The sequence below is a fragment of the Anabrus simplex genome, chromosome 2, assembly GCF_040414725.1.
Source record: "Anabrus simplex isolate iqAnaSimp1 chromosome 2, ASM4041472v1, whole genome shotgun sequence".
Lineage (NCBI taxonomy): Eukaryota > Metazoa > Arthropoda > Insecta > Orthoptera > Tettigoniidae > Anabrus > Anabrus simplex.
Genome location: NC_090266.1, coordinates 984,022,677 through 985,176,109, shown reverse-complemented (window position 1 = coordinate 985,176,109; position 1,153,433 = coordinate 984,022,677). Strand labels below are relative to the sequence as shown.

The 1,153,433-nt window shown below is 39.4% G+C and overlaps 1 protein-coding gene across 1 annotated transcript; it reads right to left on the bottom strand.

Moving 5' to 3' along the window:
* Positions 1-204,471: 204,471 nt before the first annotated feature.
* On the bottom strand, positions 204,472-1,128,116 carry Pez (protein tyrosine phosphatase non-receptor pez). The gene is made up of 22 exons (XM_068226358.1): positions 1,128,083-1,128,116; positions 1,120,141-1,120,329; positions 1,119,888-1,120,063; positions 1,071,925-1,072,022; positions 1,009,075-1,009,145; positions 965,261-965,416; positions 875,986-876,068; positions 830,896-831,031; positions 787,987-788,076; positions 734,674-734,813; positions 680,270-680,423; positions 589,249-589,385; positions 576,494-576,644; positions 507,998-508,625; positions 505,508-505,752; positions 444,350-444,474; positions 443,519-443,612; positions 415,394-415,582; positions 339,532-339,691; positions 235,383-235,546; positions 205,638-212,472; positions 204,472-204,616 (listed from the first exon to the last, which is right to left on the bottom strand). The coding sequence occupies exons 2-21, from the start codon at positions 1,120,312-1,120,314 to the stop codon at positions 212,344-212,346; spliced, it is 3,300 nt and encodes a 1,099-aa protein (XP_068082459.1). The 5' UTR covers positions 1,120,315-1,120,329; positions 1,128,083-1,128,116; the 3' UTR covers positions 204,472-204,616; positions 205,638-212,343.
* Between the last annotated feature and the right edge of the window lie 25,317 nt (positions 1,128,117-1,153,433).

Genomic DNA, 1,153,433 nt, shown 5'->3' with positions numbered 1-1,153,433 from the left:
CGAGGGGTCGCTGCCGTGGGGGCAGTCGCGAGACAAGTGGGAGGCGGCGCATCTGCGGCATCTGGGCTCTGATCGGCACGCCGCCCCTGGATGTCCATGCCTCTGGCACACTCCACATTGGGGGCCAGTGGCTGGGGAGCGGTATGGTTCGACCGACACCAGCATGTTCGCCAGCATCCACATTTTCCGCAGGTTGTCTGCTCCTGGGGTGTCCGCCACGGCAACTAGGAATAGGTTGCCCTTGGCTGGCCTATTCCCCTTTCTCATCCGCACCACAGAGAATGCGGTGATATCCTGTGCTGTCAATGCAATCTGTATTTCGTCCGCATTACTTCCGTTAATGGGGGTCCTCACTACGAACCGCTTCATTGTGCTGTTGGGGAATACTTTTACAAAATTAATATTCAGCCCATTTAGCACTCCGATAGCAACCTCGTAGCTCTCAAAGCTAGTAATGTGTAGCCGGATCGCTTCGTGCGCGTCAAATCTCGGGCTAGAGAAGTAGTATTTTCTCTGATCATGTTGTAGCTTTTTGAGGAGCCCCTCTTCAAGTGCCTTAGTGTCTTTCGTGTATACCGTGAGGGGTGGGAGTAGACCCCTTACGGGTGATTGGTTTTGTTGTTTGGTGGTGACTGAGGTGGTTTCTGAAGTGCTCGCCTCGTGTGTGTACTTTGTGTTGGTGGTGGCATAATCGTGTTTATGGACGTGTCTGTGGAGCTTTCGGCTCGGGTACTCGGTTTTCGGCCCCCACCTTCTGAGCCTTACGGTTCAGAGGCTTGGTGTCTTTCCCTTTCTCCTCGCCTTTTCTCTTTCTCCCCCTCTTGGCCTCCCTGAAACCGTCATCCTTGTTTCCCGGCTGGGTAGCTGGGTCCAAGTTTTCAGTCACACCGTGCTCGCACAGTTCTCTCCCTCCGAACCTTCAGAATCGGCATCCTGTGATGTGCTTGATACATCAATCACCAGTTTTGCCTCATCCGAGTCAGACTCTGATTTGCCGGCTTGCTTGGGGGGGGGGGGGTAGGACTTTACGTGGCGCCTTCCGCCGAGTCCGTCTTTTCTTGCCCACTTTCCTTCCCTTGGGCGCCGCCTCATCGCTCGGGTTGGCGGAACTGGCTCCCGCTTTCCCGGCGTCCGGCTGGCTTGCCACTAGGTTGGGTTTGGGGGCAAGGTTTGTGTTGGGGGGAGAAGTAGTCTCCTGTTTGTGTTCTTGTGACTCCCCAGTCACTGGCTCAGTGGAGTCATGTGGGTGCGCCTTCCCTGGTGCGAGTTCCGGCACTTTCGGGGCTAGCCCCGGTTCCCGTTCACTCGCACATAACGTCATGCCTTCTGGTTTGCTTTCCCTGTGCTGCGCGCTCCTCTCTAGGGGCTCGGCTCGAGAGCCGGCCTGTCGAGTGGGCAGCGGCTGCACTGGTATATGCTTGCCAGTGGCTACCGACGGGGTGGTTATGGGAGTTGTCCTGGTGGTGGTGGTGGTGGTGGTTGTGTTAGTGGTGATGGTGAGTGCAAAGTACTGCATGCCGCACCACGTTACGTGAGCGTCCTGCGTCTGGTTTACTTGCAGAGAATCAGGGGTGAAGTCTGTTCTCTTCTCCTCTGACGCATTTCGCCCACTGCGCACGGGGGGCACGCTGTGGTGAGTCGCCACCGGTCCCCACTCGGCCGGGTCATTGGCCGTAGCGGCGGCCGTTAGCGATGGGCTGCGCGATTGTGGACACCCATCCACGCACTGACCAAGGCCTATGTTGCTTAACGGCGGTGATAGGAATAGTACCGCCGAGCTCAGCTCAAGGCCGTTGGTAGCTTGTGTAGGGTTCCCTGGAGTCATGTTAAGGACCAAGCCCTTAAAGACGTCCCTGAGTGGTGATATGGGGCTGGTCAGCCCCACCCTACTGGGAGTGGTTGGAGTGGGTGAGCGCTGTTACAACTGTGCTGTTCCCTCCGTTTGTGGGCTGACGGACGTAGAGTGGGCAGAGTGCCGTGATAACGGCGGCCCCTCACTCTCCGAAAGCTCTTGAAGTTCGTCGCCTTTGTCTGTAATGGCCCCAGACTTGCTGACAATTTGCTCTTTCCTAAGCGCATTATTATTGCTCTTTTGGAGTTTACAAGTCTGGTGCCGTGTATTTTGATGTGAGGACATTCTAGTTCGAACTAGTGGCCGCGAGATGATCCGTTGTTAAGCGGGTCCCTGGGCCACAGTATCCCTATCTAACCCTAGGTACCGAGAAGCGGGAACCGGTGGGGGCAGGTAGTATAATCTCTCGAAGGTCTCAGAAGGTCTCGGTGAGAGGAAAGAGACAGCGGAGCGAGAAGCACATACGTGTTCTCGCTAGCACAGTCGAACACGTCCTCGACTTGGTTGGGTCGAGCTCGTCTTATATACGATTTGTGCTACTACGTCATCAGATATAATGATTTCTATGAAGTGGAAATAATCCCTCCATAAATTTACTTGAAACTTAATGTTAGAGGCGTTTACATGATTCCCTACAAAATGCCGTATCGCTCGAATTTATACGATCATTATCACAGGAGTTTTGAAATTTTCCTAGTCGAACATTCGGGAAGGTGTGACGTTTCTTCTAGAACACACCAGTCCTTGCCGGGTAGCACGTGGCAGAACAGGCGGGTAGCCTATCTTGCTCCTGCGTCCACGTCACTCCTACAGCTATAGCTGCTTCAGACGGGCTCGCTCCACCGAGTGTAGACAGACAAATGATGATTAAAATATTATTTATCCAAAAAATACGTCATGAACCGCGCATTACTAGTGCAGTTCTAAAGACAAAGAGTTGGGATATAGTACCATACCTGAAGTACATATCTGCTTATGTTTTGCATGAAAGAGCAATACAAAATGAATGGAGAGTTACTATAGTAGCCGCTGTGTATTAAGGAAATGGTGATGGACATGAAGCTGAAAATTGTAGGCCAGTCAGTTTGACAGGCATTGCACGTAAGCTTTGGGAAAACATTCTTTCTGATTGTATTAGACATGTTTTGCGAAATCAATAAGTGTTTCAATAGAAGGCAGTTCTTGTTTAGGAAAGGTTATTCCACTGAAGCTCAACTTGTAGTATTCCAGCTAGATATAGGAGATATCTTGGTTTCAGGAGGTCAAATGGACTGTATCGCGATTGACCTATCTAAGGCATTTGATAGGATAGATCATGGGAGACTACAGGCAAAAATGAGTCCATTTGGACTAGACAAAAGAGAGACAGAATGGGTGGCTATATTACTAGAAAAATTACTAGAAAATAGATCTCAGAGAATTAGAGCAGGCGAAGCTTTACCTGACCCTGTCATAATTAAGAGGGGAATTATCAAGGCAGTATTATTGGACATTTATATTTTATTATATACGATATATAAATGATGTCAAAAAGAAGTGGAATCAGAGATAAGGCTTTTTGCGGATGAGGTTATTCTGTATTGAGTGATAAATAAGGTACAAGATTGTGAGCAAGTGCAAAATTGCCTCGATAATATTGTGAGATGGACAGTAGACAATGGTGTAATGATACACGGGGTTAAAAGTCAGGTCGTGTGCTTCACAAATAAGAAAAGGCCTCTCAGTTTTTATTACTGCGATGATGGGGTTAAAGATTCTTTTGGAGTTCATCGTAAGTACCCAGGTCTTAATATAAAGACAAATCTTCATTGGGGTAATTACATAAATAGGATTGTAAGTAAGGGGTACAGATCTATACATATGGTTGTGAGGGTGTTTAGGGGTTGTAGTAAAGATGTAAGACTCCATGTAGAGTATGGTCCCACTGTATGAGACCCTCACCACGATTACTTTATTCAAGAACTGGGAAAAACCCAAAGAAAAGCAGCTCGATATTTTCTGGGCGATTTCTGACAAAAGAGTAGCGTTGCAAAAATTTTGAAAGTTTGGGCTAGGAAGACTTGGGTGAAAGGAGACGAGCTGGTCGACTATGTGGTATGTTCCGAATTGTCAGAGGAGAGATGGCGTAGAATGATATTAGTAGACTAATAAGTTTTAGTGATATCTTTAAATGGAGGAACAAGTAATATTTGAATATAAAGTTGGAATTCAAGATGAAAAATTGGGGAAAATATGCGTTTATAGGAAGGGGATTTTGGGATTGGGATTAATTAACAAGGGAGATGTTCATTAAATTTCCAATATCTCTTCAATCATTTAAGAAAAGGCTAGGAAAACCACTCTACTTTCCATATCGTTTCCCACATAGCTGATTACCTTATCGAATAATTCCGAATCAGCATCAGCACTACCCTTTCTCGGTCTGTGTACTCCATAGACATCAAAGTTGCCTATTATCTTTAGAGATGAGCCTTACACCTAGAATTTCACGTTTGTCATCTTTTTCGTTGCTTACAAATTCTTCTTTCACCAGAATTAATACTCCCCCCACCTATCATTCGTATCCTATCTCTACGATTCACACTCCAGTTCCGTGAGATACCCCTACCACATATGAGCCATCGGAAATGATGAACAGACCCCCTCCTCTAGTCACGGATAACTGCCAACCGGGGAGAGATCTTCCACCCGCCGCAACCGTAGCACTCTCATGCAACAAGTATTGTCAGTTTTGTAATTGTAATCAAAGTGTACTTGAAGATTTGTTTTAGGATATTTTAGTTTAGTTTACGGTAAGGTACAATAGGATACCGTATTTTCTCTTAAAAGAATAATCACCGAAATAACGGTAAGATAGCGTGTGTGCATCCATTATATCATTTCTCAACCATGATTCAACTCATATTACAATATCTGATAAGTATATATCTATTAAATCACTTAATTATATTCCTTTCTTTACAATACTTTTACAGTTATACACTAACATTTTATGTCATTCATTCTGGAATTCTCGATCCCTGCACCCTAATCACCGCTTCCCTGGACCACTCCGTCTCCCTGAAAGCACCTCCCTATTACTCTCCTAAACAAATTTTCTAAATTATACGTACCACTGCAGATTAAGTGAAGTTCGTCTGAAGTCCATCACACTTACCTGCTCCATAGACTCATTTAAACCCCCATCACCTTCCATACAGTATCCTTCCTACACATTATTCCGCTGATTAAAACTTCCGCTTCCTTAATTAAACTTCACCCGTGCTGCATTTACCAGATCCCACACATCCCCAACTATGTTCATACGTATAGCTGCTTTCCTTACGTTGTTGGTACAAACGTGAAACACTACCGCCTTGTCCTTTCTCTTCTCCTTCTCTTCTTACTTTCCTCAATATCTGCCTTAACCGAAATCCTGGATAAAACTCTACCCTGTTTCCATTTCCTCCACACACTTTCCTCACATGTCTAACATTGTAACTCCTCATGACCATTTCCTCAACCCTACCCACCTCATTTGATCCTTTCCGCTCCTGGTCAGTCATACCTTTCCTGACGGCTGTAGAAACTACTTCCTCCTTAGTTTTCTCCCTCCCACGACCCTATTCCACCTATGTTTTCCTATCCTCTACTCTACGTTTCCCTTTCCTACCTTTTCCTTTCCTCCTGCTTCCATACTTCTCAGCAAGAGTTCCCTGTTCCTCAGCTTCCCTCTGTTGTTCTATCTGCAGTGGCTTGTGTCGATTTATCACATACACTTATCCTGAATTCTGATACTGAATAGAGCCCTTTGCCTGCAACATCCTTCCCCTTAAAACATTAGACCACCTGTCTTCTACACTTCCCCGCTTTCCTACCCATCCCACTTTTACACCAGCTTTATCCTGTACATTGTTTGAGGGAGGCCCACCTTCCTTCCTGTACTCTGAGAGAATCCTAATTATCTCCCTCAAACTCTCCAACTCTTCCCTCATACTCCTTAATGCCTGCCCATAATCAAATAATTGTTATTTTTAGATCTTACCGCATATGAGCCAATGGAAACGACGAACAGACACCCCTCCCCTAGTCACGGATAACCGCCAACCCGGGAGAGAACATCCGCCCGCCGCAACCGTAGCACTCACATGCAACAAGTATTGTCAGTTGTTTAATTGTTTTCAAAGCTTAGTTGAAGATTTATTTTAGATTAGTTTACTTTACTGTAAGCTACTATAGGATAGCGCAATTTCTCTTAAAACAATAATCACCAAAACAACGGTAGGATAGCGTGGATTTTTTCCCCGTGAATTCTGTGTGAATAGGATTTTAATATTGATGGAAGTAGAAGAACTCATTTTCAGAGCCGTCAATTAAATGACAGTGAGGATTGCGGAAAAGTGTTGGGCCATGCCCAACAAACAATTACTCAAACATGCGAATGAAAGGGGATCATAGACACTGGGCTAGGTGGTCTAATAATATTGCTTGATTAATCCATGAGCTACTGGTCCAGTGAGGAAGAGAGAGATGGTATCGTAGACACGGAAGGAATATTTTTCTTCATTCCTGTTAAGCCGTTGCTTCCTGTTTTCTCATCTTACATATTATAACGACAGTTTCAGTTTTTAAAAGTCCGCCTCCGCAGCGTAAGGTTTTGTCATATTAGCTGCCATCCTAGGAGGCCCGGGCGTGACTCCCGGTATTGCCTGAACGTTAAGAATCGCAGGAGGGTTGGTATGTGGTCGAAATGGTACATGCAGCTCACTTCCATTGGTGGTGTGCCTGAAAAAGCTGCACCACCTCAGGATTGCTTACAAATTATAAGTAATCGTGTTGAGACAAAGCCTAATCAAGTCAAGTGGAACCGGGAGCAAAACTGTACGCAAGGCCTGTAAATAGAAAACATGAGCATTGTCAAATAAATACACTGTAATTATCCGAAAAAGTTCCACAAAAATTTCAAATAAATTAAGCACATCCAAGGGAGTCGCTGTTTATTTCTTCCATTTATTCCCGTTCATAATGCATGTAGCACTCATTGTATGAAACCGCACTTGCACTCGGTGAAAACTGCTCAGTCAGCTCAATGGCATATATTCTGGTAAACTTCTTCCTGGGCAACCCTTACCGTCCTTACCACCTTCACTTCCCTCAAAAAGAAAGTGATGAAGTCCAGAGAGTCTTAAAGTGTACTATCTCTTCTTTTCGTCAAATTTAGCCAAATCGATCACCTCTCACAACGATATTCAGTATCTATCCATTTGTGATTCGATCTACTCATCTCACTTTCAATAATCTGCTGTGCCACCAAATTTCAAAAGCTTCTACTCTCTTTCTTTCTGACCAAGTTGTGGGCCAAGTTTCACTTCCACACAATGCAACGGTGCAGACGAGTCCTGAGGAACATCTTTCTAATTCCTATATCAACGTTCGAAGTGAGCAAATTTCTTTTCTTAAAAAAGACTTCCTTGCTTATGCTATTCTGCACTTTTTGTCCTCCTTACTTCTTACATCGTTAGTGTTTTTACTAACCAAGCAACAATATTCATCTACTCCCTTCAAGGCTTCATTTCCTAATGTAATATTTTCTGCAACACCTGACTTCGTTCGACTGTACTTCATTCATTTTTGCTTTGGGCATATTTATTTTCATTTTGTACTCCTTCCTCAATACTCTGACCATACCATACAACAATATGTCCGGAACTTCTGCAGACTCAGATACAATAACAAGATCATCGACAAATCTCAGGGTTTTAAATTTCTCTCCTTGAAATTTTAATTCCCGTTAAGATATCTATAACTAAATGAGACCAAAGAGAATTGTGGTGTCATTTAGTACATTCACAGAGGCTTGCAAACTGAACGCTGAAAGGCATAACGGTCTGTAATGATGATGCATGTGTGTTCCAAATTCCTCTTTAATTTCCTTTCCCGGATTTCCTATATACACATTGGAAACGAGATGGCTAACTCCAGCCTCGCCACACTTCTTTCAGAATTGATGCTTCCTTTCAAAGCCCTCGATTCTTACCACTGCAGACTGATTTTTACAGACCATAGATAATTCTTCTTTCTCAGTATCTGAACCAGATCACCTTCAGAATCTCAAATGGCTGGGTCCAATAATCATTATCAAGTGCATTTTCACCTGTAAGTCCAACCTCTAGTCCACGTTGCGGGGGACGGGCAAAGATACGAAGTAGGGAATAGCATGTAACGGCGAAGTGCAGTTGGAACGTTGTTCCCCCAGGTTCGCTACGGTAGCTGTGAAGGTCTTACAGGAACCTTGAAAAGTAACGTTTAACGGGGCTCTGGTGAAGTCCGTAACGGCAACTGAAGTGGAGAAGGAGACTTTTGATACGGCAAATTTAGCGGAGGAGGCAAGACTTTCTCTTGGGGTTATATGAAGAAGGAAACCAGTGCCTTGTGGCGAAGAGAGACCTTCGAAGCCTAAGGGAGACGACCCCAACAGAAAGCCTGGAAGCTTCAGGTGGCAGCCCCACCACGAGGCTCGATTGCTGTGGGCCGATAACTCGCACAAGCTTAAATTAAGCCATTACAGGGACATCAGCAAAGAGAAACCGGGCTGATCCAAAGATTACGACTTTTGGCTTGAAAAAGGTAACAAACATTAGCTGTCTGTCAACAGAACCAGATGGAGATACCTTGTTGATGATCTACTGCATGTTCCACGAGGAATAAAAGGAATGAAGTCCAAGCAAGTCCAAGTGCTTTTTCTAGATCTATAAATGCCATCTACATGGGGTTGTCCTTATTAATTTGGTCCTCTAAAATCAGACGTAAAATCAGAATTGCCTCACGTGTTCCTACATTTCTTCTGAAGCCAAACTGATCTTGTTCCAACTCAGTTTCAAATTGTACTTCCATCCTTCTGTAAATTATACGTGTTGAAATTTTGCAGGCTTGATATTCTAAACTAATGATGTAGCAGTTTCCACACTTGACAGTACCTGCTTTCTGCAAATTGGTATAACAACATTCTGCCGAAAATCAGTTGGCACTTCTCTTGTATATGCATCTTACACAATAAATGGAATCACGCCGCCATGCTGGTTCCTCCTAAGGCAGTCAGTAATTCTGAGGTTATGTTATCAGTTCCAGGAACCATGTTCCTATTTGGGTCTCTCAAAGCACTGTCGAATTCTGACTTCAAAATTGGGATTCTCGCTTGATAAGCATCAATAAACTCTTCTTTTCAAGAACCATATTATCTACTTCTTTACACTGATACAACTGTTGGATATAATTCTGCCATCATTCTACCTTGTCTTCTTTTCTTAAAAGTGCTTTTCCATCTGAGCACTTATTCCCGCACTTAGTTTTCCTTTCAGTCGCAATTCAGCTCGCGAGGTGAAAAGAAGCATTGTGCTGCGCGGGTAATAAGAGTACGAGTTCACTAATATGGCAGTTTCAATTTAAGAATGTAGGGGGGCCATAGGCAGGTGGCAGGGCAGGTGGAAATTGAAGTCTATTCAAACGGTGAAGAATAGTTTCAACATTACGCAGATGGTATTATCATCGGTTGTGTTGATGGTGCTACTGATGTTCTGTGGGATGGAGATAAACCCGGGCCCTGGACTGTCCTAGGAATATATAGAGTAACTCAAGGTGGTCATGCAAGCAGAATGCCACGGGGAGAAGACCAAGGAAATGTTAAAGAAAATTCAAGGATTTGAAGACCTTCTTACAAAGAAAAGAAGAAGAAAGTCTAAGGGTGCATATCGAGAAGGCCGTGCCGTGATCACACAGTAAATTGTGACCATATTCGCCGTAACCACAGCATCTTCCTTTCAAGCTCTAGCTATGCAATAAGACGAACTTTGTAGTTCAAAACGGAGTTGTGATCGGCTGTCATGGCGCGTGATTCAAATGGAAAGGGAAGTTGAATCGACACTTGCAACTTCGTAAATACGTTCTCAACGTACGGAAATCTTGTCCTCGTCGTACAATATCGTGTAAATTTCAAGAATGTTGCGTTTACCAGTGTGTTCACGTGCTCATGTGATTCTTAAGTTGAGACGCCCCTGAGATATACCCACGAATAAATAACTAGACTGGCTCGTGGGATTAATAAATATCGAGGATATACTGATTGAACTGGGAAATGACGAATTAAGAGATCTAGCGTGGGATAATGAGATTAAAGTGATGGTTGCATGGGGGGAGGGATTGGAAGTACAAATACCAGCTTTCAAGGTTTGGAGTAGAACGAAACATGAAAGGAGCCTGAAAGGGCGTTACGCGCGTGGGATATCAGTGAGCGTAAAAGATGAATTATGAGTAGTAGGGCAATGTATGTTCTAAACCAAAGGGTACTGAGTCAGCATTTTTCCACGAGGTCATTGACCCCTAGTTGATTAGCAATTCTATGCCTATCCTGCAACGAGGTCATTGACCCCAATTGAGTAGGAAGGCAATGTGGGCTCTAAACCATTGAACGCGGAACCTTGCGTACGAGAGCGAGCCTAACCTCACAGACTCCATTGGAGGGGCCTAATTGGTCAGGGAATGATCTGGGGTGCTTTTGATCCCTAGATGAGGTTATGACGTCATACGCATACATACGAGGGCCATGCAAACCTCACTGGCCATCTGGAGTGGTTTTGACCGCTAGGTGAGGTTATGACGGCATATCCTTACGTACAAGGGCAATGCTAAACTCACGGGCCATTTTAGAGGAGCCAAAACGGATGGGTCCCCTTTGGAGGAGCCGAGTCGGAAAGGTCACGGACCCCTTACTTACGAAGGCAATGCTAACCTCACGAGCGACTTTGGAGGAGCCGAAACGGACGGGCGCTCCTTGGAGGATCCGAGTCAGAAAGGTCACGCACCCCTTACGTACGAGGGAAATGCTAACCTCACGGATCCCTTTGGAGGAGCCGTATCGATCGGGCGCCCATGGAGGTGTCACAGATCGGTTAGGTGGCCTGCATAGAAGGTTAAGGCGTCATTATGACGTGTTAACCTAACCTTGCGCACGAACGCTAACCTAACCTCTCACACAGGCTCCCCTTGGCGGAGTTCACTCGGTTATATGACTGGTAGTTGAGTTTATGTCGTGTTAACCTAACCTCGCTACAAGGAACGCCAACCTAACCTTAGACGTGTTCTCCTTTGAGGAGCCGTAGTGAAGTGACTTGTAGATGTGGTTAACACGTGTGTTAACCTAACCTTGGCGACGAAAAGTTACTGTAAAACGGATTACTCACGCACTCACAGGCTCTTTGCCCGTCTCACCCTTGGTGTAGTGACGGAGCTGTGACGTAATAAGCGCGGGCGATTTAAAAATGCATGCGTATCTTTACATAATCGTACGCGCAGACCTTCTCCTGACAGAGCTGCGACGTTACAACGTGACAAATGACTATCTGATACTGCTACAGAATATCAGTGCACTCTCGCGGTGACTTTGTGAGTTACCGGGCGATTTAAAAATGCATCCTTTTCTTTACTCAACCGAACGCGCAGCCCTCCTCCTGACAGAGCTGTGATGTCAGAGCGTGGGTGATTTGAAATGCGAACTGCTGGCTAAGGGCGCATGACGTTACAACCTAACGTGAGTCCATTCCTTGCCCCGTTTCTCTACGGTGTTGGGTTTGTGGTGAGATGGATCTGTTAAGATGGATTTTATAATGGCATGCCCTTCCTGACGTCAACCTCATCAGGGAAGATAATAAAATGCAATGAATGACATGATATATTATAGTAGGAAGCAGTGGCGAATATAAAATATATTTGGGGGGTGGGGGGGGCAGAATCAGTGTAAGGTTAGATTAAGTAATTTTAAGAGGTCAGAGGATTTCAAATACTTTATAAAGGAAAAGTAAACATTATTTTGGTCTGATACATACATACATACATACATACATACATACATACATACATACATACATACATACATACATACATACATACATACATACATACATACATACATACATACATACATACATACATACATACATACATACATACATACATACATACATACATACATACATACATACATACATACATACATACATACATACATACATACATACATACATACATACATACATACATACATACATACATACATACATACATACATACATACATACATACATACATACATACATACATACATACATACATACATACATACATACATACATACATACATACATACATACATACATACATACATACATACATACATACATACATACATACATACATACATACATACATACATACATACATACATACATACATACATACATACATACATACATACATACATACATACATACATACATACATACATACATACATACATACATACATACATACATACATACATACATACATACATACATACATACATACATACATACATACATACATACATACATACATACATACATACATACATACATACATACATACATACATACATACATACATACATACATACATACATACATACATACATACATACATACATACATACATACATACATACATACATACATACATACATACATACATACATACATACATACATACATACATACATACATACATACATACATACATACATACATACATACATACATACATACATACATACATACATACATACATACATACATACATACATACATACATACATACATACATACATACATACATACATACATACATACATACATACATACATACATACATACATACATACATACATACATACATACATACATACATACATACATACATACATACATACATACATACATACATACATACATACATACATACATACATACATACATACATACATACATACATACATACATACATACATACATACATACATACATACATACATACATACATACATACATACATACATACATACATACATACATACATACATACATACATACATACATACATACATACATACATACATACATACATACATACATACATACATACATACATACATACATACATACATACATACATACATACATACATACATACATACATACATACATACATACATACATACATACATACATACATACATACATACATACATACATACATACATACATACATACATACAGTACACCAGTTGGTTACAAAACTAAGTCCACGTCTCTTGGTACACTTGCAAGCTTATCAAGAACTTCATCACTAACTATAATGTCTCTGTGGATAGAGAGTAAAGCAAGCCAGTTAAGCCTACGTTCAGATGTGCTGTTTCTTAAATAAGTCTTCAGTTTCCTTGGGCTAGAGAAAGTTCTTTCTACAGTTGCGATAGAGACAGGAAGAACTGCCAGTGATTTGAGAAGTGTATAAATATTAGGGAAGAATGTCTTGTCACATATTTCTAGAGAATTTACAGCCGTTTTTGAAAGATTTGAAGTATATTCCTGACTCCAATTTTCTTTCCACAACATAAACTCACTTTGCACAATCTCTTTATGTGACAGATCTTCTTCGCAGAAACTAAAAGCAGACTCCAATGAACTGAAATCTGTTATGATACACAGTTGTTGAAGGATGTTTTGTAAGGATGCAAATCTTTCCTTGTGAGATTCAAAGCGTTCTCTTAGTGAGTTAAAAAAATCGTCCAACCTCATCAGGGAAGATAATAAAATGCAATGAATGACATGATATATTATAGTAGGAAGCAGTGGCGAATATAAAATATATTGGGGGAATTAGTGTAAACAGCTACTCGATAGTATCTTCTTCTGGGGTGTAAGGGACGTTTCTACTTGCTGTTTGAAGGCGGCAAATTCTTGGAATCTCTTCTTTAATGTCATGTTTGGCAGCGAATGGCTTAACTTTATTATACAAGGCTTTAAATGAGTCATCAGCATTTGTCCTCTCCTTCGATAGAAGGTGTAAGACACTCGTGACGTTAGTCAAGGCCTATGGAAGATCTATATTTTTGTTTTGAAACTGCTCAGATAAGTTATGCGTGGTTGATGGCATCCAGCTCAAAACAAAAATATTAACAAGAAATGCAAATTGACTAATAACCCTACTTAGAGTGTGAGTCTTAGATGCTGAATCACTTAATTCCTCTTCTATATTGCAAAGGGAGAGAATGATTGGCTCCAAAATGTCTTTAAATACAATTGCTGAGTCGTGCCTTTCTACCCGCCGGGTTTCTCAGAGTAAAATATGTTTCTTTTTCTTTTGTTCTGGACAACATTCAGAAATCATTGATTTCAATATTTCGGTTCTTCTGGCTGACATATGAAAGAATCCACAGACTTCTTTTATGACACCCATACAGTTTCTGATAGAAGGTGTTTTGCTCGCATCTGGCAATCGTAAACTTAAAGAGCGTGAAGAACAATCTGATGACGGCTTGTACTCCTCTGAATTGCCCGCTCGTCATGGCAGCACCATCGTATCCTTGGCCTCTCATTTTGTTAAAGTCAAGCCCTAATGTTGACAAGGTCTCCAATATTGTGTTGGCCAAACCTGCTCCAGTGACGTCATAAACGGGGACGAATGTCAGAAAATCTTCTCTGATTTTGAAAGTTTGGTCCTCTACGTAATGTACACAAAGAGAAAACTGTTCGATTTGGCTGGTGTCAGTGGTTTCATCTACTGAAACGGAATAAAAACAGACTTTCTGACATTTTCTACAATTTTTGATTGCATTAAGTGACTGGATGTGTCAATAAGTTCCTTTTGAATGAAAGAACTTGTGTACATCGTCTTCCCACCACTCGTCGTTAATTGGTCTTTAAGAATATTTTCTCCCATTTTCACACCAGGCAAATGCTGGGGCTGTACCTTAATTAAGGCCACGGCCGCTTCCTTCCCACGCCTAGCCCTTCCCTGTCCCATCGTCGCCATAAGACCTATCTGTGTCGGTGCGACGTAAAGCAACTAGAAAAAGAATATTTTCTCCGCTGTTGGCTCGGTATCTCAACAACGATCGAAAATTCCCATCATTTCGGTCCGGTACTTCAATGCTTATTCGTCCAGTCACGATGACCCCTTGGAGCTATTTGCTGCCTCCCGCAAAGTCGCATTGTTTGTATTGTTGGGATTAGCCGTTTTCTATTATTCTCAATATCCAGTCTTCTTTGGGCATTTGCTTGATTGATAACACTTTCAGTCTTTTTCTTAATTATACCTTTTGTATTTTCAGCGATCAAAACGTATTTCTTATGATAGGATAAGTTTTCATGTTTGCTAAACGTTTCCCTGGCTTTTTTAAGATTGGTAAAAGCCTGAGTGACCAACGCCCCTGCTACTTGGTGATCTCCTTTCCCTACATTTTCGGTATGGGAAAATAACACGCAGTACTTGCAAAAATATCCATATTTTCCCTCTGAATAAGCTAACCACGTAAATTCTTCTAACCACTTCATCTGTAAAGCTCTAGTATGATTTGAACTAGTAATGGTGGGAAATTTGTATCCAGGCTGAGGTTTCCAAACATTTTCTAACATATTTATTTTTCGTTTGTGAAAGATTGAACGGAATTGTATTGACAATATTTTCCAATATCATAGATATTTTTCCTTACTTGGTTAGGCCTACTATCCTCCATATGCGGAACTACATTAACGGAGCTCGAAGTAGCGACATCACAAGAAGCAGTTCTACCAACGCAGCCAACTTCAGCATTGTCTACGTCGCGCCCATTTGCACTTTGTCCATTCGTAACTCTACCGACTTCAGGACTATCGCCAACAGGCTTATTGACACTTGTTTTTTTGGCGAAAAACTTTTGAATGGAAGCTTGCCTCTTCATTACGATTGTGGTACACTTACGACCAACTTCAGTATACTGATAAAGTACGTAAACATTAACACTTAAAACAGCACAATACTTCAGTACAACATATGTCGAACAAATGTAAACAACAACCAATGATTGGTACTGAACTGTTCATCACACCCCTCGTGCCCGGTTGTTGTGCTGGCCTCTGGCGGCGACTGGTGTAGATAGCCGGGCGGGAGCAGGAGCTAGCGGAGTGCAGAAAAGCAAATTCTCAGTGATCACTGACACGAACTTCACACCACTTCCTCCCCAGTCCTCTCACCTACATGGGAAAGTAGGCGATGCCTTCGCGCATGATTCATTAAAATAATTCAGATAACGGTATTTATTTTTCTTTATATTCATTATTTCGGGGGCAGAGGCCCCCTGGGCCCCTCTTATATACGCCCCTGGTAGGAAGGGAGAGGTCTGCTCAAGGTTATACGTCTCCATCCGACGCACAAATAACTATCAACAGCGCTATACGCCCTCACTCGATATGAGCACTGCGAAGAGGATTGGAATTTCATCAAGGCTTTTTTGGGCACACAATCTAGTAATTAGAAATTGTATACAACCACCTAACTTACCCTGCCGGGCTGAATGGTTCACACGGTTTAGACACTGGTCTTCCGTCGTAAATTTGACAGGTTCACCTCATTTCACACACGAACACTGAAGAAACGGGACAAGGGTTGGACCCGTCAAGATCGATTTTTTATATCCGAATGCCCTTCCTGACGTTAACTTCATCAGGGAAGATAATAATATGAAATAAATTACATGGTACATGATAGTAGGAAGGGAGAGAGTAAAACCCGGCAGTGGCAAATAGCCATCTCCTGTCGAATAGCATCGAGAGGACTGCTCAAGGCTTTACGTCTCCATCCGACAGACAGGTAACTATCTATCAACACTCCTCCTCCCCCACTTCCTCCACCTAAAAAGCATCTCTACTTAGTTGAGCAAAATATTTGATAGGTATGAGGAGGCAGATGGATTGCAATAAGAAGTACATTTTAATGTTAATGAAATATTTATTGTGTAAGTATTTACAAAATTAAACAAACTGCTACCGGTTATACTACAGTCTTTGTTACGCTGCCCAAAAAGTTGCTGTACTAACATCTTACTGTGAAGAGGTAACAAGCTTCCTAAATTGTAATGCCCCATGCAACATTCAAATTACACAAAATATTTACTGTTTATAAAATTAAGTTTTCAAAATACTATGCATGTTATGCTTCACAAAGAAGTTGATGCTATTTTTACCTCGTGTCATGAATGTGTTTAATTCCTTTCAGAAGAATTATCAGGTACTGTAAAGAAGGGAAAACTTTAATGCATACACTACAACAATTATTATTATTATTATTATTATTATTATTATTATTATTATTATTATTATTATTATTATTATTATTATTATTATTATTATTACCGAGTTTTGTGGATGTGCAGAGGTGAAAGAAGGTGCGGGGGTGAACAGGTCTCAAAATACGAAATTAAAGTTAAGATAAAAATTAACAAGGTTATATTTTCTTATCAAGATCAAGAAATAACAAGAATAACAGAAACACAGTTGAATCTCAACAATTTAAGAATGTACAATTACAGTTTTTACAGAATTTGGGCTTCGAGCCCCGGACTCACAATTCTTGAGCAATTAGCCCAACTTTACCCAAATACAAGGTTCGACAAAGGGGCAGAAAACCCCAATCATGCCCAGGAGCACTTGCTCCCAACTACACAGTAAAGCCTCCTCGAGGCATGCAGAAACAAATTTTAAGAAAGAGCAACCCGCTCTTAAGTTCAAGCCTATCAAAGGCCACACCAAACTCCACTTTCAAGCTGTCCTCCAAGTACATGAAAACAGGGGTAAAAATACCCAACCTACTGAGGCCTATTAAGTAAAGAAACAGGTCAATTACATGGCCTCTAAAATACCAACTTGAGAGGAGGCGTTCTTGCACTCCTACTACACTTTATTTAAAACCTACTTGGCGCTAGGCCTCTAATGCAAGGGCTAATCCCATACTAAAGAGGTGACTTATAGAAGGAGACAATTTACATTACGTTAAGGAAGAAACGGTTGTGAAAATAACTTCACCTCAATGCAATATGCGTGGGAGCTCGAGAGGGTTAAGCACTCTCTATCCCAATATGTAGTTTAAAAGGATCGAATAGATACCAAGTGTCTTTACATTTTAGGGGAAAGTTACATGGTAAAAGGCTTCGGACCTGCCCTGAGAGTTAAACTGCTGAGCTAGCAAGAAAAGAAGTTATTAAACGGCCATTACCTGGTGGTTGAACTGCTGCCCGAAGAAAGAGGCGCTTCCCGCCCCCTGCTACATACTTTACACACTGATAGATGTTACTGAAGTGGCGCGGAGACCCGAAAATCAGCAGTTTATATACCCTCGTGGAAAGTTCGAGGCGTTTCAGGAATGAGAACACCCGCCCACAATCATTTTATTGGCTAACAACGAAAACCCCTACACTCTATGAAGAAGAAACACATTATTGGTGAAAAATTAATTCCAGAAATTCCTTATTGGTCAAATTCAAAACTGGCGGAAAGAAAGGGTTAATATTGCCAACTTAAACAATAACTGAAAGAAATTTAACAAAGAACAAACTTATGAATTCAAAATTTCTCCAAAAACACAGTTCTTTCACTTCGCACTAGGGTGCATAATTGTAGTCCTTCGGTAGTGCCATCTGGAAGAGAATGTCCACACTTCCTACTGCAGGCAAAACAAACATACATCGAAAACGACCCAGTTCAGAAACTTCAAAATTTACAAGTAGGGACATCTTCTGAGAAACTTGAGAATTAACACAGTAGATAAAGTTCAGACTTCCTCCAGTAGAGGAGTTTCAACTGGCGCAAAGTTTGAATTAGCGGCGTGGAGGTGTACCACCCGGTACAATTATTATTATTATTATTATTATTATTATTATTATTATTATTATTATTATTATTATTATTATTATTATTATTATTATTATTATTATTATTATTATTATTATTATTATTATTATTTTACGATTATATTACTACTATTGTTACAATAAAAGTTAACCACCATACTCGAACTTTGTAACGCTTAGGGCCTGTATTACTACTGTCAGATAAGCAGCCAGATACGTAGGCTGCAGTTTTGCATACTATAATTGAAATATTTTCTTGCATACTACCAACGAATTTTAACGACGTTATTGTTATACGGAAGATGTAGTAACATTTTTATTGCGTTGGTAATAAGTTTCCTGAAAATATAGTGAAAATTAGCGCGTTGTATACGTGTTCCTTGGTGTTTTCGTTGTTTTAGCGCTATTCCTTTTGAAATTGTATTACTAGAGTCCAATATCAGACTCTTGTTAAGCTAAAATTTGGAAGTTCTTGTCGAAATAGAATTAGGACTGAATTCTACACATACGAAGAAATGTTAAAATTAATTTACTTTGTAACGAAGCTCACAGATTGCTGTAGAAATTAAGAAAACTGAAAATGTAAAAGTTAAGATTCAGGTTATGTTTCTTATCAAATAATTCCTACTACACGGAACAATTTTGCTTTTGTCTAATACTATTTTGTCCGCCTCTGTGGTGTAGTGTTAGTGTGATTAGCTGCCACCCCCAGAGGCCCGGATTCGATTCCCGGCTCTGCCACGAAATATGAAAAGTGGTACGTGGGCTGGAACGGGGTCCACTCAGTCTCGGGAGGTCAAGTGAGTAGAAGGGGTTCGATTCCCTCCTCAGCCATCCTGGATGTGGTTTTCGGTGGTTTCCCACTTCTCCTCCAGGCAAATGCCGGGATGGTACCTAATTTAAGGCCACGGCCCCTCCCTTCCCTCTTCCTTGTCTATCCTTTCGAAACTTCCCATCCCCCCTCAAGGCCCCTGTTCAGCATAGCAGGTGAGGCCGCCTGGGCGAGGTTCTGGTCATCCTCCCTAGTTGTATCCCCAGACCCAGAGTCTGAAGCTCCAGGACACTGCCCTTGAGGCGGTAGAGGTGTGATCCCTCGCTGAGTCCAAGGGAAAAACCAACCCTGGAGGGTAAGCAGATTAAGAAAGAAAGAATGTTAGTTTCTTTTTTTTCAGGACAACTGGCAAGCATTTATCTCAGTTTAGTGTAAATACTTAGCAGCAAGTTGTTATGAAGTCAAGGAAATACCGTCCTCATTCGACAGACGAATCACCATGAACAACGTCGTGTAACTTTACTCCATATGTGCATCGCGGATAGATTTGGAATAGAACGCAAGCTTTGAGAGGCACTCTAATGATTAGGAAATCTGTACTATCCAAAGACTTTGATATTACTTATCTAGACTCACAGATCGCGCTGATGCTAAGCGGAATATTGAACACTTTCGCGCATCGCCATGTTGCGGGCGCTTCAGCTTCGAATGCATGGCTAGCCCGTGGTAATGTTTACAGGTCCTTGCATGTTTTCGATTTGAATCATACCGGTTAGTGGATCTTGTTTGGTATTATATGTGACGGAGTGATAATATATTGTAAAATATTTTCAAGGATTGTGGGAGCTGATACATTGCGTTAGTGAAATTAATCGGCAATATTAGGCCTAAAGTTAGGCATTACCTGTGGAATGGAAAGATATTCACGAGGGTGAATTCGTATGCAGCCTTCATTTGTACAGGTGAGTAGAAATTGAACTGTTAAAAAATAGCTTTCATGAACCATAATCGAGAACTAAACAGGTTATAGGGTGGTTGATTCAGAGAACGCATGGACATGAAATTTAGAATATTTAGGCTTCTTTTTCTTGTTTGCCTTTTTCCAGTTCATCGGGGATACTTCCTTAGAACTAAAAAGCTGTTCTGAAAAAGACTACATACTGTATTTTCATACAAACTGTGTAGCGGTATTACAAATTTGATAAACCTGGGCCTAGAATCCGTAAGATGTGATTGATACAACTTGATAAAACCTTTTGTTATTGCTTCAAAATATAAATTTTCTTAAAATTGACTTATTAGTATCGTATGTCTTAATTTCTCCAATTTTTCCCACTTCCTTTATAATAAAAGAATACAATTGTTTATACGCTGACAAATCTGACAATATAAAGTCTAAACAAAGCTCACTACAATTTTGTCAATCCTAGTCTGCATTAGAAAATTAACTTTTCACTAGGCCTATGATATTAATCTTTGTTGTTTGCAAGTGCTTTACTTTAAATTTCATTTTCTTTTCTTTCTGGTGTAAATCATGGTGTTCTTACAGTATTAGAGAAAAATTTGAACGCACTTTCAATGTTTATGTGCTGAGATAATGGTAATTCAGAATGAGCTTGTAAAAGTAATATTTAAGAAGGTAATATTATGAGGAGGGTTTTACATCTTAAATGATAACATTCTTACTTGAGCCTAACCGGGCGAGTTAGCCGTGCGGTTAGGACCGCACAGCTGTGAGCTTGCATCCGGGATATATTGGGCTCGAACCCAACTGCCGGCAGCCCTGAAGATGGTTTTCCGTGGTTTCCCATTTTCACACCAGGCAAATGCTGGGGCTGTACTTTCAATTAAGGCCACGGGCTCTTCCTTCCCATTCCTAGGCCTTTCCGATCCCATCGTCGCCATAAGGCCTATCTGTGCCGGTGCGACGTAAAGCAAATTGTAAAAAATAAAACTTAAGCCTAAACCTCGCAGAGAAACTCAAAATAACCCCAGACATTAATTTCATCTTAAGAAATACACAACAGAAGACTAGCTCCAGTGTAACGAATGTCAGGCAGCATTTACCTAAATCCAAATCACACAAACATGATAATTAAATTTCTACTCATCCAATTATGTCATTTCATATCCAAACCAAACCAAACCAAACCAAACCCTATGGCACAACATGCCCGAAAGGCCATGGCCTACCAAGCGACCGCTGCTCATCTTGAAGGCCTGCAGATTTCGGGGTGTCATGTGGTCAGTACGGCGAATCCTCTTGACCGTTATGTCACCGTCAGATAGCTTCGCAATTGTAATCACGTATGCTAAGTGGACCTCGAACCAGCACTCAGATCCAGGTACAAATCTCTGACCTGGCCGGGGATTGAACATGGAGCCTCCGGGTAAGAAGTAGATACGCTACCCCTACACCGCAGAGGCGGCATTTCATATTCAGAAAATGAAAAAGCATGTATCTGATTGTTTTAGAAAGATTTCTGCAGTTATGTACTTTTTAAACAATCTGTTCAGATAATTGAGTAAAATTTGCTGTAATGTCTTATCTGAGAGGAATCATAAGCTATGTACCTTTCATAGGAAGATTTTATTTCACAGGTTTCCTTTTCTTGTTGATATTGAAGATTATTGTTATCGGTACAGGAGTTTGTAAATATTTAATTTGTGTGTTTTCCAGTCTGCTGAGAGACAGATAATTTTTATCTCACGATATGTAATCATACTTAAGTTGTAGACCGCTTTTTGAACATGTCTTCATATTTTCAATAAAGCTAAATAATTAATTGTTGATCCTAGGTTTCTCAAGAGACAGACTACCACGTGATTCTAGTCCTTTGAGTCTGGTCTTCTTGCCATGCGTACAGTGTTCAAACACATCAGTTACAAACATGACCCTTACATTAAAGTGAGCGCCATGATCATTTTCGAGGTACCGCTAGTGTATTTTTCAGTCTTCTTATTCAGTCAGCTAAAGGTTTCTATTTTTAAATGCGCCACCTATAGGCTATCCAAAGGATTTGTGTAGATTGTTTAGTTTTTATACATAAGTATATTTTAATATTACCACATTCTTTATATTAGGTATATTTATTGCGGGTGTACACGGTAGTCGGTGTAGGCTGCCATTAATCTTGTAAGGCGAATGTTTTCATGCGTGCGGAATGTAAGTTAAAGCATGAATTCCATACGATCTCCACGTCAAGCTGAGGAGCGCCCGCAACATGGCGGTACGCGCATGGGCATGTCTTCCCCAGTCACACGCTTCTGCGCAGCCAGCGGTGTGGGGCCTTGGTACTATCACCTCAATTACCCTACCTACTAACATTTAGAAAGGAAAAGGTTGGACTAAAGGGACTCGAACCCATAAATAACCGCATGACAGCATCAAACGAAGTTGCAGTAACGACTACGGCTACCTGGGCATCTTGTTATCAAACCGCTTGCGTGCAACTCATAGAGTCAGTAGCAACAACTAGTTAGATCGGGAAATCTTTACAAATTCTGTGATAGCAGGACAGGAAACATGGTATATTTTATAAATATATACACAGATTACATTATAACTGTAACGGGGTTACCCGTGGACCAGGAGAGGTGAAAGAAGGTGCCGGGTGAATGGGTCTAACTACAAATTCATGAATTGATTAAAACTTTAACATAGGTTATATTTCTTTAGGATTTTAGAAATCAACAACAGAACTTTAACAACTTTTCATTTAGCGAGATAACAATGCCATATCAGGTACCATGACAAAGTTTAGACAAAGCAAGGAAAACCAAAATTTAGTGACTGTTTAGTAATCAGGGCTTCCAGCCCCTCGCTTCACAATTATTGAGCAATCAGCTCAAGATTTACAAAGACACAGAATTATACAAGTGCAGAAATCCCTCAATACAATGGAGCACTAGCTCCGTAAGTTACAAAATCAAGCCTCCTAGAGGCACTTTTAAAACACTTGAAAAAGAGCTAACGTGCTCTCCGTTTTCTAAGCCTCTCCAAGGCGATATCAGAAAATACAATCACTTGCCATCAAGGCACAACTTTACAATTTGAAACGGGGGAATCTAGTACCCAACCTATTGGGCCGTAGCGGAAAAGAACAGGTTAAGTAAATGGCCCGAAACACAAATGAAAGGAGGCGAATGCTTGCGCTCCTAGATGTGAACACTTAAAACCTAAAGTGAACTAGGCCGATGAAACATGGGCTATTCCCAAACTATGGAGGTGACTCGTGTAAGAAGAAATTAAAGACATTACGAAAAGGACAAAAACCAGTTACAAAACGTAGTCACCTCAAACCAATATGAAGGGGATCTCGAGAGGTTATATCACTCTCTATCCCCGATTCACAGTTAAAGATTTATGAAGTTATTACATAAGCCGGCAGAAGTTACATTTAGAGAAATGTAGGTTACGTCGGAAGTTTCGGACCTATCCCTCGGGTTAAACTGTGGAGCTAGATGTTATACGGCCATTACCATGCTGAAGAACAGCTGCCTGATGAAAAAGGCGCCTTCCGCCTCCTGCTTCACACACACACTTAGTTAGCTATTGATCAAATGGCCAAGAGACGTGAAAAACCGCAGTTTATGAACCCTCGGAGAAATTTCGAGACCTTTCATGAATAATCAAGCCACATCCTCTCACTTTATTGGTTTCCTTAAAGTTACACACACAATCGAAGAAGAAGCCTGTGATAGGCCGAAAATTAATTACAGCAATTAGGGATTGGCTAAATTCAAAACTGGCGGAAGGAAAAGATCAATGTTGCCAACCCAAAAATGAATGTACATAATTTAGTTAGAAAAACTTATGATAACAAATCTTCTTTAAATCAAAGTTCATCCACTTCGCACCAGGGTGCATGATCATAGTTTTTGTAGTGGCATCTGTTGCAGAATGTCCAAACTTCTTCATAAATGGTAAACAAAACACGTAGAATTTAATACAGTACATGAAACTTCAAAATAACAAAATTTAATTAGATTTCTGTAGTGACATCTTCTGAGTAACGGTTTAAGTAGACGTAGTTTCAAGTTCACTGTTTCTCCAGAAGAGGAGTTCTTTTGGGCGCAAGATTTAAATGTGCAGCTTAGAGGTGTACCTCCCGGTGCAATAACAACTTAGTTTTCGTAAAGCATCATTCGTATAACATAATGCAGATTTAGATTCATCTTGATGTGCAGCGATGTTGATTCTTATAGTCGCGTCCCCGATAGGAGCGAAATCTTAGATGAGAGAGTTTAACTGCCTCTCCAACTTCGGCATTACAAAGCTCGAGAATTTTCTCCCAGATTGCAGATACCGAAAGTCGTAGTTCGCGTTTTCAACCGAACTTCTAGATAAAAGTGCAAACTGCCACCTACATTTAAACCGCACTTTTATCTGGCTGTCGTAGTACAGAATACACTATCAGAATACACTACAGAAAAAACTGTCAACAAGTCCGAAATAAAAATCTTATAACTCTGGATATGTCTCCGAAATTACTGCAGCACGTATTTACAAATTGTTTCACATCCCACCGACACAGATACGTCTTACGGTGACGATGGGACAGAAAACGGGTGGGAGTAGGAAAGAAGCGTTCGCGGCCTTAATTAAGGTACAGCCCAAAAATTTGCCTCGTGTGAAAATGAGAAATGCGGTTGAACGAATCCTTAAAATTGGGCTATGTGAAAATGGATTTCCCATCCGCGCTATTGCAGAACGACTTGGCAGAAATGTCTGCAGTGTGCATGCGTGCTGGCATAATTCACGATTATCTCTGTTATGATAGCTTGCACGAAAAATCAAGCTAAGACAAAAATGTTTAAGAATTGTAGACATGATATAGGCTTTTGGCCGTATGCCGTGTCAAGAAAGCCTATATCATGTCTATAAGTACGGGCCGTGGAAGCATCAATGGCAACTTTAAAAATTGTATTTTCTACAACTTTCGTTATGTAGTATTTTTCGACAGAATGGCATCAGCAGGTCCCTAACGCGATTATACGAGAAATAAATTTTATTAATTCCCATTAAACTACAATTTCAACTGGCATGAACAAATTTCTTTACAGCCTATGAGATAGCGTCTTATTCCCAACCTTTTCGTTCTCAGTTTCGTTAGAATCTGTTCAAACATTTTCTCACAACTCAGCTAAGGACTAATTTCTTAATTATCTTTGTTAGGCTGATGACAATGCAGTTTTCAAGACTCAAAATGCTAGCGGTCTGACGCCTGAGCTACTCAGCTTATTAGGCTGATGACCATGCAGTTTTTCAATACTCAAGAGGCTGGCATTCTACCTCCTGAGTTGAGAAACGAGGAAAGGAAATGAGTGGGTGCTAATGCCTATATTCAATTCTAAATGGTGATATTGTACATATCTAAATTGGTACCGGTACATATTTATTGTAGAAAGATTGTAAAATGTTTATTTCGTAATTTATACTTTCATCTGCGAGCAAAGCGAGAGGGCGAACAGGTGACGGTCCAACATTGACCGAGTGAAGGGAAATGCATCACATGTCTGCTGAATACTAGAGCTTTGTTTCTCTCTTTTCTACAAGCCCGCTGCATTCAAGTGAGATGTAAATTACGAGACAAGACCGAGTATGCGCGTATGAAAATCAACTTAATCGTTATCGAAACATCTACCAAGACAAGGACTGAACCAATGATATTTGGAATTGAAAATAACAGCCAATGAAAACGTGACTAGCATAGTCACCTCCCAGAACAGTAATTAATAAAAGACGTGTGGTGACGAACGTTGTCCTCTTGCCGTTTTGAAACTCTTATCATTCTTTCCTATTTAAACTCACGACTTTACAACTCTTGCATTGGAGAACAATCCACGAGTTACGAACAGCCAACATGTTCAGGAATATTTCCACGAGAAAAGACTTCAACTCATGGAGTAAATATGTGTTTGTCAAGAAGATAAACTATGAAGTGCAATAGGGTTGTGCAGTGACATTATACGGCGATTTAACAATGGATTTCCAAACTATAAATTGAGTATTATTCAAGAAACACTCAATTACGAGTTATAATCTCTTTTTGTGCTTATATTAAATAATTTATTAGTTTCACGTATGAATGTGCTAAACCAAGTGGGTGTCTTTTGCTGTAATCAACACCATCGAGGGATCAACATGTTCAAATCCTCAGGAACATTTATTCTAAAATTGGGGCCTCCTTCGTGGGATATTACCTCTACAATGACCGTCAAATGTAAATACACAGCCAAGGACAATGAAGTATATCAATCGAACTCGTGATGTAACGTAATGCATCCAACAACAGGATAGACCAACAGAGAATCGACTCCCATCTGGCATAAATAAGTACCAAATTGTAAAATTCGCTTCAAATTTATGTGGATTATATCGTGATCTTCTTAGTAGATGTAATATTTTCTATTATTTTGGAGTAGATTAATATTATTTTCCTCTTATTCTTTACCACGTGGATGGTAGATTAGAGTGTGCCTGTGTAGCTCTAATTAGAGGAAGAAATGCATGTAGCAGCCATATAAAAACCAAAACCAAATCCCATGGTGCAACAGACCCGAAGGGACTTGGCCTACAAAGCACGCGCTGTTCAGCCGAAAGCCTTTCTCTAGACCGCGACCGCCATCTCATTGTCAGAAAGCTAATCAATAACTGTAATCACGAAGGCTGAGTGACCCTCGAACAAGCAATCAGATCCAGGTAAATATCCCTGACCTGGCCTGGAATTGAACCCGGGGCCTCCATGCAAGGGACAGACCCGCTATCCTTACACCACGGGGCCATCAGCAGCCATCTACAAAAATGAACTGTCATGTATTGCGGGATAAAAATAGTAATGTAAAAAATAATTCATCTAATCGACAATTAACTACGTAATTTAATATTTTGACTTAGTCGGATTTGAACTATGGCCATGATTATCTTCATGTGCCATTGATGAGATTCCTCTATGAATATTTTCCATGAATTAATTAATTCTGTTCCGAGATATCTGTGGAACAGCAGAGGTGAAAGAAGGTGCGGGGGTGAACAAGTCCCAAAATACGAAATTAAAGTTAAGATAAAATTTAACAAGGTTATATTTTCTTAGCAAAATCAAGAAATAACAAGAATGGCAGGTACAGAGTAGCAAGGCAACAAATGTACGATTACAGTATTCACAGGATTTGGGCTTCGAGCCCCGGACTCACAATTCTTTGAGCAATTAGTCCAACTTTACCCAAAAGCAAGATTCGACAAAGGGGCAGAAGACCCCAATTATGTTCAGGAGCACTTGCTTCCAATTACAAAATAAAGCCTCCTCGAGGCACCCAAAATCAATTTCAAAAGAGCAATCCGCTCTCAAAGTTTAAGCCTATCAAAGGCCACACCAAATTCGACTTTCAAGCTGTCCTCCAAGGACACAGACACAGGGGTAAACAGATACCCAACCTACTGAGGCCTATTAAGTGAAGAAACAGAAATATTACATGGCCTCGACAATACCAATTTGAGAGCAGGCGAAGCTGCACTCCTAATACATTTTGTTTAAAACCTACTTGGCACTAGGCCGTTAATGCAAGGGCTAATCCCATACTAAAGAGGTGACTTATATGAGAAGACAATTTACATTACGCTAGAAGAAACGGTTGAGAAAATAAGTTCACCTCGAAGCAATATGAGTGGGAGCTCGAGAGGGTTAAGCACTCTCTATCCCAATTTGTAGTTAAAACAGAAAGAATTGATCCCGAGTGTCTTTACATTTTAAAGGAAAGTTACATGGAAAAGGCTTCGGACCTGCCCCGAGAGTTAAACTGCTGAGCTAGCAAGAAAAGAAGTTATTAAAAGGCCATTACCTTGTGGTTGAACTGCTGCCCGAAGAAAGAGGCGCTTCCCGCCCCCTGCTACGTACTTTACACACTGATAGCTGTTACTGAAGTGGCCTGGAGACCCGAAAATCAGCAGTTTATAAACCCTCGCGGAAAATTCGAGGCGTTTCAGGAATGAGAACACCCTCCCACAAGAATTTTATTGGCTAGGGTTAAGCAACATATCCAAGTTGAAGAAGATACACCTGATTGGTCATAAATTAATTAAAGAAATTCGGGATTGGCTAAATTCAAAACAAGGGGAAAGAAAGGGTTAATATTGCCAACTTAAACAATGACTGAAAGAAATTTAACAAAGAACAAACTTATGAATTCAAAATTTCTCCAAAAACATAGTTCTTTCACTTCGCACTAGGGTGCACAATTGTAGTTCTTCAGAAGTGTCATCTGGAAGAGAATGTCCACACTTCTTACTACAGGCAAAACAAAATACATCGAAAACGACCCAGTTCAGAAACTTCAAAATTTACAAGTAGTGACATCTTCTGAGAAACTAGAAAATTAACACAGTAGATAAAGTTCAGGCTTCCTCCAGTAGGGGAGTTTCAACTGGCGCAAAGTTCGAATTAGCGACGTGGAGGTGTAACACCCGGTACAGACCTCCCCCCCCAAAAGTCCCTCCAAGGGGTAACACAGAAGAACATAAACTTTTGTTTCAACATAAGGTCCAAGTTATGATGTTGATATGGACGTTAATTGCAGAAGTATTTACCAACAAATTTTCTTAAAATGATTGGATCCAGTTTCAAAATTCTTTGATTACTATTGATGTAATGTCTTTGTGCTTGTAGAGGTTGAAATCAGAAGGGAACTTTTAGTTTTTAAAGTTCAGGAAAAATTTTCTAAGTCCACGAGATTTTGCAGTTGGATTCAAAACTGTAGTAATTGTTGATGTTAAATGCCCATGCAGCAGATTACATATATCCAAGGTTGATTAAGTTAGACGGCCAGACCGGCCGCTGCTGCTTGTGTCCAGAGGAGGCCGCCCGGACCCCTCAAGTACCCTGAGATACCGCTCGCCCGCACTATGAGAGGAGTAGTGGAGTTGAAGCACGCCGCGCCCGCGGCGAACATGCAGGTCGCGGGCCAGTTATAGGTTGTGCGCCGCACATCAGCCGTGGCCGGGAGGAGGACTCCGGCTCGCCGTACATTGGTTGGCCTCACTGGAGAAGGGCGGGCCCGTACCCTGCCTCAGTAGCGGTACGGCACCGCGCTGCTGCGGGGGCACTGAAACATTAAAGCTCGGCGGCAGAATTTTGTTGGACAATCATCATTTTTGAGGGCACAGGATTTGTGGAGAGGTTGAGGGGCCAGCGGCGTGAAGATATTCATTTCATATACAAGCCACTGTGTGTTATGTTAGCAGCAGACGGGAGCGTGGTAATGGCCATGGTAAGGACAGGATGGCAGTTTAACTGATCGGGGGATGTTTACAATAAATAATTACACACAAAGGAAACAGATTCCAAGGCCAGAAGGCCTTAAAAGTGAAACCCCTCAAACAAAAATATAACCTTCATATTTCTTTCAAGATCATATGAAGCAAGTTAGCACAGAAATTATACAGGTTTCACCTGCGACAGGTGAACCCTAAATATCCTCTCGGTGGCTGGATTACTTAATAACAACGTAACCGGCGTAAGGAAATCGAGAATGATACACGGCCCATGAAATCTGGGGGCAAGCTTGCCCGCGGGAACAAAATTCTTGACCATCACCTAGTCACCTACATTCAAATGGGTGGGTTTCCGTCCACGATCATATCTTTCCCTAACCTTTTCATGGAACACTTTAAGATTGGCTTTAGCCTTCTTCCAACGATCTTTAATGTTATCTGGATCTATTGTCTCAGGTAGAATGTCACTCAGAGACCAGAGATTAGAGAGCGGCGTGTTGGGAACAAATTTGAACATCAGCGAAGCGGGCGTAAACTTATGAGATTCATGAACCGCCGTGTTCAAAGCAAAGGCTAACCAATGCAGGGACGTGTCCCACCTAGAATGATCTTCATGATGATAGGCAATAAGCGCGGACCTGAGATTACGATTAACTCGTTCAGCCAGAGATGGTTGAGGGTAATAAGCAGAAGTTGTCGCATGAGAGATGGACAGGTCAAAGCAGAATTTACGGAATAGATTAGATGTAAAAGCCTTAGCATTATCAGACACAATATATTGACACGGACCAAAAGAAGCAAAGATTGAATTTAGACAAGTAATGGTGGACTGAGCGGTAGCCAGCTTAGTCGGAAATAACCAGGAAAATCTTGTAAAACCATCTACACATACAAAGATGAACTTGTTGGCATTTCCCTTCGACTGGGGGAAGGGTCCTACATAATCAATATACAGGCGTTCCATAGGGCGCGACGCTTGGTGAGAAGACAACAGGCCTACCTTGGTGGACATGGTTGGTTTACTAAGCAAGCAGGATTTACAAGCCTTTACTAGATCAGGGATTTCACCGTCCATACCCTTCCAGATGAACCTTTCACGAATCTTTTCACGAGTTTTAAAGATGCCTAGATGCCCCCCTAATGGGGTCTCATGATAGTACTTAAAGATCATAGGTACAAGAACAGCTGGAACTACAACCTTCATCATCTTATCATGCCTCGAACGGCAACATAAAACACCATTCCTCAGTACGTAAGGGACAACATGTTCCCCAGAAGAAAGGGTTTCCATTATCGGAGCCAGCGTCGGATCTTCACGTTGGTATTTCTCAATGTCCCTAAAGAGCATGGGAGCATCTGTTAAGATGGCATTAACCTCAGATAGTATGGACACGGGAGGTGATGAATTATCGACCGGTGTATGGGTCTCGACGTCGTTGGAAAACATACGGCTGAGTCTGTCTGCAACAACATCTTCAGTACCTCTGTATGCCTAACATCAAATTGGAAGGCAGAAATTCGGATGGCCCAACGGGCTATACGACCAGTACGACGCGGCCTACCTAAGACCCAGCTTAAGGCTTGATTATCCGTCTCCAGGTCGAATTTGACATGTTCCAGATAGAGGCGGAACTTTTCTAAGGCAAATAAGACTGCCAAACCCTCGAGCTCATAGATGGAATACTTGGCTTCTTGAGCCGAGAGAGTCCTAGATGCATAAGCGATGGGTCGCCTCCCTAGTTCGGTCTCTTGAAGAAGGACTGCAGCTACCGGCGACGACGACGCATCGGTTTGGACGATGAATTTCTTCCAGAAATCAGGCATAGCAAGGACAGGGGTATTACAGAGAGCTAATTTAAAATCTTCAAAAGCGGCTTGTTGAGAAGATCCCCACTCAAGTTTGATGCCTTCCCTACGAAGAAGGTTTAAGGGCGCCGCTCTATTAGCGAAGTTAGGAATAAACTTCCTGAAGAAATTCACCATACCAATGAACCTGGCAATACCTTTAATGTCCTTGGGAGGTTTAAAATCACGGATGGCCTGTGTTCTAGAATGATCGACAGCAACACCATCAGGAGACACAATATGCCCTAGGAATGACATGGAGGGCTTAGCGAAGGCAACCTTGGACAACTTCATAGTTAACCCAGCCTTACGAAGGCGATTGAGAACTTCTCGCAGATGATCTAGATGTTCTTCGAAAGTCTCCGAAAATACGACGAGATCATTAAGATAGTGATACAAGTACTCGAATTTGATGTCGGAGAAGACCCTATCTAGCAATCTAGTGAGTACAGCTGCTCCCGTGGGGAGCCCGAAAGGCACGCGGTTGTATTCATACAAATTCCAGTCCGTGGCAAACGCCGTAAGGTGTTTAGACTCTTCAGCTAGGGGAATTTGATTATAAGCCTGATTCAAATCCAAGATGGTGAAGAACTTGGCCTTACGAAACCATGAAAAACAAGAATGAAGGTCAGGAAGGGGCACAGATTGTAACACCACCTTCCGATTGAGAGCCCTATAATCGATGACAGGCCTGAAGCCCCCTTGGGGTTTCGGGACAAGAAAAATAGGTGAAGAATACGCCGACTTAGAGGGCCTAATAATACCATCCTTCAACATTTGATCAATGATTTCTTTCAGAGCCTTCATTTTAGGTGGAGATAGCCTATATGGTGGAAAACGGAACGGAATGGAATCCGTGACTTCAATTTTGTATTCAATAAGGTCAGTAACACCAATAGTATCAGAGAACACCTCTGGAAACGACTGACACAACTTACGAATACTATCAGCCTGCTCCTCAGGTAGATGTCTATAAGGTCTAACAACATCTCATCCTGGGTAGGCGAAATAGATGAACATGATACAGAATTACACTTTAACAAGGGGATTTTACAATTGGAAGCAAATTTGAATGTGCACGACTTACTCTGAAGGTCGAGCACTAGACCGGTGTGAGAAATGAAGTCAGCTCCCAATATTATGGGGCAAGACAAGTGCTTGGCCACAAATAATTTAATTTTCCAAGTAAATTTAAAAATACGAATTTTGACATTTAAAGAACCTAGAATTTCTAATGGAGATGAATTAGCCGAAACATATTGAACAGGAGATGAGCAATAGTCAGAAAGTTTACAAATAGATTTCAATTTCGAATACCATTGAGCCGAAATAATTGAACAAACACGCCCTGAATCTAAAAGAGCTGTTACAGGTTCATTATTTAACTCAATTGTGAGGAAGGGCACAGGTGCGGGGGAATCCACCGCAATCCTAAGACATTCTTTGGGGCATTGAAAACATAAATCTGAAGACTGAGTTTTCCCTGAATTTTCGACCTGTTTACCAGGGGCTGAGCCTCGGGAAGGTGGATTAGTCGACTCAGCCGAAGCCACTAGTCACTTTTGATTACTGGCATTGGTGGAATTTGCACCAGAAGTTGAGCAGGAGGGGGTACTATTCGAATTTGGGAAATTCTTGGCGATATGTGAGAAAGCCCCACATTTAAAACAGCCTTGAGATGACCCTGCTCCATTCCTTGTCCCACTAGACTTGATTGATGGGCACTTGTTCCGAAGATGGTCAGGCGACCCGCAAACATAACATTTACGGGGTGTAACTGGTCGGCGAGGTGGAGGCCGAGGATTACTAAAAGAAGGAGGGGGTTCTTTCGCGACACGCAAGGAATCGGCGTATCTAACTCCTTCCGCTGAGACGGCCAATGCTTCAAGTTCAGAGAAGGTTTGCGGGCACGCCGCGAAACACAAATATGACCTATAGGATGGTGAAATACCTTCCACAATAGCCTGTACAATCTGATCTTCAGGGAAGTGAAGAGCAAACACCCTAGTATAGAACTTAATATCTTGGATGAAATCTGCCAAGTTTTCATCCAACCGCTGTACACGATAATAGTACTTCTGAATAAGTGAGGACCTTGCCCTAGCCGGGATGAAGTTAGCTAGCAAGTGGGCGTGGAAGTCTTCAATAGATGATTGCTCGGCAATGGCTCTTACTATTTTGTCTGAGAGAATACCAATTGCATAGGGATAGATGATTTGCAAAATCTGACATGGAGAAAGAGAAAAAACAAGGGCATGATCCTGAAATTCAACTAAAAACCTTAAGAATGAAATAACTTCACTGGTAGTGTTAACAGAAAACTTAGAAATACCTCTGAGCAACATTGCTAATGGATGGAGTAAACTGCTGAAACCCGGAGACGTAGTAGGAAGGGGCCTAAGTGGCGGAGAAACAGATTCGGAAGGAGCATTATTTAACACAAAGGGAGGAATGGACTTGCGACGATCTGACATAGTTTCTAATGGGGCAGATGTACGTTGGGTAGTCGCCTCAGTACTACTTCCTTCCTCTTTCGAGGATTCCTCCCCACTAACAGTATTTACTACCATAGGTTGGTCGACTTTAGGGATGGCAGATCCAGATAACAACTGACTAACCTTACTAGACATTTGGGACAAGTTTTCGGCAAGGACGCTAACTTCCTTACCCTGAACGTCATTTAACTTCAGAGACAATAGATCACATACGCTATTATAAAAGTGGTACAACCTAGCCTGTACTCTTTTGAGTTGATTAGGAGATGGATCACTTACTTCAAAAAACTAACTACAGATGCTAGCTCAGTAGTATTGTTACTGGTCGTGGAGAGAGCGTCGTCAATCTCTTTCTCTCCCAAAGCCGGGACGGTAATAGGCAAATCAAGGGAATCTTTTAGCTTATTGGAGTCGACTGCAACCGTGCCTCCAGATTGAACGTTTCTGAGAGATAATTCATAAATTAATTCCTCTTTACGCAAATAGAAAGGATGAAGAACCTCGCGTGGGCCGGACATGATGACAGAACAATTTTGAAAAAGGGAAAATCAAAAAATTCCAGCAACTGAGAAAATTGTTAGAGTTCGAATCAAAGCAATGTTTAGCCATCAAAAGGGGCTAAATGGAGACCCATTCAACCACGCTCTGCTACCACTTGTTCCGAGATATCTGTGGAACAGCAGAGGTGAAAGAAGGTGCGGGGGTGAACAGGTCCCAAAATACGAAATTAAAGTTAAGATAAAATTTAACAAGGTTATATTTTCTTAGCAAAATCAAGAAATAACAAGAATGGCAGGTACAGAGTAGCAAGGCAACAAATGTACGATTACAGTATTCACAGGATTTGGGCTTCGAGCCCCGGACTCACAATTCTTTGAGCAATTAGTCCAACTTTACCCAAAAGCAAGATTCGACAAAGGGGCAGAAGACCCCAATTATGTTCAGGAGCACTTGCTCCCAATTACAAAATAAAGCCTCCTCGAGGCACCCAAAATCAATTTCAAAAGAGAAATCCGCTCTCAAAGTTTAATCCTATCAAAGGCCACACCAAACTCGACTTTCAAGCTGTCCTCCAAGGACACAGACACAGGGGTAAACAGATACCCAACCTACTGAGGCCTATTAAGTGAAGAAACAGAAATATTACATGGCCTCGACAATACCAATTTGAGAGCAGGCGAAGCTGCACTCCTAATACATTTTGTTTAAAACCTACTTGGCACTAGGCCGTTAATGCAAGGGCTAATCCCATACTAAAGAGGTGACTTATATGAGAAGACAATTTACATTACGCTAGAAGAAACGGTTGAGAAAATAAGTTCACCTCGAAGCAATATGAGTGGGAGCTCGAGAGGGTTAAGCACTCTCTATCCCAATTTGTAGTTAAAACAGAAAGAATTGATCCCGAGTGTCTTTACATTTTAAAGGAAAGTTACATGGAAAAGGCTTCGGACCTGCCCCGAGAGTTAAACTGCTGAGCTAGCAAGAAAAGAAGTTATTAAAAGGCCATTACCTTGTGGTTGAACTGCTGCCCGAAGAAAGAGGCGCTTCCCGCCCCCTGCTACGTACTTTAAACACTGATAGCTGTTACTGAAGTGGCCTGGAGACCCGAAAATCAGCAGTTTATAAACCCTCGCGGAAAGTTCGAGGCGTTTCAGGAATGAGAACACCCTCCCACAAGAATTTTATTGGCTAGGGTTAAGCAACATATCCAAGTTGAAGAAGATACACCTGATTGGTCATAAATTAATTAAAGAAATTCGGGATTGGCTAAATTCAAAACAAGGGGAAAGAAAGGGTTAATATTGCCAACTTAAACAATGACTGAAAGAAATTTAACAAAGAACAAACTTATGAATTCAAAATTTCTCCAAAAACATAGTTCTTTCACTTCGCACTAGGGTGCACAATTGTAGTTCTTCAGTAGTGCCATCTGGAAGAGAATGTCCACACTTCTTACTACAGGCAAAACAAAATACATCGAAAACGACCCAGTTCAGAAACTTCAAAATTTACAAGTAGTGACATCTTCTGAGAAACTAGAAAATTAACACAGTAGATAAAGTTCAGGCTTCCTCCAGTAGGGGAGTTTCAACTGGCGCAAAGTTCGAATTAGCGACGTGGAGGTGTACACCCGGTACAAATTCAGTAATTATTAAATCTCATAAATATTCAGGGAATAAAAATATTGAATGTAATAAAAAACGGTTAGTCGGGAACGTTGAAACTAAATAATGTTGTTGAGCAGATAAATTAATTTATTTCTTGCTGAATTTTTACTGCGAGACAAGAGGTGGAATACGATATGGCAGACTCCACTGCTGAATTACGATCTTAATATTGTTGATTGGAATGAGATTATGTGAGCACGTGTTGCTTTTGCAAGCAAACGTTAGCTACTTAAAAAGAAAAAAATTCCGTAGCTTCATCAACAAGAATAAATATTAAAGTCGTTAATCCCAAGGAATTATACGATAATAAATGATAAGAGATGGTTTCTAGTTATGAAATCCCAGTGACATCATTTTTGATAATCGAAGACTAGTTCTAACAAGTTATATTTATGAATCCAGTATCAAGATGCTTAAGTCGAAACAAATTACAGTCGTCATAAATATTTGCCACTGTGAACGTACAATAATTAATAAATACAAATCTCAGAAATTAGTGACAACGTAAATGCACCATTGAGAGACGCGTATTTGCAAGTGTGTGTTTTTATGACATTGGTGTGCTGATTTTCACATATTCTGTTGTCGCATTGTCACATTTGCCATGTGTTCATTATTTTCGGGATATCAAAATTTCACAAGTTCTGCCATGGTGGAAAATTTCAGATATTTTTAGATATAGACATTTCTGCGAGAAATATATTTTATTTTGCATTCAGATGAATAATAGTGCATTGCAAAAGTAATTGATCTTCAAAACCATCAAATTTTGCTATATTTGAAGATCATGTTGCAGTCTATTGAAAATAAAATAAAGGGAAGTCAATGAAAGTGAATATTAAGATGTTTTAATTAATAATAGTGGCGTGCACTGAACCTCATCTACCCAGCGCTGATAGGGTAAAGAACTTTGTATTCACATTTTCTAATTATTCCTTATATTGTTTTTTATTATGTTTAAAAAATTGCTAAAATCTAAGCCAAGCCTAGTACCGCTGTCTCGACAATCCGCTCGCACATCCGCAGTTCAGCTTGTCCAGCGAGCTGGGTTTCCTTGCCGGCGAAAAAGAGAGCAACCCCAGCGAAATTTAAGGTAATTGTAATATAGAAGAATGTATTTTAGTTTTGGGTTTCGGCATGTATACAGTTTTTTCGAGCAATTCGTTGATGGCACGTGTATAGTATGTGTTCCCATAGCCGCAGAAAAGTATTTAGGTTGCCCAGCATGAACAAAAAACAGAGCTAACCACGAAGTAAAAGAATTTTGTATTTCCTAGTCTGTGATGGTGGTACATAGTGAATTTTTGTAGCGTTCCACTTGGAATATAGGTAAAGGTTTCGCGTGCACTGTGGCATTCTTCATTAATATAACGTGTGTTACACGTCGTGACAAATATTTTCCCTCCTTTGCCGTTGATGCACGTACACTCAGTATGCGAGTGAAACTATAAAACTACAGCGACGGTAAAATAACAGTTAAATTTTGCGGATTAGTTTAGATTAGGTTTTTTAAGTAAAGAATAGTTAGTCCCAGTGTATTTTTGTGAAAACCATGACTGTACCATCATGAAGCGTCACAGGATGAAACTGTAAGTACATTGTTTAAAATCTGTTATAGATTAAGTTACTCGTCGCCATAAGACCTATCTGTGTCGGTGCGACGTAAAGCCCCTAGCAAAAAAAAGATTAAGTTACGATGGTGTCGTCAATGCCGTGAATATCAATCTAGAAATATGTGCAAGTGTGTGGTTGAAAATATTCTTGAAATATCTTTCTCAGGTAGACCTTTCCACGAAAAATGCAGCCTAATAAAACGGTAATGTTGACTATAGAGAGTGTACTGGGGCTACGATTGTTAAATTTAAAAAACATTTCTTCAGCTGGGTTAATGAATATGTTCACCCAGGCCACCGAAAGAACATATTATCTAAACCAAGAGATTGCTAGGAAGCACGTGTGACTTAAAATAAAAATGTAATGAGAATCACGGTGACGCGAAGGGGATAAGAAGCCTGTATGAAATTTTACGGTGATGAGAGTTAAAATGGAGATAAAAATCACTGCATTACAATTAAAAATCAATCCAAATAAATTCATGGGAATAATAACAGTTTACTATAAAAAGAAGCAAATGAATTCGATGGAATGATAAAATAATTAATTATTTAATGAATGCGTTAATGCCAAATAATTAATTAATTATGTGATGATAACCCAAAAATATAAAGATGAGTGCATATTGAAATACTGATGTGATAATCATGAAATATAAAAATAAATAAGAGTATAGCCCGTAATAATTAAGTAATTAATTAATTGCAAGGCTCTAATTTTAAATTCAATTTATGAGAAATTACTCAAAGTATAACTTTGTGCATAAATGGTAGAGCAAACTTAAATAATATATCACGGAAAAATGTAGGTATTCAATCACATAATTCCAAGAGTAGGAATAATTATTCTGCAGGGAAAGTTATAAGATTTAATTTTATTATTAAACTCTTTTACAGTTAAGAAATATAAAAATCATAAAAATTAAGGTGAATTTGAGCTTAATTCAGAATTGGTATGAAAGCTTACGAGAGCTTAATATCCTTACTTTCAAGATTAATTAATTTTCCAATTAATGAGATTTATTTTGATCCTTCAGTAGGTACCGATATTAGTCATAAGGAATTCCAGACGGAAGGAAATCGACGTTTATTTTAAACTTTGTAAAATTGAGATATTTAATGTCAGAAATTTATGAACTGCAAGAATTTTGTAATTAAGCAAGGATATCGTTGTAATTCTCTCATATGTGATTCGTGCATCCTTTCGTGTGTTTCGGCCTGCGCGTGCCTGCGTTTGACTTAATACTACGCTTACACTTGTCTCTGACTTTTTAAATTTTATTATTATTATTATTATTATTATTATTATTATTATTATTATTATTATTATTACTTAGGCCACGAAATGTGTGAGTTGGTATCCAAGAATAGGCAGGGAAACTGGTGGTATTATACAGTTCTCAAGTTAAAACACTGTAAATATAACCACACCTACTGAGACACGCAGCAGATGAACAAAGCGTCCTCTCCCGTGCTCCCTTCCACGATAGAGAGCACAATACCAAGGCCGCGCTGTACTTAGAGTTTCTCCCTCTCTTTGCGCGCAACGAGACCTCCTGCATCCAAACTTGCGCGTCGTCTTTCGTATTTCGGACCGGGCATAACATGCAGCTTCAATCAAATATGTCATAGAATGATGCCGGAAACAGCACATGACGTGTCCATTAGCGTGGTAATGAACGGTTTCAATACCTCATGTCCAACGACTCAGTCCCTGGAAATGGGGTCCATATACAGTAACGTTGTTGATAGTGTTTCATCCGTCGGATAGAGGTGTTAAAACTTGAGCAGTAACATTTCCCTTCCAAATTTCATAACACTCAAACATTATTCACCATCTTTAATTATAGCATCTCATAGTCGCTACTAAGGACCGACTTAGAGCTTAAGTAAGACTTCTGTTCTAAATGTAAAAATACTCAACTTTATATTCTAGTCTTCGGTCCAAAATATCCAGCAATCGATTCCTAGTCGTTTCGAACAATTTTAACTTGTATTTTTCTTAGCTGGGTTAGATGTCTGAAATGCGTTTAAGCCCTTCAGTGTTAATTCCATATGAATCGCGGGTTCGATTTCCGGACGGGTCGGAGATTTTACCTTTTAAATTCATGTAACTCGAATGCCAGGTGTTTGAATTGCGTTCAAGCTTTTAATGCACACTCATTTAGTCAGCATAATCGCTTACAGTCCAAAGGAAAGATACTCATGTACCATTCCCGATCGCGTCGGGAAACTTGTAACTTTCAATTCCTCAAGTCAAATCATCAGTATATGAATTCACTACAAGCTACAAGCCAAACCAGCGCCAATCCTTCCTAAGCTACCCTGCTTACCATTCGAATACAGTAATAAGTAGGTTGTTTTGAGGGCTTCGGCGGCCTCCGACGCCGGTGGAACCACGGAGAGGTTCCCTTCGGTGGGTGACGTCAGAGCGCGGGCGATTTGAAATATCAACTTTTGGCTAAGAAGGCACCTTTACCCTCTACTGACGTTACACTGGCTACGTCCTCATGCTTATCTTCACAGGCCCCGGTTTTGACCCCTGGTTTTACCTGACAAGGCGTTAGCATTTCAGACACAATTTCGATTCCCATGATTGCAAGCTTAACATAATAGCCAACGTTGTTATACCCAAGGATGCAAACTTAACCTAACGTATATGTATTCAACTCCTGACTTAAACCTACGGGCCCCGGGTTCGACCCCAGGATTAACATTATTAGGGCGTTAATCTTACAGATCAAAGTTCGTTGCACCGAGTGTGCTAGTTTAACCTAGCAACCGCCGTTATTATGAACAAGAGTGTAAGCTCAACCTAACAGGCACAGATTCGACTCCAGGCTTAACTTTACAGCGGCGTTAACGTTACAGACTCAAATATGAGATTCGATCCCAGACTTATACTAACTAGACAAGATGGCGATAATACACTGTTCTAATGAGACATGGTCCAGGAGTCAACTTCAGGTCTTTGAAACTGAGCTTGGAATCTTGAACAAGATGGTGGCTAAACATTATACTAATGATACTAGGGAACTGGTGTGAGTAATAATACATACGCTTTATTCATTGAGACATAACATTGGAAGGCTATCTCAACATTGTTTTTATGAGATATGGCCTAGGGAAAATTCAGGTGTTTTGGAACAGAGCTTGAAATCTTGAACAAGATGACGGCTACAGATTGTACTGATAGGATCGTGAATATGGTGTAAGACTTGATACATATGCTTTATTCATAGGGGCGTCAATTTGGAAGGCAACCTCAGGGGCTTGGTGCTGTACTTAGAATTTTGAACACAATATCGGCTATGAGGCGTAATACGTATGCTTAATTCATAGGGGCGCAACTTTGGAAGTCGGCTTCATGTGCTCGGTGCTGCGCGACTGTGGAGTCCAATACGCTAGCAACCGAGGTGATGCGTAAGACGGTGTTTTTTTAGTGTCCGTAACACTGATTACTTATTTTAAATTTAGAGCTTATAGATTTAAACTCTAGAGATTTATGGTAGCTTACAGAATTGCTAAAATCACTCAGAGCCTAAACACTTCTGTTTAGATCCGACAATTGTTCGCGCTACTTGCCTGATGAAGAAGGCTAAGGCTTGCTTAAAATTCCCAACCCGACTGGAGGTCGAACCTAGCACTCCCTTGGACTGAAGAGCATGAACGTAATTAAAATAGCTAACTCCGAACTAAGAAGAAATAATAGTTTAGAAATCTCCCTCCTAAACGTGGAAGACTAGTGTGAGCTATTAGCACAAAGTACATTAAAAGTCTATGGAGAGAGAATGCAGCAAATGCAGTATAAGTAAGGACCCGAAAGGATGTATATCTCAGCAAAAAATGACTGTACGAGCAAAGTGATTAGATTTGGACGTATTTGCTGAGGCAGGAGATACAAAGTTCATTGTCTTTGCATTTAGCCCTGAGCTCTTAGCTAAGATGTCATCCCATTCTGAATAAAGTACAAACTTCTATCTTCTGAGTATAAACAGAAAACCGTCTAGCAGAGTGGACAAGCCTTCTGAAAGAACTGCACGTTCATGAGCAGTGTCTGAGGCCTGAGTTATTAATTAATATGTGATCTAATTCTGAAGATAGCCCAAAGTGTTATCTTCTGAGTTAAAGCAGTCTAGCTGAGGGAGACAAGCCTTCTGAAAACTTCACGGTCATCAGCAGTGTCGGAGCTCCAAGCTCTTGGCTAAGATTCGAACTAATTTTGAATATACCGGGTACAAAACATCGATCCATACTAAAAGTCTAAAGGAAGTAAAGGGCTAAAAGACAAAAGGGCCAAAGGGCACTGAGGGGCTAAAAGGCCAAAGGCTTAAACGGCGAATGGGAAAATGGGTTAGAGGGAAGAATGCCTAAAGTGACAAAAGGGGTAAAGACCTGAAGGGCACTGAAAGACTGCAAGGCAAAAGGCTAAAGGGCTTAAGGTTTATAATGACTACAGGACACTAAATGCAAAAGATGTAAAAGGCAAAATGCCTAAGGGTAAAAGGGCAGAAGGACTAAAGGGCTCTTAAGGAATAAACGTCACAAGGGCTAAAAGGCAATAAATGGCTAAGGGGAGCTAAAGTCTGAAAAACTTCATTTCTTGTTTTTTAACCTTAAAGCTTATAGATATGAACCCTTGAAATGTATAGTAACTAAAACTTAGAGCATTAAATTTTGTGTTCAGAACCGAAAACAGCTCGCGCTACTTGCCTTATGAAGGAGGTTAAGACTTACCTGATATATTAACGTCTTTTCCAAAACATGTAACTGGAACATAATCTTTTAAGAGATAATAATTTTTGCACGATGCGAAAAAGCATTATACTTGGACAGCTGTTGCATTGCTCTGATGGGACTAATGAGGTGACGTAAGGGACATTGCGTATACATATCTCCGTCAGAGACGCACAACTTGCAAATTAAGGCCTATTTGCCTTATCGGAATAAAGGTGGGAGTGCTTACGCGAGGGTTAGCGCTGTTGGATGTTAGTGTCCGGAACAGGGATTCTTAAAACATTTCAAGCGTATAGATGTGAAACCTAGAGATTATTAATTTCCTACTGCAATGTTTATATAACTTAGAGATTAAAACTTTATGTTCAGAACATTCACGTGTTGTTATATTTTCCACTCAAAATTAGTAGGCATGCTGCATTCACCCTGATTCTCCCACAGAGTTCCAATGTTACGAGATCAAATAATATTTCCTGTAAGGAACGCACATTACAAAAGACCAATCAGATATTTTAACCAACTCACTCCTTATTCAACGTGAATATACTGAAAATATCATATGACACAAATAAATAAAAAGTGTACCTTAAATGACAATCATTAATTCAACGATGGTTCCTGAAAAAATCATACCTGATTACGTACTAATATGGACGACTCAAACCGACACAGATAGGTTTTATGGTGACGATGGGATAGGAAAGGCCTAGGAGTAGGAAGGAAGCGACCGTGGCCTTAATTAAGGTAAAGCCCCATCATTTGCCTGGTGTAAAAGTGGGAAACAACGGAAAACCATCTTCAGAGCTGCTGATAGTGGAATACGAACCCACTATCTCCCGGATGCAAGTTCATAACCGCGCGCCCCTAAACCAACGGCCAACTCGCCCGGTACTCGCACTATTAATATCGGAAGAAACACCTCTCAATAACGTGGACAAATATACACAAATCGGCCGCTTCACCAAACTCTTCTTTGTAGACACAAATAAATTACCCTCGCCGGACATCGACGGAATAAAAAATTGAATTTAGATCCTCACTCCTAATGCAGCAAAATCCTCTGGGTTCCCAATGCACCTAGCAAACACAGCACTCGCTGTACACAACACCCACGCAGGGAAAGTCACATAAATACAAACAATAACGCAGGCGTTTACTAAGAAGCACACTTCACAAGAATTCAACCATAAAATAGTTCCACGTCCTGAGTTTACATAAATTGACATTTAATAGAGGACGCTGACTATAGTCCCATACCCTCTACAATTTCGGTCGAACTCTCAAACTCATACTCGCGCATACCAAATTAATTAAATTTAAACAAATAATTGGCTTTATCTTAGTTACATTTGAAGACAAAATTATTTACACTAGTCATGAAAGTTACTGAATTATCTCGTATTACTCTTCCAAATAATAATAATAATAATAATAATAATAATAATAATAATAATAATAATAATAATAATAATAATAATAATAATAATAATAATATTGTTTGAGTCATCAGTCCATAGACTGGTTTGATTCAGCTCTCCATGCCACCCTATCCAGTGCTAAAATTTTCATTTCTACGTAACTATTGCATCCTACATCTGCTCTAATCTGCTTATCATATTCATACCTTGGTCTACCCCTACCGTTCCTACCACCTACATTTCCTTCAAAAACCAACTGAACAAGTCCTGGGTGTCTTAAAATGTGTCCTATCATTCTATTCCTTCTTCTCGTCAAATTTAGCCAAATCGATCTCCTCTCACCTATTCGATTCAGTATCTCTTCATTCGTGTTTCGATCTATCCATCTCACCTTCAGCATTCTTCTGTAACACCACATTTCAAAAGCTGCTATTCTCTTTCTTTCTGAGCTAGTTATCGTCGATGTTTCACTTCCATACAATGCCACGCTCCACATGAAAGTCTTCAAAAACATCTTTCTAATTCCGATATCAATGTTTGAAGTGAGCAAATTTCTTTTCTTAAGAAAGCTCTTCCTTGCTTGTGCTAGTCTGCATTTTATGTCCTCCTTACTTCTGCCATCGTTAGTTATTTTACTACCCAAGTAACAATATTCATCTACTTCCTTTAAGACTTCGTTTCCTAATCTAATATTTCCTACATCACCTGCATTCGTTCGACTGCACTCCATTACTTTTGTTTTGTACTTATTTATTTTCATCTTGTACTCCTTACCCAAGACTTCATCCATACCATTCAGCAACTTCTCGAGATCTTCTGCAGTCTCAGATAAAATAACAATATCATCGGCAAATCTCAAGGTTTTGATTTCCTCTCCTTGGACTGTGATTCCCTTTCCAAATGTCTCCTTGATTACCTTTACTGCCGGTTCTATGTAAACATTGAAAAGGAGAGGGGACAAACTGCAGCCTTGCCTCACTCCTTTATGGATTGCTGCTTCTTTTTCAAAGCTCTCGATTCTTATCACTGCAGACTGATTTTATACAGATTGTAGATAAGTCTTCGTTCCCGGTATCTGATCCCCAACATCTTCAGAATCATAAATAGCTTGGTCCAATCAACATTATCGAATGCCCTTTCTAGATCTACGAATGCCATGTACGTGGACTTGTCCTTCTTGATTCGATCCTCTAAGATCAGACGTAAAGTCAGGATTGCTTCACGCGTTCCTACATTTCTTCTGAAGCCAAATTGATCTTCTCCCAACTAAGCTTCAAATTGTTTTTCCATTCTTCTGTAAATAATACGTGTTAAAATTTTGCAGGCATGAGTTACTAAACTAATGGTGCGGTAGTTTTCACACCTATCAGCACCGGCTTTCTTGGGAATAGGTATAACAACATTCTGCCGAAAATCGGATGGGACTTCTCCTGTCTCATACATCTTGCACACTAAATGAAATAACCTTGCCATGCTGGTTTCTCCTAAGGCAGTCAGTAATTCAGAGGGAATATCATCAATTCCAGATGCCTTGTTCCTATTTAGGTCACTCACAGCTCTGTCAAACTCTGACCTCAAATTTGGGTCTCCCATTTCTTCAGCACCAACAGCCTCTTCATGTTCCAGAACCAAATTAACTACATCGTTTCCATTATACAACTGTTCGATATGCTCCTGCCATCTTTCTGCTTTGTCTTCTTTCCCTAGAAGTGGCTTTCCATCTGAGCTCTTAATATTCATGCACCTAGATTTCCTTTCTCCAAAGGTTTCCTTTATTTTCCTGTATGCAGCATCTACCTTTCCCAGAACCATACAGCCTTCGACATCCTTGCACTTCTCCTTCAGCCATTCTTCCTTAGCTACCTATCCACTTGATTCATTAATCGCCTGTATTCTTTTCTGCCCTCTTCGTTTCTAGCATTCTTGTATTTTCGTCGTTCATCAATCAGGTCTAGTATCTCCTGAGTTATCCATTGATTCTTAGTTGATCTTTTCTTCCTTCCTAACATTTCTTCAGAAGCCCTACTAACTTCATTTTTATGACTCTCCACTCTTCCTCTATAGTGTTTCCTTCAGCCTTTTTATTTAGTCCTTGTGCAACATGTTCCTTGAAACAATCCCTCACGCTCTTTTCTTTCAACTTGTCTAGATCCCATCTTTTTGCATTCTTTCCTTTCTTCAATTTCTTCAACTTCAGATGGCATTTCATGAACAACAAATGTGGTCAGAGTCCACGTCAGCTCCTGGGAAAGTTTTGCAATCCAACACCTGGTTTCTGAATCTCTGCCTAATCATAATGAAGTCTATTTGATACCTTCCAGTGTCTCCAGGTCTCGTCCACGTATACAGACGTCTTTTGTGGTGTTTGAACCAAGTATTGGCAAGGACTAAATTATGATCAGTTCAGAATTCAACCAGCCGACTTCCTCTTTCATTCTATTGTTCCAATCCAAATTCTCCTACTGCACTACCTTCTCTTCCTTGGCCTACCGCTGCATTCCAGTCTCCCATCACAATAAGATTCTCCTCACCTTTTACGTATTGTATTAAATATTCTGTCTCCTCATATATTCTTTCAATTTCTTCATCATCCGCTGAACTAGTAGACATATAGACCTGCACTATTGTGGTGGGCATTGGTTTGGTGTCTATCTTGACGGCAATAATTCTTTCACTATGCTGGTCGTAGTAGCTTACCCGCTGCCCTATTTCCTTATTCATTATTAAACGAACTCCTGCATTTCCCCTGTTTGATTTCGTGTTGATAATTCGGTAGTCGCCTGACCAAAAATCCTGTTCTTCCTGCCAACGTACTTGCCTTATACCAACTACATCTAATTTTAGCATATCCATCTCCCTTTTCGTATTCTCTAATCTACCACAACGATTCAAACTTCTAACATTCCACGCTCCGACTCACAGGATGTCAGTATCCATCTTCCTGATGATCGCCCCCTCTCGTGTAGTCCCCACCCGGAGATCCGAATGGGGGACTAGTTTACCTCCGGAATATTTTACCCGGGAGGAAGCCATCATCAGTACATCATTCATACAGAGAGAGCTGCATGTCCTCGGGTGGTAGTTACGGCTGTAGTTTCCCGTTGCTTTCAGCCATGTAACAGTATCAACACAGCTAAGCCATGTTGAGTATTATTACAAGGCCGTATCAGTCAATCATCTAGACTGCCGCCCTTGCAACTACCGAAAGGCTGCTACCCCCCTTTCGATGAACCATTCGTTAGTCTGGTCTCTCAACAGATACGCATCCGATTTGGTTGCACCTGCGGCTCGCATGTTTGCCCTTCAAAGCCCTCAAATCTGACTGACATTAACTTTTGATAATTTTTATCTTATTTCCCTTAAAACTTTGCATAATCCCGAGATGTACAAAGCAGCTCAATGCAATCCAGATCAAAATATGACAAGTAGTATGAGCTATGGGGGTACTGGACCGTGGCGTCAGCATTTTTCTGCTGAGTCAGCATCCGAGGTCATTGTCCCCGTCTAAGGACATTGATCCCATAAAGTCATGACCGCGTGATCTTGACGTCACGACCACGTGCTATTGTTTGTAAATAAAGCCACGAGTTTTGACAGCTGTTACTTTGACGGAACCCAAGCTCACTTTTTGGACAAGTGAACGTCGCTAACCTTACCGCTGCCATCTTAACAGACCCTAAGCTCACTGCCGCCAACTTACACACGTGGGAGTGCGGAATTGAAACAGCTGTCAAGATGACAGCTGCCATCTTGACAGATCCTAACCACGTGCACTTGTTGAACAAGTGAACGTCGCTAACCTCACTGCTGCCACGTTAACTACGTAGGGGCACGGAATTTAAAATCCACGTGCTTTTAACTGCTGACATCTTGACAGGCCTTAACCACGTGCACTTGTTGAACAAGTGAACGCAGCTAACCTTACTGCTGCCATCGTAAAAGGGCCGAACCTCACTGCTGCCACCTTAACCATATAGTATCGCGGAATTTAAAAAATTGGGCAAGGCTAACATCACAGACGGGACAGCTGAGGCACGCAAGTGTGCAATGATAACCTCAGAGTATTTTCATGCTTTGTTGATTCGGGGGAGAGGGTAGAGAGGTAGTAATCCTTTCCCCGTACCAAAATAGGGGATGGGTGCGTGAGAAGTGTGCTATCTCTCTCTCCCTAGCGGTCCAGCGCCGTAGCGATGAGTCCTCTACAAAAAATATTGCCCCGGCTAAGATGCCAGTGCACGGCCACATCTCACGAGGCAAGCGAATAAAAGTGCGACTTATAGTTTTATTTATACCAACTGTGGGTTGATAAGGGGGATGCGCAGATCAACATGCAGTGCGCGCTCATTATGAGACGATTGTTGCGCACTCTGGTAGAAGAAAATATAAACTCATCTCGAAATTTACGATTGTCGATGCATGCACATTGACAGGCGATAGTTGCGCACTCTGGTAAAGGAAAATATAAACTCATCTCGATTTCTTTTCGATTGTCGATGTGTGCAGATCGACCGACAATAGCTGCGCACTCTGGTAAAAGAAAATATTAGCTCATCTCGAATTTTTTCGGTTTCCGGGCATTGACTAACGATAGTTGCGCACTCTGGTAAAAGGGAATGTAAGCTTATCTCGTAATTTTCCGAATGTTGATGCGGGCGCATCTTGACGTGGCTTAGACACGCATTACATGCATTTAACAAGTATGTGGCGAGCAATTTTTGAAAAAGAGAACAACTTTATCCTTACTGCAGTAATCTTGACGGGACTTAACCACGTGCTTTTATGTGGCGCGTAATTTTGAACGGTCCCTAACCTCACTGCTGCCATCTTGACGGGAATTAGATATGTGCAGGCATGTAATTTTGAAGGTGGCTAACCTCATTGCTGTTATCTTGACAGGTTCTATCCTCACTGATGCCATCTTAACCGCGTAGGGGGCGCGGAATTTGAACAGCTGTGAAGATGACAGGTGTGATATTGAACTACGTGCACTTGTTGAACAAATGAACGTGGTTAAACTCACTGCAGTCATCTTAACGACGTAGGGGCGCGGAAATTGAAATTTACTTGACGGGACTTAGCCACGTGCTTTTGACCTTACAGCCGTCTTAACGGTGACTTTAACCATGTGGCTCACTATTTTATAGGGATCTAACCTGAGAGGGTCCTAGTTTTTAGGCTAGCTGCCCCTCTCGAATCCTCCTTCCAACACTACCTTAGAGCAGGTCTAATGTCAGTTGATTATAGTTTTAAGGCTAGCTGCCCTCCTCGACATGCGCCATCCCGACACCATCTTCGAGGAGTCTAACATTACTGGGCTATAGTTTTAAGGCAAGGTACCCTTCTCGACACTATCTTAGAGTAGGGGTCCTAAGGACTCTAGTTTAAGGCTAGCTGCCCTTTTCGACAGCGATAAGTTATGAAGGTTATCCACCTAAGTGTGCTCTTTAATAGTAAAACATCTATTATACTTATGTGAGATCTTTGTAGTGTCATTTTTTCAAGACTTGGCAGTCTTCAACGACATAAATCTGTAAAGCATAACTTCGGAATATTTTCATGCAAACAATGTACTGCTACATTTAACGGGCGTGATAATCTCACACGACATGTAAATTCTAAACACACTTGTTTATGTAATCTACCATAAGAACGCTTAGAAACTTTCACTAAACGTAGAAAGCGTGATCCAAAGGATACATCACCGTCTCAGCCTACTACAAGTTCTGTTACTACCATCACACCACCAACAAATAGGAACAAGAAGAGGAGATGCATAAGGAAGAAGAACTCAACGATTATTTACCATTAGTGCTTTTTCATTCTACATTATTTTCTAAGCCGTCTACACGTTCCGTTGATTTGCAAACAACTCAAGGGGAGAAGCAAGATGTAGTACTAGAATATTAAAAAAAGATTTTACCGCTCCTTTTCAATCAAACCGTGTTAAGTTTTTATCTACTATAATAATTTTGTGTGACTATTTCTAGCCGAGTGCAGCCCTTGTAAGGCAGACCCTCCGATTAGGGTGGGCGGCATCTGCCATGCGTAGGTAACTGCGTGTTATTGTGGTGGAGGATAGTGTTGTGTGTGGTGTGTGAATTGCAGTGATGTTGGAGACGGCACAAACACCCAGCCCCAGGGCCATTGGAATTAACCAATGAAGATTAAAATCCCCGACCCGGCCGGGAATCGAACCCGGGAACCTCTGAACCGAAGGCCAGTACGCTGACCATTCAGCCAACGAGTCGAACTTTTATCTACTGATAACATTGCAGAAGCACATACTGCATCAAAACAAGTTCTTCCGTTTCCTACACATTAACTGTCTACACATATTAGCAAAACTCAGTTATCCTATGCAGTAAGATAATGTAAAGACTCGTTGAACGATTACAACTTCTAAGAGCTTAAGAAGTTGCTGGATACAAAGTGTATGAACGAGGGATTCAAGAAATAGGCGCAGAATTAGGTCGTAGGCCTATTATTGTGTAATAACTCTCCAGACAACAACGAACTCATTGTACCTACCGTTGTAGACGGTAACATCACATGTAGAAATAGAATGAAAAACCAGTAGTAGATTGTAAAAATACATTATTAAATTAAAATGTTCTACTTATTGCATTTCCTTCACACCTAACGTAAAGGCTTGAGTTTACTAGAGATTTACCTTAATAACGAACATAACTAACATGCATAAGCATAACGATGTAACACTGCGGAGGAGTTGACCTCCATAACTGTAACTGTGAGGAGGAGGAGGAAGAGGAGGGATTAAGGAGGGAATGAGCTGACCTCCAGAACTATAAGGAGAAGGAAGGATTGTGCTAACCTCCGTAACTGAGAGGAAGAGAAAGAAGGGGGTGAGCAGATCTCTGTAACTGCTAGGAGGAGGAGGGATTGAGCTAGCCTTAATCCTCTGAGGTTGTGCCCCTGGCTATGTCCCGTCAAGATAATAGCAGTAAGGTTAGGATCATTCCGTTTCAAGAATTCCGCAGCACACAAAAGCACATGAATAAGTCCCGTCAAGATAATACACGAGAGGTTATACGGATCGATAGTTATTCAAAATCCCGAGGCAAAAAAGAAAACGGCAGTGGGGTTAGCCACGTTTAAAACAAGTGCACGTGGTTCAAGATAACAGCAGTGAGGTTAGCGGCATCAAAACAAGTGCACGTGGTTAGGACCTGTTATCTTGTCAGCTGTTACATTTACTAATTCCTCGTCCCACGTGGTTAAGATAGCAGCAGTGAGGTTAGTGTCCGTCAAGTTGGCAACGGTAAGGTTGGCGACGTGGTTACGACCTGTCAAGATGGCAGCTGTCATCTTAACAGCTGTCAAACGCACGTGGATTTTAAATTCCGCGCCCTCTACGTCGTTAAGACAGCAGCAGTGAAGTTAGGGTCCGTCAAGATGGCAGCAGTGAGGTTATCCACGTTTATTTGTTCAAAATCCGCACCCACGTGGTGGACAGGAATGAGTTTAGGGTCTGTTAAGATTGCAGCAATGAGGTTATTGACTTTCACTTGTTCAAATTATGCGCTTAGAACAAGTGCACGTTATTAGGTCCTGTCAAGATAGCAGCTGCCATCTTTACAGAGGTCTAAATTCCGCGCCCCTACTTAGTTAAGTTGGCAACAATGAGATTAGGCCATGTAAAGATGGCAGCAGTGAGGTTAGCGATGTTCTCTTGTCCGAATATGTGAGGTTAGTGTCCGTCAAGATGACAACTTTCAAAAGCACGTGGCTTTGTTTGCAAACAATAGCACGTGGCCGGTCACGCGGTCATGACGCGATGTGGTCAATGACCTTTGGCCCGGGGTCAGTGACCTCGGGTGCTGACTCAGCAGAAGGAATGCTGACGCCATGGTCCAGTACACCCATAGCTCATACTACTATGACAGAAAACACCAATAAAATAATGAAATTATTCTCAATTACCCCAACCCACTCAGCTGGAAATAAATTAAGTAAACTATGACTCAATGCATGTGCGCCCGCAAGGGGGGGCAAGGAGTGCACTTGCCCCCCCTGGAATTCTAAAGATGTTGTGGTGCAATTGTTTAATATCATACCAGATTATTTCATAAACTGACATTACTGACAGTCATCTAGCATATGTTATAACTGGAAGTTTCTGTAAACAATTTAATGTTGCTGACGTTATATTGGTTTTTATATTCAAGAAAATTGTTAATGTGCCCCTCCTGGAAAAGATCCTGCGGGCGCCCATGACTCAATGCACTAACCACCATTTATTATACAAGATGTACAAGATATTAGAAAAACCTACCCTACGTATTAAAGAGACTGAACGTAGGACAGCACATTGCAACACAAATAAATCATATTTACACTTGGAAATAAAGCGATGACACTATCAGTGGTGTGGATCAAAGCCCCACGAACATTAATCATATTCTATCAAATAATATCCTATCAAACCAATCTATTCAGCGAATTAGATAACGTCTTACATTTTATAAAATCATCCAAAACTCATCTTCTGCTGATTCTACGCATACGCCTGGACAAATGGCCCCGATATTTTTGTGACGCGACATCATCATTTTGGGCTCATCCATCCAGAAGTTGAAATCCCTGAGAGTGTCCATATCAGCAGTCGAGGTTCCAAATCAACGTCTTCTTTCTTGTACTTTCACCGCTGGTACTACATATGTTGTTTCATGTTTGAGAGCTAACACTGGAAATCACGACATAGGAGACAAAAACATCTGCGTGCTGCAGCCCTCGACCTAGTAAAACTAGTTTACGTACGCCTTTTTCACGCGGCTAATGCTTACATAATTTAAGTCCAGGTACGTTCCTTATCCACAAGTTCAAGTTCACGACTACTGCTCGCCTTCTCTCTCTTACAGACATGCTCGCTATCCCAATTGCTTATACAGGTTCAGTTTGTAGATTCCAAGTTACTTTCCATATCTAACTTTGCTTGTAACTAAAGAACACGAGCTATTTGTTTCCACTCACTGCTAGACAATGCGGTTTTCGCTATCCATGACACGGATGCTCTCTTGAACGAATGTCCTTGTTAAATGTTTTACCAGTCTGTCACTATCTTCATTTGAGAATATTAGCATATCCACTGGTCCCTTAACACATTCTGCGCGCAACAGTTCCATTTTTATTTCATTTAAAATTCCTATATGACCCAAGCCTATGAAATACACTGTTATTCATTAAAAACTGAACACCTTGAAAGACTAGAGATAGGAATTTCATATCGACAGGACATGTTTATTAGTATTTTCTGGAGAAACGATTATAATTTCAGTCACCTAGGATCAGCATGTGGTCTGTTGCATAGTAGGCACTGGGTCTTCCATGGCCATTGATAACTTCTTCCATGCGTGATGGCATCTACGCGTATAAGGCACGAATGTCGTCCTGGGGAATAGATATCCATGTTGCATTCGCCTGGTTCCACAGTTCAATTTGGTGGTTGTCTCACAGCGCCGAACCCGTCGTTTCACCATATCCCACACATTTTCGGTTGGCGGCGACAAGTCCGGATATCGGGCGTGGCAGTGCAACAGTCTGAAATCCTGTGACAACAATAAGGCACGTGTTCTTGCAGCAACATGTGGCCGCCAATTGTCCTGCTGAAATATGGCGTCTGGGGTGTCGTGCAGAAAGTGTATGGCTACGGGTCGCCGGATATCATTCACGTACGTCAAACTGGTCACGGTGCCTTGGACATGCACCCACTGTGATATGTGGTTGTATCTAATAGCACCCCACACCATAAGACTTTTAGATGCGCTGTATGTCTTGGTGCGAATGCAGTCAATGAGATGCCCCTCCCACTGTCTGCATCGAACCAAAATGCAGCCACCATTTTCAAACAAACACAATATTAGCTCGTCCGAAGACACTATCTGCTGCCATTACTGTCCTCACTGACGTCATTCCATACACAATGAAGTCTACCATGTTTATGCACATTAGTCAGAGGTAGGGGGAGAAGTAGACGACGCGCCAGTAAACCAGACTGTAATAAGCGGCGGCGGACTGTCATTCTTGATAGTGTACGATGTGTTACACTGTTCTACTGTTGTGCCAGAATCTGGGAAGACGCAGATCTGTCCAGCAATGCCATTCGGATGAGGTGTCCACATTCTCGGGGAATGGTTTGGGGGTGCGAACAGACCCATCTCGTCGTATTCTACGACCTTCTGTGAACCATTCTGTACGCACCCGTTAAATTACCGACACACTTCGTCCCACATGAGCATCAATTTCCCGGATGGATGCACAACGTTCTCTCATGTCAATAATACGCCCTCTAACAAACTCACTCATTTGACGCTACGGTTCTCGCATACGTCTGTGAGGCATCCCAGTCACGAGCGAGACATCGGGAAGTGCGGACGTGTGAGTGAGCTGAGGTGCGCAACATTGGAATAACGCTACAGCAATACAGGCTAAGAATTGGAAGATGGCATGGTGCAAGGCAGTGTTGGAAGGAAGGTGGAGTTAAGAGAGGAAGAGAAATTAGTGGCTATAAAGGACTGTTGGAGATTATGTTGGGTGCGACGATTATTGCGACGCTGCTGGTGGTAGGAGGTATAGAAAAGAACCCGGGTCCAAACCAGGGACCGTTGAGTTGGGAGGAGCTTGAAGAGATCAAGAGAGTGGTGAAGGAAGCAAGCAAAGGAGAAGAAATTAAGGAAATGATGCAGGAACACCGGGCAACCCAAATGAAGGAGATGAAGGACTTAAAAATTTTTATAAAATAAGAAATTGGAGGTGTAAATGACAAGTTAGCGGAGATAGAAGATGAGGTAGGGAGCTTGAAAAAGAAGGTGGTGGTGCTGGAAGAGGAATTAACAGCAATGAAGAGAGAAGTGAGGTTAGCAAGGAACGAATCAGCAAGGAAAAATGTGTTTGTGTATGGTGTAACGGAGGAAGGAACAGAATCAAAAGTGGAATTGTTATTGAAAGTGGTGGACATAGTTTCGAACAAAATGAAGATAAACTTTTCTGAAGTTGATATAGATGATATATATAGAGAGTGGGAAGGAACAAGGGACATAGGCCGGTGAAGTTAAGATTAATATCAACCCTGATGGCTGATATAATTCTGAGGAATGCTGGAAATTTGAAAGGATCGAACATTTATTTGAAGGCTGAGATAGAGAAAGAAGACAGGATGCTGTTGGATGTCTATAAGCGGCATATGTGGCGTGCTAGAGCGCAGGGATTGCGAGTCAAGATAGTGGGGAGGTGTCTGGTAACTTCAGGCAGAAATTGGTCGCGATCGTGGACACAGGAGGAACTGCTGAGGATGGAAAAATGTGAGGAGGAAATGAGTTGCAGAAATCGAGAGCAGGGCGACATCAGTACGGAGAAGGAAGAGAGAAGACGGTACTGCGGTGTCAGCGGGCAGGTAGCGAAGACAGCAGAGTCCTTTGTGAGTCAGAAAAGCCCAGGAAGGAGTGAATCAACAAGTAGGACACTAGACCGAAGTGAAATGGATACAGGTAGTGAAGAGGGGACGGGAAGGGAAAGGAGTCAGGGTAGTGACTCAACCTCCCCGAGTAGGAGAAATGCAGAAATAAACCTGGAGAGAAAGCAGGCGTTAAATAAGACGAGATCGTTAAGTTTAAAAGATCTATGGGGTGGGAAAAAAGACTCTGGCACGGAAAAGTGGAAGGATGGGGGGGGAGAAGAAAGAGAGGGATGGGGTGGAGTCAAAAGGAAGAATCACGAGAAGTAAGGGGGGAAGTGGTGAAATGCAGAAGTATAGGGAGGGAGGGGGAGGAAATAAATAACTAGATATGGTGATAGGGATGCTGAATATTGAGGGGTTGATGGAGAAGTTAGGGAATAAGGAAATTGTGGATTTAGTGAAAGATATTGAGATTATTGCTCTAGTAGAGACGTGGTTAGGGAAGGGGGTTCAAATTACATGGGACGGTTATAGAGTAGTTAACGTGTTAAGGAAAAAATAGGGAAGAGGGGCCGAAACCCAGGGGGCATAGTAGTTTTAATAAGAAATGAGATAGCTGAATGGGTGGAGACGTTACAGGCTAGGGTAGAAGGGGTAGTGTGGTTGAGAGTAAAAATGGGGAAGGGGGCAGCGGAAGCAATTTGTCTAGCACTGCTTTATAACCATCCGAGCGATTCAGTTTATGCAAATAAACAGTTTTTTGACGAACTGATTGAAGAAATAAACACAATTAAAGGAATGTATGTAGAAGATGGGATGATTTTATTGGGGGATTGGAATGCGAGAGTGAGCAATAGAGTACCGGTGTACGGGAAAGAAGTAAAAGTAGACTGGGTACTGCAAAGGAAGAGTAAGGATAATGTTGTAAATAGTTAAGGGGAAAGGTTATTAGAGTTATGTGCTATAGAACATTTATTTATTTTAAAAGGGTGGATGAAGGGGGATACTGTGGGAGATTTGACGTACATTACAACAAATGTAGGGAGTATAGTGGATACAGGCATAAGCTCAGAGATAGCGTTAAGGAGAATAATAAGTTTTGAGGTGTTAGAATGTGGGTTGACGGAACATATGCCTATCAAAATAAAATTGAGAACTTTGGTTGCTCATGAGAAGGGAAAGATGGAGGAAAGTAAGGAGAGATATAGGTATGGAGAATGGAAGTATGTATGGGATGATAATACTAAAGAGAAATTAAGATGGCATTTGAAAGAGGAGGGAGATATATTAAGGGTAGGAATTGAAAGGGCGGTAGAAGGGAATGATATGGATAACGTGCTAAAATTAATAGAACTCCCTGTATGGAGGGTGGGGAAGAAAGTGAGGAGAAGGGTAGAGGGAAAAAAGAATAAAATGAATGGATGGTTTGATGAAGACTGTAGGAGAAAACGTGAGGTTGTAATGAGAGCCCTAGCGGAGTTTAGGAAGGAGGGTGTGCAAGAAAGAAGGAAGGAATATTGCGAATTGAGAAGGGAATATAAGGAGGTATTGAATGAGAAGAAAAGAGGATGTGAGGAGGCGGAAGCTGAAAAAGTAAATATATATTGTAGAGAGAAGAAATTTGAGAGGATTTGGTAGTCAATAAACAAGATCAGAAGAACGAAACCGGTGGGGAAGGGGGATAAAGTATGAGAAAACGAGAGGGTTAGGCATTTTAAAAGGCTTTTAGAAGGGGAGGGGAAATTGGGTAGTAAAATAGACAAGTCACAAATTGGAAGGGAACTGGAAGTAGGCATTACAATATTGGATGGGGAGATAACAAGGCAGGAGGTAATTACAGTATTAAAAAGTGCTAGACCCAAGGCTGCAGGGGGTGTGAATGGTATTTCCAATAGTGTATGGAAGGAGGTTGGGGCAAATGAACCGATGTTGAGAGGGACTGTGAAATTCTTTAATAGGTTGCTGGAAACGGGGAAATTTCCTAGAGATTGGAGGAAGGGGGTATTATGACCTATTTATAAAAATAAAGGAGCTAGTAGTGATTCAAACAACTATAGAGGAATTACACTCCTAGACTCGCTGTCAAAGGTGTACACAGGGGTTTTGGCGAATAGGATAACAAATTGGGCGGAACAGTACGGTAGGATATCTGAGTTCCAAAATGGATTTAGGAAAGGACGTAATACAGTCGATAATGTTTGGATTCTGGACACTTTGATTACAAAGTATGTGAGGATAGCAGGGCGTAAATTATTTATAGCAGCGATTGACTTAGAAAAAGCCTTTGATACGGTCAGTAGGGAGGCGCTATTTTTGAGATTAGGGGAGGTTGGAATGTCGAAAAAATGAGAGTGGCAATAGAAACTATTTATGAGGAAGTGTTTGTGATGATTAAATTGCAGGATGGAAGGTTGAGTGAGTGTTTTGAATCGAAAAGCGGGGTGAGACAGGGATGTAAGCTATCCCCGATATTATTTATATTATTTATAAATAATATTTTAGAGGGTCATGGTGGAGACGCATGAAAATGCCCTTGGGTAGGGAAAATGGAGGTTCCGGGGTTGCTATTCGCGGATGACCTATTGATTTTGGTTTTGACGGCAAGTGGGTTGCAAAAAGGGTTGGACAAGGTAGTTGAATATACTAGGAAATGGTCTCTCAGCGTAAATGTAAGAAAGAATCAGATAATGGTGTGTAGGAAAAGGGGTGGGAGAAAGAATAATGAAGTCTGGAGGCTAGATCAGGAAGAAATTAAACCAGGGGGAAAAATTGAGTACCTAGGTGTAATAATTAGTAAGAATGCTTCTTGGAAAAATCAGTGTAAGAGTGCAAAATTTAAAGGAAGAGGAGCGCTTGCGGCAGTGGGGGTATTAGAAAAGAAATTTCCAGACGTTAAATACAAAATTCAGAAAACGGTGTTTAAATCACTGGTAATGGGCAAAATGCTATTTGGGGTTGAAGTATGGGGAATGGAGGAGGGCAGGAGTGAACTAAACCAGGTGGTGGCGAAATTTAGCAAGATCATGATGGACCTCCCGAATTGTACGGCCAATGTCGGGGCCAGATTAGTCTGTAAAGAATCGATAAAGGTTGAAATAGCTAAGAGGGTGTTCAAGTACTGGATTAGATTGGAGGAAGGGAAGGGTGGGGCGTTAGTACAAGAAACGTTCAGTTTTCAGAAAGGTATGACGAATGAAGGTTACTGGGTGAATAAGTGCAAAAAATGGTTACAAAAGATTGGATTGGGGGTATATGGAGAGGTCTGGGGGGATGGTAGGAATAAATGGGTATGGGAAAGGATAAAGGGAAGACTACTAGATACTGAAAGACAGAGCTTAATAGGGGAATGTAGAGAGAGAATTTCCTTATCAGTATTAAATAAATTGGTGGAAGTAATAAACCCGAAAACGGAGTTTGAGGGTAGAAGGGATAAGAGAGGTTTGTATTGGTGGATATTGGGTGTTCCAAGGAATAGGGGATGGGTAGGTAGTGAGAATAGGGATAGATGTGTGTTATGTGGAGATAAGTGGGAGGACCTGCATATTTTTAATCAATGCCGACCATTGGCGGAGATAAAGATCAAACTACTAAGAAGGAGCTGCATATGGTAGGGGAAAACTATAAGATAACATCTTGGTTATGTAGAGAGTGGGAGAAAGGAACGAATATAGCGAAATTCTTAAATGTGGCCAGAGCTATATTTATAAAGAAATTGAGGGAGTAACAGGGGTTGTGCAGATAATGTGGTTCGTGCCGAGGGAGAAAGGAGGAAGGCATTCTGCTCAGAGGAATGGATCTCCGCCCTGAGCAGATGCAGAAGGGTATCATGGTAATCATGATATCAGAAGAGGGGGCTGTAGTGTTAGGGGAAATTTGGACAGCACCTTGCCTTGTGGAAAGGTGATCCACCTGGGGCCAAGGGAAAGCCTGAGAAAATTAGGTAAGAGTTGAGAAAAGGGGAGGTTGAGTAGGTTTGAGGGTAGTGTAAATTTAAGAAGTTGGTATATAGTTTAATTTTATCGTGGATAGTTGAAATGAAGCTTAGGTGGAAGCAAAAAAAGTATTTGTGTGAGGAGGGAGTATAAAGAAGGTGTATGTGATAGAATTGAGATAGATTAAGTGGGAATGTAGTTAAGGAGAAAATGTTGGCAGTATGGAAATTATGAAAGTAGGCCATATGAAAAAAAATGTTAAATGGTGTAGATGCCTTGATGAGGGGTGTAAAATTGAGGGATTCTTGATGTTTATGTATTAAGTATAATAGGATGGAAGAAATGGGATAAGTCTAACAGTTTGATGTAATTGAGGTGCTGTAGACTGAAAGACGGAGTGAACTAATGGATTTGGAATGGAAACTGTTTGTTTGTGTGTAAGTGAAATGTTAAAAAAAGTTAAATTGTTTTAAGTGCGATGATGAGGGATGTAAAATGATTGTTAGTTGATGTTTAAGTCTGAAGCTTAATAAGGTGAGACGGTTTGATATGTGAAGTGTGGTACGGTAGGTGGAGAAGACTGAGTGAACTAATGGACTACGAATGAAAACTGTGTGTCTGTGTAAAAAAAGTTAATTGTTTTAGGTGCGTTGGTGAGGGATGTTAAATGGTTAGCTGATGTTTAAGTCTTAAGTTTTATAAGGTGAGATGTAGTGAGCGGGAGTAGTGCGTGAGAGGTGAGGGTGACGTATCAAGAGGAGAGGGAGGGGTGGGGACTTGACCCCACTCCAAAGAAGTTAGACTTGAGCATGTCTGCACGGAAAGGAAAAGGAAAGGTAGTGTGCTGACAATGGACAAGAGTATGTGTGACGTACATAGCGGAAGTGTGTGGCAGGCCACCTTTTGGGTCTGGTTTCAGCCAGGGTGGCTTGTAACACATGATAAGGGAAGGAACACAGTGTTTGTCAGCAAGTGTCGGTGAGATACGATACCAGTTCTCACGTGGTAAGGCTGGTGGCTGCTGTAGACGGGTTGGTGGGCGTGTGTTCCATACCAGGGCTGTTGCAGCGACCAGTCTAATTAATTCTTTTAGGTGGTAGTCAGGGGTTGGGCTTAGGGTAGTTAGTAGTGCGGTATCGTCCTGCATGTGCGCTGGCTATCCGCGTACGTGTGGGATGATACTGAGTAGATGTAGAGGTAGTTAATGTAGTTAAGTAGTTTTAAGAGAGATGTAGTTGCTATTATTGCTTGTTTTCCTTTGTTTCGCTCTGTCTGTCTTTATTGCCTGTAAGCCGATGGTGTACACTAGGGTGGGCAATAAAGATATGCATGTATATATGTATATATGTATATATGTATTTATGTATATATGTATATATGTATATATGTATATATGTATATATGTATATATGTGAGGCATCCTGCACGTATGCTCAAGTCACACTCATCCATTAACTACGGTTAATAGCGACAACGGGAGCCGCAGGCATATTTTACGAGTCGGTGGTGGTGCGCCGAGATATCGATGTGAACCTTGAACCTGACGACCCACATGTTTAAAATGGTAATCATTTCCTCAGAGCACATTAAATCCTGTGAATATGAACTTTCTATCTCTAGTCTTTCAAGGTGTTCTGGTTTTCATAAATGTATATCACGCAACTCACACCACATTATATAAGATCAAAGAGTGCGTAACGTTTACAAGGTCGACGTGCTTTTAGCGTGGAGACTAGTTTAGGAATGACGAACCCAAGGCCACCTGGGTGGAAGTCGAATGGGGCTTTTGGTTCCAATCTGTAAATAGCTTTAGGTAGTTCCAGTCCCTACTTCTAGATGGCGCTGGAAGTCATTCACAACGTGTAGATATTTGTAGGCAGGTTCTGTAGATGGCAGGCAAGTAGGCATTAAAGGAGCGATTTTAATTATTAAAGTTCGTTTGCCTCGAAGTGAAGTATTTCAAGTCTAGCCTCAATAACTGGGCCCTTCTGACAAAGAATTAGTCATATAACGCCAAGTGTTATGGAGATAATATTGCTGGTTTGCATCGAATCCGACTTTACACAATCGATTAAACTTGTTCAAACTCATATCGATTTTAAGCGGTAGTTTCCATGATGCTATTCATGTAGTTTTTTTAACTGGTTTGAATTCTATGTGCCTGTGTTGTTAGAAATCGTAAATCACATCCTCTGTAAACATTGTTTTCTAACAAAGTTCTCTTTGGTGGCTGGACCGTGGGCGAAAGCTAAGTCCAACTAACAAAACAACAAGAAGAAAAATGTATTGTGACCTTTCGCGCATCTCTAAGTTCAGGGTTCTTGATGTTAAAGTTACGCCTCGGCCGGTGTCACGCGGATATACAAGAGGTTCCACTCAAGGGACGCGAAAGTTCATTGAGTTGGGTCATAGGACCGTATGTTTGGATTTAAGTTGATTAGACTGATGTGAGAAGACGATTGCTAGTTAATATCCTAATCTAGGCTATCATCATGACGTTCCTTATACTATAAAATGAGAACACCGAAAATATAACTTTCATGGAAGGATTTTCAGTTTGATGACTAGAAAAATATTTTAAATACCAACTACAATATTAAGTAAAATGAAAACAACACAAATGGATGTTAGAAGTGATTGAATGTTACGTTAATTAAAAAACACCCTTAAGTTCCGAATCTTGTTAATATTTCTTTCATAACATCAATGATCAATTTAATCGAAAAAATCAAAGGAAAATCAATATCTCAATGCTGAAGGCTTAAAATTTGAAATGAATCCATCATTCATCACATTTATCTTCAAACTGATGGTTAAAAATCATTAACCCTTGTTGGCTTGGCATACCTATTCACTGACTCAAATAAATGTCTCAAAATCCCGTTATTTATGTTTAAATCATCGCTTATTTTGTCAAAAATCTATCTAATAACTTGAACGCACCAGTAACCTCTGCTCATCATTATTGTTTAGGTCAAGAAAATGATTGTATAATATAAGACAACATCGTAATTCTTCAAATAATAACATAGAACAAATAGGAAATGAAATTGATTTCTTCTGAGCTCCATCGGCATCTTCACCTACATAATGGATATTTGAAATCATAATCATCATCAACTACAATGGTTTCAGTCTAACCTAGTCAGCGTTCGGTGACAGACGTATTGTGTGGAGTTGTCAGGAGATCCGGCGTGGAATGTGAACGGTGGCCAGTAAAGTAATTCGAGAGGGAAGAGGAAGATGATTGGCGTGGATCAATATCGTGTGGCTATTGGAAGATGGCAGATGAAAGGGAAAAAGGAGATAGCTAGAAATAAAGGAAGTATAATGGAAACAAGAATGATGGACGAGATGATATTGGCGGCAGTTGTGATTATGATATTACTAGTTATAGGAGGAGTAGAGGTAAACCCTGGCCCGACTTCTAGTGGCAACATGAAATGGGAAGACGTGGAGATCATTAGAAAAGTGGTGAAAGAAGAAGAAGTATGCCCGTTTGAGCAGATTAAGAATATGATGAAAGAGCAAATGAAAGAACTTTAGCATACAAGGCGGGGGATACAGGTAAAAACAGACCAGATAATGAGTAGAGTAGAAACCAACGAGAGAGAAATCATATAACTCAAGTCAAAAATAAGGGAGATGGAAGGAGAGGTGGTGAAGTTGCGAGCGGAAATTGAAGACTGTAACCGAGAACGGAGGAAGAAATGCCTATTCATATATGGAGTATCGGAAGATAAAGCAGAAGATAAAGTACTGACAACATACAAAGTTGTGGAAGTCATCCAGAAAATGATGAGAATTAATTTTAGCGAAGTCGATATTGATGATGTAGAAAGGATAGGTAAAAAACGGGGTGATAGACCGATCAAACTGAAGCTATTCTCCACCTTGATGGCGGAAGTAGTGAGAAGAAGTGCAGATAACATACGGAGTACAAAAATTTGGATTAAAGAAGACATTGGTAGAGAAGGGGTAAAGAACATAAACACTCTGAAGGAACATTTGGCCAGGGCTAATTTACAGGGGTTACGAGCTCATATTAAGCGTCAAAAATTAGTAGTGACCAACGGTATTTGGACTAGAACGTGGAATGCGAAGAAATTACGAGAAATGGAAGATGACAGGAATGACGAAGTAGCAGTGGGAAAGAGAGTGGAGGAAAGAAAAGCCAGAGACTGTAAAGTGGGGGATGAAGGACATGGGGGCAAAGAAAGAAACAAGGATAGTAAGGTAAAGGAACCAAGCTCGCAGCATGAAGGAAGTAACTTGATAGTTTTGTTAACCATAGCGAACAGGGAGGTAATGGCAGAGATGAGGAATGTGATAAGGAAGGAAACCAGGGAGACCTGGGCATTAACGAAGGAGTCCAGGACGGAGGCCAGTGGGAGAGAAGATAGAAGGATACAGGGAGAGATTGTGGGAGTAGAAATACAGGACGTAACAAGAGTAAGCAAACGAAGTGAAAACACGACTGGGAAGCAAGAAGAAGAAGCAAGAGGTGCCCTTGTGAGAGGGAGAAGTCTGAGCCTAAGAGAGTTATGGGGCAAAAAGAACAGAGTAGACGAAGGCATTGTGACAAGAAGCAAAAAGTTAATGTGTAGTGATAAGTAAATGGCTATATACACGATAATAGTGGAGTGTGTGCGTGTTATTCATAACTTTGTTAAAAGCGAGTAAACGACCGGTGTGATAGAAGAGAAGTTTCCAGGTGGTCAAGTGTGTAGTGAATGAGGAAGAGGGTGTAATAAATTGGTCAGATGATAAGGAGAAAGATAATATCCGGTGACGGTTGGTTTATGAGCTGGGGTCTTAGTTATCCCAGTTATCAGTGAGTGAACATGGCTTCATTTAAAGTGGTGAGTTGCATGGGTTCTAAAGTTAACAAATAAGGTATAGTGAATTAATAGAGGTTAAAGAGTGATCAACAAGAAAGAAATGTGAAGTGTAATAACTGCACATCGGCACTACGGTGGAGATAACACGTAGTCAGGTTAGCAATATAAGTAGAATATAAGAAAGGTCAGTGTCTAAGAGAGAATGTGCTGAGTGCGAACCCGGCCGGAAGTGGTACAGTCAGTGGTCTAGTGCAGACTCAGCCCGACACAGCACTGTACTCTACTCAGTTATATGTTGCCAGTTTTAGCTTCACATTGCCAATAATGCCATACAGTCTATAGATGGAATTACCCTGTTGCAATAGTTCTTTTAGTCTTCGTTTTATCCCTTTTCTTAATAGCAATATTGAGTTTTTCCTTTTTAATGTTATTTTCAGTACTACTAGCTTTCATTTATCCCTGGTCTTAATAGCAATATTGAGATTTTTTTGAGGTTTTGTTCATATCTGAAAAGATAACATTGACTCATGGACATTTGATTATTATTATTTCCAGCAACTTTGTTTTTCCACATTTGGTGTTAGCTATGTTTACTATACGAGCATTATTCTATGTGTATAGTATTTTAAGCTGTCTAGGTTGGGCACTATTATTTTTCTCCCTTAATGGATCAATAAGGCCTCATCGCTGTAGATCTGGAAGAAAAATAAAGGCTTTACTTACTTACAATGGTTTCAACAAGTACGATGACTCTGCAGCTCTGGTGACCGCCGTGAAATCGACTTGTAAAAACTACATCAGCTCTAAGGGGCAACTCAATAGTTTATATGAAGAAATCTAGCTAGCAAGACAAATTAATCTACTCATATATATAAATGAAGATCACACATTCCATTTTGTGACATGGTTCTCAATTATACAGTATCATTAATTCGTGTGAGGATCTTGTCATTCCAATATTGCGCGCAGTCACCTACACTGTATTTAATTAGGACATTTTAGATGATCATACTATCAGTGTGCCAACGGCCGTAGCCGTGTTGAAACACCGGATCCCGTGAGATCTCCGAAGTTAAGCAACATTTGGCGTGGTCACGAGTTGGATGGGTTGCCACGCGCTGTTGGTGAGGGTAAGGGAATGGAGGAGCGGAAAGGAACTGACCACCCTACCGCACGTAAACTCCGGCTCAGGAACACCTCTGCGGAGGTTCGGACCTGCCTTCGGGCAGAATAACCCTTACCTACTATCAGTGTCCACGAAAAGCCTCGAAATATCATTGCGACTATCGCCCTGTGCCTAAGTGATTACCATTCATATCAGTAAAATCAAATCCGTACGCACGATTAATTCAATATCCACTACCATAAATCTCATCAGGACCTCCACATCGCATCATACTATAAAATGCATGATCCCAATGACACATTCACGAAGATCCACATAACAATAATCATTTACATATTTCGACGACCCTATCACATATCATCATATTACTCTATATCTATATATTCTTTATTCTTTCTCCAGATCTACATAATATGTATATGATCCATTTATGTGGAGAAAAAATAACAATTCTTACCTAAACCAGCTCACAAAAGGAAAAGGAAAATACTGTCACCTGATAAACAAACAGACACATGAACAAAAACAAAAATAATAATAATAAAAAAAATGGCAATAGGCAGAATAAACACTGCCGCCTGACCCGAGATCAACCCTTATTGATAGTCTGTTGGCCGTGGCAGAAATGTAGTCTGGGAGTATAGTAAATAATCAGAAACTAAAACAATAACGCATTGCTGCATATAGATATTAATAATAATAATAATAATGTTATTTGTTTTACGTCCCACTAACTACTTTTACGGTCTTCGGAGACGCCCATATAGATATTAAACAATAACATTTTGCTATGTAGAGTGCAAACTAAACCCATAACACATTGCTGTGGAGAGTGTCTACACAATAACATATTGCTATGTAGGATGCAATATTGTAAGCAGACGGTGTCTGTTCTTTAAACACGCGGCATGTCTCTTCCGGCCTGGTACGTTACTCAGCACAATCGTTTCTGAACACTGACCTTCCTGTTTTACTACTTACATTGCAAACCCAGCTATCTTATTACCTCCATTGCCGTGTCCTTGAGCACTCTTTCTCCTCCCGTTTCATTGTTACCTCCACTACCGTGTCGCTGTGCACTTTTTCTCCTTACGTTTCATTGCTATTGTCCATTCTTGAATACCACTGCCTCGCTACACTTATTTACTTTTATCCACACACAGTTCACCTCCTGCTAATTTAATATTTGATCACTCTTATTTCAACTGCAAATAACACACATCCTCCACTATTCCCTTTAGCTTAAACACTTTACTTGCTGCTACTGCTGGTTTCTTTACTTCTTGTCATTACACCTACGTCAAGATTACTCGTCTTCTCCCACATTTCTTTCAGGCTCAAGCTCCTCCCTTTTACCAAGCCACCTCGTGCTTCTGTCTTCTCCCTTTCACTCCGTTTATGTGCACTCGTCGCGTCTTGTGGTTCCTCCCCCTCATTCACTCCGTGTTTCTTCCTTTCGTCCCTGGCACCGAACTCCGACCTCATCTCCTCAATCATCGTCTTGTACTCCCTCCTCATCTCTTCACCGATAACCTGTATGATCTTCTCAACCGTGATGTTTCCTTCTCGTTGCGAGCTCTTTTCTAATGCCCTATTTTCCTTGGTTTTGCTTTTGTTTCCATGCCCGTCCTCACCAACTATACTATCTGTAGTTCGCATTTCTTCCACCCTCTTCCCCATTACCACTTCCTTCTCATTCTGCTCCATTTCACGTAATTTCGTTACTGTCCAATATTTGGTCCATTGACCATTGGTTACCACTAATAATTGACCGTTGATGTAGGCTCTTAACCCTTGCAATCGAGCCCGGACCAAATGTCTTTTCAGGGTGTTTCTATTCTTGATCCCATCTCTTCCCATATCTATTTTAATCCAAATTTTTGCTCCCTGTATATTATCCGCTCCTCTTATCACTATTTCCGCCATCAGGGTGGAAAACAACTTCATTTTTATCGGTCTGTTACCCCGTGCTTTACCTACTCTTTCCACATCGTCAATATCAGCTTCGCTAAATTGATTTTCATCATTTTTTGAATGACTTCCACCACTTTGTATATAGTCAGCACTTTGTCCTCACCTTTTTCTTCCGGCACCCCATATATGAATAAGCATTTATTCCTGCGTTCTTGGTTACCATCTTCTACTGCTGACTTCAACTTTACCATCTCTTCCTCCATCTTCCTTATTTTCAACTTGAGTGATGTAATTTCTCTCTCGTTAGTTTCCACTTTGGTCATTGTTTCCTCCGTTTTTCCCTGTATCCATCGCCTTATATTTTCAAGTTATTTCTCTTGTTCCTTCATCACATTTTTAATCTGTTCAAACGGGCAAACTTCTTCTACAACTTCTTTGACCACTTTTCTTATGACCTCCACGTCTTCCCAGTTCATGTTGCCACTGTGAGTCGGACCGGGATTTGTTTCCACACCCCATATAATTATCAGTACCATAATCACCGCTGCCACCTGTATTATCTCACCCATCATTCTCGTTTCTACTTTACCTCCTTCACTCCAAGCTGTTTCCATCTTCCATCTTCCCTGCCATCTTCCAATAACCACCCGATATTGGTCCAAACCAATCATCTTCCTCTTCCCTCCCGTCATTCTTCCCACTCGCCGCACACACTGCGCTCCCGCTCTACCGGCACTGTCAGCTCCGAACGTCTGCTTACGTCCGCTGCTTAGGTAAGACTGCATCATATTACTCACAAGTCATGCTCACGAATTCTCATTTCACTAAAGAATATAATCAGGTACTTCACACTGTGAAGACTATACATCTTAACATCATTATTAACACCATATCATCGCAACAACATCGCAATTTCATTCGCGAACACTACATTTAACATAAGAATACAATCGTAGATGACTCTAAATCACGCAACTGTTATTACCGACTCCTTCTAACATATATTCGAAACCATGAATTAAACTGAAATATTTCCTCATAATGACACTATATTAACACGGGTATAATCGATGCCTAAATCTATCTGCAAAGTATTTGCCTGCGACCGCTAGATTCACACGACATAGCGTACTATATATCATAATTCAGGATCATTCACGTCATAACTTACAATATTCCTATCCATAGTAAGGCAATGATTGATGAATAAAACGGTTGCCTTCAAGTTGTGTAATTTAGCATGTCACAATTCTGACATATAAACAACATACTACTCTACTTAAAAGCAGCTACATTGCGGGATAATGAAACATTGACTTAGAGTACTTATCGTTCGTTGGCTTCATGATGAAGACACCTCTCATCTTCCAGTATTGAGACTTTAACCATTGGTGTCCATCACAGTTCTCGTCGGGTCCTTTGAGACCTTAATAGTTTTAAGACGACATGCTGGGATTCATAATCATTTCATAGTCATCTCAAATATTCCCTGGTCTCATGATACCTGGAACTCGAAATACACCATTAGAATAGGGTTACATGCATTAACATCATCTACAATATTTTCGTACAACACTTGCCTTATTATTCAAGAGAACTGGATGCATACTGTTTTGTTCTTTTACAAAAGTTATTCTTATTATACAATTAGCAATTGACAAATTTATATTGCAGTCTAGCTTCTCGTCTAACATCTTTCCGATACGTGTGCAACGCTTCTGATACCCTCTAAAATTCCAGCAGAATTATAAACTTCTCTTCCCTTTTGATACAAAATCTACTACCTGGTTACAATAATAGCGAACGGTTTCCTATTAAAAGACTTCTCCATATTCCTAGCTTCCATAGGTTTCTGACAATTAAATATCTGACATCTTGATACGAAGTACTCTTGCATAATCGTTTACGTCGACAAAGGAATTCATTCAATGATCTGTTATATAATATCTCGGTTATCAATCGACAATTTCATCACCAATCTCGATTATCAAATCGTATCGAACAAGATAGGCAAGGTATGGCCATCATATACAGATTGAACTTAGCCCATTTAATTCAAGTCATTCCAAGGCGTCCGACATATTTCCATCATTGATATCTTCGCCATGTATTTACATTTATTAAACTTTTACTTGAGGAAACTGCGATATTTACTTAATTCTGTATTACGTGCCATGACATTTTATTGTCATCGTAACTTAACGGGATACCACGGGGTTCAGAGCTTATCATTAATTTTTTTCCGATTCCTTCAATCCGTTCCCTGTTGTTCACTTAATCGAGCGAGTTATTTTGGTTTCTGGTACACTTGGACGAATAGTGATCGGACATACGATTTCATTGATTTTTATTTTCACCATAAGCTTCTAATGTCTTCACCGACTCCAATCCAACATTCATTGGAAGGTTATAATATCTTACCGTACCTGGTGTGGATAGACCAAAGAAAAGCTTGGTGTCCGGGTGTGGGAGTACCTCACGGAATTCTGACGTGAGTTTCCATAGCCTCCGGAGAACCGAAGACAGGTAAGAGGTTATCATTTAAAAACTTATGAAATCATTATATTTTACGGCACAAGGTCATGTAAAATTTGCCTATTTTGTACTAATTTTGACGAGTGTCGTTTTCGAATTATCTTGTACATAACTGTTCAGTATTTAATCATTATCGTTTACTTTTACTATTTTACTCTTTCCTTTATATGAGATTGAGTCCGCATTTATAATTGTACTTTTATCATTTGTTGCATATTTACGGAGTGGGTGGAATTTTGCAAAACGAACGGTTGTTTGAGCTGGCCCTAAAGGAATGTTCTCGTTTATATGTATGCAGCGCCCACTTCACAAACGCATCCTACAAGAACGAGTTACTGGCGAGGTTTAATAGGAATGCTATACATTCAAATCATGCACCTTGTCATCCCCCTCATCGTGTTCCCCATGTATCTCCACCTGTCCAGCCTTCTCCTTCTATCTCTCCTATTCCTGTAGAACGTTATAACCTAACTACATTTCTGTCCTCAAACAATCTTGAGACCCATCCTTCTCTGCCCAACACCTCAACTTCCACACCCGCGGTGTATCTCGCCTTTCCTTTGTTCCTCCAAATCTACACTCATGTTCAGAAATTAAGGATAATGCTGATACATGGTGAAACAACGCTATGGTGGGCGGCTTGCGGTTGAAATCACCTCGGGGTATGACCATGTGGTGCATTTGACCTGCGGTCGTCGCACGGTGGCGCTGGCAGCAGTCTAAATACGCAGAGGTGTGTTGGTGCATATCAGAGTACGGTGCAGCGAGTAAGTTTGCAGATGTTTTCAGGCGTGCTAATGGTGACTGTTTGGTGAAAATGGCTCAACGAACACATGTTGATGACGTTATGAGGGGTAGAATAATAGGGCGACTGGAGGCCGGTCAACACAGCAGGTCGTAGCACGGGCCCCTCGGGTTCCACAAAGTGTTATCTCAAGATTATGGCAACGATTCCAGCAGACAGGAAACGTGTCCAGGCGCTACAGCACGGGACGTCCGCAGTGTACAACACCACAAGAAGAGCGGTATCTCACCATCAATGCCCGCAGACGGCCACGAAGTACTGCAGGTAGCCTTGCTCGGGACCTTGCCACAGCCACTGGAACACTTGTCTCCAGACACACAGTCTACAGACGACTGAACAGACATGGTTTATTCGCCCGGAGACCTGAAAGGTGCATTCCACTGACCCCTGTTCACAGGAGAGCCCGTAAAGCCCGGTGTCAAGAACACAGTAAATGGTCTTTGGAACAGTGGTCCCATTTTATGTTCACTGACGAGTCTAGCTATATTCTGAACAGTGATTCTCGCCGGGTTCTCATCTGGCGTGAACCAGGAACCAGATACCAACCCCGTAATGTCATTGAAAGGGACCTGTATGGAGGTAGTGGTTTCATGGTGTGGGGTGGGATTATGATTGGTGCACGTACACCCCTGCATGTCTTTGAGAGAGGAACTGGAACAGGTCAGGTGTATCGGGACGTCATTTTGCACCAGTATGTCCGCCTTTTCATGGGTGCAGTAGGTCCCACCTTCCTCCTGATGGATGATAACGCACTGCCCCACCGAGCTGCCATCGTGGAGGAGTACCGTGAAACATAAGATATCCGGCGAATGGAGTGGCCTGCCTGTTCTCCAGACCTAAACCCCATCGAGCACGTCTGGGGTGCTCTCGGTCGTCGTATCGCTGAACGTCTTTAAACCCCTAGGACACTTCAGGAGCTCCGACAGGCACTGGTGCAAGAATGGGAGGCTATACCCCAGCAGCTACTCGACCACCTGCTCCAGAGTATGCAACCCGTTGTGCGGCCTGTGTACGTGTGCATGGTGATCATATCCCATATTGATATCGTGGTACATGCGCAGGAAACAGTGGCGTTTTGTAACACATGTGTTTTGGGACGGTTTTCTCAACTTATCACCAAGACCGTGGACTTACAGATATGTTTCGTTTGTGTTCAATATGAGCCTATACTATTAGCGCCAGCTTTGTGTAGTGCCACGTTGTGTGGCACCACAATATGCAATTATCCTTAATTTATGGGCATGAGTGTAGATACAAGTCTAGGATGCCTACCACTTCAGGAATATTCCGAAGCCTGCATTTGTAGCCCTGCTGATTCAGTTAATAATGGTACAGATGCAGGAAGTACCTCATTATCAACTTTCTCAGGGAAGAGAAAAAGGAAGAGGTTCACCTTGTCACAGCTGAAATTGCGTACTAAGGCAAAGTTAACTCCTTTAAAGGAGGAATTTTTGAATTAAGGTCAGATGAGAGATATGGCTTTCTTTCGGTTGCAAAAGAAGTATAGGTCTAAGGAATAAGAACTGAGAGAAATTTCCTTTTGTAAAAGTAAATAACATTACGGAGGCAAATGTCTAATTCTGCAGCTACTATTTTCACGTCACAATTGCTCTGCTCGAAGTAGAGACCACGGGGAAGGCGCTGGACCATAGAAGAGAAGATTTTAGAACTGTCCATTTACAAGAGGAGCCGAAGATATAACCCAGTCGTGAGAAAATGTTTTTTGGGCTCTCTTGTAAAAGGACACTGCATTCTTTGATTAATTCTGTGCCATATACTGCTGGGATCAATTATGCCATCTTCACCGCACTCAAGCATTCACTCAAGGAATTGTCGGATAGTGGCAGGCTGTGCTATCTCATCTTTGACGAGATTCATTGAGAGGGGGCCTGCGTCACAATTCGAAAGTTGATTGCATTGATAGTTTGGAGGATCGTGGACACCTAGGTAGGACTAAACTTCCAGCAAAGTATGCTCAGGTGTTCAGGCTCAGTGGACTGGTACGGAAGTGGAAGCAGCCCGTTAATTTTTACTTCACTAACAGTGGGATATCACCAGTGCACCTAAGCAAGCTCACCTGGAAGTGCTTGTTATGATGCTGCAGTCAATGTTATGGCCACGGTGAATGATCTTGGTTCCAGAAACAGAACTGAACGAGCTTACCGGAAAGACGATGTTATCAACTGATGATCCGGCTTTCTCTTTCCGTGACAGGAGGAATATCACAATTTTTTATCATTCCGATCTCCTTAAATGTTCTCGGAACAGTCTCTTGAGATAGGATGCGAAATTTGTTGTCACGACTAGCAGTTTGAAGGTGTAGCAAGCTGGAGATGGGTAGAGGCAGTATATTAGGATGACAAGAAATTTCGAATTCGTGTACTCAAGAAACTGACCGATACACACATAGCATCTGATTCCTGTGCCAATATGAATGTCAGCATTTCTGCGCACGTCCTCTGTAACTCTGTTGCTGCAGCCCTGCAAAATGGAGTTCGAATAGGTTAGTTTATATTTCTCATGGAATTTGCAATGTACTAGTTATAGAAAACTACTCCCGACGATCAATATTTAGTGTCTAGTTTCATACAATATATTATTATTTATTACAGGCCTCTTCCCATCGAGTAGCCTTTCAACCTCAGAATACTGCAAACATTTCGATGACTTATTGGACTTCTTCAATGGATGTTTGCGGAATCATATGAGTGAGTACAATTGTAGAATATTTCTTGTAACAGAAATGAGCATGTATAGCTACGTAACAGAAAGTTACTAACAATTGTCGCATTTTGTTGACTTGGTTTAATTTTCACTTTCTTACAGATGGAACTCCACTCAAAGAGCGGTTGGGAGGTATCAGTCCACATTGGAAAATGTGGGAAGAAGCCTTGAGAAGTTTGGAACCTTTGCGTTTTTTAGTTCCCTCCAGGGTTGTAGGTCAGTCTCCGAAGCAGAAGAAAATGCCCATCCAGCATGCTTGGATAATATCCATTAAGGCTACGAAGCTTTTATGGGCAAATATCAAGCCTTTTAACCTCAATTGTGAAAACCTGGCCGCTGAGGTTCACTATTTGCAGTTGAGGTATCTTAATCAGGATGCTCTTGAAAATGTGTTTGGGTTAATTCGATCACATTGTGGTAAAATTATCATCCTACAATGTGGCCGTTTGTAGATGCACTGGAGTTTAGATCATCATTTGTCTGTCATTTGGAGACATCCTGCGAGGTTCCGATTATATAAACGGTGATGCAGAGCTTCTGTCCAAATTACGACAATTCTTTGCGTTGGTCATGAATCTGATGTGCCTGAGGATAAAAATATATTTACTTCCAAGCCTGTGGATGATATAATGCCTGTCACTGTTGATTTTGATGAGGCCATATTTCCAGGTGACAGCACCTGCAGCCTATTTTAGTGTCTATATTGCAAAGAGGCTCTGGGATCTTGGTCCCTGCGAGAGTTTCATGTCTGTTTTGTGTTGTGCTGACACAGGTCTTTATCTGCATGAAGTCACTGACTTTCGAGAGAAGGGCCCCAATCAAAGGCGCTTGACATATCCTTCGGAATGTCTCATTTCTGCCGTTGGGTGGGGCGTGACTCTTGTTGAGAGAATACTTTATGCAGATCCAAAAATGGCATAATTTATTAAAACTCCAGCAGGGAATTTGGAAAGAGAGATTTTCTTGGATACCCAGTCTTGGCTATGGCCATGGCAACATTTTACTGCAGAATTTTTTTATAGTTCTTTGTCTCATCTCTGTAAACTGGTGGTGTGCGAAGTACAATAGTGAACTCAAAGAATCTACTAAACTTCAAAGTAAACTTAAAAAACTCAATGTATTATGAGCTCTAATGTTTCCCATCTTCTCAGTAGACTATCTGTCTCAGGCTGGTACTAGGAGTTTTACATTGTATATAATATATGAGGTGCTACTGAAGGTCCTTTATACTAGGAGTGAAGTTAAGCACATCTCAGGGGCTGGAAGCTTAATGATTTTATTAACGTATTTTTATATATTTCCTGTCTCATAGCACTTAATTCTGTTAATTTTATTTTCATGTGGCACTTCGATATTGATGTGATACCCCATTATCCTGCTTATGCTGTGCTCTGCTGTATTGTTATTGAAGGAATTTATTATTTGTCATAATATGAGCTTTGTGTTAATATGTCAGTCATTCTTTTCAAATTAAAGCCGCTTTTAGTGTGAGGTAATGTTCTCAAAAATATAGTACGATATGCCATACAAACTAGGGGTATTAGATCAAGACTTTATCACAAAATTCACCTACACACGGTATGCTTATAAAAATTCTGAATGAAACTACAGTTACATGTAGGCTTCTATTCCACTGTCTTCTACATTTATTTTGGAATTTTTGCAGTGCTTAATGTTAGAGTTGTGTATGTGATTCTTGAGCTTTATATTTTTATACATTGCTGGGAACTTTTTCTTTCTGTGTGTTTGACAGTAGTGATAGTAAATACCTGTGTACTTATTCTGTTTGTATAATTCTTCGCCAGTCCTGTAATTCTATATCGCCTGTTTGAGCACACATCAGGGGCTGGAAGCTTAATGATTTTATTCATTTATTTTTATATATTTCCAGCCTCATTGCATTTAATTCTGGTATTTTTTCATGTGGCAGTTCGATATTATGTGATACACGATTATCTTGCATATGCTGTGCTCTGCCGTATTGCTATTGAAGGAATTTAGTATTTTTCATAATGTCAGCTTTGTGTTAATGTGTAAGTCATTCATTTCAAATTAAAGTTGCTTTGTAGTGTGAGGTTATGTTCTCAAGAAGATAGTATGCCATTCGAACTAGGGGTATTAGATCATTATTTACAACATAGTAAGTACTTGAAAATAATATTTTTTGAATTATATTGTTTTGGAATGGAAATTATAGAACTGCATTATAATCGTTGTAGGTATTAGGTGAGGAGGTGCGAGGGCATGGGGTGGGAGGAGCTGCGGTAAAAGTAACAGGATTTGCGTTATTACGCCGGAAGTTACTTCTCTGCGTCGATGCCATCGCGCAAGGAACAAGTTGTCAGTGCCCATGGAGGACCCAGTGCCTACACGTCAACAGGACACATGCTGAATCCAGGTAACTGAAATGCTAATCATTTCTGCAGAACATTCTAATGAACATGTCCTGTGAATATGATCTTCCGATCTCTAGTCTTTCAAGGTGTTTGTTTTTTACGACATGAGTGCATTTTAACTTTGATGTTCAAGTTTCAGATACTAAAGAATTTTCCCCACTACTTCGGACTCCGACATTCGTGAAGAGGATAACAACAGCCTTCATTATGTTCAACGGGGGAGTTGCCAGTTGCCAGTTGTGACACCCTTTCCACATTGGCAGTTGAAAGCAGCACTTATCGGCTTAAATGGTGCCAGCCCGATAGCAGCCGAGATGCGAGAGCCACCGTCACCACACTAGCCATTAACCTCAGCGATGAGCGGAGCACCTGGTTCCAGCCATCGCAAAGATAATTCGACGCATTGTTAACTTAGTGAATTTGAATTTACTTCAAATAGGACACGTGTAAGGCTGAGGATTATCGCCAATATAACTTCTGTTACGACGCTTTACGTTCAATTAGCCTTCTAGGACATTCTTATTGGAATGCCGACCATATCATATTTCTTCGTATAAATTTACAGCGATATGAATAATCTTGTGGATGTTAGTAGAGTTCATGAGTTCATCCAGATATAATTCGTCAGTTGTTGAGATATGCTGAAATTAAACTATAATATTTTCATTAAATCCAAAATTCTTGGATTTTAAATTAATCATGGGCAAGAGATAGATTTTAATCTTATGCAGTATCGGAACCCCGTGGTTTGATATAATTTGTGTCATCATGATCGCACTCAATTTTTCATCACGAGGATAGGGCTTTGAAGTAATGAATATGAAAGAGATGTTTGTAGAGCCAAATGTAAAAGTAATTGATAAATATTTGAGTTTATGCCAGATGTCCATTAGAAAGATGTCTCAGTGTTGTATCGCGTGGATATTCAACGTTGTTCTGGAATTATTCCAATGAGTGTGGTAATTGACGTCGGCGGAACATAGGAATGTTGCCGCATGGGATTTGTTATAAATTGGATATTGTATTACAGGATGTGTTTGGGTGTGTTTGTCTTCCTGTAAACTCACTGTGCGGATTATGAGGATAGGATCATTTAGGCACTTAGTAATTGTCCATAGACGAATGGTTTGATATCCCGTTATACAGGTCTTCTAATTCGAGTGAACGTGATGTGATGATATTATCGGGGATATTTTTTCATCATAGTTTATTTAAGTCTTCATAAACCCGGAATAACACAATTGAACATTACTTTCATAAAAGTGATCTCACGACACGTCGATCATGACTTGTTAATATTGTGAGAAGTGAAACGATTATAAATGGATCACAGATGTTTTTGTTGGTGCTGGTCATCAGTTGAATCAGTTGGAGGTCTTTACATAATAATAATAATAATAATAATAATAATAATAATAATAATAATAATAATAATTGTACCGGGCGGTACACCTCTACACCGTTTATTTAAAAGTTGCGCCAGTTGAAACTCCTCTTCTGGAGGAAGGTTGAACTTTATCTACTCTATTAATTCTCTACTTTCTCAGAAGATGTCACCACGTGGAAAATTTTGAGTTTTTGAACTGTGTCACTTTTGATGTGTTTTTGTTTCGCTTGAAGTAAGAAGTGTGAACTTTCTCTTCTAGTGGACACTACTGAAGATCAACAATAGTGCACCCTAGTGCGGAGTCAGAGAACTATTTTGTTGGAGAAATTTTTATTTCAAAAGTTTGTGTTTTGTTAAATTTCTTTCTGTTATTGTTTAAGTTGGCTGTATACCCCTCTTTTTCCCCTTGTTTTAGATTTATCCAATTCCGAATTTCTTTTAGTAATTTCTGACCAATCTAGTGTATCTTCCCCCAACTTGTATCTGTTGCGGGGTCCTATCCAATAAAAACATTGTGGGCGGGTGTTTTCATTCCCCTAACGCCTAGAAACTTCCGCGAGAGTATATAAACTGCTGATTTTAGGGTCTCCGGGCCACTTCTGTTCCATCTTTCAGTGTATTAAGTACATAGCAGGAGGCGGGAAGCGCCTCTTTCTTCGGCAGCGGTCAACAATAAGGTAATGGCCGATTAATAAATTCTTTCTTTTCTTGCTCAGCAGTTTAACTTTCGGGGCGGGTTCTAAGCGTTCAACCATGTAACCTTTTCCTAAAATGTAAAAACAACTGGTATCTATTCTATTTTAAAACGACATATCGGGATAGAGAGTGCTTAACCCTCTCGAGCTCCCACTCACATCGTCTTGAGGTGAACTTATTCTCTCAACCTATTCTTCCGTAATGTAATGTAAATTGCTATTAAGTCACCTCTGTAGTATGGGATTAGCCCTTGTAATAACGGCCTAGTGCCAAAGTAGGTTTTAAAATCAAAGTGTATTAGGAGTGCAAGTTCGCCTCCTCTCAAATTGTTTTAGAGGTCATTTAATTAACCTGCTTTTCATTTAATAAACCTCAGTAGATTGGGTATTTTACCCCTGTGTTTATGTCCGTTGAGGACAACTTGAAGGTGGAGTTTGGTGTGGCCTGGGAGAGGCTTAAATTAAAGAGCGTGTGGCTCTTTTGGAAACGGAGTGTTGTATGCCTCGAGAAGGCTTTACTGTGTAATTTGGAGCAAGTGCTCCAGGGTTTGATTGGGGTCTTCTGCCCCGTTGTTAAAATTTGTATATCGGAAAGTTGGGCTAGTTGCTCAAAAATTGTGAACTCAGGGCTCGAAGCCCAAACTCTGTAATCCCTGTAATTGTACATTTCAAATTGTGTTTCGGCTACTAAGTACCTGTTCTTTGTTATTACTTAATTTTGAAAAGAAAATATAACCTGGTTAAATTTTACTTAGTTTCTCTTCCGTAGCTTGAGACCCGTTCACGCCCGCACCTTCTTTCTCCTCTACCTACCACTAAAATACGGTAACAAGTGGTAGCAGAGCGTGGTTGAATGGGTCTCAATTTAGCCCCTTTTGACAGCTAGACATTGTTTTGATCCGAACACTAACCATTTTCTCAGTTGCTGGAATTTTTTGATTTTTTCCAAATTGTTCTGTCATCATGCCCGGCCCTCGCGATGTTCTCCTTCTTAACTATTTGCGCAAGGAGGAGTTGATCTATGAATTGACTATTAGAAATGTACAATCTGGAGGCACGGTTGCAGTAGACACTAACAAGCTTAGAGAGTCCCTTGATTTGCCCATTTCCATCCCCAATTTGGGAGAGAAAGAAATTGACGACTCTCTTTCCACGATCACGGAGAATATTACTGGGCTAGCTTCTGTAGTTAGTTTTTTTGACGAAAATGATCCGTCTCCTAATCAAATTAAGCGTGTGCAAGGCAGGCTATATCATTTTTCGAATAGGGTTAACGATCTGTTGTCTCTAAAACTGAATGACGTTCAGAGGAAGGAAGCTAGTACGCTCCTGGAAAATATTTCCGAGTTATCTAGTAAGGTCACTCAATTGTTAACTGGGGAAGTTCCTCCCAAATCGGATCAACCCACCATAGTGAATCCAGGTAGTGAGGAAGCGCCTCCCAAGGGAGAAGGTAATAGGATAACCGTTGCTGCTCAAACTATCCCTGCCCCATTGGACAACGAATCTGAACGTCGTGCATCATTGAGTAACATCCGTTCTGAATTGACTTCCTTGCCATTGAAACCTTTACCTACTATGTCACCCGGATTTAGTAGCTTGCCTCATCCATTGGCAATGTTGCTCAGAGGTATATCCAAGTTTTCTGTTAATACCACCAGTGACGTAATTTCATTTTTAAGATTTCTAGTGGAATTTCAGGATCATGCCCTTGTTTTTTCTCTGTCTCCATGTCAAATCTTGCAAATTATCTATCCGTATGCTATTGGTATTCTCTCCGACAAAATAGTAAGAGCCATAGCCGAACAGTCATCCATCGAAGATTTTCATGCACATCTACTTGCTAATTTTATTCCTGCCCGCGCAAGGTCATCTCTGATTCAGAAATACTATTATCGAGTACAGAGGTTGGATGAAAACTTGGCTGATTTCATACAAGACATTAAGTTTTATACCAGGGTGTTTGCTCTTCACTTCCCTGAGGATCAAATTGTACAAGCTATTGTGGAAGGCATTTCACCATCTTATAGGTCATACTTGTGTTTTGCGGCGTGCCCGCAAACTTTCTCTGAACTTGAAGCGTTGGCCGTCTCAGCGGAAGGAGTTAGATACGCCGATTCTTTGCGTGTAGCGAAAGAACCCCCGCCTTCCTTTAGTAACACTCGGCCTCCACCTCGCCGACCAGTCACGCCCCGTAAATGTTATGCTTGCGGGTCGCCTGACCATCTGCGCAACAAGTGTCCGCTGATCAAGTCAAGTGGGACGAGGAATGGAGCCGGGTCATCACAAGGCTGTTTTAAATGTGGGGCTTTCTCACATATTGCCAAGAATTGTCCCAACTCAAATAGCACCCCCTCCTGCTCAACTTCTGGTGCAAATTCCACCTATGCCAATAATAAAAAGTGACTAGTGGCTTCGGCTGAGTCGACTAATCCATCTTCCCGAGACTCAGCCCCTAGTAAACAGATTGTAAATGCAGAGAACGATCAGCCTTCAAGTTCATCTTTTGAATGCCCTAAAGAATGTCTTAGGATTGCGGCGGATACCCCCGCACCTGTTCCTTTTCTTAAGATTGAGGTAAATAACGAGCCTATAACAGCTCTCTTAGATTCAGGCAGTGTTTGTTCGATTACTTCGGCTGAATGGTATTCTAAATTGAAATCGGTTTGTAAACTTCCTGACTATGTCTCTTCTCCTGTTCAATACGTTTCGGCTAATTCATCTCCATTAGAAATTCTAGGTTCCTTACTGGTCAAAATCGTGTTTTTAAGTTTACATGGAAAGTTAAATTGTTTGTGGCCAAGCAATTGTCTTGCCCCATTATATTGGGAGCTGACTTTATTTCTCACACTGGTCTTGTGCTCGATCTGCAGTCTAGGTCGTGCACATTCAAATTTGCTTCTAGTTGTAAAATCCCACTATTAAAGTGTAATTCTGTGTCATGTTCTTCTATTTCGCCTACCCAGGATGAGATGTTGTTAGACCTTAGACATCTACCTGAGGAGCAGGCTGATAGTATTCGCAAACTGTGTCAGTCGTTTCCCGAGGTGTTCTCTGATACTCTTGGTGTTACTGACCTTATTGAATACAAAATTGAGGTTACGGATTCGATTCCTGTCCGTTTTCCACCGTATAGGCTATCTCCACCTAAAATGAAGGCTCTGAAGGAAATCATCGATCAGATGTTGAAGGACGGTATTATTAGGCCCTCTAAGTCAGCGTATTCTTCGCCTATTTTTCTAGTACCGAAACCCCAAGGAGGCTTCAGGCCTGTCATTGATTACAGGGCTCTCAATCGGAAGGTGGTGTTACAATCTGTGCCCCTTCCCGACCTTCATTCTTGTTTTTCATGGTTTCGTAAGGCCAAGTTCTTCACCATCTTGGACTTAAATCAGGCCTATAATCAAATTCCCCTTGCCGAAGAGTCTAAACACCTTACAGCGTTTGCCACGGACTGGAGTTTATATGAATACAACCGCGTGCCTTTCGGGCTCCCTACGGGAGCAGCTGTGCTCACTAGGCTACTAGATAGGGTCTTCTCCGACATCAAATTCGAGTACTTATATCACTACTTAGATGATGTCGTAGTATTTTCAGAGACTTTTGAAGAACACCTAGATCATCTGCGAGAAGTTCTCGATCGCCTTCGTAAGGCTGGGTTAACTGTTAAGTTGTCCAAGGTTGCCTTCGCTAAGCCCTCTATGTCTTTCCTAGGGCATATTGTGTCACCCGATGGTGTAGCAGTTGATCATTCTAGAACACAGGCCATCCGTGATTTTAAACCTCCCAAGGACATTAAAGGTATCGCCAGGTTCATTGGTATGGTGAATTTCTTCAGAAAGTTCATTCCTAACTTTGCTAATAGAGCGGCGCCCTTAAACCTTCTTCGTAGGAAAGGCATCAAATTCGAGTGGGGACCTTCTCAACAAGCCGCTTTTGAAGACCTTAAATTAGCTCTTTGTAATGCCCCTGTACTTGCTATGCCTGATTTCTCGAAGAAATTCATCGTCCAAACCGACGCGTCGTCGTCAGCAGTAGCTGCAGTCCTTCTTCAAGAGACTGAACTAGGGAGGCGACCCATCGCCTATGCGTCTAGGACATTGTCGGCTCAAGAATCCAAGTATTCCATCTATGAGCTCGAAGGTTTGGCAGTCTTATTTGCCTTAGAAAAGTTCCGTCTCTATCTGGAACACGTTAAATTCGACCTGGAGACAGATAATCAAGCCTTAAGCTGGGTCTTAGGTAGGCCGCGTCGTACTGGTCGTATAGCCCGCTGGGCTATTCGTATTTCCGCCTTCCAGTTTGATGTTAGACATATCAGAGGTACCGAAAATGTTGTTGCTGATGGACTCAGCCGTATGTTTCATAACGACGTAGAGACCCACGAACCGGTCGACAGTTCATCACCTTCCGAGTCCATACTATCTGGTGTTAATGCCATCTTAACAGATGCTCCCATGCTTTTTACGGATATTGAGAAATACCAACGTGAAGATCCGACGCTGGCTCCGATAATGGAAACCCTTTCTTCTGGGGAACATGTTGTCCCTTATGTTCTGAGGAATGGTGTTCTATGTTGCCCTTCGAGGCATGATAAGATGATGAAAGTTGTTGTTCCAGCAGTTCTTGTACCTATGATTTTCAAGTATTATCATGAGACCCCATTGGGGGGGGGCATCTGGGTATTTTTAAAACTCGTGAAAAGATTCGTGACATGTTCATATGGAAAGGTATGGACGGTGAAATTCGGGAACTTGTAAAAGCTTGTAAATCATGTTTGATCAGTAAACCCACCATGTCCACTAAAGTAGGCCTTTTGTCTTCGCATCAAGCGTCACGCCCCATGGAACGTCTGTATATCGATTATGTAGGACCCTTCCCCCAGTCAAAGGGTAATGCTAACAAATTCATCTTTGTATGTGTAGATGGTTTTACCAGATTTTCTTGGTTATTTCCGACTAAGCTGGCTACCGCTCAGTCCACCATTACCTGTCTAAATTCTATTTTTGCTTCTTTTGGTCCGTGCCAATATATTGTATCTGATAATGCTAAGGCGTTCACATCAAATCTTTTTCGTAAATTCTGTTTTGACTTGTCCATCTCTCATGTAACCACTTCTGCTTATTACCCTCAACCATCTCTGGCTGAACGGGTTAATCGTAATCTCAGGTCCGCACTTATCGCCTATCATCATGAAGATCCTTCTAGGTGGGACACGTCCCTGCATTGGTTAGCTTTTGCTTTGAATTCGGCGGTTCATGAATCTCATAAGTTCACTCCAGCTTCTTTGATGTTCAAGTTTGTTCCCAACACGCCGCTCTCTAACCTCTGGTCTCTGAGTGACATTCTACCCGAGACAATAGATCCGGATAACATTAAAGATCTTTGGAAGAAGGCTAAAGCCAATCTTAAAGTGTCTCATGAAAAGGTTAGGGAAAGGTATGATCGTGGACGGAGACCCACCCCTTTGAAGGTAGGTGACCAGGTTATGGTCAAAAATTTTGTTCCCGCGGGCAAGCTTGCCCCCAGATTTCATGGGCCATGCATCATTCTCGATTTTCTCACTCCGGTTACATTGTTACTAAGCAATCCAGCTACCGAGAGGATATTTAGGGTTCACCTGTCCCAGGTGAAACCGGTGTAAATTTAGTTTCAACTTGCTTCATATAATTTGAAAGGATATGAAGGTTATATTTTTTTTTGAGTTCAACTCTTAAGGCATTCTGCTCCTTCTATTTTATTTTATATGCAAGCATTTCTTGTAAACCTCCCCCGATCGTTAAACTGCCATCCTGTCCTTGTCACGGCCATTACCACGCTCCCGTCTCCTGCTCCACCACACTCAGTGGCTGGCTTAGATGAAATGCCATGGATATCTGCACGCCGCTGGCCCCTCAATCTCTTTACATGCCTGTGCCCTTAAAAGAAACATGATGGTCCAACACAATTCTGCCGCCTAGCTTAATGTTTCAGTGCCCCCGCAGCCGCGCGGCGCCGTGCAGCAACTGGAGCCAAGGTCGGGCCCCCTCGGCCCCAGCGAGGACGACATGTGCACGGCGAGCCGGAGCTCTCCTCCCGGCTAAGACTGATGTGCGGCGCACGACCTGCTACTTGCCCGCAGCCTGTATATGTTCACCGCGGGCGCGGCGTGCTTCAACACCTCTGCTCCCCTCATAGTGCGGGCGAGCGGTATCTCAGGGTACTTGAGGGGCCCGAGCGGCCTCCTTTGGACGCAAGCTGTAACGGCCGGTCTGGCCATCCAACTTAGCCTACATCAACTACATAGACATTCCTGTTCAACCTTAATACCGTCACTTGGGAATTCAACAGCAATATTTGGTGGACCGTGCAAAAATTTTTCTTCACTTCTAAGTATTAAAAGTTTATCTTCAGAAATTCAAATTCTACAAACTTAAAGACTTTCATTCACCTGCAACAATAACATTTTGAAACTGAATTAAGAAATCTTGTAAATGCTTCTGCTATCTATCAACATAATTACTTGGACTTTGTTTCAAACTGATTTCATGTGTCACCCCTGGAGGAACTTTTGGGGGGGGAGGTCTGTACCGGGCGGTACACCTCTACACCGTTTATTTAAAAGTTGCGCCAGTTGAAACTCCTTTTCTGGAGGAAGGTTGAACTTTATCTACTCTATTAATTCTCTACTTTCTCAGAAGATGTCACCACGTGGAAAATTTTGAGTTTTTGAACTGTGTCACTTTTGATGTGTTTTTGTTTCGCTTGAAGTAAGAAGTGTGATCTTTCTCTTCTAGTGGACACTACTGAAGATCAACAATAGTGCACCCTAGTGCGGAGTCAGAGAACTATTTTGTTGGAGAAATTTTTATTTCAAAAGTTTGTGTTTTGTTAAATTTCTTTCTGTTATTGTTTAAGTTGGCTGTATACCCCTCTTTTTCCCCTTGTTTTAGATTTATCCAATCCCGAATTTCTTTTAGTAATTTCTGACCAATCTAGTGTATCTTCCCCCAACTTGTATCTGTTGCGGGGTCCTATCCAATAAAAACATTGTGGGCGGGTGTTTTCATTCCCCTAACGCCTAGAAACTTCCGCGAGAGTATATAAACTGCTGATTTTAGGGTCTCCGGGCCACTTCTGTTCCATCTTTCAGTGTATTAAGTACATAGCAGGAGGCGGGAAGCGCCTCTTTCTTCGGCAGCGGTCAACAATAAGGTAATGGCCGATTAATAAATTCTTTCTTTTCTTGCTCAGCAGTTTAACTTTCGGGGCGGGTTCTAAGCGTTCAACCATGTAACCTTTTCCTAAAATGTAAAAACAACTGGTATCTATTCTATTTTAAAACGACATATCGGGATAGAGAGTGCTTAACCCTCTCGAGCTCCCACTCACATCGTCTTGAGGTGAACTTATTCTCTCAACCTATTCTTCCGTAATGTAATGTAAATTGCTATTAAGTCACCTCTGTAGTATGGGATTAGCCCTTGTAATAACGGCCTAGTGCCAAAGTAGGTTTTAAAATCAAAGTGTATTAGGAGTGCAAGTTCGCCTCCTCTCAAATTGTTTTAGAGGTCATTTAATTAACCTGCTTTTCATTTAATAAACCTCAGTAGATTGGGTATTTTACCCCTGTGTTTATGTCCGTTGAGGACAACTTGAAGGTGGAGTTTGGTGTGGCCTGGGAGAGGCTTAAATTAAAGAGCGTGTGGCTCTTTTGGAAACGGAGTGTTGTATGCCTCGAGAAGGCTTTACTGTGTAATTTGGAGCAAGTGCTCCAGGGTTTGATTGGGGTCTTCTGCCCCGTTGTTAAAATTTGTATATCGGAAAGTTGGGCTAGTTGCTCAAAAATTGTGAACTCAGGGCTCGAAGCCCAAACTCTGTAATCCCTGTAATTGTACATTTCAAATTGTGTTTCGGCTACTAAGTACCTGTTCTTTGTTATTACTTAATTTTGAAAAGAAAATATAACCTGGTTAAATTTTACTTAGTTTCTCTTCCGTAGCTTGAGACCCGTTCACGCCCGCACCTTCTTTCTCCTCTACCTACCACTAAAATACGGTAACAATAATAATAATAATAATAATAATAATAATAATAATAATAATAATAATAATAATAATAATAATAATAATAATAATAATAATAATAATAATAATAATAATAAGTTCGAATAACTTCATTTTCGCTAAACTGAGTGAATAAGTACCCGGAAGTTGTGAATTCGTCGTTTTCCTTCAGAATTACTTGCATATCTGGTAGTTAGGTGGTGTGGTGGTAATTTAGTTGGGATTGTCTTCATATCATTGTCATCTTGTTTCAGCGTTTGATTTCTGGGTTTTGTTGATATCTGAGTATTAGTCATTGTGAATACATTTCAGGTTAACAACGTTGTTGAGTTCAATAGGGATGAATAGAACTAGCACCGAAAGAGCGCACTGCTGTTGTACTGGGTAAGCGCAATGCGCTTTTCATTTGTCTCCTGTGTACTCATGCCGCTAAATATCTACGAATTGAAGTTGCTTAAATTGTTATTTTCGTGACTATGCCGAGCTATTGCAGTGTTCCTCTTTGAAAAAGGCAGGGAAACCCATTTTCGTTTCAATAGTTTCCACAAAATAAATAATTAGGAATATATGGTTACATGCTATTAGAAGAAAAAATTTCTGTGAGAAGAATCTGACCGAAAATATTAAAGTGTGTTCCCATCATTTTCAACCCGGTGTCTTCACGAAAATTTTGTTGGGTAAGTGCGATTTACGAAGGGAAATAATTCCTTTTTTTCTAGCTATAAACTGATTAGCATTTTGATAACAACCACCGAATTTATGCGTTTGTATTTAAAGGTGAGAGAGCAAGATTAAAACCGGGGCTGTTCCATCGCTATTTCCGTGTACCACGAACACAACAAAAACAAGGAAGAGGCTATACACCAGAAAATTGCCGGATTACCACGATAAGCCTACAATATCGGAGTATGCAGAAATCACCTTCTCTGAAGTACGGGAAGAAATCGTGAATATATCCGAAGAAGTAAATGTTACATTTGTGACTCCCATTTTCAAAGACATCAGCATTCAAAAAATACAACAGGTAATTTGGTTGTTGAACAAACAATGCGTAATCCTGATGCCATATTGCTTTATACAGGGTTTGTAGACGTCCAACATTGTAATTTGGTGTTTGCTGTTCTGGGGGAAAATAGATACAATTTACAGATATTCCCTCTTGAACCCAGACTGTGTTTCTTCTTGACAGTTATGAAGCTAAGGACCAACAAATCTGACAAAGAACTAGACCTTAACTTCGGAATCCATAAAGCTACTCTTGGGAGAATATTTAATGTTTGGATTAATTTCATGAACTGCCAATTTGAAGAGTTGAACATTTGGCCTGATAGAGAAAATGTCCTTGAAAACAGCCCCCTTGCTTTTAGACAGAAATACACCTCTACTAGAGTTATAACTGGTTCAGCTGAGATTATAACAGCGAAACTTGTTCCAAAGGCAAATATTCCACGTTCATGGGGCTAACTGGCCTCAACCGTTTGGTAGGGGGATGCTGAAAAGTTTATAAAATTTGACTGCATGTTTCCGAACACTGAATAATACCAGTCTTGGGGAAGTGCTCTAATGCGTAGCTTACAGAAGCAATATGCTTACGACATGCCTTGGGGCCTGTTCCAGCAAAACGTTCACATTCCCCTCCTATAATGTCACCAGGTACTTCTAAAATAAGCTTCGCATTATAGGTCTTATGTTTTGTGTACTCGGATTTCACAGCACTGCATTTTAAATTTTCACTTGATTGAAATTAACCTTTTATAAACAGAGCAAACTTTTCACTGAAAATAATGTATCCAGTTTAACACAATGATTTGTAGTTGGAAACAGGTGCTCCATCTATTCCCGATTTTCTAAATACGAAATAATCCATCAGATGAAAATTTGTGATATTAATCTTCACCTTATGGCTGATGGTCAAATATTCAAAGGAACCGGCAATGGGAAACTCAAGAATATTCACATGCCTTTGGTGGTGGACAAAGGTTGTATCTGCAGTTTCATGTAAGCCATCAACCTTTAAAAATATACATGAATCGAAGTCTATAAGCAAGGGGAGCAAGTGCGTGTTTAAATATCTATTTATGATTTGTCTTGTGGAGGTACATTTATATATTTGTAAATATACAATACTCAAGTAATTATAATCTTTAGGAAAAGGCATGCTGACTCCTATTCATTATTTGGATAATAAAGCGTGTTAGAATTTTCTAATTACCGCTGTATAATTCTTCCTTCCTCTCGCTGGTTTTAGCGTTTCTTGTCCGTAGTTCATATTGCAGCTGTTTAAGGCTTAAACGCTGAAAATCGTCCGTAATATACTAGGGGATATACCTATACAATTAATTAACATAGTCTTGAAGTAAAATGAGAGAAGACACAATCGGCTTTAGCTCAGAAAACTCGGTCACATTCTATACATTACTCGCAGCTGACTGGGAGAAACATAAGACGATCGTCTTGCACTTACCCAGTAGTACACGAGCGCTATTTGGCGCGAACTTTCTCTGCCTACATCCCTATTGCTTAAGATAAGTGAAGCACAGCGGAGATTACATTTTGTTTATTTGATTAATCCATTTCAATGGACGTGCTGAATTCAAGTCTCGACTATGTGTCGAACAATTTTCGTAAAGGTTATATTCTGTAGTGGACACAATTTCCACCAAAAATTGTAAAATTATTTTCTTATTTTTAATTAACACCATTCCATTTATTTAAATTTTATTTTCTTCATATTCCAGAGTATTTGGAAACCGGCAGAAGGTAAATCGGAATTATTGAAAAGAGACTTTTCCTAGAATTGATTGTACATTCCAAAATTTCGAAAAGAATGACAATTGAATTTTGTTTGAAATTTGTGAGGATAGCTAGGGAGCCATATTTAATGTGGCACCCCATTTGTATAAATTGACTTTGTGTACTTCATTCACTTTACTTTTGAATCCGTAACGATAATATGTCCTAAATGAGAGAACTGATAGGGGAAAACTAAGATCGTTTGAACATGGAAAGGGGATGGAGGAGGAAGGAATAGCAAAACAGATGATAGAGATGAAGCAATAATAATATTGTTATTGTTTTTCCGTCCCATTAATACTTGTGACTGTTTTCGGAGATGCCGATTTTCCGTGCCCGTACGTGCCAGTAAATCTATCGACATGACGCTGACATATTTTAGCCCCTACATACACTACTGGACTGAGCCATGATCAAATCTACAAAGTTGGGGTCAGAAGGCCAGCGTCTCAACCGCGGCGTTAGTGTAGCGTTTGTGTTAGGCCCCACTAACGCCACTCTGCAGGAACGCGCTTGAACTCGGGGAGAAATCTCACTAGGTATACTGTTCGTCATGCCGATGACTTAAGACGTATTATAATCAATTCTAAACGAGAGTATATTCTGATCCGTGATTGCAGTGATTACATTGCTTTTAAAGCAACAGAATCACCAGTAGACTCGAAAATTACTCCTCAATATATATTGTGGAAAATTCAAAATGTAACATTATCTCTTCAAGGAAAACTTCGATTGCTCAAGATTGTAGAAAATGATACAAAATTACCTACAATGTTTTCGAAGTTGGGAGCTGTATAAATACCCTGTGTTAGCGCCAAAATCAAGGATAACTATTTGAACGTCACGTTTTACCGAAAACTCTTCTTTTATTATTTGCGAATTTAAACTCACCATAAATTCCTCCATGAAAAATAGCTCTTAGTTTGATCACCGCAAATTAAGGAATTACTTATGCCTACAAAACATGGATATTAATTTGAACATAAGTTAGGTTGGGTTGCGTCCAGCCCCGCGGTGTTGTGAGCAACGCGTCCACCTGTCACCTGGAGGGCACGGGATTGATTTCCGGCCGGGTCAGGGGTTTGTAATTGTAAATAATTAATATCCTTGGCCTAGGGACTGGTTGTTTGTGTCGTCCTAAAAGTTCCTTTCCTCACATTCAACACTTTACACATCCGCTAAGTTACATTGATACACATATAATCAAATACAACACATGAATATTACTGTGAGAGTGTTATAAATAATATTCTCAGTCTCCACGAAGAAATATCTTTGAACTTTAATAAGAAAATACACGAAATAAAATGAAACATTACGAAAATTGTGTTTTACACGAGCTTTTCATACGAAAAGAATCCTTATTAAACACAGCACATTAAACATACACCAGATTTTAAATAACACTGACACTTTTCTCAAATAAATTAAATGTAAATTACTCACCAGAGCTAGTTCGAGGCCAATTTTAATAGGTTACGTATCGTCGCCATAAGACCTATCTGTGTCGGTGCGACGTAAAGCAGCTTGGAAAAAAGGGATTACGTGTAGACTTAGCAGATTGTCGAACTTGAAGATCTCTGCGGATTTCTCTCGCTCTGAAGAAGAATTGGCTCTTTCAATAGTGGTAGGCTAGTTTTGAAATAATGTCCAAAATGTGTTAAATACAGCAGCCAGCTCCTGATGGCACAACTGAAATCTCCTGAATCGAGTGAAGGCGCTCGTAAAAAATCGCTAGGGGCCGATAACCTAGATGTTAGGCCCCTTTAAACACCAAACATCAATCATCATCATCAAAAAATATCGCCCCACATTAAATTGAATTTATTCTCTTAGTTTAACCTCATCGAATATAACTATCCCGTACCGTATATTCTCGTTCATTTCATCCCTAAAATAATCAGAAATAGCACTTATACAATGAGGATTTACACCACATGGACATTTAAGAGCTTTGCAGAGTTTTCTCAAATGGCTTTGTGAGGTAATAGGTAATAAATTATGCAGCAGACAGTACCTATATCCTTTCGGTGATTTTATTCTAAGTAATAAACTGTCTAAAGCAAAATCACTATTGTCTGCTTCTTACTAAGTAAAGTACAAACTTTAATTTGAAATTCTGTTCTTTTTATCTGCCCCTGAAGGAAATTAATCCTAGCTTTGGCTGAGAAAAGACTGCATTTAGCTCGCATTTAGTTACAAGTTGCATTCTTTAGTCGCCTTTGAGAGACAATATTGTCTTTTCGGCATTTGGATTGCAACTAGGCCGACCTTGAACTTGAAATTCACGGCCTACTGTTGTCTTTCGCGATGTAACTTCAGTGGATAGGTATTTCGCTAAATTTGGTAATATATGATACACCGCTCCTGGTTTCAATTTCCACATCATACCAGGAATTTCAACGTTTTTACAATTCACAACGAAACAGTCCGCCTTTATATTTAAATCTGCCGAAAGTGCAGGTCACATATTCTGCTTTTGGCCGACAATTGCTTATTGTTCCATGCAATAACTCTAGCCCACTTCACAAACAGATTTTTTCCTTTGGCGGTGTACAAAATCGTCTACCATCACGTTTCCTTCCGTAACCCGATTTACAGCCACGAACGAAACAGTATGACATTTTCTCGAAATAATAGAAAACTAGTTGATTGCACACACAAAGCACTGCACAGATTATAACATGGACTTTCAGAAAATGTTGAAACAAACAAATAGGCGTTAAAATTATCACCAGGACTACTCGCACGCTCGCTATACCAACGCCGACAATTTGGCATACCTGTTGCTTCAGCTGGTTCGTTGAGACTGCAGCGCCCCGCTCCGGTAGGACCACCAACTACAATTTTAAGAGAGCGGAGTGATCGCACTTGGTATTCTATTCGTCATGTCATCAGTAAAGCAGAGAATATGTTTTCATGGTAGCATATCTGCAAAAGTACCATCTTGATTACTCATCTTGTTGTTAGTAGCTCTAGGACACTATTCTACCATTCGTAAAATATCACTTTCTTCATCACTATAAGAAGGGTAGAGTTTCATTGCACTTGTAATACCAACATTCTACGTTCTATCTACTTCCACATCATTTACTTCATAATGCGCATCAGAAAAGAGAAAATCTAGACTATGGTTGTTTAAATGAGATGTGCTTGGTCCTCTTCCATCTGCCTTATCTATGCGCCCTTCAACATAGAAGCAGCTTTCGTGAGGTAGGTTGTATACATCTTGGTAGTTGATGACAATGCGAATTTCATCATTGTTATTTGAGTCCAAATATAAAAGGTTGATAAGAATGAAGCTCACTTCGTACTACACCTTCATGAGTTTCTACTATGCTCATGGCGTCTAGCGCTTCCTCCATATTGTTGTAGTAGCGTCTAACCTAACGTTTAGGGAATCTGCTTATGAACATGTGTTACATCGATGACTCTTAGCAAACCTTCAGTATGTCCCTTTAATGTAAACAGTGTTTTATAGATTTGATTCATACTGGTTTAAGACGAAGTTTATGATGATCTACATTAACACAATCGCTTCAGATTTCAAGGTCCCGCGCGCTCGATTAGGAATCAGATTAAAATCGTCCTCAACACGAGTAAACCAACCAGTCGGAACAACAGCCAGCCAGCCAGCCAGCCAGCCAGCTTGCTTGCTTGCTTGCTTGCTTGCTTGCTTAGTCCTCGGCGCTACAACCCTTGTAGGGCCTCGGCCTATCTGACAATTGTAGCCCAATCTTCACGATCTTCTGCACGCCTCCTCCATCTTCTTATTCCCATCTTTCTTAAATCCTCCTCCACATCATCCAGCCATCTTTTCCGGGGTCTTCCTTTCCATCTTCTACCACCTGCATATCCTTTATAGATCTTATTGACAGTCCTATTATCTGGCATCTTCTGCACATGTCCCAACCACCTTTTCTGTTGCTTTTTATTTCGTTACGATACTTGGATGTCCATAGAGTTCTTCCAATTCCTTGTTTTTCCTTATTCTCCACAATTCCCCTTCCTTCACTGGGCCAAAAATCTTTCAGTATTTTTCTCTCCCAACTGTTCAACAGTTCTTCATCTACTTTGGTCATTGTCCATGTTTCAGAGCCATAAGTTACCACTTGTCGTAATACTGTTCGATAGGTTGTCAACTTTAATCTTCTACCAAGGCTGCGTGATCTAAACACTTTCAGTAAAGCTAAGTTAGCCCTATTGCCTGCAGCAATCATCGCTTTTATTTCCTCTTTCATGTCATTATCTTTTGTTACCAGCACTCCTAAATATTAAACTTTTCACATCTCCCGTAGTTAATCCCATTTAATTTTATGCACTTGTCTTCCCTAACTACGGTCCTCCTAGATACGAACAGGTAATGAGTTTTGGCATTATTCACTCTTAGGCCCATTTCTCCTCCGTCCTTTTCTAATCTATCCAGTCTATGTCTTTCAATCTTCTAGACAGTATATCAACATCATCAGCATAAGCCAGATTCTGTGTTAAACAGCGTACCTCCTGGATTACTGACCTCTACCTTTCTCATCACACGGTCCAAAACCACATTGAAGAGCAGGGTAGATAACACATCCCCTTGCCGCAAACCTTGGTTTACTTCAAATTCTTTAGTAAGATTTCCTTCTATTTTAACCATGCATTTAGTACCTGTTAGGGGCATTTGTACCAGTCTTATAAATTTAGTTGGGAAATCCATGTCCATCATTCTTTGATACAGTTTCCTCCATTTCACACTATCATAAGCCTGCCGAAAATCCACAAACAGCTGTTGCACATCCACATTATATTCATAGCATTTCTCCATTATTTACCTGACAGTGAAGATGTGATCTGTTGTTGATCTACCCTGTTGAAAGGCACTTTGGTAGTCTCCTAGAATCTGCTCAACCAGTGGAGTGAGTCTCATAGACAAAACCTTGGCTAAGACCTTATAGACCACACTAAGCAAAGATATACCTCTATAATTTTCAAAAGTTGCTTTACCTTTCTTCTTATGAATTGGGCAAATAATCGCTAAGCTCCAATGCTCTGGCATTTGTTCTGTTTCCCAAACTTCCACAATTAGTTGGTGAACAAGTTGTGTCAAGTGTTCACCCCCGTATTTAATCATCTCAGCTGAAATGTTGTCACGTCCTGGAGCCTTATTATTCTTCAAGTACTTAATTGCCGTCCTCACTTTTTCTATAGATGGTACAGGCACTGGTTTTAAATCTAGGCTAGGATCCTACTAAGGCTGCCCATCCTCCTCTTCCAATCTCACCGTCTCTGCAGCCACATTCAACAGTTCACTAAAATATTCCGCCCATTGGTCTCTTCCCCAGTCAGGTTTCTTTCTTTATTTCTACTGAACACAGCATGTGGTTGAAAACCTTTCTGTATGTCCTTTATTTACCCATAGAACTTCCGTACTTCTTGCATATCATATTGTTCCTCCAAATCTGTAATCCATTTCCTCTCTGCCTCTCTCTTTTTTCTCCTACAAATTCTGTCTGCCTCTTCCCTCTTCTTCCTAAATTCTTCTATATATGTTCTTGTTTCCCTGCTAAACATTTTCTACCTTGCTTCATTTCTCTCCTCAGTTGCTCTTCTGCAATCATCATCAAACCATCCTTGCCTTTCAGTCTTTACTTCCACTCCTAGTACTTCAACCGCAGTTTCCTGCAATGCATCCCTCAATAAAATCCACTTTCCTTCGATGTTTCCCACTGCCCAGCTTTGTTGTTTAGCCTCCAATTTCTTCTCCATCCTGGATTCATATAGCTGCGCAGTTTCTTTATCTTTCAAATTTGAGACCATATATCTCCTTGGAGCTTTCCCTTTCTTAGCAGATCTGTAAGTTGCAATACGGTGCCTGTATTTTACCGTACCAAGTAATGGTCCGAATCACAATCACCTCCCCTACAACTGTCAACTTGTAATATGTCAGATCCATGTCTCCCATCAATAACTACAGGGTCTATTTGATTCAAGGTGACACCATCTGGTGAACACCAAGTGGCTTTCCGTATATTCTTTCTCTGAAACCATGTACTCTTCACCACCATCGAGTTTCCCATGGCAAAATCAATTAGTCTCTGTCCATTATCATTTGACTCGTCGTGCAAACTTTCCTTCCCAACTGTCTCCCTATAGGCTTCTTCTATACCCACTTTAGCGTTGAAATCTCCAAGTATGATTTTTACATCTTGTCTTGGGATGCATTCTATTTCTTGTTCCAATTGTCCATAAAACATATCTTTCTCTTCATCCTCAGCCTCCTCTGTGGGTGCATACACACATACAAGCGTGATATTGAAAAAATGGGCCTTCATCCTTAAAATGCATATTCCTTCATTTACAGGTTTGAAATTCAAAACTGCTGACATATATCTGTCATCCACTAGGAAGCCTGTGCCACCTATTGTACCTCTGGCTCCACCACTATGCAGAACTGTATATCTACCACTTCTAAAGGCACCATTTCCTTTCCATCTGACTTCCTGAATTGCTGCTATTCCAATATTATATATCTCCATTTCTTGTTTCAGCCTGTTTAGGGCTCCTGGTTTATTCAGGGTTCGTACATTCCAGGTTTCTATATACATATCATGTTTCCGTTCGCATCTTCCATTTCCTCGCGTGAGTCGTTTACCATTGTCATCAGTCCGGCTATTCTTGTTTATGAGATTCGTAACGAGTTGTGTTTCCGATATAGGGTTGTTAGCCCCATGATAGACCCGCAACCTGGAGGACCAGAGTATCCCTCTTTGTCTGGCCTATCACCTTTGACCTGTCCGGCTTGGGTGGCCCTACCAGGAGCTTATGCTCCCGCCGGCATAAATATCAGGATCACTTAGGCACGCAAGCTCCCACATCGTGACAAGATGAAGATACCAGCATGGGAGCACTGAAATAAATGCCACTAGAATTTTCACGCACGGTTTTCAGTGAAGCATTCAGAAGAATATTTTACCCAACAACAATGATGTTAGAACGAAGATTTTGTGTGGTAAATCTCGAAATATTCGGACATATGTAGCGGTACTTCACTCTACTCATCCTCTCTCGAAAAAGTGGAGTATCAATACATTTGTCTTTGCTCCAATATAATTGGATGCGATGGTTACGAACCTGGGACACCAGAATGCAGAGGGTAATTTACGCCTTCACTTCATCCTCATTAGTGTCAAACCAGTTTTCACTTTTTCCATGTGGGTCCGATAATTGTTCCATAGGGTAAATATTTGTTTCCCGCGCAATGTGGGAAAGTATGGATCCATAACCTCTGAGGATACAGAAAACTCCGATACAGAATGATCTAAATATTTTTCTCCCAGTTCTCTTGATATCCCTGGATAGCCTGTAAAGTGATGGAAATGGGTTGATTATCTCTAGGTATTACTAACCTACAACTAGTCACTGTTTTGATTTCGTACGGAGGTTTTAAGTACGATTTCACAGTCACTCGTATCAGATGAAGTGTCATTTTCACTTAAAATATCTTCTTCAGTGTTATCATAATCGCCAGCGCTGACTTCTGAGTCTAAAACATTTTCAGCTAACACAGCAAGAGCACTGCCCTCACTTGTTTATATTACGCACAAAATCACGGGTAAGAGAATGACTGACACCTGATGAACTGTTTCACGCGCTAAAATTAGGCAATAAATAACGGTGAAAGTTCTTATAAGGAGGGCTATAAACAAGCCACATTCCTGTTCTGTTCACAGAAGTTCACAAAAGGAAAAATCTTGCAGGGGTGATCAAAATATAAGCTAGTATATACTACTCGGCTCGGAACGTGAATATCTCGTCATTTGAGTTTAAGGCCTGGCTAATGCTATCACGAACGTCACGTCAAATGAGTCGAGTGTGTTAATGAGTTGATTATAATTATACATGAGCCTACGAGTGATGTTACTAATGTGTTTTACAGGCACAGGATGATAAAAAATCTACAGACGGTTTCTCACGAGTGCTATAACCACCTTCTTTGTAATGACAAAGTCGTGCAAGACGTGCGAATGTTTTGATTACTATACAAGTCTGTAATGATACTACAAGTGATGATCGCATTATGAACATCAAAGAGTGTTATAGGTTCATCAGACTCGTGACGTAGACTGCAAGTGCGATAAGCGGATATAACTTGAAAACAATATTCTCTCACCCATGGGTAACTAATGGTAGTACCGAGCTAGAATTATTATTATTATTATTATTATTATTATTATTATTATTATTATTATTATTATTATTATTATTATTATTATTATTATTATTATTATTATTATTACCGTGGTTTGGTGGATTAGCAGAGGTGAAAGAAGGTGCGGGGGAGAACAGGTCTCAAAATACGAAATTAAATTTAAGATAAAATTTAACAAGGTTATATTTTCTTTTCAAGATTAAGAAATAACAAATAGAACAGGTACTCAGTAGCCGAAACACAATTCGAAAATGTACAATTACAGTGATTACAGGATTTGGGCTCCGAGAGCCCGACACACAATTCTTGAGCTATAAGCCCAACCTTACGATATGCAGAATTCAACAAAGGGGCAGAACACCCCAATCATGCCCAGGAGCACTTGCTCCCAATTACACAGTAAAGCCTCCTCGAGGCGCGCAGAAAACAAAATTTTAGAAAGAGCAACCTGCTCTTAAGTTCGAGCCTATCAAAGGCCACACCAAACTCCACTTTCAAGTTGTCCTCCAAGGACATGAAAACAGGGGTAAAAATACCCAACCTACTGAGGCCTATTAAGTAAAGAAACAGGTCAATTACATGGCCTCTAAAATACCAACTTGAGAGGAGGCGTTCTTGCACTCCTAAATACACTTTATATAAAAACTACTTGGCACTAGGCCGTTACTGCAAGGGCTAATCCCATACTAGAGAGGTGACTTATAGAAGAAGACAATTTACATTACATTAAGGAAGAAACGGTTGAGAAAATAAGTTCACCTCAAAGCAATATGAGTGGGAGCTCGAGAGGGATAAGCACTCTCTATCCCAATATGTAGTTTAAAAGATAGAATTGATACTAGGCGTCTTTACATTTTAGGGGAAAAGTTACATGGTAGAAAGGCTTCGGACCTGCCCCGAGAGTTAAACTGCTGAGCTAGCAAGAAAAGAATTTATTAAACGGCCATTACCTGGTGGCTGAACTGCTGCCCGAAGAAAGAGGCGCTTCCCGTCCCCTGCTACGTACTTTACACACTGATAGATGTTGCTGAAGTGGCGCGGAGACCCGAACATCAGCAGTTTATATACCCTCGTGGAAAGTTCGAGGCGTTTCAGGAATGAGAACACCCTCCCACAAGAATTTTATTGGCTAGGGTTAAGCAACATATCCAAGTTGAAGAAGATACACCTGATTGGTCATAAATTAATTAAAGAAATTCGGGATTGGCGAAATTCAAACCGGGCGGAAGGAAGGGGTTAATATTGCCAACATAAACAATAACTGAAAGAAGTTTAACAAAGAACAAACTTATGAACACAAAATTTCTTCAAAAACATAGTTCTTTCACTTCGCACTAGGGTGCATAATTGTATTTCTTCAGAAGTGCCATCTGGAAGAGAATGTCCACACTTCTTACTACAGGCAAATCAAAAATACATCGAAAACGACCCAGTTCAGAAACTTCAAAATTTCCAAGTAGTGACATCTTCAGAGAAACTAGAAAATTAACACAGTAGATAAAGTTCAGACTTCCTCCAGTAGAGGAGTTTCAACTGGCGCAAGGTTTGAATTTGCGGCATGGAGGTGTACCACCTGGTACAGACCTCCCCCCCCCCCCCCAAAAGTTCCACCAAGGGGAAACACAGAAGAAAATAGGGTCCAAGTTATGATGTTGATATAGAAGTTAATTGCAGAAGTATTTACCAACAAATTTTCTTAAAATGATGGGATCCAGTTTCATAATTCTTTGATTACTATTGATGTAATGTCTTTGTGCTTGTAGAGGTTGAAATCAGAAGGGAACTTTTAGTTTTTAAAGTTGCGGAAAAATTTTCTAAGTCCACCAGATATTGCAGTTGGATTCAAAACTGTAGTAATTGTTGATGTTAAATGTCCATGTAGCTGATTACATATATCCAAGGTTGATTAAGTTAGACGGCCAGACCGGCCGCTGCTGCTTGTGTCCAGAGGAGGCCGCTCGGACCCGTCAAGTACCCTGAGATACCGCTCGCCCGCACTATGAGAGGAGTAGTGGAGTTGAAGCACGCCGCGCCCGCGGCGAACATGCAGGTCGCGGGCCAGTTACAGGTTGTGCGCCGCACATCAGCCTTGGCCGGGAGGAGGACTCCGGCTCGCCGTACACTGGTTGGCCTCACTGGAGAAGGGCGGGCCCATACCCTACCTCAGGCGCGGTACGGCGCCGCGCTGCTGCGGGAGCACTGAAACATTATAGCTCGGCGGCAGAATTTTGTTTGACCAGAATGATTTTAGGGTACATTCATTGTGGTGGAACTGAGGGGCCAGCGGCGTAGAAATATTTATTTCACTTGAAAGCCACTGTGTGTTGTTGGGCAGGAGACGGGAGCGTGGTAATGGCCATGGTAAGGACAGGATGGCAGTTTAACTGGTCGGGGAAGGTTTACAATAAATGGTTACACACAAAGGAAAAAAATTCCAAGGGCAGAAGGCCTTAAAAGTGAAACCCCTCAAACAAAAATATAACCTTCATATTTCTTTCAAAATTATATGAAGCAAGTTAACACAGAAATTACACCGGTTTCACCTGTGACAGGTGAACCCTAAATATCCTCTCGGTGGCTGGATTGCTTAGCAATAAGGTAACGGGAGTAAGGAAATCGAGAATAGTACACGGCCCATGAAATCTGGGGGCAAGCTTGCCCGCGGGAACAAAATTCTTGACCATCACCTGGTCGCCTACCTTCAAATTGGTGGGTCTCCGTCCACGATCATATCTTTCCCTAACTTTTTCATGAGACACTTTAAGATTGGCTTTAGCCTTCTTCCAAAGATCTTTAATGTTATCGGGATCTATTGTCTCAGGTAGAATGTCACTCAGAGACCAGAGGTTAGAGAGCGGCGTGTTGGGAACAAACTTGAACATCAAAGAAGCTGGAGTAAATTTATGTGATTCATGAACAGCCGAGTTCGAAGCAAAAGCTAACCAATGCAGGGACGTGTCCCACCTAGAATGATCTTCATGATGATAGACAATAAGCGCGGACCTGAGATTACGATTAACCCGTTCTGCCAGAGATGGTTGAGGGTAATAAGCAGAAGTTGTCACATGAGAGATGGACAGGTCAAAGCAGAATTTACGAAATAGATTAGATGTGAAAGCCTTAGCATTATCAGACACAATATATTGACACGGACCAAAAGAAGCAAAGATTGAATTTAGACAAGTAATGGAGGACTGAGCGGTAGCCAGCTTAGTCGGAAATAACCAGGAAAATCTTGTAAAACCATCTACACATACAAAGATGAACTTGTTGGCATTTCCCTTTGACTGGGGGAAGGGTCCTACATAATCAATATACAGGCGTTCCATTGGGCACGAAGCCTGATGAGAAGACAAAAGGCCTACCTTGGTGGACATGGTGGGTTTACTAAGCAAGCAGGATTTACAAGAATTTACTAGTTCACGGATTTCACCGTCCATACCCTTCCAGATGAACCTTTCACGAATCTTTTCACGAGTTTTAAAGATGCCTAGATGCCCCCCTAATGAGGTCTCATGATAGTACTTAAAGATCATAGGTACAAGAACAGCTGGAACTACAACCTTCATCATCTTATCATGCCTCGAAGGGCAACATAGAACACCATTCCTCAAGACATAAGGGACAACATGTTCCCCAGAAGAAAGGATTTCCATTATCGGAGCCAGCGTCGGATCTTCACGTTGATATTTCTCAATGTCCCTAAAGAGCATGGGAGCATCTGTTAAGATGGCATTAACCTCAGATAGTATGGACTCGGGAGGTGATGAACTATCGACCGGTTCATGGGTCTCGACGTCGTTGGATAACATACGGCTGAGTCCGTCTGCGACAACATTTTCGGTACCTCTGATATGCCTAACATCAAATTGGAAGGCGGAAATTCGGATGGCCCAACGGGATATACGACCAGTACGACGCGGTCTACCTAAGACCCAGCTTAAGGCTTGATTATCCGTCTCCAGGTCGAATTTGACATGTTCCAGATAGAGACGGAACTTTTCTAAGGCAAATAAGACTGCCAAACCTTCGAGCTCATAGATAGAATACCTGGCTTCTTTACCCGATAGAGTCCTAGATGCATAGGCGATGGGTCGCCTCCCTAGTTCAGTCTCTTGAAGAAGGACTGCAGCTACCGCGGACGACGACGCGTCGTTCGGACGATGAATTTCTTCGAGAAATTTGGCATAGCAAGGACAGGGGCATTACAGAGAGCTAATTTAAGATCTTCAAAAGTGGCTTGTTGAGAAGGTCCCCACTCAAATTTGATGCCTTTCCTACGAAGAAGGTTCAAAGCGCCGCTCTATTAGCGAAGTTAGGAATAAACTTCCTGAAGAAATTCACCATACCAATGAACCTGGCGATACCTTTGATGTCCTTGGGAGGTTTAAAATCACGGATGGCCTGTGTTCTAGAATGATCGACTGCAACACCATCAGGTGACACAATATGCCCTAGGAATGACATGGAGGGCTTAGCAAAGGCAACCTTGGACAACTTCACAGTTAACTCGGCCTTACGAAGGCGATTGAGAACTTCTCGCAGATGATCTAGATGTTCTTCAAAAGTCTCCGAAAATACGACGACATCATCAAGATAGTGATACAAGTACTCGAATTTGATCTCGGGGAAGACACTATCTAGCAGTCTAGTGAGTACAGCTGCTCCCGTGGGGAGCCCGAAAGGCACGCGGTTGTATTCATACAAATTCCAATCCGTGGCAAACGCTGTAAGGTGTTTAGACTCTTCAGCTAGGGGAATTTGATTATAAGCCCGATTCAAATCCAAGATGTTGAAGAACTTGGCCTTACGAAACCATGAAAAACAAGAATGAAGGTCAGGAAGGGGCACAGATTGTAACACCACCTTCCGATTGAGAGCCCTATAATGAATGACAGGCCTGAAGCCCCTTGGGGTTTCGGGACTAGGAAAATATGTGAAGAATACGCCGACTTAGAGGGCCTAATAATACCGTCCTTCAACATTTGATCAATGATTTCTTTCAGAGCCTTCATTTTAGGTGGAGATAGCCTATGAGGTGGAAAACGGACAGAAACCGAATCCGTGACCTCAATTTTGTATTCAATAAGGTCAGTAACACCAAGAGTATCGGAGAACACCTCTGGAAACGACTGACACAACTTACGAATACTATCAGCCTGTTCCTCAGGTAGATGTCTAAGGTCTAACAACATCTCATCCTGGGTAGGCGAAATAGATGAACATGATGCAGAATTACATTTCAGTAAGGGGATTTTACAATTAGACGCAAATTTGAAAGTGCACGACCTACTCTGAAGATCGAGCACAAGACCAGTGTGAGAAATGAAGTCAGCTCCCAATATAATGGGGCAAGACAAGTGCTTGGCCACAAAGAATTTAACCTTCCAAGTAAATATAAAAATACGAATTTTGGCTTTTAAGGAACCTAAAATTTCTAATGGAGAAGAATTAGCCGAAACATATTGAACAGGAGATGAGCAATAGTCAGAAAGTTTACAAATAGATTTCAATTTCGAATACCATTGAGCCGAAATAATTGAACAAACACGCCCTGAATCTAAAAGAGCTGTTACAGGTTCATTATTTAACTCAATTGTGAGGAAGGGCACAGGTGCGGGGGAATCCACCGCAATCCTAAGACATTCTTTGGGGCATTGAAAACATAAATCTGAAGACTGAGTTTTCCCTGAATTTTCGACCTGTTTACCAGGGGCTGAGCCTCGGGAAGGTGGATTAGTCGACTCAGCCGAAGCCACTAGTCACTTTTGATTATTGGCATTGGTGGAATTTGCACCAGAAGTTGAGCAGGAGGGGGTACTATTCGAATTTGGGAAATTATTGGCGATATGTGAGAAAGCCCCACATTTAAAACAGCCTTGAGATGAACCTGCTCCATTCCTTGTCCCACTAGACTTGATTGATGGGCACTTGTTCCGAAGATGGTCAGGCGACCCGCAAGCATAACATTTACGGGGTGTGACTGGTCGGCGAGGTGGAGGCCGAGGATTACTAAAAGAAGGAGGGGGTTCTTTCGCGACACGCAAGGAATCGGCGTATCTAACTCCTTCAGCCGATATAGCCATAGCTTCAAGCTCAGCGAAAGTTTGTGGACGCGACGCAAAACACAAGTACGATCGGTAAGGTGGTGAAATACCTTCTACAATAGCCTGTACAATCTGATCTTCAGGAAAATGAAGAGCAAACACCCTGGTATAGAACTTAATATCTTGGATGAAATCTGCCAAGTTTTCATCCAACCGCTGTACACGACAATAGTACTTCTGAATCAGGGATGACCTCGCACGAGCAGGAATGAAATTTGCAAGAAGGTGTGCATGAAAATCTTCAATAGATGACTGTTCAGCTATTGCTCTAACAATTTTGTCCGAGAGAAAACCAATTGCATAGGGATACATTATCTGCAAAATTTGACACGGAGAAAGAGAAAAAACAAGAGCATGGTCCTGAAACTCAACTAAAAACCGTAAAAATGCAATTACGTCACTGGTAGAGTTAACCGAAAACTTAGATATACCTCTAAGCAACATAGCTAATGGATGGGGCAAACTGCTGAAACCCGGAGACGTAGTAGGAAGGGGCCTAAGTGGCGGAGAAACAGATTCGGAAGGAGCATTATTTAACACAAAGGGTGGAATGGACTTGCGACGATCTGACATATTTTCTGATGGGGCAGATGTACGTTGGGTTGTCGCCTCAGTACTACTTCCTTCCTCTTTCGAGGAACCCTCCCCACTAACAATATTTACTACCATAGGTTGGTCGACTTTAGGGATGGCAGGTCCAGATAACAACTGACAAACTTTACTAGACATTTGGGACAAGTTTTCGGCCAGAACGCTAGCTTCCTTACCCTGAAGGTAATTTAACTTTAGAGACAATAGATCACATACCCTATTATAAAAGTGGTACAACCTAGCCTGTACTCTTTTAAGTTGATTAGGAGATGGATCACTTACTTCAAAAAAACTAACTACAGATGCTAGCTCAGTAGTATTAGTATTGATCGTGGAGAGAGCGTCGTCAATCTCTTTTTCTCCCATAATCGGGATGGTAATAGGTAAATCAAGGGAATCTTTTAGCTTATTGGAGTCGACTGAAACCGTGCCTCCAGATTGAACATTTCTAAGAGATAGTTCATAAATTAATTCCTCTTTACGCAAATAGAAAGGATGAAGAACCTCGCGAGGTTCGGAGATGATGATAGAACAATGTTGAAAAAGGAAAAATCAAAAAAATTCCAGCAACAGAGAAAATTCTTAGAGTTCGAATCAAAGCAATGTTTAGCCGTCAAAAGGGGATAAATTGAGACCCATTCAACCACGCTCTGCTACCACTTGTTACCGTGGTTTGGTGGATTAGCAGAGGTGAAAGAAGGTGCGGGGGTGAACAGGTATCAAAATACGAAATTAAAGTTAAGATAAAATTTAACAAGGTGATATTTTCTTTTCAAGATTAAGAAATAACAAATAGAACAGGTACTCAGTAGCCGAAACACAATTCGAAAATGTACAATTACAGTGATTACAGGATTTGGGCTCCGAGAGCCCGACACACAATTCTTGAGCTATAAGCCCAGTCTTACGATATACAGAATTCAACAAAGGGGCAGAACACCCCAATCATGCCCAGGAGCACTTGCTCACAATTACACAGTAAAGCCTCCTCGAGGCGCGCAGAAAACAAAATTTTAGAAAGAGCAACCTGCTCTTAAGTTCGAGCCTATTAAAGGCCACACCAAACTCCACTTTCAAGTTGTCCTCCAAGGACATGAAAACAGGGGTAAAAATACCCAACCTACTGAGGCCTATTAAGTAAAGAAACAGGTCAATTACATTGCCTCTAAAATACCAACTTGAGAGGAGGCGTTCTTGCACTCCTAATACACTTTATATAAAACCTACTTGGCACTAGGCCGTTACTGCAAGGGCTAATCCCATACTAGAGAGGTGACTTATAGAAGAAGACAATTTACATTACATTAAGGAAGAAACGGTTGAGAAAATAAGTTCACCTCAACGCAATATGAATGGGAGCTCGAGAGGGATAAGCACTCTCTATCCCAATATGTAGTTTAAAAGATAGAATTGATACTAGGTGTCTTTACATTTTAGGGGAAAAGTTACATGGTAGAAAGATTTCGGACCTGCCCCGAGAGTTAAACTGCTGAGCTAGCAAGAAAAGAAGTTATTAAACGGCCATTACCTGGTGGCTGAACTGCTGCCCGAAGAAAGAGGCGCTTCCCGCCCCCTGCTACGTACATTACACACTGATAGATGTTACTGAAGTGGCGCGCAGACCGGAAAATCAGCCGTTTATATACCCTCGTGGAAAGTTCGAGGCGTTTCAGGAATGAGAACACCCTCCCACGAGAATTTTATTGGCTAACCACGAAAACCCCTACACAAGATGAAGAAGAAACACATAATTGGTGGAAAATTAATTACAGAAATTCCCTATTGGTTAAATTCAAAACTGGCGGAAAGAAAGGGTTAATATTGCCAACTTAAACAATAACTGAAAGAAATTTAACAAAGAACAAACTTATGAATACAAAATTTCTCCATAAACATAGTTCTTTCACTTCGCACTAGGGTGCATAATATTAGTTCTTCAGTAGTGCCATCTGGAAGAGAATGTCCACACTTCTTACTACAGGCAAAACAAAAATACGTCGAAAACGACCCAGCGCAGAAAACTCAAAATTTACAAGTAGGGACATCTTCTGAGAAACTTGGGAATTAACACAGTAGATAAAGTTCAGACTTCCTCCAGTAGAGGAGTTTCAACTGGCGCAAAGTTTGAATTAGCGGCGTGGGGGAGTACCACACGGTACAATTATTATTATTATTATTATTATTATTATTATTATTATTATTATTATTATTATTATTATTATTATTATTATTATTATTATTACGGAGTATTGTGGGTGTGCAGAGGTGAAAGAATGTGCTGGGGTGATCAGGTCTCAAAATACGAAATTAAAGTTAATTTAACAAGGTTATATTTTCTTTTCCAGATCAATAAATAACAATTATAACAGGTACTCAGTAGCCTAGCAACAATTCGAGAGTGTACAATTACAGGGTTACAGGATTTGGGCTCCGAGAGCCAGACACACAATTCTTGAGCTATAAGCCCAACCTTACGATATACAATATTCAACAAAGGGGCAGAAGACCCCAATCATGCCCAGGAGCTCTTGCTCCCAATTACACAGTAAAGCCTCCTCGAGGCACGCAGAAACAAATTTTTAGAAAGAGCGACCCGCTCTTAATTTCAAGCCTATCAAAGGCCACACCAAACTCCACTTTCAAGTTGACCTCCAAACACAAATAACACAGGGGTAAAAATACCCAACCTACTGAGGCCTATTCAGTGAAGAAACAGGACCATTACGTGGCCTCAAAAATACCAACTTGAGAGGAGGCGAAACTGCACTCCTAATATACTTTACTAAAACCTACTTGGCACTAGGCGGCTAATGCAAGGGCTAATCCCATACTGAAGAGGTGACTTATATAAGAAAACGATTTACATTACATTAGAAGGGAAGAAACGGTTGTGAAAGTAAGTTCACCTCAAAGCAATATGAATGGGAGCTCGAGAGGGTTAAGCACTCTCTATCCCAATTTGTAGTTTAAAAAGATAGAATAGATACCAAGTGTCTTTACGTTTTAAAGGAAAGTTACATGGTAAAAGGCTTCGGACCTGCCCCGAGAGTTAAACTGCTGAGCTAGCAAGAAAAGAAGTTATTAAAAGGCCATTACCTGGTGGTTGAACTGCTGCCCGAAGAAAGAGGCGCTTCCCGCCTCCTACTACATAATTTACACAATGATAGATGTTACTGAAGTGGCCCGGAGACCCGAAAATCAGCAGTTTATATACCCTCGCGGAACATTCGAGACCTTTCAGGAATGAAAACACCCGCCCACAAGCCTTTTATTGGTTAATGGCAAAAACTACTACACCAGATGAAGAAGAAACAACTTATTGGTGGAAAATTAATTACAGAAATTCCTTATTGGTCAAATTCAAAACTGGCGGAAAGAAAGGGTTAATAATGCCAACTTAAACAATGACTGAAATAAATTTAACAAAGAACAAACTTATGAACCCAAAATTTCTCCAAAAACACAGTTCTTACACTTCGCACTAGGGTGCCTAATTGTAGTCCTTCAGTAGTGCCATCTAGAAGAGAATGTCCACACTTCTTACTACAGGCAAAACAAAAATACATCGAAAACGACCCAGTTCAGAAACTTCAAAATTTACAAGTAGGGACATCTTCTGAGAAACTTGAGAATAAACACTGTAGATAAAGTTCAGGCTTCCTCCAGTAGAGGAGTTTCAACTGGCGCAAAGTTTGAATTAGCGGCGTGGAGGTGTACCACCTGGGACAGACCTCCCCCCCAAAAGTCCCTCCAAGGGGTAACACAGAGGAACATAAACTTTTGTTTTAAAATAAGGTCCAAGTTATGATGTTGATATAGAAGTTAACTGCAGAAGTATTTACAACCAAATTTTCTTAAATGATTGGATCCAGTTTCCAAATACTTTGTAGTTACTTTAGATGTAAAGTCTTTATGCTTGTAGAGGTTGAATTCAGAAGGAAACTTTTAATTCTTGAAGGGGAAGAAAAGTTTTCTAAGTCCACCAAATATTGCAGTAAAATCCAAAAAATATAGTAATTGTTGATGTGAAATGTCCATGTAGCTGATTAAGTACATCAGTTGCCGATGACTTTGACGGCCAGACCAGCCGCCGCTGCTTGAGTCCAGAGGAGGACGCTCGGACCCCTCAAGTACCCTGAGATACCGCTCGCCCGCACTATGAGAGGAGTAGTGGTGTTGAAGCACGCCGCACCTGCGGCGAACGTATACAGGCCGCGGGCAAGTAGCGGGTTGTGCGCCGCACATCAGCATTGTCCGGGAGGAGGGCTCCGGCTCGCCGTACACTGGTTGGCCTCACTGGAGAGGGGCGGGCCCATACCCCACCTCAGTGGCGGTACGGCGCTGCGCTGCTGCGGGGGCACTGAAACATTAAAGCTCGGCGGCAGAATTTTGTTGGACCATAATTATTTTAGGGTACAGTCTTTGTGGCGAGGTTGAGGGGCCAGCGGCGTGGAGATATTTATTTCAATCCAATAAGCAACAGTTTTATGTTAGCAGGAGACGGGAGCACGGTAATGGCCATGGCAAGGACAGGATGGCAGTTTAACGGTTCGGGGAAGGTTTTACAAAAATGCTTACATACAAGGAAACAGATTCCAAGGGCAGAAGGCTTTAAAGTGAAACCCCTAAAAAAAATATAACCTTCATATTTCTTTCAAAATTATATGAAGCAAGTTAGCACAGAAATTACACCGGTTTCACCTGTGACAGGTGAACCCTAAATATCCTCTCGGTGGCTGAATTGCTTAACAATAAGGTAACGGGTGTAAGGAAATCGAGAATAATACATGGCCCATGAAATCAGGGGCAAGCTTGCCCGCGGGAACAAGATTTTTGACCATCACCTGGTCACCTACCTTCAAATGGGTGGGTCTCCGTCCACGATCATACCTTTCCCTAACTTTTTCATGAGACACTATAAGATTGGCTTTAGCCTTCTTCCAAAGATCTTTAATATTATCTGGATATATTGTCTCAGGTAGAATATCACTCAGAGACCAGAGGTTAGAGAGCGGCTAGTTGGGAACAAACTTGAACATCAAAGAAGCTGGAGTAAATGTATGGGATTCATGAACCGCCGAATTCAAAGCAAAAGCTAACCAATGCAAGGACATGTCCCACCTAGAATGATCGTCGTGATGATAGGCAATAAGGGCAGACCTGAGATTACGATTGACTCTTTCGGCAAGAGATCGTTGGGGATAATAAGCAGAAGTAGTCACATGAGAGATGGACAGGTCAAAACAGAATTTACGAAATAGATTAGATGTGAAAGCCTTGGCGTTGTCAGACACAATATATTGACACGGAACAAAAGAAGCAAAGATTGAATTCAAACAAGTAATGGTGGACTGAGCGGTAGCCAGCTTAGTCGGAAATAACCAAGAAAATCTTGTAAAACCATCTACACATGCAAAGATGAATTTGTTGGCATTTCCCTTTGACAGGGGGAAAGGTCCTACATAATCAATATACAGGCGTTCCATTGGGCGCGACGCTTGATGAGAAGACAAAAGGCCTACCTTGGTAGACATGGTGGGTTTACTAAGCAAGCAGGATTTACAAGCCTTTACTAGTTCACGTATTTCACCGTCCATACCTTTCCAAATAAACATTTCACGAATCTTTTCACGAGTTTTAAAGATGCCTAAATGCCCCCCCCAGTGGTGTCTCATGATAGTACCTGAAGATCATAGGTACAATAACAGCTGGGACGACAACTTTCATCATCTTATCATGCCTCGAAGGGCAACATAAAACACCATTCCTCAGAACATAAGGGACAAAATGTTCCCCAGAAGAAAGGGTTTCCATGATCGGAGCCAGCGTTGGATCTTCACGTTGATATTTCTCAAGGTCCCTAAAGAGCATGGGGGCATCTGTTAAGATGGCATTCACCTCAGATAGCATGGACTCGGGAGGTGATGAACTATCGACCGGTTCATGGGTCTCAACGTCGTTGGAAAACATACGGCTGAGTCCGTCTGCGACAACATTATCAGTACCTCTGATATGCCTAACGTCAAATTGGAATGCCGAAATTCGGATAGCCCAACGGGCTATACGACCAGTACGACGCGGCCTACCTAAGACCCAGCTTAAGGCTTGATTATCCGTCTCCAGGTCGAATTTGACCTGTTCCAGATAGAGACGGAACTTTTCTAAGGCAAATAAGACTGCCAAACCTTCAAGCTCATAGATGGAATGCTTGGCTTCTTGAGCCGATAGAGTCCTAGATGCATAGGCGATGGGTCGCCTCCCTAGTTCAGTCTCTTGAAGAAGGACTGCAGCTACCGCCGACGATGACGCGTCGGTTTGGACGATGAACTTCTTCGAGAAATCTGGCATAGCAAGGACATGGGCATTACAGAGAGCTAATTTCAGGTCTTCAAAAGCGGCTTGTTGCGAAGGTCCCCACTCGAATTTGATGCCTTTCCTACGAAGAAGGTTCAAGGGCGCCGCTCTATTAGCGAAGTTAGGAATAAACTTCCTGAAAAAATTCACCATACCAATGAACCTGGCGATACCTTTGATGTTCTTGGGAGGTTTAAAATCACGAATGGCCTGTGTTCTAGAATGATCGACTGCAACACCATCAGGTGACACAATATGCCCTAGGAATGACATGGAGGGCTTAGCGAAGGCAACCTTGGACAACTTCACGGTTAACCCAGCCTTACGAAGGCGATTGAGAACTTCTCGCAGATGATCTAGACGTTCTTCGAAAGTCTCCGAAAATACGACGACATCATCAAGATAGTGGTACAAGTACTCAAATTTGATGTCGGAGAAGACACTATCTAGTAGCCTCGTAAGCACAGCTGCTCCGGTGGGGAGCCCGAAAGGCACGCGGTTGTATTCATACAAATTCCAATCCGTGGCAAACGCTGTAAGATGTTTAGACTCTTCAGCTAGGGGAATTTGATTATCGGCCTGATTCAGGTCCAAGATGGTGAAGACCTTAGCTTTGCGAAACCATGAAAAACAAGAATGAAGGTCAGGAAGGGGCACAGATTGTAACACCACCTTCCGATTGAGAGCCCTATAATGAATGACAGGCCTGAAGCCACCTTGGGGTTTCGGGACTAGAAAAATAGGTGAAGAATACGCCGAATTAGAGGGCCGAATAATACCATCCTTTAACATTTGATCAGTGATTTCTTTCAGAGCCTTCATTTTAGGTGGAGATAGCCTATAAGGTGGAAAACGGACAGGAATCGAATCCGTGACCTCAATTTTGTATTCGATCAGGTCAGTAACACCAAGAGTATCGGAGAACACCTCTGGAAACGACTGACACAACTTACGAATACTATCAGCCTGTTCCTCAGGTAGATGTCTAAGGTCTAACAACATCTCATCCTGGGTAGGCGAAATAGATGAACATGATGCAGAATTACATTTCAATAAGGGGATTTTACAATTAGACGCAAATTTGAAAGTGCACGACCTACTCTGAAGATCGAGCACAAGACCAGTGTGAGAAATGAAGTCAGCTCCCAATATGATGGGGCAAGACAAGTCCTTGGCCACAAGCAATTTAATTTTCCAAGTAATTTTTAAAATACGAATTTTACCATATAAGGAACCTAAAATTTCTAATGGAGAAGAATTAGCCGAAACATATTGAACAGAAGATGAGCAATAGTCAGAAAGTTTACAAATAGATTTCAATTTCGAATACCATTCAGCCGAAATGATAGAACAAACACTGCCAGAGTCTAATAGAGCTGTTACAGGCTCATTATTTAATTCAATTTTGAGGAAGGGCACAGGTGCGGGGGGATCCGCCGCAATCCTAAGACATTCTTTTTTTTGCTAGGGGCTTTACGTCGCACCGACACAGATAGGTCTTATGGCGACGATGGGATAGGAAAGGCCTAGGAGTTGGAAGGAAGCGGCCGTGGCCTTAATTAAGGCACAGCCCCAGCATTTGCCTGGTGTGAAAATGGGAAACCACGGAAAACCATCTTCAGGGCTGCCGATAGTGGGATTCGAACCTACTATCTCCCGGATGCAAGCTCACAGCCGCGCGCCTCTACACGCACGGCCAACTCGCCCGGTCCTAAGACATTCTCTGGGGCATTCAAAAGATAAATTTGAAGACTGAGTTTTCCCTGAATTTTCGACCTGTTTACCAGGGGCTGAACCTCGGGAAGGTGGATTACTCGACTCAGCCGAAGCCAGTAGTCACTTTTGATTGTTGTTGGAAGTTGCACCCGAAGTTGTGCAAGAGGGGGTGCTGTTGGTATTAGGGCAGTTCTTGGCAATATGGGAGAACGCGCCGCATTTAAAACAGCCTTGTGATGAACCTGCTCCACTATTTGTCCTACTCGATTTGATCAATGGGCATTTATTGCGAAGATGGTCAGGCGACCCGCAAGCATAACATTTACGGGGTGTGACTGGTCGGCGAGGTGGAGGCCGAGGATTACTAAAAGAAGGAGGGGATTCTTTCGCGACACGCAAGGAATCGGCGTATCTAACTCCTTCGGCCGATACAGCCATAGCTTCTAGCTCAGCGAAAGTTTGCGGACGCGACGCAAAACACAAGTATGATCGGTAAGGTGGAGAAATACCTTCTACAATAGCCAGAACAATTTGATCTTCAGGAAAATGAAGAGCAAACACCCTGGTATAGAATTTAATGTCTTGTATGAAATCAGCAAGATTTTCATCCAGTCTCTGTACTCGATAATAGTACTTCTGAATCAGAGATGACTTCGCACGAGCAGGAATGAAATTTGCAAGAAGGTGTGCATGAAAATCTTCAACAGATGACTGTTCAGCTATTGCTCTAACAATTTTGTCCGAGAGAACACCAATTGCATAGGGATAAATTATCTGCAAAATTTGACACGAAGAGAAAAAACAAGAGCATGGTCCTGAAACTCAACTAAAAACCGTAAAAATGCAATTACGTCACTGATAGAGTTAACCGAAAACTTAGAGATACCTCTAAGCAACATTGCTAATGGATGCGGCAAACTACTGAACCCTGGTGACATAGTAGGTAGAGGTTTATGTGGTGAAGAAGCTAATTCAGAACGTACATTGTTCAGCGAGGTACGATGCTCTGATTCGTTGTCTAATGGGGCAGAGATTTGTTGCGCTCCAACAGTTTTTCCTACTTCCTTCTCCTCTGGAAGACTCTTCCTCTTGAACTACGTTTATCGTAGCAGGTTGGTCGGTTTTGGGAGGAACTTCCCCAGTTAACAATTGGGTAACCTTACTGGACAATTCAGAAAGACTTTCAAGAACGACGCTAGCTTCCTTCCTCTGAATGTCACTCAACTTCAGAGACAATAGATCGTTAATTCTATTAGAAAAATGAAATAGCCTAGCTTGCACACGTTTAATTTGATTAGGAGACGGGTCATTTTCTTCAAAAAAAGGTAATTACAGATGCCAGCTCAGTAGTATTGTCAGTGATCGTGGAGAGAGAGTCGTCAATTTCTTTCTCTCCCAAAGTGGGGATGGAAATGGGCAAATCAAGGGACTCTCTAAGCTTATTTGTGTCTACCTCAACCGTGCCTCCAGATTGCACTTTCCTAATTGTTAATTCATAGATCAACTCATCCTTGCGCAAATAGCTGAGATGGAGGACATCGCGAGGGCCGGGCATGATGGCAAAAAATTAACCATTTTGAAAAATGAAAAGCAAAAGTCCAGCGACAGAGAAAATTGTTAGAGTTCACGAGCAAGGTAATGTTTAGTCGTCAAAAGGGGCTAATTTGAGACCCATTCAACCACGCTCTGCTACCACTTGTTACGGAGTATTGTGGATGTGCAGAGGTGAAAGAAGGTGCAGGGGTGAACAGGTCTCAAAATACGAAATTAAAAATTAATTTAACAAGGTTATGTTTTCTTTTCCAGATCAATAAATAACAATTATAACAGGTACTCAGTAGCCTAGCAACAATTCGAGAGTGTACAATTACAGTGTTACAGGATTTGGTCTCCGAGAGCCAGACACACAATTCTTGAGCTATAAGCCAACCTTACGATATACAAGATTCAACAAAGGGGCAGAAGACCCTAATCATGCCCAGGAGCTCTTGCTCCCAATTACACAGTAAAGCCTCCTCGAGGCACGCAGAAACAAATTTTTAGAAAGAGCGACCCGCTCTTAATTTCAAGCCTATCAAAGGCCACACCAAACTCCACTTTCAAGTTGACCTCCAAACACAAATAACACAGGGGTAAAAATACCCAACCTACTGAGGCCTATTCAGTGAAGAAACAGGACCATTACGTGGCCTCAGAAATACCAACTTGAGAGGAGGCGAAACTGCACTCCTAATATACTTTACTAAAACCTACTTGGCACTAGGCCGCTAATGCAAGGGCTAATCCCATACTAAAGAGGTGACTTATATAAGAAAACGATTTACATTACATTAGAAGGGAAGAAACGGTTGTGAAAATAAGTTCACCTCAAAGCAATATGAATGGGAGCTCGAGAGGGTTAAGCACTCTCTATCCCAATTTGTAGTTTAAAAAGATAGAATAGATACCAAGTGTCTTTACGTTTTAAAGGAAAGTTACATGGTAAAAGGCTTCGGACCTGCCCCGAGAGTTAAACTGCTGAGCTAGCAAGAAAAGAAGTTATTAAAAGGCCATTACCTGGTGGTTGAACTGCTGCCCGAAGAAAGAGGCGCTTCCCGCCCCCTACTACATAATTTACACAATGATAGATGTTACTGAAGTGGCCCGGAGACCCGAAGATCAGCAGTTTATATACCCTCGCGGAACATTCGAGACCTTTCAGGAATGAGAACACCCGCCCACAAGCCTTTTATTGGTTAATGGCAAAAACTACTACACCAGATGAAGAAGAAACACCTTATTGGTGGAAAATTAATTACAGAAATTTCTTATTGGTCAAATTCAAAACTGGCGGAAAGAAAGGGTTAATATTGCCAACTTAAACAATGACTGAAAGAAATTTAACAAAGAACAAACTTATGAACCCAAAATTTCTCCAAAAACACAGTTCTTTCACTTCGCACTAGGGTGCCTAATTGTAGTCCTTCAGTAGTGCCATCTAGAAGAGAATATCCACACTTCTTACTACAGGCAAAACAAAAATACATCGAAAAGGACCCAGTTCAGAAACTTCAAAATTTACAAGTAGGGACATCTTCTGAGAAACTTGAGAATTAACACTGTAGATAAAGTTCAGGCTTCCTCCAGTAGAGGAGTTTCAACGGGCGCAAAGTTTGAATTAGCGGCGTGGAGGTGTACCACCTGGTACTATTATTATTATTATTATTATTATTATTATTATTATTATTATTATTATTATTATTATTATTATTATTATTATTGCCGGCCCCGTGGTGTAGGGGTAGCGTGCCTGCCTCTTACCCGGAGGCCCCGGGTTCGATTCCCGGCCAGGTCAGGGATTTTTACCTGGACCTGAGGGCTGGTTCGAGGTCCACTCAGCCTACGTGATTAGAATTGAGGAGCTATCTGACGGTGAGATGGCGGCCCTGGTCTAGAAAGCCAAGAATAACGGCCGAGAGGATTCGTCGTGCTGACCACACGACACCTCGTAATCTGCAGGCCCTCGGGCTGAGCAGCGGTCGCTTGGTAGGCCAGGGCCCTTCAAGGGCTGTAGTGCCATGTGGTTTGGTTTGGTTTTGATTATTATTATTATTATTATTATTATTATTATTATTATTATTATTATTATTATTATTATTATTATTACTTGTGTATATGTCTCTGAAGTATTACATCCAGTTAGTTTTTGTATTATTATTATTACGATACGATCGCGTTGTTTGTGAGGTTTTGTCATGGAACATGTGCTGTACATAAATATTTTTGAGTTCAGTTAATGTAAATACCTGTAAATTAGTATTATAATTTATTCTTACCTGTATATATAATACGTAATCCAAAATTGTGAAACACACTGTAACTTCCAAAATGGTATAGGTAGACGAGAACGACGGAGAATATTATGTACATTATAATCTATGTATTAGGCACTCTCGAATTTTCGAGTGGGTATATTTTGTAATGTAGCTTTCTAGAAGCCTGGCCAGGCACATATTAAAGGAGGTGGTCTTGATGGTAACGACGAGTTATTGGTTGACGTGTTACTGGTAAAAGAGTTATTGTTCAGTAGAGTTATGGTGTAGCAAGATATATATCTCGTGTGACATTGAAATGACAGTCAGTTGTTTTTAAATTACAGCCTTGTGATGCGAGTGTTTTGTTTGTGACAACAATGATTAAGTTTATGAGTGTGTTCAATTTGTAAATAGATGTGAATAAAATAATTTATTGTACCAACTGACAGCATCTCATATGCTTCTTTGTGGATACGTACGTTCGGTACGTGCTCTCGTGATGTAAACCCAAGCAAAGGTCCAAGCGAACCAGGTTGTGATTTAAAGCCAATCAAGAAAGAAGAATCAATGACATATTTATGCGTGATGTTGCTCACAGTAATTGAGCATTTGCAATTAGTATCTCTAAAACTCTCATCCCTAAACTGTTCAATTAACGCAGTTTCAATGTAATCATGAATATCGTCTAATGAATACGGAGGGTTGCCCCACTTAAGCTTGAACAATTTTGACGTACTTTAGTCCTAGGGGATTCCTTTTCTCCAGACCCGAATGTACTCGATGTGATAGCCACAGGCACAGACTATTGCCCCACATCTCAATTTCCACCGTAGAAATCTTCAACAGAGTACAGGAAGAACAACATTGTACCATACCACCTTGCACACCTTCCATAGACCCTCAGTAGTGGCGGGAAGTCAAGAAGAAAGCGCTCTTTTCAGCAGAACAAAGACACAGAAAAACATAGGCGAGGCATCCGAGGATTTCACAGGGATGTCACTATATGGTATGACACGGACACCCGTCTCTACTTTTTTCTATCTTAGTAGGATACTGATGATCAGTATGACTGGATGCTTTATCCATGTGCATCCAGACATTTGAAGCATCCTCAACGTACAGCCGAAGGATATCCTTGTCGAAATAGAGGTGCATGACATTCTTCTGGGAGTAGGTAGCATTGATATTCACATTTGTCGACACTCTGACGGTTCTGAGCTTACCCCGGGTGCAATATCCTGTCATTACAATGACCCCACTAGTAAATTTTTTTGTTTTACTTGACGAAGTTTGATTGCCACTTTTGGCCTTGTGGGCGATAGTAAATAGCCCGGGGCCTGTTGGTGTCATCCAAATAAACCAAGGCTTCATCAAAGGTAGCAACCGACTGCCATTTATCGCCTGCTATGTAGTTTTCTTATAATTTTCTGACATCAGTTAACCTTTCTTCAACGCAGCTTGCTTTCAAAGTACATGCACGTACCTTATGCCACTTCACCAGGTTCAGATCTTCTTTAATTATATGGTAGACTGTACCATTAGATGTACGTATGTGGCTGGCAAGGTGTCTTTGAGTTGGTAGATTTTAGTTCAGGACAGCAGCCTTTACCTTCTTAATGATGATCCGAAGTCGTGGATGGTTGAACTCCCTTCCGCGGCAGTTTTATCGAAGTTGTTGTTTCTGGCGGGAAACCATTCTGATGTTGTTTTATCACATTGGTTACAGAGGACATACTAGTTTTAAGACCTTTCATCTTACTCTCTTCTACAGTCCTCGATAATGAGAAATTACCGTCGGAATGGCCAACAATGTAGCCTTACCATATATCTGAAATTCGGCAGGCCATGAGGCAACAATGGAACGATCCGACTGTTCTCAGCACATCTCTAAATCACGTTGATCAGACAGAACAAAAAACGACATGCAGCTGCTTCCAAGAGCGACACGTGCGCTCACGGTCGCGTCCTGAAATAACTGGGGCAACCCTCCGTAGTGCCTGGCAGTAGCGATAGCACACACTCATCGTAATAAAATTTGTTTATGCCATAATGCACTTTAAATAATTATTTGCAGCTTTCAAACGATACTAGGCTAAGACTACGCGGCTGATGAGTGTGTTCGATCGATCGATTAAAGTGGGCATTTGCTTAGAACCTTCTCTGCGTTCGGTGAGCGTTCTTGCGTCATTAGTCATCGCGTGCAAATTGATGCTCTTTGTCTACTGTCTGGGTTTGACATGAGAACATTATTTTTTGCTATTGGCTTTATGTCGCACCGACACAGATAGGTCTTACGGCGACGATGGGTCAGGAAAGGGCTAGGAGGGGGAAGGAAGCGGCCGTGGCCTTAATTAAGGTACAACCCCAGCATTTGCCTGGTGTGAAAATGGGAAACCAACGAAAACCATCTTCAGGGATGGCGACAGTGGGGTTCGAACCCACTATCCCCCGAATACTGGATACGGGCCGCACTTAAGCGACTGCAGCTATCGAGGTCGGTATGAGAACATTAGACATAATCGACAATATATGGGTGTATTCAATTTTTTCACGCAGTTTTTATTGTAAATAATGTCCAGTCTGCTTCCGAAATAAAGTATGAGCTCAAATAGGGAGGTAAGCCTCCATAACTATCGAAATAGCATAATTTAGTTTTACGTTTTACGTATGCAACGTAATGAGTTTAAAGTCAACGACTGTTGTATAAATTGATTACAGCACTCTCGCGTTTAAGTGGGCATGGTGGTAGTTGATCACGCATATACACATCACGAAAAGAGTGAATTCCTAGTTGTTTAGCAAACGTAGCAACTTGTTTGTGCGTTAAAGCTCGATATGACAATGCATTCAGTAGATATTTTTGGTAACCTGTAGATACCAAGCCCTTCTTTGTATGGCGCTAGCGTCATGTGTACGCCTTTACCTCGCAATAAAATTGCCTTCATTGTCTTGTTATGGCGTTCAATCTCTTTCAACTGTTCCATCGCTGCTTTTACAGCCTTAACAGTTCTTTCCCGCTAAAGTCCCCAAAGCTGCTGGTCCAGCAAACAGTGCTGGAAGAAATCCATCTCGTTTTGATACAGAAATAATTCGAGAACGTTTGCAAAACATTGCTTTACTCTTAGGAGAAATTCTCGCTCTTGCTGCGCGTAGTGCCTTTGTGATGGCTACTCGCAGATTGTATTTCTCTTGAATAGCTTTTTGTGCAGCCTTTACACCTTCTTTCTATTTAATAGTTTAGTGCTCTTCTCCATAACATCAGGATACCGTTCTTTCACCATCCTGTACACAACTTCACTCGTCAAGAGCGATTTACGATCAGACAGTTACTTGTTGTTTCATTTGCTATATATATTCTTAGTATGTGCTGCTTCATTATTGAGTCAGCATTAATATTATAAAGCAGCAAGACACACTGCTTGTAGGTGACATAGTCTCACATCTCTTACCTAGTTCTGTTACAACTACACAAAGACGTCCTGGAAAATATTTTCCTTCTACTATTCGATGTATTATTACTTGGTCATGGGTTGTGGCAAAGCAAATACTTTACTCACACTCATTACCTATTTCAATGCCACACGCTTCCAGAATATTGACGTTTTCGAAACGTCGCTTTATCAACCACTGTATACTATTCTACAAATGAGCATTACCGAGCTCGATAGCTGCAGTCGCTTAAGTGTGGCCAGTATCCAGTAATCGGGAGATAGTGGGTTCGAGCCCCCACTGTCGGCAGCCCTGAAGATGGTTTTCCGTTGTTTCCCATTTTCACGCCAGGCAAATGCCGGAGCTGTACCTTAATTAAAGCCACGACCACTTCCTTCCATTTCCTAGGCCTTTACTATTCCATCGTCGCAATAAGAACTATCTGTGTCTGTGCGACGTAAAGCAAATAGCAAAAAAACAAATGATCATTCAGGATCTGGTTAAAGCTGGTTTGAAATATTTAAAAATGAATGCACGTGTGCAAGATGATGTGCTTCCCAATTCTCATATTATATTTGACGACGTCGCTACATAAGAGCAAGACGTTATTCGTGCAGACTTTATTATGGGTAGTCATAAATATGTAGATTGTTTCTATTTATGTAAAACCTATGCTCGTATGCCTAAGCAGATAATACGTGACAACACTAATATCATTGTGCTTTTTTTGCAAGACGAGCGCAACATGCGACATGTGTATGACGATCATGTTAACTCTAGATAGCAGTATAATCAACTGTATATGCCTACAACGCATGCGGATGAGAAAGAGGTAGACCGGATTTATGAGCAGATAGAAGAGGTGTTTGAGGAGAAGAAAGATCCAGTAAGAACTGTAATTATGGGAGATTGGAATAGTGTAGTAGGAAGTGAAAGACAGAGTTATGTTAACGGAGATTACGGATTAGGGAGAAGGAATGAAAGAGGAGAAAACTAATTGATTTCTGCAAGAGCCTTGACGTTTGGATTGCTAATAGCTGGTTTGAGAACCATAAACGGAGGCTTTACACATGGAAGGGTCCTGGTGATACAGCCAGATATCAGATAGATTGTATTATACTCAATCAAAGGTTCGAACACAGCATCAAATTGGCTAAAACTTTCCCTGGGGGCACATGCAAATACAGACAACAACTTGCTAGTGGCAGATACAAGAACACGACTGAAACATATCAGAAATAAACACCCTGGAAGGAAGTGGGACGTAACAAAACAGAAGAATGAAAATGTCGTGTCTTATATAAGAAGGACTGAAGAAAAGTTGGAAAACTCGAGAATGGGTATGGATGTACCCCAGAAATGGCTCACCATCAGGACTGCAATAGTAAAAATCTTAGAAGAAGAAGTAGGTAAAGTCGAAAGGAAAAGAAATAAAAAGGAATGGATAACGAAGGAGGTGTTACATAAAATGGATGAACGGAGGAAATGGAAAAATGACTCCTCAGATGAAGGAAGAATACAATACAGAAAACTAAACAATAAACAATCGGAAGCCATATTTTTGGTTACGCTAGCCCAAGAGGGCAATAGACAGTAGCAAGTGGAGCTGCAGTTCTCCCTTAGACGTCGGCACTGCATTGTGCTTAACACATGCATGGCTCGCAGTGGTGTCGCTACCGGCGTGCTAGCCGGCCAGTCCCTTGGAAAGGTGCGGTATCCAACTGATGAGCACATGCCTCACTCTAGGCGAAACGTTGGTTATTTTTGACGATTGAGTTTCCTGAATTTTATTTTTAGCTATCTCAATCGGAAGCCATTTTTGGTTACGCTAGCCCAAGAGGGCAATATAGGAAGTGGAGATGCAATTCTCCCCTAGTACGTCGGCACTGCATTGTGTTTATTACATGTACGGCTTGCAGTGATGTCACTCGGGTCGGACATCTCTGATTAGGATTTCATCCAACTCCGTCGCACCTTCTAGTCATTTTTGCTCGGCCAGATAGATCACCATCTATAACTTAATACAATCAGCATATTGGGCCGACACCTAGTTGGTAGTCAGCCCCCAGCACCATGTCTAGCTACATGCACCATGATATTGATCCCGCCCATTCTGACCAGGACTTACTTATCAAACTCCAACTGGCACACGTCCCAACCCGAAGCATCTCAAGGATACTGCAAGACTTCGTTCCTAATCGTCGGTTCCTGCTACATCTCCATCCAGCGGACGCCGTTCCACATTTCATCGCCAACGGAATCTACTTGGACCGCCATATCCATCGAGTGACGTTTAGTCCTTCGTACTTAGCCGAAGAAGCACCACCACAGTGGACACCGCCCCAACCATCTTTCTCTCATTCCTACACTACTCCCATCACCACCATCACCACTACGGTCACAACGACCACCACGTCATCCATCCATCTCTATCCTTCTGTTCCGGTCACAACTGTCACAACATGCCATCCTGCTCCTCTCATAACTTCTTCCCTCCCTCTCTGCCGTACCCCTGAAGGACCTCAACACCAGTACCAGCCCACTCAGACATCTCAGTCTACAGCTGCAGCACTTCCTTCTTCACCATCATCTACGCACGCCGAAGACGCAGCAGCATCCGCCGCACCACCATCCACGCAGTACTCATCGATATGTCACACCATATACACTTGTGTGATCCGCGGAATGAATCCTGCTCTCTCAGCCCGAACGATTCTCCAGCAATTTCAAGCCGATGGCGTTCCAGTCCGTCGCGTCTTTCGTATCAAGAACTCCTCGGCCCAACGTATATGATCCACGTCCACCTTCCAACTGCCGAAGATGTCCACCGACATATTGCCAATGGAGCCTACATCAATCGCCATCGTCATAAAGTTGAGCCCTCTCTCTCCCTACCTGAACCTATTCGCCAAAATTTCAACCCGCCATATCGCCGCCCAAGGCCAGCCCCTCCTTTTCAACCTAGTACAACCGTCTGCCCACGCATTTACCCACCTAGTTTCGTCTCCCAACCACCTCCAACGTTAGATATCATCCGACTCTTCATCAGTTCCCTCAACAATTCTGCACCTCCTCACACTCCATCTTCATCCCGCTACATCCATTTAAACTTCATTCCTAGCGCACAACTCCTATCATTCCCATCTTCCCAGCTAAGAAGACCCACCATTACTTCACCATGACTTATCACATCGCTATACCCATCTTCTTCTATCACACCTCCTAATTCTTTTCCCTTCTCCCGGCCCGAGAGACCGCGTTACGCTTTGAGGGGCCCACCCCAAACTTCGGGCGGGGAATGGAAACAAAAAACAGTGGTGTCGTTACCGGCGTGCTAGCCGGTCAGTGTCTTGGAAAGGTGCGGTATCCAACTGATGATCTCATGCCGCACTCTGGGCGAAACACTGGTAATTTTTGCCGATTGTGTTTCGTGAGTTTTATTTTTACTGAGCTGAGAAGGACAACTGACAAGGCGAGGGAAGAATGGATAAAAACCAATGTGAAGAAATAGAAAGGTTGGAAAAGGTGGAAAAAGTGAAGAGATGTATCGAAAAGCAAGGAGCTTGATGAGGAGAAATCCAAGGAAGATAAGCAAACAAGGAATAATGAACAAACATGGAAAGATGACAACAAGTTCAGAAGAAAGTAAGGAGGTGTGGACGGAATGTATAAAAGATATATATGATCATAAAGGTGATCATGGAACAATGATACTGGAAGATGAGCAGGATTGCGACGAAGAATCCAGCGGAATAAGGATAGGAAAATGGGAAGCGGAGAAGGCAATCCAGGACCTATAGGAAAGGAAAGCGATGGGCTGTGAACAAATACCATCTGAAACATTAAAGGATTTTGGGAATGGAGGATTAGTTAGACTGACCAATCTGGTGAACACAATGTACGATACAGGCATTTGGCCAGAAGATATTCTTAGGAACATTATGGTTCCCTTACCGAAGAAACGTAATGCGAAACAATGTAAAGACTATAGAACAGTTAGTTTTATATGTCATGTTACTAAGGCAGTGACCAAGATAGTGCTGAGGAGAATAGAATAAAAAATAGAGGAGATTATGGGAAATGACCAGTTTGGGTTTAGAAAGGGAGGAAGAACCAGAGATGCAATTGGACGACTAAGGATGATCGCATAAAGGATGTTAGAAGTTAATAGGGAAATGTATATATGTTTTCATTGATTGGGAAATGCGATTGAGAGAGTGAACTGGTGCATTCTGATGAGGATTCTGAAAGATATTGGTGTAGACGGGAAAGACAGAAGACTGACTACAGAGTTGTATAATAATCAGAAGTTGATGGTTAGAATAGATGAATATGACGCCGAAGGAATGGGTATCGGAAGAGGAGTGAGACAGGGCTGTGGCATGTCACAGGCTCTGGTCAATATATATGCCGAAAAACTGATACAGAAAGCGCTGGAAAATGCAAGAGGCGTTGCAGTGGAAGGAGAACCAATAAATACTATAAAATACGCAGATGATGTGGCGGTATAAGCGGAATCAGAAAATGATCTACAAGTCATGTTGGAAAATATTGAGAGTGGGCAAAGAGTTTGGAATTAAGATAATCATTGGGAAGACTAATGCGATGAGAGTAGGAAAGGAGGAGATTGCTGTTAATATAACACTAGCGGGAAAGAAATTGGAACAAGTAAAGTCATTCAGATACTTGGGAAGTTTGTTGACATGGAAAGGAAGCTTACAGAAGAAATAAGAAGCAGAATATCTATAGGAAAGGAAGCCTTCGGAAATGTGAGAGGGCTTTTGACATCTAAGGCAATCCCTATTGATTTAAGAAAGAGGTTCGCAAAGGGTTATGCGTGGAGTGTCGTATGGAGCTGTAACATGGGCATTAAGAAAGAAAGAAAAAACAAAGTGTTTGGAAAGTTTTGGAACATGGTTGTGGAGAAGAATGGTAAAAGTGAAGTGGACAGATAAAGTGAGAAATGATGAAGTGCTAAGAAAAGGAAAACGATAAGGTACAGGAAAATATCTTCGTTGGGTTACATACTACTTAGTAGTCTTTCACAGAGAGTTATGGAGGGAAAAATAGATGAAAGAAAAGGTTTCGAATGTTAAAAGATGGCAAACAAGGGAGGGAGAAGCTATGAACAGCTGAAACGTCTGTGTGCTACATGTTTTCCATTGCAATGTTACGGCTTTTTAGTTACTGATAAAGAAAGTGATGTTCTTATGGACGGTGTCGCTTGGAGTAAGATCATTTTATAAGCATCAACACAGCCGTTACAGAGTGCACTTGATCAAAAACCGACATCATGTCAACATCAAGCACGGAGATTGCACAACATATAATCCGTGTTTACCGGGTGGTACACCTCCATGCCGCTAATTCAAACCTTGCGCCAGTTGAAACTCCTCTACTGGAGGAAGTCTGAACTTTATCTACTGTGTTAATTTTCTAGTTTCTCTGAAGATGTCACTACTTGGAAATTTTGAAGTTTCTGAACTGGGTCGTTTTCGATGTATTTTTGTTTTGCCTGTAGTAAGAAGTGTGGACATTCTCTTCCAGATGGCACTTCTGAAGAAATACAATTATGCACCCTAGTGCGAAGTGAAAGAACTATGTTTCTGTAGAAATTTTGTGTTCATAAGTTTGTTCTTTGTTAAATTTCTTTCAGTTATTGTTTATGTTGGCAATATTAACCCCTTCCTTCCGCCCGGTTTGAATTTAGCCAATCCCGAATTTCTTTAATTAATTTATGACCAATCAGGTGTATCTTCTTCAACTTGGATATGTTGCTTCACCCTAGCCAATAAAATTCTTGTGGGAGGGTGTTCTCATTGCTGAAACGCCTCGAACTTTCCGCGAGGGTATATAAACTGCTGATGTTCGGGTCTCCGCGCCACTTCAGTAACATCTTTCAGTGTGTAAAGTACGTAGCAGGGGGCGGGAAGCGCCTCTTTCTTCGGGCAGCAGTTCATCCACAAGGTAATGGCCGTTTAATAACTTATTTTCTTGCTAGCTCAGCAGTTTAACTCTCGGGGCAGGTCCGAAGTCTTTTACCATGTAACTTTCCCTTAAAATGTAAAGACACTCGGTATCAATTCTATCTGTTTAAACTATAAATTGGGATAGAGAGTGCTTAACCCTCTCGAGCTCCCACTCATATTGCTTTGAGGTGAACTTATTTTCTCAACCGTTTCTTCCAGTCTAGCGTAATGTAAATTGTCTTCTCATATAAGTCACCTCTTTAGGATGGGATTAGCCCTTGCATTAACGGCCTAGTGCCAAGTAGGTTTTAAACAAAATGTATTAGGAGTGCAAGTACGCCTCCTCTCAAGTTGATATTTTAGAGGCCATATAATTGACCTGTTTCCTTACTTAATAGGCCTCAGTAGGTTGGGTATTTTTTTACCCCTGTTTTCATGTCCTTCGAGGACAACTTGAAAGTGGAGTTTGGTGTGCCCTTTGATAGGCCCGAACATAAGAGCAGGTAGCTCTATCTTAAATTTTGTTTCTGCGCGCCTCGAGGAGGCTTTACGGTGTAATTGGGAGCAAGTGCTCCTGGGCATGATTGGGGTCGTCTGCCCCTTTGTTGATTTGTGTATATTGTAAAGTTGGGCTTATAGCTCAAGAATTGTGTGTCTGGCTCTCGGAGCCCAAATCCTGTAATCATTGTAATAGTACATTTTCGAATTGTGATTCGGCTACTGAGTACCTGTTCTATTTGTTATTTCTTAATCTTTAAAAGAAAATATAACCTTGTTAAATTTTATCTTAAGTTTAATTTCGTATTTTGGGACCTGTTCACCCCCGCACGTTCTTTCACCTCTGCCGTTCCACAGATACCTCGGAACAAGTGGTAGCAGAGCGTGGTTGAATGGGTCTCAATTTAGCCCCTTTTGACGGCTAAACATTGCCTTGTTTTCGAACTCTAACAATTTTCTCAGTTGCTGGAATTTTTGATTTTTCCTTTTTCAAAATTGTTCTGTCATCATGCCCGGCCCTCGCGATGTTCTCCATCTTAACTATTTGTGCAAGGAGGAGTTGATCTATGAATTAACTATTAGAAATGTGCAATCTGGAGGCACGGTTGCGGTAGACACAAATAAGCTTAGAGAGTCCCTTGATTTGCCCATTTCCATCCCCACTTTGGGAGAGAAAGAAATTGACGACTCTCTTTCCACGATCACTGACAATACTACTGAGCTAGCATCTGTAGTTAGTTTTTTGAAGAAAATTATCCTTCTCCTAATCAAATTAAACGTGTGCAAGCCAGGTAATTTCATTTTTCTAATAGAGTTAACGATCTGTTGTCTCTGAAGTTGAATGACGTTCAGAGGAAGGAAGCTAGTGTGGTTCTTGAAAATCTTTCTGAATTGTCCAGTAAGGTTACCCAATTGTTAACCGGGGAAGTTCCTCCCAAATCTGATCAACCCACCACGGTGAATGTAGGTAGAGAGGAAGAGCCTCCTAAGGGAGAAGTCAATAGGAAAACCGTTGGAGCTCAAACAACCTCTGCCCCATTGGACAACGAGTCTGAACGCCGTACCTCGTTGAATAATGCACGTTCTGAATTAACTTCTTTGCCACTTAAACCTTTACCTACTATGTCACCTGGGTTCAGCAGCTTGCCTCATTCATTAGCAATGTTGCTCAGAGGTATCTCTAAGTTTTCTGTTAATACCACCAGTGAAGTAATTTCATTCTTAAGGTTTTTAGTTGAGTTTCAGGACCATGCTCTTGTTTTTTCTCTTTCTCCATGTCAGATTTTGCAAATCATCTATCCCTATGCAATTGGTATTCTCTCAGACAAAATAGTAAGAGCCATTGCCGAGCAATCATCTATTGAAGACTTCCACGCCCACTTGCTAGCTAACTTCATCCCGGCTAGGGCAAGGTCCTCACTTATTCAGAAGTACTATTATCGTGTACAGCGGTTGGATGAAAACTTGGCAGATTTCATCCAAGATATTATGTTCTATACTAGGGTGTTTGCTCTTCACTTCCCTGAAGATCAGATTGTACAGGCTATTGTGGAAGGCATTTCACCACCCTATAGGTCATATTTGTGTTTCGCGGCGTGCCCGCAAACCTTCTCTGGACTTGAAGCATTGGCCGTCTCAGCGGAAGGAGTTAGATACGCCGATTCCTTGCGTGTCGCGAAAGAACCCCCTCCTTCTTTTAGTAATCCTCGGCCTCCACCTCGCCGACCAGTCACACCCCGTAAATGTTATGCTTGCGGGTTGCCTGACCATCTTCGCAATAAGTGTCCATTGATCAAGTCTAGTGGGAGAAGGAATGGAGCAGGGTCATCTCAAGGCTGCTTTAAATGTGGGGCTTTCTCACATATCGCCAAGAATTGCCCAAATTCAAATAGCACCCCCTCCTGCTCAACTTCTGGTGCAACTTCCACCAATGTCACTAATAATAAGTGACTAGCGGCGTCGGCTGAGTCGACTAATTCAGCTTCCCAAGGCTCAGCCCCCGGAAAACAGGTCGAAAATTCAGGGAAAATTCAGTCGTCAAATTCATCTTTTGAATGCCCCAAAGAATGTCTTAGGATTGCGGCGGACTCCCCCGCACCCGTACCTTTTCTCGAAATTGAGTTAAATAATGAACCTGTAACAGCTCTTTTAGTTTCAGGCAGTGTTTGTTCAATTATTTCGGCTCAATGGTATTCGAAATTGAAATCTATTTGTAAACTTCCTGACTATTGTTCATCGTCTGTTCAATATGTTTCGGCGAATTCTTCTCCATTAGAAATTTTAGGTTCCTTATATGTCAAAATTCGTATTTTTAAATTTACATGGAAAATTAAATTGTTTGTGGCCAAGCACTTGTCTTGCCCCATTATATTGGGAGCTGACTTCATTTCTCACTCCGGTCTAGTGCTCGACCTTCAGAGTAAGTCGTGCACATTCAAATTTGCTTCCAATTGTAAAATCCCCTTGTTAAAGTGTAATTCTGTATCAAGTTCATCTATTTCGCCTACCCAGGATGAGATGTTGTTAGACCTTAGACATCTACATGAGGAGCACGCTGATAGTATTCGTAAGTAGTGTCAGTCGTTTCCAGAGGTGTTCTCAGATACTCTTGGTGTTACTGACCTTATTGAATACAAAATTGAGGTCACGGATTCGATTCCTGTCCGTTTTCCACCATATAGGCTGTCTCCACCTAAAATGAAGGCTCTGAAAGAAATTATTGATCAAATGTTGAAGGATGGTATTATTAGGCCCTCTAAGTCGGCGAATTCTTCGCCTATTTTTCTAGTCCCGAAACCCCAAGGTGGCTTCAGACCTGTCATTGATTATAGGGCTCTCAATCGGAAGGTGGTGTTACAATCTGTGCCCCTTCCTGACCTTCATTCTTGTTTTTCATGGTTTCGTAAGGCCAAGTTCTTCACCATCTTGGATTTGAATCAGGCTTATAATCAAATTCCTCTAGCTGAAGAGTCTAAAACACCTTACAGCGTTTGCCACGGATTGGAATTTGTATGAATACAACCGCGTGCCTTTCGGGCTCCCCACGGGAGCAGCTGTACTCACTAGATTGCTAGATAGGGTCTTCCCCGAGATCAAATTCGAGTACTTGTATCACTATCTTGATGATGTCGTCGTATTTTCTGAGACTTTTGAAGAACATCTAGATCATCTGCGAGAAGTTCTCAATCGCCTTCGTAAGGCCGGGTTAACTATGAAGTTGTCCAAGGTTGCCTTTGCTAAGCCCTCCATGTCATTCCTAGGGCATATTGTGTCACCTGATGGTGTTGCAGTCGATCATTCTAGAACACAGGCCATTCGTGATTTTAAACCTCCCAAGGACATCAAAGGTATCGCCAGGTTCATTGGTATGGTGAACTTCTTCAGGAAGTTTATTCCTAACTTCGCTAATAGAGCGGCGCCCTTGAACCTTCTTCGTAGGAAAGGCATCAAATTTGAGTGGGGACCTTCCCAACAAGCCGCTTTTGAAGATCTTAAATTAGCTCTCTGTAATGCCCCTGTCCTTGCGATGCCTGATGTATCGAAGAAATTCATCGTCCAAACCGACGCGTCGTCGTCGGCGGTAGCTGCAGCCCTTCTTCAAGAGACTGAACTAGGGAGGCGACCCATCGCCTATGCATCTAGGACTCTATCGGCTCAAGAAGCCAAGTGTTCCATCTATGAGCTCGAAGGTTTGGCAGTCTTATTTGCCTTAGAAAAGTTCCGTCTCTATCTGGAACATGTCAAATTCGACCTGGAGACGGATAATCAAGCCTTAAGCTGGGTCTTAGGTAGGCCGCGTCGTACTGGTCGTATAGCCCGTTGGGCCATCCGCATTTCTGCCTTCCAATTTGATGTTAGGCATATCAGAGGTACTGAAAATGTTGTTGCAGACAGACTCAGCCGTATGTTTTCCAACGACGTCGAGACCCATGAACCGGTCGATAGTTCATCACCTCCCGAGTCCATACTATCTGAGGTGAATGCCATCTTAACAGATGCTCCCATGCTCTTTAGGGACATTGAGAAATACCAACGTGAAGATCCGACGCTGGCTCCGATAATGGAAACCCTTTCTTCTGGGGAACATGTTGTCCCTTACGTACTAAGGAATGGTGTGTTATGTTGCACTTCGAGGCATGATAAGATGATGAAAGTTGTCGTTCCAGCTGTTCTTGTACCTATGATCTTCAAGTACTATCATGAGACCCCATTAGGGGGCATCTAGGCATCTTTAAAACTCGTGAAAAGATTCGTGAAAGGTTCATCTGGAAGGGTATGGACGGTGAAATCCGTGAACTAGTAAAGGCTTGTAAATCCTGCTTGCTTAGTAAACCAACCATGTCCACCAAGGTTGGCCTGTTGTCTTCTCACCAAGCGTCGGGCCCTATGGAACGCCTGTATATTGATTATGTAGGACCCTTCCCCAGTCGAAGGGAAATGCCAACAAGTTCATCTTTGTATGTGTAGATGGTTTTACAAGATTTTCCTGGTTATTTCCGACTAAGCTGGCTACCGCTCAGTCCACCATTACTTGTCTAAACTCAATCTTTGCTTCTTTTGGTCCGTGTCAATATATTGTGTCTGATAATGCTAATTCTGCTTTGACCTGTCCATCTCTCATGTGACAACTTCTGCTTATTACCCTCAACCATCTCTGGCAGAACGGGTTAATCGTAATCTCAGGTCCGCGCTTATTGCCTATCATCATGAAGATCATTCTAGGTGGGACACGTCCCTGCATTGGTTAGCTTTTGCTTTGAATTCGGCGGTTCATGAATCTCATAAGTTTACGCCAGTTTCGCTGATGTTCAAGTTTGTTCCCAACACGCCGCTCTCTAACCTCTGGTCTCTGAGTGACATTCTACCTGAGACAATATATCCAGATAATATTAAAGATCTTTGGAAGAAGGCTAAAGCCAATCTTAAGGTGTCTCATGAAAAGGTTAGGGAAGGATATGATCGTGGACGGAGACCCACCCATTTGAAGGTAGGTGACCAGGTGATGGTCAAGAATTTTGTTCCCGCGGGCAAGCTTGCCCCCAGATTTCATGGGCCGTGTATCATTCTCGATTTCCTTACTCCCGTTACCTTATTGTTAAGTAATCCAGCCACCGAGAGGATATTTAGGGTTCACCTGTCGCAGGTGAAACCTGTATAATTTCTGTGCTAACTTGCTTCATATAATTTTGAAAGAAATATGAAGGTTATATTTTGTTTGAGGGGTTTCACTTTTAAGGCCTTCTGCCCTTGGAATCTGTTTCCTTTGTGTGTAATTATTTATTGTAAACCTCCCCCAATCAGTTAAACTGCCATCCTGTCCTTACCATGGCCATTACCACGCCCCCGTCACCTGCTAACATAACACACAGTGGCTTGTATATGAAATGAATATCTTCACGCCGCTGGCCCCTCAACCTCTCCACAAAGCCTGTGCCCTCAAAAAATGATGATGGTTCAAAAAATTCTGCCGCCGAGCTTTAATGTTTCAGTGCCCCCGCAGCAGCGCGGCGCCGTACCGCTACTGAGGCAGGGTACGGGCCCGCCCTTCTCCAGTGAGGCCAACCAGTGTACGGCGAGCCGGAGTCCTCCTCCCGGCCAAGGCTGATGTGCGGCGCACAACCTGTAACTGGCCCGCGACCTGCATGTTCGCCGCGGGCGCGGCGTGCTTCAACTCCACTACTCCTCTCATAGTGCGGGCGAGCGGTATCTCAGGGTACTTGACGGGTCCGAGCGGCCTCCACTGGACACAAGCAGCAGCGGCCGGTCTGGCCGTCTAACTTAATCAACCTTGGATATATGTAATCAGCTACATGGACATTTAACATCAACAATTACTACAGTTTTGAATCCAACTGCAATATCTGGTGGACTTAGAAAATTTTTCCGCAACTTTAAAAACTAAAAGTTCCCTTCTGATTTCAACCTCTACAAGCACAAAGACATTACATCAATAGTAATCAAAGAATTATGAAACTGGATCCCATCATTTTAAGAAAATTTGTCGGTAAATACTTCTGCAATTAACTTCTATATCAACATCATAACTTGGACCTTATTTTCTTCTGTGTTTCCCCTTGGAGGAACTTTCGGGGGGGGGGGAGGTCTCTACCAGGTGGTACACCTCCATGCCGCAAATTCAAACCTTGCGCCAGTTGAAACTCCTCTACTGGAGGAAGTCTGAACTTTATCTACTGTGTTAATTTTCTAGTTTCTCTGAAGATGTCACTACTTGGAAATTTTGAAGTTTCTGAACTGAGTCGTTTTCGATGTATTTTTGTTTTGCCTGTAGTAAGAAGTGTGGACATTCTCTTCCAGATGGCACTTCTGAAGAAATACAATTATGCACCCTAGTGCGAAGTGAAAGAACTATGTTTTTGAAGAGATTTTGTGTTCATAAGTTTGTTCTTTGTTAAACTTCTTTCAGTTATTGTTTATGTTGGCAATATTAACCCCTTCCTTCCGCCCGGTTTGAATTTAGCCAATCCCGAATTTCTTTAATTAATTTATGACCAATCAGGTGTATCTTCTTCAACTTGGATATGTTGCTTCACCCTAGCCAATAAAATTCTTGTGGGAGGGTGTTCTCATTCCTGAAACGCCTCGAACTTTCCGCGAGAGTATATAAACTGCTGATGTTCGGGTCTCCGCGCCACTTCAGTGACATCTTTCAGTGTGTAAAGTACGTAGCAGGGGACGGGAAGCGCCTCTTTCTTCGGGCAGCAGTTCATCCACAAGGTAATGGCCGTTTAATAAATTATTTTCTTGCTAGCTCAGCAGTTTAACTCTCGGGGCAGGTCCGAAGCCTTTTACCATGTAACTTTCCCTTAAAATGTAAAGACGCTCGGTATCAATTCTATCTGTTTAAACTATAAATTGGGATAGAGAGTGCTTAACCCTCTTGAGCTCCCACTCATATTGCTTTGAGGTGAACTTATTTTCTCAACCGTTTCTTCCAGTCTAGCGTAATGTAAATTGTCTTCTCATATAAGTCACCTCTTTAGGATGGGATTAGTATTTGCATTAACGGCCTACTGCCAAGTAGGTTTTAAACAAAATGTATTAGGAGTGCAAGTACGCCTCCTCTCAAGTTGATATTTTAGAGGCCATATAATTGACCTGTTTCCTTACTTAATAGGCCTCAGTAGGTTGGGTATTTTTTTTACCCCTGTTTTCATGTCCTTCGAGGACAACTTGAAAGTGGAGTTTGGTGTGGTCTTTGATAGACCCTAACTTAAGAGCAGGTAGCTCTTTCTTAAATTTTGTTTCTGCGCGCCTCGAGGAGGCTTTACGGTGTAATTGGGAGCAAGTGCTCCTGGGCATGATTGGGGTCTTCTGCCCCTTTGTTGATTTGTGTATATTGTAATGTTGGGCTTATAGCTCAAGAATTGTGTGTCTGGCTCTCGGAGCCCAAATCCTGTAATCATTGTAATAGTACATTTTCGAATTGTGATTCGGCTACTGAGTACCTGTTCTATTTGTTATTTCTTAATCTTTAAAAGAAAATATAACCATGTTAAATTTTATCTTAACTTTAATTTCGTATTTTGGGACCTGTTCACCCCCGCACCTTCTTTCACCTCTGCCGTTCCACAGATACCTTGGAACAAGAACAATATTCGACGTAAATTTAAGAGCTTAAACGTATTCAAGCAGATACTGATTTATTTTTGAAAACGCAACTCTGTACACAACTAAAAGAAATGCTTAATTGTACTTCATCGTCCAAGTTACTACATGTTCTGTTACTATGCAAACATCTGAAGATTTAAGGAAGCAAGGAAAAGAAAATCCTGATGGACAAGACGTAGAAGAGAAGCAGGGCGAAGAAGACGAAAAGCAGGATAAGGATGAAGAGTAGGATGAGGAATTAAGTCATAACGACAATTTACCATCCAAGCGAGTTAAGTTTGTAACTACAGACATTCTTGGTGAAACACCTACTAAATCAAAACAAGATCTACTCAATGGTGGTTGGTGCATGAAGGGCTTTTGGGCGCCGCCCAACCACCTTTTCAAAATACTTCACATAATTTCACTCTGTAACTGATTACATACAGGGATGTACAAATGTAGCAAAGTCAAACTTATGGTGGTGTGCTATACAGTTATACAATGTTATCTTTACTATTTTGGCTGTAAATATTTCGCTTTTCTATTTTCAAAGATATGGCAAAGTCGTTCATACCGTGGCTACCGATCAGCAAGCACGATGTTTTCTCTTTAGTCTTGAGATGGTCGGGCTCAGACAGGAGAGCCCTCAATAGGTTCCTAGAGTTTACCAAGTGCGCGGGTTGTGGTAGGAGCCAGAAGGACGATATGGGCTTGTCAAGGGAAGGAAGAGTGTAGGCGGGTGTATGGTTTATGGCAGAGCCCGCAGCAACATCGCCAAGCACTTTACAATGTAGGTAGACTTTTCCCCCAAGTCTTACATTAACTGCTGTTAGAAATTAATGACAAAACATTTAAAAACAACTGATTCTATTACATTGACCACTGAAACAATTCAGTTCTATAGAGAAGTAAAATAAAGATGTAAAACTTAACCATAAGAAGACGGCACGATTTGTAGATTGGTCACATTGTTAAATATGTCTTCACTTTTGAGATTTGGGCAAGACGAGTGAAATTCGGGCGTGCACTGTTTATTTGTTCCCACGAATGACATTATTGTCGTTTGTGATCTGTGAAACAAGGCAGTGCCATAGTAGCCGTCATGGCAGTAGCTGTTAACCTGTTAATGTGTGTATAAGTGCCATTGTAGTGTACTGCCAGTATTCAATATACAATATAAAACTACGGCACCATTCAAGTATTAAGTGTTTAAGTTCAGTGTATTTGTCATATTCAAAAATTCCACTCTCGGCATTTTAAGTAAAACTCTTAAATTTAATTTTATAGAAAAGTGGCAAATACGCCAAATGCACCCATTTACATTGAAAGGGGACTAAAAGGCCCAAAAATCTGTTTAAAAATAAGATTAGTTGCTTTCACTATTGCTATCGCTGTCAACTTTATCACAAATGAAATCAATTTTATGTAATTGCTTTTCATCTCCTACGTCATGTAAACCTTGATAAACAATCATGGTCCTTTGTGAAGTATTTAACCGTTGAATATCCTTTTTGGTTAATTTTTGACTGAAACGATCTGGTAGAAATTCCAGAAATTCTCCTTCTTTCCTTGTATTTTAACAATTATACGTTTTCCGAATTTGGTTTGGATTTCTTTAAATTCTTTTGTAGGAATGGCATCATCAAATTTTAAGACTTTTAGTTTAATTCATGGTGTGTTTTGACATTGACCTACTTGTTTAATCTTTTTCAAAGGTGCCATTTATTACAGAGAAAATCGTAGAGAATTAATAACCTTTGGAAACTGTATAACAATTTGAAAGAATAACCCTTTTATTATATTGAAAAGAAAAATCTGTTCTAAGAGTTTTATTAACTACATTTTTCGTTTTTATACCTCTCGTGATTTGATTATACTCTAACTGTATAGTTTATTATTATTATTATTATTATTTTTATTATGAAAATTACTCATTTACAACGTTGTGATTTTGTTACATATTCGGTTTTACTCATGTTTTGTATTTGGCAGAATTTACCTCATAAAATGAAACATATTTTAGCCCCTGCTCTTTTTTTAGGATTTCCTTCTATCTTCCCTTTATCCAATGGAATAATTTTTCTTCGACTGTTTTTATATATTCATCTTCGCTTTTAAAATCGTCTTTCCAAGGACTAGTTTCTAATATCATTTTCATAAAATCGCTTACATAATCTTTAAATAACTCATTACTCTTTTTTTAAATGCCAAACCTCATATATTTGTATAATTTTATAACCTTTTTGAATACCTTTATTAACTTCGTCATTCGTCCATGTTCCTACGCATCTTTTTTCGTTTTCGGAGTGTGGACATTATTCTTGTATTTGTTCCTCTGAACAATTTAAACACAATGGAAATAATAATATTACGTTCTTTTCTATCTTCACTTTAATGGGTAATACATGATGATAAAATTTCCTAGGAGCCGTAATTTTACATTATATTTTTAATTTTATTAGACCATACCATGATGCTTCATATTGTCTTCGTTTATATTTTTTCGGATGATCAACAGGATGATAATCATAAAATTGGACAGTAGGATATAACGTATTCTAGTATTTACTCCATCTGCTTCAACTCTGAGTTTTGTTGCATTTGTTCTTCCATCAAAAATGCTTCTCTAGGAATTACTGTTCTATTATTTCTGGTAACTATATTTGTTTTTTTATTTTCTTGAATTCTTCTGATTTTATCCAATCACATTCTCACATATCTATCAAATTATAACCTGTTTCTTTAATTTGTTATTTCGCTCTAGTGTTTTTGATATAAATCATCCATGCTATTTTCATTTTTGTTTATAGATTTAGATTTAAAGCATTTCTTAAAACCGTGCCAGAAGCATCCGTGATACTGATATATGGTATCCGTTTCTTCATCGAATCCATCGACTTTTGCTCCACAGATCCTTACTTCACCACCACTCAAAGCATGCTGAATACTCGGACAGTTAAAATTGTCCAACCACGATATAGATTCTCTGCTATACTTTTCCTCCTGTTTTGTCTAATACAGCAATAATATTTCTTTTAAATATTTAGACCTATATAGCCATACATACACCAGCTATAGTTAAATAACAGAAATGATCTATATTTGCAATTTCTACAAATAGATTTCGCAACTATAAACAACCTCTTCTTAGTATATTTACTTCAGAATTACAGCATCCGTATACGTATTTAAAATATAAATTTCGTTTCTTCTTCTTTCTTCGTGCCATTTCAAAAAGCTTCTCTATCTTTTACTTCCATCCGTATATACACAGTAGTAATACGGAGATGGAATAGGACCGATAAAATTTTCATTAGCTTTTGTGTTAAACAAGTGAGGAAAATATCCTTTTTCAACTATTTTAATCCAAATGTTTTCGGAAGAAAGTTCAGAGAGCCTTGTACGAAATTACGACTGTAAATAATTTTAAACCTATAGGCTCGATCTCAAACAACATCAGTTTTGTTCCGGTATACATGGTATAAGGTTCTACAGCGTTTCCACAACAATATTTTATAATAAATTGGAATCATAACCTTTTGCATAATGATCTATAAATATATATCCTATATTTTCTCTTGATATTAAACACTTACAGAAATCATCTTTACTTTTAAATCGATATACGACAACTTGAAAATTATGGACGATTATGAGATTCGCTAAGTGATTTACAGATTCCTGTTTAGTTTCGTAATCAAACAACACATACTTTTCAGTGTAATTGCAGTCAATTGTCAGAGGATTTTCATCTTTACAACATTGAAACGCCTTTCTTATTTAATTTTATAACATTCACAACATTCAAAATATTAATAAGGAACATGTTTTCCATCTACCTTACAACCGCTTTTATTACAATTTGGACAACCTCTAACATGTATTTCTTCATTATTTTCGGTAAATATCCTTTCACATATACCGCCTTTCTGTTTTGTGTTTTAATATAACACTTCTGGGTTTTGATTTCCACAACCACTTTACAATTGAAAAGCAACTCATATCCACAGCGATGTTTGTCACTTCTCTTACGTATTGTATTACAAGATATGCATTTGTAAACAGTCTCGCAAACTTGTTGACGATCGTTTAAATATTTTACATTCATCACAGTCTGTTCGGTTTGATATTCTTCACCAGCACATATTGTAGAAACTATCTTTTCGTATTTGCACTTACTGTACGTTTGTCTTTATTATTATGAGGATTATCACATATTTACAGAAAGAAGATGCGCTTGAAAAGCCTTTCATACTATTAATGACATCCAAATGATTTTTAGTTTTATCAAGTATATTTTTATTTAATTCTCTTCACCGCGATATATAACAGAATTAAAGTTTTCCGAACAAACAATATATATTTGTATATCTAATAATTCCTGTACGTGTTTAATATATTCCTGAGTAAAACCTTCTTCGTTGTATTCAACCAACCTGTCTATCACATAATTCCATAGATAATTGTTTTTGTAATTTATATATATCACCCTTTCTAATCTTTTCAGTTTCGTTTTTTGTAAATTCTCTTCCTACGATTATATTTGTTTCATAAGTTAAAGCTACTACCACAGCTCTAGGACAACACAAACTATCATTACTTTTCATCTGAGTTATACGTTTCTTTGTTTTCTCATTTTCACCTAAATTAATAATTTTATTTCCTTTAGCGCCTCTGGTCATAACAATTATGTTCATATTAAAGGCGGTCGCTGAGATGTTAACATATTCGTTAGAAGATAATTTATTACGAATTTTCGCACACATACAGTATTTCTGATTATGCTAAGAGCTGTGTCAAATTTCTGATAACCAGTAGAAATAGGATAATATAAATCAGGATTTTGAACCACGAGATTAAGCATATCGCCATTACGAAATTTAGTTCTCTTTATGACTGATTTTATAAGATTATGGAGATGGAACTTTAATCATCACATCTTTTTTCTTACCAATTGAATTAATAACAAAATATTTCTGTTTTTCTTCCGTTATAAAAGCTACTTTATAATCAACAGACCACGCTTTAAATTTATGATTAATATCTTATTTTAGTCACATTTTACAGGTTCATCTTTACATAATTTAAAACTAAACGGATATATTTGGACTGATGTTTTAGGTTTCTGTAATTTAGGTTTTCAAAGGAATCGTCCTTAAATTTATAAAAATAATAAATTTTTGGAATAGTTTTTGGTCTCTGCGGTCTAGGCTGTACGATAATATCATCATCAAACGTAAATTTTTCATTCAGTTGCTTATCTCTAATGAAACTAATTAATACATCCTTACTCAATTTACAGTATCCGCGATAAACCTCATTTCCACATATATTTCGTAATTCATAGTCTGATTTCTCATTTCAGCCTCCATTTGTTAAAGATGAACATTTAATATCCTGCAGATTTTTTCAATATAAAATTTTTAAAATCTTGAAATAATTACTATAAAATTCAATTTTTACATCTTAAGCTGATTCCGATTAGAAAAAAGATAAAGAATGAATAACAGATTTTAAAAAATACTTGGAAACCGGGAATCTGACCCCTCGAAACTGATTCAAAAGATATTCTTTAGACGGTTTTTTTACTATCTCTAAAGGTTTCATATCAAAAATAATTCCATAAATTAATACTTATCTGAAAGTTAATGACTTTCATATTATGCTTACTATTTAATAAATCAGCTATCTTTGCAATAAGAAACTTACGAGGTAAAGGATTTTTCTATAAGTATCACCGAAAACTTCAACTACTTCTTTAATTTTAATTCTATCATAAGGATTATCTATTAACTCTAACAAGTATTCATGAAAACGTTTCTGTCTATATTTATATTTGTTATGAAGATTTACCGTCAGCGGATAACAATTATAACATTGATTATCTAACAAACTAGAGTTTCCACAGATCTGACAATATTCTAAATCGTTATCCATTTATTAAGAAAGAATTTTTATTTATCCTGCAATTTATTACATCTATCTTATCTGTCTCAAATGTTTTCACGAAATCGCCTTTCCATTTCAATTTTATCTATAAAAACATTCCATATTTTTACATTCGTTTTAGTTTCACTAATTTCAATATTATTCATTTTTTAAATATTCAGGGATATTATTAATCACAAATTTATAAGGTACTTATTTACCTGTAATCATTAATAAATGTTGAAAATACTCGTTCAATTTAATTTCTATTATTAGCATCTTCGATTAAATTTAATAAATTTTTACGAAAACGACTTATTCTGTCATATAATATCTGATATTTAATTTGGTAATGTTTCCATAGTTATTACATAATTCTAGAACTTCTGGATGTTCTTCTTGTTCTATATGTGGGGTTCTCTCATTTTCTCTTCTATTGCAATAACAAGGTCCGATTTTTTCATATTATAATAATTTTTAACTTTATATTGACTTCCCTATCTTCTTAGTTTTCCTATTTTTATTGCATAATTTTTCTTCTGTTCGATTAGATATTTCTAATATTAGATTAATTAATTCATATTTTCTCAACTTGGAGCAACATTTGTATTTCTTTTCTTTGCACATTTTTTGTTATTTGGAGACAGTCTTTTGTTCAGTTTAGCTTCCATTTATATATACTGTAGGTATAACTTTCTTATCAACATAAAAAGTGGATAACTGTTATTTCTGTCGGAGATCATGTTAGGGAAAAACATCGTAAAATATATACCGATATAGAGGAGAACTCTTCGTTCACCACTTTGAATATGCAATCAAACACGTTCAGCTTCCATTTATATATGATATTTTTGATCAATATAAAAAGTGAAACTTAGGGGTGGTGAATTACAACGTATTTCTAAATAACTATTATTTCCGCTACCGGGAATTCCCGGTGGCGAACATGTATATTCATGATTGATGATAATAACACAAGTAAATTGTGTATAATTACTATACTCACCCTTGAAATATAAATTAATAACGCCCTTTCCATATTTTATAGAAAACCCACTATATTTATCAAAATCGTAGTATTGGGTAATACACTCTTTGAAAATTGACAAACTAACATCAGTATACGCACTGATGTTTATAGTATATGTTGTGAGTAATAATTTGCTATCTTGGACATAGAACAATTGTGGATGTTCATATAATTTATGCTCTATATCCAATCTATTTTAATTCAGCCAAAGCGTTGAACTTTGTCATTTATACAGCAAAATTCAAGCGCTTATATTTTCTGAGACAAAATATTCTTATTTATAATATCGAAAAAGGAAGAATATTTTTGGGCAATATATTCCAAACAACGAAAAAACAAATTTTTCTGCTATAACTAGAGATATTATAAATTCATTATATTCATATGCACCCTTATTCTTGAAGAAATAAAGCAACCCATTAATATATCCAAAGGATGAGTCCATTGTTGGTGGTAGGGCCTAAACCAGGAAACCTTCTAGACATTAATCCATATCGTCTTAGTTTAAATGTGCATTCATCGATTTCTGTAAAAAATGTATCCTTGTAGAAAATAAAAGTATGAACTGAGTAAGTATTTATCACCGTATGAATGTTTGTATCTGGTCGAATATTCCACATATTCCAATATTAGGGGATTAGCATTTAAAAGCATTAAACTCAGATAGTCCATCATATAAATCTGGTTGTTGAAAATTATAACAATCTTACCTGATGGTCTTTGATAAACAGTAGTAATATTATTGAAATCTTGAGCCAAGGATGTTATCCAATTAGTAGTGAGCTGAAACCGCGTATCTTTTACCGCTGTTGAATCACTGAGATCGAAAATCCAGAAACATGTTCGTGAAATTTATACAATAACTGATTAACAATTAACATTTTATTTACATTTATTTCGCATAAAATAGGATCATTTGATGGTGTGTTTTCAGGTAGTGGTATATTAGTATCTTCACCTTCTAAAACTTTTCCATATAAACTCTGAATACCAAGAATATCATCTTGGTGATTTTCTATTTGATTTTTATTGTACGCGTACATAATAGCATCTGGATTATTTGAATGTGATATTCCTAGAGCATGTCCTATTTCATGAAATAAAACAGTGTAAAGATTTGTTTGTTCCTGAGGAGAACCTTCATCAGTATTTAAGTACTAGATTTCGTCTTGATCAGTATGAATTTCAATACAGAATTACGCCATTTGGGTAATGTGCGTGAGCAAGTATACATCTTTTACCATCAAATTTATCAGAATATTGTCCACCATTTTTTTATTTCGATGTGGATATCCTCGCATGTTGGGAATAACGATATCTAGATTCCGTACATCATTTTCAAACTCTAGATCAGCATGCTGTTGCCACGCTTCGAAAGCGACTTCGGCTAATCCTAGTACTTGTTGGTTAGCTAAAGCATAATGCCATTTTACACATTTATTATTCGATTTATGTCTGCTGTTCTACAATTTATTTCATCATATATTATATCACATCTCGGTCTATTTATTCATTCGAATGTTGCTTTATCTAATATTCCAGTTATTTCAAGATTATAGTATTCTTGGAATAATTTTACAACCTGTTGATAAGTATTATCAGCGCATTTTTAGCGATAGATTTACACCCTAATGCTGAATCGGTCGACTTCGGCAATCTTCGAGATTCGTACCGGCAACCGTTGAAACACGAACTATGAATCGATTATGCATCGCTGTGCGACATCTGGCGTACACTGTACGTACTCGCGCTGTTGTTGTTTACACAGCAAAACCAAACTACAGAATTCATGCTAGGAACAAGATTAGCATCGAGAAATGTTATATAACGTTATATAATGCGTGTGTGACACAGTTTGTTAGCTTAAATGAATAAAGGTTTAGAAAATTCATATCGATCGATCATATTATCGATTCAATTCAGACTTCATATCCATTCAGTTGGCAGCATTACCGGAACCGGCAGTACTCCCTCCTTACTCCTCACGCACTAACAAAAATCTATCACTAAAAAGTGTTCGAATAATAGAAAAAATTACTTCTGAAATTTGTTGCTCATTTACAGCCGATGGATAACCAAATTCACGTAAATAATTTATGGCACATAGAGTTTGATTTTGTAATTGTCATAGTGGATTATTATATGCTATTGTTATAAAAAAGGAAACAAGGGTTATTCTTTCCATTTATGTGGAAAAACATTAGTTAAAACAATATTTGGACAATGCAGATCATCACCCTCCAGTATTAACTGGATATTTTATGCTTTACATGCTATTTCATTATACGCTAAACCCGTCTGCGAGACGGGGTTTAAATTTGCAGGATATGAAAAGTTCATTCCGTCTCGCATGGTCCATACATCTATCTTGACACCATTTTATGACACGGTAGAAAATGCAATGGCACACTACCTTTTCTTGTAATTCATCTGTTTTTGGTTCGATAGCTGTTAAAAGTTATTTTTAAAAATTCAATTTCTTCTTTCGTATAATATTTCTAAACTCAAATTTAGGTATATCTTTAAACTGGTGAATATTTCTTTTGCTTTATTAAATTGTTTCAAATTAATCGCATGATTATCCATTACACCATCACCAATATTTCTTAATATCTTCCTTGAATCCAAAATAGTTATCAGTATACCGCATTTTACTTTTGAATTCGCCAACAAATGTGTCTTAAGATAGGATATTTTTAATTTTATCATCTACATCCATGTTTTTTAAACATTATCATCAAAATTATTTATTAATTTTGATATTTTTTAGATTCATCATCAAATTTCGTTTTAGGTAACAAATCTTTAATTTATTGTCTGCATCCGTCTTTTTATAGACGTCATCACTAGTATTATATCATAATTCTAATATTTGCAGATTCTACATCAAAATTATCTTTAGAATCAAAACTTTAATTTTAATTTAATTTTATTATCGATATCCTTTTTCTTATAGATATTATAATCAATATTATTTATTAATTTTGATATATTTTTGGATTAATTGCCAAATTTTTCCTTAGATAACGTATCTTTTAGCATCTATATCAGTATTTTTGAAAACGTTGTCATTTATAGTTGTTATTTTACCTGATAATTTTTTGATTCAACATCAAATTTCTTTTTAGGTAACAAATCCTTAATTTTATCACCTACATCAATCTTTTTATAACTGTTTTATTAAATTTGATATTCCCAAGAATTCTGCATTAAATTTAGGCAACAAATCTCTAATTTTCTTATCTACATCTTTCTTTTTATAATCATTATTAATAGTATTCTAGTATTTTTAGATTCTTCATCGAAATTTTCTTTAGATGACAGAGGCTTAATTTTATGATCTATATCTCACGTTATGTATTATCATCATCTTTAATTGTATTTCCAAATATATCCATTTATTACATTCAACATTGCATTAAAGTTATAATTTTCTGAAAACAGTTTTAAAACAGTTTTAAAACAAATATACACAAATGACCTCATATATTCATCAAAATTTTGAATTCTTTGTGTATTATAACAGAAATTATTTTAACCTAGATAAGTAAGTAATTGTTTAGGTATATTATTCCCAAATAAATCAAGAAAACATTTTCCATTTTCTATTTTAAAATAAATCCAGTGAGTACCAGCATGATCAGAAGTATATAAATTAACAATTCCTGACTTTTTTATGAGGATTTTGAGATAATTCATCAATCATAAAACATTTCTAAAATATGGTATTTTTAATTTTTTAACTAACTTTTCTAAATCAAAATTACTCAGCGGTTTATTATGTATTTTAATTATTTTTTCAAATTTTTACAAGTTTGTTTTCTAACTCCACAACACTTTTTTCCCATTTCCAAATTATGGCTTTCTTGTTCAGCTAGTTCAGCATCATCTTTTTGCTTTTTATGAACTGCACTTGTAATTGCTGCCGCACCACCAGCTAATGAGCCAATAGCACCTAATGTTGCCTGTAATATTGGTAAAATCCTCTTTCATGTTTTGTTAATCCAGAACTTTCTTTTCTCTTTAGATATTCGTATAATTTTGTGCAATTAGAATAGCTAACGTTAACAATATAGTCCATTTTTAATTTTTGTCGATTTCTGATTTTTTGTGTATGCGTTCATAGGGGCCGAACTCGGAAAAATAAACCATGACCACGAATTTCTTCTAAATTGTGGATCTACTTTTTAACAAGATTTCCTACAACGTAAAACAAGCATGTATAAGATTGGATGAGAAAAATAAACCGTGGTTAAAGCTATTGCAGGTATATTAGAGTATACAGACACTAAACAAGCCATTAGAAAAAATGTTGATGCAGATGATAAGATTACTTATGAAAATATGGGGGGCGTATCCCAGACAACCACATACTATTTTTATCACAGAATCGGGTTTATATTCTCTTATTTTATCATCCAAAAACAGAAGCAAACAATTTAAAATTGGGTAACTAAAGAAGTTCTTCCATCAGTTTATTAGAGAACATGGAGAATATAAAATTAGAAAACAAGTGTATTAAGAAATAAGAGAAATGTATCAAGGTCAAATAACTCACATACAAGATTTTAAAAATTCAAGAAGATCATATTGGAAATTTACGTGAGACAGTTCATGTTAAGATAAAAATTATAAAATAAATAAATATATAATGAAATTAGAAAAATGTTACCAAATGTTGTTCCAAGAACACAAGATTCAAAATTCAAATATAAATAATGAAGATAATGAAGAAGAATTTTATGAATTTGAGTTACAGAAAACAAAATATCCTGATACATATCTTGTTGAAAAATGTTTTAATGAAGAAAGATAATAATGTTTTTGTTAAATGGTTGGTATTTGATAATACACTCAGTAGTTGGGTAAATTAAGATAATGTTATATTATAATTTATATATATTTATTATAAATGATTATTTTCTTGAAATAATTCTTCTTGTGTGTAATTGCTTTTAAGATTGAAGTAATTTCTATAAAACACAATATTATTACTCAGGTTTTCTTTCATTCTGTGATATAAATTTATAGAATTTGGATCATATCTAATCTTAATAGTATTTTACAATTGGATGCTTATCTTCTATAGTATGTATTCGTTTTGTGTATGTTTAACTTGAGCTCCAATAACATAATAATTATAAACAAAGTTTTAATCGAATTATTTTAAAACTACGAAGTTTGGTCTTAATTTTGAATTAAATAGTTATCTAAAAATTTAATGGATATCAAATCTTCATTTTATAATTTAAACTTAACTGCTTTAGGTTTTGCATTCCCTTTTGAAGAAATATTATAATCATTACTAAATCCCTTCATTTATTGATGGAAACATTTTAACATATATTATTAAAGACATCAACAATTTTCATCTGTTTCAATACCCGTTCCTAATTTTATTTCTCGAACATAATTCCAATAACAGCTGTTGCTGTAAATATATCTTTAAAATCTGCATCTTTACTGAGTATTATTTCTTTTGCAGCTTGTTGTAATTTTTATCAGCTTACTGTATATGTTCTAAATTTTTGTGATCTCTATAAGCAATATCACGTTGTTAAAAGCTTCATATGAAGGATTTGTACCTAGAACACCTTCTGCTAATTGTTAATCTAATGGATTACCAGGACAACAAAACTTAAATTCAAGTAGTGTTGAATCAACATTATTTTCACCTATTTTATTAATCATCCAGTTAACTAATCCTTTTCCATATTTTTCTGATTTCAACAATGTAGGAGGAATGTTACTTACAATTCAAATACGAATGGAATTCCTTTCGGAGTATTAATAATAAAATCATTAAATTTACTCGTAAAGATCTGTGATATTCCAACGTTTTTATTATGATAAGCTTTATTTCCAGCATTTTCTTCACCATGTATTACTATTAATCTGTATATTAAATCTCTAACATCATTCATCCAAACATATACAATTGGTGCTACTGAATAATTTTTAACAAGACCAAATCGAGATTTAGGAGGAGTGGATAGAGATGCAGACCTTAGTATTCTATTTGGTCTATCAGAATGCCATATATCATGAATCAATATGTTATATATTTTTTCCAATGCTACTTTTGGGTTTTGGATTATTTGGATCATTATTGTGATTCATTGCGTTTGTAATTTTTAAAATTTGTTCATAAGAAATTTTGTCTTCATCAGTATAATCATCATCGTTTGGCATATTATGTAATGTTAACATTAAGCCTTTTGTGGCTTTAAAAGTATTACCTTTAATTATAATATCATCTATATCAAATTCAATTGTGAATCACCTATAAAATAATTATGGAAATCCACATCTTATCTTAACCCAAATTTAGGATCACTCATTATAGGTACACATTTTGAAATTATTAGTCTTAAGTGTGTAGTAGAATGATCAGCTATTTCTATTTGAACTTCTGATTCTAACTTTTTCTGACATTTATTGCTGATTTTAAAGCTTCCACTCTCTCATTCCTAACATAAATTCATCTATAACAACATAATCTTCAGATCTAGAAGTATAATAATCTCATTTTTATCAGGAAATAATTGTTTTCAACCTCTGTATTTTCTTCTATAGCTTAAATAATAATTTCAGCAATATTATCCAACTTATGTCCTAAAACACTAACAGCATCTATAACAGGTTATCTTTTTATATTTCTCATATTCCGTTATAGACTGCTTCTTCCATTTTTAAAATTCTTCTTTCATTTCTACAAATTTCTTCCTATATTGTTTCGCTTTCTTAATAACCTCAGCATCGTGAGCAAACATTATTCATTAACAAAAATATGTTAACGTTTATGTTTACGATAACGGTTATGTATATGTTAGCGTTTATAATTATGTTAAGGTTTATATTTATGTTAACGTTTTTAATTTGGTAGAAATGTTTTAATTTTATTTCTTATCTGCCATCGTTAGTTTTCGATACATATCAATAGTAATAAAACCAACTTCTTCATTCCAACATTTGCTACAAATGGCCTTAAAATCTTCAAACTTCATATCCCACAAACAAATTCTTTATAAATATGATTTACATTGGGATCATCTTGTCTGAATATGTTTAAAAACTTCAAGTTGTCTCTAACCAATTGTTTTGGTATTTCTGAATATGTTTGAGCTAAATATAAACAATCAATGCCTTTAAGTCTTCCCCGAGAAAAATATTCACGAACAATATCTTGGTTTTGTAATATAAAATAATCCAAAATTACAACTGAATTTTCTTCACATTCATCTAACGGAGCAAACAATTGTTTTCCTATTTTCTTCCCAATGTTTTACATTCTTTCATAAACTGTTGATACTTTGGATGATATAAACTTTTAGAATATATATAAAGTTTATTTATTTTACTCCAATTTAACCACCCAGGTTTAAGATATAATTATCAATCATTAAAATTGTTTTAACAGCCACTAGGGCCAATAATTCCGCAACGAATAAAATTGGCCAAAGATCTCCATGTCTATGTTTTATTTTTCTCAGGAAGTATTACAGCTGGATCCAATCTACTTTTCATTTTTACTCATTTTATTACATAATAAATGAAAAGAATTTTTGAATTAAGTGGCACATCATCTGTTTAAAAAAAGATTAAAGGTTCCATTGCGTGATTAATTTTAAAAAGGTGGATTAATAGGATTTTATTCTACTTTCTTAACTCCAAATACTACAACAAAAATAATAAACTTCACCATGAAAAGGTATCCGGTACGATAACTGAAATGCTTATTCCTCCAGAACAATATGGTGCAGAAAATTTACAAAAACTACTAAAAGTGAAGAAACTGAGATAAGTACTGAGCAAAATAAAATTCTAAGCAGATTGGAAATAATTAGTGATTATAAAATATATTTTGATAAAGAAAATGTATTGGTTAAGTTTTGGGCTTTAATAACCAAACTGCAGAACCAAAAACCAAAACACTTGCTCCCAACTTACCAAGAATAATTCATTTCGAAATGATTATAATCCGTTTAACTATGATGATGGTATGTTGAAAAATTGAAATGGCGTATGGCTTTTAGTGCAGGGAGTGTCCGAGGACATGTTCGGCTCGCCAGGTGCGGGTCTTTTGATTTGACTCCCGTAGGCGACCAGCCTCCGTGCCAGCGAAATTAACCAATGATGGTTAAAATTCCCGACCCTGCCGGGAATCGAACCAGGGAGCCCTGTGACCAAGGGCCAGCACGCTAAACATTTAGCCCTGGAGCCGTATACGGTACGTTTATAATGATTCTGAGTATTTTCACCGTGAAACAAATATTATCGCATCTTTTAAATCTGACTTAATATTTGGTGCAACAATAATTTATGAACCAAAATATACAATATTTTGTTCAATTTTTGACATAATTCAAAACATAAAAATAACTATAACCAATGAACATGATGGATTAATAGATTTTAATGGCGCAAAAGTAACAGTTACTTTTGGACTGAAATAATAATATTGTAAAACGTTAGAAAATTTATTTTAATTATTTTTGTAATCATTGGATAATGTAGAAAGTTGTCTGTGGCAGTCATTTCCTATCAATGAAAATCTAAGAATAATATAAATTTACCCAACAAGGACGTAGAAAAAGATATTAAAAGTTGGAGATGTTTGGATTTACAACAATGCCTATTTGTATATTACTTTCGATTCAACGCATGCTGATGGATGTGATTAAAATGCCCTCTTTTACCCTGGCTGAACTCAGTCGACGAGCGAGAGATCCCACGGGGGAACGTTCGTTCACCGGCTGATCTTATTTCAGGGGTATTTTAAAAGGAATAGGATTGACGACCAAGCAAAAAGTAAACTCAAACATTTCTGACATTTAAAGTATATAAGCTCTCATAAAAACAAACAAAAAATTCTTGCTAGTGCATCAATATTTTCACGAAGTTTTTTTAATCAGACTGTACAGAAATTAAATTTGATCTTCGCCTGCGTAGGCAAAGGTTACGTTCTGGAAAACAATAAATAAAACATTATGCCTTCGGTGGCTTCAAAATTGGAAATCAAATATAACTGAACCTTCCCTAACTCGTTCTAATATTTACATAACTGACAAAAGACCTTCTCTTATTTTCATTAACAAATAAAGTCAAAATTTCCAATTATCCACGTCGTAATTATGTGATTATCACCTCTCTTATTGATTCTTTATGCCATTTTATCTAATCACACGATCGTTTAGACAGAGATGAAATTGCTTTAATTATTTAATTATTAATTAGCTCTAACTTCTTTTTGATAGCACATATATCACACCCTGGCACTATATGTAGAAGTGAGAGATATTATTGTCAGTATTCGATTATTATTATTATTATTATTATTATTAGTAGTAGTAGTAGTAGTAGTAGTAGTATTGTTATTATTATCTGTATTTCAGTTGTATATTTTGTCATTAACATTTGTAAGCTGGGAGGTCACCATATGTGGTATGAGTAATTTGTTTTGTACAAAGACTGGGAAAACATTGCTGTATTGAACTTTGAAAATTTGGATGAGTCATGTGTACACTGACTGAGCAAATGTCATGGGATAGCGGAGCACTGATGCGCAGGTGTGTTGTCTGCGCAGGACACGCCCCCTGTGCCAGCGGCAGTTGTATAGGAGACCTTGTGAGGAGTGGCTGTGCATGTGACAGGTGTAACATGGATCGTCGTGAGCTGGCACTGTTCGAACCGGGTATGGTGGTCGGTGCCCGACGGATGGGATGTGCAATTTCGGAAGTGGTGCGGGAATTCGGCTTCACACGATCAACCGTGCCCAGGGTGTATCTTGAATGGTTGAATGCGGGTGTTACCGTCCACAACAGACGAACGAACGGCCGTCCAGCCACCCTCGATGACCGTGACCGGCGACATCTGAGACAGATTGTCAATAGTGACAGACGGGCAACCGTGCAACAAATCACGCTCAATTCAACGCAGGCCGTGCTAGACACGTCTCCCACTGGACAATCCGTAGGAATATTGGTTCCATTGGGTATGGGAGCCGCCACCGCACACGGGTGCCACTGTTAACCTAACGTCATCGAGCACAACGACGCGCATTTGTCGCCATCAAACTGTTACTTCAGTATTTTTTTCTACTATGAGATCACTATGAAATATTAGAAATTGTATGATTGTGTGTAATAGTATGAAATAATTTATATGAAATATTTGTACCTTTTTCATCCCGCAATAAATGGGCCTCCTTAACCTTTTCATACCGTCGAGCCGTCGGCCGGAACACCGTGGGTCTGTCCGACGAACACGCCTTGCGACGCGGACGAACAGGCTACACACCCAGGTCTTAGACCGACACCCAACGGGTCGCGACGTCCAACGAGAGGAGAAGTGCGGCCCACCGACCTCCCCACCACTACCCGGCCGAGTAGAAACCCGTTACCACCCTGACGCCGGATTGCTCCGTGCAGGGGGACGGACCCATCTGGCCGAAGCAGGGGAAGAGGCGCGGATAAAGCTTGAATCTCCCCGGTTGAGGTATTTTCGAGTTGCTCGCGTTTATCCCCGAACGGTTCCCCGTACTCTTGAACTCTCTCTTCAAAGTTCCATAATTTATGTTCAGGAACGATAAGCGTGTGTTGCTCAAATGTATACATATTTTACAACAAGTGTTAAAGTCAGTGAACACAGTATTATGAGGTACAGTATCAGTGTTGATGAGGTGCTCATGCACGGATTTTATTGAGAATATAGTTAGATATTTTAGAATCAGTGAAGTTATTGATGAACCTAGGTGCAGTTCGTACCTATTTAGTCGTTTACAGAAGGTTAGGTAAGGCTTGAAGCAGATGTACAGTACGCAGCATTATGTACACGCCCTGGGAGATAAAGAATTATCATGTTCTATCTAAATTCGAGGGATCCATTCTAGTGAACTGTGGCGCCCGTATTACGGACATTTCGATTAATTATATTTATTAATTTAATGTATTTCAAGTATTTTATTAGGTTTTGAGTAATTTTATTTATATATTTTTATTTATGATATTTTATTATTATTTATTAGTATCCACAAAATATTACATCTTTAAAATAATTAATGAGTTATCAATCATTATCTCCTTCAGTTACTTATAAGTATTTAATCTACATTGATCATTGAATATTCAACCTAATCACAGATTAATTTTAACTGCTCGTTATTTTAAATATGTGCCTTTGCTTTTAAACTAAATGATCTTATTAATCTGAATTAAATTCAAAAGCAAAAGAAAACCTAAACATTGACAATATGTCGCTATAATTTCAATAATGTTTCATTAAACACTTCCACAGAACCAACAAATCCATAAAGACAACGCAGAAATAATCTGGATCACTGAGGTGAACCCATGACCAGATTAAAACACAATATGCACAGTTGACATTAAAAACATCGCAAACTCCCACATTCACACAATACATTCACACCATGGTTACACGAAAATGTATGTACATTATTTACAGTCGAATTCTGGGCATATTATTATCATTACATGACTTTTTTATTCTTGGTCAGGTCAGTGAAATCGCATGGATGAACAGAGGTTAACTACACACTCAACTTTGAATGTGGTATGTAATCGAATTAGAGTAACCTTTTATAGAATGACTTATTGACATACGACGACGATTGTCCTAAATTAAGAGTATTATTCGAAGATCTGATATAAAACAGCAATCACTACCATAAGGTGGGTCATCTTAAATTACTAGCACGTGGGCCGTAAGCCTCAATTAATTTTTATTTTATTTTTACACATAAGAACTGTGCCCAAAACATGCTCAAAATTCCACTAACATGCTGTGTACTCAAAACACAAACTTAAACTCATTATAATCGTATCCCACGGGATTACCAATATTCAAGGCAAATTCACAAATAGAGCACATTAAATAACTTATTCAAAAATAATTCATCACTTGTATAGCTTACGACCATTAAGTCACTGTTTAACCCGATGTTGTAATTTAAACATTATTATTATTATTATTATTATTATTATTATTATTATTATTATTATTATTATTATTATTATTATTATTATTATTAAATAGATTACGTCTGTCAGCTATCTGGAAATCAACTTGAAAGCAGACGACACAATTCAAAAGAATTATCGGACTAAGCACAGATGAAACTCTATGCAATTCGAATCACTAGAACCACATTTAATTCCATCTCACACTACCTCCAAATATCACAATATTGTAGTCTAAATCGAATATTAAACGTGAGGTCAATTATTGTTAAGTATAGATCTGCAATTGGAAAATCATTCAGAAGATCAACTACATTTAACAACTCTAATAGGGTTCAAAATCTCGTTCACACATGTAACTAGTCTACCTTGCCACCATCAAGAATGGAAGTGTGGAAATATATCCAAATACTGCAAATATTAATAAAACTACTTGCTAGAGAAGAAAGATCATCTAGTTTCTTCACAGATGGATAGATATCTGTCTGTTAGGTCATCAGCCCAGAGGCTGGTTGGATCCTCAAATAGCACCACCAAAGGTTATGCGATTATAAGGAAGCCGCAAAAACCAATGGCAGCACCAAAATGAGGCGTACTAGGCAGGACGACGAGTGAGGTAGTTTGCCATTCCTTTCCTCACTGGGTCAGAAAATGCTATTGCATCACGACTGACCCTATGAGCAACACCTTTCATAACGCTCAGATGCACTAGCCATGCCCTGAATGTCATTACTCAGCACCATCCATACCCCAGCAGCTTCCATATTGTCACAGCCATGGATGAGACTGGGACTTCAGTGAAAGCTACACTTTACTCTGGTCTGTGCCAAGGGATGGATATGGATAGATATATTACAATAAAATGTACTCAAATTTTATGATGAGGTTCGGTCCCTGGTCGCCGTCTTATTCACTCCATCGGCTCCGTCAAGTGCACCTCCCCAATGCTAGAAACGCCTTACATGTCTAGCAATTCATGATGGCACAGGGGTTGACGTCCCACGATGTGATTTTCCTCTTCGTGTAAGTGGATCCATTTTGAGGTTGATGACGATACCGATGAGTTGAGTCTTCTCCTCGTGCAGGTTGAATTTTAGCTGTAACTAACAGAATCAAATTAGAAAGTGCACGACCCAGTCGAAACTCCAGTGAAACGTTGAATGTTGCACTTAACTTATATTTGAAGTTTGAAAATACACTACACGGCAATGTTCAACTATTGTAAGTTGCAGTGTAGGCTGCTGTCCGTAATAATTTAGCCTCGCTAAATAAGACGTAGTCCAAGTTGTAGTCAGCTGTCCGGAAGACGAAGTAATAAGAGGATAAGAGCATGTGTGCTCGAAGCTTTATAGTTTTCGGCTCTGGGTGTATCTTTTTCCTGAGGAAGGTTATTGGGCCGTAAGAATCACATTTTATTGTCAGAGACTATTCTGGAATTTTGTAGAAGTGTTCGCTCGCCCCCTCCACACGCGCTGAGCATGCCTCGAGAAACCTGTTGGTCAGGTGACCTTCCCCTTGCTGTGATCGACGTGCTCGGCGATCAATACTTCGCTCTTGTTAGGAACTTGCCAATCCAGATTTTTTACACACTGAAAATAGTTCGCTGACGACCAAAATCTCACCCTTGTTTTCTAATAAAATGTTCGAGATCCGCTTGAAAATCTATGCTTTAAATTCACAAAATTTGACGGGGACAGTACTAATTATGAAGGAAAATCAAATGTGAAACTAACTGATAATTTTCCCACTCAATTTTCGCAAACAGTAACTATAAAAATTCTATCTGTCGAAATGATCATCCAAATATTTCTTCGACAGTTCTTTTTCGCCTAACTTCCTCTCAAAGTGATAATGTAATGTATGAAGGTAATTTTATTAATAATAATAATAAACTTCAGAAAAAATAAATGATGTCCTATATCCCTTAAGACACTTAGGTGGATTTTTAAAGATGATAAAAGAGTAATGTGGGAAGGCAACTTAATTGTTACCTTTACTTGGAGCCAAAATGTGCAAGTTGCTTTATATAGATGTTTCACTAAAAACGCAGCAGTAGCTGATGTCACTGGAACTAAGCCCAAAGAAGGAAAATTACTGTAAATTCGATGGAAATAAGAATACCAATTGTAAATAGGAACCAGCTTATGAGCGAGAAAAAAGGCAGCAATCTTAAAAGAACCAAAAATACCTATATTATTTTATGACCTAAAAACACAAGAAATTTCTGACATTAGTGGAAAAAGGAACTTAGAAATAAATATCACAAATTACTACAATTCAATTCAAACTAATAGAAAAAGTAACCAGGATCAAGATTCTTCTATGTTTGACCGCGTTCAACTTCAAACTATTTACGTGAAAATGGAAGAAACGAGATATTTCCAAAAGCAATGTGGAATATAAATCCTCCTAATACTTATCTCAAAGCCTATAATGAATTTTCAGAATTTAAGAGCGTAACTGCTTTAAAATCGGTTCCTTCTGTTAATCCTCGCGAGTTCATTAATTATTATCATAAATATGTTTTCGATATATTAGAAGAAAAATGTGGCAACAACTCAGAAAACTCCTACGAACATTTGTGACACATTTAATGCTAATATTCCTGATAACACACTTGCTTATCTCATTACGTGGGGTGAAAAGTACTTAACATATGATGTAAAACACGGAATAGTAACGGAAATTTTTAATAATAATGAAAAAGAAGTTAAAAGAATTTATTGTTTTACGTATTGACTGTTGTGATTAATTTAATAAATTGCTAATATATCAGAATAATAATTATAATAACAGTTTAATATAACATTTTAATTCTTCAATATAATGCGCGTATTAATATAAAGTTCAATAAACTTTGTTTCATTAAAATCGGTCCATAAATGGTTGAGTTATAGACATTAAAATTTTTACTTGTTTTCAGAATCGAACAGACGTGCCGCGGATATTGGGATGTACATAACTGATAATAAATAATCATTTTTGAGGCGACAGTTCGCGAGCCACGAACTTGCGCATTTGTAATTAGCTGATATGTGAGCACAGCATAGCTCTGGTTGACCGGAATAGATAAGAGATAACAGCGAGTATATGGAAAAAAATTGCAAAACTCTGATTCTACGGAGAAACACCTTGGGCCTTTTCGATACCAGCGCTGGTTTTCTATTCCTCGTCGGAACCCAAGGGGATTTTTAGTTCTCATTCAGAACTTACGAGATTTTACATCTACGCCAGAGGTTCTCACACATTCACACTTTATTCTTTCCTTTACCCGAAGTGGGAACTTCTCCGAAGTTATTTCGACAGGGAATCTTTAGGTTTCCAAGCAGCTTCGGTAATTTAGACCTATCTGCTAATGATCTACACGACGCAAGGGAGAAATGAACCTCACTCCCTCTCTTTTCTCTAACTACGCCCCTTTTTCCAGTCAATTTTTGGTGAAGGAATGAATAGAGGTTTAACCAGAGAAGTGTGGGCACTGCCACTTCTAAGCGAACAAATCCTGAACATACTAACACCCAGCCGCTTGAACTAGCACGTCAGGCAAAGATTGGCGTTTAATTTAAGAGTGTATATAGTTAATGCTGAATATAATTCCAAATTTCCTGGAAGGAGGTAGATTTGAACCGCAGATGTGCGGAATACTAAGTTTAATATTATAACCACGCGGCTATCAGTGACATACCACGAAGTGAACATAATAGGATATATTAATTGAAATAACTATGAATACTAGTAGTTCCCATATAAACCGATAGATGCATTACCACTTGTAGTTTCTACTTGAAGTAACAGATGACGTATTTCTGTTTATTATTATTTCCGTCAGATGTCAGTAGCACTCGGGTTGCCGGCAGCCATTATGATCCTGCGGTTGAAGCTGTTATCTGCGAGCCATTTCCTGCTTCAAGATAGCTCCTCATCCTTGGTTAAAAGGAAAATGGAGAATATATACAAGCTAATTCAACGCTTCTTAATTGATTTTAAATCCGTTCGGTAAATAAAAATATATTATAATTACAATTAAAACATTAGCAATAGCAATAGTGATAGCGACTAATCTTCTTTCTAAATAGAGTTCTGGTCATTTAGTCCTATTTTGTTGTAAATGGACAGGTTTGGTGTATTTTTCACTTTTCTATAAAATTCACTTTTGGCAGTTTTACCTAAAATTGGTAACTTTTTGGAGGCTGTCGGGAGTGGAATTTTAGAAAATGGCAAATTCCCTGAACGTACCCACTTACTACTCATTGTAGTCTAAATAGCCGTGCAAATTCTACCTTCACTGTTTAAATCTCGTGTTAATACCTTCATTCATGTGCTTAGTGTTTATCTGTCTAGTTGAAAACTACAGCAAGTGTTACAGTCTTAATTTACGAAGACGAAGAAGATCAATTCTGTAAGTAGCATTTTAAGAAGTGGCGGGAATTTAACTTTTGAAGATAGGCTAGAATTAAGGAATTTAGGGCCTCCTCGGGCGAATTTAAACATTGCACAAGAACAAAAGAGTTATAACAACGAAAATACATAAATTAGGAAATTCAGTCCGCCACGTTATAAGCACGCTGACTGGCTGTGCAGATGTGAAATAAGGAATGCGTTCTTTTGTTATCCTTGTTTGGCAATGAATGTAGTTGATCCTGCATTCTTAGTAAGTGAATGTATGTTGTTAAGTTCTGTGGGCAGTTTGAACTGGCGCTCAGGCAGATACATCTGACATTCCATGTATTTTTCGAGTTTTTTGTTTTCTGATTTTTGCTACGTGGTCCTTCTGTCTGGGAAGCCTATTACTATTCAGATAATGTCATCAGATTATTATTATTATTATTATTATTATTATTATTATTATTATTATTATTATTATTATTATTATTATTATTATTATTATTATTATTATTATTATTATTATTATTATTATTATTGTAGCTAAAATATCGTGGTGTTGGTCAGCGAGAGTGTTGGAATGTTGTGATTTTCTCATAAAAGAAAATGTTATGTGTATATAGTTTTAAGGAATACAACATTGAGGTTATGTGTCGGTAACTCACATAATTGAGTGGAGTCGTTTAATTCGTTTGCTTTTATTCTTTGGACTTTTGAATTGCTTGGTGTGTGTGAATGTCAGTTGTCGATAACAGCTCGTAATAAAAGGATGTGTGTAATGAAGCTGGTGTTTCTATGGTACAATTTAATTTCCTAAACCGGTGTAATGAGCAGAAATGAAGATGTTTCCAACAGGTTATGGGCCCAGCGCTCCAGAGCACCAAACACGCCGCAGTATATTTCGGACAATACAAGGTGAAATGGAGTAACGAGAATTAACGGCGAAGCACGTTGTGACATTATTGACGGGAAAAATGGCGACCTCGTAGTCCGGTGAATAAACACTGAATAGGAATATAGCCAAGCTAACAGTAGAGTACTATTTTTCGTGAGCATTGAAGGTGAAACAAGAGCTGTTGTTGAAAGATGTGTGGGAATCAGTAATAGGGTATGAGGATACGTCAGGTTGTCAAATGCCTCAGACAGAAACGAGACGACGAGCGCGAAACAATGTGATCGCGTTGGCGGTTATTTTCAAATATGTGGGAGAAGATTTTGAAAGTGACATTGCAGATATTGAATCTGCGATAAAGGCATGGAAAACACTGGACGAATTGTGCAATGACGGAGGGCTAGTGAATGGTGCTATGACCCTGAAACAGTTAACTCATTTTGTTAAGCCCAAGGACATGAGTGTTCAAGAATACTTCGCAAAAATAAATCAACTGTGGAGGAGAACGAGTAAAGCTAGATACGATTTCACAGATCAACAAGTTGCAGGAATGATCATCGGAAATCTTACAGAGGAATATGCAGTTTGTATACCTTCCTTGGAAGCTGATTTGGCGAAACTGACCATCTCGAAGGTGAAGGCGAGATTACTCACTGAGGAAGGCAGAAGGAAACTTCAGAAAAATGGAGGAAAGTCTTACGACACTGGAAAACGTGAGGAGGGTGAAGCTCATGCCGTATCAAGAAGGAAGACGTGGGACGAGGAAAGCAGTATAGTTGCTACAATTGCGGTAAACAGGGACATGCATCTAAATATTGTCGCAGCACCCAAAAGTGCTTCAATTGTTGTAAGTCAGGACATTATTCAAAAGTATGTCCAATAATGAAGAGTGACGAATCATCACAGGAGAGTAAATCATTGAATGCAAGTGGAAAAATGGTAAGCTCAGAAATTATACATGTAGTAGATAAAGCAATGAGCATGGTAGTTTCTGTAGGAACTGAGAAAATTAGAGATTGTCTGTTCGATTCAAGTGCGTCCCATCACATGTGTCCACCAAAGGGGATGTTTATAGACATGTCAACAAATGTAACTAGGAGTACAGAAATAGGAGATAACAGTAAGATGGATATTAACGGTATAGGTAAGGTGAAAGTAAAAAAATGTCAACAGGGTGGACAATTAGATTTACAGACGTGTTGTATGTACCAAACTTGGGTGCAAATTTAATATCAATTGGTAAGTTAACCAGCAAAGGTTTCAAAGTAGGATTTGCAGGTGAGAAAGCAGTGGTTGTAGATAAGAATGGAGATGAAACATTGTTTATTGCAAACAGGAGGAATGATGTATATGTAGTAGAGACAGAGGGCAGAAATGATATTTTAGCTGTGAATGATTGTGACCAAATAATAGATCAAGAATGTAATAACAATGTAGCATTTAAATGTGTTGGGCAGGTTAGGTTGTGGCATGAGAGATATGGACATGTGCATTCTGAAGCTTTGTTTAAATTGCCTATGTTAGAATTGAAAAGAAGTAATGATATCAATATCAGTTCTGTATGCATTCAGGGGAAGCTAAGTAACAAGGGAGTACCTAAGTCTTGTGAGCGTAAGGCAGAATATCCACTTGATGTTGTGCACACTGATGTAGTTGGAAAAATTAGTCCATCATCACTTGGAAAACTCAATATGTTGTAACTATGATTGATGAATACTGTATGTGTGAAAAACAAGGATGAAGTGTTGGAGGTGTTTTATAGATATTAGGTAAAGGCAGAAAAGTTGCATGGTGTAGAAATTAAGGCAGTGCAATCTAACAATGATACAGAGTATACGTGTAGCACGTTTCAAGCACAATTGCAAAAATGTGGTGTTACTCATAGGAGGTCTGTACCGTACACTCCACAACAAAATGGATTAGCAGAGAGGCAGAATAGAACGATGTTTGATATTGTTAGATGTCTATTGATTCAGTCAGAGTTACCAAAGGAATTCTGTGGAGAAGGGGTAATGACTGCAGTGTATTTAATACAAGCGATTCCAACTGAGGTGCTCCCATGACCCCGGCCGTCCCCGGCAGCAGCCCCGGTACTGTGCTTTAGCCCCGTTGAGGTGGTGGGGGAAGGAGGGGAAGTGGCAGAGGCAGAACCACAGGTCGTCAAGTCAGCGCGCAGCTTACGAAAACAATGTTATTTATGACAATTCTGTGAACACATAAACAAACAATTTATTCTCTGCATACGTTGCGTTTGCCTTAATGTACATTTAGCGTTTAAGTCGATTGTTGACATCATTTTGTGGCAACTAATTTACCAATATTGGGTACAATCGATTTGGAAGTAGAAATTCTAAGCACAGACTCTAAGATAAACATCAGACACAGAAGTCCGAGTTCTACATTTATTTAAATTCAGAATTGAAAACATCTGTTTGCATGCATAAGTTGTACCAAACATTGACGTAAATTTTAAGGCAAGTGCATGAAGTCTGGGAAATTCTTGTGGATGAACACGTCTGTTAAAGGAAATTAAATCACCGTTGTAGTGGTAGTACCTGTCCTTTAAGATTGAGTTGCACTGTAGTTTTATCAGCCCTGTTTGGAAATATGATGGCAATTTTGCAGAACGCGCTGAAAATGGGGTTATAAATATTTCAAGTTGAGGTGCCATATCATTCATTTCTTTGAATTGGGTATTCAATTCATGGTGCAAAGTCTGTAATGACGTCTGATAGTCTCTAAGATTTTCGTATGTAGACAATTGTAATGATTTTAATGAAGTAAAACTGACAAAATATCCGGCTTCAAGCTGACTTTTCAATAACAAACTCTGCATTTTGAAAGCCTTAATTCTATCACACGTGGTGCTCCCTTGCAATGAAATATTCATAGACGTTATGTCCACGAAGAAAGCGAGGTCAGCTACCCATTGTTTATTCCGCAAAGTTGGTTGTGGAGAACCTTTAATCTCCACGAACAGAACAATTTCTTCAATTATTGCAAAGAAGGTTGCTAGCACTGTCAGGCAACTCAACCAGCGCATAATACAAAAAAAAGGAATGTCGCAACATTCTGCCTCGAGATCTTTTAAAAATTCTTTGAACTGCCGATGGTTCAAACCTTGCTTTCTGCAGAAATTTACACATTTTGACACTGTATCCATAACAGACATAACGTTGCGAAAGTCTTTTGCACATAATTGTTCTTGATGTAAAATACAATGTACTGCGTGGAGTAGGTGGGAAAGGAGGGGAACGGTGCTGCTGAGTGCAGCGCTGGTGCGCCCCAGCACTAGGTGCTCGAGTTGGAAAGGCCTGATTTAAGAAATAGGTGCCCATCCGCAGCAATAAATTTTCAGATACGGTATGAACTGTGGTTCAATAGAAGTTGAATCAGGAAGAAATAAATAGGTTGAAAGTATTTGGATGTCAGGCGTGGGCTGTGAGGGCAGACAGCAGGAGGCTAGATCCCAGAGCAGAGTCCTGCGTTATGATAGGGAACGAGGCAGGCACTATAGATGGATATAGATTATGGAGTCTTGAAAGGAAAAAAAGTAATAGTGAGGAGAAGTGTGGTATTTGAGGAGCAGATATTTCCCTTCAAGGTAAAAAGTCCTGGAATTGATATCATAGAAAAGATAAATGTACCAAAGGCAGAGTGTAGTGAAACATACTTTGACATACTGTGCACCGAAGATCCAGAGATAAAATTAGGGACTGAGTCAGACACAGGTGAGGACGGAGAGCAAACATTGGCTGTTGAGTCAACGACCGAAGAGGAACTAGAGGTTGAGTCTATAGCAATACAAGAGGCAGGGAATAATCTGAGAAGGTCAATAAGACAGAGGAAAGGTAAGACTTGTGCAGATTGTAAGGCAGTGATGGAAGTTAGACATGTGAGTGTAGTGGAACCTAGAACAATAGAGGAGGCTATGTCAAGTCAAGAATATGACAACAGAATGAAAGCCATGAAAGTGGAGATCAATGAGATGAGAAAGAAGGATGTTTGGGAAATTGTAAAAAGACCAGAAAATGTCAAGATAATTAATTCTAAGTGGGTGTTTTCATTGAAATATGACAGTGAGGGTAACATTCAGAAGTATAAGGCCAGGTTGGTTGCCCAAGGTTTTAAGGGACAGATGAACCTTAGTTTTGATGTAACATTTAGTCCTGTTATAAAGAGGAAAACAATGATACTGTTAATAGGTACTGCAGTACGTACAAGTTGGACGATAGAACATCTACATGTAACTAGTGCTTACTTAAAAATAGTGAAATCAGTTGTACTGTATACATGCAACAACCAGAATTGTTCGTAGAAAAAGATGCCCAAAACTATGTATGAAATTGAAGAAAAGTATCTATGGACTACCTAATTCGAGGAAAGACTGAAATTATTGTATTGATGCTATAATTAGAAGACTAGATTTTAAGAAATGTGACAAAGATCCATGTGTATATGTAAAGAAGTGCTGTATCATTGGCTTGTATATCGACGACATAATTGTAATAGGTGACAAAGAGGTGTTAATTTGGTTAACATAAGGTTGGCAGATGAGTTAGAGATTAAAGATCTAGGGAAAGGAACAAACTTGCTGTCAATAAAAATAGAACAGACAAAAGAAGGGGTTAAGTTGAGTGAAAGTTTGTACACTGACAAATTACTTGCTGATTTTTCCATGAGTGACTGTAAACCGAGTAAGACTATTTTACCAAGTGGGTATTCAGCAGCTGAAAATGATGAGCAGGAATTTGATTGTGCCATTTATCGCAGTGCAGTAGGAAGTTTACTATATTTTTCAAATATTACTAGACCTGACATTGCATTTGCGGTAAGTAAAGTTAGTCAAAACTGTCAAAAACCTAAGCATATCATGAGATATATATGTGGTACTAGAGATTTAAAGTTGTGTTTCAAAAATTGTGAGGAGTCAGTACAAGTGTTCTGTGATGCAGATTGGGGAGGAGATACTAAGACAAGAAGATCAGTGAGTGGGTATGTAACCACAGTAGCAGGGGGAGCAGTATCATGGTATAGTAAGAAACAGAGTTGCATTGCTAGATTTACCATGGATGCTGAATATATGGCAATGGCAGAGGTATCTCGAGAAGTAACTTGGATGAAAGATCTGCTATCAGAGCTACGGCTGGCAAGGTTTATGGACATACCTTGTAAAGTTTTTGCTGACAATGCAGCAGCAATTAAATTGAGTAAAAGCGACAATGTGAGTGAAAGGTCAAAACATATTGACATCATGTACCATGTATGTAGATACCTAGTAGAAAAGGGGTTCATTGAGTTTGTATACGTAGCATCGGAGAGAAATGCTGCAGACTTATCCACAAAGAATTTATCAAGCAACAAGCTTTAGAGTTTGTATAGGCTTATAGGTTTGCAATAAAAGGAAAGAGGGGAGTGTTGGTATGTTGTGATTTTTTCATTAAAATAAGATGTCATGTGTTGAGTCAAAGTTTGTAATTTAGAACGCGCATGGTGTGCAAAAGGAAACTTAGCGTACACATCGATGACAGTAAGTAGATACTTATACTCCTTATTATTAGAACCACAAGGAATCAAGGTTATGTGTCGGTAACTCAGATAATTGTGTGGAGTGGTTTATCTTCGTTTGCTTTTGTTCTTTGAACGTTTCAATTGCGTGGTGTGTGTGAAAGTCAGTTGTCGATAACAGCTGTAATAAAAGGATGTGTGTAATGAAGCTGGTGTTTCTGTGGCATAATTTGATTTCCTAAACCGGTGTAATGAGCAAAAATGAAGGTATTTTCAACAGAAAGATATACCGGCACAACCCTGCCAGAGTAAATTATCACGAACTGCCACTTAATCTACCTTCTTTGTCTAAGGTTATTATCACACCAGAGTATCGTAATCTGTTTAAGACATTTATTCAAAATACCTACGAATCAATCTTTACTCCTTATATAGAAACACTCTTTACAAGACAAACTGACACAACCTACAGTATTCGCTATAAAGACGACATTTTTGGATAGGTAATGCAAATGTTAAGTTTAATGCCAACAGTCTCATTGTAAAAGGTGTTATCTATAAACCTACTAAAGGTCTAGGACTACTCTTCTCTCGAATACCCGACAAGAATATAATTTCACAAGATGATCTTAAAATATGTAAAACAATACATTTTGCTACTAACGCTACACGACGTAATTACAAGAGGACAGAAGCTGTAAATACAATAAGAGTCGCAAGTATTGAGAGTTTGTTTCTAAGCTATTTCCTCGACATCAACCGTCTGCACGTGGTCTCAATGTTATCTGCAAGCCTTTGTTGCCGCATGTAGACGTAAGATACTTGAATGACCCCAACTTACTCGTAGAACGTTTGCAACTGCTAAGAGTTTCACAAGATGCTGGCCACACAGGTCACGAATCAGAAATTCTAGAAATATAGAGAGATCACGTCATGCGGGTATTATTCAGTAATGCTTCTCAAGGTAAGACCTCACCTGTATAGATAAGCATCGCACACGAGTTACATAAAAAAGCTCCTCGCACGTACTGTCGCAGACGCGGTTTCACGCGTGGTAAGCTGAATTAGTAGAAATGATGCCTTGTGCCTCTAATAATAAGGGGCACAAGTATCTACCTACTGTCTCGACGTGTACGCTAAGTTTCCTTTTGCACACCATGCGCATTCTAAGGCAGGAGCTCAAGTCAAAGACGCCTTTGAACATATTATTCAACCATCAAAACGCTGCCTAAGGCTTCTTCAAACTGATCAAGGTAAAGAGTTTTACAAGTTTTTTCTTCTTACCTCATGCCACTTGGCATTCATCACTATTCTACGTACAGCAATCTCAAAGCAAGTTTTGTAGAACGCTTTAATCGTACTCTCAAAACAATATGACGAGAATTTACAGCTCATTGTTCTTATCGCTGGATTAATAATAATCATGTTATTGGCTTTAAGTCCACTAACTACTTTTACGGTTTTTGGAGACGCCGAGATGCCTGAATTTAGTCCCGCAGAAGTTCTTTACGTGCCAGTAAATCTACCGACACAAGGCTGACGTATTTAAGCAGCTTCAAATACTACTGGACTGAGTCAGGATCGAACCTGCCAGGTTCGGGTCTGAACATTGGCGGCTCGTTTGGGAGGCGCAAAGGCGCGCGCGCCCCCCACGGGGTTCCATTAAATTCGGGAATTTTAATCTTAAATGTTAACAAGGGAAATATTTTACTATAAGAAGTCGTAAAATTTAAGAAACGAGATTTTCACTTCCGGAGGTGCATATGGCCCTGAGGTTCACTACACCAAAAATGGGGACAAAGCCGGCCGGGCGTAGAGCTGAACCATTCCACCCCATTGCTCTCTCATAGCGGACTAAATACTCCCAGACACGCTTGACTAGCCATGAGGGAGCCAATCAGAGGCACAGTAGAGATGTGCTGTTCTAACGGAGATTCCGGCGCATTTCTGCACCGCCGTCTCGATCCTCTTATACTGCCTGCTCTATGACAAAGACACCCCCGTACAGGCCATTAAGGCCGTTTTCTTAAATTTTACGACTTCCTAACGGGGATTCGAACCCACGTCTTTCCCGGCGAACCGAGCACGCCTTTACCGCCTCGGCCAGGCAGCCCCTGCCTGCTCTATGCCACTAGTTTAACACAGGAAGGCACGGCTACCGTACCAATATTTCTCCAAGTGTCCGTAAGAGTGCAGCAGTAGACGCACAATCTTCGCTGTCAGTGTGGGTGTAGCACTCTGTTATTGGTGCATGAATGTGTGTGAAAACCTGAGTTATTTTGTACAATGAGTAAACGTGTCTGGTCACTTCCGTTCGTACAAGAGATATTTTGTATAGAACTGTGAAATGAATTAATCATGTTATGCTTATAGATATTTCAAGAGTGATTTTAAAGTGTTGGTACTTGTTTCTTTCCGTTCGTGCAAGGTATATTTTTCGTAGAACTGAAACTTCAGATTCTTTCCCCGTAATATTCAACTGTTGTGTACCATTTTGCCAATTTCGGGAAGGTGGTTCGCAGCCAGAAAATATAGGACTCCATGAAATACCGTCTAGAAAAGAATTAAGAGAAAAGCGGCCGTCGGCTTTATCTAGGCAAGAACCTAATAAAGGAAGTAATTGGATATCCTCAGATTACTCCCACATCTGTGCCTTTTCACCTTATTTCAGAAGGTGATGGAGCCTTCGCGGCTCAGGCGGCAGCGCGCCGGCATCTCACCGCTGGGTTCTGTGGTTCAAATCCCGGTCACTCCATGTGAGATTTGTGCTGGACAAAGCAGAGGCGGGACAGGTTTTTCATTGAATACTCCGGTTTTCCCTGCCATATTTCATTCCAGCAACACTCTCGATTATCATTTCATTTCATCTGTCATTCATTAATCATTGCCCCGGAGGAATGCGACAGGCTTCGGCAGCCGGCATAATTCCTATCCTCGCTGCTAGATGGGGCTTCATTCATTCCATTCCTAATCCGGTCGAATGACTGGAAACAGGCTGCGGATTTTCCTTCAGAAGGTGATTAAAGCTGTGGAGGATAGACGATTCCTTATGATAAGAATTGTGACGGACAATCACAAAACAAACGTCTTCATGTTCAGACATTTTGGACAACCTCAGGTATCCAGACGATAATATTCCAATCAAACTAGAAACAGGAAATCAAATCCTAATTTGCGGGTACTAGGTTCGTGTTGTTGAATGGAGGATGGAGATGACATTTGTATCAGCCACATCTCACTGCCTAGACACCGCTAAATGGAACTGATTATGCATCAGGACAGAGGAGTTTGATACCCAGAACCTTGTCTTGTTGCTCTGGTGAAGCATCTGTAGGAGTTCGTTTAAGCTGCTGTGCCCTATTGTCGAAGTCCTTCAAGCGTAATACGAGGACTTGCGACGTCTTCTCTTTCAGAATACCGCGCGAGTTGGCCGTGCGGTTAGGAGCGCGCAGCTGTGAGCTTGCATTGGGAGATAGTGGGTTCGAACCCCACTGTCGGCAGCTCTGAAGATGGTTTTCCATGGTTTCCCATTTTCACACCAGGCAAATGCTGGGGCTGTACCTTAATTAAGGCCACGGCCGCTTCCTTCCCATTCCTAGGCCTTTCCTATCCCATCATCGCCATAAGACCTATTTGTGACGGTGCGACGTAAAACAAATAGCAAAAAAAACTTTCCAAATGTGTTTTGTTACAGTGTGAGGTCAAAAAACATCAGCAAACTGTTAGTGATATTATCCTAACCAATTTCGTAAGACCTCTATTACGGTATATGGTATTGCCTTGGCATGAACACAAAAAGTACGGTACCACTCGAAGCCTTCGTCCAGGAAAATCTTTAAATTGTGCATGAAGAGGCCAACTGTGACTTCGCACAGGTAATATTGACGATATTTAATATTACTGTCGACATTAGAATAAGTTTAGAACATTGTGCGTCTATGTCTACCATCTAGCGGAGAAATTTTGTCGCAGCGTAGTCGCAAAAAGGCTGGCATAGAGCAAGCAGTATAGGAGGATCGAGACGGCGGTGGTTTCTGCTGCGGCCTATCGTTGCAGCCAACCTACCCGAAACATTGGTGATTTGATTTCTATTTAACAGGGATCAGTTTGTGTCATTTCTCTCCTAAAACTAGGAACTATTTTACTGAGGCACCTACCAGAGTTAAATGTGCCGGTATATATTTAAAATTGTCTTGTAAGTTTTAGGATTATTAACTAACGAAACGAGTAACGACTGTAACTACAGTCTCCTCGCACTTGACTCATGTTGGCCATACTCACTGGAGTGCGCGATGTTTAGCTCTGTGTTGATGAATGATCTCGTGAGGTGACTGTGACAAGGTGAAATTAGGAGAAAGGTTGTGATTTATATGTAGGCGTAGTGTTATGTTTGCACTTCGTACAGTATGATTACCGTCGAGCATATTAAAGAACTAACGTTTTCTTCTCTTTCTATCGAGAAGAAAGTCGAACTGAAGGAGTGCAATAGGCCGACACCAGACTTCTCGTTGGAAAAAAAAAAAAAAAAAAACGGAGACCAAGAAAAATGAAAATGGGGCTTTCCAAAGACAAATTAATTCTCCTGACGTGTGTAACAAGATCCCGCAGATATGTGAAAGTGATATCTCAGAAACATTTTACTGCTTTCCTTGCCTGCTATTCTCCCGTTCTAGGAAAGGTGATAAATGGATCACCACAGGGGTGATATCAATAGTACCATGGACTTTGAAATGCTGAGTAAAGTCAATGTCATGCCTGGTTTAAGTGATCACTACAGTGAAACTATTCGTAAACATAATTCGATCGTGGACAAGAACAGGCAAATATTAATAATATAACAATTATTATTATTATTATTATTATTATTATTATTATTATTATTATTATTATTATTATTATTTTATTATTATTATTATTATTTTATTATCATCATCATCACCATCATCATTTTTTGCTAGTTGCTTTGCGTCGCACCGACACCCATAGGTCTTATGGCGACGATGGGACAGGAAAGGGCTGGGAGTGGGAAGGAAGCGGCCGTGGCCTTAATTAAGGTACAGCCCCAGCATTTGCCTGGTGTGAAAATGGGAAACCACGGAAAACCATTTTCAGGGCTGCCGACAGTGGGGTTCAAACCTACTGTCTCCCGAATACTGGATACTGGCCGCTCTTAAGCGACTGCAGCTATCGAGCTCGGTCATCATCATAATCAAAATTGTACCGGGAGGTACACCCCAACGCAGCGCATTTCAATCTTGCGCCCAAAAAAACTCCTCTACAGGAGAAACACAGAACTTGAAAATAGACCTATTTAAACTTTTACTCAGAAGATGTCACTACAATTTTGTGATTGTGAAGTTTCCAGTACTGTGTGAATTTCAACTTGTTTTTGTTTTCCGGTCATCAAGAAGTTTGGACACTCTCTCATAGATGTCCGGCTAGAAAACTATAATCATGCACTCTGGTGTCAAGTGAAAGAACTTTTTTGAAGAAGTTTTGTATTCATAATTTTTTTTTTTTTTTTTTTACTAAATTATGTTCATTCATTTTTGGGTTGGCAATATTTATCTTTTCTTTCCGCCAGTTTTGAATCCAGCCAATACCTATTTTTTGTCATTAATTTCTAACCAATCCTGTATTTCTTCTTCGATTCTGATGGCCACTTTCAAATTTGACCAATAAAATTCTGTGGGTGTGTCTTGATTATTCATGAAAGGTCTCGAACTTTCCCCGAACTGCGGATTTTCACACCTCTTGGCTATTTTATCAACATCTAACTAAGTGTGAGTGTCAAGCAGGAGGCGGGAGGTGCCTCTTTCATCAGGCAGCTGTACTCCGACAAGGTATGGCCACTTAACATCTTCACCTTTTGCTAGCTCCGCAGTTTAACCCGAGGGAAAGGTTCGAAACTTTAACTATGTAACTAACTTCTCTAAATGTAAATCTCCTTTCGGCTCATGTAAAATTTCATAAATCTTTAACTGTAAACCGGGGATAGAGAGTGATATACCCTCTCGAACTCCCCTTCATCTTGGTTCGAGGTACCGCATTTTGTTTCTCCAATGTATTGAAGTTATCTCCATTCGCGCTACCTCAGTAGTTTGGGATTGATTAAGGCCACGGCCGCTTCCTTCCCACTCCTAGCCCTTCCCTGTCCCATCGTCGCCATAAGACCTATCTGTGTCGGTGCGACGTAAAGCAACTAGCAAAAAAAAAAAAAAAACTAGTTTGGGATTAGCCCCTGTTTCGTTGGCCAAGTGCCCTATAGGTCTGTAAATTTTTTGGGGGGAGCTCAATCTTTGACTCCATTCCAGTTGTACTCGGGCCGTTTATTGAACCTGTTCTTTTTCATTAAGGCCCCGCACGTTGGGTACTAGATACCTCTGTGTAATAAGATTGCGATTTGTAAATAGTGCCTTGTAAGGCCAGTGATTATTAAATTTGCACATTGTGTTGCCTTGAGTAGGCTGGGAACACTGTGAGCACGTCAGCTCTTTTCAAGTATTGTAAGAATGCCTCTGGGAGCAAGCACTCCATGTATTAGGGGATTTCTGCCCTTTAAACAAATTTGTGGTTTTGTAAAGTTGAGCTAGGAGCTCAAAATTGTAAAACTAGGGGCATGTAGCCCAAGAGTGTTAAAATTCTGAAGTCTTGGATCTTTCTAGGCCTTGTTTCTAAGTTGTTATGTCATTGTTATTTCACTAAGTGAAAAGTTGTTAAAATGTGGTTGTTTTTTGAAAATATAACCTTTGTTAAAATTTTAAATTAACTTTGACTTTGTAGTTAGACCCATTCACCCCGGCACCTTCTTTCACCTCTGCTGGTCCACGGGTAACCCCGTAACAAAAATAATTGCATATGCATTGCACCGTATAGCGTTCGAAGTGTGTATCTTGATAATATGGTTTGAAGAACTTGAGATATTTGAGGAATTATGAAACTAAGGCGCGCCCCCCACTGCTGATATCCACGAACCGCCACTGGGTCTGAAGGCTAGCGCCTCAACCGTTTGAGCCAATCAGCCCAGTTATCGCTGGATTGATCTGCTATTTAGACTTGTGTCTATCTACAACGATACACCTCAGCGCACCATCGGCACAAAGCCACGTCTGCTTGTTAAGAATACACCACGCTTAGATGCTATTCGTCTTGCAATCAAAACGGCTGATCCACGGCGCCATCGGTTTGAAAAAGGCGATTTTCTTCGCATCAGCAAACACAAGTCCGTCTTTCCAAAACGATACAAACTTAACTGCAGCACAGAATTTTTCAATTCAGAAGTGTTAAACTTACTAAATCACGATCTTTCTGGACAACCTATTGAAGGAGGATTCTAAATCGAAGAGCTGTAGAAAACAAAATATCCTGATCACTATTTAATCGAACATCTTATTCATCGTCGTGGTAATAAACAGCATGTCGAATGGCTTGGTTTTAGGAACAACTTCAATTAATGGATGAACTAGAGCTTCTACTTCTTCAACTTTTGTTTAAAGCAAGTCTAAACCTTTTAATCAATATCATTACTACAGAGGCGTAACGTAAAGGTCTGCAGGGCCAGCAATGCAGGTGTAAACAATGTACTTTCACCATCAATAAGCTTATCAGCTGTGCGGTGATATATTTTTCAAACATTACCTGAACAGTTTTACATTTGATCTTCTTCTTATTATTTTTCTACCGTTTTTATCACAGCTGTGGGGTCGCGGGTGCGATTTGTGTCACATATATATATATATATATGTATGTATGTATGTATGTATGTGGATTTGGCTCTGTTCTACGGCCGGATGCCCTTCCTGACGCAATCCGTTGTTGTTGTTGTTGTTTTGTTGTTGTTGTTGTTGTTGTTGTTGTTGTTGTTGTTGATGATGATGATGATGATGATGATGATGATGATGATGATGATGATGATGATGATGTTGTCGGTGTGGTGGTGGTGGTGGTGTAGTGTGTTGTCTGAATATGAAGAGGAAAGTGTTGGGACAAACACAAATACCCAGCCCCGTGCCAGATGAATTAATCAAAGGCGATTAAAATCCACAATCCGGCCGGTAATCGAACCCGGGACCCTATAAACCGAAGACCTCAACGCTGACCATTCAGCAATTGAGTTGGACAACAGTTTCACATTTAATATTTGTATTATACTTTTCTGGGTTGCAATTGAATGAAGTATTATAATTATTGTTGATGAAGATACTTGTTGTTTAAAGGGGCGTAACATCTAGGTCATCGACCCTAATGGTACGAAATGAGACGAAATGCAATGACAATTTAAAAATACAAAATGTATCCACTGACCAGAATTCAAAACTTGATGACGAAGACTGAATGGATGAAAATGAATTTAAAACAACCAGTGGACCAGACCCGCAATGCCGCGCCTTCCCAGTAACTATATGACTGACCAAGGGACTGCTTCCAAAGCACAATCCTGAATCGATGATGCTTGCTGTCTAAAGGGATTCAATATCCAGGTCAACGGTCCCTCATAATGGCACTTATCGCTAGTAAAGTAGAACCATGGTATTTCTCAAGTTGCGGTACTAATCAAAGGTAACGTAAATTCACAGTGTTCCAAACATTATGGTACTACTCACAAGTATTGGACGTCGTTCACTTAACGCAGACCTGTAGTGTTTCTCACATAATGGCATCACTCGTAGGCAACGCAAACCAATGGTGCACCTCACATAGGTGTACTAATCACAGGGACTCGTACTATCCCGTGGTGTTCCTCACATAGTGGGTACAAATCACAGATAACGCAGAAAACAGTCGCTCATATAGTGGTACTAATAATAATGGCGTATTGCCTCCAGAGATGCCTGGTGCGGGTCTTTTTCTCGTAAACGGCCTATTAGGCGACCTGCATGTCAGTGAAGAAGATGAGAGCCCTACCTAGGATGATTTCTAATGCTGAATACATCATTCACATTGGAATTAACCAATTAAGGTTAAAATCCCCGACCCGGCCGGGAATCGAACCAGAGGCTCTCTGAACCAAAGGCCAGTACGCTGACCATTCAGCCAACGAGTCGGACATATAGTGGTACTAATCACAGGCAACGTAAGCCCGTGATGTTCCGCATATACTGGTGCTAATCATATGTACCGGTACTAGAAACCCACAGTGAACCGCTCTCTGCTGCTCTTAATCACAAACCTATTGAGTAGGTACCTAACATAGTGGTACTACTCGTAAGTGAAGGCGACACATGGCTTTCTCCGCGTGAAAGAAGTTTCATGGCTATAATTCTAACATCCGTTGGTCGTACCTTTTAGTCGCTTCGTACGACAGGCAGTGGATACCGTGGGTGTATTCATCGTCTGCGTCCCCCACCCACAGAGGGTTATTATAATTGTGACTTCAGTGTCGGTTACAGAGTATAGTTCTGTCGTTAATGAAACCAATTTTAAGTACGAATATCTAAGTGGTGTACGGTTGCATTGGCAGTTCAGCTGCTTTGCTGTTAAACCATGGGGCAGTCAAAACCCTATTAAAACATTATTTTTTAATCATCTTACAATAGTGAATAATCTCTTTGTCAATATAATTTTACATTAGTTCTACTTTCGTCCACTTTTGGGATTTATATCTCAACCAGAAGCTCAAATCCACCTCTGGTGATACGTAATGTCTGCTGGTATTGACCGGAACAAGTTTATCGGTCTCAATCTCGTCAATATTACATTAATATAGATTTTTCATAGGTTTCACATTTCATTTGAGGGAGCCCGAATTTTTATTTTTGCAGGCGGGTCCCTGGCACATTCGTTACGCCTCTGACTACGGACCCATGTTGAACAGTATTGCATGTCCAATGTGTAGGCTATGTTCTACACAAAGTGGAAATATTATGAACGGCGGAAGCTCTCAAGCCTCAAATGTCAGTGAGTTCACCTTCAAAGCAATATTTTGATGATTGTCCAGACGAACCTGGTATCCAATCTTTAAAAAGGTATACTGTATTTAATCAGGTTCCTGAATTTTGATACATTAAATTGGTAGTGAACCTGAAGCTTGAAAAAATGAGTCAATAGTCTAGAACATTTTTTGTCTATATATACATTTAATGGAGTCATTGCGTATTACAGTTCTTTACATTTAGCGTGACTTCCTTAGACAGCTGATAGTGGACTGTTGGGGATTTTATCAGCATTCGGTCCGAGTACTCAATGTACGTATAGCACAAAATAACGATCCATTCTATAATTATGAAGACAAAGCGACGCACTGAATAATGAAGATGGGAATCTGAGACACACACACAAATGTAGACATTTTTCCTTGGAACTGTCCGGCTCCATGGCTAAATGGTTAGCGTGCTAGCCTTTGGTCAATGGGGTCCCGGGTTCGATTCCCGGCAGGGTCCGAATTTTAACCATCATTGGTTAATTTCTCAGTCACGGGGGCTGGGTGCATGTGTCGTCATCATCATTTCATCCTCATCACGACGTGCAGGTCGCCTATGGGTGTCAAATCGAAAGACCTGCACCTGGCGAGTCGAACATGTCCTCGGACACTCCCGTACCGGTATGGTACGCCATTTAAATTTCCTTGAAACCTCCAAGCCGAGGGTATCTAAAGAGATCAGAAATCAGTTCCAATAAATCCTAGTCCCATAAAAACTTCAGAAAATCATGAACAGAAGAGACTTTAAGTGCAATAAAATGTATGATTACAGCGTAAAAAACTGTTTTCTAAAATCATGTGTGGAACTGCGTAGTTTCTTGATGAATACAACTGAGAGCTGTTGGGGTTATAAAACGCTGATGTTAATTTTCAGAGAGAAGGCTTAAACTGTATTCTTGTAAGAGATAAGGTTAACCGTTTCCCAGCCCATGGAATGTGCATGAACATTTTGAAAGGCTACTGTTCTCAACCATTGTCTACAAGCCATACGAGAAACCACAGTGTGATTTACCGAGCAAGAATGTGCAGCTGTCTAGAACTGATAACGAAGATAGCCGCAAAACCTGGGAACATTCTTCCGTGGAGACTCGGTTGGATAATTCAAACTACGCAATAATCTCATTCAGGAAGACTTGCCAAAGTTCCCCTTTTTGATAATTTTTATTGCAAAATCGTCCACTTTTGGGATTTATATCGCAACCAGAAGCTCAGATCCACCTCTGGTGATACCGGTACGTAATGTCTTCTGGTACGGTATTGACCGGAACAAGTTTATCGGTCCCAGTCTCGTCAATATGAGCGATAAAGTAGGTAGTTGTTTAGGCATCAGGGGCGTAGGCAAGAGGGGTTATTGGGGGTTAGAACCCCCCTGGAAATTTTATAATAAGAAAATGAACAGAAACTGACAATAAATAATAAATCGAATAAACATTCAGAGACATAATTGTAGAGTTAACCGATCTGTTGAATCTATTTTCTAAGAAGCCTCGAAAGTTGGATTTTAGATTGTAAACTGAACATACCATTCGCTGTAAAATTGTTGCCCTTGATCGTATTGTTCTTGCTCTGAGTTTCTTTTTATTTCTTCACAAGTTGATTAACGTCGCACCGACACAGATAGGCCTTATGACGACGATGGGACAGGAAGGGACTAAGAGTGGGAAGGAAGCAGCCGTGGCCTTCATTAAGGTACAGCCCCAGCATTTGTCTGGTGTGAAAATGGGAAACCACGGAAACCCATTTTCAGGGCTGCCGAGAGTGGAGCTCGAATCCACTATCACCTGAATACTGGACACTGGCCGCATTTAAGGGACTGCAGCTATCGATCTCTGTCAAAATTTCTGTATTTTAATGTAAGATTTTGTAGTGAAGCTGAATATCAACAAAATTCACTTGTATCAGTGTCCTTATAATGACAAGTCTTGCATGCGCGCACCACGCACGAGAAAACACCTTCATTGTGTTCTATCATCATTTTTTAACTATAAAACCTCCCTCCCCTTCATCGGCCGATTCTGGCTACGCTACTGTTAGGCATTAACTAGAAACACGACAAAAACATTTTGTCGTCGTTTTTCAGTTATTTCGCCGGTTAAGCAAATAGTGGTTTTATGTTTGCGAATTATAACAGTAAGGTCAATTTAAACAATAAATGTGAACCCTTTAGAAGAAAACTTGAAATGTACTCCGTGAAGACATTTCGTCCCTGTCTTCTAAATATAGCCTATGTCACCATTTCAGATCTAATTTCATCTATTTCTGCTGATTTATGACAATGGAGTTTATTTACCCTCACTTCCACTTGCTCAAGCACATTCACCAACATCATCGTCCACCTTTTCACGTGCTCGGTTCACGACGTCACCAGGAAAATTTGAAAAATTTAAAAAATACTCCTTCCATCTGCCCAGTAAAATGAAATGAAATGGCGTATGGCTCTTAGTGCCGGGAGTGTCCGAGGATACTCGCCAGATGCAGGTCTTTCGATTTGACTCCCGTAGGCGACCTGCGCGTCGTGATGAAGATGAAATGATGATGAAGACGACACGTACACCCAGCCCCAGTGCCAGCGGAATTAACCAATTATGGTTCAAATTCCCGACCCTGCCGGGAATCGAACCCGGGACCTCTGTGACCAAAGGCCAGCACGCTAACCATTTAGCCATGGAGCCGGACCATCTGACCAGTGATTCCCTGGGATCTATTATGAGTTCACCTGATTTACCAAAGCACGATTAATTTCATTTTCCCTCTCTTTCTAAGATTCTTTATTACTGTTTCTCGATAATTACAATATTTATTTGATTGTGCATAGTTTTATTTTGGGATGAACTTTAATTAAGCTCATGGCTACAATCTTCCCTTTCCCATCCTTGCATAGCCGAAAATTTTCCATGTGTTAGTGCGACGTTAAAGCCACTAGAAAGAAACAATGCATCTTTAAAATTAAGTCGAGAGGGAAATAATTTGACACTTGTTTCACCTAATAAATTAGAGATAACTTTCTCGACGCAAAAAGGAAAGAAAACTCTGTCAAGTACCGTACATTTCAGATAATGCAACACTGGATTAAGATCTAAACAGCGCTGATCAATGCAAAAACAAACAATTCAAAATGACAACGATCACTACTAATATAGGTGGTACATGACACATACATCACAGATGCTAAAAGAAAAAACAATACCAGAAGAATAACATACACTAAACTACCTACCATAAGGAAAACATATGCACAAAAAGTACAGTTCACCAACACACGCAAAATATTCTCGATAATTATTTCAACTTTCCAAATTTTACCATATTTATCACTATTTACATGACATGTCTTCTGGTATGGGCTATATCAAATTTGTTACTTTCATTGACCTGTCTCAGTCTCACCCTTGACTTTGACAATATGAAAGTGACTGAGGTATGAGTGATGTTAGTAATACCATTCCTTATGCAGCCAGTCCCTGTTATGAATGGTGTGAAAATATCGCTCATACGGTCGGTTGGTGCATGCATTTCAGTGGGCTTGGCAGACTGATATGTAATAGCAGCAGCTGGCTCGGTGAGGAAAGCAACGGGAAACTACATCACTCCTCATTTCCCTAGTACGCCTCTTCAGTGACGCCTAGACTATTTATGACAACTGTTGGCGGAGTTGCAGATGATGGATAACGACGTAATAATCCATTCATTCTCATTTAATTCAAAGCAAAATGTTAGACGATTGTGACTGTATTTGAAACGTCGTCACATATTTGATCTAAAAGACACACATGGTCTGCATGGTCATGACGTAGCCGAATATAAAATTTCACATAATATATAACAAAGATGCAAATGTTATGATGCGAAGATTCCATAGTTTTCGCCGCATCGTGTGTTAATGCCTTGTAAATTCCAACTTTCACGGAGTGCTCCAGTATACGAGGTGAGAGAAATAACATACCTTCTACTTCGCTAAAAGAAAAATGCTCCAAAATATCTGCACCACGACAGAAAATAAACACAGTAGGCCTATATGCGACCCGGTGGTCTACGTGCGTAACTCTATCAAAAATCCATGAGAGCTAAACAATATAACATTTACCAAAGCATTGTGAAACATCAAGTTACTCACTACACAATTATAATGTTTAGTATTAACTTTACGATTATTATTTCAATCAAACATCAATGATCTGCATTTAGGGCTGTCGGCCAGGTGGTAGATTAAACGTTTTCAAAGAACTTCGAAATTTATTGAACATTTCCCTTGATAATTTATTCCAATCCCTCGCTCCTCGTCCTATAAATGAATATTTGACCCAATTTGCCCTCTTGAATTCCAATTTTATCTCCATTTTATGATTTTTCTACTCTTAAAAGGCCCACTCAAGCTTATTCGTCTCCTAATGTCTTTCCAAGACATCTTGCCACTGAAAATAGAACTCAGAGAATTAGAGTAGGTTAACATTATCTGATCCTGTAATCATTAAGAGGGGAATTCCACAAGGCAGTAGTATCGGACCATTGTCTTCTTATATACGCTCATGTTCATAAAAAACAGAACACCTTGAAATATTAGGCACTAGAGATAGGAAGTTCATATTCACAGGGAATGTTCATTAGTATGTTCTGCAGAAACGATTAGCATTTCAGTCACCAAGGTTCAACATGTGTCCTGTGGCCTAGTAGGCACTGGTTCCTCCATGGGCACTGATAACTTGTTCCATGCATGATGGCATCGACGAGTATACGGCGAGAATGGCGTCCTGGGATATAACCATCCATGCTGCATTCACCTGGTTCCACAGTTCATTTTTGGTGGTTGGCACTGGGTCACAGCGCCGCATCCGTCGTTTCACCATATCCCACAAATTTTCGATTGGCGACAAGTCAGGTGATCGGGCGTGCCACGGCAACAGTCTGACATCCTGTGACAACAAGAAGGAACGTGTTCGTGCAGCAACATGTTGTCGCGCATTGTCCTGCTGACATATGGCGTCTGGGGTGTCGTGCAGAAAGGGTATGGCTACGGGTCGCAAGATGTCATTCACGTACGTCAGACTGGTCACAGTCCCCTGGACATGCAACAACTGTGATTTGTGGTTGTACCCAATTGCACCCCACACCATAAGGCCTTAAGTTGGCGCTGTATGTCTTGTGCGAATGCAGTCACAGTGATGGCTCTCCCACTGTCTGCGGCGAACCAAAATACGGCCATTATTTTCAAACAAACAGAACCTGGATTCGTTCGAAAACACTATCTGCCGCCGTTCCTGTCCCCCGTGACGTCGTTCCATACACCACTGAATTCGGGCATGTTTCTGTACATTAGTCAACGGTAGGCGGAGAAGTGGACGACGCGCCGGTAACCCAGACCGTAATAAACGACGACGGACTGCCACTCCTGATAATGAACGATGTGTTACACTGTCCACTGTTGCGCCAGAGCCGAGGAGGACGCAAATCTGTCCTACAATGCCATTCGGATGAGGTTTCGATCTTCTCGGGGGTGGTCTGGGTGGTGCGACCAGACCCATCTCGTCGTGTTCTACGGCCTTCTGTCAACCATTCTGTACACACCGGTTGCATTGCTGACACATTTCGTCCCACACCAGCAGCAATTTCCCGGATGGAGCATCATGTTCTCTCATACCAATTACGCGCCCTCTTTCGAACACTCTCATTTGATGCTACGGTTCTCGCATACGTCTGCGAGGCATCCTGCACGTCTGCTCAAGTCATACTGATCCATTATCTTCAGTATATAGCGACGAGAGCCGCACGCACATTTCACCAGTCGGTGGTGGTGCGCGAGATATCGATGTGGACCTTGAACCTGAAGACCGACATGGTGCAAATGCTAATAATTTCTTCAGAACATACTATTGCATACGTTCTGTGAATATGAACTTCCTATCTCTAGTCTTTCAAGGTGTTCTGTTTTTTATGAACATAGTGTATTTATGATAAACTGGAACTGGAATCAGAGATAACGTTTTTTCGGATGATGCTATACTGTTTAGAGTACCGGTACCAGTAATAAATATGTTATAAGATTGTGAGCAGCTGCAAAAAGACCTTGACAACGTTGTGAGATGTTCAGCAGGCAATGGTATGATGATAACAGGGTTAAATGTCAGGTTGTGAGTTTCATTAATAGGAAAAGTCTTCTCAGTTTTGATTACTCAATGGGGTAATCACACAAAGGGGATTGTAAATAAAGGTTACGGTACAGATCTCTGCACATGGTTGTGAGGATATTTAAGGTTTGTACTAGGGATGTAAAGGAGAGGGCATATAAGCCTCTGGTAAGACCCCAATTAGAGTATGGTTCGAGTGTATGGGACCCTCACCAGGATTACTTGATTCAGAAATGAAAAAAGTTCAAAGAAAAGCAGCTCGATTTGTTCTAGGTGATTACCGACAAAAGAGTAGTGTTGTCGTAATGTTGCAAAGGTTGGGCTGGGAAGATTTGGGAGAAAGGGGACGATCTGCTCAACTAAGTGGTATGTTCCGAGCTGTCAGTGGAGAGATGGCGTGCAATGATGTTAGTAGACGAATACGTTTGAGTAGTGTTTTTAAAAGTAGGAAAGATTACAATATGAAGATAAAGTTGGAATTCAAGAGGACAAATTTGGGGCAAATATTTGTTTATAAGAATAGGAATTAGGGATAGGCACAATTTACCAAGGGAGATGTTCAACGAAATTCCATATACTTCGCAATTATTTGAGAAAATACTAGGCAAACAACAGATAGGTAATCGGCCACCTAAATGTAAATCAGTGGTGACTGATTGATAAGTAATCTGCGGTATGTTGATTCGTGAAAGTATGAAGTTTTTCAAGATTAATTTTGAAATCCACATGCCTAGTCTGTCCCACTCACTCTTGTTGAACACAAGTACACACGGACTGGTCTGGTGACATCTGTCTTTCTGCTCTTTAATTATGCCCCGAATTGATATTTTTCATCGATACAAACTGAACAATATTATGGCTTTGTCTGCTACTAATCTCAAGTATATACCGGGTGAGTTGGCCGTGTGGTTAGAGGTGCGCGGCTGTGAGCTTGCATCGGGGAGATAGTGGGTTCGAATCCCACTGTCGGCAGTCCTGAAGATGGTTTTCCGTGGTTTCCCATTTTCACACCAGGTAAATGCTGGGGCTGTACCTTAATTAAGGCCAGGACCGCTTCCTTCCAATTCCTAGGCCTTTCTTATCCCATCGTCACCATAAAGCCTATCTGTATCGGTGCGATGTAAGGCCACTAGCAAAAACCAAATCTCAAGTATCGTGTTTTCTAAACACGAAGTCGCTCACCGAATGAAGAAGAAATATTAAGAATTACTATCAGTGCCGAAAATTACAGCAGTCAGCAAAGAGTAGTGACATTTTGAACAGTGACACTGGAAACCTAATTTTGCGTCTTTTGCAGAATACAGGCACTGCAAGATCAGCAGTGGCGATTGGGAATTAGAAGTGGAGGGGGGATGTACTGTAACTGTTCGCTCTCCTCATCAAGACACTTGAGGAGATGAAAGTTATTACCTTGGGACACATGAATATCAAATAAACTATATGTGGCTTGCCCGCAAATAGAAACAATTAACATTCCATGGTTTCCCATTTCTCTATGTGATGTTAGGGCGCCAGGGTTACAGTTTTAAACAAAACTGTAAACCAAAATATATATTTACTAGCATAGAGACTTATACTTAAATCACAGGGGTAGGATTTTAAATAATTAACCATTAAGTATCGCTTAAGAAAGAAAATTAACGCAATATAAAATACAAATGAATTTATTATACAAAAAAAATGAGATGAATCGGAAAAGTTCCTTAAAGCGTGGAGGGATTTAGAATTTACTTAACTGAATTTACTAATTGCTTGCTTTATCTAATTGAAGCTCACCAATTGCAGCTTTCGTTGAAGTCATCTGGTTTCCGTGGTTACTCGTTCTCTTCTTCTCGATGTAGAATTTGCTCCATGGGCATCCTTCCTTCCTTCTCTGATGTAGTATGGGCTATCTGGACTAACACTCCCTAATTGCCTAGTCTTTAAATTAGACATTGGCCCTATACTTGTAAAAACTGATCAGCGTTGATCGTATGAGGAGAAAATTCAGAGATATGAATTTTTCCACATTAGTAGAAATCTCAATCCAACTGAGCTATACTATTTATACGGTACAGACTTGTACCAAATTCCGTGGACTTGAACTAAACATAGTTCTTCGTCCAGAAGATTTACTGAATATAACACAAGCCGTAAGCTTGTTTTGTTTCACGTAGATCCGATACCATAACCGCAGCTAAGTACTGTATCGAAGCGACAACACATTGTACAAAAATCAATAGCGTCGTTCACAGTAGAAGTTCTAATAGTAGTTAGGATGAGAAGTTGTAGTTAGGTTGTTAGGTGCCGTTCTCGTGGTGAGAATCTCTATATATCCGGGCTCACCCCCACTCTTGGTAACAGTTCAATCTCAAAACTCATATACAACGAAGTATCTGATTCGCAGATCGAATTATCAACTCCCCTTCTCTTCTTTCTTGACAAGTCTAGTAGGCGTGGCGATGATGTAGCTGACCAGCTTGCAAGCCTCGCGCGCGGGTCGCTGTTTACTAGCCTTGGTGCTCAAGAGTTAAACCCATGAGTCACGTAATTTTCCACGCTATAAGAATAACCTTTTCCGTATACACAAATATGAGATGAAATGACAACAACTATGTCTCAACATATTAACCAAATCCAATACATAATAAATTCCTATCTTTCATAATATAATAATAAATAATAAATGATGTTATATATATATAATATGATTGCAAAAACCTTATTTACAAATGCTTGACGTAGAATAAATATGTTATTACGAATAATTGCCGATGGCGGATAAACTTGATATCAAATGATATCGCGTGAAATGATATTATATTAAATTAGTAGGGCTGGAGAAGCCTGGACGGTTACAGTACTGACAACAAAAAGTACCCGGGTTTGTGGGATATAGCGGGCAGGGGAAGGGGAGAGGGGGGAGGTATATACATCAAAATTTAAAATTGAAAAAAAAAAAAAAGCTACAAAACAAAGTTCGACAGAAAATTAAAAGTCGATACGGTAGTTTACAAACTTAAGTGCGGTAATAATAGTTTTGAGATTTTAATTCGATACTATACCGTATACTAAAACATTCACCAAAGGAACCATATTACACATGTATTACAATTAAATAGAACTACAGCTTGATTATACAGTTAAAAATAATTTAGAAATTGACTCACAGTAAGAAACTAACAGACACTAAAGAGACAGCTAGACTGGTGAATGCACGCCGCAAGGGGGTGAATCATACCTCAGTGCTACCCTTTCTCACAGCACATGCTACATGTGCGCGAGTCTCAACTACTTGCTGTGGCACTATACAAATAGGAAAGGCGCGACGAACGACATTTTGTGCGTATTTCCAGTGATTTAGTTGTAACGAAATATTTACAGGAACTCACCTTAGCAATTTACAAATGGACTCATATTGGGTGTCAAAATCAGCGGCCTCATGTTTCCGACTAGTTGTTTCATCAGCTAAACGTCTCCTCTTTCGTAGCCATGACTTGACATATGGATGTGGGTTAAATATATGCACAGGATGACCAACGCTGCTTATGAAAATAAGACCGCTTGATCTTTCATCCAGCAGCCTATTTCTCTTTTCGGTGAGGATCTCATTCATAGTACTGAAAGCTCCTTCAGCTTCTGTTGAAGAGATGGGAATGGTCTGTACAGTCTTGATTAAAGGCATCAGCTCCACTGGAATTTCCTTGGTCTTGACATACTTTCTAAAAGCATTAATGTACCTCGTCTTGTCTGATACGTGGAAAAAGTCACAAAGGTTGCCAACACTCTCATCACCATAGTATATATCCAAAGTAGAAGCGGAGGGCCAGTTATTTTTGTATAGTACCTTTGAATCACTGATAACTTTTGTCATCCTCTCATGTCTCTGCTGACTAGAGCTGGAACAAAGATGAGATGATTTGGACACATTTTCCATAAGCCTGTTGTTTAAATTGTTCACAAGACTTCTGAAAAACTGCTTTCTGACAACTTTTTTTAGAATCATGTAATCCTATGTTTCTAAACATTTTGTTTTCTGCTGCTTTAAGAACTGTTCTGTAGTATTCTCCAGGATCTGAGTTACACATAGATTCAAACACTTTTATAGTGTGCTTGATTGCATTTTGAGCCTCTGTCAGACTTGTCTCTCTTTTCTGCAACTCTAATGACATGGTAACATATTTTCTAGGCCTTGGAATTTTGCCCTTTCTTTGGAGTTATTCACAGGGACCCATTTTTGGGCTTACAAAAATGTTTTACTACTGCACTATAGTTTTCCCAGACAGCTTTTACAGTTCTCTGGCTCGATGCTACCCATCTTATTGTAAATATTTTGGATTCACTTGGATTCACACAAACATAACAAGTGGAAGAAGGTGGTTGTGCTCACTTCCCGCTCACCGAATCCAATAGCAGTGTAGCCAACATTAGAGAACCAGAAAACCACCCAGGAGTGTAAAATCGACCGTATCTTATGAACATAAAACCGTAAGTTTCTATATTAGTCCGCTAGAGTACACCCATGACGTTTCAATGCTATGTATAGATTATAAGATTTTCTTACTGAATGTAAAAATCTTACGTCATTGTAAAGCGGGAAAGTATTTTCCAGAACGGCGTTCCGGCCCGTTCTGGTCCAACTAAACCACTGCGTATTTCCGCTAAAAAATGTATTAATAATTAAAGGAAATTAAGGTTTTTTTGCTAGTTGCTTTACGTCGCACCGACACAGATAGGTCTTATGGCGACGAAGGGACAGGGAAGGAAGTGGCCGTGGCCTTAATTAAGGTACAGCCCCAGCATTTGCCTGGTGTGAAAATGGGAAACCACGGAAAACCATCTTCAGGGCTGCCGACAGTGGGGTTCGAACCCACTACCTCCCGGATGCGAGCTAACAGAAGCGCACTCCTAACCGCACGGCCAACTCGCCCGGTAAAAAAAGTATTAGCTGATATGACAACAGGGCTTGTAAAATTACTTTTTTAATACCTAATTCCTATAATTCCTCGTTTCAGCCGGCTGAAGTGGAGTAAAAATGTAATGTTTTCTCCACAAAGTGTGGGGGGGGGGGCATCGTCCCCCCTCCCCCTAATCGCCGCTACTGTGTAAGATGTATAGAAATGACGAAATATCCGAGATATCTGAAAACCAGTCCAGTATGGGATGAACATATCAAGCACCAATTGACTAAAAACCTCAGTTAGCTCTATGCAATGACGAATTCAATAATGTACCTAGGTATGGTATTGTCTTGTTTTGTTTCTTATTCTAAAGTGAACACAGAATTTCTTAATAACGGATGTGATAAAACATTTCTCATTAAGCCGACTGCAGTGCGATTACGATCCAGGAACAATCACGTTCTTGTGATACCGTTTCTACGAATAATGGGGCTCGTGCCTAACCGGCGAGATTAAAAACGGCGTAAACCGCATACGTGTTTTATTAGTTACTCCTGCTATGTATACTACATAGGCTACTCGTTGTATTATTTCTCTTTGTAGCGGCACAAATAAGGAGGAAGAACATAGCACTAAGAAGAATATTTTAAATGTTATTTTATTTAATTTCCCTTCAACTGTTATAGATTTTAAATGACGCAGGGGTGTTTAATGTGATGGAAGCAGGAGGGCATTGTGATCCAGATTTCGTCCACATTCAAGTAACGTAATGCCGTCTGCAGCCCCTACGATGTCTTGAGTATGGTTCCAGTGTATGGGACCCTTACCAGGATTGCTTGATTCAGGAACTTAAAAAAAATATAAAGAAAGGCAGCTCGATTTGTTCTGGGCGATTTCCGACAAAAGAGTAGCGTTACAAAAATGTTGCAAAGTTTGGGCTGGGAAGACTTGGGAGAAAGAAGACGAGCTGCTCGACTAAGTGGTATGTTCCGAGCTGTCAGTGGAGAGATGGCGTGGGAGGACATCAGTAGATGAATAAGTTTGGATGGTGTCTTTAAAAGTAGGAAAGATCACAATATGAAGATAAAACTGGAATTCAAGAGGACAAATTGGGGCAAATATTCGTTTATAGGAAGGGGAGTTAGGGATTGGAATAACTTACCAAGAGAGATGTTCAATAAATTTCCAATTTCTTTGCAATTATTTAAGAAAAGGCTAGGAAAACAACAGATAGGGAATCTGCCACTTCGGCGACTGCCCTAAATGCAGATAAGTAGTGATTGAAAAAATGTCTTAAATAGCAGTAATGTTGCAAAACCCACTTTTATCGAGGTCTAAGGGTCACGAAAGTCAAGATCCATCAAACTCCATAGGTCGAATTTTTGCACGAAAGCAAAATTTTCTTCGCTCCTGTCATCTTTCGATGGAGCTGTGACCGAACACTATGATAGCACGTCCTGTAGAGTATGTCAGGCTAGTCGTAAAAATTCTTCCTTCCTTGGTCAGAAGGTTATGTAAAAGTATTTCCGTCAGGTTTACTTCCATCAGGTTCCAAGGACATAAAATACTATTTGTATAGATACTACCCCCACCCCCACCATGCTGCAGTAGCCCAGTTGGGCCGCGGCCTACCAAGCGACTGCTGCTCAGCCCCAATGCCTGCAGATTGCGAGGTGTCGTGTGATCGACACGACGAATCACATCGGCCGTTATTCTTGGCTTTCTAAACCGGGGCCGCTATCTCATCGTCAGATAGCTCCTCAATTATAATCGCGTAGGCTGAGCGGACATTGAACAAGCACTCAGATACAGGCAAAATTCCCATGAGCAATATAACTTTCTTTTTTCGGATTTATCATGGACGAGCTTCCATATTTGCCCTGTGTGGGGGGTTAATTCACAAAGTAAGGACTTGAATTTCGTGAACAATCACTGTTCTCATTTAATTTTAGTATTTACGTAATGCGAGTTTAAAATAAGTTCTTAGAAGGTGGTTAATGATGCTATCCTCATTAGAAACTACGGATATATCTCCCAATATATGGAATAGTTTTCGAGAAAAGGTCCACCCACCCCTTGCCATCTAGTGGCTTTACGTCGCACCGACACAGATAGGTCTTACGGCAGGTTAAAATTCAGCGTCCCCACTTGGTCTTTGTCGAGTCATGTACTTGACTGTACTCTTCCTCTTGAAACGCATTCGAACTGGATCCAGCACACTGGTGAACGTAACGGGGGTACCTGTTTAACCCCGCGCCTCTCCTTAACTATTTGAATTCCTATTCTTTAATTGAAATATTAAGCAATTTAATGATAATAATAATAAGATTAAGAATAATGATAATAACTGAGTCCGCCTCTGTGGTGTAGTGGTTAGTGTCATTAGCTGCCACCCCCGGAGGCCCGGGTTCGATTCCCGGCTCTGCCACGAAATTTGAAAAGTGGTACGAGGGCTGGAACGTGGTCCACTCAGCCTCGGGAGTAGAGGTGTAGAGTAGAGTAGAGGTGGGTTCGATTCCCACCTCAGCCATCCCGGAAGTGGTTTTCCATGGTTTCCCACATCTCCTCCAGGCAAATGCCGGGATGGTACCTAACTTAAGGCCACGGCCGCTTTCTTCCCTCTTCCTTGTCTATCCCTTCCAATCTTCTCATTCCCCCACAAGGCCCCTGTTCAGCATAGCAGATGAGGCCGCCTGGGCGAGGTACTGGTCAATCTCCCCAATTGTATCCCCCGACCAAATGTCTCACTCTCCAGGACACTGCCCTTGAGGCGGTAGAGGTGGGATCCATCGCTGAGTCCGAGGGAAAAACCAACACTGGAGGGTAAACAGATTAAGAAGAAGAAGAAGAAGAAGAAGAAGAAGAAGAAGAAGAAGAAGAAGAAGAAGAAGAACTGAGCGGAGTGGTCGCGCTATGGCTTTAGAGGCAAGTTCCCAACTTGGGAAGCGAGTGCGTTCGAACCCTACCGTTGGCTCTCCTCACAATGGTTTTCCGTGTTTTCCCATGTTCATTCCAGACAAATGCCAGGACAGTTCATATTCATAGGCCACATCCGATTCCTTCCATCTCCTTATCCAATTTCATGCACCATGATTGATCAGCTCAGACGGTACAGCGCTGGCCTTCTGACCCCAACTTGGCAGGTTCGATCCTGGCTCAGTCCGGTAGTATTTGAAGGTGCTCAAATACGTCAGCCTCGTGGTTTCCCATTTTCACCCCAAGCAAATGCTGGGACTGTACTTTAATTAAGGCCACGACCGGTTCCTTCCCACTCCCAGCCCCTTCCTATCCCATCGTCGCCATAAGACCTATCTGTGTCGGTGCGACGTAAAGCAATTCATGCCTTACTCGGCCATGTCAAGTCCCCCAATGGTCTACACACAATTCAATCTGAACTCGGTAATATGAGATAATAAGATAATAAAACATTCGGGCAGATTGAAAGGAATAACTAGTCGTAACTTTCCTCCTGCGTTGGCGATTAGAGGGTGGAGGCGAGGGGTGAAAAAAAAAAAATAATAAATTTTTATTCCATTTTAGCCACGTAAAACTAGGAATTATATAAAAAGTAATGTATACAAACTATATTATTTATTACCTAATTCTTTCCTTTAATGTTTTAAAAAATTAAAAATATACTTAGCGGAAATACGCACAAAATGTCATTCGATGCAGCTATCAGATATTTCAGCGCCTCAGCAAGTATTAGGGGGACTCGCGCAGCAGCGTGTAGAAGCGCGATTATTATCTGACAACATAAAACCCTAGTTTCGCACATGTGTAATTGTTCCTTTGGTGAAAGTGTTATTGTATATTATCGAATCAAAATCTAAAAAGAAAACTATTATCACCGTAGTTAAGTTGATAAACTGTCAAACTTAACTTCTCTTTCGAAATTAGCTCAGAGAGCATCAAGAAGTTATCATTTTGTAGCTATTTAGTTTCAATTTTACTGTCTACCCCAAACCATATTCCCCAGACCCCTCTACATTTTTGTCTATCAATTTTTGTTCCCCACCTCACTTCTAATTCCCAATCGCCGCTACTGCTTTCCTCCTCTTTGCATCTGCTGCTTACTTCGCGTTAGGTTCTGTGAAATGAGGTAATGGTCCTTTCTTCGTATTAATGTGTTTGTTTTACCGTTTCCTTCCTTTGTGCGGCAGAGACGATGACTCTAGCACAGAGTCCATTATCCTAGCCAAGGCGACAATGTTCAAAACAGGAAGTCGTAAATTAGTCCGCCAAGGCAGTTGAACTGAAAACTGCAAAAAAGAGAATTGAGAAATCACTACGCTTAGGCTATAAAGACAATTGTAGGGGCTGCACGGCCAAGGCAGTAAAGGCGTGCTTGGTTCATCCAAGGATGTGAGTTCGATTCCCCGCTACAAAATCGAAAATTTAAGAAATCATGTTTCCACTTCCGGAGGTGCACACGGCCCTAAGGTTCACTCAGCCTACATAAAAAAATGAGTACCAGATTAATTCTTGGGGCAAGGATGGCCGGGCGTAGAGCTAACCACTCTATCTCACCAGTGCCGAGGTTACGGATAATGGTAGCCTTTACCTTCCACCCGTCCCAGGGCCTTCTTTCATGGCCTGTACGGAGATGACTCTACTTGCTTTTCTACAAAGACAATTTTGTTCTAACGAGAATTCAGATTCATCGCAGGTAAATATTTTAAAGGCGAATACTATAAAGAAAGAACATTGACCTGCTGTTTATTTATTTATTCACGAAGTTCAAGCACACTGAACAAATTTCACTTGCACTGTCAACAGACTATTTAACAAACGCAAACTTTCATAATAAAATATAACAAGATCAGGTAGACAGCCTACTAATAACAACTGTCCAAATCGAAAACCATGAGAATGTCCATGTTCATAGCCAATTCGTCGTGGGTCAAGATGACGGTATAATCCCTTCACATCAACTTATCTTTAAGAGACTATTTACACCCCTCTCGAATATGCTTTTATTTGATGCTATATCAAGCTCTTGTCTCCTATTAATATTGTTGAAGAGTGTTGGGAGGCGGATTAGGAAAGATCGTTGAAGTATTGAGTGCTGAGTGTGGGGAATGTGGTTCTAGTGGAGCGGGAAGGAACACGGAGAGAGAAGAGTGAGACAAGATGTTCCGAGCGGTAATGCCCATTTAAGATCCCGTGGAGGAAACTCAGGTCAGCTACCTGTCGCCTGATGTGCAGCGGTGACATATTAAATGCCATTAATGCCTGCTGCGTAGACAGATTTCTGAGCTTCGGGTTTCTGTTCCTTACAATTGCAGCAAAGAAGGACACTGCTCTGTCTAACTGCTTAGTATTGGAGGGGGAGGCTGTTGTCTAAATCGCAGAGCAGTAGTTTAAGAGAGATTGAATGATCGTGAGGAAGAAGTGACGAAGAGCAATGGGGTCAGAAATTTATGTGAAGCGATAGAGAATGTCTAGTAATTTCATAGCCTTGGTTGTATATGTTTCTATGTGGGTCTTAAATTGTAATTTTGTATCAAATATTACACCTAGGTCACGATGTTGCGTAACTGCGGTGATGGGCTTGTCGAGTATGTAATAATGATGTCGGTAGAGGAGATTTACGTAATGTTATGGTCATGTGGCTGCATTTTTGTGGATTGGGGATACGTTTCCAAGTACGGCACCAGTACGAGAGGGCATTAAGTGAGGGCTGTAGCAGAGCTGCATCTGCTGGATTCCTGATCTCCCTAAATATCTTGCAGTCGTCAGCAAAGAGTAGGGTAGCGGTATTCGCTGTTTCGTTGAGTTCGGACGGCAGATCGACCATAACCAAAGAAAATAGCAAGGGACACCGGAGATGACTGGTAACAATGAGGATGAAGTGCCTGATATTACCACTCTCTGCCAACGGTTATGTAGGAAGCCAGCAAGAAGGGTCAGAAGACTGCCATGTATATTAAATCGTTCGGAGAGTTTATGGAGCAGAATCGAAAGCTTTCGAAATGTCTACGTAGCAGATATCCGGCTGTGATTTAGCTGCAATGGCATGTGATGCAAGGCTATGCAGAGTGGCCAGGTTTGTTAGGGTACGTCCAAGATGCACGCTGGTTTTCTGAGTCAAACAGACGACGCCGATTCGGCATAAGTATATCCTTTGTTGCTAAACGGCACTGGCCATAATGCACCTGCGCGCAGGGAGCCTGCGCACTGGTAGTCTGACTCAGATGTTTACCGGAATGGTTAGTTCATCCTGGTTTCAGACAACCTGCCGCGCAGGCTGTCGATTTTCGTGTTGAGTGTGTTTGACATTTTGTTAACGATGAATATCGAGGTTTTGATTTCAAAAGTTCACCTTAATTCTCCGATATGGGATATGCGAATTAAAGATCATTCCAATAGGAACATCGCCTGTGTTCAATTTTTAACAAAATAAAATAAAACGTATCCGAACTCATTCTGAAATATTAGAAAAATCTGTTTCCGTCGGCAAGTAACTATGGAAAAAGGTGTTTGTACTCCCCGTAAATTGATCTTAATGAATAATTGCATGTATATCACTTCTCATTCGTTTTAACTTGGTTTTAACATTGTCATCCCCCTGTGGGTTGGGGACGCAGATGAAGAATACACTCACGGTATCCCCTGCCTGTCGTAAGAGGCGACTAAAAGGAGCCCAAGGGGCTCTCAACTTGGGAGCGTGGGTTGGCGACCACGGGGCCCTTAGCTGAGTCCTGGCATTGCTTCCAATTACTTGTGCCAGGCTCCTCAATTTCGTCTATCCTGTCCGACCTCCCTTGGTCAACTCTTGTTCTTTTCCGACCCCGACGGTATTAGAGCATTCGAGGCCTAGGGAGTCTTTCATTTTCACGCCCTTCGTGGCCCTTGCCTTTCTTCGTCCGTTACTTCATTTTTTGAAGTGACGGATCCCTTCTTTTTCCTTCTTTTCTCTCTCTCTCTACCCCTGTGGCTGGGGGACGCAGAAGGAAAATACACCCACGGTATCCCCTGCCGTGAGAGGCGACCAAAGGGGGGAAACAAAGGGATGATTTTCTTAGAACCTTGAAACTACTTTTGATTAGTACCATCACGCGGGGAACACCATGGGTCGCCTTTACTTGCGAGTAGTACCACTATATTAAGTACGAAATAGGTTTGTGCTTAGTAGCAGCAGAGGATGTGGACTGTGGGTTTCCAGTAACCGTGAGTCGTACCCATGTGAGCAACACCACGGGTCTGGGCGTTGCTTGTGATTAGTACCACTATATGAGCGACACCGTGGGTCTGCGTTGCCTGTGATTAGTATCCACTGTGTGAGGAACACTACGGGAATACCGGCACCCGTGATTAGTACACCTATAGGTGAGGAACCTCATCGGTTTGCGTTGGCTATGAGTGGCGCCATTGTGTGAGAAACACCATAGGTCTGAGTTACTTGTACGACGTACAATACTTGTGAGTAGTACCATCATGTGTGGAACACCGTGAGTCTTCGCTCCTTTTGATTAGTACCCCAACATGACACATACCATGGTTTTACTTTACTAGCGATAAGTACCATTATGCGAGGCCACTGACCTGTATTTTGGACCCCTTTAGATAGCAAGCATCCTCGATTCAGGAGTGTGCTTTAGAAGTGGTCCCTTGGTCAGTAATACTATTATTTATGTCCGGCTCGATGGCTAAATGGTTAGCGTGCTGGCCTTTGGTCACAGGGGTCCCGGGTTCGATTCCCGGCATGGTCGGGAATTTTAACCATAATCGGTTAATTCCGCTGGCTCGGGGGCTGGGCGTATGTGTCGTCTTCATCATTTCATCCTCATCACGACGCGCAGGTCACCTACGGGAGTCAAATCGAAAGACCTGCATCTGGCGAGCCGAACTTGTCCTCGGACACTCCCGGTAATAAAAGCCATACGCCATTTCATTTACTATTATTTATGATAGTTTTTTGAGTCGGATCCACGGATTGTTTTAAATTCATGTCCATCCATTCATTCTTCATGACATTTTTTATTTTGGCCAGTGGATGATTTTAAACTTTTATTTCGCCATTTCATTTCGTACCATTAGTGGCCGATGACCTCGATGTTAGGCCCCTTTAAACAACAAGCATCATCATCACCATCATCTTAACCTTGTCACTTAGCAGCAATAGAGCTGCAGCCTGTTCTCTTGTTAGTTCCATGCTACACTGATCAGTTGCATTTCGTATCTTTTCTTTTGTGGCAGTTCTGTCTGCGCTGACAACCAGCCTTCATAATGGCCACATCCCACGTGCCGCTCGGAGTCAGACAGTCAGCGCCGACTGTCTGACTCAGACAACCAGCGTGCATCTTGGACGTACCCTTAGACAAGAGCCACCTGGTAGAAAACCATGCTGCTTGGTTGAGATATACGGCAAAGTGAATGCGAGGACTTTCAAACTACATTCAGTAGAACCTGTGATCAACTCATCCCCTGATCCTACCAAGATGCCTGCATCTACCTATCTATCTATCTATCTATCTATCTCTCTATCTATCTATTTATCCATCTATCTATCTATCTAAATATATATCCATCTATTTTTTAGTTATTCATTTATTTATTGATGAGTTCATAAAGTGGTGAATTAAGGGCCCTTGGCCCTGTCTTATGCTAATTTTGAAAGCCTCAGAGAGTGTGTCTATGTTTAACCCTTAGTCGCGTTTCCTGCTATGGGGTCGGGGATGTAATAATAAATAATTTTATTAGCTTTGCGTCCCACGAACTACTCTTTATAGTTTTCGGAGATGCCGAGGTGCAGGAATTTTGTCGCGCAGGAGTTCTTTCACATGCCAGTAAATCTACTGACACGAGGCTGACGTGTTTGAGCACCTTCAAATACTACCAGAGCGAGCCAGGATCGAACCTTCCAAGTTGGGGTCAGAAGGCCAACGCTGTACCGTCTGAGCTGATCAATCATGGTGAATGAAATTGGATAAGGAGATGGAAGGAATCGGATGTGGCCTATGAATATGAACTGTCCTGGCATTTTTCTGGAATGAACATGGGAAAACACGGAAAACCATTGTGAGGACAGCCAATGGTAGGGTTCGAATGCACTCGCTTCCCAAGTTGGGAACTTGCCTCTAAAGCCCTAGCGCGTTCACACGCGCGGCCATTCCACTCAGTTCTTCTTAATCTGTTTACCCTCCAGTGTTGGTTTTTCCCTTGGACTCAGCGATGGATCCCAACTCTACTGCCTCAAGGGCAGTGTCCTGGAGAGTGAGACATTGGGTCAGGGGATACAATTGGGAAGAATGAACAGTACCTCGCCCAGGCGGCCTCAACTGCTATGCTGAACAGGGGCCTTGTGGGGGAATGAGAAGATTGGAAGGGATAGACAAGGAAGAGGGAAGGAAGCGGCCGTGGCCTTAAGTTAGGTACCATCCCGGCATTTGCCTGGAGGAGATGTGGGAAACCATGGAAAACCACTTCCAGGATGGCTGAGGTGGGAATCGAACCCACCTCTACTCTACTCTACACCTCTACTCCCGAGGCTGAGTGGACCACGTTCCAGCCCTCATACCACTTTTCAAATTTCGTGGCAGAGCCGGGAATCGAACCCGGGCCCCCGGGGGTGGCAGCTAATGACACTAACCACTACACCACAGAGGCGGACTCACTTATTATAATTATTCTTAATCTTATTATTATTATCATTAAATTGCTTAATATTTCAATTAAAGAATAGGAATTCAAATAGTTAAGGAGGGGCGCGGGGTTAAACAGGTACACCCGTTACGTTCACCAGTGTGCTGGATCCAGTTCGAATGCGTTTCAAGAGGAAGAGTACAGTAAAGTACATGACTCGACAAAGACCAAGTGGGGACGCTTAATTTTAACCCAGAGAACTAGACCCTACAACACAACGTATGAGCAGAACATTACTGTCTGACCCTTTGGGGATGGTTATAACACTAGATGTGGTGAGGAGGTTGCTGAAGACCGACACAGTTATTGCGAGGCTTGACATGTAGCTAGCTGGCAGTTCCCATCCTATACAATACCTGTTACTGGTCTGTGGGTACACCTCGTTTTGTAAGGTACGTATTTGTCGTATTTGTGCTCGTCTTAGGGGTTCTTTCCGGGTACCCATTATGAATTAGTAGTGGCGTTAACGATTCCTACTGTCTTCTATGCTGTGAACACACATCACGTTATATTACTCCGGTTTTGGGGGAGGGATGGATGTATTTGAGAACTGTAGTAAACGCGGTAGGTTGCATAAAACTAGATTGACCGGACGAGTTGGCCGTGCAGTTAGGGGCGCGCGGCTGTGAACTTGCATCCAGGAGATAGTGGGTTCGAATCCTACTGTCGGCAGCCCTGAAGATGGTTTTCCATGGTTTCCCTTTTTGTTTTTGCTATTGGCTTTACGTCGCACCGACACAGATATGTCTTATTACAAGTAACAACTCTCATTATTGTTCCGTATTGAAGATGACGTTAGGCATAGATATCAAGGATAATTAAATATTTAAATATTAAATATTAAATATTAATTATTTAATTATCCTTGATATCTATGCCTAACAGATATGTCTTACGGCAACAATGGGAAAGGAAAGGGCTAGGACAGGTAAGGAAGCGGTCATGGCCTTAATTAAGGTACAGCCAAAGCATTTGCCTGGTGTGAAAATGGGAAACCACGGAAAACCATCTTCAAGGCTGCCGACAATGGGGTTCGAACCCACTATCTCCTGAATACTGGATACTGGCCGCACTTAAGCGACTGCAGCTATTGAGCTCGGTAGGTTTCCCTTTTTTCATACAAGGCAAATACTGGGGCTGTTCCTTACTTAATGCCACGGCCGTTTCCTTCCCACTCCCATGCCTTTCCTATCCCATCATCGCCATAAGACCTATCTGTGTCGGTGCAACGTAAAACAAATTGTTAATCTATTAAGGTGTAAACCATGTCTTGTACAACAATTTCTTTCAAAACTAGCTGCATCAATAACATGCACATTGCTGAAATGTTTACATAATTATTGAATCAGTGGCAAAATATTTAAGAATATGTACTCAAATATTCTATTTAGCGGTCCACTTGTTCAATATATGTATATATGTATGTATGTATCTATGTATGTGTGTGTATTGAATGCAATGAATACGCGGAATGTTTTAGTACATATTCTTAAATATTTACAGTAGCTATGGTACTTGATTTTCTAATCAACACGAGTTTTAAAATGGATTTTTTGAAGATGATTACTTTTAATAACAACTGAATGTCTCTATTAACTCCATCATTTTCAATGTTCACACAAGAATTTTGAATCAAATCTTGCCTTTTTGGAATATTAACTGCTACAACATTAGTACGTGGTAGCTTACCTAATTTTAAAATTAATTCTGACCTTACACATTCAGCTTCATTGTGGGCAATGTCATTGGTTCTTCCGATGAACATGGCAACGTTGTTGTCTCCTAGGTCAGCTGTCCTTTCTTCTACATTTTCGACAACTTTCTGTAGTGGTGCACCCGGATGAACTACGGCAGAAGCTGCGACATCATTGGTATTTGTGCCCAACGCAGTACCACGAGCTTGGCTGTCACCTACCCTCAAAACACTTGATTGTTCTGGTACTGTTTTCACTGATAATTTTGAGATGCATTTAAACCTAGGCCTAAACCTTTCCTAAAATCCTTGCCCCCATATGGAGACTGACTTGATGATTCATGTCCACATTCAATGACTAATATTGAAAAACTGTTCTTCGTACGAGTTTCAAATGCAAATAATACAGATTAGTTCCTGGCTTATTTCCACCTATTACAGCTTGAAACCATCCTCGCAAGTCCTCACTACCAACTTTGGCTTTGGCCATGGCTGCTTCGAGTGACATAATTCTCCTCTTTAAATATTCATTTTCATTTCTTAGCGACTGCATATCTTGTTGTAGCAACGATATCATCAATAAAATATTGTCACTATTCGCAATATTCACTGGAGTGTCATCCGCTGTTAAGAGTCCGTACTCAGTGTGGGCCTGATTTTCATGCCGCCATTTTTGACGTGATTCTGGTCACTAAGTTTCACACGCCCGTATCATATTTCCATTTTCACTCTTATCTACCTTTCCACACTTAAAATGAAACCATTTATCACACACAATGCATCTTATGCAATTTTTCACAATTTTCTTGCACTTAAAACATTTATCTTCTGAATCTAAGCATAGCTTTTGGAGAGATGAAGCACACCTATCACTATCCACTGCTGCCATCTTGATCTAGTGATTCTGAATGAAGGGTTAGAAATGAACATACTGGAAGAAGTTGTTTGTGGAAATCAGCTTTGGTGCAGGGTTATGTAAGGCTGCTGCTGGCAAGTCACATGAGCTTGAGTGTGGAGGAGAAGACACATTGTACAAGGTGATAGTTGAACTTAGCCATGCAAAAATAGAACAATTAATACAAGAACATACAAATGTAGCTAAGAATTACAAAGGTGGCTAATTGAGATTCTTCTCTTTGAGCAGTTAACAGTGTGGTACATGTCACAGTATTCTTAGTCCGATAAAATATGTAGCTACAGTGTTTACAACAAACAGAGGATTATGGAAGCACACAGTACATTCATAGATGCTTACAGACCAAGTCTTGAAAAGTGTAAGTCTAAATGTTCAGAGAGTGGTTTGTAATTTGGGGACGTTTGAGAGGTCCAACAACAGTTTGATGATGTAAATGACAAGTTTAACAATGGAGAAATCATGTAGAGGAAGGCAAGACACTGATAATAACAAGAAAGAGGGCAGTAAAATAAATTAAAGACTAATACTTTGAAATAGAGGAGAACTTCACAAGTAGTTACTTAGGAAGTAAATTAATGGAAAATTTGGGATGGAATATGGAAATAAGGAAACAATACAACATGGGAGTCTTTATCATCACAGGAATTTACCATGAAACAGAGCTGTGCTAATGAAGGCTAGAGAAATAATATAGAAAGCATGAGGTATATGTGCATAAATATACATGGTGTGCCTCAGTTTGGTGAATGATATCAGAAAAGAAACAAGACAGAAGATACGTATACATTTCCTTTACTTCCTTCAAAATAATTATCATGTGCTACAACACGTTTGCCAACATGCATACCATTTATGAAAATTGTCAGCAGAGGGCTCTTGAGGAATCAAGTACACAACAGCTGTCACAGGATCTTTGACGGCTGTCATGTTGGCGATCCGACAATCGTTGTCTTGGTCTCCCTCTACTTCTCTTACTTTCCATGACGAAGTTCATTATTCTCCTATGTAAACTATCTTCCTCCATTTACCTCACATGACCCCACTGCCAAAGCTGATTTATGAATACAGCTCCATCAACTGAGTTCATTCCTAACTCAGTTTTAATCTCCTCATTCCAAGTTCCCTCCTGCCATGTTCCCACCTGTTTGTACCAGTAATCATTCTCCCTAATTTCATGTCTGTTAGTTCTATCTTATAAATAAGATAACCTGAGTCCACTCAGCTTTCACTCCCGTAAAGCATAGTTGGTCTGAAAACAGACCGGTGTAAAGGTAGTTGCATCCAGGATCTGACTTCTTTCTTACAGAATACTGCTGATTGTAACTACGAGCTCACTGTGTTAGTTTTGTTGCACCTTTATTCAATTTCACTTACTATACTACCATCCTGGGAGAACACAAATCCTAAACAGTTGAAATGATCAACCTGCTCCAGGTTTGTATACCCAACCTGACATTCAATTCACTTAGGTTTCTTATCCACTAACATCATTTTAACCTTGGAAAGGCTAATTTTTATATCATACTCATTGTACCTATTTTCAAGTTCCAACATATTAGACTGCAGGCTTCAAAACAATCTGGCAATAAGGCCAAGTCATCTGCCAAACAGCTTATTACACTTCTAACTTGCCACTTTATACCTTTCAGTAGATTATCCATGAAAACTATGAACAACAAAGTTCAGTCTAACCCTCCCTCCAAGTAACTTGAACCAAGAACTCATTTTAACATCAATTCTCACCATAGTCTAATTGTCAACATAAATATCTCTGATTGATTTTAATAATCTATCTTCAATCCCATAATCCCCCAATATGGAGAACACCTTTTCCCTCAGTACTCTGTGATATGCCTTTTCTTGATCTACAAAACATGAACATAACTGTCTATTTCTCTTGTAGCATTTTACAATTACAGTGGAACTTCGATATCTCAAATCATCTCGGGAGCTAAATTTTATTTTGAGTTATCAAAATTTTGAGATATAGAGAATACTGTTTTTGAGCAAGTATAGCACAAAATTGCATCATATGTATCAACGGGCTTATACTGAATATTTTTATAAGTATTTAAAAATATACAAACAAACTCTCTTTTATGGCATCACTTTAACTATAACACTTATTACAGTAACTTCTTAGAACACAGGATACAGTCAATACAGTAGTGATACAAGAAACATACCTCCGTTAATACCTTGTTTAAAATCTGTTAGTCTCTTCTGTTTCTTATTGTTAACCTTCTTTTTTTCCCACACACATTTCAACAACATTTATTGCTGTGAAAACACTGTAATTTAATTTTCGAATGACTCTGTATGCAGGATCAAAGAATAGCCCCTGCACTTAACGCCTGGTCTGCTGACGGTACAGGAGAAGGCAGCTCCAACTCTTCTTGTTGGGAATCTTCTTCTTCTTCTTCTTCTTCTTCTTCTTCTTCTTCTTCTTCTTCTTCAGCAGCAGCAGCAGCAGCAGCAGCAGCAGCATTGGTGGTGTCTGTAGGAGGCTCGGCCTCTATAATGTCAGAGTCCACATTTACGTAAGCCTCAAAACCAGCTTCGCAGTTAACAAGCTGCTGATACTCCACCCATTCTTTAGGAGCAAGAGCGACTTCCTCCTCTTCGTGTTCTGAAGCTCCCTAGTCACCTTTCAAAAATCCTGCTTTGAGCAAGCAGTCTACAATTGTTTCCTGTTTCATATCAGCCCACGATTTACTCAGCATTGTTATCGACTGCAGTAGATTAATGTCCGTTAATGACTCCTTGGATTCAATTCCTCTCAGAATTCTCTGAACAGCCCTCTTCCTATTGAAATGCTTCAAGTTTTTAAACACCCATTGGTCCATGGGCTGTAGTTTGGATGTTATGTTCAGTGGCAGGAAGACCATGCGCACTGCCTTTAACTCCTGAACAAGCACCTTGGGATGAACAGGATAGTTGTCTACGAAAAGGAGGACTTTCCTCCCTTCATGCTGAAACTTCTCGTCAATACCACGCAGCCGAGATTCATAAACGGAGCTTGTCATACGCGAATCAGGGAGTTGCTTCCGTACTTGACCGGTAATTAATTCACTCCCGAGAAACAGCGAAGCTTCGCTGATTTTCCGATCATTAGAAGTTTTAGTTTTTCAGTTCCCGTCATATTAGCTCCCAGCATTACTGCAACCCTATCTTTACTTGTTAACTGTTTCTCACAAACCACAACTGCCGTAATGGACAGTTAATGTTGTACAAAATTTGAGGTACAGAGTATTTATGGCTTCAAGGGAGGAAATGTTGCTTCGAGAAATCGAGAAATTCATGTAACCAAATTTCTAGTAATAGAGAAATAAATACACATGAAGAATAGGACAAACAGCCAGGAAATTTAAGTTACTTTGAGATAATGAAAATTCGAGTAATGGAGGCTCGAGATATTGAGGTTCGACTGTACCTGGTGCATACTGAAAACCTAATCCTGACAGCCCCTCTGTGGTCTGAAACCAAACTGGTTTTCATCCAACTTACTCTCAACCACTGATCGTATCCTCCCTTCCAAAATACCAATGAACACCTTGCCTGCATAGTGATCAATGAAATATCTTGATAGCTGTTCCTTGCTTAAGGATAGGTGCACTTATTGTTTTTGTCCAATCAGAAGGTACCTCGCTAACATTCCATGCTAACACTATTATTCTGTGAGGCTATTTTATCCCTGCCTTCCCACCATATTTCACCATTTCACGTTCAATTTCATCTATTCCGGCAGTTTTATGACAATGGAGTTTATTTACCATCCTTTCCACTTCTTCAAGCATAATTTCACCAACGTCACTGCCCTCCTCCCAATGAGCATGGTTGTTCACAACTTCACTAAAAAGATTTCCTTTTATGTTGAGAAGATTTTCAAAATATTCCTTCAAAAAATTCCAGTGAATCCCTGGGATCTATTATGAGTTCACCTGACTTACCAAAAATACTATTCATTTCCTTTTTTCCCCTCCATTTCTAAGATTCATTATTACTGCCCAGAAATTATTCCCTGCTGCTTGTCCTAGCCTTTCCAAATTATTGCCAAAATCTTTCCATGACTTCTTCTTGGATTCAACAATTATTTGTTTTGCTCTGTATCTTTCATCTACCTACAACTCCCTGCCTGCATCAATCCTTGTTTATATCCATTTCTGATAGGCTTTCCTTTTACGTTTACAAGCTGCTCCCACTTCATTATTCCAACAAGATGTTTGTTTTTTCCCCATCTTTACACACAGCTGTTCCTAGGCATTCCCTTGCTGTTTCTACTACAGCATCCCTCTATGCCACCCATTCTCTTTCTATATCCTGAACTTTCTTAATGTCTATTCTTTGGAACTTTTCACTAATCATATCCATGTATTTCTGTCTAATTTCCTTGTGCGTGGAAATTTTCTACCCTTATTCGTCTGCAGACAGATTTCACTTTTTCTATCCTAGGCCTAGAGATACCTAGTTCACTACAGATCAGATAGTGGTCTGTATCATCAAAAAAATCCCTGGAATACCTGCACATTCCTAACAAGTTTCCTCAGCTTATGTGCTAAGGTTGACTAAGAGTTGTGCCACATGGGACGGGTGAAGACGACCACCTCTTCAACTCTTGGCACAATCTGTCATCCTTCTTGTGCATTCAAATAACAAATTCTGCCTGTTTATTACACTACATCAAGACAAAACAAAACAACTCACACTGGTCTATTATGTTTGATACATGAAGAGCTTGTCCAACAGCTAGATTTCCAACAGAACTTTTGCATGGTACTGACGCTTATACCAGCATTTTCTGTTTAATAGGCTATGCCATTAACATGGATCTATTATTTTAATATTTTCCTTGACATCTCTTGAAACATGGCGTATATTTTACATTGAAACATTCAGCATTCTGAATCGTACATTCATTTGTAATATGTTTTTAATCTACTTGTGTTATTTTTACTTATACACATTCGGCCGAAAGTGTCCACAATTATGGACGAAACATGTTCCAATACTTACTAATGCTAACTTGATTAAAAAGATAATATCAGTATTGTAAAGGTGGAGTATTTGAGAATATCACAAGAATAGAGAACTATCTCCATTCTCTCATAGCTTCCACAGAAATGTTGCAAATAATATAGAAGGGAATTAAAGGAAAGCCAGAAAATTACATAGACTAACAGTTTGGCTTTATGGCAGTGAGAGGAACTACAGATGAAATTCTTGTGCTGTACATAATTTTTGAGTGAAGATATGAAGTAAATACACTGGCAGAAAAAAATCCAAACACCATGAAATAAGGAATGTAGAATAAGGTAATTTTGGCAATATATTTGTCAAGGTAACATATTCAATTGATTAAAGGTACAAGACTACAGGTTTATATCCGCACGAGAAAAGCCATCGCAAATGTACCATGCTGGTCCATTAATAACTGGTGTAATTGCTTGATTGTTGAATGAATGCATGCCTTGTGTCATACAAGTGCCGGATGTCAGCTTGTGGGAAGGCGTTCCATGCTTGTTGCATTTGCTCGGTCAATACAGGGATGGTTAATGACGGTTGTGGACGACACTGGAGTTGTCGTACAATGATGTCCCATACATGCTCGATTGGGGACAGATCAGGGAAACAAATAGGCCAAGGCAACATGTCGACACTCTGTAGAGCATTTTGGGTTACAACAGCGGCATGGACTTATCCTGTTGGAAAACACCCCCGAGAATGCTGTTCACGAATGGCAGCACATATCTGCAGTAAGGTGCGTGGGATAACCACGAGAGTCCTCCTTCTGTCGTAGGAAATTGCTCCACAGACCAGAACTCCCAGTGTAGGTCCAGTGTGTCGATGCCGCAGACAGGTGGAATGCCTCATTCTAACCAACACACAGCCATCACTGGCACCAAGGTAGAATCGGCTTTCATCGGATTAACGGACCTCCACTCCATCCTCCAATGAGCTCTCACCTGACACCACTGAAGTCGAAGACGGTGGTGGTTTGCACGCCGCAGGCCATCTGACTCGGAGTTCTCCTTCAAGTAACCGATTTCGAACAGTTCGTGGCATCACTGTGGTGCCAAATGCCGCTCAAATTGCTACTGCTGGAGATGCAGTCCACTTTGCCATAGCCACACGCCAAATACAGCGGTCCTCCTTCTCGGTGGTACTACAGGGATGTCCAAAGCCCGGTCTTCTTGCTAGCATACCTTCTCATGACCTCTGCTGCCAGCACGAATGCACAGTGGAGTCATTCCTGCCAAGTCGTTCTGCAATAGCGCGGAAGGAAAATCCACCTACGCGTAGCCCTATTATACGGTCTTGTTCAACCACCGTGAGCTGATGATACTGGCCTCTTCGTCATAAAGGCATTCTTGACCCACTCACAGTCACTCCAACCAATCTCACAGGTAACTAATGCTCTCACACAGTACAGCCCGTATTTAAAGCAGACCTAATGTGCAACATCATGGGCCCGTTAATAGTGCCACACTAATGCGATTTGTGAGAAATTTGAATCAAGGTCATCGTTCAGATGTATGAACACGCCAACCAATGTTCGTTAATCTAGCACAAACACTTCTTGGTGTTTGGATATTTTGTTCCGCCAGTGTAGATTTTTGTTTTAAATTGCACCGACACAGACAGGTCTTAATGTGATAACAGTGAAGGACAGCGTTAGGACTTCAAAAGAAGCAACTGTGGCCTTATATAAGGTACAGCCCCAGCAATTTTCTAGTGTGAAAATGGGAAACCACGGAAAACCATCTTCAGGACTGCCGAAAGTGGTGTTCAAACCCACCATATGCCAAATGCAAATTCACAGCTATGTGAAACTGCATGACCAGCTCACTCGGGAATAGGTATGTTTGTGTGACTTTCACTGATCTAGAAAAAGCCTTGATGGGGAAAGCTGGAAACAAGCTCTCAGAAACCATGGAAAAAGTGGGACTCAGCTGGAACAACAGATGCTCGATATTCACTTACATAAATCACAGCAAACAAACTGAAATAAATGGAACGAAAGGTGTAAGACAAGATTGCCCACTCTAGCGTTATATGATATATTCATAGAGCAGGCAATTTCTGTGATGAAAACAAAAACAACAGGAATGAGAAACAAGTCCATTGCATAAGCTATGCAGATGATATTGCAAAAATTGCTGGGAGTACAAAGGAAATGAATAGAATATTAACAGTAATGGCTGAATCCTTTCACAAAAGCACTTCAAAATTAACATTAAAAAAGGACAAAAACTATGGTCACATGTCATTCAAAACCTCAGGCTGAAATAAAGTTCGGAAATTTGAAAAATCAAGCAGATAAGCCGGTTTTGCTATCTTGGAAGCGTTACTACCAGTGACAACAGAAATATCCATGAGGCGAGGAAATTAATATCCATGGCTAAGACAGCTTCCAGAGCAAAAAACATCAGATAACCAATAAGTATATAAATATCAAAAGAAGGATGGTATTTGTGAAGAGCTTTGTCTGTAGTGTACTTACATATCAATGTTAAAGTTGGACACTGGAAAAACACAAAAAACAAATGTTGGAAGCAAAAAAGATGTGGATGAGGAGAAGGGTGACTTGAACAGGTCTGGCACCAAGGAAAAGTAACAACCAGATTCTCAAGGAAGTTGGTGAAAAAGATATTGGATACATTCAGATACACGAGACCAAAATAAGGAAAAAACTGTGGGGCACATCTTCAGACACAGTGACTTACTTTGTAACATTTTTGAAGGAAAAGTTTTTGGAAAGAGGGGAAAAGTATGATCAAAAGAGTAGTACTTTAAAAAGTTGGCCACCAGAATGACCTGCTGTTCTTATACAGAGCTAAAAAGAACTGCTCAGGACAGAACTCTGTGGTAAATAAATTAGAGTGGCTATATCTAGTCTGGTACAGCCATTGTAAGACAGACCCTTAGACTACTGTGTGCGGCATCTGCTGTGTATAGAATGTTATGTGTTATTGTAGGGGAGGATAGTTTTGTTATGTGGTGTGTGAGTTGCAGGGATGTTGATGACAGTACAAACACCCAGCCCTGGGCCAGTGGAATGAACCATTTAAGGTTACAATCTCCGACCCGGCCAGGAATCGAACCTGGGGCCCTCTGAACCGAAGAGAACTATGTCGACAATTCAGCCAAGGAGCAGGACAACTCTGTGGTTGCAGCGACAAGGTTTAGTTTGTAAGAGTATGAATGAATTTTAAGTAATAACTTGCAACATGACAATAAAAAAAGTGGCTCAAGAATTGCATATAATTGGGTAACCAAGCTATGATGTCTCCTGTTATATGCAAATGTGCTGAATTATTCAATTAAGATAGATTCAAAATACTTCTAGAACAAGGTATTAAAACTGTATCAGGTGGTTGAAGCACCCTCATTCAAAAGTTCTTGCACAATGTATCAGTCATCATTTAGCATTACTATAATGGTTAAAGTGAAAGTATTTGAACAGTAAACACATCAATAAAGCTATTCGTCATCACTAAGATGAAAAGGATTAATCAGACTGCTACAAAATTTTAAGTAAAGATGACAAGTTTCCTTTTCCACAACAAAGAGAGAAATGGCAACAGGAAATTTCTACAAGGGCTGGATATTAATTCAAACATATAGCAAACATGATCTCTCCATTATACGATTGCTGGATTTAAAAGTTCAAAAACTTCCTCACCAATCAGCAATGGAATATAATTTAATGACAGTTAAAATGAATCAAACTATGCTTACAACAGCTGTAGACTTGCAACTGATGAATGGGATCTGCTGGAAAATTAAAATATTTACAGAGAGTTCAAAACTTTATTTGTAAAATAATGTACAAACAGGATATTTTACTGACAAATCTTACTTAAAATTTATGTTCCATTTAAAAACAACCAGAATGCTTATTTTTAGATAAAAAGAGTATTCAGCATTCATTAAATTATTTGACAATGCTTAAAGGTAATCGCCCACTGCAGGGAACCGCGCCGCGCCGCGCGGAACAAGCTTGTGGAACATTCCACGGGCCATTTTCCGAGACTTCGCCCATACAGCACACCTCACCGCGCCGCGCCGCCTCTCTCCAGTTGGGGAAGTGCAGCTCACACAGAAATATGAGTTCCATTTCCGAGGAGGACTTATTATTTGCGGTTGCGATACGTGCAAATGAGGAAGAAGAAAAACGCGAAAGAAAAGTTTGGGCCCACAACATTTATGAGAAAATGGAAACGAACGGAGAGTTTCACCATTTATTTCCTGATCTACTAAAGGACCGAAGTAAATTTTCCCACTGTTTTCGTATGTCCCAAGAAAAATTCTATGAACTATTGAACCTAGTTAAGCCGTGTGTACCGAGCTCGATAGCTGCAGTCGCTTAAGTGCGGCCAGTATCTAGTGTTCGGGAGATAGTAGGTTCGAACCCCACTGTCGGCAGACCTGAAAAGGGTTTTCCGTGGTTTCCCATTTTCACACCAGGCAAATGCTGGGGCTGTACCTTAATTAAGGCCACGGCCGCTTCCTTCCCACTCCTAGCCCTTTCCTGTCCCATCGTCGCCATAAGACCTATCTGTGTCGGTGCGACGTAAAGCAACTAGCAAATAAAAAAGCCGTATGTAGAGCGAGAAAATATCACCTTTCGCCGAGAAAGGCGTACAGTGCACAATACCACTAACCGCGTGAAGGTACGAGCGTGCTGGCACTAGTCGAGGACTCACGAAGACTGCCGAAACGGCACGAAACCACATTCTTTCCATTAATCCTTCCTTCTACCCTCGCCCATACAAGCGCGCCGAAAGGAAAAAGTTCCGTTCCAGAAACCTGGGGGCTTCTGGTGCGGAAATTCCACAAGCTTGTTCCGCGCGGCGCGGCGCGGCTCCCTGCAGTGGGCGTTAAGCCATTGCATTTCACAAGAAGCAGACCACGGAAATTTCTTCTCGGCTGCGCTGCGCGGCGCGGCGCGGTGTAGTGGGCGATTACCTTAACATAAGCAATAACTCATTATTTTCATTGTATGTATACCATTTAGAATATACTACTGTTCCTTGGCACCATGCTATGGAGGACTACATGATTATACTATTAGAAAATGAAGGCACATAATTAACAAACAACATTTATCACATTCATGCTTGCATCTTGTACTTTTGCACTAAAAGTTTAATAAACACAATTTTAGAATTTATTTAAACTTTGTAGGCTATTCTTTGTAAAAGGTAGCATCAAATAAAGGTAAAACACTGACAATAAACCAAGTTGGATGAGGAAAGGAGGAGGAGAAAACTTATGCTGGTAATGATGAGACCGATGTACACAGACTAGAGGAAATATTTCAACATATTCACCAGTATATGAAATATTTCAGTTACAGCTTCATCAATCAGTGAGGATGAAGAGTCCAGTGTGAGACTGGCAAATGCTCTGGAGGATAAGGGAGGATCTAGTGATTATTCTACCAGCAGTGCAACAGTGCTATCTACTGACTCCATGACTCACTTCCACATGTATGTCCACACAGATGACCAACCATACAAAATACATGGTAACTGCCTCCCCAAACCTGCACAAACCTGCTAACATAATGAGTGATTCACTGACATTAATCCATAGATTACCTGTCTGTACATCCTGTACAGCAATGAGAGACTCACAGATTGAACACACCATTTCATTCTCAAGTCATGGGCATACTCAGACCCGAACACTTTGAACATGCTGGCCTTCTATCACTAGATTATGCCCATCCCCTCACAGAACATTTGACCTCCTACATGCTTCTTCCTACTGACTGATGAAGACATAAAATCACAATATTTTTGTTTTATGTTGTTTTATTCTACTGTCTGAGTATGTCACTTCCTCTCCTTTCTCAGTTCAAACTGATAAATACAGCTGACTGTGAGGAGTCTCTCTCATAACAAGTGCTTTACAAATATACAGTGAGCTATCAGAATTACTATTGAGCAATGGAATGATGACTAATGCAATAGCTGGCGAATAAACTTCTACTAAAACTCAGAATTTCTCAGGAAGCTCTACTTCATGTCTGGGAGGATGGCTGTTTCAGCATCCTCCGGGTAGATTATGGCTACCAAAACAATAGTACAGAAGTATCCTACCTTAGAAAACATGCTTCTAAGTCCAGGTTAGTCTGAAGTTACATACAGAGGCATTATTTGTTATTTTAAAACCAAAACAAAGTATTAGATTAATGAAGTCTCCAACATCTGTCTACACTTGTGTTGTAATAACTAGAAATGGGATATCTCTTGTCAGATGACATCTCAGGATAACATCTCGTAGAGTGGACATTCACTCTTCATTTTAAATTCATTGACTTTTTCACATTTTCCAGACAAAAACCAAATTCTTCTGACAGCTATATTTTCCTAAATTTCTCCCATAAAGTTACTATTATATATAAAACAAATAATGCTTAAATATAAGACATATCACACAGACATGAAATGTAAAATATATAAATTGCTTTAAAAGAACCAAATATACCAGACAACTACGGTACTTTGATTTTGTAATTTTGAATCAGGATATTTTTAAAGTACGGTAGTCTCATTTCAACGTAAAATAATGCAAATTTTATAATGAAAGCCCAATACAGTTAAGAAAACAAGAGATTGAGCTTCATGATAGAGATAATAATTTTCAGCAGCCATCTTACTAGCAAATACAATGCGATTCAACCAGCACAAGCTGGAAAATAAAAGTATCTTGAAGATGATGGATTCATTAGACTTAGTACACATATATATTAGAACCTCGCTTGATTTATAGAAACATGCCTGTATTCTGAGGGGTTGATGGAAATGTTCACAACCACAGTCCAGGCAGAACTGAGCACTAAAATGAAATGTTGGAAGATGGAGAATATCCTGCTGGTTCCATTTTTTCCAGCTTTTATAAAATAGAGATTTTGTTTAGTTGTTTTTAAATGTACAGAACCTTTTAATTATCCTGTTGATACTGCACTTAACCCATTCATTATATATGCGTAAAACCTATGTATGGCACTATGAAATGCTAGCAGGCTGATCAAAAGAATCTACCATAATGAGGAAAAAATATTTATGGCGAACATTATAATAAATTCACATGAATTTGATGAATCTAGCTTCCTCCAAAATTTAAAAACTTTAAGTAAGGACAAGTATCATGGTTTAATGAAATAAAGAAGAATGATGTAGAGAGCTTGGATGAGGTCATTTATAAGCAACAAGTAGCACACAAAATGGATGTAAGAGATTGTCAGTCCTAGTGCTGCAGTAATGTTGCTGAGGACACAGAAGTTATGTTGTCCAAGACTTGGAGAGAGAAATAAGCTAGCAATGTTTTATAGTGTGACAATCACTCACTCAACTTGGTGAGCATACATGCAGCAAAACAGAATCCACTGATGACAACATTTATTTTGGAACAACTATGGTTTTTATAACACAGCACTCGGAAAAACTGAAAAATGATTTTTCGATGGTTTTCAGTTTCAGTAGTAGAAGCTCTGAAGAGATATAACATGAGAGCATTGGCACTTCTGGCTAGTATCACAATCATAGTAAAAGAAATTATCCAGTTCTTAGGCTTTGGTCCAATTAGGTTTATAGCTTGAACATTTCACCAGATGCTGTGGCAGCATTTTTAAGAGTCCGCTCCCTCCAAAGGTTAGTTCCCAATGTTTCACCACATACTGTGCCTAGTACTTTCAAGGATCCAACTCTCTCCAAGACAGCTGAGGTAAAGGAGACACTGGTGATCCCAGTTAATTCTGAGGAACAGACAGCCCTAGAGCATGCAGCTTTCAAGTTATTCACCAACATTCAGACTAAGAGAATAACTAAATGGAAGAACAGATTGATACTACAATCAGTTGACATCTGCTTGAAGACATCAGGGAAGCCAAAATAGAATGTGAAGGAAAACTCTAGCACATGCTTGTTGACTATATGAAAGATTCTGATCTTCTAGACAGAAAAATAATTTTCATGAAGGTCAAAGAACTAATGACATAATCCTTCTTCCAGAAAACAATTCTGTACCAATAAAATACAATGTATGTCTATCAGAGGAAACAGTCCCATGGAATGGAGCTCTTCAAGGAGATTGGGTGAGGTCACTATTATTCAATAAAGCAAAATGGGATGCAGTGAAAGCTGTCAAAAATTAAAACAAAAATGTAAGTACCGGTATGTCCATTAATACCGACGACATGGTGATTGCACAAAGATGATGTGAATGGGGGGTAGAATACTCTGGATAACCTCACAGTTTAAGCTGAAGAAAAGAACTATATATAAACAAGGCAAAGACAGACACCAAAGGCTATCAGCTCAGGATACGAAAATATACTGTTTGTGAGAACTGACTGGAGAGACATACTATAAATATCTTGGTATAACACTGTAACATTCTGGACAGACATTCATAATACATTTGAAAGGGAGAGCTACACACTCTCTGTTTGCAATGAATGACATACATAAATTGTTGCATCCTTCCCTCAAGGCAGCAATGAAACTCTTCAGACAGAAAATCATCCCATAATTATATAGTGACTTAGATAATTTGGGAATATTTAACTGTAATAGATGGAGCCGATCAAAAAGTTAAGGCCGCATTTTCTAAAGATTTCATGAGACTATGATTAATTATAAATGAAAACAAATTTGTAGATGTAAAAAGGTGTTTAAACTTATTTCAACGATAACAATCAGCATATCAGCAGATGTTGAAAGACTTTACAAAACAAAACCCAGTACCTCACTTTTTGTTCAATCCAGTTTCTGACAATGTGGAAACTAAAGCTAGTCATACAGTTGTTTAACATGACAGAAACTACCTAGGAAATGGAGATAAATGCAAGCACTGAAAAGTGCCCAATATCAACATGATGTTTCTCTGCATGGGACTCCTCCCTTTTGGTACATATAACACATAGTTAAATTTTTTGCCAGGCTGAGTGGCTCAGACGGTTGAGGTGCTGGCCTTCTGACCCCAACTTGGCAGGTTCGATCCTGGCTCAGCCCGGTGGTATTTGAAGGTGCTCAAATACGCCAGCCTCGTGTCTGTAGATTTACTGGCACGTAAAAAGAACTCCTGCGGGACTAAATTCCGGCACCTCGGCGTCTCCGAAAACCGCAAAAGAGTAGTTAGTGGGACGTAAAACAAATAACATTATTATTATTATTAGTTAAATTTTCAAGCATTAGGTATATGAAGAACAAATAGTGGCCAAGAATGCCGCACCTTAAATTCTTGCTAGAAACAAGCAAAGCTAGCTTGTAGATTCACATGATCTGATAACCTGATCATAGCTATAGGATCTCAAGTATTACATGGAATTTGAACCACTGAGACGTGACTTCCCATCTTAAAAATCCCACATTCATGGTGGAACCATGACTGCCTTCTAATTAGAAGAGTTTCTTAGAGAAAAAGTTCTGGTCTATTAAACAGAATAATACAACTCCAGCAAGAAAATGTTAAACCACACACAATTCACCCATGAGAGAAAGGAACACTTACAATGCATACTTCTTGAATATACCTCTTCTAACATAGCCTAAGTAATAACCAACTATTTAGGTCTCTAGAAAATAATCTTGGCAGTAAATATTTCATGATTATTGATTGATGATGTGATTTACTGATGGATACAAGATGTAACACCAGAGAATTTTATGCTGCACATATCATAGTTCTGGTCTAATCACATGATTCCCAATATGAGTGTCCCAGGTTCGAATCCTGGTGACTTTAAGTGAGATTTTTGCTAGGAATAGCACATGACAGTAAGAAGAGCACTTGATCTTGAACCTCTGGATGAGTCCTAAATTGAGCTTAAGTGATCTGTCAATCCTGTAGGTAAAAAACATGGCAAAATATCACAGCACATATATAACAATAATACCTGGTGTATGATATCACTGGAGATAAATGTGATATTGTTTTTATATCTATTTACTGGCTCACCATCATATTAAGACATTAGAGACTTTTGTCGGATTATCTTTACAAGATTCACTGGATATTGTTTAAGTTATAAAAGAAAACTTTGTGCAGTGTGGCGAGATGTGAAACAAAAAGTTTAAAATAAATCCCAGACAGACGTGCAAGGGTATCTAGACTATTCTACCTTACATTGCAGTAAGTAAGATATTCAAGAATGATGATAATGATAATGAGGATAGTAATTGTGATTTCAAAGGCTCAAACAAGGAAGTCAACAAAGAGCATTCAACAGATATCATTCTAAGAAAATTACACCACCTAAAAATTGCACATCTTCCTACAAAGTGGAGGTGTAATTCTTGAAGATAAATCACACTCCAGAGGATTTAAAGAAATACCTGATGCATCACTGCAAAAAGTATCTTCAAAAATGACCAGAGTATAATTTTGTGATGAAGCTACAAGAAATTTACAGAAGAAATCTTGGCTATCTTTCTTTAAGTGAATGTCATATGCTAAATTAAAAAGAGAAGTCCTATCAAAAACCATGAAGTATCTCATTACAATACTTCGATGCATTTTTCATGATCATTCAGAAAGTGATTATTTGAACAGTAACACCTATAATTCAGATGAAGGATATTCCAGTACATAGTAATAAGAGAAAATAATCTCTCTCATTATACAATAACTAGAGTGAACTCTTTAATTCACTCTAAGTGAATAAACTGGCTGCAGCAAAAATCAATGACATTCCCAGCCATTTGTAGTCTGGCCAGGTTTACGTGCTACAGGACGGAGTAGCCAGCAACTCAACATCGAGCATTGGGCGGCAGTAAATAACCACACTCCTTAAGGACTTAGCCTCTTTAGACGGGTGCTGTTCCCCCACTGAAATCTAACAGGCAGCATCTTTTCTCCATGTTATGGGCAGCTGCAAAAGGTGTCTATTCTCCATGTTATGGGTGGGCTCACTGAAACCTGGCAGTTGGGTGTAAAATGCCTTTGAGTGTGGTAAGCTCATGGTAATAATAGCCTATTTGAAACATGAAGTGGATTAGGACAAAAAGCTTGGGAGTACCCCAGAAGCAATATGCATCTCTTGCGGCTCCCAGGAAGTGGGAGAAGTAGATACAGGTCGATGATCCATTGTCTGACCCAAAAGATCCCTGGATAAGGGTTACAGAAAAAGAAGACTATGGTTTTTAGTACCTTAGAAAATACCTATCAACAAGTTATAAATTATATTCTGTCACACACAAAATTTATGTACAAAAATCTGAAAATGTTCCTAGAGGAGTGGACGCCCTGCTCTATAATCTTATTAGCACCCTTCACAATGGTGTATGATTAAAATACAAACACACAAGTTTAGTTTTCAGAAGAAAATAATGTTAATCTAATTTTCTTTAAATAACTTACTTATAATGTACTAATAAAATAATTAATTTTAAAATAGTACAATAATTGCTCTCTAGGTTTGCAATCCAAAAGCTGGAGTTGTATTCTTGGAACTCGCAGCTTCATATGAAATCTGTGCTTGTGTAGCTTTGAAAATATGTTTTCTAAATCACTAATTAATTCCTCTAATTCAACTTATAGTTCTATAACAGAGTTACAAGGTTCATTTATAAACAAAATGTAAACAACAACAAAGAATGCAAGCTATACCACTTTGAAAAAGTCATCTGAGGTACAAAAATATTACAACAAATATAAAAATATATTAGATAAGTCGAGAGTGTTTCAGGTAGTAGATAAGAAGAGTATAAATGAATCGGTACTGAGCTACAGTTTGTACCATCAACATCCTCTGGTGACGCAGATGAGCTACAACACGAGGTATATCCAGCTCCTAGAAACAAAAATTAAGTACAATCAATAATAACTTCTTCATTTAAATTTTAAACTATATTCACAATGCAAGGGAATACTGGCTAGGCTGCAATATTTATTGAGATTTAAATTTGCATTTCTAAAATCTTACTGGAAATCTGATTTCATAATAAATACAAGTGTCAAATTATATAATATATGAAGCACTTTACCCAGGATGCTCATAGCTTCACCTTCTTTGTATAGGTATCCAGTAACAAAAACCCACACTTAACTCAAGTAAAAGGAGCTAGATACCAGGAAACAAACTGAGAAAAAGAAAACTTAAATAGCCTCTTTTAAATGAGACACTGAATAATTCTTCAAATAAAACTGAATTTCATGCTGTTCTATGCTGAGCCAGTGTCAAATATCCCTTTTAATGTCCTGGAGAATCATCCTCTTAAAGGCTTCCTGGAAAAAAATACTGCCACAGAAATGTTCCTTTGGAATCCAAAATAAGGAAGAATTATGTTAATACTGCATATGATTAGGCTCTTTGCAGAATTTGTTTGGATATCAGTGATTCCCATATCTGACTCTCAGCAGATGAGACTACAGATAGCATGGGGTGCTACACATGCCGTCTGACTGCTGGGAAGTTGACTAGGAAAGGTCCTTCTTAAATTGGAACTCTGAGACTAGTGAAATTCATCACAGATGGCCTGAAAGTGCTGTTTCCTAACAGCCTTTATGAAAACAAACATTACTTACAGGCTGAAAGTTTTCTACCCTTCTGTCATCCAGATTACTTGCCTTGTCCATGGCGTTAATCGTGTTGCAGAGCAAATCAGGTTAGAGTCTCCAGCGGTCAATAAACTAATTTCTACAGTAAATAAAGTGTTTGTCAAGGCACAAAGATCAGTTCAGAATTTTATAGAGAGAATACCCAATGTTGCTCTGCCACCAGAACCTGTGTGTAGCCGCTGGGGGACCTGGTTAAAAGATTATGAATATTACAATGACTGCATTGAGCCTGAAAATGTCATTTCCGCAAGTCAACTCAATGTAGATAGATTTCGACATTCAGAGGAACCTATCCTTTATAAAGACTCACTGACCTTCATTGTGCATATTATCAAATCACTGGAAGCAGCAGGGAAACTGCTGTATGAAAAGATGCGAACATTCAATGAAATGCAAGAAAAGATCAAATCTGCCTTTGGTCCAGTTGGAGAAAAAGTATGGGGTAAATTAGGGACAATTCTCCAGAAAAATATGGGATTGAAGAAGCTGTGCACTGCTTCAGATAACCTATTAGGGAAGGCCATGAATTTCCAGTGTGATGGTCCCATTAATCTGGTGTCTAAACTGAAACATGCTTCTGTTACTTCAGTAGGTGAGGAGCTTTCATTTTCAGCCTACAAATTAGTGTTGAGTGATAGAAGAAGTTGGTTTCCTTAGTAGAAAATTTAGAACAGATATTAGCAGTTTATTGTGAAGTCAATTTTATGGACAGCAAAGACAAGCACAGGTAGAAATTACATACTGTTATATATTCACTTATTTTGTTTCATTCTGGTATCATTAAATTTACATACACTGACTGACAGAGCAAATGCAACACCAAGAAAGAGTGGTCAGAACTTTATGCCAATTGCAGGGTAGACTGATGTCACTGAGGTATGCTTATGATGTGAAATGCGCCGCTGTGCTGCGCACGTAGCGAACGATAAATGGGACACGGTGTTGGCGAATGGCCCACTTTGTACCGTGATTTCTCAGCCGACAGTCATTGTAGAACGTGTTGTCGTGTGCCACAGGACACGTTGTGATGTTTGGGACATCACTGAATGTTTTTAATTATTGAACTATATATTTAATTGATAATATGTATATATTTAATCACTGATAGGTCATTTTAAATTAATATGTATATATATAGGGCTTTTATCATCCATTTCAATCATCATTTCATTTCTTTGTATCACGGCTATAACGTATTCTGAACGAACAAATTATTGGGTAAAGTATTTCAACATCACGCATATTTATAACTTGCAGTAAATTTTCCAATAGCCGTTGTGAGGTGACCAGAGTCAGCAGGCTAATTTCAGCCCAGTTCCAGGAAAAGTACGTCATCGAGGTTACGAGAGACCTTACCCTCTCCACCTCATGAAAAGACAGTTGATACATTATTAACACCCACTTTTCAAACTCAGCTTCTAGACGCTTTATTTCAGCGGGAAAGTTCAGCCTATGTGAATGAACGTAACGAAGCAACGTGATGGATCCACAGCAATACAAGGGAGAAGGGATGAGACCTCGAATTTTACTGGACCATGTGATATGGCTGATGGAAGGAGACTTTTGAACCAATATATACCACCGACAAGGGCTAGAGAGGACACTAACATTCTCACATTCAGACTCTCATTCAGACTAACATTCTCATTCAGACTCACATTCAGATTCGTATTCGGAGATTCGGACATTCTGATTCTGATTCTCACGCTTGGAAGATACTCTCACTACGATTCTACGTCTACACATCGGAGAAGATTTTAACTTAGTTCACTTCGCATCTGAGTATATTCTACTCAAAAGTTACTCTCATTGGGACTTGTTATCTCAATGACGAGAGGTAGTCAACGGGAGACCGGTTCTGACTGGTATAGGGCAGGAGAGCTTTTATTATGAGTTTAGCTACGCTACTGTTCCGTAATTCGGAAGAATACAAGTGTATTCTCTCCATGAACATAACCCACGGTGGTTTTGCATTTAAAATTAGGACTCATTACGACTTTATGTAAGGAGTACAATAGGAAGTGTTAAAGACAGGAAATGTGGATGTAGGACTGGAATCCAACAACAGATGAGGCAGCCTGTATGAGAGATCCACCCATCTTCAGCTTCAAGACAACAGAGTCTACATTTGGTGAGCTTATGGCATAAGTTACTGCAAGTCTTCGCGCAACAGTTCATTTTCTTAAAGTTAATTTCATTCACTTTTTCTTTTGCTTCCGTAAGTTCAGATTTCGTTAATACGCCGTTACGTCACGTTTTTCATCTTAATAAATAGCTGTTTTAATTTGTATTTTATGAAATGATTATTAATGATCCTTAAATTCCAAGTTAGTGTACTTAATGATTTGTGTTCCGTTCACCCCACCCCTGGGAGTTTTTTGAGTCTCATTACGTATTTTTATTTATTATTATTATTATTATTAATTATCTACTTTTGTTTTCAAGCCATAAGCTTGAAGACTGGCGCCCTTGGGATACTGTTTCTGGAGAAACAATGACATATCATTTATTTATTTTAATATTAAAGTGACCCGCCACGTTATAAATTTGTCATACATCTGTGGGCTAAGTGGGTACGTCACAACGTGTATAGCTAAGAATGCCAGGCCGCCGTCAACGGAGGCATTTCCAGCAGACAGACGACTTTACGAGGGGTATGGTGATCGGGCTGAGAAGGGCAGTTTGGTCGCTTCGTCAAATCGCAGCCGATACCCATAGGGATGTGTCCACGGTGCAGCGCTTGTGGCGAAGATGGTTGGCGCAGGGACATGTGGTACGTGCGAGGGGTCCAGGCGCAGCCCGAGTGACGTCAGCACGCGAGGATCGGCGCATCCGCTGCCAAGCGGTGGCAGCCCCGCATGCCACGTCAACCGCCATTCTTCAGCTTGTGCAAGACACCCTGGCTGTTCCAATATCGACCAGAACAATTTCCCGTCGATTGGTTGAAGGAGGCCTGCACTCCCGGTGTCCGCTCAGAAGACTACCATTGACTCCACAGCATAGACGTTCACGCCTGGCATGGTGCCGGGCTAGAGCGACTTGGATGAGGGAATGGCGGAACGTCGTGTTCTCCGATGAGTCACGCTTCTGTTCTGTCAGTGATAGTCACCGCAGACGAGTGTGGCGTCGGCGTGGAGAAAGGTCAAATCCGGCAGTAACTGTGGAGCGCCCTACCGCTAGACAACGCGGCATCATGGTTTGGGGCGCTATTGCGTATGATTCCACGTCACCTCTAGTGCGTATTCAAGGCACGTTAAATGCCCACCGCTACATGCAGCACGTGCTGCGGCCGGTGGCACTCCCGTACCTTCAGGGGCTGCCCAATGCTCTGTTTCAGCAGGATAATGCCCGCCCACACACTGCTCGCATCTCCCAACAGGCTCTACGAGGTGTACAGATGCTTCCGTGGCCAGCGTACTCTCCGGATCTCTCACCTATCGAACACGTGTGGGATCTCGTTGGACGCCGTTTGCAAACTCTGCCCCAGCCTCGTACGGACGACCAACTGTGGCAAATGGTTGACAGAGAATGGAGAACCATCCCTCAGGACACCATCCGCACTCTTATTGACTCTGTACCTCGACGTGTTTCTGCGTGCATCGCCGCTCGCGGTGGTCCTACATCCTACTGAGTCGATGCCGTGCGCATTGTGTAACCTGCATATCGGTTTGAAATAAACATCAATTATTCGTCCGTGCCATCTCTGTTTTTTCCCCAACTTTCATCCCTTTCGAACCACTCCTTCTTGGTGTTGCATTTGCTCTGTCAGTCAGTGTACATTATACATACATCTTCATTATAGAATGTTATGCCTTTTAGCATTCAGTCTGCAAGCCTCTGTGAATTTACTAAACACAACCACAATCCTCTATTCGTAACAAGCTCTGTTGCCTTGTTTAGTTCTATACCTCTTATCTTCAAATCGTTAGTAACTCAGTCTAATCATTGTCGTCTTGGTCTCCCTCTGCTTCTCTTACCCTCCATGACAGAGTCCATTATTTACCTAGGTCAGGGATGGCAAACCTATGCACATGAACGTGATTTTGGTGGCATGCCACATGAACATATTAACGTTTTTATATACGTCTTGTATTATAGACTATACAGTATATTTGTCGTGCATCGTGTAGTCATAGTGTTCACGTGTAAGAAATAAATATTGAAAACCCAAATTCTAGTTCCATCCCAAAGTGCAATATTGCAACAAGTCTACCGAGCCCTTCACTCACCCATGTGAGTCACTTGTGTGTGGTAGCCAGTAGGGTGTAATTATTCTTAGTGTGTAACTGTTTATTGAATACTGTTTTCCGGTGAGTCTGTATGTAGGCCTCGAAAACAAGTTTTCGGTGCTGAAAGAAAAGGAAACATAAAAAAGGTAGTGGCCAGAATTTTCAAGAACAGTAGACAAGGGAATTTGGAGTGATAGAAAGGCACAGATGTAGCAGTATTAAGACAGCAGTGGGAATTGATTGAAATTTCTTAATTTATTGTTTTAAATATTTTTGTTGTTATATGAGATTTTATTCTGTCTGGACCTTTGGACTTGGGGAAGAATCCTGTTTTAAAAACTCCTTTTCATGTGTTGTATCAAAATTATCATTTATCTGTGAATTTTATTTTTTGTCAAAATTTGTGAAACGGTGTGTACCTACATATGCAGTCCTAGAAGCATGTTTCCTGTTGCATAAACGAAGACTTTCCTCGAACATTTGTCAGCAAGAATGAAGAGACTTTCGATTGGAAAAAATAAAAGTTAATGTAATTGGAGAATGTGGAAGTCGAGGGTGAAGCCTGTTTTCTGATTGGTTCTCTTTGATGGTTGCACCATTTCCCATTTCTGGATTTTACACCGCTCCTTCGTTCGGAGTGAGGTAGGCTCTGCGTCTTTGATCAATTGATCATCTTAGAGTGCGGTCGTGCTCCTTCTTCGGTCCCCTTACAGGATACCTGGTCTCAGGGTAAGCACTATTTCTACGTTTATTTCAGTTTTGAACTTCATTTAAATGTAATAATTTATTTTTCTTGGGCAGGAGTTTATCCTCGAGATTCACGTTCACCGTTAAATTTGTTGAAATGACTTAGATTTTCAGTTAAGATCTTGTACCTTTTGTTTCGGAGGCAATATATTTTTTAAACCATGTAACTAATAATGTATTATCTTATCCCTCGGGTTTGCCTCCCGGTATTTCTGAGTCACCTTACATAAGTACTTAAAATCTATGCTCACTACTTGAAGAGTTTTAGGTAGTGATGCAAGTCTTCTGTACCTCTGTGTTCGGTCTTATTTCTACCTTGTGTAGATTGGGATTAGCCCTCATTTTAATCGTTATGTATCGTTGGATACTGTTCTTCCATTCAAAACCTGTCATTAAATTTCCTTTGTGCATTGCACATGTGTGCAGGTGTGGTTAACACTTAAATTTACCTTTGTAAATATCTTTTTGAGTTTTGATTTGTTCTTCCTATTGTGAGTTTTGCTTTGTTCCTCTTTCTTAAAATAAATGTGTATATTTCAACGGCAATTACCCCTCTATGTTTTCTTTCTTCACAAAAGGCTATGTTCCATTACCTCTCAGGGTTCCATGCCGCTTTCCACATCCATTCTGTAGTTGTCATGTTTCCTAACCTGTTGTTTACGTTTCGTAGTGCATCACTGTTGTTGAACCGTAAGTTTTCTTTTACTGTGTTTAAAATTTCATACATTTATTATTATTATAATTTTCATTTGTGTAATTTTCTCAATAATTTACTCCAAATTATTTTATTTTCAGACATTCACTTCAAACCAAATTAAACAACAGATCACTACATCTGATGAAAAGGAATACCTATTCAAATTACAAATGTTCTCCTTCAAGCTACATACAAGTCCATTACCCATACTACCATTGAACAAACATAAATTAAAAATCAAGTTGCTCAGCTATACAGATAGGAATGCCAACTCCCAAATCAACTCAGGAACATTTGGTTGCTGTAGGAGCGACGACATAGTTCAGCATCAATCACAGCAGTTTTGATGTGTCATTTAGTTTCACGTTTGGATGCATTGTTCAGACTTCATCAATGTTTTAAATTAAAATTGTAAATTGTGACATAGCAGATTCATTTATTATTGGTTATATGTGTGCATATGTCTTCCCACTGAAGCGTGGCCGAAGATGACCCAATATATGGGGTCGAAATGAATCCAAGTTTTATAAGACAGTACACAAGCTAATGGTATTGAATAGGTGGACCCTTCTCTACCCTTTGATAGTGATCAATTGTCAATACGGACCATAATGAAATTCATAACTTATGATAACCTCACATGCTCGGTTACACAAGACAGATCATACAACACACAAATAATAAATTATACAGCCACGATTTATACCAAATAAAGTCCGTACTGACAACCTGCCATACATAACTACGTAGATGATGATGATGATGATGATGATGATGATGATGATGATGATGATGATGATGATGATGATGATGATGATGATAATAATAATAATAATAATAATAATAATAATAATACCACCTCCTAATCAAACTCAATATTTTGACTATTTACCCATGGGTTTAGAGAATTGTTTCCACGTTATACTAGTCCATTACACACCTGCATCATGTCATATGCCTTCTCTAAACCAACAAAACATTAGCGTCTATTCTTCTTGTAGCATTTTACAATTACCTGGTGCATACTGAAAATTTGATCCTGACAACCTCTCTGTGGTCTGAAACCACACTGGTTTTCATTCAACTTACCCTCAACCAATGATTGCACCTTCCCTTCCAAAATGCCAGTGAACACCTTGGCCTGGTATACCGATCAATGAAATACCTAAATAGTTGTTGAAAAGCTTCCTATTCCCTTGCTTATAGATAGGTGCAATTACTGCTTTCGTCCAATCAGAAGGTACCTTACTAACATTCCATGCTAATCTTATCAATCTGTGAAGCCATTTCATCCCTGCCTTCCCACTATATTTTACCATTTTAGGTCTAGTTTCACAAATTCCTGCAGCTTTATGATTAAGGAGTTTATTTACCATCCTTTCCAGTTACTCAAGCATAATTTTACCAACATCATTGTTCTCCTCTACACAAACTTGGACCGAGCTCGATAGCTGCAGTCGCTTAAGTGCGGCCAGTATCCAGTATTCGGGAGATTGTGGGTTCGAACCCCACTGTCGGCAGCCCTGAAGATGGTTTTCCGTGGTTTCCCATTTTCACACCAGGCAAATGCTGGGGCTGTACCTTAATTAAGGCCACGGCCGCTTCCTTCCCACTCCTAGCCCCTTCCTGCCCCATCGTCGCCATAAGACCTATCTGTGTCGGTGCGACGTAAAGCAAATAACAAAAATAAAAAAGACACAAGCTTGGTTGTTCATGATGTCACCAAAAACTTTCGTTTTAAGATGAGAAGATTTTTGAAATATTCGTTCCACCTGTCCAGTGATTCCCTGGGATCTATTATGAGTTCATCTGAATTACCAAAAACAATGTTCATTTCTTTTATTCCTCCTTTTCTAAGATTCTTTATTAGTGTACAGAAAGGTTTCCCTGCCCTATGTCTTAGCCTTTCCAGGTCATTATCGAAATCTTCCCACGACTTCTTCTTGGATTCAACAATTATTTGTTTTGGTCTGTTTCTTTCATTTACGCACAATTCCCTGTCTGCATCAGTCCTTGTTTGGAGCCATTTCTGATATGCCTTCTTTTCACAAATACAAGCTGCTCTCACTTTCATTCTACCAAGATGTTTGATTTTTCCCATCTTCACACACAGCATTTCCTAGGCATTCCCTTACTGTTTCTATTACAGCATCCCTGTATGCCATCTACTCTATTTCTATATCCTGAACCAGCTTACTGTCTATTGTTTGGTACTATTCGCTAATCACATCCAAGTACTTCTGTTTAATTTTCTCATCCTTGAGATTTTCTACCCTTATTCATTTATAGATAGATTTCACTTCCTTTATCCTAGGCCTAGAGATACCTAGTTCACTGCAGATCAGACAGTGGTCTATATCATCAACAAATGCCCGAAATACCTGCACCTTTGTAACAGATTTCTTGAATTCAAAATCTGTTTTGATATAGTCTATTATGGACCTTGTACCCCTACCCTCCCATGTGTAGTGGTGACTAGCCTTATGCTTGAAGAATTTATTCGTAACTGCTAATCCCATGCTAGCACAGAAGTCCAGTAAACGCTTCCCATTCCTATTAGCTTCCATATTTTCCCCACATTTATCAATCACCTTTTCATTTCCTTCCGTTCTATTTTTAACTCTTGCATTGATATCGCCCATTAGCACTATCCTATTCTTGTTTTTGACTCTGACTACGATGTCACTCAATGCTTCGTAAAAGTTGTCAACTTCATCCTCATCAGCACTGACACATGGAGAATAGACTGAGGAAATTCTCGCCTAATTCCTCCAACAGCTAAATCTGCCCACATCATTTGCTCATTTATGTGCCTAACAGAAACTATGTTACGTACAATAGTATTCCTGATGAAAAGTCCTACTCCACGCTCTGCCCTTCCCAATTTATCACCAGTTAAGAATGCTTTATAATCTCCTATCTCTTACTTGTTATCTCCCCCTACCTGAATAGCATTAAGTACTAACACATCCAGACGCATTCTTGTTGCTGACTCAGCCAATTCTACTTTCTTTCTTCCATAAGCCCCATTAATATTGATAGCTCCCCATCGAATTCCACTTCGTTTGCCAGGTTTTTTCCAAGGAGGTCCTCGCTTGTCAAATTGAAATGGGATTCCGTTACTCCCATAGTTCTGAGGCTTGCTTAAAATGTTCTGACCTTGGTAAATTCTGTGAAGCAGGTTGCCACCATACTTGCACATAGTCCCAATGAGGATCTCTTCTGTAATAGGTTAGCGGGCATCGGTGGATTGTATAGTCCTAGCTGCCTGAGCACAAGGACGGCCATGACCCAGAAAATGTCCGAGATGCCCACTCCAATTCCATAGCTACTTGTATCCTGAATCTCAGGACCAATTCTTTGCCCATGGTTTACGAACCAGGACGTGACTACAGTAACCCATACAATGAACCATCATTAAATTTAATCCAAATATTTTTATAAAATCACAGGCCAACGATTAAAAACACTTTTTTAATGAATTTGCCATATTCTTATGGTTTTTAGGGTGCTGAATCTTAATATGACAAGAAAAAGGCTGTAACACCCACCATTTTTTTACATTTCAAAATTAAATATGTAGCAAATTCACAGGTATTCTGTACACTATTAAAATAGGTAAAAAATGGGTTTAAATTAAAATGGCAGTGGTTGCACTGGTCTATTACATAATAGTAACACTTAAGGGTCATTACGTGTTGCTCATTCTGTACATGTGAAGGAAAATTATGGAACCCTGATACAGTTTTACCTAAAATCAACTATTCCGCTCATGGTTGGAAGATATGTGGTGATTTGAGTGTTATGCAAGCTCCTTGGCCAGTAAAGTGGCTTTACGAAATTCTCATGTTTCTTATGTGAATGAGACGGTAGGGCAAGCGATCAACATTGGTCCAGTAAAATCTGACCTGCAAGAAACTTTTTAAAGCCTGGCAGGAAGAACATTGTGCGGAGCAGCCTCGTGGATCCAGAAAACACTCTGCTGCCACCTCTACACATCAAATTAGGCCTAATGAAACAGTTCATGAAAGCCTTACCCAAAGATAGGCAATGTTTCAAATATCTCTGTACCAAGCGAGTTGGCTGTGCGGTTAGGGGCGCACAGTTGTGAGCTTGTATTCGGTAGATCTGAAGATGATTTTCTGTGGTTTCTCATTTTTGCACCAGGAAAATGCTGAGGCTGTACCTTAAATAAGGCCACAGCCACTTCCTTCCCACTCCTAGGTCTTTCCTATCCCATCGTCACCTTAAGACCTATCTGCGTCGGTGCAACATAAAGCAAAAAGAAGTATCTCTGCAAGAAGTTTCCTCATTTAACAGAAACAAAGTTGTAAGAAGGCATGTTTGTTGAACCTGATATCTGAAAAGTGATGTTCGAATCTAACTTTGAATCAAAAATGAAAGTCAATGAGAGGGAGGCTCGAGTATCATTCAAGCAGGTTGTTACCAAGTTCTTGGGCAACAAAAAGGACCCACATTATATTTTTATTGCAGCCAACATGCTGGATAAGTTCAAAAGTTTGGGATATTTGACAATCCTAAGATTCACTTTTTGAACAGTCACCTTGATTTTTTTCCCAGACAGTTTGAGAGATGTAAGTAAGAAGCAAGGTGAGTGTTTCTATTAAGATATGAGGTATCAGAGCCACTGGAATACCAGTATGATGGGAGACTACTGCTGGTCACTTCACCAAGCGACTCTCAGGAGAAAAAGCTATACCAGAAACTTTCAGAAGAAGAAGGAAATTAAGTATAAAAAATTGGACACATAAGCCTATGTAATAGAGATATTTTAATGTTTAGACTTAAATGAAAGCTTTGTACATATTGCAACATTAATTTATTTTTCATTCCTATACTATATTCCGCTAATTTTCTGTTTTGTAACAAAGTCACACTGTGGTGAAACCATGGGTGATAGAAAACAATTGAGGTGAGGTCTTAAGTCAGTAACAACAAAACCATAAGAATCAACCAATTAACATTAAAAAAGGTGTTTTTTTTGTGTTGACCTGTGATCAGAGCAATGAGAGATAGGTTAGTTCTTGCAGCTGCAACAACAATAACATTAATAATAGAACCTGTTATTACCAAGCGAGTTGGCAATGCAATTAGGGTCGCATAGCTGTGAGCTAGCATTCTGGAGATGGTGCGTTTGAATCCCACTGTCGACAGCCCTGAAGATGGATTTCCGTGGTTTCCCATTTTCACACCAGGCAAATGCTGGGGCTGTACCATAACTAAGGCCATGGCCATTACCTTCCCAATTCTTTCACTTTCCCACCCTTGCATTGGCCTCTGATGTGTGACTGTGATGTAAAAAAAAAAATAAAAAAAAAAAAGAGAGAGAGAGAGAGAGAGAGAGGCCTGTTATTCAATGGATGCAGAGCACAATTCAAGAGTCTATAATTTAGTGTTGAGTGAAGCATTATTTTCCAGTATAAAATCTAGGAAAGACATATCAATGTATTGTGACATAATTATGGACAACAGTGAAAACAATCTGGTAAAAATTATAGATAATATAGTTTGATTTGTTTCTGTAAAAGTTGGATGAATTAATGTTTTAAATTAGTTCAAAATTCAAATTCCAAAATAATCATCTCAGTTTGGAGACCAAAAAATTATTTCTCAAGACCTTTGTTTGGAGTGTGCTACTATATGGGTGCAAAATCTGGACATTAGGGAAACGGGAAGAAACAAAACTTGGAGGCTGCTGAAATGTGGTTCTGGAGAAGAATTCCAAAAACAACCTAACCATACCCCATGGCACTAGAGCCCTGAAGGCCCTTGGCCTACCAAGCGACGCTGCTCAGCCCAAAAGCCTGCAGATTACAAGGTGTCATGTGGTCAGCATGACAAATCCTCTCAGCCGTTACTCTTGGCTTTATAGACTGGGATTACAAAAACAAGTTAGATGGATAAAAAAAAAACAAATGACTGTTTTAAAGAACATAAAAAAGTATCATTGTTTATTAAATATGATAAAGAAGAGGAAAACAAAGTTCCCTGGACACGTATTGAGACATGACTCTCTTCTTCAAACTATCATTGAGGTAAAGTACTGGGAAAGAGACCCAGCAGACGACCAAGGATGTCATACATCAGGAACTCCTGTTGGTGAACTGGCATGTGGGTCATGAAGAGGCTAGCAGATGATCATCAGATGTTGCTACAGCACCAAGACATTGCCTTTAGTAGATGATGATGTAAATTAAATATTTAATTATTACATTATTGCACTGCTAGTTAGTATTTTGTAGTTTCTGTAGCTTTAGTAGTAGCAGCAGCATCTGCCTCCACAGTGTAATGCCTAGTACTATTAGCTGATGTCCTTGATGGTCTGGTTTTGATTTTCCAGACTCCTAGTGATTTAAAAATGGTATAAGGGCTGGTATGTGGCTAAAATGGCACATGCAGCTCAACTCCACTGGGGTTGTGCTTGAAAACTGCTGCACCACCTCGGGCAACGACACATTAGTAGTAGTAGTAGTAGTAGTAGTAGTAGTAGTAGTGGTGGTGGTAGTAGTAGTAGTAGTAGTAGTAGTAGTGAGTAAGTTGGTCGTGGGGTTAAGGGTGCACAGCTGTGAGCTTGCATTCAGGAGATAGTGGGTTCGGCAGTAATACGGCGAGGCATTGACTCTACAAGCTGTTGGAATTGTTCTGGAACGCAGCAATTAAAACTGAGAGGACTTTTCCTATTTGTGAAATTCACAACCTGAATTTTAACCCCTTTTATCATCATACCATTGCCCACCGTCCATCTCACAACACTATCGATGTCACCCTGCAGCTGCTCACAAACTTGTAACTTATTTATTATTCTGTACAGAATAACATCATCTGCAAACAGCCTTATCTCTGATTCCACTTCTTTACACATATCATTGATATATATAAGAAAACATAAAGGTCCAATAATAATGTTGTGTCATATTCTTCTAGAAGCCTGGCCAGGCAATGTACATAAAGAGGCAGTCTTGGGAGTTGAGTGGAGTTGTTTAGTGAGAGTTATGAGTGCAAGTCATTAATCGAGTATGTGAATTTGTTGGATTGGTAGCTGATTGCCATGCAAGTGTTGCATTCTTCTTCTTCTTCTTCTTCTTCTTCTTCATAGCAGCCAAGTGTTCAAGATGGTGGTTTATTGATGTGTGTGTAATGTGTATAAAATGTGTAAATAAAACTGTACCCAACTGACAGCATTTTGTGTGTGTGTGTGCATCTTCGTAGTTATAAAAGTATTACAGAAAAGTTTGGAAGCAGTGTTGTTAGTTCTAAAAGTGACGTTGACATTCTTTTTTTTTTTTTTTTTTTTTAATGTCCGAGATTTGGTACAGCTTATTAGTGTTGAAAGTGAAGGTAACAAAGTCAGCCTTCTCTCTTTTTTTTTTTTAAGTGTCTTTAACCGTACAAATGTTTTCACCTGTAATGCTGGTCCAAGTACAGCGATCGTGTTGCTGATTTGCCATACATTCTCCTCCTTTCTTGAACTTTTTATGCCAGGCAAACACACGCATCCTTGACAATGTTTGATCACCGAACTGTACAGTCAATCTCTAGCAAATTTTCACCACCGTAACTCCACGAGCAAAAAATTTTATAATTATGCGTTGCGCAGTGGAGGGGTACACCTGTTGCTCCAACATCATGAGCGTTACTGAAGAAACGGCGGGAAATATCTAACAGCACGCTCTCCCCACTCCTAACAGTCCCGCCTAAGCACAGCAGAAGCGCAGGGCCAGTCCTACCAACTGTTGATGTTCAGGAACAAAAATCCTGTTTATACTTGATTGACCTTCGTGTATAAAGAGGCCTTTTTGTGAGAGTCGGGGTGCAGCAAATCTTATCTAATCATGTTGGCTGTCTGGGTGGGTTTTCTGAAGATTTCATATTTTAGATGGTTGTCGCTTCTCCTAATTTTAAGATCTATCTGTTTCAGATTCAACTGTAAATTTTATACAAGGGTCACAAGTATTTGGCTTATTAAGGAGGGTTGTACTGTCAGCGATATGTTGATCAATAATGGCAAAAATATCATCTACGTATCTCGACCAATGGAATATACCTTGTGAATTGTTGAGCATCTTGGTTTTTTCTAGATTGTCTACATAAATTTCTGTCAAAATTCCAAAAATAGGGGATCCCATAGGGAGTCCTTTCAGCAGATAAATTGTGTTATTAAACATAAAGTGATTATTATTGAGAACGAACTTCAGAATATGTACAAATTTTTCTATTTCAAGTTTGCTTGAAAAGTTATGTTAGTTTAAGTTATCTTTAACTAGGTTAATGGTTTCAGCTATGGGCATGTTAGTGTACATATTCGTAATATCAAAAGAATGAATAGTGTGATTTGGATTTACCGGGCAAGTTGGCCGTGCGTGTAGAGGCGCGTGGCTGTGAGCTTGCATCTGGGAGATAGTAGGTTCGAGTCCCACTATCGGCAGCCCTGAAAATGGTTTTCCGTGGTTTCCCATTTTCACACCAGGCAAATGCTGGGGCTGTACCTTAATTAAGGCCACCGGCCGCTTCCTTCCAACTCCTAGGCCTTTCCTATCCCATCGTCGCCATAAGACCTATCTGTGTCGGTGTGACGTAAAGCCCCTAGCAAAAAAAAAAAAAAAAGTGTGATTTGGATTTAAGTTTCTTTGTGATTATACTGAATTCTACACAACTCATGTTGTGTCATGATCCTTATCATATAAACATCATTTGAAAGTTCATATTTATTGCGTTGTTTTTCAAATTTCAAATGCTGTTGTTGTATGACTACTATGCGAGCTTCATATTCCAAACATCCTTCATGTCCCATGTAGCTTTTTAGACAGACCATTTATCAAATGGCAAACTTGTACTGAATAGGTGGACCTTATACAATTACATTTTTTTAGAATTTTATCTTAGATATTTAAAGTCAACATGTAACTGGAATGTAGTTCATTACTCGTTATACAAGTACATGTTTTGAGGATATATGAGAATTATCTTCTTCAGCTTCTGGTTCAAATCATGTAAGCACATTAGACCTGTTAAAAATTGTACAATCTAACATAAAACTGTCCACAAAGAAACATGATCCTTAACATACTAAATGTCATCAGACAGTTCATATGTATTGTGTTGTTTTTCAAGTTTCAAATGTTGATGTTGTATGACTACTATGCAAAGCTTCATATTCCAAACATCCTTCACTGGTCAAAAATAAGAGTGGGGAAAATGGAAAAATTAAAGGATATAAGAGATAGTAAAATAAAAGTGTGGAAATTAAAAGATGAAGGGTTCAACTTCAAAAGGCCAGTGGTAGAACATCGACAAGAGTGAAAGAGAAATGAGAAGGTGAGGGAAGCAGTGAATAAAGAAGAAAGCATGGGAAGAATGGAATGGAGATAAAAAAGAAGAAAGCACAAGGAAGTACCTTGATAATAAAAGGAAATGTAAGAAACTGGTAAGAGAAGAAAAGTTGGGAAGGATTTGCAGACAAGATGGAAACAGATGGAGCTGGCAGTAAAAGAAAAGAAATTACATGAAATAATAAGAAGGAGTTTATACAAACCTGATGAAAGAGGAAGGTGGAGGGTTGCTAACACATCCAGAAGAAATAAAGAAGATGGAAGGAGTATTTTGTTAAACTGCTGAATGTGAGAAATCGTGCAGAAACTGTAGTAATATGGTGCGATGACTTAACAGTAGGAGACGATGTGACCATGTCAGAGATGGAATTAGCACTCCGTAAAATGAAAATTGTTTGCTAGGGGCTTTACGTCGCACCGACACAGATAGGTCTTATGGCGACGATGGGATAGGAAAGGCCTAGGAGTTGGAAGGAAGCGGCCGTGGCCTTAATTAAGGTACAGCCCCAGCATTTGCCTGGTGTGAAAATGGGAAACCACGGAAAACCATTTTCAGGGCTGCCGATAGTGCGATTCGAACCTACTATCTCCCGGATGCAAGCTCACAGCCGCGCGCCTCTACGCGCAAAATGAAAATGTGGAAGGCACTACGGATGGATGAAATTAGTGTGGAAATGATAAAGGCTGTGGAACTACAATGAGGGTACAAATTGTTAAAAGTGCAGATGGAAACAGAAATGTGTGCCGGAAGACTGGGGAAAGGGAATAATAATACACATTTTTAAGAAGGGGGATGAAAAAGTATATAATAACTACAGAGGAATTACACTCTTAACACAAGTGGCAAAAGTGGCAGGGAATAAGATGGTGACTACTGTGTGTGAGTCTGTGATATCCGTAGTGGATAATGGCGTAAGATGCAGTGAAAAATGTGGCAAATGCAGAAGAGTAGTTAAAAATGGGATTCTGTGTCGTAAGTGTGATGAATGGTACCATTTTCGTTGTGCAAATATTGTAAATAGGACTGATATTGAAGAAAGTGTGTGGCTGTGTCCCGAGTGTAAACAAACTGATAGTGAGGCAGAACAACTAGAAAGAGAGACTTATGAAACTATAATTAAGATTTTAGGAGTGCTACAAGAAAACTTATGCACTCTGAAATATGAAAATGAAAGCTTAAAGGACAGAATAAATAAACTGGAAGATAAAGAAGACATTGGAGAAGAAAGATCGCCGTGGACGGAAGTGACGCGTAGCCATTTTAGGCCTAATGTTAAACATATGGGAGAAACTATTATCCGCACACTTTATCTTGGTGCATTTGTGTACGGGGTTGTGGAGTAAGGAGGGAGCTGTCCCGGTATCGATAGTGCTGCCTGGTGCTGCCAACTGAATGAAAATGAAATCTGAATTGAATCCAGAATATGATTGATCGATATGAAATTTCTAAACCGTTATCATCTTAAGCCAACAACTATGTCACATACACATTATATAACATTATAAAACATTTCTTGATGCGAATCTTGTTCCTAGCATGAATTCTATACTTTGGCTTTGTTGTGTAAACAACAACAGTACTAGTACGTAAAGTGTATGCCAGATGTCGCACAACGATGCTTAAGCGATTCATAGTTTGTGTTTCAAAGGTTGCCAGTACAAATCTCGAAGATCGCCGAGGTCGACCGATTCAGCACCAGGGTGCAAATGCACCAAGATAAAGTGTGCGGATGATACGTACAACTTAAAACCGGGAAAAAACTCTTTGCAGTACCAAAATAGATTTCAGTTATTGCAACAAGTTCCAGAAGAAGACACACAAAGTTTTCCAAATAATTTTAAATCCAGTGGAGGTAACTTACAGAAGAAGAAAACCAACCGAAAGACAAGATCGCCAAAAATTCATCTCTAAGCAGACAGTCAAGGGCGGGGTATGGCAGAGGGCATCAAGGATGAGCTGCAGAATCAAGAAACTGAGGTTTTAGGACTAATAAAACCAGGTGCCAAAACTGAAGACGTCCTTTCAAGTTGTGATCCTGTGTTTGAGAAGGACAATTATGTGGTGATTGTGAGTGGTACAAATGTCATTGCTGCAAATGAAGGTGAGAAACTAATTACAACCTTCAGAGGTAAGATTTCCAAACTATCTGACTCAAAAGTAATTGTAGTTAATGTGCCACCCAGGCATGACCTTTTAGAGGACTCGTGTGTGAACAAAGCTGTACATGATGTAAATATAAAAATCAAGAGATTATGTAAGGGTTTTAGAAATGTCTATGTAGTAGATACTTTAGGTCTTGGCAGGCAAATGTTCACTAGGCATGGGTTACATCTGAATGGTAATGGAAAAGCAACTCTCTGTAGACAAATTGCTACAATTATCAACAGAGATTTGCAAACTAATCTGTACTTAAGAAAACCCATACCACTAAACTGGCACATACAGGGAAACTTGCCAGAAAACCCAGATCCTTAAATCAAGATCTATGTACAAGGATCTGGGTTCCAGGGAAGTTCTCAACTCACGAGTCAAACGTTACCCAATTACAACAGTCAAGTTTTAGGGAGGAAGGGGGTCTGAGATTGCTCTTGGTAAACTGTCAGAGTATAGTAAAAAAACAATTAAAATTCGGCACATTGATGGAATCTTATGAGACTGATGTGGTGATAGGAGTGGAATCGTGGTTGAGAGAAGGGGTGGGTAATACAGAAGTATGTCCAGAAGGGTATACAGTCTATCGTAGAGACCGAGGAGATAAAAAGGGAGGGTTTTTTTTAAATTCTGGTGAAGGAAACTTATTGTTCACATGAATGGTTTACTGATGAAAGGGATGAAATATTAGGGATAAAATTAGTTTGTGATAATATGAAGGAGGTGGGAGTTATAGGAACATATAGGCCTGGAAGAGAGGAAAGAGACATGGAAATATTTGAGAAAATAATAGATTATACTCATAAAAACAATAATAATGATATGGTAATAATTGGGGGAGATCTAAACTTGCCTGAAGTTGAATGGAATGGAGCTGCAAGTGAAGCCCATGAACAGAAACTGGCAAATAAGTTAATTTGGGAGGGATGATTTACACAAGTAGTACAAGAACCAACTCGTCTCAATAACTTGCTAGATGTATTCTTGGTTAAACCATGGGAAATTGTTGATAAAACTGAGGAAATTGAAGGAATATGTGACCATAAGGCTGTAATAATGGATGTAGGACTCGTACCAAAAATGCTTAATAAGAGGGTCACAAAAGACAAGAAATTATACAGAAAAACTAAAGTTGATGAATTTGGGACTTACCTTAAATCACAATTCAGTTGTTGGATAAGTGAAGGGAGTAATGTGGATACACTTTGGCCTAAATTTAAAGGAATCATTTGGGAAGGAGAGAAGAGATTTGTACCTGTTAAAAATGGTAAAATGACCTCAGACCCTGTTTATTATACAAGAGAAATAAGAAAATTAAAAAGAAAATGTAGAATAGTAAACAGGAAAATCAAAGAAGGTAGGGAGAATAGAGAAACTAGAAAACAGCTAATGAGGGAAGTGAATAGAGTGAAAAAGGAAGCAAAAGAGAATTATATGAATGGCATACTTCAAGAGGGTAATGACCACAAAGGGAAATGGGAAAAGCTGTATTCATATATTAGGAATCAAAAAGGAAAAGGAATCCAAATTCCTACAATGGTGGGAGAAAGGGGTGAACACTATTTAACAGATACTGAGAAAGCAAATCGATTTAGTAAGGAATTCAGAGATTCAGTAGAAGATTGTCAGGAGTTGGAAACCGTAACAGAAGGTAGAGAGGGAGAGACGTATAGGGAAACAAGAAGCTTCTCATTCACAATTGAATATATTTTCAGAGAAATCCAACTGCTTCAGCAAGGAAAAGCAGCAGGAAGTGATCAAATTACTGGGGAGGTATTAAAGACAATGGGGTGGTACATAGTGCCTTATTTAAAATTTCTCTTTGACTATGTCATAAATAATAATGTAATACCTTTTTTTTTTTTTTTTTGCTAGTTGCTTTACGTCGCACCGACACAGATAGGTAGATAGGTCTTATGGGGACGATGGGACAGGAAAAGGGCTAGGAGTGGGAAGGAAGCGGCTGTGGCCTTAATTAAGGTACAGTCCCAGCATTTGCCTGGTGTGAAAATGGGAAACCACGGAAAACCATTTTCAGGGCTGCCGACAGTGGGGTTCGAACCTACTATCTCCCGAATTCTGGATACTGGCCGCACTTAAACGAATGCAGCTATCGAGCTCGGTAGTGTAATACCAAAGGAATGGAAGGAATCTATAATAATAATACCAATTTATAAAGGAAAGGGTGATAAAAGGAAACCAGAGAACTACAGACCAATCAGCCTGACCAGTATAGTTTGTAAAATACTGGAGAGTTTAATAGCAAAGTACATCAGAGGGATATGTGATGATAAAAATTGGTGCATGAGGAGCCAGTATGGATTTAGAAAGAAATTTTCTTGTAAGGCACAACTGGTGGGATTTCAGCAGGACATATCAGATCAGTTGGATTCAGGAGGCCAGTTAGATTGCATAGCCATAGATCTTTCCAAAGCCTTTGATAGAGTGGAACATGAAATGTTATTAAAGAAATTGGAGGGAATAGGATTGGACGTAAGGGTTATACGTTGGATAAGAACATTTCTAAATTCAAGGGTTCAGAAAATCGAAGTAGGAAATAATATATCACAGGAAGAGAAAGTTTGGTAGGGAATTGCACAGGGTAGTATAATCGGTCCGTTACTTTTCTTAATATACGCAAATGATTTAGGGAACAATATAACATCAAAAATAAGATTGTATGCAGATGACATAATTGTTTATAGGAAAATAAATAACATTGAGGATTGTTCAGAATTACAAAGGGACCTTGAGAGTATCCAACAATGGGTTGAAGATAATAATATGAAGGTTAATGGAGGCAAATCAACTGTTACAACATTTACAAACAGGAGCTTTAAAACTGAATTTGAATATACTTTGGATGAGGTAGTTATCCCAAAAGATGGTAAGTGCAAATACTTAGGTGTGAGATTTGAAAGTAATCTGCACTGGAAGGGTCATGTGGATGACATTGTTGGGAAAGCATACAGATCGTTACATGTCATAATGAGGCTACTTAAAGGATGCAACAAAGAATTAAAAGAAAAAAGTTACTTAAGTATGGTTCGTCCATTATTGGAATATGCAAACAGTGTTTGGGATCCTCACCAAGAATACCTAATAAAAGAACTAGATTATGTGCAGAGGAAAGCAGCAAGATTTGTAACAGGGGATTTCAGGAGAAAGAGTAGTGTATCAGAAATGTTAAAGGAACTTGGGTGGGAAACTTTAAGTAAGAGAAGGGAGAAAACTAGACTTATAGGATTATACAGAGCCTATACAGGAGAAGAAGCATGGGGAGATATCCGTGGGAGGCTTTAGTTGGAAAATAATTATATTGGCAGAACTGACCACAAGTACAAAATTAGAAGGAATTTTAGCCAAAGCGATTAGGGTAAATTTTCATTCATTGGGAAGGGCGCGAAGGAGTGGAACAGTTTACCAGGGATAGTGTTTGATCCTTTTCCAAAACCTGTACAGATATTCAAGAAGAGAATAAACAGCAACAGAGAAAATAAATGAAATGTTAGAGGGCATTCGACCAGTGCATTATATTGTAAATAAAAAATGTGTGTGATTAAATTAATTCCATCCCCTGGTCTATGGAGTTTGGACAGCCCAAGTAGGGGACTGCCTGTAGGGGTGAAGTACAGTGGGGACTTCGAGGGCCCTGGGACCGCTACAGTAGCTGTGAAGGCCCTTCAGGAACTCTGAAAAGTGGTGGCAAAAGGGGTCCTTTAACACTCATTGACAAAATACAAACTTGACTTAACAATATTAACCCCTCAGTGACATGGAATACTTGAGTGCTGCTTTACCCAGTGGACGGAGGTGGTTCAGGTGTGAACACTACGAAAATGCAGTGATTTCTTTAAAAAATCACTGTTGCAACAGTTTAGCTCAGATTATTTTCAAGCGTTTACAGAACAGACTCGAAAGAATGTAGCTTACACTCACTGACTTTACCTTATCGTCTACTGATATAGAAGAGACCTTCTATATATTATACAGAATGAAAGTGATGTTCTTGTATTTTCATGGGTTGATTCACAATGCAGTAAAAACTACGTTAATCGCTGCCTCGGAAACTTTGAGCAGAAGAACTGGAAACAATAGTTCAAAGAGACATTTAGCATAAATCCTGGGTTAATGGGACGATTAGCTCACGATAAAAAGGTGAGTATTTGGGTGATTTTCAACATCTATTATTTGGTCTTGCGCACCAGTGACTCTCATTCCTTATGTTATGTGTCCGCTTCCACTTTGCTCAGTTCAGTCTGGTGTAGTGATGACAATGTCTGATTTATTCACACTTAATTACTTCACTTCCATTCAAACTGCACCACACCATGCTTCTGCACCATGCAATATCACATTACAAAGTGACAGTGAGCCAAGTAATTACGAGTCATAAGAGGTTTCAAGGCATGGAATGAATTATAGGAATTCTCACCAGATCATTTCAACATGCATACCAGTGGAAAGATGGTGATTTATACTATTGATCTACATAAGAAACTGATGTGTAGTGATATACGCATCTGCTAGAATAAAGCAGAAATTTAAGTCTGTATACTCTCAACCAGAAAGAGATTAGATTACTTCAAACTCTATAGACAGAAAAAAAAAAAAAAAAAAAAAAAAAACACAAATTTGGGGTGATTCATATGTAGAAGGTAGGCAGACATCTTCAGCTTCAAAGATCTTGACAGCTTTAACACTTTACAAGCTAGAACAAAATGAAGGTAGGCCTACAAGAGTATACACCACACATGGAAGTTGGCAGCATGTGAAGAAAATGAGGTCTATATGATGTACTGAGGTTGGCGTCAAGGGGTTAAAGCTTTCTGACAAACCGAATATGAATTCCCACATTCAAATTCAAGATCAAAACTAGTTTTGGAGCTCTTAATTAAAAAGAAGCAACCCCAAAATAAAATGGTCCCTGCATATCTATGAGTACAATTACAATAAGAGCCTTATTACCTGATTATGGTCAAGTGTAAACAAGAGTAAATCACTCAGAATAACAACCCCAGTTCGACCAACACCGGCGCTGCAGTGTACGAGCACAGGTGGGTTACGGTTATGTCCAGCAGGAATTTCACTTACTATATGCTGCCTCACAGAGTTCACTTCCTCCACAAAACCTAGAACAAAAGAAACATTTCAAGAGATTGAAAGATAGCTTTAATCAATATCAATAACAAAGGGAGAGCAAAACAGTAGTACTTTCACGTCTATCTAATTCATTAAAAATTTTAAGACAATGTCACCGAATCCTTACGGATACAGTGAAGCCTTGTAAAACTTATGAAGAGTCTCAAATGTAAAATGAACTGTGGCATGCAATTCTATGGTAAAGCTAAAAATAAATTACAGAGTTAAATAAAATATCCTCCTCTGCGAACCATGTGACCTTGCCGCGGTGGGGAGGCTTGCGTGTCCCAATGATGCAGATAGCCGAGCCACAGGTGCAACCATATCGGATGGGAATCTGTTGAGAGACCAGACTAACGAATGGTTCATCGAAAGAGGGGTAGCAGCCTTTCGGTGGTTGCAAGGGCGGCAGTCTAGATGATTGACTGATACGGCCTTGTAATAATACTCAACATGGCTTAGCTGTGTTGATACTGCTACACGGCTGAAAGCAACGGGAAACTACAGCCGTAACTAACTCCCGAGGACATGCAGCTCTTTCTGTATGAATGATGTACTGATGATGGCTTCCTCCCGGGTAAAATATTCCGGAGGTAAACTAGTCCCCCATTCGGATCTCCGGGTGGGGACTACACGAGAGGGGGCGATCATCAGGAAGATGGATACTGACATTCTGCGAGTCGGAGCGTGGAATGTTAGAAGTTTGAATCGTTGTGGTAGGTTAAAAAATCTGAAAAGGGAGATGGATAGGCTAAAGTTAGATGTAGTTGGTATAAGTGAAGTACGTTGGCAGGAAGAACAAGATTTTTGGTCAGGCGACTACCGAATTATCAACACAAAATCAAACAGGGGAAATGCAGGAGTTGGTTTAATAATGAATAAGAAAATAGGGCAGCGGGTAAGCTACTACGACCAACATAGTGAAAGAATTATTGACGTCAAGATAGACACCAAACCAATGCCCACCACAATAGTGCAGGTCTATATGCCTACTAGTTCAGCGGATGATGAAGAAATCGAAAGAATATATGAGGAGACAGAAGATTTAATACAATATGTAAAAGGTAACGAGAATCTAATTGTGATGGGAGACTGGAATGCAGTGGTAGGCCAAGGACGAGAAGGTAGTACAGTAGGAGAATTTGGATTGGGACAAAGGAACGAAAGAGGAAGTCGGCTGGTTGAATTCTGCACTCATCATAATTTAGTGCTTGCTAATACTTGGTTCAAACACCACAAACGACGGCTGTATACGTGGACGAGACCTGGAGACACTGGAAGGTATCAAATAGACTGCATTATGATTAGGCAGAGATTCAGAAACCAGGTGCTGGATTACAAAACTTTCCCAGGAGCAGACGTCGACTCTGACCACAACTTGTTGGTCATGAAATGCCATCTGAAGTTGAAGAAATTGAAGAAAGGAAAGAATGCAAAAAGATGGGATTTAGACAAGTTGAAAGAAAAGAGTGTGAGGGATTGCTTCAAGGAACATGTTGCACAAGGACTAAATGAAAAGGCTGAAGGAAACACTATAGAGGAAGAGTGGAGAGTCATGAAAAATGAAGCCAGTAGGGCTGCTGAAGAAATGTTAGAAAGGAAGAAAAGATCAACTAAGAATCAATGGATAACTCAGGAGATACTAGACCTGATTGATGAACGACGAAAATACAAGAATGCTAGAAATGAAGAGGGCAGAAAAGAATACAGGCGATTAAAGAATCAAGTGGATAGAAAGTGCATGGTAGCTAAGGAAGAATGGCTGAAAGAGAAGTGCAGGGATGTTGAAGGCTGTATGGTACTGGGAAAGGTAGATGCTGCATACAGGAAAATCAAGGAAACCTTTGGAGAAAGGAAATCTAGGTGTATGAATATTAAGAGCTCAGATGGAAAGCCACTTCTAGGGAAAGAAGACAAAGCAGAAAGATGGCAGGAGCATATCCAACAGTTGTATCAAGGTAAAGATGTAGATAATTTGGTTCTGGAACATGAAGAGGCTGTTAATGCTGATGAAATGGGAGACCCAATTTTGAGGTCAGAGTTTGACAGAGCTGTGAGTGACCTAAATAGGAACAAGGCACCTGGAATTGATGACATTCCCTCTGAATTACTGACTGCCTTAGGAGAAACCAGCATGGCAAGGTTATTTCATTTAGTGTGTAAGATGTATGTGACAGGAGAAGTCCCATCCAATTTTTGGAAGAATGTTGTTATACCTATTCCCAAGAAAGCCGGTGCTGACAGGTGTGAAAACTACCGCACCATTAGTTTAGTATCTCATGCCTGCAAAATTTTAACACGTATTATTTACAGAAGAATGGAAAAACAAGCTGAAGCTGAGTTGGGAGAAGATCAATTTGGCTTCAGAAGAAGTGTAGGAACACGTGAAGCAATCCTGACTTTACGTCTGATCTTAGAGGATCGAATCAAGAAGGACAAGCCCACGTACATGGCATTCGTAGATATAGAAAAGGCATTTGATAATGTTGATTGGAACAAGCTATTTAAGATTCTGAAGATGATTGGGATCAGATACCGAGAACGAAGAATTATCTACAATCTGTATAAAAATCAGTCTGCAGTGATAAGAATCGAGGGCTTTGAAAAAGAAGCAGTAATCCAGAAAGGAGTGAGGCAAGGCTGCAATTTGTCCCCTCTCCTTTTCAATGTTTACATAGAACAGGCAGTAAAGGAAATCAAAGAGAAATTTGGAAAGGGAATCATAGTCCAAGGAGAGGAAATCAAAACCTTGAGATTTGCCGATGATATTGTTATTTTATCTGAGACTGCAGAAGATCTCGAGAAGTTGCTGAATGGTATGGATGAAGTCTTGGGTAAGGAGTACAAGATGAAAATAAATAAGTCCAAAACAAAAGTAATGGAGTGCAGTCGAACGAAGGCAGGTGATGTAGGAAACATTAGATTAGGAAATGAAGTCTTAAAGGAAGTAGACGAATATTGTTACTTAGGTAGTAAAATAACTAACGATGGCAGAAGTAAGAAGGACATAAAATGTAGACTAGCACAAGCAAGGAAGAGCTTTCTTAAGAAAAGAAATTTGCTCACTTCAAACATTGATATCGGAATTAGAAAGATGTTTTTGAAGACTTTTGTGTGGAGCGTGGCATTGTATGGAAGTGAAACATGGATGATAACTAGCTCAGAAAGAAAGAGAATAGAAGCTTTTGAAATGTGGTGTTACAGAAGAATGCTGAAGGTGAGATGGATAGATCGAATCACGAATGAAGAGATACTGAATCGAATTGGCGAGAGGAGATTGATTTGGCTAAATTTGACGAGAAGAAGAGATAGAATGATAGGACACATCTTAAGACACCCAGGACTTGTTCAGTTGGTTTTTGAAGGAAGTGTAGGTGGTAAGAACGGTAGGGATAGACGAAGGTATGAATATGACAAGCAGATTAGAGCAGATGTAGGATGCAATAGTTACATAGAAATGAAAAGGTTAGCACAGGATAGGGTGGCGTGGAGGGCTGCATCAAACCAGTCTATGGACTGATGACTCAAACACAACACAAATAAAATATTTAGCAATCATGGAAACATTTTACCCATTTTATTTACTACCTCAGAAAATGTGTGAAAGTCTGATTATATACCTCTTTAGAGAAAAATAGCATTTTATATAAGCATCAAAATGTGCTGCTGTCGACCCTTTTACTAAACAGGAAAATATTTCTTCTGAACCTTCCATTTGATCTAAGAACAGCTTTTGATACAGTAGACCATTTAATCCTATTAAATGAATGTATGTATGTATGTATGTATGTATGTATGTATGTATGTATGTATGTATGTATGTATGTATGTACAGTATGTCTGTCTGTCTGTCTGTCTGTCTGTCAAACAATTGTCCCGTTTCTGAATGGGACTGGCTATGAAGTGAGATGAATCTTTGTGACAAGTTTTATGACTGAATGCCCTTCATGGCGTCAACCTCATCAGAGGAGTTCAATCAATCAATCAATCAATCAATCAATCAATCAATCAATCAATCAATCAATCAATCAATCAATCAATCAATACTGATCTGCACTTAGGGAAGTCGCCCAGGTGGCAGATTCCCTATCTGTTGTTTTCCTAGACTTTTCTTAAATGATTTCAATGGAAATTTAATGAACATCTCCCTTGAAAAGTTATTCCAATCCCTAACTTTCCTTCCTACAAATGAATATTTGCCCCAATTTGTCCACTTGAATTCAAACTTTATCTTCATATTTTGATCTCTCTTACTTTTAAAGACACCACTCAAACTTATTCATCTACTAATGTCGTTCCACACCATCTCTCTGCTTGCAGCTCGGAATATACCACTTATAATACCAATATAAATGGTAAGTTTTTGGACATTAGTCGAGCAGCTTGTCTTCTTTCTCACAAGTCTTCCCAGCCCAAACTTTGCAAGAATTTTGTAATGCTACTCTTTTGTCAGAAATCACCCAGAACAAATTGGGCTGCTTATCTTTGTATTTTTTCCAGTTCTTGAATTAAGTAATCCTGGTGAGGGTCCCATACACGAAAACCATACTCTAGTTGGGGTCTTACCAGAGACTTATATCCCCTCTACAGGGTTCATAACCATGTGCCAAGATCTGTACCCTTTATTTACAATCCCATTTATGTGTTTACCCCAATGAAGATCTTCCCTTATATTATCATTGAGGTAATTACAATGGTCCCCATAAGGAACTTTCACCCCATCAACACAGTAATTAAAATTGAGAGAACTTTTCCTATTTGTGAAAGTCAAAACCTGACTCTTAACCCCGTTTATCATAATACCATTGCCTGCTGTCCATCTCACAACATTATTGAGGTAATTTTCCAGTTGCTCACAATCTTATAAATTATTTATTAGTCTATAGAGAATAAGATCATTTGCAAAAAGCCTTATCTCTGATTCTACTTCTTTACTCATATCATTTATATATGTAAGTAAACGTAAAGGTTCAATAATACTGCCGTGAGGAATTCTCCTCTTAATTATTACAGGGTCAGATAAAGCTTTGCCTACTCTAATTATCTGAGTTCTATTTTCTAGAAATATAGCAACCCATTCAGTCACTCTTTTGTCTAGTCCAATTGCACTCATTTTTGTCAGTAGTCTCCGACGATCCACCCTATCAAATTCTTTACACAGGTCAATTGCGATACAGTCAATTTGACCTCCTGAATTCAAGATATCTGCTGTATCTTGCTGGAATCCTACAAGTTGAGCTTCAGTGGAATAACCTTTCCTAAAACCAAACTGCCTTCTATTGAACCAGTTATTAATTTCACAGACATGTCTTATATAATCAGAAAGAATGCCTTTCCAAAGCTTACACACAATGCATGTCAAACTTACTGGCCTGTAATTTTCAGCTTTATGTCCATCACCCTTTCCTTTCTACACAGGGGCTACTTTAGCAACTCTCCATTCTGTTGGTATAGCTCCTTCACGCAGACAATAATCAACTAAGTACTTCAGATATGGTACTATATCTCAACCCATTGTCTATAGTATATCCCCAGAAATTTTATCAATTCCAGCTGCTTTTCTAGTTGTCAACTTTGGTACCTTATTGTAAATGTCACTGGTATTGTATGTAAATACAGTAGAAGTCTGCTATAACGAGTACGGCATATAACGAGAAATCCGTTTTAGCGACGACTTTTTTCTGTCCCTTCAAAATTCCTATATTAAACTGTGTATTGTCCTTCGGTTAATGCGATCGATTACCTTCAGCATCATTTCCTCGCTATGTGCGCTAGCGATTTCTCTCGTCGACATTCGAAGGCGATGTCGGAGTCGATTAGTAATATCTGTCGACAGCTGTTCCGTAAAGAAAATTCGAAATGAAAGAGAACATTTTTTCGTAATAAATGCGTAAATAATGTGTCCGATAACGGTTGTTAACTCGTTAAAAATTAAGGCTGATTAAACGGCCGCTTAATTTTGAGGCTAAATACTGCAATTAAATAAGAATGGGATACACCTCGAGATATCGCAGAGTGCTTAATTGATTTCAAAGGTTAATTTTTATTTTGTCGCATCTGGTTAAATTACGGAAAGACTATTATGAAAATTCATAGCGAGAAAGGTATAATTTCTTTACTGGCGCTTGAAGTGTGTTTTCATCATACGTCAAGTTGGGATACGTGACGCTGTTTGAATAAGAAAACTGAAACGTTTGCAACAAAATGCGATCGATCATCTTCGGTACGGTATAGTTTTCTCACTTTGTGCATTTGCGAGTTCTCTCGTTGACATTCAAAGGCGATGTTGGAGTTAATTAGTAATACCCATAGACTGCTGTTCTCTGAAGAAAATTCGAAATGAAAGAGGATAACACGTTTTCGTAATAAATGCGTAAATAACGTGGCCGATAGCAGTTGTTAACTCGTTCAAAATAAAGACTGAAGTAAACGATATCTTCATTTTAATGTTATATACGGAAATTAAGTAAGAATGTGATGCACCTCAAGATATGGCAGAGTACATCACTGATTTCAGAGGATATTTTATATCTTCTCGCGTCTGGTTACGGCTATTTACATGTGTAATTTTTCGCGAGGAGTTTATTTCTCTACATGCGTTTCAAATATGTTTTCATGATAGGCTACATATACAGTTAGGTTAGGTGACGCTGTTTGAAGAAGAAAGCTGAGGTGTTTGCTACAGAAATCTCTTGAGTGATAGGCTACCGTATTTCTCCGAATCCAATACTTTTTTCCTCAGAATCTCGTGCGAAAACTCAAGGGTTGTCTTGCATTCGCGGCCTAACTGTAAGTTAATGGATACCACTCACTGGCAACTACCGCGGTAACCACCCTGCTTCTTTTCACACGCGCACAGAACTCGTTGACAATAAACGACCGCCTCTTTACTACACATCGCTTGCCGCGACAATGATTGTACAGTGCCTGTGTATTTCTCAAATCTGCAGAATGGCATCAAAACATTCTTAGAAAAGCCATAGCTACTCAGTGGCGGAGTCATAACGCGTCTATTGTACTTGACGCTTAGTAAAATTAAGGTTTATAGACAGCAGGAATATTTTCGTGACGGATAGTCGTATTGTAAAGATACGTGGAAAAGGTATTGCCGGCAATTTACAACGGGTTCTAGTCGATATCATGATGCCAATTTTAAGTTAATGTTAAACACTCGGAAATGTAGAATAATTGTGCAGCCGCAAGAAAATACGGCATAGGCCTAACTAAAGCCAATATTTGGCGTTAGCATGAAGACAAAGAGCTAAAAAAAATGCGTACTGTACAAAAATTGCATTCGTTGGTCTGCAACAAGGACGCTTTAAAGAAGTCGAAGATGAAATTGTGAGGTATGAGCACAAAAAACGCAAGGGCGGAATGGCCAAACCGTGGCGCAATAAACTCGTTCGTTGACTATCAACGTTCGCGATTAGGCCTATACATCGCTAGCCGCTGAATTTGGCCGAACCCGACAAGCGAGACGTGCGTTTAGCGGTAGCCGGTTATATCTGACGCTGCGTAAAAGTAACAGTTTTATAGACAGCAAGAATAATTTTCTGATGGATCGTTGTATTGTAGAGACGCATGGAATAGGTAATTCCGGAAAATTTTCAACGAGTTCTCTTCGGTATTATGATGCCAATGTTAAGTTAATGGTCCTTAAACCCGCGGAAATAAAGAATAATTGTGCAGCCAAAAAAAAAAAAAAAAAAAAAAAAGAAAACCGGCGTAACGAAAGTCAAAGTTTGGCGTCTAAAAATGCGTAGGCCTACTGTACAAGAAGGCATTCATATGATTTTACGAACTTCTTTTTGAGCCTGATTTAAATTTTTTGAAGGAAAAAGTGGGATTCGTCTTGGATTCGAAGAAATACGGTACGGGTACTATATTTTTTTCAGAATGTAATTAAACATACACTTTCACGTCGTATCGGATTACGAAAAATAACAAACAAGTAAGCCGTAGTGTGGATATCATCTGCGGAAACGCAAGTGTTGAACAAACTGATTGCCATTTCATACCGATTTTAAAGTGCACGAAGGGTTTTCCGACTTTTATACAAAAATCGGATATAACGACAATCCGTTATAGCGAGTACATATCCGCTGTTATGAATTCTCGCTATAACGGACTTATACTGTATTAATACTTCTTTAGTATTAGTCACCTCCTCTACCTGGACATTATCCTTGTAACCAACAATCTTTACATACTGCTGACTGAATACTTCTGCCTTTTGAAGATCCTTACATGCACACTCCCCTTGTTCATTAATGATACCTGTACATTCCCTTCCATTTTTCACTAAAATTTGAATGACTGCCAATTATTATGATAGCCATCATGTTATCCTTTGCTGACTTCTTTGCTAGATTCAGTTTCCTACTAAGTTCCTTCAATTTCTCCTTACTTTCACAGCCATTTCTAAATCTATTTCTTTGTAATCTGCACCTCCTTCTTAGTCACTTTATTTCTCTACTATAATAAGGTGGGTCCTTACCACCTTTAATGGTACAAACCTGTTTTTACATTCCTCAACAATTCCTTTAAACCCATCCCGGAGTCAGTTTACATTTTTATTTACTGTTTTCCACCGATCATAGTTACTTTCTTAAAACTCCCTCATGCCTGCTTTATTAGCCATATGGTACTGCCTAATAGTCCTACTTTTAAGACCTTCCTCCATATCACATTCATTTTTAACTACGACAAAAACTGTTCCATGATCACTAATACCATCCATTATTTCGGATTCTCTATAGAGCTCACCTGGTTTTACCAGCACTACGTCCAGGATATTCTACCCTCTAATTGGTTCCATCACTCTGTGAATCAGCTGTCCTTCCCATATTAACATATTTGCCGTTTGTTGGTCATGCTTCCTGTCATTCGCAATACCTTCCCAGTTGACGTTCGGTAAATTCAGATCTAACGTGTAAAATTCAGATCTCCCGCTACAATCACATTCCTTTCCATGTCGTTTCCCACATAGCTGATTATCTTATCAAATAATTCTGTATCAGCGTCAGCGCTACCCTTTCCCGGTCTGTATACTGCAAAGACATCAAGTTGCCTATTATCTTCTGAAATGAGCCTTACACCTAGAATTTCATGTTTGTCATCTTTAACTATTTCGTAGTTTACAAATTCTTCTTTCACCAGAATGAATACCCCCCCCCGCCCCCCCTCTTACCATTTCTATTGTATCTCTATAATACACACTCCAGTTCTGTGAGAAAATTTCTGCATCCATTATATCACTTCTCAGCCATGATTCAACTCCTATTACAATATCTGGTAAGTATATAACTATTAAATGACTTAAATCTATTTGTTTCTTTATAATTCTTCTACAGTTCAATACTAAAATTTTTATGTCGTTCCTACTTGACTTCCAGATCCCTATACCCTTATCACCGCTCCCTAGACCACCCTGTTTCCCTGAATGTACCTCCATATAACTCTTCCAAACAAATTTCCTAACTTATATGTACCACTGCGGTTTAAGTGAAGGCCATCTGAGCGCAGATCCCTAACTCCTACCCATCCATTAGGATGTAGAAATCTCACTCCCAGTTTTCCACGTATCCACTCTATAGTCTCATTTAAATCCCTAATCACCCTCCAGTCATTATCCTTCCTACACAGTATTCCACTGATAACAATCTCCGCTTTCTTAAAGTTCACCTGTGCTGCATTTACCAGATCCCACACATCCCCAACCATGTTGGTACTTATACTAGACTGCCTTACGTTGTTGTACCAACGTGAAACACAACCACCTTCTCCTTCCCCTCCTCCTTCTCTTCTACTTTCTTCAACATCTGCCTCAACCTAATTTCTCGATAACAGCCTACCCTGATTCCCTTTTCTCCACACACTCTCCCCACATGTCTAACTATGGAATCCCCCATGACCAGAGACTCAACCCTACCCACCTCATTTGATTGCCTCCCCTCTTTCTCAGCCCTATCTTTACTGACAGCTGCAGAAGCTACTTTTCCCTCCCATGACCATGTTCCACCTGACTTTTCCTATCCTTTACTCTACATTTCCCTTTCCTACCTTTTCCCTTCCTCCTACTTCTACACTTCTCAGCAACAGTTCGCTGTTCCTCACCTTCCCTCTGTTCTACCTGCAGTGACTTGTACTGCCTGTCCTGAGTTCTGATCCTGAATTGAGCCATTAGCCTGCAATCTCCTTCCCCTTAGAACATTAGACCATCTGTCTTCTACAATTCTCCCCTATCCTTCCCATCCCTCTTTTACACCTACTGTATCCTGTATATTGTTTGAGGGAGGCCTACCTTCCTTCCTGTCTTCTGAGAGAATCCTAATTATCTACCTCAAACTCTCCAACTCCTCCCTCATACTCCTTAATGCCTGTCCACACCCACAGTTCTTACACTTGCACTCCTTAGCCAGTCTTTACTTCTCAATTTGTTCTGAATCTCTCTATTCCAGTATTCTCCCATTCCTATTTAGTCAAGGATCTTTTAAACTTTTATATGCCAGTAATAATTATTTAAATGTTTCATCTTGTGTTGGTATAGTGAATTCAAGATTTCCTTTTCAACTCTCCCTTTTTTAATCTCAACCCGTATTTTACTACCTTTCTAGCTATATCTACATGTATACTTATATCCTCACTTAGTATTCTAACTCCACTATTAGCTGAACATTCTGGTAGATCCATGATTATTTTGCAGAATTTATTACTAATTAGATCTAGTTCTTTTTGTATCAACTTCAATACCCCATATTTCTGCCCCATACAATGCTCTTGATATCACAAGGGCATTTAAAATACTTTTATGTAGTTTATATTCAGTATTTGGCATCTTTCCAAACACATCATGCTACACAGAGTGGCCATCCCATTCAGTTTAGCTCGTCCTATTTGTTGATTCCACATTCCATTTGATGTAATTATAATTCCTAAGTGCTCTATTTTAATGACCATTTCATATTCTATGCCTTCTAACTACCACCTTTCATTTTTCTTTGATTTATTTCTTTTTATATACCTTTACATTTGTTTTTTAATGTCAATTTTCAAATTCCATTTTCTGCAGTTTTCTTGATACTGTTTTGTATACTGACTGATGTCAGATTGTTCAGACATGGGCTTGTCCTGTTCTCCTTCCCTTCATTATCCAAAACATCATCAATAAAGGTTATGAACAATATTGATGATAATTTACATCCCTGCTTAAGTCCAATATTTAAATGTATCTTTCCTATCTTTAAGTCTTCCTTTACTTTAATCGTGCATATATGAGTAACTTCCATGTACAGATCTTCTATAGCTTTCATCATTTTACTATGGTCATATGATGAGAAGACATGTAGATGCGGGTTAAGAGGTATGAGGGGTAAGCATGGTTGCTGTGGAGGCGCCTATCTCAAATCTCAAGGTCTGACAATAAAAATCTGTTCCGTCCATGGCGACTCTTGTGAACTGAGGTGCTGTCGTGAACTTTTGAAGTGGTAGTTCAATTATGAACTAGTTTTTTCCCCTGGTCACAGTCGTGTAACTTACTTACTACTCTATACAGTAGTAGTAGTATTTATTCACTCATTACGTTGTTTACATATTTACAGGACTCTGTTTCTTATATAAATAACTCTTCTAATAACATTCATAGTTGCAAAAAATTAATCTTGTAACTAACTCTTACATATATTACAGTAGTAGTAGTAGTAGTAGTAGTAGTAGTATTACCATATTAATACTTAAAATACATTGAACTTGTAACTATCTCTTTCACACATTAAATATACAATTATACAAAACAAAATCACACCAACCTGAACAGAGTCGAGTCAGGATTTCAGTAAAATACCACGTAAGGTGAAACCTTGTGTGTGGTAATTTTGAATGTTAGTTATGTAGAAAGAAATATATTTAACAATGATGCCTGAAGTACAAGTATGGGTATGAGTGAATGATAGGCATGATCAACAGCATATGGTGGAGGATCGAAAAGAAATCAAATATGACGTGATATTTTCATTTACTTATTTCTTCAATAACAGTTTTATTATCCATGACAAAGGATTTAAGACGCTTAAGACTCAATTTCTGGCTTAATGAAGAAGTCTGTGAAGAATTTGAAAGGACAGTACAGAATTTTGGAATGAAGTACAAGAAACTGCGTTTTGTTATGCTAAGTCTGGGTTTGTATAACATGCAATAGTGGTACATCTTACTGAGTGCTGAATATAGATATTTAATGCTCTCAATTATATTTTTGTTTTTGTTAATATATTTGTATATTTCAAGGGCATAGAGCTGCTTTACATTAAATATATTTGCTTCAGCATATAATTGACTACTTGGGTATAATCTTTCTTTCTGGTACATTGTTTGTAATATAAGGTTTTGATCAACCGGTATTTTATTGATTATATTTTTGTAGGCTCCTCCCCATGCCAATATTCCGTAGCTAAGAACAGACAGAACTAAAGCATAATAAACATCTCTTAACAATTTCATATGGATATGTATTTTAAATTGTGAAACATATCAATTTCATAAACTGATAATGTGACTTTTCCATTTCATGTTCTCATCAATTACCAATCCCAAATACTTAATATTACTTACTTTATAAATTTAGTAGCAGTTACAATTAAATTTACAGTTGATGATGTGTACAGTCAATTCATTAAAATCGTTCCTTGTATCTGTTATTGAAAAATTCATAAATTTTGTCTTCTTAATGTTTAAAAACCATTCTTTATTATCTAACCATACTTTAACTTTAAGCAGTGCTTGAGTTGCTCTCTGTCTGGTGAGATTCCAGCTATCACCCTCAAATGTGTAAATGACTGTATCATTTGCATATGTTACGATGTGCGTATGTTTGTCATTTGCTATTGCCATCTCTAGATCATTAACAAACAGAATAAACAATAATGGACCTAATACTGTGCCTTGTGGGACACCCTTTATTATCTTCATTGGTGCGCTTAGAGATTGATTAATTTTGACATACCGTACTCGATAGGTCAAGTAACTCTCAAGCAAATCCAGTACCTTACCCCTAAAGCCATATTTTTCCAATTTCTGGAGAAGCAAGCAGTGTGACACACTCTCGAGTGCCTTCTCAAGGTTCAGAAATATCCTTCTGGAGAGCGGAGAAGACTTAAAATTTTCATATATTCTCTTGATTAAGGTGGATATGGCATCAGTCGTTCCGAGATTTTTAATGAATCCAAACTGTCTGGGCAAGTGTCTGTGGTGTTTCTCTAAAAATTGGTAAATATTGTTCTTTAAGCATTTCCTGAATATTTTTGATATTGTTGTGGTTATCAAAATGGGTCTGTAATTTCTAATGTCATAAATATTTCCGGACTTGTGAAGGGGTTTCACTATTGTTGTTTTAAGCTGCTTTGGAAAGTAACCTAAGGTGAATGAATCATTGATAATATTCAGCAACAGTTCCTTTAATGACTCTACATTATCTTTAATAATTTGACCCGAAATATTGTCTCTTCCTACAGCTTTGTTTTCATCTATTTCATTCAAACATCTCTTCAGGTCGTATTCTGTTACCGGTGCAAGGAAACAAGTATGGGGGTTGCAAGTGACATTTAATGTGGAGTCGGAAATGTCTGTGATGCTTTCCTTTCTCAATGGTTTTGTTAATGAAATAATTGTTAAATTTATTAGAAATATGTAAGTCATCTTTAAAAACTTCACCATTATATCTGATTTCCTTAATCTCTTCATTTCTAACTGACCTTCATGTCATTTCATTGACTATGCCCCAGACCTTACCCTGGTTATTTGAATTGCGATTGATCAGATTCCTATAATACTCCATTTTCGTTTTCACAATTAGATAATTTAGTTCGTTACTATATTTCCTGTACTGTACTTTAATTTCCAAATTTTTTTTTTTTTTTTGCTAGGGGCTTTACGTCGCACCGACACAGATAGGTCTTATGGCGACGATGGGATAGGAAAGGTCTAGCAGTTGGAAGGAAGCGGCCGTGGCCTTAATTAAGGTACAGCCCCAGCATTTGCCTGGTGTGAAAATGGGAAACCACGGAAAACCATCTTCAGGGCTGCCGATAGTGGGATTCGAACCTACTATCTCCCGGATGCAAGCTCACAGCCGCGTGCAAATGTGGTATATTATAGGGACTGAGGCATTTTGAATGTTGAGGCTTATTATTATAGGATAATGATCTGAAATTTTACTTTGAGAGATGATAGACAGAATGCCGTAATTTCTCAATTTACTTTTAATCAAAGCATGATCAATACAGGATTTTATTATACCAGATACTCTAGTAGGCCTGTTTATGAAGGATTGAAAGTTACACATTTACTATCTGTACTGCATAATGAGCAGTCTGATAATGAATATGCATTCATTCAGCAAGCACGCATTGTCTGTCATGGCTGATGTTTGTAGGTAATAGCATAGTAGTTACTCGTGCCGTACTTACAAGCTGCCGCGACTTCTTGTCAGATGAGATAGTATTTGACAGCTCTAACCTAGCCAGCCTCGCAGCAACAGCCTGTATGCAGACCAAATCAATAGCTGTAATATGTGAGGCAGTCTGTTCCAGAACTAGTCTCCTCTAATTTATTAAGAAATGAGTTAGAGGTAGCATTGCCTTCTTGGTTAGGTTTGTGATAATTCTATCATGAAAGTAGGCATCAAAACATACCTTTTCCCACAGAAATCTGATACCAAAGTTAGGCTATTGTTCCATAATTCGCCTCGTCCCCATTATACAATCAACCAATAGAAAAGGATACTTTCAACATGTGACTTCATTCTACAATTTACCCGTGGTTTATGTCAGTTGTTCTTGAACTATATTAGTATCTCATGCAGTTTTGTGCTCTGAATACAGTGTATTAGGATTGTGGAGAATATTACTCCTGTTGTGGAAAGTAAAAGGAAAAGAATGAAGAGTGGTCCGGATTCCTGGAGAAAAACTAAGCAGAAAAGAGAGAGGTGGGCTGTGAATGTTAATATCTTGTCGAGGGTTGCCACTTTTAAAATATGGTGAAAGATCATTAATATGTTTCTCCTGGGGACAATTTTATTGTGTCTACTTCAAGTATTTTAATTTTGTCTTCATTTGTTAATGATTTAAGATATTTTTCCTTCTACATCTCAAGTTTCTCATCAGAACACTGAACACATAAACCCATAGGCACAAAGGGCAAAGGGTTAGGGTTGAGTAGCTCAGGCAGTAGAGTGCTTTGCCATATGAGCTCAGTCTGATGGGTTCGATTCCGGCTCAGTCCGGTGGTATTTGAAGGTGCTCGAATACATCAGTCTCATGTCGGTAGATTCACCAGCATGTTAAAGAACCCCTGCAGGAGAAAGTTTCAGCATCTTGGCATCTCCAAAAACCATAAAAGTAGTTAACGTGATGTAAAACCAATAACATTATTATTATTATTGCAAAGGGTTACAGTATTAGCAATCTCAATGAACTTCAAGGTCGAGCTATCTGTTATCTCGCAACTTTCACCCATCTCAACTTGGATGTGAACATCACTTGTCTTCCTGTCATCTGCAAGCAAGCAAAAATAATCTATAGGTTTCATGTCATTGGTCAAAAGAACCTTCATTCCAGGCTGATCAATGAAGTTTATTTGATTCAGAGGATGAATCTGAACTCTAAGAAATGATGTAGATGTTGATTCCCATAGGGAACCTAAAATATTTGTCCTGAATGAGTAAATTTATAATACTAATATAATGGTCCGTTATTGGACATTATAAATTTTCCAGCTAACTCATTCTTGGTTGCCTGCGTTTCGCCCTCGTGTGCTAAGTTAGGCTCGTCAGTTGGAACTTAGCACACCACCCAAGACGCAAGGCTAGTGCATACCGTGGAGGCCACTGCATAGGCTATTTGAAGCCACCAGCAGTGCCAATGCACTATGAGAGCTATGTCTCATTTCCAAAAATAGATGCCTGCCTGGCCATCCAATGATGTAGATGTTGATTCCCATAGGGAACCTAAAATATTTGTCCTGAATGAGTAAATTTATAATACCAATATAATGGTCCGTTATTGGACATTATAAATTTTCCAGCTAACTCATTCTTGGTTGCCTGCGTTTCGCCCTCGTGTGCTAAGTTAGGCTCGTCAGTTGGGACTTAGCACACCACCCAAGACGCAAGGCTAGTGCAGGCATCTATTTTTGGAAATGAGACATAGCTCTCATAGTGCATTGGCACTGCTGGTGGCTTCAAATAGCCTATGCAGTGGCCTCCACGGTATGCACTAGCCTTGCGTCTCGGGTGGTGTACTAAGTCCCAACCGACGAGCCTAACTTAGCAAATGAGGGCGAAACGCAGGCAACCAAGAATGAGATAGCTGGAAAATTTATAATGTCCAATAACGGACCATTATGTTGGTATTATAAATTTACTCATTCAGGACAAATATTTTAGGTTCCCTATGGGAATCAACATCTACATCATTTGATGGCCAGGCAGGCATCTATTTTTGGAAATGAGACATAGCTCTCATAGTGCATTGGCACTGCTGGTGGCTTCAAATAGCCTATGCAGTGGCCTCCACGGTATGCACTAGCCTTGCGTCTTGGGTGTTGTGCTAAGTCCCAACTGACGAGCCTAACTTAGCACGAGGGCGAAACGCAGGCAACCAAGAATGAGTTAGCTGGAAAATTTATAATGTCCAATAACGGACCATTATATTGGTATTATAAATTTACTCATTCAGGACAAATATTTTAGGTTCCCTATGGGAATCAACATCTACATCATTTGATGGCCAGGCAGGCATCTATTTTTGGAAATGAGACATAGCTCTCATAGTGCATTGGCACTGCTGGTGGCTTCAAATAGCCTATGCAGTGGCCTCCACGGTATTCACTAGCCTTGCGTCTTGGGTGGTGTGCTAAGTCCCAACTGACGAGCCTAACTTAGCACACGAGGGCGAAACGCAGGCAACCAAGAATGAGTTAGCTGGAAAATTTGTAATGTCCAATAACGGACCATTATATTGGTATTACTGTAAGAAATGACCACAGAATTACTGCCCTTATTATTTGACAGGAGATTTGGAGATGATGATGATGATGATAATAATAATAGTGTGTGGTCTCCAGAGAAGCCTGGTGCAGGTCTTTGGAGTTGACGCTAATGGGTGACCTGCACATCTGTGAGAATGCGGCCCTACCTATGATGAATTCTAGTGATAAAGACGTCACACACACCCAGCCCCCGAACCAACAGAATTAACCAATGCAGGTTAAAATCTCCAAACCCGCCGGGAATCGAACCTGGGGCCCCTTGGACCAAAGGCCAGCGCGCTAACCATTTAGCCATGGAGCCGGACTTGGATGTGATACATTACTTACGTCTTCCTCAACTTCTGTAATGTTGTAATTGGGAGTAGACGCTCGACACACACATCTGGGATTAAAATTCCACTCAGTTGGCTACAGTCACTTTTCACACTGTGTCCACTGGTGTCACTATCAATGCAGTCACTGTCACTAGCGTTCAGAAGAGCATCCAGAATATCATCATTAATTGCAGAGCGTATTTTATCCCAAAAAGTCTGGTTACTTCCGGTGAGAAGGCCCTGCAACATTATTATTCTCTGTTGATCTCGCAGAAAAGTATGCCGAATTGTAATGGCTGCAGAGAAAATAACTAATAATTAATCTGGACTGTATGTTTAACAACAGCTTAACAATGCACAGATAAAAGGTCAATTTGTTTTCTTACATACTGGCAGAAATACAATCTTTAATATTTGGCGCAGACTGTGATGCATGCATGACGTCATCGGCACTAAGTGAAAGTGCAGTCATGACATACATGTGCAGTCATCGGTCGCGAACATGTTAAATAACTTGTGCAAGGTAAAATATTTGATTTTCTCAACACTGGATGGCCCAAACCTTGTGTTATCCAAAATACAAATGTAATTTATTGACGTTCTACTAATTATATTTACAATTCCTCGCTAAGACAACCCTCTGGCCGTAGACTTCAATGTATGGTAATACAATTACATAAGCGAGATTTATTTTACATAAATGATACGTTTTTGTCTTTTCCTGAAAAATCGCTTATGGTGGATAAGACGAGTTTTGGAATGGACCGTCTCATGTTCTACCACCATTTCTTTTCATGTATTTACCAATTATTGTTTTAAATATATTGTCTATGGTTCCCACTTCCTTCCTGAATCCCGACTGGTATAGAGAGAGTATAGAGTAATCTTCTGCCTATTTTATAATTCCTTTTGCTAATATCCCGGTATATATTTTACTAAGTGTATCCATCAAAGTAATGTCCCTATAATTATTTGTATTCAATCTACCGCCCTTCCTTCAGTATATAGGGTATATTATTCCTTCATCTTGTGATAATCCTACCATCAAAAATGTTTTTAAATATTCCCAGCATCTGTTACTGCCTAGCTCTTTCCAGAATTTGATTAATTCCACTATTAGCATCTGATTTACTCCCCCCCCCCCCCCACCTCTCCAATCCTTTTTCCAATGTCTCTAATACCTCATCTGTAATTATTGGATTGTCTTGTATGGGAAAAATGTCAAAGAATAACTGTTTCAGTTCTATTCATTTTCCATTCATCCCTACCTACTAGCAGCCCCTGAAAGTACATTAACCACTCCTTCACGCTTATATTCGTTTGGTTGTGACTTTTGTTTTCTTTACAAATTATGTTTATTCTGTTCCATAGTTTTCTAGTTTTGTTTATTTTATAATACCTATTTAATAATTATACCTCTTTGGCCTGCAAAGTCCTTCTATTTTCACTTATTGAATTTTTGTATTCCTTTCTTAATCTACAGAAATCTATCCAAAGGTCCTGAGATCCCTCATTCATGCATGTTTTTAGGGTCTTTATCACTTCAGTTTTCTGTTTTCTTACACTCATCGTTGTACCACAGGTTTTGTTTTCTCTTCTCTTTCTTGCAACCATTTTTCTACCAGGTATTACTATTGCTCTTTTGATCATTCTTACTCCTTCTTCTAAGCTATTATTCTCTATCATCTCTTCAATACCTACCTTCAGATATTCAGTGCCTGTCTAGATGCAACAGCTAAGTCTATGGCACTTCCTCCTGAGTCAACTGCATATATTAAATTCCATTTCATCCAACAACAACCCACCATTCAGTATGTATAATTCTTTTACTGCACACATTTCTAATTGTTTTCAACCACCATTGCATTAAAATTTCCCTTTATAATTATTCCTATTTCTTCCTTCTTTAATTGAATATGGTTTACTACTCCAATAAGGTCATCAAAAACATTTTCTCTCCATCAAAAACATTCTTTTTTTTTTTTTGAGACCCCATTAATGGTTGTAACAGAAACATAATGAAAAATTTTCTCCCCTTCCCCACTTCTTTTAGTTACCATCCCTTCTGACCCCAACTTGGCAGGTTCGATCCTGGCTCAGTCCGGTGGTATTTGAAGGTGCTGAAATACATCAGCCTTGTGTCGATAGATTTACTGGCACGTACAAGAACTCCTGCAGGACTAAATTCCGGCACCTCGGCATCTCCGAAAACCGTAAAAGTAGTTAGTGGGACGTAAAGCAAATAGCATTAAATTATTAAATTAGTTACCATCAACTAAATTAGATCATCCAGGCCTGAATCCACATGCTCCACTTGGTTACATATTTTATCCTTTATCAAGACTGATATTCCTCCCAGGCAATGCCCTCTTGGTACTCTCCTTTGTTTCATTTTTCTCCAAATGTTATAGCCTGGTGTTTGTAATTCACAACCTACAAGTAGCCACATTTTGATCAATCCTGTAATCCCATTACACTGCACTAATTCCCTGACCTCATAATTTTCCAGTTTACTTAATATTCCCTTGATATTTACTAATCCTATGTTCCATTCTATTTACACTGACTGACAGAACAAATGCAACACCAAGAAGGAGTGGTTCGAAAGGGATGAAAGTTGGGGAAAAAACAGAGACGGCACGGACGAATAATTGATGTTTATTTCAAACCGATATGCAGGTTACACAATGCGCACGGCATCGACTCAGTAGGATGTAGGACCACCGCGAGCGGCGATGCACGCAGAAACACGTCGAGGTACAGAGTCAATAAGAGTGCGGACGGTGTCCTGAGGGATGGTTCTCCATTCTCTGTCAACCATTATGAGGGGTGTAGATGCAAAACTCACATTCTCCAATTTTTTAAGGTATTGAGTTATGCATATCACCATGTTCGTCTTGTAAAGGCGCATCGAACTGTGATGGTAGTTTGAACCAAAACGCACATTATAAGACTGAAAAAAAATACTGAAAATGGAGTTTTGAAACATAAGTCACATTATCCAACAGATGATTTGCAGCAAAATTCACACTCTCCATTCCAACCAATCAGAGAGCGTGTGGTGCGCCCAAGGCATCATGGGATTGTCTTCACTCTGTTGATGTTTTGTTCACCTCACTCTTAGCATTAACCTCTCAGTTTACGCAGCAAGTAATTAATTAATCTTACGGCTCATTGGTGCTTACTAGTTCATGAACTAATTTACTGCACAATGGAGGAAGTAGTTCAGCCATCAACTGGTCATACAAGGAAGAAGAAAAAGACTCCTGAGAAGTGGACACGAAAGAAATCCCAATTAGCAAGGTTAGTTTTGTAGCTGTAGCGAGGTTAGATTTGTGGCCTTGTATACCTTTTTAATAAACCAGAACCAAGAAAAACATTGTCAGCTTTTGAATATGAAAATGCGAATAATATTTTTCTTTTTTTAGGCATTCAGCGAAAGGTTTGCCGGGATTCCCAACTTGTAACCACAATGGGGGAAAATTTAAGTGCACAACAGTTCCTTTACAAGACATTCGACGGTTTCATCAAAACTTCTACTCCCAAAAAGATAAAGTGTACCAAGATAACTTTATTCTGAAGTTTACCTCATCAGTGGAAGTTAAAAGAAGAAGACCAACTTCTGGACGCTACAAAAGACAACCCGTGAGGACCAAATACTTCATAGGCTCGAAAGACAAATCCATGGTTCCTGTATGTCTTAACACATTCATACGTGTTCTCAATGTTTCACGATTTCGAATAAATGGTGTTTTGAATCGTTTCCGAGAAACCGGGCAGCTTAGCAAAGAAAACAGAGGAGGTGACAGGGTTTCTACTAAAAATTTGCCGAAGAAAGAGAATGTAATGAATTTTATAAATAAATTCAAATGTTCAGAGCCTCACTACTGTGCCAAACACACGGGCAGGAAATATCTTTCTGCTGAGTTGAACATTAAAAAAATGTGGAAAATGTATAACCGTTCACTCACAGAAGGTCAGAGTGGTTTGAAAGTAACACAGTGGTACTTTAGATCTATTTTTAACAAAACATACAATCTTGGCTTTGGCTCACCAAGGGTGGACGTTTGCTCTACTTGCCTACAGTTAGATGAACGATTAAAACAGGTGAGGAAAAGCAACAGATTATCACTGAAAAACGTGTGCATAAGTTATGTGCTAAGGCATTTTATACATCACTCAAATGCACTGACCCAAAAATTGTGACTTTTAGTTATGATTGCCAAAAGAACTTACCCCTGCCAAAAGTACCTGATCAAGCCGCGTACTACAGTAGGCAAATTTACCTTCATAACTTCACCGTGGTTAAAGGAGATTCAAAAAGTCAACTGACTCCAGAAAATGTGACAGCCTACATTTGGACAGAAAACGAGTTTGGCAAAGGATCAAACGAAATTGCTTCTTTGGTTTTTGATACACTCATAGCAACAGAAATGGAAAGCCCTATTACTACTGTGCGATTAGTGTGTGACGGATGTGGAGGCCAAAACAAAAATTCTATTGTCCTGGCCATGGCTTGCCACTGGCTTTCCAAACTTGCGCAGAAAAATGTAAGAACAGTGGAACTTTATTTTCCTATAACAGGCCACAGTTTTCTGCCACCAGACCGAGTGTTTGGGGTAATAGAAAAGTCTATAAGGAAAAAAGAAGTGATTTACAAACCATCAGAGTACATTGATATTATTAGTGAACATGCTAATGTAGTTAAAGTTGGCATTGACTGTCAAGTGTTTGACTGGAAAAAAGAAAAAGAGACATTTATGAAGAAACCGGCACAATTTCACTTTCAACTTGGGGCCTGCAGGAGGATTGTTCTGACAAGAACTAAAGCGAAGGACGTACGTGTTAGGGGAGAGTACACATACAACTCAGACCTTGGAGTGTCCAAATCTCTAACCAAGCCAGGGAAACTGCTTTCTAACATGAGTCCTAATGTTATTCCTGCGTCAAACACAACAAAAGAAACCAAGAAGGTTGATGTCAACAACTTGTTGACGAAACATTACGGAGACCACTGGAGAGATAACGAGGAGTTACTATTTTACAAAAACATTATTGATGGAGCTGATGACACTGAAGAAGAGGAACCTGTTTGTGAGCCGACTGAAGAAGTCAGTGTCATTAATGTGTAAAACGTGTAGTCTACTAAAGTTTCTAACATTTTAGATATTAAAATTTGTTCATTTCTTAATGCTTTTTGTTTCTATTTTGCTAACACAACCTATAACAGCATACCAACCCACGATATTTTACTTGGTTCGTTTTCAATGTTAAACCGTTTTGCTTCATAACTAACATTATCCATAAAAGTTTGTTGCAAAACTCACAGTTGACCACAGTTTTGTTCAAAACTCACACTGTCTGAATTTTACTTTAAAATTACAAAAGAGCCCTCTTTAAACAAAGCTTTGCAGTGTGGGCAAACAATTCATATTGAAACAAACATGTAACAAAAAAAAAAAAATTAAAGTACAATACCATGGCCTTCAACATTAAACAGTTTTTTGCCTTTTTCCAAAAGTTTGGAAAAGTGGAGAATGTGAGTTTTGCATCTACACCCCTCATTTGCCACAGTTGGTCGTCCGTACGAGGCTGGGGCAGAGTTTGCAAACGGCATCCAATGAGATCCCACACGTGTTCGATTGGTGAGAGATCCGGAGAGTACGCTGGCCACGGAAGCATCTGTACACCTCGTAGAGCCTGTTGGGAGATGCGAGCAGTGTGTGGGCAGGCATTATCCTGCTGAAACAGAGCATTGGTACGGGAGTGCCACCGGCCGCAGCACATGCTGCACGTAGCGGTGGGCATTTAACGTGCCTTGAATATGCACTAGAGGTGACGTGGAATCATACGCAATAGCGCCCCAAACCATGATGCCGCGTTGTCTAGCGGTAGGGCGTTCCACAGTTACTGCCGGATTTGACCTTTCTCCACGCCGACGCCACACTCGTCTGCGGTAACTATCACTGACAGAACAGAAGCGTGACTCATCGGAGAACACGACGTTCCACCATTCCCTCATCCAAGTCGCTCTAGCCCGGCACCATGCCAGGCGTGCACGTCTATGCTGTGGAGTCAATTGTAGTCTTCTGAGTGGACGCCGGGAGTGCAGGCCTCCTTCAACCAATCGACGGGAAATTGTTCTGGTCGACATTGGAACAGCCAGGGTGTCTTGCACATGCTGAACAATGGCGGTTGACGTGGCGTGCGGGGCTGCCACCGCTTGGCGGCGGATGCGCCGATCCTCGCGTGCTGACGTCACTCGGGCTGCGCCTGGACCCCTCGCACGTGCCACATGTCCCTGCGCCAACCATCTTCGCCACAGGCGCTGCACCGTGGACACATCCCTATGGGTATCGGCTGCGATTTGACGAAGCGACCAACCTGCCCTTCTCAGCCCGATCACCATACCCCTCATAAAGTCGTCTGTCTGCTGGAAATGCCTCCGTTGACGGCGGCCTGGCATTCTTAGCTATACACGTGTCCTGTGGCACACGACAACACGTTCTACAATGACTGTCGGCTGAGAAATCACGGTACGAAGTGGGCCATTCGCCAACGCCGTGTCCCATTTATCGTTCGCTACGTGCGCAGCACAGCAGCGTATTTCACATCATGAGCATACCTCAGTGACGTCAGTCTACCCTGCAATTGGCATAAAGTTCTGACCACTCCTTCTTGGTGTTGCATTTGCTCTGTCAGTCAGGTCAGTGTATTTGCTTGTGAGTATATCTGCTGTATTTACTGCTCTACTAAGTGTAATCCATTATTTCTCTAATTGTATGACTGATCCATTTGGTGAAATAAATATTTCCTTTTCCATACCCCAATCTTCACCCCCCTCCCTTTTTTTAGTTCAAATGTCCTTTAAATTTAATGCTAGATTATGTTCTTCTTCTTCTTTTCCCGAGATGTCCTCCCTCCTGAAAACAACCTCTTCTTCATTTGCAGCTTGCCCAGAGTGAAGACGACTCAAGCTCTTCAGCAGGTTATTGATGCCTCTAGTTCTGCATTGCTCAGCAACAGCTACTGCTGTTGATTTAGTGCTCCCATGGTTGCCCGCCATGACACGGACCTTGCACACTGCAGACTCCTCTGGTCATTGCTACATGCCCCGCAGCTAACTAGCAGACCACTTTCTTGACCAAGAATCACCTACCACCACAAGCCTGTTTCCACTGATAAATGCTTTTAGTCCTAAATTCCGTGCTCTGCTTAAATGGAAACATAGTGTTTTCATATTTTTCATTTCTTCTCGATCAAGTTCTTTCCCAATCAAAATTTTATATCCTTTTAGATATTTCACATTATTCAAAATTTTCTGGGTCTAAGGCTTGACACCATACATACTTTAACTGGTCGTTTTCCAAAATTTTTCCCAATCCTATCAATGTCACACTCACCGAACTCAACTTTCACTTTCTCCAACATACATTAAAACTCTCCTTATCTGAATCAGCCAGTCAATATATAAATTCTATTTCTCCTCCTATCTTCCCTCTCTCATGTCAGTTCTTTCAGTTCAAGCTTCCTTATCCTCTCTTCTAAACCCAGAACTTTATTCTTAATTTCATTCACCTCAAGGTTATTTTGAACCAAGCTCTCCTTGATGTAACAGTTTTTCAATTCCTGGAATTCCTTATTTTGCTGGGCTGAGTACCTCGGTTGGTAGAGCACTGGCCTTCTGGGACCAACTTGGCACGTTCGATCTTGGCTCAGTCTGGTGGTAATTGAAGTGCTCCAATACATCAGCCTCGTGTCGGTAGATTCACTGACAAGTTAAAAGAACTCCTGTGGGACAAAATTCCAGCAACTTGGTGTTTATGAAAACCGTAAAAGTAGTTAGTGGGATATAAAAACCAATACCATTATTATTATTATTATTATTATTATTATTATTATTATTATTATTAATTCCTTATTTTGGTCCATCAATAATTCCATAGCCTTATCCACTTGACATACCTCCTTCATAACCTTCTTAAGTTTCTTAATATCCTCCCAAGACGGTCCAGGGCCAGGGTTCAATTCAACACTACAGATCACAAAAGCACAATTTCAATACCATTTGCATAATATTACAGGGACTGTGGACTGTTTGTATGTACCCTATTTCGTTTCCTGCCAGATATGATATGTAAGAGCGAAAACACACATATATCTCGCTACTGAAATAACATTAATAAATTTTCACTTTAGAGTCGGTTTCTTTTGCACTCTATAATGCGCTGCTAGGAGAAAGTGGTCAAGATAATTAATTAATGACTAGTCTGATCACTGAAGGGTGCAGCGATAGAAACACTAAGGTCAGCAGCCAGAGTGATAAAACCTACTGGTGACTGTTCCTGCATCAATGAAATATCACAAGTAGGAAAAATGAGAAATAAGAGATAAAAATGACCAAGTATTCGTAGAACATTATTTGTTATCCCAATCAAACACCTAGGAATTGCCACATTTCCTACTGAATAATTAGGTGGTCTGTGAGTAAGTTCACAAAACAATTTTAACCATTCTAAAGAATACACCTATGTGCTGTGCACTTTTTTTTAACAGCTAATAATGACAAGGCATTCAGATGAAAATGTTTTCCAGAGGTTCACTCACTGAAACAGAGATTCCTCCAGTAAAATATCCCAGGACATCACAACTACCACCAGTGCATTAACTACCTGTTATGTTGTTATATTTTCACTTCATACGATTTACACCATTCACAACTCAGGTCTTTACTGCTTAGTCCTGAACTGTATGGAAGATTCTGAAACACGAGGCTGGGCACAGTGGAACATTTTTTTTTTTTTTTGTACAATTTGCTTTACATCGCACTGACACAGATAGATCTTATGGCAACAATGGGATAGGAAAGGAAAGACGTGGTCTTAGCCTTCATTAAGGTACAGCCTCAGCATCTGCCTGGTGTGAAAAAAGGGAAACCATGTAAAACAATCAATCAATGAATCACTACTGATCTAAATTTAGGGCAGTCGCCAAGGTGGCAGATTCCCTATCTGTTGTTTTCCTAACCTTTTCTTAAATGATTGCAAAGAAATTGGAAATTTATTGAACATCACCCTTGGTAAGTTATTCCAATCCCTAACTCTCCTTCCTATACACGAATATTTGCCCCAATTTGTACTCTTGAATTCCAGCTTTATCTTCATATTGTGATCATTCCTACTTTTAAAGGAACCAAACTTATTCGTCTACTGATGTTATTCCATGCCATCTCCCCACTGACAGCTTGGAACATACCACTTACTCGAGCAGCTTGTCTTCTTTCTTCCAAGTCTTCCCAGCCCAAAACTTTGCAACATTTTTGTAACGCTACTCTTTTGTCGGAAATCACCCAGAACAAATCGAGCTGCTTTCCTTTGAATTTTTTCCAGTTCTTGAATCAAGTAATCCTGGTGAGGGTCCCATACACTGGAACCATACTCTAGTTGGCGTCTTATCAGAGACATATATGCCCTCTCCGTTACATCCTTACTACAACCCCTAAATACCCTCATAACCGTGTGCAGAGAACTGTACCCTTTACCTGTATTTACAATCATATTTATGTGATTTCCCCAATGAAGATCTTTCCTTTAACACCTAGGTACTTACAATGATCCCCAAAAGTTACTTTCACCCTGTCAATGCAGTAATTAAAACTGAGAGGACTTTTCGTATTTGTGAAACTCACAACCTGACTTTTAACCAAGTTTATCATCATACCATAGCCTAGTGCCCAGCTCACAACATTATCGACGTCATTTTGCAGTTGCTCACAATCTTTTAACTTATTTATTACTCTTTGATAATAACATCATCTGCAAGAAAAGCCTCATCTCTGGTTCCACTTCTTTATACATACCACTAATATACAGTATATAAGAAAACATAAAGGTCCAATAATACTGCCTAGAGGAAATCCCCTCTTAATTGTTACAGGGTCAGATAAAGCTTCGCCTACTCTAATTCTCAGAGTTCTATTTTCTAGAAATACAGCCACCCATTCAATCACTCTTTTTTCTAGTACAATTGCACTCATTTTTGCCAGTAGTCTCTCGTGATCTACCCAATCATATGCCTTAGACAGTTCAATCACGATAAAATCCATTTGACCTCCTGAATCCAGGATATCTGCTATATCTTGCTGGAATCCTACAAGTTGAGCTTCAGAGGAATAACCTTTCTTAAACCTGAGCTGCTTTCCATCAAACCAGTATTTAATTTTGCAACCATGTGGAATATAATCAGAAAGAATGCTTTACCGAAGCAATGCATGTCAAATTGAATTGCCTGTAATTTTCAGCTTTATGTCTATCACCCTTTCCTTTATACACGGGGCTACTATAGCAACTCTCAATTCACTTGGTATAGCTCCTTCATGCAAACAATAATCAAATAAGTACTTCAGATATGGTACTATATCCCAACCTATTGTCTTTACTATATCCCCAGAAACCTTATCAATCCCAGCTGTTTTTCTAGTTTTCAACTTTTGTATCTTAATGTAACTGTCATTGTTATTATATATCAATTTTAATACTTCATTAGTGTTAGTCACCTCATCTATCTCGACATTACCCTTGTAACCAACAATCATAATTCCTGGAATGTCTTTCTTGGTACCTGTTTCTGCCTTAAAGTACCTATACATACACTTCCCTGTTTCACTAAAATTTGTATGACCGCCAATTATGCTTGCCATCATGTTATCCTTATCTGACTCCTTTACTAGATTCAATTTCCTAGTAAGTACCTCCAATTTCTCCTCACTTCCAGAGCCATTTCTAATTCTATTTCTTTCCAACCTGCACCTCCTTAGTCTCTTTACTTTTCTGTTATAATATAGTGGATTTTTATCATTCCTTACCACCTTTAGAGGTACAAACCTATTTTTACATTCCTCAACAATTGCTTTAAACCCATCTCAGAGTGTGTTTGCATTTTTATTTACCATTTTCCACCGATCATAGTTACTTTTTTAAAAACTCCCTCATGCCAGTTTTATCAGCTATATGGTACTGCCTAACAGTCCTACTTTTAAGACCTTCCTTTCTATCACATTTAACTATGACAAAAACAGCTCCGTGATCACTAATATCATCTATTACTTCTGTTTCTCTATAGAGCTCATCTTGTTTTACCAGCACCGCATCCAGAATATTCTTCCCTCTAGTTGGTTCACTCACTTTCTGATTCACCTGCCCTTTCCATATTTACTTATTTGCCATTAGTTGATCATGCTTCCTGTCGTTCGCATTACCTTCCCAATTGACATTTGGTAAATTGAGATCATCCGCTACTATCACGTTCCTTTCCATATCATTTCCCACCCAGCCAGGTCAAAAGTATAATAGTCTAACCACTCTGATCAGCATAGCTTCAATGGGGGTTCATCTACTGAAAAATCACCGAATACTTTCTTCACAATATCCAGTTGAAACTGCAAGTGACTAAATTTTCCACCATGCTTACGATAAAAAACAAATGAACTGCCACAGTGATATCCAATAGATGGCGAAAAAACTTGAGATTGTTTTCTTTCATTTGTTTCCCGGTGGTACTGTAGGTGACCAAGTACTGGTTGGATAAATCAACTCTCCTCCATGTCATCCTTGTATTCAATACATACTATCTGTATTTCCTTTCCTGTCATGTACTGCTTGCATTTCTGCATTATGTATGGTGGTCACCATGCACGTATCCCACTTCTCCCTCCCTTTTAGAGCCATGAATTTGTTCCTGAAAGGAAATGCTACCGCACTTTTCTTCAGTTTCTTCTCCATGACATCCTTAGAAAGTCCTTTCCTGTTAGGACGAATGGTTCCAACATCAGTCTCCAGATCGATGATGATGATGATGCAGCTGCCTGTTGTTTAAAGGGGCCTAACATCTAAGGTCATCGGCCCCTAATGGTACGAGATGGACGACATGATTTGATAATTAAAATTTTAAAATGTATCCACTGACTAGAGTTTAAAATAAATGGTGATGAGAAATGATTATGAGATTAAAACAATCACTGGATCTAATTCGCAATGACTTATTTTCTAATAAAATTATAGAAAATAGAGGGGATAATGGAATAAGGCATTGCCTGGAAGTACAGATATATATATATACTGCAAAAGTTATGTTAGAAGTTACAATAACACATTAAAATATGCAAACATGAACTAAAATAGAGTCAATGGGATAAAAGCGCAGTTAACACAAATACACAAAGACAAAGGACATTATTACACACGATAAAAAGAGACCACTATCCCTCACAAATTGGATGATGAGGTCTGCTGACTACTCGTCATCTCGCAGGATGAGGGAGAGTGTACTCAGGAGTGTTAGCCTATGGCGCAGATCGACCAGGTCCATGCACTCCACGGTAAGATGATCACTGCAAGTACACACCGGAGGGGGTTCTCCTTTCAGTAAATGGGAGTGCGTCAGTATACAGTGGCCGATCTGAAGATGACATAATACCACTGCTTCCCTCCGAGAACCCGAAGAGAAGTCCTCCATACCTTCGTTGTACCTTTTATCGCTCCCAGCTTATTTGGAAGTGGAGTGGCCTGCCACTCCATAACCCAATGGGACATAACCAAATGTATGAGCTGAAAGCAAATATCACTTGCTGGAACCTTGTAAGGCAATGGGGGAAGTGTAACTGCCTCCTTGGCAGCCTTATCTGCTAACTAATTTCCCCTCTACACCCATGTGGCTTGGGAGCCACATAAACGTGATTCTGGTGCCGGCATCCAAACACCCGGCCAGCAGGTCCTGGATCTGCTGCACCAGAGGGTGCCGAGGGGAACAGGTACCAATAGACTGTAGCGAGCTCAAGGAGTCAGTACACAGAAGAAAGTGTCAACGCTCATCAGACAGTGCGTACCGCATAGATTCACAGATAGCATAGAGCTCTGCTGTGTACCAGGGTGTCCACCAAATCCAGATTTTAAAATTCCCTGACATTTCCCTGTTTTCCAGACATAAAAACCAGTTTTTTCCCTGACACAAAATGACAAAAAACCAAATTATAAAGGAAGTATCAGTAATATTAAAATACATTTTTAAAAAAGCAATTAATGTGCATATTAAATTTCAAAACTTGGAAGTTTAATTTAGTCTAATTAAATTCACTTTAGGATTTTTAAAAAATGTACTACCATTACTGCTTCAGTGAAGAAATTTCTTCATAGCCACCAACAACTGTCGAGCTTTTTTCTTCTAATTCTTTCAGCAACAAAGCGGCCTTTCTCTTATTATTATTATTATTATTATTATTTTTTTTTTTTGCAAAGAATCTTCTACTTCCAATGCTTCACGTTTCTCCTTTAGATTTTGAACATACAAAGCATGAGCACTCCTTGCAGCATGGAGCGTTCTTATTAATGGAGACCTTTTCAATTCCACCAGGGTTTGGGATAGCATCATATATTATTCTTTGTGCTACAAGGGATACTTGTAGCATGTTCTCCACTATAATTTCTTTATTAAAAGTAAAACCACGTTCAAGTGAAGCCTTTCCATGAAACAATATTAGTATCATTTTGAGAAATGAAGCCCACTTTACTGTTTTCAAATTTACTGTTGGAAAAACAGTGCGAAGCCAAAAGTGATCTAACCTCTTGTCTTTAGAAGTCAAAGAATTCACTTCTTCTTTCAAAGTATCATTCTCACAAACAGAAGTGAATCCCCTTTGTACATGATCGGCTTCATTACCCGAGATCCATTTGTTTTCAACAAAGGCATTTAAAGCTATCCTTAGCAGCCTGCTGCTTACAGGCTACTTGGCTACACTTAGATCGAAATAAGAAATTAATTTAGTCAGTTTATATGCCAGTGGTGAGCAGACCCAGCCAACAGCTGGAAACTGCAGATGATGATGACTACGATATGCCAGCGGTAACCTTTCAAGTAACTTCTGGCATAAAGCTACCATTCCACTTAGACAATCTGTGCGAAACACTAACATATCTCTATCATTTAATCCAGGAGTGTCATGAAGTGCTGCTTTAGCAGCAGAACCTATGTCAATTTTAGATGCAGGCAGAAGATTTTCTTTTCTGTCTAAATTCGTTTTTAGGACATTTTCTGAAGACTGCAGCAACTCAGACTTAACAAACCTTGTCATGACATTTATCATCAATAAAAGATTCATAAAGGAGTGATGCAAATGGAAGATCTGTCTGAAACTTTTAGGATTTCTTTTACTGCCATTTTCTATGAATTGTGCACAGTATGGAAGCCACAAGATCCAATGTTCAACAAAATAAGAGCATCTAGATCATCATTTAATAAATTACCAAAATTCTGAAGTTTTTTTAATTAACATTTGGACCATCCATTGAAATTTGTAAGTTTTTTTTAGATTGAGTCCTTGCTGTGCTTGCAAAAAAAAAACCATTTAACAAATTTGAGGAGGTAGAGTGACCAAGAAGCATGGAATCAAAATAAGAAGTGCATACTTCATTAGTATCAGGATTGAAACTATGAACTACAAGATCCATTTGGTCCATCTGAGAAACTTTATTCAGTGACTCGTCAAACCCAACGGTGAAATGTGTGCACTTACTCAAGAACTTGTTTATGGAAATAGAGAGCTAAACCGTGAGTGATTCTATATGCAACTTATGTTCTGTGCAGTTGAACTTTCGAAGATGTTTCAGAGTCTGGAAACATTATTGGAAACAAACGTACACTAGCTTCACTGGCACGTAAAGAATGGTGTTGCATGACAGTATGCATGCACCATATAATCTTAGCTTTGGTTACTTGCACTCTTGAAAGATAATTCTGTAGACATCTTGTCTCTGGTGAACCTTCTTTAATGGAAGAAGAAGTGGAGTCATATGTGATAAAGTTTGTTGTGGTAGCTGTGGCAGGCAGAGGGCAACTTGTGCACTGAGTTTAAGTCTCTTGTTACTTCACTATTCAAATGTTCCTTTTTAAAATAACTTGAAAGGGATGATGAGAACTGGCTGAACTTGACACTACTGGCATGATCTTTCCTCCCATGTGACTTTTTAATGCCTGCTTCCCCATGTTGCTACCAGTAAATGATGTTTTACATATTATGCAGATTACAATATTATGCAATATGCTGAAAATTTGTCTTGAGGCATGGGTTTCAACCATGTTCTGAAAGTACCATCAAGCAGCCACCTTTCATTAAACAAAGTTTTCCTTGGCTTTGATGAAGATATTGTTAGCTGAAAAAAGAAGAAAGCTAAGGATATTGTAAAAAATCTTTTAAATAGTCCTAAATTCTGCACAGCTTTCTTCTAAACTGACAGTTCGTAACACCTGTGAGCATTGCCTTATCTATGCTGCCAGCACTCTACTGCTTCAATAACAGCTGATGCAATATAACTGCGGCACACAGCCCTCGTAAAATGTAATACCGTACTACAAAAATCACACGCAAATCACTAGTGAAAACAAATTAGCAAATCCTTCTAAGATAGTGCATGCACTTCCTAATAATATCCGACACAAACAAGAATAGGTACATTATTAATAAGAATAAATGAAATAAATTATTCGCGACTAATGACTGACATAGGAAGGATGTTATATGGCTGATCGAGACCACGGTGCCAATTTTTGCTGAGTCACATTCTTGCCACTTGTCTTTCATTAACTATACTGAGGTATGATACACAGACTAACTATATACTAACCAAAACACAGATGTAAATACAATTCCATCTACAATGAACACTATTAAACCTATACCACACACACAGAGTGAGGTAGCTTAACCACATGGTGATGTAGACAATACAATTGTCAGCCAGGTTTCGAAATTGCACTCAACCGATATAAATCGATATGAATGGCAGCTTGGGATTGGCTGGATCAAGACCGAATACATCCAAACATACTTCACAAACTCAAAATCTCTTAACCAACAAACAACCTTCATCCTTTTTTATACGTCGCACCGACACAGATACGTCTTATGGCGACGATGGGACAGGAAAGTCCTAGGAATGGGAAGGAAGCGGCTGTGGTCTTAATTAAGGTACAGCCCCAGCATTTGCCTGGAGTGAAAATGAGAAACCACGGAAAACCACCTTCAGGGCTGCCGACAGTGGGATTCGAACCCACCATTTCCTGAATGCGAGCTCCTAACCGCACGGCCAACTCGCCCGGTAACCTTCATCTCACAATGTGATGTCACTATTTTAAATCTTGTTCTGTATTCACAAAATTACACATGTTATTACAAGCTACTAGTCGTGCCTCAAAACTTCCGAACCCCTCACACGAAAGATAGGTTGGAAACTCAACGCGGCGCAGCCCAAATGGTGTTACAATGCACTACACATTTACATAAGGCTTACCTACGTCAGCGCATTTAATAATAATAATAATAATAATAATAATAATAATAATAATAATAATAATAATAATCATGAGCACTTGAATGAGTATTAAGTTTAAGAGAATTTCACACTTTTTTGCATTCAGTCAGTGTTTTGTGTCTGTTTTTACATTTTACGAGATAGTAACTATCGCACAAGTCATTACATAGTAAACAAACACAGTCATCCGTTGGGTTGTGGAATTTTGTCTATATGCATATATTGTTGTGGAAGCCATGCATTTAAGCGATTAGAAAAACTGAGAATGCAATATAGGCCAAATTCATCAAGCTCGCCATTCCTCAACAACACAGAATATTCAATAGTAAGCAGATCAAAACATTGAAAATTCAATCAATCTATCATATAGCTATTGATATTATTGGTTACTTCACATTCGAGAGCACAATTTATTAACTTTTCATTATGATTTATTCCTGGAATAAAAGACATGCCCTAGAGTAATGTTATAAAAGCTGAAAAATGTGTTTATATTACATGGATCTGGCAGAAGAATGAATTTCCAGAATTTTTCCTGAATTCCCTGACATTTCCAGGTTTTCCCGTTATTTATCGAATTCCCTGACATTTCCCTGTTTCCCAGGTTTTCCATACGGGTGGACACCCTGTGTACACACTACAGGTTTCCAGGAGAGCAAAAAGAAACCTATCAGTGTCGACAACGAACGCACAGCCCACCTTCGTGTCTGTTCCTGAACCATCCATGTAAACGACGACTGAACCTGGATGCCGAGCAACGACGGACATGAAGAGCCTCCAATAAATCGAAGGGTCCATGTTTTCCTTCGGGACAGTGTGCAGATCCAGGACTATTTTAGGTCATCGTATTATCCACGGAGGAAGCCCACTTGGTTGTCTGAAAATGCAAGGAACCGAAGGTTCATCAAACAATCTGTGACTGCTATCCAAGCGTATTCCAACCGGCCACATTGCTCGAGGACAAGCAGCATACAGCCGATGGTGCCCATTGTTGAATACGCAAGGATAGCTTGGGTGAAGTGGCACTGTCACAAATTTGCAGCATACGACAGAAGCATTTGCTGGCGCCTCAGGTATAAAGGCAGCACACCAGATTCAGTGAACAGGTTAGCATTAGGGCTTGTACGAAAAGCTCCCGTCACCAACTTAAACCCGCTGTGGTGGATGCTCTTGAGTTTCGCAAAGACGCTTGATCTTGCTGAGCCATATGCTGCACTGCCATAGTCTAACCTGGATAAAATATGTGCCCTATAAAATCGTAGGAGCACCGTGCGGTCAGCCCCCCAATTAGTGCTGCTAAGAAACTTCAAGATATTCAGCTTCTTGTTGCATTGCAATTTTAACTGCCACATGTGTGGCTTCCACTATAATTTGCTATCATAAAAGAGCCCAAGAAGTCAGTAAGTGTCAACTATGGGAAGACCAACAGTTCCTAAATAAAGCTCAGGATGTGAGTGAAGAGTGCGTTGCTGGCAAAAGTGGACAACAGAGGTCTTTGTGGTTGAAAACCAAAAGCCATGTTCTAAGGTCCACTGTTCCACTCTCCTAATAGCTTGCTGTAACTGTCACCCTGTGACTGCCATATTATGCGAGCTATAGTGCAGAGCAAAATCGTCCACATATAGCAACGGTATTACTGATGATGATGATGATAATGCTAGTTGTTTTAAGGGCCCTAACATCGAAGGTCATCAGCCCCTAATGGAACGTGATGCACAACATGATATATGAAAGTTAAAATTTTAAAATGTATCTACTGACTAGAGTTTAAAAGAAATGGTGAAGAAGAAAAATTAGGGTGAGATTAAAACAATCATTGGATCTAATATGCAATGCCTTATTTTCTAATGAAATAAGAGAAAATACAGGAAACAAAGGAATAAGGCATTTCCTGGTAGTACAGATATATACACATAATTTATGCCAGACGTTAAATAACAAATTAAAATACGCAACACAAACTAAAATGAAGTCAATGGGATGAAAGCGCAATTGAAAGAAAAAAACAAACACTAGGACAAAGGACATCATCACACACGATAAAACAGACCACTATCCCTCATAAAGCGGATGACAAAGTCTGCTGACTCCTCGTCATCTCACAAGATAAGGGAGATTGTACTCGGGAGGTTAAGACTACGGCGCAGATCGACCAGGTCCACACACTCCGTAAGGATGTGTACCACGGTAATATGATCGCCGCAAGTGCACACCGGAGGGGGTTCTCCTTTCAATAGATGGGAGTGAGTCAGGATACCGTGACCGATCTGAAGACGACATAATATCACGGCTTCCCTCCGAGAGGCCCGAAGGGAAGTTCTCCACACCTGCACAGTATCTTTAACCGCTCTCAGCTTATTTGGAAGAGGAGTGGCCTGCCACTCCATCTTCCCATGGGACATAACCAGATGTCTCAGCTGAGAGCGAATATCACTTGCTGGAACCTTGAAGGCAATGGAGGCAGTGTTACTGCCTTCTTGGCAGCCTTATCTGCTAATTCGTTTCCCTCTACACCCATGTGGCTTGGGAGCCACATAAAAGTGATTCTGGTGCCGGCATGTGAACACCCGGCCAGTAGGTCCTGGATCCGCTGCACCAGAGGGTGTTGAGGGAAACAAGTATCAATAGACTGTAGCGAGCTCAAGGAGTCAGTACACACAAGAAAGTGTCGGCATCCATTGGAAAGTGCGTACCGCAGGGCTTCACAGATAGCATAGAGCTCTGCTGTGTACACACTACAGGTTTCCGGGTGAGCAAAAAGAGACCTATCATTGTCGACAACGAAGGCACAGCCCACCGCCGTTTCTCTCCTTGAACCATCCGTGTAGACGACTGAACCTGGATAGCGGCCAACAACGGACAGTGTGCAGATCCAGGATTATTTCAGGCTGTCGTACTACCCACGGAGGTATCCCACTTGGTTGTTTGAAGGGGCAAGGAACCAAAGGTGCGTGAAACAATCTGTAACTGCTATCCAAGCGTATTCCAACCGGCCACGTTGCTCAAGGACAAGCAGCATACAGCAAATGGTTGCCATTGTTGAACACACAAGGATAGCTTGGATGAAGTGGCATCTATCACAAATTTGCAGCATACGTAAGTAGGAGCTACTGGCGCCTCAGGTGTAAAGGAGGCACACCAGACTCAACGAGCAGGCTGGCAATGGGGCTTGAACGAAAAGCTCCCGTCGCCAATCTAACCCCGCTGTGGTGGATACTGTTCAGCGTCGCAAGAACGCTTGGTCTTGCTGAGCCATATGCTGCACTGCCGTAGTCTAACCGGGATAAAATATGTGCCCAATACAATCGTAGGAGCACCGTGCGATCTGCCCCCCCTTTAGTAGTTGTTGTTATTTGCTTTTCGTCGCGCCGACACAGACAGGTCTTATAGCGAAACTTCAAGAGATAAAGCCTCTTGGTGCATTGCATTTTTAGCTGCCGCACGCGTGGCTCCCATGATAATTTACTATCGAAAAGGAGCCCAAGAAATCGGTAAGTGTCAACTACTGGAAGAGCGACATTTCCTAGAAAAAGTTCAGGAGGAGGATGAAGAGTACGTTGACGACAAAAGTGAACAACAGAGGTCTTTGCGGTGGAAAACCGAAAGCCATGTTCTATGGTCCACTGCTCCACTCTCCTAATAGCTTGCTGTAATTGTCGCTCTTTGACTGCCATATTACGCAAACTGCAGTACAGAGCAAAATTGTCAACATATAGCGACGGTATTCCTGCTGAACCAGCAGCAGCGACAATACCGTTTATGGCAATCGCGAAAAGTGTGACACTAAGAACCAATCCCTGCGGGACTCCATTTTCCTGAATGTAGTATTGCGAATATGTCCTCCCTACTCAGACATGGAATAGATGGAGGGACAAAAAATTCGCAATAAATACCGGCAAGTTACCTCGGAATCTCCATTGATGCAGGACTGAAAGGATGCCATATTGCCATGTGGTGTCGTAGGCCTTCTCTAAGTCAAAGAAAACAGCTACCAGATGCTGTCTGCGGAGAAACGCATCATGGATAGAGCTCTCCAGGCGTACCAAGTGGTCAGTGGTCGATCAAGCGGTACTCGGACAAGAGTCCTTGTTTCTCCAGACACCACACAAGTCGTTGATTTACGATCCTCTCAAATAAATTACATAGGCAGTTTGTAAGACAAATCAGGCTGTAACTTCCTGCATACTTAGGATCTTTGTCAGGCTTTAGGACAGGAATGACTATGCCCTCTTGCCACTGAGACGGAAAATCACCCTCTAACCAGATTCAGTTGAACACACGAGGTAGATATAGTAGACTATCCTCACTAAGGTGTTTCAACATCTGTTTATGGATGTTGTCTGGTCCAGGAGACGTGTCCTTGCAAAGTGCTACAGCGCTGTGGAGTTCCCACTCCGTAAAGGGCACGTTGTAGTCCTCTGAAGCTTGAGTGGCAAAACTAAGGTGATGACATTCTGCCTCCCGCTTCAGAGCGAGGAAATCACGATGGTAATTCCCGGAGCCAGATACCTCCGTGAAATGACTAGCTAAATGGTTAGCAATCGGGAGGGGTTCAGTGACGATATTGCCTGCAATGGAAATTCCCGGTAAAGAAGATGATCCTTGGTTACCCGAAATACGTCGAAGTTTAGTCCACACTTGAGATGATGGAGTACGTGACGTCATGTACGATACATATCTCTCCCACGAAGCGTTCTTACTTTGGCAAATAAGAACTCGCGCCTTGGCGTGGAGTTTCTTAAATGTTACTAAGTTGGCCACAGAAGGCTGTCTACGGTAACGTTTATGAGCGCGATGGCATTCTTTGATAGCTGCTGTTATTTCATCGTTCCACCAAGGAAGAGTTTTCGGCGAGGAGTCCCCGAGAAGTACGTAATGGACTCCGCAGCAGAGGCAAGAATAACTTGGGTGATGTAAGTTATTTCCTCGCCGACGGTCCGCCACATATTATCGTGAAAAAGAGCTAGTGATGTGTACTTTGGCCAATCAGCATGTTTAAGAATCCAATGAGGAGGAGCCTCGACCAATTTTTCTTTCAACAAAGTAAGGATGATGGGAAAATGGTCACTGTCACAGAGGTCATCGTGTGTATTCCACCGAAACAGCGGAACCAACGTTCTGCTGCGCAGACTTATGTCTATGCGAGAATATGTGCAGTAACGTACACTGAAGTGAGTTGGTTCTCCTGTGTTCAAAATACATAAATCCAGCTCTTCTACTAATCTTTCCAGCTCTCTTCCCCGGGGGCAAGGCATCTCAGAGCCCCAGATGGGGTGATGGGCGTTAAAATCATCCAATATGAGGAAGGGAGGAGGAAGCTGACCTGTAAGATCAGTGACAATTTATGTTAAGAGGCTGACCTGGTGGAAAATAAATGTTACACACTGTTGCTATGACAGGCAGAGGTACCTGCACCACAATTGCTTCCAGTGGGGTCCTTAGATGAACCTCTTCACTATAAGTATCAGAACGGACAAAAAATACCCACGCCACCAGATGCCTGGTGGGCAGAATATTGTCCTGTCGAGTATAGTCTGAAATTTCTCAAGACCATATGATGACCTGGTCTGAAATTTGTCTCCTGAATACAGACTATATTCGCTGCGTACTCACTAATGAGCTGACGTAGCTCAGCAAGATGCCTGTCATAACTGTTACAATTCCCCTGTAACAGTACCATAGTGTGGACTATGAAACAACTGTTAGGTTAAGAGATACAAGATGCTCGTAAACCTAAACACTATCAAGATCTACATCCGTAGATGTAAATGACAGTGCAATGTCCATCCCATCATCGACAGACGGCGGGGATGACGCCCAGAAATTCGACGCTTCTCGGGGGCGGGAAGTACTCCTACGAGGGCAGCACGCAGGTTTTGGAGCAGGAGTCCCTGCTGGCACAGACTCATACCCTTTAGCTGGAGGGCATGATTTCTCCTTCACAGGGGAAGTGCAAGAGCACCCGGTAAGGGCGTTCTTCTTCGCCGCCTTCTTTTCTAGTTTAGACAGGCTGGTAGTTGGTTTCCCAGTCCTGGTCGACGATGCCGCCTCCGCCGGCTGGGGCACGGCTTTCGCCGACCTCTTACGGGGGGAGACTTAGCCTTCCCCCCTTGTTGTGCCAGCTTGGAACTGTCAGCCGACACAGACTTCCGGTTGGTTGGAAGTGGGGTGGTCCCCCCCTTCGAGCTTTTACTCTTTGCGACGTTGCTCCGAGGAGCAACAGTCGCCTTGGACGCAGCGATTGTTACGGGTAACGATGTCATGAAGGACAAACCTGGGAGACTCGGAGCTATCATGGTATAGTCGAGTTTACGGGCAGGTGTGTTCGTGGAATTAAACTTAGGAAAGACCATCCAGGGTCTTGATCTCCTGGATCTTCTTCTCGCTCAGGTACGTCGGACAGTTCCGATCCTGAGAGAATGAAATCCAGAGCAGTTAGTGCACTTGTACAGAGTTTTGCACTCATCTGCGCCGTGGGCTACTCGTCCACATGTACCACATATAGACAGATTCGAACAACGAGATACCATATGTCCGAAATGCTGGCAATTGATAGCATCGCATAGGAGGCGGGATGTACGGCCTCACATCGCAACGGTAAGTTGTTACCTTGACATTCTCTGGTAACAATGACAACTTGAAAGAGACAATGAAGGCACCAGTGGCAATGTCCTCACTGTTGACCTTGCGTGTAATGCGCCGGACATGTGTCACGCCATGGTTCTTCATGACGTCCATCAACTCGTCATCAGTGTTCAAAATAAGGTCGCGGTAAAAATGACTCCGCGAACCAGATTCAAAGATTTGTGCTCCTCCACTTTGACAGAGATTTCGCCAAAGCGGTCACACTTAAGCAACTGATCGGCTTGCAGTGCAGTACGAGTCTTCAAACGTAAACTACCGTTGCGCATTTTCTTAAGATCCTCAAGTTCGCTGTAGACGCCTTCAATACGTCTGCTAAAAGGGATCGATTCCACCAGCTTAAAATCAAGCCCATCAGTTCTGGTAGCAACCTGAACCCTAGGGAAGCTGGAGCCCATTTCTTCACGCTGCGCTTGTTCCCAGGGAGTTGAACCTCTCAGGGAAGCAAAAGTAAAAGACTTTGGTTGGGTAACACCTTGGGATGGGCGACTTCGTTTCGAAGCCATGCCCGAAACCATCCTCCCCAAATGCCACCCACTCCGATCAGGGGTCTCTGTAGCCGAACCAAGCTGCCAGGGCAATACCCACCTGGTCATAGCAGGTAATGCCCGGGGTCCGATGTTGGACGATGCCTAATACGGGATGACTGAGGCAATGAGCATTAGGACTCCCTTCCTCCAGTCACCCGCAATAGCATGTACCCCGTAGCGTATACAGAACATTAAATATAGAGGAAAAAACATAATAATAATATGTCCTTCTGGTATTCGAATGAGCGGGGACCTGCGTTGTCAGGCAGATACTACTGCCCGGGTACATGGCGCTCCCACCCGCAAGATTCCTGGGTGGTCAATTGCAGACTTTTGGGCATAACCGCACATGTAAGAGGCCCATCTCCGAGAAGCACGCACATAAAAAATTTGGAATGGTCTACAACTGACCCTCAAAAATACAATAAAGAAAATTAAGAGGGGACCATGACCACATCACCCTTTTAGTCGCCTTCTACAACAGGCAGGGATTACCTGTGAATATATTCAACTCCTCCCAATCACAGGAGGTCCAACACATTGTACCAAACCGCAATTGATGTCGCGCCTAGGTCACCCCTTTTAGTTGCCTCTTAAGACAGGCAGGGGATACCGCGGGTGTATTCTGCATGTGCATCCCACACCCGCAGGGGTAGTGTGTTTGGTCCGCGAGAGGTATTTTATTTCCCTCAAGTCCGCCGGCAAGCCCGTTAGGACCCCCCTATCCGCCACGTGGGAGTATCACCTCTCCCCTTGCTACACCAGCATAGCAGGTTTGTGGTGACGGAATTACTGCTGAACCAGCAGGAGCGAATATACAGTTTATGGCAATTGCGAACATTGTGACACTAAGAACCAATCCCTGTGGGACTCCATTTTCTTGAACGTGGTATTGTGAATACTCCCTCCCTACTCGGACAGGGAATAGATGGAGTGACAAAAAATTTGCTATAAATACCGGCAAGTTTCCTCGGAATCACCACTGATGCAGGACTGAAAGGATACCATATTGCCATGTGGTGTCATAGGCCTTTTCTAAGTCAAAGAAAAAAGCCATCAAATGCTGTTTGCAAAGAAACGCATCCTGGATAGAACTCTCCAGGCGTACCAAGTGGCGAAATGCTCAAAAACCACATTGGTACTCGGACAAGAGTCCTTGTTTTTCCAGACACCACACGAGTCGACGATTTACCATCGTCTCAAACAGCTTACACAAGCAGTTTGTAAGACAAATACGTCTGTGATTTCCTGCACACTTAGAATTTTTGTCAGACTTAAGGACAGGAATGACTATGCCCTCTCGCCACTGACATGGAAAATCACCCTCTATCCAGATTCGGTTGAACACACGAAGGAGATATAATAGACTATCCTCACTTAGGTGTTTCAACATATGGTTATGGACATTGTCTGGTCCAGGAGACGTTTCTTTGCAAAGCGCTAAGGCGCTGCGGAGTTCCCACTCCGTAAAGAGCACATTATAGTCCTCTGAAGCTTGAGTGGCAAAATTAAGGTGATGACTTTCTGCCTCCCGCTTCAGAGTGCGGAAATCACGATGGTAATTCCCGGAGCCAGTTACATCTGCAAAATGACTAGCTAGATGGTTAGCAATCGAGAGTGGTTGTGTGAAGATATTGTCTTGCAATGGAAATTTCCGGTACAGAAGATGATCCTTGGTTACCCGAAATATGTCAAGGTTTAGTCCACACTTGAGATGATGGAGTATGTGACGTCATAGACGACATATCTCTCCCACAAAGCTTTCTTACTTTGTCGAATAAGAACTCGTGCCTTAGCGCGGAGTTTTTTAAATGTTACCAACTTGGCCACAGTAGGCTGGTTACGATAGCATTTATAAGCGTGATGGCATTCCTTGATAGCTGTTGCAATTTCTTTGTTACACCAAGAAACGAGTTCTCGGCGAGGAGTCCCTGAAAAGGAGCGAATGGACTCCTCAGCTGCAGAAAGAATAACTTGTGTTATGTAAGTTATTTTGTCGTCTACAGTCCGCCTGGTCTTGTCGTTAAAGACAGCAAGTGATGTGAACTTTCGCCTATCAGCATGTTTAAGAATCCATCGAGGAGGAGGCTCGACAAATTTTTGTTTCAACAAAGTAAGGATAATGGGAAAATGGTCACTGTCACAGAGATCATTGCGTGTATTCCTCCGAAACAGCGGAACAACCGTTCGGCTTAAGTCTATGCGAGAATATGTGCCATATAATACACTAAAGTGAGTTGGTTCCCCTTAGTTCGAAATACATATATCCAAATCTGTTACTGATGATTCCAGCTCTCTTCCCCCGGGGCAAGGCGTCTCAAGCCCCATATGTGGTGATGGGCGTTAAAATCACCCAATAAGAGGAAGGGAGGTGGAAGCTGATTTATGAGATCAGTGACATAATTTATGTTAAGAGGCTGGCATGGTGGAAAATAAACCATACACACTGTTGTTATGACAGGCAGCGGTACCCGCACCACAACTGCTTCCAGTGAGGTTCTTTGAGGAACCTCTTTGCTACAGAACAAACAAAAATACGCACGGCACCGGACGCCCAGGGAGCATAATATCGTTCTGTCGAGTATAGTCTGAAAATTCTCAAGACTGTATGATGACCTGGTCTGAAGTTTGTCTCCTGAATACAAACTATATTCGCCGCAAACTCCCTAATGAGCTGACACAGCTCAGCAAGATGCCTGTCATAACCGTTACAATTACCCTGTAACAGTGCGATAGCGTTGACTATAAGAGAGTGTGTTAGGTTATAAGCGATAAGGTGCACTTAAACCTAAATGCTATCAATATCTACATCTGTAGATGTAGATGACAGCTCGACGTCCATCTCGTCATTGACAGACGGCGGGCATGACACCCATAACTTCAACGCTTTCTGGGGGCAGGATGCCCGCTACGAGGGGAGCGCGCAGGTTCGGAGCGGGTGTACCTGCTGGCGCAGACTCATACCCTCCAGATGGAGGGCATGATTTCCCCTTCGCAGGAGAAATGTGGGATCGCCCGGTAAGGGCGCATCACTTCTCTGCCTTCTTTCAGTCTTTAGATGGGCTGGGAGATAATTTCCCTGCCCTGGTCGACAATGCTGCCTCCGCCGGCTTGGCACAGCTTTCGCCGACCTCTTTGGGGAGGGGGGGGGGAATTGACCTTCCCCCCTGCTGTGCCGGCTTAGGACTACCAGCCGGTACAAACCTTGTTGGTTGACCATTGGATGGTCCCCCCCTCAAGCTTTTACTCTTTGCGACTTTGCTCTAAGGAGCAACAGTCGCCTTGGGCGCAGCGATCTTCACGGGTAACGGTGTCGTGAATGATGAACCTGGAAGACTCTGAGATATGCTGTAGTCTAGTGTACTGGCAGGTTTATTCGTAGAATTAAACTTACGGCTAGCTTCCTGGTAGGGAAGACCATCCAGGGTCTTGATCTCCAGGATCTTCTTCTCACTCAGATATGTCGGACAGTTCTGATCTCGAGGACAATGAAGACCAGGGCAGTTAGTGCATCGGTACGTAGTTGTGCACTCCTCCACACCGTGAGCTACTCTTTCACATGTACCGCACGCAGACTGATTCAAACAACAAGATACCGTATGACCGAATCTCTGGCATTGATAGCATCGCTTAAGAGGCGGGATGTACGGCCTCACATCGCAACGATAAGTTGTCACCTTGACTTTGTCTGGTAACATTGAAAACATGAAAGAGACAATGAAGGCACCAGTGGCAACGTCTTCACTGTTGACTTTGCGCGTAATGTGTCAGGCGTGTCACGACACGTTTCTTCATGTCTTCCATCAACTCTTCGTCAGTGTTCAAAATAAGGTCGCAGTGGAAGATGACTCCGCGAACCAGATTCAAGGATTTGTGCTCCTCCACTTTGACAGGGATTTCGCCAAAGTGGTTGCACCTAACCAACTGATTGGCTTGCAGTGCTGTATGGCGTCTTCAAAAGCAAACTACCATTGCTCATTTTCTTAAGATCCTCAAGCTCACTGTAGACGCCTTCACTGTGCCTACTAAAAAGGATAGATTTTACCAGCTTAAATTCGTGCCCATCAGTTCTGGTAGCAACCAGAACCCTAGGGAAGCTGGATCCCATTCCTTCACGCTGCGCATGTTCCCAGGGAGTTGAACCTTTCAGGGAATCAAAAGTTAAAAACATCGGTGGTGGACCATCTTGGGCAGCTCGATGACGTTTCGAAGCCATGCCCGAAATCATCCTCCCCGAATGCCAACCACTCCGATCAGGGGTCTCTGTAGCCGAACCAAGCAACCAAGGCTATACCCACCAGGACGAAGCCGGCATTGCCCGGGGTCCGATATTGGATGATGCCTAATGTGGGATGACTGAGGCAATGAGCACTAGGACTCCCTTCGTCCAATCACCCACAATAGCACGTACCCCGTAGCGTATACAGAGCACTAAATATAGGGAAAAAATGAAAAACAAATAATAATAATATGTCCTTCTGGCATTCGGCCGTGTGGGGACCTGTGTTGTCAGGCGGATACTACTACAAGGGTACATTACAAGACATTAGAATCATTCCGTATTGACAGTTTTCACTTTACAAAGGAAAAATTAAATGTATCCCCCTAATTCAATACAAAATATAATTCCATCATTAGATGGAGCAATAAAATTCAAACATGTTTTGACTCATTTGAGTCATCTTCAGTGAAATATGGGCGGTTAAAGTTAAAAATGTGCTAAAAACATGAGGAACAAAGGAAAAAAACAAAAGAGACATGACCGAAATATAAACAAAAAGAATATACAATAATTACATCACTACATGGAGCAATAAATAACTCGCTGAGACAAATTTAGTGAAAAAAGGTTAACAGAAAACATAATTGAATCCAAAACGTGTGCTAAAACTGAAAAAAGGTTAACAGAAAACATAATTGAATCCAAAACGTGTGCTAAAACTAAAAAGAAAATAAATGATACAGACGGAAATGAAACAATAAGTGCTAATGGTGGGGTTGCAGACCTCTTAGTCTAAAAATTTTAGTTTGATAACAATTCAAAAACAAGACAAAGTCACTGTTGAAAATTCAGGCTTTGCAGAAACACCATCACCACGAATGGCTAGGAGAGGAGCAAAAATGCTTGAGAAACCAAGTTTGAGAGGAGACAACGTGAAAGGTGAAATGAATTTAAAGTTTTAGAATAGCAGCATTCTCAGCTTCTTCTCAATTTATCGGTCCCATTCTCGAAGATTGTTTCCAATGTTGTCTAGGTGGATTTGCCTTATTTTAAATGGTCGGGAGGGCAGCAACAAAATTGAGAAGCTGTGTTAGAAAAGTAACAGGTGTATGGTAAAATGTAAGTGACCATAGTGGAAACCGTCAGGTGTATTTGCCTTATTTTAAATGGTCGGGAGGGCAGCAACAAAATTGAGAAGCTGTGTTAGAGAAGTAACAGGTGTATGGTAAAATGTAAGTAACCATAGTGGAAACCGTCAATGAAGTTCCAATCTGTAATGGAGAAAATGAAGTTGTGTGAGAAACTTGGGCTGATAAGTAAAAAATGTGAAATGGGTGTGAAGAAATCTTTAAACTTACGGTACTTAAAAGGTGGTTGTCCTCTCGAACCGGCCTGGCCTTCTCGAAGTTAACGGTCCCGTTCGGACGATTGAGTCTATTGTTGGCTGAGCTGTGTTTGCGAGGGGGAAGGGGGATGCAGGGCTGGTGGGGAAAGGGTAGGTAGGGGGGAGTGGTGGTGAGTTGGAGAGATAGAGGTGGGGTTTGTTTTTATTATAGAAGTTCTGACAAATATATGGAATGGATGTTTCAAGTAGAATATTCTTTTTTTTGTTGATTTCATTCAAATTGTGTGAGGGGTTCATAAACTGATCTAAATCGATGTGAATGCTCTTGAGAACGTTGAGCAAGGTGCCGTTTTGCTCATAATGTAAAATCTTTATCTACTGATGTATATTCGTGGCTGGATGCTTTATGATGTTCACTGATAGCTGAAAAACGATTATATTTGAGAGCGTTTCGATGTTCGGCGTATCTTATGACAAAATTGCGGCCTGTTTGACCTACATAGCTGGAATTACAGGGTTGGCATTCTAATTTGTAAACTCCGGACTTCAAATATCTATTATTTATGTTATTATTGTTGACAGTGTGTGGATTGAAAATGAGTTGTAACAAATGCAATTTTTTGAAAATATGAAATGAATAAATGGAGACTAAAATAAGTGTAAATACCAAGACTGGGCGCCACCTGTAACACAATTACAGGAATATATAACTATGTAGAGCAATGAGTAACTCCCTCTCCCAAGGCGACGGTCATCAGGCTGACGAAGCTCCAGACTTACTTTATAACCTTACCTGTTTACCCCTGAAATTAGATGTAGGTAGCATGCCAGGTTCATCCTCACTCCACTGATAAAAAGATTTACTGCAAGTTTGATACCAGGACTTTAATCCCAATATAATAAACAAAAATATAATAAATACCACAATAATCATCACTTAAAGAGACCCCCTCCTGATTGCCGTCCACAAAGGCAACGTACAAACAACTACGACCAACATTAATCATTACTTCACGAGACCTACTCATTTGTCGTTTACAAAGGCAAACTACTAACACTACTAACAACAACCAAATCATTACTTGACGAGACCTACTCGTTTGTCGTTTACAAAGGCAAATATACACACTACTACCAATAACAAAATCATTACCTGACGAGATATACATTTCTTAACATACCTCCAGGTAAGAGTCCCATTACACTCACTACTGTTACAGAACAAAAATCGTATTCTGGTAAAGAAAAGTACGACGACTTTCTCTACGTACGGATGCAACCTTCTTTACGAAGAGCATCCCTAACCTTATTTACACACTTCATCGATGTTTTGAGTCGTTCCCGAGTGCCGCACAGGTTAGTGTGGCGCCTCACGTTTCTCCAACTGAAACTGCATACTCAGCCGACGATCTTCTTTACCCAGAATTAGCTCTGCGCACAACCACACATCCACTACCGAATGTAGATTCGGTACGCTTTGGTGCCACGAGAAACTTGTAGCATCAGCGATATTTAGCGTGCTCACTGCGAAAACGATACTCAAGAACAATGCAACATTGCCTAGGAATATGCGCAAAGTAGCTCCCGCGTGCCGGTCCGAGTGAGAAACACACAGAATCGGAGACAGAAACACAATCAGAATCCGAATCAGCATTAGAATGACTTGCCGCACACGCGTACATGCTTATATAGGCTTGCTACACGTGGTTATAGTGCCCAGAAAAGTTTACTGGTAGCAACGCTCTCACAAGCACATCTTCACGCGTCACTCAGTCAACCCAACCTCGCTTAAAACAAAGCCCTCATATTGGCTATCGTGCGTCTGATGTGACATCGAACGTCCACTCACGTACATCCACATTGATCCACTCCAATTCTTCAGCCTATACTACCTGCCGTACCCCGTGTTTCCAAGCCACTTTGTTGCAACACATTCAACTGACCTCAACCGTCCTTCCTGATATAGTTGCTGTTTTCCCCGGTTGCACAATCCTTACGGCTAGGCCATATTTACAGACTCTTACCCAAACAGAAATTTATACAAAATATAATGATGCACATATGCAATATTCCCTAACTACACATTCTTCTTATAATATTACATTTTTACATTCTAAATAAACAAAATTACATGATTTTAACATTACAAACTATATACAAAATTTTCTAACCTAAAAATTCGGGGATCATACATACGTACAGTTACAGAGGTTGGAGTTGGTATGGGAGGTTCTAAACACTATTTTGTTGTATTTTTTTAAACTATTAGAAATTTGGTAAATGCTACTATTATTGGAAGTGACTGTAGAAAAAAACTTTTCTTTAGGAACGGAATTTTTTTCTAGGGTAGTCTTGGGTCTGATCTTATATCTATTGATGATTCTGCTTTCCGCCTTAAGAGAACCTTCCACAACAGCAGACTTTCATTAATAGATAGACGACTGCCTGGAAAATAACAGTTTTTAAATTTAGATAATAGTTTGTTGAAAACTGGTTTCACTTTGTACACTTTTAGGTGTTATTCCTTATTATATGGCTCGTTATCAGAAATATGTAGAAACTTCAGAAGGAGAAAGAACCTTCTTTTAGCCAACAAATGATTCCTTGAAAAATAATTGGTTATTTCAAGCTTATGTACTATTTTTAGTGAGAGCAGAATTGCTAACCAAAACTGCATTTAATTTTTATTCACAGGTACCCATTCTTTTTCTCTACTACAGTGGAACCTCGGATTGCGAGTAACTTGGTCTACGAGTGTTTTGCAAGACGAGCAAATATTTAAAATAAATTGTGACTTGATAAGCGAGTGAGGTTTCGCAATACGAGCGTCACGTCTACGTACGTTTCCACCTCCCCTGTGCCTTTGTTTTCCCCTCCCCCTGCCACTCTCTTTCCTGGGAAAGTGTATGTAATAATTTCCTGCACTGGACTTCAGTTGGCGTGCCTCGCTCGCATAGTCAACACCGTACGAGTGTACATGTTTTGTTTCTGTCATCTGTGATATAACTGTTCTGCAACGATGGGCCCTGTGAACAAAAAGAAGGCTAAAAAGGAATTCGGTTGGAAGAAGGAGATGATTACAGCGGATGAATCTGTTCAATGACAATGCAATGTCACATTTTCGTGATATCCTCAAAAAGAGGCAAAAGCAACAGTCATTGGGCAGGTTCCTCATTAAAGTTGCAAGAAAAGAAAACACTTCCAATAAGCCCACCGATAGCAGTGATTCCGTTAGTGAAATTCGTGCGACACAGTAACACTTCTCATGTCATCTCTCATCTCCCTCACACCAACAATGATTCTATTGTAAGGTAAAGTGCAGTTTAATTGTTTTACGTTATATTTTGTTTCAGAAATGTTATGCGAATAAATGTTTTTGTGTTGTGGACGAATCATCCGAGTTTCAATAGTTTCTTATGGGAAAATTTGCTTTGATATATGAGCGATTTGGATTACGAGCATGTTGCTGGAACGAATTATGCTCGCAATCCAAGGTTCCACTGTACTTCTTTTCATTATTCCAGCCTGTGTCTTCAAGTTGATTTTCTGTTGAGCATTCAAATTAATTTGCTCAACTATTAGGCCACACAGCTCATCATCAAAGATATATCCATACATTTCTTTGGGTTCCATAATGTTTTGCGGTTCACCTCTAATTCCAGAATCATACTACTGTATGTTTCAAATCTGTCCCTCCTACATCCATGTACATCACACTTACTGTGCACAAACTACTCCACTATTCCTGGTATTTTCATCGCTCACACTTGAGTCACCAACCCTACTTCGGCACTTTCTTCTCTAAATTGTAGATCTATTAGTTCTTGTTGTAGATAGAAGTATTTCATTTTTCCATTTCTTGAGGTGTCATGGTAGTCGAGTTATATGTGTGTGACTGAAAATTGGAACCTATTAGATTAGATGTGTAGTCTGTCTTTGAGTGAGTTCCAATGCATATGAGTTAGATATATCTAAAAATCACTGACCACGCGATAAACTTTATTTATTTGCCTGTGATATTGGAATTAATCTGGATTGGAGCTATGCGTAAAGTTTGTGAGATAGGATCGAACCTAGTGTCATTTCAGGATCACTTATATCCTTTAGGGTTGAGTCATTTAACTTCACGATGTTTCATGAGGACTGATAGATATAACAATCACTTGAATAATAATAAAATCAAGTAAAGATCGGGTTAAAATGGAATTAAACGGTCTTAACCTATAACTTATTTTAGATTCAATATATGCGAGACTTAAAGTGCTAAGTTCATGATGTGCCTGGAATACGGCTATCCTGCGGGATGTTAATTGAGTAATTAATTAATTGGAGTTTATTATTGATAAATGACTTCTTGTTGTGTCTTTGGGAGCACAATAATTTATTGTAAGTGGAGCACATGTTGTGTATGTATTTCACGAATAGGGAATAATAATAATGCGATTGAGGCTCACGAACGCGATGTTTGCGACTTGTAACCCATGTGATGATGATGATTATGGAATCTTATTGGAATCTTCAAATAAAATTTCGGAAATTTAAATGAATCTCCATCGTTGTCTGAGGAATATTTCAACCCAAGTGATATCACGAATTTTGATCACTAGCCACTATTGAAGAAAGAGTATTTCCTACCACGAACTTATCCTCCCGGAAACTATCGACGTGACCATGTTTAAAAATAAAGAATAAATTTATAAGGGCAGGATTCACTGTAAATAATGTATATAAATAGTACGTGTTACCTTGTGTGAATGTAGAGTGTGTGTGTGTGTGTGTGTGTGTGTGTGTGTTGTAAATATGAATATTTTCGCTGTCTTTGATTGTTCAATGTGATTTAATCTGGTCGTGCATTCATGGCGACACAAATTGCGTTCAACGTTGTTTGCCACCATGAGGATTTATTTTGCGCACCTTAAGGAAAAGTTTAATGAGATTAGTGTCAAGTAAGACTAGATTAGGATTTAATTTGCTGTTTATTAAGATTTCAGGGAAAGATCGTCTCGTTATTTTTCTGCAAAGGCAAGCGATTTGTAAATTAATTTCTAATTAACTCACACGTGGATAAGAAATCGTCCAATACATTTATATTTAAATTCCAAAATATTTTCTAATTAATTTGAAATTTTGAATGCTATGCAAATGTAAGAATTAAATGTTCACAAATGGCATAATCAACTTGGATTCTGTGATAATGAGTAATAGTAATTAATTGAAGAATTATTTTAAAATGTGAATTATAATTGCCATGAGAATTATTTAGTGAGATACGCTAGTTGGAAAAAACGATCGTGTGATGATAAAGTAAAATATTACACAGACAAGGTTAGAGAATGTTATTAATAATAATAATAATAAATTAATTATAAAATTTTGGAATTAATTTTGATTTTCACTAATGCCTCTAGAAAATGGAAAGCCAGGAACGAATGGTCCACCTCGAGATCTCTCGCTCACTGGCTGGGCTTAGCCAGGCAATAATGGGGGCATTTAAGATGGCGCCCAACCTGGGGCATTTAAGATTGGCTAATTCCATCATGGGGTTCGATGATGGGCTAATCCAAGCTTAGAAATGATCTTGTGCTCTCCAGTGTTCATGACATTGACAAGATCAGACGACCAATTAAGTTTGGCTGACTCTGATACATTTATTCGTCCAAGTTCTTGTGGCTAACATAAGCAAATGTTAAACTTAACTTATATGGATCCTTTTTAAGATAAAATTCTTGCTGGTAATTAGAAATTTTGAATTTAGTGTGATGATGTAATTAACTTAAATTAGGCAGATAATTATGACCAATATTGATAAAATTCAGAACTATCAGGGTGTCGACAAATCATTGCCTTTGCTATTAGATGGATTCGATCCCTAACATTCCCGCATCCCGATCGGAATCCTTCTCTTGCCAGAGTAGCCAATTAATGATTATTGTTATTATGGAGGACTTACGGCAGATGTTACTGGAGATGGAGGAGAGACTTAACATTAACTTAGAGAAGAGATTTAGTGATGCTCAAGCTAACTTAAATGCTAGCCAAGCTAATTCAGAGAAGAAACTCAGTGACAATCAGGCGAACTTGGACGCTAGCCAAGCTAGGTTACAGAAAGGACTCTGTGATCTTAGCAATAATCAGGCCAACTTGGAAAAATCGCTCAAGAATAGCCAGGTTAACCTAGAAAAAGGACTTAGTGATCTTGGTAATAGCCAGGCTAACTTAGAAAAGGGACTTTCTGAGCTTAGTGATGCTCAAATAAATTTGGAAAAATCTCTTGGGGAAGCTACAGAGGAAAAACTTACGGACATTAAACATCAAACTGAGGAAGGTGTTAAAAAAATATGTGCGGACATTAAGCTCTTTAATGGCAAGTTAGCTTCAGTGCAAAGCGAACTCGTAATAGCTAAGAGCGATTTCACGAGCATGAAGAAGGAAGTTAACGAAAACATAGCTAAATCCATGGCAGACATGTCCAACGAGTTCAGTGAACGGTTGGCTAATGTTCAACAAGACATTTTGACCGGAATAAACAAGTACAAGGGCGAAGTTGAGCAATCATTCCAGAACATCGAGGAAAAGATTGACGATAACGCTGAAGACCTCAAAGCCACTAAATTGGCATGGGCAAAGAAATTCACCGGACTGAATGAAAACTTGAAACAGGTCGAAAAGGGCATCCTTGATGAAATCAAGACATCCCAGTCTGACAATTCAGAGCGGATGGACTACTTTCACGAATCGCTTGAGGATAGTCAATCAGAAATGAAACCTATTAAGGCCACCTTGATTAATGAAATCCACAAGGTCAAGGTCGATTCTAAAACCGATACCGACGGTATACGAAAAGAATACTTGGACGGAATTAAGGAGTTGTACATGAGATGCACCCTCTAAAAATCCAAAATTAAGATACTAGCACGATAACCAACTCATTGCTAGAAAAACAAGCGTTACTGGAGCAACGCATAACCGGCACAGTTCAGGCATCAATCCCACTGGCAATGTCAGGAATGAGCGCTGCTAATCCTATTCACGTTTCTTCAGGGCCGACGGTAAACACGTCCCAATTAAATACGACTGGTCAGACTCAAATAGTTAACATCATCCAACTTCATGAGGACCAGCCAAAAAAAATTCAACAATGCCAGAGGCAACGTGACACCAAAAGGCTTTATCAATGAATTACAGGACTACTTCCATGATGCAAAAATTCCACCTGAAAGACAATTGAGAGTCACTGAAAGATTTTTAGAAAATTCAGTGCACACCTGGTTTGTGGCGTTTCGATTCTCATTCGACCACTTTGAGGGTTTCAAGAAGGCATTCCTGGAAAAGTACTGGAATAGTGATGTACAACACAACCTTAAAACGGAGCTATATGCTAGGAGATATGCGTCGTCGATGCCCACTAAGTACGCAGACTTCTTTTCTAGTCAATTGCGTAACCTTAGAGAGCTGGACTCACCACCATCGGAGCCTGAACTGGTTAAGGTGATTATCCGACAACTACCGGCTGATGTGCAGAGGATCATGATAGGCTTGAACACACAAACAGCAATCCAGGCTGAGGCATTATTGAGACAGTTGGACATGACGTCCAAGGAACCATCTCGTCAGGGGTGAAATCTAGAGCCTCAAGTTCACCAAGTTTCCACCACGAGTAAGGAGGAGGAATCGAGACCGATCAACCAAGGGAGAACGTGGCGTCACCCCGGAGGGCAAGATTCGCCTCGTGATCGCTCGCCTGTACGTCGAAATAGGCCCGCCAGAAACTGGGAATATTCACGATGTAATGGAAGAAAGCGGCCGTACACAGACTACCCAAGCAGTTGGAGACAAAACCAGGACTTCCGCCAGTCAAGAGGATGGAGGGATAGGCGAGAAGAGGAAAAGGAAAAATATCTTGCAGACCTACAAAGTTCAACACAGGAGAAAGAACGGTGGAGAAGAGCTATCCAGAACCAGGATACCAACCCGGATATCGTGGGAGCAGAAAGCCTTCAATACCAAGAGGCTAAGGCTTGAGAAAGCCAACAGAACAACTCGAGTCAGGAACACAGCCAAGGCGCCGTGAAAAAAACTCCATGTACAGTAAAAGAAGATAGCCTGAATCCTGAAAGCATGGCCGGAGGATGTCAGGAATGGATTGTGGTACAGGTCGGCTCATGGACTACTAAGCCCGATGATTTATTGGATGAAGTTGGTCAGCGTAGTAGTGGAATACCATCGACTTTACCGATAATTTCAGCATGAATCTGTAACGTTTTCATGTTAAATGTCTCATTACACTGGGTCAACTATTAGCGTCATTTCTACTGCATTTTTAAGAGATCTCAGGGACAGAAATGATATACCTGTCATACCGGTATCTCATGTAAAAATTAAGGGCATTATACCGGATAAGTCTGTAATGTGTAAACAACAGATATTGTTGGATGTTGAGATTGGAAGGACGATATTTCCTCAGGTATTTCTAGCCATGTCCAACATTATCCTGGGCACTGATTTCTTAATGTCGTACCAGGCTATAATTGACATGCAGTCAAATTCATCCACTTTAAGAAGGCACATTTCTCTGAAACCGCTACATTTAATCCTTCAGACGTAAACGAACCATACGCCTATTGCGGGGAGTCAAACGCCTTATCTCCGAGGTAAACCGAAGACCATGAGGCCTCCGAGGAAATTTTAATGGCAATGGATAAACTAGTAGAAGAAGGCGACAATGATGTACACCCCTTTGATCTGATCACTGTGGAATTCAAGCAAGCCATGACCCAGCTAGGCATCAAACATATTCTAAATTCTGTAAGACATCCGTCCAGAAATCCACCGGAGCGTGTGATGCAAGAACTGGCCAAATTCTGTAGAATATTCTGTGGGAATGCACACTGGTAATGGGTAGATGTACTCCCGATCATCATGGAGTATACTAATGGCACTATTCACGAGGCTACCGCTCAGATTCCATCAGTACTTCATTTTAATAATTATCCAGTAAGGCCTTGGGATCACATTATTCAATGTTATTCAATGTTTCAATGTTTCTTTTTTTTCAAAAAATGACGTTGTGTTTTATTCTCCGAGTAAATTAACCGTAAAATGTGACGAAAAGTGCGGAAAATGTCGAAAATTAGTGAAAAATGGAATGTTGTGTGATTCATGTGATCGATGGTGGCATTATGAGTGCGGAAATTGCCCTAGAGACGTAAAAACTAATGAAAATGTTGACTGGATTTGTGAGCAGTGTGTTCGGAATGTTGTTGTTGGGGACGGCGTTGACGAAGCACCGAAAACAGTCGATGAGGAATATAAAAGTGCATTAGAAATTATAAACATTCTAAAAAAGGACAATGAGACTCTTAAAGTTGAAAATCAAGAATTAAAAGAAAGACTGCGATCGCTAGAATTTGGGACTGACCATTCTTCGAGTGATATACCGGTACAAGTAACAAACTCGAGCACGTGGTGTCAAGTAGTTCGTGGATGGCCGGCTAAGAAGAAATCTACAACTGAATTTCCGGAAATAAACATTAGAAATAGGTTTTCTGCCCTAAATAATTTAATCCTGGAAGAAAGTGATCGCGCGCGTGAAACCAAATCATCGCGATCCGTTGCCGTGCCGAGTTTAAAATTTAGGCCTAGAATTCAGATTCAAGACCCAGTTAGGCCTAAATCAGCGAAGGTAGCTGTGTTTGGTGATAGCCAAGGAAGGGGAATTGCGGGAGTGATTAACGACGAGAATATAGCAGCAACCGGAGAAATATATCCAGGAGCTTCTATCAGCAGTGTTGTGGAAAACGTAGAAGCAGCAACTAGGAACTTCGGGAGCGGCGATGCAGTGCTTATCATCGGTGGAACGAACGACGTAGCTCGCGACGGCGCCAAGAATGTAAGATCACAACTTAAACATACACTAGGGAAGCTGACCCACACTAACGTCTTTGTAGTGAACGTGCCCCACAGGCATGATTTGAGTAGAGACTCGTGTGTGAACACTGAAGTGGACAAGGTCAATACAGAGATTGTTAAAATTTGTAAACATTTTCGGAATACTCAGGTTATTGAATGCAGCAGTTTTGAGAGATACTGTTATACAAAACATGGCCTCCATCTAAACAATTCAGGTAAACGAAAGATAGCAAATATTGTTCTAGATTTTATTAATCTTAAGATATGTACTGTAAAACAGGCAACTCCCTTGAGTTATAATACTGACCAGGAAAACTAGTAGAAAGAGCCAGCTGTACTTCAAGCTGGCTCAGTCAACTAGAAAAAGAAACTCAGGATAGTAAGGAATTTCAAGTTACCCAATTGCAACAGTCAAGTTTTAGGGAGGAAGGGGGTCTGAGATTGCTCTTGGTAAACTGTCAAAGTGTAGTAAATAAACAATTAAAATTCGGTACATTGATGGAATCTTATGAGACTGATGTGGTGATAGGAGTGGAATCGTGGTTGAAAGAAGGGGTGGGTAATAGAGAAGTATTTCCAGAAGGGTACACAGTCTATCGTAGAGACCGAGGAGATAAAAAAGGAGGGGGGGGGGGTGTTTATTCTGGTGAAGGAAACTTACTGTTCACATGAATGGTTTACCGATGAAAGGGATGAAATATTAGGGATAAAATTAGTTTGTGATAATATGAAGGAGGTGGGAATTATAGGAACATACAGGCCTGGAAGAGATGAAAGAGACATGGAAATCTTTGAGAAAATAATAGATTATACTCGTAAAAACAATAATAATGATATGGTAATAATTGGGGGAGATCTAAATTTGCCTGAAGTAGAATGGAATGGAGCTGCAAGTGAAGCCCATGAACAGAAACTGGCAAATAAGTTAATTTGGGAGGGATGATTTACACAAGTAGTACAAGAACCGACTCGTCTCAATAACTTACTAGATGTATTCTTGGTTAAACCATGGGAAATTGTTGATAAAACTGAGGTAATTGAAGGAATAGGAGACCATAAGGCTGTAATAATGGATGTAGGACTCGTACCAAAAAGGCTTAATAAGAGGGTTACACAAGACAAGAAATTGTACAGAAAAACTAAAGTTGATGAATTTGGGACTTACCTTAAATCACAATTCAGTTGTTGGATAAGTGAAGGGAGTAACGTGGATACACTTTGGGCTAAATTTAAAGGAATTATTTGGGAAGGAGAGAAGAGATTTGTACCTGTTAAGAAGGGTAAAATGACCTCAGACTCTGTTTATTATACAAGGGAAATAAGAAAATTAAAAAGAAAATGTAGAATAGTAAACAGGAAAATCAAAGAGGGTAGGGAAAGTAGAGAAACTAGAAAACAGCTAATGAGGGAACTGAATAGAGTGAAAAAGGAAGCAAAAGAGAATTATATGAATGGCATACTTCAAGAGGGTAATGACCACAAAGGGAAATGGAAAAAGCTGTATTCATATATCAGGAATCAAAAAGGAAAAGGAGTCCAAATTCCTACAATGGTGGGAGAAGGGGGTGAACACTATTTAACAGATACTGAGAAAGCAAACCTATTTAGTAGGGAATTTAGAGATTCAGTAGATGATTGTCAAGAGCTGGAAACCAAAACAGAAGATAGAGAGGGAGAGAGACAGAGGGAAACAAGAAGCTTCTCATTCACAAACGAAGATATTTTCAGAGAAATCCAACTGCTTCAGCAAGGAAAAGCTGCAGGAAGTGATCAAATTACTGGGGAGGTATTAAAGACAATGGGGTGGTACATAGTGCCTTATTTAAAATTTCTCTTTGACTATGTCATAAATAATAGTGTAATACCAAAGGAATGGAAGGAATCTATAATAATACCAATTTATAAAGGAAAGGGTGATAAAAGGAAACCAGAGAACTACAGACCAATCAGCCTGACCAGTATAGTTTGTAAAATTCTGGAGAGTTTAATATCGAAGTACATCAGAGGGATATGTGATGATAAAAATTGGTTCATGAGGAGCCAGTATGGATTTAGAAAGAAATTTTCTTGTGAGGCACAACTGGTGGGATTTCAGCAGGACATATCAGATCAGTTGGATTCAGGAGGTCAGTTAGATTGCATAGCCATAGATCTTTCCAAAGCCTTTGATAGAGTGGAACATGGAATATTATTAAAGAAATTGGAGGGAATAGGATTGGACGTAAGGGTTACACGTTGGATAAAAGCATTTCTAAATTCAAGGGTTCAGAAAGTCAAAGTAGGAAATAATGTATCTCAGGAAGAGAAAGTTTGGAAGGGAATTGCACAGGGTAGTATAATCGGTCCGTTACTTTTCTTAATATACGCAAATGATTTAGGGAACAATATAACATCAAAAATAAGATTGTATGCTGATGACATAATTGTTTATAGAGAAATAAACAACATTGAGGATTGTTCAGAATTACAAAGGGACCTTGAAAGTATCCAACAATGGGTTGAAGAAAATAATATGAAGGTTAATGGAGGCAAATCAACTGTTACAACTTTTACAAACAGGAGCTTTAAAACTGAATTTGAATATACTTTGGATGAGGTAGTTATCCCAAAAGATGGCAAGTGCAAATACTTAGGTGTGAGATTTGAAAGTAATTTGCACTGGAAGGGTCATATTGATGACATTGTTGGGAAAGCATACAGATCATTACATGTCATAATGAGGCTACTTAAAGGATGCAACAAAGAATTAAAAGAAAAAAGTTACTTGAGTATGGTTCGTCCATTATTGGAATATGCAAACAGTGTTTGGGATCCTCACCAAGAATACCTAATAAAAGAAATAGATAGTGTGCAGAGGAAAGCAGCAAGATTTGTAACAGGGGATTTCAGGAGAAAGAGTAGTGTATCAGAAATGTTAAAGGAACTTGGGTGGGAAACTTTAAGTAAGAGAAGGGAGAAAACTAGACTTACAGGATTATATAGAGCCTATACAGGAGAAGAAGCATGGGGAGATATCCGTGAGAGGCTTCAGTTGGAAAATAATTATATCGCAGGACTGACCACAAATATAAAATTAGAAGGAATTTTAGCAGAAGCGATTGGGGTAAATTTTAATTCATTGGGAAGGGTGTGAAGGAGTGGAACAGTTTACCAGGGGTAGTGTTTGATCCTTTTCCAAAATCTGTACAGATATTCAAGAAGAGAATAAACAGCAACAGAGAAAATAAATGAAGTGTTAGAGGGCATTCAACCGGTGCAGGTTATTGTAAATAAAAAAATGTGTGTGAATAAATTAATTCCATCCCCTGGTCTAAGGAGTTTGGACAGCCAAAGTAGGGGACTGCCTGTAGGGGTGAAGTACAGTGGGGACTTCGAGGGCCCTGGGACCGCTACGGTAGCTGTGAAGGCCCTTCAGGAACTCTGAAAAGTGGTGGCAAAAGGGGCTCTGGTTAAGACGCAGCAGGTCGTTATGCTACTTAGGATCCAGAACGGGTAAAAAAAAAAAAAAGTAAATAAATAAATGCAATGTAAATATTAATGTTATACCAGTTTTATAGTATCATTTGAAGCAATTCCACATACTGTATATCAGCTGACTATATTTGTAAGTAGTACAGGAGATATTATAATTATAATTTTGTAAACAATATAAATTTATTAAGGATGAGCTGTGTGTTTAATAGAAAACATTGTTAGCGTAAATTGTATAATATTGTATTATAGGAAAAATTTTCTTCTCTTGTTAATTTAATATTTAGTGCTTGACAATAATGTATTTTAGTGTACCATTTGCCACCGAGGTAGACACCTCATTTGTAAATAAAGAGATTTTGATTTTGATTTGATGTCCCAGTACGGTGAGACCTACTCCACAGGAAAACATCGAGAAGGCAACTGAGTCATTGAAGCGCCATGCTGAGAGACGTAACAGAAGAGTTCAAGGAAGAAAATTCCATCGGCCTCTCCGATTAAATGAGTACGTATTATTGAGAAACCCCGCCGTGTCTGAACCTACAAGCAAGTTCTATGCGAAGTTCGCACCATTGTTCGTGGGACCATATAAAATTATTAAAGTATTTGGCAACAACTCTTATAAAATCCAAAGTCTCGACAAGTCATACGAAGCAGTCTACAATGCAGCCAATCTAAGAGTCTACAGGACACCTACACAGTGAACCAACATTACGTAACCGCCTACTTGTAGGGAAAATTTATTTACTGAATGAGGTGTCAAAACTTTTGGAACACCCTGTGCAGAAATACTAGGCTACCAGATGCAGGGAGCGGAATGGACAACTTCGAGTCTCGAGGAGAACGGACACCTGTTATGAGCTCACCTACGCTATTTCGATGCCACTTATCATCCAAATTTTCGGGAACAATATTTAATGGACACTATTATTCTATAATTTCATCTGCTTATGAAATTATGCTCCAACCAAGGAAGAGATGTCCCCTTCAAATTTGGCGATATTTAGAATATTTACGACAAGCTAACATTAAAAGCTTTATTGTTCTCCGGGAGCTATATTTGTCATTTGGGAAGAAAGAAGCGAGCTCCAAACTGTTTTTTTTGTCATTCAGAGGGGCAATGTATTGATCTGTGTTCGAGTGAGAGCAAGGTAGATCACGTGACGAGACTGTAATTCTAGCCTGCCACGCGCGGACGACACGGGCTGCGAGCAAGCTTCGAGAACAGTCGTAGCCAATTATAAGAGACCCCGTGAACCAATGATCGTCTTCAAGAAATACACACCTCCCGAGCCAAGACTATAAAAAGCCATGTTCAAAGTAAATCATTCTCTACTCTGCTGTACTCTACTCTGGTCTACTCTGCGCTACTCTGCTGTTCATCGTAACCACGTGGAACGAGAACCTTGCGGTGCAAGCAGACGTCCGTTCTGCCGAATTTTGTGAAGTTTATTAACAAGTCTTATGGATTGAATTCCAACTTAGGAGATCCGAGTTAAGTGTATTTAACCAGGAGAACATTCAGTAATTCTGCGTGTGAGCATATCTTAATATTTGTCGTCTTAGTTACAGCCTACACTTCTGGAACGCGACGGAAGTCATCCCAGTGATCGCTGTGTGCATCAAGATGAATTACTCCTCTACTATGTGCATTTTAATTTCATTGTGGGACGTCTACTGCCGTGTCTCCATGATCTTCTAAGTATGTGAGGCGCTTCTGGACAGGGAAGGTGATTGACCGGGAAAATGCCGGAATGACTGACTGCAACCTGAGATCGAACCTCATCTAAAACTTGAGTACCATCTAAAAATTTATTTTCTTTCTCATCTTTGTAAAACTAGAGGATCTTTCTTCTCTAAATTGTAGATCTATTAGTTCTTGTTGTAGATAGAAGTATTTCATTTTTCCATTTCTTGAGGTGTCATGGTAGTCGAGTTACATGTGTGTGACTGAAAATTGGAACCTATTAGATTAGATGTGTAGTCTGTCTTTGAGTGAGTTCCCATGCATATGAGTTAGATATATCTAAAAATCACTGACCACGCGATAAACTTTATTTATTTGCCTGTGATATTGGAATTAATCTGGATTGGAGCTATGCGTAAAGTTTGTGAGATAGGATCGAACCTAGTGTCATTTTAAGATCACTCATATCCTTTAGGGTTGAGTCATTTAACTTCATGATGTTTCATGAGGATTGATAGATATAATAATCACTTGAATAATAATAAAATCAAGTAAAGATCGGGTTAAAATGGAATTAAACGGTCGTGAGCTGTAACTTATTTTACATTCCTTATATGTGAGATTTAAAGTGCTCAGTTCATGATGTGCCTGGAATACGGCTATCCTGCGGGATGTTAATTGAGTAATTAATTAATAGGAGTTTATTATTGATAAATGATTTGTTGTTGTGTCTTTGGGAGCACAATAATTTATTGTAAGTGGAGCACATGTTGTGTATGTATTTCACGAATAGGGAATAATAATAATGCGATTGAGGCTCACGAACGCGATGTTTGCGACTTGTAACCTATGTGATGGTGGTGATTATGAAATCTTATTGGAATCTTCAAATAAAATTTCGGAAATTTAAATGAATCTCCATCATTGTCTGAGGAATATTTCAACCCAAGTGATATCACGAATTTTAGTCACTAGCCACTATTGAAAAAAGAGTATTTCCTACCACGAACTTATCCTCGCGGAAACTATCGACGTGACCATGTTTAAAAATAAAGAATAAATTTATAAGGGCAGGATTCACTGTAAATAATGTATATAAAAAGTACGTGTTACCTTGTGTGAATGTAGAGTGTGTGTGTGTGTGTGTGTGTGTGTGTTGTAAATGTGAATATTTTCCCTGTCTTTGATTGTTCAATGTGATTTAATCTGGTCGTGCATTTATGGCAATGACACAGATTGCGTTCAACGTTGTTTGCCACCATGAGGATTTATTTTGCGCACCTTAAGGAAAAGTTTAATGAGATTAGTGTCAAGTAAGACTAGATTAGGTTTTAATTTGCTGTTTATTAAGATTTAAGGGAAAGATCGTCTCGTTATTTTTCTGCAAAGGCAAGCGATTTGTAAATTAATTTCTAATTAACTCACACACGTGGATAAGAAATCGTCCAATACATTTTATTTAAATTCCGAAATATTTTCTAATTAATTTGAAATTTTGAATGCTGTGCAAATATAAGAATTAAGTGTTCACAAATGGCATAATCAACTTGGATTCTGTGATAATGAGTAATAGTAATTAATTGAAGAATTATTAAAAATGTGAATTATAATTGCCATGAGAATTATTTAGTGAGATACACTAGTTGGAAAAAATGATCGTGTGATGATAAAGTAAAATATTACACAGACAAGGTTAGAGAATGTTAATAATAATAATAATAATAATAATAATAATAATAATAATAATAATAATAATAATAATAATAATAATAATAAATTAATTATAAAAGTTTGGAATTAATTTTGATTTTCACTAAAGCTTCTACTGATGTTATTGATGAGTAGGATACATTTTAAAGACTGAGATTCATCAGAATTCAACATTCACCACGTGTTGAGATTAATAAAAATTCATGGAGCATTTAGCAAATTTTTCTGTGGAATGAGAAGCGAGATAGCTGTCTACTAATTTTGTACAAACCTTTATTGAAGTCTTTGGACTCTTTCAGTTAAATACTTTAATTTTTAAAGGCAGTAAAGGCCTAATTTTGTTTGTTAATTTTCATTCCAAACCAGTAATGCTGGAGGACGAGAAGTACATTTGGTTAGAAAGTGCTACTGGATAATGAGATATTATGAAAGTTTGCTGTAAAGAAATCCAGCAAGGATATTTTATTGTATAAATAGTTGTGTTAATAAATGTAAGAGTGTTGTTTTTAAAAAATATATATTATTTTGCTTGGTCGTGAACCCCTTTACCCTTAAATGCCTCTAGAAAACAGAAAGCCAGGAACGAACCCTCGGGAGCTCTCGCTCACTGGCTGGGTTTAGCCAGGCAATAATGGGGGCAATACAGATACCTGAATCCTGCCCTACAGCGTAGCTAGTGCCCGGCAAGCAATGCTTCGACCTTGACTGGCGCGTCTCAAGCCCACAAGTGGCTAGTGCCAGGCAAGCAAGGTTTCTCCCGGCCCCACCCGTAAGCAAACGCACTGTATATGATAGCCTGTGGTAGATCACCCCAGTATGATTGTCCCCTGACCTATTTGGATAGTAAGAGCGCATATTCACTTGGTGTGACAGCACACCACATCCCGCCCCACCACAGTATAATACTAGAGTATCTTCCTTCCTGATACCACATTACAGAAGCTTTCGAAACAACTCTAAACTGTGGCAGCAGAGGTGCTCCACTGACTCCACTTGATATTTTAATCAAGGGGGGAGGCCAGGATAGAACTCTATACAACTAAACATTGTGAATTCTGTGTCAAGAATGTTTGCTACAAAAGAAGTTGTAGGCAATTCCATGTTATATATACAATCACACTACACACCCATAAAATATAATTTTAATACGAAATTTAATGTCTTCATTGGCCACAATTATTACAAGAAGGGGCCTGTTTATCCTGAGAGTTCCTAAATCTGGTTTACAGATAGATAAAAAGCAGACTCAGGAACAAGCTCAGGGATATGTAGAGTTAGATCGAGTAACTTCTCCTTGCGAAAATATGCCATAGTATTCCAGACTAACATACATGCAATCCTACAGTCCAAATACAAAAATTTGAGAAGAGCATTTAAAAGTAAAACGATTCAAAAATTTTTAGACAGCCAAGCAGCACTTAAGACATTACTGAACCCCAAAGTGATTTCTAAACTGGTAGAAGAATGCCTTAATGTACTGTCAAACTTTGGAGAACACGATGCCAATCTGTTAGGGTACCAGATTACAGACGCATTCAGGGAAATGAAAAAACTGACGAACTTGCTAGACATTGATCAGCATCATGGTAAATGTGACCAAAATCACCCTTTGGAATACCTAAGCGTTCCATTAGAGAAAATGGTCCACGAATGAATACCTTAAAAGGTGGAAAACAACAACAGGCATCAAACATCAGAAACTATTTATTAACCCATTCCAATCTGGGCCTTAATATCCCTAACAAACGTTGTGCACTGGGCATTTTAAGGATATTTAAAACATTATATCTCTGTACCTGTACGAGATATTTGCACGATTCGTTTTTGTTTGTGCTTGTTTGAGCATCTAGTTCTGAAAAACGATGTTTGTATTATGTTAACCACCACTTGAGATTTTAAAATTGTTTATATATTATACCATGTTTTGCAAATAGAAAAAAGGTCTGACGGATAACTAAGCAAGTACAGTTTTTTGAAATACTGCTATATTTACCCTATTTTGCTAATATAAAATGTGCATTGCAATTACAAAACAACAAAAATAATGAGTATGATATAAAAATAATATTTTTTGAATAACAATAATAATAATAATTGTAATAATAATAATAATAATAATAATAATAATAATAATAATAATAATAATAATAATAATTATTATTATTATTATTATTATTATTATTATTATTATTATTATTATTATTATTATTATTACAATAATGAAAATGGGAGCTCTCATGAAATTTTATTTTAGTTGATAAATTTTGTCAAAAGTTACTCAAATGTAAAAATATTGTTCCATTTACCACAAAAGACTTCTGAGAAAGAGAGAATACAGTCTTCTAAACAGTCAACTTTACTAATATGTAGACAATCTTATGTATTCACACACATTTGAAATACACGGGAACATGCCCTACGCTGCAAAACGAACTCCAATCATAATGAAATGTAAGAAGTTGTTTCGAATTTATATGTCAGTAATATGTTCATTTGCGCATGAACTTATAATATATCATAAAATATCGAAAATATCAGTCGTCAAGCACATGTTTGCCGCGAAAAGCCATGTCTTAGAGCTCACCGAGTGACATCATCTACTGATGTTTGTTGATCGAAAATATCGCAAATTCTCTGACAGACATATAATATGGCCATCAGTTTAAATACTCTCATAACTAATACATGAAGAAACATGATGTAACCACCAGAATGCGTGCATAGCTCGTTCTCGATTTTTTGTGAATTGTCAAACCTTACTGAGCGTAATTTCGGCCGCTGCGAGCTACGCTTGCAGTTAGACCGGAAAGAGTTAAAGGACCATGTAAGAAAACAAATGGAACACTACTTAAATGCATTGAAATTAAATGAAATGAAATGGCGTATGACTTTTAGTGTCAGGAGTGTCCGACGACAAGTTTGGCTTGCCAGGTGCAGGTCTTTTGAATTGATGTCCTTAGGCGACCTGCGTGTCATGATGCGGATGAAATGATGATGAAGACGACAAATACACCCAGCCCCTGTGCCCGCAGAACTAACCAATTATGGTTAAAATTCCCGACCCTACCAGGAATCGAACCCGGGGCCCCTGTGACCAAAGGCCAGCATGCTAAGCATTTAGCCATGGGGCCTACATGTAAATGCACTAGAACTCAGTTAAGATTCTCAGTAGCACTCCTCACAGGGCATGCACCTGTGAAGAAGCACTTAAATAAAATGGGAATTAAAACAACAGCCTAGAATTCATATTATGGAGGAAGGATTTAGAAACAACCCTGCAAGAAGTACAACGTATTTGGAAATACAATCATTGAACCAAACAAATTAAATACGGACTCATTACACTCTAAGAACACAGGAATTATGGACTGGTGCTAATTCTTAAAAAAGGGCAGTAAAATCAACTTATAGCCTGCAATACATAAGAAGCAATGTTGATGAGCCCTTGTTAAAAGAAAACTGACCGGGCGAGTTGGCCGTGCGGTTAGGGTTGCGTAGCTGTGAGCTTGCATCTGCGAGATAGTAGGCTCGAACCCCGCTGTCGGCAGCCCAGAAGATGGTTTTCTGTGGTTTCCCATTTTCACACCAAGCAAATGCTGGGGCTGTACCTTAAGTAAGGCCGCAGCCGCTTCCTTCCCACTCCTAGGCCTTTCCTATCCCATCTTTGCCATAAGACCTATCTGTGTCGGTGCGACATAAAGCAAATATCCAAAGAAAAACTAGGTAAACAACCTATAGAGAATCTGCAACCTGGCCAACAGCCGTAAATACGTATCAAGACCAACATGTCCTGTAAAGTATTTCTCGGCCCATAAAGTGGCAGGATTCTGCAAATTGAAGAGAATTTGCTGGAATACATGATGTAGTTATGCAGCAATGGTAAATGTTCACTAAATGCTATGTTTTAAAGGATGGAAAATAGCTGCAGCATATTGGATCAGCATCTCAGATTAAAGGTAAGCCAAGACTGGATCATGAATTTCATAATATATTTTATAATATTTTCATCAATGTAATGAAGAAAATCAATCAATCAATCAATCAATCAATCAATCAATCAATCAATCAATCAATCAATCAATCAATCAATCAATCAATCAATCAATCAATCAATCAACACTGATACGTATTTAAGGCTGTTGGCCAGGTTGCAGATTCTCTATAGGTTGTTTACCTAGTCTTTTCTTAAATGATTTCAAAGAAGTTGACATTTATCAAACATCTTCCTAGAAAAATTATTATTCCAATCCCTAATTCCTGTTCTCTGTTCTCCTGACTTCCAATGAAATGTAAGATATTCCTCCCATTACGAGTGTGTCACTATACTGAAATAACAATAAATTGTATTGATTAGGTGGTCAAATTAATAAATTAACTTACTGTTATTATTTCAATCAAATATCAATACGGATCAAAAATGATATTCATCTCATGTAACATGTGCCATTATATACTGATGCCCGCCTGGTGGCCATGATCATTAAGGCGCCAGATCTGCATGGTTTGATACTGTAGTTAACTGGTTCGAGTCCCCTTGGTCGAAAAAATTTCACTATCAGTATGTTGGCTGGTATGGTAAAGAGAGATGGTGGTATACAATTCCTAAAGCGTGCCCAAAGCCTGGATTCAATTCCAAACCTCTCCGCAGTGTTCATATGGAGTAGGAGCATGACACTGTTGACAACGATTGGTCTGTCGGATGGGGACGTAAAGCTTGGAGCAGACCCCTTGGTGTTACTCGACAGGAGTAGGCTATGTGCCAACACCACGTTTTACCATCTCCCTACCTCATTATCATCATCGTTATCTCACAGCAAAAACGTCAGATTGCCCGTGAGTGTCAAGTAGAAAGACCTGCATCACGCGAGCCAAACGTCCTCGGACACTTCCGACGATGAAAGCCATTATGATAAATAAATAAATAAATAAATAAATAAATAAATTATCGTGTCCGCCCCCAGTTTGAGCTCACGACTCACTCTTCCGAGGATCGAACCCATGACCGGGAACGTAGGAGGAATTGTGTCGCTGAGACATACATTAATGTTATGGGGAAATTAACACATTGCGGACCGGGTGCCCTTCACCCCATGCACAGCCCTGTTCCCGGCCACTTCCTAACTACCTCTAAGCTGGAGTGCATGTATTCAAATAAACTGTCAGAACTTCACTATCTTTTGAAGGACTACTGTGTATTTTTCTAGTGGCCTTCCTGAATAGTTGTTGAAATGCAGGGTATTTCTTGAAATTTATTTCGGCTCATAGTTTTCGCAAATATGGGTTTTTATTAGGGGATCGGTTGGCCAGTAATCTTTCAGACATGATTTCTTCACCTGCCCTATCAATATACACAGAGCAATAATTTTTTAATTTCCCTGCTAGTGACATTAGTCCACATTAGTGTTTTAGGGGATACGTTATGATAATGTGAATGCTGCTCATAGTATAAGTTTGTCTATTCAGCTACATACTGGAAAAGTTCCTCACCAGAAGTAAGTCCTGCTACTTGTCCTATGTTTCCAGATTCATCAGGCCATACATTTATACTAGGAGCACCTTCAAAATCCTCTAGCCTAGGTTCACTGTTGACCATAACCCAGTTGTCAGAAAACACTACATTATTTACAATATTTAGAATATTTACACCCGTAACACAATTATCAGACTCGTTCTGCGTTACGCGAGTTCCACACCTTGAATATAAGACTATATCCGCGTCATCACTTCAAACATTTCCGTTAGAAAATATCTCATCATCGAACTCTAAATATTCAGCATCACTTAGAGATTCGGAGCCTGTATCAGCACACAATTCGCGAATAATTTCCTCTTTGTCTAAACACGCGCGATCCCTGGGCACTGCCATCTTGCATGGCTCTTCAAACTTTGTAAACATGTTGTCAAGAAATGCAAAGAAAATCTATGATATGAAGAATACTCGAAAAGAAATGCGACTATCGACTGTGTAGAACCATACATAATAAAGTTCAATCACCCTTGACCTCCAAATAGTTCCAGTATATCTCAAAAGATAGCACTAAAGTTCAGTCTGCTGCTAATACGAGATAACTCGGGACCGGTCCGCAACGCTCGGCTAGGGAAACACGAGTTTTCTCGGGACCGGTCCGCATTGTGTTAAGAGCTAATATTAATGACTATGTAATGGCAGTAAGGCCAAGGTATCATAATTATAATGTTAGGAGAAGAATATAAGTAAATTAAGAATCATATAAGATTTAAGAGTTTGAAGGCACACAAAAGCTGTAAGCAACAGGTTGTGCAATTGGAAGTAAGGCTGGGTCGAAGTAGGGTGAATCACATGCTGCACCCTGCTGAAGGTGCGTAGTATGTCTTTAGAAAAGGTGGGTAGAAAGTGAACGGAAAGAGGCAATTCCGTTTTTGTGTGTCTGTGGACAGTCTCCATAGGATGAGAACTTCGATGGCCTTCTCAAAGGGAGGTGAAAGTTAGTGAAGGTATAAAACAGGGATACACACCCTGGTCAAGGCTTTTTGGAACAAGTCTACTAGGAGTCCGGGCGGAAGCTTTGTCAGTCAGGTCTCCGATAATAATAATAATAATAATAATAATAATAATAATAATAATAATAATAATAATAATAATAATAATAATAATAATAAGGTCCGAGTTTGGACTTGGAGTATTCACTTCAATACTTCGACAACGCCAAGTCTTCTATGTTAGTGATATTTGAAGTTGAGAAGGAGATTGTAAATACTGTATATAATTATACATACCCATCAGTCTACAATTAAAAAAGGTTTTGGGAAGCAGAGGACTTCATCTCTTTCACACGTAGTGAATCACTCAGGCCCATTGAAGTAAAACTCCCAACCGCTCGGGGGAAAACAATCTGATTATTCATCATTATTCGTCGTGGCAATACCTGTGTCACGACAGAAAAACTAAACTGGTGTCAGGTGTGGGGTACTGGGTTCAATTCCGCCTCAGTGAAGAGACAGATTTTTTAAGAACCCCGCAGAAGAGGCTAGCTCAAGCAAGAAGATTCGCAGATCCGGTCCAGAGGAGCAGACAAGAGGCCTACCATTCCAGCCGACGCAGGAGGAAGCGGATATCAGGACAGGAGGGCAGCAGGCGGCACCTGGAGGAGCTCAACGCTGAGACACCGGGAGAAGACAGCAGATATTCGGGCAGTGGTAAGTACCCACAAGTGTTGTAAATATAGCAGATTCCAATGTACCCAATGATATGCCAGATAATGTTTCTGATTATGATAGTGCGGGTGACGCGCAAGATGGACATTTGTACGTATCAGTTACTGAGGGTTACCGTTTAATAGGTCATGAATTTAGTGGTGCTAAGCCAGAGCAATTGCGTGAGTTCATTGCTAATGTGGATGCCGCACAGAGTATGATTAAGGATAGGGACCAACCGTTGTTCTTTAAATATATTTTGACAAAGATTACGGGTTCTTGTCGCGAAAAATTGTTATCTAGATGTGACATAGTCAACTGGAAAAGAGCTAAGGAAGCTCTTTGGGAATATTATGGAAAACAGGGCAATTTTGACTTGTATTTGTGTCAATTGTTCCAAAAAAGCCAAGGACCGAAGGAAACGGTGGCTAAATGGGCACATAGGGTTGAAAAAATAGAGTTAATGTTTCGAAATGCTATCCTAGAGAATGAACTGGTAGAATATCAAACAGGACAGCGCAGAATGCTAGTGAAAATCACGATAGCGGCTTTCATTCAGGGGATCCATACAGCGCGAATACAGGGTAAGCTACAGGATCGTAGCCCTCAAACTTTTGAGGCAGCCGTAGCCATTGCTAGACAGGAAGAAGCCTTGATTAATTCCCAGAAGGAGAGAGAGGCACTCCTCAGGAATAGCACGGCTTCTAGAAGAGAAGGCGCGCACACCCAGCCGGTAAACCACACGAGAGGTCGGTGGCAAGGCAAGGCCGCGCAGGGGTCGCAAAAACCTAGTAAATCTCCCCATTATAATAAAATGCTATTAATATGCTTTAATTGTAACAAGGAGGGACACATGGCTAAGGATTGTAAGCAGAAAAATCAGGGCTCAAAGGCGAAGGAATCCCTTACTCCTCAAAGAAGCTCCACGGGAGAGATAAAATGTAATTATTGCGGAAAGCCAGGCCATTGGGCACGGCAGTGCAAAAAGAAATTAGCTAACCAGAACTGAAATAAAGTGACCGGTAACGAGGTAAACATAGTACGCACCTCAGGTTACCAACAGCGCGCGAATAGTGTAGGGCCGAAGTGCTTTAAGTGCAATGAAAGAGGGCATAAGAAAGCAGAATGCCCACGTAGAGATTCGAAGTCGGAGTCCAGGCGTTGTTACGCTTGCGGCAAGGTTGGCCACTTACAGTGGCAGTGTCGCACCAGATGCGATAGTGAGCCCAAAGGTAGAACAGAGTTCTTGCCTAGGAGTCGAACTAGGAATATTCAGAGTGGTAACAGTAATAATAATAATAATAATAAATCCTGTGACAAATCACGTGAAAAGGCACGGTGTAGAATTTGTAAGAGATAGATAGATAGATAGATAGATAGATATGATTTATTTTAACTGGCAAAGTTAGGGACACGTGTCCCTGTCTTACACTTAACCAGTGAAATGCATAATTAACATAAAAATATATAACATACTGAATAAATGAAAAAAGAGACTAAAACAAATTACTACGGCACTATGCTATCCTGCTGTACATAAAAATAACTATTATAATACACAATATAAATTAACATTTTGCTTCCTACGAAGAAATTAACATACAACAAAGAACGAATTACAATTTCAATAATAATAATAATAATAATAATAATAATAATAATAATAATAATAATAATAATAATAATAATAAACCTACTAATATTTACAATTAATTTGTCCAATTCCAGAAATATATCACACTGACAAATGTTACAGTTTTCATGTGTTTAGTGTGGGTGAAAAACATTGCAAAATGTGGATAGGGATAAGGATAACTATGCAGGAAACCACAGCTGAGTACTTTCTAACACTATTGATGAATAATAATAATAATAATAATAATAATAATAATAATAATAATAATAATAATAATAATAATAATAATAATAATAATAATAATAGTCTAACAATGATAATAAGAAGAAGAGGAGGAGGAGGAAGAAGAAGGAGACTGCCGCACTACGAGCTCGTTTCATAGAGATATTTTGAACACATACTTTTAAATCTTCCGTGGTTTGATATCCCTCTGACCTCCTGCGGAAGGAAGTTCCATTCACGGCTGGCCACAACAGTGAAGGAATTGTTGCAGGTTGAGGATTTATGCTTAGGAATAGTGAGTAATGTCGAGCTCAGCGCTCTGGTGTTTTTATCATGGTGTTCAGAAAGGCTATGAAATCGTTCATACAGGTAAGATGGGGATTGTAAAGTAAGGATTCAGTGCAATGAAGTCAGGGTATGCAGCTTGCGTCTGTCTTCAAGGCGTAGCCATTCGAGGTTGACATAAGACTGGGTAACATGATCTGAAAATTTCAGATTACATATAAATCTTACACAGGCATTCTGTGCACGTTGTAGTTTATCTCGAAGCTCGGTTTTCGCATCTTTGTAAACTACGTCACAATAATCGAATATTGGAAGAACGAGGGTTTCAACTAGTTTTTTCTTTAAGCTGAACGGAAAAGTAAATTTGAAATTGTTTAATGTGTGCAACGTAGCAAAAACTCGTCTACACACAGATATTATCTGATCCGTCCACGAGAGGTGCTGGTCAATGGTTACTCCGAGATTTTTTTACGCTCTTGCAAAAGGGCAAAACTTGATTTTGAAGTTGTACGTCAGGGATGGACATGCGGAAATTGTCGGAAATAAGTCTTGGGTGGGCAATTACTATAGTTTGGGACTTTTTTGGGTTCAAAATAAGTCCATGCTGGTAAGACCATTTACTTATGGCCTCCAGATCCATGTTAATTTTCTCAATTGCTGTCAAAATGTCTGTTGGTTTTGCATGGATGTACAATTATACGTCGTCAGCATAGATGTGACGTTTACAATGTGTCAGCTGTTTAGCTAGGTCGTTGATATAGACAGAAAATAGCAAAGGAGCAAGGGTTGACCCTTGTGGGACACCTCTTTTTACATATTGCCACGAAGAAAATGCACCTTGATTGATGACACGTTGTTGACGTTCATGTAAATAAGCTCCCAACCATCTCAAAGTACCGTAGGAGAACCCTAGGTGATAAAGTTTGGATAGGAGCAACTCATGGTCTACAGAGTCAAATGCTTCGCTGAAGGCCAATAATACTAGGATAGTCAGTTTTTGCTCATCAATAGCCTGTCTTATATCGTCAGTCACGCTTAGTAAGGCAGTACATGTACTGTGATTGCGTCGGAAACCTGACTGGTGTGGGTCTAATATGTCGTGGTCGTTGAGATAGTTGGTGATTTGATTATGCACAATGTGTTCGAGTCCCTTGGCTACTATTGGCAGTATATTTATAGGTCTGTAGTCACTGTTTAGTCTAGGAGATTTTGTCTTTGGTAAAGGATGCACCAGGGCCATTTTCCAGACAGTTGGAAATACACTATTTTGAAGGGAGAAATTGTATATGAATGTCAATACTGGAATCATAGCGTCGATAATTTTCTTTAGCATTATAATACATATATTGTCCAACCCTGTGGATTTAGTTTTAATTCGCATGATAGCCGCTTTCACTTGAAGGGGTGAGACATAACTAAAATAAAATTTGTCTCTGCCTACGGGTGGTGTGTTGTAATTTGCACACAAAAGATTTTCTTTTGCTTCTTCGTTTAATTGTACATGGGAGGATACGAAGTGATTATTCAATTCATCAAGAGAAACTTCCAAATCGTCTACCTTGTCCGGTTTATTTAGTCCAAAATGGCGGATTGACTTCCATAAAGTAGCGGGTCTTACGTCAGGTTTTATAAGGTCATGGGCGTACCGTAGTCGAGCGTTTCTTACTGTCTGAGTCGTTTTATTAGGTAGTCGTTTGTAATCGGTAAAGTTTTCCTCTGTATATACGATAATATTTTGTTTATTTCCACCTATTCAATACATTACAAGAAGTTGGCATTTACTTTAAAACATTATTCAGATGAGACATGTTTCGCCTCTCACTGTGAGGCATCTTCAGTCATTATCAAAAACCTTATTATTTTACCAGGCATCTGGTTAAAGATATTCAAAAATGTATTTGATGATTATAAGAGAGGTAAGATTTACATTAGTTATAAACATGTTCATGAAGTAACTAAAAATCAAATATATTGATAAAAACATATGTAGTTCTATTATCCTATATACAGTTTATGAAACTTTCAATACGGACGAAAAATGATTTTCATCACTTGTAATAAAGTTTTCCTCTGTCGGGTAATGTTTATATTTCCTATGAGCTGCATCCCGCTTAGCCATCATTGCTCTAATATCATCATTTAGCCACGGGGAGAGTCTTTTACAGATGCGTGCTGTTCGTATAGGGGCATGTTTGTCAAAAATATGTAGTATCATGTTATTGAAAGTGGTGACCATGTCGTCAATATTAGTTTTATGAGTTATCTCCTGCCACGGCATCAAAAAAGTGTCTTCCAATAATTTTTCGTTGTTAATACGGCTATAGTCTCGGTAAGTCACGTACTTAGGTTTATGTTTAGGGCATTGCAGTGCGTAAGACATAAAGATGATGTCATGGGCTGACAGTCCGGGAGCAGATGTCTGGCCGTGATGTAATACTTTGTCAGGGTTGTTCGTTACTATTAGGTCCAGTAGTGTGTGTGAAGTTTTAGTGTGGTGAGTGGGAGAAAGTCGAAGGGCCGCCATGCTGCATGCCTGAAACGTATTCAATAGATGGGTGGCTTCGGAAGAATCTGGATCTAGAAGGTTTGTATTAAAATCTCCCATCATTATAAAATGTTCGTACATAGGTAACAGTCTGTTAATATCAGTCTCTAAGTCATTCAGACGGCGAGCTTTAGGCGGTTTGTATACTACACCTACCAAGCATTTCACAGTAGCGACCTGTATCTCTATGAACATGTACTCAGGTTTACGCTCGTACTGTTGAGGCGACTGACAGATAATTTGTTGAGGTTTCAAGCGCGAAGAGACAAAAGCACAGACCCCACCTCCCCCTTTGCCAAGTCTGTCATTCCTCAGAAGGCAGTAGCCAGGTAATTCAAGATTCTTAGCTTGATGTTTGACTTTCAACCAACTTTCACTGCATAAGATGATATCAAAGGACACTGGAATGAAAATCGCTTTTAGTTCATCTATACGAGTTTGAGAAACTAAACTCTGGACATTAAGGTGACATATGTGAAGTGCGCTTTTATGTCTATTTAGGGCTGACTTGAGAATGTGTGTTGTAGCTTCAAGGGGTGGGGTTTGGGTCAATGGACTAGCAGGTAGACAGGTTGAAGGGATGGGCGGGGAAGGGGAAGTGTGACAAGGAAAAGTATTGCAATGGTCAGAGGGATTACTGCTGTTAGTGGTATGCATTGCCAATTGCTAAAATGAAAACTAACTAGAAGTAGAACACAGCATGCGAATACATCCAATGAATAATCAGCAATTTACGTATTTTAGATAGCTAGATTGTCTATAATAATAATAATAATAATAATAATAATAATAATAATAATAATAATAATAATAACGTGCAACAGCAGATTACGCGTACAGAATAACTCGAGTAGGAGCTGATTCTACGTAGTGTAGATGTTAGATCTATGTAGACGTAAATACGGGGGCCTGATTTAAATTAGAACCAGTTAGGAAAGTGATTAAAGAGTAAGTCAGTCGACAGATGGTAGGATAAGAAGACAGATAAGCTAATCTATATTTAGATCAATTAATACGGTAAATGGATGGATAGATAGGTAGATAGATAGATAGATAGATAGATAGATAGATAGATAGATAGATAGATAGATAGATGGATAGATAGATTTTCTTAAACTAAATAAAGAGATGGTCGCATTCAGCTAAAGAGTGCTGGTTTAAAACTGAGAGAGAGGCTTTAAACTAGATAAGGGAGACAAGTCAGGGACGCTTGAGACCTCCCCGAAGACCATCAGTCCCAGTAAGGTCGGACAGCATGAAGAAGGTACCGTACTAATAATGGTAACCGGGCGTAAGGATGCCTTAAAATTTTTAATCGATACAGGAAGTGATATTTCTCTTATTAAGGAAGGTAGTGTTCCTTACGGTGCTTGGGTTAACCGCAAGGAAATTTTGAAATTAAGAGGAATAACGAATGGTTCGAAGCAAAGGAAAGGTTCGAATCCCCGTTGGTGGAAGATGCCCGGACTTTCATGTAGTGGATAATGACTTTAATCTGAAACAAGACGGTATCATTGGAAAGGACGTGTTAAGAAACAGCGTCTTAAATTATAAGGAAGGCTATGCTGTGATAGCATATAAAAGATACCCACTAGGGGCGAAAAAGGATATGTGGGTAGTGCTCGAACCAAGAGTGGAGAAAATAGTAGCTATAGAGATAGACAAACGGTCAGCCGAGGGCTTGATAGAACGGCAGGAAGTAAAGCCAGGTGTATACCTAGCTGAGTGTTTCACGAGAGCCAAAAATTATGTCGCACTTGTTAATATGTTGAATACTACTGACAAAGAGTGGCGATTGAAAAGCCCAGTTGTTAAGTTATTGGATGTAGAAGGCAAAATTACAGCAGAGGTACACAAAGTTGAAGAAGCCATAACTGTATAGGGCGATAGTCAGGCCAAGAGCCCGGTCACGCAGAGGGATGATGATAATAATAATAATAATCATATTCGGGAAGGTAAATCTCGAACGCAGCAGATACGGGAGCTGCTTAAAGTAGATCACTTAGCTCCCCAAGACAGGGAGAAAATTTATGCTATCTGTACGGGTTATCAGGATATCTTTCATCTAGAAGGGGATAAATTAACGCATACGAATATACTTCAACATGCTATCCCTACACGTGTAGATCAACCTCCAATTCATGTGAGGCAGTACAGGTTACCTGAGGCTCAGAAGGAAGAGATAGGTCGCCAGATAAATCAGATGTTACGGGACGATATTATTACTCCTTCAACTTCTCCATGGTCTAGTCCCATTCTATTGGTTCCAAAGAAAATGGACGCTTCTGGTAAGCAAAAATGGTTGTTGTGGATTTCAGACTTCTCAATGACATTACCATAGGAACTACGTATCCTATTCCGTTAATTTCTGAGATATTAGATGCCTTAGGAAAAGCGAAGTATTTCTCCACTATGGATCTGGCCAGTGGATACCACCAGGTACTGCTGAAGCCTGAGGACAGAGAAAAGACAGCATTTTCTGCCTTAGGAAAGCATTATGAATACAAGAGATTAGCCATGGGGCTTCGAGACGGGCCAGCAAGTTTTACGCGCTTGATGAAAACAGCACTAACAGAGTTAGAAGGCATTAAATGTCTGGCTTATATGGATGATCTGATTGTGTATGCTAGCTCTGTAGAGGACCACAATCACAGATTACGTGATGTTTTTCAGAGATTGAGAGAGGTGAATCTTAAATTAGGTCCAGATAAGTGCGAATTTCTAAGAACGGAGGTAGCTTTCTTAGGACACGTGATTACCAAGGACGGTGTTCAGCCTGATGACCGGAAGGTTCAAGCAGTGAGAGAATATCCTCAGCCTACCACTACGAAACAGCTGAAAGGATTTCTAGGCTTGTCAGGCTATTATAGTAGGTTCATTCCGAACTACAGTAAGATAGCGAAACCACTGTATGAGCTGCTTAAGAAGGAAGTACCGTACGAGTGGACGGATAGGCAAGAGCAGGCATTCCAGATCTTAAAGAAAAAGTTAACAGAGAAACCGATATTGCAGTACCCAGACTTTGAGAAACCTTTCATATTGACTACAGACGCTAGTAATGAGGCCTTAGGAGCAGTGCTGTCACAAGGACAGATAGGTAAGGATTTGCCGATAGCTTACGCTAGTAGAACTTTAAATAAGGCCGAGAAGAATTATTCTGTGACAGAGAAAGAATTACTAGCAATTGTTTGGAGTGTGAAGTATTTTAGGCCGTACTTGTTTGGCAGGCATTTTACGGTAGTAACAGACCATAAGCCTTTGAAATGGGTATTTAATGTCCAAGACCCATCCTCTAGATTAATTAAATTCTGATTGAAATTAGCAGAGTACAACTTTGAGATAGTGTACAAGGAAGGCAAACGTAACTGCAACCCAGATGCCGTAAGTAGGATTCCAGTTAGGAACGAAGAGACTGATCAAAAAGTGCGAGTGGTTAAATCTGGTGATAATAACCAAGAGACTAGTAATGAGGAGCGTAAGGCTAATGACCCCTTAGGAGCACCTATTAGCTCAGATAATAATGCGCAACCACGGAGACTCAGCTCTGAATCTGAGGACGCCACGGCAGAGGTGACAAAGCCTGAGAGTGAGAGTGAAGAAGGTAGTGATAAGGAGGACTTAACCGAAGAGGCTAGGGACACTAGTCCGGAGCTAACAGAACAAGAGAAATTAGAGATTATTAAGGAATGTCACGAGTCATTAGTATCAGGCCATCAGGGCATATCAAGAATGTATGCCCGGATAAAAGACCACTATCAATGGGAAGGGATGCAAAAGGATGTAGAAAGGTATATACGCTCATGCCCATTGTATCAAAAGAATAAGGTTACCGGGCCTGAAGTAAGGGCACAAATGGAAATCACAGATACTCCGAAAGCAGTCTTTGAAAAAATAGCACTAGATGTGGTAGGACCTTTAAATGTAACGGAAGCAGGGAACAGGTACATACTCACCTGTTAAGGTCAGCTGTCTAAGTATTTAATTGCAAGTGCTATGCCAGACCAAAGTGCAGAAACTATAGCATGAACTCTGATTAATAGAGTAATTAGTGTATTCGGTATACCAAATATCATACTGACAGATCAGGGAGCAAATTTTATGTCAGATGTTTTTAAGAAATTATGCAGAATATTGCGAATCAAGCAGGTCCATACAGCGGCATTTCGACCGCAACCTAACGGTAGTCTGGAGCGTTCTCATAGAGTGCTAGCAGAATATTTAAGACATTATGTATGCAGTTCACAAGATGACTGGGATAGTTATCTTCCTATGGCAATGTTTGTGTATAACACGACCAACCACACTAGTACAGGTTATACACCATTTGAGTTAATATTTGGGCGAAAGGCAAATATTCCTGGTGTTCTCCAAAGGAAACCAGAACCAAATTATAACGAATGTCAGAATGTCTTGGAGCAGTTAACCAGACAACTGCAAGAGAGTCATGAAATAGCTAGGAAGATGTTAATTAAAACCAAAGAACGAGATAAGGAATACTATGATAAAGCTAAGAATGAAGTTTCATTCAAAGTAGGAGATCTTGTGTTGTTACGCAACGATCCCCTATGAAGGGGACGTTCGAGGAAACTTTCTCCACCGTATCAAGATCCTTATAAAATTACTAAGGTATCGGGAGTGAATTGCACGTTACAGGTAAACAAGCGTGGTAAACAAATTGTAGTTCACCAGAACAGACTAAAAATGTACATTAATTAGAGAAGAAATGTAAGGTAAACAAGCGTGGTAAACAAATTGTAGTTCACCAGAACAGACTAAAAATGTACATTAATTAGAGAAGAAATGTAAGGTCATGGGTCCTATTTAGGTCGCACTGAGTTACACTTCCCTCACTCCAATGGCATTGTGGATTATCGTGTACCACTGATAGAGTTAGTTGAAATACTCTGTCAGGTCGAGTCAAAATCAGGAAAGTACTAGAAATTTCAACCTAAGTAAGAGAGGCACCTAGGAATTTTGGTACGGGAGTACCATTGTGAATACGTCCTAAGTACTCATCAGAAGGACTACAGGTGACGAGACTGTATGTCCAGACGTCAACTCGTCAAAAGGGAACCGCAGGGTTCGAACTGAGTATAGAGAGAGAGCTCGAGTTCATAATGAGGATTAAAATTATCTACACTTGCTATGTGCACGTTCTGAAGAAGCCTTCACTTACTGTCACTAGAAAGTAAATGAATAAATTAGGTAGTGTTGTATGTAAAAGTAAATGAGATCTGCTTGTAATTATTAAAATTAGAAGGGGCGTGATGCCAAGCTTAGTTCCACTGAAACGAAATTCATTCATGGTACAGAAAAATTTCACAGATAGACGTTTTACGTAACCCAGGAGATAGTCGGATAAGGGTCGTTATCATGAGGATAACCCCGTGTGGTGTCAGGGACTTACGCAAACAACACTCTACACTTTCGTACTTTTCTTCCCATACAGTTACACAGCCAGAATAACACCACGACTCGAACCTGTCTGTCGTAGGAGGCGACTAAAGGTTCCACTTAGGGAATGGCCTTGTATTCAGTCCTTTATGCACAAATACGGGCGCCCTGAGTGAGGCATGAACTCAGTGAGGCGGGTTCTGCCTGGGAAATATCACCAATAGGCCGGTGATTTTCCACAACAGTGTGATTCTCGTGGGAACAGAATTCACTGAAGGGAATGTTCTCACCACGATGAGAACCATCCCACTCCCACTAGAAGTAATTCCGAGATTAGGTCAACGCGATAAGGGTACTCCACTAGGCTCAATATTAGCATTTGCATAGATGCCGCATTTTCGATTGACAAGTAAGAACTGACCGCTAATGATGTCTTTCATCTATCTGTAAGGATAAGGAGGAGTAACGCAGGTACGTCAAAACAGAGAGAGAGAATTTTTGTACGGGCTCATGATAGCTCTAAAATGATGTTAGAGCTATCTAGAGGCGAAGTTTCACAGAGATATCAGTTACGAAAAGGAATTCGTAGATTTTAGTAAAATTATTCATGAGAATACTAGTAGACTAGTACAGAGCATAATTACGAGGAGACAAACGTTACAGTAAGACAGTCAGTCACATTAAGTGTGTATTCAGGTACAGAAAAACAGTTGAGGGTAGGTTCCACAACACCTAACAGTATAATGTGTAAGGTAGAGTGAAAGAGAAAGTGAAGGTCGCTGTTTACCTTGCAGGGAGGTGAAGGGATGACAGGCCGCATGACCTGGAGAATGCTGGTCGTCACAGTTCTGTTGCTAGGGGTGTCCATACCCACTAGTCAATTGGATTTCAAGATAAATCGGTATGAGAATACAGCTGGAGTCTATTTTAATTATCAAGGAGAAGTACAATTGTACACTGTAGAATGGAAACTGATCACTTATGTTAACCTTACACGTTTGGCAGATCTATTTAATGTAGCCCGCAGAAATTTACAGAAGACTAAAACCCTGTGTATCCAGATAGAAAAGGAAATGCATATTAAGTGCGAACATGAGATAATGTTGGTAGAACAACAATTTCAAAGGATTCAAGGTATTAAGGACTTAACTAAGAAGATTACTAGGGTCGGTATGCTGGAAGGCAACGGGAAACGAAGTAAGCGCGGGTTAATTAATGCAATCGGTACCATTGCGAAGACGTTATTTGGAACGATGGATGAAAATGATGCAATTTACTACGAGGGAAAAATTAAGGAACTAGAACAGGAACAATAGGGAACATGCATGATCCGGGGTTTTAATTTAAAATATGCTAATCTGATTCAAAATTTCACACAGAATTCAAAAATGTGATCAGAATGTACAAATATTAACTCCAAACATGATAAAAATCTAAATTAAAGTACGAAAATGTCACATCACGCAATTACACGGTCTCATTGGTCTGACGTCATCGTACAGGTTGACTGAATTAGCAGACGAAATAACACATAGTGTGCTATGAGAAGCAGAGTACACTTTGCGTATTTCTACTTTATGTTAGTGTCTGGTTTGGTTAAATTCGAAGTCTATACATTGGATAATAATCTGAGTGGTATATTTTAGACTTAAAATGAATCCTGCGCAGACAGTGAGGCAGAAAACTTATAAATGGTGTATAGTTCCGATGAGCAATAGCACATCGCATACCATCCCAAACAAATTGTTTATAAATGTTCCAAAGACGCTAAAACTAGGGAGAAATGGATTTTGGCGAGCCGGAGAAATGCTGGTGATATATCGGAAAAGTCTACAGTTTATTTTTTTAAACATCATTTAAACGTAACTTGAATTTGTTTGAATTTTCAATCACTTTTCCATGTCAGCTGTTCTAGTGGTAACACTTTGAATTTTAATGTATGATGCTTTAGTTAAATGCTTCATTTACATCTTGGAATATGAAAGTAATAAACAGTGCGTTAATTAATGCTGATTATTAAAGTATTCTCCAAACCTAACCTATGTTTTGGGTGATCCATGTCTAGGTAATAAACCAAAGGGGTTATGAACCATATTGACAGCTCTAATTATACCAATTTATTTAGGCATGCGACAGTTATTTATGTCTTTATTGAAGAGCTTACATTTGTAAAGAAATTTAGGCTATAGTTAAATACTCTATAATTGTAACCGTACGTATGTACGATCCCCGAGTTTTTAGGTTAGGAAATTTTCGTATATAGTTTGTTAGGTTAAAATCATGTAATTTTGTTTATTTACCATGTAAAAACGTAATATTATAAGAAGAATGTATAGTTAGGGAATATTGCATATGTTCATCATTATATTTTGTATAAATTTCCGTTTGGGTAAGAGTCTGTAAATATGGCCTAGCCGTAAGGATTGTGCAACCGGGAAAACTGCGACTATATCGGGAAGGACGGTTGAAGTCAGTTGGATGTGTTGCAACAGGTGGCTTGAAAACACGGGGTACGGCAGGTTGTATCGGTTGAAGAATTGGAGTGAATCAATGTGGACATACATGAGTGGACGGTCTATGTCACATCATATACTCGATAGCCAATGCGAGGGCTTTGTTTTGAGCGAGGTTTGTGTTGACAGAGTGACGCGGGAAGAAGTGCCGGTGTGAGCGTTGCTACCACTAAACTTTTCAGGACGCGATTACCACGTGTAGCAAGCATATATAAGTGGGTACGCGTGTGCAGCGAGTCACTCTGATCTCTGATTCTGACTCTGATTCTGATTCTGATTCTCATTCTCATTGTGTTTCTGACTCTGATGCTGATACTGTGTGTTTCTCATTTGTACTGGTCTGCGGGAGCGACGTATTTGCGCAGTTTGCTATACGATCTGCTATTGTACGTGAGTATCAGTTACGGAGTGAACATGGTATAATCTCAACGACTTACCGGCTTTGCAGTGGACTTTCTGTAAAAGAAAGTGTTTGTTTGGAACTTGTCACCCGAGTATGCAGCTTCAGTTGATGAAGAATTTTGCTATTTGCTTGCCTCTGGAGATGTAACACTTTCTGTCCAGCCAGCAATTGGAAAGACTTCAAGACGTCGACGAAGAAGTGTAAATAAGGTTAGGGATGCTCGTCTTAAGAAGGTTGCATCCCTATGTAGAGAAATAGTCGTCGTACTTTTCTCTACCAGATTAGAATTCACGGTAACAGTGGAGTGCGAAGGGGCTCTTACCTGGAGGTATGTTAAAAGTATAATGATGTTCTATGTTTATTGAAGATTTTAATGATGTGTAATTTGCCTTTGTAAGACGGCAAACGAGTAAATCTCGTGAAGAGATGATTTTGTTGGGTGGTAGGCCTATTGTGTATATTAGTTCTATGTAAACGGCCAGCACTAAGTGGGTTGCATTAGTGTTGATTTTGTTGGTGTTTGTCACATATTAGTTATTATTCGATGTTCTATGTTTATTGAAGATTTTAATGATGTGTAATTTGCCTTTGTAAGACGGCAAACGAGTAAATCTCGGGAAGAGATGATTTTGTTGGATAGTATTGTGTATATTAGCTCTATGTAAACAGCAAGCACTAAGTGGGTTGCATAAGTGTTTATTTTTGTTGGTGTTTGTCACATATTCGTTCTTATTCTGGGAGTAAAGTCATAGAATCAAACTTTAAGTGAGTCTTTTGTCAGTGGAGTAAGGCTGAACCTGGTATGTTACCCAAATTTAATTTCAGGGGTTATATAGCAAACAGGTAAGGTTACAAAGCAAGTCTGGAGCCTCGTCAGCCTGATGACCGTCGCCTTGAGAGAGAGAGTGGCTCGTTGCTCTACACAATTAAATATTCCTGCAATTGTTTTGCAGGTGGCGCCCATTATCCTTGTTATTTTCACTTAGTTGAGTCAACGTTTATCTGTTCAGTATTTCAATAAGCTTACAGTAGTTACAATTGGCGCCGCCAACGTGAGGCAGAATGATATCCAGACTTGTTATATGACCTTGGTAGGCACATTTGGTCCAGTGTTTTAGTGGGCTTGTGTCAGGAGTTATGTATCAGTGTTGTCATGTTTGGAGTGTTATGTTTATCAGTGGAGCATGAATATTAGTGAGAATAATAGTAATGCTATAAATTTGAGAAGTGTAGTGCATAAAGAAAGCATGTCTGTTAATGATCAGGAGAGCAGCTCTGACACAAGCATACAAAGTTTTGATGAAAGTAGTTGTCTGAGTGAAAATATGTCTATGGAAAAAGTGTATGGAATTGTAATGGGGGGTGAAGGGGAAGTTAGTGAGCAAAATCAAAGTAACATGGGGGGTAATAATGAGTTTATGAAGTTAGTATTAGAGCAGTTGGCTAAATTAAGTGATCAAGCGGATAATTTGAGTAGTAAAATTAGTAATCAGGGGAAGGAATTAAGTGATAAAATTGAGAGTCAACAGAAGGAGTTGCATAGTTTTGGCAAGATGCTTACAGAGAAAATGGAAGAGAAATTTTCAAGCATTAACAGAGAACTGCAGAGTGTTAAGGTTAATACAGAAAGGAGGTTTGAACTGGTGGAAGAGAAGTTTATGAAGGTGGATGAGATTAAAATGAGGCAGGATGTTATAGAGAGTAAAGTTGAAGGCCAAATCACTCAATTCCAAAACCAACATGTTCAGATGGAGAAGGACAAAAGTGAACTTAGATCTATTCTTGAGGAGAAAGTGGAGAGCGTGAAGTCTAGTGTGACAGAAGAAATTCGAGGAATGAGAATTAATGTGGACACTAGAATTAAGGAAACAAAAGAGAAAACTGAAAAGTTAGAGTGGGAATTTACTAATTTAAAGTCGAAGGGGTTAAACATGATTGAGGTAGCACAGCAGATTGAGGTGGTCAAGGAAGTAGAGTTACCACGGTTCAATAATAGGCAATTAGGTCCTATGGAATTTCTCAAGGTAGTTAAACAAAGATTTGGGAAAGGGCTGTCAGATGGTATCACCCAGTGGGATACCGTAGAGGTTAAGATTTCTGAGGCTCTTATGGGGGAGGCTAAACTCTGGTATGATGTATACAGGGAAACGATTACTTGCTTGAGTGAATTTGAGGTAGCCTTTAAGGCCAAATTTTGGAACAATAGTATTCAAGGGAAAGCTAAAGACAAAATTAATTTTGGCAGATATAGGACTCAGGGAGGGGGTAGCATGACTCAGTACTTCTTGGAGCATGTGTTACTAAATCAGAGCCTGAACTTAAATTCATCAGAACAGGATATAGTGAGAAGGATGTTGGGACATTTTTCTGAAGAGGTTCAGTTGGCAGCATGCATGCAGAGAATTGAAACTATTAAGGACATGGAACAGTTGTTAGAGAGGTTCGATTCCTTGAGTTCTGCTAGGAATAGTGACAGTCATTCCAATCTCCGCCAGAATGGTGGACAGAGACAGAATGGTCCAGGAGAGTACCATCGGTACCCTGACCAAAACAATCGAGGTGGCAACCACAGAGGGCAAGACCCAGGGAGGAATAACCGTGGTTATGGCAGAGGTTCTGAGTCCCGCAGATATGTGGAAAATCGGGACAGGGATGAACAAGGATCGAATGGGAATCATAATCCAAATCAAGATGATCAGCCACCAAGAAGAAATTTAAACGCTTAAGGGGCGGGCGAGATAGGTCAGGCGACTTGTCCCTAAATGAAGATGCTGTTGTAACATGTGCTATGAAGGAAATTAACTGTCAAATAGATGTTCAAGAGGATCTGATTAATGACCACATTGCTGACAAGGGTAATTTAAGTAACATGCCCATTAATCCTATTATTGAATTCTTTATTGTAGGGAGGGAAGGTGATGATTTGAGGGATTTTGGGGGTAAGGGGTGTGAAGAAAAGGAGGAGGATTTGTCGGAGGACCTACTATGTGCTAAAATTGATGGTGATAACACTGTGGTAATTGATGCTCTTTGGGAAGTTGCAGAAATTGAAAAGGAAGTTAGTTGTAAAGGTGATGAAGATTATTTTGTGGAGGAGGATTCTTTGAGGAAGACATATCATGTTGTAGAGGATGGTGTAATTGAGGAGATTAATGTTACGTCGATAATGTGTCAAAGTAGTGATGATTTTGAGATTAATGAAACTTCCGTTAAGAGGGTCAAGAGCAACAGTGTTGATGGCATGAATGATGTGCGAGTGGGAACAGCGATGGAAGTGGGAGAATTTAGTAGTAATGGTCGGGATCTCGAGTTCAGTGATAGTAGTGATTTCAGGAAGAGAGAGAGTGTGAGTGAAGGAAAGTGTGAGAAGGGTTGTGTGAATGAGATTGAGGTGATTGAAGCTGGTATGTCCGATAAGGATGAGTGGAGGAAAACTGTCGATGCTGTGGGTGAAATTTTTTGTGAAGTGGAGGTTAGGTCACATTTTGTGCATAATGAGAATCATAAGAGTGGTTGTGAATATTATGGGGATTCAGGATTTGAAGATTTTATGAGGAGTAATTGTGTTGGAAAGCTTTTTGGTATTGGGAGAAAGTTCAAAGAAATTGAGAGTGACAATGTGTATGAGAGAACAGGAGGTCGATTCAAACGTGTGTTGAGTGGAATATCTGATGCTGAAGATCGTACGAATGATTTCATTGAAGTGTGGAAGAGTATTGATGAAAGAGGTGCGATTGTGGTGTGTTTTCAGAACAGGAGGGATGTTTTGATTGTGAAATGTATATGTGTTCCGAATGTAAGTCTGTGTAAGTTGTGTGTGAAAGAATGGGAAGAGAGTTTTTGTGTGAGATTGGCAACCGTGGGAGATCTACCCTCAGCAGAAGTGGTAGCTTCAATGGTGATTGATTTAGCGAGGCAGAATTTAAGGAAGGCAGCTGATAGGAGAATGATGCAGCAGGGGAGGCATCATGGAGATAGTTTTGAAGTAGGGGAGGAGGTGTTACTAAAGGTTCCACACATTTCATCTGCAGACAACAAAGAAATTCATAAGTTTCTTAAATTGTATCAGGGACCTTACACAGTAGGTAAGAAAGTTGGCAAATGTGCTTATCACCTGTTGAATAACAAAGGTGACATGATTGGTACACACAATATTCACAATCTTAAGAGGTATGTAAGGTGAAGTATTGTAAGTTCAGATGTTTTGTGTATGTTAAGAAGAATATGTGAATTTTCTTTAAATCCTGAGTGACTTTGACAGGCTGTGTAGGCTGCTGTACTGAAAAGACTGTGATTTGCTCAGATGTATTGTATATAATCTTCACAAATCAAGGGGAGGTATTGTAACCGTACGTATGTACGATCCCCGAGTTTTTAGGTTAGGAAATTTTCGTATATAGTTTGTTAGGTTAAAATCATGTAATTTTGTTTATTTACCATGTAAAAACGTAATATTATAAGAAGAATGTATAGTTAGGGAATATTGCATATGTTCATCATTATATTTTGTATAAATTTCCGTTTGGGTAAGAGTCTGTAAATATGGCCTAGCCGTAAGGATTGTGCAACCGGGAAAACTGCGACTATATCGGGAAGTTAAAAATTAAATAACTGGAGGTTCAACCTGTTCAATACTCAAAAGAAAGAAACGTAGCAATCACATTTCTATTTAAATGGGACCGGTTTCGACCTTAGTCTAGGTCATCATCAGCCATAAAAAACATGTAAAATGTTTAAGAATGTTGGAGGTCAGTTTTTCACTGTTAGGCACAAAGACACGACATCACATTCTGTTCTGCACAAAGTCACAACATTAACAATCAAATTGCGAAGATCAAAAAGGCTTGAATTCGCAGACGAACAGATCTGTAGAAGAAAGCCGCCAGCTCCCGGTGACTACGTGGCACACTCAAGGTCACGCGCTGCGGCCAAACACCAAAGTAGAGTGGAGAAAGTTTCGAAGGTCCAGAACCTGTCACGGCTGCGGGAAGCCAAGTACGTATATAAAAGTATACGATGCCAATTAGTATAACCGAATGAGCACCCGTATTCCAGCTAAGATCTTGGTAAACAGTTGACTTGTAAAAACAATTGTAGAGAGAAGAAAAAAATGTAGTAAAAAGCGCAATATCGGAAAACAAATGAAAACTTATATGCACAGTGCGCTATTTTAAAAAAAATTTTAGGTTATGATTGAAGTAGTCGAAGTTGGCGCAAGACAAAAATTTTTTGAAAGAGGAGAATAAATTAAACGAGGAAGAGTGATAGTGAAATAAGAGAAAGAATAAAAGAAAATTGAAGTTAGAAATGTGATTGCTACGTTTCTTTCTTTTGAGTATTGAACAGGTTGAACCTCCAGTTATTTAATTTTTAACATCAATAATTTCAATACGGAACAATGAAATTTTTATCTTTAAATATATATCGGGAAGGACGGTTGAAGTCAGTTGGATGTGTTGCAACAGGTGGCTTGAAAACACGGGGTACGGCAGGTTGTATCGGTTGAAGAATTGGAGTGAATCAATGTGGACATACATGAGTGGACGGTCTATGTCACATCATATACTCGATAGCCAATGCGAGGGCTTTGTTTTGAGCGAGGTTTGTGTTGACAGAGTGACGCGGGAAGAAGTGCCGGTGTGAGCGTTGCTACCACTAAACTTTTCAGGACGCGATTACCACGTGTAGCAAGCATATATAAGTGGGTACGCGTGTGCGGCGAGTCACTCTGATCTCTGATTCTGACTCTGATTCTGATTCTGATTCTCATTGTGTTTCTGACTCTGATGCTGATACTGTGTGTTTCTCATTTGTACTGGTCTGCGGGAGCGACGTATTTGCGCAGTTTGCTATACGATCTGCTATTGTACGTGAGTATCAGTTACGGAGTGAACATGGTATAATCTCAACGACTTACCGGCTTTGCAGTGGACTTTCTGTAAAAGAAAGTGTTTGTTTGGAACTTGTCACCCGAGTATGCAGCTTCAGTTGATGAAGAATTTTGCTATTTGCTTGCCTCTGGAGATGTAACACTTTCTGTCCAGCCAGCAATTGGAAAGACTTCAAGACGTCGACGAAGAAGTGTAAATAAGGTTAGGGATGCTCGTCTTAAGAAGGTTGCATCCCTATGTAGAGAAATAGTCGTCGTACTTTTCTCTACCAGATTAGAATTCACGGTAACAGTGGAGTGCGAAGGGGCTCTTACCTGGAGGTATGTTAAAAGTATAATGATGTTCTATGTTTATTGAAGATTTTAATGATGTGTAATTTGCCTTTGTAAGACGGCAAACGAGTAAATCTCGTGAAGAGATGATTTTGTTGGGTGGTAGGCCTATTGTGTATATTAGTTCTATGTAAACGGCCAGCACTAAGTGGGTTGCATTAGTGTTGATTTTGTTGGTGTTTGTCACATATTAGTTATTATTCGATGTTCTATGTTTATTGAAGATTTTAATGATGTGTAATTTGCCTTTGTAAGACGGCAAACGAGTAAATCTCGGGAAGAGATGATTTTGTTGGATAGTATTGTGTATATTAGCTCTATGTAAACAGCAAGCACTAAGTGGGTTGCATAAGTGTTTATTTTTGTTGGTGTTTGTCACATATTCGTTCTTATTCTGGGAGTAAAGTCATAGAATCAAACTTTAAGTGAGTCTTTTGTCAGTGGAGTAAGGCTGAACCTGGTATGTTACCCAAATTTAATTTCAGGGGTTATATAGCAAACAGGTAAGGTTACAAAGCAAGTCTGGAGCCTCGTCAGCCTGATGACCGTCGCCTTGAGAGAGAGAGTGGCTCGTTGCTCTACACAATTAAATATTCCTGCAATTGTTTTGCAGGTGGCGCCCATTATCCTTGTTATTTTCACTTAGTTGAGTCAACGTTTATCTGTTCAGTATTTCAATAAGCTTACAGTAGTTACAATAATAACAAAAAATAGGCATGTACGTCATGAAAGAAAACAACGTGAATTTAACAAACATATATCTCTACACAAAAGCAATGCTTGTCTGTTGGGGTCTTATAAGTTAACATTGCTCAATTATAATAATTATCATAATATTAGTGAAATAAATAACATAATTGCAGACAGGTGAAAATAGTGATGTTGGTGTTTAAAATATTATCCAACTTAGCCTAAGTTTTAGGGTATACAAGCCAAGTCAATAAACCGAAGGATAAAAATACCGGGCGAGTTGGCCGCGCGGTTAGGAGCACGCGCTGTGAGCTCGCATCCGTGAGACAGTGGGTTCGAACCCCACTGTCGGCAGCCCTGAAGATGGTTTTCCGTAGTTTCCCATTTTCACACCAGGCAAATGCTGGGGCTGTACCTTAATTAAGGCCACGGCCGCTTCTTTCCCATTCCTAGGCCTTTCCTGTCCCATCGTCATCATAAGACCTATATGTGACTGTGCGATGTAAAGCAAATAGCAAAGAAAAAAAAAGGTAAAAGTCACAGTACCCAAAGACATTCCTGTATTGAACGACTAAAATGTCACGAAGACACTTTTCCTGCGTGATATGCTCAGCTTGTGAAAAGCCAAATGTAATTAACGTTATTGGCATTACGCCCGCTAACTACTTCTACGGTTTTCGGAGACGCCGATGTGCAGGAATTTAGTCCTGCAGGAGTTCTTTTACCAAATACAGTAGAGACAATACACGACACTGAGCGAGATATCGAGGGACAGCTATTGGAGCTCACTCTAGCGGATAGACCTGAACGGTACTGATTCTGTCATAAGAGCACGTGTATTTTTGTGTGAAGTTTTTGGTGTTATTTATGCGTTTTCAGTGAGTTGACATAATTAAATAGTAGCGTGTGTCATTCCTTGATATCTCCTCTCAACATGAGGAGAAAGGTATGTGCTGTATTTGGCTGCAGTACTAACGAAGTAGAGAAAAATGCGCGCTCGTTCTTCAGGTTCCCTCGTGACAAGAACATGTAAGTAATATTGTGTTTGCATATATATTCTTCCAGTGACAGAGATTTTTATAGTACTTCATAATCTTCTGACCTGCTCGACCCATGTTTTAACGGGCTTAAAATATAATACGCATATTTTATTGTATAGTGCAGCAGTTAACCTTCAATACCGATGTGTTGTTGTAGGTGTGATCTGTGGGTTTTGAAATGTCACAGAAGCGATTTGGATAAAGTGTACAAGAAAGAAGGGGCGTTACGCTTGTATAAGAATTATAAGATCTGTTCAGATCATTTCCAGGCCAGCGACTTTAAAAATCGTCGACTATACAGCCAAGGGTATGTTACATTTTTACTCTAATTGTACGTAAATATTCCTCAAAGCATCACTATCGACAACATTTTCAAACTTTTCTTTCTTTTATCCCTCTTCTCAGATTAAAGCCGGGATTTTATAGATTTTCTTTCTGTTAGTAGGCTTCATGTTAAGAGGAAAATTGTCCAGCTATTAAATGTTAATTCATTGCATAAAATGTGTAAGGAATGTGCCGATATTTTTATTGACAAGTGTCTTAATGTGATGATACATTGTTTTTAAATGAGGAAAAAAGACAAATCCAACCGTAAGATTTCAGGCAGGTATGCTAAAGCTAAAAAAGTAATGCCTAAATGAAAGATCAAGCAATTTCACAGCAGTCCATTTCACACCTTGTTTATATGTCTGATTTCAGTCTTTGAATAATAACCTTTTAAATAATTCTTCATTCATTTATCCAGAATTGCTTTAGCAACTTCGAAGTTAATATCTCAATACCACTGTCTTTCTAGACGTAATTTATTTATACATTTCCGTATATACATTTCCATTGATATTTGAATTTAGCGCGATTTGTTCAGGTCAAGTCACTAGGAGCGCCACCGTCGAATTGTCTCCCATTTTAGCAAGGCGAAATCCGTAAGTGTCGTGTATTGTCTCTACTGTATTTGCTTTTACGTGCCAGTAAATCTACCGACACGAGGCTGACGTATTTGAGCACCTTCAATTACCACCGGACTGAACCAGGATCGAACCTGCCAAGTTGGAGTCAGAAGGCCAGCACCTCAACCGTCTGAACCACTCAGCCCGACTTGTGAAAACTAGATGAAGTCATATTTATCTTTATCTTTAACATGTTAAACTTTTTCCCTCCACCAAGATATTTAATGTTTCTCTTTCATGGGCCCCGGAAGTGGGTAGGCCAGTTGCCGCAACCATAAATATATATTTTTTTGGGAATGATAGATTATAGACCTATAGTACTATGATCTTTCTTTCTTTCCTTCTTTCTTTCTTTCTTTCTTTCTTTCTTTCTTTCTTTCTTAATCAGTTTATCCTTCAGGTTTGGTTTTTCTTTCGCACTCAGCGAGGGATTTCACCTCTACCGCTTCAAGGGCAGTGTCCTGGAGCATGAGACTTTGGGTATGATGATATAACTGGTGAGGAGGGTCATTACCTCGCCCAGGCGGCCTCACCTGCTATGCTCAACAGGGGCCTTGTTGGAGGATGGGAAGATCGGAAGGGATAGACAAGAAAGAGGGAAGGAAACGGCCGTGGCCTTAGGTGCCTGGAGGAGAAGTGAGAAAATACGAGAAACCACTTCGAGGGTGGCTGAGGTGGGATTCGAAACCCCTCTACTCAGTTGGCCTCCCGAGGCTGAGTAGACACCGATCCAGCCCTCGTACTATTTGTTTTCAACTAACATGGCAGAGCCGGGAATTGAAAACAGGCCTCCGGGGGTGGCAGCTAATCACATTAACCACTACACCACAGAGGCGGACTAGTACTATAAGGCTACCTATATGTTTATGTTAGTGCTGAAATCCGATTTCTTACTTTACTAATGCTGAAAGCCCGAAAATGTAATGTTATTCTTTAATATGGGAATCAGTCTAGAAGGAAATGTTGAAAGTGATGTGATTTCTATCCAGGTTCATTGTTATCCTAATACTATGAGTTACAATACATTGCACGTATATAAAAGATGCCACTTACAAACTTGCTTTTTATCTGCGAATTTCTGCGGCCACAAAAGTCACTATTTTTCAAGAATGATGACATCTACACATGATAGATTGTCTGACTGTGCTGTTTTGAACCTTTCTTCTGTCATTTTGAAGTTATTCGCGATCACGAATAATAAACAATCGGCTTTTAGTAACGGCTGATGCACAACGGCTGGTAAAGCTGCATGCGGTACTGGATCGTGACGTCACAGTGCTCCGCTTACGTCAGAGGCTGTTTCACTCGCCTTGCGGAAAAGCACTTTTGAACATTTTTTTAATGGTAGAAAACAAGGCAACTTACCTCATTGTAATACGTTTACGTACTATTTCATTGGTGTACCTTTCAAAAAAAAAAATATTTTTGAAAATTATGCATGTTCCCTATTGTCAATGATACAAGTAGCAAAAAGTCAAATGTTAGTTGTAAAGTCAACTTTACAATCTGTTAATAATACTCTGTATGACATCACAGCAAATGAACTCAAACTAAGTGAAAATTTTGAGCAACTTAAGAGTTTCATTCAGAATGAAACAACGGGCATAAATGAGGCTTTTAGACAGTCAGAAATGCAGATATCATTAAATAAACACTTAATTGAGTTGCAAGGGTTTCTGATGCAATTGCATGAGCATTATCAGATCTTATTAGATAGTATTGTAAGTTCTCAGACAGGCACGGTGAGTGTCCAAGTGTTAAGCCCCGATGATCTAGTAAGTGCATATAAGAAGGCCCAAAGAGATTTTCCTAAGGGTTATGATCTGCCATATGATTTGCAAGTCACTTATGTGTACCTGATTTTGAAAATATCATCAGTGAGTGTATATATAACTCAAGATAATTTAGTGTATATTTTACGCACCCCTCTCACTAACAAAATAAAGTACAATTTGTACCATTGTATACCTTTCCCCCCTCCCATGAAGAGTAACCCAAACCATTTTGTGTATATATCTAATGAGAAACAGTATGTATTAACTGATCAAGAAAGACAGACATATGTAGAATTAAGTGATGAACAAGTGAAACAGTGCAAGCGGACTGACAATGGACAGAGATTATGCACGGGAAATTTTCCTATTAATAATGTAATGTCAAAGGGTAGTTGTATTGTCAAGTTGTTAACTGGTGTTAGTTTTATTCTGGAAGACTGCAAGAAAAGTGTGATGTCAGTTTATGAACTTATATGGATACCTATTGATGATAATATATATATTTTTGTATCACCTCATGAAACAAAAGTCACCAGTGTATGTCAGGATATTACCAGTGATATAAGTTTAAATGGAGTGGGAATAATACAATTCTCAGACTTGTGTACAGTTTACAGTCCCACTAGTAAAATTCAGAGTACAGGTTCAGTAAATACTACCATGAAGAAGGACTTAGTGCCAGAAGTAATGTTGATATATGATTGTTGTGAACAATTAGAGAGTGAGATCAAATTAGAGGATGTACCAGAATTAAATAGGGTCACAGTAGGAAGCTTACTGAATCATATAAGTGACCTAAGGTTAGCCAGCCATAAAACGGAAGATGTAGAAGCACTGGTAATACAGAAAGAATAGGAATTTAAAATGCAAATGACCCAACAGTATACAAGTGTATATCAAATTGTAACTGGTATTATTTTGTTTGCAGTACTTATAATAGTCTGTTGCTATTGTTGTTATTGTTGTGGTTGCTATAGAAGCTGTAGATCCTTAAGTAGATGCATAGAAGACAACAGGGAGCGCTGTCCCAACTTATGTATTTTCCAAAATGTGATCGCTAATGAGCACAGAGCTAAGGTCTCTGATGAGGACATTACTGTCCACTTTCAGCATCCTCGACTGGCTGGAAGGGCCCCTAGCCACTTGGGATCGCTACCGGGATTAGAATTATATGAGCGCCCTTCTACGGGCAGAGCAATTATCAGAGATAACTTGGCGCAGCGCACCCACGAACAGGAGCATAGAGACTCCGACAGGATGTAAGAGTAAAAATGAATGCTGAGGTATTGCATTCATTTTTCCCCAAGGGGGGAAGGTGTCGTGTCCGCCCCCAGTTTGAGCTCACGACTCACTCTTCCGAGGATCGAACCCATGACCGGGAACGTAGGAGGAATTGTGTCGCTGAGACATACATTAATGTTATGTGGAAATTAAGAGCTAATATTAATGACTATGTAATGGCAGTAAGGCCAAGGTATCATAATTATAATGTTAGGAGAAGAATATAAGTAAATTAAGAATCATATAAGATTTAAGAGTTTGAAGGAACACAAAAGCTGTAAGCAACAGGTTGTGCAATTGGAAGTAAGGCTTGGACGAAGTAGGGTGAATCACATGCTGCACCCTGCTGAAGGTGCGTAGTATGTCTTTAGAAAAGGTGGGTGGAAAGTGAACGGAAAGAGGCAATTCCGTTTTTGTGTGTCTGTGGACAGTCTCCATAGGATGAGAACTTCGATAGCCTTCTCGAAGGGAGGCGAAAGTTAGTGAAGGTATAAAACAGGGATACACACCCTGGTCGAGGCTTTTTGGAACAAGTCTACTAGGAGTCCGGGCGGAAGCTTTGTCAGTCAGGTCTCTGATAATAATAATAATAATAATAAGGTCCGAGTTTGGACTTAGAGTATTCACTTCAATACTTCGACCACGCCAAGTCTTCTATGTTAGTGATATTTGAAGTTGAGAAGGAGATTGTAAATACTGTATATAATTATACATACTCATCAGTCTATAATTAAAGAAGGTTTTGGGAAGCAGAGGACTTCATCTCTTTCACACGTAGTGAATCACTCAGACCCATTGAAGTAAAACTCCCAACAGCTCGGGGGAAAACAATCTGATTATTCATCATTATTCGTCGTGGCAATACCTGTGTCACGACAAAATAAATAAATAAATAAATAATATACTGATGTAACTTTGCTTCAGGAACTATGCTTATCTTATACCTTTCCAGTATCTGTACTTAAAGCCCATGTGTTCAACTTGCCTGATGTATCTTATATTTCTTGAAATAAATAAAATATTGAGGGGTGTTCACCTTTTCAATACCAATCAGTGTATTTACCTTTAGGAAATACAATTATATTCTAACTAGTAGATTTTCATTTTTCTAGTACATGTTTTGTCCTGGTTTTAGGGACATCTTCAGCAATTAGAAGATTAAGCATCATCATCTTCATTATCATCATCATCATCATCATCATCAGTTTCCAACTCCACTTTCCCGGGAGTGGTGTACAAGTGCTCACCATCTCTTGCTGTCTGCATACATCTTCAGTTCCAAGACATCTTCCCATTAGAGACCTCTCTCCTCCACATCTGATTTCACTGTATCTATGATGCATTTCCTTGGCCTTCCCCTAGGTCTTTTACTGACAATAAGTTCAAAGTATTTTCTGGCAGGTCTCTCGCTCTTCATTTTCGTAATGTGCCCATACCACATAAGTCTATGCTTGTCTATTACACTGGTAATAGGGACCTCAATGCCAGCTACCCTGATGTTTACTTCATTCCTGATTTTGTCCTTTCGAGTAGTTTGATTCATAGTTCTAATGAATCTCATTTCTGTTGCCTGAATTCTGCTGTAGTCATCATTTAGTAGAGTACACGCCTTTAAACCATATGTGACAAAAGTACGAAGTAGGTGTTGTACAGGGTTGTTGTTACTTTTTTTGGTATTTTGCAGTCCCAGAGTAGATTTCTGACTCGAATGCAAAAGTTTGATGCTTTCTGTGACCTGCTGAGTATTTCCTGCTAGACAGTGTTATCTTTGGAGATTGTGCTTCCGAGGTACTAGAAGTGAGAAACTGATTCTAGTATTGCTCCTTCCAAAACAAGGTTTGAGTTTGTTCCTTTCCTGTTGATGGTTATTTTCAGTCTTTGTTTTACATATCTTCAACTCAAATTTATTGAACATATTGCTCCAGTCAAGTCACTTTTTTCTGTACTTCAGCTTCCCTTTCTCGCCATAACAGTACATCACCAGCAAATACCTGAACATTTGGTCTGCTGTCCATTTTATTGATAGACTTCATGAACTTGTCCATTACTATTATGAACAAGGGCCACTGCCTTGTTGGACACCTCTCTTTGTCTCAAACCCTTTGGATCGCCCATTGACTATCTGAACATAGCTGTAGCAATTCTGGTATAGCATCTTTATTATGTCAGTCAGGTACTTTGGCACCCTGAGTCTCCCAAGCATTCCCAGATCTTGTATCGGGAGACCCTGTCGTAGGCCCTTTCAATGTCCAAATCTGTAATCACAAGATTCTTTCCATGTTCTCAGTACTTTTCTGCAAGCATTCATATGGCAAAAATGAGATCCATAGTACTTCAATCTTTCTTGAATCCATGTTGTTCTTCCTCAGGCAAAGGTTTCACTATCTTCATAAGTCTCATTTCGATGATCTTTTCCAACAGTTTCAGGTTGTGTGATAACAACGTTATGCCCCTATAGTTTTGACATTTCCGCCCGTTGCCCTTTTTAAACAGTGGGATGAAGATTTTTTTTTTTCCAATTTTCTTTTTGTTTTCTTCCCAGATTACTGAGAGCACTCTATATACCCAATTTAAGCCTGGTATTTCAGCTGCCTTTATGATATCTGAGGTGAGATCATAATTCTGTTTCAGATGTTCCTTAATGCTGTTTCGGCTTCAAACCATGCGGACTTCATCGGTGGTGGTGGTGGCGGCGGCGTAGGTACGACATCGTAATTGGTGTAAAACCTTCAATTAGTATGGTTAATATATTTTAATTATAGTTTATTTAATGCTAAATTATCTTTTATTAAGTGTTAAACATGACTAGTTTATGGTTCCTCTGTAAATATGTAGTATAAAATTGTATAACCTCAGATACGTATTGTTTAACCTCAAAATCTATAGAGTCGAAAGCGGTGGAAAATTCCATAATGTTCGTATGTTCGACTTATTGTACTATAATTTGGTATAGGTGAAAGGTTCTGGAAACTTACTGTAAGGTTTTATTATCCAGATACATGTAGAGACATTACAAATGTTGTACATATTTCCATGTACATTTTTTAATATTGAAAGAACATTCGAGTATCCATTCGACTATCTGGTCGATCGATGTTTCAAGTGTGTTTCATTAGAGGGTTGTAAGAACTCTTCCAGAAGTCGATCATTCTAGAGGGTTGATCGAGTAGTATAAATATCGAGCTGTCAGTCAGTGAAGGCAGTTCGAAGTTCTTGGTTCTAAGTTCGCAGTTCTTAGTTCTTGGGACTCAGGCAAGTGATGGACTGGGAGTGACTGTTGGGCTCCGAGGTGGAGTCAGAGTATTGGACTCAAGCAAAAGTGAGTGAGGCGGTGAATTCAAGTCTAAGTATGTTATAGTGCGCGCGTCAGTTTTGTTGATATCTGTACTTGTCAGAATCGACTTCAGGGTACTCCGCTATTGAGTGTTGTACATAGTGTCATTTGCTACTGTGTATAGTTGTGTGTGTTGTGATGTACAGTGTAAATAAAGTAATTTATACAAGGAAGTGAATGTGTTCTCGTGTGATATTTATTTACGCGAAATAAAATTGCATCGTAGAACGATAAATTGGCGACCGTGACAGGACACTTCAAGACTCAGCAATGAAGATCGAACAAATGAGCTTGGTGATGTTATGGAAAGCGCTGACATCCCGAGGTTTACCGACGGCTGGAAGCAAAGCGAACTTACAAGAGATGCTGCGCCAGGATTTGATAGACAACGGAGAGGACCCAGGCAGTTTCGACTCCGAAGTCACCTCGGAGGAAGAAACCAATGATCGTGTATGCAGTATGTTCGCACAGCTAATTGCTTTAATTCAGGCCCAGTCCGAAAAACTCGAGGGTAAAATCGAGGCCCAGTCTGGAAAAATCGAGGCCCAATCCGAAAAACTCAAGGGTAAAATTGAGGCCCAGCCTCAAGAAATAAAGAACCAAATCAAGTCTTTGTTGTCCAAAGTACGAGCCGCGGTGGAGTCCGTAGTTCAAGGCCCAGCGGAAACAGCGAGTGCGCTGTGTGAAAGCACAACAGCCCTGGAGACACAGGTGAAGCCTGCAAGCAGTGATGGCTGCTCCAGCGCCGTGCAGATGGCAACTCCACGGGACGACGGGATCATTGTAACGCTGGTGGAGTCCATAGTTCAAGGCCCTGCAGAAAAACCGAGTGCCCTGTGCGAAAGCACGACAGCTCTGGAGACACGGGTGAAGCCCGCAAGCAGTGATGGCGGCTCCGGCGTCGTGAAGATGACAACTCCACGAGACGACGGGAGCCTTGTGGTGACGGCAACCGACAAACGAGGGTGCCACGTAACCAGGACACTAGTCCCGGCACAAAATCATTTGCCGGTAGGAACGTTGAATTCAGCAGCCCAGAAAAAGAGGAGACTCAACAGGAGCAAGACCACGATGTGCGAGCCTCTCCCGTGCATCACACCGGTGGACTGCAAGGATGCGTACGTCCTGGCAGAACACAAAGGCACGACCAAGGGGAAAGTCAGTGGAGTGTCGACTGCCACGCGAGGACTTACGGATCATGGCTACGGAGAACAGGGACACCGTCAGCCAGACCCAGCGGATCCCCCATGGGGAGGTGGTGGCCACCGATTGAACTATCTAGCTGGAATATGTGGACATCAACAACGCCAACGAGGAGACAGTGTGATTGAGGTGGCCTAAGTGTACCTGAATAGTGAGGACTAAGAAAGTCGTAGAAATAGATATAAGGACACCTAGATATAATTTAAGACCTAGAATAAGGAATGTACAGGGTAGATATTGAAGGTTTTAGGGGGGATAATTGTCGTAGGTACGACATTGTAATTGGTGTAAAACTTTCAATTAGTATGGTTAATATATTTTAATTATAGTTTATTTAATGCTAAATTATGTTTTATTCAGTGTTAAACATGACTAGTTTATGGTTCCTCTGTAAATATGTAGTATAAAATTGTATAACCTCAAATACGTATTGTTTAACCTCAAAATTTATAGAGTCGAAAGCGGTAGAAAATTCCATAATGTTCGTATGTTAGACTTATTGTACTATAATTTGGTATAGTTGAAAGGTTCTGGAAACTTACTGTAAGGTTTTATTATCCAGATACATGTAGAGACATTACGAATGTTGTAGATATTTCCATGTACATTTTTTAATATTGAAAGAATATTCGAGTACCCATTCGACTATCTGGTCGATCGATGTTTCGAGTGTGTTTCATTAGAGGGTTGTAAGAACTCTTCCAGAAGTCGATCATTAAAGATGGTTGATCGAGTAGTATAAATAATCGAGCTGTCAGTCAGTGAAGGCAGTTCGAAGTTCTTGGTTCTAAGTTCGCAGTTCTTAGTTCTTGGGACTCAGGCAAGTGATAGACTGGGAGTGACTGTTGGGCTCCGAGGTGGAGTCAGAGTATTGGACTCAAGCAAAAGTGAGTGAGGTGGTGAATTCAAGTCTGAGTATGTTATAGTGCACGCGTCAGTGTTGTTGATATCTGTACTTGTCAGAATCGACTTCATGGTACTCCGCTGTTGAGTGCTGTATACAGTGTCATTTACTACTGTGTATAATTGTGTGTTGTGACGTACGGTATAAATAAAGTATTTTATACAAGGAAGTGAATGTGTTCTTGTGTGATATTTATTTACGTAAAATAAAATCGCATCCCAGAATGATAGTGTGCCTCCATCTCAATTTAACAACATGCTGCATTACCTCTTCATTTCTTCTCTGATCCCTCCTCTCATCACTTGTTTCCAGTGCAAGGATGTTTCCATATTCACTTCTTTTATTTTTTACTACTTTAAAATGTAGCTTTCTACTTTCTTGCCAGTCTTCCTCTTTCCTGGTAGTAAAGTCATCCCAGCACTTTTTCTTTTATTCTTGAATTAGTCGTTTTCAGCTAACTTCTCGGTCCAATATTCCTGTGCTCGCTCTTCAACTTCTAGCTCATTTCTTCCATCGCCCAGTCATTGCACCCAGGCATTTCCTTCTCTATTGGTTTTGCACTTGTTTTCCCACAAATTTCCTCAGCTTCCTTTATGAGAGTTTCCTTGAACATGGTCCATTCTTCTTCTACTACTCTAATCTCAGTTTTAGGTCATTTTGTTGTTATCCTTGCTTGGTATTTCTCTCTTCTAGAGTCCTTCAAGAACAAGGTCTTGATATTTGGCATTTTAGTGCACTTAGCTTTGGGGACATGGACATCTTTAAGATCAGCTATTAATAGGCGATAGTAGGTATCTAAATGCTCATTGGGTGTGACTTTTACATCACTAACATACCAACCAGCTTTGCCATCAGCGATGATGTAGTCTGTTACAGTCCTGAGCTTCCCATTCCAACAGTATCTTGTTATATTATGACTCTCCCTCTTCTGGTACCATATGTTTTGTATGCACAAGTTGTTTCATTCGCAGAAATCCCTCAAGCTGTTTCCTTCAGAGTTTCTGTTCCCAAAGCCATTAGGTCTGATGATGTTTTCACAACCTTCTCTGTCTTTACCGCCTTGGGCATTCAGATCACCCATAATTATGTCATTCTCCTCTGCTAATTGTTTTTCAAGTTTAGCAAGGAATTCTTCTTTCTCATCTGCAGTACATCCTCTTTGAGGGGCTTACACTTGAAATAAAGTGTGATGCACATTTCCACCTCATAATCTCATCTGGATGATCCTATCATTCACATAGGTGACATCTGTCTGTACATCTAAATCTTTGTGAAGGAGGAGAACAACTCCATTCTTGGATTCACCCAAGTTCCCACTCCAATATAATGTATACCAGTTTCTCAGACATTTCATTCCACAACCTTTCCACTTTGTCTCACTCAACCCCAATATCCAAAGCTTGAACCTGTTCCTAAGGTCTAGGAGTTTTTTTGCATTTGTTAGTGAGAGTGAGGGCTCCAATCCTGCGCTGTTTATGGGCAATATCTGTCTCTTCCTGTACCTCCGATGAGCTTCGGGTTATCGACCATCATAATTTCGTGAGTAGCTTGAGGAGTTGTCATGTCCGGTAATTTTAACACTTTTGCATCCGAGGCTTGTTTTAGTTTTGAAAGCAACATTCATTTACTTTGGTGCAATTGGCTTGCTAAGCCTAACACTGCAGAGGGTTTTCTGTCAGGATAATCTTCCTTAGCCTTTGGTAGTCCCCTGCCACAACGACAAGGCAGCAGCACTTGGATGAATTTATATGTCATTTCCTACACAAAGGCTTCATCAGGCCTCCAAAGGAAGAACACCTCTGCCTTTAGCTATTGGTTCTCCCATAGTTTGTCAGGTTTGGTACTGGCCGCCTGACCCTCGGCCAGAAAGTCGCAGGTAGTAGTACTGTCTACTGTCACATACATTAGCAGGATTGCTCTTGACCTGACATACAAAAGATTAAGTATAAGATTCCAAACACATTATTTAGATATACATTAAAAACATACGGGTATACATTGTATTTTGGGAACACTATTGTTCAATAAACGTCCTGTTTTTCTTTTGACACATTATTAGGGATCTGATTAAATATAAGTGATTGACAGTCCCAAGTAATTATTGGTCTTCATGCTGGCGATGACACATGTCAGATTTATAAATTAGAAGTGATATGCTGAAATAATACTTAAAACAGATTTCATTAAAAACACAATGTCCCTCAGGTTAACTGATTATTGATAGACATACGTTGTTAAAAGCAGGATACTCATTTTACATATAAGTATTGTGCTGCTTCCTTTCTTACAGTCAAGGGAACTCCTCTCGAATTGAAGTGGTAGTACCTCTCAGATAAACTGAAATTAATGCGACAGTAAACTAAAAGGATGTGTAAAGTACAAGGGTGTGGCATTTTTGAAAGGAGACTTTCCCCTGCCAGTGACCGTTGAATGGTGTGTGCTACTGAAGCTATATTATTGTACTGAAGAGGTGGACTCCTCTCAATATTTTATTTATTTCCAGAATTTGTTTGTCAGTATGGACCCTAAATATGAAATGTATTCTATGCACCATATATTTGACAGTTCAGAAGAAAATTGGAGTGATAATTTTATGTTAAATAACAATAATTTCAAAGAAGTTTCCTAATTATTGTGTGCAGGATGTCTGATGCATCTTGAATTGATTTCTAAAAATAAATATTTTTATATTAAAATAATTTCTTGACAATCCCTGTTTTTTTTTTTGCTAGTTGCTTTACGTCGCACCGACACAGATAGGTCTTATGGCGATGATGGGACAGGAAAGGGCTAGGAGTAGGAAGGAAGCAGCTGCGGCCTTAATTAAGGTACAGACCTAGAATTCGCCTGGTGTGAAAATGGGAAACCACGGAAAACCATTTTCAGGGCTGCCGACAGTGGGGTTCAAACCTACTATCTCCCGAATACTGGATACTGACCGCACTTAAGCAACTGCAGCTATCGAGCTCGGTAAGCCCTGTTTTTATCAGAAAAGGTGCATTATTCACACATAAAATACAGCATTTCTATTACGTCTGGTTACAACCAGCAGGCTTTTCTGATCAACTCTGTTATTTGACTTGTCTATCTTTTCCCTTTCAAATATGTCAGCTGAGGTATTTCTTCACCTGAAAGTTCAAAACAGAAGAACAATATGTAAAGTAAGACAGTATTACCTAAGAAATGGCCAACATTATGAGGACAACCTTGTTCTCCCCATTCCATGTACTGAAGGTGCCAAATGCCTCTGACTCTGCGTGATGCAACGTGATACAATCTCAGTTTAGTGGTCACACAATGACCGGTCTCCTGGGAAAATTGACGCCACACCTCAAACTGAAACAGTTGTTATAGAGAGCTATAGTAGATACCCTGTTCACAAATGATTCAATTATATAATGTAAATATAATTAGACCCACTGTGTAACAACTTCATGCACAACAGCAGCTGATATCAATTAATCAGTCATCGTGGATGTTGACAACTGAGATTGGAAATGGGATAATACTGAAAAGAACAGTATTACCTAAGAAATGACCAACGTTATGAGGACAACCTTGTTCTCCCCATTCCATGTACTGAAGGTGCCAAATGTCTCTCACTCTGCGTGATGCAACGTGATACAAGAACCAATGGACTGAATATGAAAATCATCAAGCATTGCAGTTATTCACCTGAATAAATGTGAAAGAAAGGAAGGTATTAAAATTAGGACTATTAGGCAGTACCATACGGCTGATAAGACAGGCATGAGGGAGTTAAAAAAAAGGTAATTACTCCAGCAAAGAAGTCAGCTATGGATAACATGATGGCAAGCATAGTTGGCAGTCATAAAACTTGTGAAAAATGGAAAGGCATTTATAGGTACTTTAAGGCAGAAACAGGTTCCAAAGCAGACATTCCAGGAATCATTACTGAACAAGGGGAGTGTGCACGCAAGGATCTACAGAAGACAGAAGTATTCAGTCAGCAGCAGGCCCATGTACAGATTGTTGATGACAGGATAATACTTAAATAGAGGATTTGATTAATACTAATGAAGTATTAAAATTTACCTACGATAACAAAGACATTTACAATAAGATACAGAAGTTGAAAACTAGAAAAGCAGCTGGAATTGATAAGATTTCTGGGAATATACTAAAGTCAATGGGTTGGGACATAGTACAATATCTGAAGTACTTATTTGATTACTGTTTGCATGAAAGAGCTATACCAAATGAATGGAGAATTGCTTTATTAACCCCCATGTATAAAGGAAAGGGTGATAAACATAAAGCTGAAAATTACAGGCTAATCAGTTTGGCATGTGTTACATGTAAGCTTTGGGAAAGCCTTAAGTCTGATTATATTGGACATGTTTGCAAAACTAATAATAATTGGTTTGATAGAAGGCAGTTTGGGTTTAGGAAAGGTTATTCCACTGAAGCTCAACTTGTAAGATTCCAGCAAGATATAACAGATATCTTAGATTCAGGTGGTTAAATGGACTGTATCACAACTGAACTATCTAAGGCATTTGACAGGGTAGATCATGGGAGACTACTGGCAAAAATGAGTGCAACTGGACGAGACAAAAGAGTGAGTGAATGGGTGGTTATATTTCTAGAATTAGAGCAGGTGAAGCATTATCTGATCCTGTAAGGATTAAGAAAGGAACTTCTCAAGGCAGTATTATTGGACCTTTATGTTTTCTTATATACACTGCTGTGCAAAATTTAAGGACGAAAGTAACTTTCACATGTTGTGTCACTGCCAAGTAACATAGTTCGATGAAACTTGAACCATACATGGGAAGAACTACTACAGTATGGTACGGTAGGCAACTTAACAGAATATGCGATGAGACAAACAGAAATTACACTTTTATACACAGACAATAAATCACACGTAAGTCACTGCGACTCATGATGCCCCCCTGGACATCACAAAAGAAGGGACATAGTTCTTAAAAGGGTGTGTGATCACCACGGACAGTGATGCACGCTCTGCAATGTGTTCTCATGCTGGCCACAAAATTGGTAAGGAGTTCTTGAGGTAGGGCATTCCATTCCTCCACCAGCCCGGTTGACAACAGCTGGATGGTCGTGGGTGCACGTGGATGTGCTGCAATACGTCTGCCCAATATGTTCCATAAGTACTCGATTGGATTTTAGTCGGGGGAACAGGCAGGCCAGTCCATGCCGAATATCCTCTCATTCCAAGAGCTCCCCAACCTGTGCTGTTCGATGTGTTTGTGCATTGTCATCCATGAAAATGAAGTCAGGGCCAAATTTACCCCTGAAAAGAAGCACATGGGGAAGGAGTACACTGTCACAATAACGCTGACTGGTGAGTGTACCCCATTCAAAGATTTGGAGGTAGGTATGACCACGCAACAATATACCTCCCCAAACCATAACACTTGGACCACCAAAATGATCATGTTCGACCACGTTCCTGGGTGCATTATGTGTTCCCACCTCTCGCCAGATGAGGGTATGTGTAGAATCACTACTCAGGCTGAATCTGCTCTCACCTGACAAGAACACGCGACCCTACTCCTCGTCAGTCCAGACCTAATGCTCTTGACACCATCGCAAACGGTGCTGCCAATGTGCGGGTGTCAACGAAACAAAACGTAATGGTCGTCGGGCAAACAGACCACCCCCATGCAGTCACCGTGCCACTGTGGAGCGTGAGATTGGGTGCCTTGTACTTCTGTTAAATGTGGCTGCAATTGCACCCACTGCTTGATGTGAGTCTCTTCTTGCCTGCTGCACAATGTAGCGATCATCTGCTGCTGTAATTGACCATTGTTGACCCCATCCTCTCCTTCGGGCAGCAGTGCCTGAGGTTGGGAATGCTCTCCGTGCATATGAAACAATGCTGTGAACAATACCAAACTCCTGGGCTACACTCGCCACACTTCGTCCTTCTTCCAGTTTCCCGATGATTCTTCCCCATGTGAAGTCATCCAAGTGTTGTCTCAGGGCCATGATATAATGAATAACACCACCACAGTGCACCATAACAGCTCGCTGATTGACTCACACTGTCTTTTCTCATTCCTTCAAATGCCTTGTTTTGTGGGACCAGATCGATTTGGTGCTATAGTTATGCTGACCTCACATCAGGTATCTATGCACGTGTAGGAGACCTCTGGCAACGTGTTACCACACTTTCATTCATTTCCACCAAGTAGCTGGTATGTTACGTTGCTTTATCTATTTCGCCCTGAAGTTTTGCACAACAGTGTCTATATTATTATTATTAGCGTATGGCAAGGAAATTATATACATAATATACAATATATACACAATAACAAAAAAACATTGATTCACTTCAGGCATTAGTGTTATCTCTTATATCTGAATGTCCAACTTATCAATCCACTGTAGTGCTTCCACTGTTGGAGATAGGAAGTCTTCCAAACTACCTGGATAAGCCCGTAGTTGACACTCGCTTACAATGTGGGGAATAGTCTGGCGAGGGGCTCCACAGTCACATTCTGGAGATGGTACAAAGTTCCACTTGTAGAGAGAATCCCTGCACCATGACCTGTCCTGATCCTGTTCAGTCTGGACCAAGTTGCACGTGGCAGTTGGGATCCATTTACAATATTTTCTCCTCTGAAGATGTTATGCAGGGGCACATCGGGAGAGTTATTCCAGCGGCCTTTCCACTCCTCCAAAGCATTGAAGTTGGTGGACGTCTTCAGAGCAGCATCACAAAGGGGTGGATGTCGTGATTTCAGTCTTTTGAGACTAAGAGCTGGTATGTCATTTAGAACAGGTAGCAGAGGATTCTTGCAGATCTTGTTGTACTCTCGAACAAGAGCTCTGGATCTTCGTAAGTCAGGTGGCATTATTCCTGACAACAGTGGGAGCCAGTGAACTGGAGTTGATCTGATGGTGCCAGATATAAGACGCATGCTGGTATTCAATTGTGGGTCAATGTACTTTGTATACGGACTATTAATCCACACTGGAGCACAATAGTCAGCAGCAGAGAAAATCAGTGCTAAGGCTGAAGAGCGCAGGATGTTTGCAGTAGATCCCCAAGTAGTACCAGTTAGCTTCTGGATAATATTGTTTCGGGTTTTCAATTTCTTCGACAAGTTCAAAAGATGTTGTTTGAATGATAAAGTCCGGTCCAAGGTAACACCGAGGTATTTTGGATACCTATTGTGATTAAGTACTCGATTGGAGAAGGTAATATTTAGTTTTAAGTTAGCGAGCCGGTTGCTCAAATGGAAGCAAGAAACCTCCGTTTTGGCTGTACTGGGTCTGAGTCTCCATTTCCTGAAATATTCTGCCAATGTGGATAAGTCCTGAGTCAAAATGTCTTCAGTTTCCTCAAAGATCTTGTGTTGTGTGGCCAGGGTCAAGTCATCAGCATAGCAGAACTTCCTGGATATTGTTTCTGGAAGATCAGAGATGTACAGATTAAACAGTAGTGGCGATAAAACTGATCCTTGGGGCAAACCATTATGCAGTTTTCTCACTGAGCTTTCCTTTTCACCTAAACAGACCTGGAATTTCCTTTCGCTGATCATGTTGTTGATAAGCTGTGCAATCGTTCTGCAGGGTATAGCTCTGAGTAATTTATAAATCAATCCTTCCCTCCAAACGGTATCAAAGGCAGCAGTGAGATCCACAAAGACAGCAGATGTTTTAAGCTTTTGCTGGTATCCGGCCTCAATGTAAGATGTTAATGAAAGTACTTGATCACAGCAGTTTCGGTTAGGTCTGAAGCCTGCCTGATCCACAGGAATGAGTTCAAAAATGGTTGATCCAATTCTGTTGTAGATAAACCTTTCAAAGGGTTTGTAGCAATAGCTAAGGAGGGCTATTGGTCTGTAACTTTCAGGTTTTCCAGGCTTCAATATGGAAATCATTTTAGCTTTCTTGAAGTCAGGTGGGATTTGTCCAGTCTGAAGAATGTCCGTGTAGAACTGTGCCATCCATCTCTTTGCATTGTCACCCATATGTATGAGGAATTCTGGATGAATTCCATCGAATCCAGGTGCCTTACCAGGTTTTAGTTCTTTGAGGGCCTCTTGAACATCAAGGGCTGTAAAGGGACGTGAATAACTAGAAATGTGAGGTACTGATGATTTCAGAGAACGAAGCTGGCATCTAACATACTTTGTGTGCTTCTTATCAGCTGGAGCTCGAGAAGTTGTTACAATATGGGAAGCTATTTGGTCAGGTGTCACCTGACGTTGACCCTTCACTACTGGTGCACCTTCTCCAAGCCTTCTAAGAAGGCCCCAGGCCTTTCTGATAGAATGAGTAAAATCTAAGCTTTCAACAGTTTCAACCCACTTTTGTCTTCGACGATCATCCAAGCTAGCCAGAAGTTTGTTAGCAGTTTCCGCATCTCTGTTTTGTTGGAAATTCTTAAATAATTCCTCATTCTGGGCAATCCAGCCAGGAACATATTCTTTCCGATAACCTCTGGGCATACATTTCTTAGCAGTAGACACAACTGCACCAACAAAACGTTGATAACTTTGGTGATTTGGGGGAATCCAACGAATGCATTTATCTAGTTCTACAGAGAATGCAGACCAATCAGCTTTCTGGAAATTCCATCGGGGACGTGAACGTTGCTCACGTCCGCAGGATTTACCTCCTCATTGCCCTGCACGTGTCCCCTGAGTGGTGCTAAATGAGCAACAGCAATAGGCAGCCAGTCTATCCTAGGATCTCCTGGCTATCAAATTATGTCAAAGACACCATGTGGAAACAGCTCTTCTCAGAGCTCTTTAACAAGAAACATTGGTCCCACTATTCGTATTTTCCAACTCAATATAGCAGTGTCTATAAATGATATTAGTAAAGAACTGGAATCAGATATAAGGCTTTCTGTGAATGATGATAAATTGTATATAGTAATATATAAGTTATAAGATTGTGAACAACTGCAAGAAAAAGACCTAGACAATATTGTGAGGTGGACAGCAGGCAAAGGTGTGAAGATAAACGGAGTTAAAAGTCAGGTTGTCAGTTTCATTAATGGGAAAAGTGCTCTTAGTTTTAATTACTACATTGATGGGGTGAATGTTCCTTATGGGGATCAGCTACGTATTAACATAAGGAATTATCTTCATTGGGGTAATCACATAAACAGGATTGTAAATAAAGGGTACAGATCTCTGCACATGATTATGAGGGTATTTCAAGAACTAGTAAGGATGTAAGGGGGAGGGTATATAAGTCTCTGGTAAGACTCCAACTAGAGCAGGGTTCCGGCGTATGGGATCATCACCAGGATTACTTGATTCGAGAACTGAAAAAATCCAAAGAAAAGCAGCTTGATTTACTCTGGGTGATTTCCAACAAAAGAGTAGTGTTACGAAAATGATGCAAAGTTTGGGTTGGGAAGAATTGGGAGAAAGAAGACGAGCTGCTCGACTAAGTGGTATGTCAGTGGAGAGATGGCATGGAATGATATTAGTAGATGAAGAATATTGTGTTGTGCTTTTAGAAGTAGGAAACATCACAATATGAAGATAAAGTTGGAATTCAAGAGGAAAAATTGGGGAAAATATTTGTTTATAGGAAAAGGAGATAGGGATTGGAATAATTTACCAAGGGAGTTGTTCAATAAATTTCCAAATTCTTTGCCATTATTTAAGAAAAAACTAAGGGATCTGCCACATGGGCAACTGTCCTAAATGCAGATCAGTAGTGACTGGCTGAAGTGCCTACTGGTAAATACACATTCAGGTAGGAAGCTATTGTGGGGGGGAGGGGCTTTAAACTGAAGTGTTTTTTTAAAATCGATTTGCTTTACGTCGAACCGACACAGATAGGTCTTAAGGCGACAGTTGGATAGGAAAGGTCTAGGAGTGGGAAGGAAATTGCCATGGCCTTAATTAAGGTACAGCTCCAGCATTTGCTTGGTATGAAAATGGGAAACAACGGAAAACCATCTTCAGAACTGCCGACTGTGGGGTTCGAACCCACTATCTCCCGGATGCAAGCTCACAGCTGCGCGACCCTAACCTCATGGCCAAGTTGCCCGGTAACTGAAGTGGTAAAGGGAACTGGAGGTTCAAGGTGTTCCTCAGAGAAAAATTAATAGAACCAGAACTGTGAGGAACAAATAATAATTGTAAGTAATAAAATACAATCACAGGGGCTCTCGCTTCTAAAAAGAAAGACTGGAAAGAAGCATGTTACCGAAAATGAAATAAAGATTGTTGATACACTTTTATGCTCATGGGTATGGTTCGAAAGCTAACAGAGTAGCTACATTTCAAGAACTGGTTGCAAATTTCACTGACTTGGTTGAGTTGTTCAGTAACTTCATGCATTTCAATTACAATGGCATATTTCATATCTATCAGGAACTATAGTGCTTTCATAGCGTTCACTGAAGTTTCTAACCTCCTCAAGACATTTTTCAATATGGGTTATTTACTTATTAATTAATTTATTTGCCAATCCATCAAACTTCATAATAGACAGTTATGGATTTCAGCATTCAGTCGGCAAGTCTCTCTCTCTTCTTTCCTTTTTGGTAGCGGATTAACGTCGCTCCAACACATTAAAGGTTTTCGGTGATGCAAGAAAGGGAAAGGGCTAGGATCAGGAAGGCAGCGGTTGGGGTCTAGATTAAAGTACAGCCCCAGTATTTGCCAAGTGTAAAGTGGGGAACTATGGAAAACAATCTTCAGGGTTGCCGATGGTGGGATTCAAACCCACCATCCCCCGAATACGCGACTACAACGGCATGGCCAACTCGCTTGGATCCAAGCCTCTGTGAATTTATGGCAGATCTCCACAATCCTCTATTTGTAACTAAATCTGTGGCCTTGTTTAATTCTATATCTCTTATCTTTAAATCCTTAGCAACCAAGTCTAACCACCATTGTCTTTTTCAATCTTCCCTTCGCCTCCATGACCAAGTCCATTATGACCCCACCACCATACCCAGGTTATGGCCACCCCTTCACCCTTCGAGTTCATTGCTAAATTATCCTTTATCTCTTCATTTCGAGTACCTCCCTGCCAATGTTCCCAACTGTTCAAAGCAGCAATCCTTCTCGCTACTTTCATGTCTGTTACCTCTCTTTGTTTGTCTGCCTGACTGTCACATCATCAGCCCGAAGGCTGGTTGGATCCTCAAATGGCACCACCAATGGTTATGTGGCTATAGTGATACCACATCAACCGATGGCACTGCCAAAATGTGGCATACTAGGCAAGATGAGGAGTGAGGTAGTTCGCAATTGCTTTCTTCAGTGGGCCAGAAAGTGCTGTTGCAGCAAGACCACCCCTATGTACAGAACATTTTATAACACTCGGATGCACTTATCATGCTCCAACACCATCCTCACATCAGCAGCTTCCATACTGCAATAGGTGTAACTTCTAACTTATGACTAAGATATCCTGAGTCCAACCAGCTTTCAGTCCCGTACAGTAAAGTTGGTCTGAAAACAGACCGGTGTGAAGACAGCTCTGCCCAGGAGTTGACTTCTTTCTTACAGAATACTGTTGACCGCAACTGCAAGCTCACTGCATTAGCTTTGCTGCACCTTGATTAAATCTTATTTACTACAGGTCTACTACTACCATCCTGGGAGAATACACATCCTAAATCCTTGAAATGATCTATGTGTTAGAGTTTTGTATTTCCAACCTGACATTCAATTCTCTTAAAATTCTTCCCTACTGACATCACATTAGTCTTGGAAATGTTCATTTTCATATATACTCGAGGCAATTTCCAAGATATCAGATTGCAGGCTTTCCGCACAGTCTGCCATTAAGATCAAGTAGTCAGCATAGGCCAAAATGTTTACTATATTTCCATTTAACTTAATCGCTTCCTGACACTTTCTACCTTTCAGTAGATGATCATTGTAAACTATGAAACAACAAAGGTGAAAGATTACAACCTTGTCTAACACCTGTACGTGCCTTGAACCAAGAACTCATTCTACCATTGCCGAGCTGAGTGGCTCAGACGGTTCAGAAGCTGGTCTCCTGACCTGGCAGGTTCAATCTTGGCTCAGTCCGGTGGTATTAGAAGGTGCTCAAATACGACAGCCTTGTGTCAGTAGATTTACTGGCACATAAGAGAACTCCTGCAGGAATAAATTCCGGCACCTCGGCGTCTCTAAAAATCGTATATAAAGTAGTTAGTGGGATGTAATTTTTAAGTTTTGAAATCTATTAAATATATTAATCAGTGTTCTAACTTGGCTGGCATATTCTACCATTCATTCTCACTGTAGCCCAATTGCCAACATAAATGCCTTCAATTGCTTTTAATTATCTACGCTTAATCCCATAATTGCTCAAGACAGCTAACATCTTTACCCTTGATAGCACATGCCTTCCCTAGATCTATGAAACATGAACATAACAGAGAGAGAGGAGGAGCATACAATAGGATAAATACTCTGACAGGTCAGCGTGGGAAGAGGGAGCAATAGAAAAAGGAGACAAGGACAAATGTGAAACCACAAAAGGACAAGAATACAATTTACTAATACTGAATTAGAGGAGAGCTTTCTATTACTTATACCTTCATAGAGAAAAGTAATGCAACAAACTAATGCAGGTCCATATTTAAGAATGTATGTACGTACGTCCACCCCTTAGTCCTGTTTCCTGGGACAGGGTCAGGGATAAGATGAGATGAAATTTTATGGCTTATTTTTTTATGGCTGGATGCACTTCCTGATGCCAACCTTACCTGAGGAGCTAATGAAGATAAAATGAAACTGGGTAAGGAGGTGGAGGTGTAAGGAATCAGCTGCGGCCAATGAACAGGAACTGTCGCGGCATTTGTCTGGAAGTAAAAATGGGAAGCAACAGAAAACCATCCCCAGGGCAGCCGATGGTGAGATTCAAATCCACTCCCAAACGCAGAGATTGGCAGCCACTCCGCTCGATTAAGACTCTATTTTTTAAGAAACTAAGTGTATCAAAACAAGCTCAATGATCTCACAAACACTGTTTTAAATGGATAGCGATTTGTGCAAAAATGATTACAGGCTTATTAGATAATGCAAATAAATATAATTACTGTATTAATAATACATTAAAATTTGTTAAGGTTTTATACTCATTACCAATATTTAACATATAACTATACTTACTCCTGAGTTAAAAATACTGTAAATTTAAATCTGTAGTTTGTATTTTTGAGTGCGGTAATTTTGCTTTCCTAACTCATTACTTCATTTCTACAATTTCACATTAAAACAGGAAATGAACAAAGGTGATATTAATTTTTTAATTTTTTTTTGTTGCTATTTTGCTTAACGTCGCACCGACATAGATAGGTCTTATGGCGACAATGGGAGAGGAAAGGCCTAGGAATGGGAAGGAAGTGCCCGTAGCCTTCACTAAGGTACAGCCCCAGCATTTGCCTGGTGTGAAAATGGGAAACCATGGAAAATCATCTTCAAGGCTGCCGACAGTGGGGTTCGAACCCACTACATCCCGGATGCAAGCTCACAGCTGCGCGCACCTAACTGCACAGCCAATTCGCCCGGTGTGTCATTAATTAAAAACATTTATTTTACAAACAAGGGATATCTCTCTCTCTCCAAGCACCAACATTCTTAATGAAGGGAGACAATTCAAATCCTATGCATTATTGCACAGGGAGAGGCAACAAAAGTTACAAGAACTTTAGCTAGTATTGCTGTGTAGGTGGCCTGGGGAAGCCTGCTTCATTCCCAAGTGGTGGAGAAAGAGTGTACAGTCAGGCAGCACAGGGAGCATGGTTATCAGTAAGCGTACAGAATTAATGTTCAGTTTATGAGTGGAGTTTGTGTCGAGCACACATTATTAGTATTATTAGTATTGCATTCCTACACTTGTTGAACATTATTTGTGTTAGCTAACAGTATGGTGACATACAGTATTGGACAATGGATATTTCTAGTTGAGACATTCCTCCTAATGAAGGAATCGTGTTCCAAAACTGTTCGCAAATTTCTACGTCTATGCCACAGAACATTTTAGTGCTGTACGAGTCACACATGACTCACAAAACAGTGAACATGATAAAGAGATGTCAAAATAATTCAGCTAGGCAGTTTCATTATCTCCTTTCATAATGTTAGTAAGCTACAACTTCTTAAAATAGTTCATAATACTGATGTATGGTGACACAACCATGTTCTATGGCATAGGTGTATGTTTAATGTCATGATAAAACATTTCGAAGAACGTTCCTAAGAAGGGTCAATTAATTTATGTACATTGATTTTAATATTACTAATTTTAAGTCATCCTCATGAAGGTTCATATGTCTTTAATGTATATTTTATGTATGTCTATTAGTCTATAAGAGAATGATAATTCTTTACCATGCGTCGTCAGTTGATGATGGCCTGAAACAAGCTGAAACATGTACTGATCAACTGTAACTCAGCATGAGTAATATACAGGGTTATTCACCTAACATGTTACACGGAAATAACTTTTAAACGATTAAAGGTATCAGCATTCTGTTTTCATATTCGAAAATGGCACCCAGGGTCTTGTAAAATAACGTGCTACTTAGTCTCATGGGATGATTAATAACCGAGATATTGATATTAACTCCATATTTTTTAATGAAACGGCACAAATTCATACAGCTGGCTTAAAAGTTCAACTACGTACAATTTCAAATATGCAAGTATTTTCAAAATCGGACAATAACTTTTTGAGATATAAATAAGAATAGCATGTGCGGTTTTGCATGCCGCATCTGACGGCGTGGAGTCGGGCAAGGACATATTGGCGCTCAAGCAGTTTCCTGGGAGTGAGTTCAGCCTCAGAATGGATACCAGGCATGTAAGCACCTCGTACACATGTGATGGGTTTGCAAAGTGTGTATGACAGGCGAACTCATGACAGGACAGGTAGGGCTGATGTGTTTAAAAGGAATAAAGTAAGTACTTTGCCTTGAAAGGAACATAACGAAAGCTATCCCACTGTCGGCAGCCCTGAAGATGTTTTTCCGTGGTTTCCCATTTTCACGCCAGGCAAATGCTGTGGCTGTACCTTAATTAAGGCCACGGCCGCTTTCTTCCAACTCCTAGATCTTTCCTATCCCATCCTCGCCATAAGACCTATCTATGTCGGCACGACGTAAACCAACTAGCAAAAAAACAAAAAAGTAGCGATTGCATGACAACATCCACATTTGCAAACACTAAGTTTACTCCAGAACAGTAATGCTTATACAGTCGCACTTCCAGTAATGCATCTTATTATTCGGGTTCCTCTCCAGACGTACGTGATTAAGGCACTTGAAGGGGTACAGAGAATAGTTGTTATTTCATTTCCGGGGCTTGGACATCGTGGTCGTGTAGCTCCATGTGCTTGGGTGTGTGTGTGTGTGTTAGAATGTGTCTCATAACCCGTGTTATTGTAGTATCTGTAGTACTGTACTGTATTTGTAATTCCGGTGAGGAATTGGGACGGAGGCGGCCGTTGTCGTAAGTAAGCAACATTCCCGACATTTGCCTGGAATAGCGGTGGGAAACCATGGAAACACTTCCAGGATAGCTGAGATGGGTATCCAACCCACCTCTTCACCGGTTTGCCTCACGAGGCTGAGTGTACCCCGTTCCAGCCCTCCAACCAGAATTAAATTGCTTATCAGAGCCGGGAATTGAACCCGGACCACCGTGGCGACAGCTACGAATGCTAGCCGCTACACGTGATTAAAAAACTCGAGAGGCTGCGGAGAAGAGTAGCTGTTTGTTATTTCATTTCCGGGCTTTGACAACGTGGTCACATAACCCCGTTTGCTTGTTTGTGTGTGTGTATTACAAAGCACACCTCATTTCGTACTGGGTTATTTCAGGCAAAGGAGCAGTGTTACCAATGCTGGATTATTTGGGTTGGGATAGGTTAGACATTAGGAGACAAACAGCTTGACTTATTATGTGGGATGTTCAGAGCTGATCGTGATGAAATGACAGCATCACTATTATTTACACTGACTGACAGAGCAAATGCAACACCAAGAAGGAGTGGTCAGAACTTTATGCCAATTGCAGGGTAGACTGACGTCACTGAGGTATGCTCATGATGTGAAATGCGCCGCTGTGCTGCGCACGTAGCGAACGATAAATGGGACACGGCGTTGGCGAATGGCCCACTTCGTACCGTGATTTCTCAGCCGACAGTCATTGTAGAACGTGTTGTCGTGTGCCACAGGACACGTGTATAGCTAAGAATGCCAGGCCGCCGTCAACGGAGGCATTTCCAGCAGACAAACGACTTTACGAGGGGTATGGTGATCAGGCTGAGAAGGGCAGGTTGGTCGCTTCGTCAAATCGCAGACGATACCCATAGGGATGTGTCCACGGTGCAGCGCCTGTGGGGAAGATGGTTGGCACAGGGACATGTGGCACGTGCGAGGGGTCCAGGCGCAGCCCGAGTGACGTCAGCACGCGAGGATCGGCGCATCCGCCGTCAAGCGGTGGCAGCCCCGCACGCCACGTCAACCGCCATTCTTCAGCATGTGCAAGACACCCTGGCTGTTCCAATATCGACCAGAACAATTTCCCGTCGATTGGTTGAAGGAGGCCTGCACTCCCGGCGTCCGCTCAGAAGACTACCATTGACTCCACAGCATAGACGTGCACGCCTGGCATGGTGCCGGGCTAGAGCGACTTGGATGAGGCAATGGCGGAACGTCGTGTTCTCCGATGAGTCACGCTTCTGTTCTGTCAGTGATAGTCACCGCAGACGAGTGTGGCGTCGGCGTGGAGAAAGGTCAAATCCAGCAGTAACTGTGGAGCGCCCTACCGCTAGACAACGCGGCATCATGGTTTGGGGCGCTATTGCGTATGATTCCACGTCACCTCTAGTGCGTATTCAAGGCATGTTAAATGCCCACCGCTACGTGCAGCATGTGCTGCGGCCGGTGGCACTCCCGTACCTTCAGGGGCTGCCCAATGCTCTGTTTCAGCAGGATAATGCCCGCCCACACACTGCTCGCATCTCCCAACAGGCTCTATGAGGTGTACAGATGCTTCCGTGGCCAGCGTACTCTCCGGATCTCTCACCAATCGAACACGTGTGGGATCTCATTGGACGCCGTTTGCAAACTCTGCCCCAGCCTCGTACGGACGACCAACCGTGGCAAATGGTTGACAGAGAATGGAGAACCATCCCTCAGGACACCATCCGCACTCTTATTGACTCTGTACCTCGACGTGTTTCTACGTGCATCGCCGCTTGCGGTGGTCCTACATCCTACTGAGTCGACGCCGTGCGCATTGTGTAACCTGCATATCGGTTTGAAATAAACATCAATTATTCTTCCGTGCCGACTCTGTTTTTCCCCCAACTTTCATCCCTTTCAAACCACTCCTCCTTGGTGTTGCATTTGCTCTGTCAGTCAGTGTATTTATGTACTTATTCTACATGCATTAATCTCCGCAGGGCTCAAGCGCGACTGTAGTAGCGTGCATTTGGGAGAGCGCAGGTTCCGGTCCTGCCTCGCCCAACCTGAAAATGATTTTCATGGTGTCCCATGTTCAACACCAGGCAAATGCCGGATAGGCACCTTTGGGATAGGCCACGGCCGACGTCTTTCCAAATCCTTACCATTTCCATCTGAGGGAAAAGACGCTAAACTGAGAGCAACCTATTACACATGGATGTCAAAACAAAACAAAACAAAGCAAAACAACTTTAATCTCCCTTCCCCATTGTGTGTTTGCCAGTCATACAATAACGTTGCACACCCAGGGTATGTTACGGTACATCACATTATGTTTACAGTGTATGCCTGGTATCCGTTCTGTGGCTAAACTCACTCCCAGGAAACTACTTGTGCGTCAGTATGTCCTTGCCCCACTTCACGCCGTCAGATGCGGCATGCAAAACTGTGCATGCTATTCTTATTTATATCTCAAAAGTAATTGTCCGATTTTGAAAATACGTACATATTTGAACTTGTACGCAGTAGAACTTTTAGGCCAGGTGTACGAATTTGTGCCATTCCATTAAAAAATATGGAGTTAGTATCAATATCTCGGGTATTAATCACCCCATGAGACTAAGTAGCACGTTATTTTACGAGATCCTGAATACCATTTAAGAATATGAAAACAGAATGCCCATATCTTTAATGGTTTAGAAGTTATTTCCGTGTAACATGTTAGGTGAATAACCCTGTATATTGATTGGGCTGACCTTAATTAATATTACATTTTGTAACTGATAACTGTCAATACAGATCACAATGAAATTTTCATGGAAGTAATACAGCTTTTACTATTTGCTGAACGAGTCATCAGTGCCACTCATTTTTCACTACACAACCCACTTAACTGTGGCAGACAATAGGATCTATACATTGTTGATCAAGTATTATTGTGCTGTAGTAATCATTATAAGCTGGTGGAAATCTGTTGTGACTGCATGAATATTGTTGTCAACATGTGAAATGGCTACAGTATTTACAAGTGGGTATATTTGTTATGCAGCATCATGGTAAAAACGTAACTTACATACAGATTTAATCATCCACTTGTCCACTATAAGCACAGCATGATGTGTGTGAAATGTTTCAGACAATATGTAGATTAGTGGACAGCCAGCTACCCAGAGTGTGTTCCAGTTTAGACTCATCACAACAACCCAGGAAATCTTGTTTAGAAAAGCCATTAGAGGTGTAATACACTGACTGACAGAGCAAATGCAACACCAAGAAGGAGTGGTTCGAAAGGGATGAAAGTTGGGGAAAAAACAGAGACGGCACAGACGAATAATTGATGTTTATTTCAAACCGATATGCAGGTTACACAATGCGCACGGCATCGACTCAGTAGGATGTAGGACCACCGCGAGCAGCGATGCACGCAGAAACACGTCGAGGTACAGAGTCAATAACAGTGCGGATGGTGTCCTGAGGGATGGTTCTCCATTCTCTGTCAACCATTTGCCACAGTTGGTCCTCCGTACGAGGCTGGGGCAGAGTTTGCAAACGGCGTCCAATGAGATCCCACATGTGTTCGATTGGTGAGAGATCGGGAGAGTACGCTGGCCACGGAAGCATCTGTACACCTCGTAGAGCCTGTTGGGAGATGCGAGCAGTGTGTGGGCGGGCATTATCCTGCTGAAACAGAGCATTGGGCAGCCCCTGAAGGTACGGGAGTGCCACCGGCCGCAGCACATGCTGCACGTAGCGGTGGGCATTTAACGTGCCTTGAATACGCACTAGAGGTGATGTGGAATCATACGCAATAGCGCCCCAAACCATGATGCCGCATTGTCTAGCGGTAGGGCGCTCCTCAGTTACTGCCGGATTTGACCTTTCTCCACGCCGACGCCACACTCGTCTGCGGTGACTATCACTGACAGAACAGAAGCGTGACTCATCGGAGAACACGACGTTCTGCCATTCCCTCATCCAAGTCGCTCTAGCCCGGCACCATGCCAGGCGTGCACGTCTATGCTGTGGAGTCAATGGTAGTCTTCTGAGCGGACGCCGGGAGTGCAGGCCTCCTTCAACCAATCGACGGGAAATTGTTCTGGTCGATATTGGAACAGCCAGGGTGTCTTGCACATAGTGAAGAATGGCGGTTGACGTGGCGTGCGGGGCTGCCACCGCTTGGCGGCGGATGCGCCGATCCTCGCGTGCTGACGTCACTCGGGCTGCGCCTGGACCCCTCGCACGTGCCACATGTCCCTGCGCCAACCATCTTCCCCACAGGCGCTGCACCGTGGACACATCCCTATGGGTATTGGCTGCGATTTGACGAAGCGACCAACCTGCCCTTCTCAGCCCGATCACCATACCCTTCGTAAAGTCGTCTGTCTGCTGGAAATGCCTCCGTTGACGGCGGCCTGGCATTCTTAGCTATACACGTGTCCTGTGGCACACGACAACACGTTCTACAATGACTGTCGGCTGAGAAATCACGGTACGAAGTGGGCCATTCACCAACGCCGTGTCCCATTTATCGTTCGCTACGTGCGCAGCACAGCGGCGCATTTCACATCATGAGCATACCTCAGTGACGTCAGTCTACCCTGCAATTGGCATAAAGTTCTGACCACTCCTTCTTGGTGTTGCATTTGCTCTGTCAGTCAGTGTATATTGAGGGGCGTTTAGAATATCCCAATTTTTTAGTATCACATTTGTCATTTTCACCAGCATCATTTGGAACCAACAAAGAGGTAAATGATAGCCACAGTGAAAGTGTCCATGAACAAACTAAGACACAATTATGAAAATCTGACTGCAGCTGAGGTGATTCAGAAATGCTTTAGGCTTCAATGTTTTCCTCGGGAAGCAACAGTTCAGCTGCATACTCAATAATATATGCTCTCACTTCCTGAATGACAATCTACTGGAAATGAGGATCAGGAAATCAACAGGTAGGCCATATGATTTAAACATAAACATAATGAGAAAAGAAAGTCCAGAAGTGTGAAATGAAAAGAAACTAATACAGAAGAAATAAAACAGTTTCTAGAAACCATCATGTGTATGGATCATGTTCTTCAACCAACTATCAATTCATACAGGTAGAAAAATGACTCATATGATATTCAACTTACAAGGTGGGTAATGCCACAGGACCGTTTCCTTCTCCCCTTGAGTTTCTAGCACTTTGCAGACAACGAAGATAACCATCAGCCAGGCAATTGCCTCTACCAAATCAAACACCTCCTTGATAAATTAAACCAAATTTTTAAGAATTCCTTGACAATGGGGAAAGAAATGGTTAGAGATGAAACTATTGTTCCTTGAAGAGGATGTTCATTTTTCAGGATGTACATTCTTAACAAAGCATACAAATATGGAGTTAAGCTGTATAAACTCTGTGCGAAAGAAGGCTATACTGTCAGAACAAAGATCTACGCAGGAAAATGTAGGGTGAGAAAAAGCGGAATGGGTCATGCTCTTCTGTCATAATGTAGCTTCTAAGTGGACTTCTACAGTGGTGTATCTCTGGCAGAAGAATTTTTGAGGAACGATACATTTGCGTGAGTGAACCTTCGTAGCAACAGATATGGACTGCCATTGATTGTGAAGCAGGAAATGAAGAAAGGAGAGGTGGTGGGTAAAAATGTCTCAACATGGTACATAGAGTCATCAAGTGGGTTGACAAGCGGCTTGTACTCACACTTTAAATGCTGCCAAGCCATAGTGACAGTCTACTAGACTTCGGGGAAAAAAAACAAAAACAGTGAACCTGTCAGAAAGCCTCTCTCCGCCCTTGATTAAACAGGAGCTAAAAAGGGGGTAGCCTTCATATTATTCAGGTCTATGAAAAAGGATTAAAACAGTACAGGGATGTAGCCCTAAAAGTTATCATTGGAACAGCCTTGGTTAATGCTTTGATTCTCCTTACCACAATATCTGCGAAAAAATGCCACTGCTGCAATTTCAACAGAAAGTAGCTGGAAGCCTGGTTGGAACACAGTCGGAACCTGTCATCCGTCCAAGGAGGAAATGTGCGCACAGCCCATCAAAGATGGAAGGGCTAGCCAGAAGAGTTTGAATACGATGCATAGTTTACTATAAAGCTCAGTGAGAAAGCAGGACACTGAAAGTCACTGACAAGAAAGCAAAACCAGTGACAACATACCATGACAAATGCCCTAACAAACCATTCATGTGCATTGGATGTTATGATGAAGTTCATAAATGCTGAACTTACTGTATTCAAGATGATAATAATAATAATAATAATAATAATAATAATAATAATAATAATAATAATAATAGTGCAATCAGAATGTAAATATTTTTGGAAATTTCAAGATCAGTGAAAAAACTAGAGAGTTAGGTTCAAATATAAGAATATCAAACATTTCTTATTCTGCAATTTTGTATGCAGTGCCTTAATTAGAAAGCAAATAAATATGTTAATTTATTGTTTGTCTGAATATGCATTTATACTCTTATAAATCTACCATTAACAATATGTAGATAACAATGTTACGCACTGTACCGTGCTACATAAGAAATGGGTGACTCGCGGACTTCAAAGATTATTGCAGCTAAACCGAAAGTTAGTGGATCGTCCTGTTGGGGAATGCGAGAACTTGACTTGTCTTGCAGCTGCCATCTCATTATTTCAAAGTAATACACTTTTGCCATCGCCCGCAGAACTACTTTGTAATATGTGATGAGACTGAGAACTGCTACTGTGGGAAGTATAATTTTGAAGTTTTTTATTTGGCGTGTCTGAAGGATATCATTTTTGTTTGTAACTTCAAGATGTATTGAACTGGAAATGAACATTGCAAGGTATGAGAATTTTGAAGTGAATTTTTGTATGTAAATTTTATGTAATTGATAATTTAATGTCAGCAAGCATGAGGAAAAGACATTTGGGACATTTTAACTTGAAGAATCTCTTGAAGAATTATTTGAAAATTAATTTTTGTAATTCTGTATGTCAAAATTGTAATCTGATGAAAATGTAAAGGTGCTTTAGTTGTGAAACATCCTATACCGCATGTGCAGTTATTGCTGTCGAAATAGGTGTCGCAATAGGAAATCTCGAGAAGTAACTAACTATCTTAATATGACCATATATGGTCATGCAATTTCATTTGCTAGAATAACGAGATTTCCTATTGGCGAAAAGATACGGAACCTAGTGGAAATTGTTTCTTATTGTTTAATTGTGATCGGGCTATTTCCGGTCTCCTGCCGGCTTTGGAAAAATGATGTGTGTGCTCGGCGTCATTTACATCCGACCGCCCTAGCAAGCGCGTGCGCTCGGGGCCTCCCCTCAGGAACTCCAGTTTTTATTCGTAAGTGTTATTTCAATGTTATTCTTAATGTTTTCTGGTTTCGTTTGATTAAATTTAATTACTTTGGTATTTCGTCCTTGCTTAATGTCATATCATTTTCAAAGTTTTAAATTTAACGTGTCCGTGTTTGCCCTAGGTTCCCGTTGTCGTAATTTCAGTTCAATCACTTACTTGCGTTTTAAACTATACTTTGTAATGTAGCATCACCCTTCTATTGTTAAGTCAAATTTTCCCTAAGTTACTTAAGTACGTCTTGATTCCGTGTCATGGAACTGTACTTTGTTAAAGTCTTTTAAACACCCTTCATTTGTGCATAAGAATCAGTTTCTATGTCATGATCTTGTTTCTTGTAGTATTGGTTTTGATTATGTTAATATGATGAGTTTGGAGGTGATGATTGTAAGTCTTTTCTCCCCCATAACGCCATACCTTCCCATGGACTTCATAGGGCCCTCGCACCTTCCACTTTCCTCCCTTAGTTGTCATTTTTAGGCCTGTAAGTGTTCCCTTGTATTTGATTTAATATTACGTATCGAAAGATTCTCGTCACGTTTCCATGTTCTGATGTGAATTCACCGCCATTGCGTCATTTTACTATTTCCTTATTCATATTATTAAGTGTCTATATTATTTACAACTGTTTCTTTATTCACATTTTATGTGAATATTTATTATTTTTATTTTTGCATTATTGTAATTTATTATTATTCATTATTATTATTATTATTATTATTATTATTATTGTATACGCATTGTCTCATATCAACGTGCTTTAAACAACACTACATTTGGTAGCAGAGCGTGGTTATGGAAGGAAAAAAGGTTTTCTAATGATCATTCTCGGCTAACTTTTCTAAAATTAATTTTAAATCTTAAGTTGAATATAGCTTGTAAGTGTTACATGTGTATTCTTAATCCCTATTTATTTCTTTTTCATGATTACGCGAGTTCATTTCACCACGTGTTTTTGTGCAGCATTGTGCAGTTTGTGTTGTTGTGTTTCACCTTGTAATTAACAGCTGGAGGAAATGGTGTGTCACTATGTGTAATAAGTTTTTTTTGGGTTCGTTAATTTTAATAAATTTTCTTGTGTGGCAAGTTCTCGCTTGACCAAGTGTTTTGTATGTAATGTGATATCTTCACATTTCGAGTGCTGTGTTCGCGTTCCGAAGGTCTTCTTTGATAAATTTCAATATGTTTGATTATTTCAAGTTTTCTTCGATACGTGTGTTTTGATTTAACACTTGTGGGGTTACTTGTTGCTATAGGCTATGTCATTAATTTACGCCAAGTGCTGTACATCACTGCATGACGTAATGTTATCTCCCGAACAGCTGAGTTGCGTATGTGTTGAAGACAGATGATTGCTTGACTTACTCCGAGATTATGAGCGCTCAATTTCAATCTTATAAAATTACTTGTGTCGTAATCTTCTTCATCCAGATACGTAAACTGTAGTGTGTGTTTTGGTCAAGTTTTAGCATGGAGTCGTTTTTGTTTTTCTGAAAATTTTGTTTCTGTATATTTTCGGCAATAATTTTGAGGTTAAGGTTTTCGTCTATTTCTTCGAGAATTTTCTGTTCGTAAATCTCGTGTTTTGGCAAGGTATTTTCCAAATTTTTTTTCTTGTCACCTGGTATATTTTATTTGGCAGTATTCCATGTGTGTGATCTTTTGAAATTATTTTGGTGTGGTGTTTTAGCTCGGTATGAACTTAAATTTCCGGTCATGTGGTGCTGTTTTTGGTCAGTTGCTGTGTTTGGATTCGTTTCTGAGTAAGTATGGGACTATTTTGGGGGACGGGTTCCAGACCAACATTTCAAAAGTTTCCTACTTTGTCCTGTGCTTTTCTATCATGTGTCTGTTCCCTTGTCACGTATATTTATTTACCCATGTGTTCCTATACTTCCTAGGAAGGGTCTACGTTGACTGCGATAGTCTCGTAGGGTGAATCATGCTCACCGTATTATTAGACCAGCTAGGCTGAGGCCCATTTTGGGCAAGTTTGACAGGTTACGGATCTGCACTTGTGCTCGTGACATGTTTGAAACCTAGTGTATCTGATATGACATTCCTCGTAATCTTTTCCTCGGTATTTGGTGACTAGATGTAAAATGATGTCCCTTGTTATTGTAGAATGATTACTAGGAAGATTTTCTTCAAATGTTCATTTCGGTGTCCTTATGCTGAGCTATAAATTGTTGTTAAATTCATAGTAGGTCTGCGGGTTATCAAGATTTTCATTTCTGTTATTTTAAATTTGTCACTAGTGGAATTTTGAAGGTATCGCGATTTAGCTAAGCCAGTCAGTTAACTTTCCTGTTTGTTTTGTCTTGTTCGATTTTCTCGATGGTAAAATTTCTTGCATTACGGGTTTGTGTCTTCAAAATTGAGGAAGTTAATTTGAAGAAGTATGGGATTCTCTAGACTGAGTACGGTTCAAAATTTGGGTAGCCAGGCTGTATGTGTCCTACCTTTTTGTAAATAATTGTGTGTTCATCTTGGGTGCCTTGGGAAGGCACATATGTTTGTGTGTGTGCGCTGAGACATAGGGCTTAAGGTGCTGAGAGACCATTCCTCTCATGGGAGTACGATATTGGCCCTAAGAGTCTCATTGTCGTGTGATAAGTTCAAGTGTACTTGAGGTCATGTTCTGTCCTTCTTCTATTGTGAGTACTTCTTGATATATTATTGCACGGGTGTTTTTGTGTGTGGATGTGTACTGTGTTCTTGTGATGTGAGATGGAGTCAGTATTGAGGTCGTCCGTGCCTTTTACCATTGGTTGGTTATGCTGATTCAGGGATCGTTGCACTTGTTTTGGTGGTTTGATGTTGTCTGTGTGTACGTCGAAGGACAGATACGCTTGGTAGTCTTGTGTGTCGTGCGGTTATCTGGTAATCTCTGGTATGAAGGTTGTCCTTGTGCCTTTTTATTGATTACAGCAGTGAGTTGGATTTCTGTATGCGCACTCTCGCATCGCTCTTGTTTTTCATTTTTGAGTTCCTGTTGGTAAAGCAATATGATTTTGATATGATATTTCTGGCTTTATTGCGCCTTAATTTGACTGGTGTGACAAGTAATATGAGTTATCTGTGTTAAAATTTTATGAATATGACATGGTAAACGAATAGTGACTTACAAACCTCAATTCATCGAAAATGGCTGCAAGCTAACGTAATAAAATATTTTTTCCCTATTTTGAGTTCCCTTGCAACATTCTAAATTTGTCCCTTTATTCGTTTTGTTTTTTTCTTAATGTTGGGTGATTAAGAATGCACACGGTAACTTAATTTAATAGTTATAAGGGATTTAGTTATAAATAAAATTTTTGTTTTTGGGGTAAACATCCGGCCGGATACATTGGCAATTTTATACGTTATTTAAGAATATTAGTTGTAATAAGCATGGTCGCTGTAACCGTGTTAGGTATAATTTTATGTTATGTATTTTGGGCTAAGATTAGAATTTTATTCATATGCATAGTTAGGGATTTTGTAATGTTTTTGGTGCTAGGGTAAACTCTGGCAGATATCCTTTTAGTTTTTTATTGTCCTAAATTCTGAAATAGCACTTGCTAAGGGGCTAGGGTATCCCAGAACTATGAGAGGAACCTCCCTAGGGAGGCTTATTATCGTTACCAAAAAAAACACCTTTGAAACTCAACTTTAAAGTCATCAATAGTTTAGGCCAGCGGCCTTATTTCTTCTGTTCCAAGTTTCTGCTGCGTTTGTTTATGTTCCAGTGACTGCAATATCACGGACTCTGTTCAACCTGGGGTATCTGTTTGGAGCCTGCAACGCTCCTATTGGCCAATAATATCTGATGGTGGATGGGAAGGTGGTTCTGTTGGCGGCAGTCTGCAGTGTTGCGCCAATAACCTTCGCCTGTTTTGGGCCAGTTCACTACGCTGGTGGGCTGTACTGAGGCTCTAAGAGAGCTATGGTTGGACTGCAATATGGATGGAGACGTTGGCAACGGCCGCGGTCAGCGCCTTTGTTCGACAGCGATACCAACGTTCTACTTTTTTTTGGCCTGTGTACACGTTCCTGAAGAGAACGAAGATAAAAATTTGTGGTGTGGTGCAATTATGGTGTTGCGAGAATCTTTAAATCTCCATTTAAGCCTCCCTTTAATTTCATTTAAATTTGTTATTTTTTTAATTATCTTTTGTCGAGTGGAGCTTGACATTGGGAGGAGGAGAATGTAGTATGTGATGAGACGGAGAACTGCTACTGTGGGAAGTATAATTTTGGAGTTTTTTTATTTGGCGTGTCTGAAGGATTTTATTTTTGTTTGTAACTTCAAGATGTATTGAATTGGAAATGAACATTCCAAGATATGAGAATTGTTTTGAAGTGATTTTTTGTATGTAAATTTTATGTAATTGATATTTTAATGTCAGCAAGCATGAGGAAAAGACATTTGGGACATTTTAACTTGAAGAATTTCTTGAAGAATTGTTTGAAAATTAATTTTTGTAATTCTGTATGTCAAAATTATAATCTGATGAAAATGTAAAGGTGCTTTAGTTGTGAAACATCCTATACCGCATGTGCAGATATTGCTGTCGAAATAGGTGTCGCAATAGGAAATCTTGAGAAGTTGCTAACTATCTTAATATGACTATATATGGTCATGCAATTTCATTTGCTAGAATAACGAGATTTCCTATTGGCGAAAAGATAGGGAACCTAGTGGAAATTGTTTCTTATTGGTTAATCGTGATCGGGCTATTTCCGGTCTTCTGCAGGCTTCGGAAAAAGGATGCGTGTGCTCGGCGTCATTTACATCTGACCGCCCTAGCAAGCGTGTGCGCTCGGGGCCTCCCCTCAGGAACTCCAGTTTTTATTCGTAAGTGTTATTTCAATAATATTCTTAATGTTTTCTGGTTTCGTTTGATTAAATTTAATTACTTTGGTATTTCGTCCTTGCTTAATGTCATATCATTTTCAAAGTTTTAAATTTAACGTGTCCGTGTTTGCCCTAGGTTCCCGTTGTCGTAATTTCAGTTCTATCACTTACTTGCGTTTTAAACTATACTTTGTAATGTAGCATCACCCTTCTATTGTTAAGTCAAATTTTCTCCAAGTTACTTAAGTACGTCTAGATTCCGTGTCATGGAACTGTATTTTGTTAAAGTCTTTTAAACACCCTTCATTTGTGCATAAGAATCAGTTGCTATGTCATGATCTTGTTTCTTGTAGTATTGGTTTTGATTATGTTAATATGATGAGTTTCGAGGTGATGATTGTAAGTCTTTTCTCCCCCATAACGCCATACCTTCACATGCAGCTCATAGGGCCCTCGCACCTTCCACTCTCCTCTCTTAGTTGTCATTTTTAGGCCTGTAAGTGTTCCCTTGTATTTGATTTAATATTACGTATCGAAAGATTCTCCTCACGTTTCCATGTTCTGATGTGAATTCATCGCCACTGCGTCATTTTACTATTTCCTTATTCATATTATTAAGTGTCTATATTATTTACAACTATTTCTTTATTCACATTTTATGTGAACATTTATTATTTTTATTTTTGCATTATTGTTATTTATTATTATCCAATATTATTATTATTATTATTATTATTATTATTATTATTATTATTATTATTATTATTATTATTATTATTATTATTATTATTATTGTGTACGCATTGTCTCGTATCAACGTGCTTTAAACAACGCTACATACTTAATTAACATGAGTCACATGTGCCTCGTGATGCACACCAGCAAAGTAGGGTACAAAATATAGATGACTTGTCACACACTCACATTTACAGTAATGTCAATAGTACGACAACAGCAGGGAACATGTTATGAAACTATCCATCACTCGCTATAGTTCATGTTGCGTAATGTTGTCAATCTCCAAGCTGTAATAGAACACAAACATACACCACTCACTATTGAGCAACATCCGAAAATTACTGAAATGATTAAATTTATTGGGCGCTGAGAAAAAGGATCTCTCCAGCTTTGATTAAATTCTGAGTGAAAATTATTTTAAAGATAAATTTGGGTACCACAGTAATGAAATTAGAGAAAATAATCAATAAAATTGGGCATGACAATTTTCTTCCGTATCCCAGAGCATTCGATCATGAGCTGACGAGGATTCAATTCTGCTAGTATAACCTCACCTACAATCATTCATCCCTAAAAATAGTAGGGTAATATGCCACGTATGACTCCACTAATAAAAGAAGCTGTTTAACTCATCAATAACTTAATTTACTCTATTAAGAATCCTTATTGAGAAGACTCATCCTTATCTCCCACTTATATACACAACATAAATAAGCTCACCGGACAAAATATTAGTCACCCTAGTGCTTATGCACAAATGGATCATTAAGCCTGCACAGATGGTGCAGCGGACGACTCCCGTGCTCAACTGCACACGCACTGCCTCTACGTGAGCACAAGGCAGTAGCGATCAGTGAGACAGTATACGTCAACATGGGTAGATGTAAGGATGAGACAGAATGGCAAAAATGGGCAATCATGTTTAGCTGTGCCCATGGCCATACGGTGCATAAAGTTGCTGGATTTCTTGGTGTTTCGCAGCGGACTGTTCAACGTGTCTAGAAATAGTGGTGTACTATACGTGGCTACAAAACACGATATCAGAATTGTGGTCGGAAAAAGAATCTGACTGAGAGTGATTGGAGCATGTTTCACGGCTTGTGAAACAAAATCGCTTCCAAACCCGACAGGAATTCCTGCAGTCAGTGAATGAACATTTGGAGTTGGTCACCTCGCAAGGGGCCATGGCTCACAGAGGCATTTAACCTCTTCAGTGGCACGCCCGAGAGATTCTCGGGTTGTGCACGCTTGCCCATGTCACCCCCTGAGAAATTCTCGTTTATTTGCAGTGTTCATTTTGCGATCGTGCAATAATTTCTTGGGTAATGTAATCTCTTTGGAAAATGTTCTCCATCATTCTCAACACATGGCAGAAGGGTTTCCAGCTGTATTCATGAAGCCTTTGGCCTAAAATATGCCTTGTCTTCTCTACTTTACATATACAATCTCTGGCCAGCTGACGAGGTAAACAGAAATGGTGAGCGTGAAACGGAAGAGATGTTTGTATGAAGATAAAATAAGGAACTACACTGAAGATGTCACATCAGTATTTCTGATAATAGTGATAATGATTATATTGATTCTTCGGATGATGACCTTCTTAGTATTTCTAGTGAAAGTGAAGAAGATATTTCATCAGAAGCTGAAGGGATGGTAGCAGATGTTCAACATACATTCGTGTGGAAAAAGTGTAACCCTGGGGATAGTGTGCAAACTAATATAATTCCATTTACAGGAAATCCTGGTGATACCAGAGGTGAGTGCGATTGACTGTTTTGAACTGTTTCTAATGGATGAAGTTGTAAATTTGATAGTGACTGAAACAAGTTTCTTATGCTAAAAGTGCATTGAAAAACTTGCAAATAAATCTCGGCATACAATGGCACAGTTTTGGAAAGAAACAAACAGTTATGAAATTCGGCAGTTTATTGCGTTAGTGTTGTTGGTGGGAATAATACAAAAGCCTAAAATAAAAATGTATTGGTCACTGGACAGTATTCTATAAACACCAATATTTTATTAAACCATGTCACAGGCCTACTGGATAAAGTAAATAGAGTGTAAGGTAAGTTTTTATTAACCTTGAATAATATATGAATGTGTTCCACTAATAATTGATACTCATTCCTTGCTTCCTAAAATAAATAATTTCCTCCAAGAAAACCTCATCTTTCTGGCACAGGAGGTCTGCCAGAACCTGCCACTGAAGGAGTTAAAGCTGTGCGCCTTCAACGGGCAAGAAATCATCGAACGTGGAAAGTAGTTGACTCGCAGAACGTAATGTGGTCTCACGAATCATGATTTTGCCTGTATTCCAATGACACACGTCAAGTGCACCGAAGGACAAATGAAGCATTTCATCCTGGATGTGTGCAAGGCATACCTGCCAACTTTTGAAAAGGGCTATCAGTAACACTCACGCATGACAAAAAGTCTAATGATTTTCAACATACCCTGGCTTATAAAATAATACAAATATTTATTTCTTTTCCACCTATTCAATACAAAAAATGTTTTTATTGTTAGGATTTTATCCTTTTTGCTATTTGCTTTACGTCGCACTGACACAGATATGTCTTATGGCGATGATGGGATAGGAAAGGACTAGGAATGGGAAGGAAGCGTCCGTGGTCTTGGTTAAGGAACAGCCCCAGCATTTGCCTGGTGTGAAAATGGGAAACCACAGAAAACCATCTACAGGGCTGCCGACAGTGGGGTTCAAACCCACTATCTCCCGATTACTGGATACTGGCCGCACTTCAGCAACTGCAGCTATTGAGCTTGGTGATTTTATCCTTGACATAATATTTATGTACATAATACTACAGCTGGGACATGTTTCGCTTGTCTACTGAGCATCTTCAGCAATTGCAATGTGTCAAGGTTAAGTTATAATTTTGATGTACTTATAATTAATCGTACTTAATTACAGTCTTAACACTAATTAGATAAAAACATTTTGCTGAAATGCAGTTATGATATGCAATGTATAATTGACACATTAGTTGTGTTTAAAATAACAGTGCCAAAGTTAAAGTAAAAGACTTGATTCATTAACAATGATGTCTAAAACTCGGTGGAAACATGACACAAAGAGATTCTGGCTAAAAAGTTTCATGCATTTCATCTTTCATTCTAGTGGTAAGTGAAACTGTAGGTACTGTAACATATTAGTCTATAGTCTTGATAAAAATTACAATAACGTCTCAAACTTAAAACTTCTGAAGTTTCCGTCTTCTTCTTCTTCTTCTTTTATGACCGCATAGAATCACTTTAATCAGTCCATCGTTCACGTCACTTTGAAGGGATTGTTCGGGCTTTGCGGTCCTCCCAGTACTTCTTCAGATGCTTCGATCTTCGTGCCCTTTCCTCAGTTGAAACTATGTGTGTTGTTGGTTTGTTTCACGTAAGGATAAAGCGGAGGTTTGTATTCTTGAGTTTGTATTCAATTTTATCTCATTTGTGGTGTCTTCAGTTGTAAGGCCTATTTCCTTTAGATCCGCTCTTACTTCTCTGATCCATTTACATCCTGCTGTGGTATTTTTTGAGACGAGATTGTGTTGTACTAGTTGTTTCAGAAGTCTTGAATCCTGCATCCTAATGATATGTCTAAAGAATCCCAGTCTCCTCTTATGCATAGTATCTGTAATGGGTTCTAGCTCTTTGTACACAACTTTGTTAGGTATTATCTGCCAATGTCTGATATTTTTTGTTAATGTAGGTCCTTCCAATCCTCCTTTCAATTCTCTGAAGTCTGTCAGTCTTTGATTGTTTATTCAGGTAAAAAAGTGTTTTTGCTGCATATGTAGCTTCCGGTTTTATAACTGTGTTGTAGTGTTTTATTTTTGCATTTATTGATAGATACCCCACGTTAATTTTTGTGCTTAAGCTAATCTATTTGTTCTGCGTAGGTTTACAAACATCCCCACAGGGGAAGGAATGAAGGGAAAAGCGCAAGGGCCTGGGCCTGTTTCAAGCTAACATTCCTTTTAGCAAATAACCACATTTATTTTCAATACAAATCCCCTTAGTGGGTTTTCCTTTTAGCGTGTTAACACGTACAATATAGTTTAAATTTCAAGACAGGCTCAGGCTGTGAACTAAGTACATTCATACTGGGCATTGAGCCAGAACATTAAAAACAAAATTCAACCTTTCAAACTGCCCTCCGTTCAAAGCACTCAGTACATATAATAGCAGAGAATCTATTATCCTTAACCAATGACGATGGAGGTGGCAGCTAATTTTCAAGGTGCCTGCCCGTATACAATAACATTAAAAGGCACTGGGTTACACTCATGTCGTAGGACTGAAAATTTCTGAATCCCAATAGTGAGATCCTCCCTTTGTTCTACCCCGCGCTAGTACATCAGTTTTATCTAGAAGAAGAGCTTACCTCCACACCATGGAAAAGACAGGGTTCGAAACCCAAACGGACTACCCGCCGCAACTCAAGGCACCGAGTACATCTGCCGCTGCTGGCTATCAGGCAAGTCAAGTCCCTCACCTCCGTCCGTAGTTCGACAAGCGAGCGGCGGACCGGAGGGAGGGGAGGAAGGCCAGCCCAATTGGCTGGAAGAGCAGGGAGGCATGTTGCCATAGTAGCGCGGCGGCAGGACGAAGGGAGAAAATAAACATCGAAAGAAGGTGCTAGTAAGTGACATTTATAAATCATAACCCGTAAAAGGCCGTACACAGCTAATAATAATAATAAATAAAGGGAATTGCCTAAAACACATGGCACAATTCAGGTAAAAAAGTGTTTCTGCTGCATATGTAGCTTCCGGTTTTATAACTGTGTTGTAGTGTTTTATTTTTGCATTTATTGATAGATACCCCACGTTAATTTTTGTGCTTAAGCTAATCTATTTGTTCTTGTTTGGAATGAGATTTTTTCATTTAGGTTATGTGTTATTACTTCTCCAAGATATTTAAATTCAGGTATTATTTTGATTTTATTACCATTTATGGTAACTTCTTTTAGCTGTGTTGGCTTTTGGGACATAATTTCGTTTTTTTTAAATTATATTTTGAGGCCAATTTTATCTGCAATGTTTTGAAGTTCTGATATCTGGGTTTTTGCTTCTTTTATGTCCACTGCAAGAAATGCTAAATCGTCGGTGAAACCCAGGCAATTTGTTTTGATTTTTTGGCCAATCTCTATTTTTGGGGGACATTTCGTAAACCATTCCCTCATTACCATTCCTAGAGCACAATTAAATAATAGCGGTGAGAGCCCATCTCCCTGCCATAGTCCAGTTTTAATTTCAAATGTCTCTGATGTTTCACCCCTAAACTTCACTTTTGATTTCGGTGTTAGTGAGAGTTAATTTTATCATGTTTATTAATTTGGGGTATAGTCCAAGGTGTCTTCAAATTTTAAAGAGGGATTCTCTATGAATGCATTCGTAAGCTTTCTTGAAATCTACAAATGTTATCACCATATCTCTGTTTCTTCTCCTGTTATAGTCCATTATCAACTTAAGACTCATGATCTGATCAGGACAGCTCCTCCAGGGTCTGAAACCTCCTTGATATTCTCCTAGTTCTTTCTCAAGTTGTAAACTTATCCTATTAAGGATGATTACTGAAAACAAACAACTTCAGAAGTTTTAAGTTTGAGACAATATTGTAATTTTAATCAAGACTATAGACTAATATGTTACAGTACATACAGTTTCACTCACCACTAGAATGAAAGTTGAAATGCATGAAACCTTTTAGCCAGAATCTCTTTGTGTCATGTTTCCACTGAGTTTTAGACATCAGTGTTAATGAATCAAGTCTTTTACTTTAACTTTGGTACTGTTATTTTAAACACAACTAATCTGTCAATTATACATTGTATATCATAACTGAATTTCAGCAAAATGTTTTTATCTAATTAGTGTTAAGACTGTAATTAAGTACGATTAATTATAAGTACATCAAGATTATACCTTAACCTTGAGACATTGCAATGGCTGAAGATGCTTGGTAGGCGAGTGAAACATGTCCCAATTGTAGTATTATGTACATAAATATTATGTCAAGGATAAAATCCTAACAATAAAAACATTTTATGTACTGAATAGGTGGAAAACAAATAAATATTTGTATTATTTTATAATGAATTTCAATACAGGCCTAAATATGAAAGTATTTACATGTAATACCCTGGCTTGATGAAAATAATAATTCTTCTGGGCTGCAAAATACAATAATTCATGCTTTAAACAGTGTACTTCCAATGAGATCATACCTACTTACATCATGGGCCAATGATTTGTAGATGAACATAAGAGTCAAGAAGAAAACCATGTTAAACAACAGTAGGCGTGGTGAATATTGGTTTGGAGCATACATAACAGGACTTCCTTGATAAATTAAGCAGATATGCAATAATTGAAAAAGGCTTTACACAATAAAACTTGTTTAAAACACAGGCAAGAAATAATATAATACACACTGCAAATCACACGCTAGTTCAACTTTAAAGTCATAGTTGTGGCCTTTTTAGCTTCCTGCAAAAAGTTTTGGGAAAATGTTTTGTGATAACAGCGACCAGAACACCTGGTCTTCAAAACAGAAATAGATTTCAGAGATTCATTGGACATGGATGATCTGAACTCTGTTCTATTTTTCTTCACACGGCTGAAAACACGTTCACATTCTGCATTACCATGGGGTATGGTGAGAATGGAGAGCATTACTCTAGAAATTCGGTTGTACATAAGAAGTCCATTGGCTCCACGAATTCTTGATATTTGTGCCCAACTGCAATCACTTGCAGCCAAAGCGTCATCTACCAGAAAAGCTGAGAACTGTCTCTGAAGCGCATTCACCACCTCATCTGTAGTTTCATTCTCTATCATAACATGATAGGAAACATTTAATAGGAAAAACAAATGGAAGAAAACTGTGCATCTACAATTTTGTCTAACCTAGCAACTTAAGCATGCTTTAACACATCACCCTTGAGTGGAAACTTGTTGTTGATGTAGTCACAAGCAGTAACAAAAGTAGTTTCTCATTGAAGAATAGAAGAGGGATTTATCTGTATCCTGGAGATCATTCACTACGTTCAAAGTCTGAATGCCAATAACTAACTCATCATCACTTCTTTGATTTTGAATCTAGTTGTACTCAACTTCAAGCAATGAGCTGCTTTTGACAACTTTGGGCTTAACAAACTTGGTGAACAACTGCTTTAGCAAATCCATTAGAAGTTCTAATAAAAAGTGAATTTGTGAGGGAGAAGTCTGAAGGGCAACATTGAATTGGTCAAATATAGGAATAGTCACATGAAGGAAAGTGCAAAAGGCCTTGTTCATGTTTGAGGTCAGGAACATAAACAATTTTTCCTCACATGATTTTAGGATGGGGTTGTCAGATTTGGAAGAATATGCTATTCTTTTAGGGGCATGTGTGCAGAATCAAGAATTATCTTCTTTTGATACTCTTTGCTCTTTGGATCCACTTTGTTCAACTCTAGGTATTCTGGAAGATGTCAAGCTTGTGGAAATGTTTTGGGTACATAATATTACTTCCTCCTTGAAGAAAGAAAGAAAGAAAGAAGCAGATCCACCTGGTCCAGTAGTCTATTCAAACATCTGCTTAAAGATAACCACCTAGTACATACATGCTTCAGAATTTTCTTTACCTCCATACTGTCAAGTTCTGAAATTTCTGAAGATGTTCTTTTCCATTGACACTCTTCTCTAAGAAATAAAATTTATCAACAAGGATCTCATCCACTTTAAGTGGTAATCTTCCAGCACCTTTTTCAGCTGCTAGATTTATCAGGTGGCAAATGCAACCTATGATGGCAATACCACGTTGAACTTCCTTCAGAAATGCTGAAAAACCATTTTTGTGTCCTATCATAACAGGAGCATTGTCGGAGCAGAAAGCCACACAGTTTTCAATTGCTATGTTATGAGAATTCAGCTGTGATAACATCAGGTTACCTATGTTTCGCCCTGTTGAACCCCGTCTAATGCTGGTATGGATAGCATAGTGTTCACTATGTAACAACAATAGGATACAACTTGGCATTCGTATCATTGCTTCCATCCGTTGCCGAAGAAAATGGTCCATTCTGAAGGCACTTAACAATTTCAGATGATGCATTTTTTGCCATTTTATTTACAATGCATGTAGTTTTTGTGTGACCACAGCAACTTCTGATGAGGGAAACATCCTCTTAAATAAAGCACCAGCATGATCAGCCGCACTTAAGGACATGTTGTGTTCCACCAAAGAGGAAGTAAACAGACACTCGGCTCTAATCACATCACTGTCAACGTTTCCAGACTTGGCAAAAAAGGAGTTGATTTTCTTGTTTTCTTCCATCGATTTAACATAACTTACGTGTTTACCGCACTTCACATGATTACTTAAATTGTTTCTGCCACCATATGCAATATTAATATCACACCCACATACCGTGCAAAAGGCAAATTTTTCTCCCTTTCTTGATTTTAGTATGCACAGAAAATCAACAGAATATGATTCTTTAAATGTCTGGAAGTACTATTTCTTGTTGAATTTATTCATGAATCCTACATTAGGAATATAGCGTATGAAAATGTCCGAGTACAAATGTCTCGATATCTACCGAAACATCGAAAGGAACCTGGATCACTGAACGTCACATAAAATTATAACATAAACACTCAAGGCAGTCAAACACTTCATTAAAACATGTCAGAGCCCACAAAGTCTAAAAACATTAAATAAACACGATGCCAACCTCGTGAACAAAGAATATGTAAATGGTAAAACACACACACACATAGAACGAATGTAACTGGTCCAAGGAATACAGGATACTGCGAAGCACGAAGTTATAACACAAAACTCGAACACTTCATTAAAATACGTCATAATCCTAAAAGGCCAAAACATTCAAGGATTGCCAATCTTGTGAACAAAGAACAACACTCATGTGGTCAAAGTATATGGGTTACATCACAACAAGCGAACGGAGCAGAACAAATAATTTGTGGAGCAGAGCCTGTTGACACCTAAGATTCACATGGAAGAATGTTACCCGGCTTTAAATTCAATTCCAATGACGACACAAACATCACACGGATAAAAGTACCAATCATATCAAAGAATGAGTTATCGACTATCGTGGACTTGCCTTTGACCCAAGGAAACAATCGATTGTACAGAAGTGGTATGGTTATCGAATGTTAACATTTCAAATTTTTGTCCGTGGAGTCATAAAATGACACTGTCCATCCGTAAAACAGTAAAAAGCTGCAATTTCTGTAAATTTTACGGATAAACCGTAAAAGTTAGCAGGTATGGCAAGGTCAGTTTCAAGCTGGAGCTGGGCCTGTGATTTTTGGTAGTGTTTTCCATATAATTTGATTGGGCCCGCTCACTGAGGTGACCACTAGCATGAACCAGCAGGTTTATTTAAACATTCTGGATGATCGGATGTTGCCTTTCAGTCAACGTCTACATGACGAGTATGCTACTGATACCCCGATTTTTCAAGATATGGGCGCATATGTGACTGGTTTTATGAACATTCCCCACCCTATTAAATCTTGATTTGCCTGCAAATCTACCTGACTTGAACCTCATTGAAAATCTGTGGGACATTAGAACAGCAGGTAAAATGTTGAAATCAGCATCCCCGCAATTTGGTCGAATTGCATGATCAAATCCTCAGTAAGTGGATTAACCTGGATGCGATACACCTGCAAACCTTGTGGACTAACCTCCTAACCAAATCCAGGCAGTTATCAAGTATAGCGGCGGAGTTAGACGGTATTAAATGACGCTTGTAATGATTTCTCCAGGGAGACACTCGCACAACACTGTTCTCAATAATTACAGACATCTACGTTGCCCATCATAGTTGTAAGGAATAATGATATTTGTTAAAATGAGTACAAATATACTACAACAAAAATAACAACTACAATTAGTTAGAATATTTAATTCCTTCTCAAAAACAAAGAGTTCAAAACTACCATAACCACCTGCGAGTCAAAACATCACTGCAATATTAATAAAATTGACAAACACTCATTTGTCAGACTTTGGCACTAACACCTGTCTTTACTTTTGGATGCACTAAGTGCATCTCTAACTCTATTTTCACAGCACTTTTCCAGCTTCAGGACTCCACAGTTATTCCTCATCAGTAGGGAGAGCTGGTTAATATTTTCTTGGCGGATCACCAAAAACATTGTTTGGTTGAGGTTATAGCATCAGATATCACAAATGATTTTGAAACAGTACGTACAATGGCTGCGTCTCAATCACATCACTCGCTCTAAACATCGGCTCACAAATTTTGAGCAGATACACGAGATCCCAATCGTGGGAGTTTAGAAAACAATATATATACAAGAATGTACAAATTATAGGTTAAAGCACCATCACTGTGCTGTAGGATAATACTGTGGCAGACATGTCACTGGCACAAGTTAGAGTAGACATGTTCTCCATAAAAAATATGTATCACAATGAGCGCATTGTAACGACACAAGCCCGTATCAAGTAAGTACATCATATGTACGGTTGTCTGACGCACAGCATCTGTATCTTACAGAACTACCAGCATCTTACAATCTATGATGTGGAGTTTCAAATTCAAATTTCCTGGAGCTCTAACATGCTACTAGTACGTCAACATACAATGTGCTACGCAATACTCATTTGTTTCATATTGATGAAGCTCAATATTGGGACATTTTCAGTTGTTGCTGTAGAATATGACCCATTCTACATGAAAAACCGAACCTCGCCAACAGCCGTTCTAAATGTACCTCAAAATTGGCCAGTTTCAACATCTTGGGCAATATTTTATACATTCAGACTTTCACTTACATTAAATATACAATATTATACAAAATTCTATGATATTCATACAAAATCTCTTGCTCTAAGTAATTTGACATGCTCAAAATGTCATCGTCTGATATGATAGAAAATGAAAATCCAGGGCCTGTTTCCAGTCATTCGACCGGGTCAGGAATGCAATGAATGAAGCCCCCATCTAGCGGCGAGGATAGGAACTGTGCCAGCTGCCGAAGTCTGTCACACTCCTCTGGAGCAATGATTAATGAATGACAGGTGAAATGAAATGATAATGGAGAGTGTAACTGGAATGAATGATGACAGGAAAAATCAAAGTACCCGGAGAAAAACCTGTCCCACCTCCGCTTTGTCCAGCATAAATCTCACATGGAGTGACAGGGATTTCAACCACAGAATCCAGCGGTGAGAGGCCGGTGCACTGCCGCCTGAGCCACGGAGGCTCGTCTGATATGACAGCTAAACCTAATAAAATTATATCAATTTATACATAAATAATTAGTGGAGCCTATACATTTGTCAAATATTAGGGTTCGTATCTTGTACAGTTACAAAGCAAATATTTAGTTTCAGTTCGTACAAGCAGTATGGATTTTTCTTGTATATGCGATTTTTCAAGTCACAGGGGTTAAGGTTGGGTGACTGGTGTGGACCACAAACAACTTAATAACTCTGTCCTGTTCGAACACACTTTCAATTTCTCTCATCAAAATTAATATTGGGTGCGTGAGCAGTATCATAGTCTTGCTGAAAGAAAGCAAAATCATGCACCTAGTCAGTTAATTCTCTAAACAGGGGGATTTAAAGCAGTATTCATATATGTGACCAAATCAATCGTACGCTCAAAAAATATTGGTCCCCCTTCATAGGACACCATACACCTATTTTTTCATCATGGATTGGCACTTCTTGAATGAAAATGGGTTTCTCAGTGCTCCAATAATGATTATTTTTGTACTCACATAAGCATGGAGGTGGATCTAGATCACATCCAAGAAAAATACTAAGTTGAGGTCTGTTTCTCTGTTGTTCAAAATCCACTGACAAAAAGTGCACCTAAATACAGGATCACTCATTTGAAGAGCATATGTCACAGTTATTTTGTATGCTCGCAGAGCCAAAATAAATTCCTGCTTTTTGTGAATGATGCTGGGAACTACTCTAGAAAATTTTTTAAACTATAAATAATGTCATGTAATTTTTCCATGCTGCCTGAAATTTAGTTATACGACATGGAACTTTCACACCAGAGAATCTTTCTTGACGTTGCATTTGGACTTGATGAGCCGACTGAGTACACACACATGAATCATAAATAAACACACGTAGTGCAGCAGTAAATATTATAACGGGTCAAAATACACTTCATAATATAACACACAAAACAGAACAGTACACAACTCACAAATGTGTCGTCCTATAGGCAATACTAACAAGCTTGCCTTGCATCCAAGTTCAGGACAGGTGTGCATGCATCTCCCACGTACTGAACCTAGCAGAAGGCTGTTATGCTGCTGGTAAGAAAAATACAGCATGGCTGTTCAAATGTTCTCCCTGTGTCTGAGTGGCTATTTCTTGATGGATGCTGCATTTTCTTGGCACAGGCCCCAGGAAAATGTAGCTTTCACCAAAGTCTCAGTCTCATTGATGACTGTCACAATGCGGGAGCTGCTGACGTACGAGTGTACGGAGTATGGCTAGTGCGTCTGGATGTTATGAATGGTGCTACTCCTAGAGCTGGTCATGCTGCAATAGCACTTTCTGGCTTGGTGAGGAAAGCAATGGCAGACTGCCTCATTATTCATCATGCCCTGAATGCCAAATTATCATGCCATCATCAGTTTTTGTGATTTCCCTATAACCACAAAACCTTCCAACCAGCTGAAAATTAAACATAATTGAAAAACATTCTGAATTGCAGTACTGCCTGGAAATTTCAACTTCCCAACTGAATGGTTAAAGGCATAAAGGAAGCAAGTAAAATTTTAGTGTTGCATAGCGGTTGGTATCGCAATCAAGGCCAAGGTACCTCCAACTTTACATGGAAAAAAACCCACATACATTGGTTAGGATCGGAACCACGGGCAGCTCAATTAGAAGTCAATGAACATGTTGCTCATTTAACACTCTGTCCCCAGTAAACTACATAATTGTACATAAGATGATTTTTAAGTAGCAGCTACTATTTATTTTCTAGATACATAGCATACACACAAGGTTCTAGGTTTTACAGGCCTTCAATGTAGCCACCAGTGTTGTGAACATGTTCCCAGTGAACATACAGTACAAACACCACTACCTAATCTCTGGATGGTGCGAATAAGAGTGATTGACGGTCTGCAGAACATCTTCAATTGTTTGGAAGCGAATCCCATGCAGTGGTGTCTTCATTTTAGGGATTAGATTGAAATTGCAGGGACTTAAATCTGGAGAGTATTGGGGGTGCGGGGTGGTAGAGCACTTCCCAGTCCCAGCAACTGAACAAATCAGACACCACTTTTGCTACGTACGCCCTTGCATTGTCGTGCAGAATGATGGGTGGGTTATGGTTCGTAAGATCTGGCCCATGTCTCATCAATGGTAATGATCCACCATAAGAAGGGCCCTTCTTTGCACTCATAGCGCTGCGAGTACAAGCAGCACCATATCATAGCCATTCCTGTACATCCATTAAATCATGAGGAACCCATCTCGAGGCAATATAATGCATTCCCCATAAGTCCTTCAGGATATGAAGCACAGTCGCAGACACCATCTCCACGAATGCAGCTACAGTCTACATGTTGTCATCATTTACTTAGGCTGAGGCATGTCTGACACATTTTTGCGTGCTAACCCACCTGGCTACTGTTTGGTAAGGTAATGCAGATGCACCACAAGCCTGTTGCAATTCTTGGTGACACTGTCATGCATTGTGATCTTTAGCTCCTCTGCTGTTGCTTTGAAAACAATGTGACTGTATTCCATGACCGCTTGTGACCGCACAACTGCTCTGTTTCTGTTATCACTAGGGCCCAGGATCTTGTGTAATATCAAAGTGCAAAATACGTACATTAAAATGTAGTAAATATTAGTGAAATATGTAATTCAATATGTCAATCATAAAATATGTAGTAGTAGTAGTAGTAGTAGTAGTAGTAACGCATTAAATTTACAAAAATGTTTGTATATTCCTTTCATTATGGCTTACAGTTATGATACAAGACAATAAGGTTGTTTTAAATACCTACATATTTTATGACAAAGTTATCGTTGTTGCTTTAGGTCATTTTCATAGACTGTTTTCTTATTTTGACAGTAGGTATAGTTACTTATTTAATAATCAAATTAAAGGAATGTCAAACTAGTCAACTAGTCAAACTAATCAAAACAGGGTACCAGGGTAGAGAGTTATCCAGAAGGTAGGTTAAGGCAGATGTTGAGGAAAGTAGAAGAGAAGGAGGGGGGAAAGGAGAAGGTGCAAGTGTTTCACGTTGGTACTAACAACGTAAGGAGGTATAATTACCAACATAGTTGGGGATGTGTGGGACCTGGTAAATGCAGCAGGGGTAAAGTTTAAAGAAGCAGAGATTGTTTCAGTGGAATACTGTGTAGGAGGGATACTGACTGGAAGGTGATTGGGGATTTAAATGAGACTATGGAGTGGGTATGTGGGAAACTGGGAGTGAGATTTCTAGATCCTAATGGGTAGTTAGGAGATAGGGATCTGCGCTCAGATGGCCTTCACTTAAATCGCAGTGGTACGTATAAGTTAGGAAATTTGCTTAGAAGGGTTATAGGGAGGAAAATTCATGGAAATAGGGTGGCCTAGGGAGCGGTGTTAAAGGAACAGGGAACTGGAAATCAAGTAGGGATGACATAAAAATGTTAGTGCTCAACTGTAGAAGTATTGTAAAGAAAGGAATGGAATTAATTTAATAGATATGTACTTATCAGATATTGTAATAGGAGTTGAAAAATGGCTGAGAAATGATATAATGGATGCAGAAATTTTCTCACGGAACTGGAGCGTGTATCGTAGAGATAGGATAGGAATGGTAGGAGGGGGAGTATTCATTTTGGTGAAAGAAGAATTTGTAAGCTATGAAAAAGTTAAAGATGAGAAACATGAAATTCTAGGGGTAGGGCTCATCTCTAAAGATAATACACAACTTGATGTCTTTGGAGTGTACAGACCAGGAAAGGGTAGCGCAGATGCTGATTCAGAATTATTTGATAAGATAATCAGCTATGTGGGAAACGATAAGAAAAGGAACGTGATTGTAGCGGGTGATCTCAATTTTCCAAATGTCAATTGGGAAGGTAATGCGAACAACAGGAAGCATGACCAACTAATGGCAAATAAGTTAATATGGGAAGGGCACCTGATTCAGAAAGTGATGGAACCAACTAGAGGGAAGAATATTCTGGATGTGGTGCTGGTAAAACCAGATGAGCTCTATAGAGAAACCAATGTAATAGATGGTAGCTATTAGTGATCACGAAGCTGTTTTTGTGGTAATTAAAAATAAATGTGAAAGAAAGGAAGAGATTAAAATTAGGATGATTAGGCAGTACCAAATGGCTGATAAAACAGGCATGAGGGAGTTTTTAAAAAGTAACTATGATCGGTGGAAAACATTAATATAAATGTAAACAGACACTGGGATGGGTTTAAAGCAATTTTTGAGGAATGTGAAAATAGGTTTGTACCTTGAAAGGTGATAAGGAATGGGAAAGATCCACTATATTATAACAGAGAAGTAAAGAGACTAAGAAGGAGGTGGAAAGAAATAGAGTTAGAAATGGCTGTGGAAGTAAGGAGAAATTGAAGGAACTTGCTAGGAAATTGAATCTAGCAAAGAAGTCAGCTAAGGATAACATGATGGCAAGTATAATTGGTGGTTATACAAATTTTAGTGAAAAATTGAAGAGTATGTATAGGTACATTAAGGCATAAACAGGTTCCAAGGACATTCCAGGAATCATTAATGAACAAGGGAGTGTGTATGCAAGGATCTTCAAAAGTCAGAAGTATTCAGTCAGCAGTATGTAAAGATTGTTGGTTATAAGGATAATGTCCAGATAGAGGAGGAGACTAATACTAAAGAAGTAGTAAAATTTACGTATGACAACAATGACATTTACAGTAAGATACAAAAGTTGAAAACCAGAAAAGCAGCTGGAATTGATAAGGTTTCGGGGATATACTAAAGACAATGGGTTGGGATATAGTACCATACCTGAAGTACTTATTTGATTATTGTTTGCATGAAAGAGTTATACCAAGTGAATGGAGAGTTGCTCAGTAGCCCCTGTGTATAAAGGAAAGGGTGATAAACATAAAGCTGAAAATTTCAGGCCAGTCAGTTTGACATGCATTGCATGTAAACTTTGGGAAAGCATTCTTCCTGATTATATTAGACATGTTTGTGAAATTAATAACTGGTTTGATAGAAGGCAGTTTGGGTTTAGGAAAGGTTATTCCACTGAAGCCCAACTTGTAGGATTCCAGCAAGATATAGCAGATATCCTGGATTCAGGAGGTCAATTGGACTGTATCGTGATTGACCTGTCAAAGGCATTTGATAGGGTAGATCATGGGAGTCTACTGGCAAAAATGAGTGCAACTGGACTTGACAAAAGAGTGACTGAATGAGTGGCTTTGTTTCTAGAAAATATAACTCAGAGAATTAGAGAAGGTGAAGCTTTCTTTATCTGTCCCTGTAATAATTAAGAGGGGAATTCCTCAAGGCAGTATTGTTGGACCTTTATGTTTTCTTATATATATCAATGATATGTGTAAAGAAATGGAATCAGAGATAAAGCTTTTTGCAGATGATGTTATTCTGTACAGAGTAATAAATAAGTTACAAGATTGTGAGCAACTGCAAAACGACCTCGATAAAGTTGTGAGATGGACAGTAGGCAATGGTATGATGATAAATGGGGATAAAAGTCAGGTTGTGAGTTTCACAAATAGGAAAAGTCATTTCAGTTTTAGTTACTGCATTGATGGGGTGAAAGTTCCCTTTGGGGATCATTGTAAATACCTAAGTATTAATATTAGGAAAGATCTTCATGGGGGTATGATTGTAAATAAAGGGTACAGATCTCTGCACATGGTTATGAGGGTATTTAGGGGTTGTAATAAGGATGTAAAGGAGAGAGCATATAAGTCTCTGGTCAGACCCCAACTAGGGTATGTTTCCAGTGTATGGGACATTCACCAGGATTACTTCATTCAAGAACTGGAAAAAATCCAAAGAAAAGCAGCTCGATTTGTTCTGGGTGATTTCCGACAAAAGAGTAGCGTTACAAAAATGTTGCAAAGTTTGGGCTGGGAAGACTTGGGAGAAAGGAGACGAGCTGCTTGACTATGTGGTATGTTTGAAATAATAACATTAAGTTATTTATTAGACCACCTAATCAATACAAAATCGTCTTGGATGATTTACATAAATTTGTTAGCTAATAGTGGGACATGTTTCGCCTTCCCTGAAGGCATCATCAGCCATAGTCTTAACCTTAAATTAAAAATAAGCGTCTAAATAACATGTAGTGATGAAATGAATTTTAAAATCTTGAAGAGATTTGAAGTAAAATAACATTAAAAATAACAATGATGGTTTGAAAATACAATGTGATGAGATACAATAGTGGAAGTATTAACAAAATTAACATTAGAAGGCTGCTAAAATAAGTACAATGGATAAAACAACAGATTGTTATACAACAAGTAGTAAGATTGCATAAAAGTAAAGTTGATAGTCATGGCGGTTATAATTAGACGATGGCAAAAAATCTTATATAATCAAAGTAAAGAGGAGAGAATAAAAGTCAAAGTTAGTCGAGAGATCCGAAGTTCATCATGATCTTGAAGATAAAAGACGAAAGTCAGATGCATATGGTGAAGTTGTAGAACACGTTGAGGATATGAAGTTGGTGAATAGAAGATCCCCCTCCAGCACAAAACTTCAGTTATAACACAAGTAGCAAGAAGTCTACTGTTGCAAATACTTCTAACTCATAATATTACAAGCTATCTTTGTCACCGTCAAATGGTAAGTGCATACGATTCTACTTCAATATTTTTCAAATATCTTTTCACACAATTAACTCTACGTTTCTTGCTTCCATTTACAGATTCCACTTGTATATGCTTTTTCAACTAGAATATCTACAAACTCACAATTTACAACATTTGAACATCACTTCAAATTTTGAGATGGTCCATAGTGATCCTATTTGAAACTGTTCTTCAACTTCTATTCACCAACTTCATATCCTCAACGTGTTCTACAACTTCACCATATGCATCTGACTTTCGTCTTTTATCTTCAAGATCATGATGAACTTCGGATCTCTCGACTAACTTTGACTTTTATTCTCTCCTCTTTCCTTTGATTATATAAGATTTTTCGCCATCGTCTAATTATAACCGCCATGACTATCAACTTTACTTTTATGCAATCTTACTACTTGTTGTATAACAATCTGTTGTTTTATCCATTGTACTTATTTTAGCAGCCTTCTAATGTTAATTTTGTTAATACTTCCACTATTGTATCTCATCACATTGTATTTTCAAACCATCATTGTTATTTTTAATGTTATTTTACTTCAAATCTCTTCAAGATTTTAAAATTCATTTCATCACTACATGTTATTTAGACGCTTATTTTTAATTTAAGGTTAAGACTATGGCTGATGATGCCTTCAGGGAAGGCGAAACATGTCCCACTATTAGCTAACAAATTTATGTAAATCATCCAAGACGATTTTGTATTGATTAGGTGGTCTAATAAATAACTTAATGTTATTATTTCAATCTAATATCATCAATACGGACCAAAAATGATATTTATTACATGTAATATGTGGTATGTTCCGAGCTGTCAGTGGAGAGATGGCATGGGAGGATATCAGTAGACGCATAAGTTTGAGTGGTGTCTTTAAAAGTAGGAAAGATCACAATGTGAAGATAAAGTTGGAATTCAAGAGGACAAATTGGGGCAAATATTCATTTATAGGATGGGGAGTTAGGGATTGGAATAACATACCAAGGGAGATGTTCAATAAATTTCCAATTTCTTTGCAATCATTTAAGAAAAGGCTAGGAAAACAACAGATAGGGAATCTGCCACCTGGGCGACTGCCCTAAATGCAGATCAGTAGTGATTGAGTATTTCTAACTCCTTGAAATACTTAAAAAGCATGCTATGTACTGTAAATCATGAAGTATATTACAAAAATTCTGGCTGTAGCTAATTTTCCATTTCCCTCATGCCCTAAAAAGGACCAAAAAAAAGTTACAAAGTTACTATTAAATAAATCATTTATTATAATACCTTCTTTTATCATGATGCGCAGTGTGTCACAAAGTACTTCTCCATATTTTTCATTGTTATCTTTGGTGCTGATCCACTAAAATTCTCTTGTAGGCTGAGAAGGACCTTTCAGCATCTCAGGAAGTCACTAGGGCATATTATAATAGACAGAATTTGCTGGTCGAAATATCATCTGGAGGTTCTTCTTGTTCTGCACGAATGATCTTACAAACAGATATAAAACTTGAATAACCTGGATTTCATTTCAAGACTGCATGGAGTTTGTTAAAATTCTGACTCTGATTTGCCTGCCGTGGTACTACTGAGTTTCAATTTAGCATTCTCCATAATTCTGTCATGGATTCTTGGAGTGGAAGGCCAATGGCATCTAGTTCTGTAATGCTCTCTACAGTCCAAGGAAAATTGCTCTGAATGTATGCAATATTGCTCACTACACTCCGTTCACTAAATGCACTGTAAGAATTGCATACTGATGCTGCCGACTTGGGAGATAAAGAATTTACAAGTGAAAAGCTTCAAAATGTTAATTAGTAGTAGTAGTAGTAGTAGTAGTAGTAGTAGTAGTAGTAGTAGTAGTAGTAGTAGTAGTAGTATTCACTCATTATGTTGTTTACATATTTACAGGACTATGTTTCTTATATATATAACATTTCTAATAACATTATTACTTGAGAAAAATTAATCTTGTAACTAAACCACATATATTACAAAAGTAGTAGTATTATTATTAACATATTAATACTTAAATTGAACTTGTAACTCTCTCTTGCACACATTAAATCTATTATTATTATTATTATTATTATTATTATTATTATTATTATTATTATTATTATTATTATTATTATACATAACAAAATCACACCAACCTCAACAGAGTCGAGTAGATATCAGTAAAATACTACATAAGGTGAAACCTTGTGTGTGGTAATTTAGAATATTAATTACATAGAGAGAAATATATTTTAAAATGATGCCTGAAGTACGAGTATGGGTATGAGTGAATGATGGATATGATCAACAGCACATGGTGGAGCATCGAATAGAAATTGAATATGGTGATGTGATATTCTGGGGGCTCAAGGGGTAGTATGTGGTCCTATGGGTTCACTTCTTGCTGGTGGAAGTGTACTAATAAAACACAGGAAATGCCATTTATTCCTACCAAGTCTGATACATGTATATCCACGCCATGGCCCCTAGGCAACGGGTACACCGCGTGTACACGGCTAAGTCATGTAAGGGCAAAAAAGCGAGTTCCCGACGTTTCAAAATGGGGACCCACCAGCTCAGGGAGACACCCCCGAAAGAAAACATCAGCCCTCCAGGATTGATGGGGGTTGGCGTCGGGCTGACAACCCAATCTGTAAAATACTCTCGTTACGAAATCTGAAGAAGAAACAGACGGCCTGACCTTTTTACGACGACCTCGCAAACGTGTAAAGGACTTGAGAATTGGCTCGTGGAATGTTTTAACTCTTTACGAAGCTGGAAACATCAGAAAGTTGCTCAATCAGCTGGATGAGCATCGACTAGATATTGATGATGATGATGCTTGTTGTTTAGATGGGCCTAACATCTAGGTCATCGGCCCCTACGGTATGAAATGAGACGATATGGGATTACATTTTAAAACTACAAAATTCATCCAGACCCGAATTCAAAACGTGATGAGGAGGAATGAAATGATGAATATGAATTTAAAACAAGCAGTGGATAAGACGCGCAATGCCTCACATTCCCGGAAAAAAAATGTTTCTGACCAAGAGACTGCTTCCAAAGCCCAATCCTGAATCAATGATTCTTGTCTCAATGGGTCAGTATCAATGTCAACGATCCCGCATAATGGCACTTATCGGCAGTAAAGGAGAACCATGATGTTTCTCAAGCTGCGGTACTAATCAAAGGTAGCGTAAACTCACAGTGTTCCACACATTAAGGTACTACTCACAAGTATTGTACGTCGTAAAGGTAACGCAGACCCATGGTGTTTCTCACACAATGGCGCCACTCAGAGCCAACGCAAACCGGTGAGGTTCCTCACCTAGGTGTACTAATCACGGGCGCCGGTATTCCCGTGGTGTTCCTCACACAGTGGGTACTAATCACTGGCAACGCAGACCCACGGTGTCGCTCATATAGTGGTACAACTCACAGGCAACGCCCAGACCCGTGGTGTTGCTCACATGGGCACGACTCACGGATACTGGAAACCCACACTGAACCCCGCTTGAGTGCTACAAATCACAAAACTATTCAGTACCTAACAGAGTGGCACTACTCGCAAGTAAAAGCGATCCCTGGTGTTTCACGCGTGATGGTACTAATCAAAAGTAGTTTCATAGTTCTAATACAATCAGCCCTTGTTCGCCCCTTTTAGTCGACTCTCACGACAGGCAGGGGATACCGTGGGTGTACTATTCGTCTGCCTCCCCCACCCACAGGGGGTGTGTGTTTGGTCCACGAGAGGTATTTTATTTCCCTCAAGTCCGCCGGCAAGCCAGTTAGGACCCCCTATCTGCCACCTGGGACGTGCCACGTGGGATTATCACCTGCTACGCCTGCGTAGCAGGTTCGTGGCGACTAGATATTACTGCTATTCAAGAAGTGAGATGGATTGGTGAAGGAGTGATACAGAGGAAAAATCACATGGTACTCATGGTTGCCACATGAAGGATCACATGTTTGGTACTGGCTTTATTGTCAATAAGCAGATAAAACAACTTATCATGGATTTTCGGGCAATATCGCATAGATTGTGCAGACTTAGAATTAGAGGGAAGTTCTTCAATTACAGCTTTATCTGTGCACATGCTCCAACTGAAGAGAAGAGCGACGAAGATAAAGATTCATTTTACGATGAATTGGATGAAATCTATAATGAGTGTCCAAGAGGAGACTGTAAAATAATCTTCGGTGATTTGAATGCGAAGATAGGAAAGGAAGACGAATACAGACCTTGTATTGGAAAATATAGCTTGCATGATATTTCTAATGATAATGGAATTAGGCTTATACATTTTGCATCCCCGAGAAATATGGTAGTGGGAAGTACAACTTTTAATCACAAGGACATACATAAAATGACATGGAAGTCTCCAGATGGAAGTACATTTAACCAAATTGACCACCTCCTAATAAATGCAAGACACTTCTCTAACTTGATGGATGTTAGAAGTTATAGGGGAGCCAATATTGACTCTGACCACTACCCTGTGGTAGCAGCTTTTAGAAGCCGAATATCTAATGCAAGAAAGGTACATGGATCCAATGCAAGAAAGTTCAACAGTGCTCGGCTGAAGGAGCCCGAAACTGCTCTCAGATATGCTAGCCTGCTTAAAGAGGCCCTGACCGATATGCCTAATAGTGAGAGTATTGATGAAATCTGGAAGAATCTTAAAGACGCACTATCAAAAACTGCAAATGAAGTTTTAGGAAGGGAAGAGAAAGTCTGGCACAATGATTGGTTTGATGAAGAGTGTGCACGAGCAACAACCTAAAAAAATAAAGCATACAAGAGAATGCAACAGAGGAAACACACCCGAAAAGCAGTGGAAGAGTATAGAACTTCCAGAAGAGAAGGAAAGAGATTGCACAAAAAGAAAAAGAGACAGTATGAGAGGAAAGAATTAAAAGAAATGGAACTGTTGAAAGGGATGAATGATGTGAGAGCTTTCTATCAGAAGTTAAATAAAAGTCGTAAGGATTTCCAGCCTAGAACAAGTTTGTGTAAAGATGAAGATGGTATACACTGACTGACAGAGCAAATGCAACACCAAGAAGGAGTGGTCAGAACTTTATGCCAATTGCAGGGTAGACTGACGTCACTGAGGTATGCTCATGATGTGAAAAGCGCCGCTGTGCTGTGCACGTAGCGAACGATAAATGGGACACGGCGTTGGCGAATGGCCCACTTCGTACCGTGATTTCTCAGCCGACAGTCATTGTAGAACGTGTTGTTGTGTGCCACAGGACACGTGTATAGCTAAGATTGCCAGGCCGCCGTCAACGGAGGCATTTCCAGCAGACAGACGACTTTACGAGGGGTATGGTGATCGGGCTGAGAAGGGCAGGTTGGTCGCTTCGTCAAATCGCAGCCAATACCCATAGGGATGTGTCCACGGTGCAGCGCCTGTGGCGAAGATGGTTGGCGCAGGGACATGTGGCACGTGCGAGGGGTCCAGGCGCAGCCCGAGTGATGTCAGCACGCTAGGATCGGCGCATCCGCCGCCAAGCGGTGGCAGCCCCGCACGCCACGTCAACCGCCATTCTTCACTATGTGCAAGACACCCTGGCTGTTCCAATATCGACCAGAACAATTTCCCGTCGATTGGTTGAAGGAGGCCTGCACTCCCGGCGTCCGCTCAGAAGACTACCATTGACTCCACAGCATAGACGTGCACGCCTGGCATGGTGCCGGGCTAGAGCGACTTGGATGAGGGAATGGCGGAACGTCGTGTTCTCCGATGAGTCACGCTTCTGTTCTGTCAGTGATAGTCACCGCAGACGAGTGTGGCGTCGGCGTGTAGAAAGGTCAAATCCGGCAGTAACTGTGGAACGCCCTACCGCTAGACAACGCGGCATCATGGTTTGGGGCGCTATTGCGTATGATTCCACGTCACCTCTAGTGCGTATTCAAGGCACGTTAAATGCCCACCGCTACGTGCAGCATGTGCTGCGGCCGGTGGCACTCCCGTACCTTCAGGGGCTGCCCAATGCTCTGTTTCAGCAGGATAATGCCCGCCCACACACTGCTCGCATCTCCCAACAGGCTCTACGAGGTGTACAGATGCTTCCGTGGCCAGCGTACTCTCCGGATCTCTCACCAATCGAACACGTGTGGGATCTCATTGCACGCCGTTTGCAAACTCTGCCCCAGCCTCGTACGGACGACCAACTGTGGCAAATGGTTGACAGAGAATGGAGAACCATCCCTCAGGACACCATCCGCACTCTTATTGACTCTGTACCTCGACGTGTTTCTGCGTGCATCGCCGCTCGCGGTGGTCCTACATCCTACTGAGTCGATGCCGTGCGCATTGTGTAACCTGCATATCGGTTTGAAATAAACATCAATTATTCGTCCGTGCCGTCTCTGTCTTTTCCCCAACTTTCATCCCTTTCGAACCACTCCTTCTTGGTGTTGCATTTGCTCTGTCAGTCAGTGTAATACTGGGTAGTGAGGAAGCAATACCAGAAAGATGGACCCAATATTTTGACGAACTGTTGAATGAAAGTCCACGTGATAACCAAGTAACCTTACCTCCTGTAAATACAAGAAAACCAGACATAGAAGTACCGATACCTCCTGCTGAGGAAGTTGATCTTGGCATTAAGAAGTTAAAGAATAACAAAGCCCCGGGAATGGATTTAATACAATCAGAGCTTGTAAAAAATGCTCGAAAAGAATTTGTTAAACACTTTCACAAACTAGTGGCCAAGATATGGGTAGCTGAAACAATATCCCTGATGAATGGAATGTAGGTATCATCTACCCGATACATAAGAAAGGTTATATATATAAATTTTTTTTTTTGCTAATTGTTTACGTCGCACCGACACAGATAGGTTTTATGGCGACGATGGGACAGGAAAGGGCTAGGAGTGGGAAGGAAGCAGCCGTGGCCTTAATTAAGGTTCAGCCCCAGCATTTGCCGGGTGTGAAAATGGGAAACCACGGAAAACCATTTTCAGGGCTGCCGAGAGAGGGGTTCGAACCTACTATCTCCCGAATACTGGATACTGGCCGCACTTGAGCGACTGCAGCTATCGAGCTCGGTAAAGGTGATATCATGATGTGTTCTAACTATAGAGGTATCTGCTTATTATCCATTGCTTATAAAATATTTTCCAATATTCTCTTTAGCCGATTGGTGCCTTACGTGGAAAATGCGGTTGGTGACTATCAATGCGGATTTCGCCAAGGAAGATCTACTATTGATCAGATCTTCACAATTTGCCAGATACTTGAAAAATGTAAAGAATTTGGAATTAATACACACCATCTCTTCATTGACTTCAGATCAGCCTATGACAGCACTGATAGAAGTAACCTCTATGTAGCAATGGAGGAGTTTGAGATCTCTAAGAAATTGATCGCACGACCATGGAAAATACTCGGAATCAAATTAAGATCCAGAATATGTTTTCAAGTGCTGTAACAACCAAGAACGGAGTTAGGCAAGGAGATTCATTATCATGCCTTTTGTTCAATATAGCTCTGGAGAAAGTTGTTAGAGATGCAAGTATCAACAGAAGGGGAACCATCTTATATAAATCAGTTCAAATTTTGCCATACGCAAATGATATTGATTTAATTGCAAAAACAGCGAGAGCATTGAAAGAAGCTTTCACAAGCCTTGAAAAAGCAGCAAGAAAGATGAATTTACAGATTAATGAAGGGAAAACTAAGTATATGCCCGTAACCAAGAAAGACTACCTGAGTGGGTCTACATTCATAGAAATTGGCTCGTGTAAGTTTGATGTTGTGCATAGCTTTACCTACCTTGAATCAGAAGTTAATTCCAAGAGCAATGTTAGTTCTGAAATCCAAAAACATATACTGTCTGCTAACAAGTGCTATCATGGCCTCAGAAAACATCTGAAGTCTAAGTTGCTGTTTAGGAAAACCAAAGTCCTGATGTATAAAGTTTTAGTAAAGCCTGTATTAACATATGGTGCTGAGACCTGGACACTCTCAAAATCTGATGAAAGACAGCTCGGCCTATGTGAAAGAAGGATTTTGAGGCAAATTTTTGGGCCAGTGGAAGAAAATGGTGTCTGGAGAAGAAGATATAATCATGAATTGTATAATTTATATAACAAACCAAACATTGTTAACTGTATAAAGATCAGAAGGTTTGAGTGGGCAGACCATGTGTTGCGTGCTAATGACAGAATGATAAAGAAGATATTTAATGCAGTACCAGAAGGAACCAGGAAAGTTGGCAGACCAAAGTTAAGGTGGGAAGAAGGGGTGAGAGAGGATGTAAAGATAATTGGAATCAAGAATTGGAGGAGCTCTGCACTTAACAGGAAAGAATGGGGAAAACTTCTTCAGAAGGCCAAGGCCCACAAAGGGCTGTCGTGCCAGTGATGATGATGATGATGATGATGATGATGACATGATATTCTCATTTCAATAACAGTTTTATTATCCCTGACTAAGGATTTAAGACACTTCAGACTCAATATCGGACTTAATGAAGTAGTTTGTAAAGAACCAGAAAGGACATTAAAGAATTCTGGAATGAAGTACAAGAAATTGCACTTTGTTATGCTAAGTTTGGGTTTGTATAACATACAACGATGGTACATCTTACTGCATGTTGAATATTCATGTTTAATGTTCTCAATTATATTTTTGTTTTTGTTAATATATTTGTATATTTCAAGGGCATAGAGCTGTTTTACATTACATATATTTGCTTCAGCATATAATTGACTACTTGGGTATAATCTTTCTTTCTGGTACATTATTCGTAATATAAGGTTTTGAACAACCTGTATTTTATTGATTACATTTTTGTAGGCTCCTCCCCATGCTAATATTCTGTAGCTAAGAATAGACTGAACTAAAGCGTAATAAACTTCTTTTAACAATTTCATACTGGATATGTATTTTAAATTGTGAAATACATAAACAGTTCTTCTTACTTTTTTTTCTTAAATCGGTAATGTGACTTTTCCATTTCATGTTTGAATCAATTAACAATTCCAAATACTTAACATTACATACTTTATAAATTTTGTAGCAGTTACAATTAAATTTACAGTTGATGTTGTGTACAGTTAATTCATTGAAGTCGTTCCATGTATCTGTTACTGAAAAATTCATAAATTTCATCTTTTTAATGTTTAAAAATAATTCATTATTATCTAACCATGCTTTAACTTTAAGCAGTGCTTGAGTTGCTCTCTGTCTGACGAGATTCCAGCTATCACCCTCTACATAAATGACAGTATAATCTGCAGATGTTACGATGTGCGTATGTTCGGTACTTGCTATTGTTTTCTCTAGATCATTAATAAATAGAATAAACAATAGTGGACCCAATACTGTGCCTTGTGGGACACAACAGCTTGAAGCCAAGTGCCCCATCGTTATAAGATAGGCTCAGGTGGCAAGGCAACATGTGGTAGATATAACATTGAACTCTCATGGCGGCTTTCACAAATACTTTGTTTGCTGACGCTATTAAATTATTCATGTTTGTAAAATTATTTCTCACTTCTTCAGCAACACATACGCATACGCTAAACATGTGGAATGAACAGTGCTAGAGTAAAAAAAAACTTTTTACATTTATTGTGCCTCAAAAAACTACATATAGTAGGCAAAAAATTTGAGGATGGGCATTCTACAAAGAGTGTTCCTAAGAGTACTTGCATGTACATTATTTTTTTTTTTTAGGATGTTGTGACTCTACACATATCAGATTAATAGTAACATTGTAGCAAAATCAAATGAAAGCAGTGAAGTATATCTATGCGCTAGAATTCTTATTGATATGGGTTTTCTGCTTTTAAACATCCTTAAAATTCCCAGAATCAATGTTTACAGTACAGTCTTGATTATCTGTTCTAATGCCCAGGAAGAGGTAAACAGTTAATTGAGAAAAAAATTAGTAATTCATATTACCGGTTTTAATGGACTTGAAACTATGTACCTACATTTGCATAATCATAAAATACATTAAATGATACACTCTTTAAACCCAAAATATTACTGGTGGCCAATGCAAGAACAAAACTACATATTAACGTAAATTACCAGCAGACAATGAATACATTAAATTTATCTGGAGGCATATAAGCTGCTTTAAAAAATCTGTTATTTTTTTCTGCACTCTCCTACAACTCATTTTCTTTTTTTTTTCTTTTTTTTTCTTTTTTGCTAGTTGCTTTACGTCGCACCGACTCAGATAGGTCTTATGGCGACGATGGGACAGGAAATGGCTAGGAGTGGGAAGGAATCGGCCGTGGCCTTAATTAAGGTACAGCCCCAGCATGTGCCTGGTATGAAAATGGGAAACCACGGAAAACCATTTTCAGGGCTGCCGATAGTGGGGTTCGAACCTACTATCTCCCGAATACTGGACAATGGCCGCAATTAAGCGACTGCAGCTATCGAGCTCGGTAACTCATTTTCTTCTAAGATGAATAATGACAAGAATGTTTGAAAAAATCTGTACCATCCTGTTGCTCCAAGAAGTCCATTGAAGTCTTAGCTGACTCCAGTGCAACTTGAAGTGTTATCTGATTGTCTGCGATGTACTCGTCTTTCCCATCTCCCTAACTTTCACCTGGCAGCTGACTGCTGAATCCTCGGACATGCTTTTAGTTACTATTTTATCATTACTTAAAATATGATGCCCAGGCAATAGATACTCAGTATGAAGCCACTGGTTAATGCTACTTTCATACACTTCTCCAAAATGAATGTTATATTCAATAGTCTTCAGAATATATTTGATCGTCAGTCCTTCATATTCATCTTCGTCAGAGAACCCATAAAAATCATTGGTGACCTCTTTGACATCCAGCAAATAATTTTCTCCAAGACTGAGTGATGTTCTGAGCAGTTGCTAGGTTCCATGATTTATGTTTCCGTCCTTTGATTTCAACTCTCTATCAACAGGGTGTCCGGCTCCATGGCTAAATGGTTAGCGTGCTGGTCACAGGGGTCCTGGGTTCGATTCCCGGCAGAGGCTGGAAATTTAACCATCATTGGTTAATTTCGCTGGCATGGGGGCTGTGTGTATGTTTCGACTTCATCATAATTTCATTCTCATCACGACGTGCAGGTCGCCTACGGGCTTCAATTCAAAAGATCTGCACCTGGCAAGCCGAACTTGTCCTCGGACACTCCCGGCACTAAAAGCCATACGCCATTCTATTCCATTCTATCAACAGGGTGAAAGGGTGCATTATCAGGAAAAAGGATGGCCTTTGAACGCAAGAAACCTCAAACATGCGGAGCAATCTTACTGTGTAACCAAGTTCTGAAAATACTGCATGCCATCCATGCAGATTTGTTGTTATATTAATGTAATAGTAAACATTTTACAAACATTTCTTCAAAAGAACGAGGACTATTTGCTTCACCAACAACAGCTATCATCATCACCCTTCTTTCCCCTTATCCAGCTCCTGCCGGGTAGGAGCATTTATGACACTTTTCTGCCTTCCTCTCTTCTTAAATCATTCCTCTTCCATCATTTTGTCCCAGTCCAGGTTTCTTCTTTTGCACTCCTCTTTACTGAATCGACCTACCTTGTTCTAGGTCTCCTCATCACTCTCTTTCTCTCAAAATTCATCACCATCATCTGTCTTTGTATTCTTTCCTCCTCCATCATCTTTACATGTTCAAACCATCTTAGTTTATTCCTATCAATTCCCTCTTTTAGGTTTCCCATTCTGACTTTGTTTCTCACATCTTCGTTTCTCAAATTGTCTTCCTTTGTCTTTCCTGTCATACTTCTTAGATATTTAATTATACTGGCTTGAATTCTACCCTCATCCCTACTAATCATTGTCCACGTCTCAGCCACGTAAGTCAGTATGGGTGCATAATACATTTTGTACATTATCTCTTCACACTTCCTTGGTATTTCTATATTCCAGACAAGGTTTCTTACACTCTGATAGAATGCACTGACCTGTTGCACTCTCTTGCTAATCTCCACGTCCAACCATGTATTCTGCATTAATTCACTGCCTAGGTATTTAAACTGTTAATTTCCAGGCTTTGATCACCAGTTTTCACACTTAATTTCCCTTGTTTTTCACCTCTTGAAATCATCATGGGTTATGCTTTTCTGTGCACTGATTTTCATACCATACATTCTAATTTTCTTGTTCAGTGCATCAAGTTGTCCTCGTACTTCTTTGCTGTTTGTTCCCCAGACTACAAATGGTAGTAACTTCATCTCTCTATTCACAGAGCTTCCTTTGTCTCCTTTAAAATTTTGTCCATAAACATTAGAAACAAAAGAGGCGATAGCACACTCCTCTGTCTTAGTCCAGTTTCATTTCTAAACTATTCTGTTTTCCAAACGGAGTCTGTACGCTGCTGAAACAGTTTTTGTATTTTGATTGCACCATTTCTATAGTTTGTGTATCCAGTCACTTTTTGACTATGGTTTCCCACACCTTCTCCCTTGGAACACTGTCATATGCCTTTGTTAGTTTCATGAATGTCAAGACCAGATCCTTTCCATATTCCCAATTCTTTTCCATTAATTTCCTCATGATGAAAATTGGGTCCACTGTAGATCTTCCTCTTCCAAAGCCATACTGTTCCTCTTGCAACTCTCTACCTTTCTTCTCAATCTCCTCTCTAATATTCTTTTCAGTATTTTTGCCACTTGTGTAAGGGTGTGATTCCTCAACAGATATCACACAATTCTTTGTCCCCCTTCTTAAAGACTGAAATGTTTATTCCCTTTCCCCAATCTTCTGACACACATTTCTGTCTCCATACAAACTTTAACAATCTGTACACTCACTGTAGTCCAGCAGCCTTTATCATTTCCAGACTAATTTAATCCATCCCTGGTGCCTTCCCCATCTTCATTTTACGAACTGCTAATACCACTTCTAACATTCTTATATCATCTTCTACTATTGAATCATCACACTGTATTACTACCATCTCCTCTGCACAATTTTTCACATTCAGTTTAACAAAATACTCCTTTCATCTTCTCTTTATATCTTCTGGATGCATTTTCAACTCTCCACCATCCTCTTTCATCAGCTTTGTATAAACTCTTTATTTCCTTTTACCCGTTATAATTCCATACATCATTCTTTTACTGCAGCTCCATCTGTTTCCATCTTGTGTGTAAATTCTTTCCAAATTTTCTTCTCTTACCAATTTCTTACATTTATTTTTTATTTTAAAGATACTTCCTTTTGCTTTCTTCTTTTTTAAAAATCTCTATTCCATTCTTCACCTGATTTTTTTCTCTTCCTTCACTGCTTTTCTCACCTTATCATTCCACCATGGTATCTCCTTTTCTCTCACTCTCATCAATGTTCTATTACAGGCATTCTCTGCCACAATTAGAAATGCCCCTTTGAAGTTGACTATTCATCTTCCCATTTCCAACTTCAGTAATCGGAAATTGTTGTTTCAGTCTCTCCGGAAATTTTTCCTCTACACTCTTATCCTTTAATTTCTACACTTTTATTATCTCCTATCTCCTTTAATTTTTCCATTTTCGCCACTCCCACTTTTTGCTATCACAACACTATGATCTCCATTAAATGATTCTCCTGGTAAACCTTTGATTGGATGAAAAATAAATACACACAATTTTCTATTGCCCAACATCTTAAGTTGGCAGGAAGAGTTAGAAGTGTTGTAAACTTTAACACACCAAAAACAAAGAATAATCAATTCAGTTTAGTAAACCTTAAAATACATGTTGATGATGATGATGATGATGATGATGATGATGCTTGCTGTTTAAAGGGGCCTAACATCTAGGTCATCGGCCCCTAATGGTACGAAATGAGACAAATTGTTATGACAATTTAAAAATCCATAATCCTCTACTGACAAGAATTCGAAAACGTGATGACGAAGAATGAATGGATGGATATGAAGTTAAAACAATCAGAGGATCCGACCCGCAATGCCCCACCATCCCAGGAACTAGCGTTAAACAATAGTATTACTGACCAAGGGACTGCTTCTAAAGCACAATACTGAATCGATGATGCTTGTAGTCGAAACGGGTCCAACATCCAGGTCATCGGCCCCTCATAATTGTACTTATTGCTAGAAAAATAGAATCATGCTATTTGTCACGTTGTGGTATTAATCAAAAGTAGCATAGACTCACGGTATTCCCCACATTATGGTACTAGTTACAGGTAATGAAATTCACACAGGTAACACAGACCTATAGTGTTTTACACACTGCAATGCTATTTACAGGCAACGCAAACCTATGGCGTTCCTCACATAAGCGGACTAACCACAGAGACCAGCATTATCCTGTGATGTTCCTCACATAGTGGGTACTAAGTATAGGCAAGGCAGAACCATGGTGTCGCTCATCCTATGGTGTTGCTCATTTAGGGGTACGAATCACAGGTACTGTAAAATTCATCCTGAGCCATACACTGTCGCTACGAATCATAAACCTATTTTGTACCTATCATAGTGGTACTATGCGCAAGTAAAAGCGACCCATGGTGTTCCCTGCGTGATGGTACTAATTACAAGTAGTCTCATGGTTCTAATTTGATCATCCCTTGGTCGCCCCTTTGAGTCGCCTCTTATGACAGGCAGGGGATACCGTGGGTATATTCTTTGTCTGCGTCCCCCGCCCACAGGGGGTTGTGTATTTCATCCACGAGAGGTATTTTATTACCCCTCAAGCCCGCCGGCAAGCCGGCTAGGATCCCCATATCCGCCACCTGGGACGCACTACGTGGGAATATCACCTCTCCCCCTGCTACGCCAGCATAGTAGGTTCGTGGCCTTAAAATACAAAATTACTTTACAATTTTAATAGTCTGGCTCCATGGCTAAATGTTTAGCGTGCTGGCCTTTGGTCACAGGGGTCACGGGTTCGATTCCCGGCAGTGTCGGGAATTTTAACCATCCTTGGTTAATTTCTCTGGCATGGGGACTGGGTGTGTGTGTCGTCTTCATCTTCATTTCATTCTCATCATGATGCGCAGGTCGCCTACGGAAGTCAAATCGAAAGATCTGCACCTGGCGAGCCGAACATGTCCTCGGACACTCCCGGCACTAAAAGCCATATGCCATTTCATATCATAGTTCCTCTTCACACCAGAGGACATAACATGAGTTTTATAGTAGCGACATCTGTAGAGAAAAGTCCCAACTTCTAGTGCTAGTTGTTGCGAGTTTTAGATTTTAGATGGCATTATCCAAGGCGCTTCATTTACATGAACGGGGCAGGTGTACCTTCCGGTACAATTATTATTACTATTATTATTATTATTATTATTTGTAATACAATTCTTTTTAAAATTATGCAAGGGTTCTTAATGAGCATTTAATGGTCTGCCTATTATACTGGTAATATTATCTTATTTTATTTTTTGAATTTGAGAGTACTTGTAAGATGTTATTTTTAGTGATACATGGAAATTTAAAAGATCGTTTCGTATGGCAAAGATGGTGAATAAATTCGGAGACCATACTCAGAGCATTAAATGTTCATTAAGAAGCAATTTATACTTTTTGAAAAGATTTGTAGTACGAGAAGTAATAATAATACTAGTAAGGATAACAACAACAAAACATCAATGATAATACTAAGGGAACACGAGCAGTAAAGCACCTGAAGGGGAAGTGCAGTGTTTCATTGATCTGACAGAGGTAATTTATACACAACATACAAAGAACACAAGAATGTGATCAGATACGATCGAAATTCAGCCTTCGGAGACTACATTCCGTATATAACAGTTCACACCATTTCACAGACATCAACACAATTCTAAACATCTTGCACATCGAAAATCAAAGTAAATATTTGAATATTAAATAAGTATCGTAATCTATAATCTTCATTTCCGTATTGACGAACTACACAATTAGAAATCCTTTCCTATTTCTAATTGTGTATTAAATAAGCAATCGGAATTTAAATTACAAAAAGAGGTAACAAAACCAATCTGAATGTCCATACATTTTTAAAAAGACCCCCCCCCCCACTATCTGCCCTACTTAATTAACATCTCGACAACATTTAAACTTTTTGCACATGCGCTTAACGAATCCCACAGGAGGTACTCTCTAACTTTAAGGTCTGGAATGTGGGTTAGGATATTCTTATCTGTAGTAAATTCTCTGAACTTATGGGTCTTTGCCATTCAAAACAATCTTTTGGATTATTATTTATCACTAAAAAGAACACCTTTCAAGAACTATCTAATTAAAATAAAAAATAACTGGTATAATAGGCAGACAATTAAATGCTCATGAAGTATGCTTGCATAATTTTAAAAAACAATTGTAGTAAGAGAAATAATAATAATAATAATAATAATAATAATAATAATAATAATAATAATAATAATAATAATAATAATAATAATAATAATAATAATAATAATAATAATAATAATAACAACAACAACAACAACAACAACAACAACAACAATAATAATAATAATAATAATAATAATAATAATAATAATGGTAGCAACAACAAGACAACAATGATAATACTAAGGGAACACAGGGGTAAAGCACCTGAAGGGGAAGTGCAGTGTGTCGTTGACCTGACCAGGGTGGAGGGCATGACGTAATGAAGTGTCAGCGGACTGGCAGCCGGTTGGATTCAAGCCAATGAAAGAGTAACTTTTTTTCAAACACCTCACATTGTAATCTGGAGAAGAGACAAAGCAGGGCTTCATGAAGGTAAGTTTCGAATTTCAAATTGTTTGGACAGAAATAAACATAAATACTTCCAAATACTGAGTTTGACTTAACTCCAGAACGCCGATCGAGTCAAGTCGTTTTGACTCCTCAGTCATCTTCTTAGTTTGCTGTAGCCCTTAATTTTCTGAATTCTTAAAATCTGTTCCGTAACTTTTGATCATTTAAGAGGAGGATAATAACAACACCTTGGCTATTTCCCTTCATTAAAAATTACGCTTGTATTCTTCAAACTTACCTTAGACGCCCAATGGAATCATTTTTATTCCAGCAGAGAGTAATGCATACAAATCATAACCCTTTCTCATGTTACTTCGACTTACATTAGTAGGCAATCACCATGTAGAATGTAAAACCGTAATGGATTAGTTCATTATTGTTTTGGATGGCGTTACATTGTTGTGTTTTAAAACCATGAAATATAAACTCTGTTCAACAAAAATCTACAAGAATGATGATATGACTCTTACTGTGTATCAAGGTAAGTTGAGGAAGAATGTGGTGCTTCTGAGCACACTTCACCCAGACGTAGACACCTCTGACAAAACACCCTTGACAGTGACATGCTATAACGAGACAAAGTATGATGTCGACGTGGTGGACCAATGGCTCACAAATAGTCTACCAGAACAGGGACAAGACAGTGGCCAGTTCACTTTTTTCAGAACATGTTACATCTGGCTGCAATAAATGCCTGGATCCTACAAAAGGAAATAACATTAGAGAAAATAGCAAGAACACAATTTCTGCAAAAGCTACCTGAAAAATTGATAAATCCTTATATGAACAGCAAAACAGCTGTCAATATCAAGCGAACAATCTGACGGTGGGTCACTGACATAGTACTTACAAGTTATTGAAGGTTGAAAGAAGATGATGATGATGATGATGATGATGATGATGATGATGATGATGCTTGTTGTTTTAAGGGGCCTAACATCGAAGGTCATCGGCCCCTAATGGAACGAGATGGATGACATGAAGTATGATAGTTAAAATGTACCCACTGACTAGAGTTAAAAAAATGGTGATGAAGAAAAATGAGTATGAGACTAAAGCAATCAGTGGATCTAATTCGCAATGCCTTATTTTCTAATAAAATAAGAGAAAATACAGGAAACAAAGGAATAAGGCTTTGCCTGAAAGTACAGATGTATATAATTTACGTTAGACATCAAAATACGCAACACAAACTAAAATGAGGTCAATGGGATAAAAGCGCAATTAACACAAATACACTAGGTCAAAGGACATCACTATACACGATAAAAAAGACCACTATCCTTCATAAAGCAGGTGACGAGGTCTGCTGACTGCTCATCATCTCGCAGGATGAGGGAGATTGCATTCGGGAGGTTAAGACTACGGCACAGATCGACCAGGTCCAGACACTCTGTAAGGATGTGTACCACGGTAAGATGATCACCGCAAGTACACACTGGACGGGTTCTCCTTTCAATAAATGGGAGCGAGTCAGGATACCGTGGCAGATCCGAAGACGACAAAATACCACTGCTTCCCTCCGGGAAGCCAAAAGGGAAGTTCTCCATACCTTTGTTGTTCCTTTTATCGCTCTCAGCTTATTTGGAAGTGGAATGACCTGCCACTCCATCTCCCCATGGGACATAACCAGATGTCACAGGTGAGTGCGAATATCACTTGCTGGAACCTTGTAAGGCAATGGGTCAGTGTAACTGCCTCCTTGGCAGCCTTATCTGCTAATTCAATGCCCTCTACACCCATGTGGCTTGGGAGCCACATAAAGTGATTCTGGTGCCGGCATACGAACACCGACCAGCGGATCTTGGACCCGCAGCACCAGAGGGTTACAAGTAATGAAAATCATTTTATTTTCCGTATTGAAAGAATCTCAATAATAATATAAGAGAATTTATTGGACTCCAACCTATTCAATACATTACAGGATGTTAACATTTTTAGTTAAACATCGTTAAAATGGAGACATGTTTCGCCCTCCATGTGGGGCATCATCAGTCATATCAAAGCACCTCAAAATTAAACCAGACGTCTGGTTGGAAATTATGAACATAATATGTAAGAAAGAATACATTAAAAAACACGTACAAAGTCCTATCCTAAATGAAATAACAATAGACTAGTTACACATAGTAAAATACGCTAGTGGTTTCTTAATATTAAAATGAGTCCATCATATGCACAGTATAAAAATGAAAGTAATCAAAGTCTATATAATATTGAGTTCGATGGTAGTTCTATGTAGTATATACAAAAGTTGGCAAAATAAAACACAATTTATAATTACTGTACACTTATTTATAATTGTTAAAATTGATGAGGTAAAACATTCCAATTTGTCTATTTGTAATTTGGCTCCAACCAAAATAATTCGCCCTAGGATTCATGAGGTAGTCAACTCTGTTGGTCACTCTCTATTTGAATGGAGTGCACAGTGCAAGTGAACAGCTTTTGTTGATTATAAAATGAGGCTGTGCTAAGACAGAGTTAAAACAACACCGGCTTCAAATGAAGACAGTTAAAAACATCATTAGGTTCTTCCTAGTTGACTAAAGGTTTGCGTATATTTTGTTGTTGAAGTGTGGGAAAGTCAGCTGTTGGTTGAATGGGCAACGGTCGAAAATGTTGTGCAGTGCAATCGGTGTTTGAGCTGTCCTACATGTGAGGGAAATCTTGAAAGCTGTTGAGCTGTTACCTAATTGTTAGGAGGTTTGTGGAGCACTGGCTGTCGCTAATGTCCTGCTCCTCGTGTTGTACGTGTGAAGTCTTAGAGGAGGGGAGTGGATTTGAGAAGGCGGGTGGGTATGTGATTGGCGCTTGGGGAGGAGTTGTGTGTATTGGAGGGAGAATAGGGGCGTGATGAGTTGAGTGGCTTAGTGGGGGTGCTTGGAGAGCTTGTTTTGAGGACGTTAACAAGTCTTTTGTCTTTCAGATTTAAACTATTGAGCGAAAATATTAATTGTTCGTAAAGAGGGCTTCGGTTGTCTATTGGATCATTTAAATTTTTTTCTTATTATATTTTTGGTCCAAAAAAATGTATAAATTTTCGAACTCGGTCATGAGCCTGCCTTTATCTAGTCTTTTTAAAATTTGGAGATCCTGTTCGATTGTGGTAAAGCTATGTCCGGTGTCTTTCATATGGATGCTCATGGCTGAGTGTTTATTGTGCTTTTGGGCATTGAAATGTTCTGCATATCTAATTGCAAAGCTTCTACCAGTTTGGCCGATATATAAACTGTTACATTCAGCACATTTCAGTCTATAAATGCCAGAGCCCGAAAATTTATTGTTGTCCGAGTTTATCTTATTGTGGTTGAAAAATAGCTTTTGATTAGAATTATGGGTCTTATAGGCTACCCTAATAACATGTTTTTTTAAAGGGGTAGCAATCTGATGTATAATGGAGTTAATGTAGGTGAATGATGCATATTTAGGCTTATTAATTTTTATTGGGGAGAGGTTTGTGGCCAATTTCAATTTCACTTTATTGATTATTTTCTGTATGATTGAGGGATTGTATCCATTGAAAACAGCTATTTCTTTTATGGTACTTATTTCTTTTTTTAAATTGACGGTTGACATGGGAATTTTTAACGTTCTGTACACTAAACTGTAAAATGAGGCTTGTTTGTGCGATTGTGGGTGAAGAGAATTTTGTTTTATGGTTGTGGGAGTGAATGAAGGTTTTCTGTGAATCTGGAAATCGAAATTGTTTAAGGTCCTGGTGGTTGTAATGTCTAAGAAATTGATGAAATTATTGTCCTCATCTTCTTTAGTAAACTTGATGCAATTATCAAGGCTGTTTAAGTAAGTTAGTATGTCTTCACTATTGTTGCAGCTTTTGTCTATGGGCCGATGACCTTCGATGTTAGGCCCCTTTAAACAACAAGCAAACAAGCTTTTGTCTATTATTGCTAGTGTGTCATCGACATAGCGTAGCCAAAGACACAAACCATTAATGCTGTTTGTTATTTTACTATTTTCGAGGTTGTCCATATAAATTTCGGCGTGTATTCCCGAAATGGGATCACCCATGGCTAGACCTTCTTGTTTGTATATCTTATTATCGAACGTAAAATAATTGTTATGAAGGACGAAAGTTAGTAATTGTAAGCATTCTTCTATTTCTAACTGACTTAAGGTGCTGTGTTTAGAAAGATTAGTTCGTATGATTTCGATAGTTTTTTTTAGCGGGAATGTTCGAGAACATATTGGTAATGTCAAATGAGCACATTATGTGGTTAGGCTGCAAATTAAATTTATTTAAAGTTTCGCATAATTCTATTGAGTTTTTAATAGGGTGTTTATTGTGAAATGTGAAGTGTTTCTTAAGGAATTTTTGGAGGAATTGAGAAGTTTTGTACGTTGGGCTATTTCGGCTATTTATGATGGGTCGAATGGGAACGTCATTTTTATGTATTTTTGGCAGTGATATGACGGTGGGTAATTTGGGATTCATGTTGATGAGTTTTTGATGTTCGTGTTCATTAAATAAAAAAGGTAAATTTTTTAGGAGTGTTTTTAAATTACGCTGAGTTTTTAAGATAGGATCTTTTGAAATTATCGAGTAAGAATTATCGGAAAAGAAATCCTCCGTTTTTTGGATGTAGTCGTGTTTATTCATTAGGACTACGGCATTGCCTTTGTCGGCTTTCGTTACTATAACATTATTGGTGTCTACCTTTTTTCTTAATTCGTGGGTTTGTTTGAGAACGGTGAAATTATTGATGTCGGAAACTTCTTTTACAAGAGTGGGTAATTTCTTTTTTATCTCATATCTCACGTCATTTTGTCTGTCGAAGGGAATTTGTTTATTTATGTTGGATTCAACTTCGGCTATTGTGGTAATTATGTCCTCGGCTTTATTTGGACTAGGCCAATTATATTTTAGGCCTTGGTCAAAGAAATTGATTTCATTATCCGAAAATGTGGTGTTAGATAAATTGATGGTGGTTGGAGTGTTTTTCCATGAGGGGGTGAAAGTTTCTCTATTTTTGTTTTGGTTTATGGATTTAGGTTTCTCTTCTAATAGACATGTAAACTTGTGGTCTAAGGTTTTTTGTTTTTTGTCTAATATGTTCTGCAATTTACGTGCAATGTGTCTTTGGTATGAGCTCCATTCGAGAGGTGATAATGATTAAGCAGTGATCAAATTTTCCCAGTAAAGCTGCAGGTTTAGTAGGGATTTTTTCTATACATTAGTTTAATTTCATTTCTAAGCCAGATGGTGTTGACTTTATTTTGGACGTCTTTAGATTTGAGTGTTGGAATGTTTTTCCTTTGAGTTGATTTTAAGAAATTCGGCACCAGACCTAATCTTAAACATTCTTTTAAGAATAAGATATCTTTTGAAATTTTACCGATTTTGATTTTGAGGTTTTGATATCTATTTTTATTTTTATTAGCCTGGTTGGCTTTATCATTACAAGTAATGAAAATCATTTTATTTTCCGTATTGAAAGAATCTCAATAATAATATAAGAGAATTTATTGGACTCCAACCTATTCAATACATTACAGGATGTTAACATTTTTAGTTAAACATCGTTAAAATGGAGACATGTTTCGCCCTCCATGTGGGGCATCATCAGTCATATCAAAGCACCTCAAAATTAAACCAGACGTCTGGTTGGAAATTATGAACATAATATGTAAGAAAGAATACATTAAAAAACACGTACAAAGTCCTATCTTAAACAAAATAACAATAGACTAGTTACACATAGTAAAATACGCTAGTGGTTTCTTAATATTAAAATGAGGCCATCATATGCACAGTATAAAAATGAAAGTAATTAAAGTCTATATAATATTAAGTTCGATGGTAGTTCTACGTAGTATATACAAAAGTTGGCAAAATAAAACACAATTTATAATTACTGTACACTTATTTATAATTGTTAAAATTGATGAGGTAAAACATTCCAATTTGTCTATTTGTAATTTGGCTCCAACCAAAATAATTCGCCCTAGGATTCATGAGGTAGTCAACTCTGTTGGTCACTCTCTATTTGAATGGAGTGCACAGTGCAAGTGAACAGCTTTTGTTGATTATAAAATGAGGCTGTGCTAAGACAGAGTTAAAACAACACCGGCTTCAAATGAAGACAGTTATAAACATCATTAGGTTCTTCCTAGTTGACTAAAAGTTTGCGTATATTTTGTTGTTGAAGTGTGGGAAAGTCAGTTGTTCTTACATATTATGTTCATAATTTCCAACCAGACGTCTGGTTTAATTTTGAGGTGCTTTGATATGACTGATGATGCCAATCATGGAGGGCGAAACATGTCTCCATTTTAACGATGTTTAACTAAAAATGTTAACATCCTGTAATGTATTGAATAGGTTGGAGTCCAATAAATTCTCTTATATTATTATTGCACCAGAGGGTGCCGAGGGAAACAGGTATCAATAGACTGTAGCGAGTTCAAGGAGTCAGTAAACAGAAGAAAGTGTCAGCGCTCATCAGACAGTGCGCACCGCAGAGCTTCACAGATAGCATAGAGCTCTGCTGTGTACACACTAGAGGTTTCCGGGAGAGCAAAAAGGAAGCTATCATTGTCGACAATGCACGCACAGCCCACCTTCGTTCCTGTCCTTGAACCATCTGCGCAAACGACGACTGAACCTGGATATCGGCCAACAATGGACAGGAAGAGCCTCCAATAAATAGAAGGTTCCGTGTTTTCCTTTGGGCCAGTGTGCAGATCCAGGATTATGTCAGGTCGTCCAACTAACCACGGAGGTATCACACTTGGTTGTCTAACAAGGCAATAACCGAAGGTACGTGAAACAATCTGTAACTGCTATCCAAGCGTATTCCAACCAGCCGCGTTGCTCGAGGACAAGCAGCATACAGTAGATGGTGTCCATTGTTAAATACGCAAGGATAGCTTGGGTGAAGTGATATCTGTTGCAAATTTGCAGCATACGACAGAAGGAGCTGCTGGCACCTCAAGTGTAAAGGTGGCACACCAGATTCAGCATTCAGGCTAGCTACGGGGCTTGTATGAAAAGCTCCCGTTGTCAATCTAACCCCGCCGTGGTGGACGCTGCTCAGCTTCGCAAGGATGCTTGGTCTTGCTGAGCCATATGCTGCACTGCCGTAGTCTAACCTGGATAAAATATTTGCCCTATAGAATTGTAGGAGCACAGCGTGGTCAGCTCCCCAATTAGTGCCGCTAAGAAACATCAAGTGATTAAGCCTCTTGGTGCATTGCACTTTTAGCTCCCGCATGTGTGGCTCCCAGGATAATTTACTATAGAAAAGGAACCGAAGAAATCGGTGTCAACTACGGGAAGAGCGATATTTCCTAGATAACGTTCATGATACGGGTGAAAAGTACGTTGACGACAAAAGTGGACAACAGAAGTCTTTGCGGTGGAAGACCGAAAGCCATGTTCTAAGGTCCACTGCTCCACTCTCCTAATATCCTGCTGTAATTGTCACTCTGCGGTGCCATATTACGCAAGCTATAGTGCAGAGCTAAATCATCAATATATAGCGACGGTATTACTGCTTAACCAGCAGCAGCGAAAATACCGTTTATGGCAATTGCGAACAGTGTGACACTAAGAACCGATCCCTGTGGTACTCCATTCTCTTGAACATGGCATTGCGAATATGTCCTCCCTGCTCGGACACCGAACAGATGGAGGGACAAAAACTTCGTAATAAATACCGGCAAGTTAACTCGGAATCACTAATGATGCAGGACTGAAAGGATACCATTTCGCCATGTGGTGTCGTAGGTCTTATATAAGTCAAAGAAAACAGCTACCAAATGCTGTTTGCAGAGAAACATATCCTTGATAGAGTTCTTCAGGCGTACCAAGTGGTCAGTGGTCGAGCGAGCGGCTCGAAAACCACACTGGTACTTGGAAAAGAGTCCTTGTTTCTCCAGACACCACACAAGTCAGTGATTTACCAAATCAAATCAAATCAAATCAAATCAAATCAAATCAAATCAAATCAAATCAAATCAAATCAAATCAAATCAAAATCTCTTTATTTGCAAATGAGGTGTTTACCTCGGTGGCAAATGGGACACTAAAATACATTATTGTCAAGCACTAAATATTAAATTAACAAGAGACGAAGAAAATTTTCCTAAAATACAATATTATACAATTTACGCTAACAATGTTTTCTATTAAACACACACAGCTCATCCTTAATAAATTTATATTGTTTACAAAATTCTACTTATAATATCTCCTGTACTACTTACAAATATAGTTAACTGATATACAGTATGTGGAATTACTTCAAATGATACTATACAACTGGTATAAGATTAATATTTACAGCGCATTTTTTTTTTTTTACCCATTCTGGAACCTAAGTAGCATAACGACCTGCAGCGTCTTAACCAGAGCCCCTTTTGCCACCACTTTTCAGAGTTCCTGAAGGGCCTTCACAGCTACCGTAGCGGTCCCAGGGCATTCGAAGTCCCCACTGTACTTCACCCCAACAGGCAGTCCCCTACTTTGGCTGTCCAAACTCCTTAGACCAGGGGATGGAATTAATTTATTCACACACATTTTTTTACTTACAATAACCTGCACTGGTCGAATGCCCTCTAACACTTCATTTATTTTCTCTGTTGCTGTTTATTCTCTTCTTGAATATCTGTACGGATTTTGGAAAAGGATCAAACACTACCTCTGGTAAACTGTTCCACTCCTTCACACCCTTCCCAATGAATGAAAATTTACCCCAATCGCTTCTGCTAAAATTCCTTCTAATTTTATATTTGTGGTCAGTCCTGCCAATATAATTATTTTCCAACTGAAGCCTCTCATGGATATCTCCCCATGCTTCTTCCCTGTATAGGCTCTATATAATCCTATAAGTCTAGTTTTCTCCCTTCTCTTACTTAAAGTTTCCCACCCAAGTTCCTTTAACATTTCTGATACACTACTCTTTCTCCTGAAATCCCCTGTTACAAATCTTGCTGCTTTCCTCTGTACACTATCTATTTCTTTTATTAGGTATTCTTGATGAGGATCCCAAACACTGTTTGCATATTCCAATAATGGATGAATCATACTCAAGTAACTTTTTTCTTTTAATTCTTTGTTGCATCCTTTAAGTAGCCTCATTATGACATGTAACGATCTGTATGCTTTCCCAACAATGTCATCAATATGACCCTTCCAGTGCAAATTACTTTCAAATCTCACACCTAAGTATTTGCACTTGCCATCTTTTGGGATAACTACCTCATCCAAAGTATATTCAAATTCAGTTTTAAAGCTCCTGTTTGTAAAAGTTGTAACAGTTGATTTGCCTCCATTAACCTTCATATTATTTTCTTCAACCCACTGTTGGATACTTTCAAGGTCCCTTTGTAATTCTGAACAATCCTCAATGTTGTTTATTTCCCTATAAACAATTATGTCATCTGCATACAATCTTATTTTTGATGTTATATTGTTCCCTAAATCATTTGCGTATATTAAGAAAAGTAACGGACTGATTATACTACCCTATGCAATTCCCTTCCAAACTCTCTCTTCCTGAGATACATTATTTCCTACTTTGACTTTCTGAACCCTTGAATTTAGAAATGTTTTTATCCAACGTGTAACCCTTACGCCCAATCCTATTCCCTCCAATTTCTTTAATAATATTCCATGTTCCACTCTATCAAAGGCTTTGGAAAGATCTATGGCTATGCAATCTAACTGACCTCCTGAATCCAACTGATCTGATATGTCCTGCTGAAATCCCACCAGTTGTGCCTCACAAGAAAATTTCTTTCTAAATCCATACTGGCTCCTCATGAACCAATTTTTATCATCACATATCCCTCTGATGTACTTCGATATTAAACTCTCCAGTATTTTACAAACTATACTGGTCAGGCTGATTGGTCTGTAGTTCTCTGGTTTCCTTTTATCACCCTTTCCTTTATAAATTGGTATTATTATAGATTCCTTCCATTCCTTTGGTATTACACTATTATTTATGACACAGTCAAAGAGAAATTTTAAATAAGGCACTATGTACCACCCCATTGTCTTTAATACCTCCCCAGTAATTTGATCACTTCCTGCAGCTTTTCCTTGCTGAAGCAGTTGGATTTCTCTGAAAATATCTTCGTTTGTGAATGAGAAGCTTCTTGTTTTCCTCTGTCTCTCTCCCTCTCTATCTTCTGTTTCGGTTTCCAACTCTTGACAATCATCTACTGAATCTCTAAATTCCTTACTAAATAGGTTTGCTTTTTCAGAATCTGTTAAATAGTGTTCACCCCCTTCTCCCACCATTGTAGGAATTTGGATTCCTTTTCCTTTTTGATTCCTGATATATGAATACTGCTCTTTCCATTTCCCTTTGTGGTCATTACCCTCTTGAAGTATGCCATTCATATAATTCTCTTTTGCTTCCTTTTTCACTCTATTCAGTTCCCTCATTAGCTGTTTTCTAGTTTCTCTACTCTCCCTACCCTCTTTGATTTTCCTGTTTACTATTCTACATTTTCTTTTTAATTTTCTTATTTCCCTTGTATAATAAACAGGGTCTGAGGTCATTTTACCCTTCTTAACAGGTACAAATCTCTTCTCTCCTTCCCAAATGATTCCTTTAAATTTAGCCCAAAGTGTATCCACGTTACTCCCTTCACTTATCCAACAACTGAATTGTGATTTAAGGTAAGTCCCAAATTCATCAACTTTAGTTTTTCTGTACAATTTCTTGTCTTTTGTAACCCTCTTATTAAGCCTTTTTGGTACGAGTCCTACATCCATTATTACAGCCTTATGGTCTCCTATTCCTTCAATTACCTCAGTTTTATCAACAATTTCCCGTGGTTTAACCAAGAATACATCTAGTAAGTCATTGAGATGAGTTGGTTCTTGTAGTACTTGTGTAAATCCTCCCTCCCAAATTAACTTATTTGCCAGTTTCTGTTCATGGGCTTCACTTGCAGCTCCATTCCATTCAACTTCAGGCAAATTTAGATCTCCCCGAATTATTACCATATCATTATTATTGTTTTTACGAGTATAATCTATTATTTTCTTAAAGAATTACATGTCTCTTTCCTCTCTTCCAGGCCTGTATGTTCCTATAATTCCCACCTCCTTCATATTATCACAAACTAATTTTATCCCTAATATTTCATCCCTTTCATCGGTAAACCATTCATGTGAACAGTAAGTTTCCTTCACCAGAATAAACACCCCCCCCCCCTCCCTTTTTATCTCCTCGGTCTCTACGATAGACTGTGTACCCTTCTGGAAATACTTCTCTATTACCCACCCCTTCTTTCAACCACGATTCCACTCCTATCACCACATCAGTCTCATAAGATTCCATCAATGTACCGAATTTTAATTGTTTATTTACTACACTTTGACAGTTTACCAAGAGAAATCTCAGACCCCCTTCCTCCCTAAAACTTGACTGTTGCAATTGGGTAACTTGAAATTCCTTACTACCCTGAGTTTCTTTTTCTAGTTGACTGAGCCAGCTGGAAGTACAGCTGGCTCTTTCTACTAGTTTTCCTGGTCAGTATTATAACTCAAGGGAGTTGCCTGTTTTACAGTACTAATAAAATCTAGAACAATATTTGCTATCTTTCGTTTACCTGAACTGTTTAGATGGAGGCCATGTTTTGTATAACAGTATCTCTCAAAACTGCTGCATTCAATAACCTGAGTATTCCGAAAATGTTTACAAATTTTAACAATATCTGTATTGACCTGTATTGACCATCCTCTCAAATAGCTTACACAGGCAGTTTGTAAGACAAATAGATCTGTAACTTCCTGCATATTTAGGATCTTTGTCAGGCTTGAGGACAGGAATGACTATGCACTCTCGCCACTGAGACGGAAAATCACCCTCCATTCAGATTCGGTTGAACACATGAAGGAGATATAGAAGACTGTCCTCAGTAAGGTGTTTCAACATCTGGTTATGGATACTGTCTGGTCCAGGAGACGTGCCCTCGCAAAGCGCTAAGGCGCTGCGGAGTTCCCACTCCGTAAAAGGTACATTATAGTCCTCTGAAGCTTGAGTGGCAAAACTGAGGTGATGATGTTCTGCCTCCCGCTTCAGAGCGAGGAAATCACGATGGTACTTCTCGGAGCCAGACACATCCGCGAAATGGCTAGCTAGATGGTTAGCAATCGAGAGTGGAACAGGGATGATACTGCCTGCAATGGAAATTCCCGGTACAGAAGATGATCCTTGGTTACCCAAAATACGTCGAAGTTTAGTCCACACTTGAGATGATGGTGTTTGTGACGTCATAGACGACACATATCTCTCCCACGAAGATTTCTTACTTTGGCGAACAAGAACTCGCGCCTTAGCGCAGAGTTGTTTAAATGTTACCAAATTGGCCATAGTAGGCTGTATACGATAACGTTTATGAGCGCAATGGCGTTCTTTGATAGTTGTTGCTATTTCTTCGTTCCACCAAGGAACGAGTTTTCAGCGAGGAGTCCCTGGGAAGGATGGAATGGACTCCTCAGCATAAGCAGCAAGAATAACTTGGGTGATGTAAGTTATTTCCTCGCCAACGGTCCTCCTGATATCGTTGTTAAAGACAGCTAGTGATGTGTACTTTGGCTAATCAGCATATTTAAGAATCCATCGAGGGTGAGCCTCGACGGATTTTTGTTTCAACCAAGTAAGGATGATGGGAAAATGGTCACTGTCACAGAGATCATCGTGCGTATTCCACAGAAACAGCAGAACCAACGTTCGGCTGCATAGACTTATGTCTATGCGAGAATATGTGCCCTAACGTACACTGAAGTGAGTTGGTCCCCCTGTCTTCAAAATAAATAAATCCAGCTCTGTTACTAATCTTTCCAGCTCTCGTCCCCGGGGGCAATACGTCTCAGAGCCCCAGATGGAGTGATGGGCGTTAAAATCACCCAACAAGAGGAAGGGAGGTGGAAGCTGATCTTATAGATCAGCGACATCATTTATGTTAAAAGGCTGGCCTGGTGGAAAATAAACAGTACACACTGTTGCTATGACAGGCAGCGGTACTCACACCGCAATTGCTTCCAGTGGGGTCCTTAGAGGGACCTCTTCGCTTTGGGTATCAGAACAGACAAAAATACCCATGCCACCAGATGCCCGGAGGGCATAATATCGTTCTGTCGAGTATAATCTGAAATTTCTCAAGGCGGTATGATGACCTGGTCTAAAGTTTGTCTCCTGAATACAGATTATATTTGCAGCATAGTCACTAGTGAGCTGACGTAGCTCAGCAAGATGCCTGTCATAACCGTTACAATTCCGCTGTAACAGTGCCATAGTGTGGACTATGAAAGCAGTGTTAGCTTATGAGCGACAAGATGCTCGTAAGCCTAAACATTATCAACATCTACATCTGTAGATGTAGATGACAGCGCGATGTCCATCCTCTCATCAACAGACGGCGGGGATGACGCCCAGAACTTCGATGCTTTTCGGGGGCGGGAAGTTCCCCTACGAGGGGAACGTGCAGGTTTTGGAGCAGGAGTACCTGCTAGCATGGACTCATACCCTCCAGATGGAGGGCATGATTTCTCTTTCGCAGGGGAAGTGCGGGAGCGCCCGGTAAGGGCGTTCTTCTTCTCCGCATTCTTTTCTAATTTTGATGGGCTGGGAGATGATTTCCCAGCCCTGGTCGAAGATGCCGCCTCCACCGGCTGGGGCACAGCTTTTGCCAACCTCTTAGGGGGGATGTATTCAGCCCCTCCCATCCACAGGAGGTCCAACACAATATACCAAACCGCAAGCCATGTCCGCGCCTAGGTCGCCCCTTTTAGTCGCCTCTTACGACAGGCAGGGGATACTGCGGGTGTATTCTACATGTGCGTCCCCCACCCGCAGGGGGTAGAGGAATATGATAGTAGGAAAATGTAGCGCATGCAATAAAGGAGTCTGTGGGTCTTACACTGCCATCTGTAATAGGAAGTAAAAAATTTCAATGGCCTCTAGTTGTGTGTTGAGCTATTCATATATATTTTATTCCTTTTTACAACACATTTAAAAGTACGATATATGTAACACTGTTTTCAACTAGGGTTCTACACCAAGTTATTGATGTAACTCATATTTTTAACACTTACATTTTTTATGTTTTAATAAAATGGTTGCTCATTATTTGATATCTTGCACTTATCTTTTTTTAAACCATAGTTTGAATACCATGCAATGTCATGACAAATTTTGCCGAAACGACCAAGAATATAATGTTCAAGTTATGCAAAAATCATAGACATCAGAAAAAAACAACAAGTCATATTCATACATGTAAATTGGATTAAAGTCATGTATGGAGTCAAAATTATTCCCTACCGAGCTCGATAGCTGCAGTCGCTTAAGTGCGGCCAGTATCCAGTAATCGGGAGATAGTGGGTTCGAGCCCCACTGTCGGCAGCCCTGAAGATGGTTTTCCGTGGTTTCCCATTTTCACACCAGGCAAATGCCGGGGCTGTACCTTAATTAAGGCCACGGCCGCTTCCTTCCACTTCCTAGGCTTTTCCTGTCCCATCGTCGCCATAAGACATATGTGTCGGTGCGACGTAAAGCTAATAGCAAAAAAAAAAAATTATTCCCTTTGGGCATTATAGGATGGTAGAGTTTGAGGGATGTTCCACCATTCAACACATTGCAACAATTTATTAAATTATAAGAATAATTATAATATAATATAATATAATATAATATAATATAATATAATATAATATAATATAATATAATATAATATAATATAATATAATATAATATAATATAATATAATATAATATAATATAATATAATATAATTATAATTTAATAAATTGTTGCAATGTGTTGAATGGTGGAGCATCCCTCAAACTCTACATTATTGGTTAAACATCAACACGGAAATGAAGATCGTAACTTACGATTATAGGAAGGTTGTAAACCCTGGGTGTGCTAGTGTTAACAGAATCCGATGAAGTTCTTTAAGAACAAAACAGAACAAAACATGTCATTCTTTGTTAATAGTGTGTATTGCTATTCCTTGTTTAATAGTGGTTTTTTTTTTTACAGGTATGTTATAGTATAATACTTATATTGAACTTGTGTGTTCAACAGACTGAAAAACTTTTAAGTTACATTTAACAGGATACCATATGTCAATGGTATGATCTCTGAGACTTCTGTATGATTACACAAATTCATCAAAGTGTGTCGCTATCGAACTAGAACGTTGTCTGTTGAGTACTCAAAATTGCAGTAAATTGTCATAATCTCGAGTTGTTAAAGAAGAGCAGCCATGTTTTTTCACGTAATTTTATTTATGATTTAGCTTTATTTATATGTTCATGTATTAGAGGAAAACTTTCCAGTGTTCTGTTTGTTTACTTTGTAGGGTTGTGCACATGTTTATTACAAGAGCTTGATGACATGAATCTCTGTAGATAAAGTCATTATAGAATGTAGCTAGTTTATTCCAAGTTACTGAGGTGGTTAAATTTAAGGTATATAACCTTGGTGCAGTTCTAATCGTTGCAGTCATTTTCAGGGGATTAGGTAAAGCACGAAACAGATGTACGAAAACAAAGCCTTATGTACATGCTCTGGGAGCGGAGTACATTATCATGCTTTTATTTAAATCTGAGGGATCCATTTTGGTGTACCTCGGTGCCCAAATTTACAGACATTTTTAATCATTATATTTTGTTGTACTTTATTATGCTTCTAGTAGAAGAAAGAAGTTGCAAAACAACCTGATAAAATGTTAATAATATTGCTACTGATATTATGTCCCACTAACTGTTTTTACAGTTTTTGGAGATGCCGAGGTGCTGGAATTTTGTCCTGCAGGAGTTCTCTCACATACCAATAAATTTACTGACATGAGGCTGACGTATCTCAGCACCTTCAAATACCACCCAACAGAGCGACGATCAAACCATCCAAGTTGGGCTCAGAAGGCCAGTGCTCTACCGTCCGACCAACTTTGCTGATAAAAATTAATTTATCACTTAAGTTAAAAGAATTCCAACAATATTAATAGTGTTTTCACTAGTTAAAATGAGTACATACTAAAATTAAGCACCACAATTACTTCAAATTTCAAGTTTTATGAAGAGCATCACTGCAATTTTGTACTTAAACAACAGCAGATATTTACCTGACCAAGTTCTAGACACCTATCGCCGAGTCCTGGACAGTACAATATGGAGCCCTCTTCCTGTGCACCAGTAAGCATCAGTACCAAATATACATCAGCTTCCCAAATCATCTGCCAGAAGCTTGTGAGCGTAGATGACATAGGTCCTTGTGCGGCGATATAGAACCTTTGATGACTGCCCACTGTGGCCTAGAAAGGTATTAGATAAATCAGAAATTGAATATCCAATTTTAATGGGAGAGGCATTCACTATTAAAACAATCATTAAAAATAACAGCCTACAAGCCTCGCTATAAATATGTTGAAAACATCTTCTCATACCTGTCGATCTATAAGGCATGCCCTTGTCGTAAATATGCAACAAAATCAACTCACCACTGGTACAAGGGCTAAAGTTCTTAGACGTCATGTACATTCCACGAGGCAATGTCAAGCAATGAATGAGTCTCATAATTACTAGAGTTGAAAACAAAAATGATTAAAGGACAAGGTAAGTAATTTTAACAGGCAAGATAGACAATATTTACTACACAATCAACATAGAAATAAAGAAGTATGAAATTAGTAATTTCTCAGTACTCACTCTACATAAGACTTAATTCAATAGAGATTAAAATAACTAAGTCAATTTGCAAATTTTTAAAGCAATTTACTTAATGATTATCTTGCATAATGTATTTCAATTACTTTTAGGGTATTTCTAATTAAAAACCAGCACAAACTAGATACAGTAGAAGTCCGATAGTCCGGCACGTTCAGGACCGGCCCGGTGCGGATTACCGAAAATGCTGTACTATCGGGCGGTACCTCTTACTACAATATAGGTTAAGGCGTAGAGCGAAAACAGCTGTAACACGGCATTTTGCAGTAAAATGTTGATCAGCAGAATCATTAGTGTAATAAATTTAGCTCAAAATTAGGGCAGCACTAAATCTTGGTTTGCTGAAGGTGTCTCTCCGGTTACATCAAGTCTTCGAAATACATGCTGAAACTTAAAGTTTCTGAGCCAACCATCAGAAAAATTGCATTCACTTTCTGCAACACCTAAGTCTTGTCCAAATTTCTTTGCCTTTTCAATAACCATTGGCCTCGTTACCGGCTTTCCTTCGGAGCGTACTGCACTGAACCATTTGTCCAATTTGAACAATCTAATTGTTTCAGTTTTGGTTTTTTTAATGTTTGTCTGGAAGCAAATTTTTCAGTTGTTACCAATTGAGAAGCAAATTTCATTAGTTCATCTTTTTGTTTTTTATGTCGTAAATGGTTGACGAGCCAATATTAAATTCATTCAACAAAATATTTCTATTCTCACCTTTCTCCAGGCGTTTGATAATTTCCAGTTTCTGGTTGATGGTCAGAGTTACGTGCTTACGTTTCTCTCCTGATTTGGAACTTGAAGAAGGTTTCAGTTTCGAGAATATTGCCACTGCTTAAATACCAAGAAAACTTCCGCAGGGCACTTTGATATGTATGTTCACTACACTACTGCACTACTGTAATACAGATCCTAGATCGCAAGAAAAAATACTGTAGCGAAAAGTTCTTGCAATGAAAACAATGAACTGAACTTCTGTGTGGTGACAGCCAACAATCCTCATTGTGTTTAACACTATCAGACGCGTAGTGGACACTTCCGGGTGGTTTCTAACCGCGCCGTGGGCTTTAACTGTTACAAACATTAAAATACATTTAAAAATCCTGGAATGGTGCCGGACCATCAGGCATTCCGGACTGTTGGATGCCGGACTAATGGAATTCTGCTGTAATACAAACCTGCTTATAACTAAATCCAATACAAAATACAATTTTTGTGACGTCCCATGATAATTCCTGAAACTGCTATTTTTTAAGTAACCCATTTCCCATGCATCAATATCCCACTGTCACATTTCTTCCTTATGATCATCAAAATTAAATTTTAAAAGTAACTTTTTTTTTCCAGGGGAAAAAACCCACACACCATTTTTTCCCTGAAACACAAATTGGAAATGAAGTTTCTAGCTATAACAGCAATTGTGAAATACATTTTAAAAACTTGCCGTATTTTCACCCATGATTAACACACTTTTTTTCGATAAAAGTACAGGCAAAAAATTTGGGTGCATAAATTATTCACAGAATACAGATAAACACTGGAAAATATTCTTCCCGTTATGCGTTGATAATGCCATCTTTCCTCCATTCCAATATAATCTATACCCTTCCTTTAATTCTTTTTGATCTTGCTATGTCTTTCTTCTCCATATACTCTATCAGTTCTCCTACCTTGCCATTCAAAGTCATGACAATGATGATACCGATTCTTGCGAAGTCTGGTAGCCCACTTCTCACAGTTCCCCCAGAGCACCGAGAACTGCGCGTCACTTCAGGGTGACGCCCTAGTAGTGTGAAGACTAGTATAGGAAAAACAAAATGATTTAAAGCTGAAACTGGTCTCCAACAGGGAAGTGTATTATCCCCCATACTATTCATCGTACTCATGGATGAAATTCATAAGAACATTACAGACAGATTGGGAAGACAGGCAATAAAAGCCATCTTGGTTGCAGATGAGATAGAAAAATTTGAGATGAAAGTAAGCACAGAGAAAAGTAAAACAATAGTGATGACAAGGGGAAGGAAGGAAGGAAGGAAGGAAGGAAGGAAGGAAGGAAGGAAGGAAGGAAGAGGAAAGATGAAACTGAATGGTAAAATTCTGGAAGTGGTTAAAAGTTTCAAGTACTTGGGAAGTGTGATCACAGAAGATGTAGTTGCTTTACGTCACACCGAAACGGATAGGTCTTATGGCGACGATGGGACAGGAAAGGCCTAAGAATGGGAAGGAAGCGGCCATGACCTTAATTAAAGTACAGCCCCAGCATTTGCCTGGTGTGAAAATGGGAAACCAAGGAAAACCATCTTCAGGGCTGCCGACAGTGGGTTTCGAATCCACTATCTCCCGGATGCGAGCTCACAGCTGCGCACTCCTAACCAGACGGCCAACTCGCCCGGTCACAGAAGATGGAAAGATAACCGAGGAAATTGGGAAAAGAATACAACAAGCAAATAGCTTCTACCAGAGTGTAAGGGGTATTTTGTGGAACCAAGATGTCCTGAAGAAATGTAAGAAAGTATTATATTCAACCTATTATGAACTCATACTAACCTATGCAGCTGGATCGTGGACTACAACAAAACGAGAGGAGAGTAGAATACAGGCAGTGGAGATGAAATTCCTAAGAGGTATCGAGGGCAAGAGCAGAAAGGATAGAATTAGAAATGAAGAGATAAGGAAAGTGGAAACTTTAAGACAGGATAGAAACAACAAAGCTAAAGTTGTATGGGCATATGATGAGAATGGGAGAAGAGAGTGTGCCAGAAAAAGCAAAGAAATTAACAGGAAAGAGACCACGAGGAAGACCCCGAAAGAGGTGGACAGATTCACTGTGGGGAGTGCATAGAGAAGAGGGGAGGAAAACCAGAAGATGTACTTAAAAAAGGAGAAGAGTGATGGACATCCTTGATTCACAACCCGACTCGGGAAGCTGGAAATGGGAAATGATGATGACGAGCTGATAATACGACCTGAAGCAAGTTAATATGAATGAACTAAATACAAATAACATAAGTAATAGTGACATATCAGCAAACAAGAAAAAAAAAAGGCTTTTATAGGCTAACATCTCTGATGGTACTACTGGCAATGCAGAAAGAATTGCTGGTGTTATTACTGCTCACATCTCCCCATGAAAAGTCATCTTCAGTTCTGTCTAACATATTCGAGATTCCCATTTTCTTGAGGCTTTTTTCAAACACCTTTGAAGAAATCTTCTCCCAAGCGTGGCCTGTGGAGTAAGTTTGTTCACACTTTCTGTCATCCAGCACTGATAGAGTTTTTGCACATTGTCCTTGAGTGTTTTTTTCATTGGAATATCAAATTTATTAGAATGTTGAAGTACCGATGTCAAACCACCAGGAATCACTACCGAAACTGTTTTCATTGTTTCCAATAATTCCTTAAGTGTCTTCCGTCACATGGCCATGAAAACTGTCCAACACGAGGAGGGCTGGGCATCGAAGGAGAGACCCCACTTGATTTCCCCAAAGAGTTTGTATCCTATCTTGTACGAGTAATGTGTCCAGCAACCCTTTTTCCTGGATACGAACGTGGAAGCCATCATGTAAATATTACTTTTGGCATTGTTTTTCGTTTCAAAACAATGTAAGGTGCCAGCTTTCTGCCATCAGCTGTTACAGCAAGCATTACAGTACATCGTAGTTTATCGCATCCAGTAGTACGTACAACACTCCGTACCCCTTTCTTATCAATTGTTCGTCTTTGTGGGATATCAAATCTACCTGGCATAGAATTTTTGTTTCCTATTTGGGAAAGCAAACATGTGTTCACTTTCTGCATTGTAATCACAATTATGTTTTGGTTCAAATAATTCGGCAATCTTTGGCCTAATGATGTTCTTTGTCGAAGAGTAAGTCCATTTCTCTTCATGAAATTAATCATCCAGCCTTGGCTAACCTTAAAATCTGAGACACTAATCCCATCAAGGGTTATGAATTTCATGTTGTTGGCCCGTATTGAACTGAGAATAACATATGAATAATAACACAGTAGAGGTTTCCACCTATTCAATACTAAGATGTATTTACAATATTTTAAATTACATGGAACTAGTTTCGACCCGCCTAGGGGTCATCATCAGCCACATTAAAGCATAAACAACTCTTGGCAAAATCCTAAATGTTATTTTAATGGTAAGAATCTTATGGATTTATAATTTATAAAGTGAAGTGTGGTAGATGAAATGAGAGATGTTAGTGTGGTACAGGTGAGTAATAGTTAATAATTATACAAGGAATATACATATTAAGAAGTTAGGAACAAGGTACAAATGGGGTGCTTAGTGTTGTAAAAATTATACACTCATGGAAATCAGTAGGTCCTCGTAAAAAAGAATACAATGTAAAATGACACACATAAAAATATATACAAGTATGTACAAAGTCTGGAGAGTAAAAAAGTGATACTCTTTATATGCCGAGTCGGCTTGACACTGATCAGCTTAAGCAGAGAAAATAGGCAGTTGGTGTATTAAAGCTGTGTTGACGGGCAGCATTGTTGATTGTTGGTTGTGAAGTTATTTTTGAATTTCTGGTTAAGAAGAAAGTGAACACTGCGCGTGGAGATATTAATTCTCAGTTCTTAGCGGAAACCAAATTGGACCTATTAAAATGCAGAAAAGCCGGTAAGAAACAAAGTACACGGAGAGAGGAAAAGGTTACCATAAAGTGAAAGGACGCTTACCTCGCGCTGCAGTGTGTGTAGTTTAGCTGATGGTGTGCGACTGGTGGCAGGAAGAGAAATGTGGGCAGAGAGGAGTGGAAGTGGCTTAGGAAGAGTGGAGGTGGCTTGCGAGGGGATGAGGGGAGGTGGGGGGGGGGGGGTTGGGAGGGGGGGGAGGCTTAAGGTGGGGCTGAAGGGTGCGGGAGAAAGGGTAATCGTCTCGGAAAAGTACCTTTGATTAAATTCAGGATTGAGTTTTGGTTGGCTGCATTATTGTTTCTGAGGAAAGTGATAAATAGATTGAAGAGTATGTTGGGTTTCTCTGAGATTTCATTGAGATTGTGACTGGCATTAAAATATTGGTCTAGATGTATGTAGTAATTTTCCATTATGTTGAGTAAAGGGCCCTTGTTTGCTAATTCGAGGATGTCCATGTCCTGTTCGATATTGGTAAAATTATGGTTATAATCTTGCATGTGTTGGCCGATGGCTGAAAACCTGTTGTATTTTATTGCGTTAGTGTGCTCGTGGTATCTAATATTGAAGTTTCTTCCAGGTTGCCCAATGTAGGAGTTTTCACAGGTGTTGCATTTGATCCTATATACTCCTGATTTTAAAAATCTGCTAGTCTTGTTGATGTGTGAAGTATTGTGTAAAACGTTCATGTTCTTATTGTTGGTTTTGAAGGCTATTTTAACGCCTTGTTTCTTGAAGATATTGGTTAACTTGTAGATATCATTGTTGAATGTGAAGGTGGAAAATGTTAGAGGTTTAGTTATTTATTTTTTGAGGGTAGTTTTAGGGCGATGTTTGTGTTTATTGATTATCCTTTCTATAAAATGATTGCTGAAGCCGTTGAAATTTGCCATTCCGCGGATTGTGTTAAGTTCGTTCTTTAGATCTTTTTTGGACATAGGTATGCTGAACGCTCGGTGAACTAGGTTATTGTACGTGGCTCGTTTGTGGGACTGGGGGGGGGCACTGAATCTTGGCGAACGGTGGAGGCTGTTTGAGGAGGTCTTCTGAATATTTTATAACTGAAAGAATCTGAGTTTCTAGTGATAGTTAAATCTAGAAAGTTGATTTTTTGATTTGATTGGGATTCTAGTGTGAATTTGAAATGAGGATCAATATTGTTGAGTCTTAAGAGGGTGGTGGAAGCTTTAATTGATTTCTCATTCATGATTACGAAGACATCGTCAAATCTGGCCCAAAAGAGAATGTTTCCAAATTCATTGTCAATTTTGGTGTATTCGAGGAAGTCCTGGTATATTTCTGCCAAAATGCCTGAGGTCGGTGACCCCATTGCCAAACCATCTTGTTGATATATGACATTCTCGAAAGTGAAGAAGTTATTGTTGACGATTAGTTTTAATACTGTGATAAAGTCTTGTAACTCTAGTTTGCTTAAGTGGCTGTTTTTGTTTAAATTGTTTTTAATTATTGGAATTAATTTTGATACTTGTATGCTTGGGTACATGTTTACAATATCGAAAGAGTGGACAGAGTAATCCGGTTGCATATTGAACTTGTTTAGTTTTTCTACTAGGTCTGATGTGTGGCATTGTACATGACCAAGATTCTGCAGAGAAACTGATAGAAGTAAAGATAGTGAATGACCAAATCTTAGCTATTAAACTCAAGCTAGAAAGTGAAGCCCTGAATGTAGTCAGTGTTTACACCCCACAAGTTGGCTGTCATTTGAGCATCAAGGAAGAGTTTTGGTCCGACATAGATGTGGTCCTAAGCAAAATTGTCTAACAGGAATTGCTAATAATGGCTGGAGATCTGAACAGCCATGTGGGGCAGGAATGATTAAGGTTTGAGAGATACCATGGAGGATATAGTAATAGAGTGAGGAATGATGAGGGTGAAAAAATTCCCCTTAACTGCTCAGACTTATGATCTAGCCTGGCTCAATCCTTTTTTTTTTTTTTTTTTTTGAGATGCTGGGGATGCCGAGGTGCCAGAATTTTGTCCTGCAGGAGTTCTTTTATGTGCCATTAAATCTACCAATATGAGGCTGACATATTTGAGCCCAAATACCACCAGACCGAGCCACGCAGCCCAGCGGATGAACAACTTATGACATGTAAGTGGAGGGACAAAATCACAAATCAACTACATTTTAGCACAAAGAGAAACTATTTGAAATGTGAAGAATTGCAAGGTTATCCCAGGAGAAATCCTTCCTTCCCAACATTGACTACTTGTTCCCAAAATCAATGTACTTGGATGCCCAAGTAGAAAGAGACAAAAGATGCCTATACGAACTACGTGGTAGAGATTATAGGGGGAGCTGATGGAAACTCTCATGAATGAACTGTAACAAACAGATGTCTTACAGGGTTTTGATGATAAAATCAACATTGAACAAGTTTGGTGCAATGCCTTCTGCAAATGGGAAGAAGGGAAACTGCAAAGAAAGTTCTCATTCAAACATAGGAAAATAATTTCATAAAAAAGGAAACTTGGTGGTGGAGTGCAGAATCCAACTTGCAGTTAAAGAGAAGAAGACCTGTTTCAAAACATGACAAACATCTAAAGATCGAGACGACCACCTAAACTACTGTGAGGCCAAGAGAGAAGCAAAGAAAGTAGTAAGTATGGCCAAAGATCATGCATAAGATATTTTGTATCAACCTCTAGAAGCTAAAAATGGGGAAAAGGAGATCTTTAGACTGAAAATATTAAGGAAAAGAATAAAGGACGACATTGCACACATTACAGCCATTACGGATAAGCAAAACTCTCTTGTCACAGGAGGAGGAAGTTAAAAGCCACTGGAAATCACATATTTTCAAGAACTGTCCAATGAAGAGAATTCCAGAGTATCCTGTGAAGAACTCCCAATCAAACTAGGTCTTGTGCGTCTAGTATCATTCGCAGACGAGAAAAAAGCTACAGGAAGAATGAAAATGGAATGGCCCTGGGCCCGGTTGATGACCACATTGAAGCCTCAAAGAGCAGGAAGGACACAGGAATCATGTGGTTTACAGACCTTTTCTATAAAATCACATTTAAGGGGAAAATTCCTAATGATTGGAGGAAGAACATTATTATCCCCATACATAAAAACAAACGGGATGCACAAGATTTTGCCAATTACTGAGGGATTAAACTACTTTGTCATTTTCTAAAACTAAGGGAGAGAGTCAATGAACGGAAGCTAACAAAGGAACTAACAATAAGGTCATATAAAAACCGACAAGAAAATTTCGCTGAGAGAATGAAGAGACTATAAAATAGTGATGTACAAAAATTTAGTTGCCATTTTGAACTGGAAGGTTTCAAAATCTTGATTAAACATCCATGTGACAACGCAGCTACAGGACAACCCTTGCATCTTGATGGCTGGCGTGGCGCACAGTAGAGTTGCAGTTATGCTGGAGAGAAATAAAACAAACTAGCAGGTTACCGCGTGCCCAGGTCACTGTAATGTTAGGGAACGAATGTGGAACATAAAAGAGGTGCATTAATCGCATGACAAAAACACAAATATTTTTGGCACCATGCGCAATGAATATGCACTTTAAGGCCATATCATTCTTCACAGTTTTCCTTCCTTGTTTGAAAGCAATATTTTGCAGGTACTTCAAACTCGGGAGGTCTCTCCATTGTGTAATTGGTTGCAATCAAAAATTTTTTAATCATGCCCTCGAAACGTGGGGAAGAAAATTGAAAATGAATTAAGGATTGCATTTTCAATACACCGTTTCTCTGATAAATATCAAACCGGAAGTCTTCACAAGCTGGCATAATGGTGAAAAACTTATCCAAGGGATGTATTTTTCCCGAACAGGAGGAATCTGGAGAATATCTATACTGTTGCACGAAGGAATGTCTTCAAGGCAGCTTTTATCACCATTAAGTAGTCCAGAAATATGACAATAGCAAACACTTGCCTTCTGCAAATGGGAAGAAGGATTCTTTATACCAATATTTTAATTCTTTTTCCTCATTTTCCCAGATTTTGTGGCTGTTACAATTATATTTTTGGCATGAAATATTTCTTTGAAAATTCCTGGACCGAAAGTTCCAGTTGCCTCCGGCAGTACACTGAATAATTTTGGGGAAAGATTACTGGCCATACTAGCAGTAGGTATAATTGTGTACAAATGGGTGAATACACTAACTGACTGAGCAATTGCTTCTGTATGTTTCTCACAAACAAATGACAGAGTCCGTTTTGCTTTCATTTCATGCATGAACCACTCTGATCTGTATTGCATATTGATGAAGAGGTATAATCTAAAAATCGCTCTGTAGCTGCATCCACAAATTTCTTTGCAACATTACCTTTATCCTCTTCTTCTTGCAGATACATATGTGATAAAAATTCTGTGATTTTTCTACTTTTTCTTGAAGAGACTCAACCAACCAATAGATACACTGAAATTACTTTGTCCCAATGAAATCCCTCCTGAAATTTTCAAGGCCCATAGCAGCAGGTTTTCGGGACAAACATTCCACTTCAACCCTCTGGCTTCTGCAATACGAGAAAAGAGTTTTATTCATCAATTTCCTGTATGGAACTTAATGATGTAGATTCTAACTGGTTCTTTCATATGTACAGCTGCTGTAGTGATGTCAGCATATAAGAATTGAAGACCTCGGGGGAAAATAGTGATAACCCTCATTTTGTAAGTTCTGAGATATAATGAAATTAATTTTCAAAAAATATTTACTGCTAATATTTTTGATCTTTGAAACAAATTACTCACATCAATTGTACATGTAGATCTTCTTTATAACATGCTGGAGAAAAAATGCATTAAAAATCAGTATTATAGGGAATTAGAGTATATTAAACACTGAATGTTCCTATCAATTTGAGGGTTATAATTATTTACATGCAATGTGGATAAAGTAGTGAACAATTTACAATACAAGAAAACATATCTGTGAAATATACGAAAATACGTACACAAAGAAACAAGTTAATAACACAATTACAATAATAAAATACTTTGATTAATGTCAGTTAAGTAGTCTTTCTCACTCTCAACTGGACTTATCTAACACTCATCACCCTCCTCATCAATGAACATTTCTGTACTGTTTGTACCACTGCACTTGAAACTACCATCAAATTCAGAGTATACTGGTGGTACTCATTAAAGCACTTTCCTTACAGCCCTAGGAAAGGAAGAAAAATTCTGAATGTAGACTTATGTTTAATAAAATTAATTAAGTTACAGAAAAATAATTTAATATAATGTTATTGCATTTACGTATCACTAACTACTTTTACTGCTTTCGGATACACCGAGATGCTGAATTTTTGTTGCGCAGGAGTTTTTACTGTGCTGGTAAATCTGCCGACACGAAGCTGACGTATCTGAGCGCCTTCAAATACCACCGCACTAAGCCCAGATCGAACCCGCTACCTTGAGGTCAGAAAGCTCTACCGCCTAAGCTACCCACCCCGGCATGTTAAAGAGATTTCCTTAAGTTTTTTAAATGTCATATAATGCAGTTACCCAATTATTTTAAAGAAAATAACAGGTAAACTAAAAATTGTAACCTGCATAGTACCGGTACATAAACAAGTGTAAAAAGTTACAACCCACAAAGTCACATGAAGGACGTGTAAAGAGCGGTTATGTTTATAAAATTTCTGTATAATGACAATAGTTAATAGTATGGGTTAGCATGATTTCATAATAATAATAATGAATACTAATGCTAATACTTTCGCAAAAGGTATTTTATATCACAGCATGTAAATAGTTATAACCCACACTCAAAACCACATGGTAAACAAAGCTGCTAGCCATCTCGAAAATGTACTTGTTCACTACTTTGAGATGAACTTCCATAATATTCCTGGGTTTCAACATATTCCTGATCCTTTAAACTGTCATCTCCTTCTATAAACTCAACTTCATTGTTTTTTGTACCATAAATTACATTTTGTTTGGCAGAAAGCACATCATTAGAAACATGATCCCCCATCTTGGAAATGTGGGTTGTCATTGTTTACTGCAGAGACATGTGGCTTGTTATAAAAATGAAGCCGAATTGTGCTGCCATCTCTCATTAAATCAACTAGATTCTTGATTTAAAAAAAACATCATGTAGGATGGAACTGTTTACTAGAAAAAACTGAAAATTTTAAATTTGAGGGTTATCACTATTTTCCCCCGAGGTCTTCAATTTTTGCAAGCAGCGGTTATTGAAAGCCGCTTTTTACCCTCTACCTTACTGTACCATAAATTTAGAGCTTTCCTATTGTATGCAAGATCTACAATGTGTTTCACTTTCTTCTGTGGACCGGAAGCATAGCTTGAACTGGTAGATTAATCAAGTGACCACTGTGTAGCTTCATTGGATTGATGGGAATCAGACTCAGGGCTCAAACTAGGATCAGTAACACCTCTTGTACCTGGCAATGGGGTGCTGTCTTTTCTTTCAGATGATGCAGATAAGGTGTCGCTGCTTCCACTATCATTTTTGCTATCATTATTTCTCTCCAAACATGACTCTGAGACAAAGCTGGCACTCATGGGATGATTTTCAATTAGTTCGATCATATGTCCAAAGAAATTTCATGAAAAGAAGGGAAACGTTTTTCATGGAAATAACATAATGCTTATAGCACATTAGCTAGATTCATAACTGCCCTCTCGAAGGAACATGTGTTAACTGCCTGGCACAGAAAACACAAGGTAATGCGCTCACTTCAGCTGGTCACTAGGTCTGTCCATGTCCAGTTACACGCTAAAGCATGCAAACTTATTAGACATTTCCGTGCCAATTTCAGGATCTTACAGCTTGAAATGGCAATTATTTTTTTATACGTTGCTTTCTTATGATTCCCTCATCCTCTCAACGAAATTTCATTGTCGGTTTCGATACTTCCCTTGTACGGAAATCAGTTTGGATTTATGCCTAGTAGATCAACAATGGATGCTGTATTTGCCCTGTAAATTCTCATCGATAGTATCGCCTGCACAGGAGAGACCTGGATATAGTTTTTGTAGATTTGGATCAGACCCATGACAGAGTGCTGCAGGATCTGATTTGGTGGGCCCTTAAGAGGAAAAATGTTCCACATTCATGTATCACCATCATTCAAGATATGTATGATGAGTGCCAAACATCTGTGCAAAGTTCATACGGGTTCACAGAAAATTTTGCAGTTAAAGTAGGTCTGCATCAGGGCTTTGCACTTAGCCTATACCTTTTCATAATTATCACCGATGAACTGTCCAAGCACATCCCGGAAGAAGCCCCATGGAGTATGTTGTTTGTTGATGACACTGTGTTGTAGTGATGGGATATTCGATTCATTTTGCTGAATCAATTCATTTGATTCAGTTCACCTTACTGAATCGATACAGTGAGCCGATTCATGGCTCATTAGAGTCATCGATCCTATTGCATCTGTGTAGTGTGTACTGATAAACCAGCAGCAACAACATTCAATGCTTGCTGCTGCCATCTGGTCTTCATTCTCTGAACTGCTTTCCCATGCGTCATCTAGCTTTCAGATTCATGTTTCTCCTGCAGCCACTTTTTTGCATCAAGTTTTGATGTTACAAAGCCTTTCCCCCACAGTAACAACTCCATTAAATAAGTATATAGAGTTTGTTGAAAAATATTTGTACACACAATCATCAATGATCTGCATTTAGAGCTGTCATCCAGGTGGGAGATTCCCTATCAATTGTTTGCCTAGTCTTTTCTTAAATGATTTCAAAGAACTTGGAAATGTCATTATATTCATGGTAAGGAAATAATACAAGATAAATAAGTTAAGAATTGAAAGGCAGAAAAAAATAGGTTTTTGTGCAGTACTATACATGCATATTATATTTCAAATTGATCATGTAGTCATCAGCAGGCAAAACCAAAAAGAAGTCATGAATGTTGAAGTCAAAAAAGGAATTATAGATTTGGATCATTACTTGTCCTTAGTAAAAGTGAAGTTTCAGTCTAACAGGTCCAAAATGAGAACATTGAAAATCCCAAAAATTGACCTAGAATTTTTCAAATTAAATACCGAAAGTTTCCTTGCATATTTACCATCAAACGTCCCCTCAGACTGGAATAATCTAAAAAATATAGTATGCAAGGCATCCCAGGAAATTGGCACAATGCCTAGAAAATAGAAACACAGATGGTGGAATGACACATGTGACAAAGCAATAGAACTAAGAATTAGAACATGGAAAATATGGAACTCTCATAAATCTGAAATCAAATGGCAAGAATTCCTTAAAGTACAGAAGGAAACATTCAAAATTATTACAGCAGAAAAACTAAAAAAAGACCAAACCCGTCTGAAGGAAATAGGCCAAGACTTACAGAAAAACAACTCTTGAAACTACTACAAGGATTTTAAAGAATAACTCCAAAATTACCAAGCGCCCAGTCTTTACTTCAAATGTCCAGACGGATCATTAGAAACAAATAACAAAGAAAACTGCAAACTTCTTGCAGACTACTTTAAAAGTATATTAAATTGAGAAAGTCCACAAAACCAATTAACCTTTGAGAAACCTACACCAAATCCAGACTCAGAACCTCCCAATTTAGAAGAAATCAAGCAAGTAATTCAAGAATTGGAAGATAATACAGCATCAGAAGTAGATGGGATAATTGCTGAAATGTTGAAAACAGGAGGTGAGAAAAAGTCGTACGCAATTCAAGATATCATACAGAACACTTGGAATACTGAGAAAATTCCAGAAGACTGGAAATGTGCACTAATTCACCCACTCCACAAGAAAGGGGATAAATCAGACACAAACAATTACAGAGGGATTTCCTTAATATCAGTCATCTAAAAAATTTTCTCTAAAGCCCTATTGAATAGATTAGAAAAAAAACTGACCACCTGTTTGGAGAATATCAGGCAGGGTTTTGAAAAGGAAGATCATGCCCAGAACAAATCTTCAACTTAAAAACTATTTTACAAATTCGTAAAAAACAAAAAAAAAACAAACCCACAGACACAACCCTCACCCTGGAACAACTAAAGGAGGCAGTGTGGAACAGGACAACTTGGAGAGCCAATGGTCGCATTCCAACGAACGGATGACATCATCATCAAAACAAAACAAAATAAACAATAATTACCTTTGTTGACTTCAAAAAAGCTTATCATTTAATAGACCAGCAGACTCTATTCAACATACTTGAGGAATCTCAAGTTGACAGACAAAACAAGGGAATTGTTCAAACAAACTCTAACAGGCACAACAGCAAAAGTTAATTTTTTAGAAGAAATTTCAGAGCCATTTGAAATTACAACAGGGGTCAAACAAGGCAATGGAATATCACCACTACTATTCCAATCTAGTTCTGGAAAAAGTGGTTCGAGAATGGAAAAATGAAAGTAAAGAGATCAATATTGATAGACTTCTCACAAACAAAATTCACCTTGATTACCTCACCTTTGCAGATGACTTGGCAATCCTCTCCAACAACAAACAAGAAGCACTCCTGTCCATAGAAAAACTTCATGACATAGCGGCACGAACAGGTCTGTAAATTTCATGTGAAAAGACAAAGTATACGGATTTAACAACCATCCTCTTAATCACTAGATATGGGAAAATCTCCCAAGTAGATAAATTCAAATACCTAGGCAAAATTATACAAGCAAATGGGATAAATCAGCAAGCAAACAAAGAAAGAATTACAAAAAGCATACACAATTGTCTGGAGCAGATACAATAAAAAATCTATATCCCAAAATGCAAAATTATTACACTACAACACAGCTGTCAAACCAGAAGCCCTTTATGCATCAGAAAATCTGATAATTGGTGGCAGATCAGAAATAAAGAAACATTGAAAAACAATAAAGGAAAAGTCTCAGGAAAATTCTAGGACGTAAATGTGAAAATGGTATTTCGATGAAAAGGAAATTACAGGAAATCTATAACAGAAAAAATCACAGACACCATTAGAAAAAGAATATTAAAATTCTATGGTCACCAGATCAGGATAGTTAACAATAGGCTAACAAAGAAAATACTAAATCGCAGTATCTCTAAAAAATCACAATAACTGGCTTACAGAAATAAACAAAGATCTTCAGGAAATTGGTATAAATGAAGAAATCTTACAAGACAAAAAAAAAAAAAATCAGAAATCTCATAAACAAACACAAATTTGCTGATCAATCTAAAAGACAAGCTACAGGATGGACGGAAGAACGCAAAATGAAGCACAGTAAAAGGATGAAGTGACTTTGGGAAGACCAGAAGAAACGTTGTGCTAAATAAGTTCACGTGCTCCTTAGTTGGGCATAACGAATAAATTTTTTAAAAAAGTAATAATTGACGTTACTAAAATTTTTATGGTTTTCCACAGTTCTCTGAATGTCACAACTCTATACAGAATTAGATGTAAAAATACCTGTGTCCACAAAAAGTAGCCTACATATTAAATATAAATCAAATAAGTTGCTTTATGTTGCACCGACACAGATAGCTCTTATGGCAACGATGAAATACGAAAGGGCTAGAAGTGGAAAGGAAGCAGCTGTGGCCTTAATTAAGGACCATTTGTACTGGTATTATAAATTTACTCATTCGGGACAAATGTTTCAGATTCCCTATGGGAATCAACATATATATCATCTAATGGCCAAGCAGGCATCAATTTTTGGATGAGACAAAGTCTCTTAATGCATTGGCACTGCCGGTGGCTGCAAGTAGCCTACGCAGTGGCCTCCACGGTATGCACTAGCCAGCGTATTGGTAGGTGTGCTAGGTACCAACTGATGAGCCCACCCTAGCACACGAGGGCAAAACGCTGGCAACCAAGAATGAGTTAGCTGGAAAATTTATTATGTCCAATAACGGACCATTTATATTGGTATTATTAATTAAGGTACAGCAGCACAAGCATTTGTCTGGTGTGAAAAATGGCAAACCACGGAAAACCATCTTAATGGCTGCCGACAGTAGGATTCGAATCCACCATCCCCCGAAAGCAACCTCATAGCTACGTGACCCTAAACGCATGGCCAACTAGCTTGGTCGTGTTTGAAAATGTCTTTTTCTCTCATCAAAGGATTTTTTAAACCTTCATATTTTGTATAGGCTACCCGAGATGTACAGTAGTCCACTGGTTTTCTGATTAAACATTTTTTAATTTAAGCTATTACATCAGTCGGCTCACTTACTCACTGTCCATGTACACTAGTAATCTCATGATTCGATTATTGAAGTATTGTGCAATGCAACATATGAACAGAGAGAATATCGAGCGGTTCTTCCCAATATAAAACGGACAATGACTCATAGTCATAGGGTAGGCTAGATAATAATGTTATTGGCTTTACATCCCACTAACTACTTTTACAGTTTTTGGAGACGCCGAGATGCTGGAATTTAGTCCCATAGGAGTTCCTTTACATGCCAATAAATCTACCGACATGAGGCTGACGTATCTGAGCGCCTTCAAATACCACCGGACTGAGCCAGGATCGAACCTGCCAAGTTGGGGTCAGAAGGCCAGCGCCTCAGCCATCTGAGCCACTCAGCCAGGCGGGTAGGCGGGAGAGCTGAGTTTAATTAATTGCTGAATGTCAACTAGTTATAAAAATACAGTTTCGTTAAACTAATACGGTAAATACAGTAGAATAACCTAATAGCCTACATACTTACAAGCTAGATACTTTGGAATTATGTTTTGACTACCTTATTACATACATTATCATTATAGACTGTTATGCCTTTCAGCGTTCAGTCTGCAAGCCTCTGTGAATTTACTAAACGTCGCCACAATCCTCGATTTGCAACTAGTGTTGTGGCCTCATTTAGTTCTAAACCTGACTACCTTATTAACACTGCAAATAAATCCATCTATTATTTAAAGCTCCCTGTAAAAAGAGGACAGTGAATGCAAATGGGTATTATTTTCAAATGAGCTGAGTGCGAGAGTCCGTTATAGCATACGATTCTTTCAGTGTGCCGTGGATCTGTATGTACCGCTGCAGCGGAAATTCGGTTCCCCGCCAATATCCAGTGTACCGATAATGAACCGCGCGTGTGTTGTGTCTTACTGATCCATGTGCAACAGAAGTTCGGCTCCCCACCAATTTCCAGTGTACCGGTTGTGAGCCGTGAGCGCGCCACTCAGCACTCTCTGCTACGAGTCAGCTGAATCGTGTGCCATGAGCTCACCATTCCTGTGAATCGATTCACTCGGATACTGGAATGAATCGATACACTGCTTCGAATCATACACTCAGTAGCCAATACTACTGTGCTGGTGGTAGAGAGTGTGGGTGCCCATAAAGACAAATCTAACAACTGGAAGAATGTTATCATCATCATCATCATCATCATCATCATCATCATCATCATCATCCTTTCCCCTTATCTAGCTCCTGCCAGGTCTGGGCATTTATGGCACTTCTCTACTTTCCTGTCTTTTTCCACCCATCGCCATAAGATCAATCTGTGTCGATGCGACGTAAAGCCACTTGTTAATTAAAAACATACAAATCTTCTTCCACCATTCCTCCTCCATCTTCTTCTTGTTGCACTCCTCTTGATTGAATCAATCCACCTTGTTCTAGGTCTCTCTGAATCAATAAATTTGACCATTTTTGGTCCTAGATTGGTCCCTACTGACTCGGCTCATGAAAAATACCATGGTTAGTTGTTGGGTTCACCGTGTCAATATTTATTATAAAATTCGTAAGTTTACATAATTATAATGTTTTGGGAGCTGGCCCACTCTCTTCATCAGCGAACTTGACATCACAAACTAAAATTCCACATATTTTAAGATCTATTAATACTAAATTAATGCTAACATAATAAATAGTTAAAATTGCAAAATATTATTATAACACACACACATTAAAAGGTTTCCTTAATAATGCTTATCTAAATAGCACTAATAGTTGATATATTTGTCTTACTGCTGCAGAAGCATTTTAAAAGTTTGTATAAAAACCGTTGTTGATCTCTTGGATAAACTCAAAATAAAACAATTAATACCTTGGTTTTGTTTGTTGTTAAAAATTTATCTAAGATGTTCTTATCATCCACTGAATTACTTTCTACCTCATAAGATCTATTTGGAATAGGTTGCCCCTTGAACGTAACCTAGTTGTATAGTCCCATCCTATGATGGTGCTTGGCCATATATAAACACAGCAGACCAAACAGTCCCCCTGTGCCCTTGGAATGAGTAGATGTCGTTCTTATTGTAATGTACTGCAGCGATAAACACCAACTCGCTCTCCAGCCAGACACACACTACCAGCAGGTATTGCAACAAGTGAACAGCTGCAAACCGGCGGACTGACTCTCGTTCGTCGTACAGGTTCTCACAGTACACTGTTGTTGTGGAACAGTGTACAACCAGCAACACGCATTAAAATTCGCGTAACTGTCTGATGGTTTCATTCCCAATGAATGACTCGTCATAGACTCGCAACCGTCTACTTATGTTCTCTCACTTGCCATTGACATAACACTGACTCACTCATGACTGACTCAGTCTTGCCAATTTGCTCTTTATATAGGATTGAAAACAATTCTCATAGTTTCTTCTTCCAGATCCTTCCGGGCGTGTACTGATTTGTCGGTCAGCTTCCATCTTCTTTTAGAAGCTCTCTTATCATGAGCCTCAACAATTCAACTTTACAAGTCACAATCTTCTTACGTTCTATAACAACAGCCAATGAGGCTGTCAGTTGTGTAGTGATTGAAAAAAATGTGGTGATTGGGACTTAGAAGACTGTGGGGAATTTTATATGTTCATGAGTTAATTTTGTATATTCATGTGTTCATTTATTGGTTTTTTTGTTTTTATGTCTCCTGTGTGTAAAGATATCTAGAATTATTTGGTTATGACACTACTTCAAAATTATTTAATTATTGTGAAAAATTAGTCTTAAAAACATTTAAAGGTAAGATGAAATACTTGTGGGACATACGATGGCACACGTGCCAGATCGGAAAGGATGCTTCCAGGAGTTTCCAGTTGCATCAGTTTGCATCAGTTTGGAAATTTCTTGAAGCTACACGAGGTATTTTGTAAGAATTATTTTTCTGGGCCCTCATTGGCTATAATAAGACCATTTGCAATTGGCAAATGAAAGAAATGTGGGGCGCTCATTGGTTGTTTCACCATTTCGCCATTTCCGGTAGCGGCACGCTTGGCGAGAACCAAGTTCTTCCAAGCCGTCTTGTTTCTTGGACCGGCGACGGGAGAGGTTGTCTTCTCCAGGTGGCGGGCTTCTTGGCCCCTCCGATAAGGTAAGCAATTGGCTTTTTCATTTTTCTGGTAGTAACCTTCAATGTAGTGTTCAGTTTATTTCTCCTTAGCGCTGGAGCTCACCCGTTTTTCTCTCAGTCGCCAAATTTAAAATTTAAACGACTTAGCCTTTGCGGTGAGTCACATCATGTTTGTTAAGAGGCAGTTCCCTTTTCCTTTGTGTTCTTAAATTGTGTTAAAATGTAAAATGTTCAATTCCTTTTGGTTGTAAGTGTAAATCGTAATTTTTCCCCTTGGGGCTGTCTCGTAGATCTGCTTCACCTTAGGATATTCCCTTTTAGGACAGACACCTTTTTCAGAAGTGTTTTTGTTAAAGGCCGCCTCCTAAAGGTGCTCTGTACTAATATTATAATTTAAATGTTGAGTTTTCCCCTCTTTCCGTGCATATTCTATCTTACAGTGTAATGTTACTTAAATTTTGCGCCGTGAAACTTGAACATTCTGTCCGAAGTTCTTTCCTAAAATAATGTAAATTAGCATCACTGAATTTGTACACTCTGGGTAATTTTTCGTTATTATCGTTATTATTATTATTTTGCGAATTCCTGATGTAGTATTAATTGATCACTTTTGCAAGTTATGTTATTTCAATCAAAATTAAGTAAATTGTATTTAATTTGAATCACACTGATTTCGCTTCATCAGCACTGCCAATACCTTTCACCGCCCGAGTATGGTCCTAGCCACTTTCCACTATCCTTTCCTTAGCCGTCATGTTGCTTAACCTGATCGTTACTGTTTGTTTTCTGTGCTAAATATGCATATGGTTTTTGTTTATGTTTGATCGCTTCTAAACATTATAGTCTGCCTTAATTATTATTATCATGTATCATCTTGGTCATTTGTGTTAATGTGCAACCAAGGAAGGTTACAAGTTGCATTCATCACATGTTCAAGGATGAACACACTCCCTTCTCGCAAGAAGTTGTTTACTAAGCAATTTACAAGAATAACAATGTTCTCCCATGGTTACTTCAGATACTGCATCATTATATTTACAGTGAAACTCGGTTAAGAAGTTCCCGCATAAGAAGTTTTCCCACCTAAGAAGTGTGATATTCTTGGTCCCTTGATCAGTTGCATTAAGACATATGTATATTTTTCCCGTTTAAAGTGTTCTGTTGTGAATATATTTCCCGGTTAAACAGTTCAAATTTTAAAGCCCCTTGAGATAGAAAACGTCTGCTCAAAGCAGCCCATGGTTAGAACCCTCCAGTCTCCGTGCAAGTTGCACCCTGTGTTAGACCGTTCGCGCGCTCGCGGTGTGTCTCTGGCGTCACGGAACCTGTGCAGGCTTGCCAAGGCCATACGACATCATGCTATGACAACACGGCAACCAGATGCTCACTCTCACCTTGTGGAATCGAATCGAACCCATCAGTCAAAATTTTCACTCCACCGTTCCATCTAGCAGAATAGAATCGAACGGGATTCTACCGAGAACAACTACAATGGTAGTTGGTCTTATATTGTAGTTGGTCTTGATTCTACGTGGGAAACATCAAGCATGCAATGGATGGTTTGATAAAACTTTAATGCAGTAATTTGCGGGCCGCAACAGGGTGAAGTTGTTAATCGAGGTGGCCTAAACATAAATTAAAAACCGTAAAGTGTATTTGTCCACAACATTACTGTTAATCTACCACAAAATTGAATATTCTAACCTGTTTGATTTTTCATTTCCTTGCTTATTTCCTTCCAGGCATTCTCTCTTACATTGTTGCAATAATACTTATGCGTCTTGTCGTAGAGGAAATCACGTTTTTGAACTAAACTGATAAGATTTTCCGTGTCCATTATTAGTGAGGTGAACAAAAACAACTTCCCGACTCTATGCAGGAAACAGCCGACTTGCCAGCAGCAAGCTGATACACCTGCCGCCAAACAGCCGGCCGAAAGATCCCGATCGTCTACCAAGTTGAATGAATGTTGATAGGCAACTGAGTGTTGGTGGAAGGCACACAAAGGCATTGCAATACCACGTGTTGGCATAAAATTCAAAGTTATTTTTAATTTTACCTTTATACGAGCTAAACATTGTAATGTCGTGTCACTCGTAATTATTACATCGCATTATTAGAACGTAGCACAAGGATGAGGAGACATGAAATAAAATTCTCGCAGGGAAAGAAACTGTTTATGTTTAGGTGTGCTAGCATTGCTACTGCGCCTTTATCACTCCCACGTAATACCCCAGATACTTTTCCATACACTCATTTCTGCAACTTGGAACCTGTGTTTCTTTTCTTCATTACCTTTAGCATGAAAAGGATTGAAGTGGGAAAATAAACTCAATACTGGCTTGGCCATGCGGTACTTGCGAAACAGCCAGAAACTACGCCCGTTGCTGTGACAACCAGTAGGAATGCAGGGGCGATTTAGGCCTAGGTTCTAAGAATAAGTTCCCAGATTACCCATTTGCTACCGTTATTCTTGAAGCAGGTGTCGGGGGTGTGAGGAAGATAGAAAGCACACGCTAACAAACTGTAGTACATGTCTTGTCTTTGCGTCTTGTAAGCCTAAGCTACGGATTGCCAAGCATAGTGTAGCGTCATAATAAGTATGAATAGGAGTCGCGAAGTTAGTTGTACTTGAATTATCAACGTACAAACGTTTTAAGTGAAAATGAGCGGAACTCAGAGGAAAGAGATCAAGCGAAAGGCACTAACAATAAAAGACAAAGTGGAGATTATAAGGAAAGTGGAAACATCTACACTTTCCCGTGTTGCTTTGGCAAAGGAGCTGGGGATGCCGCCGTCTACTTTGAACGGCATTATAGCTAAGAAAGAAGAGATCTTTGCTTCTGCAGGGAATACTTTAGCAAATTGCAAAGAAGTTAAATCTGAAAAGTACGATGAAATAAAACAAGCTCTGCTGATATGATTTAAACAGCAGCAAAGTATAAACACACCTATCAGTGGGACTATTGTGAAGGAGAAAGCTGAAAAATTGCATGCAAATCAAGGGTACCTTCTACCGCGTCAAACAGGTGGCTGGACCACTTTAAAAATCGAGCCGGCATCGTTTACAAAACAATTTGTGGTGAACCAGAGAGAGAGAGAGTGAGTGTGTGTATGTGTGTGTGTGTGCGTGTGTATGGAGAGGAAAGGGAAGCGTGGAAGGAAATGGTTCTGTCTGCTAAAATAAGCAAACCTTGCAACGTTTTTAATCTCGATGAATTCGCACTTTTTTACCAGCTTATTCTGGATATGTCTCTAGTTTTGAAGGGAGAATCTTGCCACGGGGTAAAATTAAGTAAAATATATTTATAATACGATATGTTCAATTATTTTACTTTATCTCTAAAAATATTGTCATGATAATCAAATTTTTATATTGTGGCTTTCTGTTAGCAGCTCTTATATATTGGCCTATTTCGGTATTGTACACAAACAAGGAAATCTGTTGGCTGTGTGTTTCACATGTATTTCAAAGTACAGAATAAGTTTTTGGGCATTACCCCATTTAAGAAGTTTCCTGCTTAAGAAGTTTTTTTTGCCAGTCCCTTGAAAAACTTATTAACAGAGTTTCATTCATTCATTCATTCATTCATTTATTTATTTATTTATTTATTTATTTATTTGATAATATGAAGGTACATAGGCTAAGCCCAATTATGTTCCTTCATGACATATGGACTTTAAAGTGTAAATACATCAAACAAAAATAACAACAATAGTAACAATAACAGAAAGAAGTACAGAAGAAAACTAATAAGCAGAACATTTAAAATTAGTACTACAAATGAAAAACATAATAATAATGGCTATACATCAGCCATAGAAAATTACTAAACAAGTTGAAAAAGAACATAAACAAAAACTTATGAGTACCTAGCATTCCAGCAAAAAGGAATTTAATAATGATTTAGTAAAAAATGGCCTTTATTTGCTTATTGAACAACCTAGGGCCAGCAAATAAATCAACTTGTGCACTAATTGAATGATAAACTGACAATGCTTTGACTAGTGGTGAATTAGAGTGATGAACGCTTCTAGATCTTGGGATGTGAAATAATACTTGCTGTCATGATGTTACTTGTGGTACATGAAATGGGATGAAGGTAAGTAATTCTTGACAGTCAATATTTCCATTCAAAATTTTCCTCAATATATGTAACGAAATTATTGTTCTCCTGTTTTTCAAAGACGTGAAAATGAACAAACATCTTAAATAGTGGGTTGAAATGTCAAATGGACAAAATACATTGAAAGTTTTATAATACAAATATCTTAGAAATTTATTTTGTACAGTCACAATGCGACGTGTTTGGTCCTTATAAAGGGGGTCCCAGATTACCGATGAATATTCTAACTTGCTTCGTACTAAACGTATATACAACTTAATAATAACTTCAGGTTGAGTAAATAATTTGGAATTTCTAATAATAAAATCAAGCATCTTGTTAGACTGACCCATTACTTTAGCAATATGGCTATTAAAACTTAATTTGCTATCGAAAGTAATTCCTAGATCATTAATAGACGTTACAATTTCAAGTGTTGTTTCACCAATATATAGTATGTTGGATTTATATATTCCTTTTTCCTGGTAAATACCAGAACTTTACATTTCTTAACATTTAGGAATAATTTGTTGCTATCACACCATAATATAATATGATTAATATCCTGTTGCAAATCATTCACGTCACTGCATTTAGATATGGTCTTATATAACTTAATGTCGTCAGCAAATAACAAACAATCAGAGGAACGAACCATTCCAGGCAAATCATTAACCATAATGAGAAACAGGAGAGGACCAAGATTGGAACCTTGTGGCACACCTGAAGAACTTACAAAATCATGTGAAATTTCACTTTTACAATAAACAGATTGCTGCCTATATTTTAAATAGGAACTTAATAGTTGAAGTAATGATTTAGAAACACAAACTGATGCAGCTCTATCAAAAGAATTTTGTGGTCCACCTTATCAAAGGCCTTTTCTAGATCCATGTATATTACATCGGTTCTTCTATTTGTGTCTAATGCATTGTAAATCTTTTGAGTAAAACCCAGCAAGTTAGTAATGACAGATCTGCCGGGCATAAAGTCATGCTGACATTGTGATAGCTCTACCTTAATATGGTCGTAAATCCTAGAGTACAGTACGTGCTCATATATCTTCGCTATAGCATTAATTACTGAAACAGGGCGATAGTTTGCTATCATCTATGAGTTCCCTCCCTTTAGGATTGGAGTAATTTTTGCCATTTTCCACTTTTCCGGGAAGCAGGATGTCTTTAAAGAGAGATTGAACAAGAAGGTTAATTGAGCAACCAGTATGTCAGCACAGCCCTTGATTATGTATGGTGGAATGCCATCAGGTCCGCTGGATTTCTTGGTTTTAACTTTTTATTAATGACTGTTCTTACTTCATCTACCAGTATATGAGTGATGTTTAATTTATCAAGCCTGGGAAGAACAAAAACTTCATTCAAAGAAAGATGTTCCACATTATAAGTAAAATCCGTGTTCACATACACCGATGAGAAATACTCAGCAAACCTGTTTGCAATGTTTCCAGGTGTATAACTATTTTCATTCAGTAGAAATGTGTTGTCACATGAACGTGATTCCCGCTTACTTTTGACACATGTCCAAAACTGGCTAATATTATTCTTAACTCCATTTTCTAAATTATGAATATAAACAGCATAAGCCACATGTAATTTCCTTTTCAATTCCGACCAAATCTGTCTAAATTTCGTATCGTAATATTTCAAAAATCTCCGTTTTATAGCACATTTCTTCTTTATTTTTATGGACTGAATAATATCACGTGTGAACCAAACTGGATATTTGGATTTTTGAATAACTTTCTGCTTTGGAACGCAGTTTTCGAAACATTTGTACAGCGATGTATAAAAGAAATGAACAGCAAGATCAATATTTTTGAAAGAATACAATAAACTCCAGTTGAAGTCTCGTATGTTACAGTACAGCCGCAAAAAAGAAGCCTTTTAAAGTTGTAATATTCGCGACTAATTATCGGAGGAAATGGAACTTTTATAATGGGCGATAAAACTAAACAAAGTGAAGGGTGATGTAAGTCTTCAGATACTAATGTGAATTCGTCATGCTTCAGTTCGACTTGAATATTACCTAATACTAAATCTAATGTCCTGAAATTACAATTTTGAATATTGTTATGTGATGTTAATCCAAGATATGAGATGAACTGAAATAGACGATGACTTGTCATTGATCCTTCATTAAAGTTGTAACTGGCATTAATAACTTAAGGTATGTTGAAATCACCGACAATAAGGCAGTCAGATGTTATAAGACCCTCTAGGTTTTCAATGTAATTGAAGTATCCTTCATATACAGACAGTTTAGAAGATGGAGTAATGTACACATGAATAACTTATGAGTATGACCCTGAATGTAAAGAGTTAGAGACTCGCACCGTTGATCGTTATATTTAGAACACAGTTTGGATTTGTACCCCTTTTGGACAGGTACTAAAACTCCACCACCTCTAGTCTTCCCAGATAAAAACAGATCCCTGTAATTTCTGAACACTACATAGCGATCATCGCAGAACTCACTATCCATGATATCCTGACCCAAAAAGCTCTCTGTCAGTACAATTACATCATAATCACTACATGTAAGATTTTTAAGAAATACAGCAGTTTTTGCTCTTAGGCCACGAACATTTTGAAAATAAATTGTTAATTCATTCTCAGGCATCATCAAATATTCGTAGAAAATAATAAATATTAGAAAATAGAAGCAAATATTTACACACAAATAATTAAATAATTTCAAAGAAAATATAATAAATGTATAAGGAAATGCATGGAGATCAGAGCTTACTCAGGTCCTCATTATTACTGATGACATGTATAGGAATACCGTCTATCTTCCTAATCATGATCTTTCTACTTCTACTAACCCAGAGGTATTTATAGTCCTTTTCACGTTGCAACTGCTTTGCCATTGCAAATAAAACTCTTCTAGCTGGGGCAAGTGATTGATTGATGTAGATTGGGTTGGGAGTTGACATGCCGAGCTGAGTTGTGGATAAGGTTCGCTTGACCTTGCGCCTGGCGAGTAATTGCTCTTTATGGGTCCTTCTAATAAATTTAAGTATAATTCCAAAAGTTGGACGATTAGAGACCTTTTTTAATCGATGACAAGCATCAATCATGTCCTCCTTCAAATCTAAGTCTAAAGCCTTGCCTACATTGATGACAGTCTGCACTACATCCTCATTAGGAGACTCGGGAACACCAAATATTTCAACATTGTTAGACCTTGAATATTGCTCAAGGTCATCACACCTCATGGCAAGATTGTTTACCATGTTCTCCAGTCGCCTATTTTTGGTGACCAAATTGTCTATAATAGTTTGTTGCCTGTCTATTATTTCCTGTTGTTTACTAATAAGTTTACTGTTTTCATCCAATCTCTCATGACAAACATTAATTGAATTGCCTAGTTGTTGCTCGATGTCAGTAGTAGACTTGTTTACACTGTCCAACTTCGCTTGCATAGTTAGCAGTAATTTATAAATATCACCCACAGATGGCACCATTGTCGCATCACTATGTAAACTCATACGCCTCTTGTTAGAACACTGTTTACACCTCCATACCTGATCCTGTGACAACATATACTCCACATCCATTTCCTTAAGATTGACCCACTTGCTATGAAACCAATTACTACAGTCATTGCACTGAATCTTTTCTGTTACGTCTTGCCTAGGCACGGCCTTTGTACATTCCAGGCAGGTACTCATCGCTACACTCTTTCGATATATCGACTTGACTTGACAAAAGAGCGTGACAGTGAGGATACCCTGATACTTCAAGTTAATTAGGTTGGCAACACTGGTGTTTTAATGTTTACATACACATTACGACTATAAAACTGCACGATTAAGCAATTATATGAATATCTACCGATTTAATTTATGTATTAAATACTCCTATGCAACTTACTGCAGCAGTAGAAGCATGTCTTAGGCATCTAACTTCAATATACACCAGGAAATAACACAATTAATATGGAGCACGAACCGGCATGACCTCAGCCAAGCATGACGTCTACTTTCATACATTCATACATTAGTTATATTCATTTCTAAAGTCTGAACATTGATCTACAGACCACAGGGTTCTTACTTCAATTTCTGGTCGAGGAGTTGGATTTTAACCATATATAGTTTGTACTATTCTGCAACTCCCTGCAATACCGGGTGAGTTGGCCGTGCAGTTAGGAGCACGCAGCTGTGAGCTTGCATCCGGGAGATAGTGGGTTTGAGCCCCACTGTCGGCAGCCCTGAAAATGGTTTTCCATGGTTTCCCATTTTCACAACAGGCAAATGCTGGGGCTGTTCCTTAATTACGGCCACGGTCATTTTCTTCCCGTTCCTAGGCCTTTCCTATCCCATAATCGCCACAAGACCTCTCTATGTTGGTGTGAAGTTAAGCCAATTGTAAACAAAAAAAATCCTAGGATGATACAGGGTGTATTTGCCATGGCAAACACTATCAATCCTTATCACAGGATCTAAAAATGACAGAAACAGGTTGCTAAAGAGAGAGAGAATATGCTTATCAATACTTACAGTGATATGTGATGCATTTACATAGCCAGACTTATTTTCTTTGCTTGGAGTGAGACGAATTCGATTTTCTTCATAAGGCAGTACATCTTTGTACCTACAAAATAATAAAATACACAGTCCTGTAATGCGGCTGTTCTACTGTAGGAATAAATTAAGGTGACACTCCGGAAATAAAAAGATATTCTTACCTAATTCACGGAGTTTCATGAAACTTTGTGGGAATGTCACCTACATATAAGTTATCACGAACATTTCTTTTATATAAAATCAATAGTTTTCCAAAACAATTTTTTTCTTTTGCAATTCTTAATTCCATGTTTTACATGAAATCTATTTAATGTGTTAATGTAAATTTGTAATTAGGTAGACAATACTTCTTTCAAAAGCACTGCATATCGATTTTTCTGTACATAATTTATATAAGGATATATATATTGTACTAAAGTTTGTGTAATTTTTACGTTCTAAAATTTTGGACTTAAAAATGCCTACTACTTCAAATATTCTGCCATCAAAAGTTCCATACGCAGGTTTCTCAATATAGCTGCGATACAGATACCATACAAATTTTGTTAAATTTGGCAGAATATTATGGGAGAAAAATGGGATTTAAATAAAAAATTACAATTGGCAAACAAAGCATTATAGCAGTGATAAATTGTTTGGACTCAGCGGAATAACTTTGTGACAAGAAAAAAGAAACTCAATCCTTTCAATTTCTGTCATAAAAAAATTTCACCAAAATTACCAAAATATTGATTTTTATCTCTCCCCTAAATTACTTAAAGAGTATAAATCCACATTAACAATTATTTATATCTTTGACATTACCTGTTCCGGGAAACATTGTCTGGATGCAAAGCAGTTGAAAAATCAGCATTGGTTTTCTTCTTAGGAATTTTTTCAAACTCAAAGAAAAGCTGACTATCAACTAACTTCTTCTCTAGCAACTGACACTGTAATATCAAATAATAAAGGCATTAATGATGTTGTAAGAGTCCTTATAATGGTACAGCATAAATTAGTGGGAAGAAACTATAGTATGGAATCATGAGAAACAGAATGATTGCAAATGTTAAAACTACATATATAGGATGAACATGATATAATATACGGTACACAACACCAGTACAGATAAAAACCTGATGCGATAAATATTTCATAATTTGTTAAAACCAAGAGCATGCAATAAACAAACAAAGAGAGAAATCCAACAAATTTTGATATAAGTTATATATTTATTGAGATTTTATCAATAATTGTGTATGCTACATCTGGTTATGAAGTTTGCCAAGTTTTTAATGACAATCGTCGGAAGTCTTCTTGTGATAGCAGATTCTGAAATTAATAGTGTTTAAGCCAATGATAATTTAGAAAAGTTAGTTTCTCTCAATCATGTTAAACTGTGAACATTTTGTTCAAATACATTGAAATGTATCTGTTTAAGTAAATATGTTGAGTATTATTCCCCTTCTGCAGCAGAGAACAGCAATGTAGCGGAGTGAAACTTCTCTCACATAGAGAGGTTAATTCAAATTCTGAAAATTCTGGTTGTAAATCATGAGTGAACACGTAACTAATGAAGAATTCACAACATATTGAGTGGCTCAGTGCCACACGTGCCTAACTCACTCATTTAAAAATATGCTGTTAATGTGCTATATGTACTCCTAATAGTTGCCTTCATTAGTGCCAGACTTGCCTAATACAATCCAGTGGCTTGATTGATGCTGCCATCTGCAATTATGTTAGGGAACTATCATAACCTTCAGTTCCTGTAGTGTCAGATGTGTCTATAAACATCAAGATGGCTGAAGAGAGATGGATAGCAGAAATGCTCCTGGAGGAAAATCACAATGGCAGCGACAAGGACAGGGGTGGATCGGCAGAAATATGGGGAGTAGATAATGGAATTGTAACATTAGATATAGTTGTATGTAAATTTGCCAAAATAGTAATGGGACTGTCAAGCTGTACTGCAAATAGCAGAGTGACAAAGATGTGTGAAGGGATGAGTATATGGGCGGATATTGTTAAACGAATAATTAAATACAGGTTGAGGCTAAAGACAGGGGCAGGGGGTGAAATTCTAAGGATAGCATACCAGCACCAAATGAAACATCAAAATGAGGGTTACTGGGTGGACAGAGTGAAGAAACTACTGGATGACATAGGAATGGGGTACTAATGGGAAATAAAATAATCAAGGAATGATATGAGATTGCATAAAACGGTGGTTCAAAGAGTGAAAGACACTGAAAGACAAACAATAAGGACAGAATGTAATAGCAAGAGAACACTGGTTAAATTTTGTAAAATAAGTGAAAATATGACAGTAAGGAATGAAATGTTAACAAAAAGGAAAAATGCTTCTTTTTATATGGCGACGATGGGATAGGAAAAGCCTAGGAATGGGAAGGAAGCGGCCGTGGCCTTAATTAAGGTCAGAACAGATAAAAAGAGTAAAAATGAAGGGAGTAAGTGCCTGGTGTCAAAATGGGAAGCCACGGAAAACCATCTTCAGGGCTGCCGACAGTGGGGTTTGAACCCACTATCTCCCAGATGCGAGCTCACAGATGAGTGCCGATAACCGCACTGCCAACTCGCCTGGTAAAAAGGAAAATGAGAGGGATAATTTGGTGGCTGATTGGAGTAGGTAAGAATAAAGCTCTAAGACAAAAAATTGAGGAAAACCTTTGCATTTTATGCAATAAAGACATGGAAGTTGCTTACTTACTGAATTTTACACCACTGCTAAATTACTAAACAGAGAATGGAAGGCACCAGGAAAAACAGCAAAACTTTATAATATTATAAGAGGAATGTGCGAAAAGAAATTATAAGACGATTAAAACAGAGAAAATTCATGTAGTTAGTAATAAGAACATATATACTGTACCAGTTACGACCTGTACATGCATATTTTTTGAGAGTTAATTGTATATAATCATCATGTGTATTACTCCGTGCAAGCCTGGTTTGTTTACATTCAGCGGGACGAGCGAGCAAGCTGAGAAGAGCTGTATGGGTGACGTAGCTGCAGGGGCTAGTTATCACCCGCCTGTCATGCCACGTGCCGCTGGCCTGAACTCGTATGTTCTAGATTCAAGCGTCACACCTTCCCGAACATTCGATGGAAAAAGATTTAAAAAGCCTATAATAATTGTGGTAGTGACTTGAGCAACATTCATTTTAAAGGGAATTACATAAACATCACAATGCTTGAATTTCAAGAAAATCCGTCAAGGGATTCAGGAGATAACCAGCATCACGGCATATGTGACTTAGATGTCCCCAAACCAAATATAAGGAGGGCTCAATACAGCCTGATATTTCAGTCAGTCACTCACAGTCGAGTAGTCAACGTGGCTCTACTCGCTGCCATCATCGTCGGAGGCTATCTCCGTGTGATTATAGTCTCACTGAGGAACTCTGAATTTCCTCAAAGTCTTTATTTACGAGTGTTGAGGAACTCTGAATTTTTCTAAGTCTTTATAAATGGGACTTGTAATATTTACGATTGTTGAGGAACTCTGAATTCTTCTAAGTCTTTATAAAAGGAACTTGTAATATTTACCAGTGATGGACTCTAAAATTTCACCAGTGATTACTCAAAGACTTGTAATATTCACGAGTGATGAACTCTAAATTTATTCGAAGTTTTCATGAGCGTAGACTTGTGATTTTTTGCCAGTGATTACTTAAAGACTTGTAATTTTGGCCGTTGATGAACTATAACATTATTGAAAGTCTTCATGAAAATGGACTAGTGATTTTACTAGTGGTGAGGAAACTAATTATTCAAGGTTTTCATGAACTTTGACTTATAATTCTGCGAGTGACGAAGAACACATTTTGGAGTCTTGTGGACATTGATTCAATCAACCTCATTGTACTTGGGTAATTAGATTAGCTGCAACATCGTCAGGAACCAGCGGAGGTCATCAAATCAAAATCAAAATCTCTTTATTTGCAAATGAGGTGTCTACCTCGGTGGCAAATGGTACACTAAAATACATTATTGTCAAGCACTAAATATTAAATTAACAAGAGAAGAAAATTTTTCCTATAATACAATATTATACAATTTACGCTAACAATGTTTTCTATTAAACACACAGCTCGTCCTTAATAAATTTATATTGTTTACAAAATTCTACTTATAATATCTCCTGTACTACTTACAAATATAGTCAACTGATATACAGTATGTGGAATTACTTCTTCAAATGATACTATACAACTGGTATAAGATTAATATTTACATTGCATTTATTTATTTACTTTTTTTTTTTTTTTTTTTTACCCGTTCTGGATCCTAAGTAGCATAACGACCAGCTGCGTCTTAACCAGAGCCCCTTTTGCCACCACTTTTCAGAGTTCCTGAAGGGCCTTCACAGCTACCGTAGCGGTCCCAGGGCCCTCGAAGTCCCCACTGTACTTCACCCCTACAGGCAGTCCCCTACTTTGGCTGTCCAAACTCCTTAGACCAGGGGATGGAATTAATTTATTCACACACATTTTTTTTATTTACAATAACCTGCACTGGTCGAATGCCCTCTAACACTTCATTTATTTTCTCTGTTGCTGTTTATTCTCTTCTTGAATATCTGTACAGATTTTGGAAAAGGATCAAACACTACCCCTGGTAAACTGTTCCACTCCTTCACACCCTTCCCAATGAATGAAAATTTACCCCAATCGCTTCTGCTAAAATTCCTTCTAATTTTATATTTGTGGTCAGTCCTGCCGATATAATTATTTTCCAACTGAAGCCTCTCACGGATATCTCCCCATGCTTCTTCTCCTGTATAGGCTCTATATAATCCTGTAAGTCTAGTTTTCTCCCTTCTCTTACTTAAAGTTTCCCACCCAAGTTCCTTTAACATTTCTGATACACATCTGTTTCTCCTGAAATCCCCTGTTACAAATCTTGCTGCTTTCCTCTGCACACTATCTATTTCTTTTATTAGGTATTCATGGTGAGGATCCCAAACACTGTTTGCATATTCCAATAATGGACGAACCATACTCAAGTAACTTTTTTCTTTTAATTCTTTGTTGCATCCTTTAAGTAGCCTCATTATGACATGTAACGATCTGTATGCTTTTCCAACAATGTCATCAATATGACCCTTCCAGTGCAAATTACTTTCAAATCTCACACCTAAGTATTTGCACTTGCCATCTTTTGGGATAACTACCTCATCCAAAGTATATTCAAATTCAATTTTAAAGCTCCTGTTTGTAAAAGTTGTAACAGTTGATTTGCCTCCGTTAACCTTCATATTATTTTCTTCAACCCATTGTTGGATACTTTCAAGGTCCCTTTGTAATTCTGAACAATCCTCAATGTTGTTTATTTCTCTATAAACAATTATGTCATCTGCATACAATCTTATTTTTGATGTTATATTGTTCCCTAAATCATTTGCGTATATTAAGAAAAGTAACGGACCGATTATACTACCCTGTGCAATTCCCTTCCAAACTTTCTCTTCCTGAGATACATTATTTCCTACTTTGACTTTCTGAAACCTTGAATTTAGAAATGCTTTTATCCAACGTGTAACCCTTACGTCCAATCCTATTCCCTCCAATTTCTTTAATAATATTCCATGTTCCACTCTATCAAAGGCTTTGGAAAGATCTATGGCTATGCAATCTAACTGACCTCCTGAATCCAACTGATCTGATATGTCCTGCTGAAATCCCACCAGTTGTGCCTCACAAGAAAATTTCTTTCTAAATCCATACTGGCTCCTCATGAACCAATTTTTATCATCACATATCCCTCTGATGTACTTCGATATTAAACTCTCCAGAATTTTACAAACTATACTGGTCAGGCTGATTGGTCTGTAGTTCTCTGGTTTCCTTTTATCACCCTTTCCTTTATAAATTGGTATTATTATCGATTCCTTCCATTCCTTTGGTATTACACTATTATTTATGACATAGTCAAAGAGAAATTTTAAATAAGGCACTATGTACCACCCCATTGTCTTTAATACCTCCCCAGTAATTTGATCACTTCCTGCTGCTTTTCCTTGCTGAAGCAGTTGGATTTCTCTGAAAATATATTCGTTTGTGAATGAGAAGCTTCTTGTTTCCCTCTGTCTCTCTCCCTCTCTATCTTCTGTTTCGGTTTCCAACTCTTGACAATCATCTACTGAATCTCTAAATTCCCTACTAAATAGGTTTGCTTTCTCAGTATCTGTTAAATAGTGTTCACCCCCTTCTCCCACCACTGTAGGAATTTGGATTCCTTTTCCTTTTTGATTCCTGATATATGAATACAGCTTTTTCCATTTCCCTTTGTGGTCATTACCCTCTTGAAGTATGCCATTCATATAATTCTCTTTTGCTTCCTTTTTCACTCTATTCAGTTCCCTCATTAGCTGTTTTCTAGTTTCTCTACTCTCCCTACCCTCTTTGATTTTCCTGTTTACTATTCTACATTTTCTTTTTAATTTTCTTATTTCCCTTGTATAATAAACAGGGTCTGAGGTCATTTTACCCTTCTTAACAGGTACAAATCTCTTCTCTCCTTCCCAAATAATTCCTTTAAATTTAGCCCAAAGTGTATCCACGTTACTCCCTTCACTTATCCAACAACTGAATTGTGATTTAAGGTAAGTCCCAAATTCATCAACTTTAGTTTTTCTGTACAATTTCTTGTCTTGTGTAACCCTCTTATTAAGCCTTTTTGGTACGAGTCCTACATCCATTATTACAGCCTTATGGTCTCCTATTCCTTCAATTACCTCAGTTTTATCAACAATTTCCCATGGTTTAACCAAGAATACATCTAGTAAGTTATTGAGACGAGTCGGTTCTTGTACTACTTGTGTAAATCCTCCCTCCCAAATTAACTTATTTGCCAGTTTCTGTTCATGGGCTTCACTTGCAGCTCCTTTCCATTCAACTTCAGGCAAATTTAGATCTCCCCCAATTATTACCATATCATTATTATTGTTTTTACGAGTATAATCTATTATTTTTTCAAAGATTTCCATGTCTCTTTCCTCTCTTCCAGGCCTGTATGTTCCTATAATTCCCACCTCCTTCATATTATCACAAACTAATTTTATCCCTAATATTTCATCCCTTTCATCGGTAAACCATTCATGTGAACAGTAAGTTTCCTTCACCAGAATAAACACACCCCCTCCCTTTTTATCTCCTCGGTCTCTACGATAGACTGTGTACCCTTCTGGAAATACTTCTCTATTACCCACCCCTTCTTTCAACCACGATTCCACTCCTATCACCACATCAGTCTCATAAGATTCCATCAATGTACCGAATTTTAATTGTTTATTTACTACACTTTGACAGTTTACCAAGAGCAATCTCAGACCCCCTTCCTCCCTAAAACTTGACTGTTGCAATTGGGTAACTTGAAATTCCTTACTATCCTGAGTTTCTTTTTCTAGTTGACTGAGCCAGCTTGAAGTACAGCTGGCTCTTTCTACTAGTTTTCCTGGTCAGTATTATAACTCAAGGGAGTTGCCTGTTTTATAGTACATATCTTAAGATTAATAAAATCATGAACAATATTTGCTATCTTTCGTTTACCTGAATTGTTTAAATGGAGGCCATGTTTTGTATAACAGTATCTCTCAAAACTGCTGCATTCAATAACCTGAGTATTCCGAAAATGTTTACAAATTTTAACGATATCTGTATTGACCTTGTCCACTTCAATGTTCACACACGAGTCTCTACTCAAATCATGCCTGTGGGGCACGTTCACTACAAAAACGTTGGTGTGGGTCAGCTTCCCTAGTGTATGTTTAAGTTGGGATCTTACATTCTTGGCGTCGTCGCGAGCTACGTCGTTCGTCCCACCGATGATAAGCACTGCATCGCCGCTCCCGAAGTTCCTAGTTGTTGCTTCTACGTTTTCCACAACACTGCTGATAGAAGCTCCTGGATATATTTCTCCGGTTGCTGCTATATTCTCGTCGTTAGTCACTCCCGCAATTCCCCTTCCTTGGCTATCACCAAACACAGCTACCTTCGCTGATTTAGGCCTAATTGGGTCTTGAGTCTGAATTCTAGGCCTAAATTTTAAACTCGGCACGGCAACGGATCGCGATGATTTGGTTTCACGCGCGCGATCACTTTCTTCCAGGATTAAATTATTTAGGGCAGAAAACCTATTTCTAATGTTTATTTCCGGAAATTCAGTTGTAGATTTCTTCTTAGCCGGCCATCCACGAACTACTTGACACCACGTGCTCGAGTTTGTTACTTGTACCGGTATATCACTCGAAGAATGGTCAGTCCCAAATTCTAGCGATCGCAGTCTTTCTTTTAATTCTTGATTTTCAACTTTAAGAGTCTCATTGTCCTTTTTTAGAATGTTTATAATTTCTAATGCACTTTTATATTCCTCATCGACTGTTTTCGGTGCTTCGTCAACGCCGTCCCCAACAACAACATTCCGAACACACTGCTCACAAATCCAGTCAACATTTTCATTAGTTGTTACGTCTCTAGGGCAATTTCCGCACTTATAATGCCACCATTGATCACATGAATCACACAACATTCCATTTTTCACTAATTTTCGACATTTTCCGCACTTTTCGTCACATTTTACGGTTAATTTACTCGGAGAATAAAACACTACGTCGTCATTACCGGGCGTCATCACGAGCATCGGGAATTTGAGGTGTATTCCATGCAACCAACCTGGATGGTCTGTCCGCATCTTGACAGAGTACTTGGGCATCTTCTGGAACGTGTTCCAGCCGGTGCAGCCTGGTGAGCTGGAGACCCGGGCCATTTAAAGGACAATGTGGAAGACAACCCCTATCTACCATGAGGTGATGTGCAATTTAATATGCATTACATGAATAAACTCTTATCAAATCAGATTCAAACTTTTCTTGTAGATAGGACCCTGCCTCCTGTACCAAGCCCTAGCTAATATTCATCCAGTTTAGCCCTGAGAACTATTCCATGCTTATGTTGAAAATAAATCTTAAAGTTGGGCTCCTTTACTGGTACAGAGAGGAGAGTAATATACGCAGCACCCTACACGTTGGGGCTTGATAGCTAGGTTAACAATGCTATCAAGTAATAGACAATCACAACACTCTGGACGTGGTGTTTCTTTTTACAAAGTGAAACTTGTGTTTTACGTGTTCTTGTCATATGGTTAATTTCTATGCATTGATATATGCTGAACTGAGTGCTTTTGAACTTTTAAAGTAACTGATATTTCAATTTATGATTGAAAATTTTTAAGTGTCATATTTTGAGGTATTAAAATTGCCATAAATATGGATAATATACTCGCAGCAATTGGAGCCCTTAGGCTTAATATGAATGAGGTTAACGCCAATTTAGAGACTAGGCTTACTGCGACATGTGCTAGCTTAGAGAGACCTATTACCGAAACTAATACTAATCTTTCTAGCATAGCTGAGGCTAATGTTCAAACTAATGCTAATCTTGCTAATGTAGACCAATGTTTAAGTAAATTAGCAGAATCAAATACCAAATTAGAACGGCACTTTACTGAAATGAATGCGAACTTAGAATCTCACTTTGATCAAGCAAGTATTAGGATAGAAGAAAGATTCTCTGAGTCCAATAAGCAAATTGATGACCAATTCAATGAAATCAACTCTCTGCTAACTCGTAATGTCGAAGAAATGAAAAACACTGTTAAGAACCAAGTTATAGAAATTGTTAAGGAGGATTTGAAAAGGGTTCTTCCTTCAGTCCAACAGCTTTCGCAGGACATTGAGGTTTCAAGGCCGAATTTCAGGAGTCACATGGTCAGCTCTCGCAAATGCAGGCTAAAATTGTTTCTGTCCAAGATACTCTTAGGGACATGGTTAAGAATGACATTTCCAGAGTTGGAAACAAAGATGCTTTATTAAAAGCTAAGCAGGGCGAGTTTGACAAACGGTTCACTCAGCAAGCCGATAAGACGACCAAACAAATTAGTCGTATTTGCAAAGATGTTGGTGAACTTAAAACTGAATTAAAGAACGATGTCAAACAAGTCGAAGGACTAGTCCAACTCCAGTTGGGGGATGTCAAGAGTAATCTCGTACAACTAGCCACTAAGGTCGTTAATCTTGAATCTCGAGATATGTCCAGACCTATTCATAGTTCGATAGAGGGAGTCAGAGAAACGTCATACCAGACAACTATCATTAAAATCCAAGAGGAAAAACCTCCTAAATTCTCCGGTAAAGAAGAATACACGGCTAAAGAGTTTCTGATCAATGTAGCGGAATATTTTCAAGAGCACAAGATTAGTGAGGATAGAAAGCTAAGAACAGTGGCCCGATTATTAGAAGGCAAGGCTCTTTCCTGGTACTCCGTATTCAAATCTAATTTCAAGGTATACTCTGACTTTGGGAAGGCTTTAATTGACCGTTTTTGGAACGCAGAAACTCTGCACCTTATCAAACTTCAACTATATTCGAGAAGGTATAACACCTCCATTAACACCTCTCAATACGCAGATTTTTTATTATCTCAGTTGAAGAAGATGCAGTACTTAGACCCTCCTTTGCCTGTGAAGGAACTTATACAGGTCATTACGTTACAGTATCCTTCTCACATTCAAGAGATCTTAGTAGCAGCGAACATTCAGAACTTGGATCAATTAGATGCTGTATTACGTCGTCTTGATACTGCTCATGCGCAGGGAACTTTGAAACTGAGCAAGAGTAAGGACGTAGCCGCCCATCCAGTTCAGGTTAATACTTCTGAACAACCGCGACAAAGTGCTGAACGAGCGGATAGAAGGGAAGAGAGAGATACTCCATCTTCACCTACGCGGTATAAAGGGTTTAGGAAACGCCCATACCGTGGCCAGACACCGTACCAAACCAAACCTACTTGGTTAAAACAAGAAAAAGAACAAGAGAGTAGAGACTCAAACAATTCTGACTTGCACAAACGGTGGAAGGAAACGCAGGACTACCTCCATCAGACGAAACAAGAGGGTCATCAACCTGGAGCGACTTCTCTTGAATACCAAGAATATCATCAAAGAAACAACACCTTTGGTCAAAAACCAGAATCCACAGGTGCTGTTGCAAACAAAAAAACTTAAAATTTTCAGAAATAAGATTGCCTGAAAATGAGGAGGTCGGGTCATTTCATGTAGACATAATAAATTATTGGCACATTGAAGACGACTTAGTATTTGAAGACAAATTACCCATTCATCAACATGTTCAACGAAGTTAACCCATCATCAATATTACCACTGGGGAATTCCAAGTATCATCGCTAGTGGACTCGGGAGCACAAGTTTCCCTAATCTCTGACAAGTTGATAACATTGATCAAGGATCGATGTAACCTTCTCATTTTGCCGGTAGCACAAGTTAGGATTAAGGGCATTATTCCTGACAGGAATATCAAATGTAAGCAGCAAGTCTTCCTTGAGTTTGCTATCAACGAAGAAGTGGGTGAACATATTTTCCTGATAGTCTCGCCTATGAAGTTTAACCTTATCTTGGGTTCAGACTTTCTGTCTAAATATAAGGCTACCATTGACTATTCTGCCAACACTATTCATCTATGTAGGATTGGATCTGTAGAGTTGCAGCTGGTAGACGGTGAAGATTTTAGACTTCAAGGGATTGATTTACCCCTTATACAAGTCGATGGTGTGATTGGCGATGCCACCCCAGTCGACCAAGTACTGAAAGAAGAGGGTGATGCCGAAGATGAAGAGGGAACCCGTGTCAAAGGAAGATGGTGATCCCAATGAGGAGGGACCCATCAATGAAATTTTGAATCACAAAGGGCCTGATTTTTCTCACCTACATCTCCAGTGTAACTGAAGCCCCAGATTACCACCCTAACATAGCAGCAGCGGAGGAAGAAATATATCGGTCTTATCCGGACGTCTTCGATGAGAAGCTGGAGAGATTAAGAATTTTAAACACCACTTCAACATCAAGGATACTTCGCCCTATAAACGCAAGCCATACCCGGTGCCTGAGAAGTACATGGATGAAACCAGGACACTAATTCGTCAGATGGAGGCTGACGGAATTATCTCAAACTGCGTTACGCCCTATATTAAGCCGCTCACCATAGTAAGGAAACCCGATGGTAATCTTCGTCTATGTTTGGACGCTCGTGCCTTGAATGACCGACTGGTCGTCCACTTAAAGATGTTATTAAGCGATTTTTTGGAAAAAAATATTTTTCAGGCATGGACACATCATCTTACTTCCATATCGTACTAGACGAACACAGCCGGCTCTTCACTGGATTTATCTTTGATAATATCACATATGTCTTCAATCAATTGCCCTTTGGCATCAAGAACTCAGGAGCCGTCTTGATAAGAGTGTTGGAAAGCCAATTATCTGATGAAGTAAAGGCCATTGCTACTATTTACGTAGACGATATCTTATTATTTTTTTTTTGCTAGTTGTTTTACGTCGCACTGACACAGATAGGTCTTACGGCGACGATGGGACAGGAAAGGGCTAGGAGTGGGAAGGAAGCGGCCGTGGCCTTAATTAAGGTACAGCCCCAGCATTTGCCTGGTGTGAAAATGGGAAATCACGGAAAACCATTTTCAGTGGGGTTCGAACCTACTATCTCCCGAATACTGGATACTGCCCGCACTTAAGCGACTGCAGCTATCGAGCTCGGTAGACGATATCTTGGTAGCATCCGATACCTGGGAGCAGCACTTAGAAGACGTACACACTGTACTCAAAGAATTGAGAGAAAAGAACTTCAAAATTAATTTGAAAAAAAGCCAATTTTTCAAGATAGAAGTTCTTTTTCTTGGGCATGTCATTAGCGGGGAGGGCATCCACCCAAATCCTGCCAAAATTCAATGCATTGTGGATTTTCCTAGGCCTTGCAGGATTAAGCAAGTTTGGCAATTCCTTGGAATTTGCCAACTCTTTTTGCAACATTGTCCTCAGTACACAGAGACCATAGCGCCTCTCCAGGAATTACTGAAGAAAAATAATCGATGGAAATGGACCACAGAATGTGAGCAATCCTTTATTGCCACTAAAAGGATGCTCAGAAATAACGTGTAGCTCTGTTATCCTAATTATGAATGGCCTTTCCATATTGAATGTGATGCCAGTAAGATAGGGATCGGAGCCATTCTCTACCAAGTCGATCCTAATAAGCCCGATGTTAAGCTGTTCATTGCGTTCGTAAGTCGGAAGCTAAGGACACATGAAAAATCGTACACCATTACAGAGCTAGAAGCCCTGGCTATTGTTTATTCGCTTTTATATCGGAAAAAGGTTGTCTTTGGGTTTCCAATCACCATTTATACAGACCACAAGGCACTAACTTTCATCCTATCTTCTGACCTCACAAATGAATGGGTCACCAGATGGGCACTATTTATACAGCAATTCAATGTCTCCATTGTGCATCGGTCTGGAAAGAAGAATGTACTAGCCGACGCCCTCAGCCAGAATCCCACAGATGCGGCCATAGCCTGTACGATTTCAGTTACTGGTCGGGATGACGAAGAGTTTTTGAGAAGACTTCGGTATCTAGCCCAAGCCCAGCGGAGAGATCATAGGCTAAGAGAAATCATTCGTTTCTGTGAAGGAGCGATTCCACAGCACGATCCAGACTATGCCTGGATTAAGCAGGCAGCCCAATCTTTTTCATGGGACAACAACCTACTCTATAAATACGTTAACACAACCAAGACCACTAAACGGATTTATGCCCCGGCTAAATTTCGGGAAGCCATCATCTGGCATTGCCACTTCATCACAGGACATGCTGGAGTGGATAAAGTGGCCAGTGTAATTAAGGAAAGATTCGTCTGGGAGTACCTCTGGAATGATGTTAGAAGGACCCTAAGAATCTGTGACTTATGCCAACGGATTAAACCGAACAATTACCTTATGAGGGAATATCCAAGGCCTATCATTCCAGAGAAGCCGCAGGAAGTGATGGCGCTTGATCTGTATGGCCCACTTCCGAAGGCAACCAGAGGTAACAAGCACGTCTTAGTCATCGTCGACGTCTTCTCGAAATTCACCATGTTGTTACCTATTCAGAAGGCAAACACCGGGAATATTTTAAGGAGACTCCGCAGGAATGTCTTTCCTGAGATGGGGAAACCTACATTCCTGCTGACAGATCATGGAAGCCAGTTCACATCCGCAGAGTTCCAGGCGGCTATAGAAGAGTTGGAAATTCATCACATCATGAATTCCATTTGTCATCCAGAAGCCAACCCTGCTGAGCGATTGATGAGGGAGATCGCCAGATTCTGTTGGGTGTACTGCCAAGAAGAACACTGGAAATGGATTGATGTGCTTCCAGTTATGCAGAAGATAGTCAACTCCACTATCCATGAATCTACTGGAGATATTCCAATGTTGTTGCATCATGGGCATATTCCTCATCGTCCATGGGATGCTATTCTCCCTGCTTCGCCAGATGCAGCAATCGATCAAGAAGCGAGAATCGCTAAAGCCTTAGGGAAATTGAGGCATGCTGCAGACATCAGACAACAAAGAAATAGGAATCATAAATTTAGACCACCCTTGCGAGTGGGAGACAAGGTGTTAATTCGAAAACCTGCAATGTCTTGTCCGGAATTGAGGATCTACGCAAAATTCTGTCCCTTGTATTTTGGCCCTTTCAGAATTTCTGAATCTTTGGACAACAGCGCCTATAAAATCACAAGACTAGATGGCAGCCTTGAAGGCATCTACAATGCTTCCAATCTCAAAAAATACTTTGAGTGAAAAGAAACTAAAAGAAAATCCTTATAGTAATTTCTTTTTCCCCGAGAAGGAGGGATATGTACCGGTTACGACCTGTACATGCATATTTTTTGAGCGTTAATTGTATATAATCATCACGCGTATTACTCCGTGCAAGCCTGGTTTGTTTAAATTCAGCGGGACGAGCGAGCAAGCTGAGAACAGCTGTATGCGTGACGTAGCTGCAGGGGCTAGTTAGATCACCCGCCTGTCATGCCACGTCCCGCTGGCCTGAACTCGTATGTTCTAGATTCAAGCGTCACACCTTCCCGAACATTTGATGGAAAAAATATTTAAAACTCCTATAATAATTGTGGTAGCGACTTGAGCAACATGTCATTTTAAAGGGAATTACATAAACGTCGCAATGCTTGAATTTCAAGAAAATCCGTCAAGGAATACAGGAGATAACCAGCTTCACGGCATATGTGATGTAGATGTCCCCAAACCAAAATATAAGGAGGGCTCAATACAGCCTGATATCTCAGTCAGTCAGTCACAAGTCTTCATTTACGAGTGTTGAGGAACTCTGAATTTTTCTAAGTCTTTATAAATGGGACTTGTAATATTTACGAGTGTTGAGGAACTCTGAATTCTTCTAAGTCTTTATAAATGGGACTTTAATATTTACAAGTGTTGAGGAACGAATTCTTCTAAGTCTTTATAAATGGGACTTGTAATATTTACGAGTGATGGGCTCTAATTTTCCTCCAGTGATTTTTCAAAAACTTGTAATATTTACCACTGATGGACTCTAAAATTTCACCAGTGATTATTCAAAGACTTGTGATATTTATGAGTGATGAACTCTAACATTATTCAAAATTTTCATGAGCATAGACTTGTGATTTTTGCCAGTGATTACTTAAAGACTTGTAATTTTTGCCGTTGATGAACTATAACGTTATTGAAAGTCTTCATGAACATGGACTAGTGATTTTACTAGTGGTGAGGAAACTAATTATTCAAGGTTTTCATGAACTTTGACTTATAATTCTGCGAGTGACGAAGAAAACATTTTGGAGTTATGTGGGCATTGATTCTATCAACCTCATTGTACTTGGGTAATGCGATTACCTAACATCGTCAGGAACCAGCGGAGGTCATCACGAGCATCGGGAATTTGAGGTGTATTCCATGCAACCAACCTGGATGGTCGTCCGCATCTTGACGGAGTACTTGGGCATCTTCTGGAACGTGTTCCAGCCAGTGCAGCCTGGTGAGCTGGAGACCTGGGCCATTTAAAGGACAATGTGGAAGACAACCCCTATCTACCATGAGGTGATGTGCAATTTAATATGCATTACATGAATAAACTCTTATCAAATCAGATTCAAACTTTTCTTGTAGATAGGACCCTGCTGCCTGTACCAAGCCCTAGCTAATATTCTTCCAGTTTAGCCCTGAGAACTATTCCATGCTTACGTTGAAAATAAATCTTAAAGTCAGGCTCTTTTACTGGTACAATACGGAGGTATCTTGGACTCTATGACATTGTTAAAGTCTAGGCAGTACCTCAAATGTTAAGTTTATATAATGTCTACGCTGTAACTTTTTTTAAACACTGTATATTCTATATTGTAAAAAACTATAAAATTTACTCAACTAAAAGATCCATAATTAATTGAGATGGCTCATAATTATATGCCAAAATTATACAATGAAAACATCAAGCAATTAAATAGGGAGATATTCCCCACAACCCTGTATGAACACCCACAAATATTTATATTACACTATACACAAAATAGTAATTCAAAGAGACATTCCAGTATCCAGTATTAGGGAGACAGTAGGTTCGAACCCCACTGTCGGCAGCCCTGAAGATGGTTTTCCGTGGTTTCCCATTTTCATACCAGGCAAATGCTGGGGCTATGCCTTAATTAAGGCCGCGGCCGCTTCCTTCCCGCCCCTAGCCCTTTCCTCTCCCATCGTCGCCGTAAGACCTATCTGTGTCGGTGCGACGTAAAACAACTGGCAAAAAAAAAAAAAAGAGAGGCATTCACAAAACAATGTTAGTAACACAATCACCTATCTTGTAAGAACTAGGCACCACCATCACCTGTCTTACATTTGGATACACTTGTTTACTAAGTGTATCCCTAATTCTATTAGCAAAACACTTTTCTAGCTTCTGGAGCTCACAGCTATTTATCACCATTACTGGGAACTGCTTAGCATTTTCTATGTGGATCCCCAAAACATCACTTGATAGAGGTTATGGCAACAGTTTTTAGGAATGATTCTGTAGACAATAAATATACTGGCCATGCCTCAAATCACATCACTTACTCAAAACATCCATTAACCAACCTGAGCCAATAAATGAGAACACAACCATGAGAGGTTAGAAAACAATATATATAATTATGTACAAAGTTGCAGTCTACGGGAACCTTCCCTTTGCTGTTGAATAAATATCACAGCAAACAACTCACTCTCCTGTGTGAATAATTATGTGTTAAGGAAAATTACGATGCATGCGAGTCACAATTCTCAACAGCAGTAAAGTTGCACTTTGCAACATGATACAGGTCACATCTTCGCTATGTGAATAAGTCAAAGTTAGTAGACAATGTTCTCCATCAAAGTTCCTTATTCCTTTTCAAGGTTCATAATATGTTCTTTGTCAATAATCCTCGTCAATGTTTCCCCGCATCACCATGATATGAGCCCTTATAAGCAAATCCACCACATTTATGGACGTCTGGTGGAAAGTCTCTGTAACTTACAGAACTAAAAGCATCTTACAATCTATGATGTTGAATTTGAAATTTTATAGGCTACTAGGATGTCAACACATAATTTGGTAGGCACTACTCTTGTGTTTATCATTGATGAGTGCACACCTATAACCTCAATATCGGGTCATTTTTGGCTGTTGCTATGGTAGATGTCTCGCTCTACATGAGAAACTGGACTGATACAATGGCCATTCCAAACATAACTTGAAACTTTTCAAGTTTCAACATCTTGGGCAATACCTTATACATTCAGCCTTCCACTAACATTAACTATTTTACAATATTCTTTAAAATTATATAATATTCTCAAAAATCTCTTACTCTAAATAATTTGACATGCTCAAGATGTTGTCATCGTATATGATAACTTAGCTTAATACAATGATATCAATTTGTACATAAATAATTCATTAGTGGAGTCTTTATATTTGTCAAATTTTGGGGGTTTTACACTCATGCAGTTACAAACCTCCCATCGATGTGCAAAATTAGACACAGGATAATTGAGCAAATCACACCCCGTTGGCACATGCATAGGAGTTTGACGATATAATTGACATATGGAAAAACCAGTCGTATAACCCTAATCATACCACTCTATCACCTCACACAGTGTTTGAGGTTATGGATGTTATAAGTGCCAATGACTCTACCTTGAAAGTCACCAATTTGGTATGCACAAGTTCCTATCTTCTTGTCCACAATGTAAAGACCTTCATATAATCAGAACATTTTGTGTATTTCCTTTGGCTCTGAATACAATTCATGGGGAACTGTCAGAAGGACCTCCTTCCCTACCTGAAAACTATCCCCTTTCCACTGCTGCTGTTTCTCTCTCTTAGTACCCATCTTCCAAAAATTAGACTTAACCATTTTGATGACCATCTTTTTAGGTACTTCCTCACCCGTGGAAAGACCCAAGATGGTTACCAGCTCTCTTATAAGCTTCATCACCCCACCAAATTTCACCAAATTTCATCTTCATGTCAAATTGAGTTCGTATTCTCTGCGACATATCACCAACCACAGAGAAAACAACAACAAAAACATTAGTGACAGGAATCTCCTCCACTCTCATACCTCTACTTCTCATGGTCTCAAAATATTTAAGGTTAATACATGATCTCTTGCTCCCAGAATCTAATAATACTTTAACCTTTTCTCCATGAATATCTGCCTCACTAACAGGATTGATTAAAATATAATGTACATTCTCTCCGCTAGAATTGCACTCGTCAATAAGGTCTTACTGTATATCAACATCGCTAACTCCCAACACTCTTCATAACACATGGGATAACAGTATCTTGCTGGGCTGAGTGGCTCAGACAGTTGAGACGCTGGCCTTCTGACTCCAACTTGGCAGGTTCGATCCTGGTTCAGTCCGGTAGTATTTGAAGGTGCTCAAATACGTCAGCCTTGTATCGGTAGATTTACTGGCACATAAAAAACTCCTGCAGGATTAAATTCTGGTACCTCGGCATCTCCAAGAACCGTAAAAGTAGTTAGTGGGACATAAACCCAATAAAATTATTATTATTATTATTATTATTATTATTATTATTATTATGAGGATTGGAGCCAAAGTCATGGCAACTTTTTTTCTTCTTGTAGATATGTGAACGGATCACAAATGTATATGTGTCGTGTCAAAGTTCTGCAGGCATAGCGTGTATGCAGAACAACAGATGGTTCTGTGATAGCTGGTAGTAGCGCAGCGAGGGCTGTGAAATAAGTCAGTTGGTGAGGGTCGTGCGAGATGGAAGTAACCCGTGTTGAGCAGCGTGCTTACATCAAAATACCCGTTCTCCGAGGGAGAAATGTGATGGAATGTCACAGTGAATTAGTGGAAGCCCTTGGGAATAATGACCTACCATACCATACAGTAGCACGGTGGGTAGGAAAGTTTCAGCAAGGACGTGTGTCAACCAGTGATGAGCAACGTTTGGAACAACCTGTCAGTGTGCGGACCGACGTGGCATGTGCCGTCATCGAGCAGCTCCTGGATGAAGACAGACGATGGACGCTACTCGAGTTAGAGAAGGCAGAATATTGCATAATGAGCTGCACCTGTGCAAAATCGCATCACGGTGGGTACCGCATGCACTGATGGAAGTTCAAAGATGGGTGCGCTATGCAATATGCTCCGACCACCTTGCACGCTGACAACAGGACGGCGATCAAATCGTGTCACGAATAATTGCCATTGATGAATTTTGGGCCAGGGGATACGAACCAGAACTGAAACGTCAGTCCGCGGAGTGGCGATATGCTGCATCACCAAGGAGGCAGAAGGTTCGTCAGAATCCTTCCCCAGTCAAATTGATGGTGATCATCGTGTATAACGTCAGGGGTGTCATTGTTTGCCACTTTGTTCCACATGGCAGAACAGTGACCCCACAGGACTACAGGGACTTCCTGGTGTGACAGATACGATGTGGAGTTCGGGAGAAACGTCCGGATCTTGTGGACAGTGCAATAATCCTGCACGACCATGCAAAACCACATAAAGCAGGGTGTGTAGGGCAGCTACTGCGACGTTGGGGATGGGAAGAATTGGAGCACCCACTGTACTTTCCCCACATTTTGCCCTGTGACTTTGATCTCATTCGAAAGATTAAGGAACCACCACACGGTAGGCGGTTTGCAACATGAGAGGACATTGCTAATGCTGTGCACCAACATGTGACCCGATTCACACATGGTGCGGCAAATGCTGAGGCAGATGGTATTCATCGCCTCCCACATCACTGCCAGCGAGTGGTGTCAGTAGCAGGGGACTACTTTGAGGGTCTTTAGGCCCAGGTTTGTCATGTCAACTTTATGTGTACTGTGTTGTCATTCTTTTGCACCGGAAAGGCCATATTGCCCTGTATACTACCGTAATAAATTAGTGTGATACGATATTTCAGTGGTATTCATTGTCCACAAATGTAGTTAACACCTTGTCCTTTCATCTGCATACGTCAAATTTTCCAACCAGACTGGTATCTTCAAGAAAAAAAAAAGTTGCCATGACTTTTGTCCCAACCCTCGTATTATTATTATTATTATTATTATTATTATTATTATTATTATTATTATTATTATTATTATTATTATTATTATTATTATTATTATTATTATTATTATTATTATTATCCTTACTATGGAATACAGTGTTCAACCCCTCACACATGCTCCTCACTAGTTTAAATTCTCCTGATGATGGGATCCTCCTCTACACAGGTTCTGACCAACTTCTTGAGGACTGTTTCCACCAACTTCCTTGTGGTTGTCTACCCGCGTGCCATGATTCCTATTTTCCTGCTGCCTATTTTCATTACCTCCCCTATTGTTTAAGACCTTGACTGATCTGCTAACTACTTATTGACAGTTTTTGGAGATGCCAAGCTGCTGGAATTTTTTCCTGCAGGAGTTCTTTTATGTGCCAATAAATCTACTGACACAAGGCTGACGTATTTGAGCACCTTTAAATACCACTGGAATGAGCCAGGATCGAACCTGCCAAGTTGGGGTCAGAAGGGCAGCAACTCAACTGTCTGAGCCACACAGCCCAGCATGAGCAATCTAAAATGAGTTCTCCGAACATAAGAATTTCAAAATTTATTTTGACAACTGGTTTTCTTCTCTCCACCTGGCTGTTGCACTGAAAGAAAGGGGAGCATAATGACCAAACGGGAAAATTTTCCCTGATGTCCAAAGCTGAAATGAAACATATTGGAAGAGGCAGCTATGATTGGTGAGTGGAATGAGACACTAATGTGGCTCAGGTAAGATGGTATGACAGAAGAGCAATCAATTTTGTATCCACTTGTGCATGTACTGAGCCAATAGGAAAGTGCAAGAGGTGGAATGCATCACAGAAGGTGCAAGAATACAACCATTTGAGGGGAGGGGTGGATTTCTATTGAATGCTTCTGGAATTCTACAGGATATATCTGAGGCCAGCAAAGTAGTATACCGGAATAATATATTGGATCATTAGTGCTGCTGTTGAATGCCAGGTTACTGTACCACAGACATCAGGCACAATGACAACAAAAGTGTTGTGAATATTTCCAGGCCAAATTTCAGGCACATATTACGAATGTGCTCACCAGAGGTGGGCATGTAAAAGGCACAGAACATCACTCCAGTGAAATATCCAAACATCCTGCAAAAGGACAAACATTTGCAGCCCAAGCTAATGATGACTTTCAATATGACAGTTATGAACACTGGCCACGACTCCCCTAAAGGCTAATGTAAATTTTGCCCAAATGGCTACATTCAGATAGCATGCATGAAGTGCAAACTGAATTAATGCTTCATCCCAGTATAAAACTGATTTCAACGTAAGACAAGCAGGTATAAATACCAACACAGCTGGGGATGTGCGGGATCCGGTAAATGCAGCAACGGGTGAAATTCAAGGAAGCGCAGATTGTTATCAGTGGAATACTGTGTAGGAGGGATACTGACTGGAAGGTGATTGGGGATTTAAATGAGACGATGGAATGGGTATGTGGGAAACTGGGAGTGAGATTTCTAGATTCTAATGGGTGGGTTGGAGTTAGGGATCTGCACTGAGATGGCCTTCACTTAAACCGCAGTGGTACATACAAGTTAGGAAATTTGTATAGAAGGGAGGTAAATTCAGGGAAACGGGGTGGCCTAGGGAGCGGTGATAAAGGAACAGGGAACAGGGAACTGGAAGTGAAGTAGGGAAGGCATAAAAATGTTAGTGCTAAACTGCAGAAGTATTGTAAAGAAAGGAGTATAATTAAGTAATTTAATGGATATAGACTTACCAGATATTGTATCAGGAGTTGAATCAGGGCTGAGAAATGACATAATAGACGCAGAAATTTTCTCACGGAACTGGAGTGTCCATCGTAGAGATAGGATAGGAATGGTAGGAGGGGGAGTATTCATTCTGGTGAAAGAAGAATTTGTAAGCTACAAAAATTAAAGATAAAAACATGAAATTCTAGGTATAAGGCTCATCTCTAAAGATAAAAGGTGACTTCTTGTCTTTGGAGTGTACAGACTGGGGAAGGGTAGCACTCACACTGATTCAGAATTATTTGATATGATAATCAGCTAGTGGTTCATGGTGTAGGTTACTGTAGCCATGTCCTAATTCGTGGAACGATGGGCAATGGCTGAGTGGCCTAGTAAGTGGTCCTGAGAGTCGGGATACCAGTTGCTATGGAATGGGACTGGGCATCTCGGACATATTCTGAGTCATGGCCCTCCTTGTGCTCAGGCGGCTACGACTATACAATCCACCGGTGTTCCATAACCCGTTAGAGGAGAGTCCTCACTTGGACTATGTGTAAGTAGGGTAGCATCCTGCTTCATGAATTTACCAAGCTCAGAACATTTTAAGCAAGCCTCGGACTTACAAGAGTAATGGAGTCCCACTCCCATTTGACAGGCGAGGGACTCCTTGGAAACAACTTAGCAGATGAAATGGAATTCGATGGGGAGCTATCAATATTAACGGGGCTTATGGAAGAAAGAAAGTAGAACTGGCTGAGTCAGCAAAGAGGATGCATCTGGATCTGCTAGGAGTAAGTGATATTTGGGTAAGGGGAGATAACAAGGAAGAGATAGGAGATTATAAAGTGTACTTGACAGGTGTTAGAAAGGGAAGGGCAGAGTCTGGGGTAGGGCTGCTTATCAGAAATACCATTACACGCAACATAGTTTCTGTTAGGCACGCAAATGAGTGAATGATGTGGATAGATTTGGCAGTTGGAGGAATTAGGATGAAAATTGTCTCAGTGTATTCACCATGAGGGTGCAGATGAGGATGAAGTTGACAAGTTTTATGAAGCATTGAGTGACATCGTGGTCAGGGTCAACAGCAAGGATAGAATAGTGCTAATGGGCGAATTTCAATGCAAGAGTTGGAAATAGAACTGAAGGATACAAAAGGGTAATTGGTAAATGTGGGGAAGATATGGAAGCTAAAGGGAATGGGATGCGTTTGCTGGACTTATGTGTTAGTATAGGCTTAGGAGTTACGAATACATTCTTCAAGCATAAGGATATTCACCCCTACACTTGGGACGCCAGGGGTACTAGATCCATAATAGACAATACGTTAACCGACTTCGAATTCAGGAAATCTGTTAGGAACGTACGAGTTTTCCAGGGATTTAATGATGATACAGACCACTAACTGATCTGTAGTGAACTAAGTATCTCTAGGCCTAGAGTAGAGAAAGTGAAATCTGTCTGCAAACGAATAAGGGTAGAAAATCTCCAGGACAAGAAAATTAGACAGAAGTACTAGGATATGATTAGTGAGAAGTTTCGAACAGTGGACAGTAAGCAGGTTCAGGATATAGAAAGAGAATGGGTGGCATACAGGGATGCTGTAGTAGAAACAGGAAGGGAATGCCCAGGAACAACTGTGTGTAAAGATGGGAAAAAGTGAACATCTTGGTGGAATGATGAAGTGAGAGCAGCTTGTAAACGTAAATAGATGGCTTATAAGAAATGGCTCCAAACAAGGGCCGAGGCAGACAGGGAATTGTACGTAGATGAACAAAACAGAGCGAAACAAATAGTTGTTAAATCCAAAAAGAAGTCGTGGGAAGATTTTTGTAATAGCCTGGAAAGGCTAGGTCAAGCAGCAGGGAAACCTTTCTGGACAGTAATAAAGAATCTTAGGAAGGGAGGGAAAAAGGAAATGAACAGTGTTTTGAGTAATTCAGGAAAACACATAATAGATCCCAGGGAATCTCTGGAGAGCTGGAGGGAATATTTTGAACATCTTCTCAACGTAAAAGGAGATCTTCCTGGTGGTGTTGCGAACAGCCAAGCTCATGGAGAGGTGGAAAATGATGTTGGTGAAATTACGCTTGAGGAAGTGGAAAGGATGGTAAATAAACTCCATTGTCATAAAGCAGCAAGAATAGATGAAATTAGAGCTGAAATGGTGAAGTATAGTGGGAAGGCAGGGATGAAATGGCTTCATAGAGTAGTAAGATTAGCATGGAGTGTTGGTAAGTACCTTCAGATTGGACAAAAGCAGTAATTGCACCTATCTATAAGCAAGGGAACAGGAAGGATTGCAACAACTATCGAGGTATCATTGATTACTATACCAGGCAAAGTATTCACTGGCATCTTAGAAGGGAGGGTGCGATCAGTCATTAAGAAGAAGTTGGATGAAAACCATTGTGGTTTCAGACCACAGAGGGGCTGTCAGGATCAGATTTTCAGTATGCGCCCGGTAACTGAAAAATGCTACAAGAGGAACAGGCAGCTGTGTTTATGTTTCGTAGATCTTGAGAAAGCATATGACAGGGTACCTAAGGAAAAGATGTTCGCCATATTGGGGGACTATGGAATAAAGGTAGATTATTAAAATCAATCAAAGGCATTTATGTTGACAATTGGGCTTCAGTGAGAATTGATGGTAGATAGAATGAGTTCTTGGTTCAGGGTACTTGCAGGAGTTAGACAAGGCTGTAATCTTTCGCCTCTGCTGTTCGTGGTTTACATGGATCATCTGCTGAAAGGTATAAAATGGCAGGGAGGGATTCAGTTAGGTGGAAATGTAGTTAGCAGTCTAGCCTATGCTGACGACTTGGTCTTGATAGCAGATTGTGCCGAAAGCCTGCAGTCTAATATCTTGGAACTTGGAATTAGGTGCAATGAGTATGGTATGTATGAAAATAAGTCTTTAGAAGACTAAATTCATGTCAGAAGGTAAGAAATTCAACAGAATTGAATGTCAGATTGGTGATACAAGGCTAGAACAGGTCGATAATTTCAAGCATTTAGGTTGTGTGTTCTCCCAGGATGGTAATATAGTAAGTGAGAATGAATCAAGGTGCAGTAAAGCTAATGCAGTGAGCTCGCAGTTGCGATCAACAGTATCCTGTAACAAGGAAGTCAGCTCCCAGACAAAACTATCTTTACATCGGTCTGTTTTCAGACCAACTTTGCTTTACGGGAGCGAAAGTTGGGTGGACTCAGGATATCTTATTCGTAAGTTAGAAGTAACAGACATGAAAGTAGCAAGAATGATTGCTGGTACAAACAGGAGGGAACAATGGCAGGAGCATACTCGGAATGAGGAGATAAAGGCTAACTTAGGAATGAACTCGATGGATGAAGCTGTACGCATAAACTGACTTCGGTGGTGGGGCCATGTGAGGCGAATGGAGGAGGATAGGTTACCTAGGAGAATAATGGACTCTGTTATGGAGGGTAAGAGAAGTAGAGTTAGACCAAGACAATGATGGTTAGACTCAGTTTCTAATGATTTAAAGATAAGAGGTATAGATCTAAATGCAGCCACAGCACTAGTTGCAAATAAAGGATTGTGGCAACGTTTAGTAAATTCACAGAGGCTTGCAGAGTGAACGTTGAAAGGCATATCAGTCTTTAATGATAATCAATGTATGTATGTATGTATGTATGTATGTATGTATGTATGTATGTATGTATCAGCCATGTGGGAAACGATAAGGAAAGGAATGTGACTGGCGGCTGGAGGAGACACGCGCAAGCTTAGTGCTGCTGCAGTTTGTGTTGTTTGTGTGGTAATAATCAGAGTTGTTGAGCTTTACGGTTCTCTGCACGGGTGTATTCGAGTTAAGGAATCGGTGTGTGCAAGTGAAAAAGTGAGTTCTCCTTTTGCATGGCTACTAGCAGAGAGAAACTACTACATTCCGGCGTTCTCTCTGACTGAATGCGCCATTTTCCAGACTTATAGGCGCCTCCCTACTAGCTCGGAGCCGAACAAGTCTAGGCCTGGTCGCTCAGCGATTAGGGGCTTGCTTTGCCTCCTACTACTGGCTGGAGATGTCCACTTAAACCCCAGTCCCACCACTTGTGAAATGAAAACAGACATAAACATCTATTGTCAGAATGTGCAAAGCTTAAACAGTAAGTTGTCTGATTGTGAACTATCCCTGCCAGACTTAAGAGAAGTTGACGTGATCGGACTTACTGAAACATGGCTCTCGTGGGCTAGTGACAGTGAACTACCACTCAGTACTAATTACAGCATATTCCGTCGTGATCGCGCTACTCTAGGTGGTGGAGTGATACTAGCAGTAAACAGTGCGTTACCATGTAAACGAAGGACAGATCTCGAACGGAACTGTGAGTTAGTGTGGGTGGAGCTACTCTTTCCTCGACGCCCTGTACTTGTGGGATGTTACTACAGACCACCAAACAGCCCATTCTGTGACCTTGAACAGTGCCTGGACTCAGTCATTGCAGCACTCCCTCATGGTGAAGTAATTTTAATGGGCGACTTTAACCTGTCTATAAAGTGGTCTTCTCTAACTACCGGACAGTCAGCTAACAACTGTGACACATACTTTATAGACAGTTTTATTAATGGCCTCGGACTGAAACAGTTTAATATGTACCCAACCCGTGGACCCAACATCCTGGACTTCATACTCTCCTCATTAGAACTTAAAACAATAACCCCAGGCAGAAACTTTTCCTGTGCGACCACCAGTCCCTCAATGCTACATTCCTCCTTCCCCACCCCTCCTCAAAGCCTCACAGCAGGACATCCTACCGCCCTACCTACATCTGGCGCCGTGCCGACTGGCCTGCAATGTGTCATGCCCTGGAATGCCTTCCCTGGAGTCTGCTCGAAATAGCTGATATCGAATCGGCTCTTGACCTGCTGTACGACTGGCTGCAAGCTGCAATTAAAGACTTCGTACCTACACAACGGGATACTACTAGCAAACATCAACATTGGATATCACAAGAGACCAGACTGATACTATTTAATAAGAAGAGAGCTTGGCACCTGTGGAAAGACTTCCCTAACCCACACACTCACAACACCTTCGTTAAAATCCGCCGCCACGTGAGGTTTATGGTCAGAAGAGACTACAAAACACACGTAGACACTGTCACTGAAAACGTCCGCAGCAATCCCAAGCACTACTGGAGTCTCATCAACACACAGAGAAGGACGGAGCGGATTCCTGTCAGCATGAACCACAACAATGCAACAGCAGATGGCGCCGATCGCAATGAACTGTTCAACAGGTATTTCTTCTCCAACTTCTCCCCTCCCTTACAAAACCAACCGCTCCCTCCCGTTGGTACAGCTTCAAACAGAACCCTATCAAGCATAACTACCACACCAAGTGAAGTTCATAACCTTCTTCAAACTCTTCGTACCAACAAAGCTACCGGTGCCGACACTATAGGTCCTCTTTTCCTAAAAAAATACTGCCAGCACTATTTGCGTCCCTCTCTCTAAATTATTTAACAGATGTTTTGCCGCGGGCTATTTTCCTATTACCTGGAAACAGGCAAATATTGTTTCACTTCTCAAATCAGGCAACAAATTTAATGTTTCATCTTACCGACCAATCTCTATTCTCCCCACACTATATTTATCTTTGAAAAAATTATACACCAGCGTCTCCTCGCATTCACTTTGCCGTATATCTCAACCAAGCAGCATGGTTTTCTAAAAGGTGGCTCTTGTCTAACAAACCTGGCCACTCTGCATAGCTTTGCATCACACGCCATTGCAGCTAAATCACAGCTGGATATCTGCTACATAGACATTTCGAAAGCTTTCGATTCTGTAGACCATACTCTGTTGCTCCATAAACTCTCCGAACGATTTAATATACATGGCAGTCTTCTGACCCTTCTTGCTGGTTTCCTACATAACCGTTGGCAGAGAGTGGTAATATCAGGCACTTCATCCTCATGGTTACCAGTCACCTCCGGTGTCCCACAAGGCAGTACTCTTGGCCCCTTGCTGTTTTCTTTGTTTATGGACGATCTGCCATCCGAACTCAACGAATCAGCGAATACCCTACTCTTTGCTGACGACTGCAAGATATTTAGGGAGATCAGGAATTCAGCAGATGCAGCTCTGCTACAGTCCTCACTTAATGCCCTCTCGAACTGGTGCCGTACTTGGAAACTTATCCCCAATCCACAAAAATGCAGCCACATGACCATAACACTACGTAAATCTCCTCTACCGGCATCATATTACCTACTCGACAAGCCCATCACCGTGGTTACGCAACAGCGTGACCTAGGTGTAATATTCAATACAAAATTACAATTTAAGACCCATATAGAAACATATACAACCAAGGCTATGAAATTACTAGGCATTCTCTATCGCTTCACAGAAATTTCTGACCCCATTGCTATTCGTCACTTCTTCCTCATGATCGTTCAACCTCTCTTAAACTACTGCTCTCCGATTTGGACAACAGCCGCTCCCTCCAATACTAAGCAGTTAGACAGAGCAGTGTCCTTCTTTGCTGCAATTGTAAGGAACAGAAACCCCAAGCTCAGAAATCTGTCTACGCAGCAGGTATTAAAGGCAATTAATGTGTCACGGCTGCACTTCAGGCGACAGGTAGCTGACCTGAGTTTCCTCCACGGGATCTTAAATGGGCATTACCGCTCGGAACATCTTGTCTCACTCTTCTCTCTAAGTGTTCCTTCCCGCTCCACTAGAACCACATTCCCCACAATCAGCACTCAATACTTCAACGATCTTTCCTAATCCACCTCCCAACACTCTTCAACAATATTTTTTTTTTTTTTTTTTTGCTAGCGGCTTTACGTCGCACCGATACAGATAGGTCTTATGGCGACGATGGGATAGGAAAGGCCTAGGAGTTGGAAGGAAGCGGCCGTGGCCTTAATTAAGGTACAGCCCCAGCATTTGCCTGGTGTGAAAATGGGAAACCACGGAAAACCATCTTCAAGGCTGCCGATAGTGGGATTCGAACCTACTATCTCCCGGATGCAAGCTCACAGCCGCGCGCCTCTACGCGCACGGCCAACTCGCCCGGTTTCAACAATATTAATAGGAGACAAGAGCTTGATATAGCATCAAATAAAAGCATATTCGAGAGGGGTGTAAATAGTCTCTTAAAGATAAGTTGATATGAAGGGATTATACCGTCATCTTGACCCACGACGAATTGGCTATGAACATGGACATTCTCATGGTTTTCGATTTGGACAGTTGTTATTAGTAGGCTGTGTACCTGATCTTGTTATATTTTGTTATGTTTGTTATATTTTATTATGAAAGTTTACATTTGTTAAATAGTCTGTTGACAGTGCAAGTGAAATTTGCTCAGTGTAGCTGTACCTTGTGCTTCGTAAATAAATAAATAAATAAATAAATAAATAAATAAATAAATAAATAAATAAATAAATAAATAAATAAATAAATAAATAAATAAACAAACAAACAAATAAATAAATAAATAAACAAATAAACAAACAAACAAACAAACAAACAAATAAATAAATAAATAAATAAATAAATAAAATGTCAATTGGGAAGGTAATGCAAACGACAGGAAGCATGACCAACAAATGGCAAATAAGTTAATATGAGAAGGACAGCTGATTCAGAAAGTGATGGAACCAACTAGAGGGAAGAATATTCTGGATGTGGTGCTGGTAAAACCAGATGAGCTCTATAGAGAAACCGAAGTAATAGATGGTATTAGTGATCACGAAGCTGTTTTTGTGGTAGTTAAACTCTGGGATGGGTTTAAAGCAATTGTTGAGGAATGTGAAAATAGGTTTGTACCTTTAAAGGGGGTAAGGAATGGAAAAGATCCACTATATTATAACAGAGAAGTAAAGAGACAAATAAAGAGCTGCAGGTTGGAAAGAAACAGAGTTAGCAATGGCTGTGGAAGTAAGGAGAAATTGAAGGAACTTACTGGGAAATTGAATCTAGCAAAGAAGTCAGCTAAGGATAACATGATGGCAAGTATAATTGGTGGTTATACAAATTTTAGTGAAAAATTGAAGAGTATGTATAGGTACATTAAGGCATAAACAGGTTCCAAGGACATTCCAGGAATCATTAATGAACAAGGGAGTGTGTATGCAAGGATCTTCAAAAGTCAGAAGTATTCAGTCAGCAGTATGTAAAGATTGTTGGTTATAAGGATAATGTCCAGATAGAGGAGGTGACTAATACTAAAGAAGTAGTAAAATTTACGTATGACAACAATGACATTTACAGTAAGATACAAAAGTTGAAAACCAGAAAAGCAGCTGGAATTGATAAGGTTTCGGGGATATACTAAAGACAATGGGTTGGGATATAGTACCATACCTGAAGTACTTATTTGATTATTGTTTGCATGAAAGAGTTATACCAAGTGAATGGAGAGTTGCTCAGTAGCCCCTGTGTATAAAGGAAAGGGTGATAAACATAAAGCTGAAAATTTCAGGCCAGTCAGTTTGACATGCATTGCATGTAAACTTTGGGAAAGCATTCTTCCTGATTATATTAGACATGTTTGTGAAATTAATAACTGGTTTGATAGAAGGCAGTTTGGGTTTAGGAAAGGTTATTCCACTGAAGTTCAACTTGTAGGATTCCAGCAAGATATAGCAGATATCCTGGATTCAGGAGGTCAAATGGACTGTATCGCAATTGATCTATCTAAGGCATTTGATAGGGTAGATCATGGGAGACTACTGGCAAAAATGAGTGCAATTTGATTTGACAAAAGAGCGGCTGAATGGGTGGCTATATTTCTAGAAATTAGATCTCAGAGAATTAGAGGAGGCGAAGCTTTATCTGACCCTGTAATAATTAAGAAGGGAATTCCTCAAGGTAGTATTATTTTTGGACCTTTATGTTTTCTTATATATATATCAATGAAGAAGTGGAATCAGAGATAAGGCTTTTTGCAAATGATGTTATTCTGTACAGAGTAATAAATAGGTTACAAGTTTGTGAGCAACTTCAAAATGACCTTGATAATGTTGTGTGATGGACAGTAGGCAATGGTATGATGATAAACGGGGTTAACAGTCAGGTTGTGAGTTTCACAAATAGGAAAAGTCCTCTCAGTGTTAATTACTGCATTGGTGAGGTGAAAGTTCCTTATGGGTATCACTGTAAGTACCTAGGTGTTAACATAAGGAAAGGTCTTCATTGGGTGAATCACATAAATGGGATTGTAATAAAGGGTACAGATCTCTGCACATGGTTGTGAGGGTGTTTAGGGGTAGTAGTAAGGATGTATGGGTGAGGACTTTTCCTATTTCGATATATTGTCATCGAATATTTCATAATGTAAACATGTCATACAACTGTTTCTCATCGACACTACATTGTTAGCACTTTGCCGGCAATACACTACCCGGAGATCCGACTGATCACTTGTAGAAAATAAAGCCGCTACTAAACATTGTTGTCAACAACTGGAAGAGTCTATTGACACCTGGAGAGTGCATTGTCACTGATGAATCTATTATGCCTTTTCAGGGTAGAATAAATTTCCACCAATATAACACATTAAAATCCCACAAAAATGGTCTCAAGATCTATAAATTGTGCTCATAAAATGGATATGTATGGAACTATAGTATCTATACAGGACGTGACCCTGTGAATTTCAATAAGCCAGGAAGTGTAGTAGTCCTTCTGTGCAATGATTTGCAGGAAAGTGGATGGATTATATTGTGTGATAACTTCTACAATAGTGCTGGATTAGCTAAATATCTACTACAGTGAAAGACAAATTTGTGTGACATTCTGTGCATGAATAGAGCAGATCTCCCACGGGCTATAAAAGTAAAGAAGATGGCCCCCAAGAAAGGTGAAGTTACTGCGCTTCAGAAAGAAAATGGAAAGACAAGCGAGATGTTGTTATGATTTCAACTTGCCATGGGGCTGAGATGCAGATGTCAGCTGGTTATCAGCCAAAACCTAAACCAAAGGCTGTGCTAGACTACAATGGCTGTAAGAAAGGCATAGATGTGCCTGATCAGCTTTCAAGCTATTATGATTCAAAGAGGAAGTCACTAACGTGGTATGAAAAAGTAGCACTTGATGTGGTGGTATGTGTATCGGTAACAAATGCCACATTGTTATATCAACAATTACATCCAACCGCAAGGAGGAAATCAAGATTGACCATGCTGCAGGCACAGCAAAAAATAATACGAGAATTCCTGCAACTGTGCAATCAACCTGCAGTAGGTACATCGGCTCCAAGACCATCTACATCGGTTAGAACACAGCATTTTCTGACTAAAATTGAGCACAAAGACGACTGTAAAATTGTGAGAAAACATAGCTCCGGGTGCTATGACAACCTAAGAAAAAAATGGTGAGAGTCGGGGAAGTGCCGCTAAAAAAGTAAAATGAATTGACACTGAATGTATTATGTGCAAATAAAGTATATTTCCTGTCTTGTTTCCAAACTAAACATATGTAAAACTCAATGGATGTACTATATGTACCTCATTGAATTTTTCAAATTTACTAATTTGTAATTTACGTAAGACATAAAAACATTTTTCCGTATATCCCGCTTTATTATTGTAGTTCATTACCGTCCAAGCAAGTTCTAGCCAAAAACTGTGCTATCCTAGCGAGTTCTGTGGAAATATTAGCCATAGGATTTGTAAGTGTCCCATGAGCCACGTGGTTAGTAAGATATCTCAGTGCCATGTTTTGTGAGCCACATGTGGCTCACAGGACAGGCGACGTGTTACATTAGTGGGAGTTCTAATTTCATCAATATTCCATTTGAATCAAATTCATAGCAGTCTCATCAGTCAAGATAATATTTTATTTCCTATTCAGATATTCCTAATTTGCTTTGTCCTATCTCTCATCCATTGGCACCTCTACTCTGGCCAACCTTTCCCTAATTTCAATGACTTTTGTCATCTGGGTATTATTGTATTTATTACACATTTTTCACTCTGAGCTAAAATCATGCTCTCCAATATCACGTCATCTCCTTCTTTAATTATCTCAGTGTTGTTTGATTTAATACCTTCTACTTTCTCACCTATAGCAGCTTGAATATTCTCTATTTTCTGTTTAATCATGGTTTTCATTTTCACACTGTTGTCTTGAAAATGAATTCACTGTAGTTCTATTCTCTCTTCCCAACAAACCTTGCCTTGATTCTATTTTCCCTATCCTTTCTACCCTCACTTTCATGTTGCCCGATCTTCCTTCCACTTCCACCCTGTGGTCCTTCAATTCCGTACTTACACCGGAAAATCTCTCTTCTATCTTCCCAGCAAGCAATTCTCCTAAATTATGCAACTCCATCTGCTGATTCTCCATTTTTTATTTTACTTAATTCTTCCACTTGACTGATAATTTTCCCACGTAATTCCTTCCCCTGATTACTTATTTTACCATTTAAATCATCCTTTAATATTTTCCCTTCGTTCGTTTCTTTGATTCCCTCCCTAATTCCTTCATCTGTTCTAATAACAGTTTTATAAGATTATTATTACCCCATCCCCACACTGCTTTGACTTTTTTCACCAATATTTCCCTTAACTTCTCCAACAACAATACCATACACTGTTCTGCAAGACATATTCTCCATCTGCCTATTAATTATCTATTCTCACTAGATCGTTGTAGATTCAGGAACATTTTCCTTAAACACTTCCCTCCGATCAATATCCACACTCTGCACACTTGTGCTTAAGCTCCCATCATTTCTACTTTCACTTTCTAAAATTCCTCTCCACTGTTTATCACCACTTTTACTTTCAAATTATGATATCAATGCAACCACTCCTCATAACATTTAAATACTTCAACACAAGTGCACACACTTCCCCTTGTGCATACCTAGACTATACAGCAAATTTGGAATACAACTGAGCCTCAAATTCTGGCACCAATTGTAATAAATATAAGAAACAGGCCCCACTGTGGAGGTGACAAATGTAATATGACTAAAATGCTCACAGCAAACTACATGAATAATTAAATTTATTGCATGCTGAGAAAAGGATTTTTCCATCATTTTTAAATTATGAATGAAAATAACTTTGAAAATAAATCTGGCCACCACTGTAATGAAATTATACAAAAATAAACAATGAATTAAACTGAGCGTGAGAAATCTTCTTCCGGTTCCCAGGGTGTTTAATCGTAAGCTGACGAGAATCCAATTCTGCTGGTATAACCTTTCATCCATGAAAGTGATATGGTAATAAGCCAGGTATGACTCCACTAATGAAATAATCTGTTAACTGATAATCATAATTAATTAGGATGGTTCATAATTATATCCCAAAATGATACATTAAAAGCATTAGGCAATTGAATAGGGAGATATTCCAACAACCCTGTATGAACACCCACGAACATTTATATTACACTATACACAAACCATTAATTCAAGGAAACATTTTTACAAAAATGTTAGTAACACTCATTTGTAAGAACTATCCACCACATGTCTTACATTTGGATACACTTATTTACTAAGCAAGTGGCTATGCGGTTTGGGTCACGTAGCTGTAAGCTCGCATTTGGAAGATAGTGGGTTCGAACCCCACTGTCAGCAGCCCTGAAGATGGTGTTCCATGGTTTCCCATTTTCACACCAGGCAAATGGTGGGGCTGTACCTTAATTAAGCCACAGTCAACTCCTTCCAACTCCTAGCCCTTTCCAACTCCATAAGACCTACCTGCGTCTGTGTGATGTAAAGCAAATAGTAAAAACTTTTCTATGAGGGCAAATCAAAAAGTAAGTTACACTAGCTCACTGCGAGAGCACGCTGTGTTGTACAAGATCCACCTTTTCAATACAAGATATGTTGTTGATTAAAATTACAACCTTAATTATTTATGGTACCGGTTTCAACATCCATGGACGTCATCATCAGCCAAATAGGGTCATTATACAAAGATACACATTAAAGTTAAAACACACAAAATCGACCCTCATAATTAAAACTGTCTATAACATGTTAAAATACAAAGCATATTTATGCTAAATGTCCAGGTTTGAATATATAATTAGTACAAGTTTGACAACTTGTTAGTCACAAATAAATAAAAAATTGAAGCTGAGAAGCCTCCCAGAAAATAAGTTTGAAGTCTTTGACAGTCTTAAAATTTTAGACTGGGTGCTTTGTACAGCATTGGCAGCCAACATATGTAGAGAAATGTATGCTGAGTTCGATGCGGTAATGTTAAATACATTGAAAAATCCACTTGCTCCAGTACAATTTTTGTATTTTACGAAGATAGTTTTCATTTGTATTATCTACTCATTTAATATTGTTTTTATGCTCAAAGAGGAACACCATCCACTTCTTTCAACACTTTTTCTTTTTCTTTCAAACAGCTGGGGTATCTGTTGAGAACAGTTGAGCGTTTGACTCACTGCGAAGTGTGCACACCCTACATCCTAAAGTAATCGCGTGTCGCGTTCTGCTTGTTCTTCCTGACTACGTAAATTGTAGTGTGAATTGTCAGAGTGATCATTGTGTTTTGGTTAAATTTTAGCATGGAGTTTCGTTAGTTTTTCTGAAATTTATGTTTTGGTAAATGTTCGGTAATAATTTTGAGGTTAAAGTATGTAACTTTTCATCGATCTCTTTGAGTGTCTTTCTGTTCGGGAATTTGGTGTCATAGTAAATTATTTTCAAAATTTTGTCCCTTAATGCTTGTTATATTTTATTTGGCAGTATTCTACGTGTATGAGCTTTTAAATTTATTTTGGTGTCATGTTTTAGCTCGGTATGTATTTAAATTTCCGGTCATGTGGTGGTGTTTTTGGTCTTTTACTGTGTTTGGGTTCATTTCTGAGTAGGTATGGGACTATTTGGAAAAGCTACAACTCATGGATTTTGAGAAAATCAAACGTGTCAGAGCTCGCTTTCTCAAATATGCTCTAAGAGTTGACAAAAGAACACCGTCAAAGATGGTCTGTGAACTTGCTGAGGCATCCTTCTACACTGAAGATCTCAGAATACGACCGGCCCTGCCATATACAGAGCAGTATACCGAGCACCTGGAGAGAAGAGAGGCTAAGAGGAGAGGGACAGAACTAGACTTCTACGCTGCAAGTGCCATGATTGAAAGAAACCATACGAAGGAAAATCAAGAACTCAAGACACGTAGTGACGTGATTCGCCATTCATGGCTTCCACCACAAGATGTGTATGGACAAATCGTACCCCAGTCCCAGAGATATTTGTGTGTGTGCATTGTGCAACCAAAGCCATGACCAGTACCACCTAGCAATGTGTCAAAAAAGTAATGACACTGACAAGAGTATAGCAAAAAATGAACTATACTAATACCCATTCCGGAGATCATTTCTTCTTTATATACAATGCCCTAGGTGCTACTCATTTGTTTAACGATGATGAACGCACATCTGTAACCTCAATATCGGGACATTTTCAGTTGTTACTGTGGAAGATGACTCACACTACATGAAAAATCCGACTGATCCAACGGCCGTTCCAAATATACCTTAAAACGTTCCAAGTTTCAACATCTTGGAAAATACTTATCACACTTCCACTACCATTAAATATTCCAGAGTATTCTACAAAATGATATATGAATTTTCCACAAATCCCTAACTCTAAATAATTTGATATTCTCAAGATGGTGTCGTCTTATATGATAACCTAACCTAAGGCAATGATATCAATTTATATATAATTAATCAGTGGAGTCTTTATATTTGCCAAATTTTGGGCTCGTATTCTCGAATGGTTACAACTGGTACTTCCCTCGACAATATTCACCTTCCTCTTTCGACTACAAGAAGCTTAAATTCTCAACACATGTGGCAGTTAAGATCAAGGTACCTGAGTCCATAGTTTGTCTCCACAGAGGCCGTAAGGCAAATTATTCCTCACTTCAATGATGCATACAGTAACAAGCTTATGAAATACTTGTGAAATACAAGTCAAGAAAAACAAAGCTTCTAGAACTCAAAGGTATACGCCATTTCCATCAATGCTTGACAGATGTTATATAAATGCTGTTTCGGCATGTACATGTAAGCAGCGCATTGCCTTGGTGGCAACAAAAACACCTACACTGTTGATCGATTAACCATTCTGATCGGTTAAACAAATGCCTTTAATCAATTAATCAGTTGATTAATCAAATATTAATCATTTCGAACAGTATCCTTGATAGCTTTATTTAAACTTAATTGAAGGTGTGGGCTGCACACAGAAAACTGTTGTACTTTGCTCTCTCACCTCCTAAAACAATATTTCTTGCACTGTCAGTGGACTTTGTCTTCCAACCCCCATTCACGAACTACATCTTCAAACTCTTCTGTGGCTTACTCTAACATGTTTAACTTGTAATGTTGAATTAAGATATTCCCCATATGAAGCAATTCAGTGAGTTGTAACCCTAATGTAGATACATTCAAGGTTATAAATTTCATTATTGGTTCCGTATTGAATTAAGATTACATATAATATACAAAGTTTATTCCACCTACTCAATACTGTACAGTAATTGCAATGTTTATAAATACATTACAATATATTATCAAGGTACTAGTTTCGACCCTATATGGGTCAACATCAGCCTAACTAATATATATTTATGGATTTGCCGAAGTCCTAACACAGAATTACATTGTGGAAATAAGATTTAAAGGAATGAACTGCATGTGTGATGTGATAATGTACATATAAAATGGTGGATTGATGAACTGTTATAGATAAAATAATGTTGTAATTATCAGTGACAAATAAAATATTTTTAGGATTTACGTCAATTACAATTAGACTATAAGAATACTTATCATACAATTATTACAATAATGATTAAAATATGCCCGTGTTAGTGAATACTCTAAAATTGCACTTTAAAAACGTAATATGCCGGATGAATGCAAAGTCCAGATGCTTCTATTGAGTTCTAAAATTCCAAGTGCATCTTCAGGTGGAGAATTGAAAGTTGAACATTGGCGCAGAGGGAATCTGTCTTGCTTGAGGTCCAATATTTCTGATATAGAAATTAAATGTAGATAAAACCATGCGACATTCTTATAATATAATGCATTCTTGCTGTAGTGTGAGGAATATTCCTCACATACTTATATTCCTCACATTGCAGCAAGAATTCATCTTATCTTACTCTTACTATATATAAAAATGGATGTATGTGTGTAAATGACATCTCCTCCTAAACCACTGGAGCAATTTCAACCAAACTTGGTACACTTATGACTCACTATCAGGAGACAAGCACTGTGGGGGTAAGCCATCCGTAGCTCCCTTAGGAGTGGGGGTCAGGGCAGCAAGTTATAAAAATAATTGAAAAAAGTGTCGAATCCACAGTTTTTGGGGTCACTAAGATGAATAGTGACACTCCCGATTTTTTAAAAGCCAAAGTTCAGCTCCCTTTTGGATAGGGGGCGAGGGGGGAATGATATATATAATTAAACGAAAATAATGTCGAATACATAGTTTTCGGGGTCACCGAGGTTGAATTGTACACTCCGGATTTTTAGTATCAAGAGACAAACCACGTGGGGGTGAGACAGCCCAGGAACCCTTATGGGATGGGGGGGGGGGGGCGAGGGGGGTCAGATATACAAATTAACGAAAATAGTGTCAAATCCATACTTTTCGGTGTCGCTGAGATGAATAGTGACACTCCGGATTTTTCTAAAGTCCAAGTTCAGCCCCCTTTTGGGGTGGGGGGCGAGGAGGGTGTGATATATAAAATTAAAGGAAAATAGTGTCGAATACATAGTTTTCGCGGTCGCCGAGGTTGAATTGTACACTCTGGATTTTTAGTATCAGGAGACAAACCACGTGGGGGTGAGACAGCCCAGGAACCCTTACGGGTGGGGGGCGAGGGGCTCAGATATACAAATTAACGAAAATAGTGTCAAATCCATACTTTTCGGTGTCGCTGAGATGAATAGTGACATTCCGGATTTTTTTGAAGTCCAAGTTCAGCCCCCTTTTGGGGTTGGGGGCAAGGAGGGAGCGATATATAAAATTAAAGGAAAATAGTGTTGAATACATAGTTTTCGGGGTCGCTGAGGTGAATTGTACACTCCGGATTTTTAGTATCAGGAGACAAACCACATAGGGGTCAGACAGCACAGGAACCATTAGGGGCGGGGTGGGGGGGGGGCGAGGGGGTCAGATATACAAATTAATGAAAATAGTGTCGAATCCATATTTTTCAGGGTCGCTGAGATGGATAGTGACACTCCGGAATTTTTTAATGTCCAATTTCAGCCCCTTCGGTGCGCGGGCGATGGGAGTAATATGTAAAAATAGAAAATAGTGTTGAATCCATAGTTTTCGGGGTCGCTGAGATGAATAGTGACACAAGAGATTCTTAGTACCAGGAGACAAAGCACGTGAGGGTAATACACCCCAGGAACCCTTAGGGTCAAGGGGACGAGGGGGCTGAGATATAAAAATCATCGGAAGTAGTGTCGAATCCATACATTTCGGGGTCGCTGAGATGAATAGTGACACGCCGGAATTTTTAAAAGTCCAAGTTCAGCCCCCTTCTTGGTGGGGGACGATGGGAGAGTGATATATAGAAATAACAGTAAACAGTATCGAATACATAGTTTTTGGGGTCGCTGAGATGAACAGTGACACAACAGATTTTTAGTACCAGGAGACAAAGCACGTGAGGGTAATACACCCCAGGAACCCTTAGGGTCAAGGGGACGAGGGGGCTGAGATATAAAAATCATTGGAAGTAGTGTCGAATCCATACTTTTCGGGGTTGCTGAGATGAATAGTGACACTCCGGAATTTTTTAAAGTCCAAGTTCAGCCCCATTCTTGGTGGGGGGCGATGGGATAGTGATATAGAAATAACAGAAAATAGTATCGAATACATAGTTTTTGGGGTCGCTGAGATGAATAGTGACACTCCGGATTTTTAGTATCAGGAGGCAAACCACGTGGGGGTAATACACCCCACGAACCTTTAGGTGCGGAGGTGGAGGGGTTGGCGAGGGGGCTGAGATATAAAAATCACCGAAAGTAGTGTTGAATCCATACTTTTTGAGGTCGCTGAGATGAAGAGTGACACTCTGGAATTTTTTAAAGTCCAAGTTAAGCCCCCTTCTTGGTGGGGGCAATGGGAGAGTGATATACTGTATACCAGTAATCAAAAATAGTGTCGAATCCATAGTTGTCGGGGTCGCTGAGATGAATAGTGAGACTCCGGATATTTTATAAGTCCAAGTTCATCCCCCTTTAGATTGTGGGGTGAGGGGGTGTGATATATAAAATTAATCAAAAATAATGTCGAATACATAGTTTTCGGGGTTGCCGGGATGAATTGTACAATTCAAATTTTTAGTATCAGCAGACAAACCATGTGGTGGTAGGACAACCCCAGAAACCCTTAGGGGCAGGGGCGAGGGGCTGAGATATAAAAATAATCAAAAGTAGCATCAAAACCATACATTTTGGGGTAGCTGAGATGAATAGTGACACTCTGGAATTTTTCAAAGTTCAGCCCTCTTCGTGGTGGGGGGCGATGGGAGAGTGATACATAAAAATAATCAAAAATAGTGTTGAATCCTGAGTTGTCGGGGTTGCTGAGATGATTAGTGAGACTCCGGATATTTTATAAGTCCAAGTTTATCCCCCTTTGTGGTGGGGGGCCAGGGGGATTGCGACATAAAAAATTCGAAAATAGTGATGAATCCATAGTTATCGGTGTCGCTGAGATGAATACTAACACTCCCGATTTTTTAAGAATCAAAGTTTAGCCCCCTTTAGGGTGGGGGAAGGGGTAGTGAGATGTAAAAATAATAGAATATTCTGCCGAATCCATAGTTTTCCGGGTCGCTGAGATGAATAGTAACATTCCGGATTTTTAAAGTCCAACTTCATCCCCTTCGGCATAGGGGGTGAGAATGTGAGAAAATAAATAGTCAAAAATGACCGAGATAGTGGACGTGTGTATGTTTCAGTATGACTTTCAAGAATGACTTACTACCTGGAAAACATACTTTGGGAGTAAGACGCCCCTAGAACCACTAGGGAAGTGGATGAAATATGTTCCATATTAATGAATGAAAGTCAGTTTGGAGTGATCTCTTTATACTGTACTATATTTATAAATTAAGGTATAAAAATGAAAACAGACGTGAATTAACGAGACCATTCTAGGAATCCTAGAAACTTAAAACTTGGTACCAGACAAGCTGATGACTTCAGGATCCCAAGAAAAATCTAAAATTCTAAAAATTCTCTGAGGGGGACACGCTGGGAGTTTCAAATCTACATAAGAACACAGTCGGTGATATTTATCCAGAGCGATAACTTATAGGTTTCATAGGCTTAAAAGTTTCCTGAAAGTCCTAATTTTAACCCCCTCCCCCATATGAAGATGGTGGCACAATCTCCCAGACGAGTTAGAAAATTGAAATATGGCAAAATTATAGCTTTTTTGTACGTTAAATTTGGCTGTATTTCTGGATTTACCTAACTTTTCCACTTTGTACACATATAATTGATGTTTTGATTCACTTATATGAAAGATGGGATCATCAAATTCTACACAAGGGCCATCCAAACAGCGCTCCAAGCCAGTGCTCCGAGCGCTTTGGGGAAGGTAGTGGTGGGAAAAGCTTGGCTGGCTGAGCGAGCGGTCTGCCCGCCGCGCCGAAGAGAGCAATATATAAGTAATAATAATAACAACGTAAACGTTTCCACCTTTTCAATACTAAAATATATTCACAAAATTATAAATTACACGGTACTAGTTTCGACCCATCTAGGGGTCATCATCAGCCGTATTGGAGCAAAGATCACTTTTGGCGAAATCCTAAGAAAATGTTATTTTAAAGAATAACAAGTGAAATGAGATGTTATTATGGTAATAATTAATAATACAAGGAATATACATACTAAGAGGTTTTTAACAAAGAATAAAGTATAAATGGGGTGTTGTAAAAATTATAATCATGGAGATTAGTAAGTTCTTGTTCGCCAAAAGTGATCTTTGCTCCAATACGGCTGATGATGACCCCTAGATGGGTCGAAACTAGTACCGTGTAATTTATAATTTTGTGAATATATTTTAGTATTGAAAAGGTGGAAACGTTTACGTTGTTATTATTATTACTTATATATTATTCTCAGTTCAATACGGACCAAAAACATGAAATTCATAACCATTAACGAAGAGAGCAGTCGATCTATCAGTCGTAGTCTAGTCCACAGTGACCCTATACATATAGCATAGTGTCACTGTAGTCTAGTTCAATGCGCTTTGTTAACAGCGTGTAACTAAATAACTAAATCAGTTTCGCAGTTGTCATGGCTGAACATCATACAAAAAAAAGGAGTGGTGAAGCAGCAGCCTTCAAAGCAGAATGGGAAATTTCATTTTTATGTACAGCTTATAAAGGGCATGCCAAATGTTTAGTGTGCCACCAAGATTTAATGTGTTTTAAAAAAGCACAATTTGGAATGGCACTACAGTGCCAACCACAGGGAAGATTATGGTGATTTGACAGACGCCAGTCGCCAATCGAAGTTGGAAGAATTGAAAGAAAATTTCAAGCAGCACTGTTCTGTAAATATTACTGCTTTAATTTTTAAATGCTTGTTTACAAACGGGAATGAAGAAATGATTGAATTATCTGAAAAATACTAAAATTATGACTTGCCGTATTTTTGTCTAACAGATGATTGAGGAGAGCGAGGTTTGTGGACCCATTTTACGAACAAGCTACAAATGTTTGCCGCGAATTGCCAAAGCTGGGAAACCCTTCACGGAAGGGAATGTAATCAAGGAGTGCCTAATGGATGCGGAGGCATGTATTTGTCCTATGGACCTAGTTGAGAAATTTGATAAAATCTCTCTTTCTCCACAAACTGTGGCTCGCAGAATAGACGACATGGCCGCTGATATGGAACAGCAATCAATGGAGAAGGCAGCAAATTTCGTATCTTTTTCCATCGCCCTCGACGAATCAACCGACATTGCGGACAAAGCTCAGCTCGTTATTTTCATTTGAGGGGTGGATGACGATCTTCGGGTTGCCGAGGATTTCCTAGACTTGGTAGCTCTCAAAGACACCACTATCGGTTTCGATATTTTCCAAGCAGTGGAGGGTGTTTTTGAGTCAATGGGATTAAAATGGGAGCGGTTGACGAGTGTAACGACGGATGGAGCTCCTGCTTTACGTGGTCTACGCACGGGGTTCCTCAGCTATGTAAAATTAAACATGGCTGAGAGCAGTAGTACCCTAATGGCGGCGATCCAGTGTTTTATACACCAGGAGGCAATCTGTGCAAAAGTCGCCAAGCTTAAAGACATAATGGGAACAGTTGTGCGAATGGTCAATTTTCTTCGCACCCATGAACTTGCGCACCGTCAATTCAAAGAGTACTGGGCGAGTTGGCCGTGCGGTTAGGGGCGCGCAGCTGTGAGCTCGCAATCGCAAGACAATGGGTTCGAACCCCACTGTTGGCAGCCCTGAAGATGGTTTTTTTGTGGTTTCCCGTTTTCACACCAGGCAAATGCTGGGGTTGTACCTTAATTATACCTTAATTAAGGCCACGGCCGCTTCCATCCCATTCCTGGGTCTTTCTTGTCCCACCGTCGCCATAAGACCTATCTGTGTCGGTGCGACGTAAAGCAAATAACAAAAGAAAAAAATCAGAGTTCTTGGGTGACATCGAAGCGAAGTATCCGGATATCCCGTACCATGCAGAAGTAAGATGGCTGAGCCACGCGAATTGCTCCATCGAGCTTTTTGCTTGCAGAATGCAAGGTGAATGACATGAAAGGGTGGCCCGAAGTTCTTTTACGTGATCCTAAGTGGGTGGCGGACTTGGCTTCTTTAAGTGACTTTACTGCCCATCTGAATACTTTGAAGACTTCGCTTCAGGGCGACAAGCACATTATCACTAAGTTTTACAATATTTAAAATTCTTCCACCGTATCAAAATTTTGATACGGAAAATGAAGTTGATTACTTGCAAGCACATTATCTCCGATTAGGTGGAAAAAATTCAAGCGTTCGAAAGAAAATTGATTTTGTGGGAAAACCAGTTGCGTGTAAGGAACACAGGACATTTTCCATTGCTTGAAACAGTGAAATACGGTGTCGACTTTGATGAGTATTTGCAGGTAATTCGCCAATTACAAAAAGAGTTTGAAAAGAGATTTTCAGAATACAGAACTCCAAGCGGTGTTAGATGTATTTGTTCGACCATTTTCTCTTAGTGCAGACAGTGCTCCACAGCTATTTCAATTAGAGTTGCTTAAACTGCAGTGCAATGTTCATCTTAAAGACCGCTTTGTAATGTCACGAAGTTTAAAAGAATTTTGCAGCGGCTTTCCGCAAGAAGAATACCCCCTTTTGTATAAACATGCTGTAAAGTTCTGTCAATGTTCGGCTCAACGTGCATTTTTGAGTGTTAATTTCTGTTCTTAAGTTTACCAAAAGTAAACATCGTGCAACGATAAGCGATAGAAACTTGCGCAATTGTTAAAGAATAGCTGTGTCCAGATATATTGTAGGCCTACTCAATTTGAAGACGATTGTTTGCTCCAAAAGTAAAAGCTCGTGAAAACGACTGACCAAAAGTCACTCAATGTCTGTACTAGCTGTTCATTTCGGTAAAACGTTGTTGAATTTTCCTCTCAGATATGTTCAAATTTCAGTTTTGAATAAATCACATTACTGTATTCTTTACTTAGCACTTGATTTCGTTTCCTGCATATTCCAAACATCGGAGTACCTTTTGATTTGTAGATGCGGTATATTTTTACGGCAAAATAGCGCTATCAATATGATGTCAACAAACCCATAAAAGCCGTCGGGCGCAAGACTGTATGTACGTATCTGGTCAGCGCGGTCCGAACATCGTCTGTCTCAGGTCTCCTCGCTGCCACACTGTAGTGGTGGTAGGGGAAGAAGCGCTAGTCTGACTGGCCAGTGCTCCCCGAGCGCGCCTCGGAGCGCAATGGCTGGATGGCCCTGTTCTACACGAATATTGGCCCACCCAGTAGCCATATGTGAGCCAAATTCTATGTTTGAAGCTGTCGCATAATAATGTAAAAAGTAATTCACTGTGTGAAAATCTTACACAAATTTCACCCTATTCAAAGTTTCTAAAACAATCTTACATTTAAATACATGTGATATGAGGAAATATCATAGGGTCAGCCATTTAGATCGCTAAATGAGGCCAGAGGCGTCTTATCGTACAATCCGCTTTTCGATATCGTGCGCCATATAGCAGCACTTATTCTGTAAATGAAGGTGAACATGCATACACTTCCGTAAGTCGATCTACGTTTATTCACTGAAGTCGATTTGTAGCGATCTAGAAGGGTGTGTGTCTGACATTGTAATTAATACTTTACAAATCAATAGTGACTGTCAGCTGGAGGGTGTCTGCTATTGTAATCAGTACTCCCCACATCGACTTTAACTGGCAGTAGGAATGGGAACCTCCTCCAACGCCTATGTGCCATTGTAATGAACAATTCCCTTCTCGATTTGACTAGCAGATGGCAAGGGAGCGTGCATTTTTACAGAACTCTTTTAGCTGATTATCTTTATCATTAGGAATAGGTGCCCCCCTTACAAGGGTGCCCCCGGTTATTAAAAAAATTACTCATCAAAATGTGACTGACGTTACGCATAGTGAATTGCGGTATACAATTTGACCTGTCGTTATCATCACAACTCCGCAACTCGCACTTTACTTTGGAAACAACGTCTGAGAACCTCCCTATGCTGTTTCTTGGATAACGTCAAGAGACATGCAATGTAAAAAATCTTATTCACTTCATGTACAGTAATTTACATCGATATCGTATACAATGTAGAATACCGTAGCGAAGCACGGGTACATTTGCTAGTTATATTATAAGAATGTTGCATGGTTTTCTCTACATTTAATTTCTGTATCAGAAATATTGGACCTCAAGCAAGACAGATTCCCTCTGCGCCAATGTTCAACTTTCAATTCTCCACCTGAAGATGCACTCAGAATTCTAGAACTCAATAGAAGCATCTGGACTTTGCATTCATCCGGCATATTACGTTTTTAAAGTGCAATTTTAGAGTATTCACTAACAAGGGCATATTTTAATCATTATTGCAATAATTGTATGATATCTATTCTTACAGTCTAATTGTAATTGATGTAAATCCTAAAAATATTTTATTTGTCACTGATAATTACAACATTATTTTATCTATAACAGTTCATCAATCCACCACTTTATATGTACATTATCGCATCAGATACCCAGTTCATTCCTTTAGATCTTATTTCTGCAATGTAAATCTGTCTTAGGACTTTTGGCAAATCCATAAGTATATATTAGTTAGGCTGATGATGACCCATATAGGGTCAAAACTAGTACCTTGATAATATATTGTAATGTATTTATAAACATTGCAATTACTGTGCAGTATTGAGTAGGTGGGATAAAATTTGTATATTATATGTAATGTAGATACAGAAGACCACCGGGCAAGTTGGCCATGTGGTTAGGGGAGCACGGCTGTGAGCTTGCATCCGGGAGATACTGGGTTCGAATCCCACTGTCGGCAGTCCTGAAGATGGTTTTCTGTGGTTTCCCATTTTCACACCATGCAAATGCTGGGGCTGTACCTTCATTAAGGCCACAGTCGCTTCCTTCCCGCTCCTCCCCGTTTCCTATCCCATCGTCGCCATAAGACCTATCTGTGTTGGTGCAACGTAAACCAGATTAGAAAAAAAAAAAAAAAAAAATCCTCTGTGAGATTAACAAATTGTGCTCGTTTAATAATTAATTATATTATTGCTTTTAAGTCCCACTAACTACTTTTTGACAGTTTTCAGAGACTGCTTGTTTCAGTTCGTCTAATAATTTTGACCTTTCCACGACATAAAAATTCTCTCTTTCTTTTTAAATTTTTTTTTTTACCATGTCTCTAGAGGGTAAATGGTAAGTGAGAAACGAGAGCTTCCCATAAAACCTCATCAATACCACAATCAGAGACAATGTGGCCCACTCTCCTGCACAATCCACTTCACTAGTTTATTCGTAATTTCAGTTTCCGTATTAGAGGACACAAGCTTCACCATTAAGTGCTCCGACATTGACTGAGAAGATAAACTAGTCGAGACATTGATAGATGCAGTTACACTTTGGAAGGGATGAGTATGTTTAAGATGATACTGAAGACTACTTGTACTTCCAGCATAACAGAACGATTTTCTGCATTTCTTACAAAACACTGTTTTTCTGCCTGTCACCTTACAACAATCATTTAGCTAAGTCCGGATTTTTCACCAAGTTTTCCTCGCATTGGTTCATAAGTCATATTTGTAATTGGTGGAAATGTTTCACGAGACTGGAAGGGTTGCCAGGTGTACTGGCACTGTCCACAAGAGGAAAGGGCAGGATCATTTTATGCATCTACAAGCTCTCTGAAACTAATTACAGCATGAACATTGTAGGTGGACTTACAGCAGGCTTCTGGAGTATGTGCTAGTGACCAACAGTCAAAAACTGGCTTTGAAAGGCCAATTTAACCTTCTTAGCGCCGGCTCCCTTACTGCCATGGTTGCTAAGATTGCCAGAGAGAAAATGCTTATTATGCAGCACCGAAGATAAAAGCATATCCTATCCTCACTTTCCTTCCCTGCGAACCATATGACCTTGCCACGCTGGGGAGGCTTGCGTGTCCCAATGAAGCAGATAGCCGAGCGGCAGATGCAACCATATGGAATGGGTATCTGTTGAGAGACCAGACTAACGAATGGTCCATCGAAAGGGGGGTACCAGCCTTTCGGAAGTTGCAAGGGCAGCAGTCTGGATGACTGACAGATATGGCCTTGTAATAATACTCAACATGGCTTCGCGGTGTTGATACTGCTACAGGCTGAAAGCAACAGGAAACTACGGACGTAACTAACTCCCGAGGGCATGCACCTCTCTCTGTATGAACGGTGTACTGATGATGGCTGCCTCCCGGGTAAAATATTTTGGAGGTAAACTAGTCCCCCATACCGATCTCCGGGTGGGGACTACACGAGAGGGGGCGATCATCAGGAAAATGGATAATGAGATTCTGTGAGTTGGAGCGTGGAATGTTAGAAGTTTGAATCGTTGTGGTAGATTAGAGAATCTGAAAATGGAGATGGATAGACTAAAGTTAGATGTAGTTGGTATAAGTGAAGTACGCTGGCAGGAAGAACAGGATTTTTGGTCAAGCGACTACCGAATTATCAACACAAAACCAAACAGAGGAAATGCAGGAGTTGGTTTAATAATGTATAAGAAAATAGTGCAGCGGGTAAGCTACTACGACCAGCATAGTGAAAGAATTATTGTCGTCAAGATGGACACCAAACCAATGCCCACCACGATAGCGCAGGTCTATATGCCTACTAGCTCAGCAGATGATGAGAAAATAGAAAGAACATATGGAGAGATAGAAGATTTAATACAGTATGTAAAAGGTGACGAGAATCTAATTGTGATGGGAGACTGGAATGCAGTGGTAGGCCAAGGAAGAGAAGGTAATACAGTAGGAGAATTCGGATTGGGACAAAGGAATGAAAGAGGAAGTCATAATTTAGTCCAAGCCAATACTTGGTTCCAACACCACAAACGACGGCTTTATACGTGGACGATGCCTGGAGACACTGGAAGATATCAAACAGACTTCATTATGATTAGGCAGAGATTCAGAAACCAGGCGTTGGATTGCAAAACTTTTCCAGGAGCAGACGTGGACTCTGACCACAACTTGTTGGTCATGAAATGCCATCTGAAGCTGAAGAAATTGAAGAAAGGAAAGAATGCGAAAAGATGGGATCTAGACAAGTTGAAAGAAAAGTGTGTGAGGGATTGTTTCACGGAACATGTTGCAAAAGGACTAAATGAAAAGGCTGAAGGAAACACTATAGAGGAAGGGTGGATAGTCATGAAAAATGAAGTCAGCAGGGCTGCTGAAAAATGTTAGGAAGGAAGAAAAGATCAACTAAGAATCAGTGGGTAACTCAGGAGATATTAGACCTGATTGTTGAACGACGAAAATACAAGAATGCTAGAAATGAAGAGGGCAGAAAAGAATACAGGCGATTAAAGAATGAAGTGGATAGAAAGGGCAAGGTAGCTAAGCAAGACTGGCTGAAGGAGAAGTGCAAGGATTTCGAAGGTTATATGGTCTTAGGAAAGGAAGATGCTGCATACAGGAAAATCAAGGAAACCTTTGGAGAAAGGAAATCTAGGTGTATGAAAATTAAGAACACAGATGGAAAGCCATTTCTAGGGAAAGAAGACAAAGCAGAAAGATGGCAGGAACATATCCAACAGTTGTATCAAGGTGAAGATGAAGATAATTTGGTTCTGGAACAAGAAGAGGCTGTTGATGCTGATGAAATGGGAGACCCAATTTTGAGGTCAGACTTTGACAGAGCTGTGAACGACCTGAATAGGACCAAGGAACCTGGAATTGATGACATTCCCTCTGAATTACTGACTGCCTTAGTAGAAACCAGCATGGCAAGGTTATTCCATTTAGTGTGTAAGATGTATGAGACAGGAGAAGTCCCATCCGATTTTTGGCAGAATGTTGTTATACCTATTCCCAAGAAAGCCGGTGCTGACAGGTGTGAAAACTACCGTACCATTAGTTTAGTATCTCATGCCTGCAAAATTTTAACACGCATAGTTTAGAGAAGAATGGCAAAACAAGTTGATGCTGAGTTGGGAGAAGATCAATTTGGCTTCAGAAGAAATGTAGGAACACGTGAAGCAATCCTGACTTTACGTCTGATCATAGAGGATCGAATCAAGAAAGGCAAGCCCACATACATGGCATTCGTAGATCTAGAAAAAGCATTCAATAATGTTGATTGGACCAAGCTATTTAAGATTCTGAAGGTGAGTGGGATCAGATACCGAGAACAAAGAATTATCTACAATCTATATAAAAATCAGTCTGCAGTGATAAGATTCGAGGGCTTTGAAAAAGAAGCAGCAATCCAGAAAGGAGTGAGGCAAGGGTGCAGTCTGTCCCCCCTCCTTTCCAATGTTTACATAGAACAGGCAGTAAAGGAAATCAAAGAGGAATTTGGAAAGGGAATCACAATCCAAGGAGAGAAAATCAAAACTTTGAGATTTGCCGATGATATTGTTATTTTATCTGAGACTGCAGAAGATTGCGAGTTATGAATCTCATTATAAAACCATATTGGAATTCAGAATAAGAAATTGTTACAATAATAAAAACCACTTTTCCAATACTTAGTAATCCTTTATATTTAGGATTTTTTTTTTAATTATTATTTTTTTTGCTAGTTGCTTACGTCGCACCGACACAGATAGGTCTTATGGCGACGATGGGACAGGGAAGGGCTGGGAGTGGGAAGGAAGCGGCCGTGGCCTTAATTAAGGTACAGCCCCAGCATTTGCCTGGTGTGAAAATGGGAAACCACGGAAAACCATCTTCAGGGCTGCCGACAGTGGGGTTCGAACCTACTATCTCCTGAATACTGGATACTGGCCGCATTTAAGTGACTGCAGCTATCGAGCTCAGTATATTTAGGATAAAACCATTAACAAATATTAAAAATAGGACATGTTTCGCTCATGCTTTGTGAGCATCATCAGCCAAAATAACCTAATTCAAGCTAGGTCAGTGCCCTGATCCCAGTACATATAATGTAAAATCTTCTATTAATACAATGATAAAACTAATTACAACAATATAAAAAATTATCAATAAGAATATAATATGTCTATTAAAACATTTGGTGACATTAAAATAGCTTAAAATGTAGGTGAATGGTATGAATTGTTGATACGTTGCTGTGAATGATTATTCATACGGAACGATGAGCATAATCCGCGTACAATGGCATTAAACTGTTTGTAGTTGGGAACACTTTTTGCACAATAAAATGAACTACTGTGAACTGCTATCTTGTTATAAATGTCTAAGATCAACATGTATTGGTTGAAAAATGAATGTATAGACGGATAAAACGTCGCCAGGTTAGCGTGAAATGGTTTTGAGAGATTCCCTCGTGTTATATTTCATCGTAGTCTTATTCATTATATACTGTCAATGATCTTCGAAAAGGGGGACTAAAAGATCTCATAGGTGAGAAACGTGAAACAGGTGAGCCCTGAAAAAGAAAAGAGAATATGTAAGTGTCAGTTGTTGGAATATAAAAGATGTCCTACTGTGGGGAAATACTGAAAAGAAAGCGCTTACCCTTGTGTTGGTTGAGGAGTGAATTTTACGGAGGTCTGATGGTCACTGACTTGTTGCTCTGTGTGTTGTACGAATGTGTTCGTAGAGGTGGGGAAGATGGCGGAAGGAGAAAGTAGGGCGTGGCGCTGCGCGAGTTGTGAAGTGGGAGAGGGGATGCAGTGCAAGGAGGCGAAGTAGGAGTAACTCCTATTGCTAGCGGTGGATTAAAAGCATGTTTATAGTGAAAGATTTTCGTAAAATTGTTGGCATTGATACCGAAATTAGTGATTATAGGGGATTTGCTCAATTATGGGGCTATTAATGTCTGAGATATCATTTAAATTTCTACTTTTATTAAAATGATTGTCCAAGGAAATGTAAGCATTTTCAAATCCGGTCATTAGACTACTTTCGTTTGCGTATTTTAGTATTTGCATATCCTGATCGATAGTAGTGAACGTATGCCCCGTTTCCCTTATATGGATACTCATGGCACAATGTTTTCTGTGTTTTAAGGCGTTATAATGTTCTAAATACCTTATTCTGAAGCTGGGCTGGTCTGTCCGACATAAGAAAAATTGCAATGTGTGCATCTGAGTCTATATATTCCCGAGTTTGAGAATTTGTCATTAATTGTATTAATGGAGTTGGAATTGAAGAAAATGTTACTTTTGGTATTACAGGTATGGTATGCAATGTTAATATTGTGCTTTCTTAACGGTTTGGTGATATTGTAAATGGTTGGATTAGTGAACGTAAAAGTAGCAAAATTTTTTTTTTTTTTCAGGGATTAATGTAGTTTTATTCTTTGACTTAATTTTACCTATGATTTTGGTGATCATATCAGGTTTTTATCCGTTTTAGCATGCCTAATTCTTTGATGAAACGTAGTTCTTTATTTCAATTAGCGTAAGAAAGAGGAATGTTCAAAGCCCTGTACACCAAGCTGTAAAATGTTGCCTGCTTGTGGGATTGGGTATGCAATGATTCGTTTTTTATTGTTAAAGAAGCAGCAGATGGTTTCCTGTAAATTTGATAAATGAACTTTCCGTTGTCTCTAGTCAAATTTAAAACTAAAAAGTTTAAGGAATTGTTGACCTCGTCCCCCTGTAAATTTGTTCATGCAATTTTTGAAATTTTTTTTTCTAGTGGCTTTATGTCGCACCGACACAGATAGGTCTTATGGCGACGATGGGATAGGAAAGGCCTAGGAGTGGGAAGGAAGCGGCCATGGCCTCAATTAAGGTACAGCCCCAGCATTCGCCTGGTGTGAAAATGGGAAACCATGGAAAACCATCTTCAGAGCTGCCAACAGTGGGATTCGAACCCACTATCTCCCAGATGCAAGCTCAAAGCCGCGCGCCTCTAACCGCACGGCCAACTCTCCCTGTTTTTGAAAAATTTTAAAATTCAAATTTGGATCTCATAACATCCTAGTATTTTGACTGTACTCACCTAAATTTGGTATTCCTGTGCACATTGATGTATTGTTTACTAGTCTTTAAAATATCAATGTTTTAAGAATTATAGTTCTTCTAAAAAATAGATTAAAATACTGACTTGGTCTAGCATCAGGAGGAGGTGCACATTTAGGGCCAGGCGTCTCAAGGAATGCAGGAGAGGGCTGAAATTGTATGTCGTGATCGGACTGGATTTCACGGAATTTGGAATCTGATCATCATCGTCATTACTGTCTCCGTCAACTCCATCATTATTCCTGGCACTATCTTTATCGTCTGAATCGGAAATTTCATGCATCACTGACACACGAGTAAGTCAGATAACATCACCACTATCATCATTGTTGAAACGTTACCGGCATTATTATCACTCTCAGTATCACCTGAATCATCACCTGGCTCGATATAATGAGAATCATCACTCAATTAACATACTGTACCAAAACGTCATCAATTTCAAACACAATATGAGAACTAATTGCCATTATTATGAACACATGGTCTACAGGTGTGCGCCAAACAGCTGAAATAAAAAAAAAATCATAACATCAACACAACATGTCACACAGAGATTCTGGTGGTAGATTTAGAAACTATGTAGTATCTACTACAGAGTGATGCCGACTGAAGCTGCCATCTGTCAGATATGTGCAAACTATTACGACTTACATACACAGATGCAACATGAAGCGCGATGGCACTCCTGGTACTTTTCGCTAGTCTACAGAGGAGCGCGATCATGCTCCCTGGCACTCTCAGAGTTAAGATAGTGAATACCCGCTCAAGTACCAGCAATAGACAGATGATATCTTGGCAGGAGAATGCAATTTGCTAGAGATCACCTGGACTGGCATCTAATACGCTGCCATCCTGTGCTGTTCTCAGATGTATCCCGTCTAGACACAAAACCTGATCTCCTCATCATTCGCAATAGAGCCTTAACAGCTCACTGTACATTGATGGGATCCTAGTGTTACATGCGATCCCTCATGTGAGGCAACTTGGAGAAAATGCAGTATTCAGGCATGGTAATGCTAGAACACATGATGCCAACATCGTTCTGAGATTCCTGCAAGAGCACCATGTTTAACGAATGGAATTTGACACAGAGGTAGAATAATATATTGGAAGTGGAAAGAGTTTGTAGAAGATTTTACTTGTAAATCTTTTAAGTAGTACTTACTGTATGATCTGGAGTGTTGTGCTACAATAGTTTATTCCATTCTGGTATCTAACCTGTACAGTGTAAATATTTTGGTAACATATTGTATTTGTAACTAGTAGATTTCATTTCTATATTTTCTGGAACTGTCCAGAAAGTTGTAACAGGAATTTTTGAGCAGGATGTGTTGGCCTTTGTTCTAGAAAGTATGTTCTGACTATTCAGGAAATGGAAGACTCGCGATCGTATGTATTCGAGAAAGTATTTAAACATCGCAACCGAAGAAAATGTTGTGATTGGTCAATCCAGGCAAGCTCCTGTGTTCTGATTGGCTACTCCAAGGCCAGGATTCGCTTTAAAAGGGGCTAGGCAGCATTTCGTGAGTGGTCTGAGGTCTTAAGTCTCTGAGCTGTCTTGGTGTGTATAGTGTCTAGGTACTTTGTAATTTGATTTACCTTCCTCCCTTTATCTGTGTTTGTGTAACCGCTGTAGCACCGGTAACAGAATTGCCGTGCAGAAGTCCTGACTTGAATCTGATCGAACAAGCCTGGGACCAACTGGAGCAACGCATCCAAGTGAAAAAACCAACACCCCAAACACTACAAGCCCTTGAAGATGCTCAAGAAGTAGGGACGTCTGCCTCAACTGGACGTTTGGCACTTTGTCAGAAGCATGATAAAGTATTGTGAAGCTCTTTTACATGTGAGGATTGCAATACTCATTAAGATAATTAATTCCTACATTGCCATTTTACTGTATGACAAGGGCCCATTTCATTTATGACACATTGTGCAAGGTTGTGTACTGAGTATCTAAATAATGCTTTCAATTTCAATACTTAATTGCTGCAGAGGAGGATTGTTTTCACTGCACATCTGCTTTCATTTAACCCCTTAACTGGGTCAAACAGCTGTCATACGGGTATTGGGTTTGACGCCTTTAGGCGTTCTTGTAATTCTAAATGTGTTCTTACGTTGGGTTAGCTGCCAATAGGGGTCTGGCTATTCTCAATCACTTCTGCCATCTACTATCATAATTTAAAACTAATTCCATTCATATTAGATGTGATTATTGCTGTCCTATTCATTTTTTTTTCCCGGTCTCACGCCAGTTGGGTAGTTCGCGCCTAGGCGGCAGTCCGACAGCTGTCTCGTGTTGCCTCGTACGGTCCGCACCAAATTCTTCATGAAGAATTTATTTTTGTATATGTACAATGAAATTACTACATTACTAAATTTGCAAGTTGTTGTTGTCACAATACAGTTGTTCTGCGAACTCCATTGTCCATATTCTGATAACTTTTTGTAAATTGGTCTGTGTATGGTGGTAAACTGTTCCGTGTGACGTCTTAATACTTTATTAATGGTAATACCATTTTACATAACAGTAGAGAAGAATAAACAAAACAAAACACACTAAAAATAAAGTTCAATGGAGTATAAGTAGAAAAATATGTACAGATATATACACAGGTTATATTATAAGTAATCACAGGAAAGTAATAGTCAAATTTGGAGATTATGTAAGTGATTTCTCAATTTTGACAATGAGCAGTTAAATATATCAATATCCAGTTTGTTTAGAGATCTTGACATTCGTTCAATTGGCCCATTGAATGCGTAGTTAATTTTATGCCAATTTGTAGACAATGTATTTTTGAACTTTGTGCGTCTGTATGGTACATGTACGTTAATTTTTGCAGGGAGCTGTGGACAATTCACCAAGGAATGAAGCAATTTAAAAATGAAGAGTGTATCCAATAATTCACGGCGTTGTGACAGGCTATGCATATTTAAGGACTGTTGTAAGGATGTATAATCAACATTATCATATGAGAATCCTGCTCTAAATGAATATAAACGAAGAAATTTATGTTGTACTGAATCTAATCTATGGATAGAGGTCTGATGAGAAGGGTTCCAAACAGGCGCACAGTATTCTAGTACAGGGCGTACCATAGACACATACAGCAATCGATAGGTAGCTAAGTTTGAAAATTCTCTAGAATATCTAGTAATGCAACCCAATCTTTGAAATGCTTTCTTACAAATATTTTCAATATGTTCATTAAACGATAGGTTATAACTGAATACAACACCAAAGTCATTAAATTGTGAAACAGGAGTTAGAATGTTGTTATTACTAAATTTGTACTGAAATGATATTTTCTTCTTGTTTTTAAAAAACTGTATTATTTTACATTTCTCATGATTAATTTTCAATGCAATACTTTTCCAGATGATGTAAATCTTCTTGAAGTTTTAAACAATCAAGTGGACAATTAATTTGCATATAAATTTTTGCATCGTCAGCAAACAAAAGCAATTCAGAATTCTTAAGTATATTTTTAATGCCATTTATGTAGAGAGTAAAAAGTAAGGGCGCAAGGTGAGACCCTTGAGGAACTCCACTGGTAACAATAATAGGTGCAGAAAAATTATTCCTTATTTTAACAATCTGAAGGCAATTTTTAAGATACAATTCAAACCATGCGAGGAGAGGCCTATTAATTCCGTAGCCTGTTAGTTTTTGCAGCAAGATATCGTGGTCGACACTGTCAAAAGCATTTGAGAAGTCTGTATAAATGCAGTCCACTTGGGAGTGGTTCCCTATTGCATCAAAGAGGAACTGATAGAATAAAAGAAGATTGCTACAGGTTGACCGTCCTGAAAAGAATCCATGTTGCTCATCAATGATGATGTTTCTAAAGAGAGGTGTGATTTTGTCAAGAATTATTGAGTCAAAAATTTTGGAAATATGAGAAGAAATTATAACTGTTCTATATTGTTTTATGTCAGTTTTATCACCATTTTTGAAAACTGGACAAACAAATCCTTTCTTCCAATCCACTGGAAAAACGCCTTGGTTTAATGATAAGTTGAACAGATAAAAGAGTGCTTCACATAAAATAAATGAGCAGTACTTGAGCAGGTACGTTGAAATACCATCAGGTCCGACAGTTTTCTTTAATTCCAGAGATATCAGTTTGTTGTAAATTTCTGCCTTACTAATGTTTATAACTGACAGATTGACAGAGAAAGGATAATCATATGACATACTACTACTATTCTGATAAGAAGAATAAACGGATGAAAAGTGGTTAGCAAAAAGACTGACAATATTTTCTCCAGTATCGGCTGTAACTTCATTAAGATGCATTGTTGAAGGAATATTATTACATGACCTTTTAGAACTTAGATATTGCCAGAATTTCTGTGGATTGGAAGTAATACTTCGTTCACAGTTGGAGACATACATTGTATAGCATGATTTAGATTCAGACTTGCATTCATTTCTTAATTTCGAGAAATGCTGATAATCACTATTGAGACCTGATATTTTGTATCGTTTGTGTGCTTTCTTCTTTTCAATAATCAGGGACTTCAATTTATGATTAAACCACTATGGGAATTTGGGAGTCTTAAAATTCCGTATAGGGATGTAAAGTTCCATGCCATAATGTAGTACTGAATAGAAGATTTTTACTGCTTTATCAATTGATACATTTTGAAACATCTCCTCCCAGCTGAATTGTGACAGATAATAATTTAGTCCATTATAGTCACCATTTTAAAAGTCAAAATAAAAACTATCAGCAGGCAAGGAATTGTATAGCTCATTTATAGGTGAAGAAATCTCCAATGCTGGGTGGTGTCTATCGAGGGGGACAATGCTTTCATTACTAGATTTTACTTCAATGGAACTGGAGTTACTGAAAACCAAATCAAGAAAGTGATTTAGAAAATTTGGGATAGCATTAAACTGATTTAAACAGAGATAAGAAAAAGTGTCTATAACTAAACTGGACTGCATACTGTAGTGTGGTTACCTACTGACATAAAGCCAGAAGATGTTTCTTCATTTACTATCCAATTAAGATGTGGTAGATTGTAGTCACCAACAATGAGCAATAAGTGGTTGTCAAGATTTGACATAATTTTTTCAGCACTGCAATGTTTGAAATATTTTTGGACAGGAGACTTGGGTGGAATGTATACAGTACCAATGATTAATTTTGTGGTGTTAAAAGTCAGGGACACAAACAACTGTTCAACTGTGTTAATGCACGGTATCAGAGTAGGTTTAAACCTCATGTTAATACAGATCACTACCCCCCCCATGGGATGCCTTTGTACTCGTTAAAGAAGACCTATCACATCTGAAAATTGAATACGTTTCAAGTCTGAGTTCCACATCACTAATTTCATCATTTAAGTTTGTTTCGGTTAATACCATGAAGTCAGTCAGCTAAACATGAAGAAAATTTAAGTTCAGTTAGTTTGCTTCGAAGCCCATTTACATTTTGATAGAGCATGATAGACCGACCTATATCGGTCACTTTATCTAGTTTTTTAGAGGAATGGGATCAGGTACACATTCCACATCTTGAATTGAATTAGCAAACTCTATTATACTATTTACAACATACCTTTTTCCCAACCTATTTAGGTGCAGACCATGCCAGGTATAAAATCTTCTTCCCAAATTACTTATATCTACATATTTTACATTCTTGAAGTGCCTACATATTTTCAAAAGTTCTTCATTAACCTTGTTTACCTCCTTGTTAACACAAGACCATGTCGGAAGATCATGTCTGTGAGGAACAGAAAATACCACAGCATTGGTGTGATGTAACTCCTGTAGTCTCGATCTGAGGGAAGAGTTCATTCCTCTTGCATTATTTCTTCCCATGTCGTTAGTCCCTGCTAAATAAACTGCAACCCCCGTAGCTTCTAGATTTTCACAGGATTTTCGACTTTCAGAGGTTATGTCATTAAAATTTGCACCAGGCTTAATCACAGCAGAAACATCATGCTTACTGTTTCTAATTAGTTCTGTAGCAATATTTCTCCCCTGACTATTGACAAAAAGTCTTATCTTCACAGATTTCCGCGAGGTTTTGCAAATTGGTTTTACAAGATTCTTATTACTTTCACTTTGACATTCCAAAAAATTTACTTCAGAGCTGTTACCTACAGATTCATGAGTATCACTTCCAAGGGGTTCAAACCTATTCTTTAAAACAGGAAAGTGACAATTGTCCAGTATCTGCTTTCTGAAACCCGCGGATTTTACCGGCACCAATTCCCATCGTCTACAGTTTTTAGGCCTAATTGTTTCACTTTGCACAGGTTCATAAATCGAATCCAACTTGAGCTCTAAACCGTTCGAATACTTACTCTACATCACATTAATCTTCTCTTTAAGTACGTCATTTTCAGCTTTAAGTTCCTCAATGTCATTTCGCAGAATATTTCTAATTTCCAACGCATTTTCACACTCTCTATCTTTAGATTTCAAGCCGCCCTCACCGATAACAACATTCGCAATGCACTGTTCACAAAACCAGTCTTCATTTGCATTAATTTTTTCCTCCCTGGGGCTGTTTCCGCACTTAAAATGCCACCAATGATCGCATAAATCACACAGGATGCCGTTTTTAACTATTTTACGGCATTTACCGCACTTAACATCAAGTTTTACACTTATTTTCTCGAGAGTAGACATAACCATGTTCACATTAACGGACGCCATGACTTGGTTAGGAAAGACGTTGAATTATATCAGTGACGATGAGATAGTGGAACATTTATTACAAGATACTGACACTGACAGTGACGCGTCCACTGATGGGCAATGTGACATAGAAAATGACGATTCTGATGAAGAAGAAGAAGAATAAGAAGAAGAAGAAGAAGTAGTAGAAGAAGAAGAAGAAGAAGTTCAACGACTAACGGCATGTCACTTCATATCTGAGAACCCGCTGACTGGAAGTAGGAATCACTCAAGAAAACGTTGTGTTGTGTGCCTGTCAAACCAGAGGCGACAGGAAACTGTCTACTGCTTTGAGGAATGTGACGTGGCACTTTGTGCTTGCCCGTGCTTCCGTATTTACCACACTGTGCACAATTTCTGAATGACCTATGAACCAGAAAGTATATATAACCTATTGATGCACATCTGAAAACTTGAAAAATGTCAGCATAATAATGAAAGGAACACTTTTTATATTCACTTTTGTATGAACACACTGTGTATATATTTACGGATTTAAAAGAAAAATGGTAATAATATAATGCTATTTAATTTCTACTATATCGCTAATAATTTAAATAAATCAAGTAAAATATATTTTTATGTTGAGTATTTACATCTGCCGCACACTACTGTACCCATTCCAAAAGTGCACGGTGCGCTGAATAATTACCCACTGGCTGATTGACATTATGAAACTATTCCCCGGTTAAAGGGGTTAATTATGTATGTGTATCATGGGCCCCAGCAGGAAAGCTGCACGTGGGAAACTCCACATTACAACAGGTCAATGAGTATGTCTATCTCGGGCAGCTTGTAAACATGAAAGGGGACTTAAGACCGGAAATCTTCCAACGTATGAAACTAGGATGGCAAGCCTACGGAAGAAATTCTTCAATCTTCAAATCCAACATGCCAACCCACCTAAAGAAGATAGTCTTTGACCAGTGTGTTCTCCCTGTACTGACTTACAGTTGTGAAACCTGGACATTGAGCGAGTTTGTTAAGCAAAAACTTAGAACAACCCAAAGAGCTATGGAATGGTTTATGCTAGGCTTCACGAAGAAAGACAGGAAAAGAGCAGATTACATCAAGTCAGTCACAAAGGTCAGTGACATTTTAGAAAGCGTATTTATCCTAAAATGGCAGTGGGCAGGCCATGTTGCTCGGAGAACTGATGGTAGGTGGACAAAGCTTGTGCTTGAGTGGAGTCCGAAAGATCATCTGAAACCTAAGGGAAGACCACCGGACAGATGGGATGAAGACATCCGGAAGATTACTGGGATCAATTGGCAGAGCATCGCTCAAGACCGTCCCAGATGGAGAGACCTCACGAAAACCTACCTTGCTTCGGACTTAAAGAGGCCACATCGTAAAAACCATTGAATATGGCTGATAGTGATAGTGATCATGGAGGTATGTACACATAAAAAAAAAGTGACAAATTTCCATATTGAGAATTGTAATAATATGCAGCTGAATGACTAGCAGTGAATAGGAAATGTCTGGAGAGAAATTGGAAATTAAAGAATGAAGCATCTTTATTCAAATCCTTGGTCCTGTCAAAGAAAATGGAAAGTTCAGGAGAAGAAAAACGACAAATTAAACATGCCATAGATCACCCAGCGGAGATTTGTTTCTGATAGATTAAAGAAAGGAACATCAAAATAGAGAGAATAACCAACTGGTCTTCACCTATTTTCTATGAGGAAACCAAGGGTGCCTGAAGCAGAACCAACTTAAAGAGAAATTTCAATTGCATAGGGACTCCAAGAAAATCAAAATTAAAGATAGGAAAGGTGTGTACTGAAGAGGGAAAGAAAAACCAGAGGGAATATATGCAAGAGTACAGGGCAGAAGTTTAAAAAAATAGAAGAAGATGAAAAACAATTGAAATAACAAGGTCCTTAGTTGTTGTTGATGATGATGATGATCATCATATGATAACAGGAGGCCAGTCAGATAGTCTAGAGACAACGGACTGTTACACTGTCAGTATGATGACTTCCTCAGCAGTAGTGCTTGGTATAACTGAATGGTTAGCCTGCCTCTCACATCAGGAAGCTCCCCAGTTGACCTCACAAGGCTGACTGAGCCTCATCGGAATCCTCGGTCTACTAGAGATCCTTGGATGAGTCAACGATTGACCTTGGACTTCCAGGTAAAGATAGTGATGCTGCTCCAACAGTGTGGGGCTGCTCTCACAACTGAAATTAAGTTTCATTTATGGAGCAAAAGAATGTCAAGAATTAGTACCTGAGATAGAGAAAGATAATTTAGTTGCATCTAAAGTCAAGGCTTACACAAAAGTGGCTAAAATGTTGTAATTCTCACCATTGCTTCTTTGGAGATAGTGGGTGGCAAAGGTAGTCTTGGTAAACCAGTGCTCCAACGATGCTGTAAGTCACTACTAGCTTTGTCCTCTTGTATGTTCTCTTTGGTGAGGGTATTACTTTTTGACTTATTTTTGCCTCCAACCAACAGAGCCCATTTCCGTTTGGGTTTCTGTTTGTTACTGTCCATACTGGCATCTACAGTATTGTCTGGTTGCATTACGTGTTCTTGATTAGGAACGTTATCTGCAAAATGAGAGATGATACGCAACAATGTAAATATACAATGCAATATATTAAAAGCTAAATACAGTATGTTTAATGGTGAAGAAATGATAGCCTTCAGTAACATATGGAACGTAATCTGTGGAAGGGAACAATGGTAGTCCATCACATGAATTAAAACTCAGCCACAGAACACCCAGCAGAGATCTCTTTCTGATAGAGTAAAACTGGCAAGCAGGCAGCCTATATGGTAGCAAATAAAAATGGCAACACACAGAAGCCGATTATTAGTAATAATCATTTTTGCAGAATCCAATTACAAAAATGTAGTCTAGCTGCTGGATCACATGGTTTCAGATTATGCACTGGAGTACTTTTGGAAAGATTTTGCTTTAATAATTTTGTGAGAATTCAAACAGATGTTGGAGATACGCCAGTCTGCTGAGCCATATGATGGAGAGGTACACTATGTGATCAAAAGTATCCGGACACCTGGCCGAACATGAAGTACAAGTTTGTGGCGCCCTCCATCGGTAATGCTGGAATTCAATATAGTGTTGGCCCATCCTAAGCCTTGATGACAGTTTCCACTGTTGCAGGCATACTTTCAATCAGGTTTTGGAAGGTTGCTTGGGGAATGGCAGCCCATTCTTCATGGAGCGCTGCATTGAGGAGAGGTAGTGATGTTGGTCGGTGAGGCCTGGCACGAAGTCGGCGTTCCAAAACATCCCAAAGGTGTTCTATAGGATTCAGGTCAGGACTCTCTGCAGACCAGTCCATTACAGGGATGTTATTGCTGTGTAACCACTCCGCCACAGGCCATGCATTATGAACAGGTGCTCGATCGTGTTGAAAGATGCAATTGCCATCCCCGAAGTGCCCGTCAACAGTGGGAAGCAAGAAGGTGCTTGAAACATTAATGTAGGCCTGTGCTGTGATAGTGCCACGCAAAACAACAAGGGGTGCAAGCCCCTCCATGAAAAGCACGACTATACCATAACACCACCGCCTCCGAATTTTACTGTTGGCACTGTTGGCAGATGACGTTCACCGGGCATTCGCCATACCCACACCCTGCCATCGGATTGCCACATTCTGTACCGTGATTCGTCACTCAACACAACGTTTTTCCACTGTTCAATCGTCCAATGTTTACGCTCCTTACACCAAGCGAGGCGTCGTTTGGCATTGACCTGCATGATGTGTGGCTTACGGGCAGCCGCTCGACCATGAAATCCAAGTTTTCTCACCTCCCGCCAAACTGTCATAGTACTTGGAGTGGATCCTAATGCAATTTGGAATTCCTGTGTGGTGGTCTGGATAGATGCCTGTCTATTACACTTGATGACCCTCTTTAACTGTCGGCGGTGTCTGTCAGTCAACAGACGAGGTCGGTCTGTACGCTTTCGTGCTGTACGTGTCCCTTCACGTTTCCACTTCACTAACACATCAGAAACAGTGGACCTAGGGATGTTTAGGAGTGTGGAAATCTCGCATACAGACTTCTGACACAAGTGACACCCAATCACCTGACCACGTTCGAAGTCCGCGTTCCGCGGAGCATCTCATTCTGCTCTCGCACGATGTCTAATGACTATTGAGGTCGCTGATATGAAGCACCTGGCAGTAGGTGGCAGCACAATGCACCTAAGATGAAAAACGTTTGTTTCTGGGGGTGTCCGGATACTTTTGATCACATAGTGTATATGAGGTGAACTTTCATAACTAGTCTATGAATTAAGCTCTTTTCCATAACAAGAACACCTGCCAATTTGCTCTGTACTGATCCAGCATTATGATTTATCATACAACAATCAAACATGTAAATACACTGCTCCATGGTAAACCTCCCACACTCCATCAAAGTTTACCTTCTCGACAGTCAACAAATATGCTTTATTGATGTGAGCTTCAAGTATTGGAAAAAATATTTTAAACAATACTTTGGAATTGAGGGAGTTTAATGAAGTGAATAGAAGACAAGAGCCACAGAGACAAACTAACTAAGAATCAAAAGGCAAGAGAAACAGAGTTACATGAAAGAGATGACAGTCGCACTTTGTATTTCACGACATTAAGTCTAGAATCAATGATGTTAACTGAAAGTTGGGGATCATGGAGGAATTTGCAGAGGAGTTCTACCAGAATACTGAAGGGTATAGTAGTTCAGCTGAGAAGGGTCCATACCTAAACAGCTTTGCTCTCAATGAGGCTTTATTTATAATAATGTATTTTAGACGTGAAGCATGATATATTTTTATCTTACCTGCAACACAGAAGTTTTCACCCGAGACATGTTTACTCTTTCCAGGATGGGGAAGAGAATATGATGATAGTTCATGAGGCACTGAACGGACATGGTTTCCCTGAATTTCAGTTTTTGCGACACTTTGCACTTGTTCAAATTGTTCATAAAACTGTTGTTGCTGTGGCTGCTGCTGTTGTTGTTGATGATGATGATGCTGTTCTTGCTGTGGCTGCTTTTGGTGATGGTGATGGTGGTGGTGGTGGTGGTGGTGGTGCTGCTGCTGCTGTGGTTGCGCAACATTATTCTTGGTACCAACATGAACCTGAACACCATTTCCTGAACTTTGCTCACTAGGTGATCTCATTTCTGGAGCAGACTGTATACTAGATGTACGGCTACGAACACCAGTTCCTTCTCCACTGCACATCTGATCGGCTACCCAAGGAAGAGGTACATTTTCATAAATGGGTTCTGTGCCTCCAGTAGCATACTGGTACGGCAGCCTAACATCACAGTACATCAGATTAGCAGTTAAGTTGGTATATGTGCAATGAGCTTCAGGATCATGCACCACTGGATAAGATGGTACAGGCTTACCAGGACCCAAACTTCGGGACGACACCAAGTCGGGACTTGAACCACTCACCTGCAAATACATTCAACGAACTAGGTCACTCAAACAGAAACGACAAAACCTGATGCAATACACACATCTCCATACGGCTATTCTTTTGTGGAACTCATGTTACGTTTTCTTCAGAGATATATATAAAATTATCCCTGTTTAACTGAACAGTGTGAACAATGGAAAAACATTTCTCTTTAACACTATCTCTTCAGAAAAAGTGAAAAACATTTAAGAAAGCAAGTTTCAAAAAGCAAGATGTGTATCATACAAGATTCTAAGGATGGAAATAAAAGGGCAGACATATTCAATAGATAATTTCCTACACAAATGCACTGAAGTGTGTTATAAATCAATATATGTTATAGACTACATACAATACAGGATCTCAAAAGTAAGCTAGCACAAAAAGCATTGCGTCTCCATAGCCTTAGTCTGCCTTAAAAATCCCAAGTTTGATTGTCGAACTCTCGCAGTAACTACAATATGTTTTGCATTAATGTTGTGCAGATTACTTATGGTATTAAACTATTCTTACCTTAACATTACAGGAACAACTGAAAGTGTTGTCGAATAAGATTTATACAAATATTATGGAAAACATTGTATAGCTTTCCATCAATAATGTTGTGTATTACACTGGTTATTTCATGCTTGTGGACTTTGCTCCTTCACGCTTCTTCTTTTAGAGTAACCAATACAAAGAAGTCACACACAGTCAAATAACGGTATTTAGGGGTTGTAGTAGGGATGTAAAAAGAGGGTACATAAGTCTCTGGTAAGACCCCAAGTAGAGTATGGTTCCAGTGTACGAAACCCACACTAGGACTACTTGATAGGAGAACTGGAAAAGATCCAAAGGAAAGCAGGATGATTTGTTCTCAGTGATTTCCAACAAAGGAGTAATGTTATGAAAATATTGCGAACTTTGGGCTGAGAAGACTTTAGAGTAAGGAGATGAGATGTTCAACTAAGTGCTGTTACAGGTGAACTATGTAATGCGAGTGGAATGTATTTTTTTGAAGACCTTGTTTGAAAAATATGATACGATGTTTTATTTTTATTGACCTAACCTGTACTGTATAATGTTGTAACAAAGCCATTTGTAAATAGTAGAATTCTGTCTATAGTTCCTGGAAAGATCCAGAAAGTTACATAACTTTTGTACAGGGTGTGTTACTTTGTTGGTATGTGTTCTAGAAAGTGTGTTCTGTCTATTCTGGAAAAATACGACTTTCACGATCATGCGTATTCTAGAATGTTAGTCAAAGTTCGCGATCGAAAGTAAGGTTGTGATTGGTGAGTCTAGGTGGCGATAGGGAACTCGTGCACGCTGATTGGCTGCCTCCAAGGCCAGTAATTCCTATATATAGTGAGCGAGGCAGTGTTCGAATGAATTCTGTATCCTGAATTCTGTCGGTCTTGGTTTATCGGTCTGCGAGAAGACTATCTGGTTGACGTCCCCCGGCTTCCGGGATGGCTCTCTCCTCGGGTAAGCACTCTCGAATTCCGTTCCTGCTAAAATTTCGGTAATGTTCCGATTTGCTCTTCATACAGGAGTCTGCCCTAACCTCGCCTAGATTCACCAAATTAGTTACTTATGACACCTTAGTTTTTCAGTTGGACTTACCTGTTCGTTTCCGAGGCATTCCCGTTTTGTTTCACTAAAATATGTATATTGTAGTTTAATATTATTTCCTTTGGGGTTTGCCTCTGGTAGTTCTGTATCACTTGAGGCACGCTAAATTTTGGATAACCTGTAAATTGCATTGTACTACTGCATAGGTAACTAGATGTATAGTTGATTTGAAATTTGAGTTTACACTGCTACGAAATAAGCTATGTATATCACTGAACTTATAGCTCGTAACTTGGAATGTATTTGTAAAATTATCTTGTAAATAATATTTTTAAAATCTAAGGATCACGGTGATTCATTTCAGAATCCGCTATCTAAGCCATGTCCATGCCTTTGGTAGGTTCCCAGCCCTTTCATCTTCCCAGTTTGTTGTTCATTAGTTGGCCCTACTGATATTTCGTACATGTTTTGTTGGAGATCCGAGTATTGCCAGCTACTGTTTTTCCGAGTGTGTAGTGTTTTCTTATATTGTGTAGTTTGCTCTTACCTTCCCCTTTTAACTCTGTTTGTACCTTGTTTGGTGTTACCACTGTAGCAGAGGTAACAGTGCTATATTCCAAGCTGTCAGTGGAGAGATGGCATGGAATGACATGAGTAGAAAAATGAGCATGAGCGGGGATTTTAAAAATAGAAAAGATCATAATATGAACATAAAGTTGGAATTCAAGACGACATATTGGGACAAATATTCATTTATATGATCAATGTAGTGATACTAACAGGAAAAGTGGAAGAAATTGTAGATTTTATGGTTGACAAAGATAACTTATAGCACTGCTGGGAATCAGTGAGACCACATGGAAAGGAAAAGGTGAGAGAAAACTAAAGAAAGGATACACCTTATACTATAGTGGAGAAAGAGAATCCAAAATTTATATAGGTCCCATAATTAGAAAAGACCTAAAGGAATCCCTAGAATTGGTGGAAAACATAAATGACAGGTTGATTAAGGTCAGATTGAGACTTAAAACTGGTGTTACAGATATAATTCAAGGGTACGCTCCACAAACAGGAAATACAGATATGTATCTACAATAATACCTTGAAAATCTGGAAGGCCATATACAGGACAAACAAGTTGTGATCATAGGAGACATGAATGCCCAAGTTGGTCAGGAAAGAAAAGGAGATGCGATTATAGGTCCATTTGCATATGGGAAGAGAATAAAGGCTGGATATATTCTGGTAGAATTTTGTAGGAGAAATGGTAACACATGGTTTCAAAAGAAAAACAGTCAGAAGATAACAAGATATAGTTGGGATAACAAAATCAAAACTCTGATATATTACATTTTGGTTGAGAAAGGTAACAGGAAAATCTTGGTACACGTAACAGCCCTTCCAACTGAATCTTTCGAAGGAGATCACGGAGTTGTGATAGCTAAGTTAAATATGGGAAAGATACAAAAGATGACTGAGATTAGGCAGAGAAAGCTAAGGGTGTGGAAACTGCAGGAGAAGGAAATAAATGAAGAGTTCCAGACACACATTAAAACAAGTATACCTAAGGAAGAAATCGGAAGGGTCGAAGAAGAATGGGCATACTTTAAAACAGACATGGTCGAGTCTGCAGAAAAGACCTGTGGAAGAGTATCAGGCAGGAAGAAAGATCAAGAAACGCCCTGGTGGAATGACAGGATAAAAGATATAGTTAAAAGGAAGAAACAAGCTTGGAAAAGATGCCTAAGAAACAGAACAACAGAATGCAAAACAGAATACAGGCAATGCAAGAAGGAGTGCTCCAAGGTGGTTCAAAAAGAGAAAAAGAAATGCTGGCAAAAATTTACTGAATCTCTGCAAGAAAATACAACCGGAAACAAAACGATTTTATTCCAGTGGGTTAAAAAGAAGAAAAACCCAGGAGAAGGTGCTATCTTCATTAAAAATGAACAGGAGGAAGTGATGACACAGAAGCAGGATATATTGCAGAGGTGAGGAAAATACTTTGAACAGCTTTACAACATGCAAAATACCTCGGTACAAGGAGAAATCAAAGAACCAGATTTAGTGCAGATGGAAGATAAGGAAAATGAGGTGTCCATGGCAGAGATTGAGTGGGCCACTAAAAGAATGAAACGAGGCAAGGCAGCTGGAATTGACGAGGTCACCATAGAAATGATAACAGCAGCAGGAGTAGTTGGTCTAAAGTGGTTGTATAGACTCTTCAGAGTGATATGGAGAGAAAAGACTGTTCCGAAAGAGTGGACGAAAGGGGTCATTATACCAATTTTCAAGAAAGGAGACAGGAAGCAATGTGAAAATTACAGAGGAGTGACACTGATACCTCATACAGCTAAGATCCTTGAAAGAATTTTGGATAGACAAATAAGAGACAGAATGGAGGGAAAATTGGCAGAACACCAGTATGGATTCAGAAGAGGCAGGTCCACATTTGACCCAAACGAGCTACATACAATAACCTAGTTCATCGAGCTTTTAGCATACCTATGTCCAAGAAAGATCTAAAGAATGAACTTAACACAATCCGCGGTATTGCAAAATTCAATGGCTTCAGCAATCATTTTATAGAAAGGATAATCAATAAACACAAACATCACCCTAAAACTACCCTCAAGAAAGAAATACCTACATCTCTAACATTTTCCACCTTCACGTTCAACAATGATATTTACAAGTTAACCAATATCTTCAAAAAAGAAGGGGTTAAAATAGCTTTCAAAACCAACAAAAAACCATGAACGTTTTACACAATACTTCACATATCAACAAGACCAGCAGTTTTTTAAAAATCAGGAGTTTATAGGATCAAATGCAATACCTGTGAAAAATCCTACATCGGACAAACCGGAAGAAACTTCAATATAAGATACCATGAGCACACTAACGCAATAAAATACAATAAGTTTCCAGCTATTGGCCAACACATGCAAGATTATAACCATAATTTTACCAATATCGAACAGGACAAGGACATTCCTGAATTAGCAAATAAGGGTCCTTTACTCAACATAATGGAAAATTACTACATACACCTAGGCCAATATTTTAACGCCAATTACAATCTTAATGAAATCTCAGAGAAACCCAACATACTTTATGATTTATTTATCACTTTTCTCAGAAACAATAATTCAGCCAACCAGAACTCAATCCTAAGTTTAATTAAAGGTACTTTTCCGAAACAATTACCCTTTCTCCCGCACCCTTCACCTCCGCCTCAAATCCCCCCTTCCAACCCCCATCCACCCCCTCCAAGCCACCACCACTCTACCCAACCCGCATGAGCTTGCCCTCCTCCCCGCCCATATTTCCCCTTCCGCCACCAGCCGCACACTATCAGCTATTCCTACGGCACGGGGACTGGGTGTATGTGTTGTCTTCATCATCATTTCATCAACATCACGACGCGCAGGTCGCCTACGGGAGTCAAATAGAAAGACCTGCACCCGGCGAGCCGATTCCGTCCTGGGATATCCCGGCACTAAAAGCCATACGACATTTCATTTCAACTCCTATTACAATATCTGGTAAGTATATAATCTGTTAAATTACTTAATTCTGTTCCTTTCTTTACAACACTTCTACAGTTCAACACTAACATTTTTAGGTTGTACCTACTGAGATCAGGCATTCTTGTGTCTCACAATCAGAAATATACATACTTCTAAGAAAATTGTTTCTGTTTTTTATATTCTTCAGATTCTTGTAGTCTAAACTATTACATAAGTTGAATGATATACTTTATTACTATTTATATAATTTATGTTTTAATTTTATTGGAATTGTTATTTGTATTTTAATTTTTAAGCTTAATGTTTAATTTAATATTTTAATATTATAAAATGTAGTTAGTATATTCATAAACCTGTATTGTGTTATAAGGAGACAATACATAAATGGGCTTTTCAGCCTCAGTGGCATGTAAATCATCATTATCAATAAATTCTATTCTATTCAATTCTACTTGACTTCCAGATCCCCATACCCTTATCACTGCTCACTAGACCACCCCATTTCCCTGAATATACCTCAGTATAACCCTCCTAGACAAATTTCCTAACTTATACGTACCACTGCGGTTTAAGTGAAGGCCATCTGAGCACAGATCCCTATCTCCTACCCCCCAATTAGGATCTAGAATTCTCACTCCCAGTTTCCCACATACCCATTCTATAGTCTCAATTTAAATCCCCAATCACCTTCCAGAGTCGATATCACTCCCACACAGTATTCCACTGATAATCTCTGCTTCCTTAAAATTTACCCATGCTGCATTTACAGGTCCATTTGTTTCATTTTGTCCTTCATATAGATTTTGGAAGTATTCTTTCCATACTTTCTAAACTTCTTTTTTCTTCCCACACAGGTTTTCCATCCTTGTTGATGACTTTGATACTTTTTGCTTCCTTCTGTTACCTAATATGCGGTATAATATTTTCTTGTCATTCTTATAATTCTCTTCTATCTCCTTTGTAAATTTTTCCCAGGACATCTTTTTACCCAATGCTATCATTTTCCTTGCTGCTCTGCTTAGTCATTTCCATTTGTCTCTTTTATGTTCTGTTCCGTTTCTGAACCATTCTCTCCACGCAATATTCTTCTTCTTGACTGCACCTGCAATTCTCTCATTCCACCATGGAGTTTCTTTGTGCCTGACTTTTGTTCATGTCCCACAGATTTCTTCTGCTGCTTTGACTAAAGCCTATTTGAACCTTTTCCATTCTTCCTCTCATCTTTGGGAAGTTGAGTTATAATCTTTTCCCTGTATATCTTTTGGATTTCTCTATCTTTTAGTTTCCAGCATTTGATTTTTGCCTGTCTTTTCCCCCATATTTACCCCTTCTGAATTTCAACAATGTCCCCACCAATAGTCTGTGGTCACTGTCAAGATTAATGGTTGGTATCAATTTCACATCTGCCAAGCATCTTCTGATTTCTTCCATTATTAATATATAATCAATTATGGATTTCTGCTGCAATTTCCAACTGTATCTGGTAAACTTGTGACTATCTGTTTTCTTATACCATCCATTACCAATGATCCATTAATTTCTAATAACATCTCCCCTTCATCATTTCTGTGATCTGCTCCGTGGCTTCCTATAACTGTTTCATATCCTCCTCGATCATTCCCAACTCTAGCATTGAAGTCTCCTATAATCACAGTCTTGTTACAGCATCCTCCAGTTTAGTGATAAACTCTTCCTTTTTATCTATTTCACAACCTATTTGAGGAGCTTAAACCTGGATTATATCAAGGATATTTCCTTCCATCATTAACTGAACTTTAATTATTCTGTCGCAAACATAATCCACATTGAGTACTCTGGGGCAGTTGTCTCCATCAGCAAAATAGATAAAAAGAAATATAAAAAAATGTTACAAGCAGTTTTTTTCATCTAGCATCATTTAAACCCAGAGTGATGAGAGAAGATAATAAAACTGAGAACCATCACTATGAGATGATAAGGAATGGGAATAAAGAAAGCCAGTGTAGACAATGGCAAGTATAGTCACTCAAAACAGAATGAGCGCATGGTATTGTATCTTCCTTCCATTTCACATCTTATCAGAATTTTAAATACCAAAATATAATTCACCTCCTATGTAGATACAAACCCATAACAAACATTATATCTACAAGTTCAATTGTTTCTGAGAAAAGTGTACCTGTCATGAACTTACACAATACCCTGTGCTCATTCTTTCTTTTAGCATTTGGACATGACAATGATCACCAACCACATAACTGCTAATTTTATGCAATCCTTTTCTTGAGAATATACAAACATTGGGAGCCACACAGCAAGAGAAATATTGGCTAAGTTATTCTTACTCTAAGGAATTTTTCAAATATTCACCATTTTACAAGAACAGATATGAATAATTTTGAGGAGTTAATGTACTCAATTTTGTCACAATACATTTTTCTTCTAAACAAGCAGTAAAAGAGAGAGTAAGAAGAAGAGCACATAAAGGGGAAAACTGTTACAAAATAAAGTTGTTGGCATTTGGCTTTTCTTTTTAAGAATTACCTGAATCATGGAATGGACATCATAAGATCTTACTTCAATAATTTTTCATATAAATATGATGAATGGTTTTGATGATTTCCCGTTTTAGCATCAAATTGCCATCACTCTCCCTGGGTCATACTGAATGATAGCCATTTGAGTTTCCACAAACACATGAACCATATCACTTTGAAGTGTAAGGAAAACATCCCAACTCCTCTTTTACCTTAAAAGTCCTTACAGCTAAATTGGAAGGGTAATGTTTTCATTTCATCCCAGTTCACTGTCTCAAACCCTAGGAAAACATTTATGCAAAGACTGTTATCAAGAAAGACATGATGATAGTTTACAGCAAAGTAGAGGTTAAACCTCGGAGAGTGAAGGTTGCTTAGTGACCTCTGCAAAAATACAATAGTTTTTACTGCAGTGAAATTTGGGGACATTGTCACCAGGGGGATATCCTACACAATTCCATAAGCCTTTCACTGGGGACAAAGTAACAGCCTTTTCTGCAATTTAACAATCCAACATGAATTGCTTGCTTGATATTTCTAGAAGAACTGACAGAACATAGAAATGAATCGGATTTGCAGCTTCAGGGAAAATATGATCAATCAATCAATCAATCAATCAATCAATCAATCAATCAATCAATCAATCAATCAATCAATCAATCAATCAATCAATCAATCAATCAATCAATCAATCAAATTACCATTAATCTGCATTTATGTCTGTCACCCAGGTGGTAGATTACCAACTGTTTACCTCATCTCTTCTTAATGATTTCAAAATAGTTGGAAATTGACCAAACACCTCCCTTGGTAAATTATTTAGTAGTAATCATATACAGGTACAAAGAACACCATTTTACACTGACTATATAACAATATAAAATATTACGAGTAAGGAAACAAACAATAAAATTTAGCAAAGAAGGGACTTAATATTAACAAATTCTTTAGAAATTAAATAACAAATAAAATAAATAATAAGGGGAAATCATATACATAATAATAATGTCCGTGTCAGTAGTAATGCTCTGGCTAGACTGTCAACAGAGAATAGAGAGTTTTCTCCTTTAGTATTGTAACAGGAAAGCCTATGTCCTGGCCCATATCAATCGAAAGAAACGTTATTCCAGCATAAAATATCCGTTCGACGTACGAACATTTAAATAAAGGAATGTTCCAGCAGGTGCCAGACTTCACGAGTGCACTAGGCGAAGTCAAGTGACGTCACCTGTCGCTCGAAGCTCACCTCCCCTAGAGATATTTCTCGAAAAGAATTTTCTTTTCGCAAGCTTTTCAACGCCTTAACCAATTTCAATGAGACAAACGCTGAATCGTAGCGGACGTCATAAAAGTTAATCCCTGTGAATTTCGAATTAATCCATCCCATGGTTGTTGAGTTATAATAATTTAAAGTCTAAGAAAATTATACACTCACGGTCACATGGCCAAGAGAAACCACCCCTCCCAGCGCCGGCATATATATGTCAAGGCTAACAAGCAGAGCAGCGCAGTACAAGGACGAGTACACAGATCTGTGTGAGTGAGACAGAGGAGAGACCGACCCTCGTACAGTATGTCCGTGCAGTCACGGTGAAAGTACTTGCCGTCACGTTTCCGGAACACGAAGTTATATCGCCGACAAAATTATAAAAGACGCCGCACTGTATTTAGTACATCGCGTCGTGACTACAGTCTAATTCTAAAGACATTTAAGAATATAATATGAGTGAACTTATTGAAGTGCAAATACCAAATATTTAACGTTCACAGAATATATCATTATGTGTAGACTTAGTTTACTTCACATGATATTGAACTTCTACAGAAACTAATGTGTAGAATTACCAGAACTCATTTCTTTTCGAGTATTGAACTGTATTTCTTTATTCACGCCATATTAGTATACGACTTACAGTAGTAATCTGGGTGAATACTAAGAACTTTTTCTGAGGTAATATGACGTTATAATAACAAGATAATCAGAAAATAATCCTTAGTGACTTAATGACCGTGTTCAAAGACTGTGATTAGAGACTATGATTTGCCTTTTTCAAGTGCGAACTGTGTAATTATGGACGTTTCAGTAACGACTTTAAATAGTATTTCATACAGGAAGGACTGTGATTATTCATTTAACGTCTTAAAGTTCAATTATGCCATAAACTGTGTTCAACAGTAAATGACAGTGTCAGTGATAACTACTCGCACTAAGTGAATTTTTCGTGTGCGAAAAATCACCTCAACGAGCTGCAATTCTACACGATCCAGTTCCAGCCGTCATCACCTCATCGGGGGGACGTCAACATAGTGTGTTAAGGGAACATCGCCGACCCTGATTCTCCACGGAACATTCCAGACGTCCATCCTTCAACATTTGTAGCAACATTTCTTTCATTAAGCGAGTAGTAACAAACTGACTAAAATTTTCTCATTAATTTTGAACAGTGGAAACTTCAGTGCTACGTATGAACAAATATTTCAGAGTTCTCATAGTTTCTCAAAAGTGATTAATTTAATTTTCAAATTTAATTTTCATATCTCATAGAAAGACTTTAGGCTTTTCAAGTGTGCTATACATCAAGGTTTACAAACTGAAAAACTGAAAACTTTTAACAGAAATTTAATTTCTCATGTCAATTTGCAATTACAAGTGTATGCTCATATTTAGAAAGACTTTAGGTGGAAATCTAATACCTCGTCTTCTCACATATGAAAGACTTTGGAATCAGTGATATTCATTTAATTTTCATGAACAGAATTCAGGAAGATTACGTTCAAACTTTTAATTTCAATGCCAGATTTGAGTCCAATAATCATATTGCAGGGTGAAGAATTAATAAATTGTTAAAAAAAATTTTTAACCATCTATTATTCGCTCTGCGAGTCTATCCTACTCTGTATCGGCTCCAAAACCAAGTTTCACTCCCTGAGGTCCTACTCATGCTCTTTCCCCAAAAACTTTTCCTGGTACAGTATACATTTCAGTTTGGTTTTGGAGAGATGATAGGGAACGAAGATTTCAATTTCGTGCAGGGCATTTGTTGTTGCGGGAAGGCAATAGAATACGGAGCATTGCTGGAGTGTTGGGCGTACATGAGGAATACGGAATAGTGGTCCATTTCAGATCCTACGTAGATGAACATGTACCAGGAAATGAGTTAACAAAGATATGCATTAAGAGTACCATTAACAACTCTCCAGTATGTAACTCCTCTTCTTTTTTAACAATCTGCTTTACATCTCACCGACACAGATAGGTCTTATGGCGATGATGGGACAGGAAAGGGCTATGAGTGGGAAGGGTGCAACCGTGGCCTTAATTAAGATACAGCCTCAAAATTTGCCTGGCATGAAAATGGGAAACCACAGAAGACCATCCTCAGGACTGCCGACAGTGGCGTTCGAACCTACTATCTCCTCATTCATATTAATATTTTCCACAATTTGTCCTCCTGAATTCAAACTTTATCTTCATATTATGATCCCTTCTACTATCTGGCTCCATGGATAAATGGTTAGCATTCTGGATTTTGGTCCAAAGGGTCCCAGGTTCGATTCCCGGTTAGGGCGGGAATTTTAACTTTTATTAATTAATAGCTATGGTTGTGCCATCTTCAGCATTAGACTTCATCTTAGGCAGGGCCCCATCCTCACAGATGGCGTCAACTTGAAACACCTGCACCAGGCTCCTCCGGAGGCCACACGCCATTGTTGTTGTTGTTGTTGTTGTTATCTCTCCTATTTTTAAAACTCCATTCAAGCTTATTTGTCTACTAATGCCATTCCACATTATCTCTCTACTGACTGCTCAAAACATACCACTTTAAAGAGAATCTCATAAATAACACTATTGGTAAAAATTAAATACGAATCTAAATCACAATTAATCAGGCAACAGAAACCCAAATCCATTTTTTTACTAGTGTTTTCACATCACACCGACACAGATAGGTCTAATGGCGACGATGGGATAGGAAAGGCCTAGGAGTTTGAAGGAAGCGGCCGTGATACCTGGTGTGATAATGGGAAACCACGGAAAACCATCTTCAGGACTGCCGACAGTGGGATTCGAACCCACTATCTCCCGGCTTCAAACATCCATTTCTTCAACCTTCACTTTTAATAGTAATAACACCTACCACATTTCTAATACTTTCAGAAAATTTGATATGAAGATTGGCTACAAAACACCAAACAGCAATGAAAGCTTTTTTTTTTATAATTATGGTTCTATAAATAACCCCAATAAACGTATTCATTTGGGTGTCTATAGATTATGATGTCGAGATGTCATGCAAGATACATCTGGCAGAGAGGCAGGAGCTTTGCCACCTGCTACCTTGAGCATGTGAACGCGACGAAGCACAACAGGTTCTCCGCAAAGGGGAATCATATGGAAGAATGCCAACAACATTTTATGAACATGGACCATGACTTGCAAATAATTAAGACTATGCAGAAGAGTTCTTTACTCAATATAATGGAAGAACTTTTCATACAGTTGTGATGTTTGGGACATCACTGAAGGTTTTTAATTATTGAACTATATATTTAATTGATAAGATGGATATATTTAATCACTGATAGGTCATGTTTAAATTAATATGTGTATATATATATATAGGGTCTTTATCATCCATTTCAATCATCATCTCATTTCTTTGTATCGCGGCTATAACGTATTCTGAACGAACAAATTATTGGGTAAAGTATTTCAACATCACGCATATTTATAACTTGCAGTAAATTTTCCAATAGCCGTTGTGAGGTGACCAGAGTCAGCAGGCTAATTTCAGCCCAATTCCAGGAAAAGTACGTCATCGAGATTACGAGAGACCTTACCCTCTCCACCTCATGAAGATACAGTTGATACATTATTAACACCCACTTTTCAAACTCGGCTTGGGGACGCTTTATTTCAGCGGGAAAGTTCAGCCTATGCGAATGAACGTAATGAAGCAACGTGATGGATTGACAGCTATACATCGGAGAAGGGATGAGACCTCGAATCTTACTGGACCATGTGATATGGATGATGGAAGGAGACTTGTGAACCGATAAATACCACCGACAAGGGCTGGAGAGGACATTCATTCGGACAGCCGGACTTTCTCATTTATATACTTATTCATTCTACGTCTACACATCGGAGAAGATATTAACTTAGTTCACTTCGCATCTGAGTATATTCTACTCAAAAGTTACTCTCATTGGGACTTGTTATCTCAATGACGAGAGGTAGTCAACGGGAGACCGGTTCTGACTGGTATAGGGGAGCAGAGTTTTTATTATGAGTTTAGCTACGCTACTTTTCAGTAATAAGGAAGAATACAAGTGTATTCTCTCCATGAACATAACCCATGGTGGTTTTGCACTTAAAATTAGGACTCATTACGACTTTATGTAAGGAGTACAGTAGGAAGTGCTAAGAACAGGAAATGTGGATGTAGGACTGGAATTCAACAACAGATGAGGCAGCCTGTACGAGAGATCCACCCACCTTCAGCTTCAAGACAACAGAGTCTACATTTGGTGAGCTTATGGCATAAGTTACTGCAAGTCTTCGCGCAACAGTTCATTTTCTTAGAGTTAATTTCATTCACTTTTTCTTTTGCTTCCGTAAGTTCAGATTTCGTTAATACGCCATTACGTCACGTTTTTCATCTTAATAAATAGCTGTTTTAATTTATATTTTATGAAATGATTATTAATGATCCTTAAATTCCAAGTTAGTGTACTTAATGATTTGTGTTCCGTTCACCCCACCCCTGGGAGTTTTTTGAGTCTCATTACGTATTTTTATTTATTATTATTATTATTATTATTATTATTATTATTATTATTATTATTATTATTATTATTAATTAACTACTTTTGTTTTCAAGCCATAAGCTTGAAGACTGGCGCCCTTGGGATACTGTTTCTGGAGAAACCATGACATATCATTTATTTATTTTAATATTAAAGTGACCCGCCATGCTATAAATTTGTCATACATCTGTGGGCAAAGAGGGTACGTCACATATTGTCGCCACAACTGAGGGGCTCGTAAATCATTAAGTACTGGTATAGAAGGATAAAATCAGTAGCTTGGGGGTAACTGTTCTGTATCCACAGTATATTTTTCTTGTGTGTTTGATTTTGGGGGTAACATGGCTGAGCAAGAGGAGAAAGACATGACGTTGCGTAGTGGACACGTGCTGAAGGGTAGTACTTTAGGTAATTCTAAGGAAGAGTTAGATAAATGTGTAGAGGAGGAAACTGATATTAGGAGCGAAGATAGCGAAGGGAATAAGAGTAGGAATGACGAAGTTACGTTAGATTCAGACGATAGTACGATGGGGGGCGAGGCGGAGGTTAGCCCTAACAGTGAGAGTAATAATACTCAGTTACTTGAAATGATGCAGTTAATGTTGAGTAAGATAGAGGACAGTAAATCTGAAATAAAAAATGAAATGGAACAAAATAAATTTGAAATAAAAAATGAAATAAAAAAGGAATTGGAACAAACTAAATCAGAAATTAAAAATGAAGTAGAACAAACTAAATCAGAAATTAAAAATGAAGTAGAACAAACTAAACGAGAATTAAGTACGGCATTGAATGAACACAAGGTCGAAGCTAATAAAAGGATGGACGAACATAGCAAACAGTTACAAGAATTATTTAAGCAAAATGCAAGATTTAACAAGCAGATAGAGGAACAGAAAGAGACAGCTAAGCAAAACAAACAAGAGGTAGAAAAGAAATTTGTAGAGCAGAGGAGTGAGTTGTTGGGATTAATGGAAAAAGAAAGCAACAACACCAGAAAAGAGTTAGAGACACAGGTGACAAGTATTAATAGTAAAGTTGAGATCCAAAAGGAAGAAATAAAGGAATTTAAAGATCAGGTACAAAACAAGATCGATACGGTTAAGTGTACAATAGAAGACAACAATAGGGAACAAAGAGAAAAGTTTGCGATGGTAGAAGGCAATACAGTGGAAATTAAGACTTTGAAAGAAAAACAGAACACTGTAGTGAATGAAATTGAAAGAAGAGATAAAGATGTAGATAACCGCATAGCGATGGCAGAAGCACGCATACGACGAGAAGTAAGAGAAAGGCAAGTTAACACTGAGAGGCAAAGTCATGGAGGGATTTACAGTAAGGAAATCGAATTACCGAAGTTCAATGGGAAACAAACTAACCCACTAGAATTTCTGAAAATAGTAGAAAAACGGTTTGGGAAACGGATTGAGGAAGGGTTTATGGACTGGGAAGAGGCGATCGACATTATTGATCATGCTTTTGTGGGAGAGACACGTTCCTGGTTTTCAGTCTATAAAAGTAACATGAAAAGTCTGGAGGAATTTAAGACGAAGTTCACAGACAAATACTGGAACGAAAACGTTCAAAGCCGTGAAAGAGAAAGGGTAGTATTTGGGAAATTCAAACATAATGAATGTGTCTCTATGACTGAGTATTTTTTGTCACATATTATGATTTGTCAGAATTTAGACGGAATCACGGCTGATTCAGATGTAGTCAGATTACTGTTACGACATTTTCCAGACAGGGTACGCGAAGCAGCGTGTATGCAAAGTATTAAAACTATTCAGGAAATGGAGCAGTTATTAGGGAGTTTTGATGCGCTAGGAAACATTGGGCATAGAACAGGAAACTCACATAATTTTGTTCCTCATAGTGAACCAAGGGACAATAGGAGACAGCCAAACTACGAGAATCGTAATCAGTTTCAGCCAAGGCATAACGGTAGGGGTGGCGCACCTGAAAATAGAACGGGAAATGCCCAACAAGTCAGAGGACAAGTTACTAACGAGCCAAGTGTAGGTACACGATCGCAACCTTTAAACTAAATGCAGGCTGTAATGATGGGTCAGAATTCCAGCCTTACCAGGAAGTAGTTAGGAATTGTGTTATGAAACTATTGCCATATGACCTAGATGTTAAGGAAGACCTTATGTGTGAACCAGATAATAATTATTTAGATTCGGGTGATGAAGTGATTAATCCTGTGGTTCAATTAGAAGTTTGGGGGGCGTATGTTAACGCGTTAATTGATACTGGAAGTCAGAAATCATGTATTAGTTCAGAATGGTATGACTCTTTAGTTAAACAGGGTATTATGATGGAAGAGATGCCTGTTAAGTCTACATTCATTATTACAGCTGTTGGTAAAAAGTCAAAACAAATATGCAAGCAGGTTGCGGTGCCGATTTGTATAGAGGGTTTTATTTCAGTACAGGTATGTTTGGTTATTCCTCACCTTGTATTTGATCTCATCTTGGGATGTGACTGGCTGACTTTAAAATCGGCTCAGCTAGATTACGATGATGCAACGGTAAATCTGAAGTGGGATAATAAGTATGTCAAACTCGAACTGAAAAATGAAATTCAGAGGAAAACGAATGTTTGTGCTATGTGGAGTGTTATTGAGGTTTCTGGATATGAGGAGAAACCCAGTGAGGGGTTTAATTTATGCCAGTTGTGGTTGAATGAGGATCAGAAGGATGCCTTATTTGAAGCTGCGAGTAACAGTAAATTAGAGGAAGTCCAGAGGGACGAATTGTTGGCAGTGTTATATGAAAACGCTGAGATTTTTTCTAAGAAACCCGGTAAAACACATGTTTATGAACATTCTTTTTCAGTGCTGGATGACAGTCCTTTCAGCGGGCCACGGTATGCTATCCCACACAAATATGCCAAGGCAGTTGACGATCAGATACAAGCTATGTTAGCTGATGGGATAATTGAAGTGTCTAATAGCCAGTATGTAAATTCTTTAATCGTTGTGCCTAAGAGTGATGGGAGCGTTAGACTTTGCATTGATGGGAGGGATATGAATAGACGTATTTGTACTGACCAGTTAAAATCGCAGACTATTGAAGAGTTAATTCAGGGCTTTGAGAGTAAAAAATGGTTTTCATCTGTTGATTTAAGAAGTAGTTTTTGGCAGATTCCTTTGAGAGTAGAGGACAGGCCTCTGACAGCATTTAGTCATAAGTACAGCTTGTATCAGTTTCAGCGCGTTCCCTACGGGACGAAGACAAGTTCTGCAGCCTTAATTAGAGCATTAAATATTGCATTAGGTGATGATACAGGTGATTTCGCCACGGTTTATATTGATGATCTGGTGATTGCGTCTAGGACCTTTGAAGAGCATTTGTGTCACTTAGAGAAAGTGTTTACTAAGTTAGAGCGTGCTGGTTTTACTTTGAAGTTAGATAAGTGTGTTTTTGGTAGACAGGAGGTCACATTTTTGGGACACCGTGTATCTGCGATAGGGGTTACGCCTGAGAGTACAAGGATTGAGAAAATATTGAATACCAGTACACCTAGAAATATCAAGGAATTGAGGTCGTATATTGGAGTATGCAATTTCTTTAGACGCTTTGTACTAAGATTTGCAAACTTACTTGAGCCGTTTAGAGACTTATTAAAAGCCGGCAGTAAGTGGAAATGGACAGAAGGTCACCACAAAGCTTTTAATGATTTAAAGGAAGGTTTCAGGCAAGCAGTTGTTCTTAAGTACCCCGTGGCAAATAAGAAGTATGTGTTACTCACTGACGCATCTCACTATGGTCTGGCTGGAATATTATGTCAAGAGGATGACAACGGAGACTTAGGAATTGTGTCATTAGCGTCTAGAGGTTTAAGTGGACCGGAGAAACGGTATTCTATTACCGAGCTTGAATTCTTAGCTATTGTATATTCCTTAAGTAAATTTAGGATGTATGTTTTAGGTGTAAAATTTGAGATTAGGACTGATCACCATGCTCTTTCATTTATACCTACATGTAAGCTATCATCCAATAGGGTTAGTAGGTGGATACTGGCCTTACAGGAGTACGATTTTTCTGTAGTGCATATAAAAGGAAAAGACAATGTCCTTGCTGATCTGTTGTCCAGAGATCAGAAATTGTGTGATGAAGGAAGTTTCCTGAAAACACAGGAAGGCATTTTAATTTGTGCATGCCTTAGTAAGGACAATAAGCCTGCTCTAAACAGATTACGCAACCTGTAGGTGGAACAGTCTGTGGACGAAGAATGTAGGGAACCTTTGTCTGTACTTCAGGGAGGTGAGCAGGTTACTGTGACTCGCGGTAGACACGTTTTTAAATTGTTAGACGGATTTCTAGCTAGAAAATGTAGCGAACATAAATGGGCTATATGTGTACCCAAATCTCTACATGTGGAGTTAATTTGGTTCATCCACAGGGAATTAGGGCATTATGGTGCTAATAAGGTTCTGTTTGAAATCCAACAGAATTTTATCTGGGACAAGATGGGAAGAGAAATCAGAAAGGTTCTTGCCACTTGTGATCTATGTCAGAGAAGTAAGATACCGAACCGTTATTTAGAGGGACCTCGTCAGGCAGTAATTGCAGAAAAATCTGGTGACTTGGTGTGTATCAACCTTTTCGGTCCTGTAGTAAAAGGACAATACGGCTTTCAATATATTTTCGTTTTGATAGACGCTTTTTCTAAGTTGGTCAGATTATACCCTATGAGGAAAGCAACAGGAAAATCATGTAGTCGTATAATCCAAGAGAAGTATGTCCCTGAATTAGGTACTCCTCAGAGAATACTGTCAGACAGTGGACCACAATTTACATCGAAGAAGTGGAAAGCCGTAATTAGTGAATTAGGTATTACTCAGGTCCATTCATCCATCAGAAATCCTCAGGGGAACATGTGTGAACGGATGATGAAGGAACTAGCGCGCATGTTTAGGTCACTAGTTCACGAGAGGCATTCCGCTTGGGTAGCGAATTTATCCCTTATTGAGACATGGATCAATGCCGTGCAGCACGAAAGTACTAGATTGACACCTTTGCAAGTTCATTTCGGTACTAAGCCACAAAATGAATTGGTGAGAGTATTGGGTATTACTGAGGTGCCGCAGCGTAATGCTGAATTTTATGTTAGATTGGCCAGAGAAAACCTAGTAAAAGCTGGCAACCTTCGAAAGAAGCAGCAAAAACGTCAGGTATTGGATGAATTTGAGATAGGTGACCTTGTTCTTTTGAGAGTTCCCATGTTATCTAACAGTGAAGATAAAGTCACAAAAAAGTTTTTCCTTTTATATCAAGGACCTTATCGTATACATAAGAAACTAGGACCTTGTGCTTATAAATTATCTGACGGCGATTGCATTTTAATGGGTACGTACAACATTAGAAGTTTACGTAAATATATTACGAGTCTGGGAGATTTTCCATAGTGCTGGAATATAGGTCAGTGAGCCAGGCCACGCTTATCTCTTATATAATATACACCTGTCGCAGCGTGGAGTGACTGCTCTCTGGTAGGTGGAGTTTCCCAAGTTTTGTCTTGCTTGCTACACGATGTGTGTGTATACGATTGACACGAGTTCATTGCCAAGGTTACGTCTGTTCTCTTTACGTGACGCCATGTATGGGTAATCTAGTATTTGATTTTATATAACGAGGATCATTAATATTGCAGTTTAAAATTTGTAAATTCACCGCAGACTATATTATGTCTTCATAAAGACTTGCAATAATTTTACCCTAGGCTAAAACCACGTGAATGTGTTAGCGTGTGTGAAATGATAGTCATACAGCAAGAACGTATAAACACTTGAGAGAGTAATATGATGCATTTTGTTTGTGTAAATTTTGTACAGATCTAAATTGAATTGTCAAGTGCTGCATACACTGGATTCATAAAATCAGCAAAGAGATGACGAACATTTGAGAAAGTGAGACATCAGAAACTCGCTAAGTTGTAATATTGTGTTTTAATGGAAATTTTGAAGTGTTATATATTATTTGTTATTAAGTTGTAGGTGGAATCATCAAGTTGTAATTTTGTAAAATAGTGTTATGTTGTATACAGTAATGAATGAATGTACAGTTGTTTGAAAACAAGTGAAACGCAAGTGGCAAAGTGTAAGTGTGAGCCCTCAACGAAGTACTACTTGTTTCAGGCTCAGAGGGGCGAATGTGATGTTTGGGACATCACTGAAGGTTTTTAATTATTGAACTATATATTTAATTGATAAGATGTATATATTTAATCACTGATAGGTCATGTTTAAATTAATATGTATATATATATATATATATATATATATATATATATATATAGGGTCTTTATCATCCATTTCAATCATCATCTCATTTCTTTGTATCGCGGCTATAACGTATTCTGAACGAACAAATTATTGGGTAAAGTATTTCAACATCACGCATATTTATAACTTGCAGTAAATTTTCCAATAGCCGTTGTGAGGTGACCAGAGTCAGCAGGCTAATTTCAGCCCAATTAAAGGAAAAGTACGTCATGGAGATTGCGAGAGACCTTACCCTCTCCACCTCATGAAGATACAGTTGATACATTATTAACACCCACTTTTCAAACTCGGCTTGGGGACGCTTTATTTCAGCGGGAAAGTTCAGCCTATGCGAATGAACGTAATGAAGCAACGTGATGGATTGACAGCTATACATCGGAGAAGGGATGAGACCTCGAATCTTACTGGACCATGTAATATGGATGATGGAAGGAGACTTGTGAACCGATAAATACCACCGACAAGGGCTGGAGAGGACATTCATTCGGACAGCCGGACTTTCTCATTTATATACTTATTCATTCTACGTCTACACATCGGAGAAGATATTAACTTAGTTCACTTCGCATCTGAGTATATTCTACTCAAAAGTTACTCTCATTGGGACTTGTTATCTCAATGACGAGAGGTATTCAACGGGAGACCGGTTCTGACTGGTATAGGGGAGCAGAGTTTTTATTATGAGTTTAGCTACGCTACTTTTCCGTAATAAGGAAGAATATAAGTGTATTCTCTCCATGAACATAACCCATGGTGGTTTTGCACTTAAAATTAGGACTCATTACGACTTTATGTAAGGAGTACAGTAGGAAGTGCTAAGGACAGGAAGTGTGGATGTAGGACTGGAATTCAACAACAGATGAGGCAGCCTGTACGAGAGATCCACCCACCTTCAGCTTCAAGACAACAGAGTCTACATTTGGTGAGCTTATGGCATAAGTTACTGCAAGTCTTCGCGCAACAGTTCATTTTCTTAGAGTTAATTTCATTCACTTTTTCTTTTGCTTCCGTAAGTTCAGATTTTGTTAATACGCCGTTACGTCATGTTTTTCATCTTAATAAATAGCTGTTTTAATTTATATTTTATGAAATGATTATTAATGATCCTTAAATTCCAAGTTAGTGTACTTAATGATTTGTGTTCCGTTCACCCCACCCCTGGGAGTTTTTTGAGTCTCATTACGTATTTTTATTTATTATTATTATTAATTAACTACTTTTGTTTTCAAGCCATAAGCTTGAAGACTGGCGCCCTTGGGATACTGTTTCTGGAGAAACCATGACATATCATTTATTTATTTTAATATTAAAGTGACCCGCCACGCTATAAATTTGTCATACATCTGTGGGCAAAGAGGGTACGTCACACAGTTAGATCAACATTCAAAACCCTCTAGCAATTTGAATGAAATGACTGGAAAAAAACAATATTCTCTTTAATACCATTCTTCCATTTATTTTAAAAACTTACAACTCTAGATACATCAATCAAAATAGCGGAAGTCAACAAGAATTTTACCTTCGTATCCCTCCCTTTCTTACCCTCAATGCATCACACGTTCCTCCGCTTTGTCACTCCATACAGCAGTGAGCAACCAGCTGAGACAGTCAGCCAAACATAACTCTCAACAATCTCAGATGCAGCACACGTACAAAGAGGAAGTAAATTTTTCTTTATATCTATTACCTGTTTCCCTCCCCCCTTCCTTTTTTGATTAATTTTTGCACTGCCATTTTGCTATTTCCTCTTTTCCTGTTTTTTAGATTCCATTGTCTGTTTGGTGCTGGTATAAATTGGGTAGGATATTCCTCCTGTCCTCAGTTCAACCACTTCCCATGTTACATAGGATATCCTACTAAAGACCTATTCAGGTTATGTTTCCTTAATAGTAATGTTATTGGCTTTACGTCCCACTAACTACTTCAAGGGTTTTCGATGACGCCGAGGTACCAAAATTTAGTCCCACAGGAGTTCTTTTATGTGCCAGTAAATCTACCGACATGAGGCTGATGTATTTGAGCACCTTCAAATACCACCGGACTGAGCCAGTCAAACCTGCCAAGTTGGGGTCAGAAGCCTCAACTGTCTGAGCCACTCAGCCTGGTGGTCATGTTTTCTACTACGAGGGATTCTTCAAGACAGTGTATCAAAAATTTTTAGCAATTTTTGGTCCCTTTCCATTTTATCTTCAGTGAGTGTGAATATGCCCTTCTTTTCAATTGCATTCCACTTAGGACAATAATATCACTTTTATAACCAGAACTTTTGGCACTTTTTAATACATTTTTATACATTTATTTGATATTTATCTCAAGACTTTCCACTACGTGGGATTACCAAACTTTTAACAAGGATATTAGAACTCTATAGGTCCGTTTTAATTCTTGTATTGTTTTTAATTGTGCTTTTGTTAAAATTAAGTTTTTATCCACGTTTTTAGGATATATGAGATGGTTTTTGATGTATTTGTGTATGTAGGTTATTTTAAGTTTGTAATCGTGTTATATGCTAAATCTTTAATTTTTTTTCTTTTCTCTTATTGAAGATGGTACCACAGATATTGAAACTACAGTAGTATAACAACATGAAATAAATATTTCTATCATATATTGATTGAAGTTGGCTTCAAGCCGTAAAATTACAGCCAGAAAATAAACATCTTAAGGCAATAAAGGGTATGACGGTTCTGCATGTTAGTGGTGGTACCCCAACAGCATCTGTTTCAAATGTTAGTGGCGACTAAAGGAATATCCTCTGCAGCTAACAACCGTAGTTGTAAACCGGAAATTGCTCCACTTAAGGTTGATAACCTTCGATAGTCAGATATGGAAGTCTTTTACTAAAAGGTTTCCACTGTCCAACCCCATAAGGATAGAGAAGACTACATCGGATTCGGTGGGTAGTCGCCTAAAAAGACAAGAAAGAATTGGAACACTCAAAAATACATACATATAATCAAACATACAAACAAAGAATCAAACATAAGCATATTAACGACACTGTGACGCACAGTATAAACTCCTTACTGAAAACTGGAAAGCTCAAGAACTTCAGAGATGAATTAGATAGGCAAAATATTCTTGTGGTAGGGCTCCAAGAAGTGAGAAATTTAACACAAGATCCTTATGAATTTCAAGGTTATAGAGTGTACAATGGGAAGCCAGCCCAAATGGTCATGAAACATTGCGCCCAATTCGGTACAGGATTTATAGTAAATTTGAAAATAATAGTGCAATGGTCCTAGCGCCCGCCATGTCAACTGGCAGTGGGCCCGGCCCGGCACCGTAAAGACCCACCCCTTATGCTTCCGCTGCGCCAATCGCTAGCAGCTAAGCCAGCCCCCACTCGCGTCCGCTTGCGGTCCGTAGCCGAGAAGTACGGAGATGACTCCGCGACTAATCTGGAGTGTTCCATCTCACGATGTCTCTGGATTCATCCAGCATCCGGACGATTCTAGAAGAGCCAGCACAGGTATAAAAGAGAGGAACGACCGGCCTGCAGCAGTGAAGAGTTCGACCGAGTTAGAAGTCGGTGTGGCTCAGTCGTGATTATCGGACTAGTGTGCCACAGAGCGGACTGTCGGCGAGGAAGAGAACGTGCAGCCGTGCGATGCGGGACCGTGTGTGCGAGTGTAGAACTGTGTAGTGTGAGCACAAGTGAGAAACGAATGGAGAGAGAGCGCACGAACTGTGTAAGTTTGTGTTATGACTAACAGTTGTGTGCAGTCTTGTATAGTTTAGTGCGTAGTTAATAAATCTATGAAATTGAAGCTACCAGTCTTGTGTTAATTGATCATACTACCCTGCCAACTCGTTACAACTGGTGTCAGAATCGGGATCGACTGGTAGCAGTAATTTCGTAACTAGGAATTTCTAGTGAATTGTAAAATGGATAGCGAACAGTTTCAGGCTCTCCTCAGTAAGTTCACCGAACTCTCATCCAAACAGGACGAAGTCAAGAGCGAACTGAAACTGGAATTAAATGAACTTAAGGGTGGACAAGGTAAATTAGAACGCGAAATGCGTTCTCTCGAAATAAAATTAAAGAGTGACATTATGCAGGATGTACAGGAACTGGTTGAAAAACAGATCAAAGAAATACCGCAGGTTGTGGAGTCAGGGGTTCGATACCTGAAAGAAGAAGTAAGTGCCCTGCGTACGAGAGTGACAGCCATGGAGACTTGTGCTAGGGCCACCTGCACCGACAGCGGCTCCAGTGCCGGGAAAGTAAAACCCCCACGCTTCGACGGGACAACATCTTGGCGGACCTTCCGGGCCCAATTCGAGACCGTGTGCGGACACAACGGTTGGACATCGGAGGAAAGGGCCGTGTATCTAATCGCCGGACTGCAAGGACCAGCACCAGAAGTACTACAAAGCCTTCAGCCGGGTGCCACTTACGACGAGATTGTTAGAGCGCTCGACAGCCGATACGGTGACCATCAGCTGGCAGCCGCCTACCGAGTCCAGCTAAGGAAGAGGACCCAGCGCGCTAATGAGACGCTGCAAGAATTCGCGCAAGATGTGGAGCAGCTAGCCCACAAGGCTCTGATGGGCTGCCTCTGGGCCACATTCAGCGGGAGGCAGCCTATACATTCATTGATGGGCTCCGCGACGCTGAGATCCGTCAAAAGCTGATGCTCAGCGGGGAGCATGACCTCAGAGAGGCCCTGGCGTTAGCACTGAGGGTGGAGGCAGTAAAGGGAACAGCAGCACCGTCACCAAGAATACGAGCCGTGAGAAGCACGGACGCGCCGGAGACCCGCGCCGTTACGGGAGAATGACGCACGCCGCTGCTAAGGCGTCGACGCACCAACGAGATCACCTGTTGGAATTGCGGCGAGCGTGGCCACCTGCGGAGGAACTGCTGAATGGAGGCAGCCCCTGATCAGGGAAGCGAGTAAGGGCCGACAAGGAGAGGGGCTCGTCAGCACCGTCACTACCGTCCCCTCGTTTCACGCTGAATGTGGTCACCGAGCGGAGTGACAACAGCTTGATCGCCGACGGGTGGCTCGGAGACAGGCTGTGCCGAGTCACGATAGACACGGGGGGCGGCACTGACCATTGCCAGGCCGGACATCGCTGAGGGACAGCCAGAGAGGGAACCCCACCGCCCTTATCTGCTGCGAACGGCCTCAGGAGACACCATCCCTGTCTTGAAGGAGGCACTACTTCAACTGACGCTGGGACAACGACGCCTATGAGTCTGGGCCTTCGTCGCCGCCATCAAGGATGAGGTCATCCTGGGCCTAGGCGCGCTACGGAAATACAAGGCGACTGTCGACGTGGGACGACATGTATTGTGGCTCGGCAAACAAGAGGTAATGCTGCGACGCCCAGGGACGCAACCTCGAGTAGCGCGGTTAAAGTTGGAGAGCAACGAAGTGATACCTGCTAACAGCGAGGTGATGGTTACGGCACGGTTAGAAGAACCCATACAAGGGGACAGCGTGCTCGTGGAACCCAGTTCGACAACCACCGATCAAAGACTCTACTTGGCCAGGACGCTCGTTCCGGCATGAAGCTGCGTTGCAAGTAATCAACTTCATTTTCCGTATCAAAATTTAATCACTAAATTTTACAATATTCATCGCCACAAGACCTATCTGTGTCGGTGAGACGTAAAGCAACTAGGAAAAAAAAAAAAAATTACAATATTCAAAATTCTTCCACAGTTTTGATACTTTTTTTGCCTTTTGGCAAATTTTTTATTTAAAGTATAGTATAGTATATAAATAATAAATAAATAATAATAATAATAATAATAATAATAATAATAATAATAAATAAATAAATATAAATAATAAATTTTTTATTTGTCAACAGTACATGTTTCGTTCCTTATTTAGGAACATCCTCAGCTGTTATTGTAGCTTAGGTGAATTGCTAAGATTTTAAACATGTTAATTTGCAGGTACATTGATTTACTTAAAAACTACCAAAAATACCAAATTAAATTAAATGATATTAAAAACAATGTAGGGGTTAGTGTGTTAATGATATGAGAACGGATGATTACATAGTTGGTCATCTTAAAAACTATGTCTATTCATTTGAATAGTTGTTAAAAATTTCATTTTGTTACATTAAAATGTTTGTTTGAGGTTAAAAGTTTTAAAAAATGTTTGACTTCGTAACACTGTTCAAATGATTGAATGTTTTATCTTCTGTTCCTGCCAGGTAAGTTGTTATATATTATGAGTTTGCTTATGGTGCCTTTGATTGAGTCTAATGTGGAACTTTGAAGCTGATTGCTGATCAATTTTTGATAAGGGAGCTTCATTTCAATTTCTGAAATGAAATAAAATAAGAAAATGGGAATTTGTTAAAAAAAATGTGTCTTTACGTAATAACTAAATGTATAAAACAGTTCTTTACCTTGCTATTGTTAGACTCCAATTCTACTGTGACCCTGGAGGGATGTTTGTTGCTGCTTTGCGTCTTGTATAGTAATGGTGTGTGCGTTCCATTGTATGCTCCTCCTTACGGGGAGGCAAGGTTGCGGAGAGGGGAGGGGGCGTGTCGCTTACTGTCACGGCATCAACTTTAGAAGGGCTAGGGAGAGGGGATGTACAAAATGGCGGAGGTTCGGTCTTATTTATCCTTTTACTATTTGTATTGCGTCTTTTGCCTAAAATTTCAAGACTTGGTAGTGTCCCTTCAAACATAGGGTTTCTAATGTCAATAGTTTCATTTAGGTTATATTGTCCTGATTGCTTTTTTGTTCTAAATAAATGTATAGATTTTCTAATGTATTAAGGAGAGCTGCTTTGTTTATTTTATGCAATATAGTTAAATCCTGCTCTATGATTGTGAATTGATGTTCGGTTGAACTCATGTGTTGGCCCATAGCGGAAGTTTTTTTATGTCTTTCAGCGTTGACATGCTCCTGGTATCTTACAGTAAAACTGCGACCTGTTTGTCCGACATAACTTTTTTTGCATTGGTGACACTTCAATTTATAAACTCCTAATTCAGAATGTTTGTTTTTTTCCTAGGGAATTAACACTATTATAATTAAATAATTTATGCTTTGTGTTATTGCTGGTTGAATATGCGATCTTATAATTATATTTTCTAAACAAATTGGTTAATGTGTATAAGTTAGAACAAAAAAGCAATCAGGACAATAACCTAAATGAAACTATTGACATTAGAAACCCTATATTTGAAGGGACACTATCATGTCTTGAAATTTTAGGCAAAAGACGCAATACAAATAGTAAAAAGATAAATAAGACCGAACCTCCGCCATTTTGTACATCCCCTCTCCCTAGCCCTTCTAAAGTTGATGCCGTGACAATAACCGATACTCCCCCTCCCCTCTCCGCAACCTTGCCTCCCCGTAAGGAGGAGCATATAACGGAATGCACACACCATTACTATACAAGACGCAAAGCAGCAACAAACTTCCCTCCAGGGTCACAGTAGAATTGGAGTCTAAAAATAGCAAGGTAAAGAACTTTTTTTATACATTTAGTTATTACATAAAGACACATGTTTTTTAAACAAATTCCCATTTTCTTATTTTATTTCATTTCAGAAATTGAAACGAAGCTCCCTTCACAAAAATTGATCAGCAATCAGCTTCAAAGTTCCACATTAGACTCAATCAAAGGCACCATAAGCAAACTCCTAATATATAACAACTTACCTGGAAGTAACAGAAGATAAAACATTCAATAATTTGAACAGTGTTACGAAGTCAACATTTTTTAAAACTTTTAACCTCAAACAAACATTTTAATGTAACAAAATCAAATTTTTAACAACTATTCAAATGAATAGACATAGTTTTTAAGCTGACCAACTATGTAATCATCCATTCTCATATCATTAGTACACTAACCCCTACATTGTTTTTAATATCATTTAATTTAATTTGGTATTTTTAGTAGTTTTTAAGTGAATCAATGTACTTGCAAATTAATGTGTTTAAAATCTTAGCAATTCACCTAAGCTACAATAACAGCTGAGGATGTTCCTAAATAAGGAACGAAACATGTACTGTTGACAAATAAAAAATTTGCCAAAAGGCAAACAAAGTATCAAAACGGTGGAAGAATTTTGAATATCGTAAAAAAAAAAAAAAAACTTAACGAAGCTGCGTGCCGGTACGAATATTGAATTCGACGTCGCGGAAGCAGAGGGTACCCAGCGGGACCGAGCTTGGGACTTGTGAACCAGTCACGTGCGTCGTGCCAGTGAACGACGAAGACGCACAGACCCTGCAAGCAGGCGAAGGAATGGATAAGCTCCGGAAGATTATATCCGACGCCCAGAAACATTTAGAGGCGAGACAGCTCAGGGAGGTTAAAGAACTAATCCACGAGTTTCAGGCCATTTTCACTGCTACCGGACATGACTACGGAAAGACGGACAGAGTGTAACATCGCATTAACACCAGTGACGCCGCTCCAATCCGACAGCCACCTCGTAGAGTACCCCTGGCGAAGAAGGTGAAAATCGACCAGATGCTAGATGACATGAAGCAGCGGGGAGTCATCGAGGAGTCGAACAGCCTGTGGTCATCGCCAGTCGTCCTGGTGAAGAAAAAGAACGGTGAACTCCGTTTCTGCGTCGATTACCGTAAGTTGAACGACGTCACGAAGAAGGACTGTTTCCCGTTACCTCGGATAGATGACACCCTGGACACATTATCTGGAGCCCAATGGTTTTCGACTTTGGACATGAAGTCTGGATACTGGCAAGTAGCGCGCCATCCGGAAGACAAGGAGAAGACGGCGTTCTCAACCGGCCAAGGGCTCTACCAGTTCACCGTGTTGCCATTCGACCTCTGCAACGCGCCGGCGACTTTCGAGCGACTGATGGAAGCCGTGCTGAGAGGGCTAACTCACGACGCTTGCCTCGTGTACCTGGACGACATAATTATTGTGGGATGCACGTTCAAAGAGCACTTGGAGAACCTGCGGAAAGTGTTCGAGAGGCTACGTGGGGCACACCTAAAGCTAAATCCCGCAAAATGCCAGCTGTTCCAGAAGGAGGTGCGCTACCTGGGCCACATCGTGCCATCGGAGGGAGTGGCCATGAATCCGGAGAAGTTAGACGCTGTCAGGGACTGGCCAGTGCCGAAGGACAAGCGAGAACTAAGGAGTTGTCTCGGCCTTTGCACGTATTACCGCAGATTTATAGCTGGCTACGCAGACATCTCCAAGCCTCTTACACGACTCACCGAGGAGAGGAGGTCTTTCCAATGGTCAAGCGAGGCGGAGGCTGCCTTCCGGAAGCTGAAGGAGTTGCTGTGTACTGCCCCCGTCCTCGGATACCCCAAGCCTGGGGAGAAGTTCATCGTCGATACCGACGCCAGCGACGTAGGAATTGGTGGGGTGCTCTCCCAAGTGCAAGACGGCCAGGAGAAAGTGATCGCCTATTTCAGCAAGACGTTGTCGAAAGCTGAGAGAAATTACTGCGTGACGCGTCGGGAATTGCTGGCCATCGTGAAGACCTTGGAGCACTTCCGCATGTATTTGTATGGGCAGCCTTTTCGCCTGCGCACCGACCACTCCGCACTGACCTGGCTCCTAAGCTTCAAAAACCTGGAAAGACATTGCCGAACGCAATCCAAACTATAAGGCGTACTGGGCCCAGTGGTCGTCTCTCACGGTTAGTGATGGGGTACTTACCCGCACGTGGGAATCAACCGACGGAAAGAAGCACATTGCACAGTTGATAATCCCCAGAAGCATGAGAAAAGAGGTGTTGACCGAGTTGCATGCGGGCGCTACTGCCGGCCACTTTGGAGTAAATAAGACACTAGATCGTGCCCAGCAATGTTACTACTGGGTGCACTTGAGGAACGATGTTGAGAGGATGTGCCAGCTGTGTGACACCTGCACGGCGAGCCGGGGTCCACGTACCAGGAGTAGGGGCCAAATGATGCAGTACAACGTTGGAGCACCATTCGAGAGGATCGCCATTGATGTCGCTGGGCCATTCCCCAAATCCGACGCCGGGAACCGTTACCTACTCCTGGCTATGGACTACTTCACAAAGTGGCCGGAGGTCTATGCCATCCCCAACCAAGAGGCATCGACAGTGGCCGACGTCTTGGTCAAGAACTTCTTCTGTCGATTTGGTGTCCCGAGGGAACTTCATAGCGACCAAGGCAGAAACTTTGAGTCCAGGGTGATGCAAGAGGTTCTGCAATGCTTAGGAGTGCGGAAGACACGCACAACGCCTCTCCACCCTCAGTCATATGGTATGGTGGAGCGTTTTGTGAAAACCGTCGAAGAGCACCTGAGGAAGGTGGTTTCAGCACACCAGAAGGACTGGGACGAGAGGGTCCCCTTCTTCTTGATGGCCTATCGAGCGTCCACCCATCAGACGATGGGCATGACACCTGCCAACATGGTCCTCGGAAGGGAGCTCCGCCTACCATGCGATCTAATGTTCGGGTCTGCACCAGATCAGCAGCAACCAGCGACAGACTATGCATGGAAGTCGGTGGATCGGCTCAACGACATGCATGATTATGCCCGGCATCATCTAAGGGTAGCCAGCGACAGGATGAAAGCCCGCTACGACATGCTCGCGAACTCTGCGGGTTTCCAAGAAGGTGACAGGGTATGGCTGTACCGTCTGGTGCGGACGAAAGGGAAGTCACCGAAACTGCAGCCACAATGGGAAGGCCCATATACCATCGTCACCAGGATCAACGACGTCGTCTACCGGATCCGGCGGCCTCCACGAGGGAAGATAATGGTTGTTCACCTGGATCGCTTGGCACCGTATCGTGGAGCAGCTCGGGACGAGCAGCCTTGAGGAGGGGGCATTGCAGTGGTCCTAGCGTCCGCCATGTCAACTGACAGTGGGCCCGGCCCGGCACCGTAAAGACCCACCCCTTATGCTTCAGCTGCGCCAATCACTAGCAGGTAAGCCAGCCCCCACTCGCGTCCGCTTGCGGTCCGTAGCCGAGAAGTATGGAGATGACTCCGCAACTAATCTGGAGTGTTCCATCTCGCGATGTCTCTGGATTCATCCAGCATCCGGACGATTCTAGAAGAGCCAGCACATGTATAAAAGAGAGGAACGACCGGCCCGCAGCAGAGAAGAGTTCGACCGAGTTAGAAGTCGGTGTGGCTCAGTCGTGATTATCGGACTAGTGTGCTACAGTGCGGACTGTCGGCGAGGAAGAGAACATGCAGCCGTGCGACGCGGGACCGTGTGTGCGAGTGTAAAACTGTGTAGTGTGAGCACAAGTGAGAAACAAAGGGAGAGAGAGCGCACGAACTGTGTAAGTTTGTGTTATGACCAACAGTTGTGTGCAGTCTTGTATAGTTTAGTGCGTAGTTAATAAATCTATGAAATTGAAGCTACCAGTCTTGTCTTAATTGATCATATTACCCCGCCAACTCGTTACAATAGATTCCGTAATTGATTTTAAAGCCATCTCACGAAGAATTGCAATTCTAACTTTACAAACCACAAACAAACTTTACACCACCATAAATGCTCATGGGATCTCCTTGATCAGACAATCAATAAATATGAATAATATCAAGACCCTTATGCCTTTGCTGGCGGGACCTGGTGTTTACAGTGCACTATGTCTTCTGGTATGGGCTAGAGCAATCTTGTTACTTTCATTGATCTGTCTCAGCTTTATCCTTGGCTTTGACAAAATGAAAGTGACTGAGGTATGAGTGATGCTAGTAATGCCATTCCTTCTGCAGCCAGTCCCTGCTATGAATGGTGTGAAAATATTGCTCACAGTGTCGGTTGGTACGTGCATTTCAATGGGCTTGGCAGACTGATATGTAATAGCAACTTCTGGCTCAGTGAGGAAAGCAACGGGAAACTACCTCACTCCTCGTTTCCCTAGTATGCCTCTTCAGTGATGCCTAGGCCATCTATGACAGCTGATGGCAGAGCTGTTGAGGATCCAACCAGCCTTCGGGCTGAGGACTAAACATACAACAACATCAAGATCCTTATAGGGGACTTTAACACTCAACTGGGTCAGGAAAAGAAGTATCGAGATGTAGCAGGAAAGTGGCCTCCTCATAAATATACTAAGAGAAATGGCCAAAGACTCATAGAAATTTGCCGAACCCATGGACTAATCTCCAAATCTATATATTTTAAAAGAAAACCACACAAACTTAAAACATGGAAACATCCTGATTGGACAAAAGGAGAAGTTGAAACAGTGGAAATATGCCGGCACTCTGAGTTGTATTGAATAGGTGGAAGAAAAAGAAATTTCTCATCTTTTTCATAAGATTATTTTCAATACAGATTCACTATGATTTTCATTACTTGTAACCATTTGACCTTGCCGTGGTGGGGAGGCTTGTGTGTCCCAATGAAGCAGATAGCTGAGCTGTAGGTGCAACCATATCGGATGAGTATCTGTCAAGAGACCAGACTAACGAATGGTTCATCAAAAGGGGGTTAGCAGCCTTTCGGGAGTTGCAAGAGAGTCAATCTAGATGATTGACTGATGTGGTCTTTTAATATTACTTAACATGGCTTGACCATTTCTCTTAGTATATTTATGAGGAGACCACTTTCCTACTACATCTCGATACTTCTTTTCCTGACCCAGTTGAGTGTTAAAGTCCCCTATAAGGATCTTGATATTATTCATATTTATTTTATTGATCAAACAGGGGAAATGCAGGAGTTGGTTTAGTAATGAATACGAAAACACGGCAGCAGGTAAACTACTACGACCAGATAGTGAAAGACACGCAAGCCTCCCCACCACGGCAAGGTCACATGGTTACATGTAATGAAAATCACAGTGAATCCGTATTGAAAATAATCTTATGAAAAAGATGATAAATTTATTTTCTTCCACCTATTCAATACAACTCAGAGTGGGGACTACACGAGAGGTGGCAATCATCACGATGATGGATACTGACATTCTGCAAGATGGAGCATGGAATGTTAGAAGTTTGAATCGTTGTGATAGGTTAGAGAATCTGAAAAGGGAGATGGATAGACTAAAGTTAGATGTAGTTGGTATAAGTGAAGTACCTCGTCAGGCGACTACAGAATTATCAACACAAAATCAAACAGGGGAAATGCGGGAGTTGGTTTAGTAATGAATACGAAAATACGGCAGCAGGTAAGCTACTACGACCACATAGTGAAAGGATTATTGTTGTCAAGATAGACACTAAGCCAATGCCCAATACAATAGCGCAGCTCTTTTATATGCCAACAAGTTCAGCGTTGTGCCCATTGCATTTTCTGGCACATTATAAAATGGTGTCAAAGCAGATGCATAGCTCACGCAGGAAGGAATTATGTAAAACGAACTATGATTCAGAAGTTCACAGGGAGCTGAAATCGGAGAAAGAGAGCACAATCACGAAGGCTGTCGAAGAAAAGAACATTGAAATGCTAAGTGGATTGTTTAAAAGAAACAAGATAAAATTTAATATATTATTATTATTATTATTATTATTATTATTATTATTATTATTATTATTATTATTATTATTATTATTATTATACACGACTAAATTGCCGTGAAACTGAATGGTAGACGAAGATGTCAGCTGCGTGGAATCATAAAGATATTAGCCAGATTCCATTAGAAGATACTGCAAATAACTGTTGAAAGAAGAAGATATAGCAGAATATTATATATTCAACACGAAAGAACAGTAGTACAGCTGAAAATAAGAAGATTAAGTAAGCGAGGCAAGTGGTGAGACAAGGACTCTAACGTAGAATTCTACTGGAATCAAAGATCGTCAAATAAATAGACATATTGCATGTTATAAATCTCATTTTTGGTCTGTATTGAAACATACGCACTAAGTAAGAAACAGGATACATTGAATAAGAAATTGAATCATTTGATAGACACACAAATACGTCACAGTAAACAAACGATACAAGAACAAATTAAAGGCCCATCGGACACTGTTACTCCCACGGTAGTTAACTTGACCAAGGTACAATTTATGGAAGGAGAGAATGACCTACTTAAAAGGGGTCCAAAATACAATTGGCCTAATAAAGATAGAGAAATAGACATCATTAACACAGTTGCAGAAGCAGAGGCGAACATATCAAAACTCTCACGCGATGTACAAGACGAAGTAAGATTGGAGTTAAAGAAGAGATTACCAAGATTAGCTAAAGAGATTTATACTAATTTTGATCCTAAACAACAGAAAACAATAAAAAACATGAAATCAAAAATTGAAGATAACAATATTATAGTAACCAAGGCTGACAAGGGAGTGCGATCGTTTTGATGGATAGAGATACATATATCAAGAAAACTGAAGATTTTTGAAAATAACAAATACACATTGGTGACTAAAGATCCATTAGCTAAAGTTCAACGTATCTTAAAGGCCTTACTTAAAAGATCCGCATCTCTCTTTACCGAACAAGAACAATTAAAACTTGTCAATATGAATCCTAGGCTCCCAGAAACTAGAGCTTTGCCCAAAATACATAAAAAAGGTGTTCCGATTCGTCCGCTAATCAATTGCCGAAATTCTCCCACATATAAGGTCTCCAAATACAATCATAATTTTTTGAAAAAGACATTACACTTTTAATAATAAACAACCATTAAGAAATTCCATTGACTTGTGTGACATTCTGCTTAAATTTGGTGTGCGTCCAAACCAGATGATGTGTTCGTATGACGTAGTGAATATGTTCCCAAATATTCCGACAGATAAAACTGTTAATATCATTCATGATAGTATTTGCAAAAACAGTAACCTTAGTAAAATGGAAGTAGACGAATTCACTAGATTGTTAAATTTCATATTAGACAATAATTACTTCTCATTTAACAATAAAATTTATAAACAGAATGGATTAGCAATGGGTGACCTATTATTGGGCATCCTTGCCAACATGTTTATGGATTCAATTGAACACAACGAAATAATAGCAAAAATTAAAGGAATTGATTTATGGTTGAGATATGTCGATGATATGTTTGTAATCATAAACAAAGATGTCACTAATAGTCAAGAAATCTTAAATAAGTTAAATGAAATTGAACCTAATATGAAATTCACGAACGAGGACGAAATCGATCTAATTGAATTTTCTAGATGTAACAGTTACGCATACGGTTAACACTCTTGATTTCCAAATATTTAGAATACTGATACAATCATCTACAACTATAAACAATTTTTCATCACACCCGAATTCACATATACAAGTATCTTTTCACAGTCTGATTTATAGAGCAGTTAGAATCCCTCTATCTCCCAAGAATTTGAAGAAAGAATTAAATTATATTAGGTACCTGGATAAACAAAATGGTTTCAAAATAGAAATGATCAACAAATTAATCAATAAAATTAAGAACAAGTTATCCACGAATCTGATACCAGAAAAAACCTAAAAAACTGAGTATGCTACATTCACTTTTAATAATCCAGTTATACACCAGATTACTAACGTATTCAAGAAACATAATTTTAATATAGCTTTTAGAACTACTAATAATAACCAGTCCATATTCTTTAATCATAAAAAAGTTAATTATGACAAAAATCGTTTTTTGGGATCAGGAGTAAACTGACTCAAACGTACTCAGTGTAATTTTTCATATGTTGGACAGACTGGGAGAAGTTTTATGACAAGATACATGGAACATGTTAACACGGAAAAACATAGGAAATACTCAGCGATGAGTTTGCATATGAGGGAGACTGGTCACAGATTTGAATCCATAGAAGAAGACCTAGCGATAATTAGAAACATAGAAAAAGGGAGAATGTTGAACGAATTAGAAAGTTTACATATCTATTTAGATCAGACGTAGAATAAGGAACAGAATCTTAATGAAACCACGGACAGTAAAAGTATGTTACATGAATTAATGCTGAAATGATTAAAGTCAGTTAGTTCGAATAAATTTAGGATACCTAATATATTTCATGTTTGTGGGTTACTGTAGTCACGTCCTAGTTCGTGAACCATGGGCAACGGCTGAGTGGCCTAGTAAGTGGTCCTGAGAGTCGGGATACCAGTTGCTATGGAATGGGAGTGGGCATCTCGGACATATTCTGAGTCGTGGCCCTCCTTGTGCTCAGGCAGCTAGGACTATACAATTCACCGGTGGTCCATAACCCGTTAGAGGAGAGATCCTCACTTGGACTATGTGCAAGTAGGGCAGCATTCTGCTTCATGAATTTACCGACCTCAGAACACTTTAAGCAAGCCTCGGACCTATGGGAGTAATGGAGTCCCACTCCCATTTGACAGGCGAGGGACTCCTTGGAAACAACTTGGCGAACGAAATGGAATTCGATGGGGAGCTATCAATATTAATGGGGCATATGGAAGAGAGAAGGTAGAACTGGCTGAGTCAGCAAAGAGGATGCATCTGGATCTGCTAGGAGTAAGTGATATTCGGGTAAGGGGAGATAATGAGGAAGAGATAGGAGATTATAAAGTGTACTTGACGGGTGTTAGAAAGGGAAGGGCAGAGTCTGGGGTAGGGCTCTTTATCAGGAATACCATTGCACGCAACATAGTTTCTGTTAGGCACGTAAATGAGCGAATGATGTGGCTAGATTTGTCAGTTGGAGTAATTAGGACAAGAGTTGTGTCCGTGTATTCACCATGTGAGGGTGCAGATGAGGATGAAGTTGACAAATTTTATGAAGCATTGAGTGACATCGTGGTCAGGGTCAACAGCAAGGATAGAATAGTGCTAATGGGCGATTTCAATGCAAAAGTTGGGAATAGAACTGAAGGATACAAAAGGGTGATTGGTAAATGTGGGGAAGATATGGAAGCTAATGGGAATGGGAAGCATTTGCTGGACTTCTGTGCTAGTATGGGTTTAGCTGTTACGAATACATTCTTCAAGCATAAGGCTATTCACCGCTACACATGGGAGGCTAGGGGTACTAGATCCATAGTAGACTATATCTTAACAGACTTTGAATTTAGGAAATCTGTTAGGAAAGTACGAGTTTTTCGCGGATTTTTCGATGATACAGACCACTATCTGATCTGTAGTGAACTAAGTATCTCTAGGACTAGGGTAGAGAAAGTGAAATCTGTCTGCAAACGAATAAGGGAAGAAAGTCTCCAGGATGAGGAAATTAGACAGAAGTACATGGATATGATTAGTGAGAAGTTTCGAACAGTAGACAGTAGCAGGTTCAGGATATAGAAAGTGAATGGGTGGCATACAGGGATGCTGTAATAGAAACAGCAAGGGAATGCCTCGGAACAACTGTGTGTAAAGATGGGAAAAGGCGAACATCTTGGTGGAATGATGAAGTGAAAGCAGCCTGTAAACGTAAAAAGAAGCCTTATCAGAAATGGCTCCAAACAAGGGCCAAGGCAGACAGGGATTGGTATGTAGGTGAAAGAAACAGAGCGAAACAAATAATTGTTGAATCCTAAAAGAAGTCGTGGGAAGAGTTTGGTAATAACCTGGAAAGGCTAGGTCAAGCAGCAGGGAAACCTTTCTGGACAGTAATAAAGAATCTTAGGCTGGACAGTAATAAAGAATCTTAGGAAGGGAGGGAAAAAGGAAATGAACAGTGTTTTGAGTAATTCAGGTGAACTTATAATAGATCCCAGGGAATCACTGGAGAGGTGGAGGGAATATTTTGAACATCTTCTCAATGTAAAAGAAAATCATCATGGTGGTGTTGCTCATGGGGAGGAGGAAAAGGATGTTGGTGTAATTATGCTTGAGGAAGTGGAAAGTATAGTAAATAAACTCCATTGTCATAAGGCAGCAGGAATAGATGAAATTAGACCTGAAATGGTGAAGTACAGTGGGAAGGCAGGGATGAAATGGCTTCATAGAGTAGTAAAATTAGCGTGGAGTGTTGGTAAGGTACCTTCAGATTGGACAAAAGCAGTAATTGCACCTATCTATAAGCAAGGGAACAGGAAGGATTGCAACAACTATCGAGGTATCTCAATGATTAGTATACCAGGCAAAGTATTCACTGGCATCCTGGAAGGGAGGGTGCGATCAGTCATTGAGAGGAAGTTGGATGAAAACCAGTGTGGTTTCAGACCACAGAGAGGCTGTCAGGATCAGATTTTCAGTATGCGCCAGGTAATTGAAAAATGCTACGAGAGGAATAGGCAGTTGTGTTTATGTTTCGTAGATCTACAGAAAGCATATGACAGGGTACCGAGGGAAAACATGTTCACCATACTGGGGGACTATGGAAATAAAGGTAGATTATTAAAATCAATCAAAGGTATTTATGTTGACAATTGGGCTTCAGTGAGAATTGATGGTAGAATGAGTTCTTGGTTCAGGGTACTTACAGGAGTTAGACAAGGTTGTAATCTTTCACCTTTGCTGTTCGTAGTTTACATGGATCATCTGCTGAAAGGTATAAAATGGCAGCGAGGGATTCAGTTAGGTGGAAATGTAGTAAGCAGTTTGGCCTATGCTGACGACTTGGTCTTAATGGCAGACTGTGCCGAAAGCCTGCAGTCTAATATCTTGGAACTTGAAAATAGGTGCAATGAGTATGGTATGAAAATTAGCCTCTCGAAGACTAAATTGATGTCAGTAGGTAAGAAATTCAACAGAATCGAATGTCAGATTGGTGATACAAAGCTAGAACAGGTCGATAATTTCAAGTATTTAGGTTGTGTGTTCTCCCAGGATGGTAATATAGTAAGTGAGATTGAATCAAGGTGTAGTAAAGCTAATGCAGTGAGCTCGCAGTTGCGGTCAGCAGTATTCTGTAAGAAGGAAGTCAGCTCCCAGACGATACTATCTTTACATCGGTCTGTTTTCAGACCAACTTTGCTTTACGGGAGCGAAAGCTGGGTGGACTCAGGATATCTTATTCATAAGTTAGAAGTAACAGACATGAAAGTAGCGAGAATGATTGCTGGTACAAACAGGTGGGAACAATGGCAGGAGGGTACTCGGAATGAGGAGATAAAGGCTAATTTAGGAGTGAACTTGATGGATGAAGCTGTACGCATAAGCTGGCTTTGGTGGTGGGGTCATGTGAGGTGAATGGAGGAGGATGGGTTACCTAGGAAAATAATGGACTCTGTTATGGAGGGTAAGAGAAGTAGAGGGAGACCAAGACGACGGTGGTTAGAGTCGGTTTCTAACGATTTAAAGATAAGAGGTATAGAACTAAATGAGGCCACAACACTAGTTGCAAATCGAGGATTGTGGCGACGTTTAGTAAATTCTTAGAGGCTTGCAGACTGAACGCTGAAAGGCATAACAGTCTATAACGATCATGTATGTATGTATGTATATATTTAATTCTTCATACTCTAATACTCCTCCCATACCTACAGATATTAGAACTACTTCCAGCAATATGGTTGACTCCGCCCCTTTGTCAGCCTCGTCACAATTGACTCCACCCATCCTCTCCTCCCTTCCACACTCCCCTATTCCTTCCCGTCTGAGTTCACTGCCGCCTCTGCAGCACGTTTACAACATGAGACTCAGAGCCAACAGAAGTGCAGCAACCAACACAACAGTAGATAACAAATAACTTTCAACTAACATAAAACATTATTTCAGTATCTACTGACATTTCCTGACAAGGTTTCAGCCAATAGTATTACCTACCGGTGCTAAGGGCCACTTTTACAATTTTTCAACTGATGCTTCTGTCTCACTTTATGTTCAAGAATTTCATCAGCGGCCTTGGACATATTGTATTTATGACAATCATGTTTATGCTTGTGTTCACGCCCTCATGTCGTTGGCTTTATATTATTACCACTTTGGTATTCCACTAACATTTTAAATGAACTGTTTTAATTAGAATTTTAATGGAAGAAGTTTTAGTCTCCGACAAGATTATAGTTTAATCGTTGACAGTGTTTCCATTAGCATCTTTATATATTGTATCATTTTTTCACATTTTTATGTCCCAAATTTTAATAACTGGCCAAACTTTCAGCTTCCACATTTAATATTAGTTGTACTCTTGATGATTGTTTTTAGGCTGAAGATGCCCTTAATTGAGAGCGAAACATGTCCCATTTAACTGATAGTCTATTTATGTAACCACTATAAGTGAAAATAAAAGTATTGAATAGGTGGATTAAATTAAAACACCTTTATTGTTGTTTGAAATAAATAGATGATGAGAATTATTTAAAGAACAAAGAATTAAGAGACACGAAGACGTCACAAAACAAAATTCACATAAAAATTAACACAGACTTCATACTGGGGGTATACTAATCCCAGTATCGTATATTTGAAGAGAGCCATATTAATTAGCAAACAGATAAAAAGAACATTGATAGACTATTTTAAACTACCGGAGGAGTTGATATGAACCTGTACATATCAAAACGTTATTCTGTTAAGCCTAGCACAAGAGAAAAGAATATGAATATGTGCTGCTAAATCCAGAGTGGACCAACCTGGAGATGAATATGTCACTGGCCGACCAACCAACCTAATGTAGAAGTGGAGACCAGCTGATCTATGGGTTCCAGCCGACCGAGGACAGCAGTTGTAGCTCAGAGGGCTACAGAATCGTCGTAAGCCAGGGAATGACGAGCTAAGTTTACTAAATTATAGTTCTTAATTAAGTTAGGATATAACTGTATCATAAAATTATTGTTTTTAGTGGTGTATTTACGATATCAAGTGATTCATTGAAGTGCAATTTCAGAATCTCGGTTTAAGGTTAAGTTATATGAGAATCGATATATCTCGATTGGAAGAAGTGACCGTATATATTGAGTGTAATATGATAGCTATGGAGAATTCATGATTTATAACAGGAATGTGTAGAGATTACCACAGCAAATTGAAAGCATATGTGAGTTGTGGATATCTTACATGGGTTAGGAAACCAAACATGTTTACTGGTCATCGTAACAGTATGATACAGAAGGGATATGTAACTAATACGAATTATTCCTTGTCGATGTAGAACGTGAAGAAGTATCTCAGTATACTAGATGGTTAAATGTTATTCTAAGGGATGAAGTGTGATCCAGTGAAGCGAGGCATGTTTTTTAAGTAAGTACTGTTTTGAAAGAAATGAAAAACAAACTGAGAATTTTTTACAATTTTATTTTTATATAAAAGCCTGTACATTGCTCTACTTTTCAACATAATTCCCACCAATATTGAGGCACTTGTGATATCGCACAATGAGCTTTTGCATACCATCTTCACAGAAGTTGGCCGCCTGATTTGTCAGCCAATGCAACACGGCCATCTTGACACCCTTATCGTCGTCGTGGCGTTTGCCAGCCATGTGTTTCTTCAAATGCAGGAACAAGCGGTAATCACTGGGCGCAAGATCGGGACTGTATGGAGGGTGATCGAGTTGTTCCCAGCGAAATGATGTGATGAGGTATTGGGTTCGATGAGCCGCATGTGGGCGGGCATTGTCATGAAGCAAAAGGACGCTCTTACTGAGCACGCCACGCCTTATTTTCTGAATTGAGCGGCGCAATTTCTTTAGGGTCTCACAATACGTTGCTGAATTGACTGTCTCACCACTAGGCAAAAAGTCCACCAGTAACACCCCCTTTCTGCCCTGAACACGGTACACATGATTTTCCAGGCTGACACTGTTTGCTTAACCTTCACTTTCTTGGGTGAAGTTGATTGTCGCCATTCCATAGACTGCTGTTTGGATTCAGGTGTAACGTAGGTCACCCAAGTTTCATCCCCCGTTGCAATTTGACTAAAAAAATCATCACCTTCCTCGTGGTAACGCTCCAGGAAAGTTAAGGCACTTGTGCTCCTTCGTCAACATTATTGGTACCCAGAGTGAGCACACCTTTCGGTAATTTAATCGTTCACTCACAATTTCATAAAGAACACTTTGAGAAACTTGAGGAAACACATCAGATGACGACGTAATGGTAAAGCGTCTGTTTTCTCTCACGGCTCAGTGAACTGCCTGCACCAAATCTTCACTAATGTCTGAAGGTCGCCCACTCCATTCTTCATCATGCACATCTTTGCGGCCACCTTCAAATGCTCGAACCCATTTCCTAACCATTCCATCACTCATAATGTTTGGTCCATAAACTGCACAGATCTCACAATGAATATCGATAGCTTTCAAACCTTTTGCACTCAGAAAACGAATAACAAACCAGACTTCACAGTCAGCGGGACTCTCGATCAGCGAGGCCATTTCAAATGCTTGCCAACAAACGTACACAAGGGTGACTATTGCCGTAATGGCGTCTCAGCCTTGCCAATATATGCAGGTACACACCGCATGCACGGAATGCCGACCGCAGCGCTGCATCAGCAGAATATCAAAACGGTACTTACTTAAAAAACATGCTTTGTATAATACGTCGCGGGAAATATTGTATACAAGAAGAGGTTATGAGATTTAAGAAAATGGTTACGTTAAGAAGTTGATGAATGAACTGAATGATATGTAGGTTGTAATGAAGAAATAAGAAAGCGCTGAAGAGAGTTGATATGGAATTAGATACAGATGTTAAAAAATGATGGACGCAGAATACGTATATTTAGTTTCTGGATCGTATAAATGAAGCATATGCATAGAAAGAATTCACATTGAGGGAGTATAGTAATATAAGGTAGGCATAGTTAATCCAAATGTATAAGTCAAGGTAAATAATTCTTGCTATAACTAAAATGTGGTTGCGTTATTAGGAAATACCCATATTAAATATTCTATGGAGATAGTGCACAAGATACTAGATGATATATATATTGCAGTGATGAATAATATTGACATCTGTGATTATAATGGAGCTATCATATTGATTTGAAAGGAGTAACTTGATTTTCAAGGCACATGATATTTCATTGTGAGTTAAATTTGGAATATTAATTTGAAGCAATAATTAAGAACTAGAATAGTTAGAAATGAGTTTTAGACATGAATTTCAGAAGGTTATATGTTGATATTCAGATGATTAAATAGAGTGCAGTTAGGAGAGTAGGTGCCAAGATTTTGTATGGCAGTAGGTGATGGTAAGCTTAGCAAGTCATTCGATGGTAATTAAGAGAAACAGCAATGACAAATAAACAATTTAGTGGATCTGATTCAAAGTTTAAAACTCAAAGATGGAAAATGTGTGTTATTTCAGCAGTGATATTATTGATTTTTAAATTAATTACTCTTTTGAACATGCAATGATTTAAAGGATAAATTCAGACATCAAGTAATGATCGAGAATATAAAGTTAGCTCATATCAGGACTAAGAATGAACATCATTAATGAGTGCAGTTGTACATAAAATCAATGGATGATCTTTATTTTATTTAAAAAATAGGGAACAAAGACTTAATTTAAATCTTCTCTTTTCTCTGTGTGATATCAAGATAATAAACTAGTTGGTTAAGAATGAACATGTGTGACGTATTAATTTATAGGTTGATACAGTAAAATAGTGTAATGTTAAGTAGAGGTAGTGCGATCTCTGTCATTTTAAGCATTGAGTTAAGTGCGAGGGGATGTAGACATTCGTCCTATACAATGAGTAGCGAATAATATGCAGTCGCACCTCTCTTCGGAACTCACATTTAAGCGGAGCTATACAAGAAAATGTACCCTGAGATAAATTGAGCAGTCGGAGAATTTTGTTATGCCATTGCTGGATGCAGTAAGGGTGCAGCGTATAATGAAAAATCGAAAGAATACACAAAGAGATAGAAGATTTAATACAATATGTAAAAGGCGACGCAAATCTAATTGTGATGGGAGACTGAAATGCAGTGGTAAGCCAAGGAAGAGAAGGTAGCATAGTAGGAGAATTCGGATTGGGACAAAGGAATGAAAGAGGAAGCTGGCTGGTTGAATTCTGCACCAATCATAATTTAGTCCTTGCTAACACTTGGTTCAAACACCACAAACAACGGCTGTATACATGGATGAGACCTGGAGACACTGGAAGGTATCAAACTGACTTCATTATGATTATTGAAAGTTAGAAACTTCATTTTGTTCCATATTGAACTGGGATTACAGTAAAATGAAAATTTTAAAGGTCCACCTTTTCAATACCATGAATGTTTATTGATGTGAATATATATCACACAACGTCTAGAGAAGGTTGGTACTAGTTTCGAGGCTCATTGCGCGTCATCATCAGCCAACAAATCAATTGAGCAAAATGCAACTTATCGAATAGCAACATATAACACATGATAGCACCTACAGGACAAATGTTAAACTATGACTAGTTGAAATATCAAACACATGACAGCAAATACAAGGATTAATATTGAAAGCTAAATTGTCAAAAGTTAAAACAATGAAATCAAAACAGAGAAGGTAACCATAGTTAGGGTATGATACATGAGAAAGTAGTCCAGCCTGAGGTTTGTAGAACATAAGGTGTATCTATATACAACATTTAAATGCACCCACTAAGGCAAATTTTAAATATAACATTAAAATGATGAGGGTATGGTGCGTATAACCATCTAAAACATATGACAGCACCTATAAAGTCACTGTCAGATTATAAACAGTTGCAATAATGTGGTGTGTCTGACTGTAAAACATAACATTTTTGAGAAGGTATCCCAGTAGTTGAGTCTTGATAAACAAGAGAATAGTCCAGCTTGAAGTGCATAAATCATAAGGCCTCATTATGTTTCAGTGGGAAGAATAATCTTGTTCTCTTAAGTTGCAGTAATTAACAGGCTTAATTCAGGTGGTTTCGAAGCCAACAATGTGGTCTTGTGAAGATCAGAATTTGAATTAACATCACGATTCTCAGTTCAGTATAGAAACGTGGAAACCTTGAGTAGCGTGATGGCATAGATGTTGCCACTTCCATCCCACTCCTAGCCCTTTCCCGTCCCATCGTCGCCATAAGACCTATCTGTGTCGGTGCAACATAAAGCAACTAGCAAAAAAAAAAGAAAAGGTTAGCACAGGATAGGGTAGCATGGAAGCTGCATCAAATCAGTCTATGGACTGATGACTCAAACAACATATAAAATTCACAATTAGTACATGTTTGGACCCTAATTTGGACTTTCTTCAGCTCAATAATTTATATACAGTTAATACCTAAAATAAACATGCTAAAAATAAAAAGAATCAGTAATTTACCATCAACATATTAATATTGGTCGACAAGTTCGAATATACAAGGATCATTAAATGACATAATTTAACTTTATATTTTATAAAATTGGACATTAACATTTTTATATTCAGTATAAAAAATTGAATATGAATCTTCAAAATGCATCAAACATAAAAATTCTTATTAAAATACTGGACAACAAAAACTGAAAGCAATAATTACAAACAGTAGTCCACAAATGATACTGTCCTTGGAGATTTAATGTCAATAAATTGTTGTGCTGAGTTAGATAAATTAAAATATTTTTTTTTGCAAGTTGCTTTACGTCGCATCAACGCAGATAGGCCTTATGGCGGCGATGGGACAGGGAAGGGCTACGAGTGGAAAGGAAGCAGCATGGCCTTAATTAAGGTACAGCCCCAGCATTTGCCTGGTGTGAAAATGGGAAACGACGGAAAACCATCTTCAGGGCTGCCGACAGTGGGGTTCGAACCCACTATCTCCCGAATAATAAAAATTCTTGTTCTTACTGAATTCTTTATAACAAATTTTGCCTAGCTACAGTATACTGTAAGTCAATACGGATCAGATCATGAAGATTATCACATGTAATATCAAAAGTATTAACAAAAACTTAAACAAGCAGGATAATATCTAATAAAATAACTACAGCATAATTCTAAACTACACTGAGGCATATCGTTATTAGGACAGGTCGACTGAAATAATATGTAAGTAGTTAAAACGAAATACAGGTAAACCCTATTACATGTGGATTCGTTATTCGCGATGTAGCATATATGCGATTTTGGTTTCAAGTCTAGTGCTGCCATCTGTTAACAGTACATGGAAGGTGTAATGCCTTAAGGTGGGAATGACATGCGTGCCGGATTCTGTAACGTACACTAGATTGCGCGCCAAGGTTAAACAGGGCAAGCGCATCTCTACGCGTATCTTCTGTCGTATTTGTCGAGATGCGAATCGCCAGTTCCGGTCAGTAGAGCTGTGCAGTTGCACTTGACAGGTTTTGGCATTTTAAATTCCAGGTAAAAGGAAAGAAAGTGTGCCTGTCGAAGGAAAGAAGCGCGTACCAAAGTTGTATTTGTTAGAAACAAAGTTAAAAGTTTTGGCTTGCTATGAGAAAGATGAGCGTATTGTTGACATTCAGTGCACTTTTGAGACTTAGTGAATCCACTGTGAGAACTATTTGTGATAATGCGGAATCAAAACGAAAAACTGCTCAATCTTCTTCTAACTTAAGTGTGACTAGAAGTGAATAAATCTCGCTCGGAAGCGATGGAAATAATGGATTAGAGTGAGCATCACAATCAACCAACACATGCCTCTCATTGGAGCTGCTATTCAAGCTGAGGCCGAGAATCTGTATGCAGAATTTAGTTTATTATTGTGCGTTTCAGTGTTAAATATTTACATATATAAAGTTTTCATTAAAATGCGTTTCAGAAGCATAATGGCTATCTTTTGTAAAAAATACTAAGAATCTCTGCTATCTTAAACTTAATATGCGAGTGAACGGAAACCTAACCCTATATTTTACATATAAAATGACTCTCGATTTATACGAATTCAGTAGGCGTGGCAATTCCGCGGAACGTAACTATCGCGTATAACGAGGTCTACCTGTACTTAAATATTTCCAAAAGATATTTGTTTCCTACTACGTGGTAACGGAAATTAAAACTGCCCTTAAATGCTGAAAGATCAAAACTACAAAGAAAGATGCCTAAAATAATTGCTCAATAATTTCTCTAGAAACTAAAAAAAGACTTGAACTCCGAATATAGGAATATAAGAATTGGCTGATTAATTTTTAATCAACCATACACCAACAGTGGAATACCTTAATACAAAGGGCATATTTATTACTCTGATTGTATTAAAAAAATTTAATTGAAGTTATGTGGCATTACTATTAAGGATCTGAAGACCCCACACACTTCCCTCATTATCTCAGTGCAAGAAAATGCTGTTCTTAGATGAACTAATGATGAATGTAGCAATCTTGTCAACACTGTTTAATGAAATAGTTATTGTACAATGCCATGCTAACATGAAGTTTTCAGTGACAGCAAGAGATTTTGAATCAATCAATCAATCAATCAATCAATCAATCAATCAATCAATCAATCAATCAATCAATCAATCAATCAATCAATCAATCAATCACCACTGATCTGAATTTAGGGCAGTCACCCAGGTGGGAGATTCCCTATCAGTTGTTTACCGAGTCTTTTCTTTTAAAATTTTAATGAAGTTTGAAATTTATCAAACATTTCCCTGAGTATTTCAATCCCTAACTCCTCTTCCTATATACGAATATTTGCCAAAACTTGTCCTCTTGAATTCCCGCTTTATTTTCATATTATGACTTTTCCTACTTTTGTAAATACTACCCACCTTATTTGTCTACTAATATACTGTAATTCCACACCATCTCTCCACTGACAGCTTGAACATCCTACTCAGCTGAGCAGCTAGTCTCCTTATTCCAAAGTCCTCCTAGCACAAAGTCTGCAACATTTTCATAACACTATTCTTTTAATTATTTTAACCATAATGGTCACTTATCTTAGATCTTTACTGACTTATAATTAATTACACATTCATTTAAACACTTTTAAGTATGTGGCTCTACCTTGTCAATACAAATAACAGTCCATTATGTTACTAAAGACTGTATATGTTTCAAGAACTTAGAAGGTTGTTTTCTTTTGCAGCATATTAATCACCAACATTCTCTTGGACTTGTTACATCATAAAATCACAATTCTTAATTTATGCTTAACGCATTAAAATAATCATTTATAAACATTTACAATAAATGTTGAAATTTTCTTGGTTAAATGATTTAATTGATATTTAGAAATTTCATGATCCGTATTGAAGTGGGATTATGATTTAAGAAAAACATGAAATATAAACATCTATATTGTTACAAAACAAATCATATAATAAAATTTCTTGTTAAAATTTAAATGAGCTGATGAATGAGGAGAAAGTGTTGTTTAAATTAGCAGAGAAAATATTCGGAAGAAGAAACGAAAGAAACCACAAACAACATAGGCCTGGTCTTTGACCTGTTTCCCCTCTTAGTACCAATTATGCAACTAGTACAGATAACTTCCCATCACCCACTTGTTTCTCCTTCCCCAACGGTCAATAGCTCATACTTATTTTGATTTGTAAAGGCAGGCTAAAGATGATACAGTACATGACAAGTTTTGTCAGTTTGGAAAACATTTAACAGAATCAAGTCTTCTTTTCATTTTATCGAAAGATGATTCTAATTTGAATTTGTTTTCTTGTTTTAAAGGAGCAGGATATGTTTATCTGCCTCGCATGATTTCCAAATCAATGAAGGTCAAGGTCTTGTTGGTGTAGCTTTGTCAGTAAGTTTCTAACAGCATTTGAATTTTGAATATTTAAATAATTTTCAGTACTAAGTTCCTGGAACTAAACTTGTTCTGTTCTTTATGTGTTTCAGAACCAAAGGTTGCAAAGAACCATGAAGTAATTAATGACTAAGAGGGTCAACAGAAGGAGCTGCTAATACTTATCTTTCAATGATTCATTAATTTAGAATTTTTATAGAGATGCAGATGCAGACTTTAAAAAACACAAGAACTAAGGTGCTGACCATTAAGGTTAAAAGAATTAATTCTGAACATGCCAGCCAGGCTAGAACGTCGATGAATAGATTTAAGAACATAAAGGTCAAAATAGCCAACATTTCTAAGAGCTTGAATTTTCTTAAAAATTGTTTAATATGAAAAGTAACTCTGAAACATTTGAAATCAGTAGGAAAAAAGAGATGTTTCATGAAACCATGACAGGAAGATTCAGATGAATGTTAATTAGACATGGTTGAAAAGTGAAATTAAATTCTTACACGTTAAAAAAGCCCTGTTAAACGAAAACCTGTACGATCTACATCTTTGGATCACTAAAAAGTTTTCAAGTTTGATATAGAATCATATGAAACATGGCACAGAAGATTCGATGTACTTTAGTTTTAAAAAGAAGCAAGACCCTTTGGACAGGACACTCAAATTCCTTAAGAGTAAGAAACATAGTGATGAGGAAGTTAATAAGAAGATCAGTTGTAGGGAACCAAACAAAAATGAGAATATTTTCTATCCTCCTGTTAAGAATTTAATTAAACCTAAATTTAACCTAGAAAAATTAGCGAAATTAGAAACAGAACCTAAACATAACTGGCTTAAGGTTAATAATAATAAGAAGAAGAAGGAGAAGAATGACATACTAAAAATAGTAACAGAAATGGAACAGGTAATATCCAACATACTAGCAGACGAGCAGGAAGCGGCAAGGCACGAAGTTTGAAAAAATTTCCAAGATAATACAGCATTAAGATAAAGAAGTTCTTAAAAAGAATAATAATTTTAAAAATAAAAGAGCAAATTGAACACAGCCAAGGCAGATAAAGGGAATATGATAGTTCTATTTCATGTTTTTTTTTTTTTAACAAGTTGCTTTATGTCACACCGACACAGATAGGTCTTATGGCAACGGTGAGAGAGAAAGGGCTAGGAGAAGGAAGGAAGTAGCCATGGACTTAGTTAAGGTGCAGCCCCAGTATTTGCCTGGTGTGAAAATAAGAAACCATGGAAAACGATCTTCAGGGCTGCTGACAGTGGGGTTTGAAACAACTATCTCCTGAATGCAAGCTCACAGCTGCGTGCCCCTAACCACACAGCCAACTTGCGTGATACGATATATCTAATGAATAAACAAAGAGTATATTGATAAAACATAGGAATACTCAAAAAAATGGTTAGGAAAGATCCCACAAATGTAATACAAAAAACTTTAAAATAATGTTAAAAGAAATAGGATTTATATTAAATTCCAAGAACACTAATAGTTTGATAAACAAGAACCCAGGATTGTTCACAATGAGGGCATTGCCCAAAATTCACAAGAAAGAAACGCCTATTGGACCGACTGTAAACTTTAGGAATAGCCCAACACATGTGATAGTCAAGTTCATACAAATATTTTTAAAGAAACTTTTTAAGTTTACATCAAAAGCATTAATTAGCAATACAAGTGACTTTTATTATAAAACTAAAGATATTGTATTAGAAGACAACTACACACTTCATGGTCTTGACATTAAAGATATGTACTCTACTACACCCACCTCCAAGACTATTAAGATTATTTGGAATAATTTGTCAGAACACAGCGGTCTAAATGAGATAAAAATTGAAGAGCTCATTATAATGTTAACATTCACATTAGACAATAATTATTTCAACTTTAATGACAAAATATATTAAAAAATAAAGGGTTGGCAATGGGTTCCCTGGCATCAGGTACTTTGGCAAACATTTATATGGATTACTTGGAATTGAGTAAAATAATAGATAAAATAAAATGTCTGATTATATGGATGAGATACATGGATGACGTATTTGTTATCGTGAATGAACGGAAACTAGTTCCAAATAATCTATTAATATTTGTGAATGAAGTAGATAACAATGTTAAATTTATGATGGAATGAGAAGATAACAGGTCACTAAATTATTTGCATGTTAAAATAACAAGAAGCAATATAGGATTGAATTACCAGATTTTTAGAAGAAAAACATACATGGGCACTATTATTAGCAATGACTCAAACAATCCGGGGCAACATAAACATGGACCAGGAAATGGCGGACGACACGGAAGCTCGTGTAGAAGATGCTCTACAATACCTAACAGATATCGCGGACACAGCAGGTTATTTGAAGAAAGAAAAGAAGGAGGAAATACTTCACTGTGCAGAAAAAGGCCCAAAAATCAAAAGACGATGACGAAAACATGCCTTCAATGGAGATTAAGGGAACACAAACAGAGAGCTTACAAGAGAAGAACAACAGCTGTGTAGAAGGACAAGTGGTGCCATCTAGCGACCGAGAACAAGAGTTAATAAGAGGCACCCAGCACACGTTGCCACCTACCGGAGAAACAGCAGATGATCTGAACCCCGAGCTACATCCAACACTAGAATACAAAATTACCGAAAAAATCAACAATCAAATGAGAGCAATGATAGGAGACATCATACACAATATCAAAAATATGATTAAAGAGGAAATGGCAGCTACAAAGCAGCAGAACCCTGTACCACCGGAATTTGTAAGAATAAATAAGAACGACATCATACGAGAGAGAGAATCAACCGTCTCACAGAGGAGAGTAGTGGAAGGGGAAACCACTCCACCTGGGAGCAAGAACAACAGCCGTATGCAGAAGTATCGCATCCACACCAAGAACATAATCAGACAACGGATGAAGAAGAGGAGGAAAAATGGACAAGACAAACCCACAAAAGGCACAGACACCCGGAAAGACAGCAACAAACCATGAAAGGTACTGGAGTGAAGGACGATGACTTACAAGCAGAAGAAAAGAGGGCCTGGCTGTATGTGGGAAGACTAAAATAGGAGACAACGAAAGATGCCGTAAAAAGATTCCTAGCCAAAAAGGGAATCACAGAGAATGTTACTTGCGAAGAGATAAAAACAAGATACAGCATCAAAGATTTTCAAGGTAGGAATACCTTTCAACTTCCTTGAAAGTGCAAACAAGAGGTCTTTTCGATGGAACACAGGGACATCACTTGAAAAAAACACTCAGAAGCTCTCGGAAATTACAGGACTTGGAGAAATCGATGGGAGAAGAAGCATGAAAATAATGTTATGGAATGTAGAAGTATTAAAAAGCGCAGCATGCATAGCTCCACCACACTCTCTTGAAGGATATAACGCAGCTATATTCATGGAAAACTTTCTCACAGACCATTGGCAGCACCCGGAATACTATAGCATACACCTGCTAGCGAAACAAGGAGAAAGAGGAAGACTCCAAGAAGGAATAACAGTCCTTCTTAAACCGTGGATAACACCAATTGTATCAACATCAGCGCAGAACCACTCCATTCTAATAAAGACAAAATACATCACAATATTCGTAACATACTTTCAGCCAAATGCAATGGCTGTAGATATAATAGACGAATTGGGCCAACAAATAACACAGAGCAAGAAAGACATCCCTCTAGTTATTGCAGAGGATTTAAATTGTCGGTTGAACATACCAAATCACAAAACAAAATTATTTAGATTCACTGCAAGAAGGAGGTTTCAACCTGCTAAACGACACCAATGTCCCTACATATATTTGCTGCAATGGAAAAGTACTATAGACATTGCCCTCATAAAAGGAGAAATAAAAGGGTATATCAATCCACATTGGAGCGCGTACCACACACCAATAAGAAAACACATTCCAATGAGCATCGACATACAAAGTGAATGGAAGGCAAAGGAAAAAACAAGAAAGGAGACCACTCTCAAGGAGATTGGATGTTAGAAAAGTGGAAGAATGCCAAGAACAGATGGAACAAATCAAAACACTAATCGACAACTCAAGTGTAGAGAAAACAGTGCATGAACTGGAAAAACTCTTAACACAAGCAGCCAGCCCCAGGAAAGTGCGAAGAGCAAGGGCATGGTTCAATCAAGAGTGCTTCCTATTAAGGAAAGAGGTGCTTCAAGCTCTACACCGACTAAAATCGGACATCGAGAATCATATACTCCTTCAGACATACATCGACAAAAGAAGATGCTATAAAATACTAACACAGGAGAAGAAAACGGCATACAGTGAAAAAGCAGGAAGAAGAATAGTTGAGGAAGCCAGGAGAAACCCATTCAGAGCAATCCGCCCACGAATGCGGGCACAGACCCTCTACATCAACATGGAGGAATGGACGAGACATTTCAAAGACACCCTCAACAAAGAAGGAAGAGAAGGAACACCGGAAACCAACCAAGTGCATACAACACATGTGACGGCAGCATGGTCTCCACTTACTACAACTGAGGTTCAAAACATTGAATCCACAAAAAAGAAAAAAGCTGCAGGACCGGATATGCTATACAATGAATACCTTAAAGACACGGCTCATCTACTACCACCAATTTGGACGAAACTTTATAATAAATGCATAGAAACAGCCAAAATCCCAGATCAGTGGAGACAATCAATAGTAAAGGTAATTTTCAAAGGGAAAGGAGACCCGAAGGACACAAATAAATACAGAGGAATAGCCCTGGAAAACAATCCTTTTAAGGTATTCACAAAACTAATCACAGAAAGAATAAGGGACACAGTAGAAGAGCACCTTCCAGAATCTCAATTCGAGTTTAGGAGAGGAAGATCCATTGTTGCAGCGGTGGAACTACTGCTAAATAACATATGGGAAGCCATCGAAAGGAAGGAAAAATACTATACAATCTTTATAGACTTCGCAAAAGCTTTTGATCTCCTGGACTGAGCATTAGTACAAAGGAAGCTCGAGGAAACTCTGGGAAGAGACAGCGTCTGGACAAGAATCATAAACTCCATAAATGAATGGAACAAGATAAAGATCACGCACAGCCTAGACCTTTCAGAACCAACAATTCACACAAATGGTGTACTCCAAGGGGACCCACTAAGCCCTCTACTGTTCATCCTGGCAGCGAAGGACATTGTGGAAATTGCACAAAATGAAGATGTAGCAGGATACGCCTATGTGGATGATATTGTGATTGGCTAAAAAAGCTTAAGGAAACTGCAGAACACTATAGACGAAGTGGGAAAGTGGTGCATTGAACACAAGTTTGCAATTAACACTGAGAAGACGGAAATGATGGTATTCAGATCAGGAGGGCAAATACCAAAATCGACAAGAATCACCTTAGAAGGGAAAATAACATCTATCACCAAAGAACACAAATAGCTAGGGATAACACTCCAGCCGTTTGCAAAATGCTTCACTAACCACACAATAGAGAAAGCGACACAAGCAATTAGAGCAATAAACGAAATAAGCTTCATCAGAACACTAAATCTTGACACAGCAATGGTGCTCTTCAAATCAAAAATCGTTCCAACGGGACTGAAATTATATGGACACACCTGAATGAAAAGAACTTAGCAACACTGGAAAAAGTTAAAGCAACACACATCAAAAGAGCAATCGGAGTGGCAAAAACAACAAGATCCAGATTAGTTTACCTTCTCGTGCCAGAAACTTCCTCATAGAGGATTTAAGGACAATGTACCCCCTACCTAACACAATGGCATCGGAGAACCTACTAAGAACACTAATAAGGAAAAGGGAAGAAGTACCCACGGAATTCTATGGAACTCGGGCCATGATCGATCGTACATGGACACCAGCAAATTTCGAGACGAGGCACGTGTTTACAAGACTTGCAGTACATGGATTCTACCATGTCATTTGTGAAAACCCAACATAAAAAGAACCATTAAACTCATGCAACTGTACATTATGTGGACAGTTATGTGAAAGATATCACTTAGAATTCTGCAACAAGAGGACTAGATAAATCAGAGACTATGCGACCAATGGTGCAAGTGTTAAAATGTTATAACACCTTTCACAAATGTATGGCTATTTTGCTGCAATAAATGTTTTATATTTTAAAAAGGTGACATTTTACAGTCTTATCAGCAGGGCACTTAAGGTCCCCTTAAAAAGACATGAGTTTAAAAAAGAAATTAGGGTAATTTATGAAATTTCCGTAAATAATGGATATTCGAAGAATCATGTCGATAAAATAAGAAATTAAATAAATTAATTAATAAACTCAAATCAACTCTAAGGGTCAGAAGGAAAAGAAGAGCATGGCAGTGTTTACATTTCACTATAGGCAGTCATACGGATTCAAGAATAATTTTAATAGACATGGTATCTTAACTGCATATAAAACAGACAATTATAACAAAATTTTGTTTAATTCACATTAAATTTAAAAAGAACAATAAATTTCATAAATCGGGAGTATATTGTATTAAAAGCCAAGGCTGCAAAAAACAATACGTAGGACAGTTAGCAGGAGCCTAGAAATTAGATATAAAGAGCATGTAAAAGCAGTTAAGAATAGGAGATTCTCGGCAATGGGCAAGCATATGCAAGAACACAGTCATAAATTTAGAGACGTTGAGAATGATCTGAAAATATTACACACAGTTCAGAAAGGAAAACTTATGGATATTTTGGAAATAATATGGATCTATTTGGCCCAAAAAGTAATAGCGAACTAAATTTAAATGAGCCAATGAATGAGGAGAATGAGTTATTTAAATTAGCAGATAAATACATAAGGAAGAAGAGAAGAAATAAATAATTAACATAGAGCAGATCTTTGACCCGTTCCCCCTCTTGGTATGAGTTACGTAACTAGTAGCAATAACTTCCCTGTTCTCTATCTTAGTACGAATTAAGTAACTAGCAGTGATAACTTCCCCACTGCCTGCTTGTTTCCCCTTTCCCAAGGATCAATTGGTAGCAAGGTCATACTGGTTTTGGTTCGTAAGGCAGAATCACGTCTTCTTTTGAGTGAGTGAGTGAGTGAGTGAGTGAGTGAGTGAGTGAGTGAGTGAGTGAGTGAATTTTAAAGGAGGGATATGTTTATCTGGCTCACCTGATTTCCAAATCAATAAAGGTCAAGGTCTTGTTGGTTTTTTCCAGTAATTGACAAGCAGCTTCCTCAGTAAGTTTCTAACATAATTTGAATTTTGAATATTTAAAAAAAATCAGTACTGTACTAATATCCTGGAATTAAGCTAGTTCCATTCTTTGTGTGTTTAAATATTGTGAAGGACCATGAAGTAATTAATGTTTGAGAGGACCAACAGTAGGAGCTGCTAATACTTATCTTTTGATGCAATAATGTACAATTTTTTATTCAGATGCAGACTCTTTAACAAAAACTTTTATTGTGTGTTTTGTTTAGTAATGCTGGGAGTGTCCGAGGACAAGTTTGGCTCGCCAGATGCAGGTCTTTTGATTTGACTCCTGTAGGTGACCTGCACGTCGTGATGAAGATGAAGACGACACATACACCCTGCCCCGTGTCAGCGGAATTAACCAATTATGGGTATAATTCCCGACCCTGCCGGGAATCGAACCCATGACCCCTGTGACCAAAGGCCAGCATGCTAACCATTCAGCCATGGTTCCGAACTTTGTGATGATATACTGAGATTATAATTAGGTATTTATATTTTATAGGGTGATATAATTTTTTTCTTAAACCATTTAACCAAGAACATTTCAACATTTAGACATGATACTGTATAGGCTTTTGGGCTTATGCCGTGTCAAGAAAATAAGGTGAAATGTAAAGAATTTCACCTTATTTTCTTGACATGGCACAAGCCTAAAAGCCTATACAGTGTCACGTCGATAAGTACGGGTCGTGAAAGCATCAATGGTAACATTTCAACATTTATCATAAATGTTTATAATTATTTGAATGTGATAAGCATAAATTAAGAAATGCAATTTTAAGATGTAAAAAGTCCAAGAGAATATTGCTGATTAATATGCCGCTGAAGAAGAGAACATTAAGTTCTCGAAACATGTACAACCATTAGTAACAAAATAGGATGAGTAATCTATGAGCAACAATGGCCAGTATCACAGCTGTTTTAAACCCACAGGATATTCTTGTAGTTTGCAGAGACACTAACATCAGGCATTTGGCTTGGAATCGTGGTCCTGTTATAAAACAAAGTTGTACGGAAGTCTTCTTACTTCTTGAAATCGTCAGTGAATTCGGACTCAAGCAAATGTGTCACTTCCCAACAAGAAATGAGAATTTCCTGGACCTTGTGCTAATCTCAAAGCAATACTATGGACACCTCGATTGCTTTGAGATAGAGAAGGTAATTACATCTGACCATCCAGCTGTAGAATTCATATTATCTTTACCGTGGGTTATGCACCCATGCAGCAGAAGAAATTAAGGTTCGCATGGACTACGGCCGATTATCCTCAAATGAAAGATCTCCATTTGTTGTGTCCTTGAAATTTAATCAAAGATCCCCCCCCCTCAATCGATGAGGCGTTAAGACGTTTTTACGACCTCATTCGCGCTGCAATCAGACAGTGTACCATCTCGGATAGTTAGCATACGGAAGTACCCATGGTGGTACGAAACAGAGGTAATAAATAAATTAAAAGAAAAGGAGAGGGCAAGAAGGAAGTTCCAAAAAATGGGCCATAGTAGTAATTACGTGCAATTTTTGACAAATGCGGTGAATTTAAGCGTCTTCAACTCAAAACGTACCATAGAATTGAAATTAGCTGCCAACCCAAAGTTGTTTTGGAACTTTGTGAACCACAAACAGAGGTCATCTTGCCTGCCATCGACTATGCTTCAGGACAGGAAAGAACTGCAAGACAAAAGGAGCAACTTGGACAGTTTTGCAGACACGTTTGAAAATTATCACTCACCTGCCGCAAAGTGTAACCTGTCCACTCCATCTGTATGTGATGCTGGCCTATCCTTAATAGTGACATCTCCAGCAGAGGTATCTTCAATTATTACATCCTTTGATACCTCCAAATCATTTGGTCCGAATGACATATCGCAAATGTTTTGAAAGAATGTGCATTGGAGCTAGGTAAGCCTTTTCGCATCATAGTGAGTATGTCATTCTCGTCAGGACATTTTTCGTGTGAGAGGAAGAAAGGTCACGTCATACGAGTGTTCAAGAAAGGAGACAAAATGGTGCTTGATAACTATAAGCCTGTTGTGTTATTGTCCCTGATTTCAAAGGTGGCAGAGAAGTTCATGTGTAAGAGGTTGTACAGTTCAAATTCACAGTACATTAACATAGCTCAGCACGGTTTTGTACAGAAATGCTCTAATGTCCAATATGGTAGTGTATATCAATTTCATTACAGAATCTCTGGATGAGAGGCAACAAACGGATGTTGTTTACATGGACATCTCCAAAGCCTTTGATTTAGTTCAACATGATGCTCTACTCATAAAATTGTCAGCATGCCGGATAGGAGGTAGTGCCTTGGAGTGGATTACAAGCTATCTCACTAACAGGGTTTGCATAGTAAAATCTGACGGTATTACGTCTAAGCCGTACCACCCTATTTCTGGTGTCCCCCAAGGCTTTTTACTGGGCCGTCTTTTTTTGTCATATTCATAAATTATGTTGGTTATACCAAGGAATTCGACACTATCAACAGAACGAAACTAATGATGAAACTCGTGCAACTCGTAGGAGAAGAGAACTCCTATACGATTCTGGTGAAAAATATACTTTCGAGGAACTATACTGAAATGGACGACGCACTTATTACCTCTAACCCGATCGACCAGACGACGGGAGACTTACAAGGGGACCCACTTAGCCCCCTCCTATTCAACATTGCTACATACGACGTGGTGCAGGCAACGAAAACAGAAGACGTAAAGGTATACCTGTACGCGGATGATATGGCCCTTTGTTTCAACATCGATCACTTCTCTACAAAAAGCATTCGATCACCTAGTTGACTGGGTGAATGACAACGATCTCCAACTCAACAGGCTGAAGACAGTGAAAATGACCTTCAAGAAAGGAAGACGGCAAACAGCAGAGGACGTTATATACTTGGGCCAGCAACCATTAAGCAATGTGAACAGATTCAAATATTTGGGAATAACTCTTCAGGCACAGGGGAGAACATTTTCTGCATATGTTAAAGATAGAGTGGCCGCATCTCTGATTGCAATAAATGATATCAGACATCTGTCTGTTTGGTCATCAGCCCAGAGGCTGTTGGATCCTCAAATAGCATCACCAAAGGCTATGCAGTTATAGGGAAACCACAAAAACCAATGGCAGTACCAAAATGAGGCATACTAGGCAAGATGAGGAGTGAGGGCCAGACAGTGCTATAGTAGCACAACTAACCCCATGAGCAATACCTTTCATGACACTCAGACACACAGGTTGTGCTTTGAATGTCGTTAATCAGCACCACCCATACCCCAGCAGCTTCCATATTGTCACAGCCATGAATGAGACTGGGACTTCAGTGGAAGCTACAGTTTGCTCTGGCCTGTGCCAAGAGATGGATGCAAAAGTACTGTATCCATCAAGAAATGACAGCAGGCAGGATATCAGACATATCAGGAAGATTTCACTCCGAACAGCGATGGAGCTATTTAAATTTAAGGTCATACCCGTATGGGTTACAGTTAATCTGGGAATGCCTTACAAAAGTGAACTTGAAGGACATTGAAAATGTCAACGCCACGTATATGAAGAAAGTCCACGGCGTCTCCAAATTTTCCCCATCCAGATTGATCTACGAGTTGTGCAGCAAAACGACGCTTTTGGAAGATCTCCGCCTTCAGCTTGGACTGCCATCCATGCCAGCTTACGAAGAAATAGTCTCCAAACATCAGAGGAAAAAGTAAGACATCTGGATTGACTTTTACAGCACAGACGCAATGATGACAAATGACTGGAAGGAAGCGAACTACGAGCTGAGGCACCTTGTGACAAGGTTCACGATCCACGGCTTTCACTTCAAAGTCTGTTGCACGGATCGATTCCATGAACCATGTGAAGACTGTAGTTGTTCCTTGTGTGGCAAGCTATGCGATCGATACCACATGCAATTTTGTGAGAACCGGCGTATGTCGCTTAAGAAATTCTGCTCGGAAGAGAGTTAATACTGTGCAGACTGAGAATTATCTAAATGAAATTGTAATTTTTACTACTTATATACGGTATGTAAGTTTCTCTATGGTCATTGGCTGCAATAAATGTATTATTATAAATTATATAACAACATTTATACAACAGCAATTGCCTTCTCTATGCTGATGATCCAAAGATCTTTAAGGTGATAATTTTTAAATTTTTTTTTTTGCTATTTGCTTAATGTCGCACCGACACAGATAGGTCTTATGGCGACGATGGGATAGGAAAAGCCTAGGAAGTGGAAGGAAGCGGCCGTGGCCTTAATTAAGGTACAGCCCCGGCATTTGCCTGGTGTGAAAAATAGGAAACCACGGAAAACCATCTTCAGGGCTGCCGACAGTGGGGCTCGAACCCACTATCTCCCGATTACTGGATACTGGCCGCACTTAAGCGACTGCAGCTATCGAGCTCGGTAAGGTGATAAATAGTGAGTTGGACTCTAAATTGCTAGTCTGACTTAAACCTCCTAAGTAACTGGTGTCAAAAGTGGCTACTTGGTTTGAATACTTCAAAAGGCAATGCAAATACATTTTCACATAAGCTGGAACCAGTAAATTACCCTTACCATTAATGCAATTTTCAAATAGCTTGTGCAAATGAAATGAATGATTTTGGTGTGACATTTTCAAACTGTTACAGTCTTCCCTTCGAGAAATATTTAGACAAAATTTCTAGAAAAGAATTTAAATTACTTGGCTTTCTGAAAAGAAACTGCGCAAATTTGTTTTTCCTAGACCTGTAATAACTTTGTTTTGCACTCTAATCAGGCCATCGTACTGTTGCAAGGTATGGTTACCTTCTCAGCAAGTAATTAATACAAAACCTGGAAAGAGTCCAAATAAGGTTCCAGAAATGGATCAGTTACAAAGGTTTGGGTATTTCTGTCTCTTCGCCTGATTACAAGTCTTTTTCTGAGACTATTAGTATATGGACAATGCACTCATGCCACAGATGGGCCAATGCCCTCTTTATAAGTGTCTGACGAATAGAGTGGATTGCTCAACATTATTGGAGTTGATACCATTACATGTTCCTCATCACAATACTAGACGAAGGTATACTTTCCATCTGCCTAAGGTGAGAACTGTGGCTTGGCCAAACTCGTGGCCGCTGAGGGCGCTAAAGTTACTTAATGAGGTGGGTCATTTCATGGACCTTTTTCACTCACCCCATCTAAAATTAGACATGTCCTAACGACCTCATGAATGTAAGGTACCGTTACTCTCTGTAAAATATATAAATCATCCTCTTCTTCTTTTTCTACTGCTTTTCCCACACCTGTGGGGTCACGGGTGCGAACTGTGCAGCACATGGGCATTTGGCCCTGTTTTACGGCCGGATGCCCTTCCTGACGCCAACCCTATATGGAGGGATGTAATCATTATTGCGCGTTTCTGTGGTGGTTGGTAGTGTCGTGTGTTGTGTGAATATGAAGAGGAATGTGTTGGGAACAAACACTAACAACCAGTCCCCGGGCCAGATGAAAGAATTAATCAGAGGCGATTAAAACCCCCGACCTGGGACCCTCTGAACCGAAGGCCTCAACACTGACCATTCAGCCAATGAGTCGGACCTGTAAAATATATAAATATGTGTATGTAAATGTCTCTAGATATAGTTTAATCATTACAGTTATTTAAGAAGATTCATTTTTATTTATTTATTTATTTATTTATTTATTTATTTAAGGTGGTGTAAATATGCATGTATAATTCAATCAATCAATCAATACTGATCTGCATTTAGGGCAGCCGCCCAGGTGGCAGATTCCCTATCTGTTGCTTTCCTAGCCTTTTCCTAAATGATTTCAAAGAAATTGGAAATTTATTGAACATCTCCCTTGGTAAGTTATTCCAATCCCTAACTCCCCTTCCTATAAATGAATATTTGCCCCAGTTTGTCCTCTTGAATTCCAACTTTATCTTCATATTGTGATCTTTCCTACTTTTATAAACGCCATTCAAACTTATTCGTCTACTAATGTCATTCCACGCCATCTCTCCGCTGACAGCTCGGAACATACCACTTATGTCTCAAATATTATTACAATATTATAAGTCCACCTGTTCAATATTGTATTGTATTGAACAGGTGGACTTATAATATTGTAATAATATTTGAGACATACATCAACTTCAATACGGAACCAAAATGAGAATAGTTACTTGTAACATACCACTTAGTCGAGCAGCTCTTCTTCTTTCTCTCAATTCTTCCCAACCCAAACTTTGCAACATTTTTGTAACGCTACTCTTTTGTCGGAAATCACCCAGAACAAATCGAGCTGCTTTTCTTTGGATTTTTTCCAGTTCTTGAATCAGGTAATCCTGGTGAGGGTCCCATACACTGGAACCATACTCTAGTTGGGGTCTTACCAGAGACTTATATGCACTCTCCTTTACATCCTTACTACAACCCCTAAACACCCTCATAACCATGTGCAGAGATCTGTACCCTTTATTTACAATCTCATTTATGTGATTTTTTTTTTTTGCTAGGGGCTTTACGTCGCACCGACACAGATAGGTCTTATGGCGACGATGGGATAGGAAAGGCCTAGGAGTTGGAAGGAATCGGCCGTGGCCTTAATTAAGGTACAGCCCCAGCATTTGCCTGGTGTGAAAATGGGAAACCACGGAAAACCATCTTCAGGGCTGCCGATGGTGGGATTCGAACCTACTATCTCCCGGATGCAAGCTCACAGCCGCACGCCTCTACACGCACGGCCAACTCGCCCGGTCATTTATGTGATTACCCCAATGAAGATCTTTCCTTATATTAACACCTAGATACTTACAATGATCCCCAAAAGGAACTTTCACCCCATCAACGCAGTAATTAAAACTGAGAGGACTTTTCCTATTTGTGAAACTCACAACCTGACTTTTAACCCCGTTTATCAACATACCATTGCCTGCTGTCCATCTCACAACATTTTCGAGGTCACGTTGCAGTTGCTCACAATCTTGTAATTTATTTATCGCTCTATAGAGAATAACATCATCCGCAAAAAGCCTTACCTCTGATTCCACTCCTTTACTCATATCATTTATATATATATAAGAAAACATAAAGGTCCAATAATACTGCCTTGAGGAATTCCCCTCTTAATTATTACAGGGTCAGATAAAGCTTTGCCTACTCTAATTCTCTGAGATCTATTTTCTAGAAATATAGCAATCCATTGTCTCCAGGTTTAGATGAATTTGGTTATTATTTTAGGAAATCAGTGTTATTTATTTAAAGTGTATTTGTTGTATATGCTGTTTTATTGATTCATCTATAATTCGGCAAATAACCTGTTGATGATAAATTTATCTATCTATCTGTCTATCAATAGTATTGACAAGGTGGAACCACATATTTCAAGGTGTTTAATTAAATGTATAACACCATTCTTTTGTCAGAAATTAGCCAGAACAAATTGTACTGCTTTCCTTTGTATCTTTTCCAGTTCTTGTATCAAATAATCCTAGCAAGGGTACCATACACTGGACTGGGGGTCTAACCCGTGACTTACATGCCCTCTCCTTTACATCGTTACAACCCCTAAATACCTTTATTTACAGTCTTGTTTATGTGATTACTTCAATGAGGATCTTTCTTTCTATTAAGACCTACATACATACATACAATGATCTCCATGAGGTACTTTCACCCCATCAATACAGAAATTAAAAAAGACAAGACTTTCCCCCTTGGTGAAACTCACAACCTGATTTTTTATCGCCCTTCTGTTTTTTTTTTTTTTTTTTTGCTAGTGACTTTACGTCACACCAATACAGATAGGTCTTATGGCGACGATGGGATAGGCCTAGGAGTTGGAAGGAAGTGGCTGTGGCCTTAATTAAGGTACAGCCCCAGCATTTGCCTGGAGTGAAAATGGGAAACCACAGAAAACCATCTTCAGGGCTGCCGACAGTGGGATTCGAACCTACTATTTCTCGGATGCAAGCTCACAGCCGCGCGCCCCTAAACGCACAGCCAACTCGCCCTGTTTTCATCCCGTTTACCATAATATAATTGTCTAGTGTCCATCTCACAACTTGACTGAGGTCATTTTGTATTTGCTCACAATCCTGTTACTTATTTATTACCCTATAGAGCATAACATCATCCGCAAAAAGCCTCAACTCCGATTCCAGTCCTTTACTCGTATCATTTATATCTATAAGAACTCCCCTCTGAATCATTACAGAATCAGATAAAATGCTTTATGCAGTCAAATCCTTTCACCTTTTCTCTAAATTATATTTCTTAGAAATGTAGCCACCCATTCGGTCTCTTGTTTGTCTAGTCCAACTGCCTTCATTTTTGTCAGTAGTCTTCCATGATGCATCTTATCAAAAGCCTTGGATAGGACAGTAGCAATAGAGTCCATTTAACCTCCTGAACCTAAAATATCTGCTACTTCTTACTGGAATCCTACAAGTTGAGCCACAGTGGAATAACTTTTACTAAACCTGAACTGCTTTCTATTAAACCAGTTAGTAATTTCACAAAGACAAACGATTTTTTGCATTACACTGGTTGACCATCAATTGGAGCAGCTTTTTCACTACTTTTGCTCCTTTCATAATAAAAGATGATGCTTCCAATCAACTACATTCTACATTGATTCACCTAAGGTGCAACTGTGATATGCAGTTCAAAGCAATTCCCACAGGGACATTTTCCAAAACTTCATAAGTTGGCCACAAAATGGCTATGTCTGTGTGGTTCCTCCCACTAAATATGTACCTCACAGCAGTACGTCAGCTTCATTCTAGAAGGTAGACTTGAAAAAGTAGATAACTGAAGTTCAAGTTAATTTTACAGAGTAGATCAATATTTTTCATCATATGAAAATTAACAGACTGTTTCTGGTCATTCGATTAGGTCAGGAATGGGATGAGGATAGGAATTGTGCCAGCTACCAAGGCCTGTCACATTCCACTGGGGCAATGAAAAATAATGACTGACAGGTGAAATGAAATGATATTGGAGAGGGTTGCTGGAAAGAAAGATGACGGAGAAAACCAGAGTACCTGGAGAAAAACCTGTCCCACCTCTGCTTAGTCCAGCACATACCTCAGATGGAGTGACTAGGATTTTTGTACATTACTTACAAGCATTTGATCATGTTTTCTGAATCCTTTCTACTTCATGATTTTCCGTAACTTTGCTCTGGGCATGTTATCATATGCTTTTTCTAAATCGAGGAATACATCACTATTTCTCATCCATTTTTCCATTGCTATTCCATCAGCTGTCTCATAGTGAAGATGGGGTCTAGTGTTGATTTTCCATTTCTATAGCCATACTGCACTTCTTGTAATTATCCTTCCACCTTTCTTCTCATCCACCTTCCTAATAATCTTTCACCTCCAATGTGAGTGTAAATTTCACTGCAGCATATACACTTTAATTAAATGAGAAAGAACGGCAATTTGTCAACTTCCTAAACTAGTGGAGGCCATAAAATAAATCCTACTGGGTGAGTTGGCCATGCGGTAAAGGACACGCTGCTGTGAGCTTGCATCCGGGAGATAGCAGGTTCAAACCCCACTGTCGGCAGCCATGAAGATGGTTTTCCATGTTTTCACATCAGGCAAATGCCGAGGCTGTACCATAATTAAGGCCACAGCCACTTCCTTCCCATTCCTAGGCCTTTCCTATCCCATCACTGTCATAAAGACCTATCTGGGTTGGTGCAACGTAAAGCAAATTGAAATAAAATTTTTTAAAAAAGAGATAAAAATCCTTGATTAGGCACTGATTCTCCAACAAGTCATGCAGCAAGTTACAGAACCATTCCTCAAACTGCAATTTACATTCAAGGTGATTAAATATATGAGAAAGAAAAGCACAGCAAGGGCAAGAAGGGGATGTTAGAGAACGGAAAAATTTTGCTTGAGCTGAACTGTTAGCTAGAATCTGAGTACACAAAAACATACAAAGTAAGGCAAATATATGCAGTATATAGAATTAAGTTCCATAGCCCTTTACAAAACAGGCACAAAAGGAAACTGTAGATAGATGGTTACTCGAAACAGCTTTTAAATAAAACTACATAAAATATCCTAATTTCAATGAAGCAAAGTAAAGCAAATTGAAATAAAAAATACAAAAATGAGATAAAAATCCTTGATTAGGCACTGATTTTTCAACATGTCATGTAGCAAGTTATAGAACCATTCCTCAAACTGTAATTTACATTTAAGGTGATTAAATATATGAGAGAGAAAGGCACAGCAAGGGCAAGAAGGCATGTTCCCACCTGTTTGTACCAATGATCATTCTCACTAATTTCATGTTTGTTACTTCTAACCTACGAATAACATATAGTGAGTCCACCAAGCTTTCACACCTGTAGAGCAAAGTTGGTCTGAAAACAGCAGACAGATGCAAAGATAATTTCATCCGGAGCTGGCTTACTGTTTAGACGATACTACTGATCGCAACTGCAAGCTTACTGCATTAACTTTCCTTCAACTTGATTCAATTTCTCTCACTATATTATAATCCCGGGAGAATACACCTCCTAAATATTGACATGATCTACCTGTTTCACTTGTGTATTATCAACCGGACATTCAATTCTCTTAGGTTTCTTCCCTACCAACATCACTTTACACTTGGAAAAGCTTAGAGTAGATCGGGGGAAGATGCCATACTTAGTGTTTTGAGGACAAAAATGTACATAAAAATTGAGAGTTCGAATTAGACATAAAACAGTAATATTTTGCCGAGTTTTTTCTATATATAGGCCAGTTAGCTATGCCAATCATTAGTAATTGTACGTTTTAAACATTTATTTATGAAGGCATGTATTTAGTCATCTCACCCCGAGCATCGGGGTAAGATGGCAATTAAATCTGGATGAGTTTCGACTACTAGTTTTATGTCATTCTGGAGAAAAATAGTCTAAATTCAATTCTTAAAGCATATTTATTATGATTATCAAAAAATAAACACACAAAATTATAGTGTAACCACATTAAATCAGCTGTAAGGATGACTCTTGTATCAGAGTTCTTTAGCACAGTTATTGCACATGTTTTCTTTCTCTGCTATCACAGTGTCTGGCCTAGGATTCATCTGAAAACCGGTTTCATCCATATTATACAAGTGTCCGGGCTTATCCAGTAAATTGTTTGCTGACAACACATCCAGAATTAAAGAAAAATATTCTGCAATTGCTTCCCTATTCATTGCCATAGCCCGGTCAACAGAGAGACCTTGTGGCTTTTTCGTAACTAACGTTGGGAAACGTTTCAGAAAGGACTGTAGCCAATCCCAGCCTGCCATACCATTTTCTCGACGAAAACGGTGAGGAATTCCATTTCGTTCTGCAAACTGAAATGCCAGCTTCCGTAGATTTTCTCCAGTTGGGGGGAATCCAGAAATCTGCAGTTGTCTTATGTAGGTGACCAACTTCTTCTCGTTCTCTTCGCCAAGGCAACCTGTAAAATTATAAAAATTAATAATAATAATAATAATAATAATAATAATAATAATAATAATAATAATAATAATAATAATAATAATAATAATAAATAAGTGAAGACATTTCGGAGCAAATGGGAGAGTACAGTTCGCGTATGGATACTTAATATGGTATAAGTTTACCTGAGAAGAGCATTTTTTAAATTTAAATTAAATTTCACGGTTAGGAACCAGTTGTCATTTTACTCCCGAAGGAGAGAAAACATCAAAATTAATCAGTAACTACTTACTTTGTGGGCCCATGGCATGCTTCTTTTCGTCGTTCTTCTCCAGACGTCGTTTAAGTGTTCTGTATGGGATTCCATAATCTTGGGAAGCTCTAAAACAATTCATCCCCCCGGTTCGGACGTGTTCCATGGCCATTTGCAGGCTCTCTTCGGACCACTGACCCCTGTTTGATGTCCTGATATACGTTCTTGGCATGTTCCTACGAAAAGAAACTGTTATATCAGAAGAATCAACTTCGGCATCTTACCCCGAAGAAAAAGTGGCATCTCTACCGAGAGTCGGGGTGAGATGCCACTTCCCGCAACGTGCACAGTATGGCAGCTTCGGAGCTAGTGAATTTAAAAACGTACACTGCAAAGTATGTACCTTGCCCAACATATACTAATATTTGCAAATCCTCCTTATTATATAGGCTGATAAGCACTTTAAAACAACTGTGCATTATTAACAAGGCACCGCCTTAAGTTCTTACCTTGAATTTCTTGATAACAGAGCGGGAAAACAGTTCACACAGAGTCATACGTATTGGATTCAACGGCTAACTGAGGCCAACAAGCGCGAGACAAGTTGTTGTTGCGATCTGGTGGTTCCCGACGGAACTACGAAGCTATAGGCATCTCGCCCCGATAGGCATCTCGCCCCGATCCACTCTATTTTCATATCATACCCATTCCACCCTACAGTAAAAGTTCATTATAGCGAGAATTCAAAATGGCAAAAAATTTACTCACTATAATGGATTGTACTTATTCTATAGGTAAGAAGAAAAATTTTCTAAAGTTAATCTCCCAAATTTTGGCATCTTACCTCATTCAAAATAGTACTTGATCAATACCTGTGGGTTGCTACAGGTGGTATGTTGAGATGCCAAGTCTGGTGTGCTATTGCTGCTCGCAGGATATGGCGGAGGAGGCTTATATAATTGTAGCAACTGCATGCCCTGCACCACATCAACATGGTTCTCCACAGCATCTAACTCAGGAGTACTGTATAAAAATCATTTGAAATTTATTAAAACATTCACTATCATACATGTAAGAGCAATCAATCCAGTTCATTCCAAGACTGACAACACACAATCATACATACATACATACATACATACATACATACATACATACATACATACATACATACATACATACATACATACATACATACATACATACATACATACATACATTACATACATCTTCATTATAGACTGTTACACCTTTCAACGCTCTTTCTACAAGCCTCTGTGAATTTACTAAAAGCCTCCACAACCCACTATTTGTAACTAGCTTTGCTGCCTTATTTAGTTCCATTCTTTTATCCTTCATTAGAAACCGAGTCTAACCATCATTGTCTCGGACTCCCTCTACTTCTATTATCCTCCACCTATCCTCCTCCATTCTACTCACATTACTCCACCATCAAAGCTAGTTTATGTGTACAGCTTCATTAATAGGGTACATTCATAACTTAGACTGTATCTCCTCATTCCAGGTACCCCCACAGCCAGTGTTATCACCTGTTTGTGTCAACGATCATTCTCACTAATTTCATGTTTGTTACTTCTAACCTACGAATAACATATAGTGAGTCCACCAAACTTTCACACCTGTAGAGCAAAGTTGGTCTGAAAACAGACAGATGCAAAGATAGTTTCATTGGGAGCTGGCTTATTTCTTGGAGGATACTACTGATCGCAACTGCAAGCTTACTGCATTAGCTTTGCTGCAATGTGATTCAATCTCTCTCACTATACTATAATCCTGGGAGAATACACCTCCTAAATATTGACATGATCTACCTGTTTCACTAGTGTATTATCAACCCGACATTCAATTCTCTTAGGTTTCTTCCCTACCAACATCACTAGGGAGCAGATTATTATGTGCTAAAAATGTGAAAAATATTTATTTTTTATGTGCTGAAAAACTTTAAAATATGTGATAACAAATTAAAACTATTTTCGTTTAAATATCACATAACTACTTGCGCTCAAGAAGTAAATAAGTATAACATTTTGTATTAGAATATGGTGCTACCAAACGTGCTCCTTAAGGCAAAGTGGTGTCTGTGTATGGAAACGTGCAGTATGGTATATTCATTTTTATAAGCTAGAATAGATATTATGAATAATTATATTTTTTAAAAGATAATGTTTTGTTTAAATATGGCAAAAGCAACCTATCATCTTTGAAAAAATGGTAGCAGTTCATACTCACCCATCACACGCTGAAATATTAGTTGTTAGAAGTAGTCTCAGAATTGCAGTGAACAACAAAGGTCATCTCCAAATTATCCATCACAAATGCATGCCGATTATCTCTAAAGAACGCCTTATACTTCGAAAACGATCGCTCTACATCACAGGAAGTCAGACGTGCATAGTTAAAGAGAGGAATGTCACCAACACTAATGCCATCAAATTTGCCAACATGAGCACCCTCTAATACATTAGAAATTTGGCACATTGTTTGAAATCCTCTGTTTTTCCTGAACAAATTTTGATATTTGACCTTTAAGAGTCCCTGTAGCCGGGAGTGAATCTAATTTATTTTCAACGGCGCGCACTTCCTTCTCTGTTCTGGACAACAGGTTAGTGGATTTTTCAAGTATGTCTATAGTTTTACACAAGAAGCTTAGATTGGCAGATATAAACACCAAATCATTTTTCAAAGAGCTGTCTTTCAGTACCTCTTGAAGAATCTCAATTGACGACACGTCTTTTTTATCTAGTGCATTCACAACGGATGCAAAACTTTCTAAATTTTCTGCGTAGTATACCACACCGCTAAGCCAGGTACCCCACCGCGTAACAATAGGCAGAGAAGGAAGCGCAAGATCTGGGTTTTTCTCTTTAAACAGATCGATTCTTGAGGGTGCTTTTACGAAAGACTTTTTTTGCCATCAGACACTAATTTATCCACTTGAGGATACTGAGCCCGCACAGTTTGACATAACCTGTGTAGAGTATGAACAACGCAAGTTACGTATATCATTTTCGGAAAGCTCACAGAAAGGCCGTTGGCTGCACTATCAGTAACGAAAAGCAACACATGGTCGTATTTTATACCTTTTGGCTAAAGTGAACGGCTTCATTGAATAACCTAGCTACAGTGACATGATTTGCAGCAAGCATTTCTTTACATGCTAGCAAATAAGAATGTTCACAAGCAGTTTTGTCATTCTTCAACACACCAACTACAACATTTCCTACTTTTCTGCTACCTGAATCATAGTTTCATCAGTGCTCACCCACAATTTTTCGCTATCACATACTGCCCGAATTCTCTATAAAGTTTCACTGTAACATTTTGGGAGATAGTTTTTCCTTAATATGGATTCGTCTGGAGGCTCAAAATTAATGTACTTTGTTAGGAAATTTCTCAGTCCTGGATTATTTTGCCAAGAGGAATGTCGGCGCAAACAAATGCTCTGCACACATCTAAATAATACTGAGATATTTAGATGGGCCTGCATTTGAAGTAGCTGGTTCAGCTATTAGTAATTGTTGGGAACACACACGCAAAACAGCCGCAGTATGCTATTTCCCGACAAATGCTGGGTTACTTGAGAATGTTGATCTACAAGTACTGTTACCACATGGTTGGCAAAATAATACTTTTCCATCGGTAGTAAAAATGCTTTTACATTCCTCTACATATTGTTGAAGACATGACCTTGTACTCGGCTACTCTTCTGGCATTATTTTTCAGGTCAAGTTACACGCATTTACGGTGAATCACTGTTTCAATAAAAAGAATAGCAGTGGACACTGAAGGAAATATTTCTTAGAAATCCATACAAAATCACATGACCACGGGAATGATATATGGACCCGAACAGCTAACCTTACTCTTAGGAGTGATGAAATCCCACTACCTAATGGTAGGGCAATATTCTTCTCAGTCTCCCGTGTCGTAATGGTATTACGTTACCTTTATCTCTCCCTGATTGCCTTTCACTGATATTCTATAAACAAAACCCGAGCGGGCTGACTCATAAAAGCGAGTTGGAATGACATCATGCAAGAAAACATCTTGCGCAGCAAATCAAAACGCTGTCTAAATGTAACAACGTAGCCAGTGACCAGCAAGTTTTAGAACTTCTGGAGGGAAGTCTATAAATAGCCAAAACATTCAGGTACATGATGTTAAATACACTGTTAAAATAAATACCGTAATCGTAAAATGAAAATGTGAGCATTATTTTATAATACAGAAGCATTTTAAATTTTATTGATTAACAAATATTGCCGATTTATATACTAATTATCAATTTTCTTAAAATATGTATTTACATTTTTAAAATGTGAAAATACGTGTTTTTATGGGAAATAAGATTTTCACATTTGGGGATGCACAATAGGAATAATGAACTTTTTAACTTGCGTTAAAACGTACGCAAAAAAATATGTAATTACATAAAAATCTGCTCCCTAGACATCACTTTAGACTTGGGAAAGCTTATTTTCATATCACACCCATTGCAACCTACAATAGAAGTTCATTATAGCAAGAATTCACAGCGACTACAAATTTACTCGCTATAACGGATTGTTTTTATATCCGATTTTTTGTACAAGTCGGAAAAACCCATACACAACAAAATCGGTATGGAACGGCAATCAGTTTGTTCAAAACTTGTGTTTTTGAGGATGATATCAACACTATGGCTTGCTCGTTTGTTATTTTTCAAAATGCGATACTACGTGAAAGTGTATGTTTAATTTAATTCTGAAAAAAATACAGTATAACTCCAGAGGCCTCTGTGGCAAACATTCCAGTTTTCTTCTTCGAACAGTGTCACCTAACCTAACTGTACATGAATCATGAAAAACTATTTCAAGCACACGTAGAGAAATAACCTCCTCGCTACAAATTTACATGGGAACAGCCTTTCTGAAATTTAACTGCATGAGAGAAAATATAACCCATACTATGTTCAGTGATGTACTCTGCCATATTTTGTGATGTATCCCATTCTTACTTAACTTCAGCATATAACATTAAAAATTAATGAATCGTTTATTTCAGCCTTTATTTCTAACGAGTTAACTGTTATCAGTCAATTTATCTACGCATTTATTACAAAAACGTGTAATCCTCTTTCATTTTGATTTTCTTTTAGAGCACAGCAGTCGACGGGCATTAGTAATCACCTCCGACATCGCCTTCAAACGTCGAGGAGAGAGCTCACAAGTTTACATAGCGAGAAAACAATATGGTACCAAAGATGACCAATCGCATTTTGTGGCAAATGTTTCAGTTTTCTTAAACAAACAGCATCACCTAACGTAACTTAAATGTACTAAATGTACCATGAAAACATATTCCAAGCACCAGTAGAGAAATTAAAACATTCTCGCTATAAATTTATAAGGGAATAGCCTCATTACAAATCATAACTCTCATCTTTGTTCCGTATTGAAAACAGCTATCTCACTAAGTTTACAAAAGGAGTGTTTTTATTACCCCACCTATTCAATACAATTAATACCACGGTTATGTGGTTAAATAAGCAAAGAAATTAATAAATTTAAAGGGACATGTTTCGCCCTTCTTTTATTGAACATCATCAGCCTTATGTAATCTTAAAACAAGCATTGGTCAGAGGACATTATCACATATAACTTATAAAAATTGAACTGTGATTTCTTAAAAGTAATGACACTGTGGAATAGTTGTTTTAAAATAAAGATGTTGAGACATAACATATACAACACACGCTAAAATCCCTTTAAACAATTTAAAATGTTTGTCTAAAAAGGGAAGAATTTTGTGTCATATTAATTCTAAAAACAACACATGTCCGACACTGAAGTGGATCCTCTTCGTAAGAAGTTTGAACATACCCATCAATTGGGAGTCAGATATCGAACCCAAGACTTCAATAGACAAGAATGGTATGACAATACACAAAAGCTAAGGTTGAATTCTGTTATTTTTTTAATGAAAAACACAGGATCTAAGAAATATTGGCCGGAAAAAAGGCGAACGATTTAAAATGATCTTATTAAGTTGATTAATCAACTTGATTAATTTCAATCTACAACCTAATCACACAACATGCTCTTTTGACGTGATTAATATGTATCCAAATAATCCGACCAGAGAAACAGCCAACATCATCTATAATAACATCTGTAAACATAGTGGCCTCAGTAGAATGGAGATCGATGAGTTCATGAGACTATTAAATTTTGTTTTAGACAACAACTATTTCACTTTTAATACAAAAATTGATAAACAGAACGGTTTAGCAATGGGTGACCCGATATCGGGCATCCTATTTACATGGACTCGATTGAACTCACAAAAATAAGAACTAATATCAAAGGGATTTGTTTGTGGTTGAGATACGTGGATGACACATTTGTAATAATCGATATCTATGTTTATTTCTATGTTTATTTAACCACATAACTGTGGTATTAATTGTATTGAATAGGTGAGGTGATAAAAATACTCCTTTTGTAAACTTAGTGGGAATAGTCTCTCCGAAATTTAACCAGACGCGAGAAAATATAAACTAACCTCTGAAATCAGTGATACGCTCTGCCATATCTTGAGGTGTATCACATTCTTACTTAATTTCAGTCTAGAGAATTAAAATTACGTTATCGTTTACTTAACCTTTATTTCTAACGAGTTAAGAACTGATTTCGACCATGTTATTTATGTATTTCTTACGAAAACATGTTTGACGCAAGTGTGATAAACTGATATAACTTGAAAACAATATTCTCTCACCTATGGGTAAATAATGCAAGTATCGAACTTGAATTATTATTATTATTATTATTATTATTATTATTATTATTATTATTATTATTATTATTATATTGTTATATTATTATTATTATTACGACTTGTGATGTACATCCGCTTATTAGTATCACTATCAGTTAACGATCACATTATTTGTGAGGTTGTCATGAAACATTTATTGTATATAGATATTTGTATGAGTTTAATTAATGTAAGAACCTGTAATTAATATTATATAATTTATTATTAACTGCATTAATTGTAATCCACTACAGAATTGTAACATCCAGAATGGTACTGGATAGACAAGAACTCGGTAGAATATTTTACCTGGGCCTTAACCACTCTAGAATTTATGAGAAAATTTATCTATCTAGAAGCCTGGCCAGGCACATATATAAAGAGGTCGTCTTGATGGAAGAGACGAGTTATTACTTAGGTGGAGTTATGGTTTAACAGGAGTATACTTGTGACCTCGTGTTGTGTTGAACTGATATGCTGTCAGCAGTCAACTGTTTCAACTGTGTTTTAAGGTTGTGATTTCCGTGTGAGATATGCTTAGTGGTAGGCATTTGTTAAAGACGGTGGTTTGTTGATGTGCGTATTTTGTTTGTGACAACAGTTGATTAAATTAAGGGTATGTTTATGTGAAGATAAGGTGAAATAAATAAGTGTACCAACTGACAGCATTTTGTGTGGATCTGTGTGGATACATCATGTTCTCTTCTTTCATTTCCAGCAGTTGACAGGTATTACTGATCGACTCCGATATCGCCTTCGAATGTCGATGAGAGAGGTCGCAAGTGTACATAGCGAGAAAACTATACCGAAGGTCGCATTTTGTGGCAAATGCTTTAGTTTTCTTATTCCAACAGCGTCACCTAACCTAATTTAACTCCGTATGTGCCATGAAAACATACTGACTGGCAGAAAAAATATCCAAACACCAAGAAGGGGTTGTGCTAGATTAACGAACATTGGTAGACATGTTTATACGTTTGAAAGATGAAGTTGATTCAAATTTCGCGCAAATCACATTAGCGTGGTGCTAGTAGCGGCCCCATGACGTTGTACATCCGGTTTGCTTTAAATACGGGCTGTACTGTGCGAGACCGTTAGTTACCTTTGAGAAAGGATGGAGTGACTGTGAGTTGGTCAAGGATGCCTTTACGACAACGGAGAGGCCAGTATCAACAGCTGATTGCGGTTAAACAAGGCCATTTAATAGGGCTATGTGAGGGTGGATATTCCTTCTGCACTATTGCAGAATGACTTGGCAGGAATGTCTCCACTATGCACCTGTGCTGGCATCAGTGGTCACGAGAAGGTACTCTCGCAAGAAGACCGGGCTCCGGACATCCCCATGGCACCACCAAGAGGGAGGACCTCTGTATTCGGTGAATGTCTGTGGGTCAGCGGACTGCGTCTGCAGCAGCAATTCGAGTGGCAGTTGGCACCACAGTGACGCAACGAACTGTCCGAAATCAGTTACTTGAAGGACAGCTCTGAACCAGACGCCCTGCTGCGTGCATTCCACTTACCCCAAACAACTGCCGTCTGTGACTTCAGTGGTGTAAGCGAGAGCTCATTGGAGGATGGAGTGGAGGTCCGTTGTGTTTTCCAATGAAAGCCGGTTCTGCCTTGGTGCCAGTGATGGCTGTGTGTTGGTTAGGAGGCAGCGAGGTGAGCGCCTGCATTCCACCTGTCTGCGGCGTCGACACACTGGACCTACACCAGGAGTTCTGGCCTGGGGAGCAATTCCCTATGACAGCAGGAGCACTCTCGTGGCTATCCCACGCACCCTGACTGCAAATACGTACATTCGTCTGGTGATTCGACCTGTTGTGCTGTCATTCATGAACAGCATTCCAACAAGGTAACGCACGCCCCCATGCCACTGTTGTAACCCGACGTGCTCTACAGAGTGTTGACATGTTGCCTTGGCCTGCTTGATCCCCCGATCTGTCTCCAACTGAGCACATATGGGACATTATTGGACAACAACTCCAGCATCATCTACAACTGGCATTAACCGACCCTGTATTGACTGATCAAGTGCAACAGGCGTGGAACTCCATCCCACAAGCTGGCATCTGGCACCTGTATGACACAATGCATGCACATTTGCATACCTGCATTCAACAGTCAGGAGGATTACACCAGTTAATAATGGACCAGCATGGCACATTTGCAATGGGTTTTCTGTAGTCTTGTACCTTTACTCAATTAAATATGTTACCTCGACAAATATATTGCCAAAATTTCAACATATTCTACATTCCTTATTTCATTGAGTTTGGATATTTTTTCTGCCAGTGTATCAAGCACCAGTAGAAAAATGATAACCTTCTCGCTATAAATTTAGATGGAATAGCCTTACCAAAATTTAAACAGACACGAGAAAATTTAATCTAACCTCAGAAATCAGTGATGCACTGTGCCATATCTTGAGATGTATCGCATTCTTACTTGATTTAAGTGAGAGTATTAAAATTAAGCGATCGTTTATTTCTAACAAGATAGCAACTGCTATTGACCACATTATTTATATATTTATTACAAAAATGCGTTCTCCTCTTTTGTTTCTGATTTTCTTTACGGAATAGCAGTTGATGGGTATTACTAATCGACTCTGACATCTCCTTCGAATGTCAACGAGAGAACTCGCTAGTGGACAAAGTGATGAAATTATACTGAAGATGATCAATTGCATGCAATATAATCACTGGATGCATAAATGTTGGTAATGGAAAAAAAGCGTGCATGTTTAACACTAGAACGGCGGAGGAATCAGGCATTCCTAGAACAGCGGTAAGGGGTCATTCTGACCCATCATAAGAAATGCTTGGAAACGTTCAAAATAGAACACAATAAAACATATATTTTCTTCTACTGGGTTTCCAGAACTTTATTTTACACATGAGGACATGACATTAGTGTATGGACCTTTTATATTACTGATGGACACATGAATAATCACACACAACTGCACCATGTTTCTGCTTTTCTAAGGAGTTTTCACAAAATTAACAAACTGAACACCTTTTCCTAGTAAGTCGCCCACATTGCAACAATTATACATTTTCAGTAATTCCTTAGGCTAATTAAAAACACGCTAAACACATTTTACACACACAACTTCTATTTTCGTGCACATTTTCCGCACACTGCTTTGAGGCACTTGCAGGCATCGCTAGACATGTTGCCTTCACACAGACCAACTTGGCACTTCTTCTGCTTTTTAGATGGACACTGTCCCACAGACTCCTCCTCCTGTTGTTGTTGTTGTTGCTGCCCTTCCTTGTCCCTCCTTGTTAGTTCAATTGCCAGCTGGAGGATGAACTTCTTCCGCTTTACCTTCCTACCCACTACTTGCTTGTAAATGACCCAACCATTTATAGCTGTTAGGTCTAGGATATTGTAAAAGACATGCATTGGCTACTTCCTGCATGCACCTTTGGTGGTATACTTATGGTACATTTGGTCGATCACTCGGGCTTGTTTGTCATAAACTGGGTAAATCTGTACCTGGTTTTACTGGGAAATAATTGTTCATAGACTGTAAAATTTTCACTTGGGCAGTAACAGTGAAGGCAATTTTCCATGAATTTGTCCCAGATTTCAGAGACAAGAGTGAACCTGTTAGCTGGCAGGCGCTCAGCTCAGGTTGATTTGCTGAAACGGAGGAATCTGAGAAGCTCTTGAAATCTATCTCTTGACATTGTGTCCTTCATGAATTGCTGTCCACAAGAACGCAACCATAGTTCATCACAGACACACCTTACAAACACAGGGTACCATGGATATACATGAGGGCAATCATAGCCTCCAACTCCTCGAGCGACACGGTTCAGTCCGTGAAGTTCTTTCTCAGCGTTTGATTCTGTGTGTCGTTTCATTAGACGAAGCATTGATTCATCAAAGAGGAGATGGAAGGCACTAATGGCAGAGTCGTAAACTCAGTGGTAAGAATAAGTTGTGGGACTCCCCGCTCCCTCAGGACGTTCACTGAAGCCCGCTTTCAAGATGAAGAATTCGAATCCAAGACCTCCCACTCGGTTCCATCCCAGGCAACGATCTTCACTGATGAAACACCTAACTGAGACTGAGACGACATGTGGAGTGAGTTCGGAGATAGATTAGCATTTTAACTTCTCCTGCGGATAATTCATCCTCTGTCCCATTGTGATCTTCGTCCTCACTTGTCTGTCTTGTCTCAAGCAAAAAATCACCATCTGAATCAGATAATTCACCTTCAGACTCAACGTCTGAATTTTCTAGCATACGAGACACCTCGTCAGAAGAAAGACGATCGTAGCACAACATGCCTGTAAGAAAAACACTTTCTACATGATGAGATGAATACAATAATCCCGCTAACTGGAACACTATCTGACAGTAATAATGTTTTTGCTTTACATCCCACTAACTACTCTTTTACGGTTTTCGGAGACGCCGAGGTGCCGGAATTTGTCCCACAGGAGTTCTTTTACGTGCCAGTAAATCTACAGACACGAGGCTGACATATTTGAGCACCTTCAAATACCACCGGACTGAGCCAGGATCGAACCTGCCAAGTTGGGGTCAGAAGGCCAGCGCCTCAACCATCGGAGCCACTCAGCCTGGTTCATCTGACAGTAAGAGCCCAACAATACTAATAATAATGGCCGGATACACACTGTTGTCTGACAATGCAAACTGCTGTAATAAGGAATATTGTACAAGTGTCAAAATGACCCCTCCCGCTGTCCAGGTATGCCATATCAGAAATAAAAAAATGCAAAAATTTTGCTGAATGCGATACATCACCATGAACGGGACGAAAAACGATGAAATGTCGAGATATTTGAAGAGAAATGATACAAGAGTGAGAACGTTATTAAAGAAAAACTGAAGGTGGGTGTCATTTTGACCCCTTCCGCTGTTCTAGTGTTAAAAGTTCGTTATAACTAGAGCCCGGATTATATGTAATTACATATTCTGTTCCCATATATGTTGCTACAAGAAAAACTGAAATGTTGGCAAATCACACTAAAAGGACCATTATTCCAGGAGTTTAAATTGACATATTTTTACATATTTTGATAAATAATAAATATTTTGATAAATATTACATATTTTAAATATTTTGAAGGATATAGCACATTTGAAAGAAAACAATTACTTTTTTCACTAATTTTACATCGAATTAAGATTTTTAATTAAATACTTGAAAATAGTTTAAAAAGTGAGGTATTCTGTCAAAGAATCGCATCCTTTAGCAGTGTTGACGGTGCAAGTTTTGAGTGTCTTGAGCTGTGTGTATCAATCTTCCCTTGCACAAACTTTTGTCCCATTGTTCTCCTCTCAGATTTAGTGACTTTTTTTGTGATCCCTTCCTCAGTCCTTGGTTTAATGTCTCACAAAGTGCCTTTTTTCTTCTTTCTTTCCTTCTTCCTTCCTTCCTTCCTTTCTTTATTTATTCTTCAGTTATTGCCTATGCCTTACTTCCATGAAGGGCTACACTCCAAACAAAAGTCTGCAGAAACATTTTTCTAATAAGCATATCTGTGTTTCATGAGATGAAATTTCTCTTCTCAAAATAAGGACATTCCTTGCTTGAGCAAGTCTACGATTAAATATTTCTTTTATAATACCAATTTAAATGGTCCGTTATTGGACATTATAAATTTTCCAGCTAACTCATTCTTGGTTGCCTGCGTTTCGCCCTCGTGTGCTAAGTTAGGCTAGTCAGTTGGGACTTAGCACACCACCCAAGACGCAAGGCTAGTACATACCGTGGAGGCCACTGCATAGGCTACTTGAAGCCACCAGCAGTGCCAATGCACATTCGGGACAAATATTTTAGGTTCCCTATGGGAATCAACATCTACATCATCTGATGGCCAGGCAGGCATCTATTTTTGAAAATGAGACATAGCTCTCATAGTGCATTGGCACTGCTGGTGGCTTCAAGTAGCCTATGCAGTGGCCTCCACGGTATGCACTAGCCTTGCGTCTTGGGTGGTGTGCTAAGTCCCAACTGACGAGCCTAACTTAGCACACGAGGGCGAAACGCAGGCAACCAAGAATGAGTTAGCTGGAAAATTTATAATGTCCAATAACGGACCATTTAAATTGGTATTATAAATTTACTCACTCGGGACAAATATTTTAGGTTCCCTATGGGAATCAACATCTACATCATAAATATTTCTTTGCCGAGCAATTTGAAATATGCGCCAGTGACTTATTGTGAAGTTGAAAGGTCTTTTACTACATATAGAAGGCATTCGATGACTGCAGAAAATTTGAAAAAATATTTAGTTATTAATTGCACCTCCAAATGAAAATTAGTTTGAAAACATCTGCAATTTTAACTTTTTTCAGTTTTGTTTCCTTTTCTCTGTACAAGAATACATCAAATAAAGCTTAGATATAAGCTACATAAGTTTTATTTATTACATATTTAACTACATATTTTGTCAATTTTAGCTACATATTTATGAACATAATATTTCTCGTTTTTATATTACATATAATCCGGGCTCTAGTAATAACGGATACATCAGTGATAGGGCTCTCGCTGTAACTGAAGGATAATAAACAGTTTAATATAGGAATTTGAAGGAACAGACAAAAACTGTCATTATAACAGGGTTCTCATTATATGCTGTATTCGTTATAACGTATTTCTACTGTATTTGAAAGATGTTTATACAAATGAAAACAGACATTCCAGCAAAAAACTTAAAATTATATCACTTTTAATAATATAAACCCCAATAGCCCACAGCTCAACCCAAATTATGCAAGAAGAATGATGAAAAATGTTTATTGGAAGTTTTACCTGTAAGTGTGCATTGTAGGGAGCACTGCACGACCTTTGATAAGCTGCTGTGGCTCTGCACCATGTGGTTCCACATAAAGACGTTTTACCCGTGCCACATCAGGGTAATGTTTATAGTGGCTGTATGTGGTCAAGTTCTGAGAACAACAGACATTAATGTTAAAATTATTTCTTGGAAAAAGAGAGGTTATTTTACTATAAATAAGTAAGTATGCAACAAGACATTGACCACATCCTCTCTGGTCTGCCTTGCCTCTTTCTTTGCAATCAAACCACCACAGGAAAGTTATAATTTTTTTTTAAACTATCTGTTTTACATCACACCAACACAGATAGATATTATGGCTATGATGGGATTGGAAATGGCTAGGACTGGGAAGGAAGCAACCATAGCCTTAATAACAGTATAGCCCCAGCATTTGTCTGGTATGCAAATGGGAAACCACAGAAACCCATCTCCAGGGCTGCCAACAGAAGAGTTCGAACTCACCAACTCCAGAATGTAAAGTGACAGCTATGTAACCCAAACCACATTGCAACTTGCTTCACACCAAAGATAGCTATCACCATCATAATAACAATTAGTCATTGGTAATATTCAATCTACATGAAAAAAAAAAAACACCATAATTTATGTTTCACTAAAAAAACGCAACAATCAAGGTAACCTGTTATTAAACTAATACAGAAGGGAAAAGTTGGGATTCTCTTCTATGTCTACTGCTCCTCCCACATTGCAGTGGGGATGTAGGTGTGAACTATGTCACGCATGTGTATTTGGCCTTGTTTTACAGCCAGACTTCCTTCCTGACACCAGCCCTATGTGAAGAGATATATTTATTATCGTGTGTTTCTGTGGTAGATGATAGTGTGGCGAGTTGTGTGAAGATGAAGAGGAGTGTGTTTGGACAAACAAAAACCCATCCTGGAGTCAGAGAAATTAAACGCGATAAAAATCCCCATTCCATCATGGCACCGAACATGGGACACCCTGGACCAAAGGTCTCAATGCTGATCATTCAGCCAAGGAGACGGACATTCTGTTTGTTTCTACAATCCTGTAATTCCCATGATTACATTCCCTGTAGTTGCATCACAATGAAAATTAGAGGCTATCCAGTCACTGCCAGTACCAAATCAGACTGGTGTGCACTTATACCATCCCAGGCAAGGAATGGGGTACATTAATATGGTGAACTTGGGAATTTTGCTTGTTTAAATATGTTTCTTAATTTAAACTCAAGTGAAATGAAATAGCGTATGGCTTTTAGTGCCGGGAGTGTCCAAGGACATGTTCGGCTCGCCAGGTGCAGGTTTGTTGATCTGATGCCCTTAGGCAACCTGCGCGTCATGATGATGATGATGATGATGATGATGATGATGATGATGATGATGATGATGATGATGAAGACAACACCTAAACCCAGCCCCTATGCCAGCAAAATTAACCAATGTTGTTTAAAATTCCTGACCCTGCCGGGAATCCAACCCGGGACTCCTGTGACTGAAGGCCAACATACTAACCATTTAGCCATGGAGCCAGACTAAACTCAAGTGATTACAGCTGATGAGTCAGTTTTCCAAGTTACTCTAGAGGAGAATGGTAACAGTATCCTTTTTGTGTGCCTCTTGGTCCAGTATACATATGTCCTTAATATTTTTTGGGTGAAGTGTATTTCTTACTGGTTGTGACCCCTTTGATACTTTTTCTGTACCACATAATAGAGTATCAAAAAATATTTCTCAATAGGAGTGGGAGTGTACTGTAAGCTTCTCATCATTTTTATTTCACTTCTCCACAGATTTTGACACTTTCTGTACCATGTAGTCACAGAACGCACAGTCGGAGTCCACAACAATGTGCAGACTCGCTCAAACTCACTTACAGGAAATGGGTCCCACTGAGTCCAGACTCGATCACAGCTTCCTGCTCAAGCACACTGTTCAATGAGTGTCTGGTAAGACCAAATCGAAAAGGCGCTCAACATCATTGAACATGAGTCTGACGAACTGTCCATGCTGTCTGACAACAATGAGCAGAAACAAGTCTGCACAGATCTAGCAGCTAGGAAACTCGGAAGTTCTAATGACTCATTCATTGGTATACTGTTGCCACATGCAATGGTATTCGAAACATCTTTCTCGCACAGCCACTGGATGTAACACTCGTAATGATAGATAGGTAGGTAGATACATGGTTTAGTTTAACTGCCAAAGTTAGGGGCACATGTCCCTGTCTTACACTTAACCCGTGAAATACATAAATAATATAAAATACAACTATTTAAAAAGAAAATACTCTGAAACAAAATACGACGCTACTATGCTATCTTACTGTATATAAAATATGTATTATACTACACAATATAAAATAAATGAACATTTTGATTCCTAAGTAAAATAACACAATACCTACAAAGAAATTAAAATAAAAAATTAAAATAATAATGATAATATTATAGATAATTGTTACTATCATTTAAATTTAATGTTCAATTCCAGAAATTTCTCACAATGACAAAAGTTTCAGTTTTCACGTTATGAGTGTGGGGAAAAAACATTCTAAAATAGGGATTGGAATAAGGATTGCTATACAGAGGTCCATACCTGAGTAGCTGAGTACTACTACCGCTCTAACAGTAACCATAAATTATATGATAATAATAATAATAATAATAATAATAATAATAATAATAATAATAATAATAATAATAATAACAACAACAACAACAACATGTGTGGATTTACCGGTTACCTCCATCGGGCGCGTCCCATTGGAAATGGGGAAGCTCGCTGGCTCTGCCGCCAGCAGAGTCAGAGGGTAGTAGGGAAATAAAATACCACCGTGAAAAAAAAACTGGTCCCTTGCCAGGGTTACGGCGAAGACTGGTAAATGACCAGAAGCCAGAAAACATCTTGAGGCAACCTCTAGGGCTAACAACCCTAGTTGTAAAAGGATGGGTACCCGTCCAAAGCAAAGTCAAGTCAAAAAAAATGATGGCACAACATTTCAAGAAACATACCCCAGAGGGTAAATCTTCGGATAAATCCCTCGTCGTGAACGCCATGGCGCACGAGTCTCGTTCGGATTCTGGGGGAGACTCGACATCATGCAAGAGACGAGTTGCAGAGTCTCGGTGTACCCCGAAGAGTCAAAAACTCAGGCCAAAATCTAAAACCTTTCCAGGAACTTTCAACATAAATTCACTTACACAAACTGGCAAGCTAAAAACCCTCACCAAAGCTCTTCACGAAAATCAGATATCCATAATGGCCCTACAGGAAACAAGGTACCCAGATGAAGAGATTTTTGAATCCGAAGGCTACCAATTTTTCACGAGCAAAGCGCAAAGAGGAATCCTCAATGGAGCTGTGATGCTTGGAACCACGTTTGCTGTTAGAACCAAGATCCTTAAATCAGTTGCAAATTTCGAACCTGTGAATGACAGATTGTCTATACTCACAATTAAATGCGCGAACAAAACCTACGCCCTAGTTAACGCACATGCTCCTACAAACGATAAGAACAAGTCTGATCCGGACGAAGTTGATAATTTCTGGGACCTACTGGATGAAAAATTAAACAAAATCCCCAAACACCATGTCAAGCTTCCTTTGGGTGACTTCAATGCCCAACTAGGTCGTGAACAGAAGTACAAAAAAATTATAGGAAATTACCCTGCTCACAAAAGAACCAATCCCAACGGCAAAAGACTGGTGTCCATCTGCGAAAATCACAACCTGCAGGTCATGTCGACCCACTTTCGCCACCTACCCAGAAAGCAAATGACTTAGCGTTCTCCTGTCCAAGCTCTTGGAGAGTTCCAAATTGATCATGTTGCAATCTCCAGGAGAAACAGCCCTGAGATTATGAATGTCAAGGTAAAGAAAGGCATCAATGTGGCCTCTGATCATTATACGTCTCTTATCAAATTCAAACCAATTCCCGCAAACACAAGGAAGACAACCAAACAGATCACATGCTTCGACAATGATAAACTTCAGCAAAGGGTTGAGGAGTTCCAGGAGAAGGCTAGACCAAACAACGCCAAAAGTCTCCTTGTTGAGGCCGCCAAAGACGTTGCAAAAATCAAGAGAAGCAAAAAGCATGCCTGGTGGAATGGTACCTGCGAATCAGTCCTCAAAGAAAGACTCAATGCGTGGAAACAGTACTACTCTACGAAATCAGAAAATGATTGGGAAACCTACAAAACCCAACGTGCCCAAGCAGCTAGGGTGTTCAGAACTGAGAAACGTAAATACGAAAAATCTCTCACTGAAAAGATAGAACAAAACTTTAGGAAGAATGAAAGCAGAGGGTACTACAGAGCCTTCAAACGCAAACTCACTGCCTATAAACCACCATCTCTATGCTTTGAGCGAAAGGATGGCACACTGGCGACGTCAAATGAAGAAAATTGCAGCATTCTGGCAGATTACTTCAAGAATTTACTTAATTGCTCTAAACCGCAAGGCCCCATTGAGACCAAGGAACCCTTACTCAGGTACCCAGATTCCAGACCACCCGACAGAGATGAAATCAAGCGCCACATTGCCCGTCTCAAAAATAACAAAGCGCCGCGGGAAGACTCAGTAGTAGCAGAACTATGGAAATATGCTCCAGAGGAATCACTTGATATCTTGCAAAAGCAAATAGATGAAATTTAGAACAAGGAGATCCTACCCGAAGATTGGAAAATAGCTTTGATCCATCCATTACACAAAAAAGGCAGCATGAAGAACATCAACAACTACAGAGGAATATCTTTGCTACCCGTGACTTACAAAATTCTATCACTTGCCATCCTGGAGCGTTTGGAAGCACAAGTCGAACATCAAATAGGTGAATACCAAGGAGGGTTCAGAAAAGGTCGCTCAACAGCTGAACAGATCCAAAATCTCAAAACGATCATCATATATTGTACACTAAGGTCCAAGCAGTATGTGTCTATCTTTGTGGACTTTAAGAAAGCATACGACTCCATTGACCGGGAAGTCCTGCTAAACATCTTAAATGAATTGGGAGTTGATCTGAAACTGCTGGCATTAATTAGAGCCACCCTGACCGATACAAAATCCAAGGTGAAGTTCCACGGATGTTTCTCGCATTCCTTTAACATCAAAACAGGAGTCCGACAAGGTGATGGGCTATCCCCGATACTCTTCAACTGTGTTCTTGAAAAGATCATCAGAACCTGGCGGGTGAGATTACAGGAAACCAACGACAGTCCATTGAGAATAGGAACCAAATCCAAGGGGATCGCAACAGACTGCTTAGCATTTGCCGATGATATTGCTGTTCTCTCAAACGACATAGAAACCGCTAGAGCTCAAGTTGAAATTTTAAAGGAAATTGCTGAACAAACTGGTTTGCAGATATCGTTTGAGAAAACAGAAGTAATGACTAACATCAAAGAGGCTCCACCAAAACTCCATACAAAATACAGGGACATCACCCGAGTAGACAAATTCAAATACCTGGGTGAGATCATCATGAAAAATGGACTGGACAAAGAAGCACTTCAGGAGCGAGTACACAAACTGGAAATAGCCTACCAAACATCCTGCACAATCTACAACAAAAAAAAAAAAAAAAAAGCCTTTCCCAAAACACCAAGATACGTCACTATGAAACAGTTCTGAAGCCAGTAGTTCTATACGGCAGCCAAAGCCCTGTCTCTAAATGCCAACAAAGGACTCCTTGAAGAACTGGAGAAAAGAGAACGCAAAATTGTGAGAGGAATCTTGGGATCAAAGTACAGAAATGGAATCCATCAAAAGAGATCCAACAAGGAAGTCTACAGCAAAATAGAGAAAATTACCGACACAATCAGAAAAAGACAGGCACGATTTTACGGTCATCTGAAAAGAATGGACGGAAGAAAGTTAACTAAAGAAATCTTTCACTTTTTTTATTCAAACCCCAAAACCACAATTCCCTGGTTTAGAAATACCAAAGAAGATCTGCAAATGCTACATATCTCAGCTGAAGACGCCCTTAACAGAGATCTCTTCCGCAAGAAAATATTGACGAACAGGCTAAACCAAGACGAGAAACAGAAGAGAAGACACGGTGCCCCTTGGACAGAGGAGCGTAAGCAGGCCCACTCACAAAGAATGAGGGAAATTCGGGCTCTAAAGAAGGCCAAGTTCAGTGTCAAATGCAACAAGACTTAACGTGGTCCTTGATGGCCCCAGCGAATTATATATATAACAACAACAGCAATAACAACAACTGTCGTACTACGAGCTCATTAAAATTGTAAAATCCTTTTATTTACAACCACCTACTCAATACAATACACTCATTGAATTATAAAATAACCATGAGATGTCTTAAATAATGGGACATGTTTCGTTCGGCATAGCAAACATCATCAGCCGTTAATGTACAAAGACTAGGTCAGGGCCCTGAGCTTAAAATGAGCAAAATTGTGTCCTCACATTAAAAGAATAACAATGTCGTAATAAAAAGTAATAATACAGTAGAGTCTCGATTATCCGACCTAAACGGAACCTGGACTACGTCGGATCACCGAAAATGTTGGATAATACAGAACAACTTTGAAAATGAACTGAAACAGGAAGGCTAGTACTAAAACAACATGTTTTACGGTACTCTATTTATTGAATTATAAATTCAATTGTACAGTACATGCAGTATTGAATGAAAACATTCCAGATGTCTTACGAAAATAAACTTTTCTCCACAGATATTAAGCTGCCTAATGCCGTGCCGTTTTTTTTCCACCGATCAAGCCACCCAGCACTGGCAGGAAAATTAGGGTCCCTTTCATTAAACTCCTTCTGGAAATACACAGCCTTTAACTGCAGAATGGGGCCAGATATTGGCAGGCCCTTTTCCCGGTGTTGAGATAACCAAAGAAATAGTGCTTCGCTTATTTTGTCGTACTCATATTGTTTCATTGTTTTTCTCTGCTCTGGTAGAGCACTACTTTTCAATTTCTTCCCTCTGTTTTTTCCAGTCTCCCACTGCAACACATCCAACACCATAATCTGAAGCCACATCTTGAAGAATTCCCCCTTTGTCCAGTCTCTTTAAGGCACTCAACTTGTCTTCCATAAAAACAATCACTTTCTTCCATTTACTCGCTATACTCTCAAAGGATATGAAAACTATAACATCCGCACCCCACCAATAGGGGCCTACTACAATGAACAATAACTGAAGACTCACTGCACCTGTCCTTGAGAAGAAAAAAAAAAAAACGGTCCTACCGCCAGCGGTCAGGCCAGTGTTTGTCCCATGGTCGCACCCTCCACACCGGGTGTGCCTGAATTCAGTCTCCACCAAAAGTTCAAATTAAGTCTACCAGTGTCGGATAACACGGAATGTCGGATAAGCGAAGGTCAGACGAGCGAGACTCTACTGTATAACATTAGACTTAGATTGTAGCAATATGTACAGATTAACAGCAAGAATTTGTCATGGAATACATTGAACGATGGCAGTCTGTGAAGTTAAAAAACAATCATGGGTTGTTAAAGTAAAAAATAGATATTATGGACATTAAAATATACGTCAATGCGTGAAGCGTGGATTAATTATTGAGGATGGAGTTCCTTCAGTTATGCAAAAACAAGAGTTGAAATAGAGTTCATTGAATAGTAAGAGTCCAAATTGAACCAGTCAAAAGGCACATAATGACGAAACTAAGGTTGATATGACGTGATATCCAATAGTTGCGAATTCAAGATTGTCGTTACTCTTAACGAGTCCATTATTGCTGTTCTATGTTACATATGATTTTAGGTTTATTGCTAGCGTGTGAATATGGACTAATTAACTTGTATTTCCTTCTGGCATCGAGATCATCTCTCCTACAGAATTTACATAATTGAAGGAACTCCATCCTCAATAATTAATCCACGCTTCACGCATTGACGTATATTTTAATGTCCACCGTATCTATTTTTTACTTTAACAACCCATGATTGTTTTTAACTTCACAGACTGCCATCATTCAATGTATTCCACGACAAATTCTTGCTGTTAATCTGTACATATTGCTACAATCTAAGTCTAATGTTATATTATTACTTTTTATAACGATATTGTTATTCTTTTAATATGAGGACACAATTTTGATCAATTTAAGCTCAGGGCCCTGACCTAGTCTTTGTACATTAACGGCTGATGACGTTCGCTATGCCGAACGAAACATGTCCCATTATTTAAGACATCTCATGATTATTTTATAATTCAATGAGTGTATTGTATTGTATTGTATTGAGTAGGTGGTTGTAAATAAAAGGATTTTACAATTTTAATATATTATCTTCAATACGGTTCTATTGTGAGATTAATTACATGTAACTACGAGCTCATCTCGTGGAGAAATTCTGAGCACCCTATTTTAAATCTTCCATGGTTTGATGTCCCTCTGACTTTCTGCGGAAGGAAGTTCCATTCATGGCTGGCCACAACAATGAAGGAATTGTTGTACATTGAGGATTTGTGCTTAGGAATAGCAAGTAATGTCGTGTTCAGTGTTCTGGTATTTTTAGCATGGTGTTCAGAAAGGCTATGGAAAGCAGAAACATGGAGACAACTTGCAATTTGATCACCCACTGAGTGACCAAATAACTGAGTGGACTGGTATAATGTTTGGGTTCACTCTCATTGCTCACTGTTCAAATATTGCTCATTTCGACTGAGCAGCAATGAGTCTGATTCAAGTCTGTCCAGACTCGTTCGTTTATGAATCTGTCTCTGTTCATTCTAACGGACAGCTCTTCTCTGCCCAAACGAACTGGGTAGTTGAAGGGGAGATGGAATTAACTCAGAATCGCTCATTGCATGGCTCTAACATCTGACTTGTCATATCATGACCGTGGGTCATAACGTACCCTTCTGTCTTCATGGTGGAGTGATCGAACTCGAGCAAGTCTCGAACCGTGACCTGCAAGAGAGAGGGGTCTCAAATAGCGTATTTAAAATCAAGGGGACCAGCAAAGCATTAGATTTTCAAGTTGTACCATACTAGCAAACACCAGGAATATATATTAAAGATCAGGGAGACGTACAGTTATCCATGGTAGAATGGAAGTTAGTTACTTATGTAAAACCACACCAAATCCCATGGCACTACAGCTCTTGAAGGGCCGTGGCCTACTAAGCGACCGCTGCTCAGCCTCAAGGCCTGCAAATTACGAGGTGTCGTGTGGTCAACACGATAAATCCTCTCGGCCGTTATTCTTGGCTTTCTAGACCGGGACCGCTATCTCACCATCAGATAGCTCCTCAATTCTAATCACGTAGGCTGAGTGGACATCGAACCAGCCCTCAGGTCCAGGTAAAAATTCCTGACCTGGCCGGGAATCGAACCCAGGGCCTCCGGGTAAGAGGCAGGCATGCTACCCCTACACCACGGGGCTGTTGTTACTTATGTAAATTGAAGTAAATTAAATAATGCATTTCTTGTTATAAGGAAAAACATACAAGAGACCCAAGCATTGTGTTACCAACTAACACATGCATTAAATCTCACCTGTCAGCATTTAGAAGCCAGCCACTTACAGAAAACACAAGAATTACGAGATATATTAAAACAATTCACCAAAAGTAAGGATGAACGCGAAAAGCGCAGATTGTTTCATTTCATCAGCACTATATCGAAGTCATTGTTCAGTACGCTAGACCAAGACGACGCAAATTTTTACCAGGGGAAAATATCGGATTTAGAACGACAACAATTATCGATATAGAAAACAGCGAAAGAATGGATGATTATAGTTAAATCCGTGTAACAATCAATAAATAATACGCTTTATGATGTAAAAACCAATAAACTGAAATTATGTAAACTTTTAGAACAAATAAAAGGGTTGGAACTTAAATAGTGGCAACACTGCTGTGGAGACGCTGTGCAACAGAATCTAATATTGTCGCTGATAGCACACGTTGGTTACATATCTACCTTACCTCAGAGCAAATGGACTCGCCCTTTCCACATCACCAGCATGTGCACAAGCGAAAGAAACATAGTCACTTATGAGCTAGCGGTCTAACGTATCGTCCTACGAGTGAAGAAGAAGTGAGCATTCACTTCAGAACTGTTGCAGAGATTCGACAGGCAGTAGTCCGCTCCATTCGCACCATCAACAGAACAGGCTCTGCTAAAGGTATACTACGACTTCCACATTGCTGGCAATGGGTTATACACAACGCTGGTGACTACATTGAAGGACAGTAAATGTTGCTAACATGTAACTCTTTTGTATCTGTTGTAAATAAATAGTTGCCACTATTTAAGTTCCAACCTTCGTATAAACATTTCTAGCAAATGAAACAGGCCAGCTATGACAAGCATTTACACAGTTAGGTATGGAAATTGTTACTAATAGACATTTGATTGAAATAGAGGATCTTAGCTCGCAATTATATGAACATTATCAGGTATTAGCTACAGAGATAATGTGTGCCATATGGGAATAGTACATATGCCAATTTTGAGCCCTGTCAAAATAGTGAAAGCTTATAAAAAGTTACAAGATCAATTTGCTGATGGAATGACCCTATCACTTCAACTGAGCACAACTCAAGAACAATTAATTTAAAAGGTTGTGAATATTAAAGTGTTTGTCAATTAAAACATGTTACAATTAAAGACAGTGATAATCAGTTTGTAAATATACGAGAAGACAAGGAATTTGTGGGTATCGATGCTGAACAGCAAAAAGCACATATTTAACTACTAAACAACTGAATAGTTGTAAACAAATAACTGAATTTATTAGAATGTGTAAATCAGTTCGTATTGAAAGTAATTCATGGAGAAAAAGATTGTATAATCATATTGTTAAAAGGTATTAATACAACGCCACAAAATTGTAACAAATATATTTTACATGTTAAACCGTTAACGAGGTTGCCAATAAACAAAAATAGGTATATATAAATATATAGATCTGCTGAGTATATAAACGTAAAGATCATACTTAAAGAGACGAGTGATGTGTCACTTAAAGGTACAGGGAAACTAACATTTTATGAACCATCTATAGCCTGCGGGCCAGATACTAAACTCAGGTTCACCAGTAGATTCAATACAACTTATCAAAAACATATAATTCCGCATGTTGTACTAGGAAATCATTTTTGTGAATATCTTGATTCCAAAATTAAAGTGCAGGAGTTAAATTTAAAAGAGAGTGCACTGCACAGCCTCTTTACACATGTAGATAATATTCGACATGCAGGAAAGAAAGTAGAGCAAGTAAAGAATTTGATAACAGACAAGGAAGACGAAATGCAAGCCAATCATATGTACACTCAACTCTCGATTAAATGAGATAATGTAGGGTCAAGAATTCCTGGATAAGTAAAATCGCGGTTAACCAACAAAAAGTTAAAAATAGAACAGGCGTACTGAAAGTACAGTTAAAATGATAATAAATAATATTACTGTATTGTTTTTTTATTAATTTAACCAACGCATTGCAGTAAAAGTACCACTTAGCACAATTAATAAAAGGAAAAATAAACAGCACTTTTCATTGAAAATAATAAGGCAAAGAGAAATATTCAGACTACCTAACTTCAAGGTCACGCCACCCCTGCCACTATTACGACTTGGCAATATTATCCCGACCCTTTGTAGTATTACTGTAACTCCTAACACTCGTGCATTTTTAGTGTTTTTGATATCACGGTCAAGCCGCAATGTGGTTGATCCGACTACGGTAAATCGAGAGTTGAGTGTACACGAGTTTCAATGAGTACAAAGTAACTGATACGATAGCCTTGGTGGCTATATTAAACATGTTAACGTGCTGTAAATGTTGTCCTTGTTTTTCTGGTCTATGTGAAAGGAAATATTGGCATTGTGCTACTGGCTGCACCAATGAAATTTGTTTCAAACAAATTATAATAAACAAGAGTCATTTGAAGGCAAAGTCATCAGACGATGACTTGGTAGTGCATTTTGAGAGGCCTACCCTGGCTGAAGGCCGAACCAGTATCCACAAAACAGAACTCTCAGGTAACATATCGGTGTCAGAGATTACCACTCGGGACAGAGTGCAGGCACCCTGTAGTGAAAAATCCCGTGAAAAAGGTAAGATTGTAAATAATGTTTCATAAACTGAACCACGCCACATTCACTAACACTTAACAACATACATACATACATACATACATTATCATTATAGACTGTTATGCCTTTAAGCGTTCAGTGTGCAAGCCCCTGTGAATTTAATAAAAGTCGCCACAATCCTCGATTTGCAACTAGTGTTGTGGCCTCATTTAGCTCTATAACTCTTATCATTAGATCGTTAGAAACTGAGTCTAACCATCGTCGTCTTGGTCTCCCTCTAGTTCTTTTACCCTCCATAACAGAGTCCATTATAATCCTAGGTAACCTATCCTCCTCCATTCACCTCACATGACCCCACCACCGAAGCCGGTTTATGCGTACAGCTTCATCCATCGAGTTCATTCCTAAGTTAGCCTTTATCTCCTCATTCCGTGTACCCTCCTGCCATTGTTCCCACCTGTTTGTACCAACAATCATTCTTGCTACTTTCGTGTCTGTTACTTCTAACTTATGAATAAGATATCCTGAGTCCACCCAGCTTTCGCTCCCGTTAAGCAAAGTTGGTCTGAAAACAGACCGATGTAAAGATAGTTTTGTCTGGGAGCTGACTTCCTTCTTACAGAATATAGTTGATCGCAACTGCGAGCTCACTGCATTAGCTTTACTGTACCGTACCCAGGGGTAAATACCCTCTAGGACGATGCCTCCATTCCTGTATGAACATCCGACTAACTCAGGGTTGGGCAGAGTGTGGGTTGGTTGTCGATTGGGTCAGGATAAAAGTCGAAGTTCTACACTAAATAGCAATCAATAACAGGAAATGGAGGTGTAACACGAATGAGAAACAATCATAGGGGGTAAAATGGATTTATTAATAAATATCCCCGATCAAATCACACGAAAATAAATTGAATCAAGAAAAATAAAAATTTGTAAAAAAAATAAACTCAAAGTATAGAAATAAGTTGAAATCAGAAACGTTAATTGAATGATTAACAAATATGACATTAAAAAAAACAAGTTCAACAAAGAACATTTATATAAATCAAGATTGAGTTTCTTCTTATAGTCCAATGTTTATGTTATATGGCAACAAGTGTACGCAAACACTGCCATGTGGTATTTCTGTATGGAGTTTCACACTATCGCATCCCAACGATACGGTTTCAAAATTAAGTTACTCCCGAGAGTCGTCAAACTATTTCCGTAAAATAAAAGTTACATTATAAGAAAAATTACGACGGAAAGAAAAATAATTAAGACACACCGGACGCTATGTAAGTTAAGCAAAATACTAGGGGCAAATCCTACACTATATTTACAGCAATTCAAATAATCAAACTAAACATATATATACATCGGATATCGAGTAAAGTCTTAAATGCTACACTGCTTCTAATGTGAATCCCGGTTCACTACAAAAGATCTAGACAGAACTAGATAAACCAACGATACTTCAGCACTCGGGCTGTTCCCTATAAAAAAACAACGAGACAAGGTATACAATCATAAATAATAATGTAAAACCATCCTGTAAGGGAAAACATATAAATAATCCTTGATATCATGAAGAAAGCAATGGGCAACATTGCCTCCTTCTGCTGCGTTTGAGCGCTCAACAGCGCGGTCATCCGTCATGCACTTCCGGGTAGATTACGAGCTGTAAAGAAATGTTGAACTCCACTATGCTAAAGATTGGATGTTGTCTCCCGAGGCCGCCACAAGGAAATACTGTCTCTTTCACACATACCTATAACGCAGGCCAGGAATCAGCTTGCCATGAGATAACGCCCATCATCAACTACACGGAAACTCCCGTATATTCATTGCTTCTTGGCATGCTTGGGCCATTTAACAACATCAGACTCAATAGTCTGGAATTAACACTGTCCATTCTGATCACAATATACACTCAGAAGACACTAGGCAGGCACACACATCTGCACAATACTCTTTATCTTGTCAGGCATACCATCAGCCTGCACCAATACATTATAATTCAGCATGCAATTATTATCTCATTATTCCTCATGAATCCCACTGGCCTTTCCACATAATGAGACGCAGTTCGAGTCCTTGGCAGACCATCAGGCAAACAGAATCCAACTTAACTTCAAAGATCTTAATTTAACAACGACGTTCTGCAGCTCCTTCTGGCAGCTTCTGTAAAACCATGCATCATGCAAAATAGCTATACCTGTCTCTCTGAATAACCGAAATAAATGAATTGATACGTGTTTGACGTAACATAAAAATGAACCTGTCGATCTAGCCCTTCTATCATATCTTTAAGGAAAACTCGGAATATCCTACGCTAAGTACTATATTTACAACAATAACTGATCCTATCAATCCCTCATTTTCCCAAACATCTACTCATAAAGCAAAATGAAAATAAAATAAACATGCATTATTCTCGTATCCGAATCTATCATAATAACAAAATTAAACAAACACATGCCGTCAGGCTTACTTTAAATGAAAATTAAAATTCTATCTACACTGCCCTAGTACCTTAACATAACTTACATATCATGCCGTAAATAATACATGCGTCTTACTTTACATGACTCTCGGGAAACCAGGATAGCAGCTTACATCCCCACTGCTTTATGGGTCTACTCCATATTAATCACAGCATTAACATGTGGGAATGCACTTCCTTCCTCTACCGGCGTATCCATCATCTTGCTGGAAAATAATTCACTGGAACACAGAAGACTATTATTGATGATCTCTTCGCTGCTTAATGCTGCGAGCCGCAATACCCTTTCTTTTACCAGATCAGCTAACACACTGATTCACATATATATAACACACTTCACTTAAAGGGTAAAACACAGTTTAAAAAGCAGCCCACGGTTCGGTACGGAAGTTCCACGCGAATACGCGGCCGTCGCGAAATAGTGAAACAATAGCACGTTTCCACTACACTTGTTACTCAGCGGTCACTAAACACCGTCTTTATCAATTGACAATAAACTCTGCCAAAATTATACTATTTCATTTACACAAGTACAGTAAATTATTGCGACTGCACAATTTAAAGTATCAATGAAACTCAGTTACTGTTACAGCAATGATACCACGTTAATCACGATCACCAGCCACAGAGTTAATACATCCGCACTGTGCAAATCTTTACCACGGAGATACAGAGTTGGTACATCCGTACTGCTCAAATTTTTACTGCCGAATGACGCTCTCCAGAGCTAGGGTTACTGAGGAGGCTTCGGCGACGCCAATAATGTTGGGGTTCCCGGGTGTCTGAACCAACCACCAAACAGAGAGTTCGTCATGTATGATGACATAATACTTATTGTAATATATTTACAAAACACAGTTCTAACACTAGCAAATCTCTTCCACCAATTTTTATAATACATTTCCAAATATATCTGAATTCAGAAACTGTGGAAAACCGATCTCTTACAGAAACTGACTTTATCCACAGAGCACGTTGGTCATCCTGGAATTAATATGTGGCGCGGGGTAGCCTCCAGGTTTGCCAAATCCCTAAGTTCCCATTGGCTGAAATATCTTGCTTGGTCAGCATCTAATACACGTGTTGATCCTTGCCAACGCTTGGGTACGCTATCCTATCTCACGGTCATACGGAAATATGAAGCAACATCCAGCGAACCACTGTCTTGCTCAACATCCGGTATCAACTATCTTAGGGCACGATGCTTTCACATATTAGACTGTAACTTTTATGAATAAATTTCACATGTTTGGTCAAATAATATTCTAATTATTATTATGGGCCGGTAGGATACGGCTCATTACGACACCTTGATTCAATCTCACTTACTATATTACCATCCTGGGAGAACACACAACCTAAATACTTGAAATTATCCACCTGTTCTAGCTTTGTATCACAAATATGACATTCAGTTCTGTTGAATTTCTTACCTACTGACATCAATTTAGTCTTCGAGAGGCTAATTTTCATACCATACTCATTGCACCTATTTTCAAGTTCCAAGATATTAGACTGCAGACTTTCGGCACAGTCTGCCATTAAGACCAAGTCGTCAGCATAGGCCAGGCTGCTTACTACATTTCCACCTAATTGAATCCCTCCCTGCCATTTTATGCCTTTCAGCAGATGATCAATGTAAACTACGAACACCAAAGGTGAAAAATTACAGCCTTGTCTAACCCCTGTAAGTACCCTGAACCAAGAACTCATTCTACCATCAATTCTCACTGAAGCCCAATTGTCAAGATAAATGCCTTTGATTGATTTTAATAATCTACCTTTAATTCCATTGTCCCCCTGTACAGCGAACATCTTTTCCCTCAGTACCCTGTCATACGCTTTCTCTAGATCTACGAAACATAAACACAACTGCCTATTCCTCTCGTAGCATTTTTCAATTACCTGGCGCATACTGAAAATCTGATCCTGACAGCCTCTCTGTGGTCTGAAACCACTGGTTTTTATCTAACTTCCTCTTAACGACTGATCGCATCCACCGTTCCAAGATGCCAGTGAATACTTTGCCTGGTATACTAATCAATGAGATACCTCGACAGCTGTTGCAATCCTTCCTGTTCCCTTGCTTATAGATAGGTGCAATTACTGCTTTTGTCCAATCTGAAGGTACCTTACCAACACTCCATGCTGATCTTACTACTCTATGAAGCCATTTCATCCCTGCCTTCCCACTATACTTCACCATTTCAGGTCTAATTTCATCTATTCCTGCTGCTTTATGACAATGGAGTTTATTTACCATCCTTTCCACTTCCTCAAGCATAATTTCACGAACATGATTTTCCTCCTCCCAATGATCTTGGCTGTTTGCAACACCACCAGGATGATTTCATTTTACATTGAGAAGATGTTCAAAATATTCCCTCTACCTCTCCAGTGACTCCTTGGGATCTATTATGAGTTCACCTGCATTACTCAAAACACTGTTCATTTCCTTTTTCCCTCCCTTCCTAAGATTCTTTATTACTGTCCTGAAAGGTTTCCCAGCTGATTGACCTAGCCTTTCCAGGTTATTGCCAAAATCTCGCCACAACTTCTTTTTGGATTCAACAACTATTTGTTTCGCTCTGTTTCTTTCATCTACGTACAAATCCCTGTCTGCCTCGGCCCTTGTTTGGAGCCATTTCTTATAAGCCATCTATTTACGTTTACAAGCTGCTCTCACTTCATCATTCCACCAAGATGTTCACTTTTTACCATCTTTACACACAGTTGTTCCTGGGCATTCCTTTGCTGTTTCTACTACAGCATCCCTGTATGCCACTCATTCACTTTCTACATCCTGAACATGCTTACTGTCTACTGTTCGAAACTTCTCACTAATCGTATCCATGTACTTCTGTCTAATTTCCTCGTCCTGGAGATTTTCTACCCTTATTCGTTCGCAGACAGATTTCACTTTCTCTACCCTAGGCCTAGAGATACTTAGTTCACTACAGATCAGATAGTGGTCTGTATCATCAAAAAATCCCCGGAAAACGTGTACATTCCTAACAGATTTTCTGAATTTGATATCGGTTAAGATATAGTCTATTATGGATCTGGTACCCCTAGCCTCCCATGTGTAGCGGTGAATAGCCTTAAGCTTGAAGAATGTATTCGTAGCTGCTAAACCCATACTAGCACAGAAGTCCAGCAAACACTTCACATTCCCATTAGCTTCCATATCTTTCCCACATTTACCAATCACCCTTTCATATCCTTCAGTTTTATTCCCAACTCTTGCATTGAAATCGCCCATTAGCACTATTCTATCCTTGCTGTTGACCCTGACCATGATGTCACTCAATGCTTCATAAAACTTGTCAACTTCATTCTCATCTGCACCCTCACGTGGTGAATACATGGAGACAATTCTAGTCCTAATTCCTCCAAACTGACAAATCTACCCACATCATTCGCTCATTTACGTGCCTAACAGAAACTATGTTGCGTGCAATAGTATTCCTGATAAACAGCCCTACCCCAGACTCTGCCCTTCCCTTTCTAATACCCATCAAGTACACTTCATAATCTCCTATCTCTTATTCCTTATCTCCCCTTACCCGAATATCACTTACTCCTTGCACATCCAGATGCATCCTCTTTGTTGACTCAGCCAGTTCTACTTTCTTTCTTCCATAAGCCCCTTTAATACTGATAGCTCCCCATCGAATTCCATTTCGTTCGCCAAGTTGTTTCCAACGAGTCCCTCGCTTGTCAAATGGGAGTGGGACTCCGTTACTCCCATAGGTCTGAGGCTTGCTTAAAATGTTCTGAGCTCGGTAAATTCATGAAGCAGGATACTACCATACTTGCACATAGTTTAAGTGAGGATCTCTCCTCTAATGGGTTAGGGACCACCGGTAAATTGTATAGTCCTAGCCGCCTGAGCACAAGGAGGGCCATGACTCAGAATATGTCCGAGATGTCCACTCCCATTCCATAGCAACTGGTATCCCGACTCTCAGGACCACTTACTAGGCCACTCAGCCGTTGCCCATGGCTCACGAACTAGGAGTAACCCACACCATGAACCATAAGACTTAACAATATAAGATTAAATATTTGGAGTCAAGTCAATCTGATTCTGCTCTTGCTCCCAAGAATCGAACCCAAGTCCCCAGCCTGTTCAGTCCTTAGGGTCACGACAGTCATTTTTCAGAGAGAAAGCGACTCAACAAGAACTACTGTGCAGACAGAGCAGTTCTTGACATTCCCATACATAAATGACATTGTGAGGCATACCTGTATGGATGGAAATTACACACTTTTGCTGCTCTTTGTACCATTTGCAAAATTTGACTGAACTATTTTCATGCATCAGAAATAAAATACCGAGCCCTTATTTCAGTGCTCATGTAAATTAATATATAATTTTATTGATTCTGTGCTTCTCTAGGTTGATGTGGCAAAATACGAACGGAAATAGAGTTGTCGGAGGCAACAGGGTGATCAGCAGAATTAAAGACAATCATATACAGTGGAGGAGCTTTTTGAGTACACTGAATAGATGCTCTGTGGAAAAGGACTTAAGACATTTGTGCTGTTCCATCCTTATTTAAAGGCCGGAGTTTGAGACTGTGGAACTGCATTTTCATTCGAATATACACTCAGGTATTCAAAGAGGAACTCGACATCCACAAGATGGAGGTGAAGTGTCTGGCGGCCACAGCAAACAGAGCTTTGTTTCAATTAAAGAGAAAGGGCACGTGGGTCATGGCCTGATGCTTGGCTGACCTCGACCAAGCCATATTTAGAGACAACGAGAAACCCAATGAACAAAAGGAAGTACCAACGGTTGACATTTCGGGGGCGCAGTTCAAGGCTTCTAGTTAGTGTCTATCGAGCCAATTGGTAGATATGCCGGCTGGTACAATTCTGAAGGAGTCAAAAGTGATGCGTAATAGTAGAACAATGAAAACATAAGAGTCATCTTTATATTTCGAGGCTATTTGAAATTTTAAAAAATAAAAATCAATCACCACCGATCTGCATTCAGGGCAGTCACCCATGTGGCAGATACCTCATCTGTTTTTACCTGGTCTTTTCTTAAATAATTGCAAAGAATTTAGGAATCCACTGAACATCGCCATAGGTAAAATATTCCAATCCTTAACTCTCCTTCCTATAAATGAATATTTGCCCCAATTTGACCTCTTGAATTCCAAATTTATCTTCATATTGTGACCCTTCCTACTTTTAAAAACACCACTCAAACTTATTCGTATAATAACGTCATTCCACACCAGCTCTCCTCTAAAAGCTTGGAACAAACAACCTAAGTCCAATATCATGTATATTTATTACAAACCACCTATTCAATGCAATGTAAAGTTTTTCTAATTAAGATTTATATCTTGTCATATTATCATTATTTTGTACAAAATGTTACATTGATACTACACATGAACCTCGTTTATCCAGCCCTCAATAATCCGGATCTCCGGTTTATCCGGATCGAAAATAATAAAATTTTATTTTTACTTGTACAGTATTTCTTTTACGGCGTCGACTCTTCTTGAATGTCTTTTCTGCGAACGATAATTAACAACAGGAATTGAAAGTAATTCGGCCACGATCTATCAATGGTACCTCCCAGTGTTCACCTGGAATTGAGAATGGAAAACCGTGGAAAACCATTCCCAGGACGGCCGAGGTGGGATTCTAACCCACGCTCTTCTTAATGCAAGCACTATTAATTCACTGATGGTGAAGTCAAAAAATGAAACCAATGCTCCATCAGAAGAAACAATGACTCCTTTTTTTTTTTTTTTTTTTTTTTTGCTAGTTGCTTTACATTGCAACGACACAGATAAGTCTTATGGCGACGACGATGGAATGGGAAAGGCCTAAGAGTTGGAAGGAAGCGGCCATGGCCTTAATTACGGTACAGCCCCAGCATTTGCCTGGTGTGAAAATGGGAAACTACGGAAAACCATCTTCAGGGCTGCCGACAGTGGAGTTCGAACCCACTATCTCCTGGATGCAAGCTCAAAGCCGTGTGCCCCTGACCGCACGGCCAACTCGCCCGGTAAACAATGACTCATGGAGAAGCAACAATGCAGCTGGACAAACTCACGGCGTATTTAGAACCCTTGACTGAAACGACACTGGCAGAACTGTTGGTAGTTAAACGCCTTCGTGATCGTGCTGCGCACAAAATGCTCTTCAAATATAAAACAGAAAAAAAAAAACACATTATGTTAGTGCATAACATAAATGTACAAAAAGTGTTCTGATATTTTTTTGTACAATTGAAAAAAACATATTACTGTATAACTTATGTTCATGGATTACATAACATGTACTGTATTTGGTTTTAGTGTTTTCCGGATTATTCGGATTTTTGATAATCAGGATCAGTTCCGGTCCCACTTAATCCGGATAAACGAGGTTCTTGTGTACATTATACAGGGTTTAAAAAAGTCTATATTACATGTTCTTAATTAATAGTTTGAGGATTTATATAATAAAACATCTAAGAATTCAGGATGGCTAAGATGGTTAATTATTGTTTAAGAGATTGTATGATTAAAAAATAAAATTTAGTGACTGTCTTGTCCATTTTTCCAGCTTTGTCTGAATGTCTATGGCTAAAACTCTGTTCCTGTGTTGAATTTTAAAAAAAAGATACTAGAGAACATTTGCATTTGTTTAGGACACTGAATGAAATCTGTTTAAAAAAACTTTTCAAACCGATTCTGGTCGTAATAAACTGCTGCCTTCTCGAAACTTTTGCAATCTTATGTACAAAGCATTGATATCATACCGTCTCTTGTGGCCGCCCTCTGAAAGAGTGTTTGTCTTAAAATATATGGTTGTTTAACAATCTAGAAAACGATATGTTGACATATTATTATTATTAAAGCACATATTATTTTAATCCGGCGCTCTTCTTAAATAAATATCTCAACCTCAAGGTCAAGATCAGCAAAATAAATAAAGATATAGGCTTCTTAAAAGAATTTCTAAGACTTAAATTGGTTCCCAAATTTTTGAAATCTATCCAAAGAAAAGGCTTATCAACACCCAATTTGACAAAAACTCAAAACAGAATTAATGAAATCTGGCTAAAAAATGAAATCAAGATGTTCTATAAAAAGAAGTCATATTTGAACCTACAGCTATATAGATTATACTTAATAGTCTCCCCATACTTATCCCCCATAGAATGGAATTCTTTTCAATAAATTAATTGATACATTAAGCACGAAGCAAATAACGCTAGATAGAAAATTTGTACGTCTGAAAGAAACTCGTTCGAAGTCACCCAAACAGAGTATAGAAACAACACACCCACTAGAGTCAATATGACGAACGCAAGTTTTTCGAAAAAAGAAATAGACCTTCTAAGTGGAGGGTGAAAACATAACTGGCCCAGTACACGCAAAGAAAATGACGTAATTTCGACTACAGCAGAGGTTACATCTAATATATCGAAACTTCCTCTCGAGCTACAAAACTATACTAGGTACGATATCAAGAAGAAACTACCCACTTTACCCAAAGAATTAAACACAAATTTCGATCCCACCCATGCAAAGTTAGTTCAAGAACTAAAAACTAAAATAAAAGACAATAACATAATTGTAACCAAAGCGGATAGAGGGACCACTGTTTTAATAGACAAGAACGATTATATTAAAAAACAGAAGAACTTTTTACGGACAAGACATACTCAATAGTTAATAAAGAGCCCACATTAGAATCCAACAGAACTTAAAAACACTTCTCAAGAACTCAACATTTCTACTAAATGAACAGGAGCTACAGATTAATTAGTAGGAACTCTAATATCCCCACAGCAAGAGCTTTACCCATAATACATAAAAAAGACACACCCATACGTCTAATTATCAATTATAAAAATAGCCCAACATACAAAATCTCGAAGTATATACATAACTTTCTTAAAAATAATTACAAATTCAATAACAAATCCCCGGTAAGAATTCAATAGACTTCCGCGATATATTAAGAAAATTCACCTTACAACCCAACCACATCATGTGTTCTTTTGACATCACGAACATGTATTCCAATGTGCCGACTAATGAAACCATTAATATTATCAAGGGTAATCTTGATAAACACAGCATTCTCAGCAAATTCAAAATAGAAGACTCCACTTTTAACAGTAAGATCTACCACCAGAATGGTCTAGCAATGGGTGATCCCCTATCAGGCATTTTGGCCGATATATATACATGGACTCATTGGAACACAATAAAATAATGACAAAAATAAAAGGACTTAGCCTATGGCTCCGATATGTAGACGACACTTTCATAATAGTCAATAAAGAACTGAATAACAGTGACAAAATTCTTGACTACTTAAATAAGCTTGATCAAAATATAAAGTTCACTAAAGAGGAAGAGGTTAATGGTTCCATAAACTTCCTAGATATCACTGCAACATGTACCATAAATAGTTTTGAATTCCAAATATTTAGAAAACCTGACCATTCTCCAATAACAATCAAAAACTCTTCCTTACATCCTAATTCCCATAAACAGGCAACTTTTTACAGTTTAATATACAGAGCTTTCGTACAAATTAGAATCAACAATCACGCATCACCTAATATCAAGACTGAGTGTCCCCTTTCGACCAGTAGCATAACAAGAGACAGGGACAGTAATTTCAATTAAAGGAAACAACCAGTCTTGCTCTGTTGAAAATTCATTCTTCACTTTCATAACAGAATTTAAGAAGAATGCCAGATTCGAATATAATAATAATAATAATAATAATAATAATAATAATAATAATAATAATAATAATAATAATAAGCATAAGAAGAAGAAGAAGAAGAAGAAGACGACGAAGGCAACACATGGACTGATGACCTTCGATGTTAGGCCCCTTAAAACAACAAGCATCATCAAGTCAACACATGGTTTTCTAGATTGTTACACAACCATATATTTTAAGACAAAAACTCGTCAATGCTTTGTACATAAGATTGCAAAAGTTTCGAGAAGGCAGCAGTTTAGAATGACCACAACGAGTTTGAAAAGTTTTTTAACAAGATTTTGTTCGGTGTCCTAAACAAATGAAAATATTCTCTACCATTAAAAAAAAAATTAAACATAGGAACAGAGTTTTAGCCATAGACATTCAGACCAAGCTGGAAAAATAGACAAGACAGTCAATAAATTTTAATTTTTAATCATACAATCTCTTTAACAATAATTAACCATCTCAACCAAGCTGAATTCTTAGATGTTTTTATTATACAAAAACTATTAATTAAGAACATGTAATATGGACTTTTTAAAACTCTGTATAATGCAGTATCAATGTAACATTTTGTGCAAAATCAGGATCCTGATTAATGATTAAGAGGTGCAAGATAAAGGCTGATGATGCCCAGCTAGTGGGCAAAACATGTCCCAATAATGATATTATGACAAGATATAAATCTTACTTATAAGAACTTTACATTGTATTGAACAGTTTTTTAACAATTATACATGATATTGGACTTAAAGTAAAATTCAATACACACAAACAATGAGAATGATTACATATAACATACAACTTAGTCAAGCAGCTTATCTCCTTTCTCCCAAGTCTTCCCAGCCCAAATTTTGCAACATTTTTGTAATGCTACTCTTTTGTTGGAAATCACCCAGAAAAAAAATCGAGCTGCTTTCTTTGGATTTTTTCCAATTCTCGAATCAAGTAATCCTGGTGAGGGTGCCATACACTGGAACCATACTCTAGATGGGGTCTTACCAGAGACTTATATGCCCTCTTCTTTACATTCTTACTCATCATCATGATCATCATGATCATTGTACAGTTCCAGGTAGCTAAGGCTACTGCATTCATTTCACCTAACTTTTCCTTGACCTTCTTCATTATACTGTCCATAACACTGATGAACAGTAGTGGGAACAGTGCACTTCCACTCTTGGTCTCAAACCATGATGATCGACCTTCCCCAATTTGTACATAGCTAGTACAGTCTTTGTACAACATTTGAATTTTCCTTATCAGTCCTTCAGGAACAATTCTTTTCCTCAGGCACTCCCAGATCTTATCTCTTATAACACTATGATAGGCCTTTTCTATACCCAGGAATACAACGACCAGGTTCTTGCCTTTTTCCCAATACTTTTCCATCAGCATGTGGGTGCTAAAAATTAGATCCACTCTGTTACTTCTGAATTGATTTTGCTCCTCCTCTAACTGTGGTTCAATGATGGTTCTCAATCTCCTATCTATGATTATCTCTAGGATTTTTAGCCCATGAGACAGAAGTGTTATAACGCCCTTGCTCCAATCTACAGGTACTTTGTTGTCTGTCCATACGGCATTTAGTACTCTGTACAGCCACTGTATACCCCGGATGCCTGCTGCCTTTATCATGTTCGCATTTACTTCATCTGCACCTGAAGATTTTCCTTTAATCATAGATTTTAAGGCTGTCTCAGTTTCTGTATAGGTGATGGGAGTTTCCTCATTGTAGGCTTGGATTTCCACTTCTATATTTTGTTCTTGAACTGGTCTATTCAGTAGGGGTTTGAAGTGGTTCTTCAGGACTTCCCTCATGTCACTTTCTGTCCTGACCAGATTTCCATTTTCAGCTTCAAGTGCCTTTATGGTATTCATTGGCTTCCTTTTACCTCTGATAACAAAATATGGTAGTTTCTTATTGCCTCTGCTGTCTTCCTCCAGTTTCTGAATGAATATATTCCATGCCTTGGTCTTTTCTTCTGTAACTGTTCTTTTAACGTCCAGTTACTTGTTTCGGTATAACTGTTTGATGTTTTTGAACTTTGCCTCGTCTCTAGTAAGATCCGGTTTATTTTTCTCCTGATCCCTTTCTTTCTGCAAGAGATTTCTTTCCCTGATTGATGCTCTCACTCTTTCATTCCACCAAGGTGCTTTAATAATAATAACGTTATTTGCTTTACGTCCCACTAACTACTTTTTAAGGTCTTCGGAGGCGCCGAGGTGCCGGAATTTAGTCCCGCAGGAGTTCTTTTACGTGCCAGTAAATCTACCGACACGGGGCTGTCGTATTTGAGCACCTTCAAATACCACCGGACTGAGCCAGGATCGAACCTGCCAAGTTGGGGTCAGAAGGCCAGCGCCTTAACGGTCTGAGCCACTCAGCCCGGCCCAAGGTGTTTTCTTGTCCCTTGATTTCATACTTGTCTTTCCACAAACTTCAGTTGCTTCCTTAACTAATGTGTCCCTTAGTCTGATCCATTCTGCCTCTCCATTTTTCTTTTCATCTCTTGGTAACAGGTTTTTTATCCAGTTCTGACACTCAATTCTCTTATCTGTTTTCTGGTGTTCCCATACTTTAATTTTTGGCATTTTCATGTTCTGTACTTTTGGCATTTTCATGTTCTGTACTTTTGGCACACAAAAGTTTCTCGGGTCCGCTACTAATACACGGTGGTCATTGTCAAGACACTTGCTGGGTATTACTCTGACATCTGTTGCCATTCTGCTCCCTTCTTCATCTGAGATGACATAATCAATTACAGTCTTTTGTAGTCCATCTCAACGGTATCGTGTTATGATTCTGCCTCTTCTTGAACCAACTATTTTTCACCACCAATCCATTCCTCATACAGAAGTCAAGGAGATGTTCACCTTCTATATTTCTTACACCAGTCTTGCCTAAGCCACGGACGAGTGAGGTCGCATTGAGTGGAGGGTCCCGGGAGTGGGAGGTGTGGGTGAAAGTGCCGAGTGCAGGAAGGTTGTGGAAAAGGGTGCCGACAATGATTGGTGTAGAGCAATACAGGGCGACGGTAGGAAGATGGCAGGGAAGAATGAAGAAAGAAGAAATGAAATTAGGAGGGTGTAAAATGGATTTGGAGAGAAAAGGTGAACTATTGCTATCAGCGGCAGTGATTATGATTTTGCTATGCATTGGGGGGGGGACGAGCTGAACCCAGGCCCGACCTCTAGTAGAAATGAGGAAAGGGAAAATATGGACGCATTCAAAAGAGCCGTAAAAGAGGTGGTGGAAGAAGTTGGCCCTTTTGAGCAAATTAAAAATATGATTAAAGAACAAACCGGGGAGTTTGGAAAAATGGAGGTATGGTTAAGAGAAAAAACGGAAGATATAACAGCACAAGTGAGACATAACACCGAAGAAGTTGTAACAATAAGGGAAAAAAGAGGACGATTAGAAGAGGAGAACTTGAAGCTGAAAGTAGAAGTGGAAGCCAATACTTTATATCGAAGAAAGAAGTGCTTATTTATATATGGTATGCCTGAGGAGTTGAGAGAAGACAAAGTACTTACAACTTATAAAGTAGTGGACTTAATACAGGGGAAATTGAAACTTAACTTTAGTGAAGTAGATATAGACGATGTGCAGAGGGTGGGAAAAATTAGGGGCAACAGGCCTATCAAACTAGAACTGTTTTCTACGTTGATGGCTGATGCTGTGATAAGAAATGCGAGTAATGTGCAGAGAGAGAAAATATGGATCAAGAGAGACGTGGGATGGGAGGCGATTAGGAACGAGAAAATACTCAGAAAACACAAGATTCGTGCAATAAATCAAGGGTTGAGAGCGACTATTAAAGGGCAAGAACTAGTGGTAGCAGGCAGAAATTGGAAGAGAATCTGGTCTGTAAATAGATTGATTGACTTAGACAGGAGGATAAAAGAAGACGAAGAAAAAGTGAGTAGTGCAACGAAAGGTGGGGAAGTGAGGCGAGATATCAGTAACAGTGTGCAGTGTGAAGAGGGTCAGGGAGAGGTGCCAAGTGAAAATGTGATCATAAACAGTGAAGAAGCCCAGGGAGAGGTGCCAAGTGAAAAGGTGAAAGCAGTGAAGAAGAAAGGCAGGGGAGTGAAAGCAGCGAAGTAAGAGAAGCGCAGGGTAAAAAGGTGACATCAGAGGCAACCAGGGGGTGTCTCAATCTGAGTTGGGATAGAGGCATGAGCAGAAGGATGGGAAATGAACAGAGTTGGAGCAGAGGGAGAAATAGAGACTTAACTGTCATGTGGGGAGCTACGAAAAGTAATGAGGGTATTGTAACAAGAAGCAAAAACAATAATAAAGTGAGTAAGTAAGTAATTAAGAGATGGAGGTGGTGTTTGTGGAGTTGGAAGTTATGATGCTTTTTATTGGTGGAAGCTGAAATGTGGTGATGGAGAAGTGGTATGTAAGTTATGATGTGTTATATGAGGTGGAGTTGGTGTTATATTGCTGAAATGTCGTGTTGGAAGTTATTGAGGGCTTGGTATTTGTGATTATGTGTTATGATTAAGGAGGTGTTATATTGCTGAAATGTGGTGTTGGAGAAGTGGTGATATAAGATGGTGGATGGCAGAAGGTGAGTTTTATTGTCGAAGAAGTAGAGGTGGTATAAATGTGGTCTTGGAAAGGGCGGAGATGGATAAGTTATTGAGGGCTATTGCTGAAATGTGATATTGGAGAAGTGGTGGTATAAGATGGTTGAAATGTGGTGATGGAGAAGTGATATGTAGAGTTATTGAGGACTTGGTATTTAAGTTATTGAGGACTATTGTTGAAATGTGGTGAGAAGTGGTGTTATTTTGCAAATTTTAGAGTTTGTAAATTTTGATTTGGTGGTGTATCTGAAATGGAAACAGTGTCAAGTACTTAGTTAAGTATGTGGAGTTGGGTAATGATTTGGGATTGCATGAAGGAAAGGTCTTTCTGTTTGCGTTAGAGTTGGTTGGAATGCAAGTGCTGAAATACTGAGTGGTGTTGTTTGGAGTATTGATTAGGTGTGCTAGTGCTGAAATGCTGAGTGTTGTTCTTTGGAGTATTGATTAGGTGTAGGTCAGGAACAATAATGTGACGCAAGTGCAGTGCGCAATAAGGACACTTGATAAGCATGTTTTAACATTGAGGAAGTGACTGCTACAGCTAATGACTGCTAGGAATAATGCTATTATTATCTTTATCATTATTTCTCTCTTGATTCTGGGGTTTTTATTCAACGGAATGAGGGGCATGGCACGAGGTTCTGAGGATGACTGCTGTGGTGACTCTATTTTGGGGGTTGTACGTTTCCGGAGTATCCAACGAACCTCATGGCATGCCCAGGGGATACGGTAATTTCTTTCCTTACCCTTTTTTTTTGATAGGAGTTGTCCATTATTATTATTATTATTATTATTATTATTATTATTATTGAGATTTGATTATTTTATTTATTGTTGTGAACGTGGTGGCTTACGATTAGGAGTGGAATAGTGAGAGGGAAAGCATTGTAATCTGGTTGGATCTTGGGGCCTTCAGGAGGTCTCCACGGGAAGGGTCGGTCGAGTCATCATTGGGTTGGCGGCCTTTTCTCACCAGGGGTGATGACTCGACCGGACGGTAGGTTATTATGTGGTGTTTGTTCTGTTTGTGTTTGTTTATATGGTGGAGTGTGGTGGCTTAGGTTGGATTATTTTATTGTGAACATGTATTTGGGGCTGAACGCCTGTTATGTTCATGAATGAATGAATGAATGAATGAATATTTCTTCCACCATATTCATGAGGTCCCATTACGTTCTCATATCCTGTTCTATCTGTCCCAATCTGGGCATTCAGATCCTTTATAATGATTACACTCTCTTTACTAATAACTTTTTCCAAATCATCAAGAAACTGGTTCTTATCCTCTTGACAACATCCAGTTTGAGGTGCATACACCTGTACCAAAGTTAGGTTTTCTTTCCCTAAATGCGCAGTCACCTTTATTACTCTCTCAATAACATACTGAATGTCAGTGATTCCTTCTATATCTTTACTCATGATGAAACCAACAGCGTTCCTCATCTCTTTGTCATTTCTATGCCAGTACAGTGTACACGGTTTTCTTAATTTCTTCATTCCTTTCCTTCTCCATTTGGTTTCACTCATCCCCAGTATCATTAATTTCCTCCTTTCCATGAGGTTCACTAGTTCTTCACATTTTCCTGTGAGACTGAGTACACTGATGATCCCAATCCGTGTTAGTCTCCTCCGGGATTTTTGCGTTTTTGCAAGAATCTGTCTATCATCAGGCCATAATCCATCATCCCTGACATACGTTTGCTCATGCTGGCAACTTAATTTAGTTGATAAATGTGTTCCAAGGCTCTTACGTGTTTTGAAAGCAACTTCAAATAAGCTATTTACTGGATTGCTAGGCCTAACGTAACTGAGGATTTTCTTTCGAGATTTACTCCCTTAGTCTTTGAGGATCCCTCCTCATCCCACAAGGCAGCGAATTCCAACTGTACTACCCCCAGAGGAATTGGTTGCCTCCTCTACCAGCTCCACCGTACCGAATCATATTCTCCGCTTTAGCTGCCGTTGAGGTCTTCATTCGTTACCCTGAGCTGGGACCCTTTACCAGTTGTTACACACTGGGTCAGTGTGCTCTGGGACTCACACAGGCAGGGGCGCCACTCCCTAGGCAGGGGCGCCACTCTCTGGGCAGGGCTGCCTCTAAGATGGTCCCTAACTTTTACTTGTTACATCCTTACTACAACACCTAAATACCCTCATAACCATGTGTAGAGATTTCTACTCTTTATTTACAATACCATACAAGTGCTTTCCCCCAATGAGGAACTTACCTGATATTAACACCTAGCTACTTACAGTGATCTCCATGAAGAACTTTCACCCCATCAACGCAGTAATTAAAACCAAGAAGACTTTCCCTATTAGTGAACCTCACAACCTTATTTTTTTCTGCTATTTGCTTTACGTCGCACCAACACAGATAGGTCTTATGGCGACGATGGGGTAGGAAAGGCCTAGGAGAGTGGGAAGGAAGAGGCCGTGGCCTTAAATAAGGTACAGCCCCAGCATTTGCCTGGTGTGAAAATGAAAAACCACAGAAAACTATATTCAGGGCTGCCGACAGTGGGGTTCGAACCCACTATCTCCCGGATGCAAGCTCACAGCTTCGCAACCCTAACCGCATGGCCAACTCGCCTGGTAACCTGACTTTTAACCCCGTTTATCATCATCGTCATCATTATTTGCTACTGTCCATCTCGCAACAATGTCGAGGTCTTTTTGCAGTTGCTCACAATCTTGTAACTTATATTTTGCTTTATGCAGTATAAAATCATCTGCAAAATGCCTTATGTCTGATTTCAGTTCTTTACTCCAATCATTTATATACACTGACTGACAGAGCAAATGCAACACCAAGAAGGAGTGGTTCGAAAGGGATGAAAGTTGGGGGAAAAACAGAGACGGCACGGACGAATAATTGATGTTTATTTCAAACCGATATGCAGGTTACACAATGCGCACGGCATCGACTCAGTAGGATGTAGGACCACCGCGAGCGGCGATGCACGCAGAAACACGTCGAGGTACAGAGTCAATAAGAGTGCGGATGGTGTCCTGAGGGATGGTTCTCCATTCTCTGTCAACCATTTGCCACAGTTGGTTGCCCGTACGAGGCTGGGGCAGAGTTTGCAAACGGCGTCCAATGAGATCCCACACGTGTTCAATTGGTGAGAGATCCGGAGAGTACGCTGGCCACGGAAGCATCTGTACACCTCGTAGAGCCTGTTGGGAGATGCGAGCAGTGTGTGGGCGGGCATTATCCTGCTGAAACAGAGCATTGGGCAGCCCCTGAAGGTACGAGAGTGCCACCGGCCGCAGCACATGCTGCACGTAGCGGTGGGCATTTAACGTGCCTTGAATATGCACTAGAGGTGACGTGGAATCATACGCAATAGCGCCCCAAACCATGATGCCGCGTTGTCTAGCGGTAGGGCGCTCCACAGTTACTGCCGGATTTGACCTTTCTCCGCGCCGACGCCGCACTCGTCTGCGGTGACTATCACTGACAGAACAGAAGCGTGACTCATCGGAGAACACGACGTTCCGCCATTCCCTCATCTAAGTCGCTCTAGCCCGGCACCATGCCAGGCGGGCACGTCTATGCTGTGGAGTCAATGGTAGTCTTCTGAGCGGACGCCGGGAGTGCAGGCCTCCTTCAACCAATCGATGGGAAATTGTTCTGGTCGATATTGGAACAGCCAGGGTGTCTTGCACATGCTGAAGAATGGCGGTTGACGTGGCGTGCGGGGCTGCCACCGCTTGGCGGCGGATTCGCCGATCCTCGCGTGCTGACATCACTCGGGCTGCGCCTGGACCTCTCGCACGTGCCACATGTCCCTGCGCCAACCATCTTCGCCACAGGCGCTACACCGTGGACACATCCCTATGGGTATCGGCTGCGATTTGACGAAGCACCCACCTGCCCTTCTCAGCCCGATCACCATACCCCTCGTAAAGTCGTCTGTCTGCTGGAAATGCCTCCGTTGACGGCGGCCTGGCATTCTTAGCTATACACGTGTCCTGTGGCACACGACAACACGTTCTACAATGACTGTCGGCTGAGAAATCACGGTACGAAGTGGGCCATTCGCCAACGCCGTGTCCCATTTATCGTTCGCTACGTGCACAGCACAGCGGCGCATTTCACATCATGAGCATACCTCAGTGACGTCAGTCTACCCTGCAATTGGCATAAAGTTCTGACCACTCCTTCTTGGTGTTGCATTTGCTCTGTCAGTCAGTGTATAAGAAAACATAAAGGTCCATTAATACTGCCTTGAGGAATTCCCTTCTTAATGAATACAGGATCAGATAATGATTCACCTACTCTAATTCTCCGAGTTCTATTATCTAGCAATAAAGCCATCCATTCAGTCACTCTTCTGCCTTGTCCAACTGCATTCATTTTTGCCAGTAGTCTCCCATGATCTACCCTGTCAAATGCCTTGGATAGTTCAATCACGACAAAGCCCATTTGACATTCCGAATCTAAGATACCTGCCATATCTTGCTGGAATCGTAAGTGTTGAGCTTCAGAGGAACAACATTTCCCAAACCCAAACTGCATTCTATCGAACCAGTTATTAATTTTTCAAACACATCTAATATAATCAGAAATAATGCTTTCCCAATGCTTACATGTAACACATGTCAAACTGACTAGCCTGTGATTTTCAGCATTATGTTTATCACTTTTTCCTTTATATACAGGGGCTACTATAACAACTCTCCTTTCATTTGGTACAGCTCCTTCATGCAAATAGCAATCAAATAAGTACTTCAGATATGGTACTATATCCCAATGCACTGTCTTTAGTACTTGTATATCCCCAGAAATCTCATCAATTCCAGCTGCTTTTCTAGTTTTCAACTGTTGTATCTTATTGTAAATATCTTTATCATAGGTAAATTTCAATACTTCCCTAGTATTAGTCACCACTGCAATCTGAACATTTTCCTTGTAACCAACAAACTTGACATACAGCTGAGTGAATACTTCTGCCTTCTGTAGATTCTCGCACACACACACTTCTCTTGTTCATTAATGATTCCTGGAATGTCCGTCTTGGAACCAGTTTCTGCCTCAAAGTACCTATACATACCCTGTCACTTTTCACTAAAATTTGTACCACTGTCAATTATGCTTGCCATCATGTTACCCTTAGCTGACTTCTTTGCTAGATTCAATTTCCTAGTATGTTCCTTCAATTTCTCCTTACTTCCACAGCCATTTCTAACTCTATTTCTTTTAAACCTGCACCTCTTTCTTACTCTCTTTACTTCCCTGTTATAATATACTGTAGTGGGTTTTTACCACACCTTACCACCTTCAAAGGTACATACCTGTTTCCACAGTCCTAAACAATTGCTTTAAACCCATCCCAGAGTCTCTTTACATTTTCATTTACCATGTTCCACTTTTTAAAAACTCCCTCATGCCTGTCTTACCAACTATATGCTACTGCCTAATAGTTCTATTTTTACGACCTTCCTTTCCATCACATTTATTCTTAACTATGACCAAAACAGCTTCATAATCACTAATACCATCTATTACTTCGGTTCCTCTACAGAGCTTACCTGGTTTTACCAGCACCACGTTCAGAAAATTCTTCCCTCTAGTTGGTTCCATCACTTTCTTAATCAGCTGACCTTCCCAAATTAAATTATTTGCCATGTGTTGGTCATGCTTCCTGTCATTAGCATTACCTTCCCAACTGACGTTCCTTTCCGTATCGTTTCCCACATAGCTGATTATCTTATCAAATAATTCTGAATCAGTATCTTGGTCACCCTTTCTAGGTCTATACACTCCTAAAGTATTAAGTTGCCTATTTATCATCTTTAGAGATAGAGCATTACACCTAGAATTTTGTTTGTCATCTTTAAATTTTTTGTAGTTACATATTCTTCTTCCACCAGATGGAGAGTGTGAGTGAGATGATTAGGATTATCTCAGAGGACAGGAAGGAAGGTAGGCCTCCCTCAAACGATGTACAGGGTACGGTATGTATAAAAGAGGGATGGGGAGGAAAGGGGAGAAATGTAAAAGACAGGTGGTCTAATGTTTTAAGGAGAAGGATATTGCAGGCTAAGTGCTCTATTTAGGATCAGAATTCAGGACAGGTGTCTGTGTGAAATCGGTACGAGTCACTGCAGGTAGAACAACACAGGGAAGATCAGGAACACGGAAATGTTGCTGAGAAGTGTGGAAGTAGGAGGAAAGGAAAAGGTAGAAAGGGGAATATAGAGTAAAGGATAGTAAAAGGCAGGTGAAACAGGGTCATAGAAAGGAGAAAAGGGTGGGGGAAGTAGCTTCTGCAGCCATCAGGTCAACTAGGGCTGACCAGGAGGGGAGGAGATCAAATGACGTGGGAAAGGTCGAGGCTCTGGTCAATTGTTAGACAAGTAGGGAAAGTGTCTGGAGGAAAAAGAACCAGGGTAGAGTGTTATCCAGAAAGTAGGTTAAGGCAGATGTTGAGGAAAGTAGAAGAGAAAGAGGAGGGAAAGGAGAAGGTGGTAGTGTTTAACATTGGTAATAACAACGTAAGGCAAGCAGGTATAAGTACCAACATAGTTGGGGATGTGTGGGATATGGTAAATGCAGCACAGGTGAACTTTAAGGAAGCGGAAATTGTTATCAGTGGAATACTGTGTACAAGGGATACTGACTGGAAGGTAATAGGATCTTTTTGTTTTACAACTTGCTTTACGTCACACGGACACAGATAGCTCTTATGGCGATGATGGGATAGGAAAGGCCCAGGGTGGGTAGGAAGCAGTCATTGCCTTAATTATGATACAGCCCCAGCATTTGCCTGGTGTGAAAATGGGAAACCATGGAAAACCATCTTCAGAGATGCCAACAGCGGGGTTCAAAACCACTATCTCCCTAATGCAGGCTTACAGCTGTGCACCTCCAACATCACGGCCAGCTTGCTGGGTGATTGGGGATTTGAATGAGACTATGGAGTGGATATGTATGAAACTGGTGTGAGATTTCTAGATCTTAATGGGTGGGTAGCAAATAGGGATCTGTGCTCAGATGGCCTTCACTTAAATCACAGTTGTATGCATAAGTTATAAATTTGTTTAGAAAGGTTATAGGGAGGTACATTCAGGGAAACAGGCTGGTCTAAGGAGTGGTGATAATGGTACAGAGATATGGAAGTCAAGTAGGGATGACTTAAAAATGTTAGTATTGAACTGTACAAGTACTGTAAAGAAAGGAATAGAATTAACTAATCTAATAGATATATACTTACCAGATATTGTAACGACTTGAATCATGGCTGAGAAATGATATAATAGATGCGAAAGTTTCTCACGGAACTGGAGTGTTTATCATAGAGATAGGACAGAAATGGTAGGAGGGGTAGTGTTCATTCTGGTTGAAGAAGAATCTGTTAAAGATGACAAACATGAAATTCTAGGTGTAAGGCTCATCTCTACAGATAGGCATCTTGATGCCTTAGGAGTGTACAGACCGGGAAAGGGTAGCCCTGACACTGATTCAGAATTATTTTAGAAGATAATGAGCTATGTGGGAAACGATGTGGAAAGGAACGTGATTGTGGCAGATGATCTCAATTTATCAAATGTCAATTGGGAAGGTAATGTGAATGACAGGAAGCATGAAAAACAAACGGCAAATAAGTTAATATGGGAAGGACAGCTGATTCACAGTGTGATGGAACCAACTAGAGGGAAGAAATTCTGGACGTGATGCTGGTAAAACCAGATGAGCTCTATAGAGAAACCGAAGTAATAGACGGCATTATGGATCATGAAGCCGTTTTTGTTGCAGTTAAAAATAAATGTGATCTTTTTCTTTTAAAAGTTGCTTTACCTCATAACGACACAGACAGGTTTCATGGCGACGATGGGACACGAAAGGGCTAGGAGTGGGAAGGAAGTGGCTGTGGCCTTAATTAAGGTACAGTCCTAGCACATGCTGCGGTGAAAATGGGAAACCACAGAGAATACTGGATAATGACCGCACTTAAGCGACTGCAGCTATCGAGCTTGGTAAATGTGATAGAAAGGAAGGTCTTAAGATTAGGACTATTAGGCAGTACCATATGGCTGATAAAACAAGCATGATGGAGTTTTAAAAATGTAATTTGATTAGTGGAAAAGGGTAAAAAAAATGTAAACAAACTCTGGGATGGATTTAAAGCTATTGTTGAGGAATGTGAAGACAGGTTTGTAGTTTTAAAGCCAGTAAGGAATGGTAAAGACCCACTATGTTATAACAGAGAAGTAAAGAGACATCCCAGAAATCATTAATGAACAAGGGAAGTGTGTATGCAAGGATCTTCAAAAGGCAGAAGTATTCAGTCAGCAGTATGTAAAGATTGTTGTTTACATGGATAATGTCCAGATAGAGGAGGCGACTAATACTAAAGAAGTATTAAAATTTGCCTAGGATAACGACAACATTTATAGTAAGATACAAAAGTTGAAAACGAAAACCAGCTGGAATTAATGAATTTACTAGGGATATACTAAGACAATGTGTTGGGATATAGTACCATACCTGAGGTACATATTTGATTATTGTTTGCATGAAAGAGCTATACCAAATGAATGGAGAGTTGCTATAGTAGCCCCTGTGTATAAAGGAAATGGTGATAGACATAAAGCTGAAAATGACAGCCCGGTCAGTTTGACATGCATTGCATGTAAGCTTTGGGAAAACATCCATCTGATTATATTAGGCATGTCTGCAAAATTAACAACTAGTTCGATAGAAGGCAGTTCGGGTTTACGAAAGGTTATTCCACTGAAGCTCAAAATGTAGGATTCCAGCAAGATATAGCAGATATCTTGGATTCAGGAGGTCAAATGGACTGCATTGCAATTGACCTATCTATGGCATTTGATAGGGTAGATTAAGGGAGACTACTGGCAAAAAGGAGTGCAATAGGGCTAGACAAAAGGGTCAATAAATGGTTGGCTACATTTCTAGAAAACAGAACTCAGAGAATTAGATTAAATGAAGCTTTATCTGACCCTGTAATAATTAAGAGGGAAATTCCTCAATACAGTATTATTGGACCTTCATGTTTTCTTGTATGTAAATGATATGAGTAAAGAAGTGAAATCAGAGATAAGGCTTTTTGTGGATGATGTTATTCTGTAGAAAGAAATAAATAAGTTGCAAGAAAGTGACCAACTGCAAAATAACCTCAATAAAGTTGTGGGATGGACAGTAGCCAATGGTATGATAAACGGGGGGTAAAAGTCAGGTTGTGAGTTTTGCAAATAGAAAAAGTCCTCTCAGTCTTAATTATTGAGTTGATGGGGGATAGTTTCTTATGGGGATCATTTTAAGTACCTAGGTGTTAATATAAGGTAAGATCTTCATTGGGGTAATCACATAAATGGGATTGTATATAAAGGGTACAGATCTCTGCACATGATTAAGAAGGTATTTAGGGGTTGTAGTAAGGATGTAGCTGGTCTAGAAAGTCAACAATAATGGCCAAGAGGATTTGTTTTGCTGACCACACTACACCTCATAATCTGCAGGCCCTCGGGCTGAGCAGCGGTGGTTGGTAGGCCAAGGCCTTTCAGGGCTGTAGTGGTATGGGGTTAGATTAGTAAGGATGTAAAGTACAAGGCATCTAAGTCTCTGGTAAGACCCCAACTAGAGTATGGCTCCAGTGTATGGGACCCTCACCAGATTACTTGATTCAAGAAGTGGGAAAAATCCAAAGAATAGCAGCTCGATTTGTTCTTGGTAATTTGAAACAAAAGAGTAGCGTTACAAAAATGTTGCTAAGTTTTGGCTGGGAAGACTTGAGAGAAAGGAGAGGAGCTGCTGGACTAAGTGGTATATGATATAGATGTTGATTCCCATAGAGAACCTGAAATATTTGTTCCAAATGAGTAAATTTATAATAGCGAATATAGTTGGTCCGTTATTTGTCATTACAAATTTTCCAGCTAACTCATTACTGGCTGCCAGCATTGCGCCCCAGTGTCCTAAGTTGGGCTCAACAGTTGGTAGATAGTACACCTACCAAGACGCATGGGTAGTGCATACTGCGGGGGCCACTGCGTAGTCAACTTGGAGCCACCAGCAGTGCTATTGCATTATGAGAGACTTTGGCTCATTTTCAAAAATTGATGAGTGCCTGACCATCAGATGACATAGAAGTTGATTCCCATAGGGAATAATGGACCAACTATATTGGTATTAAGTGGTATATTCCAAGCAGATAACGGAACCTGATAAAATTTAAAATTAAACAGTCACAATGCAACATATTGTTCACAATCTTGAGGTTACGTATTAACATGTGCTTCCAGCGTGCCCGTACTTAAAGCTGAATGTTTGTCTAATACTAGATCACAAGGATAATCCAGCCCTTTCTATGGTATGTCATATAAATTTTTTTACATCATCATTAAGTTTTATATGTATTATGTGCATACTTTTTTACTCCTTCTCTTTTTTCTTATTTTACAGTTGATCTCAACAGGGCTCCATTTTAACTGTTTTAAAACTCAATGTGTCAACACACTCATGTAAAATCAAATGTTTTTAAAAATATTTCAACACTGATTCTGGACCTTACGATGGTGGTGGTGGTGGTGGTGGTGGTGGTGATTATTGTTCTAAGAGGAAGTACAACTAGGCCTTAAGAGTCCAAAAACCGGTTCTGAAACAAAATTTAGTGTGCTGATACGACTGTATACGACTAATCATAATTATAATATTATTCCAAGTTGTCAGTGGAGAGATGGCATGGAATGACGTTAGCCGACTAATAAGTTTGAGTGGTATCTTTAAAAGTAAGAAAGATCACAATATGCAGATGAATTAGGGGACAAATTGGGGCAAACATTAGTTTATAGGAAGGGGAGTTAGGGATTGGAATAACTTACCAAGGGAGATGTCCAATAAATTTCCAATTTCTTTGCAATCAATTAAGAAAAGGCTTGGAAAACAACAGATAGGGAATTTGCAACCCGGGTGACTGCCCTGAATGCAGATCAGTAGTGATTGATTGATTGATTGACTGATTGATTGATTGACTGACTGATTGATACTTGCCCTCCTACCATTTCTATCCTGCCTCCATGGTAAACACTCCAGTTCCGTGAGAAAATTTCTGCATCTATTATATCATTTCTTAGCAATGATTCAACTCCTATTACAATATCTGGTAGGTATATACCTATTAAATTACTTAGTTCTATTCCTTTCTTTACAATACTCCTACAGCTCTACACTAACATTTTTATGTCATCCCTACTTGATGTCCAGATCCCTTTTCCCTTATCACCGCTCCCTAGTCCAATCCATTTCTCTAAATGTACCTCCCTAAGTTTCTAAACAAACTTCCTCATTTATGAGTACCACTGTGGTTCAAGTAAACGCCATCTGAGCGTATATGTCTATCTCCTAGCCACCCATTAGGATCTACAAATCTCACTCCCAATTTCTCACATACCCATTCCAAAGTCTCATTTAAATCCACAAATACCCTCCAGTCAGTATACCTTCTGCACAATATCCCACTGATAACCATCTCTGCTTCCTTAAACTTCTTCCATGCTGCTGTAACCAGATCCCATACATCTCCAACCATGTTAGTACCTATTCCTGCTTGCCTGACAGTCTTGGTACCAACGTGGAAGATCACCTTCTCCTTACTCTCGTCCCTCCCTTCTATTTTTCTCAACATCTGCCTTAACCCGATTTCTGGATAACACTCTACTCTGGTTCCCTTTCCTCCACACACTTTTTCCACGTGCTTAACAACTGAGTCACCCATGACCAGAGACGCAACTCCACCTTTCTCATTTGATCCTCTTTCTTCCTGGTCTCCCTTAACTTCCCTGATGCCTGCAGAACCCACTTCCTCCTACTTTTTTGCCCTCTCACTACCCTGATCCACCTCCCTCATTTCTCTTTCCTAGGAGTCCCTTTGCTCTTGTCACTCCCCCACCACCGCCACCATAACACTTCCCGAACTTCACCTCCTCTTAGCTGATCTACCTGCAGTGATTCATACTGATTCCTCACTAATACCACTCCCAGGCCCAATCTGTCTGATGAAAACCCTTAGCCCTCATTTTCCTTGACCTTAAATTAGCCCACCTGTCTTCCACAACTTCTCCTCTTCCTTCTCCTTCCTCTTGCTTACATACTGTATCCTGTACATTGATTGAAAGAGACCTTATCTTCATTCCTGTCCTTCATTCCAAGTCTAGTATCTCCCACAAACTCGTTATCTCTCCCCTCATTTTCCACTCACACCCACAATCCTTACACCTGCCTCTCTCAGCCATTCATCTCTTAAAAGAAAAAAAGGGGAATATTATGGAAATGTCAACAGAACTAAATAGCGTTTTCTATGAACAGAATGTCTGTGGGAAGAAATAATGTATAGTACGCGAACCTTTTGAGCCCTAGTTCTCATTCAGCACTATGGAGCTCAGGGCTCAAGAAAAGGTTTGCGTACTATATACTACACTTCAGAAGGATTTCAAGACAATAGTGTAATCAGGAAACCAACTGATAGAATTACTACACTACAACTATCCTATTCAAACATGTACTGAGTTATAAAATACTTGGAATAATAGGTTAACTATAGAAATATATAGCTACACTAAATATGCACAGTTAGAAATTAGCATGCATATTTTATTACTGCAAAATACTTGTGTAGTACGGTAGGGGAAATATCTCTGTAGAAATTTAGCTCTTACTAGAACTCTACTGTTGTAATTAGGATAGACTTAACTGCTGTTTAGAATTGTAGCATAAATATTCTTATTAGACAATATCTTGCTTGCTTTTTCTGTCTGCTAGTAGTTATAATAATAATAACAATAACTTCACTAAAACAATTCTAGACAGCATTCAGGCGTATCTTAATCATAAAGGGTTATTAATACGCCCAAACAGAAATGAAAATTTCCATTAAAAGTTGAAATTCGGAAGAATAACTCAACAAAGCCAAATACGTAGATTGATTATTATAATTATTATTATTTTACCCTACTAATACTCTAACAGAAATAAAAACCGCTGTTAATTACAGTACTGAATATTGTAAGAATATACAAAAATATTATACAACAGTAAAGAATGCAAGGAAGATACTACCAAAACTAGGCCTAATAACTATTCTAGAATTCCAAACTGCATTAAAAAGTATCTAATTTCAACAAGTTTAAGTATATAATAGAAATGTGGTTATGTGATTATTATAGCAGGTAGATTATTAGTATTTTCCTACTATGCGGGACAGAAATTAAAACTGTCCTTAAATGCTGAAAAGGAAACGAGGATGTCTACAATAACTTTTCAAAAACTTCCGTCAAAACTATGCTGGAGACTGTAACGGACTCTTCACTTCATCGGCAACTACTGTTATGAAACTCGCCACGCACATAACCTTTTTTCTACGATTAGTATGGACTTACCCTCATCATGATATAAACTGCATTTTTTCTCCAACTGGAACTTGCATACTTCTGTGAACTTGCATACTTCATACTTTGCATGAACTCTACTCTATTCATCTTCACCATCTTCGATAAACTAACTTCCTTTTTGCCGGCTGTGGTCATGTGACTGCCTGGTTTATTCGCGCATGCTTCACTAATCTCTGGAATCTTCTAGATATATTTCTCATTCTACTCCACACTATAAATACCTGGCCTTTCTCTGGAAACATTGAAAGGACGAGTTGACTGCCGTAGGGGAAGCACGTACGTGCCTCTCACTGCGCTCTCTCTCTCATTTCACCGAGAACTTCGAGAGAATACACTACCTGTCCCAGCCGGTTACCGCTTCTCGGTACCTAGGGTTAGATAGGGATTCCGTGGCCCAGGGACCCCCGTAACAAGGGATAATCCCGCGTCCACTAGCTTGATTTCGTATGTCCCAACAGCTACACACACGGGACCAGGCTTGTTTTTCAGAAAAGAGCAATGTCACGCTTCGTAAAGAGCAATTTGTCGGCAAGCCTGGAACCATACAGACAAAACTCCAAGAACTACAAGAAATGACGGAGAGTGAGGAGCTGTCGTTTTTACGGCACTCTGACCACTCTACGGCCGTCAATACATCAGCGGAGGGCAAAGCGCAGTTATCACAGCGCCGCCCCCCCGCCAAATACTCCCACCGGCAATATATTGTTTAATAATAATATATTGCACATGTCTGTAGGGTGGAATGCTACAAGCGCGCATAGCTTGTCGCTACCGGTCCTTGCTCGGGTCAATGACCCGGCCGAGCGGGAGCTGGAGGTGACTCAGCGCCTAGCTTGCTCCGAGAGCAGGAAACGAAATGTGCAGGAGCTGGGAGCAGGCTTTACCCCTGACTCACAGCAAATAAACCTGACGGGAAACGTTTACCTGACGGGGCAAGCTGTGCGTAACTATGCGTGCGCCACCACCACCACTACTACCTACACCACGACATCTCCGATTACCACCCCGTCAGTACAAGCCAGCTCGCACATACCAGTGCAGCCGCTCCCCACTTGGCCGGCCAGCCACAGGGCTGACCCCCGAAATAAGAGCAGGCGAAGCCTGGAAGCTGAGCTGGAGTGCGTGACGTTGTGCTCGGGCGACCGGGAACCGGGGCTAGCCCCTGATGTGCCTGAACCCGAACACGGGAAGGAACAGTCGTATGGCTCCACTGAGCTAGCGGCTGCGGAGCAACACGAAAACAAAATGGAGGCTAATCCTCCCCCTAACACGAACCGAACCCTCAAACCCAACCCAGTGGTCAGCCAGTCAGACGCCGGGAAAGTGGGACCCAGTTCCGCAAACCCGAGCGCGAAGACAACAGCGCATAAGGGAAGGAATAAGAGGGCGAAACGGACTCGGCGGATGGCGCCAACTAAAGTCCAACCCCCACTCGGGCGAGCGGGAAACTCGGACTCGGAGTCAGACGAGGCCCCACTGGTGATCGACCTTTCAGGCGCATCCCGGGAGGCCGAATCTGAGAGCTCCGAGGGAGAGGGACCCAGCCAGCACGGGGTGACCGAACCCGAGGTCCCAGCCACCCAGCCGGGAAACCAGGGTGACGGCTTCAGGGAGGCAAAAGGAAGGAAGAGGGGGAAGGGAAAGGGGAAAGGAAAAGTAACTCAGCCCCTGAGCCGCAAGGCCCAGGCAGGCGGGAGAAATAAGCCAAATACCCGAGTCGATAGTAGCACCAAAACATCTATCGGCTCAACCCAACCCCAGCACTCCACACACAAGAGGCAGACTCGTCAGAGCCCACCTCCACCACCACAACAGAAGAAACAGATCACCCGTAAGGGGTCAACCCCCCCACCCCTTACGGTCTACACTACCAACACCAAGACACTCGAAACGGAGCTCCTCAAAAAGCTGCCGCATGAAGAGAGAAAATATTATTTCTCTAGGCCGAGAGTAGACGCACATTTAGCGATTCGGCTGCACATGACGAGCTTTGAGAGCTACGAAACCGCTATCGAGGTGCTAAAACGGCTAAATATTACATTTGTAAGAATATTGCCCAATAGCACTATGAAGCGGTTCGTAGTGAGGACCCCCGTTAACGGAAGTAATGCGGACGAAATCCAGCTTGCATTGAAAGCTCAGGATATCCCCGCATTCTCCGTTGTGCGGATGCGAGCAGGGAATAGGCCAGCCAAGGGCAACCTATTCCTAGTTGCAGTGGCGGACACCCCAGACGCGGACAATCTGCGGAAAATGCGGATGCTCGCGAACATGCTGGTGTCGGTCGAGCCATACCGCCCCCCAGCCACTGGCCCCCAATGTGGAGTGTGTCAGAGGCATGGCCATCCAGGGGCGGCGTGCCGACTGGAGCCCAGATGCCGCAGATGCGCCGCCTCCCACTTGTCCCGCGACTGCCCCCACGGCAACGACCCCGCGTACTCTAAGTGCGCTAACTGCGGGGGAAAACACGCGGCCAATTTTAAAGACTGTCCTAGCCGCAAGGACTACGAAGCCGCTCATCAAGGCAAAGGGCTAAAGGGTAATAAGCGTGGCAACCCTAAGGCCCAAGCAGGCCCCTCAGGCACAGGCGCTTCACGCAAGAAGAACCCAGGCCCATCAGGTACAAAGGACCCTTCAGGTCTCGCAGGCCCGTCAGGCACAAAGGGCCAAAAGCAAGGTCCTTCAGACAACCAGCGCCCATCAGGCGGAGGCATTTTAAATTTCAAGCCCGTACGGACGGTAGGCAAACATAACCACGGGCACTCAGCCCAACCAGCCCCCACCACCGTCCGAGCTAAGACCTCAAACAAGAACAACAAGAAGGCCCAGCCCCAAGAAAACAAACAAAGGCAGGTTAAGTCCACGCCAGCACTTCCCGAGCTACTAGAAGGCCCACCCCAGGCCAGCTCCACCCCCCGCAGAGAACCTGCCGATAGTCAGCCGGCATCCGCACCACCACCCCCCTCGCCCTCACCTCTCACCACACCAATCTCACCAACAACACAGTTACAGGCACAACAGCCAGCGGGGAACATGGCAGTAAAGGCGTTCAGGGAAAGGATAGAAGAAATCCTGAAAACTTTCTTTCCGAACCTGAACCTGTCGGTAGCCATAACCACTGGGGTTATGATGGCCAACATGCTCCCCTACCCCTGGCTAAGGGACCTGGCTAATGCAATCTCCGAACTCCTAACCCCGGATGGCTGAACAACCCAACGAAGATAATAATAATAATAATAATAATAATAACAATAACACGCAGGAGCTTCGAGTTCTAATATGGAACTGCCAGGGCGTCAGGTCTAGGAAATATGAACTCGAAGCCTTCCTAGCCGCGAACTCAATACACGTAGCTCTCCTAACAGAGACCTTCCTCCCTCTGGGGAGGAAGTTCACTATAAGAGGCTACAAAATGCACAGAAGCGATAAGGCTAACAAAGTTGGAGGAGTGGCAGTCCTGGTAAGGAAGGACATCAAGCACATGGAGGTAGACACACCAGAGCTGGTCACGCTAGAGGCATGTGGAATAGCCCTACCAGTGCAGGGAACACTCATAAATGTAATAGCAGCATACTCCAGACCGACAAGCCTTAACACTCAGGACATAGAAACAGTACTAGGGCTAAATCGAAACACAGTGCTAGGAGGCGACTTAAACTCGAAACACGCCACCTGGGGATGCCTGAAACCAAACCCAGCAGGCACAAGGCTGTATGACCACATGCTATCCCAGGACTATGTGGTAACAGCCCCCAGTGAGCCCACGTTCCTAGCACCGAACGATCACGTATCCGACATACTTGACATAGCCCTATTGCGACATATTCCTCAAAGGCATAGCATTAAGGTAGTGAACGACCTGGGGTCGAGGCACCAACCAGTGATATTTACACTAGATGCGAACCCAGAGGAATATGAGAAAAACCCCAGACGCCGGCTCAACTATAAAGCAGCCAACTGGGGCAAATTCGAACGCAAGCTAGACAGACTCCTACAGGGAAGCGAAGGCATGCAAATAGACAGCAAAGCCCAAATTGACGAAGCAGTCAAAACCCTCGTAGAAGCAATTCAAACAGCCACAACTGTGAGCATACCGCTAAGCAAACACAGAGAATCACCTCTTTTCGAGATTCCAGCGCACATAAAAGAGTTAATACGCAGGCGCAACAGCCACAGGCGTAACTGGGCTCGACATCACAGAGACGAAGACCGCGAGATGAAAAATGAACTAAACACGGAAATACAAACGCAACTACTCGAATACAGGTCGGAAAAGTGGAACAACCACCTCAAACTTTTCGACACCAACACCAGGCCAGTGTGGAACTTAGCGAGACACTTCTCGCGAGAACCACACAACATCCCTACCATCAAGGGACCTAACGGCCCGGTATACGAGAACCGTGACAAAGCCGAAATCATAGCGGACTCCATAGAGGCGGCTTTCACTCCAAACGAAATACCATCTGACCCAGCCTTCATCAGGCAAACTGAGGCAAAGGTAGCAGAATTCCTTGAAAACGCACGTAAGCCGGAGGTTAAGAGGACAAATATACACGAAATTAAGTGGATTATTGGTCATCTTAACTCCAAGAAGGCGCCAGGCCCAGACGAGATCCAGAATATAATAATTAAGAAATTAACTCACAAAGCCCTAACACTACTTACCAGCATCTTCAATGCAATGTTCAGACTCCAATACTACCCTGAACAATGGAAAAGGGCTAAAATCCTCGTATTTGGAAAACCAGGCAAAGACAAGTCAGACCCCAACAACTACAGACCCATCAGCCTTCTGGACGCCCTCAGTAAAGTATTCGAGAAAATACTACTGAAAAGGTTAATAGGGCATATCAAGGAAAAAGGTATAATTCGCAACGAGCAGTTTGGCTTTAGGAACGCACATTCTGCCCCACAACTGCTCACTCGATTCATAGAACAAGCCACCATAGGTCTCAACAAACGAAGAGACACAGGAACGGTTTTCCTTGATATCCAGAAAGCATTTGACAAAGTCTGGCACGAAGGCCTACTAGCGAAACTAATAGACCACGAATTCCACCCAGGCTATATAAGACTTATTAAATCTTATCTGGAGGGCCGAGAGTTCAAAGTAGACGTACATAACACGCTGTCAAGTACTCGCAGGATTAGAGCGGGCGTAGCCCAAGGGTCCCTTATCGGCCCAATCCTCTTCGTCCTGTATACAAACGACATGCCTACGACAGAACTCACTACCACACACCTCTACGCTGATGACACCGCTATCACAGTTCAACATCCACAGCTAGCGTGCGCTCGAAAGAGGCTACAAGTAGCACTAAGAACTCTCGAGCCTTGGCTAACGAAATGGCGCATCAAGGTCAATGTTGACAAGTGCCAAGCAGTGCTGTTCACTAAGAAGAACAGACTCACACGCAAACCAGTCAACATAAAAGCGCTAAAGCTTTTCAACGAAGATATAGTGTGGCATGACAAAGTCAAATACCTAGGAGTAGTCCTAGACAGAAAGCTCACCATGCTACACCACATCAATGATATTCAAAGAAAAGCACACATACGACTTAACCAGCTATATCCTATACTGAACAAAAAGTCCAGTATTAACACGGAAGTAGCCATAAACATGTATAAGGCCCTAATCAGACCAATAATCATGTACGCAGCCCCAGCGTGGGGGTTCACTGCAATGACGAACCTGGATAAGCTGGAATTAATACAAAATAAATGCCTATGAGCAGCGACCAGACTCCCTTTCGACACGCCAATACGCCAACTACGCAGTATTGCGAAAGTCAGCTCAATAAGGCACCAAATACGTAAACAGACACTAAACATGTACAGAAAGTCATGGAGTAATAAGATCAACCCGTTAATTAGCGGGATCGGACGCTACGACGTTGATCTGTACAAAAAGTATCCTACACCGAAGCACATTCTGTTCAGCCACAGGGTTGGGTGGGCGAGGGGCCGATAGCCAACCCACTCCCGCCAAGCTGACACCTATATACCACATACACCCACACACTGCAGACACCTATGTAAATATGTAAATATGTTTCAGCTGTCCTAGACCCAGGGACCAGGCGAGGAAGATTGACAAAAAGTACAACCTAAGAAGACGACGGCAACGCAGCCAGACGGCCAAGGACGTATCAATCCACCCCCGCCCCCCTACAGAGACATGGGAGCGGAACACCAGCCCGCGCCCTATAAACAGCACTAATATCTATCTGTCTAATAAGTTATCTCACTCCTATCTAGGTTGAACGCTGGACATGAGAGCAGGCAAACAGCCGGCACTCCAATGAGAACTTGTATACACATACGTTATTAATAACCTTAGTTTTAGATCTGCAGTGACAAGTGTGTTCAAACAACACCGCATAGAGGGACATCGACAGGAGGAAGAAGATAGCCCCTTGCATGCAAGGCTTGGCTCTAATTCCCCCCTCTCCAAAAGGAGACTTGGCACCAGGGACTGCTGGCTGCTGGACAATGGGACGAACCTGTGGCCCAAAGCCCAGACGCTAGCAGACCCGAGCCGACCTGGCAGTGACAAGAAGGACTGATCCCCATAATAACAAAAATTGCAAGGAAATGGTTATGATTGCATGACACCTATTCCTAACTAACACAACCTCTGGACTTTATCCAGCCCACATCCTTGCATGTGCTATCACAAGATGTCAGGTTTTACATGTAGGCTCTTTCTTCTTTCTGCCTATGTGGTTTTTCCCTGACCCTTCAATACCATACTTCAACACCATATACCAAACACAAACTCTTGCCGTGGTAGCGAGTCTGACTCGGAAACCGGCAGATACTCCTTGTATCACCTCCCACTCCTCCCTGCTATCTCTTTCTTCTTCTTAGAAATAATAGCATGTCGGAGGCCATGTAGATTGAGTCGATGGTCACGCGGGGGGGAGCGGGCTTCGGGGGCCCCCCCGAAAAAAAAAAAAAAAAAAAAAAAAATGGAAACATTGAGATAGACTTAGGCCTGTGTGGAGGGAGCAACATCCTATGTCAACTTCGTCCTTATTTACATGTGCCCAGATGTCTTCATTTGCGGGCAGTTCAATTTGCTTCATGATGAGGTATGACAAACTGATTTCTTTACTGTAAATATTTTAAATTGCATTGGGACAGACTTTCCTTGCAAAATTAAACTGGGAGCATGGCATTTCCAGGACGAAATTTCACTTGCCCTTTTTGTATTTAAAACTTTTCATTCACGACCTTCGTAACAACTTTCTTTTGAAATGTGCGTGTGGTGTATTGGCAACTGTGCGACTTCTACTGTACACGTACTTCTATTCGTTCAGTGCTTCAGGATATGGTGAAACTGGTTCAATGAAATTACAGGGTGATTATTCGGCTGTAGAACTACGTTACCTAGTGTTAATCTGTGGGATAACAGAAGTGGTGGTGACCTGCATATAGTATTTGCATTTTGTTCAGATAATTTTTTCTGCTGGTGTACTCGAATTTGCTAACTGAACATCTTCCCTTTCTTGTCGTTCTGGATTTCTCGTTTTATTGCAGTATTCATCCTTTCCTTGTTTGCCCTTTTCCTTTCCTGCAGCATCTTCTCTTTTTCCTTTCTTTCTCTTGGATATCTTATCTCTTTTTTTTTTTGATATAATGAATTTGTAATCCTTGTAAGTGGTTGGGAAAATTTTATATTTGTATAGTTCTCATTTCATGTAAATTGTCAGAGGTTCGATTTATTGTTTCAATATATATATTTAAATCTTATACTGGTTTCTGATCTATTTTCACTTATGTCCCTTATTCCTCCGTATATTTCTCCTTTCCAGGTTATGTAGCATACTTTCCTTTGCCCAATATCTTGTTACTCTGCAATGCTTGGTGGAGATTTCTAAGTCCACGGCCTCCATTCTTAATTTGATAGTTACTCCACTGCATAAATCTTACTACTCGAGGGAAACTATTCTTAGATTTTCCATTGGCACTATTATACATAATATAAGTGTATTACTCCCATGGGCCCAGTCACACATGGTAGCAGAGTATATATCGCAGCATAAACTCGAATTGTGTAATCCATTACTACTTTAAATCTCCACTTTGTTACGGCCTTAGTTGCTTAATATTTTTTCTTGGGTGGTTTAGTATTTCACCTCGCTAGACTTTGCCTTTCTTTTCCTCCTCTTTTTCAACATGGCTTATTTCTCCGACAATTTTTCTCCCTATGCTTCCGATACTTCTGATATTTCGTTTGATCCTCATTTCAATTTTTCTGATCCCAATCCTTTTACTAATCTGTCTTATAACCCTTTTGTTACTTCTACATCTTGTACTTTTACTACGACAGTTTCTTCCAGTGCAGGCTCTGAATCTCTACCACCCCCACTTCCACCTAACACCCCTCTCTATCCTGATCTTTCTCTTTTTACTGCCGAGTCGAAACCTCCACTTAACCAGGCACCTCCGCCTTCTGTCGACAAAACTCAATCAGCACAGCACTACACTCCTGATTTGCGAACTCCACCACCATCTCCTTCTCAGCAATATTTTTATGAATCCCCGTATCATCATAACCCCTCTTCACATCAACCACTTAATTTCCATATTCTCACTAAATGTCTTGACCAGGTACCCGTCATTCAGTCTACTGATCCTGATACTTTGACACAATGGCTTTTTTCCGTTCGCAAATTTCTACAAACTGACTTAGCTCCGTTTTCCCAATTGCTTTCATTGCTTTACCCAAAAACATCTGGTCATCTTAGTAACTTTTGGCTTCAATATATGAAGTCTTCTCACGATTGGGCTCATTTTCGTTCAGTTTTACACACTTATTTTTTGCCTTATGAGATCCGACAACAACTCGGTAACAAGTATATCAGATGTCATCAACGTCCCGATGAATCGGCTTATGATTATCTTGCCTCCATTATCGGCTATTCTGACGTGTTAGCTATTGCTCAACATCCCCAGGAAGTCATTTCTCTTATTCGATTTTATGCCTCTCCAGCCTTCCGCCAAATCATTAATCCCTTTTCGCCACCCACTACTGTTCCTCAGCTTTACAGTATCGCTCAACTAGATGTTCTAAATACCCATAGTAACTTTTCTTATTATTCTTCTACTCCACCTCCCCAGTTCAACATTTCAACAATTCGCACACCTTCTACCACTCGTCCACTTTCTCAGGGTAATATCTCGCGTTTCCGTTGTTATCGGTGTCAGGCTATAGGGCACTTAGCGCGCGATTGTACCAATTTTTCCTTGGGAAACTTCACTTCCCATTGTCAGTAGGCAGCTCATGACCTCATGGGCAAAATCTGCCTCGTGTTTCTTCAGCATTCTCTTCTGGTACTCAATCACAGTCCTATACTCTTGTACAGTTACATAATACTCCCTCCTTAGCCTTATTAGATTCTGGTTCTGCAATTTCCCTAATCAGTTTCTCTTTTTTCCAGCAACTTTTACAAACACATCCGCATCTTCAATTATGCCCTTCTACCCTCAAATGTCTCTCCATATCTCAACACTCTCTTGAAATCGTGGGTCAACTAAAACTCTGTGTTAAAATTTCCAAATTTTCTTGGCCATTTGAATTTCAAGTGTTTAGCAATTGCTCACTCCCTGTCATACTAGGTTATGATTTTTTTGCTCATACTGGCCTTATTTATAATACTGCTATGGCTTCTATCTCATTTTTTTTCAATCCGCACGTTCAAATTCCTTTGGTGGACCCCCTTGATTTCCCTATGAACCACGTCTTCAGTCATCAGCATATTTATGCCACTGCTCCCCAACTAGACGCAATTGATGCCTTAAAATCTGAATTCGCTGATGTTATTACTGATAAACTAGGCTCTGTGGTTACTTATCAGGCTCACATTGATTTAATTGATCAAACTCCTGTTCGTTCACCTCCTTACCATCTCAGCCCTCCTCGTATGGCAAAAATGGATGACATTATTCACAAAATGCTTCAGGATGGTACCATTGTTCCGTCCTCTTCCAATTACGCATCCCCGGAATTTCTTGTCGACAAGCCTGATGGTTCTTCGCGCCTGGTAGTTGATTACCGTAAATTAAACTCCAAAATCCTCTATGATTCCTATCCTATTCCTAAAATGCAAAACGCTTTCCACTTTTTTTCTAAAGCTAAATATTTTTCTCTTTTAGATCTCAATTCTGCTTACTACCAAATCCCCTTGGACTCTCGGAGCAGTCGGCTTACTGCTTTCATCACCCCAAATGGCCTTTTTCAGTTCACAAAAGTTCTCTTTGGATTGAACTTGGGGTCACAAATCATGCAGAGATTAGTAGATTCTTTATTCTCAGATTTCAAGTACAAATTTCTCTATCCTTATATTGATGACCTTTTAATCTTTAGCCCAGATTTTGAGTCCCACATGTCTCATCTCCACCAAGTTCTTTCCAGATTACGTTCTATTGGTCTGACAGTTAACCCCTCTAAAATTTCCCTAGCTCAAACTTCTATAAAGTTCTTAGGTCACATTGTGTCACCTCAGGGAGTAGCCGTCGATCCCGAACGTACTTCTGCTATCTCTAATATTCCACCTCCCAAAAATCTCAAACAAATGCGCACCTTTTTAGGTCTGGTTTCTTTCTATCACCGGTTCATCCCTAACTTTTCCCACATTGCTGAGCCTCTCAATTATCTGAAACGTAAAAATGTTCCGTTTACTTGGACTCAATCTCAACAGGATGCCTTTCTTCAAGCTTAAATCTCTTTTGATGCATGCTCCCGTTCTTCAATTTCCTGATTTCTCCCTACCTTTTGAAATACACACTGATGCTTCTAATCTTGCTGTTGCTGGTGTCTTAACTCAGGTTGTTAATGATGTTCCTCTGCCTATCGCCTATTTCAGTCGACTTCTTTCTCCTACTGAAAGGAAATATTCTATCTTTGAACGTGAAGCCCTGGCCCTATTAAATACTATTGAACACTTTGCTGAATATTTGGAGCATAAAGAATTCCTTGTAAAGACTGATAATCAGGCTCTTTCATGGTTGTTGCACAATGCACCTAAGATTGGTAGAACTGGCCGATGGCTCATGCGATTGTCCAGATTTAAGTTCTCCCTTAAATTCATTTCTAGCTCTGAAAATTCTGTAGCGGACGCTCTTAGCCTTTTATTTGACACTTCTGCTCCTCAGCCTAGTACCACTGATGATTTACCCCTGAACGTCTCTATGTTGCCTTCACCTTCCTCTGTTAATGCTGTTTTTTCCTTAACAGATTTTCCCCTTTCATTTCAATCTTGTCAGTCGCATCAGCTCACCGATCAGTTCTGCATCCAACTCAAACAATCTTTATCTGACCCCTCTTACCAGGGTCCGTTTACTATTTTTAAAGACCTCTTGGTCTACAAACCCACCAAGAAAGCTTCTCCTAAAGTGGTGCTCCCACAGGCTCTTCAACCCATGATTTTGCAATATTATCACTCCTCCCCTGTAGGTGGGCATCTCGGCATCACCAAAACGTACAACCGTATAGCCTCTCTTTTCTTTTGGCCTCAAATGCGTAAGTCTATTCGCAACTTTGTTCAAACTTGTGAAATGTGTCAAAAATCTAAACCTTTAAACATAAAGTCTGCTGGTCTTCATTCTGCCCTTCCACCTACTTACCCTGCCCAAACCTTTTTCATTGATCTAGTTGGACCTATTGTTCGATCTTCTCGTGGCAACTTGTATATTTTCACTCTGTTGGATGCATTTTCAAAATTTCTAGTCCTCCGACCCTTACGTAAAATTTCTACCAAGATTATCATCAATTTACTCACTGAACAAATTTTTCCTATTACCGGTTTGCCTGCTAATATTGTTTCTGATAATGCTTCTATTTTCACTTCCGGTGTCTTTTTTAATATGTGTTTTCAACTGGGTATCAAACGTATTTTGACTTCTCCCTACCATCCTCAGTCCAACACCGTGGAAAGGTACCACCGTAATCTCAAAGTTGCTTTATCTATATTTCATAGTTCTTTTCAGAAAGACTGGGATTCTTATCTTTCCTCTTTGGCGTTGGCTTTTAATTCCAGCATTAATAGTTCTACTGCCCAAACTCCGGCTAAGCTCTTTCTTGGTCGTGATCTTCAAACTCCTCTTTCCCTAAATTGGGATTTACACAAACTTTTTGAATATTCTGATCAGCCATCCTCTTCATCACTCTGGAAAGACGCCTTTAATCAATTGCTAAAAGCTCAACAAGTGCACAAAAAGGTTTATAATCCTCGTCATAAGCCATCAAACTTTAAAATTGGCGATTTAGTCCTCGTTGCCAATCATCCGCACAGCTCGGCAATCAATGCCACCTCTGCTAAACTTGCTCTTCGATGGCTTGGTCCATACCGTATTTTGTCTCTCCCTACCCCTGTCACTGCATTTTTGCAATCTACGACTGATCTCTTCGACACTAAGAAACTTCATCTGAGTCAGCTCAAGCGATTTCATCCTTCCTGAGCTTTCACATCTTGCTTTTCTTTGCACTGTGTTTTCCTTCTCTTGTTATTACCTCTTTCTAAAAATTTTTTTTTTCTCTCTCTTTTCTGCTTCTAGTCTGGAAATGTCTACTGCTCCCAGTGTTATTTTTCTTTGTTTTTTTTTTTTTTCTTATTCTTTGTTGTTTGTCTACCTCATCACTTCCTTTTGCTCCTTTTATGGATTTTTTTTCTCTTTCTCCCCCTCCACACAGGTCTCTCCAGTCTCCCTCCCAGCCCAGTCGGCACAGGTTGTAATGGGAGTGTAAATATGCTTCCCAACCATTTTCTTTCTTTTTTAAAATTGTTCTTCATTTTTATTGTCGTTTGTGATATTTACATTTATGTATCTATGTATATATTTCTATTTATAACTACTCTCCTCTCCTTCCCTTCTCCCCTTGCTAACGCGTTAGCCCTTTCCTTTTTCTTCTTCTTCCCCTACCTCTGTGTGTTTTCCTATTTTTCTGACTAGCCATGTTCTTTGTGTTTGGATATTTTTTCTGCCGCCCTTTGTTTTGTTTTCCAGTACCTTTTCTCTTTGATATACTGTTGCGGCTGCCGTCGACCCCCGCTCCAGCTTTTGGAAGGGCCCTCCATCGCTGTTCCTGGGGCCGCCTCGCCGTCGCCATTCAACTGTATCTTCGGCTTTTCGTCTCCTACCACCAATCCTTTGGATTTTTTTTCTGGTGCCCGGTGGATAATGTAACGGACTCTTCACTTCATCGGCAACTACTGTTATGAAACTCGCCACGCACATAATCTTTTTTCTACGATTAGTATGGACTTACCCTCATCATGATATAAACTGCATTTTTTCTCCAACTGGAACTTGCATACTTCTGTGAACTTGCATACTTCATACTTTGCATGAACTCTACTCTATTCATCTTCACCATCTTCGATAAACTAACTTCCTTTTTGCCGGCTGTGGTCATGTGACCGCCTGGTTTATTCGCGCATGCTTCACTAATCTCTGGAATCTTCTAGATATATTTCTCATTCTACTCCACACTATAAATACCTGGCCTTCCTCTGAAAACATTGAGATGGACTTAGGCCTGTGTGGAGGGAGCAACATCCTATGTCAACTTCGTCCTTATTTACATGTGCCCAGATGTCTTCATTTGCGGGCAGTTCAATTTGCTTCATGATGAGGTATGACAAACTGATTTCTTTACTGTAAATATTTTAAATTGCATTGGGACAGACTTTCCTTGCAAAATTAAACTGGGAACATGGCATTTCCAGGACGAAATTTCACTTGCCCTTTTCGTATTTAAAACTTTTCATTCACGACCTTCGTAACAACTTTCTTTTGAAATGTGCGTGTGGTGTATTGGCAACTGTGCGACTTCTACTGTACACGTACTTCTATTCGTTCAGTGCTTCAGGATATGGTGAAACTGGTTCAATGAAATTACATGGTGATTATTCGGCTGTAGAACTACGTTACCTAGTGTTAATCTGTGGGATAACAGAAGTGGTGGTGACCTGCATATAGTATTTGCATTTTGTTCAGATAATTTTTTCTGCTGGTGTACTCGAATTTGCTAACTGAACATCTTCCCTTTCTTGTCGTTCTGGATTTCTCGTTTTATTGCAGTATTCATCCTTTCCTTGTTTGCCCTTTTCCTTTCCTGCAGCATCTTCTCTTTTTCCTTTCTTTCTCTTGGATATCTTATCTCTTTTTTTTTGATATAATGAATTTGTAATCCGTGTAAGTGGTTGGGAAAATTTTATATTTGTATAGTTCTCATTTCATGTAAATTGCCAGAGGTTCGATTTATTGTTTCAATATATATATATATATATATATATCTCTTTTTAAATCTTATACTGGTTTCTGATCTATTTTCACTTATGTCCCTTATTCCTCCGTATATTTCTCCTTTCCAGGTTATGTAGCATACTTTCCTTTGCCCAATATCTTGTTACTCTGCAATGCTTGGTGGAGATTTCTAAGTCCACGGCCTCCATTCTTAATTTGATAGTTACTCCACTGCATAAATCTTACTACTCGAGGGAAACTATTCTTAGATTTTCCATTGGCACTATTATACATAATATAAGTGTATTACTCCCATGGGCCCAGTCACAAGACATGAAGTGCAATTATCGGGATATAGGAATTTAATTATTAATTTTTACTTGATGGATAATTGAAGGTGAAAAATACCTAGGTACAAGGAAGCCTACACTGGAGACTGGAAACAAAAATAATTGAAATACAGTAATCAGCTGATTATTTAGTTTTGTTTTCTCAACTGCTCTTTGTTCTTGCTGGTATGCAGCTAACAATCGCCAACAATCCAAAGACTGTTACGTTTGTAATTCTCTAGTGAAATACCATATATTCTCTTGAACTACTTCTTTCTAAAAACAAAGTTTACAGGCATATCATGTTATTTAATTAAATAAATTATTACCTTCTTGATAGTTCAAACGGTTACCTACACAAAATATTGCGTCTATTGTCTGCACAAATGTAAAAGCTGTGGAAGTTACAACTCCTTATAATAATCTGTCTCTAAGTATTCTACAAATGAACCTACAGATATTTCAATATATTTATAAAAAGAAAAAAGGTAGAATGTTTACTATTTCCCCCAACCTAAATTCGAAACAAAGTACCTACTTTACTTGGAACATGTCATCTACCGAACACCAGCTGAACTACTTAATATAAAATTTGAATAAACATCACTACTCTTAATTTCTATCAATATGCACTAAATACTAATATATAAATAGCACAAAATGGACACACACACACACACACACACACACACGCGCACACACACACACACACACACACACACACACACACACACACACACACAGACACACACACACACACACACACACACACACACACACACAAAATTAATCAAATTTCAATAGGTTTTAACTACTTTATTACTACGATAAGACAAGAACACTATCAACAGTTGACCATGCACAAGCGTATCGAACCAACATTGGTTGGAGTGTGTGCCCCGTACGACCATAATGAACTGAAGAATGGACAAGTTGACAAAATATAGAAGAGAGCTCAGAACAGTGTCTATTGGCCTTGAGTCTTCCACCGAGGGTTGTTCGTCTTGAGTAATCTACAGCGATTTTTCATCATAAGTCACGTCGTAGGGTATGGTGAGAGGCAGTTCATTGTTCACGGTCAGGCAGTCGAGAATTATAGCCCAATGAGTGGAACTGAAGTAAATTTCATAAGAGTAGCATAGGTACGAATACTAAATGCACTAGAGATTGGACTGTTATGCACAAGATGTTTAGTAAGGCTAGATTATTTTAAATTACAGTAGTGAGAGACTGCTATGTTAGACCTACAACAGACATTTGTACGAGTGAGTATCTGCTTTTATAGAGTAGTTCCCTTAGCAGGTAGTGAGAAACAGATAGTTTGCATTCTTGGGACACAAATACAGTTAAATAATGCAAAGTACTTCACAAGCTACAAACTGAACCTGAACGAACATTTGGGAAAACGCGAGGTTTCCAGCTAATGAGAAAGGCAGGTTAACATGAACTTGGGATGTCACATAGAAGAGGTAACTGGACTTGTGTTATGTAATGCAGAGCTGCATGAGTCATGGTAAATTGTCATTTTTAGGTCAAGGGTGACTGAGCCAATGTTTATGCCTTCAGTCGAAATATCAGTCTCAGTTTCTCACAGTGAATAACCGTTAGCAGCATCACTTTGAGAATTACAGTTGGAGGAAATAGTTGTCAGCAATTTATATCTTAGATTCTCAGACTGACTCTGGAGAAATGTATCCTGATTTATTTTCACCACAGAAGATTAGGTGGAACATCACAACAATTTCCATTCTGTATGCCGATTTCAGCTTCAACATTAAAAACTTCATATCTGTTCCATATTGAAAGGACATAACATACAATATATAATTTAATATTATAATATTATGTATTGAAAAGAGGTGGATCAATCAAATTTCCCTCTATTGTATGATTTCAGCTTCTTTCAAATATTTTACAGGGCATTCTTCCAATAGCACGAATGTATCTATGAATTATTCTATGGGCATCAATCAGACTAGTAGAATCTTTCTGCAATAACTCATTAATTATTCCAAGTTTATAAGAAAACATCAGTTATTATTGCTAGATTAAACAAAAACTTGTATGGTCAAATATCAGGACAGAGACCTGTATACATTGGACATTCTTTAGAACTGTGATTCTGACCATGTGATACCATTAGAAAATGTTCAAAGAGAGCTATGTAACTCTTTGCAATTGCCTCTGCAGTTCTGAGAGATGAAGCTGCCCAGTACAGAGACAGAATTCTCCCTAATTTTGCTATTTACAGTCCTAAATCATAGTTGACACTGGGTTTTTTTTTTAAATCTATGGTGCAATAGACTTTATCCATGAAAATCTAAAATGCATTCACTCCAGACATTGAGTTTACGGTATTACCAACTTTCACTTCTATTCTACGACACCAGACAATTCCACTTGATAACAGTACCATTAATTTCAGAGCACCAAATTTTTACCCATCATAGAACTCACACAATCTCTACATACCCTAACGCTCATTAATTTCAATACACCATGACTGTTACCTGGTATTTGAGACATGAACACAAAACAAAATTTATTTCTCTGAAAATATAATTATATAAACAAACATGTATAAAACAAACAGAATAATTATATTTTACTTTCATCAAAGTATCCTCCTTTGGATTTAATGACTGCCTCACAAACTCGAGGCATTAGGTCAATCACTGTTTGTAGATATTTTGAGTCTGAATGATTCCACACATCCTTAACAATGTTCCAGAGATGTCCCTTGTTGGATATATGAACTTCCCTGACATATCTGTCCACTTCATCCCAGACCATTTCAATGGGATTACAATCCGGGCTTTTGTATGTGTATGGCCAGATCATATCTTTCAGAACTTTCCGTTTTTCCGTTGATGCAATGTACTTCTTACGGAATGTTGACCAATTTTTCGGGCCATTTTCCTGTTGTAAGGTGAACTCTTTCCCTGTTAAGCGCAATTCACATGGGTATTGTATGATACTGAAGTATGCGGTGGTAGTGTTTCTGATCCATGCATCCTTCTGTTTTCACAACGTGTACAATTCTACATCCTGCAAAACACCTCCAAACCATAATAGAACTCCTACCGTGTTTAACTGTAGGTAGAGCACACTGCTGGGCCACCTTTTCTCCTTTTTTCATCGGCAAAGAAATATTCTCCTTCTGATTCCAAAAACCTCAAACTTCAATTCATCCATTCAAGTCTCTTCTTTTTATTTTTAGGCTTCAGAAGAGGTTCCCTTGCTGCCACATATCCTTTCAAGCTGGCTTCAATCAGTCTCCTTTCTACTGCAAAATATATTTGTTTCTTGTTCATTTTTACTAAATCTGCATGAATTTGTGGCCCTGTTTTGAATCTATTTCTCTTACTAGTAATTACGATGAATTTATCATCACTGTTAGTTGCTTTACGAGATTGTCCTGGTCGTGGTCTGTCCTTATTGCTATCTGTCGTCATCTGGCAGTGAAGGGTGTATTGCATTCCCCCTAGAGACATAGTACATTATTTTGCAATTTGATGAATCTGTAAACCTGCTTGTCTGAGTGCTACAATTGCAGCATGTTTTTCTATGGATATCTCCGCTCTTGGAGCCATAGTAATCATCAAATCATTTCAGTGCAATATGCAGCTGACATGATAGAGGTGACCAACAGAAGAGGACAAAAACACACAAATATCGTAATATGCCAAGATGCTCTCCTATTATCATCCCAATTTTCAATATATGTAGTCAATGAATAGGGAAGCAAATCGTGAAAGTATTATGAATTAAGATGGTGGAGGGACAGTATGGTTCCAATAATCAAGGAATAATAATTTCTTGATAAACACAGCAGTTTTACTATTTTTAAAAATTGCTAAGGCTTTCTTTGTGTTTGATATAATAATGACGATTTTAAGACAAATAATTATTATTTGAATGTTGCAGCAGCAACCATTATCATCTGTAATTACACTAGGAATATGATTTTCACCTCTGAAAAAGTAAAACCTATTTCAACTCCTGTTTAATTTATTCCAAAATATGATGTTTAAAATTGCTCAGCCTTTCACAGAAACTAATTATTGACTATGGCATATAATTTAATTAATTAATTAATTTATTTACTAACGAAGCACAAGATACAGCTACACTGAGCAAAGTCTCTACACATACAATAGTAATGATTTTATTACTTGAACTTGATTCAATATGGCGCAGTTATTAAATCTGTTTCAACACCCTAACAAACTCATGCCTTTCTTCTTGTTTTCCTTCTTAATTTCAGAAATAGCAAGCAAGCTCTTAACTTTATGCGACTATTGATATTGTGATGATAGCTACAGGACTTCCAGTTGTGCAAGGAATCTGAACCACAATGTAAACAATTCCACATACTTTGGTTAGGAATTGAACCAAGGCCACCTTGGTGAGAATCCGAGCTATGACTTATTACTTATAAATATATTTTTTTTTTTGCTATGGGCTTTACGTCGCACCGACACAGACAGGTCTTATGGCGACGATGGGATAGGGAAGGCCTAGGAGTTGGAAGGAAGCGGCCGTGGCCTTAATTAAGGTACAGCCCCAGCATTTGCCTGGTGTGAATTATAAATATTTAGCCCCCTCACTTTACCATTGATAAAAGACTTACTGCATATATGCGAATAATACCCGCAAAGTTTGTAAAGTCTCATAAAGGTCAACAATGTTCTATATCTTTTCTTTAGGGTCAGTCTGATTAGAACATGATATTTACATTTATTTTGAGGAAGGAAAGTTTAAACTGTATATCCCTTGCCATCATATAATTCCTGCACCCTAATTTTAGAAAGCAAAATTTTGATTGAAACAAAAAGTATTTATTTATATTTCTACATATTTTTATATATTTATATTGAAATCATATATGCTACAGTACAATAAGTTATCAAATGAGGCATTTGGGTATAAATAACGGTCTCTGACATTCTGTGAGAAACTAAGATTTCATGGCCATATAAAAGCCACATACAGGCTGATCATACATTCAAAATGGTTTCACAAACTGTCAGCAGAAGACAGATAAGTATTGATTCAATGGTATGGTATCTAGCAGTTGTTTCAGATAAATAATATTATCTACTGCAAGATGGCTGCTTCAAGGAAGTTGTTTCCACAGTCACCCTAAGTGATGCTAAAATATCAAAACAGTTACTTCAAGATAGTGATTCGGAGTTTGATTACTCAGACAGAGACCCGGACTATTAACCAGATGCAGCAGATATTGAATGCTGATGCGTCAAACAGTAAATCTGAGGTAAGAGAAATGCATAACCTCAATAATTACTTACGGTACTGTACGCATTTTGATAATGGTATCTACAGTAGTTACCACTGTGTACACCAAATACAAAGTATCAATCAATCAATCAATCAATCAATCAATCAATCAATCAATCAATCAATCAATCAATCAATCAATACTGATTTGCATTTAGGACAGTCGCCCAGGTGGCAGATTCCCTATCTGTTGTTTTCCTAGAATTTTCTTAAACAACAGAAAAGAAATTGGAAATTGGTAAGTTATTCCAATCCCTAATTCCCCTTCCTATAAACAAATATTTGCCTCAATTTGCCCTCTTGAATTCTAACTTTATCTTCATATTGTAATCTTTCCATTTTTAAAGGCACCACTCAAACTTATTCGTCCACTAATGACATTCTACACCATCTGTCCACTGACAGCTTGGAACATACCACTTAGTCGAGCACTTGTCTCCTCTTCTAAGTCTTCCCAGTCCAAACTTTGCAACATTATTGTAAAGCTTCTCTTTTGTCATGGTTCATGGTGTGGGTTACTGTAGTCAAGCCCTAGTTCGTGAACCATGGACAACGGATGAGTAGCCTACTAAGTGGTCTTGAGAGTCGGGATAACAGTTGATATGGAATGTGTTCAGGCGGCTAGGACTATGTAATACACCAGAGGTCCCTAACCACTGGAGAGGAGAGATCCTAACTTCAACTATGTGTAAGTAAGGGCAGAATCCTACTTCTCAGAGTTTTTCAGCGAGCATGCTCAGAATGTTTTAAGCAAGCCTCAGACCTATTTGAGTAACAGAATCCCACTCCCATTTGACAGGCGAGGGACTCCTTGGAAACAACTTGGCAAACAAAATGGAATTTGATGGGGAGCTATCTATATTAATGGGGCTTATAGAAGAAAGAAACAAGAACTGGCTGAGTCTGCAAAGAGGATGCGTCTGAATGTGTTAGGAGTAAATGATATTAGGGTAAGGAGAGATAAAAAGGAAGAGATAGGAGATTATAAAGTGTACTTGACGGGTGGTAAAAAGGGAAGGGCAGAGTGTAGTGTACGACTACTCATCAGAAATGTTATTGCACGCAGCAAAGTTTCTGTTAGGCATGTAAATGAGCAAATGCTGTGGGTAGATTTGGTGATTGGAGGAATTAGGATGAGAACTGTCTAAGTGTATTCAGCGTGTGAGGGTGCAGATGAGGATGAAGTTGACAAGTTTTACGAAGAATTGAATGACATTGAGTCAGGGTAAACAGCAAGGATAGAATAGTGCTAATGGATGATTTCAATGCGAGAGTTGGAAATCGAACTGAAGGATATGAAAGGGTGATTGGTAAATGTGGGGAGGATTTGGAAGCTAATAGGAATGGGAAGCTTTTTCTGGACTTCTGTGCTAGTATGGGATTAGCAGTTACAAATACATTCTTCAGGCATAAGGCTATTCACCGCTACACATGGGAGATTAGCGGTCCATAATAGACTATATCATAATTCTTAACCGACATTGAATTCAGGAAATCTGTCAAGAATGTGAGGGTATTCCAGGGATTTTTTGATGATACAGACTACTATCTGATATATAGTGAACTAAGTATCTCTAGGCCTAGGATAGAGAAAGTGAAATCTGTCTGTAGACGGATAAGGGTAGAAAATCTCCAGAACGAGGATTTTTTTTTTTTTTTTGTTGCTATTTGCTTTACGTCGCACCGACACAGATAGGTCTTACGGCGACGATGGGACAGGAGAGGCCTAGGAATGGGAAGGAAGTGACCATGGCCTTAATTAAGGTGCAGCCCCAGCATTTGCCTGGTGTGAAAACGGGAAACCACGGAAAACCATCTTCAGGGCTGCCGACAGTGGGGTTCGAACCCACTATTTCCCTGACGTGAGTTCACAGCTGCGCGCTCCTAACTGCACGGCCAACTCGCCCGGTAACGAGGAAATTGGAAGTATATGGATATGATTAGTGAAAAGTTCCAAACAGTGGACAGTAAGCGGGTTCAGGATATAGAAGGAGAGTACGTGGCATACAGGGATGCTGTAGTACAAACAACAACGGAATGTCTAGGAACAACAGTGTGTAAGGATGAGAAAAAGCGAACCTCTTGGTGGAATGATAAATTGGGGGCAGCTTGTAAACATAAAAAGAAGGTGCATCAGAAATGGCTCCAAACAAGGACTAATGCAGAGAGGGAAGAAACAGAGCAAAACCAATAGTTGTTAATCCAAGAAGTCGTAGGATGATTTTGGAAATTACTTGCAAAGGCTAGGTCAAGCAGCAAGGAAACCTTTCTGGGCAGTAATAAAGAAGCTTAGGAAGGGAGGGAAAAGGAGATGAATAGTGTTTTAGGTAATTCAGGTGAACTCATAATGGATACCAGGCAATCACCGAAGAGGTGGAAGGAATATTTTGAACATCTTTTTAAAGTAAAAGGGTATTTCACCCTTGTGATGTCGCACACAACGGAGCTCATGGGGAGGAGGACAATGATGTTGGTGAAATTTGTGACCTGTGCGTCATCAAGAAAAAGACATTAAGGACAAAATTCATCATCATTTTGATCTGTCAGAAAAAAATCAATTGTGTGTAATATTTAAAATTATCAATATTTAGGCCTATGAAGAAAATGGACTCTGAAGAAGACAGTATTTTCTAATGTAACTTGAAGAAAATTATATGTTGGGAAATATGAACTGTAAACGATGTAAGAAAATTTGTAATATTGTGTTTTTGGTAAAACACGTGCAGAACATAACTTTTGGGGCAGTATGTGCTGGCACGTGGAAGAAATACGTGATGTAATTCTAAATATATCAGCAGTTTATAAACTAGCCATATAAGGTAGTGAATTGCAATCGGTCAGAATAACAACGAACTTTCCAACTGGCGAAAATGGGAATCCAGGGAAATTCGGTGTTCCTATTGGCTACTTGTGATCGCACTATTTCCTGTTTCGGGCTCCTCGTGAGAGCTAAGTCTTCTGTCTGGGTCTTTGAATTTGGATCACTTCAGCGGGTGTATGCAATGTGCGTCTGTCCTGCCTTAGGTCCCCAGTCTCTCTCAGTAAGCACTAAATCTATTGTGTTTGATTTTATTTAACTCATTCTTGTGTTTTCTCATTTTCTCATTTAACGTAACTTTCCATGATTTAAATTTTGCATGTCGGAGTTTCCTCTAGATCCCGCTTTCACCAATTTTTTCCGTTAACATTTTGTTTCCTTATTTAAAGGTTTCTTACAGGTATCTCATGTTTATTAACATTTCAATTTCCTTAATTTTCTGCCTATTATGTACTTTGGTTAAGTTCATTTAAATATTTTAATTTAAGTGCTCTAAATTTTCATCTACTATTGTCATTTGTCACCTTTATTTTGATTTTGTAAACATTTTCATTTTGTTAATAATTAATAGTTTGAGGGTGATTATTGAGAACCTTTTCTTCCCCCTAACGTCATACTTTCCCATGGACCTCAATATGGCTCCTTCCACGTTCCACGTCCTTCTGTAGTTGTTGTTTGTTAGACCTGTATGTTATGTTGATAAGTCAACAGTCTTATTTCCCAGCCTAGATGAGAAGTCGCCACCACATTGTTTATATTTCTAATCCTTTTTATTATTATGATTATTATTTGGTGCACGTGCTCACAAACCAGCAGGAGCTACATTGGTAGCAGAGTGTGGTTATGTAATAAGGGGAGGTTGACAATAATCGCTCTCGGATAACTTTTGTAAAATTATATTTTAATCTTAATTTTGAATATGTTCCTCAAATGTTTCTTTTATAGGTTTATTGTTACGTGTGCATTCCTAATCTCTGTTTGTTGTTTTTCATGATTCTTGCTCAAGTTTAAGACATCACGAGGGAGCTGCCTATTATTTCAGCATGAGGCAGTCGAATGTGTTATTCGTTAGTGATGTGCAGTCAGTGTTGCTGTGTTTCACCCTGTAATTAACGGTTGGAGGAAATGGTAAGTCACTATCTATAATAATTCTTTCTGTTTCATTGTCAATTTTCAGTAAGTTTTCTTTGTGGCAAGCCTTCTGCTGACCAAGTGTTACCTTAAAGTTATATTACCACACTGCGTGTGCCGTGTTTTGTTTTAAGTCTTCAGTTATAAATTTCAACGTGTGTTCAAGAATTTAGTTTCTTCAATCCGTGTTCCGATTGTAACATCTGTGCAATCACCTGTTGCTTTGAACTATTGGTCTGTCATAAAATTATGCTAAGTGCTGTACGTCTTGTGTGACTTTCCTTATCTTCTGAACAGTTGACGTACGTGTCTGTGTTGGAGACAGCTGATTACTTGACCTACTCCGAGTCTGCGCGCATTTTACAATTTAAAAAGTTACTCGTGTCATAATCTTCTTGTTCTTCTTCCAGATGACGTAAATTATAGTGTTGACTGTCGTACTAATCATCATGTTCGGGTTAATTTTTAGCATGGAGTCTCATTAGATTTTTCCGAAACATCTGTTTTCAATACAAATTTAACGGTCCGTTATTGGACATTATAAATTTTCCAGCTAACTCATGCTTGGTTGCCTGCGTTTCACCCCATGTGCTAAGTTGGGCGAAACGCAGGCAACCAAGAATGAGTTAGCTGGAAAATTTTTAATGTCCAATAACGGACCATTAAATTGGTATTATAAATTTACTCATTCAGGGCAAATATTTCATATTCCCTGTGGGAAATCAATATCTATAACAACTGTTTTCATAAATTTTCAGCAATAATTTTGAGGTTAGAGTTCGTAATTTTTCGTTGGTCTTTTGAGCGTTTTGTGTTTTGTAAATTCGGTGTTTCGGCTAATTATTTTCAAATTTTGTTTCTTGTCGCCTGCAGTGTTGTATTTGGCATTATTCTTCGTGTGTTGTCTTTTAAAGTTTATCTTTTATGTCGTGTTTTGGCTGTGTATATCTAAATTTCTGGACATGTCTTGTGTTCGGTCTTCTACTGTACCTGGATTTGTTTCCAAGTAGGTATGGGACCATTTGGGGCGGTTCCCAGCCAGTTACTAAATTCTCCAATCAGATTAGAGATTGTGGGATCTCTTAATCTGTTTGAAAATGTTCCTAGTTCTTCTGTTGAGCGTTTCCAGTGTGTAAGTGTCTGTTTCCTCGTCACGTATATTTATTTACCCGTGTATTCCTATATTTGCTAGGGAGGGTTCTATGAGGACTGGGATAGTCTCATAGAGTGAAACGTGCTCACCATGTTTATAGACCAGTGTAGGCTGACGCCATTATGGCAAATTATGATGGGTTATGGATCTGCACTTGCACTCATGACATTTTTGAAATCTGGTGTGCATCTGATATGAGATTCTTCTGTATTCTTTGGTCCATTATTAGGTGACTAGATGGAGAATGATGTCCACTGTTATTGTAAATTATTACTAGGAAGATTTTCTTCAAATCTTTATTTTGGTATCAGTATTCTGAGCTATTAATTTCTGTTATATTTGTGTTGGTTTCGGAGGTCATCAACACTGTGTTTCAATTATTCTAAATTTGTCATAAACATTACTAGTAAAATTTTGCAGGGGTTACAATTTGGTAAAGGTTTATTTTTGTTCGTTTCTGGTTTCCTGTCTTCTAAATTTGTGGACTATTTTCAAAATTCTATAATGAGCTGCGTTATCTGTCGATTCATATTTATAAATAGTTGTAAATACGGATGTCATCTGTGTTTGTCTTCGCTGCCTTGGGAAGGCATTTATATACTGAGACTTAGGACTTAAGGTGCTGAGAGGCCATTCCTCTCCTGGGAGTACGATACTGGTTCTAAGAGTCTCATTGTCGTGTGATGGAATCAAGAGTACTTGAGGTCATGCTAAGCCCTTTTTTTCTTTTGCGGGTACTGCTTGATGTATGGGTCATCGCACTGGTGTGTGTGTATTGTGTCCTTGTAATGTCGTGTGATGGAATCAGTAGTATTGAGGTTGTTTTGTGCCTTTTCATTGGTTGGTACTGCATGATTCAGGGGTCATCGCACTTGTGTTTTGTGTGTGTTCTTGTAGTGTTGTGTACTGGACGAGAGATAGGCCGGGTGATCTTAGTATAACATGCTTGTAACCTGATACTCCCTGGTATGAAGGTGTTCTTTGTGCCTTTTTATTTCTTATATCAGTGAGTTGGATTGCTGTATGCGCACTTTTGAATGGTTTTTACTGTTTCATTTGGAATTTTCTGTTCATTGATAAAGTTAATGTGATCTTCAATTCTGTATTCCTGGCTTAATTGCGTTTTCATTTCATCGGTGTGACACGTGATACGTAATGTGAGTTATATCAGTGTTGAAATTTTAAAGTAATGAATGCATGGCATGGTAAATGAATAGTGCCTTACTAACCTCACCTGAATAGCTGTAGTAACGTTGCAAGTGAACGTAATGAAGTAACTATTTCCCTGTTTTGAATTTCCTTGCAACATTCTAAATTTCACCTCCCATTTATTTTGTTTTTTTAAATGTTGGATAATTAAGAATGCACATAGTAATTTAATTTAAAGAAAAATTTTAGTGGGGATATGGATGGTACATTATGGGCCCAAATGGTAAGGTGGTATGTGTGTAGTACTTCAGTCAATGAAGGTCTAGTTTGGGTAATTTATTATTTGGAGGATGCTTTCTCCTTTATGCTGACCTGTCATACCTGTAGTGCTTGAAAAGATTGATTTTGAATTGTGTGTAATGGAATATGGTGAATTGTAATGTGTCATGCTGTATCCTCAGAAACTAATGTTTTTAAAATTTATTTTCCCGGTAAATTTCCTTTATTTGAATCTTGGGTTGTGTAAAATCTTGCTTTCTTCCTATAATTTGTGGGTCTAGGGTAAACTCTGGATTATTTTTTATTTGTTTGGTTGCTTTCTTTCTCTTGAAATTTTGAAATAGTGCTTGCCAGGGTGGCTGGGGTATCCCCAGGCCTATGGGCGAAGATCTCCCTATGGAGGTCATTGAGACACCAGTTGGGTGACTCGAAGCTTCTTATCCACCAAGGTGGTTTTCTCTGTTTCTACCTGACGGCAACCTGACGTGCCTAGTTGATGGGCACACTGTATGTCTTGGGCACTATCATACGTCACCGCAACCCAGCGGACAGATGTCCAGATGGCGGCACTCGTGCTAAACTGCGCCCTATTTTTTGCTGCCTGATACCCGTTGGCTCAAGATACGGATGGGCTGCGCTACTACTTGCCTGGTGACCACGTTGCGACTGAACTTGTATGGAGGCTGGTGGCAAACGGCCGTGACGGCAGCCACATATTCAGTGATAACCAGTGGTCAAGTTAGGCGTCTTCGATCATGTAACTAGACTGAAAACTAATGCAAGATCTACTCATTTCAAACTTTGTCATGAAGGAGGTAGTGGATGCCTTCTTACAGAAAGTCGATCATGTAACTAGAGTGAAAACTAACGCAAGATCTACTCATTTCGAACATTGTTGCTGATGATGATGATGATGAGGCTTGTAGTTTAGAGGAGCCTAACATCTAGGTCATCGGCCCTTCAAACTTTGTTATGAAGGAGATAGTGGATGCCTTTTTACAGAAAGTGAATAGGATCTGCGTTACTGACTGACTGTGCAAGCAAAGAATAATAAATAATTTTCAGTGGACATAAGAGTTGAAGATTGTAAATATATTTTCACACGGTTGTATTTTGCTATGTTGCATTTATAAGTAATTTTAGGAATACCTCAACTTAATGAAGAACTTTTAATGTAGTGACATTTTCACTTTTTTTTTATTTTTAATATTCAACGGAAGATAACAATGAATGCCAGTAAAGTGACTGTAGAACTGTGTGAAAAATGTATTTGTTTTGAGCGTAGCTCAGGTTTAAAGGGCCATGAACCTGCTACGCAGGCGTAGCAGGAGGAGAGGTGATACTCCCACGTGGCGCGTCCCAGGTGGCGGATAGGGGGGTCCTAACCGGCTTGCCGGCGGACTTGAGGGAAATAAAATACCTCTCGCGGACCAAACACACACCCCCTGTGGGTGGGGGAGGCTGACGAATAATACACCCACGGTATCTCCTGCCTGTCGTGAGAGCCGACTAAAAGGGGCGACCAAGGGTTGATTGTATTCGAACCATGAAACTACTTGTGATTACTACCACCACGCGGAGAACACCAAGGGTTGCTTTTACTTGTGCGTAGTACCACTACATTAGGTACGAAATTGGTTTGTGATCAGTAGCACACAGGAGCACCGCGCGGTCGGCTTTTGCAGTACCTGTGATTAGTACCACCATATGAGCAGGACCATGGAATGATAGCTACCATGGTTCTGCCTTGCCTATGATTAGTACCCACTATATGAGGAACACCACGGGATAGGGAGAGGTCCCTGTGGTTAGTACTCTTATGTGATGAACACCATAGGTTTGCGTTGCCTGTAAATGGCGCCGCAAAGTGAGAAAAGCATAGGTCTGTATTATGTCGAATTTCATAAGCTCTGAGTAGTACAATAATGTGTGGAATGCCGCAAGTGTCTGCTACTTTTGATTAGTACCGCAACAGAACAAATACCATGGTTCTACTTTGCTAGCGATCAGTACCGTTATGAGGGGCGGATAACTGCGATTTAGGACCCCCTTTTGACTGCACGCATAATCGATTCCGTGTTATGCTATAGGAGTAGTCCCTTGGTCAGTAATACGATATTGTCACGTCTGTTTATGTGAATGTAAGACATTGCGGGTCGCAACCACTGATTGTTTTAAATTCATGTCCATCCATTCATTCTTCGTTCTCACGTTTTTGAATTCTGGTCAGTGGAGAATTTTAGACTTTTAATATGTCATTCCATTTCGTCTCATTTCGTACCATTAGGGGCCGATGACCTAGATGTTAGGCCCCTTTAAACAACAATCATCAATCATCAATCAGGTTTAAAGGGGGATAAGATGTGACTTGTGCGTCATCAAGAAAAAGACATTAAGAAGAGCACAATTCAACGTCATTTTGTCCTGTTCTTTTTTTTAAAATCAATTGTGTGTAATATTTAAAATAATTAATATTTAGGCCTATGAAGAAAATGGACTCTGAAGAAGAAAATATTTTTTAAGGCAGCTTTTGTGCTAGTATGCTTAGGAGTTACAAATACATTCTTCAAGCATAAGGCTATTCACCACTACAGATGGGAGGCTAGGGGTACCAGATCCATAATAGACTATATCTTAACAGACTTTGAATTCAGGAAATCTGTTAGGAATGTACGAGTTTTTTGCGGATTTTTTGATGATACAGACCACTATCTGATCTGTAGTGAACTAAGTATCTCTTGGCCTAGGGTAGAGAAAGTGAAATCTGTCTGCAGTAAGCACGTTCAGGATATAGAAAGTGAATGGGTGGCATACAGGGATGCTGTAGTAGAAACAGCAAGGGAATGCCTAGGAACAACTGTGTGTAAAGATGGAAAAAGGCAAACATCTTGGTGGAACGATGACGTGAGAGCAGCTTGTAAACGTAAAAAGAAGGCTGATCAGAAATGCCTCCAAACAAGGGCCGAGGCAGACAGGGATTTGTACGTAGATGAAAGAAACAGAGCGAAACAAATAGTTGTTAAATCCAAAAAGAAGTCATGGGAAGATTTTGGTAATAACCTGGAAAGGCTAGGTCAAACAGGAGGGAAACCTTTCTGGACAGTAATAAAGAATCTTAGGAAGGAAGGGAAAAAGGAAATGAACATTGTTTTGAGTAATTTAAGTGAACTCATAATAGATCCCAGGGAATCACTGGAGAGGTGGAGGGAATATTTTGAACATCTTCTCAATGTAAAAGGAAATCTTCCTGGCGGTGTTGCGAACTGCCAAGCTCATGGAGAGGTGGAAAATGATGTTGGTGAAATTATGCTTGAGGAAGTGGAAAGTATGGTAAATAAACTCCATTGTCATAAAGCAGCAGGAATAGATGAAATTAGATTTGAAATGGTGAAGTATAGTGGGAAGGCAGGGATGAAATGGCTGAAATGGCTTCATAGAATAGTAAGCAGTAGTACGATTAGCATGGAATGTTGGTAAGGTACCTTCAGATTGAACAAAAGCAGTAACTGCACCTATCTCTAAGCAAGAGAACAGGCAGGATTGCAACAACTATCGAGGTATCTCATTGATTAGTATACCAGGCAAAGTATTCACTGGCATCTTGGAATGGAGGGTGCGATCAATCGTTGAGAGGAAGTTGGATTCCTGGGACTCAGACTCAGAATCTTGAAGATTGACGATAAAGGGTTTCATTATGCTGTCCATTGGAATCTCCCTTGCGAAATCCTCCTCCTGTAATTTCTCTGTGTGTGCAGCACAATTACTCCACACCTTTGTTGAAATGCTGTCTATGGCTTCGTGAGTGAGCTTTTCAACATCAGCGATCTTAAAAGTCTTGTTCATATCTGCTATGTATGCCTTTACCTGAGCCCATACCAGTTCAACTGGATTGTACTAGCAATGGTAGGGCGGCAGTACGACAACCCTATGACCTTTTTCTGTGGCGATGGAATCCAATTCGTACTTTACAGACCTGGGTTTGTGTGCTTTCGCAATCCGTAACAGTTCTGCTCAGGTTTCTGAATTTCTGTCAGGAATTTTATTCCTAGTTAACCAGGATACGATGTCTGCCTTTCGTGTGCTGTTGTTTGGTGCTTTATGTAATTAAACCGAATGAATGCTTGCATTGTCCATAACAATTACTGGATGCGGTGGGATATTAGGAAGTAACTGTTCTAGGAAACATTTCATGTCTGAATGATAATCAGTGGAACCGTTTTTGGATTTGGAATGAAAAATTAATTTGCATTGCTGTACAAATCCTGTGGACGCTGATCCTACATGACACACGATAAGCCGAGCCCCCTTACCCACAGGAACCTTAAGTCCTCCGGTCCCGTCACTCATTACCCAGCATGCCTTCCCTGTGTGATTTTGGTGTACGAAAGTCTCGTCTAAATAAAATACAGTTGAGTAACCCTCCTGTCTTATGTCATGAATGGTCCTTAGAAATACTGTTCTAGCTGCAGCAATATCACTGCGTTCCATTAACATCTTACATCCATCGTTACACATTTTGTACATTTGAAACCTATACTCCTTAAACCTCGAAGGAGAGATGACTTGCTATCACTGAAACCCACTGCCTCTTTCTTTTTCTTAAGAAGTTTCAATGATGTTGGAATTTTCCCTTCAGCGTACATCTCAAAAAAAATTTTCGGTGCAACATGTTTTTGACAAAGTCATCTAAATTTGTTACTGGTTTCTGGCGGCGAAGATTTTTTCCTGGTGAACGTAAACTTACAGTCCCGGTCAATTTAATGGGCAACTTTGCTTTGCTTACAATTCTTTGTACTGTACGAACACTGACATCACACACTGCTGCTGTTAGTTCCTGCGATGTGGCTCCATCGCCCCAAGCATCTTCTGCCTTGTCCCTCACTCGTTTAAGGTTCTTCAAGTACTGGTGCACTTTGAACACTACTTCTCGTGCTTGCTTTGCTTCCATGACAATCACAAACACAATCTGGATAATTACTTTTACTCTTGAAAACTTGTAAAATAGTCAGTATGCTCTCACACACCTTACTAGCTCGCCCGGCAAAGCTTCACTGATTATGATTAGCACGAGTGTGGAGAGGCATGGTGCTTTGACATCATTGTGTTCTGCGCACCGCCTTCCCGGCTGGTCCGCACTCTAGTACTGATAAGTAAGGAATAAAAAAAGATTGACCAGTATTATCCAAAAGTTAGCAAGCAACTGCAGTTGTGTTAGCTGCCAACTGTGCAATTACAGTTCTTGGTTGAATAAGTAGAATAATATTACTAACCAAAACAGGCCTAATAGCCTGGAAGGCAAACACCTGCCTCTTAGATGCCAGTCATGAAAGCATACATAACTGCAATGTTACTAAAGGTCTTCAGCAAGCTTCACCAACAAACCTTCATTCAAGATTTTATCTTATTACGGTAATTTAAATAATATTAATTTTTCATACATCACAGACTGCCTTTGAAGCTAAATTCTGATTCTACTGCTCTTCCTATTGCATTGGTATCCAACATTTGGCACTTTAAAAAAAATTGAAGTCCTACATAGGCATTACATTATGTGGTAAACAAACAACCTACTTGTCATAAAATCTCACCTGTTTACATTTCAATCTCCAATGTTTAACAGTTACATAGTTTTCACAATATTATTCCACTACTGATATTCAGGAAATCGGGTGAGTTGGTCATGTGGTTAGGGTCGCGAAGCTGTGAGCTTGCATCCGGGAGAGAGTGGGTTCGAAGCCCACTGTCGGCAGCCCTGAAGATGGTTTTCCGTGGTTTCCCATTTTCACACCAGGCAAATGCTGGTGCTGTACCTTAATTAAGGCTACAGCCGCTTCCTTCCAACTCCTAGGCATTCCCTATCCCATCGTCGCTATAAGACCTATCTGTGTCAGCGCGGCATAAAGCCATTAGCAAAGAAAGCATATTCAGGAAAACATTACATTTTTTTTTTTTTCTGAGATGGAGCTATTGAGAATAAACTTCCAAACTGAAAAAGAATGCCTTCAATGCAGAAATTTTAAATTGAAAATCCTTTAAACGTGAGCACTTTTTCGTAATGATACTTTTGATCAAACTATGACTTTTAAAGCTTTCAATCACGTACATTATATGCGAAGGCAGTGCCCTGCTATGTTAGGTAAGTTAGTTATTAAAATAAAACTATACAGAAAAGTTGAAGTCTTGCATTTTTTAGCTGGTCATGGAGTGGTTCCAAAATAACCCTCAATAATTACAAAATTAAGATTTTAAAACTTTATTTTATGTGTCCAGGACACGAAAGTGATGAGGTATGAGCATTCATTGAAATTAGCTATTTGATAATAAAATACATAAAACTGAATGACAGGAGTAGACAGGGCAGGGCAGGTCTCTTACAGGTTGGCAATGGTAGGCTAATTTTGAGTGTGAATAGTGCTCTGGTAAATGTGAGTTATTTTATAAGGAAATGTAAGCTTAATGATTGGAACCTTGACCCACAGATTCTGTAAGTGTTATGGATGCTATGGAACTACGAATATTGGAGCTAATCCTTCTCTAAGAATTAAATTTTTGATAATTTTTGTCAGGGTTTATGCCAGGTTAAGGTAAACAAAGTCATCAAAGTAGATTAACCCAACATCACTAACCATTTGTCTGCTGGACGATGCACAGAGAGAGGAATACAATTCCCCCACCCTTCTGATCACATTCCTTGCCTTGCCTTCTCAGTACCTTTCCCAGTGTGCATCCTGACTTGAGGAAGCACGGAAGTTTTTTGGTACGTTTCATTGTTGTGTTACCGAGCTGCCGTCATCTGAGGAATGAATAGTTAGTAATAACATGACTTTTATATAATCGGGACATGGGTTAGGAACATTTCTTGCTGAATAACTATGCATGAATTGCTCTTATTAATCTTGTCATTAGTTCTTGGTTAGGGACACCCTGTTCTTGTTTATCTTAGCGGGTGAATATACCTGATAATCTGTGTGTTTGTAGTGATGGTATGAGCTTATGTAATATTATTTAGAATGGGGGCTATGATTATGGAATTGACATTGTGTTCATAAGAAAGATTCCTTCCCATCATTGTCAGGGGTGGGAGGCAAATTCAAGATGGCCGTTTTTGAGTCCAGGTTTTGAACCTCAAACCCCCCAAGCAGTGTACTTACTCCGCATGATACCCTACCATTTGAGCTATGCTACTCGAGACGTTGCATGCATAAAAAATAAACTTCTCAGATTTGTTTTACGTAATATACGAGTAGGTCTACCGATATTTATATATGACCACCGCAGTGGTCCGGGGTAGCATTATTGCTTTTTCTCCAGGTGGCCTGGGCTCGATTCCTGGCACTGGCAAACAATTTAGAAAAGCCAGGAGGTCTGGAACGGATTAAACCCAGCGTCATGAGCGTAACTGAAATGCTAGTGAATGGTGACACCGGCCAAGAAACCAACAAACACGGCTGAGGACAGCGTTGTGCTGACCACATGACCTCCTTTCATCTATAGGCCTTGAGCCAAGCAGCAGCTGTCTTGTACGCTATGGACCTGCACAATGCCTCCCTAATCTATGCGGTATTTATAAATACTCTTACATCAATTTGGGAGAGGACATACTTCACAGTTTAAATAATATCATGCCCTCTTTTCTTAACAGTGTACGATAATTAGTATCTGCAATTGTGTTATCACTAAGATTCAAAAAAGTTTTCTAGTTCAGTGAAATATATTTCAGATTGCGGAGAATATTAGGGATGATCCAAAGAAAATAATGGAACTTCTGACAGAGGCAGATGGTGAAGATGACAACACAGCCTTATTTGCAAACATATGCAGTGAACCGAGGATGGCCTCGAAAACGATCATGCTGAAATGACTGATAATGAATCTGACCTACAATCCACAATTTGACCAAAACTCGCCTGGTGAGTTAAACTTACCTGGAAGAAAGAGAAAACAGAATCCTGAATCAGAAGACTCTGATAAAGACACTGACTCCACTGAAAACAATCTAAGCACTCACGTTTCATGTTTTGATATCCTAAAATTGTTGTCCCTGAGAGAAATAATCTGAGGGAGAAAAATTAACGTAAGTGGTCTCCACTTCCATCCAGAAATCCCAACAGCTGGACACTTGCTAGGAATATAATTCACGTCAGACCTTTAGGAGAAGCTAAGCATCAAAACCATTAGAAACATTCACTTTGTTTTTCAATTAGTTCATAATTGCTAAACTGGTGCAGCACACAAATGAAAAAAAAAAAACACCCCGTCAAAGCCACAACTACAAAACAATGAAAAAAGCAACAATTTCGGAAATGAACAAAGAGGAAATTAATGCTCTTATAGTCTTACTCATTCTGTCAGCAGCTGCCATGAAGCACAACAATTTGCCTACAGGACAGTTATTTGACCCAACTTACCGTGGTTGTATATATAAAGCCACAATATTGAGCGAATGCTTTGATTTTCCTCTGAAACGTCTCACACTCGATGACAAAACTTTACGGGAAGCTAGAAGAATAAATGATAAATGACCACCAATCTAACATCTGTCTAGTGTTCAAGTAAAATGAAATGGCATATGGCTTTTGGTGCCGGGATATGTCCGAGGACTTCGGCTCGCCAGGTGCAGGTCTTTTGATTTGACGCCTGTAGACGATCTGCGCGTCATGATGAGGATGAAATGATGATGAAGATGACACATACACCCAGTACTCATGCCAGGGGAATTAACCAATTATGGTTAAAATTCCCGACCTTACCGGGAATCGAACCTGGGACCCCTGCAACCAAAGGCCAGCACACTAACCATTTAGCCATGGAGTGTTCAAGTGATATGTAGTTAGTTAAGATCACATAGAAAGACCTTAGAGTGAATCATCATTCAGAAATATTAGTTAGACATGCTTTAAGTAGGATACAGATGCACTTGACAACAAAGCTGGTGATAAAAACATAATCCAGTTTTATATTTCGCAGTGGATGTTTCTGTGGTCATTAAGCGTGATATTGATTGATGTTTTCGGACAAACTGCAGTGGTGGATAGATAGAACCCAGAACAGAGTGAAAGGAAGAAAATTTCTGCGATTTCCTCATTTGAATGTGTTGAAAGTGATGTTTCCTGAAGGGTATTGTTCACTGTCGATATATGTGTAGTGACCAAGTCTCGAACAAGTGTTTTTCATGTAGTAAGTACTTTTAAGCTTCAAAAATAGAAACGTGCTCTTATATAGTATTACTAAATTTTGATTTTCTTTTAGTATGGGAATAAAGGTAATAATTGCAGATATTTGTGGTTTCATTTGTGTAGTCCCACAGACGAATGGTTAGTGATAATGTCGGTCATGGGAGACGTTAGTAATTGAGGGTTAATTTGCTTTTCAAAGGTCAAGACACTTATATACTGTGTTCGGATTCAATTCGATATACCGAATCAAGGTAACTTGATCGGTTAATTTTGCATTAAAGAACAAATATGAGTACCTGTGCGAAAAGTGGGGAAGCAGTACCTAGGCAGGACATAGCATCTAAAATTGAGTGTAACACCTGTAGCAGTTCGTTTCACAGTGTTTGTGAAAGTTAATGATCAAGATGCAGAATTTTGAAAATCCCAGGGTCAAACATGGAGGTGTGACCAGTGCAACTCACAGCAGTGTAGGTACAATATGGTGTTCCGAAAGCACCGAATGAAAATGTCAGTCAGACGGTCATCAATGTCGCCAAAGTACTGGATGTAGAAATAAAAGATGATATGACTGATGCATGTCATAGGCTGGAAAAAATGAATAATCGTCCAACATGAGGCACTGTTGTAAAATTTGCTGCAAGATGTTATAAGGAACAAATCTTAGAAAAACTTAAGATCAAAAAGAATTTGTCCAAAACCAATTTTGTTCTTCCCACCCCTAGTCCTATATATATTAATCAGTCATTAGCTCCTAATAGGCGAATTCTATTTGCTAAAGCTAAACAACTGCAACGTGATAGGGAATAAACGTATGTGTGGGCGAACAGGAGTGGTAACATTTTGATGAGGAAGACTGATGGAAGTCAAGTGCATGGCATTCATTGTGAGGGAAATTTGGATAAACTGTAAATTTTTCATCAAAATTTTGTTACTCTTTCAACTTTGATTTTTCATGAGCCATGATAATGAGTTTTTCATTTATTATCAAAATGTAAGATGACTTAGAACTAAGGTTGACATATTTATCCAAAATCTCCTGTGCTCTTCGTATGATGCTGTTGTACTGACTGAGACTTCTCTATAAAATAGTATACATGATAGCGTATTATTTTACAGTAGATATTTAGTGTTTAGAAATGACAGAGATCCTTTATTAAACAGTAAGGAGTGGGGGGAGTCTTAATTGCAGTCAAAAATAGTTTTAAGGCAAAATAATTATCCATGTACACTAGACAGCATTGTGAATCACTTACTATTTGTATCTCAAATAATAATAATAATAATAGGAAATTATTTATAAATGTTGTATACATTACTCCAGCATAGTCTTCAACAGTGTATCAGGACTACTTTGGTTATTTAGAAAGCACTGATAATCTTATGATTTTGGACTGTTATTGTGGGCGATTTCAATCTTCCTGAAGTAAATGGTACTGGTTATTCTTCTACAGAAGGAACTGTTACTGGTAAAAGATTGGGTCAATTGATATCATATTTAGGTTTAACAACCTATAATAATATTCTTAATTACAATTCTAGGACGCTGGATCTTATACTGGCTAATTTCATAGTTGATGTGGAACATGAGGAATTTGCTCTTGTGTCAGAAGATTTACATCACTCCCCACTTTGTTTATCATTACCTCCAGGAAAAAGGTGTTCATTACCAAAAAAAATATAAATCGAGAACACTACGATTTCAAGGAAGCAGTTTTTCTACAACTGTATTATGAGTTAAGAGATATTGATTGGAACCTGTTGTATATGTATCAGGACGTGGATCAGGCAGGGGATTTCTTTTACTCATCAGTATATACATACTTCGATAACTGCATACGTAAGGGCCATCTCATTAAAATTTCACAATTTCCAGTTTGGTTTAATCACTATATCATTCAGATAATCAAAAAAGGAAGTGTGCCAAAAAGAGGAAGTACTCCATGTACTATGATGATTGAGTCACGCAGTTCAGATCTGAATTGAAAGTAAAAGTAAATTCCGCATATTGAGATTACATCAACAAACTAGAAGTTACTTTAAAATGTGATATAACACATTTCTGAAGGCACATTAAGAGTAAGCAATTAATGTGATCAGGAGGAACTACATTCGAGTATAATGGTGTGAGCAACGAGGGTGGTAATGTTGTACATGGTTTTGCTCAACATTTTTTGTCAGTTTATAGCTGATCAGATGTTAATTACATATTGGATAATTTGGCTTAGGATGACATTCCCCTATTTTCCTCCGTTGAGATATTACGTGTTAGTGAGATAGCTGTTGAAGAGGTGAAAAAGGCTGTTAGCATTCTTGGAGCCAGGAGCCGATCTGGTCGGCTGTTCGCCATCAGCTGGAAGAGGCCAGTGCTTCACGTCCACTCTACTACTGTAAAGTGCCAGGCCGTTTTTAGTGGAAATACATGTATTTTGAAATTCGCATATATCTATCGGTGTATGGCAAATACAGGCAAGAAATTTTCTGTATGTGACTACTTAGAATAAACAACTGATTCAGAGTGATATAAAAAACTGAAAAAATTTTATTCTTGATATTATAGTTGTTGATCAAAGTTACTTTCCAGAAAAGAAAAACTTTTTTTACTTTCTGCCTCAATATCTACTTTGAAATAATAATTTGCAATACAACAGTACATACGGAATGATATAGAATGTATTTCTGAACATAGTTATTTAAAACAATTACTTTGAACGAGAAAAATATAAATAATAAAAATTCAAACATGTCTCTAGTAAAAACAAGATAATTTTACTCACTGATAAAATTTGCATATAAGTGTTGATGTATGGCAAATACCAACAAGAAATTTTCTATGTGCGGCCTACATAGAATAAAAAGTTATTCTGAGCTATTAAAAAACAAAAATTAATAGTTGACATTATAGTTTTTATTTCTAACAAAGAACATTTTCGCATTTTTGGTTTAAGTATCTATTTGAAAAAAAAAAATTTGCAATAGAACAGAATATATGTAATTAAAAAAACTATGGCACTAAAGAACTGATGGGCCTTGGCCTACCAAGCAACCACTGCTCAGTCCGATGGCCTGCAGGTTTTTTTTTTTTTTTTTTGCTTTACGTCGCATCGACACAGACAGCTCTTATGGCGATGATAGGATGGGAAAAGGCTAGGAGTGGGAAGGAAGCGGCCCTTGCATTATTAAAGGTACAGCCCCAGCTTTTGCCTGGTGTGAAAATGGGAAACCACGGAAAACCATCTTCAGGGCTGCCGACAGTGGGGTTCGAACCCACCATCTCCCGGATGCAAGCTCACAGCTGCGCGCTCCTAACCGCATGGCCAACTCGCCCGGTGGCCTGCAGTTTACACGGTGACGCATCGTCAGTGAAACTTATCCTCTCGGTCATTGTTCCTGGTTTTCTAGATCGGGGTTACCGTCTCACAGCCAGATAGCTCCTCAATTGTAATTACTTATTTTGAGCAGACCTTGAAACAACCCTCAGGACCAGGTAAAAATCCTTGACCTGGCCAGAAATCGAGCCCTGGGCCTCCGGGTGAGAGGCAGGCACGCTACACCTGGCCCGCGGGGTCCAGCATACATATAATGATAGATAATTTATTTCTGAACAGAATTCTATAAAATAATTATTCTGAATGAGGAAAACTTACCAAAAATTATTGAGCTGAAGACTCATCACCAGTTATATAATGATGATGTCCAAAGTTTAGACCACTGTTGAAGCACTTAGGAGTATGGTTGGATATTTACACTAACAGATGACTAAATACTTATCACTAGAGCCCGGATTTCCATGCAAATGCATGTTTTAAAATAAGCTAGTTACACTTCTCAAACTTTGCAAATATTCGTTTTATGGCTTAATAATTCCAAATAACCGTTCTTTTTCCGTGCATGTTTGCATGTTTTGGTCCTTTTAGGAGAAAATTCATGCATAATGCATATTTGGAAGATTTTGGATTTAATAGCGAATATTTGGATGTTTAATATTACAAAATATGACTCTTCTTCTGACTTTGGTGCATATATATTGTTAACTTACATGACAATGCACTTTCTGAATGTTAGTTTGCAGAATTTGGGACAATGTTTCCTCGTTACAGTATGTCTATTACTGAGAGACGGAGAAATGCTTTCCTGGCATCCTATGTGACAGTAGCCTACATACGGTAGAGGTCCTATAATACAATTAACCAAACACTTTCTTGTTTGTTGCTTGAGTAAACAATGACGTAAGACGGAAGGCCCCACGTCGATCTCTAATTCTTAGGAATAAGGTGTCCCAGTTTTACAGTTGTACATTGCTATAAATTGAATCGTAAATTGTGCTTCACTCATTGACGGCTCATTTTTTCGTCTATGTTACACGAACAAAACAAAACTTGTATGACACTTCTTTGACGCCGCGTTACTGAGATAGAAGCTTACAAACTCTGGTTTTGCATTGAATCCTCTTCCGTTGTTATCCTGGAATTTCCTACCCGGAACTCTCACTCGTCACACGTCTTTGTTATCGCAGCAGGCAATCGTTACCAGTTGTTGTGGACATTCAAAAGTGTCTCCAATCATTGCATGGAGAAGTAGCTGCGGCAGCTAGAGATAGGTTGAACAAATTAATTCGTTCAATTCCTGATTTTCAATTTGTCAAGCTTATAAAAGACGTATTGTGGTGAAAATGCAAAAGACGTACAATTTGACCTGACTTTGTTCCAAATGTCTTCATTTAAGTAAGCATCTGTCACTTCTTTTGATGTTGAAAGATCATTTTCTTTGTTGAAGAATGTGCTGACAGATAAACGGATGAGCTTAGATCAAGACAATTTGGAGAAATTACGGTAATTTTTGTACAATGTTTTGATCATGCATATTTTTCACTTTATTGTGCATGTTTTGCTGTATGATAGTGCACGAATGCATGCATATTTTGAGATTTGATAGTGCATGGAAATCTGGGCTCTACTTATCACTAACAGCATGCGCGCATGCGCACGCATGCACACATGTGCGCACACCCACGCGTGTGCACACACACACAAAGCCTAATGCAACTTTATAAAAAATCTGAGTACAGTATTTTTGTTCAAATAAGACTAACTTTAAATATATTTTGTTTATTTAGGGCACTTATGAAGAGCTGCACATTTAGTACGCAGGCTTTTATCGCACTTGACGCACACAGTTCGCGACCTCTTCCTCAGTTTTATGTCACGCACAGGAATATTCATGATAATTTTTTGCCTGTTCTCAAACCATTCAGCACTCAGTGATTCAAGTATACTGGAGTAGAACTGGAGCATAGTCATTTTCTTTCCACTGCAGTTTTCTAAATACAACTAATAAGAATTTAAGACCATTCTTGAAATTATATTGAATGCATCTCTTTTCAAGAATTTCAAAATCCTATGTTCACCTACATAAAAGTACACCATCATGTCATTTGTATCAATGACCCCATATAACGATTATAATCCAAGATCACATTAGGTTTCCTCTTGAGTTGATTTTTCTATTTAAATCCCACTAGTAAAATTGGCCCCAGTTTGAAATATTTATTGCAAACTAATGTGAATGGCTTTTTCACAGCATCTGGTAGTATTTTCCTCTTTCTTTGTATAGTGACGGTAATAAATGCTCCAAATGAATATAAAAGCTTAGCAAGGGGGATTGACGTAAAATAATTTGCATAAACGTTAAAACCTTTCATAAAATAATTGCCTAGAGACAGAAGTTTCATCACTGCAGTGTAGGCCAGTCCCTTAATTTTTATTTTGTTTTTGTCTTCAAAGGATTTTGCTCCTTGGTATGTAAAAAGCTCGGCAATACTTACTAACTGCATCACACAACATCCAAAATTTTATCCCCCACTTGTGATGGTGCATATTAACCATATTTTGGAGTAGTTGTGTATGGCACTTAGTTCCAACTAAACTTTCGTCTATGGACAGTTGTTAGTGAGGAGTATAGGGATTTCTAAATAGCCTATTAGCAGGGTCTACCCATGTGGTTAGGAGCGTGCAGCTGTGAGCTTGCATCCACGAGATAGTGGGTTTAAACCCCACTGACGGCAGCCCTGAAGATGGTTTTCCGTGGTTTCCCATTTTCACACCAGGCAAATGCTGGGGCTGTACCTTAATTAAGGCCACGGCCACTTCCTTCCCATTCCCAGGCCTTTCCTGTCCCATCGTCGCCATAAGACCTATCTGTGTCGGTGCAACATAAAGCAACTAGCAAGCATGGTCTACAAGAGGCTGGAATCGAGCACAGGGATCATAGTTTGGGGAGCCAGGAGGAGAAATCTTACTGTTGTCAACTAAATGAATTTTTTTTTTTAAGAAGCTGAAACCTACTCCTTGAGAACATTTCTCCAAACCAAGGGGGTTACAAAATGGTCTGCAGTATTCCAGTAGGACACAAGAGTAGGTTTTCTTATCAGTCCCATACTCAGGATGACAGCAATGAACGCCCTTATTTCATTAATTGTGGTGCGTCTTTAAGATCGAGATCGGGAACTGGGTGACAGTTCATTACATGAAAGGAGTTGGTCAGCAAAGTGGTTGGTCTCTATGACCATAAGGTTTAGCAGTGAGAAAGTGAAAAAATAAACTGAAGTATGATATGGGCGGAGAATCAGACGGAGGGACATGTTTAGGTCCAGGAAGTTCCATGAAAGACAGGAGGTTGAGGAATGTTGTCAGGCTCATTGGGAGAAATTTCCGTAAAATGTTCTGCAGACACATCATCATCATCATCATCATCATCATCATCACTAGTTTCATCTACCACCATATTCACAGTAGCTTTAGTGCCGTTAGAAACAAATTAATGCCTCTTCTTTAGCTGCAGTGATCCCGGGGCCATGTCCAGTATAATTTCGTCACTACTCTCCGAACTAAATTCAACATCACTATGCGATCATAAATCATCCATGTTAACTTCGCACCATTCCAAATACTCCATTAATTTATTGCCATGAACACCCACTGATAAAATATCACATGAACCACTTGCCATTTTGCTGTCACAAATTTACTTACTGCAAGGAGCTCTCTTACTGACCGGTTAGCGGTATTTCTAAACACATGAAAAAACTCTTGTGAAAGATAGACAACCCTTTTAAAACTGCCAAAGCAAGGTCAGGGACACAACTTGTAGCCTCTTCACTACAGGTTGTCACGTCAGTATGCACGTTACTATAGGTTGCCACAAAATTATGTATGTAATAGAATTTTCAGCTGGCCGATGTAATCAGAGCTACCAGCTTCTGACTGGATTTTTAAAGGCCAAGCTGATCAGCTTTGGCAATTTAAGGAGCTGGTGCTCACACTACCGCCTGACTCCAAGAAGGTTAATGGTAAACTAAAGCCTAAAAGATTGAGTGGTCCTGATGGCATACCACCGTATATAATTAGGGCTTGTGCCGATTCGTTGGCTAATCAATTAACTTTCACTTTTAATCATTCTATTCGCACTTCATCCAATCGTGAGAAATGGAAATAAGTTAATATTACACCCATTTTTTTTTTGCTAGGGGCTTAATGTCGCACCGACACAGATAGGTCTTATGGCGACGGGAAACCACGGAAAACCATCTTCAGGGCTGCCGATAGTGGGATTCGAACCTACTATCTCCCGGATGCAACACCCATTTTTAAGACAGGCAATTTTGTACTGATATCTAATTATCGTCCAGTATGCATTATCAACGCCATAGCTACAGTATATGAACAGAAATTGTACAATAAAGTTTATAACCACGTTAAGATTGCATTATCTGAATTTCAACATAGATCTGTCCGACTCGTTGGCTGAACGGTCAGCGTACTGGCCTTCGGTTCAGATTGTCCCGGGTTCGATTCCCTGCCGGGTCGGAGATTTTAACCTTAATTGGTTATTCCACTGGCATTGGGGCTGGGTGTATGTGTTGTCTTCATCCTCATTTCATCCTCATCATGATGCACAGGTCGCCTACGGGTGTCAAATAGAAAGACCTGCACCTGGCGAGCCGAACCCGTCCTGGGATATCCTGGCACTAAAAGCCATACGACATTTCATTTCAACATAGATCTGTACCCAACAGATCAGTTATCATCAATCTTAAGGGCTTTACTTAAAATTTGTATGATACCATTAAAACCAACAGAAGGACTGACTGATGATATTTATATGGATTTTGAAAAAGTGTGCTGTTGCGCCCCGAACTTACCTGTTGTACTGGCCCTTCATATCACTACCTTTCGCTGGCCTTGTTCTCCACAAAATGACTGCCATTTTGAACGATCAGCTGACTCCCCCCCTGACAGTGCTGTACGTCTCACAAATTCTAGAAATGTACTGTAGACCATATAAATACTCGTCATCTGGCCCACTTGGGCACGTTGAATGAGAGGTCCTTCCCTGCTGGACGTGTGAGCACACCACACTGGACAGAGGCTGGTTCTCTAGTCCCTTTAACTGCTGCTGTTTTGGTTTCAGGTGAGACATAGAGATCAAGTCATGTAAAATATTGTTGCATTCATCTTTCTAAATAACGACGGAGTGGGAAGAGTCACGCAATTGCACGGCGCTAAAATCCATTTGTGTTTTTGGGTACTGATCCTTGATGCAAGCTTGGACTTACACGCTTTACTGCATTTTGAACTACTGTACTTCACTCTTCAAGCAAATTCAATGAAATGAAATGAAATGTCATATGGCTTTTAGTGTCGGGATATCCCAGGAAGAGTTCGGCTCGCCAGGTGCAGGTCTTTCTATTTGACTCCCGTAGGCGACCTGCGTGTCGTGATGAGGATGAAATGATGATGAAGACAACACATACACCCATCCTCCGTGCCATTGGAATTAACCAATTAAGGTTAAAATCCCTGACCCGGCCGGGAATCGAACCCGGGACCCTCTGAACCAAAAGCCAGTACGCTGACCATTCAGCCAACGAGTCGGACAGCAAATTCTATCTTCATGTGCCTGCCGTTATTCCTATTAGAACTCTTTTTTGCATCAGTCATGTCTCTCGGTTCCCCCATTTCCGTTCCGTCTCCACCCCTCATTTTGTTTGAAATTTTGTATGATTGTATGGTATAAGGTATTTAAAATTTAAGACTGACTTGTAAAGAACTTAACTACCGTTTTAATCAATCTCATTATTGATTCTTTTGAATTGTGTTACTTATTCAGTTAAATTTATGAGACTGATTGATTGATTGATTGATTGATTGATTGATTGATTGATTGATTGATTGATTCTTGTTGTTTACAGGGGCTAACATCTAAGTCATCGGCCCCTAATGATACGAAATGAGAAAAAATGAAACAACAAATTAAAAACCCAAAATCCTCCACTGACCACAATTCAAAACATGAGGACGAAGAATGAATGGATAATGGATATGAATTTAAAACTATCAGTGGAACTGACCCACAGTGCCTCACATGCACAGAAGCTGGGGTAGAACAATAGTATAACTGACCAAGGGACTATCTCTATAGCACGACACTGAAACGATGATGCTTTTATTTAAAAGGAGTCCAAAATCCAAGTCATCAGCCCCTCGCAATTGTACTTATCGCTAGAAAAATAGAACCATGGTATTTGTCACGTTGCGGTACTAATCGAGAGTAGTGTAGACTCGCGGGTATTCCACACATTATGGTACTACTCACAGGTAATGAAATTCGCACATGTATTACAGACCGAATGTGTTTCGCACATTGAGCCACCCTTGACAGGCAAAGCAAACCTATGGTGTTCATCACCTAAGTGTACTACTCACAGGGACTCATACTATCCCGTGGTGCTCCTCATATAGTGGGTACTAATCATAGGCAAGCTACCACCATGGGTTCCTTCATCCCATGGTGTCGCTCATATAGTGCCACTGATCACAGGTACTGTAAAAGCCGTTAAGCCCTCGTTTGCTACTATTCACAAACCTATTTGGTACCAACATAGTGGTACTACGAGCAAGTAAAAGCGGCCCATGGTGTTCCCCGCGTGGTGGTACTAATCACAAGTAGTTTCATGGTTCTAATTTGATCATCCATTGGTCGCCCCTTTAGTCGTCTCTTACGACAGGCAGAGGATACCGTGGGTGAAATTTTCGCCTGCGTCCCCCACCCACAAGGGGTAGACAAAGAGAAAAAATAAGAAAGAAGTAGGGATCCGTCACTTCGAAAAATGAAGTAACGGACAAAGAAAGACAGGGGCCACACACGGCGTAAAAATGAAAGACTCCCTAGGCCTAGAATGCTCTAATACCGTCGGGGTCGGAAAAGAACAAGGGTTGACCAAGGGAGGTTGGACAGAATAGATGAAAGTGAGGACCCTGCACAAGCAAGTGGAAGCTATGCCAGGACTCAGCTAAGGGCCCGGTGGTCGCCAACCCACGCTTCCTTCCCAGACGAGAGCCCTTGGGGCCCTTTTAGTCGCCTCTTACGACAGGCAAGGGATACCGTGGGTGTATTCTTCATCTGCGTCCCCCACCCACAGGGGGTATTTATGAGACCTGTTAACGATTTGGCATAAGTGTTTGCACATCTAAGATTCTGGATTAAATATATAAAGTATTTATTCTAAACAGACTATGTATCACTTTCAATATTTGTCTCAGTTATGCATCGAATTATATTTGTTATGCTTTGTACCCGCTGGTTGGTTGTGTACACATACGTATATCTGTTCAAGTAAAAGGTGGTTGTTTTCATTATCGAAATTATCTTTTTGTTTCATGTATATCTTGTTACCATCCCCTACAGCCCGGATCCCTCTGGGCTATATTCCACTGTGCACTGAAGTGTTTAGTTATTATTATTATTATTATTATTATTATTATTATTATTATTATTATTATTATTATTATTCCGAGGTATCTGTGGAACAGCAGATGTGAAAGAAGGTGCGGGCTGGAATGGGTCTAACTACAAGTCCGAAAGATGAATTAAAAATTTAAATAAAAGGTTATATTTTCAATAGACAACAAAATTTAACAAATTTTTACATAGAATTTGAAAACTCAACGAGTACAACAAGTCAACAGCTATCCAATAATTAGGTACAAGACCAGAAAAGCAAGGATTTAGAGACAAATTAATGATCTGGGCTTCAAGCCCCACCTTTTACAATCTCTGAGCTCTCAGCTCACAACCACAAATTACCAAAGGGCAGAAAACCCCTCATTACATGGAGCACTTGCTCCCATCTAGTAATGTCAAGCCTCCTAGAGGTACCTTCCAAAACATCATAAAGAGCTGACCGCTCTCAATCTTTCAAGCCTATTAAAGGCCACAACAACTTTCGCATTGCCTGCCTCTCAAGGCACACTTACAAATGAAAAGGGGTACCTTGTAACCATTCTACTGGACCTTAAATTTAAAAAAAGGTTAATCTACACGGCCCAAAATACAAAAGGAATGGAGGCGAGAACTTGCACTCCTACATGAAACTAGTTAAAACCTAAGTGGCGCTAGGCCAATTCAACAGGGGCTATTCCCACACTAGGGAGGTGACTCGTATATGAAAATTTTAATACATTAGGAAAGAGAAGAAAATCGGTTATGAAAACGTAGTCACCTCAGATCAAAATGCAGGGGAGCTCGAGAGGGTAAAGCACACTCTCTATCCCTGATTTACAGTTAAAGTAACATGAAAATTTTACATCGAAATGGTATAGGTTACATCAAAAACAGTTCCGGACCTTCCCCGAGGATTAAACTGCTGAGCTAGCAAGAAAACAAAGATGTTAAACGGCCATTACCTTTTTGAAGGGCTGTTGACTGATGAAAGAGGAGCTTCCCACCTCCTGCTATTCTTCCATACACTAAGCTAGATGTTGTACAAGTGGCCGAGAGACCACAAAATCAGCAGCTTTTATACTCTCGTGGAAGATTCGAGACCTTTCATGAATAATTTTTTTTTTTTGCTAATGGCTTTACGTCTCACCGACACAGATAGGTCTTATGGCGACGATGGGATAGGAAAGGCCTAGGAGTTGGAGGGAAGCGGCCGTGGCCTTAATTAAGGTACAGCCCCAGCATTTGCCTGGTGTGAAAATGGGAAACCACGGAAAACCATCTTCAGGGCTGCCGACAGTGGGATTCGAACCCACTGTCTCCCGGATGCAAGCTCACAGCCGCGCACCTCTAACCGCATGGCCAACTCGCCCGGTTTTCATGAATAATTAAGACACACCCACATGTGTTTATTGGTCGGCTAAATGTTACAAGTCAAAAATGAAGAAGAAACCTGTGATTGGAGGGAAATTAATTACAGAAATTACTGATTGGGTAAATTCAAAACAGGCGGAAAGAAAGGATTAATATTGCCAACCCACCAACGAAAGAACGAAATTTAGTAAATACAACAACTTATGAATACAAAATATCTTCAAGAAAAGTTCCTTCACTTCGCACCAGGGTGCATGATCATAGTTTTTGGTAGAGACATCTGTGAGAGAATGTCCACACTTCTTGATAATTAGTAAACAAAAACAATTCGAAATTAACACAGTGACATCTTCAGATAAACGGTTGAATTAATTCAGTTTTAAAGTTCAGAGTTTCAGCCATAGAGGAGTATTTTAAGGCAGAAAATTCAAATGTGCGGCGTATAGGTGTACCAACCGGTACTGTTATTATTATTATTATTATTATTATTATTATTATTATTATTATTATTATTATTATTATTATTATTATTATTATTATTACTACTACTACTACTATTGATGTTAAACCTATACTCTGTCACTGAACCGTAGCCTCGGCCTAACATACTGTCACCACATGCTGGCAAAGTACATAGTGTCAGTGATAACAAAAGCATTCGATAAAGTCGACCATAGAATTTTAGTTATGAAAATGTATAAATTTTGTTTTTATAAACAGTTGTTGCAGTTAATATGTTCATATTTTAAAAAATCAAGAGCATTTTGTTTCCTTTAACGGTGAAATTGCAGATAATTTTATCAGTCCTTCTCGGGTACTGAAAGGTTCTTGGACCTATTCTTTGGACCTATTTTGTTTTTAATTCTAATTAATGATTTACCAGACAATATTTGCCACTTTGTTTACTTTTTGCAAATGATTTTAAACTTTACAAATACATTAGCGGCCACAAAGACCAGGAAGAATTGCAAAAGGACATTGATAATGTCATTTCTTGGTGTGATATTAACAAATTGCCTTTGAATGTTAGTATATGTAAATACATGACTTCTACCAAGAGGAAGGAATATGAAGTCTCAGCCTATCACATACATGCGGTAAAATAGGATATGGTTTTAACATTTAAGGATCTTGGTATAATTTTTGATGGTAATGCTAACCAAATGCTAGGATTTTTTACATGAAATTCAAGATGTTTTACCCAGCACTCTGTACTGAATAAATTATATGATACCTTAGTAAGGAGCACATTGGAATATTCTGTAATAATTTGGAGCTTGTATACAAAGCAACAAGTGAATGCTGTTGTAATTATACAAAACAAGTCCCTACATTATCATTATAGCAAAACTTTTAATATTTGTTTACCTTTTAACACACTGACCCAGTTATTGAGGTATATATTTCAATTTCTTTAATTGAAAACCAGATGGTCCTTAATTTCTATACAAATACTAAGAAAAATTTGTAATAGGACGATTTGATTCTTTGGACCTGTTAAACCGCATTTCATTCCATGTTCTGCAAGTAAGATCATGTCAGCACCAATAATTCGGATAATGAATTCAATAAGAAACTAAAGGCCTGCCTTTAAAATTTGTAATTTTTTGATAATTCTTTCTTTCTTTCTGGTATTCATCATATTGCCCAGTGTAATCATGTGTGTTTTAAGTTTGTTTTTTGTATCGTTTTCTTTTTATTTGTATTACCGTGTGATTTGATGGTGCATTTTATTTCTTTTACATTTTAAGTAGTATCATACATAATGTTAATATGCATTTTTTTTATTTTGTTTTTTTTATTAAATTTTAACTTCATAGATATAGATTGATAATGAATGTTAAGAAGGTACTTAATTGGGTGCAAAACCTGTGTGTGTGTGCGTGTATAAATAAATAAATAAATAAATAAATAAATAAATAAATAAAACAAACATACGAATAATAGCACATGTAATTATAACCAGTACCTCTTGTACGTGTGTCTGGTGGATCTCAGGTTGGCTGCTGTATAGCAGCCCCACTTGATGGCCAGGCCGGACACTACTTTGATTAGCATTTTGATACTTCAATTGGATGGCTGTCTCATAGTCAGGAGCAGGTCGGTATGAGGGTAGCAAAGCCCTAAAAGAGAAAAGGAAAAAAATTTAATTTGGCTTAATGCGAGTAAATCAAACATACTAATGCAGAAATATAAAGGAACAAAAATGACAGTTCCAAAATAACCCTCATTAGTTACAGAATTAAGATTTTTCTTTCTCTCTTTCTTTCTTTCGATCTTGCAAAGCTCATTTGTGGTTATATAGCCTCACTGTTTGAGATTGTTTTCACATCAAGACACACAAGTTTTGAGTGTATTAGGCACCTTCCACATGGAATATGGTTATGACCAGCAGCATGTTCCTCTCCGATATTCTTCCAGGGACCCTCCTGTATGAAACTGCACCACAGACCTACTCTAGTCCCTTCTAAGATTAATTGAAGAAATCATACTGTTGTTCCACATACATTGTGAAGCAATAAATCACGTTCTTCACAAGACCACGCACGATCTCCATTAGTCTCTTGATGTTTGTAATACAATAGTAGCCCAATAATTCAAGTTAACTGGGGCCAACGTTACCTTGAATTACAAAATAATTGTAATACATGAAAAATATAATAATAAACCAAAGGTTAATGCGTGAATAAATATTAAACAAGTACTGAAAAGATTAAACAATACAGTACCTACCTGTGTAGATATAGGCTAACATCACCTAGTTTAAGTCACTTGGTTGTTCCCATCTAAACAATTACCTAGTTTAAAAGAAACATGAATTCAGATTTTAAAGAAAATATCCAGTGTCTATTATTTCAAAACAGAGCCTCGTTTTTGATGAACAATATAGTGCCAATTTTCTAAGAAGCACAGTGTCTAGCTTCTGCTTGCTGCTCAAAATAATACAATGCTTTGTTAAAGCAGAAGTCATTTTCTTTTGTTTTGACTTAGTTAATACAACCTTCACATTTTGCAGTCTGTCAGGACTAATGAAAGATTAATACATTTTAGAAAATACCTGAAAGAGAAAACATTCAATTAATAATTAATTATTAATATTCCATTAGTTCTGACACAATGAAAAACACAATAATGCAATGCCACTTTTAGCACTCTCAAATCCGCAGTATGGATAGTCACTGGTACAGTCTCTTAAGACACATCATCTGCCCGGTCTACAGTGGGTTCACTCATCATTTCTGAGATTGAAACATCGGTCAGTTCAATCTTTTCATCACTGTTCAACAAATTCTAAAACTTAATTAGTAAACACTTCCATGAATTCTGCCCAGGGGATGGCATTTTTATTCTTCATGTATGTACAGTTGCTCAAAAAAGAAAAAGAAAAAAAAAAAAAGATGCATGGTAATGTATAAATTCCTCACAAGTACCCTTTTCTCAGAAACAACTGAACCTACAGACATCATATTTGTTATGGGAATCCACAAGGTTTGTATCTACAAGGGAGGTGAATTATACTTTGACAATAATTAAAATTAAGTCTGATAAAACATTCAGTGTGAGGAGCATGCAATACCATTCATTCTTGTTTTGAGCAAATATACACTGTATATGAAAAGGACAGGGGGGGGGGGGGGCAGTCTTATATAGGAAATCATGAGCAATTTCAAAATATAACATATAAGTTTGAGAAATGTACTTGTGAGAAACATATGAACATAGTTTTCCTGTAATTTGTAAAATTTTTAATTTATTAGGAACGGCTTGAATTGCACAGAAACTCGAACTACAGAGGCTCTACTGTAGTGGTTTCTTTAGGGGAAAGTGTTAGCAATCACAACTTGGTCATGAAATACAGACTACAGGTGAAGAAATTGAAGAAAGGAGTGATAGAAAAGAGATGGGTTGCAGACAAGTTTTAACAAGAGAAAGTGAAGGAATTTTCCAAGGAACATATTGCACAAAACCAAATTAAGTGTGAAAGATATACAATAGATTAAGAGTGGAAGTGGACAGTCATGGGAATGAGTAACAAATAAGTTACAAGATTGTGAGCAAATGCAAAAAGATCTCGAAAATGTTGCGAGATGGACAGCATGCAATGGTATGATGATAAGCAACGTTAAAAGTCAGGTTGTGAGTTTAAATAATAGGAAAAGTCCTCTCAGTTTTAATTACTGCGTTGATGGGGTGAAAGTTCCTTATGGGGATCAGCGGAAGTACCTAGCTGTTAATATACGGAAAGATCCTCATTGGGGTAATCACATAAATGGGATTGTAAATAAAGGGTAAAGATCTCTGCACATTATTATGAGCATATTTAAGGTTTGTAGTAAGGATGTAAAGGAGAGGGTATATAAGTGTCTGGTAAGACCCCAACTAGAGTATGGTTCCAGTGTATGGGACCCCTCAACAGGATTACTTGATTCAACAACTGGAAAAAATCCAAAGAAAAGCAGCTTGATTTGTTCTGGGTGATTTCCGACAAAAGAGTAGCGTTACGAAAATATTGCAAAGTTTGGGCTGTGAAGACTTGGAAGAAAGAAGACGAGCTGCTCAACTAAGCAGTATGTTCCAAGCTATCAGTGAAGAGATTACGTGGAATGACATTAGTAGCGAATAAGTTTGAGTGGTGTTTCTAAAAGTAGGAAAGATCACAATATGAAGATGAAGTTGGAATTCAAGAGAACAAAGTGGGGCAAATATTCATTTATAGGTAGGGGAGTTAAGGATTGGAATAATTTACCAATGGAGATGTTCAATGATTTTCCAAATCTTTTGCAATCATTTAAGAAAAAAATAGGGAAACAACATATATAGAATCTGCCACATGGGCGACTGCTCTAAATGCAGATCAATGTTGACTGATTGATTGATTATTCTTCATTTTCATCGATTGTTGTAATTTCTGTTTCTCCGACCAAATACGTTGTATTGGTTTCTCTCATCTTCCTCAAAACCCGTTGTGTGAACAATTTTCCTGATTACATTTCTATCCTGCAAATTTGGAAATCCTAATTCAGTGAGGTCTTTCGTTACTTGCTTATACCATTTTGATCTCGTACGTCTGATTTGCAAAAATTTGTGTATTCGATAAGTAAGTCTGCTGTTATTCATTCTTTCCAAATGGCTTATACATTGAATTTATCACAGTCACAGTGTATCAGTAAGTTCAGATATTTTAAAATATATTTCCGAGTTGGGTTTGGGGTAATGTATTCCATTTTTAGTTCATGGCCTGAAGATTTTCTCTTGATTTTCCTTTCTCTATTCTCTAATTGTTCCTTTAAATTTTTATGATGTAAATTGAGCGTTTCTGAAGTATAAAGAGCTTCAGGTTTGATCACTGTTAAGTAATAATGAATTTTATTGTTCCAGAGCAAGCATTTTTTGTTATAAATATTCTTTGCATGTTGAAAAGAAATTTCCACTTTCTGAATTCTTGAAGCTACTGATTTATCTTCTTTGCCATTTTCAGTGATCCATTCACCTAAGTACTGAAATTCCTTTACTCTTGCAATTTTATTCATATCAATGGTAAGTTCAGGTGGAGCAGTTTTGATATCTGTTATAAATTTGTTCTTTTCATTTGATATTTTAAGTCCTATTTTTGCTGCTTGCTCTTCCAGTATTGCAATCTGTTTGTGTGCATCAGAGATGTCTTTGGCAATTAGTACCATATCATCAGCAAACACTAGACGGTCTATGTCAAAACCCTAAATATTTGGTCCTAGTCGGTGGCATGGTGCACCTGCTTTTCTCCACTCTCTGACAACCTTTCCCAGAGCACAGAAAAACAGTAAAGGGGAGAGCCCCTCACCTTGACGTACATCTGTATTTATTTCAATCTCATCACTACATCCACCCATAAATTTTATTTTAGCTTTTGTTTCAGTCAATGTATCCTTTCTTGTATTTTGGTAAAGTCCAAATTCTGTTGAAACATTAAGTAGTGAGACGTGAAGTATACTATCATAAGCTTTTTTGAAATCGACAAAAGTGATGACATAATATTTGTTAGATGTGTTTCGAAAATATGCTATAATGTTTTTTAGAGTAAAAATTTGCTCTGCACATGACCTCCCCTTTCTGATGGAGAGAATTTTATATGTGATCTGTAGGAGAGACACCCCTCGATAATTGTTTGGATCAGTTTCACTTCCTTTTTTCGTGTGTGGGATTGTATTATCACCAGTTTCCAATTCTTGGGGATCCTGTCATATTGCCAAATATCCAACAATTTTGTAAAGTTTTCTAATATAATTTTCCCCTGCATTTTTCCAAAGTGCTACAGTTATTTGATCTTCCCCTGAGGCCTTGTTATTATTTTATGATTGAATTGTATATCTAACTTCTTGGACAGTCAGTGGGATTGAATCTTGATTACTTTGATAAGAAGTGAACTGAAACTTTTCCAGAGGAATTTCATGGTTAAGTAATTTGGAAAAGTATATTGCGAGGATTTTACAGTTATCATCAATGGTATAAGAGTGATGGAAGGGTTAACTGTTGTTTGAAAGTTCTATAATAATTCCTTGACTTAAATTGTTTAATCTTCTATAGATTGTAATTTTACATCCTCACTTTGTTTACGAATTTTGCTTATTGATTTTGTAACCACCTTTCTAACAATTTCAAGTTCTTGAAAGGTGGCTGGAGTTTTATTGCACGACCAATTATGCCATGTTTGTTGCCTACGCTGAATTACGGGTGTTTTCTTGTTCTTGTGGGTGGTGATATGTTCTCTGCTGTTTTTAAGAGTCCTGCTTGAGGTTATATCAAATTTTGTGGATCTAATATTTCTGTTTCTTTCTTAAATTTTTCATTGTTTTTAATAACCTCTACATCATACCTTCATTGTGATGCTCGCTTCGTAAAGTTTCTTTTTTCAGGGATTACATCCAGGAAAAATTTTGTTGGATAATGATCGGAATCTAAATCTAGTCCTTTCAAGACTTTTAGTTTCATGATTACTGACGTATGGAAGTGGGAAATCAGCACATGATTTAGGTGTTATTCACCCAAGTTTTAGATTTAGAAGAATTTTAAGGATATAAATGCAAACAATAAAAAATAAGTTGTAGAAGTCTAATGCAACTTATACTGAATATTTTACATGAAACAAAAAAAAGGAAAATTCATGTACATAAAACAAAACAGGCAGAGAATGGAAGATGAGAGAAGAACTGGAAGGAAAAAATGAAGCTATAGCATGCAAGAAATCCATGGCAGGAGGAAGGATATGATAAATACATATCTAGGACTGTACTGAGAGATACGGTATTATGCATGGCTGGAAAACGTATCAAGAGAAGTGTGAAGAAGAGCAAAGGCAGGCGTAGGGAATATGGAAGAGGTCTTCATTCTGATACTGTAAGAAGGGACATGGAAGGGGTAAGAAGGAAACTAATTCAGGTGACCTAAGGAAACCATCAGCTGCTTTGTAGCTTTAGGTCGGCTGCTTTCCTCCGAGCTGAAAGGGTTCTGAGGTTTAACTTTTCCAGCACTTGATTAGTGCTCAAGTTGCGACAGATAGAGACCCAAAGACTGTACATGGTCAAGGTGGCCAAGATTTGAAGAATAAGAATAAGAATAATAATAAGAAGAAGTGGACCAGGTTAGAGAGATATATTCAACAACTGGTAAAACACAATGTTTTGAAGGCATTTATATCTGTGATGTCAGAACACCTATGAAGTAAACCAAGGAGTGACACAGCAAGGGAGGTAAGCCTGTTTGTGTGGGAAACAAACAACAATTTATTATCAAAGTGTACTCCCAAATCTTAATGACCAACAACATTTAAAATTGGCTGGTTCAGTAGGAAATAACTGTGAAATAACAGGGATTTATGGAGTGTGAACAAAATGGTGGAACACTTGAAGGGATTAGGTTTAAGACTCAATGCAACGTACCATTGTGATGTTGAATCAAGTGCATTTTGCATGCAGATTATATTAGAGGGAGAGAATCAATATATTTGAAGATTTTAGTACCATCTACAAAGGAATTAATTTTACAAGAGTTGTGTGATACCATATCAATAAGATCATCAATGAACGGGGCAAAAGGAAGGAGACCTAAGACAATGCCCTAGGGAACACTAGAGATTGTGGTGGTGGGAGGAGAATTGTATCCATCAAAGACCACACACTGTAATCTTTCACTCAGAAAGCTCTGGATGGAGCACATTGAAGTATTCAGAAAATATGTGAGAGAAGCACATGATCCATGGTATAAAAGTCTTTGTGAAATTGATATAACATACTGTACCCGGAATGGCCGTACGGAACTAAGTCCCCGCAATTAAAACTTAAATTTCGCGCTACGCGCCGGCTCAGCAGCAGAATACAGCCAGGGACAGCGAGCAATCTGTGTGTGAGACATAGAGCGGGTTGACGTCACAGCCTGCCTCCCCGTGACACAGAGAGAGCCTACGTCAGTATGGAAAGTTCGAAAGGTTCTTCGGCTAATAACCTTCCTCACAGTAATAGTTGGATAAAATCAACAACAACATCAGCATTTAGCCCCACATTTTATCTCCATTCCTACAAGGTTTGGTAAAATTCTGGCAAGAGACAACGAAGTTGTTGAGCGAAATGTAAAGACAGATTTTGGCTTGGTTCATGTATAAATTGAGAGCTGCTTCCCTAAGCAGAACAGTGTGTGTTAGAGTGTGTCTGGAGTTTGTGCGGCGAGCAGCGGGCGAGAACACTGATCCTCTATGCCACAGTCGAATCCGCCGGTCGGCTCGTGGGGACCGCAACGCTATGCGAGTCATAGTCTCATTTTGCCGAGTTAAAGACTTAAACTCCACATTTGAACTTAAAAATATTTCTGCGAGTTGCAAGTGATATTATTTTGCCGAGTTCCCACGATTCACAAGTGACAGAATCTAGCCTCATTTAAGACTGTTTTAAACTTTAATGGTGATCTATTCGACAGATGTTTCAAACTTACATTTCTTACAAGTGTTCATACCCATGATTGATGAAATAATCCGAACAGTGATAAATTGTGAACGATATTTTCCTTGCCAACTAATTGAAATATTTAGCAAACTGTGTGTGTCAGATTTAGAACTCTTCTGACTGTGACAAATGATTAATTAATGATTTAATTTCAATCTATGACTGTGTCATTGGACTTACAGAAATCATGGGATTTTCCAATCTCTCTTGCATTCAGAGTAGGCATTGGACTGTGATTAGTTTCAATCCGTGTACTACACATTTAATCTGTGCATACATTGAACTGTGAGTTAATGATAGACTGTGAAACGCTTATTTGAACTCTGCATTCGCTATAGGCAATGAGCCGTGTGTTAATGACTGGATAGTTATTTAGGTCGTGCATTTATGGTAGACACTGAACTGTGTTAAGAGATGAAACAAGTAACTGAGCCGTGCACTCGTGGTAGGCATTGAACTATGTTAAGAAGTGAATTACGTATTCGAACTTTACATTCATGGTAGACATTAGACTGTGTTTAAGGACTGCATGTACCGTGAAATTAAACTGTTTATTTATGACTAGCAATGAACTGTGTATTTAAACTGTGGGTTTTCAATAGACAGTATTTTTTTTGTGTGATCAAACCACGGACTGTGGAAGAGTGAAACCTATTTCATTTAATTTCAAATTAATGAACCAAAGCAGTTTACAAGTGAAACATTTTCTTTTTCAAGTGACTGAGTTAAATTGCACGTAACCCTAAACAAATATTTCGTGTGTGATAATTTCAAACTGTTTCAAGTACACATTTTCTTTAGTCAATTTTAATGACATTTGATTACGTTACACTACGAGTAATTCTTGTGTTCAACATTCAAATCTATTATTCAAGAAACTCTTTCTGTGTCCCAGGTGCTAATGTGTACAGTCATAAGTCATTCTCCATGCAACCAAATCTCAATGTTCACATTACTATGCTATCCCAATCTTCTGGACGTCGTATGGATATTCCAGAACTTATAGAATTTCCATTGTGGGAGAAATCGTGGTTCCATGGTGCTGAGAGGAGACTGATGGCAGTACGAGGAGAGCAGCCGGATTTCGAGTACATCACCAGCCTGGATGAGGAAAGAACCATTTCCTGCATATTTGCTGTATGAAGGTGATATAATTTTGAACTTTGTTAATAAATTCAAAATTTTTAAAAAAGAACTTAGGAATCATTTCAAGACACCCCTCTTCCTCTGTAAGCACTTCAATCAGAAACGGTACACGCCCTGCGTCTAACTCATGCTCGTCAAACTACTGTATTTACTGTTACAATACATCAAGCTGAGATTCTGCATGGATGGCAGACATGGCAGGATGGAGGAGGATGGTCAAGTTAGCTAGCTTCCTGGGAGGAAACCATGCTGCAGGGGAGTATGTACGAAATAATAAACACAAGCAAACACTAGTGAATAATTCTCTCACAAACAATTGATAAAGCAGGTAATATAGAGGTCTTAAGATAATTTGTGGTATCCGACCTCTTTCCGCCCTTAAGTACTGGTGTAATATTTGCAATTTTCCAGGAGCTAGGAAAGTAGTCAACCTAGAAGCAACGGATGAATATGATACTAACAGGGTATTAAAGAGCTACTGCTGTTGACTCATTTTCTGACAGAGACTAAAGTAGGGAGTACACTTCAGATTTAAAGGTAGAAATATTACCAAGCTATGAGAATTAACAGATTTGATTTTAGGAAAAACAATATACTGAACAGGTGTAACAAAATCAAGAGGCAACATTTTATCTGAAAAATGCAGGCCTATCTGGTCCCCTGGGTACAGAATGGTCCCAAATCACTACTTCCAGTATTCATTTACCATCTCTTTTGTTGTTTATGGGTGAACACGATCTTTTAGTGTTATGTCTTATATCAAGACAAATTCTGTTAATATACTCTCTGAGTACTCACACCTTAAGAAGTATTTCTGATGTCTGCAAGGGTCAGAGGAAGTTTTATCATTTCTCCTGGAGGGTTATTCCTTCATTGTCTTCATGCTTCAGATGTTTTAAGTTCAGCACTTCTGGTGTCACTCTTCTTCCAAAGGGGGCCATTTTCTTAACAATCTACATCTAGGAATGTGATCAAGGATCACAGGAAGGGTCCAATCATAAAACAAGTCCACTGCATTTTCAACTTTGCCCAAATGTAACAAATGGCACTGCTAAAGGAAAAGAGTGCAATTTACAGCCTGCCAGCCCAACTTTACACCACATAGGCACAGAATTCCTAAGGACAGATCGATGACATCTCAAAAGGCAGGGAGGGGCGAGAGCGAAAGTTGCTTAAACAGACTTGTGGTTTGAGAGAAGTAGGTAGTCAAGAAGACTATATCCGCAGGTGTTTTCCAAAACATGCTGTTTGAAATTCAGTCCAGTAATACAGTGGTCCAGATACAACTTACCTGACCTATTGGGGAAATCGAAGAAGCAAATAGATTGAAGTCTCCTAATATGACAATGTTTATATTTGGTAAGCAGAATAGCCATTGATGGCAGAAGTATAAATAACATTAAATATAGACTAGCCATAGCTAGGAAGGCTTTTCTTAAGAAACAAATAAAATCTATCTAAATCTAAGATATTCTCTACTCTACATAAGAATAACTAGCCCTTCAGCTCATCTTCCTACTGATGCTACAGAATGGAACACACTACAACATTTAATATGCATAAAACCATGCAGCAAGAAATATGGACAAAATATTACAAGTATGATAAGAAACAAACTATATAAATCATTAACAAAGCAGGCTTAACTTAGATGTAAATGGAGGAAAAATAGGAAAAATCCAAACTAACTGTACCAAAAGTTATTAATGGGAAACTACAGTGGGAATCGTTAAGATAATATATAAAATCAGTCAGAATAACTGGAGAGCCTCCCTGGCTCAGGCGGCAGCATGCCAGCCTCTCACCGCTGGGTTCCGTGATTCAAATCCTGGTCATTCCATGTGAGATTTGTGCTGGACAAAGCAGAGGCAGGGCAGTTCTTTCTCCAGGTACTCCGGTTTTCCCTGTCATAATTCTTCCAGCAACACCCTCCAATATCATTTCATTTCATGTCATTTAACATGAGAAATTCCATCTTAATTTATCCGTACTGAACTGAATTTACAAGTTTTTACAAGTTTTATTAGTTTTTCCATCTGTCATTCACTAATCATTGCCCCAGAGGAATGCAACCAGCTTTGGCAGCCGGCACAATTCCTATCCTCGTTGCTAGATGGAGGTTTCATTCACTCCATTCCTGACCCGCTCAAATGACTGGAAACAGGCTGTGGATTTTCATTTTCATTTCAGTCAGAATAACTGACTGCATTAAATCTTTAGTCTAGTAGCTATAATAATTTCGTGTGGCTATTTCTAGCCGAGTGCAGCCCTTGTAAGGCAGACCCTCCAATGAGGGTGGGCGTCATCTGCCATGTGTAGGTAACTGCGTGTAATTGTGGTAGAGGATAGCGTTATATGTGGTGTGTGAGTTGCAGGGATGTTGAGGACAACACAAACACCCAGCCCCCAGGCCATCGGAATTAACCTATGAAGGTTAAAATCCCCGACCCGGCCGGGAATCAAACCCGGGACCCTCTGAACCGAAGGCCAGTACGCTGACCATTCAGCCAACGAGTCGGACAGTCTAGTAGCTTAGGCAAATATAGTTCTGTATTTTGAACATTCTTGCAAGTGAGAAGTAGCAGATGTTCATATTTATTGTGGCAACAGCACTTTGATCTGGAGACCTGGTAGTCAGAGAGCACATGAGGTCCAGCTGAACAACAACGAATATTTAATCCCAGCTGAACTTGAGTTGGAATTTTCACCTGAAAAATCATGTAGCTTCATAAAGTACATCCAGCCTATAACCCCAGCCAAAACCCAAATGAGCCAGGGTGGCTCATATCATTCAAACTCCAGAAACAGCAACCAAGTGTACAACTATGCAAATAAGACTTGAACACAGAAGTCAACTGATGAAATGAACAACACTCAAGACACGAACGTTCATGTGCATAAAGTGTTCCTACATATATTGTATTTATCTTATATATATATGTATGTATTAGTTTTAAGTAGAGATGTGTTTTATAAACTAATTTAAAGACCTAAAGCATATCATTATATACATACAATTGCATTGTCGCACATAGTGACATACACGCCAGTTCCCGTTTCAACATGCCCAATTTGGATGCGACCAAATATTTATTATCATATGGCATTCCCTAGACAATGTGATCTTAATCATAACTTCATGATATAAATGTGAATGTATTGCTCAGCTGAAGATGACCCTATGTAGGGGGTCGAAACCGGTACTGTAGCATAATAAGTGCAATAAATATTGATAGGTGGAAATCCTTTCCTATTTCTAATTGTGTAGTTCGTCAATACGGAGATTAAGATTATAGATTACGAGTTAATACCTTTACGGAAAACATGATTTATACATAGAATTGGCGAAAACCAATACCCTAAAATAATTTAAAATTTTCCCCTTAAAACATACATACAAAAAAAAAAAAAAATACCAAACAAAACATTTTTCATTTAAAGCACACATGGAAAATAACGTCTTTTAAAATATTACACACAGTCAATTTTTTGAGGTCCAACAAATAATCACATGAACATACAAAGGTAACATACGGTACTTCTTTTCTTCCAACAGTCCAGTTTTGTTTTAAAGTCAGAGGAACATTTTTTTTACAACCAACACACTTTTGATTCTTATTGGAATAACCGTAACATCCCAAGAGAGCTTCTCTCATTTCGTATCTTTGGTCACTTACGTATTCATTGTTGTTGTTTGGGTTATCAGTCCATAGACTGCTTTGATGAAGCTCTCAATCCCACCCTATCCTGTGCTAACCTTCTCATTTTTACTTAAATAGTACATCCTAGAGCCAGCTCCGTGGTGTAGGGGTAGCGTGCGTGCCTCTTATCTGGAGGCCCTGGGTTTGATTCCCGGCCAGGTCAGGGATTTTTACCTGGATCTAAGGGCTGGTTCGAGGTCCACTCAGCCTACGTGATTACAGTTGAGAAGCTACCTGACGGTGAGATAGCGGCCCCGGTCTAGAAAGCCAAGAATAACGGCCGAGAGGATTCGTCATGCTGACCACACAACACCTCGTAATCTGCAGGCCTTCGGGTTGAGCAGCGGTTGCTTGGTAGGTCAAGGCCCTTCAGGGTACTACAACCCCATGGGGTTATTTAGTACATCCTACATCTACTACAATCTGCTTGTCATATTCATACCTTGGTCTACCCCTGCCGTTTTTACCGGCTACCCTTCCCTCAAAAATTAACTGAACAAGACGTTGGTGTTTTAAGATGTGCCCCATCATTCTGTCTCTTCTTCTCGTGAAATTCTGCCAAATCGTTCTCCTCTCATCAACTAGATTCAGTATCTCTTCTTTCGTGACTCGATCTACCCATCTCATTTTCAGCATTCTTCTACAGACCCACATTTAAAAAGCTTCAATTATCTTTCTTTCTGAGCTAGTTATCGTCCATGTTTCACTTCCATGCAATGTCATGCTCCAGACATATGTCTTCAAAAAGTCTTTCTAATTCCTATATCAATGTTCAAACTGAGCAAATTTATTTTCTTAAGAAAGGCCTTCCTTGCTTGTGCTAGTCTGCATTTGATGTCCTCCTTCCTTCTGCCATCATTAGTTGTTCTATCACTCTATATTGCTAATGCCATGTATATATATTCCCACTTCTTCTGAGAACTACAGTAAGTTTATTTCCAGTCTGTGGGCTTATAATTGAGACAAATCTCTCATTCCTTTCTCCGACTTAATTGTCAGTATAATGGTCAAAAAAAAAAAAAAAAAAAAAAAAAGAGAAAAGGCAAAGCAAAGCTATTCCCATACAGGCCATGGAGTCCTTTGTAGGGGTAGGAGGTAAAGTCTTCCACTATCTGTAACCTTGGCACTTGGTGAGGTAGACTGGTTAGCTCTCAGGGCCATATGCACCTCTGGAAGTGGAAATATTTTTCCTTAAATTTTTCTACTTCCTTTTTCATATTTTTACAAATGACTTTACATTAAACCAACACAGATAGGTCTTATGGTGATGATGGGTTAGGAAAGGGCACGGAGTAGGAAGGAAGTGGCCATGGCCTTAATTAATGTACAGCACCAGCATTTGCCTGGAGTGAAAATGGGAAATAACAGAAAACTAACTTCTGGGCTACCAACAGTGGGGCTCGAACCCACTATCTCCCAAATGCAAGGTAACACCTGCGCGCCCCTAACCTCACGGTCAACACACTCGGTTTTCTACTTCCTGAAGGGAAATTGAACCCATGTCCTTGATAGGTCGTATTATAAGAGAGGTTCCAACCCATTTCAGCTCTCTTTGCACTGCATATACCATTTCCGACTAAAATGTCACATAATAACATCGCTACACTGGAAAAACAGGAGATGATATGAGTCCACCTTGACAATGCTATACAGAAAACCATTTAATACATATTGATGGTGTTCTGGCAAAAGGTCGTAACCCTCGTTTTTTTGAAAATTTGTTTTTTTACTTATTTCAATTGATTTCTGTCTTCTGTGTGTATTGGCAAAAGATTGTATGCCACAACATACCAGAAATATATTTTATTAAGGTTTAAAATTAAGTTGTATCTAACAAGTGGTCAGGTTTAAAACAGGCAAAATTTTGTAACCCATTACCTCATGGAATACGTATACTTGAAAAGGAACATCACATGGACTTTTAACTGGCAGAAGGTTGTCCTTCATAGGTTGTACTGCTACTAATCATAAACCTACTGTGTACCTAACAAAATGGTATTACCCACAAGAAAAGGCTACCCATGGTGTTCCCCGCATGATGATACTAATCACAAGTAGTCTCATGGTTCTCGATCAATTATCCCTTGGTCGCCCCTTGTAGTCGTCTCTTACAAGAGGCAGGGGATACCATGGATGTATTCTTCATCTGCATCCCCACAATGGTAGTTTGATATGTAATTAATTCTGCTAATTTGAGAAAGGGAAAGAACAGATGAATTGATGTAACAACACAGCAGAATTTTAATTAAATTTAAATAAGCCTAATTATAACATTTTTGAACTAATTAATTAGAATCAAAACATGATGATGAAGAAAGAATGGATGAATATGAATTAAGAATAATCAGCGGACCCAACTCACAATACTGGAAGTTAAAAATAATTACAAAATCGATCCACTGACTAGAATTCAAAAAGACGATGATGAACAATGATTATGAACTTAAAACAATCAGTGGATCTGACCCACAATGCCCCGTCTTCCCAGAAACTATCTCAAAACAATAGTGTTACTGACCAAGGCACTGCTCCCAAAGCACAATCCTGAATCAATGATGCTTGTTGTCTAAAGGGGTCTGAAATCCAAGTCAACAGCCCCTCATAATGGTACTTATCTTTAGTAAAGTAGAACCATGGTATTTATCACTTAGCGGTACTGATCAAAAGTATCGTAGACTCACGGGGTTCCACAACTCACAAGTAATGTATGTCGCACAGGTAATGCAGACCAATGGTGTTTCTCACATAATGGCACCACTTATAAGCAATGCAAATCCATGCTGTTCCTCACATAGACGTACTAATCACAGTGACTCGTACTATCCTGTGGTGTTCCTCACGTAGTGGGTATTAACACAGGCAACGCAGACTCACGGTGTCATACATATAGTGGTACTAATCACAGGCAATGCCCAGACCTGTGGTGTTTCTCACATAATGGTACCAATCACAGGCAATGTAAGCCCGTGGTGTTCTGCATATAGTGGTACTATTCACAGGTACCGTAAACCCACAGTGAACCACACTCTGCTGCTACTAATCATAAACCTATTGTTTACCTAACAAAGTGGTATTATCCACAAGTAAAGGCTACCAATGGTGTTCCCCGTGTGATGGTACTAGTTACAAGTAGTCTCTTGGTTCTCGATCAATCATCCCTTGGTTGCTCCTTGCAGTAATCTCTTATGAGAGGCAGGGGATACCGTGGGTGTATTCTTGGTCTGCGTCCCCCACCCACAGGGGGTTTATTAAAAAGTTACTGCAATTCAACGTTGGTGCACTTCTTCAATAATGACAACAGTAATAGTTCAGCACTTCAGTATTGTTCATTGCACAAGAGCGAATTATTGAGGAGTAGCTAGTAATTCGACTGTGAAGGAAGTTTTGTGTAACTGAAGTGTTAATACATCTATCCCTCTGGGAGACAAGATGATCAATTCCAGTTTCCTAGAAAGAGATAGGTTGCTGACAGATCCACAACCTCACCCACTCTTGCACTTCCTCGTTCGAATAAAACCGACGTCCACGAATGTCTTTCTTCAGGATGACAAAAATCTGAAAATCACAACGTGAAAGATCCGGGCTGTACAGAGGATGATGAAGTGTTTCCCAACCAAATACCTGAAGTTTTCGCCAGATTGGAAGTATGGGGGCAAGCATTGTCATGCAAAAGGATGACACCGCCCGACAGCATTCCAAGGTATTTTGACATTATGGTGTGTTGCAGTTCCTGCAAAGTGTCTTCATAGCACTGTGCATTGATTGTGTCTCCACGCTCAAGGAAGTCGACAAGCAGAGGGCCCCTGCAGTCAAAGAAGAAGGTCATCATGACTTTACCGGAACCTGCGCGAACAGCTTTGGATTCCTTTGGCGGGGGAGAATTGCGATGTTTCCATTGTTGGCTTTGCCTTTTCCTCTTGGACTTGAAATGGTGGCACTACGTTTCATCCCCTGTGACAATACGGGACAGAAACACTTCCTTGAGCGTGGAGACACAATCAAACAGATGACTCAGACAAGACGCCATTCTGTCAATCTTTTTTCCCTCCGTCAGCTGACGCAGAACACACTGCGTGCAAATGACCTTCTTCCTTGACTGCAGGGACCCTCTGCTTGTCGACTTCCTTGGGCATGGAACCACTATCAAACAGATGACTCAGACAGGACACCATTCTGTCAATCTTTTGTCCCTCCGTCAGTTGATGTGGAACACACTGCGTGCAAATTTTGTGGAAATGCAAGTAATCTTTGATAGAGGCATGCATGGAGCCATGGCTAATGACGACCTGAACCACGAATTTCTTCCTCTGTGATTCGTCGGTTTTCCCGGATAAGCCATCAATCCACCCTATCACATCAAGAGTAATGGCTCGATGGGTCTGTCCTGCGTCTGCATTGTCTTGCAGTCATATGCGCCCTTCTCAGAATCTCCTATGCCACTCGCACACACTCGTCATGGACATGTAGAGTTCGCCATACACAGCAGACATGCGACGATGAGTTCCGTATACTTCAGCACCCTCATCCAACACAAAAAGTAACCACACTTCTCTGCTCTTCTTTGCTTGTCTCCATTTCTACTGCTGGACAAACACACCGTGTACCAACAAAGACATAACCCAACAACTGCGTGCACCTGTGAGTTGTCACTATGCAGTTCTCCTACCACAGCAATGGCAGTATCAATACATAACAACAGTGTTGCCACCTTTTGTGCTGAATGTGTGTTATGGTGGGTGTTGTGTTTTCATCTGACTGCCCCTTATATTTGAGTGTGACTTGATAGAATCTGATTCTGAAGGTTCAAGAATGAAACATGTCATTCCTTGTTTAATAGTGTGTATTTTTATTCCTTGTTTAATAATGTGTTTTTTTCACAGGTATGTTATAGTGTAATATTTATACTTAACTTGTGTGTTCGACAGGCTGAAAACATTTTAAGTTACATTTAACCTATTCACTGCTAATATTGTGAGCGACTATCAGAACCCTCCATGCTAACTTACTTTTATAAATATGTAATGGCTAAAAATATTTTAAATATATGAAAAGTGAGCAAGAATGATGAGAAATTTTATCTGAACTGGCGAAAGAATTCCAGAATAGCTTTCAGGATTTGTTTTGTTTTTTCAAAAAAAAAAATTAAGAACAGAGAAAATCAGGGGTGTCCATTGGAGCCAAAAATATTCTATCCCAGAGGTGCTCAACTGGGCACCCACTGAGGCTAACCTGACGTAAATGCGAGCACCTTACATAGCAAGCATATGTCACAGTGCAGCAAGAGAGCGAACACACTTGGCAGGGAAGTGAAGCAGTGTCATTCAAATGTGACTATGAACCTCTCCTCCACTACTCAGCAAAGGCTGATTAGGGTTGAGTGAAAAACAAAAAGCTATAATCACAAGAAAACCAACCTTTTCAAGTTATTCTGGTTTAATGTATACTACACTCGTATAAACTACAATTTACAATTCTTTGGATGGGAATGACAGTATTTCCATTAGAAAAAGGTAAAATTCCTCTTATTCATTCAGCAAAACATAATATATTTACATAATTCCATTGTTGGATGCGCTTGTGAACGGTTGGCTGTTGAGAGAGCTCTTGCATTATTAGAGTGATAAAGTAGTTAATACCTATTGAAATAGCTTAATTTTGTGTGTTTGTGATTCATTTAGTGCTATTTATATAGTGGTGTTTAGTGCTTGTTGGTAGAAATTGGGAGTAGTGATATTTATTTAAATTTTATAACAAGTAAATCAGTTGGTCTTCAGTAAATTATGTTTTCGAGGTTAAGTAGACTAGCTAGGTGTACCATGTTTCGAATTTAGGTTTCGGAAATACTTTAGGTAATAATATTAACTTTAAAAATATTTGTAAATATCAGTAGTTTCGTTGGTATAATACTTACAAAGGCAGATTATCATAAGGAATAGTACCGTAACTACCGCCACAACTTTTCTGGGATTTCGTATAGATATCCATTCACACTATCGCGAAGGTAATAATTTACTAAATTAAAAAACACGATACGCCTCTAAACTCAGATTTAAAAAGAAGTTAAAGAGATTACACGGTAATTTCACTGGATAATTATGGTACTTAACAGTTTTTGGATTATTGACGTTTGTTGATACCGTTCATTCCGACGAGATATAAGAGTACGGGCTACGTGCATGTGGTAGTTGTGTAAACAAATACAAAATCAGCTGATTACCTTATTCCAATAATTTGTAGCCTAAGGTTCCGGCATACTTTGCACTGTATTTTGCACCTTCGTTCATACATCGATTAAAAGTTAATAATTAAATTCCTACAGGGCCTATCGTAATAATATTGTAGTTCAAGCCCCCGGCGTAGTTTGACAGAAATTATTGTAGACAACCTCTTATTTTTCGGCATTTAAGGACACTTATATTCTCCGTCCTGCATAGTAGGGAAAATAATAGTATTCCACCAGCGGTAACATTCAAATAACCACATTTTACTTTAGAACTGAAGTGCAGATATGGTATATTTAGATAGTACAGTATCTCACCTGCTATATTCGTGTGTTTCTTTGTGTGTGTATCTATTAGAGCATAGTACTAATAATAATCTGTCTAAGCATTTAGCTTTGTTGGTAATCTTTGAGTACAGTAGTTCGTGCAAATTTCAAACTTGCAATTTCAATTTTTGTTTGTGCCTAGTAGTGACATACTGTACCGGTATTGTAATTAGGATACGTCTGAATGTAGTTTAAAATTATTGTAGTGTACTGTACAGTAGTATATGAGTAATATCTTATTAGAAATTAGCGTGCTTATTTTATTATTGTAAAATTTTGTAAAATTATTGTAAAATTATTGTGTAGTATAGTAGAGGTATCTGTAGAAACTCTCTTACTAAAATTTTGCTGTTGTAATTAGGAGAGGCTTAACTGCAGTATAGAATTGTGTAATTTTTGTGTATTCCTTTCGGTATTCAGTAATTAACAGTAGTTTTTATCTGTTAGGATGTTGCAGGATAAAAATAGAATACGTCTAAGTAGTATTATAGTGTAATACTACAATAATTACCTAATTGTCGTGTGATCTTTGAGTACTATCCTAGACAATATTTCTTTTCGTTCTTTTTTTTTTTTTTTTTTCACAAAGCAAGTTACTTTACTTTTCCTTTTGTTATCATTTTGACTGTAAAGAATGGCTAAAGAGTGCAAGTGTAGGAACTGTGGGTGTGGCGAGGCATTGAGGGGTATGAGGGAGGTTGGAGAGTTTGAGGGAGACAATTAGGATTCTCACATAAGACAGGAATGAAGATAGGCCTCCCTCAAACAATGTACAGGTTACAGCAGGTGTAAAAGAGGGACAGGAAGGAAAGGGGGGAACTGTAGAAGACAGGTGGTCTAATGTTCTAAGGGGAAGGAGGTTACAGGCTAAGAGCTCTATTCAGGATCAGAATTCAGGACAGGTGTCTGTGAGAAATCAGTACGAGCCACTCCAGGTAGAGCAACAGAGGGAAGATGAGGAACAGGGAACTGTTGTTGAGATATGTGGAAGTAGGAGGAAGGGAAAAAGAAAGGAAAGGGAAATGTAGAGTAGAGGATAGGAAAAGACAGGTGGAACAGGGTCATGGGAGGGAGAAAAGGGAGGAGGAAGTAGCTTCTGCAGCTATCAGGAAAGATAGGGCTGACCAGGAGGGGAGGGGATCAGGTATAAGTACAAACATAGTTGGGAATGTGTGGGATCTGGTAACTGCAGCAGGGTGAAGTTTAAGAAAGCAGAGATTGTTATCAGTGGAATACTGTGTAGGAGGGAGACTATGGAATGGGTATGTGGGAAACTGGGAGTGAAATTTCAAGACCCTAATGGGTGGGTAGGAGATAGGGATCTGCGCTCAGATGGCCTTCACTTAAACTGCAGTGGTACACGGAAGTTAGGAAATTTGTTTAGAAGGGTAATAGGCAGGTACATTCAGGGAAACGGTGTTGCCTAGGGAGCGGTGGTGAGCGTACAGTGATCTGGAAGTCAAGTAGGGATGACATGAAAATGTTCGTGTTGAACTGTAGAAGTATAGTAAAGAAAGGAATACAATGAAGTAATTTAATAGATTTATACTTACCAGATATTGTAATAGGAGTTGAATCATGGCTGAGAATTGTTATAGTGAATGCAGAAATTTTCTCACGGACCTGGCATGTGTATCGTATAGATAGGATAGGACTGGTAGGAGGCAGAGTATTCATTCAAGTGAAAAAAGAATTTGTAAGTTATGAAAAAGTTAAAGATGACAAACATGAAATTCTAGGTGTGAGGCTCATTTCTAAAGATAATAGGTAACTTGATATCTTTGGAGTGTACAGACTGGGAAATTGTAGCGCTGATGCTGATTCAGAATTATTTGATAAGATAATCAGCTATGTGGGAAACAACAAGGAAAGGAATGTGATTGCAATGGGAGATCTCAATTTACCAAATGTGAATTGGGAAGGTAATGTGAATGACAGGAAGTGTGACCATCAAATGGCAAATAAGTTAATATGGGAAGGACAGCTGATTCAAAAAGTGATGGACCCAATTAGAGGTAGAGGTAAGAATATACTGGACATGGTGCTGGTAAAACCAGATGAGCTCTATAGAGACATTCAAGTAATGGATGGTATTAGTGATCACAAAGCTTTTTTGGTTGTAGTTAAAAGTAAATGTGATAGAAAGGAAGGTCTTGAAAGTAGGACTATTAGGCAGTACCATATGGCTGATAAAGCAGGCATGAAACAGTTTCTAAAAAGTAATTATGATCAGTGGAAAATTGTAAATAAGAATGTAAACAGACTATGGGAAGATATTGTAAATAAGAATGTAAACAGACTATGGGACGTGCTTAAAGAAATTGTTGAGGAATGTGAAAACAGGTTTGTACCTCTAAAGATGGTAAGGAAAGATAAAGACCCACCTTATTATAATAGAGAAATAAAGAGACTAAAGCTGGGTATCGACTGCGTGCGGCTACTGCGCGTATCTGTTCAAGTGCGGCAAACTCTTTCTTCTGTGTTACACGTAACACCATATTTGTGATGCCAGAGTCGAGCGCGGCAGCCTTGTGTGGCAGGTGATCGACACTGGTTCCTCAGTTCTCGCACGAACACTGAGTAATGAACGTGCAGATGTATTGTAATGAAACAGATACGTACATCACACAAAGTATCCACAGTATTGTGGGTGTATTTTTGTAGGGCATGAAGTCGAATTCTTTGAAAGCAAACCACTTGGATACGTAAACAGTACCTGCATCTGTAAATAACGAGAGACTTCTTAATCTGGGACTTTTCTGTATGACGCCAATAAAGTTGTCGTTTTCTTCTTTAACTCTTGAACTGGCATTTTCATTTCCTCACCTATGTACTTCCATGTGTCCTCGCGCATAATTTTGTTGTGATAACTATCCCTGTGGGTAGGGGACACAGATGAAGAATACAGCCACGGTATCCCCTGCCTGTCGTAAGAAGCGACTAAAAGGGGCCCCAGGAGCTCTCAACTTGGGAGCATGGGCTGGTGAACATGGGGCCCTTAGCTGAGTCCTGGCATTGCTTCCACTTACTTGTGCCAGGCTACTCACTTTCATCTATCCTGTCCGACCTACCTTGGTCAACTCTTTTTCTTTTCCGACCCCGACGGTATTGAGCATTCGAGGCCTAGGGAGTCTTTCATTTTCATGCCCTTCGTGGCCCTTGCCTTTCTCAGTCCATTACTTCATTTTCCGAACTGACGGATCCCTACATTTTTCTCTTTGTCTACCCCCTGTGGGAGGGGGACGCAGACGAAGAATACACCCTTGGTACCCCCTGCCTGTCATAAGAGCAGACTAAAAGGGGCGACCAAGGGATGATTGCATCTGAACCATGAAACTCCTTGTGATTAGTACCATCATGCGGGGAACACCATGGGTCGCCTTTACTTGCGAGTAGTACCACTCTGTTAGGTACTCAATAGTTTTGTGATTCATAGCAGTAGAAAGGAGTTCACCGTGGGTTTCCAATACCTGTAATTAGTGCCACTAAATGCTGAACACCATGGTCTTACGTTGCCCGTGATTAGTACTATTAAGTGTGAAACACCACGGGTCTGGGCGTTACCTGTGGTTGGTAACAAAATGTGAGCGACACCGTGGGTCTTCGTTGCCTATGATCAGTACCAACTATATGCGCAACACCATGGGAATACCGGCGCTCGTGCTAAGTACACCTAGGTGAGGAACCCTATGGGTTTGCGCTGCCTATGAGATTCGCCATTATGTAACACCAGAGGTCTGCGTTAGCTGAACGATGTACAATACTTGTTAATAGTACCATAATGTTTGGAACACCGCGAGTTTACGCTACCTTTGATTAGTACCGCAACCTGAGAAATACCATGGTTCTCCGTTACTAGCGATAAGTGCCATTATGAGGGACCATTGATATGGATATTGAACTCCTTTAGACAACAAGCATTATCGATTCAGGATTGTACTTTGGAAACAGTCCCTTGGTCCGTAATATTGCTTCTGGTCAGGTGAGACATTGCGGGTCGGATCCACTGATTGTTTTAAATTCATATTCATTCCTTCATTTTTCATCATCACGTTTTGAATTCTGGTCAGTGGCTGAATTTTGTACTTTTAAATTGTCATTGCATTTCGTCTCATTTCGTACCATTAGGGGCCGATGACCTAGATGTTAGGCTCCTCTAAACAACAAGCATCATCATCATCATCATTGTTGTGATAACTTTTGTGATAACTTCTAGGATTCCACAAGATCTCATTACATTTATACAGCTGTATCAGAGCTACACAAACTTCATTCTCCATTTTGCCGCGGTAGAACCACTCCGACACCCATTTCAACTGAACGAACACAGTGCACTGGAATCCCTTAGCCGCAGGACAAAAGACCGCTCTGATTTGGCTCGACCCGTGCCAAGTTTGAGCGCAGCAGGCTTCGTCTTGCCGCGCGAGGCAACACGGTAACAAATTCGCGAGGCAAAGCAATGAACATTGCCGCGCGCAGTCGATATCCGGCTTAAGAAGGAGGTGCAGATTGGAAAGGAATAGAGTTAGATATGGCTGTGGAAGTAAGGAGAAATTGAAGGAACTTACTAGGAAATTGAATCTAGCAAAAAAGGGAGCTAAGGATAACATGATGGCAAGCATAATTGGCAGTCATACAAATTTTAGTGAAAAATGGAAGGGTATGTATAAGCACATTAAGACAGAAACAGGTTACAAGAAGGACATTCCAGGAATAATTAATGAACAAGGGGAGGTATGTGAGGATCTTCAAAAGGCAGAAGTATACTGTCAGCAGTATGTAAAGATTGTTGGTTAGAAGGAAAATGCTCAGATAGCGGAGGTGACTAATGCTAAAGAAGTATTAAAATTTACATATGATAACAATGACATTTACAATAAGATACAAAATTTGAAAACTAGAAAAGCGGCTGGAATTGATAAGATTTCTGGGGATATACTAAAGACAATGGATTGGGATATAGTATCATATCTGAAGTACTTATTTGATTATTGTGTGGTTGAAGGAGCTATACCAGATGAATGGAGAGTTGCTATAGTAGCCCCTGTGTATAAAGGAAAGGGTGATAGACATAAAGCTGAAAATTACAGGCCAGTAAGTTTGACATGCATTGCATGTAACCTTTGGGAAGGCATTCTTTCTGATTACATTAGACTTGTTTGCAAAATTAATAACTGGTTCAATACAAGGCAATTCGGTTTTAGGAAAGGTTATTCCACAGAAGCTCAACTTGTAGGATTCCAGCAAGATATAGCAGATATTTTGGATTCTGGAGGTCAAATGGACTGTATCTCGATTGACCTGTCTAAAGCCTTTGATAGGGTGGATCATGGGAGACTACTGGCAAAAATGAGTGCAACTGGACTAGACAAAAGAGTGACTGAATGGGTTGCTATATTTCTAGAAAACAGATCTCAGAGAATTAGAGTAGGCAAAGCTTTAACTGACCCTGTAATAATTAAGAGGGGAATTCCTTCAGGCAGTATTATTAGAGCTTTATGTTTTCTTATATATATATATATATATAAATGATTTGTGTAAAGGAGTGGAATCAGAGGTAAGGCATTTGCGGATGATGTTATTCTTTATAGAGTAATAAATAAGTTACAAGATTGTGAGCAACTGCAAAATGACCTCAATAATGTTGTGAGATGGACAGTACGCAATGGTATGATGATAAACGGGGTTAAAAGTCAGGTTGTGAGTTTCACAAATAGGAAAAGTCCTCTCAGTTTTAATTACTGTGTTGATGCTGTGAAAGTTCCTTTTTTTTTTTTTGCTAGTTGTTTAATGTCGCACTGACACAGATAGGTCTTACGGCGACGATGGGACAGGAAAGGGCTAGGGGTGGGAAGGAAGCGGCCGTGGCCTTAATTAAGGTACAGCCCCAGCATTTGTCTGGTGAAAAAATGGGAAACCACGGAAAACCATTTTCAGGGCTGCCGACAGTGGGGTTCGAACCTACTATCTCCCAAATACTGGATACTGGCCGCACTTAAGCGACTGCAGCTATCGAGCTCGGTGAAAGCTCCTTTTGGGGATCATTGTAAGAACCTGGGTGTTAATATAAGGAAAGATCTTCATTGGAGTAATCACATAAATGGGATTGTAAATAAAGGATACAGATCTCTGCACATGGTTATGAGGGTGTTTAGGGGTTGTAGCAAGGATGTAAAGGAGAGGGCTTATAAGTCTCTGGTAAGACCCCAACTAGAGTATGGTTCCAGTGTATAGGACCCTCACCAGGATTACCTGATTCAAGAACTGGAAAAATCCAAAGAAAAGCAGCTTGATTTGTTCTGGGTGATTTCTGTCAAAAGAGTAGCGTTACAAAAATGTTGCAAGGTTTGGGCTGGGAAGAACTGGGAGAAAGGAGACGAGCTGCTTGACTGAGTGGTGTGTAAAAGTTTCAAACTAATCATGTTCCGAGCTGTCAGCGGAGAAATGGCATGGAATGACATTAGTAGACGAATAAATTTGAGTGGCGTCTTTAAAAGCAGGAAAGATCACAATATGAAGATAAAGTTGGAATACAAGAGGACAAATTGGGGCAAATATTCATTTATAAAAGGGGAGTTAGGAATTGGAATAACTTACCAAGTGAGATGTTCAATAAATTTCCAATGTCATTGAAATCATTTAAGAAAAGGCTAGGAAAACAACAGATAGGGAATCTGCCATGTGAGCGACTGCCCTGAATGCAGATCAGTATTGGTTGATGGTTGAAGTTTACAGCTTGATTTTGCTCAGTATTGTAGTGTTATTTGTGACTTTCCCTGATCACTGACTTCCTGAAAATAGTATTTCAAACTTATCAGGCATCCAATGATAATAGCTAGCCTTTAAAGGTTGCGGGAGTTTTATCACAAGTGAGAACATACTGTAGATATTTACTATCCAAGATTAAAATACAATAACAATGTAAATGCATGTACCAAATAGGTATACAGTATCTTCAAATAAATAACACTAGCCAACATGATTTTGCGGTAACATAGAAAATATGTAATTCTTATGGAAATCGCTGCCCTGATTCCGAAAATTATGCTATTTTTTTCCTATCACGTCTAGTTTTGACGCAGTTCGGTGTTTTAATATCTGCATGAATTCGTAAGATGTAATGTTGAGAGATGTTCTCGTGCAACTTTTTTTAGAATACAATTATGTGATTTGATTTGTTATTGTTTGCATTTTATTATAGGTTTATTGCTGTCTAAATATTCGTTTTGTAGTTGGGGATTTCCTGGTAAATTCATAACAAACTTTCCCAGATACGCAATAGACCACGAGGTATGTAGGATTGAAAATAAGACAGTTGAGAGTTTGTCTTTCATCTTAGACCACTTGAATAAAGAGACGTGTTAAACGCCCCAGCCCTTATGCAATGTTTATGATTGACTGATAAAGCAGTTTCCTTTCAAAGATAACAGTCCGAAAGTATTATACTCAAGAAGATGAACTTGTATTTTGTACGGATGTTTCAAATCTTCTATGTTGATTGGGAGAGAAAGAGTACGATCCTAGTAACTGGCGTGTTTTTATTGACTCTTCCAGAATAAGTTTAAAGCCTGTTTTGCTTCATAATACAAATGTTCTGGCATCTGTCCACTTGCAAATTCCACAAAAATGTCTGAAACATACAAGACCTTAAAGTTGGTGCTTGAAAAACTTAAATATCATGAGCATGGGTGGCAAATTTGCGGTGATTTGAAGATCATTGGATTGTTGCTGGGACAACAAAAAGGCTATACAAAATTTCTCTGTTTCCTATGCGAATGGGATAGCAGGGCACGGGATAAACATTGGGATACAGTGAATTGGACAGAAAAGAAACAACTACAACCAGAATCCAAAGATGTCTTGAATGTAAGTCTTATTGACCATAAAAATATTATACTTCCACCCTTGCACATCAAATTTGGATTGATGAAACTGAATGTCGAGGCATTAGATAAAAGTAGCCTATGCTTCCAATATTTATCCACTAAATTTCCCTCATTATTAGATGCAAAAATCAAAGGAGGCGTATTTGATGGACCACAGATTCGTAAACAGATGAAGGATAAAATTTTCACAGACACGATGACCAAAATTGAGAAAGAGGCATGGAACGCATTCAAAGATGTAGTGACTAAATTCCTTGACAACATTAAGGACCCTCAATACAAAGAAATTGTAAGGAAAATGTTGGTAAGGTTTAAGGAACTCGGTTGTAATATTAGCCTTAAGCTTCATTTCTTAGCTTCGCATCTGGATTATTTCCCTCTAAATTTAGGAGCTCTCAGTAAAGAACAAGGTGAAAGGTTTCACCAGGATCTCAAAGATGCAGAACGACGCTATCAAGGACGTTCGGATGTGAACATGATGGCCGATTACTGTTGGTCGTTTGCATGAGACGACCCTTCTAGAGATCATTCAAGAACTTAAAAAACCCGGAAATTCCACGGAAAACGGGAAAAGACGGAGGTGTGAATCTAACCTGCACATAATGTAAGTAACAAAACTATGTATGTTTAACCACGTAATTTTTATTCAAGGTACGGTTATATTAATTTAAAAACAACTGTACAGTCGAACCTAAATAGGGGCTTTATGCTTCAGTTTCACGAATTTCCATATACATTAAAAATATAATACATACTATCTACTTGCTTACAAAGCAGCATTTATGTATATTCAATGCATGCAAAATATGATTACGTTTTGCAAGCTGAAATTTACATTAATACATCAAATTTAATCAATACTAAGTATCAATGATTTTATGTAAGACCAAAATAATATTTTGTAAAATTGCCACCAAACCAGACGTGATTCGCCAAAACTCATTTTTTTCTCGAATTCTGCGTTAAGAAATTCATAAAACCCACCTAGTTTTGTTTTTACCGCACAAAAAAAGTATTATTTTGCAGACTAGTGTAATCTAACTGGTGTTATTCCCGGCAAGCATGATTAGATTGTTGATGAGTTCATCAGATAATTTAAACCCAAGGAACCACAAGCCACAGCTTATCCACCTTAACTCCGTATTATATGAGAAATGTTCCTTAAGCACCTCTTAAAATGTATGATAGTGAAAATTGTAATTCATTATATACAGTACAAAAATATTCAAGGTATAGGCATACCATATGCATACACTCATTGCCTGTCTTCCCGCCCACTTACAGTGCTGTGAGCCTGCGGGATGAAATGCCTAGCTTGAGCACCTGTGCTCTATTCTATAAAAAGGTTAGATATTCCTCTTTCACAAGTTCTAATTTCTGACCAAACTGCACAACGGTCTTTCAAAAATTACGAATGTCAAACGTATTAGCTATCTTACAAATCACGGTTGTCCATAATAGCCAAAGTACTCACTAGTCATCGGGTATGAATAATTATTTCCTAACAGAAAGCAGTCTAAGACCATTTCATTATTTAAGAATGTAACAAAAATTAAATTAAAATCAGGTTGACCAAAACAAGAAATGTAGGGGAAAACACTAAATACTAAAATACCAACTCACATAATTTACACCAAACTGTTTCATTATTTACAACAGACATTTCAATATGTCAGTCTTCAAAACCTTATTAATGTGTGGTATATTTCAAAGCAGGGGTGAACACAGAGAGCCACGTCACATTTGATGCACATGTACTGGGTTTCTTGCCTCTTCTTTTCACCAGTTGTTGTGTTGGAGCAGCCATGGCTGCATCTTTCAAGAAATTTCTTCTTTGGAGTAGGTTGTACAGCGGATGGAAAATGTCTCCCCATCAGTCTGAGTGGTTCGTCACCAGATGTAGGACATTTTCTTTTACTAGTTTGTCTAGAAACATGGTACTTCTGGATGAGTTTCCTTATAAACTGCAGGTGGAAACCTCCTTGAGGTAGGTTCTATTCAGTTTTGACATTGAAGAAGGCATGAGAATTAAAAACAGTGATGTCCAGCTGGTGGGAAAAAAGAACCTTTGGTACCATTTCAATGCCTTCCACATACTCGTGATAGAACTGATCATCTTGTCTGACCCGTCAACAGGACCTGTATACTTGTTATAGTCAATTACACAATGGGGTTTCACTACAGGCTGTCTTGTTACTCTGTCAGTCTTCCCTCTGGGTCTCATGTTGTCAGTATATCATGTGGTCAACATACAAACTTCCCTATGATCGAACCACCTGATGGCAATCATGTTAACTGTCATTCTAGATTCAATTTGTCCTTTCTCCAATTTTTTAGTAAATTTTGGTATACCCCACCTGTTTTTCCTGACGGTACCACATGTTAGTTTTGTTTTTGTGTAGGTGATCGTACAGTTGTGGACTTCAATACCAGTCATCTATCCACAGTGCAGGTCCTTTCTGCAAGTACCCTTCAATTAGCCTCAAAACAATGGCACCTGATACCACAAATTCACGTTCAGGAATTATTTCTGTAATTGATCCTGTGTAAACAATAAAATTCAACACATGTCCAGTTTTACAATTGCAGATAATAAATGTCTTTATTCCAAATCTGTGACTCTTTGATGGGATAAACTAAATGAATGAAACCCTACCTTTGAAGACTGTCAAACTTTCATCGATGCAAATGTTTTCGAATGGAGTGAATATTTCTTTGAACTCGTGTCTGAGATGGTCAATTACAGGCTTTATTTTACACATTATTAGAGTGTTGGTTGACCAATATTCAAGAACTGTTTCTTTATTCTTGACATAAGCATTGTCACGGCGATGTTTCTGACCATTTCTGTAGACTTGAACTTGGAGGCGGTGGCATTGTCGGCGTAACAAATAGAAAAAACTGGTTTGTTTCAACTATTGAAATAACGCAGGTTGAGAACAAATTCTTTTCCTGGTTTGTGGAGCAGGTAGTTGAGTCTCAGAACTATCACTGTCATCACTGTCACTAGGACTATAATCACTACCCAAATCACAGACAACCAAGTACTCATCTTCCGATTCAAGAGTATTCACAGCTCCTGTACGTTCAAACTCTGAAAACATGCGTTGTCCACTACTTGAAGCTATTTCTACAAACCCTGGACAGAGGTGCTTTGCTGGACTGCCAACCTAGTTTGCACACTGAGCTGATTACATTATTTCAGATATTTGAAGGTAGATAGCGTTAAAATGCAGTCTGCGTTTTGGCTGATGGTTCATTATGCTCCCGAAAAATGTACCTTTCTGCCGCTCAAGTTTGAAAACCAAAGGAAACGCCAAAGGTACCTATTTCCCTTTTAGAAATTTAGCTGAAGTTGCCAACGAGATATCTTGGGTGCAACAGGGATGTGACGTACTACCGCGCACGCAATATCTTGGGGGTAGCAGTGTAAGGGTTGACTGAATCGACACTGGGAAATACGGCTTCCTTCCTTTTAAAATAAGAAGTTTTGTGTTATGGTAGCAAGTCTGGAATCTTAAATTGTATTCCGTAAGTGATAAGACTAAAATTCCCATAAAATGAAGTGAGATTTTTCATTACAGCAGCCTTATTAAGTTATTGATTTTCCAATATATCTACTGTATTTCAGTATGTTTTCAAGATCAAGGAAACTTCGTGAAATGGCTTTGGCACTATCTGCCGAGAGTAGTATTTCAGAAGACTGGCTTAGTAAAAAAAACCTTCAGGATAAATGCCTAAAGACTGTAGAGAGGCACATGCTGTTAGTGATGTAACATCTGAGTGACCATTTCAAACATGTGTTTAGAAGGTAGCTGTGCAGTGATGTTATAATTATTGTTACTGGTGTGGTTGAGTTGGATTTGATATGCAAGTTCGTTGTGTACTGCTTCATGTTTGAAGCTACAAATGGGAAAGGAGCCACCACTTTGAATCCAATGCCACTCAAATTTTACAGATGTCACAGGAGAACATGATTTAATTTTAACACACAGCAGAGCTGAATATACATATTTTATCCTAATTGTATCCATATGCCTGGCACTCTTTTTTAAACTAGGAAAGTGTTTTATTCTATGTATATACATGAAGACAAAATCTTTTATACATACAACGTGATCATTTTACAAGCAAATCATATCATTCAATCTCCAAAAACATCAATCAAGTGTACAACTATGTAAATAAGACTTGAACAGAGAAGTCAACCGATGAACTGAACAACACACAAGACACGAACGTTCATGTGCATGAAATGTACCTACATATATTGTTTTTATCTTATATACTTATAAGTTAGTTTTAAGGGGAGATAGTGTTTTATAAACTAATTTTAAAACCTAAAGCATATCATAATAGATATAATAGATATACAACTGCACTGTCACACATAGTGACATACACGCCAGTTCCCGTTTTGACATGCCCCATTTGGACGTGACCAAATATTTGTTATCATATGTCATTCCACAGACAATGTAATCTTAATCATAGTTTCATGATCTATATGTGAATGTACTGTTCAGCTGAAGATGACCCTATGTATGGGGTCAAAACTGGTACTGTAGCATAATAAGTGCAATAAATAAGTATTGATAGGTGGAAGTCCTTTCCTATTTCTAATTGGATAAATGTGTATTGGGAAATACAACAATGCTACGTGATTTATTCCTCCCAGTAATAAATCCTCCAGAAGAAGAATACAGGTGTGTTAAAAAAAAAGACCGAACTGTGGCTAGAAAAACTTTATTATGTAGCTTACATCATTTCACAGACTGTCCCCTTCAAAATAGTCCCCTGCACTATCAACAGCATGTTGCCAACGTTTCTTCCACTTTTGGAATGCTTCCTGGAATGCACTTTCTTTGATGGCGCGAAGTTGCCTCATCGCATTCTCCTTGATCTCTTCAACGTCTTGGAAACGATGTCCTTTCAAGGTGGTTTTCAATTTGGGGAATAAGAAAAAGTCTGCTGGAGCCAAGTCGGGAGAATAGGGCGGATGGGGCACAACAGGAATTTGGTGTTTTGCCAGATAACTGCGGACCGAGAGAGAGGCATCTGCTGGCGCATTGTCATGGTGCAACATCCAGGATTTGTTTTCAAAATCGAAATCTCTTTATTTGCAAATGAGGTGTCTACCTCGGTGGCAAATGGTACACTAAAATACATTATTGTCAAGCACTAAATATTAAATTAACAAGAGAAGAAAATTTTCCTATAATACAATATTATACAATTTACGCTAACAATGTTTTCTATTAAACACACAGCTCATCCTTAATAAATTTATATTGTTTACAAAATTCTAATTATAATATCTCCTGTACTACTTACAAATATAGTCAACTGATATACAGTATGTGGAATTGCTTCAAATGATACTATAAAACTGGTATAACATTAATATTTACATTGCATTTATTTATTTACTATTTTTTTTTACCCGTTCTGGATCCTAAGTAGCATAACGACCTGCTGCGTCTTAACTAGAGCCCCTTTTGCCACCACTTTTCAGAGTTCCTGAAGGGCCTTCACAGCTACCGTAGCGGTCCCAGGGCATTCGAAGTCCCCACTGTACTTCACCCCTACAGGCAGTCCCCTACTTGGGCTGTCCAAACTCCTTAGACCAGGGGATGGAATTAATTTATTCACACACATTTTTTTATTTACAATAACCTGCACCGGTCGAATGCCCTCTAACACTTCATTTATTTTCTCTGTTGCTGTTTATTCTCTTCTTGAATATCTGTACGGATTTTGGAAAAGGATCAAACACTACCCCTGGTAAACTGTTCCACTCCTTCACACCCTTCCCAATGAATGAAAATTTACCCCAATCGCTTCTGCTAAAATTCCTTCTAATTTTATATTTGTGGTCAGTCCTGCCGATATAATTATTTTCCAACTGAAGCCTCTCACGGATATCTCCCCATGCTTCTTCTCCTGTATAGGCTCTCTATAATCCTGTAAGTCTAGTTTTCTCCCTTCTCTTACTTAAAGTTTCCCACCCAAGTTTCTTTAACATTTCTGATACACTACTCTTTCTCCTGAAATCCCCTGTTACAAATCTTGCTGCTTTCCTCTGCACACTATCTATTTCTTTTATTAGGTATTCTTGGTGAGGATCCCAAACACTGTTTGCATATTCCAATAATGGACGAACCGTACTCAAGTAACTTTTTTCTTTTAATTCTTTGTTGCATCCTTTAAGTAGCCTCATTATGACATGTAATGATCTGTATGCTTTCCCAACAATGTCATCAATATGACCCTTCCAGTGCAAATTACTTTCAAATCTCACACCTAAGTATTTGCACTTGCCATCTTTTGGGATAACTACCTCATCCAAAGTATATTCAAATTCAGTTTTAAAGCTCCTGTTTGTAAAAGTTGTAACAGTTGATTTGCCTCCATTAACCTTCATATTATTTTCTTCAACCCATTGTTGGATACTTTCAAGGTCCCTTTGTAATTCTGAACAATCCTCAATGTTGTTTATTTCTCTATAAACAATTATGTCATCTGCATACAATCTTATTTTTGATGTTATATTGTTCCCTAAATCATTTGCGTATATTAAGAAAAGTAACGGACCGATTATCCTACCCTGTGCAATTCCCTTCCAAACTTTCTCTTCCTGAGATACATTATTTCCTACTTTGACTTTCTGAACCCTTGAATTTAGAAATGCTTTTATCCAACGTGTAACCCTTACGTCCAATCCTATTCCCTCCAATTTCTTTAATAATATTCCATGTTCCACTCTATCAAAGGCTTTGGAAAGATCTATGGCTATGCAATCTAACTGACCTCCTGAATCCAACTGATCTGATATGTCCTGCTGAAATCCCACCAGTTGTGCCTCACAAGAAAATTTCTTTCTAAATCCATACTGGCTCCTCATGAACCAATTTTTATCATCACATATCCCTCTGATGTACTTCGATATTAAACTCTCCAGAATTTTACAAACTATACTGGTCAGGCTGATTGGTCTGTAGTTCTCTGGTTTCCTTTTATCACCCTTTCCTTTATAAATTGGTATTCCCACAGTTCAGGCCTCTTCCTGCGCACAGCATCTCTCAAATGCGTTAAAACATTCTGGTACAGTTCTTTGTTCACTGTCTGGCCTCGGGGTACAAACTCGTGATGGACAATGCCTTTCCAATCAAAAAACACAATCAGCATCACCTTGATGTTTGAACGACTCATTCGTGCTTTTTTCGGTCGAGGAGAACCTTTCCACACCCACTGTGATGATTGCCTTTTGGTTTCGACATCGTAACCGTACACCCACGTCTCATCTCCAGTGATGATGTTCTTCAGGAAGTTGTCATCAGCATCTGCGTTAGCAAGCATTTCCTGACTGATGCTGACTCGGTTCTCTTTTTGATCGTCAGTCAGCAAACGAGGGACAAATTTAGCACTGACGCGCTGCATCTGAAGTTTTTCGGTTAAAATTGCATGACATGATCCTACGCTGATGCACACCTGATCAGCAACCTCTCGGACTCTGTCAAACGACGATTTCCACGAATCACTTCACGAACTCTCTCGACATGGCGGTCGTCTGTTGATGTGGAAGGTCGCCCAGGCCTAGGGTCTTCAGTGACAGACGTTCTACCGTCTTTGAAATGTTTAAACCACTCGTAGCATTGTGTACGACTCATGCATTCCTCCCCGTATGCTAGCTTCAACATTTCAAATGTTTCCACAAACGTTTTCCCAACTTTGAAGCAGAACTTCACGCATACTCGTTGTTCCTCAAGCTGTTTCATTATAGAATTCGATGAACATGTGACACACGCAATCACTTCAGAGGCTCTAACTCAACTGATAATGCAGGCAATGGAATGCGGAAAGCAGCGGTCTGTTGTCAGAAGTTGCCGCTAGGCGCCGCCACAGTCACAACTCGCTCAATGTTGCGGTTTGCGTGCAATTTACAAAGTTTGGTCTTTTTTTGAACACACTTCGTATGTTGTAGCAGAACATGTACATGCCATAACACAAACAAGCCAATGTGAAATGCATACAGACCATGACAAAACAAACCAAGAATCCCATGACGACGTACAAAGAAACAATCAACATGTGTTACAATCAGAAGGTCCGGCTCCATGGCTAAGTGGTTAGCATGCTTTCCTTTGGTCACAGTGGTCCTGGGTTCAATTCCCGGCAGGGTCGGGAATTTTAACCATAATTGGTCAATTTCCCTAGCAGGGGGACTGGGTGTATGTGCCGTGTGCCATCTTCATCATCATTTCATCCTCATCATGACACGCAGATCGCCTACGGGCGTTAAATCAAAGGACCTGCACCAGGCCTCTCCAGAGGTCACACGGCATTTCATTTCATTACAATCAGAATATGTCAGAGAAGAATGTGGAAAAAAAATAAAATAAAATAAATAAATACGATATACAGATGCAGCAGAGTGAATGTGGTCATAGTGATAGTGGGAGCAACAACAATCCAAATAATGAAAAGGCAAACAATATGGGCTCCTTCTGAATGGCCCACCATAATAATCATGCGAGGACTAATCCAAAGCCGACTGTGTCCTAGAAAAAAAGAGGAAGAAATGTGCATAGGGCTGCTGTAATAGCTGTAAAGTTAATTCTTCTGTACAGGTTTCTTTCCACACCTTTTGTTATGGCCATCTTGCATTCTAATTAGTGTACATACTGAGAATTTTAGTTGATCGGGAATGCTGCCAGTGACTGTTTAATTGCAAGTTATTACAGGATTTTCCAACCTAACTTGCTTGCTTCATTTTATCCATAACTCAGATTGTCACTGATAAAACTGAGGTCAGGCAATTCAGTTAAACTTGAAAAGGAAGAGACTTACATATGCTCATTGATAAGACAGAAATACTGTAGCATCTCAACTGCCCAGTAACAAGGGACAAGAAAAAATGTAATTAAACAAATTGCTAAAGAACTTTCAATGGGAAAGCTTGCTGAAAAATTCTTATGCAGGAAAACCCAAATAAACAAAACTGTCAAGAATAAAAGTGAAATTTTAAGTGAGTGGGAGGAAAATAGGAATTGAGGAGTGAAAAAAAAGTGGGAGTCAATTTTTGCAGAGATGAATGTTGCAGTATATGAGTGGTTCAAGTGTGTTTGAGCAAAGAAACTGAAGCTGAGTGGGCAATGTTACAAGTAAAAGCATGAGAAATTGCAAATAATCTGAAAGTATAGGTTCTTAAACAGATGAAGAATTTGTGCGTCGCACTCGATAGCGAATACTGGGATAACACAACCATTTAGCAGACTTAATTCCCATTCCAAGAATATCACAGTAACGAAACATGTACCGTCAAATGGGGCAATTTCGGACACAAAGGTGGTTTTGGACAGTATGGTAGATTTGCCGTATTTTGTTGCATAGAGAGTCGCCGCTCTTTTGCACTTCCGCACGTGTTTTAGTTTGACCTTGAGGTTATGTTTCCTGTGTTCTGCGCTTTTTAGTATGAGTCGACTTCATGCTTTGGAAAATTTCCCTGTGCACTGGCGTTGTTTGAAGTTCATGCATTATCATTAAGTGGATACTTTCGATTGTCGCGACCGGAATGAATGCATTAAAACTATGGTTCTGAGTGAAATCAACTGACTGAAGTGTTTATAAACAACTGCTGTGGAATTTTGGTGTGATTTAGTGAAAAATAGTGTTTTATGCACATTTTACTAAAAACTGAAAGCAGTCTGGGTGATTTTGGACAATGCCTAGAAATGACAGGAAGCAGAAAGGAGCTGCTTCAGGGTGTAATTAAGAACCAAAATTATTTAAAAAGCCGTACGTGACATTAAAAGTGGCAGTTGTCTTATAGGAAGAAATTTGATTTATATGGTATGGGTTGGTCCACCCTAAAAATAAAGTGCAGAAAGTACATCCAAAAAATGGGAAGACAACCAGTGTTAAATGAGGAACAAGGAAATGCTCAAGGAAGCTCATTACCCTCCAGCCATGCTCTAACACAACCTGCTACTTCCCGCCGCCGCAAATAAAATGTTCTTCCCGGGAAGTCTATTTTTGGCAGTGACTTCCGCCAAGATGAAAGCAGTGCACAAACAAGTGATGGTGCTGGCTGCGGCAGTGAGAATCAACGTGATGAAACACACTCTGAAGGTAATGACGTTCTGGTGTTGCAAGAAGAGGCTTTCCTTGTTGCAGATTACAAATACAAGTTGAGAAACAAAGAGCACATGAGGCAGTATTTTGGCGTGGCCTGAAATATTCATTCAAGGGATGTGGATGTCAAATACTTGCGCTCATATAAAAAAAGCAGAAAAGTGTTTGTGTTCCCTAACATCCCTGATTAGGATACAAATTTTGAAATACTTCTAGCCCAAGTTGAGAAGAATGTTTATTTTCAGAGAAAACTTATTTTAGATTTATAGGCTGTGGCAGCTACATGTTCAATATATTGACCATTTTATTTTTTTGCATTAAGATTTGTATCGTTTGTAAGAAAAATGATTAAGATCTTTCAGTAGGATTTCTATGCAGTTTATAACTATTAATATTTCAATTTAGACCAGAAAGTTTTACATTTACCTTGTTAGAAAATGAAGATCGATCAGTAATATATTAAATTTATCATTCCAATGATTTTAACCAGCTAGTCACATTCTGGACACCCTAAGAACACATTAAATATCACAATACTAAAGCAAAAAAGAATAAAGAATTTAAATAAAGGACTTTTTGTTTTCTCAGGAAAACGTGTTGGCATATAATTTTTGTTTGTAGGATATTGTATTAACTGGATATATTCCTCATTATTAGGATGATAAACAATACAATTTAAGATCCCCTTCGTGAATTAAGATGAAAATAACCTCAAAACCGCCCAAAATCACCCTGTTTGCTGGTACTAAATTTACACAGAAGCTATAATGTTTGTAAAGGGTGTAAAATCACTTCTAATATCTCCCAGGCAAATATTTAGTTAGCAATGATTAATATTTAAGGTCGATGCTCTTTGCTGTTAAAATGGTGATTAAATTTTTCAACTTCGTTTCAGTGGAGACAAGTTATAGAAAATAAAATTTCCGAGGAGGAGATACTTCAGAAGGGGCCTAAGTCTTAGAACTTGATGTAGCTCTCTTCCAGTTGGTTTTACACGAAAATAGATTATGGCAAATTTGCTTCTGTAACTTTCCCTGATACGGTGAAAAATATGGGAAATATCAGTAGCAATCATTTGAAAGTTAAAGTCCTAGAGCTAGTAACTAACTCTATAGACCAGGGATGGCGAACCTATGCCACGCGTGTCACTAGGTGACATGCGAACACGATTTCGGTGGCACGCTACATGAGCATATTTAAGTTTTTATACCTGCCTTGTGCTACAGGCTATACATATCTCATGGATCGTATAGTCATAGTGTTTCACGTGTAAGATATAAATATCAAAAACCTGGCCGTCAGTCAGTGAGTGAGTGAAGTTTGACTTGTGTGTGGTAGCCAGTAGCGCGTAATTATTCGTTGTGTGTTACTGTTCATTGAATGTCGTTGCATACAGACCTCACAAACATGTTTTCGGTGAAAAAAACAGAAACTTAACAAAGGTAGTGACAGGATTCTTCAAGAACAGTGGACAAGGGAATTCGGAGTGATGAAAAGAAGCAATAAAGCTTTGTGTTGCCTGTGCTTGGAAACCGTCGTGTTCCGCGCATTTAATGCAAAGCGCCATTTCGAAATGAATCATTTAAATGTTCATTCCATGCCAAATTAAGAAATAAGATAATACACAAAAAACCTTGTTGTTTTGTATCATCTTTCAGGCTAAGGAATAATATCAGTGTGGTTGTTTCCATCTGTCTCACTGCATATTAGAGCATGGAATACAGATTTCTGACGGTGAGTTCTTGAAAGAGACTTTCTTATTGACGTCCGATACATTAATTGAAGACTTTCCTAACAAACGGCAAATAATTAACAGAATTAAAGAAATGCCAACCAGCCAGCCGAAATACTGTCAAGGGTAGAATAATAAGAATGAATGAAGAGTTTCGGAGCAACTGAAAGAAGATTCGCATAACTCCCAGAAGTATTCAGAATGTCTTGATGAAAGCACGGATATGACCTTACAAGAAAGGATTGCTGTCTTTGTCTGATTTCCTTGTGGAAATGTGATGAGTGGGAAATTAGTTAAATTGTTGAGTTTAAGAAATACGACCATAGGTAAAAATATAATGAAAGATGTGAAGCAAGAACTTGCATTAAAAATGGGGTTTGACTTACAGAATATTGCCTTAAATATGGTGGGTATTCACAGCAGCGGCGATTACGGTGGTGGCGGTGGGGGGGGGACACTTTGCGGAAAAACATTAAATTTTTATTCAATTTTATCTGAATGAAACTGGGAAGTATTAAAAAACTATTTGTATAAACCTTGTCTTTTCAGCTAATTCTTGCCTTTAATTTATTAAATTACTAAGAAAAATACTTAGCGAAAATACGCACAAAATGTAGTTTGGCGCGACAAATGGAATTGTACAGCGCCAGAGCAAGTAGTGGAGACCCGCGGAGTAATGTGTACCATATTCTGCGACGAAGGGTAACTGGGGTGTATTTTTGCCAAGTTCATCCGCTTGTTGTGCGCATTCATCAGTGTGGCAGTCACACTCAATGTGTGTGTTCAGTTCTACCTAATGTCTGTTACTTTGTAAGTGTGTAGTAAAATACTAAATTACTTTTTAATTGTATAATCACGCCGTACTTCTATTCAATTGTAATAAATGCGTAACTACTGTTCCTTTGTATAGTACGATTAATGTCGCCCTTAAGTTGGTAGACTGTCAACCTTTACGTCTCTATCAAAATTCAGTCAGAGAGCATCAAAACCATTATATAGCATTTTTTTCATTTTTGATGACTACAACCCCTCCCCCACTATATCCCTTGGGATTCGGGTCTTTTTGTTGCCCATACATATTTGTGTCCCCCTCCCACTTTTAATTCCCAGTCGCCGCTACTGGGTATTCATAATGGGTTTGTGAAACTTCTTAAAGAAAAAGTTAAACACCCTATTTTAAAGTTCCATCACAAGTTACACCAGGAAGCCTGATGCGCGAAAGAAGGTATGCAGTCATTTGAAAGAGTACTCTCGGTGGTAACTAAAATTGTGAACTTCATACCTGCACGTGCTCTAAAAATCGTCAGTTCTTAAAAAATGTTACACGAAGTGGAATCTCATTGTGGCGTACTTGCAATGTACAATAATATTCGCTGGCTGAGTCGTGGGCAAGTACTCCAAAGGCTGTTCGAACTCTTGGACGAAATTCTCTTCTTCATGATAGAAAAGTACGAAGAATTCCCAGAAATCACAGACCCTATTTGCCTGTGCGAATGATTCTTCGTGATTTTACAGCAGTATACACTGTTATGAATAAGGAACTACAAGGGACATACTGCAGGTAGATTGTTTGAGTTCTTAAAATCATTCCAGAGAAAACGTGTATTCGTCAGGGATGTTGAAACAACTTTAACTGATGTCAAATTTTGCAAATCAATTAACTTTTGAAGGCACAAAAAGTATATGTAAGAAGTATGTGGGCATCTCACAAAATTCAAAGTAAATAATTTCCAAGAGATTTTCCCAATTTCGAGATTTGGAGAAAAAAATTGCACTTTATTACAAAACCTCATATTGCACAAATGAGTAACATTAAGGTCATTATTTTACTGACCCTTTAGAAATGGAGTTGATTGCATGTGAAGAAAGCTGTACATGGGTGAACAAATTCGTACAACTTGGTGAACCATGGGTGAAAATAGACTGTGCTGTTGGTGGTGAATACTCTCTCCAGAAGCCATACAACTTAATACGTGAACAATGGGACAGCATCCCACAAAATTTTCGGTGATGAAGAAACTTGCTACAGCATTACTTAATTTGTTTCGGTCATCATATGCCTACGAACAGCTACTTTCTACAATGAACGTTGTGAAGTCATAAGCCGTCTCGGTTCAGACCTAAGTGATTCTTGTGTGTTATTGAAAACAAGAAGTTATTAACCTAATATAAATGACATGGGTACTAAATGTTAGAACAATATTTCACTTAAAGTCCATAAGCAATAGTAGTATTTTTAATTGCTTAAAGTAAATACAAAATTTTAATATTCCACCTTCTCAATACTAAAAAATCATTTAACATTACAATGACGTTAAAAGGTACTAGTTTCGGTCCACTGTGGACCATCATCAGCCTAGCCAAATTACAACAGTAAAAGACATAGTGATAAAAATAGTATGGAGAAATGAGAGATGATCTAGAAGATGATCTAGAAGGATGGGATGGTGGTGGAATGACAGATAAAAGTGAAAAAAAAAAAACACGTATTTGCGAATAATGATAAAAGTAACAGAAGTGTTCACAATGACAAGTAAAATCTTGTGAAGTCACGTAAAAACTCTTGATGAGATAGTCTTTGGTTGGCAGTTGCTCCTCTGTTGCACGATTGACATATATAACTACGTATATGCTTCTAGAAAGTTGTAGATGTAAGTTCCACTTTTGCGTAGAGGGAAGAATTGTCCGATGAGACTAGCACCAGATTAAAATTGACAAAGTTGAACCTGTTCTATGGTGGAATTAAAGGCTTTCTGTGTTAAACAGAAGTAGTCTCAGTTCAATCGGGACCCCAATGAACCTGGGGAAAGAAGATAGTATTAACACGGGTAATTGGATAGAGAACAAGCGAGGCACCGGAAAATATAAACGATGACTCGCCTTGCGCTGCGTGGAACAAACTTGCTGGACTGAATGCAACTTACAGAGTGAGCGTGGCGCGGAGTAGATCAGCAGGAAAGGGGTAGGTGAATACGGAGGGGAGGAATGACGTAAGTGGTGGAGGGTGGGAGGGATGGGAAAGGTTCAAGGCGGGGTGGACGGGAGAGGAAGTGATGGTGTTCGTACTGTCGGGGGACCCTTAATTGACTTAAAGAAAGAATTTTGAACAACTGATTTGTTTTTTCTGTAATAAGTAATGAAAAGGTCAAATAAAATATTGGGTTTCTCAGTTATTTCATTAAGGTTATAGTTGGCATTAAAGTATTGATCTAAATGAATGTAAAAGTTCTCTATTATATTGAGTAGAGGTCCTTTCTTAGCTATTTTGAGAATGTCCATGTCTGTTTCAATATTCGTGAATTTGTGGTTATAGTCGACCATATGTTGGCCGATAGCTGAAAATTTGTTGTATCTGACTGCATTGAAATGTTCTAAATATCTAATGTTGAATCTCCGGCCGGTTTGCCCCACATAAGAAATATTAGAGCATGTATTACATTTAATCCTGTAGACGCCTGATTTTGTGTACCTATTTATTTTATTAATATGTGATGTGTTATGTAAGATGTGTGTGTTGTTGTTGTTGGTTTTAAAGGCTATTTTCATACCTTTTTTCTTTAAAACATTGGTGATCTTGTGAATTCCATTGACGTAAGTGAAGATGGAAAAAGAGTCATGTTTAGGTGGTTCTTTTTTAAGTGTGGTCTTGGGGCGAAATTTATGTTTGTTAATGATGTTTTCTATGAAATGGCTATTGAAGCCATTGAATCTGGCAATGTAGCGGATAGTATTCAATTCGGTATGAAGATCTTTTTTATTCATAGGAACGTTGAATGCTCTATGTACAAGACTGTTATATGTTGCTTTTTTGTGGGGGAGGGGGTGAGCTGAATCTTGTCGGATTGTGACGGCCGATTGGGTGGGCTTTCTGTAGATCTTGTAGGTTAAAGATTCCTGTTGTCTAGTGATCATAATATCCAGAAAATTGATTTTTTTATCTACTTCTGACTCCAATGTGAATTTAATATGCGGATCGATGTTATTAAGTGTTTGGAGTGTGGTGTGAGCATCTTCCAAGTTCTCGTTGATAACTACTAGGACATCGTCGACGTACCTAGCCCAAAGGAGAATATTGTCGAATTTATTGTCGATTTTAGTATTCTCGAGAAAGTCCAGATAGATTTCTGCGAGAATGCCTGATGCAGGTGAACCCATTGCCAGACCGTTTTGTTGATAGATGGTACCATTAAACGTAAAAAAGTTGTTATTTACGACTAATTTCAACAATGTAATGAAATCTTGAATTTCCAATTTACTCAAATGACTGCATTTGTATAAGTTACTTTTGATGATGGGAATTAATTTAGAAATTGGAATGCTTGGGTACATGTTTACGATATCAAATGAGTGAAGTGAGTAATGAGGTTGCATGTTAAATTTATTAAGTTTGTCTATTAATTCAAAGGTATTTCTAACCGATTTATTGGATGAAAAACGGTAATTTTCGCTTAGGAACTTTTGAATAAATTGTGCGGTTTTATATAAAGGGCTCGGTCTAAAATTGATTATTGGACGAATGGGAGCACCTGCCTTATGAATTTTTGGAAGAGCTCTAGCCGTAGGAAGCCCAGGGTTCATACTTATAAGCTGGCTTTTTTGATGTTCAGTGAGTAGGAAGGAGGAGTTTTTTAAGGTTTGTTTAAGGAGTCTTTGGACTTTTTGTGTGGGGTCTTTTTTAATTATGGAAAAGGAACTATCTTTAATGAAATCTGATGTTTTACTGATATATTCATTCTTATCGATGATTACGGTCGTGTTGCCTTTATCGGCCTTGGTCACGATTAGGTCGTTGTCCTTAATTTTTTTGTTTAGGGTGTGCAGGAGCTTTAAATTGGTTAGTATATTCCTGTTATTAGAATTGGCGGGAAAATTAGGTGAATTATTGCGAAAAAGGATGTTATTTTCTTTTTGACGTCATATCTTAATTCATCTTGTGTGTGTAAAGGCGTTTTAGAGATAGCTAATTCCGATTCTGTTATCATTGTAATAATTGAATTGGTTGTGTTCAAATCGGGCCAGTTATGTTTGGGTCCCTTGGCTAAAATTCCTTCTTCATTTGGATTTAGGGGAGTATTGGATAGGTTAATTACGGGTGGATGAAAATGGTTACGATCCTCTGCTGGTCTACTATTGCGTCTAATTTGATAATCTTGTGATTTGGATCTCTTTATTTTCTCCAATTTATTATCCAAAATATGTTGTTTCTTGGTTAAGTCTATAAATAATTTATCTTCAACTGATTGGAAGAAGATTGTCCAATGCGCTTTAGATAACAATTTTGTTGCCGCAAGGTGAGACTCGTATAGTTTGAGGTTAAGGAATGATTTTTTCATATAAAGAAACTTGATTTCATCTTTCAACCAAATTTTATTAGTCTTAGTTTGAGTTTTCGAAGTTTGTGACTGATACGATGTTTCTTTTTGTTGTGTCTTAAGAAATTTGGCGTTAAATCAAACCGAATGCACTGTTTGAGAAAATCTATGTCTTTGCCTAATTTGGCTATTTTCAACTTAATGCCTAGATATTGAAAGGCTTTGTGTTTAGCTTGGTTAGCGTCATCATTAAAAGTAATAAACTTCATTGTTAGGTTCCGTATTGAGTTGAGACTATGCTTAAAGTAAATACAAAATTTTAATATTCCACCTTCTCAATACTAAAAAATCATTTAATGTTATTTACAAAAACATTACAATGACGTTAAAAGGTACTAGTTTCGGTCCACTGTGGACCATCATCAGCCTAGCCAAATTACAACAGTAAAAGACATAGTGATAAAAATAGTATGGAGAAATGAGAGATGATCTAGAAGATGATCTAGAAGGATGGGATGGTGGTGGAATGACAGATAAAAGTGAAAAAAAAAAACACGTATTTGCGAATAATGATAAAAGTAACAGAAGTGTTCACAATGACAAGTAAAATCTTGTGAAGTCACGTAAAAACTCTTGATGAGATAGTCTTTGGTTGGCAGTTGCTCCTCTGTTGCACGATTGACATATATAACTACGTATATGCTTCTAGAAAGTTGTAGATGTAAGTTCCACTTTTGCGTAGAGGGGAGAATTGTCCGATGAGACTAGCACCAGATTAAAATTGACAAAGTTGAACCTGTTCTATGGTGGAATTAAAGGCTTTCTGTGTTAAACAGAAGTAGTCTCAGTTCAGTCGGGACCCCAATGAACCTGGGGAAAGATAGTTCCTTTTCCATAATTAAAAAAGACCCCACACAAAAAAGTCCAAAGACTCCTTAAACAAACCTTAAAAAACTCCTCCTTCCTACTCACTGAACATCAAAAAAGCCAGCTTATAAGTATGAACCCTGGGCTTCCTACGGCTAGAGCTCTTCCAAAAATTCATAAGGCAGGTGCTCCCATTCGTCCAATCATCAATTTTGGACCGAGCCCTTTATATAAAACCGCACAATTTATTCAAAAGTTCCTAAGCAAAAATTACCATTTTTTATCCAATAAATCGGTTAGAAATACCTTTGAATTAATAGACAAACTTAATAAATTTAACATGCAACCTCATTACTCACTTCACTCATTTGATATCGTAAACATGTACCCAAGCATTCCAATTTCTAAATTAATTCCCATCATCAAAAGTAACTTATACAAATGCAGTCATTTGAGTAAATTGGAAATTCAAGATTTCATTACATTGTTGAAATTAGTCGTAAATAACAACTTTTTTACGTTTAATGGTACCATCTATCAACAAAACGGTCTGGCAATGGGTTCACCTGCATCAGGCATTCTCGCAGAAATCTATCTGGACTTTCTCGAGAATACTAAAATCGACAATAAATTCGACAATATTCTCCTTTGGGCTAGGTACGTCGACGATGTCCTAGTAGTTATCAACGAGAACTTGGAAGATGCTCACACCACACTCCAAACACTTAATAACATCGATCCGCATATTAAATTCACATTGGAGTCAGAAGTAGATAAAAAAATCAATTTTCTGGATATTATGATCACTAGACAACAGGAATCTTTAACCTACAAGATCTACAGAAAGCCCACCCAATCGGCCGTCACAATCCGACAAGATTCAGCTCACCCCCTCCCCCACAAAAAAGCAACATATAACAGTCTTGTACATAGAGCATTCAACGTTCCTATGAATAAAAAAGATCTTCATACCGAATTGAATACTATCCGCTACATTGCCAGATTCAATGGCTTCAATAGCCATTTCATAGAAAACATCATTAACAAACATAAATTTCGCCCCAAGACCACACTTAAAAAAGAACCACCTAAACATGACTCTTTTTCCATCTTCACTTACGTCAATGGAATTCACAAGATCACCAATGTTTTAAAGAAAAAAGGTATGAAAATAGCCTTTAAAACCAACAACAACAACACACACATCTTACATAACACATCACATATTAATAAAATAAATAGGTACACAAAATCAGGCGTCTACAGGATTAAATGTAATACATGCTCTAATATTTCTTATGTGGGGCAAACCGGCCGGAGATTCAACATTAGATATTTAGAACATTTCAATGCAGTCAGATACAACAAATTTTCAGCTATCGGCCAACATATGGTCGACTATAACCACAAATTCACGAATATTGAAACAGACATGGACATTCTCAAAATAGCTAAGAAAGGACCTCTACTCAATATAATAGAGAACTTTTACATTCATTTAGATCAATACTTTAATGCCAACTATAACCTTAATGAAATAACTGAGAAACCCAATATTTTATTTGACCTTTTCATTACTTATTACAGAAAAAACAAATCAGTTGTTCAAAATTCTTTCTTTAAGTCAATTAAGGGTCCCCCGACAGTACGAACACCATCACTTCCTCTCCCGTCCACCCCGCCTTGAACCTTTCCCATCCCTCCCACCCTCCACCACTTACGTCATTCCTCCCCTCCGTATTCACCTACCCCTTTCCTGCTGATCTACTCCGCGCCACGCTCACTCTGTAAGTTGCATTCAGTCCAGCAAGTTTGTTCCACGCAGCGCAAGGCGAGTCATCGTTTATATTTTCCGGTGCCTCGCTTGTTCTCTATCCAATTACCCGTGTTAATACTATCTTCTTTCCCCAGGTTCATTGGGGTCCCGATTGAACTGAGACTACTTCTGTTTAACACAGAAAGCCTTTAATTCCACCATAGAACAGGTTCAACTTTGTCAATTTTAATCTGGTGCTAGTCTCATCGGACAATTCTTCCCTCTACGCAAAAGTGGAACTTACATCTACAACTTTCTAGAAGCATATACGTAGTTATATATGTCAATCGTGCAACAGAGGAGCAACTGCCAACCAAAGACTATCTCATCAAGAGTTTTTACGTGACTTCACAAGATTTTACTTGTCATTGTGAACACTTCTGTTACTTTTATCATTATTCGCAAATACGTGTTTTTTTTTTTTCACTTTTATCTGTCATTCCACCACCATCCCATCCTTCTAGATCATCTTCTAGATCATCTCTCATTTCTCCATACTATTTTTATCACTATGTCTTTTACTGTTGTAATTTGGCTAGGCTGATGATGGTCCACAGTGGACCGAAACTAGTACCTTTTAACGTCATTGTAATGTTTTTGTAAATAACATTAAATGATTTTTTAGTATTGAGAAGGTGGAATATTAAAATTTTGTATTTACTTTAAGCATAGTCTCAACTCAATACGGAACCTAACAATGAAGTTTATTACTTTTAATAGTATTTTTAATTGTTATATCTAATAACATTTGATGACTAAGAATGTTACAATGGGAGCTTATTATATATGTTTTTACAAATAATGTTAGGTATTCTACAAACGTCCACACTTAAAAATGTACTTTTGATGTATTTGCAAAATACAACTACGAACCATGTAATCAAATATATTTACAAGATGTATCTTAAATAAATAAATAAATAAATCACTAAATGAATAAATAACATATTATGAAACATAATTGGGAATTAAGAAAGGAAGTCGGTGGGGGGGTGTAGCCATTCCTTAAGAGAAAATAACAAGTGGCACAGTAAACAGTTGAGAATAATAAACCAGAGTTAAACTGGCACACTAGCTGGAAAAGGTTCGCCATCCCTGCTATAGACAGTAAAGAGAGTTACTATGATGATCGTACTGGCAATGTTTTAACGGTTTTGTACAGCTGTCAGTACTTTTTCAATATCAACCAGATACATGGCTTTCTTTTATACTGAAAGGAAGAGATCAAATCATGTTCAGCAATAATGCAAAAGAAATGAAAATGTTACGGGCCACGGAGAGTAAGGAGGTGCATACGTCAGGACAAACCACTGACATGGGATACATGTCCTCTTATGTGCCTCAGAATCTGACAAAAAACGTGAGGGGTGGATAAAAATGTCATCATACACATGCTAAGTGACTGACCCATCGACGACGGGTACTACAGCTAGTAAGAAAATAATTATAATAATACAAATTGAAGTGCGATTTGATAGAATCTCATGTTCTTTCAGGAACGAAATATGTCATTATGTTTTAAAATTAAATGACATATTTTTCTGGAATTTTCTAATTTTATTTATCCCCAATTAGTTTTTACAGACTGAAAAACCTCATACTAAGTCAAAACTGAAAAGAAATAGCTCCCACTATTAAAAAAATAATTAAAATCCTCATGGCATTGAGAGTTTATCAGTAATCTGTATTATGTGCAGGTGAGATTACATGAGAAGCAGTTTCTATCCCTCTGCCACATATACGTCAGAGAGTCATACAATGCACAAGTGGGAAGAGAGAGACTGAGAAGAGAAGAGATTCTGGCCAAGAATCAAGAATGGGATATGTTAATGGACTTTTATCAGAGGAACCAACAAATAATAGAAAACACATGGTTCAGGAAGAAAAATAGCCAGAAGATTACCAGGTATGGATGAGGAGACAGAAGAACGAAAACGTTCACTGATTACATTTTGGGGGAAAAAGGATATCAGAAAGATCTTATGAATGGTACAGCTATGTCTGAGGAAGCCTTTGGGGGTGACAACAGAACAGTGATAGCAAAGTTAAAAGTAGGCAATGAACAAAACTAAAAAGAAAAAGAAAGATTAAGGTCTGGAGATTGAAGGAAAAGGTAGTTCAGGAAGATCAGAAAAGAATTACAAAAACTGATACCAAGGACAGATATTAGATATGTTGAACAGGCATTGAATAATTTTACGAGTGCAATTGTAAGGTGTGAAGAGAAAACATGTGGCAGAACATCAGGAAAGGTAAGAGAGAAAGAGAAAGCGTGGTGCAACGATAGAACGAAAGATAAAGTAAAGGGAAAAAATAAAATTTGGAAAGAATGGAAACACAAAAGACTTAACACTTTTAACACTACCATATTTTAACATGGATCCTGACAGTGAGCTGTGTGATTTTCCTGAATTTTAATATATTATTGCACAACAATGAAACACAGCACATACCTGATTTTTGTATCATATGAAGGTATCAGCCATCCAAAATGAAGATGTAAATCAGGAAGTCTATGTCTCATGTAAGTTAATTATACTAGTCTCATGAAATACATCAAAAAATGTACGGGAAGAAACCTTTTACATTCAAGTTATACCAATAAGCCTGCTCAAATAACAAGAATGAATCATTTACTGTGGCTACTTAAGTCACAAATAAACACACTTATATTTGAAATACAAAATTGACCTATTTAGGATTACTTTGTTCTGGAATAGTAGCCCTAAAAACATTGGGCAATACACTGTCCAACCTTACACTCCTTGCACCACCATCTACTTTCTTTTCGCGGTACAGGTGAATCATCAGCCTGTGTCTCTTTGTCTAAACGAAAAATAAGCTCAAATTTCTGGAGAGATGAAGTACTTTTTTATCGTTTATATTCGGAGTAAAATAATGCAGCTAAAAACTATCACTTGATATGTGATCTAGTCCATAAGCAGAGTCTTCATCACTGTCATCTACAATATTTCTGAACCCCCTCCTCATGATAAAATATCCACGATATCACTATCACTGAGCTGGCGTGACGACATGTTTGCACAGTAACACAGCTGACGGTGCGACAGATTTGGCGCGCTCAGTACCCAGCACATCGAGTGCTTCGGTAGAGGTCATGGCAAGGAGAAACTACCCTTTTTATTGTTTCAGTTTGAACTACCCGATAACTGCTGCATTCTAGTGGACACTAGATAAGCTACTACCCCCAAGCAAGGGACGGGAACCATATGGGCATAGTGTTGAAAGTGTTAAGAGAGTGGAGCGAGATACATGGAAGTAAAACAATTTTGATAAAAGTAGTAGCTTAAAAAAAAAAAAAAAAAAAAGTTGGGAAACATTCACTCGTGTGTAAAGGAAGATTTGACCTGTGGGAAAAAAATATTTGGAATTATAAGAAACTGTAGGAATGAAACTGTGAACACGGGGTTTGTGAGAGTAGAGGAGGAGTAATACTGACAAAACCAGAAGAGATAATGTACAGATCGATAAGAATATTTCAGTGAACCAGACACGTGGAGAAGGTATCCAGACAGCAGGAATAGAAGAAGTAACAGAGACGGAATCAGATATTACAATGAAAGAAGTGAAATGGGCATTTATAGCAATAAAGATGGGAAAATCTGTAGGAACAGACGAAGTAGCCATGGAAATGATTAAACCTGCAGTACCAGAAGGACTCCAGTGGATTTAATGAATACTCAAGTTTGTATGTTTGTTAGGTATTCAGCCCAAAGGCTGGTTAGATCCTCCACGGTTCTGCCAACAGCTGTCATAGATAACCTAGGCATCACTGAAGAGGCATACTAGGGAAATGAGGAGTGAGGTAGTTTCCCGTTGCTTTTCACACAGAGCCAGAAGTTGCTATTACACATCAATCTGCCAAGCCCACTGAAATGCATGCACCAACCGACCCTATGAGTGATATTTTCACACCATTCGTAGCAGGGACTGGCTGCATAAGGAATGGTATTACTAGCATCGCTCATCGCAGACTGGAAAGAAATAGAGTTAGAAATGGCTGTGGAAGTAATGAGAAATGGAAGGAACTTACTAGAAAATTGAATCTAGCAAAGAAGGCAGCTAAGGATAACATGATGGCAAGCATAATTGGCAGTCATACAAATTTTAGTGAAAAATGGAAGGGTATGTATAGGTATTTCAAGGCAGAAACAGGTTCCAAGAAGGACATTCCAGGAATAATTAATGAACAAGGGGAGTGTGTATGTGAGGATCTTCAAAAGGCAGAAGTATTCAGTCAGCAGTATGTAAAGATTGTTGGTTACAAGGATAATGTCGAGATAGAGGAAGAGACTAAAGTCAAAGAAGTAATAACATTTACATATGATAACAATGACATTTACAATAAGATACAAAAGTTGAAAACTAGAAAAGCGGCTGGAATTGAGCAGATTTCTGGGGATATACTAAAGACAATGGGTTGGGATATAGTATCATATCTGAAGTACTTATTTGATTATTGTTTGACCGAAGGAGCTATACCAGATGAATGGAGAGTTGCTATAGTAGCTCCTGTGTATAAAGCAAAGGGTGATAGACATAAAGCTGAAAATTACAGGCCAGTAAGTTTGACATGCATTGTATGTAAGCTTTGGGAAGGCATTCTTTCTGATTATATTAGACATGTTTGTGAAATTAATAACTGGTTCGATAGAAGGCAATTCGGTTTTAGGAAAGGTTATTCCACTGAAGCTCAACTTGTAGGATTCCAGCAAGATATAGCAGATATCTTGGATTCTGGAGGTCAAATGGACTGTATCGCGATTGACATGTCTAAAGCATTTGATAGGGTGGATCATGGGAGACTACTGGCAAAAATGAGTGCAATTGGACTAGACAAAAGAGTGACTGAATGGGTTGCTATATTTCTAGAAAATAGATCTCAGAGAGTTAGAGTAGGTGAAGCTTTGTCTGACCCTGTAATAGTTGAGAGGGGAGTTCCTCAGGGCAGTGTTATCGGACCTTTATGTTTTCTTATATATATAAATGATATGAGTAAAGGAGTGGAATCGGCGGTAAGGCTTTTTGCGGATGATGTTATTCTCTATAGAGTGATAAATAAGTTACAAGATTGTCAGCAACTGCAACGTGACCTCGAAAATATTGTGAGATGGACAGCAGGCAATGGTATGTTGATAAACGGGGCTAAAAGTCAGGTTGTGAGTTTCACAAATAGGAAAAGTCCTCTCAGTTTTAATTACTGCGTTGATGGGGTGAAAGTTCCTTTTGGAGATCATTGTAAGTATCTAGGTGTTAATATAAGGAAAGATCTTCACTGGGGTAATCACATAAATGGGATTGTAAATAAAGGGTACCGATCTCTGCACATGGTTATGAGGGTGTTTAGGGGTTGTAGTAAGGATGTAAAGGAGAGTGCATATAAGTCTCTGGTAAGACCCCAACTAGAGTATGGTTCCAGTGTATGGGACCCTCACCAGGATTACCTGATTCAAGAACTGGAAAAAATCCAAAGAAAAGCAGCTCGATTTGTTCTGGGTGATTTCCGACAAAAGAGTAGCGTTACAAAAATGTTGCAATGTTTGGGTTGGGAAGAATTGAGAGAAAGAAGAAGAGCTGCTCGACTAAGTGGTATGTAACAGTTCAACAATAATAAAGGTGTTTCAATTTACTCCACCTATTCAATACTTATATTTTCACTTATAGTTGTTACATAATTAAATTCTTAGTTACATGGGACATGTTTCGCCCTCAATTAAGGGCATCTTCAGCCTAAATACAATAATCAAAAATACAACTAAATTAAAAGTGGAAGTTAAATACAATCATCAAAAATACAACTAAAATAAAAAGTGGAAGTTAAAAGTTTAGTCTGTTATTAAAATTCGGAATAATAAAAATGTGAAAAATGATAAAATAAAAAGATGCTAATGGAAAACTGTCTTATGATTAAACTATAATCTTGTCGGAGACTAAAACTTCTATTAAAATTCTAATTAAAACAGTTCATATAAAATATTGGAAAATCAAAGTGGTAGTAATATTTCATGACAATCAAGTTTATGCTTGTGTACACGCCCTCGTGTCATTGGCTTTTTATTACTACCACTTTGATTTTCCAATATTGTATATGAACTGTTTTAATTAGAATTTTAATAGAAGTTTTAGTCTCCGACAAGATTATAGTTTAATCATAAGACAGTTTTCCATTAGCATCTTTTTATTTTATCATTTTTCACATTTTAATTATTCCGAATTTTAATAACAGACTAAACTTTTAACTTCCACTTTTTATTTTAGTTGTATTTTTGATGATTGTATTTAACTTCCACTTTTAATTTAGTTGTATTTTTGATTATTGTATTTAGGCGGAAGATGCCCTTAATTGAGGGCGAAACATGTCCCATGTAACTAAGAATTTAATTATGTAACAACTATAAGTGAAAATATAAGTATTGAATAGGTGGAATAAATTGAAACACCTTTATTATTGTTGAACTGTTAAAAATTTTTCAATACGGACCTAAAATGAGGTTTATGACATGTAAGTGGTATGTTCCGAACTGTCAGCGGAGAGATGGCGTGGAATGACATTAGTAGACGAATAGGTTTGAATGGCGTCTATAAAAGTAGGAAAGATCACAATATGAAGATAAAGTTGGAATTCAAGAGGACAAACTGGGGCAAATATTCATTTATAGGAAGGGGAGTTAGGGATTGGAATAACTTACCAAGGGAGATGTTCAATAAATTTCCTATTTCTTTGAAATCATTTCGGATAAGGCTAGGAAAGCAACAGATAGGGAATCTGCCACCTGGGCGACTGCCCTAAATGCAGATCAGTATTGACTGACTGATTGATATTGACATACCTCGGTCACCTTCATATTGTCAAAGCCAAGGATGAGACTGATACAGGTCAATGAAAGCAACATATTTATTCTAGCCCATACCAGAAGACATAGTGCACTGTAAACACTACATCTCGCCAGCAAAGGCATAAGAGAGAAAAAAGTGCCCGAGGACTGGGAAAAGGGGATTATAATACCAGTACTGAGGAAAGGAGATAAGGTGTGCAGTAATTACAGAGGAATAACAATCATCTACCATGCTGCCAAGATAATGGAAAAGATACAGGAAACAAGAATTAGAGAAAAGGAGAAAAGTCAGTTACAAGAGGAACAATTAAGATTCAGAAGTGGAAGGTCAACAGTAGAACCCACTTTCATTCTGGGACAGATCACTGAAAAGAGCTGGGAATATGGGAAGGATATAGTAATGACATACATAGACCTAAATAAAGCAAATGACAGCATCCTCAGAATGAGAGTTTGGAAAAATCTGACACAAAGGGGCACTGGCAAGGAATTAATAACAATAATATGGAATAAGTATGTTCCAATGAAGGCTAAAGAATTATCTTACTTCCCTATAATGACATGTGCAGTAGAAACCTGGACAGTGACTCCGAAGGATGAGAGTAGAGTGCAGGCAGCTGAAATGAAATTCCTGAGGAGTATGGTATAGAAGACAAGGAGGGCTAGAGTGAGAAATTAAGACACAGAAAAAGATCTAAATGTGAAGAAACTAAATGACACTGAAACAGGGGAGATTGAGGTGGTTTAGACATGTCAAGCGGACAAAAAGATTGCCAAGACAAGTACTGGAAAGACAGGCGACAGGGAGGAGAATACGAGGAAGATCAAGATTACGATGGATGGACTATGTGAAGAACATCATAGGACAATGGAACTTGGACTGAAATGCAGTGTTGTATGAGGAATGTTGGAGAGACAGGATAAAGTGGAGAGGAACCGTATTTGCCCCCACCCAGTGTCAGCTGGAAAGGGGAAAATGATGATGATGATGATGATGATGATGATGATGATGATGATGATGATGATGATTTGACTCATTATTAACATCACAAGTGATAAATATCATTTTTGATTCGTACTAATGATAACTGATTGAAATAATAACAATAAATTAATTTATTAATTTGTCCACTTAATCAATACAATAAATCTTGTCTTTGTTGAATTACATGGACATTGACATTAATTTATTGTTATTATTTCAATCATTATTAACACCCGGTGCTCCATGAAGATTGGCATATTTTGTGTTTAGTTTCACTGACATGTAAAACATAGAAATAATCACAGGCACCTAAAACAGTCTTGCTTCAAGATTTTACAATTTACTTATTTTTTAATTATTGCATACTTCACTTCATCCATCAGCTCATATCAGAAATTCTAGACTAATATATACTCACCTTAATCTGTCCATTTCTGCAGGTTTAGTAAGATCCAGACATGATGTTGACTGTGCACGTTGCACTGCAGAGGGAGGCTCACCCCAAGCCAATGCTTCACGATTATCCAACTCTTCACGACTTTCTGTTATTAGGCCATCCTGAATATACAAGAGTGTTAAGTTAATTTATCGAAAGAAATAGGACATTTCACAAGAAAAGTGTGCAGTTAACAAGAGAAACAAATGGAGTTTTCAAAAGCAAGTTGACTGATAAATCTGGAGAAAGTTCCAGGTATACACTAATTTAGGACAATGTTAAGTTATCTGTAGGGATCCAGAAAGTGGTGAATAAACTGCTTCATTATCAATGGAACACAATATTTAAAAGGTAGTAAAGACAAGATAGGGAGGAGTACAGTGGTAATTGAACTCGTTAAATAAGCTGAGATAATTGTTAATGAATCATAAAGTAAATATCATAACCTTCAGAAGGCTTAATAGCAATAACAATACTAATAATGGTAAAGGGCATGCCTACGAATTCTAGAAAGTTCACTTTGCTACACTAATAACTGCTCAGAAATTAACCCTTTTAACACAGAGCATATGCACACTGAGTCATCAGCCAGAGGCTCGTTGGAACCTCAGCATCTCCACCATGAGCTGTAGTAGCCTAATTTGTCACTGAAGAGGCATGCTAGGGAAATGAGGAGGGAGTAGTTTCCTGTTGCTTTTCTCAGTGGGCTAGAGGTTCCAGTTACGTATCAGCACACCAAGCTCACTGAAATGAAAAGCAACCAACCCTTGATTTAGCCCATACCAGGAGACACATTATGCATAGTGTATCTCATCAGATGTGGATCTGAGCAGATGGAGCATATAAAAATATGTATGTATGTATGTATGTATGTATGTATGTATGTATGTATGTATGTATGTATGTATGCATGTATGTATGTCTATTCCCCAACCCATAATATACAAAATTAGATACTACATGGAATAAGAGAAACTGTACCAGTTGGAAAATTTATGCAAGAAACTTATTGAAAACATTCTAAACATGTTAATACAATATTCTGAACATCATCTTATAATTTCAAATTTTGAAATATATTATTTTGTAAGTTACACTCAATATATTTATACATGCAAAGATAAACAAATAACTGATAAGCGCACTGCCACAATGGGGTGGAACGCTTTGAATTTTAAAATCAAACAGTCCTAAAGAACTTGAATTAAATTCAATTCCTGTTTGAGAACTTAATATTTGAAATAAATGATTATTTTAAAACTTCAGATCAAGTCTGAACATATAGGCCCTAATATAGGCTCATGAACCTAAAAGGTTTACATGATGCATGTAAATTAGCTAGATAGCATAGGAATTGGTTTTGAAATCTCAAATTGCAAAATATCAATAATCAATACATTGATATCAAAATATATAGATTGTTTCTGCATGACTGACTGGAGGACTATATCCTGAAATATATCATTGTTTCCATTGCAAAATTTGTCCAAAATTGCAAAATGAATGGTGAAGTACACAGAAATGAAATATATAAGAATATGTGAAAAGATGGTAAAAGACTAAACTTTGTGACATATCACTACTATAAAACATTTGCAAAGTGTGTAATAGACATTAAAATCATGTATATTGCATCAACCTTACAATTTATACAAATATGTAAAAAGTAAGAAGTCTCCAAATCATCAGCCTTCAATAATTATTAAACGGTACTGGGACATGAAACCACCACCACACAGTGGAGAAAATAGAAGATCAAATGGAAGATAATGGGCATATGAATGCCCTCAAAAAATGAACTAGGGATATGAAACAAACAGGAAGTGATATTGACCTGACTTTTTTAATGGTAGAGGTGTAATGGTGCATTAATACTGATAGGATTTTCGCAACGATAAGATGGGAAAGGTCAATGACTGAGAAGGAAGCATCCGTAGCCTTTATTAAGCCACAGCCCCAACACTTGCCTGTACACGACCTGCACTGTGAAGCCAATTCATTCAATAACTTACCAATCAAGAATACTAATTAGGTTACTTTTTTTACATGTTGTTTTACGTTGCATCGACACAGGTAGGTTTTATGGCGACGATGGGACAGGAAAGGGCTAGGAGTGGGAAGGAAGCAGCCGTGGCCTTAATTAAGGTACAGCCCCAGCATTTGCCTGGTGTGAAAATGGGAAACCACGGAAAACCATCTTCAGGGCTGCCGACAGTGGGGTCCGAACCCACTATCTCCCGAATACTGGGGGTTACTTTTCTTTCCTCCTTTTTACCTTATTTCTTGCCTATACTCATGATGATTTACATTATACCACATCCATCACTGCTGATCAAATATTTACTTGCACTGCACTGCATTGCATTGCTCAGTTACTAGGTGGTTAATGAAATATCTGATCACATTCCTTTTATCTAAGTCTACACTGCTTTCAACCCATCAATAATTGAAATCTCATTTTCACATGTATAGAACAATAACTAGATTAGGAACTCATAATGCTGTGACATCTTGTGAGAGATGATGTGATATTGCAGGGTGATCATGTCACAATTGGCTTCCAGATAGCATGTTGATTGCTCACTTGCACAGCAGAATGCAACTTTCGCCAGTCATTGGTAAATGGAATACTTGAGCGATTTTGACTGCAGACAGATAGTTGTGGCCTGGATGTGTGGTGGCAGTATCTTGGAAACCACCACACTTCTTGGCTGTTCCCAATCAAATGTATACTAAGAGTGGAGGACCATGAAGAGAGATCCAGTAGATAATCGCACAGCGGCATCAACAGGATCCAGGAGGCAAGAAATTCTAACTATGATGTACCTTGCACTGAATGGGGTCCTGCTAACCCCATGGAATCACAAACAATGCCTCACATGGGCAAGGAAAGGCACCAGTGGACCACAGATGCAAGAAGAACGTTGAATGGGGTGACAAGTCCCATTTACTTCTGAACAATGCATACCTGCCAACTTTTCAAAACCAAAAATACGAAGATTTTTTAATTCCTGGATTTGAGCACATATATTCCTCCACGGTCTAGGTGAAAAAAGGTCAACATAAAAGGCATACAAATCTGCAGTTAAAATACGAATTGACCATTAAATTTAAAATCTTAAGCTACCAAAACATAAAAATGGTTACAAGAAAATGTACCTAATCATTCTCATTTATGACACTTAGGGGAATAATAATATTTATGTCACACCGACACACGCAACAAAATGCATAATACCGTATTTTCTCGCGTAATTAACGCACATTTTTGACGAAAAATACAGGCGAAAACTTCGGATGCGTAAATTATTCAAGGAATTCAGATATTTACAATTCATTTACATTTAAAAGATACATCAAATATAATATAAACACAATTCGTTCAACTCGTTTGCGGTTATTGTCATTTGGCGTAAAATTCCGGCGTGAGATTTTTTCTGAAAATTCAAATAGGGCACATCAGGTAAGTTAGACACGTGGGATTGAAGTACCGACACTGAAAAATATTCTTCCCATTACGAGCGGACAATACGACCTGAAGTGAAATAAACATGAACTAATAAAAGTACAATTCATGTAATATCATAACAATGACATACCGACAAAAGAAAGAAAAAAGAAAACGGGCCGATGACCTTAGATGTTAGGCACCTTTAAACAAGCACATTATGGAGGAGTGCCCTCTGAGGAAGTATGGTGAACCAGCCCAAGATGTCATCAGTGCAACACCCCCCTTCTTAGAATGGCTACAGCAACTGGACATTGATTTGTAAATGTGAACGCTACCAACATTCTTGTCCTTGTATATAGTGTAAATTTTCTTTTTCTTTTGTATACTTGTCATACGATAAATAAATAATCGTTAAAAAAAGAAAACTGTCCAACATGAAAAGAGCTGGGCATCGAAGGAGGGACCCTGCTACATTACTCCAAACCGTTAGTAACCAATCTTGTACGAGTGACGTGTCAATCCACCCTTTTTCTTGAATACGAACGTGGATCACTTGCGGAAATTTTGCTTTAGGCATTGTTTTTCGTTTTAGAACAATGTAAGGTGCAAGCTTTCTGCCATCAGCTGTTACGGCAAGCATTGCAGTACATCATTGTTTTTTGCTTCCAGTAGCGCGTACGGTAACACCATGTTCCTTTCTTATCGATTGTTCGACTTTGTGGCATATGGAAACTGACTGGCGTCTGACCTGCGGTTCCTATAAGGGAGATCAAATATTCCTTCTCTTTACGCTTCTCAACCACAAAGCAATGAAAATGGTTTAAATGATTCGTAATTTTTTGGCATGATGATGTTCTTCGCCGAAGAGGAAGTCCATTTCTCTTCATAAAATTAATCAAGCCTCGGCTAACCTTCAAATCCGAGACACTTTGATTCCATGTGCAGCGGTTATTTCACATTCTTTAAAATACTGCATTTCGTGAGAAATGGCTTATCCAACGTTGCGTAACGAAATCATATATTTAAGCAGATCCTCCTCTACTTGCGGAAACTTGCCGCTTTTTGGTCCGCGAAATGCTTTGCGAGACATGTTGGCCGCTTGAAGTGCACGTCTGTTACCGCGGAAGCGCAAGTTTTTCATTTGGGCATTGGATACTTGCTGCCCGCTGCCCTATTCCCGTATGTTCCGGCGTAACTGATCACCACGAGTTAGTAGGATGCAGTATTACTCGAATACTGTGAACTGACAAACAATTCTGAGATCACAAAATGTCCCGTATCCGAAACACTCGTAAAACTAGTGCAGTGGGATTTCCTGCCCGCTAATAACAGCACGTTGCCCTGTGTTTGGAATGCCCGTTTTCGCAGTAGGAAGCCTGCTACTTGAGTAGTTGACATCTTTTATTTCGAAACGTATCCGGAGCTGCGTGATGGATGTTTGAAGTTGTGGGTGCGTCAAATACGTGAACATTTCTTTTTCTCCACTTTGGACCCAAAAATATTGGGATGCGTAAATTATGCAAGGGCGTTAATTACGCGAGAGAATACGGTACTTTCTTTATCAGACGGTAAAATAAACGGAAATTTATAGGTTTCTCTGATCACTTGGAGATAAGGTTTGTTATATTTTTTGGCCATAACAAGAAAATGAAGTATCTGTCACCGACACAACCCCCTTAAAAACATTCAACTCATTAAAATTATGCACTTAAATACGCGAAACCTACCACATACAAAACAATTCAATATGTCCCATACGTTATTGACATACGACTTTGGCAGTGGGGGGAAAGCATAGAAATGCAAGAAAAAACAAGTGGCCTACAACTCCAACGAAACTACGCACAGAAACGATGTTAACAGCGCGCGAGAAACAGTAACAAACTCATTCTTTCATCCCGATTGACCGAGTCGCTAGCGCGCGCCAGCCTGTCTTCCTTGAAGGACGATTGCCGCCCCGAATCCCCAGCTGTATTAAAGCGCACACGCTGCTGTGGTGAGCGGGAAACACGATACACGAAGGCGCCGGACGAAACACTCACGAAATTAAGCATCAAATAAATACGCTTGAAAATGAGATTTCGTAAATTACACAAGCACATAAGAATTTATTCTAGGGGAAGAGTATTGGCCGTACTAGAAGTTATATTGGTCGAAAATAGGAAGAATTTAAAATAAATCGGAAAATCGGAAGACGAGTTGAAAACCGGAAAGTTTCCCGGTAAATCGGAAGGGTTGGCAGGTATGACAATGCATATGGTCAGGTCGTCATCTGGCCTAAACACACATAACTGCAGGCTGATATTGACAGTATTATGGCAGAGAAATTTCCTAGCATGCTCTGCAACAGCTGGACATCTTACCACAATCCTTGAATGGTAAACATCACAGAAACACGTTACCTGAACATAAGCACTATTACCCTTAGGCAGACTTTCCTGACCACTGTACTACGTCTCAATAGAACAATGGACTGTGTCACTGGGGTCAGATCATAAAAGAGCGGTTAGAGGAACATGACAATGAATTCTATGAACTGTTGTGACCCCTCAAACTCGCCAGACAGTAAGCCCAATGAACATATTCTGGGATATGCTGGAAAGGATTATGAAATCTACTCCCATTCCTCAACAAAACATCTGCTAATTGACAGAGCTACCGCAGCAGAAAAGGGTCAAGTTGCTCACGGAGCATGTCCACCACTTCATGGAATATGTTCCCCGACACCTGCAAGCCATGATTTTCTATAACGGTGGTCCAACTCATTATTCGGTAAATGTTCCTAATCCAGTGATTGTTCAATGTACTTGTAAACATGCTGCCTTGTCAAAAATGCTCAAGTAAGAAAGCTAGCAGGAGTGAAAATAAGTTTAGGTAACAGATGGAGGGCAGCAACTTACCATGTAAGAGCACATGATCGAGTACAGAAAAAAGAAAGATGTGAGTCCTAAGTTTCTTGCTTCAGCTTTTGACAGTGAAGAATACATTATAATGATAGAGGTTAGCAAGTAGACGCTGTGTAAGGTGAAGGGAGTGGGGGGAGGACAGGAAACAGACAAGAGAATGGAGAAAAGGAGCAGTTAGCTATAAAGATTGGGTGCTTCTGTAGACGTCAAGACCAGTTGATGTGAAACTTCGGAATCTCTACAGGCAAGAGGGTGGGAAGTTGGGGGAAAATGTCTGAGGACTTGAACTGTGAAACATTCATCAAACGAGGTATGAATGGGGGCAGTAAGAAATATGTTCAGGGTTTTGCAGTTACTGCAGTGGCTGTATATACCATAGAGTTAGTATATTATACACTAGAAGTAGCATTGGCGCTGCAGTCGCGTGCGAAGTTGAACGAGCGCGCTGTTTGGCAAAAGGTGGATTGTTTGGCACTGTCACTACTGGAGCTTCCCGATAAATTGAAGTATATACTTCTCTGAAGGAAAATGCCAGTCTCCTGTGCAGCTTATGGCTGCATAGAGAGGTTCGTAAAGGGCAGTGGCGTATCATTTCACAGGCATGTTTCCTTGAAATTCATTTCCGTGCGTATAAAATAGTACTTTGCGTGACACTTGTCATATGAATTGGCCTACTTGGGCTGATTTCACGACTGATTCCCACATCGGCGTGAATGAGATTCTTTGGATCTTTCTTTGAAGACTGAAATTAAAGTTTCAGGAAATATAAGGGATGACATTTTCCTTTCACTGAATGACCATGACTTTGAAAGCGAATATGCAGAAAAATCATGTGCATGATACCGAGCGAGTGGCTTCGGGCTTTAGGTCACGTAGCTGTCAGCTTGAACCCACTGTCGCCAGCTCTGAAGATGGTTTCCAATTTTTACACCTTAACTAAGTCCACAGTCGTTTCCTTCCCACTCCTAGCCCTTTCCTGTCCGACAGACCTATGTGTGTCGGTGCGACGTAAAGCAAATTGGTACAAAAAAGAAAATTTGTGCATGATAGCCTGGAATTGTGCTCCGTTTTGCAGTTTCTGTGTGTATTTATAGTATTAAAAGCTAATGAATATATTTTCTGTATATACAGTTTGTTGCTTTCCTTTCGTACAATACGTGTAGCAGTCCCCATTCATACCTTGCCAGACTTTAAAATTTAGAGCCTAAATGTGCAACACCGTGTGAACATCTGAGTCCTTTACTTTCGTGAATATTATTCCCTTAAATGGCATATAGGACCATATACAACCATAACATGTAAATTATTGACCGAGCGAGTTGGCAATGCGGTTAGGGCCACGCAGCTGTAAGCTTGCTTTCGGGAAATAGTGGGTTAGAACCCCGCTATCGGCAGCACTGAATATGGTTTTCCGTGTATTCCCATTTTCACACTAGGTAAATGCTGGGGATAAACCTCATTTAAGCCCATGTGCGCTTCCTTCCCACTCCTAGTCCTTTCCTATCTCATCGTCGCCATAAGACCCATCTGTGTCGGTGCGATGTAAAGCAAATTGTAAATTATTGTATTTCTTATTTACCACTTTCCCTTCCCATTAACAGATACCATTTTACAAGTTAAAATCTTAAAGCAAATCATACATTTCAGGAAAAGCTAAATGAAATAGGCTGAAACCACAAGCGAGTGCCATATTTCTACTGGTAATCGCATTTAGAAAACATCGATGATAATAATAATAAATTAATAATAATAATAATAATAATAATAATAATAATAATGGATTTACATCCCACTAACTACTTACGCGGTTTTGAGAGACGCTGAGGTGTCGGAATATTTTCCTACGTTTCTTTCATGTGCCGGTAAATTTATCTACAAAAGGCTGACATATTTGAGCATCTTCAAGTATAACCGTACTGAGTCAGGCTCGAACCTGCCAACTTGGGCTCAGAAAGCCAGCGTCTAAACCGTCAATGAAAATATTTTGTCTACTTTACCCCAAAATCTCGCCAACGCTTTTAGGCCTGAAAACTCTCTCATCCGCTTCGTACGAGAGAGGACATTTTCGGTCATTAGGCAGAATTATAGCAATGTCCCGGTCATTCACACAAAAGATAGCGAAATATACGTGCCCTCCTTCTAAACGTATGTTAGAAGAGTTAATATGAACAGCAAATTAATTTTGTATTACTTAACTGCAACTGAACACCGTCCTCTTTTATCACGCATTTTTCCTGTATTTATGCTTTTAGGGCTTTCTTTTTTACTGGAGAGAAGCACGCAAGTATACTATAGTATTTGAGAATGCCTACATATAAGAAATTTAAACCATATCTATATCCACATAGTTTTAAAAGTCCCCAATTTACGTTGATGGGTACGGCGGAGTGAGCTTTTTGCCAAACAGCTGCGATTTCAACATGCTCCGCTCGCTACAGTGATTCTCTCGTAGACGGTGGCGCCAATGCTACCTCTAGTGTATTATTTACTAACTCTATGGTATATACAACCTGTGACAATAAAGTTCAGTGAATGAAGTCAGAACGGTCGATCCGGCAACACTGGCGACACGCAACGCTGCACCTGTGTAGCAGCAGGTTTTGACCACCTGCTCCCAACGTTGTTCAGTTGAACATCGTGTGTGTGTGCCATGTAAGACCTGCTTGACACTGCATGTTTAGTGCGTTGGTTCTGAACTGCGAACAGGAACATGAACGACCAAAAGATCAATGTACAGTTTTGTTTTAAGCTTGGCAAGACACCGAAAGAAATGTATGCGATGCTATATAGTACGTGTTCTTGAAGATCAAGCACTGTCCTCGAAGTGTGCGTACGAGTGGTTCACCCGTTTTTGAGGAGGCCAGGAAAGTGTTTCTAACAACCCCCGTAGCAGAAGACCGGTGACCGCCGTAAGTGACGAAAACATTGAGAAGGTGAGGACATTAATGACAAACGATCGGCGATTAACTGTGCGTATGACAGCGGATGAACTGCAGATTAACCATGAATCCGTGCGACAAATCGTTACCCAGAAGTTAGGGAAGAGGAAAACGTGTTCTCATCTTGTGCCACATCACTTGACTGACGATTAGAAGCAGGCACGTTTAGAGGCTTCACATGATTTTGTCGAAACGGCGAGTGCGACACCAAATTTCTTGAACTGTATTGTCACTGAGGGTGAAACCTGGTGTCTCAGATACGACCCTGAAACAAAACTGCAAAGCACTGAATGGCGTTCTCCGGGATCCCCTTCTCCGAAAAAGGTCAGAGCCGAAAAGTCACGCATCAAAACGATGCTCATCACCTTTTTCAATATCGAAGGCATTATCCACAAGGAATTTCTACTTGAGGGAACGACCTTGAATGTTGCACGGTACATCAAAATTTTGACCCGTTTCATGAAACTTCTATGCATGGTACGACCCCAGTACACACAACAAGGTTCATGGTTTTTTTGTCCATGACAACGCTCACCCACACATAACCAATATCGTCAAACAGTTTATGGCAAAAAAGGGGGTGGTGCAACTTGAGCATCCCCCATACTCGCCAGATATCAATCCTTCAGACTTCTTCTTAATCCCACAACTTAAACTCGCTTTGAAAGGAAAGAGATTTGATGATATTCCTGACATCCAACGAAATGTGACAAGGCTTTTGAACACCATCCCAAAGGAAGCCTTCTTGCAAAGTTTCCAGAACATGTACTGCCGATCTCAACAGTGCATAGTTATGGGAGGGAACTATTTCAAAGGACAGTAAGGTCACTGACATGCATTGTTCATCGATGCTGATAGTACAGGACTCTTCATCGAACTTTATTGTCACAGGTTGTATGTTTAGCTGGTGTATTGCTAGTTAAGACAATGTAGAAAGCTGGGCAGAGTCTGTATTGAAGCTGGTAGATGATGCTGGATGGAGTGCAGTTATGATGACCTTGTATGGGGGTAAGACATCTTGGTGATGCTTCTCGTAAAGTAGTACTTGGTATTTGTAAATGGCAGGTTTTACAGCAATTGTGTTCAAAGGGGAGAGAGCAAGAAAGGGCTAGAGGTTGGTGTAGTTCATAGCGAGTGAGATTGTTTTTGAGGTTAGGTGGGTGCCTGAATGCGACTGTGGGGCCTTCTGGGGGAAAATCCCAGGTGTAGGGTGAGGATGAGATAAGAATGAATGCTTATTTTAAAATGTGATTGATTTTGTGTAGACCAGTATGATATGTGGTTATGAAGGGTTGGGAGTAAGGAGACAAGATGCTCGACTAAGCAGTATGTAACTTTGTTTTGGACACTTCCACCTCATCAAGACTTACAAATTGTGTTAAACAACTTAATTCTATCCCATTTACAGAAACATCTAGATCACTGGCCCCTAAAGGTACAAAATTAGATGAAATGTAATGACAATTTAAAAGTCCAAAATTCATCCACTGACCTGAATTCAAAACATGATGATGAAGAATAAACAGATGAATATGAATTTAAAATAATCAGCGGATCCAACTTACAATACTGAAAGTTAAAAATAATTGCAATATCAAACCACTGAATAGAATTCAAAAAGACGACGATGAACAATGATTAACTTAAAACAATCAGTGGATACGACCTGCAATGCCCCTCCTTTCCAGAAACTATCTTAAAACAATAGTATTAGTGACCAAGGGACAGCTTCCAAAGCACAATCCTGAATCGATGATGCTTGTTGTTTAAAAGGGTCCAAAATCCAGGTCAATGGCCCCTCATAATGGTAACTATCAGTAATAAAATAGAACCATGGGATCTTTTTCATGTTGCAGTACTAATCAAAAGTAGCGTAGACTCATGGTGTTCCACACAATATAGTACTACTCAAAAGTATTGTACGTCCAACAGTTAAAGCAGACCCATGGTGTTCCTCACATAATGGCACCAGTCATAGGCAAAGCAAACCCAAGGTGTTCCTCACATAGCGGGTACTAATCACAGGCAATGCAGACCCATGGCATCGCTCATGCAGTGGTACTAATCACAGGCAATGCCCAGACCGTCGTGTTTCTCACATAATGGTACTAATCACAGGCAACATAAGCCCGTGGTGTTCTGCATATTGTGATACTAAACACAGGAACCGTAAACCCACAGTGAACCACTCTCTGCTGCTACTAATCACAAACCTATTATAATCCTAACATAGTGGTACTACTCTAAAGTAAAGGCGACCCAGGGTGTTCCCCGCGTTATGGTACTAATAATAAGTAGTTTCATGATTCTCATGTAATCATCCCTTGGTTGTCCCTTTTAGTCACCTCTTTTGACAGGCAGGGGATACCATGGTGTATTCTTTATCTGAACACCCCACCCACAGGGGGTTGGTATGTTTGGTCCATGAGAGCTATTTTATTTCACTCAAGTCCGCTGGCAAGCCGGTTAGGACCCCCCTACCTGCCACCTGGGACACGCCACATTGGAGTATCACATCTCCCACCCGCTACACCAGCATAGTAGGTTTGTGTTTGAAAAAATTCATTATTATAAAGTTTAAACTCCTTTTCTTGGTGATGCCTTCAAGAATTAAAAAAATATATATATATTCACACACTAGTGTCAGAAAGGTAGAGAATTGATTATTTTCACCATGTTGGTTAATCCTGTCTGTATTGACTTATATTCAAATTTCTATAGAACACTTTCCCACCTTGTCAATACTTTACATATTTTATTATACTTAATTACCATACATGAATTGGCAAGGTGGGAAAGTATTCTATAGAAAATTAGAAAGTTTAGACTTACCCATGAATTTTCACTTACCATGAAAGATAGGGTCTATTTGTTGAAAACCAACATGGAAATACCTATGTGTTTAGAACTAACTAGTTATATTACACATTTCACTAGATTTTCCTTTACACTGATCATTCACAGGTAGCTAGAAACAAAATCACATCATCTTAAGCAATCACACTGCCTGTTCATCAATGTGTCCACCCTTTGCTTTGATTCCTGCTTTACAGGTGCGTGACATTCTAGCTGTTAATTTTTTCAAAGTCTCGGTATTTATACATCCCCAGGTTTCTAACAGACATTGCCACAACACATCCACACTGCCTGGTGCCTTTTCTTTCACTTTCCTGTCAAATTCTTCCCACAAAAGACCATTAATGCCAATTTTCCTTCAGCTTGTTTCTTTCCCAGATACTCCTTGCACAAATGAGAGATGTGTTAAGGATCATTGTCCTGCTGTAGAACAAATCCTTCACCCATCAGCTTCATTCCAGATGGCACAGCATTGTGCAAAAGGATACGGTGATGATGTTTCTTTTCCAGTATTCCCTCTACTTCCACCAAATCATCAACCTGATTATTTCCAAAACATCCCCACACCATCACATTTCCTCCTCTATGCTTCACAGACGGAATTATTCAGGATTCCATACACCTTTACACTTTTCTTGTCTATAAATTGAATCCAATCAATACGGAAAATGAAGCTTATAAATAATAATAAATAGGGCGACGACAAATGTATTGGCGATGATTAGAACTGAATTTTTCAAATTTTGATTCCTCCATCCAAAGCACCCTTTTATGCTTGCGTACAGTTTTCAACAATGGTTTCTGTGCTGCTACGCGACCAAACAATCCCGCCTCAAGCAGATGATTTTTCACTGTTGTCACAGACACAGGTTGTTATCTTGTTTTATTTATCTCTGAGCAAATATCTACTGCTGAACGCCTTCTGTCACACTTGCTGAGGATTAAAATATGGTTATCTTCAATTTTTCAATTTTTGAAGTCTTCCTTGGACGTCCACTGCGTGGTCGATCCTCGTGACTACCCGTTTCCTCTCCGCGTTTCACTGCTCTGCGAACGCTGCACTCTCAAATTTTCAATTTTTCCACAATTTTTCGGTTCGACCACCCAGTTTCTTTATAAGCACAAGCCTTGGCTATGTTTTCTTGGGTTATATTAGCCTTCTTCCCCATATTCAATTGTTTGATGTGTGTTGTTAACGTAGTTATGCCCTGATAATAGCAATGTAGAAAATAAATAATCTGGTATAGAGATTAATATACAACTGCTCACAATAATTTCTGTAGGCTAACTGTCAACTTCCAAGACAGTGAGGAAACAAGAAGGACAAGAAATCACGTGAGAGAGGCAATGTTTATTGATGATGATGCTGCTTGTTGTTTAAAGTGGCCTAACATCAAGGTCATCGGCCCCTAATGGTATGAAATGAAATAACAAAAAGTTCAAATTCATCCACTGACCAAAATAAAATGTCATGAAGAATGAATGGATGGACATGAACCCAACAAAAACAAAAACAAAAAAACAAACAAAAAACATTGGATCAGGCTCAAAAAAGATCGTAAATAATAGTATTACTGACCAAGGGACCACTATAAAGCACAATGATGCTTGATGTCTAAAGGGGTGCAAAATCCACATCCAAGGCCCCACAGAATGGTACATATCGCGAGTAAAGTAGAACCATGGTATTTGTCATGTTGGGGTACTAATCAAAAGTAGCGAAGACTCACGGTGTCACTGAGATTTACAATATTAAAATTCTTCCACCGTTTGGAAACTTTTTTATTTGCCTTTTAGCAAATTTTTATTTGTCAAGAGTACATATTTCGTTCCTACTTAGGAACATCCTCAGCTGTTATTAAAGCTTAGGTGAATTGCTAAGAATTTAAACACGTTAATTTGCAGGTACATTGATTCTCCTAAAAACTACTAAAATACCAATTAAATTAAATGATATTAAAAACAATCTAGGGGTTAGTGTGTTAATGATATGAGAATGGATGATTACATAGTTGGTCAGCTTTAAAACTATGTCTATTCATTTGAATAGTTGTTAAAAAATTTTCATTCTGTTACATTAAAAATGTCTGTTTGTTTTCCGGTTAAAGAGTTTTAAAAATGTTTGACTTCATGGCACTGTACAAATTGTTGAATGTTTTTTCTTTCGTTCCTTCCAGGTAAGTTGTTATATATTATGAGTATGCTTAAAGTGCCTTTAATTGAGTCTAATGTGGAACTTTGAAGCTGATTGCTGGTCAATTTTTGGGAAGGGAGCTTCATCTCAATTTCTGAAATGAAATAAAATAAGGAAATGGGAATTTGTTTGAAAACATGTGTCTTTACGTAATAACTAACTGTTCTAAATGTTCCACACAAGATGGTACTACTCACAAGTATTGTACTTCGTACAGGGAACGCAGACTTATGGTGTTTCTCACACAATGGCGCCACTCATAGCCAACGCAAACCGATAAGGTTCCTCACCTAGGTGTACTGACCACAGCGACTCGCACTATCCCGTGGTGTTCCTCACATAGTGGGTACTAATCACAGGCAACGCAGACCCACGTTGCCGCTCATATAGCGGTACAACTCACAGGCTACGCCCAGATCCGCGGTGTTGCTCACATGGGTACGACGCACAGGTACTGGAAACCCCCAGGCCAAACTTTTTACTGCTACTAATCACAAACCTATTTCATACCTAATTTAGTGGTACTACTCGCAAGTACAGGCAACCCATGGTGTTCCTCGCATGATGGTACAAATCAAAGGTAGTTTCATGGTTCTCATTCAATCATTCCTTGGCCGACCCTTTTACTTGCTTCTCACGACAGGCAGGGGATACCGTGGGTGTATTATCTATCGCGTCCCCCACCCACAGGGGGTAAAGAGAGAGAGAAAAAAAAAGAAAGAAGGGATGTCACTTCAAAAATGAAGTAACGGACGAAGAAAGGCAAGAGCCATGAAGGGCGTGAAAACGAAAGACTCCCTTCTCGAATGCTCTAATACCGTCGGGGTCGGAAAAGAACAAAAGTTGACCAAGGGAGGTCGGATATGATAGACGAAAGTGAGGAGCCTTGCACAAGTAAGTGGAAGCAATGCCAAGACTCAGCTAAGGGCCCCATGGTTGCCAATCCACACTCCCTAGTTGAGAGCCCCTTGGGTCCCTTTTAGTCACCTCTTATGACAGGCAGGGGATACCACGGGTGTGTTCTACATGTGTGTCCCCCACCCGCAGGGGGTAGTGTGTTTGGTCTGCGAGAGTTATTTTATTTCCCTTAAGTCCACCGGCAAGCCGGTTAGGACCCCCCTATCCGCCACCTGGGGACGTGCCACGTGGGAGTATAACCTCTCCCCCTGCTACGCCAGCGTAGTAGGTTCGTGGGCATGTTTATTACCTGGGAAAGGGCCGGAAGTTATCCAAGTAGAAGCAGGCAGTAAGAGTTGGGGACCATAAATCTGTCAACTTCTTTGAAAAGTAAATCTCGCAATATGCACTGAAATAGCTTTATGAAAGTGCTGAAAGCATCCATACATAAGTAACAGAAAACAATTATTTAAGAAAATTATTAATTTTCGTAGGTGAGTCTAAACATTCTGACGCTAGTGTGTATATATCCATTTTGTAACATTATAAAATTTCTGCTGATGTTCTGCAAATTTGTGAACACATTAAAATACAATTTAAAACTTTAAAGGCAGTATACTAAACACACTAGAAGGTGTATATATACACAGTTATTACTTTTTTTTTTTTCAATCGCTACCGATCTGCATTTAGGGCAGTCGCCCAGGTGGCAGATTCCCTATCTGTTGTTTTCCTAGCATTTTCTTAAAAATTATTTCAAAGAAATTGGAAATTTATTGAACATCTCCCTCAGTAAGTTATTCCAATCCCTAACTCCCCTTCCTGAAAATGAAAACCTACAACCTGTTTTCCAGTCAGTGACCGGGTCAGGGATGGAATGAATGAATGAATCTTGCGGCGAGGACAGGAAATGTGCCGGCTGCCGAGGCCTGTTGCACTCTCTGGGGCAATGGTGAATGACTGACAGATGAAATGATATGATATTGGAGAGTGTTGCTGGAATGATACGACAGGGAAAACCGGAGTACCCGGAGAAAGACCTGTCCCGCCTCCGCTTTGTCCAGCACAAATCTCACATGGAGTGACCAGGATTTAAACTAGGGAACCCAGCGGTGAGAGGCCGACATGCTGCCACCTGAGCCACAGAGGCTCCTAACTCCCCTTCCTATAAATGGATATTTGCCCCAATTCATCCTCTTGAATTCAACTTTAACTTCATATTATTATCTTTCCTACTTCTAAAGACACTGCTCAAACTTATTCTCTACTAATGTCATTCCACGCCATCTCTCCACTGACAGTTTGGTACATACCACTTATAATACCAATGTAGTTGGTCCGTTATTAGACATTATAAATTTTCCAACTACCTCATTCCTGGTTGCCAGCGTTTTGCCCCAGTGTGGTAAGTTGGGCTCATCAGTTGGTAAAAAGCACACCCAGCAAGACGCATGGCTAGTGCATGGCACCCAATGGCAGCACCCGATGAAGATCTTTCCTTATATTAACACCTTGGTACTTACAGTGATCCCCATAAGGAACTCTCACCCCATCAATGCAGTAATTAACACTGAGAAGACTTTCCCTATTTGTGAAACTCACAATCTGATATTTAACCCTCCACGGTATGCACTAGCCATGCGTCTTGGTGGGTGTGCTATTTACCAATTGATGAGCCAAACTTAGCACACTGGGACGAAAAGCTGGCAACCAGGAATGAGTTAGAAGGAAAATTTATAATGTCCAATAACGGATCAACTACAATGGTATTATAAATTTACTCATTTAGGACAAATATTTCAGGTTCCCTATGGGAATCAACATCTATAACATATCACTTAGTCGAGCAGCTCGTTATCTTTCTCCCAAGTCTTCCCAGCCCAAATTTGCAACATTTTTGTAACACAGCTCTTTGTCGAAAAAAAAAAAAAAAAAAAAAAAACCACAAAAAAATCAAGCTAATTTTCTTTGGATTTTTTCCAGTTCTTGAATCAAGAAATCCTTGAGATGGTCCCATACACTGGAACCATATTCTATTTGGGGTCTTACCAGAGACTTGTATGCCCTCTCCCTTACATCCTTACTACAACCCCTAAACACCCTCATAACCATGTACAGAGATCTGTACCCTTTATTTACAATCCCATTTATGTGATTAACCCATTGAAGATCTTTCCTTATATTAACACCTAGGTACTTACAGTGATCCCCATAAGCAACGTTCACCCCATCAATGCAGTAATTCACACTGAGATGACTTTTCCTATTTGATAAACTCACAACCTGATTTATAACCCTATTTATCATCATACCATTGTCTGCTGTCCATCTCACAACATTATCGAGGTCATTTTGAAGTTGCTCTCACAAATTTGTAACATTTATCACCCTATACAGAATAACATCATCTGCAAAAAGCCTCGTGTCTTATTCCACTTCTTTACTCATATCATTTATATATATATAGGAAAACATAAAGGTCCAGTAAGACTGCCTTGAGGAATTTCCCTCTTAATTATTACAGGGTCAGATGAAGTTTCACCCACTCTAATTCTCTGAGATATTTTCTAGAAATGCCTTGCTGGCAAGATGTAGTGTTTACAGTGCACTATGTCTTCTGGTATGGGCTAGAATAAAATTGTTACTTTCATTGACCTGTCTCAGTCTCTTCCTTGGCTTTGACAGTATGAAAGTGGCTGAGGTATGAGTGACGCTAGTAATGCCATTCCTTATGCAGCCAGTCCCTGCTCTGAATGGTTTGAAAATGTTGCTCATAGGGTCGGTTGATGCAGGCATTTCAGTGGGCTTGGCAGACTGATGTGCAATAACAACTTCTGGCTCAGAGAGGAAACCAACGGGAAACTACCTCACTCCTCATTTCCCTAGTACGTCTCTTCAGTGACACCTAGGCCATCTACAGCTAATGGTGAACCTGTTGAGGATCCAACCAGCCTTCGGGCTGAATAATCAACATACACATTTTCTAGAAATACAGCAAGCCATTCTGTCACTCTTTTGTCTAGTCCAATTGCACTCATTTTTGCCAGTAGTCTCCCATGGCCCACCCTATCAAATGCCTAATACAGGTCAATCGCGATACAGTCCATTCGACCTCCTAAATCCAAGATATCTGCTATAACTTACTGGAATCCTAGAAGTTGAGCTTCAGTAGAATAACTTTTCCTGAACCTGAACTGCCTCCTATCAAACCAGTTAAAAGTTTGCAAACATGTCCAATATAATCAGAAAGAATGCTTTCCCAAAGCTAACAGGCAATGCATGTCAAACTGACTGGCCTGTAATTTTCAGCTTAATGTCTATTACCCTTTCCTTTATACACAGGAGCTACTATAGCCACTCTCCATTCATCTGGTATAGCTCCTTCATGCAAACAATAATCAAGTAAGTACTTCAGATATGGTACTATGTCCCAACCCATCTTATGAATTCCAGCTGCTTGTCCAGTTTCTAAATTTTGTATCTTATTGTACATGTCATTGTTATCATAGGTAAATCTTATTACTTCTTCAGCATCAGTCTCCTCTATCTGGACATTATCCTTGTAACCAACAATCCTTACATATTGCTGACTGAATACTTCTGCCTTTTGAAGATCTTCACATACACACTCCCCTCATTCTAATGACTCCTGGAATGTTCTTCCTGGAACCTGTTTCTGCCTTAAAGTACCTATAACATACCCTTCCATTTTCCACTAAAATTTGTTACACTGACAATTATGCTTGCCATCATGTTACCCTTAGCTGTCTTCTTTGCTAGATTCAATTTCCTAGTAAGTACCTTCAATTTCTCCTTACTTTCACAGCCATTTCTAACTCTTATTTCTTTCCAATCTGCACCTCCTTCTTAGTCTCTTTATTTCTCTCTTATAATAAAGTGGGTCTTTACCATTCCTTACCACCTTTAAAGGTACAAACCTGTTTTCACATTCACCAACAATTCCTTTAAACACATCCCAGAGTCTGTTTACATTTTTATTTAAAGTTTTCCACCAATCACACTAACTTTTAAAACTTCCTCATGCCTGTTTTATCAGCCATATGGTACTGCCTAATAGTCCTACTTTCAAGACCTTCCTTTCTATCACATTTACTTTTAACTACAACAAAAAAAGCTTTGTGATCACTAATACCATCCATTACCTGAGTGTCTCTATAGAACTCATCTGGTTTTACCAGCACCATGTCCAGTATATTCTTACCTCTAATTGGGTCCATCACTTTTTGAATCAGCTGTCCTTCCCATATTAACTTATTTGCCATTTGATGGTCACACTTCCTGTCATTTTCATTACCTTCCCAACTAACATTTGGTAAATTGAGATATCCTATTGCAATCACATTCCTTTCCTTGTTGTTTCCCACATAGCTGATTATCTTATCAAATAATTCTGAATCAGCATCAGCGCTACAATTTCCCAGTCTGTACACTCCAAAGATATCAAGTTGCCTATTATCTTTAGAAAAGAGCCTCACACCTAGAATTTCATATTTGTCATCTTTAACTTTTTCATAGCTTACACATTCTTTTTTCACCAGAATGAATACTCTGCCTCCTACCAGTCCTATCCTATCTATACGATACACATGCCAGGTCCGTGAGAAAATTTCTGCATTCACTATAACAATTCTCAGCCATGATTCAACTCCTATTACAATATCTGGTAAGTATAAATCTATTAAATTACTTCGTTGTATTCCTTTCTTTACTGTACTTCTACAGTTCAACACGAACATTTTTATGTCATCCCTAATTTACTTCCAGATCCCAGTACCCTTATCACAGCTCCCTAGACCACCCCCTTTCCCTGAATGTACCTCCGTATAACCCTTCCAAACAAATTTCCTAACTTATACGTACCACTGCGGTTTAAGTGAAGGCCATCTGAGCGCAGATCCCTAACTCCTACCCACCCATTAGGATCTAGAAATCTCACTCCCAGTTTCCCACATACCCACTCTATAATCTCATTTAAATCCCTAATCACCCTCTAGTCATTATCCTTCCTACACAGTATTCCACCGATAACAATCTCCGCTTTCTTAAAATTCACCCGTGCTGCATTTACCAGATCCCACACATTCCGAACTATGTTGGTACTTATACCTGCTTACCTTACATTGTTGGTACCAACGTGAAACACTACCACCTTCTCCTTCCCCTCCTCCTTCTCTTCTACTTTCTTCAACATCTGCCTCAACCTAATTCCTGGATAACAGCCTACCCTGGTTCCCTTTCTTCCACACACTTTCTCCACATGTCTAACAATGGAATCCCCCATGACTTAGAGCCTCAACCCTACCAACCTCATTTGACCCCTTCCCCTCCCGGTCAGACCTATCGTTCCCGACAGCTTTTTTTTTTCTAGGGGCTTTACGTCGCACCGACACAGATAGGTCTTATGGGGACGATGGGATAGGAAAGGCCTAGGAGTTGGAAGGAAGTGGCCGTGGCCGTAATTAAGGTACAGCCCCAGCATTTGCCTGGTGTGAAAATGGGAAACCACGGAAAACCATTTTCAGGGCTGCCGATAGTGGGATTCGAACCTACTATCTCCCGGATGCAAGCTCACAGCCGCGCGCCTCTACGCGCACGGCCAACTCGCCCGGTTCCTGACAGCTGCAGAAGCTACTTTCTCCTCCCTCTTCTCCCTAACATGAACCTGTTCCACCTGTCTTTTCCTATCCTCTAATCTACATTTCCCTTTCCTACCTTTTCCCTTCCTCTTACTTCCACACTTCTCAACAACAGTTCTCTGTTCCTCATCGTCTCTCTGTCCCTCTACCTGCAGTGATTCGTACCGATTTCCCACAGTCACCTGTCCTGAATTCTGATCCTGAATAGAGCCCTTAGCCTGCAATCTCCTTCCCCTTAGGGCATTAGACCACCTGTCTTCTACAAATCCCCCCTTTCCTTCCCATCCTTCTTTTACACCTACTGTATCCTGTACATTGTTTGAGGGAGGCCTACCTTCTTTCCTGTCTTCTGAGAAAATCCTAATTATCTCCCTCAAACTCTTCAACACCTCCCTCATACTCCTTAATGCCTAGCCACACCCACAGTTCCTACACTTGCACTCCTTAGCCATTCTTTATGGAAAAATGAAAATAAAATAAAAAATAAAATAATATTACGGTATGTGGAAAAAATGAAAGGAAAGAAATATTGTCCAGGATAGTACACAAAGACCACAGGACAATAAGGTAATTAATATACTACAATACTATTTTGTCGTAATATATTTTTATCCTACAACACCCTAACAGGATCAAAACTGCCATTAATTACTGAATAGCAAAAGTAATACACAAGAATTACACAAATCTAAACTGCAGTTAAGCCTATCCTAATTACAACAACAGAATTCTAGTAAGAGAATAACTACAGATACTTCTACTATACTACACAAATATTTTACAATAATAGAATAAGCACGCTAATTTCTAATCAGATACTACAATACACTACAATAATTTTCAACTACATTCAGATGTATCCTAATTACAATAAATTACTACTAAGCACAAACAGAAATGAAAATTGCAAGTTTAAAATTCGCAACAATTACTAAAACATTACCAACAAAGTTAATGCGTAGACAGATTATTATTAGTACTATTTTATCCTATTATTCTCTAATAGATACACATGAAAAATATACACACATAAAGGCGCGTCCAGACTTGTAACAGAACATCGTAACGTAACCGCGTCGCGCTCCTGTCTGGACGGTACTGCGTAACCTTGTCGCGCAACCTTAGCCCGCAACATGAACGATACGGAACGAGGTTCGCTGCGTTCCACTGCTTGTCGGTTTTCCCGCGCCACATCAAAGAGCTGCGCGCGCGGAAGTTACAGCAAGCTTGGACGTACACAGGACCTCGGCGCGTAACACACATTCGCCTCTGTCTGCTTGATCAGTAAAAATGTTGTGGACCGAGCAAAACACACTGCATTTTATTGAAATGTACAGATCTAAGGAAATGTTGTGGCTAACTAGCCATCCCAGGCATTTCAACAAAATTTTAAGGAATGACCACTTTCCCCATCCACTCCATTCTCCGGTTCACTCTACATATTCCCAATATCCCCATCATGCTGCACAACAATGTTCATCAGCTGCCGAACCCATCACATTTTCAAGGTTACACCGTTTCAACACCCACTCCTTCAGCTTCCTTATCCTCACCGAATACTACTACTACACCCAATTCTCCTCACTCCAACTCCAATCTGTCCACTGAGTCAAATACAGTAAGCAATTCCCACGATGTGGATATGGATTTTCAGGACTTGATTAGACATACAAAGTAGTGTTTCTGTGTTGAATAAGCAATTAAACTATATAGTGTTTGATGTATGAAACAAAGTATCCCAGCAATTAATTCCTTACTTTTTTTTTTTTTTTGCTAGGGGCTTTACGTCGCACCGACACAGATAGGTCTTATGGCGACGATGGGATAGGAAAGGGCTAGGTGTTGGAAGGAAGCGGCCGTGGCCTTAATTAAGGTACAGCCCCAGCATTTGCCTGGTGTGAAAATGGGAAACCACGGAAAACCATCTTCAGGGCTGCCGATAGTGGGATTCGAACCTACTATCTCCCGGATGCAAGCTCACAGCCGCGCGCCTCTACGCGCACGGCCAACTCGCCCGGTAATTCCTTACTTACGTTTATATTTTCGTTTAGTGCTTCAATCAGAGCTTGACACATTCAGGTACGATAACACTAATCGACTGTATGGATATTTTGAAAAGATACTGCAGACTAGTGTTTGAATCACCGGTTGCTAGAAATCGTACTGTCACTGCCAGTCTCTCCTGCACTGAGATAGCCTCTCTGAATGTGGTATCCTTCTTAGCAACTTTAGGCCCTATCAAATTGATGAGGTGGAATCTCTTGCTGAGTCTGAGGGAAAAGCCAACTCTGGAGGGTAAACGGATTAAGAAAGAAGGAAAGACATGTATTATTATTATTATTATTATTATTATTATTATTATTATTATTATTATTATTATTATTATTATTATTATTATTATTATGGAATTTCTAGTATGTTTTCATGTAATAAGATAGTTTTCCGTGGTTTCCCATTTTCACAGCAGACGAATGCTGGGGCTGTACCTTAATTAATGCCACGGCCGCTTCCTTCCCACTCCTAGGCTTTTCCTATACCATCGTCGCCATAAGACCTATCTGTAAAAAAAAACCTACCCATATTGAAACATTTAAACCTCCGACTTGATTGCCTAAGCAATAATACCCTTGCGCGGAACTCGAAAACAAAAATCAACACAAAGCGTTGGAAACGGAAACCACACCTTGGTCAGGTTTAGCAAGTAAAATGTTTATAATGCCCACTAACTGTCTGAAACTTCATGTCAGCCAGCAAATTTGAACCACCATGTGTAGTTCTACGTGAATATAGCTGAGTTTGCCACAATCGCCTATGTTTCCGTTTGGTTGCATAATGCAAATAAATATAGGCTGCTGCAGCTAAGTCCATCTTTCAAAGCTGCACTGTCTCAACTGGCGGAACGCTGGTAGGTTACGCGTTACGACGTGTGGCGCGGGGTAGAAAAGTTTACCTCGCAACCGCGGTGCGTAACATTGCCCCGTTTAACCTTGGCGCGCGACGTGGTTACGTTACAGAGTTAGGCGCGCATGTCTGTACCCGCCTTAAGATACACATGAATGTTTTTTTTTTTTTTTTTTTTTTGCTAGGGGCTTTACGTCGCACCGACACAGATAGGTCTTATGGCGACGAACACATGAATGTAGCAGGTAAGATACTATCTAATATAGGCATACCATATCTACACTACAATTCTCAACTGAAATGTGGTTATATGATTTTTACAGCTGGTGGGTTACTATTATTTTCCTACTATGCAGGACGGAGAATAAAAGTGTCCTTAAATGATAAGGAGTAAGCGGAGGTCTACAATAATTTCTCATTTAAAAAAAATTTAAAAATAAAAAACTTCTGCCAAAACTCCACCGGAGACTTGAACTGCAATGTTATTGGGAGATAGGAATTTGATTATTAACTTTTACTCGATGAATAAACAATGGTGCAAAGTACAAAGTATGCAGCGGACTTAGAACTACAAATTAACAAGGTAACCAGGGCAATGACCTTAATGATAAAATTGATAATAAGAACCAGTTTTATGAAGGAATACTTGCACATCTGGAAGTATTAGGTATAAAAATAATACATGCAGTAAAAGAAGTCATTGGTTGTGGCATCATACACAACCATTAACCCGGCTCAAGGGAGATAGGGTCACCGTCGCCATCCTCCACTTCAGTAATTCTTGACTGGCGCATCCACGTTGCGGGGGTGGGTATCTTCCACATCAGTAGGGCGGTGTGAAGGAGAGCTAAGTTAAGGCAGGGACCCAGTCTCATGGGGTGTAATGCTGAACCCATGCCCAGGGTTACGGGTGAAGACTAACAGCATCTTAGGCACAGAAGGAGACCTTCAGAATGGCGAAGAAGGTGGATGAGGCAACCTATCCTCTCTGGGGAAAATTAGAAGAGAAAACCACTGCCTTGTGGAAAAGAGGGATCTTCACAGGCTAAGGGAGTAAACCCCGAAAGAAAATCCTCAGATGCGTTAGGCTTAGCAGGTCAGCAGATGAGTAAATTTGTACTTGCTTTCAACTATAATACAAGCCTTGGATGGAAGTTTAAAAATGAAAATAGAATCAACAAGTCTCTGGCTATAGTTGCACAGTAGGATGGTAATGCTGATATTCATGTAAGTGTTAGATCAGAGAACAAAACCCGATTTGGAACAATAAATATTTTAACAATGAATGGGAAGGAAAATGAATTGATTGACCTACGGGAAAGACGAAAACTCAACATCCTGGGATTAAGTGAAATAAAATGCAAAGGGAAAGGAATGAAGAAACTACGAAAGGGGAACACCTTGTACTGGATGGGTAAAAGTAAAGAGAAAAGAAAGTGGGATTTATAGTGAATCAGAATGTTGAACCAATAGCTGAATTTGAGTATGTAAATGAATGAACTATAATAATGCACATACTGTACATGTAAACAAGGAACTACTGAAGTTAGTACAGACGTATGCTCCACAGACAGGATGTAGTGTGAAAGAAAAAGAAGATTTCCTCAATGAACTGGAAACACGTATTGTTGGAGATGGGATCATGATAATGGGAGATCTGAATGCCCATGTGGGAACTGACAGAATGGGATATGAGAATGTTCTGGGCCCACATGGGTATGGCGATAGAAATGAAGATGGAAGAGAAACTGTTGGACTTTTGTATCAGAAATAACCTGATAATAAAGAACACATAGTTTATGAAGAGGAATAACCATAAGATCAGCCGATATAGCTGGGATGGGCAGTATGGAACACTCATCGATTTTATAATAACAGACCGAGAATAGCGAAGATACGTCATAAATACAAAGATAATCCCCAGTGAAAGTATAGAAGGTGATCATAGATTATTCATTGTGGAATTGAAACAAGTAAAAATCCCTAAAATTGTACTGAAGAAGAAACCAAAAGTCAGGTTTTGGGAATTGGAGGAGGAGGATAAAAGAATAGCATTCCATGATTGTATAGAAAGGAAACTGCCTAACACAGAAATACGAAGAGGAGAAGAAGAGAGGGACAATTTAAGACAGACATTTGCGGAAGCAGCGACTGAGCTATGCGGAAAAACAAAAGCAAAGGTTAAGGGAAAGGATACACAGTGGTGGACAGACAAAATACAAAAAGAAATAAGGGGAAGGAACAAGGTGAAGAAAGAAATGGATAAGGAAAAGCAAAAAACGTATCAGAGGGATGAGAATAAGATATAAAGATTACATGTGAAATACAACAGACTGAAACTACAAGGAAAGAGGAGTATCAAGGAAGAAAAGAAGAAATATTGGGGAGAGTTTACGAACAAAATTGAGCAAGATAGTCGAGGAAATCAGAAACTATTATACAGCAAGATAGTCGAGGAAATCAGAAACTATTATACAGAGTAATAAAATTGAAAAGAATAAATCAAGAAAAAATCAAGGCATTAGAGAGAGAAGATGGATCTATAGTACATGACGAAAAGGGTCTTCAGAAGGTGATGGCAAAATATTTTGAAAAATTTCATAATGACGATGACTGCTCGGAGGAAGAAGGAGATAAGAAAATGGAAATAATAGATGGAGAAAAAGAAGAGAACCCGATAACATGGTTGGAACATGAAAGGGCAGTGAAAGCAATGACCAAAGGTAAAGCAAGTCGAATAGATGAATTCAAAGCTGATATGATTAAGGCAGCAGGAAGCAGTGGACTACAGTGGCTATACCGAGCCCTTAATGCCATACGGAAGGATGAAAGGATACCTGAAGATTGGTAACAAGGAAGCATTGTACCATTGTTCAAAACAGGAAATAGGAAGAAATGTGAAAATTATAACATGGGCTAAAAATAATGGAGAAATTCATAGACAAAAGACCGAGGGATATAATAGAAACACATAGGAAGAATAATATGGCTTTAGACCGAACAGATCAACAACAGACTTGATATTTACAGTGCGAACGATAATGGAGAAACATCTGGAAAGGAGCAAGGAAATCATCTTCATATTTTTCGATTTGGAAGAAGCTTATGATACAGTTAAGAGAAAACATGTATGGGAATGCCTATGGAAAAGGAATGTACCAAAATCATTAATTAACATGATAAATATGTTCTATCATGAGAGTAAAAGCAGTGTTCAAGTGGGGAGTTGTGACTCTGAAACATTTTATACAAAAGAAAGTTCTCAAGCAAGGAAGTGCACTATTGCCATTATTGTTTATTATATTGATGGATGAAATCATAAAACATGTAAAACAGAGTATCAGTAGTGAGCCCTTATTGAAGTACTCATTTAATTAATCAGTCATTTATCTGAATGTACAGAGAATATTTCATTTTTATTAAGTATTAGTAACAAGCAGGCAACATCTACATTCAGCAGCACATGTCGCAATATCTGCAGGGAGCTTGGAGCTTTGCCTGCCAGCTAAGTTTAGAAGGAGGAATTTCGACATGACGTACACAAAGCAGAACAAGGAAACAATAGAACTCCAACGGCCAGACCAACAGACGATATTTCGGAGGTCCGGTGAGAGGCTACAGGAGCTGCAAATGTATGTTTGAAATAAGCGTCAGGTATACGATGTGTTGAGCCAATGAAATGATAGAACCACACTCAATTTGGCTAGGCATTGATCTATGCAAGTGATGGCCCCGATCGAGGATACAACGGCGCCTTAGAGGACGAATTAATAAAAGCGATGACCACATCAATTAGCTAACCTATTATTCGGCAAGATTCTGTGCAGGTAACATCGTGAGAAGTTTTTATTTTTGCAAGTGATCGTGTGGGGACTTGTAAATTTTGTTGGAAGATGCTCAGTCTGCATTTAATCTATTCAAGATTTCTAATACTGGGAGAATGGCATTTAACTTTTGATTTCCAGAGGGAGAGACCAGTTTCATTTCATCATTTCGAATGCATAGTAGCTTGCCTGTGTAAATAGTTTCCCGAGGGCATAAACTTTACGATTTCCAGTCCAGCTTTTAAAAGGGAAATATTTGACCTAGTTATGGGATTAGATAAGAGAAGTTGTTCCGCGACTGAATGGGAACCAGTTTCACGGTTAGTGGAAATAACCCCGGTTGTAGTATTCTAGTAACTGGCTAGTTTAATCTTGACCTAGTTTCTTCATCATGAACGAGGGGATGTTTTAGACGACATCCAGAATTCATCCACTGAACCATAAAGGATGAAAGAGAACACAAGAGAATCAACTAGTCTAACCTTTGTACTGTTTGTTATTGCTCTACTCTGCCATATTTTTATGAGTTTGCTCATGGCAAAGCGTCCTAAGTTGATACGTCTCCTAGTCAGAATTTCCGGTATCACAGTGGATAAGGTATATAAAGTCATTTATCACCTTCAGTTCCCTTAATCAACCTGTCAGCTGGATTTGTGCTGCTCTGTCATTTACTATAAGTTTAGACTTGCTCAGGTTGATCTCTAGCCCATATCCTAAACTACCGGGCAAGTTGGCCGTACGGTTAAGGGCGCGCGGCTGTGAACTTGCATCCGGGTGATAGTGGGTTCGAATCCCACTGTCGGCAGCCCTGAAGATGGATTTCCACGGTTTCCCATTTTCACACCAGGCAAATGCTGGGGCTGTACCTTAATTAAGGCCACGGCTGCTTCCTTCCCACTCCCAGGCCTTTCCTATCCCATCGTCGCCGTAAGACCTATCTCTGTCGGTGGGATGTAAAGCCACTAGCAAGTATTCTAAACTTGCATCCCTTGCCCTTGCTAGTAATTCTGCAAGTTCATTTTCACTGCTGATTTTGTTGAAGAGATACTCTGTTTGATTTTGGTTCTAGTTTTGTTCTATTTCCTCACAAACTCTGTGGATGAAATGTGATTTATCATTCCTACAATTACACTGTATCTCTTTGCACAGGATCCTGTCTGTTACTCAAAGCAACAATGGATCCATATTTTTAATATTCAAATAAAGGTAGTGTGGGTGGGTAATTAACAAACATTTAAAATAACAAAGTGATTCCACCTGATTCTCAAGATTAATTCCATGTCATCAACAATAAGAAGGCTCCAGTTCAAACAACGAAGTCCAGCATTACAATAACATTTAAATTCAGCAACTGACTGGCAAAATACAAGTCATCAATTCCAAGTACACATTGAAAACAGAATATTTACAATGATATAAGATTATGAAATTGAGCATTACAGCTTTACAATTAACTACAATAGTCTCATTGTGGAATTCTCTTATTTTATGATTGCTTTACATTTAATTTCCAGTTATGCTTTATTTCTGTGCACTCATGAAACTATCCTTAAAATGTGTATGATCTGTTATTTCTTTTTTTTTAATTCCTCCTTGCAGTAATATTATGTGAAAAATGAAATAGCACACGGAAATTAGGTCTAACAAGCTTCCCGAATATGAAAGAGATTTCAACCCAAATGTAAACAAAACAATGCCATGACAATATGATGTACAACAAGAATGACAAATGAAACATAAACATAAAAGACAATGCTGTCTCACATAAATGGACCCAAATGTAAACAAAACGATGCCACGACAATATGACGTACAACGACGACATATGATAACTGGATAACTTCCAAACAACATCCATTTCCATAGTAATTGGGACGGTTTAAGATAACATAGGCTCTATGATGATGCTGAACCAGTTCTCTCAAGGACACACAAACCATCACATCGCAGCTTCACCCTACATGGCATAATCTTACATCATGAGGCTCAATTAGAAGATACAATGATACATTCATTATTCATACATCATTAACTTCATTTTGATGACTCTATTAACCTGGCTTACTGCTCACAAGATCCTATGCAATATCCATCATAATGCCATATCATTTCTATCATTTCAATGATTCTATTATCTCAATTCATTTTACAAACACCCACTGCCTCTATCTATCCATACACATATTAACAAAGACTCATAGCTAACACAATTACATATTAATCTCATGTCATAATACCATAAAACCACAAATAACTGGAAGAATTACGTCCCATATGTTGCAGTGCACCAAAACTATCCATATCCCCTATCACTACCTTTACACAATTTACTTCATACGTGACGGGTATTTAAAAGATCCCGTAACATCAAAGTGAATATTGTTCCTCCTCCAACACTTACAATAAACTTATAATAAAAAAAATCCAAGAGGAAATAACATTTACATGGCATTACATTGAAATCAAGCCAGTGTAGATATATGACACATTTATCAGATAATAATTTGGTTAAAGACTTTATTTCTCTGAATGTTACATATTAATACCACGTTAATTTTGAAGATTTATTCTTCCAATTTACTTGATGAAGTACATGCAAGAACACTGATAAATAAATTCATTTTTGAAAGATCCTAGCATCTCTTCCACATTTCTATAAATCACTTGTCATTCTGCTAATGCTAATGTAGAAGAAAAAATGTGATGCTAACTCTACATTCTTGAAAAGAGGAACTAAACTACACAAAGTAAGAGAGAAATAAGAGACTTATCATGCTGCAGGACTCATCATCCTGGACTGGGTGTCGACCTGTGCTCCTTCATGTTGATGACTAACCTGCTTTGCTTTAACTGCTCATGGTGCAATTATTTGGATCCATCTTCAAAACAAACATTCCTCTTCACTCATTGCAACACAGCAACAATTACAATGAAGTTTCACTACTTAAGAATAATAATACTACCCATGCACAACATGATTCCGGAAGCAATACTCCCTTTATAACACATGAGACGTACGAACAGCCAAATTTATCAAACTCTTATTTAATACACGTATAGATTTATTATTGTATTGTATTCTATTGTATTCTATATTAGTATCGCAACGCAATATAAATCTCACAATTCATAACGGAAGGAAGTAGTGCTGATAAACGATACGGGTGTGAAACTCCAAAATACGGTACTGGAGTGACACTGCCGTACTAATACTGGACTGGACTTCAAACGTTTGTGGAACGTGGTCTTTTTATGTTTGTGGAATGTGGCTGACCTACAACTGTGGAGTCCATAGGCACTAAGTATTGTAGCGCTTGCGGCAGTCTGGTATTACATGTTGCTGAAAGCTGGGAGGTGCTATATCTCAGACTTTCCACAATTTATGTTCAGGAATGACAAGCGTGTATTGCTCAAATGTATATATATCTCTAAAACAAGTGTTAAAATCAGTGAACACAGTATTATGAGGTACAGTATCTGTGTGATATAATAATTGTCGATTATGAGAATTGGCAAGTCGTGTTGATACAGAGACAGTGAAGGGTTCTTATCTACATATATGTACATTGTTCAACGGACTAACTACAAATGGTGGCTTAGTTCTTGCTTTCATTTTCCCACTGTTTTCGTTGTTGTAAATATGGAGTCTTCCAGTAATATTTTGTTTGTGTATTAAAAGTGTATTTTGGTGTGTTGATGAGGTGTTCATGCACAGATTTTATTGAGAATATAGTTAGTTATTTTAGAATCAGTGGAGTTATTGATGAGCCTAGGTGCAGCTCCTACCTATTTAGCAGTATTCAGAAGGTTAGGTAAGACCTGTAGCAGATGTACCAGTTACTCAGCTTTTATGTACACGCCCTGGGAGATGAAAAATGATCATGCTCTATCTAAATTCAAGGGATCCATTCTGGTGAACTCTGGCACACATACTACGGACATTTCGATTAATTATTTTTATTAATTTAAATTATTTCACGTATTTTATTAAGTTTTGAGTAATTTTCTTGATGAACATTTACGTATATTTTATTAATATTAACAGTAAAGTTACAAGCTGAAACAAGTGTGAAGAGAATGATGTTGATAGGAAAGTGTTGAGATGTTCATTTGTTTCTAATATGGATCACTGAAAAAAAAAAAGTGTACAGTACAGTGTAGACTAAGGTGGGGCTGAGGAATGTGAAATAGTGGGTGATTACTGGAGGGAATTTGGAGAAAAATGAAGAAGGAGGTTTAGAGTAGGCCTACTTAATTTCATTTTATTGAAAATAGGAGTGAATAGATCAAATAAAGTGTTTGGTTTTTCTGATATCTCATTAAGGTTGAAATTGGGATTAAAGAATTGATCCAGGTGGATGAAACAATTTTCAAAGATATTGAGCAGAGAGCCCTATTAACCATTTTTAAGAATTTTAGATCTTGATCAATTTTCATGAATTTATGGCTTGTGTCCATCATATGTTTTCCCATAGCTGAAAATCTATTATATGTACCGGCACATGAATTTAAATGTTCTAAGCACCGCGTGTCAAAGTTCCACCTGTTTGTCTGATATAGGTGGACAGACAGCTAGTACATTTAAGCATATAAACACCTGATCTATAGAATTTATTATTATTATTATTATTATTATTATTATTATTATTATTATTATTATTATTATTATTATTATTATTATTATTATTATTATATTGAGTTTGTGTTGTGTAGAATTGATGCATTAGTCTGTTTTAAAAGACATTTTTATATTATGTCTTTTGAAAATGTTAGAAATCTGATGAATCTGTGGATTATTAAAAGTGAAAGTGGAAAATAAGGTTTTCTTATTTTTTTTCTTCTTTAGTGAGTGTAGTGGAAAGTCGATGTCTCAATTTATTTATTATTCTTTCAATGAAATGTTTATTATATCTGTTGGCCTTGGCTATGTTTCTGATGGTGTTTAATTCATGTATAAGATCTTTGTTTTAACATTGGGATATTGAATGCACAATGAACCATGCTGTAGTAGGCAGCATGTTTGTGGACTTGTGGATGTAAAGAGTCTTGATTAATGGTGTTTATGGTTTGTGTAGGTTTTCTATAAATTTTGTAGCTAAGGGATTTGTGGTGTCTTGAGATTGTTAAGTCTAAAAAAATTATTTTAAGTTCAGTTTCTGATTTGAGAGTGATTTTGATATATGGATCAAGTGTGTTTAAGTTCAAAAGGGTAGTGGTTGCATCACCTAAGTTCTAATCCATTATAGCTATAGTATTATCTATGTATCTGGCCCAAAATGGAATGTTGTTGAAAATATTATTGTTAAAAATTCTGGTATGTTCTAAATTATCAAGGTAGATTTCAGCTATAATTCATGAGGCCGGTGACCCCATTGCTAGACCATTTTGCTGGTATATAGTGTTATTAAAACTAAAATAACTGTTAAAAAAGTTTTAAAATAGAAGTAAATTCAAGAATTTCAAGTTTACTTAATTTACTGTATTTTGTCAGATTCTGTTGTATAATGGAACAAACTTCAGATATGTTTGTTAACATGTTAGCAATAAGGAATGAATCAAGGGAATGGTTAGGTTTAATTTTAAAAAGGTCGAATTTGTCAACTAGTTCTTTAGTGTTTCTAATAGATTAGTTGGCTAGAAAATAGCAATTTCTTCTTAAGAAACACTGAATGAACTGCAATGTTTTATATAAAGGAGTGGGTCTGTAATTAACTATCGGTCTAGTGGGGATGCTGGCTTTACGGATTTTTGGAAGTGCTCTGGCCATGGGTAGACCAGGATACATGCTGATGAGAAAATTACATTCATATTCTGTTAATTTACGAGACAAAATTTTTAGTATTTGTTTGAGTTGACGTTGGTGTTTGGTGGTGAGATTTTCGTAATTGGGGAAAATTAACTATTAGGAAAGAATTGTTCTGTTTTTCTTATATATTCATCTTTGTTGATAACGACCTCTATCTGCCTTAGTTATGATGAGGTCATGATCAGTAATTTTCTTTCTGAGATTGTGAATTTGTGTATGTGTGAAATTATTATCCTTATTAATGTGTTTATAATTAAGATTAATGGGAATATCATTATGTAATGGTTTAAGGAGGTTTTCTCATTTCTTTTTCGCTTCATATCTAACTTCGTCTTGGATACCGAGTGGTAGTTTATTGGTAGCCTTTCTTTCCCCCCTTTTTTTTTTTGCAAGTTGCTTTACGTCGCTCCGACACAGATAGGTCTTACGGCAACAAAGGTGCCTAATTCAGTTTCTACTGTAGTGATTATTATGTTGTCAATTATGTTAGGCCAATTCTGTTTTGGTCCTCCACTCAATATAGAAGTTTCAATATCATCAAATACAACACTAGATAAATTAGTGATTGGAGGATGGAAATGGTAAGATTGTTAGTGCTAGATAGACGTGCTGTGTTAAAAATACATTAGATAAGTTAGTGATTGGAGGACGGAAATGGTAAGATTGTTAGTGGTAGATAGACGTGCTGTGTTACAGTTAGAAGCGGGTTTAAATTTTTTCAGATTGAGTAACTTTTTCTCTGAAACTTGTTGTTTATGGGAAAAAGTGATTTGCAATTTATATTCAATGTGTGATTTAAAAATATCCCATTGGGATTGAGATAGTAACTTGATAGATTCAAGGTGAGTTTCATAGAGCTTATTAATAAGGAAAGATGTCTTCTTATATAGGAACTTGATTTCTTCTCTGAGCCAAATTTTATTAGAGCAAATTTGGGTTTTTGTTATTTGAAAGGAAGATCTATATTTCTCAGAATACACATTTAACAAGTTAGGGGTCAAGTTATGTGTTGTGCATTGTTTAAGAAAATCAATGTCTCTGCCTAACTTTGACTTATACTTAATCTTGAAAGTCGAACCATCATTGCCTTGATTTCCCTCTACTCCTCTTACCCTTCATGGCCAAGTCCATTATTCTTCTGGTTAACCTATCCCTCTCCATTCACCTCACATGACCCCACCACCGAATACAGTTTACACGTACAGCTTCATTCATCGAGTTAATTCCCAATTTAGCCTTTATCCCCCCATTCTGAGTACCCTCCTGTCATTGTTCCCACTTGTTTTTACCAGCAATCATTCTCACCACTTTCATGTCTGTTAATACTAACTGATGGAAAAAGATATCATGAGTCCATCCAACTCTCATTTCCATACAGTAAAATTGGTCTGAAAACAGACCAACGGAAAGAATATCGTATTGAAGGGGATCTCTTTCTTACAAAATACTGCTGACTGTAACTACGAATCAAGCTCACTGCACTAAATTTGCTGCATCTTGATTCATTTTCACTTAGACACATCCTAAATACCTGACATGATCCACTTGTTCCAGTTTCATATTACTTACCCAGCATTCAATCCTCTAGATTCAAGGTGAGTTTCATAGAGCTTATTATTAAGGTTTCTTCTCTACTGAAGTCACTTAACTCTTAGAATTGCTCATTTTCATATCACACCCACTGCACCTCCTTTCCAGCTCCAAGATAGTACACTATATGCAATTATATTATTATTTAAAGGTTAAGCATAATTGCAGAAGGGAATAATTTCTCCCATAAATTACAAATAATTCTACTTTCAGTTAAATTATTAAAATCACACATCATTCTTTACAAATAAATGAGCGATGTTAAACAATGGTAGAATCAAGCTGGTCTACCTCTGTGGTGTAGTGGTTAGTGTGATTAGCTGCCACCCCCGGAGGCCCAGGTTTGATTCCCAGCTCTGCCACAAAATTTGAAAAGTGGTACAAGGGCTGGAACAAGGTCCACTCAGCCTCAGGAGATCAACTGAGTAAAGGTGGGTTTGATTCCCACCTCAGCCATCCTGGAAGTGGTTTTCCGTGGTTTCCTAATTCTCCTTCAGGCAAATGCCGGGATGGTAGCTAACTAAAGGCCACGGCTGTTTCCTTCCCTCTTCCTTGTCTATCCCTTCCAATCTTCCCATCCCCTGCAAGGCCCCTGTTCAGCGTAGCAGGTGATGCCGCCTGGGCGAGGTACTGGTCATCCTCCCCAGTTGTACCCCACGACCCAAGGTCTCACGCTCCAGGACACTGCCCTTGAGGCAGTAGAGTTGGGATCCCTCGCTGAGTCCAAGGGAAAAACCAACCCTGGAGGGTAAGCAGATTAAGAAAGAAAGAAAGAAGAATCAAGTTGGATAAGAAAGAAATAGAGTGAAAGGATTAAGGGTGAAATACACAAAAGCAGCCATAGTCGAAGGCAAAATATACTTATCTGCTAGATTTATAACCATTGTTCTGTCCAATATACATTACATATAAATTTGATTAGGAATGATACTCCTATACTACACAGCACATGTTTAGAGGGATCCACAACATGTTCTTAAGCTTTCATGCACTTCCAAAGACAGAAATTTTACAGCACACAGCAAAGAGTTCAATATCAATTTATTCTCCTAAATGTAACAATTTGAATAAGTGAATAGGTTTTTCAACCCATCCACTTATCATATACACCTGTGCTCAGGACCTTAAAATGACCATTTAAATTATGTTGTTCATAAGAACTGTACACCATTGAATTAAAATGTTAATATCTCTTGAAGTAATGGTTCAAATAACATGAAATATTTAGAGAAATAAGGTATTCACAAAGAATTATGACAATGCAATTTTGATACATTACAGTGCAAAATACGTACATAATGCCATAAATTTCTCTAGTAATGTTTTTTAGTGTGGTATGTCTTGAAACATTCCGGCATATGGAGAACTACCCTCCAGACCTCATTACCCACCTGCTCGTACAGGTTTTTTTTTTCTGCACACACCTGACGCAGACTCAATTTTGAAGTGTTTTCTATTAGATGTTTTGTGTGTTCCAATATTTTAATGTGCCAATTTGATTATATAATGGCAAAAGATGACCCAAGCAAGGTTGAAAATAGTACCATGAATGAGAATATAATTGATTTATGTGAAATATAGTTATATTTGACATTAATATGTATGTATTGAATAGGTGGACCCATTTTACCTTATTTCACATATGGAAGTTATACAGTTCACAACTATAGGGTTAGGACTCTCCACCTAATCAATACTTGTTATAATTACAAGTGTACGTATCTAAATTTACGGACAGGAATCTTATAACATATGATGGAAGTTATACTACGGAGCATATTGCTAACTGCTTGTCAGATATAAGCATCTAACTATGTTTCAGGCAGAAGTCGAGCTAAGGACTATAATCCAAAGGCTTCATAAGGATCAAGCAGCAACAGAAAGCCCTGCATCCTTGGAAGAAAGGCCTAATCTAATCTAAGGCCTGTTGCAAGCAGAAATGAGGCAGACATGATCTCTTACATTTTTGGATAGAAAGCTGGCCCAAAAGTGACATACTGCGACGTCTACATCAAATACCATGGTACTCCTAAGGCAGTACGTGGAAGTATAGCCACAGCATAGGTTGATTATCTCTGACAAGTACTGGGCTCAAATAGAGAACCAATCTAACCCGCTTCATGAAGTGGCAGTACTCCGTTCCTACCGCTCCTTTCCCTGCACAACAGTTACAGTGGAGGAGGTGGAGGTGATGGAGGTGAACTGAGATACCTATTCATGTTACACAAACAACTGTTCCACTCCTACCGCTCCTTTCTCGGCACTAGTTCAAAGTACAGTAGTTATAGGAGTTAGACAATGCAGTAATATTTAATTCTCCTTCGTCGTTGGTAGTATGCAGTACATTAATTATTTATTGAAAGGAAATATCTTCATTGGTACAATCACATAAATGGGATTGTAAATAAAGGGTACAGATCTCTGCAGATGGTTATGAGGGTGTTTAGGGGTTGTAGTAAGGATGTAAAGGAGTGGGCATATAAGTCTCTGGTAAGACCCCAACTAGAGTATGGTTCCAGTGTATGGGACCCTCACCAGGATTACCTGATTCAAGAACTGGAAAACATCCAAAGAAAAGCAACTCGATTTGTTCTGGGTGATTTCCGACAAAAGAGTAGCGTTACAAAAATGTTGCAAAGTTTGGGCTGGGAAGAATTGGGAGAAAGAGGACGAGCTGCTCGACTAAGTGGTATGTTATACTAACAATTTGTTGGTTGTTTTTGATCCACCTTTTCAATACAAATTACAGTTTGTGTTGCTAAGTTGTAAAGTTACAACACTAATTTACCGGGACATGTTTCGCTTTTATTCACAAGCATCATCAGCCTATACAATTGCCTCAAGGTTTGTCATATTTGGATTGTTGTTACAAATTTCATTACATTGAATGTAAATCTAATTTCAGTGATAACAATATTTAAAACACAAGAATAATATACACATTAAAAATTATGACAATATGATTTGCAATGTTAAAATGGAGTAACTCTTAATTCTAAAACACATTGACGTCCAAAACACAGTTTTTACCATTTGAAAATTTGGCTAAAAATTGTTTGCAATGTTAAAATAAAATTGATTCAACTATAATTTGGCATTAAAATTTGAGTCATAAATATAAATATTGGATGTTAGTGTATAGGAGCCATAGTTTCTGAAGTGCGTTGGTTTCTAGCATACAGTAACATTTCAATATTGAGAATTTTAGTTAAGAATTGTGCTCTTCAAATAATGTTATTTAAAGAGACTGTAATTTTGCATCATGCGCGATTAGAGTCATGATCATAATCTAGAATTGAAGTCTTGGGTTCATTGGGAAATGGCTTCTAGATTTGATGAGGCTTGCTGCTGCAGTTTGGCAATTTGATCAGAGGAAGTATTGACATTTTTAATTCTTGTTTGTAGCGACCAGACTCTCCGTTGGAAGTTGATTGTTTTGATGTAAGTTATGGTTAAAAGGGGCTTCAATCCAAATTTTGATTATCTGATTATGTTTCTTTCGATTTATAGTATGGAAGAAGCATCTGGAACAAATGGAAATGAACTTAAGTAATATTGTGTGTGTGTTGTGCTTGTAATGTGAGTGTTGATGTTGCATTATCACTTACCCCTTTGTCTGCTGCTGCAGAATCTTGTGGACCCTATTGCGTTACTGTGACTATTGTCTGTTGTGGTTCTACTCCTTGTGTTGTACGTATGAAAGAGCTGTTGTGAAGGGCGGGTAGGGGGTTGAGGGGAAGAGATGTTGGGCGGGGCGTTTGCTATTGACGTGCTATGTGGTAGGGAATTCTTATCCGTTGTCGAGGTGGGGATAGAGGACGATCCTGCAGGCGGGGCGTTAAGCTTTGGCATGTTTTGTGGAGGGGGACTTTTTTGCGTTGCCAAAATGGTTTCAGTTGTGAGTGTATTTAGATTGAATATTTTAAAGAATTTGCTTTTATCTGATTTGAGATTTCGTAATAATGTTGGCAACTGCTCTATTAACGGACTTTTTATTTCGACCGCGTCATTCAAGTTTTTTCCTTTATTAAAGTATTGATCCAAATAAATATATATGTTTTCGAACTCTGTCATTAGCTTCCCCTTTTTGATTCTTTTGATTATTGTAAGGTCTTTGTCTATTGAGGTGTAATGATGGCCGGTTTCTTTCATATGATTACCCATTGCGGAGTATTTATTGTGTTTTAAGGAATTAAAGTGTTCCATGTATCTGGTTAGGAAACTGCGTCCAGCTTGGCCAACATATGAAGATTTACACTGTGCGCATGTTAGTCTGTATATTCCGGAGCCTTGAAATTTGTTATTGTAGGCATTTACTGTGTTATGGTTAAAAAATAAGTTTTTGTTAGTGTTATATGTTTTAAAGGCTATTTGCATATCCTGTTTTTTGAGTGGGTTTGCTATTTGGTGAATCTTTGAACTGGTGTAAATGAAGGTTGCGGTTTTGAATTTTTTTAGTCTTTTCCGGTGCGAGGTTTGTGGCTATTTTGAGCTTTACTTTGTTGATGATTCGATTTACTATGTCTGCTTTATATCCATTGGCTAGTGCTAGTTCTTTTATAAAATGTATTTCTTTTGTAAAATTTGCGGGTAATAAGGGTATTTTGTACGCTTTTTTAGTTCAATACAGGCCTAATAATGAGATTACTTACATGTAATAAGTGGTATGTTCCGAGCTGTCAGTGGAAAGATGGCGTGGAATGACATTAGTAGACGAATAAGTTTGAGTGGCGTCTTTAAAAGTAGGAAAGATCACAATATGAAGATAAAGTTGGAATTCAAGAGGACAAATTGGGGCAAATATTCATTTATAGGAAGGGGAGTTAGGGATTGGAATTACTTACCAAGGGAGATGTTCAATAAATTTCCAATTTCTTTGAAAACATTTAAGAAAAGGCTAGGGAAACAACAGATAGGGAATCTGCCACCTGGGCGACTGCCCTAAATGCAGATCAGTAGTGATTGATTGATTGATTGATAGATATTGATTTGATACAGCTTTGACAGATTTTGTTTCACTATGTTAGGGGAAATCTACCTAGGGAAGCGAGCCCTGGTCAAAGTTAAACAATCATTCGTATAACTATTCGTCTCACTGTACAAGCTTTGCCAAAGTATTCATCAACAAACTTACTAGAACACTTTCCTGTGTCAGATCAATGTTATAAAAAATGGAATTTGTCCCAGGAATTCTACAGAACTGAACTTTTCATGGAATATTGGTCGAATTTCTCCCTTTTATTTCGATTGCTTCTTTCACTCTCGCTTTTTTTCCTCACACCACCATGGTGATATTTGTTGTTTAAAGGGGCCTAACAGCTACGTCATCGGCCTCTCACACCACTATGAATTGGCAAAGTGTTCACAACACTAGAATCACTCAAAGAACTTCCAATGGCTTTATAGTCTTCTTCAGTCACTTTTGAATAGAATATCTTCTACTCTTCCATTTCTAGCTTAGCTATAGCTTCCCACAAAGCCAGTTTCTTTGATTGTATTATCACGAGTATACCTGCAATGGGTCTTAAAATATAGCAGACCGAGCTCAATAGCTGCAGTCGCTTAAGTGCGGCCAGTATCCAGTATTTGGGATATAGTGGGTTCGAATCCCACTGTTGGCAGCCCTGAAGATGGTTTTCCGTGGTTTCCCACTTTCACACCAGGCAAATGCTGGGGCTGTACCTTAATTAAGGCCACGTCCGCTTCCTTCCCAGTCCTAGCCCTTTACTGTCCCATCGTCGCCATAAGACCTATAAGACCTATCTGTGTCGGTGCGACGTACAGCCAATAGCAAAAAAAAATATATATATATATATAATGTTATTTCCCACCACCACCACCAAAGAAGGGTTGCTACAGATAAGTTTGGATGATTTTGACGTACCTTTTACCCTAGGCGATTCCTTTTCTCCAGAGCCGGTTGTGCTCGATGTGATAGCCATATTACATACTATCCTCTTCATTCCGTATCGATATTGTAATCAAATAAGAATTAAATAAAAACTTTTTTACCTGATCGATACTTTTGCTTGGCAATCACAGCTATTACACTAAGTCGAAGACGGTAGAGAAGGAAACAAACAAGTAAACTCCGTAACCAGAATAAATTGGACAGGGGTCACACCAAATGTGCCAATCTTTTGAAGATTGATAATAAATTTACACAACGAACAATTAAATAGGGGTCGTACTTCAAACTATCCATCTAAGTGAAATACTGCACAAATTCGACCATAGTTAGCATAAATTCTTCGAGCGGACAATAAGAATGATCTAGAAAAATGAAAAACAACACATAATCAAGACAAGTGAACTGTGCATTGAGTGAAACACAGCTGAAACTAATGAAGAACGAATGTAGTGCCATAGAAGGAAGTTTAGGAAGTTTTTAGTTTAGAAATAGCTTTTTAATTTGTATATCTAATTTTAACATCCCCCTCCCCCCCACCCTCCCTCACCTTTAAGTGTTCTTTACCAAAAATTTTAATTATCAAACGTTTTTATATTCTTTCGCCTAAGCTATAAGATAAGCAGCTGATCATGATTGCCAAGCAATTGAAACATGTACTGCAGTTTTTAATGACATAATTTAGCCTAAGGTTAAATAATAAAAGTATTGATCAGGTGGAAAAGTTTTTATTTAACTCTTATGTTATAGCCATAGTCATGGACTATTGTCATACATCCCAATTTCCACTGTAGAAGACTTCAACGGAGTACAGGAAGAGGAATACTGTCCCATAGCCCCTTGCACACTTCCAGAGACCCTCAATAATAAATGAAATGGCCTATGGCTTTTAGTGCCAGGAGTGTCCGAGGACATGTTCGGCTTGCCAGGTGCAGGGCTTTCGATTTGACACCCATAGGCGACCTGCATGTCGTGATGAGGATGAAATGATGATGAACACAACACCCAGCCCCCGTGCCAGCGAAATTAACCAATGATGGTTAAAATTCCCGACCTTGCTGGGAATCAAACCCGGGACCCCAGTGACCAAAGGCCAGCACGCTAACCATTTAGCCATGGAGACAGACTCAATCAATAGTGGCAGGACATCTAGAAGAAAGCCCTCTTGATGGGAGACCAAAGGCACAGAAATCCATCGGTGAGGCATCCGGGGATTTGACAGGGATGTCACTAAATGGTGTAACACGCACACCTGTCTCTGCTCCTTTTCTCTCGTATTAGGTGACTGATGATCAGCAGTATGGCTGGATGCTTTATCCATGTGGATCCAGACATTTGAAGCAACCTCACCGTACAGTCGAAGAATATCTTTGTCAAAATAGGGGTCCATGACATTCTTCTGGAAGTAGGCAGCACTGATATTGACGCAAGTGTAATATACTGATGTAACATGAAACCAATATCCTTTAACCCATGGGTAAATAATGCAAGTATCGAGGTCAAATTATTATAATAATTTTATGATTATTGTTATTATTATTATTATTATTATTATTATTATTATTATGACTTGCAATGTCCGACTCATTGGCTGAATGGTCAGCGTACTGGCCTTCAGTTCAGAGGGGCCCGGGTTCAATTCCCGGCTGGGTCGGGGATTTTAATCACTTCTGAATAACTCTTCTGGCTCGGCGACTGGGTGTATATGTCCGTCCCAACACTCTCCTCTTCATATTCACACAACATACCACACTACCAACCACCACAGACACACGCAATAGTGATTACATCCCTTCATAGAGGGTTGACATCAGGAAGGGCATTCAGCGGTAAAACAGGGCCGAATCCACATGTGCGATGCAGTTCACACCCGCGACTCCACAGGTGTGGGAAATCCAGTAGGAAAAGAAGAATAAGAAGATTATGACTTGTAATATATGGCAATGAAGTGTTTACATCCATTTAGAATTTACGTCGTCGGATGATCAATCAATCAATCAATCAATCAATCAATCAATCAATCAATCAATCAATCAATCAATCAATCAATCAATCAATCAATCAATCACCACTGTTCAGCATCTAGGGCAGTCGCCCAGGTGGCAGATTACCTATCTGGTGTTTTCCTAGCCTTTTCTTAAATGATTGCAAAAAAATTGGAAATTTATTGAACATCTCCCTTGGTAAGTTATTCCAATACCTAACTCGCCTTCCTATAAACGAATATTTGCCCCAATTTGTCCTCTTGAATTCCAACTTTATCTTCATATTGTGATCTTTCCTACTTTTAAAGACACCACTCAAACTTATTCGTCTACTTATGTCCTCCCATGCCATCTTTCCACTGACAGCTCGGAACATACCACTTACAAGTAACTATTCTCATTTTGGTTCCGTATTGAAGATGACGTATATCACAAATATCATTATATATTTATAGATCCACTTTTTCAATACAATACAATACAATACAATCCACTATTTTATGTGGTTAAAATTTATACATAAATGTTATAGTATAGATGTTATAGTATAACATTTTATGAGATCAGTGTCCAACATTTTACTCTATAGTTTATAAGATTAGAAAGATCACGTATCCATTAATGATGCCTGTAAAACAAGGGTGAAACATGTACCTATGACTTTTATGTATTATGTATAAGTTTTAACCATATGAAATACTGGGCTGCATTGTACTGAAAAGGTGGATCTATAAATATATAATATTTGTGATATACATACCACTTAGTCGAGCAGCTCGTCTTCTTTCTCCCAAGTCCCCCCAGCCCAAACTTTGGAACATTTTTGTAACGCTACTCTTTTGTCGGAAACCACCCAGAACAAATCGAGCTGCTTTTCTTTGGATTTTTTCCAGTTACTGAATCACGTAATCCTGGTGAGGGTCCCATACACAGGAACCATACTTTAGTTGGGGTCTCACCAGAGACAAATATGCTCTCTCCTTTACATCCTTACTACAACCCCTAGGTATTTATAATGATCCCCAAACGGAACTTTCACCCCATCAAAGCAGTAATTAAAACTGAGAGGACTTTTCCTATTTGTGAAACTCACAACCTGACTTTTATCCCCGTTTATCATCATACCATTGCCTACTATCCAGCTCACAACATTATCAAGGTCATTTCGCAGTTGCCCACAATCTTGTAACTTACTTATCATTCTGTACAGAATAACATCATCTGCAAAAAACCTTATCTCCGATTCCACTTCTTTACACATATCATTGATATACATAAGAATACATAAAGGTCCAATAATACTGCCTTGAGGAATTCCCCCTCTTAATTATTACAGGGACAGATAAAGCTTCACCTACTCTAATTCTCTGAGTTCTATTTTCTAAAAACAGAGCCACCCATTCAGTTACTCTTTTGTCAAGTCCAACTGCACTCATTTTTGCCAGTAGTCTCCCATGATCTACCCTATCAAATGTCTTAGATAGGTCAATCATGATACAGTCCAATTGACCTCCTGAATCCAGGATATCTGCTATATCTTGCTGGAATCCTACAAGTTGGGCTTCAGTGGAATAACCTTTCCTAAACCCACACTGCCTTCTATCAAACCAGTTATTAATTTTGCAAACATGTCTCATATAATCAGAAAGAATGCATTCCCAAAGCTTACATGCAATGCATGTCAAACTGACTGGCCTGTAATTTTCAGCTTTATGTCTATCACCCTTTCCTTTATATACAGGGGCTACTATAGCAACTCTCCATTCATTTGGTAAAGTTCCTTCATGCAAATTATAATCAAACAAGTACTTCAGATATGGTACTGTGGTTATGTCATGAAACATGTATTGTATATATTTATATGAGTTCAGTTAATGTAAGAACCTGTATATAATTTATTATTACCTGTATATATGATGTGTAATCCACTATAGTATTGTGAAACACAGTGTAACATCCAGAATGACGTATCTCTGAACACCAGATGATGGTAGAATATTCTGTACATTGTATCTATGTATTAAGCACTCTAGAATTTACGAGAAGGTACTTTGTAATATATCTTTCTAGATGCCTGGCCAGGCACATGTATAAGGAGGTGCCCTTGATGGTAGAGACGAGTTATTGCTTAGTTGGAGTTATGGTTTAACAGGAGTAGTTTTGATCACATTTATTTTTTATTTATTTATTTATTTATTTATTAATGCCTTTTTTTTTTTCAGTGGCAAAGTTAGGGCTCAAGGCCCTCTCTTCCTTTTAACCACATACTAATCAAATACTGAGATACTTAAAATAGTGAAACTACAAAAATTAACAGAATTGAGAATAAATTTAAATAAATTACTAAGTTAATACTAAAACTAATTAATATTAAAAACTGTTAATTATGACTAATCCTCAGGCGCGCACACATTCATACTTCAACCATTCACTCAGCTGTACTCCGCAGGTAGTCTCTGCAGGTGACCTTAAATTTTTGTAAAGAGCTAGTTTCTCTGACCTGAGCTGGCAGGGATTTCCATAATCTGGCGCCGGTCACTACAAACGATCTATTAATTTTATTTGTGCAGTGCACTGGAATAGAAAGAGAGGATCTGGATTTGTGCAGTGCACTGGAATAGAAAGAGAGGATCTGGAACGTGTATTTATGTTGTGAAATTATGATAAAAAGGTGAATTTAGAAGAAATATACAGTGGCTGACTTTCAGCTAATAGTCTAAACACCATCGTTAAAATGTGTAGCTGCCGACGTTTATCAGGCTTCAGCCATGAGAGAGCCTTACAGTATGGGGCGATATGAACATCGAACCTGATATTGCAAATAAACTCGCAGGCAGGAATTCAGTGGTCGTTGAAGTTTAAGTGTTTCTTCTCTCGTCATATCAACTAGAACAACGTCACAATAATCAAGAATAGGGAGAACCAGTGTCTGTATTAGTTTGGTCTTTAGCTCAAATGGAAATATATCCCTTTGCTGTTTAAGAGGGCGAAGCGCACCAAAAATCTTTTTACAGATTTTTTTCGTGTGATCAGACCAATCAAGTGTTTCATTCATAATTACGCCCAGACTTTTAACTGTTTTACTGTAGGGATTAATGTTACCATTCAGTAGGATAGGCGGGATTGCAACATTGTTTGAGCTGTTCAGTAATTTTCGTGATCCAATTATGATTGCCTGAGATTTTGTGCAGATACGTATAAGAGAATTTGGTTGTGCATATATACTGAGTTGTCGGAGGTCATTGTTAAGATTGTATTGTTTCATCTAAGTCTAAAGTCTTGCAGTGTCGATAAATTTGAAGATCGTCAGCATAGAGGTGGTGTGTGTTATTTCCTGTCACAGATGGTATGTCATTGATATAAATACAGAAAAGTAAGGGCCCTAGAATACTGCCCTGTGAGGCACCACTAGGTTTCATTTTCCATTTAGAGGCCTTGTCATTTACTGTTACACGCTGTTAGCGCTAACTCAAATAGGAACTAAAAAACTTAAGCACAGCCAGGTCAAAATTTAGCAGTTCCGCTTTCTTTATCATAGTGTGAATATTGTCAAAGGCACTACTGAAGTCAAGAGGGATAACTACAGTGAGCAGTCGTTTGTCCATAGCGTTTCTAATGTCTTCAGTAACCGTCAAAAGTGCTGTCGCGGTACTGTGATCCTTCTTAAATCCAGATTGCAAAGGGTCCAAGAGAGCATTTTTATTTAGGTACTCCACAACTTGCTCGTATACTAAACGTTCAAAGGCTTTAGAAAGCGCAGGGAGTATGGAAACCAGATGATAGTAAGAGGGTGATTGTGGGTCTAACCTCTTAGGTACTGGTATAATATTGGCTGTTTTCCAGACAGTTGGGAAGGTTCAGTTTAGTAAACAGTAGTTCAGTATGTGCGTATGTATGGGCAGGACAGCACCCATAATGTTATGTATAAAACTAATAGGGATATCATCTACACCTGTGGCCTTTGATTTAATCAAATACATCGCCTTTTTGACCTGATTTTCTGTGACACTGTGAAATGTGAATGGTGGATTGGCTGGAGGGGAGGGTGGCGAGTCGGTGCAGATAATTGGGGTAGGTTGAATATTTATTCTACTGAAGTAATTGTTCAGTTCGTCAAGTAGAATGTCAGGAGTTGTCTGTCTCTGTTGATGTTTTCCTATTCCCAGAGCTCTAAGTTGGTCCCAAGCACGATTAGAATTTATGTTGTTAGCTAAATTCCAGAAATATGTACATTTTTTATTTCTGATTAACTGCTTTGTGTGATTTCTTAAAACTAGGATTACTAAACATTCTTTCTACCTACTTTTACCGAAGAGGTCATTTTGACCGATAGTGGAACGTATTCGTTTCTTGAGGATATTGGTGTAAGGAAAAGGTTCGAATTGAGTATAGAAACATCATAAATCTAAATTTAATTTTTATCATGCATGACTTGTAAACACTTATGAATAAATAAATAAACAAATAAGTACACTAGTAAGGCAGAATGTTCTTCTTACACACTTTAGCTTACATTAGATACGTATCTACGCGAATGTCACTTTCTGCTTTTCAACTTATTTGTTGCACTGTACACACACACTTTGCTTGGTCACCTTTGAAGTGAACTTAACCACAGACCAGTTTTCTACATATTGCACACCTTTCAATAGTTCTGTTCCCTTTGCACACTTCTTCCCTGATTGATGAAAAACTCAGCAAGACGCAATACTACGTGTTCACTTAGGGTCTGATCAGTGAGTCGCGTTTCATCTTTTCCAAGATGGGGAAAACCGTTTACAACATACTTGGCTTCCACATAGACAGCCAACCAAAATTTCATACCAAACTTTTCTGGTTTATTGGCCATATACTGCATAAATGGGCAGCTTTCGATGGAAAGAGCTGTTCATCCACGGTAATGTTCTCACTTGGTTTGAAGGAAATAGTAAAATTAGGTATAATCTTGTCCCGCACAACAGATACAAGCGCCAATCTATCAATTTTCAGGTGATCCCTGCTGGTAGATTTTTCATCGAATCGAAGAAACCTCATGATATCCGGGAAACAGTTTCCTGCCATAGTTTGGGAGAAAATTCCAGGACTCCCACTTCTGTGACCCAGATCGAGAATGTTCGTGCGAGCTTCAAAAGTTCCGCGTGCGTATAAAATACCAATGACAGCGTCTGATTCTTCCAAACAAAGTGTCCATTTAGGATTGTTCAGAACTTTGCGGGCTCCAGCCGCAGTATATCATTCGATCTGGCGCAGCTTGGATTCGTTAATAAAATGATGACAAGCTGTAGCGGCAGAAGTTCCTTCAATGTGGCGTTTGCATGTCCTGTGGGACCTCCGCCTTCCCTCAGTATATTTCACTGTCCTTGACGGCCTGGCAGGCTTTGTAGATCAACAAGAGTCCACACTGTTCCATCCAAAGCGACTTTCTCCTCGCCGACCGTCATGTGCTGACCACGCCCATATGTTGACTTACCACAGCGTATCAGCGTATGCTCGGCCTTCTGTAGTTGATATCGTGTTCCTTGCTAGTAATTTCTTTACCTTCCTTAGTGTTTCCTTCACCTGCAAAATATAATACCAAACTTACACTGTACACAGAATTACGTAAATACAAAATGACTAAATAGGCTTACCTTTGTCATCAGCTGCTTTGCTAGTGTACATGCGTCGCCATTTGGTGAGTAGTTCCCTAACCTTTGAGGTCGAAGGCTGCTGTGTGATTTCATGTTCTCATGGAAATTCTGCAGGCTCGACGCCACTAGAATCACTATCCGAACTATTTCCGTTTGTCAATTTATACACCTCTTTGAAATTATCGAGGTCTAAATCAGTCCCAGCTTCATCGCTTGATTGTGATGAGGAAATTATATGCTTATGCTTCAGAATTTCGGCATCCATTTTCAGATTACGCGGGAACATGTTTCTTCAGGGTAATTACAAACAATCGGGATATCGAGTTTGAATTTTGTAACGAGTGAAAACGGCAAACGATTCCTCATTCCGATTGCACAACTTTCATTACTGAACAAATACTGACTATATTTTCCTGTCAGTATACTTGTATCATTGTTTGAAAAGAGCCAACAGCTGTCCCATTGCAGCACAACAATAAATTCTATTCGATACTAAGGTAATAAAGTACACTGTAACAGCTTGTTAGAATAATATCCCATTCTAAATTAATGCCACAAAAGTCTGACGGGGTAGCTACTGCAATACCGGTCAAAATGACCGTCCGGTAAAAGTTGGTATATGAACTCATAGCGCTAACTAGAAAGGAGTTACGGGTTTTTGAAGCTATATGCCGAAATGTACACTTAATATTAATAAAAGCCACCAAAGCGTTTGTATGTTCTAACCGTATAACGAGAGTGATAGAGAAAACAAAACTGAAAACGGTCATTTTGACCGCTGCGGTAAACCTAGTGTTAAGATGCAGTAAGATTCAAAGTCTGTGTCATCTAGGGTTTGTTTATAATGTCGAAATAACGAGTCACAAAGGGCCATCATTCTCTTGGTTTCATCATCTAGCCATGGACAAGAAGGGCGAGAAACTTTTATTCTACGTTTAGGGGCATGTCTGTCATATTAGTTCTTTACCATCATATTAAACAAGTTAACTTTAGCGTCGGTATCATTTAGACTCCGTATATCGTCCCACGATAGTTGATAAGCGTCATAATTCAGGTAATCAAATTTTATGTCCTTCCTATTTCTGACAGTTTTGTACTTGGGTTTGTATTTAGGCACTTTGAGGGAATACGATAAATATACAAGGTCATGGGTTGAAATGGATGGTACAGGGATTCGCCCATGGGTTATTACTTTACCTGGGTTGTTCGTTATAATGAGATCTATGAGTGTGTGTGATGAACAGTTTGTTGCAAACAAGTGGTTCGTAGGTTGTAGCGGGAGAATAGTCATGTTACAAGTGGTAAACAAATCTACTAATCGATTACTGTCATGAGTCGTATTAAGTAGGTTACAGTTAAAGTCACCCATAATGATTACGTGTTCATAAATAGCCTGGAAGTCTAGTAAATACGTTTCGAATTCGGTCATATATGTTACACCAGGCGGTTTGTATATGACAGAAAACATCACCTTTCGTCTGTTGATATTTACTTCAACGAACATGAATTCCGACCGCGTTTGTACACCCTGGGAAGATGTACATATCACTCGGCTCTTTATATCATTTCTACAGTAAATCGCTGTCCCACCTCCACGCCTTCCATCTGACCGATCAAAACGAATTAGATCATATCAATCAATATCAACCATGGAGGAAGGAATGCTAGGGGTCAGCCAGGTTTCAGAGATGCAAAGTATATGTAAATTATTTTCCGTTAGTATTGCTTGAATTTTGTCATAATGCGCCGGAAGAGAAAGAGCATTTACATGGCAACACTGAAGGCTTTGAGAAGAGGACAACAATGCTTGTTTCAACAGAGTACCTGCTGAGAAGGGAGAGCCCGGGAGAAAGGGATTGTTGATACCGTCACTGCCAAGGTCAGATCCAGGTGCACAAAAACTGTCTAGCTGAATACTAAGAATTCCAACAAGTAGATTATAAGATAACAATACATGCTATTTATAAGAAGGAAACTCACCTCAACTTCCTGGAGAATGAGACGGCTAACAATCACTTGCAGGCACTTACACAAACATAGCTGTTATCGTTTATCCCACTAATCTAAAGATTTCAAATCCGCATTCGTGGTAGTAATCTTCTTAGTGCCATCTGGAAGCAGAACTACAATACGACCATCTATTGTCCACACGTTTCTCATGCCGCATCGATCCTGTGCAGAATTTAAAATTGCCTTACGTGTTCTTGTCAGCGATTCAGTGATCAGGATTTTCGTGCCTTTGAGCTTGCGCTTAGCACCCCACACACGTTCACATTCCCAGTAGCGAGCGAACCTGACGATAATCGGCCGCTTACCCGCTGTTAGTACCTCTGCTGCTGTCCTTTGAGGCTTTCCAATTCAGTGGATTCTGTCGATCCCTTCCATGGGCACTCCCAACTCTAGATGTTTGGGGAATACGTCCTTCACTTTTCTACAGATGTCTTCATTTGGCTCCTCGGTGATACCATGTATCAGCAAGCAGTTTCTTCTACTGTACTGCTCTGCCTCATCCAGTAGCTCGCCTTGTTCCTCCAGTTTATTTTCAAGACTGTTTAGTTCATCTCTAAGCAGCCTGAGTTCACTGGGTATCTCGGACCTAAATTCCATGAATTCCTGTCTCAGGGAAGCTAGGGAGTTACCAGCAGGGTTGGCTTGGGAGCCATCAACAAGTTCTAGGCCTACCTCGAACCTGTTCATAGCCGCTTCAAATTTATCCAGACTTTCATGTGCACCTTTGACTGAAGGCATCTTCCAACGTACACTAGTTCCTAGTTACTACTTTACACCGCTTTTCACACAACTTACGGACTATATAAGCTGTTATAAATGCAGTTAGCGTGGGATAAACACGGAGCACACTCACAGCGTCACCTCAAAATCTGCCATCTTGCCATCAGATGTGTGTCATGCTAGCGAGTGTTTGAAGTATGTGAATTGATTTAGTAAAGTTGGTAGTTGACATGCAGTGGTTGCAGTTTCCATGTGTTTCGTGATAGGCAGTTGTTAAAAATGGTGGTTTGTTGATGTTCTCGGAGTGAGGTGTTTTGTTTGTGATACAATGATTAAGGTTATGTGTGTTTAATTTGTAAATAATTGTAAATAAATCCGTGTATGCAAGCTGACAGCATTTTGTGTGCGTCTTTGTGGCTACATCAAATGGTGTAACATGAACACCCTCCTCTGCTTCTTTTCTCTCACATTAGGCGGCTGATGATCTGGCAGAATGGCTGGATGCTTTATCCAAGTGGATCCAGACATTTGAATCATCCTCACTGTACAGCCAAAGGATATCTTTGTCAAAATAGGGGTCCATGACATTCTTTTGGAAGTAGGCAGCATTTATTTTCACTTTTTTCGGCACTTTGAGGATTCTGAGTTTACCCCGGGTACGATACCTTGCCACTACGATGAACCCCCTAGGAAACATCTCTTTGTTTTCCTTGACGAAGTTTGAGTGCCCCTTTTGGCGTTTTGGGTGATAGTAAATTGCCCAGGACTTGTTGGTGTAATCCAAATAAACCAAAGCTTCAAACGAGGTAACAAACAACTGCTATTCATACCCCTCAATGTAGTTTTAGTAAAATTTTCTGGAATTAGTGAACTACTCTTTAACGTTGCTTCCTTTCAAAGCATGTCCACGTGCCTTATACCGCTTTAACAGGTTCAGATCTCCTTTAATTATATGGTAGACTTTAGCATTAAATGTGCTTGTGTGGCTGGCAAGGTGTCTTTGAGTTGGTGGATTTTCCTTCAGAATAGCAGCCTTTACCTTCTTAATGATGTCCGGAGTCCTGGAGAGTCGTAACTCTCTTCCGCGGCAGTTTTTTCTAGGTTGTTTTTTTCTGGCGGGAAACCATTCTGACGTAATTTTATCACATTGCCTACAGAGGACTTACTAGTGTTGAGATCTTTTATTTTACACGGTTGTACAGTTCTCGATAATGAGAAATTAGCATCGGAAAGGCCAACAATGGAGCCTTGCCATATATCTGCAATTCGGCAGGCTATGAGGCAACAATGGTATATGACTGTACGCGGCACTTCTCTAAATCATACTGACCACACAGAACAAAAATAATGACATGTAGCTGCTTCCAGAAATGGCATGTGCGCCCAAAGTCGCGTCCTGTATTAACAGGGGCAACCCTCCATAGCTTCGCGCAAAGCCAGTTTCTTTGATTGTATTATTATGAGTATACCTGCATTGGGCCTTAAAATAGAGCACATATTCCCCACCACCACCACCACCACCACCACCACCACCAAAAAACACCCTGAATAGAACTGTGAGTGATTTGCTTCAAGCATGAAAGAGCCTACTAGCACAATCTGCTGAATTTTATGACAGACTACTTGCCTATGTCGCCAATACTACAGTGCTTTGTATCAGACCATCGAATCGACAACTAGGTAAGCCATGTGCCAGTTCCCACACCCGGGCAAAATGACAGCTAGGTAAGCCAATGAGTTAATTAAGTTGCTGATACAATATGGCTATTGCTGATTTCAGTTTTACAAATTTCATATAAAATTTAATACAAAAAGTAAAAATCATCATTAGGATGATTCAACAAAAACTTCATAAGAAAGGTATTAAGGTGCTGATTTTATTCTACATTTAATATAATGGTTATGAGAGCGATTGGGGTATTAAAATTTTCATCTAAAGGAATTGTTTACAATTAAATACACTTAGAAGCCCCCAAACTGCCTCGAAGAGATATAGAAATCTTGACAAATGTAATAATCACCTCTCCACTCTGAAACAAGGTTCCAACCAGCTGTTCACCCATGCTCTGCCCTGGATCAGATGCTTGTTCATGTTGCATGAAGAATGTATGCTGGGGAAAGAAAGAAATCATAACCTAAAAATACATTATTATTTTTCCAATAGACACAAAACACTGCAGAGTCAACAAAACAACAAGGCCAGAGGAATCAAAATCATTAACAACCAAAGTAAGACCAAATTCCAAGAACATACTCACACAGGAAAATACTCATACTATGGTGAGTGGTAATGAAAATATGACTGACTCACAGAAAAAAATAACTGGGTCAACATAGTTTATAATAAGGAGATGACAGAATATGAGCCATGCATGAGAAAATAGAGAAGTAAGGAGTACATGGAATATGACACTTGGTTATTTGCATCAACATGTATAGTAGGAAGAAAGATAAAAACCAAGCAAGTTGGCCGTGCAGTTAGGGTCGCGCAGTAGTAAGCTTGCATTCGGGAGAGAGTGGGTTTGAATCCCACTGTCGGCAGCCCTGTAGGTGGTTTCCCATGGTTTCCCATTTTTACACCAGGCAAATGCTGAGGCTGTACTTTAAGTAAGGTTACAGCCACTACCTTCCGAAGCCTAACTTTTTCCCATCCTTCCATCACCAAAAACCTTTCATGTGTTAGTGTTATGTTAAATAAGTAGGAGAAAACAAAACCAAGGCAAGAGAAAGGCAATGATAAAGTTGACAAGAGAAACTAAAAACAAGTGAAATATCAGATACATAAGGGGTACTGGTACTGAAAAGTGAAAATGAAATGAAATGGCGTATGGTTTTTAGTGCTGGGAGTGCCCGAGGACATGTTCGGGCCGCTAGGTGCAGGTCTTTTGATTTGACGCCCGGAGGCGACCTGCGCGTCGTGATGAGGATGAAATGATGATGGTGACAAATACACCCAGTCCCTGTGCCAGAGAAATTAACCAATGATGGTTAAAATTCCCAACCCTGCCAGGAATCAAACCCGGAACCGCTGTGACCAAAGGCCAGCACACGAACTATTAAGCCGTGGAGCATGACACTGGAAATGAAAACAAACAAGTTGCACACATCTTGACAATGAAGACCGAGAATGTGTGGAGAGGTGGGGAATCACGTCTTCAATGCCAGAGCGACAACAATGCATGCGAGCCAGCAGTGAGCAAACCAATGCCGCTGGGAGAATTCTTGAGTCTCAAGATAAAGAAGCTCCTTAGAGGAATCTGGAAACTGGTTAACATTGAAGTAGGTCCCAGGAATAATCTGGAAGTGGAAACTACAGGAATCTTCCGTGGGCCTATATTAAGAGCACAGCTGTGGTAGCACAGAGTCAGTCTCAAGTGAGTCAGTTGTATGTGAATACAAGTTGTTACAAAACGGTTGCAAGTCCGCGATGAGTCCATCAGATGGATAAGCGGAGTTCAGGAAGGCTTGATAGTTGTGAAGTGAACTGTTCTGCAACAACACTGTACTGTAAGAAGAGGTGTTTGAGAGCAGGAGTTTGATGCGCTGAATTGCTGTGATCAGCCGAGTGAGTGAAGAGGGGAACAGGAAAATTCAGACACGAGTGAATGAAGTATAAATAGTAGTTAAATAAATTTAGTCGAAAGTAAGAACAAGCTACCTCTCTGAGTAGTGATTTTGGTTTTAAGGACCCAGTAACCAGCCACAACTGGAGTAAGAAACGGGATTAAATAGGTAATGGGTTTTGTAAGAGGAACTTTTAGACTAATTGACAACATGGAGTCTGGCCTCTAGGCTCTCTTAGATAAGCTCAGTAAAATTAAGCAAGAATTTAAAACACAGTTCAGATCCTGTCAGGATGAAGACAAGACAGAACTTAAAGCTGAGGCGAATGAACTTAAGGGTGGACAGTACAAGTTAGAGGACAAGGTGTACGTTCTTAATGTAAAATTAAAAAGCGAGATCATGCAGGATGTAAGTGAAATTGTAGAAAAAAAAGCTCAAGGCAATAGATGATAACGATGATGAAAATAAAAAACTGCAAGTACTATTTCAGAAGAGTTGTAGTAAGTAACAAACATGACATAACAGAGAATTACCAGTATAATAGGCAGCCCATTGGATGGTCATTAAGAACCCTTGCATATGAAAAAAAATTAAAAATTGTAATACAAGGATGATGATACTGGATATCCAGTTGGACTCACGCCAATGACAGAGCAACGGTTTTCAAACACATCATATTTTATGCTTGAGTGAAGACAAAAGAGGACTTCATTAAGATAAGTTCCAGATGTCAAGTTCATAAGTATTTAAATGGAAATAAACATACATGTTTATATATTTCTAAATATTTGAGTGTGATTTGATACAATATGATGGTTTTCTTTCAAGACCAAAACATGTCATTCATTCTGTTTTAATTAAGTTATTTCTTTTTCAGGTATAAGACTGTTACCACATGTTTTTCGTTTTCAGGTAGTTTATAAATTTATTAGTAACAACTGGTTTTGGCAGACTGAAGAACCTAACAGTTAAAAAAATATGAAAACAGTGAAGTCGTATAATACATGTCTCAACAATGTGCTAGCTATTATAGAGGTCTGAGAATTTGACCATTAATGAAATTTTTTTTAAAAATTTGCTTGAATCTAATAATATGGGAAACTGTACATGCAGGAATTTATAGTAGGTTGTTCTTATTTCTAGTTGTCAGTTTACAACTTGGTCAATCCTTGTGTGATGATCGACAATGCTTGTGGTCTTGAAGCAAGGAACAGTTTTGTATTTAGTCCCCAAAGTCACTGTCATGGAATGAGCTGTAACAAGTTTAACATAATTATAATGAATATAAGGAGGTTTTCAAAAGGTAATTATGCCTGCTTGCAATGCAATATGACATATATTTACCATTCTCATATGAACACACAGACATTTTTGGTGTCTTTAGCTGATTGATGCTTCATGTGTAATAATAATAATGAATGGATTTATGGGAATATTATAGTTCACCTTCGCTTTAACCTAACAAGAATTGTGTCAAGTATTTTCAGAGCTACTGGTATTTTACGTTGTCCAGCAGCATATACACATTCTTTCTTAGTAATTAACACTATTTTTTTCATCACAACACAGAACCAGTACCTAGGTTTAATGATTCCAAAATCAGATGGAAACAGAATACGTGCGATATCACATGAGAAAACAGGTAGGAGGGGTAACAGAGTCCCAGAGTACCATGGTGGATATTCAGAGAAGTAGCAGTGGTCATTACTTGCGCGTGTGAACTATTAAAACATATTTTACCTACAGTAATAGGGATGGGACAAATGGTTACATTCCTGTATCATGTTCCACTATATCCGTTACAACGTAGTATTAGGTTGTAGAATTAGAATATAAAAGTAACCTAATACAAGGGGCTTTTGGAAGGAACATTCGTTTACCCTCCGCTGCCTCTTATAGACCCTAACTGCACGTTAATTAATGTGTACATAGCGGTACTCTACTCCCATCTTGCTTTCTCCACTCCTTTCTCCAATCCCTCTACCGCTTTCACCAGATCGTCACGCACATTCTTACCTATTCCCAGAAAGTTTTGCTGTGACCCATTTACATTTCATTACGTGAATTTTAACATCACACACATTATTACATATATACTGTACAGTACCAGAGAAGTAAGAACACTACAGTAACTTACGTTCATTCATTCATGATTATTATTTCATTTATGAAAACTATACAAATTAAAATTTAAAAACTATACAAATAAAAATTTAAAAACTATACAAATAAAAATTCAACATGCTGTGAAACCGTAAGAGCAGGTTAGTCATATTCTAAGTAGTAAGTAGGAATTCCTGTTTTAAAACGAAATCCTGCCCAAGTTTTTCAAGCCTGAGCATTTTTGGTAATTGTATTGCACCTGCTCACACCTGAGTCCTAGATTAGCAATTATCTCAGGGGTGTTTGGTTCATCTTTAAAAGTCTAAAGAAAAATATGTATTTAAATAAGGGACTCAAGTAAAGTAGAGGGGCGAATGGGGCATTCAAATTTAAATACGGGCAAGGGCTCATTCATAGACACTCTAAGGAAAGACTCCATAATAGGACTAGGAAATGACATAATTGATTAGCATGGGCACGACTAATTATACCAATAATTGTACCGGGCAGTACACCTCCATGCCGTTAGTTCAAATATTGCGCCAATTGAAACTCCTCTACAGGAGAAAGCCTGAACTTTAAAAAACTGTATTAACTCAACAGTTTCTCCGAAGATGGCTCTGTGTGAATTTTGATGTGTTTTTGTTTGTCATTGATCAAGAAGCGTGGACATTCTCTAACAGATGTCTCTACCAAAAACGATGGTAATACACTCTGGTGCAATGGAATGAACTCTCTTGAAGAAATGTTGGATTCATAAGTTTTGTCCTTACTAAATTTTGTTCTGTGGTTTGTGGGTTGGCAACATTAATCCTTTCTTTCCGCCTGTTTTGAATTTAGCCAATCTGTAATTTCTGTAATTAATTTTCCTCCAATCATTGCTTTCTTCTTCGAATTTCCATGTGTAATTATTAGTGAACCAATAAAATTGAGGGGGTGTGTCTACTCATTCCTGAAAGGTATCGAATTTTCCACGAGGGTATAAAAACTGCTGATTTTCTTGTCTCCGTGCCACTCGTATAACATCTAACTCAGTGTGTGTGAATATGTAGCAGGGGGCGGGAAGCGCCTCTTTCTTCGGACAGCAGTTCTCCAACAAGGTGATGGCCTTTTAACATCTTTATTTCTTGCTAGCTCAGCAGTTTAACTCTCGGGGAGGGTTCGAAACCTTTAATATGTAAACTATTAAACATGTAATCCCTTTTCCTGGTAAACTTCAGTTTTCTTGAACTTTAATTTGGGGATAGATAATGCTTTACCCTCTCGAGCTCCTCTTCATTTTGAATTTGAGGTGACTATGTTTTCATAACCGTTTTTCTCTTCCTTCTTAATGTGTTAAATTTATCTTGTATACTAGTCACCTCCATAGATTGGGATTAGCCCCTGTGTGATCGGCCTAGCACCACTTAGGTTTTAAAATGTGTATTTAGGAGCGCAAGTTCACGCCTCCAGTCCTCTCTGTACTTTGGACCAGTAACTTAACCTGTTGTTTTTTTCTTTTTCTTCATGCGAAGGCCCTGTAGGTTGGGTACAAGATACCCCTGTTTCACTGTAAGTGTGCCTTGAGGGCAGTTAGTGTAAAGTTAGTTTATGGCCTCTTAAATAGGCTTGAAAGATCGAGAGCGGGTCAGTGGTAAAAGTGCCTTAGCGAGGCTTGAGATGTAAAGTCGGGAGCTAATGCTCCATGTAATTAAGGGTTTTCTGCCCTTTGGTATTTTGTGATTGTGAGCTGAGAGCTCCGAAATTATACTTGGGGCTCGAAGCCCAGATCTTGTAATACCCCCTAAATAGTGTGATTACTTTGTACCTGATTTTGGCTTGTCGTTGACTTGTTAAGTTTTCAAATTCTATGTAAACTTTTGTTAACTCTTGTTGTCTATTGAAAATATAACCTTTATTTAAATTTTAAAATCATCTTTCGGACTTGTAGTTAGACCCATTCCAGCCTGCACAGCCTGCACCTTCTTTCACCTCTGACTTCCACAGGTAACTCCGTAACAATAATAAAAAGGTAATGTAACTGTTTCCTTTATGAAACACAAAGGAATAATTTATTAACTTGATTCAAAGCATGGATTTTAAGATTTGAACAATTTTGACTAATCGAAACCAGAAACAGACATATTATTCATACAGCTTCCAACATTCCATTATGATGGTTGGAACAGTAAATATCTGGGGTCAAACAGCGACTCTTATACAGTGACACGCAGATTGGTGTCGCTTGAACCATATACTCACATGATTATGAAGCTATGGGCACGAATGCAAAGATGATTTGAGATCGCCTGCATGTTACCTGATATACCCTATATACACCTATAAATCAGCCTGCACCTATCCAAGAAATGCTATCATTAACTAGTGGGGATTCAACGGAGGGATCCTAGCCTAAGCAACCAGATGTACGAGCATGCCAGAATCAGCTCGACCGGGTGAGCTGGCCATGCGGTTAGGAGTGTGCGGCTGTGAGCTTGCATCCGGGAGATAGTGGGTTCGAATCCCACTGTCGGCAGCCCTGAAAATGGTTTTCCGTGGTTTCCCATTTTCACACCAAGCAAATGCTGGGGCTGTACCTTAATTAAGGCCACGGCCGCTTCCTTCCCATTCCTAGGCCTTTCCTGACCCATTGTCGCCACAAGACCTATCTGTGTCAGTGCGACGTACAGCAACTAGCAAAAAAAAAATCAGCTTGCCAGAATTAGCCTTATTTATTATTTACACAGTTACTGTCCACACAGAAAATCCTTGAAAGGTGTCTACAACCTCACACACTCCTCATGTGTGGCCAGCATCAATGTTACTGTTATTTCTCAGTTCAGTTATCTTCACGATTATAAATCCACAGTCATGTGATATTGTCATAGTGGTTATTAGTTTATGATCATAGAAACCTCATTATTATCACTATTAGTCTATGATGATAATATATTATTATTATTATTATTATTATTATTATTATTATTATTATTATTATTATTATTATTTTACGACCTGCAAATGTACTTATTCTTATTTGTTTATGAACATTTAGAAATTATCATGAAAAAAATATTAATTTGAAACCTCATTATCATTCATTTGTATCCATTAACCTCATTATGATTATTAATTCTCAGTCACTGAAATATTATTATCATCATTAATTCATGACCAATAGAATCATCTTCTTCTTGTTATTATTATTATTATTATTATTATTATTATTATTATTATTATTATTATTATTATTATTATTAGTTCACTGTCATAAAAATATCATTTTTATTTTGTGGCCATTAAATTCTTTATTATTATTGCTAAATTTATATCCATTTAATCTCTATCAAAGGGTAGGAAGGGTCCACCTATTCAGTACTATTAGTTTGTATATTGTCTTATAAAACTGGGACTAGTTTTGACCCCATATATATTGGGTTATCTTCAGCCACACTCCAATTGGAAGACATAAGCAACATATATAACCAATAATGATATAAACACTGATATGACACAATTTATAGTCTTAATTTAAACTATTGATGAAGTCTGAAATAACATATCTACACTTTAAACTAAATAACACATCAAAAATGTTGTGGTTGATGGCGAACTATTTTGTCGTTTCTACAGCAGCTATCGTTTTTGAGTTGATCTGGGAGTTGGTATTTTTTCTGTGTAAACACTGACATAATTTAAACCACTGATGAAGTCCGAAGAACATATCCACATTTTAAACTAAATAACACATCAAGAATGTTGTGGTTGATGGCGAACTATTTTGTCGTTTCTACAACAGCCATTGTTTTTGAGTTGATCTGGGAGTTGGTATCCTTTTCTGTGTAGATGAGCAACTTGACTGACATTCATGTTTGTTCAATAGTAATATGGGTCAAGACTTATGTAGCTTTAAGGGGAACATTCGTATTTTGAATAGGTTTTCCTTATTATCAATGTAGTGATCTACTGTTTAATTAATTTGGAGGTGAATGTCCCGATGTTGTTCGTAAGTTACGTGCACTTTGTACGGATACCAACACCAGTACTCAAAAAAATGGCTGTTGTAGAAACGACAAAATATTTCGCCATCAACCACAACATTTTTGATGTGTTACTTAGTTTAAAGTGTGGATATGTTCTCTGGACTTCATCAATGGTTTAAATTATATCAGTGTTTACACAGAAAAAGATACAACTCCCAGATCAACTCAAAAACGATAGCTGCTGTAGAAACGACAAAATAGTTCGCCATCAACCACAACATTTTTGATGTGTTACTTAGTTTAAAGTGTAGATATGTTCTCTGGACTTCATCAATGGTTTAAATTATATCAGTGTTTACACAGAAAAAGATACAACTCCCAGATCAACTCAAAAATGATAGCTGCTGTAGAAACAACAAAATAGTTCGCCATCAACCACAACATTTTTGATGTGTTACTTAGTTTAAAGTGTAGATATGTTATTTCAGACTTCATCAATAGTTTAAATTAAGACTATAAATTGTGTCATATCAGTGTTTATATTATTGGTTATATATGTTGCTTATGTCCTCCAATTGGAGTGTGGCTGAAGATGACCTAATATATATGGGGTCGAAACTACTCCCAGTTTTATAAAACAATAAACAAGCTAATAGTACTGAATAGGTGGAGCCTTCCTACCTTTTGATAGTGATCAATTGTCAATACGGACCATAATGAAATTCATAACTTACGATCCATTTAATCTGCCATGAGTAAAAAATCAAATCAAATCTCTTTATTTGCAAATGAGGTGTCTACCTCGGTGGCAAATGGTACACTAAAATACGTCACTGTCAAGCACTAAATTTTAAATTAACAAGAGAAGAAGAAAATTTTCCTAGAATACAATATTATACAATTTACACCAACATTTTTTTTCTATTAAACACACAGCTCATCCTTAATAAATTTATATTGTTTACAAAATTCTACTTATAATATCTCCTGTACTTACAAGCATAGTCAACTCATATACAGTATGTGAAATTATTCAAATAATACTATACAACTGGTAGAAGATTAAAATTCACATTGCATTTATTTACTTATTTATTTTTTTACCCATTTTGGAACCTAAGTAGCATAACGACCTGCTGCGTCATAACCGAAGCCCCTTTTGCCACCGCTTTTCAGCGTTCCGGAAGAGCTTTCACAGCTACCGTAGCGGTCCCAGGGCCCTCAAAGTCCCCACTGTACTTCACCCCTACAGGCAGTCCCCTACTTCGGCTGTCCAAACTCCATAGACCAGGGGATGGAATTCATTTATTCACACACATTTTTTATTTTCAATAACCTGCACTGATCGAATGCCCTCCAACATTTCATTTATTTTCTCTGTTGCTGTTTATTCTCTTCTTGAATATCTGTATAGAGTTTGGAAAAGGATCAAACACTACCCCTCGTAAACTGTTCCACTCCTTCACGCCCTTCCCAATGAATGAAAATTTACCCCAGTCGCTTCTGCTAAAATTCCTTCTAATTTTATACTTGTGGTCAGTCCTGCCGATATCATTATTTTCACACTGAAGCCTCTCACGGATTTCTCCCCATGCTTCTTCTCCTGTATAGGCTCTATATAATCCTATAAGTCTAGTTTTCACCCTTCTCTTACTTAAAGTTTCCCATCCAAGTTCCTCTAACATTTCTGATACACTACTTTTTCTTCTGAAATCCCCTGTTACAAATCTTGCTGCTTTCCTCTGCACACTATCTATTTCTTTTATTAGGTATTCTTGGTGAGGATCCCAAACACTGTTTGCATATTCCAATAACGGACGAACCCTACTTAAGTAACTTTTCTCTTTTAATTCTTTGTTGCATCCTTTAAGTAGCCTCATTATGACATGTAACGATCTGTAAGACTCTACCATGTTGTCATTCAGCAGACAATTGGCTGGTTTAATCTTTTGGGTCATAACACTTTGAATAATCACACTGGCAGCCTATCACAATGAGGTTTGATCCAAAGACCATTCATAATTTAGTCTTCATTTACCTGCATCCGTCGGGCCTGCAATATCATCTGTCAGTCACCCGGATGCTTATTTAATTACATCGCAGCTTATTTATATATTTGGGGTGAGGGAATTTCATCTTCCCTCTGACACCCCCAACATTATTTATATTACCACAGCATTTTCCTTATTAGTATCAATGGTGCGGGAATCTGTTTTGCCCCCTTACACCAAACACAGCTTCTTAATATTTGTACATTCTAGACCGATTATATTCTTTCAATGAACCAGTACAGTCCACATCTTTATGGGCTGCGTTATCCAACTGACCCCTCAACACTTGACTTGTCTTTTCTGTAACCAAATTTTCTACGACTGGCCTCAGAGTGTGATTTTATTTTTCCATTAACTTTAGTGATCATGAATACGGATTATTATATTATATACATAATCATCATTTAGCAATACATTTAAAACATGTTGGAACCGTGATTTAAACATTAATAAGTTTAGATCATTATTAAAACACATTAATTAACACCAATTTTATTTAACATGTAGGTCATCATTCAAAACACATTGTAACAGCGATTTCAACAGTAGGTTTAGATCATTACTTAGAACACATTAATTAACACAAGTTTTAATTCGCACACAACTTGGAACCAATCAGAAAATTTTAGTACGTCATTAGTGATTACGAGTTATTGTAACATTTATACATTTAAAATTCAATATTCAATGCCATTTATATTTAAATATCATATTTAAATCCTCACGAATCATTCCGTCTATAATCCACCTGCAAAATCTCAGTATCAGTTATATTTTACTATTACCATTACTTCCATTCATATGACACAAATTAAACTTCACTGGCAATCTCATACCTCCGGATATAATAAAACATGACTTATTTCTACCCATAAGAAAAACAAATAAACCATATCAAAAGAGGTCCTGCAATATGACAATCAAATCAGTGCACAGATGTGTCTACCACGAAATATTTACATGGTGGGCATGACAATCAGCCAACACAACAAATCAATAATAAATCTCAAATTACTTTATATACAAGAACAAACCCATAATTCCCATTCAATTATGTCCCTCCATCTTAATTAAACCTAAGTTGTGGGACCGGAAAGAAGCCCATATATGCCTCCATCAAGTAACCATATTTACTAACAATTTCCCCCCATTAACTGAATAGCTAGTCTACAAAATTATAAAACAAATTCGGTACTCGCGTCTCTTTTCTTCACCGCGTTAGACGGATGAGGAGCATGGCCCCATTCCATCTAACCAGCCAAGGTGCTGATATCCATTTAGGGTGAAGAATTAATCCAATACAGACACTTACTGTACACATTTTAAGCTAACACGGATAATTACATTTTCAAGATTTTTTAACACTTTGGTGCCTAAGGCACATAACTTATTCACTACACATTCTTCATCCCTTCTGCAAAAGGAACTGGCAATAATATTGTTGTATTTGCTGAATCAAAGCTAGCACTCCTGTATTTTGCTAACATGGTAGCATAAATTATATGATTGGACTAACAAGGGGAGGCCACGATGTTCAGATTACAGATTATCTTCAAACTTTGTACACTTTTAGTAGCTCATTAGAACAACATAATGTGCAGGTAGTAAGGTGTACTACTTGAGCATTCTCAAGAAAATCGCAAGAGTTTTCATGTTGAATATGTACCGGTGCACTGTGATCATCAGCACAAAATGGCGACGGTCGAGCGGTTAGTATTTAAGCTCCGTAATCGCTGGATCAAGTCCTGCTCATCTTGTTTTTTTTTTCAACACTGGTCATATTCTTTCATATATACAGTGGTGGAAATTAGTGTAAACTTTTATGTGGGGAAAACTGTTTATTTACTTATTTAGTATTGCACGCATTTTCCCCCGTACAGATTACAACCAAAGCATACAAAATACATTCTCATTTTATGTTTAGCATTTATACTTTAAAAAAGAAAAAAAAAAAAAACTTAAAATGTGGAAATTGATATAAAGGCACTTATGCATTTTAGTTAGAATAAACTAAGGTAAACAGTAAATGTACCACAACAATGACCTAGTATTTAGTTGAACCTCCATTGTTCTTAACCCTTCAAGCCGGTATTAAAAGTTAGGCAAGTTTTACCCTACAGCGGAAATAAATTTTAGAATAATATCATGATTTTACATGGTGTCACAAACATTGCTATAACTTCTAAACGACCTGTCTGATTTTGTTCAAAATTTTCTTTTTTTAAATGCTATTTGTTCGGAGTGTCGACCCACATGGACCTTTTGCCCCTATGGGCACCATATTGCATGAACCTGCGTGTAATTGGAATGGCGGTAGTGTGGAATGTTGTGTGTGAGGAAAGGACGATTAAGGACGTCAAAAAACCCAGTCCCCAAGTCAGGGACATTAATCATTACAATTAAAAACCCCTGACCCGGCCGGGAAACGAACTCGGGGCCGTCGGGTGACAGGCGGACGCGTTGCCCCCTACACCGCGGGGCCGGACGCAACTTGCTCAAATTAAGTGGATGTGCAGTTTATATCATGCAGATGTAGTATCTACATACAAAAAGGTGGGACCTTACATGCAAAGTAAATAAAAATGCCTAATTACCTTCTTAGAAATCCAGTTGAATGTGGAATTTTTTGAAGAATGTTTCAAAACACAGTCCAACTTGACAATCAGGACACCAGTACACGCACTACCTTTTTTAGTTGTTCCTAGTACACACCACACACCTCCTCTAGGGTTTTGCCTTCTTCTCTGTTGGAGGGATTTTCTCAATGAAGTGCCTCTTGAGGAGTCTTTTTGGTGGAGGATTGATTGAAGGTCTGCCAGGAGATGGAGTTATAGAAATTTGTAGCTGGTAGGTCGGAATGAGGGCCTTCACTAAATGCAGCCTGTACATAAGATGGCCTACGTGGGAATTCTGTGAATTATAAATTATGTAGGCATTGTGCACTGCTATGTTTAGGAGTTGCTTGAAAAATTTTATGTACCACTTGATGCCTCTCTTTCTCTCTAGCAAGTATGGCTGTAATTTCTGATCTTCCAGATCTCTGCCTCCCATAGCCTTGTTGTAAACAACAGACCTTGGCTTCAGTTTTACAATCCCTTTTTCTACTGCTCTAGTTGCAGTTTGTTCAAAGTCAGTGCCATGTACATGGAAATCATGGCTACATCCCTTTTGTCTTTCCATGTCAGCACCACAAAATTGTTGGAATGTGCAGCAAGGCACTCCCCTTTCTTCAGTTTAGCCTGCTTTATGGTAACTGGTACACTTTTCCTGCTTAACTTCAATGTCCCTACAACATTAGCACCATGATTTAGCAGCAATACTGCTAAATATGGAGAATTGTAGTAGTTGTCCATGAACAAGGTATGGCCTCTGTTCGGAAGTGGAGTGACAAGTTTTACTACAATTTTAGTGCTCTTCAAATTGTTGTCAACAGAAATTGATGTTTCTGCATCACTGCCAGCACCAGTGTAGACAATGAAATGCCATAAATAGCCAGTGTTTGACTCACAGAACTCAAATGTTTTGATGCTAATTTTTGCTGCTTTCAAAGGAATGTACTACTTGAAATGTAACCTACATTTCCACAATGTAAAGAACTCATCGATACTAATATACTCTTCTGGCAAGTATAAATTTTGAAATTGTAAATTTAGCATGTCAATGATTGGTGCAATTTTGAAAAGTTTGGGTGGACCTGTGAATGTGGCTTTTGCACTATTGTCAACAAAATGAAGAAATTTCAAAATTAGTTCAAATCTATCCAGGGTCATAGTCTGAGGGAAAATTGAGGTTTCAAGAAAAAGATCCCTACTGAAATATGATTAGAGCGTTGGCTTCTGAATTATACCCATAAGCATAAACAAGCCGAGAACTACGTACATTTCTTCCCTAGTCACTTCTTTCCGCTGCCTCATTCGCAATCTTTGATTCAATGACCTGCACTATGGAATCTTTTGTTCTGCATATCTGTTAGTCTCTCTAACAATAACGTCCACTAACTCATCATCAAAAAACAATAAAAAAACATCCCAAAACACTCACGGTTCCACTAGTTGGGCTACACTTACCCGTGACAGGGATTTTTGTTTGAATAAAATTAGAATCAACAGGTGTCCATGACTACTTGGGTGAGCATTCACTTATATTACTATAATTGTTTACATCACACGTAATTTTGCTGCTGTGTATAATCATCATCACTAACACTTTCATTATCACTCGGATCATTCTTATTACTACTTTCACCTAATATGCGTTTGAGAGCTGCATTAGATAAATACAAACCATGCGAGTATGCTGCCATGTTGTTTACACTGATCGACGTTGATGTAACAAATTCTTTTCACGCAAAACAATGCCGCTTTACGGTAGAAGATGCTTGCCTTGCATAAAATGATACCCTGTGCTGCGTGCCGTGCTAAAAGTTCACGTTGACAACCAACAGACGGCACGTAGATGTACATCTAAAACATCGCTAGCCTAGTCCGTACAGGTAGGTCCGTACACGTACACGTCGAACCGACTTGAGTGGTTAATAACTGCAAAAATCCTTTTTGGCATTGATTGTATAAGAGCAATGATCATTTCTTTTGAGACTGAGGTCCATTCCATTCAAATTGCAGTTTTCAGCTCAGCCAGAGTCGCGAACTGCCAAACATTGTGATATACACGTCTTGCCAAATTCTCTATTGGATTTAAATCTGGTCTTCTTGATAGCCAGCTCATAAGTATAATTCCTTTATCTTGAAATCACTTCTTTGGCCTGGCAGACCTGTGAAGCACAGTGTTATCTTGTTGGAAAATTAAATTATCGTCAAATTCCTCGCACATATGAACCAGTTCAAATTCCAGCATTTCCGTATGATCATCAGATTACATTTTGGGGTGCATCCATGCTATGATAGAAGTGCCTTTAGCACAGAATGCTGCCCAGATCATAACACTGCCAATGCCAAAATTTCTGCTCAACCAAACTTATTCTTTATGGAGATCATTCCAATAATACTGAAAACCATCTGGCCCATCCAAATTAAACTTCTAATCACTGAATATTACTTTGTTCCATTCTAAGGTCCATGACATCTGTTCTTCAGCAAACTTCAATCTACCCTCCTTACGAGCGTTGTTTAAAGATGGCTTATGGAGCTGTTTCTTGAGTGCAAGATTCTCATCTTCAGCCAGGATTTGTCTAACGCGCCTGGAAGTGATTGGTAACTGTAAATCAGCCATGCTTTTAGAGGAACACAAGCCGTTGACTTTTGATTTATGGAGGATAAAACACTAATCTGATGCTGACAGTTTTTTTGTCCAACTATATGTGCAATTTTGTCTTCACTGTGCACCCAATTTGACAAAATGATAAATAACACAACTTGAACATCCTAATTTCTTAGCAATTAGGTGGTTAGATAGGCCCACTTCTTTGTAATCCTTAATACTTACTTGCTCTACTCCTGAGAGAGGCTTTCCATGCGGCATTATTACAACTGCTGTACGCGTGAACTGTGCAACGTCTGCAGACACACCTCAAGCTGTAGCTGTTTACATTTATCACTGATGCAAGTCAAACAGCGGACCTGCCTTTATACCAATTTCCACCCCTACGAGCATTGTTCTTCTATTATTTATATAAGTACTAATGCTAAAGGTAAAATGAGAATATATTTTTTATGCTTGATTGTAAGCTGTATGGGAAAAAATATGTGCAATACTAAATAAGTAAATAAACTGTTTTCCCCATGCAAAACCACATGCCTTTATACTAATTTCCACCACTGTATTACAATTCAAAGGTAATATAATGAAAACACACCTATATTTGCATGAACTTGTATTGAATTTCCAATGTTATTTGGCTGTTTACTAATTTTTATCGTTACAAAAAATATGTTATTTATAATTATTGACATGTTAAAGCATCCAGGTGCAAAGCAGTTCCAGGCACCTTACCCAATTTCACTGTCAGGTATGCAGAATTTTGCAAATCATCACAGGCATACATTTTCAGGAAAACTTTATGCATTTGGTTGTGTACTTGTAAACCAACTAGGCTGGCTTTTAAATGTTCCTTATTCCTTCTCTAGCCAACCTTTCAGTCTGTTTGCCCGTATGGGTATTTTCCATCGCCCAAGTTCCAAGAACATTTGGTGATGTGGTGCTGGCATGGAGCTGAATTTTGTATTTGTTTACCTGCAGCAATTAGTGACTCGGCCACTTGCTAGGATCTCGGTCTAGATAAGCAGATTATTGTCCATAAATAATCATACTGGAGACATCTCCGTCTGCCTGTAATTGCAGGTGTGGTAATATTCCCCAAGGGAGCAACCAGTCTCTGAATCGTATTCTCATATTACCATAGTATATCAATATTTCAAGAAATGATTTCCTGCCCATCCTGTATGGGTACAGTATATCAATTGTCCTGTTTTGGAGAACAATCTTTCATAGGGCACAGAGAAAGCAAGAACGTGGAAGTTAAATCAGATGAATTTCAATAAAGTTGAATAGAAGTAACAGATCTCCTTCTACCATTGCAGTGGATCCCCAACTTCTGTGCAGCAAATCGTCATCCAAATATCGATTAATTTCAATGGTAGCAGCTTACATTGATTTGCTTAATAAAGAAAAGAACGATGATAATAAGTTGTCTCAAATATAGGAATTTATTAATGTTACTGTATTAAGTTAACAGATCAAGCGGAACTGTTTCGAGAAACTATGCAAATGTTTATGTTACCACTAGTAAGCCTAATACAACGCTCTTTAGACAAGTAAAGAATACCTGTAATTCTATAACTCCCTGACAAGCAACATGGTAGGAATGTCATTACTTCCTCTGAGGTGTTACAAAATTATTGCTCAAGCCTGCGCAAAAGGGCACGCTTAAAGCAAGCTGCCATGCTTACTTGCAGTCTAACATCTGTTAGCCAATCAGAAGCTCCCTTGGTTTTGCTGAGACAGTTACTTTTGTATTAGGGTCTCAGCTGCAACATAATATTTCTGGAACACCTTACTGAGATGGAAGAGGATACATTATCATGTTACGATATGCAACTCCCATCTCTCGCCTAACGATTTGCCAGGTTAGGCACTCACATCATCCGCTCCATTCTATGTGTCATTTTGCACAGATGATATGAATTCATGAACTGTTCATCAAGAAAGGATCAATCATGATATTAATTTGGATAGAAAAAGGCACCTTGTGATGCGCTGGGAAAATTCTCCTAGTACCACCATCTGTACACAAAGTGTTAAAGGAAATGAAGGAATCTGTACTCACTGTTTTGTATCTTACGAGTTCACTGAGGCAAGAAGAAAATGTGATTAAGCCACAAAACTGAGAACTGCATTGTTTTGTTTCTTATCAATTCACTGAGGCAAGAAGAATAAGTGATAAAGCCACAAAACAGATAATTGCTTTCTCTTGTGTATATCGCTTCATGTTTTGAATGGTTGTGATTTTTAGTCTTCTTCTTCTTCTTCTTCTTCTTCTTCTTCTTCTTCTTCTTCTTCTTCTTCTTCTTCTTCTCTTCTTCTTCTTCTTCTCTTCTTCTTCTTCTTCTCTTCTTCTTCTTCTTCTTCTTCTTCTTCTTCTTCTCCTTCTTGTATTATCAGTTCTGGATGTTGGCTATCATCATGGGAATTTTGGTCTTGTTGGTGGTGTTTAGGAACAGTTTTGCTGAAAACATCTGGTATCAGTCTCTCAGGTACCTCAACCAAGAGATCCATCAACGTCTTCCGCTTCTCTTGGCGAAGATCTTCTCTTGCATGACGAGCAGGAGTATTTGATATTTTCCTTCATTCTTCATGATATGGCTGAAGTTTTCCTGTTTTCTTTGTTTGATGGTACTGTATAGCTTTTCTCCTTATTCGTGCAGTTCAATACGTGTTTGTTAGTCACATGGTCAACCCATGATATTCTAAATAGCCATATATAAATCCACATTTCAAAGGCTTTGATCTTCTCAGATGCTTTGTTCAATGTCCAGGATACAACTCCTCATTAAAAAAATAGGGAATACATAGCACTTAACAATTCTAGCTTTCAGGTCAAGTGTTAGATCAGGGGTAGTGAACCTGTGCCACTACATGACAAGCGAACATGACTTCTGCGCCAAGTCAGGCAACATACTAACATATTTGAAAAAGTAACAGACAAGACCTTAACTGACATGCCAGCCGCATGGCTCTACGAATCTGGACCTGATCAGTACTATGCCCTTTAATAGGTCGGAAATCTAGCAACACAGCGTATTTTAACATTATGCTTTAATAAAAAGTATGGCTCAATTAATTCTATGGCCATATTTTTTACTAATTTTATCAGGTTAAAGCAAGAATATATCTTATTCTTAAAATTTTCCTGTTTTTAAAATGTAATTTTCAGTGATGTTTACTGTAATATGTGATGAGACAGAGAACTGCTACTATGGGAAATATAATTTTAAAGTTTTTTACTTAACGTGTCTGAAGGATTTCATTTTTGTTTCTAACTTCAAGATGTAATGAACTGGAAATGAACATTGCAAGATACGAGAATTGTTTTGAAGTGATTTTTTTTTGTATGTAAATTTTATGTAATTGATAATTTAATGTCAGCAAGCATGAGGAAAAGACACTTGGGACGTCTTAACTTGAAGAATTTCTTGAAGAATTATTTGAAAATTAATTTTTGTAATTCTGTATGTCAAAATTGTAATCTGATGAAAATGTAAAGGTGCTTTAGTTGTGAAACATCTTATACCGCATGTGCGGTTATTGCTGTCGAAATAGGAGTCGCAATAGGAAATCTCGAGAAGTTGCTAACTATCTTAATATGACCATATATGGTCATGCAATTTCATTCGCTAAAATAACGAGATTTCCTATTGGCGAAAAGATAGGGAACATAGTGGAAGTTGTTTCTTATTGGTTAATTGTGATTGGGCTATTTCCGGTCTTCTGCCGGTTACGGAAAAATTATGTGTGTGCTCGGCGTCATTTACATCCGACCGCCCTAGCGAGCACGTGCGCTCGGGGCCTCCCCTCGGGAACTACAGTTTTTATTGGTAAGTGTTATTTCAATGTTATTCTTAATGTTTTCTGGTTTCGTTTGATTTAATTTAATTACTTTGGTATTTCAGAATTTCCTTTTTTAATGTCATTTTCAAAGTTTTAAATTTAACATGTCCGAGTTTGCCCTAGGTTCCCATTGCCGTAATTTCAGTTCTGCCACTTACTTGCGTTTTAAACTATACTTCGTAATGTAGCATCACCCTTCTATTGTTAAATCAAATTTTCTCTAAGTTACTTAAGTACGTCTTGATTCCGTGTCGTGGAACTGTATTTTGTTAAGGTCTTTTAAACACCCTTCATTTGTGCATAAGTATCAGTTGCTATGTCATGATCTTGTTTCTTGTAGTATTGGTTTTGATTATGTTAATATGATGAGTATTGAGGTGATGATTGTAAGTCTTTTTTCCCCCATAACACCATACCTTCCCATGGATCTCATAGGGCCCTCGCACCTTCCACTCTCCTCTCTTAGTTGTCATTTTTAGGCCTGGAAGTGCTCCCTTGTATTTGATTTAATACTGCGCATCGAAAGATATTCGTCACATTTCCATGTTCTGATATGAATTCACTGCCACTGCGTCATTTTACTATTTCCTTATTCATATTATTAAGTGCCTATGTTATTTACAACTATTTCTTTATTCACATTTTATGTCAACATTTATTATTTTTATTTTCACATTATTATTATTTATTATTCTATGGTATTATTATTATTCTATTTATTATTAATTCGTGTTTGTGAACTTTCGAAACCTACGCTACATTTACTAAATAAAATCATGAAACATTCAGTCGAATGGATTTATGCGTAATGCAATCTAGTACCTAAATGAAATCAGATGATGGGTTCATGATGATTTTAAAGGAAAATAACCAATGGCACACTAGACAGTAAAAAGTAATAAACACGACCTTAACTGACACGCTAGTCGGTAAAGGTCTGCCATCCTTGTGTTGGATCATTACAACAGAAAAAATGCCTAATTTTCATGAAAGTGGATATTTTTGTTACTATTCTCATTCAGATCTGGTTCCTTTAGTCCCAATATTAATTTAGATGACTTCTCAAATAGATAATATTACTGACACTTTCAATCTGGTTTGTTCTAGCCAGGAGTCTACCCTACAATGTAGTTCTACTAATGACTAGATACTTTATTTTCTTGATGTTGAGATCCGAACCATAATTTTCACTGAAAGCCATGACTCGGTCTAACAACAATTGGAGATCTGCAAGGTTTGTAGCATGCAGTACGGTATCATCAGCATAGCAAATGTTGTTCGAGTACTCCCCAATAGTTCTGATGCTGATGTCTGAAAAAACCTCTGAAGGAATTCTCTCTGGGTAAATGTTAAAACAACACTGGGGACAACACACAATCCTGCCACATGGCTCTACAAATTTGGACCTGTTCAGTATTATGCCCTTAAACTCTGACATATGCTGTTTGATGCTAGTAAAGGTTGATGATTATTCCAGTATATTGTATTTGTCATCTACCCCTACACTCTGCAGTGCAGTGACAGTTTTTTTTGAGTTTACTTGCATAATCTATAACAGCGGTTCTTTTTCTATGAGATGAGGATCCAGTTCCAACGAATTAATTTGTAAATATATTCCCAATGAAGATGGTATTTTGTTTGGTTTAGAGAACAGAGAATTCACGCGAATTGCGCTAAGCGGCTTCTAGGCAATTTTTATACCAGTCAAAAAACAAGCAGTATTCCTTTTCCCCAATGTTGAAAGATTTCTATGCCTGAAAATTCCCAATTATTTAAAAATAAGTGGCACAGTCACCAACATTTGCTACAAGGATCAATTGATTTTAGAATTTTGAGTTTAGAGATGACTTGGGACTGCGCATTTCCTTACAATAATGAACATTTATTATCCTAAGAATATTTTCAATATAAAATATTTATTCATAAAAATGCTTAGAAAATTAAAATGAAAAATTGCAGGAAAATACCTTACATCATCCCAGTATAATCGATCCCAGCCTGTAGTTGATAAACACTGATGTATGAAACATGCATATATGTCACACCTCATGTCTCTACACCTTCGATCAAGTACTTGACTCGTGCAGTGCCTCTCTAGTGTCTACAGAGTTCCAGAATATATTGTTTCACCAGTGTAGTCTTAACATATCTTATACGAGGGGTGATCAAAAACTAAGGTTACAAGTCCAGTATTCCTGGAGTTTTGTCAGTTATAGAGAAATTAGTAGGGTGCTGTAATTCTAATACATGTAGTTGCCAACTGTGCAAAGTTTCAGCTACCTACCACCTACAACACTAGTTGCAGGGAAACACAAATGGCAACTAGTTTGGAAAACTGGTCTCGCGAAGAAATCCGCTCAGTTATTCAATTTCTGTGGGTGAAACATTTAACCACGGCTAAAATTTACCAGCAGCTGGTAGAGGTTTATTGAGAGACTGTAATGCCTCGTCAGCATGTCGCAAAATGGTGTTGAAAGTTTGCGACCGGTGGAGAAAAGGTCATCGACAAGGATCACAGTGGCTGACGCAGCAAGCCATCAAAAGATTTGAACAAAGCTTGAGTGAAGGAGCTAATTCAGGACAACAGGAGGATTACATATTCAAAATTTCATTTTGGTTCCATACTGATGTCACTGAACATGTACAAATGCACTTGTACATACAGCAGGAGGATCACACATTGCGGCATATGACGGTAGAATTGTGAATGTCATTTGGAAGTGTTCGTCACGTTGTTCGCGATATTCTGCAGTACCGGAAACTTTGTTCCCACTGCATTCCACGAAATCTGTCCAACCAACATAAGGAGAAGTGCATGGGGGCAAGTTTGCAACATTTTAATGGTTCTCCATGAAAGGGAACAGTTTTCTTCACCGCATTGTCACAGGTGATGAAACATGGATCCACCACTACACCCCCAGCCGTAAGCAGTCGTCGATGAAGTGGAAACACATCTTCTCTCCAAAGACAAAGAAGTTTTAAGGCGATGCCAGGAAGGTGACGGCCACAGTGTTCTGGGACAGTGCGGGTGTCATTCTCGTGGAATTTTTGTAAAGAGGGCACGCAATGGCCGCTGACCGATAATGCAAGACCTTGACACAAGTTCGTGAAGCAATCAGGAGGAAACAGCCACTACATCTCGCTGAGGGCTTCATCTTCTTTCACGACAACACACGACCTCATATAGCTCGGCAGACCACCACGCTGTTCAAGCAGTTTCATTGGGACATCATCGACCACCCTCCCTACAGCCATGACCTCGGTCCAAGCGATTTTCATCTCTTTTCCTCACCTGAAGGAGCACCTAGGAGGCAGACAATTCGCTTCAGACAAGGAGGTGAAACACTTTGCGACAATGTGGCTGAACACGCAAGGACAGGATTTTTACCAGGAGGGAATATTCAAACTCATCCCATGAAGCGACAAATGCCTAAACCAATAGAGACTATGTTGAAAAATTACCTAATGTATGTAGTATCAGTTGGCTGTATTGGTTATATGAAATAAAATGTACACGTTTCACTGCAGGCTTTGTAACCTCACTTCTTGATCACCCTTCATATATTCAACCAAGAATGATTTTCAAGAATATCTTTAGGAAGTGGCTCAAGAGTCAAATCGTTCTAACTGTAAATTCCTCACAGGTCTTAACAGTTGAGCTGCTTTTCTTTTGGCTAAGTAACAAAGGTTGACAGTAACATATATTCGGGAATGATGCTAATGTAATAGACAGCGTTGAAAAGTGTCATTTCTTTGACACTCAGTTCGGAGAGAAGTTTCAATAACTCCAAAGGAATGCCATCACATACACTTGATTTTCTGTTACTGTAACTTAAAGCACTGAATTTCCATTTTACTCAACAGATATATCCACCAGCCCTACGAAATATTTTTATTTTCAACAAATTAAATCTGCTGACTGTGAATATTTGTGTGTTTGTTCAAAGTTGTTATTGTGTGGATCTGTTTTTGGTTGGCTTATGAATACAACAATTTGATCTAGCTGTCAGTTTAGATTAAACTTTATTTTGTTTCTTTGGTATGTCGCGTGTTCGCTGAACTTCCCGAACTACAATTACACATCTTCTCATTACTACATTGTTGCACGTACTTGCGTCATCTTTTTCTTGTAATGGCCGGGCCATGTTTAAGGCCGAATGATTCCGATATCCTAAAATTGTCAGATGATTTACACAGTAATAGCGACTTTTTTGTCAAAAGTGGTTCCGGTTATGAGGGAAGTGATGATTTTACTCCTGAAGATTTCCGCACAGTCACAGCTGCTCACCGTGTATCGGACCGTGAAGAACCTGAAATGCTCATAGTTTCCTATACAGTATATTAATGTAATTTATTTTATTTCAGTATGTGTTAAACTGTTTGTGTTTTGATTTTTTGTAATTTGGTTGCAAAATCATAAAAATTAATCTGAGCTGCTTCTAGCAAACCCCTGCACATAGGCTGAGCACAAGAGGGTTAAAGGTGTAGGGGGCACACCAGAGGATTGTGATCAGATGAGATTCTGCTCTAGGGCAAGTCTTTACTAAGGTAGCACAGTTACAAAACCTTTAGTTTACTGGAACGAAATTAATTTAATTTCTAACCACATTACCTGGATTTTTTTTTTTTTTTGCTAGGGGCTTTACATCGCACCGACACAGATAGGTCTTATGGCGACGATGGGATAGGAAAGGCCTAGGAGTTGGAAGGAAGCGGCCGTGGCCTTAATTAAGGTACAGCCCCAGCATTTGCCTGGTGTGAAAATGGGAAACCACGGAAAACCATTTTCAGGGCTGCCAATAGTGGGATTCAAACCTACTATCTCCCGGATGCAAGCTCACAGCCGCGCGCCTCTACACGCACGGCCAACTCGCCCGGTCATTTCCTGGATTATCTGTTGTGAACTTCCAATCGTACAGCTATCTTGATGGCAACTTGAACCAAGAGTTGGTGATCACAAGGGGTTCATTACAGTATGTGGTTTGCTCTTTCGTTCATTTCTCCAAAGCCATGGAATCCAACAATATAGTCCTCTTTACCCTGATCAATTTTGGCATTGAAGTCTCCTATAATTATGGTGAGCTCACTCCTTTTTGTGTGTTCAGAACAATCCCGATCTAGTCATAGAACTTTTCGATCTCTACTTCTGACATACCTGCAGTTGCTGCAGAGTTTTGTATAATATTCATATTGAAAGGAATATCATGGAGTTTGATCATAATGGCCCTATTGGAAATAGGGATCTCACTGTGTACTGAACACACTGGCACTTTAGTGAGAATCACTCAGACTCCATTCCAGTGGCATTGGTCATAATTGGTTGAGTAATGAAAAGTGTATTCCATCACAAAACACTAACAAATCATACAGTTTTCGGAAACGATGAGGTGCCAGAATTTTGTCCTGTAAGAGTTGTTCTATGTGCCTGAAAATCTACCGACACACGACCGATGTATTTGAGCACCTTCAAAAACCACCAGACCAAGCCAGGTTTGAACCTACCAATTCTGGAGTCAGAAGGGCAGGACTCTACCATCTGAGCTACTCAGCACGGCTTTTCCACAGTTTTAATTTTATAATAATAATGTTATTGATTTTCATGTCCCACTTACAGTTTTCAGAGATGTTGAGGTGCCAGAATATTGCAGTTCTAATTTTAGTGGTTTATGTAATATCGTTAAAATGGTAAACATTTTTGGTAGAGAGTACTGAAAGAATAAAAACTTCAAACATGATCTTTTTCCAGAAATAAATGGGTGGTTACAAATCAGTTTAACAGGAGTAGAAGTAGTAGTAGTAGGTTTGTCTCAAGTTCTCATATCAACAAACCCATTCATCATCTTAAATCTTGCTTACATATTGTCCCTACAAAGCCAGACTGTCGTAACTGCCACTATGTTGAAAACTGTTGTTAAGAGAGAAATATACTACAAAAGGTGGTCTGCACATACTGGCGAAGTATCGTCCATGTTGCATGCCTGCAAACATCTGAAAAATTGAATGCCATCATAACCACCGCCTTCTTCTTTCTTACCAGCAAAATATCATAAGAGGACAGTAAAATGATCTTAAGTGAAAGGTTCCCTTATCATACATGCCTTACAAATTTACTGTACACAGCACTTCAAAAAATGGCAGCTAAAATGTCTATCAAAAGCAACATCCCACTTAACAGGTATGTTCAGAAGAAAGTATTAGTTGTATAGACCTTATTGTCGATGGTGCTGTTTATCTGGCTGGTTAATTAATGCAGTGCTATGGATCCTAACTCAAGAGCATTCAAAATACCGTACTTCACGTGTGCAGTAGTCTCGAAGAAGATGACTCCAAGAACTCTCAAACCTACACTGAAAGCGAGAAAGAGGAATACCAGTTTAGTGGAGAAGTTCTATAACCATTCTGTGAAGTGAATGATTATTACGTTGAAAATTATGGTGGTGTGCTTTGTGATGTGTCAAGCAGTAATGAACAATGCTATGGCAATAATGATACTGTAAATCAAATAGAAAAATTGGACAATTGTGATAAAGCTCTGACTGTGTTTCTCTGAGCGACAACCTTATTGTAGTTAGTGAAAATAGTCAGGGAAATAACGATCTACAAAAACTCAAAGAAAAGCCTAGACTACACAAAAAGACTTCCTGGAAATTTAAAGTGAGCTCAGGATATGGAAATGCTATTAAACCTAATCCTTGTATATTTCTGAAGAGGGGAGAAAAACATTATTTGAAAACTACTATGGAATGAACAGTATTCAATGGCAGAAGAACTGGTTGCTCTCATGTGCTCAACGGATCCCAGTTAAAAGAAAACTTACAAAAAATCCAATGAGTAGATGGCTGTATAATATTGAATGCAGTATTATAGTTGGAGGAGTAAAGAAGAAGGGGTGTTTGCAGTTTCTCCTCAAAATTTTTGACAACCCTCAAATGAGTATTAGATATACAGGGTCCTTATTTATGCTTGGCAAGGACTTTCTCACTCGACCTTGGCCATCAGTGACGGTTCAGTTGCCGGCTACCGCGAGTGCGTATGTACAGCAGAATTCGGTGGTCAAAATCATTATCATGCATTTTACTCACCATGTTTACAGTTTATGCTCAAAATCATTATCATGCATTTATCATGCATTTTACTCACCATTTTTACAGTTTATGCTGAAAATGTTCCCCATGCGCTGCCAAACATAATCAGCATCTTCCAATTAAGTTTTCGGTTACTCTACCAAGTTCTTCAGCACTGATGGATGCAATTGCAGTACTATCTTCAAGTTTAGTGTGTTAGGATTGTTCGCATGAACTACATTTTTTAACATTCCCCACAAATAAAAATCACATGCCGTTAAATCTGGGCTACGAGGGGGCCACAGATTTTTACTCATGATCCTCATACCAAACACGCTTCAGTAAGGAGAAAACTACCTTTACATCTATTTTTATTGTTTACTGAACCTATACGTTTGAATCTCTTGGCCAGTTGTTTTACTGTCCGATTGATAGGAACGGGTCTCCCTGGAAATATCGCTCGAAACTTTTGTCTTGTCCTGGCGCACAATTTTCTGCATTTAATGTAAGTATTGTGCAGATATACACATTCAAGTAATGAATATTGCACATACATTACAGCACTATACACAATCACAATAAAACATTATACAATACGACATACAGTACGCAGTAGCTTAATTGAACACCCTGCTATCTCTGAGCTCAGCTCTCAGCAACTGCAGGAAGTGTCGGAAACCGTGCATGCCAGCGGCCTGTCATCGACGGCCAAGGTCGAGCGAGGAAGTCCTTGCCAAGCATAAATAAAGACCCTGTATTTTACAAAATGCTTCTTCGACTGGTACTGCTAGGAAGCATGTGTGTGGATATCATGAACCATATACAGGAGTGATTTGACCCATGTAAAACAAGTAAGAATGTTTGAAAACAATATTCCCATAGTTTCTTCTCATTACTGATGCCAGAAACAAAGCAAAATGTACCTCCCAGCTGAGATGAGAAAATGCACAAACTTGTATAGACTATAAAAAGGACTGTTGTATGTATAAATAACACAAAACCAGTTTTTTTCAAAGTATATCCCCATATATTCAAAGAGTATAATATTTGGTTCCACATTCCCAAGAAAGACAAATGTGAGAAAGTCAAGCAAGATAAAGCAAGAAAGCCAAGATAAATATAATGAAAACAACAGGTCAGAATATGAAACTTGCTTGGAGCTTAAAGAGGATTGCAAAATGAACTTCTTAAATGATCAAAAAGTAATGTAAGATAATTTCCTGTGTGCTTCTTTTGAATTACAAAAGACACTTAACACACATTGTGGCGAAACCATGCTTTTATAGTTCTCTCGCAAAATTGCTGTTTATAATATTTTAAGGCTATCCACTGCTACACATGGGAGGGTAAGGGCACAAGATCCATAATAGACTATATCATAACTGACTTTGAATTCAGGAAATCTGTTAGGAATGTGCTGGTATTTCGGGGATCTTTGATGGTACAGACCACTATGTGATCTGTAGTGTAAAAAGTTCAAATCAATGGACAGTAAGCAGGTTCAGGATATACAAAGAGAGTGGGGGCCATACAGGGATACTGTAATGGAAGCAACAAGGAAATGCCTAGAAACAACTGTGTATAAAGATGGGAAAAACTATCATCTTGGTGGAGCGCTGAAGTGAAAGCAGCTTATAAACATAAGATGTATCAGAAATGGCTCCAAACAAGGACTGATGAGGACAAGCAATTGTACGTCGATGAAAGAAACAAAGTGAAACAAATAGTTGTTAATAACCAAGAAGAAGTCGTGGGAAGATTTCGGTAATAATCTGGAATGGCTAGGTCAAGCAGCAGGGAAACCTTTCAGGACAGTAATGAAGAATCTTAGGAAGGGAGGGAAAAAGGAAATGAATAGTGTTTTGGGTAAATCAGGTGAACTCACAATGAACTCCAGGGAATCACTGAAGAGATGGAAGGAATATTTTGAAAACCTTCCCAACGTAAAATCAAACCTTTCTGGTGACGTCGCCAACAACCGAGTTCATGGGGAGGAAGCCATTGATGTTGGTGAAATTACACTTCAGGAAGTTGAAAGGATGGTAAATAAACTCCACTGTCATAAAACAGCAGGAAAAGATGAAATTAGACCTGAAATGGTGAAGTATTATTTTGGCTTCACGTTGTATCGACATAGATATGTCTTTTGGCGACAATGGGACAGCAAAGGCCTAGGAATGGGATTGAAGCAGCCGTTGCCTCAATTAAAGTACAGCCCCAGCATTTGTCCGGTGTGAAAATGGGCAACCCCGGAAAACAATCTTCAGGGCTGCCGACAGTGGGGTTCGAACCCACTATCTCCCAGATGCGAACCCACAGCTGCACGCAAGAGGCAGGTATGAAATGACTTCATAGAATACTGTATTTACGCGAATAATACCCGCATATATATTTTTTGAAACTGAGGCACGAAATTGGGGTGCGGGTTTTATTTGAGTCAATGTTGGCTTTTTTTTTTTCAAAATCAGCCTTCCTAAAGTTAGGGTGCGGAGATTAATCGGTGGCGGGGATTATTCGCATAAATACGGTAATAGACATTGGGGATAAAAAGATAGAACAGATAGATAATTTCAAGTATTTAGGATGTGTATTCTCCCAGGATGGTACTATAGCAAGTGAAATTGAATCAAGGTGGAGTAAAGCTAATGTAGTGAGCTCGCAGTTCCATCAACAGTATTTTATAAGAAGAAAGTCAGCTCCCAGACAAGACTATCTTTACATCGGTCTCTTTTCAGACCGATTTTGCTTTACGGGAGTGAAAGCTGGGTGGAATCAGGATATCTTATTCATAAGCTATAAGTGAACAGACATAAAAGCAGCAAGAATTATTACTGGTACAACTAGGTGGAAATAATGACAGGGGTATTCAGAATTGGGGGGGGGGGGGTAGATAGAGGATTGAATTCGATAGATGAAGCTGCATGCGTAAACCTGCTTTGGTGGTGGGGTCATGTGAAGTGAATGGAAGAGCATATGTTACCTAGGAGAGTAATGGACTCTTATGGAGGGTAAGAGGAGTGGAGGAAGACAAAGACAATGGTGGTTAGACTCAGTTTTTAACAATTTAAAGAAAAGTGATATAGAACAAAACGAGCCACAGAACTACCTACAAGTAAAGGAATGTGGCGGCGATTAGTAAATTCACACAGGCTTGTATCAATCAATCAATCAATCAATCAATCAATCAATCAATCAATCAATCAATCAATCAATCAATCAATCAATCAATCAATCAATCAATCAATCAATCAATCAATCAATCAATCAATCAAATCAATCAATCAATCAATCAATCAATCAATCAATCAATACTGATCTGCATTTAGGGCCGTCACCCAGGTAGCAGATACCGTATCTGTTGTTTTCCTAGCCTTTTTCTTAAATGCTTTCAAAGAAATTGAAAATTTATTGAACATCTCCCTTGGTAAGTTATTCCAATCCCTAACACCACTTCCTATAAATGAATATTTGCCCCAATTTGTCCTCCTGAATTCCAACTTTATCTTCATATTGTGATCTTTCCTACTTACTATGAGCGACTTTGTCTCATTACGAAAAATTGATGCCTGCTTGGCCATCATATGATATACATGTTGATTCCCACAGACCACCTGAAATACGAGTATTTGTCCCGAATCAGTAAATTTATAATACGAATATAAATGGTCCGTTATTGGATATTATAAATAATCCAGCTAACTCATTCCTGGTTGCCAGCATTTCGCCTATGCACTAGCCACGCGTCCTGGTGGGCGTGCTATGTACCAACTGATGAGCCCAACTTAGCACATGGGGGCGAAACTCTGGCAACCAGGAATGAGTTAGCTGGATAATTTATAATGTCCAATAACAGACCATTTACATTCGTATTACAAATTTACTCATTCGGGACAAATATTTCAGGATCCCCATGGGAATCAACATCTATATCATATAATGGCCAAGCAGGCATCAATTTTTGGTAATGAGATAAAGACTCTCATAGTGCATTAGGACTGCCGGTGGCTACATATAGCCTATGCAGTGACCTCCACGGTATGCACTAGCCATGCGTCTTGGTGGGTGTGCTATGTACCAACAGATGAGCCCAACTTACCAAACGGGGTCAAAACGTTGGCAACCAGGAATGAGTTAGCAGGAAAATTTACAATGTCCATTAACGGACCTGCTCGTCTTCTTTCTCCCAGTTCTTCCCAGCCCAAACTTTGCAACATTTTTGTAGCGCTACTCTTTTGTCGGAAATCATCCAGAACGAATCGAGCTGCTATTCTTTGGAATTATTTCCAGTTCTTGAATCAAGTAATCCTGGTGAGGGTCCCATATACTGGAACCATACTCTAGTTGGGGCCTTACCAGAGGCTTATATGCCCTCTCCTTTACACCCTTACTACAACCCCTAAATACTCACATAACTATGTGCAGAGATCTGTACACCTTACTTACAATCCTATTTATGTGATTACCACAATGAAGATCTTTCCTCATATTAACACCCAGATACTTACAATAATCCCCAAAAGGAACTTTCACCCGATCAATGCAGTAATTAAAAATGAGAAGACTTTTCCTATTGGTGAAACTCACAACCTGACTTTTTTTACCCCGTTTATCATCATACCATTGCCTGCTGTCCATCTCACAACATTATTGAAGTCATGTTGCAGTTGCTCACAATCCTGTAACTTATTTATTACTCTATACAGAATAACATCATGATACTATATAGGCTCTTGGGCTTATGCCGTGTCAAGAAAATAAGGCGTAATTCTCAACGTTTCGCAGGGAACTGTGCTCTGCGTCCTCAGAAGAAATCTTGACTGTCCATGAGAAAGGCTTCTTACACAATGACACTTTTAAATTTGGACGTTATAACAGAAGTGGAAAATGATACGTTCATTCATCACCAGATGGCCCCCAAGACGTGGCAACGCTAGCGCTCGAAGCGGAAGCTGAACGAACCATCACATCACAATCAAGCAGTGAAAGCATTAATGTCAACAGAATAACATCATCCACAAAAAGCCTTACCTCTGATCCAACTTCTTTACTCATTTCATTTTTATACATAAGAAAACATAAAGGTCTGATAATACTGCCTTGAGGAATTCCCCTCTTAATTATTACAGGGTCAGATGAAGCTTCACCTACTCTAATTCTCTGAGATTTATTTTCTCGAAATATAGCAACCCATTCACTCACTCTTTTGTCTAGTCCAATTGCACTCATTTTTGCCAGTAGTCTCCCATGATCTACCCTATCAAATGCTTTGGACAGGTCAATTGCGATACAGTCCATTTGACCTCCTGAATCCAAGATATCTGCTATATCTTGCTGGAATCCTACAAGTTGAGCTTCAGTGGAATAACCTTTCCTGAAACCGAACTGCCTTCTATCGAACCAGTTATTAATTTCACAAACATGTCTAATATAATCAGAAAGAATGCATTCCCAAAGCGTACATGCAACACATGTCAAACTTACTGGCCTATAATTTTCAGCTTTATGTCTATCATCCTTCCCTTTATACATAGGGGCTACTATTGCAACTCTCCATTCATTTAGTATAGCTCCTTCAGCCAAACAATAATCAAATAAGTACTTCATATATGGTACTATATCCCAACCCATTGTCTTTAGTATATCCTTAGAAATCTTATCAATTCCAGCTGCTTTTCTAGTTTTCAACTTTTGTATCTTATTGTAAATGTCATTGTTATAGTACGTAAATTTTAATACTTCTTTAGCATTAGTCTCCTCCTCTACCTTGACATTATCCTTGTAACTAACAATCTTTACATACTGCTGACTGAATACTTCTGCCTTTTGAAGATCCTCACATACACATTCCTCTTGTTTATTAATTATTCCTGGAATGTCCTTCTGGAACTTGTTTCTGTCTTGAAGTACTTATATATACTCTTCCATTTTTCACTAAAATTTGTATGACTGCCAATTATGCTTGCCATCATGTTATCCTTAGCTGCCTTCTTTGGTAGATTCAATTTCCTAGCGAGATCCTTCAATTTCTCCTTACTTCCACAGCCATTTCTAACTCTATTTCTTTCCAATCTGCACCTCCTTATTAGTCTCTTTATTTCTCTATTATAATAAGGTGGGTCTTTACCATTCCTTGCCACCTTTAAATGTACAAACCTGTTTTCACAATCCTCAACAATTGCTTTAAACACATCCCAGAGTCTGGCTCCATGGCTAAATGGTTAGCGTGCTGGCCTTTGTTCACAGGGTTCCCGGGTTTGATTCCTAGCAGGGTCGGGAATTTTAACCATAACTGGTTAATTTCGCTGGCACTGGGACAATGTCATCTTCATCTTCATTTCATCCTTATCATGACACGCAGTTCGCCTACGGGTGTCAAATCGAAAGACCTGCATCTGGCGAGCCGAACTTGTCCTCGGACACTCGCGGCACTAAAAGCCATACGCCATTTCATTTCAACACATCCCACAGTCTGTTTACATTTTTATTTACCGTTTTCCACCGATCATAGTTACTTTTTAGAAACTGCCTTGTGCCTGCTTTATCAGCCATATGGTACTGCCTAATAGTCCTACTTTTAAGACCTTCCTTTCTTTCACATTTATTTTTAACTACGACAAAAACAGCTTCATGACCACTAATACCATCTATTACTTCAGTTTCTCTAGAGAGCTCATATGGCTTCACCAGCACCAGATCCAGGATATTTTAAACTCTCATGTTTGAGGTCAATATTTAAAATAAGGTTGGAAATATGTAGTTGAATTGGAGGCGGTATAGTTTAAGACATCTTGGAAAGTTGGATAAAAATCGTAGTATGTCGTGAAGTGCTAAAGAGCATCGAACTGTATCTGTATCTTTTAATCGTCTTGTTCTTATCCTGTGATGTCTTATTTTTGATATTCTGTTTTTCAAATGTAATATATATTGTTCAAGCTTTTCATCAAAAAGATCCATTTCAGTGTCAGACATGGATTACTTTTTAAAAATAATGTGTGACAATTACTTTTAGATGAATATTTCAATTTTTCAAAGTTATTTTAGTATAAGTTCTGTTTTATTCAATATTTTTGTACTGTAAATATTTTGCATCCACAGTATTAACACTTGTTAAATATTCATCAATACATTTTACGTATGTTATTATGACTCCTTAGACCGTACGTGTTTTAAGATTGATTGAGGCTGATGATGCCCAATAAATAGCGGGCGAAACACGTACCCTTCAAATGTTTGGTAATTTCCACGTGTATTTAACCACACTATAGTGGAATAAATTGTATTGAATAGGTGGCATTAAAATTACTCCTTGTATAAACTTTGTGATAAGTGGTATGTTCCGAGCTGTCAGCGGACAGATGGCGTGGAATGACATTAGTAGACGAATAAGTTTGAGTGGCGTTTATAAAAGTAGGAAAGATCACAATATGAAGATAAAGTTGGAATTCAAGAGGACAAACTGGGGCAAATATTCATTTATAGGAAGGGGAGTTACGGATTGGAGTAACTTACCAAGGGAGATGTTCAATAAATTTCGAATTTCTTTGAAATCATTTAGGAAAAGGCTAGGAAAACAACAGATAGGGAATCTGCCACCTGGGCAACTGCCCTAAATGCAGATCAGTATTGATTGATTGATAGACTTTTGTCTTCTACTATTATGCTTTCACCTGGGTGAGGTCAATTTTTGTAATTCTTTGTAGAGCCAATTTCAGTAATATCTCTCATATGTTTAATTCTTCCTTTCATTATATTGTAATAATTTGTCATTTCCAAAAGTTTAATATCAATCGGAGTTATTCCAGCTAGTATGCATAACGCTTCATATGACCTCGTTCTGAAGTCCTTCGTAACTTTAATATTTACTACTCTCTGTAACTCATTTTTGTTGACATTATAGCTTGTATTTAAGGCATCTACCCAAACAGGAACTCCATACAAGAGCAATGCAAGTACTGCTCCTTTGTAAATGATACTCATTACATCAGAACGCAATCCCCAATCAATTTTAGCTGAATTTGACAAGACGTATATAATTTTCGTACACTTTTCAGCTATATGTTGTACTGAATCTGAACCTGCTGTTGATTAACATCCCCAAATATTTCACTAAATTAGTCTGTTTTATTTTTTCATTGTTGAGATATATACTTAAGATCTGTGGGTTTTTTCACTTTTTCTAGACAGCAGCAGTAGAGGGAAAACGAGAGAGCTGGTGCAAGGGCTAATGCGCAAGATGGCGGCTATACACAGACTCTTATGGGACTAAATCCTGGGAGCTGGTGTGGGGGTACTGCGCAAGATGGCGGCTATACATGGGCTCTTACGGAGAAAGCTAGCGCAGGGAAGGCATAGGAATTAAGGAGACAGCCTAGGCTCTAATGCGCAAGATGGCGGCCCTGTGCAACTTCCTAGTGCTAGGGCTCCCAAGACAAGATGGCCACTATATATTGGTTACATGAGACTAACTTTAAGGAGATGGACCAGGAGCTAATAGTAATACATTGTTCTTATAGGCTTAACTCTACACTGCTGCCTCAGGGGCTCACAACTTGTAACTTATGATCTATTAATTTTATCAGCCTAACATTCGAGAACTGAGGCAAGGGCTACCATGCAAGATGGCTGCTATACTGTATTCGTACAGACCTTAATTAGGGGGTCGCCTCTGAGGCTCACAACTTGTAACTTATGACCTATTAGTTTTACCAGCCTAACTTTCAGAAATGAGGCAAGGGCTACTATGCACGATGGCTGCTATACTGTATTCTCATGGACCGAATTAGAGAGCTGCCTCAGGGACTCACAACTTGTAACTTATGACCTATTAGATTTATCAGCCTGACATTCAAGAACTGAGGCAAGGGCTACTATGCAAGATGACTGCTATATTCTATTTGTATAGACCCAACTAGAGGGCTGCCTCAGGGGCTCACAACTTGTAACTTATGACCTATTAGTTTTTTTTTTTGCTAGTTGCTTTACGTCGCACTGACACAGATAGATCTTGTGGCGACGATGGGACAGGGAAGGGCTAGGAGTGGGAAGGAAGCGGCCGTGGCCTTAATTAAGATACAGCCCCAGCATTTGCCTGGTGTGAAAATGGGAAACCACGGAAAACCATTTTCACGGCTGCTGACAGTGGGGTTCGAACCTACTATCTCCCGAATACTGGATACTGGCCGCACTTAAGCGACTACAGCTATCGAGCTCGGTCCTATTAGTTTTACCAGCCTAACTTTTGAGAACTGAGGCAAGGGCTACTAGGCAAGAAGGCTGCTGCACATTGGTTTTATTAGACTAAGTTTAAGGAGCTGAGCTATTGCTCATCCTTCTAAACAGCTACCCTTCATAACTTTAGCGCACCCCCCCCCCCCCCCCGCGTTATAAACATTTTACAAGTCAAATCCAAAACACCCCGTTTGAGCTTTCCTTCAGCAATCCATTCTATAGTATATCGTATTACACAATAAAATTTGCTCATTACCTGTTAGTTCTGCAATAAAAAGTTATGTGTAGCTTGTTTCATTCCCAGCAGCTGCTTTTTAGTGTAGGTTTCCTTGAAACATACTTCCCCCGGAGATGACATTTTCGTCTTCAGAACCATAGGTGACTCCAGTGTGGATGTACTTAATGTAGGCCTGAATTCTGTCTGATTTTTCCTAACAACACTGAAAACTCTTTCTGTGGGAGAGTTACTATGAGGCACACTTAGTACTGCAAATACAACGTTACTTAAGGTTTTTTTTTTTTTTTTTTTTTTTTTTGCTACGGGCTTTACGTCGCACCGACACAGATAGGTCTTATGGCGACGATGGGATAGGAAAGGCCTAGGAGTTGGAAGGAAGCGGCCGTGGCCTTAATTAAGGTACAGCCCCAGCATTTGCCTGGTGTGAAAATGGGAAACCACGGAAAACCATTTTCAGGGCTGCCGATAGTGGGATTCGAACCTACTATCTCCCGGATGCAAGCTCATTACTTACTTAAGGTTTTATACTTAATTTGTCCACTGCAATGTTGCCCCAATTCACATCAAAGTTATGTCCCTGTACAATATATTCTGGGAAAGTATCACACTGGTAAACTGCAAATTCCTCTTCATGTTTGTCATGTTCACTTTCTTTGACCAAAGTTGGGAATCTTCGAACAAAGTATTCAAGAGATTTATAGGAAACCTTCATTATGAGAGAGATGTCTACAGCTTCGGCATGATGAAGAAATTCATCATCAAGGGGAAATTTCCTGATAATGTAACTGAAAGCTGCCATGTAAAACTCTCTTACAGAATTATAAAACATCTCTTCATCACAGCCATTATCTTTCAAGTATGCCCTAGCTTTTGCTCCAAGTACCGAGTCCTCATTGGCTTTCTGGTATTTCCTCCTCTTGAATTCAACACTCAAAAGGGAGGTAGATTCTGACTGAATAGAACATGGCTGAACAAATCTGACCAATAGGTCAGTTAAAAGACCAGTAAGTTTCCTCCTAAGAAGATGTATGGCTGGAGCATCTTGTTGCAGAAATATATTCACCGAGTTAAAAACAGGAAGTGTACTCTGAAGAAAGTAGCAAAACAGTTTTGTGTGTGGGTCTTGTATGAAAGATTTCATAGTTTCAAACTGCTTGGTGGTCTCATTTTTATGGTGGGTCTCAATACAAAACATGAGTGTCAAAGCTGCTCAAGAACTCTATCAATATACTGAAGAAGTGAGAGCCAACGGGTATAACATATTTCAAAATTTTGTGACCCTCTGTGCCACAAACAGCCTGATAAACTATCAACGTGTTTTGCCTTTTAGAACTCTTATCAAGATAGTAATATAAAAGAACCAAAACGTTCTCTAAATTGACTGGTAATTGGGCTGCTGCTTTTTGTGCACAGATGTGTATGAGATGACATGAACAACCTGGGACATAAACAGAAGAATGCTTGACCTTCACAAATTTGGCAACACTTTTATTTGCCCCTATCATTGTGTATGCATTGTCAGATGAAAAAAGAAATGCAATTTTCCCATGGAATGGCTAAAGAAGACAATTCACTATTAATAACAAAGAAAATTCCCTCATCTGTTTTGTCAATACTCTCTAACAATGATAATAGAAGAGTTGATATTTGGCCTCTATGAGTATTAAAGAAAGAGACAACTACAGAATAAAGTTTAACTGCACTTGAATCCGTCCTACCATCAGTAGCCAAAGAAAAAGGCGTTATTTGAAAAAGTTCACTTATTTCCTTTTTTGCCTCAGATGCCGTGTATTGAACTAAAGCAGAGGTTTTCGTTCTTGCACAACCATATTTCTGAGATATTTTAGTCAGGGAACATTGATTTAAGCAAATTTCCAGCGTGATCTAAAACTGACAACGGAATATTATGCTCCAAAAGAAATGATGTGAACAGCAATTCGGCATTCGTCACCGCAGTTTCATTACATTTTACGAAGAACGATGAAACAGACTGGTTTTGTAATTTTGATTCACTGTATGGGTGATGTTTCTTGGATTCTATGTGTCGTCTGCAATCACCACGTCCACATGAGCCACAGAGAAATCACACGAACACACACTGCAGAACACGTGGTTTTCACTAACACGAGAAGCAAGTAGGTATGGCCATTCCTTTGTGTTACCGTCTCTATATTTCTGTAACACTGCTGTCTTCTTAGAAGAAGATGCAATTTGACAATTGCTCCACTTCATTTTACAAAACCAATCACTTCTTTTCAATAATTAGAATGCGCTAAATATACCACTCGTTCTACGCACCGAATGCGCACAATGGAGAACTGCAGCAGAGCAAGGAGTAGCGAATAGCAAGGAGTAAAGTCTACCTCACGGCCGACTTGATGCGTCATTCTAGCTAAGAGAGCAGCGTATATCTATGTAGCTGGCCATGATTTCACAACGCTCGCGGGAAACAAAAGGAAGTGACGACCAAATAACTGTCAAATATGTTTAGTTGCCAACCTACAAACACTGAAATGAGGAGGGTTGACCAGTAATGCTCTAAGGGATTGAACATTTTTTTACTTCTTTCCTTTATTAATTTTTATCGTGACAATGTTGCTTTTCCATAATAATTTCCCCTTTGACCGTAATGCTGTAATGACGAAGTGAAATCCGTAATCATTACGGACAATCTGTAATAGTTGGCACCTCTGTGGCACTAACTTGGGGAGAGCTGTGTTAGGCCTTTTCCTGTATTGGGCTAATGCGGGGCCTTCATCCTCATAACCGGATGCCCTTCCTAACACCAGTCTAGCACAGGGGCTCTTGCGTATACATAGGCTCTGATGGGACTAACCTGGGGAGAGTTGCACTAGGGCTCTCGAGGAAAGATAGCCGCTCAAAGCTTGGAAATATGCAGGTGTTAGTGTTACAAGCCAACTGAGATGTTAGAAGGTAGAAACAGCTATTAACACCACAGCGAGGGTTATAATCTTGTCTTATCGAGGTGTAGCCAGTACTCTACTCACTTTATGAGAGCGCTAACATCAACTAGTTAAAACTTGGAGGTATGCAGGTGTTAGAGTTACAAGCCAACTGGGATGTTAAAAGGTAGAAACTGCCATTAACACATCAGCAGAGGTTGTAAGCCTGTCTTACAGAAGTGTAGCACGTACTCTACTCCCTCTGCGAGGACGCGACCTCATAAAGGACAAAAGAGCGAAATGGCAAAAGGGCAGAAGGGCCAAATGGCAAAAGGGCTACATGGCAAATGGGCAAAGAGGCAAAGTGGCAAAAGAGAAAAAAGGGCTTACATTTTTTAAAGTATTTAGGGTGCCTCTCCTCTTTTTATCCAGGCTTCCGACCGGCTCTACAGCTAGAGGCGGAGTTAACACCCTAAGGAAGGGAGAATGTTGGAAAAGAGTCTGTACCAGTATAGCTACTCGATCCACTATTGCTACAGAAGGATGACTTAGGTGAGGGTGAGGGCTGGTAATGTAGGAAGGTGTTTAGGCTGTTGTACTGTCGAGAGAGTGCTTGCAGGTAAGGTCTTTACTTTGAAGAACTATTACTCAATAATACCTGCACGACATAATTCTTGCTCTATTTCAAAAACATCTGCTTTATACTCTGTGTAACCAGCATCTTGATAGGCTCTTAGCAGTTGCAAATGTTTTACGAGTAGGTTGATAGCAAAGAAGCGTTGAAATCTTCTATTTCATCTTGCATCTCTTCTTGAGATGTTTGCACAGGGCAGAACGTGTATTATACTTAGAAAATGAAGTACAATCATAAAGCTCTAATGGCAAAGAAACACTGAGAATTTATTTTTCTTCTTCTCATTTTTCTTTATCATCACTATTATCACCAGCATCATCATCATCATCATCATCTAGCTTCTCTTTATCTCAAAATGTGTGCTTAGTAATAGAACTATACAACAAGGGAGAATTAAAAATCTCCCACAGAGGTGTACTTTTGAAAAATAAATCAGTATTTGCTTGAATACGGTTGAGTTCTTTATATTTTCTTCTCAATGAAGCTACATTACACGCGGCTTCGTGACGTTGAGCATTGTAAGCATTCTTGAACTCTCTTCTACAATGTTTGCATTGAAAAATTATCATACAAGATAGCGCATGACGTCTCTTGTGATAGCCTCGGGGAAATGATTTTCCACACTCTTTGCAAATATAGCTAGAAATGGGTTGTTCCATGATAGAGTTTATCTTCTGCTAAAAGATTCTTCTTTAAAAGAAACAAACTAAATTTACTAGACACTTGCTACTTTCTACTTATAACGTAATACAAAGCTGTGTACATTAGAAGAGTAGCCTATAGTAGCTTTACGACGAGAGGTCTTACCACGATGTGAACAGCTTGACGGTTAACAGTAAACTAACACAAAAAGTGAATAACCTATCTTGTATACCTTATACAGGGTGGGTGGGGAGATTAGAAGGGATTGTCAAGGAAAAGGGAAGGAAGCGGCCGATGATTGGTTCAAATGGGTAATATGTTGATATATTTCTGATGAAATCGAGCCTCCTGCATCGATTAACACCTCCACCTCCTCACCGACTGACCTTCCTTACGCCAGCCCGTAGTAGGGTTACTGAATAACCATGGCTTATAATTTCTCTTTGTGCATGGGAGGTGATGGAGCAATGAATGATTTGGAGCAACTTGCGTAACTTCATCTATTTTTGTAAAGGTATATGTCAAAAAAGAGCTAGAAACAATGTTTCAATTTGTCTAATTTGAGGGCTGAAATGCCAAGGAGTCAGATATCTCAAAAACGGTGTGTCCTTGAGCAAGAAGTACAATTTTCATGGCAGAAAAAACGTCAAAGGGCCTATGTAGCAACCGAACCGTTGGACCTATCACTTTATAACAGGGGTTTCCAATTTGTAAGGGCTCGAGGGTCATTTTGGAAACCTTAGTCATGTTCGGAGTCGGGCTGAGTGGCCAAGACGGTTGAGGCGCTGAGATTCTGGCTCAGTCCGGTCATCCTTTCTAATCTCCCCACCCACCCTGTATAAGGTATACAAGATAGGTTATTCGCTTTTTGTGTTACTTTGTGACACTTGAATAGGCCAATTTTCCTAAAATTCTGCAAATAGTACAGAAACACCATTATGAAATAATATGCATAGTTCAAATGTAATGCTTAAAACATTATTTTAAATTTGCATAAAAGTTCGGAGTTGGGCTGAGTGGCCGAGATGGTTGAGGCGCTGAGATTCTGGCTCAGTCCACTGGTATTTGAAGGTCCTCAAATACGTTAGCCTCGTGTAGGTAGGTTTGCTAGAACGTAAAAGAACTCCTGCGGGACAAAATTTTGACACCTCGGCGTTTCCGAAAACCATGAAAAGTAGTCAGTGGGACGCAAAAATAATAACATTATTACTTGAAATTTGGATTTTAAAATATTTAAAATAAAAAATTATCTATTGAGAACAACTGAATACTTGAAAAGAGGAACTAGTATTAAAGAATAATTAGTTGTGATTTGGGTCTATAAAATGTGTAAATATTAACACTTTTGAACGAGCTATTAAATATTTTTTGAGACTTTTCTTCACATTATTTCGTACAGTGCTCTCACGGCCGCAAAAATGGCTTCGCGGGCCACATGCGGCTCGCCCGCGGGCCACATGTGGCTCGCCCGCGGGCTGCCATTTGGAAACCCCTGCCTTTACCTTATGCCATAGTGTTCTAGATAGTGAGATCAGATGACATGTTTCACGATTAGGGGCCACAGAAAATGTCAGTTTTGCTCTAGGACACACCATTTTTGAGATGTCTGGCTCCTTGGCATTTAAGCCCTCAAATTTGACAAATTGAAAAGTTGTTTCTAGAACTTTTTGACATATACCATTGCAAGAGCAGATGAAGTTACAAAAGTTGTTCCAAAACACGCATTACTCCATCACCTCCCATGCACAAAGAGAAATTATAAGCCATGGTTATTCAGTAACCCTACTACGGGCTGGCGTAAGGAAGGTCAGTCGGTGAGGAGGTGGAGGTGTTAATCGATGCAGGAGGCTCGATTTCATCAGAAATATATCAACATATTACCCATTTGAACCAATCATCGGCCGCTTCCTTCCCTTTTCCTTGACAATCCCTTCTAATCTCCCCACCCACCCTGTATAAGGTATACAAGATAGGTTATTCACTTTTTGTGTTAGTTTACTGTTAACCGTCAAGCTGTTCACATCGTGGTAAGACCTCTCGTCGTAAAGCTACTACAGGCTACTCTTCTAATGTACACAGCTTTGTATTACGTTATAAGTAGAAAGTAGCAAGTGTCTAGTAAATTTAGTTTGTTTCTTTTAAAGAAGAATCTGTTAGCAGAAGATAAAGTCCATCATGGAACAACCCATTTCTAGCTATATTTGCAAAGAGTGTGGAAAAACATTTCCCCGAGGCTATCACAAGAGACGTCATGCGATATCTTGTATGATAATTTTTCAATGCAAACATCGTACAAGAGAGTTCAAGAATGCTTACAACGCTCATCGTCACAAAGCCGCGTGTAATGTAGCTTCATTGAGAAGAAAATATAAAGAGCTCAACCATATTCAAGCAAATACTAATTTATTTTTATAAGTACACCACTGCGAGAGATTTTTAATTCTCCCTTGTTGTCTAGGCCTGCAACAAGTTCTGTTACTAAGCACACATTTCGAGATAGAGAAGCAAGATGATGATGATGATGATGAGGATGAGGATGCCGATGATAATAGTGATAATAAAGAAAAAGGAGAAGAAGAAAAATAATTCTCAATGTTTGTCATTAGAGCTTTATGATTTTACTTCATTTTCTAAGCCTAATATACATTCTGTTGCCGTGCAAACATCTCAAGAAGAGATGCAAGATGAAGTAGAAGAAGATTTCAACACTTTTTGCTATCAGTCTACTCGTAAAATATTTGCAAATGCTAAAAGCCTATTAAGATGATGGTTTCATAGAGTATAAAGCAGATATTTTTGAAATAGAGCAAGAGTTACGTCGTGCAGGTATTATTGAGTAATATCTCTTCAAAGTGAAGACCTTACCTGTAAGCTCTCTCTCGACAGTACAACATCCTAAACACCTTCCTACATTCCCAGTCCACACCCTCACCTACGTCATCCTTCTGTAGCATACAGTGGATCGAGTAGCTATACTGGTACAGACTCTTTTTCAACATTCTCCCTTCCTAAGGGTGTTAACTCCGCCTGTAGCTGTAGAGCCGGTCTCAAGCCCGGTCCTGGCCGGGTAATGACAAAGAATGCAGTCCGGCTAATGTGAAGTAGCCTAAAAAAGCTCAGTAATCTTTCAGATAAGGTTTTAAATGATGAAAATAGAACTAAATATGTGCAAAATATTGCAAACGTTGTACCCTAAGTGACGTCATAATTATATTGTGTTACAATTTACTGACCAACAAATTGTCTTAAATGCAATTGTGTAAAATAAATTGCACTTTAACAGTGTAATATACAAAACAATTTAAACATTTTTCAAATTCATTTCACAGGACCATTTTTAAAGTTGAATGTATGATGTGTACAGAGAAATAATTTTCTGATAACAGTTTTCTTCTCTCTCCCATGAAATTACATTTTTGGTCCTTACGACAATCTGGCTTTCTAAGGATGATATCTATTTTTGTCTATTTGACCTCACCTGATGCACACACATTCGCCACACATACTTGGCAGATTCTGGATCACAAAATTGGAACTGCACAGTATCCTCAGGAATTTGACATTCAATCCCAAAGTAGCGTTTGTGATTAACCACATTGGTAATATCCTTCCACCTGAAAGGAGTAAAAGAAATAAAGTCATTTTTGACATAAACACAAGGAAAATGGAAATTGCTACACCACAAAGAAATGAGACATTCTTTTTGATATTGGAAATAGGTACATAAACGATATCAGTTTCAGGCTAATCAGATTGTTCATACAGTCCTCTGCACTTGATTGGTCATGGGCAAACCACCCCCTGTATACAGAGTCCAGTAGAGATTACTTGACATATTGACTGTGAGATCAAAATTTATGAACTTCATGATCCATATTGACGATATAATTTGTTCATGACTATAACTTAAGTTGTTCCTCCTAATCAATACAATTCAATTTGGTACACAGTTAAATACACACATGGTACTAGTTTTGGCCATGAAATCTTGGGCCATCTTCAACCATACAACCATGCTAATTTTATAAAACTAATTAGCTTATACAAATGTTTTACAAATTATGCACGTAAAATCATCCTGTCAATTATTCTTTGACCAAGCACAATAGCTGCAGTCACTTACGTGCGGCCAGTATCCAGTATTCGGGAGATAGTAGGTTCGAACCCCACTGTCGGCAGCCCTGAAGATGGTTTTCCGTGGTTTCCTATTTTCACACCAGGCAAATGCTGGGGCTGTACCTTAATTAAGGCCATGGCTGCTTCCTTCCCACTCCTAGCCTTTCTCAGTCCCATCATCGCCATAAGACCTATCTGTGTCGGTGCGACGTAAAGGAACTAGAAGAAAAAAATGTTCTTTGAGTGTATTTGTGCACATTGAATAAAACACGAGTCTACACTTGATGTATTGAAATAACTTGCACACGTTAAAATTCTTGTAGAACTAATTATGTAAGTTGGTTACTGTATTAATGATGTTCCTTAATTGTTGTTGTCTGCAAGAAGTAATATGGGGGTGGTTGATTTCCCCATACAAACATAAGTCTCTCAATATAACCATATAAATTACCTTGTCAGCCTGTTGCATTAATACATATTGAGTGTTAGGTAAGTCTGTACTTTATATTGTTAAAATAATTTGTGCACGTTAAAGTTTTATAAAAGTAATATCAAAGAATTGTGGTGTTGTATGTCATCGATGACACTGCCTTGGTTCCTGTCCATAACGAAGTAAAATTTAAGCTCTTTAGGCCTTTTCAATCGTAAAGCTACCAGCATTTTGCCCCAGTGTAGCAGTGGGCTCATTAGTTGGATTGCTACACCTTTCCAAGATGTTGGAGGCTAGTAAGCCTTTGAGACACCACTACATGCCTCCTCTGTAGGACAATGCAGTGACGGTGCACTAGGGGAAGGATGTGCCTCCACTTGTATAAGTGACTGCCTTTGGCCTTTATATCAAAATTTAATTTCCTAGAAGGAAACCATAATATAATTTCATTGATAGCAAATGATAAAAGCACTTAAGCTTTTTAAGCCTAGTGAGTCAGCGAGGGAAGCTGCTATCATGAGTGTGTATGAGGGTACATGGACCTGTGTTAATATTCGCTGTTACCGAGCTCGGTAGCTGCAGTCACTTAAGTGCAGCCAGTATCTAGTATTCCGGAGATAGTAGGTTCAAAACCCACTGTCGGCAGCCCTGAAGATGGCTTTCCTTGGTTTCCCATTTTCACACCAGGCAAATGCTGGGGGCTGTACCTTAATTAAGGCCACCACGGCTGCTTCCTTCCCAGTCCAAGCCCTTTCCTGTCCCATCGTTGCCATAGGACATATCTGTGTCGGTGCGACGTAAAGCCAAAAAAAAAAAAAAAAAAAACGCTCTTGTGAGTATTGTCCTGCTGTTGAATACTGGTGAGCTGTTGCTGTTTAGCTGTTCACTGCATGTGACTTTGTAAATTACTGGACTGTTTCTGGAGTCAAACCAAGGAATAGTCATTGTATGTTGTGTAGCCCGTTGCCCTGTTTTCAGATCCAGCGGTCTACACACAACTGCTGTATGAGGTGACTAGACTTGGAGAAGTAACAGTAAGGATTATAGCCATCCCCAAGCATAACAACAGGCCGGACCGCCTGCTGTGTCTTAAGGAAGAAAGGCATGTATATAGACAGTAATTAGTAAGTGTGGCCCATTCATAGCTGAACAGACTTCTATGAGTATAAATGTGTTTGCACATTTATTGGGTACTCCTGAAATAAAATAGAGAAATAAAACAGACATAAACATGTTCCATCAAGAATCTAACAAAATAGCACTGAGAGGGTGTTCCCTCTAAAACAAATAACCATTTGACTTCATTTATTATAATAACCCACTACGTAACATCAGTATCATAATATTATTTATCAAATGCCACACATGCTATTTAAACATTGTGAAGTCAACAAATCCAATTTTACTTTGTTATGGACAACAACCAAGGCAGTGTCATCTATGACATACAACACCGCAATTCTTTTATATTAGTTTTATAAAACTTTAACGTGCACAAATTATTCGAATAATATCACGTACAGACTTACAAAACACTCAATATGTATTAATGCATCAGACTAACAAGATAACTTATATGGTTATATTGAGAGAATTACGTTTGTATAGTGAAATCAACCAACCCCATATTACTTCTTTTAGACAACAACAATCAAGGAGTGCCATTAACATGACGTACAATACAGTAACCAACTTACATTAGTTTTACAAGAAGTTTAATGTGTGCAAGTTACTTAAATACACAAGTGTAGACTCATGTTTTATTCAATATGCATCAATATACTCAAAGAACAATTGGCCAGATGATTGTGCGCATAATTTGTAAGACATTTGTATAAGCTATTAGTTTTTTAATATTATTACGGTTGTATGGCTGAAGAAGGCACAAGATTTCAGGGCCGAAACTAGTACCATGTGCATATTTTATATATAACTGTGTACTAATTTGAATTGTATTGATTAGGAGGAATAACTACTAAAGCTATATTCGTGAATAAAATAGTCTGGAAGATGCGGTGGCGTGAAGTATTCGCTTCATAAACGTGCCTCATCAACAAGCATGATACGGAATATCAACAATATTGTCTACAGGTGAGAGGTCTGCATGAGAGTGGGTTATCTGTGCAGGCTGTAGTTCCATGTGTTGGCTGAAATGGACCTATGATACAACAGGTATGCCAGAAGTGTCCAAATGAAGGGAAACATGCTCGAAAACCTGACAGAGAACTAACCTGGACGACAGTGAACGAGAACCCCTGCATTATTCAGATGTCACGGATAGGCACCAGATCAACAGGAGCATGAGCTACTAAGACACCACATGTTACATGACAAGCAAATGGTAATCATTTACGTGCACCTGGCTTATGATCCTTCATCCCTGCAGCAAGTGTTCCACTGACCTCATAATATAGATGTGATGAGGCTATCTTGGTACCAGGAACAGTCATAATGGGCCAACAGTTGGCATAGTGTTGTCTTCAGTTATAAATCACGTTTCTGTCTTGGCCGCAAAGATAACCACAATCATGTCCAATGGCATACAGGGGGTCTTGGAAATGCTAACTTTATCACACTTGCTGCAATTCTTTTCTAAAAACAAGTGATTAGATTCTAAAAGCTGTCAATATACTATGCCATGTGACGATTTAAAACAACAACGTATTGGTTGATTAAGATTCTTTGACAAGACGTTCAAGGAGAAAAGAGCTGGGACCAATTGGAGGTTAGTGGATGTAATAAGAAGAAGAGAAAACGTTAATCAAAACAGTATATTGTTTCTACAAGGAAATCAATTTTAAATTTTACAACTCAAAATTTTGTAATCTGACACACAAAAGAAAACACTCATCGTGAATGACGTACATTAGAATGGAATCCCTAGACCATTTACAAGTTATAATATGTGACTAATCAAATGAACATGGTAACCTATAAGCCTCGGAGAATATGGACACAGATTTCCAAAAAGGTAAACAAAGGGAAAAGAAAGGCACGGGAAAGACCAAGGACGGGGATCACAATAATGGGAGTCGCCTGAGTATAAACATTGCCAAATGCAGGAACAGTTTTATGTGATAAGTTGTACCGTCCAGGCCACAAGTTCAATCACTCACTAACTCTTGAAATTGCATATTACTCGATGTTCATTTGTTAAGGAAAAATATCACTCATATCAAGCTTAAAAGAAAACCGGCCACAGCAATGAAGATAACTCCAAAATCCATAGGAGAAGAATAATAGTGGTAATTATACAATAAATACACTGTTGCTCACCCAATACAGCAAATAAAAGAAGTGGAGCTTCCCAGCAAATACTGGGAAGTCCTCAGACGACCCTCCAACCACACTCGGTATCAGTGCTGGACTGAAGACCGAGTATGTGGGGGAAGCCTTTATACCGCTGCAGAAAGTTCAGGAAAAAAGTACACAAAACGTCGAGAAATATCGGACACTGACGTAGCGGGTGACGTAACCCAGAGGAGACTCAGTGTGTAGTCAGCAGTTCACCAGGACGAATGCACGGCGAGGCAGCAGAGAAAGTCCAAGGCCAGTTAGATGAGTGAAGTAGCGGCGAGTATATGAACATAGATGGAGTTCCAGATGACGGTAGCCGAAAATAGGTGAGTGATCGTTACATATTCCCCCGCCGGCCAGGAATCCGAAGGATTCCGGAAGTGAAAAGTCAAGATGGACCCGACGAATGGCGACGGGCGAAGAGGAAGGAAGAAAAAGAGGAGCTGGAACAAAAGCAGACTCGGCAAGAAACAAAGTTTAAATAAACAAATAGTAAAGGCACAAGGAAGGGAAAGGGGGGGGGTATCAAAAAATTACAATAAACAAACACAATATGGTCTAGGGTAATTTTTTTTTCTCACATACATAATATTTAAAAAAATAAAACAAAAGAAGGGGAACATTCCCTAATGTTCACCAAGATGGGAGAGTCCAGTTGACCCGGGTGGGGTTGAAGGGTCACTGGGTAGAGCAAAAGAGAAAAGAAAAAAGAAAGAAATTACTGAAAATACTGTTTCAACTGCGAAACATGGGCCTTTTTAACAATGGAAGGATCATTTGCATCCTGTAATAATACAGAAACCGGAGTAGAGAAGCGAATGATTGAAAAAGGGCCTGTCCAACGAGGGCAAAGTTTAGCAGATATATGATCACTCGCGGAACTTTGAGGATGGTTCTTTAACAGTACTTTATCTAAAAGTTTAAATTTTGATGGACGGTGCCCACGGTCATGAACCCGTCGATGGACCTCCCGTGCCTGGTGCAATTTAGTTAAGGCCCTTTTCCACTCCGCTTGAGTGACTTGATTAGGGGGGCAAAGGAGCAAAGAAGGTAGATCCCATGTTAAATCTAAAGGAGTTTGCAAATCTCTACCCAAAAACAATTTCGCGGGGGAAAAAGAGGTGGAGTTATTGATGGCAGAATTAAGTGCTAGCGCAAAGGCAGGTAATTCAGAATCCCAATGGCGTTGATCTTCTGAATGAAAAATGGACAATAGAACTTTCAAATTTCTATGATATCGTTCGACAAGATTGGCTTGAGGATGGTAGGGGGAGGTAAAGACCTTGTTAATACCATTCATAAAGCAAAAGTTGTAAAAGGATTGTGAGGTAAAAACGGTAGCGTTATCAGAAACTAGGTATTTCGGTAGACCAATAATAGGGAAAATTTGGTCATTCAAAAGCCGAATAATAGTCTGAGCAGAAAGCGTACGCAACGGACGCAAAATTAAAAATTTAAAGAAACCATCAAGCAGAGTAAAGATATATGCATTGCCGTGGGAAGATTTAGTGATAGATCCGACAACATCAATATAATACCTCTCAACAGGATAAGTAGAAGGTGTGGCGGAATGAGAACCAAAGGACAATGTGTTCTGGGGTTTGTGTTTTTGGCATAAAGTACAAGATTTAACCCAATTGAAGACATCCTTACGCATATTGGGCCAAAAGAATTGAGATGCCAACCGAGAATAAGTTTTAGCGCGCCCGAAGTGTCCCCCTGTAGGAGACCCATTATAATACTGAAACAGCATCGAACGTAAAGAGGAAGGAATGACTACTCTAGGGGTTGATTTAGGAGTTGGTTTAAAAACCAGCAATTCATTATGGATCTGAAAAAGTCCATCATAGTTAGCAGCAGAAAGAGAAATCTTAATATCTTTACAATAAGAATCGGTAGATTGATGCTGATGACAAGAGTCAAAATATAATGGAAAATCAATAAGAGAAGAAATCGCATTGATTTCATAAGAAGGAAGCTGATCTAAAGTTGAAGAGGAAGATTGGTCAAAAAGGCGAGAAAGAGCATCAGCGACTGAATTTTAATAACCTGAAACGAATTTAAAATGAGAAAGGCGGAGCAGCCATTGACCGGTCCTGCCTATTTTAGGGGCATTGTTCAGTAGCCAGGATAAGGCCTGATTATCTGTTTGAACAAGAAATTGCCGATGGTCAAGGTATTCCGAAAAATGCTCAATAGTGAGGATTAATGCTAATGCTTCCCTTTCATAAACAGAATACCTACATTCAGTAGGCGAAAGCAAGCGACTAAAATAAGCAATAGGAAGAAGTTTACCGTCTCGGTTTTGATTTAAGACTCCTCCAACAGCAACGTCAAAGGCGTCCGTAAAAACTTCAAAGGGTAAATCAAAGTCAGGTATTTGAAGAACAGGGGCTTTGGTTAAGGCAGATTTGAGAGAAATAAATGCAGTTTGCTGCTGTTCTCCCCAGTGAAATTTCATGCCTTTTCGTTTAAGTAAATTAAGTGGCTCAGATATGTGAGAATAGTGAGGGATAAATTTACTATAAAAACCAACCATACCTAAGAATGTTCGCAAGTGCTTCAAATTTTTAGGTGGAGGAATACGATCAATTGCAGAAACCCGATCCGGATCAACAGAAATGCCATTATTGGACAGAATATGGCCCAAACATTTAATGGAAGTCTGAGCTAAAATAATTTTAGAAGGATTAATGGTAAGATTAACTGAACGTAAACGAGAGAGTACTTCACGAAGATGTTTAATATGAGTGTCAAAATCAGGACTATAACTCAAAAGATCATCCACATATGGAAATAGATACTGATATTTTATATCAGAAAAAAGATTGTCAACAAATCTTTGCATGATTTGTGAGCCAAGGTTTAATCTGAAAGGTACTTTAGTGAATTGATACAGCCTGGTAGGTGTAATAAAAGCAGTATACTTAGAGCTACTATCATCTAAGGGTATCTGATTATAGGCCGAATTGAAATCTAAAAGGGAAAAATACTGTGCATTGGAAAAATGTTGAAACACAGTTTGAACTTTAGGCATGGGGTAAGCATCGTAGAGGATCTTAGAATTAATTTTACGATAATCAACTACAAAACGAAAGGACCCATCAGGTTTATCAACAATGAACGCGGGAGAGGCATAGTCCGAAGTGGAAGGTACGATGGTATTATCAACCAGCATTTTCTCTACAAGTTGATTAAGAATTTTCATTCTGGGCGGACTCAAATGATACGGGGGAGATCGAACAGGCGTGGTATCAGTGAGATCAATATGAGCTTGAAAATTGGAAACGGTTCCAAGTTTAGAGGTTACAACATCAGAAAACTCAACTAACAAATTTTTTTTTTGCTAGGGGCTTTACGTCGCGCCGACACGGATAGGTCTTATGGCGACGATGGGATAGGAAAGGCCTAGGAGTTGGAAGGAAGCGGCCGTGGCCTTAATTAAGGTACAGCCCCAGCATTTGCCTGGTGTGAAAATGGGAAACCACGGAAAACCATTTTCAGGGCTGCCGATAGTGGGATTCGAACCTACTATCTCCCGGATGCAAGCTCACAGCCGCACGCCTCTACGCGCACAACTAACAAATTATCAAGTTGGGCAGACTGAGAACGATTACAATACACATAGTCCTTACGAACTGAAGGAAGATGTGAAAGAGGGAAATCAGAACAATTCACTAATGGAATCCTAATATCCGAAAAGGTGAAACGAATAGAGGAAGAAAAGGAATCAAGTACCAAACCAGTATGATGAAAAAAATCATATCCTAGAATCAATGGATATGATAAATTTTCTACAACATTAAAAGAATAGGGCCACAAAAAATGTTGAATTTTTAAGTTGAGCTTGACTTAGCCAAGGGTCTGAAGTAGATTATTTGATGCAGAAGTACAACAAAGGGAAGACTGAGAAAGTTGAAGATGAGAAAAAATAGTCTGAAGAGATTGGAAAAGTTCTTTTTTTTTTTTTGCTAGGGGCTTTACGTCGCACCGACACAGATAGGTCTTATGGCGACGATGGGATGGGAAAGGCCTAGGAGTTGGAAGGAAGCGGCCGTGGCCTTAATTAAGGTACAGCCCCAGCATTTGCCTGGTGTGAAAATGGGAAACCACGGAGAACCATCTTCAGGGCTGCCGATAGTGGGGGAAAAGTTCTAAACTAATTAAAGAAGTCGTTGAACCAGAATCTAAAAGTGCAATAGTAGGAATATTGTGGAGCAAGACTACAATATGTGAAGTTCTGGGTAATGAGCAAAAAAATGAGAATCATATTTTACGCTCGGTTTAGTGTAAGAAATAGTAAAAGATCGAAAAGGTTGCCGAGTGGTAAAGGTGTCGTGATGAAAAGCATGTATTTGATTAGGCAGATTTGCCCCTTGAACGCGTCCACTGCCTACGGACGGGGGTTGGGGGCGTTTCCCGAGATGGGGGAGGCACAAAATTTAGCTATATGTCCTGTACCTCTACAGCGGTAACAAATAATAGGTTTACTGACTGTAACAGAACGAGATATTGGTAATGATAATGACACCGGGGGAGAGGTAGCAGCAGAAGGTAAGACTGGTGGTGGTACACGAGCATAGTAGGAAATATCTGCATACGAGTAAGTCGTATCAGCTTGTGCTGCAGTATACAATTGTAGCAAAGAGGTAGGGGGAGAATGTATCTGAAGAAGTTGTCGGAAAGAAGGCACAGCATAAAATGTAACAATTGAAATTAAGTCCGATGGATTATTAGCGATATTAAGAACATCACTAAAAGTAAGAAGCGAGTCTAAATAATCGTGTACAGGTTCGTCAGAACGTTGATGACGGTGGACAAATTCCAAACTCAATGTATGACGTACCTCATAAGGTAGAAAGTAATTATGGAGACATGTGCGAAATTGAGCCCAATCCTGAAAATGTGCCATATTTTCAAGCCAAAAATTCGTTAAATGTCCAGTAGTTTTAGACGTTAATAAACTAATGAGTTGAGAAAATGGGGCAAGGTTAATTTTAAGAAATTTACGGACAAAAAATAGCCATATAGTTAAATTTCGAGGATTTGTATCAGTTAAAGGAGGCACTTGTGTTAATGACTGTTTAATAAACTCTAGATGTAATGTGGAAATGAGTGGATTTGGGGAAATAGGCGATGAGGTGAGTGGCCTAGAAGATTCAGGATGTAAATGATGAGTGGTACTTGGAAGTTTTGGTTTTAGGTCTTGATCAAATAAATCTGAAGTGTTAGAATGCGAAGACGAACAAATAGTGGATGAAGGTTCTGAGGGCGAACTGTCATCAAAAGTAATTAAATCTGCACAAGGTGGATTAGGTAGAGACTGGGAAATCGGGGGTAAATATAAAGAATTATCAGAAGAATTTAGTGGAAAATTATTGGAAAAAGTTGCCATGTTGAAAAAGAGAGCACAGTAACAAAGAGTAAAAAAAGAAAAAAAATTGAAAAAAGATAACAGTAAATAAATCGGGTGAGTTACTCTGCTACCATTTTGTGACGATTTAAAACAACAACGTATTGGTTGATTAAGATTCTTTGACAAGACGTTCAAGGAGAAAAGAGCTGGGACCAATTGGAGGTTAGTGGATGTAATAAGAAGAAGAGAAAACGTTAATCAAAACAGTATACTGTTTCTACAAGGAAATCAATTTTAAATTTTACAACTCAAAATTTTGTAATCTGACACACAAAAGAAAACACTCATCGTGAATGACGTACATTAGAATGGAATCCCTAGACCATTTACAAGTTATAATATGTGACTAATCAAATGAACATGGTAACCTATAAGCCTCGGAGAATATGGACACAGATTTCCAAAAAGGTAAACAAAGGGAAAAGAAAGGCACGGGAAAGACCAAGGACGGGGATCACAATAATGGGAGTCGCCTGAGTATAAACATTGCCAAATGCAGGAACAGTTTTATGTGATAAGTTGTACCGTCCAGGCCACAAGTTCAATCACTCACTAACTCTTGAAATTGCATATTACTCGATGTTCATTTGTTAAGGAAAAATATCACTCATATCAAGCTTAAAAGAAAACCGGCCAAAGCAATGAAGATAACTCCAAAATCCATAGGAGAAGAATAATAGTGGTAATTATACAATAAATACACTGTTGCTCACCCAATACAGCAAATAAAAGAAGTGGAGCTTCCCAGCAAATACTGGGAAGTCCTCAGACGACCCTCCAACCACACTCGGTATCAGTGCTGGACTGAAGACCGAGTATGTGGGGGAAGCCTTTATACCGTTGCAGAAAGTTCAGGAAAAAAGTACACAAAACGTCGAGAAATATCGGACACTGACGTAGCGGGTGACGTAACCCAGAGGAGACTCAGTGTGTAGTCAGCAGTTCACCAGGACGGATGCACGGCGAGGCAGCAGAGAAAGTCCAAGGCCGGTTAGATGAGTGAAGTAGCGGCGAGTATATGAACATAGATGGAGTTCCAGATGACGGTAGCCGAAAATAGGTGAGTGATCGTTACAGCCAATAAGACAAAGCCATTGACATAGGCCAAACTACATATACGGAGAAGAAAGAAAAGTCACGTGCAATTTAGCCAGTGCTGCCACACAACTGAACTGGCGAAATGCTTTCTCCGTTCCCGAGTGGCAGAGATAGAGTGCGTGGCATAGTTAGAGGTAAGCATTGGAATGAAAGTTTAGTTTACGAGTGGAGTTCTTGTTGAGTGCACATAATTAGCGTTATTAGTGTTTCATTTTTAAACTTGTTGTTGAATGTTACTTGTTTTAGCTATGACACTAGTGCCCAAAAGTTAAGCATAATCACTAAACGAGGCCATACCACCAGATAGGAATGTCAGACGGATTGCTGAACAAACGGAAGCTGAATCACACACCATATATCACACAACTTGTCCAAAAAACAGTGTCAAAAGGTTCTGATTGCTAAGGTACACCTTTGACAACAACTAACAATTGGAATCGTTCTGCAAACTGAAGCAGGATTCATCTGCGAAGAGCACATGCCTCCATTCATTCATGGTCTAGTTTTGATGTTGATGGCTCCACAGTAAACGGGCCCGTCTCTGTCCTGGAGTGAGCGGGACGCACACTGCTGGACGTCGGGCAAACAGCTCTGCTGTTCTGAGCCTCCGGTACACAGTTTGCCAGTAAACGGCAACCCCTGAGATGGCTGCAAGCTCCACCAACAATTGTCTTGCAGGTGCACTCCAATTTCGTCGGGCGGTTAAGGCCAGATATCGGTCCTGCTTTGATGTGGTTACCCTTGGTCGATCTGGTACTGGTCTACAACTAACATCTCCTATGTCTCGAAATCGTCTCCAAAGCCTGGAAATCACACTTTGTGGCACATTCAAGGATGCGGCGACTTCAGTCTGTGTCTGGTCTGCTTCCAGATGGTTGAGTATTCTAGCCTGCAAAACGGCGTCCACATGGCGTCTATGTTGTCACATTCACTACGAGGCTACACTCCGCACACTATAACAGGGTAAACACGACTGAAGGAATATGGGGCGCAGGCACTGGCAGTGTTTACCTTGCGGTTATGCCACAAGTCAAAGCAGGGAACACTCCTTTCCTATACAGAGCGAACACATAAGGCTGGTAGGTGCATATGTCGTGCAACTTGCGGTCTATTTCCTGTTGACCTACTTACTCGTTACTTATGTTTAACGTTTGGACACTAGTGTAGTTAAGTCATTACTTCTGAGGAAGAAATTGCATGACAGAACCGTTTGCAAATTTTTACGTTGTGAGGAACCTTAACACAGAAAAGTGTAAGGGAACAATCCCTCATACAGAAAGGATATTTATTTTAGAATGGAATTCTCGTTGGGTACACATTATTAGAGTTATTGGTGTTTCATTTTTACAGTTGCTATTGTGAACATTATTTGTATTACTTATCAGTATGGCAAAGTATGGTATTAGACAATGGATATTTCTACTGTAGACATTATTTCTACAGAAGAAAATATATGACAGAACTGTATGCAAATTTCTATGTTGTGAAGAACCTGAAAACGAAAAGTGTACAAGAACAATCCCTTCTATGGAAAGAACGTTTATTTTAGAGTGGAATTCTTGTTGGGTGCACATTATTAGAGTTATTGGTGTATCATTCCTACACTTGCTGTTGCGAACATTGTTTGTGTTAGCTATGAGTATGATATTTCTTGTTGTTTGCTGCTTGTTGTTTAAAGGGGCCTAACATCTAAGGTCATCAGCCCAATTGATATTTCTAGCTGAGATGTTACTTCTATAGAAGAAACTGTATGACAGAACTGTTCGTAAATTTCTGTCAAGAAGAACTTCAAAACAGAAAGTGTACAAGAACAATACATGTACTCTTGTAGCCCTGGAGAATGAAATCAGATGACTTATAAGTGAAATTTCGGAGATGGAGATACAAGCATTCTGGAACTCTTCATACCAATGAAATGTTTGTGTCCAGAACAACGGACATAATTTTCAATGGCTGCGTTGTTATTGCAGTTTGAATCATCAGTCCATAGACTGATTTGACGCAGTTCTCCATGTCACTACTACAACCTACATTGCTTGTCATATTCATACCATTGTCTATCCCTACCATTCTTACCACCTACACTTCCCTCAAAAACCAACTGAACAAGTTCTGGGTGCCGTAAGATGTGCTCTGTCGTTCTATCCCTTCTTCTCGTCAAACATAGCCAAATCAATCTCCTCTCACCAATTCGATTCAGTATCTCTTCATTCGTGATTCGATCTATCCATCTCACCTTCAGCATTCTTCTGTAACACCACATTTCAAAAGCTTCTATTCTCTCTCTTTCTGAGCTAGTTATCATCCATGTTTCACTTCCATACAATGCCACACTCCCCACGAAAGTCTTCAAAAACATCTTTCTGATTCCAATATCAATGTTTGAAGTGAGCAAATTTCTTTTCTTAAGAAAGCTCTTCCATGCTTGTGCTAGTCTGCATTTTATGTCCTCCTTACTTCTGCCATCGTTAGTTATTTTACTACCCAAGTAACAATATTCATCTACTTCCTTTAAGACTTCATTTCCTAATCTAATGTTTCCTACATCACCTGCCTTCGTTCGACTGCACTCCATTACTTTTGTTTTGGACTTATTTATTTTCATCTTGTACCCCTTACCCAAGACTTCGTCCATACCATTCAGCAACTTCTCGAGATCTTCTGCAGTCTCAGATAAAATAACAATATCATTGGCAAATCTCAAGGTTTTGATTTCCTCTCCTTGGACTATGATTCCCTTTCCAAATTTCTCTTTGATTTCCTTTACTGCCTGTTCTATGTAAACATTGAAAAGGAGAGGGGACAAACTGCAGCCTTGCCTCACTCCTTTCTGGATTGCTGCTTCTTTTTCAAAGCCCTCGATTCTTATCACTGCAGACTGATTTTTATACAGATTGTAGATAATTCTTCATTCTCGGTATCTGATCCCTATCATCTTCGGAATCATAAATAGCTTGGTCCAATCAACCTTATCGAATGCCTTTTCTAGATCTACGAATGCCATGTACGTGGGCTTGTCCTTCTTGATTCGATCCTCTAAGATCAGACGTAAAGTCAGGATTGCTTCACGTGTTCCTACATTTCTTCTGAAGCCAAATTGATCTAATGTTAAAGTCATCTTGACACAGGCTGGTATTTTATAAGTTCTGAACTTACCGTGAAATGTTAAAATTCGTCTTGACACATGTAAGTTCTAAAGCACTGTGGAAATTTTACAAGTACGACGATTAGTTCAAAATAACATGCGACAAAGTTACCAGGTTGCATAAGACCAATTTCATGTTTTTACCCGTATTGAACTTACTACTAGTATTTACAACTCTTATTTTTTATTATCCACTCAATTCAATACATAAAATGTTTATTGTCTCTAAAGGGACTTTACAATACAAACGTTAAATGGGACATGTTTTGCTTGTTCTATTGAGCATCTTCAGCCATCTTTTATACGATTTTCTCAAGGTTAAGTCATACATTAAACCTTTTATATAATTTCTTTTTCTTGTTCATTGAAAATGTTTTACACAATAATTTTTATTGTCACTGCTTAAAAAGTAAACAAGTTAAATTGACAATTAATTTGTATCATTAATGGACTAGATGTCAATTACATAATATTGATAAAATGTCGTCACTATTCAAAAAGTAAACGAAAAGTTTCTTTTTTAGAATTAAAATGTATCATTAATGGACTAGACGTTAATGACATAATATTTATGTCCAAGATATATTAAATATGCCAATTAAATTGAAAGATATGGCTAATTCTCATTTGTTTCTTGATTTTTCAAATAGTATCAGTGTATTTATTGGAGTTTCAATTGAAATTAGTGAAAGTTAAATGATTAAACTTGCAGTATTTTTTTCGTTGTGTTTTCATTAATTGAGAACTACATTATTATTGAGGGATGGATCATTGGCAGTTTATATTCTGTTGTGTGCATCATACTTGTATTCTTCACTATCTTCAATTGATTTAAGTCAGCCTATATTCACTTGTCAGTTTATTGTTAAACATAGTTTCAAGGGACACCAATAATTGTTACATAGATGTGATGTGTTCTATATACTGCAACGTTATGGAAGATTGTGTCTGTAACAGAAGATTATTAAGACTGTAATAGTTTGTAAATGTTGTTATGAGTACATTGAAGCCGGAATATCACTTACCCCTTTGTTTCATGCTTTTTTGTTTAGTTGTGCTTGTTGCAGTATTGAGACAATTTGGCGTCGTGTTTTTACTTCTTGTGTTATATGAATGAGGCGGGTGTGGTGGAGGGCGAGTAGGTGGGGAAGGAGAAGGGGCTATGGGTGGAGCATTGGTCATTTGCGTAATGTGAGGAGGGCAAGTAGAGGGCATAGGGGAGGGAATTGTGGGTCGGGTGTTGGATACTAGCTTAGCTTGTGGAGGAGAAAGAGAAGGGGCTATGGGCGGAGTGTTGGGCGTTGGCGTGATGTGAGGAGGGCGAGTAGAAGGGGTAGGGGAAAGAATTGTGGTGGGAGTTGTATTTGTTGACATATTGCAAGGTTTACGGTTAAAATTTTTTGAAATTTTACTGTTGTCTGATTTAAAAGCTTGTAGCAATTTTGGCAATTGTTCTATTGATGGGCTTTTTATTTTGATTGCATCGTTTAGGTATTTTTCCCTATTGAAATGCTGATCTAAATAAATATAAATGTTTTCATATTCAGTGATTAACTTTCCTTTCTCAATTCTTTTTATTACCATGAGGTCATTATCTTTGGTGCTAAATTGAAGGCCGGTCTCTTTCATGTGGTTAGCCATTGCGGAATAATTATTATGTTTTAATGCGTTATAGTGTTCCATATTTCTTTTGATAAAACTGTGCACAGTCTGGCCAACATATGAGAAATTGCACTGTGTGCATGTTAATCTATATATTCTAGATCCCTGATATTCATCTTTATTTACATTAACTCTATTATGATTAAAAACAGATGTTTCTGTTAGTGTTATTTGTCCTAAATGCTATTTGTAGATCTCGATTTTTTAAGGAATTTGTAAATTTGTGAATAGCAGGATTGGTGTAGGTGAAAGTAGCATATTTTGGTTTTTTAGTCTTCACTGGAGTAAGATTAGTGGCCAGGTTAAATTTTACTTTGTTAATGATTCGATTAATTGTCTCTATTTTGTAACCATTAATTTGTGCTAGTTCTTTTATAAATCTAAGTTCTTTCTTTAAGTTAACTGGTGATAAAGGTATCTTGAATGCTCTGTATACTAGGCTGAAGAAAGAAGCTTGTTTATGGGATTTCGGATGAAGGGAATCATTTTTTATTGTAATTGGGATGTGTGTTGGTTTTCTATATATCTGAAAGTCAAATCCAAAATCTGTATGTGTTATATTTATATCCAGGAAATTTAATGAACCATTGTTTTCATCTCCTTTGGTGAATTTTATGCGATTGTTTAAAAATTAAAAATTAAGAAAACCAAAGAATTTTTCTCGGACAATTCATATACCGTCGTGAGCAAAGACCCAATCTCCAGAATCCAAAGAAATTTAAAATATATCCTTAAAAATTCTTTTTTATTCAAAGAACAAGAACAACAACTGATAAACATGAACCCGAAAATACCAAAGGCAAAAGCTCTACCTAAAATACACAAAAACTACATACCCATTCGACCAATCATAAATAGCATGAATAGCCCTACACATAACACATCAAAATTTATACCTGCAACCCCATCACAAAATTATTTCCTTTGATATCATTAACATGTACTCTAACATACCTACTAATGAAACAGTCAAAATAATTGAATGCAATTTATCCAAACATAGCAATCTAAGTAAATTAGAATTAGACAAATTTATTAAATCACTTAACCTCTTAACTGGGCATGACGTATATATTCGTACGACGAATGTTACAGGGTAATGGGCATGACGAATATATACGTACTCGTCTTTTACCGCAAATATCTCCTGGGTATGATGAGTTACTTTGCCGCCTTGTGTATTATTGTCTAAATTGATGTTTTTTCCGCACAATTGCAGCAAAAAACACATGTCACACTCCTTGAAGCTTATTTGTTTTTATTTTACATCTGTGCGATGCTACGTGTCCGCAGTAGGCCAAATATGGCAGAATCTAGTTCAAAGCGTAAGTTCAAAACGCTCGAAGAAGACGAGATTCTTCAACACTTAGAGGATGTTTGTGACGATTTCTCTTTTCAGAAATCTGAAGATGAGTGGTTCGATACAGAGGAAGGCGAGTCTGATAGTGAAAGTTGTTCCGAGAATAAGAATGATGAACAAGATGAACAACGTGACGAATCGGATGAAGGCGAAGAGCAGTTCTAGTGAGGTAAACGACGAAACTGACCGTGAAATTAATGTAAAATCTTTCACAATGTCACTAGCATGATGTGTAAGTCATAAATATTCCTTTATTTTATTTGTTTTAATTTTAGGCGATAACATATGAACAAAACGCACAAATTTCAACCAGGTAAATGACCTTGCAGTTAACAAAAAATGGTTCAGAATGTCACATTCTTGATATGATATTTATAAATACCCCTTGCTTTTATTTGTTTCAATTTTTGGCTGTGAAATATGGGCCAAACTATCAAATTCCAACCAGGTAAATGACCTTGCAGTTAATGTAGAAATTTCTCTAACACTAAAATTAATTAATTAAAACTCCTTTAATTTACTTTTTGTATCACAGTTGAATGATATTCATGTTATTACTAACTTTTCCGCCTATCCTGCCGTGTAACAACAATCTGCTTTAAAAATGCACAGGGCAGGTTACACCAAGCACATCAATAATACCCAGTTAAGATGTTAAATTTGTATTAAACAACAACTATTTCTCCTTCAATAACAAGATCTATCACCAATTAAGCTTGGCTATGGCGGACCCCAGCTCAGGGATATTAGCCAATATCTATCTGGATAACATGGAAAAATCTAAAATTAAACCAAATATAGAAGAACTATGCCCTTGGTTGAGGTATGTAGACAACATATTCGTGATAACAGACCACTGAAAAAATAACAGTACAAAAATTCTAGAATATTTAAACAAGGTACAAAATCGCATAAATTCACCAAAGAAGATGAAAACAATGGTTCATTAAATTTCCTGGATATAAACGTAACACTTACAGATTTTGGATTTGACGTTCAGATATAAAGAAAACTGACACACAGCCCAATTACAATAAAAAATTATTCCCTTCATCCGAAATCCCATAAACAAGCTTCTTTTTTCAGCCTAGTATACAGAGCATTCAAGATACCTTTATCACCAGTTAACTTACAGAAAGAACTTAGATTTATAAAAGAACCAGCACTAATTAATGGTTATAAAATAGAGACAATTAATCAAATCATTAACGAAGTAAAATTTAACCTGGCCACTAATCTTATTCCACAGAAGACTAAAAAATCTAAATATGCTACTTTCACCTACACCAATCCTGCTATTCACAAAATTACACATTCCTCGAAAAAAAGAGATCTACAAATAGCATTTAGGACAAATAACATTAACAGAAACATCTTTTTTTTTTTAAATCATAATACAGTTAATGTAAATAAAGATGAATATCAGGGATCTGGAATGTATATATTAACATGCACACAGTGCAATTTTTCAAATGTTGACCAGAATGTGCGCAGTTTTATCACAAAAAATATGGAAAACTATAATGCATTAAAACATTTTAAGTATTTTGCAATGGCTAACCACATGAAAGAGATTGGCCATCAATTTAGCACAATAGATAATGACCTCACGGTAATAAAAATAATTGAGAAAGGAAAGTTAACAATCAACAAATTAGAGAACAGGGAACGGAATCTAAACGAAACGAACGAGCAAAAAAACATCTTACACGAGCATATCAGCAAATACATGGAATGGGTAAACAGAAAACAAACAAGACGAACAAGTGAAATAACCAAACACGATGTCACGGAAACACAGCTAGTACTACCTCCCCACTCACAAGACGTATTAGATGACGACACAACTCTACTTCCCCTTTCTCCGGAGGATCGCGCGAACAATCAGACCGTGTCACATCGCTACTACACTAGGTCGTGTACAAAGACAGTTCCCCAAGGCGGCGCGGAATACACATCTTTCCAGTTAAGGTGAGTTAAGACAACACAATTTTCAATACATTCTTTTTCCCGCAATCTATTTAAATTCGGAGCTCTTCCATTTTATGCCTTATTTTAATATATTATGATCTCCTGCTGGTTGCAGATTGTGAGGCAAGCTGCCCTAACTAGAAGACCGCCATTTTATATAACAGAGAAGCTACCAAAGGACCTTTGCAATTGAAACAATCAACACGGCCTTTTACCATAACATAATGAGTAACATTTAAGGAGATATCATCACAAAATACAAACAACAAATACCCGAAGACTGGAATATACTCTGCATAGACTTTTTATTCAAGACCAAGTGTTTTTAAAAAGTGCCTCACCATAGACGCTTGAAGATTAAAAAAATTTTAATATGTTTATTAGTAAATAAGTTTTTTAACAACATGTAGACGCGAATTTTAATTTAAGTAACCTCCTCACAAATGCCTGTAGACTGTTACAAACACTGACTTTTTTATTCATGCCACCTAGTGTTATTACGAAAAGTGTATCACCACAGATGCTTTAAATATTTTAAACATGTATATTAGCTAATAAGTTTTTCAACACAATTGTAAACGCGAATTGTATTTTAAGTATCATCCACACATATTACCTTACCCCCGCCCCTCCCTTCTTTTAGAGCATCTAGAACAATAGTTTTCAAGATCCCATGAGACGTAGTTTTAAGGTTTAATGTGCTTACTGTCCAAATATTTTTCATCTCAACTATCTTTATACAGCTGAAGATGACCACTAAGTGGTCGAAACATGTTCTGTGTGTGCTAATGTATTTTAAATTTTGCCCAAGGCAAAAAAATAAAGTATCGATTAGGTGGTTTTTAAATTAATTTGTTGATTCTACTCATCAATACGGTCATGAATTTGACGGCTTGCAAAAGGAAAGTTAATCACTGAATATGAAAACATTATATTTATTTAGATCAGGATTTCAATAGGGAAAAAAACCTAAATGATGCAATCAAAGTAAAAGGCCCAATAGAACAATTGCCTAAATTGCTACAAGCTTTTAAATCAGACAACAGTAAAATTTCAAAATTTTTTAACCATAAACTTTGCAATACGTCAACAAATACAACTCCCACCACAATTCTTTCCCCTACACCTTCTACTCGCACTCCTCACATCACGCCAATGCCCAACACTCAGCCCATAGCCCCTTCTCCTTCCCTTCCACAAGCTAAGCTAGTATCCAACACCCAGCCCACAAATCCCTCCACTACGCCCCTACTTGCCCTCCCCAAGTTACGCCAATGACCAATGCTCCACCCATAGCCCCTTCTCCTTCCCCACTTACTCGCCCTCCACCACATCCGCCTCATTCATATAACACAGGAAGTAAAAACACGACGCCAAATAATCTCAGTACTGCAACAAGCACAACTAAACAAAAATGCGTGAAACAAAGGGGTAAGTGATATTCCAGCTTCAATGTACTTGTAATAACATTTACAAACTATCGTTCTACATTGCAATTTTATTTGACGTAAATAAATATCACACAAGAACACGTTCACTTCCTTGTATAAATTACTTTATTCACACTGTACGTCACAACACACAATTATACACACTAGCAAATGATACTATATGCAACACTCAATAGCGGAGTACCCTGAAGTCGATTCTGACCAGTATAGATATCAACAATACTGACGCACATACTATAACATACTCTCTCTTGATTTCACCGCCTCACTCACTTGAGTCCAATACTCAGACTGTCTCACTGACTTGACAGCTAGATATTTATACTATTCGATCAACCATCTAGAATGATCGACTTCTGGAAGAGTTCTTACAACACTCTAATGAAACACACTCGAAACATCGATCGACCAGCTAGTCGAATGGGTACTCGAATGTTCCTTCAATATTTAAAAATGTAGGCCTACATGGAAATATCTACAACATTCGTAATGTCTCTGCATGTATCTGGATAATAAAACCTTACAATAAGTTTCCAGAACCCTTCATACGTACAAAATATAGTACAATAAGTCTAACATACGAACATTATGGAATTTTCTACCGCTTTCGACTCTATAGATTTTGAGGTTAAACAATATACAATACGTATTTGAGGTTATACAATTTTATACTACATGTTTACAGGGAAATCATATATTAATTATATTTAACATTTAATAAAAGATAATTTAGCCTTCTATAAACTAAAATTAAAATATATTAAACATAATAATTGAAGGTTTTACACCAGTTACAGCGTCGTACATACAACAAAACTATTACAGTCTTAATAATCTTTTGTTACAGACACAATCTTCCATAACGTTGCAGTATACAGAACACATCACATCTATGTAACAATTATTGGTGTCCCTTGAAACTATGTTTAACAACAAACTGACCAGTTAATATAGGCCGATCTAAATCAGTTGAAGATTGTGAAGACTACAAGTATGATGCATACAACAGAATATAAACTGCCAATGATCCATCCCTTAATAATAATGTAGTTCTCAATTAATGAAAACACAACGAAAAAAATACTGCAAGTTTAATCCTTTAACTTTCACTAATTTCATTTGAAACTCCAATAAATACACTGATAGTATTTGAAAAATCAAGAAACAAATGAGAATTAGCCACATCTTTCACTTTGTTTTTTTTTTTTTTGCTAGGGGCTTTACGTCGCACCGACACAGATAGGTCTTATGGCGACGATGGGATAGGAAAGGCCTAGGAGTTGGAACGAAGCGGCCGTGGCCTTAATTAAGGTACAACCCCAGCATTTGCCTGGTGTGAAAATGGGAAACCACGGAAAACCATTTTCAGGGCTGCCGATAGTGGGATTCGAACCTACTATCTCCCGGATGCAAGCTCACAGCTTATAAATCTCATATTTATTCCGTATTGGCTCAGCACAACTAAGGTTTACAATCTTTAGAAAACCGACTCAAACTATAAACACCATACGAAAAGATTCGTACCATCCTGAGGCACATAAAAGGAGTTCCTTTTTAAGTATGTTAAATAGAGCCTTTAACATTCCCTTGTCCAAAAACGACCTCCAAAAAGAAATTAATCTCATTTACAAAATAGCGATAAGCAACGGATACACAAAACACTACATAGATAGATTAATGAATAAAATGAAGAATAAACCTCAAACGCAGCTAGTAAAAGAACATAAAAAGAAGAACTTCGCCACCTTTACTTATAATAACGGGAATATTTACCAGATTACTAACATTTTTAAGAAATTCAATTTCAAAATTGCTTTTCGCACCAATAACAACAATCAACGTTTAATTTTCAATCATCAAAGCATTGCAAGTAATAACAAATATTTAAATTCCGGGATATATAGGCTTAAATGCTCAAATTGTGCCAATTCTTATATCGGACAAACAGGCCGTAATTTCTCAGTAAGATATCAAGAACATATTAATGCCGAAAAACACAGGAAGTACTCGGCCATGAGTCTTCACATGACCGAATATAAACACAATTTTACATCGATAGAAAGGGACTTAACCATTCTACGAACGCTAAACAAAGGTAAATTAATGAATATCCTTGAAAATATCTATATTGAAATTGATCAGAAGCGAAATCCCAACCAGAATGTTAACGAAATTACGGAAAATATAAATATATTATTAGAAGAGGCTACCAATTTAGATTCATCTAGAAAAACCATCAAAAAGAATCCCAACAAACAACCAACACACCTCCTTCCGATTAGCTCCACCCTACATAATTGTCCCCCTACCTTTCCTTCCGTTTCCCCTAACCTATCACAACGCCACTCCTCAGTTAGCTCCACCCTACACAACATTTCACCCGCTCTCCTCACGTCACTTACCTCTCCTTCCAATACTCCCCGCCCACCGCAAATACCTTACACACGTACACAGGACTCAGTCAGTTAACAATACGGCATAAGGGAGGACGTTAAATACGACAAGACTGACTATAAGGTAATCAACTCCATTATCCTTCATTCTCGCGAACATACATTTTTAACAAGGTTTTCTCCTTAAAATATTTTCTATTTTACTCATTCTTTTCTCGTTTCAGACTCATTTCAATAATCCTACCAAAACTCAACTTCAACTACGGTTATTTTATCAAGAGTTCCCCCGATAAATACATATAAGAAAATCTTGTATTTCTTCAATTTATCTTCAAGATCAACAAAATGTACACGTCTCCAACATGAAGAAGAACCTTATCGCCGTTTTTAGTCATTTGAACACTGACTTGTTGAATTTTTAACCAACATGAATGAACTTTATCTCATCATCATTATCATATGTTTTTAACCTTCGAGCCATTTTATCATATCTTTTAGCTTTTGTATCATCACAACATCAATGTATTTTAATTGTCTTGCCATTTTATCAAATTTTAGCTGAAGATGTTCCATAATCGGAACGAAACATGTACTAGAGATTATATGGTTTATATTATGTAATTAATAAGCCTATTATATAGAAATTAATAAGTATTGGAAGGTGGGAACCTACTCATAACTTAACCTTAGTTGCAAGCTCACAGCCGCGCGCCTCTACGCGCACGGCCAACTCGCCCGGTCTTTCACTTTAATTGGCATATTTAATATGACTTGGACATCAGTATTATGTCATTAACGTCTAATTCACTAATGATACATTTTAATTCTCAAAAAACCTTTCTGTTTACTTTCTGAGTAGTGACGACATTTTATCAATATTATGTAATTAACATCTAGTCCATTAATGATGCAAATTAATTGTAAATTTTACTTGTTTAAGCAGTGATAAAAAGTTTTATTGTTTAAAACGTTTTCAATGAACAAAAAAACAGAAAATATTATATATAAGGTTTAATGTATGACTTAACCTTGAGAAAATCGTATAAAAGATGGCTGAAAATGCTCGATACAACAAGCAAAACATGTCCCATTTAACATTTGTATTGTAAAGTCCCTTTAGAGACAATAAACATTTTACGTATTGAATTGAGTGGATAATAAAAATAAGAGTTGTAAATACTAAAGTTACCAGGTTTGAGACCCATACGCGGAGACAGTATGATGATCCATTATCGTCGAGTTGCCATTTGGAACTGCCTATACCTCTCCAGTTCCGTCCTTTTATACTGAAAGTCGAGATCGGCTGCTTATACCTCGTGGAAAAATGTGATTTCTTCTCAACTCAATATCTCGATAATCCATGAGCCAATTTACGTGAAATTTTGACACAGTGACGTTTAGGTAACGGGCTTTACGATGATGTACTCCATTTTTCTGTATCTTAAAGGGTTTAGGAGATATAAAACAGCTTCTAGTACATTCTATATGATTAGGTCAGCTTCAGGTGATGATTGCGTCATCCCGCATGCTTCCAGCTGGTGACGTAGCTATCTCACTCTTCGCTTGCAGCTCCGTGCCGTCCCGTTACTTTGCGGGTTCCAATCAAGCATTCTGGCCGTCCTGTTGCAAATACTTTGATGATTAAAAAACTCTGTTCCAAGCCTTTAGGCATATATAAAAGAACATGTCCTGACTGACTGACTGACTCATTCATCATCACAGAGCCAAAACTACTGGACATAAAGAAATGAAATTTTGAGGATACATTTATATTACAATGTAGGTGCTTGCTAAGGGAGGATTTTTGGATATTCTATCACTAAGTGGGTGAAAAGGGGGGTGAATTTTTAAAATGAGTGTATCTATATCTGAAAACTTTAAAAGTTTACAGATGTAAAAATTGGTATTTAGAATCTCCTTTAAATATAAAGATACAGTTTTTTTTTCTTTTTGGAAAATCCCATTAGAAGGGGTGAAAAAGGGGTTGAATGCATTTAATGAGGATACTTATCTCTCTGAAAATGAAGATATTACAGACATGAAAATTGGTATTTGGAATCTCCTTTAAAAATAAAGAAAAACATATTTTTTTATTTTTGAAAAATCCAATAAATGGGGGTTAAACAGGGGTGACAATGGGATGAATTTTTAGAAAGATTATATCTACAGTATATCTCAGAAATGTAAAATGTTACAGACGCAAAAATTGGTATTTGGAATCTCCTGTAAAAGTAAAGAAACAAAGGTGATTTATTTTTGGAAACTCCACTTAAGGGGAACTAAAATCATCATCATCATCATCATCATCATCATCATCATCATCATCATCATCAATGTTCCAGTCCAGTCACATGGGTGTGGTTAGGGGACTAAAAAGGGGGTGAAATATGAAATATTAAAACGAGCATGTCTACAGTATATCTCAAAAACTTAACATGTTACAGAAGTGAAAAATGGTATTTTTAATCCCTATTAAAAATTAAAAAAACATCTATTTTTTGTTTTCGGAAAAACCACTTCGGTGGGGGGTAAAAATGACTGAATATGGGATTGAAATATTTTTATTAGGATACTGATATCTCAAAAACTGAACATGTTACAGATGTGAAAATTGGTCTTTGGAACCTCCTTTAAAAATAAAGAAAAAAGTACTTTTTGTTTTAAGAAATCCACTTAAGGGAGGGGGGGGGAAATTGAAAAATCAGTTAAATTATTTGTATGAAGATACTATTATCTCAAAAATGAAAGATGTTGCAGACGTGAGTATTGGAGTTTGGAATCTGCTTTAAAAGTAAAGAAACACGCATTCCTTTGATTTTGTAAAATCCACTGAAAGGTGGGGGGGGGGTGAAAAAATTGAAAAAAATAATTTAATTAATTGTATGAGGATACTTACATCTAATAAAAACTAAAGTTGTTACAGACATGAAAATTTGTATTTGGACCTCCTTTAAAAACAATGAAAAATGCATTTTTGGGGGAAAATCATCTTGGGGGCAGGGCTGAAAAGGAGTTGAATTCCTTTTATGATGACATATATCAAAACCTGAAGATGTACAGTCATAATAATTGATATTTAGAAGATCCTTTACTAATAAAGGAACAAGTATTTTTTTTCCGGAAAAAAACATTTAAGGGGGGGAGTGTGAAAGGAAGTGAATTATTTTTATGGGGATACTTATATCTCAAAACTGAAGGTAACAGGCATGAACAATGGTATTTGGAATCTCCTTTAAACATAAAGAAACACGCCTTTTTTTTTTTTTTTTTTTTTTTTGCGGCGTGGGGGAATCAACGTAACAGTGGCGGGGTGAAAAAGAAGCTGAGACCAATTGATTTTACTGTTCATAATGTACTCAATTCTGATCATAAACCAATCATTTTTAATCTTTCCTGGGTTCGTTTTCAAGAACAATCTTTTCCTTTGGAGAACTGATTCTCCCGGCATATAAATAAAAATTTAAACACATTTGAAATAAACGATAGGAATGAGATTGATCGTGCAATTGTTCACCTCTATAATAAAGTCAATAATGCACAGAAGTTTAACATTTGTATCGCCAGAAATCCTGTGCACTTTCCTACAGGTGACAATGGTGCTGGTCACATTGTCAGCAATGACAATGGCAGCAGATGTAATTTACCGCCAAGCAGCGGTCTTGCATCTTTCTGCGGGGTCCAGAACATCAATAATAATAATAATAATAATAATAATAATAATAACCTAAATTAAACTAGTATCACCCACCGTAATAATAATAATGTTCTGGACCGTTGTCAAAACGTGCGGACCGCGCTGGAAACGGGTCCTGGCCGAGGGCCGGGTAATGACTACGAATGCAGTCCGGCCGCAGGTTCAGTACCACCAAGGCACCCAAGACGACACCACGCCGGATCTCCTCAAGGATTTGATCCATATTAAGAATGCTTATAGGAAAAGATGACAAAGTTTTAGGGACCCAACTGACCGGGCAGAATACTTGGAGCCAGCCCGGGAAGTACGAAATCGATTGCTGGAAAGACAGATTGAAAAATGGGAGGAACTTTGCCGTAATCTCTCAGAAAACGAGTCACATCATAAATTTCGGCGCATTATATATAAAAAGTTAAGCATTCAATTAAAAATTTCAGTATAATACCATAGCAAAACATGGGTATCTTGCTAGTTCTGCATAAAATCAGATGGACTGGGTGAGTTGTGGTGTGGTTAGGGGCGCACAACTACGAGCTTGCATCCGGGAGGTAGTGGGTTTGAACTCCACTGTCGACAGCCGAAGATGGTTTCCCATTTTCACAACAGGCAAATGCTGGGGCTGTACCTAAATTAAGGCCAAGGCTGTTTCCTCCCCTCTCCTAAGCTTTCCTATCCCATCGTAGCCATAAGAACTGTGTGTGTCGGTAAAACATAAAAAATATTTTAAAAATCAGATGGCACTTTTCTTGTATCATACATCTTACACACTAAATGGAATGACGCTGCCATGCTGGTTTCTCGTAAGTCAGTAATTCTGAGGGTAGGTCATCAATTCCAGGTGCCTATTTCAATTTAGGTCTCTCTGAAAGCTCAGCTGCTACCTCAATACTGGGTCTCCCATTTCATCAGTAGAAGATACTGTGATGTGGGGAGCAAACAGAGAGCACATACAAGGGCAATTCTGCATATAGTGAGTGACATTGTTGAAAATTGTGGAATGAAAATCAGCAAAGAGAAAAAGTAAGACAATAGTGTTGACTATAGGAGAAAGCGAAAAAGGCAAGGAAAAGGAATTACAAAAATAAAGGGACAAAACCTTGAAGTTGTGGAGAGCTTCAAGTACTTGGGAAATGAACTGATGGAGGATGATGGGCTGGACATGGAGAACAGTAAAATGATTCAACATGGAAGTGCAATTTTTTTTATTTATTTTTTTGGTGGGTGTGTGTGTGTGTGTGTGTGTGTGTGTGTGCGTGCGTGTGCGCGTGTGTGTGTGTGCAATTTCCTTTATTTCACACTGACACAGATAGCTATTATGGCAACAATGGGACAGGAAAGACCATAGCCTTGATTAAACTACAGCCCTAGCATTTACCTGGTGTGAAAACGGGAAATAATGTAAAACCACCTTCGCTGATGCCAATAATGGAATTTGACCCACTATCTCCCAAATGCAAGCTGACAGCTATGTGTCCCAAACTGCACACCCACTCACTTGGAGAAATGCATTCTATCAGAGCATGAGAAACCTGGTGTGGAAAAAGGAAGTACTAATGAAATGCAAAGAGTTAATGTATAGGAAGTACTACTGCCGAATACTGACATATTCAGTGAGTCCTGGACACTGACAAAAAGACAGGATAATAAAATTCTGGCTAGTGAAATGAAATTTTTAAGAAGTATGATAGGAAAGACAAGAAAGGACAGAGTAAGAAATGAGGACTTCAGCAAGGAAATCAGGGAGAACATGCCTTTCGATAGAAGAGAGAGGGATAAAATTAGATGGTCTGGACGTGTTAAGAGGATGGAAGAGGGAGGGATGCCAGAGTAGAAGACCAAAACCCAGATAGGGAAGGGCCAGAGGGAGGCTCAGACTAAGGTGGTTGAAAATGATCAAGAATAGACTTTTCTTCTTCTTCATTTTCTTTTTGCTATTTGCTTTACGTTGCACCAACACAGATAGGTCTTATGGCAACGATGGGATAGGAAAGACTTAGGAATGGGAAGGAAGCAGCCATGGCCTTAATTGAAGTACAGCCCCAGCATTTGGCTGGTGTGAAAATGGGAAATCATGGAAAGCCATCTTCAGGGCTGCCGACAATGGGGTTTGAAGCCACTATCTCCTGGGTTCAAGCTCACAGCTGCGCGCCCCAAACCGCACAGCCAACTCGCCCGGTAACAGACTAATTAGAATCAACTTGGGTTGTAACACAGTTAAGGAGAAACGTGGGGGTTGGATAGAAGATAGAAAGGTGCCATAAACAACCCAATCCAGCAGGAGATGTACAAGAGAAATAGATGGCGATGAAGAAAATATGACAGGTATATCAAGTCATGCTTAGAAATGCATGGTACAAGAATCCGACCATGCAACAAAATTTTATGAGGATAATTGGTAACCAATGAATCAAGAAGGGTATGAGAGGATAAGGAGGTTTCAATAGTGTGGGTGATCTGTTGTAGTAGTGGTAGAACTGTTATGTTACACTACTGGAATACAGACTCATGTTCATAACAACCAGAACATCTTGAAAGACTATAAAGATAGGAAGTTCATATTCATAGGACATGTGCATTAGTATGTTCTGAAGAAATGATTAGCATTTGAACCACGTCGGCTCTCGGATTCAAGGTCCACATCGATATCTCGGCGCACCACCACCAACTGGTAGAATGTGCCTGAAACTCTCGTTCTCGCTATAAACTGAAGGTAATTGATCAGTGTGACTTGAGCAAATGTGCAGGATGACTTGCAGACGTATGCGAGAGCCGTACCATCAAATGAGTGAGTTTGAAAGAGGGCGCATTATTGGCATAGGAGAATGATTTGCATCCACCCGGGAAATTGCTGCTCGTGTGAGACGAATTGTGTCAGCAATGCAACGGGTGTATACAGAATGGTTCACAGAAGAAGTAAAACACGAGTTGGGTCTGGTCGCACCTTCCAGATCCCCCTCCGAGAAGATCAACACCTCATCTGAATGGCATTGCAGGACAGATCTGCATCTTCCTCAGCTCCGGCGCAACAGTGGAACAGTGCAGCACATCATACACTATCAGGAGTGACAATCCGTCACCGTTTATTACGGTCTGGATTACCGGTGTGTTGTCCACTTCTCCGTCTACCTTTGAATAATGTCAACATGCTAGACTGCAATGGTGTACGAACGACGTCACTGGGACAGGAATGGCAGCAGATAGTGTTTTTGGACAAATCCAGGTTCTGTTTGTTCGAAAATGATGGCCACATTTCAGTTCGCCACAGACAGGGGGAGAGGCATCACACTGACTGCATTCGCACAAGACATACAGCGCTAACTCAAGGCCTTATGGTGTGGGGTGCTATTGGGTACAACCACAAATCACAGTTGGTGTGTGTCCAGGGCATTGTGACCAGTTTGACCTACTTGAATGACATCCTGCGACCTATAGCCATACCCTTTCTGCACGACACCCCAGACTCCATATTTCAGCAGGACAATGCGCAACCACATGTTGCTGCACGAACACATGCCTTCTTGTTGTCACAAGATGTCAGACTGTTGCCCTGGTCCGCACGATCACTGGACTTGTCGCCAATCAAAATGTGTGGGATTTGGTGAAACGACGGGTGTGGCGCTGCGACCCAATGCCAACAACCAAAGATGAACTGTAGAACCAGGTAAATACAGCATGGATGGCTATACCCCAGGATGTCATTTGCGCCTTATACGTGTCGATGCCATCACACATGGAACAAGTTATCAGTGCCCATGGAGGACCCAGTGCCTACTAGGCAACAGGACACATGCTGAACCTAGGTGACTGAAATGCTAACTGTTTTTGCAGAACATAATGAATGAACATGTCCTGTGAATTTAAACTTCCTATCTCTAGTCTTTCAAGGTGTTGTTTTTTATAAACATGAGTGTTTTCAGCAGTTGCTTTGTGTCAGTTGTCTGCTGTAATATGTCGGTAAAGAAGTCTCCAAATATTAGTATGTTTGTTAAATTGAAAATAGCCAGTCTAGAATGTTTTCAAAATCAGTCCTATGTCCTGCTCACAGGGTCTGTAAACAACACCAATTCATATCTTCACTGGAGAAATAATTGCCTCTGCAAATATGAACTCGGGTCTCAGCTCAGTAGAATGGCTAGAGGTGTAAACTAATTTACAGCTGATATTGTCTCTACAGTAAAAATGTGCTACTCCTCCCCTCCTGTCAACTATGATGCCTGTATAGACAATATCCAATTATCTTGACCATGCTACTAGGAATAGACTTCCTCAACCAAGTTTCACTCACTCCAGAAATTTGCACATTGCTGTCCTGAAGTAGAGAGCAGAGCTTATCAGTGTGAGCTGGCACAGACTCTGAATTTGTACGAATGCAGTTCACAGAATGGAGCTTAATCTCAAATACTTCCACTATTTACAAAGTGACGGTAGCAAAGGGAGGAAGTACGGGGAGGATGAGGAAAGGGAAGGTGCAGGGGCACTGTCTAGTTGAAGGTCAATGTTATACTTACAGGGAGGTAAAACGGCACTCTGTAATAAAAGCATTAGCAAGGAGAGAAATCATGCTCCATACCTTCGTACCCCTGTAAATGAATCGCCAACCTATCCTTGCACTCAAACACACCCACACAACATAAAAATCAACTGAAATAAAGCCAAAGCAATATAAAATAAACCTAACCTAAGAATAATACAAGATAATACAGCCATAGTGGATGGATCAGCTCATCCCTGCACCAAGCCATTGCAGAACACAATCTATTTCAGCAGATGTATTATTCTTTTAAAAATTTGGCACCGTCGTCCATTAAAATTACACATACATCTTGCGAACAAACTCACCTTCCCAGACATTCCCTGGCTTTATTTAGCATATCCTCTTCATACGAGGAAGAGACTCGGTCACTAACAGGTAAGTATCCTTTAGAGCATGTTTAGCATCCCATACTGCTTTGGGCTTGGTTCTTAAAAATTTTTCCATTTGTGGGTCTCTTTCCAACAGCCACTGATTCTGCCACCATCCTCTTGCGCTCACTAAGTCTATGACACTGATCATTGCTGGCTATTTTCATTTCTATATGTTTCTCCTTCACAATGTTTAAAACTTTCACAGCTGTAACCTCACTACAGCACTCACTAACACTGTGAAGAATAAGACAATTCTTCCTGGAGTACTGTTCTTGTTTGAATATTCTATTTTTCCAACTTCTGATGCCAAACTATCATTGTGTTTATCGTATTATATATTTTATAAAGATGTTTCTATTTTTCTGTTTAAGACTTGTTTTGTCACTTGCTTGTTCCTTTCCATTCCTGAAATATGATTTTATATAAGTTTGAGTTGCTGGTCATACATGTGGAGTAACTGAGTTTTCTTACGATTTTGTATTTTGATAATATTGTCGATATTAATGGCTTTCTATGTTTATGTGGTTAATATAATGAATTATATCTTGCCATGAATGTAATAATTATTACCAGTTGTTCGTCAATGAATGTGTCACACTTGCTATGGTTCGAGGATGACGCTTGTCTTTAGCAGACCTTAGTATTTACAGCACAAAAAGTGTCTACTCGATCCTGTGCAGCTGTGGGCAAGTGCGCATAAGAAGAACAAAACGCAGCATTACCACCCGATTGAAGGAGCACAACGAACATAGCCATCTGGGACAAACTGAAGGTCATCAGTCACTGAGATCAGGGCACGACATACAGTACAGCAACATTGAAGTACTGTCACCTACTGTGTCTTATCACGCCTGGCTACAAAAGGTAGCCATTGAGATCCTGAAAGACACCAACAGATACAACCGACATGAAAAATCAGAACAGGTCAACAAAGCCTGTTTCCCGGTACTAAAATCCTTTAAGCCTGGAGGACATGATGATGGCAGCAGACCAGAAAAAGCAACACACATACAGACACCTGTCTCCACTGAGGCAAGTTGGCCAATGTCAGCCTTCACATGGCTTCAATAACTGTTCTAAGAACAACCAACCATAGACTGCCTCCACAACAGCGGACATATAGGCGAGCAGTGCACCACAGCCTGCACTGTATATTGAGGTGGAATTGTGACACCACTTCATTCTACTGAGAGCCTCAAAGCAGTCAAGGCAGCAGAAACACTGATAATGACAAATGCAGTTTTTGGTGAAACGTTGGGATGACTATTATGTTTTTGGACTGTGGTCAATAAGCCTGATAGACATATATATAATGCTGGCCGTGAAAACTTCAACTATTATGTGTACTTGAATGCTCCACGTGTTCCCGTTTCATATTCTCTACCTGGAATTCAATCCTCTTAGGTTTCTTCACCGCTGACATCATGTTAGTCACGGACAGAATAACCTTCATATCATTCTTACTGCAACTCCTTTCAAGCTGCAAGATATTATACTGCAGACCAAGTTGTTGACATGGGCCAAATTGCTTACTATATTTCCAGCCAACTAAATTCTTCCCTGTCATATTATAATATCAATCAATACTGATCTGCATTTAGGGCAGTCGCCCAGGTGGCAGATTCCCTATCTGTTGTTTTCCTAGCCTTTTCTTAAATGTTTTCAAAGAAATTGGAAATTTATTGAACATCTCCCTTGGTAAGTTATTCCAATCCCTAACTCCCCTTCCTATAAATGAATATTTGCCCCCGTTTGTCCTCTTGAATTCCAACTTTATCTTCATATTGTGATCTTTCCTACTTTTAAAGACACCACTCAAACTTATTCGTCTACTAATGTCATTCTACGCCATCTCTCCGCTGACAGCTCGGAACACACCACTCAGTCGAGCAGCTCGTCTTCTTTCTCCCAATTCTTCCCAGCCCAAACTTTGCAATATTTTTGTAACGCTACTTTTTTTTCGGAAATCACCCAGAACAAATCGAGCTGCTTTTCTCTGGATTTTTTCCAGTTCTTGAATCAGGTAATCCTGGTGAGGGTCCCATACATTGGAACCATACTCTAGTTGGGGTCTTACCAGAGACTTATATGCCCTCTCCTTTACATCCTTACTACAACCCCTAAACACCCTCATAACCATGTGCAGAGATCTGTACCTTTATTTACAATCCCATTTATGTGATTACCCCAATAAAGATATTTCCTTTCAATAAATAATTAATGTACTGCATACTACCAACAACGAAGGAGAATGAAATATTACTGCATTGTCTAACTCCTATAACTACTGTACTTTGAACTAGTGCCGAGAAAGGAGCGGTAGGAGTGGAACAGTTGTTTGTGTAACATGAATAGGTATCTCAGTTTACCTCCATCACCTCCACCTCCTCCACTGTAACTGTTGTGCAGGGAAAGGAGTGGTAGGAACAGAATACTGCCACTTCATGAAGCGGGTTAGATTGGTTCTCTATTTCAGCCCAGTACTTGTCAGGGATAATCAACCTAGGCTGTGGCTATACTTCCACGTACTGCCTTAGGAGTACCATGGTATTTGATGTAGACGTCACAGTATGTCACTTCTGGGCCAGCTTTCTATATAAAAATGTAAGAGATCATGTCTGCCTTCATTTCTGCTTGCAACAGGCCTTAGATTAGATTAGGCCTTTCTTCCAAGGATGCAGAGCTTTCTGTTGCTGCTTGATCCTTATGAAGCCTTTGGATCATAGTCCTTAGCTCGACTTCTGCCTGAAACATAGTTAGATGCTTATATCTGACAAGCAGTTAGCAATATGCTCCGTAGTATAACTTCCATCATATGTTATAAGATTCATGTCTGTAAATTTAGATACATACACTTGTAATTATAACAAGTATTGATTAGGTGGAGATTCCTAACCCTATAATTGTGAACTGTATAACTTCCATATGTGAAATAAGGTAAAATGGGTCCACCTATTCAATACATACATATTAATGTCAAATATAACTATATTTCACATAAATCGATTATATTCTCATTCATGGTACTATTTTCAACCTTGCTTAGGTCATCTTTTGCCATTATATAATCAAACTGGCACATTAAAATATTGGAACACACAAAACAGCTAATAAAAAACACTTCAAAAATGAGTCTGCGATTGAAGATTAGCACCATGTACATCAGTCCCAAAATGATGTACAAAAGAAATATTTGTTAAATCAGTAGCACTGTACACTGTATTGGTCAGGTTGTGGAATCAGTCTTAAGTTTTATATTGTAACTTGTAGTGATAATATAGGGTAAAATTGAAAATTAGCTGAAGAAGACATCTATGAATTAGTGTAGTGGAAATGGTGGCCCAGTAGATACATAAATCCAGAATAGATGTCTGGAAAAGAAAGGAAAAAAGATAATGAGCTGCTATTATTTAGAAATGGAAATGAAGAAATGTATATTATACGAGACTTACCTCTTTCATATAGCTTCAAGGGTATTTTTCACCAATGGCGGATTGTGCCACACTGATTGTTAAGTTGAAGTGGAGGCTGGTGGTAGGAGTTCATGTTGCGGGAGGTGTGGAGGAGGGGAAGTGGTGAGGAGATGTAGGGGTGGCGAGAGGCTGGTAAGAATAATGGAACTTCTGTTTGTACTAAATTCGTGTTTTCTATAATAAGAATGATTATATCAAATAAAATACCTCGCTATTTTGGTAAATTTTTGGTTCCAAACATTCCTTATGATTTCTTTGTACATGATCTAATAACATAGTTGTGCTACCTCCCATTGCAAAATTTTGAACCCATCATCTGCATTTGACAGATTTCTTCCGATCGCCTTCTGCATTAAAAAAAAGTTCTGAACAACTGATGGTTCTCATGGCATTACCTACACAGTCAAGTATGTAGTGCCAGAAAGTTCACCCACCACATGCAGCAACTGAATGTCTGAAAGAGCAGAGCATGTTCACTCTGTTTCCTCTGCCATTCTCCTCATACCCCTGCCATCCTCCACAGTAGTACCAGAGAATTGCTACAACCGATTCAATCGGTCAGAGGGCTGCCTCCTATCCCAGCACTACTTAGAACAAAAATCTCATTCCAGCATCATTCTCACTGCATTCCAATTGCCAACATAAATGCCTTTGATCCCATAATCCCCTAGTGTGACTAATATTTTTCCCTTGGCACTGTCATATGCCTCCTCTTGATCTACAAAACATAAACATAACTGTCCTTTCCTCTCAAATAATTTTTCAACTGTCTGACACATACTGAAAATCTGGTCCTGACAGCCCCTCTGTGGTCTGGAAGCACATGGTTTCCATCCAAGTTACTTTCCAACACTGATCCCACCTTCATTTCCAAACTGCCTGTTAATATAGTACACATGGTGTGTCTGGCATAATGATCCATGAAATATCTAGATAGTTGAGTTGTTGCAATACTTTCTACTCCCTTCCTTACAGATAGGTGCAATTACAGCTTTCATTCAATCAGAAGGTACCTTACTCACATTCCACACTATTCCTATTACTGTGTGAAGCCATTTCATCCTGCCTTTACCACTTCAGATCTAATTTCATCTATTCCTGTTGCTTTATGACAATGTAGTTTATTTACCATCCTTTCCACTTCCTTGAGCATAAGATTACTGCCATCATTGTTCTCCTCACCATAAACACCATTCTTTGGGACTACAATTGACAGTCTACAATGAGTTCACTTGATTTATCCAATAAATATTAATTTCCCTTTTCCCTTCATTTCAAAGATTCTTTATTACAGTCCAGAAAGGTCTACCTGACCATCTTTCACACGTTACTACCAAAATCTTCCCATTATTTATTCCTAGACTCTAAGATAATCTGTTTCGCTCTGTTTTCATTCATCTACGTATAACTGCCTATCTATATCAGTTCATGTTTGAAGCCATTTTTTATATGCCTTATCCACCAAGATGATGCTTTTCCCCATCTTCACACATATGTGTTCCTAGGCATTCCCTTGCCATTTCTACTATAGTACCCCTGTATGCCACCTATTCTCTTTCTATATTATGAACCTGCCTAGTCTTCGCAGCTTTTCACCGATCATATTCATGTACTTCTGTGTAATTTCCTTGTGCTGAAGATTTTCTACCCTTATCCATCTGCAGAAGGACTTCAATTTCTCTATTCAGGAAGTGTTTTGTATCATTGAAAAATCCTAAGAATACCCAAACATTCTATTATATTTTTTGAATTTGAAGAAACTTGTGATATAGTCTGTTGCAGAACTGGTGCCTCAACTATCCTACATGCTTATGCTTGAAGAATGCATTAGCAACTGCTAATCCCGTTCTAACACAGAAGTCCAGTAAACGCTTCCTTGGCTGTCAGAAGAACATAAAGGAACTATGTTATCAACAGCTCATGATGATCCGTATGTAGTGCATGTTTTGGCTGCCTGTTTAGTGATTCATTCGAATAGGGCAGCTAAAAGCTGGAGAAGGAAGCATACTCTAAGACATTCCATTTTTCTCAAGAAATACTTACCAGATTTTGAAAACAGTCGCACCTCTGAATTTATAATGACCATTACTCTTACGTGATGTGTAGAAAACAGTTTAATTAGATCTATTTTTTAATGTATTTATCTTTTAACAATTTGCTTTATGGTAATGATGGAACAGGAAAGAGATAGGAGTAGGAAGGAAATGGCTGTGACCTAAATTTCTGGGAGTACTGGGAATCGAACACAGGCCTCCAAGGATGGTAGCTAATAGTGTTAACTGTTACAGTTATAAAAATGGTGGCGAGTGAATGTCTCAGTGTGGGTAACCTCTGTGCTACTTTAGTAATATGTGTGGTTAATCGAGGATTTAGTATTTTGAATTGTGTTGTAATTTCTTCAGAGGAATTTAGTGGTGATGTGAGTACAGTGAGTAGCCAATCTGTGATGATCTAATGATGAAATCAGTGAGTTTGTGTTTGTGCACCACGTGGTTCAACTGTGACCAGTTTACCCACGCTGCGGGGATGGCTTGTTCAACTGTCATGAGCGATCTGCCTGCAGGTACGCAATGGAACGTGGAAACTTCCCTCACCCACTGGTTAATTATGGATCGTAAGTTTTATTTTCCTTCCTTACTGACGGTTAATCTGTCTTGTTTTCTTACGGTCCCAACATCGACTCATGATTCTTTGAAATTACGCTGTCATGTACACTGGTCCCAGTTAAGTTTCTTACTAACACTGTTACTGCTGGCTGGCGATGTACAAATAAACCCTAGGCCTAGAACGAATAATCAGTTCTCTGTGTATTATCAGAATATCAAGTCCATAAAAAATAAGATTGTAGACTGTGAACTTCATGTTCAAGAATTAGCTGCATTCGATGTCATCGCCTTACGTGAAAATTGGTTGACGGATTTTGTATTAGACTCTGAAATCCCACTCTCTACAGAGTTTTCCTTATTCAGAGCCAATCGCAGAACAGGATCCCATGGAGGGGATGTTTTAATCGCTGTCAAATCTAAATAGAATGCGACCCTACGCTCCGACCTGATGAATGACTGTGAAGCTGTATGGGTTGAAGTTACATTTCACAACATAAAATATCTATTTGCATGTTTCTGTAGACCACCTCATTCTTATCTCAACTATTCTGAAGCTTTTCTTTTCTCTGTGCTTAAAGCCAATCATTCCAAAGATAACACTGTCATACTAGGAGACCTTAATTTGTCCGTCTCCTGGATTTGCCCTTCATTAGGTCAGCTTTCTAATAACCTAGACAAATGGTATCTGGACCACTATATTACTGGACTGAATTTCAAACAGCATGTCTTGGAAAACACCTACGGAAATAGTCTTCTTGACTACCTGCTTTCTTATAATGAGCCCTCATCTGTTTTTGTGGGACGAGATATTTTTAACTCCGACCACAAGTCCGTTGAAGTAACTTAAATTCTCAACCCTCCCCATGCTCCGAGACGTCATCGACCTGTCCTTAAGAGCTCTGTGCCTGTGTGGCATGGACTTATTTTATGAATGAACCCTTGCTGTGATCCATGACCTCGTTGCTACTCGTTCGATGTCTAGAAAATGCCTCCCATGGAAGAAGAGTGATACTAAAAGTGCTGAACTTATTAAATTGTAAGCCTGGAGACAAAGGAAGAATGCGCCCTCCGAGAGAAATTATAAAATATTCTCTGACCTTCGCAAACACCACAAGTATTTATTAAGGCGGGATTACTCAGAATAAATGCAGCCTGTCTGAAATAAGACACAACAGTAAAACGTTCTGGTCACTTATAAATAACAGAAGAGACAACAAACGAACACCGGAAGTAGTAACTTAGGACCGTTCTGTAGCCAGTGTAGCAACTAGACCTGGACTGTTCAATGAATATTTTACCTCTAATTTTGTTAAAACTGCTCAGTATGCCGATTTTCCTAAAATCAAACCTGTTACTTCCCATAGCCTCAGTAATATTTCTATCACTGATTCTGAAGTGTACTCCATACTTTCGTTTCTGTCAGAAAACAAATGCACTGGTCCTGATGATCTCAGTCCTATCTTCCTTAAAAGTACACCAGTAGCTCTTTCATACCCTATTAGCGTGATATTCAATTGGTGCTTCTAAATCAGCTGCTTTCCAAGCTCCTGGAAGCTTGCTTATATCACACCCGTTCTTAAAGGTGGAAAGCGGTCAGATACCACAAATTATCGCCCGGTCTCTAGTATACCTCCTTATCTATCATTTGTGAAAAGATCATCCACCAGTGTTTGTTTTCATTTACAATTCCCTACATACCCCCTCCAGCAGCATGGTTTACTTCCTGGAAGCTCCTGCGTAACTAACTTGGCTATCCTCCTCCATCATGCCCCCTGTGCCATTCACGTGGGTTCTCAACTTGATGTATGCTATATTGACATCACAAAGGCCTTTGATACCGTGGATCATGTGCTTCCTGCACATAAACTTTCTGAACGGTTTAACGTGCATGGTAGTCTCCTAGCTCTCATTAATAGCTTTCTGAGTGAAAGACTACAGTGTATGGTACTTGATGGATGCAGTTCTTTTCCCACCAACACCCTCTCTGGTGTCCCACAGGGCAGTGTACTAAGTCCTCTTCTTTTTGCCCTGTTTACTGATGATCTTATCAATACTGTTTCCCATCATTCAGGTGAAATCCTTCTCTTTGCAGATGAATGTAAAATCTTCAAGCAGATCGATTCTCCCACACGTACAATCCATTTTGCAAAATGCACTTGATTCGATGTCACCTTGGTGTACTACATGGTGCCTTAAACCTCATCACTCCAAGTGTTCCACCACTTAGTTCACACTTCGCAAATCCCCCGTACTACAAGAATATCACCTACTGAACCAACCAATTACAACTGTTAACACATTCACGCCCATCATCTGAGCGGCTATTTAAAGGGCTGGCCCAGCTATTCCAGCTGTTAGTGGCAAGCAAACAACAACGAATTCTTTTCACAATAAGTTCTAAACGGAACAAGATATGGAAATAAAATTTCCCACATACCTTAATGAAGTCCTCTAGTATCTCTGTAGGGTGTGGTAGGTAATGTCACACTTTCCTGGGTGAATGGGAACACTAAACATTTCCAAAAATAGCGTGTTTCACTAATAATTTTATTTTTGAAGCACACTTTGCACCTTCTTCAGGGGAACTTGTCTATATTGGATGGTGGAAACTTTAAGAGAATATAATCTTTTCTCTTCCCATCTAACCTAAATGATGGATCCTTGGCCGGTGCCCTTTTTGGCGGCAAAATTGCAGGACGTTGACTTGGAGCTGAGATTTCGGAGAGAGGTGACTGTACTTGTATGTCGGGTTCACTTTTTACCCCGTTTGAGAATTGCCTGGTGTTCCTTTAGATCTTTTGGTACACCCCTATTCGACCGTATTGTTCCACAAACGGCAGTGTTCTGTTCCCGTAATTGTTTCGCGAGTCAAACTCTATTCGTAATAATTGTCCATATAGACTGTATACCCCTAGCCAAGATAATTTTCAAGCAGCTGAAACACTGTGCTTTGTAAATTCGCATCACTTGCATCATTTATATTGTCCCTGCATGTCATAGTTATACTTCAGAACGCGACTATACACATGCTTGTGCAATCACAAACCAACTACGCAGCTGGTTGTGCGAGCGCTAGGCTACTTTCAGAAACAAAACAAAGAAAGTGCATTGGAAGGGAAAATCGCCGTGGCCATGTGGTTTTCGGTGAGTAGAAACATTCATAAGGGTATTACTTTCATCTCTCTCGCACATATTTGTGACAAAAATAGATCCCAGCTGCGTAGGAATGGCTCGAGTTCAAGGTTGCGATTATCTGGGCTAACTCGGATACGGTCCACAGCATGGCGATGCGCTATAGCCCTTTCAGACCGAGTACGCACAATTGTGCGGGTTCGTATTTTGTTTATCCCTGACCGTATTTGATGTTTTTTCGGCGCTAGACCGGACTGCAGTGATTGTGCGGGACACGAGGCGTCTATTTCAATTGTTTTTAGTATGCGCTTGACCACCAGGGCGAAGGAAGAAGAGTTTAAAAAGCACAGTTGATAGGCGAGATGGCGAGAAGCAGTAGTGCCAAAAGTAAGTATTTATTTATTGCGTTTATATTAATCTAGAAGCTTTACTGAATACCGGAATATATTCAATGAAGTGTGTACATTGGTTAGTGAACGTAAATTTTGAAGATACATCATCGTATGTGATACAACGAGGTTTTGAATTTTGATACGCACAATTGTGTGGGTCCTTTTTTTCGGATGTTAGTTTTTATTTTGTAAAATAAACTATCAATATGTGTATTGAGGAGCATTTTAGTCAGTTTTTGACATACAAACAAAAATTCACGCCTCCAGTTTCCTTGCAGGTCTGAAAGGGATAGGCAATAACTCGGATACGGGCGTGAATGTGTTAATAGTCAAGAAGACTTAAGAGTGCATGTTGACAGTACAACAAATTGTTGTTTGTCTCGCACATAAACAGGGTCACCTCATGTGCTACATCACTCCATGGTTTACTCTACAGGTTTTCTGACATCGCACATGTAAATGTACTCAAGAGCATTCTATGTTTCCTGTATCTTACCGATTGTTCAATACGTCTTTGCAGTCTGGTCCATTTCTGCTTCAAATCTCAGCCACCTTGACTGTGTACAATCTTTTTTCTGTGCCATCGTCAGAGCCAGGTTCCCTGCCTGTCGCAACTTAAGCACTAATGAAGTACTTGGGGAACTAAAACTCAAAACTCTTTCTGCCCAGAGGAAATTGGCCGACGTAAAGTTGCTATACAAACCGTTATTGGTTTATTTAGGTCTCCAGTATTAGTTTCCTTTTTTCCCACTCCATGTCCCATTCCGTAGTACGAGAATTAAGAACTTATTCCATATTCCTTACTCCCAGCTTTCTCTCATTAAAAAGGTCCTTTTCTGTACGTATTCTAGCAATGTTTAATACCTTATCTATCAACAAGAACCTAGACATCTTCATATTGTTTCCTTCCTTCTGTCATGATATCTGTCATATAACTTGATACCGGTATTCCTTCTTGTTCTTTCCTGTTTCTTGTCTTGTATTTAAATGTATTTTCCTTTGTTTATGTTGTTGTTTATGTAAATATGTATTATAAAGGAATGTACAGTTTTTATTGTGTATGTATGTGTGTGTGTCCTTTGTAAATATTTATGGCCTATATCATTCATTTTAGATTAATACCTATTGTACATATGCTGTTGCTGATCCTGAATAAACAAACAAACAAACAAACAAACAAACAAACAAACAAACAAATAAATAAATAAATAAATAAAGTACAGCCCCAGCATTTGTCTGGTGTGAAAATGGGAAACCACAGAAAACCATCTTCAGGGCTGCTGGCAGTGGAGTTTGAACCCACTATTTTCCGAATGCAAGCTCACAGCTGCGTGACCCTTACTGGAAGCCCAACTAGCTCGGTAGCTCCATTTAAAAAAAAAAGAATGTTGGTACTGTTATCTTGGAAGATACTGACACACTGCAAACGTACTGCTGATCTGATTATCAGCCCCTTGGTAAAATAAATGAAAGTGAAAACAGATTTTCAATATCTTTAACAGTTTACGAGTTCTTTGAGGTGAGCATTTTAGCTCAATGACTGCGCATATTTTACTGTAGTCTAATTACAATATATCATTTTCAGCCTTCCCTACGTTGCAACACTTTTAATAATAATAATAATAATAATAATAATAATAATAATAATGCCGGGCTGAGTGGCTCAGACGGTTAAGGCGCTGGCCTTCTAACCCCAACTTGGCAGGTTCGATCCTGGCTCAGTACGGTGGTATTTGAAGGTGCTCAAATACGACAGCTCCGTGTCGGTAGATTTACTGGCACGTAAAAGAACTCCTGCGGGACTAAATTCCGGCACCTCGGCGTCTCCGAAGACCTTAAAAAGTAGTTAGTGGGACGTAAAACAAATAACATTATTATTATAATAATAATAATAATAATAATAATAATAATGGTATTTGCTTTATGTCCCACTAACTACTTTTACAGTTTTCGGAGACACCGTGGTGCTGGAATTTAGTCCCACAGGAGTTCTTTTACGTGCCAGTAAATCTACCGACATGAGGCTGTCGTATTTGAGCACCTTCAAATACCACCGGACTGAGCCAGGATCGAACCTGCCAGGTTGGGGTCAGAAGGCCAGTGCCTGAACTGTCTGAGCCACTCAGCCCGGCGAGCAACACTTTTAGAAAGAAATTAATTAACAGTAAATGCACAGAAATGCATCTAAAAGGTCTAAAATGTAACAGTAATTACAAATTTTGATATTTACAATCTTTGATATTAATCTCAGTAATAGTGTAAGTTTCATGAATATCCATTGATTAGATCGGAAATTGTGGCATTATTTATAATTTTTTCAACTGTTGAAATGCAGCCACAATTTACAACAATATTTATATTTTTGCTCATCAAATTCAAGGATTTCAATAAAATTTCATAGGAAGTCATTCACTAAGGTACATATAAAATCTCAAAAAAATTGATAACGATGAGTGGCATGTTCTGGATGAATTGACATTTAGCTGCCGGTTCTTTCAACCTAATTCAACCACACCCCCTCTTCTTCTTGTTGTTGATGTTGTTTTAGTGCTTTCTCCATTACTGAAGGTTGACCTCACTCACAGTGAAGTCTGTATGATTCCTCAGCCGAGAGTGTTTCCTCCGACCGCGACCCCAATGTCCACCAATTTTTCCATGCATGATCAATTTAAGTAGGTTGTAATTTTCATTCCTCGTAATATGCTGAAGGTAGTCTGAATTTCTTTTCTTGATTGTACACATCAACATATGTTCCTTCTTCATATGTTTGAGTACGGCAGCACTGGTGACGTGGTCAGTCCACGACATCCGTAACGTCCTTCGGAACACTCACATCTCAAAGGCATTTATTCTCTTAATGGTGTTACATTTCAGAGTCCACGTTTCAGCACCATACAGAAACACTTTATATACATAGCATCTGACAAAGTTGTGATGTGTCTCCAAGCTGAGGCTTCTGTCACACAGTAGATTCCTCATTTCCAGAAAGCTAACACGAGCCATTTCTATTCGTACATGGATCCCTAAATTCATGTCTAAGTCGCAGTAATCCAGCTGCCAAGGTACTTAAGCTTCCACACTTGTTCAACTGGTTCTCCATAAATGGTAATAAGGATGTGCATGTTACGAGTTCTGGAAATGGCCATCACCTTGGTCTTGTCAGTGTTAATTTTGAGGCCAAGTTTATCACCTTCTTCTACGATTCTGTCTACCAGACGCTGAAGACCTTCAGTACCATCAGCCACCTAAATAAAATTGGAAACCAATTCAAGAAAGACGGCTTCAACCGACTACTACTCATGAACAGGAGATGGAATGTGAGACCTACCACTGTGACGTCAGATGAACAACAATAAAAACAAAACCTTGGTGTATAAAGCCCAGGGCCTTGGCATGGTAAGGGAATTACTGCCCAGTGACACTGTTGTGGAACACAGTTAGTGTGAAAATATCCTCAGCTGCACTGGTTGGCTTTCTAGACTGAATCTGTTGCCAGTCTTATCAGAAAGCTTCTCAGTTTACCTCATAAGGCTGAGTGAACCCTATTCTACCACCTAATCCAGGATTTAAATCGTTGGATGAGACAAAAATTACTCCCAAGGCATATGGATAGGAGGCAGATATGCAACCTTATACTGTCTTATACTGTGGGCTAGCAGATAAAACACCTATACTTCCAACAACTAATTTAATTTTTTTTTTTTTTTTTTTACAAGTTGCTTTACGTCGCACCGACACAGATAGGTTTTATGGCGACGATGGGACAGGAAAGGCCTAGGAATGGGAAGGAAGCAGCCGTGGCCTTAATTAAGGTACAGCCCCAGCATTTGCCTGGTGTGAAAATGGGAAACCATCTTCAGGGCTGCCGACAGTGGGATTCAAACCCACTATCTCCCGAATACTGGATACTGACCGCACTTAAGCGACTGCACCTATCGAGCTCGGTAACAACTAAAATAAAATTACTCATTACATCAGAAACACACATTAAATTATTATATGTACTGTATCTAAATTTCATACAAACCTGTAGAATTTGGATGTATTCTCATACCCAACAACTATGCCAGTTAGTGAAACACCTATTATGACCTCCACACCAGCCTCATCCTGCAACAAGAAAAAGTTGACTTTCACAGGTTGAACAAATCAGGGGCTTAGTGTGAGCTAATTTCTCTAAAAATCTTCAACTTTCCAGGAGAGACAAAGTCCAGTAAAACTCTTAAGAGTGTAATACCTGAAAACATGCACCCTGAAATACACGTGAAACACACAGCCGACAGATTTTCTTGTTTGTGAACGACACCAAAATAAGCCGATATAAAGAAAAAGAAAAACCACAGTATGAAAATCTGATTATTATGTCATGTTAATTTAGAAACGAAGCAAACTAACTGAACATATTATACAAACATTGCACAAGAGAAAAGGGGAGATATTAAAAACATTAAATAAAAAGGCTAATAATAGTAATTGTACATTATGTAAAGATAATATTAGACACATTAGCTTATAACTAAGAGGATGGAATGCCTGGAAATACTGTATTTACCCAGGTAATTATCACACCACCCTTTGGAAGCACCTACTTTATATTTTCATACTCAAGTCATTTTTGCATTTTCAATGACTTTGAATTAGTCGTAAACTTCAAAAGAACAATTGTTATAATTCAACAATAAATTTCTGCTGAAAGCTGATTTTCTGTGACAATGTGTACAACATAACAGTAAAAGCCATAAAAACAAAAAGCAAATTTCCCAGTATGAAAAAAAGCATACAATGAAAAACTCTTTTGGAATCAGCTGCCAATCCCCACGATTGTTATGTGACTATTAATAGTTCCCAGAGCATGTTTGCCATCATGTTTTATGAAGAAAATGAGTGATCTGTGGCAGACTACCAGTAAATACAAGTTATATGGCTGGTTTTAAAGTTTGCATAATTCTGTATGTGCTAAAAATGTGTGATATTCCTATTCATTTAGGTTAACAAACATTGCAAAAATACTGATGAAGCTTCCTGGGACTTCAAACATTTAAAGAAGTATATATGCTGTATAACCGTAAGTATGTTGCAAAAAGGTGCATTGCTACAACACATAGTGTATCCTGTATTTTTTTCTCGTATAATTTACACACCTTTATTTCAAGATGGCTTCTTTCAAATGTGAAAATAATGCAATTAATTATTATAAGTAACACTTCTATTACTTGTTGTTACTGTTTATTTCATACTGTCTCATGCCATGTTCTGATACTGCAATGTAATAATTATGTGCCAAACAGGAATACACGACTTTGTTCATATAAAGATATTGTAACTGTACACAAGTACAATATCCCGATTTTAGGTTAGGAAAGCTTTGTAAAATAATTTAAAATATAAAGTAGTGAATACCATGTGAGTTGGTTAGATTAAGATGTAAGAACATAGTGTTATAAGAATAATTTGTAGTTAAGTAATATTGAATATGTATAACATTATATTTTGTATAAATTTCAATTTGGGTAAGTGTCTGTACATGGGGCATAGCAGTGAAGATTGCTCAAGATTGTGCAACATGGGAAACAGTGAATACTGTATATCATTAGTCGGTTGAAAGTGTTGCAACAAGTGGCTTGAAAACCCAGGATACAGTTGGGAAGTATAGGCTGAAGACTGTAATTCATCAATGTGGATGAACACAAGAGAGCGCTAATTTTCTTATCAGCCGCTCGGTAGCCAATCCAGAGGTTCTGATTTTGAACGAGGTTGTGTTGACTGAGAGACGATAAAAGATGTGTCCGGGAGAGTGTTGCTACCAGCAAAATTTTGGAGATGCTACAATCATGTGGAGCTGGACTAGATATACTGTATATATGCGCGCGTGCAACAATATTCATTATGAGGACATTACAAGCCTTCTCTGTGTGCATTCTGTGGAAGACGCTACATGGTATAAATTTGCTATCAGAGGGTAGAGAAGGGTCCACCTATTCAATACAATTAGCTTGTATATTGCCTTATAAAACTGGGACTAGTTTCGACCCCATATATTGTGCCCTACTGGACCCTGAAGTTCCGGCCAGGCGAAAGCCGTTCTCGAACCCAGAGTACAGTAGTGAAAGAACTCTTACAGACGTGAGCTGGTGCACATAGTCTTACCTGAACATAATCCTCTTCACTCAGCCGGATAAGCGTTCTTCTCAGGGATAACAGGGGTATAACGGGGCAACAAAAGATAAACACGAGGATATGTGACAAATCAGGTAAGAGTCGGTTAAATTAAAATAAAATAAAATATCTAACAGAAACATCACTGCATTCAAAGTTTAACAAATAGGGATTTATTACATAAAATTGAATTATTTACAAATGAAAGAGCTTTTCATTATGATAGGGTAAAATAACGCTGAGCCGATGACAGCCAGTTCACTGCCTTCACAAAAACAGCTGTTCTGTAACAAGCATGTTACCATTGTGTAAGTAACGAACTCAAGAAAAACGGATATCTGCTGAAATACACATTATTGAATGACTCCCATAAAATTTACTATGCCTCGTACCGCCGAACCCCGGTGCAAACAAAAATCACCACAAAATGTACAATGACCTGACTCGGTCACGAACCCTAGTCCCATGACGAGTAAGGCGTCAAAGATACCTATGCAAACCATATAAAAAGGACACAATCAACATATACACGCGTGTCAGTATCAAACGGGCCAGTGTTAAAATTTTACGTAAAACAAATAGGACATAAAAAAGATCTCTCCCTGCTTTCAAAACATCAAGGTCCTCCTCCCTTTCGCACACTTGACAAGCTGCAGACGACAAAAACCAATTCTCAAGCCTGTGACGTCAAGCTCAACGACCTTCACCCTCACCACTTCACTAGCGGCAGTCCCCCTAATTTATGAGCTCATCTGTGCGGCAGTCAAAAAATCTCGCCTTTCAAAAGAAACACCTCACGTAATCTGCTGCTAAAAGCCCTCTTTTAAATACACCTGGGCTATCTGCCCTCGTCTTAATATCACCAGCAGTATCGCAAATCTTCCTTCCGCCTCTCATGGGCTCAACCTTGGTGCTACAAAAACACTAATCATTAAGCGATAGTCACATGGCCATACTAGGCATCTCCAAATACATCCAATATACTCTAAATTGTGCTGGGCTCTCTCATATCAATCGCAACTCTTACTTCTGCCTCTCATGGGCTCATATCTCTCAAATATTCGGACTCGCTCGCTCTATTAGTGAAGCTGGGTGAGTTACAGGTTACGTCTTGGTCTCAACTATACGTATCTACGTCTGCAGAAACAAATGCCTAAATGCGATATAAAAAGTGCCTATCTGTTAGAATAACCTCCTATGACCAAAGGAGTTCGATCAGACCCATAAAAACACACGTACGTTACAATAATACAATCGAAATGAAATACACACGCTAACAAGGAATCTACAAATATCATCTACCTTAACGTACGGGGTTCGAGCTTGAGGCCTGGCTCTAAATTACAAGGAAAATTTTCCTACCATAACTAATCTGTTGACTGACGGCCCCCATATCCCTATCTAAATTTAAATGACATGCTTGAAACAGAATTGGAAAGCTCTGACCTTATGTTATCGATGACATAACGGAGCGGCCCTCCCTGTGGACCACTGAATCTACCCCATCATGATAGACTGCGGCGCTGGCATCAGATACTGTTGACCACTTGGAGACATTCTTTCTTGTGTGGCTCCTTCGTACAGCTCCCTAGGTAGTTGGAAGAGGTCCCCTTCGGCGTCGTGCTGATCAGGTGCTCCCAACGTTCCTGGATCGATGCCCGTTGTCGTGTTGGCTTCAGCTCCTGGTTGTGGCTTCCTCGCAATGATGATGTCGAACACTCGTTCTGACTTGATGCTGGGGTAATTCCTCGCAGATATTGCAGTACTCGTAGTCTGTGCAGCTCGAAGACAAAGCGTTGTTCTCAGTACCAACACGCAGTATGACGACTCGTTCAAGCGGCCTTCTGGTCCAAGAATGACTCTGATATGCCAGGCGGCCTTATTTTATAATCCCGTATAGCGCCATCAAGCCGCTTGATCGCGTGCAATCTGCGCGCGCCCGCGAAGTTTTTCCCGCATAAAGTATATCATGAGCTCTAATTAACGAATGCATTTATGAATGCAGCCCTAATGCATATCAAAATAAAGCAGAAATTATACAGGTTGCAATTCTTGTCTCAAATCCAATGCAACTCTTCCGTAACCAAAGATATTAATTTAATTCTTACTTCCCTCCTAATATAAGTTTTGCCGGGATCTGGGAAGCGTCCCCAATCTTCATCAAGAGGCTTGGCTTGGGACATAACTCCTTTTAATGAGTTTCTGGAGATTTCTCATAATGACGCTCGCGCTCACTTCACACAAGAACGCTTCTTCTGGACTTCTTTATGACATTTACTGTAAGACACTGGCTTCGTGGGTGGCCTTGTGTGATTCCAATATCCAATACTAAAATTAATACAATTGTCCCATGAACAGGATGGTTCAATATATTGGGTCATCTTCAGCCACGCTCCAATTGGAAGACATATGTACACATATAACCAATAATAAATTAAACAATCTGGTATGTCACAATTTATAATCTTAAATTTTAAACATTGATGAAGTCTGAACAACACATCCAAACTTGAAACCAAATGACACATCAAAACTGCTGTGGTTGATGCCGAACTATGTCATCGCTCCAACAGCAACCAAATGTTCCTGAGTTGATCTGGGAGTTGGCATCCCTATCTGAATAGACGAGCAACTTGATTGATAATTTATGTTTGTTTAATAGTAATATAGGTAATGACTTGTAGGTAGCTTGAAGGGGAACATTCATAACTTGAATAGGTATTCCTTTTCATCAGATGTAGTGATCTATTGTTTAATTTGGTTTGAAGTGAATGTCTGAAAATAAATAATTTGAAGTAAATAATTGAGAAAAGAAGGGAAGCTAGAAGATTGAGATTAATATATAGCTATATGAGACTCATCCCTATGTTCTTCGCAAGCTGCGTGCACCTGATATGGACACCAACACCAGATTTACTGCTGAGAGGGGTTGGAGGAGAAGTATGTGAGGAGGGGCGGGTGGTTCTCCAATATGTTGAGCATGGTGCCCTTCTTATCCACTTTTAATATGCTTAGATCTTGGTCAATTGACATAAAATTATGTTTTAAGTCTGTCATATGTTGTGCCATGGCAGAGAATCGATTATATCTTGAGCATTGACATGTTCCATGTATCTTATTGAAAAATTATGTCCTGTTTGTCCTATATACAGGATGGCGCACAAAATGTCATACATCGGAAATGTTTTATAAATGTGTATTGTCCTATATACAGGATGGCGCACAAAATGTCATACATCGGAAATGTTTTATAAAATGTGTAAACCTGGGCTCACAACCATGTCCTTTTGTGAACAGAAACCTTATTTCATGCGTGATCCGATAGGCAGCACCACATGTCATGCATGCGTACCGGCTGCCAGTTATACAGCATGACAGACAAAGGGAGATTGACGCGTGAACAGAAGGTGAAGATAGTATCTTGATTTATTAGTTATAATATGATATACGGTGAAGATAGTGTTGTTTTATGCGGAAACAAAGAGCGTAGATCGGACCCAGGAAAGGTTCGTGTTCATTTCCGTACTCGGTGGGCTCCTTGTTGGCAGACGGTATACAGAGAGGCCAGGCAATTTGAAAAAGAAGGCAACATACTGGAGAGAAAACGGCCCCGCCTCAAGCCGGTACGCTCACCGGAGAATGTTGCTGCTGTGAGAGCGGCTGTGCCTCGGAGGCCCTCCAAATCCACCAGGACTGCATGTGTTCAGTTGGGCATCTCTCGTCAGTCAATTCAGAGAATACTGCAGTCCGACCTTGACGTGTTTCCATACAAAATGACAACAGGTCATAAACTAACGGCGCTTGACAAGCAACGGTGAGTACAGTTCACTGCATGGGCTATTGCAGAAGGTGATCCCGTATTGCACAACACATGGCTCAGTGATGAAGCACACGTCTATCTCAATGGTGCAGTGAACAAACAGAATGTCTGGTTTTGGGCGAAGGAACGGCTTGCTACTGTGCACGAGGTTGAAAGTCGTGGTGTGTGTGGGCTGCAATTTCCAGTCATGGAATTATAGGGCCAATCTTTTTTAATGACACAGTCAATAGTGCACGTTACTTGGACATGTTAACAAACAGTTTCCTTCCAGAACTGTTTGCAATCACGACTACCGATAGAGACGCAATGGTTCATGAAAGATGGAGCTCGTCCGCACACAGCAAATGTTGTTCTGGACTTCCTGAATGAGCATTTCGGGCCCCGTGTTATGTCCCATCGATATCCCGAGCGTTTTCAGAGTGAGCCCTGATCTCAATCCCTGTGACTTCTTCCTGGGGGATATTTGAAGGAGACAATCTACCGCCATAAACCAGAAAATGTACAGCAATTGCAAGCGGCCATTGTAACTTTCTTCTGGGGGTTGAGTGAGGACTTGTGTCGTAAAGTGATCACGAACATGCAGGTTCGTCTCGAAGCTGCTGTACACCGAGAAGGTGGACATATTGAACATGTCCCGCACACGGACTAACCATGCACATGTCAGTGAATGTTGTAATGCCATTTTGTATTCAGTATGTTGTACATTACACTTTCTATAAACAATTTCCATTGTATGACATTTCATGTGCCACCCTGTATGTACTGTCACAGCTATTGCACTGCAGTTTGTAGATACCTGATTGATAAAACTTATTAGTTTGATTGATATTACGTGTATTAAAGAAGCTGGAAAAATTGTTATTTTTAAAAAAAGCTATTTGTTGGTTATGTTTCTTGAAAATATTAGTCATTTGGTGTATGTTTATATTATTGAATGTGAAGGAGGAATATGGTTTTTTTCTACTGTTTCTCTGTTTAAAGTAGAAATTTGACGTCTGTTAGTTGTGTTGATAATTTTATTGATAAACCGTGCATTATACCCGTTTGATTTAGCTACTGATCGTATAACATTAAGTTCATTTTGAAGGTCTCTTTTGGATAAGGGAATGGTGAATGTTCTATTTACCATACTATAGAATGATGCTTTTTTTTTATGGGACTGGGGATGGAGAGAATCATTTTGGATTGTACTATTGGAGAACTACTGGAAAACTGTTACATTAATTTAGAACAGTACTTGAACCCTAACCATAGTATTAATGAAATAAATGAAAAATATAATATTCTGTTTGATGTAATCATTCCTATATACACAAAGTATAAATGGAAATCAGTTCAAACCTACCTACCTGCCCCTCCTCACACATCCCTCCTCCAACCCCTGCCATCATAAGCTGCTCCCTCTCAACAGTCAATCTGGTGTTGGTGTCCATATCAGGTGCATGCAACTAATGAAGAACATAGGGGTGTCTCTCATATAGCTATATATTAATCTCGATCTTCTAGCTTCCCTTCTTTTCTCAATAATTTACTTCAGATTATTTCTTTTCAGACATTCACTTCAAACCAAATTAAACAATAGATCACTACATATGATGAAAAGGAATACCTATTCAAGTTACGAATGTTCCCCTTCAAGCTACATACAAGTCATTACCCATTTTACTATTGAACAAACATAAATTATAAATCAAGTTGCTCATCTATACAGACTGGGATGCCAAATCCCAGATCAACTCAGGAACATTTGGTTGCTGTAGGAGCAACGACATAGTTCCGCATCATCCAGAACAGTTTTGATGTGTCATTTGGTTTCAAATTTGGATGTGTTGTTCAGATTTCATCAATGTTTTAAATTAAGGTAGTAAATTGTGACATACCAGACTGTTTAATTTATTATTGGTTATATGTGTACATATGTCTTCCAAATGGAACGTGGTTGAAAATGACCCAATATATACGGAGTCAAAACTAGTTCCAGTTTCATAAAACAATATACAAGCTAATGGTATTGAATAGGTGGACCCTTACCTACCCTTCGATAGGAATCAATTGTCAATATGGATCATATTGAAATTCATAACTTATGGTATTCATTTGCTCATTCATTCTCTGGGAGAATGTACAGAGCATGGTGGTTTATATGTATAATCTGGAAGTAATGTCTTATTACACACAGAACTTATTACTGCTAGATGAAACAGCAGGCTAAGTGTTCATTGCTTGGTCATTGATTCAACATGGCATTCATTGTTCACTGATTCTACATTGTGAAGTTGTTTGGATAGATTTACACAGTATAGTGTTTGTTCATGCAAAGGAGATCAAGAAAGGGACAGCAATCTCATCAATACAAAATCATCACTTTGAAGAATGGCATTCATAACTATGTACTTACACACATCTGTGACCCAAAGAGGCAATTCATGTATGTTAATGTCTTGGAATGACGTTAGCGGCCAGACCAACCTGTGTAAATTAATAGTGGAAGCTGGGAGGATTCACGGCACCAGTCGGAAGAGGAAATGTTTGTGTAATTAAGGTTAGGGATAACCTTCGCAAATTCAGGGTATCCAAGTGTACGGAGGGGTGTCGTACCTGTCCTTACTAGATAAAGTGAAATTCTAGTAGCATAAGGCAGTGCCTATCAGACTACTACCTTGAGGCATATTACAGGTGTAAATATGTATATCAAAACTGAGTGTAACTAAATTGTGGGTATATTGAACATTTGTTATTTGTCGATTTTGTACACATAATTCATGAGTTGGTTTAAACAGCAAGACTATTTGGTATCATCAGATGATAATTGTAGTTGTTTTGTTTTGAGAATAAATTCACATAGTTAAACTTATGGTAAATATTTTCATGGGCAGAGTGAAAACCTGGCATGCTACCCAGATTCATTTTCAGGATCATAGTAGCAGGTAAGGTAATGGAGGAAGTTTGGAGCCTCATCAGCTTTATGACCATCACCTTGGGAGGAGGAGTTTGTTCATGTTCAACCACGTTATTTATTTTTGCCAAAATTTTGCAGATGGTGCCTATTTTTGTCACCAGCTTTGTTATTCATTCCATTATTTGTATTTTATTCAAGTCACAATATAAAATAATTTTCAAATTTTTAGTCAGTACACACGAGAGAGAGAGAGAGAGAGAGAGAGAGAGAGAGAGAGAGAGAATGAATGTGCATGAAGTGATATTTTCCTTAGTTCTTGCCTGTAATGTGGAGCTAATGATTTTTAATAACTGAGAGAGAGAGCTGGTTTTGCCATTACGGCATGATGCCACATGGCATCGGCACAGCCTTGTCGGATCCAATGATGTCAGGGAACTGCCACCAAGCGCACGAAGAGCCAAACACCGGGCACAACTTGCACGGACACTGGAGAGTACTGACCAAAAGCTGCCTTGTGTAAATGTTTTATATCTCAAGGGGCTATACAATGTGAACTATTTAACCAGGAAAACATTTACTGCTGGAACACTTCAAACGGGAAAAATATACGTATATCTCAATGTGACCAAACACTTCTTAGGTGGGAAAACTTACTATAGGCCTACAGGAATATCTTAATAGAAGTTTACTGTAACATTCCTTGAATACAAAATTAATGATATTATTCATATGATTGAAAGCCTTCTGAAAACAAGACCGTATGCTGCGAACAAGCTGGATCAAGTGCCGGCAAAAATTCTGAAGAACTGTGCAGCCATCTTGGTGCCTTATCTTTGCGTGCACTTCAACTCTGCCTGCAGAATGGAAAGAAGTCAACAGAGTCCTGGTTTTCAAAGATGGCAACAAGGAAAACGTAAATGATTACCACCGGGTTTCGATTACATCAGCAGTCTGTAAAGGTATGGACAGTTTACAGTAGTTGTTATGTATGTTGGATCCTCTCAAACTCAAACCAGCATGGCTTCCTTCCAGAAAAATCCTGCACAATATATTTTTAACAAAATTCATTGATGATGGGCAGTCTTCGTCGGAGAATATTCATGTCTCATAAATAGACTGTGTGACCATGGACTGGAACAAAGCTTCTGACAAGGTGTCACATTAGAGACTTCTGTTGAAAATTAACAACTATGGCATTCACGGTAAAATGCTGGCATGGCTGAAGTAATTTTTGGTGGGTCGAATGCAATGCATTGTGTACGACAGAGCCAAATCAGACCAAACCCCGATTACTTCTGGAGTAATTCAGAGTAGTGTGACAGGGCCCCTTCTGTACATGATTTATGCTCTCAACTTATCGAATTATGTTAATTCAATCATGGCACAGTATGGTAATGGCATTCATTTACAGAGCCATGAAAAATAATGATGAACTGGTACAATTTCAATCAGATCGGGATAATACAGCTTTGTGGTGTGATGTAAATAAATTGTGTATAAATGTTAAAACGAGTAAATATATACGACTAAGCAGAGCTAGGCAACCACTACAGAATCAGCCTACTCTATGTGGAAACCAATTACTGCCTTCCAAAATCCATCAAACTGCTTGGCAATCAAATAAAAATAATCTATAATGGAATATGCACGTGGATGCACTTGTGAACGGTTGGCTGGTGTTTAGTGCTTGTTGGTAGAAATTGGGAGTAGTGTTATTTATTTAAATTTTATAACAAGTAATTCATTTGGTGTTCAGTAGATTAGGTTTTCTAGGTTAAATAGGCTAGCTAGGTGTACTTTGTTCTGAATTTAGGTTTAGGAAATACTTTAGGTAATAACATTAACTTTTAAAACAATATTTTTAAATATCTGTACGTTTGTTGGTATAATACTTACAAAGGCAGATTATCATAAGGAGTTGCAACTCGTAATTTCCGCTGCTACTTTTCCGATATTTCGTACAGATATCCGTTCAAACTATCACAAAGGTAATAATTTATTACATTAAATAACACGATAAGCCTGTAAACATTGATTTAAAGAGAATTCACGGCAATTTCACTGGATAATTACGGTACTTAACAGTTTTTTGGATTGTTGACAACTGTTGCTACATGCACACGAAAGTTGTGGAAGTAAATACAAAGTCAGCTGATTCATTATTCCTATAATTTGTAGCCTTAGTTCCCTGCATACTTTGTACTTTCCACCTTCGTTTATTCATCGAGTAAAAGTTAATCATCAAATTCCTATATCCCAATAATATTACACTTCAAGCCCCCGGCGTGGTTTTGACAGAAATTATAGTAGACAACAACTTATTCTCAGCATTTAAAGACACTTTTATTCTCCATCTCGCGTAGTAGGGAAAATAATACTAATCCACCAGCAGTAAAGTTCATATAACCACACTTCAGCTGAAAATTGTAGTGTAGATACATTGTAATGTAGATACAGTATATTTAGATAGTGCTGTATCTTGCCTGCTATATTCGTGTGTCATCTTTCGTGTGTACCTATTAGAGAGTAGTACTAATGATAATTTGTCTAAACATTTAGCTTTGTTGGTAATCTTTGTGTACAGTTGTTCTTGCAAATTTCATTTCTGTTTGTGCTTAGTAGTGACATACGGTACCGGTATTGTAATTAGGATACGTCTGAAAGTAGTTTAAAAATTACTGTAGTGTACTGTACAGTAGTATATGAGCAATATCCTATCAGAATTTAGTGTGCTTATTTTATTATTGCAAAATATTTGTGTAGTACTGGTGTAGTAGAGGTATCCGTAGAAACCCTTACTAAAATTCTGTTGTTGTAATTATGATAGGCTTAATTGCAGTTTGGAATTGTGTAGTTCTTGTGTATTCCTTTCGATATTCAGTAATTAACAGCAGTTTTTATCCTGTTAGGGGTTGTAGGATAAAAAATAGACTACGACTAAGTAGTATTGTAGTGTAGTCGTATATAAATTACCTTATTGTTGTGTAATCTTTGAGTACTATCCCAGACAATATATCCCTCCGCTCATTTATTTTTTGCAAATAAGTTATTATATTTTTATTTTTATTTTTTCCGTAAAGAATGGCTAAGGAGCGCAAGTCTACATACTGTGGGTGTGGCGAGGCATTGAGGGGTATGAGGGAGATAATTAGGATTCTCACAGAAGACAGGAAGGAAGATAGGACTCCCTCAAACAACGTACAGGTTACAGTAGGTGTTCAAGAGGGAGGGGAAGGAAAGGGGGAGTTGTAGAAGAAAGGTGGTCTAATGGTCTAAGGGGAAGGAAATTGCAGGCTAACGGCTCTATTCAGGATCAGAATTCAGGACAGGTGTCAGTGCGAAATCGGTACGAGTCACTCCAGGTAGAACAACAGAGGGAAGATGAGGGACAGGGAACTGTTGCTGAGATGTGTGGAAGTTAAGAGGAAGGGAAAAGATAGGAAAGGGAAATGTAGAGTAGAGGATAGGAAAAGACAGGTGGAACAGGGTCATGGGAAGGAGAAAAGGGAGGAGGAAGTAGCTTCTGCAGCTATAAAGAAAGATAGGGCTGACCAGGAGGGGAGGGGTTCAAATGAGGTGGGTAAGGTTGAGGATCTGGTCATGGGGGATTCCATCATTAGACACGTGGGGAAAGTGTGTGGAGGACAAGGAACCAGGGTAGAATGTCATCCAGGAATTAGGTTGAGGCAGATGTTGAGGAAAGTAGCAGAGAGGGAGGAGGGGAGGAGAAGGTGATAGTGTTTCATGTTGGTACCAACAACGTAAGGTAAGCTTATATAAGTATCAACATAGTTGGAGATGTGTGGGATCTGGTACATGCAGCACGGGTGAAATTTAAGAAAGCGGAGACTGTTATTAGTGGAATACTGTGTAGGAGGGATACTGACTGGAGGGTGATTGTGGATTTAAATGAGACTATGGAGTAGGTATGTAGGAAACTGGGTAAAATTTCTAGATCCTAATGGGTGGGTAGGAAATAGGGATCTGCGCTCAGATGCCTTCACTTAAACCGCAGTGGTACGTTTAAGTTAGGAAACTTGTTGGGAAGGATAATATGGAGGTACATTCAGGGAAACGGGGTGGCCTAGGAAGCAGTGATAAGGGAACAGGGAACTGGAAATCAAGTAGGGATGACATAAGATTGTAGTGTTGAACTGTAGAAGTACTGTAAAGAAAGGAATAGAATTGAGTAATTTAATAGATATATATTTACCAGATATTGTAATAGGAGTTGAATCATGGCTGAGAAATGATATAATGGATGCAGAAATTTTCTCACGGAACTGGAGTGTGTATCGTACAGATAGGATAGGAATGGTGGGAGGGGGAGTATTCATTCTGGTGAAAGAAGAATTTGTAAGCTACGAAAAAGTTAAAGATGAGACACATGAAATTCTAGGTGTAAGGCTCATTTCTAAAGATAATAGACAACTCGATATATTTGGAGTGTATTTGATAAGATAATCAGCTATGTAGGAAACGACATGGAAAGAAATGTGATTGTAGCGGGAGATCTGAATTTACCAGATGTCAATTGGGAAGGAAATGCGAATCACAGGAAGCATGACCAACAAATGGCAAATAAGTTAATATGGGAAGGACAGCTGATTCAGAAAGTGATGGAACCAACCAGAGGGAAAAATATCCTGGACGTAGTGCTGATAAAACCATATAGCTCTCTAGAGAAACTGAAGTAATAGATGGTATTAGTGTTCATGAAGCTGTTTTTGTCGTAGTTAAAAAAATATGATAGAAAGGAAGGTCTTAAAAGTAGGACTATTAGGCAGTACCATACGGCTGATAAAGCAGGCACAAGGCAGTTTCTAAAAAGCAACTATGATTGGTGGAAAACGGTAAATAAAAATGTAAACAGACTCTGGGATGGGTTTAAAGAAGTTGTTGAGGAATGCGAAAAAAGGTTTGTACCTTTAAGGGAGGTAAGGAATAGTAAAGAACCACCTTATTATAATAGAGAAATAAAGAGACTAAGAAGGAGGTGCAGACTGGAAAGAAATAGAGTTAGAAATGGCTGTGGAAGTAAGGAAACTGAAGGAACTTGCTAGAAAACTGAATCTAGCAAAGAAGGCAGCTAAGGATAACATGATGGCAAGCATAATTGGCAGTCATACAAATTTTAGTGAAAAATGGAAGGGTATGTATAGGTATTTGAAGGCAGAAACAGGTTCCAAGAAGGACATTCCAGGAATCATTAATGAACAAGGGGAGTGTGTATGTGAAGATTTTCAAAAGGCAGAAGTATTCAGTCAGCAGTATGTAAAGATTGTTGGTTACAAGGATAATATCCAGATAGAGGAGAAGACTAAGGCTAAAGAAGTATTAAAATTTACATATGATAACAATGACATTTACAATAAGATACAAAAGTTGAAAACTAGAAAAGCAGCTGGAATTGATAAAATTTCTGGGGATATGCGAAAGACAATGTGTTGGGATATAGTACCATATCTGAAGTACTTATTTGATTATTGTTTGGTCGGAGGAGCTATACCAGATGAATGGAGAGTTGCTATAGGTGCCCCTGTGTATAAAGGAAAGGGTGATAGACATAAAGCTGAAAATTACAGGCCAGTAAGTTTGACATGCATTGTATGTAAGCTTTGGGAAGGCATTCTTTCTGATTACATGTATGCAAAATTTATACCTGGTTCGATAGAAGGCAGTTCGGTTTTAGGAAAGGTTATTCCACTGAAGCTCAACTTGTAGGATTCCAGCAAGATACAGCAGATATCTTGAATTCAGGAGGTCAAATGGACTGTATCGCGATTGACCTGTCTAAAGCATTTGACAGAGTGAATCATGGGAGACTACTGGCAAAAATGAGTGCAATTGGACTAGACAAAAGAATGACTGAATGGGTTGCTATATTTCCAGATAATAGATCTCAGAGAATTAGAGTAGGTGAAGCTTTATCTGACCCTGTAATAATTAAGAGGAGAATTCCTCCAGGCAGTATTATTGGACCTTTATGTTTTCTTATATATATCAATTATATGTGTAAAGAAGTGGAATCAGAGATAAGGCTGTTTGCAGATGATGTTATTTTGTACAGAGTAATAAATAAGTTACAAGACTGTGAGCGGCTGCAGGGTGACCTTGATAGTGTTGTGAGATGGACGGTGGGCAATGGTATGATGATAAACGTGGTTGGAAGTCAGGTTGTGAGTTTCACAAATAGGAAAAGTCCTCTCAGTTTTAATTACTGCGTTGATGGGGTGAAAGTTCCTTTTGGGGATCACTGTAAGTATCTAGGGGTTAATATAAGGAAAGATCTTCATTGGGGTAATCACATAAATGGGATTGTAAATAAAGGGTAAAGACCTCTGCACATGGTTATGAGGGTGTTTAGGGGTTGTAAGTAAGGATGTAAAAGAGAGGGCATATAAGTGTCTGGTAAGACCCCAACTAGAGCATGGTTCCAGTGTATGGGACCCTCAACAGGATTACCTTATTCAGGAACTGGAAAAAATCCAAAGAAAAGCAGCTCGATTTGTTCTGGGTGATTTCCGACAAAAGAGTAGCATTACAAAAATGTTGCAAAGTTTGGGCTGGGAAGACTTGAGAGAAAGAAGAAGAGCTGCTCGACTAAGTGGTATGTTGATGATGATATAGATGTTGATTCCCATAGGGTATTGGTATTGGTATTATAAGTGGTATGTTCCGAGCTGTCAGCGGAGAGATTGCGTGGAATGACATTAGTAGACGAATAAGTTTGAGTGGCGTTTATAAAAGTAGGGAAGATCACAATATGAAGATAAAGTTGGAATTCAAGAGGACAAATGGGGGCAAATATTCATTTATAGGAAGGGGAGTTAGGGATTGGAATAATTTACCAAGGGAGATGTTCAATAAATTTCCAATTTCTTTGAAATCATTTAGGAAAAGGCTAAGAAAACAACAGATAGGGAATCTGCCACCTAGGCGACTGCCCTAAATGCAGATCAGTATTGACTGATATTGATTGATATTGGAGGAAGTGAGAGGTAAGAGATACAAAGCACTAGGTTTTGTCCGTATATGTCTTTCTGGAGGAAGAAGAAAAGCCCAACGAACAGCATACACTTCCCTGGTGCACGCCATTCTAATATATGGTCCTCCTTCCTGGCACCCTACAACAATGGTAAGTATGACAATATTAGGTGGTGTCCAGCGCTGAGTAGAGCGTATAATAAAATAGCCAGGGCATTGCTACCAGTGAACTCATTGTGTAAACAGACATTGTCTTCTTTAGGGATCTTCGAGGTCCATGGAATGATATGGGGCACGGTGGTAAATTTTGAACTAAAAGGTGCTCTGGGAACAATCTGACTTGTGACACTGTGTTGGTAATAAGAGGTATACAGGAAAACCAGGCATGGAGAGTGGGTGGCAATGACCGTGTGTGGTGTCCCTCCACCGGTGGCATACACAATGTCAATACAGGCTGTGATGACCTCGCACTGCAATTCAGGATGAACAACAGCTCCCCATATTCTGGATCAGGCCGTCCAGCAAGGCTTGCTGTAGATGTCATCTGTGGTGGGACAGCAAGTTGGAAATTATTCTCATTCTGTTTCGTAAAATTACTTATCTAAGTTCGGACATGTAAACTATTCACCTTTTATTTTAAGAAAACTATGAACAGTTAAGACAATTGTGTTCTATTGAATTTTGAAAAAAGAAGGTTGTGTATGATTCTAATTAATTTCAGGAAGCCTCAAATCATTGTTATACCGTATATATGTTTTTTTGATCTATCTAAATTTGGAAATGTGAAGAGAAAGAGACATTATGAACTGTTAGTGATGAAGAAGTTTCAATCTATGAAGATGTGAAAGTTAAATGTTGATTTGCAGGGATTTTGTAATGTTGAGTTATTGTGCATTTAATATTGGTAACTAAATTGTGAGGCAGCGTGTACTGGCACGTGTAGTTTTATTGACGACGAAATAGTATTGTATAGCGAAAAGTTCCGAACTTCCCCTGCGGAAATCTGATGAATTGTAATTGGTCATAATAAGGACTGTTTTAATTGGTGAATGTGGGTGTCTGGAGTAACGCGATTGGTCTCTTGATCGCACGATTATTGGTTTAGGGCTCCTCGTCAGAGCGAGGCAACTGTCCGCGTTTTTTTAATACTGATCACCTTAGCGGCCGGACGCTAGCCCCCCAAGGTAAGCGCTATCCTCTTATATTTGAGTTGATTCAAATACTTTCTTCTGTTTCGGCCTTTGTTTGATTTAAGTAACTTCCGTGTTAAAGTAACTTTTAATTTTGTGTATCAGAGTTTCACTCTGGACTTCCACATTCACCAATTTACGGTTTTCTGAATGACTGTGCCTCGACAGACAGTCATAGCATCTTTTTTCAGAGGCAATTCTCTTTTCTTGTTCTGAAATTTGTAACCTATGTAAATAATAATTAACGTAAATTTAACTGCCTTTTGAGTTCACCTCCTGTAATCCTGCCTCAACTTTTGTGTTAAAGTTTTGTACATCCTACTATCTGAAGTGCTTCAGTATTTAATTGTACGTCAGTTGGTTTTTCAGTTCTGTGTCCTTAAGTTTTATTTTCTACGTCTTTTGTTGTCCTTTATTTTCTATTTGTGATTGTACCTTATTTGTCAACAGATTGTTTCAAGGGTGTTTGCTGTGTGCCTCTCTTTCCTCACAATGGCATGTTCCCATGGCCTCGTTAAGGTTCCTTCCAAGTTTCTGCATTCTTCCGTATTTGTAGCTTGTTAGACATGTAAATTTAAAGTTTTCACATCTTGAACAAGGCGTTAATTTGGTTTTCATTTCATATTATTCCCCCATAAAAATTCTTATTCTTCTTCTTCTTCTTCTTCTTCTTCTTCTTCTTCTTCTTATTATTATTATTATTATTATTATTATTATTATTATTATTATTATTATTATTATTATTATTATTATTATGTGTAAGCGCTACAGCTGCCACAGAGTGTATAATAAAAAACACATCCCTTTAAGCACAGCCAGGGCATTGCTACCAGTGAACTCATTGTGTAAACAGACAGACATAGTCTTCTTTAGGAAATCCCTGACAGATAACACACATCTCTCCCTTTTCCACCGCCTGCAGCTTGATTACCGCTTTGTTAAGAGAGGCCAAAGAGTTACTCTTGTTCCCCTCCCTCACCAGACACACCTCATATTTATGCATGTAGTGCTTGCTATGGAACCTTCTACCACTAAAAGTAAAACTATTTTCACTTCTTCACTTCTGCCGTGAAGTAAAGAAAACGTATATGTGAATAGAAACCCATATGTGATGTACACTCAAGTCTGTAAGTTGAGGGATCTTCAAGGTCCATGGAATAATATGGGGCATGGTGATAAATTGTGCGCTATAAGGTGCTCCAGGCACAATTTGACTCGTGACACAGTGTTACTAATAAGAGGTATACAGGAAAACGAGACATGGAGAGTGGGTGGCTATGACCGTGTGTGGTGTCCCTCCGCTGGTGGCATACACAATATCAATACAGGCTGTGATGACCTTGCATTGCAATTCAAGATGCACAACAGCTCCCCAAATTCTAGATCAGGCCGTCCAGCAAGGCATGCTCTAATGCATCCCACTGTTGGGCACGTGCCCATTAGAGGTCAACAATGGTCCATGTTGGTGGTGTTAAGGCTGCAATCCTTCAGCCTAGAACATTACATGCATGTTCAGTCGGATTTAAATCCAGAGAGTGAGCTGGCCACTCTAGATATGCGATGTCTCCATACTGCAGGTACTCGTTCACCTGGCCAGCCCTGTGTGGGTGGACATAATCATCCATCAGATGGAACCCAGGTCCATATACACCATGGAAAAACCACACAAACTGTTCCACTAAGAAACTCTGCAGTGGGTACATACTCCTAAAATGATGCATCCCCAGACAAAGAACACTGGCACTGCCATATCGGTCCCTTTCCCACAATACTGGCAGGGTTGTTACGTGTTCCAGGGGCACACCAGATGAACAGATGGCAAGAGTCACACTCCAGCGTTCCTTGGTCCTATCATGAAGAGGAAATATCACATTCGACGAGCCAAGCAGTGCCTTTGTGTGAAGGGAATGCATCTGGCGGGTTGCCGAGCATACAGTGCAACCTCTTGAAGCCAACAGTACACAGTCTGATGGGAGATGTGTAATCCAGAGGCTGCTGCGAGGTCTATACCCAATGTAGGTGCTGTACTGGTCAGACAACTTTGGACACTTAAAGCAAGATAACGATCCTGATGCTGAGTTGTAGCACGTGGTTGACCCTGCCCGTATTTCCAATGTAAACGGTCCGTTAATGGAAATTATAAATTTTCCAGCTAACTTATTCTTGGTTGCCAGTGTTTTGCCCCAGTGTGCCAATTTGGGCTCATCAGTTGGTAACTAGCATACCTACCAAGAAGCATGGCTAGTGTATATAGTGGATGCCACTGCGTAGGCTGCTTGGAGCCACAGGCAGTGCCAATGCACTATGAGAGACAAGGTCTCTTTTACAAAAATTGATGTCTGCTAGGCCATCAGATGATATAGATAGTGATTCCCATAGGGAACTTGAAATATTTGTCCTGAATGAGTAAATTCATAATTCCAATATACTTAAATGGTATGTTATTGGAAATTATAAATTTTCCAGCTCACTCATGCTCATGTAGGGTAACTTATGCTTGGTTGCTGGACCATAAGAAAGACACTTAACATATTGAATACAGTGTAAAGATAGATTTTGAGAAGCTTAAAGATACATTGCAGAATGTAAACTGGGAGACAGCACTAAGGAATAAAACCCTGGACTGCAAATTAAATACAGTCAACCAAACTATTCGGGCATGCATAAAAAATTCAACTGTACATATGAATTCAAGACTTGAAAGAGAAAATCATGGATAACACAGGCTCTGATTAAATCCATTCACATAAGAGAAAAATTGTAACAACAGTTCAAGACAAATAATGAACACAACACTCTGAAGGAGAAATATCATATGTATGCAAATAAATTAAATCAACCGCTAAATAAGGATGATTACACAAAAATTAATAAATTCTAATTCTAGCAATCCAAGAAAAGTCTGGGAAATAGTGGGATAGAACACAAACAGAATTAATTATAAAGAAAATTTAACAAAACTTAGGAATCTAATTAATATTTATGAAGCTGAAGTTAATACTGCAAATACATTTAATGATTATTTTATTAACAAAACAAATTATATGTCTAAAAATATAAAGAAACTGCCAACTTTTTGCTAAACATTAATCCTAATATTTATTTGTGCTTTTATGTTTCAGTCAAAGAAATGGACTTCAATCATATTTACGGTAAGTCAAATAAGCATCAACAAAGCATTAGGAATCGATAACATTTCAGCTAAAGTTATTATGCAAAAATTTTAATTTGTTGAAATCTCCTCTTCTTGAACTGATAAATGAATTTCTTCTACTCTAAATTATCCCATTGAGATCCTTCTCTCCTTTTGTGTTTGTCCTACATTCCTATTCTTTTAATAATAGTAATAAGGATCACTCGAAAGAGTATAAAGTGTATCTAAGACAGTCTATGCTATACTGAGTCACAGATTTCGTTCTACTGTATTTTTGCACTTTAGAAGATGATATTGTTCACATCTGTTCCCACACAAAGAGCACACACAGTCTTTACTCGGGAAGTGAAAAATCTTATGGTGAAAACCGTGGATTGCATATCTGGTTATCACATGTCTTTGCTCCTGAAGCTCCTTGGTCCAATTTCGATCTATCATCGCGTCCATACCAAAAAACTCGGGATCGATTTCCTTTGATTTCTCTGACAGCATCCGATGCACTTTCTGATACTGGTGGGTAGCTGGTAGTAGTAGGCTGAGACGTATGTTCTCAATGAAGAAAGTCTCCTTTGTGAGCTGCTATACCAATCTTGATAGAGCTGAAATCCCAACCCTGGTTGCTCTTTTGAGATATCTCGCCTTCACTTTTTCAATTCTTAGTAGGTCATTTACTGTTAATTTCTCCCATACGATGCCAATTCCATAGGTGGCAATAGGGCTAATCACAGTCCGGAAGAGTGCAATTGTTGTTTCGATTGATATTTATATTGTACATGGCTTTGATTGCTGCTGATGTTCTATCTTGAATATGATTGCTAAAGGAAGTCATTGTTGGTTGGAGTGTGATTCACGGATATTTAAATTTGTTCACAATTTCCAGCAGTTTGTTCCCTAATTTTAAAGCTGCATCTTTAGCCACTTTTCCTCCTCTTCTGAAAACCATTTGCACAGTTTTCTTTTGGTTTATCATTAGTTTGTTTTCCATGCCCCAATCCTTTAGCCTTGTCAGGGTTTTTTGGAAGTCCTCTTTGGATATGGATCTTATAGCCATATCATCGGCATACATTATCAGCAAGGTCGATGGCATGTTTCTTCTATAACGTTTGTTATGTCTGCAGTCATATCATTGAATAGGACTTAGAGGATCTCCCTATGGCACTCCATTCATATGCAGCAATTTCTTAGATTTGGTTATACCGTCATTTATTTCCAAAAGATTGTAGTCTAAGATCGTGTCTATGATGTTTCCAAGTTCATGATTTCCGATCAACTTCCTCAGTTTTAATTTCAGTAAGTCGCTGTCCAAGTCAAAAGCTTTATCATAGTCCACGAAAATGACGTAGTATTTCCCATTTTTGTCTACTAGGGCTTCTTCTATTTTATCTTTGAGAAATTCCACTGGTTGAGTTATACTCCTTCCTTTCTGGAATCCGAATTAGCATTCCAGAATGAGTGGATCAACTATTTCAGTGAGGTGATTTATTATCATCTTTGTAAACAATTTGTACACATTACTTCCCAATGCTATTCCTCTATAGGAACTTGGGTTGTCGGTGCTTCATTTTCCTTTATATATCATTTTCAGGGTTGCAGTTCTCCATGCATCTGGGACTGTTGCTGTCCGTAGGCAGTAATTAAACAATTCTGTCCATATTGGAAGGAGGTCACATTGTGTTGCTTTTAAGTGTTCTACATAAATTTTGTCTGGTCTTGCTGCTTTTTTGTTTTTCCTGACATTGATTGTCTGTTTTATTTCTTCTTTTGTTATTTCCAAACTGAGTGTAGATGTTATTGGTAATTGTGTTATCATTTTTTCTTTATTTTCTCTGTTTCCATGGGTATTTCTGTGATTTTCACAAATTGTTTTCTTTGCAGCACAGCAAAAGGGTCTGTTTTAGCTTCCAATATATTCCTATTTTTTTTACCACATTTATTTACTGTATGTTTGTCTAATGTTTCTTCACTTTTCCTTTACTTATCTGGCTTTCTTCTTATCCAACACTTATCCCACATCAAGACCGAAGATCTGTTAAGACGGTCTTACTGATGAGGCTGGGAGGCAGGCTCGTTGGGGGAGATGGAAGTAGAAGAACTAGGATTGATAAGGAGAGAGTCAATCTGTTTGAAGATGTGGAGATTTTTCTTGTCCTTATGTGTTTCCATGTTTGTCCTCAACTCCTATTTCTATTACTCACTCCCCCCTTCCCACTCTCTTACTTCATATTTTTATGTACAATAACGTCAATAGATAAATTACATTTATTGAGCAAGTGGCTGAGTGGTCAATAGAAAACTCAGAGAGAATAGATGTGCTTGCACTCGCTATTCAAACTGGTGTTCCTTGAGCCTAGGTTGTAGTTTCTATGAGATCGACTATCCTGCTTATGGTTACTTGGAGGGAAGTTATAAATCCCGAGCGATCGCCAGCTTTTTTCCTTTCCTGGCAGCTAACAGTACGACCTAACTCCAGCCTTGCTACTACGGCTCCTACTATGCTACCACCAACACAACAGCCAACGACTGCCTTACAGTGAAGATCCACCTCACTCTGCGGTTGTGGCACATGGGCAAATTATCTACCACCGACACAAGTTGCTGTTTCGGGTCCTATCATGGGGGAACCACTTAAAAAACTGCACCTGATCCAACACAGCATTCAGCTCGTGGCTTACGGTCCCCTCCCATTAACTGGGTGGCTGCTGCCACTGCTGTTAACTAACAGCTTACTAATACACAGAAAATTTCAAGCCGCTACCATGACGAAATGTGGAAAGAACACCACACCTAATTGTCCTCCACCCATTCAAATCAGGACAGATATATGGTGGAGGTACTGAGTAGCATTTATACACTTTAAAAAATTCTAGTAAGTAGGGCCCGGATTCTTATGTAATATCAAAGTGCAAAATTTGTACATAAAAATGTAGAAAATATCAGTGAAATATGTAATATTCTGAAAATATGTAATTAAACATGTCACATTCATAAAATATTTAATAGTATTAATGCACTAAATTTACAAAAATGTTTGTATACTCCTTTTATTATGACTTTTGATTATGATATGAAACAACAAAACTGTTTTAAATACCTCTACATTTAATGACAAAATCAAAGTTATTGCTTTAGATAATTTATATAGTCTATTATCTAATTTTGACAATATTAAACCAGCAAATTAAAGGCATAATCAAAATACTTCAAATATTTAAAAATAATGATGTTATGCACTGTAAATCGCATAGTATATGGCACAGTGTATTGTTATATCTGATTTCCTGTTGCCCTCATGCCCTGAAAATGAAACAAAAAGGTTATATAGAATCTGTCTTTAAACCCCTATTAAATAACACAAATAGTATGGTAAATATTTTATAGTGATGTGCAGTGTGTCACGAAGTACTTCCCCATGTTTTCCACTGTAATATTTTGGTGCTCATCCGATAAAATTCCCTTTCAGGCTGAGAAGGACCGTTCAATATTGCAGGAAGTCACTGGTGCTTATTTTAAAAGAATAAACTAGCTGGGTGGAATATATTCATGGAAGGGGGAGGGGTCTCCTTGTTTGCCACCACTACTGATCTTGCGAACAGATAGAGCACTTTGAATAATCTAAATTTTGTTTTAAAGACTACATGGAGTTTGTTAGAAACTCTGACCAATGAGAGGCACCTAGCCATCCCAGATTTTGAGAAGGGATTTGTGCTGTTCTATGCAGTTGAGGCGTTCAGACCTACTGTATTTCACAGACAAAAGGATAGAAATCCCAATTTTAAAGGAATTTTAAAGCCAACTTTATCAATTCAAATATATTCTATACACAATGAAATTTGCCATTTATTTTTCTATGGTCCGAAAATAAGCTGACACAATTTTTTAACATTTTTGAAAATTGCTCAGATATGTACAAAAATGTTACATTCATCACATAATATGAAAAAAATATGTAAAAATTACTAAAAATATTGAAAAATATGGAAAATGAAACACAGGTATATCCATAACAGAACCACTATTTGCCAATGTTTTCAGTTGCCGACATGTAAAGGAATGGAATATGTAATTACATATGAATCCGGGCCCTGCTTATAACACATACCTACACGCAGTTATTGTAGCTATATTTAACCTCTTATTTCTAGTAATTTATATTTACTGTAGGATACATATAAGTAGAATAATTATAGTGTAATTATGTGGTCAGTTGGTTTCTTGCTTGCATTATTACTGTGAAATCTTTGTGTTGTATACATTATTTACTTTCTCTAATACACTTCTATTCATAGATTAATTTCATTTCTGTTGATATTTCAACATTATTTAACATTTCTATGAAGAGAGAGAAAATGGCTGAGGGAAGAAGGTGGAAGGATTGTGGGTGTGAGTGGGAACTGAGGAAAGGAATGAAGATACGTCTCCCTCAATCAATGCATAGGATACAGTAGGCAGGGAGGAGAGAGGGGAAAGAAGGGGACGAAGTTGTGGAAGGCAGGTGGGCTAATGTTTTAAGGCCAAGGAGAATGAGGGCTAAGGTTTTTCCTTAGGGAGTTGGTCCAACCGAGATATCAGTGAGGAATTGGTATGAATCACTGCAGGTATATCAGCAGAGGGAAGATGAAGATCAGGGATGTGTTACAGAGGCAAGGGGGGCAAAAGGAAAGAGAATGATAAGAAAGAGGAACTTCAAACTCCTTCTTCAATAAGTTAATCAACTTAATAATAGGATCATACAGCACTGAAGGGTTTGAGTTCACTTCTTGAAGCTCAGTACAACATGAAAAGCGTGGGAATATGCCCTTCTCTAATTGCAGTCAAAATAATTTCAATTTATTTTGGAACGCTAATACGTAACTGTATACTTCATTTAAAAGCACACATTTCCCTGGTGTTCCCTTATTCAAAATATTTAAATGTTGCGTTAAATCTGTGAGTATTGCTAAATCCCACATCCAGTTTTCGTCCGCAAATTCTGCCACTTCTATCAGTTTCACGTTCATAAAATGTGCTTATTTCTTCATGAAGATGAAAGAAAGGGTTCAAAATATTACCACGACTAAGCCAGCATAACTCACTATGATAAATTACATCGCCATAATCACAATCAATTTCAGCCAGAAATGACTGGAACTGCTGATAATTGAGTCCATGTGATCGAATATTAAAGTATATGACATAGATGTTGATTCCCATAGGGAATCTGAAGTATTTGTCCTGAATGCGTAAATTTATAATACCAATATAAATAGTCCGTTATTGGACATTATAAATTTTCCAGCTAACTTATTCTTGGTTGCCAGCGTTTCGCCCCCGTGTGCTAGGTTGGGCTCATCGGTTGGTACCTAGCACACTTACCAAGACGCTGGCTAGTGCATAACGTGGAGGCCACTGCGTAGGCTACTTGGAGCCACTGGCAATGCCAATGCACTTTGAGAGACTTTGTCCCTTTACCAAAAATTGGACATTTATATTGGACAATTGGACCATTTATATTGGTATTATAAATTTACTCATTCGGGACAAATATTTCAGATTCCCTATGGGAATCAACATCTATGTCATCTGATTGCCAAACAGGCATCAATTTTTCAGCTAGTAAATTCATTTCCTATTCTTCCAATTAATCCCATGTTTGTACCACTCATACTCCTTGCTCCATGAGTTGTTACAGCTAAGAATCCTTCTTGTCCTACATCAAGAGCCTTCAATGTTTCACTCAGTTGGAGAAAAAAATCCTTGCCTTTTGTAGTTCCATGGATGCTTCTTAAAGATACCAGCTCCTCAGTTATTTCACACACTTTGCCACTGCCACGAATAAAAATTAAAAGTTGTACTGTATCAAGGACGTCATTACTTTCATCCAAAGCCAACGAAAAGTACTTGAATTGTTTTGAATTTTCATGCAGATGTGAGCACAAATTAACCCAGAGTTCTTCTGTTCTTTTTGTCATTGTGTTCCACAATAGCTGACCAAATGTATTAGCTGTTTCTCTTCAGGACAAATTTCTTCTATTACAGAAAGTATACAGTTCTTCACAAATACACCATCAGAAAAGGGTTCTCCTTTCACAGCTAACAAATGTGCTCATAGGTTATAAACTTCATAGTTCTGATCCGTACTGAATTGTAAGTACAATATAATTATTAAATTAATGTAGTAATGGTCCACCAATATGTAATATTCTAAATTACATTAATTAATTAGAGACTAGTTTCTACATAATCAGTGCAGACTGCAGGTATATTTTCCTCAATTTGTTTCATGATCTTTTGTTGAGCAGTGAGACTTTTCATTAAATTTGAAATCCTCTTTTTTTCCGTAATAATCCATCATATTTACTATAACTGGATAGTTTTAGTTTTATGCATCCCGCCATGTTTATTACAATTCTGAAATACATCTGTCCCTCTCCCCAAACCATGGTAATAGAACGAGATGTGTTGTTATCGGCTAAAAACCAGCAGAAATCGTGAGTGCCACTAATAATTCATTGTGAGTACCCCGAATGAACCCATAAAAAGAGTACAGACACAAATAAAATGTACCTTACATCAGGAGGTGCACACACAGACCAGGAATAGGTATTGTATAGGCTGGAAACTGTGCTCTGTGTGTCAAGCCTCAAATAGCTCACTTGGCAAGGGTGCAGTGGGAGTTGTGAAGGTGGACGGTACTCGAAGGTTTGAATCCCGCACAAGTATTTTTTAAAATTTTACAATCAGTTGACTGGGATGTGGCACGGTTGTATACTTAATAGTTTCTGCATAGTTGACCCTGAAAAGGGCCTTTGGTATGGCAGCATATGGTATGGACCTGGGTTGGTAGAGGCTAGGAACCATGTGATAGGATTTCAGTTACCTACGTCTTTAACACAGCACCTACTCGAACTGATGACCTCCATGGTCGATACAGAGCTGCACGCGACGTTGTAAGGAATGTCTGGCGCGTTGCAACATCTCCACCGTAACGGACCGGCATGCTCGGTGATGAAGTGTCTAAAGTGACCAAGAATGCTCGGCTCCTGTGCATACACTAGTTGTTTTACATGGTCCCAGAGAAAAAAATCCAGGATACAGGTTCTCTCCTTCCTATCCATTTATAAGGTTACGTTGCATGAAGATGGTTCCAGACGACCACCCCCACATGTGGTGGAGCTCTGTGATGTTCAAACCACATCCTGCAGTGGTAAAGGAGTGGAACATGTTCCAAGAATGCTGGTAGGTCATCTTAGAGAAACCGCAGACAGCATTCTCCCATCAGAGGTCCCTCAAAGAAATGGGGAGCAATGAGGTGATCACGCACGATGCCACACTATATGTTCATGCCCCACTGTACCTGAAAAGCTGCCTATTGTACTCACTGGGATTATCCACACACCAGTAATGCATATTATGTCAATTAACGGTTCCATTATTGTAGAAAGGCACTTCGTCTGTAAATAGGATGGTCGCTAAAAAGGCGGGATCAGTGTACACATGCTGTAGGGTCCATTGATAGAATGCTACCCCTGCTTTTAAATCATGACCATGGAGCTATTGGTGTAAGTAAAGATGGTACAGATGAAACCACTGGGTATAAAATATCCGCATAACAGATGCCTGGCTGGTATTTGTCACCTGTGCAATGGCCTGTGTACTAGTGTGAAGGTTATGCCGGATAGCAACCAACACAGCCTCTTCGTTGTGAGCAGACGTCACGGGATAATCTCGAACAGGCCGAGTCCTTCCCAGGGACGCAGTAGCCCACAAACATCTTTCCACATTCCGAAATGACATGACTGTGGGTTGTCGTTTATCCAGATAGCGTTCTTGATACAGACGATATGCATGGTATGCATTCTGTCTAGTTTCTCCACAAATGAGAAACATATCCACATACTTATCGCTGGAATACATAATGAGGCAGTGAATAGTTTTGAATTGTGTTGTGACATGCCTTGAAGGAGGGGAGTTCATGCAGCTACATACCTACCTGCCATCGCATGTTGTTATCGTTCCAACAGAGCACACTTTGCCTTACCTGTGGTCTATGAAGCTTGGAACATGTACAACATAGCTAACTGATTGCCTGTGTTCTAGCCACAGACCATCACCTCCTCATCCTCATTTAACCCACCTCAATACCCTATGCCACGATAGATATGGCCCATTACAGGGCCAAATAAACAAATCAGTCTGTGGAAGCTGGCAAGTATGCAACCTTAACACATCCCAGGCAATTGGCAGAAAAATTTAAAAAATACTTGCTTGGGATTCAAACCTTCAAACACTATCCACTATCACAACTCCCACTGCATCCCTGCCAAATGAGCTACTGCAAGGCTTAACATGCAGCGTGCAGTTTCTGGGCTATACAATACATGCTCCCTGTCTTTATGTACACCTCCTGTTGTAAAGTACATGTTCTTCGTGTCTGCGCTCATTTCACGGGTTCATTCGAGGTACCCATAATGAATTAATAGTGATGCTCACGATTCCTGCTGTTTTCTAGCCTGTAAACACACATGTCTATTTATGAGGCCTGGGGCAAAAGTCATTGCAACAATTTTCTTTCTTGCGGATACCAGCTTGATTGGAAAATATGAAATAAACAAATGAAAGGACGAAGTGAGAACTACATGTGTGGACATAGAAGAACACGCGAACATTGTGCTTCACATATTTATTACGGTAGTGTACAGGACAATACTGCTTTCATTGTGCAAAATAGTTACAGCCAAGCACACCTCCTACATTTCAGCACAGCATACAGCTGTCATGACAAAACTGGGTCTAAAGGCCCTCAAGGTAGTTCCCTGCAATGTCAGCCACACGCTGCCAATGATGTGGGAGGCACTGAACACCATCTGTGTCACCATTTGCCACACCATGTGTGAATCAGGTCATCTGTTGACGCACAGCATTGGCAATGTCCTCTCGTGTCTCAAAAGCGCCTACGATGTAGTGGTTCCTTTACGTTTCATATGAGATGAAAGTCACAGAGCAGAAGGTCTGCAATTCTTCTCCAATATTTCCCATCCCCAGCGTCGCAGTTGCCACTGTACACATGCTGCTTTATGTGGTTTTGCGTTGTTGTGCAGTGTGATTGCATTGTACACAAGATCTGGACATTTCTCCCGAACGCCACATCATACCTGCCACACCAGGAAGTCCCTGTAGTACTCTGTGCTCACTGTTCTGCCATGTGGAATGAAGTGGCACATAATGACATCCCTGACGTCATACGCGACAATCACCATCAATTTCACGGGGAAAGGATTCTGAAGGAACTTCTGCCCCCTTGGTGATTTGGCATGACATCAATTTGCGGACTGACATATGAGTTCCTGTTCATGTAAGCCTGGCCCAAAATTCAGCAATGGCAATTATTCATGACAGGAAGTGGTCACCATCCTGTTGTCAGTGTGCTAGGTGGTCGGAGCATATTGTACATCGCATCCACTGTTGAACTTCCAGCAGTGCGTGCGTTACCCACGTCGATGCAATTTTTCGCAGCTGCAGCTCTATCCGCAATATCCTGTGGATGGTGCACTTTTCAATGCCACTTGCCCTCTCTAACTCCAGTACCATCCATCGTCTGTCTTCCTCCAGGAGCTGCTCCATGCTGGCACGTGCCACACTGGTCCGCACACTGACAGGTGGTCCCGAGTAATACTGATCACCGGTTGTCACACGTCCTTCCTGAAACTTTCGTACCCACTATGCTACTGTGCAGTATGGGAGGACATTAGTCACAAGGGTTTCCACCAATTCACTGAGACATTCTCTCGCATTTCTCCCCTGGAGAATCTCTATTTTAATTTGTGCGCACTGCTCAACACAGGTTACTTTCATCTCACACGACACTCATCACATAACTGATTTTACACCGCTCTCTGTGGTACTACAAGCAATCACAGGACCATCTGTTGTTGTGAAAACACTATGTTTGCATAGCAGTTTGTGATCCGCTCACATATCTGCAAGGAAAAAAAAAATTGCAATGAATTTTGCCCCAACCCTCGTACTACCCCAATCAGGAAGAGGGACCAATGTATTTCAGAACTGTAGTAAAAGCGGGGGATGCAAAAAACTAAATCGCTAGGGGCTGGTGAACCACCTGGTACACAGATTTGTGCTTAGAATCATAATGTTGCCTGATGTTTTCTTTGTAAACTGAAATATTTTCTTGGATATAAGGCACATTATTTTTCCGCTGTTCTCAATACAAACATAGTCATCACATCAGTCCATTTTCCTCTAAAAACATGCCACTCACTGTTCACTTTTCTACGTTTGAAAAGGGACATTTTCATCCACAAATAAATTATTAAAAAGACTTTAAATATCAGTAGCTCATACGAACAATAGTTCAAAGTAAAGTAATAAACCACAATGAACCTCCCAAAGCACTGTCCAGATGTAAACTGGTCATTTCCTGTGGATGTCCGAAGATAACTGTACTTAAATAATCTACCATGGAATGCAGCAGGTCTTTCACTCTCCAGGGAAGTCCACAGCTGTAATTCCAGGGAACAAATGGACAAAGTATAATCCTTACCTGCTTTTAAGGTGGGAATAATTATGCATCTTAGCACTTTCCTACAGCTCAGTAAAAGAAACATCACGTCGAAAAAAAGTACGAATTTATGGTTCTATCACCTTTCCCCATAAATTTCAACAAAGTTCTTATTAACTAGGTTTTCAGTATCTACAAAGAACATAAACTGAAACTTAAGCACACTATAAAAACTCGGCCAGTGGCCCAAATAAAATGCCTTCGCAGGCCATATGTTGAGCACCCTGGGTTACATCATGGGAGACTGTTGACAAAAATGGATCAGATGGGTCTTGTACCTTCGTATTTTCTTATGAGTATAAATAGTATGAGTTCACAACTGGAATCACAGATAAGGCTTTTAGCAGATGATGTTATACTCTATGGAGTAGTAAATAAGTTACACGATTGCGAGCGACTGCAAAAAGACCTCAACAATGTTGTGAGATGGACAGCAGACAGTGGTATGATGGCAAACAGCATGAGAAGTCAGGTTGTAAGTTTCACCAAGAGGAAAAGTCCTCTCAGTTTTAATTACTATGTTAATGGGGTGAAGGAACCTCAAGGGGATCACTGAAAGTACTGTACTTAGGTGTTATCATAAGGAAAAAATCTTTGTTGGGATAATCACATCAATGAGGTTGTAAATAAAAGTTCCAGATTTCTTTACATGATAATGAGGGTATCTAGCGTTTGTAGTAGGGATGTCAAAGAGAGGGCATATAGGTCTCGGGTAAGACCCCAACTAGAGTATAGTTCCAGTGTATTGGGACCCACATCAGGACTTCTTGGTACAAGAACTGCAACAGGTCCAAAGGAAAGCTGCACAATTTGTACTTGGTGATTTCTGACAAAAGAGTAGTGTTTTGAAAATGTTGCAAACTTTGGAGTGGGAAGAATTGGGAGTAAGATGAACTGCTCAATTAAGCGGTATGTTCTGAGCTGTCAGTGGAAAGATGGTGTGATATGACATTGTTATATGAATAAGCTTGAGTGGAACATTTAATAATAGGAAAGATATGAAGATAAGGTTGAAATTCAGGAGGACAAGTATCAGCAAATATTCATTTATAGGAAGAGGCGTTAAGGATTGGAATAATTTATTAGAGAAAATGTTTGGAAAACTTCCAAGTTTTTTGAAATAATTTTTGAAAAAACGACTCCATTAAAGACCAATATGGAGTCTGTCACCTGGGTGACAGCCATAATTGTAGATCAATGATTGACTGACCGACTGATTGTTTGACTGTTGGTTGACTGATTGATTGATTGACTGATTGATTGATCGATCAATAATGATGGGTAGAGTGAATATACCGGGTGGTACAGCTGCCCCTATTTTTTCCCGAATATATGCAACCAGCTAGGACGTATATGCCTCTTAGTACCATCTTGCGCAACACCTTACAGCAATGTTATGTGCAGTTAACCCGATGTAGACTTCTCCGCAATATGGAAAAATGGTACAAGAGGCAGTGAGTGAGGTCCATCTCAAAAACACTGTACCATTTTATGTAGAGCGGTGTACAATACTCTACTAATTTTTACGAAATGTTACTATACTGTACAAACCATAAACACGCCTATAGCTGTCGGTAGAGAATTGCGCACCTTATTGGTCCAAGAGGCCATTTTCTTTTGATAGAAAGGGCGGTCGTGGTATCATAGAAAACGTGATAGGGTAAGACCAATTACAGACATGTCAATGCACCACCATTTTGTACAGTCTCATCACATCGAAATTGACAGAAACGTGTTTTGCACTGTAGTTTATAATCTGTGGCACGCAAATGCTGTACAGCAGATGTGATAGCTTACGCCATGTAATTACTACCGTTAGAGCGATCAAAAAAGGCATAAAACGGGACCATAAGGCTGTAACTCATCAGTAACTTGTCGAAGCGGGAACTTCCGGTCTCCTCGTGAATACAGAGTTACAAGGATGGCGCTTGTACGTTGCAAATAGCTGCGCGGAATTACGCCTGGAAGATGTACCTCGACAGGTTACTTGAAGCAGGAAGGGTTCCAACCATTCTTCAGTCATGCATTTTTTAAATGTCATTTCGTATTCGCCTAGGCATCGTTTACGAAGACCTTTCTGAAGTCTCCGATATTCTTCAACGGAAGTTATAATAAACAGGTATCATAAATATCGCCACATACGCACCGATTGTGAATACCACCTGAAACATAACGCTGGACTCATTCAACCAAGTAACGCCTAGAAAATGGTTGCAACTATCTGGGCGTAAGAGAGACGCAATTCTTTACTTCACTGTGGTGTTTGCACATTCGAGTTCAGAACTTTTAACATCAACGATCCGTATCGAAGCGATAACCTAGGTAATTCCATTAGTACAGAGCTACGAGACCAATTCTTTGTCTCCTGCAGTGGCTACATGGCACCGATCGCAGCGAGCATACGATATGTTAGCAGGCATTTAGAGTTCGAATCTAGTTACGAGGTTTTCAATTTTATTTTTATATTATACTTGTAAGGCCATTCGTAATAAATATTTAACGTTCTTAAGTCTCAAAAGTAATTTGCCACCTTTACAAAGAAAGCATACATACGAAAGGAATAATAACATGCGACTTCCATATGGCAAACGTCTACAGGGAATGAAGCGCAGTGCACGTGTTGTCAACATTCTGACCCACCTATTCAACCAAGCAACTGCGCACGTTCTACTCGAAGACCAACTAACAGCGGTCTACACTTCATACGTAGGGCACATGAAACAGCATATCGTAATCCTAGCAGCAACGTGTGAGCACGTACTGTACGGTTAGCACGAAAGCAAACATTATGTATTCACGGGATGATTATGTGAATATGGTACTACTTTATGGAGAAGCAAGGCAAAATGCACGGGAAGCCAGACGCTTGTATCAAGAACGATTTCCTGGACGAAGGCTGCCAACTGCAGATACACTTCGACGTGTTGAAAGACGGTTGCGTGCAACGGGGTCTTTTCATACATTACCCCCCGTTCGAGATGCTCCAGTGATGTCTGGAAATAACGACGAAGCTGTTCAAAATGCAATTGCATACAACCCGCACACAAGCTCACGGGCCATAGGAAATGAACTGAACATCAGTCATGTATCTGTACTGCGAATATTGCACCGCCATAAATTCCACCCTTTCCATCAACAGCTGCACCAGGAATTTCACGGAGATGACTTTCCAAAACGGATAGAATTTTCGCAATGGATATTACAAAGAGTTGAAGCTGATGCGAATTTCTTAATGGACATTCTCTTTAGTGATGAATCCAGATTTCACAACAACGGAACTGTAATCGTCACAACTTCCATTACTGGAGCGTTGAAAATCCTCACTGGATCAGGGGAGCTCGATTTCAGGTACAATGGGGCGTCAACGTGTGGTGCGGGATACTAGGTGACAAGATAATTGGACCATACTTCTTCGAAGGAAACCTCACGGGACGACGCTATCTACAGTTTCTTCGTGAGTACCTCCCACTCTTATTGGAGGATGTGCACCTTATGACACGGTTACGGATGTGGTTCCAGCAGGATGGAGCTCCCCCACACTGGTCGTTGGCAGTACGGAACCACTTGCATAGGACATATCCTGGACGATGGATTGGACGAGGGGGTCCGGTCACATGGCCGGCTAGATCACCTGACCTTACTCCACTCGACTTTTTCCTCTGGGGTTATTTAAAGGAAAGAGTCTATGAGCAGGAGCCTGAGAGCCCGAATCATTTACGGCGGCTCATCACGGAAGCCTGCAGGCAGATTCCACCACATATGTTGCAGCAAGCAAGAATGTCTCTCCTCCACCGTGCTCAGATGTGCATTAACGAAGCAGGTGGTCATTTTGAACATTTGCTTCATTAATCGAATGGCCATGCATAAGCCCATCGCACCGCGGTCCGTACAATCTCACTTTATTTCAAATAGCTCTTTTAAGAGCTCCTTAAAAAATAAACATAGCTGAGTACCTGCAATATGAGAACTGATCATGATTTAGATTTGTCGTCAACAACACGACTCTCATGAACATCAACAACGCAATAAAAATATTCGTCGTACACAGGACTCGAACCGCCTACTAACGAACACCGGTAATCTCCTCTAACTTTTAGCAAGCTCGGCTATCACGGGCTGCTGTTTAGCGCTGTTGTGTTGCTGCTACTTCTAGTCATTCACCAATAATATTCTCTGTACAGGACGTTTCTGCGACACATAATTTGCACGATTCTTTACCATCAATCGGTATTTTATCATTAATGCTGATTTGCTTGACACGAATAAACGAATTATGGAAAGCGTTGTAAGAGCAGACATTGTTTTTTTTTTTTTGCTAGGGGCTTTACGTCGCACCGACACAGATAGGTCTTATGGCGACGATGGGATAGGAAAGGCCTAGGAGTTGGAAGGAAGTGGCCGTGGCCTTAATTAAGGTACAGCCCCAGCATTTGCCTGGTGTGAAAATGGGAAACCACGGAAAACCATAGCAGACATTGTAGTGAGTAGTCAAGGTCAATATTTTTAGGTTCGACTATAATCTGCGGGTTGCATAAAACTGCGTGAATAGGGGCAGCTGTACCACCCGGTAGATTGCTGAAATATACATAATATTGTATCACTGCAACAATTCTTTTTAATGACAGGTAAATATAGATTGTTTAAATGTAATATACCAACCACAACGCTTTGCATTATGTGGTATTTTCTATTAATGGATATTGTAATAGTTTTATCTCATGTTTTATAATTTAATGTAATGATTAGGGCTCAGATGTTTATAACCTAAAAATCACTTAAATATGCAAGCAAATGTGACCTTAAAAATGGAAAATGTTCACAAAAAATTTACAAAAGTTTACTAAAAAATGACTAAGTTGAATAAGGCTATTTTAAAATATTATTATACCTAATTTGAAACTGCAATAGCCTTGATGCAACATTATGAACTAAATTTGTCTTTGTTGTTTTTGTATCAATTTTCTGAATATTTTTCTTTAAATAGTTATGTACAGTCTATTATCCTCGATTCACTTATCAAACATAATATTACCTGAAAATCTGTACCTATAAGGCAAGTTGGTAAGATGATCAGATCACGTAACATTAAAGGTCAAATTATATTTCCACACTGCCTTCCAGGAAAGAAAATAAAGCAGTACAGCATAAACTAAACCTCTGGAATGGCAATTTTAAAGAATATGGACTAAACACTAGTAAATCAAAAACTGTTGAAAACATATAAACAGGAATGGCACAGTTTCAAACATTTTCCTGGAGGGAACTCTGTTAGAGTCTGTTTCTAACTTCAAATACCATGGAAGTACCACTTCAAAAGATAACACAATAAACAAAGAAATACTTAATAGGACTCGGAAAGCTTCTCAATTTTATTTTCAAGGGAAAAATCTACTCTGGGATGATAAAATACCCCAGAAGCAAAACTGACCATTTCATACCTACTTCGTTCCAATTCTCACCTATGGACTCAAAACATGTACCCTACATAACAAGGCTAATAGTAAAATCCAGACAACAGAAATGAATTTCATCAAAACAATGAACCAAAAGACGAGGAAAGACAAAATTAGAAATGAAGGAAGCAGGAAGGTGGCTGGCATCAAATTACCTGTTCGTTACCAAGCTTTTAGGAAGATGCAGACTACAACAGAAGCAGATCCAGGATTCCCTAATGGGGGGAGGACTAACTTACTTTTTTCAAACATACCATACCACAAAACAAGAACATGAGTTTACATTTTGTAGTAAAGTGAGAAGAGAGAACCATACTTAAGAGGCTACATATCCCCTTCAACAAATCAAACTTTTATATTTCCATACATTTTCATTAATATTAAAATGTTCGAGTTATCATTGTTATATGACTATCAAAAATTCACTAAGCGTTCAATATTAAACATTTTCATACACAAATAATACGAAGGAAAATTCTTCAAAGAATTTAGTGAGTCCCTGTTATATAGGTATATATTAGGATACTGTAGACATGGAAGACGTACTAAGCATGCAAAGTCATGTAAACCACTGCTAGCAACTATGTATTCCCCTGTTTTGGTCATTTGTTTAGAATTGATGATGATGATAATAATAATAATAATAATAATAATAATAATAATAATAATAATAATAATAATAATAATAATAATAATAATAACAATAATAATATACCTGGATCTTTCAAAAATTACACTTAAGTAACCTCATTAATTTTATGGTCAGTTTTTGCTCATCACTGACTAACTGCTTAGCGCTAATTGAAAAATTATTTACTAGTAAACATAACTCCTGTTTAATTTTGCCTACCTGTTTTCCTGTGACAATCTCGGCATCATTTGAGACAGTGGAAATGTTTAGCTATTTCCACTGAAGTGCAGTAACTTACTAGAAGGAATAATTCTTATTTCATCATCTGCAGATCCTATCTCTTTTGCAGTAGTAATCATATCAACGCCATTAGAAGAAGCCTTATCTGCAGAATGGTTTTTGTTTTTTTTTTCCTATTTGCTTTACGTAGCACCGACACAGATATGTCTTATGGCGATGATGGGATAGGAAACACCTAGGAACTGGAAGGAAGCGGCCGTGGCCTTAATTAAGGTACAGCCCCGGCATTTGCCTGGTGAGAAAATGGGAAACCACGGAAAACCATCTTCAGGGCTGCCGACAGTGGGGCTTGAACCCACTATCTCCCGATTACTGGACACTGGCCGCACTTAAGGGACTGCAGCTATCGAGCAAAATGTTAGAATGTTTTATCTTCTGTTTCAATTTTTGCCTTTTTGAAAAATTATGTAATTGAAACACTAGAAAATTTACGACTGTTACTCATTGCATATAAAATAGTAAACATTGAGCTAGTACTTCAAATATTACTTGCGAAGTGAAACTACTTTTGAAACACATTCACTGTGAGGGTTAATGCACTGCAGTCCGCAAGCTCCTCACAACTTGTGATGCACTCTACTCATACGATCGCTCAGGTAACCGGTACAAGCCAACACGCAACCTGTTTTGGTGTATTGTTGCCAGTCCGTTGGCCACTGCTAGTTACTATTTGAGGGATGAATGCTCATCCCTAGCGGACTTTCATGATGTACGTAATATACATAATAAAGACAGAAATAAAACTGTTAGAATAGCGCTTAAAAGAGAAAGTGTGCTCACTTCTCCTGTATCAGCCGATCATATCATCGCGCTCTGCAATGTAAGATGCTATGAAAAATAAGTTATGTTAGCAAGCAATTTTACTACAAACATGCGGCCTTTCTTATGAATTTCCTTACCAATGTAATATATACACATATGCACACCCAAGATGTTTAATTCAGCTCTAGGCACAGAGGAAATGAATGTACAGCATGCCGAGCGAATGGATATGTGGTTTGTGTCGCGTAACCCTCAACTTTCATTCAGGAGTTAGTGGGTTCGAACCCATTGTCGGCAGCTCTGAAAATGGTTTTCCACAGTTTCCTATTTTCACACCAGGCAAATGCTGGGGTTGTATAAGGTTATGGTCGCTTCCTTCCCGCTCCTAGACCTTTTCTATCCCATCGTCACCATACAACCTCTCTGTTGGCGTGACGTAAAGCAAATTGTAATAATAATAATAATAATAATAATAATAATAATAATAATAATAATAATAATAATAATAATAATACTGCGTACATGCAATTATCTCCGTAATGAGCAGCGGCGGGCCGACAACCGCAAGCAGTTCATACACAATGGCAAACAGTTTTTTCAAAATAATGACCTAGAGATTTAATGGGCTTAATAGGTTGCTTTAAGTCTAAATTACCTTTTAAGACCAAACCCAGCAAAGATGTTCGTAGGTCATGAATTTCATTATGGTCCGTATTGACAATTGATCATTATCAAAGGGTAGAGAAGGGTCCACGTATTCAATACCATTAGCATTATTCAATACCATTAGTTTTTTCCAATTGGATCGTGGCTGAAGATGACCCAGTGTATATGGGTTGAAATTAGTCCCAATTATATAGGACACTATACAAGCTAATGGTATTGAATAAGTGGACTCTTCTCTACCTTTTGACAGTTGATAGCAAAAATGTTGACAGAAATTTCCGAGATATGAACACACCGCACGAACTTCTACCTGAGTACCACTTCTACCCCCAATGCATAGATAAGATGATTAAATACTCACCATTATTGTGGATTCATTCTCGGTACTCATCATCACCAGAAGCTAGTCATTACATTGTATCCTGTTCTTCATCTTCATAGTCCATGACAGCCATCACAATAACATAAATTCCGTTGCTTTGCCGTTAATCACAAATTTATCAGCCTTAACAATGTACAGTACTTCTCATGAAAATAAACATTACACAGAATTCTGCAGTGAGATTTCTGTCCTTCCACGGAATAGCATTTGTCCACTTCAAAACCATATCACTCTATTTTTGGGTGGTATAAAGAAATGTCTTACCTCATTAGTACTCAGGCTGATGACCTTGCTGTTAGACCCCTTTAAACAAGAAACATCACCAAACATCATCATTACTGCTCCTTATAACCCGATGTACAACACGTTACAAAACAACAAGGTACGTCTTCATTACGGCAGTAAGAATGAACTCGAAGAATGTAGAAACTCATTAAAATGCAGTGCTGATTAACAATGAAAGAGCAAACTACACAAAATACCTAATCATTATGTTGCCAATGCACCATACCCAGTGTTGTCAAGGTATCTCACCAAATCTAGCCTCTCTGAAGAGGATGGTAAAGGTAAAATTTATTCATCACTATTATTACTGAAAAATTTCAAGGTGAGCTGGCATTTGTAATAGATTCAGCCGTTCAAAATACATAGACAAATAAGCAGTGACCTTTGGATTGCCTTCGTTTTATTCTGTGTGGAGGCCTGAAGCATTATTTTCAATCAAGGTAACGTCACATGTACATTCACAGATTCAGATAACTTCTGGACACAATACAAGGTGCATGCATTAGCAACTAAATCAGCTAGTGATCGCCAGACACGGTGGTGCCGCATCCTCTTTGGTGCTCCCACAGACAATGACAAGTATACGGATAGGCGGAGGAGTGACTGCACTTTTTTTTTTATAAACACTATGCTGTTAGGTTTAATTTCATTAAACAAAAACAACTTTGTAAACTTTTAAATGTAACTAGGAAGGGAGAGAGGGGGTGGGGGGGGGAAGCAGCTATAGCCCCCCTTAGCCCCTCCCTGGATCTGCCTCTGGGCTACAATGGTTTGGACATGTTATGAGGATGGACAGAATGAAAACAGCAAGGAATTACTTTGACAAAGAAGTGAAAGGGGAGAAACCAAGGAATCAATGGACAGACACAGTGAAATCGGAGGTCAGCAAAAGGGATGTCAAGTGGGAGGACACAGAGGAACAGAAACTATACTTTGGCAGGAAGAAGTGGTGAGTGCTTGTACACCACACTCGGGCAACTGCAGCTGGAAGATTATGATGATGATGATGATGATGATGATGACTGCACTCTAGGTGGTTTGAAATTAGAGAAAACAGTAAATCACTCTCTTTTAAACATTTTTAAAACAGTGGAGATGTATATACATTAATGTGTCTAGACAAATGTGTAAATTGTAAACTGAAAACCACGAAACAAATTAGAACTCTTTCAATGCACTACAATATAGTTCAAACGCACATACCTTTGTCATTCTCCTCTGCGGTTGGAACTGAAGTACATGACGAGATTCTTCTTCAAAGTAGAGGTAAGAAAGACCTCTGATTACCACTTAATACATTCTTGTAAGAAGAAAATCTCCTTTCTATCTTGCAAGAAGTTACTGGTGCATATTCACATAATGTTAAATTACTGCTGTCCAGCATGAAATCATCAAGTGTATTGGTACCTTCTTCCCTAAGAACATCATTTATCTTCTGCACAAGGTGATAACCATCATTTTGCTGCAGCACATTTCAAAGTTTGCACTTGATACTGTCACCAACTGTGCCAAGTGATCGCTGTACTGCAAGCTCAACACTTCTCATAATTTCAATACATTCATGAATTTCTAAACTAAAAGCTTCTATACAAGTAATCAAACTTGACATAATTCCAATATTTGACTTAATACATGCTAGGATTTCTGACAAACTTGTTGGAAAACAATTTTTTTTGCGATCTTGATAGTACATCCATCATCTTTTTTGAAGCTATTAACCATATTCTTGATAGTGAAGGAGATTTTGCAATAATACACGGCAGCACACATGTTGAGAAATGGCTGTGGAATGGGTAGTGCCAGCTAACGCCAAGTGTCAAGCGGCGGTGAATAACTCGACCCCCCATAGGGGCCAACAGCTTTGGGCGGATGAGCCCCTTTGGGTGGCTTGCTTGATGCTTGTTGTTTTAAGGGGCCTAACATCAAAGTCCCTTTGGGTGGGGTGATGGTCCCCTCAGAGTATGAAATGACATTGAAACCGATCATCTGTGTCTTTGGCCCAACGGCAAAATCGACGGAGGAACCTCCTTTTTGTGATTCTCATCGGTTGTGGAGGCGGATGAGGTCATGCCAGACGGACTGGCTGTGAAGGCGCAACTCAATGGTATTTCTAGTCTGCGGCAGTCTGTTGCAGTCGTGGTAGTAGAACCTGCACATTGCATTTCATTTGTGCCGCAGGGTATAGTTCCAAGATCATAGTGTGTGGGTCACTTCCTTGCAAGCTGTGATCCACCTTAAACAAAATCCCGCTTGTGGCACTTTTTCCTGGTGTCACTCCCTTCAACTCAAGTCCAACGGCGATGGGATAAGGATGGTGGAGGCAGGTTTTTGGGTGAAACTGGAAGCCTCTAGTTCGGACCTGCATGTTGGCAGCAGATGTGTGATGGTCGTCTTTCTGAGACCCTGGGGCTACTCAGGAATTCGGTCCTGCATCTGTGTTTGGGCAGGCCTATTTAGGATCACAACTGCCCACCCTGAATGGGGAAGGCCCTAGAAAATGTGGGCTAAACATCGGTAGTCACACTCTCAGCCGGCTCGGAGGCCGCACCCAGCGGGTCACACCTTATGCGGTCGAAAAACAAAGATTACCAAAACTATGATTACACGCCTAGGAACCTGGAATGTTCGAACCCTACTTGATTTGAAGGACAATAACAGACCTGAGAGAAGAACAGCACTTGTCACCCATGAGCTTGGACGAATGAACATTGATATTGCTGCCTTAAGAGAAACCAGACTGTCCAGCGAAGGTAAACTTACAGAGTTCAGCTCAAGCTACACAATCTTCTGGAAGGGAAAAGATAAGAGAGAACACCGCATTCATGGTGTGGGATTCGCTGTGAAGACCACATTGGAGAATGATTATCAGCTAACTCCAACCGCAGTAAGTGAAAGAATTATGACTCTCCGAATCCCAATCTCTGGTGCCAAATCTATGACACTCATCTCTGCATATGCTCCCACCTCGGATGCTGATGTAGAAACTAAAGACCAATTCTACAACCTGCTGAGCACTACCATCACCAAAATACCACCAAGAGACAAACCCTTAGTACTTGGCGATTTCAATGCCAGAGTTCGTAAAGATCACCAATTATGGGGCAATGTGATGGGAAAACATGGACTTGGCATCTGTAATGCCAATGGTCTACTGCTCCTTGGTTTATGTGCTGAACATAAACTCTTCATTACTAATACTCAGTTTCGCCTGCCTAATCGCTACAAGACCATTTGGATGCAACCTTCCTCAAAGCAATGGCACATCCTTGACTATATCATCACCAGGCAATGTGATAAAAAGGATGTCTTTGTTACAAGGACCGCAAGAAACATAGATGACTGCTGGACAGATCATAAGCTCCTTTCTTGCCGGTTGAGAATCTCAATCTGTCACAAACCAAAAAAAATCCATCCACAACCTGCCCAGAAAGAAATTTGATACTTCTAAACTTCAAATTGAATACATTACTACAGAATACAGAAATGCAATCTCAAACAAACTGCCTAGTCATCCAGTCAGCAGTGATAGTACAAATCAGTAATGGGCCACACTTCAGAAGGTCATCACTGAGTCAGCTGAGGAAACAATTGGTTTTGTGAAGAAAGAAAGACAAGACTGGTTTGATGAAAATAATGAAGATATCAAATGTCTGATCAATGCCAATCGGGAAGCCCACCTATCCTGTCGTCAAGATCCGTCTTCCAATGTGAAGAAATCACATTTCTTGGAACTTAAAGGTAAATGTCCAGGCACAAATTAGAGAAATGAAGAATAACTGGTGGCAACAAAAAGCTGATGAACTACAAAGACTATCTGATGCCCGTGACCTGCAAAACTTCTATGCTGGCATAAAGGAGATATATGGTCCAATTCGATCTTCATCGGGGTCATTGAAGACTGCTGACAACTCCATCATTTTAACTGATAATGGAGAAATTTTAGAGCGTTGGAAGGAAATTTCTCTTACTTCTAACTTGTGTCTCCAATAATGCTAAGAACTTCCTTCGTAATGTCCCTCGGCAGCCCCAACAACCATAGATGGCAGTTGTTACCACATAAGTTTTTGGGATTTTTTTTTTTTTTTTTTTTTTTTTTTTTTTACATATATGTGTATGTGAATGCATAGGTAATCAAAACGTCCAAATCATAAATCAGTATGAGCTCAGACATCAGGAGCTCTTGAGGCCAAGGTCACGCCTTATAGAGAACACCAGCCAAGTCGCACATGTAATGTTCGGGAGCTCGAGCACCAAGCGACGAAGGAAATAGAACGAAGCATATTATCAAAACAAACAACAAGACTTCAGCAGAGTTCGCGCAGGAATTATCTGGACCTGTTCCCAAGAGGTATATCGTGGTAGGTACAAGTGAATAGGAAAAGAAGGGAAGTAAAAACACCTCGAACCACAAGGTTCAAACCACAAGATGTATTGATAACATGACCAAAGAGAAAACGTGATACAGCCAAGTAATACTGAGAATAGTAAAAGTCAAGTTACAAAATTAGTTTCGTTTTTACAAAACACAAGAGAAAAATCACAAAGCTCATGCAACTCATCAAGAGTAACTCAATTATGAGAATATGACTAGAATTTTCAGAAGCGTGTTAGTAAAACAAAAAAAGGGAGATCGTAGGTTCGAACCCCACTGTCGGCAGCCCTGAAGATGGTTTTTCGTGGTTTCCCATTTTCACACCAGGCAAATGCTGGGGCTGTACCTTAATTAAGGCCACGGCCACTTCCTTCCCATTCCTATCCCTTTCCTGCCCCTTTGTCGCCATAAGACCTATCTGTGTTGATGTGACGTAAAGCCAATAGCAAAGAAAGAAGAAACAAAAGTGGGGGGGGGGGGATCATTTAGACCGTGACTAGACCAACATTTGATACTTGAAGAATACACTCCTGGAATAATAAGTAGTTTTGATACAAAACAGATTAATACTATCACAGTTAAAGAAGGGAACTAGCAGTAATCCTAAACATTTAAAGAGAAAAAAAAAAGGTACGACGAATCGCACACCAAATACCTATTGTTTGGAATAAGTATAGGCCACTTTTTACAAATCACAGCACATGAATTTTTAAAAAAGGGCAAAGAAAAAAGGACCAGGAATGGGAAAAGTGTTGTCGTGAATGGCAAGGATGAAAGGAGGGAAATATCAGGCTGCTGTCTCTGTTTCTTTGAAATCACATGCACACAGGACCTACAGAAAGTTAGTGACAGAGAAAGATGTTCGTCCAAGTACAAGTCCTTGCACAAGTATCACAAATACTGAAGGGTAGAAAAGGTCTATCCCAAACCAAACTGTATGAACTACCCAGCATGGGCCAGAGTTCGAAAAGATAATGTAAGTTAAGGCGTAAGAAGCCAAATTTACTTTAAGAAATCAGAATAACATGATTGTAAGTCTGCTCACCCTGCACGGCGATGAAGTGAAGTCACGTAGAAGGAAATTATAATTTTAAAATCGCCATGGACCAGCCGTGCAAAGAGATGCCTGCTCCCGCCACTTACATTAACAAAGAATGCCTGACTAGTAATTCAACGGATGCGGCGAGTTTATATAACGTAGCAAAGCGAGGCTGAGAACATGCTGGAAGCAGGTGATGTAATCAAGTGCAGAGCAGGCAGCAGGAACAGCAGGCAGTCGCAGACGAGGCAAGTGAGGAGACGGAGGACAGTGATGCCAGCAGAAATGTTCATAGCAGCAAGGCGACGAAGTAGGCAGAAGGTAAGACGACAGATGAACATAATAGCGTAATTTGGGGAGCCCATAACACAGTTCCACCTACATACAGACACTTCACCAAACCACTCAACCAACTAAAACCAAGAAAGGCTCCTGGTCCTGAAAACATCCCTCTGGAACTGATACAATTTGGAGGTATACCCTTGAAGACTAGACTTTTCACACTCATCCTCTTGATTAGAGAAGCTCGAGAAGTACCTGATGACTTGAAGAATGCTACCATCATCACTATCTTCAAGATAGGCGATCGTAGTATATGTGAGAACGACTGTGGTATATCGCTTTTGTCAATTGCAGGTAAAATTCTTGCAAGAATTCTATTAAACTGGGTCCGAGTTACATCAGAGAGGAATTTGCCCGAGTCTCAACGTGGTTTCTGAACCTCTAGAGGCACAACAGATATGATTTTCTGTGCTAGACAGCTCCAGGAAAAATGCAGAGAGCAACAGCAGCCTGTGTATTTAGTTTTCTACGATCTGGAAAACGCCTCTGATTCAGTACCAAGATCTGTTATATGGAAAGTATTGAGACATTTTGGATGTCCTGAACGTTATGTGGAATTGAATATCTAATTCCCTCCATGGGAACTTAGAATTTCCATTTGGAATTGCTAGGCGGGCATTAATTCCATTGTGGAGTCTTATCTCCCGTATGCAGTTATCAGACTGTGCCTCATAAAAGGCTTCTGATAAGTTCACCTGCATACACCCCAGCATCAGTGGGTAGGGTCTGACACATCCCACTCTGAAGAGTCTAGTGTCAGACCTAAGACGAAATGCTGGTTAATAGAGCAAACGCCTGAAAAACCATACATCTAATTTTTGATCTGTGACAGTGTCACTGAACTTAGATTTTATTTTACAAGTGACCAGATTCTTAAGTGAGCATAAACTCAGTACTGTGTTTAAACGATCTGGTGCATTTAACATTCCTTAATTATCCCGATAAGACTTGTGTCGAACCCAGGATGGTTCCAGGAAGGACAGTGTTTTCTTTTAGCCATTTTCAATAGTGAACGGGACTAAATTCACGGAACTTACTCTTTTTCCTTTGATGTTGTGTGAAGTGTTAAAACGGGATACCTTGTTTTCTACGTCGTTATTCGGACAATGTACTTACACTTAACTTTAATAAGGTGACATTTATTTCACGCGACTGATACATCACAAGTTTAATTTTTTAGTTCAATTCAATCCATCAGTAATGACTGAGTTCTTCTAATTAAGTAGTGAAATCCCACTGTGAAGACAATTGATTGCCGCTTGTGACTCGTAAAAGGTCGCTATTAACAATAATCTCATTTGTGCAGATCAATTACTTTGAATCCATTTCGTATCCCAGTGCCACGTTACAACCAAGACCACGAGTGCTCCTATATCATCCAGACCTCCTAGATATTATAGACCTTCTAGATATTGAGACTGGCTCGGAAGATGGTGGCACCATGAACAAACATTGCGACCCCACTATTACCAGCACCAGTTCAATCCCAGGAGAAGTACTTATTGTAACTGCTGTGCTGAGGTGATGTTAAATTCTGACTTTATTTTACGAATAAACTTTGAACAAAAATTAGCATTCCATTATACTTATTTTACTTCCCTCTCCTCTGTAACAAGTCAGATAAAGACTGGACACCCCTGTGCCAAGTCTCGTGTTCAGCTAGCCATCGAAATAAACTTTTATGGTTACAGTATGTATGTATGTATGTATGTATGTATGTATGTATGTATGTATGTATGTATGTATGTATGTATGTATGTGCACTGCCTGAGAAAGGAATCAAAGCACCCAGAATGGGAGAAAGAAAAAAAATGAAATTTAATGAGTTCGGAGGGTTTGTGATGCTATTTCAGTGATTACAAAATCAAGTCAAATTTATAAAGAACTTGGCAGTACGAGTCCACATCAGTATGATGTTACACCCTCTCTGGCCTGGATGCATGGACTGGCTCACAACTGTTGTAACTGGTCCTTCATATCCTGGATAGTGGCAATGGGACATAGTTGACATCTGAGCTGGTCCCGCACATGTTCTATTGGGGACAGATCTGGGAGTCTTGCTGGCCACAGGAGTACCTCAACATCACGCAGACAGTTCATAGAGGCACGTGCCATTTGTGAACGAGCATTGTCCTATCGAAAAATGGCACCATGACACTGTTGCGTGAGAGGTAACACGTGAGGATGCAGGATGTACATGACGTACCGTTGTGCCATCAGAGTTCCCTCAATCACTACCAGCCATGACCTGAAGTCATACCCGATGGCTCCTCCCACCACGACGCCAGGAATAACACCGCTGTGCCTCTCCCAAACACTGGAAGAATGGGATCTCTCCTCAGGTCGCTACCATACTTGCAGACGATGTTCATCCAGGATAACGCAGAAACACGATTAATTGTTGAACACAATGAAACGCCATTCATCAGCAGTCCATGCTTCCCAGTAAATGCATTACTCCAAATGCAGCCATTTGTGTTGTGGTGTCAACAGCAGCCTATTCACGGGATGGTAATTCCCTAGTCCGGCTGTTGCTAGTCTCCCACCAATAGTGAGGGATGACATAGAATGTTGCAGGGTGTCCATTACTTGTTCTCGGGGGGTAGACACAAATGTCACGGGGTTATAATGTGCTTGGTGCACAATACGGCGATCCTCCCTTGTGGTGGTCAGACTTGGTCAACTGGAACCTTGACGACGAGTATGCCTGCCCTAACGTTCCCATGCAGTCCAACACTGGGCCACTGTCACATCCGAATGCCCCACAAATCTGGATAATGCAGACACAAAATGAGGCCACGTTGAAACTCTGTCAGGTGCTGATATCGTTGTCTCACATGAGTACGATGTATCTCCCAGTCCTTCACAGTGAACACTCAACAGCTGATGCTGTTCGTGTCCCTTATATACACCACCAGGCCTCGTAACAGCACTAAAAAGTGACAATACTGATGCACTCTGGTGGCCATTCTACCTGTCACAGAGAATTGCAACTTTATCCATTTTCATACCTGCCAATTGTGTGTACATATACAAAGTTACAATGACATCCAACCATTTCTTCTTGGAGCTTTAATTCTTTTGTCAGGCAGTGTGTGTGTGTGTATGTACTGTACCAGGAACTGTTTTAGCCAGGTACATTATTTTAAAGTTGCCAGAATATTTGGAAAAGGACAACAGTAACACGTGTTCATGTGCCCGACATCTTATGTGAGATAATATTACATGTGATAAACATCATTTTTGATCCATATTGATGATATTACTTTACTTTATTAATTTGACCACCTAATCAATACAATAAGTTGAAGACTTTTTAAGACTTGTATGTATGTTGGGTAGTCAGCCCGAAGGCTGGTTTGGTCCTCTGCTGCTCCGCCAACAGCTGTCATAAATAGCCTACGCGTCACTGAAGAGGCGTACTAGGGCAATGAGGAGTGAGGTAGTTTTCCGTTACTTTCCTCACCGAGCCAGCCGTTGCTATTACATATCAGTCTGCCAAGCCCACTGAAATGCATGCACCAACCGACCCTATGAGCGATATTTTCACACCATTCATAACAGGGACTGGCTGCATAAGGAATGGTATTACTAGCATCATTCATACCTCAGTCACTTTCATATTGTCAAAGCCAAGGATAAGACAGAGACAGATCAATGAATGTAACAAAATTACTCTATCCCATACCAGAAGACATAATGCACTGTAAACACTACATCTCGCCAGAAATGGCAGACTTATTGTATTGATTAGGTGGTCAAATTAATAAATTAACTTATTGTTATTATTCCAATCTTATGTGAGCTCGATACGAAGTTCCTCATGGCAAGCAGGACACGAAACGAGCGATGAACCTGCAGGTGACGTCAGTGCCACATGTTGTATGCCGTTCTCTCGAATGTACTAGAATAAAAAATTTACTAACTTTTTAACCGATGAAGATGCAGAAATGATACATACCTCATCATGTAGCTAGTGTTCTGAAGGGAAACATATGTCAATCTCAACAAATTCCATCAAGGTGTTCAAGAGATAATAAGCGAGAAAGAAACCACATTTCTTCTCATGACATGGCGAGTAACCTTGGCCTTACGGAATATAAGCCGTGGTGCGGACCGAAGCAAACCAGTTCAAATTCTTCGCTCACAGCTGGCTTGTCAGTCATACTACTTGCGACAAGTGAAGTCGAACTCAGTGTTCATTCTACGGGAACGTCGTGATAATTGTATAACTTCGACAGCAAGTTGACACTTAGTTTATGTGAACACCCGTGAGTAACCAGTGGATTTTCTTGAGAAATTGTTGGACTTACAATTCGTCAGGGACATTTTAAATTCGGAAATTAACGTGTTTATAACATCGAAGTTATAAGACTTTTAATATTTCGCCAATATTGGAACTTATAAAATATCTCGATTCCATGTGAATAACTTTGACAAACTTGAACCTAGCACGATTACTTTAAATTTCAATGATCATGAACTGTTTCAACTTAGAACATCGTGAGTGTAGGCATTAATTATTTTTAATATTATCAAAGTCTAAAACCACTTTAACTTGTGCATAAAGACTGTTTCCTAATCTTCATAACAGACTGTACCATCTGAAACCAATTCGTGTGAACATACTGTCTAATGTACTGTAAATACGCCGTAATACATTATGCATACTTCGTAATTCAGTGACATTGTGAATTATAGGATTCGTACAAAAATACTTGAGGGACTGTGACAGTGAGAAGGAACATTCCGATATATTATGAGAGAGAGCTATTTATTTATTTCCTTGCTGTAAAAGTGAGTCATGATAAACTGTGCTTCGTATGAGAGTTATTTCTGACAAGACGAACGGTGTGCCGTGAGTGTAAAGATGAGCTATGCATAGAAATGTGTTTTCTCATTTTGCAATTATCGCAACTTACGAAAAGAAACAGTGCTTCGACACATTTCTCATCTAGTGAATGGTGATTATTTCTGAAACAGTTATAATCAGTTCTAACAGCACAAATCAAATGGTGCTCGTTTCAACATAGGACACTCTACCAGTGGCCTAGCCGGATGGACTTTCTTAAAGCCACTCTTTTCTTAACATGAGAAATCCTGGCTCATGACAACGGAGATCGACGACGGAGATTAATGCAGATCAACGCTGAACGTGAACTTGGTACTACGAGGGACGGTTCCTGGGACATGGTATTATGGAACATTTTGGTGCTTGCTGTTAGCTCAGTTTCAGATTGCTGCTTACAGAGCCGTATTCAACAGTTCGAGCTTAACAAGAAAACACAATTCAGGTGATATAAGTGTCTTTACATTCAGAAACATAATTCTACTTTCAACAGAACTTTTATAGACAATGTCATTGCTGACAAAGAACTTTAATTCAATTCAGAGGCTCACTTACCTAATACTTAGCACATAGGGGCAAAGCGCAGGCAACCAAGAATGAGTTAGCTGGAAAATTTATAATGTCCAATAATGGACCATTATATTGGTATTATAAATTTACTCATCCAGGACAAATATTTCATGTTCCCTATGGGAATTAACATCTACAGCATCTGATGGCCAGGCAGGCATCAATTTTGGAAGTGAGACGAAGTCTCTCATAGTGCATTGGCACTGCTGGTGGCTTCAAGTAGCCTACGCAGTGGCCTCCACGGTATGCATTAGCCTTGCGTCTTGGTGGGTGTGTTAAGTACCAACCGATGAGCCCAACTTAGCACATAGGGGTGAAACGCAGGCAACCAAGAATGAGTTAGCTGGAAAATTTATAATGTCCAATAACGGACCATTATATTGGTATTATAAATTTACTCATTCAGGACAAATATTTCATGTTCCCTATGGGAATTAACATCTACAGCATCTTATGGCCAGGCAGGCATCAATTTTGGATGTGAGGCGAAGTCTCTCATAGTGCATTGGCACTGCTGGTGGCTTCAAGTAGCCTACGCAGTGGCCTCCACGGTATGCACTAGCCTTGCGTCTTGGTGGGTGTGCTAAGTGCCAACTGATGAGCCCAACTTAGCACACAGGAGTGAAACGCAGGCAACCAAGAATGAGTTACCTGGAAAATTTAAATTGTCCAATAACGGGCCATTATATTGGTATTATAAATTTACTCATTCAGGACAAATATTTCATGTTCCCTATGGGAATTAACATCTACAGCATGATATGTGTTATGCTGCTGTAATACAGCGAAGCTGACTTTGGTAGCATTTATTATGAAATCATTTATAAGAGATTCGAAGTTTTATTATTCTTCCTCATGCCATGATTATGGAGCACTTTGTGAAGTTATGGACTGTGTAAGGCACTTGAAATAAATTGAGCCATAATGTGATGCATTATAATGTCTTCCCATATGAATGTAACGATTTGCAAGGATATCGTATTTTCATGACTTATGTGAGTGTTTTTTCTTGGTTATTTTCGAGGGTAATGTTTCCTAAAATTTACTTCTATCAACATCACCTCTGTCTTGTGTTACAAGTGAACTATGTAATGCGAGTGGAATGTATTTTTTTGAAGACTTTGTTTGTAAAATATGATATTTTGTTTTATTTTTGTTGACCTAACCTGTACTGTATAATGTTGTAACATAGGCATTTGTAAATAGTAGAATTCTGTCTATAGTTCCTGGAAAGATCCAGAAAGTTACATAACTTTTGTACAGGGTGTGTTACTTTGTTGGTATGTGTTCTAGAAAGTGTGTTCTGTCTGTTCTGGAAAAATACGACTTTCACGATCATGCGTATTCTAGAATGTTAGTCAAAGTTCGCGATCGAAAGTAAGGTTGTGATTGGTGAGTCTAGGTGGCGATAGGGAACTTGTGCACGCTGATTGGCTGCCTCCAAGGCCGGAATTTCCTATATATAGTGAGCGAGGCAGTGTTCGAATTAATTCTGTATCCTGAAATCTGTCGGTCTTGGTCTATCTGTCTGCGAGCAGCCTATCTGTCTGCGAACAGCCTATCTGGATGACGTCCCCCGGTTTCCGGGATGGCACTCTTCTCGGGTAAGCACTCTTGAATTCCGTTCCTGCTAAAATTTCTGTAATGTTCCGATTTGCTTTTCATACAGGAGTCTGCCCTAACCTCGCCTAGATTCACCAAATTAGTTACTTATGACGTCTTAGTTTTTCAGCTGGACTTACCTGTTCGTTTCCGAGGCATTCCCATTTCTTGTTTCACTAAAATATGTATATTGTAGTTTAACATTATTTCCCTTGGGGGTTGCCTCTGGTAGTTCTGTATCACTTGAGGTATGCTAGATTTTGGATAACCTGTAAATTGCGTTGTACTACTGCATTGGTAACTAGATGTATAGTTGATTTGAAATTTGAATTTACACTGCTACGAAATAACCTATGTATATCACTGAACTTATAGCTCATAACTTGGAATGTATTTGTAAAATTATCTTGTAAATAATATTTTTAAAATCTAAGGATCACGGTGATTTATTTCGGAATCCGCTATCTAAGCCATGTCCATGCCTTTGGTAGGTTCCCAGCCTTTTCATCTTCCCGGTTTGTTGTTCACTAGTTGGCCCTACTGATATTTACGTACATGTTTTGTTGGAGATCCGAGTAATGCCAGCTACTGTTTTTCCGAGTGTGTAGTGATTTCTTATATTGTGTAGTTTGCTCTTAACTTCCCCTTTTAACTCTGTTTGTGCCTTGTTTTGTGTTACCCCTGTAGTCTGAGGTAGCACTTGAAAGATTTCTAAATAAGTGACCATGGTCTCATGTAGTCAATTCTCTAGGTTGAACATAAATTAATGTGATAATGTGTAAATGAACAACACATACCTTCTAAGTAAATGGATTCATGTTATTTCAGGATCTGTGACTTGTAAATAATTTTCGTGAACATTTTTCCATGTGCTTGATGGTATTTATGGTCGTGTTTGCAGTTGTTAGATATTGATTAGTGTGTTCTATTTGAAACATATGTTTTCTTACAGCACTGTGTGTGTGATATTTTTCTTTCTTTTTAGGTCATGTTTTGCTGTTAAATTCTGTGTTTTATCAGCACTGTTGAACACTTTTGACATTGATTATATTTTAATCCTCACAGCAGCAAGAGAGCAATAGCAATTACTTCAGTTATGTCATTACAGTTATACATACATCTATGGTGCATAATTAAAGATTTTAAATGTTAGTAAATTAAACTTCAGATTGATCTATGATAGTAAATTTTAATATGTTTATCTTTATTTGCATATCTCAATGGAGATAACTGCAATATAAATTAAGATTTAATTTAATTTCTTTTCAGATATTTGAACAGGAGTATTTCATCATTTTAAATCACAAGCATTTAAAGTAAAATTCATCATTAATTAATTAAATACTGATGATCTTGGTATGAAATAATTTGTTAGAAATAATAGGAATACAGTATTTCATTTGTAACTCCCCAATTGTTTGCTATGTTTATGTTGATTCAAGATTTAAGTTAATGTAGCATCATATGCACAACTGAAGTTAACTCAGGATTGCCATTATTGTCAATAAATTAGTCAGAATTTTATTTTAACTCTGTGAATTATTTGCTTACGATTCCATTGAATCCATATTATTTTCAGTCAACTCATATCAATTCCTCACTGAACAACAATACTAGGAGCCGAACTGGCAGACAAGTTAGCAACTCCAAATCAGCAGGACATACCTGAGGCAGTCCGTTCCAAAACTCAGTCTTATCCACCATAAGTGATTTTTCAGGAAAAGCGAAAAACCTGTAATTTTTGTAATGTAAGTATCACTTGCTTAAATGTATTACGACGCGTTCAAGTCCAATGTCATAGGGTCGTCTTACTGAAGAATTATAAATATAATTAGTAGAACGTCAATAAATTACATTTGTATTTTGGATAAGACGAGTTTTTTTTTTGGAGCATCCAAAACAAATCAAAATATATTACCTCAAACAACTTATTTTAAAACAAGGAAAATGAAAGAATTGAGAATATACGAGGACAGTTTGAAAAGTTCTCGGACCGAGCTCGATAGCTGCAGTCGCTTAAGTGCGCCCAGTATCCAGTATTCGGGAGATAGTAGGTTCGAACCCCACTGTCGGCAGCCCTGAAAATGGTTTTCCGTGGTTTCCCATTTTCACACCAGGCAAATGCTGGGGCTGTACCTTAATTAAGGCCACGGCCACTTCCTTCCCACTCCTAGCCCTTCCCTGTCCCATCGTCGCCATAAGACCTATCTGTGTCGGTGCGACGTAAAGCAACTAGCAAACAAAAAAAAAAAAAAAAAGTTCTCGGAATCACCGCTAGATGTCAGTGCTAGAGCAACGAGGTCCCTGCGCAATAATCATACATCCTTTGTGAGTGAACACATGGCGCGTCAGTGCTCTAGCTGCAGGAGTGTGGTAGTGAGGACTCTTTGTTGCTGTTCCCGCGTAGTGATTTGTGACAATGGAAAAAACTGAGATTCGAGCAGTGATTAAATACTTTGTAAAGAAAGGTATGAAAGCAAAGGAAATTCATGCCTACTTTCAGAACACACTGGGGGACTCTGCTCCTTCATTTTCAACTGTTGCCAAGTGGACCAGCGAGTTTAAATTTGGTCGGGAGAGCTTGGATGATGATCCGCGTAGTGGACGGCCAAAAAGTGTTACGACCCCAGAATTTATCGCAAAAGTGCATAAAATGGTCATGGAGGATCGTCGACTGAAAGTGCGGGACTGCTGAAGCTGTAGGGATGTCTTCTGAACGGGTATATTATATTTTAACCGAAGAATTGGGTATGAAAAAATTATCCACAAGATGGGTGCTGCGGCTCTTGACATTGGACAATAAACGCATCAGATTGGAAATGTCTGAACGAAGTCTGGCCCGTTTTCAGTGCAACCAAGATTTTTTTATGCTGGTTTGTGACTATAGATGAAACTTGGGTCCACTACTATACCCCAGAGACAAAACAGCAGTCAAAGCAGTGGAAACATGCTGATTCACCACCACCAAAGAAAGCAAAGGCAGTGCGTTCGGCCGGAAAGGTCATGGCCTCAGTTTTCTGGGATGCAAAAGGCATTCTGCTGATAGATTATCTTCCTACTGGCCAAACAATTACGGGGCAATACTATGCAAACCTCCTAGACCAACTACAGGAAAAGATACGCGAAACAAGGCTTGGTTTGGGAAGGAAAAAGGTCATCTTTCATCAGGACAATGCTCCACCGCACACATGTGTTATTGCCATGGCAAAACTTCATGAACTGGTGTACGAATTGTTGCCACATCCACCTTATTCACCTGATTTGGCACCATCAGACTTTCATCTATTCCCCAAGCTGAAAATTTTCCACGGTGGACGGAGATTTTCTACAAGGGAAGAACTGACAGCCGAATTCGAGATGAGATCAAGGCATTGGAACATCGCTGGACCAAATGCATTAGTCTACAGGGAGACTATGTTGAAAAATAAAAGCAGTTCCACCAAGGTAAGGTACTTAATTCTAGTACATTCCGAGAACTTTTCAAAACACCTACGTAATGTTGTAATAAAACTCACCAGTACACGAATACACTTTTTTTGCTACCAGTATAATGATATTCACTAATAAATTAAACTCAGCAGTGTGATTTATCATATTTACATCCTATCCATATTATTTGGAGAGAATTCTTCCCTTATAGGCTACACTGCACTCACAATAGAAGTAACTTGAACAATAAAACATCAGTTTGTTGTTAATCAAACTCTCAAATCTGTTCCCCCCTCTTGAGATCCATCACAAAGAACTTTTGTTTCTTCAACAAGATTGTTTTCGTCTACAGAAATTGAGGTGAACAGATTCTTATAAAAAGAAAGCAACTCATTCCTTTCCCAATCCCTTCCAAAATGCTTTTCAAGCAAACATTTTACGTCCTTTAATTTGGCGGGATTCAAGTTTACTCCTGGCAATAATTCAGGTGGCATTAGCATATCTCGCAGGCCTTTTCCCTTTTTCATTACCTATTTTCCTAAACCAATGTCTGAGTTGTAATGAGGTTCTCCTCTAAGGGAGATATTTCCCAGTAAGCCTTTGCTAATAACAAATCGTTTCACTGAAGAAAATTTAAAGTGCCAAGATGCAAGTTTTTTCATCATATTTTCAGCAACCATTTTCCAATTGTTCACCAACCAGTCTCTGCTAAACTTGAAGACTTCAGCATGTTTGCTAAAGATGTCTTCATATTCCGCTGGATTACAGATTATAGGTCATTTCCATATCTCTCTCTCGACTTGAGCAAATACCCTGTCAAAGGGCAGAAATGAGTGGCCTGTCATAGGAAAGACCAATTCAGCACTTTCTATATTAGGCAGAGCTGTGTGTGTCAAGAAATATGAGCACATTGCAATCATTGCAGAATTGTGGTTCTCTCCTCCGCAGCCATCCGCACAAAGTTGTATAATTGTGAAGTTTGACAAATCAGTTTATGACAACCGATGGTAAACTGCAGATGACGTTTCATTAGACCCCTTCTTGAATTCATGCTCCATCCATGTGTATGTAAAAATATTCTCCTTTGTCAACTTGGCATGTGAGGTACCCCTCACAATGGTAAAATTATGAGTGTACAATTGACGACTGTAATAGGCAATTTGATCTGGAACTTTTGGATTCACAAGATGCTTTTGGCAGTCAAATGAAAATATTGCCATGCTGTCCCTTTCTTCTTGGAGCTTTTTGAAAACAGCTGCAGCCCTTAGTTTGTGTACTCTAAGTTCCAAGATTAAATCATTCTTCAGTGCTATGTTCGAACTTTCAAGTTTAATTTTCTCCTTGAGCTCTATGCACTTTGAGCAAGCGTCAGTAACTGGTGTTCTGAATCCTATGTTGTAGCAACGCGTAAAAATTTCACGGAAGAACCATTGCTTCACCCTGAGTTCTTCAGGCAATTTGTTATACATTTTGTAAAGCTTAGCGATGCTTAAATTTCCGGGTAGATACTGTCTGACCAGTGACTTTCTGCAGCAATAGTGACTTTCACAACACTGCAAACTTTCAATGAAACGTTTCACGGAGTGCCTCTTTTCAGTGTACTCCGGTTTGATCCTAGCTCCTCCCCTCTTTTCTGTTGGAAGTTTCCCTGTCGTGAAGTGATTTCTGGCAATCCTCTGAACCCGATCTTTGCTGACATGCAGTACATTCAAGAATGTCTTTTGGCAGACCTGAATGTGAAATTGTTCTGTATTAGCAAGTTTTATATAGTACTGAACCTTTCCTTGAACTTCCCTCCTTGACAGTTCTTTCCCTTTTGGGCTTCTCTATACTCAGATACTTTAAAATGAATGTATCTTGTTGAATCTTATTGTTACATTCATAAAAGTTTCCATGAAACTGCTGAATGTCAATCATCTGCAATTTACGACATTTGAAGGTTGGACCATTGTGACTACATTGTGGGTAGTCTGGAGGACTAGTAGGCCGATGCCTACAATGAAAATGAATAATTTCTCATCAAGGTACTGTATATCGCAGAACTGCTTATGTTTAAGATTTCATAATACAACAATATGCCACTTCTCATCACAGTGAAACCTCGTTCCTTCCTCATATGTTTTATTGCTTAGTGTGATAACATTTTACACAGTCCTGAAAGCATTCTTTGTCCATCCCTTGTGGAATGTGAACCTCCCTTGATCTCTTGTCTAAGCCACAGGACAGAAGAAGTTTGCGAGATAACAAGCAGGTAGCTTGACCTTGAAGCTCGTCGAGTTTGTGAATACTACAACACCTTGTTCCTATGGGTTTGTGTATTCAGTGTTCTGAAAAGAAAGTTGAGATGTAAAAGAGAAATTGTTATATCGTTAACTAATGAAGACAAAATTAAAATACTTCCAGTAGACAAGATTGTTCCCTGAGGAAACATGTTATGAGGTTTCACAGTATTTTAAAAGTAGCAGCTCTCAACTAAACTATTAGGATGTAACATTCATAGCATACCTATCTTTCTTTTCCTTAGTTTTTCTCCATGAATCAGGATCACTCTTCCTTCTTCTCCCTTTACCTTCCACAACCGGAGCAATATTTTCCGTCATCTTAATACACACTGTTCACACCACAAAACTGCATGAAAGACTAACACAGTTCAAAAACAACTCAAAGAGTGGAAAGAATGGCATAAAACGTGGGTAAGTTGTAGCGTGAGTCACGTGCTGAAATTATCCCCTCCTATTGGTTGATTGTATAAGGCGAGTTTTGGAACGACAAGTGCCATGGATAAGGCGAGTTATGGAACAACAGCCTAAGTTTGGTGACAGATTTGTATGGGAAAAGGCGAGTTTTGGTGCTTAATTTTGTGATAGAACTATCACAAACATCACCAAGAAGGCAATGCTACCTCTAAATGGATAAGACGAGTTTTCTCTTGGCACAGGCCACAGTAAAGTGTAGCTTCCACCGAAGTCCCAGTCTCATCCATGGCTGTGACTATATGGAAGCTGCTGGGGTATGGGTGGTGCTGAGTAATGACATTCAGAGCATGACTAGTGCGTCTGAGTGTTATGAAAGGTGTTGCTCATAGGGTCAGTCGTGCTGCAATAGCACTTTCTGACCCAGTGAGGAAAGCAATGGCAAACTACCTCACTTCTCGTCTTGCCTAGTACGCCTCATTTTGGTGCTGCCATTGGTTTTTGCGGTTTCCTTATAACCGCATAACCTTTGGTGGTGCTATTTGAGGATCCAACCAGCCTCTGGGCTGATGACCTAACAGACAGACAAGACGAGTTTTGGAACGGACCGCCTCACCTATCATCACAATAATAACAAATTCCACTATCTGTACAAAATTGGTCGGAGGTCAAGTACGACGTTCTATACCTCGCAAATTTGCGTAACATGACGCATGCCTACGACCTACATTTGTAAACAAGTTAAACATTATTTTCAACTAGAGTCCACATTTGACTCCTGCATTCGTTCTATGTCCTGCCTGTTATGTTTAAAGCAATATGGATCATTGTATTTTCACAATTTAGCTTGTGGACACTCTATTTTAACTTACATTCTGGAAATACTACGTCCAATAAGTTGTATTTTAATATTCGTTTTTCCGTAAGAATGATGTTCACCTTGGTGCTGTTTTTATAGAAAAACATATACTACTGTTTTCAAGATGAAGATTCAATAATAGTTTCAGACACAAGGTTTTGAATGGACATTGTGATAATTTTAAATATTCATATCATCACGTTTTTGAAGTGTTTTAAAGTTGTTTTTAAGATGTGATGTAATTAGATTTTTAGACTACTGTAATTTTAATTTTGACTATTGCCTTTTTTAATATGTTTACAACTGTTCATGGACATCATTTTAAGATTAAAATTAATGGCTGAAGACGCTCTTTATAAGAGCGAAACATGTCCCTTATAAGAATTAATTGTATAAAAATGTAAACACCAATAAAGGTGATTTGTATTGAAAAGGTGGATAAGAAATACTTCTTATTATAATTGCTGTATCATTTGTCTGCCGCTGTAATTTGATCATTAAAGAAAAATATGTATATGAATGTACGTATGTACCTATGTATGTATGTGTGAATGAAACACCTTATCAAAATTCTACAGCTTCCTAATGGGTGGGTAAGAGATAGGGATCTGCACTCAGATGGTCATTACTTCAACCGTGGTGGTACATATAAGTTCGAAAATTTGTTTAGAAGGGTTATAGCGAGGTACATTCAGGGAAACGGGGTGGTCTAGGGAACAGTGATAAGGGAACAGGGAACTGGAAGTCAAGTAGGGATGACATAAAAATGTTAGTGCTGAACTGTAGAAGTATTGTAAAGAAAGGAATAGTATTGAGTAATTTAATTGATATAATACTTACCAGATATTGCAATAGGAGTTGAATCATGGCTGAGAAATGATACAATGTATGCAGAAATTTTTCACAGAACTGTAGTGTGTATCGCAGAGATAGGGTAAGAATGGTAGGAGAGGGAGAATTCATTCTGGTGAAAGAAGAATTTGTAAGCTATGAAAATATTAAAGTTGACAAACATGAAATTCTACGTGTAAGGCTCATTTCTAAAGATGTCTTTGGAGTGTCAAGACCAGGAAAGGGTAGCGCTGACATGGATTCAGAATTATTTGATAAGATAATCAGCTATGTGAGAAACGATAAGGAAAGGAACGTGATTGTAGCGGGTGATCTCAATTTACCAAATATCAATAGGGAAGGTAATATGAATGACAGGAAGCATGACATGCAAGTAAGTTAGTATGGGAAGGACAGCTGATTCAGAAAGTGATGGAACCAACTAGAGGGAAGAATATCCTCGATGAGGTGCTGGTAAAACCAGATGAGCTCCATACAGAAACCAAAGTAATAGATGGTATTAATGATCATCAAGCTTTTTTGTTGTAATTGCAAATAAAAGTGATAGAAGGGAAGGTCTTAAAATTAGGACTTTTTTTTTTTTTTGCTATTTGCTTTATGTCGCACCGACACAGATATGTCTTACGGCGACGATGGGATAGGAAACACCTAGGAACTGGAAGGAAGCGGCCGTGGCCTTAATTAAGGTACAGCCCCAGCATTTGCCTGGTGTGAAAATTGGAAACCACGGAAAATCATCTTCAGGGCTGCCGACAGTGGGGCTCGAACCCACTATCTCCCGATTACTGGATACTGGCCGCACTTAAGCGACTGCAGCTATCGAGCTCGGTAAAGTAAGACTATTAGGCAGTACCATATGGCTGATGAAACAGGCATGAGGGAGGTTTTAAAAAGTAAATATGATTGATGGAAAACAGTAAATAAAAATGTAAACAGACTCTGGGATAGGTTTAAAGCAATTGTTGAGGAATATGAAAACAAGTTTGTACCTCTAAAGGTGGTAAAGGAATGGTGAAGACCTACTATATTACAACACAGAAGTAAAGAGTCTAAGAAGAGGTGCAGGTTTGAAAGAAATTGAGTTAGAAATGGCTGTGGAAGTAAGGAGAAATTTTCTTGCTAGGGGCTTTATGTCGCACCGACACAGATAGGTCTTATGGCGACGATGGGATAGGAAAGGCCTAGGAGTTGGAAGGAAGCGGCCGTGGCCTTAATTAAGGTACAGCCCCAGCATTTGCCTGGTGTGAAAATGGGAAACTATGGAAAACCATCTTCAGGGCTGCCGACAGTGGGACTCGAACCCACGACCTCCCGGATGCAAGCTCACAGCCGCGCGCCTCTATGCGCACGACCAACTCGCCCGGTAGGAGAAATTTAAGGAACATGCTGGGAAATTGAATATACCAAAGAAGACAGCTAAGGATAACATGATGGCAAGCGTAATAGGCAGTCATACAAATTTTAGTGAAAAATGGAAGGGTATGTATAGGTACTTTAAGGCAGAAACAGGTCCCAAGAAGGACATTCCAGGAATCATTAATGAACAAGGGGAGTGTGTATGTGAGGATCTTCAAAACCGCAGAAGTGTTCAGTCGGCAGTATGTCAAGATTGTTGGTTACAGGGATAAATGTCCAGATAGAGCAGGTGACTAATACTAAAGTATTAAAATTTACTTATGATAACATTTACAATAAGACAAAAGTTGAACACTAGAAGAGCAGCTGGAATTGATAAGGTTTTGGGGGATATACTAAAGACAATGGGTTGGGATATAGTACCATATCTGAAGTACTTATTTGATTATTGTTTATTTTAGACATAAAGCTGAAAATTACAGGCCAGTAAGTTTGACACTCATTGCATGTAAGCTTTGGGAAAGCATTCTTTCGTATTATATTAGACATGTTTGCAAAATTAATACCTGTTTTGATAGAAGGCAGTTTGTGTTTAGGAAAAGTTATTCCACAGAAGCTCAACTTGCAGGATTCCAGCATGATATAGCAGATATCCTGGATTCAGGAGCTCAAATGTACCGTTTCGCAATTGACCTATCTAAGGCATTTGATAGGATAGATCATGGGAGACTACTGGCAAAAATCAGTGCAATTGGACTTGACGAGTGACTGAATGGGTGGCTCTGTTTCTAGAAAATAGATCTCAGAGAATTAGAGTAGGCGAAGCTTTATCTGTTTCTGTAATAATTAAGAGGGGAATTCCTCAAGGCAGTATTATTGGACCTTTATGTTTTCTTATAGATATATCAATGATATGTGTAAAGAAGTGGAATCAGAGATAAGGCTTTTTGCAGATGATGTTATTCTATACAGAGTAATAAATAAGTTACAAGATTGTGAGCAACTGCAAAATGACCTCGATAATGTTGTGAGATGGACAGTAGGCAATTGTATGATGATAAACAGGGTTAAAAGTCAGGTTATGAGTTTCACAAATAGGAAGAGTCCTTTCAGTTTTAGTTACTGCATTGCTGGGGTGAAAGTTCCCTTTGGGGATCATTGTAAGTACCTAGGTGTTAATAGAAGGAAAGATCTTCATTCGGGTAATCACATGAATATGATTGTAAATAAAGAGTACAGATCTCTGTACATGGTTACGAGGGTATTTAGGGGTTGTAGTAAGTCTCTGGTAAGACCCCAACTAGAGTATGGTTCCAGTGTATGGGACCCTCACCAGGATTACTTGATTCAAGAACTGGAAAAAATCCAAAGTAAGCAACTCCATTTGTTCTGGGTGATTTCCGACAAAAGAGTAGCGTTACAAAAATGTTGCAATGTTTGGACTGGGAAGACTTGGAAGAAATGAGGCGAGCTTATCGACTAAGTGGTATGTTGAAAAGTTACAAAATAGTTTATTAATATCTACCTGTTCAATACGTGTTATACATAACATCTGACTCAGGGCCCTGACCTAACTTAAAGAGTATTTAATGGCTGAAGATGCTTGCCATGTCAAGCGAAAAGCGAAATATGTCCCATATCAAACACTATGTAATAATTGCATCTAATTATAAAGATTGTATTGTAACTTTTTAATATACTAAGCTTCAATACAGTCACAATAAGATTCATTACTTGTAATAAGTGGTATGTTCCGAGCTGTCAGTGGAGAGATGGCGTGGAATGACATGAGATGACTAACAAGTTTGAGTGGTGTCTTTAAAAGTAGGAAAGATCACAATATGAAGATAAAGTTGGGATTCAAGATGACAAATTGGGGCAAATATTTGTTTATAGGAAGGGAGGTTACGGATTGGAATAACTTACCAAGGGAGATATTCAATAAATTTCAAATTTCTTTGCAATCATTCTCAGGCTAGGAAAGCAACAGATAGGGAATCTGCCACCTGAGTGACTGCCCTAAATGCAGATCAGTAGTGACTTACTGATTGATTGATTGATTGATTGATTGATTAACTGATTGATAGTCATGAAATATCGCAAATTTGAATGGATTTACACTTTTTTCACTACTTCAAAATTAGTTTGCAAATTTCTATGTATTTCACCACTCTTTTTATGACTATAGATAAATTTTGCATTAAAAACCAGACTACATCGCACGACATCATCCACCAATTGATGACATTGTAACAATCAATACATTTTGTTATCAATGTAGCCACGTCGAAGTACGTTAACCATGGGCATAGCTGAGTGGCCAAGTAAGTGGTAATGAGAGTCGGGGTAGCCGTTGCCATGGAATATGAGTGGGCATCTCAGACATATTCTGAGTATTGGCCCTCTTTATGCTTGGGTGGCTAGGACTATTCAATCCACCATGGTCTCTAACCTGTTAGAGAAGAGATACTCACTATCCTGACTGGGACCGCGTGTAAGTAGGGTAGCATCCTGCTTCATGGAATTTACCGAGCTCAGAACATTTTAAGGAAGACCGACTCCAATAATCGGACCGTAACATAAAAAAAGCATGGTGGCCGAAGTAGCCAGACTGCTGGTATTAGCTAACACGAAAATATCACGTACATATTATACCAATGGCGGTAATTTAACATGATAAATGTAACATTATAAGGAAAATCAATGTCGCACGAATAGATGGACAGGCTCAAAGTAAAAGAAAACTACAATTTCAAAACATTTTTTTTGCAAGTTGCTTTACGGCACACTGACACAGATAGGTCTTATGGCGACGATGGGACAGGAAAGGGCTAGGAGTGGTTAGGAAGTGGCCGTGGCTTTAATTAAGGTACAGATCCAGCATTTGCCTGGTGTGAAAATGGGAAACCACGGAAAACCATCTTCAGGGCTACCGACAGTGGGGTTCGAACCCACTATCTCCCGAATACTGGATACTGGCTGCACTTAAGTGACTGCAGCTATCAAGCTCGGTAAGAAAACTACAAGCAGATTATATAGAAATTTCACTTAGTCAAATAACAGCCCACCTGATGGTCATGATCGTCAAGGCGTCATGTCTATATGGTCTGACAATGTGGTTAGTCCTGTTGGTAGAAAAAATGTTACTATCAGAATGTTGGCTCGTTACAATTTCTAATCACTAGATTAGCCTGATTTGAATTCCAAATTTCTCTGCAGTGTTCAAATGGAGTGAGGGCATATGATGCTGTTGATGGTGCTTCATCCATCGGATGGAGACTTCAAGCCTCCAGCTTAAGACCCGTTGATGGTATTCGATAGGATTAAGCTATGTGCTGGTACCAGGTTTCACCCTCTCTCTTAATACTATCATATTTCATGTTATTCATCTCATCTGATTAACTCCTCTGATGAGGCTGATGTCAGGAAGGACATCTGGTCATAAAAACTTGCAACAAAGATTCATCTCACTTCCCACCCGATTCCATAGAGAAACGGGATGAGTGTAAGGGTTGGACACAGATACTTACGCAAATAATGTTTTTTCTTAGATTTCATGTCTGTGGATAAAACTGTTAAAATAATAATTAAAATATCATTTTGAATGTTAAAAAAATAAATCACGGTGAGAAATTCCTCAGTTTATTCACTCTCATGAGAACTATGAAACATAACGCATTGCCTTAGTTTCGCAGTGGTGGATAATTTCTAAAGTTCAAATTCAGTGTCCAATGAAGGGAAAGTACACCTGAAGTGATGATGCTAACCAAATTAAGGACCTTGGTGATGCTAAGCTTTTCTTCCTGGTAACTCTTAAAAACATATGTTGACGCATAGCACAGCAGCACCTCACACAATGATGATAAACTTAGTAACGAAACGTTCAAACACTAAAGAAATACTAAAGTCTTTACCCATTGAAATAGGTTAATGCAAAATCTCTATTGCCTCTAACCAATGATGTCTTTAACCTACATGGACAAGCTTCAGTTTGATGCAGTCTGTTTGGTAAGTTAACCACAGCATGAATCAGAAGATCAAAATGATGTATGCAAAATACTTGTTTGTCATCGACTTCAAAATAGTAACGTATCCACAAAGACGCACACGAAATGCTGTCAGTTGGTACAGTTATTTTTCACATCAATTTACAAATTAACATACACATAACCTTAAACACAGTATCACAAACAAAACACTTTGCTCCGAGAACATCAACAAAGCCGCCATTCAAGACAACTGCTGTTCACTTCAACATGGAGACTGCAACCACTGCATGTCAACACGAGGTAACAAGTATATTCTTGCTACACAATAACTCTACTGAACAATAACTCTTCGTTACCATCAAGACCACCTCCTTATATACGTGACTGGCCAGACTTCCAGATATATACGTTACAATAAAAATACCTTCTTGAAACCCCCTCGTGTGTGCTTCTACAATTGTAGGGGGTTAACCTTGGTTACCCTCTTCAATTGAAGATCCTCTGCGAGGTGACGGGGACTAGTAGCTCCTTTCTTGCGATGCCGAATGGAGCCCTGTTGGGTAACCATTCGGTATACAAGGAGGAGGAAGCTAAAGCACCACCCAACCCTAAGGTGTCACGTGACCCGTGCCGATGAGGTGCATGGCACATGGGAGATGTGTCTTGAACGGAGCCTTCGAGATACTTGGCGCCCTCTCGAAGTAAGTAGCCTTACCCGGGTATGCGGGGCTCTGCCTGGGCGGACACCATATTTCCCTAGCTACTCGTGGGATCTACATGAGTACCGTAGCAACCCAAAAACCAGAGAGCTCCTCTGGGGCCTCTGAGAGAAACACCAGCTCAACGACAACCGATGGGGACTCTTTGGAGATACCCTCAGACAGTACAACCTCGACTGCAAGAGAGCTCACTCTAGAGGTGGGCAATCTTCTAGTTCAGAAGAAGAAGAAGAAGAAGAAGAAGAAGAAGAAGAAGAAGAAGAAGAAACAGCACTCCGGCAATGAGAAGAGAAGGTACAAGAAGGCTTTAAAGGCCCGGGAGCAGGCCAAAGAGGGCCTAACTCCTGGAGCTCAGAGGCCTTCTACTGCCATGACGACGACGACTGTGGGGGGATCCAATGGGCACAGGAGGCGGGACCCTGATAAGGGCTCTGCTTACAGGGCACAGAAGACTCCTCCCACCAAGACGCCAGTGGGAAAAAGACTCCTGTCGGGGGCAACCCCAGAAGAAGATTGGCAAGCCCACAAAAGACCCAAGGTGGAGTATGCCAGAATAGCTAAAGCTGGAATCAGGATGGCCATAGTGCCTAAAGGATATCCTGACCAGCATCTAACTGAAAAAAAGGTGGAGTCTGTAGAGGAGGCTATCACCAATCTGATAGATGAGCTTCCAGAGCAGGGGCCCATTAAGCCTCAGTTCCTGGACTGCTATCTGTCGAGAGGTGCGGCCATCATCATTGCAGAGAATGACGAGACTGTAGCATGGCTTTCTAGTCTTGTTACAGATATGCAGCCATGGGAAGGAGCCAGGCTCACAATTGTGGGCATGGATAAACTCCTCTCCTGAAAGAGTGTCATGGTCTGGATACCCGGGGAACCGAAGGACAACAATGTCCTTTTGGGAAGAATGGCACGCCAGAACCATGGTCTAAATCCCAGCTGCTGAAGAATCTACGACTGCAAGGAGGAGAAGACGGTGTCCGCCTTGTGGTCAGCATGGACTCCAGGGATGTAGAAAAAGTGGTCGGGAAGATGATCTTCTGCGGGGTGCATGATGCTACCTTCACCCTGGTGGAGGGCAAACAATTCAAGCAGATGACCAACTCCACCACAGAAATACTGAGACCAGCAGGGGCAAAGAGCAGGAGACTGGACAGGAGCCGGAGCCAGCCAAGCCTCAGGATTCATCACGGGAGATGGAGCTGCACGTTCCAGAGACCGCATAAGGTAAAGCATTGCATGAAGGTAAGGAATGATTACTTTCATACAATCAAACATACAACATTGTATAGCAGCCTCTAGGGTACTTCTAAGAAGTATCCAGAAAGGTGGGTTTTTGGTCGCCCTAATACAAGAACCCTGGCTTAGACAGGGACATATTATGGGACTAAAATGTGCAGGCTTCACTCTCTTCAGTGGAGTAGCGGAGGAGAAGCCTAGAACATGTATACTAGTTAAGGATCATAACGCCTGGGCTATACCGGGCTTCATTACTAGAGACCTAGTAGCAGTCCTCGTGAGATATGAAGAGGGTGGACAGCCAAGAGATTTGGTTGTCTGTTCTGCATATTTCCCAGGAGACTCTGAATCTCCACCATCCCTGCCGGAGGAGTTCAAGAGACTGGTGACATACTGTAGGAAACAAGGACTTAACCTCATAGTAGGATGTGACACCAATGCTCATCACAGGATTTGGGGAAGCAAATATATAAAATGAAGGGGATAGAATTTCATAGAATTTCTATGTACAACCGATCTTAAGATCATAATAGGAGTGAGGGGATCATAGATCTTACCCTGGGTTCCAAGGGAATCATACAGGAATTTAAAGACTGGAAAGTTTCTTTGGAGCCTTCCTTGTCAGATCATAGACACATTGTGTTCCATATAGAGGGGTCCTTTGAGGTCCCATCTTACAGGAATTCTAGACGAACCAATTGGACATCTTTTAGGGAAGACGTGAGGAGGGGACTGGAAGGAGGACCCTCAAATATAATCAGAATAAGGAGGAGCTGGAGATCTGTGTGAGTTCTCTCACACAGACACTAGTTACCTCTTATGAATTAAACTGCCCAGTTGTTAAGGCAAAAAGAACAACAGGAAGCTTCAAGTGGAACAGTTATCTGGAACACCTGAGGAAAAACACTTTGGAACAAATACAGGGAACTTCAAGACCAAGAAAGTCTAGATTCTTACAAAGAATCACAAAGAAAGTACAAGTCAGAAGTCAAAAAGGCTTCTAGGAAATCTTGGAGACAGTTCTGCGACTCCATCGAGAGTCAACATGAAGCGGCAAGGCTTCATAAAATTCTAACCTTGGATGGAAGGGCAAGGCTGGGCTCACTGGAGTCTCCTTCGGGTGGATATACATCCACAGCAGGGGGAGACCCTGAGCTTATTGCTTGATGCCCACTTTCCAGGTTCAGTAGTCACAAATAGTGAAGTAGAATCGAGCGGATCCTTCCGACCTGATAGAAGTGGTTGGAAGGAAGCCGCAGAGATTGTTACCCCAAGAAGGGTGAAGTGGGCATTAGAATCTTTTGCCCCTTATAAAAGTCCAGGAATGGATGAGATCTTCCCAGCACTTCTTCAGGAAGCAGGTGTGGTCCTTATACCATACCTGGTTAGAATTTTTAGAGCTTGTCTCACCATGGGGTACATATACTCCTTGTGGCATCAGGCGAAGGTAGTGTATACACCTAAACCCGGAAAATCTTCATATATAGACCTAAGGATTATAGACCCATTAGTCTAACGTCTTTTCTTCTTAAGACTTTCGAAAGACTGGTGGATAGACATATCAGGGAGAAAGTACTAAGAGATTGTCCCCTGCATCCTCATCAACATGCATACCAACCAGGGAAGTCAGTTCAGGCGGCACTACACCAGCTTGTTTCCAGGCTGGAGAGCGCCTTGGATCAGCAACAACTTGCTATGGTGGTATTCCTAGATACAGAAGGGACCTTTAACTACACATCTTTGGGCTCCATAGAACTTAGTCTAGAGAGAAGAGGTATGAGCAGGATGCTCATAAAATGGATTATGGCCTCACTGCAGGGCCATCAAGTTCTGTTTACCCTCAACGCAGTAATGTTGAGAGCTAATATAGAGAGGGGGTGTCCACAGGGAGGAGTATTATCACCAACATTATGGTGTCTGATAGTGGATGAACAACTTACCAGATTAAATGTTGGAGGAATTTATGCCCAAGGCTATGCAGATGACATTAGCCTGATGGCTGTGGGAAATTTCCCTAGTATGGTTTCAAAGCTCGTACAGAGCTCCCTACGCAGGGTGGAAAGATAGTGCTACGACACAGACTTGTCGATCAAGCCCGACAAGACGGAGCTCGTGGTGTTTACCAGGATGAGGAGGCTAGATGGACTGTCAGAGCCATTCCTATTTGGGAAAAAAATTAGTTAAGACAACCTCAGTTAAGTACCTACGGGTAATCCTCGAGGCAAGACTGAGTTGGAAGAAACACAGAGACTATAAGGTGGATAAGGCTCGCAAGATTATGTGGGGCTGTCGCAGAGCCGTCGGAAAGACGTGGGGCCTAGGACCTAGGGTGGTCCAGTGGCTTTATATTTCTATTGTACAGCCCACAATCACCTACGTATCTTTAGTCTGGTGGCCAGGTTCTAAGAGTAAAACTGTGACCACCAACTTAAACAGTGTCCAGACTTGCGTGTCTAGGAATAACAGGGGCACTGGATACTACACCATTACGTGCAATGGAGGCCATCTTATGTCTTCCACCCTTACATTTATATGTTAAGGAGATAGCGGGAATGAGTGCTTCCCGCCTCTGGTCACTCGGAGGATGGTCTCTCAAGAATCCGAATAGAGGTCATGCTTCTATTCTTACAAGGCTTCACCAGACTTGGCCTATGATGATGATGATCGGGGACCTCATGAAGCCTAGTTTTAATCTGAATTATAAGTTCACAGTGGTGATACCCACAAAGGAGGAGTGGGCTATGGATGCTGGGGCCCGTCTTAGGTCTGGGGGCTGTACATGGTACACAGATGGCTCGCGGACGAAGACGGGCACAGGCGCCGGGGTCTGGGGGCCTAAGACAAGGCTCTCCCTTCCCATGGGTAAATATACTACTGTTTTCCAGGCTGAAGTATACGCAATACTGGCCTGTGCTGTACATGTATGAAACATGGCTGGACGTAGAAGATGCATCACCAATTGCAACGACAGCCAGGCAGCGTTAAAAGTACTATGCACAGATAGAACAACATAAAAAATGGTATGGGAGTGCCAAAGGATGTTAGATAAGCTGTGTGAACTTAGCCCAGTTACCCTGTTATGGGTCCCTGGGCACAAAGGAATCAGTGGAAATGAAGAAGCTGACAAACTAGCGAAACAAGGCTCAAAAGGTCCTTTCATAGGACCAGAGCCCTTCCTGGGAGTGTCACTCTGAAGTATGAAACTGGTAATATCCCAGTGGACAAACCAGTCTCACTTAGACATTTGGAAAAGGCTAACCACAGCAAGGTAGGCACGTGAACTTATCAAAGGGCCTAGCCAAAGTTATGGCTATTTGCTTTACTTGATTGGAATAATAACAGTAAGTTATTTGTTAAATAGACCACCTATGTTATTATTCCAATCAAATATCATAAATACGGACCAAAAATGATATTTATTACATGTAATATTTGCTTTACGTCACACCGACACAGATAGGCCTTATGGCGATGATGGAATAGGAAAGGCCTAGGAATGGGAAGGAAGCGGCCGTGGCCTTAATTAAGGTACAGCCCCAGCATTTTCCTGGTGTGAAAATGGGAAACCACGGAAAACCATCTTCAGGGCTGCTGACAGTGGGATTCGAACCCACTATCTCCCGATTACTGAACAATGGCCGCACTTAAGCGACTGCAGCTATCGAGTTCGGTAGCCAAAGTTATAATAAGGTCCTAATAAATTTGAAACAGAGACACCTACACATCATGAAAATCAGTCAGGATCCGATGTGAAGAAGATGTGGTAGGGAGGAAGAGACCTCCGCGCATGTGTTATGTCAGTGCGAGGCTCTTGCAAGGACTAGACATCGATATCTTGGCTCACATTTTGTGAGCCTCGAAGACATCAGGAATGCCAACATCCGGACACTGGTATCCTTTATAGGAGCACTAGGGCTGGACTAAGCAAACCCATCTAAGGGACACAAAGGGTCTTCACAGACCTACGTGTGGAGCCCTGTGAAGGCGGGGCTCACCCATTCCTTATCTATCTATCTATCTATCTATCTATCTATCTATCTACCTTCTTGAACATTCTAGAGTGCTTAAAAACATTGTTATAATGTACAAAATATTCTGCCATTATCTAGTTAGGGTGTGTTTCAAAATACCGTAGTGGATTACAAATTATATATACAGGTAAGAATAAATTATATAACATTAATTTACAGGTATTTACATTAACTGAACTCATAGAAATATTTATGTACAGCACGTTTCATGACATAACCTCACAACAAACAACGTGATAGTATCGTAATAATAATACAAAAACGAACTGGATGTAACATTTCATAACTATACATTACAATTAATAATAATAATAACAAGCATAATCGTAAAATAATAATAAATAATAATAATAATAATAATAATAATAATAATAATAATAATAATAATAATAATAATAATAATAATAATTTTGAGCTCGATACTTGCATTAATTTCCCAAGGGTGAGAGAATAGTGTTTTCACGTTATATTCGTTTAATACACTTGTGTCAAGTCATGATGTACGTACATTCCTAATACACTTCCCTCTTAATGCTTTATTCTTTAGAAAATTTAACCCTAGACCGGGTGCACCAATTTCTGTCACACTACCGGGCGCACAGTTGACTCTGTCAACCGGTTACGTTTTCAATCGTTTACAGGCTTCCAATCGCATGAACATTTCATTTAATGGCGTTTTATCTTTTGTTTCAATGTTATTCTCCAAATAAAATTAAAAACTTGTATTAGTGATTAATATGAATGTACTTAAAATAGATGTAACATATTCAAAGAATGTACTTAAAATGGATAATCATGAACACGTGAACTAATTCTAATAGGGACATGAATACTGTGCCTATTTAAAATGAGTTAAGCAGTAGATACATAATTAAATTAAAATAATGGTCATATTTTAATACTTTCACAATTATACAATGAAATGATTAGATTTATTAGCAAAAAATGACTGAATGAAAAATAAACTTTGTTGCCATGACCAAGAAATCTTTCACACGTTATCCCCGAGCAATGTCATAATTTCACTGCGGTTCGCAAATTGAGCATCGCACTCACGGCTGTAATTCACTTCCTCCTGCTTCCCAGAAATGTACAAATTAGTCCAGTGTGTTAGTTCATCGACCATCTCAGCGTTTATCAAGTGCATTAAACAGTCCATTTCTGTTGATACCTTCCTCGCTACCCCTTCCGGTCCTGGCAGTATTATTCCTTGCTTCTACCCTCGTAGTAAGTTTTGAAAAGTCCGTCGTGGGCCACACTGTTCCTCCATCTCTCCCAAAGATAAATTCCCTTTCGTTATCGTCTCCATATATCACACTGTCCGAATCGACCTCCTGCTCCGTATCACTGTTATGATCCTAAACCGATACGTTTATAACTTTCTCCTCACCATCCGAAAAATCCTAGGCAGAGTCCTCTATTTCATCGGACAACTGGCTCAAAATGAAAGGTATGTCTTCATCATTGACAAAATGAGACCTAAAATAGAAATATACTACATGTAATTACACCTGACTTTGCCTAATTACCCGAAAAGTACAGAGGAAAGGACATTTTAAAGAAATAAATTTTACTTACATGACCAGGCGCACGGTTGACTTTGTCAACCAACTCTGGGTTCCAAGAGTTCGCTCGAAATAATTACACAGATATTGCTTCCACTGTTGTCGAAACTCGACTGAACTGAAGGTTAAGAGTGATAGCAAAGGTATTAGTTGCGAGGTGGTGAAAGACTGACAGTTCTAGGAATTGCGGCGTAAAATAGTACGCTGGTTGACAAAAACAACCAGCGCGCCCGGTCTAGGGTTAAAAGTAGTTCTGAGAGGCATTGCTGTAGTTCGACTTAAATCCAGTTCACAACACGATCAAAAACACATTCTCACATTACTGCATATATTTACAGATCCTAAGTGTACACTGACTCATATAAATACACTTGCACAATTATATTCTACAAAGAAACTGATATTTATCGACAACTTTCATGAAATTAAACCAACTTCATACGAAAACAATGAAACCACATTTCCAACATGCCCGGCTACTCCACTCGCCATCTTGGGACCATCGAGAGTAGCATTAAAGTCTGAGTATTGGAGTCGGTCTTGTTTTAAACAAGCCTCGGACCTGTGGGAGTAACAAAGTCCTACTTCCATTTGACAGGCCTCTTTGAAACAATTCGGTGAACAAAATAGAATTCGATGGGGAGGTATCAATACTAATGGGGCTGACGGAAGAAAGAAAAAAGAAAAAAGAGTCAGCAAAGAGAATGTGTCTGGATGCACTGGGAGTTAATGATATTCAAGTAAGGGATGATAATGAAGAAAAATAGGAAATTATAAAGTATTCCTGACAGGTATTGAAAAGAGAATGACAGAGTGTGGGGTAGGACTGATCATCAGGAATAATATTGTACATAAAATAGTTCCTGCCAGGCACGTAAATGAGCGAACGACTTGGGTAGATTTAGCTGTTGGAGGAATTAGGACGAGAATTGTGTCAGTGTTTTCAAAATGTGAGGAGAAAGATGAGGATAAAGTTCATAAGTTTTATGAAACACTGAGTGACGTCATAGTCGGGGTCAAGAGCAAGGATAGGATAGTATTAATTGGTGATTTCAATGCGAGAGATGGAAATAGAACTGAAGAATACAAAAAGGTGATGAGTAAATGTGGTGAAGATGTGGAAGCTTTTACAAACGGGAAGCATTTACTGGACTTCTGTGCTATTACGGGATTAGCATTTATGAATACATTTTTCAGGCATGAGGCTATACACTGCTACACATGGGAGGGTAGGGGCACCAGATCCAATACACTATATCATAACCGACCTTGAATTCTGGAAATCTGTTACGAATGTGCTGGTATTCTGGGAAATTTATCATGACTCAGACAACTACCTGATCTGTAGTGAGTTATCTCTAGGCCTAGCACAGAGAAAGTGAAATCTGTCTGCAGACGAATAAGAATAGAAAATCTCCAGGATGAGGAAATTAGGCAGAAGTATATGTATGTGATTGGTGAAAAGTTCTAAAGAAAAGACAGTAAGCAGGTTCAGGGTATAGAAAGAGAATAAGTGGCATACAGGGATGCTGTAGCAGAAAGAGCAAGGGAATGCCTAGGAACAATTGTGCGTAAAGATGGGAAAAAGCAAACATTGTGGTGGAATGATGAAGTGAGGGCAGTTAGTAAACGTAAACGGAAGGCATATTAGAAATGGCTCTAAACAAGAATCGATGCAGACAGGGAATTGCATGTAGATGAAACAAATTTTTTTAAAAAAATATTGTTTCATCCAAGAAGAAATCATGGGACAATTTCGGTAATAACCTGGAAAGACCGATCAAGCAGCAGGGAAACCTTTTAGGACAGAAAACACGAATCTTAGAAGGGGGAGGAGGGACGGGGTGAGGGAGGAGGAAATGAACAGTGTTCTGATTAAATCAGGTGAACTTATAACAGATCCGAGAGAATCACTGGACATGTGGAAGGAATGTTTTGAAAATCTTCTCAACGTAAAAGGAAATCTTTTTGGTGATGTTGTGAACAACTGAGTTCATGGGGAGGAGGACAATGATGATGGTGAAATTATGCTTGAGGAAGTGGAAAAGATGTTAAAAAAAGAGAACTTCATTTTCATAAAGCAGCAAGAACAGATGAAATTAGACCTGAAATGGTGAAATATAGTGAGAAGGCAAGGATGAAATGGCATCATACTGTACCGGTAACGGCGGTACAAAACTAAGTCCCCGTAATGAAAATTTAAAAACTTACGCATTACGCTCCAGACCGGCAGCGAAAGACTGACTGAACAGTGAGCAACAGCTGTGTGCGTGTGACGTAGAGCGGGTGACGTCACAGCTTGCCTCACCACAACACAGAGCCTAGACTGGTGTGGAATGTTCCTCGAGCTTCTATGGATAATAACTTTCCCCATAATAATAATTAGACAAATTTTACCATATCATCGTGCAGCCAGATCCTTTATCTACGTTCCTGCAAAGTTTCACGTAAATCCGACATGAGACAACGAAGTTATGGAACGAGATGTGAAGGCACGGATTGGATATAAATACAGTACTGTTTCGCTTAGCAGAGCAGTGTGTGACCAGCGTGTGTATGTGCACACATGGCAGTGGAATTCGTGCAGTCGATTCGCGAGGACCGCGATATAGCGTGAAGCGGCCGTCATACTTCGAGTCCGTGGACTTTAATTCAAACGCGACGAGTATGAACTTGTACGGGTTTCTTTAAACTGTGAGTGATAAACTTCTGCTCCAACGGGGCATGATATAAATTGTGCTTCATCTGAACATCATCAAGTGACTGTTTATTCTACACGAGTGTCTAAGACTTGTGAATATTTTTCAAGTACTCGTAACTTAAAGTTTAATGTTGTGGACAGGATTTGGAACAGTTTGCTCCTTACAAAGTACTGAATACTTCAAGTTAACGAGACTGTGCTTTAATCAGAATTACTCAAATTGCAAGCATGACTACGTCACTAATTTACCATTTCATGAACTGTGTAAATATTTGTAGGTAATGAACTGTAGACTGCGTGCGTGAACTGTGCATTTCAATTCTACGAACATTCAGCTGTGCGTTTCGATTCTATGAACAGTCAAACCGAGGACTATTGATGCATGATTAATTTAGTTTTATTTTTTTAATGTCATTACCAATACGTGAACAAGTCTGAATTCACGAGTGAAACACCCTTATTTTCCCAATCCAAGTGATTACATTGAACAATGCTTCGAACTAAGAACTAAGTCGTGTGGCGTAACTTCACATTATGCCAAGTGCTACAAACTTTAAGCGACTATTTTGAAATTCGATAAGTTTCGAGTGGACTTTCATTTTATGAATGTTAAACTTATATACTCATTCAAGTTTAATGACCTTCTTTTTCATTTCAAATGATTGAGGATTTAACACGGGATAAATTTCTACCGTGTGATAGACCTTCAAACATACATTTTCACATGTCATGAACCTTGTTAAAACCAGTGATAAACCTTTCTCTCATCTGTGCAGAAGCAGTTTTTTGCATTAACTCGCCCCAAGGCTTAACGGTGTTCATTCACGTTCGTCATTTACGTGGTCTGTCTCAACGCCCTTCATCAGCACCGTATGGATCTTCTAGTCGTCGAATGGATCTTCTAGAACTTCCATCGAGGGACAAATGGTGGTCCACTGGTATGGAAGGGAGAGGAGCTGCCGGAATCCAAGGACGTCGCCAGCCCTAGGACGGGGGATACTTCTACTATATCTGCTGTACAGAGGTGACATGGTTTTGAATTAATAAATTCAGAAAAAATTTTGAAAGATTTTCTTCTAAACACACCCTCTCCCTCTGTATGCACTTTAACAGATTGGTACACGCCCTGCGTTTCTCGTGCTCACCGAAGTAGCACATTTACTGTTACAATACAGTAACACAATTAGCATGGAATCTTAGTAAGGTACCTTCTGATTGGATAAAAGACATAACTGCACCTGTCTTTAAGCAAGAGAACAACAATTAATGCTACAGCAACTGTCGAGGTATCTCATTGATCAGTATACCAAGCAAGGTGTTCACTGGCATTATGGATGGGAGGGTGCAATCAATAGTTGAGAATAAGCTGGATGAAAACCACTGTGGCTTCAGACCACAGAGAGTCTGTCAAGATCAAATTTTCAGTATGCACCAGGTAACCAAAAAATGCTACGGAAGGAATAGACAGTTATATTTATGTTTCATAGATCTAGAGAAGGCATATGACAGTAAAACGAGGAAAAAAATGTTAGCCATACGGGGGGACTATGGGATTTAGGTTGATTATTAAAAGCAATCAAAGGCATTTATGTTGACAATTGGGCTTCAGTGAGAACTGATTGTAGAACAAGTGCTTGGTTCAAGGTACATATAGGGGTTACGCAAGGCTGTCATCTTTCACCTTTCCTGTTTATAGTTTACATAGATCACCTACAAAAAGATATAAAAAGGCAGGGATAGATTCAGTAATGTAGAAATTTAGTAAGCAATTTGGCCTATGCCAACTACGAAGGTTGATCAAATATAAACAGGATTCTTGTTCCTGAACATCAACAGTTGGTAGAACTGGCCCCACGATTTTGCTACGCTTAGGCGGGACCGTTAGAAGTGGGGAGGGCGTGCTGTAAGATATTTTCCACCGTTTCGTCAGTAACGCTCACAATGTTGGAGCAACAGGTACACCCCTCCACTGCGCAATGCATAATTATAAAATTTCTTGCTTATGAAGGAGTTACAGCAGTGGAAATTTGCCAGAGATTGACTGCACAGTTCGGTGATCAACCATTTTCAAGGACATGTGTGTGTAAGGAGTGGCGAAGAAAAGGGGAGACAGCAGTGAAAACCAAGACTCGGCTGTCAGCTGGCAAGGTTCATGCAACAGTTCTATTGATCGGCGAGGCCTTTTGCTGATCGATTTTGTTACCTCTACTACAGTGGTAACACCAAACAAGGCACAAACACAGTTAAAAGGGGAAGGTAAGAGTACAATACACAATATAAGAAAACACTACACACTTGGAAAAACAGTAACTAGCCTTTACGCGGATCTCCAACAAAACAAGGACGTAACTATCAGTAGGGCCAACTAGTGAACGACAAAACGGGAAGATGGAAGGGCTGGGAACCTACCAAAGGCATGGACATGGCTTAGATAGCGGATTCCGAAATGAATCACCGTGATCCTTAGTTTTTAAAATATTATTTACAAGATAATTCTACATATACATTCCAAGTTATGAGCTATAAGTTCAGTGATATACATAGGTTATTCGTACCAGTGTAAATTCAAATTACAAATCAACTGTACATCTAGTTACCAATGCAGTAGTACAATGCAATTTACAGGTTATCCAAAATCTAGGGTACCTAAAGTGATACAGAACTATCAGAGGCAAACCCCAAGGGAAATACTATTAAACTACAATATACATATTTTAGTGAAACAAAACGGGAATGCCTCGGAAACGAACAGGTAAGTCTAGCTGAAAAACTAAAGCATCATAAGTAGCTAACTTAGTGAATCTAGGCGAGGTTAGGGCAGACTCCTGTATGAAAAGCAAATCGGAACATAACGGAAATTTTAGCAGGAACTGAATTCAAGAGTGCTTACCCGAGCAGAGTGCCATCCCCGAAGCCGGGGGACGTCAACCAGATAGGCTGCTCGCAGACAGATAAACCGAGACCGACAGAATTCAGGATACAGAATTCATTCGAACACTGCCTCGCTCACTATATATAGGAATTACTGGCCTTGGAGGCAACCAATCAGCGTGCACGTGTTCCCTATCGCCACCTAGACTCACCAATCACAACCTTACTTTCGATCGAGAATTTTGACTAACATTCTAGAATACGCATGATCGCAAAAGTCGTATTTTTCCAGAATAGACAGAACACGCTTTCTAGAACACATACCAACAAAGTAACACACCCTGTACAAAAGTTATGTAACTCTAGATCTTTCCAGGAACTATAGACAGAATTCTACTATTTACAAATGCCTATGTTACAACATTATACAGTACAGGTTAGGTCAATAAAAATAAAACATCATATTGTATTTTACAAACAAAGACTTAAAAAAAAAAATACATTCCACTTGCATTACATATTTCACTTGTAACAGATTTCTTGCATGAGCGACCCAAAATCAATGCTGCTTACTACGGTGAGCTGTTGAACAAGGCGAGGGTTGCATATCACCGTAAAAGATGAGAACAACCAATTCAACAATGCGCGGCCCCAATAAATGAATGAATTTAAATAAAAAGTAAAATCCCATTTGTATTTGATCCCCCTCGTGCTTGGTCTATTTGGCAAACTGTGCTGAAAATCTGTAGTCTAATATCTTGGAACTTAAAAATAGGTGCAATGAGTATAACATAAAAATTAGCCTTTCAAAGACTAATAATAATAATGTTATTTGCTTTACGTCCCACTAACTACTTTTACTTCTTCGGAGACGCCGAGGTGCCGGAATTTAGTCCCGCAGGAGTTCTTTTATGTGCCAGTAAATCCACCGACATGAGGCTGTCGTATTTGAGCACCTTCAAATACCACCGGAATGAGCCAGGATCGAACCTGCCAAGTTGGGGTTAGAAGGCCAGCGCCTTAACCGTCTGAGCCACTCAGCCCGGCCTTTCAAAGACTAAAGTGATGTCAATAGGTAAGAAAATTAAAAGAATTAATGTCAATCTGCAAATATACAAATCTAGAACAGTATTTAGGATGTGTATTCTCCCAGGATGAAATGAAATAGAGTATGGCTGTTAGTGCCGGAAGATCCCAGGATGGGTTCTGCTCGCCAGGTGCAGGTCTTTTGATTTGACTCCCGTAGGCGACCTGCGCGTCGTGATGAGGATGAAATGATGATAAAGACAACACATACACCCAGCCCCCGTGCCAGATAAATTAACCAATGATGGTTAAAATTCCCGACCCTGCCGGGAAACGAACCCGGGACCCCTGTGACCAAAGGCCAGCACGCTAACCATTTAGCCATGGAGCCAAACCTCCCAGGATGGTAGTATAGTAAGTGAGACTGGATCAAGGTGCAGCTAGACTAAAGCAATGAGCTCGCAGTAGTGATGAAAAGTATTTTCTAAGAAAGAAGTCGGCTGCCAGACAAAACTATCTTTACGCTAGTCCTTTTTCAGACCAACTTGGCTTTACAGGAGTGAAAGCTGGGTGGACTTAGGATATTTTATTTATAAGTTGGAAGTAACTGACATGAAAGTAGGGAGAATGATTGTTGGTAAGAACAGGTGGGAACAATGACAGAAGGGTTCTCAGAATGAGGAAATAAAGGCTAGGTTAGAAACGAACTCAACTGATGAACCTATGTGCATTAACTGGTTTCGGTGGTGGGGAGATGTGGGGTGAATGGAGGAGGATAGGTGACCTAGGAGAATAATGGACTTGGCCATGATTCATAAAAGATATAAAGGGATACCCAGATGATGATGTTTAGACTCAGTTCCTACTGATTTAAAGGTAGTGAACTAAACAAGGCCATAGAGGTAGGTTTAAAGATAGATGGATGGATGGATGGATGGATGGATGGATGGATGGATGGATGGATGGATGGATGGATGGATGGATGGATGGATGGATGGATGGATGGATGGATGGATGGATGGATGGATGGATGGATGGATGGATGGATGGATGGATGGATGGATGGATGGATGGATGGATGGATGGATGGATGGATGGATGGATGGATGGATGGATGGATGGATGGATGGATGGATGGATGGATGGATGGATGGATGGATGGATGGATGGATGGATGGATGGATGGATGGATGGATGGATGGATGGATGGATGGATGGATGGATGGATGGATGGATGGATGGATGGATGGATGGATGGATGGATGGATGGATGGATGGATGGATGGATGGATGGATGGATGGATGGATGGATGGATGGATGGATGGATGGATGGATGGATGGATGGATGGATGGATGGATGGATGGATGGATGGATGGATGGATGGATGGATGGATGGATGGATGGATGGATGGATGGATGGATGGATGGATGGATGGATGGATGGATGGATGGATGGATGGATGGATGGATGGATGGATGGATGGATGGATGGATGGATGGATGGATGGATGGATGGATGGATGGATGGATGGATGGATGGATGGATGGATGGATGGATGGATGGATGGATGGATGGATGGATGGATGGATGGATGGATGGATGGATGGATGGATGGATGGATGGATGGATGGATGGATGGATGGATGGATGGATGGATGGATGGATGGATGGATGGATGGATGGATGGATGGATGGATGGATGGATGGATGGATGGATGGATGGATGGATGGATGGATGGATGGATGGATGGATGGATGGATGGATGGATGGATGGATGGATGGATGGATGGATGGATGGATGGATGGATGGATGGATGGATGGATGGATGGATGGATGGATGGATGGATGGATGGATGGATGGATGGATGGATGGATGGATGGATGGATGGATGGATGGATGGATGGATGGATGGATGGATGGATGGATGGATGGATGGATGGATGGATGGATGGATGGATGGATGGATGGATGGATGGATGGATGGATGGATGGATGGATGGATGGATGGATGGATGGATGGATGGATGGATGGATGGATGGATGGATGGATGGATGGATGGATGGATGGATGGATGGATGGATGGATGGATGGATGGATGGATGGATGGATGGATGGATGGATGGATGGATGGATGGATGGATGGATGGATGGATGGATGGATGGATGGATGGATGGATGGATGGATGGATGGATGGATGGATGGATGGATGGATGGATGGATGGATGGATGGATGGATGGATGGATGGATGGATGGATGGATGGATGGATGGATGGATGGATGGATGGATGGATGGATGGATGGATGGATGGATGGATGGATGGATGGATGGATGGATGGATGGATGGATGGATGGATGGATGGATGGATGGATGGATGGATGGATGGATGGATGGATGGATGGATGGATGGATGGATGGATGGATGGATGGATGGATGGATGGATGGATGGATGGATGGATGGATGGATGGATGGATGGATGGATGGATGGATGGATGGATGGATGGATGGATGGATGGATGGATGGATGGATGGATGGATGGATGGATGGATGGATGGATGGATGGATGGATGGATGGATGGATGGATGGATGGATGGATGGATGGATGGATGGATGGATGGATGGATGGATGGATGGATGGATGGATGGATGGATGGATGGATGGATGGATGGATGGATGGATGGATGGATGGATGGATGGATGGATGGATGGATGGATGGATGGATGGATGGATGGATGGATGGATGGATTGTACCGGTTATGACCTGCACATGCCGTATTTTTTTATAATTAATTGTATTCAATCATCACGCAAGATATTCAGAGCGAACTTGGTTTGTTTACGTTCTGAGGAACGAGCAGGCGAGCCAAGGACAGCTGTGTGTGTGTGACGTAGCTGCAAGGGCAAGATAGACTACCCGCCTGACGTACCGCGTGCAACCTGCCTAACCTGGTATGTTCTGGATATGAACGTCACACCTTCGCGAACATTCGATTGAAAAAATTTCAAAACTTCTCTAATAGTAATCGCAGCAACCTGAGCGTTACGTCATTTTGAAGAGGATAACATAAACGTCTCAAATTATGAATCTCAAGTAAATCCATCGAGGGATTCACGAGATAATCAGCTTCAAAGGGATCACGTTATATGACGACGTAGGACCCCAAACCGAATATAAGGAGAGCTCACTTTACCCAGATCAGACAGTCATAGTTGAGTGTTCAGCCTGACTCTCCACGCTGCAGTGTTCAGAGGCTATCTTCGAATATTTAAAGTCTTCATGTGGGACTTAAACTCTGACAATCGTGTTGAACTTATCAATTGTGCGCGTGTGAACTCTAATGTATAACAAAGTCTTTATAATGGACAAGAGTCTATCAGTCAAGTTGAACTTGTAATTTTTGCGAGTGATGAAGAACAAATTATTCAAAGTCTTTATTTGAACTTATAAATTTTGTGTGTGTTGGAACTCTGATTATGACAAGTCATGTATTGGACTTCAGTGACAACAGTTCAGTTGAATTTATGTTCTGTGCTCCTGTAGAAACTTCTCGATATAACTTACTTTTGTTCTTGTAGAACTGAGTTTATTACCACGTTGCCTGTGTGAAACTTAATCTCCGAACCAATATTAATTTAAATGTGACACGACTGCAATATTCTAGGAACTGTGATATTTCTCTTTAAATCTCAGTCAGCAGAGCTTAATCTCTGAACACATCATTAATTTTAGTGTGATACTATTATGTTATACTATTAACTGTGGCATTTTTTTCTTTACATCTCAGTCAGCATAATTTCCTTAATAGATACGAGCATTTATGAAAGTGTTCGAACTTTCCCATGAATGTTACTGCAAATGATTAAAGTATGATAAAAGTATAATCATGTGCTGCGACACAAGTGTTTCACTGTGAATTCAAACTGTGTTTTTAAATCCAATTCAAATAGAACTGTGTATTATTCTTCTGAACAGTGTGGAAATTATTTGTGTGTGACTGACAGCAGTATCTATGATAAACTCTCGAACAGTCACCTATTTTATTCAATGTCAAGTGCGCCTAACAACGAACTGTGCCTTTCATTTCAACCTTATTTCTTCGTCAAAGTGTTTAGTATTATTGCATGACTGACAGCAGTGTCTTTGATAAACTCTAGAGCAGTCATACATTTCTTCTAATGTCAAGTGCTAATTTATTTAGTGGAAAATCATCACAAACTGTGCCAAGTGCGTGAACAATTTTCAGTTTCATTATTTCTATTCATAAACTATGCTTTATTTTCTTCCAATTTCGATGCTACTCGCATCTACATCTTTAGTGAACTTTTAAATTCTATCTACAAGATTAAGAGTGAATTTGACGGCATATCCCAACCATATTAAATGAAACAGTCCTGTTAAACCAAAGTGTCGGGGGACTGTGCAATTCTGGACACTCATATAAGTTATGTGACGAGCGATTACCCCGCAACATCGTCGGAGATCATCCAGAACGTCGAAAGTTCGAGACTCAAACCCATATCAAACCGACTTGGGTGTTCCGGCCTTTTCTCAACGAAGTATTGGCAACTTCCCGAACGTGTTCCAGCCCCGTTCAACCTGGTGAACTGGGAGCGCGAATCATCAAAAGGCGATGTTGAAGACAGCGACTATCAACAGTAAGGTGATGTGCACTTTGAAATGCATTTCCTTAAAAAAAATCTATTATTCAATCTAATTAAAACTTTTCTTGTAGATAGGACCCTGCCTCTTGTACCAAGCCCTAGCTGGTAACCACCCAGTATTGCCCTGAGGACTACTTCATGCTAATTTTAAAGTTAAATCATAAAGTCGGGCTCTTTTACTGGTCCAGTACGTATGCATGCATGTATGTATGTATGTATGTATGTATGTATGTATACTGACCAGCAAAATTAATGGATCACTTGAATTTTCAAAGGAATGTTAATTGAAAAACATTCATTTTATTATTTACACGACATTATTATAATTTTTGTTTTACAATTTGCTTTATGTCGCACCGACACAGGTAGGTCTTATGGCGATGATGTACTAGAATTCCTCCTTCCACAGTAACTTCAATCTTAATTATTTTCGTACCTGTCTAGCTTATCTACCTACGATTTCAGAGTTCACCAATTATCCATTAACTCTTTCCGGTCTCTCGCAGCAACCGAAATTACGTTCATGCCACGCTGCAAGCATAATCTGTAGTAAGGTTTGACAATTCAATACAAATCAAGAACAAGCAGGAAGTGATCCAATTACTGGGGAGGTATTAAAGACAATGGGGTGGTACATAGTGCCTTATTTAAAATTTCTCTTTGAATATGTCATAAATAATAGTGTAATACCAAAGGAATGGAAGGAATCTATAATAATACCAATTTATAAAGGAAAGGGTGATAAAAGGAAACCAGAGAACTACAGACCAATCAGCCTGACCAGTATAGTTTGTAAAATACTGGAGAGTTTAATATCAAAGTACATCAGAGGGATATGTGATGATAAAAATTGGTTCACGAGGAGCCAGTATGGATTTAGAAAGAAATTTTCTTGTGAGGCACAACTGGTGGGATTTCAGCAGGACATATCAGATCAATTGGATTCAGGAGGTCAGTTAGATTGCATAGCCATAGATCTTTCCAAAGCCTTTGATAGAGTGGAACATGGAATATTATTAAAGAAATTGGAGGGAATAGGATTGGACGTAAGGGTTACATGTTGGATAAAAACATTTCTAAATTCAAGGGTTCAGAAAGTCAAAATAGGAAATGATGTATCGCAGTAAGAGAAAGTTTGGAAGGGAATTGCACAGGGTAGTATAATCGGTCTGTTACTTTTCTTAATATATGCAAATGATTTAGGGAACAATATAACATCAAAAATAAGATTGTATGCAGATGACATAATTGTTTATAGGGAAATAAACAACACTGAGGATTGTTCAGAATTACAAAGGGACCCTGAAAGTATCCAACAATGGGTTGAAGAAAATAATATGAAGGTTAATGGAGGCAAATCAACTGTTACAACTTTTACAAACAGGAGCTTAAAAACTGAATTTGAATATACTTTGGATGAGGTAGTTATCCCAAAAGATGGCAAGTGCAAATACTTAGGTGTGAGATTTGAATGTAATTTGCACTGGAAGGGTCATGTTGATGACATTGTTGGGAAAGCATACAGATCGTTACATGTCATAATGAGGCTACTTAAAGGAAGCAACAAAGAATTAAAAGAAAAAAGTTACTTAAGTATGGTTCGTCCATTATTGGAATATGCAAACAGTGTTTGGGATCCTCACCAAGAATACCTAATAAAAGAACTAGATGGTGTGCAGAGGAAAGCAGCAAGATTTGTAACAGGGGATTTCAGGAGAAAGAGTAGTGTATCAGAAATGTTAAAGGAACTTGGGTGGGAAACTTTAAGTAAGAGAAGGGAGAAAACTAGACTTATAGGATTATACAGAGCCTATACAGGAGAAGAAGCATGGGGAGATATCCGTGGGAGGCTTTAGTTGGAAAATAATTATATTGGCAGAACTGACCACAAGTACAAAATTAGAAGGAATTTTAGCCGAAGCGATTAGGGTAAATTTTCATTCATTGGGAAGGGCGCGAAGGAGTGGAACAGTTTACCAGGGATAGTGTTTGATCCTTTTCCAAAACCTGTACAGATATTCAAGAAGAGAATAAACAGCAACAGAGAAAATAAATGAAATGTTAGAGGGCATTCGGCCAGTGCATTATATTGTAAATAAAAAAATGTGTGTGATTAAATTAATTCCATCCCCTGGTCTAAGGAGTTTGGACAGCCAAAGTAGGGGACTGCCTGTAGGGGTGAAGTACAGTGGGGACTTCGAGGGCCCTGGGACCGCTACGGTAGCTGTGAAGGCCCTTCAGGAACTCTGAAAAGTGGTGGCAAAAGGGGCTCTGGTTAAGACGCAGCAGGTCGTTATGCTACTTAGGTTCCAGAATGGGTAAAAAAAAAATTTAAAAATTAAAAAATAATAATAAGTACATAAATGCAATGTAAATTTTAATCTTATACCAGTTGTATAGTATCATTTGAAGTAATTCCACATACTGTATATGAGTTGACTATGTTTGTAAGTAGTACAGGAGATATTATAAGTAGAATTTTGTAAACAATATAAATTTATTAAGAATGAGCTGTGTGTTTAATAGAAAAAATTGTTAGCGTAAATTGTATAATATTGTATTATAGGAAAATTTTCTTCTCTTGTTAATTTAATATTCAGTGCTTGACAATAATGTATTTTAGTGTACCATTTGCCACCGAGGTAGACACCTCATTTGCAAATAAAGAGAATTTGATTTAATTTGATTTGATTTGAATGTGCTCTAAAACATGGCTTCTCATGGCAAACAAGTTCTTGATGAAAATGATATTTTCGATACCTTACGTAATCATAATCCCTCATATCTGAAGAAAAAAAAATGTTCACTGATATGTAGATATTCTTACGCATTCATGCAAATATGAAATGGACGGGAACATGCGGTAGGCTGGAAAATGAATTCTAATCATAATGAAATGCAGAATGTTGTTTGAAATTCATATTTGAATGTCAATTATATTTCCATTTGCGCATAAACTTTTAATTATATACCTTCAACATGATATTCACTCTGAGTATCTCGCTAACATTACCCTACGAGCCACTAACGTCACATAAAAATATATAAATAAAATTTCATAACAGCTTCCATTTTCGTTATTGTTATAACTTTTATTATTAAATTATTATTATTTTTATATCATTTTCACTATTGTTGTTTTGTAATTGCAATGCACATTTTACATGATCAAAATAGGGAAAATATAACATTATTTCAGAAAACTGTATTTACTTAGTAATCTGTCAGACCTTTTTCATTCGCAAAACAAGGTATAAAATATAAACAATTTTAAAATCTCAAGTGACAGCTGACATGAAACAAACATTTTTTTTTTTCAAAAGTAGATGCTCAAACGAGCACAAAGACAAAAGAATCATAAAATATCTCCTATAGGTGAAGATTTTTTTTTTTGATCCTAAAAAATGCCCAGTCCAGAACGTTTGTTAGGGATATTCAGGCCCAGACCAGAATGGGTTAATTGCGAGTACACTATGCTTTGTGTAAGGTCATTAAGAAGAAATCTCTAGGAACTAAGATGGGAATCGAAAATTGTAAACTTTAAATTTTCAAGAACCTACAAAATGTTGGCAAAAGAAGAAGAAAAAAAAAACAAAAATTAATGCAGCTGCAGAAGTGAAAGGCCTCTCTCACAGGAAGAATATATTATAGCATAATAGCACTATGCATGAGTGATATGGCAAGCTATGTTTTATTTAACTGCTTCTGTTACCTATGTTTTGCTGTTCTGAAACAATATTTTTCGGTATCATGTAACAAAATACAGGGTGTTTCAGAAAGAATATACATATTTCAAATGCATATATTTATTAAACTGTAAGACATGCGAATATGAAACTTTGCACACATATTTACGAACCTCTCAAGTTCAGATTACAGATGTTCAATATGTCCTCCATCAGCGACATGAACAATATCACAATATCACATCGATACTCAAATTCCTCCCATACTTGGGCAGGCATGTCCTTCTTCACTGATGTTATGGCAGTACGGATCTGGTTCTTCAACTCTTCCAGGTTCTGTGGGAGTGGTGGTACATAAACGTTGTCTTTAATGAAACCCCACAGGAAGAAGTCACAGGGTGTCAAATCCGGTGACGGTGGAGCCCAGCTGAGATATGCTAAGTCGCTAGATCCTTGACGACCAATCCAACGGTTCGGTAGAGTCTCATTCAGATATTCACACACTTGGCGACTATAGTGTTGGAAAATGATATTGTCTTCATGCAGCCTCGAAAACAACCAGTTTTGTAACATAGCGAGATACTGCTGACCATTAACTGTGTTTCCATCAAAGAAGAATGGGCAGTAAACAGATGAAGAAGATATCGCACAAAACACATTTTTGGGCGAATCTTGTACATGTTCAATGACTGCATGTGGGTACTGTAGGCCCCAAATTCGAACATTGTGTTTGTTCATCTGACCACTAACATAGAAAGTCGCTTCATCACTGAACACGATGCGTTGTGCAAAAGTGTTATCACTGTCAATGACATCAAGAATCTCATTACAAAATGCCACACGTTTGCGTTTGTCATCAAGACGCAGAGTTTGTAACAGTTGTAACTTGTACGGTTTCATAACCAACCGACGTCTCAAAACCCGCCAAATTGTTGTAAGCAGTTGTAACTCCCGACTGGCATGACAAGTTGATTTTCAAGGACTACGTTGGAAAGCAGTTTCAATTTGTGCAACATTTTCTTCAGGAACATGAGGGCGGCCCGACTCTTTCCTTTACATACATCCTGTATCTACAAACTGTCGATACCATCTGCGAATGTTCCACCCATTCGTACGATCAATTTGGTACCTCAACCTGAAACGTCTTTGCACTGTAATCACGGAATTGCACTTCGCAAACTCGAGGACACAAAATTATTTCTGCTGCGGAGTAGCCATTTTAAACATAATGACGGTTACCAAGCAAAACAGAAGACAACTGACATCTAGCGGCTATTGATATAAACTAGACTATGTATTCGTTTCTCCAACAGCCGAGCCAAGGCGCAGAGATCGATAGTTTGGACAAAATAATACTTTGTAATACGTGTATTCTTTTGAAACACCCTGTACTACCACTTAATCAAGTATGGTAGTTCCAAGAATGATCATGGAAATGAAGAGTGCTCAAGCAAGACATGGTGCAAGTTGGCTATGAAACTCTCCAGAGGCAATCATGACCATTATTTCATTTATTGCAAATATTATGTGCTAAATATGCTTAAATCACTAACCTCTATTAAATTTGTTTCCTTCAGAGTTATGAACAATACATACCTTTGCAAGAAAAGTCTCCTGACCATAGCCATCAAGCTGCTGAGCCGCTAGAATATAGTATTCTTCAGCAGTTCCTTGGGCAAGACCGGCAAGTGTTATGTGTTGACAGATGACAGCTTCTGTGAGGCGTTCTAGATGACCTTGTTCTGTTAAATGCTGAAACAGGACACCATGAAGTAACATGAGTACAGCATCATGTTAACTTATTAAAACATGTTAATACGTTTTGTAGTAACTGCTCGGATGTTGACATATCGTTCTACTGGTGTTCTCTGCCGTCTGATGGATTATTTATGAACAATATGTTGGTTGGATGGTTGTTACATTATTATCCTTAGACAGCAACAGCCTGCTTTCCTGGTGAAGCATATTTTTACTCCCAATCACACTTCTTCTTTTGTCAATGGAATTTGCCATTTGCGCTAACTGTCATATTACTTTCATGTAAGTACTGAAGTGAAGTGCATGTTTTACGTGATATATTGTTGTAGTTAAATTTTAACCTCCCATATGTATGGATACAGAACTAAAAGAACAAGAAATAAGCAAGTTTTTGGATATTTTTTGTTTCTTTGTTTTTTTTTTTTTGTTTGTTTTTTTTTTGCGAAGAATGAATTTCATTATGGTTCCATACTGACTTACAAATTATACGAAAAATTTATTTTTTGGTCCAGCTTTTAAATACTTTATTGACTAACACTTAAACTTGTCACAGGTGAACAATGTAGTGGAAGTGGAAAACGTTTATTGAAGACTTTATTTGTAAAGTGTGGTAATATGTTTTAATTGTAATGACCTAACCAGTACTGTGTAATATTTGTAACATATGGTATGTGTAAATAGTAGATTTCAGTTCTGTACTTAATGGAAGTATCCAGAAAGTTACATGAATTTTTGAACAAGGTGTGTTGTCTTTTGTTGGTTGTGTGTTCTAGAAGGCATTTTCTAACTATTCTGGAAATGGAAGATTCACGAACATGCGTATTCGAGAAGTTTAGTTAAAGTTCGCGACTGAAAGTAGGAATTGTGATTGGTGAAACTAGGTGGGGATGGGCGGACTCATGCTTTCTGATTGGCTACTCCAAGGCCAGGGTTTACCTATATATAGAGTGCGAAGCTGCGTTCTTGATAATTCGGTCTTGTCTTGGTCTTGTCTTGGCCTGGTCTGCCTTAGTCTGTCTTGGTCTGTTTGAAGTTTTACGTCGTGTGTGACGCTTCGCTACCGGGATGGGCCACCTTCGGGTAAGCACTCTTGAATTCCGTTCTGGCTAAAATTTCCGTAATGTTTGGTTGTTATTTCGTATAGGAGTCTGCCCTAGCCTAACCTAGATTCGCCAAATTAATTATTTATGACGCCTTAGCTTTTCAGCCGGGCTTGCCTGTTTGTTTTCGAGGCATTCCCATTTCTTATTTCACTAAATATGTAGATTGTAATTTAATATATTTACCTTAGGGTTTGCCTCTGGTAGTTCAGTGTCACTTGATGTACGCTAGAGTTTGGGAGAGTACGTTCACTTCACTGTAAATTGTAATTGCTTTTTACGTTGCTTTTAACCTACTATGTTACACTGTACAACTGGATTTGAAACTAGATGTATTGTTGGTTTGAAGTTTGATACTTGTAGTGAAGCCATTATCAAAGAACCTCTAAGATATGTGTATCACGGAGCTTATAGTTCGTAAGTTGTAAGTTGCTGTATTTTGTTTCGGAATGTATTTGTAAAATTTCATTTGTAAATAATATTTTTCAAAGTTAAAGATCACGGCGAATTATTTCGGAAACCGCAACCTAAGCTATGTCCATGCCCTCGGTAGCTCGTAGCACCTTCAAACTTCCTGGTTTATTGTCCACTAGTTGGCCCTACTGATATTTACGTATGTTCTGTCGGTGATCCGCATAGTACCAGCTGATGTTCAACCGTACTGCGTAAAGGCACATTCCAACCCCCTTTATTGTGTTTAGTGTCTTGTTTTGTGTAACCACTGTAGTAAAGGTTACACTTGGTAGCACATTCTTAAGAATAGTGTCCTGTGTTGTCCTGCTCGCGGTTGCAGAGACCCCAAAATTGTAGTCCCAACTAACCTGGTCCCGGCTCTCTTCAAATATTTTCATGAATCCCCAGTGAGTGGTCATCTGGGCGTTTTCAAAACAAGAGAAAAGATTCGTAACCACTTCATTTGGTAATCCATGGATAGTGAGATCCGTAGCCTTGTCAAGTCCTGTAAGATTTGTAACTTCAGCAAACCCGCCCCGAATACTCGTCTAGGTCTCTTGTCTTCTGAGCAAGCTTCTCTCCCAATGGAAAGAATGTTCATAGACTACATCAGGCCCTTCCCGAGATCTCGGAATGGTCATCGTTTCATACTGGTAAGTGTCAACGCAAGAGCCTTTACTTCTGCCCAGTTCCGGAATTTCTGTTTTGATCTATCCATTGCTCATGTAACCACCACCCCGTATTACCCGAAGCCAAATTATGCTGAGAGAGTGAATCGTAACCTGCGATCTGCCCTGATCGCTTATCACTCCTCAGACCACTCCAAGTGGGATTCCTCATTAAATTGGTTGTTATTTGCATTTAACACTGCTGTCCATGAAAGCCACAAGCAAACCCCTGCTTCGTTAATGTTGGCTTTTACTCCAAATTCTCCTCTATCTAATCTGTGGTCAATTAATGATCTTCTACCCGACGATGCCAGCCCAGAAAAGATTCGAGCTAATTGGCACCGTGCACGAAAGAACTTGAAGGTTTATTACGCTAAGGTCCAGCGTAATTACAACCACAGGCGAAGGCCGCACGATCTGTTTGTGGATGACCAGGTGTTTATAAAAACACATCCCGTCAGTAGTGCTGCGGACCATGTTATCAGTAAGTTGGCCCCCAGATTTCGAGGTCCCTGCACCATCTTAAAGTTCCTCACCACGGTGACATTATTGGTGAGAGATCCCGAAAGGAAAAGGATCAGCAGTGTCCACCTCTCCCAGATCAAGGTACCTTAAGTCCGGTAGGGAAGGGTAAATACCATTGTTGGTGACCATGTAGATTTAGTTGTAAGCTATTTGTAAAAGTTTAGTTATAAGATAATGATAAGTTTATTGTAAGGTATTTATAAGGTTTTAGTTATAAGATAATAATAAGTTTTATTGTAAGTTAGTTGTAAGTAATTGTGTAAGTGAATACTTTAGGTATCCTCTAGTGTAATAGATTTAGTATTATAAGTTAGGTAGGTTTTAGTTTAGGGTCACTCCTTGGAATTTATTCCCCTTACTTTCAGGTTTAGGGTAAACTCCTATAGTTTCCTTTCACCCCCACCATAATCTTGTCAAAAGAATTATAGATAGCAGTGCTTACCCCAGGGCTAGTGCCCTAATATCCCTGGTGTGCGGGGAGAGTCCCTACTGCACACTCATTAAGCCACCCTTTGGGTGACTCTACGCAAGATCTTTGAGCCCAGTAGCATACTTTTACCTCAAGTATTCCCCTGTCTGCTGCGGTTTGTTTATGTTGCAGTGGCTGCAGTGACCAGCTTCTTCTGATGACAACCTGAAGTGCCAAGTTGGGAGGCACACTCTGTGCCTTGGGCGCTACCATGCCGCACCACGATCCTGTGACGAACGTCCTAGTGGAGGCAGTCGGACTGGACAGTGTCTCACCCATCTGCTTATCTGGTGCAAGATACCACTGGACTGCAATTACATAGCTACCTGGGTCGGACTGAAGTTGAATGGAGGCTGGCGGCAAACGGCCGTGTCGGCAGCCGCATCATCAGCGAGAACCTGTGGTCTAGCTGTGCTGTGACTGGTGTGGAAAAGTGGTGCAAAATACTTAGTCCATAACTCGCGTAATAGGAGGATTTGAACGCTGTTTAGCAACAAAGTGAGAAGCTCCTGGATGACAAACATTTGGCAGAAAGAATGTGTGCACATCCTTTTGATGGACAGTCTAGAAATTATCTAAATAACTGTAAAAGGTTCAGAAGGCATTTTGAAGTGTAGTGTGACTATCCATGTAGATTTTGTGAATAGGTGGATCTATGAACACCTTTGTTATTTTTGAAAATTATGTGACAGTTTGGTTTGTTTTGCTTTCATTACTTAGAAAGTCAATGTCAAGAAATCGTGTGTGTTAGAGTAATGTATCTTTACTATCTGTACTGTGTGAGAACGTTTTATCGCTTTCTCTCCAGTGAAACTATGCTAATGGTCGAGCGTGGCTCGACTTTTGGGGGGAGGAAGTTGTCACAGGTGAACAATGTAGTGGAAGTGGAAAATGTTTATTGAAGACTTTAATTGTAAAGTGTGGTAATATATTTTATTTGTAATGACCTAACCTGTACTGTGTAATATTTGTAACATATGGTATGTGTAAATAGTAGATTTCAGTTCTGTACTTAATGGAAGTATCCAGAAAGTTACATGAATTTTTGAACAGGGTGTGTTGCCTTTTGTTGGTTATGTGTTCTAGAAGGCATTTTCTAACTATTCTGGAAATGGAAGATTCATGAACGTGCGTATTCGAGAAGTTTAGTTAAAGTTCGCGACTGAAAGTAGGAATTGTGATTGGTGAAACTATGTGGGGATGGGCGGACTCATGCTTTCTGATTGGCTACTCCAAGGCCAGGGTTTACCTATATATAGAGAGCGAAGCTGCGTTCTTGATAATTCGGTCTTGTCTTGGTCTTATCTTGGCCTGGTCTGCCTTAGTCTGTCTTGGTCTGTTTGAAGTTTACGTCGTGTGTGACGCTTCGCTACCGGGATGGGCCACCTTCGGGTAAGCACTCTTGAATTCCGTTCTGGCTAAAATTTCCGTAATGTTCGGTTGTTATTTCGTATAGGAGTCTGCCCTAGCCTAACCTAGATTTGCCAAATTAATTATTTATGACGCCTTAGCTTTTCAGCTGGGCTTGCCTATTTGTTTTTCGAGGCATTCCCATTTCTTATTTCATTAAATATGTAGATTGTAATTTAATATATTTACCTTGGGGTTTGCCTCTGGTAGTTCAGTGTCACTTGATGTACGCTAGAGTTTGGGAGAGTACGTTCACTTCACTGTAAATTGTAATTGCTTTTTACATTGCTTTTAACCTACTATGTTGCACTGTACAACTGGATTTGTAACTAGATGTATTGTTGGTTTGAAGTTTGATACTTGTAGTGAAGCCATTATCAAAGAACCTCTAAGATATGTGTATCACGGAGCTTATAGTTCGTAAGTTGTAAGTTGGTGGATTTTGTTTCAGAATGTATTTGTACCGGGCGAGTTGGCCGTGCGCGTAGAGGCGCGCGGCTGTGAGCTTGCATCTGGGAGATAGTAGGTTCGAATCCCACTATCGGCAGCCCTGAAGATGGTTTTCCGTGGTTTCCCATTTTCACACCAGGCAAATGCTGGGGCTGTACCTTAATTAAGGCCATGGCCGCTTCCTTCCAACTCCTAGGCCTTTCCTATCCCATCGTCGCCATAAGACCTATCTGTGTCGGTGCGACGTAAAGCCCCTAGCAAAAAAAAGAATGTATTTGTAAAATTTCATTTGTAAATAATATTTTTCAAAGTTAAGGATCACGGCGAAGTATTTCGGAAACCGCAACCTAAGCTATGTCCATGCCCTCGGTAGCTCGTAGCACCTTCCACCTTCCTGGTTTATTGTCCACTAGTTGGCCCTAATGATATTTACGTTTGTTTTGTCGGCGATCCGCATAGTGCCAGCTGATGTTCAACTGTGTGTGAAGTTTTTGGGTACTGCGTAAGGGCACATTCCAACCCCCTTTAATGTGTTTAGTGTCTTGTTTTGTGTAACCACTGTAGTAAAGGATACAAAACTTATAATTTTTTTTTCCTACTTGTTTAACACCGCACTAACACACAGAACATTTTCACCGATGGAAGGATGGGAAAGAACTAGGATTGGAAAGGTAGCGGCTGTGGCCTTAATTAATGTACAGCCCCAGCATTTGCCTAGTGTGAAAGTGGGAAACCATCATCAGGACTGCCAAAAGTGGGGTTTGAACCCACTATCTACCAAATGCAAGCTCACAGCAGCACGACCCTAACTGCACAGCCAACTTGCTCGGTAGTTTTTGGATGAACAGAATTCATCTGATAACTATCCATTTCTCTTGAAGATGAATGTTGGCATTTATGTAGCAACATCGAAGACAAAAGTTTGGAGAACAAGCAACAATTTACATGCATTCCTAGAAAGAAGGAAAAGACATTGTATACCAGATTCATATACATTACATGATAATAATTCTGACAGTGGCAGTAGTCATTGCACGTACAGTGAACAGAATTTCGGTGATCACTGACAACTCACTTCTCAAACCTTGCGCGTGTAGATAATAGTGACAGTAAAGATAAAGGTTCTAGTAGTGAGAAAGAGGACAGTAATAACAGGACGAATATTGTTCATTCTAACCAGACACAATTAAAATCCCCAACCTGCCCGGGAATCGAACCTGGGATCTTCTGAACTGAATGCCTCGATGCTGACCATTCAGCCAAGGAGCCGGACCATACCCTAGTGAAGTAAAGGTCATAAATGACTTGAAAATATTCAAACACTGTTTTATTTACTAAATTACACATTCATATTATGAGCATTTTGTTGATTATTTGAAAAAAAACCCTGTATTACAAACTACGTAATTTTCTGACGAAAGTGCATAAATAAATCAGAGCGGACTATTAGCAATACTGAAAAGAAATTGGAGTGCAAAGGGTTGAAGAAAAGTAAGTAAAATAAAATTATATTATTCTATGTCGAATTTCATATCATTACATTCTTCAAAATAACGTGGAAAGAGGAACTTAATGATCGTGTAGTTATTCACCGCACTCAACCTCTACCAACATTAAAATATACTATCAGAAATCTTTTTCAATGCATGTAAGACAGTTACTTAGATACTTTACCAGATGACTACACTGTGTCACTGGATGAGTCAATATATCTATCAACTAAAAAAGTAATCTCATGTCCCCATCCTGAGGTGGTGCAGCTCTTTTTAGGTTCACCCCCACTGGAGGTGAGCTGCATGTACCATTTTAACCACTTTAACCACATACCAGCCCTCCTGCCATTCTTAAATTTCTGGAAGTACCAGGAATCAAACCCGGCCCCCCAAGGACAGCAGCTAACAGCACTAACCGTTGCACTACAGAGGCGAACGTCTATCGACTGATTCTTGAATTGTATAGATTCTTCCGTGGGTGACGTCGCCTGTTTGAATGGTCGGTCCTGAACCGAGCACAAGGTGTTCATCTTATTATTATTATTTCAACAAAATCAAATAAATTCAACATATTAAGAAATACAATATTGTACACATCCGGGTGAAAGGGTTTCACTATTTGTATTGAAATTCCAGGTAAGCTGTCTCTAAAAGTCACTTTTGGCTGGAAAAACCAGCTGTTGATGATCACAATGGAGATACTTCTGTGTCCCCAGACAGATACCCTGAGGAGATACTTTGAAGAGCACCACCTGGTGATCTGCATGTCAGTTTTGACCTTTCGCTTTTACTGCCATCAAGTAAAACCAAGGAATCAAGCAGGGAGAATTTTTACGTTTAATTTTGCAAGGTGTTGACCAAATACCGTATGTGAGTAGGGTTCATTCAAATGCTTACATGTACAACACTAAGGATTGCATATTTTCTTCCCCTTCAAAACTCCAACTACCTTGGCCCAGATCGAATGAGTAATCTTGTACATATTACACAAGATCTTGATTCTTGATTCCCCAAGTTATTTGTGCCTAAATGAAGATAGGAACTGAGTGTAACGAAAGCTCCACAGCAAGTAGTAGTCACCCAAGAAATTTAAAAACATTTGAAGAAAAGGAACTAGAACAACACAAAATGACAGTGACAGAAATACGCATAAAACCAACATGAATTCTGTACTATTATATGTTCACTACAACAATGGCAAAGAAAAGTCGAAGCATAACAAGTCATCTAAATAAATGGAAAACAAGGGTGTAATACTTTTGCTGAAATGGGAAAAACGTGTAAGAGAATGAAAGGAACTAGAGTAAATTAAAGTAACAAAGCAAGTTCAGGGAATGTGAATTTAAAACAAGTGGGGTATAAAAGAAAATGTGTAAAAGACAGGGAAGAAAGAGAACAGATGAAATGAGAGAATAAGGGAGCTCGTCTCATTTTATGAAGAAGTCAAAATTCCGTTACGAACAACTAAGTCTCTATGGTACAGCTGAGATGCATATGTATATGCATCAGGAAAAGCATTAACCTTCCATCATTCCATCCCGAATGTTACTGATTAGTACATAAATAATACATCAAGCTTTCAGGGAAGTTCCTTATTGAAAAGTGGACACAAGTAAAAGTAATGCTACTAAGTGAGCTGGCAGCATGTTTAGGGTTGCATAGCCATGAGCTTACATTCGGGAGATGGTGGGTTCAAATCCCACCATTGGCGGCCCTGAAGATGGTTTTCCATGGTTTCCAATTTTCACACCATTTTCATATCTTAATTAAGGTCACGGCTGCTACCCTTTCATTCCTAGCCCTTTCCCATCCTTATGTCACCAAAAACCTTCAATGTGTTAGTGCAATGTTAAACTCCTAGGGAAAAAAAAAGTAAATATACAATGAAGGCAATATAGCAGTACTTTCTCTGCAGCAAGCCTTGTTAAGGTCTAGTGTTAGACAGAAAGCATTAAGTCAGCGATGGCAGCAGCAACCAGGCAGGTCACTGACATGACCCTAAATGGCAATGGGACTTTGAAGGGCAGTGTGCATATGTTTAGACAAAATAGTAGTGATAGTGTGACATATTACTGGTAATCATATTAACTACTGAAGAGTGTGTTACTGGTGTAATACATCTTTCATGAAGGTGATCATGGACATTTGCGGAAAATGTGAAACTAAAATTTTGCACTCATTTTACTAATTCTAGGTATCGAAATCACGATACTGTAGTGATCATCATCTTGCATAGTTTTCAGCCACTGTTCAGGTCTGCTTAAAACAGAAGCCTCTCCATCGTCTTCTGTCTTCGCACTATCTCTCTGTAGTCACAATCGTCCAGTCCTCCCCTATTTTCTTCACTCCTTTCAGCCATCTGCCCCTTGGCCTTCCTCTTGTCTGTCTTCCACTCCCACCTCATGCACCTTCCAAGGCATTATCTTTAACATGCTTTCCAAGTGTCCATACAGTTTAAGCCTCAATTCCTCTATCCCATCCTACAATGGTTCCACTTGCACTAGTTCTCTAACTTTCTCATTTATCTTATCTTATGCATTTTTGTTACTCCAAATCTACTTCTTAAAAATTTCACCTCATTAACCCGGATCCTGTTTTTCTCTCTTCCCATTATTTCTCAAGTTTCTGAAGCATATATCAGAACTGGGATATAGTACACGTGGTAAATCATTCTTTTGCTGTTTCAGGAAGACATCCTTACTCCACACTAAGCTTCTAACATTTTTGAGGAATGTTTCAGCTTGTCTCCCCACTCACTTATTCCTTTATCGGTCGTTCTATTTTCCTGTATTAACTCTTCCTTGTACTATTTCATCCCATGCATCCAACATCTCCTGAACTTCCTCCTTTCCATTTCCTCACAATATCAACTTATATCAACTTATCTGCAAACATAATTGTTCTTATATTTTCTTCCCAATTTCCTCTGCCACTCTCGCCATTATATCACCCATTACTACAATGAAACATACGAGAGTACACTTCCTTGTTTAAAAACAGTTTTCTGTTCTCCCTCCTCCTCCAATAGTCATTTTCCTCCAATTCCATTTTCCAGGGCTTTGTAACCATACAAGATCACGAGCCCCGACATTTGTCAAATGTTATGACTCCCTAATTAATTATGTATACATTGATATTATTTTATTAGATAAGTTATCATATAAGAAGATGGCATCTTGAGCATGTCATTATTTGGAGTAAAGGATTTTGTAAGAATGTCACATCACCCTTGTGTAGGAAATGACACATAAATTCATCAGCTGCTGCCTTGCAGTGAGGTAGGGGACTGCCAAAGGCTAAGGGAGAATACCCCTGACAGAAAATCCCCAGCAGTGTTAGGCTTAGCAAGTCAACTGAAGGGTTATATCGACTGCTTTCAACTACAAAACGAGCCTCGGAACGCAAAGAAAATACCGGATAGACACGTCTTCTCAAACATCTGCAACGTATGATGACCGTAAGGCTGATGTTCAAGTACGATGTTCTGAGAAGAAGCCCAAAAGAAAGAGTCCTAAACACAGAATTGGAACATTAAATATCCTGACCCTGACTGGCAGAAGCGAGGAGCTGATAGATATGATGGAAAGGAGGAACCTCTGTATTCTTGGCCTGAGTGAGGCAAAGTGGAAGGGAAGAGGAACAAAAAAGCTAAGAAAAGGATACAAACTACATTGGAATGGAAATAAAACAGAAGCCAAAAATGGTGTAGGTTTTATATTAAGAGAGGACATTGATGTCATCAGTGAGGTAATATATGTTAATGAAAGAATTATTAAGTTGAACATCTCTCTTAACAAGAGTGTGCTGACAGTAGTCCAGGTGTATGCCCCACAGACTGGCTGTAACGAAGAGGAAAAAGAACAATTCCGAACTGATTTAGAAGAAGCTATAGAAAGAGAGGAAAATATCATGATAATGGGAGATCTAAATGCTCAAGTTGGATCAGACAGACGTGGATATGAAAATGTACTAGGTCCACATGGTTATGGAGACAGGAACCCAGAAGGAGAAAGTCTTCTAGATCTATGTGTAAGGAATGGCTTGAGAATAAACAACAGTTGGTTTCAGAAGCAGCTAAGTCATAAACTAACAAGATACAGTTGGAATGGAGATACTAAAACTCTGATAGATTATTTTATATCTGACAATGAAGCAGGAAAGACCATATGTGATGTCAGAGTTATACCAAGTGAAAGCCTGGACAGTGACCACAGACTTCTCCTCGCAACAATAAAGCACATTGAAATTTATAGACCTCAGAAATACAGGAAACCAAAAATTAAGACATGGGAGCTAAAGAAGACAGAGAAACAAGTTGAATACACAAAAAAAGTGACCAATAAATTACCATCAGATGCATTACAAGAAGGCAACATCGAGTGGACTAGATTCAAAGAAAGCATTGTCGGAGCTGCATTAGAAGTTTGTGGTAAAACTAATAGCAAAATGAAGGGAAAAGAAACTCCTTGGTGGAACGATCGGGTGAAGATTGCTGTGAAAGTGAAAAATGAAACCAGGAAAGCCAGAGACAAAGAAATGCAAAAAGGAAGTCAAAGGAACGAATCTAGAGTAAACGAACTTCAGCAGAAATACAGAGATCAGAAGTTACAAGTAAAGAAAATTGTGGCCGAAGAAAAACAGAAAGCTTGGACTGATTTCACAGATAAACTAGAGCAAGACAGCAAAGCTAATTCTAAACTACTTTACCGAACAATACGAAATATAAGAAGAGACAATGAATACATAACAGCAATAGAGAAACCAGATGGTAACATAGTTAGGGAGGAGACAGAAGTAAGGAAGATCATGAAATCCTATTTTGATAATTTATACAACAGTACTGGGAAAGACTCCAATGATGTAACCACGCAGGTCAGTTTAAGCTGCAATGATGAGCCTGACCAAGAGAGTCCGCCAACATGGAAGGAAGTAGAGACGGCCCTTAATAGTATGCCCAAAGAAAGATCTACAGGATTTGATGAAGTCAGTGCAGATATGATCAAAGCAACTGGTGCAATAGGAATACAGTGGCTTCATAGAGTAATTAATGCAATATGGAAGGATAGGAAAGTCCCAGATGATTGGAAAAAGGGAATAATAATACCTCTCTTCAAAAAAGGAAGCCGGAAGAAATGTAGCAATTATAGAGGGATCACTTTATTGTCTCATGGTTTGAAAATATTTGAGAAAATACTTAAAAAAAGGCTAAGGAAAATAATAGAACCACAACTACAGGAAGAACAATATGGATTCAGAGAACACCGATCAACTACCGATCTCATATTTGCACTTAGAATACTGTTAGAAAAGCATTGGGAGAAGGGCAAAGACTTAACACTAGTGTTTTTGGATCTCGAAAAAGCATTTGATAGTGTTCCAAGGAAGACTATATGGGAATGTTTAAGAAAGAAGAATGTACCCAAAGGGCTTATCCAGAAAGTTAAAATGCTTTACGAAGACTGCTGCAGTTGCGTACAGATAGGAAACGGTAATTCTGATTGGTTCCAAACCACTAAAGGAGTGCAACAAGGCAGTACCCTTTCACCATTACTTTTTATCACTGTCATGGATGAAGTCATGAAAGAAATTAAGCAGAGGAACAATATGGACATCAATGCATTTGCATTTGCAGATGATGTAGTAATTTGGGGAAATACAGAGAAGGAAGTCCAAGAGAGGCTGAACACCTGGAATGAACATTTGAAAGCACACGGATTAACAATAAATAAATCGAAAACTGTTACTATGTCTGTCAACAGGCAGAAGAAGAAAGGAAAAATAATGCTGGAAGGTACACAACTGGAAACAGTAGACCAATATAAATATCTTGGGTGCATCATTTCAAGTGATAACAGAATACAGCATGAGATTAACAACCGCATTCAAAAATCAGCTCAGTTTTACCATCAAGTTCGGAACCTCCTCTGGAACGAACAAGTTCCCTTAAGATCAAAGCAGATTCTATTCCAATCATACTTCACCCCCATAATAACATATGGCCTAGAAACCTGCACAACAACCCAACAAGTGGACAGCAAACTACAAGCTGCAGAAATGAAGTTCCTACGAACTATGGTACAGAAGACAAAAAGGGACAGGGTAAGGAATGAAAGAATAAGGGAGCAAGCTGGTGTGTACCCATCCCTGAATGAAAAAGTGACAAGGGCCCGTTTGAAATGGTTTGGCCATGTCAAACGAATGGACGATGAAAGGACAGCAAAACAATGGCTACACACAGTCGTGGCCGGAAAACGACCGGTAGGAAGACCTAGGAAGAGGTGGCTGGACCAAGTGAAAGAGGACATAGGAACAAGAGGAATCAGCTGGGATGTCGTCTTGAGAGAAGAGTGGTACATGGACAGACAGAAGTGGAGAGTGCTCGTAAACCACACCCGGGCAACTGGAGTGGAAAACTGATGATGATTATGATGGTCACATCACTTTTAATAATATTGTATAATATTTAATATTAGTGGAAGTCTGAATGTATAAAGTATTTCCCAAGATGGTGAGACTTGGAAACCGAGGTATATCTGGAACGATCATTGGCTGGTCTGGGTTTTTTATGTAGAGAGTCATCTTCTATAGCAACAAATGAAAATATCCCAATACTGAGGTTATAGATGTATGTTCATCAATGTTGAACAAACAAGTAGTGCCTAGTGCATTGTATGTTGACATCGTAGTAGCCAATCGGAGCGTTAGGAATTCAAAAGTTTAAACTTAATACCATAGATTGTAAGATGCTAGTAACTCTGTAAGTGATAGATGCAGTCCATCACACGACTGTCCATGTGGCGTGTATGCTTTATAAGAGCTTGTTTCTGGCGATGCAAGGATTATGCTCTTGCTTATTGACAAGGGATGTTGACTTTGAACACTGTGAGAGGCTTTTATTACTGAATGGATAATCGGTGAGTAGTGATGACAAGGAACTTTGACGGAGAACATTGTTTACTGTGACTTGTATGATGTAGCAATGTGGAAAGGACTTGCTTTAATTTCTGCTGTCAAGAATTGTGAATTGCACATACCTTAATTTTATTTACAACAAAATATTCATCCGTTTCATAGGGAGTAATGGTTTGTACTGGGAGGTATGAGTGATTTGTTTGACGATATATTATTCTATGGCACAGTGATGGCGCTTTAAACCTACAATATACTTATACACATATTTCGTTTTCTAACCTCTCATAATTGTTTTCTCATGTATCGGCTCAAAGTTTGTGAATCAATGATTGGAGCGAGTGACATGACTGAGGTGCAGCCACTGTGTATACTGTGTACAAAATTACTTATGATATCTTGTGGTATAACCTCAACCAAGCAATGTTTTGTGGATCCGCCGGGAAAACAAAAACTAGTCCTCCGCACTGGTAAACAACTGTGAGGTCCAGAAGCCTGAAAAGTGCTGTGTAAATAGAGTTAGGGATGCACTTAGTAAATAAGTGTATCCAGTAGTAAGACAAATGGTGCCTAGTTCTTACAGATAGGTGGTAGTGAGTGTTATTAATATTGTTGTGGGAATGTATTCCTGATGTAATAGTGTGTATAGTGAAGTATAAATATAAGTATTGAGAACAGTGTTGTGGGAGTGTCTCCTCGAGTTAATAATTTGTGTCCAGCAAGTTGTGTTTCTATTGTCTGTGTAATTGTGCAAAATAAAGATGGCCATCTCAATTATGATTCTTAGGAGAGTAAATTCAGTTAGTTATAAGTCAACAGCTAATTTTATTAGAGGAGTCATGCCTGGCATATTACACTATTATTTTCAGGGATGAATGAGTGTCAGGTAAGGTTATACAAGCAAAGTTGGATTGTCACCAGCACATGATTAAACACTCTGGGATCAGGAAGAAGATTTTTCATGATCAAATTAATTGCTGGGTGGAGATCCTTTTCTCAGAGCATAATGAATTTAATCACTCATGTAGATTGTTTTTGAGAATTTCGTCCTTCTAAATCTTACTTCTCCATATACGTTCATGTGACTTTTCTATATCCAAGAAGGCCATATTCAAAATTATGTTCTTGTAGCCGATTCTTTTCAAAATGCATTTGAAACCCACAGTAAGCTCTCAGTTCCAAATTATGGTACAATTATGAAAATGAAGGGTAGGAATTCAATGCAGCCCAAGTACCTCCAAGTAGCCCTGTAGGGAACTATATGAATCAAGGTAAGGGTAGTTTGATTATGGAGAAATTAGCTATCTAAAAAATATATAAATTGGTAAATCTCAACGAAAGAATGACAAGTCACTGTAGATGCTTTTCTTCTTTGTATTGTCTCCATATAGCTGCACGAAATGAAGCTAAGAGAAATGTATCTTTTATCATTTGCTGCAATGTGGTCATTTTTTTACACCAAAATTGCATAATATTCACGCACACAAATTAAAAGAATGTAGTGGAAATTTCAGACACTACATGAAAATTATTGATTGCCTCCCACAAAATAAAAATTCAAGAAATTATCAGCAATGTTCTGAAATATCCAATACAGATTTTATGAAATTTAAATATATATATATAAACTGTGATGATTCATAAAGATCATTTTGCTGTTTATTTTTGTAAATTCAGTAACACCTAGATAAGACACTGTCCAAGAGACCACGTGAATACCACACATTAAATGGGACCATGTATTGTACCGGGAACGCCGCTACGGAAGAGAAGTTCTAAGTATGTTTGTTGAACTTCGCGCGAGGCGAATAGGCAGCCCGCCGAACTCAATGACGTACTCAGCGAGTGACGTAGCCGCCTCGAGTGAGCTCTACATGACCATGGTCTACATATGGTCACGTCCCAGCCCATCTGCAAAAGTCTATTTTGCGTTAAAATATTGCTATTTTGACACTGCCATCGTGAAGACCATTATAATAGATGCAACCTGTCAAATTCTTAGGAAAATCCACCGTGTACTTTAGGAGTTATAGAGGTAGATAATACCCATGTTTTAGATACTTCCCCACAATCCGGTATAAAAGGAAGGCGATCCGGACTACAAATTCAGTACATGCCACTCCACCGTCTCTGCAGCATGGGTGACGGGAGGAGTGCTACGAGTGCAGACTGAACCTATAGTCGGATAAGTCTTTGATATTTGAGTGTTGGAACTTAGTTATTTTCTTCAAGTGCCACGTTAGGACTTGTGCTCTGGTGACTATTGGAGGAACTTAGAATTCTCGTGAGTGTCGTGACTTCTGCAAGTATCACGTTTGAACTTGTATTTCGAACTTGTACTTTCGTGGACCGATTTCAGGAACATAGAAATTCTCCGAGTGTGTAAGTTGGACTTGTGTTCTACAACAAAGCTGTGGCAACGTAAACTTTCGTGTGAATGGTATGATTTTTTCCAAGTACCACATTGAACTTATGTTTCATGACAAACTGTGGAACTTAGGGTATTTTCAAACATTGCGTTCGATTGTGAAAACATGAAATACTTTCCGAGTATTGCATCAGGACTTGTATTTACACTCGTGTCAACATAGTAGACTGTGACAACTCAGAGTACACATACCATGTTCCGAGGGAACATAGAACATTCCAATGTTATAAGTGAACTCACAATTTATGGAGTTAGACTTTTCCAAGTACCATGTTTCTTTAATGATTATTTACTTTGCTTATTGACGGAACAAGACATTTTCCGAGTACTATTTCATTTACTAAGCTTATTGCAAATGTGCCAATGTGTTCCAAAACTTCATAAACTGTGCATTGAGAACTGTGGTGACGATAATTGGTAACCCTATAGAACATTCTAGTTTACCATGCCTGTGTTAGTAAGCTCACGTCATGAATTCGACATTTTACACATGAATTCGAGCAATATAAGGTCAAATATTTAGTTCAATCATCCTGTTTTTCAAGTGATGATTTAGGAACGTTTTCGATTCAATGATTTAGTAACACTTGCCATATTTCGTTGTACGAGTACATGCAATAATTTAAAGGTCATATCTATTCAACAGTGCTACAAATAATGGAGTGCTGTATGGGGAACTTGCATGTGAATCACGTCTCAAAGACCAAACCCCGGAACGTGTGCATCTGGAGAATCGAGAACTCTTAATTCCAGAACTTCGAGAACTTCTCATCCAGGCGGGCGTGGTTCCTACGCAGGCCGTATCCAGCACCATCCCAGGGTCCGGAGTTACCAGCCGGCCACGACACTTCAATTCTACTGTATGAAGGTGATATTAACTAGTCTTCAATGATTAATAAACTCAGATTATTAAAAAATCTCTAAGTTCGATGAACTATACCTCTCTCTGTACCAACTCCAATGTTTTTAAGCCACACCCTCAGATATAGTCCATACTCATCAAATTAGTGTCAAGCGCCTCAAACATATTTTCCTGGTACAGAGCCCAAGCTTCAAGGGCTCGATTCCATTGGAGTTTAACATAAGAGACTAACATACAGCCCAAGCTAAGGTGAACAGATTCAATCAGAATAAGAGTGTTTACAAATTTTAGTGGACACCATCTTAACTGAAAGTGTATAATTTAAGTGACTTGGTAGGAGTGATTTGCATTAATTTCAAAAGACTTGGTTTAAATAATTTAAGTTGAATCACTGGCACTAGGACTTAAGAAGTTTTTGAACTTTTGATTGAATGCAAGTTCTGAGAAATCTTTAATTTTGTTAAGTGTTTCAATCATCATTATTTCTGTACTTGGTACTAGCGTTATTTATTTTAATAAAATGGAGGAGATTATGGCAGCGATCGAAGCTCTTAGGCTCAGTATAAAAGTGGCAAATGAAAACTTACAACGTAGGATCGTTGCGATCAGTACCCAACTTAATGAGTCTAGTTCCAATCTTGAACGGTCTTTGAGAGAACAACTTAATGAGTCTAGTTCTAATCTTGAACATCAACTTAATGAGTCTAGTTTTAATCTTGAACGTCAACTTAAGGAATCCGTAGTTCAGATCAATGCCGAAGTAGACAAGAAATTTGTAGAAGCGAATGCCACCTTAGAACAAGGACTTACTCAGGCTGGTGCTCGCATTGAACAAAAATTTAAGGAGTCCAACGCTAGGGTAGATGTAAAAATTTCCGAAACAAATGACCAATTGAAAAATAACATGGAGGCCATGAAAGAAGAAATTAAAACCCAAGCTGTAGCTCTTCTCAAAGATGACATCAAAGCTATTCTTCCAATTTCTCAGGAAATTACTAAAGAGGTAGACGACTTAAGAACTGTTTCAAGAATCACACTCACAATTATCCTTAGCCCAGGTTAAGATAGCCTCCATTCAGGAGAATCTTAGAGACACGCTTAAAACTGACATTCAAAGAATAAATAACGAAGTCAGTCTTATAAAGAGTAAACAGGGAGAGTTTGATAAAAAGTTTTCATCTCAATTAGATACTACGCATACTCAGGTCACGCGTATATGCGGAGATGTATCCGAGCTAAAAAGGGACCTTCAAGAAGAAGTTAAGGTGGTAGAAGGCACTATTAAACAACAAGTGGAAGACGTTAAAACAGAACTACAAGGACAAATAGAAACTCTTGGTAGTAAGGTCTCTAATTTAGAATTAAAAGATATTCCCTTATTTTCATCAAGTTTACTGAAAACTAACGAGAACACAAGTATTACTACTATCATCCGAATGGCGGATGAAAAGCCTGCTAAATTCTCAGGGAAGGAGGAATACACCGCTACGGAATTTTTACTCAACACTGACGAATATTTTCAGGAGAACAAAATCGGTCCTGATCGACAGCTCCGTGTCGTTTCTATGTTACTGAGGGACGCGCCCTATCATGGTATTCCACTTTTAAATCTTGCTTTAACACTTATTCCGAGTTCAAAGAAGTTCTACTGAAGCACTTCTGGAATTCAGAGACGCAACATTTAATTAAGTTGCAGCTATACGCTAAGAAGTATAATACTTCTATAAATACGTCCTGTTACTCAGATTATTTCATCAGGCAACTCAAGAAGATGCAATTTTTGGACCCACCATTGCCTGAACAAGAGCTGATCCAAGTGATCACATTACAATTCCCAGCCCAAGTCCTGGAGATTTTGGTAGCTGCTAATATACAATCTTTAGAACAAATGGATGGGATACTTCATAGATTAGACACAGCCCATGCTCAATCTTTACTCAAAGGGGGTAAGACTAAAGAAATGAATACCAGTCCTGTCGCTAATGTGACACAAGGACGTTCAGATCCAGAAATACCCGAGGAACTTGCCTACACAACGAAACACACCTATCCGATATCGAGGGTATAAAGGACGGCCGGACCGAGGGAAAGTGCCATACCAAAATAGATCAACATGGAAGAAGCCAACAGAGGCCCAACAAGTAGAGGACAGGGTTTCTTATCGGGAAGAATTGAATAGACGATGGTGAGATACTCAAGAGTACTTAAAAGAACAGTGGAAAGGCGAGGATCAAGGAGGAGCCGCCTCATTAGAGTATCAGGAATCTACTGGTAAAAGAAACAAAACACTTGCCCCGAACCCTAATGCGACGGATGCAAAAAAAAAACTCCAATGTTCTCTTAGGAAGACTGCCTGAAAACGGAAGGAGGGAAGAGCCGCTCTGCGTAACTCAGGTACATTATTGGCACGTAGAGGACTCGGAACTACTCCATGAGAACATGACACCATCTAGGCCAAGAATCCAACGTAGCCTGCCAGTAATCGCCATTAGGATTGGCAACATCAAAGTTATGTCGTTGGTAGATTCAGGAGCTCAAGCCTCCCTCATTTCAGCTAGACTATTGGAAGCCATAAAAGAAAGACATGATGTACTTGTGATGCCTGTTTCCCAACTTAGGATTGAAGGGATTGTTCCAGATAAGTGCATTAAATGTAAATTACAGACTATTGTGGAATTAATCGTGGGACATGTTCAATTTGAGCACGTTTTTCAAGTGCTTTCTCAGATGAAATTCAATGTTATCCTTGTTCCGATTTCCTTATAAAACATGGAGGAGTGATTGATTATATTGCAAACGTCATTATGTTTTATAATGTTGACCCTGTAGAATTACAGCTGATCGAAGGAGACAATGGTCGGATACAAGGGATAGGCACCCCACAAGAAGAATTCGATGGTGGGAATAGCGATGCTGCACCAGTCGAAAATGAAGAGGGTGATCCCGATGAAGTGGGATCCGTCGAAGATGTATCCCTGATAGACGAGATGTATGACAACGGTCCAGACTATGTCAGCTCCATAGTCAGTGTAATTGTAAATCCAGCGCCGGCGAAGACGTTACAGATTCAGTCCAGGAAATTTTCTAAACTTATCCAGACATGTTCAACGACAAGCCCAGAGAGATCCGAGATTTTAGATATCATCTGGATGTCAAGGATACTTCCACATACAAGAAACGTCCCTATCCCATACCAGAGAAGTATAGAGCCGAAGCAAGAGTGCTCATCCAACAGATGGAGCAAGATGGGATAATATCAAAGTGCGTCACACCCTACGTCAACCCTTTGGCTATAGTCCGAAAACCCAACGGTAGTTTGCGGGTTTGTTTGAACGCTAGGACCTTAAATGAGAGATTGGTCATGGAGTACGACCACCCACCTTTACTTAGGCCCGGTTTCACAGTTTGAGTTTAAGCTGAAGCTTTAATAAGCCACGCACGCCGCTTAAGCATGGCTTACTGTTTGGCTTAAACACTACGAGTTTCACAGTAGGGGGGCCATGTGCAGCTTTACTAAGCTGAACATCTTCGAAGTTGGTAATGCTTGCGCATGCGCTTTGATTCAATTCTCATCTTTGTTTACATCCGTAGGCTATGATTGATTGACTTGTAGGTTATACATCGTTTATCAGCCAAGATAATTTAGAAAAATGAACGGAAAATGTGATTCCAATAATAGTAACAAAAATAAAGTTTAAAAAAGGTCACTCACCCGTCCTGCTGACACGTATTACCACTACAGTCTAAAATGGCCATAACTTCTGAACCATTCGTGCAAATAATGTCCTGACAAGGTTATTGTAATCCTTATAAAATACTGGAGGAGGTCAAACAATTTATTTCGATGAGGAATTCGAGGATAATATCGAAATATTTATTTAATGTTAAGGAGTTATATTTTTTTACCGCTGAGTATAGCATAAAATCGCTTCTAGAGGGCAAACGGTTGGAAATAGGTATATACCATCCTCGACTTTTTTGTAGAGGTTTCTATGCTCTACAATTCGTAGGCTTACACTTGGGGTCTATCGTTGATGGTTCACGCAGCGTAAGCCAAGAAAGCAAGTGACCGACCGACATTTTTGTCTCTTTTACTGTATATCGGAACACGGAAACTGTATTATTTCACGAGCCTCGAAATATATTCAGAAATATAAGTTATTTAATGTTAATGTTATCGGTTTTACGTCCCACTAACTATGAATTTGAGCATCTTCACCACAGGACTGAGACAGGATCGAACCTGCCAAGTTGGGCTATAAGAAGGCCAGCGCTCTACCATCTGAACTGAATCCTTATCTTAAACCTCAGTTTCATACAGCTTAAGCCAGTCACAGATAAGCTCGGCTTACCACTTGCACTCCCCAATGTGAAACTCGTCCAGAGTTTAAAGCTCCCGCTTAAGCCCGATCCAAGGCTTAAGCGTATACTGTGAAACCGGGCCTTAGAGACATTATCCAAAAATTTTATGGAAAGAAATACTTCACTCTATTCGATATGACTTCCTCTTACATTCACATCGTGCTGAACGATGAGAGTAAAGTGTTTACAGGTTTCATTTTTGACAATATCACGTACGCCTTTAATCGACTTCCATTTGGAATTCAGAATTCAGGAGCCGTATTAATAAGGGTGTTAGAAAAACCAACTATCGGATGAGGTGAAGTCTATTACCACTATTTATGTTGATGACATCCTGATCGCCACTGAAACATTAGAGCAACATCGAGAAGATGTCCATAAAATATTGCAAGAACTAGAAGCCAAGAATTTGAAAATAAATGTGAAGGAAGAGTCTATGCAAAGTTTTCCCCATTGTTTACAGGACCTTATAAAATTGGAGGAAACCTTGCCAATGGCGCGTACAGAGTGGATAAACTAGATGGAACCACCAAAGGCATATATAATGCTTCAAGCTTAAAAACATACTTCAAAAGAGAAGCATAAAGAAAATCCTGATCAAATTTTCTTTGCCCTGAGAGAGAACGCCGCTACGGAAGAGAAGATCGAAGTATGTTTGTTGAACTTCGGGCGAGGCGGAGGATAGGCAGCGCGCCGAACTCAATGACGTATTCAGCGAGTGACGTAGCCACCTCGAGTGAGCTCTACATGACCATGGTCTACATATGGTCACGTCCCAGCCCATCTGCAAAAGTCTATTTTGCGTTAAAATATTGCTATTTTGACACTGCCATCGTGAAGACCTGTCAAATTATTAGGAAAATCCACCGTGTACTTTAGGAGTTATAGAGGTAGATAATACCCATGTTCTAGATACTTCCCCACAATCCGGTATAAAAGGAAGGCGATCCGGACTACAAATGCAGTATATGTCACTCCACCGTCTCTGCAGCACGGGTGACGGGAGGAGCGCTACGAGTGCAGACTGAACCTATAGTCGGATAAGTCTTTGAAATTCGAGTGTTGGAACTTTGTTATTTTCTTCAAGTGCCGCGTTAGGACTTGTGCTCCGGTGACTATTGAAGGAACTTAGAATTCTCGTGAGTGTCGTGACTTCTGCAAGTATCACGTTTGAACTTGTACTTTCGTGGACCGATTTCAGGAACATAGAAATTCTCCGAGTGTGTAAGTTGGACTTGTGTTCTACAACCAAGCTGTGGCAACGTAAACTTTCGTGTGAATGGTATGATTTTTTCCAAGTACCACATTGAACTTATGTTTCATGACAAACTGTGGAACTTAGGGTATTTTCAAACATTGCGTTCGATTGTGAAAACATGAAATACTTTCCGAGTACTGCATCAGGACTTGTATTTACACTCGTGTCAACATAGTAGACTGTGACAATTCAGAGTACACATGCCATGTTCCGAGGGAACATAGAACATTCCAGTGTTATAAGTGAACTCACAATTTATGGAGTTAGACTTTTCCAAGTACCATGTTTCTTTAATGATTATTTACTTTGCTTATTGACGGAACAAGACATTTTCCGAGTACTATTTCATTTACTAAGCTTATTGCAAATGTGCCAATGTGTTCCAAAACTTCATAAACTGTGCATTGAGAACTGTGGTGACGATAATTGGTAACCCTATAGAACATTCTAGTTTACCATGCCTGTGTTAGTAAGCTCACGTCATGAATTCGACATTTTACACATGAATTCGAGCAATATAAGGTCAAATATTTAGTTCAATCATCCTGTTTTTCAAGTGATGATTTAGGAACGTTTTCGATTCAATGATTTAGTAACACTTACCATATTTCGTTGTACGAGTACATGCAATAATTTAAAGGTCATATCTATTCAACAGTGCTACAAATAATGGAGTGCTGTATGGGGAACTTGCATGTGAATCACGTCTCAAAGACCGAACCCCGGAACGTGTGCATCTGGAGAATCGAGAACTCTTAATTCCAGAACTTCGAGAACTTCTCATCCAGGCGGGCGTGGTTCCTACGCAGGCCGTATCCAGCACCATCCCAGGGTCCGGAGTTACCAGCCGGCCACGACACTTCAATTCTACTTCAATTCTACTGTATGAAGGTGATATTAACTAGTCTTCAATGATTAATAAACTCAGATTATTAAAAACTCTCTAAGTTCGATGAACTATACCCCTCTCTGTACCAACTCCAATGTTTTTAAGCCACACCCTAAGATACAGTCCACCGAGCTCGATAGCTGTAATTGCTTAAGTGCGGCCAGTATCCAGTATTCGGGAGATAGTAGGTTCGAACTCCACTGTCGGCAGTCCTGAGAATGGTTTTCCGTGGTTTCCCATTTTCACACCAGGTAAATGCTGGGGCTGTACCTTAATTAAGACCACGCCGCTTCCTTCTCACTCCCAGCCCTTCCCTGTCCCATCGTCGCCATAAGACCTATCTGTGTCGGTGCGACGTAAAGCAACTAGCAAAAAAAAAAAAAAAAAGATATAGTCCATGCTCCTCAAATTAGTGTCAGGCGCCTCAAAGATTAACATTTTTTCCTGGTACAGTATTAAGCAGGGAGGAACTAAGTGATGTAACTACGTAATCTGCGTGGAGACTTTTATTGAAATACAGCAGTTAAATCAAATACAGTACACCATATTGTACACACAGTATTATACCTTCCTGACCTCACGGGTGAGGTGACTTAATCACAATTTTTTAATCGTTCTTAATAAAGACGATGGCATTCCTAATGAATCAGCGAGCTGTTTCTAGTTATGATTAGCATTCTTATTGTGCTTTTGCAAAATGTCTAATCTATCCGATATGAAAAGTGCTTTCCTTTTCACACTCATAATCACAGACCAGCATCAATACACTGAACACAATCAGGCAATCTCATGGAGACTAGAAAAGGATGATAAGGTTTCTTCTCTCACTTCCTTGTCCATGATTTCTAAACAACCGAGCTCGATAGCTGCAGTTGCTTAAGTGCGGCCAGTATCCAGTATTCGGGAGATAGTGGGTTCGAACCCCACTGTCGGTAGTGCTGAAGACTGTTTTCCGTGGTTTCCCCCTTTCACACCACACAAATGCCGGGGGTGTACCTTAAGTAAGGCCAAGGCTGCTTCCTTCCCACTCCTAGTCCTTTCCTGTCCCGTCGCCTTAAGATCTATCTGAGTCAGTGCGACGTAAAGCAAGTTGTTAAAAAAATATATATTTCTACGTTGGCATTTATCAGCTTGTTTCCAACAAATACTAAACTGGCCTCTTCTCACCTACAGAGTACTAGAGTGAAGAGCACATAAGAAGGCAGATGAGTGAGACAGTAATTGCAATGTCGTAAGACTGCTTTTGTAAACACTCTCCCTCACTTATGGCAAACTCGTCAATTAAGTACGCGTCACTATGAAGCAAGCAAGATTGCAGTTTGTAGTTTTCCAGTTCTCTCTCCTTAGCCAAGAATACATGGTGATGATGATGATAGCAAATAATCTTAAAACTTAGTGTTACCCCAACAAGGCCAGGAGAAAGGAAGAAGCTGCAGGATCTAGGCTACTGGACAATGACCACATAACAAAATCTTTAAACTTGCAATGTATTTCCTAAACATTTTTTTTGTCCTTTCTTTTCTGTTTCTTTTCCAGAAGCAACAACAACAACAATTTAAAAACCAAAGTTAATGACAGAATAAATATTTAGAAGAGAATGTAGCAACGTCAAACAATTTGTAACATTCCCTTACTTTCCACCACTTATTTTCTTCCTGCATTCTTCTAACCACACATTTTTGCACTCACAACTTCTACTTCCCAGATCTTTACTCCTCTATCTACGCCTATGCATCTTTCTGATTCTGCTATATTCTAGAACATCTCTCTCTCTCTTGCCCCTACCACTACCGCTATCTATGCCATTCTCGATTCCATATATATTCTCTGTTCTCTTTTCACTGTTTGTCAGTGTGTATTGAGTAGGTTTGAGGATGGAACCTACCTTCATTTCGCCTTTATGACGATATTTTATTCTACATCATCCTGCTGATGTATCTTCAATGAATCAGGTAGGGGAGAGATTTCTTGGTACTTTTGAGTAAGCTGGTTCTTTCCAATTTTTATGTTTACAAAGTTTTAATTCATGCTGGCTGGATACAGTGAATGTGGACACTTTTTTTTAAGGTTGGGAGATTCTGGAAAACTGGAGTTAACTGTTTTGGGTCAGGTTGGCTGGACTGTGTTTTGGTGTCATGTGTACCATTACGCTATCACTAAAGTGAAAATATAAAGGAGATCGGAATAGATACAATGGCTGGCAGTGACTTCAAACAAAGTAAATGAACGTGATATGTCACCGAAACCCAGACTGACATCATAGCAGAAGGTATAGAATCACGAGGACCATGTAAAAGACCTTGAAACGGGATCTAGATTCTTAAAAATATTACCTCTGAATCACTTTTTACCGAGAGAGACACACAAGTAAGCTGAGAGGAAAACATATCATATCAAATCATCGTGATAACACACTTAAGAGAAGACAGACGGGGAATTGTAACCAAATAGCATATAAACAGCAAGAAGTACAGGAAGAAAATCCAATATTTCAAGAACAGGAAAAAAAAAAAAACTAACCTGTGACATCGGGAGAAAACAAGAGCGCTACACGCAACTTTAGGCAATCCACTATAAGAAGAGAAAGAGCTGAACCAACTACTTAATATTCACATTAGCCATGAGAATTTATATATATATCCATCACAAATAGTTGGAGAAATAAATTCCATAGATTCTATGTATCACTTGGTAGAGAATAATTACTATAGCTCAACTGCAAGTGACATATAACCTATTTGACAAACATGACCTACAGAACTAACCTATTTCATGTAAGATTATGAATGATGAGTGTGCTAGTCAATAAGTATATTGGTGTAGGAAGCGACTTACTTATAAACGAAATCCAGTCTTAATTACAGTTTTGTTAATGGGATAAGAAAGTGTGTTATGTATAGATATAAGATCCCAAATCTTATGGAAGGGCTATGTTGTTGTAATTCAAAGAGTTTTGGGAAGAATACATGCTGTATGAAATTCAGATGGATTCTAGGAGATAATAATATTGATAGACAAGACGATTGCTGTATAATACAAAGAAGAGATAGATCCTATGTGAATTATGAGCAAGTGTAGCAGTAATAACGTCGAGGAAGTTAAATGTTATGAAGAATGAGAGGTAATTAAGAATATTTGAGATGAGAAAAGCATTGACTATGAAGTGATAGAGTTGAATTGAATAAATATGGAAATGTAAAAGGTACGAAGGTGCATCCATCTGTAATTGCAAGGAAAGAAGTAATTGTGATATTAAATGGCACATGAGAGTAGGATCATATTGGATATTTATTGTATGGCAAGGTTGATGTTGAGAAGAGAGTATACAAATATGATCACAGCGTATTCTCATCTTAAATAAAAACTCATAGTAATGTACCCTAACCAGCTGATAGCCTCCATACTTGAAATAGATATTGATATAATGGATTTTAATAGGATTAATCAACACATTCAGAACTAATCTTTCCCAAATCAAGTTAAGATCGAGGTTATGAAGTAATTCACTAAAATGGCACAATGGAATATATATATAGAGGTCAGCTTACAGTATCACCAAGGAAGGAAGCACAATACATATTGGCACATATTTGAGTTCTAATGCTAATTTATGTATAGTGTAAGATAGGTTTGGCATAATGAACTTTAAATGCTTACAATATAGTGATTATTTTAATCCACCTATTCACTATAATCTATTCACTATTATCACTATATTGTAAGCATTTATAGCAAATTTTAATACAGGTCTAATCATGAGATTAGTTACATGTAATAATGAACTTTGCTAATGTGATATATGAATTTAACACATGAATGATAGATGTGGAAATATTTCATTGACAATGACAACTTGATAACAGAAATGTTGGCTGTATACAAGAAACTTATCAAGCATTCCAATACCCACAAAATCAACGGAGGTCACAATAAGATTCCAGATAATAAAATTTCAGACAAAACTAGTGTCAAATAATAAAATTCAGATAGAAATTTTAGATAAAAACAATTTAGATCAGAATAGGTTCAGATTATTCAATCTAAGTAGGCGATACCTTAGGTAGGACATTTCACTGATGATATTAAAGAACATAATATTGGTTAAATGTGATGCTAAACTCTAGTTTTCAGTTAGAAGAGTAGACCAAAAATGAATAAGAAAACTAGGTTTAGAATGATGAGAATTGCTAGATGTAGATGACAATTGATCAGTTTAACTTATAAGAAAGCATATTAAAGGAGAAGTGAACCTATTTCAATTATGGATATGAAGCAAGTAGAATGAAACATACGTAGGCTAGTTGTACAAATGAAGAATCAGCAGTTCACCAGTTGCTTATTTAACCAAAGAAAACTATTTGTACAGAACAATATCTTTCTCTTCCTTTTCTTTTTCAAATCATTATGTTTAATAAATAGTTAGAAGTAACGATTAACATGGTGTATTATTTATAAGGATTATGATAGGGTAAGATAGCTAGAAATAAGTTTCCACATCTACGAGTTGGATATCATTGCCAAGGTGTGACGGATGGAGACGTTCATCAGCAAGATGAGATTGATGTTATAGTGATCAACATGTCAGATAGTCTTTTTTGGATCCCACGTTAAACCGAACCAAACTATGACATTCCCTGAGAAGCTGGCTGGGAATCCTTTACGTCGACCGACTTGGACGCAGGAAGGGGTAAAGAGATTTATGGCCCCTAACGTCGAAGCAAGAAAAAGACGGCAAGACAACTAAAGAGATATATGGCGGCGCAACGTGGAAGCAAAAAAAAGAGGAGAGAGAGAGGCAATTAAAGGTAAATAAAAAGGAGAAAAGGAGACTGACCAGACCATAAAGAGATTACAGCACTGCAATGTGGAACGAAAGGGTACAAAAGAAGAGAAAAGAGACAGTCAGAGGAAAATAGGATATCCTGTATCAAAAAAAAAGGAGAAACTGACACAACTCGAACAGGTAGCTGTTAAAAATAATATAAGTTAATCTGTAGTTGGTAAGATAAGAATTACAATGAGACATGATAATATATACACACACATATATACAAATTCCATAAATAAGGAATGAACATAATTGAAATAGGTTTGAGTTGACCAAAAGATTATGTGAATCTTATTTTGACCTGAAATAAGTTAATGCGGCTAAATTATGGTAATCTTGGGTAATCTTTCCCAGTTAAAACAGAGAAAGAGAAAAGAAACTAAAAATAAGTAGTAGTTAAGTCATAGAATTAAGGCTAGTATAAGTCATTAGAGAAGTTAGGAAATTTGGAAGCTTATACAAAACTTAGAGAACTAGAAAAAATATATATATCAAATGAGATACTATAACATAAAAATGTCAAATTTGAATCAAAATGAGGGCTCAATTTGAGGAATACCAAAAAGAACAAGAGGAGGATTTGCAGAAGAGAGATGAGGTGATAACAATTAATCAGGCAGAAATAAAGATGACGAAGGAAGAGCAAAAGGGAATCTTAGAGATACTGAAGGAAATGATACAGAAACAGGAGGAGAAGCAGCAGGAAATGATTGAAGAAGCACAAAGAGAAAGGTGAGAAGAACAAGAAAGGCAACAACAAATGAGAGTTAGAAGAAGCACAAAGAGAAAGGTGAGAAGAACAAGAAAGGCAACAACAAATGATGAAAAACAAAATCAGATGGAAAAGATCAGAGGCATGAGAGAAGGACAACAGAAGCAGGAAGAATTCCAGCAGAAACAAATGGAAGAAATTAGAAAGATGAGGGGAGACAGAAAGAGGCTATGAAAATGGAGATTGGAAAATCAGAGCTGGAGTTGCAGATATCAAAACTGACATTGTAAACCTACGTGCGGTAGAGAAGTTTACGAAGAAATAAACAAAGTCAGAGAAGAACTATCAGAGAACCGAAATTTCTGAAGGAAGAGGAAATAAAGAAATTAACACAAAACTTCAAGGGATTGAGAATCAATTCCAAGGAAAGATTGGAACAATGCCAGGAAAGGATGAATAAAGTTAAACGAAGGAACTGAAATCACAAATACATCCATGGAGGTGGATTTTATCATAGCCAAAGACTAGATTGCAGATAAACACAGCATCATGAAAGAAGAAATGGAGCACAACAGGAATGAAGCCAATGAGAGAAATGATAAAACGGAAGGAGAGTTACGACAAATTCGGAAGGAAATTTAAGAATTGAGATCAGAAAATCAGGCAACGAAATCTACTATATCGAGTTATAATGAGAGGCAAAGAGCGATGGAGATTCAGATTAATGAAAGAGAAGCAACACCCACAGTCACTGTAGAATCAAATCAGAATACCAATGACATAATAGGGAACAGCAACAATAACAATGTAATCCCGCAATCATAATCAATATTATAAGTTACGACGATAGGCCTAACACTTCAATAGCACTGCGAGTATATCACCAAAGCAGTTCTTGAGGGAGATGGAGGAATACTTCAGAGACAACAGGATTCCTGAAGACAAAAGACTAAGAATAATTGAAAAACACCTGGATTCAAATCCAAATGTATGTATCAAGCATTTAAATACAGTTTTCACGATTATGAGGAATTCAAAACCGCATTTCTAAGAAGATTTTGGAATTAAGAGTTTCAACAGCAACTTAGGCTGGAATTATACTCAAGAAAATATGTTTCAACTGCACAGACAAGATTTAGCGATTACATCGCATATCAATTTCAATTATTTCAAGATTTGGATGCAGCACCAAGAGAATCAGAGGTGATCAAAACGATCCAAAAACAATTCCCACCAGACGTGTGCAGAGGTTGTTCGCAGCCACAAAACGTAGAATCAGCTGTAGATGTGGAAAACATCCTGAGACAGCTAGATATGACAACAAAACATCCTACGAGTAGAGTAATTCGCAACTTGGGTAATGAGGAAACAATAAGTGTCGTAACACAAGAGACATACCCAGGCCAAGGAATAATAACCAAATCTACGAGAGAGAAGGAAAAAGAGAACTAAATAGATGCCAGTGCAGAAAAGATAACGAGATTTACGGGAGATAACATGAATAACAGATTCATACCGTATCACAGACCAAATAATCGATTCAGAAGGAATAGAAATCAATATGATTACTGTAGAAGACCAGCTTATGACGGCAGGAGAGATCAGGATTTCAAAGAAAGGGAATATGCTAACAGAAAGTATATTCAGGATCTGAGAGAGAACACAAAAAGCAAGGAAATATGGGAGCAAGCCATCAGGATCAGGATCAGGATGTTAATGGGGACATACAAGGTGCAGAGTCTTCAGCTCCAAAGACATAAGCACAGAGAAAGAGATGAGCGCAGACTGAACCCGAAAGCACCAAATTTCAATGTGAACTCAGAGATGTCTGAGAAAAAAAAAACGAAAAAAACGGCAACCTTAGAAGAGGTCTAGACAAAGAAGAATTTAAGGAAGAGAAAAACAATGGCAAAATTTTAAGTTGGGTAATTGCACAAGTTGATTCATGGCAAATAGGACCAGACGACCTACTAGATGACTTCACGGTTAATGCGAGAATGCGGCAGTATAACTTACCAATAATCATAGTAAGAATAAATGGGAAGACAACTCATTGTTTAATAGATTCCGGGGCAAGTGTGTCATATCAAATGCACTATTCTTCGAAATCGACATAAAGATCAAACTACCAAGAATGCCAGTATCAGAAGTAAAAATCAGAGGGATTATCCCAGACAAAACGGTTGAATGCAAGATGCAAACTTACCTTAGAACTGGAACAGGAAACCAAAATTTCGAGCATCCATTCATAATAATGGATAAAGTATAACATTATTTTAGGCACTAATTTCATGTTAGCCCAGAAAATGACTATTGACATGGAAAAGCAAGAAATTAGAATTCCAGTTGTCAAAAATAATGGTAGAGAATCAGCCAAAAGGATCAGCCTGAACGATAACATAAATGATAAAGAGCACATGAGGATAGAAGGACAAGAAATAGACAGCATCCTAGAAGGATTACACTTAGGTGAAGGGCAAGATGTCCTCAACGAAACATAGGCAAAGATGTTCAACATCATCGAAAGAATCCTGAGACTGGAAGAAGGCGGAAATTATGAAATACAGAAGAGCCTTGCAGACCGAAATCTCATCAGCAGAAAAGGTGAAGTTGTATGAAATTTTGAAGAAGTACTATGAAATTTTTGGAATAAACCGGGGAAAATATCGAATTTTAAATATAAACTGCTCTTAAATTACTGGACTCCATATAGAGGAAAGATATATGATATTCCAGGAAAATACTTTCAGGAAGTAAAGGAAATCATACAGGAAATGTTGTCCGATGGAATAATAACTAAAACAGCAACCCCATATCTCAGTCCTTTGGTAATAGTAAAGAAAAGCAGTGGAAGCTTGGGAATATTCTTGGATGCTAGGAAATTAAATAAGAATTAAATCCCAGAATATGATCAGGTAAAATAAAGGGCATAATTAAGAAATTCAGGAACATGAGATATTTTACAACTAGGGACTTCACGTCATCATTTCATTGTGTTGTATTAGAGGAAAAATCAAGGTTGCTAACCAGACATAGGCATACTGCGGTCTACAATTTGGTCTGAAAAATAGCTGCGCAGTGCTGATAAGGGCCTTAGACAGAAACTTAACATCAGAAGTAAAGACTTAGACGTGACTTGTTACGTGGACGACCTGTTGTTCGCAACACAGACTTTTGAGGAGCACTGTGAAAAGCTAGTAAAACTGCTAGAAAACTTAGAGAACACAGGATTTAAGATCAATCTCACCAAGTCAAAATTTTGTCAAGCACAGATACTATTTGTAGGACATGCATAGATGAAGAAGGGATACGACCAAACCCAATTTAAAAAAAATTATATGTGATTTCCCACGTCCAACTAAAATAAAGCAAGTAAGGCAATTCCTAGATGTGATGCAATTTTTTTCACGGATCATTGTGAAAGATACACTAGAGAAGCAGCACCCTTGCAAGAACTATATAAATAAACAACAGGTGGAAATGAAATGAAGTGGAGAAGGCATTTCTAGAAATGGAAAAGTTAAAAACAACATCAAACTAGGTTATCCAAATTATGAGAAAGAATTCATCATACAATCGGATGCATTGAATATAGGAATAGGAGCATGCCTGTAGCAAGAGGAAGGAGACGATTCAAAAAGACGAATGTACTTGGCATTCGCAAATCAAAAACTGAGGAAGAACGAACAGCATTATACCAAAATGGAGCAGGAACTATTAGCAATAGTACACGCACTACAACAATGGAGCAAGATAATATATGGGTACCCTGTAATCATCCGAACAGACCACAAAGCACTAACCTTTGGATTAAAAGCTGCAATGACGAGCAAACGAGTAACAAGGTGGATCTTGTTCACGCAGCAATTTCAATTAAAGATAGAGCACTGCAGTGCAAGGATAACATTTTAGCGGATGCATTAGGCAGCAACCCAGCAGAGCAGGAAGAAGCGATCCATCAGAGAGAGTTAGATGAACAGGACGAGGACTTACTTAATAGATTACAAGACATAAGCACACTACAAATGGCAGATGAAAGGTTAGGCCGGATCATAAACAAGCTGGAAGATGACACCAAAGAGTCGCAGACAACGCGAGCATATATGATGATTAATGGAAAACTGAACGGATACATAGACAGAATTCAGGAGAATGCACGAATCATGGTACCAAAGGCACTGCAGAGAGATCTGATCTAATATGGCATACCTATTGAATCAACGGACATGGAGGTATCGATAAACTGACACACGCAATCCTAGAGAGATTCACTTGGAAGGGACTGAGAAGAGCAGTCATGAAAATAATCAGGACATGCAACATATGCCAAAGAACGAAACATGACACTCAATTAACTAGCCATCAACCAATAGCTATACTGCCAACGAAACCGAGACAGATATATGCAATCGATATTTGTGGATCCTTACCTACCGCGAAGAAAGGCAGAAAATTTATTGTTGCAACGATGGATGTATTTTCAAATTACATAGCATTACAACCAATTCAGAGGGCTAACTCAAAAAAGTCATGCGTACCTTAATGAAAAATTTTATACCAAAAATGGGGAAGCCAGAGATGATGTTAACTGACAGAGGTATGCAATTTACATCCAAGCAATTCCGTGAAACCATGAAAGAGCTAAACTTTAAACATATCCTATGTTCAGTCAGGCACCCATCATCGAATCCTGTAGAGAGGTGTATGAAAAAAAATTCCAAATTTTGCCGAATCTACTGTGTAAAAAGCCATTGGAAATGGATAGACGTCATTGAGCTAATTGAGCAGAATATAAACACCACTATACATGAGTCTACTGGGCAAATTCAAAGCAATGTCCATAAAAATGAGTACCGAAATAGACCATGGAATGCGATCCTAGGTGAAGTAGAGGAAGACAGGCCTGAAGCTCAAGAGATAAATAAAATGGTCAGAGAAAGAATGGAGAAACAATCCAGGAGAAGATTTGAAAGGATGAATAATAAAAGAATCCATCCACCTTTAAAAGAGAATGATCTGGTATTAATAAGGAAATTGCCAAGCTCAAGCATTTCAGGAAAAATATTTGCCAAATTCGTACATTTATATAAAGGACCATACATTATAAAGAGAGCGTTTGGAAATAACGTATACAAGGTCAAGGACATGGCGGGAACTTATATAGGTATCCATAACGCAGCAAACCTTAAGCTATATTTTAAGGAAGATCGAGAACAGATATCAAATAATTTGCCGGAAAGATGAAGCAGAGGATTACTCGGACCTGGAATACCAAACATATAGTGGTAGTGAACGCAGCTAAGTGAAGAAAAGCAGGCCACCTGACAAAATAACACTAGAAGTCACTATACACTTGAGCTTAGGGATACAAATGGAAGTTAGGAGAACAAAGCAGAATAGCGTAAAGTTACACTGAATGAGAGATGAAACAAAAGCTATAAATATATCGCAAGCAATATATTTAAACAAACTGGGAGGTGAAATGTACCATTACGCTATCACTAAAGTGAAAATATAAAGGAGATAGGAACACATACAATGGGCAGTGGAGACTTCAAACAGAGTAAATGAACATAAAATGTCACTTGAAACCCAGATTGACATCATAGCAGAAGGCATAGAATCGCGAGAGCCATGTAAAAGACCTCAAAACGGGATCTGGAATGTTAAAAAAATTCCACGTTGCGAGAGCTCTGTCAAGCATTACTCCAGGATATTTTGGAATGTCACAGAACTGTAGCTCAATACCTGACCACACAAATTTTAGCTTATGATGTCCTTGTCTGCTGTTAAAATGAAAGGCACAAACTTGTGGCTTTGCAGCATTAGGTCTGAACAGGTTTGCAATACAATACCTGGATAAGTTCTGAGGGCAGTAGTAAGATTTATTTTCACTGTTTCAAAATTAGTGCTTTGTGTGGTCAGGGCAAGATCATCAGCGTGCAAGAGACTTCTTGTACTGGGACTTACTAGCTGGTCATTTGTATAAATGTAGAAACTTATTGGAGCCAATATGCTTCCTTGGGTTAGACCAGTTTTCTGTATTCTCTATCGGCTGCACTGCCCTTGGAAGTTGACAAAAAAAAAAAACCTCTGCAATTCTGGAGAAGAGAGGCAATGGGCCTCGTATGCCTGCTGACCTTTGTCAAATTGTAGAGCTTAGCCGGAAGCTGCTGATGGCTAACAGTATCATGCGCTGCCCTTAAAACCACAAAGGCCACACCTGTGTCCCTGCAGGGTTCGAATCTGTCCTCTATAAACTGTGTGAGATTCAGAAGTTACCCAGTGCAGTCTTTACCAGGATGGAACCTGCCTTGCTGTGGAATTTTTTTTTTTTTGCTAGTGGCTTTACTTTGCACTGACAGAGATAGGTCTTATGGCAACGATGGGATACGAAAGGCCTGGGAGTTGGAAGAAAGCAGCCGTGGCCTTAATTAAGGTACAGCCCAGCATTTGCCTCGTGTGAAAAAGGAAAACCACAGAAAACCATCAGTTTGGAACAGTTTCTTGTCCTTTACTCTTTGATCCACTCATCCCTTTTTGCTGCACTTAGAGAGGATATACGATGGTTACCAGCTTCAACTGTATCTTTGACAAAGGGTTTTTCTTTGCATGAAGTTCTTTTGTATTCCATGAACTGAGCAGGTAGGACCAAAGTGAGATGTGGGATGTACAAAGTTCACCAACTGTGAGGTATGGGTATTCTGGAGCATTTCTTCACAGCTGCATTAGATGTATCGTAAGATTCAGGTGTCGGTTCCGCAGTAGACGCTTCATGACCCAACATCTCTTTGAACTTCGACTAGTCAGCTTTACTGAAATTATATCTCCTGCAGAATGGAACATTCCTGGGTCTTACTGAAACATGTACTTATTGGTCTGTGCTGCGTTTTTGTTACTGGACTACAGACTGACTTCACATACTGCTGGCTGACGTTACTGCTGAACGTAAAATTGGGATTTTAGCGTCTTGTAGTTGAACAAAACTTTCACAAACAGTTACTCATCATGTCATGAGTGGTATGAATCTATATTACTGATCAATTTTGCATATAGATGAAGTTCACTTTCCTTGCTTGTGTAATCTTGAAACAATTTTGCAAATTTTAAGAAAACTGGAGTAGCTCTCAGATTCTAAGCATCAACAAGAAGCACACAAACAGAAATTTATCTTTAATTAATATGATTACAATACTGTTCAGAGTTTGAAAAAAGTTCAGTGTTTTTCAAGTACTGCATACAAGTGACCACAAAAAACAGCTGTGGAGTGTAATTCATACAATTATCCATTTTCCTTCTCATGGAGGAAATAAACATTTCCATTTTTTGAGAACTTGAGACCTATAAGTTTTTAAAGTTTAACTCAAAATTTCACAACATCACATCAAACTGTATGTATAACAAGCAAGAAATTACGGCTCTGATGTGCATCATTCTATAAGACTGATATTAAGCTTCCTCCGATCAGTAGAGGTTTGTTAATCATAAGAACAATTTAATTTGGTATCTGACATTCAAACGCTTCATGCAAAGTCTGAGCCCTGCAAGATATCAGTAATTCTCAAAAAAGTACAGCGATGCTTATTTCCTTTCCAATTACAGTCAATCTTCCACAACTCAAACATCTATAACTTGAACTTTCAATATCTCGAATGAACTTTTTTTCCCAACAGAATGATGATTATTGTATCAAAGTACACTGGCAGAAAAAATATCCAAATACCAAGAAGGGGTTGTGCTAGATTAAAAAACGTTAGTCAGCATGTTTATACATCTGAAAAATGACATTGATTCAAATTTCCTGCAAATCGCATTAGTGTGGTAGTAGTAACGGCCCCATGATGTTGCACATCAGGTTTATTTTCAATACAGGCTGTACTGTGCAAGAACGTTAGTTACCTGTAAGAATGGACGGAGTGACTATGAGTCGGTCAGCAATGCCTTTACGACGATGAAGAGGACAGTATCAACAGCTCAGTGTGGTTGATCGAGGCCATGAATAGTGTTTTTCAAGTACTGCATACAAGTGACCACAAAAAACAGCTTTGGAGTGTAATTCATACAATTATCCATTTTTTTCTCTCTCCTTCCGCGCTATTGCAGAACGACTTGGCAGCAATGCCTCCACTGTGCATGCATGCTGGCAGCAGAGGTCACTAGAAGGTACGTTCGCAAGAAGACTGGGCTCCGGATGTCCCCGTGGCACCACCCAGAGGGAGGACCAGTGCATTCGGCGTATGGCTGTGGTGCAGCGGACTGCGGCTGCAGCAGCAATTCGGGCAGCAGTTGGCACCACAGAGACGGAATGACTGCTCAAAATTGGTTATCTGAAGGACAGCTCCGAGCCAGACGCCTTGTGGCATGCATTCCATTTACCCCAAAACCACCGCAGTCTGCGACTTCATTGGTGTCAAGCGAGAGCTAATTGGAAGATGAAGTGGAAGTCCGTTGTGTTTTCTGACGAAAGCCAGTTCTGCCTTGGTGCCAGTGATGGCCGTGTGTTGATTAGGAGGAGGCCAGGCGAGCGCCTTATTCCACCTGTCTGTGGCATTGACAAACTGGACCAACACTGAGAGTTCTGGTCTGGGGAGCAATTTCTTATGATACCAGGAGCACTCTCGTGGTTATCCCACTCAACCTGACTGCAGATGTGAACGTCCATCTGGTGATTCGATCTGCTGTGCTGCCATTCACGAAAAGCATTCCCAGGGGTGTTTTCCAACAGGATAATGCACACACCCATGCCACTGATGTAACCCAATCTGCTCTACAGTGTCGACATGTTGGCTTGGCCTGCTCGATCGCCCAATCTGTCCCCAAATGAGCAAGTATGGGACATCATTGGACGACAACTTCAGCGTCATCCACCCATTAACCATCCTTGTATTGACCGACCAAGTGAAACATCCCACAAGCTGACATCCGGCACCTGTATGACACAATGCATGGACGTTTGCATGCCTGCATTCAACAATCAGGCAATTACACCAGTTATTAATGGACCAGCATGCCACATTTGCGATGACTTCATGGTGTGGGTTACTGTCGCCACGTCCTAGTTCGTGAAACATGGGCAACGGTCGAGTGGCCTAGTAAGTGGTCCTGAGAGTCAGGATACCAGTTGCTATGGAATGGGAGTGGGCATCTTGGACTTGTTCTGAGTCATGGCCCTCCTTGGGCTCAGGCAGCTAGGACTATACAAACCACCAGTGGTCCCTGACCCGTTAGAGGAGAGATCCTCGCTTGGATTATGCTTCATGAATTTACCGACCTCAGAACATTTTAAGCAAGCTCAGACCTATGGGAGAAACGGAGTCCCACTCTCATTTGACAGGCGAGGGACTCCTTGGAAAAAACTTGGTGAACGAAATGGAATTTGATGGGAAGCTATCAATATTAATGGGGCTTACGGGAGAAAGAAAGTAGAACTGGCAGAGTTAGCAAAGAGGATGCATCTGGATGTACTAGGAGTAAGTGATATTCGGGTAAGGGGAGATAAAGAGGAAGAGATAGGGAATTATAAAGTGTACTTGACGGGTGTTAAAAGGGAAGGGCAGAGTATGAGCGAATGGTGTGGGTAGATTTGGCAATTGGAGGAATTAGGATGAGAATTGTCTCAGTGTATTCACCATGTGAGGGTGCAGATGAGGATGAAGTGGACAAATTTTATGAAGCATTGAGTGCCATCATAGTCAGGGTCAACAGCAAGGACAGGATAGTGCTAACGAGCAATTTCAATGCAAAAGTTGGAAATATAACTGAAAGATTCAAAAGGGTGATTGGTAAATGTGGGGAAGATAAGGAAGCTAATAGGAATGGGAAACGTTTGCTGGACTTCCATGCTAGTATGGGATTAGCAGTTATGAATACTTCACTGCTGCATATATGAGGGTAGGGGCACCAGATCCATAACAGACTATATCATAACCGACTTTGAATTCGGGAAATCTGTTAGGAATGTACAGGTATTCCAGGGATTTTTTGATGATACACACCACTAATATATATAGTGAATTAAGTATCTCTACCAAGGATAGAGAGAGTGAAATCTGTCTGCAAATGAATAAGGGTAGAAAATCTCCAGGACGAGGAAATTAGACAGCAGTACATGGATATGATAAGTGAAAAGTTCCAAACAATGGACAGTCAGTAGGTTCAGGATATTGAGAGAGAGAATGGGTGGCATACAGGGATGCTGTAGTAGAAACAGGAAGGGTAAGTCTAGGAACGACTGTCTGTAAACATGGGAAGAAGCAAATATCTTGGTGGAATGATAAAATGAGAGCAGTTTATAAACGTAAAAAGGAGGCTTATCAGAAATGGATCCAAACAAGGGCTGATGCAGACAGGGCATTGTACGTAGATGAAAGAAACAGAGCAAAACAAATAGTTGTTGAATTCAAAAAGAAGTCGTGGAAAGATTTTGGTAATAACCTGGAAAGGCTAGGTCAAGCAGAAGGGAAAAAGGAAATGAACAGTGTTTTGGGTAATACAGGTGAACTCATAATAGATCCCAGGGAATCACTGGACAGGTGGAGGGAATATTTTGACAATCCTCTCAACGTAAAAGGAAATATTCCTAGTGATGTCGCGAGCAATCTAGCTCATGGCAAAGGAGAAAATGATGTAGGTGAAATTACGCTTCAGGAAGTGGAAAGGATGGTAAATAAACTCCACTGTCATGAAGCAGCAGGAATAGATGAAATTAGACCTGAAATGGTGAAGTATAGTGGGAAGACAGGGATGAAATGGCTTCATAGAGTAGTAAGATTAGCATAGAGTGTTGGTAAGGTGCCTTCAAATTGGACAAAAGCAGTAATTGCACGTATCTATAAGCAAGGGAACAGGAAGGATTGCAACAACTATCGAGGTATCTCATTGATTAGTATACCAGGCAAAGTATTCACTGGCATCTTGGAAGGAAGAGTAAGATCAGTGGTTGAGAGGAAGGTGGATGAAAACCCGTGTGGTTTCAGACCACAGAGAGGCTGTCAGGATCAGATTTTCAGTATGCGCCAAGTAATTGAAAAATGTTACGAGAGGAACAGTCAGTTGTGTTTCTGTTTAGTAGATCCAGAGAAAGCATATGACAGTGTACCGAGGGAAAATATGTTCGCCATACTAGGGGATTATGGAATTAAGGGTAGATTATTAAAATCAATCAAAGGCAATTATGTTGAGAATTGGGCTGCAGTGAGAATTGATGGTAGAATGAGTTCTTGGTTCAGCGTACTTACAGGGGTTAGACGAGGCTGTAATCATTTACCTTTGCTGTTCATAGTTTACATGGATCATCTACTGAAAGGTATAAAGCGGCAGGGAGGGATTCAGTTAGGTGGGAATGTAGTAAGCAGTCTGGCCTATGCTGACGACTTGATCTTAATGGCAGATTGTGCCAAAAGCCTGCAGTCTAATATCTTGGAACATGAAAACAGGTTCAATGAGTATGGTATGAAAATTAGCCTCTCGAAGACTAAATTGATGTCAGTAGGTAAGAAATTCAACATAATTGAATGTCAGATTGGTGATACAAAGCTAGAACTGGTAGATAATTTTAAGTATTTAGGTTGTATGTTCTCCCAGGATTTTAATATAGTGAGATTGAAACTCTTTACAGTGGTCTGTTTTCAGACCAACTTTGCTTTACGGGAGCGATAGCTGGCTGGACTCAGGATATCTTATTCATAAGTTAGAAGTAACAGACATGAAAGTAGCGAGAATGATTGCTGGTGTGAACAATGACAGGAGGGTACTTGGAATGAGGAGATAAAGGCTATGTCGTGTTTGAACTCAATGGATGAAGCTGTACGCATAAACCAGCTTCGGAGGTGAGGTCATGTGAGACGAATGGTGGAGGTTATCTAGGAGAATAATGGAATCTGTTATGGAGGGTAAGAGGAGTAGAGGGTGACCAAGACGACGATGGTTGGACTCTGTTTCTAACAATTTAAAGATAAAAGGTATAGAACAAAATGAGGCCACAGCACTAGTTGCAAATAGAGGATTGTGGTGATGTTTAGTAAATTCACAGAGGCTTGCAGACTGAACGCTGAAAGGCATAACGGTCTATAATGACAAAGTATGTATGTATGTATGTATGTATGTATGTATGTATGTATGTATGTATGTATGTATGTATGTATGTATGTATGTATGTATGTATGTATGTTACCTCAACAATTATACTGCCAACATTTCCGTATTCGACATTCCTTAATTCATGGTGTTTGGATATTTTTTTCCGCCAATGTATGTTGAAAGTGCTCCAATATGAAGCACCAGCTGTACAGAAGTCTTCTGGTCGAGTTTCCACAGGGCAAGACAGTAAAATAAATGCTAGTGATCTTGAACTGCATGACAGTCGCAATCAGCATTCTCTGTATATCCCCATCTTTTGAGTGTTGGCTTGGTTCTAAGCATTCCAGTTCTTATTCTGTTGAGGGTCTTCCAGACAGGCCAAAGTTGTGAGGTAAGTGCTGGAGTTCCTTTAGTTGACCAATTCCAGTTAGGTAGTGTTGTCTGCTTTTGCCAGTATTGATTCCTATCTGGTGTGGCTGGAGCTACCTTGATATTATTAATGAGACTCCATTATGGCCTCAGACGTACTATTTCATGGCAGTGGAGAGGATGACAATCATCCACCTCTTGTCTGATTTTCTCACTTTCAGCTGCTACTTGTCATCAGATTGGAGGTGGCACTATGCCACAAGTGTCGGCTCTACAGTAGACACTGCCAGGATGAGTGGCTCAGATGGTTAAGGCTTTGGCTTTCTGATCCCAAGTTAGGAGGTTCGATCCTAGCACAGTCCGGTGCTATTTGAAGGTGCTCAAATACGTCAGCCCCATGTCAGTACATTTACTGTTACGTAAAAGAAATCCTGCCGGACAAACTTTTGGCATCTCAGCATCTCCGAAAATCATAAAGGTAGTTGATGGGATGAAAACACAACATCGTTGTTATTATATACAGTAGACACTTCAGTACCCAACATCTCTGTGCTTTGACTAGTCAGCCTTCTTGAAATTATATCTCCTGCAGAGGGGAAAAGAACCCTATTAGCATGCATAGTAAATTATTCCTGGCTCTTGCCTTCATATTGACAGAATGATAATGTAAAAAGAGACTGATCAAGCTGAACTTCCAAGATATTTGAGAAGAGTGAACTTGAGTTGCTTTCCTTCCCAACTGATGTTAAGTTTGCTATTTAAAGTATGATTACGCAAATGGAAAAGAGTAACCTGGGTTTTGCTACGATTTGGCTTAAGGGATTTTACCTCCCAAAATGATCTGGAATGAGTTCCAACACCAGGATCATCAGCAAACAGGTAATGCCTGGTATTCAGCCCAATAGGTTGATCATTAGTGTCAATACTGAAGACAAGTAATGCAAAGACACCACCTTGTGGGAGACCATTTTTCTGGTTCCTCCAGTAACTTTCTTTATTTTGAAGTATTACTTGGAATCTTCTGTTCAATGACAAGCATTGAATAATTCCTGTAAGTCTGAATTTCACTGTCATTTCAAACAGCTTGTGTATGAAAAGTCTGTGGTTGATCATATTATAAGCAGCAATCAGGTCGACAAAAACAGTACAAGTGTCGAGGCCTTTCTGAAATCCATTCTCAATATACTGGTCCAGTGTATGATCATCCTGGTGTGAAAACTATCTGTTGATCACTAAGCTTACTGTCTACAAAAGAAGTCATTCTCTTAAATTTATAAGGTGATCAAACAGTTTAAAAAGGTGGCTTAGAAAAGAGACAGGCCTGAAGTTCCTGGGATCATCTGGTGCCTTGCCTGGTTTCTAGAACATCCTCCTTATTACATGTTATTTTCTGTAACTCAAAGTTCTATTACTCTAGTTTCTTACATCTCAAAGGATATTTTCAAGCCCAGATGTAAAATATCTTTCTGTAACTCAAAATTATGCAGAATATATTTACTTGATTATCCCTGCATTAAACATGTTCCTGTTGTACTTATGTTGTCTCCTTATACAAGAACAAGGACTCTTTACATTTTAGTCAGAGTGTATTGCCTGACTAGCCGTAGTATCTAGTACCACACTTTGCAACCTGGAGTAGCTGCATACCACACCAGCTTAGAACTCTACTTTAAGCTACTTGCAACCCTCAGCAAGCTATTTACAGTACGGAGTGATGTATCAGTTGGGAGTTCCTGACCCGCTGGATTACTCAAGCCCTGCTCAGAACAGTAATGTGCCGGGCTGAGTGGCTCAGACGGTTGAGGTGCTGACCTTCTGACCCCAACCTGGCAGGTTCGATCCAGACTCAGTCCGGTGGTATTTGAAGGTACTCAAATACGTGAACCTCGTGTCAGTAGATTTACTGGCACGTAAAAGAACTCCTGCGGGACTACATTCTGGCACCTTGGCATCTCCAAAAACCGTCAAAGTAGTTAGTGCGATAAATCCAATAACATTATTATTATAGAACAGTAATGTCACTACTGTGTCACTAATGTGAGGAAACATGTGCTGAAAAGTTTTTGTGCGAGTGAAAAATAGAAGTTGTCTAAAGAAGTGGAAAAAGATGTGAGGAAAAAGAAAACATTGCAGTAGAATCTGGCATTTCAGTTAATACTGTAAAATACATCATTAAAAATAAAGGCAAGATTTCTAATGCTTATGCAAGACTCATGTTTTTGTTCGGAAAGGAAACGGTGGAGAGGAAGGAGTATGCATGTTTTTCCAAACCTCAAATTGTTGATGATTTGAAAGTATTTTCAGTCTCTGCAAGCACTTTGAGATACTGAAGTTCAACTGTACAATATTCATTCAGATGTGGTGGTAATTAATTAAGTTCTATACCTACCTTTGGAAATATGGCAAAGTCCTTCAAGTACTCAGCTGTATGTCTTTCAGGATCATGATTTCCAAATTCAGCTGAAAAAAAAAAAAAAACAACAATAAACACAATTACTGATCATCATATATGTTGCAGTGTTAATGTAACGTATTATGCGACAATAAGAATGTAAATGCAACTCCTTTTCTATGATCAGTAAAGATTTTGAGGCTATATTTTCAACAAGAAGAAATTTGTAATTATTTTTTTTGAAACATTATTTCTTAAAAATAGAAGCCTGGTACTCTTCACATACACCACCTATATGCGTCTGGTACTAAGCAGAAAATAAGAAAACAACAAATAGGGAATCTGCCACCTGGGCGACTGCCCTAAATGTAGATCAGTAGTGATTGATTGATTGATTGGCATAATATGAGCTGCAAATCAACAATGATAAAAAATTCTTCCATTAGTAACACATTGGAGCCCGAGCCCGAGTGTGTATCGGGGTGGGATAACAGCTCAGACAGACCGCGCCCGAGCCTAACTCAGGCCCGCATATTTGTTATATTGTCAACACAGCCAGGATGAGAATCGGGCAGAAAATATACATACCACTTTGAAGAACATTTATAACAGCTATACCGTGCATTTGTGTCCACTGTCGTCGTTTTCTCGAACTTAGAGCAACTTATTTTTGCTCAAGTTTGCTTTTACACTCCATGTTTCCAGCCTTGCTTCCAGCTGCTCAAGGCGCACACTTTCAGAGTTTTGTTTACATCGTGCGAAGTGTTTAGACTATGTTTTGTTTCTGCTATAAAGATTGGATCATTGAATGAAGGTGGAATTGTAGAGATTTTAGAAGAGATTTTTGCTGACAGTGGTTCAGAAGAAGAGGTAGATGATTCAGATCGAGACCCTGATTTCGAACTTCATGTTAGTGGTGAAGGTATTTATAACCTATTCTATCATATTCCACCCAGGTATGATTTTGCACTTTGTAGTTTATTTAGCTAATGTTTCATGATCTTCATATGACTGGATTTTCATTTAAAACGAAGGACGCAAGCGATGATAATTCAAAAGCAGGGACTGATTCACATTCGCCGGGTACTTTTGGTGATTTGGATGCACTTGGAAAGCCTGTGCAGATAAAGGAAAAGCGGAAAATGGGAAAGTAACGAGAAGAGAGACATACTGGTGGTATCCAATGTGTTCTGTAGAACTTTGTGTCCCTGAATGCTTCAAACTATTCTGCACTCAAGCTTATTATGTGTAAGACTTTGTTGTCAGACATTTTTTTTTGTTGTTGCAAAAGGCATACCATTGGAAAATGTGTAATGTGAAAAGTATTCAATAGATCTTAATGAACTTTTTAATCTGTACAATAAACACTTTTAATTTTTGATGACATATACGTGTTACAATTGCAACCTACCTACTATTTTCTACAATTTTTTAAAAACCTTAAAAATATGGTGGTCTGCCTACCCATATGCCACCTTAAGACACGGTCTCCAATGTGTTAAGTGAAAATTAGTTTAAAGGAGAACACAACACAAAAACACATATTTCGTTATTCATTGCTAAAGATGTATTATGGGAATGTAATAACAATGCCGTTAATCCGATACCTCTATGTCCAACCATTCTCAAGTTATGTGCGGAAGTAGTAACTGGTCGTGACGTCACTGCACTGTAGAGTCTACCTGACAGCCTTGACGCTGGGAGTAAACTCGCGCAGTCTTTTCCCGTACTCCATCTGCTACTGCCGTGTTCTTCTGTTGCCAGTGTTAGTGGGCTTATTTTTATTTATAATGGAAGTAAATATCATTCGTCCGTATCAGTATGAGCCAGAACGAACAACGTTTACTGATGTGCATTCAGATAGCGATTTTGACATGGATATGCTAAACACTACAGGCCGTGCCGGCACGCGAATTTGGTGTAAATGTAATGAGTGTACCGTCATGGATACGGATGAAGAAAGTGTATGCTGTTGTGAATTAGACAATGTAAAAGCAGTGAAATCTGAGAAATTTATGTGTATAACAAGAAATCCTTTGTTTACAAGGCTTATTTTAGACCATGAAGTATTGACAATGACAAGGCATAACATGAGCTTAAAAACAAAGAACATGGCAAGGAAACATTTACTGACAGCTTTAAATCCATCAAATAGAACTTGGCGTTTTTATTTGTTACAAACAGTTCACTTCGTGGGTAAATTCATGGACTGAGATTGGTAAAAAGAACAGAGTTGTCATACCATCATGTGTTGTCAACACCATAAGGAACACATTTCCAGAACCCGATGGCACCTATGTGGGCTTCAAGCTGTAAATGAAAAAATGAAATTAAAACAGTAGAATTATGTAAGAGTTTCCTAAGCTTGTTTGTATGATAAATATAGTTAAATGTATTATTTTGACATGAAGTACGGTACCTCATTTATTGCTACGAGTGAAATCGTGAGAAGTGGTTCTTGATCGGGTTGTCATTGGAAGGTCGAGGTATTGGAGCGATGTTTTTAGGCAGTGACAGATCCATTGCTTGATCTTCAGGTGAGGCTCTACTATAGTTAGTTTGCAAGAGATTTATTTTGTTCATTATTGCCTTCTTCCATCCATCGCTTGACACTTCATATTTCTGTTTTATCACCCAGGCTCCTGTGGATTTTGAGTACTGAGTTTTGGTACCAGCTTTCAATTTACTGATGTTCCAATTACAATAGTCCAATGCAGCAATCACTGACCTGAGCTTTAAGCCTCTGTAGGAGAAATGAACTCTTTTAGGAGCGTATTTCAAACGAAGGTTGTGATAACTTGCTAGGCTTCCAGTGTGAACGTAGTGTTTTATATATTCCACATCTTTTAAAAAAGATTTGTCTAAAACTATTTTCTTCAAACTTCATATGAACTTGAATTTCCTTTAATCCACATTTTCTTTCTCTGTTCCTCCTCCGTTAATGTATCGTGCTCACAGGATTTCCATTCACCGTTTTCTAACCACTTAAGCTCATTTTTTACGTGGTGCAAAATTGACGTAAATTTATCAATTAACATGGAAATGTTTCCATTACATGTTTGTGCTGCCCACCATAAATGATTATTTATACTGGCCTTCCACGCTTGAACTTCTGGATGATTTTTACCGAGAGCTTTCATCTTTTTCACTAGACTTTTTGATATGTGCCAAACATCAAATTCATGTTCAATATCAGGATACTGCGTTCTCAGTAAATACCTTACTCCTTTGTGTCTATCGGAAAGGAAGAGTTTTATATTACAATTTTCTTCCTGTACAATCTTCCTCATCGCGATTTCACACGCAGCCCTTTCAAGATCACCTTTCACCATCACTCTCTGAACAAGTTCCAAATGAGCTATGCGGCCTGTATTTATATCCATTAGTGAATACACTAAGTATTTGGCTGAAAAGCCGGGAGAATCATACTGGCCATCTCCGGCTAACGAAATGGGTTTGGCACTGCTTTTCAAACAATCAATAACATTAGTCCTTTCTTGATCCCAAGCACCCTCCACTACTGGACCAGTTACTCTATGAATAATTCTATCATATACAGTTCATGACATCATATGTAAGTTAATGGACTTGCAGAATGACCGAAATGGTTCAAACAAAATGCCTGACAACAATAATGCTGATGATATTAGGACATTTGCTTCCGGTTTCTTTCCTTCCATAGGTTGAGAATACCAACGGACTTTATTACCACAATCGCAAAGTGATTTTACGCACAACATAGTCCCTTTAATGTAATGTGAAATGTTTTCCACTTTACTTTTACAAATGTAACAAATTTCAAAGAGTGTGAGCAAACTTGTCCCCGCTACAAAGAAATATGAACCTGTAATATGTACATTGTCCTGAGTGTGTTCGTTATCAGTATCACTGTCACTTTCATCTCGTTCATAGAAACTGTCATTCAACTGTTCTCCCATTACGTCACTGTTCAAGGCTGTGCCGGAAGTTGCAACGTCGAAGTATTTTCTAGCTATTTCACTTCCTAACCCACACTGTATTTCTACACTAGATTCGTGTCTGTCTGGTGAAATATTTTCTCTCATATCATTCTGAACGTCGTGTATATCATTATCGTTATCACTTCTGTTTAATACTGTGTCAACAAACTCCCTTCGTCTTTTAGCCTCATACCTTTCCGTCCTGCTCTTTTTAGTTTCTGACGAGTACTCCCACAGTGTATTTTGTGAAGCGGCTTCCGTATAAATTAGCATTCCTGCCTGAGAAGTATCTCCATCTGTCGACGCCAGATATCTTATTGAAGGAACAGACCCTGGCTTCAATTTCGGACCTTGCAGCCTTTCCGTACGAATCACCTTCATTTTCAAAAGTTGCGTTTCATCATAGTCTGTATTTTTTTAAATGCACTGAGCACACAGTAGCTCCCTTACCGGGAGAATAGTGTTTCCTCTTGCAAAATTGTACCCAACTGCTAAACTTTCAAGGCGACTTACTTCGATTTGGAAACCTATGGAAATGTATTTCTTTCTCTCTACACTTTCGGTTTCTACTTGTTGTGTTGTTACAGCCGTACACACTACAGGAAGGCATTTCGACAAACTGTCACCGCACTATTATAATAAACAACACTTCAAGTAAACGGAAGAGCGGTTGAGCGCGTACTGCAATAATCAACTGGATGGTTCGCTCAGCGCTTACAGCGCAGTGACGTCACAGCTACTCGTGTTTCCTTAGTTCACCGGCCTACGGAGCGGCGCACAGCAAAAGTAGATATAGTTGAACACTGTCCGATACACCCTTTGATTCTGATTTTGTGTTCAGTTCTCCTTTAAGAACATTAACATTTTAATAACACAAACAAGATCTAATGATATAACCTGAGGAGAACCAAATGGATATCAGGAAGAAGTTGAGGAATTTCAAGGGATTGGAATGAAAAAATTTGCATTATGAGCCTTAAAAAGCACTGTTATACCTTACAGAATAATTAATACATTACAGTAGCTCTTATGAGCTCAAGAATTTGATTTCCACTCTGTTATCACAACCATTGCAACAAGAATAAACAGGGAAAACCCAGCAAGCAAAAGTCTACTGGTCTAGTTTCTCAATAGTCAAATGTGAAACAATCACATGGAAAGTAGTTATGTTAAATTCAGTAGGTATAGTGTTGGAGGGGATTAGAGAAAGCAACTCAAATAATCAGCCAATATCTTGTACAAAACAATTTGGATTATTAGCAAATCTTTCCCCTTTGAAAAACATTACAACGAAGTACGTTTGTAGGTTTACACGACAGATGATATAAATTTTCTCTTAAATTCCATTACACTGGATGTTCCAATATGTACACTAACATTTCGGTGTGTATTACCATTGTTATATGGGAAATGTGAGAGTCCGCCCCAGATTTTAGTTTTCTCTACTTAGAGGATTACCAGACCTGGGGCATTATCTGCTCCTCTTCTGGTCATGTGTCTGTCTGATTAAGAGGCAAGGTTTCCTATGGAGCAGTTTATGACCGCTGTTACCACAGGAGCAAGACTGGGTTTTCTGGGATCTCTCACCCAACAGAGGTGGCACAACGCAGGAAATTAATTGCAGCTATTTTATTGATGATAAAAGTACTTCTGAAACAGATTTGGTTTGATCTGACAACAGATATTACTTGTTTCCCTGAATGTGAAGGGTTTGTAGTCCAATATGCTCTCAAAGAATACGACTAATATATATTGGCATGCAAATAAAGTATAGTTGTTTTGAAAACATAGAAAAATATACAGTGTCAAAAGGAGTCCATCAGGACATTTGGTCTTTTGATCATTAGTATTCCCTAATTTACATTATTAAACTCAAAATAGGCATATGCTTGCCTTAGACATATCACTGTATGCCTTGACCACTCTTTATATTGCTGCTGTACGTCAGATTTATATGTAGACAATCTAGAAAATAATAGCCGTTGACAAACCATGCAAGCAGAAATGAATGAACTTCACTTGTAATCACTGTTGGCCAGTCTCTGAGTATCGATGTAGTACGTTGCCTTTAAACCAAAAGAGAATCTTTCCACTTGGAAGAAAAAAGTCTTATCGTTCATTTTAAGAACACAAAACGTGTATGACCAAGTGACATCTACAGTCAAATTATGGGTGTGTATCTGATATGGTTGAATCAACAATGCAGTAAAGATGTCAAAAATTGAATACAGGAAGAAAAAATGTCTATGACAGAAAACTTTGCAAGTTGCTTTACATCGCACCGACACAAATAGGTCTTATGCCAACGATGGGACAGGAAAGAGCTAGGAGTGGGAAGGAAGTGTCTGTGGCCTTAATTAAGGTACAGCCGCAGCATTTGCTTGGTGTGAAAATGGGGAAACCAAGGAAAACCATTTTCAGGGCTGCAGACAGCGGGGTTCGAACCCACTATCTCCGAATACTGGATGCACTTAAGTGACTGCAGCTATCGAGCTCAGTATGATGACAGAAAACAAACTGGAGACCATCTGTCCTTATGAATGATGTGCTGCTTTGTGTGGATGCCTTCATTAAAAAAAATCAGCACTGCACACTCTGCTAATGGGATGAGACACATTCATCAACCAGACTCTTTCAGCATAGAAACTCAGTGCGAGTATCTTCTGACACATAACAGTTCCACAGCTCACCAAGTTCCTTCTCCAGGGAACCATAATAAATGCTAATGTATCATGGAGAAATTGTGGCAGGCCATTCAGAATTACAGGAAAAAACTGATGTGTGCTGACGTGGTCTTCTGCATGCTAATGCCTGTCCCCACACTGGCTGGACAACGTAGGTTGTATAACCCCTACACAAGTGGTGAATGCACTGATGGTCTCTCAAATTTGTAAGAATGTTTCGCAGTTGAGAATATCTGCGCCTGTCACACTGCAGTCTAGCGTTAGTTCTAACCTCACATTCAGTACCCCATCCAGTTTTGCAAGGGCGCTCAAATCAAGGTTACAACGCTGCTGTAACTCCTCAGGACCACTCTAGTCCTTCCCAGGTACTTCCTACACCTGCTTTCATCCAGATTTTCTCCAACTTACCTCATCCATTGACTGCTGTATTTAAGGGAATCTCTAAATTTACTGCTAACTCTATTGATGAGGTTATTTGTTTCCTTCAATTTTTAATTGAGTTTAAGGATCAGGCTATTGTGTACAATCTCAGTAACGATCACGTGTTTCAAATCTTATATCCACATGTACCTCTGGAGCATTTTCTGAGCATCTCATCAGAATCATTTCTGAAAGATGGACGGTGGATCAGTTTCATGCATACATACATGAATTTTTCATTCCTTCTCGTGCCTTGTCTTCGTTAATGCAGAAACACTATTTCAGAGTGCAGCATTTGAACGAGTCGTCGTCTGAGTATATTCAGGATATTAAATTCTATGCTATAATTTGTATGCTTAACTATACTGAGTCTCTAATTGTTGCCAGCATTGTTGAAGGTCTTGCCCCTAACTATCGGTCATATCTTGCTCTTCCACCGCGACCAACAACTTTTGCTCAGTTAGAAGCTATCACTGTTTCTGCCGAAGGTATTCGATATACTGACCAGCTACGCGTTGCGTTGGCTCCCACTCCTATGAGCATGTCTTCTCCTCAGGTTACTAAAACGCTCCTTCACTTTCTTCAAAGCCACATACTTCTTGTGCAAGTTTTAATTATGGTTCCACTGAACATTTCCAGAGGAGTTGTCCTAAGATTGGAGCCTTAGGCAATTCAAAACCTGATGTGGGTAGAGTATCTTCAACCATTAATTCTTGTCAATACTGTGGGCCGAATAGGCATTTCTCTAGACAGTGCCCATGTAATTCTTCAGGGTCTGGGCGTCCTGGCAATAATTCTAGATGACTAACCGTCAATTCTTATGGGAAACCCCAAAGTGTAGCTTCAGGTTTTGTCTGTTACAACTGTATCTTGAAGGATGATTCACCTAATTCTGAGGCTGATAATAGGTCCCAGTCTGAACCTAGTGTCAATTTCCTACAATCTTGTGGCATTTCTGCTATCCCTCCTTGTAAATTACCTTACATATGCTTAGAGGTAAATAATGAACCTGTCTGTGCAATGGTAGATTCAGAAAGCAGCATCACATTGATGAGTGAGAACTGATACAACTCGATGAAAACTGTTTCCTTTTTTTTTGCTGGTTGCTTTACGTCGCACCGACACAGATACGTCTTATGGCGACAATGGGATAGGAAAGGCCTAGGAGTTGGAAGGAAGCAGCCGTGGCCTTAATTAAGGTACTGCCCCAGCACTTGCCTGGTGTGAAAATGGAAACCACGGAAAAGCATCTTCAGGGCTGCCTACAGTGGGATTCGATCCACTATCTCCTGGATGCAAATTCACAGCCGCGTGTTCCTGACCGCACGGCCAACTCGCCCAGTAAAACTGTTTGGAAGTTACCTCCATTAAAGCCTGTGTCTTTAACCTGCCATACTGCTAATTCTAACACTGAATATTGCAGGATCTCTAGATGTCAAAATCAGAATCTGTGATTTTATGTGGAAAATGCCAGTACTAATTGCAAAAGATTTTTAAATTGTCCTTTCATTTTGGGTGCAAATTTTATTGCTAAAACTGGCATGATTTTGGACCTGCAGTTCAATAGATTCCATTTTAAATTTTCAACAAGAACTTTTGATCTGTGTAATCGCTTTCCTATTCTGCCTTGTCATGTCAATGCTGTTCTTGAAGATATGGGTGAACCCAAAGCATTTGATTTTGATCATTTGCCTGATGATCAGGCCAACCAACTTAAGAATCTCTGCAACAAATTTCCAGATGTATTTACTGACAAATTAGGTGTAACTAATGTTTTGGAGTACAAAATTGACATCACTGATAAAGTACTGGTTCGCTCTCCCCCATATCGGCTGTCGCCTCCCAAAATGAAAGCCGTTAAGGCTATTATTGATAAAATGCTTACTGACAGTGTAATACATCCTTCTATGTTGGCTTAGTGTCCTCTCATATTTCTTGTCCATAAACCACAGGGTGGTTATCGTCCTGTCGTTGACTATCGGATGTTGAACCGGAAAGTTGTCCTTCAATCTGTTCCCCTTCCTGATTTGCACTCTTGTTTTCCTTGGTTTGCTAATGCCAATACTTTTACCACTTTTGATTTAAATCAGGCTTATTATCAGATACCTCTTGCTGAGGAATCCAAGCATCTTACTGCTTTTGCCACTGATTGGAACCTCTATGAATTTGAAAGGGTACCGTTCTGATTAAGTACAGGCGCTGCTGTCCTTACTCGGTTACTAGATAATGTTTTGTAAGTCTTTAAATTCAAGTTTGTGTACAATAACCTCGATGATTTGGTAATTTTCAGTGAAACATTTGAAGAACACCCTGTCTATCTCAAAGAAGTCCTTAAAGGACTGCGTAAAGCAGGTCTAAGGCTAGCAAGGTTACTTTTGCACAACCCCAGATGTCCTTCTTAGGGCATATTGTGTTGGGGAAGGGGGTCTCTATTGATCAGTCTCGTACTGCTGCCATCTAAAATTTTCCTACACCTTAAGATGTCAAAGCTGTAGCCAGATTAATTGCCATGGTTAATTTCTTCCCCAAATTCATCCCCAATTTTGCTGAACGGGCAGCTCCGTTAAATGCCTTGAGAAGAAAGGATGCTAAATTAGTGTGGGGTGATACCCACCGTGAAGCCTTTTGTGACTTGAAATTCGCGTTATGTAATGCTCCTGTACTGGCCATGCCAGACTTTTCTAAACATTTCATTCTTCAAACTGATGCCTCTCCCACAGGTATATCTGGTGTTCTCCCTCAGGAATTTAAAGAGGGGCATTGACCCATTTCTTATGCTTCTCGTGCTCTGAACCCTGCTGAGTGAAACTATTTAATTTATGAACTGGAAGCCTTGGCTGTTGTCTTTTCTTTAGAACGGTTCAGAATGTATCCTGAACATCCTCCTTTTGATCATGAAACTGACAGTCAGGCATTGAGTTGGGTACTGGCCAAGCCAAGAAGGACCGGTCATCTTGCGCGTTGGGCAGTACGCATGTCAGCCTTCCAATTTGAAGCCCGTCACATTCGTGGCACTGAAAATGTTGTGGCCGATAGCCTCAGTAGAATGTTCTATCCAGGCAGTTCTGATCCTTAATCAGAGTCTGCAGATCCCTCTCCTGAACAAGTTTCGGCCTTTGTGAATGTAGTTCTCACTAACTCTCCTTTCCTTTTTAAAGATATCACTAAACATCAGGAAGACTATGCTGAATTAAAGGCTATTATTGACAGGATTAAATCTGGTGAACATGTGAAACCGTACGTTCTTAAAAATAGTGTCCTGTGCTGTCCTGCTCGCGGTCGCAGAGACCCCAAAATTGTCGTCCCATCTAACCTAGTTCCGGTTCTCTTTAACAATTTTCATGAATCCCCAGTAGGAGGTTACCTTGGGGTTTTCAAAACCAGAAAGAAAATCCATAAAGATTTCATTTGGAAATCCATGGATGATGAAATCCGTACCCTTGTCAAATATTGTAAAACTTGCAACATTCGTAAACCTGCTCCTAATACTCACCTAGGTCTGTTGTCATCTCAGCAAGCTTCTCACTCTATGGAGAGATTATTCATTGATTACACTGGTCCTTTCCCGAGGTCACAGACCAGCTATCATTTCATACTTGTGTGTGTTGGTGCATTCTCGCGTTTTACGTGGCTGTTCCCAACTTGTATGGTTAATGCTAACACTACCATCTCTTGCTTGAAATGGATCACTGCTTCATTTGGACCCTGTCAATTTTTGGTGAGTGATAATGCAAGGGCTTTTACCTCTGTGCAGTTCCGTAATTTCTGTTTTGATCTATCCATTTCTCATGTAACCACTACCCCGTAGCACCCCAGGCCAAATTATGCTGAAAGAGTGAATTCAAATCTTTAATCTGCTCTCATTGCTTATCACTCTGCTGACCATTCTAAGTGGGATTCATCACTAAATTGCTGGTCATTTGCTTTCAACCCTGCCATCCATGAGAGTCATAAGAAAACTCCTGCTTCATTAATGTTAGCTTTCACTCTGAATTCTCCACTTTCAAATCTGTGGTACATTAATGACCTTCTGCCTGACGACGCCAGTCCAGAAACCATCCGTGCCAATTGGCACCATGCAAGTAAAAATTTGGAAGTTTATTATGCTTAAGTTCAGCGTAATTACAATCACGGGCAAAGGCTACACAATCTGTCTGTAGGTGACCAGGTGTTTGTTAAAACACATCCCATCAGTAACGCTGCGGACCATGTTATCAGTAGTTTGGCCCCCAGATTTCGAGGTCCCTGCGCCATCTTAAAGTTTCTTACCCCGGTATCATTATTAGTAAGTGATTCCAAAAAGAAAAGGTTCTGCAGAGTACATTTCTCATAGGTAAAAGTACCATAAGTTCTATAGGGATGGGTAAATTCAGTTTTTCATGACCTTATAGATTTAATCAGTCAAGCTTAAACACGCATTGGGTGCAGACGTGCTGGGTCGAGTGTGCCGGTAGAGTGGGAGTGGAGTGTGAGCGGTGAGTGCAAGAGGGAAGACAAGAGTGAAGAGGGAGATGATTGGTGTGGAACAATATCGGGTAGTTATTGGAAGATGGCAGGCGAGAAGGAAGAAGGAAGCAGCCAAAAGAGAAGGGGGTAAAGTGGAAATGAGATTGAAGGGTGAGATAATATTGGCGGTAGCGGTGATTAATCCTGGCCTTACTTTCAGTGGCAATATGAGCTGGGAAGATTTCGTGGTCATAAGGAGGGTGGTAAAGGAAGTTGTAGAAATATGCCCATTTGAACAGATTAAAAATCTGATTCAGGAACAAGTGAAAGAGTTCAAAAATATGAGGCAATGGATCCAGGGAAAAACAGACGAAATAATGACCAAAGTGGGAAACAACAAGAGAGAAATTGTGTCACTCAAAGAGAAAATAAGGAATATGAAAGAATAGGTGGTGAAGCTGAAGGCAGAAATAGAAGACTGTACCCATGAATGCAGGAGGAAATGCTTATTTATACATGGAGTGCCAGAAGAAAAAAGAGAGGACAAAGTGATGACAATTTACAAAGTTGTGGAAGTCATCCAAACCAGAATGAAAATTAACTTCAGTGAAGTTCACACAGACGATGTGGAAATATAGGTAAAGCAAAGGGTAATAGGCCAATAAAAGTGAAGCTGTTATCCACCCTAATGGCAGAAATAGTGATAGGAAACACGGGTAATCTACAGAGTACAAAAATTTGGATTAAAAGAGACATGGAAAGAGAAGGGATTATGAATATAAAAACCCTTAAGAAACATTTAGTGAGGGCCCGACTTCAAGGAATAAGAGCTCACATTAGGGGTCAGGAATTAGTGGTAACCAATGGCCAATGGACCAGATTTTGGATAGTGACGAAATTATAGAAATTAGAAGAGAATTTGAAGCAAGAAGAAGTGATGGGGAAGAGAGTGGAGAAAAGGCAAGTTATAGAAAGCAATGTCAGAAAAGACGGACATGATGACAAGGAAAGAACCAAGGGAAACAGGAAGTTGAGTGAGGAAAAGCAGGAAGATGAACATACTGAAAGAGTGGTCGTGCATAGTGAAAAGGAAAGAGCAGTGGGCAACAGGGTGAGAATTGAAATGTGTAGGGAAGCAGCTGTTGGACAGAGCCAGAGAAGAGTAAAGGCAAAGAGGTGAACACAGTGAAGGAATGGACGTGCAGAGTGAAAAGGAAAGGTTAGACGGGGAGAGAATAGAACTGTTTATGAACAGAGAGAGGAGCAGGAGATAAGGAGATCTGTTGAGAATGGAAAAAAAAAAGATGAGGGCATAGTTACAAGAAGTAAAAAGTCAAGTGAAGTAAGTAAGTAAGTAAGTAAGTAAAAGTAAGTAAGTAAGTAAGTAAGTAAGTAAGTAAGTAAGGGAACAGTGGATGAAGAAATGATGGTAATATAAAGAAAGATGGTTCGGTTGGTTAAGAAAGAGGAAGGTATAGTGGCTGTGAGGATTTGAAATGCAGAGTGAATTGGATTTGAAATGTATAGTGAATTTAGTTGTTAAGTGTGATTTTGTTAGGAGTGATTATAGTTAAGTAGATTTAAGGATTCAGCTGGAAGGAGAGTGGAATTGGTGGGGTGATATTTGGAGTGATTGTAAATAAGGAAAGACGGTCTGGTTTGTTAAGAGTATGTAGAAATTGGTAGGTGGTGGAGTGAGCTTGTTAATGGGAATTGAAATGTATAGTGAATTTAGTGGTTTGTAAGTGTAATTTTGATAGGTGGGATTATAGTTAAGTAGATTTGAATTATAAGTGAAAGTGTGATTTTGAGAGACGGTTGCTAAGAGGGTTGGTATATTGAATGTTTGCTAATCAAGATAAAGTTGAAAGGTGATGTAGTGGGATTGTTAATTGTATAACAGGATGATTTTTGTGGTCGGTATTTTGAGTGATTGTTGCTAAGAGTGAGTATGGTCAAAGATGGATGGATAATTTAATGTGAGTATGAATGAAGGAAGATGGGCAGGTTTGATACTTGAATTGTATGTGGTAGATATGTGGAGTCTGGTCTGACGAAGGAGAGAAGGATTAAGCAGGAAGGTGAGTGGAGTGAATTGTGGGACTGTTATTTTAATAGTGTGTGTTCGTAATTAAGTTAAGTTGGCAGATGATAACGCAAGGTGGTCAGGTTTGATAATTGAATTGAATTGTAAGTGGTGGTATAAGGTGAGAGGAGGGATTTGTGCGTGGTAATTTATGGATGGAAATTATGAAGCAGTATTGGCTTGTTGGAGCTTGGCTTGTTATGGGATGGAAATGAAAGAAGAAGAGTATATTTAATGGGGAGTTTGGCTTGATTCGCTTGTCTACAATTAGAATAGAAGATATAGTATGATTAAGAGTGGTGATTACAATGGTTGGTAAAGAGTGTAATACTGGATTGTATTGGTGGATTTAGCTTGTAATTATTTAAATGGCAAGTAGTTAGATAATGATGTTATAGTGAGTGATGGAAGTAGAACAATGTACTAGGTAGATACAGGAGAAAAATAGAGGACACTAACTCAGCAGATGTTTCAACGTTGGTCTGGCTCAGCAAGTTGTAATGGGTCCCATGTTGACATGTAGGAGTGGCATGTCAAATGACTTGCTGTGTCAGTCAGGACAGGAATGTGTACCATTTCATTGTCCTGATTATTTCGAAACGAAATGTTAAAATCGTTATTTTGCCGTGAATAACGATAAAGTGTCATAAATCATGCGGCAGAAAATACGAATTAGAACATACAGACATGAGGAATCAAAGAGGCCGTAAATATGAAGTAAGAAAGTACAGACCCACGGAATCCAAGTGGCCGTGATTTAGATAAAAGCATTAATTTTAAATGGTTAAACGAACAGTAGGAACAATCGAACACTGCACTGAGTTATGAGACGAAGATTTACGAGATTATTTATACACAAGAAAAATAGCTTATTTAAAAGGGAGATTTCCTAAATTACCGAGAAAACAAGCTGGAATATGAAGTCATAACGCTATATTTCTCGTATACATTTTAAAAAATCCTAAGCGGAATACCAAAAAAAAAAAAAAAAGGACAAAGAGAATAGCTGAACACAGATTGGGATTGAATTAAAGATTATCAAAGATTTGTTAGAGAAGACGTTGAAAATCGCTAACTTAAAGTATTTAATCATAAAACGAGGCGATATTTAAAATACCTTTTATGTCATTCAAACTAAAATATTGACGTTTGTGATGTCATAATCTACCTTGATCAACATAGGCATAATTCAAGAAAGCTTTGTAAATAGCAAGATTATGAAACTAACGATGCTTTTAAATATCTTTCGTATGCATGTCTACGAGAACATTGTGATGGCCTGCTAAGCTGGAGATGAGATTGACGTCTGGCGGTAACCCAACCGGCTATTCCTAAGAATGGAAAATTGCATATGCAGCACAGAACAGGAAGAATATAAATCAGTACGATGCTGCTACAGCCTATCTCAATGGTGTCTTGGACGAGGATGTGTTTATGGAGCTGCCTAACAAGATGGAGGAAGTACTCTTTAAGAATCATGATCAAAAATTTTTCTGTGAAGCTGCGGACATATTGCAAAGTCTGAAAACGGGGGGCCTCGTCTGTCACATGAAGAAGGATTTATATGGCTTGAAGCAGGCTGGTCGAGCTTGGCACCAACGCCTTGATTAGCAGTTACGTAGTCAAGGAGCAGTACTAATGAAGGGAGACCCATGCATATATATGTGAAGGACCAAGATGAGGATCTAACCATCATCGTAGTATACACCAACGATATTTTGGTGCTGTGTCGAAACCCTGAGAAAATTATTCAATTCGAAGATCATTCACGTAAGGCTTTTGAGTTGAAGAATCTTGCTGAGGTGAAGCGTTGTCTGGGGATAGACTTCTACATTAGATAACAACAAGATTACCTTGAATCAGAGGATGTACATAGAGGACATCCTGCGTCGTTTCAACATGCCAGAATGCAATCCCGTATCCACACCTGCCATCGCTGTAACAAAGCTCACCAATGCCGATGTATGGACCAGTTCACATGGTGACAAACCACCCCACCGCGAACTCATCGGATGTCTACTGTATCTTTCAATAGGGAGCGTGCACGGCCGCTCTTAGCGCCTCTAGCAGAAGAAATTGGTAATATTTTGGTGATCTTGTCTTGAGCGGTCAGTCCAGGCTGTGTAACTGTGGGTATGAAAGTGTGGTAGTAGTAGTGTATCGAAATGCTTAAATCAAATAGAAACTGTTGTGCAGTGAACTGCCACAACACACAACAAAGAAACACGCATGGAAAAGGAATTACACTTCACACATTTCCTGGTCGTCCATAGGAATTGGACAGATGCAGGAAGTGGATTTCGGCTGTTGGAAGGATAAAGTAAGTACAGTAGGCTACCTTGTTTCATTTTTGACATAAATCACACATTTCATATCACACATTTCAAACATACCAGGTATGCCAAGTCCAGAACACGTTTATTTAAATACACTTTGAAAAAGTACATTTCATTTCAATTATGCATTGCAGCAGGTTCGTATGTGTACATTCATGTCCTTCCATGTGCACGTGTCTTGACTACGCCGAATAATAATAATAATAATAATAATAATAATAATAATAATAATAATAATAATAATAATAAATGTTTCCCTGCATTTCAGAACAGATGGAACTCCATCGGAACCCACCAAATGCTCTGTCATTTGCAGTGAACATGTTATTGGAGGAAAGCCAAGTAATATTGAAAATCATCCATCATATATACCATCTGTATTTCATGAGAGCTATAAGAAGACACCGAAAAGAGAATGTGATGCATCCCGGTTTTCAGAGCGAGTAAATGAATGAAATGCTCCAATATACATACGTTTTCTAATCAGGAAACTCATGAATTTATTGTGAAAAATGAATGTGAAAAACTACATAAGTCGGTGCAAGCAGAATTTGAGATTGAAGTAACGACTTTCGAATTCACTTGTGTTTTTTTTTTTTTTGTGGGAATGATGTAGGCACACAGTGCAACTCAAGCACAGTACCTCCAAGTATTTCGGAGAAGGTGGATGAAAGTTGTGGTCCCAACACCCCACTGGATATATGCAGAGGATTTCATGGGTACCAGAGCATAAAAAATGAGGCACAATTGAAGAATTTAACAAGTGTTTCATTTCAAACATTCAGTTCCTTACTTTCTTTATTTGTTTCTAAAGTGTCTATAAATATACTGTAAGTAATAACGATGTTTGTTTACTCTTTTTAATGAAAATGAAATTGGACCTTTGCTTCCTTGGTAGTCATATTTGGTGTACATCGGACTACTGCTGCACGAATATTTTTTACTGCTCTCGGACTAGTCAAGAAACACATTTCTAATTTTGTTTTCTGGTCTAGCAAACTATCCGTGCAAAATACGTTGCCTAGCGCTTTTAAAACATTTTATCCTGACGCACGAGTTATAATAGATTGCACAGAAATGAAATCAGAAACGCCAGCAGGAATAGATGAGAGATGTTACATGTATTTTTCGTACAAGTCATGTTATACATTTAAATTTTTATTAGCTGTGGCCCCAAACACAACTATTGTTTTTGTTTCCGCTTGCTATGGTGGAAGAACTGACGATACTTTTATTGTTAACAATTCAGGCTTCCTAAATCTTTTGAGTGAAGGGGACGTTATATTAGCCGACAAAGGATTCCCAGGTTTTAAAACACAGTCACCTCATTCTTTACTTGTTATGCCGCCTTTTCTTCACAATGGGAGATTTACAGAAGATGAAGTGTTACAAACTCAGAGTGTAGCAATGTGTGAATTCATGCTGACAGATGCATACAGAGGGTGAAAATTTTCAAAATGTTGAAAAACATTCCTAAAGATCTGTTTCCGTATATCAGCGACATTGTTTACGTAGCTTGTGTGCTTGCAAATTTCTTGCCACCAATAATAAAGAACCCCTGTACATAATCCATTCGTATAAATCTATCTTATCAGAACTTCGCTTAGCAACATGACGTGTTATCTACTTATTCCAACTGAATTCCTGTTTATTTGCTTATTGGATGTTGCATGTCAATAGCTTGTCAAAAGCACAGTCAATTTCACCGGAAATCTCACTCGCGAAATCTGAGTTTTCACAGATTCATAGATGTGAGGTAGTTACAATATTGTTATTCATTTCGCCCTGTGACAACAATGTCAAGGTTAAATGTAATTTGATATGTACAGTATTACAACTTCCATAGCATTACTTCATATTTATCTTGACAAGATGCAACGATATTTTTTGCCGTAACTATGAAGCAAGTCTTACAGCGGAATGCACTCTCACCTTATTAATTCTCGGAACTCCGCCAGAGCGCTCTGTTACTAGCACCGTGCACGCTCCCTATAGCTACACGTCCTGATATAGTGCATTCAGTTAGTTGCCCCAACCAGTACAACGATTGCTTTGGATAGTCTCAATGGATGGTGGCAAAGAGAGTTTTGCACTATTTAAAGGGCACCTTGGACTTCAGGATCAGTTACAGCTTTGGAAATGGATCAGTTGCAGGCTACGTGGATGCTGATAATGGAGGGTCAATCGACAACAGACGTTCATTTACTGGATACGTCTTTATTATGAATGACGGTCCTGTTACATGGGATTCCAGGAAACGCACGTAGCTGTGTCAACCACTGAGGCGGAGTATATGGCACTCAGTGATGCCACCAAAGAACTCGTCTACCTTTGACATTTTTTGAAAAAGTTTGGAGCACCTGATGTTAAGATGATGACATTGTACAGAGGCAATTTCAGTACTCAGAAACTAGCCACAAATCCTGTTTTTCTTGTACGAACAAAGCACATTGATGTTCCCCAGCACTTTGAGAAATTGTTCAGTCTGGAGTCATAAATTTGGAACATGCTGCATTTGGAGACATGCCAGCTGATAATCTTGACAAAGGCCTTCTCCAAACCGAAACACGAATGGTGTGTGCAACTTTTGGGATTATCAAGATCGAGAATTGAGGACCTGCAAGATTGTCTCAAGGGGAAGTGCGGAAAATACTTACAGAGCGATCCAGCTCTGCCAGTTATTCCATGAATAATGCCCGACCGACGTCACCAAAGGACAAAGTTCACAATGAAGTTCAATTTAAGGCTTCCTATGTTTTATGTTAAGATTCACTTCTTTGCAGTGCTTTATAAATTGTACCCAACTTACTTGATCGCTGAATATACTTTCATAAAAGATAAACAGGATTGTGTTATTTACTGTGCAATAACTCGCCCCAATGTCTGGCTCCTTGGCTGACTGTTCAGCGCAGTGTTCTTCGGTTCAGAGGGCCCCAGGCTCGATTCCCGGCTGGGTCGGAGATTTTAACCTCAAATGGTTATCTTGGGTCGTGGACTGGGTGTTTGTGCTGTCCCCAACATCCCTGCAACTCACACACCACACATAACACTATCCTCCATTCTCAATAACACAATGTTGCCTACAGATGGCAGATGCCGCCCACCCTCATCGGAGGGTCTGCCTTACAAGGGCTGCACCCGGCTAGAAATAGGAAAGGAAAGCATCACCTCCGTACAGGCCATGAAGGCCCTTGGAGAAGTGGAACGTAAAGGCTTCCACCATTGTTAACCTCGGCACGTGATGGGGTAAAGTGGTTAGCTCTATGCCCGGCCGCCTTTGCCCCCAGGAATTAACCTGGTACTCATTTTTGGTGTAGGACCCGGCTAAAAATAGCCACACGAAATTATTATTATTATTATTATTATTATTATTATTATTATTATTATTATTATTATTATTATTATCATCATCATCATCACTTGCCACAATTTACTACATGACTAAATGTAAATTTAAAAGGAGTCCATAACTTATATAAGGAGGATTAGCTCTCTCTGTGGATCAGTAGAAGAGTTTGACCGCTAGATTCCAAAACCACATGTTCAAACCCAGCAGAGGGAATCAGATTTTTCAAGGGTGGAGAAAAGTTCTTGTAGAATGAAACATTTGCATGATGTTGGCATAAAAGATCTCTAGTGACACACTAGTGTTTACCCGACAAAATTAATTCAAGCTCAGCTTAGATCATCCAACATAGTACTGGTTTCTCTGCCATTTCATAAAATAAAAGCGAAGCATCAAAACTGACTTGGAGACAGTCTATATGGTGTCAAATAAAAATGCCTGCACATGGTAGCCGAGACTATATCATCATCATCATCATCATCATCATCATCATCATCATCATCATCATCGAGAAGCTACACTGATGCTCAACAGGACGAGAACCCAAAGAATTGTGTCATTTGTTCAGACAGGAAGGTGACCAGTGGTAACAGGGAAACTACACCTTTTAGTAAAACCTGTCCAAGAAACCAGGGACACCAGTATAACAATAGCTTCCAAAAGAACCACATGCAAGAATATTGTTTGGAGTGTTGGTGACTGATGGACTGATTGACAACACAAAACCGTATACAAATTTCTAAAATATGTTATTCCTCTTCTTATGCATACCGGTATCCATTAATGGATGTTGGCAACTCGTGTTGCATTTCTGTCCAACTGGTTGATCTTCGTAGCAGATTGTCGAAAGTAAGTAGCCCTGTCCATTGCTTTAAGTTGTATAACTACAATATTCTTCCCTCACTTTCTATTTAGGCTTCAACATTTCTTTCTATCAACTGTAGGAGGTATTATTTGGAATTCTGCAAGACATGGTCAGCATGCAGTCTTCCTCCTTTTAACCCACGCGCTTACCGTGTAAACATCAGTTCCGGATCTTTAAATTACCATTTAAATGCTGTTGTTTATAAGGTCCATGCAAGACTGCGCTTAAATGATAATATCACTGCAACTACTGGGTCAAACGTTCTCCAACTTTCATAGAAATATTCAAAAATTATCATTTCAATGGAATGTGCTACATTACAGTGAAAAATATGAACTATGCACTATAAACTCGCCTAGTAATTCTTATGGTGCGTCGGAACATTTACGTTCGTAATATTTACATCTGCTTCCTGACTCGTATTACTATCACTAACTTCACTAAGCACAGATAATGTATCCACATACCTAGATTCACAGGTAGAACTTTCCGATATATTATAATCTTCTTCACAATCACTATTCAGTAAAATATCAGCAACTTCTCATTCGGTAATAGCCTCGTGCGTGCTCATCTGTACTCACTGAACACTCATAACATCTTCAATTTATGCGATTAATCCCCTAAACATGACTCAAATAAAGCGGAAGAGACTTCCATCAGTTATAAAGAATGATTGTAATGCCCTCTGTTGAGTTTTTAACGTACTACCTTCCCTTTACCATCGATAAAGCAGAAAGCTGCATTACCCCGTCGATTTGACGATTAGGTAAGCCGGTGGGTTAAATGTAACTAGCAGTTCTTGATCTCCATTCATACATTAAGGGTCTTCTTCACTACTTACTCTGTCCGACTCGTTGGCTGAATGGTCAGCGTACTGGCCTTCGGTTCAGAGGGTCCCGGGTTCGATTCCCGGCCAGGTCGGGGATTTTAACCTTCATTGGTTAATTCCAATGGCCCGGGGGCTGGGTGTTTGTGCTGTCCCCAAATCCCTGCAACTCACACACCACACACAACACTATCCTCCACCACAATAACACGCAGTTACCTATACATGGCAAATGCCGCCCACCCTCGTCGGAGGGTCTGCCTTACAAGGGCTGCACTCGGCTAGAAATAGCCATACGAAATGAATTAACTACTTACTCTCACTATTCACACTATTTTCAACAATCTGGCAGAAGGACCACATTTCATAGGGCTCAGTCTTCTTTGCTGTAGCAAATTTTGGTGTCCATCCCTCAACATGCAAAAGAAACATAGACCAGATGTAAAAATTTACATATCTTACCATCAGGTTATCATCCAAATCTGTACTTGTAAGGACTTTCTCGAATTTCATGAAAGCACAATGGGTATTCTATATACAGAATTTTATCTCCAGTCATCAAAAAGCCTAGTTTTTAGATAGTTAAACTTATTCACTCTTTCTATTGGTGAGCCATTCAATGTTAGACTAGCATTGGTAAAGTTTCATGTGTGCCAATTGTGAATTTTGTTTCCTTGACATTAACATTGCATAACTGCATTCTCTTGCTCTGCTAAGGAGCTCTTGAAGATCATCTAAATCAGACCTGGCCAAACAGTGCTCCAGCCTAACAAGTTGAGTGCAGAGGTGGCATGGAGTCAAGGGGAGAGGAAGAAAATTTAGCAGTCTGACCACACGACAGTAGCACAGTCACCTTGCCAGCATGTCTGTTTTCAGAAAGGTTTCAGGACTTCGAAGGACTGAAGACTAACTTTGATTTATTTATCACAATACTATATACACATTCGGCCAAAAATGTTCCCCATAAATGATATATCTGACAGAGAGATACTGCTCAAAAACATATCTCTGTAATCCCAAAATGTGTGTGATTTTCATAAAACATTTCATCAACAGCACAGGCAAGTTGCTAAAGTCTTTCCAAATGTTCTGTTCCATCCATATATGCGAGCATGTTTATTCCCCTGTTATGAAAATGACAAAATCCCAGAAATGTGCAAGTTTAATGGTCTTTAACCTCTCCAACTCTGCAGACTCGACTGCATCATGAACCCTTGTTCCATACATAGAACACATTGTAGAGTCCAAACATAAGTACACTAACACATTCTATCTCAGGTCACAGTGTTCTTTATTTTGCTGAAAAGAGCAAATACATGTGCCTGTATAAAAAGTGTTGTTGTCATAAAATACATGACATTATATTTGTTACTGGTATCATATTACATTTGACTACAAATACTGTGAATCCAGATTTTGTTTCACCACAAACACACTCTTACCCCTGCCTGTTGCAACTACCAGCATGCATCCACCATTCTTACAGACTTTTACCAAATATTGCAGTGATAGGGGATAGCTGGAGTGCCAACCAGATGTGGTCCCGTTCCTCGGGCACACTAAAATGCAAGAGGCACAAGTCCTGGCCACCTCTGATCTGAATTATCTACTATCAGCAGAGCGAATGTTGTTGATTTAGAACCCATCAATCTTTTTACACCTTTCTCTACATCAAGCGCTTCCTTGAAAGCTACCTCCCAAAAATAAGTTAAATAAAACTGGTAAGAGAAGACATCCTTGCTGGATTCCTTTGCAGGTATTTACTGTGTGAGCAACTTCATTATCAACCTTCAAATGGGCTGTCTGTGCTAATACAAGTTTTCATTGTCTTTTTAATCAACGTTAATTCTTTCGAGAATTTTCATAAAATTAGGATGTTGCACCCAGTCAAAGACCTTTTCAGGATTGATAAACACAGGCCTACATTTTTCCTCTGATCATTACATTTCTGCACTAGAACTTGCAGTGCGACCATTGCTTCTCATGCACTCAAATCCTGTCTGACCAGACAATGAATATTAAAGACTTCCACATTTCCTGAAACCAATCCCGACTAAATCCAAACTGCAAATCACTAATAACTCACTCACATTTCCTGAATAATCTTTGATGAATGACCAAGAAATACCATCGTTTCAAGAAATGGTTCATAAGACTGACGAGCCTATGATCTCCATATTTTCCTGCATTCTTCTTTTTCGGCAAGGGAATTAAAGCTGATAAAAGCCACTGGGCAGAGTACCAACCTGCATAATATATTTTGTTGAAAAGTTTTTGGAGGACACCTTCATCTAGAAGCTTAATAAGCTCTGTCATTTCATCGAGGCCTATAGCAGGGACTGAGATACTATTCAATACTGTCCTGGAAGCAGTTATGAGAAAACTACCTGTAAATCCGGGCTGAACCATACTCAAGAGTACAACACAAAACCTCACTTTTGCTCATGACTAGGGCCTACATTCTTATGTAATTCCATATTCTACTCCTTTACTTGTGGACAACTGAAAATGAAAAATATCAGCGAACTGCAGTTCTGATATTGTTATACTTGGGGTTCATTTTACATATGCTTAGTAATATTACATATTTTGTGAAGAATTTAACAATTTTGTAAATATCTCGGTAATTACTCAAAACTTTTTAAAAAAAGTTTCAATTCATTTTATTCGTCAGACTCTAGTAACATAAATTTTGAATTTCCTATCATATAGAAGATATTTCAATTGCTGAAGTTATCTGACGAGGATAGTTCCTTTAGAATTGGGACTGCCAACCCTTTCTCTGTGAAATACAGTAGGTTCGAGTGCCTCAACTCCAACCCTAATATTTTCTCAGAATCTGGGGTGGTGATGGCTAATGAGTGTATGTTAACCCTCCAAGTGATATGAGTCGTTACCTTTGTGAAATGATAAAGTCGTTATTAACAACTCATTTTTTTAGAGCTGTATTGCTGGGCAACCATTCAATGAATATCGGGAAACTTTGCACTAATCGATAGTTCAGTTCATTGGCTATTTTGTGTTGATAACAGAGACAAAAGCATGTATCATCAGTCCTGTAGTAGAACCAATAAAAAATATTGGAAAAGAATATTTTTCAATCAAGATGTCGTGTAAACATCGTGGGGAGGAAGAGGAAAGAATTCTACAATTTCCGCATGATAGTGGTGATGAAGGTATGTCAGAATTATCTGATAGTAGTTTTAGCAGTGATAGTGCGTCTGAGAACTGTGACTCCACTCGTGAAAGTAATACTGAGGATGAAGATAACTTTGTACTTAACCTCACCGCATCAAACAATTGAAAATGGAGTTTGGCCAGTAACTTTCTGAAAGGCAACACGTGTGCAGTTGTTCTGGAGCTAAATACTGTAGTCAGGAGGCGTCTGGGTGATAATGCTACAGAATATGATGTTGTGAGACAGTTCCTTACTGACACTTTTTGGGGGGAAATTTACAAGGAAACCAATGCATATGCAAATAAAATTCTGGAAGATGTCACCCATCCTGATTATGCCACTATACGAGGTCCATCTCAAGGTAGCACAACAATGACATTACAGGGAAGGCACTGGGGTCATTTTCCTGAAATGATTGCTCCTACAGCAAGTAAATCAGCAACATCAAGGAGATAAAATGTCTGTTTTGAGCAGAGAATCCGGAAGGAATCTTGCTTCGAGTGCAACAAATGCAAAGTTGCCCTCCACGTGGATGGATGTTTCAAGGTGTACCATCCTTAAAAGACTTCAGTTAATTGCAGTAAGTTAAACTCTAACCCAAAATTATTGTTAGTTTGATGCAGTATGCTTTTGTAACCATGCATCCATAAGATAAAATGTAGAAAAAATAATCGCATTCCAAGGTACATTTCTCAAGGAAAATATTTGCATGGCAATGGGTTAATGGTATTCTGTTTAGTCTGTTAACTTACGTGAAGTGGACTTGTTAAAAATGGCCCCAATTACATCTAGTCTTACATCGAAACCAAGTACTGAGGAATGTTATACAACGGACGAGAAAGGGGTAATGTGTCAAGTGTGTAATAAAACTGTAGGGTATTCTGTGAAGTCACAACTTGTCCAACATTTATGTAGTGCATTCCACCAAACAATAAACATCGTGTGTTTTCTAAGCAGTTACTTTTAACTCAGATGGGACAGTCAGGTTCAAAAAGTGAGGTTTTCAACCTCTTCAGTGGCATGCCCGAGAAATTCTTGGGTAGTGTGCGCTTGCCCATAACGTGACTGACCGAGAAATTCTTGCTTAGCTGCAATGTTCATTTCATGACCGCCCAATAATTTCTCGGGTATTGTAATCTCTATGGAAAATGTTTTCCAGCATTCTCACCAGATGACAGGAGGGTTTCCAGATGCATTCATGAAATCATTGGCTTATTCCTTCTCTTTCACATACAGTATCTGACCAGCTGACGAGGTAAACGGATATGGCGAGCATGAAACGAAAGAGACGTTTGTCTGAAAATAAAATAAGGAACTACATCGAATATGAATCTCCAAGTGATATTAGTATTTCTGCTCGTAGTGATAATGATTCGATGAATTTTTTCAGGTGATCTTGTTAGCATTCCTAGTGAAAATGATGAAGTCCAAGACTGCACAGTGACCATATACTTCATGAAAATGATTCAGAAATGGTTTAGTACCCATGATGTTAGCAGTTACAACAACGCAATGTTTTGCCATGACAACGTCCATTTTTTCAACACAGATGATGATAGGCTTCACTGGCTGGAGAGTGAGTTCCTGGTATATCTTGAGGATATGAAGGAAGCACACCATGAGCAAGGAGTGAGTTTTTTCAGCAATGAAACTTACAAAGTTATTCGGCTGACTACATGTTCTACAGTCCTCTATATCCAATACTTATTGTCGTCGGGCTTTCATTTTGTGATAACTAGAGTATTTAACAGCGATTCCCTAGAAATGTTCTTTAGCATTTTGAGGAGAAATTCAGGCAACAATGAAATGCTGGATTCAAGGGCTGTAATACTTGCCCTCAGTAGAATTCTATTCTGAAGATAGGAATTCCCTTGAAAGAGCAAAATCAACGTACTCATGAGATTAATGTATTTAGCTCTGTCAAGTCATCTCAATCAGTCCCAATGGAAGTGATCCCCAAGATTCCAGAAACAGTGACAGAAATCCCGCAAAATATTCACAAGCCCATTTCAAGTCACAGAGTTTCACAGGCAAGTGATCAGGTTAAGGCAGCAGAACTCATATCTCTTCTCGCAGATCAGCAATGCTGGCATTTCGACACGCCAAGGAACACTGCTTCTCAGAAGGGAGTGGCAGTGTTCCAATTTAAACTACCGGCAACAAAAAGTTACGTTGTACAGTGATGTTAGCCATTAATGTTGACGGCTGAGAACTACCTCCATACATTATATTTAAATGCAAAACATTACCAAAGAACATCACATTCCTGACTGGTATCCATGAGATGAAAGTGTAACTAGCCACTCTTCTTGTGATTCTGAGTAAGTGTGCCTTCTAATGACATGATACTGCACGATAATATATTTTTTCTCCCAAGAAATTTAAATGTAAACAATCTAGCCCCTCTGCAAGTAAAAGGCCTACAGTTAAGGCCAATTCCGAACAGAATATAAATATCCTCCGTGTACAGTTTCAATCTTTCTTTGTTTTTTGTATATTTTTCAATAAGTTAAAATCTTTTGAATTTACCCGGTAAAATATCTTTTGTTAGATAAGGTCAACAAAACAAGCAACTTTACTCATTTTGTACAGTAGGCATTACCATGTTACTGATTACTCTTTGTGTTTTGTTGACAATGCCGTATCAGTAACAAGTGACAATCATAAATGCGTGACAGACTGCCAGAAGGGAGATGCAATCAAGCTTGCAGTGGCCTTCAAGACAATGCGCGGGAAGGCTATGGATGAATGGCAGATCTACCTGGCACACAAAACAAGCTGATACAGGAATACAACACACACATCTCCTACTAGTTTATCAGGCCAACAACAAATGACGTCGCACTAACACAATGAATGATTTTGGTGACGCAGGGATGGGAAAGGGCTAAAAATGGGAAGGTAGCATTCGTGACCTTCAAAGACTGCAGAACTGTCATGATCAGAGGAAAAATATAGGCCTGTGTTTTATTAATAATGAAAAAGCATTGCACAGGGTGCAGCATAATAATCTTATGAAAAATCTCAAAAGAATTAACATAGGTCAAAAAGACACTAACTATACAGAAAACTTGTATTGGCACAGAAAGTCCTTACCAACATTTGCTTGGTGTGAAAATGGGAAATAGCAGAAAACCATGTTCAGGGCTGCCGACGGTGGGATATGGGCCCGCCATCTCCCGAATGCAAGCTCACAGCTATGCAACCCTAACTGCACAGGCAACTCGCTCGATACTTAAAATTTAAGGAGCGGGCTGTGAAAATGGTGTCTGAAGAATAAGAACAAACACTAAGTTGGATACTCTGTATTATAGTCCTAATATAATTATGGACATCAAGGCATGAAGGGCATTTGCAAAGGATGAATGGGTATCGTATTCCAAAGGAAGTACTCCACCCAAAACCAGAGGGCAGTTGTTCCCTATGTCATACAAGACTCGGTTGGAGAAACAGCACAGAGGCAGATCTGTGGAAGCTAGGACTATGTAAATCAGGCATGTCAAATAGTACCTGCAGTGAGACATCGCACAGCCTAGAAATGACCTCGCACACATGCAGGCAAAATTTCTCCTCTCTAGGCGGGAGGGAGGGGAGTTCAACTGGCGGTACGTTTGCTCACAGCAGGATGAGTAAATCAGATCTCTTTGTGCCACATGAAATAAAAGGACGATGCAAGACGAGAGTGGTAAGAGGAGAAGTTATGGTAAATTTGACCTGGAAAGGACACACGGTTTCCTAAGTTGCAAACATGAAGGAGAAGCTCAGCGCTTAGTGTGTAAAAGGCATGTCTGCAAAAAGTTTAATGTTAGGCATCATTATGAGGAGTATCATGCACATCAGTACTGGATAGGAGATTTCAGGACCTTGATGTTGTGAAAGGAATGTTGCAGCTCTTTTCTGTGCTGTTTAGTGTTCAACTAGAAGACACACCTCATACTTTACAACTGGAGCTTTGAGTTAATATGTGACACACAGCTGAAGCAAGAGTACAAAGAAAGGGAAATTATTGACTTTTACTGAACACTTGTCCCATTACGCTTCCCACAACTCCAAAAGTTTGTGGCAGAAATCCTGTCAATCTTTGGAAGTACTTACAGCTGTGAAGAGTTCTTTTCCAGTATGAATATTCAAAAATCTCGATTCCGATCTCGGCTGACAGACATACATCTCAATGCAGTAATGAAAATGTGTCTGCCAGCACTACCAAGACTAACACCGACTGATTTACTGTCAGTAAATGCTATCAACGATCAGGAAATCAGTGAACATAAATGGGCTGCTTTTAGACAACTTTTTTTTTTTTTTTTTTTTTTGTCAGAGGAAGCAAACTCACGACAGCCAGGGTGTAGATAGGTACTCACCGGAATGCTTTTAAGTTATTGCATCACACCTTTATTTTGTCAACGAGAATACTCTTTGTGTACCTTGAACAAGTCAGAATATGATTCTTCATTTAATACAGTACATGGTTAATGTGTGTAGTATTTCACATCAAATCAAAATCACTTTATTTGCAAATGAGGTGTCTAACTCGGTGGCCAATAATACACAAAAATACATTATCAACCACTAAATTTTAAATTAAAAAGAAAAGAAGATATTTTCCTAAAATACAATATTATACAATTTACAGTAACAATTTTTCAATTAAACACACAGCTAATCCTTAATACGAGTAAATTTTTGTTATTTACCAAATTCTACTCTTAATATCTTCTGTACCTACATACATAATCAATTCATATACAGTATGTGGAATTACTTCAAATAATACTACACAACTGCTATTAAGATTTAAATTTACATAGATTTTTTTTTACCCATTTTGGTACCTAACATGCATAACAACCTGCTGTTGTCTTAACCAGAGCCCCTTTTGCCACTGCTTTTCAGAGTTCCTGAAGGACCTTCACAGTTACCGTAGCGGTCCCAGGGCCCTCGAAGTCCCCACTGTACTTCACCCCTAAAGGCAGTCCCCTACTTTGGCTGTCCAATCTGCATAGACAAGGGGATGGAATTCATTTATTCACAAAAATAAAATATTTACAATAACCTGCACAGGTCAAATGCCCTCTAAAATGTCGTTTCTTTTCTCTGTTGCTGTTCATTCTTTTCTTGAAAATCTGTACAGATTTTGGAAAAGGATCGAACACTTCCCCTGGTAAACTGTTTCACTCCTTCACGCCCTTCCGAATGAATTAAAATTTACTCCAATAGCTTCTGTCGAAATCCTGTCTAATTTTATACCTGTGGTCAGCCCTGCCTACAATCCTATTGTCTTCGTATATATATAACAATAATGTGTTTATTATTATTTCATGTAAATTAACAACTTACGGTGCCGTATTAATGACATTGGTGAAGGACAGCTGTCATTTAGAGATAGCGCACTTAGCTCACAATGAAGTAAGCAATACTGTGCACCCCTAATGTATCTCCTTCGAATTTCTCTGCTTGACTAAGTGTGTGCCAGCCAATACTGCACAGGAGTAAAGACACCTTGCCCACAGCTCGGCTGGTGTGCACTTGACCTTGACATGCCTGATGTAAATGAAGGAGACTGGCAAAACCCTAAGATGAACAGCTTTGCATCCGGGAGATAGTAGGTTCGAATCCCACTATCGGCAGCCCTGAAGATGGTTTTCCGTGGTTTCCCATTTTCACACCAGGCAAATGCTGGGGCTGTACCTTAATTAAGGCCACGGCCGCTTCCTTCCAACTCCTAGGCCTTTCCTATCCCATCGTCGCCATAAGACTTATCTATGTCGGCGCGCGTAAAGCCCCTAGCAAAAAAAAAAAGATGAACAGCTAAACTCTGTTAATAAGACTCGGACCCTTCACGGGCTGCTACACGGAGGAAGCACGTACTGTGAAATTGGTTTTACTAAGTTTCCTTTCAAAATTGGAGGTCCTGATAAATTATTTTCTCAGCATTTTCAGTAGTTGGATTCTTGTGTGAGAAGAGATCCTTAATATTCTTCCCATATGGTACTTGTTTATTTTTCTGTTTATTGCCTTTTGATGTTTGCCTGATTTTAAATAGGATCACTAGGGGATGCAAATGGAAATATAACTGTACCACAAAGGGTTACAGGACTTCAAAAATATACATGAAAAGAAACAGGAGGTGTTTATGATATGCTGATGGCAACATTAGTAAATCACTTGAATATTCAATGTTTTTTTAAAATACTATTTGTTCGGGGCATCGACCCATGTGGATCTTTTGCCCCTACTGGCACCACATTGTATGATTGAATGGCGGTAGTGTGAAATGTTTTGTGTGTGAGGAAAGGAAGATTAAGGACGTCACAAACACCCAGTCCCCAGGCCAGGGATATTAATCATTACAATTTAAAAACCCTGACCAAGCCGGGAATCGAACCCGGGGCCGCCAGATGACAGGCGGACACGTTGCCCCCTACACCGCGGGGCCGGACACTATTCAGTGTTACAAAGGAACTAATAAAAAACTTTAGAAAAGCGGATAACATTACTAAATTTGATATTTAAAAATCTATAATAAATTTAATTCAAGATATATATTCACAGGATTGACAGCACTGTCAATATAACAACATTTCAATTAAACAAGATCTATAGAGAGGGACATGCCTTAACATCTCTCTTCCATTCAAAGTTACATAAGGTTGCTCAGTTTATATCTGACCGATTTCAGTTGTATATATACAGGTCAGGATACGAAGGTTACTTATGGAGCCGCCATCTTGGGGCTCGATGTGGCCGTTCCCTACAGCAATTCCATGTTGTACATAGGTGATTTTCAGATCTTAAAAATTGATTTAAGTATACAAAAGCTGTTAAAATTAGTTTTATTTGTCTCGGATGACATGATTATCATCTCACACTCCCAGATGAGGGGTTTTATGTAATTAATAGTTTTCCTAAAATCCACAGATTATGAAATAAGGATAGAATCTATTTTGTTATCAATAAGGTTTTGAGTTTCAGATATTGTGAACATTTGCAATGAAATTACAAACATGCTATATGAAAAAATTATAATATATATTTCAGCTAGTATGCCTAATTTACAGCACATGAGCATGAACAAAGTAATGTAATATTCAAAGACGTGTAGGCAGTTAAAATGAAATAACTGTATACAGGTTAAGGCCTAACACAAAGAGTATGATAATAAATATAAAAATGGGATGGTATTCCATTTTAGCAGCTTCCTCCCTTCAGCTCTTTTTAGTTCAAATTGAGATTCCTTAAAATGAAGCTGCAAGAAGATTATAATCAAGACATGGTCAGTAAAAAATTGTTTCATAAACAAGCTTTTTATAGAAGCAAATATAGTACACTCGAGTAACGATAATATTATTAAGAAGAAGATCATGGACACAATGTGCAAATGCACGTCTCGCTTCTATGGTCGTTTACGATGGATGGACGACTCTTGATGAACAAATGCATTTTTAACTATTTCAATTCAAAACCAAAAACAACAATTCCCGGTCACATTAACGTCAAGAAAGCCCCCGAGGAAATGGGCCCACAACCAGATGACATGCACAAACGAGACCTTTTCAGAACAAGCATCGTGACTTTTGGGACTTTCCGAGATGAAAATTTATTTATCTATTGCATGGCTTTTAGTGCTGGGAGTGTCCGAGGACATGTTTGGCTCTTCTGGTACTAATGTTTCTATTTGACGCCCATAGGTGATCTGTCCGTCTGGATGTGGAATGATGATAGTGAGGTAGGGAAACGGTGAAACCTGGTGTCGGCATCTGCCCTACTCCCATCGAATAACACCAAGAGGTCAGCTCAAAGCTTTATATCCCCATCCGATGGACGAATCACCATCAATATCATCATATGCCTCACTCCATATGAGCACGGCCAAGAGGTTTTGGAATTTAATCCAGGCTTTTGGCATGCAATTTAGTGATTAGAAATTGTATACCAGCACATCCCCTACCTTGCCAGTCAACATTTTGATGGTGAAATTTTTTTCGACCAACGGGACTCAAACCGGCTAACCACGGTGTCAAACTATATAGACTTCAACGGGTCTAGCTCTGAACTGAGTAGGAGTTAGGCATAACTCTATGTAAGACACTGGGGTGGGGGCCCTTAACCCCGACACGGCGCGTCCCAATGGCTGATAGGGAAAGTTCCTGTAGATATGTAGGATAGGTGCGAATAAGGCGTAGCCAAATAAGCACCCGCGGATCAACTGAGGGAACAAGGAAAATGGTCAACGGCCTCGACGGCAGAAGAGGATTCATCCCGATGGCGGAGAGGGCGGAAGAACAGACTGAAATCCACTTCGCATCTGATTTGCAGCAAGCGGCAAAGTGGTCAGCGTCTGTTCACAAGAGGTGCGGCTGGAAATGTATGTTCTGGAACTATCCACTCCAGTCCTATGAAACTGGACTACAGTCCAATACTTGGATAATCAAGTACCATGAGGCGTGGCAGAAAACAAATTTGTACCCCAGGTGGTAACCAATTCACTGCTGACATTAGCAGCACAACCAGACTATCGGATTCTGGGGAGTCTGGCTGGACACGCAAACAGAGGGAGTCGGAGACCTCTGGCCAACTTCGCCCAAACAGCAAAACATTTTTCGGAACACTGAACATAAATTCTTTCTTGCGGGCAGGGAAGTTGTACGAACTAGAGCAAACCCTAAATGATCAAAAAATAGAAATACTGGCACTCCAAAAAACGAGGCTGACTGACAAACGCGCAATGGATGTCGGGAACTACAGACCCTTCAAAAGTAAAACAGACAAACAGATTCTCAAAAACACACCCCATTTAGGAGTTGCTTTTGCAGTCAAGAAGAGCATACTTAACTCAGTAACAGGTGTGAAATGTGTAAACAATAGGCTAATGACAATCACCCTAAAGTGTGCAAACAAATCATACACACTGATCAATGCACATATGCCAGTCAATGAAGACAATAAAACAAATCGCGAGAAGGTAGACAAATCCTGGGAAATACTAGAAGAAACAGCATCAAAAATTCCTCAAGACCACGTCAAAATTCTGTTAGGAGATTTCAACGCTCAGCTAGGCAAGGAAAGGAAATACAGGAAAACAGTTGGAAAATTCCCAGCACATAAATGGACGAACCAAAATGGACAGAGATTAGTCGAATTCTGCAGGGCATTCAACCTTAAAGTCATGTCGACTCACTTCAGGAAGAAACCTTCTAAACAAATGTCATGGAGATCACCCAACTCCCTCTTGGGCGAGTTTCAAATTGACCACGTGGCAATTTCATACGCAAACCACAGAGAAATTATGAATGTCCAAGTAAGGAAGGGTGCAAACATAGACTCAGACCACTATCTGACAAGAGTCAAACTACAGTTGATACCCCAAGGGTTCAGAAGAAGGAAGCAAATAATTCAGAAATTTGATACTAGTCGGATCCAGCCATCTCTCACCGAAGAATTAGAGAAAAAGCAGTCCAACAATTGGCAGCAACTCAAGACCAAACTAATTGAAACAGCACAAACACTGATTCCTCTGCAGAAAAGAAAAAACTCCCTTGGTGGAACACAGACTGGGAACAAGCCATCCAATCCCAGCAGAATGCATACAATAAGTGGAACAGCAAAAAGACCGATAAGAATCACAAAATGTTTTTGGCAGTCAGGAAAGAGGCAGCGAAATTAATCCAACAGACCAAAAGGAAATTCGAGAAAGATCAACTACTAGAAATTGAAAAGGACTTCGAAAAAAAAACACACATGAAATTTCTACAAGAACTTCAAAACAAAGCTAACAGGGTATCAGCCACAAAACCTTTGCTTTAAGAAAGTAAATGGGCAATTTGCACTGAACAATCAAGAAAACTGCACCGAACTTGTAAGGTATTTTGAAGAACTGCTTAACTGCCCAGAGCCAACACAAAGATTTCCACCGCAGGAACCTGACTTCACAAACCCAAATTCAGTACCATCGGATGAAGAAGAAATTACCAGACAGATAAAACGACTTAAAATTAATAAAGTTGCAGGTGAGGATGTGATCATAGCAGAAATTCTCAAATCAACAGGCCCAAATACAGTAGAAGTCCGTTATAGCGAGAATTCATAACGGCGAAAATTTTACTCGCTATAACGGATTGTCGTTATATCCGATTTTTGTATAAAAATCGGCAAACCTTTCATGCACTTTAAAATCGGTTTGAAACGGCAATCAGTTTGTCAAAACTTGCGTTTCCGAGGATGATATCCACACTACGGCTTACTTGTTTGTTTCGTAATCCGATACTACGTGAAAGTGTATGTTTAATTTCATTCTGAAAAAAATATAGTACCGTATATCTCCGAATCTAAGATGAACCCCAATTTTCCCATCAAAAAATTTAAATCAGGCTCAAAAAGAAGTTTGTAAAATCATGTGAACGCCTTGTTGTACAGTAGGCCTACGCATTTTTAGACTATTTTTAGACGCCAAAAATTGACTTTCGTCACGCTGTATTTATTTTTGGCGGCTACACAATTATTCTTTATTTCCGCGGGTTTAAGGACCATTAACTTAACATTGGCACCATAATACCGAAGAGAACTCGTTGAAAACTTTCCGGCATTACCTATTCCATGCGTCTCTACAATACAACGATCCATCAGGCAATTATTCTTGCTGTCTATAAAACTGTTACTTTTACGCAGCGTCAGATACAACCGGCTGCCGCTACACGCACGTCTCGCTTGTCGGGTTCGGCCAAATTCAGCGGCTAGCGATGTATTGGCCTAATCGCGAACGTTGAAAGTCAACGAACGAGTTTACTGCGCCACGGTATGGCCATTCCGCCCTTACTTTTTCGTGCACATACCGTCAAACGGGGTAACTTCGGCCATTGACGAATAGCAACACTTATTTTCTCCTGCCTCCTATACGGAAAAAGATGAACCACTTGCAACAACTAAAATGCATGTACAATAGAATGCTCTATCAACACTCGGTAGTCCAAAGAACATTGGCAGGCTCATTTTTGAGTCAATCAATTTTTTTCGCAGCCCCGACTATCGTCTTGTTTGGTAACAGCAGAAAACAAACTGTTCTCCAGCCCCAGCATTCTATTCTCCATTTCAAAGGTTTATGGGGTCAAAATGTAAGTACGTCTGGTAACTGATCAACCTAATTTGATGCATTTTATTCAAATAGGTTTTTCAGGAAATAGTTTTGTGATAAAAGTTGTCCTCTTCCGGGGTAACTTCGGCCAAGCCCAGAACGTACGGGAAAACATTACGCGGCCGCGGGTATTGTAATTACAATCCTGTTTACTTCAAGAATGCTTTAGAAGAGATTAATAAAGCTACAATAACAATAAACGGGGAAGTTTATCCAGACAGGGAGAGGAAAGACTGTTCCTATTTTCAATGATAAATAGACGGATATCAGATGACACAGACGATGCGCAATTAAGAACTTCATTGACGGCCCAGATATTTTCTAATTTAGAAGACGGTGTATTATGAGAACAGTCTACAAGATTGCTTCTTTTCCGATCTCCTTTTCTCTCCATACTATTGGGCTTTATGATTTTCGTACTTTTTATTTATTATCTTTTTTACCATTACAAATAACTACGCAATGCAACACGTAATTTGTAATATCATAAAATGCTTGTACGCTTAGGCTAAATAAAATAGTCCATTCTTTGTGAAATATGGGAATTTGATCACTATACTTCTTTTTCACTGCAAATCGTTTTAATTTCTTTGTGATTGTTGATACTGGGCGTTCTGCAGGTTTTAAAAAACATTCACAGAGGCCGAAGTAACACTATATCGAAGAAAACTTCGTTTCCTGAGTTAGCCTATTTTTATGGCGGCCGAAGTTACCCCAAAACATGGGGTAACTCCGGCCACTCTTTCGATAATCATAATTCATTACTGAATAACAATTATAATTATGTTCATATTTAGAAATGAAGAACAAACATGGCAGAACTTATATTAAATTTTTCAGAAAATTAGAGGAAATATTTCACATTTTAATTTAAAAAATATACGAAAAAGTGGCCGAAGTTACCCCGTTTTACGGTACCTCACAAGTTCATCTTCGAATTCTTTAAAGCGTCCTTGTTGCGGACCACTGAATGCATTTTTTGTACAGTACCCATTTTTTAGCTCTTTGTCTTCACAATAACGCCAAATATTGGCTTTAGTTAGGCCTATGCCGTTGTGCGGCTGCACAATTATTCTACATTTCCGAGTGTTTAATAAACATTAACTTATAATTGGCATCATAATATCAACTAGAATCCGTTGAAAATTTGCCGGCAATACCTTTCCCACGTACGGTATCTTTACAACACGACTATCCATCACGAAAATATTCCTGCTGTCTATAAACCTTAATTTTACTAAACGTCAAGTACAATAGACGCGTTATGACTCTGCCACCGAGTAGCCATGGTTTTTCTAAGAATTCGAAGGGTCGCACGCTTTCATGCCATTCTGCAGATTTGAGAAACACACAGGCTCTGTACAACCGGTTGTCGCGGCTAGCGATGTGTAGTAAAGAGGCGGTCGTTTATTGTCAACGAGTTCTGTGCACGTGTGAAAAGAAGCAGCGTGGTTACCGCGGTAGTTGCCAGTGGCACTGCCTTCGTGATGTCCAGGCCGTATTGTAACTAGCGCGGGAAAGCAATCAGCTGATCGTTAGGGGGGAAGTTTAGCACACGAGTTAGTAGAGTTAAACATAGTTTTTCGCAGTTTTATTGAAACTTTTAACGATGGCTGCATGTTCACTCAGATATATGTGAGAATGAGTCGTCATCGACTGCATTATTAAGTGGAAAGTCGTTAATTAGTGAAGAAAACTTAGTGTGAGCGTGTATTTATGTGAAGCTATAGGTTAAGAAGATCGTTCTTCGGTGTTTTAATTTTGTAGTTTATTTGTGTAAAGTTATATTTATAGTGTAAAATTAATTGAGTTTCTGCATTCTGTGTTTTATTATTAACCACGAATTGTATATACTTGAATTAAGATGATCAGTGAGGGAAATCACCATGCCTTAGAGTTGCTGTGTGCCTGGCTGCAAAGCCAATTATAAACAAGGAGAGTACACTCCGGTATTTGTGTTTCCTTTTGATGAAAAACTAGTAGTTATGGAAGAAGGCTATTCCGAGGGAGAATTTAATAGTTAATCAAAACACAGTTGTGTGTATCAAGCACTTTCCTGAAAATCACATCCTGAGAGAAATAAGAGTGTCACGTCCAGATGGTGAGGTAAATTTTTTTATTATGTCATAAACATGGGTCCCATTAGGTAGGTCCTGTATTTTTATGTAATCAGACCTATGGCTTATCTGAATTTATATTTGTAAATGGAAGTCTTATTTATGAGTATCACCGAGCTCGATAGCTGCAGTCGCTTAAGTGCGGCCAGTATCCAGTATTCGGGAGACAGTGGGTTCGAACCCCACTGTCGGCAGCCCTGAAGATGGTTTTCCGTGGTTCCCCATTTTCACGCCAGGCAAATGCTGGGGCTGTACCTTAATTAAGGCCACGGCCACTTCCTTCCCATTCCTAGACCTTTCCTGTCCTATCGTCGCCGTAAGACCTATCTGTGTCGGCGCGACGAGAAGCAAATAGCAACAACAACAACAACAAAAAAAGAGTATCAAACAGCAGTGTGATTTATGTAAATGTTATCTTCTGACAGATTCAGATCTTATATATGAATTATCTCCAGAAGTAAGATATCTGAATTTCCTAAATCGAGGGGACTTAAAAAGTATCCATCAGACATGTCAATAGAACTTAGAATTGAGGTGTACAAATTATTTTGTGTGTTAGTGTCAGATACATATAAGATGGTATTTCTAAATTGGAAGACCTGGCCGGACAGTGTATATATATTTGGGTGAAAATGTTTTAAAATAATTTTTCCAAAATTCACACCGACTTGTGTATTCAACAAAGTGCTTCAAAGAGAGCAGACCTACTCCTTACTGGTGTAACTTCCTGTAAGAGGTCCAGGAAGGCTGCAGTGTTCATGAAGTGGAAACAGTGAGGTACAGAAATAATTTATATTTGTAATAAATAGTATGGTAATTGGCTGCATGTCTTCTGTCAGTGTGTATGATGTGAATGTTCCAGTTGACCAGAAAATGGATAAAATCTCAAGAATATGTCTCAAAATGTTAGGCTGTACTCACGCAAACGAACGTATATACGCGAGAAATAGAACGTTACGGAGAAGAATATGCATTGTATGTCAGAATTAACAAATATTTGACGATAGGTTTTGGTTTTATAAGGTGTTAACAGTTCTTTAAGTAATTTAAACGAGTGTGTTATTCAAGCGGAGCGTATGCGTATCGCCTTCAAGTTCCCCCCAAAGCGTGACGTCATCAGAGGTACAGTTCGGCCTGGACATTACGAAGGCAGTGCCAGTGGTATCCATTAACTTACTGTCAGGCCGCGAATGCAACAACCCTTGAGTTTTCGCATGAGATTCTGAGAAAAAAATAGTCTTGGATTCATAGGAATACGGTATCACTACAGAGATTTCTGTGGCAAACACCTCAGCTTTCTTCTTCAAACAGCGTCACCTAATCTAACCGTACATGTAGCCTATCATGAAAACATATTTGAAACGCATGTAGAGAAATAACCTCCTCGCGAAAATTTTACATGTAAATAGCTGTAACTAGACGCGAGAAGATGTGAAATATCCTCTGAAATCAGTGATGTACTCTGCCATATCTTGAGGTGTATCACATTCTTACTTAATTTCCGTATATAACATTAAAATTAAGATATCGTTTAGTTCAGTCTTTATTTTTAACGAGGTAACAACTGCTATCGGCCACGTTATTTACGCATTTATTACGAAAACGTGTTTTTCACTTTCATTTCGAATTTTCTTTAGAGAACATCAGTCAATGGGTATTACTAATAAACTCCAACATCGCCTTTGAATGTCAACGAGAGAGCTCGCAAATGCACAAAGTGAGAAAACTACCGGTATACCGTACCGAAGACGATCGAAAGGATTTTGTTGCAAACGTTTCAGTTTTCTTATTCAAACAGCGTCACGTATCCTAACTTAACCGTACTATACGTATGATGAAAACACACTTCAAGCGCCAGTAGAGAAACTATACCTTTCTCGCTATAAATTTTCATATTAGCCTTTCCGTAATTTAACCAGACGCGACAAAATATAAACCAACCTCTGAAATCAATTAAGCACTCTGCCATATCTCAAGGTGTATCCCATTCTTACTTAATTGCAGTATTTAGCCTCAAAATTAAGCGGTCGTTTAGTCAGCCTTAATTTTAACGAGTTAACAACCGTTATCGGACACGTTATTTACGCATTTATTACGAAAATATGTTCTCTTTCATTTCGAATTTTCTTTACGGAACAACTGTCGACGGATATTACTAATCGACTCCGACGTCGCCTTCGAATGTCAACGAGAAAAATCGCTAGTGCACGTAGCGAGTTAACGATGCCGATGGTAATCGATCGCATGCAATATCATCGCTGGGGTGCATAAATATCGGTAACAGAAAAATCGCGCGCGCTTAATCGATCGTAATAACCGATGCGCCAGTAACAGGGTTCTCGCTGTAACCGAAGGACGATATACAGTTTAATATAGGAATTTTGAAGGGACAGAAAAAGTTTCCGCTATAACGGAGTTCTCATTATATGCCGTATCGCTATAGCGGACTTCTACTGTACTATAAAAGAATTCACCGGTATCATCCAAGAGATTTAGGAAACAGAACAAATTCCAGAAGATTGGAAAAGTGCACTAATTCATCCTTTACATAAGAAAGGAGACAGAACAGACGTAAATAACTACAGAGGAATCTCATTGGTATCTGTTGCCTACAAAATTTTATCTCAGTGCCTTCTCGATAGAGCCCAACAGCAACTAGAACCAAAAATTGGAGAATATCAAGCAGGTTTCAGACCAGGCCGTTCATGTCCAGAGCAAATTTTGAACCTAAAGTTAATACTAAGGCATCAGAGAATTTGTAGCAAAAATGTAGTTTGTACTTTTGTTGATTTCAAAAAGGCCTATGATTCAGTTGATCGTCAATCACTGTTTCAGATATTAAAAGAACAGGGTCTAGACCGGAAAACACTTGCAATTGTAAAAGAGACATTGACAGACACAAAATCTAAGGTTAAATTCACGGGGAAAATCTCAGACCCTTTTCCGATCAAAACAGGAGTAAGACAGGGAGATGGGCTCTCTCCACTACTCTTCAACTGCGTCCTTGTAAAAGGTAATACAGGAATGGTGCAAACAGAAGTTTGTCCTCAAGATTGACCAAACAATCACTCTTGGTAGGGGCAAATTAGCAGTAGACTGCCTGGCATTTGCGGACGATCTGGCAATCTTAACTCGTGACGTTTCAACTCCTGAAAGAAAAAGCGGAAAAAGTCGGCCTCCAAATATCGTTTGAAAAAACTGAATACATGACCTGCAGCAAAGTAGCCCCTAAATTCATGGAGACAAAATATGGCAAAATAAATCGGGTCCAGCAATTCAAATATCTCGGTGAAATAATTCAGGAGAATGGAATAGAAACAAAAGCCAACGAAGTAAGATGCCAAAAAATGGAAACTGCATATAGACTCACCCAAAATATCTATAACAAAAAGTGTCTCTCCAAGCATGCAAAACTAAGACACTATAATACAGTATTAAAACCAGAATGTCTCTATGGATCAGAGACACTAATTTTGAACAGGAAAACTGATCTAGAAAATATTCATCAAAAGGAACGCAAGATCATTAGAAAAATTTTGGGCCCAAAACTCGTAGATGAACAGTACCACCTTAGAGGGAAACAGGAAATCAAACAATTTTCTAACATTCACAGCGACATCAGAAAACGCAGATTAAGATTCTTTGGACATATAAAAAGGATGAACCCAGATAGACTTACCAAGCAAATAGTTGAATTTTATGAAAACCGAAGTAAAGCCAAAATGGACACAATAAAATGGATTGGCGAAATTAAAACAGATCTCAAACTGGCAGGAATTACACCTGAAGACATCCAAAGCTGGGTTATCTTCAGACCCAAAGTTCATAAGTGGCAAGTTGACCAAGAGGAGGAACTAAGGAAGAAGACCGGAACAACATGGTCTCAAGAGAGAAAAGAAGCACACAGCAAACGAATGAAGGAAGTGTGGGCACAAAGAAAGGCAAATGCCTGTCTCTAAGTACTCTGCGTAGTCCTAACGGGCTCATTCGCAAATAATAATAATAATAATAATAATAATAATAATAATAATAATAATAATAATAATAATAATAATTGTTACGGGGATACCGTGGAACGCAGAGGTGAAAGAAGGTGCCGGGATGAATGGGTCTAACTACAATGTCAAGAATAGAAGTTAAAATTTAAGGTAAAGGTTAAAAGACACCAAAATTGACAATTTTTACAAGTAGCAAACGTTAAATACCGTATTTACGCAAATAATACCCGCACATTAAAAAAAAAAAAAACTGGGCACGAAATTGGGATTCAGGTTTTATTTGCATCAATGTTGGCATTTTATTTCAAAATCAGCCTTCCTAAAGGTAGGGTGCAGGGATTATTCGGTGGCGGGGATTATTCACGTAAATACGGTAAGATTGGTGAAAAGTCCAAGATTCAGAATCTTAACACGTTGGGGTTTAAGCCCCTAGCTTTACATTTCCTGAGCTACCCGCTCAAATTGACAAAGCACATGAATTTACATAAGGGCAGAAATCCCCTGATACATCGAGCACTTGCTCCTTAAACTACAATATCAGGCCTCCCAGAGGCACTTTTACAACATTTGAAAAAGAGCTAAAGTGCTCTCAGTTTTTCAAGCCTACTCAAGGCAACATAACATGAAAACCTAATAATCACTGGCCTTACAAGGCACTATTTGCAATCAGAAATTTTATTACACAAAGGTGTCTAGTACCCAACCTACAGGGCCTTAGTGAAAAAGAACAGGTTAAATAAACGGCCCGAGTACAACATGAATGGAGTCGAAGATTGAGCTCCAAAAAATTTAAAGACCAATAGGGCACTTGGCCGATGAAACAGGGGCTAATCCCAAACTACTGAGGTTGCATGCATGGAAATAACTTTAATACATTGCAGAAACAAATGTGGCACCTTAAACCAAGATGAAGGGGAGCTCGAGAGGGTATATTACTCTCTATCCCCGATGTACAGTTTAAGATTTTATGAAGTTTTACATTAGCCGGCAGAAAGTTACATTTTTAGGAAAACTAGGTTACATAGTTAATGTTTCGGACCTTTCCCTCAGGTTAAGCTGCGGAGCTAGCAAGAAATAAAGATGTTACGTGGCCATTACCTTGTCGAAGAACTGCTGCCTGATGAAAGCACCTCCTGCTTGACACGCACACTAGGTTAGATGACGATCAATTGGCCAAGAGACGAGAAAATCCGCAGTTTATAAACCCTCGGGGAAAGTTCGAGACCATTCAAGATTAAACTAGCCACACCCTCTCATTTTTACTGGTGGATTTAAAAGTTACACTCAAAATTGAAGAAGAAGGTTGTGATAGGTTGAAAATTAATTACAGAAATTTGGGATTGGCTAGATTCAAAAACTGGTGGAAAGAAAAGATAAATATTGCCAACCCAAAAATAAATGAGCATCAATTAGTAAAAAAAAACAACTTATGGATACAAAACTTCTTTAAATCAAAAGTTCATTCACTTCGCACCAGGGTGCATGATCATAGTTTTTCAGCAGTGATATCTATGGAAGAATGTCCGAACTTCTTGATGAAGGGCAAACAAAACAAGTAGAAATTCACACAGTACAGGAAACTTCACAATAACAAAATTATATCAGATTTTAGTGGCAACATCTTCAGAGTAAAGTTCTAACTTGTTGTATTGTTGGTTTCACATCTGGTAGATAGAGGAGTTCTTTTAAGCGCTCATTTTGAACGTGCGGCGTAGAGGTGTACTTCCCGGTACATACCTCCCCCCCCCCCCCCCAAATGTCCTTCCAACGGGTGACAGAAGAATTTTGAATAAAATTATTTCCAGTTGAAGAAATTTTTTAAAGTTTTTTTGTTTTTTTGTTGATGGGTAGAAACTTGTTAAACTCCAGCTTTAGAGTGTCCTTTGTTGTCGTAGAATTTGAAATACATATGGGTATATTTGACAGCGAGTCCTGCCGCCGCTGCCAATATACAGTTGAGGTCGCCCGGATCCCTCAAGTATCCTCAGATACACCTCTCCTGCTGCTATGAGAGGGGTAGTAGTGTTGATGGACGCCGCACGTTAGAAGAATATATACAATCCCCACGTGAGTTGGCAGTAGGGGCGTCGCACTTCAGCCTTTGCCGGAAGATGGACACCTGCGCGCCGTGCACAAGGATTGTTCACGGGAGTGGAGTGGGCCCGTACCCCACTTCTGCGGTAGTATGGCAGCGAACGGCTGCGGGGGCACTGAAACAGTAAGATCTCGGCGGCAGAAAAGTGTTGTTGGTGACTTGAGATTAGAGGGTACAAACTTTATTGGTGATACTGAGGGCCGGGCGGCGTGGAAGGCTTTCTTTATTATGCCAATGGTGTGGATATGCAGGAGACGGGGGCTTGGTAATGGCCACAAAGGAACTGACAGCAGAAAAACCAGAGGGAAAGATCATACATACAAATCATATATACATAACAAAATCAAATAATTTGGGGCAGAAGGCCACCCAAAAAATATAACCTTTTAACTGCTGCTAAACGTTGATGGCTAAGTTAACAATGACATTACACAGGTTTCACCTGCAATAGGTGAACTCTAAAGATCCTCTCTGTGGCTGGATTGCTTACTAATAAGGTAACCGGTGTCAGGAAATCCAATATTATGCACGGCCCATGAAATCTGAGGGCAAGCTTGCCTGCGGGAACAAAGTTTCTAACCATGACTTGATCTCCTACTTTTAAATTGGTGGGCCCCCGACAACGATCATACCTTTCCCTAGCCTTTTCATGAGAAACTTTGAGATTGGCCTTAGCCTTCTTCCATAGATCTCTAATATTATCGGGATCTATTGTCTCTGGTAGAATATAATTAAGTGACCAAAGGTTAGAGAGCGGCATGTTAGGCACAAATTTAAACATCAGAGGAGCTGGAGTAAACTCATGGGACTCACGAACCGCCGAATTCAGAGCAAAGGCCAACCAATGCAGGGATGTATCCCACCTGGAATGATCATCATGATGATATGCAATGAGAGCTGATCTAAGATTACGATTGACCTGCTCAGCCAGAGATGGTTGAGGATAATACGCCGATGTAGTTACATGTGATATAGACAGGTCAAAACAGGATTTACGAAAGAGATTGGATGTAAATGCCTTAATATTATCAGAAACTAAATACTGACATGGACCATAGGAAGCAAATATGGTATTTAAACACAAAATGGTGGACTGAGCGGTAGCCAGCTTAGTTGGAAATAACCAGGAAAACTTACTGAAACCATCTACACACACTAGAATGAATTTGTTGGCATTCCCCTTTGATTGGGGGAAGGGTCCGACGTAGTCGATATAGAGGCGTTCCATGGGGCACGATGCTTGATGAGAAGATAATAGACCTAGCTTAGTGGACAAGGTGGGCTTACTAAGCCAACAAGATTTACAAGCTTTTACCTATTCTCGAATTTCACCGTCCATACCTTTCCAGACAAACATCTCTCAGATCTTTTCTCGAGTTTTGAAGATGCCTAAATGCCCCCTTAATGGGGTCTCATGGTAGTACTTGAAGATCATAGGTACAAGAACAGCTGGAACCACAACTTTCATCTTTTGATCATGCCTCGAAGGGCAACATAAAACCCCATTCCTCAACACATAAGGGACGACATGTTCCCCAGAAGAAAGGGTTTCCATAATAGGGGCCAGCACAGGATCTTCACGTTGATATTTTTCAATATCCATAAACAACAAGAGGGCATCAGTTAGAATGGCATTTACACCCGAAGGTATGGGCGTGGGAAGAGACGAACTATTTTCCAATTCGGAGGTCTCCACATCATTAGCAAACATGCAGCTTAGTCCATCCGCCACAACATTTACAGTACCTCTTATATGCCTAACATCAAACTGGAAGGCAGAAATCCTGATGGCCCAACAGGCTATACGACCAGTGTGACGCGGCCTAGCTAAGACCCAACTAAAGGCTTGGTTATCAGTTTCCAGGTCGAACTTAATGTGTTCCAGATAGAGGCGGAACTTCTCTAATGAAAATAAGACTGCCAAACCCTCAAGTTCGTAGATGGAATACTTGGCTTCTTGAACCGAGTGTCCTAGATGCACAGGCGATGGGTCGCCTTCCGAATTCAGTTTCTTGAAGAAGCACAACAGCCACCGACGATGACGAGGCATCAGTGTGAACGATGAATTTCTTCGAGAAATCAAGCATAGCAAGGACAGAGGCATTACAAAGGGCTAATTTCAGAACTTCGAAAGCGGCTTGTTGAGACGGCCCCCACTCAAATTTGACACCTTTCCTACGAAGTAAGTTCAAGGGCGCCACTCTGTTAGCGAAGTTAGGGATAAATTTCCTGAAGAAATTCACCATGCCTATGAATCTGGCAATACCTTTGATGTCCTTAGGTGGTTTGAAATCACGGATGGCCTGTGTTCTAGAATGATCAATAGAAACACCATCGGGCGACACAATATGCCCTAGGAATGACATAGAAGACTTAGCAAAAGCTGCTTTAGATAACTTCACAGTCAACCCTGCCTTACGAAGGCGATTAAGGACCTCTTTTAGATGATCTAGATGTTCTTCAAAGGTCTCAGAAAATACAATGACATCATCCAGATAATGATACAAGTATTCAAATTTGATGTCGGAGAAGACCTTATCTAGCAGTCTCGTGAGCAAGGCTGCCCCCCCTGGGGAGCCCGAAAGGCACACGGTTGTACTCATACAAGTTCCGATCCATGGCAAAAGCTGTTAAATGTTTTTATTCTTCTGGTAGAGGTATCTGATTGTATGCCTGATTAAGGTCTAAGATGGTGAAGAACTTAGCTTTCCGAAACCATGAAAAACAAGAGTGAAGGCCGGGAAGAGGCACAGATTGTAACACCACCTTCCGATTTAATGCCCTATAGTCAATAACAAGCCTGAAGCCACGCTGGGGTTTCGGTACCAGAAAAATAGGCGAGGAATACGCCGACTTAGAAGGTCGAATAACACCATCCTTTAACATCTGATCGATGATCTCCTTGAGGGCCTTCATTTTAGGAGGAGACAACCTATAAGGTGGAAACCTAACTGGGATCGAATCGGTAACCTCGATCTTATAATCAATAAGGTCAGTGACACCAAGAGTATCAGAAAATACATCCGGAGACGACTGACACAATTGACGAATACTATCAGCCTGCTCCTCAGGTAGATGTCAAAGGTCTAACAACATCTCATCCTGGGTAGACGAAACAGATAAACATGATGCAGAACTACACTTAAGCAAAGGAATGTTACAGTTACTAACAAATTTGACAGTGCATGACTTGCTCTGAATGTCGAGCACTAGACCAGTATGAGACATGAAGTCTGCTCCTAATATTATGGGGCAAAACAAGTGCTTAGCCACAAACAGTTTTACTTTCCAAGTAAATTTAGAAATCGAAATTTTGGCAAAGATGAAACATAAAATTTCTAAGGGAGAGAAATTGGCCGAAACTCATTGAACCAAAGATGAACAATAGTCAGAAAATTTACAACCAGACTTTAATTTTGAGTACCATTCTGCCGAAATAATAGAACAAACACTCCCAGAGTCTAACAGGGCAGTAACCGATTCATTGCTCAACTCAATTTTGAGAAAAGGTACCAGAGCGGGGGACTCCGCTGCAATACTAAGGCATTCTTTAGGGCATTCAAATGTGGGGTTAGAAGAACTTCTAGCCTGTTCCGAGCCTTCGGTGGTTTTGACCGGGGCTGAGCCTTGGGAAGATGACTTTGCCGACTCAGCCGATGCCACTAGTCACTTTCGATTATTCGAGTTGGTGGAGGTTGCACCAGAAGTTGAACAGGAGGCGGTGCTATTGGCATTAGGGCAATTCTTGGCGAGGTGATTAAAGGAGCCACACTTGAAACACCCTTGTGATGAACCTGTTCCATCCTTTGTCCCACTGGATTTAATCAAAGGGCACTTGTTACGCAGATGATCTGTCGACCCACAAGCATAGCATTTGCGGGTGGTGAAAGTTCGGCGAGGTTGAGGCCGAAAGTTGCTCGAAGACGGAGGGGGCTCCTTAGCGACTCGTAAGGTGTCGGCATACCTAACTCTTTTGGCTGCAACCGCCATAGCCTCTAATTCAGCAAAAGTTTGAGAACACGACGCAAAATACAAGTACGACCTGTAGGGCGGGGAAATCCCTTCAACAACTGTCGGCACGATTTGATCTTCCGGGAAATGAAGAGCGAATACCCTAGTGTAGAACTTAATAACCTGGAAGAAGTCAGCGAGATTTTCATCCAGTCGCTGTACTCTGTAATAGTACTTCTGTATTAGAGAGTACATTGCCCTAGCCGGAACGAAATTCGCCAGAAGGTGTGCATGGAAGCCTTCTATAGAAGATTGCTCAGCTATGGCTCTGACTATTTTGTCTGAGAGGACACCTATGGAATAAGGACAAATAATTTGAAGAATTTTAAAAGGGGAAAGAGAAAACACTAGAGCGTGATCTTGAAATTCAACTAAGAATCTTAAAAATGAGATGACATCATTAGTAGATTAATAGAAAACTTAGAGATTCCCCTAAGTAACATAACCAAAGGGTGAGGCAAGCTACTGAACCCGGGTGACATAGTAGGTAACGGCCTAGGGGGTGAAGAAGCTTCAGAGACAGCATTATTTGAAAAGAATGGTGGAATAGATGTACGACGGTCAGGCTCATTTCCTAATGGGGCAGAAGTTTGTTGAGTTGCCACAGATTTTCTGCTTTCTTCGCCTTTGGAAGAATCTTTCTCACTAGCTATGTTTACAACAGTGGCTTGGTCGGTTGTGGGAGTAGCAGTCCCAGTTAACAATTGACTAACTTTACTGGACATTTTTGATAGATGATCAATTAAATTACTCCCCTCCTTAGCATGATCTTCCTTTAATTTTGGAGACAATAGATCGCTCACCCTGTTAGAAAAGTGGAACAATCTAGCCTGTACTCTTTTAAGCTGATTAGGAGATGGATCACTTACTTCAAAAAAACTAACTACGGATGCTAGCTCGGTGGTGTTGTCCGTGATAGTGGATAGAGCCTCATCAATATCCTTCTCTCCCAAAGTTGGGATACAAATTGGTAATTCAAGGATTTCCTTAAGCTTGGTGGTATCTGCCGCAACCGTGCCTCCAGATTGAACATTCCTAATAAGTAATTCATAAATTAATTCCTCCTTGCGCAAGTAGCCGGGGTGGAGGACTTCGCGAGGGCCGGACATGATGAAAGAAATTTACGAATTTAGGAAAGGGAAAAGGAAATTCCAGAGACTGAGAAAATTCTTAGAGTTCGGAACAGATTCTATGTTTAGCCGACAAAAGAGGCTTAATTGAGACCCATTCAACCATGCTCTGCTACCACTTGTTACGGGGATACCCGTGGAACACAGAGCTGAAAGAAGGTGTCAGGATGAATGGGACTAACTACAATGTCAAGAATAGAATTTAAAATTTAAGGTGAAGGTTATATTTTCAGACACCAAAATTGAGAATTTTTACAAGTAGCAAACGTTAAATAAGATTGGTAAAAAGTCCAAGATTCAGAATCTCCACACCTTGGGGTTTAAGCCCCTAGCTTTACATTTCCTGAGCTACCTGCTCAAATTGACAGAGCACATGAATTTACATAAGGGCAGAAATCCCCTGATACATGGAGTGCTTGTTCCTTAAACTACAATATCAGGCCTCCCAGAGGCACTTTTACAACACTAGAAAAAGAGCTAAAGTGCTCTCAGTTTTTAAGCCTACTCAAGGCAACATAACATGAAAACCTAATAATCACTGGCCTTTCAAGGCACTATTTACAAACAGAAATCTTATTACACAGAGGTATCTAGTACCCAACCTACAGGGATTTAGTGAAAATGAACAGGTTAAATAAACAGCCCGAGTACAACATGAATGGAGTCGAAGATTGAGCTCCAAAAAATTTAAAGACCAATAGAGCACTTGGCCGACGAAACAGGGGCTAATCCCAAACTACTGAGGTTGCACGCATGGAAATAACTTTAATACATTGCAGAAACAAATGTGGCACCTCAAACCAAGATGAAGGGGAGCTCGAGAGGGTATATCTCTCTCTATCCCCGATGTACAGTTTAAGATTTTATGAAGTTTTACATTAGCCGGCAGAAAGTTACATTTTTAGGAAAACTAGGTTACATAGTTAATGTTTCGGACCTTTCCCTCAGGTTAAGCTGCAGAGCTAGCAAGAAATAAAGATGTTACGTGGCCATTACCATGTCGAAGAACTGCTGCCTGATGAATGAGGCGCCGCCCACCTCCTGCTTGACACGCACACTAGGTTAGATGAGGATCAATTGGCCAAGAGACGAGAAAATCCGCAGTTTATAAACCCTCGGGGAAAGTTCGAGACCATTCTAGATTAAACTAGCCACACCCTCTCATTTTTATTGGTGGATTTAAAAGTTACACTCAAAATCGAAGAAGAGGGCTGTGATTGGTTGAAAATTAATTACAGAAATTTGGGATTGGCTAGATTAAAAAACTGGCGGAAAGAACAGATAAATATTGCCAACCCAAAAATAAATGAGCATCAATTAGTAAAAAAAAAAAAACAACGTATGGATACAAAACTTCTTTAAATCAAAAGTTCATTCACTTCGCACCAGGGTGCATGATCATAGTTTTTCAGCAGTGACATCTATGGAAGAATGTCCAAACTTCTTGATGAAGGGCAAACAAACTAGTAGAAATTCACACAGTACAGGAAACTTCACAATAACAAAATTATATCAGATTTTAGTGGCGACATCTTCAGAGTACAGTTCTAACTTGTTGTATTGTTGGTTTCACATCTGGTAGATAGAGGAGTTCTTTTAGGCGCTCATTTTGAACGCGCAGCGGAGAGGTGTACCTCCCAGTACAATAATAATAATAATAATAATAATAATAATAATAATAATAATAATAATAATAATAATAATAATAATAATAATAATAATAATAATAACAACAATAACAACAACTAAACAGTTGAAATAAAGTGGTCCTTAGCTGGCAGAAATGCCATGAATGGAAAAATAATAATAATAATAATAATAATAATAATAATAATAATAATAATAATATATATGTATATTATCATTATAGACTGTTATGCCTTTCAGCGTTCAGTCTGCAAGCCTCTGTGAATTTACTAAACGCCGCCACAATCCTCGATTTACAACTAGTGTTGTGGCCTCATTTAGTTCTATACCTCTTATCTTTAAATCGTTAGAAACCAAGTCTAAACATCATCGTCTTCGTCTACCTCTACTTCTCTTACCCTCCATAGCAGAGTCCATTATTCTACTAGGTAACCTATCCTCCTCCATTCGCCTCACATGACCCCACCACCGAAGCCGGTTTATGCGTACAGCTTCATCAATTGAGTTCATTAATAAATTAGTCTTTATCTCCTCATTCCGAATACCCTCCTGCCATTGTTCCCACCTGTTTGTACCAGCAATCATTCTTGCAACTTTCATGTCTGTTACTTCTAACTTATGAATAAGATATCCTGAGTCCACCCAGCTTTCACTCCCGTAAAGCAAAGTTGGTCTGAAAACAGACCGATGTAAAGATAGTTTCGTCTGGGAGCTAACTTCCTTCTTACAGAATACTACTGATCGCAACTGCGAGCTCACTGCATTAGCTTTACTACACCTTGATTCAATCTCACATACTATATTACCATCCTGGGAGAAAACACAACCTAAATACTTGAAATTATCCACCTGTTCTAGCTTTGTATCACCAATCTGACAATTAATTCTGTTGAATTTCTCACCTACTGACATCAATTTAGTCTTCGAGAGGCTAATTTTCATACCATACTCATTGCACCTATTTTCAAGTTCCAAGATATTAGACTGCAGGCTTTCGGCACAGTCTGCCATTAAGACCAAGTCGCCAGCATAGGCCAAACTGCTTACAACATTTCCACCTAACTGAATCCCTCCCTGCCAATTTATACCTTTCAGCAGATGATCCGTGTAAACTACGAACAGCAAAGGTAAAAGATTACAGCCTTGTCTAACCCCTGTAAGTACCCTGAACCAAGAACTCATTCTACCATCAATTCTCACTGAAGCCTTTGATTGATTTTAATAATCTACCTTTAATTCCATATAGTCCCCTAGTATAGTGAACATCTTTTCCCTCGGTACCCTGTCATATGCTTTCTCGTGTTTGAGTCATCAGTCCATAGACTGTATTGGTGCAGCTCTCCACGCCACCCTATTCTATGGTAACCTTTTCATTTCTACGTAACTATTTTATCCTACATCTGCTCTAATCTGCTCGTCATATTCATACTGTACCAGGAATGCATAGGACCTGGCCCATATAAATTAAAAACTTTATTTCCAGCATACAATTCCATTCTGATATGTGAACAGCTGAATGAAAGAACATTCTAGTACCTACCAGACTTCACGAGCAAGCCAGGCAAGGTCAAGTGACGTCACTGCCGCTAGTAACTTGCCTCCCCTATAGATGTTTCTCGAAGTTTTTTTCATGAACTTTTTAACGCCTGGACCGATTAAAACAGGACTAACGCCAAATTGTAGCTGACATTATAAAAGTAAAACCCTGCAAATTTCAAGTCAATCTGTCCAGTAGTTTTTGAAATATAACAATTAAAATTTTGGAAGGAATGAGCACTCTTCGTCACATGATTCATAGCGCCGCCCACCTGGCGGGGATATATAGGCCACTATGTCAAGACCAGCAGGCAGAGAGAGGCTGGGGGAGAGAGAGCAGTCTGACCCTCGTGCGAGTACAGTCTGTCAGTGCAGTCCCGTCAGTGAAGAAAGTATGTTCCGTCGCGTTTCGCGAGTACGTAGTTATGGCCATAATCGAACGCCGTTGAACTTGTAAAGAACGTCGCACCGTACTTATTCTAAAGTGCCGTGACGATGATAAAATACTAGACATTTCTGGAATATAACACTTGTGAAATTATTGGAGTATTTGATATTTACAGACTAGTACATGACATGTGGACTTTGTTAATTTCGCATAATAGTGAACTACGACGATACCTCAAATTACCGTGTGTGATAAACAGAAACCATCATTTACGACAACTTTGATTATTCTAGGACTCATTTCCTTTAAGACAGTACATCCTTGAACTGTGTGTAACTTCATTTTCTCAGTGTTCGTGCCATATTAGGATAAGACTTTACTGTTTTTCCTGTAATAAACCCGGTAAACATTAAGAACTTTTTATTAGATAATTCATGCTAGTATAATACAATCACGACCAGAAAATCATCTCAATCTGCTTATGATAGTGGCTCAGAGACTGTGATAAAAATTATTACACATTGCATTTTCAAGTGTCTGAACTGTGCTTACTACTTCACGACCATATTTTCAGATGTTATCAGTGACGATTTTAAACTGTGTCTTATGCAACAAGGACTGTAATTATTCATTTAACATCATAAAATTAGAATATGAGCTGAACTGTGTTTTACGACAGTGAGTGATAATAATATCTGTGATTACTAAATTTAATCGTGCCAATTGAATTTTCCGTGTGCTAATATCACCTCCAAGAGCAGCGGAAATCTTGGTGAAATACTACAAGATCCAGTTACATCAAACATCATTTCATCTATGGTACCCATCGAGGGACGTCAACGTGGTCTCTTCATGGAGCATCGCTGAGTTCGAGTCTCCGTCCGCACTCTGCGGAATGTTCCAGAGTCCCATTCTCCACTTCAACATTCGTAAGCTGATTTTCCTTTTCTGAGCGAGTAGTCACGAACTGACTGACTTTTTGCAAAACTATTAATCCGGAACAGTGATATTCCCAGTGCTATGTGTGAATAATATTTCATAATTTTTCATCATTTCTAAGAAGTTCACATTTGGTGATAAATTTATTTTTCAAATTTAATAACTAATTCACATTCACATTACGTAGAAGAACTTTAGGGTTTCAAGTGTTTTATGATCCTTAATTTCAATTCTAACAAACTGAGAGACATTCAACAAGAATTTAAATCTTTATTTCAACTCTTCAATAATAAGCGTGTGTGTTCATTTTATGATTTAAGACTTAGAAAGGCTCTAGGTGCAAAATTGATACTTAGTGTTTTCATAAAAGTTAAAAAGATTATAGGATATCAATGTCCCATGAAAGAGTGATATTCATTTTTTTTTTCCACGAACTGACTTCAAGAAGATATCCGTTTAAACCTTTTGATTTTGACAGATTTTGATGAAAGATTTGAGTCCTATATTAAGATTGCAGGGTGATGAATCTTTGAATATTATTAATAAATTGTTTGGAAAAAGTATAACCATCAATTATTCGCCCTACGATTCTATCCTTCTCTGTATCGGCTCCAAAATCACCGTACACTACCTGAGGTCCTTCTCATGCCCAAAACCCATTAACATTTCCTGGTACAATACCTTGGTCTACCCCTACCATTCCTACCACCTACACTTACTTCAAAAACCAAATTAACAAGTCCTGGGTGTCTTAAGATGTGTCCTATCATTCTATTTCTTCTTCTCGCCAAATTTAGCCAAATCAATCTCCTCTCACCAATTCGATTCAGTATCTCTTCATTCGTGATTCGATCTATCCATCTCACCTTCAGCATTCTTCTGTAACACCACATTTCAAAAGATATCTTTTCTCTTTCTTTCTGAGCTAGTTATCGTCCATGTTTCACTTCCATACAATGCCACGCTCCACACGAAAGTCTTCAAAAACATCTTTCTAATTCCGATATCAATGTTTGAAGTGAGCAAATTTCTTTTCTTCAGAAAGCTCTTCCTTGCTTGTGCTAGTCTGCATTATATGTCCTCCTTACTTCTGCCATTGTTAGTTATTTTACTACCCAAGTAACAATATTCATCTACTTCCTTTAAGACTTCATTTCCTAATCTAATGTTTCCTACATCACCTGCCTTCATTCGACTGCACTCCATTACTTTTGTTTTGGACTTATTTATTTTCATCTTGTACTCCTTACCAAAGACTCCCTCCGTACTATCCAGCAACTTCGAGATCTTTTGCAGTCTCAGAAAAAATAACAATATCATCGGCAAATCTCAAGGTTTTGATTTCCTCTCCTTGGACTGTGATTCCCTTTCCGAATTTCTCTTTGATTTCCTTTACTGCCTGTTCTATGTAAACACTGAAAAGTAGATGGGACAAACTGCAGCCTTGCCTCACTCCTTTCTGGATTGCTGCTTCTTTTTCAAAGCCCTCGATTCTTATCACTGCAGACTGATTTTTATACAGATTGTAGATAATTCTTCGTTCTCGGTATCTGATCCCTATCATCTTCAGAATCATAAATAGCTTGGTCCAATCAACATTATCGAATGCCTTTTCTAGATCTACGAATGCCATGTACGTGGGCTTGTCACCCTTGACTCGATCCTCTAAGATCAGACGTAATGTCAGGATTGCTTCACGTGATCCTACATTTCTTCTGAAGCCAAATTGATGTTCTCCCAACTCAGCTTCAACTTGTTTTTCCATTCTTCTGTAAATAATATGTGTTAAAATTTTGCAGGCATGAGATACTAAACTAATGGTACGGTAGTTTTCACACCTGTCAGCACCGGCTTTCTTGGGAACAGGTATAACAACATTCTGCCAAAAATTGGATGGGACTTCTTCTGTCTCATACATCTCGCACACTAAATGAAATAACCTTGCCATGCTGGTTTCTCCTAAGGCAGTCAGTAATTCAGAGGGAATGTCATCAATTCCAGGTGCCTTGTTCCTATTGAGGTCACTCACAGCTCTGTCAAAACTCTGACCTCAAAATTGGGTCTCCCATTTCATCAGCACCAACAGCCTCTTCATGTTCCAGAACCAAATTATCTACATCTTTACCTTGATACAACTGTTGGATATGCTCCTGCCATCTTTCTGCTTTGTCTTCTTTCCCTAGAAGTGGCTTTCCATCTGAGCTCTTAATATTCATACCCCTAGACTTCCTTTCTCCAAAGGTTTCCTTGATTTTCCTGTATGCAGCATCTACCTTTCCCAGGACCATACAGCCTTCGACATCCCTGCACTTCTCCTTCAGCCATTCTTCCTTAGCTACCTTGCACTTTCTATCCACTTGATTCTTTAATCGCCCGTATTCTGTTCTGCCCTCTTCATTTCTAGCATTCTTGTATTTTCGTCATTCATCAATCAGATCTAGTATCTCCCGAGTTATCCACTGATTCTTAGTTGATCTTTTCTTCCTTCCTAACATTTCTTCAGCAGCCCAACTGACTTCATTTTTCATGACTCCCCACTCTTCCTCCACAGTGTTTCCTTCAGCCTTTTCATTTAGTCCTTGTGCAACACGTTCCTTGAAACAATCCCTCACACTCTTTTCTTTCAACTTGTCTAGATATCATCTTTTTGCATTCTTTCCTTGCATTCTTCAATTTCTTCAACCTCAGATGGCATTTCATGACCAACAATTTGTGGTCAGAGTCCATGTGTGCTCCTGGGAAAGTTTTGCAATCAAACACCTGTTTTCTGAATCTCTGCCTAATCATAATGAAGTCTATTTGATACCTTCCAGTGTCTCCAGGTCTCATCCATGTATACAGCCTTTGTTTGTGGTGTTTGAACCAAGTATTGGCAAGGACTAAATTATGATCAGTGCAGAATTCAACCAGCCAACTTCCTCTTTCGTTCCTTTGTCCCAATCCAAATTCTCCTACTGTACTACCTTCTCTTCCTTGGCCTACCACTGCATTCCAGTCTCCCATCACAATTAGATTCTCATCACCTTTTACATATTGTATTAAATCTCCTATCTCCTTATATATTCTTTCGATTTCTTCATCATACGTTGAACTAGTAGGCATATAGACTGCACTATTATGGTGGGCATTGGTTTGGTGTCTATCTTGACGACAATAATTCTTTCATTATGCTGGTCGTAGTAGCTTACCCGCTGCCCTATTTTCTTATTCATTATTAAATCAACTTTTGCATTTCCCCTGTTTGATTTTGTGTTGATAATTCGGTAGTCGCCTGACCAAAAATCTTGTTCTTCCTGCCAACGTACTTCACTTATACCAACTACATCTAACTTTAGCCTATCCATCTCCCTTTTCAGATTCTCTAACCTACCACAACGATTCAAACTTCTAACATTCCACGCTCCGACTCGCAGAATGTCAGTATCCATCATCGTGATGATCGCCCCCTCTCGTGTAGTCCCCACCCAGAGATCTGAATGGGGGACTAGTTTACCTCCGGAATATTTTACCCGGGAGGAAGCCATCATCAGTACATCATTCATACAGAAAGAGCTGCATGTCCTCAGGAGGTAGTTACAGCTGTAGTAGTTTCCCGTTGCTTTCAGCCGTGTAGCAGTATCAACACAGCTAAGCCATGTTGAGTATTATTACAAGGCCGTATAAGTCAATCATCTAGACTGCTGCCCTTGCAACTACCGAAAGGCTGCTACCCCACTTTCGATGCTTTCTCTAGATCTACGGAACATAAATACAACTGCCTATTCCTCTCGTAGCATTTTTCAATTACCTGGCGCATACTTAAAATCTGATCCTGACAGCCTCTCTATGGTCTGAAACCACACTGGTTTTCATCCAACTTCCTGTCAACGACTGATCGCACCCTCCCTTCCAAGATGCCAGTGAATACTTTGCCTGGTATCCAATCAATGAGATACCTCGTTAGTTGTTGCAATCCTTCCTGTTCCCTTGCTTAGGTGCAATTACTGCTTTTGTCCAATCTATGAAGCCATTTCATCCCTGCCTTCCCGCTATACTTCACCAATTCAGGTCTAATTTCATCTATTCCTGCAGCCGTATGATAACGGAGTTTATTTACCATCCTTTCCACTTCCTCAAACATAATTTCACCAACATCATTTTCCTCCTCCCCATGAGCTTGCCTGTTTGCAACACCACCAGAATGATTTCCTTCTACAATGAGAAGATGTTCATAATATTCCCTCCACCTCTCCAGTGATTCCCTGGGATCTATTATGAGTTCACCCAAATTACGTAAAACACTGTTCATTTCCTTTTTCCCTCCCTTCCTAAGATTCTTTATTATTGTCCAGAAAGGTTTCCCTGCTGCTTGACCTAGCCTTTCCAGGTTATTACCAAAATCTTGCCGTGACTTCTTTTTGGATTCAACACCTATTTGCTTTGCTCTGTTTCTTTCATCTACGTATAAATCCCTGTCTGCCTTGGCCCTTGTTTGGAGCCATTTCTGATAAGCCTTCTTTTTACGTTTACAGGCTGCTCTCACTTCATCATTCCACCAAGGTGTTCGCCTTTTCCCATCTTTACACACTGTTGTTCCTAGGCATTCCCTTGCTGTTTCTACTACAGCATCCCTGTATGCCACCCATTCACTTTCTATATCCTGAGCCTGCTTACTGTCTACTGCTCGAAACTTCTCACTAATCATATCCATGTATTTCTGTCTAATTTCCTCATCCTGGAGATTTTCTACCCTTATTCGTTTGCAGAAAGATTTCACTTTCTCTACTCTACACCTAGAGATACTTAGTTCACTACAGATCAGATAGTGGTCTGTATCATCGAAAAATCTTCGAAAAACTCGTACATTCCTAACAGATTTCCTGAATTCAAAGTCTGTTAAGATATAGTCTATTATGGATCTGGTACCCCCTAGCCTCCCATGTGTAGCGGTGAATAGCCTTATGCTTGAAGAATGTATTCGTAACAGTTAAACCCATACTAACACAGAAGTCCAGCAAACGCTTCCCATTCCCATTAGCTTCCATATCTTCCCCACATTTACCAATCACCCTTTCGTATCTTTCTGTTCTATTCCCAACTCTTGCATTGAAATCACCCATTAGCACTATTCTATCCTTGCTGTTGACCCTGACCACGATGTCACTCAATGCTTCATAAAACTTGTCTACTTCATCCTCATCTGCACCCTCACAATGTGAATACACGGACACAATTCTTGTCCTAATTCCTCCAACTGACAAATCTACCCACATCATTCGCTCATTTACATGCCTAACAGAAACTATGTTGCGTGCAATGGTATTCCTGACAAAGAGCCCTACCCCAGACTCTGCCCTTCCCTTTCTAACACCCGTCAAGTACACTTTATAATATCCTATCTCTTCCTCATTATCTCCCATTACCCGAATATCACTTACTCCTAGCACATCCAGATGCATCCTCTTTGCTGACTCATCCAGTTCTACCTTCATTCTTCCAGAAGCCCCATTAATATTGATAGCTCCCCATCAAATTCCATTTCGTTCGCCAAGTTGTTTTCAAGGAGTCCCTCGCCTGTCAAATGGGAGTGGGACTCAATAATAATAATAATAATAATAATAATAATAATAATAATAATAATAATAATAATAATAATAATAATAATAATAATAATAATAATAATAATATAAAAGGCCTTTCGAGTTGATGCCTCATGGGTGTTAATAGTATTAACAATAATACACTGGCGGTAAATGAAATCCCAACACCAAAAAGGAGCTGTGCTAGATAAAGTTCGGAAGGCATGCTTGCACATCTGAAAGATGACACCAATTCCAATTTGCAGGCTAGTCAACGGAGAGTGGTGCTAGTAACGCCACTACGACCTTTCAAAGCAATTTTGCATTAAATATGTCATGTTCACTTCATGAGCGTTAGTCATCGTCTGGAACTGACTTTTGTGAGGTAAGTGTGAGTCAAACATTCCTTTGAGAAGATGAAGAAGACAGTATCTGCTGCTTCCCAAGTTTGAACAAGGCCGTTTAATAGGGCTACGAGATACTGCAGAAAGACTTGGCAAGGATGTATCCACAGTGCAGCAGTGTTGGCAACTATAGTCAAGGGAAGGCACTGTCTCCAGAAAACTGGAATCGGCCCCATACGGGCCACTATAGAAACGGAAGACTGCTGTACTCGCAGTGGATTGTTCTACATCTGCTACAACCATCAAAGCTTCAGTTGACACAAGAGTGACACAGCGAACTGTAACAAAGCGATAACTTGAGGGACAGCTCCGAGCTGGACGACCTGTAGCGTTCACGCCATTAATTCCGAATCACTGCCATCCGCAACTTCAGCGGTGTCAAACAAGAGCTCGCTGGAATGCGGAGTGGAGATCTGGTGTGTTATCAGATGGGAGCCGTTTCTTTCTTGATCTCAGTAATGGCCACAGTTTGGTAAAGAAAGAGGCCAGATTAGTGCTTGGAACCAAGCTGTCTGCCCCTACAACATACTGGACCTACACTAGGAGTTATGGTCAGGGGAGCGATTTCTTTTGACAGAAGGAGCATTCTCGTCGTTATCCCAAGAACATTGACTGTAGATTTGTATGTCAGTCTGGTGACTGAACCGGTTGTGCTGCCATTCACTCGCGGTATCCAAGGGCTTGTTTCCCAACAGGATAACGCTCGTCCTCTTGCCTCTGCTGTCACTCAACGTGCTCTATAATGTGTTGACCAATTGCCCTGGCCTGAGAGATCACTAGACCTTTTGCTCACTGAGCACATGTGGGACATTATGGGACGACAAATTGAGCGTCATCCAATACCAGAATTAGCTGTTGCTGATTTGACTGACCAAGTGCAACAGGTGTGGAACTCCACCCGAAAAAATTGCACCTATACAACACAATACATGCACATTTGCATCCTTTCATTAAAAAATCCTGGCATCTACAGCGGTTATTAACGTTCAACCATGTCACAGGTCTTCCTGCGCATACTGGAACCTGTGACTTGGAAACTTTCATCAAATAAATAAGTTACCCAGAGCTGCTTAGCCTAAACTGCATTACTCTAAACTAATGTCTTCTTGGTGTTGGGATTCCATTTCCCATCAGTGTAGTTAATAATATTGACAAGGTGGAACCATATATTTAAAGGTGTTTAAAGGGCGACTTGCTCATCTGTGAAGACGGGGCCCTACTTACATTGAATTCTAATGATGAGGATGGCACACACATCCAGCCCTCAAGAGAATGGAATTAACCAATGGAATATTAAAATCCCTGACCCGGGCGAGAATCGAACCCGGGACCTCGTGGACCAAAGGCCTGTGCGCTTAACGTTTAGCCATGGAGCTGGACAAAACCCGTGTCCTTGTCCCAAGGTGGTGCAGCTCTTTTCAGACATACCCTCAATAGAGGTGAGCTGTATGTACCATTTTTACTCACATCCCAGCCCTCCTGCCGTTCGCAAATCTCTGGCAGTAATGGGAATCAAACCCAGCCCTTCGAGGACAGCAGGTGATAACACTAACCATTACACTACGGAGGCAGACACTTGGGAAATTATTACTACACCTTTATAAAGCAAAGTTATACTAAGCTTGCATTGCCGTGAATGTTCTGTTGGCTGCCACATATCATGTCAGCAATTCTGCACCCATTTTACCCACCTATTCTCATCTCTCAGAAATTTAAATAATCTGCTCCATTCAGATGAGTGACTTTTACAATTAAGAGTGGTACAATAACCCATTATAACTTCAATCTCATTGCACTAGATAACATACAGATGACAGAAATTAGAGCTCTATAGTATCAAATTGGCCACTGCTACAAAGAATTCTGGGAGCGTGACCAGACTTATGCATACAACAACCTAGTATGTAGCAACCTTGGACAGACTGAGAAATGCTACTGCCACCTGGTGAGTGACAGTATAAACTATGAGTCTGCCGTGAGCAGTGTTGTGTTGACCCTGTAGGTGCCTACATGTCATTTGTGAGGATCATGAAATGGCGCTGAAAATCAACCATTAATGGGAACGCCATATTCCATGCTCATTTTTCATACATACACATAGTGAAGTGCACCAGATTGGGTCACAATGGAAGTCAGTAATCACAATGGATGACACATATGTCCATTTCACAGGTAGTGGTCACATTCGGGTGATGAAATGTAATGACATCAATGCCAAAGAGCACAGCATTTTGTGTTCGATACTGCTGGGACAGTTTCACATGTGGGTTTATAGTTATCACAGGACTCAGTTATGGAGGTAAGTTGATGATATGCAAAGGCTGGGAAAAAAAAAAAAAAAAAAAAAAAAAAAAAAAAATATGTGAATGCAAGATACTCCCAGGAATCTATTATGATACCTACCAGTCTCGAACCAGGTGTGGATGAGGTCTCAAGTTACATCACCACAACATTTCTGTGTTTTTATAAGGAAAATGAACAGAAAGTAGGAATTCACATAAATCCATTTCAAAACATTCCTGTGAAGAGCCCTAATGCCAGTCCAATGGATTTCTGTACATTTAGACTGTTGAAAAGACATTCCATTATCACCGTCCATGTTCCGTGGATGATCTATGGAAAGCTTGCAGGGAGGACTGGGACAGAATTTCCATGCCTGTACTCTGCCCAAGTTTGCTACAAAGGATACTCAGATGTTGGGTGATAGTCCACAACAGAACACAACCTGTGATGGCAGCGGTGAGGTATTTCACAAGGTGAGTACCCATAGTCCACAACAGAACACAACCTGTGATGGCAGCGGTGAGATATTTCAAAAGGTGAGTACCCATGAAAATCGGTTGAATAAAAACTGAGCAAACTTCTATATACCAACTAGCTAAGCCCATGGTGAATAATAAGGTTAAATAAAGTTGCCACCTTTCCAGTAACTCCTCTGTTTGTGCATTTTTTAGTTTGTTACTCCATGTAAATTTTACCAAAACCACCAACTCTGCTATCTATCACCACCTTCAACAGTAAACCATGGCCGAAAATAAATACATACCATACGTGTTTACACACACGTATACTAACAACAACCAAAAGAATATTCTAAATTGAGGTAACATTGACAACCATGCATGTCTTTGGTGGCTGGTACTAATGACGGTGCGTGCGCATGGGTTGGTTAGGGGATTTATATTTACTCCTTGGGAGAAAGAATGTTAAGGTATGTCTCCCAGTTTGAATCAGTAACAATGACTAGTTTTGCTAAGGGTTCCAGGATAACTTAGCAAGGGAGATGTACAATAAATTTCCAATTTCTTTGAAATAATTTAAGAAAAGGCTAGGAAAACAACAGATAGGGAATCTGCCACCTGGACGACTGCCCTAAATGCACATCAGTAGTGATTGATTGTCCTGGAACTATCTCTGGTGCGTCGTAATTCCATCTATCATTACAAACAATTATGACCTCGTTTACTGAAAGCGATTTTCATTATATACTGAAAATACCTTAATTTCATCATCAAAGAAAAAGCAAACTAGATCCTAAAATATGCAAAACTGTGTTTTCTGGAGGAAGTAACTACAGTGTTTCTCAAAAATAAGAGAAAAGTTATATACAATAAATTGTAACTCAGGAATTACCATGGCAAAGAGAAGTTAAAGAAAGGAGAAAGTGAGAAGGAATATATTTTGTTCTTTAACCTACCATTAAACACAGACAGTAATACTTACTCTAACAGAAGTGAAAGAAATTACCTTGCATGCTATAGCTGGCAAGTAGAACAGCCTGCTTAGCATCACAGTTCATTCTTCCTTCAATTACATCCATTTTCAACTGAAGAAAATAATGGTATCTGTAAAAAGAAATAATAGCAGTAGAGGGTTCAAGCCAACAGATGAAATACTGAAAATATCTTCTTCCAAAATTTATTCTCTATACACATTTTATGCAATATCATGTAAATTAACTTTTAGTTTTCTTTTAAAGGTTTGAAACATCGTGGTTAACAGCTCTACTTACTAACTGTTTGAGTGTATTCTATTTGGCAACTTATGTTAGAGCAGGAATTATTCTTCTACGATCAGGAAGGATGCAGTCACTTTATTATAAATGGTACAATCCCCGAATTTTCCTAAGCAAGAAAGACAAACCACCAAGAAATTCTTTCAAGAATGACTAATAGTGGGATCTGAGCCCACCTGTCTCCAGAGTTCACATGAGTAATCACCATGCTTGCCAGATGTTAATGCACTGATCTACCACGTAACATTATCCTTTCATTGCTTAAAATTTGCACTGGCAGACAAAAACAAACTGGATCACTTTCATTTAAGAGCAAAAACTGTATTTATTTATCATAAGCCTTAGCTTTTCTTCATTCCTACAACATATTATTAAAAAACAAAGTTAACCAGTGTTCTGCAAACTTCATAATGATTATCGAAGTTCTGTTTTTTAAGTTTATCCAGAAAAGTTCTTAGATGCTGCAATTTATGAAAATGCCACTATTTTGCTTTACGTTGCATCGACACAGATAGGTCTTATGGCGACGATGGGACAGGAAAGGCCTAGAATGGGAAGGAAGCGGCCGTGGCCTTAACTAAGGTACAGCCCCATCATTTGCCTGGTGTGAAAATGGGAAACCACGGAAAACCATCTTCAGGGCTGCCAACAGTGTGGTTCAAACCCACTATCTCCCGGATGTGAGCTCACAGCTGCGTGCCCCTAACTGCACGGCCAACTCACCCTGCTTAACTTAAATTAACATTGCATTACAATGAACAAACTTATGAACATACCACGGAAAGTTTTCTTGACACTTTACACTTATCTTTCCTTAGTATCAGGTTTTACCACCCCTGGAGACATTTACAGCCTCCATCCTTCGCGGCATACTAGCTAGAAAGTCCACACTTCCACTAGTATTACCCGCATTTCATTGAGGGTGTTAAATCTGCAATGCCAGACATTTTGGCCAAGCACATCCCACAGGTGTTCTATGGGACTGAGGTCTGGATTGTGAGCTGACTAGTCAAGAGTTTGTATCCTGCTGTCTCATAGATATTCCACCGCGCAACGAGCATTATCACGCATCAGGATGAAATTTTCATCAACTAAGGTGATTAGGTAGATTATATGCTCTGCTAACACCTCTACAATGTAAAGGTGTGAATTCAGAACATCTCCATCGATGAAAATATGTTCTGTCCGAGCCTCATGGCCCACGATGATGGAGCCATGCCCACATGGTGATCTCATGGAGATGTTGCAATATGAATATAGCTCCCCACACCTCTTCCACATTCTCTCTCTACCACCAGGTGACTGGAGACAAAATTGCAACTCATCCGTAAAAAGTACCACTGACCACCGCCACCACAGCCCAATTCCGATGGCGACATGAAAACTGCAATCAAGCTGCTCTGTGCTGCAGGGTACGCCATGGGCCAATTTAACGTATCCACAAAGACACACACGAAATGCTGTCAGTTGGTACAGTTATTTATTCACATCTACTTACAAATTAAACACACATATAATTTTAATCACTTCTCTCACTAGCAAAACACACTCATCAACAAAGCTGTGATTTTAACAATTGTCTATCACTGCACATGGAGACTGCAACCTTAAAACACAGTTGAAACAGATGACTGCTTAAAAGCATGTCACAACACGTGGTCACAAGTATAACATGTTAACTCGTAACTCTACCGAACAATAACTCCCCTCTACCATCAAGAGTGCCACCTTATATATGTGCCTGGCCAGGCTTCTAGAGAGATACATTACAAAAAAATACCTTCTCAAAAATTCTAGAGTGCTTTATACATAGATACAGTGTACAGAAGATTCTCCATCGTTCTTGTCTACCCAGCAACATTCTGGAAGTTACAGTGTGTTTCACAATTTTGTAGTGGATTACAAATTACATATACAGGTAAGAATAAATGATATACAAGTTCTTACATTAATTGAACTGATATAAATGTCTATATACAGTACATGTTTCATGACATAACCTCACAAACAATGCGATCGTATCGTATGCACATTTGATGTAATAATAATACTGATATTAAATGGATGTAAACACTTCATAGCTATACATTACAGGTAATAATAATCTAAAATAATAATAATAATAATTCGAGCTCTATATTTGCATTATTTATGCATGGGTGAGAGAATACTGTTTTCACGTTATATCTGTTTATCGCACATACGTCAAGTTGCAGGTCTTCTTGAGATCAAATTGGCTTCTTGGAGTATTCGTCCGACAGTCCTAGCAGTCTCAATGACATTTCTTACTGCCTCGAGTCGATTTCTGGCTTGGATGGCAGTAGTTTGGCGTTCTGTCAGAACTTGGATAATCAGAAACCTATCATCCCTAGTAGATGTAGACCTCTGACAGCCTGATCCAGGTTGTCTGTGGTAGGTACTGAGTTCACAAAATTGTCTTAGAGCATGCTCGATGCTTCCATATGATGCATTGCCAGCATTACCCAAATAATGAATGCTGCAACCATTATACACCCAACGCCACTGCTCTTGCAACATCATCTGGGCTCAGAGGCATCTTAACTTGTCAAATATGAGAGAGAAACTGAAGGAAAATGTTTCTTTGCGACAGATATTGTGTCACACACTGATAATCCATCAATAGATTCCTCCCCAGTATCGTAAAACTTAAAAGGTTTTATTTCTAGTCGATGCAACAAAATTGGGCACATAGGTGTGGAAAGCAGTTCTGTAAGTTTATTTATAATTCCTAAACATCATATTCTTCTCCAAAACTGCAGAATACACATTAGAAACTACCTTAATGTAACAATGTAATTAATGGGAGAATTCTCTCTAATAAATGCTGTTTAACAATTACAATTACCTTTTTACAAATTGATCCACTTTTTTGTCCTCCAATTTAATAATTTCCCATTATAACTATGATAGCAATTCCTTCCACTGTCTTAAAATAAATCACTGAAACCAGAGTAAATTAATCGACATAATGTATGAGCTGCCCAATTCTCTGGTGATCGAGGTGGCCACGAGAACTGCATCAGCCAATTAATCAATCGCTCAAGGCCAGCCAAAGGACTCGACTGCTACAATGGCTTTGAGTCTCAAGCCACTCAACCAGTGTTGTTTGAAAAGCGGAAGAAACAACATATACAAGGACAATTATGAAAGTAATGAATGTTTACCCATAAAAAATTGTACAGTTTCTATATTAAATAAACTGACATACCTTAAGCTACTTTTCAGTATAGTCACATTGGACATCTGGGCATAGAACATTTTTGTCTGTTGCTTTAACCAGCCCATAACAGCGTCCTTTTCATTATCACTGAAAAACTGCTTTCCAGCAATGAAATCCATCTTTGAAAACAGGTGAAAATCAGATTGTGCCAAGTCTGGACTGTAGGGCAAGTATGGAAAAATCTCCCAATGAAACTTGCGCAGCAAGTCTTGTGTCTTCCTGGCAATATGAGGTTGAGCATTGTCATAGAGAAGAACAATTTCCTGCGAGAGCATTCCTCCTCCTCCTCTTCCTGGACTCTTTCCAAATTTCTTGCAGTCAGTATTTGATACAATCTAGTCCAGTTTTACAGCGGGATGTCCATGATGGTGTAAACCCTTTGCAGTGGGATATATTCCCCATCACGTGTTCGACTCATTGGCTGAATGGTCAGCATACTGGCCTTCAGTTCAGAGGGTCCCGGATTCGATTCCCGGCCGGGTCGGGGATTTTAACCGCTTCTGATTAATTCTTCTGGCTCGGGGACTGGGTGTTTGTGTCCGTCCCAACAGTCTCCTTTTCATATTCACACAACACTACAAACCACCACAGAAACACGCAATAGTGCTTACATCCCTCCATATAGGGTTGGCGTCAGGAAGGGCATCTGGCCGTAAACAGAGCCAAATCCACATGTGCGATGCAGTTTGCATCCGCGACCCCACAGGTGTGGGAAAAGCGGTAGGAAAAGAAGAAGAAGAAGAAGAAGATATTCCCTATCATGTGTTTCTGTGGTAGTAGTGTAGTGTGTTACGTGTATGTGAAGAGAAGTGTATTAAGTCAACACAAAAAAACCAGGTCCCTGAACCACAGGAATTAACTATAAGCAGTTAAAACCCTTGGCCCAGCCAGGAATCAAACCTGAGGCCCTCTGAAATGACACCGATATTCAGCCAAGGAGCATGCCTTGGTGATGTTTTTGAATAGCACAGTGGTACCAGCAGTTACGACAGTGTTTCTTGTCATAAATTCAATGAATAAGACTCCTTTACAGTCCCAGAAAACACATGCCATGAGTTCTGCGATGATAGTCTGTTTCACTTTCTGCACCTCTTTTTGGTGGGTTTGAATTATGATGTGCAAGTGACTGACGTTTCCTTTTGGGGGTTTTGTGTACAATATATTACAATTTAACAATAATAGGTAAACTTTAACTTTAAACCATTACAATTTGGTCACATGCTTTACCAGAATGTTCATAATGCTCTAAGATAGTCAAAACAAAACACATTCGTTCCGCTTTGTACCTGCCATCTGACAGCGTCCTTAGTATTCATCTTGAAAAAAGTTTGCAGTACTGCAAATGTTCAGTGACAATTTCTAAGAGAGCCATACAAGACACTTCCGGAAATTGTGTATTGTACCAGGAAGGCCTAGGCCCTGGCACATATCAATTGAAAAAACTTATTTCAGCATACAATTTCTGTCCGACATGCGAACAGCTGAGCGAAGGAACATTCCAGTATGTAGCAGACTCCACGAGCGAGCCAGGCGAGGTCAAGTGACGTCACCTACCGCTTGAAACTTGCCTCCCCTAGAGACATTTCTCAAAAGAATTTTTCTTTTGTGAACTTTTTAACGCCTTAACCGATTTGAACAGGACCAACGCTAAATTGTAGCAGACATCGTAAAAGTAAAATCCTGTAAATTTCAAAGCAGGTGTTGTCAACATTAAAAAAAAAAAGGAAAAAAAGAAAAAGAAAAGTTGATTAAAAATTACAGTTGGCAGGATTATTAATACGCATGTCAACTTTTAAAGACCACTATATTCAATAACTACCGAGCAAGCGGCTGTGCAGTTTGGGTAACGTAGCTATAAACTTGCACTCACGAGATAGTGGGTTCGGACCACACTTTCGGCAGCCCTGAGGATGGTTTTGAAACAAAAATATATCTTCCACTATCTGACTAGACATCTGTCCATATATTCAAAACCTTCATCACTTCCTAGAATTCCAAAGAAAGTTAGAAGCCTATCGTGTTATACCACGGTAAGATTATGCTGTATGATTGTTAGGTTCTCGCATACAAATTAGTCAGCTGCAGAAATTAGCTATAAATAACTGAAGTAGCAAAACAGTGTAGACTATTACAATTAACAGTGGCAACATTTTTAAAGAAAACTGTGAATTCAAACACAATGAATCCCGTTAGAAAACTGTGACATATAGTGATGCCACTACATTTACATAGTTTCAGGAAAAGAGAACTCATCCCAATTAAGAGACCACAACTTCGTGCTCAAGCAAAAACGTTTGCAGACATGACGGGTGTTGTTGACTTCAAGGCTAGCAACAGGTGGCTGATTCATTTCGGAAATCACCGTAGTATTAACTTCCAAATTAATTCAGGGGAAATGGATATCCTGTTGTATGTTCTGCGCTCCCTTCTCGCTCCGCCAGCCAGCTACACGCGCGCCAAGTGTCATTCTTCTAGCCTCGACGCGCAGCCCTCAGTGCGCGTGCCTGAACCATCGTGTGTGTACTATAAAGAGGAACTCCCAGCCTGTCCAGATGCCCACTTGCCCCGGTGTCCAGCTCCAGAATACACCCTACGTCGAGCACGGAGGCTACTCCTCTTGAAAATGTGCTTCGGCCAGGTGGACTGAATTTCTGGCAGTACGAGGTTTCACCTCTGGTCACCGCTCCTCTTACTTATTCCGCTGCCCATATCCAGTCATACTATTACATACCGTTATATTTCCCTAATTAATGCAAGCTCCCTTGGTTTCGCCAAGTAAGAATTCTTCCAACATTGAACTTGCTTTTATGAACTCAGCAAGGAAGGACTTTCCAAAACATTTATGTCAGTACTTCTGATAGTTTTCGACTATCGACTTTGCTATCACAAGGACTATCTTTTCGAGATAGTAGTGGATGTAAATACTACAAACCTGTATATAGTGTACAAAAGATAGACTCTTTCTCAAGATTCTAATTCATTTTGCTTCAAGTTAAATTTCAGTTTTATTTGTGTAAATAGTGTATTTTGCATTTGAAGCGAATAATAAAGTTGTGTTTTGTAAATCTCAACCTTGGTTACAACACAACTCTATGGCGACGAGGTAAAAAAAAAAAAGAACGCAACAAACACTCCAATTCATCGGCCCCAGTCACCAACTCTGTGGCGACAGGATAATAACTTGCTATTCATCCACTCCTTCACAACGAGGTACAGCAAACTCAGTGCCCTCATACACTTAGACATTGGCGACGAAGTCAATCAGTGCTCAGTGTGTCGCCCACTCAACAGACATTCCACAGCTCTCTGTCGTGCGCTCCACCTGTGTGGCACGCTCCAGCCTGTTTGCTTGCTATCTCTCTCACTCCCAGCATATACCGGTCAAGGTCGCGCCTACAACCAGTTCTGACACACAGCTCTCCTTGCTCTTTATTGCACGCATCTCGCAATGGCTACAGCTGAGCAACTCGCTACGGTATTCCAAGCCTTACAGCAGCAACAACAACAGTTTATGCAACAACAACAGGCAGCATTAATTCAGGCTATTCAAGCTATTTCTGTCTCTACACAGCCATCAGCTATTCCTCCGTTCTCTGCTTTTGATCCGGCTAAGGAAGAATGGTCAGTTTATTTAGCACGCTTACAACAGCATTTCATCTGCCATTCTGTCACAGATGATCAACGCCGCCGAGCACTATTTCTTAGTTCGGTTGGCAATGCTACGTGTGAATTACTACGTAAATTAGGTCCAGAAGAAAACCTTTCTGAGGTACCATTCGCACAGCTCCTGGCCCGTCTCACTGAACATTATGCCAAAGCTCCTCACATAGTGGCTGCTCGCTATAAATTTTTTCAGAGCAGAAAGCAACCCCATCAGACACATACTGAATGGATAACTGAATTGCGTGGTCTAGCTAAACCCTGCCAGTTCATATGCTCCAAGGACGGTTGTGGTTCACCCTACACTGATTCTCTCATTCGGGACATGGTAATTTTACATACTCCTGAGGACAAGATACGTTTTGACGCTGTCAAGCAGAGTAACCCTTCTTTAGAAGACGTCCAGCGTATTGCTACGGTTTATGAGCTTACTACCAAGACTGCCGCAGCCATAGCTTCTCCACACGAAGTTGCTCAAGTCTCGACTCAGGCCCGCAAGTCCTCTGCTACAGTGAACCGTCCAGATAAGGCGCTCTCTACCAAGCATTCTCGCCAGGTTCCCTCTCGTAATGCTACAAGGAAGCCCAATTCTAAAAGCACCTCGAAACTTCTGCCTTCCTGCCGAGGCTGTTTCAAGCATCATGAACGTCGTGACTGTCGTTTTTTCAAAGCCACTTGTGAACGATGTAATAAACTTGGACACATTAAGACTGTATGTCGGAGTTCGCTCCGCCCTGCTAAGACTCCTGCAGCACGCCCGAAGCATATACAGCCCCGCCAAGACATGGAAGTTGATCAGATCAATCTTATTCTTCCCACAAGGAATTCTCACAAGATCATCGTTCCTCTCTCATTCTCTACTCGATCTGTCGATTTTCAATTAGACACTGGATCACCGGTCTCTATTATTAACCTGAATACCTACCATGACTTAGGTTCCCCTTCATGCTCTCCAGCTGACATCCAGCTTGTGACGTTTAACAAAAAGAAAATTGACATTAAAGGTCAAATCCAGCTTCAGGCTAGTTATAAAGGAATTCAGAAGGCCATTCCTCTTCTCGTAGTTAACAACTACACTGCATCCAACATTATGGGCATGGATCTATTTAACTTATTTGGTTTCCAGATACATGACAACATTAACGTATCTACATTGCATCCTACTTCTGACGTTACCGATCTCCTAAAGCAGTTTCCTGAAGTCTTCGACTCTCAGCTCGGAACAGCAAAAGACTATACAGCTCACATACAGCTGAAATCCGGAGCTAAGCCTCGCTTCCTCAAAGCACGTCCAGTACCCCTAGCACTTCAAGACCCGGTCACGAAAGAATTAGAAAGATGGATACAAACTGGCATTGTGGTACCAGTTACTTCTAGTCAATGGGCTACTCCACTAGTGGTAATCAAGAAACCTGATGGTAATGTTCGACTTTGTGGCGATTTTCGATCTACAGTCAACGCACAACTCGACACAGATATCTTTCCTATTCCACGTCCAGAAGACTTATTCCGTCGTCTCGCTGGTGGACAATTCTTCTCTCGAGTTGATCTTAAAGAAGCATATCTCCAGCTACTTTTAGACGAAGACTCTAAGAAATTTCTAACACTCAACACTCCTCTCGGACTGCTCCAGCTCCAGCGGCTCCCATTCGGTGTTTCATCCTCAGCGGCTATTTTTCAGCGCTATTTAGCTCAACTCACTGCCTCCATTCCCGGTTGTGCTAACTACCTGGATGATATTATTGTTACTGGAAAAGATCATCAGGAACATCTAAACAATCTACGCCTCCTTCTCCAGAAATTGAAAGACAATGGCCTACGAGCGAATCTCGCTAAATGTACATTCTTTCAGCCTCAAGTTCACTACCTAGGACATATACTTGATAAGACTGGAATTCGCCCTAGTGCACAGAATGTCTCAGCTATCGTCAACATGCCAGCACCTCAGAACCTCAAGCAGCTCCAGTCCTTCATAGGCAAAGCGAACTACTATAATAAGTTCATTCCCCGCTTCGCTACAGTGGCAGCTCCATTAAACGCTCTACGTAAAAAAGGTGTTAAATTTCAATGGACTCCGCAATGCCAACAGGCATGGCAAACCATCAACAACGCCTTAATTCAAGCTATACAACTCACTCATTTTCAGCCCGACAAGCTCATCACGCTAGCTACTGACGCTTCAGACTACGGTGTCGGTGCCGTTCTCTCCCAGAAGGATCGTCATGGACGGGAACGCCCCATCGCTTTCGCTTCGAAAACACTTAATGACCATCAACGTCGATACTCACAGATAGAGAAAGAAGCTTTAGCCATCATCTTTGGTATTCGCCGTTTCAATGAATATCTCTATGGCAACCATTTCCTGATCATTACTGATCATAAGCCTCTCGTACACTTATTCCATCCTGGTAATAAGATCCCTGAGAATTCCCTCAGAAAGCTTCAAAGATGGTCCATGTTCCTTTCTGATTATTCCTATCAGATTGTCTATCGAGCCACATCCCAGCATTGTAATGCTGATGCCCTCTCACGCTTACCAGTTGGTCCTGATACTGCCTTCGATTCTCAAGAATCTGAATGTCTTCAGTTGGACATAGAACTTGAAGATACTGTCTCCAGTTTTCCTATTGATGCTACCTGCATAGCTAAAGCTACGGATAAGGACAGTACACTTGCTACTGTGCGTACTTACATCCGCAACGGTTGGCCTCTTCAGAGCAATCTTCCTGCCCACCTTGCACCTTATCATCGTATGCAGCATCGTCTCACGACTCGTGCTGGAGTCGTACTCCTAGAAGCAGGCACCATCTTCCGAGTGGTTATCCCACTTAGCCTACAGAAACAAGTTCTCGACTTATTACACCAAAGCCATTGGGGTATATCCCGAACGAAGCAACTAGCCCGTCAACACTGCTACTGGCCCGGTATTGATGCCACCATCGAAAAGCTCATCCGTCATTGTGAACAATGTCAACTGAATCAGAACGCCCCGTCTTCTGATCTAGCTTCATGGCCTCCTGCTACTACTCCATGGGAACGAGTTCACATCGATTTCGCAGGTCCTTTCCTCAATTCCATGTGGTTAATAGTCATCGATTCACTATCGCACTTTCCATATGTAGTGGATATGCATTCGACTACTACGACCGAAGCTACCATTCGTGCTCTACAGAAAATATTTACTACAGAAGGCTTACCTCAAGTACTCATTTCGGACAACGGACCTCAATTTACAGCTACTGCTTTTAAGAAATTTTGTACATATAATGGCATTCGTCATATCCTAGCACCGCCTTTTCACCCTCAATCTAATGGTGAAGCTGAACGCTTTGTACAAACATTTAAGAGAAGTATGAAAAAAGCTGTCTCTTCAGGCTTAACTAAAGACCAAGCATTGCTCCAACTCTTAAGCAACTACAGAACTCTGCCCGGCGCTGATAATATCACTCCTGCACAGAAGCTCCATGGATGACCTCATAGAACTTTACTTTCTCTGTTGCAGCCTCTTCTGGCCCAGTCTCAGACCTCACCAACGAAGTTCTCAGTCAACGACAAGGTCTACACCCGGACATTCAGGTCAAACCCACTCTGGATACCTGGAGTCATCTGCAGATCTTTGGGTCATCGTCTCTACGAAATACAGACTACGGAGAAACGTATCTGCCGCCATCAAGACCAGATACGTCTGCGCTACCGCCCATGTCCAGCTATTGATTCTATTGCTCAGCCAGATAAATCTATTGCTGAACGAGCTTTAGACCATTTAATAACCATGGGTTCCTTTCAGGACGAGACAGCGCCACTCCGCCCGGTCCCAGCTACGGACAATCCAACAGAGACATCAGCAGCTCCGGCCCAGCATCGCAGCCGCCGCCGTTTCACGCCGTACCGGCGTATTTAGGAGGGGAGGGTGTTGTATGTTCTGCGCTCCCTTCTCGCTCCGCCAGCCAGCTACACGCGCGCCAAGTGTCATTCTTCTAGCCTCGACGCGCAGCCCTCAGTGCGCGTGCCTGAACCATCGTGTGTGTACTATAAAGAGGAACTCCCAGCCTGTCCAGATGCCCACTTGCCCCGGTGTCCAGCTCCAGAATACACCCTACGTCGAGCACGGAGGCTACTCCTCTTGAAAATGTGCTTCGGCCAGGTGGACTGAATTTCTGGCAGTACGAGGTTTCACCTCTGGTCACCGCTCCTCTTACTTATTCCGCTGCCCATATCCAGTCATACTATTACATACCGTTATATTTCCCTAATTAATGCAAGCTCCCTTGGTTTCGCCAAGTAAGAATTCTTCCAACATCGAACTTGCTTTTATGAACTCAGCAAGGAAGGACTTTCCAAAACATTTATGTCAGTACTTCTGATAGTTTTCGACTATCGACTTTGCTATCACAAGGACTATCTTTTCGAGATAGTAGTGGATGTAAATACTACAAACCTGTATATAGTGTACAAAAGATAGACTCTTTCTCAAGATTCTAATTCATTTTGCTTCAAGTTAAATTTCAGTTTTATTTGTGTAAATAGTGTATTTTGCATTTGAAGCGAATAATAAAGTTGTGTTTTGTAAATCTCAACCTTGGTTACAACATATCCACAGAAGTAGATGACGGGAACTTCTGTCGTAATACTGTAATGCTAGAAAACTCTCAGAAATATACCCGCGAGGATAGTTAATGCCGATGAGAATGGCATTTTTTATTAGCTTCTCCATGAGAAAGTTTTATTCCTTGAAAGAAGAGAAATGCATCAGTGGCAAAAAACTAAAACAGCATTCGACTGTTTTCCTCTGTGTTAACCAGACAGGAGCTCACAAGTTCTGACTTGCTTAGAGGAAGAAGTCTACTAGAGAACAGATTTTCACTCCATACCTTGAGAAAGATCGTGCAACATTATACACTAAAAGGTACCTAAAACCTTACTCTTTCTCCCCTGTTAATACTGAAGGTAGTGATGTTTAGTTATTTTCTAACTCTTGGGTTCGATTCAGTGATGCTAACCATGCAGTTTAGGGATCCTACTTGCCGATACGTCGTCTTACAGTTACTATTAATCATACATGTTGGCAAAGTTTATTTTTGTGACTTGTGACTTTTATGTATTGCCACTGCCGTATTATTATTTTTTCCTTGAAAAATGTTTATTTGAAAAACAGGTCATGGTTTTTGTAGATCTTAATGAGTTGCATGCCATTCCGGTTGGTCTGTTTTTGTCCATACCATTTGCCTACCCTGTATCTGTATTTTTTATCACTAAATTCATATTAATCTTCTAATAATTATTTTACAACTTGTTTTTTTTTACGTTGCGCCGACACAGATAGATCTTAAGGTGGTGATGGGATAGGAAAGGGCTAGGAGTGGGAAGGAAACGTCCATGGCCTTAATTGAGGAACAGGCCCAGCATTTGCCTGGTGTGAAAATGGGAAACCACAGAAAACCATCTTCAGGGCTGCCGACAGTGGGGTTCGAACCCACTGTCTCCCGAATACTGGACACTGGCCGCACTTAAGCGACTGCAGCCATCAAGCTCGGTGATGGAGTGAAAGTTCCTTATGGGCATCATTATAAGATTTTACGTGTTAATATAAGGAACAATCTCCATTGGCGTAATCACATAAATGGGATTGTAAATAAGGGGTACAGATCTCTGCACACGGTTATGAGGGTATTTATGGGTTGTAGCAAGAATGTAAAGGAGAGGGCATGTAAGTCTCTTGTAAGACTGTTGGACTAAGTGGTATGTTCCAATCTGTCAGTGGAGAGATGGTATGGAATTACATTACTACATGAATAAGTTTGAGTGATGTTTTTAAAGTAGGTAAGATCACAATATGTAGATGAAGTTGGAATTCAAGGAGACAAATAGTTGGAAATATTTGTTTCTAGGAAGGGGAGTTAGGTATTGGAATAATTTACTAAGGGAGATGTTAGGAAAACAACAGAAAGGGAATCTGCCATCTGGGCGACGCCCTAAATACAGATCAGTAGTGACAGATTGATAGTGACTTTTCAAAAATCTTCGGATAAATTGCAAAATTTTGTAGTGGGACTGGGTCTAAAGTTTATAATGGTTTTTATGGGAACCAATATAAATGGTACGTTATTGGACATAATAAATTTTACAGCTAACTCATTCCTGGTTGCCAGCGTTTCGCCCCCCTGTGCTAAGTTGGGCTCATCAGTTGGTACATAGCACAACCACCAAGACGCATGGCTAGTGCATGCCGTGGAGGCCACTGCGTAGGCTACTTGGAGTCACCGGCAGTACCAATGCACTATGAGAGACTTTGTCTCATTACCAAAAAATTGATGCCTGCTTGGCCATCAGATGATATAGATGTTGATTCCCATTGGGAACCTGAAACATTTGTCCCGAATGAGTAAATTTATAATATAGGTCCCACAACAAGAGCTTGCCAAAACTCAAATGTGCGCAGAGACCAATATCTGTTAGCGAAGTTTAAGCTCGTTGCAGGGCTCCTGTGTGTCGTCCGAATGCTGATTACCGGGCTCATTGTTACTCAAGCGCTCACTGAGAGGCACAGTGTACAGCTCTTTATCAAGCATGTATTGAAAAGAAGCAAGAAGCGTGTGCTTGTATTATTAATATTTTATTTATATTTCGTAGCTGAAAGTGAATTTGTTTTAGTATGACATTCAGTGTACGTAGCAATGCCCCCGTTTCGTTCTATATATATTTTTTTTTTTGCTAGGGGCTTTACGTCGCACCGACACAGATAGGTCTTAGGAAGTGCTAAAACTTTACACAGTCAAACTAGAGAAGTTATTTATAATGTGTATAAATTCATGAAAAACGAAACCCACCCCACTGGAAACTTATGTGCTATTCAAAAGAAAGTGGCCGAAGCAACAGGTGTGTCGGAAAGGTCCATGCGGAATGTAATACGAGACGCAAAGAAGATCGAAAGGGGTGAAGTGGATTAATTTTCAATGCCTGGAAAGAGAAGACCGAAGTATGTCAAGAAGTGTGAATTACACGATTTTGAGGAATGCGCTGTCAGGCGCATGATTCGCAATTTTCACAATACCGAAGGCGAGAGACCAATGTTTGAAAAGATCCATAAGAAATTGGTTCAGGATATACAGTTTAAAGGTTGCGTAAGAACACTAAGCAAGATAGTTCGAGGCCTAGGTTTTCGATGGAGGAAGACAGAAGACATGCGTAGAATACTTATGGAGAAGCCTGACATAAGACTCCTAAGTGTGCAGTACATACAAAGCATAAAGCGGTACCGACAAGAGGGTAGGCCTATTGTTTACACTGGTTAGACATATTTGCATAGTTCGCACACCAAGTCAAGTGCTTGGAGTGACAGTACTCTTCATGGACTGAAGTCACCTATCTCAAAAGGGCAACGATTAATAGTGGTACAAGCCGGTTCAGATGCAGGTTTCGTTCCAAATGCTTTGTTCGTTTTCAAATCCAACCACACAACAGGGGATTATCACGATGAGATGAACTATAGAAACTACGAGAAATATCTGACAGAGAAATTAATTCCTAATTTGCCACCCAACTCTGTAGTCGTGATTGATAATGCCTCGTAACATAATGTCCAATGTGAGCGTGCACCCACATCATCATCCAGAAAAAGAGTTATGCAGGATTGGTTGACTGATAAGGGTATTCCGTTTTCTACAGAGATGATAAAACCCCCAACTGTACGCTTTGATTAAATCCCATAAATCACGCTATAAGTCATATCAAATCGACAAGACTACTTGCTACATATGGGCATACGATTTTGCGTCTACCGCCATACCATCCAGACTTGAACCCAATCGAAATAATTTGGGCTCAAGTTAAAGATTATGTAGCACAAAAGAATGTTACTTTCAGACTCGATAATGCAAGAACATTGCTGATGGAAGGAATTGCGTCAATTGGGGCAGAAGAATGGTCGAGTCGATGTAGGCACATAATCGACACTGAGAATAAGTACACTGCGAGCGATCACATAATGGATGAAGTATCAGACAGCATAATCATTAATCTGGAGAACGATAGTGACAGTGACGGAGAGAGCGTTAGTGATAGCGTAGATGAAAGTGAAGGCGATATGAGCAGCTTTCAACCTCTTTCAGAAGATGCGGACTAGAACAAGCCATTGGGTAAGTTAACTGCTATTTTACGATCACATAATTCTTAATCTCTTTGTTTGTTATGTTATTATCATTATTTCATTCAATGTTTCTGATTCTGCATGTCCAACAATATCATTAAGCTATAGGGTAATGTGTCCTGGCTCTGGTTATAACTACAATAAGGCATTACATACACGTACTGAGATTTCACTCGAACGCTGGTCACAGTTCAGCTGGCCAGATCGCCAGCGCAGACGGTTCATTAACAACTGCTTTCAGTAAGGCGATTTAGCGAAGTGAGGGGGGGCGTGCAATGCTACTACCGAGCCCACCCGAACACTGCCGATGTTCTGCGCAGCTTTCTTCGGCAAGCTCTTCTTGAGGGACCTATACCAATATAAATGGTCCGTTATTGGACATTATAAATTTTCCAGCTAACTCATTCCTGGTTGCCAGCGTTTTGCCCCGAGTGCTAAGTTGGACTCATCAGTTGGTACATAGCACACCCACCAAGACTACTAGTCCTCATAGTGCACTGGCACTGCCAAATGTTTCAGGTTCCCAACGGGAATCAACATCTATATCATCAGATGGCCAAGCAGGCATGAATTTTTTGGTAATGAGACAAAGTCTCTCATAGTGCAATGGTACTGCCGGTGGCTCCAAGTAGCCTACGCAGTGGCCTCCATGGCATGCACTAGCCATGCGTCTTGGTGGTTGTGCTATGTACCAACTGATGAGCCCAACTTAGCACAGGGGGGTGAAACCCTGGCAACCAGGAAGGAGTTAGCTGAAAAATTCATTATGTCCAATAACGGACCATTTATATTGGCATTACCGAGCTCGATAGCTGCAGTTGCTTAAATGTGGCCAGTATCCAGTATTCGGGAGATAGTAGGTTCGAACCCCACTGTCGGCAGCCCTGAAGATGGTTTTCCGTGGTTTCCCCTTTTCACACCAGGCAAATGCTGGGGCTGTACCTTAATTAAGGCCACGACCGCTTCCTTCCCACTCCTAGCCCTTTCCTGTCCCATCGTCGCCATAAGACCTATCTGTGTCGGTGCGACGTAAAGCAACTAGCAAAAAAAAAAAAAAAAAAATATATATATTGGCATTATAAATTTACTCATTTGGGACAAATATTTCAGGTTCCCTATGGGAATCAACATCTATGTCATTTCATGGGAATGTCGGCCTTGTGGTTCTTAGGGTATGCTTTAGCTGTATGAAGTCTAGGGTTCATTGCAATTAAGTTAGAGGTTTCCTGTTCATTGAAAAGGAAGCTGATGTTTTTAAGCACTGTTATAAGGTTTTTCTGGATTTTATAAGGAAGATCTTTTTTGATGATTTGGAATGTATCATCCGAAAAGAATTGCTCTGTTTTCTTAGGTATTCATTTTTGTCCATGATGAGAGTTGTGTCCCCTTTATCGGCTATGGTTATTAATAGGTTGTTATTCCTAATTTTTCTTTAAATTCTTTGTTGTTAATGGTAGTATTATTGTGTTTTTTGAGACTATGAATATAATTAGGTGATCTTTTCTTGATTTTGTATCTTACTTCGCTGCTGCATTTGACCGGAAATTTTTAATAGCTAGTTCAATAATAAATAATAATGTTATTGTTTTTACATACCACAAACTACGTTTTTGACGGTTTTTGGAGGCACCGAGGTGTCGCAATTTTGTCCCGCAGGAGTTTTTACATGCCAGTAAATCTACCGATATGAGGCTGATGTACTTGAGCACCTTCAAATACCACCAGACTGAGCCAGGATCGAACGTGCCAAGTTGGGGTCAGAAGGCCAGCGTCTGAACCGTTTGAAACACTCAGCCTGGCAATAGGTAGCTCAGTTTAACTGTTGTAATAAGGTTGTAGAATAACTATGTGCCAACTGTTGTAATAAGGTTGTAGAATAACTATGTGTCTGTCCAATAGTGTTTTGGTCCCCTGCTCAATGTATCAATTTTTTTTTGCTATTTGCTTTACGTTGCACCGACACAGATGTCTTATGGCAACGATAGGAAAGGTCTAGGAATGGGAAGCAAGTGGCTGTGGCCTTAATTAAGGTACAGCCCCAGCATTTGCCTGGTGTGAAAAGAAAAGAACGTATAAACTTCAAAAAATTTGGTATTACATAGGCGTGGTTGTATAAAATTATTATTATCAATATGTGAAAGTTTTGTTGTAACGGGTATCTGCAAGCTTTAATATTTTACTTGTGAAACAGACGGTACTGCCACGTGGCATTTTTAGAAGTATATTTCCAGTCGTTTCCTGTTATGTAAAAAGAAAGATCTCAAAGAGAACTCTCATTAGCTTAAATAAAAGTAGCTATTACTGGTGAATGTGAAAGTCAGGAGTAAATTCAGTGTTCTGATTGGTCACCTCGGGAGTTCTTTCTGGCTTCTCGTTCCTTTGTGGGAGCGAAGCTCTCTACCGCATCTTTTGCTACTGATCAGCCTAGAGGGCAGACACACTTCTGCTTCCATCCCGTCATGGGATACCGTTCTTGGGGTAAGCACTATCTCTTCTTGTATTTTGGACTTAATTTAATTTAAATGTAAATATTTCTTTTGTGTAGGAGTTTACCTTCGGTATTCACATTCGCCATTTAATCATCAATATGACTTTGCTTTTCAGCTAAGTACCAACATTTTATACTTGTTTAAGAAAATTGTAACTAACATGTAACTTAAATTTCCCCTTGTGGTTGCTTACCGTAAGGCAGTGTTACTTAATTTTATGTCAGTTAAAGCTATGCTCCCTTTTAGAAGTGTTTTTAAAATCATAGCATCATTGGCCTCTGTGTTAAGTATTTTTTAATCTCCCCCTCTCTTTTCTGTGTTAATATCTTTTCGTGTCCCTTTCTTTAATCTCATTTGGTCACAAGGGATTAGCCCTTTACATTCATGTAATGGTACGTGTATTATCCTTTCTTAAATGTGTTTTGAAGTTACCATCACTTGTAACACACATCTGCAAATTTACCTTCGTCTGTAAATGAATATGATTATTTCATTATTCTTGTTTTGTTCTGAATTCATTCAGCCCTTTTATTTTGGATTTGTTATTAAAATGCCGAGCTTGAGGGTGATTCCTGCCTATGTTTCTTTCCCCACAACGCCAAAGTAACCATCCCCCTCTTAGGGGTCCTAGCCACTTCCCATGTCCTTTTCTAGCTGTCATGTTTGTCAACCTGTTTGTTTATGTTTTATGCAGCATTCAGGCCATGAACGTCGTGAGTGTTCTAAAAGGTTTTAATGTTTTCTAAATTTCATAAGATTCGTCATTATTATTATTATTATTATTATTATTATTATTATTATTATTATTATTATTATTGTGTTTCAAATTTTTTTAAATGTAACCTGTAAAGAGGTAACATTTTGGTAACACAGCGTGTGTTGCTAACCTCAAAATTTAAATTGTAAATGCAGAGAATTATCTTGTGTTTTAGTTTCTTCCTTTCATAATTTCTCGAGCCGTTCCTACTCCTTCTCATATGAGAAAGGACGAATTACGTTACGAACTCTGAATTCGTAAAGTAGATTCCACAGGGACTGCTAGGGACGATATGAGCTTGTTAAAATCTTCTCTTACCTTACCGGTGACTGTTCCTTTGCTAACCACAGATGAACTGCGCGAGTCTTTGGCATGATTAAGACTGCCGGAATTTAATGCCATAATTTTGACTTTCTGTTCTTCTGAGCCTTCAGAAAATCAATTAAAGCATGTTAAAGGGCAGCTACAACATTACACGGATCATATTCGGGATTTGTTTTTGCTTAATTTGCAAGAAAATGAGCGGCAGGAGTATGAATCATTGTTAACATCTTTTTCCAAGTTTTTTGACAAAATTGTAAGCTTGCTGGAAGGGCATGAATTGCCTAATTCAATTTTTGATGTTCAAGTGCCTACCTCTTCTGAGTCTGGTGAAAGTGATTGTAATTACACACTGGTTGAATTTCCAGTTGTTTCTCGAACAAGTGAAAGTGTTATTCCAATTTCTATATCTACACCTTCTCAAGCTTGTACCGCGGTCAGTAGTGCTAATGTTAATCGGGAATTTAATGTGGGTAACATTCTCCAGTCTTCTTCTTCTGCTCTCTTTTCAAGTGCTTTGGTGCCTGCAAATTATTCATGTAATGTGTCTTCTGCACATATTGGAATGCCAGCTAATATTACTATGGCACCTCGCAACTCTACCATATCTCAGTGTCAGCCTACTTTAGCTGCACAACCTGTTTCTCAGGTGATAGTGGAAAACTATTCTCATACCTGCCAACGTTACAAAACCAAAAATCAGGAGATATTGATATGAAAATCAGGATATATCAGGAGAAATCAGGAGATACAATTGGTCAAAACTGCTTATTCTACATGTCTTGCGCAATATAGTACCATGATATTTTTATAACACTCATTGTCTCACAGCCCGACTGATGTTATATGAGGCTACAAGGCTAAAAATTACACATATCTATTACCTCACAGGAAGTATGCGAGTGAGATGATCGGTCTCTGATAAGCCTTCCGAAAATAGTACGAACTCCTGCTGCACACGTGTGAATCAGTCATGCACTTAAATGCCATTACTTAGCACACGTATAGATTAATACATTGCATCAAGCGCCTGGGCATTTATGCAGAGCGCAATGCTATTTGTATCAAATAATTAGGTGTTGTACCCGTGCTTCACAACGGAACTCTCAGACTGTCCTTATAGTTTTCCCAACTGAAGTCAACATAGGTCATTACAATGAGGTCAGTACGAATGTCACAATTAAAAGTAATGCTGTCATATGAAATATTCGATAAAATGAAAACCAGCACATTTTTTCACTTTAAAAGAAAAGTACTACAGTGTCGATGTAACAGTTCAAAGTTCCAGAGCTAGAATGACCAGGCCACAGACAGCCGCGAACACTGTGTCATTATTCCATTTAAGATGATGCCTGTTGTTTAAAGGTACCTAACATCTAGGTCATCGGCCCCTAATGGTATAAAAAGAGACGAAATGTCATGACAATTTAAAAGTCCAAAATCATCCAATGACCAGAATTCAAACATGATTTGAACTGTGAACGAACATGAACATAGCATGCAAGAACAAGAGACTGACAATCGATATACGCGTTGCGATATACAGGTTTCAATACACATTCGCGCACATTTCTTGCATTATTAAATGCCGATATTTCGTTTGAAAGCTGCCAATGAGCGAAGAACTTCTGGCCACTGGCATAAAAAAGCTGAAATGGTGGGATTTGAAAACAAATGTTTGAAGTTCACCAAAAAAATAAGCTAAATCGGGAGAAATAATAGAATAATCGGGAGGTGGGAAAAACTGTCGAAAATCGTGAGTCTCCCGCCTAAATCGGGAAAGTTGGCAGGTATGCATTCAAATGAAGATTCCTTCCTCAGACCCCGTGTCACATAGACTTTGCATCTCCGTGATGGGATAACCTTCTTCGTTGTTGGGGGTATTTTGGTTGGAAAGTGTCGCCAGTGCCTCCCCTGAAGTCTCAGTTGTGTATCCCCAGGGCTTGGGTGTTCTCATTTTGGATAGTCAGGCAGTCACACTTGCCAACAGCTGTTCGGCCAAATTGATCCAGAGGCTGGTAAAGCCTACTCGCTTCTTGTCAGGGTTGAGGAGGCGATGAATGATGTTGGAATTCAGAAGTGTGATGTCTAGCATGTAGAAGTATATTTTTTAATCCTTTTACATACTTCCTCATCAAGGGGAATGGTCATGGTCATGGGAATCAAAACCACCCATTCCACAGTTGTAGTCAACAACAATATTGGGTCTGAACTTTTTTTTCCCATCATACTTTACCACTTCGAGGTAATCTGGCCTTCATTCCATCCACAGATACAGGAAACCAGTGTTCCTTTTCATATGACATTACCCTATTTATATCCTTGGCAGCTGCTACAAGACATTTACTTGCATAAGCATTTGTCTCATTGGTTAGATATTCCCAAAAGTCTGCTGGTAGAAATTCGTTCATAACTTGCAGTTCGTTCGGGCATTGCCCTAGGTGCCTTTGAACAACACTATTTTCGTGTAAAATATGATTAGAAGCCGTTGGTGTGGCATCAGTTGTACGTCTAAAATTCAGTGACATACTTGATGGCAAAACAGCAGTGCTCATGTCACTGCCACACAAACTACTTTTACTACATTCATTTCCACTAAATTCTTCGTCGCTTATATCAATCTCACTCTCTCTTCTAAAAATTCCCTTAATAATCGCTTTGTCACTCAACTTGGAGGCAGCCATGATTTCGCTTACGATGAGGTTGCTAAGATACAGGTTATTCTTTCCACAGAATAACTGCACAGAAGTGTTTATAGAATACATGAATAGAATAAAACAGTTCTTCCATCTGTCAAGAGGTTACCTTACTAATATCAAATCCTTTCACAAAGGAAACCAGCTTGAAGCAGGTCCGGAAGTAAACACTATGCACGGACAGAGAGATCCGTTTTTGTACCGGAGTTCAGTCGACAGGTAGGAACGGAGAGATCTGTCAAAGTACATCAAGGGTTAATCGTGTCTAATTAATTATTTTGGCTCAGGGACTGGGTATTTTGTTCCAACACTTTTCTTTTCATATTCAGTCACCACACTACACTTCCAACTACCACAGAAACATGCAATAGTGATTACTAGACCTCGGATTTTCAGGTGATAACATGTTATTTACCTACCTAATATAGACTCACAAATAGGTTCTAAAAAAGTTTTAGGCAGCTTCAATTTCACACATTTTAATAGGCATCAATTAAAATATCATGTTTATTTTGCTAAATTGGTAATAATGATATAAATCACATTGTGCTCACATTTTTGCTACAAATATCACAGAATATAATTTTACCATTTGATGTGAAATGGGGTTGGTAGATGCACAGTAGATCTCGGCCCATAAGTGGCCACGGCTGGTCCGTGGTCCAACAGCTCTGCACTCTGACTGGCCAACCGAGCAGAGGAGGGGTGGCCACGGCTTTACCATGGCTCTACACCTCTGTTTTTGGGAGACGAGATAGGGCTGGCCCCAATCGTCGGCTGTCCTAAGAATGGTTTTCCGTGGTTTTTCATTCTCCTGCACTAAGGTGAATGCCAGGAGAGTTCCTAGTATAGGCCACGGCAGCCAACCCTCTCACCTTCTCCAAGCATCTCCTTCACTGTAACAAATCTCCCGGCCTGAGAGACGGCGTCACGGTCTAAGAGGCCCACCTCCCCCCTTCAGGGGAGGAACGAAAACATTTCAGTAGTAGTTGTGTGAAATGGGAAAACTCTTGTAACCACTTTTTAAATACAGACGACTTCGAACCTGACATCTTCGGCACCATTCACACACTGAACAAACGGGAATACCGAAATGTTCTCACAGAATAAAAATGAGTTTTTTCTTTTCAGCAGATCAACGGATACTGTCCCCTCCCTCGTGACAGACTATGGGAATGTTCGCTGCGGGAGGTTCTTAAGGCTTTCCGGAGAGTGTGGTTTACACTTTCCGAATTTAAGATTTTGTTTACAATACTGAAAATGAGTCAGCATATATTTTATTTTCTCCGAATATATTAAAAGCATTTTAACCGATTTAGGGATAAAAATATGAATTATAAAAATATAGGCAAATATAGGCTTTTTTAGGCAGTGTAGGACCACCGTTTCTAACCTAACCTTATAAATACATGAAACGGTAAAAACAACTTAATTTAAGTTATCTGTCCAAGAACAAAATAGGTCCTTCCCCCAAAATCCGAGGTCTAATGATTACATCCCTCCAGGTGTTGGTGTCAGGAAGGGCATCCGGCTGTAACATATGCCCAAATCCATATATGCAACACAGATTGCACCCGCGACCCAATAGATGTGGGAAAAGTGGTACAAGTAAAATAATTTTTGTTTTATGAATTTTGTTTTAGTTTTCTTCGTGTAATTAATCTAAGATAAGAATACTTGTTGACAACTAAATGTTAAACCTAATGTGATGTGTACACTAATATTTTACAATATTACAATTTACTTACACGTGTTTTGTCTCGAGGAAAGCGGAAGAAAGGTTTCAATAGCTAAACAAGTTCATAAAACAGCACAAGCCTTACCAAACATGGTTCAATACTTGTATGCTTGTAATTCCAAAAACTTTTATCACCGGAAAAACTGCATTTTCACGAAAACCATCTTCTTAACACAAACCCAAGAAAAAAATTCACATTACATCGGCTAATCGGTAATACTACTACACTCAGTATCAAGGCCGTCTCGCTAGGTGCGCTGGCAATCAATGTCTTGCGCTATCTCGCAAAGTGTCTCGTATTTTCTATAGTGTATTTGTCTTGGCCGTCATCTTGAATGAGACAACACTTCGATTGACTCGAGTTGAAACTGGAACGTGCAAGTTTTAACATACGCGCCAGTGTTGAAAGATGTGGATGCCTGTCCACTTCCTGGATTTTGTATTAATTAATAAGTGTTTTCACTACTTTTTCAGTATACATAACTGGGCTACCATAAGACAAATATGCACTACACTAGTCAACTTCACACAATTATGTTCCTAATCCGTAAGTAGTCTATCACGCGACACATATTCGCTACACTTCACCGTTTCACTCAACACAGAATTGACATCTAACTTCTGAATGGAATGCAAAATATAACCACAAGCAGGCTTAATGGGTTATTCAGCAATCTCAATGAAAACCAGAGAGCAAAACTGAACATTCCTGAGGCTAACAGTTTGCTTTCTGAAAGTGTAATTCACTCTCTGAAGTTCAGGAATTCAAGGCCATTTTCGTTTTGGCTTATCTTTCCCTGACCTTCCTCTGGCAAGAGCTCTAATCTGAGTTGGAAATCATGATCCTCTCATATGGCATGACAAAGAACATTTTCAAAGCTGGGAAATATGTGATCGTACTAAGCGGTAATATTGAAAATTTGACACGATAAGCTAGGTATTTATAACAGATTTAATACAACGTGAATAGGGACATCGAATTTGAAGCGTGCTAAGTGAGAAGCCATCTTAATGATGAATGCACTAACGAGGTTTCATTGTATTTTCTCACATCTGGTTCAATTTTGGAAAGGCTATTCAATTGTAAATTTATAGCTAAACGCTTATCATTACTCTCCTGGCACTTGTAATATGTTTTTATGATGCACATAAGGTTAAGTTAGGTTAGGTGACGCTGTTTGAATATGAAAACTAAAACGTTTGCTACAAAAGCCACTAGAGTGATGATACTACTACTATTTTACACAACGAAATTGAACATATGTGTTCACGTTGTCTCGGAATTAGAAAAATAACTAACAAGTGAGCTGTAGTAAGGAAATCTGCAAAAACACAATTTTCTGAACGAACTGATTGTCGTTACATACCGATCGTAATGCGTGTGGGGGTTTTTTCTGACTTTTAAGACAAATCCAATGACATCTGCTATAGCAAGTACATTTTTTGCCATCATGAATTCTGGTTCATGGTGTGGGTTACTGTAGTCATGTCCTAGTTCATGAACCATGGGCAACAGCTGAGTGGCCTAGTAAGTGGTCCTGAGAATAATAATAATAATAATAATAATAATAATGTTATTTGCTTTACGACCCACTAACTACTCTTTTATGGTTTTCGGAGATGCCGAGGTGCCAGAATTTAGTCCTGCAGGAGTTCTTTTACGTGCCAAATAATCTACCGACACGAGGCTGTCGTATTTGAGCACCTTCAAATACCATCGGACTGAGCCAGGATCGAACCTGCCAAGTTGGGGTCAGAAGGCCAGCGCCTTAACCGTCTGAGCCACTCAGGGTCCTGAGAGTAGGGATACCAGTTGCTATGGAATGGGAGTGGGCATCTCGGACATATTCTGAGATATGACTCTCCTTGTGCTCGGGCGGCTAGGGCTATACTATCCATCGTGGTCCTTAACCCATTAGAGGAGAGATCCTCACTTGGACTATGTGTAGTAGGGTAGCATCCTGCTTCATGAATTTACCGAGCTCAAAACATTTTAAGCAAGCCTCGGACCTATGGGAGTAACGGAGTCCCACTCCCAGCTAACAGGCCAGGGACTCCTTGGAAACAACTTGGCGAACGAAATGGAATTTGATGGAGAGCTATCAATATTAATGGGGCTTATGGAAGAAAGTAGAACTGACTGAGTCAGCAAAGAGTGTGCATCTGGATGTGCTTGGAGTAAATGCTATTCGGTTAAGGGGAGATACTGAGGAAGAGATAGGATACAATATGGTGTACATGACGGGTGTCAAAAAAGGGAACGGCAGAGTGTGGGGTTGGGCTGTTCATCAGGAATACCATTGCACGCAACATAGTTTCTGTTAGGTACCTAAATGAGCGAATGACATGGGTAGATTTGGCAGTTGGAAAGATTACAGCCTTGTCTAACCCCTGTAAGTACCCTGAACCAAGAACTCATTCTACCATCAATTCTCACTGAAGCCCAATTGTCAACATAAATGCCTTTGATTGATTTTAATAATCTACCTTTAATTCCATAGTCCCGCAGTATAATGAACATCTTTTCCCTCGGTACCCTGTCATATGCTTTCTCTAGATCTACGAAACATAAACACAACTGCCTATTCCTCTCGTAGCATTTTTCAATTACTTGGCGCATACTGAAAATCTGATCCTGACAGCCTCTCTGTGGTCTGAAACCACACTGGTTTTCATCCAACTTCCTCTCAACGACTGATCGGACCCTCCCTTCCAAGATGCCAGTGAATACTTTGCCTGGTATACTAATCAATGAGATACCTCGATAATTGTTGCAATCCTTCCTGTTCCCTTGCTTATAGATAGATGCAATTACTGCTTTTGTCCAATCTGAAGGTACCTTACCAACACTCCACGCTAATTTGACTACTCTATGAAGCCATTTCATCCCTGCCTTCCCACTATACTTCACCATTTCCGGTCTAATTTCATCTATTCCTGCTGCCTTATGACAATGGAGTTTATTTACCATCCTTTCCACTTCCTCAAGCATAATTTCAGCAACATCATTTTCCTCCTCCCCATGAGCTTAGCTATTTGCAACACCACCAGGATGATTTCCTTTTACACTGAGATGATGTTCAAAATATTCCCTCCACCTGTCCAGTGATTCCCTGGGATCTATTATGAGTTCACCTGAATTACTCAAAACACTGTTCATTTCCTTTTTTCCTCCCTTCCTAGGATTCTTTATTACTGTCCAGAAAGGTTTCCCTGCTGCTTGACCTAGCCTTTCCAGGTTATTACCAAAATCTTGCCGTGACTTCTTTTTGGATTCAACACTTATTTGCTTTGCTCTGTTTCTTTCATCTACGTATAAATCCCTGTCTGCCTTGGCCCTTGTTTGGAGCCATTTCTGATAAGCCTTTTTACGTTTACAGGCTGCTCTCACTTCATCATTCCACCAAGATGTTCGCCTTTTCCCATCTTTACACACTGTTGTTCCTAGGCATTCCCTTGCTGCTTCTGCTACAGCAACCCTGTATGCCACCCATTCACTTTCTATATCCTGAGCCTGCTTACTGTCTACTGTTCGAAACTTCTCACTAATCATATCCATGTACTTCTGTCTTATTTCCTCGTCCTGAAGATTTTCTACCCTTATTCGTTTGCAGACAGATTTCACTTTCTCTACCCTAGGCCTAGAGATACTTAGTTCACTACAAATCAGATACTGGTCTGTATCATCGAAAAATCCGCGAAAAACTCGTACATTCCTAACAGATTTTCTGAATCCAAAGTCTGTTAAGATATAGTCTATTATGGATCTGGTACCCCTAGCCTCCCTTGTGTAGCGGTGAATAGCCTTATGCTTGAAGAATGTATTCGTAACAGCTAAACCCATACTAGCACAGAAATCCAGCAAACGCTTCCCATTCCCATTAGCTTCCATATCTTCCCCACATTTACCAATCACCCTTTCCTATCCTTCAGTTCTATTCCCAACTCTTGCATTGAAATCTCCCATTAGCACTATTCTAGCCTTGCTCTTGACCCTGACTAGGATGTCATTCAATGCTTCATAAAACTTGTCAACTTCATCCTCATCTGCACCCTCACATGGCGAATACACGGACACAATTCTTGTCCTCATTCGTCCACTGACAAATCTACCCACATCATTCGCTCGTTTACGTGCCTAACAGAAACTATGTTGCGTGCAATGGTATTCCTGATAAAGAGCCCTAACACCCGTCAAGTACACTTTATAATCTCCTATCTCTTCCTCATTATCTCCCCATACCCGAATATCACTTACTCCTAGCACATCCCAATGCACCCTCTTTGCTGACTCGGCCAGTTCTACTTTCTTTCTTCCAGAAGCCCCATTAATATTGATAGTTCCCATCGAATTACATTTCGTTCGCCAAGTTGTTTCCAAGGAGTCCGTCGACTGTCAAATGGGAGTGGGACTCCATTACTCCCACAGGTCCGAGGCTTGCTTAAAATGTTCTGAGCTCGGTAAATTCATGAAGTAGGATGCTACCCTACCTGCATATAGTCCAAGTGAGGATCTCTCCTCAAACGGGTTATGGACCACCAGTGAATTGTATAGTCCTAGCCGCCTGAGCACAAGGAGGGCCACGACTCAAAATATGTCCGAGATGCCCACTCCCATTCCACAGCAACTGGTATCCCGACTCTCAGGACCACTTACTAGGCCACTCAGCTGTTGCCCATGATTCACGAACTAGGACGTGACTACAGTAACCCACAAACATGATATATCCTCAAAAATAAAGTATAATAGATATCACCTCTTTGCAGATGACCTCCAAATTTACTGCCACGTTAATATAAAAGATATATTGAATGCAATACGAAATATTAACTCTCACCTTCAACAACTCCATGAGTACGCCAGTGAAAACTCTCTCCTCCTTAACCCTAAAAAATTCAAACAATTATAATCGGTTCTCAGAAATTATCAAACACCACGTATAAAAATTATACTCTTCCTCCAGTGACATTAAATGCAACCGTAATCCTGTTCAGTAAGGAAGTGAAGAATTTAGGTATGACCCTGATTGAAACTCTTGACTGGTCTGCACACGTATGTAGAAAGATGTACACGATGCTACACCCTCTGAACCGACATAAGGACATTTTGCCACAAGATATTGAAACAGGTACGGCCGTACTTCAGTTTTTCGGAGAGCATGAGAAACGACAAGGCGTGTACGGCCCATGCTAAGAGAGTGAGAGAGAAGGGTAGTGAAAAAAAATTTTATGATTAAAGTGGATCCTTCAGTTTATTCAATAGATATGCAAAGAATTATGTCACCTTTTACAGCTGAATCGTGGGGTTGTCCTTGAAGGCGTGGAGGGGACGTCGTCCTGCGGCGTCTTGCGGTCGGCGTTGTCTTCCATCGTTGGTGTTTTCTCTGTATTAGTGTTGATGGCGACTCGAACCTGAGGCAGGAACGGGGAAATGTGGAGCTTCCGCATCGGACGTCATGGGACTCTGGTGTGACACCTTTCTAAGGTGAAGCACATCGAAATAGTTCCCACAGTCAATGATGTTGAACGCGCTTTAGCAACAAGGATAAAGTCAGAGTCACAGTTCCATGAGAATAAGATGGAAGGAATTATCGTATTTGGAATAATAAACAAACGAAAACAATCTAGGACCTTCCGAGGTGCAGTGATTAAGCACTTCACAAAGAAAATTAAATTCACCGGGTACAGTCTCTGCACTGTACACCATGAGCACAATATTCACACACTTGTTGAAATAAACGACAGTCCAAGTTCTGTTACGTCGTAATTTTCAGAAGATTATCACTGACACTTAAGATCATACGTGATTCTGAACAGGTTATGATGGGAATTGGCATGGTCCCTCGGAAAGAAATGACGATACCGTATTCCACAAGTTAATACTGTCTTTAAGAGGGAATGTCGGCACAGTTTTATTACGAACACAGTTCCGAAAAATGGATAGACACAGTCTTTAAATGAAATGAAGGTCGGCAGTTTTATTACGAACACAGTTCAGAAAAATGGATAGACACAGTCTTTAAATGAAATGAAGGCTGGCACAGTTTTATTACGAACACAGTCCCGAAAAATGGATAGACACAGTCTTTAAATGAAATGAAGGTCGGCACAGTTTATGTTAGAAACGTTATCGCTGTTTTCACACAGTCTTTAAATGAAATCAAGGCTGGCACAGTTTATGCTAGAAACATTATCGCTGTTTTCACACAGTCTTTAAATGAAATCAAGGCTGGCACATTTTATGCTAGAAACATTCATAGTCCACAAACGAAATATAATCGCCCAGTCGTACAGACTGATAAAAACGAAATTACGTCTTTGTTAATGCACAAAGTTCAAGCCCACGGAGAAGGCTTCCAACACTAACGTTTCCGAACTCAAGTACACAGCCGGACCGAGTGATGAATTATATCACGACGTGTTTACTTGCACACACACACTGAGCTCACGGCTTACTGTCGACTCCTCTCACTCTCTCTGCCTACGGCACACTGCAGCTGCACACTGCACACACTGCACACTCTCTGATTTACCCCAAGCTGGCGATTCGCTTATATTGCCGAAGGTCGGTGGGCGTGGCTACACCTGTGGGCCCCAAGAAAATTTTATATCTTGGCCATCTTTACACCGACTGACATTAAATTTCGGCTAGCAGCGTTCATTATTCCTGCCTGCAAGGTGACGTTATTGAAATATTGATATCACATTTCGTTCATGCTGCAATGCTATGGAACATGAAAGAACCTTCTGCGTGACGTCGCTTGACCTTGGCCGGTGTTCTGGAACAGCGCGAGCTTGCTTGCAGTTCCCACAATGCCTGTGCACTCGGCGCAAGTTTTAAATGCTTACGGCCGGGTGTTAGCGAGTTTCTCTTAATAAATGAATGAAACGTGAATGCTCGTAGGGCATTCCCGTTTCAATATAAATATAAAACTTCTCCAAACATTGATACCACCTATACTTGACTATTGCAACATTGTCCCCGTTGATGCGATCTGTGAACAAATTACGAGCATTGAACTCTGGTCTTCGATTTGCTTTTAATTTGAGTTATGATGCTCACATAACCCCTACCTCCACAGCTCTTTCCTGGCTGAAACCCAAAAGGCGACGGAAGTTTGACATACTTACATTGATTTATCGAACTCTGAAGGAAAATCTATCCACATATATTTCTTCAAAATTCCGTTTATTATCCTCTTTCCATAACTGAAACACTAGTGCTTGTTCCCTATCCACTCCTTTGTTACATAGTCTGCCTGCTTCCTCCAGCAAGTCAGTGCTTGTTCTACATCAGACATTAGTCTCATAAATAATTTTTCTCCTTTTTAATTTCTTTTCTGTATGTTTATTCATTCCTAATTCCAGCTATCGTTTCCAGATTTACTTCTTTGCCTGAGGTCCTAAATCAACTCAAAGACATCATACTATGACAAGAAGATCATAATAACCATAATTTTTGTTATTATATGTATTTTAATATTGTAATTATTCCTGCAACATTTTGTCTGGTATACATATGTTTTAGTTATCACATAATCTGTTTAATTTTTATTAGCTGTTGATGGCCACTAAGTGGCTGAAACTAGTCAGAAGACAGATGTAATATCATTTATGTATTTAAAAGGTGGAACCTCCTGTCAATTTATTTCTTATGAGACAGGTGAACACGAAAAATCCGCTCAGTCTACGGATTACTGACCAAAAGGGTGACAGGAGTGAGAAAATCTATGACGCAAGGTCCATGAAATGTGGGGCAAGCTTGCCCATAGGAACAAAATTTTTAACCATGACTTGATCTCCATCTTTTAAATTGGTGGTTTTTCGTCAACAGTCATACCTAATTTTTACTCTCTTATGAGATGCCTTAAGATTATTTCTAGCTTTTCTCCATAGATCCCGGATATTCTCTGGATCAACTGTCTCAGGCAAGAGCTCATTGATCGACCACAAATTTGACAAGGGAGTGTTTGGGACAAACTTGAACATAAGACAAACCGGAGAAAACTTGTGGGACTCCTGAACGGCTGAGTTAAAGGCTAATGATAACCAATGTAAGGACGTGTCCCAATGAGAATGATCTTTGTGGTGGAAGGCAATAAGAGGTGATCGAAGATTTTGATTAACCTGGTCGGCTAGAGATGGCTGTGGGTAATATGCCGACGTAGTGACATGTGAAATAGAGAGTTTAAAACAGAATTTACGAAATAAATTGGAAGTGAATTGTTTAGTATTATCGGAATCAATACACTGGCATGGTCCAAAAGATGCAAATATTGAATTGAAACAAGAAATAGTAGTTTGTGCAGTGTTAAGCCTAGTCGGAAACAGCCATGAAAATCACGTAAAACCATCCACACACACAAGAATGAATTTATTCCTGTTTCCTTTAGATTGCAGGAAGGGTCTCACGTAATCAATATACAATCGCTCCAAAGGGCGAGAGGTTTGATGTGATGACAACAGCCCTACTTTGGTAGACAACATGGCCTTGCTAATCAATCAAGTTTTACAGGCTTTAACCAGTTCTTTAATTTCGCCATCCATACTCTTCCAGATGAACAATTCCCTTATCTTCTCTCTGGTTTCAAATATGCACAGATGACCCCCTAATGGGGTCTCATGGTAATATTTCAAAATCATAGGTACTAGAACTATTGGAACACCAATTTTCATCTTTTGATCGTGCCCTGAAGGCCAACTCACGACCCCATTCCTCAAAACATAAGGGACTACATGTTCCCCAGAAGATAGGGTTTCCAGCACCGGATCTTCATGTTGGTATTTCGCTATGTCATGATATAGCATAGTGGCATCAGTCGGAATGGCACCTATATGAGAAGGTGTGGGGAGTGTCAAAAGAAACAGGGTCACTGGAAAACACACTGCTTAACCCATCTGTGACAACATTCTCAGATCCCCTAAGGTGTCGCACAACAAACTGGAAAGCTGAAATCCTGATAGCCCAGCAGGTGATGCGCCCGGTACGACGGGGCCTAGCTAATACCTAGCTTAGAGCCTGATAGTCGGTCTCTAATTCAAAACTTGACATGCTCTAGATAAAGGTGTAATTTTTCTAAGGCAAAGCGTACCGCAAGTCCCTCTAATTCATATAGAGAGTTTTTGACCTCTTGAGATGACAAGGTATGAGACGCATAGGCAATTGTCTTGAATGATTTAAAAGTTTGTGAACATTCTGAATTATGCCCCTGCCGTGTTGTGTACCTGGTTGTGGAAGCAGCTGTGATTCAAAACAACTCAATATTTCCGTGTTTAAACTTCCTACTGAGATGGTTCGGAAACAAAAATAGATCTTAGCTATCCATCACACCAAAGTTGTCCCTTCAGCAAGCTCCGTTGTGTGCATAAAACACTTCGACGAACATTTTATAATTAAGGAGGATTGTGTTAAAAGACCTGATGGGTCTGTTTTAACTGTAAAACATAACCATTTAAAACTCCCAAAAGATGCTACTCCTACTAAGTTTGAAAATATGCCTGCCTATGTGTCTAAAAATCTTCCAACACCGAGGAAAATTCCTATTCAAAGACAAGAACAAATTGAAAAACGGGAAGAAGAAGGAAAGAAAGCTGGTGAAGAAGATGATAAGATCAAGGACTTTGACGACACTATGGGTAATTTCAGTATGAAACGTAAATTAGATTTTGACAAAGTTTTTGTCAATTTTGACAGGCAAAGTCTCAGTATTTTCAAAATGTATATGACTGAGAAAATATTCCAAAAATTAATACTTCTCTAGCATTAAACGAGGCTCTTGATTTTAAAGCCATAAAGCATAATATTTTGTTCAATGATACTCTGATGCACGTGCATTAAGTGACAGGGGCAAAATGTTAAAATGGCCAAATCTGAAAACAGGAATATGTAACTTTCTGTTTAGTCCTGCTTGTAACTATAAAGTGACTATCCACGACAAAATAGAAATTGTGAAGAAAATAATTGATTAAATGAAAGTGATATTGATGACTGTATCATTACTGATAAATTAGAATTATGCAGGGAACAGTTACACTTAGCCTTTGCAAAGAAACACTGCAAAACTAGGTATGGGAAATTTGGTTAGCCTATAGACAATTCACATTGGAATTATTTGAAAAAGAAACGAATTGTTAAATGAAGAAGAAAGATTTTGTAAATTGTTTTTGGATGAAGTCTACGTAAAACCTGAGCTTATCTATGAAGGAGGAAAGGTAGAGGGAGTTGTGTTTAGTTAGTAAAAGTGGAGAAAATAGCACACAAGCTACAACTGTACAAACTTCTATGTTGTCATCCTTTCCTAGAAAAAATAAAGATGTTGGTTTGTTTCCATGTAATAACCTAACATCACATTTCTTAGAAGAACTAAGTTTGCAAGCCCTTAAAGTAAGGTAGTATGCAAAATTTCTGATAATAACAGTGTTAATAGGAAATGTTTGAAAAGCTGTGCAAAAGCAATTTACAGACTACTTACCAAAATCTATTTGATGAAACACATAATATTTTTGTGATATTTTATACTGTTCATTTATTTAAAAGCTTAAGAAATAACTGGTTTATCCAAACTGATACCTTACAACCTTTCGTGTTCCCTGACTTTGACAATCCTGAGTCAGACAAAAACTGTTTTGCTAGTAGAGGTCACCTTAAACAGCTGTACAGAGAAGAAGAGAATAATATAGTTAAGCTTACTCCTGCCCTGAAGCAAAAAGTTTTGTACCCAACTTCATTACAGCGACAAAATGTCTACCTTTGTTCTAAGCTGTTCGTCTGTGATAACTTTTCGATTAGAAAAATGTTGCTGCTTTAAGACACTTTAACAACATATAAAATAAAAATGATTTTAAAAACACAGCTGTATATTTAGAAATAATTCTTCAGTGGTGGATGATTGTTAATATTAAGCATGCTTTCAACGGCGATAGATTTAATGACCCTCATTGTCGTGCAATGTTTTATTTCTGCACAAGTTTTTAACCTGGTTAAGTAGGTGGGATAATCTGCCTGTTCAAGGGGAGATCACAAAAAAAGACAGTCGTCATGGAAAACTTATTAATGAAATTCAAACAGCCTTAGTTCACACTATAAAAACAATTTTGGAGTTAGTAAATTTCTTGAAGTTCAGAATTCAGGTATGTATTGATAGGGAAATTTCAAATTGACGAATTAGAAGCAAGTCTTGGGCAGACAGGGGAATAAGTGGCGCTTGCTACCATATTCGTGAAGCAAGTTCTTGAGTCAGAACAAAAATTAAAAGATCCCTCTTTGTGACATTTCATTAAGTAAGTACGTGGATTGCAAGAGTTCATATTGTAAAAGCTTCAAACCTACAGAAATTTCATATATTGAAATTGTGGAAGTTGAGTTAAGTGATGGTATTGTCCCCGTTAAAATTGGCGATATTGTGTATATTTTCAACAATTGGAAATTAAAAGTTTTATTGTCTGCTTGGAACTGCAATGTGTCATTGGGGAAGTAGTGGCGAGCTAAGAACGAGTTTTTTTCGTCATTCAGAGGGGTGATACATGGCCCGGACCGTGCCAAGGTCGAAGCAAATAATGTGACTACCACCGCACGCGCGCAACTCACATTCTGAATCTGGAATAGTCTGAGCCAGTTAAATGAGACCATCAGCCACTTATCGTTCTCGTTGAAGATCACACCTCCCAGGCCGATAAGATAAAAAGGCCTTGTTACGAGTAAATTGCTCTCTCTGAATATCCTTCGCTGTATTGCTCTCTCTCTCTCTGAATATTCTTCGCTGTGCTGCTATTCTGAACTCTACACTTGGATGTGCGACGCTACGTTATCCGACCACGTGGAGAAATGATTTCCAGTTTAGTCGACGCCCGTTTTGCCAGAATTTAGCAAGATAATTAGCGAATTCCTATGGAGTAAAACACGCATTAAGAACTAAGTTAAGTGTGACTGTGTAGAAGAGTTATTAACATTCGACGTGTGCTTGTGCAAATACTTAATCTTGTCATCTCAGTTACAGCTTGTGACCGGAATTCTACAGAAGTCGTCTTAGAAGCTGAACACCTCAAGATGGACAATTCCACAACCACCTATAACACAACTTCATCGAGGGACACCTGCTACAAAGCCTCCATGGAGCTGTAAAATGTGAGGCGTATCTGGTAATTGGAAGGAGACTGACCGGAGGAAAATGCTGGAATAATTGACTGTCGACGGGGATCGAACTCCATCTAAAACTTGAGTACCTTTTAATTTAATTTATCTGTCTCACCTTTTGTACAACTAGAGGTCTTTCTTCTTTAAGTCGTAGATCTATTAGTTTGTTGTAGTTAGAAACATTTCATTTTTCCACTTCTTAAGGTGTTGTGGTAGACTAGGTACGTGTGAATGAAATTTTGAATCTGTTAGAGTAGACATGTAGGTTGTCTTTGAATGATTTCCCATGCTTAGGAGCTTCATATTTAAAAATCACTGACCACACGATAAATCTACTTCCCTTGTAATGTTGAAAGTTATTGGACTGAAATTTACGTGTACATTTTGAGTGAATAGGGTCGAACCTAGTGTCTTTCAAGATCACTTGTTGTATTTATGATGAAGTCATCTAATTTTATGATATTCCACGAGGATCAGTGGATGTAATAATCACTTAAATAATAATAATATTGACTAAAGATCGGGTAAAACAGAATTAAACGCTCGTGAGCCATAAATTTACAGTAGAGTCCTTACATGCGAGATTGAATGTGCTCTGTTCATGAAGGGTCTGTAATATGACCAATCCTGAGGGATATTTGTTGTATAATTGAGCAATTGATGATTTAATGACGATATTTGACTTATTCTTGTGTATTGGGAGCGCAAGATAGATTATAAATATTGGAGTACGTGTTGCGAGTGTATTTCGCAGGTAGGGAATAAAAATAATACGATTAAGGCTCACGCTCGCGATAGTTTCAACCTGTAGCCCAAGCGATGGTAGTGCTTATGGATTTTACTAGAATCTTCCATTATAATTTCAAGAGTTAGATGAACTCACATTGATATGTGAAATGTCTTTCTACCAAGTGATACCCATGACTTCGATCACTAGTCACCATTAATGAAGAATAATTTCAGTACATAGATTATTTCTGCTAGATATTACGTGACCTGACCACTCGTAAAAATCATGAATAAACTTGCCAAAACAGGATTCGATATAAATAATGTACATAAAATACGTGTTTCCTAGTGTGAATGTGTGTGTATATTTCTCTTGTATCATGTCGGTCCCATTTAATTTGATCTGGTCGTGCACTTGCTGCGACGCAGATTACATTTATCGTTGTGTGCTGCCTTAAGAAGTAATTTTCATGCCCTTAAGGGAAAATTTGATCAACTTAAGTCGAGGAAGACTAGAAAAGGATTTATTTTCTTCATTAGCGAGATTTAAAAGGAAAGATCATCTCGTTATCTTACGAAGGCACTCGATTTGTAAATAAAATTTATTTAACTAGCTCACACGTGGATAACGTAAATTTCCGACACATTCATAGTTGAACTTTGAAATATTTTAAGATTAATTTGAAAGGAAATGCAATACAAAGATCAGAAGTAGAAGTTCGTTAGCCGCATGATTACTTTGAGTTATGGTGAAACTAAGTCATAATAATTAATTGGAAAATAATTATTCCGGAATGCTAATGACGATCGTTAGGTAAATGATGCAGTGGAAAATTAATGAGAACATGATCGTGTGACAGTGAAGCATAGGTTAATTAAATGATGATTAATAATAATAATCAGAATAATAATTAATTAATTTTGAGAATTTTGAGATCAATTTTCATTTTCTACTGAAGTTCATGTTGATGTCATTTACTAATATTAAATACTGTAAATGATAAATTTAGTTGAGTTCATCTTAAAACCACGTGTTGAGACTACTCTGAATTGGTAAAGCTTTGAACACATTTATTGTAAAACCCTCGTTAGCAAGACAGTTGTTTAATTATTTTATGAACCCCTATGTTAATTTTTTTTAAAATTCTTTCAATCAAATATTTTGATTTGGAAAGGCAAGAGGCCTAATTTTTCTTTGGTTTTCATTACAGCACAGTACGGCTGGAGATTAAGAACACGTGTCACTCAAAATCGAGGAAGAAATACAACATTATGGAAGTTCTATGTAAAAAAAAAAGAATATCATTAAGAATATTTTCATTTATTATTTGCTTATGTGAATAAATGTCAGAGTGTTGTTTTAACATTTCTTTTTATCCTGCTTGGTCATCAACCCTTAACTTCCCTTAAATGCCTCTAGAAAGTGATAGCCAACAATCGAACGGTCCACCTCGGGATCTCTCGCTCGCTGGCTGGGCTTAGCTCGGGAATAATGGGGGCATTTAAGATGGCTTAATCCAAGCGTGGGGCTCGAGATTGGCTTATCCAAGCTCGAAAATGATCTTGTGCTGTCCAGTGTTTATGACATTGACGAGATCAGATGACCAATTAAATTAGGCTGACTCTGGCACATTTATTCGCCCAAATTCTTGTGGCTAACATAAGCACATGTTAAATGTAACTTATATGAATCTTGTTTACGAAAAAAAATTCTTGCTGGTAATTAGAAACTCGAATTTGCTGCGATGATAATTAACTAAATTTAGATTAATAATTGTGACCGATATTGGTGAAAATTCGGAACTTTCATAATATCGACAAATCGCTGCCTTCGTGAATTAGAGGAGTTCGATCCCTAACATTCCAGTATCCCAATCAGAATCCTTCCAGTACCAGAATAGCCATTTAATGAATAATTGTAACTATGGAGGACTTAAGGCAGATGTTATTGGCTACGGAGGAGAGGATCAATGCCAACTTAAATACTAGTCAAACTAACTTAGAACAAAAACTTAGTGAAACTCAGTTACACTTAGAGAAAAACTTAGAGAGAAAACTTAGTGACACTCAGGTACACTTAGAGAAAGGACTCTCTGAACTCAACAATAGCCAGGTGAACTTAGAGAAAGGACTCGGTGATCTCAGTGACGCACAAATAAATCTCGAAAAATCTCTCGGGGAAGCCATTGAAGAAAAATTGACGGACATTAAAAATCAAACTGAAGAAGGTTTAGGGAAGATATGTTCTGACATTAAACTTTTTAACGGCAAGCTAGCCTCAATTCAGAGTGAGCTCGTGATGGTTAAAAATGATTTCGCTACCATGAAGAAGGAAGTGAACGAAAATATTGCCAAGTCTATGGCGGGCATGTCCAATGAATTCAGTGAACGATTGGCGAACGTTCAGCAGGACATCTTAACCGGAATTGACAAATATAAGGGCGAAGTCGAACAATCATTCCTGAAAGATTGACACGAACGCAGAGGACCTTAAAGTTACTAAAACGGCTTGGACAAAGAAATTCCTTGGATTAAACGAAAAGTTACAACAAGTCGAAAAGGGCATTCGCGACAAAATCGAGATATCCCAAGTTGATAACTCAGAGCGGATGGATTATATCCACGAGTCACTTGAGGATAGTTGGGGCGAAATAAAAACAATTAAAACCACCTTGATGAATGCTATACACAAGGTCACTACCGAGTCTAAAACTGAAACTGAAGGCATACGAAAGGAGTACACGGATGGAATCAAGGAGCTTGTACATGAAATGCACCTCCTGAAGGTCCAGAATGAGAACACTAGCAAGGTCACTAACTCATTGCTAGAAAAGCAGGCATTACTGGAGCAACGTGTAACCGGCACGGGTCAGACGTCAACTCCACTGGCAACTGTAGGAGAGATGAGAGAGACGCAGATAGTCAATATAATTCGTCTCCACGAAGACCAGTCCAAGAAATTTAATAACGTCAGAGGAAACGTGACACCGAAAGGTTTCATTCGGGAACTGCAAGATTACTTTCGCGATGCGAAAATTCCACCAGAAAGGCAGTTAAGAGTCACCGAAAAGTTCCTGCAAGATTCAGTACATACCTGGTTCGTTGCATTTCGATTTTCGTTTGACGATTTCGAAAGTTTCAAGAAAGCATTCCTGGAGAAGTACTGGAATAGCGACGTCCAATACAACCTCAGGACGGAGCTATATGCCAGGAAATATGCATCTTCCACGCCCACGAGATATGCAGACTTTCTTTCCAGTCAATTACGGAAATTACGAGAGCGAGACTCACCCCCATCAGAACCTGAGTTGGTCAAATTGATCACACGTCAATTACCACCAGATGTGCACAGGATCATGATAGCCTCGAATACACAAACTGCAATCCAGGCTGAGGCGTTATTAAGGCAATTAGATATGACGTCCAAGGAACCAGTTGGTCAGGGACGAAACCCGGAACCTCAGGTCCATCAGGTGACAACAAATAAGGAGGAGGAATCGATACCAGTCAACCAAGGGAGAACGTGGAAACGTAACCCCGGAGGGCAAGATTCACCTCGTGATCGATCGCCTGTACGTAGAAACAGACCCACCAGAAACTGGGAATATTCCAGACGTGATGAGAGAAAGCAACCATACTCGGACTACCGAAGGAGCTGGAAATGAAACCAGGACAAGAGGAAGGAGAGACTGGCGAGAAGAAGAAAAGGAAAAATACCTAAAGGACCTGCAGAACACGACACAGGACAGCGAACGATGGCGAAGAGCAATCCAAACCCAGGATACCAACCCTGATATCGTGGGGGCGGAAAGCCTTCAATATCAAGAGGCCAAGGCTCGGGGAAGCCAACAGAGTAACTCGAGTCAGGAGCACAGCCAAGGTGCCGTTAAAATAAAACTCCATCTCCAGTGAAAGGAGATAGCCTGAATCCTGAAGGCATGGTCAGTAAACATCAAGAATGGATTGTGGTACAGGTCGACTCATGGACTACCAAGCCCGAAGATTTATTGGACGAGGTTGGTCAGCGTAACAGTGAAATACCATCAACTTTACCTATTATTTCAGCACGGACCACGGACCACAATTCACTTCGGCCGAATTCAAGCAAGCCATGACCCAACTGGGCATCAAACATGTCCTAAATTCCGTGAGACATCCGTCCAGTAATCCAGCGGAACGTGTAATGCAAGAGCTGGCCAAGTTCTGTAGAATATTTTGTGGGAATGCTCATTGGAAATGGGTAGACGTACTTCCAATTATCATGGAGTGTTCTAATGGCACTGTTCACGAAGCAACCTCCCAAATTCCATCGGTGCTTCATTTTAATAATTACCCTGTGAGATCTTGGGACCACATCATTCAATGTCCTGGTACCGTGAGACCTACTCCCCAGGAAAACATTGAAAAGGCAACGGAATCATTGAAACGCCACGCTGAGAGGCGTAACCGAAGGGTTCAAGGGAGAAAATTTCACCGGCCTCTCCGATTAAATGAATATGTATTATTGAGGAGACCGCTGTGTCCGAGCCTATGAGCAAACTTTATGCGAAATTTGCACCATTGTTTGTGGGACCCTACAAGATTATTAAAGTATTTGGCAATAATTCTTATAAAATACAAAGTCTGGATAAATCTTACGAAGCTGTCCACAACGCCGCTAATTTAAGACTCTACCGAACACCTACGCCATTAACTGACACCGTGTAACCATCTACTAAAAGGGAAAATTAGTTATTGAAGATGGAAACAAAACTTGTCGAACACCCTGTATGGAGAGACTAGGCTACTGGATGCGAGGAGCGGAACGAAGAACTCCGAGTCTCGAGGAGGACGGACACCTGTCGCGAGATCAACTACGTTACTACCACGTGATTTATCAGCCAATTTTCCGGAACAATAGAAGTGGACACTGTTATGTTATAATTTCATCTGCTAACGAAATTATACTCCAACCAAGGGAGAGATGTCCCCGTTAAAATTGGCGATATTGTGTATATTTTCAACAATTGGAAATTAAAAGTTTTATCGTCTGCTTGGAACTGCAATGTGTCATTGGGGAAGTAGTGGCGAGCTAAGAACGAGTTTTTTTCGTCATTCAGAGGGGTGATACATGGCCCGGACCGTGCCAAGGTCGAAGCAAATCACGTGACTACCGCCGCACGCGCGCAACTCACATTCTGAATCTGGAATAGTCTGAGCCAATTAAATAAGACCATCAGCCAATTATCGTTCTCGTTGAAGATCACACCTCCCAGGCCGATAAGATAAAAAGGCCTTGTTATGAGTAAATTGCTCTCTCTGAATATCCTTCGCTGTATTGCTCTCTCTCTCTCTGAATATTCTTCGCTGTGCTGCTATTCTGAACTCTACACTTGGATGTGCGACGCTACGTTATCCGACCACGTGGAGAAATGATTTCCAGTTTAGTCGACGCCCGTTTTGCCAGAATTTAACAAGATAATTAGCAAATTCCTATGGAGTAAAACACGCATTAAGAACTAAGTTAAGTGTGACTGTGTAGAAGAGTTATTAACATTCGACGTGTGCTTGTGCAAATACTTAATCTTGTCATCTCAGTTACAGCTTGTGACCGGAATTCTACAGAAGTCGTCTTGGAAGCTGAACACCTCCAGATGGACAATTCCACAACCACCTATAACACAACTTCATCGAGGGACACCTGCTACAAAGCCTCCATGGAGCTGTAAAATGTGAGGCGTATCTGGTAATTGGAAGGAGTCTGACCGGAGGAAAATGCTGGAATAATTGACTGTCGACGGGGATCTAAATCCATTTAAAACTTGAGTACCTTTTAATTTAATTTATCTGTCTCACCTTTTGTACAACTAGAGGTCTTTCTTCTTTAAGTCGTAGATCTATTAGTTTGTTGTAGTTAGAAACATTTCATGTTTCCACTTCTTAAGGTGTCGTGGTAGACGAGGTACGTGTGAATGAAATTTTGAATCTGTTAGAGTAGACATGTAGGTTGTCTTTGAATGATTTCCCATGCTTAGGAGCTTCATATTTAAAAATCACTGACCACACGATAAATCTACTTCCCTTGTAATGTTGAAAGTTATTGGACTGAAATTTACGTGTACATTTTGAGTGAATAGGGTCGAACCTAGTGTCTTTCAAGATCACTTGTTGTATTTATGATGAAGTCATCTAATTTTATGATATTCCACGAGGATCAGTGGATGTAATAATCACTTAAATAATAATAATATTGACTAAAGATCGGGTAAAACAGAATTAAACGCTCGTGAGCCATAAATTTACAGTAGAGTCCTTACATGTGAGATTGAATGTGCTCTGTTCATGAAGGGTCTGTAATATGACCAATCCTGAGGGATATTTGTTGTATAATTGAGCAATTGATGATTTAATGATGATATTTGACTTATTCTTGTGTATTGGGAGCGCAAGATAGATTATAAATATTGGAGTACGTGTTGCGAGTGTATTTCGCAGGTAGGGAATAAAAATAATACGATTAAGGCTCACGCTCGCGATAGTTTCAACCTGTAGCCCAAGCGATGGTAGTGCTTATGGATTTTACTAGAATCTTCCATTATAATTTCAAGAGTTAGATGAACTCGCATCGATATGTGAAATGTGTTTCTACCAAGTGATACCCATGACTTCGATCACTAGTCACCATTAATGAAGAATAATTTCAGTACATCGATTATTTCTGCTAGATATTACGTGACCTGACCACTCGTAAAAATCATGAATAAACTTGCCAAAACAGGATTCGATATAAATAATGTACATAAAATACGTGTTTCCTAGTGTGAATGTGTGTGTATATTTCTCTTGTATCATGTCGGTCCCATTTAATTTGATCTGGTCGTGCACTTGCTGCGACGCAGATTACATTTATCGTTGTGTGCTGCCTTAAGAAGTAATTTTCATGCCCTTAAGGGAAAATTTGATCAACTTAAGTCGAGGAAGACTAGAAAAGGATTTATTTTCTTCATTAGCGAGATTTAAAAGGAAAGATCATCTCGTTATCTTACGAAGGCACTCGATTTGTAAATAAAATTTATTTAACTAGCTCACACGTGGATAACGTAAATTTCCGACACATTCATAGTTGAACTTTGAAATATTTTAAGATTAATTTGAAAGGAAATGCAATACAAAGATCAGAAGTAGAAGTTCGTTAGCCGCATGATTACTTTGAGTTATGGTGAAACTAAGTCATAATAATTAATTGGAAAATAATTATTCCGGAATGCTAATGACGATCGTTAGGTAAATGATGCAGTGGAAAATTAATGAGAACATGATCGTGTGACAGTGAAGCATAGGTTAATTAAATGATGATTAATAATAATAATCAGAATAATAATTAATTAATTTTGAGAATTTTGAGATCAATTTTCATTTTCTACTGAAGTTCATGTTGATGTCATTTACTAATATTAAATACTGTAAATGATAAATTTAGTTGAGTTCATCTTAAAACCACGTGTTGAGACTACTCTGAATTGGTAAAGCTTTGAACACATTTATTGTAAAACCCTCGTTAGCAAGACAGTTGTTTAATTATTTTATGAACCCCTTTGTTAATTTTTTTTAAATTCTTTCAATCAAATATTTTGATTTGGAAAGGCAAGAGGCCTAATTTTTCTTTGGTTTTCATTACAGCACAGTAAGGCTGGAGATTAAGAACACGTGTCACTCAAAATCGAGGAAGAAATACAATATTATGGAAGTTGTATGTAAAAAAAAGAATAACATTAAGAATATTTTCATTTATTATTTGCTTATGTGAATAAATGTCAGAGTGTTGTTTTAACATTTCTTTTTATCCTGCTTAGTCATCAACCCTTAACTTCCCTTAAATGCCTCTAGAAAGTGATAGCCAACGATTGAACGGTCCACCTCGGGATCTCTCGCTCGCTGGCTGGGCTTAGCTCGGGAATAATGGGGGCAGTATTGCGTCTAAAAACATTTTATTAGGTCTAGTTTACATTGTCATGTTGTGGAAGTAATTTTAAAAACTTCGTTGACGAATGCATACTCATCTTTTGAAATATATTATTGAATAACAATACAAAAGTTATCACAGACAAACTCATGGCTAAGAAGAAGAAATCCTCAAGTCCTGCAAGGACACCCATAAATTGCCGAAACAAGAAAAGCTGATCAACTGAAACCTTAGGAATTTTTGGATAAGTTTTAAGCTGAAGCCTAAATTTTAAGAAAGGTTCCAGTCTATTATTGTGAATTGTTATCATGTATTTTTCTAGTAACATTAAAACTATTTTATACGTATCATAGGTTTTAATCTTTTACATGAAACCGTGTTCCGTTACAAATGACAGATGTCAGCTTAATTTTTCGTAAAGAAATGTCTCTTGAGGTATTATTAGTACCTAAAACTGCCTTGTCAGACCCCTCACCAGGAAAAAATGTGTGCAGTAAACAAGCCTAAATAAAACCACAATTGAAGGAGTGTTCACTTACATCGAAAAGATTCAATAAATGAACAATAACATGGTGACAGTGAGGCCCGATTTCTTCAACGAATGTTAAGTGCTAACTCTGCTGTTAAGGAGACTTAACACATAATTTAACAAAATGGTCGTCTCATCAAGAAATGTTAACTCTTAAATTGTTAATACTTGTGTTAAATTAACCTAGCAGCAGCCCTGTGTTAAACCTCTTAACAACTGTTAAAATTTCAAAATGGAGGCATGTAGAAGACATAAGTTTGAAGCTTTACTGCTGTATGAAGACTATTTACAAACTGAAGAAGGCAAAGGGCGACCCATACTAAGAAATAACGACTTTTTAGAGTTGTCAGAGGAAATATTTCTAATTGCCAAAGCCATAATGAACAAGGTACTAGACGATATTGAAAATAGGTTAGAGTTTCCAACAGGTTGAAACTTATCAGTCTCTCCAGTGCAGCAGTTGCTTATAAATTTTACAAGGAGGGGTCAGACCCTGAGTCCAATCGATTTCAATGAGCTTAATGTACCTGTTGGGGGGCATTCAAAAGTAACTCGTGTATAAGGGTTTAGGTCAATAGTCTTCCGTTTTCGAAAAAACTGAGGACAAATATCATGAGGCAGGATCTGCTTCGGACCACATGGAGGTGATAGAACACTAAAATACGAACGCATTTTACTTCAACTTGTCAGGTCTGCAACCTAATAATTTTTGAAATATTTATGAATCCCTCGATTCTAATGAAACGTGTATATACTTGAAGACTTGCAACCCAGACAAGTGGAGCAGTGGCCGAGTGGTCATCGTACTTGTCTCTGAACCACGAAGACGTGAGTTCGAGTCCTGCCATAGTTATAATTTTCATTTTTACAAAATAAATCATTATTTCAGGGAATGTGAAGGTAAAAATGTGAATAAAATTAATAATCAATTTGCAGAGGAACTTTATTTTCTACCTTAAATTAATATATATATACACACAGATAAAGAGATCCAGCAGTAACTGTGAGAACGTTTAGGCCTATATTAATACATACATACATACATTATCATTATAGACTGTTATGCCTTGCAGCTTTCAGTCTGCATTAATTTCAGGTAGAAAATAAAGTGTACTGCAATTTGCGTAATATTTTTGTTCCAAGTTTTATCTTAACGTTCCCTCAAATATTAATTTATTTTGTACAACAATTATAGCTGCGACGAGACTCGAACTCATGTCTACGAAGTTCGCAGACAAGTACGATGACCACTAGGCCACCACTCCGTTTCACTGTGATGTAACTCCCAAGTGTATATACCTTGCATTGGAATCGGGGATTCATCAATTTTTCAGAAGTTATTAGGTTGCGAACCTCACATGTTTAAGTAAAATTTGTTCGCCTTTTAGTGTTCTATCACCTCCACTTTGTCCAAAGCAGATTCTGACATCTGACCTCATTTTTTCGAAAACGAAAGCGTATTGACTTAAAACCTTATAGACGAGTTACCATTGAATGTCTCCCCACAGGTACATTGAAGCTTGGTGAAATTGGTTGACCGCAGGGCCTGGCCTCTACTTGTTACATATTATGCTTGAGACACTTTCATGTTATTGTAGGCGACTATGTTCACAAGTGCAAGAAAAGAGTGCGTAGAATCCTGCAAAGAATTCCTGCTGCCATTGCAGCATTAACAAGGCATTATTTACATTACTTTCTCTGCAATATAAGAATGCCCAAAAATTATTCAAGACACATCAATTATCACATTTTCCCAGTAATAAGAATATAAGAATACGCTATATCGAATGTTGTGATATAACAGTCCGTTTTTTCATTTTCTAAGCACACTCGCAATATTTTAAATTAAAGCTAGAACAACATTTGTCTCCCATTCATCATAATAATGCTTTTGTTGCCTCTTACTTGATATGTTTACGTCTTACCGGTCTCCACTAACCATAACCTATAATAATGCCAACCATGTGTGTGTGTGTGACAAAATACTATTTCAATACACCAGTAGGAGTGCTTTATGTAAAGAAACGAAAGACCCTCACTGCCAAACGCATTCAGAAATCTCACGGAAATGTGTTAATTTGTCTTTAACAATTGTTTCGTAACAAATGTTGGAAATGTGTTTGTGAAAAGGGCATTTTAAACAAAGTGTTAAATTAATAACAATTGTTAGTTAACATTTGTTAAGTAAAATTTAACATAGAGTTGAAGAAACCGGGCCTGAGAGAGGGCCGCATACTGCCATGCTGAACGTCGGCCACTTTCGTGATACGGTCCGAGCCTAGTGGCCTGTCTGTCTAGTGTGGCCTTGGATGAGACCAGTATTCAGACTTTTCTAACAGACCGATTAGACTATTTTTAAAAAAGACAACAAGAACAACCAGCAGAAAGACACCAAGTAGGGTACTTTTTCATCTTTCTCTTGGCTCTGGCCAGAGCAAAATGTAGCTTCCACCAAAATCCCAGTCTAATTCACAATACGGAAGCTGCTGAGATATGGATGGTGCTGAATACTGACATTTGGAACACAACCAGTGTGCTTGAGTGTTATGAAAAGAGTTACCCATATGGTCAGTCATGCTGCAGTAGCAATTCCTGGCCGAGTGAGGAAAGCTATGACAAACTACATCACTCCTCATGTAGCCTAGCATACGTCATTTTGAAGTCAGCATAGGTTTTTGCAGTGTCCCTATGATGGCATAATTTGTGGTGGTGCTATTTGAGGATCCAACCAGACTACATGCCAATCACCTAACACACAGACGAGTGTTTCATCAGCCATAGATTAAAAAAAAAAAAAAAAAAACACACAGGTAGGCCTATAATTTTCTTCCACATATTTTTGTAACAGGTAATGAAGTTTAAGTTTTCTCAGCCTCAGGGTCAGTAAAAGTTAAGGATTACACATACTGCAGTGTTTTTCTGATGATGAAAATGATTAAGAAAATATGTTGTCTTATGAAACACTGGAGTATTGGAATTTTGCATTTTTAAAAAATAGGACATTATTTAATGTGTCAATAAGTCTACCAACATGAATATCACAAATTTATGTACTCCTAAGTGTCAACTGACTGTTAGGATTTTTTTAGGGGGTGTGGCAACTGAGTGGCAGTATCACTGGCTTCTCACCAACACTGCAGATTTTGGTTGCATCACACTCAAGTTCCAGAATTCCAATATCAGCTCTGGGCATGTGCATCCTCCTCCTTTTTCTTTTCCTTGTATCTTCATTTTCCAATAGAAATGGGGCCAGATATATGCAAATGAATGAATTATGGAGCATAGTTTACAGATAATAATGTAAATGAAGATACCTTGTTGTTTCATCAAGTATTAAGCTCACGCCCGAGACATAGTACATGACTCGCAACAAAAGATTTGGTTCACGAGCATGTTTATCCAGCTGCCGTTTCAGAGGGCGATCCATCTCAACCCACCGTAAGTGGGGTGCTCCATGGCGGGACACATAACGAAGGCCAAAAAATTCAGGCTAGAAAAAAAAAAAACATTTTGTAACACATCTCATTTGACAGAATTCTGATACATGAAATTATTTAATTCCAATACCTGCTGCAAGCCAAGCCTCTGACAAACGTTGTCAAGACATTCCTGGCCACTGCTCTCAGCAGACAACGTACACTCAATAGTATTACCATCCAACAGTTCCACGCATATTACAAAAAGAGACTTAGATACGACATTGTACTGTCGACTCTTCTTCAAACGCAATTTAAATGGCATCCTGCAACTTAATTTCTGTGAACACAAAAAGACAAAAAATTACTAAGAATTGACAAAAGTAACTATATTATTATTGTTTCCAGAAAAAATATTACACGAATTATGTAAAATAAGAATAAAAGATGTTCAACTTCTTAACTATATTTGGAATATTACACAGAAAAGTACACAAGCGAAGTGTACCACAGATGTTATGTTTACAGTTGACTTCAAGTGGTAAATGTCCAGTGGAACAAGACCAAATGGTGGTGATTGTGATACTGGAGACTTGGGTACAGATTTGGGCTTAATGTGCATGTGTATATTTAATAACAGGCATCTTTGAGCATTTTGATGTTTATTTTCCAGAATGCTGGGTAGGCTTCACTCATAAACCATTTATGTAAAATTAATGGAAGTGTCACAAGATAGTTTGTTTCCTCCAAGAACTATCCAGTAGATGCAGCTTCGTGTAAGGGTCCTAAGACATGTTAAAATGCTGCAACAGAAGGATGCTAGGATCACGCGTGGTTAGCGTTTAAATCTCTTAGCTATACTATGACAGCTGTCTACCTAGTCAGCTTGCAGGTACTGAAGACCAGGAAAGAATTCCCTGCATCAATCAGTCTCTAATACACGATGAGTAACGGCATTTGGCTAGTGCAGGCAGATTAACACTAGAATTTTAAGAACATTACCAACCAGGTCATCAGTTCTAGGAAGAGATCAGTGATGAGGTGTTAGAGTGTACAAGATAAAGAGTGTGATAAGTTCAACGCAAAAAAAAAAAAAAAAAAAAAAAAAACTCTCTAAGCTTCAGACATAGCAATATACTTAGAAGAAAACAAGAGTTGACCGAGTGAGGCCATGCCTGGTTGACTGAAGAAGTGAGGAACCTACAAGAATAAGTATCACTCATAAGGATAGGCCTATTCAGATGCAGACGCAAAGAAAGCGAAAGGGAAATCATCTCACTATCTTTCCAAGACAAATGCCACGGTAAAAGGGGGTTATTAAACAGAGGAACTCCATAGCAGCTAAGAATATTTATTATACACTGGTCAATCGCCTAAAACTATCATTAGAGAATATTTTGGAAAATGAGAAGTGTAACTGATGAGCTGTTTTCACAAGTGTAAGCGTGATCACTAGATGCCATATTATAGACTATAAGAAAATCAAATACTTATAGCTAGCTACAATGATCTAAAATAAAAGTTAATTATTTTTTTTATTTCTTTAGCATATGGCTTTTTTAGTGTCAGAATGTCCAAAAATCCAAGTTCAACTAGTTAGTTCTGTAGCTGCTTTTCCCTAGTACATCCCCATGGAGTAAGCAGCATGTTTCGGGCTATTGTCTCTAGTTGTAGGTGCACTTGTAAAAGCCTCGAAGAAGCGGGCATAGCATTGAGAAAGGAACCACCCTAACACATTCTTGGACTTGAAATAAGAAACAACTGTAAAAACCATTTCAAAGACAACTGACAAAAGAGTCGAACCCACATGTGTCTCGAGTACAGAGCTAGACACCATAAGTACCTGTATCGCAGAGTTTTTAACTTTACTGTTTTGCAATAAATGTTGTGCATTTAACAAGAGAATATTTTGTTTCACATTAACATCATAACATGCAGACAACCGACTTAACTTTTTTACCCTTAAAAAATCAGACTAACAATAACACTTGTACATTCTTTATATATTTTTAATTCTTTTTCCTGCTCAAATTTTTGCTAAACCCTACCACCGCTAAGAATCAAACCCTGAATCTTCAAGAACTGATGGAATCCAACGAGAATTGAACAACGGAAATCAGGCTCGGAATGCGTGCACTAAACTGTTACGGTAGGTAACCTATTCACTTAACTGTGTACTGAACCCTTAGTTTTACTAGTAGCTGCTATTATAGGCAGCCCCTCTGTCTTATCATAGACTGCAACAAAATCTCTGCATAGCTTTGCCTAATGCGAGTCTTTCTCATATGCATCTGAGTGTAAGATGTTGATAATAAAGTAAAGAGAGAGGCTTCTCCTGTCGAACACCTTGCTCAAAGCTAAATGCTCCTTCTAGAAGACAAATCACTATGAACAGTGTTACTCCATATAACACTACAGAAAGGTTTAGAATTGAATCTAAGCTTTTATTATTATTATTATTATTATTATTATTATTATTATTATTATTACTACTACTATTGCAACTTGCTTTAATGTCGCACTAACACATACAAGGTTTTCGGCGATGGAAGGATGCGATAGGTCTGTGGCCTTAGTTAAGGCACAGCCCCAGCATTTGCCTGGTGTGAAAATGGCATACCACAGAAAATCATCTTCAGGACTGACGATGGTGGGATTCAAACCCACTAGCTCCCAAATGCAAGCTCACAGCCACAAGACCCTAACCGCATGGCCAACTTGCTCAGTGTGGACAGTACGGTTCGAGCCCAAAACTCCGACCTCAATTCTACTGAACACCTCTTAACTATAGTTGTTAATATTACCATGCAACTAACAAAAGAATCTGCGCAAAGCTCACTTCCCCGCACATTCTCTCCGAGTGGATGTCTGACATCATAGGGAGTAGTAGAGGGGGTCACATGCTGTCTGGCCACCGTACTGTGCACACTGTGAAGTGCGGTTACACAAGAGTTTCGCTGTCACTTCTGTATCCGTTTTAGCGCTCTTGTTGTTTTGTCAGTTTTATTCACATTTCTTTCTTTAGTTGTAGTAATTGTAGTCCTATAATTCCTTCACGTGTAGTGTGTACTGTATTGTTAAATGTTTTTATGTATATAGTGTTGAACAGTGCCTTTGCTGGCGGGACCTAGTGTTTACAGTGCACTATGTCTTCTGGTATGGGCTAGAGCAATTTTGTTACTTTCAGTGATCTGTCTCAGCTTTATCCTTGGCTTTGACAAAATGAAAGTGACTGAGGTATGAGTGATGCTAGTAATGCCATTCCTTCTGCAGCCAGTCCCTGCTATGAATGGTGTGAAAATATTGCTCATAGGGTCAGTTGGTGCCTGCATTTCAGTGGGCTTAGCTGACTGATGTGCAATAGCAATTTTTGGCTCAGTGAGGAAAGCAACGGGAAAGTACCTCACTCCTCATTTCCCTAGTACGCCTCTTCAGTGATGCCTAGGCCATCTATGACAGCTGATGGCGGAACTGTTGAGGATCCAACCAGCCTTCGGGCTGAGGACTAAACATACAGTGTTGAACAGTGTTACCTAGCGACCTTCAAGGGTCATTACTCATTACGGAGCACATTAACCAGGTGAATAAACTAAAGTCTTGACTGTGTAAAAAACAGAATTAGAAATATTGGCAGTTGTGCAACTGGTATGCCAACACACACATCTAAAGCCGCTCAGCAGCGGAATAATTGATGGCAGCCCAGTCTTTCAGCTATATAGTGTCGTGTACCATGTTATTCTAGGGAGAGTGTCATTTGAGTGTACAGTAGTTATGGCTGCTACTTCGAAGTCTGGTAGCAAATCTGGACGGCCTGGAAGGGGACAAGCCAGAGAAATAGTATATAACATAGCTGCTCACCTACAAGAACAGAAAACAGTTCATAAACTGAATTATAATGTAGTGGCTTCAACAAGTGAAGCAACAGGGGTTTCAAAGTCACTGGTGAAACGTATTTTAGCGGAAGGGAAGGCGTCTATGGCCAACGGTCGTTTGCATTTTTCTACACCTGATGGCAAGAAAACAGTCCACAAGAAAATGATCGAAACAGATGACTTCGCAAAAGGTGTTATACCTCGGAAAATAAGCATTTACGTGATGAAAAAAAACTGTACCTACACTGGACGAATTGAAGCGTGTGTTAAAATCGGAAAAGATACTCGACTGTAGCAGAGAGTATCTTCGACAGTTATTGAAGGAGATGGGGTTCAGGTGGACTAGGTGCCATAGTTCTCGAACGTTGTTGATAGAGAAACCTGATATCGTGGCATGGAGGGGAAGGTACCTCAGACAAATTTGTCAGTACAGAGAGAATGGTCAGAAAATAGTGTATTTAGATGAGACATTCGTTCATTCTACTCACTCTGTCCCATCATGCTGGCAATCTGATACAGAGGTGGGAAAATTACAAGCTATAGGGAAAGGTCCTCGCATTATTGATGTGCACGTTGGGGGAGAGGAAGGCTTTGTAAACAAAGCCTTATTGATATTCAAATCAAAGCAAAAAATAGGGGACTACCATGACGACATGAACTTTACCAATTCTTCAACCTGGGTGGAAAGGCAACTGCTACCGAATTGAAGTCTAAACAGTGTGATAGTATTAGACAATGCTAGTTATCACAGCGTACAAGGGAATAGGAAGCCAACACTGTCATCGCTCAAAAAAAGACATCATTGATTGGCTTATGCACAACAACATCCGATTTGAAGGAAGTTTGACCTAAGCAGAATTGATGATGTTAGAAAAAAATGTTCCCAGAGAAAAGACCTACAAAATTGATAAAATGTTTGCCAATGCTGGTCACAGTGTTTTACGTCTACCACCCTATCATGCAGATCTCAATCCTATTGAGTTTGTGTGGTCAGACATCAAGGGCAGAGTGGGTGAATCTGTGTCAGACTCTCTAGAAGTGAAGCGTAGACTTTGCGAGGAAGCAATTTCGGAATATTCAGTGTCCAAATGGAAAAACTGTTGCAAGCACGTATGCAACATAGAAGATAAATATTGGTCCAAAGATGCCCTCATTGATGACACCATTGATAGCTTCATTATTTCTGTGAATGATGGCTGCCCCTCTGAATATGAATCAGAGTCCGAGGATGAAAGCAGTAATCAGGAAGACAATGGTGAGATGGCAGATGAGATACGAGAATGACAGGTATGTCACACTGCCTCTTATGACTTAATCCTTTTCCTTCATAAGCGTGCATGAATTATTTTGTGTTGTTCATATTATGTCCTCCGTGTGTACGCTTATTGGAACAGTATATTTTTATTTTTTATATTTTAAAAAATATGGTTTACAGCTTGGGTATTGTAAATAGTTCCATTTAACTCAATGCTTAATACTTTTGGCCACTTTACATTTACTTTCGTTCTTTTAAATGCATTGCGTTTCCGGCTTTAATGAAAGAATAACCTCAATCGAAGAGCCTGACTGCAGCTACTTGCAGTATGTGTTAACACCACCTTGACAGCCGGCATGTCTGTCAGCCAGCTGCGTGTGTGCTTGTCCTTGATTCGCCGGGTAACATCGGGATGAACTGAAACAAGCTGCGCGAACCAAAGTAGCCGAGGGTTCTTTTGTTTGTTGTCGGTTAATAGTGATGGGATATTCGATTAATTTTACTGAATCAATTCATTTCATTCTGTTCACGTTACTGAATCGATACAGTGATCCGATTCACGGCACATTAGAGTCACAGTTCCTATTGCATCTGTGTAGTGTGTACTGATAAGACAGCAGCAACAACAATCAATACATGCTGTTGCCATCTGGTCTTCATTCTATGAACTGCTTTCCTACGCATCATCTAGCTTTCAGATTCAGATTTCTCCCGCAGCCACCTCTTCACATCTAATTTTGATGTTACAAAGCCTTTCCCCCACAGTGACAACTCCATTAAAGAAGTATATAGAATTAGATGGAAAAATATCTGTACACACAATTATCAGTGATCCGCATTTAGAGCTGTCGCCCAGGTGGGAGGTTCCCTATCAATTGTTTGCCTAGTCTTTTCTTAAATGATGACAAAGAACGTGGAAATTTAATTGTATTCATGGTAAGTACATAATATAAAACAAATAAGTTAAAAAATTAAATGCAGGAAAAAATAGGTACTTATGCAGTACTATGCGCTCGTTATATTACAGTACAAACCTTATGTAGTTAATAAGAACAAGAGGAGAAAGAAGAACTGACATAACACAAATTTTATACAGTAACTTATGGTTTTCCCACAGTTCTTTGAAAGTGACAACTCTATTATATATACAAAATTAGATGTAAAAATACCTGTGTTCGCAATAAGTAGCCTACATATGAAATATGAATCAAATAAATTGCTTTACCTCACACCAACACAGATAAGCCTTATGGCTACAATGGATAAGGAGTGGAAAGGAAGCAGCCGTGACTTTAATTAAGTACAACACCAGCATTTGCCTGGTGTGAAAATGGGAAACCATGGAAAACCATCTTAACAGCTGGTGACGGTAGGATTCAAACTCACCATCCCCCAATGCAAACTCATAGCTATGCAACCCTAACCGCATTGCCAACTCGCTTGGTCATCTTTGAAAATACGTCTCTATCAGCACAGGACTTTTTATATTGTCATATTTTGTATAGGCTAACCAAGATGTACAGTAGTCCTGTGGTTTTCCCATTCAACATCTTTTTATTTCTAAGTTAATGCGTCAGTCGGCTCACTCAATGTCCACGTACACCAGTGATTTCGCGATTCGATTACTGAAGTCTTGTGCAATGATTGACATACGAACTGAGAAAATACTGAGCGGTTCTTCCCTATATAAAACAGACAATTTCAAGTGGTCATGAGCATGACTTAGTCATAAGGTAGGCAAGAAAGTTGAGTTGAATTGTCGAATGTCAACTAAGTTATAAAAATGATTCATTAAACTAATGAATAGAATAAACTAACAGTGTACCTATTTACTAGCTGGTTACTTTGGCATTATGTTTTGATTACCTTTTTAACGCTGCAAATAAATCCATCTATTATTTAAACCTCCCTGTAAGAAGAGGACAGTGAATGCAAGAGTGTATTATTTTCAAATGAGCTGAGAGCAGGAGTCTGTTATAGTATACGATTCTTTCAGTATGCCATGGCTCTGTACGCCCCGATGCAGCGGATGTTCACCTCCACGCCAATGTCCAGTGTACCGTTAATGAACCGTGTGTGTGTTGTGTTTCACTGATCCATGATTGTGTACGGTTCTTTCAGTATGCCACGGCTCTTTATGTCTCGCCCGCAGCGGAATTTCGGCTCTCCGCCAATATCCAGCTCGATAGTGAGTTCGAACCCCACAGTTGACAGCCCTGAAGATGGTTTTCTGTGGTTTCCCATTTTCACACCAGAAAATGCTGGGGCTGTACCTTAATTAACGCCACGGACGTTTTCTTCCCACTCCTATCCCTTTCCTATCCCATCTTCGCCATAAGACCTATCTGTGTCGGTGTGACGTAAAGCAGCTAGCAATATATATATATATATATCTCCAGTGTCTCACTAAGTTTACAAAAGGTGTATTCCATTACCCCACCTATTCAATACAATTAATTCCACGGTTATGCGGTTAAATGAACATAGAAATTACTAGATTTAAAGGGACATGTTTTGCCCTTCCTTTATTGGGCATCATCAGCCTTATTTAACCTTAAAACAAGGTTTCATTTGAGGACATTATCACATTTCTACCAACCACTTCCCTCAAAATCTAAATGTACAAGACCTTGGGTGTCTTACGATATGTCCTACCACTCAATTTTTTTCTCGTGGTTAAATTAAAGCAAATCGTTCTCCTCTCGCCAATTCATTCAGTATCAAGTCACGGGTACGGAAATTCGTCTTGTCAGAGCTTCCGACAATTATGGACAATGTGGAAATAAACAATTAAGTAAGGTTAGGGTATTACAAGGAAACGTTATTAACATCGTTTGCAGTAATCGCTTGCTTAATTTCCAGAACTGCAATATGTATTAGGTCCATACTGACTTGATATCAAATAGGCAGTTTCAATTACACAACTATAAAGTAGGTTACTTCTGCCGTTTGAGCGCATTACTTACTTACAAACACATCTCAAGTTCCTCATGTCACAACATTTAAAAAAAAAAAAAAAAAAAGTGTAAAACAAAAACATGACAGCCACCGAACACCAATAAATATAACAGCTGTATAATATAACCCATCAGGCAAAGAGTATAAAACAACGAGCCAGCAAGAGCATATAGAGACGTTGCTACGCTACAATACAAGGCCTGGAAATTAATTATATAAGGAGCACTCGAATGAGTATTAAGTTTGTTGTCCCAATTTACATTGCGCTGTATTCTGTTAGAGACTTTATTCTGTTCTTGCACTTTAGCAGATGGTAGCGGTCGCACTTTTCCTTACACAGTGTACAAACACAGTCATCTGTTGGATTGTGGAATTTTGTCTTTGCGCATATTTTGTGGTGGAAGCTATGTATTGCATATCTTGTTATGACATGTCTTTGCTCTTGAAGTTGCTTGGTCCAGTTTCGATCGATCATGGCGTAATTTCCGTAGAATTCGGGGTCTATTTCCGCGCGTTTCTTGAGAAGTTTTTTCTAAAGCTCTTGGAATGGGCCGGTAGATGGCAGTGGTAGATTGAGTCGTAGATCCTCAATGAAGTAAGTTTCCCGTGCCAGTACATAAACAAGTCTGGAGGGTGCCAGTTTGCCTACTCCTAGGGCCTTCTTCAGGAACCTTGCTTTGACCCTTTCTATCCTCTCCAAGTCACCGATTGTCAGGTTGTCCCATATTATTTCGATTCCGTACGAGACAATAGGGGTTATTGCGGTCTTGAATAGAGTCATCGCTGTGTTAAGGGATAGCATAGAAATATTCTTGATATTGTGGATGGCTCTGATTGCTGCTGTCGTTCTGTCTATGACGTGGCTGTTGAAGGATGCCATGCTCGTTTGGAACGTGATGCCCACGTATTTGAATTTCTTGACTATTTCTAGTGATTTATTATTTAATGTTATAGCGTCGTCCTTGGCCGCCTTGCCACCTTTTCTGAAGATCATCTGTACTGTCTTATCCTGGTTAATTTCAAATTTGTTATCTGAAGCCCAAGCTTCTAACTTCATCACTGTCGACTGTAGTTCTGCTTTTGAGCTCGATCCCAGAGCCATGTCATCAGCGTACATTATTAGAGTAGTCTCAGGGGAGTCCGTCATTATCTGTGTGATATCTGCCGTTGCTACGTTGAATAGTAGCGGGCTTAGCGGGTCTCCTTGGGGTACCCCGTTTGTTTGAATTACTTTCCCGGATGAGGATGCTCCATCTTCAATTTTGATTAGGTTGTAGTCTAGTATGGTCTCAACGATTCTCACGAGCGTGTTGTCACCAATCATTTGTTTCAATTTTCCTATCAGAATATCTCTGTCGATAATATCAAAAGCCGTCTTATAGTCAACAAAGACGACGTAGTACTTCCCTTTTGGATGCCTCAGTGCCTCTTCAGTTTTTTCTTTCAGGTATGCTGCGGCTTGTAACGTGCTTTTCCCTTTGCGGAAGCCTAGTTGGCATTCTGGTATGAATTGGTCTATTTCGTTGTTCAGGCGATTCGCTACAATAGTTGCAAATGCTTTGTATAAGTTGCTTTCTAGAGCTATACCTCTATATGAGTCGGGGTTGTCAGTATCTCCTTTCCCTTTGTACAAAATCTTCAGCGTTGCCGTTCTCCAAACTTCCGGTATTTTGCCTAAATTTAGACATTTGTTGAATAGTTCTGTCCAAAGCTGTAGTAAATGGTCTTGAGTACTTTTTAAGTGTTCTGTATATATGTTGTCCGGTCCTGCTGACTTCCCTTTTTTTTCCTTTGCTGATTACCATCTGTACTTCCCCTGTGGTTAGTCTAATTTCGTGTTCTGGATCGATAGGGTGGTTTGCGGTGTCACCTTTTGCTCTGCTGTCCCTGTTTAGAAGCGCTGAGAAGTGTTTTCCCCATGTTTCCATTGGTATTTCCCTCGCTCTACACTCTTGCTTTTTCTTGAGGGCCCGAAATGGGTCTGTTTCTGCTTCGACTGCAATCTTCTTGGCTTCTGCTTCCAGGTACTTAGCTCGCTTCTCTTTTAGAAGTTTTCTGTAATTTCTTCTTTTGATGGCATTTGCTTCCAAGTAATCAGCGGTCTCCATTTTTCTGGCTAAGTATAACGCGCGTAAGGTGTCTTTTCGTGCTATGTAGCATTGCCTGTCAAACCTGGAAATGGAGTCCGTAAAACGCTATCGAAGTGGTCACACTGCAGTTCATTGCCAGGCCGCTAGGATCGCTTTCTTGCCCCCTGTTTACCAGGTTCACGCTTTTAAACGTGTGTATTGAGTTGGTTATTAATGTGTGTATTCTTGTGATAATAAGCACTCGCAGTTTCAATCATGGTTTATTGCTGTGTTCCTTATTGTTATTCACGAGAAATTAAAGGTAGTGAAATTTCATTTCACAAGTTTCCAGTGAATAGTGCTTTAAAAGAACGGTGGCTTGTTGCTATATCTCGCGGATGAGACAAACTGGGATCTCTCTGGGTTCCTACGGAAAAATCTAGTGTGTGCAATAAACACTTCAGAGAAGAAGTTTTTAGTATAAGTACATCTAAAAATACACTCCTGCCTAATACAGTCCCTTCAGTTTTTACAGAGTTTCCCGAACACAAACAAGTCACAAGGAATAATAATAATTTCGTGTATCTATTCCTAGCCGAGTGCAACCCTTGTAAGGCAGACCATCCGATGAGGGTGGGTGGCATCTGCCATGTGTAGGTAACTGCGTGTTATTCTGGTGGAGGATAGTGTTATGTGTGGTGTGTGAGTTGCAGGAAAGTTGGGGACAGCACAAACACCCAGCCCCGGGCCAATGGAATTAACCAATTAAGGTTAAAATCCCCGACCCGGCCGGTAATCGAATCCGGGACCCTCTAAACCGAAGGCCAGTACGCTGACCATTCAGCCAACGAGTCGGACAAAATGTAGAAAAGCTCCCAAGAAAAGACAGCTTAAAAAACAGGAAAGTGAAAGTGAGTATATAAGAAATAAGAGAAAATGTGCGGAACAATCGGATTCTCTTGGTTAGTTGTTGGACATCGTCGTAAGACGCTACGTCCAGTCACTGGTTTGCAGTTTAAGTATTGGGTGGTGTGAATAAAAATGAGCACGCACTCTTTACTCGCGAATTCAGAGCAGGCACTCGCAATGAGGTGAATAAAAACCGCCTGTCGGAAACAGTCACTCACAGCAGACCTGTGACCATGAGCACACACTCCAGTCGCTCGAGTAGCAGTGTGGGCTCTCCAGAGTTCTAGTGAATAAAAATAAAGCAGGCACTCTTTCCGGTAAGCGCCTGCTCATGCTTCCTTGAGCTAACTCAGTAGGTGACTCCAAATGATAGTGTCAAGTTCAATAGCATGGCGGAGGTAATGGTGGTGGATAATCGGAAAAGAAAATTATATAAACTTCGTAGAGAATCATCTCAAGTTGATTTCAGAGTATTATAAAGGTCCAGTACGGAGCATGCTGAAGAGCCTCCGTGGCTCAGACGGCAGCGCGCCGGCCTTTCACCTGTGGGTTCCGTGGTTCAAATCTCGCCCACTCCATGTGGAATTTGTGCTGGAAAAAGCGGAGGCCGTACAGGTTTTTCTTCGGGTACTCCAGATTTTTCTGTCATCTTTCATTCCAGCAGCACTCTGAGTATCATTATATTTCATCTGTCAGTCATTAATCATTGCCCCAGAGGAGTGCGACAGGCTTTGGCAGCCGGCACGATTCCTAACCTCACCGCTTCATTCATTCCATTCCTGACCCGGTCAGATGACTGGAAACAGGCTGTGGATTTTCAAGGAGCATGCTAAATGGTTAGCGGAGCATTTCCTTGGGCACTCCAAAGAAACAAGAGGTGCTGCATTAACAAATGAAGAAAAATGAAAACGGTGACCCTGGGTTTCAAAGTGGAGTTGGTAAAGACATCTTGGAGAACTGTGTCAAAAACATTTTCGCAGGTTTTGACATGAACAGAAATGAAAGCAGATTTCTTAATCTGCTTACAGTCCAGGGTTGGTTTTTCCTCGGACTCAGCGAGGGATTCCACCTCTACTGCCGCAAGGACAGTGTCCTGGAGCGTGAGACATTGGATCGGAGGATACAGCCGGGGAGGATGAACAGTACCTCGCCCAAGCGGCCTCACCTGCTATCCTGAACAGGGGCCTTGTGGGGGGATGTGAAGATTGGAATGGATAGACAAGGAAGATGGAAGGAAGTGGCCGTAGCTTAAGTTCGGTACCATCCCGGCATTTGCCTGGAGGAGGCTTGGGAAACCACGGAAAACCACTTCCAGGATGGCTGAGGTGGGAATCGAACCCACCTCAACTCAGTTGACCTTCCGAGGCTGAGTGGACCCCGTTCCAGCCCACGTACCACTTCAAATTTCGTGGCAGAGCCGGGAATCGAACCCCGGTCTCGGGGATGGCAGCTAATCACACAAACCACTACACCACAGAGGCGGCTATGAAAGCAGATTATTAGATAAAATTCAAACAAATGTTGCTTAGATGCAGGAAGCAGGGGCTAAGTGGCAAGAACATTTGAGCTTCCCTGATGCTGTCGGAACTGTAGACTGTACTCATGTACAAATTCAGAAGCCACATGTTCATGGGAATGGGAATGGGAATGACTACATTTACAGAAAAGACGTCCCGAGCATTTATGTTCAGGCCACTTGCAATGGAAAGGAAGAATTCAACCAGTGTATATGTACCACGGCCTGACTCTGTCTATGACTCCCGAATTTGAAGGAACTCCGATGTTTGCAGACTTATGACGCCTCTGTAGGAAGTCGAAGGGATGACAACTTCTGCAGATCTTACAACATGCTTACGCCACGCCGACTCAGATAGGTCTTATGGCGACGATGGGATAGGAATGGCGTAGGAGTAGGAAGGGAGCGGCCGTGGCCTTAATTAACGGTAAACCCCAGCATTTGCCTGATATGAAAATGGGAAACCACGGAAAACCATCTTCAAGTCTGCTGACAGTGGGGATCGAACCCACTATCTCCCGGATGCAAGCTCACAGTTACGCGCCCTTAACCGCACGGCCAACTCATCCGGTCCTGCAGATCTGGCTCCTTAAAAATTTCAGTCAATTGTCAATATATTATTATGATCATAACTAATGTTTGTTATTTACTTTATAGGCCTACCATTTTCCTCAATTTATTAATGTCGTAATATTCAGGCAATGATTTCCTACCTTTCAGGCGGCCGATGGTAGGGTTATTCTCCCCCTGCATCAGATTCATCAGACGCTTCTCCCATTATTTTAACGATATGTATTTGTTTCCCGTACGCTTTAATTTTACTTTATATTTCAGTCTTGTTTACATGTTTTGTAATTTTCTTCCAATAGTTGTTGGAAGGAAATTCTTCTTCTCCTTCTACCCCTTTTCCACCTCGATGGGGTCCTGGGTGCGAATTGTGCTGCACATGTGGTTTTGGCCCTGTTTTACGGCTGTATGCTCTTCCTGACACCAACCCTAGATGGAGGGATGTAATCACTATTGCGTGTTTATGTGATGGTTGGTAGCGTAGTGTGTTGTGCGAATATGAAGAGGAAAGTGTTGGGACAAACACAGACACCCAGTCACCGGGCCAGAAGAATTAATCGGAGGCGATTAAAATCTCCGACCCAGCCGGGACCCTTTGAACCGAAGGCCTCAAAGCTGACCATTCAGCCAATCAGATGGTTGTTGGATGGAAAGGTTTAAGTTAAATTTAGCGAGTAGTTCACACTGAACTGCATTTATTACACTTGTTTTCTTGTGCTTCTTATCCGGTAACTGTGCTTTGAAAATATATTGTATGTTCCTTTAAAATGGAGATAAAAGCGGACTGGAATTTAATGTAGCTAATTCACAGCGGGTAATGATAAAACATAGGAAAGTACAGTTATTTAGGGTAACTTATCAGGACATAACATAAAAACACTGGGACCCAAGGTTCTAATTCTTCACGTCTGTGTGATCCGTCACGACGTCTTACTACAAACGAACTAGACCGGAACACAAATAAGGGTTGGGATGAGAAAGGATATACCGGATGGAAATGAAAAGGTTACACATCGATATTACAGGCAATTAAAAAATTGAGAATTAAGTCTACAATACGAAACGTCGGTTGGTACACTAAACACGAAACATTTAACGGCAGTTAACCCGCGTTAAGAATCTTAGATATGAAATCGCGTCGTTGATGGTCATATGTCTGACACTGAAAAAAGATGTGATTTATAGTCCCGTGTGCCTGTCCACGTGGACATAATTTACTTTCGATAATATTAAGGCGATAGAGATGTGCAGGCGTACATACATGATTTAAACGGAGCTGTATGATTGTAGTAATATGACGGCGAGTGTATTTACCCAAATAAACCACGGTTTGTTAGGAATGTCTGGCAGAAGCGTAAATAAATGCATACATTTCATCTGTGATGTTCGTCGCCATTCTGCATGCCACTGGTCTTTGATGAAGTGACGACAGTGTTCCCATAAATCTGTGTGAGGAACTGCGATGTAATAATCTAATCCGGTACCCAGTGCTGCCTCATTTGCTAGGGTATCGACTTTGATGATCCCCTGGATTCCAGAATGGCCCAGAATCCACGTGAAGAGTACTTTAACATTACGGAGGGACAAGTCATAACTTAATTTGCGTAAATTCTGAATATACCAATTATTTGTATGTTCGGGATTGTCTATGGCCATCAATGTGCTTAACGAATCAGTACAAATTAGAGCTTTTAATATTCCGGAATATTTTATGTACAATAAAACCTGGCGGATTGCGAATATTTCGGCCGTGAAAGAAGAAGCAAGGTGTGGTAGAGTGTATTTTCCCACGGCCAGTTGTGGCGAGTAAAATGCAGTGCCTACACCAGTTGGAGATAGATGTTTTGAACCATCCGTGTAGAAAGTTATATACTTCTCATGATTACTTAAAAGTACATGAAATAGACTATTCGTGACATGACTATTTGTTCGTAGTATTAAAGAACGATCTTCAAAGATAGTGTGAAGAATGTCGGGGTTAAATGTACTAGCTCGAAAAGGTATGGAGTATTTCGGGTGGTTTAATGTTTGTACCATACTAGTACGAAAGTGACCGAATTGGTTAAATGGCCATAATAGAGCCGGTTGATATTGTTCCTTAACATTCCAGTTTTGATAATATTCGTGTAACAGCTGTAGTTTCGGGATGATTGGGTGGCGATATTTATTTAATTTGTTTAGAAGATATTTGCTTGCGAGTAGTCGTCGTCGAAACTTTAATGGCGGTTCTGATGCTTCAGCTCAAAGTGCATTCTTTGGGGAGGAAGACATAGCCCCCATGATTAATCGAAGTATTTTAAACTGGAAGGTATCAAGTTTGCGTAGGTGACTAGTAGATGCTATATCAAGAAAGTGACAACCATATTCGAATACTGATCTGATTATATTTTTATATACCGGATCCGATTCCCAAGTGCGTTTAGTGAGAGATTTAAGAATATTATATTTAGTTTCTAATTTGGAAAGAATATATTCGATATGTTCTTTCCAGAGTAATTTGTTATCAATTTTGATTCCTAAATATGTGATCGAAGTTTTTATACCAATCTCATGAGAGCCATAAGTTATTGCCGTAGGTCATAATTTCGTTTCCTCGTAAAAATTACTGCAGACGATTTTAGATACTCTATTTCTAAACTATGAAGTAGAAGCCATCTATGGAGGATCGTTAGTGTATTTTCAATGGTAGTACGGGATTCTATTACCGATTCTTTAATGGAATAAATAACTATATCGTCAGCGTATTGTAGGATTCTAGCATGTTGAGTAATCACCTGCACTAAGTCAAAGGTATACAACAGATACAAGAACGGGCTCAAAATTTCACCTTGTGGAAGCCATTTGGAAATGTACCTAGAATCAAGAATCTGTCCGTTGCTTTTTACAAAAATTTGACGATTAGTTAATAGTTGTCTTATAATATTAATAAACGGGTTAGGAAAAATTCACTTACGTAATTTGGTGAGAAGTACTCCGATGTCCACATTATCATATGCTCCTTTTATATCCAGAAACAGAGCTGTCACAACGTCACCTCGATTTCTAGCGAGTAATATGTCTGTAAAATTATGTTAAGGGCATCTGTTGTACTTCTGCCTTTCAAAAAACCAAACTGATAGACTGGAAGTATATTATAATATTCGAAACACCATAGAAGACGATGCAAGAGAATTCGTTGGAAAGTTTTACGTAGGCAGGATCCCAACGCGATCCCTCTATACCAGTTTTTGTCTTGAGGATGTTTAACTTTTTCAATATTGGCATGATTTGAAAATCATTCCAATCGACAGGAAATGCATGGCTATCGAGAATGGAGTTAAATTTATGTACCAGCGTTTGCTTAGCATGGGACGGTAGATGCTTCTACATTTTATAAGTTACAGAATCTCTGTCCGGACTAGAATCTTTTCGATTTTCGAATGCCATTTCGAGTTCATTAAGGGAGACATTTTGTAGGAGACTAGAAAATTTCGTGGAGGGAAGTCTGAAACTATATTCGTAAGAAGGTTCCACGTAATCCGGTGTCAGATGTAGATAAAATTGGGCAATTCCGATAGGGTCCGATTGAGGCACAAGATTTATATGAGCATTACTTAGATGTTTGATGGCTGCCCATATATCTTTGATAGGAGTGTGTCTATTGAGAGATGTGACAAATACCTTCCACGCTGTTCTTTTTTCATTAAAGATAGACTGCATAGAAGCGACTATTTTTTATACTAAACATAATCATCGCAAATGCCATATTTCCGATATGCTTTTAAGACAGCTTGTCTTCGATGGACTAGAAAAGCGCATTCGGAATCCCACCAGCGAATAGAATTGTTCTGCTTTTTAAAAGTCTGCTTGTGTTCGATACGATGATAGGTATCTAAATGTTCTTGTTTGAGACATCAGTCCATAGACTGGTTTGATGCAGCTCTCCGTGCCACCCTATCCTGTGCTAAACTTTTCATTTCTACGTAACTATTGTATCCTACATCTGCTCTAATCTGCTTGTCATATTCATACCTTGGTCTACCCCTACCGTTCTTACCACCTACACCTACAAGTCCTAGGTGCCCCGTCAAATTTAGCCAAATCGATCTCCTCTCACCAATTCGATTCCGTATCTCTTCATTCGTGATTCGATCTATCCATCTCACCTTCAGCATTCTTCTGTAACACCACATTTCAAAAGCTTCTATTCTCTTTCTTTCTGAGCTAGTTATCGTCCATGTTTCACTTCCACACAATGCCACGCTCCACACGAAAGTCTTCAAAAACATCTTTCTAATTCCGATATCAATGTTTGAAGTGAGCAAATTTCTTTTCTTAAGAAAGCTCTTAATTATTTGTGTTAGTCTGCATTTTATGTAATCCTTACTTCTGCCATCGTTAGTTATTTTACTACACAAGTAACAATATTCATCTACTTTCTTTAAGACTTCATTTCCTATTCTAATATTTCCTATATCACCTGCCTTCCTTCGACTGCACTCCATTACTTTTGTTTTGGACTTATTTATTTTCATCTTGCACTCCTTACCCAAGACTTCATCCATACCATTCAGCAACTTTACGAGATCTTCTGCAGTCTCAGATAAAATAACAATATCATCGGCAAATCTCAAGCTTTTGATTTCCTCTCCTTGGACTGTGATTCCCTTTCCAAATTTCTCTTTGATTTCCTTTACTGCCTGTTCTATGTAAACATTGAAAAGGAGAGGGGACAAACTGCAGCCTTGCCTCACTCCTTTCTGTATTGCAGCTTCTTTTTCAAAGCCCTCGATTCTTATCGCTGCAGACTGATTTTTATACAAATTGTAGATAATTCTTCGTTCTCGGTATCTGATCCCTATCATCTTCAGAATCATAAATAGCTTTGTCCAATCAACATTATCGAATGCCTTTTCTAGATCTACGAATGCCATGTACGTGCGCTTGTCCTTCTTGATTCGATCCACTAAAATCAGACGTAAAGTCAGGATTGCTTCACGTGTTCCTACATTTCTTCTGAAGCCAAATTGATGTTCTCCCAACTCAGCTTCAACTTGTTTTTCCATTCTTCTGTAAATAATACGTGTTAAAATTTTGCAGGCATGAAATACTAAACTAATGGTGCGGTAGTTTTTACACCTGTCAGCACCGGCTTTCTTGGGAAAAGGTATAACAACATTCTTCCGAAAATCGGATGGGACTTCTCCTGTCTCATACATCTTGCACACTAAATGAAATAACCTTGCCATGCTGGGGCTTTGAAAAAGAAGCTGCAATAAAGAAAGGAGTGAGGCAAGGCTGCAGTTTGTCCCCTCTCCTTTTCAATGTTTACATAGAACAGGCAGTAAAGGAAATCAAAGAGAAATTTGGAAAGGCAGTCAGTAATTCAGCGGGAATGTCATCAATTCCAGGTGCCATGATCCTATTGAGGTCACTCACAGCTCTATCAAACTCTGACCTCAAAATTGGGTCTCCCATTTCATCAGCATCAACAGCCTCTTCATGTTCCAGAACCAAATTATCTACATCTTTACCTTGATACAACTGTTGGATATGCTCCTGCCATCTTTCTGCTTTGTCTTCTTTCCCTAGAAGTGGCTTTCCATCTGAGCTCTTAATATTCATACACCTAGATTTCATTTCTCCAAAGGTTTCCCTTATTTTCCTGTATACAGCTTCTACCTTTCCCAGGACCATACATTTTTCGACATCCTAGCACTTTTCCTTCAGCCATTCTTCCTTCACTACCTTGCACTTTCTATCCACTTCATTCTTTAATCGCCAGTATTCTTTTCTGCCCTCTTCATTTCTAGCATTATTTTATTTTCGTCGTTCATGAATCAGGTCTAGTATCTCCTGAGTTATCCACTGATTCTTAGTTGATCTTTTCTTCCTTCCTAACATTTCTTCAGCAGCCCTACTGACCTCATATTTTATGACTCTCCACTCTTCCTCTATAGTGTTTCTTTCAGTCTTTTCATTTAGTCCTTGTGCAACATGTTCCTTGAAACAATCCCTCACACTCTTTTCTTCAAACTTGTCTAGATCCCATCTTTTTGCATTCTTTCCTTTCTTCAATTTCTTCAACTTCAGATGGTATTTCATGACCAACAAGTTGTGGTCAGAGTCCACGTCTGCTCCTGGGAAAGTTTTGAAATCCAGCACCTGGTTTCTGAATCTCTGCCTAATCATAATGAAGTCTATTTGATACCTTCCAGTGTCTCCAGGTCTCGTCCACGTATACAGCCGTCGTTTGTGGTGTTTGAACCAAGTATTGGCAAGGACTAAATTATGATCAGTGAAAAATTCAACCAGCCGACTTCCTCTTTCGTTCCTTTGTCCCAATCCAAATTCTCCTACTGTACTACCTTCTCTTCCTTGCCTACCACTGCATTCCAGTCTCCCATCACAATTAGATTCTCGTCACTTTTTACATATTGTATTAAATCTTCTATCTCCTCGTATATTCCTACTATTTCTTCATCATCCGCTGAACTAGTAGGCATATAGACCTGCACTATTGTGGTGGGCATTGGTTTGGTGTGTATCTTGACGACAATAATTCTTTCACTATGCTGGTCGTAGTAGCTTACCCGCTGCCCTATTTTCTTATTCATTATTAAACCAACTCCTGCATTTCCCCTGTTTGATTTTGTGTTGGTAATTCGGTAGTCGCCTGACCAAATATCTTGTTCTCCTGCCAACGTACTTCACTTATACCAACTACATCTAACTTTAGTCTATCCATCTCCCTTTTCAGATTCTCTAATCTACCACAACGATTCAAACTTCTAACATTCCACGCTCCGACTCGCAGAATGTCAGTATCCATCTTCCTGATGATCGCCCCCTCTCGTGTAGTCCCCACCCGGAGATCCGAATGGGGGACTAGATTACCTCCGGAATATTTTACCCGGGAGGAAGCCATCATCAGTACATCATTCATACAGAGAGAGCTGCATGTCCTCGGGAGTTAGTTACGGCTGTAGTTAGTTTCCCGTTGCTTTCAGCCGTGTAGCGGTATCAACACAGCTAAGCCATGTTGAGCATTATTACAAGGCCGTATAAGTCAATCATCTAGACTGCCGCCCTTGCAACTACCGAAAGGCTGCTACCCCCTTTCGATGATACATTCGTTAGTCTGATCTCTCAACAGATACCCATCCGATATGGTTGCACCTGCGGCTCGGCTATCTGCATCATTGGGACAGGCAGGCCTCCCCACCGCGGCAAGGTCACATGGTTCGCAGAGGAGGGGTATCTAAATAGGAATGAATAAATTGTAAATGTAAATCGTAGTCAAAATGATGTGTATGTGGAAGTGTAGAGCGTATTTTATCAGCGAGAAAGGTTATGAATAAATCAGGATCAAATGAACGGAGATTACGGGATGTAGTACATTGAGACACGTTTCTGTAAACTTGTGGGCCTATATCTATTAATATTGGGAAATTGTCACTTTGATGTGTATCATAAATTACACTCCAATTTTTTGTGCTAAATCAACTGTGCAAATAGTGAGATCTACTGCACTTTTATTAATGTTAGGGGCTGTTAATCGAGTAGGAGAGCCGTCGTTGAGGATAACCAGTTCCTGGTTTACGGTGATTTTTTTCGATATTCCTCCCTTTTGAGCAGCTAGATGTGCTCCCCCAAAGAGGATTGTGGGCATTAAAATATTCAGCATTGAGTGTGTTTTTTTGTGAAAATTGCGAAAAAAATGTCCCATTGAACATAATTAGCATTTATCCACGGCGGGTAGTATATTGAAACTACGTACCAATCTTTAATTTGTACTGCAATGGCTTGAGGTCCCGATAAAATATAGTTTAATGGAGTTTCCTGAAAATAGATGTCTTGTTTGATTAAAATGCATGTACCCTCTGTGATGAGTGCATCATGCCGTAGCGCCGAAAAACCTTTCATACGAAAATGAAAATGAAATTTCAACCAAGTTTCGCTCAATAAAATTAACTCAGGATCAAAAGAATTTAACAAACTCACTAATTCATGTTTCTTATTCAGAATGCCCCTTCAGTTCCATTGCAATAATCGTATGTTTTACTTGGAAGTAGTGGAATGTCCCAATAAAAGAAGACCCTCATCATGTAAAGACTTTAACAGATGCTTCCATTGGACGGTTTGTCCCATGTGGTCCATTAAGACTTCAAATTTGTTAGAAACGATTCGACATTTGTCATTAGAATTAATATTTGGATTACAATTTAGAGCCGCGACAGAGGTTGATGCTGAGATTTGTGCGTGGGGATCCGAAGGTTGCCCCTGTTGACTGGACTTCCATGAGGTAGATACAGTCTCGTTAGGATTAGCAGGTAATCTCACTACTGGAGTGCCAGAATTTTCTGTAACTACCTTCGGATTACTTAACGAATTAAGATAGGCGGGCCTGTCATAACCTGGTTTAATGCGTGGGCGGAGAGGATTATTAACCACCATAGTATATTTACCCTTTCGAGGGAAAGTATCTTCAGATTGTTGTGAATTTCTATTTGGTAAAGAAGGGAAGTGTTGTGGCATCATAAGGGGCTTGGATATGGACTATAATGGGGCAAAATAGATTTTTAGTTCTAAATATGATTTGTTTTCAACACTCATAACGTTCTTTATTTCCTTTTGTTGTTTGTGAATTTCACACCGTTCAGCCCCCGCAGGATTATATCCTGCACAATCAGCGCATTTAAATAGTTGTTGAGTGCAATCTTCGGTAGTGTGATTAAGGGAACATTTACCACATCTCGGCTCCTTTGAGCGACAATTAGTAGCGGTATGGCCAGACCGCTGACAGCGTTTGCATAATAATGGAGAAAATATAAAAGCCTGAACCTTTAAAATTACCTTAGATATGGAAACACTTTTCGGAAGGTGTTGACTTTCAAATACAACCTTCACAGTGCCTGTAGGGATATATTCAGTTTTGCCCTCTTTCGAGGATCGTCTATTAAGACGTTGTACTTTCACTACAGGATATGGAGATTCTAAATAGGTTAAAATGTCGGATTCGGAAATAGTAGTGTCTACCCCCCCCCCGGTACTAACCCTACTCGATGAATATTCGGGGACGGAATAAACGCTTTCAATTTTTTCCTTTAAGAATAGGAGAAAGAAAGGCGTTTGCAGTCTTACTAGACAGGAAAGTAATCTGGATCCTATTTCTTCCCTTTTCTATGAATGGCGTTGAGTTCACCAATTTTCTTCTCATAGAAAATCCGACCCAGATTCATAGGGTGAATATATCCTACTTTTTTTGAAATTCTATCGATTCTACGTATACTATGTAGGGACCTAGACGAGTTTTAGAATATGTAGATACAGGAAGTTGCTGACTTTGATCAATGTCAAGTACTGTATCTTGAGAAGCTTCTCTTTGCGAATCAGTATTAATATCGTCAATTCGTAAGTCCTGACTCATGGAATCATTGCCAATAACGGGAAGTCTCCCTAAAGAGCCGCCTCCACTATTTACAGACATAGTACACCTAAAGGTGTTTACACTGTACTATCACCGAAACAGCTACAAGGGAAGAATTACTAAGATACAAGCACAAACACAAGACACTCTACTTATCTACAGACGTGGGAAGTCAAAAACCGCTGCACCAGTGACCGGATAGAGACGTATGCACTGCAAAACAGCCAAACACTGAATGAGAGAGAGAAGAACGAGTGTTGATGGAACAAATAGGGCAATGGCTTCTTCTACTTGAGGGTTGTGGGCTCTGTTAATGTCACCCTGTCACATTATTAATTTAAAGAAGTAACCACTCAGTGAAGATTAATCCATATAGAACACGCAATACAAACTTTTGCACTGATGTATACATTTGAATAATCCTGTTATACTCTCTCGGTCAATAGCAGCGATTGGGAATTAGAAGTAGAGAGGCAAAAAATATACAGATATGGAGTCTTGGTTGTAGACAGCTCCACATCGTTCATAAATAAACCAGTCCTCATGGATAATAAGATTTATTTACACCACACACAATTTTAGTACACCTTTGCATGTGAGATAGGTTACACTGATTACACCAACAAGACACAAACAGGCGTGATGCTCATGCTCACTCCACGCAGCCGAATGACGCTAGTCTTGCAAGCTATACCCTGATGCAATGTTGCATCGTGCACAAGGGTGCGTTCTGTATGTGGGGCGAGTTCATTCTTCCTGATGCCGCCACACAGACAACAAAAAGTACTCGGGTACTACAGAATGGTAAGTTTGTGATGCTCTTTGAGCGAATTTTGACAGAGAGGTAAAGGTTGACAGTTTTCCAACTTAATTACCGAATACCGTAATGGTATTTTTGAGATTTCGATTCAATGCTATACATAAAACTTTCACCGAAGAAACAATATTACACATGTCTTACAATTAAATAGAAGTACGGCGTGATTATACGATTAAAAATCGTTTAGTAGTAGACTACATACTGAATAACTAAGAGACACTAAAGATTGTTGTTGTTGGAGAAGTTATGGGCTCTATAATTTCACCCAGTCACAACATATATAATAGTGAAAGTACACTGATAATGTAGTAACACACGCAATTATTTACACAATGAAGAGCGCAAGAACAGAGTTGAACACAATGTCTATACACACATCATAAGCAACAAGAGACGAACAAAGGATGTGCGCAGAGTCAAAAACAGTGGAATCAGGAGTATGTAACCTTGCCAAGATGAAATATACTGAGGTTTATAAAGCAATTTGAGAATCATCCAGATATTGGTTTATAGCATGTATTATGGCAGGAGACATATCAGTAAGCAAACAGGAGACGTTAGTCGGGTGACTTTTATGGAGACTAACAAGACGAGAAATAAAAGCCAGACGAGAAAAATCATACACAGGGCATTGAAATAATAAATTATTTGCATCAGCAGTCTGTGTACCACATATAGAGGAGGAAAGGGGGAAGAGGTGAAATCGATGTTTATACAAAGAAGTTAATGTATGATTAAAGCGAAGGCAAATAATGTTTGTAATATGACGGCGAGAATAATTACCCTTCAGATACCAAGGATTGGGAGAAATAAAAGGTTTGATATTATAGTAAAAGCGACCTTTATAAGAGCCAGAACGAGTCCAATGTCCTTGCCACTGACGATAGGCAGAATTTTGATGAAGAGGGTAAAAATTGGGCAGAGAAACAGCAAGTTAAATTTGGGAATTGCCGTCACGCGCTGCTCGCTTAGCGAACAAATCAGCTTGTTCATTCCCATAGATACCCATATTACTAGGGACCCAAACAGAGTTGAGAACAACCCCAGATTGATGCAAGGTATTGTGCCCTTTTCAAGGCATGTGTGGAGGTGCTCCTCTTGACTGACTGTTGCTCCGGCTGCTCCTATAAGTGAAAACATCAAAACAAAACTTACCGCTCACGTAGACTCTCTCTCTCTCTCTCTCTCTCCTTGGGTGTGAAACGTCCCTCAGCTTTCCTCGAGGTTGTCGGGCCACAACAAAATGGGGATGAGGAAGTAAAAATAACGGCGGGTCAGCTAACTACAAATAACGTTACCAAAGACTTAATCGAATTTAAATGAACGTAAAATTTATTAACAAAATTGCAAAAGAAAAAAGACAAAAATTTAAACGAAGTGAAATAAAATGGAATTTAAGAAAAATAACTGGAAGTAACAAAACTCAAATCTTCCCTAACAATATCTACCACACATGAACTAGGATGTAAGTCACAAATTTAAAATAATAAGCATCACCATGAACTAATAACCTCTACGTCGATTGACGCTACTATAGAAGAAACCAGTGGTCTACACAGACTCACCACTTAATATCTCAGATTTACAATCAAACTGAACTTGCAACTATTGGAATTATATAATTAATTAATTAATCAAAATAATCTGAGATCATTGATGGGTATCTTAAATTCATAATTCCAGACTTATCAATCTACATGTTACCCAACTTTTAACAACCATAATTATGTAAAAAAACAAATAAGAAAGAAAAGAGAAAAACTCATGAACACACTTTCCGTTACGTAAAAAATATTACTTTCAAATTTTATAAACTTTGCCACGAAAAATAACTGGTGGCTGAACGAAAAATAATCACAAAAACTGTGCTTCAATACAAATGAATATAATTATAAGCAATTAAACATTATGCCATGTTACACCTTACATTAACTCACTGTGAGAGTTCTGGACACTCAAAACAAAAATAAATTTAGGCTAAGTGCCTCAGTTTTTACATTAACAAATGGACTCGCCTTTTTACATCATTTTTATCTTACTTGCCGCTGTCTATATTTTACTAAGACTAACCAAATTGTGTTAATTTATACTTGATGGAGGCAGATTCCATCTTATTGAATCAATTTGAGGCTTTGTTCACGTAACCTCTTACCAAAGGTCAGTTCATTTGCATAATTAAATTGGTAGTGACATCCAATTTTATTTATTTACGGTGCCTTCATGTCTGCGTAAAGAACCTGCTGTAATTGATTTTGACTGTGAATACCACGTGGTCCTATTAAACTAATCCTTGAAATTCTAATTTACAAAATATACACGGCACTGTAGAAGCATAGTGCTCAAAACAAAAGAAGAAATCGAAATACAAAATAACCTAACTACACCTACGCTTAATTCACAAAATACAACCGATATCCACGTACCTTCGGCGTCTACGCTTTAAAATCACGGATGAAATCAAAACACCAAAACATCAAAATGAAATAAATAATAAAAAGATGAACCAAAACTCAAAATAACGTGATCAACGCCTGCATAAAAAATACGCAAATTACAAAATGCAAAAACTTCGTCATCAACAACAAGACTTCCTAAACGCTGAGCTGTATTTTGGTGGCAATCCCATAACACAAGACATAATGTCTGAAACTGATATTCAAAATTTCAAAAAAAAGTAATGAATAGAAAATCCACATTACATTGATCACAATATAAATTTTAAATATTCATTGCTAGCCCGCTCTCTTTTCATGCTTCAATTCGGCCCCATATTTGGCATATCTCCGAACATCACATCATCCCTGGTAATATTCGCGTACTTAACACTTCCGCCTATAATTGGCATACCTATTCTGTCGTAGACTTAAAGAAACTCAGTATTTCTTGAACTGATAATTTTCACTTCCTATTTTTATCTCGTTATTTTTCTTTCTCCACGTAGCATTTTATATCAACATAGCCTCGTTCTTTTCCATACGGGCTCAACAACTGCATTATTTCATTCTGTCGTTCTGATAATCACAAATACGACATATGTACGCCATGGTCCTCAAGACACTATCTTCCATCTCATAACTATTACCATCAGGGATATTATTGCATCTTTATTTTCATACTTCGATCTTTCGTTTATTTTCCATAAATCGCCATGTATTTCAGAGCTGGTCAGCAACGATTCCTCATTTTAAATCTGAATATAACAAAATAAGATTGCCTGCCAACATTCTACTACCAAACTTCAAACTATGCACCCATAAAGAAAATCGTGCATTTGATATCATACACCATCATGACAATAAGAAGAAAACTCCCAAAAGATCTCGTCGTCTAATTGTGATCACACAAGGCAAAAATAAATCGGATACACTACAATTACACATCACGATACATGACGGCTCTCCTAATAAAATCACATCAGCTGACTTTAAATGACTTGGCAACATTCCACAAAAACAAATTATTATTATTATTATTATTATTATTATTATTATTATTATTATTATTATTATTATTATTATTATTATTATTATTATTATTATTATTATTATTGTTGTTGTTGTTGTTGTTGTTGCTGTTACGGGGTTATCCGTGGAACAGCAGAGGTGAAAGAAGGTGCAGGCTGTAATGGGTCTAACTACAAACCTGAGATATTGATTAAAATTGAATTAAAGGTTATATTTTCAAAATTAGCAAAACTTAACAATTTTGACATAGAATTAGAACATTCAACAAATAACAACAAGTTAACAAATCAGGTACAAGACCAGGACAGCCAAGATTTAGAGATACTTTAACGATCTGGGCTTCAAGCCCCCCTTTTACAATTCCTGAGCTCTCAGCTCACAACCACATATTACCAAAGGGCAGAAATCCCCTTATTGCATGGAGCACTTGCTCTCACCTGACAATGTCAAGCCTCCTAGAAGCACATATCCAAATACAAGAAAGAGCTGACCCGCTCTCAATTTTTCAAGCCTATCAAAGGCCACAACGGACTTAACTATTAACTGTCCTTAAGGCACACTTACAATGAAACAGGGGTAAATTGTACCCAACGTAATGGGCCTTCGTAGAAAAAATAGGTTAAGTTAATGGCCCGCAAAACTAAGTAGAATGGAGGCGTGAACTTGCACTCCTACATGAAATCTTTTAAAACCTAAGAGGCACTAGGCTGATGAAGCAGGGGCTATTCCCAAACTATGGATGTGACTCGTATACAGAATAAATTTAACACATTAGGGGATATTAGAAGAACGGTTACGAAAACGTAGTCACCTCAAGTTCAAAATGAAGGGGAGCTCGAGAGGGTAAAGCACTCTCTATCCCCGATTTACAGTTAAAGTTATGTGACGTATTACAAAATTTTACATGTTTAGGAGATAGGCTACAAAATAAAAATGTTTCGGACCCTCCCCGAGAGTTAAACTGCTGAGCTAGGAAGAAATAAAGATGTTAAACGGCCATTACCTTATTGAAGAGCTGCTGCCGGATGAAAGAGGCGCTTCCCGCCTCCTGCTACTCTTCCATACACTAGGCTAGATGTTGTTCGATTGGCCGAGAGACAAGAAAATCAGCAGTATTTATACTCTCGGGGAAGATTCGAGACCTTTCATGAATAAAACAGTCACACCCACAGGCTTTTATTGGCTAGCTAAAAGTTACACATCAAAATTGAAGCAGAAAGACACGATTGGTCAAAAATTAATTACAGAAAAGTCTGATTGGCTAACTTCAAAACTGGCGGAAAGAAAGGATACATATTGCCAACCCACGCATGAAGAAGGATATTTAGTAAAACCAAAAACTTATGAGTCCAAAATTTCTTCGGGAAAGTTCCCTCACTTTGCACAAGGGTGCATGCTCATAGTTTATAGGCGGTGACATCTATGAGAGAATGTCCACACTTCTTGATTAATGGAAAACAAAACAAGTTGAAATCCACACAGTATTTACAACTTTGTAATAACAAAATTTATGGTAGACATCTTCTGAGAAACTAATGAGTTGATCCAGTTCTTAAAGCTCAGATTTTCTCCTGTAGAGGAGTACATATTGGCGGAAGATTTAAATGTGCGTCGTAGAGGTGTACCAGCCGCTACAATTATTATTATCATTTATTATTATTATTATTATTATTATTATTATTATTATTATTATTATTATTATTATTATTATTAAATTAAGGCCTCGTAATAACCTGAAATACGAAATACCTAATGTCAAATAAAATGATCCATAAATCATCAACATAAAACTCACGTAATTAAATTATTCAAATAAGATTGACCAAAACTTCAAATATGTTTATTATTATTATTATTATTATTATTATTATTATTATTATTATTATTATTATTATTATCATTATATTATTCTATATTTACCGATCCCCTGACATTTTCATCCCGAGTCGTTGGATGTAATTGCCCTGGTCTCGCTACAAAAAAACAGTGAAACGCAACTAAGCTCCCTCCGGTACGTGAATTTTTCCTATATACAAAAATACATGAAATCACTAACCTAACCGGACCACGAATTATTCACGTCATTATTAATTGCATACTATATAAATACAACATGCTCTTTACCTTTGTGCTAGCAGGTGGGCGGCATTCTCTTTAGCTCCCGTTACATATTGATTTAATCCATCTTGCACATCTTGCCGTAATCATACGACATTTCGCACACACGGGTTGGATCCATTTTGATTATGTAGCACTCGCAAATCGGTCGAAACACACGCACTCTTGCAGCTTACATTAAAATACAAATTACACAATTAAAAATGGAATTTGCACACACAGAATTTGGTTTCCATTGCAAGAAACAGAAATACCTCACCGCCTGCGTTCCTTTTACCTGGCCTGCAAGTAGCTCGCTCCCCTGCGTTGTTTGTTCTAGGGATTAAATGTCATTCACCTGGGTCGGAAAAAGAATGTATACGTCCAGTCCTTGTTCCGTTACATTCCGTAGTAATCAAGACTCACCCTCTAATTAGCATGACTAGTACTGGCTCCAAATGTCACAATCAAACAGTATTTTGATACCATGCAAATCTATTTGCGATGTCTTACTACTCATGCACAGAGGAAAAACTGTAAAAATGTTGTCCTTCAGAATGTAATGACTTCACAATTCAACTAGTACGACATAGGTTACGTGTGAGCTAGGAAAGAGCTGCGAACCTAAATGTTCTCAAAAATACCATAGTTCATCTGTGTACTCCGTGAAGCTTAACACGTTAAGTGTTCATTTATAAAACATCACAGTAGAAACTTACCAGCGACATTTTGACTGTAATCAGTGTCCCAACATTGTATATAACCTGATCTCGTAACATTATAAGTGTTCTCCAATGTCCATCACCTTATTCAACTCACCGATCACACTAAGCGATGACTGACACGAGTAGCGGGTTTTAGTTACCATCAGTCTGCGCTCCACGTTTGAAGACTTGACCGTAGGCTCTAAAATTGCAACCAGGACTGGATGTTCGGCAAGGTGCCACCAACAGTTTTGTAAATTCCGGAGACTCCGCCTTCCAAGTAGTCCAAATGGAGGGGTGGCGTAGTGATATGACACCTTGGATTAATATTCCAACTGTCGGTAGATTAAATCTTCAGTGAATACACTCTGATGGTTCCAAAAATTGCTGTGATTTTCACGTTGCATTCACATATCAAGAACGATCGTTCATTTTTATACACGCTCCACCGCGTCACTGGGATTATTTTTCTACCGCGGTATGGCGTCTTCCCGTCAGGAGACTCAGTCCTCTGGGTGAAACTATTTTTGCAAACAGCAGGCTTTAATGCTGATAACTTATTATTTATGAGATAAGTAATCAGATACACGCACACACGATTCCTCAAATTTTATTCCCAGATTGGAACACAGTATATTTCTACTTCTCTCCTCACCAAATCACGAAAAACTAGATAAATATTCCCGCTGGAACAGGGTGGTTTAATTTTGGAATTTTCTGATTGGCTGAAATTTGCCGCCGTGTCTTGCCTGGGATTCAACCATTTTTCGCAGAGGGGTGACAGGTATGCCTTCTGTCTCTCTCACTCAATAAGGTGCGGCACATTCCGATGTCTCCTTTCTCGTGGGAAAGCTTGGTAGAAAGTTTCGCACCAGCGGCATCATAAAAATTTATTACAGAATGCTTTTAGCCAAACCTATTTCCGGTACGTGATTTTAAGCGATTTTTGTGGATATACACTGACTGACAGAGCAAATGCAACACCAAGAAGGAGTGGTCAGAACTTTATGCCAATTGCAGGGTAGACTGACGTCACCGAGGTATGCTCATGATGTGAAATGCGCCGCTGTGCTGCGCACGTAGCGAACGATAAATGGGACACGGCGTTGGCGAATGGCCCACTTCGTACCGTGATTTCTCAGCCGACAGTCATTGTAGAACGTGTTGTCGTGTGCCACAGGACACGTGTATAGCTAAGAATGCCAGGCCGCCGTCAACGGAGGCATTTCCAGCAGACAGACGACTTTACGAGGGGTATGGTGATCGGGCTGAGAAGGGCAGGTTGGTCGCTTCGTCAAATCGCAGCCGATACCCATAGGGATGTGTCCAAGGTGCAGCGCCTGTGGCGAAGATGGTTGGCGCAGGGACATGTGGCACGTGCGAGGGGTCCAGGCGCAGCCCGAGTGACGTCAGCACGCGAGGATCGGCGCATCCGCCGCCAAGCGGTGGCAGCCCCGCACGCCACGTCAACCGCCATTCTTCAGCATGTGCAAGACACCCTGGCTGTTCCAATATCGACCAGAACAATTTCCCGTCGATTGGTTGAAGGAGGCCTGCACTCCCGGCGTCCGCTCAGAAGACTACCATTGACTCCACAGCATAGACGTGCACGCCTGGGATGGTGCCGGGCTAGAGCGACTTGGATGAGGGAATGGCGGAACGTCGTGTTCTCCGATGAGTCACGCTTCTGTTCTGTCAGTGATAGTCACCGCAGACGAGTGTGGCGTCGGCGTGGAGAAAGGTCAAATCCGGCAGTAACTGTGGAGCGCCCTACCGCTAGACAACGCGGCATCATGGTTTGGGGCGCTATTACGTATGATTCCACGTCACCTCTAGTGCGTATTCAAGGCACGTTAAATGCCCACCGCTACGTGCAGCATGTGCTGCGGCCGGTGGCACACCCGTACCTTCAGGGGCTGCCCAATGCTCTGTTTCAGCAGGATAATGCCCGCCCACACACTGCTCGCATCTCCCAACAGGCTCTACGAGGTGTACAGATGCTTCCGTGGCCAGCGTACTCTCCGGATCTCTCACCAATCGAACACGTGTGGGATCTCATTGGACGCCGTTTGCAAACTCTGCCCCAGCCTCGTAAGGACGACCAACTGTGGCAAATGGTTGACAGAGAATGGAGAACCATCCCTCAGGACACCACCCGCACTCTTATTGACTCTGTACTTCGACGTGTTTCTGCGTGCATCGCCGCTCGCGGTGGTCCTACATCCTACTGAGTCGATGCCGTGCGCATTGTGTAACCTGCATATCGGTTTGAAATAAACATCAATTATTCGTCCGTGCCATCTCTGTTTTTCCCCAACTTTCATCCCTTTCGAACCACTCCTTCTTGGTGTTGCATTTGCTCTGTCAGTCAGTGTATTTCCAGCCTGTGTGGTATCCGGGTTGAACTTTATGTAATTACTGGCTCAGAATTGCTATTTGCAGTATTCACGTATATGATTTTAACAATTTAATTCACGCATCCATCGGGCTATTCGCCTTATGGGTGCAGTATAAATAAGACATTTAACATGATACAAATACCAATTGAAAGATAAATGAGAGGGTAATAACGATTGGACGGCACTGAGAGTGTCTGTATAAATAGCTGCTTTAGGTATAGAATGATGCTTAATATACATGAGAGCTTGAGGAGTAGCAAAGAGTTCCACAGTGTAAAATGCAATATAAAATTCACCAGGTAAACGATAGAGTTCAGCAACATGCGTAATGGCAATAAAGAACGCCGCTCCAACGCCGGAAGAGTTTTTTGCGCCATCAGTATATATACTGAAGCCGGAATCACTTTAAGAAACACGTAGTTTTTTAAGAGGAAGGCCATTCAACGAAAAACCAGAAATAGAGGAAGAAAAACAAGATGTTGGGGAGACAGTGATAGAAGGTAAAAAAAACAAAGTCAAAATTAACTGAATAAAACGGAGGGGCAAAAGTGCGTAATTTAGAATTTTTATAAGAGAGCAGAAATTGATAGACATACAACAAACGAGGCATCTTGCAACGGCGAGCTTGTGAGAGAAGGGAATAGTCATTTAATAAATGTAATTTGGGAAGAAACGGGTGTTGAGCGACGGCAAATCTTTTAAATAAATATTTAGATGTTATCATTTTACGCCGAATTGGAAGAGGGAGCTCATCGGTCTCAACTAGAAGAGCATTAGTAGGGGTACTGTAGACAACAAGGCTCCAACACAAATTCTCATGGCTTTAAATTGTATAGTATTTAAGTGGTTAAGAGAAGAATCAGACGCTGTATCTATAACATGTGCACAGTAGACGAGTCTGAGCTGTGCTCGGATCAGCGCCCCATGATCGTCTCGTAACCTATTGGAGAATTTTAATGTGCGCATCAAAAGAATTACGCAAATAAGTAATATGATGTTTCCAGCGATCTAAAAGTACAACGAGGTATTTATGAGAGGAACAAAAGGGAATGACATGTGAATCGAAAACAAGTGGCTCAGAATTAAATCTACCCTTAGAAGTAAAACGCTTAGCACAGCATTTAGAGGTGGAAAGTTGTAGACAATGGAAAGTAAGGCACCTAATCACGTGCTCCATTAGCTGATATAGATGGTGACGACACACATCGATATCACTGTGAGAATAATAAATGACAATATCATCAGCAAAAGAAAGAATGCAAACTTTTTGTGTAACCATATATTCAAGATTACGCATATACAGGGCGAACAAAAGACCACTTAAAAATACCCCTGAGGGACACCAACAGATGACTGACGAGAAGGCAAGGAAGAATGATCGGATTTAAGCGAAAGTTTCCGACAG

Coding starts and splice junctions, on each gene's coding strand:
- Pez (XM_068226358.1), bottom strand. CDS start 1,120,314: ATGCCATTTAAATTGCGTTTGAAGAAGAGTCGACAGTACAATGTCGTA. Junction 576,645..589,248: donor CCTACAATGCACACTTACAG/GTAAAACTTCCA, acceptor ATTTTTATACAG/TACTCCTGAGTTAGATGCTG. Junction 443,613..444,349: donor GACAATGTTTCCCGGAACAG/GTAATGTCAAAG, acceptor ATTATTTTGTAG/GTACAAAGATGTACTGCCTT.